The sequence below is a fragment of the Balearica regulorum genome, chromosome 7 (assembly GCF_011004875.1).
Source record: "Balearica regulorum gibbericeps isolate bBalReg1 chromosome 7, bBalReg1.pri, whole genome shotgun sequence".
NCBI lineage: Eukaryota > Metazoa > Chordata > Aves > Gruiformes > Gruidae > Balearica > Balearica regulorum.
In genome coordinates this window covers 24,745,186-25,739,514 of record NC_046190.1, presented here as the reverse complement: position 1 = coordinate 25,739,514, position 994,329 = coordinate 24,745,186, and the positions used below count along the sequence as shown (strand labels likewise).

Sequence of the window (994,329 nt, the reverse complement as noted above, 5' to 3'; positions counted from 1 at the left end):
TGTCATTCCTTCAGAAGTGAGCATTCACTGGATAAAACATACTAATTAATCAAATAATACAACACTCCTCCATAGCTGAAGTTTGTGTGGGTCTTTGTCCAGTTTAACTGTCATACCCAACAGTATCATGCTGCCAACTGTACATAAATAGAGGTCAAGATCTGCCTACGCTCACGCTCTGTCCCTGCACAGACGGTTCCATGTGTAACGATAGATGGCCCAACACCTCTAGGGAACAAGCAAGACAGACAGAAAGGGGTAGAGTTATGGTTTTGTGTTTCCCATTTATAGAAAAGCTAAGCACAATCTTTTGTGTGCTAAAAAGCTAAGCCTTTTCTTAGTCCTCTTTTTGACGATCAAAGACGCAGGACTGACTTCTTGCAATTAGATGGAGAAAGATGTAGAAAACCTGTTGGAGATCTTTGACATTCAGCCATTAAAGGCTACAATAAGGCCAGTACCGATATTTGGATATATGAAGTTACATCAAGGCAAGTGACTGGGAAGTGGCCTAAGTGCCAGCTGACAGACCACATGGCAACTGATGTAGAAATAAGTTCTGATCTTTATTAATAAAATTCTTACTCCTTTCTCAAAAGACAACAAAAGAAGAAGAAAAAAATAATCAGCTTTTTCATAATTGCATGCACAATTAATACAGGCTAAACAATTTTTTTTTTTTTTTTTGGTAACTAACTAACTGATGTATTGGATGGAGAGTGTGTCTGTGTGCATGACTGTTTCTGCATATATGCACGTCCACACATACACACGTAGATGTATGTGTGGATATATGCACACAGGCTATATGTATATAAATGGGGGTGTATATGTATTTGACACAGTCTCATCACAGGAAAGTGGTTTTTTTTTTTTTTTGGAGGGTGGTGAAGAAAGACACAAAGAAAAAAAAAAAATGTGACTTTTACAGACTAGCACATGGAGGAATGGTACCTACTGTTTCCTCCTGGTTTGACCAAAAAGCAGCTGTTCCTGTTAGCTATATGAGCTGGGTGCTGTCAGCACACTGCAGAAACCCTCTCACTGCTGACGCAGGCGTGTGCTTCTGGCCCCTCTCCACACCCATGCACATGCGTGCTCCCATGTTGCCCGAAAGTCTGCTGTCTCTCTGACTCGTGGCTCTTATTTAAGTTGTCCCCTGAAGCCCGTGAGCACTAAGGTGAAAGGATAAAACTGTCCTCTGATGTGGTAGTGTTTGGGGAGCAAGTGTGAAGCACGGCAAACGTTAAGGTGTAAAGAAAATATTCAGAGCTTAAATGCAATTTTTAAGGCCTCGATGCCACTGTCTTACTGCTGCTTGTAAGATAATAAGTATACCATGTATTTATTAATAGGGAAAAAAAGAAAGATGCAAACATTTCCTTGCACTTTTTGAAAACTTTCTAAAACTATATCACCTCTGTTTTAACAGCTCTTCTTTCAAATCAGCACCAATGGCCAAACACTAGGAAGAAAGTACATGTGGCGGAAAGTGCAACCCCCTTGATCTGGGGCATGATCAGTTGTACAGCGCTACAGGTCCATGGACAACTTTGTCATTCTGCCTGTAACACAAAGGGGCCCTGCAAGCCCTGCTAGCCCGAAAGCAAGGAGTGTAGGGAGAGAGCAAGTGGGGGGGAGAGGGACGCGACACATCCAGGTCCTGAAGCAAATGTAAGCACGTGGCTATTTGCAATTCATCTGCAATGGGAAAGCCAGCGCTGCTTGTACAAGGCTGCAGGGCAATGAGGATCCCGTGTAGCCTTATTAAGCCACACAGGTGTCTTCAAAGAGTTGATGAGGCTTCAGCAGCTTACAGGCTGTACAGGAAGCCAGGTTTTGGTTTTTTTTCCCTATTTTTGAATTTTAAAGAAAAAGGCCACCCAATGACTCAAGTGGCATGGATGTGAAAAGAATTGGCCTCAGCCAAACCTGGAAAAGGGGAAAAGTAATTTGCATGTACTGTACAAGGGACACTATGAAAGTATTGACTGTAGCCTTTTATTATAGGTTGTTAGGTGGTGGTGAGCAAGGTGGTTGTTGGTTTGTTTTGGGGTTTTTTTTTGCCCAGTGTAAGGAGGACTTGACCTCTTCTAGAACATGAGAAGGGGAAAAGTGTGTGCTCATATAAAGAGGACTGTTTTTGTTGGGGGGGGGGGGGGTGTGTGTGTATGTAAACTACAGCTAACAACTACTGCAATAATTGGATGCATAAACTGATGCATGATTAAAAAAAGCAATAATTTACAAATGGGTAATTATGCATGTTTTCACTGCTTAGTCACTCACCGGTGAATCCATAAACACATTAGCAACTGCCCTGTTCTAGCTGACTCGCATGGGCTCAAAGTTAAACACAGAGCAGGCACTCACATGGTTTTATCAAGAATCATGTTCGTAAGGGCTTCTGGATCCCAATGTATTTGAATTGAACACATAGTGAGGTCACAGATTATATATGTGTGTGTGTGTGTGTGTTATTTTGTTTTAAAAGCTGTTAGCATTGCGAATTTCTTTAGCACCAAAAGAAGTGTGTATCTCACCTTTCATTTCTAATTTTAAATGTGCTTAAACAAAATAACCAAGTGTGTGAAAAGCGATGAACAGGACAAAGTGAAAACAGAAATCCTTTCTCTGTGTTACAGTGGTTTGGCCTGGGAATATCTGTCAAAAAGTCAATGGCAGATGCATAGAAAAATTCAGGGGAAATGAGTGTTCTTTATATTCCTTCTTTTATTTTCCTCTCTGTGCCATCTGAACCAGCAATATTCTCAACATTTGAACAAGCACTTTTTTTTATATTATTATTAATTTTTAATTCTAAGAGTGTTTGAACAATCCCAGGCTTAAGGGATAGAGGGGTGTTCATTTTTTGTTTTTGGTTTGTTTTTTTTTTTTTAATTCATCATATATGCATACCAGGTCTCCTAATAGTCAGTTAGCAGGCACAATATTTGTAGTACTTTTGTACTGAGCAATACTTGTAGGTGTGGGTACAACCCCCATATGAAATAATGAAAGGAATGGAGTAGCTGTTCAGCTGTAGCCACTGCCTAAGATGGTACATAGGCCTACAGTATTGACAATTCTGCCCCAGCGTTTACCAAGGTTATATTTATATAATATATCTATTCTGCACAGATATTCTCTGCTATAGAACATGCAGCCACATTGAAACTGTATATAATATGCAGTAGTCTCTATAACCAAGTAAATCCCACTGAAGTTAATAGATAGGACTGCTGGTCTAATGTATCTCTTTTATATAATGGTATACTACTGTTAACTGTCAAAATGAGAAGGGGTAGGGGGAACAACAAATATAAAATATAAAATACTTTTTGAATAATCTTGGGTCTAATTAAGAACAATATCTAACTTTTAAGAAGCTAAACACAGTAACGCTGCATCTAATTAGAATCTTAGTGAGGTTGAGAGAAAGCTTCTTACTGCTTCAGTCAATGCATTGTAAAGGAGATCTTTATAGCTTTAAATAAACCCCCACAACATATAGGCAGTTGAATATATGTAACAGAAAACACAGATTTTTCAGAAACCAAAAATTTGACGTATGTGCACTCTATTGACTGGACAATAACTAACAGGAACCACACAAAAAGATCAGTAGAAGTTATGTCAAGTTTTCCTTAAGTAGCAGTTAAAAAAATGTCGCTTCTGCCATGGCATACTTGGGACACATATGCTTTGCTAATGCAAATAAGCTAACCTCTGTCCAAAAAAAAAAAAAAAAGAAAAAAAAGAAAAAAAGAAAAGTTGATATAACTTTAACTTTTGCATTTCTGTAGAGTTCAAGGCTGATGGTTGTTTGTTTGGGGTTTTTTTTTCCCTTCAGTAAAAAAAGCCCCACACAAATGCAAACACATATATACATTTGATGGCTACACATGTCTATTTAGCTATAATTTGGAAGTGGAGATGGGTGGTACACTGAGAACCAGCTATCATCTTAACTTAAAAGTTCATCAAGAAAAAGGAGTATGACTTCATCATTTTACTTTTTACCATTATGGGTTGGTGAGAGAGAACAAATGCTGGTGCTCAGAAATGATCTACCTGACTTTGTCTTATGTAATATCCAGTGATAAATATATTGTCCTGTAAAAAGGGTTTGTACATAACTTGTACATGGTTTCATTTTGTATTTTTCTCAGATTAAAATTTATGTATTTGTGTTCTAAAAGAAGGAGAGATTGCTGTGGTTTGTTTTTTTTTCTCTTCAAGACAGGCTGTGTCCTGTCTATCACCAAATCATGAGTAATACTTTATTCATGAAACAAATGTTATTAATACTTTGAACTAGGACTGCCTCTCTCTCTGGTTCACTTTTCAGAAGCAGCCCCTTCTTAATAGTAATAAATATCAGTTGCCTTGGAGGATACTGCGTGGGCTGTAAGCGAATAATTCTGTAGTAACAGTGTCACCCTAACACCAGTTATGTAGTTGAATAAAATTATAATCCGGTATAATTTAGCTACTTTACATGGCTGAAAAGAGCTTCTCATGCACCTTTAGTTCTGATGATTGATAGGTCAGGTTATGATGGAGTGATAATCTTGCTCAGCAGTCCAAAGATTTTCTAATCTCTAATGACAAGTACATTTAAAAGTTATTTGCAAGATTTGGACTACACTGCTTCTATTGCAGTGCAGGGACCAGATATAATCCTACATACAACTCTATGTTTTTAAGTTTAAGAAGACTTTCATCTTCTTTTGGAATCTTTAAGATTGCGTGCATGTGGCTAGCATTCTGACATTTAAAATAACCTTGTCATTCAAGCTGACATCATTAATCTTCTGTGCAGCAGCATCACCACAGTGACTTGTAATCAATCATCAACCACGGTATGATAAACCTTGTTTGATGCTGAATCATGGAGAGGAAAGAAGAGCAGAGCACTGCAAAAGGTGAAGTTAAGCACCCCCCCAAAAAAACCCAAACAACCAAACAAACAAAAACCAAACCCCAAAAAGCACAGTTAATTTGGTCCTAACAACTCGGAGGTAAATAATGTAAGGAAGGAACCTGGTATAAAATGGTATTTTCTAAGCAGAGTGTTTCGGGGGAGAGGGGAACACCACACCACCAGCAATGCACAGCAGTATTTGTGCAGGATTATAGAGAACTGTGTCACAATCTGGCTCAGCGCCGCCATCAGTGAAGCAAACTGATCCAGCCCTCACTGTGTATACCTGTCAAACCATCCTTAGGTACTCTCAGTAGGGAAGGGAGTCTATGTACCAAAAAAAAAATGAGGTCAGTCTAGAATAGTTCAATGAAAGGACTATGCTGTTAGTAAATGTGCACAGAGAGGTATACTAGGTCTATTTTAGACGTTACGCCTCGACCTCATCCCTTCGTAATGTCAGGCCCTAACTAGTAAGCTTGACTTCTAATTACTGAAGAAGAATGATAACAAGGAAATGAGGGATAGGTACCCATTTTAAGATGGGAAGATAGTTCTTGACCACAGTTTTAATCAGGTGCCTGTGCCCTGCACAAGGATCCATATCATAAAAGAGGTATTTATACATACATAGTTGTCCATGAATATACATGTGTGCATTTGGACATGTACATTTTTATCTATGCATATATGTCACTACCTACTAATATTTTTAGGGTCTTGACTCCTAGATGGCATGGCTTGCTGTCAGAAACACTTAAATCAAAACTGACCATAGAATAGCTAAGGTAAGAAGCTGTTTTGTTGTGTACCATCTATAGCCATTACTCATCGGTACAAAGGTTAGACTGAGCAGCACCCTATGCAGTTCCCTCGAAATGATGTAGTAGTCCTACTCAGCAGGTGGTTGCAGTGCATGAACAGGCTGCTCACACCTTTTCTGGATTATGAGGCAGTCTGCTACTCTTTCACAATAGTTTTTAATTAGGATCCAATTGCCTTTTGCTGTATATGACAATAAAACTGTGCTTTGGCATGCAGTGATCATGTAATACAGAGCCAGACTGACTATCATCAAGTCCTACACTTATACTAGAAGACTAACCTGAGAAAGCAGAAGCAGGGTAGCTGATGAGTGTGAGGGACACAAATGTCTAAATGTCTTGGGACTGACTGCCAATGCCACAGTATTTGCCTGCAAGGAGGTCCTGTTCCATACAGGATTAAGGGCATATGAAATCACTCTAAAACCCTCTGTGACCTGAACAGGTTTAAAAAAAAAAAACAAAAAAAAAAAAAAAAGAAGGGAAAAGAAAAAAAGAAAGGATGGTGAGGAGGATAGAATAATGTAACTTGCCATCAAAATGGCTCCTGCTGCCTTATTCCTTTCTAGATGTATATAAGATCTGCGATGTAACTTCAGTAAAGCATCTGAATAACCTCAGAAAGCCTCAGAAAGCTCACCAGTTATTGCCTCAAAAAGCTGTGTACCATGCAGACAAAGGACACAAGGGAATCCTGCTACTCATAATCAACGGAGCCTTTGTTGTTCTACAGTGCAGGAGACAAGTTACTCCTTGCCAGAAGGAAAAAAAAAACAAAACAAAACAAATGAAACCCCACAGTTCCCTCAGAATTGTCCTAAGCAAGCTGGGATGTGAGGCACTTATCCATACGCATCTTGCTCAGGGCATAGGGTGGGTGGCAGGAGGGAGTCTTTGGGCCGAAATCAGCAGCATGGTGTCTTATCCAGAGCCCTTTTCTGGGCCTGTTTGCTGGCTGTCTCCTGTATAACCACATCTGGAGAGTCTGGGGAAAGGCTGCATGGCTGGCACCTACGTCATCTTAGCCTGCATTTGTTACCACAGAGCATTTATCATGTAATTGCATCTTAAGGAGGTAAATTACAAATGTGAGTGAGTGAACGCAAATGAGAAGCTCTTTACCGTGTATCAGAAGAAAAGGAGTTGTGCATTCATGGTGAGTATTTGATGAAATTATGCAAGTATATTGGTTTTGTATGCCAAGGTTTTGGTAGCGGCGGGGGCGGGGGGGGGGGTACAGGGGAAAGAAGAGCAGAGGCAAATAACTAAACACTATCCAAACATAACAAAATGGGAAATAAAATAGGCAGATTTCATCAGCAAAGATTCTGTGCAGTCTTGGTTAAGATAGAAAATAATTATCTATCCATGAAGACTTGAGGTGTGTAGTGTTTCTGCAGTTAAGCTAGGTCCTAAGCATGATTTCTATCTATATGTATTTGACGGAACTCTTTAAAAAACATTCCCCCTCCCCTCAAACCCAAGGCCTGAAAACAAATATATATTATTATAACTTCTTTTCAGAACATCCATTATGCAAAAATTTTCATCTATCTCTGGGTGCAGTTTGCCTGTTTTTACTTTCTCATTTATTTCCTGCAACTAGACACTAGTGTCCAGTAACCAGACACTTTCAGTATCTGTCAAAAAGATCTTACAGTAAGAGGGAGAGTGAGTTCAAAGTGTCCCAGTGGAAGTGTCGGAGAGATAACACTCTAGACCACCTTTTTTTAATTACTTTATTCAGTTTCCACTTTCTTTTCCTGCTTGGAAGAAACTCATCTTTGTCTTCTCTGACTTTCTGCAGAGATTTGCAAATCAAACCACAGTAAAGACTTGTAAAATACTGTATTTGAAACGTCTGATCATTGAGAAACTGTAAATATATCTATTTTTTTCAGTGCATTCATTCAAGTGTTATCCAGCAAACTCTTCTAGTTAGATATCAGATACAATACAGTACATATTTTGAAAAGCATTTATCTCAAGGGACAGTGCAAAACAAATCAGTAAATGTTGGTTTTATCATGGATGAAAGCCTTTACATGTAGGGTGCACAATCCATGTGTGCAGGCTGAATTAGGTAGCCCTCCATCTCAGGCCTACAGCTTGAATGCAAAGCATTTTGAAAAGCCAATACTATAGTGGTTTAATGTTTGGAATTGATGGAAACAGGACTGGTTCCTTTACTTCAAAGATAACTTTGGTGATACCAGTTAAAGCTAAGCAAGGCCATGATTTGCACGTATATATTTTCCCACTGAGGAAGAAATCACTTCAAAGTGATTATGATAGACTTTCTGAAGTGTGCTGTAACAGTCCTTTCTTATTCCCCCCCACCCCCCCCCATGATCAGCCATCTCTGTTCTGTCTTTTCATAATGTGCAAACTTCATTGCTGCTTGTGCAATATTCTAGTCAGATAATGCAAGCACCCATGCTTTCATCATCCTGCATATGGACATAGCTGCAAAGGAGAAATAATAAAAATGTGCAAGACAGTGGAATTTAGGGAAACCCAGAAAGTCATCAGGTTAGGCTACCATATAGTCTCCCACGCTGATAAATTACTTCTTGAGAAACAGAATCAAATCTAAGCAGATTATTAAAATTGTAAAATTATTTTAAAACTCATGGACTGACTGGGAAATCTGGAAGGAGAAAAAGGAGAGATGCTTAGGTGTGTAGACAATCACATCTGATAGTGAAGCTGGAGTGGTTTGATAAGGGATTTGGCTCTGGGTAGAGGTTTAGGTAGCTGGGTAACTCAGTCGTTCGCATGGATGGCAAGTGTGACAAAGACATCCTTTTAAATTCACTGATTGCTTCAGCATTCATCTTTCCCTGCAGTGTTAGATCAGTTTCTGCAAGGATACATTACTGCATCGCTTTACGTTCTGCAGATGCTTTCTTGTACTTGCACTCTGTCCAAAGAATTTGCGGGGAAGATCATAGCATCAAGCAATGAAACTCCTTACAGCCCTTTGATTCAATGTGTTGTAGTTGGACTTTTCAAGAAATAGTTCTGTTAATGTGTACTTGAATGCCTGCAGGGTGTTTTGTAGGGAAATCAGCGGGCTGGGCTTTGTAATGCCTCTTTGACATCTTGAATCTCACTGAAAAGCATTGCTCTGCCCAGGATGAAACCAACTGCTTGCTGGATGCAGGAGACGCTCTAAGTAAAGGATTATTGTCCTTTCTAGTTTATATTATTTGTTCAAGTCAATCAACAAACAGCCTCATGCCCTTGGCTTGCAACTAACAAATCAAAGCTATGCTTTTCATCCATCTTTGTTAGAAATATCCAAGATATGCCTGGAGATCCCTTTCAGAGTGAGAAGGGTCGGGGTATAACAAGACTAATTACAACATGCTTTTCTAATGTAAATAGTACCAAGTACTAGCAGCAGCACATGCTTAGTTTTATGCCTTATAACATTACAACTTAGTTGTATGTGGTAGTTTTATTACTTGTATTACTACTTCCTACCACTAGGATACACCTGAAGAATACTGATCAGAGAAGCCCTCTGCAAAACGGCCTTTTCCACCTCAGCTGGCACAGGATATGAGTCCTGGAATAAATGGATGTAAACTTTACTCCTATTGCCCCTTCCAAACATTGTGGTGTGCTACACAGTGACAATTGGACAATTTATATGTGGCCTGGGCTTTGATACAACCACCCCAGCCCCCTCCAAAACAAACAACAAAAGTGCTTACAGTCATGATAATAGCTGTATCTGCAGTATGATTTGCATAGTTATTAGCTGAAAGTTTTTTTCTATAGAGTTGTTGCAGTTTAGCCCCGGCTGGCGACTGATCATCACACAGCCGCGGGCTCACTCCCCCCCCCCAGCGGGATAGGGGAGAGAACTGGAAGACTGAAAGTGACAAAACTCATGGGTTGAGATAAAAAACAGTTTAATAGGACAAACGCAATAATAATAATAATAACAACAACAACAATAATAATTTATACGAAACAAATGATGAACAGCACAACTTCTTAGCACCCAAAGTCGATGCTACACATGATCCCCAGCTGCCCAGCCTCCCAGCCCACACGTGCAAGCAGAACAAGACAAGAAATTCATTCCCCACTTCCCATCGGCAGGCAGGTGTTCAGCCATCTCCAGGAAAACAAGGCTCCATCACAGGTAATGGTTACTTGGGAAGACAAACACCATCACACCGAAGTCGATGTTGTGCAAGACCCCCAGCTGCCACACCTCTCAGTTCACCCCACAGTTTAAACGGAACATGACATCATATGGTATGGAATATCTCTTTGGTCAGCTGGGTTCAGCCGTGTCCCCTTCCAGCTTCTTGGGTGCCCCCCGCCTTCCCGTTAGCAGAGCAGTAAGAGAAACTGAAAAGTCCATGACTGTTTGGCAACAACTAGAAACATCAGTGTGTTATCAACATTATTCTCATCACAAATCCAAACCACAGCACTACACCAGCTGTCAGAAAGAAAATTAACTCTATCCCTGCTGAAACCAGGACAAGAGTCCCTTGTAATCAATTCAGTGTTGTTGGAGGCAGCAGGATCATATCATCCTCCGGCAGTTCTCTCATTAATACACCTCTGACCTAGAGGCCTATTCCTAGCGGGACGGAGACTCTCCAGCCAGTTAAATCACCTGTCCCTTGGCTCCAAATGCTGTAGAGACATAATTATAAGGATTAGACTGAGGCCATTAATTCAGAGCAAAAATAATACTCTCTGTAAGACTGAAGATTATAATACTCTGGACTGCATAGCACAATCCTGGTAAAGTTTATGTTGTTGGGCAGTGACCTATTGCTGTGTCCAAGTCCCACAGAGCATGCTCCAAAGCTGTGGTTGCTTTCCATGGACTCTACCATTGTCTCATTTCATAATACCTTTAGCACGCTTAGTAAGCATGTGGACCATGCTCATCCCAGCAAACAGCAGTTATTTAGCATAAACTGCCTTTTGAAGATTACTATCAGTCCTGATTGCCTATGAAGGGAGCCTAATGTAACTGGATATCTGAGACATTTCAGTTTAGGTGGAATGAATCTATGCCACATACTCTGTGACCCCTTTGTGGAAGACCAGTTCTGATGTACTGTGATAAAAGACCTTTTTGAAAGGTGCATGGCTTGAGGCCACCTTCTTTTACAGCTCACCTGTTCAGGAAAATATGATAACTGAAGCACAGAACACAAGCTTGTGTTCTAACAAAATTGTTCTTCAGCTTAGAAATAGGAAGAACCTCTAAAACCTATGATACTTCTATACTTTCCATGCCTCCAGTACCTTAAAACTTCTGCTTTAGAGCAATTTGCCCAGAATCTTTTAATGTGACAAGGAACTCCTTTCTAATGTACATACGGTTCATCCTCTAACAATATAATTGTTCTCTTGCTGTACATACACTGGGGTTTTTTTTGGGTTTTTTTGCTAGTCATATAAAAACATCTGATGATAAATTATAGCCTTTTATCTCACCCTGTTACCCTACACACTTAAAAATGTAGTTTCATTTGCCTTTTTCTTGATCACACAGTTTATGTAAAAGATTACTGCTTGCACGCTCCTGTTCCCTTTTCTCCATCACAGACATATCATCATCCAAGGGACCAATATAAATAAATTCCCATAGGAATTTTGGCAGTAGCTCTTCATGCTTCCCCTTATTTGAAGTCTTTACTTAGGTGGAGCCCCACAATATGAATCCACTTAAGAACTTAGCTCATGAGGCATAGCTGAAGGAACAAACCTGTATCGTGTGTTTAACTTAAAACTAATCTGAAATTTAATTACCTGGAATCTGCTGCTATTTAATTTGGAGAAGTCAAATTTCATATGCCCTGCAGATTAAAAATTTATGAGACAAACAAAAAAATAAACATTGTTGAAGACAGTTAAGGAAGGGGTGAGAGAAGGGGGAGGCATATAAAGAACATCAGTAGGAAGAGGTGTGCTGGGGAAAGTGAGAAGAGAGAGGAAATGGCCAAACATTAAAACAGAAAAGCAAAAGTGCTATCTCAGAAAAGGAAACCAAATGAAAACACAAGGACAAGGAGAAGCAATGCAAGAGTTCAAGATTGGTACAGAATGATCAGGCCAAAACTAATGAGCTTTTTGTCATGCTCTAAAATCGACAGATCTACCATGTGCTTCAGTGAACTCTGGTTTCTTTCCATAGCAAGGCAGATGACTTTTTATCAGATGTGTCACTTGGTGAAATAATTGCCAGCAATAACGGTGCAATAGCAGCATACTCAGAGCACAATTTATCCATGTCTATTCTATCTTTCAACTTCAAAGCTTCTACTGCCTCACAGATCACATCAAAATGACACCTCTGTCGTTAATGACAGTGGTCTAATGCAATACGGAGAAGTCAAATCACTTTGCCAGATAGGCAGAATGCTCTCATACAGAAACTAGGCATGTGCACGGGTCCTGACATTCATATTCAGATTTGTATTTGTGGGGAAGAGGGTGGGTTTGACATACAGATTTATTCAAATTTGAAACAGCTTGATTTTATAAAGCACAAAATTCACTAGAATTAGAAAGGAGGGGGGGACAAGAGTAGCATGTGGGGATTTAACTATTGCAAAGTGAATGTCTGGATGTAGGAAATTTCTGTTTCCACAGCCCACAGCGTGGGTTAGCCAGTGTCAGAGGTCAGAAATGTGAGTTGTCTTTAAGGAAACAAACAAACAAGTCAAATAAAGATAAACATACCTTAAAATGCACACACTGTCCTTGTAGGCAAAGCGACATATTTTCTGGATCTAGTAATAAACCAAGCTGCAGTGAAGCCCTCGTGGTGGTCATTAGTCACGTAAAGAAGAAAGCCAACAAACTGCAGTTCTTAAAAAGAAAGAATTGTCTGTTTATATTCCAGTGCTGTTTGGAAATTACCATAGAACAATAAATCTCTAAGTATGAAAAATATTTATTTTGCTTTCATAGTATACATAAACACACATGCAACCAACATAGTGGCAGGGACACCATTTGTTTAGGTTTCATTAAGATGTGTAGTTAAAAGCCTTACTAAAAGGGTCCATTTCTCACTTCAGTGATTAAATTTATTGCCTGAGGGTTAAGTAATGTTTCAGAGGAAAAATGAGGTTTAGGAATATTGTCATATTTTACCAACTTTTCTAATGGAAACATTTCCTGAACTGGCTGCTTGAGTGGAGGGTTGAGACTTCACCATCATGCGCTTTTTCACAGTGTTTTATATTAAAAAAAAAAGACAATCAAACAAAATAACCAGCTCTCACCGTTCCCCCAAACAAACAAACAAAAAGCTGCTTTGTGGAAAAAGAAAGGCAAATAATTTTTAACAGGTTTCTTATAAAAAAAAAAATATTATTACTATTCCACAAACATGATAAGGAGGACTTAGTTAAAAAGATAAAGAAAAGGAAAGAAATTGAAAGGAAAAAAAAGTTTGCAAACCCCATTTTTCAGTTTACATGTGTGGATGGTGAAAAGGAAACATTCTTCCACAGTCCTTAGCAATGTACTACCATTTGAATAGTGTATATAATGTAAATTACTGACTGTATGGTAGTGTGCTTTGTTTTGTGTGATAGTGGCCTTGTCATTTATTGATTATAGGTACATTTGAGCAGCCCAACTTGAACATCAGTACTGTGAATCAGATTCTGCTCCTAGACCATGATTATGGGCCAGGGAACCATAATGCTTCCATGAGCCCAGGGCGTGGGGTGGGGAATTTTACAGAGGTGTGAAGAAGCTGTGTACATTTAAATACAGTGCACTGCAAACTACAGTTTTCTTGCTTTGTTGTTTGGGATTTTTTAATTATTTATCTTAAAGAAGTTGTCATAGGTAGGAGACAGCAGAAAGATTGACACCCCCCCCACCCCCACCCCCCCCCCCCCCCTAGTTCCTGCTACCCTCTTCAGCGATGGAAACAAATTTCAAGCAGCATTCAGTACTTGCTCCCTGATTGCTGGGTAAACCAGAATCAGGTGGACCATATATATGTCCACCGGGACATGTGTGTCTCTATATATATGTACATATATATAAAATGAAATTGTTATGTCATTTCTCACAGGCTACCAAACAGCAAGGAAATTCAATCACTTGACATAGAAGAGAGAAAACAGAAACTAGCAACGAGTGAAAAGTTAGTTGTAGGCTCCTGGAGCAGGGACTGGGATCCTGTTAGGGTCTGGGACTGTAAGAGTCACTTTCAGTAGAAGTTACCTAAGTTAGGGACCATTGCATGTAAGCAGCTGAGATTAGGAAGCTCAGAGTGCATGTTCAGTGAAGGTGATTGCAGAGGAGGGAGGGAGGAAGGGGACAGTGGCAGCTCACTTGTTAGGCCTTGCTTTGGGATGAGGAGGAGGGAATTGTGGGGTTTTTTAGTTGTCATGACCATTATTTCGCTATCAGTCAGCAATAATTTTGGGGGGTAAATTTTTTTCTTAAACTGACCTACAATTGTAATGTAAAGAGACTGTCTTGGGCTTTCCTTTTGTTTATTTTATTCATTTCATTTTTTGCCTGAGTTGGCTTGTCTTCTATATTCATACTTGTTTCATCAGGAATAAGTACCAAAGCAGGCAGATAGAGTTGCAACAGAAGTATTTTCTGGACATTTCCAGAAACTGCAGGGTGGTAAGGGTTTTTTCTGACCCAGAACGCAGTATTATGCACAAGTCCTTCTTTCTTTCCAGTATCTGTCATCATGTTACTGACAACTAATTAAAGAATTTCCATACAGATCTTCTGGGAAACACCCCTGAAAAATGCTGCCTCCAAGAAGTACAAAATTCCCTGGAATTCTCCATAAAGGCCTGCCCTCCTGTGCCTCTTCTAATTGTCACCAGGCAGATTGAGCCTGAAGCAAGAGGCCACACATGAAAACATTGAGTAAAGAGCTTAAATTGTTTTATCTTCAGTTTAATTTATTCAGAGACACCTGACAGCCTAAAACCTCTGTTTCCATTTTCTCACAGGTCAGGAATGGCACATGAGGAATTACTGGAAGTTTCTCCCACCTGCCCTGCCAACATGGGTCATCTCTTACCCATAGTGAATGTTGTCTAAGGCCAAAGCAATAATTTGCTTGTTTGGTGGTCGTACTCAGAGTTTCTAGTTTAACCTTCATACAGTCCCCACACTGACATGGTATTACTATAACATTAATTCAGTTCCAACTAGATTGTGCTGGCCAGCACATTTCAGTATCAGCTATCACACCATTTGTGAAACAGTGGTGATCTTCCATCCATCTTTAGCATCCTGTGTAAATGCTGAGGAGTAAACTAAAAGGGAAAAAATCTGTCTTCCCATACCTATGCCTTGTACCTATCATAAAATGACTTTTCTGTTTGTTTATGTATTATAAATGATATATCTATTATCATTTTTTAGTACAAAAAAGCTTTTACATATATAGACAATGCCAAAAATCCAGTTGCAGGTTTTCTATAAATTTTCAGCATGAAGTTCTCTGGATAATGATTATCTTAAAATGCCATACAGTTTTAATGCACAAAAATTGCCTTCCAAAGAAGAGAAATAATCAACAGGACTGCCATTTTTTCCTCATTAAAATTCATAACATTCTGGCAAAACCTGTATAACAAAGGCAAAATCTCGTCTTAACAAACATTGCAACAACGTGTAAAAGCATTTTGAATTTTGTACACAAAAAATTACATTTGGTACTCTCAAGTACTCTGCTCAAGTACCCTCAAATACAGAAACCAAGGAATAAGGCCCTGATCTGAAACTTTGGGAAGGTCAGAGAACACCTGTCTGCCCCTTAGGGCAGAATTCAGACCATTCCCTGACTCCTTACACAGAGTCTTTTTTTTTTTTTTTTTTGTATCATCATTTGACTGGACTTCAGCACCTTCTGTGCTATTTTGTTCAAGTTTTTATATTTATGCATGCAAAGACCTTCTCTTGCAGAATAAAATGGAGATTTAATGACCCATCAGCATTTTGACCGTGAGTTAGGTTTCCCTGTAGGTCAGGAAATTCTGTACAAACTGCACATCAGAGGTGGCTTACATGAAACTGTCTCTCTGTGTATTCACCCTTATTTATGCTCACTGCCTTTCTACTGTTTCTTCAAGCATTAAATGTTGAGTTTTGTTCAAAGGAGTGACCATCAGTAGCTGCCGAAACAAGTATATTTTTATCTATAACAGGTTATGTATTACATTTATATTAAAAGATCGCTGTGCAAAAAACCTACTAGGTATAAGTTCTTCACTTCACAGTAGTAAGCATAGAAATGTTTTTCTCCTTATGATGACTTTGTAAGAAGAAATACTTCTAAAACCTCTGCCCCATAATCATCCAAGGACCCTAACTAAAAAGCGCTTTTAGAAAGTGCAAAGATATAATAGTCCCAAGATGAATCTGCCCTACAGTTCCATTTTCTACCATACAAACGTTTGGGAGCTTATCACTGAAGCCACATTAGTCTTGATTTAAGGTCTTTTGACACATTATTACAGCACACTGCCATCACTTCACACCTGCCATTCTGTCAGTCAGAAGAGAGGGAGGGGAAACAATTTTGATGTCAATCAACAAATCCTTTGGGAGGTGTAACCTGTTAAGACATATTACCCTTTGCCCATTGCGATTTACAGGCTTTGAATTTAAAGGACATATGCCAGAAATAATTAAAGACTAATCTTTATTGTACTCACTTATGAATGAAGGCATTTAGCACTACCAGCACATTTATATTGTCCGGAAGAAGAAAGAGAAAGAGGAGCCGAGTGTGGTACTACTACTCTTTCAATTTCTATTAATTAATTGTTCCAGCTGGATGTTAAAATCCTCTGGCCTCACGGAGCAAATATTTAGAACAGTAGCCATAACTATTACGCTTATATTAATGTCCTAGCAAAGTACAGATGATTCCAGCACAATGCAAGATCTGTAACACTGTTTGTCAATCAACACATTATTTTAAAAATAGAAACAATGTCATAAAATTACTGGAAAAAAAAATAGGAAAAAAATAATTCTGTCCCATAGATTTTAGTGGCTACAAAAATCAGTCCCAACCTGGAGAATTACAGCTTACATGGGCATAGCTTTGGATCACCTTGCAGCTATTCTGTTGTAATTTACTCAAAGGCATCAAAGGAATGATGCCAACCTCGAAATCTGAATTTGGGACCTAAATCCTGAGCTGAAGGAGACTTTGTTTTTTCCCAAGCTAGGTTTTCAGAATGACACAGAAGAAAAGAAGCATTTACACAACCTACTTGTTACTGTTCACAACTCATCTCTGGAAGGAACATCTTGTCCTTAGGCTGACCTTAGAGCTACAAGCTAAAGGAAATAGCTACAAAACGAGAATAGCTATGGAGTAAATAAAACAACAGGCAGGGACTATATAGCCCAGAGAGAACTAGAATAAAAAAAATTAATTATATTGTAAATTTTTTACACTATTGCACTGTATTACTATACATACAGCTTGTTTGGGCTAGAAATGGGATGGAACTGTGGAAGCTCTGACTTGCAGTTGCCACAGCATATTACCAAATCACTAGTGCGAAGACCAATTTTGGTAGCTAATCTGAAAAAAATTCAGGCACATTGTTCAATAGGCATACCCTACGTCATTAACTCATCATCACTGAACTAGAACAAGAGATATTCCTTTCCCCTATGGAAAAACGCTCTTTTCTACATCTTCTTCCTGCCTTACCTTCACTCACACACACGAGTGTGTGCACTGGAAAAAACAAGGTGGAGTTAGGGAGAAGAAAGTAATTGGTCTCAACTGTGCCACAGACCTTTAGGGACTAATACATCACCCTCCTAGAGAAGTAAATACAACATGGCATGCTCTACTGATAGTGGGGATATCAAGATCACACAGGAGACACATAGTACCCTCAATTTGCATTCACAAATCATTTTCATCAGGAGCGTAGAGATTCACATGCAGACAAAAGCATTATGCACACATTGTTTATTAATTTGATCTGAGGGAAGGGAAGGGCTAAATTAATTTTAGTTGGTAATAGTGACAAAGGCGTGCACTGGTAGCTGTTACTGTTCCATTTCCCAAAATATGGAAATCATCTTACATATGAAAGACTATGCCTTCTCAGCTCTCAAAATTTAAAGAGGTACTCTAAGGAGGGTGGGAAGTTGAAAGACAGGGAAGCAGGAAATAAAGGTGGATATTCATTTACCATTTTACACAGAGGAAGGAGGAAAACAAATGCTTCTTCAGCAGCTGTCTCCCCTCCCTTTTAAATATGCCATCTGTCTGACTAGATACTCTTTGCTTATTTTTGCATTTTCATGGTACCTGAGCACCTCTAGCTATCACATTTTCCCCCATCTGCACTGCTTTCCGCTCTCTCTGAAGGTGGCTCAGACATGACCATGTCAGACAGTCCTTTTGCCTCAGATTCAGCTTGCTGTGACATTTATTAACCTAACATACAATATCAGCAACTGTCCCTTGACCGTAAGCTCTAGTGGAAGTGAAAAATAGTACACTAGTTTTTACACAAGAAGCCAAGACTTTCTAAGACAGACCAGAATTGCTGATTTCAAGAAACATCAGCACTCACGACCACATATAAACCAGAAACTGAATAACTATATCTAATACAAGAGCAAATTACTATAAGCAGTGTCTTGTCTTGTATTTTGTGGTAATAATAACATAAAAATGCCATGTATTTTCTGCTGGCAGCTGATGGCCAATTCTGCTTTTACTTTCATAGGTGTAAAACAACACTGGCAATGGAGTAAAACTGGTAGAAAATGTGATTTGAATCAGTCTCCTATTTTGAAGCTGGTCAGAATAGAACCTTGTCAGCCTGGAAGACTGTCGAATATGCTGTGACATTTAATCAACTGTTTGACTACAGGCTCACCTCTAGTGTCTGTGGTGAAGTGAACATGATTCCCCTTACCTTGCTTCACATCACACATCACTTTTCAGTGCACTGCCATAGAGAGCTGGGTTATAGCCTTTTTTTTTTTATTTTCCCCCCTAAGAGGAACACAGTAACAGAGGTCAGCTACAGTCATGAATTTTATGAAAGGTTTGCTGGGAAACCACATTAAATGGCAACATCAGTCCATACATCAGCTCTGCAGTGCTCTTATTCCAAGACTCTGCAGCTGAGTGATTTGCAATGTACTTGCATTTCATGGCCATCATTTTCAAGCAATGTCATTTGCCTTGGTATCAGACACTTCAGCTGCACCAGAATCCACCCAGCTATTCATGATAAATTTCTTTCAAGAAAAAAATCTTCACCAGAAACAGAAACACACTCCCAGGATCACCAAACTCCAGTCTTAGGAAGAATTGGATATAAAACCAGGCATGGACACTTCGAAATACAATAGAGGCTGGAAAGGAAACGCTGAGAACAAAATTGATATCCCAGGATTCAGAAATATAACAACTTTGGATTCAGAAATGAAACAGAATAATTTCCTTGTATTTACTGTTTGGACTAACCTCTCCTTCATTCAGAACAGCCTAGTAAAATCATGCAAAACAAACATTCACACCTCTGAATGATCCCAAAAATCTCTATCACTGTCCCAATCCATAGAAGCATCTATTTTAGGCAAACAAGCAAAAACTGTCTATCTAGTATTATTATTTCCGGTGTATAAACCTCCAGATCAGAGGCCCCCTACATTAACATCCATGTGCACATAAAACGGAAGGCTAGATTTAGCAGAGCTGACCCTATCTTCAGCTGCTGCTGTGATCCTAATCTTGCCATTTATGATACAGAGGCACTCAATTAATATGTCTAAAGTCAACAGGATGCTATTAAAGCATAAGATGAGGTCTATATCATCAATATGGCAAATATAATGTTTAGTTTCTTAAGTTTTTGAAGGGAAATCAACACTAGTGATTTTTTTCCAGAGAATATTTTTTCCAGCAATAATATTGCCTCTATTCCCATCATGAAACCATATTTTTAATCTGTGTTGAATCATATTATTGATATTGGATGCCAGTAGAAGTTTTAGTATTGTAAAATATTCAGTTGCAGAAGTAATGTCAACACAGATCCACTAAACTTGTCAATATACAAGTGTGCTAAAACAACAGGCCTCTCGGTCCCTTCTGGGAAAGGGGTTACTCAAAAAGTAACAATAAACACTCAAAATTGTAAGCAGTTCTGGTAACATTTCCATATCAAGGAAAGAGTCTCTATCACCATGAGTAAATTTAATGAAAGTAAGTACTCTTACTGGAATATCTCAAAGTTTAGACATTAGATATTTATGGTCATCTTTCTTGCATCTTGGAAACTGGTATTCAAGAGGATTCTCCATGAAATTTACCATGTACCTTACAGACAACCTCATTATTGTAACTGCAGGCCATGACATATCTAATGGCCGTGTTCATTTTAGACCTGTTTGTTCCTCATGCTGCAATGCAACAGGCATCAAAACCTTTTTCATCTGTTCAGAAATTTTTCACCCCAAATTTCATGTTTATTTTAGTTTGTAGGGACTAAGATGTGTCTATATCCCGAGAACATGGGAAAGTCCAGAACTTGAGCTGAAATCTTGGTTAGTAAAAATATATTTTTATAAGCCAGAAAGATGAACTTAATGCAAGCCTGTATTACAGAAGAGTCACATATGTTGAAGCACCAACATTCAGACGGAGAAGTGTTAGCCGGTTATTGCCATCCTGGACCAGTGGAAAGCACAGAAGACAGACAGATTGGCCCAGGGGTCACTCAAAGCATAGAGCCAGTGAGTAGCCTGTGGGTGCACAAGAAGTTGGGAGGGGACACAGCCGGGACAGCTGACCCCAATTGACCAAAGGAATATTCTATACCTTATGACGTCATGCTCAGCATATAAAGCCAGGGGAGGAAGAAGGAGGATGTTCAGAGTGATGGAGTTTCTCTTCCCAAGTAACTGTTATGCATGATGGAGCCCTGCTTTCCTTGGAGATGACTGAGCACCTGCCTGCCCATGGGAAGTAGTAAGTGACTTCCTGGTTTTGCTTTGCTTGTGTGTGGCTTTTGCTATACCTATTAAACTGTCTTTATCTCAACCTATGAGTTTTTTCACTTTTACTCTTCCAATTCTCTCCCCCATCCCACTGTGGGGGAATGAGTGAGCAGCTGCGTGGTGCTTAGTTGCTGGCTGGGGTTAAACCACAACACATGTGCAAATGAAAAGTTTCAAGAAGGGAAGGAGTTAATTATTCTCACAACTCAGGAAGCCTGTTCCCAGAGTGGCTTCATAAACTTAAGTTTTAAATGCCAGATGTCTTGCAATAATTATACATGGATGCATAGTCCTCCTAATTTTACTTACAGATCCTTAGGCCAGAAGTTTGTGCCTGCAACTCAAAGAAAACAGAGCACAATGTTGCAGGTGTGTTAGCAGAGCAGCATCTGGCCCAGCATTTAGGAAAGAGCTGAACTTTCTTTGCTTATTCAAGACAGGAGAAAGGCACCCAATAGCCATGGACCCTTAATGGCTAGGAGAAGCAGCTGTAGGGCTTTTCACATTTTTCCTGCTCCCTGCTTCCACATATATCACTTCTACTGCAGATTTTCCAATAATCACTGTAAATGCCTACAACACCACATATCTACTGCTCTGAATCAAAGCTGCTTTACCAGAAGGACTTATGTGGTCCATTATCTCCACCTGGTTAGGCAGGCATCTGTATCCATGACAGGGAGAAATGGTACCACTGAACTTATCTCTTGTTAACAGTGTGATGGTTATGAAACCCTACTTTTAGTAGACCCAGTTGCAGCCGGGGTTTCTTGACTCACCTTGCTTTTGTTCCTAAGTCTCCACTTTACCTCACTGACTTGGCAGTCAGTCTATGGAGTGCCTCCTTACTAGGACCAAGGAGGCTGAGAGTGATGGAGCACAGTTCATTGGCTCAGTATTTAGAAAGTAAAATTGTACACAGAGTTACAGAAGTAGATAACATAGCAAGAATGGAGAGCTTCATCCTTACAATAAACACTTTTTTTTACCTGACATCTTAAGTGAAATATCTCTACTCCAGGTGTAGGAGTTCAAAATGCCAACCAAGGACACTGAGGCAGTTGAATGAAGGGGTTGGTAAAACTGGATCAAAAATCACAGTATCAAAAATCCTTTCCATTTATACCTTAAGAAATACGTATAAAGAGTAACTGATTGCCTCAAATCTTATCTGGATTTGAGATATGGATCAAGAAATATCAAGAAAGGACTGGCCTTCTGGTAAAGATTAGGAGGAAGTGTTTACATGAGAAGATTGAATCAGTGTTATTTGAGCCCAAAACAAAGGAACTTGCACAGGAGATTTCAGTGCATTATAGTGTTCCTCAGATGTTAAACTGTAAGCCTGAATCCCTCCTAGGTCATACTAAAAACTAGTGGTTGTCTGATGATGCCTGACTGGCACCCAAAAAATGAGTTCTTAGGGTCAGTTCAATGTTTAAGGTAGAAGACCCCTCATTAGAAAATGGCCACCAGAGAAAATACTACCTGTGGCACTTGTTAGTTGTTACTACACAGCAAAGAAAAGCCAAAAAAAAACCCCGCAGGCTTTGGAAGAAAGCCAGAGTTCTCTTTTCACCAATTCTCAGCTGTCCACTTGAGAAAGAGGACAAACTGATAAGGCATCTACAGAAAAGAAAAGAAAAAAAAAACAAAAACCAAAACACCGAACAACTGCCTTGCTTCTCTTTACATTATAGGTGTTCTACAGAGCAAGAGAAATGCAGTCTCCAGCACTCCCATTCTGATGTTCTTTGCAAAAGAAAAAGTAAATGTGCACATCTGTAAATTTCAGCAGTAGAAAAAGTTTAAGAGTGCTGTCACCTTCTTCATTGTATATATAGCTTGGTAAATAAGGAAGAGAGAGTGTGCTCTTGGCAAAGCCATTGGGCATTCTGTGCTCAGCCTTCCCTCCTGAAATAAAATACAGCGCTAAGTTTTTCACATTGGTTGTTTGATGTATGGCTCTGTTCTACCTCATCATTCTAGTATGATTCAACAAACATTAGAGAGAAATTCTTCTGTTTAAATCCTTTACTGCAACAGAAGTAAATATCTTACTTTTAGAAAACACATTTCTTAAAGATAAAATACAATACTCTTTCAGATAGATTTGCCATAAGTCAGATACCCTTGTTCAAATAATGGACTATGAACCTAATTTATCTTGTGCCTTCAAGAAGTACAGAACTTGTTCTTATTAAGGTGCTCCATTATGAGTCTGTGACTGATACAATGAATTGTTTCCCAGCTGCACTGTGGTTGTCATTGTAAGTCTTCTGGTTGAATGAAAAGGCAATTAAGGAGGAAAGTATTTAACAAGAGACCAAAACAAAATGATACAGTTTTAAGGACAGATCATGATTACAATGACATTTAAACTGTCATTCAGCTAAAATAAAATAACAACATAGAGCTGCATGGAACTCTGGCAAGGGTGATGGGAACAAAACTATTAACTTAGGAGGAAAAAAACCTCACTTCATGCTGAAATAATACCTTTGAATAAAGAACATTTGCTTTTCACTTCCCTTTCACTCCTCCCTAAATTACAAGCACAAATGGGAACAAATAGAAGTTCCTTATTCAGATGACCTGATCAAATCTATAGCTGAACAAGTCATATACCTAGATGCAATTTTCTAATCTTCTGTTTCTCAAAGACAAACTTTCTTCTAAATTCCAGAGTTTTAATTGTGTCATTCAAATTTTGGGGAAACTACTTCAGTGCATAATAAATCCAGAAAAACTAGCTGAGTTCTTCTATTGCTTAGAGGCTGTAACTTTGTCATAGGTGAAGAAACAGTCCTTGTGCTATGCATGAATATAATATATATATATGACAGTACTGGTCAGTACACTATAGTGTAAAATAGGTAAGTGGAAGGAAATAACAGCAAAGCTGTGAAGGGCACTAATAATAGTGTTCCTGTTAGAGCTGGGCTACACATTATGCAGTGTAGGTCTCCTGAAGTGTTGGTGTCTGAGATTTTATTTAGTTCTTCCCCAAAGCATCATGAAATTATGTCTAGTTGTTGCTCCTCAACACATTGTTCCAGCAAGGTACTTAAAAGAATTGATGTATCTGATACTACCTGTAGTAGTAAGACACCAATTCTGGGTCTTACTCTGTTTTTTGTACTCTTATTTGACATTTAAATGTTGTTTGATCATTTCATTTTATATTAGTGCCAGAAATTGGACCAAACCAGGTCTGAGCAGGTTGAAAATTTTGATTATTCAAAAGTTATGTATGGGTGCAATTTGTGTTCATCTCTGGGTTAGTTTGTGCTACCTTTAATGACAGTGCTTAATATTTTTGCCAGAGCCTTACAGGAGGGCTTTTTGGAAGAGACAGCAAAATCGAAGCTTCTAATTTTTGCTTCTAATTTTGCTGAAAGAAATAAATACCAATTCAATAGAGTTGTGCCTGAAACTTTCCTTCTTTCCCTTAGCACCAGTATTGCTACAAAAGCCAGCTACAGTTCACTTATTAAACTTATTTTCATCCAAAAGAATAACAGAAATCATAATTAATAAATGAATCTCACCAGCTGACCTTACAGGGCTCATCTTTCCTGAACAATTTTTCTAGACATTAATGTAAACGTGAAATCCTTTCTCATACTGGGTCATACTTCACTCTCGTCTTACCCTTTCCATCCTCTCCTACTCCAAAGTTCCACTCAAGTTGTGAAGTTAGTCTGTTGTTCACGCTGAGTAGCACAGTTCTTAATGACTAACAGCCTTTCAGGTATATCAAAACGCAGACCTTCATTTTAAAAAACATCTCACAAAAAGTTTAACTCACAACACCACTGACAAGAATTTCATTCCATAGATCCTTAATTTGAATTGCTACAGAGCAAGCAAAGGGGAAATTAATTGTGATTGCAAGAGTGCCATGGGACCAATTCACATCTGATATGAATCAACGTCCACTGCAAGCATGGGAGTATCTCTATGAACACTGGGTATGGTATTTCACGGGGAGTAGAAAGTAAAATTATTTTCCTACATAAGATAAATCATTTAAAAGTTGGGAGATTAGTATAAAAAGGAACCACATAGCTTTAGTCAGAAAAAAAGTGGCCTTTATTTCTTTTGTTTGTTAAAGAAACTAGAGATCAAAGATGTGAGGGATAAGCTGAAATTTTATTTACCCTTATTAACAAATGAATACATTTAAAATGAGTTTTCTAATTATGTAGGAATATAACACACTGATGTAGTGGTGGTTAAATCTCACAAGTTAAAAGGAAAACGCTGAACTGCAACCCAGAGTTTTTAGAGCAGTCTCAGAGCTTGGAGAATTCATAAACCAAGTAAACCTTCTGACATAACTATAAAACGTGGTATAAACTCTAGGAAAAAATAGCCATCTTGAAAGGGTAACAGCACTTTTATGAGAATTTCAACTGCACCATGGCAACATCAACCCGTCAAAGTAAATGAAAGACAGTAAAAGTAAAATTAAAAATGATGAAGGGGACACCAGCTTGCTAACAGCTTTCCAAGCTGTAAAGCTTTCAAATGTTATCTCTTCATTGGTTTGTTCAATCACACATGCCGGTTACCAAGCTTTATCATATTATGTATCTTTCCTATCACTGCAGGCTGCCAGGTTTTGATGGACCTATGCATTAAAAAAAAAAAAAAAAAAAGCTTTTCCCTCTTGGCGCACACCCCTCCTTCTTTCCCCTTATTGGTTCTTCTATACTGGTGCCAATGGTGACACCTCGTGTTATTAACTAAAGCTACAAAAATGATGAGACTCAGTTCAAAGGACTCTTGGCTACTTCAGGTTCCCGTTCCTCTCTCCTCCTTGCTCCACTCACGTACCCTAGAGTTTGTCCTCATGGCACTCAAACCCCAAAACAAGGGGTGGCTACTCTCACAGGTGTGCCAGGTATCACAGCCCCTACTGCTTAGATATCCCCGCTTTAGTGTTCTATCAACTGCACAAGCAAATGGTAATTTCCTAATTTGCAACTCATTCGTTGCATTGTAATAAATTTGTTGAATTGTATTCAGTCCCCTGAAGCATTTTGAGACAAAGTTTTTATGTAAGACTCAAATGCAAACACCAATTCCCATGTATCGTATGCATCTAGTCTGAATTTCATTCATCCCACATAGGCCTTGGTAAAGAACTCAAAGATTAGTCCCTATGATTCTTTTAATAGCATCACACATTAAATATTTCTGTGCTATAGAGCCACAGCTTTCTGACTGGGCCTTTGCTTCTGTGATGTCTCTCTTTTTTTATTAGCTGCAACATGATTCATGTTTTAATAACTTTCTCATTTAAAAATGGTATTAGATCATAAACATTGCATACGTTTCATTGTCATTAAAAAGATCTTATATTGCAAACAGGAGGTGTGTTAAAAGAGAACATTAATAAAGTTATAAGTAGAAGTCTTCTTTTGATTAAAATCAGTCATTAAAGCACCTCTACCTTTTGAAGTAGAGGATTATGAAAATGTAGACTTCTCAAACTGTACATGTAACAGCTCCCTCTTTTGGGGTAGAAAGTCCTTGGACTCTTTCATACTTAAGCTGTCATTAATGGAAAGGACTTGTGATTAAGCCATTGCATGTAGTGTGTAGCACATGCTCTATTTCAAGCCCAAAACAAAAAGGTCTCTGACCATGTCATCACTAAATATGAGCAATATTAGATCTGGGGATTTTTTGGTTGTTTCTGGAGGGAGAGAAAATTGTTGATGTTTTCTCCAACCGATCAGGATCAGTAAGACTACCATGGCAGGATATGAATGACTGCTGAAAGAAACACTGCAGGTTTGCACAACTCCATCAAACCCAATGGGACAAAAATGGTTTTTTTCTTGATGATCCTACAAGGTGATAGCCTGGGTGTCAGAAAAATGTATATTAATTTTAGCCATATAACAACAGAATCTAAAGTAGGACTGAAAGTTTAAAGTAGGGATTCTGCCCCAGGCTGAAATTTGTCAAACTGAATTTTATTATATAAGATTTTCCTCAGTGAAGCATTGCTTTTTTCCAGTGCAAATTAGAAAAAAAGCAGATTATCATCTCTAAAATGGCTGATATCTAATGCCTGTGCATGCTGGCTGTTGCTTGTAGATATTTTGGATCTACCATTGCTAAGCCAAAGACAACATCCAGGTAGACCAGGATCTGCTCCTTCATGATCATTTGACCTCAGCAAGAACTTGAGAGCACCCCTTCTTATTACTGTTCTGAATATGCCCTATCAGTTAGACTAAACAAACCTCCATGAAACTTTTGCAGTGATGCAGAACCAGAGAACGGTCCCACAGATGTGAAATGCAATTTCCTTTAACAGGTTACTGAAGTTAATAGAAATTTGTTCATATCACTGTATTTGGATCAGAAAACTAGGGAAAACCTCTTGTAATCACTGTAACATATCTACAGGTAAAATTTCCAACTATCAGTAGTCACAGTTGGCATAGTACTTCTTGATGGTGACTAATATTCCACCAATGTTATTTAATGAATATTAATGAATTCAATGCATGTTTGCAACTGCTGCAAAATACATTCAGGAATTGGTTTCTTTCTGGTTTTCCATTGACTTTATATTAGATAAAATTCAACCACTTTTTTTACAGAAGCTTATTACAAACTTGTACGAAGCCACAAGCATTAGTATTTTACAATACGTTTTGAGTAAAATAAAAAGTTTTTTTTAAAAAAATAGCTTAAAGATTAAACTGCCTTGATGAGGGAAAAAACCATGTTTATTCATTACCTTCATTATAGATTTGATCTTTTGCAAGTGCCTCTAATATCTACAGCAGTGAAATTTAGTTTCAAATTTGGAGAAGTCAAACCTATTTATAGGCTTTTCTGTATGAACGTTAACTTTATATAGCTGAACAAAAGAATGCACTCCTTGTGCAGATCACCAGCTTCTTTTTCTAGACTGCCACCTGGCATAAGCACTGTTTGCCTGGATTGTCATCTGTCTTCTGTTTCTAGTGAACAGTTTCTAGGATTGAACTGTGCTGCTCAGACAGAATTCACACAACAAGTTAATGCAGTTTGGACTGATCAGTTTGATGAAGCTCATCAATAGTGATGACTTTACAGATGTCTTTGTTCACTCAGCATCTTTTCTATACAGTGTCTGGGTTCATACAAATAAAGATGACTGAAGGTAACATTGTTCAAGCAAACATAGGAGAAATGTCAATGAGTGCTGAACCTGAGGAAAAGGATATTGATGGAGAGCTTATTGCTTATTCATTGCACCTGATAGTTGACATAGACACCCCACTGAGCATGGAAATGAGGGTTACTTTTTTTGGTTTGTTTGTTTTTTGTTTTTTGTTGTTTGTTTGTTTGGTTTTTTTTTTTTTTGGGGGGGGGGGGGTGGTTGTTGTTGTTTTGTCAGAGAACTGGCAGAGACTCCCCCAGCTTCTTTGTCAATTGGTTCCGGGTTCAGACAACCACCTGAACCATTTGAAAGGTTGGTGGTCATAGGTTGTGAACCCATGCTATGTCTGAGGGATAGACACAGAGGCAGCTTGTAGCAGCTGATTAGCGTACAAGCTACTCCAGCTGCACTGGTATCACAGATGAAATGTAAAGCCATATCTGCTGACCTTCAGCCTCAGGAAGCACTTGATTCCATTTTGGTTTGGCTGATTTTGTGTGACCAGAACCCATAAAATCTAGCACAAAGTCTGTCTCAGTCTCTGGATTCAGTGTCCTGCCAATTTTGTCTGGCCCACTCTTTGCATTTCATGGTGCTGAAGTTCATGAAACACAGACTTTGAGCCAAGAAAGCTTTGATTTCTATTTTAGCAGTGGCTACCTGTCAGGGAAACATGCTCTCATTTGCCTGAAGGGAAGATGGTGGTTCTTTGGGGTCATTGCCAAGGCACTCCATATACTTTTCTTGTAAAATTTAAAAACTTGAATGAATTCAGCTGTCAGTGTCTATTTTCTCATTGGTCTCAAATTGGTATTGCAGGAAGCCCTATAACTTTCCTACTGCTATTCTGGAGATACTACTCATCAGAGCTTTATTCTAGCTCTTTTCCTTATAGCATATCTATTTCAGAGTTCTGAACCACAGATAGAGGATATGGTTGGAGATCCCACTGCGCCAGCTCCTGGTGAGACAGTGTCCACACTGTCTAAATGCATGAATGAGACAGACTTAAATGTCCAGAAATTTGCTTTCTGTCTAAATACATCAGGCATCAGTGGCAATAAAATAACTTACACTCAGAAGGAGTATCAGTTATTGGTTCTGCCACACTTTTCAGGACCTTATGACTCAAGTATTTCCTTATCAATGAAACCAGTCAAACCAGTGCAAAGAATTACATATTTAGAAATATGAAAAAAAAACCAAACCACCCCGAACAAAAAAACCCAACCCACAATCATATTCTGTATTCAGTGATGACTCATTATTCATGACTTCACACTCCAAATAATAAAATAACCACAATGAACTCCATTCAGGGCTCTTTATCACAACAGATGTTGATGTATACTTTCTAGCAATTACAGCAGGGAACCCATAGGAGTCCTCCAATAGCAATAATATCTTGTAACACTACTGGTAATAGACTGCTATCTGTTAGCTTACTTGGATAACTTTCAACTATAAAATCACAATTAACTGAAAATTAGGAATAAAAAATTGCAGTTATTATCCTTATTGTATCACGATCCTTGTTATTATCCCATTGGATTTATAAGGGGGTATCCATAAAGGTAAATTAGGTCTCCCCAGAGCCTTTTCTTCAGGCTGAACAATCCCAACTCTCCCAGCCTCCCTTCATAGGAGAGGTGCTCCAGCCCTCCGATCAGCTTTGTAACCCTCTTCTGGACTTGCTCCAGCAGGTTCATGTCCTTCTTGTGCTGGGGCCCCCAGAGCTGGACGCAGCACTCCAGGTGGGGTCTCACAAGAGCAGAGTAGAGGGGCAGAATCACCTCCCTTGACCTGGTGGTCACACTGTTTTTGATGCAGCCCAGGATATGGTTGGCTTTCTGGGCTGCAAGCACACACTGCCAGCTCACATTGAGCTTTTCATCAACCAACACCCCCAAGTCCTTCTCCTGCTGCTTTCAATCCATTCTCTGCCCAGCCTGTAGCTGTGCTTGGGATTGCCCTAACCCATCTGCAAGACCTTGCACTTGGCTTTGTTGAACTTCATGCGGTTCACATGGGCCCACCTCTCGAGCCTGTCAAGGTCTCTCTGGATGGCATCCCTTCCCTCCAGCATGTCAACTGCACCACAGAGCTTGGTGTTGTCAGCAAACTTGGTGAGAATGCATTCAATCCCACTATGTTGCCAACAAAGATGTTAGTGCTGGTCCCAATGCCAATTGCTGAGGACCACTCATCACTGATCTCCACTTGGACATTGAGTTTTTGACCACAACTCTAAGTGTGACCATCCAGCTGATTCCTTATCCACCGAGTGGTCCATTCATCAAATCCATGTCTCTCCAATTTAGAGACAAGGATGTCATCCTGGACAGTGTCAAATATTCAGAAAGTGACTGCATAAAAACTTTGTGTATATTTTTGCTTTACATTTTTTAGCTAATGAAATTGGCTTATGACATTGAAACATAAATCATAGAATGGTTTGGGTTGGAAGGGACCTTAAAGATCATCTAGTTCCAACCCCCCTGCTGCAGGCAGGGACACCCTCCACTAGACCACGTTGCCCAAAGCCTCATCCAACCTGGTCTTGAACACTTCCAGGGATAGGGCCTCCACAACCTCTCTGGGCAACCTGTTCCAGTGCCTCACCACCCTTACAGTAAAGAATTTCTTTCTAACATCTAATCTAAATCGACCCTCCTTCAGCTTAAACCCATTACCCCTTGTCCTGTCACTACACTCCCTGATAAACAGTCCCTCCCCATCTTTCCTGTAGGCCCCTTCAGGTACTGGAAGGCCACAATTAGATCTGCCTGGAGCCACCTTTTCTCCAGGCTGAACAACCCCAACTCTCTCAGCCTGTCCTCATAGGAGAGGTGCTTCGTCCCTCTGATCAGCTTCGTAGCCCTCCTCTGGACTCGCTCCAACAGCTCCCTGTCTCTCCTGTACTGGGGCCCCCAGAGCTGGACACAGTACTCCAGGTGGGGTCTCACAAGAGCAGAGTAGAGGGGCAGGATCACCTCCCTTGACCTGCTGGTCACACTTCTGTTGATGCAGCCCAGGACACGGTTGGCTTTCTGGGCTGCAAGCGCACACTGCCGGCTCATGTTGAGCTTCCCATCAATCAACACCCCCAAGTCCTTCTCCTCAGGGCTGCTTTCAATCTCTTCCTCGCCTAGCCTATAGTTGTGCTTGGGGTTGCGCCGACCCATGTGCAGGACCTTGTACTTGGCTTTGTTGAACTTCATGCGGTTCACACGGGCCCACCTCTCCAGCCTGTCAAGGTCTCTCTGGATGGCATCCCTTCCCTCCAGCGTGTCGACCACACCACACAGCTTGGTGTCACTGGCAAACTTGCTGAGGGTGCACTCCATCCCACTGTCCAATCATCAACAAACCCCAGATTTCCATTTATTAATCTTTTCTTTACCATTGAAAGTCCCACTGAACTAATATGTGCTTCAGTCTAAGTTATAAGAAATTTACAAGAATGACTAATAGAACTTTTTCCCTCCCAACTCATATGCTGGTGAGCAGTGGAATGAGTCATTAGTGATGACATTTTCTATATTTAAGTCTCTTCACCCAGTAGACCTGCCAAGAGGAAAACCGACAGAGTCTCTGGTGTGCCTACTCTTGCATATGAAGAATGGACAAAAAGGTTTGTACTTGGATTTACAGGCATAATTGCATCATGCAGCCGGATGCAGGACAGGAATCCAGTATCAACAGAAAGGAACTTGGGAATAGGAGAGCAGGAAAAAGGACAGAACTGTAGTAGAACCACCCGCGTGAATCTGAACCAAAGACAGAAGGTGACACATCAAAAAAGGAGAGAAAAATAGTTAAAGAAATCACCTGAGCTAAACTCTTGCACTATTAGTCAAATTTAAGGCATTATTTCTATAATCAAGAATAACCTTTTAGACTTGAAGGTGATAACCATACTCTCTAAATCAGTTTCGATCCACTGTTTCAGGCATCCTATTCTCTGCCATGCCAGAACAAATCTAGAATCAGCAAAAAAAGAAATTATCTCCTGGACATTAGTACGAGGCCTCTGAAGCAGATTTCTAACTTTTATGCTAGACCTCAAGAGATGAAGGGTTTTTTTCCCACTATGCTTTTAGGAATAAGGATCAATGATTTCCCTTCAATCAAGCTCACAGCTGTGTTTGATTTCATTTTCTCATGTTTTTATTGTGTGGTGCCTTGAGAAGTTTGTTTGATAAAGTGCCCCATAAATGGGGATTTTTATTGTTATTGTCATTGCACTTCTTAGGTCCCAAACTATACATTGTTGTAATACTACCATTTTAGACTGTCTGATTTTTCATTGCTGAGGAGGATTGATCAGTCTTGTTGCTGTTGCTAGTGAGACCAATATATTTTGTAATTAATAGAGTAGTCTTTTGTAGAGTGCTATGTTGGACTGGATGCCTAGGCAGAAAGTTGTTCTTCTTTACACACAGCTCTGCATTTAGTCCAATAATATCATCATATCAGTAAATAACAGAAAGACAAAACTTCCCAAGAGCAGTTCTGTTTCTTTGCTTTTTAATTCAGCAAGCAGTCCAACTCATCCAAAAAACTACTGGCTGAAACCTGAGAAAAAACAAACCCTTCTCAAATAGGCAAATCAAAGTGCTTCCATGAGGGTCTCCATCAGAGATAAATATTACATTTGTATTTCTAATATAAGCAAAAAATATAACAGAAGAACTTCTAGAGACATCATTTGGTGCCTTTTTAAAATTAAAAATATTTTACAGTTGTTTTATCTTATTTCCTATCCTAGCATCTTTATCCTATCTTCTTTAATTCTTGCTGCCCTTCAGCCTTCAGGCCAAATTCTGTTAAACCACAAAACACTGTTAGAGTACAGTTCCAAAAGGAGGTTGAAGTGGCCTACTCAAAGTCAAATTTGGTGAAATAGAGCCTGGAATAAATGGCTATATATGCTAGACAGTAGTCTGGATCAAAATGTGTCAGGATGTGAATAGCATTGATAAGAAGTTAGTCAAATGTTCGTTGATCAAAAAGGCATTATAAATGATCAAGTAGTGTGATTTAGATCATTCATATCAATGCTGAGTTTTACTTCACAGATGAATTTGATCACAGTTACCTTGTCATAAGTCCACAGAAATTCAGTTTAAATCAATGGAATAATAAAAGACAAACCAAAGTAACAGAATAGAATTTGCTTATCTCTTCCTGCACATGTATCCTAAATTAGATATGCTCACTTGACAGATACAAATACATTTTAGCATTTTTTATTATTGTAGCTCAACTGGCTTTGCAATACCATAGTGACTGAAGCACAATCCTTTTTAGTTCACACATAATCCATACTATTTTGAAATATGTTCTCTATTTAGACTTTGGACCAGAGAATTGTTTCAACTGAGCTACGGAAATTTCTGCCAATTCTCAACTTTTATTGACAGGGTCAAAATACAGTTCCAAAAAGAAACTGTTATTCCCAGTTCCCAAGTCAAATTTGCAGAATTGGCATTTAAAGTAAATATAGTTTATTTTGCTTGCAAACTGAGCACAATTGATGCTGCAAGATAATAAATATGAAGCCCCAAATGGTGTATAATCTAGCCACTTTCAATGCTATACTACATATGCAGTTAGAATGTGAGTGAGCTACAACAGAAAGTGTTCTAACCACCGATAGACTAGGAAAAAATATGGGTAAATATGGATTAAAATTATGGCAGTTTTTCACTGTTTTACTAAAGTGTCTTTTTTATATTGGAAATCTAAGCAAGCCAACCAAGGGAACATATACCTTGTGTACTAAATACAGTAAGAAATTTGTGATTTTTCTACTTTGGTTCCTTTTGCAAGAACAGATGGAGCCGTTTTCATTTTTCAGCCCTTTGGTCCCTTGTGCACAAGCTATCATCATGCTGATAACTTTCACTGTACCTGCAATGCAACTCCTTGCACTTCTGAGCTTTTTTGTTTGTTTGTTTTGGTTAATGCAGCTCTTCCAGACTCTGGCAGCTGTTGCAGTGGCAGATGTGCCCAGGGCTTTGCATTATATTAGGGAAGACGACACCTCATGCCAGGGAACTCTGACATCTCAGGAGATATCTGCACAGTCTCGCAGACTGCCAGCATGTACATCCCACAGTGTGATCTTGCATACCAGGGTCCCCAAAAAAAGTGTCACTTTTTATGCTCAATAAAACCACATTGCCCCATCATACATATTATTCTGTCTTTGCTGCTCACCTCCTTACTTGTTTCCTGATCAAGAGCATGAAAAAATCCATAATGCATCAACTATTTGATGGGGAGGGGAAGATAGATGGCTCTGCATATTACACTGTGTTCAGTTGTCCCATTTCATCCTGAAATGCACTGAAACACAGCCAGTAAGACAGCCACTTGGGTCAGACTAGCATCTCCAGAGAGATTTCACAAATCAGATTTTGGAAAGTAGCTATTATGAGCTAGATGCCTGCAGATAACAACAATCTTCCCCAATAAGCTAATCATAACTCTTTTTATTAAAATATTTTCCTACCACATAGTAGTTCTAATTTTCATTATATTTTTGACTGTTGCATTTGCAATTCAATATCAGTTTAATGTGGGCATTACAACTGCAGTTTACAATAACTCAGCATCCTGTGACAGTGAAATGAAATAATCTGAAAGTAACCATGCTTGCACTTTTCCTCATCTTTCAATTTAAACATTCTAGAAATTTCTGTCATTAACAAAAAAAAATATATTTTTACCCCCTTGTTGTAAATTGTATATGTCGTTCAATATCAACACATAACAGTCTCACTAGCAGCAAGACAGTAGTAAAAAATATACTAACAGTTACGAAGTAGTGCAAAGCACTCAACACCAACAAATAAAAAAAAAAAAAGAGGAAAGAAGTTCTAATTAGCAAAAAAACAACCGAGGAAAGAGATACTGAAATGCATTGTCATTTAAGCATTTGCCTGATAAAGAGCACAAGGAGAAACAAGATCCTTATAAGCACCCAGCAGTCACTACATAACTCATGCAAAATGCCAGAGATAATTTGCAGAGCTACCAATAACAGCCCATTAATACATTCTCATCTCCTAAGACCAGTAGGATACCACAGCTGGACAAACTAGTCTGTGTCAGGGTTTCATTAATGTATCAGTGTTTCTGCTAGCTTATGCTATCACCTGATTAAGTCCATGCTTGTGTTCATAGCTAAGCTTTCTTTAACCTGTACTGTACTTTCAGAATCAGAATTGCACTGCTTAAAATTGCTTTGCATATGTTTCTGCTGTACTGAGTCTGAGCTGTATAACTGTCCCAGTCTACCTTTTTTCCTATTTCCTTTACTCTGGGATCACTACAAGCAAACAAGTCCTTGCTTTGTAACATGTCCTTCTTCCCTAGTTCTCCAAGGGACAGCTTTCTTGATGACCTTCAAGTGTCAATGTGAGGCATTCCATATGCAGGATCAAGTGAGTTCACATTGTAAAATCATCAGGATTGTCATATTAAAATAGCAGTAAAAAACCAACTTCATAATTAAAGCCATATCTTCCTCCACAGAAGGGACACAGAACTCAGTGTCAGATAGCAGGCAACTGCATCAGAGAGAGAAAGTACAGAATTTGGGAAGAGTAATAATAGTATTACCTTTATGAACTGAGAAAACAAACTTAGTCACAGGTAATAATGTGTTATTATTTCTATTGTTATAGTTCCTGGGAGCCCTAGGCACAGACCAGGTATCTATAGCATGATATTATCTCAGGAGCCAGACATCAGTGCCTCTATAGTTAAGTTATGTTTCTTAGTATCCAGCAGAACTTTTCATTTTAATTCTCAGACTTTTCTTCTGAAAAAGAATTTTTCAAACATTTTCACACAGAATCAGGGTAGCATAGTCAGGTATTTAAAGAAATGTCATCCTTCTGGTAATTAGAAGTTCTATTATTTGTAAGTATATATTTTTTTAATTTAAAATCATTGTGATGCATATGTGATTTAATTTACATTTTCTGTAAGTATATTTGCTTCACTGGATAAAACAGATTATCTTCTGGGCAACGTTGATGGAATATCCAGATTTTCATGATTCTGAGATAGCGAAATCCACACTACTATGCTCATGGAGACATCCATTGACTGCATCCATAGTTTGCTGGTTCATGGGGAATCTGCTTCTAATGGTGATTTTTACAAGTTTCAGTAGCCACAGGAGGACTAGGTAGAAGTAAAGATCCACACCCTGATGGTACTCCATGGAACTGAGGTAAGGATATACAGCATAATTCTGCAAAGGGAGTGGGCAGACAGTAAACAATACACATACAGAAATCAATTATTTTCCTAACTAGGTGTAAAAGAATTTTTTCCCTATTTTTCATCTCTGGATTGAAATCATTCCCTTTCCAGGGAACCATAACCATTCTTGCAAAGTTTCTATCTGGCACTCATGGTCCACTCAAAACCTGTCATTATAAATATCACAATGACAAATGAGCTCAGGGATTTTGTTGATGATCAGATAGTACAAAATGAATTAAATAGAAATCATGACCATCACTGACAAAAATATTACTTCTGTGAAAATGTGAGTTGACTGATAAGACTAAACAGTGGTCATCTTCCTTGTGTGGCACAAGCCTGTCATACTAGAGGAAGTCAATTAAACAGAGCACCTTTACAGATTCAGCAAACAGCTGGACCAGCTCTATCAGAAAATAGCATTAGAAGTCAGCTGAGGAGCCGAAGTCTCATTTAAAAGAAGCCAGCCCAGAAAGATAGATTAAGTTCCTTTGAAGAAAGGTGAGAAAGCCCTAGCAACACAAAAGTTGCATGGGAACTTGCTATGCAGGAATGAGGGTCCCACACACATCTTGCCCTCTGTCAGCCCAGAAACAGCTCACTTACCTGCCAAAGCAGTTTCTCTTGTTTGATGGCTTGGATTAGAAATCAATGAGCTCTGGCACAGCTTCCAAATTTAAGTAATATCAATCCTGCCACAGTTTGAGAGCATCTTGAGCACAATACCTAAGGACATGATTACTGCATTTTGCCCTCTGTGGCCTAAGAACCAGGGGAAGACAAGGCTGGGGGAAGGCAGCTGCACAGGCTCACTTGTCTCCCTTCCTAACAGACTGCTGAAGGGAATTTCTGCAACAGAGAAGAAAGAGGCTTCCCAAGCTCCATGAGACCAGCAGGCAAGGAAAGGCAGGATTTGTGCTTGGGAAGGGGAAGGAAGCATTGCCATATTCTGCAACTTTAATGTAAAGGCACAGCCTGTCTGCTCAGTGACAGATGATTGACACATAAATGGGTGTTAGCAAAGTACATGTAAGAGACATGTCACCCAAATTCCTGGCACCTCACTTTTTAATAGTAACATGATATATTTTGGGGGGATATCCATATAGTCAAAAAGCCAAAAGGTAATGTGGATTAACAGCTGACATTGCCTTGTTCATATTTATCAATTTTTTAAAAATAAGTAAGGCTGGTTAGAAAGACTAACTGGAGAAGTAACTTGTGTGGACTGGAAGACAGCAAGATGTACAGCCATATTAAATGTATGAAACCTCCTCACTTTCAGACCCTGCAAGAGGGAGAAGCTGAAGGTCCAAGCTTGCTGTGAATACTCTACACTATTTGATAAGATATATATTGCCAAAGTATCCTACAATAAATGAGAAGATAAATGAAAGGATTTCAGCTGAGGTTAATCAGACATATATCAGGCCCAGCATCATCTGAGTGTAAAATTAGTTTCTATACATAAGGTCTCACTTAACTTTTCTTTTGACTATATTTCCAAGAGTGGGACACTTGTTTAATATCCAAGTCTCTGAGAGGTTTTACATCCCAACTAGTAACTAGGCAATTACCTTATAATCAGACAGTGTTGACAATGCAATCACTTGGCAACAGGTAATTACACAGTGTAACGTTTTATACAGTATTTTGCACTACACCTTGCAAACTAAGTGCTGCCCTATTTTTTTTTTCTCAAGCTGAATAAGACTCCAGAGATTCTAAACAATGCACTCAACCTGAAAACATGATTCTCACAGCTTTTTGTTGACATAAGTGAAATGCCCAGACAGGCCAATAAAAAAAAAAAAAAAGTAGAATATACCTTCTCCACTCTCTTTTATTTAGGGTAGTATGAAGTGTCTTAAAGGAAGAGTTTGGAGACCAAGCCATATATCTCTATCTCCCCCCTGAGGCAGCTTCTCCAACCACTGCCAGCTGGAAGACCCACTCTCTGCACAGGCAAAATTTAGCAATTCATCATGTCAAAGAATAAGGAGAACTTCTCTGACTCTGGGGATCGATCTTAACACCCAAGGGGCACAAGGGCAGGATATAAAGTCTCTGAGTTACTGTTAATGTTGCCTTCTAGTAATAAAGGCCATCCATTCCATCCACTATTGTTAAAATTCTCAACCTATTGTTTTTTTCCTATGAGAAAGCACCCACACTTTTGGGATGTCTGAAAAGTGACCTGATGCATATGAATAATAATAAAAAGCAAAAAAATCACCATCAGCACCAAATACTCACAGGCTGTGATTTAAAAAAACCCAAAAACAACAACAAAAGAAAACCCCCAAAAAACTACTTCTCCATAATTTTAGAATAAACGTTTGTTGCACTTCTAATTTCTAGAGTGCTCCAGACAGACAGTTTAAATTGATGGCTTGTTAGTGAGGACTGGCCCCTTTGTGAGATGTTTTCAGAATGATTGATTTACAATAAAGTGGCTCCTGGTGGGTGCACGCAGGTGGAACTGATTCAGATCGATTCCACAGAAGCTGACTAATCAGCTGTTTAAACTGGCAGAGTGCTCAATGACAGAAACAGTGCAGCTATCATTTTCTATCTAAGATTACAAATTAACTTGTTCTGTTTATCCTGTATGCCATCAATATGGAGGGAAGCAGCTGAGAGGGAAGTGGAATTCCGAACTGATGGTATAAAACCATCCCTGCAGATGTGCTTTCAAACATTGACAATAAAGGCACAAGGGGAAATTTCATTACATATTAATGAAACCAGTGGAGAGCACCACCAAATGAGAAGGACTTCTTTAATTAATTAACTGGAGTAGGAAGTCAACAATATTTTTAAGTGTGACCACAAAGGGACAAATCAATGCCAAAATGGCCAAGAGTAAATATGTAGTGTTTCTTCCTCCCTTGTCCCATGCACTCCCACACACACTATCAGTCTGTCCCTCTCCACGCATATTATATGCACACCAGAGGACTAGCATCTTTAGAGACTAGTATTTCTAGAAATGATTAATGCTAGGTAATCAACATTTCAGCCTCTACAGTCATATCCCTGAAATTGTCATTTTTACAACAAGATGAAAAACTCCATGGGGAACACAATGTGGGTAAGTGAAAGGTGTCAGAGAGAATGTGGGTAAGTGAAAGGAGGATAGATATTCCCTGCCTCAGAGTTGATAACGAGAGCATGGGCACGAGGGGGGTGGGAGCTTAGCAAAATAATTCTACTTGTCTATCATCCATAATGCTTCCTTCATACAACATCTCTCTGGCATTTGAAAAATCTATGGGTGGGGTTTGTTTTTATCCTTCCTCCCCCATCCTGCTTAAATATACCCCATATGTTAATTACATTTAAAACTGCTGAAAAATACTAAGCATGCCCCAGTGCAAACAGCAGTTCTTGTCTTGTTCACAGCAGGGGATAAGGATGATGGTGTTAGTAAATGACTTTTAGCTAACCTACCAAACAAGTTCCCCTTCACCAGTCTTTTCAGGCTTACCTGGAAAAAGGAGGGAGACAGGAAAAAGCTTCTCTGAACCTGTTTAGCCCTTAATCTCTCTGCAGAGATTGACTAAGAGAGTGATAATTGTTAACAATTTTGAGGGCCCTTTTAGGTGACTATTTATGGTCTGAGAGCAACTTGTGGCACCTGAGATTAAAAACAAACAAAAAACCCAATCCACCTGACAACTGTCATCACCTACAAAACTGATTCAAATTAAAAGCAGTCATTGAAAAGTGCTGCACTAACACCAATGTGTACCTTAAAGAAACATAGCACTTAGATACATCAGTCCTATAAGCATTAAGATGACTGTCAGTCTGACTTACTATTCACACGCATTTAAGGAGAGACCTCAAGATGTGTTACTTTATTGTAACTTGTGAGATGCATATTGTACAGTCTTACTGTCATCTGCTTCCCTCTGGTATCGATAACACAGAAATTAAAATACTAAGCAGATACTGACATCAATTTGGTGGCCTAGGAGGTAAATATTTTGACAGATGTACTGCTAAAGCTACTTTTTATTGCTACAGAAAGGAAAGTAAAACTTGATTGTCAGAAATAAAGGAAAACAATACATTACCTGTACCGATACATGCATGCTAAATGTCAAAAAATAGTTGAGCAAGTCTTTATAATGAAATAAGTTTGTGAAGGACAATACATTTGTGTCTAGAAAGGAAAATCAAAACAAAACTCTTTTGAGCTAATCAACCACATCTCTAGATACACAGAATAAATGCTTCTATTTGCCAAAAAAGGAAAGACTCTAATTTAGGAGAAAGCAATTAGGATAATCAGGAAATCACATGCCACCTTTGGATGTGTCACATTAGTTTCTATGATCATCTGTTCTTGAGAAGATTAGCCTCTTGACCTTCACTGTTTTAGCCTTGAAAAGTGTTGAATGCCCAGCATACTGAAGTAAAATTTAGCTGCCTCATTGCTGGCTTCCTTTTGAGTCCTCAACCCTGACCTGAAGGGATCCTTTCTGACTTTCCGTCTCCAGAGAGAAGAAATAATTCAGCGCTCCTGCAAATGTAGGCCTAGCTCTCTCCTGAGCAAACTGCCAAAGCCAGCTGAATTATGTGTGCTGGTATTGTGATGTGGGCTGCTCACAGCAAATTGATCTGATAGCACTGAAGTCATTTCACTTCAGACCTCAGGCTGATGTGCAGTCTCAGAGGTGAGATAAGCTACCTGGTTCTGAACTGAACAAGACATGTTTCTTCAAGATAAGATTGGCAACTGAATACCAGCAGCTGCTCGGACAACCAAGCACAGGCATTGAGCATGATCTGTTACACAGAGTTTGGTTCACATGTATGTAGTACAGAAACAGAGACACACTTCAAACTTTTGCTGCCTGATTATCTGAGACAATTAATATATGGAAGTATTGTACACAACAAAATCTAGTGGAAAACTCAAGAAACAACTTATCAACTACCCCAGTGATGTGGGATGATGAGGTCATAAGAAGGGAGAAAGAATCCCAAAGCACAACCAGTTTCATTCTGGGTTTAGATGAGAGCAATAGCAATTCCAGACTGAGCCAGTGCATATTGCCAGTTTCAGTTTCCTTACATCTTTACATCTTCTGGATATTGCTGATGTCACCTGATTCCCACATCAACTTCAGACCCTTCTCTGAGACTTACCTAAACTATTTTTTGACCTAACTAGGACATCTGGGAAAAGGAAAGGAAAAATCCATTGCAGTCTGAGAAAATACTATTAAATTAAAAAAAAAAAAATCAGTAAAAATTAATGTTCAGTGATTTTCATTATACTTGTGCATAGGAAAATCTGTTCTGATCAGAGCTGAAGTTCTAAGGAAGTCAGCAACATTGCAACTCCTACCAAATTTGTTTGGATCTATCAGTCCTTTAGCCATGTTCCTGTAAGCTATAAAGCATATTTGCTAATCCTTTAATTGTTTGTCTAGAATTTCATTTTACCTTCTCCAGTTTTTCTATTTTCTTCTTAACTGACATCAAGTTCAGACATATATTCCAGAAGCAGCTGCGTTAGTATCCAGAGAAGGTTTTGCCTGTCATCTTATTCAGTATTCCTCTTATAGATGTTACCCATTTGTTCTCAGTGTTTTTCATAAAAACATGTTGATCTGCATGATAATATTTTAATTTAATCAAGTTGTATGTCAACGGAAACCTTATATTGCCCAGGATCAGTGTTGGGGCTGATAGTACATTTTTGTCTTCTTCACCCTTCCTAATGACAAGCATTCTTCTAGTTCTCTGGAACTTCCGCAATTTCAAAACCTATTGAAAAAACAAACTTCACTGTGCAGAGGTCTTAGCTAGATCTTTTTAAACATTTAGGCAGCAGACAGGAATTTTCCACATCTTTTATGATACAGATATTATACATACATAGAAACTGATTGTAAATTAACTTACTGCCAGAAACAAGGGACCATTAACACTGATTTTAGACCAGAATAACGTCTTCCCCATCATCTTGCTGATTAATATTTGCATTGCACCTGCTCAAGAAATTACTGATATGCTGTGATATACCAGCACCAATGCAATTGCATTGCCCTTTGCCACGTCTACTATGTATCAACATAAGAAACAGGGAAACCACTTAATAGAAACACGTGACTTTTTGTTATTTGTCTAATATATTGCCTTTTAAGTACAAAAGTATAGGTTAAGTACACAGGAATTTTCTATCTGTTCCCTGTAGGTTACTAGCAATCATTTCCCTTGTTCAAAAATGTAATTGCTAGGAATTCCGGAGGAAGATTAATTATTCTGTAGTTATCTGCTATTTGCTAAGGAAAAAAAACCCCAAAAAACCCAAAAAAAACCAAAAAAACCAACCCTAAATGAGGTCAGAGGAGTGAACAAAACTACATAATCACTGTAATCAATGACCTAACTATTTGTGTACTATAACACTGGGCCACTTTGAACCTAGCAGCATCTTCCTTTCCAAAACAGTTCCTGTGTTAACTAGCCTCTGAACCTGTGACTCTCTGTAAATGATAGTTTTGCAAAAGCAAAAATATCAACAAAACACATTCCAGTAAAACTACATGTTTAAAGAACTAGATTTTTCCTCACATATTTTGGCTGCAATCAAAAGATCACCGTCCTGCATTTTGCCTTCACTACCTCAGTCAAATTGCAAATCAAATTCCAAAGTGAGAGATGTGGTGACATTTCACCAGTCTTTTAGAAAATTTCCTCAGATCCAGTATACAAAGGGAACTAACAAATTACACTAGAAAGTTTTCATATACCAATTGCATTCCAGTGGGAAAAAAATATTAAATAATGTACATTTCCTGGCTGAAGAAGAAAGAAGAATTCAGAAGAAACTTAGCATTTGAGAAGATGTCAGCATTAATAATTCTTTTCTGTTGCTGGTGGTAACCTTATAATCATGTAAATAAACTGTTAAAATGGGCAAAGAGGCAGATATATAATCAGCCTAAATCTTTAGGCTAAAGCTCCACTCTTACAGACCTGGCACTGAACTGTTTTTTTCATTGGATCACTTTGCTGTGGTACATATACCTCTTTCAAGGTCCCAGACTGGCCAGGGTTCATGACCATGCACTATGAGATTCATCTGTGTAAGCAAAATCAGAGAGAAAAACTGTTGGCCATAAAGATTTCAGTAAATTTGGAAGTGTGTTTTAAAATGAAATGACCACAGCATCAGTCAGATGTGAGGAACAGAGTGGAAAGACAGATTCTGTAAGCAAAATTCACAGGGGAAACTAAAAAATACAGATAACTAAGACTTACCTAAAACAGTGCAAATGATGATAACTGATGCAAACTCTGTTCCTCTAACATTTGAGGAAAGGTCTGGAAAAGCCAGCAATGATTAGTATGATGTCGATTGTCAACAGATTAAAGGAATTGTGCTTACAATAAAGCAAACATTCAGTTTTTCACTGACAGGAGTGTAAGTCCTCACAAAATAACTGAACATTTATCTAAAACAATTTCTCAGTAAAGAAGAGATTCTAGGACTTTCAAGGATGAGAAGGTCTCCTCAAGCTAGGAAGGAAGGAGATAAGTTAATTTTTGAAACAACTGAAAGAAAACTGCATGTCAAAGACAATTCTTTAGATGTCTATTAACTGTTGGGCAGTCAATCATGAGTGGGTTTTCAGTGCTGCTTTTAATCTTGAAATTGCATACGTACAGATTAATTGCCCCTGGGCAAGAACTGAAGGAGTATTTTTTTCTATTATTTAAAGGAAGACCAGATGTCTTCTGTATTCAAAAACTGTTGGTCAAACCAAACCTTTCATTTAATATTTCTCACTCTGCTGTGTGTACAAAAGACAGAAGAAAAGAGAGAGTAAGTATGGAATTTTTATCAAAGATTTGCACTTCAGGGAACCAGCTTTAGATCTAAATCTAGTCAAGAATGCAACAGGGGTTTCTTCCCAGGTGGGGAAGAGGATAATTAACATAATTCAGGGAAGGAAATTAATTGTGATAGATTAGAATATTTTATATCAAATGCAATTTTCCCATTGATTTTTGTACTTGAATTTTAACAGCTATAATATATCGAAGATAGGGAAGTATAATAATAATGATGACATTAATAGCACTCTAGTGTAAAGAATTATTAAGACTTAAATGTGATACTTTTCAATAATGGTAGATGAATTGAATTTGAGGCATATTCAAGGAAAGCTTCAAGCATTGATTTAATTTAGTTTTATACCCAGAAAATTGCATAAATGTCATTTTACCATCCTTAGGCATGAAAGGTAAGAAAATTGCAGATTTTTTTTTCTTCCCCCCCCCGCCCCCCCCGCCCCTAGCCCTTACAGTTAAATTGTTTCTGGCCAGTAATTTATATTTGGTACTACCTTTACTAAAAACAGCATCATAAGAGAGCAGTCAAGAAATATTGCTTTGGCACCAGGAGGGGAAATAAGCCTGTCTTCTCAGAACTGCCCAGGATGTAATACGAAGTAGGACTTTAAATGGGGAGTCTGGACAGACTTAGCCACATCACGCTGTCATGTGCTAGAGCTACAAAAAGACATTTATCCATTTGTGTTAACCAAATGGACAGGTCTGATTGGGAAGGCCCTATTGTGTTTTGTTGATGAGCATTAAAAATATTAACCTTACCAAAGTCTTATGAGGCTCTATGTATGATATAAAGAGATAAAAATAATACAATCTGTGACATTAGGAGAAAAATTTGTAATGTTTTCATCTCCCTTGAACTTTTTTTTTTTTTTTTTCCACATTTCTGCATGACACTTTAAAGAGGAGGAGCCTCTTCCTGGGATGAGAAGCTAAAGGAGGCTCTGTTTCTAAACTTGTCCTAAGTGGATCATCAAGCCCTGAAAAAAGGCAAGTGAGCAGGGATGCTGCTTTGGCAGCAAGAACAAGAGACACCATCTACCAGCCACTGTTTTTACAGCATTTTAGTTATACCATATGAGCTTCATGAGAAACAACAAATGCAAGTAGACCTTAAGACTGGTGTGAAAGCCTGTCTTTTCTGACATGGGTCAACGAGAGCAGTATGAGCTACAAGGCACAAAAACAAGCCACCCTAGATTTTCCGCCATGTTTTATGTCAGAGAATAAATTTAATTTACTTTGGTATGGAAACAAAGTTATGCTAGTGTTAGGTTTTCATGCCCAGCATCAGCAATGAAAGAATGGAAAAAGGTTTGCCTGTCCACAGATATTATGCCAACACTAGATCCCAAGGTAAAGAGTCTGAATAAAGCCCTGAGATCTACAGCAAAACACATAGGAGAAAAAAATGCATGATGTATTACATATTTTGTATTCTTACTGGGGGGGGGGGGGGGGTTTGATTTTATTTTTACAGTTATAAAATAAATTATTCTGTGTGGCAGATACCGTATTATTATTTCACATTCAACTAAGGCCAATACAATTTCCTTCTATCTACTTCAAGCAATTTACTATTACAACTTGTGAGGGTTATTTCCCTAGCAAAAGAGTAACAAATAGGGGGTTTTTAATGTGGTTATTGAGGTATTACTAATAGTGAGGTTTCAACTATGGATAAACTTGTGTTTTGCACAAAATAATGCATTTGGGGGTTCCATTGAGCTCCTTACAGAGCAAATGAGACCTCTGCAGGTTTTTTTATAACTGACAGGCTGTAACAGTCAAGGGCTCCAAAAAGGGGGGCTTAAGGGTGCTGGTGGAAGTCACTAGAGCAGAATGGAACAAGCCTCTATGCTCAGTGGTTAAAGAATGCTAACCTGTGCATACTGAAACGGGCTGAACCATACCATGCAGTTTGGGATTCTGTGAGGAGGTAGCTTGCCTCTGTCTGCTATATTCCTGCTTCCGTAAGGAACTGCCCAATTCGCACTGAATGTGTTAGTCTTCCCGGAGTAATGAAGTCACACACATTCAACCTTTTCCCTGTGCAAAATGTGATATTGAGAAGGTGACGGGCACGTTAAGTATTCAGCTCAGGCAGAGTCCTGAAATTACTATTAGGTGAATTTCAGGTGACATCTGAGTTCCTCCTCTCACTGAGGGAGGTTGTAGAGCCATGAGTGCTCAAAGCTTGCTGTCTCTTTAGTGATAGGAAGAACTTTTTTTTTTTTTTTTGTACCAAGGCAGTATTTGTAGCATGTTGAGACACATTGCGGGTGTACATTACCCTCTGTATTTCAAGTGGAAAATCAACCTGTATGTAAAACAGATGCAATTACAATTGAATGCAAACCTGAAAATAGACAAGTTGGAGTTTAACAGAGCTGAGCAGGAGACCTACATTCTTAGAATGCAGCAAGTATTTGATATCAAGGACAACCCCGGATCTAGGCCATTGGGCCTCTTCAAGCTGGGAGTGCAATTCCCTGGGAAGATTTTCCCCCTCAGGTGGGAACTTACCACAGCCTCTGCACAGGAGATGGCTGTGGCTGGGGGCTCAGTCGCTCAGCAGACCTGCCAGCAGGAGAGAGCTTTCTGGTTTGGATGGAGTCTTCATGGTCCCATGCTGTGAGATCACACTCGGGCTTTACAGGAGCTGATGTGAGCTCAAACAAAGGTCAGAAAACCAGCCAGGCGCAGCTCTCTGGGTCAGTTCTTCAATTTCAGCTGTGAAGTTACAATCTCTGCAACGCTGCAATTTCCAGTATTATTTCCCACTTTAAATAACAGGTTCAGATGCCGAGGGAGGACTTGTATATTTTAACTTAAAAGCTGAATAGGAATCTGAGATTCTGAAAATGGATTTAGAAATCAGTCTCAGCTAGTACTGTGATTAACAGCTTACTGGAAAAGTACTGACCAGTGTTTGAAACTTGTGATTTAACAAAGTAGAGAGGAGTTGGGGGAGAAGATGCTCAACTTTTTTTTTTTTTTTTAAAATAAGCTATACTGTATAAATAATATATAATTAATATATACTGTTTTGAAATAGAAAGCTTGCAATCTTTCCTCTTACTAGGTGTAAAAAAGAAGGCCTATACATTTTTTCACAGTATAAGGATGTGGCTATAGGACATCTCTATGTAAATAGCATCCCTTTGAAATATTGTAACACTTATTAATGCTTATATAGAACAGTGCCTTACAACACCAATCCAAAAAAATGCATTGCTAAACATGCAAAAAGGTTAATCATATAATTAATGGGTGTACTGATTCACTGTAGTTGGCCAGAGAAATAAGGTAAGTAGTTTTTAAAGCTATTGTTCAGGCTATTGTATCAACATGAAATAACTTTAAGAAACAAAAAATCCCAGCTGTTATTAACTTAAATTACTTCCAACCATGTACTGAATATGCAAACAATAGATATGAAAATTCATCTCACCTAATATAAGCCATTTAAAATTAGCCAGCAACTGTAAGCTAGTTATCAAGTCTCTATCCAAAACTGAGACATAAAGAGAGCTATTGAGGACAATTAATTCTCCCTACATCTTAAACACCTCTTTCAGAAAGAGGTAAATTAAGTTTTGAAAACTCTCCCTTCTAACAGGTGAAACCTGAAGTCAGCTAAAAAAGCACCTCACCTGTACAATAAATGGCAAAAGAGCTGCATGCACTTATTTCATAATACCAAACAGACATCATTAAAATTTCATTTTAAACTCCCATGATGTCAAAATTCTTTATTTCTTACCATATGTTTGCAGCTTTTCCTGAGACAAAAGATATTATCCATAAGGCATGAAAATAAACATCACCTTATTCTGCATAGATAGAAATTATTTTTAAAAAAACCTTTTTACTCTAATTTGGTACTGTAAATTTAACATCCTGTGGCATGCTTTCCTTACAAAGCAGGATTGAGCTAATTATTGGGATAACTACTTAAGTTACCTTCAAATACCTCTTTAAAAACTATTTCAGCTCATTTGATATGGACTTGTGTGTGTTAGTTGTGTATGTTGTTGTATGGTTTAGTTTTATATCAGAATGTTACACCATTAGTAGAACTGACTGGGGTACTTTCTGCCAGATTTTTTTTTTTTTAATAAGAAAAAAAAATTACTGAAATGTAATTTTCCATTTAAACATGACCTTTTAAATCAAAAGCCCTGCAAGTGTTTATGACCCAAAATGGGGGGGGGGGGGGGGGGGGGAATCAACCCAAAACCAAATCAAAACCAAACCCTTGAAATTTATGATAGAATCATTAGACTTGGCTCAAATGGATCTAAATTGAAGTATTGCAGCTCATGGAACTGAGCCAAAATATTTAGTCTTAGGTCAGTGCAACTGTAAATCTATTTCCACTTCTGTTGCCATGAAGTCTCATGCAAGTTTGGAGAGTCTGGGTGAGGCACAAGGCATCCAGATTCCATCTTGTAGGAGACATAACTGACATTCAGGAGAATTTTTATTTTATCACTGTTTGATACAGCCTTTTTTTTTTTCTTTTTTTTTTTTTTCCCAGTTACTACACTCAAAAATCTAGTTATGGGCAAAAAGGCAATTCGATTTGCATGTAAAGCCAGGAATTAATAGTGTAACTAAAATTATAACAATGTAGTTAAAGAATTACTGTTAGCTCAAATGTAACTATTACAGAAAAGCATAGGAAAACTAAAATAAAATAAATTATTTTTAGTATTACAGAATAAATCTTATTAATACAGTTAAAATTACTATACACGCTCCCTGTACACCCTTTTCTCTGCTATCATACTTACTCTTCCAGATCCTGAAGCTGAGGATTTATGTCAGCAGGGTGTATTACAACAAGATTTTGATGCTACCAGCTTTTTCAACAGAACTAAGATGTTGATGGTAGCTGGGGGTTTTTTCCTCATTGTTGTGAGAGGCATGCTGTTGTTATTGGTGATTTTTTCCTCCTCATTCGAAGATTGACTTGGAGGTGGCTTTTTTTCCCCAAAATATTTTCACACCTTCCTCTTTCTTCATTGGCTAGAAACTTCACATTACATCTGAATTCACTATATATAGAGAGCGTCTCAATTATGTAGTCCGTTGTTCCCTATATTAGCCCTAAAATTGCTTGCATTCTCCCAAAGGTGCTTTCCTTCAACAACAACTAGCTGGTGAGTTAGTTACAGCCCTGGCATCATTCCAGGCCAGTACCTGTGCTCTCCTGCTATGCTCAGTCTCCTGGTGAAGATGCACCTTCTCAGTGAAGATTCTTCCCTGTTGCATTTCATTCTAGGGTCAGAGATGGTTCATCCTACATAAAATAAATATTTGCTATTCCTGTCTATCAGTTACAAAAATATAAGCTACAATAAGAATTAAAACACAATTGTGTTGTGCTTGGCCAAATTTAAAACAAATCAGAAAAAATAATCACCCAATTGTTAGATAAGGTGTTACAAGCTAAAACAATTCTCCAGGCAGGCCAAAATAAGTCCAGAGATGTCCTGACAAGTCCCAAGGTCTCTGTTGTGAGCTTAACTCAAAGCCTGTGGTCTATAACAAGAAATACCAACATGATATTTACTGGACTACAATTTTTAACTTCTAACAAAATAAAATAAAAAAAAAACCCAAACAAATTCGGAGATATTTGAATACAGTAGAAGAAAAAAAGTCCACTGAAGATTTCAGCAACTGTCAAGACCTTTTCTTATGCGGTAGCCTTGCCAGCTGAAACACTTTGCACAAATTGTAAAAGCAATGAAATAAAAATGAGACTTCTTCCAGTACATACTGCCTACTCCCACTCAGAAATGCTCCCTCTCCCTGAAATAACAGATAGAATGCACTGACATCTGTAATCTGTTTCAGTAGGAAACACTGGCCTTCCACATCCACCTTTCTTTAAAGGGTATATAGCCTGAACCAATCATCACCAGTTTGAACTGACTAGATTCCTTCCTACTATGTTTTTTTGCACAGAAGTCTGAAAAAAATTTCATTCTTATTTATGCTTGAGGAGGACTGCATGGTCCCAAGATTGCTGAAGATCTCCTGATAAATAAGAACAACAGAACAGCTATCAATGTGCTTTACCTAAAGAGAGGAAAAACATGCGTATTAACTCAAAAATTTGACATGGATCCAAAATAGGGGCTGCACTTTGTAGAAAACATTAATCATCATGAGTCTCTTGAACTTCTATCTGCTAACTGTGGTCAGACTCCATTATGAAAACCACCACCATTCTTCATGACAATTACTTAACCTTGTAAAACTTCATCAGCAACTGTTAATATATAATAATGAGGTTAGAAGATGATTAGGATATCCAAGTTAGATTATGATATCCAAGGAAGACATTATCTTCTTAATTATAAAACTTTATGGATTTGAAATACCTTGCTAATAATAGTCACTATTAGGTCAAATAATCATTAATAACACCAACAGTAATGAATTTTGAACATACGGGAAACATGAAGAGTATTATTTATTTGGAATTTAAAAGTTTAGCAAATATATCACATTAGCAGCACCTTCAAATAGCAGATTCATTGGTAAATTCTCATAAAGAATCATTCACAATGAGCAAATGAGGTAACTTCACCAATATTTATAAAACATAGACCTTAATAAGTACGGTGCCTGAACAGCATGTTAGTGGGATGGTCCAGCTTTAGCTGTGGAATTGCAAAAATACTTCCATTATTCATAATCTTTTCTAAGACACATTTTTCAAGTATAGCATATGTTTTCTCACATGTAACTTCATTTCACAGGGTCTTTTACATATCTGGTTCTCAAAGGTTAAAAGAAATCTCCTGCAGATTTTTATCTTATTTCCAAGAAGGCACACTCTCATTCTTAGTGTGGCTTCAATTGCCTAAATTTGCTACATGACTGTCATAATGATTCAGGACTGTGTTTAATGTGTATTTCAGAATCTCTCTGACAAACACGTTAATTTTATACACCTCATGTAAATCCATAAAACAGCATGATCTAAAATTCCTAACAAACTTACTAATGAAAATTTAAATATGCATGTGTTACTTATGTGGGTTTCAGTTAATTATATAGCAATATTGTCTCATATACACCTTAATTAAATTAATTATTGATTAGTGCACTTTCCACTGATATTTCATTAACACACAATAACTGTCTCATTATATCTGGGTGAAGTTCTAATTAATTAAAGTGTGGCTGGAAGTGCAAAGTTAAGGAAACAAATTCAGCAGCAGAATCGTTTAAATTCAAGTAACTGAGTAAGAGTAAGCATGTTAATTACATTAAAAAAGAAGAATTAGCCATGAAATTACCTTGGCAGTTGAAAGTAATTGATTAATAAAGATAATGATAATTTCTAAAGCATTACAGTTTTAACAGTAGTAAGAGTAAATTTGTCTGTGTGGCAAAGTAGGAGAAATCTTGAAATATTATTATTATATTTGTAGGATTATGTCCTTGGTTTATTTCAGGCAGAATCTCTTATATTTAAAGCAGCAACATAGATTCTAAATATGTCATTATGACTGTTTATTTTCACACTGATCAGCTATGAGCTATTTCAATAGGTTGACGCAGTAATTCTCACATGATCTGGCAAATAATTCACAGTACTTTTATGTTGTCATTAACTGTCACATTTCTCGAGTTAAATATGAGCCCTGTCACTTGAAAGTCAGAAAGCTGCTTCTAAATTTCTCAATTTCATTAGCAATTGATTCAAATCACTTCCATAAAAGAGACTGGATTGACATATGAATTGCAGTGGCACCACAGTTTAGTGATTAATTAAGCAGGCTATCAGGCTCACGTTCAGTTATTTATTAGTCTTAAAATTCTTGCTTCATTATATAAGGCTTTCTAATTATTACATGTAATTATTTATCTTTTCTGAGTTTTGAATAAAGTTAATAGGTGGGAAAAAAAACCTAACAAACTGTTTCTGATCAGCAAAGCTGTAACATCAATAACAATAATCTATAGGCAGATCTGAAGCAGCATTAGAACTCTGACAAAATGGACTGTGAAAGGAACTGTCAACGTAAAATAAAAGTACACATTTCTTTAAAAAAATTGAAAGTCATGTCAGCATGCAATGTTCAAGGCATACACAGTGCAATGGTACAGTTTATACACTAAAGCATATGCTTTTTGCTTGACTGTATATCCTTCATGATACGATATATAATTTGAATGTAAACAAACATAAACACTCTTCTGGTGTCCTTGCCAGTAAAGAAAATTGGGTGAAAAATAGACTTATGGTCAACCACACAAAAGCCATAAACAGGAGATACTATACAACAGAGTAGCTTGATGATAGCAACTCATCAAATTGAAAATAAAGTTAACTTCTAAATCATTGAATAATATAGTATTTGTGGTTTTTGAAGAGGGAATTAATAAATGTAATTCTTTTGCACTTGAATTCTTTCAACTTCCCTTTTCTTAAAAGGATGACAGTGACTCAGTGACTCATCTAAATGTTGAGAGATTAGTATTTATTTGTTAATTTGAACACTAGACCTGCAAATCTAAGACCCATGTTCAGCTTCTCAGATTATTACAAATATTAGATAGGAATAGTGGTTATTGCACTGCATGCTGTGCAAATATGGCAGAGGGAAAGAACCCTTCCACAGAAGGCTTTGGGGTTAAAAATGTACAGGCAAAGACCAGGGAGTATGGATGAAGGAAACAGGCAAACAAGTGTCTTAACATACCTCTACTTCAAGATAAGTGTATTCTCTGAGCAGCACAGGAAGCTGGGGGTTTTTTGCAACATGACCACTTAGGCTGGAATCAGCAGTTTTCACATAGGCCAACAGAGAACTGTCAGATGATAATTACGTTCTGTCAATAATCTTGGAGCCAAATTCAAGGTAGTGACCCAGAGGTGAAATACTCTATATGCCATTATACGTTCACTACTGCATTAAAGCTCAAGTGAGATTTATTCCTTGTATGACTATGAATCCATAGACCATTCTTAGAAAAGCACTCCAAATCACAAAAACAGTTAGGATAAAAAAAAAAAAAATGTTAGCTACAATTAAAATGATTCTATAAAAGAAAAAAGTCTTTGCATTCAAAGAGCAATCAAAGCATCTTAGTCTCATGAAGAAAGGCAATATTGTTGTTTGAATTGTAGCCTTATTCAGATGCCACAATTAAAACCCAGGTCTATGCTACACCCATCATAAACCTACTCTAAGACATAGTCTTCACTTTATGAAACTGTGCTATCAAAAGCTGATGTCTTCAAAAGAAAGACCCAGGGACATATGGGCATTTCATTGCATGATATAACTCCAGAGGTCATTGAAAATGCCTGCCTAAATAGGCCAACACAGGATGAAAGTCACAGAGAGAGCTGAAACAGCAGGTCCACAACAGCAGGTTGTAGCTGAATCAACAGAACTTAAGTGCCAGTAACAGTCCAGAGTACTATCTGCTGAAATTGGATATTTTTAATCAAGTGCCAGAGGTGTGTAAGAGCATAAATCCCATAGACTTTTAGTGTCAGTTATGCTCCTAAATGCCTTAAGAACTTTTGAAAATCCCACCCTGGACTATTCTGTCCATTGGCTGTTCTAAAAAGCCCCGTATGTGGTTTAATAAATATAAGCAAGCTGAATTTCAGCTTTTCATCTCAAGATGTCTTCTTGAGAGAACAAATTGATTTTGTGGATTATCGGTTTTAAGCTCATGAAGGGCATAGTTATAGGTTCCTAGCAGCTTGAGGATCTGAACAGTTAAGTAAGGCTATGCTGAACAGACTTACCTGCTCACAACTGGAAGTTCCATGGCAGCAGGGATTTCTTTCTGTGCTGTTTTTGGAGCAGAGCTTGCAAGGCTGCAGTGAACTGGATGTCTCAGCACTTGTGGTCACTTTACTCTTCCAGCTGTATGGCTGGGGCAGCTGTACATGCCTTTAAAATTTCTTAACCAGTGATGGTGTCATGTTCATGGAGGAATAGATTTCCCCATCTGCCATGATTGCAGCATCTTCAGTAAAACTTTTAAAAGCTTATTATTTTCAAGACATTACTTTTATTGAAATGGAGATAACAAATCAATATATCTTTTCACACACAGAAACTTTCACTTGGACTCTTCTGCTTCCTAAGTGAATCCAGTATTAGTCAGGCCTGCTGCACTTCATTGAAAGTTGGCAGGGTAAGTGATTTTACAGCCTCAGAGAATGCAAAGAAATAAATTCAGGCACTCATAATTTAGAATTACAATTATTATATTTTCTTGAAAACAAAAGGTATAAATTCATAGGATTCAACATGTTACAAGTAGCTATATGTAGTTAGCTTCAGATGTCAAGACATAGTGCCACTGCCTACAAGATTGTCGTTTCCACCAGATAATCCTCCCATGAGAACTAATACAGTAGTTTCACTTAATTGGTCTGTATACATTATTCATGGGGTATAGCTTTGTGATAATTCTGGCATTCATTAGAGGGGAAGGGTTTTCTCACCACAGAATACACAATATTGAACCTAAGTTACAGTGTCTTTCTAAACATAAGCAATTACAGGAGTTGTAATAAAGGAAGAACTGGCAAATCTGTTAGGGAAAAATATTAAAGAATGGATTCATTACTTACAGCAGAAACAAACTTCTGAAAGTAATGAAAATGCAATATCAAGCTCCAGTACAGCTTACGACTTTCAAGGACTCACCTTACATTTATTAGATGCTTGTGCTCCAGAAGGAATACTCAGTAAGGCATGAGCATCACGATCCCATCAGTGCATCCTCTTTCTTCCTGTGTCACTTTTAACCATGGAGAACTTCAGAGATGTTGTTAGGGCATCATAACACCATTGGCTCTGCCTATTGCCAGCTGGAGAGACTTCCAACCACTGTAAGAAATATGCAGGTTCTCAGTCTCTTTATTCTTCTACAATAATGCAAAGGTATCAGAAAAAGGGACTGGGAAATGACCTGTAAATCATACTAGCTCTGCTTGACTTTTTTTAAATAAATCAATATATTAGCATGGCAGACATACAAAAATTGAAATTATAGTACCATAAAATCCATCTAGCCTTGAAGATGCATTTGTAAATTGATTGAAAGTAAAGATGAAACAAGATTGAAACTAGAGACCACTTGTATGCCTTATGTATCAAAAAACCTCCAAGAACTCTGTTTGACTGAATATTTGTTTAAATAAAGGACAATAGGTTCTCCACCGCTTTGAGGAATCACATTCATGAACTGTTACTCCAACTACTGCAAAGTAAATGTGGGTTTTTTTCCTCTTGATTAATATACAATATTTCACAGTCATTTACACAAACTTGTCATGAATATTTTAGTGTATGATTTTATCTATCATGAACACATGATCTACAGAGGAAAACGCAAGATTAATGCATACCTGTATGCCTTATTCAAAGACATTTTAAATGAGTCTGCAACTTGCACACTATGATCAAACACAAGCAAGAACTTGAACACACTCTGGTTGTCATAAAGTGAACGGATTGTCATTTAAATGAGAGCTGGATTTATAAGAAGGCATTAATAATGAAATACTTTCTGCATTCCAATATAAACATATATTTAGATCACAGATGGTAATCGTCTTAGCTGTTACAGTCAATTGAGTGAATAATGCAATCTATAAGAGGGTTCACAGATGAAATGGAATTTGTAGTTGTTAATTTTTACTAAGAAGTCAAAGAAGACTTGCATGTCGAAAAATATGCAATAAAAATGACTTCTCATATTTCCTCTCTGTATTAATTCATGTTCATATAATGAAATAGAAAACCATATGTTTGGTTGAAATGGGGAAAGGGAATAAGGAGAAGTGATTTGAAGTCAGTGTGTGCATCAAGAGTTATGAGATACACATTCTCATCAGTGTTGTAAAACAGACTTAGCTCTATTTACTGCCACTGTCAGCACAATCAATAAATAACATTTTCCGTGACACAATGCGATGAACTGCAAGCCGCAGTATCAGCAAAGGCTCTTTTCCTTTCCCTGCTGACAGGTGTACCACTCTTTGCTCTATGGTAGAATATGTAGAAAAATTGTAAAGGCTGCTATATCCCAACAGAAGATGTGAAAGGCCCATCACAAAATGATAAGAAAATACCTGTTCTCAAGATTGTGTGGTACATAGACACAGCAAAGAAAAGTCACCAAATGTATTCTCTCACCAGAAAAAAAACCTGAAAGTCCTGCCAAAATTTGTTAGTAAAACTACAAGTAGTTAATCTAAGCAAGTTTCTTCTTAAGAAATTTAGAATTTTAAAAGGTATTGAAAATATTCTCATAAAGAGAATTTGGAAGAGAGAGCAGAAAACACCATACTCTTTTGCTCAAATCTCTACTAACTTATAAAGACCAGGCAATTCAATCACAAACAACACAGCAACAAACAAAATGGAAAGTTTGCAAAGGAAGCAGATCGACGTACAAATGAGACATTTAAATTAATGAATCGAATAGTATTATTTAGATGTATTACTAAAGAAAAAAAACAACAACAAAACACCCACAATCCTCACCATACATAGAATATGATTTAATAACATAGAATACGATTTAATAACCTTAGAAGGAATCTTGCAAAAGGATAGAATAAGAAAACATCACAAATTCTGCGATTTCCCAAAAGCATGCAAGCAAAGGTAGTAACGCAAATATGGATTGAAACAATCCAAAGTTGATTTTGAGCTTGATGTTCCTATTAGCTGTTAACACTGATATGAGAGGAAAGTCAAGTCAGGAATGCTGCCACCAACTCTCAGTTTCAAAATGATTTACAGCAGACCCTTGGAAATCTGAAAGGTTATTCTACCAAGAATACTTTCAGGCCTCCCGCTTTGAAGAGGCAAAGGTAGCATTTATTAAAGAGTTGCCTTAAGGTGAGGAAGCACATACACTTCCCTACTCTGTAGCCACAGCTGTGGATGTTCTGCTAAACCCCAAATACATTGTCACCTGCACCCCATCACCCAGGGCCCTGAGCTACCTCACACCTACCATTTATGCTGACAACTAACTGCTGTTTCATGAGTGCACTCCTGTTTATTGTCTGGACACCTGTTAGCATGATCATAGCTCAGGTTTAAATAATGAAATGCAGGAAAAGACTAAAGACTGCATGATGTGTCCTGCTGAAAGAAAATCAACAGTGTATTGATCTCAGTGACATACGAAAAGTACCTTGAGGAGCAGTGTCATAAAGGTATGAGCTGACCTAAAGAACATATTCTGGATGCAAAGTTCTACATAAGCTTTTGCAATTAAATACAGCCTGTGCTGTCCAGTTACATAAGGGAAAAATGCAAGTAGGGGAAAATATGAAGTGTACTAAATTAATAAAAAACTTTGGGGAACAAAAAAGAGCATCATTTTGAGAAAAGAGGCAAAAAGAAAGCTCTGTAAAGGAATAATTTTTTATTGCCATGCACTGCTATGCAATGATGCTGTATGCTGCCAAAAGACACAGGGAGACCAACGTCTGTTCCCTATGTCTGCCTAAAATGACTTCCCACTGCAATGTCATTTATGGCAGAGCCACAAACAATAATTTATTTATATGAGCTCCTTAAAAAAACCAACCAACCAAAAAAAACCCAAAAAACCCCCACCCAACTCACTGTCCAAGTCCCCTTAGCTAAACAAATGCTTTAAGTGTGCCAGAAAAGTTACATTTTCAATGAAATATTCAGAGGAATAATTGCTTGTATTCTTACTCTCCAGGAGCTCCACCTAACTGCTAACAGATTTATACTTTCCCAATTGCCTTCAACAGAAATGTCTTTGGGAAATTCTTATTTTCTGTGACTACTAAATGAAGTGCATTTAATATAGAAAAAAAAATAATAAAAGCCTAAACAAATTATTTGGAAGAGCTGAGGCTGCTTTGTGCTGCACAATAGGATGCCCGCATATGAAGTATTGTATGTTTTTGCCTCATCAGAAGTACAACAGAGTGGAATTGAAAAGATCCACAAAAGGGAAACAGAGCTTTTGAGAAGCATGATGGAACATACATCTATTGAATACTGGCAAAATTCATAGTTATTCAGCTTGGAAAAGTTGGATAGCTAGAGGATACTTGATTGCAAACAGCAAAATGAAAACTGATCAGAGTTCAGTTTAAGAATATTTGGTACTCTGCTATGAGAAACAAAAGGAAACACAAAAAAATTTGACAACCAATTAAATAAGATACTTTGTAATGCAACACACAGCTGGAATGATCTTTACATCTCACCTATTTTGAAATATTGCTAAAAATTTTAATCTTGGTATAAGGAATCTTTTAATGCTACCAGACTGGCAATTGGAACTTCTGACTGAAAATGTGGAGGTACTGGTTTCAGCATGCAAGTATATTCTGATCAGGAGAAATCAGAAATCTAGTGACTATTGAAGTCTCACCTGAAAAAAATTGTTACAGTAGTTGACCAGCAACAAACAGTTGTTCAAACTGGGACTAGTCATTGCAGTTAATGGAAATTCTGGCATACTGCAAGAGGGATTTATTTTGAAAAAACTCTGTTGTCTTTTGGGTGACTTCATGTTGACTATTCTGGCCCCATGAAATTACATATTACAGACAAAAATAATCTTCTCAAATGGTCACTGAAATTACAATAAGTAGCCCACTGCCATGCGAGTAAAAACTTGTTCATCATTCTACATTTACAAGTTCTTTATACAATCTGGTTTTAATTGTATAAACCTAACCACTAACTGACTGCAGATATGGTCTAATATATCTCAACAGAAACACCTTAGTAGCTAGTGGTATATTTTCCATTCTCACCAGTTTTATAGTGGCACAAAAACTAGCACATCTTATGGCTGATCATGCTTTAAAAGGGCACGAGGGTAGATGGAATAGCATCATGAATACATGGCATAACAACAGTCTTCTAAGACTATCTAAGGTACAGCAGACCTTTACAATGACTGAGGCATGGCAAGTAAAACACACAATAAATACAAGAGCTGACTCATGCCTCAGAAAAAAATTGACTTTTTTTTTAACACACAAACTCTTTTTGTCCATTTTGGTGGTGAGGACGGAAGAATATGTTTGCAATTCATGCTCAGTTGAGACAAGTTCACAGCTTGATTGTAGGAAGAATCATCTTGTCGTCTTCCAGACTCATTCAGATGCAAGGCAGCAGCTGGTCTACTTGCAGTTTGTCTTACTTTGTGTGTAGTGTCAAGTTATCTTTTTGTCAGCCTAGCCTTAAAGTTCACACTATGTACCTAATAATATCAAATGCTTCACTAGTGCTTTTTTTTATATCATTTTAAACTGTAGTAACAGCAAGATAGTAGGAAGGGCATAAATAGCACAATAGAATAAGGAAGCTTAATGGACAACTTTGTCTTGCTGTTTTCCCAGACCTTGCTGTCTCCTCAGCAGCTCCATCCTGAAGTTTCAGTTGTTAGCTTTTGCAGATAATTTATGAAGTATGGAGTTCTAAAGGATTAGTGCTTAGCTGTTACGACCTAGTCTTTCCACACAACATTAGTCATACAACTACTAGCTTTAAAATTGCAGCAGAAATCTGGCGATTCCAAATCCATGTATTCTAGTCAAACACAGGAACTCTCCAAGGAGGGGCTCAATGAGTAAAGCAAGAGAACTTACTCATTAGTTGGTTAAACTGGGTTTAGATTATGACAAAGTCCTTTAAAATACTAGAGCAGAACCATGTCACCTCAAAGTAGTCCCGGGGCCAGTTTGTTACATAACTCTACTGGCTTGTTTCAATGGGAAAGATACCCCCTTTCATTGCCTCTCTGAATATCAAGCTCTAAGGAGGATAACCTTTTAAGCCTACCAGGAAAAGGTGGAGGCAGGCTTTAAAGATTTAGAACATTAATTTTCAGATCTGGATTTTAAAATTCATCTCTAACTACAATTATTTTGCATGTCACCCACAGTTGTGCACATTGCTTATGGAAAAAAACAAACAGAATAAAGAGGCATCCTCGAAAAGGGTCTAGTTTTTCTTAAAAGGACAAAAGGCCAACATTCTAGGGAAAAAATTGTTACACAAAAGTTTTCACTTTTGGCATGTAAAACCTAAGAACTTGTTTTGATTACGGAGGAGTCTTTTAAGATTAAAATGAATGCTTAGCTCTTGAATAGCAATTCTGAAAGGGCTGCATCAAAAAGATTGATAAACATCTGTTAGATCTTGCATCTTTACTAAAATGAAACACACAGAGTGGTTAAACAGCAAGTTAGTGTTAGGAGCAGGCTGCTTTATCTTGACAGATAGAAAAGACTGCAAAAATGCCTTTACTTTTGAAGTCTCACAAAATTAGCATTCAGGAAAATCTTCTTCCAAATATAAAACCATCCACTTCAGCTCTTGAACAAAACCAAGACAAATTTTAGTAGATAGGCAAGCAAAAAAATTTAAGCCTAAATATTCTATTTTAGCCTAATGGGTCTCATTCAAGAGTATGTCTTGGAAAGAAAAAAAAAAAAAAAAAAAGGCAGTTGATTATACTGCTAATTTCAATGCCTTTAACTGTTATTTTGGCTGCATGCAGTATCCCTCTTGGCTAAATCAACATTCTGATGCCATATAGGTATTCTTCAACTATGCCAAGCTATCACTTTGAAATATGTTTCAATTTAAAGTGATACAATAATCCCACATTCACTCAGTCTTTAATTTGAATTGCAGGTAATGCAATATGGATACAGCAGACAACATACTGTCTACTAGCAGGTTTATAGTGAATATTTTCTGGAGTGTGTAATTTTAATATTTATTTAACTGAACTCCATACAATCTACTTCAATATAGTACATATTCTTGTCCTTTCCTGTCTGACTTCACTATATAGAAACACATTTTATTTAGTACACGAAATATGTATATATCTCACCCATAAATACATTTCTAAATGCATAAGATCAACCCCTAACGAATTTTAAAATACCAAATACTACTAATTATATTTACTGAACCCCTAAAGAATTTTAAAATATGGAATACAACTAATTATATTTATTTATGCCTGGTTATTTAATGTTGAAAACCTAAGGCTGTATTTTTAGTAAGCAAGTAAGCACACATGGCATAAGAAAATGGCAGGTTTGTTTGGATCAGGGAAGGAAGAATTCCTGGATTCTATTTTCTCTTTTATGTAATGAACAACTGACTGAATATTGGGCTGAATGCAGAAGATAAAGGAACTTTTTTTTTTTTGGTCCCAATCAGATAATTTCAGATAATTTCTTCTGTGTAATGGAACCAAGCACACTTCTGCACCATTGAAAGTCAAGCAAGGAAGACAGTGCTTCCTTACAGACTCAGACCCTGACTAGTTCCAGACCTTACTCACAGCAAGATGCGTTTGCTAAGCAATGCTAAACTACTGCTATCCAGAATTTTCATTGTTGCAATGGAGGACTAGGAAGTTCCAAGCAAACAAAAGCTCAGAATCTGAACCTGACAAATATTTTCTAGGTCAGAACTTATTTTGCAAACTTAGTCTGGCTCAAGTAAAGAGCAGACCCTAAACCAAAGAATTTTCTTAACATGAAGAGAACATTTCCCATGTGAAGAATGACCCCAGAGGCCACCAAGAAATAACTAGAGATGTGAATACAGGAACACATATTCATCCTCTCAGGAATAGCTCTTCTCAAAAGATTTTGGGGCATTCTATATTTGTGAAGGATTTATTCCTCTCCATAGAAAGGCAAATGTAATCATAACCATCTTTGACAGCACAGTATTTAAAACAGTTAATGGGAAAAACCTTAGATGTTTGTATTTTCGTTCCCAGGTTATGTTACTGGAAAACCTTTCCAGCTTGTGTTCTGGAAAATAAATCTTTCAAAAACCGTGATTTTTGCACATCTTTCTCAAAGGAGAATGCCACAAAGAGCATTCAGTACACTGTACTGTGCAATGAAGTGTTAAGAAACTGTGACAATATCTTGCCAAGAAAACTTAGAATCAAAGCAGAAATATTAATGACTGTGTGATCAGACGAAAACTGATTGCACGGTGCGGGAAATATTACTCAGTACTTTTTCAAATATTGTGAAAGGCATTTCATTATTCATTAGGTTAAACAAGGAAGTCAATAAGACACATCTTTCAATAACCCAAACTATTAGCTGATAACTGGATGATCATGGATTGGATTGAATGGAGAGAAATGGTAGGTGTTAGGGCAGCTAGGCACTGACTTCAACATCTCATTCCATAAGATATCTTAAGATATAACAGGTCCTAAGCCTGGGTAGCCTTGCAACATATAAGATGAAGAGTGAAGAATAAAACTGAAATAATTCTTAATTTTCAAATAAAATCCCCTTTTCCTAAAGTGCTACTTCTATAGCATCATTCTTTCATTCGCAGCTCATGGCCACTAGCTAAGAGCTCATCTTCTATCGACATCTTTTCAAACAATATTTCCCAATTACTAAGCCACGTATGAAAGATGATTCCTCACGTAAAAAACTTTGGGGATTTTCTTTTCTTCTCATCAAAAATCGATGTACAGGAAATTGCTCAAATTTGTCAGAACAACCACTTCTGTTGCAGCTTAATCATTAGATCTAGCCTGCAAGAGAGCCTGCTATACTACCTTTCCCAAGAAACAGCTATCATGTCTTACAGACTAACCAGTTAGAATTATTTGCTTCATATCAGTGACTCTTTTTCACTCTTTTTTGCCTAAATCACTGGTGGAACCTTGCTCGTTTCAGCCTGTTCCCAAATGTGGTGTACTAAGAAGTTAATTTTTAGAGATAGTAAAGATCACACACTCATATACAAAATGCAAGAAGGAAACGGCTGAGAAAAATATGCTTGTACTCAACAAGGGAGAATTTAGAGTTGTAAGGTGATATGTCTTCTACTTGCCATTATCTTAAAGCTACAAGGAAATAGGGAAAAAAATATTAGCTATAGGCTGCTACACTTTCAACATGATCCAGAAAAAGTTCCATACATCATCTAACCCTCTCCTCCCCAAAATACTGTTTTTCCTTGATGGATATACATGTCTCAAGCAAGAGGGGTTTTTTTTCTTCCCATCTTGACTTTCTTATTTCTTTCTTCAACTAGAAGCACCCTAAATTGCTGGCAATCTACCTAAATCAAAGAGCAAAAATTAGAAAATAAAACAAACGAACACCAGTGGCGTTTCTTCATTCAGAGTAAAGAAGCTACCTGGGCCTCATAAAATACCCAAATAAGGGAGGAAAGTGCCCTAAGCAGCCACAGCCCTTTAATTCCTGTAGTCCAAGCTATGCAGAACTAGCTGCAAATTTTGTAATCCTAATGAATGGTCAGCGATTAGTATTATTGAGGTGAGATGTACTTCATTGAAATATTCAGTATCTCATATCAGTGTCACACACCACAGCATTAGTGGGATCAAGATGCAACAATAATAGTTTCCATGACAATGCAGCACATGCGCTCCGCAGCACCTCCCTGGGTAAACAGTAATCCTTCAGAAAAACAAGAAGGTCATTACAGCAACTTGTCAAATCAATGCAGAGAGTGTCTGAGCCGATTAAGGCATCTTCTCTCAGCTCTGACACGGTGTCAATAGTACTGGGCCACTAGTGCTCAGTCAGATGACTGAAGTGAAATGCCCATCAGTCAGGGAGCTGAGGTGGACTAATGATTCCCTGTGCTGCCTATTAGAACTACATGACAACTCAATCCTGTTTGCTTAAAAAAAAAAAAAAAAATGAAAAAAAAAATGACCTTGTTGCTTTGTTTGAAGCTGAATTAAATTGACAACAGCAGCTAATCTTTACCTAGGGCGATTAACAGAATTAAAGTACAACAACAAAGGCACACAAGGTTTTATGGTTTATATTCTTAGTTTGATAATGCTTGCAATCTTCTAGGGTCTTTACAATCAAGTACAATATAAATATGTATTCCAAGCCAGGGTATGTTTGAATGGATCTGTATTAATCAATTTGTAAGAGGACACTTTTAAGTGAGTAAATGTGCGGAGACAAAGTATGGTCTAAATACAGTAATAATCAGCCAGTGGTTTAAAAAAAAAAAAAAAGTGAAGGAAATGTTCAAAGGAAAAAACTATTCTATACTTGCCAGCCTACATGTGTGGGTGCTACTCCAGGTAAGGAAAGGATATAGTCATTACAAACATTACTTTAAAGACACTTTAGGGCTGTAGCTTTTACTGTGAATACATAGTGTCACAGTATGTCCCCCAAAATACAGCGGCACAGTATGTACCTTATTATTTTATAGCTATCATGAAAATGTTTAACAAATAGTCAATACAAAACAAACATGTATAGGCATGTAGGTATACATGCTTTTCACCTGAGGCCATTCTAAACTGCTGAGCCTGATGAAAGTCTTCATGTCCACATCACGTTTCTCAGCAGTTTATCAGTTTACATTACTGACCTACTCAATCAAGAGGAAGACAGAAGTTACGAGGAAGAAAGAAGCATACTGGGCAGAATGTTTTATCTATGTTAAAGAGAAAATCTGAGCTGTTACTAAAACTGAGAGTTTATCCTTCATTCCACTTGTGCACACATTGCTTTAAAAAGGTATTTTTACCCACAACATTAGCAACAGAGTTGAATTGGCTTTAACCAGTTAGATTTCTGAGAAATACGCACTGTGCCACTGAGCTTAAGCTGTGGATTGCACTGAGGAAAAGGACGGAGAAATATGCAGCTGCCCAAATTCTTTTCACTGAAGCCCTAAACCCCAGTAAAGTCAGAGTTAATTGATGTTGGTGGACTTTGAAACAAATCCTCATTCCAAAAGCACTATTTATTTTTTTTCAGATGATGTGAATGAGAATAGAATAGGATACAAATCTACAGAAAATTTACCATAAAGATATGATACAGAGCCTGTACAAAACCTGCTGCAGAGTAACAAGCATGATGAGGACAAAGGGGATTTGTGTTTACCAAGAAATAAGTCATTGGAAGGACTAGATAGCTCAAGGGACTAGTACTGAGTTTGAAAGCTTTTCACCTCTTAGTATCAAACTCAAATCTAGCCCCAAGCTGTAGCTATTGAAGGTCATTATCATCCAGTGGCCATTCAATATTGTGAAAACAGCCCACTTCTCACTGGACAAGGAGTCACATTTCAAAGACAGCAGCATTTCTGAGGTTCATTAGAACCCATAATTTTGGTTTCAGCATAGAGCACTTTATCAGCTGCTGAGCATCACGCCCTCCAGAGGCTGACAGATCAGACAGTGAAAGCATGCGGTGCTGACACAATGCTGGCCGTGCTGCATGCAACAGAGGACTTCTTTTATCGCTATGTCTCAAATCTAGCAGGCTTTGAATTGTAACTGCACAAGTAGAAAATATAGAATACATTTAAATACTTCAGCGATTGATTCTTGTTTTATTCAACAGGCAGTGAAAATTTTAAACAGTTGCCCACTGACACAACCTCACATAGGAAAAGACAACATTTTAAAAGTGAATTCCCAGTAACATTTGCAGTGAAAGCAAGCCTTAGACAGGAAATACACAGAATCTTAGATTTCCTTATGAGACTCTCATTCTGTGCTCTAACCAAATTATTAGTGGCATATCATATGTAGTCATATGCGCAGTGCTTACTTTAATTCTTTCAACATTAGGTTATGTGATGTGTGTTTTGCTACACCAGTTGACAATTGCACTCTTACCTTGATTAGTTTATGTTGCACAAAAGGTTCGTACCAGTGCTCATTATTTTCCATAATTGGGTAAAGCACATACACATCAGTAATCCTGTGCAGTTTGCTTTCAGGCAAAGTAAAAAATTGTTATTTGAGTAGAAACCTACCATTATAGCATGAAATTTTCATTAATAAAGATAATCACATATTATTATTTTGATATATTTTACATAAAGGCTTTGCATAAAAGATTCTCTGGATAGACTCATAGACATTTCCAGATATATTGTCCATGGTGTTCCAGCATGCTGTGCTGGAGCTTGACAAATACAGCTAATGCTATTTCCTATATCCCTGGTGGCAGCCTGTGTAATAGGTACTAGATCTATACAACCCAATAGCAAGAATTAAAAAGTATTAAGGTCTTTCACTGGGGAATGATTTAATTGTTGGTTGTTAATCAACCTGACCATGTTTCTCTAATCTTGAATTACTCTCTAATCTGAGAGTACATGCATGCATGAGAAAGAACATTGGGAAAAGACATGATTTTATATATTCATTCTGAAACATGACTAAGAGCTCTCTCATTTTATATGATGATTGAAACTCCACTTCAAGTTAGCCAAAAAATAATGAGGTAAAATGATCTATTTCTACATGCAAATTAAATCTGGCATGATGGAAGACCATTCTAAAAGGGAGGGAAAAAAGGGGAAGGGGGGAGGCAAACTAAAATTCCAACAACTGAAAAAATAAAGCTGGTTTTCTTAAAATTAAGTGGTATTTTCCCATTAACCTTTACCTCCTAGAAGACAGAAACTTGTATTTGTGATACCGCATGCATCTTAAGATCTTGTCTTAAGACAAGAGGCATTCCTTTCAGGTTTCTAACAAGCACAGATAATATCAAAATCGAGTCATTTCCTGATTGCTACGCAGGAACTCTTCTGGGTAGCTCATAATCACCAGTGATGACAATTACTGTCTCTATCAGGAGACAGCATTTTAATTTTAATTCAAATGGTGCCCTCACCAACTAGAAGTATTAGTGAGAAGAGAAACATGCCTTTCTTGACATTTATGTATAAATAAAGGTTGCAATTATTACTAAACTATCTCATCGTAGATCAAACAGAAACATAAGAACAAAGGAAGCTTGAAAAAATGCCTGTTGGAGAAGAATCTTGTGAACAATATATCTCTTGGCATTTAAAGTTCTTGTTCAAGCAGTGCTGTTATTTAATAAATAAATAAATAAAGCATAGTACATAATTCCTTCAAAGTCACAACCTATATTTTAAGGGTGACATCTTCCCAAAAACAAAGGTAATGGACACTAAAACCTCAGACCTTTGTTGCCTAAATCTAGAATTAGTTGTTCAGTGTAAGGCAAAAGTGCTTAATTTTGAAGGTAGAATTTGAGGATATTAGCATATGCTTTTTTTAAAATGTTGAACTGACTTTGGAGGTTTAAATACTCTTAGCAAAAATAATTCTGTATATATTATTGCTTCAGAAACCCCAAATCTAGACTTCTATTTCAAACATGTCAGTTTGTACCTTGAAGTCACAGAACAAGTTCTCTAAACAATTTTCTTTATACACAGACATGTAAATGTGCATCTGTGCATAAACTTTAAATAATCCCTTTCAGCAGGGCGCTCTATAATGAAAGAAAATAGATTTTAGCAACAAGTACCTTTTTTTTTTTTAAAGTAACTTATAATTTTTTTTTTTTTAAATTGCAGAATATCCTTTTAAGAGGCTTGCAGATAAGAGAAAACTACCAGGGCAAAGGGGTAGCCTAAAATTAAATAAAATCATAAGGACTAAATGAAACATTTCCCTTGTCCTGGCAGAATATACCTAAAGGTTCAAAAGGAAAAATTTATTGCACAATTGAAAGAGGATGGAAAAGTCATACCTGATCTATTCTGACATTCTTAGTACAACATAACTTAGCCTGTCAACATCCTGAATGTAGCTACATAAAGGTAATATAAATTAATAAACAAAAAATAAAGGGATAACACATAGAAATCAATTATGATCAAAGTCAATCTTCATCCTTCACAGCTTCCAGCTTTGCTTAGAGAAGAAATTCCATCAGCTACTGAAATGGTTCAAGGAGAACTGTGGTACTATCTCATGGATTAATTTGGACTCTGTTTTCATGATAACCACTGCTGCTCACTGACTGTCCATGCAACAATAAGGAAAGAGATATCTCAATAATTAGTTGTTATTATTAAAATGTTATGAGCTGCATGGTCTGACATCCAAAGTGGGATTCAGTCAGCATTAGAACAATAATGCTGAAATTACACATGGTGCCAAGTTTCTTCCTGAAAGTATGGTTAATGGTCCTGAGAAATTTCAACACTATCAAGCGTTGGGGGGGGGAGCAGAAAAGTGCACAGGAGCAACTATTTTGTTAATTCTGCTTCACAGAAAAATGGAACTCCCAGTGAATTTTGTAAAACCCAAAGTCCTACAAAGAAAGAGGAAATTTACCCAAGAATCTGTTTTCATGAGTTATTTGAAGCACAAATTCAACTACAAGGATAATGTATTCTGTGGAAACAGAATATAAGCCACATTATATGTGGACAGTGAGTGAAAAGATTGCTGGAAATGGAGACTAAACAAGACTAACCTATGAACTTATGAAAAATGATGACATGAGGAACACTTGACACTCATAAATGATCTTCAGACTGTTACAGGCATTGAAGAAAGAAGAGCTTTTTTAAACGGAGATTCAAATTTCTACGAATCTTCAAGAGTTCTGTTAAAAATAGCAGAGACATTACAGACTGGTACTCACAAAAATGTATTATATCTGTTATGTGTGTGTGTACTGGGGCATAACTCTTATCTTAAAAAGAACTAAAGATGAAGTCATTAAGGTCATAAGAACTTTCTGAATATGTCAGCTTAAGACATGGTCATACAAATTTTTCTCTCTATAATAAATCCTCATATGCTCCCATAGGATGTGATGTAATGGACAATAGCATTCATGTCCATGAAATCATGTAACCCAACGGGAATCATAACAGAGAACTTGTTAAGCATCGGCAAGGTTTTGAATGACTACAATTAAGTAACCTACTTCTCCCCTTGTGTTCCACCACAACAGCTGAGGTCAGCTGCAACACTTGAGTCCCTAAATATAAATGTCAGGGGATGTTGACAGGAAATTCTCAGCAAAGGCCCTTCACCTCTGGAATTCACTTCTCTTATTATAGCTTTGACGGAGCCCAGGTCAGTTGACAATCAAGATGTAGAGCAAGGCCTTTTTCATAATACTTCCCAACAGAGCCATAAAGATGCCTTTTAATATGTTATTGTGGCTAATTAGTTACTTAAGCACACTAAATTAAATAACAAGCCATATTCTGATTTCCCTGTATTTTTAAACTTAACAAACATGGCTAGAAATGGCTTTTTTTTTTTTTTTAAATCTATCAAAAATCACTGAGAGAAGCTGTATATTAAAGAGTTGAATGGAAGGATGACTGAAAACACAACAGGCACACAATGTTTACATCTGTAATGAGAAAAGCAAAGAAAATGTACAATAATGAGGGGTAATTTAGAGAATAATCAAAGTAATATCATAATGACTACAACCAGCATATCATGCCTGAAGGGAAATATCCTGAAGGGATATCTTGCCTAAAGGGATATGGTCTATCTCACAAAAGCTTGGAGCCATTGAAACCCCTAGAGAAATATGATAATGGCTGTACATAAAGTATAATTTATTTACAATTTGAGGAAGGCTTCCATCAAGTCCCTAACGACAAGCTTACTAGTTACATTAAAAGCTGTGCTGATTCTGATAAAGGCACGAAGTCAATAAAGTAAGCAAAAAGGGATTTGCAATGCAAGGAGAAAATGGATGCTGCTTACTAGGCAAGAAGAAATAGAAATGTGGGAAGCAAAACACACTTTTAAAAAATCTGTATTAAAAGAACTCTCAATACATGATCTCATGTCAGCAGACTGTACTGACTACTCATAAGGAAGCATGATCTGATGTGGATCTAGCGGCTCCATTATCTTGGAAATACTGAGACACCATTACAGAGATCCATCTGTATATCTCTTTTAACATTTTATTTGTACTCATTCTTTGCTTGGGTTTTTAACTGTTTGTGGGAAAGGGAAACTGAAGTCTCTCTTCGGAATAGAAGTCTTTTAGCTATTTTCCCAATATCTGAACAAATAAGACATCTATTGATACATACATGTGTAAGGATAAAAGAAGGAGAAATTTTAAAATTACTGAAAAAGACAATATACCACATAGAATAAACAGCAACAACAGGGAAGTGAAAAATAGTGTGTGAAATTTATTTTGCATAAGAAATGAGTCTTCTGTCTTTCAGTAATGTAAATCAGGAAATACTCCATTGAAAACAATCTGGTTGTATTGGCGTAAAACTAGTGAATAAAAAGAAAATCACCAGCATCAAATCCAGATTTGTAAAAGGTTGCTGTAATACTGAAAGAAAAATTACCACCTGCTTGACGGAAATTGGCAGAGTTCATATTAACTTGTGCTTATTTCCTGTCACATTACTGCAACACTTCAGACCTGCAAATCCCACCAATCTTTCTCGTCCTGTAATCAGTTCTGCATGGTGCTCAAAACTCATTCTGAATAAGCATTGATATTTTAAAACTGTGCCCTGCTCTCACAGTGATCCTAATTCTATGTCATTACATATTTTTTGATTGTTGTTTAAACATCTATTATGAGATGTTAACAGAGGCCATTAAAATTAATTAAAAAAAAAGAAATGGGATAAAGCTTCAAATATGGTGTAAGTATATTGTTTTCAATATATTATGATTGTATAAATGCACACGGAGTAATTGCAAACTACCACCACTGCAGCTTACAGCCAATTGATCTGAACCCACGGAATATTTAAGACACAAAATCTTATAGCAGAATTGCTCTGTAGATTGCAACTACAAAGGGGATCTCCTTGAAGGAAAAAATGCATTTTTACAGTCATAGGTTTTATCACAATTTCTTTGGTTTGTAGAATTAAGTAGTTTAACAACTTAATTAGAAGAGAACAATCAAGGCCTCTATCCATCGTTTTGGTTTTCCACAACTGAATACTTTTCATAACAATCAGCAAAGAAAAACTTCTTCACTTGCACACTGTATAGGATAGTCCCTGCAGAGAGGCTAGAAGCCTTACACCTTCTGCCACATGTGACTACGAAGCCTCAGGGCTGAAGGATCATGTTCACTGAGTCCGCCAATGAATCTGTGATTCTTTTATGCAAAATGGGTGGTGTATCCTTAAGGCCAGGAGGGTACCTATGGGGTAGAAAATCCTATGCAAGACTAAGGACTGGAAGATTCTGGTAAGAAACCCATAAGCTCTGTGGAGATGGAAGGAGTGGGTTTGAGACTATATCTCCCCCATTTGGGATGCATAGAATTTTAAAGGCATGCTCTTCCTCTACAACCCAGAAAGGATTTAAGACTCTGCATTGCTTTTGGAGATATGCATATTCCTTATGGAGATGCATATCTCCATGTAAGTCAGGCACTCCTCTCTTTTGAATTTCATATACCCTTGTGTTCCCACTCAGTGGGGTATCTGCTATAGGTGCCACAATGAGATTCCAAACATTTCCCATGCATTCAATACAGAATTTAGGGATCTGACTCAAGGCTCTCAATACCAGTCTAGGAAGAAGGCACCTAAGGATTAATAAGTAACTATATAGAACACAGCCTATACCCATCTATGATTTTAGTCTAGCCCCTCAAAAGTATATGCAGGACCTGAAAACTAAACCTAAGGTATTCAGACATCTACATCTTGACTTTTTTTCCTTGAGCAGTCAGTAAATTCTAGGTAGAGAAATGTCAAACGAATAGGATGGGTTGAAGAATAGAAAATTGTGGGTGTGTAGCAGGAGCTGTAGCAATTGGCCTCTATGAGGAAAGATATGTTACTTTTTCCAAGCAGGTTTTAGTCATGAAACAAGAGCAGAAGCATCAATTGTGAGTTATAAGCAGGACTGAAACTTTAAAAGGAAAAATCAGAAAGTTAAGACAAAGGAGTTTGTTCACAGTTAAATAAGCAAGCTGGGAAAATCCACCCTGATTCTAAAATTCAGATAATGGAGAGAATGAAGGAGATTTGGGTTTCAGATGAAAGAGATGTAAATGAAATATTGACTTCTCATGATAGCAGAAAAAGAGACAACACAAACAGATAGTCTGGCAAACCTGTGAGCATTCATAAGGACTTCTTCACTCATGTGAATGCACTCTTTGGGAGCAGTAAGACAGCAGGAAACAAGGGAGACATTTATTTGAAACTGTAAAAATTGAGAATAAGAAATACTGGAATCTTGAACATCCATCAGAGCATAATTGTTTTTTTCCATTTAGGGGCAAAGTATGACTTTCCAAGGGCTGCTAGAAGGATCACCGTTTCACAAGGACAGCTCTGATGATGAGCAATAGTCCTGGTGTCCTAGTAAGAAGCTTTAATATCTTTTTTTCTCCCCTTGCCTTGCCTTCCTCCCTCCCTTGCTATGCCACACTGCCAGTTGTAAAAGCTTGGTGTAATCCCCAGAGTTTATAGAGGAAGTGCATTAGACGTAAGGAGGGCAAAGCAGACATTGGCTTTGGCAGTTTGTGTGAACTGATGAAGAGCAGCAACAAACTCCCTCGATGGACCAAGCGAAATGCATCCCCCTTTTGAATCACTATTCAGAGAGCACCAGAACAACCAATCTGAGTTACAAGTTCAACATGTTTGTATGTCAAAGTATAAATTCACATACATATCAATAATACAGACTTTCACTATAAAATACATCTTTTAACTTTTTTCTTGGTTTGCATTAATCTCGTACATATCCCTACAAACTGCCCCAAAATTCAATTAGAGTTTAAAAACCTGAATCTAATAAAAAATCAAGAAAGTGAGAGGCAGTGAATTTAAGCATTTAGGATGCTGACTTTGATACACTTCTGGAACTGAAATCTCATCAGGAAAAGAGCACGCAATTAAAAGAGCTTTCTTTTGCATTGATTCATTCACATTAAGTATGGCAAATTATAAGAGCAAAAAAATCTCAGCCTAGATTAGCAATATCATATTTTCATGATGTGCAAGGAGAGGAAAGGGCACGCAATTAAAACATAGTGTAAGCAAGCACAATCAGTTAGCTCTGAACCCCCCCCCCCAGTTTTAGACACTAAAATAATGCTGTAAGCCCACACAAATAAACATTCACTTCAAAATTTCTCATCCTTCTACTAGCACAGCTTCCTCTTACAGCATTGTTATGAAATCCTCTTCTATTCTTTTGAACGTAAGTCATGAGTATCTAAAATCTAATAAGTTCTACAATTGAGTTTTTGCTAGATTCTTTACAATTTGATGTCAAGTGGTGAAATCTACATTACTATTTCCTACCAATATCTTTGTGTGCATTCTCTTTGCCATGCTACACTGTATACCACAGCTAACGAATGTATGGTATATTCAAAGGTCCTCAGTAAGTCATTATTTAAATACTAGAAATAAAACTTCTTAGAAGCAAAGTGAAATAGAAAAAAATCAAGACCATTTTTTTTAAAATCCTTCTGACTAAGAGTTTGAGCCAACAGAAATTAGCCCACTCCGTGATGATATTAGTGAACTAGAACTGACAATGACGCTATTTAGTTGCAAAATAAGAGCTTCAGTGAACTATGAAAACAGCCTGGCAAGACATAATTTAAAATAAAATATATATATGAATTATTCCTTCACCATTTGCATCAAACAAATTTCTTGAATTTGATCCTCAGCAGCTTTATTGTCATGCCATGAGGATATAATTCTCTCTCTCTTTTTTTTCTTTTTTTTTTTTTTTTTTTTTTCCCCCCCTGGAGCCTTAGAGCATTATAGAGTTTGCTTTACAAAGATTCCGTACATGTGTAAATGCAAGATTCTTTCATCTGCAAAATAACAGCTCTGGGATACACTAATCATGGACCATGCAAACATAAACAGTAATGCCTACCCTAAAGTCCTTATGTAACTTAAATGCAATTCTCAAAAATGTAGACAGCCACATACTTGCTTCATCAGTGCCACTTGGATGCAAGTGTGGAGACCCATTAGCTAAATAAATCCCTAGAAAAGACAAAAATTGTTAGTGTGTAAACTGTTGCTTGTTAATGTGCTTAAATGGTTCAAAATGCCTACAGAATTGTCTGCTCTGACCTTAAGACAGTCTTAAATCAATTCTAGTCTGACAGTATTCAGATCTTTCTGAAGAGTGACCCAGAAACTGATTATAGAAACATTGGTTTGAAGAGATCTCTGGAGGTTTATCCAGACCAGCCTCACATTCAATGGTAGCTCTACTGCTTTTCTTCTGGTGGGAATCTCGACAGAAAATGTTCCAGTACATTTAACACATGTAGTGTGTGCGTGCATGTACTTCCAGAAGTGCACAGACACTTATAATCCAAAAGTTTTAAGAAATCAGCATTGTACCAACCAAGACAGTGTCAGTCATTCTTTAACAAGATGAAAATATTTATTTGTTATATGTTTGAATTGCATTGCCTTGCCCTATTTAAATTAGATCTAATAAGAACTTTATATGTCCGGAGTCATCTGTCCCTATATTTACAACTGTTATAGCCATTGATCTGTGGGGCCAAACAGCTACGATTACCTTGAGAAATAAGGCAGCTGCAGACAAGAGCTGTGAAGCAAGCCGGACTCTTCCCTTCCACTGCAGCATAGCTGGTGGTGGGAAGTAATGTGCCAAAGGAGGTTTTCCAGTTGTATTTATTCAGTTTTGTGACATCTAACCCAGACTTCCCTGTTTTCTTGCTGCTTGCTTAACTAGAGGAAACAAACCAAAACCACCAAACAGCAGTGTAAGCAGTATGAATACATATTTGTCTTTAAAGCACATAACGGCTTTCCATACAGGAAAGCATTAGGAGTCTTTTCACATGCTTATTAATACAAAATCATACTTCAACAGTCTGCACCACACAACAGACATTGACTGACATGGAGTAAACATGTTTTAAACTACAGAGAGCATTTAACAGGGCAGGTATGGAGGGGACAGGTGAGGCCATGTGGCATGCAACAGGGCACAATTGTGTAATGCTCCTGAATTCATTCTCCCTATGTCCCAGTATGCAGGATGCCGTACCACACTAGACTAAGGTATGGATATGATCTCCCACTTAAGTGATTATTCACCGACCACAGCTCTTATATAGCTGGAAATCAAATATATTCAAAAGATAGTTAGCTACTACAGAGATTTATGTAAAAAATACAGTATTTCTTGGGTTAAACACAGAACTCTTTCTGAATCTGATAGCAAAGCGAAGTAGTGCATCACTTCCTTAATAAAGCACTTAAAACTGTTGCCACCACTACACTTCTGAGTGTTCCTTTCCTTTACAGCTCCCAGAATTTTAATGGGGAACCATTATCATTACCTCATTTGCCTCAATTTTATATATGTCTTAAAAGAATGCAAATAGCAATGTTATCTGTAGTGCTCTGATGCAACACAACACTTCTTACACAACTTTTTCTGTTCTTGTCAAAGAAACAGCTACAGAATATTAAGAAGGGCATCCTGGCAAAGGAAGAATGCGCAAGATATCTGAATATGCCATAAAACTAAATGATCTTCTAAATTCCATAGATAAGATTCATTCTCCTTGCACTCCCCCCAATTATTAACCTGTAAAATTATTTTAAATAAGTTTTAAACCAGTACCTTGTAATAGCTGACATTTCAGATTTGCAAACAGTATTATTTTAGTTGAATATAAACCCCACAAAACTCAAAAAGTCAAAGGCAAAACAGAGGAAGAGAGAGGTGTGCAAACAATGATTTCACAAAATATACACACAATTGGGAGAAACATGATTAAAAAAAAACAAAAACAAAAAACAAAACCAAAATAACTCTCTAACATTTAGAGAGCATAAAGAGAGGATATTTGCATGGATGAATTGCATGATCTTGAATGGGAACCTGAAGAGCATATAGATATAATAGAGCCTAAGGAGGCTCTTGAGTGATAGGAGCGGTGAAGTTCTCTCTGAAGAGATAGTTACCATTTGATTTATCTAAGTTACAGAGATCTGTACACAGATAAAAAAGCTGCAGCAGCTGTGAAAGCACTTAAATACAATACTTAAATGCACTGTGATGTACCATGTGGTACGAAAGTAGGCACCTGGTATTTACAGCAGAGAGCGGATCAAAAATAAGAAGACTGGAGACATGAATGAGTACTATTTACGAGAAGTGTATGATCATATTCACTTCAGGAACCAAGTGGTTGGTGTCAGCCTGTGACATTTATCTTGAGACGGCTATAATAAGTGATAATGATGAATGTAATCCACACAGCCAACAGCTTTACTAGCAAGGTAAATCACATTTAGCATTCTCCACTTTTGAAGGATGCACCCTAAATATTAATTTATAGCCTTCCATTGCTCTTATAGGCCAATATTATTCATAAAGTAATTTTTAGACTTTATCATATTATTCTTCTGGATACTTTTAAGCAGCACTGAGCCTAATGAAGCTTTTCAGACATTGCCAGGTATTTCCTGTGCAATGACTTCATATATATTATAAACTAGACTCAGGCCTCAGACAACAAAACATTTCCCAAAGAGCAAATTAACTAGTTGAACTAAAAGATGTACCTATCTCCTAAAAGATGAAAACAAGAGGACTTCATTGCAAGTTTTCTTTCATAGGACCTACTCTTTTAGATGTCAGAGAGAGAGAGAACTGGACTCATAATCAAATAACTCCCATTTACTACCAGTTCTCACAAAATAATGCAAAGTACATAAACATCTTTCCATTACATTCATCCAATCTCCAAAAAATCCCTGAACTACAGGCATTATCTTTGGACTTCATAGAATCATAGAATGGTTTGGGTTGGAAATGACCTTAAAGATCATCTAGTTCCAACCCCCCTGCTGCAGGCAGGGACACCCTCCACTAGACGACGTTGCCCAAAGCCTCATCCAACCTGATCTTAAACACTTCCAGGGATGGGGCATCCACAACCTCTCTGGGCAACCTGAAGCATTCGAAGAACTTTTCTGTCTTGCTATAAGGTAGTTTTCAAAGGCCATGTGTAGTTTAAACAGCCACAATGGCTGTGGCGAAGAAGTTCCACAGCTTAAGTATTTGCAAATAGAAACAATTTTCGTTTATAACCATCACTTTCACTTCATGCAACGTGGTTTCATATTGGAAGAGTGAGTGAAAAATTATTCATCTTTCTATGTCTGGAACAATTTTACAAGCTCTTTTGGTATTCTTCTTTCTGCACACCTTTTCATTTCTCTCATTCCAGATCGAAAATTCCCCCTCAGTTTAGTTTTTAGCTCACAGAAATTGTTCCATCCCTTACATCATCCACGTTGACTGTGCTTCTTTTCTGAAGTTTCTCTAATTCTACTTCATCTTTTTTAAGTTAGAAGAATCAGCATTGCACACAGTGCTAAAAACGCAGGCATACCTTGGACTTGTACAGCAGCATTGTCCTGGCAGTACGGCGAAGTTCCCACCGACTGGGAGAGGGGAAACATAACCCCCATTTTTAAGAAGGGTAAAAAGGAAGACCCAGGGAACTACAGGCTGGTCAGTCTCACCTCTGTGCCTGGCAAGATTATGGAGCACACCCTCCTGGAGACTATGCTCAGGCACATGGAAAATAAGGAGGTGATTGGTGACAGCCAACATGGCTTCACCAAGGGCAAATCGTGCCTGACAAACTTGGTGGCCTTCTATGATGGGGTTACAGCACCAGTAGATAAAGGAAAGGCAACTGACATCGGCTACCTGGACTTGTGCAAGGCATCTGACACTGTCCCGCACAACATCCTTGTCTATAAATTGGAGAGACATGGATTCAATGGATGGACCACTCGGTGGATAAGGAATTGGCTGGATGACCGCACTCAAAGAGTTGTGGTCAACGGCTCAATGTCCAAGTGGAGAACAGTGATGAATGGTGTTCCCTCCGGGTCAGTACTGGGACCAGCACTGTTCAACATCTTTGTCGGCAAGATGGACTGTGGGATCGAGTGCACCCTCAGCAAGTTTGCCAATGACACCAAGCTGTGTGGTGTGGTCGACACGCTGGAGGGAAGGGATGCCATCCAGAGGGACCTTGACAGGCTGGAGAGGTGGGCCCGTGTGAACCGCATGAAGTTCAACAAAGCCAAGTGCAAGGTCCTGCACATGGGTCGGCGCAACCCCAAGCACAACTATAGGCTAGGCGAGGAAGAGATTGAAAGCAGCCCTGAGGAGAAGGACTTGGGGGTGTTGATTGATGAGAAGCTCAACATGAGCCGGCAGTGTGCGCTTGCAGCCCAGAAAGGCAACCATGTCCTGGGCTGCATCAACAGAAGTGTGACCAGCAAGTCGAGGGAGGTGATCCTGCCCCTCTACTCTGCTCTTGTGAGACCCCACCTGGAGTACTGCATCCAGCTCTGGGGGCCCCAGTACAGGAGAGACATGGAGCTGTTGGAGCGAGTCCAGAGGAGGCCCACGAAGCTGATCAGAGGGACGAAGCACCTCTCCTATGAGGACAGGCTGAGAGAGTTGGGGTTGTTCAGCCTGGAGAAAAGGCGGCTCCAGGGAGATCTAATTGTGGCCTTCCAGTACCTGAAGGGGCCTACAGGAAAGATGGGGAGGGACTGTTTATCAGGGAGTGTAGTGACAGGACAAGGGCTAATGGGTTTAAGCTGAAGGAGGGTTGATTTAGATTAGATGTTAGAAAGAAATTCTTTACTGTGAGAGTGGTGAGGCACTGGAACAGGTTGCCCAGAGAGGTTGTGGAGGCCCCATCCCTGGAAGTGTTCAAGACCAGGTTGGATGAGGCTTTGGGCAACGTAGTCTAGTGGAGGGTGTCCCTGCCTGCAGCAGGGGGGTTGGAACTAGATGATCTTTAAGGTCCCTTCCAACCCAAACCATTCTATGATGCTATGATTCTATGATTGTAATTTTCCAGTTTGCTTTCTAATCTTTCCATAGTAAATCCAAATATTCTATTCTTGACCATTACTGAGAACTGAGCTACCTTTTTCATTTAACTATCATAAACCCAAAGCCTTGATTCTGAATATTAAGATATCCTGTAATCTATATAATTTGTGGTTTTCCTTAAGAAATATTCTTAAAGAATGATCAAGCTATTACACTCTAAATTGAACCCAAAAGCCAACCAAATCACCTGTTTCCTTGTTAAGAAATGTATTTTTCCTTGATTTAATTTGAACATATTTTGAACACAGTAATCATTTTGTTTCATTGTTTGGGAACTTTGCCTTTTATAGAGACAGTCCTATATATAACACAGACAACTGGATCTACTGAAGATGTCAACTAAGAATTTGCATGACACTTTTTAAAAAATAATCTTATTTGATGCAAATTCATGATTTTTTTTCACTATCCTCTTAGAAACAGAGTTAGCGAAAATAGCATTATTTAAAGGTGCAGCGTTAGATTCGATGAGTGCCTCAGTTTGTCAATCTCCATTTAAAAATAAAGAAAAAAACTGTTCAAAGAGAATATTTTGCCCTGTTTCTCCCCTCTTGTGCTCCCTTCATGTATTTACTGCTGCTGTTGTGGACTGTAATTTTTCTTCTGGCTTTTAAATAAGAAGAATGTTACACTTCTTGACTTGCTTATTTTGCATAGTTTCTGGAATGTTATTCAAAACTTGATAAGGCACCTTTCTTAATCCCTTTCTCTTCTTCAGAACCAGGGGCTTACCCTATCTCTTCTTACCATTTTGCCACAAGTATCATGCCTAATTTCCCTGGAAAAAGCATTCCAGCAATTCTTTTCACCAAATTCTGCCTCGTGAAATATCACAGGATCACTGAGTATACATTTCACTTGGGCCACTAAATTTTTAAGAAACAGCAACTCTTTTGATCACAATATATCTAGACAGCATCTGAAAGCTTAAAATAGGTTTCATCACCAGATATTCTGACAGTTCGATTCAAACTGAAGGCATAGATCAAAATTTGGAACATGTATCTCTGAGTCCATGCTGCATTCTGAACGGCTACACAGCAGGAAATATTATAAAGTGAACTTGGTACTTGTCCAGTTACTGCAAGCACACATACCACATACAGACGAATTACAACAGAACATTACTGATGATTAAATGAATTCTTAATGCAATGGCTATACATCAGTGTCACAGCAAAAAACAGTTGTGTATCTACAGAAGGAGACAAAATAATCTTATATCCAATAACAGTATGATTCAGTGTAAGATAATGTATCAAATAGTGTGTCCTACTCTTTTTGGACATTAATCTTGACAGAAAAATCTTTAGCTTTGTATGGATTAGTCAATGTAAATTCATTAACTACTTGTCATGCTTCTAATACAATCTGCCCTGACCCTAAAGACTTGACAGTGTAGTGTTAATCAAATCTACACAAGATCCCATACAGATAAAACTATCTATTTCAGGTTGGACGATTTTTTTTTCCCTAAAAAAGAAAAACAAAAAAGGTTGGAGTAAAGTATGTGAGAAGAATATTAAAAAGTATGTCTCCACTTTATATTTTTAAAGTCCTTTAATTTTAATAAAATTATTTGCAATTTTCTGTATTGTAAGGGAAAAAAATCAAGGACAATTTTGGCTTGGTTATTTTTAAGAGTTGCATCTAGAAATCTGCTACTTCTTTAAAGTAGTATATCAGAGTTCTACCTTACAAAGAACGAAATAAAAACATATTTTGATTTCAATGAACATGTTGTCCCACCCCCCAAAAAAAAATATTTTTGGGAAATTTATATAATTCCATGCTACCCAGCCATTTCAGTATTGCTTTGATCTTATTTAAAAAAAAAAAAATAAATTAGTCACTGAACTCAAAGGTACATGAAGGAATAGTGTAGCAAGAGTGCATAACATCTGTCTGCCTTGAACTCCTAAACCCAAATGATCAGATACCCTTTTAGAACTGGATTAACTAACAGCATCTTTTAGCTTAAGTCTGGCTATCAGACTTGCAGTCTGAAGGGGAACTTATTATTCCTTTTACTTCCATATCTCTTAATAACAAAATGTAGAGTTAGCAGTCTTTAATAAATGCAGCTTACAGCCATATATTGTAGACCAATCTCTATGTTTAGTTTTCACTTGAATCTTTTTAAAATCTTTCAACAATCATCAACACTATTTGTCTAATCAGTTTTCTCAGACATGTCCAAAAAAAAAAAAAAAAAAAAGAAAAAGAAGTAAATACTGGCATAATTATCAAAATAGTTCCACTTAATACAAAAACATATTTTTCTGCACTTTGGTTTGCAATAAACTTCAATAAGAATAATCATATACAATGGCTTTTATTTCAGAGTTTTATGCCTAGCCATTGGTGCCAGGCATTTTGTTTTACCTATCTGACTATGACTTGATGTACAAAAGCTTTCTATCTTAATTTACCTCTACCTCTCTTACTCTTACTGAAGTGATATATTTTAGAAGCTGAATACTTTCAGACTTGCTATCAACAGCTGTATGTACTCAGTTTCATAAAAGTCCTCTATTCCAGATGCAGCTAATTAACAAGGAAATATGTCATCAGTTACACCACTCAAAGTTTGGTGCTCTCTATTCCATTGTAGCTGTAACAGTTTAGACAAACCAAATATGAAAAAAATATAATTCTGAGCCTGCTTCAATGTATAGCAAACAGAAATTTACATGTAATATACATAAATAATATAAATAATAATTTCTCTTTTTTTTTATTCCTATAAACTTCCTTTGTAACAAAGTAAATAATGCTTCTCTTATTGTTTCTTGAAATTAAAGGAATATGAGAAACATTTTAGTCCAGAGTTATTGTTATAATCTTTATTATTTTTACAGGAACATACCATGTAAGTGACACATTTCAGCTATATCAGATGTGAAATCAAGCATTCAAAAGTCATAATGTGAATATCTTAATTTTCATGAAGAGCATTCTGCAGTCAGTAATGGTATCAATAATGGTAGTTCTGTATTACCAGTGAGAATAATGTTCAGTACTAAACTCTCATGATATTGTAGCCTCAGAAATTATTTGACTTGGATTTCGCTGATATGATATTTCTTTTGTCAACTATTAAATGAAGCAATAAATAGTGAGATAAATTATTGGTTCATAAGCTATGTATAAAGCCTAGCAGTTAACACTAAAATGAAGAACTGAAAATATTACTAGATATTTTAACTGCACATGGTTACATACATTCCACAGTCTAGTGCAATAGCATACTAGAGAAACCTGTTAGCAGAAATAAATTTCATTTAGAAAGGTATGAATACCACAAACGTAGATAGGCCTAATTCCTCATTTTAGCTATAATTCTTGCCTGTGACAATACTGAAATGTCACCTTGCCATCTGCTTGAACTTGGAAGAGCAAGACCAATACATTAAGGTTATATTTTCCAACACATATTGGGAAACTGTTTTATGCCTTACATCACATAAGGGAAAAAATCCGTAAAGAAAGAATAACACACTATGGACAGTCAGTCTATGGCATCAAAGCTGTGATGAGATTTGTTTGCTTGGAAATGCCATTGCTTAGTACAAAGCATGATATTTTAGGATGGTGTGGGGAGATTCATTACCAGAGGAAAGATACTGAAATAGTGGCAGATAAGTTTGAGTTGTAAAGAAGCAGTAGGTACAACGTGCTGGTCCTGAAATAGCGGCTAGGCTAAGCTAGTAAAAAGAAAAGCTCATCTGAACAATGAATAGCTCCTATTCCCCTCAAACAAAGTTTTACAGCATTTTCTTACATGACACGCAGATCCAGCACAGTCGTCTTGTCCAAGTGCTAAGCTTTTTCCATGGAATCAGATAACTTGACAACAACAAAAATGTGTCACAAAAATTTGAAACAGGAGTTTGTTTAAGAAAAACTGGTTCACTAGAAAATCAAAATGCTGCTTTAAAACAATTGCATGGTAAAATATTGAAGGAACTGCTTGCAGACAACTTGCAAATAACAAAAGAACGAATACAACAAAGTATTGGCTTTGTACCTACCACACTAGTTTTAATTTTAACAACTTGTTTTTAGTTTGCCCTTTGATATATTTGGTCAGAGATGGAATTCACCTCCCTTTTCAGATTTTCATCTGTTTATTCACTTCCCCTGTTTTTATTTCCCTTTACAAAAATCTTTAAGCAGCTCCTTTTTGCCCATAGGGCTGTTAATGGCTTTATCTTCATAACTGAAGGCTGTATTTCTAAAGTAATTTCATTAGCTTCTGATTTGTTTAGAGTTGTTTTTTCCTTTTTATGCTAGCTTCTTAATCCCTCATGATTTTTTTTTTTTTTTTTTAAAATATATTCTGCCAGTTATATTGGCTACCTTAAGACAGTTTTCTTCTGACGGTAATTCATCCAGAGCTTTGCCTGGAAGGGATTAAATGTATAAATCTCAACCTTGTTATCATCTAATTTCATGGTTTGTTTTACCTTGAAAAAGAAGTGTCTTTAAGCTCATGAAAATAATTTCTTGCATTGTCATTAGAACTGCACTTAATCACATGCATGGTTTTAGAGCTTCTGTAACGGTTTTTCTTCACTGCCAAGAGAAACCATTGATGCTGAGGTGAAGTCATAGTTAACATGTAGGCATATGGAGATTTAAAAGATTTATGTAACAAACACCCAGATGATATGGATGGGACTGCTGCTGGATATTGAAGGTATATACCAGGCTTCATTTAGATCAGCCAGTTGTTAAGGAACGAAAGGCCAGCACCAGATAAGACTGTCAAATTGCCATATATAACAACATTTAGCACCTTAACAGACTGCAAAATGGTGTTTTATAAGTAATAAAAGTCACACAGGATTTTTTTTTTAAGTATTTAGGTTATCCAGGAGTGCTTTATGCTCAATCACTTAGGCCCTTTTGAAAAACTTTCCCTGGATAATTTAGGAAAAGGCTTTAATAATCAAAAGTAAATAAAGTACAAAATAATTATCTTATTTGTTTAACTAAACTGAAGCAAGCAGACACCATTGTCCCAATTCTTTACACAAACTGTTTTAATGGCTTTCCATGTTCGGAACTGCTAACGATTCCCTTTCTCATTTACCCAGACAGTCTGAACTCTCATACAGAAAATACAAAGGACAAGGAAATTGCTATCTGCTGTCACCCTTTTGCTGTACAAATTGCTCCCACACAGTCATTCTCAATCAAAGACCATAGATTCAGCCTTGTATATTGAGAAAAGTTTTTTGGTCTTTATGTATAGAAGCTCAGCAAATTGATACTAATAAAACACCACCTCTAACTTGGAACGCACTTTCTTTTTAACAAACTAGTTTGCTCCTCTAGAAAAATATTTTATATACCTGGTGTTTCCTTTTTTTTTTTTTTTTAACTCAGATATATTACATCTGAGACTTACCTTTTCATTTCTTTTTCCTGCTGTAATATTACTGACTCAAACAAGGTATTCCTTATTACACTAAATACTATGAAAGAGGATGAAATCAGGTCCACATCACGATTTAGATACTACGGTAAACCTAAACCAAGGAATGAAATCTCTGCTTTGCAAAGCCAATCACTGAGAAGTCTAAACGCTTATCATACTTAAATTCATTCAAAGAGTGAAACCTTAAGAGCATACTCTGCTCTGAACATCAATCATGACACACACATCATGCTCCTACTCTGCTTCTCCAAAGAAACACTAAAGTTGTGGTCAAAATCAGATTTTTTAAAAAATTTTACAATAGTTGCTTTTAATATGGTGGTGTTGGGTTGATGGTTGGACTTGATCTTAGAGGTCTTTTCCAACCTTAAGATTCTATGAGTCTATGATAGCAAAATGGCTATAAACACTATGAAGATGTTTTCAGTTTTGTGGAGGAAAAGAAAATGCATCTCCATCTCACTCTCTCTAATGTATATGTATGCACTTTTAAAAAATATTTTTTAATATATATAAATATATTTATAAATAGATTAAATCGTTAGCAACCAGTAGAAATTCTTACGTTTTTCTACAAATATTCAGCAGATATAATATGAAAACATCGATAAAAATTTAAAATACTAAATTTTCAAGCATTTGTATTTAACATATAACATGCTTCAGTTAATTCTCTGCTGCATTTTGTCTCATATCAGTCACTAGCTCTGAAAGCATCTTAGTAATTTTTTTTCTTATTTTAGGAAATCATTTTTACCCCATTTGAAGCATATTCTTTTGGTTAAAAATATATATATATAAAAAAAAAATGCCAGTGTTTTGAAACCTTAATGACTCTTCAAGTCACTGTTAAGAAGTCAACTTCTTACATTTTATTTTCAAATGCCCACTTTTCCAAAAGAAAATTAAAAATGCATCAATTAAGTCAGGTAGACAGGTTAGGCAACCCAGATGTGGTATTAGAAGATCGCAGACTTATGTTCCGTTTGCTTTCTGCTCAGCTGAACCTCTACTTATGCTCCATGGAGTAACAAAGTTTTCAAATCTTGATTAAAAGGTCTCAACTAAAATGTTAAATAATGGTTTTCAAAAGATCATAATAATATCTGGAAACACTTAAGCTATATTTCCAGTAACAGTCTGAATCTGTGCATGGAGTCAGATGAAAAACATTCAACTCACAGCATCCATCCCTTCACAGAAAATTTAATTGCAACATTCTTTTTTACAAGAAATTAGAAGCAAGCATGGGGAAAGTGTTTGTGGCGTGGAAAATTATTAAAGAAAAATACAGCTATTTAAAAATAGCAAGGCATTTTATACTGCATCAATCCAAATCATTGCTTCACAAGATCAGGTACCTCACAGGTACCTAGCATCTATCTTCTCTCTATGGGCACTTGGACTACTTCTTGCTATGGCCTATATCTTCTACAATGTAAAAGCTACATTTTTATAGCTACTTTCTTAAAGAAGATTCTGTTTTCTTAAAGAAATGTTTTAATAGAGAAACTCTAACTAGTTCTATCTGTTTATGTGAGGTCCATAGCGTGCAGACGAAGAAATCATCACCAGTATGGCACAAAGCAGAAGTAGGTCTCCAGCCATACAATCATTAAATTTGTTAAATTAGGAGAAAAAGGGATTTAATTACTCATGAGAGTTACCCCTCTCTGCTATGTTGAAAAAAAAAATCTCAACAGAAGAGTTATCATTAAACTCTTTTGCCCTGGAGGTTTCACAATGCTCCTCCTATTCATCTGTCTTGCCACACATTCTTAAGTAAGTTATCTGTGGCTGAAAAAAATTTGTCCTTTTGGACTTAATAGCCACAGGTCTGAAGTCTCCTTTGCAACGATAGCAAAGCTGGGGGAAAACTTCAGTCCTAGACATCTTGAAAAAAAAAAAAAAAAAAAGAGACAAGAGGTGTCATAGCAATCACTATGTCCGTGTCTTGTCCGAAAACAGAGTATCACTCAGGAATGAGTAGTGTTTTCATTCTCACAACGGGATAGTTGTTAGAAAGGAGATAAAATTTAGTCCAGCTCAGACATTGGCCTGTTACATTTAACAAAGTTGTCAAATGCAGGGTTATTTTACTCCTACACAGCAATAAGAATAGTCCAGCCTTAGGTAAACTGAGGTTTGGAACTGATATGCTAGTGATGGGGTTATTTAATGGTTAATAAGGGATGTCTAGTTAAAAATTAAGAGACAAAAGAGTTTATACAATTATTAACCTAAGACTAGATAATGATTGTAAAGTAGAAAATAATTAATCTAGTAAATAATTACCAAGGGAATTAACTAATAATTAACTCAGAAAAGAAATTAATTTGTATAGGTTACCTTAAAAGTTGTTAATGTATAAATTTGGTTATGAGTGTTAATATGCAATGAATTAACTATTAAACAAAGTGATCAATGAATAAAAATATTAATGATTGATGGGGGAATACCAATTAACCCAGGTTACTAATTAATGAGTCATTAACTAGTGAAACTGGTTAGTTTGGTGAAGAACTGCAGCTTCTTAACTGAACAAGATGTTTGGGGATTTTTTTTTATGTTATTGTAGTTTGAATGACTCTCAGATTTATATTAGTTCTGCCAATTTTAAGTAAACATTTTAAGTTTTGGAGTGCTGAGATACATAAAGACTTTATTTATTTAGACACATCACAGCTCATTGTTCACTCTTGGGAATGTGTATTCGATAAACGAAAACAAAATTATTTTGAAATACATGTTGCTATTTTCCCCAACCGAATTAGAAACTTCCTGCCCTTATGTTCAGCAAACACAGTGGGATGTTCATATTTAAAGATTTCTTCTTGCATATGTGCAATTTGTCAGGTAGTTTACGAATATTTACATATTAATAGACCTGACATCTGTCATAATTGCATATTAATTATTTTTGGGTTAATCAGATAATTGATTTATTTTACTGCTGTCTGCAACTCTAGAGGATCATTCCTGAGGGAAAATGTGTGTGTACACAGAAATTTGGTCTTCCCCCTACAGCACTCCCCTGCTGATGATCTGAAAAAGTTTTGCTGCTGGTTTTTAGTAGAAAGACTTGTATTTTAGAATTTGATCCAGTGCTTATTAAGAGTCAGCTAAAAGACTTCCATTGACTTCAGTGAGTTTCAGCTTAGGCCTTTAGTCAATGTAACAAACCATTTGTGAAACAGTGGTAAGACAAAAATCAATGGGCTTTTTGATTTTGAATCAATGGAGAATTACAATTCCAGTATATAAATTATACAGGAAGAAGAGATTGCTTTACAGAAGTGGGAGAGTAGCAGACACTGCATCTGAAAGATGTACTGATTCTGAATGGAGATGGTAAATTGCAAATGAACAAAATAATGTTCAGATTCTTAATTCACTTAAAGTTAACACTTAAAAAGAATTCACTAAAGATATGAACTTCAGTGAACTGTATGTACTGTCTTTGAAGAGATGAACATGTTTTGTGCAGTGTCAGAAAACCAGGTCAAACAAATATCCCACTATAGTGTAGCAATAGGTTATAGGAAATACACCCAGGAACAGTCTCAGAGTAGGCAAGAAAATGTTAGAACCTACTTAAACCCAATCATCTCAGAAAAATTTGAGAGCATTGGTTCTTGTTATAGCAGACCTCTAACAGTGCAGCCTTGCAAGTATTCAGGTGCAGGAATGCAATGAGAGCAGTGTGACATGACGACCACTTGATAGAAGTATAAACATTTTTAAAAGAAGGTGTGTGTCTTCCCAAATCTGACTACTTTCTACATAGATAAACCCAAATAGGTAAGCCGCACTGGTTAGCGCCTCCACACCCCCCAAGAAGTGGGAGGAAATAAGTTTTGGGATTCCTGGCCCAGGAAAACCAGCCCACTACTCATAAAAAGCCTGAGCATGATGTTCACATAAAGCAGATTAGGGTACCCATTTCAAATAGGGTATCCCCTTTGTGCTAGCAGGACAAGCAGGGGAGTAAGGAAACACCACCAGAGGTGATTCCAAGCTACAGTCGCAAGTAAGCTGAGGCAGAGGAGGCTGGAGAAGGAAAGAAAACTGCTTCAGAGGAGCCAGTTGCAGGTTCAAAACAATGAGCATCTGACAGTTTGCCAGCTATGATGCCTAACCCACCCCACATTTTTCCCTCCAAAAAGTTCATTTTATGCATCAACCTTATAAACATAAAGCTAACTGAAGTCTGAACCATTTGAAACCCAGATGCACAAGTAACTGCTTATCTGCATCTCCACAATGATATTAAGGCAGGAATGAAAAAAGCCTCAGATGATGTTCTGTCATTACCACATGGCAATAAGACTACTATATATTTCACTTTACATTTCATTGATATAGTCACTTCCAGTAAGTAGTATTACATCTTTGAACTGGCCTATCCTAACGGAGTCTAACATGGATTTGGATTGGCACCAATATCACTTCAATGATGTGCCAGGTCCCTTAGCCATACCATTTGTAACTTTCACATCATTTCTCATTCACAGTTTAGACCTTAAGCAGAAAAGAAACTGCGTGGCAGCCTGCCAAAAGGAGTGTTTATTGTTTATAAATTATGAACGTGTGTATTTCTGCAATTGGCAGCTTCTATCTTAAAGAAAGCAAGCTTTATTTATAAAAAATAAGAACATCTTTGTTTTGTCCTGTGTTATGGCAGATTGTCTTAGATGATACAAAACACATATGCATGAGCCACATTAAAAACTAAGGCTTAGTTTGTCCAGACCCAAAGAGTATGTTCTAGTTCTAATATTTTTAAGAGTCATTACCACTAATTAGGATACAGAAGTCAAGCAAACAGGTTCAGGAAAAAGGTTCGTAACATTTTATACGTATCTAGTGGGAACCTCGTTACTTTTCACAGCATCTGTGGTTTTCCTAAATAAGCCCTGGTATTTGTAATATCATCTGACTTTAGTTCAACTCCACAAATGGAACCTGACAAATCAGATACTAAATCTGAATGCTGAAAATATTACTGAGAACATAATTTTAAAATGATCAATTGTTGCTGCTGCATTCTATGGAACACCATCACATTTATTTTGTCTAACATCAGAAATCTGTGGACACAAAATAAGTTCATTAATTTACTCTTTTTTTAAAAAAAAAAATAAATCTTTTCTATTGTTCTGGTTTTTATGAAGAGACTGTAAAGAATCAGAACAGAGAGCTGTTCTGAAAATACCTGCAGTAGTGATAGAATTATTGAGTAGCTCTGAAGCATTCATTTCCAAATAAAAGCTTGAAACAGTGATTTCAGTCCCTGAGAGCAGAGTCCAGCAATATTTGAAAGTAATGAGAAACAATGACTTGCTGCATTGATAAATATCTTGGGAATATTGCCACAAAGTATTGTGGCTTTTTAAGAACTGGTACAATATGGTTTATTTTAAAAGCTAACTCATATCTAAAGTGTATCTTGACCACATAATTCAACTTTAAAGCAATCACCTATATAAAGAAAGAGCTGGAGCAGAAGCAGAAACCAAATGAGACAGAATGAAAGGAAGGGGAGAATAAAAGGAAAAAAGAGAGAGAGAGAGAGAGATAGAAACAAAAGAGTACCTTAAGCCACTCTCACCCTGTCTTTCTTCAAGTTGTAGAAGACAGATGATCAGGAGAGAAGTGCAAGAAAGAAGGGCTGGTTTGGAAGCTTATATTACACAGTGTGAAGCAGCCAAGAACACGAGTCCTCAAACAGTTTTGTAAGGAGACTGCTGAGACAGGTAAGAGTGTTCCCCTTTATGCTGTCAGGAGGCATGGCCGCACACTGCTGTGCACCTCAATGGCATGCTTGCCTTCCCTCACGGCGTTACCACTCTTCAAAGCTGCCTGGATAGACAAAAGCAGTGCTAGCCACTATTTCTTTTTGGTCTGGCATCAAGGAGGAGACTATGAGGGTGATGGCAAGTGTGGGAATCACCTGTATGATGATAGAGGGGAATCCATGATTACAAAGGAAATTTCTCCCACAGTTTCAGAGCTGAAAGTTACCCAGCCTGGGAGCTGAACATGTTGCCAGCCCAGCCCGAGTATGGTTCCGGGACAAGGAGAGCAGCGCCGCGCTGTGCACAGACCCTCCTGCAAAGGGTGCTCTCACCTACGGGCACTTCTTGTCTGCTCACACTACAGAGAAAGGCCCACCCAGGCTCTGCCTGGGTGGGAAACGGAGCACAGGGAATGGTGGGGCACGAAGCCCAAGTGGCACTAGCTGCAAAGCAGCTGAAAAAAATGAAGGAGGGAATTAGGAGTTAGCAGAATGAGGGAGAAGATGGGAAAGCAAGGTCTGTGAGGACGTGACCATAATGCCACAACCTCTTTTTGTACTTGTATTATATTTTGTTCTCATTTAGAAAAAAGTGTCACAGCCTGTCCCTTGTATTAAGTAAATAAATTGAGGTAGAGTATCTTCTCTCTGTTCTCTACAACCCTGACAGCTTTCATTTTAACACTATTTTCACCTCCACCATTCTGGAAAGTAAACTCAGAAAGCAGCTGCTCCAGCACCTTCTTCCAGAGACCATTTTGGGAACATTCTAACACTACCAGAATCAGGACAAAAGAACTGCCCTCTCTGAAGTTGGACAACCCAACAGTGAAAAAGCAAGTAACACATTATTCTTAATTAAACAAAAAGAATACGGAGAGCATGCAATTTTGTATTTAAAAAAATTAAAACCAATCAAAAACCTAAAGAGATAGATATGTACATGTAAAAAAAAAATAAGCATAACTTACATAAAATACAACTTTTAGAAAGCTAGTGGCATAATACAGTCCAACCTTGCAGGAGGATTTCCAGCCATACATACACACACACACAGTTTTCTCCTTCTAGTCTCTGACGACAATTTTAAGCAACTTGAAGACCAAACGTTTTAATTTCTATGTATACCAGCTGTGCACACCTAATTTGGAAATGTTACCAATTATTGCGTGCACATGGAGCTCATGAGGGAGTATACACAGCACTGAGGCAGTGACATGTTCTGTCTGTTTTTCTGACATGGTATGACTAAAACAAGTACATAATTAAAAGTGAGGAAAAAAAAATACCATGGCATAGCCTTCCTAGATGCCTCAGAATATTTTAATATTACTGTTAGAGGTTCCTAAATGGCAGCGATTTTAATTCAGGAAGCATATTTATAGCCCTTATATCTCTGTCTTCCTGTGTGTCACATTCTCCAACAGAGAGGTAGCTTCTGAACATATGTAGACGTTGGTCCTATTTTGGCTCTGATTCATTCGATCTCTCAGTAGCCAGTAATTATAGCTATATGTATAACCTTTAGCTTTCCAGTGATATGTATAGTTACACCTCTCCTCTCTCCTGTAAAATCCTTTAGCTGAGTGTTCTGAATTCATTCCTCTTTCGGGGATAATGCATGTCTCAGTGTTTCTGCAAGGGTACAGATCAGGGGCTATGGTGCTAATTTAGCATCAGCATCACTACCAGGGAAACAGTTATACTCTGTATTGACTAATTTTTCTCCTGTGACTGTATTGAACCTGCTCCTCAACCTTTTCTTCACAGAATGTCATCACCATCTAAGTAATACATCATCAGTGCAGTTCACTCTGATGATGTATTATACTAACATATCATTAGTGCAACAGCAGAGCAAGGCGCTTTGATGATGTATTAATGCAATACATCATCGGAATGAGTCACTCCGATGATGTATAACTCAAAAGATGGTACTATCCAGGGAAACATGGACATTCAATAAATCAGGAACAACATTAAAGAATAAAATCTAGGACATCTTCTAAGGAAAAACAAAACTTCAGAAAGCTTTGAATGAATATACCATGAGATTTTCCTTAAAAAAAAAAAAAAAAAAAGAAAGAAAGAAAAAGAAAATAGAATGCAAATTGTAATTTTACCAGGAACGTATATTTCTGTTGAGTACAATTACCTATTCAAATTTGAATTCTCTTCTACAATGACAGCAGATACATGCAGGGCATTTTAAGATAGTGTAAGGTGGTGTGATATAATTGATAATATAATCACTTGAGACTTACCCTATGTGGAAGGAAAGTGAAGCAAATGTAAAAAAACCCAACTCCATCAAAAAAAAAGGTTGAAACTTTTTTCAAACTACCAAAAGGACCAGTTAAAATTTAATGTTAAGATTTACTATACACTTTATATATATCTAACAAATCAGCCTATTGACATTAATGCAAGCAGAAATGGCAAACTTTAAATAAGTATAGCACTGAGGATTAAAAGGTACTTAGCTATAAATATTGATATCAATACACTAGTTCTGGTAGATATACTTAATAGAAAAAAAAAAAGTGGATATCCATTGATTTACATGACTGATTTCAACCTACCAAAGCTCAAATCCTAAATACAGTAACTTCATAAGAAAGCTACTAAATGCAATTCTGAGTTACTTGCAAAATTTTACACGAAAGTTAATTAGCAAATTAAAAAAAAAAATCTGAATTTCAACATCCTGAACAAACCTTATATAAAAAAAAGGGTGCTTTCACTGGTCAGAGAAATGACATTTTGGGGAAAAAAAAAAAAAAAAAGAAAAAGACAGATGTTCTTTTTCCCCTGTCTTGCAGGTTTTATGGCAGGGCCAGAAAATAACCACTGTAAGAAATATTGGATGATTAAACAATGAAAAACTCCTCTGATGTTACATGTTTATTTCTGGGTTTCCTATTCAATCCCCATTTCCCCCTGCCATGAGAACAGGCAGATTTTTGTTGTTGTTGTTGTTGTTTTGTTTTAAATTGGCCTCAGCTGCATTTGATTGCTCCAAGCTTGTGGAGATTCTCCAGCTGAGGCCCTGCAATCTCTGTTAGGATTTAACTCCTCAGACTCACTTTCCCCAGCTCCCCAAGTCCCAGCTCTGCTGATACGAATAATGAATGCGCTCACGTGCGTGCGTGCGTGTGTGTGGGACAGATAGAGAGAAAATCTCGGTGTGTATCCCTGAGCACTTGCATTCAGAGTGAAGCCTGATACTCCCTGTATGTGGTGATCCACGGGGCTCATCGAGCCCTCAACATGGCGCAAGCATGGCCCTGGCAGACGCTGCTGCCTGTCCTCACTCAGAGCAAAACTCCTGACGTTTCAAGACATCCCGGTAACTTTATGAAAAAAAAAAAATCACTCTTCTTGAAGCATTTCAATTAATTGCAGTCTGTAGAAGGAAAATACATTTAAAACACATTTAAAACACCCCTGAAGATGGAATAGAGGCTTGTAAAAATTGATGAGAGAGAAGCGGAGCCGCTTTGCAGAGGCTCATTTCCGAACATCAGCACACTCAGCTTACTTCAGGCTGCAACTGCTGCTCCAGGATCACAGACCCCAACACACCAGCCCTACGCGTACAAAATCAAAGCTGTAGGTGCTCTGCGACTGGAGAATATCACCGAGCAGCCCCGGTCTGCTGGCATCCATTACAGAGGACACGTCTGCCTCAGGGGGCACAGTGCCCCCCTCCCTGCAGTCAAAAGAAAGAGCAGTTTCTCCCTCCTGTGACCCTCTCTGGCTGGTGATAATAACGTGAGTAAATGTCATAGTCTGCAGCAAGCTGCAGCATTGCTGTTTGCGTTTAAAGTCAGGCATGCTGATTCAGAGCTCCAGGCCAGCCTGATGTTAGGCACAGCGCAGTGTAAGCTGCGGTTAGGGAAGAGTCCACTCCATCAATTAAACACAGTCACCCTGAGGGGCATAAAAAGTATACAGGGTTCTTAACTGCCTTAGCAGAAGTTAAGAGAAAAAGAAGCTTTTATTGCTCTTAACTAAAGAACCTCCCTATGCTGTTTTAGACTGAACCAAACATATATCCTGGCAGTATTCCTAGGGAGTTGCAGTTCCTTATAAGCATTTAAAAGCCTCCCTAAAATTCACCAGTTTTCTAAGTGCTTTTGCTGGCTAACAGCCATAGTTTTGCCTTTCCTTTTATGGCCTTGTGCTTTCATGCCACCATGTAAACTAAAAATATGTATTTTTGTGCAAAAATCAGTCAAACATGGAAGAAACCAACTAATGTCATTGTGTTTTAACCAATGGTGCCACATCATTGACTTACCACATAACAAAGCATGTTGAGGCAGCTGTGTCAAAAGACAAAAAAATGAGCATAGAAATGGCTCTGTGTCCTAGTATACCTTACACTAATACATAGCCCCTTTTCTGTTTATGGAAGATGAACATACAGAAACAAGCAAAGGCAGATCTAAAAAGACAATATCAACTATGAAGTAATATCAAGGAATAAGCCTCCTCAACTGCCACTTATTTTGCCAAACTTCCCCCCCACCACCACCTTTTTTTATGATTAGGGCATGGTGCTGTAGAATTATGAGTAGAAAAGGAACCTCTTTCATTTGGCTTAATACTGAACCATCCTACACAACAATACAGACAGTAGTCAAGAAACATAGGCAAACAGCTTAATACCAAAGTCCTTATCAAATTCAAGTGTGCGTAAATTAGGAGTTTTAATTACATCACATGTGAGACAAGGCCTAGTGATTTCAGCTAGAGGTAAGCAAAGTCTATTAATAAGACTGTGGTCTTACATTTATACAACAGAAACCTCTCTACTGCATCAATCTACAGGATAGGAGCACTCAAAATGAGCATATTTTAAGCAACTGCTCACTCTTCATCCCTTAGTCTTCATCACACAGGGCTAAAAATTACCCAGTCCTTTCCTTCTTACTTGTATAAAAATGATAACATTTTAACTTCTAGCTCCTGTTTTTTACACAATTAATGATCCTGAAATCATGTGAAAGGACAGCCTCAAACAAAGACTCAGAAAATAGTCCATAAGCTCAATCATAATCTTGCAATTTCTACACCACGCTAACTAGTTTCTTGAACAGTGTACTCTTAGGTTTGCTGGTCTTTGGGAGATCTTTTTTATTCTTTCTTTTTTCTTTCAATTAAAACTATCATAATTTTATGTTAGGAAGTTGCCATTTTATCGAGACTTTTTTCCTAATACCCTTTGGAAAAGAACATCTAGAAAGCAAAATGTAACACGCTCCCTCTTACTCAGCAGTGTTGTGCTTCCAACAGACCATGCTATATAACTGTAGACTCTGTGGGTGGAGCAAATTTACTTGGCTTCAAAGAGGAGAATCTTGAATATACATTTAATTTTAAACCATTCTGCAGATAAAATCCCTCCAAAATTTTTTTATTTAGACATTCAAGCTGGGGCGGTAAGTGCTAAGTCATTCAGGGGATTTAGTTCAGAATCATCTTTGGCACTATGACAGTGTCTTTATGTCAACCAGAAACAGACGCTTGAAGTCAAATCTTCTCTCTGAGCACTTGTACCTAGAAGTTCAAAAGATTTTTTTTTTTTTTTTTTTTACATCTGAACAGAATATAGTAGAGACTCTGCCCAAAGCTGTCTTTAATCCTCAGAGACTTATAGCTGCTATGGCAAATGTTTACACTTCTTACGAAATTATGCTATGTAACACAATATTTTATTACTATTTTTCATATGTATCATGTCATCCCCTGGAATCCTCAAACAAGAATGACTCCCCACTGCACTGGCACCGACATTGGACCATAAAATGGCTCTGCTCTGAAAACTGTTCTTTTAAAAACAGGAGGTGGCACTGGGTCCAATAAAATGAGGAAACTCAAAGGCAAGAAGACTTAGAAAGGATCTCCTAATTCCACTAACTGTGAATTTCATTAAAAGATAAATCTCTTTGGTGAATTAACATAACAAATTGTGTAAATGGATGAGCATATACCTGATTCAGTTCTGATAATACCAACCATTAAATACACTGAAGTGGTTCTGCGGGAAAGTCAACTTGTTCTAGAAGTTTCCCAGTCTTGTAGCAATAGGTAGACAATATATTTTTGAGACTGGGTATTCGTATGTGAGCTACCAGGCAACACCAATATGCACATCTAACCCTGTTTGTTAAACTTTTCTAATGCCATCTTAAATTCAGCTGCAATAAATAAAAACCTCTCTATATTATTTTTTCCCAGTAGTTTTACAAGATGGAAGTGCAAGTACTAATAAAATATATGGTTTAATTAACTAAACTTATGCTGTAGTGTACATTAGAAGTGGATGATTTACAGAGTGTTATCCTCTTCAGGACAGAATAATGCAAACAGCATAATTAAAAGTTGATGAGAAGTGTATTTATTGAGCACACAGGAAGAATAGACACTTAGATTTATGATACACAAAGTGTACCTTTCATTTGCAATATTAACATTTTAAAGTCCAAAGCATCAGCGTAATGCACCCAAACTGTTCTATGCAGCATCTATATAATTTAGCCCTGTTAATCCTCACACTGCTGATGGTAAATTATGTGACCTGAACATATACTAGTGTAACGTGATATATTGTGATGTCATGATTATGTTCATTGAGATGTCTGTGGATGCCATATATCACGTTTGCCTGTCTGTAAGGACACGTGAAATAGTTGAAGGGCCAATCATTTATTTGCGACACGAATTTCAGGGCTATCAGTCATAGACCCATCAATGCAAAAGAAGAAGCCACTGTTTAATTTTAATGGAAGTACTTTTAGAAAATTCTAGTTAATGTTCATGTGGATCAGGGCCTATTGAGGTTTGGGTACTTGACATATTATTTTGAGATGTTCTAGAATATAAAATGTATATTATTAGTCTGGGAATTTTCAAACATGTAAGCTAGGTAGATGTAATGTCACTTATTTTCTCTTCTGTGCTAATATTAAAACCCAGTCCATGATTCTCATATTTGGAAAAATCTTTTTTATGGGGTGCAGAGATAGATACTATGTGCAACAATTATTATCCAAACATCAACGCTACTGAATTCTTTAAAGAGATATGCACAGATATCATGGACATAATAAAGTTTTTTGTCAATATCTAAATCATGAGGTAGATGTACTCCCAACTAGTTGTAACGTGTCTCAGATATGAAACAAATATTTGTCTTCCTTGGAAGTATATTGTATTTTCTTCTAAGTGTGTTGTATTTTGAACAGTTTGATGGACAAAGAAACTTATAATTGGGGCATGAAGAGCCACCTTAAAAAACAATAGGGGCTATAGTTATAAAACTAAATTTGGAAAAAGGGGCCAATGTGAGGGGAAAAAAGAAAAGTGCTCCTTATGTAGCTCCATCTTCACATATATTTTTTTAAATGGTGACACTAAAGGAAAAAAAACCCTGCTGTTCTTTTATAATTAGGAGTTTCTGTCTGAAAACTACCTTTTTTTTTTTTTTTTCCATTCCTCTCCCAACTCAAAATGTATTTCCAGCAAAATCTTCGGGCTCATTCTATGAGCAGAGCTGGCAAGCAGGTCTGCTTATAGAGATGAAAATGGTTAGTTATTGGAAGGTTTTCCATATATAACATGATTTTCATGAGAGGACAAAAGATGCCATGCCCTACTCTAATTAGAACTTTCTTTTTAATTACACACATGTACACACACTAGGGCAAATTTACTGGGAAAAGGGATGGCAAGATTTAAAGGACCAGTTTTTGTCTCTCCCATTAGCAATGCTCAATAAAACTTAGGTCCCCAATTACGTGATGAGGAGCACATAACTGTGGATAAGTCCACTACCAAATCACAACTGCTTCTATGGCTGTCATATTTATGCATGCAAGCTTATCCATATATGCTCCAGCCTCTCACCCTAGCCCTGCTATGTGCATGCTTAGTTAAATGATATTTTAAAGCTTTGTATTAAGATTTCAGTAAAGGTGGATAAGTAATCACCACGTGCCCAGAAAACTCTGCTCAGCACACTGTCCTTCCTTTCAATGGAAATCCAAATGGCTAAAGGCACGCACCAGATCTTAACTACAGACTATCACTTTTATATTGATAGAGTTCCATTGTAAAGTAGTTAGTAAATACTAATTAGTAAGGATTTTTTTCCCCCTTCTCTGCCTATAGCTAGTTAGGAGCAATTTCCTCAAAAGCTTAAAAAGAAAGTCAGAGTGGTCGTTTGTGCATGATTATTTCAATGTGGATTCACATGGAGGTTTTTTTCATTTTGGGGTGTACGTGTAAATGCATGGATCGACGATGAGTCAGGAAAAAAATGTACCACAGAGATCAGGCTAAGTATTTCCCAGCTAAGCAAACTGGAATTCCCCTTTTACAATATCTTCATTTCTTCATTATAGTTTGCACCTAATAGAAAGAATAATTTATGGTTCTGGTATGGATTTGCTGTGAAACCTTGGGCAAACCACTTGAACTCTTTGCATTATAGTTTCTTGATTTGTAAAAAGCAGATGATTTCTATTAATTTATATTCAGCACTTGAACAAATAGGCAAAAAATCTCTGTAGATTTTAGGTATTAAGACAAATATAAATACACTTATTGTTGACAGTATATTAGTTGAATTATTATTTTCAGCCATAGTTCATTTGAGGCACAAAATAAAATAAAAATAAAATCCCCAAAGTAGTGAACAACCTCAGGAAAAAGGCATAAGATAGCTAAATTAAGTCCAAAGGAAAGAATATAAACTCTTATTCACAACCTGTTTTATAAGCTTTTTTCAGAGCTTCTTCAGTCTTGGTTAAATCACTTCTATTCTCTTCACAAAATATGAAGATAGAGATGCTAAGGTTTATATTACCAGTCCCATTACAGAATATTGAGACTTCAAAACTAATTTGTCAGTCTTTTATTGGGAACGGTCAACATCAAACACCTAACATATACAAGCTAAGCTTACTTTTGCTTAATGGGCAATGCCTTCTCAAGGGTAAGTCAGGATGTAGCAAAGGACAGAATAAATTATGTTTAGTGATGATCCCTTTGGGATAAGGCTAATTTTTCCTAAAGAGGTCTGTGAAATGCATGTATATTAATGCAGCAGCTAACTGTATGTAATTTTTCAGGATAATAAGTTTTCTCTTGGATGTAGTGTCCACACAGCCATTTTAGTGGAATAATCTGTTGATGCCTTTTTCTAAGGTTGTGACATTTTTCACAAAAAAGACCTTTAATAAAACAAAGACTTTAGCCAAAGTTTAGAAATTGCCTATTACTCATTCTACTTGCTTGGAGTTTGGCATGAGGAGGCTAGTTTATAGCATACTTTTTCACTTAATTTTCTTATGTTAAGGCCCCTTTCCAAATGGGTTTTAAACACCCCCTGTTTGGCAATGACAGAAATACTGGGCTTTCCATACTTTCTATTGTATTCCATAGCATATAAGTCATAAGAATCAAATAAGGGTTTAGGTATGCCAATGGAGATAAACTGAATAACCTACTATGTTATAAGTAGCCAAAATAACCCCTTATGGCACCTGCTTCAAAACCAATTTCACTTCAATTATACAAAGGTTGTTTTTAAAGTTGTACCTTTTCACATGTGACATGCTCAGGAACTGGCACAGCTTGCTTTCCCTCTGTGTGTAGCTGGAGCTGTATAGCGTGCGTTCTTAGCTACAAAGTGTTTTATCTTTTCCATCACGCCAGGAGTCATCTTCTAGTCACTACTACCAATGTCCATTCTTGGTGAACATACCATCATTTAAAGTGTGACTGCTTTCCTTCGCTGCAAACTTTCCTGGCTTCCACCCATAACCTGAGGTGGTAGTATAGTCTTTCACCACATCTCAATGCTACAACACAAAATTTCCAGATGTTCAGAAACTGATCTACAAAAAAATAGGTGGCCTATAATAACTTATGATAGCAAAACAGTTAGAAACAAAAGCAAACAAAGTGAACTGACATAACCACATTCATTGTTTTCTCCATGCTTTACCACCTGTACAGGTAAAAGAAAATGAAAATGAGACATCTAAAAATACTTCTAGCAAACAAATCTGGCAATGAATGAATGATTTTTGTCATTCGTATGTGAAATTATGCTACATTATTTGCACATCTGTGTAGGTAAATAGAGTTTCTCTCAGGAACAAACAGATGATGCAACAAATACTGTAAATAGCAACTTTTGCTATTCACTCAAGTAGCAGCTCAGTTATAAAACAGAAACAGTAGAGAAATTACATTTTAAATGCTGATAGCAAGAGTTACTTCTGGCAACTGATATCTATATGATTAGCAATATTTGACAGGAAAGTAGGTTTCCAGAAAGATAGTAAATAGAGCTACTTAAAACATTTTCACTAAGGCAGATTTACTCACATCATGGTGTATGTATCATTTTAGACTTCAGTCTGAAAAGTAATATGCTGTTACAAAGGTCACTATCACAGGAGTCATGAACAAGAAAGTACAGGCAAAGTTATAAGGAAATATATTTGGAGGCTTGGAAAGACAATAATGGTAACCAATAGCTATTGCCAATGGAGATCAAGGGCAGCCAATCTGAAATGAATGCGGGTATGTAGAAGGCAAGGTAGACAGTCCATGTTATCTTCAAACAGGAGAATAAACCATTTTAGGTTCACCAATTATCCAGATTAGGCTTAGGTGATTTTGCCTTTCCTTTTATACAGATACAGTGTTTAGCAAATGCTAATTAAAAAATGCTGGATTCCCCTGGGTGGTCTAATATCCCAAGACTATCATTCAGTCTTTATAATTTCACCATTAAAATATCTTGTATCTTCTATAGATTTTGTCTTTGATTATATTTAGTCCTAGATATTGGTAAAGCAGTTCATTCTTCCTTTTTTTGTTCACTTGTTAACAATTTCCATACACAAAGTCAATAGCTCACACATACAAAATACTTTTAGAGCACTGTAGACATGCCCATTTTTTTGTTTATAATGTCAGATGGTGACTGTATTGTAAGTGGTATTATCATGTTACTGTCATCCAATTGGGAATAGGATTTAAACACAATCATTGGAAGTAGCACAAGTCCAGCTGGTGAACAATACATTTATTTTTATTTTGGTCAAAAGAGAGAAATGGTCAAAAAGAATGCTAGATTCAAGCACCTGGTATTCTTCTGACAAAGACTGGCCAGGAGTCTGAACTCAGATACAAATCTGGACATAACGACTGGCTCTTGCCTGCATTTCAGACTGAAGACCTGTGAAGGTAAATAATGCCTTTAGTCTTTGAAAAGTTCAAACTTTGCTCTACACCGATTTCTGACAAAAAATGAATTACAGATATGAACTCAAGTGCCTAACTCGGCTTATCCTCTCCTCTCAGGAGTTAGACTTCAATCTTTCTCAAGTATCTGGGTTAGATTTGGTTGGTTTGCTTTGTGTGATTCCACAACAGACTAAAGCAGAGTAACGAACTGTGCCCACCCACAACTGTTTGTTACATTCTTCCTATCAACCCATAACAGGTGCTTGAGTACACCTCCTGCTGTGATCCCGCAGAAAGCAATCAGTCAACGGTCCTGCTCCCTATATTTGTTCCCATCCCAGGGTCACAGCACACCCTTTCGTGAAAGGACAAGACTGCTCAGTGAGAGTCCAGTGTGGTTTTTCGCAGCAGCAACCTGATGTGATGCATGCTGCATTCCCTTCTTGTAGCAGGGTCACAAAGTGTGCTCAGGGTATCCAACCTGACAATCCATTACAAATGCATTCACCATGAGAGGTGAACTCAACACAACATGTAATTTGAACAACTGATTCATCAGCACTCTTTTTTTCTTTTTTTTTCCAAAAATAATTGAGAAAAAAAAAATAGATTCCAAGAAATTTATGAAGTGCAAATGACTTAACATGGCTATGAAAAACGCTCCTTGTAACAAACTCTATAATAAATTAATGTTAAGATTTGTATTGTCTAAAATTAGAGTGACCAAAAATCCAAAGGATATGAGAAACAGAGCACTTCTGAATGAAGCTGAAACATTTGCAGGTATCACAGGGTAGGAGAAGTAGCTGTATGTAAGTGTTTCAGTTCTTGTCCTCTATGGGCTTAATTTTTTTAAGGCTGTTGTGTGGCTATGGTGACCTTAACTGATAGCAAAACAACTGAAGAAAAAACAGAAGAAAAGGAAATAAAAGAGTACTGGAGAATAAAAACAAGCAGCTCCTCAACCCTGGTAAATTGCTGTAGGTCTGTTATCTTCCAGTTACCACCAGACAGCTGCTGATGGTCAGTGGGAGAGGAGGACAAGAAAAGAGTTTCAAAGCTTGCCAAACAATGCTACCATTTTGTGTAACTGAGCACTTCTTACTCTGACTCCCTGCAGTTTGTGTACATTCAGCTTTTCACTTTCAAGTGTTTCCCTCACCAGTCTCTGCAACGCCCCCTCCATCCCACCCCCAGTTTTTAAGCCCAGGGAACTGCTGTGGGAGGGAGGGAGCACTTTTCCCTTTGTTGTGGCTTTCTCCCTACAGGCTCAATCGAGCTTAGCGGATGGTAGTACACCAGACCATTCTCTTTTTTTCTTTCTTTTTCCTTTTTTTCTTTCCTTTTTTTTTTTTTTTTTTGCCTCTGATGCTAAGCATGATTTACAGCCCTGAGTTATTATTTATCATTATTCATTTTCTGTCACCAGTGCATTGAAGGTTAATAGAAATGCCAGCATGCTCACTGATTTACTTAGTAAAATATTTGTTCCAAGGTTTAGGTCAGATGATTGGTGTCTGAGCGAGCTTCAGGTTTATGCATTATGAAAAGCAAGCTGACTTGACCTTGAGCCACTAGCACTAGCACTATATATTACTTTAGTCGAGTGACCTTCAGAGACCCAGGACACACTAGATGTATTCAACACATGTTTTCTTCTCCCATACTGCTGACATTGTATACATTCCAGTTGAACTTATGTAATGTAAGATGATACTCACTTTTCATCTAATGAATTTGAGTAGGATGACACGTTCAACTAAAACCCCCCATCTTGGAAGTAACAAACTACCTTTGAATCCCAGATGGACTGAGGCTCAGCAAGTACTTCAAGCTAATTGACACACTTTGTCACAGAGAGCATCCGGTTCACCAGCCCACGTAGGAGACAGAGGGCCTAATTCTGACATTTACCACCCTGGTACAAGTCAGGAGTAATTCCAATGATGTCCTCTGAATTAAGTGAGAGAAATATAAAGCCCATGGGCAAGAATTCGCAACTAACAGGATTTATGCCTGGATTATGATACTACTTAATACTTGAGCTAAAGTGGCATAATCCAGCCCTGCATGCCTCCTCTTTCTTTCCTGCCTAAACGAACCCTTAAGTGTGGTGTGGTATTGCCAGACAAGAACACACATATGCAAACAATGGTTATGGAAACTATTTTCTTACCCTTGATTTTTCACATTGGCCCAGTCTTTCTATTCTCACTTGTGCAGCAGTATGTAAGTATCTTCAGATGATTTCTTTTTGTTCTATTTGTTCAAACAAACAATGGCCACTATAACCAAAATGAAAAATCTTAACAACGCTGAGATTTAACCATTATTTAATTTGAAAGTCTCTCAGTTTGCTGTCAGCTACACTGGGACAAAGCCAGACTAATTCCAGAGTCTTTAATGGATCTACTCCAGATTTACATCAGCAAAAACAAGACCAGAATTTGGCACAAAATATATACATATGTATTTTTTCCAGCTCCGCTTTAATTCTTCCCAGGTATCAACCAGAGAAACAGCATCTCTAAGAAGAATTAAAAGCAGAACCTTTTGCCTCCATACCCTATTAGGACAGAAACACCTTCTTAATTTTTCACTTCCCCCATACATGACATTTTGAGATAGCTGAGATTTATATAGGCAGATTTGGCAGCCTTTTCATATTTACTTACACTCAGAGATAAATCAAATCCAGGGCACTCTCTCCAAGAATAAGTTATTTGTTATCTGACTAAGTATGTGTTAGTGAATCAGACATTGGAAAGGTATTTCTATTATAACTGTGTTGTTTGGCTTTGATTTACTGTGGTAGATAATATTATTTTTCATTCTTGATTATACAATGTATTCTCTTATTGTCTTATGTATTTCAACACAGTTAGTTTCTGGGGAGGGTAAGGGGGGAGGGATGTGGATTGGTGTTTGACACATTAACCAAAGGAAAGAAACAGAACCCCATTAGCAGGAGGAGAGAAAACTTAATCCTGCTAATGTTGAATTAGGAACAATTAACCTTACCTGGAGTCTGCCAAGAAAAAAAGGCACTTCAGGAGAAAATATGGGTGAAATTCAAATTTATTACTGGATATCTGCATTAATCCTGCAAAAGTCCCTGAAAGGAAAATGTTTAAATACTCTGGGTAGTAACTTAACCTTCTACCCTCCGCTCTGAAGAGGAACTGGATGAGATAATATCCTTATGCTTTCAGGGTGTCCTAATTATTTTAGTGACTTTACTATTCTTCCATTTAGAAGAGGAGCATGCAAGCATCACACGTCCTGAAAGGGAGCTAGCACTAAATTATCAACAAATTCTACTTTTCATTAAAAAAAGACAGTCTCAGCATCATTCTCTTGCTCTACTTTGTATGGCTTTTGACTGTGCTGGCTTTTTTTTTCCCCCAGTTCGGCAAGGTATGAGTCCCAGTGTACCTTCACAACTGGGTCTTACCTCAGAGTAGCAGATTCTTCTGCCATAAGCAGACTTAAGATTTCCATTAGACCAGATCTTTTTTATCTTTCATCCAAGCTGGCATTATTTCTTATCCAGAGAAATGCAGTACTGCTGATTCTAGAGAATTCAAGTTGTGGTGAGTTACTCCTGTTCAAAAATCAAAAAAATAAAAATGTATAATTTCTGTAGCAGCATTAGAAGGGATCTTGTGGAGGGGCAGAGGATTGGTTGATGTTTAAGCTTTCCTTCAACTAGCAAAATTAACACCAAGAGCAGAATTTTGGTGAGGATGTGTAATCTCATAATATTTAGAAGTTCATCCTCTTTACTCAAGAATTGTGTAAAATAAAATAAATTGCAGCATTTAATAATATAAATCCTTCAGCTCTCCATGGAGCCTACACCATCAGCATCAACAGAAGTGCTAGCATCATCTCCATAACTCAGCTGGAACCATTTGGTACTTTGGTAGACAACAGTCCCTATATGCTACAGTAGACAGCACACTATACACCTGCCTCAATTTCCTTTTTCTTCTTCTTCAGCAAGACTTATTTTCCTCCTCTTTTTAGCCAGATATAGGTTCATCAACCTGCTTACATTATGGTACATACAGTTTTGCTTATATGAGTAACTAGCATGCTCTCAATTAACCTGGACTGTGTACCCTTTTTCCCTTGATCCGTTGCCTGCAATTTCAAGAACTGATCAGAAAGGTTCAGAAAAGTAAAGAAAATATATTCCAAGAACCAAAACATTTTTAAGCACGCCTATCTACCAAAGCCATAAAGTATGATAGATGCTTTAAAACTAAATGTATGTTAGCTTGGCTGCTGGAGACACGGTAGAAGATAAAACACTCCTCTCAATAACAAAAGTGCTAGAGAGAAACTCATATCCTGTGCACTCATGCTGTATTATTTACTGTTTCTATTAAAGTCATTCAGAAAAATCCCTTCAGAAACAGTGCTGTACGAACTCCATGAAAAGTCACTGCCCTCCGAGCTCATGCTCCAAAGAGAACAATATTAGTTCCTCCTTTCCAACTTAAGTACCTAATGAAGGCCAGGCTTTCAAATCCCAGAATCATTGTCTGTGATACGTACAATATGTACAACCAGATTTCAAAGATCTGGATGTGCTGAACTAGTAAGACTTTTTTTTCATCTATCCTCCCCCTTCCCTTCCATCCTCTGCCCACCATCAGCTTGGCTTCTTAATTAGCTGCATGATAGATAACTGAGTTTCAGAAAAATCTGTCATTGTTTGGACATGCTGGGCCCTTCTGAGAAGCTAGATCTAAGAAATGCAAACAGTGATGCAGCAAAAGAGGGTCTGAGGTAAAAGGCAGAGGAAACCCAACTCTGATGTGAATGGCAGCTAATTAGACCTAAAGGAAAAAGGAGTATGTTTAAAAATTTATGTGATTATGTAAATCAGTCAGGCATTAAAAAAGAAAGTAACTGAAAATCACATCAATTATACTGATGTCTGTGAGCCTCTTTCATCTACCTACTGAAGCTGAATTCTCGCCCTTTCTCCACCTTCCTGTTTCTCTGTGTTGTGTTACTCTAACACCACTGCTGCTGCATTTGTGTTTCAGACATAGGGCACTGTATTTTTGAATACCCCAAGGTTAATCCAAAAGGATGCTTATGCTAGTTCATGATAAAAACATGGTCATTACTGTATTATCAGCCCAAATTGACTAAGTTATGAGTCCGTATAATTTCAATGGTCTCAGTGGTAAATAGCCATAAGAGCTTGGAATTTCAGTGTGCAACTTCGAGCAACAGCTAAAAACGCATAACACCGTGACACATGCAGAATACAACTAGATAATATCTCCCATCTTGAGCTAAACCAAGGTGCTAAAGTCATTGGATTCTGCACTTCACCTCTACAAAAAGCTATTTTCAGGCATTTAGAGGATAAAGGAGCAGTAATATCTAAGTAAGTAGTGCCATTAGTTTACCCTGTATTTGCCTTTCAGGACTACGAAACATCTCATAGGATTTTCACTGCTTTCTTTAGGAACCATTGAAATATACCTAATAAAAATGATTATTTAAAACTATTTAAGAATAAAATAAAAACTCCTGTATTTTTGTTAGAAATACAATTAATGATACTAGAAGTCTTAGGTAATATTAATTGCTTTGTAAACTCACCTTCGTGACGAACTCGAGATCTGTTAACTGTCTCAAGCATAGTAGTTTCTCACTTAGCCTAAAGTTTCTTACAGCAGCATCAATGACATTAGCAGTTAGAACAGAAAAACTGAATTATTGAGGTAGCATCGCAGATGATGGTGAGTAAATTAAGCTCATTTAATTTGCCATTTCATGCTAAATCACTTAGCTCGTTTACAAAGTCCACTTCACCATGGAACTGAATTTCCCCAGAATGGCAGTCAATAGGAGTTCTGCAGACAAAATAGTGACACTACCTGGTAGACCACTCTTTCCAGACTAGATCAAACTGATTTTACCTTTATGCTTGAAATCATTCTTATAAATACAAGGAAAGCATTGAAACCTCCTGTCTATTGAAGAGAAAGAATGCACTGAATGATCCGAAGCATGACAGTGAAGTACTTTAACTAGAAATGCAGAAGCATAGCAAAGAAAATGATGACAGCAAGACCAGTGAAGGGCTACAGAGCTAACCCGCAAAGATTCTGCCAAAATCTTACCATTACCTTTTGTAATAACTCCTGTGAACTGTAAAAGGTGGGTCATGTGGACCAAAACTGAGTTTAATTTATATACACTCTAGTTTAACTGAGGTAGTATTGTTTAAACACAGCTCCTTGTTTTCAGGCCTTGCTGGGCTGCAGGGTAGAAACAGGATATAGTTCTTAATGAGATGTGAAACAGATGGTCTGTCTCCTCAATAATACTGAATTTCCATCACCCTTTCCTACAGACAATCGCCAAGTGCTTAAAAAGATCTTAAATGCATTAATACGCACACCGCCTTTGCGAGGTGAGCGTCCTCTGTCCCTCTGGTGTGGGGAGGCTGTGATGACAGACATGCCGATTTCCCGGCAGTCACTCAGCAGCATCCCTTTAGCAGGGCTTGGAAGAGAACCCAGATCTCCACTGCTGCACGCCTGGGCTTTGCACACCACAGATTGCTCTCACTCTTTCTTCCATTCTTCCTGCTAAAACAGTGAGCTGTAGATCCAAAATCTGAAAGCCTTTGTTCCTTGAAAGCTTGATTAAACTAGTTATGGCTCTATTGTCATGGTCTGAAACAATGTACAGACACAGCAGATATGTTTCTGGTTTTAAGTATGGTAAATGTCAGTGTTTATGTTTTTGTTAGCTGGCCTAATTATCATGTGTCCTCTAAAACTCTCTGTTGTAATTACCACTCACCATACTGACACCTACTGCTAAGGAGAGAGCTGATCAGCTGCAGGATTTCTTTACTCCTGGACCCAGGCAACAAACTGCATGTGACACCAACAGATGTTTCTGGTTTTAAAACAGTGGGAACTTCATGAACTGTTTTCCCCAACCTCCCAGGAGTAAATGCCACCATAGTTGTAAAGTTGGAAACGTTTTTCAGGCTGTGAACAAAGCTGTGAACGAATGCTACAGTAATTTACTACTTCTACAAGTCCATTTTTTTAAAAAACAGCGGATGAGACTACAGAAAAGATCATTAGGCAAAAGCAGTTCTGTGGGGGTTTTGCCAGTACAGGCTTTGTGTTATCTACATATGTATTACAGCACATGGAGAAACAGCTAAGGAGAATATCACTCAGAGAGTGTTTGTAACTCGGTGTCTTTTGTAAGGGAATGCCCATTAACTCACAGGGCTGTTCTGAATTGTGTTTGCAGCATAAAGGGAATAGCTTGGCTCAGATTCCATAGCTGTAACTGTACAGGGAGAGGGGAGGAAAAAATCAATAAGTTCAGTGTAAGCAAGTCAGAGCAACCTTTAAAATAATAAGACAAATCAATTTATTTCACAAATGTCTTTATTTCCAAATGCCATTGTTTGGTGCTTTCTGCTGTCATTGTCCATGACATTTGAGAAAACTTGGCTCCTAGTCATTTGGGTGCAGCAGAAATTACCGTGTAACAGCCACGTGAAAAGATTATACATTCACCTCAGCGAAGATCTGCTGTAACAACCTTGTCCTGTGGGGTAAAGAGTGTTTAGGAGGTGGGGGAAGGCAAGAAAGACAAGTTTTAAATATGGACAGAAAAGCCCTACTTTATTGCTATATACAATGAAAAGTAATTACAGAGAAAAATGAAAGCTGCTTCTTGCTGTTAACAGGAAGAATAAGGGAATTCTGTTCCTTTTTAAAGCTTAGAGTCCATTTTGATATAATTGGTTCCAGAATTATTTATGACATTAATTGCTGCATTATCGACTGCCTGTCAGCTCTTCTGGCAGTTAGTCCATCTTTCTTACCACAGAAAGCCAGCTCAGCCCAAACTAGACTGACAAGCTAATTATACCCATCTTCCCCTTCAATGACAAATGCTGCTCATCGGAAACCTTTCTAGAAATAAGCTTTCATTCTTTCCCTTTTTTCCTGAGCCAGACACAACCGATATCTCAAGGTACAGATCACAGCTGAAACTCTGCTCACAGGGCTATTAGCTCTGAACATCTCACTTGAGCCAAAAAACCTAAGCATCTTATGTTATCAAACTGTATGTCATTCCCTGATGCTAGTTTTCAGTGGCTGTGCACTGGGCCATAGCTGTCATTCAAAGCTGTGGCAGACGGAGCAAACCTGACTGCATTAGCTGGGCCCTTCTTAACAGCTGAGGCAGGCCTCTGACAGCCATTCCGAGGCTCACAAGAAAGACTTTGTATTTCCCTCATGTAAACTTCCAGAATCAATATTTTACAGCTTTTATTTCCCTTTATTCCACAAATGGAGGGTGACATTGCCCAGGGGAAAAAAAAAAAAAGTTCCTTTGGAGCAAGGAAATCAGGAGTATGCTGTGAGGGGGAAGACATCCTGGAAATGAGGGGAAATGCCAGAGGAAAAGAAAGGACCTGGTCAACATGACACTGTTGCCTCCATCAGAGCTCAGGATCGTGTTAAAGCAGCCTGGTGCCCCAGACACCGACCTGTTCAGGGCCGCTGCGGCGTCATACCGCAGTGTGAGCTCGTGTAAATTCTTATGCACCACTTAACCCAAAGCCAGTTGCTCTCTTCCATTTCTCAATATTTTATATATGTATATATTATATATTTATTCAATATTTTATTTGTAACCATAAGGGTTTTAAGCATCTCTGAGGGTTTTGTTTGTTTCTTTTTTTTAAAGATTAGACCCTGGAATACCATCACTGTGACAGAATCAGTCAGTTCTTAGCAGATTTGCGTCCTATTCTCATAGAGGCCAGAGTAATAAAAATGATGATGATCACAACACCAACCTAGGTATGAACTCCTCAATAAGTATTAATCTGCCCTCCAATTCAGTCCCTTGCCTATCAAGGAATTCAAAATGGATGTGGTGGCTGGTAACAGGGCAAGGAGTCAATGTCTCTTCTGGATGGAAACAACCATATACATACCGTATATATACACTATGTACAGCTGATATAGAGTGAATTTCAGTTCAGTTTTTACAGAAGAGGGTTCATTCAGTATTACAACTGGTACTTAGCAGGCACCCCGTCACAGGTAGTTTACAAATGAAAAACAAATACTGAATTCTACTCCTGCCTAGATGAAGCTCTTTCAGATCAGAGACAAGGGATGCTGGTGGCAGTACAACGCAAGATAGCTAATCTTACCACTGCCTAAACCTGCTATCCAATGCACTCAATCTGACAGCTATCAGCAGCACTAAATTTACTGAAATTGTACTGTGAATTTCAACTAAATAAAACCGAGGTCAATATTTCAGCAGGCCTATAGTCAAAAATGGCCGGGGACATTGCAGTTGCTGTGGTAACTTCTCATTTTATTCAACAGCACAGTAAGAAGTTGCATGGACCTGCATAAATGGTAACAATGACAATTCAAATGACCACAGGGCTGCCTTGATTTACATCCTGTTCTTTAACATCCTTATTTCAGAAAATACTTACAGTTCCTTGCTTGGACTGAACAGGCTCCTGGGGGCGGGGGGTTGTTGTGAACGCCAAGTTGCCAAGCAAAGTGGGGGTTGGAGTTCAGTAGGAGTCTTGTGCATTTTACACTTTTTCTAGGTAAAGTCCACAGGAAAAACAGCACATAAATTGAGTCTGAAGCTTTACAAATTGGCTACTTAAACCACTCCACACCTATAAATTGTGCAGTGCTGTAGGCCATCTTTCTTTAGACACTATCTTTCATGACAACAAGACCTAGAGGAGAGAATTGAGAGCTCGATAAACAGATTAACTGTATGCTAAAATATTGTGGAGAGTAAGAAGAAAGGAAGTCACGTAAACCATCTGCTCGGTAGATGATGCAGCAAAGTTTGTGCCAGTGCTTTGTGTTTTTCTGTAACACATTACACTCTATTGTGAGCAGAAAACTACTGCATTTCTGAGATTCCCAAGATTTTGAAAAGGTATGAAATGTGTCCCTAGTATTTTTATAGAATTTTCAAAGACTGGTTGTGACAACAAGGATCTCTTCTAAATTTATGAAATGCAAACATGGCAGTTTCACTTTCATTCACAACAGCATGTGCAATATTTTTCTGCATACTTGGTAAGATAATTTTAGTTCTAGATCATGCTCATATAAAACACAAATAAAACTACAGTAAAAATAAACGACTACTCATATGCTTGAAGTAAACTTTGTGAGATGTAAATTGTTTATAAATGCAGCAAGATTCCTTTTTTTTCCTTAGTGCTCAGCATTCTGAGAGCAGGTAAACCACCAGGAAGTGATTATTAATATGATATATTATAACTTTACTGGTTTTGTTATTGCTGACTAACCCTAGACTTTTTTTTCCCCATCATCTATCATTTTTTTCTGTCATCTAACTGATCATCATTCAGAGTAACTGATAAAAAATTGTCTACTTTTTTTATGTTTCACCATTGCAGTGGTCTTTATAAACCTTATTCACATTAAGCACTAAACACCTTTACAGAACACTAAATACTCCAAAAGAGAAAAATATGTTTTCCAGTAAAACCATCAGTAAATATATAAAGTAATACTCAGATAGCATGTCAGCTTTTCTGCCCAATAGCATAATGAGGTGATAAGTTACTTCAAGAGCACTAAGAATAATAGTCTACTGGATTTTCATTTGTTGAGGTTAAATAAATAGCCTTATGCTTTAAAAGAGTTCCTTCCACCACCAAAATCGGTGTATGCTTTAGGGACTCATTGACAGCTGAAATAAAGTCTCTAGGGCTTGTATATTGCTGACCTTGGTAGCTTTTTAGTTTAAAACGTTTTAAAGGTACATGTACAACAACATTGGTGAGGGAGGAAAAAAAGAAAGCAAATGCCAGGAGATCTAACAGAAGCAAGATGCATTTGTTTTTGACTTCTAATTAATCAAGATAACATCTCTTTCAGCCATTAGACAGTAAAATCAATAACCTGGGCAGTCTGACTGCCAGTTAGACTTATACACCAACACCTATTATTGGCAAAACTGTGATGTATTTAACCATTTCATCCTTTATTATATTAAAAAAGGTAACCAACCTCTGTGAGATAGTACGGGAAAAAGTCCAGCACCACAGTAAGTTGCTTACGCATTTGTTGGTAAATTTCCCACTGGTGCCCCTCCAGATGCTCCTCACTGAAACCTTTTTGTAATTGCTACTTTCCCTTACTGGAGTGACTGTTACAGAAATAAACCAAAACAAAGCACCCCAAACCTCAGCTGCATCACTACCAGATCTCAAGGGAAAATGGAAATGTGATGCTTCTGGGAATCAGTGACACTCTGACTTAAGCGGAAAATACTACAAATAATGTTGCTGCAATAGTGCTGCAGAAAGAGAGATGGCACCTGACCAGAACAAGAGGCAGATCTCAGAAATCATTAGAGTGGTTTCTTTTCACAGGCAAGTTAAATGGATTCTTTTACATAAACTGCCTATGGTGAGGTCCTGCAACCTCTTCCCCTGGTCAATAATCCCATTAAGTCTGTGACATTCCTACAAAAGTGCCAAATCCTGAAATCTTTTCTCATTAATTAGCTCATTTCCCAAACAATCTCATTGAATTTAGACTCTAATCAATGCAGACAAAAATGCTTAATTCCCAAAAGAAGAAAAGATCCAGTCCATTTTAGGATCATAGAATCATTTAAGTTGGAAAACATCTTTAAGATCATCAAGTCCAACCATTAACCTAGCACTGCCAAGTCCACCACTAAACCATGTCCCTAAGCACCATATCTACACATCTTTTAAATACCTCCAGGGATGATGACTCAACCACTTCCCTGGGCAGCCCGTTCCAGTGACTGACAACCCTTTCAGTGAAAATTTTTTTCCTAATATCCAATCTAAACTTCCCCTGGCAGAACTTGAGGCCATTTCCTCTTGTCCTAGTGCTTTTTACTTGGGAGAAGAGACTGACACCCACCTTGCTACAGCCTCTTTCAGGTAGTTGAAGAGAGTGATAAGGTCTCCCCTCAGCCTTCTTTTCTCCAGGCTAAACAAACGAAGTTCCCTCAGCTGCTCCTCATAAGACTTGTGCTCTAGACCCTTCACCAGCTCCATTGCCCTTCTTTGGACACACTCCAGCACCTCAATGTCTGTCTTGTAGTGAGGGGCCCAAAACTGAACACAGTGCAGCCTCCCCAGTGCCGCACACAGGGGATGATCACTTCCCTAGTCCTGCTGGCCACACTATTTCTGATCCAAGCCAGGATGCTGGTGGCCTTCTTAGCCACCTGGGCACACTGCTGGCTCATATTCAGCTGGCTGTCGACCAATAGCCCCAGGTCCTTTTCTGCCCGGCAGCTTTCCAGCCACTCTTCTCCAAGCCTGTAGCGTTGCCTGGGGCTGTTGTGACCCAACTGCAGGACCCAGCACTGAGCCTTATTGAACCTCATACAGTTAGCCTCGGCCCATCGATCCAGCCTGTCCAGATCACTCTGTAGAGCCTTCCTAACATCAAGCAGATTGACATACAAGTTGGTGTCATCTGCAAAGTTACTAAGTGTGCACTTGATCCCCCCATCATTGATAAAGATATTAAACAAGACTGATCCCTGGGGACCAGCCACCAGCAGTATTTAACTCCATTCACCACAACTCTCTGGGCCCACTATCCAGCCAGTTATTTACTCAGCGAAGAGTATGCCTGTCCAAGCCATGAGCAGCCAGTTTCTCCAGAACAATGCTGTGGGAAACTATGTTGAAGGCTTTACTAAATCCAGGTAGACAACATCCATAGCCTAAGTGGGTCACCTTGTCATAGAAAGAGATCAGGTTAGTGAAGTAGGACCTGCATTTCATAAACCCATGCTGACTGGGCCTGATCACCCGGTTGTCCTGTACATAACGTGTGATGTCTCACAAGATGATCTGCTCCATAACCTTCCACAGCACTGAGGTCAGACTGACAGGCCTGTAGTTCCCTAGATCCTTGTTGCAGATGGGTGTCACATTTGCTAACTTCCAGTCAACTGGGACCTCCTCACCCCATCTATTTTTCAGAAGGTTTTCAAGCTTTGGCCCATCTTAATTTATGAGGCTTAAAGGGGAAAGCTGCTCCACTAACCTATAGAATCCAGTTGACAATGTTGTGACTTACTGCTGCGTAGCACAAGATTATTTTCCTTCCTTTTCCCTAGCAAAGACTGTTTTTCAACTGAATCTCTATTGAACTAGATTTACCATTGGAAGTCTTGACTCTACAGATTAAATACATAAAGTCACTTTAAAAAAAACTACCAGAAAGTACAAGTCTAAGAAATGGTGGACATTGTGGAGTGGCCCAAAAGAACTTTACAGGGTTGTTTATTTTTATTCCTTCTCACAGGTTGCTATTAAAAAAGGTCTTGAGCCAAAATGTTCCTCAAAAGATTGGGTCTTTGTAGTCGCCATGGATAGCCAAGTGCAACATAGCCCAACACATTAAATCAAATTATTTAGCACATGCATATTTAAAAAGGACAATAAAAACAGACCAGTAATTATGATATTAAAGTACTTTCATGTTATATTGGTCTTTTTCTATTCTTCAGAGTGATCAGATGTACAGTTAATTACACTTAATAATGACAAGTATGGCTTTATTTTACAATGCAGCAAATTAACTCAATCAGGCACTTCATAATGCATAGAATACTATAGAAGTTATTATAGCAGAAGAGAAATATTTAAAATCAACATTGCTCTCTAGGGGTCTTTTGACTTATCTTCCCTTGCTGTGCCACCAATCTATTGTATTGTGCAGGGTAACTCCCATTAAAGCAAATGGGAAATCCCTAGCTTACATAAATCCTCTGGAATTATCCGGCAGAAAAGAAAACTCAGATTCTGTTGCAGAGAAAAATAACAAACTTATATTGCTGTTGAGTATGCAAACATGTTCTTCAATGACGCAAAAATGAGTGGATGGTATCCAGCATGGTAACTTGAATGAAGACTCTCTCTCCTGCACTTTAGTCTAGTTTCTTTCTTCTGTCGGCAAGCCAGCAGCTACCTGCTCTGTCCCTCAGCAACACTGGTGCCTGCTGCAACCTCCCTATGAACTATGAACCTCATCGTTCTCCAGTTTAGACACAGGAAGAGGTTTGCCAGGCAAATACCTCGTGAACATACCCTCCAAGGCATAAGAAATCATGTGAAATGGAGATGTCCAATTCTGAGCATCCTTTCCTTCTAGAGGACAACCAAGTCAACCAAGTTTGAATGTCAGTGCAGCTAGTATTAAGGTTGTCAAAGGGAGAACCTCTAAACAGTCAGAGTTTGGGTCTAAGTTAGCACACTCACTTGACTTCTTCTAAATCTATGTTTTACAAGAGAAAAAAAAAAAAAAATCTTTTGGGATATGTTGTTTTCATATTTCTGACCTAGGATAGAAATATACCAATATATGTTTTTTACAATGTTTTCAAGCTTTGGGCTCTGCTGTTAGATGCAAAGATAATGAGAAAAAAGGACTGTTTAAAAATATATTTGAACTTCAGAGAACAAAACAATACAACATTCCTTCCCAACAATGTGATGGATAGATGGGTGGTAACAAATATATTTGTCAATCCTCTAATAAAACTGTACAAAAAATGTGTATATTAAACACATTCCTTCATTGAACCTTCCCTTCCACCACCATAATATCGTGGATGTCTTACAAGTCTGTTTTAACATACAGAAGGAAGTACTATTAAACCCATGCTTGATTTATCACTATGCCTAGGTAGCCAAAAGATTTAAGTAGAAAGCAGTCCAATAGCCTGTAGGTACCACTGACTTTTAATACAAAAGAGGGTGGTTTTTTTTCAACTTCAACTTGCCAGGGGATTCACATTATCAGAGGCTGATTGTATTTGGAAAATGCTAAAATTGAATCCTCTGTATTCACCTCCAAGGCTGCTAAATGGAATAGCATCCCCTATGTTAAACTGGAAGTTAGATGAGGAGCAGGGACTCATCCCCTGCAATCAATGACAAGCTAATGGGCTGCTGACTATAAATTTTCTGGAAATCTATATGTGAAGCTCTTGATTCAAGTGATTTGCGCTGCAGTCCTTGAGCCGCTGCCGACAATCAGTTTTATTTACACTAACTTTTTGGGCCAGCATTAAAAGATGCACTGCTTGAAACAAGATGCCAACATAATAACTAAGAAGAATGTTATTTTATGCTGCCAGCATCTCAACTTTACAAGGACATAATCAGAAATGAAGGTTGTAAAATATCCAGAGGTAATACAATCAATAAATTATCAACTCTTTGGTACAATAATCATCATTATTGGCTGGATCCTAAGGTATTGTAAATAAATAACATGGGCCATGCACAACAAGTTGCTTCATCAGTGGTTGAAGCCTTTTTGTCCTTATATGTTTTGATTATTAAGGAGTATCTTTGGCAAGTCAGTGCTATTTCTGAGTAAACAGTTCATCTATTTGGGTCACCCTTAGAGAAAGCTTGAAAGACTTATCCTTCTGTCTTCGGGGAAAACTGCAGAAAAAAAGGGTGCTGACCTCCTGTCTGTCTACTTGGTGGCTGGTAAATGTTAGCACAGCTTGATAATATCAATTAGACTGGGAAGCTTTATTTTAAGTTTTTTGAACTATCACTACTGCCTGTGTCCATTTGTCTTTTTTATTCTCTAGATAGGCCATGACAAGGATTAAATGCGACACACACCAAACTTTGAATGTCCCGCAGCCAGTTCCAATGGCTTGGATGCTGTCATTTCGAGCTACATCAGGAACAGTGGCTCAATGGCTGCATCTGTGACACATGTCAGAAACTTTTAAATGTCTGCTCTTTTTTCATCAGGATGCTTCTGTATCCTAGCTAGGGAAGAGATGACATTTTGTGTTTGGGTGGAACTTGTTGTGGTTCCCTCTTCCTGCCTCCTCTGACTGTCAGCCTGAGTTTCCCCTAAACATATCAAAATGCAGACAAATAAACCTTGTCATTTAGAAATATATTCAGTAGTAACCATGCTTGAAAACAATGTTTTAGGAGGAACTTGGGCACATTTTCTCATAGAATGATGCGCTACACAAAACACAGCACTAGGCTATTTCTGACCTTTGTTATGTGCCGCCTTAGAAGATTGATGTGCACAACTCAGATACACATGAATTCCTTAACATTTCTGTTCTTTTTCCATTAAAGTGGAATAATTTGGCATATAAAATACACAGTGTATCAGGGTGGTGTTTTTCAAGGCTTGGAAGAATTAACATTTTGATAAGAATACATAGTTTAAGGGTAGAAAATGGATCTGCTAATGGACACTAAGGGGACTCGGGGTGGGAGTCCAGGAGTTGAAAACACAATTCAGAAGAAGAAGAGAGCAGTTTTGTATCATTATTATTCATTTCAAATAAATACATGTCATTTTTAAGATCAGATTGGGATTTCTTTGTCTTTCAAATTTTTTTTTTTTTTTTTTTTTTAAAAAGCCCAAAACTCTGGACTCCTTGATTATGACATTTTCCCTTTAGGTTTAATTGATACAATAAATAGTCATTTTTCTTCCTTTTCCCTGGGCAGCCTGAGTTATTCAGATTGTCCTAGAGTTATTTGTGACTGTGTATGGGCAGGCAGATATGTTTCACACCGTTAAACACTGTGTAATTTTACTCTGGGGTTCTCTTTGCCCATTTCAACTGGCCATGTTTCAGCTGGATTTGATTAGAAGTTGGACTAAAAAAAAATCTATCTTCTTAAAATAATTATTTGGGCTCCTGGTTAAACTTATTTTTAAAAACATAAGAAGAGAAATACAATGATGGCACATGAGCTTGACTGTATGTGCAAACATGCAGTTTAATCTTGTTTTTTGAAAATATATCGTATATGCCCATTTCCCTGCTAGTCCTGGAGGGATCCTAGAGGGACTGATTCCTTTTTAGGGGAAGCATTCTGCCTATTTCCATCTGACTGTGGAGATAGCTGGGCTTAGATGGAAGATGGTCATTTAGCAGAGGGTAACCTGAGACATTGCAGAGGGCATTGCCAAACCTTCAAGTAAAATGCACCACTCTCCCTCTGGATGGATGAGCATTCCAGTCCTCAGTGCTGCGCCCAGCCTTTGCTGGGTACCCAACACATCGTGCATTCAATCCTGGCATTCAGGGCGCCCAGTTTTTTTGTTTTGGTTTTCCTCTGAGGCACTGCTTCACCATTTATTTCATTGCTAGATGAAAGACCACAATTCCACAGATAAAAATTCTTTAACTTCTATTAAACTCCATGTAAGCTACTTTAAAATCAAATGCTTCTGCAGTCACCTTTTTTCTTTGCTGCACTGAAGGCTGAATTAAAAAGTTAGTAACAAACAAATCACAGAATCATATATCCAGCACTATCCTGTACACAGTCAGGAATTTACTTTGGCATTCCATATAATCTGGGAATCAGCGAGTGAGTAGCAGAGAGAAACGTGGGAAGGGCCAGAATATATTTATTATTGTCAATTACATGGCTATTGTTAGTTAAGGATAAACAAGATTCCCAAACCTTTCATGACTCTACCTTTCTTCTCTGTGGGTATGTGGAGGGGAAGCCTCCCAGCAGGAGATGAAACTTCTCATAAAACGTAGCATTCTGCATTCCAGCCAAGAACTACTACAATTTATGCAAGCGTGACACAGCCATGATTAAACAAGAAAACATAGCCACAGCTTTCTGTTGCACTTACAGATATGCTTTCAAACACACGAGCAGGAGGGATACATGAAAATAACTTTCAGAAAATACGGCATACTGTGGCCTCAAATTCAAACTGCTCCAAAAAGATACAGCTGTTATCATTGCTATTTATGTTGGAATGCCCTCAAGGATGAATTTTAACAGTGGCATTAACGGTGACATTTATTTAGGATTTAGGTTTACTAAAAATAGGGCGGAGGGGAGGAAGGTTTAAATATAACATTTTGTACAAAATAAAAACAAAATGAGAACACGATTCTTTTGGTATGTCACTGCAACAGAGCTGGGAATGTTTTAGTTACCAAAGTCTCAGCATCCTCTCAGATAAGGCTATATTAGCTATATTATTCCAATAGAGAAATTAGGACATATATTTTTATTTTAGTAACTTTTAAAAGTAAACCATTGAAATAGGCACAAACTGAAACCACCTATCCTGTCTCATAGTCCTGAAACCTACACTTCTATCTTACTGTAAAACATTTATTAGCACAATCTGCAGGTTTAGAACATTTGTTCAGATTTCAAAAATTTTAGTGAAGCTGGCCTTCCAGTTAGGTAAAATGTGAACTGCTAAGCCTCAAAACCCACATGGCAAATGTAGCAGAATGCCTTACAGACTAAATCCTCCATGGTTTGATTTGAGAAAAAAACAGAAACCAAACACATCAGACCTCACTAAATTCTTAAAAATAATTACTTTTGGAATTTTGATAGATCCATTTTGATAGATAACAGAATGTTTTCACTGTCTAAAGCTCCAGAAATTTATCAGCCAGCAGCTGCTTTGGAACTAACGAACCTGGATTTCCTTCTTATCACAGGTGATAGACACTCAATTTTATATCGCATATTTTGATTCCTTATGTCAAAGACCCTGTTCTAATGTGTATTTTGATGCCCCATAAGAAATGCAAACCATTCCAGTGTGAAGCTGAAACTTGTGCTTGCTTCTATATTACCACTAAGTACTACTTGGTGCAAAACTGAATGTGCAAATAGAGCAAAACATTCGAAGGTACAGCATCCTATTCCTGGCTTTGTTAGTTTAAGGCAGACCTCTATTTTCTCCTTTTAAACTGGGTGCGCGTTCCTATGTTTTGTGATATTTGCTCCCACTGCCATTGATGTTGAAAGCTTTGCCACTGACATGAATGGAAAGAGGATAAGACTCAGAATGTGCTTATGATATAAACTTGCGATTAACATTAACAGCTGGTAGGTTTTTTTTTTTACTCTTAAGCCTCATAAATACAGCTGAAAAAGCATTTATCTGAAAGTGGAAAATGAGGGCTTAGCTAGAGCTGTGCAAACCTTTCATAATGAAACCCAGAAGTAGCCTGATTTGAGAGAGTTGCTAGAGGTTTGACATTCAGGCCAGGTTTGCTAACCCCTCCGTGAATGTAGCTGATTTACAGTTTTAGATGAAAACCACATACAGCTCCGTAGTGGTTTTGGCTGAATGACGCTTTCGGCTTTTGCTCAAACTTGAAACATATTGGGTGTGAACCTACAATAACCAAAACTTATAAAAAAGAGAAACAAAACAAAAGACTGGCATGAGCACCACATGGACAGAAACCACCCAAGATTCTCAGAAACCCAAGTACAGCAAGCAGTAGCTGGGGGGAAGGTATGTGAGGCATTACAGATGTTGAGATCTTGCAGCTCCACCATCATCTGAAGTACCGGCCAAAGAGGTGTGTAATCAGTGGAGCTCAAGCTAACCATATCAGGCACTGGTTGATAACTGCAGTTTATCCAAATGATTTCCCAGAGCACTGACATTTCCATTGCCTTTTATAATATGTGCATTGTATAGTAGGTGGTGATTTGGTGGTTTGGGAAGTAGCCAAGGAAGGATACTCTAAGTATAGTGAACTTTCTTCCAAAATTGATGTTGAAATTTGGCTACCTGAAACACATTACAAGTCATGGTTAAATCAGTAGGGTATTAAAAAGGAAATGACTCTTGAGCAGAGAAGTTTTGCTTTTCCCCTCTCTTGCATTGTAATCCTCTGACCAGCCCTAAATCGACTACTAAGCTAAAGGAAATTAAAGAAAAGATGAATAAAAAAAAAATCTCAAGCTGGGCCAAATTTATCCCCAGTGTAGCTTAGCTCAAGTAGAGTTAAATCAATGGAGTTCCACCAGGGATGAATTTGGCTTATTGTCAAAAGGAAATGAAGCAACTGTGCCCTCATTTACAGCTATCAACTTAAACAGAAATTTCATTATATGGGAATTTCTGAAAACAATTCCTAGGTAAATGAAAATTGCTAAGGTTGAACAGCACGTGTGTTTGAAAATTCCCTGAAGTCCACAACTGTCTGCTTACTCGGTAGATACACTGAATGCTAGATAATTGAGTGCACACATTGTTTCAAAGGTCTTATAAAATCAGAGAAGCCTATAAAATGAATAAGCAGATTATCTTCAGAAATCTCTTTCCTTTGTTTTCCCTATATTGAATCTTAATTGTAAAAATAGTATTAATTTAAAAGTAGGAGGGCAATTACAGATAAAAATTATGCCAGCAATATCAGTTACCTTGGTATTCTTTATTTGACTTTCCCCGTTCAAATGTAAAAGTAATGTAGAATTTCTTAAGCTGCATTCCTCTGCCACTGATTTTCTCCAGAATATGATCTGAAGAGATCCTGTGAAGCTCCTCTTTACTTCCAAATACAATACCAAAATAAAACTTACATATAATACGGACATTTCCAAACAGATTCCTTTCTATATATTTTATTATAAAACTATAATACCATAAGGATTTATTTCTGTTCTAAGAGGATCTACGGAATTGTAGATGAGAGGTGAGACGATCTGTTCAAAAGATTCTGGATTAAGATATAACTAGGTTTAAAAAACCCTTGACTTTACGCGTGGGGGTTTTTTTGAATTGGTAGAAAAACTTTCAATCAGAATGCAAAATATTTGCAAGATATTTTAAACTTGTGCTGGGAGGATGTTTTGAATATGTGTAGGAACTTGCTCTCAGAGCCTAAACTTTGCATGTAATGCGATAATGTAGAATATATTGTACATTAAAACCTATGAACACAACTAACCTAGAACTAAATGTATTTTCCAAGATGCTGTTCCCTTAAAATGCTGAGGATGCTGAGATGATGATGATGATATTTTGTGAATGTGCCATGACCAGGACTTAGCTTGTCCTTAAAAATATCTGCTCCTTGAAGGCTTGTGAAAATCCTGATCTGAAACCTTAATCTATTTGTCAGCAACTCTAAGAAAGGGTCAGCTTCAGGTTGACAACACCACCAGAGGCAAGTCCATCAGAGTCACCTAACCTAAAAGGTAACTTTCAGAAAAATTCGGCTGCTTTAGTACCGCATACGGAAAATACATTAATTCAACCAGCTTTGATGAAGTCAGAGCGCAGGGTATATCCTGAACATTCTCACGTAACAAATGCCAAAGACTTCTTAAGACCTGGTTATAAACAATTGGAAGAAACCATTTTTCTTGGGCCTAACTCTCATATAATCCAAGATCTTGGTAAGTTATTCGGACAATATTATAAGTAAAATGAGCATTAACTGTAGGTAAGACAACATTCTCTAACCACCTAATACTACTACAGTGGCATAAGGAAATCAAAGGTTTTATCAGTTGTTCCCAGTCACAGGCTAACTCCAAGAAGGCTCCAAACCAGAAGGCATAAGACGTCTCGGTCCTTCAAGCCATTTAGACATGTTTGTGTGTAACAATGCTCACCTGTCACACAGAGTTGGTAGCATAGGCATGGTCCCACAGTAGCATCATTATATGGCTGTTTTCTCACAGTCATATCTTGTTTTGTTTTATTCCCATTACTAAGAGTAGAAAGGAATGCAGAAAACAGATTTTAACTAAACAGCAGAGAAAGACTAGCCAGTCAGATGTAACAGTTACCAGGTGTATATATAAAAACACTGAAAAAGAAAACTATGCATTTCAATTGTTATACTACAAGCCGTGAAGCAGAAATTTCACTTTAAAAACAAAAGGGGGGCACTTACCTATTTCGTGCCATCGCCTGCTTGCAGAGCAATGACATGACAATTGAAGCAGACAAGGACACAGCTAGAGATCTGTAGGAACAGAGGACAACAGCAAGCCAGCCATACAAGACCCCTGACTTCACATCACCTGATTCACTATCGGAGTCCCCAGACTGAACCTGCAAGTGGATACTTAGAAATCTAAGTGCCAAACATACAGCTTCAATCTTGGCTATAAGGTTATACCTCTGGAAAGCTGAATTTCACCTCTTTCTTTCACATATGCCAACCATTGAACTAAGCAGAAAGACAGACAGTTGTACACAGAGTAAAGAGAATAAACTTTCCCGAACTGGGCAAGCAGAGACTCACATGCCAACTATCACACCACATAAAGAAGAAATATGTGGTAAGACTCAGTCAAAATCAATATAAAATGGGCTGAATCAGAACCTCACCACAAAGGCTGCATCTAGCAAAGTTCTGCTGGGGGTAAACATTTCCCAGCATACTCATATTGTTGGCAAGAATAAAAAAAATATTAATATATCCACTGGCAGCAAGTGAACCCTGTAATTTACAGAAAGAATTTTCAACAGCACAGACAGGTTTGTTTCGTTTGACTTAAATGGGAGCAACATAAGACTAACATACAGTGATGTTTCATTTGCAAAGAAGATGTGAGAATTGAACATTCCGCAATCATGAAATGCTCTGCTCAAAGAACCAAATATATTAAAGAGGGAGCTGCACACCAGCCTTCCAATACCAGTAACCTTAACTCTCATGGATAATAACATTGACCTCAAAGGGACTCACGGTTTGAGTAGAGCAAATACTAGACTAAGTATTGTGAGACTCAGCCCTAACAAAGGAGAAAAAAGTAGTTTCAGTAGTAACATACTTTCATCAATCCCATAAATCATTTATGCATGCGACACATGCAATTAGAGCCAGTTTGCTCTGAAGTTAGGTCTGTGTATCCATAATAGTAGGATTTTCACTGAAGGTGAAAATTTATCTTTAAGCTTTCACTTCAGTATTGTAGCTTGGATTTTTTTCTTATTTTTAATTAAAAAGTTAGGAATTGATGTTTTTAATACATAAAGTTAGGAATGCACTGAGCACAGGCAGCTCCTAGTAAAACCGTTCCCCTTCTAGTCTTCATTTGTGAAGACTTGTGATGTCTGCCAAAAGCCAAAGTACTGGTCATCACAAGACTGAACATAAGACTGAAGTTTGGATATTAAAAAAAAAAATAATTGTGGTATTTGAAGATTACTTATTCAAACACACCTCGGATCTCAAACCTTGTTAGCCGTCAAGAAACATGACTGGCCAAAATTTTTCTTGTAACAACACAAAGACCTAAGAATGCAGTGGTTCCTTGGAAAGATACACATTTTAAAATCCTTATACCTTTGTAGGCAAATCGTTTATTTTTAATAGCCTAGTTAATCTTGAGAGGGAAAAATGTGCCATGTATGGAGAAGGGGGAATAAAGCAGAGACAGTGGAATCTCTTCTTAGATTACTTTACTGCAACTTTCATGCTAAATGATACTCAGTTCGGTTAAGAAAGTCAGGCGCAGTTCCCTCTGAGGAAAGAGCCAAGTGTAAATAGCAGCCCCAGGTTTGAAAAGTTTGCCATGACTTAAAACAGGACTTGGCAGAAGACATCTGAAAATAAAATGCTCTGCATATTAAAAAGAATTATGTTAGCATAAACAGTAATAAACATCCATGCTTGTTTTTAAATAATATCCTAACACATGTTAGCAATATAAAATAATTATTCATAGATTATCCTTTTGATTTTCCAGAATCAGAGACATTTAATGTGAATTCCTTTTGAGCAAATTTTAATTAGGGCTTTGCCGTGTTTAACTATAGGTATATAATTCCCCAAATGAAAACAAAAACCAAAATGGAAGAGACTTTGATCACATCTCACTCCAAAAATATTTTTGCCTCCGAAGCTTTGCTGGGAACAAAACACTCCTGAAAATGATACAAATGGTTTTGACATTAGGAAAAGTAAACAAGCAAAATAAAGATGGAAAAATCATGTGATCAGTTTGCAAGTGCTGTTTATTGTTTGAGGCAGGGTTAAACCCTTTTATAAAGACAAGAACATATATGCAACCAGACTGAAAGTGACATTAGGTTATTCTAAACACCCCTATTCAGAACCCTGCTGCCTATAATATGCCATGGCCAAATGGTGTGGAGGTTTCAAATAGACAATATGATAGGAACAAACTAGGATTGCTGTTATTTTGGTAACCAAGAGAGACAACAAGTGCCCTAAATATTTCTAATGATGTTTTTGATTAAAAAAAAAAAAAAAAAAGGCATGCAGTTTTCCTTTATCCACTATCTCCTAGGACTTCTAATGTGAATTGGCATTTCATTTGTAGCCATCTATGACATTAGCAGAGGCGTTACAGGTGGCCAAAACGCGCTTTCCAGACACCAATTTGTATGGCAAACAGCTCAGAGCTCAATTTGAACCACAGGTGGTGTGAACCAGATCATTCTATGTTCATCACTGATTTTACTTATCTGTTAAAGATTTAGGAGAGTGAGTGAAAACTTCCATTTACTGAGTAAGGCCTAAAACATTCACAGCAGCAGCAAGCTTTCCTTTGTCACCCTGCCAGTATCTCATTCTTTTTCATCGGTCAAACCTGATTTCATGATTGGCTTCAATATTCAGTTCACTTCCAGCTGCAACACTAGCTGATAATAGCCCCCCAAAGTAGGAAACTTCTAACAACTGACATTTTTTCACCCAGGAAAGTAAATAAAGACCACCAAGTAACTTCAAACAAGCCAAGAACAGCCGGACAGTGATGGCTTTCAACTGGGACCAACATGCATGGGTTTGGAACAGCCCAGGGGTCAGAATTTTTGCTTATTCCTTGGCTAATCCCACTGTATCTAGTAGCACTCAACACAATATATGTATGACGTATTGGGATTTTTTTTCCCCTGCAGTAACAAATTCATGATTCTAAATATGTCCAACCTGTTTATCAGAAAAGCAGGAAATATGCCGTGCATTTTTATTTTTTCTACTGAAAATTTGACAATAGCCTTTCTTACATAGACATCAAAAGGGATTAATTGGAACTCTTCTCCAGAACATATTAGTAAAGCTGTTAATTATGTTAATTACATCAGTTACTTTTATTGACTTTTTTCCCCTCTGAATAATCATATCCATCTGGTGGCAATTTTATTTTATATCACTCTTTTTAAGCATATTTTTTTCTTTCAAAATTTAAGCATTTAATTCTAAATGTAACCTCTGCACAAGTTAAAAATATCTTGTGCCATAAACCAGGAATAATACACATTGTCAATATCACAACTGAGGCCTTCTTCCAAGTATATACAGTTAAGCTGTGCCACTATTCTACAGCATTAAAAAACAATCGCTTTTCTGAAGGTCAGTTAGTAAATGTTGTTATGTAATTTAAGAATTAGCAAATTTTGTTTGTCTGCAAAATTGCTTAAATCCTTTTCCTTTGCATATAAACAAATATACAAATTGATAGTACTTTGCGTGGCTGAAATATTTCCAGGATATTTTTTTTTTCCTCTGTTGAAAGAAAAAATAATCTATCTAGGCTCATTTGGGAGTGAAGGGGGGACACCAACCAGAAAAAAAACCCAAAACAACACTATGAAAGGGTTTGTGTAAGCATGTATGAGATGATAGAAACACAAGCACTTAATTCACAGGGGAAAAAATAAGAACAGATAAGGGCTTTTTCATCTGAAATTACAGTCTCTCTCTTTTATAAACACTTTGATATCGCCAGCCACTTTCGCTCAACAGGCAAGCTGGAGATAAACGTGCTGCATTTGCTAAGGCACCGACTGATGGAGCATGCTCACTGAAGCCCCAGGTGTGACCCCTGCTCTTCTGCGAGCAGCAATTGGACCAGGCAATCCATCATGGTGCTCCTTCTGTCAGGCCGGGTGCTCGGCTGCAGCTGTCTGTCACACTGGTGGATGGGACCTGCTTAAAGGCAATCATGTCAATCTCTATGTGACTACTCAGACTAAGATAGAAGGATGATCTTGACAGGCTTGGCAAAGTCAGCAGAAGGCACTAGAGGACTTTAGTTACATGCTTAAAATTTAGATGCAATTTGTGCTTCTTATGTAGAGGGATTGAAGAGGCACGAAACAAGGCTGTGTTTTATAGCTGGTCATCTCGGATGAATCTGTTGCCCTCAGAATGTTTTCCGTAGTAAATGTAGCGGCATTTTCCCAGAATGCCTACAATAAAAAGGAAAATAATTACAATTAGGACAGCAGTGGCATAATATGCAAATAAAGCACATAACTAGGAAAATTTGAAGGAGGGAAGGGAATAGTTTTCTCCTGTCCTGCAAAAGCAAGTTTATGCATTTGAAATATTCAGTATTACCATTTCAATCAGCAGTTTTGAATCCATTGGGAAAATATGTGTTCAAATACCCACACGACCTATCCTCTTAAACACACATCCACAACTGTCTTCAAAAATGGAATGACATAACACTGAAACATCATACGCTGTATTTTAAACCATAGTATCACTCCCGTGCTTCTGAAAAGCAGAAAGTCTGGGTTGAAGTTACATTTTGTACTGTCTGTAATCTCCCTGCTCTATGTTTACAGGCTTTCCTTCATGATTAAAACCAAAAAGAAACAAGCAGAAAATAGGTAGAGTTTAATGTGGACCCAGGAAAAACCTTTCAAACCTTCACAAAGTCACCCTGCAAGCACCTAAAGCCATCCCTGCTTTGCAGTGGCAGAGAAATGAAGCGATCGGCTGAAATCCACATGGGAAATCATTGACAGACGCGGGCTAAAACTTGGGACTTCCTAATGGTTAGGCCTCCAGACTTGTATTTTTCCCAGACATACAACTAAAAATGTAGTAAAAACATTCAAAACCAACAAATTCAAAAAACAACATCCCATGAGCAAGATGCAATTATAAATTATGCTAAATATTGATACATAGAGAATGCTTTCAAAAATTAGCCAGAACACAGCTTTTGGGAGATGAGGCATGTTATTTTCAGTGGGCACAGGCGGCAAGATGCCTGAGGAAGCCTTAACTGCTGTGGGTGAGCCACGCGTACCTGCAGATCTCACTACCTTATTCAAAAGCATCCCCTCTGGTGGTACTAAGTGGTATGTGAAAGCGTAGAGTTCACAGTCACATCCCACCTATGAACATCCTCAAAGATGCTAAATTTTACTAGCAGACTTGTTCTTTCTGCCCCCAGGCACGTATAGTCAAATTAAAGTCATCTCCCACGCACGGAAGGAAGGTGGAAGAGTCTCCTCTACCTTGGGAGTGTCTTAACACAGCCATCACTGAAGTACCTAGCTCACCCCCATAAGGGCAAACACAGCCTAGCCCAAAGGAGAGAAACACTGCCTTACACAGAGGGTAAAGATGGGGGAGGAGCAGATCCTCAATATATTGCTGGTTGAGCTTTCCAGGACTCACATAGCAAATACTGTGCTCACCTGCAGTATGAATTAAGTATGCAAGCTTTTATATTCTGCATCTATTTTTCCAGTATAACGTGCATCGGATAAGGAACTAAAGCCTTGGAAGGCATGGGCTGTGCAAGATTAATGTTAACCCATGCTCTTCTTTCCTTCTAAGACATCAGGATAGTAACACATTCCTACAGGAAAAAAAAAATTAATGATAGGCCTGTCATTTGTTATGAAAGACACGTTCCTCTTCAGGATAACACAAATGGGGACTATATGGTGCAGTGTCTGATCCCTTTCCCCTCCTCCACGGAGCTTTCTTCAATAATTTCAATTTCAATAATTTCACTAGCAGAGCAGTTGCCACATTCGAGGGATGATATTATCATTCCTAAACAAGCGTCTAATGAAAAGCAAGGTTTTTTCCCCCCTTCTAAACAGATGATATTCCAAGTCAAACTGCAGCAGGCATTAGGTTGGTAACAAGGCCATTTAGAGCTCTAAGTGTAAAGGATAGGAACAGTTTATTAATGGCATTCTTCAGACTCCTTTTTCACTGGCATTGATAAAAGTCTTTTTGAGGTCTGCGGCATTTCTTAAGGACTGGAAGCAAGACTGTTTATAGAGATGCTGGTGAGAGAGTGCTGTTTGATGAATGCTGGAGACTGTAGCTAGGTGTCAGCGCTTAGAAAATGAGGCAAGGACATGAGGTATTAATATTGTCAATGATCTCTTGACAGGAAAACAGATACTGCATTCACCGTCAGATTTAAATAGACATCAAGTGCATTAATGACAGAAGGGCAGACTTCAAACAAAGGGGGCTGTATGGTGCTGCGCTGAGCCAGTCTCCGAGTTGGCAATAACCTGATCTGAAAAGACACTGTCAGGGCTACAGACAGGCCCAGGATTGTGTGCGGTGACAGAAAACAGAGATGCTGACAGAGATACCGGTGCCATATTATGCCAAGTATATTCTAACACTGTCTCCAGCCCTAACTAAATCTGACATCATTTCCTATCGCTTATAGTATCGTCCACTGCTCCGGCAGAATATTTCTCCCCAGACATCATTACAAACTCCACTGTAGTTTTAAAGTTACTGGCAGGCCTGTGCTGTCGTGGAGGCTGGGTCTAGAGGCCTAAGGATAACCTCAGTCAATCTAAATTTGGAGTTTGCTGGAGAAGTGCTCTCATTTTCACTGATATCTCAGCTACTTGAGGTGATCCGAACGCTAAAGTGTGAGGAGCTGTCACCTTGAATAAAATCCTTAAAGTAAAGACGCTTAGTTCCTGGGATGTTCAGCAAAGATGTCGGACAGTCTGGCAGCAGGAAATGAAATCCAGCTGCTGCTGCTCGCCTGGGGATAAAGGTGCTTGGGCTAGTGACAGTTAAAGTCAGCTGAAATTTTTGAACTCCTGCAGCCCACAATTGTTTAAATTAAGGAAGTGTTGTCTCCGCAGAGATTCCCTACCCAGGCACACAGCTGTGATTCGATTGCCAGGCACATTACACACACCGCTCAGAGAGTCTCAATAAAAGCACGGTTGAAAATGTTGCCATGAGACTTTATTTATCATGAAGGTTATTTGTAAAACAATAATCTTGCTCATAAATTAAATGCAGTGACTGGTTGGGTTTTTTGTTTTGTTTTTCCTCTTCGTTTCTCACCTGCCTTTGGCAACTGCAAAAAACTCAGAGAACTACAAAAGGCTTTCGTGCTGGAATGAGAATTTTGATGCTAAGATATGTCACACATGAATTTAGGAAATCTACTGCTTCTCTCCTGCCTATCTGCTATGGTATTCATTTCTCGTAGTTCCAGGGGCAGGAGTGCGCTTGTGCTTTTGCACACAGACAAGGGGAGGAACAAGGGGGAAACAATACATCTGTGGTTGTTGTGGTGTTTTTTAATTAAAATATCCAGCATTGGCCATAATAAGCTAAGTATACCCCCATACATCAAAACAACACACAGCATCCTGAATGAGATTTCTGCTCGTGGTTCTTAAGAAATGACAACACAAGGTCTCTTGAGGGATCATCTTCCCTGAATGAGGCTTCTAATTTTTAAGTAGCTGCTTCTACCATCACCACAAGCTGTTAAAACTATAATTATGAAAAAAATGCATTGGGAAGAATCATTTTTAAATTCACTCTTTATCTTTTAAATGTTTTCCCCCTTCGGAATGGATGTTCTAATTATGCTAGGTAAGTAATGACCTTGCAGTTGCTTGCATGTGTTGTGGTATCAGTCTTTCTTCACAAACACATTGTAATGTCAGCAACACCAGCTTTTCTTTAGCTGAGGGAAAACCCAATTATCCAAATAAATAAATAAATACATACATGCATACTAAAGCACATGAAAAATTGTTCAAGTCATGTTTGCTCCTTTTAAATTTGGCACGTGTTGCAGAGAGCTGTGGTGCAGTTGGACCTCCATACACTTTCCTAGAGCAAAAAAATTTGCAGATCTTCAGGTATTATACGGCAAATGGTAAAAAGAAGTTGCAGTGGGTTGTGCTAGACCTATAGATCACACAGCCTCAGTCACAGGTCAAATTCAGCTCAGGCCAACAGTGACCTAAGGGAATTGTTGTCTGGTAACATCTTGTTGCCTTTCTTGGTTTGCTCTTTTTCCTAGGAAATAAATGCTCTACAGGTATAAAAACCCCACCTCTCAGCCTTCACAGCTGGGGCAGCTCTTAGCAACACAGCCTTCTCCAGTAGCATTCAGTTTTCTTTAAAAAGTAATTTCTAAAACTAAGTAGTCAAGCCAGAACTTTTGCCACCTCCATCAAATCCTATTGCTACATCTGCCCAAGATCCCCCTCAGGCACCCATTTTAACATCAAAAGTTTTTAATAAACCCCTCTGCAAGCACAAACAGCAGAGTATTCACAATTAAATTTGTTTGCCAAACACATTGGTCTGCAGTATACATCAGGAATTACCTTTCAGCATACAGTCCTCTGCCTGCCTTTCACATGGCCTAACCACAGGTGCTCGTACTAGGAGCTGTGCTCAGATAAAGTGTAGCACTTCATACATAGCCTCAATATTCCAGCGGAATTCCACTTTGCCTAACTTTAATTCGAGTACAGTACCTAAATCCTCCACTGCCAATTTGTATTTGATCCATATTCATCTCTTTTTCCACAACCTGCTGTTGCAGAGTTTTGCTATGGGCTATTAAACAGCTGCCATGTTCCACCAAGAAGCTGGGTGCATTTCAGTGTGGTTATACTACCAATCTGTAAATTGTTTTGAGACCCTTCAGGATGAAATATCAACACCGTTATCATTTTTTTCGTAGGCACTTGGGCATATTCTACAATTAATGAACAGAAGTTGCAAAATTCCCTTAAATATTAATATAAGCTTCCTTTAAAGGAAAGTAATTCCCTACCTACAACATTTAGAGGAGAATAAATACATATCTACAAACAGTTTCAAGTGTACAATGCTACCGATTTAGGCAAAACACCTCCATCAGTTGAATTAACTTAAAACTCTTTAAACCCTTTTCATCTAAGGGATAAGTAAAGCTGGTTTGAAACAAAAAATCCTTTTGTACAGGAGTTTAGTAATTTTTCATTTTATATTTAACTTCATGGAAATTCTAACAACTTTATCTAGTTGACAACTTCTTATTTTTGATTCCACTTTGACTTTTGATGAGAAATGAAGTACTAGAAAAGGAGAGGAGCTAAATATCTAACAGTGATAAGGGGAAAAAAAGAATAAATGAAAGTTTACTTGGACCCAAGTAATGCACTTTCAGTTGTACTGAGTCTTGTGGCTGTAACATCAGGGAGATACTTAAAAAAAAAAAAAAAAAAAAAAAAAGCAGGTTTGTGGGTTTTTTTCCCCCAAAAAAATGTTGAGTGTTTGTCCAAATCACTCAGTCTTCTAAGGTTCGTTCATCTGCTTTAACTTGCAGACATTTATTTATTTATAGTGGGGCTTTCATAGTTGTTTATGTAGAAATACATTTTTATAAACATGAACAATAGTTTGAGCAATTAGAAACAAGAAGTCCTTGACTTTTGGAGATGTGTTAGAGCCAAAAGCAGAAAAGAATGCTTTTTGAGTTATGCCGTTGGTCCATGTTCTGTAAAATGGACCAAATTTAATTAAAAAAAATTAAAACTATAAACTTATAGGACAAGAAGGAAAGGAATTATAGACAGACTTTTTGTAATTCATGTTCACTTTTGGTGCAACAGAACAATTGTTTCCATTGAATGTGATCCAGCCTAGGAACCGTCTGACACAGGAATCTGAGAAGATCACTTGGAAGATAAGAAAAGGTGTAAAGGACCACCTGGGTCACTAAGTCCTCCCAAAAGCAGCCAAGTACATAACTCAGAGAGGTCTGCTCAGACATCCATTCTGCCCCAGCAAACAAACCACTGTCAGTATGGGGAAGCTCGAGCTCAAAAACTGCAACATGATACAGGAAAAGAGTAGAAGAGTTGCAGCTGTCCTTGCTAATGTGACAGGAACTCTGACTACTACAATTAAATCTGTTTGCTGCAACTGCAGTTTCCAGAATGGTCCAGGTTGGAGTCAAGACACAGGATCTAAACTCCTTAGAGCAGAGGGAGCAAGAGAAAGAGGGGCATACAACAAGTAAGGCAGTGAATGCCTTTGGTTGTGCTACAGCTGAATGCTGCAGAAGAGTTATCTTATAAGGACCTGAAATATCACAGCAATAAACCAAAACCAAACAAAAATTCCCTAAAATCATATCATAAAACACAAGTGCTCAAATAACAAATGCACAAATATTAACTTCCTTTATGTTATAAACTAATTAATTTCTTTTTAAGATAATAGAAACACTAAATGTAAGCAAAAATAATGTATAATTCCTCCAAAATTATCTGTGCATAAAGGGATCAGATTGTGCCTGAAAAGGCTGAGGACAGAGCTCTGGCTAAAGTGGAATTCCCACACCATGGCCACAATACCCACAGAGTGGTCCCCAAATACTCCCAAAGAGTTCCCCATGGATTAGGAAATGTGGTCCATTGCAGGTTTCCTGGAGGAGGACATTCCTTCCGGGGAGATGAATTACGTCTTTGCTCTGCTCCCTGCCCAGGGGTGCCAAAAAGTGATAATATTTTCCTCTGGACACCCTACAGCATGGGGCACAAAGTGGTCTTTCAGACTGAAAGAAATTGCCAAAAGACGCCAAATCAAATCTGTATCCAGTCTACAGCAATGGTGTTGGAATTACACACCTACGCTAGAGCTGAGAGAAATCAGAGCAGGCAAACTAAGACACTGAATTATTGCAAGTATCCTGCACAGACAAGTACTGTGACATGTCAAGTCTCACTGGCCTGTTTGTAGGAAGGGGGGAAGAAAAGGGGGAGTATGTGGGGAAGTGAAAGTAGGGGAGGGGAAGGAAAGCAGTCAACAGGGAGAGGATGTTGGAAAAATTTGCAATGAAGGTGATAGGAATACAAAGATGTGAAGTTTGCATCCCGGGCCAAGGGAGCTGCATAAATGTTCAGTGTAAACTAGCAGTCAAGCTGATGTGTGATAAAGTGCAGCCTGCTGTAAATACACTTCAGGGCTCCCAATGCAGCTGGGGATGAAACTTGTAATTTGGAAGGGGGGGGGGAAGTAAAAGAAAAAAGAGGAAAGAAAAAAATGCACTGCAAGCTTTTTCTCACATAATCTGTTACTGGAAAATTGAGAAGCTTGTCCAAGTCCGTGGGAATAAGCTGATGAGCTGATACTTAATAATAAACCATATTGTGTCATGGTGTGGAGTCATCTAGATCCATTCAGGCCACAAACTATATTACTTTATACAGCCCTGGCTGACATACATTTAAAGCCCTCTACACATTAAGGAGCCATTAGGCTGACAGATTAAAAGTTATCTTGGAGCTAATGTTTCCATTATGCGTATCCTGGCAGTGGAACAATCAACACACTGTTCCTCAGATGTCATACTTTGTTTAAAAAAAGGGTAGGGGGGAGAGAAGGGGGAAAGGAGGGTCTCTCTCCCTCCTTGAATGACATTGACATGATCAGCTTTGATCTGGGCATGTGCTGTCTACAGATTCTCTACAGTTGGCTAAAATAGGAGCATTTAGGGCGTACTACTTTAAATCATTAACCAGTTCCATACTCCTCTGGGTATCATTGTTACAATTTAAGGATCCACACTTGGGGTTTCTTTGGAATCTTTCCATGCTTATTGCAAGCATCATCAGAGAAATATGTTGGGGAGGGGAAGGATGTATGTCTGTAGCAAAAATGAAGCAAAGAGCACCAAACAAAAAACCTGAATGCTTTTGTCTCTTCAGTGCATCTTTACTATTTTTGCACTCCCAAATAATGTCATGGATGGAGTTAATGCCAACTTTACAATGAAACATTTCTTGTTGAAAATGTTGAAATTTTAAAGCATTTTTTTTTTTAATACTCAGAAGCATAAATTGTATAATCAGCTAGGTGCTGTAAAGAAACCCAAGTACACAGAAAGCATCAGCATGCCAGATATTACGGGTGAACAGATGCTCAAATTCAGATATATTGAATACCCTTGGGGCAGATGAAGGAAAGGAAGTATGGGTTCACAGTTCTTTTAGTCTCTTAAACACTTCTTCATATATCTCATTCTCTCCTACATGGTCTAAATAAAAGTAGTAATACTGTGAATATCCAATGCAAGTCAGGTTACATCTGTTAAATACCCTTCGTCTCTAAACCAATGTCAAAAGACTTTAATTGCTCTTTATGAACGACCAAACACCCCAAACTGGACTAGCAATTTTAGTAACCAGGCAAAAAGCCACTCCCCACCAAACCAGACCCATCTCCCGGCTTCCCTCCTGCCAGGCAGCTTCAAGCCGAGAGCATCAGCACTAGAGGGCAGCATGCATTTGTCTAAAAAACAGACCACACCAGATAACTAAATATTCCGATATGACAATTAAAGCAATACTGTTTGTTAGTTTTGCAGCCAATTTCTTGTTCTGTCATGATCAAAGCCTATATTTATACAACCTCTGCTTTCAGCCTTTCGCCCAGGAGCCTGACTTCTGGTGGACTAATCTCAGCGAACATCAGTTTGTGCATACAGATGGCTACAAAACGATGCCACTGGGTAGTGGCTTGAACAAAAGGCTCACAGTGTTGGGGGGGGGGGGGGGGGGGGGGGGGGGGAAGGTGACCATCCGTCTACACTGCCTGCTCCCAGTACAGCTGGGGTGGCACTTGTTATTCTCTCACAACGTAAATTCTAGCGCTGTTTTGAACGGTCTTTCTGTTACTTTTGATAACGCAACAGTATGATCACTGAAGTGATGCAAGAGGCACTTTTAATATATTCAGAATGGTGGAGGAAAAGGAGCTTGTGAAATCCCATCCCTACCATATATTAAAGTTCAGCTGATCAGTGTATACTCACCATATTAACTTAGAAGATTTTCAGTTAATTTGGCTAACATATGCAAAAATGGCATTTCTGTAGGCTGCTCTATACTTTAGGCTACATTCTATTAATAATACTCATATTAATCAGCAATAGAGTTAAACCATAAAGAATGACAGGGTCATTAAGAAAACAGAAAGTGGGTATAATTATATTGTACTTCACAAACTTTAACCATGCGCAGATTGCATTAGCAGTAAAATGTGAGGAGAAAAAAAGGGTGAAGTAAGCTCTTTTAGCAACTGTGATAGAATTAAACAAATGTAAGATGATTTATGGGGCAGAAAGCAAACTTTTGGAATAATTGTTCGGAAAGTCTGCAAGCATTCCAATAAAATTACAAATTCTTACGTGAAAAAAAATTTGAGCAGCAGGGCCCTTCTGGAGAGTTTAGACATAAATTTGGCTCATCTCATGAGTAAAACTTGCTTTTGGATCTCAAATGTGTTCCTGCTGGAGGAGTTCACATTAGGAAAAAAAAAGCCATACAAAATTCAGTCTGGCTCAACTGGTTTGAAATTTCTCAAGAGAGTCATCCGAAATAAAGACAAGTTGCTTTTTATTTTTAAAGCTGGGAAAGAAAGTCTCTCAAATAAAATTAAAGAGCATAATGAAATAGTTCTGCTGTCACATTATGATACAGTTAAGGGAACCTTCTTTGCATGCCATTACTTGCTCCTTTTCATAAGCCCTTCCTCAGAAACAAAGGAAACATTTAACTAATTGTTAATGATAGGATTGCTATGATTCCTCCGAATACAAAACCAAGCTTTTTTATTTTAAGATGCTAATACTGCAAGGCCCTGGATTCCCTTGATTTCCAGTGGAAGCTGAAGGCATTTCAGCTGTCTGGAAGACAGATCCAGACCCCACACAACTGGTGAGCTCCTTTCTCTCTTCTGTAGCTGTTGCTACAGAGCACCAAATGAAATAAGAAATGCATCTGGATCCAGACATCTGAAGCGTTCAGCAAATATCTAGTTCTCTGGACTAAGTCTGGGCTCGCCTCTTAGCAGAATTTTGTTCTATGCTATAGTGCATACAACACCATCTGCTATTGCTAAATACTTACTGGCCATAGTCTAGTTCCCAAAGACTGCCTGCCTCCAGTACTGCATGCCAAAACATTGTCATTGTTTCCTATCCTCAACTCTTTTCCCCCTTCCTCAGCCTCCCTTTAAAACATGCTAATGACAGGGAGGCTGAAGGCTAAATCACAGTGGACAGCAGAACATAGTTTACAAGTGCACTTTTAGCCTCTATGGAAGCTTTTCCTAAAGATAAAAGATAGGGGCCAAGAAATAGCTCGAGAGAGGCACATTAAACCCCCCCCCACCTTAAGGTCAGAGTCACTAAACTTTAGTTAAAGCACCAAAGACTTTCTAACAAGTATTATGCTTAGTAAACATTTTCCACTGGAGCACGGATATTGGTGAGAGCTTTTGGAGTGTGTCAGTTAATCAGTATTCACCCGCTTTGACAGCTTGAAATATTACTCACTTATTTGCCTGGTTCAAATTTGTCAGACTTGACTATGTCATAAGTTAACATGTCCCCATATTAAAAAGGAGCCAACTGGCAAATGTGCACATTGGACCTAATAAAACACATCTGGCCAAACAATCGAGCAATGCTGATCACTGTATCACTCACAAGCACAAATTAACAGCGACTGTCTTTGAGACTACCAAGCTAAACAGGAAGCAATAATCTGCTACCTACGACTTTACCAAATATCCTTTAAATGGTTAACTGAAGGATAAAACCACCACGTTCTGTTTCACAGACATTCAATTGCTTGGTTAAAGCTGCATAAATATTTTAGATGCCTTGGGTCATTTGCTGATACAAATGGAAGAAATGCTTAAGACAGAAGCTGTCCCTCAATCCAGAGAATGTTTTTTTGGCCAAGGAAGCCCCATCTGCCACAGGAAGGCCATTTAGGCAATGGCTCTTACAGGTAATACTCTTCACCTTTGCTCTCAGAGCAGGGTACTCTGAAGGTAGCAGGTAGTCCAGGATTAGTCCATCACATGAATTCACAGTGGGAAAGCTAGCCACACGCAGTCATTGTTTGGTTAAATGTAGCCAACAGTAGGGTACATGAGTGCTGCTGTTAAGCCTGGGGCAGCACTGAGCAGCCTCTTTTCTGAAAGGAGTAAGTACTGGGCACACCGACTTCCACAGCATCCTTTGTGCTCTCTGACAGAAGCAATGCACAGCACAACTGCCCTACTGAAGGCTTCAAAGGTCTCAAGGGCAATAACAAAAAAATTATACAAGAAAGATCTTTTCAGGGATAAGAAAAGCTTAACCACTTACGTGTGTGCAGTGGACCCTCTGGTCTTTTCAGAGAGGCTCCTGGGAAGCAGCTATATGCTACTGAAGTATTTCGGTCTTTGGGCAAAACAAGCTTGACATCCCTGTTGGCATCTCTGCTGAGAACAGACACTGGCCTTACTCAGAAAACATCAAACGTGACTTTCTGCTAGCTGTGGCGAAGCTGAATACTGAAGGCAGGGGGAGGAGAGGTCATAGAGGAAGCAGCAGTTAACGGGGTAAAGTGAGTGTTATAATCCCCAAATTGCAGTTGGACTGAATGTTTTCAGACAATTTGCCTGTCTAAACCAAGACAGTATCATTTTTCTTTCTTCTAGGAGAGGGTTAAGAATAATCTGAAGCTTGGAAAATGGCTGCTGTTGATACTAGTGAGGCCTTCTCTTTAACTAGATCCTTCAGGAAAAAACAAATTAATCAACAGCCAGCTGAAGTGGGTTTAATGATTGCATTCTGCATACAATCAGCTTTTCCCTTTTCAAGGGCCATCAATATGTCAAGGGAAGACATATCTGAAGGATATAGCTCTTAACATCAAGGTTATCTATTCTCCACAAGGCTCCCACTCCTTACTGGGCTGATACTTTACACTGCCTGTGTCTAACATTTTCATCAACTCTGCAATCAATCAAGGTAATAATGTTGTGCAAAAAATCAATTAACAACGCAATTAAACTTTCCTTATTATCTCAAAGGGCTGAAATAATACCTAAAGGGAAGATAGACTCACTGAATGCAGACATCCATAACCCAATGTGAAAGTGAATTATGAGGTTAGACAGATGCAGGCATGTACTGGCGCTGTTATTTTCAAAGGGATATATCTCATCCAGGCAGTGTATCAGTCACCACCAATCCCATACCCTAAAATTCCAAATTACTTTTAAGAAATATACGATGTGCAATATCCATTTCATATTCTCTTTTAGAGATAAACCCCCCAAAATCTGAACAGGAGTATTATTCAAAGACAAAATGATCTTTCAGAGAGAACATAAAATATAAAAGCTATAATAACATTTACATCTGTATACCACCCATGTCTGTAAATGCAGGTCATCAATTATACATAATCTGTAGTGAATAAGGAACAGAGGAAGCTGCACAACATTTAAAGCCCAAAGGCTCAAATTTGCAAATACCTTGCATCGAGTACACTGAAGGAAGAGCCCCAGTATAAACACATGCAGCAACAACAGCAAGGACTTAAGTATCACTCACTGAAAATAAGACAGAGTGCCTATATTATTTTGTAATTACATTCAACCCTCATGGAGACATCATTCCCAAGAGCTGAGAGTTTTAAAATGCACTGAAAGCAGACAATTAACCCCTTGCTGTTGGGAGGATTTGGGTTTTAGCATAAAGACATTAAGTATCAGGAGCACTCGGCACACCAATACAATGGAGTTAATATAGTTAGGAACCCAGGTGCAATGGTCTTGTGTCAGAGATGCATAGATGAGGATTTGGGGGAGGGAGAAGAGACAAGTAGAGCAAGCATACATCTAAAATCAACTACCTTATGAGTGATCTTACTAGTCCCCAGGGACAAACAAACAAAAAAATTGTTGTTATACAAAGAAAATGACCACGACCAAGCTAGCTGTATTGTGGGGGGTTTTTGACACCTATCATTTTCTATCACACAACCTGAGCATTCCCCCTCAGCCCCCCTTACTCATTTCCCAACACACACTGCCTTCAGTCTCCGTTGTTTTGATTTAACATAGGCAAAAAGATAATGAAGAGAGAAAACATTTAAGGGAAACCTATGTCAGAGTGACAAGCCAGGATCACATCCTGTAATAAAGCTCAGGAAAATTTGGAAGTGGAAAAGGTTTTCCTTAAAGACTGCGCTTTGAATTCCTCTATTAAAGGGCGCTCTGTGTGTCTGTGTTAGCAGAGGTGTTCTACAAAGCCGTTCTCCCAGCAGGGTTTGCTTAAGCACATAACAGCTGCAGTTTAGAAATGGTCTATTCTTACAATTAGCTCATGTAGTACAAGTGGCTTGTTTGGACCAAGAACATCTTTTTCTGTTGATAATTCTCCCTGGTTTTCTCTTTGTCTTGCACTTCCTGCTCTTCCCTCTGCTACCCCCCATGCTGTGGAGTCAGTCATGGGTGAGGCACAAATAAGTGAATTTGAAACTAAATTTTCCACAATTTTTGAAACATTACACAGTTTTCCTGCATGGATTGGGGGCATTAATATTATTCCAGGGTTAGGGAATTCAGCCATTACTATCTTAACCTTTAGGAACATAATTAATATGTTTTCATTTTCAATGACTTCATTGTGTGTCTATCAACTGGAACCATTCCTGCTGTGTATTTGATTCCACTGACGATGGGGTGTGTTGGATTTTAAATGATGTGCTAGCACTTCTGTTCCCTATATACTCTAGTTTATGTGTTATTCATGACTTGCATTTGGAGACATGGATGATACACAGATGTAAATGTTATTAAAGCTTTTGTGTTTTAGATTCATTGTGAAAGACTTCTTTGTTTTCAGATAATTCTTTTAACCATCACAAATAACTAGCAATACATGACAATGTCTTGAGACTTTTTTCTTTCCTGTTAAGCTTTTTGATGAAGAGGTGGTTTTTTTCCCTCCCTAATGTTCTCCATCAAAATAAAATACAGGATAAACTGACAGATAGCAGAGTTACACCTGCAGGATAATGTAGAAGTAAACCCCTTTTTTGTCATACACTCATTATACAAAATCAGAACCAAAAGTTACTTCATTTCTTAATAGCTGTCAGGGCTGTGGGTCCCAGTTCAAGAAGTTCAAGAAGGCTGCGTCTGGCATAATTCTCAAACTGCCTTCACCCTTTATCATCGCATTCGTATTCCTGAGAAATTCAAAATGAACATGGTAAAGAAAAAGGTTCTTTGCCAAATCGTGGTTGTCTATCTTCTTTTTCACTTTGATTAAAAGTATTTTAGATAAATAGTTTTGTATCACCATTTAAAGATTTTGACTATGTGACAGACATACTGTGTATCTTTCTTGCACTGGTACTATGTAGGAAAAATACTGAAACACAAATATCTACTTGAATGCATGGTGCAGATCAGCCTTGCAAAACGTTATCCAACCAGTAGTCAGAGGCAATTTTTTTGATGGACAGATAAAGCACCATTAAATTTTTTCATCATCACTTATTAAGGCAAAGGGTGAGCAGGTAGATTTGTGTGTCTGGGCTGGTAAATCTTCAAGACGGTTGTGTGAGGCTGCTGTACTTAAGTACATATATACTCCCACGTAACTTTGAACTGAAAGAAATCTGCTCTCAAAAAGCCATGTTTAATCACTAATAATTCTGTCATTTGACAATATTTGTTCATACATCCTTAGATACTTTCTCTCAATGAAGTTGAGCCTCACTTCAAATGTAGAGTCTGAGCTCTCACATTTTCTGCTTTTTGCTTAAAAATAAATCTTTTACAGCAGTTGTTTTATTTCATTGGGTTTTGTTGGGGTTTTTTTAGTTGTTTGGGTTTTTTTTTTTTATTTCTGTATTTTATCCATTAAGCCTATAATACATAGCAGCTGCCTCTCTATAGAGTTTAAATATTCAGAAACCATGGTAAAAGTGGTTTCTTTGTCTGAAATTCAAGCTTCTTGTTGTTTAAATCAAACTTGGAGTAATTTAGTCAAATTGTATAATGGGTTGACCAAGAAAATAACTTCTTACGTCTTCTGCTGTGGGAGTAGTATGCTGGATAGTGGCAGCTTGCACTCCCCAACATACCATTTTACAAAGGATTTCATATTTTGTTGTGAATAGTTACTGAAGAGTTTTCCATTTGACAGAGAGAATCAATCTAATGTCACCCACTCTTTACCTCCAATTTTCTACTAACACCACCTCTGTCTGGTGCAATCTTGTTAATGTTTTGCTGTAGATACCTGCTGGTTTACTTCACATGCCACTAAAACTTACTGCTTTTGAACAGTTTTGGAAAACTGCTTTTGAGCTTTATGAAACAGAAGACAATTTTTGAAACTGGACCAAACTGTAACTTAATTCAGCAGGACGCTGCAAGCCTGCTTCTAAGTCTTTGATGCTTCATTACGACAATAATAAGGCTCCAACCTTCACCAGTCACATCGAAGTCAGCTCAGAACTATTCAACAGATGATTTTCGATGGCCACAAAACAGTATGTCAGGGCTCAGATGCCTTGCGCAGCATTACGGGTAAATCGTAGCCATAGTGCAGTGTGGCCATACAATGGAAGGAGCAACCCACTCCCTACTGCAGGATGTAAAATCAGGAGAAAGTAGCATGTCTGGAAGCATCAGATTAGGCCATTCTGGGTGCTTGAGACTAGGAAGCTACTCTATCTGGGACAAGTGACACAGGCTCAGCAGAAGAGGGGGAAAAAGCCACCATTTTTGTGTGATTTCGATCTTGTGCTGCACCATGAGTTCTTCAGCCTTCACAGACTATCTGGCCAATGTGCTCATTTCATTCTTTTACTTTTCACACATATTTACGGGCTTACTCAAAAATGCAAATAGTTCATCATCCAGGGAGTAGACAAGAGTAACATTTTCAGAAGCTTCTTCAACAATTACTTTGTTATCAGGAAGCAGTATAGGATCTCTTATAAACAGGACACTATCAATCTACAACATTATTTAGCCAAATCTAGCTTTCTTCACAATATTAGTAGCCACCTAATCTGAAGTAGAACCTGATGCTACATGACAAGGAGATGTTGAGATAAAATAAAATTGTTAAAATAACAATTTAAAATAAAATTGCCTGCCTACCAAACAGAAGTTAGATATGTCAGGTGCCTCTGTAGGAATATGAGATTTCTGCCACTCCCCCAATGCACTTGTCTGCCTTAAACAGTCTTGGTAAAGCCAACACAATACACTTGGAGATCATGAAGCAGGAAGTCAGACATCAAACCTCTACCAGATGACTCACTGCACTGTTAATAAGAGCAATTATTTAACTGAATGGAATATTTTAGAGAGATGATGAAGTCAAGAGAGAACCAGTTCAATCAATCACCCAAGAAGCAAACAGTGACCCGTAGGCTTGAGACCCTCATCCCTTTCTGAAGTGGTTCCACAATATACATTACCAGAAGCTTCATGAGACCACTCTAGACCATCAAGGGCCCATTCAGGTAAGATCAGCCAACAAATGGGGTACTAAAACAGATTATGGAAAGATGGTAAAACATGATCTTCCCTTTTTCTTCCATTTATTAGAGTTTTTTGTTTAATATGGAAGAAGTTGGCCTTCTACGACCGAATAATATGACAACATTTTTTTTTTTTTTTAAGAAAGAAAATAAATTCCTGTGGTCTTTCACATGCAGCTGTGCGGGCCTGTGGAACCTGGCAGTCTTGTATAGCCTTCTTCCCCATTTATAGCAATGATAGGTAAGTCCTGGACACACATGGCTCTAAAATTTATTGACTTCAAGTGCAATTAATATCCGAGCCTCTGGGAAGCTTATATAAAGCTATTACTCTGTTCAAAGGGGAAAAAAAGGACCATCAAACGGTTATTCTGAAAGTTATTTTTCTGTTTTTCTTTGTCTCTAAAAGGAAAGGGGGAGGGGGGAACAACTGCTCCATAATTATAAATCTTCTGAAATTGTAACTCAGGAAAAGACTTTTCAAATAAAATGTTTCCCAGAAAAGAATATTTGGCAGCGGTTGGCTCTTGTTTTCCCTAATAACCATTAAAAGTCTGCCCTAGTAAACCATTTTACTGCAACGTTTGAAATGGTAGAGTTTACATTTTATTTAATGAATAGTTGCAGAGCATTAAAGCAACATCTCGTCGGCAAAACAGCTCCTTATCCTCGCTTTGTCTCAATTGGTTTTTTTACATTTCATTTTCAATGACATGTCAGCCGTCTCTCACCAACCTCAAAGGAAAGTTGAATGCAGGGCTTACAAAGTTAAGCTGACATTTGCTCTCTTCCAATAAAAAATATTTAGTCCATTAAACATAAATACCTGTCATTATGATACATGGACTGGGTACAAGCCTCCCGTTTCCCTCTGATGTTTATTACATCCAAACAACTGCAGTGCCTGCATGTTTTCAACTTTAGTGTATTGATTAAACTTTTAAATGGCTGCCATATAACCCAGGGACATCAGGAAGATTAATTTGCGTCAATGTTCATCTGTAATTCATTAGCCATTTATTCTTTACAACCACATGGGCTATCAAGAAAATGCAGGCCATTTTTCACTCTGCACAGGCTTGGGAACAGATCCTGAAATTTGTGCTGCATACAAATAAGCTCCCCAGGCCCGGCCACTTAAACTGCTTGGCTTTTCAAAAGTTAAAGTTGGGAATAACAGCAGAAAAAAGGGAACATAAAAAACCAGAAATGGACAAAATATACGTCCTCAGGGTACTAGGGATTTAACTGAGTTTGTCCACTGTCTTTTCATCCATGGATTATGGTTTCTTATTTCAGTCAGATTAAAATAACTGAAACTTGTTTCTGTGCAAAGGCCATAAATAAAATGAGTTGCGCCCCCCTCTAATATCTCCTAAGATGCAGTTACTTGGAGAAAGCTAGAAAGCAGCAGTGAAGTATAAAAAGCTCATGCCTCAAGGAGGTTGTAGCTGTGAATCTAAGAAAAGGATGCAGTTTTAACCAACTCGCACATTTATTGTGTGTTCCAGCCCTGCCTTTATTTGGTAAAATGCCCAGCTAAATATTGATATGTTTCCTTAGGGTAGGGGTAAGCCATCTGGCTCCTTGATTTGCCCTACTGACCCCTTGGCACAGTATGAAGTGCATATTAAATAAGGAAAAGGAAAGAGAACAGCTATAAAGCAAACAAAAGTGCACATGAATTTTACATTTACAACATGGAAAGATCAATGAAATGCATCCTGGTTTCTTTCCTCTTCGCTACCTATAAATAAAGTACTGTCACTGTGCTAGGTAAACGCATGGTAGTAGGGAATTAGACTCGCGGAGTCTAACGGCAGTCATCAAGATTCCAAAAATGAAGATCTCGTATAAGACAAATCCGACAGGTTCCCTGTTGCAGACAGGATCATAAGCATAATAGCACCCTGTAACAACCAGAGAAATCTCCACATAGGCCTAGTACATCATTTAGGATGCAATGATCTCTAATCAAGTCCAAGGAACGCACAGGAGTCTGCAGTGTATCTGAACAACCTGATTTGTGAAGCAGCAGGAAATTTTGGCCTATATCCTCCAGCAGCATAGCTCCAAAGAAATAAATGCTGCCCTGCCATTATCTTATGGGCCAAAAATCTGCCATTTAGTGCATGCCTCTGCAATTTGTATACCAGTACGCACGTAGGCAATCTGCAGATGGCATTGCTAAGCAGCATTTCTCTGTCAGTTGACTGGCTTGTAAATGCCCCCAAAAAAGTGACCTAAAACTAAATTACCAGATAGGCAGGGATATACCCAAAGTGAATTTTGGATATGCTTTTATGTTTTATTACATGCTTGAAATTTAGACTGAGTTCATAGAAAGATTCATTATGGTTCATCAATCTCACAAGCAAACTCGAGTTGATTTGTGGTTTCATTTTGCACAAATACTTACTTCTAATAGGCAGAAGAAAATTAAATGAGTTTTAGTCAGATATTTGGATTCCTTTGAATCTGAAAGTTGAGTCAAAAAGAATGTTGGGAAATGAGCCAGTTACAAAGCCATATGTAGAAGGGAAAAAGTCCCTTTATCCAAATCTGGAGAGTTTTATGCTGTACACAGAGCCTGAGTCACTCTGGTCTGCATCTTGCCCCACTGCACAAGGAAAAGATGAAATATCAGCTTCAGGTTTTTTTGTTTTGGTTTGGTTTTCTCAGCTTTAGTTAGACCTTCAAAATAATCTAAATATAATTTGTTTGTAGTGAATTAATTTTCTACTGTGACGTGAGACAGACTAGGAACTTCAGCAATGAACACACCCTGATAACAAGTGGGAAATATTGCAAAATTTACCTAGCCTAAGTAGAAAAAAGCAGCAGTGCTAAAACTGCAACTTAAATTAAGAAAAGCAAGGCAAATTGTAGCACAATCATGGAGTTTCTAGCATACCAGAAAAAAAAATATCTTAGATAGTATGCAAAAAAATTGCAGGTGTCCTAGAACAGAGCCATTATAAATTCAGTGGAAGATTGCTCAAGCTTATTTCTGCGGGTAACAAAAGCTATCTCATGGTGCTCACTAAAAAGAGTGTTTCCTTTGAAACGTTCACCTTTATTTTTCTATTTGCTAGCATTAACTTACAGCATGACACAGTTAAGAGGCAGCAAGAACTTGGGGGTCAGTTCTTTAACGTGCCCAGTGTAACACATCTGCACCACCAGTGATACAGTAAAGGAGTAGAAATCCCAAAGGGAGGCTCACCAATCCCAGCATCTAATTAAATCTTGAGAAATTAGGTACAGCAACCCAGGGGATCATTTGCCATTGTGCCCGCGCTGTAAAACAACTTTCCTGGGAACATCCCTTACAGGCTGCATGCCACAACTCTGTGGCATGGGAGCAGGCAATTGCGGCTCACCATCGCACCCGGACTCTCTCATGCTGCAGGAATCTCCAAATGGGAAGACTAGGTGGCTTTGAACTCGTGCTTACACCGGGGGGCCTAAAGCAGCGAGCTCAGGACTCAGCTATTTGTTTTCATTTTCATATAATGATGTGTCTAGCTCTCATGGTTGCACAGAAAAGTGTATCAACTCGAACCATATGTTAACTGAGGCAGCAATATGTTCTTAAATTGGCAGACAGCTCAAAATGACAGTTCAGCAAGATGTGAACTATTTTCAATCATCTCAATGGGGTGTTAACTCTGAAACCTAAACATTGCCTGTATATATATTTTGTTAACCATTTCACTACTAAATACTTTAAGCAAGATAGCTATTCTCTTCCTCCACACTTCTCCAAGACAAAATATCCCAACTTCTAATTTGAAAGCATCTATATATAAATTGGCCTATTTACATACTTGGCTCAATCATTTTGAGCATCTCACAATCAATGTATTTATCCTTACACAATCACGAGGCAGTGAAGTGCTGTCATCTCCTTTTTACAGATGGAGAAAAATGCAAGAACGTGATAAAAAGGAAACAGAACACAGATCAGCTGAGCTTAAGCCTTTTGTCTGAACCAGTAGATTAGCCTTTACTTTTACATGGAAGTTATGTGGAGACAGCAAAAAATCCACTGAATTAACGTAAGTAACAGGGGCTGAATATTTAAGAGTAGTATTAGCCATATATATAGCAGATGTAATTTTTAAAAGGTTGTGTGCAGTTCAGTTTAAATTAAATCTTTTTTTTCACTGAATGCCATAGAATTTCCAAGGATTTGCTCAAATTTAAGGCCAGCTTACCACAGAGTACAGAATCTTGTGCCCATACCTCTAGCGGGTCAACTTTATTAACACAGTGTCTTAGCTTTAGGCTATAGCACACAATAAAATAAATACAAGACAAATGCAAATTTTAAAACCAACAAAAGCTGGTCAAATAAACAGGATCTGGATCAGTAACACTTTTTAAAATCATACCTGCCTAAAACAATGCACAAAAAGAAAATAACAAGACTTAAAAATACCTTTGTTTTGGTCTCAAGTTCCTTTCTTACCCTTTTTTCCCTTGGTTTTGCGGCCAATCAGGCAAACAGGGTGGCAGCCAGTATAATTGAAACTGTTTTCCTACCCAGCAAGTACTTCAGTTTTTGAGTCACAGCAGTAAATGCATCTGAGCCAGGAATGGAAGTTGGCTATTTATTACTCAGGTGACAATCTAGGTGATGAGAAAGTAGATAGCATGATAAAGCCCCAGCCTGGCTGGACTACATGGGCAAAGGTGGCTATGTGTCCTGATACCAGCATAAGTCCCTTTCGAACAACTGACTGCAAAAGCTCTATCTAGTTTGTGAAGTATTTTGTGATGAAAGGCACTCTACACATGTAAAATATTATTACTACATTTGCAAAATGAAATTTCTAAGAGAAAAAGCACAGAGCACGCCAACAACAATAAAGCAATCAATTGCAATAGGATGCAATAACTTGCAATAAATTGCTTTGTAGACAAGGATTAAATTGTTTCAGCACCAGCCACCCAATCCAACTTAACTAACAAAGAGAAAAAAGAAATGAGAAACATTTGCTTAAAAAGCTCATAACTGTCAGTGTGTTCAGAACACCAGCATGTCCTGCTACACCTAATACCTTTGTCAAGGTGGCCTATCTGGAACTACTCTTTCCCATTCCCCGCAGACTTCAGTTGCGGAGTTTCCCCACAGACTCTTGCTGTATTTGCCAGCACTGGATCTCTGCTTGGGGTCTGAGTTTGAGACAATCCAGATCCACACACAGAGCCCCCCTTACCCTGACCCCCCTTCAGTATCACTCATCGCAGCTTAAGCTTGTCTGGTTTGCACTGGCAGTGACCTGGATGTTGCACATGCTACGATGCAATAAGAGAACAATACCGGCAATAAGACTGCTTGTGTGATGTTGGTTTTTCATAAAGATGTGCTTAACCTTCTTCCAACAACATTATTGTTATAATATTTTTTCTGCACACTGATTCTACAAATCAGCATTACATTATACTGAAAAAGAAGTGTATTTGGTCTTAAATCCTTGTATTAAGTATTCCCTTTGAACAAAGGCTTTAAGAGCTTTGGTTTGCTATTCCACAAGATCTTTTAATAAATCAGCATCTCAATTCTTAATACTTTCTTCTATTAACACATAACTCTCCCTTCTCTGCATAGTTACATGCTATTTTAAGTGATGTCAAAATTGAGCCTCAAAACGACAGTTAGAAATTCAGGAGAAGGCTGGTTGCCCATTTGTGCCACAGCCTTTGCCTTGCAGCACATGCTCTGTGTAAGACTGGAAAATAACTACAAATAACATTTGGGAGCAGACTGGAGAGTTACCATTCATCTTCATTTCCATGGGATGGGTCAGTTAAAGCCTTGGCCGTCCTATACAAAGCATCCAAAAGTACTTTCGCTTGTTAAATAACAACACAGCACTGTGATGCAAAGTGGTGACTGAACCACCCTTTGGGGGTGCAGTCATAGGAAGGCTCTACACTATGAAGCAGGATTGTATGCATTTTAATGGTTGATTACTCTTCTGCAACATGATTTACTAAAACAACTGCATACCATACCATGAGCAGCAAAGAAAATCTTATGAACGTTCATAGGGTGATATTTTCAAATGAATTTTAAGTATTTTACGATTAAATTGACAAGAGTCCCTAAGTCTATTTTTGACCAGTTTAGGTGCTTGAGGAAAAAAATCACACAGAGGCCTAAACCCATGAAGATATTAAGCTGGCAAAGAGAATTGTTACGCTTTTTTGAGTTAACAACTAGCACCTAAGATCCCTATAACACAATTGTAAAGAAAAATAGATATCCAGAAGCTAAACCCGTGTTCTGCAATATACTGCAATGCCGGTCACCATGCGCATCTCTGTACTGGGAAGAAACAAGTCTCTGCTCCATTTCCCTGGCCATTTGGGCAAGAAGCTGCTGCGCAGCCTTTGGTGGGACAAACTCGAGTCCCATGGTTTTCCAAGGGGAATGTGTTTCCCCAGCTGGGGTGTGGCCTGGGTGCACCCGCTGAGATCAGGACAACCGGGCACCTCACTGAGCACTGTGACCCCCAGCATAAGGGAGAACTAGCAGAGGTCATAGTGTGAGAGAGGAAGATGAAAATAAGCTGTCAGATAGCACTGGAGAGGTAGAGGAAAATCCTGTTTCTCTCCTGGATGTTCAGAATACACTCCAACATTGTGAATAATGTGCCGTTAGCCTTCCGCCTGGTGTTTTGGAGTGAATGTGTCTGTGACTGCTGTGACCTGCACTGAATTGCGTGCTGCCCACTCAGACATGCGCTGTTTCTCTCAAGGGACTTGGACTTTGCAAGCCTCAAGAGGTCAAGGAAGGACTCGGCCATCAAAGCCTCAGCACAGTCAAAATGGCAGCCTCTGCTGACACGTGCAGCAGCGGAGCACTGCATGCTTAAGCAACTTTACCGATGGAAACATAGACAGCTAGAGACTTTCAGTCACTTATGCACCTGATCAGCATTTTACACATTGTTCTCTTGCTCTTCAAAGCTTGAGTCACATTGATCTTGCCCTTAGAGCCTAGCGCTTAGCCACTTTAAAAACACCTGCCCCAAGAGTTTAGATGTATATCCATAGAAATTAACCATACATATTTAGCTGCTTCTGCTGCCTTCACAGGGGGTTGGTGCTAGCATTGGAAAGTGAGCCCACTTCATTAGTTGGCCAAGTCAGGATTTACAGCTGGAGTTTTTAAAAGAACTTAGCACTACAACCTTGGCTGGATATTCAGGAGAGCTTAACTCCCATTAAGCAATGAAAAGAAGCAGCCAGCATCTCAAAATGCTCTGTGTCCAGCAGCTTACACTACTCTTCATTGACTAAAGAAATCAGAAAACTGGCTCCAATAAAATTGCCAAATTTACCTTAATTAGTATGTTTCCTTAATGCCCCATTACTCAAATTCAAAACCATTTGAAGTTTATTGCCTGTTCATGGCACCCTGAAGAGGGGTTTCATTTGCTGAGTGTTCGGCAGCTTACAGTGTTCTCAGTGAGAGCTACTATATTAATTTATTTTTGAAAATACAATTCTGCAAAATTCATTTTAGGCTCACATTTTGAAAAAAATAACCTTCAAATGTGACACAGGTCAGAAACGTAATACACCCAGGGAATACTTTACTTCGATAGGACAGATTACATCTTAAAGCAGAGTTAGCCTCTCCTCCACTCCTTTCCCATGCAGTGGAGGGGACAAACTGACATCCGGGGGTCCACAAAAAACACATTCTTAGACAGCATTTTGCACACTTCAGGAACATCCATAAAATGACAGCACTGCAGTACAGATTCACAAATTACAAAGAGGTGTTACGATGTACTGTGCTCTCTGAAAGTAGATTTAGAACAGCACAGCTTATATTTTACAGATTTTTGCTTTAAAAGTCCTTTTGAAAAGTGGCTGAATAACTTTAATATCATTTTTCTTCACACTTGAACACCTCATTTTACTTTTTGCGAGCAGTCTAATCTCTATTGTAATAGAGCATCTTTAAGAATTTAATTTCAAAACAGAGCACAACTCAAACCAAACCCCACCTCAGACAACAAACAATCATTATTTCCTGTATTCCTACAGAATGAAGATACCAGTATCAAACAAAATGGAATTTGGTAAATCAATTTCCTCTTTTCAATCAAAATTTTAATTTTGATGCAGCCTTTGAAACAGGAGAAATATTTTTTCCTAAACAAGCAAGTGTAAGAAGGACCAATTCAACAATACAGAAATAGTTGGGGATTGGATCCAGCACCTTTCATCACTGACTTCACTTGCTTAAATAGAACCTGCTTAGTAATGTAAAAATAACTACATTAAAACCTAATGGCAATCCAGCTGCTTCTAAATAGGACTTTGAAATGTTGATATGGTTTCTATGAGAAATGAATTCAATTTTGCAGACACATCAACAACCATTGGTACCAACTCTCATTATTGGGCAGAAATTACTGGACATGACCATTGCCCACAGAGGCTATCCAGACATCAGCAGGTAGAGCTGTTTATACTGTCACTAATTTTGTTGTACCTATTCAGTGTTAAAACTCATTGCAAGGCAGTTGCATTTTGCTTTTTTATATTAATACAGCAATCTCAGAAAAAACCTGGTGGGGCAGCTACTGGAACTTAACGATGATTTGCACAGCCAGATTGTTTAACAAGCAGTTAATAGTCCTTTGGTCACAAAAGGTAAATGATAAAAAGGTACCAAAATTTTTTTAACATCTCTCTAGTACTATATAAACTCCTAGTGACAATGCTTTTTCTTCTAAAGAGTCCTGACCATAGTATATGTGGACAATGATTGCTAGTTGTGTCCATGCATTATATTTTTCACATGGGATGTTTTATCTACATTGCAGACCACATATTTGAATCTAAGGCTCAGACCACAAAAGCCCACATTACCTGTCAATTTCCTTGTAGTCAAAGTCTATTTTGCTGATGGGTTAACTCTAAAAATTCTTAAATCAAGTTATCACAAAATAAGGGTACCTCTGTAACACTATTTTGGGAACAACAGATTTGCTTAAGGCTCAAAAAATGTGTTAATTTTTTTCTTGCCTTTCTTTTTTTCATCTAAGCTACAAAAAGCAGTCCCAACTTAGGCTGAGTGTTGAACTATAAATTCTAAGAATATTCAGTTGAATAAGAATTCAACTGAAAAATAAAAGGCCGATAGGATTTTGCTTCCATGAAACTTATTTTTCATTTTTAAACAATATATAAAGGGGAAGACAGAATTCTACTTTTGTATTCCTTTGCTTACTTATAAATGTCAGCTGAGATTCAGCACATTTCTAATCTTTAGCAAAGGCATAATTGAAGTCTTGTAGGATAAGCAAGAATTTTCTTTGGACATATGCTAAAATTATCCTAATTCATATAAATTCAGCTTGCAAATGTCATCCAATATTTATGTATTTATTTGAAGAAATAAATTATTTGGATAACTTTCCCAAAAAACATTTTTCTTGGTTTCATCTGAATTTGAAGGTTCAAAATCACCTTTGAAATCAACAGCAACTAGAAGAGGAAATACCAGAATACTTGCAAGAAAGTCAATTCCAGCCCAGCTTTGAGAAAAGCTGCAAAAAAGATATCTGGTTTGGCTGTAGTCTAAAGCATCTATACCTAAAGATTCTTATTCTGACATAGCCTACTGAGTATTTCCAAAACTCAGGATTAAAGGTCCAGATATCACCAGCTGAAAACTTTTCGATGGTGTGAAGAAACAAGATAAAGAAAAGCAGCACAGGACATGCCATGGGAAAAAGAGGGTAGATGCAGCATTGAGGATTTAAAGCATCAAAAATGCATCTTAAAAACTGAGTGTTCCTGTGGTATCTGTGACATTCTGGTGTTTAAAAACTGGGGGGAGAAGAGACTGGTGAGCCAAGAGGAAAAACTGGTCTTTGAATCTACGTTCCTAACTAATTTGTTTCGAATTCTGCCACAGTCTTACATGTGAGAAATGACATTAAGGGCAAAGGGCAACGGTGCAGAGATAAAGCAACAAGAAGGTATTTAAAATACTTGCCAAGAAAAAAGCACTCATCTGATAAAAATTTAGACAGGAAGGATGCCAAAAACCAGGAGAGACACAACGGAGAGATTTGATGAGGTGATTGCTGCTGCAGTTGTCAGGCTTGTCAGTAGAAAGGGGATGCCAGATTTTAACTCAAAAATAGTGTCAGCTTAAAAGTTGCCTCTTTTTTCACCACATGTTTCTAATTAAGATGACATTAGGAACTTCTGGCAACTATAAATAAAACTGTTTGGGATTTAGTGTAAAAGATTAGGTAGAAAGTTTTTTCAATATCTTAAAACAGAGAAAGAAAAAGAAACCTGTTATGAAGAGCAAACACTCAACAACTTGTGCAAATGCCACAATCCAACAATAATCTCAAGATGGTTTTGAATTTGAATAATGGACCATTAAAAAACCACATTTGTTAAGTGGAATTTGACAACTTTAGTGAAGCCATTTTTCTGTTTTACCTTGAGCAACTTTTATGAGATGCTCCTCAGATTAACTGCACTACTTTAGAAAACAACGAAAATGAAGCTCCTCTTACCGCTCAAAAAAGTGGGACAGACTGAAACCTCATCTCACTTGGCATTCACAGTTTTTGCAATCCCAGCCTTCAGCACTTCTGCATATTATTTCTAAACATCCTATCTCTAATTCCTCCTTTGAAGAAATTTACTGCATTATGTCTCATACATGCATCTGCCTAAGTCTTAGGGACTTTGAGAGACTACTGCATTAACTGAGAGAAGCCACGTAAAACAAGTTACTGAAATGCCCTTTTATGTTAGTATGAGGATGTTTCTAATACCAGGGCCAGCCTTTGGGATTGGAAGAGGCAGCTGGAAAACTGAGGCTTTCGATTTACAGCTTGGATCTTCAGCTGGGGTTGGTCAGAAGACTTGGCTGATTTACACAAGGCAAGGATCTGGAGCCATGTTTTCACTCTAATGAGGTCATAATTTTTAAAAAAATAAAAATTTAAAATTTAACAGGCATTTCCAGGCTAACAAGAATGAAGCCCCTGGGGACTAATGAAGTCAATGAGGTTTATAAATCACAGGTTTATAATACATGCTTAGTAAATCTCTTCTATGCAAGAACTGAAAAGACACTGTCATATTATCTAAGCCTCTTCAAATTCAGCATCCAGCCCATATTGTGTTTAATTACTGTATCCAGTGAAGCCATACACACACCCTACCCAACCCAAGGCTGTTAAACTTCTATTCAAAATTCTGTAAGGGACATAAAAACTTTCAGCACTGCAAGAAAGAGATGTCTATTGTCACTTAGTTTCTCATTTTTCACGCAGTAGACATCAGCATCTTCACCAAGAATAATTGATCTGACTGGACAGAACTACTGGTGGACTGAAACCACTCTGGAAGTCACTAAAGCCTGAGGAACCATTTACATGAGGTATGGGGCCTTACAAAGAGTAAGTGCACAATTCTACTCCTCTGATTCTTCTTGGGATGATTTAACAGCAGTAGAAACTCTTTTATTAGCGCATGCAGGGAATGGCTGGTGTAGAGACAAGCTTTCCCTTTATTGCTTGCCAGGGTTGGGACACATCATGTTCTCCTGCCTTTCAGGTTCACTGCTGGAAATAGCAAGCTGGAATCAAAGATTTGTCCATATCCTACTCACCTACATTCAAAAGAAGAACGGGAATGTATCATGAATATCATGTTTCCGTCATTATGTCTGGAAATGAGATATATGTGGAGGCAGTTTGAGAGAGTGAGAAATCATCTGCAATCGCCAAGCCCCAGGATAACCCTGAATGTTCTCAGGGTCAGAAGGAAATATATTCTGATTGATGGCACAAATGCAGACTCAAAAATGTGACTGTGTCTCTTTTCACATTTCCTTTTCCTGGAGAAGCCATAAGGACCATATAAAAGGAAATAACAATAGACACGATACCCAATGGAATAAGTGAAGGGAAAGCATAGCTACATCTTGCAACAGACTAAGGGAGATCAGGTCACTATGCTATTACAGAAACAGCAGCAGTTTTGACATGCACCTAAACCAGTCAGTCTGTCAGTGAAGAAAAGCTTTTAGCTTTGGTGCTGTTCCATTTGAATGCAGCTAAACTGCTTTCAGAAGTTGAGCAGATTTCAAAATACTTTGAACAGCACCATGTATAAAGGCAATGGGCTTGGAATATCACGATTTTAGCTAGCTGTTGTTGGTGAGTGGCTCAACTGATACATCCCCTACAAGCCCTTTCCTCCAATATTTCAGATTTTGCCTGTTGTTAGAACCAAGTGCTCATAGTTATCCCTGCACACATGGCGTATAAAAATCAACACACGGAACAGACCATTTGATGATGTTCCACATGCAGGACAATATTGAATTTTACAATGTAGTGTTGTTGCTGAATCTATCAATCCTGCAAGCCATGACAAACGGCCACTAGAGAAAAGTCTGTGCCTATTTAGGATGCTAATCCCCATTTCAGTTTGTAACTGCTTTTGCCACCCTTTGCTGAAGGTCACTACCATTACATCTGAGCTAGTAGAATAGCCTGTGCAAGACCCATCATCTGCTCCACTACAAAGTCAGCTGACTGAATTTGCAAAATCTTCAACGGTGAGCTAAGCTAACCTCTTCCAGCTTAACTGTGACCCAGTTTAACCTTCTGACTTTGCCCATAATTTGTAACATTGCAAACCAGCGCAGATGTTTCTGTGGTGACCATCACACCACAGATTTAGCTTATATTGTTCAAGGAGATGCTGTGCCTAGATTTAGAAAAATCCCATCTGTTGTCATAGGCTGTCTCTTCACTAGAGAGATATATCCATGTTTGCATAGCCATATCACTATAAAAGATAATGCAGGAAAGGTTTCCATTACAGCCGTGCCACAAAAAGGTAAAGAACTCAAATAGAACATAACTCAGTGTGATATGAAATAACTCCCACCTGAAAGCAAGAAGGCATCTCAACACAGTGTAACACTACACCTGCGCAGGGGAGTGGAAGGCAAAATAGCAAACTCGCAGTAAGGGGTCAGTTATTGCTATTTGCTATAACACGTGTATTACATAGCATTATGCAATGTAACATTCACTCTTGAGAGCTTGGTTTTGGTCCTGTTTGCTTAGTTCCACCACATAATTTATTTCCTTATTACTGCACAATTAATTTCCCTTCTTTCCCACCCCCAGACTGAATAACTCCCACCTTTGTTGCATATATTTGTGTAACAAACCAAAGAGAAATGTATTTATATGATTTTACATACATTATTCTGTGAAAAATCCAGTTTTCTATAAGCAAGAAAGTAATGCTCCAGTTTTTCAGCATTCACCACACCCTCCTCAATCTCTGGATATTCCCTGACACCTAGCTCTAAATATTTAACAGCCCTTGTGCCATCATACTACAAACCAGTGTTCACCCCTTATCTCCTGCAAAACCCCCATAGCAATCTTTAAAGACGCTAATGATGAAAAATTAGAGACCATACAGAATGAGAAAGAGAGCTGACCTTTGCCAGTGTGAACTGCCCATGCTTGAATGGAGTTCTGTGCACACTCAGCAAAACTTTTCAAGCCTGTACAGCTTTGGTAGATGGCCGATATTATCCTAGCATTGCTTTTCAGAATAAAATTGACAATCTTTAATCCTAATTTGAGTTCATTGCACAGCGCAGTCATTTGGGATTGTGCCATTGTGCAGTAAATTGTACTCCTGCTAAGTGAAAAGATGAGAGAAAGAAATACTTACACTTGGATTTTTAAGGCCAAAACAGAACAATGTCTTTTCCTTTCTAATCTAGCCTGTATAAAGATGAACAGAAAAACAACTCAAACAAAACACTAAAAAGGGACAAAGGATAGATGACTAATGTAATAAGGATTACTTACGGTCACTGTAAAAGCTATTCTTAGAAATGGTGCCACATAACTCAATCCAGAACATTTCCTAGGTTAGAAATATGTACTTAAATCTTACAAAAAATATTTTAACTGGATGTGACTATAACTAAACCCAGTTACAATTAGAATTTGAAGGAAACATTTACCATTGCCGAAATTAGTATGATTATTTACAACCATCAGAGCACAGCAAACACTTTCTAGCAAGTCAAAATGTATCACTAAGCCAGACCAGAAATATATGTTGGAAGATTGTCCTTTTGAGTATATTTTAGAACATGTAAGAAACATATTATTAGTTACCATGAACTGTTTGCGAAACTTTGCTATACCTTGGCTCTCAGGTGTAAATTAAAGTCAGAATTTCAGCCCGCTGTTCTGTTCCCAAACTTTATTTCATAGAATCATAGAATTGTAGAATCATTTAGGTTGGAAAACATCTTTAAGATCATCAAGTCCAACCATTAACCTAGCACTGCCAAGTCCACCACTAAACCATGTCCCTAAGCACCATATCTACACATCTTTTAAATACCTCCAGGGATGATGACTCAACCACTTCCCTGGGCAGCCCGTTCCAGTGACTGACAACCCTTTCAGTGAAAATTTTTTTTCCTAATATCCAATCTAAACTTCCCCTGGCAGAACTTGAGGCCATTTCCTCTTGTCCTAGTGCTTTTTACTTGGGAGAAGAGACTGACACCCACCTCGCTACAGCCTCCTTTCAGGTAGTTGAAGAGAGTGATAAGGTCTCCCCCTCAGCCTTCTTTTCTCCAGGCTAAACAAACGAAGTTCCCTCAGCCGCTCCTCATAAGACTTGTGCTCTAGACCCTTCACCAGCTCCATTGCCCTTCTTTGGACACACTCCAGCACCTCAATGTCTGTCTTGTAGTGAGGGGCCCAAAACTGAACACAGTGCAGCCTCCCCAGTGCCGCACACAGGGGATGATCACTTCCCTAGTCCTGCTGGCCACACTATTTCTGATCCAAGCCAGGATGCTGGTGGCCTTCTTAGCCACCTGGGCACACTGCTGGCTCATATTCAGCTGGCTGTCGACCAATAGCCCCAGGTCCTTTTCTGCCCGGCAGCTTTCCAGCCACTCTTCTCCAAGCCTGTAGCGTTGCCTGGGGCTGTTGTGACCCAACTGCAGGACCCAGCACTGAGCCTTGTTGAACCTCACACAATTGGCCTCGGCACATTTTTGTAGCCTTTCTAGGTTCTCACTCCAACACAGACTTCTGTGGTTTTATAAAGTTTCCAAAGTATATTCCAAAGCCTCCTTCCATTTCTATTAAGTGGAAACAAAGCAAACAAAACTTAAATTAAAGAAAAAAAAATAAAATCACAAAAAAAACCCAAAACCACCAAACTCCAAGGGAACACTAAAGCAATACCCCCAAGAGAAAACAAAGAAACAAATAAATAACGAAGTAGGGACAAAAGGAGAAACCTCCTTCCATTTTCTGAGTCTGTTGGTGGTAGTTGTTTTCTTGGGGGTTTTTTTTGTTTGTTTTTATATAAAGGTCAGGGAAGAAGGACTTGATAGAAAATAGTGACTGACTAACGAAAGAGCCTTTCTTTCTACCACATGCAGTACCAGTGACTGTAGGGATTTATTCAGATCAATCACTTGTTCTAGACTTGGTACTCAAGGACCACAGCCTTCTTTATATATACACACAGTCTGAATAGGCACCAAACAAATAAAAGATAAAATTAAATATTTTTTCCTGAATTTTACATATAGGGTTATATCATATAAAAACTGTTCAAGGACACATATATGACGTTTGTCGGAAACCTAGGCATACACATGTTCAGTTTTGCTTAGTGATTAACACGTGGAAATCTTGCTATACTAGGTTTAGGCTTAAAGTTACTGAAGGCCTAGAGAATTGCAGATGATTTAAAAATGATGAGGAGAGATTAAGTTTCAACTGTCTTTTCCTATTCAAGAGCTGGGGCTCATCAAGAGGAAGCAGTGGGGAACACGTTCAAAACAAACAGAAAGATATGGCTCTTTACACAACACGTAGTAGACCTGTGAAATTCCTTGCCAGAGGCTGCTGGGCATAGAAGCTTATATGAACTCCAAGGGAGACTGGAAATCCATTACAGGCTAGTAAACAAACTTAGTTGAAAAAAGTCAAATGCTGGAAGGGGAAGTAAGGGGAAAAGCACTGAGGGGAAGTATCATATATACTTGCTCAGTTCCTACCCAGACATCTGCTTCTGGCCACACTTAGAATATTGGGCCAGCTGGGCAGCTGGTCTGAACCAGGGAGAGCACTCTGCATGTTCTTATGTTTTGGGAAACACGTGATCATTGAGGTCCTTTACTCTTTGCCAGCTTATTTCTTTTTTCTTGGTGCAATTCCCCATCACGCACAGGATTGGTAACTGATATGAACACACCAGTCCCTTTAATGCTTTCTCAAAAGCAATTAAATTATCAATCATGCTTGGTGTCCTATTTTAACTCAAGAAGTTACAATTAGTTCTATTCTTTTGGAGACTATCCACATTTCTGTTTTCACATATTTTGGCTAGTGAGTATCATATATCTTCTGTGAAAGAATTAAAAGCTCAATTCCTCAGAATATCATTCTCTTTGCAAAGCAACCTAGCATTTTACCAACTTGACTGGCATGCTTTCTTTTTTAGAAATGGCAAGGTAGTAACAGTAGCCGTATTTCTGCTAGGTTATAATGATTTTCCAGTGCTCTTCTCCAAGGTCGTATTTCAACCATCTTACAGACAAATATCATGATACAGATACAGTGCCATGATACAGATAAATATCAACACCTCAAATAAAAGCGGAGATGACAGCTCTGCTAAACACAAAAGCAATATTTTCCTATACACAGATACCCTCCACAGTCAGAAGAGTGACAGACACTTCCGACTTTCCACCCATTGCAATAATCTATCGTGACTTCCTAGTCCTATACAAATTTGTAGGATGCCACAAAGAAATGCCTGATAACAACTGCTACAGCTGTTCAAAGTTGATAGAACATTTAATAGATTATTAATGTGTATGCTCTGTTTAATTTTCTGCCCTGCTGGCACTAATATTTAATCAGATTTTGGATATATTCTTCTCTACTAATTGAGTTTACAAAACCTTGATAATCATGTGCAGCTGACAGAAGAAATTACTTTGTTTTTTTCTAGTCATCCCTGTTCTTTATGTGATAGATTCTTAAACAGGAACATGTTTCCAAAAGGATATCACAGGCATTTAAGAGATTTTACTATTCCAGCCAATATACTCCCTCTAGACTTCAATATTTTCGAATAGAATTTATTTATGAGCATTAAAAATCCTCCTCCCCCCCCCCCCTTTTTGCCCTATACTGTGTTCTTTACTTAACACCAGCTGAGTGATAATTTCAGACAGAGCCTGTCACTTAGGGTTTATCTTTTGAACCCTCCCTTTTTCAATTGCCTCATCCTTTCAATTTCTTTTCTTTAAAAGAACTATTACATTGTAACTTTCTATAAAGTTTTTGACTGAGCTTATCAAAGCCAAAAGAACAGGAAATGTAATAGAAAACCAACAGCTGCATTTTTTAAATCATTCTAAAATACACATTTCATTGGAAATATTCTTAAGGATGCCATCAATTTGGATAGAAATCACTGTCACTATATTGTACGGCAATGCCAACTCTCAATGCCTTCTTTCCAAGGCAGCATTTCTTCCAGCTATACTATTCCTTATATTAAGTGTATTTTCCTTCACTTGTATATGTCCTTAATATGATTAAAAACTAATAAATGCAACTAAACCAAACCATCTAATTACAACATTCCCTTGGATCATCCATCATACGGCAAATCTTGTAGTCACATGATTAAGCACTACCTTTCCTTACAAGCAGGATTTACCCCCTTTTATCTTTTAGTGTCTTGAATATAGCCAGAATGAACTAGGCAGAACCAGTTTGATTTTAAGTATACAGTGACTTAAAAAACTCAGTCCTGTAGAGGTCAGCAATTATTAACAAAGCGTAAAATTTCAAAATTAGCCACAGAATGATTTAAAAGGCATTTGTTCCTGAATGTTCTTCCTCCTCTTTCTCAAATAAAATAGATTAAGGAGGAAATTAAATTCTTCAAGAAATAAATTTTGACTGAAGTGAGAAATCACACTAAGAAGCTAATTGAAGAAAGATGAAATTAATTTTGGTGACATTTATTCTATTTAGCAAAAATGGCGACAAAACATATAGTAGCTCTGTTACCATGAGATAAGAGGTTAGTAATTTAAGGCTGGGCATAGCTACAGTCTACAACGATTTAATCCTTCTGGTACAACATCCCCTGTGACCTATCATTAAAGGTTTAGAGTATAACTGACAATTATTATTAGCTGGTAATTGGATTTTGGAGATTCAGTATAAAGTTAGGATAATTTAAATGACTGTTGACATTGGAAAGATTATGTAAACGCTCTGAATCAGCTGTATTTATCAATTTATTTGGTCAGATAAAAAAAACCTAGCTTATCAGTATCGTCTGAAACAGAATACAAAGTGTGAAAGATAACTGCAGTATTCTTTTTCAAATTAATAAATAAAAGTAAAGAAACAGTAAGAACATTTTCCTTAGAGGAAATGTAGACCATGTTAGCATCTATCAAAATTTTTAACTACTAACTTCAATTACAGTAGGTGAAAAACAAATTTTTATAAACATGCTATTCTTAAAACAGAAAATACTGAATGTGTGTCAAAAATATATGGTATATCTAGAGAACAATGAAAATAGTATGGTGTGTTATTTTATTTTACGTATTTTTAATTATCTATCCTATTATATGTATTTTTAATTATCTATCTATCCTTAGGATAGTTAATTTCTATTATTAGAAACTAATAATAGAATTGAAAACACAGCCATCTTTACAAGTTTATAGCGTATTAAAAATGGTTTTCCTTACGGCTTCAGCATTCTGGTTTCTATAACAGTGATGTATACATGCACGTATCAGTCCTTTCTATAACTCTGTACGTTGGGAAAACCAAGGTTTTTTTTGCAGGGCAAACCACATTTTCTGTGCTTGGTTCAAAAACATGGTAGCATCTACGATTTGCTTTCATGGATCAGCACACAATATCTGAGCCAAAAGCATGAAGCCACACTGATGTTTGATTATCCACCACTCTTTAATAACCATTTTCTTAAATGGACACTTTGGCATCATTTTGAAAATGTATTTGCTAACATCTGAAACTGAAACAATAAACCCCATCCTCAGGACTTGAAAATTTCTCTTTTCCTGATACTTCCCTCCCTAGTACTTTTTTCCCCCTGCTGTTACTATTACCAGTACCCTTTATTTCCTACACAAGTGTTACAATAGACCAAAATCTCTGGGTGCCATAAATCATATCTGTCCTCCAAGCAGCAAGTACATCATCTTAGAAGTACACTCTGAGTAAAACTTTCCAGACTTCAGGATCCAAGGTCCATTTCAGAACATCATCAAGCGCAACTCAAATGCATGAATTCACTGTGCAAAACCCAGAACTCCTCCTTTAACAGGTATAAAAGAACCAGTATGGGGGCTGGTAGAGTAGATTACCGTGATCTCCATTAAAAAGCACACTGAGTTATCACATAAAGGTATATAACACATCGCAAAATCGCTTCCTATTCCAGAAAATGTTTTTGCAGATACTGCTTTGACCTAAGCGCTCTCAAACACTAAAACTAGTCACCATACTCATTTTGCTGAAGGGTTCAGCTTTCTATTATTCCTGATGTACTCAAAATCTGTTTCAATTTTGAACAACTATTCATTTACGAATATTTTATTTATTCTCTGTTAGACAACATTGCAAAACTAAGCTATTAAATCCTTGTTTTGTTGTCCAGCAACTTTCAATGACTTAGTCAAAGTGACTAGGAGCTGCTGAGTATCTCATATTTGAAAATCAGCCTGCTTGTTCAGGTGTCTAAAAGGAAAAAGAAAAAATAAAAAAATAAATAAAAAAATAGGAACTGTTAACAACTGATGTAGATTGTTGCTAGAGGAAAGCATTTGGAGTACAGAAACCATTTTAATCACCCTACAAAACCCAGAAATATATTCCCTGTTCCTGAACACCATTTATTGGCACTTTTTCTATTAACAACTTACTATGGCTGTATAGGACAAAAACCCTGTTTCAGAAAGGATTTGAATATCCTAAGATTGTGTTCAGTCCACCTGAGAATATAATCTATAATATTGACATGTTCCATGAAAGAAAATTCCAAAATAAATCCTTTTGCATTCAACTAGATTGTCTTCTCTAAATTAGCACTGTAATCCAGTTAAAGAAGTCAAAGCTTCACTTAAAAAAAGTTAGCTTTCAAAGTATGCCAAAATAGATTTCAACATTTTGCTCTGCAAATAAATCTAGGTAAAACAATTTCCAAAGCACCATAACTTTGGAAGAATTTAATTCTCTGGAGTAAAATCACTTATGATTCTTTACTGCATCCTTCCTACCTTTTGCCAGTTTAGGTTCCAGCTTCTCTGGAAAAGTGGCAATCTTTCACAACGGTCACAGAGCACCTTTCACAACCAGATCCTGAGTTCTGGTAGGTACAAATCACAACAAAATTGAAGGAAGCAGATGTGGCATCACCCAGATGCAGGGCAAGACAAGGTTGCCTATCAACTATCAGGGAGGAAATACAAAAAGAAAGTATCAAACTGATTTAAACTATCGTCTGGTTTGGACAAAAATCTCATCTTCAGGCTAGAAGAGGCCTCATTTCAGGATGAGGCCACAGAAGGAAGCCATATGAGGTGCGTACTAAATTGATATAACACATCCATGTTATGGATATCCCTGATGACCTCACACCTTTGGTATGTATGTTGAAGCACATTGCCAGAAAAAAAGAAAAAAAAAAAAAGAGAAATAACATGATGACAGCAGTAGAGGGTTGAAAGGTCATATATTTCCATACTCAATTAAGGAAGACAGTCAAACAAGCTATGCCAAAGATTTCAACATTAAAAAGGAACAGATAAACTGTAAATATAATCCGTACCATTATGAATTTAAAGCAGGAATATTCACACCGATATCAAATTCCTATAATGCATAAAAACAAATTGATAGTGAGAGTAAAAAATATATTGGGTGAAAATATCTAAATCTGAGATAACTCAAAAACATGGAGAGTGTAGTATTCAGGTAGCGATGGTCAATAAAGATACAGATTTTGAGAAAAAAATATAACTGGTAAAAGGGGCCAGTTGTTCAGACAGTGATGCTCCATCTTCTTTACATACAGAGAACCAGATCATTGGAAGAGCAGCACACTGGAGGATTTAGCAAATTGTCTGGTAGGGGACATACTGAATTTTCCTAGCTTGAAGAGCTGTCTATTATAATACAGCTAATGGCATATGCAGCATTGGATTCATGTAGCTTTTTTGCTTTCTGTTAGATATCCAAAAAGCTTTTTCTGCCTTTATGTTTGGTTAACAGTTTCCTCAGACCTTGCCACTGTTATTCCTACCTTTGTAACTTCAGGAACGTATACCTCAGCATGCTCCTCTCAGGAGCTGCTCAAGAGGACCTACTTCAGACTGTGAGGAAGTAGGATAGCTGTGTAATTACTGAATTCATAAATAATTTCCTAAATGAATCATATGCACTTTGCAGAGTGCGGTGTGTACACGCACATGTTTCCTGGTCCAAGCCTTCACCTGATGTTGCCTTCACCTTCACAGTTCAACACAAATTTGGTAAATGACTATCCTACAGGTCCTCATTCTATTTCTGATCCATACAGAAGGGCAACAACTACTACACAAAATACCAGTGAATCTTAAGAGCATCTTCGCTTCTAGGGATCTGGGACCCACCTTCCTTTTTGTTTGTTTCTGCTTGCCTAATTCAAGACCACAACTACCATTTATCTTTCAATGGGCCTTTATTCCATTCCATACATCTTAGGAACTAGTAATGACTGTGAAACTGTCTTTGTAGCTGTTTGAACCCCTGACTCTTCAAACATAAGATGTTTTGTTTTTTGTTTTTTTTTTTCTTAGCAGGTGATGTGCAGGTTTACGGATATGAACACCTGGATATCACTATTACTCACTGGCCTATGGCCTTTACTCATTTAATAAATTCCAGTTCGCAAGCACTAAATCACTGTGGTTTTCAGTTACTGTCAAAAGCAACTAGACACTAAATGAGAACAGTTAATTAGGCCAGATTAGTCATTCTGTGACTTCCCACGAACTACCTAGTCTATATAATTTAGTCATTCACAATTATACAGATAGTTAACCACGTTTTCTGAACTTAACAGACAGGACATTCTCCTGATTGGGGAGGAGAGAGAGGTAGATCTGCATTTCTCTTCCAACTAGTGCTGTTATCAGTCATGGGCAAAAACTTCTCAATTGTGAAATCAGATGTATCCTTTGCCAATTTATCCTTACAAATCTGCTTTAAAATTTGGAATGTGGTCAGTAATAGCAAAAGAAGTCTTTACACCTATAACATGCACAGATATGTGCACCTTGAGATGAAATGACTAGGAATAAAGAACTGTCATCACACCTTTCACTGCTCTGCCCTCGTGCTTGGTGGCACATCCTAGGAGTCAGCAGTTTGAAACCTTCCCCTCTGAGTGTCAAAGAAATGAATATGTAAAATTTAGAGACAGAAAAATATCCAACCAGCTTATCAGTGTTGCCTTTTCATTTATCTTGTTTTTTCCTGCTTTTTCAATGTATTCCATTCCCATTGGAATCTTGTTTCACTAATGCAGGATTTTCCTCCAACTTTCTACAGATTCTTCATAGTCCTAAAATGTAAACAATATCATCCCTCCTTTCTCTTCTTTCTTTCCTTCTCTATAGAAATGTTTACCTGCCTCCAAGGACCTCTGAATTTTGGCACCAATTTGCTTCCCTCCTGATATGAACCTATAACATTCAGATGTCTTATCAACAGCCTTCTCTTTAGCGCCAAATGAGGACACTGATATCATGACAACACCAAACAATATGGATTTTTTTTGCTTTCTTCTTAGGAAAGGATATATGACCTGTGACCTGCTTTAAAACCTCGATTGGCTTAAGAACATCAGGAGTTCAGGAATAGAATTTAAGTCTTCATAAATCATCAGCAGTCTTAAATCCCATTTTGTCCCATCTGAAGTGTGCTAAACATAATTGCAGAAACTAAGAAACACACACTGGGACACTAGTAAATCAATCTTAAGAGACCCTTTAAGACTTCTTGAACTAATGTCTCTTATGTTTTATATACTGCTGCTCTGTTTGCAACCTCCACCGGGCGTTAAGAAATTAGACATTTTTAGGGTTATTAAGCACAACATTTTCACAGCAGATCAGCACAAAGTTATTTGGCTGGGACACAGGTGTTTCTTTAATTATATAACATTTGGAAAATTCACTGCACTCTGTGACCTTCAGATCACACTCCTACTTGTGTGGTTTTGTAGGCTCACGCAAAGTAACAACATAAGGACACAGTTTGTCTCTGGACTTGATTAAGTGTTTTCTTATGTTGCCCTTTATTATGTTTTCAGTGTTTCTGGAAGTGGCTAGCTGTTGCAGTATTCCTGAACCAACATACATTTAAGAAGCTGGTGACTCCAAGGTGGGAAATTGTGCTATCAACAAAGACTGTTGCAAAATTCAGATGTATTTTACACTGATTAGTTGAACAAGATGCAGAAAAATGCCGCCCGAACAAATTTATATATTACATCAACAGCTGAGACATAATGATAGAACAGTTCCCGCAGTGTTTTGATCTTGAAATGCTATGGTACAGCTTTAGCTGCTTTCCACACAAGTATTGAGCTGGCGAGTACCTGTTCTCAAAATATTCTAAGCAGAAGTTATGCTGTGATAGTTATGTTCATGTATCACTAAATCCTGATCAAACGTCTACAGTGCACTAGGGGAAACCAAGGCTCTAGAGTCAGTTCAAAGCCCTATTATTGATGCTCTTTACATCAATTCACTCTGCCATGAAGCTAGATAAAATACAGGTTATGAGGATTAATTCAGTACAATTTGCAAAGTCTTAGAAACGTTTGGAAAACATGTAGATGAGTAATGTATAACATTTCATATAAACCTCCTAATAAAAACCCCAAAATAGATCACTTGCTCACATCTGAAGAAACCGAGCTAAAGCGCATAAAACCACAGAAATTGAATGGAGACCTTGCCAACAGGCAGGCAACAGATTAGCTAGATGCAATGAGATATTCCTTAATGAGTTGCTTAGATAGTTTCATAGGTTCACGTACAACAAGGCTTGCCTTGATTGATCTTGCCAAGATTTGGCAGAATTCAAGAAGCCTTTCTACCCCTCCCTAAGGTGGTATTTTTATCCTTTTGAACTTCAGCACGCATAGTCGAGAAGGTCTGCACTTCAGACACTTTAGGCCAGACAAGGCCAGCTAAGGGATGAAATCAGAAACAAAACGTCACCATTAGGGCTGTGTAAACCTGACAGTAATGGTGACCCTCGGGAAGAAATCTCACATTTTAATGAGAACTCACAAGAATGAAAAGGTTCAGGCTACAGATGTCACAAAGTAAACTCTTCCTTCTCGGTTCCTAGTTAAAGATCAGCACCAAAAAAGTATTACAGAACCTCAAGTCACGACAGCCTGATATATTCTAGTGCTAAGAGCTGTCCCCCCCAGTCTGAAATGACTAGCAAAGATGTTCATTAAGAGCCTATTTCAATACCATTATGCAATAACACCAAAACAAATAGAGCATAACAATGAGAGGAAAAGATTTGATGAGCAAAAAAGTTACTGAGCCTTCCGGAGGCAGATACAATGTAAAACTGCACCTTAATTGTGAAAGAGGCAGCAGAAACATGTGCTATGAATGTTCCCTCTAATGTTTTGCAATAGATGAAAACACGTAATGCCTTTATTAAACAGCATGAAATCTATTTAACGCTTCTTTGGAAGCACTAATTAGGTTTTGTATTGTGGGACAGAGTGATACAGTACTAAGGGCAAAATGCTCCACTTAGTTAAGTTCCATGCTACTCCTGCTCACACAACGCAATATAAGAGAAGTCAGTACATTCTGCGAGAGGCAGTAATGAGGTTTTTACTACTATTTTGGTCCCGATATTAAAAAATATATACTCTTTTTAATATTAGGAACAAAATACTGACTTGCAGGAACTTAACAGTCAGTGGAATGTCTGAAACCTGCAAAGTACATGCTCAGTTTTACATTTCCTTGAACTCTTTGCATTCCGTGAGCACAACTGAGGTTAAAAACTTTCATAACGTTTTGAAGGTTGCAACTCCACAGTCTCCTTCATGAAGTTTTGAGATAACAAGAAAAGAAGATTCAAAGCCTATTTAAATGTTTTTATTATTTTGTCTGCCAAGTAAATACAAAATGGGAAGTTCAGAAATGCTGGATTTAACATATCTTAAATAAATAAATAAATCATCCTAAGACACTGTAACAAACAATGGGCCATTGCTGTGCTGATTTAGGTAACAAGCCAGTTGTGTTCCTTATTCAATGTACTTAAGATTAAGTGCAGAATGAAAATATTTTAAAAGGGAGTCTTCAAGTAAAGACAAAACAAGGTTGGGAAGTTGCAACTTTCACATACTTCATGAATTTGAGGCAGCTGCCTTGAAGTGGGGGAACATATACTACAAGCTGCTGCAAGCTGTTAGAGAAAGGGAGGTGGCAGAACTTGCCCAGAATCCCACAGAAGTTAGCAGAGTTCTGCACTGGCGGGTGAGTCTGCATACCCGCCCCCCCCCCCCCCCCCCAAAAAAAAAAAATAAAATATTCAGTTTCTTTTCAGCATTCAGTCCCAAAGGAGATTAAATGTCCCTTCAAATATGAACAATTAAATTGTAAAGCCACCAGTGCAGCCTATGGTAATGTTACAGTGACATGCATTCCTGGCGACTCTTTGCAGAAATACACCTGGCAGAGATTGTGGTTTCATATTCAGAACCAACTACATTGATACTACAATGGTTTATCTATGTTCCTATTATCTCTAAGTACATGTTTCTGCTCACAGCTATAGTACATGTAAAAAGAACATCTTCAATTTCCTCAGGTTTTGGATGTCTTGGTTTGGGTTTTTTGTTGTTTGGGGGTTTCTTTGATGAAAACAAATCAATGGAGCTATTAGCAAATGAATATTATGAAATCTGAGGAAACTATCAATAAATCACTCTGTGTATAGAAAATCAATAAGCTCCTTTATGTTCATCTAAATGTTTACATGTAAGTAAAAAACACAGTGGAGTCTCAAGACTGATAGTACTAGAAACGCAAGCAGTACTGAATATTAAACAATACAACTTTGACTCCTAAGATTTATTTTAGCAGTCTGAACCTTAACCTAGAACTCAATAAAATCCATGTTATCTTCTTATAACCCTTTCCTGGCATTCAGGTTTCAAATATATCCTAAACATAATCTGGGTGTTGGACATGAACAATAATCTTTTCTAGAAGTGAGACAATAAGCTAAAAAAAAAAAAAAAAAGGTTGGATGGTCAATCATACAAAGTTCTCGCCCATTCTGATATGTACTGTTATAGGAAGTGCCCTTCTTCCCCTTGTTTTGCAAGGGACTGCCAAGGCCTACACAAAGCTCACTCACCTTATTTAAACTATATACTAGCTTGCCTGCAGAAAAGGGAGAAAAGGCTGAACCCACACATTACTTGCTAAAATCAACCAAAGCCTGGCTGAGAAACATGTAACTGTCCATTATGAGAGAAGAACATTGGGCTAAGAATAAAATAGGTAAGTCTGTCTTAGGAAGCAAGTGAAATTGTAGTGAAGACAGCTCACAAGACTCATCCTGGCACCATCGGCAGTACAGGTAACAAGCTAGAGCAATGACAGCTCCTGGTTCTTGGCCAGGCATTTACTAGAAGCAATAGGCTTCCACTTTCATTTCCCAGCATCTTACTGTGTACCACTCAAATCAGGATCCCAATCCAGCTGTGCTCTGCTGATGCATCCTAAACAGATAATATTCTCCCCTCTCCAGTACTTTAATTGCCTCCAAAATCATACTCACTCGTACAGTCCTGCATTTCTCACTTTCCAGGTACATCCCCACTATGAAAACTGTGTCATATAACTGTACCTAGCCTGCCCCCATGCCTTTCCTACCATACATCCCCAAACTGGGACACTGATCTCCTCTGCTGCATACAGCATGTAGCTCTCAGCACCTCCTTGGTCCCCTGTGCTCTGCCCTGATCTCGAAGCAGAGATCCTAGCACCTTTTGAGCTCCTATTCCAGATACTCTGGGGCACAGCACAACAGGCTAGAGAGGTGGAAGCAATGCCTGGTGGGCTCTGTATCCTCTCTGAGGTAAAAGCCCTCATCAATGCCTCCCTCATAGTGCACCACAGATGATATTACCAACCCAACCATAACCATCTCCGTTGATTTAAGCACCTCCACACTTGCAAGTCTATGATTAATATAGTGCTAACTGACTTTACGGATAAAGGCTTCTACAGCTGCAATTAAGTCATCACAGACATAATCATGAGCTGTCAGACTTTCTGTCCAACGTGTGAATAAACACTTTCAAGCATTCACAACCTCAGTCTGGAGACTTTATGCCTGTACCGTTCTACTCCAGCACATTTGCCAGAGACTCCTGGAAGGAAGAATTAGAACAAGAAATTGGGCCAAGCAGTACTGTAATAACATACAACTCCTTGTCATCACTCCATTGCCTCTTTACGTTCATACCAGGATGTGCTGGTTTTGGCTGGGATAGAGTTAATTTCCTTCATAGCAGCTAGTATGAGGCTGTGTTTTGAATTTGGGCTGAAAACAGTGTTGGTAATACAGGGATGTTTTCGTTATTGCTGAGCAATGCTTACACAGAGCCAAGGCCTTTTCTGCTCCTCACCCCACCCCACCAGTGAGTGGGCTGTTGGTGCACAAGGAGTTGGGAGGGGACACAGCTGGAACAGCTGGACCCAACTGACCAAAGGGATATTCCATATCATATGACATCATGCTTAGCTTATAAGAGACTTGGGGAAGACAAAGGATGGGGAAGTGACTAGCATTTGGAATGATGGCATTTGTCTCCCCAAATAACGATTATGCATGATGGAGCCCTGCTTTCCTGGAGATGGCTGAACACCTGCCTGCTGATGATAGTGAATTAATTCCTTGTTTTGCTTTGCCTGTGTGCATGGCTTTTACTTTACCTATTATACTGTCTTTATCTCAATGCATGAGTTTTCTCACTTTTACTTTTCTGATTCTCTTACCCATCCCACCGGAGGAGGAGTGAGCAAGCAGCTGCTTGGTTGCTGGCTGGGTTTAAACCATGGCACAGAGTTAGGCCTACACCAGAGGGAAAAGTTCCTTGGAACTGGTTCCATCACAAAACTACCATAGAAATGGCAAGAATGAAGACAGACAGACTCTGAAAAGAGTAAAAAATACACCTCCTACAGTGTCAAAATTCCACCATCCCACAGGGCACTAAGCAAACATCTCCAGCTGAACATCTCAGCTATTGCAACAGATCCAAGAGGGGAGAAAAACATCATTGATCACAACAACAAAAGAAGATCTTGAAAATACAAACCACCATTACTGACAAGAACTGTTACGGGAACGGTGTGTTTCTTTTACTAAATCTCAAATCATATCTCACCATGCATTTACATCTGTAACATGAACCTCATTGAAAACTCATTCCATTAATAAAAAGGTCTTTTTATATCAGGGTTATTTTCCTTTTATGGACTATAAAAATAGATATCATAAAACATTATAAGTATATATTTGTAATATAAAAAGTATAGATGGCTAAACCACAAACACTGATCACTACTTCAACAACAATTTTTATTATTAAACTGTTATTGGAATTTTCCTTATTCTTATCAATTCATCCAAAATAGCCTGAGTGAGAGTAGATCTTTTTTCTTATCATGTTAACACTGCTCTATAATTGCTTTAGCAGTTACACTTTAAGAGTTTGAGGCATCACCTCTGTTACTTCAAAGCATCATGAGTTAAAAACTTGATCTGCTGACTGAAAGCTTTGATTTTCATGAAATAACTTTTCCAAGAGTAGATGTATGCATTGGAAAGCTTTTTTGTTCCAGGTCTTGATTTTTGTCCTAAACATAAGTACAGGAAGTACAATTACTCTACACATCTATTCCCCGCCCCCCCCCCCGCCCCGAATTAAAAAAACAAACACAAAAAAAAAAAAAAAAAAAGGAAAAAGGACTTGAAATACCAATGAAAAAACATGGCAGAGAACAGACATGTGACCTTTCTAGCAAACTGGGATCTGATGATGATTAGTTCATCCCATTCAATATTCAACTATGGGCAATAATCTTTCCTTGCTGCTGTACCAAAGTCTTTGCACTCTGTCCCATCAAAGTTCCTTTGGGTCCTCTGGGAAGGAAGCGGTTCTGATCTTGCCAATTCCAGTTTAGTGCTCTTCATTAAATCTCAACTTCTTGAGTCATGCGGTAGCAAGGAATTATTTGCTTTCACTAGAAATGAAATGCTTTAGGACTAAACTCTTTAGGACTGTGAACCCAAAAGTTCAAGACCCAGTAACCAAATAAAAGAAACTCCAAGTGCAATGGTTTTAACTCTCATGAATTTAAAGCCACAATTTTCCAGAGTCTGAGTAAAAGGTTTTGTAGATCACTGTTAGCAAACTGCTTTGCCAACCCTGATATAACCTCTCCTTCCCCTACAATCTAGTTATCCTAGGTAAAAAGCAACAGTATTGTCAAAATGGTGAGTACAGAGCAGTAATAAAATCATATTAAACTTTTAAATATCCAGCTGAATTAAGCAGCATACACAAGTAAACAAAAAAGTCTAGAATGTTTTCTTAGATTACTTTAGTTGCTATCTCTATTCCCAAACAAGTTTGTAAGAACATTTCAAAAACATAGTTTAAATCACAGATACTTGATATCTTTATAAAGACTTACACTTTATAGTAATTACTGTGTATTATCTAAACTGATATAATTTAAGCATGTGCTTAAACACCAGCTTTTAAGAAAGAATCTCAAAATAGCTGGCTCAATCCTCTGAGCAACTGAGCTAGGCTGCTGCACAGGAAAGATGCAACACAGAGCACTTTTATTCTGCTCCTGCAGAAGCTGTCAGACCATAAGTATTTTCTACGTTGTTTCTCTAGCATGTGTTCCACTAGGAACCTTAAATCAATTGTGAACTGACAGAGCACAGTAAAATTCTACCTTACCCCCCTTTCTTCTGCTATTAGAAAGCTGTGGCAGAAGAGGGAAAGATCCTGCTGCCCTGAACATTGACCTCAGCCACTTTACATCAACAAGTGTTCCCATAAAAGGAATTCTCCACTGGCCCTTTACAGCAAGGATTCAGCTTCTTTTAACAGCTTGAGTTATTGGGGAAGGGAAGCCCTCTTTGTCTGAGCCGATTAAAAAACCTAACAGGGAACATGATATGAAGTTATTCAGTATCTCCTCCTACCAATTTTCCATTCAAAACCTCTTTTCCTATCTCCTATACATGTATGTAAGTTATTTCACTTCGCTTTTTAACTTTAGCCTACCTGGAACAAACTACAAGAGAGCAATGTATTTTCATATCACTGGAAGACAGGATAAAGAAATTTGCATCCAACTTAGAATGTTGGAGGAATCTGGCACTAAATTTTGACCAATCTGTTTAGAAGGTGACTTGACTGAGGAGATGAACTATGGGAGGGGGGAAAGCCCCAAAGCCAGAACCATAACAAGAAAGATACCCAAAGTACCTCAAAACAAGGGGAAAGATGAAAGATTCAACTTGCTAGAAAAAATTACTCCTGCTGGATAGAGAAACTCAATTAACTAATACATAATATAGACACACTTGCCTAATTGAAATATGTGTTCCATCATCTCCAGTTCTAGCCAAGCAGCTAAAGAGATAAATCAGTGGCTAAGATTAAGGGTGTGCACACATGCTTAGGAGATTTCACTCAATCCCAAACGCAACCAGCATTCATGCTAACATACCAAATTTGTGCTAACATTTGACATCTTAATATGTACCAGGTCATCCACACAAAGTCACATGCAACACATCAAAGGAGAAACAGTAACTAACTGCTGAGGGGCAGCAGTTGCCTTAAATCACCTTGTAGCTGGTTGGGTGAAGCTAAGAGTTAAGCATTGAACTTCACATCCACATTTCACAAAGCCAGTGGTTAGTATTAGTTCTAGAGTACTGATCTACTTTCTCCGCTGGAATCTTTCATGCATGCTGGACTTCAGCCTACATATGCACCAAAAGGTTTACATATTCTTACAAGGTATTTTAAGGCTTCACTGGGTTGCCTTTGTACAGGTATCCTGAAAGCACTGAGACTAGCACTGCTGGCTCCAAGGAATATCAGAAGTGATAGAGCAACAACAATAGCAAAGCATCCATATGACACTGGCAGGCTATAAGTATAAAATCAGCCCATAAACTGTCCTGTGGAATGTATCTTTTCATACTGCAGAACCAACAGACCCTGTCAGTTTGGCAGCTATGGCCAAATGCAGCCTGAACTCTTTAAACATGTTAGTACAGATACTGTTGGACAACTGGACACAACTCTCAAACGATCACACAAACTGCTGACCTGTTCAAACCTGAGCATCTCCCCATTGTTTTAAACACAAAAAATGTTTGTACATGCACACACTCCCTTGAATACAAACTATTTTGGAATCTACACAATGGATTCATGACAGTAAGTAACACAAGTAGGCAGGAGGGTTTGCAAGATGTGTCTTCCAGGCTACACATGCAAACCTAACTCCATCCACACAATTATGTCACAACCCAGTTACATGACAACATGCTATTTCTCAAACAATAAAATATATTATAGCATTTTTTCCTGAATCATAGTGGGGGTTTTGGGTTTTTTTTGCTTTGTTTTAAAGTCCCACCCTATATTCTCATATGTACTAACAGCAGCGGGCATGGCTTGGCTTAAAAGAATTTCTGGTATCCACAAGCTTAAATACTGGCCTAGAAATGCAACAGGCTGCTTCTTTATTTAAAACATAAATTTTTTTAGTGTCTACAGGAAAAATCACAAATACATAAATTTATGTTTTAAACCAAGTATAAAACATACTGTGGTGGTTACCAGTGCTATCCATCCTGCATGATTTATTCATAAACAGTGTAAGACCAGATAATCCATAACACTGCAAACAAATGTGGTCTGGTTTCATTCACATCTTCCATGCAAACAGATGCTTATCATATTTTTCTCAAAATAAAACAGCTGTTCCACTGTTAAAATCCTGGGGATACAGGTTAAAAAAATTGCAATTTACAGTAGGTAATAGTTTGGATATTTGCTAGTATTATGTGAAACACTGTGTTTTTAATCAAAAACAAGACTGTAAAATTAATCATTGTGATCACCCAACAATTATATTTTATTCTTGGCTTGCATTCCACCGGTGTAATCGTTGTTTTAATGGCACTTGTGGATGGCTGTGAAAGTACTAGGAAATATCAAAACGTACCATCAAAAATAAAGACGTAAGCTTATGATTAACTGTTTAGCACAGAGGTTTCAGAGCAATGACCCAAAGCAGTAATGAAAAACTTAGTTTTGCAGTTTTTATAAAGGTGGCCAAGTCATTAAACAATTAGTGCTTGCAGCTCTTTTAAGCTCTCTCAGGGACATGAACTTGAGCACGGTCCAGAAGAAGTGACTGAAAATCATTCCTCGCTTTTACAGTAGCCTTTGCAAACCCCATTTAATAAAATCACATCATTCCAGTTTTGTTCTGAGCAAGCACTTTGTACTAATTTACCAGTCTGAGCTGGATAAAGGCCTTGAAATAAAGAGAAAAGAAGTAATTGTCCTTTGAGACAGCAAAGGCTTTCTAACATGACCACGCTAGATGAAGATGACCTGACACAGAAAGGGGAAAAAGCACTTCCTTGATACAGCATCCCGTAAGTCTAACGGCAAGAAGAGGATAAAAAACAAGTGTTGCTGTAACGGCAACACTGTGGGTAAGCTTTAAGGACAAGGCATGAATGATTAGTATCTAAGGCAACTATTCTCTTTTCCTCATGCACGTTATAGAGCTAATTATAGAGAAGTATTTCTGTTGCTTCTAACACAGCTATAAAGCACACTGGATATTTCACTTTCCAAAACAGGGGGACTTACATATTTACCAATATTGACAGAAATGGTAAATACTGAAGTGCCAGGTTTGTTTGGATTCCTTGTAGGAAAGGAGGACTTTTGAGCTGAAATACAGATGGGTACAAACAGAACACAGTCATAGAACGTTACATACGAGACCTTTATATTAAAGCACCTCCCCACCCAAACCTGGCCGTGCTCTCTTCACGCCCCCAAGTCCAACGGCAAAAACTATCATGGAAGTTGTTCAAGATACTAATGACTATAGTGTAACTGATGGGAGGTGACAACACACAGGTTAGATCTTATTCCTACAGTACAAAAACCACCTTCAACAGCCAGAAGCATGTTAGCTAACTGAAAGAATGAAAAAACTACAGCACCGTAAAAGGTAGTGTTAGCAATAAGGTATGGACACTGCAGTAAGACTACATAGCAGATTAATTATCAGGGTCCATAGCAGCCCTCAGCTGCGATAATACAGCTTTTAGTTATTAGTGAGCTTATTAAAATTAATCTTATCAGCCCTTGCATCTATGCTTCACTAGAAGTATACGAATTGTGCGATATTATTCATGTAATTATAATCAACTGTATAAGTTGTTTGTTTTCAAGATTCAAGCCTACATAAACTCTTTAAACATCAAATTAGCACTGTATAAAAGAGACAGCTAAAATATACAGACAAATATCAAAACAGTAATGTTCACTCAGATTTTAAAAATCACCTTCTTGGTGCTATGAAGCTTTGATTGGTTTCGGATACCCAGATGAGAATAAGGAGCAAAAACTGTAGAGCCTGAGGGGAAGGTGGAGCCACCAACTCAGCTAAATAAGAAGATGCAAAGGACTCACTAGAATAAGCAGAAATAATAACATTTTTGACAGCATTCTACAGTGAACTGAGGGGCAGAGATTTGATATTAAAGATGATGTATATGGTGTTCGGTATTCTTAGCTTTTCTGAATAGCTGAGACAGCAAGATCCTGAAGGCAACAGCCCTGGCTGAAAGCATCTCCAGTGGATACTAGAAAAGAGACCTTTAAAACCACCAGTTTTGGAAGTAATCAAAGCAAGTGTTCAAAACTGTGTGTAACGAGTACTATGCAAAGTTACATCACAATCGCAGCAACATTATATAAATAATGAGGAGAAATCTCATTATTTAAAATAAAACAAGAAACCTTTATATAATAAGTAGAAGGGTTGATTGAAAGAGGTTAAATGAAACTAGCTATGATGAAAAAGACAGTTTACTATGGAAATGAGACAAGCAGAATCCTGAGAGTGAAGCTACGCGAAAAACTTGCTTAAACAGACAAAAATGCTAATTTGATCCAAGTTCTTTTATGCCCCATCTATTAATGATATGGGAAAACAAGCATAAAGCTGGTGATAGTGGTATGTATATTTAGTATAAGCACTAGTAAATTATGCAATATGCACCAGAAACTTGACTATTGTTAGAACTTTTAGACACTTAAAATTACTTTCAGATAAAAAAACCCCAAAAGATGCTTAAATTAGCTCAGCCCATCAGTCCCATAGCTCATTCCCTTATCTTCATATTAATAGCAAATTAATCCAAGTTTCAGATTTATAACTAGCAATTGTACACCCTAAATTTTTAAAAATATCAAGAAACTCTATAGAATTGAGAGTTACATGCAGATGTTATCATTTTCCCTATTTCTGGCTAGAAAGTACAAAGCTGTTGGAATGCAAAGAAAACTGAAGTTAGCTCCACATGAGGACTTCGGGAGTTCTACACTTCACTCAACGTGTTTCCATCAATACTGAATACACTGGAAATACTAAAAGAGCGAAAGAACAAATTAAAGGTATATACAATGCTTTCCAAGTTATTTAGTAATTAACTTTACCTTGAATCTAACATTGTAGAACATTCTAATATCTTTCATGTCTAAATGAAAAGTTACAGGGAAAAAGTTTCATTCGAAAAACTATAATTGAGTATATGCAAAAGTAGAAAATTAAGATAAATATTATTTTTAACATAGCTCTTCCTACTTGCACAATTAAATGATAGAGTCTTTTTGGTATAAAACCTGAAACATTAACATCTTCTTTAAAATATTGTTGATAGGGAACTCCTTATTCTGTTTAATTTCAAAAAAATGAAACATAAATTGCAGTCTTCAAGACTTTGAAGCTCTTCTGGTTCATATGAAAGGCTCACTTTGCAGCACCTCACTTTTGAAATATTTGGCTAAATGTCAAAGAAATGCCTGGGCTAACAGGTTAGGTTAGATAGGATACAGATATTTACCACGTGGCAAAAAATGAGGATTGCAAGAAGATGACTTTTGCACCAACTTATAATATCTACGGGATAATTTTCACCAGGTAGTTAAATATGCACATGCAGCTAATATCCTTATTGTAAGGGTTACATACTTAAAAGATTTCTGGAAAATGCATCCATAGTTAACTGTTATAAAACCTGTCCTTTGCTGAAATTTCATGAGAATGGAGTGGTTACTGTCTGCTTGCACAGATGACTATTGAGTTTGGGAATCCAAAAGGAAGTTTTCACAGAAACGCACTTTTAAAATAATAATAATATTTCCAGTCTTCTCCTGAATACAGTTTTAACAGCAAGTTCATTTTTGGAAATGTAAATAGTCCTAAAGATTAATCTATATCCACTGCTTTTATTGAACCCAAGATCAGGCTTGTGTGTGCGGTTCCATGTGATTTAAGGCAACCATGTTCCATCCTGACCTCCATCAAAATAAGGTTCAAATTCCTCTTACCAGAATTCCTCTCCTTAGAGAGCCAGCTGGCTTACCTCACACCCAAGAGGGGTGCAAACTGACATACAGTAGATGATTGAGCACAAATTTTTAGCAAGCTCATGAAACAGCATAGACATATAAACTCAAGTTAAGTCCTCCATGACATAAGAGTTCATACAAATGCTTTTTGAAATCCAGCACAAAGATCTGAGACTTGAATGATAATTTTCAGTGTGTAGTAAATCAAATCCAAACCAACTTTGGAACTTCCAAAGGTGTTCCCCTTAAGAAAAAGGATTTTCTTTCTGTACCCTGCATTCCTTCTCTTTTTATATCTCAAATTCTTTACAACTCCATGTCACTGAACTTTTAAAAAAAAATTTATTTAAAAAAAAAAAGCTGACTTTTAGAGAAAACGTAACTAAAAAAGTCACCCAGGCTTGTAAATATTTTAGTTATGAGTAACTGAAAACCCACATATAATAGAATCTGAAATTTACTGTCACCACTTTGTGCTGTGCAAGTATCAAAACAAGTTCTCACAGATTCAGCTACATACTGGCACAACAGTTTAATCATGGTGACATAACTGTAAAACATGCAATTTAAATAATAATAATAATAATAATAATAATAATGTTACTACTACTATTAATCACATTATTAATTCTACCAGTATTTTTTTATTAGATATATATATACAGTAACATCTACATTTTAGAAGAACGGGCACATTTCACATTTCACGTTATTGTACGGATTGAACTGTTCAATTATGTTTCTTACAGCTAGAAACTTGTCAATAGTGCACACCTGCCCACTGATGGAGATTTAATATTTGAAATATTCTCCTACTGAAACAGGCACTGAAGGGCATACACATAGTTTAGAAACAAAGTCAGCATCTTGAAATCGGAATAGCAATAGCACTATTTAGTAGAACTTGAAAGTATCTTCTGTTAATTACTCTGCTACAAGCAATTATTTATTAAAGCATTTCTTGTAGCACCTTTCAAAAATCAAACGCAATAAATCACCTTTAAGCTATAACACAAACCAGCAATTTCAGACACATTTCCAAGCTACAGCCGTCAAATATTAGTCCAGACTTCCCAGTAACAGTGTACCAGGAACAAATCAATCACTTACTACACAGCTTAATACACTAAAAGAGATACTACAAAATAAAAAAAGTAAAGATATGTGCACATCCATGGACTAAATTATGATCAGTATTGCAGGACTAATCTAGGGCAGTTGAGAGAAGAAAGTTGATTACAAGAAGATCCTTCTATTCCAAGTGGGATAAAGGGAAGTTTTGACTGAAAGGCAGAGCAAGGAAAAGAAAGGGTAGAGAGGAGTTCTAATCTGCTCTGGATTGGTCACCCAGCATCCTCCCGAGGTCACTTGACTTCACCTACACACCAGAAGCCTTATATTTGTAAAAGTATAATGCGGCCATTCCTCAAAACAATTTTCTTGGGAACTATTTAAATTCTACACGAGAAATTTCTCTTTGTCCAATGACACTGAAAAGATACATAAATAATAATACGATTACCTGATTAGCACCTTTTGTCTCCATTTCAGCAATCTTCTAATGTTTTTTAAGAGATTGCTGTATAGTAAAAGTTTTCATTTATCTGTCCCAAGTTTCTTTATGTACTGGAGACATCCCGACATTTCTCCAGATTTTGGCCAGCTAGAATCTGATGAAATACCAGTGAAATTATAAAGATGGATAAAGAGTTGCTGAATATGCGAGGTGATGAAAGATTCTTTGGCACCTTATGCATAGCTTTTGTTATAAAATTGCTCTTAAAATAAGCATTTTATCCAAATTCATATTGAGGTATAACTTTTCCAAAAAAATGGTCAAAGCACCTGTGTCACCTATATTTCTGATATAATTTTTTAAATATGCACAGGCAAAAGAATCTTAAGCACTCTGATTTCATCCTAACATTTATTCCCAGTTTAAGATTTGTGTAATAGCCTGAGGAATCGCTTTCTTAACTCTTCAGTAATAAAGAATCAAGAAACAGATATTTTTTTCAATTTCCTTCCATTACATTTTATGTCCACATTTAGATGTGTCTGGCAAAATCTGAAAACTGACACCAATGTGAGAGTCCCCAGGGATTCACAAATATAATTTTCATGCCACTCTGAAAACCAAGAAAAAATGGAAAATGTGAGCTGTTATAAATTTGAGCTAATCTCCTCCTGCCATAACCTAAAATGATCGTCAGCAGCCAGGTAATCTTCTGGTATTCGACAGCACAAGAAGAGCTTGTCTATCTGAGCCTCAGTAACTGGTAAGAATGTCAGTATCTCCTAAAATACTTGCACAAGTAAATTTCTTTGCAACATTTCAATTCTGCACCTGCTTGCTTACCTAAGAGGGAGGAGGCAAAAAAAAAAAAAAAAAGGGGGGGGGGGGGGTGGTGCAAAAAAAGCAGCTGCAGTGTAGAATTCCTGATCTTGGCAAGCTTATTTTCAGGGTTAAAATTAGAGCAGCTCCAATGTTATACTGAAGGTCAGTGACACAAGACCAGCAATCATCTCCAGTAAGCTTGCTTTACTCTTCTATTTATGTATCCTAAAATATAATTGATTATATATGCACAAATTAAATCAAACCTCATCCAATCCCCAAGGACGGCATGAGGAAAATAATGTTTAAAACTGTCGAGACATTTTTTCATTGGTCCCATTTTCCAATGCACTGTACATCCTAAGTCTTATTGGAAGCTGACTGGATTTTAGTCTCCTCTCAAAATAAGGTGCTTAAGAAATTTCAGCTAAGGATAAAAGGCAAAGATGATTATTTCAAGATATGTTAACCACAAAACTAATTATTGTGATACCACTGTTTTTAACTCTGAATTGCAGAATTCCAGCTATGTTACTATGATTTCCAAAAGCTTAAATTTATTTACATGCAGTAATTTAAGCTCACATTACTGTGGAAAAAACCCTAAACGAACCACTTCCCTATTTACACAAACCTGGCATGAATGTTTTATTTTTTTTAACCTGATATTTGAATAAGAAAATTCTATAAAATGTGTCAAAGAACTCACACATTAATGTTTCTAAGTCAGTAATATGGCTGTGTATCTGAAGTAGTAGCAGAGTAAATCCTACTTTTTTCCAAGTCTTTGTGTTTGTCTTTAACCTCCAGCTCCTGGAATCAAGACATCATTTTTTTTCTGAGGTATCTATGTAAGCTTTTAGCCTTCCTGCTTTTCAACAAAAATTTGAAAATTCATCTGAATTTACGTTACAATTTCAGAAAGAAATCTAAAGGAAAGAATCCTACATAAAAGGTTTTCTTGAGTGTGTGGGAGAGGGTATCATTTTGTTTTAAAAATCTCGGGGTTAATTTTAAGATCCCAGGGTTAAAGATCTCTTCATCAATTTTGAAATAGTGTCAAAATCAGATTTCAGGTAATTATTCCATTTTGCCAGCCTCTATTATGCTACGGTCTATATTCAGTTTGATATGACCTTTCATTTCCTGTAGTATTGTTAATACCACTATAGAGCTTGAACTTACACACCCTTAGTAGGTATGATGATACTGATGTGATAGACAAACTAATTCAGGAGTCTTTGTAACACCACTGTAGTATGCACAAACAGCAGTATTACAGCACAAGCAGCAGTAACCTACTGCTAAAGGTAGTGATGAAATAAAGTCTTTTAGGCCAGATTAAAGTGATAGCAATACTATGGTGAAAGGAGATGAGGTTTACCCATGGGTTGCACAGTGACTTTTTTAAAACCACTTGTGCTCCACATGATGCATGCAGCAATTTAGCAATTCCAACAGAATTTAGAAAACGCTTCTCATTATTATACATGGATGATATATACCATTTACACACGTTATTTTTCTCTCTGATAAGGAATTCAGGTGTTGGATTGTTTTTGTTTGTTTTTAAACAAATAACTAAGCTAACACAATGCTAATTTGACAGCATTGTTTTGCTCATCTCTGAAGCCAGATGGTCATGGCCTTTAAAGATTGAAGACAGTCTCGGGTAGCACTATAAGCACCATGAGAAGTGGCAGGCAGTATGGTAATCAAACTAAAGTGACTTCCAGACAGAATGAGAAGAAAGGAGTTGAGAAAGGCAACAACAGCACGAGAATTAGAAAGACTCATGTAACCAAAGAAAAATATCAGTAATTATGACAACCATCTTACTCTTCCTATATCAAGGCCAGTACTACTAATCTTCTTGGCTGCAACTTCCCAGAAAGCAAGTACAAGATGACAATCACTGAATCAACATTTTTCTTAAGCAAAGAAACATTGAGAGCCAGTGAAAGTAACCATAGCTAATCAAACACATCGAAGTCCTGGGTCAGGCAAATCTCTCCCCAAGCTGCTGAAGTAATCAGTGCTATGAAACAGATAAAATGATAGCATTAACTCTTGACTCCACTATTATAAAAAGCATTTTATAGAGGACTGTCTTCTTTGGCTAAGGATGCTCTGCTTCTAATCAGCCAAGATCGATTAGGAATAAACACTGAATAATAAAATAGACATCCAAATGTCCAAATTTTTATTGGATGCTAAGATTTTATTTAAATAAATACTAATAAATGTTGATGTTAACATGCATTTTTTGTCATTATTTTTTATTAACCTGAATTAGATAACAGAAATCCCTAAATATCTTTTAACTTTTCACAACACCTGAAACTATTGTTTGCTTTACAGCTCCAGCAACAGCAATAAAATGACCTATCATTTTCTAGAACCACCTCTCAGGTATTTCATACATGTTTACTTAACAAATGTCCATTTCAAGTCTCCCGTATGCAGGTTTTAGCTTTGCTTAAAAGACTAAACAAAGGCTCAGAGCGATTAAGTCATCTGTTTTGATGGGAAAAGAACTAGAACTGATTAAAAGTCATTTAGTAAATCACAGATCACATTTCTTGCATTCTCAAAAAGAGTTTCTAACATGAGAGAGCTCATCGTATACAAGAGGACTTTATAATATTTTATATATTTTATTCTTCTCTAGTGCATCTTGGTTTTACAAGCTTGCTATCACAGCATCAGATTAAAAAAAAAAAAAATATTGCTGCTTCTTGCTAGCATTGCCCTGTCTATAACAGTCCTATCACTAGCTATTGAGACAACGGTTTTCAAGTTGTCACCAAGATCATGGAGCCTTTTCTTTCCAGTAAACAATCTTGTTGAAAAATTGAGCTTCCTAGCCTTAGGCTGCTGAAAATAGGTCCCAGAAAAACTGTGCTCCACTGTTACCGAAACAAACCATCAAAAAAGGTAGTGTCCTTTAAAATCCTGAATGACAGCAGTCTACACAGATGTTCATCTGAATGCAGGACGACTTAGTGGAAACACAAGAATAGAAATAGTCCATGAGGCATCAGACCCATTAGCTAGCTAAACCTAATGAACGTCTGTCATGCTCTGACTGGTTCTGTGAAGAGCCCTGTCTGTATCCCAGGCAGGTGGAGCGCAGAAGTGTGTTTGGCACGGAGGCTGGAGCATCAGCCTCGAGTGATACAGCTTCCTTTTGAGAGGTATGTCAGGTCATTTTAGGCCTCTCTTTCCTTTTCTGAATTCTGCATGATAATCCTGGCTCATATTCCCCCTTCTTCCTACAGGTCCTTTCAGTGTGCTGTCTCAGATCGAGTTTCCTAGTTGAAGACATTTAATAATATAATTCTTTATCAAGGTAGAAACCTGTCAGTAGCTAGAGAACAGTAAGCAACGTAAGGTTTCTTTCCATCCTATGGAAAATCCTTTTCTTCTTAGGTTTTAGCATTTTTTTACCTAGCAGAAATTAATAATAAATAACAACAATAACAATGCAACACTATTTTCAATTTATGACAGCTAGAAAGGGCTATAAATTTAAGTCCAAGAGAGATATTTTATGAAGCAAAAACAACTAAGGAAGCAGTCACCTTGGCAGTAGATTATTTTGTTGGGATAGCATGCTTTTGTTTGTACCTCTTCTGCTTATATATTAAAATATTTTTATCATTATAAGTAAATATATGGAATTCGCCATGACATTTAATTTCAAAATTCAAATTCCCAAATATAGCTTCCCAGACACTCCATTTGCTCACTGTTATAATTTTCCACAAATTTCCAATAGCAAGTAAAGACACAGCATCAAAAACCACTGCGTTATCTCTGAGGTGAATTACAAGACCCGATGGATGAGTTGCCACGTTATGTTCCTTCTGTTTATACAACTTCGGGTACAGACAGAGCCCTCTCATCTTTACCAGAAAGCGTTATGTGCTTATCCTATAGTAAGGGGAATGGACAGCAACATACCTAGCCATACAGTATAACACAACCAATATCATGGAACTAAATACTGTCTGAGAAAACTCTCTGCCGCACCCCTCCTGCTTGGCAATGAGTCCCACTAATGACTTTTCAAATGAAATACTATGGAATACAAAAGAACAGGGCAAGGAGGTAGAATAAAAGACCACAAAATGTTACATTTTTGGACATCCAAAATACACATCAAACAAAAAGCATTCATACCCTTTAAATTAGCTTGCAAGAGCCTAGCTAGTTAGAGAGAAATAATGAAAAATGACATCATCTCATCCAACTCACATAACTGAATTTAAAGGAATAAGTATTCATTAGTTTGAATTTAGCACCAGAAGGTTAACTGAAAATTATTTGCTGCACTATTTACATGCATGTATCAACACAACTGAAATTATATTTGAATTTCTTGGTGAAATTCTACTCTGTTCTGGAGACTGACCCCTTTCCAACCGTGACAGGAAGCTTTCTCTCCATTTCCACTTATAAATGAATACCTTCAGATTTCCTTAGCAAAGTTTATTTGTTTACACTTTCTTTGAAGCCTATCTGTTCCTCAAATCCCTTTTAAACAATTAATTAAATATTATACATTTAAAAAACATTCTTTTTAAGTTTTCAGTGACATCCAGAAATTCAGATGCCTTCAGGAACTAGTAGCACTGCATTTTTTACTCTACTGTAAACCAGTACTGAATTTTGTCATGTCCAGGATTATTTTTTTTTTTTACACATATAATTAACTGAGTATGTACTAGTCTTTTATTGAATAATTTGGTACTTTCATTGGTGTGAAGAACAACAAAAAGTATCATAAATCCTACGAGGAAAGAGTGATTGCTGACACATACTTCCGTCATTCCAAAATCTTGCGCTTTTTTGTTCTTGTCTGAAAGAGCCCTGTTTTGTAAGATATTACCACATAAGATTTCTTTCTTCTGATTTCTACTTGCAATTAATCTAAAACATGCACCTTAACATCATATTCACCCTCCTGTTATGCTTATTTGCGCTATCCTCAGGTATTGATAAATGAAACAAAACCCACAATCCTCGTAAACTAAGATAACCCTGCTGGTTTACTGTATTTGATTAGCAGCAATTTTGTTGAAATTTCTAGGTTTAAGAAGGAAACAGTCTGGATGTAAGTTGCTATTTTTGCAAACAACATCAGCTTTGCAAAGAAAACTCTCCCCTCCACTCTCCGAACCCTGCTACTTCTGCTTGGGCTATCAGAACCCTTTACCAACCCCCTTTGATTTAATATAGAAGCTACATGCACTCGGACGTCAAAACGTCTTTGTAGTTGTGCTTTGTTCTGCTGTGCTGGAGGTTGGGTCAGAAAGCCTTCGACTTCTAGCTGGAGCAAGTTGTTTAATCTTTGGTGTCAGAGTACAGAATCACTCTCCTCTTTGGGGCAGTTGCTGCTAGACAGAAAATAATTCAAATGGAGTGGTTTAGAAGGTCCACAGTGAGTATAACAGGGCACGTGCTGATGAAACAACCACTGGAAGAGTTTCAGCTCAAGTTTTGAAGCTTAAGCACAGCACTTTCACAAGTCACTTTTGCAAACATTCTTCCTGATAGTCATAGTTACAACAGAACTCCACTGAAAAGAGATAACAGCTATACCCCATAAACTTAAGGGGGTTTCGACTTCTGTGCGTTCATGTTATGGTACTGTGATGATGATGTACCAGTTGGTTCTATTACGTAAAAAAAACCCCAAACAAACAAAACAAAACAAACCCAAACAAACAAAAAACCAAACCCCAAACGACCACCCATCACCAAACATTACTACTATCACCTAACCAACCTTCTGCAAAAGGTCCATGGTACAGGACTCATGCTAAAATTCTTAGTTTGCATTGACACAGAGCTGACATCCTATATGCTTTAAAACAAAACTACCAGAAGCAACACCAGTCAACATCAAATCTAGAGGAATTATTTCTAGACTGTATAGTATTTTGCAAACCCTAAATAAAAAGAGCCTTGCAAGTGAAAAGTATTATTTGCCCATGTAAGGGCCCTAACATAGGCCCTTGAAAAAATGGAAGTTGTGAATATTCTGTTGTACATGTTAAAATTATGTAATAATAATAAGCCCCCCAGATTTGTCAGATGTGTATCTAAGAAAAATGTTATATTAAAAGATTCCTATGTGACATATAAATATTCTCTAATTATTTATTTGCAAACATCAGCAGAACTGATTCCCCTCACCAAAACACATACTGAACAACCATGTATTTCTGTTGTAATACTTATTCTCATGAGATTCTCCAACACACCTTGAAGAGCAGAAGCTCTTAAAGGTTGGACTTGCTATATGGATATATTGCTCTACTATGATACAGATAGACAGAATGTCTTTTCTTATATGAGTCTTCAGAGGACATTCTCCCCAGAACCTCTTCCCAGGACGGCATGCAAAACAACCTTGGGGCATATTTGTGTGGCCAGGCACAGGCTCACTGCATTTCAGGTTTTAAAATATTCATGAGCTCAAGGTCTGGTTTCAGCTGGCTACCACTTAAAGCAGTTTTAGGGGCTCTTCATATCTTTTTGATTGAAGGAGCGCTATTATCAAAGAATTTGACAAATAATGCAAACACATGAGCAAGATCTGGATAATGTTATGGTTGGCAGGCCACAGGGCCTTACAGTTATAACATATGTTTTCATTAAATCAGATATTCACACAATCCATTTTCTAATGAGTAACTATTCTGGCAGGTATCAAAGACTATCTGTGAAACACTGGTTAAAAACTAAATTTTAAAAGGAAGCAATAGAGTAGGAATACTTGTGGTTTATTTCTTTTTAAATCACAGAAGTATTTGGGAAGTGAGGAACAAAGAACACATGGGGGGACACAAAACACCAATAAAAATAACTTCTTAAAGAAATGGAACTGTGTGTCCACTGTTAACATTTTAAAAAAATTATCTAGTTTTTAACACAGTTCAATAAAAGCACTTAGGCTGATAAAGAAAATAGTACTGAATTCCAGTCAACAACTGTTAACTCAATGGGGATACCCTGTTTGACAAAATATGTCAGAGCACCAGAAAATGTTCCTGGCCAATGGTTCAGTTCTAATGCTGAGTCACACAAAAAGATTGTGACTGGCCCTACATGAAGATGACCCAAGCTTAAGAAATCTACAAGCTTTCTTTGATAAAATCTGCAATTTTCCTGTAGATACTTTTAGTTGGTCAGTTCAGCAGGACTGGATCAGCAGTTGTTTTATTGCATATATTAAGATCTGGCCAAAAGAGGATATTTAGATGAAGGACATACTCAAAAATAAAAATCCAGGTACACACTTGGGAGTCAATATTATTTTGTTGAAGAAAGAATTGTTCAGTGTCTTGTCCTGTGGATGTCATTCTGCAATTCAGATAGCTTAACTACCAGATGATGAGTAAAATGTCACTACTTTCAATGGTTTTGGAAATCATCTTTTGGTAACCTCCATGATAGTCCTAAAGAGATTTTAAAATGCAAATTATGATATAATTGGCAAAACTTAGAGAAAGAAATAAATATGGAAATAACAACTTCCCAAGCTAGTCTTTTTTTCCATTCAAGATCATCATCACGTAGAAGTTGTTCAGTTTTGCAAGGTCTCCGCTGTCTTCTAGCAGGGAAACTTAAAAGATATCTCTAGGTGGAACACTTTTGGACCATATAGTTAATTTCTCTTTAATATTAAAATACTGTAAAGCAGACTTCCTGTCACCATCTTGAACACTATAGATACTTCTGCATGTAATTATAACTCCTGAAATGTGAAAGGCAGTGGTGTTGAGATTGGGACTCCAAACCAGTCATTTATAAATAAATTGATAGTATCTCAAAAAGACAAACAAGAAAGTTAAGACATTTTGTCCCTACACTTGTCTGTGACTAGGCCAAGAGTATTTCATTACTTTTTATGTGGTTTCTTTTTCAAAATGCAAATTAAAAATGACCTTTGAGTTGTGCTAGATTTAATGAAAGAGTGCATTCTTTCTCTAGTACTAAATGGCAGAAAAGAAAACAGATGGGTGTGAAGAAAACATGGGTAAACCACCAATCACTTTTATTTCTGTTACAAACTAATTACAGTAAAGATTAAACCCAAGGCAGGCTGCACATTCAAGGTAAAAGAAGCAGAATGGATTGGAAGAAAGAGCTGTTTCATTAAGGAAAAACAGACAAATATATGCATAATTTAAGTAAAGATGGTACAGTATATACTTACATGGAAAGATACATGCTGCTAGAAATAAAGCAAGGTAGATTCTCGTTATGCACTTCCTCAAAATGAAGAAGAGGCAGGAAGAAAAAAATGGTTTCAAGGTCATTCTCACTTTCTACCCCAGTACAACCTATTTAGCCTCCTGGCACAATCTTTGGGCACTTCTGGAAGGTGGATGAATGAGCACTATGATTGTATTATGCCAACATCTCCCCTTTTCCTACTCCTGCCTGGGCACAGAATACCTCCCAGGTTTCGCTGGTGTTGGAAGCACCTGGCAGAGACTAATTTACAAACAAGAGAGTTCTGTGACCAAGTCCCAGTAATCGATGTTTTCAGTTTTGATGAAAAAACAAACAGGAGACACAAATTCACTTTGTAACAAATAACTAATACTAAATTAGTACCAAGCATTAGCAATAAAAGTTAAATACAGTAGAAATTGGTTGAAATGCCGGTCACCAATGTGTCGTCATCACCATCTAAAGGTGTTTATCTGGGATTGAGGAAGGACTGGCCATACCCATAAAATGTGAGACTGTAATAATAAAAAGCAGAGCCTCTGAAAATAATTTAGGGAACATGGTGGGCAAGCAATTCAACAGAAAGTCCTAACATGATGTGAAAGCAATATATGTTAAAGTAATTGATTTTAATTTGAGGGTTAAAGAGATAGGGAGAAGTAATGAATAGAGGAACAGAGTAGGCGTGGAAAATCATTTTACTTCTGTTTATTCATGAGACTAGATTAGTACATACTGTTCTGATAGCCATATCTTTTTAAAGCATGTCGATAAATTAGAAAAGGTGATGAAGAGAGCCACAATCCATACTTAAGGACTGGAGAAAATACCTCAGAGTGAGGGGTTTCAACACTACAATGCTTTTAGTTTATAAAAAATATGACTGGGAGGCTATTTCATTACACTGCATAACAGCCCCACACAAGGACAAAACACTAAATATTAAAGGGCTAATATTCAGTATTAATATTACAAAAGTAGCTTTCAAGGCTGAAAGTGGAAGCCAGACAAAATTAGACGCACTTTTTACCATATGGTGATTAACAATTTGAACAGACTATCAGGTAAATTGGTGGAGTCTACATTTTTGAATCAAGCCAGTGCTTTTGTGGAAGATAGGCATTAGCAAATACAAGTTACTGAGTGCAGTTAAGGGATAATTATGTGGAATGCAAGGCCTGTGAGGTACAGAACATCAAGCCAGTCTGAATAGCTTTGGACTGCATGAATCTATAAACGTGAAAAATAATGGGATTATCTGATTGGATATTAGAAAAGAAAAAAAAATACTGAAAGAACCTTCTCCTCTGGACAGAAATAAGGCACTAAATTATCTCATGTAGCTAAAAATGTCATATAATTATAAGCAAATGGAAACGCTTAGGCCACATCAATCATTGCTATTGCTATTGCTGTAAATAGAATTATTGTCATGCAAGCACGTATATATACACATCAACACATACAAAAATAGGCTATAGTGGAATATTATTCAAACTCCTCATCCTTGTCAAACTTTTTGACTCAGACAAAATGGAACAAGCATCCAAAGTTCCAGCTAAAAACTTACAAAATCAGAAAGCAAATTTGTAATCTACTCTCCAAATAGACATACACAGAAAGCACAATTAATTGATCTGAAAGTTGAGTCCAACTAAATGCCTAATCAGTGTGAGTAAAGAGCATGCATTATGCACGTATGTTGAATACATATGCACAGATCTAGACAGTTCAGGATCATAAAGTAATAAGCCTAGTAAAAGCAACAGGGGAGGAAGATACAGATCCATTCCCTTCAGACAGAATACAGAAAGCTGAGCTAGCAAGACATTACATACAAATCTAAAAAGCACAGTACTTTTTTCTTTCTTTTTTTTACATAAAGCTGTTCTTCATACCAGGGTTGACTATAAAATAACCACTGACTATTCTGTTTTCTCAAATAAGCATCTTGATGTGTACAAAGTGACAGACTTCAGCACTAATCTTCTCAGCGTGCCTGTAACTGGACCCTGAGACAAGCCAGTCTACACCTGCTTGTCCACAGGATGCACCTCTGGTTCTTCTCCCCAGAATCCACTAACAACACTTATTAGCTTCGTCCTTCCCTGAGAAGTGGGGCTGTGCTGCCTTCTGGTTCTCATTATTGTATTCATTTCAATGCGGTTCCTGAAGTCTGATACCTCAGTACTTGAGAGGTCCTGCATGCGCCACCGAACAGTGATTCAACATGACGTTGTGACAGAAAACAGGGAGAAGGGATAGAAATAAAAGAACAAGGGATCAAAACAACTGCATTTGGCTCTCTGTGGGGTGTGCCTATCAACACCAATAACTGTTAACAGCGAGTCAGATGTCACATTGATAGACGAGTCAGATCACTCACATCAGTCTTCCATTTGACTGGAAGCTATCGGTCTTCTTCCCTTATCTAAAAGGACATATAAAAATATAATGGGCTAGTAACTCTCCCCCCCCCCCCTTGCTATTTAAGTTAATTTTGGTAAGTTCTTCATTCCCCTCCGGTTCCTTAGTGATCACTGTGCATTTTGAACACTTCAGGACTTTTGGTGCTTTAAAGACTTTGCTCTGCAGCCACATCAGTGAAAGCAACATTCTTGTTAATGCTGTGACTTAACAGTATAGTGATCTGACTCAAGAAAACCTATGTCAAGAGACACTGACTTTAGGTATGAAGTATGTATTTTGCTTGGTTTACCAACAGTTGTATTCCTCATGCTGTGTATATATGCAGGAAGAGGAAAAGTAGCAGTCAGTTTATCTAACAGAGAACTCAAGAGACTGAGGCTTGTGCTCCTGACTGCCACTAACCAACAACTTGGTAATACAGATATTAAATATTTGTAATTTTGGGGGATTCTGTTTTCTTACTCAAATATCCATTTTTATCTTGGAACAGAGAATATTACTTTTCCTATGGTGCATAGAACAGTGCCTATATCACACAGAGCATTCCTGTTCAAAAATTCATTAAGAGTAGTGAAGATGAGTTTGCAAACAAATTTGACTCTGCATCTTTAGAATTAGATGCTAAACAGGTTAAAAACTTGTTCAGGAGGAAACATAAAAGAACTTGATTTTTTTTTTCACTTTTCATGCAAAGATTTAATTCCCTTTTCCTGTTGTTTGTGCTCATGAAATTGTCCTTATGGACAGTCAATCCTGAAAAGATGCAGTGGCTAATTTTAGTTAATAAATTGCTTTCCTATGTATAGCCAAAAATCATCTGATAAGTTCTTTCTCCATCAGAGCTGCTATATCTCAGTCAATTTTCTAACTGTGAAGATTTAAAGACTTCTGAAACTAGTTCTTCAGAAAAGATGTGCTTGTATTAGGATTTTCCACTCACTAAAAGCACTGTCAAGCTTCTTTGCTCATCAGCCTTCCAGAACCTACATCCGTATTTCATTATATAGCACTCACCAGTAAATACTCTTCTGGGCTAGTTTTGGTCTCTTTTTTTATATATATAAGAAAAGTCTGATACATATATAAATCATTAGGAATTATTAACTAAACAATTGCATAAATAGTCTATTCTAAAATATATTGCAGATGCTTCCAAGATAATGTGCAACAAAATGAGAAAAGTCTCACAGAAAGAAACATACTATGTTTCAAACATAATTTCTGAGCTGTTTAAATATGAAACAAAACCTTGTCAAGCTACAAGTTTCCAGCTGTTATGATATCATAAGATAAATTTACAGCTACAAAACATCTTGGTGAGAAAAAAAAAAAATTGCTTTTACAAAGTATGGAAATATAAATGTTTCAAGCACTGCAACTGTCCAAACAAATTAGTACAAGCAAAAATAGTTGAATTCAGTATGGTTTGATTTCGTACCGGCTCCATAGCACTTGTTATAATTACTTAAAGCTGTAGGCAAAATGTGATTTAAAGCTTACCATGATGCATTTAATGTTAATTTAAAAGGATGCGATAAAAGTATACAGGTGGTCTCAGTGTCTAGCATTTTGTTGTATTTTATTAACTGAAATAATAATTTATTTCCCTAATTAAGCAATAACGAAGCTGGATAACTGGGCTCTGAAAGCCTGCTACGTGTTCATGTTTAAATTCTTAACCAGAGCTCAAATGAAAAAGGAGTTTCTTTCCTCCGTGACTTTGAAAAGAATAGAGTGGTGATTAACAGCAATATTTTTTTTAATGAAACACAACCTTTCATTCCTGTCATCTTCTGGCCATCCTCGCTTGTACGCAGCTCTCTGACAAGTAGAATAATAACGGTCATACATCACTGCCCTGAAAGTCCAATCATCTAAATCTTCACTCGCTGCAGCCTCTGAGACTCAATTACTTTATTGACATGCAATCTTCATAAGGGGAGAAATATTGTGCATGTAAGGTCACTTGGTTATGAAGACATATTATCATATTATCTGCATGAGGGTTGCAGGGCTAAGACCTGACAGAGCTAATTATAATGGTACATGATAGAGAGCTCAGTACACATTATTTGCTTGGCTGAAACTAAAGGTGAGGTAAGACCATGACATCATGGTTTCAAAAGAAAATAATTCCCTTTCCCTTAGAGGCTATTACTTTTATTGTTTAATGTTTTATACATATTATATTAATACACTCCTCATAAGCAAGCAAGCAGTGAAAATTTCTGAACTCAACTTGTTTCCATTTGGAAGTACTTAACTCTTGAAGAAACCAAAGGTTGATCTGTAATAATGCAATCCTTTTTACTTGTGAGACTTAAATCACATCTTCACTGCCTTTCCATCACCCCCAAAAGTGTATCTACACATATACAAACACACACAGAGCAAACCAAAAGACAGTCCAAAATTTGAGCACAGCTAATACATACTGCCACAGTATTTTCTACATATCCAAAACCACGTAAGCCTCCAGTGAAATGCTGAGCAAAGTACATTAAAACAATGTTTCAAGTCTCTCATTCTGCAAAAGAAATTAATTTTCATCTTGCTTTTCTCTGTAGTGACTTCCTTTCCCCAATGTACCTCCTACTCTGTGTAATGCCTACTAATTCTTCATTGCCCGCCACTCAGAGTACTTTTCTGCTCTAGGATCACTGATACAAATGGAACTCCTAATCCTTTACTGGCCATTCCCTTCAAGAACAGCCAAAAAATAAAGCATCTGTTGTGTGTTTAGATAAACAATCAATATAAATTACTAAACTAATATACTGAACCTGTAGCAGGCTTCTTTAGGGTTTTGGTGCTGTTCTTTTGGGTCTTTGTGGTTTATTTTTAAAAACTAGCTTATACATTTATTTTTTTTTAATTTCTTTTTAACTTTTTGTTAAGTTTTATTCATATCTACCTTTCAGGTGGGAAACACAAACTTCTCTCTTACAATAGTTCCAGAATTGCAATATATGATGCTAGTGCCCCTGAGTATATATCATATACTTATAATGGGGAACATCTCTTATTTAATAAAAACTATATGACATAAGGATTCTGTGGCAAATCATGCTGTACAAGGATCTGCATTTTCCTGGTTTGAAGGTAGGGTACAGAAGCCATCCCAACTAATGGATCCCAACTCCAAATAACATCTTCGCTCTCAGCAAGTCTTTACACCACTGATTGACTACAGTGAGATTCAGCATGTGCACAGCCATGTAACTTGACTGATACTGTCAGACTGAGACCTCACATCTAGGTGGTTTCAGTTATGTAATTTACTGAACTTGTTCTACTGACAAAAAACCAAACAAAAACCAAAAGTTATTCATAACAACATATATACAGGCTACCCTTTCTGAAACAAAAAGAAAAAAAGAAAAAAGTAAACTGCACTCCTAAAACCCTAAAAATATCTTTTCTTTTTACCAAATGTTGTAAATTTTACAAATTATATGTCAGATATTATGCCATCCTTTTAATAATAGCTTAGTCTGCCCATCTGTTTTTACATCTTGCTAACTGAGTCTGCTGTGTTTTGCTTCTGCAAGAATCCCATCTGAAGTTGGGTAGCATGTAGAAAGCTTACATGATTTTGTATTTAAGCTTAAGACTTCCCATAGTGTGATATTTCAAAAGAATTTGATTCACCTCTGTATCAGCAAAGGAGTATAAAAAAGTTCTTGGAAGATGACTGCAGATGCAAATAGGAAGATGTTAGGCCCTGTCTCTCTCCAAGAGTAACATTCATGGTTAAAAGCATTTTTTGCTGAGGTTAGATTCCAGCAGCACAAAGGAGACAGTGAAGTAATCAAGACCCAGAGGAGGAAAAAAGTACACCAGAAAAAAACCCAAACTAGAATAGTATAGCAAGGACTGGCAGACTGGCCAGCTGATGAGAAAGCAGTCAGTTAGTGAGCCATTAAACTAGGAAAGAGAAACAAAACGTCTCATGTGACAGCTGTAAAATTCTGCCTCTCAAAGTGAGTTGTTAATTTAAAACTTCCCACTGTCCTGCAAGCTTCTGATAACTGGGATATGATTGACATGAAAGACCCTAACATGCATGGAGGGGAAAAAAGGGCCACCAAAACTCAGGCAAGCACAGAGACCAAAATGCAGATTGTGAACAGGCGGGCTACACATGTAATTTCTTAAGCAACTATGTGAATACTCAATTTATGGAAATATGAAGGAAAAGGTCACCCCCTTGGGCATCAAAGACTTTTTATCAAGGAAATGGAACAAGAACTAAGGGAAAACAAATGTTAATGTCATGCCCAAAACCACAAAACATTTTTATTGCCAAAATTGCTTTGAAACTAACAGGGCCAGGCACATGATATCAGCTCAATATATTTCAGAGCTATAGCTTGCAAGGCACCTAATTCAAGTTACAAAATGTGAGGTACACATGGCTAGGTGTTTTCCACCTAGCTGTAATTAATGTGGACAACATGACATTGATAATATCAACCATAGAGGAGATGGAACTGGGACACTCTCCAGAAAATACAATAAAAAAAATGAATGACAATTAAGAGTAGTAGCCAAAAGGGGAAATGAGATCCCCATATTGTGCATCTGATCTTGAAGACAAAGAACGAATAATAAGGGAGTGAGCGGAAAAACAAGTACATAAACAGGGAACTGCTATAATAAAAGAGAGAACAAGGTAAAAAAAAACAAACAAAACATACAGTCACTTCCATGGTTGTTTAGCACTTACAGTAGATAATATAAAATACTATTAGTGAATGAAATATTCAGTATTGAACACTGAATGAAACATGCAACAAAGGTTCTTCATTATGTTCTTCCAGTTCCACAAATAACCTTTAGAAGGAAGTTTCAGAAGTTGGCAAGAACACATTAACAAGAAAAAAAATGGCAGTACTGTTTAGGTACAGAATGGACTAGTCTATCCTAATTATAAAAAACTTACAGTGGTGGAAAAGTAGTAAATAAATAAACCCTTGTTTAGCTGAACATGCAGAGATACTGTGCAAAACACAAAAGTGTTTTCAAAATATAGTTAGAGAATACTGGGTACTCTCTAAACTTCTCCTTAAGAGAAGATTGGGGGAAAATAAATCTTTCAGCTTTTAGCTCTAAATTATCAGCTATTCCTATGCAGGATGTAAAATTTGGTGATAACAAAATTCAGCATTTGACATGAGACTTTTCTGTAACATTGGCTACCAAGTGATGGTCAACCGTGAGCAGTGAACAAACAATTTACTAGTACTGTAGAAAAGAAGAAAAAAAAAGTTGGCCTTTTGCTCTCCTTTTTAATACTATAAGCAAACAAAGAGATGAGTAAGGCACAGCTTATTTTTTCAATACATTTCCTACTGTTTCTTTTCTATAAAATTAATTGTTGTAAGTGTCATCAGGATATAGTGCTCAATGCCAAGCAAAACTTTCAACACAAAACTCCTTTGGCAAAGTGGAGACTTAGTGACACTAAAGTGTTTTGTGAACGCATCAGTTTGATTTAGATTTGGTAAAAAGAAGGAAACACACTAAAATAAATCTTGAAAAAACGCCGATGTTTTGTATCACTGTTTTTAAAATAATTTCAATATGGGTTTAAAGCAGTTTTGAAATTTCTGAGGCTGTTCAATTATTTTTAATTGCCACTGAATTGAAAAGGTACTATGTTACTTTATTGACACATTACTGGCTTGCAAAGGAGACAAATGTGTCTATAAAATAGATTTCTAGTCCAGCTGAGACTCATAGACCATCAAAGAGAACGAGGACACAAGGGAACCAAATTACAATTTCCATGTGGCACTGTTCCAACATACCTTAACGTGTATCTTGGTCTACCCCACTTTCCTCATCCACCCCGCCTCACACACACAGAGATATATTAAAACCATAACTGTGGAAAACACACAGTTTCCAGTAAGAGTTATTATTTGTTGAAAATAGTTTTCAGCCAAATCTTACCTAAAACTTGCCTGCCAGCTGGACATATCTCTGGAAATGTAGGCTTCCAAAGAGAAAAATGACTAACATAGCATGGGAGGGAGGGAGGGGGAAATAAGGGTGTCTGACATGTCACTGTCAAAGGCCTGATAATGGTACAAAGTTGTCTGAATTACAGCTTGAATCTAAATTCTTTTACTAGAAAGAAGAAAAATGGTATGTTAATCAGTAATGTCAGTTGGAGTTTATCAAGAAAGCGTTGCAAATAAACTGAAAATTTTATTAATTTTGGTAATACTAAAAGTAGTAACAAATGTGTTTTTGCCATCCCCACTCTGTGGAAACACAGACCAATTGACTAATCAATAAGGTCAATATCAAAACTCTCCATTGACTTAAAACCCAGCAGATTCCAGCTCGAAAGCATTTTAGAGGGAAAATCTAAGCTTCGAGCTATGATGATTACTTCAAATAGTTTCACCAGTTTGTATTTTTGGAACCCTTCTGGCAATAACTCCTCCCTTCAAACCATTTCCCAAGTCACAGCTTGTTAGAGAGAATGCTAAACGAGGATATAATGTTTTGGGAAAAGGGTAGGGAAACCAAAAGCCATAAGAAATAAATAGCAAATAGAAACATTGTTTTAGTGACCTATAGTCTATTAAAAAATTGTCGAGCAAATATTGTCAACCTTTTAGGATTTGGACTCTAATGATCCCTTTTGTCATGGCTTCAGGGGGTTATGTGCGTATTTCATGAGTTTGCCGTACACAAACTAGTAAGGAACTGTAATAAAATCCAAATAAAGACATGGCAAAAAAAGAAAGTGATCTTAAAAACAAATAACCAAACAGTATAAAAGAAAATATTAGGAAAGAAACTGATAATACCCCCTGTTGCCAAAATCTGGAGATGTAAATTGCTTCTGGATTCTTCCTCAGATTGCTGTAAAATAAATACACTTTTTTACCCTGTCATAGACTGATCACAACAGATCCAAAGTCAAATCTAAACAGGAGTAGAGACCAAGAGAAGCATTTATCATACTGCTCCACATCCATGTAGAACAAACTTTTCATACAAATATAAAGCTTGAATGAACAGGTACCACACAAAACCACACATATGTCCTGTACGCCAGCCCAAAGACTGACAAGCAGCACTGCCGCAGCAGTTTAAAGGAAGTGTGCTAGGAATCAAGCTGCTTCTTCCCTACCTATCCAGCCTCCAGTTGCAAAACGTAATGATACTTTCTCCTTTTCAATATATCAGATTAATAGAAACAAATATACGGTTATCCATTCCCCCTTTTCTGAACCATCTGCCAATATTTCCTTGCCCACAGAGTCAGGAGTTTTCCAGTGCAATCCAATTTTTAAATAAATAACACATGAGACTGTAAACCAGATCTATGCTCAATTTTTTTATTTTTTAATTTATTGAGTTCCATCATTAATCAGATGGGTTTTTACAAGGATGAAAAAGGAAAATCCAGGGCCTTTGGCTGTTCTGATCACCTTCTTAAATTACTGGCTTTGCAAAGACAGAAAAAAACCTAAGTGCTAAGGTTAACCACACAATTACATACCATTTCTTTTTTTCTTTTTTTTCTTTTTTTTTTTTTCCTAGTTCAAATCAATCCATTACTAGGCAAAGTTACAGTATTTTGGAGTCAGCTGTTAGATCTGACCTCTAGAATTCATTCATCTGAATCTTCTTGAAGTGACATTGCTTGTCAAAACTCATAAGCCAATCAAATTCTTAAACTGAAGTGAGTTGTCCTCTCAAATTAAAATGATACTTTACCTCGATTTTTCAATACAAAACTTGCATTGTGCTTTCCTGTCAGGATCAACTTTGTTTTCAGGAACTTTATCACAATCCAAGTATTTATCCCTTAATCTTCCAAAGGGCCAGGAGGAGAGGGCATGTAACTGAAATTCTCTTTGACGAATTGACACAATTTGAATGAATGACAAAGTAGGTGAGAATATTCCTATTGTGTTCTAAGATGTCTTCATTTTAAACCAGATGGGGAACAAAGAGGAGCTCATGCCAATTTCTGAAGCCTCAGGAGTCACTCTCCCTGCAGCTCCTCCTTTCTTCCCTTGTTCCCAGTCATGCTCACATATTCAACTGCAGGGCAATAAATTCCGTTCTTTTTAAGGAAAAGTGCTACAAAACTCTCTCCTTTGATGGAGATTTTACTGTAAGCAGAATGACAGATGCACACACTGGTCCCTTCCCAACATTTCTTCAGTATAGTTAGTCCAGCCCAAACAAAACTCTTCTGAAAAATGAGATCCCAACCCTCCACCCAGTGTGCCAGCAAAGTGTGCTTAAGTCTCACTTCAGTAGGATAAAAGCATATGCTCGTGTATCACTTCTGAAGAGATATTTTCCTGTATAGAGAGCTTACGCTTAGGAATCTTATTTTGGGCAAAGCTAGAGGAGGGCACAATTCATTAGGAGCAACAGCTAATTCTTCAAAAGGAGCAGTTTAGCAATGCCTATCCATTTAATTTATTTCTCCACCTCTTCACTTAGTGGTGACCAGAATGTTATGGGTCTAAGACTCTTCAGACCGATTGCATTTCTAAACCATAATCCTAGACTACATATTTCTGCATAAATGCGATGGCAGAGAAAAGGCTGAAAAGGCATACGAGGAATGTTTTGTTGAAACACAAACTAATCCCTCTTTGTGCCATAGGACTGGAGAGAAGAAAGTGAAGAGAGTTAATATAACCTTCTACAGCTGAAGAGAAATCCCACTGCAAAAATTAGAGACCTGGCTGAGAAATTTGGATATGGGCTTCCCAGGCTTTCACTTTGCTCTACTGAGAGCCGTATAGCCCAGTAGATTGGATAGGAGTGTTTAGAAAGGTGCATGGAAAGGTGAAGGTAAAAGACAGTCTTGAAGACAGGATAAAAATTACTTGCCTAAACTACACGTACCAATCTGTTAACAAATTCTGAAATACTCAAAGCTGTAAAGATAATACCAAACATTAAAGTCAAGTAGCAAGATGAAGCATCAGTAAATAAGTGTCAGAGAAACTGGATTATAAAATTAAACAGGTATATATATATTTTAATGTCTGCTAAATGTTTCTTTCAGAAAACATTAGGCACTAATAAAAAAGAGTGCCTTCAGGCTTCTGTAGCACTGGATATATCAAAGGGGGTTTTTACTAACAATTTGGGGAGTTTATGCCTCTGGGTGCTACTGCTGTGATTTCAAAATAGAATTATCTGATGCTATGTGATTTCTTGAATCATTAGTTTTCCATCTCTTCTAACTTATTTTCCATCTTTCTTTTATTGATACACACACATATACTGATACAAACTGCCACAAAGGAATAATGAAGCGATCCTTGGAAATAAAATATTACCTGATACTTTCTTAAAATGTATTAAATATCTATACACCTGACATGACTATCTAATGTGATAATCCTGATTACTATTTGCATGCCAAATTCACCTCTAATATATATTGCAGGAGGCATTGCTGCATCCCTGCTCTGCTACACTGTCATCACAAGACTAAGTTGTACGTAATACATTCTTGTCTGACTTCTAAATACTGTAGCAGAAATACCTGTATCAGCTATTGAAATCAGCAATCACAAGCTTTAAAAACTACAGAGACCTATGACGTTGCACAGAACAGGGCCTTAAATTACTAAAATTAGAATTAAGGTTCTGTCATTCTTTTCTAAATGAAAGAGTTTTCCATTAAAAAATTAACACTATTCCTCCTGTTGGAGAACTAGTGTCAGAAAGGAAACACAAGGATTAAATGAGTAAAGAAGGTGAAGTGTATACTTTAAAGACTTTTCAGTACTATGCTACATAGTACTCCATCTTGCCTCAACAATGCAGAAAGTTTTCCAATTATTCTTGACAGGAAGCAGACATGTAAAAAATTGAGAAATTTCTCCTTTTTTTTTGTTTGTGAATGTGTAATTAAGACCCTCATGCTAAGCATAAAATGATCTGAACATCATCTAAAATAAATATGTGCTACTGAACCAGGATTGATAGCCAAGTAGCCGCCCATGAGACTTATCGCACGTAAACAATATGGAAATGTCAATAAAATAACTTTTCTACTTTTGACTTATCAACAGTGCAAACTATTTCAATAAAGCATTCCTTTCTGTCTCATTTTGCAATCTGACAAAGTTAAAACAACAAAAGTCAGAAATTTATCAACACATTCCTTATTTTCTTTGAATAAGAAATTTTTGCTATTAAGCGGAAAATAATTTGATTTTCTATTCTTCAATTCCCAGCACACATTTAACTACATACCACTAATACATACAGAAGAAGAATGACTGTTTTTGGAAAACAAAACAAAAAAACTTCAAATAGTGTTACCTCTTCTTATAAAAAAAAAAAAAAAAAAAAAAAAAAAGCCTTTGAATATTAAGGTTGGAAGGAAGCTTTGACTTCTTTAAAGATACATAGTCACCCTATAAGAATGTATCATTTCTCCCATATTCCTTCCAAAACAAGGAATATGCATTTTTTTCTGAATAACCAATCCAATGCTGGTTCTGATCCAGCAACAGATTTTACATATAGTCTACCTTTTCTCCCCGAGACCACAGAATTCATAAGAAGGCCTAAGCAGTTTGGAGAGCTACGAAGTAAATTTGATTAACAACAGATTTAATTTCAGTCAACTGTGTACAATACAGACTGTGTGTGCAATTTTGCAATGTCATAGACTAGTTGTTCATGTGACAAATTTATTGTGAAATCAGAAAAAATATAGTGGGGCTTGGGGGAACAAATGATTTTGAAGACTGTATGGCTACAACTGGACAAATATGATCAAAAGGAGATGGTGAAGTAAAAGGGAACATTTAATGATTTGAAACTCAAGATTCTAATTAGAGGTGAAAAACAGCAAGAATTTTTCTATTTATTTAAAACTATTCTTGAAAGAGACCAAGAGTGATATGCCTAGAACAAACATAAACTCTGACTTCAATGCAGTCAAGATTTGCATGGCAAAAGCTTCCAACTGAGAAAGAACTGAAAAATGCAAGAGTGAGGATGACAAATCCCATAGACTTCAGCTACTTTGCAAAAAAGCATGAGACAATAAGTAGAAAGGCTACTACTCAGGTGTTTTAGACCTAAAATGTATCAGTGCCTTTGTATATTATCAATTCTACCCAAGACTGGAAATGTTGAGTGAAGAGTGACACCTGCAGAATGTATCAATCTGCTGTTGTTCCTACTTTCTGAGCGAAGGTTGGTGGCAGTATTCCCCAGTCATACTGCCAGGTGAAACTTTTATAATAATCATTCCATTAACCTAATCTCTCTACCACGCTCCTTTAATTTTATTTTTTATAGAAATAAAATTGCTTTTAATTGAAATACATAGTCTCAACTCTAAAGACAAATTGTTGCAAAAAAACATAAAACCTCTAAAAATTTGTCTGCTGCCAGATTATTTTCACTATCTGTCTGATGCCATTTATCAAGATTCGGTAAATCCAATTGTTGGATATAAAAAAGAACAAACAATACCCTTAAGGCCACGTACAGCTCATCTTAGACATCAGTTGGGACTTCATATTTCTTTCCTTAATTTCTGGTCTGGGATCACGCAATACAAAGAACAACTCAAGCCAACAGTCCCATTTACACTGTCAAGTGTGTCTGAGAGATATTGCAAGGCTGCTAAATTGTAGTATACATCAGAATATTGAGAACACCAGAATTACAATAGAAAATTGGAGAACAATGAAAAATTAAGTGTGATGTGTGTGGGAGGAGGAGCAGGGAGAAAGAATCGGATTTGGCCTTTCACTTAACTTTCATCATTGCCTGTTGTAACAGCAGTGTGGTTGCAGATGCGATTGTGAGGCTCTAGGTAAGATATCACTTGTAGCAGGAGGTAATACCTTTTATTAGAGCAACTAACGTGACAAAAAGATAGACAAACTCTTGGGCACATATGCCCTTCTTCAGGCTTGCTCTTCCTCCCAGACCTTGTCTATTTTATACATTTGAGTCAGCTGATCAAACAGATAATTTTTGTGGCCTGACAACAGACATGAAGAAGGGCATATGTCTCCAAAAAGTTTAAACATTTCTTCTACATCAGTTGCTCTAATAAAAGCTATTACCTGTCATTGTAAACCTTGCCTCACTTCCTTTTCACATCCTGCACAAATGCTGAAAATTCCCTCAAGTAATTCAGATGCAAGGGAAGAAATACTTGCTTCTCCTTGTCTCTGCATTGTTTAGTCATGCAAAGACCAGAATCCAAAAGTACCAAAATGCTCCAGGAAAAGATACTGTCACGATACTTCCACTTTGACAAGCACCAGGAAGTACTAGAAATCTCATGGGAAATAGTCTTCTCTTGAGATTGCCAAACTGATTCACAACTTGGCATCAAATAAGCATTCTCATCTTCATTAGCAATAACTCCCAAAACACACAAACAGCTAAAGATTCTCCTAACTTTACTAAGAAAACAGACAAGAGTCTAGCCTTTCACTTGTCTCCTCAGTACCTTACAATGGCTAGTCTATATCATAATCGATAATGACTTAAAATCTGAATATAGTTTGAATGAAAGCATTTCAAAGCTCACATGGCTCTGTTCCCAATAAGTCTGGTCTCTATATAATGAAATGCATTCTTTCTGGCCTAATATTACAGACTTGGCAAAAGAAATGCCTGTGGTATGAGCAAAAATTCCAAACCTGAGTCTTGCAATTGCCCCTCTAAAGGGTCATTTATGGTGCATGTTGTTTATCAGCATGTGTCTGAAATGAATGCTGCTTCAATGCAAAGCATCAGGAGGTCACATTATAATTGGAATGCAATCAGTAGAATTCGTTATGACTTGGTTTCCTTTCTAAAATGACAATCTATGCTGCATATGCTATTATATTAATGTTTTCTGCATTACTAAAAGGAGAAAAAAAAAGCAAAAAAAACCCAAAAAAGCAGGAAAAAAAAAAAGCTGTGAGCAGCTGATATAGTTGTCTTTAACTAAAAGATCACATGAGCTAATCAAGACCCAACACAGTTCACCTTTAAAATACCAAACCATCTGGCTGGCTGTCCCATGATAAATCTCGATGATAAATGTCTTCGTTTTGATGTTACAAAGGAACCACAGACCTGCTCAGTTTTGGCACAGCTGAAAACACACTGGCAACAGCAGAATAGAACTCAGATGTCCAAAATATAGAATTAAATCATTGTGACCTGCAGGGCACAGTATATTTAGAGAAAACCTGATTGCAACCAAAAAAAAACAACCCAAAAACCAAAAAGCCCCACACCAAACCAAAGAAAGAAAGAGGTTTGGACCCATCAGAATTTCTCTCCAGAGAAAGAGACATTAAAAAAGAAATAATTTTCCATACTGCAATTTACTAGATACACAGCTTGAGATCAGTTTATTGAAGGGCAACTAGAGGTCCTAAGTTTTCCAAAGTCATCTTAGGAGCATGGGGTTTTTTTGTTTGTTGGTCCCATTGGTTTTGGGAGGGTTTTTTGTTGGTTAGTTTGTTTTTATCTCTACAATTCCATCTTCATCCAGACAAAGCAGAAAGCTTGAAATGGGCATGATAGAAATAATTACATTCTTTGATAACTGAACACATATTTTTTCAGTGTGTCATGATTATTAAGGATAAATTAAATTAGACTGGAAAATCTGAGGGATAAAGACAATAAAAACAGTTCTAATTTTATACAGATACAAAGTTATATAAACCTCACATAAAACTTCCACACTTACCCAAAGGCACAAAACCAAGTTTTGGTATAAAATTTGTATTAATTTTCTCATGCCAATGTTTCTAATATAGAAAAGGGCAAATACTGAACCTTCTATTCACTCCAATTAATGACACCTCAATCAAGCAGAAAGCACTTGTAATTTTTTTTTTTTTAAATTAAGAAATTAAAAAGAAAAATCTTCTGGGACATAATCCAAATTTTGGTAAACTACAGAAAAGCTGAATAAAATCTTTTAATCTTTCAACATTTTCACCAATATTTATCACATTCCTATGGGTTGCAAAATGTATTCCTCTTCCTTTTGGGTGTTTAGCCAACCAAGATAGGAACTATAAATAATTCTCAAAAACCTCTCTGTAATGTCTCAGGCATTTAAGTGGTCAGCTCGGAAATCCCTCTCCCTTACATGTTGACCTTTGCTGGCTAAAGTCCATTTCAATGTAAAGGTTCTGTAACCGAATTTAGAAGGCTGTTGTCCAAGTAATACCATTGCAGCTTTTCCCAGTACTCAGCTTCTGCTTTTACTTCACTCAATTTACTTCTATTTCCTCATTGTACATACCACAGACAATCATCCCAGTGATAATTCTGTATCCTTTCACTAGGCAGTTACAGACTCTTTTTTTGGCAAGTGATACACATTATTTTCACCTTTCTTTGAGAGTTCTCTCTGGTAGGCCCCACATTATTTTCTTTTTTACTTATTCCCCATCTTTTTTCTGGATGTTAATTTTATTTTTCTTATTCCATACTACTCTACAGCTATTCATCAGTACTGATAGATGTGGATGATTCTTCTATGTCCTTGCTTATATATACAGTACTTAATTACTCACAAATGCATTGCCTCCTATCCAACCAACGTTCATCCTGTTGCTTAGCAAAGATATATCTTGTATTTAACTCTTTGTGCAAAGGTAATTTTTCTAGATGTCTGATCTTATTTATATTATCATTATATTGAACTCCTACCAGTCTACTGATATCTACAAGTTACTACAACATTCAGATCTCTCAGACACACTTATGGAGGATAATATAGGGGTTGCACATGTCCAGTCCCCAACTCATCTGCTTTTATTTTCCAGTCCTATCATATTGTAAACATCTAATTTTCCTATTCACTCTCACAGATATCAGTGGGTGTCATGACACATACTTTCTAGGTTTGTCTCTATGAATCTATTTAAATCGTTCACTTTCTCCTAAAATTTTAGCTTGCATTGTTTTCAAGAGTTTAGTTCCTCTATGTCCACACTAATAATTTTCCCCATCAACAACAAAAAAATCATAAGAGGCTCCTAGCATCACTCAAATCTTGCACTAAGGATTAGGATGCTAAGGGATAAAAGAACAGAAGCAATGCAGGGTCTGCAGAGACAAACAGAGAAGCAGAGCTACAGGACTGGACTAAGCAAATAGAAAGACAAAAAGTTGTAGGGCAGATCCGAAAGGCCCATAACTAAAAAACAGGAGTCTGCACCACTTTGGCAGGCAGAAGTACTGAAATAGGCATACAGGAAAGGACAAGTGCACAGAGAATTTAGGCAGCATCTGAGATTTCACAAGATGATCTGTTCACGTTCCCATCATTTATTTTTACTTTTCCTTTGGATTCAAGTGAAGAAGTCAACATGCAGTTCACACTCAATTCATGTTCACCAGAATGATATCCAAGCATTCCAGCAGGAAGCACATAACTTCAGTCCAACTGTGATATTATCTTAGTTCTTTCTTTATATGCACTGTCGTTCTGGGAATTGCGTCCAGCAGAAGGTAGTAGAGAATTGAATCACATCTCTTTCATTGCTCAATTTGAATTTCATGGTGTATGCTGTGGGGGTAAATACCTAACATCTCTCAGAAAACTACAATGGGATAATTCCTTAGGGAGATTAAGTCATTACCCTGTTCCAGTGATTACAGCATGCCCGTGAAAGCTGTAATCCAAATGGGAAGACACTTTTTCCTCAGCAATTACTAGACTATAGAGAGACAGGAGATCAATGTTTGTATTGATGCTCTTTATAAAATTTACATTTTTATCTTATTGTAAAGACCTGTGCTTTTTCATTTGCTTCAGAATCCAATCTAACTTTTAGTATCCAAACCATGTTATACTTTATAGACAGACTTCTGAATATCTTATGAAATGCTCAATACACTGCATCTTTTATAAGCATCACTATTTGAAAGTGGGGAAAAACTATTAGTGAAATACGGAACTCTTTTTTTTTCTTACTTGCAGTTAACAAGTTCCATTTACTGAAATATTTACTGTAAGTCTTTCACTAATATTTGATCACTTCATGGCCAATGAATTCCTCTAACAGTTCTCTAAAAATCCAGAGGAATGACAGAACTAACTACACAACAGAACTAGGATAACAGTTTAGACTACATGATTAAATAAATCCCTAGGAAAAAACAAACAAACAAAAAGCAAAAAATCAATAAAAACCAAACAGCTCAGCATTTAGAGATGAAGGCTGATTTTCACTTTTTGTTTCACCAAAACCTAAAAGATTTTTACCAAAGTCTTTGGTAGACTAAAACTGAGCACAGTAGCTGGAGCAGCTATGAGGTAAAACTTCATCACTTCTCTGAGTACAAAACACACCGTCAGTAGTACTAATTTCTTGAGTGCTCTAAACCTAAACTTAGTCACGTTTAGTATCTATATCCAATATGAATATAATTTCCTTTCATAGTGTACTGACTACTGTAAGAGATGGACAGTGAACTAGTCATTATACTACTAAGGAAGAACATTTGAAATTGCCCTTAGCTTAATACCCTTAACTTTAAGGAGGTAAAAGCCAAAGCACATTGTAAACATCAGTACTGTAACTCAGAAATAACTTTAACATTGCCCTTACACCAAAACCAAAGCCAGCTGAATCCCCAAATGGAGATTAAAAGGTTGGGTGTTTTGTTTGTTTGTTTGTTTTTCGGGGTTGTTTTTTTTTTTACTGTGATAACAATGTCAAAGCACCAGGAGAAAAGTCAATAACTTTTGTCTTGATTCAAATGATGCCAGGGTACAATAAAGTTCTTGCATACCTAGGGTGTTTTCAAGATTGAGAAAGACCCCTTCAAAAGTTTGGATGATAACCTTGGAATTTTTGCGAGAAAACATTAGCAAGCACACAGCTCAAGAATTTCCGTATAAATTTTAAAATGTTTTATTCCAAATTCAGTTTTTACCATTTATTAATTTCATTGCTTAAAATCTTCATTATTTACATTTTAATGCTACTAAACTTGATTGTAATTGTATTTAATATTTTAAGAACTTCCTATAAATAAATCTTAAGTAGTTTTTTAGATTTCAAACACTATAGCAGAATTTTCTTTTTAAGATGGAAAATGACAATAAATATATTCCTAGAAAGTTCAGCTTTTACTCACTCCCTAAACTAGGAATAATCATCCAGCTTTTCTGCGGCAGCAGTTAGCCTTAGCTTGATCAAGTTCTCTGTCGTGCGACCAGACCTACAGCACATACGCAATATGATGTTGATCTGTACATGAACAGCGGGTCCAGACTAAGTGTTAACTTTATAGCATGTTTCCACAGCTAAGTCTTTGCCTGTTCCTGAAGGGCTCGTAGGAAAAAGACTAGCCAGGAACGGGCTGTCACTGCGAGAACAATTCATCAGGCCTACGGCATACTCCATGTCAGTGCTGGAGGGGCTCTTGATAAAGAGAAAAGCCAGAAACAGAACAGAGGATGGACATATTGGTCTAGTGGGCCACATATGGCTGGAGGCATCATTTGGGTACCCCTGCTGGAAACCATAAAACACTATAAACTTCATGGAATTAGCACTAGTACATTCACAGGGGAATCATAGAATCATAGAACAGTTTGGGTGGGAAGGGACCTTGAAGATCATCTAGTTCCAACGCCCCTGCCATGGGCAGGGACACCCTCCACTAGACCATGTTGCCCAAAGCCCCATCCAGCCTGGCCTTGAACACTTCCAGGGATGGGGCCTCCACAACCTCTCTGGGCAACCTGTTCCAGTGCCTCACCACCCTCACAGTAAAGAATTTCTTTCTAACATCCAATCTAAATTGACCTTCCTTCAGCTTAAACCCATTACTTCTTGTATCACACTATCTTTATCCGAGATGTTGCTATCTATTTCAGATGAAGCAGGGAAAGGTACATAATTTCTTTGATGAGTTATATACAGATCAAGAACATAAACAACTGGTAATAAACATTATCGTTAATCACATTATTTTTCCTTTTGTTTCCTGTAAGTAATGCTGGAAAGAGTACAACCCGGTCCTGAAGATATCTCTGTTCGGCTGCCTGCAGATGTTTGCAGAAAGTTACTCCTCGCTTTCTAGTGGTGGTGGCTGCAGTATGATTTGAAACTAGAAATACTTTATTTGTCCATTCTCTCTTTGAAAAGAAAAGCCCTAGTCATAGCTTCTGCTTAGCTAGATGATAGAAGGTGATAATCCTTTCTGGAATGTCGCACTTAATATCTACTTTGGGTGTGATAATCGCTAAATTCCAAGCAGATTAGCACTGTAGAATCCACCAACAGAAAACTTTGTTACAGCAAGGGGAAAGACCAATTATAAAATTAATAAAACTATATAGGAATATTTTATAAAATCATCAATTTTTCTTCCAATACATGTTTCCTATCAGCAAGCTTCTAATTTCTACCAAATGATGCAATGTTTTCTGAAAATCTGTTACTTGCAGTAATGTGGAATAGAGTCAAAATATTAGTTAGCCTCTTGTAAAAGATCAGCAGTCATGGAATCCATAGTGACCAAGCTGCTGTATGAGAATTTGCAGTCTAAAGAGACAATAATAAATCTATTGATTTCAGGTTCTTAAAACAGTCAATATATTGGCTATATTCTTCATATTGATGCATTGATAGTAAACTAATCTTGAGGAAAGATTTATTAAGTTCTTCAGAAGTTAGTTCCGATGAGTCAGCTCAGGCAAAATGTTCAGAGAGAGATTAAGAGCCTGAGAATGTAATATATCCTAATGGATATAATTCCACAGGGACAGTTTCTGACCACTGTCGGATCACGTTGCCTATCATAGTGGTGCTGTTTCCTAATATTCCTAGATGAAAAACATTGTCATTTAAAACAGATAGGGAAAATCCAGGACACAGTGTCAGAACCCAAAGGGATGAGACACAAGCATTACACTTTGGTCTAACAAAGACAGAAGTAAAAAACCCCTAGATCTGTTGGAATACACTAATTCACCTGATTAAGTGGAACAATGGGAGGAAAGCTTCATTCTGTTTCATATATTTCAGGAAGGAATGTGAAACTATAGATAAAATTTGTCCTTTCAAACGTGTTTATGAAAGGTGAATATATTCATCTCTTATAGTCTAAGGGCTACATTTTTAAGATTCATATTAGTAAGGCAGCAATATCTTCATGCAGCTAGATTCCATGCTATGGAAACAATAATAGCAGATAATACTACAGGTGGGATAACATGAATTATCTGAACATGAATATTCCAGAAAGGATATAGAACATGGGAACTGTTGTTCATATGACAATTCAGACTAATATTGTGGAAATTTTATGAGAAAGGTGAACATATGATATTCCAATCAAACAACAAGATGAAATCAAAAACATTTTTGAGCAAATGTCAAAAAATAATTCATGGAATTTTGAAATAAAATCTAACCCATTATTCAGCCTAAAACCTCATTTGTGTTCATTTAAAAACAAACGCCAAATACCAGCCACATGAGATACTTCACGTTTTAGTAGCCAGTATAGGAAATCCTGTTGGCAAGCCACAGAGAAGCAAACATATCTGCCAAGGACAGTGAACATGGTGAGATCGTAAATGTCCACTAACTCTTCTAATTGATTTATATTTGAATTTTGCTTCTCAGTATATCGTTGAAAATGTTGAACTTTTGATTGCACCATTCTTTGTACCATAGACCACTTAATTACAGTGGTGCAGAGGCAAGAAGGAAGACTGATAATACAGTGCGTACATACATCATAATACTTACTTTTAAATGTAGTAGAAAATACATATTAGATCATTATGCAAATGCTTCCAGTCAGGAATGCAGAAATGTGGGAGACTGAGTCAGAAATAGAAGGAAAATGACTCTCTCATGAAAGATTACTGACATTTTGTCACTAATTAGTAATGTGAAAACATTCTGCTGGAGTCCATAACAACAATATAAAACTCCTTTTTTTTTTTTTTTTTTAAATAAACTGCATTAAAATTTAATGCTTAAAAGAAAAGTTCTTCCTGAACAGAAATCAGATCTCTGTGAATTTTAGTGTCTTCCTTGCAGATTAATAATACAGTTTATTATATCCTGCATTTATTGATGGAAACTCATGTTAGAAATATTGGCCAGCATAAAGCCAAGATTTCCTATAATGTCCCAAATTAGTTGGCTACCACAGGTTTATGGATTATTAATGCATCTCCTGTTGGCATTCTGCCTTATACCATTTTTCATTGAAATATTAAACCAAATTCAATCTTTTCTAGATTTTTAGTAACATAAAGCTTGCAAACACCATTAACCCCTATTCCAATAAATAGTCTCTCATTCAATAAGCCTTTTAGGCATATGCTTAAAACCATCCATATTCAGCAAAAGACAAAAGCACATAATGGAATTTAAGAGACAGTTCAGATGTTTTGCTGAATTAGGATAAGTAATGTAATTGATCTTAATAAATAAAAAACACCAAAACTTAAGAATAAGGAGGATCAGCTTTTAGATAAATACATTTACATTAGTAAACTGAATTCAGATTTTTTAAATTGGAATAAATAATCTAAATAATTAAGCAGAAACATTCACAACTGATTTTGTGCAACAAGGAATTAAGACACTTGTCATTCAGACAAGGCTGTAGAATTGGAGTACTACATGGGAACTTTTCCAAATAGCTAAATTCACTGTTAAAAATAAAAATAATAAAAATAAAAATAATCTTAAGTTTACAATGAAAATTCTTTTTTTTGTCTGAAGTGTTACTAAGCTTCTAGATCATTAAGAAGGACAACTGTGTTCCATGGAAGTAAGCAAGCATCTATGTTTTAACCGGAGTGCCTGATGAGGTTAAATAACACAATGAGTTTAACACATGTTACATTAAATAAATATACCCACAAAACTTAGCCTCTCACTCCTCATGAAAGGCCCAGTAAAGTACTAATATAGTTACTGAAATCTTTAAGTTAATGATAACACTTAATAAATCTTTCCCGCCATTTTTTATGCTTCCATTGTTAGGCAATAATTATTATTTTACAGTTTGCAATTGTAAACTGCAATACAAATATATTTTATAAATAATAGCATTTTTCTTCTTTCATCTTCAGAAATTTGAAGATACTAGCACACAGTTTAGAGAGGTGAAATCACTATCCTAACAATCTCTCCCTGTTGAAACAAAAAGGCAGCTACATTCCTTCCAGATGTGCAATAAGGAGAGTCACTCTGTTCCCAGAGGATGCAAGAGCTCTTAGAATTTCAAAGGCTGATGCCAAGAAGCCCTGCCAGATACACTTCACAAAAATGTTTGATGAATTACTATGGTGAGCATCAACTTTTCAGATAAATGACTGAAAATAAACTAGTTTATATCTCAATGGAGACGATAAATTTCATTTTTGCTTTGGGAACTTGAGGTATGGAGAAAGCTGTTGACCATTCCACCTCTCACTGAACTAACAACCAAGAACACTAAAAATGTGTTGCTTTCCAAATTTCCTTTCACTGTGGCTCAATAAATTTATTCAGAGAGAAAGAAGATGTCCATAAAAATTCTTACACAACAGTATGACAACCAAGTGATTTGTAAACTGCCTGAATCTGTACAGAAGATGGAAATCACTGATCTGCAATGTTAAACACATAACTAAATTACAAAGCCTATGAAACGTCAAGAATGAAAAGAGGGAAGCTGTAAAATGTGGTTCCAATGTTGATTAACACATACAGCCTCAATTACATTATAAACAAATCTGATTACAACACAGGCTGTGAATAAATATTGACATGGATAGACGCTATTTAAAAAGCAGCAGTGTGGCAACTTTTATCAGACAAATTCTTCTGTGATAAAGCAGAAGCAATGAGTAAGGCCACACATTGGACAGAAGCTTTTAATTCCTCAACTATGACAACGGATGTTACACTTTCTCCGACAGTTGCAAGTATAGGAAAAGCTAACCTTCGCTCTGCAACCCAATGTACCTACATGCAATAACATGGCTCTAAAGACAGGCACAAAGTATTTTTCTTTTTCACTGACAAAGAGAGAACTTCCAAGATGGTTGTAAGAATTGGCCAGCAATCACACAGATTAATTTTGCATGTCTACAGTGATCAAAAATGATTTCTTATTGAATAGAACTGAAATAATTACAACTGCTTAGAATGGATTTCAGATGGCATTATCAGCTATGAAAGAGTCAGAAACAATATAGAAAAAAAATACGATCAAGGACAATCTGAATGTAAAGTACTTCTTCAAAGTAGTGCATGCTTTCTGCCTTCATCTTCCTCCTCTCCTCCCTTTCATGCTCCTAAATATTTCTGGTACTATTCAAATGACTTTAAACAAATAAAATTTGTGCATGAGAAACTCTTTTGGTTAAAAACATGAGGGCTTATTACCACATTTCTTTACTGGCACAAAATCTGAGAAAAGCCTCAAGGTGCAAATGATCTGCAGTCTATTTAACATCATGGTTATTTATTTTTATGGGCAGTCATTATTTCTCTTTACCCTAAATTATAGGTACATTCCTGGCTCCATTTCCCTCTGTTCTGTAATCTTTATAATAATATGGTTTTTTAGATTTCCAAATCCTCCTCAATACCTCATCAATCACAAATGCATGTAACATCCACTAGTTGTTATACTGGGCAGAGACAGCAAACCATGGAACCATAGCTTGGACCCCAGATAAAGACCTTACTCATATCCCAGGGCTGGGATATATGCCATAGCTTGGGTAGCATTTACTAAGAAAACCTGTTTTGCAATATCTTAAACAGAGTCTTTGCATACAAACCGATATGCACTGAATTAGCGTTTAAATACCACAGTTCCTATTTTATTATGGATTATGTGCTGAACTAGTTCTGTCAAGTTTAGAACAGTATGCCATAATTTTGACTAAATCTAAGCACATGCATCTTTTTCCATGGAAACAGTATTACAAGTATGCCCATTTCTCCTGTCACAGAAAATTTTCATGAATATTTTGATAAACAGCTGTTACGCTATAGTAGTTTATAGCCATAATAGTATCAGCTTCAGCAAAGAAATGACACAGCATCAGAAGTGATCACATAACACTTAATTATTTTTGTGAACAACTCAGAAAAGTATAGTGTGGATCATTTCGATTTTTGGGTTTACTGGACAGGAAAAAACTTGTGCTTTGATGAAAAAGCCCTTGGCTTTCTCATCATCTACCCATTAAAGCTGAGCTGGGCTGCTGTCACTCTCTTCACAATACCTTTAGAGAAGAGTGGGTTTGAACAGACTAAATGATATGGTATTGCTCCTTTCCTGAAACTATGTTTTGTAATTGCTGAAAATAAAGGCTGTTACAAAAAGAGGGATCCTTTAGTTAAATTTAAAAAAAAAAAAAATCTTTTTAAGTTCACTATATCACATATGCAAATGAAAGCCATTTATTAAAATGCAAATTGTACATCACCAAAAAATACCCCAACAACCCACAACAGATGAGATTCTCCTAGAAAGCTGTATATGATTTAGAAGAAACTAACCTCTACAGGGTACTTTGAAAATTGTTGGACAACTTCTTGCTATGCATATGCTTGACAACAGGCCCATAAGAGATTTCATGATACTCAAATAAGGTGACAACATAGCTGTAAGAAAAAAATGCTCTTGCTTATACATTCAAAAGGAGAAAGCATAACATCCTCAAGAACAGTAAAGGAAACCTACTAGTACCCACACCCCTCAACCTTTCTCCAAAGCAGCATATATGTCATTAAAATTCTTCTTGTGTTTCAATAAGAAACAGTAGTGGCCAGCATTGGCTTTTCAGTAGACACACCATTTACATCAGTAGCAGATCAAAATAAATAAATAAAATTAAACTTAGTAAGTTCTGCAATAATCCTGCTGTGAAAAGTAGCATGAATTCCTTTGTTTGTTTTCTCTTGGCACCACCTCTCTGATGTTGAAGGGGGGATGGGGGGGGGGGGGGAAGGGAGGGACACGATAAAAAGGCAATTCTCTTGTGAGCTTCAGTAAGTAACCCTTCCCTGTTACTCTCACCTGAGTCGAGATGCATATGACATGTTATTACCACACAGGTATTCAGATAGATTCTGAGCCATGGTTGGTTGAAGTCAAGAAAAGGAAACACATCCCATGAGCAGAATTACTAAACCTTTCTCTAAACAAATACAAAGACTGGAGACAGCAGGTGACAGACCCTTTGTTAATTGTGCCCCAAGGCTCCAAAGCTCCCTGCCTTATGACATTAGATCAAGCTCCCTTCTTTCCCTGCTTTCAAAATTCCTATTCTTTCAAGCTTTTTGACTTGCTTAGCCAAGCTCCACAGATTATTACATTGTAAGTGCTCAGAGACACTCTACATAAAGGATACTTCATAAATGCAGATTACGTTGTTAATCAGAATCTCTTCACTCTCTCTGGCTTGTTAGGTAAAGCTGCTCTTCAAGCCTTTCCCAGTGCTGCTAGTTTTTCTCTTTTCTTTTCGTTTTCTTTATTAAGCATCAAGGCAACAACATATGAAAACAAATGAACTTAAAAAACTTCATTCAGCTATGCATCAAGCATAGGAAAATGTAGGAGGAGGCTTTAAATCGGTTAGAGAAGGTTTTGTAATTGCTCAAAAGCATACCCAAACTCATCAAATACAACCCTATAATTTCCTGGGTCATACAAGCAATCTGTGGGATCATCCTTAAAGTTCCTCTGGCTTTACATACTCAGATGTAATTTCTTTTATGTTTGTATGAGATAACAATTCTGCTTGTCTGGGCTTCTCACAGGGTGTTAGAGTTACATGAGGGAAAAGGCAAAAAGCATGAGTTGACTAATGAAATCTGAGAGAGCGCACTTTTTTGTCTAAATATTGGAGTGACTGTCAAGGAGACAGAAGCTTTGACCGTATTTCATCTTCAAATTATGATTGTCATTGTTCATAGACTAAAAGAAATCTGACAGCCATCTCAAGATTTAGGATTCATAAGTATCTTTCCAATGACATATTTCAGTGCATTTGATTACTGAAATTACAATATGATCTATTTCACACTGCCCCCCTCCCCCTTCTAATTTAAACAGGTTATCTATCAAGCTCTCATTAGAAAGGTTAAATTTCATCAAGCTGTTCTTAGCAATTTGCAAGTCTATTTCCAAATTAAGAATCACCAAAATATTATTACTGATGATGATCAATGAAAACATTTAAATTACTTTAAAAGAGGAGCAGAAGGTTTGCACATGTCTTGGATAGAATTCACCCATAAACTTCCATTTATTCTGTTGCCACGTAGAGCTTGGAAACACAATCAAAATACCCAAGATCAATATTTGGATGAAGGTTTCCTAGTATCCATCTAGGCACTACAGAAAATGTTCACACGCAGAAGTAATTCTTGTAATATACTGTCAACACACTTTTAAGTTACTTGGGGTTACACTTTAGGATGTGATACAAAACTGACATACTGTCTAGTTGTGATGCTCAAAAATCTGTGGCTAGCTGACTACATTTTACCTATAGGGAAAGGAGTATTTAGATGGTTCCAAACTACCTAAATTTCCAGTAGCAAGGAATGTAGCTGTAGCTTCGCGAGTAGGCAAGGAAGCTCGATAGAGATGAAGGTGCTTTCCACAGAAGTTCAGGAGACAATGGCTACTAATACAGAGAGCATTCCACATGTATGCATAAACAGAACCTCTCATCCTCAAAGATTTAAATTAATAGCACACAAACATTGCTCAGCAATTGATTTGGAATGAACTTATGAGAAGTATCAATGCAGCAATAACTCACTACATATGACATCATAACCTCTGCATGTGTATGTATCTTGTTTCCCCCCTCCCTCAACATTACATTACCCCGCAAGTGAAGACTTGGCTGAAAATCCGAAAAGCCTCATCATATATCCAGCCATATGTGCATGGCTACAGCACCTGCAGGTAGTTGTTTAAAGTACAGAGATGCCTAGCATGTGTATGGATTTCCTCCCCGTAACCCATGCAGGTTTAACTACAGCCAGGGGGAGAAACTGCCTAGAGATTCCCCTCTTGTACTAACATATTTGCTTCCAACACAGTACTTCTAAATTACAGATCAGAAAAAACATTTCCTAGACTGATTGAAAAATCTTTTGTATTAAGCTTATGAAACTTGGGAATCAACAAGAAACAAAAATCAGATGTCTTTTTAACTAGGAAATAATAGAATAGTATTTGAAAAAAAAAAAAAAAAGATTTATCTCAAAATACATAAATTAGGGCAGCTCAAAATACCTACAAACTGTTATTAAATAGTTTGCTTTGGAACTTAAGAAAAATCTTCCAAACCTCTGAAGAAAAAAAAAATAAATATCAAAACAAGTAAAAACTTAAGGAATGCACTAATTCTTTTACTTAAGAATTATAAACGTTAGCTCCAGCATACGTATTTTGGTTTTTTGCTTTGCATTTCACTCTTTGGCCTATCACCATACTTAAGAAATACTTACACTGAAAGGTAAAAGTGAGTTTGACCTTCGCAGATCAAAACGATTACAGCTTGCGGTTGCACCTTTATTTATTTAAAGTACTTTCTGAAGAAGGAACCAGTTAAAATTCAGTATTATCAGAAAAAAATCTGTTTGAATTTTAAATAACTCCTACAACATCAAGCAAAATCATTATACAGATATTGGAACTAGGTTCCTGCTGTCAAGACTTAATTTCATGAATCAGATGCTGTTTGCCTTCCCAAACTGTCCACATGGGATTGAAGTGCACATTTTAAGCTAACTTAGAAACTGGCAGGCACCTTCTAAAATTTCTATTGAAAAGCTCTACATTTGGTCTCTTACATGCACAAGAACAAATCCTGAACAACCTCCAGACCTTCACAGTAGCAGTATTAATTCTTCACCTTTCCTGCCTGTGGTAGTGAAAAAAAGAATGACAGAGTAAGATTTGACTCCCTGGTGAAATACCATGGCTTCTTTAGGGTGAGTGTTGATGAGGAATTATTTTACATCCTAAATATTAATCTATCAGGAAAATACTGTCTCTATGCGGGATGGACAATTTAAGGTTACAAGCACCTTCCTGCTTGTGACTTTTCTTACATGGATCTCCCACTCAGTGCATTTCCAGCTACTGTAACAGCCACAGCAAGCTGGTGTCCATTCTCACTGATCAAGTCACCACTAGAACTCTTTCAAGTTTTCTTTCTACTCTGCAGAACAGACCTATACTTGGCATTTTTTATTTCTTTATTTACTAAATTGCACTTCATATTTGAACTTCCCAAGGCAACTTTTTCTGCCCAAATGACTTTTCCTGTACCTCCCAAATGAATGCTGTTCTTGCAATCTATTTTAACTAGTTCACTTCTTCCAGATCTAAACACCTATCTTCCCTAAACATGCAGACAGCAGAATAAAAGCACGTAAGGGTTGGCAAAACAAGAGAATTTACAGACGTTAGCAATTTTTGAAGCACTCTCTGCTTTGTGACATCTCTTGATGTTCTAATTCTGCTCGTTTGTGGCACCACTGAATAAAAACTATTATACTCCTTTAATGCAAACAGATTTAAATAAAATAAAACAAAATAGCTGAGAGTTTCTCTTCACTTTATTATTAAACTCGCTTTGGTAAAGGAATTACTTTTTATAATGATAGAGCTGAACAAAAGTGAAAAGATAGCAGTACAATGATTAACAGTTAGGAGATGGACTCCTTCAGCTATCCTCCACGGTTCTACTGTCATTGTTATCTAGCATCAGATTACAGGGCAGAGGCAAACTTTACATCCACAATTAGCAGCTGAGTGGATGTCTACATATCTCCTTTTTACTTCCTGTAATTTCACCTGGTATTTCTTTTCTTGACACATCGTGTACTTTACATCAGTAATGGTTGGCATTAGACAGCACCAAATTGCTTTTGAATGATCTAATGGCTTATATCTAATCTATTTATTATAAAGTTGCTCTCTTTTTTCCCCGGTGGAAATTTATCATTTACTGCCTTAAGAAGAAGGGGACGATCTGTCAACTTAATTAATTGGGTGGGTTTGGGAGGGGTGGTGGGGTGTGTTTGGTTGAATTGGGGTGGGGGAATTGTTTGCAAACCTTTTTGCTTTAAGACAGATTCTGGCTCTTCCATCAGGGCCCAAGGGATTATTTCCGTGGAGCCTGCTCCTTTTATTTCATGGAAACAAAAATGACTGTTAAGACAGGCTGTTCCCACTCACAGTTCAGAAAAATACCATCTGGGAGTTGCCTCCCTCCTGGGTCAGGAAGAGGTAGAAATGGGACAGATGTAGTTTTTTCAAAGCACATCTCTGACTCAATACAGCACTAAAGCTGCGACAGTTGCCACTCTGGCAGCAGCTGATGGTGAGGTAGCTGAGCTAGTGTGGGGAAATCCAGCACCTTGTCATGGTAGCCCTGTAATTTTGGTACACACATATTCTAACTCCCCTCAGACTAGACATGAACACTCATTTAGTTCTCTATTAGTTGTGAGAAGCAATGCCTTCTACTACAAATGGTTTTGAAAGAGCTAACTTGGGCCATGTGCTCTTTCCACCTCTCTGTATGTGACCCAACACTGAGCAAAAGTAAAAGAAAACAAATTCAGTGACTGTAGTCTTGCTTGCTCTTTAAGTAGACATCACAAGGGTTGCTTGCTGCCCTCTGTACAGCATCCCTGCAAAGGACTCCTATTCACTAGCATTACATTTTTTCAGCCTACTGCACTAAATATCATCATTACATTTGCTAGGCATTCTAACAGAACTGCAATACAAATCTGTTTCACTTGAGAAGCAAAGCCTACGGTTCCTTAGGTTTTATAACATAGCGCTTAGTACAAATTCACTGAATTTTTCCAGTGCTTCACTATGTGATTTTAGGAGTCTATTTTCCCCAGTGGCACGCAAGTACTAAAATTGCACTGCATTGCATTTTGCTCTCAGTAGGTGGGAAAGTGCATACTCAATGGGTTATTTTCCATTCTTTATTTCAGTTTTTATGCAGCCACAGGTGGGGGGTCTTTCAGGTGGTTGCCTAGGTTTACTAGGCACTTTAGAGTCATAGACAAGCTTTCTTAAAAGGGTCTTACAAACACACCAATGTTGTCAATCGTGCAGTAAAAGAATTTCATCTGTTTAAATAGAAATAACTTTTTAAATCTCTCAAACTGTAAAAGGCAACACAATGAATATCAACAAAAAAAAGGATCAATGATCCTCTGTTTGGTAAAGAGGCACAAAACAATTTCACTCGTTTATACTTATTGCTTACCTCTCTGTCTCCTCCTCTTCTTCTCCCCAGGTGTGATCTCTCTGCTTAAGGGTATACAAAGCTAATGAAGGATGTCGTGATACTTCCTGTCATTTACTTTTCTAGCACTGAGGCTACTAACAGACCACAAAAATATCACCAAACAGGAAAAAAAGGAAGTTGTCAACCTACTTAACATTTGCTTTCAGAACTCTGAAAGGAACTTTGATCAGCAAACATATCATTAGATCATGAATACAGATATTTACATACTATAAAATGTTGACAGTTTCTCTTCTTGCATAAGAACACGCAATGAAATCATACAAAGATGCCCCTTTATTTCCTGAAGGCAAAATTAAAGAAGGGAACCTTCACCCACTCCTGAACAAAGAAAATGCAAAAATACACTGCATCTTTTTGGCTGTTCATAGTTTGGAAGAAATGTACACACTATAGCAAGATGTGCACACCATAAAGAACCAACACACAAGGGGATAAAATAGTTTCATTGCTGTTATGCAGATGGCTGCCCTTCTGACTGTGCAGGAAATTTCTCCCTCCGCCCCAATTTTAAAGTAGGCTTCTACATGTATTCACTACGTGGGAAGTAGTACTTTGTTTCTGATGAGACCCACGTCCCCTTCATTCAGCTCAGTAACACTAACCACAGGACAGTGGCCAAGGTCACACGAGCAGACTATCCTGCTAAGTGGTCTAAATCCTTAGAGAAATGCAGCTTAAGATGGAACGTCCAAGTGATTTTAATCATAAGCAATATGAAAAATTGTGAACAATATTCAGATGCAGTAGTACTTTCTATGTGTGAGGTTTTTTTGTTTTTCTCAATGAAGAGTTCAATTATTTAGAAACTGAGATCCACAAGTCTAAAAATAGGATTCTGTGCCATGTATGTTCAAAGGCCTATATTTGTGCATCCAAAATGGTAGCAGTCCATTAGGGAAATTATTTTTCATAAATAATAATCCTGGTCTGTAGAATATTTTGCGACCATACAGTAATATCTTGAATGACAGCAAGCAGTTTTGTCTGCAAAAACATCAAAAATGTCCCAAAATTGTCCACAAAAAAGGCATTAAATGAAACAATGGAAACTTACATTTTCATTACAGACTCTAATTTTAATAAGAAAACACTATCTTTCACACTTCCGACATTTGATACACAGACTCTTAGAATAAGGCAGATATTTACCACCTCTGGAATTAAAAAATGCTCACAGAATATTCAAATGGAACATGAATTGTAAAGATCTGGTTTTTTTAACCAACAGCATAGAACTTTATTCTGTCTGTGTGCTACAGAACAGTACAGGCTGTATGGAATACAGCAACACGTGTCTATATGTTATTAAAAACAGTAAATTCCCATTTAAACAAGGGTTACAATCTGTGCACTAAACACTCACTAATGGTTATGAATCAAAATAAAGGGGGGCCCTTGTAGCAGGTGTGCATATCTATGAATTTCAATACATTGTAAAACTGTCTGTAGCCAACAGCATCATTTGGCCTTTCTGAGCTTGGAGACAGGCAATTTTTCATGATTTTACTATTTCTGGCCAAACAAAAAGTTTTTAATTAAATATACCACATGATTCCAGATGTTTGTTTATTTGTTCCAATGAGGCTGTAAAAATGCCTGAATGATAAAATTGGAGGACTCCTACAAAAACAGGCTAGGCTGGAGTGCTAACTAAACATGGGGATCCTCAGGAGACTGTACGTCCACAACAGTGCATGTGCTTTGAACCCAATTTCCCTGGAAGGGATGCACTAACACTGCCCATGACTAGACTTCTTTAGTGTAAATATCACAAAGCCAAGTAGCAAATTTACTGGATTTTTTTTTTTAATTGCCAGTTGCAGACTCATTGTAACATTAGTTCTCCTACACATCTAAAGAAGATTTTAGATAGGTTTATGGTCTTGGATCCCAAGTTTCCACATATAGAAGCCAATGTTTTCTATGTTTTTCTGCCACTTTATAGTCATGCTGCTTGGAGCTTGAGCATTCTCATGGTTTCTTATTGCCAGCATGACAAAATGAGCTATGTTGTGAAACATCAGACACTTTCTAGTCTACCCAAAAATATGAAGTTACAGTTTTTTCCTCATTAATCATATTCCCTCTGATGTGACACTTGTATGGGTAACCGGGGCCCAGGCTGCTAGGTTAGTTTTGGCAAATATGGGAAAAGTTGCAATGAAAACCTCAGAAATTATGGAAATAGTGACAAAAATATGGAAAACGGTCAGGGCTTCAGCAGTCAGATTGGGGAATGTGCCCTGTGGAAAAATGAAAGTCTCTAATATTTGGGAAAAAAAATGCTAATGATTTTGAAAGGCTGCCTAAGTCTTAGGCTCTTAATTCCCATTAGATGCAGAATGGGAATTTTGTGCCCAACTCCCTAGATATTTAACAAAATTTTAAACTAAATTTGATTAACCACTCTAATTACTCTCTGTTTTTTTAAAGTCTTGCTGCAGAGAAATGCCCATATTTTATTCCCACAGAGACATAGCAGTCCAGGAAGTGATCCTCATAGAACTTACTTCTGGCCAGCTTGGTCACACCCCTTGGATTCACTTTCAAGCCACAGAACACAGAGAATTCTCACAAATTAAAACACACTGTCATTTAAAACCAAATTCTAACTTCTCTGACCATCAAGAAAGACTTCGTACAAAACTGCAAGTTTCTTTATATGTCATCCTCAACTCATTCACCCCACCCTAGTTTCACATGACGAGTTGCTGTCATTGTTGCAATATACAAGATAACAGTACATTTTTATGCTGAAGTTTTAACAATCTACAGTATCCTGATTCAAATCCAACATTCCTTGTATACACAGACAAGAAATTGTTGACCCTGTAAGTGACAGGAACATGAATCCAATGACCCAGAAAAAGTATTTCTTGAACCATATTAGTCAAGGTCACGCTCAAATCCAACCACAATTTATTCCACATTTCAGAAAGTCTTTGTGCTTTACAGAGAAACATGCAGGCGCTGGCAGAGACTATCACTACTGAGCACGTGAGGTAAAGTGTTCCACAAAAGACCACTGCTATCTGTGGTGGTTCTATTCCAGTAAACAAATAGATTGGGGCGCGAGAGAGGTACTACACAAGACCCTCCTTTATCCTCTCTTTCATTACTGCCCAGCAATAAACCACTCCATGGCTGAGAGCTGAATGGATCATGTGTATGTGTACCGGACCTCTCAATTCCTTTGAAAGGCAACATCTGTGACTGCATGTCAATTCACACAACCGGGACAGATGTCTAATGCATTTGCAGACTCAGGGCAAATGCCAATACACGTGGGCTTCTGTTATCAGATAGAAGCATTTCACAGCAGCAAACCTCTCTAAGGAAATGTGCCCTCTAGCATTTCTCCCCACTTATATTGCTCACTCATCCCTTCTACCTATTCTTCTCCCTGCAAAGTGACCACATCAGAAAAAAAGAGGAGGCAGTAAACTAGAGCACGGTTTGGAAGGGGGGGAAAAAAAAAAAAAAATCACAGAGATATGAAGTTAGCTGCACCACTGAAGAAATAGACATGGGTCAGCACCGTTCAGCAATGGCTGTGAGAAAGGCCTGGCTTGCCTTTCTCTCAACTGCACCAGAAACAGCTGACAGCAGAGTTCTTTAAACACCTGACATTACCTTCTCACACCTCCAGACTGCAAGGACTCCAACCCTCCTCTGACAGATTTTCTCCTTCCAATCCCTTTAACTAAGGGAAACTAAGAGAGGAAAACAAACCGTTTTCTTAACCAAGTCTTGCCTCACGTTGGCACTCATCTTTACCATCAGCTTGCTTTCCATGCCTCTCCCGTGACTGTCGTGCTTCCATTAATGTCCATTTCCAAAACTGAAAAACTAAGCAAGGCACTAGAGCCCAATTTCCCATTTCATACTGGCAAGCCAAATTAGATTTTTTTTCTCTCTTCACTGCCCCCCGCCCCAACAGACTCCTTATTTTAGTCTTCTTCCACCATGCCAAGAAGAGGATTTCCACCCACTCCCCGTGGGGCTAAGTCATGAGCACAGCACAACTCACTGTTGGGACGTATTTCCTGGCATTAATAGGAAATGTCACAGCTTATTTTTGAGTGTTCCTGCCCCTGGAAAATATGATCTTGTTCGTTCCATGCTACTGTGAACTTTTTTGTTTGTTTTAAGGTTATTCATCTCATGGTCAGAAGATCCTGGCTTAAGAGGTATGCAGTCTATCACTCACCATAACATCATGCAGCTTAAAAACTACAGTATTTTCAAAGGACACCCCACATAAACCAACAAAGAAATTTCTCACTATTCACAGCATCTCTGCCTGATACGGAATTTCCATATATTGCATCTGCTTGCAGTTCTCTTATTCATCCTGTTCTTAGTTATTAGACAAGTTAAAGCACATACTTCTTATATACATATACAGAGACCTTTTGTTACAAAATTGTTTAAGATTTCTTAGATTAATTGAATGATAAAGTACTACCCACAGGTTTATTATTATTATTTTTCTCTTTTTGGACAGCACACAATGAGCTGCTTTGTGCAGATATACAGAAAAATCAATTGATAAGCATAAAGTGCAGTTCACATTAAGAAAAACTAACTAATTATGATAAGTTGCTACATAAATTGCTTTGTGACTTTCCAGCAATCAATTTCAAACTCTAAATAAGCCTCTGGCTTGAAAACACAATGAGTACCTAACAACTGTGTCAATAACAACAACAGAAAAGACTGCAATGATATATAAACAGGATAATTATCTTTCTGGAAGTAAGTTTTTATGCAAACCGATTCCTTTTCTTTTTATGTCTGTGATTTAAAGACAGCATGGCTTTTAGAGTGCACGTGTATTGAGTTGAGAACCTTGAAAAATAAGAACTTTAGGTATTAACATTTATTATTAAGAAGTGTGTGTCAGGTTTATAATTTTACTTCAGAAAGTTTAAAGCACTATCTTAAAACTCTAGACCCAATTCTTGAAGGATTGGTAGACATTACTTGTTCCAGATGAATCCGAGAATATTTATTTCTAAAGTCTGAGCAGGCTGAGCAAATTGAGGTAGAACAGGTTATTCCCTGGAGGATAGCTTGGGGCTTTCACATACCACATCAATTATATTACTCCCTCTGGCTCTCCAAAAATTCTACCTTTTTCCTTTCACACCAAATTTTGAAAGTAGTAGGTCTCCTTTGACATCTATTGGATTGTAAATTCCAGCACAACTGGATAGCTGAATGCTTGTTGTGTGTTCTAAAGTACACTTCTGTCTTGACCCAATGCATATCTCAACTCCTACAAAGCTAGTAGCTGGTCTTTATGTATGGTACACCCTAAAAATCAATCAGAATGCATTCTGTATAGTCATACCAGTCATTACTGATAATTTAATGTGCCAAACACTCTGAGTACAATAGCACAGTATAATGATCACAGGGGAAAAAAAAAAAAAAAAAAAAAGACAGATCAAGTTCAGGTGTCTCTCTAACACACTATATGCCTACATGCTTTTGCTTGCTTAGGAACACAAAAGTTTGGAAAGATCTTCATTCCAAAACAAATCTTCAGCAAACAACGCTATTAGACAAAAAAAAAAAAAAAAAAAAAAAGCAGAAGGAACCTCTCTTTTCCTTTGTTCTGAAATGCTTTATAAAATTACCTTCAGAGAGTTAATAGGAAGCTTAAAAATATTCTGTTCCTGGATTTCTGGACACTTCTTGTCGATGCAGTTTACAACTTTCAAACTCAGATTAGGACTGTTTCAGAAAATAAGAAAACGGGTCTGTCAGGTGACTCAAACATATTTGTAGAATAAACAAGAATTTTTCATTTTGGCACTCATCATTCAAATATAAAATGAGAAAATGTAATGTCTGTACATACCAGAACACTTGGATAATTAACTGAATAGACACCAAAACAGGACAGTGGATTTGTTCAGGAAGTTGTTACAAGCCAGAAGTAGATTGGAACTATTAAACCTTGGCATAAATCCAAACTAGGTTCTAAAAACTACTTACATAAATACAGGCTCAGTTTTTAATGGAAACTGCTTCTTCTTCCTTTTACCAGTAAGCTATGGGGCAGACTTACCACTGGTTGTTCCCAGAAACAAGAGCGCAAGAAAGGAGTCATTTGTAAAATGTTACTGGAAACAAAATTGCTTTGGCAAATGAATAGTTTTCAAGTAAATCAGGTAACAAACAATGTTATAAAATATCCAATGTTATACAAAGGGCATCCAACACTTTTTTTTTTATATGTCAAAACCAAATTTTCATGATAGTTGTGATTTAGTAATATTGCTTCTCAAGAGATAGAATGATAAATTACTATTTTCCCCAACCAACTGGAAAGCACTGTTCTTTTTTAGAAGGCAATTTAAGTTTCAATGTTTACACATAACAAAGGAACTTCCTTTCCAAAGATGCCATTATGTAAAAGGAATATGCAACCTGAGGAGGGTGAAGGGTGGGGAGAGCCTTTTTCCACACATCAAGCAAACTATCCTTAAAATTATATTATTACAATTTTAGAATTTCTTTTTCCATCAGTTTCCACTAAGAATTGAAAGCTCTATTTTAAGATTTTTATATGTACCCAGTTGTTGATAAGTAACAGAACATACATACAAACCACCAAAAAAACCCCCAAAACATAAACAAACAAAATGTTTGGAGCAATTTTATACTAAAATGCACTACATTTCATTACTTCCATGTCTTGGGAGCATGGCCATTTCTATTTAAAAACAAGAATAACTGATTTTTTTATTTTTTTTCCCCCCTTAAAGGTAGATCTGGGTAAGCAGAAAGTAAGTTGAGGCCCATTTTATTTTGCTTCATCAGAAAATTCAAAGACTAGAACAATACAAGCAATGGAATATAAAAATAAATGAAGCACGTTATATGACAGGAGGACATGTCTTCAAACTGAGTTGTTTTATCTCCATAAGAGAATTGTACAAATTTCACACAAGTAAATCACTGGTGTCTAAAAACATAAAAAATGAAATACAAAATTCTAGTTTAACAAAGACCAAGGAAGACCTTTAGGAGTTTGAGATCATTGTTTTGGAATCAAAACAAAATAAGCTAGGTATAAAATTACCACTTTGAAAGGCTTGCCTAATGGCACAGCAATTAGATCTCATAAAGAATCGAGTCATATTGCTGTTAGGTGCCCAAAACCTGCATAGAAGGCCAGTACATTTCCTGCTAAAAAATATGAACAGTGAGACCAAGTAAAGGTTCAACTTCAAAAAGTGGGTTGAAGCACAAAGTGATTTAAGGGAAAACAACTTTCCAAGATGGGAAGAAATTTTCTAAAGCTTAAAAACATGTATCCAATATTAATTGCTCTCTTCATGTACTTATATACTCAAGCATCACAACACTTGATATAATATTTACAGTGATTATTCCATATCATTCCACACTGATGCTGTGCTGTCATATACTGTTTCTGTGGGCTCTGAAAGTGAGAGAGAAATTTTTATATTTCCTGAATATTGTCTGTACAAAATATGGAGACAACCCCAAAAGACCAGATCCTGTCTGGAAATAATATACTGTATGCATGAACATGAAAGATGTAAGATGCATGGTGCAGCGCATGCATAATTATATGCTTTTGCTCTCCCTGCAAAATTCATAGTTAGAGTGAGAAATGTCCAAGCAGAACCGTACCATTCAAATACATTCAGCTTGTTCCTGCTACCCCTCCCAGTACCCCAAAAATCAATTTACAGCTGTACCAAACCATTTGCCAGACTTTCAGATTCTGGTAAACAAGTTTCTCCAGGGACAAATAAGAGCACTCACAAGCTTACAGCATTCTTCTTTACAGTTTGCATTGAAAACCGCCAATATTTACATATGCAACAGCTGATTCAATCATTTTTTACAAAACTGAAAGCATTCAGTGAAAAAAAAAATACTGAATATATTCAGAACCTAAAATAAGCATGTTCAAGTATTTCATTCTTTTCTTGGAGATTTTTCTATTGACTCCAATTAATCTTTTATGGGCTTGTGAACTTAGAGATTTTTCTTTGTATAAAGAAGTTGATTGAATTAATGGGCCCTGCCAGCAGGTGTTCCAAGCTTTATTTACAACACCTGGAATTTTGGAAAGTTTTCTTCATTATTTCCCTGTGAATATATTTTATATATAGACATACATATGTACAAACTTATTGGATCATGCTAACTATGTCTCTTTTAGGGCCAATTTTACCCTTTTTTTGGATGACACACTCTTCTCCATTCACTTTATTTATAACTGGGCTTAATCATCAAGGAAATTTTCAGCACATATTTAGCATGCAAAGCAGAATGTCTCTGAGAAGAGTAAAGACAGAAGTAATAAAGAATTATGTGAACAGCTAAGGGTAAAAAGTTGATAATTTGGAGAATATAATTCTCCCCTTTCACAGTTAGAGAGTAATCATTCTCAAACCCTAGCAAAGACAGTGATACGCAGAACCTGGTAAGCTCCACCTCTGAACGGACACCCGTATGAACATGTCTGGAACACCTACTAGAGCCACACAATTGCTTTATTGCAAGAGAAGTCAACCAGTAATGCAGGCATACAACCTTTGATGCTTAATGCTACTGGCACTTCTTTTGTCCAGTCAGACTCCAAAATCAGCCATGAAGCCACACTTCTAATTCACTATCATCTAAATAAACAAATCTGAGGATACTTGGCTTTTAACAGTACTTTTAACATATTTCTATAGAACTTAGGCATTTACAACATTCTGTCATTCTACTTATTGTCTTATTAGACCCTAGCCATTTAATCCAACACCAGAAATCCAACCTCAAAGCAAATGTCCTTACCTAAAAATCAAAGCCACAACACATATCAGGAATTGGGGAGGCAGTGGGTTGCAGTTATTTTCATTTGTGATTTTTTAATCTCTAAAGCAAATGTCCTTACCTAAAAATCAAAGCCACAACACATATCAGGAATTGGGGAGGCAGTGGGTTGCAGTTATTTTCATTTGTGATTTTTTAATCTCTAAATCCAGGATTTTGTTTTGGTCCTTTCTCTTCAAAAAATATCAGTTACTACATGAGCTCAGTGTCAGAACACAATGCACCAGAGCACTTTCAGGACATCTGATTTCCAATACACCATATCAATTTACACCAAGACCAGGATGTAGCTTCACACCCATCTTTAGCCCTGGCACAAAGACAGTGATACAGGCTGCAACAAATTAAAGCCTAATCAGTTGCTCTCCTTATCCTTCCCACCTGAATCCTTGCTCAGCTGCATTGCCTGCCTAACTCTTTCAGAAGGTTTCAAGTAATAAGGCACTCTACTAACACTGCAGAATTTGAACACACGTTAAAACTAAGCTACCATCAATTCACAATGTAAGACTGACTTTGATTCTGGTATCCTCTACAAAACCTGCCTCTGCATAAAAGGTTTACACGTTGATTTCATGTCGATCATGTAATGTGGGAAATAAGTGAGTACTGTTGTTCTGGTTTTAAGCTGAAAAATGCTGCAAACTTTACAAATTTCTCCCTTTTAGAACAAAGGTGAAAGAGCTTAGAATGCACCCTTTGTGACTGCTTCAGTTTTTCACCTGTTCCCTGAACTTTTTGCTCCATAGGTATGCAAAAGGAATTTTGAGAATTTGCCCCAGGGTGCTTTTTAAGTTCTTTTTAAGTTTTCTTTTGGTGAAAAAGGAAATTGAACACTGATCCACCTTTATGTTGAAAACCAGAGAAGAATCCCTTTTATTGCAATGAAAATGTGTTAACATTTCAAAATTATAGCCCTAAATTGTTAAACTGCCAAAAAGATTGCTCTTTAGAAATATTAGAAAGTTTACAAATTCTCTCAAAATTACCAATGCTGCATGTAATCATCTACGTAGCAATGTTTAAGTACTCTAATCTCTTTACGTTTTTCTCTCACACACAAAAAAAAAAAATCACTGAACGTTATTATCCATAGATTTATTTGCTTTCCCAGTAGATTACCTTTAAATCCTATTCAATATGAGTTAAAATCTGTAGTCTTGACAGGTATGGTTTTCTCATCTAGTGCTTGAAAGGCACAGGGTTCTCTGTAAAGTGCCAATGCAGCAGTAACTAATACAGAGAAGGCCTTACAGCAAAGCTCACCACCTTGCAGCAGTTCATACCAATAAAAGTTTAGTTCATACCTCTGTGATTGGTGAGGTCTCTGGATCCCGAAGGGAGAGGTGTATAGTGCATCTCTGGAGAGGTGGAGGCAGCATCGCTGGAGGCCTGTATGACAAAACAAATATTATCAGGAATCTGAGTGAAAGTCAGTGATTATGCAAAGAGGATGCACCTGCAAGATGAGTGCTATGATGTGGTTACAGGTGCACAGAGTCACCAGCCATGGAGGATTAATTTGTTTTTGTTAAGGCTGCCTGCAAACCTTTCAAGAGAAGCTGTACTCACAAGAGTTGTCCTTTCACACGTCCAGTTTCACGTATAGTGTTTACAATCTACCCATTGCAATGTACATATAAAAGATGATGGATTTTAGTAAAAGACACAAAGGACAGTGTTCACTAAAAGTTACATGACAATTTCTAATAGAAAAGATAAGGCAAATAAAGAGAAGAAATACAAAAGCTAAAACTTTTCTTGAATCTCATGCTAATTTACTAAAAGGAGCCTTGAGAAAATAATTGCTATCTTCTGTGCAGCTTGTTTCCTAATGATATATTGGCTTAAAAGCTGCAAAAGTCAAAGGAATCCACCTCAATCTTATTTCTTATTTTGTAATTAATCACATCCTCAAAATTTATATATTTTTTTAATTGAAATGAATTCAAAACCAGATTTATAATGTCTGGTTAAGATAAAAGTATGAAACAGGGCTATAATGTTTTGGAGAAGAAAAAGCTTTAATACTAAATTAAATCTTAATTGCTAGACTAAACCTGAGAACAACAAACAGAAACCCACAATAATGAAAATTAATCATGGTAATAGTTTGTTATAGGCTGTAACTTAGAAATCTTCTTTGTCATGGCTGTTGCAATCCTAGATAATAGTATATTAAAATGTTAAGAGGTAAGTGACTGAGCAGATTACTATACTAAGCTTTTGCTTTTGGAGACCAGCTGTCAGTTTCTATGTCAGACCATAGTTATAGTCCTATCTTTGTCCCTAGCAAAAAAACAGGTCATCATGCATCAAAACAAAGATCTTAATAGAGACAGTTTTGCCTAAACGGCAAGGATGCTATTTATCGGATATGAATAAAAAAAAAAATCTAGAAAATCTTGCCTCCGCTGAATCACCAGTGATAATATACCCTTTTCAGGGTACCTCCTTTTCAGAAAGGTAATGCTATAGACACAACTCTCACCTTCAGCTAGAGTGAAGAATAGTTTGATTTTAGTGAACTGTAAACATGCAGCTCAGTCTACCCTGAACTACGAAGTATTGGAAATCTTCCCTCTGATGACCAATATGAGCTGAGGACACATAACGTCTCAGAGGATTAGATAGATGCCCCTAACACCCAGAAATGTGACATCTGAAGTGAATTCCAAAGAACAGGCATCTATTTACAACTATCTGTTTTCTTTGGGCCAAGTTGTTCTGGGTAAAACAAGAAGAAAATTGTCGCTAACTCTTTAGCATAAGACTTCATCCCTGTAAATCACTCCAAAAGCTGGAGGAATAAGTAGTCTCATACTGTACACTCTAGATGTTATCTGCCTATTCAAGTGTACTTATTTGGGACTCTGATAATAGTGAAGGTTTCTCTTTGGTACTTTTAATCTCAATTTAGACTGTTGACAGCTTGATGATAGCTTTTCCTAAAATTACTAGAAGAGACTTTGCCTTTTCAGCAATATACCACTGAGTGAGCAAAATTCAAGAGCTTCTAAAAAGGATATTGGAGTGAAGGGGCAATTTAGCTTTATCTCCAATTTTAGGAAAAGCAAGAACAGGAGGGTTTGTTTATTGGTGTTTTGCTGTTATTTTATGTACAGTATATAATTCCCTGTCAAATACAGAACAGTTTTCATTACCTTTGAGCTAAGCATTCAGTTAGAGCAACTTTAATTCTACAGGATATCATCCAGGGTTAGGATTGTTTTGCAAAAAACACTGGCTTGGAGTTCTGAATCACGTTTCTGAGTAAGCCTGTGCACCAGCAGAAAGACAACTATTTGTTTTCCCTACCACAAACTGACACTTGGCCCTAAGCTATTTTCTGAAGAGATTTGTATAGATTGTGTTACTCTTAATATTCACAGGAATATTTTGACAGTGACAGCATTGACATGTGACAGTTATGTCTTCAAGTATTGGTGACATATGCATCAGAAGTTCTTGTTGCAGTGGAAAGTAACTACAAATACAAATAGCTTTGAGGAAAGCTGGTTAAAATGGGTGGTAGCTTCAGTTTTGTAGGAATAGGTCACCACATAGTTCAGTAAAGAAATACTAGCAGTATCGTATTCTTGCAAGTGTTAAAGTCATCCATGTTTTGCAGTATATCATAGTATAAGGTATAAAAGTTACAAGGCCAATAAAGTTAGACTACTCACAACCTAAGTTATGCAGATAACCAAACACTTGCTAAATTAAGGTATCTCTGTCTCCACATTAACCTGTAAGTTTTGTCCAAGCTAAGAATTGCTGTACTTGATACTAAATAGATTGTAAAAGAGTACCAGATTTTCAAACCATGTTCATCAAAATTACAGATACTCTAATACCTAAACTTCAAGTAATTTTAATTAAAGCAATGGTTATTGTTTAGGAAATTTTACTTTCTGTTGACGAGTAAGTTGTGACTTGATGTTAGGCTATATTGGTTATAATGGAATATCATTAATACCCATTGATGATATTCTATTTGTGTCACATAGCTTGTATTTGTATCCTAGTATTTCTCTGCTAATATTTACCCTTATTTCTAAGGCATGCCACAAAGTCTTTACACACCAATACAGATCAGTAGCTGTGGTAGCCATTAACGTATCATGCCTGACAAAATATTACAATACAGGAAGAACAGCAGCATGTTGGCACGTTCCTGACAAGGGTTCAATAGATACACAATGTACTTGCGGAAAGATGTGCTAAGTAAAATTGTTTCAATGCACACAGAGATACAAAGGAATCTTTCCTTAGCTAAATACATTTAATTCCAAAATATTTTCAGATGACATCACAGAGACAAATCTTAATTTGATCAAGACATCATCCAAAAGAGAGATGGTAGAGTACAGAATGAGATGTGGTAGCAAAACCCAAACTAATTAAGAAAATATTATTTACTATGGAGCTCAAGACATAGACTAAGGATTCTCTTTGCATGTTACTTTAGAAAAATTTTAAGTGTTTTTGATTTCTCCTTTGCAACATGTTTCTCATCTAGTATGGGAATATCTCAAATCTCCAGCATTTCAGAGTTTCTCTCTCTCTCTCTCTTTTTTTTTTTTTTTTTTCCAGGGAACTGATTAAGAGGCAGATTTCTTGGGGACAGCGTGATACTCATTCTCTAAGTCTGACCCACAATTATCAAGAACTCTTGTGTTCTGTGGTACTGTTGTTTATTTTCATTCATCACAGTTTTAACACTTGTCAAAGTCATCCAGTAAGGTCACAGAGAAATGACCTTAGCAATCTGAAAGCTTGTTGCTTCTCATTTGGTGATTTACATTCAAATAAAAATGGAAGACAATATTGTGACATTGCAGTGATCAGCCCAATGGTACATATCACATTATTAGATGCAAAACTCGTATTTAGTAAGAAAGTATGATTTATTTCAAAAGATTTTTAATATATCCACAGGGAAACCACAATTAAGAATGAAGGAAATCACTGCATTACCCATTTTTTAAACTGACAAAAACATTTCTCCAGAAAGGTATATGATTAATGGAACAATCTGTGGTATAGTTCCAACTTAAAGGATCAACTCCTACTTGCTTTAGAAAAACTTTTCCTTTTATGTAAACAAACACTAATATTTTCTTGATAAGCTTATTCTGTCTCAAATGTGCTCAATGCTTAAAATTAATCATACTTTAACAGATATGTGGCTTATTATAATTTTAAGAACTGTCTGCATAAACATTTACATAGGCTAAGGATTCATTTTGGAACTCCTGGGCACACATATCTTTCCCAAGAGAGATGATGGCAACAGTCTGCAATAATTCATATATCTTTTGAAAAGTTGCCTAAATATCTGTTTACCAATATGTCAGCACTGTATTGATTCAACTTCTTTGTAACACTGATGGCAGCAATTCACATATCTTAACCCATGAGTATATTGGACCGTGATGATTTGTTCAAATCTGTGATAAAATGTATAGAAACTTTTCATGGAATTCCTCAAGACTTTTTCCTGCAGAATTTTAGACATAACTAACTAATTGTTTACAGATTAAATATATATATAAATCATGTGTAAGTGTGTGATGAGGAACATAGTCTGCTTAATAACAGAAAAAGATTTAAATGTATTCGTTTGGGGTTGAATTTATGACATACTTGCAGAGAGTATCAAAATACTACTTTAGAGGGACTGTTTCAGTGTCGTGAGTTTGCAGAGCACCAAGCACAATGGGGCTCTGATTTCACTGTGAAGTCTTTGAGACCCATGTGATAGCAGAAAATATTACAGGAAGCAACAATACACCAAGTCTTTAACCATTCCATCCTAGAGAATGGTTAGGGAAGAACAACTTTATTTGCAACGTGTTTGCTTTTCTCATGTGAACTCACGAACAATAAAGCCAGTGAAAGAAAGGGATAAAGCATGCCAGAAGGGATGAAGAGACTAGAAGATATCCAAAAGCAGGACCTGAGAGGACCACTATATATGGCAGCCTACAAAAGGTATTGCTTTCTTCTCCCTAGCTGTGAGCTAGGCTAGAGGTCTCAAATGGGCCAGCCTGAGTTTGCGTCTGATCCCAATACACTGTTATGTTCCAGAAAACCAACAGGTGGCATGGCATGCTTATGTGGAGAGAGCTTTGCTTGCTGACATGGGATTTCCAGATTCCCCTGCTCCACAGCCAAGCATAGTTAACTACAAGTCAGCAGTTGCCTTTACTAAACCTCCAGCATAAATTAGAGTCACTTTCATTAAGGGGGAGAGGGGGAAACAAGCACATGGTGTTATCACAACTTGCCTGATCTGTCTAAGCTTACTGAGATGACCTCCTAACCCAGCACAGAAATAGTGATTTATTTTAAAATCTGGTTTTAGACGTTTGACCATGGTACTGAAAAACAGAACAACATAGCAGATGAGTATTGGATGGAAGGTGGGAAGGAAGGAAAAGGGTATCACCCACTTTTGTCTCAATCTCATGCCTTAAACTGTGCTTCTCATATTTTGCTGAATGTCACAAAGACCTGAATGACTTACTTTCAGCAGCAGCCATTATTAAGAAAATTAAAAGTAGTAATTTAACCAGTCCTAATAAAGAAGACAAACACAATCTGATTACTCTGAACTAATATGCCATTTTATTTTTATAAAAGTATCTCATTAGAAAGAATTTCCTACGGAAAAATAGGGAGTCTTTTTCCCAAGGATTTTTTTTTCCTTGTTAATAATAAAGAGAATATATGAGACAAGAAAGGAACTTAAGAGCAGGTATTGGTAGGATAAGGGATTTTTTTGGCTTTGTGCTTCTTTTGCCTAATAATCTAATACTAATAATAATAATTTTTCAAAAAATCATCAGGAGTCTGACCTTCTAAGTCTGTGATGCATAACTTTTAGTATGATGTGGAAATGAAAAATGTTTTTCCAGTATGCAAACACAGAGCAAAGCATGAAGGGGAAAAAACAAAATAAAACAAAAATAAAACCAAAAAACCCCAACACTTTGTAACATTTAAAAGAAAATGAAGTCAGCCACACATTGGCAACTGGCTCTCAGGAGTCTGGGAATCTAATTAGACTAAAGAAAAGTTTCATTTGTTTAATCCCCAAATTCCACTTTTCAAGGAATAAATCCCCAATATTTGGATGGTATTAGTAAGGGAACATCCTGTGTAGTATCAGCATATATTGTACATCTGCTGCATCAAAACAAATTTGTAGAGACCAATGGTTCAAAAATACAAATGGTCTGCTACTTTTGGCAACCTCACACGTTCCTTCAAATAATTTCAGCTGCTGGAGGAAGTAAAGGGGGGGAGTGTAATTCAGATAAGCCAATCCTCTTTGAATCATGGTTTGAGAAACAGTAAAATTTAAATGAGTCTGCTTTCCAAATTAAATCTACTAGACATTTCCTTTTTATATTTCTAAACACAAGAATAAACAAAAAATTATCTAATATTTATACCTATGTTAGCAAAAAATGCTGCAACCCATTTCTGACATTTTTAAATTTAATAACACAAGTGTTTCAGCTATAATCAAGAGTGTGACTTTGAACTTAGCAAATATTCATTCCAGATATTTTAGCAGCCTATTTTCATATGTGATGCTATTAATAGAGTAGGCCAAATTATTACAGCATGAGGATGACAAGGAGAACAGTGATCTTATATTTTGGTTAGCCTTCCAATTCCAATAACCTTTAACAAGAAAAGGCATGAGAATTTTGCTTATTTAACAGAAGTAGTAGAGCTTAAGAAGATTCAAAGCAGTTCAGAATACATTTCCCTTATTCTCATATAAGAGAGATTACCACTTCTTACTTTAACTTTTGGTTTTCACTTAATGTTAAATTGCAAGGTTGAAAGCAGGGTGCAACTGGATCAAAAATGTAAATGAACATCAGATAATTCTTATGCATTTAGGCTTAATTGAGTGTAATCGATATGTCTGGTGTGCAGCCAAATTCAACTATTGTGAAAAGCACCTAATGTACAGACATTATTTTTGGACTACTGAATGCCAGAAAATAATGAGCTGGCATTCAGCTTTGGTGAATCAGACCTTGAATTTTCATCTAAGAGCAGTTTTGAATTATTACTGAAGATAAGGTGTAAATGTGCAAGGGAATTTTATCCATGTTTCTCCCATGAATCATAAATGAGGAAAAAAATTACGGTCTAAATTGCACTTAAAAGGAATAAAGTCTTTTCATGTCATACATGATTTATCAAAATGATCTCATTTTAAGAGTACTGTGGTGTATCTTGATTAATAACATTAGTAAGCATGATGAATGGTCTCTTTAATGGTAACACAGAATTTATTGGCAAAATCCCTACTTCTACCAAAAAGGGTGGGAAGTAGCTAGTAACTTGCAGAAACAGCTTAAGTAAACTCTCTCTCATGTATTTTGCATTTAGACATCTTTGAAAATTCTTAATTTGAGTTTATTCTCAGGCTTATTTTGAAAACAAGTAACAGGTTTTACCCAATGTGGCAGCTCTAACCATTACAAAAGTCACTTTGCAGTTCCCTGCAAAACAAGCTGAAATCTGCGTGTACTGTAAGAGGATGGAGCGTATTAAGGTCTTTCAAGAACATAGGCCCTACCCCCTTATAATCTTTTTCAATATCCTCTTCATTTTGCTTCACTATCCTAAACGCTTCCCTTCTCCCATTACTCCATCTTCCTTCTCCCCCCTCCCCCCCTTTTTTTAAGCCTGCTCCAGCCTGCCCTAACTAATTTCCTTTTGGGCTGACAGATCAGAGGCCTTCCTACCAGTGTTCCTTTTAGACCTGTGAAGCCCTCCTCGTAATCCTGCTGCTTGTCCACAATTAATCTTTCCAGTTGCCACATTATTAACACTACCACCCACAGACAGAGGATGCCTGAGCACGGCTGGACACTCGCTTCCCACTGGAGCATCAAAGTTGTCAATCACACACTAGTCAGAAAGTTGCCTGCTGTCAACATCAGAGGTTTTCATCCTCTCCTACCCGCTGATCAAACATTTTTCTTCAGAAGATTAATTCCAAGTCCCCACCCATTTCCTCCCATATCCTCTTTCCCTTTTAGGTTTACTCAATGATCCATCTTCTGTATGGAAAAGGAAGCAGTGTATAATAGAAAACCTTTCAAAACAAAAGTTCAGCAAAACTAAATTTAAATCCTAGCTGTTATCAACCTCCCCCCCCCCGTGCAAGTTAAACACCTTAAAGAGCTTGGATTAGACCTAGTCACAAATGCCTTTCTTTGATCAAAGGCTCCAAGACTTTACACAAATATAATCACAAGGCAATGACTGCATCTAAGGAGCCTGAATTGATTTGTTCTACTGTAACATATAGCATACAAAAACACCCGTTAGGTTTTTCGACTTCCAAGACCATTCTTTTTCAATTTATATCACTCAAAAGCCAAGAATTTTAGCATCTTCTCAACACTATCCTTCTTCAAGCTCAGTAGAAAAAAAATTACTTCTTATTGCATGGTAGTTGCCTTCTATCTTTTTTAAAGTTGTGTCTTAGCTACCTACCTTTAAAAGCAGAAGGATGCAAGAGATTCTGCTCTCACTCAGTTCAGTTTAATGAGTTGAAGGAAAGTAACTTCACTATTAACACCTCTCCCAAATCATATACCAGATTGTAATATTTTCAGTTGTGATGAGTTAAACCTTACTGCTCAGGTGGCTCAGTATCTTTCATTATGGTAGATAGCAGGATCTGACCCTAAAGGAGCACTTAAACGTTCTAGCAACACAACACTGAATGAAAGGAATACCCATTAATATAATCCAACAAGCAATCTATTCACTGTAAAACTTAATGCTAGGTTTTAAAGTAAGAATAAATCAATTTAAAATCACACTACAAAATAAATTCAAAGTTGCTAAATCATACTCAGGCCTAAAATAGATTTTTGAATGCTTTTTCTTCTCTTAGACTGAAAATCAGGAAATTGACAAAAGAGTCCAAAAAATTTAAAACAATAAAGGAAAATCTCTGGCCTTGACTCCTGGTCTGAGTTTGGGAAAGTAAGTCCAAGCAAGAAGTATACAATTTATCTTGCATTTCTTTACCAGCATCTTTACCTTCCTTCACCTTCTGGGAACACACATGCTACCTTCTTTTCATTTACAGTATGCAGCATTCAATGGGCTTGTACACTAGTAAAATAAAGTGCAAAAAAAAAAAAAACCAAAACACATAAACAAGTCTGTCATACCCCAAACCAGAAAACTCTGCAACTGCTGCTAAAGAATTTTGACTTGTCATAGACAACTATTCTTTGAAGTGTCTTGTAAAGTGAACCACAAATATATTTCTAGATGCCAGCAGATGCTAGCTTTCTTCCAAGTTCCCACCTCACCAATGCCCAAACATGCCATTTACTGCATTTCACTCATCACCCAACAGCTCTGAAGGAATGTTCAATGTATTAGATACCAAGTTTCCCTCAGTCATTCCCTGTAACACTTTTCAAACAATTATATCACAACTACAAAACACATCACTATTGGAGTAACTGCTGAGAATTATGCTATGCTATGGCATAGCAACGGTATACAGGCTACATGTAAACACAGGTGCAGAACTCAAATACACATTACATACAACACAGTAACTTCTTACTTTTCATAGACCCGTGTTTTGAAATACAGATGATTCAGAACTTCTACACGTTTTTTTTGCCAGTCTGATGTCCATAGATTCTTCAAAAGCAAACACAGAATCAGCAAGGTAAATTGTTTTGGTTTGTTTTTTTTTTATAGGAACCTCTGAGACTGGTCCATAAATTAAATCAGTAACATAATATTATCACCTGCAAACACAATGACAATCAGAGGAATGCAGAACTGTATATATGTTTCACTGACCAAGCATAACTGTTTGCAATGTTAGAGGGTTTACTTTGCTTTGCTATTCATTCTGCTGTCCCCTGCTTGCTTCATTTTTTCAGAAGTATGGACACTGCTGCAAAATTGAAAGCTAGATGCTAAAGATTATAAGATAACAGTGGTTTAATGACTATTGTTGAGTTGCACTGATTCTGTGCTTAATAGGCACAGGAATTAACAAATGGAAAGGTTAAAAGTGCTTTTAAGGCATCTTCATTCTGTCATGTGGGAATAAAATTGAATTGCAGCAAAAACCTCTTGTCACACTACTTAGTCAGCAGAAGAGGGTGCTGTAGTGTAACCTATTTAAAATGCAAATAGAGTAACTTTTGTAATAGCAGATTAAAACTAGCATTTTATTCACTTGGCATACCCACAGCATACCGAATGCTGGAATCAGACTTGTCACTGCACACCGCAGGTTATTAATAGAGCTCAGAATGGTGTTGCTAAATGTGCAAGTTAAAAGCAAATAAACAAAAATGGATTTATCTGTGGTATTTGTTCTCTGGGAGAATTCAGCAAGGCCTGCCTTACACTGCACATTTGTTTATCCAAGATCACTGAGGCTAATTTTTTTTTCTTTTTTTTTCTTTTCTTTTTTTTTTCCCCCCAAGTATTTGATTGACAGCCACTTACCACAGCCAGAAGTTCTGGGATATGTGATCTATAACGTTAACATTCTAGAGAAAAACACAGTTATTTTCAACCTGGACAAGTAAATCTATTAAATAAGACACACAGGAAAGAGTCTACGGTGCACAACTGCTACTTTCTAATAGGTCTTTCTGGACTCTCATGAACTACCAGCACATGAGAAAAAAACAAAGCCAAAGGCTTCAGCAGAACCAAATCAACACATTGTGCTATGGCTTTACACTTCATTTTCCTGCAATGTCAGGTGTTAGGGCAGGCAAGTGGGTTTCCCCTCTATATTCAAACCAATTCCTCTGTTCTTAATCTCGATCTCTCAGAGATTCATCAAAAATGCGATTTAATTACATCTCCTCCCCCCTCCTCCCCCTCCCCAAAAGAGCGTAAACATGACTCCTTTTTATCTCCTGATACATCTGGACAAGTAGACAATGTGCTAAAACAAAATAAATCTGCCCTGACAGTCACATCAAAGGGTTCAGCTAGGGGCTTGCAGCTACTTAAGGCACAGGAATGTTGTTGCTAAGCATCGCTCTACAACCTATCAGTCCCTTAAAGAAGAGCTTTTTTCTTTCAGAGGGAGATGAGGAAAGCTGGAGAGTGGGAACCAGACTGCAAAGGGAGATTGGGGATTTTGGAGGATTTTGAAGCTTAAAGTGAATTGCATGAAGAAAAGGGGGTTTGTTTTGTTTTGCCTCTTGACATACAGTCTGCATTTGTGGAGGGGGGGGAGTAGGGGAGGAAGAAGGGGTTAAAACTTGTTGATGAAACATCTTCTGAATTTTCCCCTTGGATAAAACCAAGAAAAGTCTTTGATATCCTTTTTCAAATCCCTGTACTTACTGTAGGTTCAAAATAGAAAGATTGTGACCAAAAGCAATAGGGTTGGGATACCAAGCCTTTTCAAAGTATATGGCAAAATGCATCCCATGCTCTGCTTTTCTGTCAAGCATTTGATTAACCAGGAACAATGTCCATATCTAATAAACATGCTCTACAGAGAAAGGAAACTTTTGATACATATGCACATAACACAATTTGATGCTTGATTTACTAGTAAAAACTATTCCCTCTAGAGAGAAGCGTTCACTGAAATCATCAGTCTTCCACACAGTGCTCTGCAGGACTTGATTTGTACATGTTTAATGCTAAAAACTCAAAATGAAGCCAAAGGAAGGTAAAAATCACACTAAAATCAGACCTTAGAACTATACTAATTATAAACACAGCCGTGATGAAATAGACAGCTAACAATTCCAATTATGCTCTCCTCTCACAGACGTAGAAACATATACAAGGCAGATAGACAATCCAGCTTGAAAAGTACGAATCAATTAGTTTCAAAGCTTAATTATCCTGAAGGTAAGCTAAGAAAACCTGTAGTTCAGTTACAGCACCACTGAGAGGTGAATGAACTTTGGATCACACATCTTTGGCTTTTAAAAACAGTTTAAAAGTTTAAAAAATCCTCTTTCTTTTTTAAGAATTAAACAAAGAAAGTGTGAAATGGACTCATTCTACATGCAGGGTAACTATCAAGAACATGAACAATTACTGAGCCCACGATATTACACAAATAAATAACACTTAGCATTATCTTCAGCACTATCATATTTATTAAACAGTGACTGAGGGCAGCAGTAACCATTTTTATTGTCCCATATAGCTCTTATTTTCTAATTAAACAGAAGGTTATTTCCACTGCCAATGGAGCCATTTATCTTATTTGAGTGTTACATAATATTTTTTGCCAGCCAAGCCTGACTATAAAGTGTTCTGTGTGGTGAACTGTGGCCCAACTTGCTTTTCTGTTTGGTAATCATAGAAATGGGCCATTTTGTGCTGTGTTAATAAATAAACTTTTTGCAATTTCTCCTAAAACATGATAAAGCTTATACTTTGTCCTACCCTCTAGCTTCAATACAAGGGCAATGAGCTGTATTATTAAAGATATAGGTCAAGCAAACCTGATGATTTCAATCCTGTGGGGTGCTTTAGAAACTGTTGTCATATTACTGAGATCGTTCTGCTGTTCCTAATTATTCCTCTTGGTTGCTTCACATTTCAAGTGATTTCTCTCACACTTATGTCAAAATTTATAAGCTGCTCTGTGTAACAACACTACATTATTTCCTCACTTGTTATGGTAATATAGGACAGAAACTAGGAGAATGCTTTAATCTAGCTGACAAGGATAATGTAGTCTAGAAATGTAATAAACTTTGTATTCTACTACAGAGTTGTGGTTTTTTCCCTACCATGAAACATTTCATATAGATAGACATCTTAGAAAAACTAATTGCTACAATAACTTGAATATCCTCTTATCTGAGATGCTTTTATCAGAAAAAAATGTATCAGCATTAAAGCGTTCACTCCAATAGCTTGTGCACTCTCCTTATTCCCATAACTGCTATTCCGCAACATTCTGTTGACTGTACTGTAAAACTACATACTGCCGAAGGAAACCTATTTCCAAGAAATCTGTGCATCACACAAACAGAGCAAAACATTTGTAATTAACAGGCTGGGCTTTAACAGTGCTGTAACACATCTTGGGCTGACTGGCACAAAATTTTATTTGCACTAAGTAGCTTGAGACTGGGAAAACATAAAGTCAAATTTATGTGATAGCTTCATGTTCTACAGTGTCTTTTGAAGGATTTCAGAATGTAAGGAAAGCTGCCAGTGGAAAAGGTAGTCTAATGAAAGGTTTGAATTTTAAAGCTAGCATGGGTACTGCTTACTGTGGGAGCTAACCTATGGAAGCATCATTTCCTTCAGAACATACTAGAGGGTACAAAATGATGTTAAAACCCACTCACAAAAAAACCCAAAACAACCAACCCGCAAATCAAAACAGAGCACAACTCCAGCTAGAAAAATGTCATATGAGTAACTCAAACATGACATCCATCCCAGTATTTCTAGGGATAATTTTGCTGAAGTAGCTTGTATGTGCAATTTGCTGTATTTGTCAAACATCCAATGGGTTTTCAAAGTACTTTTAGTCATGAACAAACTGAAAAAAATCACTAACAGATCTGTGAAAAAAAAAGACCTACTGCCCCATAATTTTGTGCTGCATCATCATGATAATATGAGAGCGAGTCCACAGCATCAAAGCCATCAGATAAGACGACAGGAACAGGAGCGCCTACAATGGTCTACAATGGCAACCTTTAAAGGTTCTTTTTTCCAGATACATGGAAAATAATATTTAATGGAGCATGCTCACAGGAAACAGAGGAGGCAAAGATGAAGCTAGTGTAGTTCCAAATAGAAATATTCACCAACAGCACTGTCAGGAAAAAAAAATAACCCTAACCAACCAACCAACCCCTAAACAGAATAGATTTCTGGTTTTGTTTCTGTTTGTACTTCTGTCTTCCTTTACAGAGTTGATGACCTGACTGAAGATAAACTTTGCAAAGTTTGGGGGTGTGGAGAGGGAGCAAGAGGCAGAAAAAATATCTTCTGAAGGGTTTCACATCTGGATCCCAATTAGAAGAACTGGAGTCCCTGCCATGTCCTGACGGTTGGCAGGATGAACTGTTCATGTGTTTTACAAAGTGAGATTTCCCTTTTCGATGACTATTTCTTTCCCAGACAGAAAACCCGGGTTATGAAAGACACACTTTCCCTCTTCCTTTTGACTTCTCAGCTACCACCTGTCAATATGTAAAACCATCTTGAAAGCTGATGATTTTAAAAGTGTGACTATGTTCAGATTTGTTTCCATAGTGGATAGCCAGAAGAAGGCAATGTCACAGCCAATTTTAAAGCTGAGCTCTAATGGAAAGAGCATTTAGGCCTTATGACTTAACACGACATAATACAATACAAATACAGGAATATGAGGGATATAAGTCATGTGATTAACCAATATATTATTAATTTCTAAAGCACCAGCTTAGAAAACAGAAAACAAACTCTGATAGGAAGCATTAACCACAGGAACAGGAATTAATTTTAGGATCTTCACAAGTAAAGGCATGAGAGATAAGAACTCATACACAAAAGCATTAAACTACAGTGCCCAATGAGCAGTATCGCATCAGTATATTTACATAGTTTTTGGTGAATCGAAATAAACTAAAAACAATGGGAGACACTAGACACTATAAAAGGGGAAGGGAATCAAAAACAGCTATGAAAAATATAATTATATAAATTTGTTAAAAATAAAAACCACAGAGGAACAGCCGAAGTACACAAAAAACACTGTTGCAGTGCTAATGCTTTAGGATTTCCTAATTCTATCTGGAAGAAATATCCTATATAAAGCAGTTCAGAGCAGTCTGAGACTTCTTGTCCATACTTATATATCAGAAATTCATAACAAGAGGGAGATGAACTCCATAATAAAATTAATCTAACTAATTTTTATAATTATTTTTTCCTGAACTTATTAATAAGTGATGTCCATTTTTAAATATTATTTGGAAGATACCTTTACCCTGCATGAGAGGAGAGAAAAAACAGCAGAAGAGTTGCTTTATCTCAAAAGTCCTTTTCCAAGCTCAGTGTGTGGATTGTTTGAGTTCAGTCTGGCCATGAAATACTGGTAATTGAGAACTTTTTGTTTCTTGAGGTGATAGATTTACTGAATTCTGTCCTATATACTGGGTTCTGTCTCTTTAAGAGGCTTTCTATACTCCCACTGAAAAAAAAATGCTTTAACTAGTGGTCCCTATCCATAAAATCCAGAAAGCACTTGACAAAGTGTATTCCTCAGCTCTAGAAACTATTCCCCCAAATTTGCATGACTTCAGGACATACTGCAATTCAGGGATGAGAGAAGGGTTTTTTGTAAGACAGAGTAACTGCTCATTTATAGGACTGTTGAACTTTTCTTGATTTCAGCTGTTACTATGGTTACCTACACAGCTGACATGTACTGAGCACTTCCAGTCTTGGCTAAAAAAACCTGCCATCTATGAACAGTCTGTCGCAATTCTAGGAAATCTGTTCCAACAAATTAGCGTTGCCATCAAAATTCTTCTTTTTTCTACCCTGGGTGTGTAAGCTTCAGTTACAACAGCTGGTTCTTTTCACATCCACTGCCCATTAGATGGAAGTTCTGAATCTTGTTCTTCATGTTGCTGTTCACTTGAGGTAATGCTATTGACATACTGTGATCAACTCTCCTCTTCATGCCCCCTTGGCTACCCGACATAGAATTTCCTGGAATTTCTCACCATAACTTCTGTTATCCAGTCTTCTAAGAAATCACTTGCTCTCAGTTCTCTCTTCAGTGTCCCAGCAACTTTCTAGAACCACTGACTTCTCCAAATCTAAATATGATGTTCTAGCAGCAGATGCACCATTAACAAATACAATGATAACATTAAAATTTCCCATCACACTTGATACCTTAAAGGAGTATCAGATGTGTGTACTAAACCCTAATGATTTTATGTTTTGTCTCACTAATAAAAAGGTCAGACAGCACCAGGCAAAGAACTGATCTCCATGAAAGCATGTCTACTTTATCAACATAAAACCATGTCTACTTTATCAACATAAAACCTGTTCACTGGTACTTAACTAATTGAACATATGCAATGTTGAATTTGTACTATTCTAGCTTCTTAATCAAAATAATGTATGCCATATTTGCTTAATCGTATTACAAACCAAATAAAAGTCATTGTTATCAATCCTGAAGCCCACAGCTTGCACTGACCAAAGGGAAGATGGACTAAAGGAACAAGACATCCTTCTTCCATTCCTGTTCTCATCTGTTCCTCTTTCTTTTCACCACCAGTTCAATCTATCACTTGTCAACAAGATGACACTTTCAGAAAAAGCATGTGCATTTACAGAATGTAACAAACGCCTTGTGAATCATAATATTATTCACAGAAGTTGGAGGTAGTCTCATTTTATAATAGTAGAAACACCAAAGTAACTCTGAAAATTATGGATGTAAGCATGAATCGTTAAACTGGGTGGGTAGAGGGAGTGGAAAGAATATTTCCCTTTTCCCCACTCTGAATATACAAAACCAGGTACAAACAATACGGATATCACAAGCAGACAACTCAGGATTACTTCAGACAAAGTAAAATTACTGTGGAACTGAAATTAAACAGGAAGATAAAATAAGCCTGGGTTATACTGTGGATAATTTCAAGAGCTGCTTGCATTCATGTTTGGAGTACAACCAAGTGCACAAAACAATGGCATAAAATGAAAATGATCCAAAATTATTCTACTGTACTTACATAAATACCTTTTTCCTAAACTACTGTTTCTGTGTGATCAACAGAGATATTGTGAGTTTAAAATTCAGCTAACCAACCAAATACAAAGATTCATCACTCTCTGCAATTCTGCAATTAAGGCATGGCAGCATTTTGGAGAGGTAGTCCTTCCCATTGTTTGAACATGACTCATGTATTCCTCAGAAGTTACATTTCCTACACTGTGTTAGCTTTACAAAGGGCAATTCCATTTGCACCAATGTTTGCATTTTTTTCCCCTGTTTGCACAGTGTCACAATTTAACAGGAACCTGCATACTCGTCTGAAGGAGGACTGGTAGCCTCAGAGAGGAAGAGGTGATATTCTAGATATTCTCTCAGTTTTTGCACTGTTAAGTCTATCTGTGATCTTCTCACAGAAGACTTTAACACAATCCTGATGCAAAAAGTTTTTCAACTCTGGTACTGCCCACAAGACCAACATATCATATTCTGATCACTTTCTTCCATTCTAACAAGTGCCTCAAGATCATAGCACAAATATAAGTCTCTTACATAGCAACAGAAAATATACCATTGCTATGGTATCTGTTGGCAGGAACAGTTTTGGGGAAGGAGGAGAAATAAATTCTTAAAGTTGTGTCTCTATGAATTTACATAAATTATACTCCAAAATGCTTATCTGGTTTTGGGTTTGGGTTTTTGGTTTTTTTGGGGGGTTTTTTGCCTTTTTTTTTTTTTTTTTTTTTAAATCCATTAATACAGAAGTGGAAGATGGGGGTTGTGGTAGAAAATCTAACATTTAGGTCTACTTTCTAGAACACCGAGTTAATTGTTCTATAACCACAAGTTCTCAGACAACATAATGAAAGAAAATGAACAGAGCCAGCTTTCATATCTCTGACTCCTCTGCTCCAGTTATCCAGCTTCATGCATGGAATAACAGAAATAAATATCACGGCAAATATATTCAGACATTCAGATTTAAATGAAAGATTTATTTCCAGTTATACTTATTCTGAAGATCATTCATAACATTTTGTTGTTTCAGCACTGGACTGGTCTCAGCACCTACCTCCTGGCCTGACTTTTTTTAGTTAATATTATATCATTAGGCTGCATAAAGTATCAAAGTTAAAAAGAAGATGACGTATTTTGACTGTTCATGTCACAACTCATTTTCTGTTACACATAACTTTAGATTAAATTATTAGAAACAGACTGATCCGCTAAATGTTTTACACTTTGTAAAACAATTGCTCCGATAGTGTTATTTATAAAACTGAAACTGCTCGGTTCCTTAAAGTACAACTATTGCATCTGGAGGTCACTTATCTTCTCTCACTGAAGAATCTTTGTGCTAAAGGACACTTTCTTCTTTTTTTTTTTTCTTTTTTTTTTTTCGCCATTGAATCTGGCACTTTAGATACAATATGATTTTATTACTCAGAAATACTTTATTACTAACATAAAACTGCACTTTCCACTGCAAAATATATTATTAAATTGTGCCTTCAATAACTGTCTCACCTAATAGTGAATGTTAAATCAAAAAACTGAAGTCAAAGCTCCTGTTGATTTCACAGGTAGAAGATTACATGTTAATAGGGCAGGGCAATACAACACAGCAGGAAAAGAAAAATGTCTCCAGTAGTTTACATAGTTATACACACTGAATTTCTGGGTTTAATGTTATTTTGTTTCTTACAGTGCCATTATCGCAAAGAGTACCTGAGAAGCACAAAGTCATGCAGCAAATAAAATGCCCAATATTCGCTATTGCATATTGCTCCCCAAGAGGAGCACCCAACACTTTTTAGCAGTCTCACTTCTATGTGTTTTGGCTAGAGAAGATCAGAAGACATATGCCTTTCACTTGCAGGTGGACAACTGTAGGCTAGCATCACTTCATTAATTTCCTATTAAAACACCAAAGGAATTAACTTTATTGCCATTAGCATGATCCTTAAACTGTTGTACCATTTAACAAATTGTTCCAATGTTAACACACAGAGATTTAGGCATTTGTACTTAGAACTGCAAGTACATCAGTGTAAGAGAAAAATGGAATGTCCTAGCTTGGTTAAGACATTAACTTGATTAAGACTCTTCCATCCTCTATCTTGTTTTGCTGTCTAAAATATTATTATATATGTAAAATTATTCTCTGTCTTATTTTCTTCAAGCTCCTATTTTCCAAACTGCTCTGTGGATAATAAAATCATTTTCTTTTTCCTATAAAGCATGTGTCTGAAACCAAACTGCTAAGTGTTCTTCTGTACTAGTGGAAGAATCTGATACAGATGCTTTCTCAATCCATTTGCTAATTTATGGATACAATCTTGAAAGGAGAGAAACAACCAAGTAATGGTTGCTGTAAACACAGTACTTAATGTATGAAAAATTTAACCTCAGTTTTCATCTGAGGGGAAAAAAATCCCAAAACCTTTTACACATTTTAACATATTTCCAAAGTTATATTTTATTGTAACCACACTCGCCTTCTCCGAAATGAACAGCACAAATACAGGAACACCAGAAATCCACCTGGAGACAGAAAATAATATTTTCCAGCTCAGCTGTTTAAGAGAAAAAGGCAATCATCACACACCACCATTACTACTTGTACAGAACCTCTTTCAGCAGGCTCAGATTCATTGAGAAAAAGAAGCATGAAGCTAAAGTAAGCAGAAGAGTTTTCAGTGAAACAAATACTCTTCTACTGGTTTCTCGTCTTCCAGAATGTACTTGACTTTTTCTTTTTACTTTTAACACTATAGCGTTACCTTATCCACTCCCTTTCTATCCATTTCCATCTACAGAGGAAAGTTCCTTGTTTGTTCTAAAAAATTTTACAGTTTTTTAGTGAATGAATCCTAAAGGAAGACTTTTCTAGCTTCACAGAACAAGGAGCACTGGGTATGTTTCTGAATGTTGGATATTCATCTAAGAGGAATTAAAACAGCAAGGTCCATCTATCACTGGCTAATACAGCTCCAAAATATATTTCCCCAAATAACTAAAACCATTAGAAGACTGATGAAAGGGAGTTATCTTTTCATGCACAGCAGCTGTTTTTTGAAACTTAAAGTTAACTAAGCTAATAAAAACAAGAAAAAAATGCTAATTCCAGATGTTGGATGAAATGCATTGCAAAAAATAAATAAATAAAAGGCAATAAGCTTTGCGTGATAATTGGTAAAAGTAAAACATACAAAAACCACTTGGTCAGGGCTGGAGACCTCTACATAACTTTATTTTGTTCAGCCCAGCATTTAACCACATTCTTACATGATATTCTTAACTGAGGTGAGCTTAAGCGTTTTCCTGAAGCAGACCTGATGCAACAGTCATAGGAGTTACTGTCATTTTATAGTGTGCGTGTCCCAGTGTTTTAGGTTCCGCAGAGACAATTTTAGTCCAAGAGATTATTTTTTGCCATGCATTATAGCTTTTACTAATATCCTGTGCTTTGCAATGGATTTTCCACTTTTTAAACTAATTTAGGATTTGAAAAACTTGTTGTTATCCCAAGCAAGGCTGCTAATAGTGTTGGACTGGCAACTTCGAGAAAATGATATTATTGTGATGTTCTACTCAGCAGGAATGGTGTTGAGTGAATTTTTAATGATTTACTAGTTCTACTTGACTGAGCTTGCACCCTGTAAATGGATCATATGATCACTGATCACAAGTTAAACTGCTTTTGTTTCTTGCATGGCATGAACTGAGGGTCTGTTGTACAGTACCAGAGGTTCGTGTGCAGCTCTGTGTAAGACAAGGGAAGGTTACATGCAACAGGCAGTTAATGGCTCATACCAGCAAGCCCTCAACTGAGTGGAGCTCATGAGGTTGAATTTTAAAAAGGTAGCTGACCTTGCAGCTGGGAGCTTTAACTGTGTTTTTACCCATTTATACCTGGATAAGTAAACAGTTACTGAATGCTGAAAAGGCCTGAAAGCACTATTTTAGCCAAAGGCTAATCTCCATTCTCTGTGGATGAAAGGACTCAAAACGAAAACAAAACAAAAATATTCTCTGCTTCAGGTAACACAAAGGTAAAACTGCAATAAACAATTCCATTAATTTTAAACTTAATGTTGCCTTACCTTCCATTTCTAATGAGCACTTCAGCCATTAAAAAAACACTGAATTCTTCTGAAAATGATAGAAATATTACAGTCACAGCAAAAAGGATAAATACAATATAAACCAAAATAGCTCAGAAAGGTTCATCTCATGTAGAAGAAATTAAAAGAATAAGTGATCAGCAAACTGCTAGTTACATAGCTTGAACCTAATACAAAGTGTTCATGATTCATGTTGCAGAAAACACAAGTGATATCTAAAGGTAAGAGACATTATAAGGCAGTGATCCTCAGCCTACACATTGACCTCGGTGTTTAATATTTTTCTCAGTACTGCTGTTGAAACCAATGAAGTATTAATGGATTTCTCTGTCAAATGTGGCTATTTCATTGTGTAAAGAACTGGCACTGGTTACGTGAGGAAGGCCAATAGGTTTTAAGGTCAAGACCAGCTTCTGGGCTAAAGACTTCTTACTCATTTTACAGATTGTTCCGCATGAATTTTAGCATACTATCCTAGGTAAAAGGTTTTTTAAAGATCCTTAGCTTATTTTGTTATCTTTCCCTGTAACCTGTATTTTATCTATTTTGTAGACAACAGAAGAACAATGCCAACAATTTCATAGCTTCCATATCCTTCTACATGCACAGACAGATATATTTTAAGATACATGATAAACAGATGTTGGAGGAGGAGAAGGAAAGCCAAGGGGGAAGTAGCCCTCAGCCACTATGCAGCATGCATTATCTCAGTTGAGTGACATGGTAGCAAAAATGCACTTCACAGCTCTCAGTTTGTTTTCTAGCTGACAGTCCAGGATCTGACATTTGATGGCTTGCTAATATCCATATGTTGTGAAGTCAAACCTTCTCTTCACTCTAAGTACAGGCATTAAACCCTAGAATTTTAAGTCGTTCTTTATTCCTCAGTCCATGAATTCAACCTAGCGGCAACAAGACACCCCCATCTCCCATCATAAACCAGTCAGTATCTTGCACTTACTTCTTAACCCAAAAAGAGCATCAAACTTCCATTCATTATTTTTAAAATCTAGCAGACAACAGCACTCCATTTAAATGAGCAAAAACCTGTACTTCATGTGTTTAAATTTTGATCATATAATAGAACAGAACAGTCCTTTCCTCACTTTGATCTTGCATGTCTGTTTGGAATGCAACCTACAAAGGGAATAACCTATTCCTGGAAAATCTATTATCTGCACCTAACAAAATTAGGCACCTATAATCTGTAATGCAAATAATATTGTGTCTGATGCTACATGAATAAAAGACAAGTGAGGAGCTCCTTGTGTCAGATTACATAAAACCTAAACAGAATATGTCTTTCCTAAAGAATTTTAAGTTTTAGCAAAATATAATTGTTCTGTTAAAAGTTTGTACTCAATCATCTAAAACTAGTTTAGCACATTTTAGATTTTCAACAGGTTAAAATGAAGAATTCTTAACTGCTTTTCTACTTCAAGAGAACACCGGTATTCAGTTCAAAACTTTACCTTCACATGTTAGTGCCACCAAAGTTAGACAAGTTTTAGCTGCAAAGGTGTTAGAAAATATAGAACCTCTAATGCTTTGTCCATCCTCTTGAAAAGAAACATTCTACTAAAATACTACTGTAAATAAGGCCTGTTTGGATACCGCTTCTTGCTAACATTTACCTGTGTGCTTTACGATCATTGCAAAACAGAAAGCTCGGCAAACACAGGGGGAAGAAGGAAGTGTCTTGCAGGAGCATGCCCAGGCAAAGGAACTTGCCTCCACACCTGTTATCCGTGTGCATTAGAAACTGTCTGTCTAGACATCAAGAACCTGACAAGATTATATGCTTAACTGATGTTTTGCATCAGATTTAATAGGAGGATGCTGGCAGGCCTCAACTGGGCCTGGAAGATTGTCCAGGTTGTGTGACAAACGAAGCCGTAGTAAAGCTATGAACAAAGAACTCATAGTCACAAAGCATCCAAAACAAACAGTTTCATTTTTTCTAAGAGATGCTTAAATCATCTACACCTCTGCTTAAGGCCTAAACTCCTAAAGACACAAGAAGAAACATGAGTCCTCATGGCTGCAGTGATATTAGATATGAAATAGAAGCAATGATTAGGATAAAAAAGAAAGATGGGGAGAATTTGGAAAGTATAGCAACCCGACCCAGGTTTAAGGACAAGGCAGAAAATAGCATGCACAAGATGAGTGTGTACCTGAACCTCTGAGCAAAAACCCCTGGATTCACCTGTGAGCTTCTTGTTAACAGTGGGAAGAGCATTCAGAAGCTAAGGACAGACTATGATGCAGGAGAAAGGGAAGGCTGTACTAGCATCACTTGTAAACTTCACTTCCAACATGGTACCTAAATGCTTAGCCTTAAGTCTTACTTAGTACAGATCTTTGATTTACCAGTAAGACAGTCTGATGTTGGGGAATAAGTAAATCAGAGTGCAACTGTCAAACTCGTAATACCTTCAGGGAAGGAGGAAATTAAAATCAAAGAGAAACTCAACAAAAGCAGTGTTGCAGGCAACTCTGGGGCACCCGCACTTCGAGATTTCTGCAGAGGTACCTGGGAACCAGGGAATGCTCCTGCAAAGCTGCAAAGACTCTCTGCAAGGAGCTGTTTTGATGAGAACCAAGAGCTAGAAGGAGTTTCCTCCATGAGTGTCAGAAAGGCCCTTGTACAAGGCATAAACGACAGACACAGTACCAGACAGAAGGTAAAAATCTAAAAACCGATGGCAATTATTTCATATCGGGAGAACCTGCTGGAATTTGAGCACAGACTTGACTGTTTTGCTGAGTCATCCTCAGCAGCCCCTTACTTTCTAAATAGTTGTAAACTATTTGAAAACACTTTCAATACAAAAGATTTGATGTAAAAATTCCTAAAATTACCAAATGTGTATTAAAACATTCCAAAAAGAAAATTAAAATCACATTTATAATCAGAAATTAATAACATTTTAAAATCATTTATTTGACTCTAGTTGTATAAATAACTCAATAACCAAAATAATACTTGCTAGATGTTTTATGATGTCATCCACAGTTTTTTTGATATTTAAACTATTAATGGCAAAACACATGCCCTTATATTTAAATTATATTTATCATTCTAATGTAGCTAGAAAATACCATGATATAAAAAAAAAAGTATCTTGGCTTTAATATAAATTTTTAATAAAGTTTATTAAATTTACATTGATCCATATGCAAAAATAATTTGTTTACAATTTGAACTGAAACTCAGAAACAAAGCCTAACTCAGTAATAAAGAAGACTGGAAAAACAACATCTGTATAGTTATTTGCACATTAAACTATTACAAATATTAAATGTTCCATGTTGAGTTTAATTTGGAAAAGGATCAAATTATTTCCTTACATATGTTTGGAGGCTGATTCTGAAAATAAACATGTAATTGTGAGAGCCGAAGGGCATACATGTAGTATTTGTGCACATAAGTTTTCTGTGTAAAATGGAACACAACTGTTCTAGCATCTCTCTAGAAAGAGAATATCTGTTGGTTAGCAGGAGCCTTACTGTAAGGGAATGTCTGGTTTCTGTCCCTAGCTTGCTACTAAATCATTGGCTCATTCTTCTTTTCTTTTTCTAAACTGAGGAATCCAAGGCTTACCCAGTTGTGGTGTTTCTGGATTCCTAATCAGCCTTGGAAAGTGCCCTGAAATCCATTAAGAAAAGGACCATGCAAGTTCCATGCATTACAGATGCATAATACACTGGCCTTCCAGACCCATGTGAAGTGTGCTATTTCTCTTCTCAACTAAAGATGAAAATTCACTACCTATTTGCAGTGATCAGAAGTAGTGCTTCCAAAAGAAATATAATTAAAAGAAGAAATGTTATTTTCATTACTTTACAGAAAAGATTAAAAGCCTAAGTTTCTTTGCTGATCATTATAAATCAGTACACTGGAAGCACATCTATTTTATTTATAACACTTGTTGAGCCTTAAAATTAAGTGGTGTACATATAAAAACACTTAAGGTGACAGACAGCAACAGGAGACATCACAAGAGGAATTAAAATTGTGAGCCTTTCTTAATATCCCAGGACTTGCAACTGTCATAAAGTAGCCACAAAGTAATAGATTCCTAGAAAATCTATCCCATGCAGCAAGAATAAAGGAAAGCAGTTACACAGCCACACTATTCCTTCTTTGCTTAGCAATCTAATACTTAGCAACAGATGAGCCAAAATTCAGCATCCCAGTGTCTTACACTGAAGGTGATGTTGGACAGCCTCACTTCTTGGGTGTCCATGTACTCTAAATAACTGGTACCTAAAAAGACTGTTGTCAAAATGACTTTTGAAATATACATCAGTCATCTCTTTTCTTTATCTGACCAAATATGCACCTCAGAATTTCTATAAATCAAAGGTCCACTTCATTTCTATTCTGAACTGGAGACCATCTCTTCAACAGCAGGTAAGAGAAGGAAAAGGTAAATAGTGCCACAGTAGTGACTATGAACAGGGCTGAGGCATGTGGAATTCAAACAGAAATAAAGCTTATATATACACACACGTAAGAGTAGATAAAATGTCTTCATTTTTGCATAGAAAATTGCTCTGTTTAGGTACTTTTCCCTTAAAAGTAACTGTAATTAGAGGGTCATTCTGTGAAAGAAGCATTTGAATAGAGAGGATCAAAAGTTTACCATGAAACATCTCCATAGAACATGAAAGAAAATACAGTAGAAATCATCTAATTGTGACCATTAAGTCACATTTCTAAACACATAAGGCACTTAAATTTATAGAGTCCTAGTCTATCAAAGACTAGAGAGCTTGAGACCAAACAGGATGCCCACTTCTCAAATTATTTACCTGAAATACGAAATAGACCAAGGAAGGTGCCAACACTTCTAGAAACTAGCTATTCCTTGTCATCCATTCATTTGTCTAACAGAAGGTCCAAAAGACAACAAATCTACTCCCAAAAATATGTATAAGACAATCCACCCACATTTTAAAGCTGTTTTCTTCCTTGATGCACCTGGCAAACAATGTCATTGTATTTTAGAGCATCCTCTGGAAAAGTAACAGTATGGAATACAACAAAAATGTTTCCTTTTTCTTATTTCTCAAAGTATACCTTTATTTCCAATATTTAATAACTCTTCCATTATTAACACTACAGTTGTCCCCCCACCCACCCATCTTCCTGTTTACCACAGTGGCTATGGTCTTCTCAGAAGAATACCACTACTTGTCATTCTACAGTTTATAGGACTAACTCTGCAATATCAAAATGCCTGAGAGGGCTAACTACTTAACTGGAAAATGATATATGAGACACTTTAAAAAAAAAAAAAAAAAAAAAAGTTGTTATAAAATTTATCAGATAATAGATATCACTAAGTAGAAAGATTGCAGAGACCCTCAGTACTACCTCATAAAAACAACAGTTAAATCCACCCATAGACACACTAAAGCAAGAAAACAAAGTTAGCACAACATGAGTATATACAAAAGTGCACTTATCAAGACAAAAGTCATGAACTTATTCACTTAAGACAAGAAGCTGCAATTATTGTTATTTTATCATTCTTATGCTTTGGACACTTCAAACTTGAAATAGGCAACAGGGTACAATATCTAAAAATGGATAAACGGAAAATGTATACCATTTATGAGGAAAAAGTGCAAAGAATAAAAAGTTATGAAAACACAGTTTTCATGCAATAATAGAAAGTAGACTGCCACTAGAGTGATGTTTTTTGATTTAAGAATACAATACTAGATATTCTGTTAGGAGCAGTGCCTCACTGAATTTGTATTCTTGCATTGTTGGCACCTGGATGTCTAATATACTTACCAGCTAAGAAGCTCTGCCGGTGTTATAGATGATTTGAGAAGAAAACATAGACAACGGCACTAAGAGAGAAAAGGCTATAAAAAGATTCAAGATTCCTCCAGAGGCAGAAGCAAAAACATCAGCTCCTTTTTGTAATTTTACAGAGTGAAACTAGAAAGGGCATTAAATAGAGAAAGGAAAAAAAACCTTCTTAAGAGTCTTAATCAAACTCTTACATTTAACAGCATTAATGCTAAGTATGCAAACGTTCATCCCACTGATCATTATGGTATCAAGAACTAATTTTCCTCCTTTTAAGAGCTTATATGTCACATCACACCCCTTGGGCCTTCCAGAGATGTATTTAAATGTCTAACAGGGGGAAAAGAAAAGCATTCCAGACAGCCAGGTGTTACTGATTCACCCATTAAAACTTCAGTTATAAAATATCCCACACAATGGTAAAACATTTCAGTCATTAGCCGATCATAAATAGATTAAGATGACATTCTAAATTATTATGACTATATGTGTATAAAATTTACATTGCTCATCACATTATCCCAGGTGTCGGTAACTGATTATATGAAGTTAAAGATGAAGTGCATGTATTATTTGTTCTAAGAACTTAAGGGAAAGGAAGACACAGCCGGATGTAGCAAATGTAACATTAATCCTGAGACAGAAGAGAACTTTGGATTTATTTACAATGATGCTCATTCATTTACTATTATATCACTTAAAATGAGGTCTTGTTTTCTTTTATTATAAGCTTTATAAATCTGCCTTACATATTATGTGAAATAGTAAAAGAAATCAAAGATTTTTTAAACCTTATATTTCCTAAAAACCTGTTTTCCAAATAAGGAAAATATTTAATGAACATCCACACTGCACATTTCAATATCCACTTTAATAACAAAAGATACAGATGGACTTTTCAAATTATATTATTTTCTCTCTTTCTAATGGTATGCTATTTACACTAATTTAGTTGCTTGTGTAAATGAAAATAATTTCTGTGCTTATTTATTTTTTCTTTATCTACACTATCAAACAAGATTTGAATTTTATCATTAAAATGTATTTCAATTCACTTCCCCCCTTTGACTTTGGCACATGATCATATTTGTGAGCTGACAAATTACGGAGCATCACCAGTATTCCCATAACTGTCAGTGGGCAAGCTCTTACCTCACAGTCAGTGTGAAGAAATTAGAGTCAACTTAATCTAGATTAGAAGACAGCTGATCTAAATCACATTACATTGCGTTTACTATGAGCTAAAAGTTTGTACCGGACAGTCATTGTCATGCTAGAGATGCAACATAATGCTCTGCGCTAAAAAAATGCAATTTCACAATTGCAGAAAGCCAATCAAGATGCATTGCCACCAAGAAAAAAGGCTCTCCTGCCCTCCCAGTCATGCCTGAAATGCATTTCCATTCTCTCCCATGAGTTGGCACTTGCACACAGCATGTTGCATGACTTCTCTGACCACCTGAAAGATTCCGAAGAAAAGTAATACGTAAGTAAGAAGGTTAACTTTCCATCAGCTCAACAAACTAAACTGTACAGTCATCAGCCAGAAACACGGGTAGAGAAGAGGACCATTCCTTTCAGTAGGAGCATAGTCTTAGAGCACCCAACAAGGCAAACCAGTATTTGTTTGAAGGAATGACACAGCAGTGTGTTGTCTAGCAGTAGACCCACTAGTGACTGGATGTAGAACCATGAGCCTTGCACTCCGCTCCTGGCATTCCCACTAACCTCACACTCAATGTTTCAGCTCTGTGTGTCTGTTTCCCCACTCCAGCATCTGCCAGTCTTGTCTTTTGAATTCCCACTTCTACACAGGTTTGCTTGTCACTGTGTGTATATACACTAACACGCACAACATGCAAACATATTTTCTGATAGGGCCACAGCCTCCAGATGTACAAAAAGCAAGCAACTTATCTCTCTGATTCACCCTATTTCCACAGGCACAGCTTTTTCTCAACTTTTTGCATTTTCTTCTTTTTGTTTAATTTTAGGAGTAAAATGCTGCAAGTTTTGCCACTGACTCCAGTAGAAAGAGATTTCATTCTTCAGTGTTTATAATGTTCAAGATTAGCTAAATGTGAACTATGTCAAATGCTGTCACCAACATGCATAACTCATCAACAACTCTACACTAATAAATCAGTCAAGACCAAAGCATCAGCATACTGCAAACATTACTGGTTTATGTTTCAAAAATATATTAGTAAATAATGAGTTAAAAATTATGAAATCTAGCCAGACCACATCCTTTTTAGCATAAATACACCCCAGTTCTCTAGCTATGCAACACAAGATTATTGTTATTTACATCAGAGACAGGCAAGCACCCGAAAGGAATTACTTTCTCTTGTACTTGAGGATGAGAATTGATCTATTCTAGCATGTCTGGTCAAACGTATTAGCTTGCTCTCAAGGAATGTTAGGATGAGATTGACTTCAAAGACCGGAAATCTGCACAGCTTTTGCCAAACACCCACTTTTGCCATCTGGGCTTCAGGTGTTTCTGGGTTCCCATTTCTTACAAGGCTCTATCATTTTTTTTTATGTTTTCTTTCCTGTGATACACTAGGTTGAGGTTGCTATTCCCTTCAGAGAAAAAAACTTTGTCTGCAGGCTAAAGCCTACCTAAACACATTGTTTTGATTAAAACCCATTGAAAAGAAAGATTATGTGAATCAAATTTAATAATTAATTCATAGTTAGAGAGAAGATTAGAGTAGAGAAGCAAGATGAAAGGAGGAAAAAAGAAAGAATAAAAAAGAAACAAAGAAAAAAGGAAATAAAAAGAAAAATGAAGAAAAAAAAAGAATAAAAGAAAAAAGAAAATTTAAAACAAGAAAAAGTTTTCAACATGTGGAGAGGGTCCAAAATCCAGAAAGAATTTTTCACAAATAAGAATTTCATAAGTCCTTCTCACAGCCAAAGAAACTGAGGCACAAGAAAGTGATAAGATTTGCCAAATGGAATAGATTTTGAAACTCAAAATTACATTGGAATCATATTATTACAGCCTATTCTGCAAATTGTGTTTATACTAATTCTCACCAATAAGATCTTGGAAAAATTTCTTTTGTCAGTTGTGACACTGCACCTGCCTGTAGCATTTCACCTGCAACATTTTGTCTTAATCCTTATGACTGAGAATAACACTGTAGGTGTGGCTTTAAAAACTGTACAAGTAAATAATTCAGAGAATCAAATTAGTACCATCACCAATCACCAGAAAAGGTCCAAACAAATCATCATGTACTCTTGGCCACACTTCTTGGCAGACATATTAATAATAAAAACAGACACAAAAGCAAAAAAGCCTCCAAACCCCCCCCGCCCCACACACACACCCCGCTTTCTCCAAAAAGCATAGTTGTCTGATACCACAATCTGTCAGAACCCTAATCAAGGAAACACTAATGACTATATCCAAAAAATTAAAAGTCCACTGTCCTAAGCCACCAAATGCTTGCCAAAATTCAACTTCTACAGGACTGATTGCATGTTGAGTGTATTTTTTTATTGAGTCAGGTCCTTTGAAAAGGCTAACTGGAAGGGGATTAGCCTAAATTTAAGAGGATAAAATAGATTAAACTTTTTTCCAGTAGGTAACAAATATGTGCAGCACTGAGCAGCCTTTTCATGGCATGTTTTCTGTAAGCTTGAAATGAAATTGGAGAGCCAGACCTGGTAATAAAGAGATCATCTCTATTGCAGATGTGTTGTACAGCCTGCACAAACCCAAGGCATCTGCCTAATGTCAGCAGAAGCCAAGCATTCTTTTTCCTTTCTTGAACTCCACCTTGCGTACTATCATTTACATCAGATCTTCAAACCCTTATGGCACATTCTGGTACACTGGTTTCCTCTAGGAAAAGTAACCCTGGGGGCAACTTGGCAGGGATGGCTAGCAAGAGGGCTGGTAATTCACTTTGGTTGCAAGAGGCATTTTGCCTCAGGAGCTAATCTTGATTATTCTCCAGTGATCGTCCATCACATGGGGAAATACCAAACATCTTACAAGGTATTTCAATACATGGCCTCATCCGTTAAAAGCAAGGAAAATATCTTTTCTAATCTTTCTCCTGTTGATTAAAGAGGGAAAGTAGAATCTGGTACTTAGTACCTGCTAAAAAATAGCAGTGGTGGCTAGTTGCCCATCTTTTTCTCCATGAAACTGCTTTTTTCCATAGCTCCAATGCACAGTTTATTATAAATCCTGTTTTGCCAACTATACTGTCTTATTTAGAAGAAATTTATTATCATCTCGGACAAAATGGATTAGCAATCTCAGTCACTGCATATGCAAAACAGGTATTAGTCTAGCAGCTACATGATGAGGTTTTATTTTCTCAAATTTTTACACTGTGGTTTAAAACTTTGGATTAGAATCATGATGGGGCTTATCCAAAATCCACAAAACGCAACATGAGCTTTTTATTTCAAATGATTTTGGATAAAACCCCACATACTTTCAAAAACCTTATCACTGCCACATGAAAAAGTAAGCATTCCATGAACAGGGTCTTCCATTCTCTTATTTCACAATTAATATGTTGGGGGGGGAGGGGGGCATCGGGTGTGGTGGTGCAGAACAGAGGATTTAACTTCGAAATACATCCATTCAATTTTTGTGCATTTTCCAGTGAATAATTTACCGCTTGACTAAAATTTTGAACTTGGAATTGCAGTTGAAAATTTGTGGGGAAAAAAATATGCAAAGCAATGAAGAATTCCTTGTAAGTCACTGTCTTTTTTAAGCTTAGTCCCTTATGAACACTTCCTAGATGCTATGGCAAAGACATCTCAATTTCTATCATTCCAACAGTTAACTCCAAGCGGACTGTCTGTGATGAGAAATGGGTGTGAAAAACTGACCGTAAACCCAATATGCCTATTTGAGTTATACTTCTCATCATTAGGATTTCTAACATCTAAACATCTGTAAATCCATGCATTTACCTCTCAAGTGCCTTATGAGGTTTTAGCGCTGACTTATTATGAAGCAGTTTAAAGAATAATACCCTCCTGAAATTCAGACTTCTCCCTCTGTTTGATCCTGTAATAGGATTATTGTTTTTGTTTGCAGCACAGAAATTTATTCCTAGGAACGTGATGCATAAACAGAAGATTTCAGAACGCAGAAACTGCATTATGAAAAACTTCTCTTCACCACCTCTCTCAATACAAAACTAACCTTGGCCTGCTGACTAGAGATGATGAGAGCCTTTGGGGAGAACAGATGGGAGCTGAGGAGCTGCTCACAGCCCCACAGGAGATGTTTGGCATATTGAGAAACTAGGTCTTCTATTATAACAGCAAATGGAGAAAGAGTTGGAATGATAACTCACTCCATGGCTTATTCTACTTTTCTCCTTTTAATGCGTTCACCAACATGAAAGTCTTTTTGTAGCAACAGCTGAAAACATTCAGTTTTATTGGGGATTTCATGTTGGACTCCAACCTGATCTTGAGTCAAATGAGTAGTAAGTATATCCATCTAAGCCAAGTGTATCATAAGCATTTGATTTTGTTTTTGAAGCACTCGGCCCCACAAATAATGGTTTAATATTGATGCAAACAGCTTTGCTGCGATATTTAGTAAGAGCTGCTTATGAAGCATAGCAAAGGTGTCATTGATAATGCCAATATCTATTCAAACCCAAAGCGGGTTGATATTACTAGAAATAGTCTTGTTATCTATTGTGTACAAGAAAAAAGGAATTGAAAAATTACTAGATATAAAATACAAACTGCAAGACACTAAAACCGGTTTCTTTTATTTTTCTATATCTTAAGCATTGTATTTAAAATGTATATGGATTTGTGTGATTAGAAATTGCCTAAAAGCATGCCTGATTTTGAACATGGTAGCAAATCAAGAACCCAGTGAATCAGCAACCCAGTTCAGCCAAGATGAACCAGTAAAAGCTACCCTGAAATGACTCTAGGATATTTTTTTCTTTTTCTTTTCTTAATAAGAGTGCACACAAGACAGGAAGAACATCAGTGACTTCAGTCTCTGGCCTTCTAACCAAGAAAGGACTTGTGAAGGTGAATGGTTTGCAGACGAAGGGGATATAAAAGAGACAAAACCAGGATAAAAATTAAATAAAAAGTAGCTGTCTTAAACTGTAATTGCACTCCTCTGCTGAGCATGCTTTCAGATATATAAATGTGATTTACCATCAGCTTGCAACTACAAATCAGGTCTTAAGAAACACTTGTGCTATGAAATTGTTTAATCTCATCAAGCTCTGCTTTCACAGCAAGCCATAAATCACAAAGTCTTTGTTATCATAGACCTCCATGAGCGCCTCTCAGGCAGGCAATGGATCGTGGGTATATATAATCCTGACTGCACAAACAGTGGGGTCGTCGCAGCCTGAAATACTTTCATAATAGCCACTGTGCAGCTGGTGGAACACAAGCCTATGATGGATATCTCATTTCCTACAGTCGGCATCTATTTCGAGCAAATTATTACCACATAAATTTCTTGTCAACAGAAACGGCCAATTAATTAAGTTAAAAATTTACTCGTGATCACATCTACAAACCAAATAGAACTGCAAGGCAATTTTACAGTTACTGAATATACTGCAGGTCAGTTTAATGAATAATTTTTAACTTTGTCATAAACTCAAAGACAGGCTAATATCTTGAGGAACCTGACTGGAGAGCAGCTGCCAACAGATTTACACAAAATATATTTATGCAGATTTTGATTGCTGACAGCTGGGGACAGAAATAAACTTCATACAATTACAGAAGCTTCACAAGAATATGAAATTTTCTCCTTAAAAATATGCAAGTTTTCCTCTAAAACACTGTATTTAAACAGGAACAATGCTTAAAAGGATACAGAATTGTTGGGGGAAAATGGCTCATTATCAAAGCTGAGAACTATAGCAAGTAAAACACTATCGATTAGGCTTGCTTTTAAAATTACTTTGTTTTCAAGCTTCTAAAAGTCCATTTTGCATGCATATTTATCACATACACACAAAAACATATAAGGTAGCCATAATCAGTGGGTGGAGATAATTGGATGTTTTCTCACTCAAATAATGAATAAAAGTTATTCTTTCCAAGATGTCTGCACATCAGTTAAAACATTGTCAGCAGTGCAGTGCAAGAGAAAATTTAGAACTATGCCCTCTGTACAAATCAAAGTGGGCAGATTGACAGAGGCATGGATACAGCTACTTACTTTGGGTTATTATAGACATAAAAATGGTCTGCATGAGAACATGCACATTTGTAAGTACTTCATAATTTTTATTTTAACCTTCTTTCACCCTCTTCCTCCATGCACACATTCTTCCTGAAGTGAAAGCAAATATATCCCAGTCACAGCTAACTATGAGGTGAAATAGCCTTTTCCAGCAGATAAAAATTGGAATATTAATTAAAATATGGGGTGGCTTTTGGCTCTATGTAGATGGTTCACTTTTGTTAGAGGTAGGCAATGACCCTAAGTAACAGCACGGACAAAATGGGTTGACAGTGGTGGCTGTGTGACTTTTTTTTTTTAATTTGTATGCAATTCTGTTAGTCTGTCTTCATTAAAATTAAGATATAAATACTATATCTTTCATTAATATATAATGAATCAGCTGTAGAAATCTTTGAAAGGTTAATAATTAATGGTTTAATCAACACAAAAAAGCAGAAATTCCTCATCATACAATTCCAAGTGGGGAAAAAAAAAGCTTAAGAAAGAAGAGTCAAATAAACCAATCTGCAAATACCACCTCCCCATTATTCTCTTCATTGCAAAGAGTTTGAGTAAATAAGTAGGCCTCATAGAAGAACTTAAAGTACAATTATGGCACAGCAATTGAGGAAGCAAGCACTGCTTTTTTTTTTTGGGGGGGGGGGGGGAAGTACTCTTAATTATACCAAGGGAACTCCAACTTTAAAATCTACACTAATCGTACCTGTGGCAGAATGGGAAATCATGGTAGAAAACATCTGGAAAAGGTAGATTACTCAAGGGTGACATCAAAACTATTTGGGGAGCTTCAAAGCTGAAAAACTCTTTTAATTGCATTTTGAAATTACAGAGGTGTTACAGAGCAACAGTGAAGAAGGCCTCTTTGTCCTCACTGTAGCCCTCTGCATTTGGAGGGGAGGTGACCACTGCTGCTGTGGGCAACTGAACTCATTCAAGAAGTCATAGCTCGGGTAAGTTTCTGGAATGCAGGTTATGGAGAGGGGGAAATCTAGCCCTCAGAGAATCTATCACAAAAAAAGACTGGCAGATCATTGAGAAGACTAGCCAGGCTTTAAAAATGACAGAAAGCAAGTTCCCAACCAACCCTCAAGGTGTCCGTGGGGGACTGTATGGATTTGCTAGAATCTAAAAAGCCAATAAGTTGTGACAAGGAACAAGCCTGAAGGAGACGACCTGCTCCAAAGAACACGGTGGGCATAGGAAGAAATATGTAGACAAAATTAATCTAATTTTATTTGGTTTGCTTCCTGAGCTTCTTTATCCTGTGTTCATTGTTCTAATTTATGATCTAACAAAACCATGTGATTCACAACTGATAAATGTTTTTTGGAGGCAACAGGAAGGAAGGAAGGAAGGAAAATTTCCCTCAAAGTTCTGATGGAGTTAAGGTCCTACCACAGCCAAGGGACAAGATGTCAAGGTGCAAAATGTTGCAAAGCCAAAGAGTCTTTTATGGTAGAATTGACCAAAATTAATTTCCACGTCACTCAGCACAATCACAAAGGAACAGTGCCATTCGTATGCACCTACACAAGTTCACAAGACAAAGAACTATACTGCACAGCTTTTTCTTGCAGTTTGAACTAAAAGGTAAAGTAAAACTATGAATTTCTCAGATTGTTGGGCTTTTTTTTTTTTTTTTGGCTTTGTGCTTTTTTTTTTTTTTTTTTTTTTTTTTGTAATGTTACAAAGCTACACTCTTAACCTTAACCAGAGGTTTAATGGTTCTGATCAAAGACAATGTGTGGAGGGTGGGAAGTCTGAAGGACAGTTGTTTTCATTTTAAGAGCTGTTGTTTTCATTTGCTTTTGAAGAAGAGTCAGCTTGGTTTATTTTAGACATTTTCCTGAGAGTTACACTAGTCTGACATGAGTTGTGAACTCTTCTAATGACTGATTCAAGACAGTTTTTTCTTTCTGGAGAGAGGGGGAAAATAATAAAACATGAAACAAACACAAAGTCTAGGAAATAGATGGCTTATGGTATTTGGAACAATCTTGAAATAGTATACGAGAAAAACTTTTCAAAATATTTTCCATTTAGCAAAGAATAATGTAAGACTAATAAAACACAAATACCCCTCACTGTCTATCTCCATTTCTAAAGTAGACAGATGTTTGTCTGAAGAAAGTAAGACTGCAACATGCTTTAAAACAAGCAGACTCTTTAATATCTTTTTGAACTTGCATTTCTGAAATTAGTTATGAAAGCTTTTCAAGAATATTATGTGAATATTCTCAATTTTCTAGAAATGGCTGCAAAAGAATACAAGCTAAGGTTTACTTCAGCTATGATCAAATAATCAGGTACTTCTGTGACAAGGACTTTCTTACACTTCTCTCCTATATGGAGAAAATTGGACTTTTCAGTAAAAAATGGGACACGGCCAAAGAAGAAAGAAAGTGTCAAAAAAGTAGATGCAAACTATACAACGAAACAGCTGCCAAATTTTGGGAAGACAGTACCAATAAAAAACCCTCCCAAAAACTGAGAACAAAATTTCCATGAAAAAAATGCTTTGATTAATTCAGAGTGATTACATTGAAAAATATCTTAGATTTGCTTAAGAATGAATATGCATAATTAAGAAATCTTTTATCAAAACAATTGCAAAATGCAAAATTGCATACTTTAGTGTCAAGGAATAAAAAAACAACTTTGCTGACTAAACCTTATAAACTGGGGAGGTGAGGCAAGGGAGGTAGTATTTTCCATCCAAACTACATTATAATGGTAAACATTAAAGTACTTCTGGTGTACTTTCTGTGCAATGGATAAACTTTTTTCTTATTTTTATTTCACATGTCATCTACAACTTGACATAATGTTACTGAGTAGGCTTTGAGTATCCCAAGAGACACTGCACATCCAATCAATGTTTTGGACATACAAGATTTCTGGAAGAATTTGTGAAATCCTTAAAGGAAATCTGGGGGGGGAAAAAAAAAATTATTGGGGAAAGGATGCAGAATTCTGTACATTTGAAAATTACTACAACTAAATTGAGCTACTTAAATATGTTAGAGAAAAAAAAGAATTTGGAGATAATAAAGATCACTTTTCTGTGGTCTGTGAAGTTATATCCTCTCCTTGGGAAGTGGGGAAAGAGGAAATTTACATTTTCTGCATCATATTTACATGTGGGATCCTTCTACTTGCCAGAATGAGTATATAATTTGGCTTAACAATATTTTCCTAAAATAACAATTTGTCCAAAATTTTATTCAGCTGTATAGTGTCTTCCTCTCACACCACAGTCATGAGAGCCATCAAAAATAATTGTACTTACCAAACCATAATATAAATTTCAAATTTTATTAACTGATCTCCTATCAATGACACCATGTTTCCCATAACAAAGTAAAAACTTCAAGAAAGAGAAGCTTATGAACACAAAATCATCTAATCCCTTCCCAGCACCCTTTAAGGTAGAGAAGAAAAAAAAAAATTGAATGATCAAATAATTAAGGAAAATCTACTTATTCACTTCTAATGATACCATATCTAAGTTCACTGAAAATTCAAAACACTAAAAACATTAAAATCCCAACTTTGACTTGTACTCCTCATTCCTAAAATACAAGATGACTACAGAGGATTCACACTATTAAAGCTCTTGAAGAATGAGGTAAACTTACAAGGCTGTATCCCTAAGGTACCAACCAAAATCAAATGACATCTATACTTGCAGTTTTAAGTATTACATTTGCCTTGTTACCATCTCTGTGAGACACTCCCCTCCTCTGCTCTTTACTCATCTCATTTGTCCACATTTGGGTGTTTTACTATGGCAGGGGCATTAATTGTGCTAGGAAATTTTTATTTAAACTGCATTTAGCAAAAGTTCAATTTCCATACACACAAACCTTGTTTTATGAGACACAAAGTAGGTCCAAAATAAGCAAGAGATGCCCAGACACTTAGGTATCTTCCTAGCTGAATGAGCATAACTGATTTTTTCCATACAATAGAGACAATAGAAAGAGGAATGAGGAACAAGAAGTATGACCTTATTCATATAGATAGGGTCTTGGAAAGTACTCATTCCTTGTGAGTTGAAAACATATTTATTCTAGATATTACATGGAACACCATTAATTTCTTTTCAGGCTTTAGAAATGTTATTGAAGTGTAAATAAAACCACAGTAATATTACTGAATAAACAGGACAAAATCATCAGAGCGTCACATCTTTTCCTATTCCGAGCATGGTTATTGTATTTAATGAGGTACTTATATGAAGAGTTCATATGATTATCATCACTGTCTATGTAGACTGTGAGATCACCTACAAATACAGGTAAAATTTCCATACCTTCAGTAGGTAACCACTATACACACCAAGAAGGGAAGACAGCATCTGCTCCAGAGATGTAGAAGCTAAATTTTCTTTCATGTTACAGCAGTCCTTCCATGCAGAAGTATAAGATAATACACTACGTAACAACCATCTAGTGATGATAGTGAAAATAGGAGTAAGGACATCAAAATCTTGGCAGAAAACAAGAAAAACATGGACTGAGGAACTATTGACATGATCTGTTACTGGAACAATTTACTGATGGTCTTTTAAGATTCATTAGTGTCCTAATGCCTCAAGTAAAATATGCCAGAGATGAACTGGAAGTAATACAGGAAATGCCTATCTTTATAAAGAATTAAAAGAATTAGTTGATAGAAATAGTCACATACTTATTTCTAGATGGTAACTGCATTCCACTGAAGAACACTATTTTGAGGTAAGGTAACATAATGCAAAACACCAATTCTGGAGATATTGTTGTGAGTAGAACAATCTTGTTTTGATTAATTATTCAGTTTGGTAAAATCACAGCTTATTTAAAGGAGCATAAGCAATCTTTCAGAATGCTTCACTTGCTTCTTTATACATAAGAATAACTCATTCCAGGTGTAAATTTACTTAATTAAGAAGCAGTACCCCATCTTTCTCCATTTGAGTGGATAAATTTAAACGTACAAAACAAATTACACAAATCAAAAATTGGGATAATAGACCTGATTTCTGACACAGTACAAGAAAGAAAGAAAAAAGAAAAAAAGAAAAAAAGAAAAAAAGAAAAAAGAAAAAAGAAAAAAGAAAAAAGAAAAAAAAAAGAAAAAAGAAAAAAGAAAGGAGGCGGGGGGCATATACCACACAGAAATTTCTTTCACTGCCTGAACGAATAGAGAAACAATGCTTTAGACAGTTTATGTAATTTGTACTGGATTATTAATCACCAGTATTCCTTTGCTTTCCATAGCATTCATATTCATTGTATTTTATGTTTTTCTAGCACTGTCACAGGCCTCTTCTCTTTTTTTCTGAGCCACTGAGAAGACCAGGCATCTAGGTCCTTGAAGACTGCAACACGACCGTATCATCACAGGTAGTACAACAGGACTCTGCCATCATGGCAGGGGTATTTAAAAAAAAAAACCACCAAAAAACAACCCCAAACCAAATGAAACAAACAAAAACAACAACAACAAAACCCCAAACAAAAATAAAAACAAAACCAACAAAACAACAACAACAACAAACCAACCCACAGTCAAGAACCAGATACCCAGGATGGACTTTTACATCTTTTTTAAAAACATTTTTTTGATAAGTTCCTCATTGAAGTCCTGTGAAGTGACTCCTCAGAAAATGGAAGGAGGAGACAAACTGTGGGGAAGAAAGACACATTGGAGGAGGAGGCTGGTGCAGATACAGAACCATTAAATATAGTCTTGTCTTGTCCTATTCACTAGCATTCAAGTGTGCATAAACTCTGTCTTGTCCTCAGAAAGTTAAGTCCAACTTAACTGATCATCCCACTACTGATACGTATGAATGACAGCAAAAACTATTTGCACTAAAAAAAAAAAAAAAAAAAAAAAAAGCCAAAATGATACAATTTTGCATTTAACAGATTCTTAATTGTAATTCTAAACATCTAATTACCCAGGTCTAATATTATTTTTAAATTTATAGCTAGCATTGACAAAGTACTTACAACCATTATAACACAGGGAAGCAACCAGAAAAATCAAGATTTCTTCAGGTTTTATCTGAAAAATCACCATGATATGTGGTAAATCAAAACCAACTAGAAACTCAATGCTGCTATGTAAATATCATGTCTATTTTCAAGCTTGTAGATTAATAGAGCCCAAACAAGACATTTTCAGAAACTGCCATTTTTTAAATTACTGCATATATATTTTTCCTTTTTCACCATGATACATATTGAGGAAGCAACAGCTCACAAATTATTTCAATAACTGTTTTAGGAAAGAGTTACAATTAAATTTCTTCCCAGGAAAAAGATATTAATACAAAAGAAAGAAAAGAATCCATTTAGGGAGGAGGAGATGGAACAAAAACACCCTTTCAGAGGTAAAAGAGTAACCCATATAAACTCAGAAAAGGCAGTATAGTGTTTGCTTATTGTCTATGAGTTTAAGATATAACCTATTAATCATTTTAGATAGTACTGTTGGAATATTTTATTAATTGTATTCATTATATTATTTAGTATATTTCATTTTTAATATTACCAGATTTAAAAAGTTGTTTATCAATATAACATTTGCTAGTAAATCTATAATTAAAACAAAATTAGCTGTGAACAAATTAAAAAGTTGAAACATTAGGCTTCCAGTAATACATTTTTTCTAACATATTCTCCTAATATTATATGTAAGCCATTAACAAATATGCACCTAGAAGGATTTGCAAAAGGATTATGAAAATTAATATGGCCTACTTAACACTTGATTTACTTTGTCACTGTTATGCACCCTGTATGACAACTCTATCCACCTGAACAAAGACAATTGACAAATACAAGGAAACGGGCAAAAGACTGTTAGAAGAAGACACTCCAAAAGAGAAAAAAAAAAGTCAAGATTGACTTGCAGTCCTCTTGTAAGAATACTTTGCAGCTACTTTAAACAGATTTAAGATAAACTAACATTCCACAACTACAGCTCAGAATACCACTGCCTTCAGGTCATTTCTTTCTCTCTCCATGCAGAAAAATATGTTCCCAAAGTAGTACTTAGAGCACAACATTTAAGGATAAACTGAAATTTTCAATCACGAAACCCGGACTTAGATATGTTGCTGTTAATGAAGACTGTAAGGTATATTCCATAAAATTCAAATATATACTCTTTGATCACAGAATGATTTAGTTATTAATGTACATGTAAACTGCTGTTTGATTTATAAATTGAGTGGATCTTTAAAATAATTCCCTGTCATTCTACTGCTCTAGCCTCCCTATCTTGTTTCTAAATTGTCTTCATCTGAAGATTCTCCAACCATGTTCCATAATAATCTTTTTTACATAGTTTTGGGTGGGGTTTTTGTTATCCTACTCAAGAAAAAAAAAATCCCAGTGTAAAATCCAATTTAATATCAAAATATGTTTGAAGATTAAATTACTCGAACATTAACAATTGACAATAATATATATCACAAGAATGCCAACATATCCCTAAAACTGATCATTCATAAACAAACTCAGAAATTAAACACAAACTTAGCAGAAACTGAAACATCGTAAAGGATGAAAATGCAAACTTTAATTCTGATCTATTTTGATGCACTGAACTTGCTATATGAGCTCTGTAACTGATGAAAAAGAAAATACCCTCAACCCCACTTTGTCAGAAAGAACGAAACAAAAAGGGAAAGAAAGTTTCAAAACCCAGTTAAGCAATCACTATCAATTACACTGTGTTGAAGTCACTCCCCTAACTACTTCAAGCCACAATGAACTACCTCTGAACAATCTCTTTCCCAGTTCCTTGGGATGCAGTAGTAACACGAATAAATTGTTGCTTGGCAATGGAAACACTATCCAGGATTTTTGACCCTGCCACATACTCCTACTCAGCTTTTGGCAATTTTAAAGATTATAGTGGAATACAGCCTCTTCTTACCTAGAAGGTTCTTCCAAAAGATTAGGGCTGTCAGGGGATAAATTTCAGCATGATACTATCTTAGAGATCGATTAGCAATAGCTGACCATAACAAAAGTGATTTTCAGTGACAGTGAGTAGCAAACAGTAAGAAATACATTGGGCTCATGCAAATTTTCACAGGACACAGAGTAATTCAGAGATGAATGACAAACCCGATAACAACAGGCCAGATTCAAATAGTGCAAATATAACCAATAGATCTGATGTGTATGTTGCACTATTACTCAGCATCAGTATAAAGTGGCAATCTCCAGCGATGATTGCTTTCAACACATGAACTCTGACCTCAAAGAGCAGAGATAAAACATTACAAGGCAGGCAGGAATGGAAATTGTAAAAAACTGTAGAATTAGCATCTAGTAATTCTGTAAAATAAACTCACAGTTCCTAGAGCGTTAATGTAAATCTGTGGCCTTTCAGAGCCTAGAAGTCACCAGAAGTTTCATTTAATATTTTCAGACAAAACCTAAAAGAGGAGTAAGCAATAAAACCTATAATTACTAGCTATAAATAAAGTAGAAATAAGCATGATGCAGTGTCCAAACGAAATAATAACAATCACATATGTGTGTTGCAATGGGAGGAAATAGGGCAGTAAAATGAATAACCAGGCTTCAAGCCATGAAGTCAGAGATTTCCCTGATACGACAAAGGTTTAAGGACACAGTGTTGATTTACTCTGTGACAGGCTGACATTCTTGTAAGCATAATGCTCAAAAGCTCATTTCAGCAGTTTTAAGTAGCACGGCACTTTTTCCTGATTTATGGCTGGTTTATGGTGTTTGGAAATGGACATAGTCATTGTGGCCATAGTTTGAAATAAAGTTGAGTGATGTCCTTGATGCAGACCCAGTGCGAAAAATGAAAACTACAAAAAAAAAAAAAAAAAAAAAAGAAAATTATTAAATACACCTTGATAATTTAGCCCAGTGGGGGAAAAGGGCAAAGGGAGAAGAAGATTCGTGGTGCAAGTAAAGATTACACTCTTTGGAAAAGTAAATTCAAGACTGGTAATACATAATGGCTAAGTTTTCAGCGGTCAGCAGTCAAAGCCACTGTAAGACTGGCTCACAAAAATTATTACAGCGGATGCATTACATTGAAGTTATGCATATACCTTCTGTTTGTTTTCTTTAACCACACTAAATTTTCATTTACTTGCTCAGCTGCTCCAGAAAAAAAAACAGTTAGATCATGACACAAATAATACATTCCTCGGATTAGGTTTCCAAATCCTGAGCAGATAACTTCTTAAAATTTCTCTATGTAAATTGATGGCTTTTGAATAAGAGTTTATGAAATGGACATGGAAGGGATCAAGCAAGCTAGAATAAAAAATGTTTTTGTTTAGTCCAATTGTTTTTCCTCAAGCATTTACTAAAAAAAAAAAATCCAATAAACTTCACTAGAACTAAGAGATGGTGGGTCCGTCTTTGAAAATTACTCAGTATCAGTCAGCGAATCCATTTAAATCAAGAGGATTAGAATGTCATAAGAGTCACAGTTAAAGTGCCATTAAAAGGAACTACTAGTTGTTTAATCCATTACCTGTGCACTTATTAAGTATTTTTTTCAGATTCAAAACATTCCCAGTATGAATACAAGTATGAGAGATGGGGGAAATATTTCAATCAGAAAAAAATCATGATCTCCACATGAAAGCTGTGAAAGTTGAGAAGTGTGCAGCTGCCTGAAATGACTTAAGGGATAACTGTCACCGGAATTAATACAGTTTGAATGTTTAAAAATTACAACAGATTCCTTTACATTTCGAAGGCTGTCTGATTCCTGCTGTGAAAGCTTAATGTCTTTCCATTTGATGGAGAGTTGTGGCTGTTTCAGTATACAGTTGACTAATGCTTGTTTAATGGATTGGAATGGTCAACAAGTGTCAGAGGCATAAGCACAAAAGGTTAAGTTAGGAGTAGGCGATTTACTCCCTTTTCTGTTGATATGCTGTCAGTTACACCTCAGAAAGAATGGTGAAGGGCTATGAGATGAGAACTTTTAAATACGCAAGCTACAGAAAATAATAATAAAGTGAAATACAATGCAAAAAAAAAAGAAAACTCCCAGGACGTGCTAGCAGAAAAAGAAAGAGCTGCATCTGGAGTTCACAGCCCAAAATTTCTTGCTGTTTCATTTGTATAACAGCCCACCTGGACTCATAAGAAAAAAAAATTTAAGTGTTAAGGAGTAAAATGAAATCTAAGCTGGTAAAAATTACTGTGTATAGAGCATTCTTCAAGTTTACTTATCCAGCTACCATTAAGCCTCAAGAATTCACAAGAAAACACCAGCTGAAGGTACCTATCTTGACTAACATCCTACACTGACTTTCAAACAAGCCTCTCCAGTGCAACTCCAAGATGAAGCAGAGTTAGCAACCAGCTATTTAATTATGTGAAATACTAAATATAGGAGGATTCTATGCAATATCAAATAAAAAAACCACACAGATGGCTTTCTCACCCCCATGTTTTTTTTCCTAGTATCTGTTTACCTTCAACACTTACACTTCTAAATGATTTACCCAGTACAGCTTTCAAATACAATGTTCCTGGAAAGACAGGGCAGCATCTAATAACATCATGCCTCTGTTTAAATCAGTATTTATTTATTTATTTAAGAGTATATTTATTGGAAAACATATTCAAGAATTCTGGCAGAATTGATTGAACTCCTTGTGTTCTCTATAAAGTGATTTTTCAACTGTATACAGAGGAAAGAAATTCTAACATTCTAAGCCATTCAATATGGTGCACTCTCTATCCAGACACTACTCTATGTGTGTATAATAGAGTTACAGAATATAAACCAAAGTCCTCCACCTTTCAGTTACTCCAGTGCCTACAGTAGGGATACTGAGTCTTCCACATCAATTACTTTGTTCTACATACCCTGTTAAATGGGGTACTTACCAACATGGACATAGCATGCCAACTTCATCACTGGAAGAAAAGCCCAGATATTCTACTGTGATACATACTTTGATGTGCTTTAAAGATAAAAATCCATAAACATTGCTTTCCTTTTAACACTTCATGACCAAACAGCTACAAAAGCAAAATTCCTTCCACAGGCACCAATATGAAACAAACAAAACCAAGTCTCTCTTCTCCTTCTTTCTTTAACTGAGGACTTCCTATGTCAAGTATTACTTTACTAGAAAATATCAAGTCATCATCAGCTGTGGTCAAACCAGAATGAACATTTCATTTAGAATAAAGATTACAATAAAATGAACTTAATAAGGCAAACTTTTGAAGCCAGCCTTGGCAGGAAAAGAGTTTTCATTTACAATCTGAGATTAATAGCTAAGAAATAAAACTACAAAGATAGGAACTTGTTGGCCTTCCAACTTTTAAGACTTTTAATGAGTGAATTTTAAAAAGAAAGAAGACAACAAAGAAAAGAAAATCTAAATGTTAAAATGTCTTGGCAAAGCTTGCAGTATAGGGTCATTTTTTTTTAAAAGCTTATGATATAATCAAACCAAAGAAAAACAGTAAGACCAATGAATCTCTGTACTCAACAACACAGCCAAAACATAGATCACATATTCACAATATGGAGCAAGTAAAATCTAAACCTCAGGTCTGATTTTTATTGCTTGAATTAGAAGAAAAGTGCTCCAATCAAGCTCAGGCTGAACATAAGAATTTAAACTCAAGTTTTGACAAACGTGAGAAGAGCGGAGCAGGGAGGATGTCTGCTCAGATACAAACAAGACAACCTAGAGAGAGCAGTTTTTTGTGAAATTTCCATTTCTGTACACCCCACACAAAATATTGCAATTTTCACATCTGACTTCAAATCAAGTTTATATCTAATCTGGTAACCATTTCTATTGGTCATCTCAATTGTTTATACATCCAAAATACACAGAAAAGTAGGATACAGGAATCACTGCAACCCAGACAACATACAGAGAGCACGTGAGCAAGAAGCACTGGCGAGTGCAAGAAAGGGAAGGTGTGTGAAAGAGCGACTTGAGGACTTGGAGCAGGGGGCAGAGGATGAGCAAAAGTGAAAGAGAGAAAGCATGCAGGCAGGTGAAAGAGCAAGTGAGAACAAGAGCGTGCCCAAGAGGGTGAAAGGGAGGGAGGAGAGAAGAGGAAAGGGGGCAAGGGGGCAGGCCAGGGAGAGAGAGAGGAAGGGCAAGAGAAGGAGGGATAAAAAGTACTTGAGAGAGAAGTTGTTGTTTTGATATAATCAAATTAAAAGTTTTCTGGTAGAGCCAGATACGAATCATACATCTTTTTTTCCAAAACCCAATACCTCAATGATCTTCTCTGCTTGTGGCATGCAGCCAAAATGATGAAATGAGTCATGTGACCCTGATGGTACCCAGAGTTGTACTGAGCTTTACACACTGCATATTTTCTTTATTTCAACTCAGCATGGTTTAGAACCAGCCCTTTTGTTTGAGTAATTTCAATATAATTCAATCTGTTAAATTTTTATTTGGTTCAATTCATAATATCATTATGTTTTATTCAGTTCAGTACACTTTCTAATCGATTCTCTTATCTGCTTTATTCACTCCATTACAATATATATATTATGTTTTATTTATTTTGGTATGAGGTATATAAATTTTGCTGTATGTTACATTAAGCCCTCAGCATGTTGTATCTATTTCTTCAGCTGTTACATCCATTCTGTCATGTGTTCTAGCACACATCATATCTGTTTTGATATGGTTTTACATCCTACTTCTAATTTTTTTAGAGCATTTGTGTAGTATTAATGTGATTTGTTTTTCATCTGCTCCTGCATTAATCTTCTGTAAGCTACCTCATATTTAAAGGGCAGTAAGGTAAAATATAATGTGGTTACTGTCAATAAGCATGAACACGTACAATTTAGTCTTTAGCTTTATAAAGAATGACTCCTAGAATCATAGAATGGTTTGGGTTGAAGGGACCTTAAAGATCACCTAGTTCCAACCCCCCTGCCATGGGCAGGGACACCCTCCACTAGACCAGGTTGCCCAAAGCCCCACTGAACCTGGCCTTGAACACTTCCAGGGATGGGGCATCCACAACTTCTCTGGGCAACCTGTTCCAGTGCCTCACCACCCTCATATGGAAGAATTTCTCCCTAATCTCTCATCTAAATCTACCCTCTTTCAGCTTAAAGCCATTATGCCTTGTCCTATCACCACATGCCCTTGTAAACAGTCCCTCTCCAGCTTTCTCGCAGGTCCCTTCAGGTACTGGAAGGCTGCTACAAGGTCTCCCTGAAGCCTTCTCTTCTCCAGGTTGAACAATTCTAATTCTCTCATCCTGCCTTCATAGGAGAGGTGCTCCAGCCCTCTGATCATCTCCGTGGCCCTCCTCTGGACTTGCTCCAGTAAGTCCATGTCCTTCTTATGTTGGGGGCTCCAGAGCTGGACGCAGTACTGCAGGTGGGGTCTCACAAGAGCAGAGTAGAGGGGCAGAATCACCTCCCTTGACCTGCTGGTCACAATGTTTTTGATGCAGCCCAGGATACCGTTGGCTTTCTGGGCTGCAAGTGCACATTGTTGGGTCGTGTTGAGCTTCTCATCAACCAAGCCCCCTAAGTCCTTCTCCTCAGGGCTACTTCTCAATCCATTCTCCACCCAGCCTGTAGTTGTGCTTGGGATTGCCCCAACCATGTGCAGGACCTTGCACTTGACCTTGTTGAACTTCATGTGGTTTGCACAGGCCCACCACCTCTGGTCCCTCTGGATGGCATCCCTTCCCTCCAGCATGTTGACTGCACCACACAACTTGATGTCACTAACAAACTTGCTGAGAGTGCATTTGATCCCACTGTCCGTGTTGCCAACGCAGACGTTAAACAGTGCTGGTCTCAATACCAACCGACCCCTGAAGAACACCACTTGTCACTGGCCTCTACGTGGACATCAAGCTGTTGACTGCATCTCTAAGTGTGACCATCCAGCCCATTCCTTATCCACTGGGTGGTTCATCTGTCAAATCCATTCCTCTTCAATTTAAAGATGTCATGTGGGACAGTGTCAAATGCCTTGCACAAGTCCAGGTAGATGATGTCAGTTGCCTTTCCCTTATCCACCAATGCTGTAACCCCATCTTAGAAGGCCACCAATTTTGTCAGGCACGATTTGTGATAGGTGTCACCAATCACCTCCTTATATTCCATGTGCCTGAGCATATGTTTCCAGGAAAGTCTGCTCTTGCCAGGCACAGAGGTGAGACTGACAGGCCTGTAGTTCCCCAGGTCTTTCTTTTTTGCCCTTTTAAAAATGGGGGTTATGTTTCCCCTTTTCCAGTCAGTGGGAACTTCACCAGACTGCCACAACTTCTCAAGACACTCCTAGAAGACACCGTGGTGTGCTGTTGAATTCATTTGAATTGTGTCTGAGTATGTAAATGTCATATTCAGTGGGAGTTAAGTCTATAATGATTCTTTTGAAAACCATAGGAGACTATTCTAGTCTCCTATATATTATATTTCACTTTCATATTTTCTCTGCTCTTCTCTGTCATGAATTTAAGGAATAAGAAGTGGAATTCCATTTCATAAGGAAATGAAACAGCAAACTACAGGCATTTAAAGAACATAACTCCTCATTTAAAGAACACAATCCCTGCAAATCAGGATGCATGATTTTGAAACAGTTCTAAGTTTTTTAGCATTTAGATTTGAAATACTAGTGAATTGTTGACTCCTCTTTTTCTATATTTGTTTAGATTGTCGGGGGGGGGGAATTTGGCCATATTTGAGGGATTTTTTTGCACATATGAGAAGCAGAAATTTTAAATCTCTGCCTCTTTATTAAAAAACACTTAAGACGCTAACAATAATTTGATTTAGAAGACAGGGGTATAAGAAATTATTAACTATTAACATGATTATTAAAAACTATGATGTTAGTAATGAAAATCAGCAGAAAATAAAATTAATTTGCCATATAAGCAGAAGATGAACTTTGGCCTTAACTGCCGCTATGTCCCTGGAGTTGGGAATCAAGAGATGGACTGCAAGACCATCAGGCTCCCTAAAGCAGAGGTTGGTTTTTTTCCTATGTCTTTGCATAAACATGAAACACTTGCATGTATTACCTCTAACAAATGGCAGAGTACTTCCTGCTATATATCCATCTGGCTTCCCATTAATTATCCTGGGCAATGCCACAAAGTGGACTCCACACTGCTCTTTCTCTATCGCAAATCATGTTTTTTCCATGTTTAGCACATGCCGTTTCCCTCTTCCTGGGAATTGACTGCCCTGCTCATCAAAATGCAGCAATTTAAGTTATCAATTTTTGCACAGCCTGTCCTCTTCTCTCTTTAGGATATCATCTGAAAAGTTTCCTTTAATTACTCATCACAGATAGGTTGGTGAAACATGTGATATATGTTGCCCTGACGACAGAGATCATTAAATGTGTTAGAAACTGCTGTGGGAAGGCCCCCTGTTCCATCCATACCTCCACAGACACTCCTATTCCCTGGCTCCTCAACATCTGAAAAGCCATGTTACCGTAGAGACCCACATATATCTGAGTGCCGCTGTGCCAAGAAGCACTTTCACCTTCAGAGCTGCTGGCCTGGAACATCCAGAGAATTTTCAGCCTCCCAGCAGGGAGGGGATGACTTGAGCCTCTCTCCTGTCCTCACCGTGCATTATACCTTCCCTCTCCTATTTCAGAGAACTACTGTATGATCTAGCTGTCAAGAGAAATGGAGAAAGGGCAAGTCCTTAAAGAATATATATGGAGTTTCAATTTCCATTCTAAATTCAATCTGTGAGAGTTTGTAAGACAATGCCCATGTACTGAAGGCAGACAAAATTCTAGCCATGCAGTCTTTTCAGGTTCATAGAACGATGTTTCTGATGTTGAAGTAAATAACTTCATAGACATTTAACTATAGGAGAATTTTTATACCTGTGCAAAGGCTCAGCATGAGGACCATGTACTACAAAAAATTGTTTTGGGCTTTTGATTGAGAGTTTAAATAATGCTCAGGGCTTGTGCTGGCATGATCTTCACAGAAATTAACATTTTCCATTTAACACAAATAGCACTTCCTAAGTTTTCATATTTCTGAAAGCTGGAGAGGTGAGGGAACAGAACTACATTCTTTTTACAAGAGACACACATAAAAGCACTCCAAATAATACCTGTTCCCCCAGCTCTTTTTTCTAATAATATGAAAAACACTGTTTTGGCTCTATGACCATATTTTTCAGCTACAGATTTACACGTTTAACACGTCTTAAGTGTGTGTATAAGAGTATCACACAGAATGTAGATTGCATTACAGTGGTCAGAAATTTTGGCGTTCAGTTAGACTACAATACATCTGGAGATACTCCACTGAATTTACTCCAGCTTTGCACCAAGCGACAACCAACCAAGATCTGGGACTGTGCATGTTATTTACTCGCCTCCAATATTAGAATATTATGTGCAGCATTGATGAGACACATTTGGGACTGTATAACATGATACAGTTAATGAATATGATAACATTAATGAATCTAATTTTAAATATTCTTTTTCCTTTAAGACATGTGTGCATGTGCTTGCGTAAACATATACTCTGCATGCTCTCATTCTGTGCATCAGTTTTCAAACCAGGGCAAAAATTTTTACAGCTGACATCCAAACCACTCCAGCAGAATTTATAATGGAAACGCTGACACAAAGCTAACATGGCGGCAGAACAATACTCATATAAAACAAAAAGCAAAGTTTCCTCAAAACAAACTACATGAAGTTCAAAACTCAGATTAAAAGCATACGAACCTGAAATCATTTTATCGATGACTATATTCTGTGAACTCAAACAATCCAGAGAGCAAGATTGTGAGAGTTGTGACTTTTTAAAGTTTTCTTTGGAAAATTCAAATTCTGTAGGGTGTCTAGCCTAACAGATCTTATTTGTATTTGCAAAACCTATATGCCTTTTTTATAGCATGCATTGTGGCTATTGGTATGCATGAACACATTCTAATATTGTCCCCCACAACAAAAGCCATCATTCTGGCAAAAGGAGACAGGAAAATGTAATGCTCTCCTAGCATGACCAAGATGGTAAGAGCTGCTGCAGTTGCCAAATACGATACACAAAACATTTAATTTATAATAGTTAGAACTTGGCCCTTGACCAAGCCCAAAGAACTATGTCTTATTTCACTTGCTCTTGAATATGTCTCTTTCAGAGATAAATGACTGTGCTGTTTGCCAGTTCTCTCCTCTGTTTGGCGTTTTGTTTAGCTCCGCTTGTGACAAGCCAAGAGTTGATGCATCTGCTTGAATGTGTAATATACATCTTTGGTCAACTTAGCTTTTTTCCTTGACAATATTATGTCAAACAATCACATCACAACTGGCTCTGATCTCTTTGTTGTTAGCTAATAAATTAAAGAGTATTTATTATCTGCAATCCTTTTTTCCCTTTTAATGGTGACACATTTGTGGTGAATTACAGGGCAGCTTTATAAACTAGGCTGTGGGCCAGTATCAGCCCCTGCGTTCATGTGAATGTTCCCTCTCCCACTTGGCCTCCCAGCCTGGTGGTAAATCAAGGCAGCTGTCACAGCACACTAAGTTAGTGTGCGTCATTGGGGAGAGCAGGAAGCGTTGGGGGTATAATTCTGTCCATCAAACTAATATGTTATATCAGTAGCTTTGTAATCTTCTGCTATAAGTTATGGGAAGTGACACCTAAGAATTCACTTTGAAAGCAATGTGTTCCTCAGACTTTAAGCCAAAACAGACCCAATCTGCAGCAAGAGTTCCTCTGTTTATACGAGTGGATTTGTAGCAGCTAGCCGTCCTATCGTTATCAATGCAGCAGTATTTTACACATTCCACTGCAAGCCTCTCTCTGTTTACAGTCTTTGCAGCAGAATTTGTAAACTTTTAAAACATGATTTCTTCCCTTCTCCTTTTTTTACCCCTGCTTTAACCTCCAGTAGCAGGATAGATAAATATACTCCTTGAATGTTATCATGACAAAGTGAACTCCTGACAGATAGGAATGAATGGGAGACCTATTTCCCTTGTCCATACCCCCTTCAACCTTTGCCTTGACAAATGTGGGAAATAGCCGCGTAGGACAGGAGAAGAATACACACAGCACTATGATAGGAATGTCAGCTTTTTTGTTAAATGTTCACGTGATAGTGAAAGAAATGAGTGAAGATAACCTTAAATAGGAAGCGTGTTTTCTAAACAGCTTCACAGAGTTCCAATTCACACTGCATCTCCCCTAAAAGGATGGCTTATTTTCAGTCACTATTTTTAATGCTTTTGAAGACCAACAAAAGAGGAACTTGGACTCAATTAAGTGGTTTTGTGAGGTGTGATTTGATCTGAAAGAAGTATGGTTTATCTTCAAAGAGTCTAAACCAGACAAGCATGTCCCACAACCCTAACACGCTGAAATCAAAGATGTATGCTAAAGACATTAAATATCTGTACACTCTTTGCCAAACATATTTTAAAGAAAATTTAGCATTAAACCCCACAGAAGTTTGCTTTGATAATCTTTGTAATCAATAGTAAATGTAAAAAAAGCACTAGAAAACAGTACTCTCTTCATCCTTAAATTTAATTCCAGGGGCTATTACAATATAGAAAACACTTCTTGGGAAAATTTAACTTCACTTAGGTCTTAACACACACGGTACTATCATCATCTCATCAAACATTGATTCAGCTTTCTAGCGATGAATGCAGTTTACAATAGATTTTAAAACATGTTCAGGACAGCTAGAGATACTTCTGATTCCATTAATCTGCAATATACAAATGCTGTTTTAACTCTCATTTCAATGTCAACTTGAAAATCACAAATGATATTTCACAGGATCACATGGTATATCACATTGCCTAAAACCTTAAAAAAATCTTATTTTTAATAGTGTCAGGTCTTGTTCACATGCCTTAAAAACTTAAAAATGTTTACGTCAGACTTGGTTAAACATTAATAAAGTTAAACATTTTATCTTGAAAGTAATCTACTTAAACCACTTTTCTTTCATCTGTTCATCCCAGATAATTAAAGTAGCACTAATTTGGGATATTTCCTCTTTAATAATATTTAAAAAATATATTTCAATATTTTCTTCTGGTTGTAACCACCATGATCTGAACTGCCTAGTTTAAAAAATGTCTAATTAAACCCACAGTTGATGGGATTTAAAATAAAAAAGATTCATTATCACATGAGATGCGGGAAATTGTAATTAACATGTTTGCACCAATCATCAGACCTGTCTTGGTTTTTGGCTGGGACAGAGTTAATTTTCACAAGAAGCTGAGAGGGGGCACAGCCCCGACAGCTGACCCAAACTAGCCAAAGGGATATTCCATACCATATGATGTCATGCTCAGTATAGAAAGGAGGGAGCTGTTCAGGGAGGAGTCATTGCTCAAGGACTGGCTAGGTACCAGGTTCCAGTGAGCAAATTGCATTGTGTATCACCTGCTTTGTATATTCTTTTATTAGTGTTGTCGTTTTCCTCTTCCTTTGCTGTCCAAGTAAACTGTTCCAACCCACAAGATTTACGTTTTTCTTCCGACCCTTCTCCCAATCCCACCGGTAGGAGGCAGAGAGCAAGTGGCTGCATGGTGCGTAGCTGCTGGCTGGGACGAAACCATGACAAGAACATACATCTGAGCAGTTGATGGCAAGACAGTAGGGTTTTCCCAGTGCTATGCTTTTCATGTGGGATTTATTCATTCGGCCCCTGTCTTGTACTCTTGCCTGCTGCACTTCCATCTCACTTTTTTTTTTAAGGTAAAAGGTCCCTCTCTCACTGCACAACCTCACACCACAGAGTGCCAAAAAAAAAAAAAAAAAAAAAAAAAATTCTATTTCACTATTTACCTGTGACTGGAGGGGAAAAAACAGGGCTTTGTAGAGATTCCAGGGCTGGACTGCAACAAAATCTCCATTATTTAGAAGGGCTCCTGCACGGCTATTTTGCTAGAAATCATATGCCTATGCTGCTTTCTACCACATCTCTCCTTTACGTGGCCCATTCAACACACAGGTGTATGCTGGCATTAAGATACCATTTATTAGGTCTTGTTCCATGCTACAAAGCTCTCAAATATTCACCATCACATGGTTATTTTCATTTGGGAAATGGACTTGTAGCTGTAATACATTGGCCATAACCAACCATTCCCTCAATAAAGTATCCAGTGATTTAATAGAGCCTGAAGAAACAAGGTCTTGTACTTCATGTTTTTTCTGCAGAAGCAGCTAAAAATTTAGTACTTTTAGCCCCTCTCCCAGGCATAAATCCCTCATAAAGACATTCTACAAATACCTCTGCTTAAGACAGACCATGAAAGCCCAGATCCTGCAAACACCAGCCATTAAGAATGAAGGGAAAATACCTCTGATCTCTTAACTGATCAAGAACAACTCCCTGCAGTGAGAAAGCTGATGGTTAAGAGTTTGGAAACCATGCTTAAAGATTCAATGGACTCTTTCCTTCTTCCTTCTACACTGGTTCAGCTTTCTCCAAACAAACCTTCTTGCAGCTGCTGAGGACTAAGCCTCAGGTAAAGTTATTTGATGAAGTACTGTAAAAAACTGAATCAAGCATTTGTGATATTTTTCACAGTCAAAGGTATTTTTCCCCACCCGTGACTGCTGACTAAGGTGTTTGTTCTGAATACCTCAAGTGCGGCCCTGCCAGTCTAGCCATTAACACATTCATTGTTCCCCACTGCTGGATAATAACTATATTTCTCAAGTCACCTACAAAAATTATAGCAGTTGCACCAGGTTGGCCACCTGAGATTTAGCAATGAAATAGCTTGCTCCTGTTTTCATGAGTACTCATGTAAAGCCATATAAAAATTCATCCAGAGTTCAAAGTATATCAGAGAGACAGACTGACAGTACACAAAGCTAACATTTGGACTGAATCATCCATCATCACTAGCTAAGCACTCAGAAACCAAGTAAAGCCCATTTTATATACACAGGGCAGAGTCCTGTGACTTTCCCACTACACAACCTCCTAAAACCAAATGTCTCTGTATTCATCAGAAAGTTGTTGGCTTTTTTCTTCCTCTATGCATACACTTTGACTAGAATTTTTAAAGAGCATAAGGGAGCTGAGCAGTCAAATTACCTGAAAATGAACACAAAGTGGACAGCTTATCCACTCAGCCTCTTTTGACATTCCTTGATTTCACTTCTTTTTAGCATTTGGGACATTCAGAAATGTACACCAAACAAAAGAGAGTATTTTCAAATCAATTAAATACATCAAATGATTGTAAGACTATGTCTGACACCAATATGCACAAATCTGGTCTAGCATTTTGGAAATAAAACATTAATATGGTTCCAGCTGATGCAGACTCCAAAAATCATATTCCTTGAACAAGTCCTTTGACCTCGCAGACTTGGTCACACAGGTTGTACTTGAAAGGATTTGTCCAGCTTTCTGTATTAAACAAGTCTTAAAATTCTGCAGTCTAAACTGACAACATGTTAAATCTTATCCTAGGAAATATTACAAATTTCAGTTACTTGTAAGGCACTTCGTGTGGCTCATTGCTTTTTCTTGTCCTTTGTTAAGAAGGAGGAGAAACAAAAGAAAGAGAAATAATGGAATATTTACTTATATCTTTTAGCAGCAATACAGGACTACTATCTGGTTATGAGATAGATGCAAGAATGTTAACTAAAAGCTAACTTCAATGTATCTTGTACGTGTCTTCCTAGAGAAACAAATTTTTGCTTTTTTCCCCCCAATACAAGCAAAAAATTATCACCCAAGACAAATTTTCATTACGTTTTCAATAGTTAACAATGACCGTTAATAAATCTGAAGTTAATAACACTTAATTATGTAAGAAATTGTAAAACAAATATTAGGTGAAAAATATCATATCAAGTGACTTAAAAAAAATCACAAATAAATATGCTTTCATTTTCAGACTTCTTTAATATCTCTCTCACAATGATGCTAATTTAAAGAAGAAGTTGTCAATGAAAATTTCTTCAGCTGTTCTAATGTTTGAATTAGATATGAAAATTTATACTACAAATACATGATAAGAGATGACAATATTGAGCACCACCAGTGAATAATTTTCAGGACATTTCACTTTAATTTTCTAAATCTAAGAGTTGGGGTTTTTTCTACTATTCACCAGGCTGAATAAATAGTTTACTTAATCTATATTGATTAAGACTGCTCTCTTTTTAGCTGTATGCACAGATATTTAGTGATTTTTCCTTTCCAAATCAATTAGAAGCTCTGCTGGGTCCAGTTTCTGTTTCTTCTCTATTTTAAGTGAGAAAAAAAAATATCTGAAGTTATTTCTCTGTTGTAAATGATAGTCTTTTTTGTCATTTTAACCCATCTTGCTTCAATCTTGCACGTTCTTTGTAATACAAATGACAATCTCCATTCCTTAATATAAACAGAAACTATTTGAAAGAACAAACATCGGCTGAGCTAATCCTTTGCTCCACAGTTCTTTTGTAGACTGAGTGATCCTAAGCTAGCTTTTCTGATTTGTAAAAAAGCATAGCAGGCTCAACAGGGCTAACAGTGCATACTGGATCACAACTTCATAGTGAGCTTTGGGATTATGATCACTTCTGTGCCACCCTTTTGTGCAAATTTCAGTCCTAGAAAAGCAAAACGCAATCCCGTGGTTCCACTCCAGTCAGACAGACAAGGCTTACAAGATGGTTTGTTTGAAAAAGCACTCCCCAGTAAGTGAGGAATGATGACTATTCATATACCACTCAGCTTTGGAGATGAGGGCCGTTTTCTTCCATATATCTCCAAATCTCATCACTGTAAGAAATGGCATATGAATATAAACAGAGTTACAGGTTGCACTTGTAAACAGACTGTTTCTCTGGAAGCATTTAATTAAGACACAGCCATTTTTTAGTTTTCTGAATCTTTACTGCTGTTTTAAATGGGACATAAGCAGTCATGACCTTTTGTGTCTGATGTCAGAGAAATGAAAAGGCCCAGCAATAACTGGAGTTTACATTGGCTTCATTTTCCAGTCCAGAATTAAATACACACTATATCTAGCGCACCATACATTCTTGAAGGCTTAAGATGCGATTCAAGCCCTTCTTGTGTGAAGAAAACAGATAACAGCTGGGAAACTGTGGAGTAGTTCCAACAGGGACTTCTGCTTCCTCATATAGCCCTGCTCAATGAATTACAATTATAATATCTCTATGGTTGTCAAACAACTACTTACTTTAAAAACACCAGCTGTACTATGCCGCCTTTTCTTCTTTTCTTGTTGCAAGACTTATCAAACAACTAAAATATTGTATATTCTTCAGTGAAAGGCTAGTCTGGAAACTTTGAAGAAGATTAGAAGAAAACAAAACAAGTCAACTTGTAGTTGGTCTATATACACTAGCTAAAATTACCTAATTTTTCTATGCTTAATGTTCAGCAACTGAATAAAATGGTCTGCATTTGAGAGGATTTAAGTACCCATTTGATGTCTTTTGGGATTGTGTGGATTTATCTATGCAAGTATATCATTGTCAAATCTATCAAAGATTTGATTATCATGACAGCTTTTCACATGCCAGCTATGTGCCAGTTTTCATAAACTTCTATAAAGAATGCTTAGTTTCTCCCCCCCCCCGCCCCTTGTTTAATGTCTCCAGAGTATATAATCTAACAATAAAGGATCTAAATCCAAAGGAATAGCAGAAAGCTGAATGAAGCCATAAAAATATTATTATTATTAAATATATTATTATTTAAAAATTATTATTTTGGTACAGGTTCAATTCTATATTATTAGCAGCAGGAAAAACAAGAGTTTATACCTTCCACAGGATTCCTAAGAGTAAAAATAATGTAATACGCAAATTACTGATCCATTGCAAGTGAGATCCTGATTGCAAGCGAGATCCTGATTACAAGCACTGTTATTACCTGGTACTTGAAAGAAGACAAATTCTGGGATGAAAATTGAAATCTCTATGGAAGGTGCCCCACCAACACTATTACATTTTTTTGAAAACCAAAACCTTCATCTGTTCATAAGGAATGGTATTTAATACAACATACCTGGGTTTGACCAATTCCAACTGCTTCTTAGAAACAATCTTGAGCTGTTTCCATACAAATTTGAACTGAAACCCATTTTTTCCCCCATTAGCTCTGGTTTTCTGTGATTTGCTTACAAGTGGTTATTTTGCTTCCTTGAGACCCATTCAAAAATCACCCTGTGTGCTAGGCTTCAAACCGCACATTTTCCACAGGGAAAACGACATGTTTTTCTGTCATAAAGGAACAAAATCTAAATAGGATGACACAGTCTCTACCAACCTGCATTTGTTTCTTCAGACGTTTTTGTAACATGTAGGTTTCTCAAACTCAGCTTTAGATTGTATTTTTCTACATCTCTATTTTGCGTTCAATTCCATTCTTAGATGCTTCCCTCTTCATTTCTCATCCCACCTTTTTTTTAATACCTCCCCTTTGCACTATTTCAGAAGGCAAGCAGGTGACAAGAGTTGTTTGAGAATGACAACTTATTTTTCAGCACAGTCAAATTGACAGCCCTGGGACAGAGCGCTGGTGAAAACTGATAATGCTAAAACTTGCCAACAGATTTATACAAAGTATTAAAAAATTCTATTTTCCCCACAGAGTTAAAAAAAAATAAAATAAAATTTCTTTTCTGCTTCATCCCATGTCCCATCAAGTCAGTCAAGATCAAAAGGCTCTCTTCACTTACTGTGCAAGGCTTGAACTAGCAGACCCTTTCTGTGGAAACTCTCCATGAACATGTCCAGAGTTTCTCTGAGACTATTTTGAGCCATTATTAATGCTTCCTGAGTAATTTCTACAAAGGGCATTTAAACTTTTCAGATTCCCACCCACTCATCTGACAGTGACGGCGTTCTGTGTAAGGAACCTGTAGCTCAAGCATTTGTCCAGTTTGCTATTTTTGATCCTCAGGATTTCAACATTTCTTCTAAATATCTTTTTAGTAATCAAATAGTTTATATAAATTAATCTATTCCAAATTTCTTCTTCTATCAAAGAAATTCCACCAAGCAAAATGAAAATAACCCATAGATTTTTTTTTTTTTCAGTAATAAAATACTTTAGTAACTTTTGGATGCAGGTAGCAACATGACTGTAGACCCATCGGCTTTGCTAGCTGTAAAGAGTATCATGTATCTGAGCACAGAGCACACAGCTAGCAGAGCAGCACAACAGTAATTGCACAGCCCAGTGGGAGCCCTTTCTAACCACAGGGCAAGAACTTTTCATTTCCCATTATAAATATTATAAGGGTTTCAAGCCTCAGTTGAGCGGAGAAATGCTTTGTGGTCATTTGGAAACAGATACTGATAGGTGCTTAGCAAGCTCTGATCTCAAGACACTTCATTTGAGACTCAGCACCTATCAGGATGAGAGCATTTTTGCATAGCCTGAGGGTTCACAATCTGGCAGTCTGTAACTGAAGCAACTCCAGAAGATGCTAAGTCTTCAAGCACTCAGGCCATAGAAGGCGAGAACTGTGTTTATCTACCCATAAAGAATCTGACAATAAACAGTGGAAATTTTGCATTTAGTTTTCATGAAACCACACAGCAGTTAAGAGTGTAACCTATTAAAGTTCTAAAAAAAAAAAAACACCAAACAAAAAAAACCCCAACCAAACAAAAAAAAGCCTGATTTTATAGTCCCTGTAATATTATTTCACTATTTGCTATGATGCCATTGCATTTTCAAACAATTTGAAATGTTCACTGCTAACTGCTGCTAGAATGTTTACATTACAGATGTGAGTTCTGTCTATATCTCTTTCCATCCTACATTAAAATATTATTAAATTATTCACCTATTCTTGTTCAAACTAGATTTACATTACTTCTGTACCCACAAATACAAATGGGCCAAAGAAAAGCCTCACCGTACTAAACTTATGCTGAAACATAACAGATAAATCTTCATAAAGTTCTTACAAATTTGGACTAGCTTCATGAAATAATATACATTGTTCTGAAAGGGGAGGGGAAGAAAAAAGAAAGGAGGGGGGAGGAGGGGAATGGAGGTAGATTGACATTTTAGAATGCTTGATCCCATTCCACTTCAGCTTCTGTTGTTGCCTTCCATGCTTCTGTGAAAATTAAAAAAATCAAATGCTCCATAAGATTGTCACTGGATTCCCACAAAAGTCTTACTCTGACTGCCATTAAATAGAATTATGCAAAACAGTTACCAGGCTCAGCAAATGAAGAAGCCTAATACCATCTTCTTGAATTAAGTTTGGTTAACCTATCATCATAATTAAAGTTGGAAAACATCCCATGTTAAAATTGAAAGCAAATATAATATTTTTCTTTTGTTACAATAATATTTTTTAAAGGTTTCAATAGAAATAATACTCATGCATAGAGCATAATATTGCAATTTAACCAACGAGTATAGAGCCATTTTAATCTCTGAAGGAGACAGTAAACAGTGTAGGCAGGGGTTCTACTTAACCCACACACTCTGTTAATACATTTCAGATAACAGGCCAGTGCATTTAAATAAAGTCCAGATTCAATTTAATAGTATTTGTTACAAAGCTTTATCTAATTACATTAGTCAATCTTTATTACTAGCCTCACAAGTGCAGAGAACCCTATTATAATCCTTCTTTCTAATGATCTTTTCGCTATCATAGTAATAACACTCAGCTATAAATTAATCATCTGTTTGCAATCATGAGTAAACATCAACTCAATTAACAATTGATAAATAAACAGTTGACTCTGGAGGCTATTTCTGTTATAAATGCGAGTACTGAAGGATTCAGCGCAGCTTTGCTATTTAACTCCAAAGAGCATTTATGTGTATTCAGAGATTTCTGTTCTGCAGAGTTTAAATGAAACGTGTTACATGAGCTGAGCAGGTTTCCCACCATAATGGTGCCACCCATCTTTTGTGCTGCTAAGTGTGGGGGAGGATATTGTCTGTCTTTTCCAGGGATTGCTTTGTTCCTCTCAGACTAAACACAAGGTGAAGTTAACATATAGAACTGTTTGTTTCTCATGTTAGAACTGCTTAGTAAGCTTTTTCCTTTCTAAGCATTCAGCTCATTGCTGAGCCCAATGCTAGATCACAATTTTCCCTCTTCAATTCATTTTTCCTCATTTCAGTTTGGGTTGGGTTTTGGCTTTGTTTGATGCAGATGAACAGACAGTACTAGAACTACTGTGAAAAGTGGGGGAAACATTTCCTTTACTTACCTACCCTAACCTGAAAGCAAAAGCTCAGTTAGCATGCCACTTGCTTTGTTTCAGTTTTCAGATTTTGTCTTTTAGAGTGGAATGGCAACTGAATCATCCCACAAGCTCAAGGACATCAAACTATCTCAATGACCAAAGATTCTGGCCTGGGCTGCAACTAGAGGACTTCCACCCCGCTGCCTCCTATCTATCCACTGTTCCACATCTCCATTTCTCCCACAACATTCCTGCTAAATTTCTACATCAAATCTTCTCATTTCTTCTAGCTGCCATGTAGCTTGAAACACTGACAGCTGTCTAGAAGACGACATAAATTCTCGGTTCTGTCTCTGTTGGTCAAGGCATAGCAACCACGGACAGACTGGATCAGCTAAAAGGCCCTAACTTCCATTCACCTGCTATAAAACATACCCCCAGCAAAGAGAGGATTACCCCCATTTTGCAGGTGGACTGCATATTTCTGCCTCAGCACTACAGCTTGCCTTAGGTTTCTGGAAGCTGAAGTAAACTGCAGGCAGTAAACTGCAGGCCTGCAGAAGACTCAGAAATGACCAAGTGAAGGAAAAACAGTTCTATCTGAAAGCTGGTCCACACTAGATGGGCCCACAACATCTGATCCAATGCCAAGGGCTGATCCAGCACAAAGGTCCCTCTCAGACACCTGTCTGCTACAGCTTGGGTCGGCACTTGCCCAGGAATATGTTCCTGTTTTGACAACAAAGACCATTCTCTGCTGTTGTTACTTCTATGTATTTCTTGTGGACAGACACCTAGCCCACAAGGAAACCAAACCAAAACAAAACCCAAACCACAAAAAAACCACTACTTGCAAAAAGAAATTACAATTCTTACTGGAAAAATGTAGCAGTACATGTGGAATCTGGCAGGACAAACATAGGCTTCTGCAAGAGCAGAATTTGGAGGAAGCACAAGAAAACCTGTTTGCTCATGGCTGGGATATGCAATACATAATCTATATATCATTGAGAATAAGCTTTTTTCTTTTTTTTTTAGAAATTAGTACTCTCTTCAGATTATTACCCTTTCTTAATACATAAAATATTGCAGTCTTGGTGACTGTCTATTTTCAGCTGTAGAGCTAGTGCCCGAACATACTTCATATTTGTCCTGCCCTGGAAACAGTCTCTTGAATGAAAGACTAGTTTCTTTGGGAACTCTCTAGCTTGACTAATGACAACTGAGTTACCAAAGAAACTTGTATTGAATAAACACATGCTTTGACCGTAACACATAAAGAATTGTTAATATTGCTTTGAGGGAAAGACATAGTGATTATTATTCCTATTTTTGCATGTAGGTCCATCATGAGTCTACCATCTGTGGTGCCTTTGACTTCATGACTCCATGACTGCATGTTCTCACTGTGAAACACTCTGTAAGGCTATGCCTGGTCAGTCCTCCAGCAATTCTTTCAGTCACTCCTAATATTTGTCCTAGCTCCTGCTTTCAGACTTTGTTGTGAAGCAATTTTAAAGCTGCTTTTTTTTGCAATCCTTTCCATCTCCTGTACCAAAAAGACCAGCATTTTTCAAAATACCAAGCGGTATAAGCCTAGAGAGATTCATATAAGAAAAAAAATAAGATGATGACTGTTCATAACATTTTTGAGGAAGGGAACTAGGCCTGAAAATTGCAGGATACTGTACAAATCATGTAATCCATGACAAGCCTTGACTGCAGTTTTTCTATGGCTGTGACTATTTCATAACCCACAATGTACAGGAGGAAGAATGTCTTTTTAATCAAAGAAAAAAAAAAGGGTCATCATGTCTATTAACTATTCTGTTAAAGTTGCATTCCTGCATGAACATACGCATTGCAAAATAATAATGATGAGGTTAATAAGAAACTCGCCAGCATTAAAAAGTAAGAGTAGAAGTGATAAATAAGGTATAGGATTTTCTGATGCTTCTTTGGGTGAACTTTTTTTTTCCCTACTTTAATGAAGTCGGCACTCGCTTCTGCTGCTAGATAACAAATCCCCATGTCAGTACTACATAAAATGTCCATTAGTAACCCTGAATGATCTTATATTTCTGACATTCTAACTTCTTGTAAAATAAATTGATAGCCCATAGTAATACATGGTAGTTAGCAAGCCATTCAGACAAAATATTTTTTAAAACATACTTCTAAGTTGACACTCTGCAAGTCTCAGAAAAGTAAAGCAAAACTTGGACAGAAAACCAAAGGCCCGTTGATTCAGGATCTAGTGCTGCAAGTCCTCCAAGTTCACAATTCCCAGTGAATAACAGTTCAGTCCCGCTGAAGAATACCTTCCATAGGATCCTCTAATGCGTGGGGAGCTAAAAGTGCTCAGCCCTAAAATGGAAATTATCAGCAAGGATAACTCATAGGGCCAGGTCCTGCAAAAGAAGCTTATCTGATGTATTCTAGAAATACAGTCAACTTGAAGCCAGTTTTATGAGAAAAAGCCTGATCCAGAGTTGTGAGATAGCTGGAAACTTAAGCACATATCTAAAATTAAGAAAGTAGTTTCCTTGCATGTAATGAATCAATACCACACTTAAAATCACAGCCCTCCATCTCTTTTTTTATTCCACTGCAGCTTTCTGAAGATAAATGTGTTCTAATGTGAGGGTTTAGCTGTACTGATTTCCATGGGTTATCCAGTGAAATAGGAGTCACTTAGGGATGATGACCTTCCATTGTTCCTGATATAGGAGATATATGGCATATGATTTGATCCACATAAACTGAGATGTTCAATGATGCAGGAATTTCATAACCTCTAAGGAATTCCTATTCTTTCTGCAACACTGAATGAACTGGAATTATACTAATCTTCCACTGTCTTATCCTACATCTTTAACAATAGCTAAAGATGGCAGTGGCCATTTTATTCATCCACTAGTTTGTTGGGTTTTTTTCCCCTACAATAATTTGGAAGACAGTTATTACTAAGCACAGTTACAAAGTCCGTATAGTAATAAGAGAATTTCAGAATTCAAAGCAGTAATATGACAATAATAAGCAAGCGTTAAGCAGAAGCACAGACGGCCCTTGGCCAAAGCACTGAATACATTCTCTTCCCATCAGTTATTAGGAAGAAAGAAACTTCAGCAAAACAACTTTAGTCCCAGTGAAGAAACAGTGTCTTCAGCAGCAGAATTCCTCATTAGAAAATTTAAGAGCAAATTGATGCTGTGTGTTTGAAAAAACACTGAGCCTTGTGACATTTGTGAGTGAATTCATTATGTTCTGCTAAGGACAATAACAAAACCACAGAAAATTTGATCGGGAGACCATAACAGAGGAATCTGCTTTCATAAAAGGGTTTGATTTAACTGAGAAACAACTAAGCCAAAAGGAGAGCTGTGTCCTAGGGAGAGCAACAAAGGTCTTACATGAGAAATAATGTCTGAAAAGGATCAGCTCTTTGACTCCAGGTTAAATGTAATGAGCATTCAAGCCTGGGAGAAATCCAAAGCCAGAAGTTACAGGCAGGCAATATTACTTGACTAGAACTTTACCACTTAGACACCAGGAGATTACTCTTGGAATGCTTTCAAAATGTGCATCTGTTTGTGTGTAAATTACCATGTACACATAATCCTAAAGAGAGACACTGTAAACCCTATTTTATTTTTTTTTTCTCATGCAAATGTAGCTGTGCTATTCTTCTATTCAGGGCTGGATTTAAAGTAATGATACGACAATTGCAAAAGCTAAAATATTTTACGTTAATAATATCACACACAGATTAATTTCAACAGTCTATATATACACACATAAATATAAATAAATGGGGACCACACTGTATTCCTAAATGCTCACCAAGCTATGCTATTTTAGCTATGGCACCACATATAAATGGAATCTATTGAAGCCCTTGGCCTAGAAGTCAGGCTAGAAATCTCAGACCACCTTTATAACATTTTTGTTTCCAGCACTTCCCAAAATAAGCAAGCCATGCTCCTCCGTATGTCTTGTTTGAACAAAGGTTATAAACACCCTGCTACGTGAGTTGTCAGATAGTCTTGTTTCTTCATTTTACCCAGGAACTTTTTCTGTCCTCTGTCTCTTCCACCTTTTACTTTAATCATCACTGTTTCTCCTCTGGCTGTGGATAACATCAGCTGAATGAGCAAATTTTACAGAGCTTTGAAAGGAGTGAGATTTGTGGTCATTCTGTCCTCCTCCAGAGCTATGCTCCACAGCCTTGAGCCAGCTGCTGAGAAAGCTCTGTCTGTTCCTCTCACAAGCATCATCCTCAAGGTTGACAGTTTCATAGTTCCTGTGACACGTAGCTGTCAAGGGAATCTGTCACTACAGTAAGAGAAAAGCAATTTCTTAGATAGTCTAAGCCAGTTCCATGGAGGGCTTTGAAAATTATGGGGAAAAAAAATATGAATTTAACCCAATATTCCAGCAGCAGTAATGGTGGGACCAGCAGTGGAGTGTGGTCCCAGAGACAAAGTGTCACTAGTCCTTAACTGCTTGTAATTACAAGAGAATGGTTTCTCTCGTGATATACTAGCTCCTACTTTAAACCCAAATTAGGAAATGTGCAGGTCTACTGGCAGAAAGCCAGAATTATTTCTGTATATTTGAGTCTCTCAGAAAGGCTCCAAGGGAATTTGGGATAGTTCTTTTTATACGAGACCCCGCATCATTTTAATCCCTATTTTGGTTCTGTTAAGGAAAGAGAAAACACACACATTTACCACTCGCATCTTGTCTATAATAGAAAGACTGTAGATACTTCAAGCATACTGGTACAATGAAAAATGATGCAATTCCTCTTGCGTGCATGTAGTTACACACTGAGTTGACTTCTCCCCCATCAGAGAGGAAATAAGCTACAATGACATGTTATACTGAGTTAACTCCTTCCATACCAGAGAGGAAACAAGCTATATTGATAGAAGTCTTTTTCAAATTGATCAACTGCATCCACCCTCGGTTCAGTCCAGCTTATTCCCACATCAGCTCCTGCGCTTTGTCCATTTCGAGCGTGTAACTCCCCACTAGCATGAGTGGACCGGACAGCTACGTATGCCAGTTGAGAATCTAGCCAGATGTATTTATTTTGATCATTCATTTTCTACTCTGTTACTATAGTGATTGGGGAAAAAAACAGTCACCCCTTCCCAATCTAACACTGTGGAGACTGCACAGCCACAAACATAATGTAAATAAAATCTAACATCCAATTCCCCACAGCACATCCCTTTTGTTACAGTGGCATTTCTGATAACAGGAATTACAGCCACACGGAGACTTTTTGTTCCCTACTAAAAGTGTGATATCTCTGAGAGCAGATGATGGTTTTATTACAAAAACTTTTGTAGTTTGGAAAGAGTAGTAGTAAAAGTTAGTTCAAGGCTTTTATGACTTCTTTTGTTCAGAGGAAACTAAAGGAGGAAAAACATTGGTGATGTATGAAAAGATTGCTTGTTTACAATCAGTACACAGATCCTTGCCTTTTTCATGAAAGGAAGGGAAACCAGCAGGAGAATTACAATACGGAGCACCTCCCAGGATCTCTTTCACCATTCTCCCCATTTGTGTATTAAGCAACAAGGCAGCTGTTGAACAAGTACTATCAACAAAGCAATCTTCTAGCCCTTTGATTTAGGCTATTCATATCTTCTGCCCTGAAATAAAATGACTTTCACAATTAAAACACCGAAATCAATGCTGTATCTATTGTCATGTCTGCAGGAGAAAAGCTTTAATTACAACCCTAGTTAGATAACACAATCATTACACCTCCTTAATCTCAAATATAAAACCAGTACCCTTTGAGTGCTATGCCATCCTTTCTTTGATTTTTTTTATGTGAATGGCTTTTTATCTGAGCACTTTAATTTGCATGCCTTTGCTGCGAGGCAGCTCCCCGTGATATGTTAATTGCAGAGTGCTTTAAGTACTAAAAGATTAACATAAAACCCTTTGCAAACAAGCTAATAGTTTATGATAATTTTTGCATGGCCTTTGTCTGTCTATCACTGGATTGCCTCTAGCTGTAATTTTATAAAGAAGCTGTAAAATATCATTTAAACAAGTTCATTTACACATAATTATTACCAGAATCACATTATTCAATTTAGATACTCCAGCCTATTAACAATCCATGAACTAAAATGTAATTAAACTATTTTCCTTTTATGAACCTATTCATTACAATGTGTGGGAGATGGATCTCTCAGTTTCACTGAAAATTTCAGCACTTTGTTGTTGGAATTGACAAGTCTGGCACTCATTCTGTGCTTTTAATTATATTAAAAGTATTTCAAGACAGCTAAGATAAAGAATATATTTAGAAAAGAATGTGTAGAAATGCCAAGATGGTGTCATCCAGAAACATATATTTATTTCACCCCACAGAGTTTGCACTTTCTTATCAGAGAAAATAAAACCAGGATATATCATTTCAATTAAAAGTTCTCAAGTTTTTAAGTTTTTTGAAGAAATATTTGGAAAAAAAAAAAAAAGTTTATCGCTAACAAGATTGTTTAAGTATTTCAATCACAGTTCCAGTCTAAAACCTTACAGTACAGGGACTTGCATTGTGCAGCTGTGGAAGTTCCCCTTTGGTAAAGATCATCTTAGCTCAAAAATTTATTACATTTCAACAAAGACTAAAATTTATGCAATCTGCTTGTTTGTCCACCACGAACTGTAACAGTTGCCTTAATGGGCCCAGAGACTAACTGGCATTCACTCACTCATATTGTGAAGATACCCTCATAACAATCAAAAGAGGCTCTAGTCAGCCTTTCACAAGGCATATCAGGCCCTGTTTGCTGATTGTATATTTATCCCAGCTATCCAAACTTATCAAAATAATAATCTGATCTGGATAAGGAAAACCTCAGTCTTTGCTCAATGATACAAACTGCAGACCCTCCTACATAAACCATGCCTTTGAATCACTGCTGAAATAAACCCAATGGAAACCTAACACAGGAGTAATTTGCCTTAACGATCAAAAATTTTTTTTATCAGAAACATACAAATCAGCCTGACACTAAGCATTTCCTTACATCTTTGAGGATAGTAGCCAACACATACAAATCTCACTCCTGAGGAGGACAAAAAAAGAAGGTGGATGGACTCCATAATGACTACAAATACTAACTACTCCTGAGTTTTGATTCTCTCACACCTGTGTTAGAATAGGGAACCTATTCAAAATCTAAGCTGATAATTTGAAGGTGCTCTTCCTAAGACAAAGACAGCTCAGATGTATGCTGCAGATGAGGAATAAAGCAACAATCAGGTCATTCCTGTAATACGCACAAGTATCTCTTACTTTTGATGACCCCATCCAAAATCCATCCTCTACAAATTCACTATACCTAATGCCTGATGCTTACCTTTTGAGTTGAATTAAAAAGCTGCAACTTAATTGCATTATGGATACTTCTCTTAAGCACAGGTAAAAATACTGGCCTTAACAAATTTGTTAATATTCTAATGATTAAAGTTTCTTATCAGAAAAATAAAGATGAGCTTTTGCTCAAAGCGTAGAATAATCACATAATAACACTAATAAGAAAAATGCCAACAGAAAATTACTATGGGAGGAAGATGCTCTACAAAGAAATTCTGTGGCAAAACAGGGGATTAATAAGAAAACCCTAACAGATATTTTGTCTAAATGGCCTGGGATCTGTGAATCTTTGAGGCTCATATACTTAATTATTTGCAGCAGTCTTTGAAAGCAAATATTTCATTCAAATGTCAATCTGAATTTTACCATTTAGATCAATTCCTAGGGAAGTTAATGACTATAAAATCAGCAGGTACCTCTGACAGAACAATGCCAATGAAACCCAAGACCTTTTAATTCTTTCTGAACACCTGGTCTGTACACCAGAACTACTGTTTCTCTACATTACTACATTCTCTACATTCTACATTCTCTACATTCTACATTGTCTACATTGCTACCTCACGTTTGTAGTGGACTTTGCAGAAGTTGTCAGTTACTACAGTTCAGTCAAAAATCAAATAATTCTGCCATATACTTTTTCCTTCTTTTTATTTCAATCAGCAAGGGTAAAACTTCAACAGGCAAATGGCAGATTTTAAATGAATTAAAGTTTGACTGTCATTCTAGAGCACAGTGTAGCTCTAGTAGAACTTCTTCTACCTCTCTAACACATTTACAGAAGCAAAGAGAATTGCAGTCCCCAGTGTTCTTGATTTTACATATTTCAGAGTCATTAAAAGTTCTATTTATTTATTTATTTTTAAGCATCCAGTTAATATAATTTTCACTTTTTGGATTGCCAGCATCTGCAGTTTATCTTCATTGTCAGACACTTGTAAGTACTTTCAAATACACCATTCTTTTTACATACCTACTCAGAAGTTAATCATTCATTGGCAGAGTAAGATTAAAACAGTTTCACTGAGAAGAAAAGTTATTAGAAAGGGTAGGTCAGGGATGACTACACCACGTCTTAGATGTTTGCACTTGTACAGAACATCCTTTACTTGATTTCTAATGTATCCATATAGTTGAGATAGAATTGGCAATAATTGCAGTGTTATTTAAAAACCAAACTAAACAAAAAAAAAACCTCTACCAAAACACTTCAGCATTCCTGTTTACATTAGTAGCTCCACACTGGTTTAGATAATGATCCAGGAATAAAATCATTGCGTTTCCTTTTCACAACAGTAGGCTTCATCCTCAAAACAAGTTATAAACAGTTGTTCAAATGTGTGGGGTTTTTCAGTTTCATGCTGTTTTAAATCAAAGTGTTCCTTATGTAGCAGTAAGTTTATGAAGGAACCACAATGTATGAAGAGACGCATTTTCTCATTTTAGTATCTCCCAGTTCATTCCAAACTCCCATTATTTGGACTGTCACCCTGACACTGCCTGAGGTGCATTCCAGCTCTCTGCAAGAGAATCTGCTTTCCCGCTAATGGGGCTGTTCTTGCAATGGCAAATGTAATTTTCCACTCCATTACAAATAGTGTGCAAAAGGACCTATTTCTCACTGCACACAGATAAGTTCCTAGTGAAATCCTATTCACCAAACATTACAATAGCAGAATCCACTTGAAATACAGGTGTTTTTTCAGGGCTGGACAAACAGCTCTGATCCAACCATGGACACACTGAACATTCGCTGCTCCAATATTCATCAATGTTAGAGAAAAATACCCAACAGGTTCAGTGAAGGAGCAAGTTAAGAAGAAGCTGAGTAAACAAATACTGTCATGATACTTTCTCAATACCCTACTTTCTCACTGCTTTTCTTTAACAGCCAGCCATAATGCAGATTTATATAGTGACTGTTACTCTCTGGCATAATTCGTCTAGATTCACAAATCCATTAAAACACCAAACAGTGGCCTAACTGCATTTTGAATGTCTTACAAAGTTTAAAATTAGATGCCTTTGCAGCAACATAAAACTCAAGTAAAAGAAACTCAACATTCTTTAATAAAAAATAGTTATTTCCAGCTATATTTCACATTTATTATCCTATATTTATTTCTCTATATCATTACATCATCAAGAAAATCTTACAAAAAGGAATTAAAATCATCACAGAAGAACTTATACATGCGCTGTGTCTCATAATTCAGTATAAATTGTTCTCATGCAATACTCTTCAGGAAACAGTAACTCTGTACCCATTGATTAAAAGAAATAAAGACTAGGACTCTAAAAAGTACTGCATAAAGAACCACCTTTGGGAATTCTATGCCTAGAGTTCTAAACTGGGCATTAAGTTTATAAAAAAAGATAGCAGTTTTCAATTAGAACTGACAGCCTCAAAATGCAAGTTTTCTAGAGTTTTCTTCCTTCTATCATGTTACAAAAATACTAAAGTAACTTAAGTGACTTTTAGGAATCTATTATGAAAGAAATAGAAAAGATACCTCCTATAGAGGCTACAGTATGTATTGTAGCACCATTCACTAGGCAGAACGATTAACAAATCACCCAATTGTATTCACCCATATACACTTCCAGAACTGAGGCTAAGAAAATATATTCTAAAATCAAACAAAACAAACAAACAAAAAAGTGTTTGTATTAATCAGGGTTCAATAAAAGAAGTATAAAGGTAATGCTGCACTATTCAGGACCATATTCACACTTTCTAGTTCATACGGTTATGTTAGTTCAAGATTTCCAGTGGGAACATACAGCAATATTCTCAGATAAGCATCAACATTTCCTAAAGATAAACACAACTAAGCTAAACAAATAATAGTTTTCCTTTTCAGGAAAGTTAATTTAAGAAGTAACAGGCTTTCCTTTTTTTTTCTTTTTTCTTTGAAATGCGATGATCTTTGCATTTTTCAGTTTCAAAATAAATTTATAAAGAGTACTTGAATTAAAATCTAGGAAAATGAGATCTAGAGTCTCGGGATACAAATAAGCAAAGAACATTTATTTATTTATTGCCATCGCCATTGAATTACTCCTAGACAAATAAGTAGTCTATGTAGCGTGTCTTTGAATTCTTCTCCCAAAAATATCCCCTTGGATAGCATGGTTTAATCTAACAGTTCTACCATGAAAAATATTTTCATTATAATTTTGAAGGTATGCAGAATCACCATTGTGACAATATGGAGACATCTATGTAGATATCTATCACTCTTGACAGCTTCTGAACTAGGTATGCAAAAGTTCAGAAGTATTAAAGAATATAAAAATATCACATCTGGGGAATCTTCAAAGACTAAGCATCAAATCACTGATCTGAATGATAAAGGCAGATGACAGGTGACTATACTAAAAGAAAGAATGGTAATAAAGTGACTAAAATGGACACTTCCATAATTTATCATGGCAAGAATAAGAAAAGCACCTTTCTGTAGCTCATGCAGTGTATACCGTACAGCTATTCAGCTTCTTTAGACGGTAAGTAGAACAATAGTCAAACACTTCAGGCAGGCACTTCAGTGATTTAGTTATCAGTGTCTCCCAGGCAGACACACTGATGCACTCAGTGAAGTAGCATGGAGCGACAAAGCACCAAAATCCTTGACAAACTGCAAATGCAACTGACTCCTTAACTTTGAATGACTACTCAAGCAAGCCCAAATATGAATGCTTTAAATACCTTTCCATTTTGTTGTATCTCTACATTTTAAAATGTTACAGTTAGCAGGATCTCTCAAATTGTCCCTGTCAGTTCCAGCCAAGAGGTATAGTAACGTGAATAACATGTGGTTCTATATTTTAATAAGGGCAAAGCTTATTCTGGAGACAATAGAAATAATTTCAATAATTTTACATCTTGAAATAATTTACAAAAGTTTACAGGACTATTCTTATAGGAATGTGTATTTGCAGTCATCAGAACAATTCACTGTAAAAGAATCACTTGAAAGGGATATCACCTTTCTTTCCAAAGGTAATGTCTCAAAGAACAAACCTTTTCAAGACATTTTAAAGTTAGAAACCTGACTTAAGAAGCAAATTCTAATTTTATTAGAAAAAATGCTCAACAAACTGTCCCAATTATAACTTAGCCATTAAGGAGGTGCCATCCCTTTCATTTTAAGCAGTTTACAACTCAGAAATAATTACTTTTCCTACTTAAAGTAACCACACTCCAATTTTGTTTCAAGGATTCAAATAAGTTCTTTAGTTAAATGACAACAAAAGCAAACACCCTTACAAAAATTCAGCTTTGTCAGATGTGTATGGTAATATAGATGAAATAGAGAAGTTATATTTATAAATATCTCTTAATCATTATTATTATAGGCTACATGGCTATACTCAGCCTGCTTCCATAAGAAGGTACAATATAGATGTACCTAACTACTGTAAAAGAATGCTTGTAATTCCTAACTCTCATAATGTTTACTGGCAAATTGCTATTTTTATAGTCTTGCTTGGTCCAGCAGGTTAGAATAGACATAAATTCTCCGAAGAGCTGCCCATGTATTTAACTGTTCAAGGGGACCATTACCTAGACAAGACACTAAAGGCCAGTAAACCTGCTTCTCTACATGGAGGAGCACACTATCTTTAGACATGAGTTGATACATAAATGCTTCAGTACTTTGTGGGTCGCATTACATCACGGAATGGAAAAGAATTAGGAAAAATCAGATTTAGTGCTACAAATGGTTTCTGAAGATGGGGCTAAAACCCCCTCTAACAGCAGCAACAAATCCAAAGAGTGAAAATGTAGTGGAAATACCAAGTTATTCACATGTGCATTCAACCTGAGAATAGTCTTCTATTGATAATATTCCTGGCACGTTTGGATTCAACTCCAAAATGACATCTGCTGGAGTTTGCTAAAGAAAAGGATTATGGGATGGAACAACAGGAATTATAAACTGTGGAGTATATATTAACAAATTGCTGCCACTTTGCATTTTGCTAATAGTCTTAATTCTAACAGAATTGCTATGCAGCTCATTACTTCGAGGAGCCTATCATTTTTCCCCCTCTTGTACTAGCAATACTTTAAACCATGGTATAATTAATGTAATTAAGTTATTAATAAAGATTGAAGGGGTTGGACACTGCGTGAAATACTTAATTTTGTGTATCTTTAGCTGACTGACTGTTTAGGTTTGTATTTCAACTGTCAGCCAAATTATGTGTAATTAAGCCAAAGCAGAGATCTGTCTCTCTTTTAACCAGTGATGATGTCAGACAGATTCATAGTTCTGGATGGTGGGTGGCAAATCCGCTCACTCTTTTCTATCTGTTGTATTTTCCCATTATGCTTTATTCATGTACTGCATGTATCAGTGTATTCATACTTTGAATATCTCTATTAGTCTGTAATGCAGAATAGATGGTTATGCCACAGAAATAAAATGCCCTGAATTTATCTAATAACAAAATGGATGAACTTTGGTCCTTATGCAATTTATTCCGTTGCTGTGGTAATCGGAGCACCAGTGTGAAACTGCTTGCTGCCTCATTGTTGTACTTCCTCACTCAGCATCTGTACAAAACTACTTCTAGAAAGAAAAGAAAAAAAAAATTACTTGCCTTACTCTTATTCAAGGCAGGTATTGCCCTGAAGCATATAGAATTTGGAAGAGATGGCATTATTTGTTCTACACACAATCCTAGAGTTGGAAACTGATGCCCAATCTACCTGAGCATCCTGGATCAAGTGGTGGCCTGGGCACAACAGCTAAGGTAATCTGTTGGTGTAACAAAGACATTCTTGAACTCCCCAGGGGTTCTGATGCCCTCCTGTGAAGGCTTGCCATTACGTCAATGCTTGGAGGTTACTACTGAAATGTGCACACATGCTTCACATTGTCAGCAGCACTGGCCCACATCCATATCTCATCTGGAAGATGTGCCGTATTTTGTTAAATTAATAGTTGTAACTGATTTCAGCAGGCCTGAAGTTGTTCTTACACTTGCTTAAAAATGCTGCAATTTCAGGTTTCTAGGGGACTAAGATATTTGGCTGTATCTTTTTGTATCATATGTCATGAATTCTAATGATTTTTTTTTAATTGTTTGTTTGTTTTTAACCTCAGCATCCTTCCAAAACCACTTGAAGCAAAACAAACAACAGAAATATATGGATCAAGTCAATAATAGTTAACGGGTCTTAAAATCATTTAAGGCACACCTTCTGCAATCAAGCCTTGAAGGTGCCTGACATTAGGCCATGCCCTGGCTTCTAGACAGTCAGGGTCATAAAGCTCTATATATTTATCAGCCGCATCAAGGTGCCATAGAGCAGACTGGGCATACAGACATTTCAAAGAAGTATGAAAGCAAGGGGCTCATATTATGAATGAAACAACTTTAGATTTATATCTGTGATCTTTCTGTTCAGCCCTGATTTATAACTACATTCTTAGAAGTTGTTTACTCAAGGGAACAAGCCTTCATCTAATCAAAAGACAAAAAAGCTCCTAAATATGAGACCACTGTCTTGGGGACCTTGCAAAAAGTAACAAAGATAAAGAGCTTTACTATTCCTTTTCTTCCAGCTATAGCATTTTTTTTTACTGCTATAACATTAAAAGCCATTTTCCAATTCACAAATAAAAACTTTCTACAGTTGCAAAATGCTGTCAAGAACAGCCATCAATATCCCAACTCTTCTCTGCTAAATGATATTGAAAGTAAAATTCAGACTAGAGAGTAAGCTAACTTAACCACTTATAATGGACTTGTAATAAGCCAATGATTTTAAATGCAGCAATACTGTCAGCGACTGCACAGTTACCCAGACTGCTAAAACCTCTTCACAGTCTTTGTCTTTTATAAATACGAGGAGCATTTTCTACCTAAATTTATCATGACAGACAAAAGGTATTGACACATGAAAAAAAGTCATAGCCAACCATTTAGTTGTATTTCAACTCATAGATAGATTTTTTTGTTTCTTTCTCATTTCAAGTCATTAAAGACTGAGACATTTCAATTCAAAGTGACTGTAGTACGAACATCATATGGAGCTCATGAGGAACTTTTTTAAATAAAGAAATGTGTATCAAATTTTCAGAATATCCTTTTTATTCAGTGAGAAACACAGTGGACCTTTTTCTTGTTTACACTCTTGTAGTCATAAAAGGTTTATGAAACACAGTGTAGAAAGCTGACTTCACTTCTGAGGCCCATCAATAAGAGCACTTTAAGCTAAGAAAACCAAACTTTCTGCCCTCCCCCACTATTCCCATTAAAGTCTCATGAGGCGCTCTGGTCAATAAAAGCAGTTGGAGATGTCCTTGATCTTTCTGTGGCTTTTATAGAAGCCAGATGGCTTGGCTCTGGAACATCTCATAATTTAGTGACATGAAGAATTAAAGGAAGAGTTCCAAATTAGCAAAATTAAACTGTATGATAAAGAGTTACCAAGAAGAAAAAACACTATTTTTTTCTGCTAGATTGTTACATATAATGCAGGCTCTCAAATAAGCTCAGAGAAAAATAACAGGCTGAAGTAGCATATTTCAATAGTACTGAGCAATGGATTTAAAAGCAGGAAAAAAAATTGAAAACTATTTTTTTCCAGTTAGGCATACTTTGTTCAATATGCCAAGTACAATAGCATACATTTTGTATTAGTTTAGTTCAGCTATCCCTTACTCTCAAGACTGAAGCTCTGCTGATATCACAGCAGAATCATCAATATCATGATGATAAGACAGTTAGTTGGATTATACTATGTGCTAATAGAAATTAAATACTGTGTATAGGCCTAGAGCAAGGAAAGAGTGTTAAGGAGTCACCATTATCTAAATAAAACAAATAATAAATCAGAATAAACCTTTGCACACATATAAATCTTTTCACCAAGAAATCTGAGAACATTTCTTATGCATTAACTATGATGCTGGCTTTCCAACACCCTGGGAAATACATATTTAAGCTGAAAAATTCCTCAACAAGAAGCCCAAATTCAATTCTTATTTCATCATATGTCTGTTTAGTTCACAAGCTAGCTCTTTTAGGTACTGTGTTTTACTTCATATTTGTTCAGCACCACATTAACAATCAGACACCTTTCTCATGCTATTGAAAATTATTTAATAATTATTCCCAAGACAGAGAGCTTGTTTTGATTCTTTTATTTACTTTGCAGTTCTGTTACATGTCATACATTGGTGTTATGTTTGAATTTCATTCCTGCCCTCCAGCAATATCCCATGTGATTTTCTCTAAGATCTTGTGATGGTTATTGAAGACTTTGTTTTCAGAGAAAACATTAGCCCTCAGTTTTGAAGAATGGCTTGAGGTAGAAAAAGAATTTGAATTATACCCTGCTAAAACTGTCATCGAAGTGAATTATTACTGTTTACAGTTGTGTTCATTAATTTTACCTGTATCCGTCCATCTAGATAATACACATAAAGACAGAATGCACATAAAGAGACATTCTATAAGAGACCACAAAATAAAATAAAATATATTAAAAAAAATCCTCAACAATTAGAAATGCCAGGATTAATGTTGCTTGTGTAAGTGTAATTGAAACCTCATTTGTACAACTACTCTTCACATGACAGCAATTTTAGCAAATCTAATAGCAGAGCAGAGCGTATAAACCTTTTCTCTCAGGTTAATATCTGAAATACAAGACGACAGTCTCCTTGGTTCTGTAGTAATCTATTCTGTTTACTTCCTATCCCCAAACACATCATGCTGAGACCTAGCAAGACAAGTAAAATGTAGCTGTATAATTATAAATTGGACATAAGAGCCAATACACACAAAGAGGAAAAAAATAAAGGAAGCTACTTCTAATACTGAACAAACATTGGGTACTTAATTTCATCACCTAGAAGATATTTTAGTGCATGCAATTTCCTAGATTAAAATAAGTTAAGTTACATATTATAACACAGATATCTTGCAAAGGTCAAAAATAACCCTGATAATCAGTACCATGAATGCAAATCTAGCTGCTTCACTTTTTTGAACCAGACAAATAAAACTACTGAGTGGCTTGCACATGCCGCTGTAGGACATAAGGAAATGCCCAAGACTCAAAAAAGATGGGCTCTATTTACCAAGTTTGAAGGGAAACTTTTAGCAAATGTCCACATAAAAGTAAATTCCTAGATGCAATTAAGCTGCATTTATGTTTTCCAATGAGGATGGTCAATGCTTGCCCAAGTTGTAGGCACTGAAAAGAGGCTTTAGGAAGTACAATTTGTTGCATACCTCACACTCCATTTTATCTGCAGAAAGAGACATATGTGTTATTATCTGCTAATTATTACCTTGCTATTTTGTATAATGCTTGACACTTCCAAGAGGCCATATGATCTCTGTCACTGTTATAGTACCTCAATTGCATCCAGTTATATTAAGAATTTGTAAGACAACATACCAGAAGTGCTCTGGTATCCCCAAATAACATGTGTCACAATTCAATCAGCTGATGAAAATACAAAGTCTCTGTCTAAGAATAAATTGAAGAATAAAGTCTTTGCCAAGCTTTGTCACACACAAATCCAACAATATACTTCAGACATGAATATGCTGCGACTGAAATTTTAGGTTTTGCCAATTTCAAGTGATATCTCCAACATACACAATTAAAATATTTATCAAAGCAATCCAACAGAAAATAGAATTATACAGATTTTTATTTGTTTTCCTATGATCCCAATATCTAAGTCACCCAGGGGCAAACAATCCTTACAAAGTATTATTCAGCAGATTTCTCTAGACCACAACCTGAGGAATATTTCTTGTAGGTTAAATGCAGCAAGCTAGATCTTTTCCAGACATAAATCATACTTGACTCTGTGAATTCTAACTCATATATACCCAAAAAAGAACATGTACTGATGTAATTTTGGGTATACGCAAATCCAAATCCCCCCCGCAATGCACAGCACCTTTATGCCGTGTGACCAGTGAGAGACTAGAATGCCCAATGCTCCACATCACATGGAACCTGAAAAATCAGAACTCTAAAGATGGTTTGTTGCATTTTCTGGAATGACTTGTCTCTTAGTGATCCCATTATGCTTTCACAGGACTGGTCAATTTTATTCCATCTACTGGTGTTAATTTCACATTGTGCAAAAAACTGGGAGTGCAGAAGAGCAAGTGCTGTCAGCAAAAGCTAGCATGTTGCACTACATATGAAACACGGGATGGACTGATAAAGCCCATTTTAAAGCCTTTCTTCAACATTCACGATGCACAACACTCAGTGTGCTTCACTGTGTAAATCCAGCATTATGTAATAAGGATCCTCTGCTCCAAATCCAAAGCCCAGTCACTGATGTCCTAATAATACTACACATACATCTCTTCAGTTGATAATACTTACACTTCTAAATGACAATGACTTAGAAAGGAGGAGACATTTCATCTTCAGTCATCAAAAAGTTATATCAATGTTGCAATTAGTTTTGGGAAAACATGACAAGATATTCTTGGCATAATTATCCGACAAAGTGAATTATTTTCCCTTAGGTATTAAAGGTTATAGTTGTCATCTATTACTACTACCCAAAGACTTCATGTGCATCTGAAGAACTTAAAGGAATTTTTTTTATCCTTTAATAAATAGTCAGCTGATCACTGCTCATTTTCCAGATTTCACATCATGAACAGTTGTCTCATATAGGCCTAAACCCTCAATATAGTGGGCTTAGCTGTAGTTTTTGAGTGATTTTTTGATCCACAAGATAGCTTGCTTTTTTTTTTCCTAAAAAGTAATCTGAAAAACCTGTATTTGTCATTTCATTGCTTCCTCATACAACCAAGCACATTTCTAAACAGGGAAACTGATAAAAAGGAAATAAAACCACACACTAAGAGTGCTATGAAAAAAATCACAATCAATAATAAATTAAATTACTTAAATTACTTGTTCTGATATTGTACTTTTCATAAAATAAGTTTTGTTCTATTCTACAAGTTTTGTTGTCTTTTTCATGATCTCATATGTTATAACAGTAAACAAAAGTAAGTTAATATGATGAACACTGTGAAATACAGCAAATAGGGACTATGATGATGATGATGGAGTTACAAGAAATGCAGATGTATTCAGCAAATTCAATAAAATGTTTTCAAAACCCTCCATGTAAATTGGGTGGATGTACTCCCTTTTCTAACAGACACATTGGATATTTGAAAAACTGTTTCTAACTTTCAATAAGACTTAGACTTGGAAGTAATTTTTTAACATGTGATTTGAATCTTGTCTGCGCTGGTAAGTAACACAAGAACTTAGGTCAGCTATTTGCTCTGACACTGCTAAGATCCTGGAACGTGCACACTACTAGCTGCTTTGCTCTCACCATATCTTCTCACAGAATGCACCACCAGCCTTGGCCTCACAGCTCCTGATACTATCCCTGCTTTTGGACCTTATCCTTCTTGATATCTTTCAGCACTGCCTGTTGGATGACAGGCTAGGATGTTCCAGGATGACTAATATGTCACATGTGAAGGCTTTAATTTTAAAAGTCACAGAGTGCTCCTGCATGGATCCTCATTTTTAATCATGGGAAAGGGAAGGGAAAGGAGAAAAGTACATTGAAGAGGAAATAATCGTAAGTGATGAGAGAAAATAAGGATGCTATTTCTTAGCTTAAGACCTTCATTTCCTGCAAATACAAAACCAGCTAAAAATGGCCTACGTATTTATAAGGTGAATGTTTACACTATAGACCAGTGCCTGTGGGAGCTATGAAAAACAAACCAATAAAAAAGAGATTGAATTATTTGCTGTGGAAATATGATTTCCTTAAAATATACTTGCTTCTGTTTTGTAAGTTTTTTCCCATCTGAAATTTTATATGGAATTTAGCATATTCACATTCACAGCAAAAGATTAACATGATAAAATTTAACAGTGCTGAAGCAGGCACTATAGTCTGGGAGGTTAATAATTCATTAAATATACAGCATAATATCAAGACATGTTTGTTTTGTTTTGTTTTTTCTTAAAAAAAAAAGTTTTTATTTTCAAGCTTTTGTCTGTCTTAGTTTAAAAAATATCCAAGCTCAGCTGCCAATATTTTTACTGAAAAGTTCCCTCCTGAGTGCTAGGGAGAGGAAGCTTTACTTGAACAGGGTACTAAATAAACCCCAACAAAACAAGACAACCCCCTCCAAAAAAACCCTAAGAGCACCAAAAAGAACAAGAAAAAACTTAATGTAAAATTCACAAACCTTGGCAAAGAACTGAAATAGAAATACTGTAACTTGTCATTACAAAAAACAGAGGCAATAGCCTCCACAACACCTTTGCAGTGGACTTCCCCTTTCCATAAGGTCCAGATTCATGAAGGGTGTTCAGTTGTGGGTTTGTACTTCTAATGGATAACCTATTACATTTTTTACTGAAAATTCTGTTTTGAATTGATGATAAACAAACAATATAATGACAGGTACAAGAAAAGAGCTATTTGATTTCACTAACTCAACTCATTAAACAATTTTGATACACAATGATACAAACTGACCTGATTTATTACCTCATCCATGAAATTCATAACGGGAAAGGGGCAGAAGGGATTTAATACTTACTACATACACAGGATGATTCTATAGTCAGGTTATAAAATCAACACCTAAAATAATTTATAAATACTTAAAGAGGAAGTGTCACATTGAAAAACAAACAAGTGAAAATTACACCCCATTACTTGTGATTAGAGTCTTTTCCTTTAGTTTTCATTACGGAAATGTTTTCCAGTTACAGTTCCCACACAAAACCAGTTGGGTTTGGTTGTGGGGAGTGGGGGTTTTTTTAATTTTTTTGTTTTGTTTTTTAATTTTAAAGTACTATGTTATAATTAAATAAAATTGCTTATTGACTGTGTGACATTGTGGGCTGAGCATCATTACACCAGTCCCTTAGAGGCTATGTATCTTTGGCTGCACTAATGCTTAAATGACTATCCATGTTAATACCCCACGACATAAAGGTTATTGTGACAGTAATCCAACTCAAAGGTGTATTACTTTTCTTAAAAATAATAGCTTCTATTGTTATTGTGATATAAGGAAAGTTGCTTTCTTAAAAAGATTTTTAAGAGTAAGACAATAAAATCCTGAGGCTAGAACTGAATGACAGAACAACCAAATGTGTGATTAAAAATATTTCAACTAATTATTAAAACAAAATTATTAATTGCTGAATATCTTGATCTTTAAGCATGATCAGAGGCAGAAATCCTTAGTCCTTACTGAATTTCCAGGCCATTATCCATCTTTAAGAGATCAAAAATATTTTTCATATTGAAATTCACAACAGAGCTCTATCTACAAGTTTGAGTTACCAGTATGCCTCCACCATCAGGAAGCGGCAGGTGGCTTTAGAAGTCTTTCCCAGTCTTTGTTTTTCTCTAATGTTAAGCATAAGACAACACTGTGAGAATAGTTTCTTTAGGTTATTTTAGTTATGCATACACAACCTCACAAGCTACAGAGGCAGAGATCCTGTCAGTATTCTGCTGATTCAATGCTGGAAAACCAGAATGTAAAACTCAGTTCTCTGTGATAGCAATGAACAAATGATGCAGCATAACGAGACGGTCCTGGAAGCCAAGTTATGTGCAAGAGATATAAAAGCTGTGTGACAATCAAGGTGACAACAAAATAACCTTTCACTTTTCACAACAGTTGTTTCCTGTTAGACCACTTGGACAGGGATCAAAAGTTAAATTCCAGCAACCAAGCCAAGCTTTCAAACAGAAATATTCAGTAGTCTTCATGGGACCATGGCTAGGAGAGTAAATTAACGAAAATAACCACCACTCTAGTGATCACAGTTCCCAAGATCCAAGTCAAGCACAGCTTACATCCTTTCCTACACAATCACATCTATCTAATTGATATCTCACTGCAGTGAATTCAGAGTTTTATAAGCCTCACCTGTCCCAGATCTTCATAAAGTCTCCTCATCAATTCAACCACTGTTCAAAACTTGCATTCCTTTTCTGAGATTCTGTTTATCATGCACCTACAACTGAGGCTGTAATAATTATTATTTTGGTCAGATTATTTTTTACTTTTCTATCTTATTGCAGAACATTCACCTTTGCAGGAAAATATCATTGCCTTCACATAGAAAGCTGACAAAAGGAAATTTGTGTTTCTTTGGTAATGATGGTATCAGTCATGAGTATGATAGTCCTAAACTGAGATGTCAGATGTGTTTTAACTTCAGATTCAAATGATGTCTTTAGAGAAGCAGCCACTGAATACTCAAAACCTTCTTTTAATAAGTTTTTCAAGTTGTTTGTCTTTTGGGTTTTTTTTGGTTTTGGTTTGTGTGGTTTTGTTGGTTGTTTTTGTGTTGGTTTTTTTAAAAAAAAAACTCAGATGACAAATTAGATTGTTAAATTTTGGGAAAAAAAATTAATTTTTACCACTATTATGAGGATGTTCTGGAATTTATACTTCTCAGGCTCTCCTCAATGTAAAGAAATGCCTTTCGAAATGTGACAAGTGACAAAAGCAAGACACTAAAGATTATAAGAGGGAGTTGCAAACCAAGTGGAAATAACTTCCTTTGTAGAAATTATTTATGTAGGCTTTTTTTTTTTTTTTTTGGCAACTCAAAAATGGTATTGTTACCAGTTCATGTTAACCTTTTCTGTTACACCTGAATAAAAAAGAAAAAAACCTGTTCTGATTGCAAACCTCTCTCAAGCTGAGGAATGTATCTAGCCTAACTGTAAGGTTATTTCAGTAACCAGAAAAAATATTCAATTAATCTAAAATTAGGTGGTTGGGAGGGGGAGGCGGACTGAGAAGGGGAGTATGGAGAGGGTAGTAGGGAGGGAGGCAAAGAGAAGACAATGTCTTTGGAACAGAAGACATAAAAAAACAGAACAGAGGGAGAAATTCCAAAATTGGTGAATTAATTCTGCTCTTCAATGTTGTAAAGCTAGTTAGCCTGTCAGTTCAAAGACCCATTCTCCTGTTCCTTTAAGTCCCTGGGATGGGTAAACCAAAAGCTGGATAATTGCTACTGACAGAGACACGGTCATGGGATTAGACCCTGCTAGTACCACAGAGGAAAAGCGCTACTTCCACACTGCTCAAGTGTCTCTTGAGAAACAGATGTTGAGTACATTTAATTCAGTGTTCTCATTTCCCCAGTAAAGGTACAGCCTTCACCAAGGCATGAAAAGTAATGGGCAGAGTACTGGTATCATTTTCCTTAAGTTTATTTTTCAATCATCATCTACTCATTTTGTCTCAAGGCAAGCAGGGTTAAAAGTTATTAGCTACTGAGAGGGTTACATGAGAAAACCAGCAACATCAGAAAATATTCAGATTGGAACAGAGGAATAGCTTATTTGGCATCTAGTAGAGAATAAAGGTAGAGTTTCCAAAGGAAGACTAATATGAATAATTTTCTGCAGAAGGATGACCATCAATTAGTAATGCCAGGCGAAATGAGCAAAGGGTGAGATTCCTGACAGTCAGCACTAGTCTTGTTATCATCTCAGAAGAAAAAATTCTTCCTACTCAGAACTAGGAAGCTGAACGTAAGGAAAATGTAGCTGTCAAAACACACCTACTTCTGACTCACAGAATAAAGAGAAATGTGCAAAATTAGAGATGCCCAACATACAAGCCTAGAATCCAAAACATATAAAGAATGTTTCCCTTCTTAAGTCTCAGCATATTTTGTTTATTAAGAAACATGTTATTGAATAACCATCTGTAAACCTATATTATAATATATGCATGCATTATACTCCATAATCTCTACCATACATCCACATATGGTGGCTGCTTGTAACAATTTCACTTTTACAGACAATTACACCAGATACCACAGTAGCTTCATATGGTAGAAACAGAAAACACTGGTGGAGTCTACACCACTTTTGTGTAGATTGATAATGTAAAGCAGTGGGCGCTCTGCCCACCTTTGTCTAGATGTTAAAAGACAGGTGTAACACTTGTCAAACTAACAGTTCATTGAACCACTCACCTTTTCTGTTAATTCTCTAAATGGACTTGTCATTCCCAGTATGGGTGTGGAGCTGCTACTGAGTTGAATACTTGAGCAGAACATCAAGCCTGCAACCTCATGCACCAGTGATGAATATTCTGAGGGTTCAGTGAGTTTAGTCCCTTAGGTATTTCCTTGAAACACTTGGGACCAGTGGCTTAGACTGGTGACCACAGTTCACTCAGGTATTGCAGCTGTGTTACAGAAGCATTAAGCTTTGTAGAATTTTAAACATCCTGGCTGCTCAACAGTCTTGCATAATTCAACATATAAACACCATAAGCCTGTCAATGAGTCATTATACTATAACTATCTTACAAAGATAATACATGGCATTCAAAAGCACCATCTTAATTCAATGTTAAATAAGTTCCTCCACCTCCAGCCCAATGGACCTTGACAGGCTTTTTTGTTGTTTTGTTCTTTTGTTGTTTTGGTTTTTTTTAAACAGAATATATAGTCCACGTAGATCAAATTCAAAACAAACCAAATAAACAGTTCAATCATGCATCAGATGGGTCACATTTTCAAAAAAGAATGCATACTTTAGTTCATGAACTTCAGATATGTTGGTATTATTATGCTGCTTACAGTAAATGCCTGGTGTCCTTAGAAGATGCAGCTCTTGTTCTCCCAGAAATCTCTCATAGAGAGATCTCATCAAGATCCTGGTATGAAGTGCTTATATATAAAATGGACAAATAGCACAGGCAAAAGTATGGTGCTTTAAATTTGTGGACTGAGGCTTATGCAAAAAGAAAGAAAAAAAAGGAAAAAAAGAAAAGTATTAGAATGTGACTGTATACCCACCAAACAATGCAGCAAAAGGATACATTTATGATGACAGAAAACTCAAGAAAAAGGTTTTTGGAAGCAAATGGATACAGATCCAAATCCAGATGTATGGACGTCATCAACACTACTTCTATATACCTTATCATCCACTGGATTTACCTCACAGCTCCTCTTTATAAGTGTCTAACACTTTGCTGTAATTTTCAATTCAAACTAAAGGTGAATAGTAAGAAAAATTCTTGAGGCATTATGAAAAGATACTGTGGTCCTGCTTCTGTATTTTGAGGGGGCAGGAGGGGAGAAGGGAAGAAGGACAAATTATCCTCGAAGACAGAGCACAGATCTTTGCAACTGTAGTTTGCTGCATCAGCTGTACTCACCCTGAAGGCCCACTTTGTTAACGCTCTTAACCACATCTACCACTCGAGTAACTGTTGTAATTTACACCTCAGGGCACAGATCACAAGATTTCCTCAGCAAAATACTAATTGACATCACATGAATATATTTAGTATCTTCTCATCGATATGCTGGCTGGCATTTTTCTGTAGTGAAACACTGACAGTGACATTAAAACAAATTTCCTATCCCAGTTGATTTAGTAACATCGTTGAAAAAGTGGTATTAAACTCTACAGGAAATGGGTCATACATATCTACCTAGAAGGCAGTAAAAGAGGGGTTTGATTCACAAACCAGTCCTTTAACTTGCATACTTGTTGTTCAGATTTTGTACCATTTTGGTTCTGCATTTTGAATAACTGAATTCCTTAGATGAATCAACGAACATTAAACTGGTTTCTTTTGCTTCAAAGTTTTTGCTGTTTTATAACAGCATCTTGGTCTTGTTTCAGAGAACTATGACAGACTTACAGCTCCAGATTGAGAATTTATGACAAAAAACATTACAAAAATTGCAGGTAACAGAACTGAGAAAACAGATGAAAATTAAGAGGCAAGCACAGGAATTGGAAGGGTCTTATAATAGATATACATAATGGCCCAAGTTCTAATTTCAGATGCTCAACGTGACAGTTCAAAATAGTAATATCCCTGGAATTTGTTTAAAAGGCATAAGACCACTCTGAAGTTTGTGAGGTGAGCTGATTGCTTAATTATGACAAACCCCAGAGCTTCTACTAAGTAAATTTTAAGATCAAGAAATACATGTAAGTCACATCTGCAGTGACTTGTCCCAGACAGTTCATACGTACCTACATGAAGGAAAAAAAACTGCAACAAAACTCCTTAATTCCCCAGAAGGTGATACAATTGGTTTGTGAAGCTTGCTAAGTACCACTAAACAACAGATAGATGCCCGAGAATGATACAAAATTCTGAAAACTTGTAATTTGTTTCTCTAAGTGTATTAGTTGTAGTGGGGACTCTAAGATTAGTTCCTTTCTATCAAATTACTGTTAAACTATGTCTGTATGTTCAAATGCTGAGTACCTCATTCGTTTCCAGCTATCCCAACAGACTTGAATACATGCAGAGTCAGATCAGACTCCAAGGGAACATAAGCTTTTATGCATCAGTCAACAACTAACTGATGAGGTTAAGTAGAAACTTTACCCAGGGGCAGGCGATTTCAATAACCATCCTCTGTGGAGTTTCTTTGAGTCTCCTGGCTGGGATCTGATAACGTAAAAGGACTGTGCAAGGCAAACTTGTTAACCACTTGTTGGTTAAGGCTGCACTAACCACATATCCAGCTCCACTGACTGACACATCTGCAAATTCTCCAACACCAATTTTCTGAAGACGTATTCAGATCAGACCAGTTTTAGACAGGATACTAGTTATAACAGAATCTACGAGAACAAAACACTCAGTGCAAATAATGCAGTACAAAGAAAATAGTGTATATGAAATAGCTGCTGGAACTGCAAACGAGGCCAAGACTGAGGCCTCTCTTCAAAAACACAATTAATGCACTTAAAAATTAAAATGTTCTTTCTGTGTTTAAATTTTCAAAAGTGTCTCTCACTGTTTCCAGTTTATATTTAAAAATAAAGCAAACTTAAAATATTGCTAACGTAACCCAGACACATGTTGGATTTCAAGAAACACAGTCTTATCTACAACTAAATATTTATGCAATGTATCTAAGGCTGACAATAAGCAGCCTACAAGGCTTTTTATAAGACATGCTAAGCAGCAATAAATGTTAAAGAGTAAACCTCAGTTTTAAATATATTTCACAGCATTTGATTTGCTTTTAAATATAAGCTGCAATATTGAGAGTCACAATTAATGGGGCATTTACACTCAGTTTTCATGCTTGTTTTTCAAAATAAGTAGCCCTTTTTCATTAACACATTCAAAACTTAGTTATGTATAAATTACATATCAATTTCAATTTAGGTCGAACATACACCGGACCAAACTTTTGTTCCATGTATGATTCTGTCAATGAATGTAATCTGCAGAAACAAATTTTGGAGGTTTCCTGACTATAGTTAACTACCATACAATTATTTAATTATTTAATACTGTTAAAATATGAAAGGCTACAGTAGATTTATACAATAAAGATTTTTTTTCAATAGTGTAGAACTGGATCAAATTTTTTCTAATTTTTAAATGAAACATAAATTTAAAGAATACACAACACAGAAAAGATTATAGTAATATGCCCAAAATTTACACAATAATTAAAGATGTATACAATAAATTACTAATCTCACATGAAAAACATTTAGTACATTTCAGAGTGCAGTATTCTGTGCAGACCTGATTCAAGATCTCATGGAACAGATCTATTCAATGCATTAGATATTGTCCTCCTAAATGCCATTTAAACTATTATTTCATGAACATCAAAAAGATGGAATAAAGATGAATTCACCAGACAAAAATGAAAGGAAAAAAAAAAGATACAACGGCCTCTGTGTCTTCAGGAACCAAGATATAAATCAATTCTCTTAACCTACTGCTGGAGTATGAACTGAAGAAAAGTCTGGCATCTTCTACACACAAGTATGAGAAAGATTACTACTGTGTTCAGTGAACCCTTGCCCACACATATATTGAGACTCTCAAGGGGAAAGTGGGTCACATTCTAATCATAAAAACACACTGACTTGTACAAGAAAACATTTTATTACCCTTTAAACTTTTGTTTTTGCAGCTGCAAAACAGCTTTATTAAGAGAGATAACACATATGCGATCATCTGCCATCGTGGTAGCGCCTGTGCAGTATTACACTGTTAACACAGCTTCTTTTCAATGATATGTTACCAAAATGGATATACATTTCTAGGGACCTCCTATCTCACACTATTAGTCAAAAGAGAACAGTCAGTAATCAGTAAAATAGGTGCATCTGATGAACTCACTGGTTCACTAACAGTTTAACACTTTCAGAGGTATACGCAGCATATTAAAGGATTTTGTTAGGTTTAGTTTTTACTGCAAGCTAGAAAACAAATGGACAAAATGGGAAGATTTAATAAAGTTATCTATAAACCAAGCATAGAACCCAAACTCACAAAGACAGGCATGGCTCTTGATATCATTCTTCCTGAAGAGAACAGGACTGCTTGTTTAATAAGAACCTTCACATAAAGTAAGATATACAGCAGCACATTTTAAATATGTCCTTTTACACTACTTAAAAAAAAAAAAAAAGATAATTTTTTTTAGAAGAGAATAAATATATTTACAATGACCAGAATATTCCGAAAGACCTAAAGACCTTAGGTGAACATTTTCATCCTGCTTTTAAATCACTGCCTTGCATTCCACAATGAAATTAAAACTGATTCTCATCCAAAACCCTAGATATCTCTGACATGTTTCAAGAATAAAAATTAATAGCAGGTAGCCCCTCCGCACTTGTCACACAACCTCAGAACTGTACACATGCGAAACACAGAACATGCCTTTCTGCTGTGCAGTACTAATTCCCATCTCCTTTAACAGCCGACAAAAATACGTTCACCTTGCCACACGTTTAAGAGAGATCAATTGACCAGGCATATTTTAGACAAGGATAAGGAGCTGAAAGGTCCCTCCTTGTCTTTCTCCTCTCTCCCCTTTTTAAATGAAGGTCAGTCTAACAAATATAACTCATACAAGGTTTCTACTTTTCCAGTGTCGCTTCCAGTGTTAAATCAATTGTTAATCTTGTGTGTTTTGTCTGCACTTTGTTCACTTAATCCATAACTTTAATTGAAATTAGTCTGTGACTGAGAACAAAAGGACTTATCTGAGGAAAAAAAGAAAAAAAAAAAACCACCAGAGAAAGAGAATTTGAGTTCAGATGTTCATGGTATGTCAGAGAACACATTTGACTGCTAACTACTGTTCCATTGTAAGCAGGCTGAATTTTCTCTTCAAAGCTAGGGATCTCCAAAGAAAAAACATTCTGGCCATGCAGAGAAACATATGAGGACACATAACACCATAAAGGATATATGTATTCTCCCTGATACATTTAAAGTGAGAAAGACATAAGTGCATTTATAAGAATTGCTTTAGCTTTTGTATTTATCAGTGTCCTCAATCTTACCTCCATTACAGTCCTGACAGAATAATTAATTTCAGTCAATCAATTGTTTAAGAAAAACTCACAGGTGACCTCAAAATAACACATAATCCACCAAGAACCAGTCACAACAACAATCTTTAAATTCCCTTGGAAAGGAAAATTAAGTCAGCTATGTGTGGCTTGGGGCAACCTAAGCTGTAAATCTCTCTTTTCTGATCTCTTCATATAGATGAAAGAGTAGTGCCGCTCTGGATTACATAGAACAATTATGTGTTCTAAAAACTCAGGGAATCGGGTTTCAGACAGCTTTAATCATTACCAATTAACTGCATCTTTTGCCACCCTGTAATGGTTCTACCAACACCTATGAACACTCAAGAATCACTTTAACAAGCCAATCTTTTACATTTAGGTTTATGGATACTAAAAGACCTGCTCATATTGTTAACAAATCCAAATAGAGGTCACTTGCCTGATTGAAAAAATACCCACATTCTCTCTCTACTGCATACCTTAAAATAGGTGGAGCAGACTTTGAACACTTGTGTAGGCTGCTACTAGTGTGAACACACAGAAGGAACAGCGGATGGGGATTTCACGGTTTGCTCTGGCAACCACTCAGAGAATATAGACATTTAAATTACCATTTCTTTTTTTAAGTATATAAACTTGTTGTACTGTCCTTAAAACTAGGAGTCATTCTCTTTAGCAGTACTGTCTTTGCTATTCTGAAGATTGATAGTATGCTTTTCCCAGCTTGCTTACAACAGCCTTTCCCACTGAAATTTCCCACCAGCACAACACTCCCAACAGGAACAACAGTGTGGATACTAAAAAAAGAGAAGATACCATCAGCTGCAAGAATATCACCACTATGGGGTCAGTCTGAGAAACAGTAGATGACACAGCAGTAAAAACCTTCATGCCTTTTCTATACTACAACTCTCATCATTGCCATCCATAGCAGTGCTTCACCAAGGAGAAATTTTATGAAAACCTTGGTATAGATAGCCACTCAGGGTTGCAATAAGATATATATAAAGTCATAATGGTCCAGAAAATGTGAAGCTCCTGAAATACAAAAGGCTCAGCAGTGTAAATCCAGGAAGATAAACTGACTATAGTTTGTAATTCAACCAAGCAATGCAGTTGTTAGCTAGACAAAAAACCTTAGTAAAATATACTTTTGTTTTTAATTACTCCAACAAAGCACCTTGTGCCCAAGGGCACTATGCTTTGATTTAGGAACACTAAATTCCTGTCCGCATATTCCCTAGCAGGCAAAAACTACTAGGTAGCAAAGCTTTCACAGCAAACGTAAAAACAAGGAAACTGCTCTCAAATAGACAGAGGCAGAGGAAATCAATCCAACAGAAAAGATGAACCCCATCTCTTCAAGGCTGCTATTATATCAAGAGGCAACTGAGTTGTTGTAAACTCAAGAATACACAATAGGCAACAATAGACTACAATCAAAGAATGGTAGATGTAATAATTTACCAGACCAAAGGATATAGTTATGAAAACTGGACAAGCCTTTCACATACATATCATTCTTCACATCTTAGGCAGAATCAGCAATGTTTGTTCTAAACACTAATTGAGAAAAGCTGCTAGCAATCTAGCCAGATTAGGTCGATCAGTGAGATAATCTGAGAGAAAAAACAGTTAATATCTGTGGTGCAGGAATGTTAACAAGGCGAGGATGCTTGGCTAAAGCCTAAAGCCATGATTTTACCTTCCCTATTTGTCTGCTGCTCTAGGTAAGCAACTATTTTGCCTACAGCTCAAGCAAGCCTGGTGAGACAGCTGAACTTAAAACTGAGAAAAGACTCTTTATACCTTCATTATATATGTGCTGGAACTTCAGCAGAATGAGCACGTGTTCTGAATTGGCAGTAAGTATTTCAGGAATCAGTTTTGTACTGCCAGAAAGACTGTGCCATGGCAAATAAATACTATGGCTTTGACATAAAAATTTTTAACTTTAAACTGGCTTCCACCTGTCACTGTGTACATACAAAACACTAAGTAAAGTCTCACAAAAAGTTAATTGCTTGAAGCCATTAATTCTGAAACCAAAGGGTCGATACCAGAAGCTCCAAGGAAAGTTTGCCAGTGTGTATGGGGTGTAGAAGAGCAGCATATCTATATGGTACCTGTAAAGCAAGGGTTGCCTTTTTCAAAAGCACCCTGGAAGGTCCTTCTCCCAGCAGAAGAACGTCTGTGTGGAAGGATGTTATTTTCCTGAGGCAGTCTCCAAGAAGTTCTGTCTTGGAGCGCAAGGAAGCATGAGATGGAGCTCCATTATCACCAGCCCAGTTTTCAACCACCAATGTAAAATTAAGCAAAAGCTATAAATTCAGTAAGCTTTATCATCAACACATGAAAAATTTATTAAACATCCTCCCTGGTTAACAGGCTGCACAAGCATGTTTCAAAAACAACATGTGGAGGCTATCAAGAAAGTTACTTTTGAAGCATCAAGTCTTTGTTATCTCCTGGACAATGAGGACTCAACCAATCAAGTACTAGACTAGGTGATCTTTACCTCCTCCTCTGGTGGAGAAGGAAAAGACAGAGAGACAGACAGACAGTTTGATCAATCTGAACACAAGACAGCCTTGAATGTAAGGCAACTGTCATTTCTTAAGGACAAAAAAAAAATAAAATTGTACATATGCTAACACTGATCCACATCACACGCTTGTCCCATGCAGATTTGCTACAGAACTAAGTTGCTCACAGTTTTGAGTGCATTGCACCATAGCCAGAGCTCCTACCACACCATGTGATTGATGCTCTTTATTCCGTCCAGTCACTCAAAAGCTGTGAAAAAGATGCCGTCCAAATCTTAACAGAGCTATGCCAGAAACCCAACTCTATATTCTACACAGACCTTTAAGATTTTTATTGGGTTTCCTAATTCTGTTTTTGCTCTTTTCTTTTTTGGTCTGAAAGAGGTGGGTACAGCCCTTTTCCAAGATGCTTTTCAAACGTGCTTTAACTTTTTATCACAGCAACACAACCTGGAAAGGATGCAGTAGACAATTGCACATAAAAGTTGAGAAATCTTTCATACCCTGCTGGTGCAGAAAAGTAACTTGCATACTGACCAAAAGTTGCGTATTTGAGTAGAATAAAATGCCTGGTGTTTACTTGACAGAAACAGGTGATTCTATTTAAACTAGACAGGTTGCAATAAAACATTTGAGCTACCAATTGCTGACTGCTTACTTCTACATTCCAACCACAAAATGTTGGTACCTTGATAGTCATTAACCACTTCTAATGCCTCAATGAATCAGCCATGCTGCAACAAAAAGTGAAAACTACCACTTTGTTTCCCTATAAATGTAGATTGCAATACCCAAGACAGAAATAAACTAAGCAGTGCTGCTGGGCTGCACTTCTGAAAATTAAGTACTTCTGAGATGACTGAAAATTTCTGCAACCTGTATTTTAGCTAGGTTATCACGCTTTTCTTTCCATGGTACAAAAGACTTCTGGGTTTTTGCAGTGTTGATATTTGTCAGTGTGGTTTTCCAATACAGCTAGATCTTTTTCAAAGAAAAAAAATCTTGTTTTGAATTAGTCCAGAAAGTGATTAACCTTCACCCTTTTGGAGTGATATTTCAACCAAAAATTGTGAAAAATACATACACTGAAGGCCTTGCTACAGCAGCACAAGGGATATTGTGTTCTCAAGACCAAGTGCAAAAACCAGAAGAAATATGAGGACTGAGCTGTCTGGGCACTTAAAGAAGCATCCCTACTCCAGATGCGGACTGTGTTACATGGCAGTGAAGATCCACTAACACCTTTTCAGCAGCTAAAGATGACTGCTGCCAGAAGCCTGTCCTGCTCATCTGACTCACAAAATAAACAGCCTCAGTGTAGTAGACAATGTTCCACACCTCAGGCTACATTTTATTTTTGCTTTATAACATTTCTCCTGGATATGGTAAATAAGAAAATACTAGTATTTCATAGTAATATAAAAGTGATCTGTTTAATAAATATCACATTATCTGCAAGAATTTTTAACAAGATGCACATTGTGTTTGTAAAATCTATGCAAAGCATAAGATTAAACAACATATTTTGTTAAGTTGACAATAAATTCCATTTTAGCAAGTTATACTACATAGGAGCCATTGGTATTATTGGATTGTATGTATTTTACTATTCCTGGCAGTGCGGAAGCAATACATTTATTTTTTTCCTTAAGGGAGAAGGAGGAGACTAAGCACATTAAATGCTTAGAACTTTAATTAGAAACCAAATTTACTTTTATAAGACTTGTGAATGCAGGTAATGCTCATGGAAGTAGGTATGCATGAGGTCTGTACAGTAATAACCCTTACAAATGCGGAAAGAGAGCAGAAGCAACTTGGTGTGTTTACAGAAATCTATTCCCTTTCTCTGTGCCCAAACTTTCATTAATATGAATATAAAATTATTATTCTAAATGCAAAATTCAGAAGATATGAAAATTAAGGCTATCATACCCTGTCTACAGTGCATAGTTATGATCTAACCTGCCCTGAAATTAGACTTACTCCTGAGCAGCAAATTTTATTTGTATACTTTAATGCACGAAAGTTGTTAGGCATAGATCACACAGTATACAAACACACATCAATATAATATACCTTGGTTCCATTGTACAATATAGATCTAGACAAGTCTGGCCTTATCATGATTATTTATTCTTTAAAGAAAATTAAAAATTCTCCCTCTAAGCATAACTAATTGTGATTATATTGCAAAGGTAAGAGGTGATTTCCTCCAAAGTTAAATAAATAGTTTTGTAGGCTGCAACTATAAAAATATAAGATCTCTATGAGAACACATGTTGGACCTAGAAACCATACTAGGACCTTTACCCAGTGCTCATAAAAAAAAAAAGTCACAAAAAAACCCCAGCAAAAACTTTGTATATTTGAATAAATGTTCAATTGCTTATTTATGGATTCCCCTGATTTTAATGTTTTCCTCTACTGCTTTACAGTTATTAACACAGTCTTGTGATATATGTAATATATTGCCCACATTTTGGAGAATTAACCCAGAGAAGAGAGAGGGTTGCCATTAACAAGGCCCCAGATTTAGAGCATTTCAATCCTTAGCCTAATGTGAAATAAGATATTACTGGATTTATAAAGGGACTGAGTATCCGTAATTCCACGTAGTTCATGAAAGATCCAGATGCACAAAGAAAGATAAATAACCCTACATATCTCAAAGTCAGGTAGCCAAAAAATAACTCACCAAAATTAGCAGACACTTTAAAATGTAGGCCTCAGTGATTTGACTCTAATTAAATGGAAGTTGAAGTCAGAGCCAGGATTAGAAGCCACAGGGGATCCTTTGATCTCAGTTTCTCAGACTAGGCTGCTTTCTGCACTGCCGCACTTTCCCTTCACTTCAGCAACTCTTATGCTGCTTCTTTAGCAGAAGAGCCAAATCAACTACAGGCATGTGGTTGGGAAGGAATTTTTGGCATCTCTACAAACATCCACAAATGGCATTATCTTCAACAGTTGAAGACTCGTATTTCCAAAGTCACAAGTCTTCCTAAAGTCCCTCACAGTCCATGTATTTCTGAGTATTTTATACTTTAAATTGTTTACCATTACACAGTGGCACATCCGAAATGTATGCAATATAGCATTGCAGAAGACAATAAATAAAACCTTAAAAAGCTGACGATATACAGTTACTACAAAGCTAACACTCTATGTAAATATACTTGGAAGGCATTTCATACTCTACCTTTATAAATAACTATTTCTCCTTCTGCCACAAAGCCCTTTTCCAAAACTAGTACCGACATTACGCTCCTGAGAAATAGCATGAGGAATGTTTAGCTTGTGAACTTCAGATATGCATTTTAATAATTTTGAAGGGATGAGTGTAAAAGTAGTCTTTAATAATCTCGCAGCAAAAAAGTTTCACGTGTTGTCTTCACACCCCAAAAAATAAACATGCAAATATAGAAAATTTTAACTAAAGAGAATTTATCAGAGAAATATAAATGAGTTGTCAGGGAACTGTAACACAGTAACGCATAAAAAATTTAGCTGAAAGGTTACACTTATTATAAAGGCCCCAACCCAGTGGTCAGCACATTTTGTGCCACCTCCACTATAGGAAATTGAAAATGGAGCCTCACTGAGCAGATAAGGCTACATGAGAGTGCTGTGCTATGGCAGCACAGAATTGATGCAAGCAGATCATCTGCTTTCCAAAAAACGTGCAACTGTAAGAGTGCTGAAGAAAAGGCTTCCAGGTACCTTAGCTCTCCCCATATCTGAAAGCAGATGTAATTTAAAACCTAATTTATCAGCCCTAAAGTACACGAGAGCATCTTATTGTGTTGCAATAGGCCCAGAATTATTCACTGAATCTCTCCACCACTGTCAAAGACCAAGAAGGCTATTTTTAAAAGTTGTTTTTTTAAAAAATCTGACCATTATTCTCAATCTACTAATATAAGTGAACCTTAGTACATAATAATCACCTAATTGAATTACTTTCTGAGCATATTTTTTTTTCCATATAAAGTTATTTTTGAAGCTACTGAACAATGCACACAGAGATTGAACAATGTGTATTAAGTTGTAAGCTATTCACTTTGGAATGGATCTGTACAGGCTATTTAGAGATTTCAGTGAACGACTCACTGATTTTCAAACTATTACTACATTATATGGACAATTCAAGAAGATCTTTTCTCAGTGGACAGAAATCTAACAATGAATTAGTACTCTATTTTCTTTATTATGGAAATCTCATTTCAGTGCAAGTACTACAACTTGCTAGGAACACACAAGAGTGACTAACGGCACAATTTTTTCTGCTATTTATTGTGCTGGTTCTGTATGTGCAATTACCATAGAATCATAGAATAGTTTAGGTTGGAAAAGACCTTTAAGATCATCAAGTCCAACTATTAACCTAGCACTGCCAAGTCCACCGATAACCCGTGTCCCTAAGCACCACATCTACACATCTTTTAAATACCTCCAGGGATGATGACTCAACCACTTCCCTGGGCAGCCTGTTCCAGTGACTGACAACCCTTTCACTGAAGAAATTTTTCCTAATATGAAAAACATCAGGAGATTTCCCTCTCAAGTACATTAGACAGTGAACCTTCTTTTTTCATAACTTAAATAAGATATCTTTTAAAGATACAGGAAAGACTAAACACTTTGAGTGCCGATTTTTGATAGCATTGCAACTTCTACTGTGCTAAGCAGTATCTTAAGTTCAAGAAATGTGTGTTAGGTGTTTTTGTGAACAGTGTTGATTGTCCAGCTTCCAAAAATTTTGTTGCACATACAGGTGACAAAAGCATTTTTTCAGATCAACAACATTTGACCGTGTCAGGAACTTTTTATGCAGTTTAAATGGAGAGGAACACACACACACACAGAGAATATTCATGCGTACTTTTGTAGATATGCTTCACACTGTTTACTTAACTGTATACAATACTTCGAAATCTGTTCCAACTCATTTCACTGTGAAAACTTGGTAACCTGCATTTTGCAGATTTTGATTATACAAAATTAAAAAAAAAAAGTGCTATTCAGATGCAAAATAAGTTGGCTTCTGCCTTTAAAAATGTAGAGATGATTCGTCTCTCTCCGAAGGCCAAGTCAAAGCTCAGCTAGCTAATCTTGCGGAGATCAATTTGTTTAAATCTGTACTAGGTCCACTTTCTGACAATCTGTACTGTAAATCTCTCATTAACTAAATGATACTCAGTTTGAAATATTAATATCATGGTCATGCAAAGGGCAACAAAAATTAAGATAATGCTAGCCTGCTGTGTTCTTTTCTCTGGAGCATAAGCTGTTGCTATGGTTTTGGTGATTTTAAATAACTATCCTGAAAAGAGTGACCTTTGTATCAAATGAAATGCCTTAAAACTCTTTCAACCAGCTCAGTCCACTTGCTAATTATGTGTATTTTCCTTATTTGAAATTAAGAATGTGAGTCTAAATGGTATTGAAAGCTCTGCCCAGAACATAAAATAATAAAACTCAAAATGCCTGATACAACAGACACTGACATTCTCCATAACCAGTGGAACATAGGCTTAAGATATAAGATGGCTGTAGCCATCATTAGCCAGGGAAAGTTACTCAATCAACCAACATAGAAAGATAGAGTCACCTTACAATCATTCTGTTTCGAATAGCTTAAGAGCAAAAAGGAGAATTTATCAAAGTCTCCTGGCGTGTTTCAGGTTGGCCTTTTTTTTGCCATCACTTTTAAAGACACTCTTACTATCAAGGGTCACCTTTCTGAAAATTGAGCTCTCTATAGAGAGGTTTTCTTGACTTTGACAGTAATACAAAGAAACGAATGCTGCCTGAGAGAGAAAGAGAGAAACCACAATAAACAAAGTTTAAGTCTGGTATTCTAACAGTTGCATTTAACAGTAAGAAATAAACTGGAAAGAAAAAGAAAAAAAAAAAAGAAAATGCTCTGATATGGCCAGCATTCATTAGAACACACTGGTAAGTGTCTAATGAAACAGAAATTTTGTAGAGCGTTTTAGCACTTTACACAAGCACATTTCTAATTACATTTTGGATGTTCATTCTGGGATGCACCATAGGCCTTACAAAGCCCTTACTTACTTTTGAATGACATAAGAGCTAAGAAAAAGCAGTAGTTTTGCTTATTATGCGAGACAGTATTTTTAAAATACTAACTGGTTGGCAAAATATATTGCTATAAATAGTAGTAAGCCTTATGTTCATGGAGACAGAACAGAATTTTGAGAAGAGAAGCCATACCTTGGAAAGATATTAGGACTGGTAAGCTGCTTTTCTGGATTTAGTTAAAATTTCATCGGTGCTGCGGGTAACATTTCTAGCTTTGTAGCAGAGTTTTCAAACAATGAAATGTTCTTGTTTCACAGAAGTCAAGGAGCTAAATCACTTATAAAACTCTTAGCAAAAATAAGTGGTTTGAGTCAATGTTGCTCCAGGTAACACTCTCTGTTTTGGGACTAAAAATAAAATCACTCATTCAGAATATAAGTGGGGAAAAAAGCAAGCTCTGCAGAGTTTTCAAAAATACTTCTTCCTTCTGGGTTTGAAGCTAAGCTCACTATTTATGAGAAACCTTGGCAGAACATAAAAATTTGAAACAACACAGTTGCAAAGAGTGTCAATTCTTTACCTTGTGTAAAATGATAGGTCTTTCACTACAAAGACATTGGCAAGTTATTACAGAATACAGGTTAAAAAAAAAAAAAAATAATTCTGTTTAGTACTCAATCACACCAGACTTTTTGAGCCATGTGAAAGGTGTTTAGCATAAAGTTCCTTAAATTTTATATGAAACAAAATTGCTTGGTACTTAACTGAAACTATCCAACGAATGGTTTCAATATTCAACTCAGGAATTTGGGAAAGACACAGTAAAGTCAATGAAAATTCATTTGAATAGGCTTTAAATCAGAACAGGAGTCAAAAGGATAGATGATTAAACTTGATTAATTTCTTCATTTCTATGCAACTAACAGTACTAAACAGTCTCCTTGCTAATATTTAAACTTAAATGAGTGACTTATTCTGTGAGTGATTCCCAGGAGATTAATCAAGAAAACAATAGAAGAATGGAAAACAGTCATCTATCGTACGATCTTATCGGGAGTTAGAAATTTACAAAACTTTCACCTTATGCCCATACTAAAGAAGGCTTTACAAAAGGATCCCATCAGACTCTCCTGAGTTAGAATGGTGACTTCACATCACTTCAGTGTCTTAGTATGCCGTATGATATCCAAGCGAGCAGCTATGTGCAGTTTTCGTCATTTATTCTTATGAATTAGTGTCTGTGATTTTATCTACAACTTCTCCTTTGTGCATGCAAGTGTGTGTGTTGTCATGCCCCAAGCAGTTCTGTGGAGTTCTCAGGGTTGAAGCAGCTCTTTTATTGTAATCAGTTTTCATTACAGTCCTTTGATGTCTCTCCATTCTTTGTATACAACACTTCATCACCTTTATTTTCTGTCATAATTGCATGTGAAAGATTTCTCCTTTGATAGACCCTGAATGCCAAATCAGTATCGAAAAGAGTGTTGAAAAGTGTCATGTGCTCTGTCTGCTTTAGAAGGCATCCCATACACCTGTGGAAGACAAACAATTTTTCAGTGATATGACATATCTATCATCCGTCCACAGGATATGAGCTGTTCTGTCTGCTTAATAGCAAGGGGCTATGCATAGCAAAATAGTAACTGCTGAAAGAAATGTGTAGCACATTGCAAACTGTCTGGCAGCCCTCCCTAAGCCTCATCTCATTCTGGCCTGCTGATAATTCACAGACTGTGTTCCCGTGCGCTCATCACTCCGGCAGTAAGAGTGGCTAGATGGGGCCCCCTGTCTCTGCTCCCTGTCACGCTGTCATTCAGGTGTGTCTGTCTGCCATCACCTGCTGACAGAGCCACATGCGTCTCAATTACACAATAGGCCTCCATTCGCACTGCTGATGAAGATGTTCAATCTGTACTGGCTAATAGCATTCTCCCTTAAAGATGTGTCTTTTGGGGCTTGTGAAAACAGACACCAGGTGAAGTCTGTTGCCTGCTACAGAATAATATTTCTCACCATATTTTGGTAACAAATGATCAGTGGCCAGTCCTTTTCTCTACAGTTCCTAGACCCTGCCATCCCTGCAATGGTAAAACACAGTGAAGGGGTATAAAGACCCTTTATACCCTCTTTTCCTCTCTCTACTTCAGTGTGAGGACAAGTGATTAAGCAGCAAAATTGGAAAGCCTGATTTGATACAATGTCAAAGCAATTTATTCCTCCTTTATCTTACAAACTCCATTCCTTTTTATAAACAAGGATGCTTTTAACACTATAAGGATGACATCCACATTCAGCTTATTGGGGGCGGGGGGGGGAAGGTACAAAGAGAGCAAATTGCTGGAAGATTATAATGTTAGATATATTATTGTTATGTATGTATCCCATATAACCAGAGAGGGTAACACTCAGTGGTGTCTGACTAGGAATGATACATCAATTATTATTGTCCATATGCCAGATTTTTCCTTTTGGTGTTTTAGTTTCCTCTCAGATTCAAGTTTTAATACCTATACGTGCATCAGGCAGCATCATGCCACAAGGATTTATATTTAGAAGTGATCTCTGCACTAGGGTTATGCAGAATGTGAAAAAATAAAGCTTTGTGGGGCCAAGCTTTAGAACAGTGTAACACTAATGTTATTACAGTTATCATTACTAATAGTAGTAGTAATAAGGTGTTATGTCGTTTATAAGTGCTCAGGATAAAATGTGAGGGTTCAGTCTCATGCAAGGTAGGTTATTAGGTAAGATCTTTCTTGCATCTATGAAATACTGTAGCATGTAACCAGAAATTATTTGTATGCAGTCTTGGCTAAAAACCCAGGAATGAGAAATGAACACTACAGAAAGAAACGAATTCACAAGCAGAAATTTCTATTGTTAAGGAAAGTTAAACCTAGATCTCTTGAAATTTAAAAAAAAAAAAAAAAAAAAAATCACAATTGTATATTGTGATGATAATATCAGACTGTAAAATCTTATAAATAGGTTGCTAGTTTTGCTGGCGTTCTGTTACTATTTAGAGCTTTTCAGTTGGAGTAACAGGTATCTACTTCAGAGACTGAAGCAACTAATATCTTCTTTATAGAGTGCATATAGCAATAATAGGAATCCTGTCAGGAGTCCTCACTCTGTCCCAGCTTAAGATCTAGACATTTCCCCTTTTCTCTGGTAACTGACACAAGATCAAGCAAGTTAAGCCAATAATTTGTTCTGAAAAATACCAAATTTACAAACATAATATTAGCTCACATAAAACCTCTTAAGAAGTAGATTCTTCTGCCATGCAGCTCAACACACTACATTTTCCGTCTTTCTCTCTTTTTAATTAAAAAGTACTATATTAATGCTTTTCAGACCGACCAGTTACTCCTCTTGACCAATAGCACTTTTCTCCTTCCCTTCTGACCATAAATAAGGCATTGTCTTCTGTTCTAGAAATGCACTTTCATTCAATAGGCTTTAAAATCAATAGTGGTTCATGATTAAATCCAGATCCACATATTGGAACTTTACAGGAACATTAAAGTAACTGGTATTAATACTAAATAGCATTAATGCAATATTTTTACTTTTGCACAGATGGATACATATTTTTTCAGATTTCTCAATTTCCCAGCACTCACAAATGATAAATGAGATCTATAGCATTTAAACTAAACAGCTCACTTCTCTGACATCACATACTGGAATTAAAAATTATAATATCCATCAACAAGCATCCCAATACAACGAACACATATTGAAAATAAAGCTACAGTTATCTTCCTCTGACAGTATTACAGGGAGACATAGATCTACCAGCCATGTATGTACAAATAACAGAGTCCTTGACACTTACATCAGGGTACCACTTAGCATGTGTTCAGTTCTACTCCTCTATCAACAATCTCATTTATGCACTTTTCCTAAACATGAACAAACTGATTGAATGAAACAATGATTATCATAAACTAGAGAATATTGATGCCTAGGTTATCCCTCCTTGAACTCAGATGAGTTACTTGCACAAACTCCTTCTAGATGATGACCCTTAAAACACTGGAAAGCAAGATTATCATTCAACAACAAGGAATATTTGCAAGACTGAATACCGAAAATTAAACTCAAGGACAGTCATATAGTCTCTGCCTGGATTTAATCTTTTCACGATTCAAGATATTAAATTAAGCTCAAGAGCATCCATCCACAGCTAGCAGAAATGAATAATTATAATTGGGTGTGACAAGCAAAAGAGGAAAGTAAATCTAGTCCTCTATCCACCTTTTTTAATTTTTAAAAAGGCATGGTTTGTGACCTCAGCTCAACAAATAAGAAATCTTAAGGCTGAAATTACTTTGTAGTTAGATTTCTTGCTTCTTTACTTCTTCCCCACCCCAATGTGGACATAAATGGTGACCTGCTAATTTGTTTTATAATCAGTCCTATTCCCAGTGTTTCAAAGACAACTGGGCTAAACAGCCAGGCAAATAAAATAAAAGTATCCATACCATAAGGGCAAAGTCACCATAACAGGCTGTGTGGCAGCCCGAATTGTGAGGGAATACAAAGTAGTGAAGATTTACATGTGTGGAAAAGATGTTAAATCCCAGCTGGCAACCTTTGTGCATAGATACAATTCAGTTCTGCAAATTTTGAAAATAGCTTAACTTAAATAAAATTTTAAAAAATTACATAGGGAAGGAAAGGAAACCCTCAAAAGTAAGATCAATGCTTAGGGCCTTCCTACCTCATAAAGTAGGATTAGACTCAGGAGGAACCAGAAGAGGAAGAAACTTTTCAAAGAAATGGAAATTTATAATTTCTCTGCCACTGTTTATTCATTTAAATGGAAATACATGAGACTTGGACAGAACCTTTCTCTCTCATATTTCTCCATTAATCTTCTAATACATACTCTTTTTAGACCCAAATATTTGAGAAGTGTCTTGATTTTCCTTTTTTTTTTTTTTTTTTTTTTTTTTTTTTTTGCTATATCTCACACATGTGCATCTGTTTCTATCTCAACAGTTTCTCAAGACTGGAAGATGAACCTCTATTTTCTTGATAGTCTAGTCCAGCGCCAATTTTAAGGCACAAAAACTTCTGACTATACCTTTCAGTAACATTAAAGCACTAAAGAAGATTTAACAGTTTCTTGTTTTGATCTCTGTAAGTTATATTTATATCAAAAAGTGTTACAGAAAAAGCAACTGTCACCAATATTTATAAAATTATTGTTTAGTCATATTAATGATTAGACTCCTTAGTAGAATACAGAAGTGTAATAGAAAACAGTTCTGGACTTTTAAAGTGAAGAGCTGAGCAGACAAGACAAAAAAGGAGAAAGAAAACAGAGATATACGGTGATTAAATCATTTGCGCAAGGCTACACAACAGGTCAAAGGCAGAAATGTGAACTGGAAACATTCCCCTAGATTTCCAACACAGTTCCTGAACACCAGACTATCATCCTGAGTGTTTAAGTCTAATAAAAAATTCTCTCCAGTAAAAAATTAGTATTAACCTCAATGTCAAAAATCTATGGAACTCTTAATCCTGGCACTTTGCAATTATTTTAAATACCCTGCATGTGCATGTAGCTGTAATCTGGTGCCTCTTGGCTAATCATGAGTGTTGCCTCACACTTCCATAGGATGAGAGAACTGTAAAGCAAAGCTGATCAAAACTGTCACCCTTGGGTCACAGGAGTCGACACTCTTGATTATGCCAGAGGATGCCCAGGGTGCATCTGCTGACATTGTGTAAATCATTGTTATTTATTTTTTAAAAATACTTCATAAATAATTTTAACATGAAAAATGTTTTCTATGAGAGAAACACTTCAGGGAAAAGGTGACATATTAGAGTGATTGCATTTTTAAAAAAATTTATTCACCACAGCACCAAGTATTCAGTGTGATGTAACATGAGTTATAGACTCATCTCTCTCTTAATACAGCTTTCTCAGTGTACAAAAATGCCAATATTGTGTACTGATGTTGATGCAATGAACAGAATTAAGAAAATGCAGCCTAGAAGAAATGAAGGGATCCATAACTGCATAGGACATTTAAATGAATAAGCATAATAAATCTGTGAATACAGACTTCATCTACCTTGACTCAAAAGCAAACCCAGCAGAGATGTCAGTGGAACAGAACAATGTGTAAAAAACTCAGTATCACATACTGCTCCTTCAACTCAATGTTTATGGTAATTTTCATTTATTATATCATTACAGAGATCTGCATTTGACCGTCTCCACGTTCCTTATAATCAAATCCCAGCATCTTCTGATGCCAGAAGTCCAGCAGCATTTCACAAGAACATTCTTAGTTGTTAAATTACTGTATACTTCCATAAGATTGTTACCAAGAAACACTTCCTGGTAATCAAAATCCAGGAAAAAAAAAAGAAATTGTAAGATTATTTCAGACTGTTTTCTTGCTAAAACTAACAGCTCTCTGTTAATGAATCAAGTTATCACGAAGTTGGTATGATCTCATCTAAGAGATTGCCTGTGCATGCCATAGGCTGAGGTACTGCATATTTATATATTCGGATATTCAAGTTACATGAATTAATTGTATTTAGCTCTCTTTGTGCAGAGATTACATCTCTTACTTTTAGTATATTAAAATATCAAAGACTCTAACCTAATTTTTGTTATTGGCTGTTGACAGTCTACCTGAAAGACAGGCTCAGTCTTGTATAAACTACGCACTCAAAACCTTAATGAAAAGTCAATAAGCTTTGCTTTCTTGCACCAAGAGACTTACCTATCAGAAGACCAATTTGATTCATCATCCCAGGAATACTTCTTTAAATAACAATTCTTATTTTCAGGACCTTGCTACTAAAAATAGATATGAAACATATCAGCATTCGGGCTGGCAAAATAAAAAGAGTTTAAGCGATGGAAGTTTAGTCTGGAAAAGTAAATGTTCTTCCATAATATGAAGCCAAAACTTATTTTGTTTAGCTCATTCAAGCTGACTTATAATGCAGAGGAAGGGAGAGTTGTACCTAGTGCATGCGAAAACAAGAAAATAGCATGAGGAGGTACAGAAGCAATCTTCATTCTTTTAAAAAAAATCCCACCACAACATTCTAAAGTGGTTTATTTTTAAACGTTAAAACCTATTCAGTTACACAGCACAGAAAACAAATACAAGGATATTTATGCAACATAGGTTTTTTAAAACAGAAAATTTTCCCACCACTCACAATTTCATCCTAAGTAAGGATTCTCTGTATCCAGCATACTGATTTCCTAAATGAAACATGCAGAAAGCAATCTGTAACTATTGATCTACTGCTCTAGCTGGAGCTGTAATCTGCCTAAGTTAGCCAGAAACAGACTGCCCTGTCATACCCTCACAACGTTATCACTTGTTTGAAATTTTTTGAAAGACATTCAATTTGGCAATAACAATAGAATGAAGTAATAGGTTTATTCATTTATATACAGGCTTGAATAAGAGAGCATAACCTCTTCCTAGCTCTGTTATCAAAGACCTGTCTCAGTGGATATTATGCTTTATGTTCACTCAGTAGAATCTTTGCTCACACTGAGAGCCAGAAAAACATCAGCTATGACACAAGCCAGGAATGCTCAAACTCTGTTCAGTGGATCACTACTGGACCATACTGTTTCACTCATTGAAAGTATCAGTTATAACTTAAACTCATCTATGTGTTATATTCATTATTATGAATCATGAACACATGGCTCCAGTCGCAACATCAGTCAATGGAAAAGTCACTTATACCTCCAAGTTAATAGAGCTGATTGTGACATTACTTAAATCCTGCACTAATCTCTCTGAACCCACCTTGCAGAGCAGCACTTTACTCTCAAGGCACAGACAAACAGAAAAGTCTTGTTCCAAACCTATAGCAAGTGATGGAATTAGGCAGACACTGTAGCACAAGCCCCCCCCCCCCCCCAAAAAAACCCCAAAAAACCAAAACCAAACACCAAAGATCAAACTTTTAATTTCAAGACAACTGCATAAATAGAAGGGAGCTGGAAAGAAAACTCTCACATCATAAGAAATCAAAACAAAAAACTCATTCCAAGACTTGTGTATACAGAATACTAATAAACACAGGAATGGGACCTTTAAGGAGAAGAGGAACTGCCTCCAACTAAAGAGCAGCAATTTAAATCCCTGCTTCTGCCTGATAAGGTACAAACTATCCAGCTAAGCTGTCCGGAGATGAAACTAAAAAATCTGACACTAGCAGACTCTCCGGGTTTAACAGAGCTTCTTCATTAATTATCTAGACATTGGCACTGCTACTGTGAACTCCCAACTATGCAGAGCAAGAAAAATTCATTTGGCCACAAGCACTTGAAGGTTAAAAAAAAAAAAAAAGAAAAAGAAAAAAGCTGCATTTCACTGGATGCAGCATTTGTATGCTTATCTACGGGTTTTTAATGTCACTTTACAGTTAATAATTAGCCCTCCTCTGGCCTGCACAAAGAGTGCCACTGAGACAAAGGAAAACGTTAAGTGTGTTAGCTATACTTGCCACTGGTATAAATAGTCAAAGGGATGATTAATGAATGAGGGGGAGAATTAAACAGAGCAGTGAACAAAGACAAAGCCCGTTTGCTTGGCTGCCCACAAACCAAGACAAGCTGCATCCATAAAGAAACTAGAGAAAGTGACAAACAAAAAATCAGCTTAATAGACAGCTCATGAAGACTTTATTTAACCCCACATTATGACAGCCTCAGCGCTTTATTAACACTCTGACATGTTAAGATGCCAGGGTCATTTGAGGCTAAAACACACGTTTGTTGGGGGGAAAGGCGGAGAAAAAAATGCACATTTTTGTGCCACAGAAAGAAAAACAGAGAAGGCCCAAATAACTTAAACAACACCCTTCAGTTCTCCTTTGTGGAGCATGCCAAAATCGACATTTTTAAAGAGTTGTTTAGAGATGTCAAACAAAGCAGATGAAGCACTAACACAAGCAGCCCAGGAGAAGTAGCTTGACAGGCCTTATCCTTCTCTTCAAATGGCTACATTTTAGACAGACGCCTTTCAGGTTAAAAAAATTGTGACAGCTTTTAAATTTAAAGCAAGTTATAGTCGCTTTTTTCCCTTTAAATGAGCTAACGAACATTCCCAGCTACTCTCCACAGATTACTAGAGATACCTAATATTCTATATAAAAGTCTCTGATTTCTGAATGAAAAACCCTGCAATAAAGTTAATAAACACAATGTAGCCCAGCACCTTTACTGCTGATGCCATTTTCAAACTTCAACTTTAACATACACAAATTAAACATATACTTTGAGTTATCTTGCCTTTTCTTTTGTTAGGTAGAGTTTTGTTGTTTGGGTGTTGTTTTTTTTTTAAATAAAAGTAGTAACTTTCACAAATAGTCTGTTTCCCTTCATCATCTGCCCAACGCACTGAACAAATTTAATAAACCTATAATAAAATGGGATATACAGCAAAGTACAGAAAACGTTGAAAAGAAAACTACAGTGAAAAGCCTGCAACACATGAACAAGTGCCATAATAAGATAAAGAACTTTTTCTCCAGCTTATAATGCCATAAGTGCATAATTGCATAAGTAATGCTATAAGTAGCCACATCTTCTAACAAGAAGACACAGTATGTAAATATTTTGTTGTTACTGACAAATGAGAATAAAAACAACTTCTTGTTGCTATGGATTCAATATTGTATATCCCTGTAATGCCAAAAAAAATTTCTTTGCTCTTCCCATACTGTTATATTACTCATTAGATCAATAGAACTAATCCACAGAGCTTTTTTTTTTTTTTTACTGAATTTTACATTTTTAGTAGAGAGATTCTTATGCTCTCAAATCATCATTAATATTCCTTTAAGCTTCCTGTCCATACTTTTTTCACCATACAATACCATCCTCTCATCCATGCTCCTACTGCATAGCTTCTTTTTGTATGCTTCATGGCTTGATTTTCTCACTGCAATGTCTGTGAAAACAAGCTGGAGCAGAAAGCCATTCTATATTACTTAAATTCTTCTCTGTACCATAATTTTCTCCATCAACTGCATAATATTTCCTATGTCACAAAGCAAAATTTTGCTTCAAACTCCATTCACAAAGAACTGTGACTCTGTTTAGAGAAGTGTCAATATCAAATGTATTTTCAGCAAATAAGGTAATCCGCAGTTCTCAGGGCAACTTGTAGAGAAAACAATGTAAATTTTCCATTTTGGAGGATTCATTTTTATTCCCAAATATTAGTAAAGTTAGATCGAGTAATACGAGAACTACCACAATTTGCACTTTTCCACTATGCATTCAAGCTAGTGCTTTTTAAATGCTCACAAGGAGCCCTAGAGAAAGATAGTGCGTGTAAGCAGAAAAGCATGAGACACCATCCTCTTCCCCCCATTTCTAAGGCATGGCAAAACTCCTTATACCAAAGCTGCTCTCACTTAAACTTGAGTAACTAACTGCTCTAGATTCCTTTGAATTAGACAAATTATCTGTACTCTTGAGCTAAAACCTCTCTTGGTAGATATATCTCAAAATACAGAATGTGCTATATAACAGAAACTGCAGAATTTGCCTGAGCCTTCCAAGTTTCGAGTTCTTAGACCAGTTCTGATTGAATGTTAAAGCTGGGCAGATCTTATTTTCCTGTACAATACCTTTCAGAAATAGTTTCTTCTCTCGCCAATTGCAATTTCTTTAAAAAGCTTTGATATAAAATTTGAAATGCAAGGAGGGGGGGGAAAAAAGTCAAGGTTCTTCTCCAGATGTCCTAAGAGGTGAGAGACAACTTAAGGAAGTGTTCTGTATCAGTTCTCACACATGCCAACATACTGTTTTTACTTTAGGAATGCAATGAAAACTGATCATCTGAGTAACTAAGAGGTATCAACTTCAATAGTAAAAGCCATATTTTCCTGGGGGACCAGCAGGAGGAGGGAAATAAGTAATCTCCCAGTGTTCAAGTGTGATCTCTACAGGTAACTGTCACATGCAATCATATATCCACATCTAGGATGCGCAGGCATTTTTAGTGCCTTGTCTTTCTGCAACTGCCAGTAAACTCACTGTTGATCCCCTGTACTGCCCTATCACTCATAGAATCACTGAAGGTAGAGGCAGAGGAGACATATTAGGTCAGCTAGTCCATATCTCTGCCAGTGTGTGGGATGTACTTAAATGAATAATGACTGGAAAAGCCTCTCTGGATTTTTCATGCTGTGACATCATTCTCACACCAGTATCACTCTCTCACAGCCGAAGCTTTAAAAATGATAACCAAGTGTGACATGCACTGTAAGAACAAATGAAATAGAGTGAAAACCAAGTAATGTATGCCACATCTACACTGTCAAACATTCAAATCTCTGGAACAACCAAAACCTTTTCTTAGCCATATATATTTATTCTTGTTAACTGAGGCACACATCTCACAAATAGCGAGTCACGAGGGTAAAAGATCTTGTGAGAAGAGTCACCATGTGCAGCGAAGGGAGTTGTCCTGTTTTTAAGAAAAGTGCCCAAAGGATGTTGCTGCTAATCTACTCTATCACAACATTGTAATATATGTGTGTGTAACAGTATGTATAAACCAAATAATGCCCTTCCTAAAACAGCTAGGCAATACTAGTATCAAAGAATGAATACAAGCATCAATCCTCAGTACATAAAATAGTTTTATATTATATGAGAATGTAGCTGAAAATAACAGGAAAAGTTAATAGAAATTTGTTTATTTAGTAATCCTTTAACACTCTCTATGATCTATAACCTCCATTTTGAGTTTTCTAATCTTAGAATAAGCAATTTGTGTTAACTTGAGTCACTCCAAAAACTACCAAAAAAAAAAAAAAAAAAGAGTAAGGCAAAGTAATAAAGTAGTACAAGGCAAGTTCCGTAAACTAAAATAAAAACACTGAACTTTCATTTCCTTTTTTCTGATGCACCACCTGCAAAGTAAATATTTATTTAGAGTAGATTTCATTTGAACTAACACCACGTGCTTAGGAAAAGTGCATTCACAAAGAAGAAGTTATAGATTTCACACTATTCTTGGTGGAGTCATAATATCTCTTCACAGTTTTTAAATCCAATTAATTAGATTAATTGATGCTACTGATTTCATTATAAAGTTTAGTTCCACCTCTGTCTCACTCCCAGCCTGCTTGTCTGGCAAAGAGAGAAAGCCCTGGTGTTGCACAAGCACTGTTCAACAACAGCCAAAACATAGGTGTGCTACCAACCCTGCTTCAGTCACAAATCCAAAAAAAACCTAACTCCATCTCAGCCAGACCAAGTACAAGTTTATATACTTAAAGAAATTAGTCAGATTATATAGCATAGCTGGCTCTTGAAAGGAAGGTATAGAAAACTGCTAGGAGATGGGAAGGAGAAATCAGTCACTTGAAACTCAGCAGACAAATCGTGACAGTACAGACTCTTACAGTGCCCAGATTAAATTTAAATCTGTCAAAATCCAGTTAAAATTTAAGATCTAAACAAGAAGCTGTATTCATACCAGCTTATTTATTAGAAAAGGCTGTGAGAATAAAGCAGTTCTCCAAGACCTTCAGCAAGGCTGAGCACTCATTTTTGAATTTATTTTAAATTCAGTTTTATACACTAAGTAATTTAAACATGCAAAGGAAAACATATTTTACATCATTATTTATCATTCCATAAACAAGAACAGTAGCCTATAAAATTACCTACTTCTCTATGCATCATTTTCATTCCACTTTGAAAGTGCAATCCAATTTTTTTATACTTTAGATTGGAAGGTTAAAACTCCTCTCCTTGCATGCATCACAATAAAGAGACAATGGATTCAGGATGCTGGGTTCTGCAACTCTCTAAAGTAGAAGCTGAAGAGACTGAAAATGAGACACAAATGAAAGAACTACTATACCAACGGAAATACAGTTCCTTCCATGAAAGCGATCATGCTAAATAAGGGCACCTATGTTCAATCCAAATTTCCTTGAAAGAACAGAGAAAAATGTCTCTCTTGACCAATTAATAGAAAACAGTAGTATGAATACATTTTCACTCATGCTTTCAAAAAATTAAACAGAAAATGCTGTTTACATGTTCATTTTTCTCATACATCACTCGTTTCGACTTCCTTTTTCCTTTTTTTTTTTTAAACTGTTATTGATATGCATGCAAAAATGATAAGCCATTTACCTCAAAAGCTGTATGGTGAAGGAAATACACACACATATATATAAAAAAATCTCTTTATTAGTTGCAATGTGGCCAAGCACAGCAGGACTTTTTATTAGGCATTAGTGCACTTTGCTTTTGTGATTTTTTGCTACTGACTACTTCCAGAAATATATTCTAACCTAGCAACTTCAATTTTTTAGGAATATTCCATGGCCACAGGGCACTAATTGAGGTTCTTGGCCTGGAACTCAAAACTGCCTTTCAAATTCTGTTACATATTGGGAAATAAATAGGATCTCAGGTTTTGAATTGCTGTGTCCTCCATTTGCTCCAGGATTAAAAGGAAAAAAGGGAAGATGATTCCTCCCTTTCTCTACATAACAAGCTCAGCCTAGATGATGTGCTGTTTTTCTCAGCCTATAGTTATTTCTTATGGGAAAGAAAAAAAAAAAAAAGAGGGAATTTATTCTTACAAATGCAAAGCCAAAACCAATCAGATTGTAAGATTGGGTATAACACTTACCATGCAACCACATAATCCCAAGGAGACCAAAGGTATGCATGAAAACTTCCTTGTAAAGGGTTAATGCTTAAAGACCTACATCAGGGTTAACTAAACAGGAATCCATTGAATCACACCCATGGAAGGGTCTGACATCACCAATCTCACCTTTCACTACAAGATCTATTACAATTTCATTGTGTCCGCATTCTGCATTTTGACTCCCTTAAGAGAAAACATGCACAAAACAAGTAGAGTGAAGAAGCATTACACATCTGTTCCCTCTTCATATCAGCTTTACTAACCAGTAAAGACTTTGGGCAAAAAGTGGGTGGTTTTATCTTTTCTTCCCTCCAAAGGGCATTGTAAAGAAGCTGGTATTACCTGCAGGTTTCTTCAGACAAAATGAAGTAACTTCTTATCCCCAATATTAAGGAAGACGTGGAATCTAGAAGGACCATGAAAAGCTTAGTGTTTAAAGATAAAGATTTAGGGGAAAAACTGGTGGAACATGGTGAAAGTAAAAGGACTTTTTGTCAGAAAATTTCAATAAAGGAAAAGCCAAAGAGAAAATGCAAAAAGGCCCTGTGATTTCGCAGTTATTTCAGGTCACACTCCCTCCAGACTTCATATTAGGTAGCCCTGGAAGTAGTTTGGATTCGGTTTGCTATGGTGTCCACAGGATGGCTGTTTTCCCTTCAGTAGCATTCATTTTTAATTAATAAAAGAGATCTTAACAAAATTGTTGCAGTAGCAAGTAGCAGTCATGAGATTCTTCATGAAATAAAAAAGAATTGTCACACAGATCTATGTATCAGCCCTAAAGTACAAGGTAGTAGAATCACTTAAGTACAGTTAGGTATCATTTTTGATTTCTTTATGAAACAAAGAAGTTCAAAGAAGTTTTCATCAAATAAGGAGAAAGTCCACTCTTGCTTTCTGACATCCGATGTCATTTGTCTTCAGCCTCCATCTAAGAAATTCAACAAGAGCAAGTGTCAAAGGATTTTTTTTTTTTTAACTTTTTTAAAAAATATATTCCAGGGGCTGTAAGGTGGGAGCGAGACTAACGTTATAACTGTACCTCACTTTCTTCCAAATTGTAACTAAAATATATACCACAGACTAAGAGGGTTACTTAACAGCCAAACTGAGATGCTGCTGACATCACCTCAGCAGACTTTAATGGTGCTACATGACAACTAGATCCATAGAGTAAAGTAGCCTTTTTCTTTTCCCCAAGAAATGCATTTCTGAAATATGACAATTAATTCTGTGCCACTCTCACAGAGAAGGCAAGGACTGCCCTAGACAGCAGGAAATTGCTCACTGCTCAATCACAACATTTTGATTACCAGTCTAGTTCAACACAGCTACAATTTTGGCTTTTTTAGCCTCCTTAATTTGTTTTCATGGGTTTTGTCTTCATTTGATCATTACTGTTATTTTTTCACTGAGATATTTACTTCTCTAATTTCTTCATGTCAATCTGTAGAAAGCTTCAACACTTGAAAGAATGTAACCACCTCCTCTAGGTGGCAACTCAGAGTGGTTTAATAATCTTGTGTCTGTTAGCGATGATAAGCATGGCTTCCCAACCTACCACTTACATTATCTCCAGCATGTTTGGACATCAGTTGAATACTTGACAAGGATGCTGCATTTCTATTGTATTGTCGGCTTCATCAGTACTACATGTCATCCAATAGCTCACCTAAAATAAAGATCAGTAATAACTCCATTTGACACCATTTTAATATATGTGGCTATTGGGACTGGAAAAGTGTGAGAAATGCTGGGGAAACAGACCACCTTTTATGACAACTATCTAATCAGCAGTTTTTTCACCTATCAACACAGTGAACTTCAAATATATTTCCTGAGTAATTGGCAATCTTGTATCCTCTGAAAGCAGGAGAGAAAAAATTTATCAAGACTCTAGTTCATCCAGTATGACAACTAAAACATTTAAGATATTGCTGTGTTGTTCCATTTTGATGCTTATTGAATGTATTAAGTTCTGGGTCAATAATATGTAAATAACTTTCTCCCCCTTTGAGATCCATTTTAGGCGCAATATTAAAATGACAGAAAAATAAAGATGTATTCTCTGAGGAACATCTGATCTAGTTTGTCATAATTATACTTTGGGAATTATTTTCACTTCAAAACAGCTTTGCTCTTGCTGAGAAGGGGAGAGCAGTTTAAAAGCATTTCTACTCTTTTAAAAATGCTGGAATGACTTTAATTGCACATATTTCTAGTAAGTTTTTTCTTAGATACATTTAAAGTTTGAAGACATTGAAATTTTATATAATTTTGTGACAATGGGATATTACATCTTTATCTCTTCTTGATGTTTGTAGGTTGAGATGAACACACCAAGCTAAAGGGCATTGTGAAGATAAGTTTCCATGACATTTACTATAACTCTTTTATATTACCATCTGGCTATTTTATATGTAGCATTCAGAGGGAAATATAAAAAAAAAAAATGATGTAAAGCTGAAATTATTTCCTTGATAACACTTGTTTTAAACACCATGCCACTAAATAGCTAAAAAGTCTCAAAAGTGAATGCATAAAGCATATAAAAGCTACAAGCCTACTTACATAAATTCTTAAGATTAAAGTAATAACTTCTAGAAAAAGGTGGGAGAAAACATACTACAATAAATCTATTTGTAATGGTATTTGGGTTCCAGCAACTGCTTTCATTGTTCTCAAGTGGCTTACATATAAAACAATACATTTGATGTATGATTTCAATTCCTTATGGAAAACTGTTCTATCTACAAGCAGCCTGTCAAACAAAACAACAAAAACAAAAAAGCAGCTCAGCACTAGGAAGAAGTAAAATACTTAAAAACAAAGTAAGGACACCTTTTTTTTTTTTTTTTTTTTAAAAAAAAGTCTCTTTTAGACATCTATGAAGACTGGTTTACCACAGAGAATGGGATGCACACTTGGAGAGCAGGGAGGAGGGGTAGGAGTGCAAGAAAATAGAGAGGTAACTAACTCAAACGCCATTCACAGAAGCTGAATAATAACGTGCTTTTATAAAAAGTCATAAGCGTGGAATTAGCTAGCAAGGAATAGTAGCTTCTTTAGAAGTTAGACTACTCCCAAAATGAAGGACTACTGCAAAGAGCACAGAAATGAAACAAAGGTGCTATTTTCATAGCTTAGCAGCTATAACCCTAGTAATTAGACAAGATTTTCACAAAGCTTGGTGACCTTTTTTGTTTTTTTAAATGATTGCTACTGATCTGTCATACATAACAGCAATAGTGCAGTTCCTATTACTCAAAGATGCCTTTACTGTTATTCATTCATATAAGAGCAACACCTAAACGCTTTATCCAAGGTCAGATACTGCCAGTGCTGGGCTTTCCACCATTGCAGAATAGTATGCAGGCCTTGCCTTGAACAGCATACAATCTAACTTGACAAGACAGAGGAAAAATAGCATAAAGCACAGATATAAGTATCTTGTTCAAGGTCATATAGCACGTTGATGGCAAAGGAAGAAGAAAGTGTTTCTCCCACATTGAAATCTCTTGCCCCCACTGACTGGAAATTGCTGTCTCTTTAAACGGCCTTTCTAATATATATTCTTATCTCTCAAAAAAGTACTGTATGAGATTCTTTTTCATATTGATCAGTGCATGTTAGTTCTATGATTTTTAGCAGTTTCCCTCACTAAACAAGACTCTAATGTGCTTACATACTGCACTACAGACAGAAAGGAACTTACCCTGTCCACACCAAACCAAAAAATATCATATACCTGTACTACCCTTGTGCTATACTGAAGCCAATAAATCCAGCCAAGAAGCTGGATTCACAGTCTGAGGCTCACACTGACTACATTTATTAGCTTCTTCTCAGCTTGAAGCACAAGCAAAGCAAGCTTACAACTGCTCATAACTGGGGCAAAAATAAGTTTCTGTCTCAGCACTTATTAGTCTCATGGGTTTAGCAAGTTGAGTAAGCAATTCATATTTTATTTTTACTAAAAGAGCTGCAGCAATTTTACAATGCTACTTGTAATCATCAGAATGACCTGCCTGATCAAAACTTTTAATTTGCTTTCTTCAGTCCCAGTTTCTCATGTTCTGTAGCTAAACCTGTTTGGCTGTCACTCTATGCAAGGTCACAGTGCCAATCTCAGAATACAGCCTCTTTCTTGTTTGCTTCTGCATTTACCAATTCTGATTTTCAGGTCTATTTTGGTAACAAGGAAGCACAAACACATACATGCTGTTATCAGGAAAGAGAAGTCTTCTATTTAGTTAGGGTACAAATAGTCACATTTTTCTAGCAGTTCTACTGAGACAACTAAATAGCATTTTGAACAATATATGAATAGTCCTGTGGGAATTAAACTACCAGCAGCTATTGTGCATACTTAATTGTTATTGAAGTCCATGCATGACTGCAGGTTTGGGCTTGTGGTAATTAATTTAATTCTTTCTGACTTGGTAATCTGATCCACTGTTGGATGTGTAACACGATAGAAGGAAGAAAACTGTGTTGGAGCAGTTTAATGTAAAAAACACAGACAAAATAGATCTATTTGGTTGAAAGTTTTGCTCACATTTTCACTGTGTAAAGTAAAACTGTGATTGAGAAAATTATGTCTATATCCAGAAGTATTCTTTCTTACACCATCTAATTCTTTAAATGCTGAGCTACAGACCAACAACTTCTACAGTAAACTGGTCTCAAGATGCCTCATTCAATCCAGACATGCTGAAACATAGTGTCCGAAAAATTGTACACATACATTGAATATTACTTAGAAATCTGGAAAACATCCTGACATGTCTGGGCAATTACCTCTAAAAATAATAAGATGACAACAGAGGGCAAGAGAAGCACCTGAAATATGATTATACAAACTAAACTTACTAGTATATTAGCACTGGATTTGATATACTACAGGACTGTACAGTGCATGACATTTACTAAAATTTCCGATATTCTAAAACATTGTATCATGAAATTTTCAACTCAAATTGCTTTTGTAATAACCCTTTTTTTAATCCTTCACTATTACCATGTGGGTTCAGAATAGCACAGATGCTTACAATCACACACTAGGATGAATATGACTTGTAGACAACTTCAGTACAACTTTCCAGGCAAACACAGAGTAATACCTCTAAAAGGCTTATTGTGTTCCCAACGCAGTAGATACTGAAGAGGTAGTATACCATCTTATCCAGGTGGAGAAATAATCACATTAAATTTCATTATTAAACTAGAAAATAAAATTTTCAGAACTCATAAGAGATTTTTGCTTTTCAATTTGAGACACTTAAAAGACACTAAATACCAGGTGTTTTGGAAATTACCCTTGTTCACACTGTCTCAGGCTGGCACTCAAACAAGCCCCCTTCCTCCTCCTAAATTAATAGCTATTCCTGAAAAGTTGGAATAGAATATTAGGCTTATCCACAAGTTCTTAACACGTACTGAATAAAGATTGTGATTGAAAGTGCTACAAGAGCCTCAAAGAAACACAAACAATATTTTATACACACACACAAATATTAAAAAATATTATTTTGGGTTCAATTACAGTTTGAGGTCAAAGTTCAAATTTGGTTTCTATGTTACTGTAAGACTCACCTATCTGAAGTACACTCTAAAATGATGTCTTAATACAAAAGTAAAAGTATCTGATTTCTGTAATGGTTCTAAATGAAAGCTTCCTTAAGACCCCACTGTATAAATTATCAATCTCTGTCAGTGGTGGTTAACAGCATGCTTTGAGAGTGCTGATTAAAACAAAAGGTCAGAGCAAACATCAGTGCTCCAGAGACTCTTGTAGATAGCAGTGTAATTAAAATGTAACTCTAGATTGCTCCATGCTTTCTATGTCATCATCTTTCCAGCAGGGAATGGCCAGATAGCCTGGCAAACCCAAGCAGCCACAGTAGAAAGTGGCAGGAGACGTCTGATGAGGGAGCAAATAGATAGCCGTCAACGTTATCAACTCTTGCTACATACTGGAACCCAAAGAGCCTTTTTTCTTCCTTTCTTTCCTTCCATTTGGTTTTTTTTTGTTGTTGTTTGTTGGTTTTGGTGGGTTCCTTCCCCTCCCCCCCCTTTCAGTGTGCATGCTGTCCTGTCTTTTGTTCTGGCAGAGATAAGATGTATAAATTATGAGTGGTTGACAAAGTATACTCCAGTGCCTGAGGCAGCTCATCAATCATTTTCCACATGTCGACAGGTAATTGATGCGAGCCCTGCAGGCGCATCTCCATCAGGTAAAAGGAGGAAGGAATTAAATCTGCTGTCATGGTTTGAGCAGATGATCTGTATTTAACATTCTTTTTAATTTAGAAGTTGTTTATTTTAAACTGCATTTGGCTGCTCTAACTCCCTCCCATTCTCTCTCCATCTTCCTCTCTCTCCCCAAGACCTCATAAAGAAAGTGGTGTGTAACTGTCTGTACTCAATGTGTCACATGAAAAAAAAAAAATCCCTTCAGCAGGGTGAGAGGGTGCTCCAGCATCGGACAGCAACAGACCACCCACTGTTGGGGAGCAGCTGAGGAACTTACTTTCTACTTCACTGAAGCTTAACATCAAAGACGCTGCTTGTCAGGCAATTATCTGTCAAGTGACTTAGGTTCTGACCAATCTAGGATACTAAATATACAGACTTTTTTCTTTGGTTATTATCTTTATTCCATTTAACTACATCTCTCAACCTGTTTATATTTCTTGGCTTTGAACAGAGCATTTTAAAATTAAAAACTCAGGGCAAGGGTAGAGAAGGGGGAAGCAGGAAATTGTACTGGGTCTGGCTGGGATGGAGTTAGTTTTCTTCATAGCAGTTTACATAGTGCTGTGTTTTAGATTTGTGACGAAAACAGTGCTGACAACACACCAATGTTTTAGCTATTGCTGAACAGTGTTTGCCCTGCATCAAGTCATTCCCTCTTTCTCACATCGCCCCCTCAGTGAATAGACTGGGTGTGTGCAAGGGGTTGGGAGGAGACACAACGAGGCAGATGACCCAAACTAACTAAAAAGGTGTTCTATGCCATATAATGTCACAGTCAGCAATTAAACAGCAAGGAGGTGGGTTTAGCTACGTTAGCCATCTTTTGCTCAGGAACTAGCTGGGCATTGGCCCACCCGTGTGAGGTGGTGAGTGACTGCATCACTTGTTTCGGGTTTGGTTTTTTTCCTCTTGCAGGTAAACACACCGCATCAGTTCTTCATAATCTATGCTAGCGACTATTTACTCTGGAAATCCATTGGAAGATATAAACCTGTTAAATCCTGGATGATGTGGAATCTCACAACATTGGACACTATCCTTAATGTAATTAAGCATTCTACACAGGGTAGAGCTGACACCTTCCACCACAACTGAGACAGGATTTCTCTGACAAGATGCTGAACATTGGAATTGAGACACAGTGCTGCTGAAGGATAGCATAGGACCCATTGTTCCATTGTAGGTGGAGGTGAAAGTTAAGCGTTAAAGGAAGTTAGTGTTGATACTGTTCTATATCTTCATGATCTTCTAGATCTTCCCAGTTTGGGCTGGAAATAATCAGTGCATATCCAAACAAATAGTGCTTGACAGGTTCATCAACATTGACACAGAAGAGCTTCCTCTATGAATTACTCAATATTGCCAACTGAAAGGCCCTCTAAATCCTTGGCTTACTAGCACAATGTTCCCAAACAAAACACAGATGGACTGCAGGGGGAGAAAAGCTTTCCCTTCATTTGTCACTGAAAATAGAAACACAAAAGGCCTAGTGCAATGGTCCCCGTTAGTTTAAAAACTAATCTTAGTGAGACCCAGAGACAATTGATTATATATTAGCTATCAAAAAATAATGATCATAGTGTTTTTCAGAGTGAACCAGAATTTAAAATACCTCTGGCATAGTTTGAGGCTAATCTGAACAGCGAGAAGGAAGTGGAAGTCAGATCTGTGAGTTACTGTCACTTCCATTCTGAAATGCTCCAAGAAAAGAAGCTTAGATCATGGACAAGAAAAAAAGTAAAAACCGTGAAAAATCAAACTATGAAAGCATGATGCCAAGCATAAAAAAAAAAACAAACTGAAAACAAACAAAAAAAAACAACCCCACAGACCAAAGTTAAGAAATCCTACACTAGGAAAAGGGTAGAAGAAAGATCCTTGAAAAGACCAGCTGTCTCCCTGATGAATAAAACAGGAAAATCAATTCATTAAGAAAAGAGACTACACCTACCAATTTCTAAATGGATTACCTTAAGCAGAACAAATTTAAAAAAAAAAAAAAAAAGGAGGAAGAGGATTGGAAGTGTATTAGGGACAAAGAAATGCATGTGAATTGTTCTACACTTTAAAGGAAAAGAAATTGCAAATCTATAAAATAACTCCAGTAAGAACTGGAATTTTTCAGGTGTCTTGGTCTAAAGGAGTACCATAAATAAATATTCAAAGAACATGAACAATATAATTAAAGCTATTGTTGTTAGTTGCCTATCTAAAAGGCTTTAAATAGATCAAAGAAATGTATGTCTTGAAGATGTCTTGTTATTCTTAATGTTATGCTGCTTTTCCTAACAAAGGACTTAAAATCTGCAGATAAAACACAAAAGGATTTTAAAGCAGAAACGTCTTACAAGAGTATTATTTACATTTTTAAATGGTAAGAGCTTTCTAGAGCTTTGTCTATATTTGAGGAACTTACACACCTTCCGTAAGAGAACTAAGATCACAAAAATCATTGGCAAACAGACCTCCAAAAGAAGATCCATTCTACTTCATGGTTATGACAAATTTATTTTTGATAAATATGACAAATTCCTTAAATATTTTCTCTAGAACATAAAGTTACTTGAGATAATATAGTATTTATAGTTCTAGATTCCATGAAACATTTGCAAAACTTTAAATAGCATTTCATCTCTGTAGCTAATTGTAATACAGATTTGCTATAGTGAAACATCTCTTTCCTTATAATCTAAGGACATTTCCTTACAATTTAAGAAAAAAAAAAAAAAAAAAGAATAATTTCACTCCAGGTCAAAATAATCAGACTTTGATCAAAGTACAAAAATATTGTTTATAAAACACTCCTTATCAAATTCTGATGCATTTCATAAATAATATACCTTATTTTATAGTATACTATTGGTTGATATATATTTCTAATTAATTTTTCAAGTCACAAGAGCATGCTTTTGAAGCAAATTATCTTTTTAAAAAACTCTTTCAACACTGAAACCAATAGATTATAACAACACTCCTGGATCTATCTACAAAACTTGCCAAGATCAGTTCACTTCACAAGGGTAATAAACTTTAGTGAAAATTATATACAATGATTATGCTGGGAGGGAAAGATAAAATATAAAGGAATTTATTACTCAAAGGCTCTTTTATATAAAACACATCACCCACACAATATAAAGAAACAGAAGTTCAACAATCTTGGTTTTGAGCCACCCTGCAATATATCACCCACATTATCCATTGTACTCAACAAGACTGAACTTTCTGCTCAGATAACAATATAGGGCTTGATTGCATGGCACGCATACACGAACTCTTGTCAAAGTCAATATCAATATTTGTCGGTACAACAGAAGCCAATCAGTGAGTTATCAAGGATGAAGACTAAGAACTTTTGTTTAGCCTGAAGAGAGCTCTAATTAAAGTTCTCTAGCGCTAAGTGCTTTACATTGTTTGCCAGACTCAGACTGGCTGCTGACAACTTGAATCTCCTCTTTAGTACTGAAAAGAGCTTTTTCTGCATTCATTTTGATGTGGAAGCTTTAATCTAGCTGCCACTTCCAACACATTTTTATCAGTCCTGAAAAAGGCTTTTTGTTTATTCCAACTGGCAACTCTTTTTCTGACAGCAAGGCTTCAAGTTGGCAAGTGTCAAAGGTTCCACATACAACTCTACTTTTCTTCATTTGTAACTTGACTGGTATTAGACTGATAAGTTGCACCCATATCGCAGACAAGCTTTTACTAGCAATTTGACTGTTTTCTCCAGTCTGTTGATTCCCAGATCAACTATTCCTCACAATTAAGAATATCCTTTATTTCTAGCTAAAACCATCATAAATATATGTAGCCTCAAGACTAATTATATATACACACATAAATTGATAAATATTATCATGATGAATAATGAAAAATGTTAAAATTATGTTCACCATCTCAAATACACAGGTAAATGGATGATATAAGCAATTGACACTGAATGCTAAACATTTTATAAATATATATGCGAAGAGATATATACATAGCACTCTGGTATAGAGCACTCTCAGGATCCATCTACTGAATCAAATAAAATCACTGAACCCATAGATTTCTACCTTTTCACCAAGATTCTTGCTCTTCCAAACCCTAAACAAAACTTTTCTGCAATAGGCTGGCCAATACCATCATGCTTGCACAATCTACTTCAATATTTTAATTTCATTGCATTGTATTTAATTATTCATTTCTGACAGATTGTCCTTCATATCCTGGTACTCCAAATTCTGTGTGAATGACCTCCTACTGCCTTGAAGTTCAAGTCAGTAAATTTAATTAAGCCAGGAAAATTATTCTTGGTCCTTAGTGATGTAAATTACTCAATGGTTCTAGGCAGCACATGGTCCTTCTCACCAACTACTGTATTCAAGATTGTGTAGGCAGGAATTTTTTCCTAATGGTGTGAACCAGCTCTTGCTGGCACTTCAAGCAGCTAAAGGGTAGAGCATCTCACCTAGAGGCAGTTCCACCCAGAATCTGGTTCCTGGGCTAGTCAGATCCTTTACCTTATTACAAGTCAGCACTGGACTTACTGAACTAGAGAATCAGACTTTCCTCTGATATTAATCATCATAGTTCATAAACTAGGATTCCACACCATTAATTAATTTCCAATTTTATTGAGCATTTGACTACTTAGCATGCTTTCTAGACAACTGTTTTGGCCATCATCACCCTTGTTGGCAATTCTCAAACTGCATAAGCTTACTAATTAAATTAAGCTTTGCTGTGTGTAAAGAAATAAGGGAATGTTTTATTCTAATTTTATGTTGGTGAAACAAGGCAGTCACTTGCTCAAACAAGCTGATGAAAATGTATTGCCTTTCACGTACAGTCTGTGCTCTAAGTATGCGAACATTGCACAGAATAAATTTATCACCATATAATGTAATTGATCAAATCATATAAAACCCTCTAAAACCAGATCATGAAATATCTCAAGTGCAGTACCCAAGAGAAGCACTTTCTTCATTATCATACAACTACTGAAAATCAAAAATTATCATCTAATGATTACCACTGATTTAGTCATGCAAATGACTTAAAATTAATGCCATGCTGGTGAAAATGTGCGGGTTGGTATCACTAGCAATTATGCTTTCTTGTACTTTCATGAACTGGTACAGTTTTTGGGGAACAAGACTTAAGCTGACCCCAACGACTTTAAAAATGTGCCCCAAACCTGATTTCCAGATTGGGGTGGGGAAGAAGCAAAGAAAAGAATAATTCAGATTCTGTTACTATTCAAGCTTCCATTTTTATGCTGAAATGTAACGCTCTGCTATTTAGATAGATGCTTATTAGAAACTGTATTAGGGTTATTAGCATTCATACAAGAATATTTAAGAAAATGGGAGCTGGCCAGAAGATAAACACAGCTGCAAATGTTTTCCTTTTGGTGTGAGAAAGGCAAAAGTACCATAACTTTGTGGAAAGAGATACCAGAAGTACAAGAAAAACTTTTAAAAATGAAACACTTTCATACAGAGATGTAATTTGTAACTTCTCATTTAAATCAGTTTCTCCTTTGATTTATTAAAAAAAATAAAATTATTCTAAAGAAAAATTCAGCAAGAATGTGGGGAAGAGCATTCATGTTTCCTACCACTGCAAGCATAACGAATGTCCATGAAGATTACCACCTTTCCTGTAACTTTGCTCAAAGTCTACTGAATAGCAGAAAGCAAGACAACTTAATAGAGAAAATCCATTTTTCATGCCAACAGTCTTCACCACATACCCTGAACTTCACAGACAGTTCACAAAATATTTCTTTCTGAATGAGAACCAGAAAGTTTACCACATTGTCCAGCACTGTAGACTATTAAAGAGCTATCCTATGTAAAGTATAGAAATCCATATTTCTCTACAGATACTTTGTTCAGAAGACAAAGATTGCCACTGCCTTAGCAATCCTTAAAGTACATTTCAGGCATAAGCATTTATGCAGTCATCCCAAAAAGAAAAACAACATGACTCCAATTTTATTTTATAGTATGAACAAAATATTTTATGAGTAATTGCCTCTATTGCTTTTGTGCTGCTCTTGGGCCTACTCAGGTTTTAAGTTTACAGGAAAATGTGTCATAAATATGATGAAAAGTACCACCTTAAATTATTTTGCAGATGGACAGTGACAGGAAAATATATCCATCTTCTAAGTGATTATTTGCCCATTTTGGGGGGGGGGGGGGGGGGGGGGGGAGTTAGGAACAGATCAGGAATAAAAAAGATCCTAAAAAAACTTTTATCTGCTTTTAAGGATGTACTTGCTCAATGATATTGGTATATTTTAAAAAGTATATGATCTATGAGACTTTTTCTAAGCAAGCTACAACAGCAGCGTGACCTTAGATCAAAGCTCACAAGCTATTTGAGTTTAACGAATAAGTGAAAATCACATTTTTTAGGTGTGGACACACATATAACAAACTATTTTCAATAAAATTTGTAATGTGCCCCCAAGTGAACAAGTTTGGAAATTTTAGCTTAACATTTTTCAAGTGTCTTCTTTCAAATCAAAGAAAAAAAAAAAACCCACAACATAGAATTTAAGGTCAACTGTAAACCATTTATTTAGCAGTTTGGGGAGGGAAGGAGGAAAAGAAAAAAAAAAAAACAGAAAAAAAAGAAAAAAGAAATAGCACAGTAGCTTGAATGATGCACTTCAATCTGATATCTAATTTCCAGAAATACAAACTAAGAAAATCAATACTATCCATATACTTTTCATGAAAGATGGTTTCCACCTGGCAACTGCTAAGAGCAAATGTCTGTTCTATTTTATTTGCTCCCACTCTCAATGAACAGGCAATGAAAGCCTAGCATATGTTTATATAATACTATGGCTACAACAATCCAAGAGAATACTCAGAAATTCAACACCAAAGTTGACTAAAGCAATTTTTTTGTTTTTTCCACACACAGGTAGAAATTTGCACAAGATTAGGGGCATTTCTATGGAAAGAGCTAAACTAAAAAAAACAAACAAGTCTTCAAGGAAAAAAAAAAAATTAAAAAACCCAAACCATAATACACCACCGAACCTGCATTACTTACCCAAGAGACAATCTCTCAGATTTATGGTGCTTACTTGTATAAATGCATATTTCTATAGCCTGAAGAAGGATTAGTGCATATAAAAGCTGTCCTGTTTTTTCTATGTCACTGGGCCAACAAAAGATACTACTTTTCCTTATAAATATGGCCTGCCTATATCCTTAGATCAGTGTCGTCTTCTAAACTGAGTCAAGCATCTAACAGGATAAAGAAGAAGAATGCAGAAACATAATTTTAAAGTATCAGGTGTTAACAAGTATTATGGAGGGGAAAAAAAAAAAAAGAAAAAAAACCCAAACAAACAAAAACCTAAAAGCGGAAAACAAACCACATAGCCCAACAACTATCCAAACAAGGGGAAAGCACGCCTGCCTCAAGAAATGCCCACTTTTGTCTAATGCTCAAAATTGAGCACAACCTTCCTCACACTCCATCACATCAAATTCCACCACGTGACTCCATAATAGAGAATATAATTATTTCAAACTCTTTCCAAACCCTTACAATTTTCTATTTTGAGACTCATGAGATCCTGGATCTTTTGTGTTACTTTGGGGAACTTGGCCTCTTTGAGCATCCCACTAGGACTGCAGATCAAGTTTAACATACCAAACTCCCCTTGCTGCTTAAAACTAGACAACTTTAAAATTCATCTCCTATTCCCATAATATCCAAGGTAGAAGCCTACTGTGAAAAAGGACTAAAAAATCCCACTGAACACCTCATCAGCTTTGAAGAATCAGGAAGCAATCTTCTCGGAAAGTCAGTTCAAATTGTATCTCTGTTACAGGACAGAGAAGGCTGAGCACTGCATGCAGCCAAACCACAGCTGCCTGCCTTTAACTCTTCCCACAGAGCTGCGTGAGTGGCAAGAGATGAAGACAATGTCATTGTTGCCTCATTGTCTGGTGCAGAAATTCAATCAAAAACCCAAGGCGGGGGGGGGGGGGGGAGAGGAAAAAAGAAAAGAAAGAAGAAGTACTTGGGAACAAGCAACCTTACATGCTGGGGCATCTCTCTAAGAATACGGGATTTAAGGTAGCTGCAATTACTTAAACTAGATCAAAAATGAAGTTTTACTATAGTAATGGATGTTGGACACTGCCCTTACTATTTCCTGTATTAATATACTATAAAAAGAGTAAATATAATGTACAGTTTATGATTCATAAGGCAGCAGCTAATGGAGGTGCTTTCTACACTGGCTTAGAATCTACTGTCTGCGCAAGGTCTTTGCATTCTTTTGTTGTTAAGAGTACATCACACAATTATTATTGGTATGGAAAAAACCGCTAACAAGTTCTTTGAGCTGGTCCATGGGTGAAAGCATACCTGGGCTTGCAAAACACATTGGAAACAGACATTTTTGAAAACAGACATTTACTGCTGAAGCTGAAATATTGCAGAGTGGCATACTTTTTCTGCATTTTCGTCGCTACAGGAGATCAGAGCAAACACACACAGGTATTCAAGACTGGATGATTTTCTGACCAATACACCATTCTGCAGTTATAGTTATATACATTAAGACAAGTATAATAAAATTTCATGATTGAGACATTAAGAAACAGGTCTTCCCCATGCATAATACTACACTAATCTCCTGTTGCATTTGGGGGATTTGGGATCATCCTGTGAACACTCGACATTGCTAGAGGCAGGTAACCAGAACTAAGGAGCCAGATAGCTAACCTGTTGGTGTGAATTCAATAGACTCTAAAGAATACTGGCTCATTCTTGCAGAACACATCCAGGCTTGTCTAAGATGACTATAATGTACACTTCCATGTTATCCTTAATGGATTCATAAATATGAAACATAGGTTCCATGCTCCATATGCTCATATAATCCATAAAAATCCCAGTCCTTCTTTTTTTTTCTGTGCAGTTTAATGAAATTGATATTCTGATTAATAATAATTACAAATGCAAGAACAGAAACTGCAATTGCTGGCCGGTTGCTAAGCCCTTCCATGGGAAGGCCAAGTCCTGAAATGTCCTTTATGGATTACTTCTGAAGCCTTAGAAAAGCTGTCTCAGACCTTAGAAACAGCAAGCACAAATGGCACTGCTCTAGTATCAAAAATGTTTAGACAGAAACCTAAAATGTTTACATGACCGAGTCAGGTTTTTGGAGCTCCTGTCAATGAAGAAGATTCATCCGAGTTTACAAAATTTATCCCACTGTGAAACTAGCACTTAGACAATAGTTGCATTCAGCCATGTTCAGTCCTGTGAGTCACTGAGCCCAAAAAGGAGGCTGGGGATACCACATAGCTTTCATTCACATGCTAGTTTAAAAACAAAAAAACAAAAAACCAACAAACAAAAAACCCAAAACAACCCAGGTGTAAAGCCTCTAATGTTTAGGAGAAAATGGTGAGTAGAGAAACACAGTGTAAGGGTGGAGAGTTCACTAGAACAGCAATTGTGAGGGTGGAAAAGCATAAACCCTATGGGGTAGTTACTCAGGATTGCCCATCCTTCACTTTCAGGAGTATCCAATTTCTTTCCTTTCCATTAAATTTATGTTTTTCTTGTGGTTGCCACCAGTAACAGCTATGTGTTTAAAAACTCCAAACGAAATTAATGTTTGCTTATATATGCAATTATGTGTAATGAGCACAGCTTTATTCCTTTGGCAATTAGTTCTGAACATTGTCCTGAGCCACTGATATGCTTAACGAATACGATATTTAAGAAGTATTTTAATGGGTTTTACAAAGATCCATGAAATTTCATCTTTGGTCTCCTGAAAAAACATCTCCATGCCATGTATGTTAGATTATTTACTCTCTTACAGTCTCAATCTATTTCATATGGTAGTAACCACATAAACCAGATAACTAACCTGAGATGTGAATTAAATGGTATTTCCTTTACTGACTATCCAAATACAGCAGTTTTCATTTTCACAATACAGTACTTTTTTCTGTGTCATGCTGCCATTAATTATAGTTAAAAACAATACAGATATTTAGTATAAAAATCACACAGTAAATCAGAACCTAATTCAAGCCTTTAAGAGACTTTTTCAGTTAAATAAGCATTCATAAAGGAAAATTTATTTACTATCACTTGGCAGAGTATCACAGTGCACTAGGCACTTTAAGAGTTATCATAAAATGCTACCTCTCTCAATCAATATTTACCTTTTGAGACAACTCTTGACAACAGCCTCAGAAAAATAACTGTCTGATGGGCCCATCTTCTTTCATTACTCCAGTAATCAGTACAAAATGCAGGGACACCTGTCTCCAGCACCACAACAGCAGAAGCAACAAAAACTAACTTACCAAAGTTGAAACAAAAATATCCCATGTGCAGTAGATAAATATTTGAAGATCATTAGAAGATGGGAAAAAAATCTGGTAACTGTAAATAAATGTGTTTTGACGCCAGAAACGTATACTATGAACACAGACTTTCAGAATTAGATTCACCATATCAATTGCAAAACTCTTAACCGAAAAGTAAAATTAATAAAAGATAAGTAGGTATGTTTCTGTTCTGTTGATTAACAGAATTGGAACAAAGGAGGATGTTTCTGGTCCTTATCTGATGTGGAAATTTCAGCTTTATGCCATATTTAGTTTTAAAACATTGTCCTCTGTCAACAAGAATGAAAATTTGCTACAGTTAAGGAACAAATGCAGCTTGAGACCAAAACTAGAGGTATGAATCTTTAAATACACATCTGAGCAACAAGCTATTGCAACAGCTTCTGCTTTTTCCATAAAATGAAGCAAGTGTATATTGTACACCTTGAAGTAAAACTTGTAAAATTTCAATATGAGAGCTAAGCCTTTTACTGGTTAAGTAGAGGTACTAAGCCTTGACAAACCTTTCCAGGTTCAATTTCAGAGATGAGAATATGTTAGAACTCGTCTGTATTGCACATAGACCTTTAAAAGTTTTAAATCCACTTTACCACCTTACAAATTTCTTTGAAGACTCTATAGACTGGCTTACATATAAACAGTTTTAATGTATACAACATAGATCAAAGTCTTAGTTTTAATTCTTTCAAAGGAGTCTGCTAACAAGACAGTTAATCTTTACTTGAAAAGAATAGTTACAGTTATGAGACAACTGTCTGAAACAAATGAGACAATTCTCAGTAACTAGAAAAAACTAGTAACGTAATAGACCAAAACTTTCCAGACTGTGACACACAGGCTGTATCCGTATCAGCAATTCATTCAGCAATACAAGGAGATTGGTTACTTGAAGCAGTTACTGCTTGAGGCTTTTCACACTGTCTCCCAATTCTTTCAATTGGATTAAAAAGCCTTACAAACACCCAACGTACATTTCAAGTGGCTTCAGCTGAGAGGACCTGACACTTAGATTACTTGCAAGTAGATCATAATCAATAAATAAATACCATGCAAAGATTTATACCTGATAAACCTCCTTTTAACTCAAATTGCACCCTGTTTCTTTATCCAGATAAAGTTGTGAAAAATTTACATATCTGCTTTTGGGAATAATAAAGCTTCCTCAAAATCCATATTTCACAAATTAAAACTCAAAGGAACACAGATTATTCCTTGTTTTAAGGAACGGTGATTGTTAGGTTTGTATATATACACAGAGACAGTTTTTAATATATGCAAAAATTTTCACAACAGCAAAAAAATTAAGCAATTTAAAAAATATATGGCAAAAATAATAACAGGTACAATGACTGCTGGAGAGAAACAGCAACTAAATATTAGAAGTAATAAAACTGGAACTCAATCAAATGTAGATAGTCTACTAAATACATGCATTATAAAAAGTTGCAATAGATGTAACACTAGCTGCCTTCTGAACATGACTTCATTTTTAGTTCAATAGCTATGACACTTAAAGGGCAGTATGCACAGTCTGTAGAGATTCAACTTGAGAAGAACATTTTAGTTCAAGCCCTGATGTACTTGTGTACTGCAGTATAAACCACTGAAGAAACATGATAGCTGAAATTGTTAAAATGCTAGTGGCACATCATGTTTCCTCTTCGCTCTACCTCTAGAGATGTTATGGATAAGATGCCAAGCACAAAACACAAGTTCTTTCTTCCTATGGCTTCTCCACTTTCCTATGCTGTTCCCTATATGACAGGGGATATTTAATAACAAGGGCTGCTTATTTATGTATTTTTAACTAATGAAGGGGTTAGGATGAAGCAAAACATGGAATTAAGAACAAAAATATTTTGATATATAACCTTATTAACAGCTGTCTTGACAGCTTACAGGGAGGAAACTACACAAACTCATGCACGGATTTTTGATGTCAAATATATTCATCATAAAGGTATCAAACCTTGATTGATTCCTTTTGCTTTGTCTAGACAGGGCCACAGCTTTTCAAATTCATTTATACTTAATCCAGTGTAATAGTTTCCAATCCCAACCACTGTCCTGTGTGGGAAATATTGCAACATCAGATTGTTTCTCCACATGGTTTTGACCTAAGCTTTTGGCAACTTTGGCCCAGTTTGAATTCTGAGGCTTGGCCAAACTTTCGTCCAAGCCCAAAACAAAATGCAAAATTGAGGTGACGGAAAACTCTGCAAAAGGCACATCCCAGAATAAGGTTACACAAGCCTCTACATAATTCAAAACATCATTTTTCACAGAACTCTATTTAGATCTATTTAGATTTGTTGCTTCATTTATCCTTATTGAGAAAGAATATTCATTGACTGTCCATGACTGACAACATATGTTCCAAACAGTGCCAGTTCCAGTGCTGGACTGTCTCATATGTTCACTGGATGCACCAGCCATGGGGAATAACAAAACAACAGGACCTAACTACTACCGGTTTGTAATAGAATACATCAAGTCACCCTGAGATGCAGTGGTCCATATTTGATCCCTAAACCTCACTCGTCTCCTAAATTATTAAACAGTAAATTAAGCACAAAAGCAGCTGCACTGATCAGAAGAGAGGTCTATTCAAGCCACCTCTGACAGTGGCCTTGTCAGTTCTGGATGCCTTGAAAAGATAGAACAGCACAAGTATACTATTATAACTTTCCCATTATATTCTCCAAGGCTTCACGAGTCTGTGGCTGAAGGAATTCCTTAATTATTAGTCTTTGTGTGTGTGTGTGTTTATGTGCATCTGAAGAGGCCGGGGGTGGTGTAGAGGGGTGTCTGTAACTATCCCCAATCATATTTTAGAATCATCTAAATCTTGCAGCATCCATCACATCCTGTGGCAATGGCATCCACAATTAAAAACAGAAAGTGTATCTGAAAACTATCTCCTGGTGTTCATTTTGCACCTGTCACATAATCCTTTCATTCAAGATACATGCAACTCCTTGGATTTGCCTCCAAAGACTTCAGTTCAGCAAACCAGCACTGGCAGGGCTCCACTCATGAGATCAATGTCAAGCTGATCGTTGCTGGGGTATTGTATAGTCCCTTTGGAATAACGTAAGAAGCTGCAGCAAAACACATCATTATGCAAGCACAGGTGAAAAATTAAGCACTACAAAACTATCTGGGACATTTTGGAGACAAAGACTGAGTAAGTACAAAAAAATAATCATGTTAGGAGTCTTGATATCAAAAAGCCTACTTATTAGAATAAGAAATAAATTATATGAAAGTGGCATGTAACAAACATAAGAAACAAAGGTATAAACCACACTTTCTATTGTTTTAATCAGAATACTTTAAGGAAGGCTTTAGGAATACACTAAAGTTAATGAGCTTTCCCATCATGCAACACCTTGTGGTACCTCAGAAGTATTGTACAGTGACAGGATCACATTGAGAGCTCAGGGTTCACTTACTGTATCAAAAGTTATCATAATGTGATTGGTAAAAGGTTTCCAGTGCTATAAGATAGCAGCACCTTTCCAGTCATTACAGCAAGTAGCATCCCATCCAGATATACATCCAGATATCCACATACAGATTAACCACTACCTACTTAGTTGATTTCAACACAATGCATATCTTTAAGATGTTTTTAAGTAAAAGCCATTGCCATATCAAAGTCACTTTAAATCAGAACAAGCTCTCTTTTAAAGGAGATCCATGGGTGTGGAATAGTTTGGGTTGGAAGGGACCTTTAAAGGTCATCTAATCCAACCCCCCCCTGCAATGAGTAGGGACATCTTCAACTAGATTAGGTTGCTCAGAGCCCTGTCCAACCTGACCTGGAATATTTCCAGGGACAGAGCATCTACCACTTCTCCAGGCAACCTGTGCCAGTGTTTCACCACCCTCATTGTAAAACTTTCTTCCTTATATCTACTCTAAATCTACCCTCTTTGAGTTTAAAGCCATTACCCTTTGTCCCATCACAACAGGGCCTACTAAAAAGTTTGTCCCCATCTTCCTTATAACCCCCCACCACAGTAGGCCACAGTAAGGTTTCCCCAGAGCCTTCTCTTCTCCAGGCTGAACAACCCCAACTCTCTCAGCCTGTCCTCATAGGAGAGGTGCTCCAGCCCTCTGATCAGCTTCGTGGCCCTCCTCTGGACTCACTCCAACAGCTCCATGTCTCTCCTGTACTGGGGCCCCCAGAGCTGGACGCAGTACTGCAGGTGGGGTCTCACAAGAGCAGAGTAGAGGGGCAGAATCACCTCCCTCGACCTGCTGGTCACACTTCTTTTGATACAGCCCAGGATATGGTTGGCTTTCTGGGCTGCAAGTGCAAATTGCTGGCTCATGTTGAGCTTCTCATCAACCAACACCCCCAAAACCTTCTTGGCAGAGCTGCTCTCAATCCCTTCATTCACCAGCCTGTACTGGTACAGGCAGCTGGGAGTTGCCCCAACCCATGTGCAGGACCTTGTACTTGGCCTTGTTGAATGTCATGAGGTTCACATGGGTGAATTTCTCGAGCTTGTCCAGGTCCCTCCAGATGGCATCCCGTTCCTCAGGCATGCCAACTGCACCACTCAGCTTGGTGTCATCCACAAACTTGCTGAGGGTGCACTCAATTGCACCATCTATGTCATTGATGAAGATATTAAACAGTACTGGTCCTAGTATGGACCCCTGAAGGACAAATGGAAGCATCATATTATAAGACAATGTGTGACTGAAAGAGAAGGGACCTAACCCAGCCTACATGGAAAATTTTTGCTTATAAATTACAGAAAAATACAGCAACAAGCTCCTAACAAAACAAAGTAGGAAGCAGTAGCAGTATATAAAACCACAAATGAAAATCCATATCTTATTAAAAATGGCTGGCTTTTTTTTCCATGTTGAGATGAAGAGGTAGCTCCAAAAGATAGCGCAGAGCTCTACTTGGACTGTAAAACTCTGCTCTAAGGAAAGAGATCTATCCAACCTCTCTCTGATCGTAATTCTGTTCTAAGTGAAGCTTAGGCTTACAAGCAAGATAATGTTCTGCAATCAGTCTTAATCACAGTTATTTTTCAGCCAGCTTTCATAAAATGAAATATTGTATGATTTCACATATAGTATGAATATGCACTGATTATAAAACCTATATGTACACATACTCCTCAAGTGTATCCATAAGCATCTAAATTCTACTGGCTAGAACCAGGAACTACCAATGGTTTTTTTTCCCTACACTTTCTGTCAGCTTTCCAGGTTCTTCAGCAAAAATGAAATTTAACTCTCTATTTTCCAGAAATGTTGAACCTACATATAGCGAAACTCAAAGATATAAATTTTATGTCTTATTTGTAAAGTAATCAGTCTCTTCAGGTATTCAGGATGTCTTCTGATGCACTATAAATGTATTTTGAGCATTAGAAAGGCTTTGAAAAGTAGATTCCTTGAGGGCCATTTAAGAACTATGGGATCATCTGTAACAAAGGGATTTAAAGATTCCTTAGGGTAAAACAGATCATATTTAAAGACAGTCTTCTATGTGACTATTAAACTGAAGATTTTGCTCACTTTCAGGATTAATTTGCCACATAGTCTTCAAGCATCATCACTGCAACTGTCAATTCTTTTTTTATGACGGTGTAGTTAGCACCACTTACAAGATACAGGCATGAACAACAAAATTCCCCTATTAAAATAATGCAGCTTCAAAATATGTCACAATAAGATATACATGCCTAAATCATCAATAACTAAATCAGCCATCCACAAACAAAATCACCAGCTAAAGAACAGCAGATGATGTCCTAATAGGTCTAATTAGGTCTACCATCACTGCTAATGTTAATAGAGAAAGGAACGCAAAGAGTAAAATCTGTGGAAAAAGTTCTTCATTTTCAGAAAAAGCAAAGCAGGTCCCTCCAATGATGGCCCGTATTTTGGGGACAATGTTGTGTGCCACATGAAGAGCTTAGAAGAGACACCAGGAGAAGATAAAATGAAGGATAAATTATCCCAGCAGGTGTGCAAAGGGCAACAGGTCTGGCAAAGAAGCAACTAAAGAGGAACACTCTAGCTGTAGATAAGTGGAGTAATTCAGCTACTGAGAGGTCTGGATATGCAAGACCATTTATGCAAAAACTGTCCTTGAATTCAGTAAAATGAACGCTAGCAAGCCTTAGTCATGGTTGTCTTTCAAGTGTGATAGAAGGCCTAACATCTGACAAATATAGAAGACAACACCATTTCTGCCAACATCCCTGGACTTCCACCATCCTGAATCAACTGTGTGTATGGGTATCTTTGCACCTCTCCCAGAAGCTATGCCAACTATCAAGCCCACCTGTATGACTTTTTTAACAAGTCTATTTTGGTCACCAGGTAGCTCTTTGAACATTCAACTTTTTGGAAAAAGCAGTTCTGTGACTTCAAACCTGAACCTTTTGAAAGTTTGCCAGGCTTAAACCTTTTGCTCCCATGTCACTTCATATATCTAATGTATGCCATGTAATCTCAACAAACTGTGCAAGAGTAATTTGTAAATTTCTCCTCTCTCTTAAAGAAGTACACAAAGAAGCTTAATTATTTCATTTGTGAAAAGTCCAGGGATCCTCTTATAAAAGTTATTATGTGGCTGCCTGTGTTGGTTTTGCATGGCAAGGTTTTGGTAGCGGGGGGGCTACAGGGGTGGCTTCTGTAAGAAGCTGCTAGAAGCTTCCCCTGTGTCTGATAGAGCCAATGCCAGCCGGCTCCAAGACGGACCCGCCGCTGGCCAAGGCCAAGCCAATCAGCGCCTCTGTGATAACATATTTAAGAAAGAGAAAAAAACAGTTAGAGAGCGCTTTTGCAGCCAGAGAGAGGAGTGAGAAGATGTAAGAACATCTGCAGACACCAAGGTCAGTGAAGAAGGAGGGGGAGGAGGTGGTGCTCCAGGCGCCAGAGCAGAGATCCCCCTGCAGCTCGTGGTGAAGACCATGGTGAAGCAGGCTGTCCCCCTGCAGCCCATGGAGGAAGGATGAGGGGGTGTAGCGATTCCACCTGCAGCCTGTGGAGGACCCCACGCCGGAGCAGGTGGAGGCACCTGAAGGAGGCTGTGGCCTGTGGGAAGCCTGCACTGGAGCAAGCTCCTGGCAGGACCTGTGGATCTGTGGAGAGAGGAGCCCACGCCAGAGCAGGTTTGCTGACAGGACTTGTGACCCCGTGGGGGACCCCACGCTGCAGCAGTTTGCTCCTGAAGGTCTGCACCCCATGGGAAGACCCACGCTGGAGCAGTTCATGAAGGACTGTAGCCCGTGGGAGAGACTCACGTTGGAGAAGGTTGTGAAGGACTGTCTCCCATGAGAAGGACCCCATGCTGGAGCAGGGGAGCAATCAGAGTCGTCCTCCCCCTGAGGATGAAGAAGCGGCAGAAACACCGCGTGATGAACTGACCGTAACCCCCATTCCCCGTCCCCCTGTGCCGCTGGGGGGGGCGGAGGTTGAAGCCGGGAGTGAAGTTGAGCCCGGGAAGATGGGAGGGGTGGGGGGAGGTGTTTTAAGATTTGGTTTTATTTCTCATTCCTCTACTCTGTTTTGCTTAGTAATAAATAAGATGAATTCTCTCTCTAAGTTCGGTCTGTTTTGCTTGTGATGTTAATTAGAGAATGATCTCTCCCTGTCCTTATCTCGACCCGTAAGGTTTTTTTTTTCGTTGTACTTTTCTCCCCTGTCTAATGAAAGAGGGGAGTGATAGAGCAGCTCTGGTGGGCACCTGGCCCCCAGCCAGGGTCAACCCACCACACTGCCCCATAATGAATTCTCAAAGTTGAGATGAGGGAAGAAGGCAGAGGAGAAATACAGTATTGCTTAATGTCAGCAAAATTTATATCATTATGCATTGCAGATACAAACACTCCTAAATCCTCACTGATGTAAATATTTCTTGGTGCAGGCGTTTGCCTTCAGAGCCCTATTAAAAAGCTAATAAAACTGTTAAAATCCCTTATTAACACAGTTGAAATTGCTTTTCATCTTGAGAAGTTCAAAAACATTGTCCAAAGCGAGTGAGAACAGATGATTCTAAGCTCCTCAAAAACAAGAACACAATCTGAAGTTTCTAGCTACAGTAGGCTCAAACATACTGCAATAATATACATGATCATTCTTGACTGCATTGCTCACTGAGTTTTCAAACTCATTCGAACGTGATTTTTCAAGAAGTACAACTTGAAGAAAATACTGGCTTTTTTATGTGGTCCAAGTTGATCCCAAAATACTTTTAAGTTACTTTGCTTTTTTAACAACAGTTTCACCCAATTATAATTATATATACCCTAAATTATGGGAACTGAATTTAAAAATAAAATCTGGCTTTTATTTATATATTTTTTTGCTTTCTGCTTTTCATGAAGTGGAAATATTTGAACCAAGATTGCTTTTCCTTTATTATAGAGGAGCTTACGAGCTTTACAGTGTTTGCATGTCAAACCTTGGTGGAGAAGAGAGAATGTTGTCTTTCTATCTTAAATAAAGTTATTCCCATTAGAAGCAGGGGGAGGGAAAAGCTCTGTTCCTTCCTTCCCCCTTCTTCCAGTTTTAACACCATGACAATAATATTTGAAGTCAGCCTTTACAAATGTTTCCTTTAAAAAAGCCTGCATTTGGAGCCTACGCTGGTTAGGCAAAATCCTTTTCATTTCACTGAACTTTCATAAACTGCATTTTATCCCAAATGAGCCCTAAAAAAAGGACCTACACACCATATAGACATAGGATACCCAAGCCACTAGCTCTGCCAACTGCCTTGTTAAAATTATATCAACTTATTAATCTTCTGCTTCTTGAGCGCTTAATTATCTCTTTCATGCTTTAGTTGTTAGACTTTGAATTTCCAGCTTTTTTTTTTTCCTACTCTAGCCCAAGAAATAATCAGCTGACTTCGAAATGTCAAGTTTTCCAATGTGCCTTCTCCAGAGGATAATATAAATGTCCCCTGTAAAAGAAACAGACTTTCCATATTTGGGACTCTATGACATTTTCCAGAACACTCCCACAGCAATATTTTAGTATGCACTTACAATGCATCTTGCGCATCTTCATTTAGATTCACATTTTTTGTTTTACCTTCCTTGTCACACAAGATGGTCATTGTTTTCTTCTAATAACACCACACAAGCAAACAATGTAATGAAGAAATCTTTCAGCAATGTCTTATTCTGATGCATTAAATAGTCAAAATCACTAAATACCTAGAGTAAATTAGGGATCTCTCTTCCATATGCATATACTTCAAGTATTGCCACTCAAGGAAATATAAAATACTACACTGAAAAAAAGAAACTGTTGTAGCCAGTATGTTTTCATGATACTATTCTTTTCCCGGGATCCCACTGCATTTTTAACTAATTCCATATGCTTTCATGCCAGCAGACCTAGCACCTCCCCAGCAATAGCAATCTATGCTGCCCTGCCACTTAAGCATGAGGAGCACCAGCGCTATCAAGGCTTGTCATCTTGCCTATTAGTTTGATGTCTTTATTCACAGGCCATCTGCACCACTGAGAGATACCGAGGCAGCTAATGTCAATATGAACAAATGCCTCTTCTTTTACAAGAAATGTCAAACATAGGACAGTGCAAGAATGACCCCAGGAATACCAACAGATGTTAGCTACAAGGCTTTAAAAGAAAAAAAATAATAATTTTTTAAAAAATCAATCTTTCCTACTGGGACTAATTAAGATGAAATGAAAAGCAAAAGTAAGAAAGAATTCATGTCACATTATCAGGAACTTCATACATACTTTCTACACTCATTATTGTCATATTGCCCTGGGTTCTTTGAAAAACTGCTAAAAAGTGCTATGGTAGCTGGCACAGTATTAGAAAGATTCTCTCTTGCACAGTCCTGATCTGAATTTCACAATGGAATGTGCCAAGAAAAATTGTGCATAGTTATTAGCACAGTACTGTTTCAGGTAGAAATGGAGCACAGCAGCATTCACACTATAAATGTATATGTTAAAAAGGACTACTAATATAAAGCAAATCCAGACATGTTACAGTACTTGGGCATTCAGAAATGCCCAAAGCCACATTTTGGCTTTCCCTGTAACAAAGAGAGGCTGATGATCAAGCTCTCCTCTACCTATTACATAGATTAATCACGAGAGTACAAAATTTAAAATGGCCGGTTTTGTGCCCATGTTCCCAGGCTGACAATTAATTGGCCAGCTATACAGGGACAAACTCATCCTCATTACAAGAGAAACTGGCTTCATCGTTATTATATACTGTAAAGATGACAGGTGAGAGGAGATGCCTTAAACATATCTACTTGTGATTAGACCGCATAAAACTTGACGTTACCTTCCACAGCAGCTGCTCAGCTAGAACTCAGGTTGGTGGTTACGCGGAACCCAAGCATTTCAGCCCTGCTGATGGAGCACTATGTTGTCCATGCAAGCTGCAATATGATGAAAATGACAACTCATTTTCAGTTCATATTCTCTCTTGAGAAAGAAGGATGTGGTTGTGAAGAACAGCTGAGATCTCTTGTGGCAAAGCAGCAGTGGCAAGACAGACCTAGCTGTATCTTTGAGGCTGCTGACCATGCACAGACTTTGTCAGAAACTGTGGTTCTATGTGCTCTAGAAAGAATTTACAGAGACAGCTGTACCAGAACATCTGTACACTCTACACACAAGTCCTCTCTGCACAGTTTTGTCAGCTCAAAGAATTATCCTGCTTGCATAGTTCCAGCTAGTCCTCAATGAAACAGGCTTTTTTGAAAGAGCAGGGGTGCATGTTAAGTTAATTGTGGGCTTAGCTACACTAGTGAGGAACATGATTCTTCTCCCTCCTCCCACTCTTGGTATTGCCAGCAAATATCTCAAATGAAAACCAAAAATACCCCCACACAATTCATTCATTAGGCAGTGTAGCATCAGGTGTCTACAAGGCTCAATACAGGTCTTGATAGAAATATCACTGTACAAATTGTATGCACAATATGGACAGCCTTTTATGCCCCATATGACATTCACTAGATTTAAAAATTGTCATGCACGTTTTTATAGGGACATAGGTTTGTGTTTTAACTCTATTACAGCTGCATTTTGCATTTTCTCTGGATGATGATGTCCATTCTATTGCAGGTGCTCTTCCACAGGAATGTTTAATCAGTCTTGGAATCATACATCTTAATTACATCTATTTTACAAGATCCTTTCACACTATCCTACAAGTTAAAGGAAACAGAGACATCCTTGCAACTCTCTATGGAAACCAACATTAAGCTTTTATTAGTGTTACTGATAACAACAGAAACACACCTGAGTGTATTACAAAAGGTAACAGATGCACACCTGCACCTCCCTACTCCTAAGAATCATTAGGGTAATTCTAAATTCAGCTGGAGACCCTCAGGCACTGAACTGTATGAGACAAATGACATTATTTGCTAATACAATCACATTCAAAAATGCAAAGGTTTTCAAAGCTCATTGAAGGAAAGGACTTGGGTTACTTTGGAATATTCCACCGTAATAACGATTTTTTTGCATCTGGATTAGCAGATTACCTGTAAAATTAACATGCCCTTCTTTAACCTCTTTTGGATAGTAAAATTCTATGCATTTTGCTTGCTGATATAGCTTTAATTTCCCTCCAGGGTTGCACAGAGGGTTAAAAAGTCAGTCTTGTCTCCTCTTGTATCTGACAAGTAATTCATATCCAGGCTTACTTTCAGATTTACTGATCAGCCTATGGGAAAGGATATACGGTGACAAGAGTTTGAAAAACTGTTAGCAAAGTTTGAAATAAACAATAGCTAGACAAACTATTTACAAGATAAGTTGTCACAATTTATCAAAGTCTATCATTTTTGTAGGAACACAGTAAGAGATAGTACTTGAAATTGCTATTAAAATCTTTATGCTAACAGAGATTTGTGGGTTTGTGGATTTTTTATTTTTTTTTTTACAAAAAATTGAAAATAAAAATCAGACTTGGACTTCAAAGTTGGAAGCGTTCGAGTGAGCAATTTTGTTTCACTCCCTCTCTAGCTTTTAGAGCTTATTCTTACCTATGTTCTCTCTATTTGCCACTGTGTGCCTATGCACACAGAGGAGCTTTGCCATCTCCAGTCACTGGTCCACTGAAGTGTGTCTGTTTCCTCTATTAATTCTATTTTAGGAAAACCACTCTGAAAAATGACCTTTTGCCTAGCCAATAAAGATTCAGAAAGTGTAAATTATAGCATATGGCAGCCGATTTACTCAAGGGAGCATGGCATTTACCATACCTAAAGCTGGCTCTGACAGCTTAAACAGTGGCAAAGAACAAAAAGAAGTTTTAGAACCACAGAAATGAGAACCTTTAGAATGGCTCCCCTTAAAGTGGCAAAAATACAGGCTAGAGAAGTTCATATAAATGCAAAAGCCTAATGTTGGAGCACAGTAACTTGTGCCGGCTTGACCGTACTATGTCAGATTTCTGTATCCGCATTTTCACCTGTAAAATGGAAAGAAGCCATTCTTCTCCAATGTATGCAAAGCTGAGAAAAACCCAGTTCATTATGTAAAAGAAAATTGATCTATTACAGTTAAACTGAGGAAGATACTCTGCATATGCTGAAACAGAAACTGAAGAAAACAAGATTATAAATGGCTAAAAATAGTACCAAACACTAATAACAACAGTATAACAGCAATAAAATTTGCACAGAAGAAATTTCCTCATTTGGGGAGGGGGAAAATCCTATTCTCTGGTTTCACTTTTGGTTTTGTTTTGAAAATTAACCACATGCAGAGGGAATTCCACAAGGACCCCATTGCTAACATTCCCTTCTCTGCCTCTATAGTACTGCAAAGATAATTTGTACCATTCCTACGATAAAATGAAAAGGTCTATTTATCTGAAGGATGATATTTTAGCAATCCCCTTGCTAATTCTGTGTTGTGTGATATTGCAAGGTAGAGCATGTCAGGATACTTAAGCAGGGGATTTGAACCTTTGACCTAAGAGGTGAAAGTACTCTGGAAGATATAAAATACCTTACTAGATCACCACCACCTAATAAAAAGGAATGAGGATTTTTATAAACTATTTTAACTTCCAAGATTGTCTTGCCCTAAATGGAGCAGTATTGATGAGAATGAGATAGATTATATATACTAGCACAGGAAAACACTATAGTAAAGCATCAACTCTATCAAGCCTTATCTGTACTGAAGCAAAGAATCTTCCCCTCTTGCCATAAAACACAGTGTGTAGTATTTTATCTAGTTTATACACACACACACTAGATCTAAAGTCTCTCGTAGCATACCAGAAAGCGTAAACCAGTGGCGATAATATGATGTGTTGTGCATTTTACCAACCCAACTTGGCAACGCTATAATTCTTCAATAACTATGGAACATCTGCAGTTTTTTGATACTTACTATGTTTCATTCCCATGATGCTCTCGGTGTCTGTTCAGAGTACAGAAAGGTCAACCAGCCCATCTGGAATCCTCCCCATTCATCCATTCTTGCGTGCTGCCTCTCTTGAAAAAGGAGTTTCTGCAGAATTTGTCACTTCCACCTGTTCTGACAGGTTCTCCCTGCCTGACCTGGAGATAGCCCTTGGGGACATTAATCATATAACAGTCTGAGCTGTGAAAGAAACAAGGCTTGGCTGGATACTGTTACAGTCTCTGTCACCTACTAATCATGTCCTGTGACACAGAGGGGCTTAATCAGATGGTCAGGTTTCTCATTAATCATTGTGACCTCACAATGAAACTCTTCTCAGGCAGATTAAAGTTTAGATGATCTTCTCTACCCCTGTTCCTGTCCAACTGCCTAAATTTAGCTTAAGTCCCAAGTACTGTAATCTAAGCTCCAACTCCTATTTCCTAAAATCCAAAGGTTGATTTTAAGTTTCTTATTGTGGCTGAGCACATGAACCTTTCCAATGGGAAAAAAAAATACACATATACTTATAGGGCTAGATAGATAGATAGATAAATAAATTTACTGATAAAGTATGTTATGAAAATTCTCAGGATGCATACAGAAATGAAGATATAATAAAGATAACTGAGCCACGATAATAGTGTTAAGGCAGCGTGTATTTGTACTTAATCAACATAAAATTAAAGGATCCCATTGTAAAAAAAAAATAATAAAAAAATCCATCCTAACAGACATTCGCCATAAGAAACTTTTGTCGTCCTATTATAGTTGATGTTAAATTTTCCACTACAGCTGAATGAAATAACTTCAGGAGGTAAAAAATAATTAAAGGTAATAATGAAGTGATTCTAGAACAAGAAACAGCTATATCAAAAGCAAAACACCAAATTAATTTGGCTGTGCACTTTAATCCTGATCTTGTTTCTAATTTTCTAAGTTTGAAAAGGCAAACAATCTCCAACATAGAGTCTGCTGTGTCTTGGCAAGTTGGCTTTGCATTTCCTCCCTGTGTTTACTTTCCCTGCACCATACAATTACGGGAAACACATATAATTTTGCCTTCTAAATCATGAAACACACATACATCATCAACATCTAAATCATCTCTCATCTTGGCCAGGGTTGAGGGGCGTGTCAGCAGGAGAAGACAGACAGGATGGAAAAAGGAATCTATAGCCACCATGTGATTAACATGGTCTCCTACCTGCCTGAACTTGACCTGACAGCTTATGGCAACAAAGTCAGCAAAGAAACACTCAGTTCAAGAGTTACTCAAAGGCATGTGCTTACCAGGTTCCCCAACAATACACCTCATCTGAAAGCTACCACAAAAGACCTACAAGGCTGTCTGACTTAACTTCACAATGCCGAGCTGAGGCCTGGGTTTTTTTGTTGTGTTTGTTTCTATTCAGTGATCCTCCATTGCTAGCCTAGAAATGACAGTAGGTGGAAACGCTATCTTTCATTACACAAAGTATAAATAGTGTAATCTATCAGCACTGTCAATCAAGATGATTGATTACAGGCTGTCATAGAGAAGAGTGACATATTAGAAAAGTTTTGTTAACAATGCCTATTGCTAGTCAGCCTGCCACAGAAGCTGGTGATTAATGTGTTGTCAGCCTGTAATCCCACACCCCTGGCTAATGAGGCAGGAATTTATCATCTTTACAGAGTGGCAGATGTCAGAAGGAAAGGAATCCAAGTGCTGGAAACAATATACTTTTTCTTACCATGCCTGACAAGTCTGACAGGCCTAAAAAACCACAAAGAAGCTTTGTGTAAGCACAAACTTAAAACGAGGAACTTTCATTTGGCATCTTTGCTTTAAATAGTGCTGCAAATCAGCCTCTATCCCTCAAAAAGGGCACAATAAAAAGCTCTGTGAACTCTGAACCCATCCTTGACAACTAGGAAATCTCAGGAAAGGTTTCCATGGCAGGCAAACAGACAGCTTTCTTTGCAAGAGAAGCAGCAAGTAACTTTTAACTTTACCTGTGAACTTGTGAACTACTGCAGGACAAAAATTCTTATCGGAGTGCAGAATGCACCCAACTTCAATGCTTTATCAATGAAGGTCTTTGGAAATAGCTCTCCCAAAAGTCTGTACCAGTTTTGCATTACAGATTCACGTTGGGACAGAGGAACACAAGACAGAGGACTGTGAAAATTCTGGAAGCTATTCCTGAAGAAAAATAAAATGTGACACAGGCATCTGCACTGAGAGGCAGCTCTAGTACTTTGTACTCAAAACAGTTTTACATCTGACTGAAATATGCTCAGATTTGATAACTCTTCCTTCAGAGTAGTTGAAAAACATTTGAAAGACACTCTTTGAGTACTTGAAAGCCACACAGACATGCTTTGCCTTTGATAGATCTATGTTACAGGGAATTCTCAATAGAACATCGGTGATCTGCTTAAGATTGCTTCTCCAAAAATACAGCGTTCAAAATTCAGGTTTAAAGCAATGACTTCTCTTTTGCCTTCAAGGCACCCCTCTAAGGAAGGCTCATTTTTGCCTTCACTGCAGTAAAGACTAAAAATTATCCTAAATAAGAGAAATATAGGGGAAAATTATCTGTTTAGTTTAAAGAAAATAAAAATCAATGTCAGCAAATCTCAAGCAGCTTACACCACTATTGGCTGGCACTGTCAAAAATCAACAGCTTTTCAGTTAGATGTATTAAGAGGTTAAATCTTCTGGTTCTGAAATTTCTGATATGCTGCAAAAGGGCTGTATTTTGCAAAAGATTACGTGCGGCTTAAGTTCCCGTCAGTCCGTAAGGAAAGGGGGCAAATCAACTGTCTTAAGTTTTGACTAATGTAATCCTTTTTCAAACACAGATACCTCCACTAATGCAGAAAAATGCAACACACACACAAAAAAAAATTATAATGAGGCACAGCAATTGGGGAATAAAAACACTGCTTTCTGTCAACAGCACCCTTGGGCTAAAAACATAGCAAAACATTGAGAAATGTAATCTCCAAAAGGCAGCATTCTGGAGTTAAGACTTATTTAAGGTTTATGAGAGACTGGAACTTCCCACACTAGTCAGTGAAGGAGTGGTTTACTGGTCTATAATCTGTGCACCCAGGAGGAGACCAAATCAAAACAAATAGCAATGCCGTGAAACCCAGACTCTTGAATTCAGTGACAACTTATGACCTCCGTGGAAGGCAAAATGTCCCTGACAGCTACCCCAGTGTCAACAACAGAGCAGCATTTTCTCTTCCTTTTAAACCAAAGCTCTCTCCAGAGAATCTACACATAAGTGGTAGTTGGAACTGCAAAACAAGTAAAGTTGCATGTGATTTGACCTATAAATGAGGACACGAAAACTGACTTTGAGCCCATACAGTTTTGCATGCTTCAATACGTACTAGTTAGCCATTTCAACTGCTGATAAACTGGAACAGCCATATACATTTTCTCCCCTTTTAAAGGGAAAGTAAAAAGTAGGCCCCACGTCACAGTTAAGCACAGGTTTGCAGATGAATGACTCATTAACTAATAATGGGACCGTGAATGGTGAGTTTTGACTTTGCTTTGGGGGAGGGTAAGGTCAATGTGAGTTTATGTTCTCTCTTCTGCTTTGAAAAATCCTGATAGATTCAGTGCAGACATTTCAGACCATATTAGTATAAGACAGTACAGCTGCCTCAGACATCTCCTGACTGGTGGAGCTCCTCCTTCCCTCCTCAAACCAGTAACAACACACTTCACCTGATTTTCACTTTGCGGCCCCTTCCCAACCTCCCTAGTTAATGGGAAAATATATCTCCTGAATCTGCATAATTCAAAATGTAATTAAACTTCCCAGCTCTAGCTGGAAAGCCTATTTCTTCCAGGGATTAGATTAGACTCATTACATTGGTATGTACTAACCTTTAATCCCCTTGGCAGTCTCTTGGCAAACTGTGACACTGCACAGACTTCTGTGGAAAGAACCCACTGTTCATTGCCCCTTTTTTTTGGACTCCACTCTTTTGAACCAGGTTGATATGAAGAATTCATCCTCAATTCCACAACAATCACAAAATATCACTAATTCACCTCAGTTTCTATCTTGAAACGCCTTCATTCAGACAACTAGGAATTTAGGATAAGGTTAGGTTTTGAAGACATCAACAGAACTATTTACAATATGCTGTGGTAATGTGCTGGATTACAGCCATAATATTCAATGCTTCATGGGATTCAGCCAAAAGCCTGTAATTGTCAGCAATCTTGTTCACAAATTTATACATGTTTTTTTAAAAAATACAAATTGGATTAATTCTAGGCCTACATGCAAAGTTCAGATTCTCCCATGGTCAACATATAAAACATCAAATTCATTGGGAAAGGAATTGCCTCTTCTGTTCCATGTTTATACAGCTCCTAGCACACACAGAAATCTGGAGAGTGGCATAATATTGGTTCATCAAAAAATAATATTTATTCGTGCTACAACTGTACGTGCCTCTTCACATTGAAGATATGCCTTTTTAAAAGTAAAATTACATGCACCACTTTTTGCTGTATCTGGAAGACATGGCTATTATTAAGTTTCTTTCCACTCTCTTAGCCAATACCCACACAAATTAATTCTTTGTTTAAGCAGTGAGTTCTAATAGCACCTATTATAACCCTGACATCCAAGCAATTTCAACCAATGAAAAAGAATGTATCTATGTTCCTGTGTCTTAATACTGTCTCTAGAACGTAGGCCGATAAAAGAAATTAAAACATGTTTATGAGCTTGCTTTATGGAGTTTGGATCTAATAAATCATAATTCTCCATAGAATTACAGTTGAGCTCTTTCTTGCATTGAGTTACACAAACTTTTTGAAAGTGGGAGCATAATGTCTTTTTCTGAAGCTATGTTATTATTTTGGTCAAAGATTGTTTACATTAAACAAATCCAATTTACCAAACTTTGACATGTTTGCACAACTGCATATAATTTATACTGAAAACATGACTTTTAAATGAACTTTCTGTAGTCTAAGCTCTCTGGTTTCTAGCCTGCAGTTCTAGATTCTTATACTGCACCAAAAAGCTTGTTGCTGGTGTAAATCACATTCTCTAAGAGGTTTCCAATAAAGTAAATAATGACTGTAATTTCAAATTGTTCGTTAATACCTTCAAACATGCTACATCTATCAAATACTGATTTGACTTTCTTGCCAGGTGCAGCACTTTGTCAAGAAAATATCAATCTCCAAATTAAGATTAGGGAAAGCAATTCCTTAATGCTGCTATTTCCCTGTTAAGTTTATTTTAGTAGGTTTGATAAATGGAATTTAAATTAGGATTTCATCATCCTAAAGCATCAGAAATTGATTGCAAAATAACCCATAATAAATCCATACTGTCTCCTATAAGTTGATATACTTATTACGGCACACTGCAATGCTATCTGTACTGTCAAATATACCAGGTTGGTTATTTTTTTCGTTCTAAAAGACCACATCTGTGTAGTAAATATGAAGACAATCTATGCCATACTTTTATGGGGTTTCAAAACATTACCTGCCAAGCATTCCCAGGTTTCACTGCTTTTGCCGGGAACCAACAATGCCGAGTGCTTGGACAACTTTACGTACAAGATATCAAGTAAAATTTAACATTGCTCCTAAAATCTTGAGTTCTCAAAGGACTGCACAGTCCACACTTTTGGGGATAAATGTGGGAAGAAATTAACCTTTGGAGCATCTGGAAGAACAATGTAAGATGGAAGAACAAATTTTCTTTAAGAATCATTTCTTTAACCACTGCCATGAAGCCACCCCTACTAAAGTCCTTTTCCACCTTCACATAGCTTTTCTCAAACCATTTGCCCCACTTGCAGCCTTGGTAGAAGATTAGCATTAATCACAATTACCCTTCCACTGGTAGGAGAACGTTCTGATTTACTAAGATCTACATCTGTAGAGATATTGAAATACATACCAGCCAAGATTTCTAGTAACTCCTCAGGCAGATAGAAACACGACTCCCCCTGACTTGGAATGGGTATTGAGAAACCAGGCTTGGATGTCAAAGCCTTTCAAGATACCTGTTAAAATCTGCCTCAACACCCCTGTAAATCCAGGCCTAACCACTGTAATGAAAGGCAATCCCTGCTGCATTAGAGGCAAGACCAGCATTTCACTGTTGCTCAGCTTTGCACTTCTCTCTTCAGTACACAGTGTGAGCTGAGAGAAAGTACATTCCAGACTGATTTAAAAGTCTAAACTCACCTGTGCTTCCAACAGTATATCAACTGCCCTGTAGATTCTGATGTGCCGAAACTGGATATGAAACTTGAAGTCAAATGTGGTTTTGAGACCTACCTGGCTTTTGAAAAAAGAAATTAGGAATTTTAGGGGGAAACTTCAGTCATTTCTTTCTTTTTTTTTTTTTTAATTCCTCCAGATTTCTCCAAAAGCTTATTCAACTGTGGCTTTGTTACAATTTGTACACTTATCACTTTAATGTTTCTATTTAATAAAAATTATCCTTTCCCTTACTTGTACCTGATTTTGTAGTTGCATTCCACATCACTGTCTTACTGTATTAGTGAAAAGTAAATTGAGATGTAGCTGATTCACATTTACAGACAGAACATCACATTGCAGAAAAGTGGCTATTATTTTTATTTTAGTAAAATTAATAGTAAAACTACGAAGCCCTAGGATAAGAAAGAGCAGTTACTCATAAAATGAGTACTTAATATTACCCCCTTAAAACAGTGTGTGGGAAAAGTAATCTTATTCCAAGAAACAGTCACAACCTCTCTCTCCTGAAACTATTGAATGCTGTTTGAGGATGCTTAAGTCCAGTTTACAAGCAGCTGAAATAATAAATGCAACTTAAGATTCCTAAAACATCAATCCCAAATTTAGGCTAATTGAACACTGTATCAGCATTCTATTCTTGGGGTTACACCAACATAAGAAGCTCTGTAACTCAGCTCACATCTCTCATGAGAAGTTATTTTTTGTGTGGCTATAGTTTCTTTGGTTCTTAGTACCATTTGAGTTGCCATTCCAGCATAAAGGAAGCCTCGAGGCTCTCTGGATGAGGTGTCAATTCCACCAGCTTTGTAAAGCAAAAAAAAAATATTACAATTTTCTGTAAATTATATGGTTAGAAAAATAACTGGTTTAAAGTATATGTTAAAAACAATTTAATTTCAGAACTTGTCGGTCATACTAGTATGTGATAATACATAATGATTTCAACAATACAGAAATATTTTGTATGTATGTGTATATTTTTGTGGCAAATTTGCTTTCCAAAAAGCTTTATTCCACTGACCATTTTGCAGCAAACCTTCTAAGAATTTTTAAATTCTTATCAAAACAGTTCCAAATTCCACATTAGTAGTTCAGAAACAAGTGAACACGCATTCAAAGGGTGGCAAGTCAAACACACATCTTTTCATCCCAGTTTGTAAAGTCTAACAGGCCTGGACATAAAGAACCCTTGGAAAGGAGCCTCCAAGAGAAGGGCCAAGAGGGAAAGTTCTTGAAATACTGCAGTCAAAGGGGATAATAAACATAGCATTTATTTTAAATGGCTAAAGTCCAACAGAGGAAACATGCAAAATAAATAGATTATACTAAACACACCTTCCTAAAAAACGAATGGAACGCACTAGAAATGTGGCATAAAGCTCACGTAAAAAACACCAAAGATGAATACATTAAGAAAAGTAATCTAATTGCTTTTTGAATAACACCTAAATCTGTGCCAAGAGTCTGTAATGAGGAAAAGAAAAAAATGCAAGAGGAACGATTTTGCTGCTTTGATTTTATAATTTTGGTCTCTTTATTAGATCCACTTCACAGGTCTAAAATGTTTTTCTGTAAAGATATGACCAAGTCAGATGCAACTGCCTACCTATCTTTACACTGAGTTAATTTTGATTATATCTCTTTGAGGTCTTCATTTTACAGAGGTCCTTTACAGTGCTATGCCATTCTAAGAATTCTTATACTAACTTTGCCTAGAAAGTGGCTATATTCTTTCAGTCTCAGTGAGTTGATTTAGGTTAAAAGAAGCAGAGAAATAATTCCCTAGTTTTTTCCTGGGGGAACATGCAAGCTATTTTTCTGCATTGTATACTTGCCCCCACTCTGAGCTCAAATTGTGCCACAGTTTGCGTGCTTCTAGATTGTTAAACTCCAGGATGTATTGCCCTGCTTAAGCCCCTTTATGCTATGCAAATCTGAGGGCTATGGTGCTATACTGTTTTGATATGCAAAATGGTGCATCATAAGTGTGGAGGTTTAGGAAGCTCTAGCTACTGCTTCTCAGATAAAATCAGATCTTGACTGCACACATACATACTCATTCTTTGCTACATCTATGGGAAGCTGGAACAAAAAGGACCAACTTGGAATCAAGATCAACATGTACCTCTTCCTAGGAAGGTGCTTATCCAAATGGGTTCCGAGTTCATCTAGGAAATCGTGCTGCTATTCCTGCTTCCCAAATAAAGTCAGTGGAATGACCATTCTGCTCAACCAGTGTCTTTAAACCAGCTTAGTTTAGAACAAAGCATAGCAAAGGAGGCACGGGTGCAGAGAGGAACCATTTTCTGCTGGGTAGCAAAAATGACTGCTTCTCAGCTATGACTAGCATACACATCTTCACCCTCTGCTCCAATGGTATTTAAACATGAGACACTCAAGTGCTAGCATCAGTCTCCAATGAGACTCCTGCTGTCCTGTGAAAACTCATGCCTGCGATCAGATAAGCTTAGCCAGAACAGTAGGGAGCAACAGAAGCATGTAAACAGGCACTGCGGAGAGGCAGTGTTTATGGCAGAATCCCAGTCAACAGGACCCACCTCCCAGGAACAACTTAGAGGCTAAACTCACATGGTCAAAGCTTAAAAATCAAATCCCAAATTAAGCCCAAATCAAAACTACAATGTAGGCACAGCCAATTGTCCCTGTTACAGATATAGCAATGAGAGGTATCGTGATTTTACCTTACAAAATGAAAACTGACTCCTGAGATTAACATCCTGAGCACCAAAATGTGGCATGCATCTTCAGAACATAAATAACAGATCTGAATAGCTATGCAGATTCCAGGTGTCTTGTCATGTATTCACAAATGTAGAAATTCTCAGTAACCATTCCACATTTCCCAGCAATATTGATGCATAAGTGTTGAGCAGTAATAACATAAAATGAATTCTTAACAGTTGCTGCATCCGTACATAATATAAACATTATTAAGCTTTCAATAAGTAATAACATAGTCCCAAATGTACAGAAAAATTGAGCAGATTTAGCATAGATGTTCAGGCTTCCACTTGAAAATCACCTACTCAGTACTACTCTTGCCTTGCCCTTTTAGCCAGAGGAGGTTATTTTTTTGAACTGGGAATATACATATAGATACACTATATATATATACACACACACACACACTATTTTTCCCCTTGAAGTTTTAAATCTCTAACGACCTTCAGCGATTTAAGAAATAAAGTAACTACCATAAAAATTGTATCTGTTAAGATAAATGGTCAAAGGGACAATTTGCTGTTAAGAATTTCTTTCCTTCCCATGCTGCTCACTTCATAAATCATAGGACTTGTCAGCCATGTCCTGAGAAAGTTTCAGGCTGTTCTGACTTCAGAATCTCTAAAGACAACTGTAGGCATTTCAACAATAACACAACACTCTGACTCACTGAAATGGGAGGAAGAAGCTTAAAAGAATACTGTGTTTTGTCACAGGAATGCGGCTGCTGTTTCAAGACAGAAATATTCATTACTGTTTGTAGTCCACATTTCCACCTGTAAGGCGTCAACATTCAAAGGTATTTGTACTTCATGAAGTACAGACCCAAAGAAACAGACTTGCATTTAGAAGTTAAAACTACTGCTGCTTGGAAAACTATATGATTCAGTGACATTGAAGCATTCTGGTTGGTTGAACTAATTAGAGCAAGATCATTTAATGGTGCACAGATGAAGACCTTACTGCTATAGAGTGAGTTACAATCTACCTAGTCTGAAAAAAAATTTAAACAGCACACAGACATCCACAAAAATAATTCATTGGAAGGTGATCTACCAAGAAACTAATCCAGGAATGCAATTCAGCTTCCTCTGAATCCTATGTGGACAGAGATACCCGAGATAAAAGAAGAAAAAAAAGTAATGGGACTTGAATTATTCTTAAATTACTGTTTTTTTCTGCAGCATATATCAAACTGGGCTTCATTCCTGAAATTATGAAGTTCTGGTTTTGTTTACTGCATTCAAAAGATGGACATGTCCCCTCTTTGCCTGACAAAGGGAGAAAATATCCTAATCAGCCTGTAGATGTTATCTCCTGCTACACATTGCAATTTTGCTTAGCATAAAGTTAATATGAAACATATATTAGCATTCTATTTGTCGTTAAAAAGATGCACTTACCAATTTGACTTTTCATATTCAAAGACTTCTAATTTATCCTGCTTTATACTCCTTTTCCTCTGTCCTTAACTGTTAGGTAGCTACCTCATTTAGCTGATGAAAGTCTGGGGAGGGATGCAGTGGTTATTTTTTATCTATGAAACAATTATTTTTTTTACTGTGATGAGGTGGGAAGCTCATACAAATCTTCTGATAAAAATATTTTAACAGAGCTTCTCTATCTTTCTTGGTAAAAATTACCTTTTACTTGTATTTTCCTATAAACTTTGAGAAATGGTATAATGTTAATGGTTTTCTGTCTGAACACTAGCATCTTTTTTATTATATTCCTTAGTTTACATTTTTTAAGTAATATGTATCTGCAAATGTACATTTTATTTATATCAGATTTTACATTATTTTTGAGCTATTTTCTTCACCATATGAACATGTTTTTATGGTTTATAACAGCTAATTCTTCCAGCAATCCTAAAATCACAGGAGTTTTCTCTACAGTTGTCTCTGTACAAATAAATCATTCTGGTTTGGCATTTATTTTTCAGTAATGTCTTGGGCAGAGATTTGGGGGGGGGGGTGGGGGGAGAGGATGTTTCAGCTCAAAATTATTCCCAATTGGTACGTATAAAGCTTTTGAACTAGGGACATAACTGAAATCCTGACAAGCCTAACTATAGGTTTATTAAATTAGGTATGAAATTTTTCATTCTGTACTAGGTGGAGGCAGCACGCGCCTCCAAATATAGTGATGTCCAACTATCTGCCAAGACCTGGCCACTGAGAGTAATTTCCAGCTTGAATAATAGTAGGTTTTATCTGAAGCCAATTGCTACTCTGCTGTCTGATCTTAATTGGGAAAGTAAATTTAATTATTTCTCTCCTGAGATGGAATTCAGACTACTCAGATACCCAGGAATATGAAAGCAGAATATTAACTCTGGAAGTTGACTTCCATTGAACCTCCACATGTTGCCAGTGACCCATCACAGCTTACAAAGACCATCACCAGGTAAGACAGACTGCCTATAATAAGCATAGTGGGTTTTACTCAAGTGATTTACAGCAAGGTTTATGGGAAATGATTTTCTGCTATAATTATCCTAGATTGAGTCTTCTGATGAACAACAGCTTTTCAACTCGCATATCTCCAGATATCTTACGTACTTCACAGAGAGACTATGAGGTTTGCACAGCAAAGAAAGCATAGAAGTACTTAAACTATTATTCAACAGTCTGTGACGCAGTTTTAATATTTTTAATATTGTTAAATGAAATTAATGTTTAAAATATTTATCATGAAATGTAAATGAACTGAAGAATTTTATGCCTAAAATGTCAATACAAATGAAAATGTGTCTTATATAATGCCAAAATGCTAGTTTCTTTTGATATTTGGCAAACCTCATCGATAAACACTATCGGCTCTGAAAGGATTTGGTCATAAAATTGTCCTTTCCCCCGCCCCCAACACATCTATCTTACAGACCACCACAAAATCATTCTTATTCAATGACACTGTTATGCAACCACTCTAAAGACAAGGTCATTTACCTAAAGGATACAGAATCCAAAATCTAACAACAATACTTTAAATAGTTAATATGATTAATTATTTCATCACTTTACACAGAAATAAAAGTAATCTGCAATTATGGCTTATCAAATACAGATGGATTTCCTGGAAATACAAGGAATTTTGTGCTTGGCTACTTCAGTGAAACTTAATTATAGGTAGAAAAAAGAAAAATGAGGGAAATTCTCTGGCAAAAGGTGAATTTGTGGGAGATAAAAAGGTCACTGAAGAAATGTTTAGGAAAAGTGACATTTGAAGGATTAAAAAGAAACATTAATGTAATAATGTCATTCCAAGTGAAAAATCATGCGCTAGTAATGTAAGTGTACATTAAGGCATCTCTTTGCTTTCAATGAAGGGCATGAGGGGCTTTTATTCTTAAAATCTGAAGATTATAAAGAAACTTTGAATCTTAAGACAAGATTCTGCAGAGTTTCGCACAATCTTCAGCAGATATACAGGCATGCAATTATGAGACAATCTTGAACTAGAAGTGTTTGATAATCCCATCACTTTATATCTTTTGGAGAAGTTTTCTGCAAAAGTCAATCATTATTGCTCACTTCAGCTGTTCTGAGAATTTCACTTATGGCTTGTGTTTACAAGGGTATAATATAAATATTTTTAAATAACAAATTAAAAAAAAAAAAAAGTGGAGGTTTTTGTCAATGTAGGACACAGTATCCTAGCAAAGGCCATGACTACAGAGCAGGGATAAAGTGACATTGGCCATCACGTGTATGAACTGAATATCTAACTCCTCCTTGCAATGCTACCTGTTCAGTAGATCTCAAAAGATGTGAATTCATTCAACTGCCTTGAAATTCCACTAATTTTGACATTTAGAACCAGCAAGCAATGCTTTAACTCTGAAAGAGTATCTAACCTATATTGGGTAATATAATCAAAACTAACTGATCTCTTTTTACATGCATTAAAAGGCTGTGTTAATATTACACTTGGGGCCATTATAAATGTCTTACATAGCACACATTTAGGATACATCAAAGTTTTATCACAGTCATTATAAAAAAATGTCGCTTCAAACTATTTTTACACTAATAAGATGGTCTTCAGTTGAATAAATTGCAGTTACAGAGTGATTACCACTGTTACAACTTACATTTAGTTCACAGGTTCGAACAGTGATGGATAACATGCAGGGAAAAAAATTAATGCATGATTCAACTTTACAGTTTGTCACTAACCAGGTTGATTTAAGTCATAAGTAAAAGTTGAAATGTCAAATCTACTTGGAAGATATAAGGTAATAGATATTCCGCTTCCTTCTGAAGTGCACAACCAATAACATACTATTATTTATGCAGATAGGATAACACATCCTCTTAGCCCACACTGCAACATATTTTGTCTCAAATTAGCCAGTAAATCACTATTGCAGAAGCTATTAACAATCATAAAGCCTTTTGAGTTTTACAAGGTGTTCATAATGGGCCATTCCATATGATTTATACGAAAAACATGACTCAGCTCTTCAAATGCAACCAATCTATGGACACAGGGCTTGCTGTGTGACCTCTTGTTATCATTGAGATGATATGTAAAACTTAAAGGGTTTTGGCAATCTTTCTAAATGTTAGTCAGACAAATGCAGTGATCAAACACAACACTCAGGGAGTTTCTATTAAAAATGTGTTCACTTTTGATTAATGAGGCTTACACAGAAATGCTCTATTTTAAATGGAACTTAAAGAGGTTTCGGTACTCGATAGGATTAAACTCACCCAGAAGTACTTTAAAACAGGCATGAGCAGTTATGATGCCAGCTACCTGGACCTAGGGACATAGTTCTTCAAAAGATAGAATTTGTTAACTAAACTGGTATCTATTGAATTACAATTAACAAAAGTCCCTGACTTTCATAAATGTGTGTTAACTTGGTGTATTTCAGCTGTTGAAGTGGTCAGGAAACAACGCTTTTTAAACTGAATTGTGCTAAGAAGGTTTCATAGAGGGGTTTTCTTCTGTGCAACTTCTCTGTAATGGAAACATTTGCATTATCTAAAATTTTCTTAACTTCACTCAGGATGATGTACTTTTCTGATCCCACAAGATAGATAAATATAAACTGCTTTACACTTCTAGCTTCCTCCCATCCAGTTAACACTCAGTCTTGTCTTTTGTATGTTTTTCTCGGTTTTTTACAACTTTTTTCTATCATTGCTGCTCAAAGCAACTTATAGGCATGTTATTTTAAACAAAAAGGGATAGTGGAGTTACTGTTCAGATTTTCCCAGTCAACTCCTCTCTACAGCTGCAGCCTGTTTTCACTTCTCAAGAGCAGCTGCTGCAGTTCTAGTCTAATCTACTCATTACCTACCAAAGTGCAGATCTAAGGTGACAAAAACCAGCAGATCTCCTCTTCACAAACTAAATTACAATATTTTATAGACAGTTAAAAGAGAGAGATAATTAGAGAAATAAAAATAACTTTTTGTTAATCTGGAAGAACCTGGAGGTATGATTGTACCAAAGTAACTTTAGAAGTGTTCCAAAAATGAAATTAAGGTAAATAAATTAAAAGTTAAAATCCTACACTTGCTACTTTGAGACTTACTTACTGTACTGACCTTAGTTAGAGAATCAAATAGGAATGAAAAAAAGAGAAAAAAAATCCTAGTTAACAGAAGAAAATTCAAAGGGAACTAAGAGAGGAGTCAATTATAAAACTCGTAGTTAGTGGTTCCAGAATTGTCTGCAGGAGGTTCATAAAAAAAAAAAAAAAGTCAAATGTATGAAATTGAAACCGTCCACGGCATTTATATTCTTAGCACTGCAACAAGCACATTGAACATGGAAAAAGTTTTTTCTTGAAAATATAAGCTTTTCTAATACAGCCTACAGTTCTTGTTCAGAGGGTGGCAAGTGGAGGCACAGCAGAAGGCAAACTATTCCAAACTGTTGTGACTGCAAAGAAAAGAAGTGTTTCCGTATTATTGCATTTTCTTGCTCTGTAAAAGTACTTTGATCGTGCCCTTCTGACATCATCATTAAGATTATTCCAAATCTTACCATTTATATGAGAGTCTATCTGCCCTACTTTGGGAAGTACTTTTTTTGGTAGAGAAAGATGGAAAGGGAGATTTGAATATCTTTGTTCCAAAGAGAAGAAAAAAACAATGTGTGGTGGGAGTAGCTCTGAACCGAGGAAATGCATTCATCGATTCTTATTTCAGAGACCGTAATTAGAAGGAATGAAGATTGACATTGCAACAATTGTCTCTCAAAGTCTCTGTCGGAGTGACATAGAAGGAATTTGGGACCAACATGTTCTAGATATAAGGGGGGGGGGGGGGGGGAAGAGAACAAAGGGGGAAAAAGAGAACAAAGCAAGAAATGTTTTCTGGATTGTATAATCCCCAACTCAATGGTACACTTAAAATATGACAATATGATGGCTTCAGGAGCTACAACCTTCTCATTTATATTACCGCCAAGAGAATACTGTAAGATTCTGAAAACATACCAGATATTCAGGGATAACAAATCTATAAAACATTAAAGAAAATGGTAGTTTCAGAGGTCTGTGGTTGTATGGTTTCTATAGACAACGACATATGCAATGGCTGGTGTCCCTTATGTGGCATATATGACTGAACCCAAAGCATACTTACCCTTCATATAGGTCTGCAAGAATAACCGTAATGTTATGCTTCTGCCTGGGAGATTTGTATCCAATGTTGCCAGAGATCTGTACCATGCAAAAATACACTTTTTTTTTTTTTTTTCCCCTTTATCCTAAAAGCTAACAGTAATACAAGGAATCTTCAGCCTGCTAGCAGTGTCGGACCAATACCAAACCAATAGTTCCTGATATCACTACCTTCCTGCTCATTCACTCCACTTCTACTGTGTGCAAGTTTTCTGTAGCAAATATTCATTGATTTATAGATATCTGCACAAGTCAACTACGAATCACAGATACTTCAGCATGAACACTATAAAATCAAGGATTGTATGTATTTGAGAAGGAAAAAGAAAAAAAAAAAATCAGCATTAGCTGCCATACAATCTCAGACCAGCATTGCTCCATTAGATATGGGAGTCAAGAAAGCAGGGCTGCCTGTTGATGACCTCATCAAGGGTCTGCACACATGGGACAATTTCAACATTAAAAACCATGCAAATCTGCCTCAAATCAAATAGGCAATTATTCTGCTACGTCCATGAATTCTGAGGCAAGTATAATATGATAGTTAGATGTTAATAAACATGTTTCATGGATCTTACCATATCTGATAAAGAAGCTTTCTTTTACTATCTCTTTAAAGTTATTAAATAAAGTAAACTCATATCTGGCTAAATAGGCTTCATGAGTGCTAATCTTAGCCTAAAGCATTCTAATGGATTGACTCTTCCTCAGTAGGGCTATATAAATATTTATAAAGACTTCACACGAAGAGCAGATTTGACACAGGGCTTTAAAAGACTTCTCAACATATACAGAACCTGGAGAAAGAAGAGATTTTAAAGACAATGCAGCTCTTAGCCTTCAAAAAAACCCTCTTAAATTCTGGAGGGTTGGTAACAGCACACAAACACATGTCTGAATCTGCACCAAGATTCACATCAGGGCCACGCTGCCAGCCTTCCAATAGTGATATGTTATGCTTGCAGGCTGCCTTATGAGTAAAAGATTTTCTTCTTACCTGGCCCATCCATTTTTCTTGATAGACATCTTTTTCCATGCCCCTAACAAAGGAAAAAGTGATTATGCTATTTTTCTGACTTCCTTCTAAGTGGAGAAGAACCAGCACTGAAAGCCTACATTCTCCTTTTTTTTTTTTTTTAAAGTCTTTTGCAACACAAATTACATCAGAAAAGTATTTATTTAAATAGCACAGAAGAAAAAGCATGAAATTCTGTCCCCAGTGATAATGCAAATTGTTTCTAGCCACTGCATTGCTGGCAGGATTTTACTACAGATACAAAGGGGTGGCCCTTCAATTTAGGCCCAGAAGTTCAGCCACGGAATAAGTAAATGATTTATTTTATTCCTGCTACAGCAAGTTTCTACCAACTAAAACTATTCCATCACGACAATACTATAGATGATAAAATGGTACACTAGCAATTTAAGCTCTTCTCCATCTTGAGATCAAGTAGCTACCATTTTCAATTTACATGGCATATTAGTATTTGATTAATCTATTTCTTTCAGAGACCATATGAAAGAATAATATTTTCTGCCACACAGAACAGATATATCATGTACTCAGCTAAACACTAGCCCTGATAATGGAGTATTTTCATCATTATTATCAATAGAGGGATTTAAAGAGACTATTCTCATCTTCAGGTAACTATAGTACAGGCAAAATCTTCAGTTGAATCTTTTCTCCACATATAAGCAAAAAAAAAATTAAATCTGATTTTTCAAATTTGCAATAGCTGGTCTATCTACATACAAAATTTTGACACTCCCTGATTGAAAGTAAACTTGAAATTAACTTCTGTGAACCTTCTTTGGGATCACTGGACAGTCTAGATTGCAACATAATTGCTTCCCAGCTGTAAAACTGCAAAGAATATTAGGCATGCGCCTTGTTCTCACAGACCACACCAGCCCTCATGTTAACTTCACTGTACCAGTATTACACAAGATTTATAGGGCTCAAATTAGTGCATTTTAGGTTTAATTAGAGCTCCATAAATTTTCAGTAGTCCTACTATGACACTGCCTCAGCCAGTGATTGTTGGTTTCCCCTGCATTCTGGGCAGAAGGTAGAAGTCCAGGCTGTAAAGGACAAGACAACCATTGGCTCTGTATACAGCAGTTTTTACAAGCCAAACCATATTCCACTAGGAGTTTATCAAATCAAAAAATAGACTTCCCACTTGCCAAAATATGACCTCAAGAGGACAAGCCAAGTAAGTTCTCCACCAACAACATATCTATTCATTTCTGCTTGGGGGGGAGGTGGAGAAGAGGGCGGAGAAAAAGAGCACTTTGCATAAACAACAATTTTTCAGAAGTTCTCTTGAGAGAAAATGGTAAAATATAGGGGGAGAAAAAAAGACCCAAAAGCTATGTTGCTGTTGCCTTGAAATCAAGAAGTTGCTATGAAAAATAACACCTCTAGTTTCATGTTCAAAAATAAATCAGGAAAATAAAATCCATTCTATTCTTTTTCTTTCCTTACTTTGCAGCTTTCAATGGCCTTGCAGTAATGCTTCCCAGAAAGTTAGGTGCGTCCTTTACTGAGAAACCATTCTAGTCTGGTATGCAAACTCAATTTAAAGATATTTTTCTATTCACAATCTGAATTATTTTCTCACCTCGTAAGAATTCTCTACTGTTAAACAGTAAAATCCAAAGTACTCCTAGCAGCAAATTACTTGTATAGCTGCTGCTGAAAATATTGCTGATGCAATTTTTTTTATATATTTAGAGAATTCTTGTTTGTTTGTTTTGAAACTAGAATCACATGTGCAGATATTTTAATGAGTTCTGCTTTGGAAAGACCATTTGACATGGCACAGATCTATGTTTGCTTCTCTTGCTCACATTGACAGAGCAGACTACTTCAGAGTCTACTCAACAGGAGTAAAAGTGGATTCAAAGGTTTTCTTCATATGAAAGAATTTTGTGCCACACATACAGTGCTTTTGCCTAGTCCTGTTTTAGCATTCCACCTTTCAAAATTGCACACAACATCTTTGACTCATTATTTAGAAGTAAATAGCACTGCAGAGTCCTATTCATACCATAAAGATATGAAAAATCATCACATAAGAGGAAGGGAAAAAGCTGGGGGACATTATACAAAAATAACATAGTTATAAATTTGAGCAGACCTGGGGCAATGGATTAATATTGTGGCCTGTTAAACATCTCTGAAACAATATACAATATGAAACAAAGCACACAAGTCCCGCCAAAATGCATGCAAAAGTGAGCAAGTTCTCCAAGAGTAGCTCTAAGACCCAGCAGCACGGATGTTTTATGCTTTATGTTCAACAATCCAATGGACTTGACCTGTAGCTAACTGCAAAGCATACAAGTGACATCCTGTTTCAAACTCAGGAATGCTATTTTTCCACAGAACTATGTACAGTTTCTTCCAGTTAGTGCTTGATGAGAACAGGTAGAACAGGAACATTCCTCACCTCTACCACTCCATTCTTTTTCCTAGGGAGACTACTGCTTTCCTGTTAGTACCTCCACCTTTCACTTTAAAACAAATATTTAGTTCACGTTTTCCATTGGCAACTAATAATAATAATAGGCTGACTGCTTACACATATCTAAACGTGCTACGTAAATTTCCCATCATTGGTGATTAGGTAGTACCTGTATACCATAGCAACACACGCTTAGTGGAAAATAACAAAAGCAACACAAAATGCAAAACTATTAGTTTCATATAGATGCAAAACTTCACAGTGAGAGCCACAAGCTGCAATCTGGGGGCAAAATAATAGCAGGGAAAAAAATATCAGAATGCTATAATAAAAAGATGACCCCAATCCACAGACTTATGCTAGAGTGGATCCACTTCCTTGCTTACAAGAAGTACCAGTTGAACTCCGTCACATTGACATAATACCATTGGAGCAGGATCCTGACTCCACATCATGACTGGACATAGTTGTGTATTAGTTCAATAAAACATTTTTCTTCCTCATTCATGTACTTTCTGTATATATTCACACTAATAGTCCTTTTGATAAAACCCTCAGGAAAATAATTAACTTTAATAGCTCTTCTGCAGCTAAAGCTGCACAACTGGGTGGCAAATAAAAACGAGCTTTCTACAGCAAAACTTACATCTTCAAAAGAATTATAAGGAAAAAAAGAAAAAGATTACAGGTTCAGCACTGCTTCTGAGGTAAAAATGTACATTTGTTATAAATGTATCAAATCTTCTAAAAACTACACCCATTGAAACTTCATATTTAGGGTGATTTGCTTTCCAAATCATATAGACAGCACAGTTGTGTACAATCTTTAAACAAGTACAACCACAGAGAAATGCTGAGAGATTTAAGAGAAATAAAAGCATGATCAGCTAGCTTGTAATCTTCTTTTCTCTTATTCTCCTCCCTATAGCTGCATTAAATTGCCTGTTGAGAACAATAACATATTTGTGCTTTTATAGGTAGAATGATTTGTACTATGTAAAGATTTGGCTAACAGAGCAAAGATGCATTCACACTGAGCTGGATTACATGCTGTTAATAATTTTCTGGATGCTCTAGGGGACCTATAATTCTGGAGGACTACAGATTAGCATTTGAATATATGCTTTGTAGTACATCTCAAAGCAGACTTTTTTAATTTACTTTTTGCCATTTTTCTAGAACCACACTAACCAGAAATCAAATCATCGAAAGCATTTTGGAGGAAAAAGTATACCACAATCAAGTTTTTATCCCCCACCCCCACACACTCTTAAGAGTACATAGAAAATCTGTCTTTTCCCAACTCCCACACCATTTCAATAGCTTTCATTAGAATGTCAGACTACCTAGAATATGTGATCAGGCTTGCAGTACTGTTCTATGCATGTTGAACAAATGGGTAACTCAGCAAGCAAACTAGAATCTGTTGTTCTGAATAAAAGCTCAAGGTATCTAGAAAGCTAGTTTTGCTGTGGGCTAGTTTCTGTTTCAGAAAGTAATCTTAAAATACTTTATTTTAACAAAATTAATAAAATACCGCGCATTGCAAAGAAATATCCCTCAAAAATATGCTAACATATTTTTGTTATTAAGCATAAACTTCAGTGTAGACCAGACTCCCGTATTTCTGTTTTCACAAAGCACTGAACTCTTTTGGCCACCATTTGCTAAACATTGAAATCCTTTGTAAACTGTGTATGTCTTTTCATAATTTTTGAAATACTTAGTACTTCAGTCTTAAAGTATGTGACTCCCTAATAAACATTATATTCTCAGACAAATTCAACTGGGAAGCATACTGTAGTGCTTCTTATTTAATAAATTACTTTTCTTAGCATTATAAGGTTCACCTAGCAAGTACACATTCACTGGACAAAATATACTTTTCATGACCTTTGGTCCTCAGTTATAATTAGTTGTCTGGTCCCAGTTGCTTACAGTGTAAACAAAGACTGATAAACCCACGTTGGCTGCATGTATTTATTACATTACAACACAGCTGCCAACTGTCTAACCATTCTAATAAAAAACTATTTTCTAAGGTTTATGTTTTATTGCATGCATGACTCCCTTATTGGTTAGCATTTTGGAGTTGTGGAAAAGGTTATGAATTTAGAAACTGACTGCATTCATATCATATTTAAAACTTAATGCTATTTTATTAAAGACATATGGGCCTCCAAAGTACACATATTAAATGTCATGTAAGAAAAGTAGCAGTTTAAATCATGGTCAAATTCATTTTTGACGTGACTCCTGAGGCTTCCCAAGATCTGAACTATTTCTTTGTAAATCTGGCAGTTTAACCACACTCATAAATCACTTTCAAAGCATATTATTTCTTAATTTTACTGCATTAGAGAGCATTTGGCCTACACAGTGAACTGTTTGTAATCGTTATGTGAACAAAGTTGAATATTTAGTCTTACAATGTGGGAAGAAAAAAAAAAGTCTTAATTTCTCAATCCTGAATTTACTTCTTATTTTAACCCAAGCAATCCATTTCCTAACGAAACTTGCCAGAGCAAAATATGTAGGACAGTTTGCTGTATTGACATAACAGAAAACTTCATCTCCTTCTGCTTCAAGCTAATAAATTAGAAACACAAAGGCAATGGTAATTTAATTATTAAGCAAATATCCCACATGTTCTTTTACAAGAAAGAATGCCTAAGGTTTTCAAGCCCCACCAAGGTTGAAAGTGAAACGAATCATCTTTGGGACAACGCACATGCGTTTACTAGGTGCCTTGATATAAGGACATTTGATTCATTAGAACTGAAGCATACCTTAAATACACTTAAAAATTAAATGGACATAACTTAAGGACCCATTCCATGCCTGCTAAAGTCACAAGAAGCCTTAGCTCCAAAACAGACCATTCACTGAACAGGATTCAAAGCAATGCCATTTTTGAAACACGATTGAAGTTTTCTGTACTTATCAGAGAAGTTCCTAATGGCAGAGGAGGCTTCATTCAAAACTGGGTAAGATTTTCAATGGCCAACCTGATTAGGACAAGGTATAATTAGCACTGTGTTCTGCAACCAGACACAGAATTCAGTAAAATTATTCTCCCTGTATTTTAACACAATGAGGTTAGCATCGGCCTCAACTAACATTCAGGAGCTGGAACCAGAATCTGTAAGTTCAATGTGATTTTAAGGAAGCAGATAAAACTTTGCTGTTCCTTTCGTCTTTGACAAAGGGAGAAGTTTTAGAAATTCATTAGGCAAAAAAGTTCAGAATTTCTTACAAAAGATCCCTTTGGCCTATTCATTTCTGGTAAGGGTGGAGACAAGGAGAGAAATATTAGTCCTCCTCTGAAAAAAATATTATTAATCCTTTTTCCTGAAATAACTCATAAACCAGCTACAAATTGGTCATGTTCTTAGTCATTAATGAAAAGAGAATGACTGATATGCTTGAGCTTTTAAGAGATGACCTCATCACTACCAGCCCTATATGCCTCTTGGACCACACTCTGGCTGATGCTGGTGCAGGGGAGGATTATTATTATAATGCTCTGGTGTTTTGACCTGTCAATATTTTACAGCACACAGTCTCTCTTTTAGCGCAACAGGAAAGGCAGGATTGAGCTGCTTAAACACAAGCTTCTACTGCCATTTTAGCCACCCTACAGCATCTGGGTCTGGCCTCCCATGGTGGCTCCAGAAAAGCTTGCATCTCCCATAGATACTTATCTGCCAGCCATACAGGGACCCACTGTATACTTTAGGGTATTTGAATTGGCACTGGACTGCTATTTTTAGGCACTTGCACTGTTTCCAAAGTGATTAGAAATATTAGCCAATACCAGGTGCATTCATTTTGTTCCTGTCCTCTTATTCCATCCATCAAATTTGACTGTGGCAACACTATAAACGACCTAGCATTCATTTCACAACAAGATGCTATATGATGTGGTTGCACCACAGTTTATATGACAAAGACATGGTCCTTTATCCCCCGATCTTTAGGTCTTCACACCTGAACTTGTAACCTGCAGATCGCTGTAGACTGTTCTTTTTGACCACGATCCCACTGATATCAAAACTAAACACATGGAAGAAAAAATCCACTTCTGTAGATTCAGGGACTACAGATATCATTAAAAATGTCATCGTGCAACCAAAAACATTTTGCTAACGGCAAGCAAAAACAAATACTAGGGGAACAACAATTTGCAGAGAATGACATGTTGAAGGCACTCTATTTCTTATTTGTTTATTTACTTCTTTGGTCTGGATATAAAAACTTCACTACCACAAAGTTGTTGACTACATCATAAGAGAAAGTTTCTGAAAAGATTTACATTAATGAAGGAAAGTAGTACTTTAAGGCTGAAAAGAAGAAAAAGTAATCATTTGAATCACAAAGATCCGGTAAAATGCTCCAATTAAATACTTTCTGTTCAGTTTCCATGCTCTCTATGAATCAAGGAGATGGGAAGAAGGCAAGAAGAATTAAGCAGGAAATTGAAAGCAGAGAAATAGAAAAGTACAGTGAAATACAGAAAAATTACCCTGTAAACACCAGGGAAAGCTTTCAGTAATGTAAATCCTAGTATTTACCAACAAGAGAAGAGACTACTGAAAAACAGAAGAATACACAGAGATGTAATGACAACAACTATAATAATCTATATAATGTGACTTGCAATTATTCATTTCATGGATGTCAAATTGAACATGCATGTTCAATTAAACTATTCTTATTATCTAAAACTCTATAACTTCTTCAGAATATCAGGAACCTAAAACTATGTGGCAACATAACTTAGTGCGAAAGAACAAGTCATAACTGTGATAGCATGATATAGAAAAGTATTTTAAAGTTCATACAATGTTGCTTGGTATGAGAGAATCACGTTTCTAAAAACCATGCAGTATAACCTCTGCCAGGGAGGATGGCAATGAATTTGGTTAAGTTGACATAAAATACAACTCTGTTTATGTCATGATCTTCCTGACAGCATGTTGTCCCTTACTGCAAGATACACTACTGAGAAGTTCACAACAACAAATTATTGTTGTCTTCATTTGCAATGGCCCTTGTGACCACTGCATTTATCTCTAACAACTGGTGATCTTTTGATGGGTTAGTGAAACAGTGAAGCCAGGTGCTAACACAACATACATATACACTGCAGCGCTTGCTGTGAAAACTATATGACATCCAATCATAGTCAAAACGAGCAATAAATATAAACTCAGCCAAGACAGTTCTTTCCAACTTTCGAACTAGGTGCTTCACATCTACAAAATTACCAGTAGACCCTTTGGTAGTGGTAGTTTGCCACTGATTTTCTCTGTTAGAAATCTTACTGTGACAAGCAGCTTTCAGGAGGGAAAAGAAAAAGTTATAGTTGGACCTCTGTTTCATGGCTAGCAATTAACGTATACTCTAACCATCACACTTAAGACTGCTACTATTTTAATGGGAATGACTCATCAACGTGATTGAGAGTACATGAGACACATAGTGCCTCAAAGTCCGGGGCACTAGGAAAAATCACCTATAGGAACAAAAGAATATATATAAACTGGCCCAGAGTTTTGCCAATGCCATATTAAATACTTTTTTTTTTTTTTTGACAAAATGCAACATACAAATAATTCCTATGCCTAACAGTGGTGTCATCTGATAATGAGATCCACCGCATCAGTTTTTCTGGAAAGAGGAATTACAGAAGAGTGCAGTGAGCTCTGCTTATACAGCAGTAGTGTTTCCATTTCCAAAAGAAAAACAAACAAAATTTATAGGATAAAATTCTAGCCATATTGATCCATTGGGAATTTAAACCAATCATGATTCTTGCCCTGTGGTCTGATATCCTGAATCGCATTTTGTTAAGTAGCCTGAACAGGATGATCACCAGACAAAAGCCAGGCCATATGCTTGCAACATCTAATAATTGAAGTTTCCATAGTTCTGAACCCACAAATAGAAAAAAAAAAATTAAAAAAAATTAATAACAGCAGTAACAAACAAGTTGTCATGCTAGCTTCTTCAGTTAAATGGATGTGTTAATGATATATAGTGCCTATTGCCATTCATCAGAGAATCTCCAAGTGCTTTACAAATATTAAATAAGTCTTACAAAGGGATCAGTTTGCTCACTACTACTGAAAGACAGACACCTTTCAGGTGCAAAGTAGCAGCTGGTTAACTAGCACACTGCAACACCACATAACAGTTTAGGGCAGAAGGTGGAGAAGAATGCCTTCGTAAATTGAGACTGCAGAGAAATCCATGGGGGCAGAATGTAATTACCTGAATTGGAATCAGGCCAGGGCTCCAGGAGTAACACCCCTTCCTATGTGAAAAGTGCATTGGGATCATTAATGGCTAAAAGGACACTGGCTTCATGACAATCATATACTTTTTTTTTTTTTAAAGGAATAATTTTAGGAAAGAGACATCACCTTTTGCATTCTGTATCTTCAATAGCAATTAAATAATGCAATGTAGCCTACAGAATACCTTCCCAAAGAACTAAATATATACCAGTTTTTCAAGAATTATCACAAGAACAGACAATGAAGAGTCTTTCCCCCTACTCTAACTCACATATGACCCACATGTGTCTATTCTTCCTCTTTTACATTACAGCAGGCTAAGCAAAGAGAATACATTCCTTTGCTATTTCGGCAGCTGCATGTTTGCAGCTCAGTCCCCACTGTTTAAACTCATTGCTTTTCTCTCATTTAGTGATTGAGGTTCTTTCTCGCTAATCATGTGACCTGTCATATGTTAAGACACAAAATACAGCAACAACAAAAAAAAATCAACTCCTTTTAAATGTCTTAGCTTGCAGATTCAAGTATTGCATGTGAGCTGCTTACTTTCCAAGCTCCTCGTAGCTCAGATTCTCATCTTCAACTTTACTATCATTACCTGTCTTTGCTTCCTCTTTGGCTACTGACCCTTCTCTTCCCTCTGCCTTTTCCCAAGCCTGCCTTTCAGTTTGCTTTAACACAGCTGCCCTTGCAGGCACTTTGAAAACTCTTTACTGACTGGCCTTAGCAGACTGCTGTAGATCCTGTTATTAATTCCACCTTTTCCAGGAGCAAGAGCTTCCTCATATGATGCACAAATTCACAGCCAGATCAAGTTTACTGTTAGGTTTCTTCACTAGGACAACAGGCTATGTAGCAAGCACGACACTGGTCTGCTATTGATCATACGCAAAGACAGTAGGATCGATTGCATGACAATTTCAACCAAAGCATGTAGTCTATGGCTCTCCTTCATATGCGCATTTAATTTGACACATAAACAAAGGAAATGTAAAAGAACATATTGCTAATTACTGAATTATTTCATCCAAATACTGAATTATATCATCCAAAGACTACATATTAGGCAAGATCCAAACTACAGTAGCACTGCTTGCTGACCTGTATCCTTATATACCGTATGTGTGTGTTCACAGGTCCATATATCATTCTCCACAGTCTCTTGCAGGTGTCTTCTACAGAACTTCATTAACCATTTGATGAACTACCAGCTTTCTGCTTATTAGTCTTGTATATAACTTTTCAGTCACACCCTTAAGCGCCTTATCACTTGCACAGCTACAATAATTAGATTTCCCATTTCTTAAAATCTCATGTCACTAATTTACCCTAGAAACATCATGAGATGTGTTAGCAGATTTTATCTCTCAACATTGAATCAAGACATATCCATATTTTGGGAACTGATTTTTTGTTGCTGCAAAAAATGAGGACTTCTTTAGTGACCTTTTTAAAGTCTTCTGAACAAAGTATTCTTGAATTTATGACTCAAATTCCATTTCTGGATTCACTGTATTTTGTGGTGAGCTCACACACATACACATACCAGACGGCTATTATTGTAATGTGACTATGGAGGGGACACACAGATATTCTCAGAGAGACAGAAAATAACTATTTGATGTTTCAAGGATTGGATCATATCCAAAAGTTTCTTCTGTTGTTCTTTTCAAGTAATTGGATAATACAAACATACAAGAATCTAAACTTCCAAATTAAATAAAAAAAAAAAAAAAAAATGTGGACCAGTATACCATAAGGAATTGGAAAAAAGAAGGAAAAATCTAAGGTCATCTCTCAGTTCTCCAACACCTCGATCGTTTCTTAATGTTGGAATTTCACAATGCTTTTCTTATTCCAACACACTAATCATCATACCTATTCCCCTGTAGGCCAAAGAAAGGCTTAGGTTCGAGATATCATGCCACAGTTTTAAGAAAGGAAGTAAAATCCACCAGTCGGGGGGGGGGGGGGGGGGACGGGACACAAAAAAAACCCCACACCAAATGTTATTCGCACACAATTATTTCATAAAATTTTTATATAGCTATGTTTGCTTACATTTGTTTTGGATCATGGGCTTTGTTTGAGATAATGGGAGTTTTAAAATGAAAATTTTTAAATGACTGAACTTAGCTCTGTCAGCTTAGTTCTAGGAAGCACCACTCTTGTATCTGGCAGACCCTACTCAGCAACATTTTCTTCTAAACCACCAAAGTGTTCATACGTAGAAATATAAATTCTGGTGCTTTTTTTCCCCCCAATTATTCTTTAATCCTAATTTTGATTAGTCATAGGGGATTATGGACCCATCATGTAATGGACTTTTGCTTAAAATACTTAAACTTTCCAAGAACAAAATGGATACACTTCAGTGTGCCAAATAGCAGCATGACTGCTACAACGTCTTTGAAGGCAACATTACTTCCTGCATCGCAGTCTAGGTTGGGGTCTTAAATTCATGACAATGTTCTGGTTTAGTGTGGGAAACCTTGATCTCTGGATGGTAAGAAACCCTGTTATGCAGAAGCTCTCTCAAAGAGGTATCTTACTAGCTAGTAGTTCATTGACACAATGATTCCTTACACTTTAGAAGCCCTTTGCTCTGTATCTACTTCAAATGCTGTAAGTTCATAAGCCAAGATCTCTACACAATGGTGCTAGTAAAAGGCAAAAAAAAAGTGAGCAATATAGATGTTCTCCAAAGGTTTATCTGTCACCTTTTATTTACTTTTTAAAACCATTCCTATTTTCCTAATTTCAGGGGGGGTGGAAAAAGGTCCATGAGATGCATTAGCAAAAGTGCCTTGCCTAAATTCTTGGAAACACATAGGATACATCTATTTAAGAAAAATATGATTTCTGTCAAATAGTTAAGGACAAAAATTACTAAAATCACTCCTTATGCATTTTGATTTTAGTAGAATTTGAAAAAGCATATCAACAATATGAGCTTAAACACAAGAATGCTGAAAATGATCTGAAAGCAACACTGTAGATTTTAGTTCATCTTATTTCTTAAAGCTGTACTGCCTAAATATTTAGTTTTCACATCATAATAAAATAATCTCCCTCTATTCTCCAAGTGATAGTGTGAGCAAGAATCACATATAATCATTACATGAAACACAGATATTAGACTTGCCTTTATGCTTAAGTGTCTCCGTTTTATTTCCTTAGAGAACAAATGCTATGTCAGGTTTTATAATAACATGTGATGAAAACAATGCCTCTGGGGGGGGGGGGAATTCAAAACACCTACACTGCCATCTTTTGTTGTACAGAGTTTCCTTTATAACCAAGTGGACAAGATGCTCTTGGTAAAGTTGCAAAAAAGCAGAATAACTCCGCACAGTATTAAGTTAGGTACTTGGAAGGATACCCATGGATACCCACTGATGATTTGGTCCTATAAGCTGTGAGACCGTTACATGTGACTAATGCACACTGCTTGCTTTTACCACTATAAATAAAACTAATAAAAATGTTAACCTTAAAAATGCAGTAAGCTAAAAAATAGTTTTTGGGCAGAGGGGTTGAAAAATACTGGGAAATATAGGTATTTTATAAAAGCAAGTGCATTGACCCAGTATTAACCAATTAAATTTATATTTAAAGAGACCTGTGACAGCGTGTATCTATTCATGGCACCATACTTTAGATATAACGAATATATCCACATTTTATCATCTAGATTAAATGACCATGAATATAGACCTTTAAAACATGAAATTATGATGTGCTTTGATACATCATAATTTCATTTTGTTTACTTATATCATATGCAATGTAAAAATGTGGACTCTTAAAATGCATTCTCAAATCACATTCTGTTTTGCTTCTCTAAGTTTTAAAGATGAAACAGTTGGAAGCACAATTCTTACACCTGTAATCCAAAGAAGGGTACAGTTTTAAATAATTATGTCAAGAAATGACAACTGTATTCTTTGTAGAAGCAGGGATGAATAATTACAAAGCTAGGATGTAATTAAGCAATTTTGACTGTCGTATTCTTGAGCTGTCTTTCTGATGTGAAGTGCTGTCATGCCCAGAAACACACTTCACACTGGACAGGCATCTTCCACTTTGATCCACACTTATGCCAGTGAAATGAGGTCGTGGTCTGGTCATTAAACAAGGCTTCCTCATCTGGCTCAATGCCTCTTATCCAGCCAGGCTTACCCAATCTTTATTAAAATCAGGCATGATACAATGTTCAATATTTTGACAAAAGAAAGCATAAACATCACAGAATAATGAAGTTTAGCTCACTTACATAGCGAGATGGAACACTGCATTGTAACATTAAACTGTTTTCTAATAAATGACTGCATCTTTCCATAAGACAGTCATATCACAAACAGATGCATTTTAAACAAAGGATGAAATGAAGCAAAGCACAAGGAAGTGCAGTGTTCTGTTAAAAAAAAATGAAAAAAGAGGGGAAAATGAAGGTAAAAAAATTTATACAAAATAAAATATTTATGACTTAGTGATGACTAGTGATTGCTAGATACTTTTGCATTTGAGTAAACACAAGCTAGTCAGATGGAAATTTCTTGCTTTTATTCTCATTTTGTGTATTTTTTCTTGGTGGGGTATTTTGCTCTCCCAAATATTTCATGTCAAGACAAAAATGAAAACAACTCCCCATATCACAGCCTCTTTAGATCATCAGTCTGCTTTTTATGCTGAATAAGCCATACCATCTCCTGCTTGTCACAATGGAGGAAAAAAACCCACCCCACCTAACTTAGTATTTTTGGTGTTGGTTTGGTTTTGTTTTTTTCTTGAAAAAGCAAGTCTGATAGGCTCACTGTTGTAGCTACATCTGGCAGAACAACATTTTCCTGTGGCATCCACCAACATCAATACTAATCGCTCCAAGTCCATTCCTGGCAAGCATAGGCTGACACAGAGGCTACTACCTTAGGGGGAAGGAAAAAAGCATTCTTAGGAAGTTCATTATCAGCAGGGTCTTATATCACTAGGTCAACTTCTCAAGGAGTTTTTCTGATGACCAATACTGGATGTGCTGCAGTCTTCCTCTTAGTTTGGATCAAGGTCTATTCTCCTCTAACTAGCTTCAGAAAGCTTAGAATATATTACCACCGTCTGTTAGATTTGGCTGAAGCTGGTCAAAAATCTCAGCTATATGGGAGGGAAACTAATAAACAGAGAGCATAAGATTCAGGAAACCTGAAGGCTGAAGAATTTTTTAAAAAAAATAATTATGTATTCAATATATAACATATGATAGAATTTGAAAGTATAGTTATTGTGCACATCATCTTTGTGATATATAGAGGAAGTCTGTCTGTTATGGTCTTTAAGTATAGCTATAAATAGCTATATACTTACATATATAAATAGCTATATAGCTATATATATCTGCATCTGAAAACATATGCAGAGAGGACTGTGAGTGTTCTCAGACATAAAAAGAGCTTGCATGAATGCATACTACAAGCATGAATATCGTAGGAAATAAGCACAAATTCAAAACAATTTTAAGACGTTTATAATCTGTTCTGCATCCAATTTAATATTTATTTTAAATTAGACACTTCTGTAATAAGTATATAATATTGTATGATGAGGGTAATTTTGTAGCACCTTAAGAAGCATTAATTCATGCCATGAAAAGCATTTACAATGATTTTACCATCAGCAATTTGTACCAAACCATTTATAAAGAAGAAGAACAAAAAAAACCTTTAGTATGGCAATAACAACAGTAAATTTGAGCCTTCTGCAAATTTGCTGAAATAACCATATGTTTTATCATAAGACTTCAGTGGCTAAATAATTCAAAGCTATACAAAAGTTTCAATTACAGATATAAAAGATAAAGATGTTATCCATACTTTTGTGAAGTAATTTACCCTTAGCTATTGACTTAAAAAGAGGCTTCATCCAGAAAAGGAACTTTGAATTTAAGAAACAGACACTTTTTTTTTCTTCTCTTGCACTATTAAGTTGGTTAAAATTCAAAGAGGAGACTCCTAAATGAAAAACCTAATCGGTAATAAAATTTAAAAAACCCGCAAACCAACCCAGAAACAAACAAAAAAACCCACTTCACCAGATTCAAAATCTGATTAGATAATGCTGTTGCATTTGGCCAGATTCAGCAAAGATGGTTTGCTGTGAATAAGATATCCACAATAGCTTAGAAATAGATTATTTCATTTATTACATATATGAAGCTGCAATAACTAAAGGCAATGGTAAACAATGTATCAAAGCTACGCTTGTATCAGAACTGTTAACATTTTAATAGTTATAAATGAATCAGTCTGAATTAATTTGTTATGCGTTGCAATTGTACTTGTGATAATGCATTTATCTAGCAACGCTGTTATGCTACCAAACAGTGCATTTCCATAACTGCTACATTATTATTCAGCATTATTGGAAATCTGCAATAAATTATTGATGGTATATTTTAGAGAACAAAACAGCAAACAGAAAGCAAGTAGACTGAAAACTTATGTGGAGTTTTAAGAAAGATCTGCAGCACTAGAACACTCCGAAGCTCAGATTGCTGTTATCGTGTATCGATCAACAATGGAAAAAGAAGGTAAAGTGGAGAATTCACATTCGCATTCTGTTTGCATCAGCAGCATGCAGTATGCCCAGAGTTGATGCAAGTGTTATCAAAAGCTCAGATTACTGAAACTGTCTTTCTGATGTTGTCAATGCTTATTAGCAGGACATCACATTAAGTAACATCATACAAAATTAGAATCAGCTGGTCCACTAAATGCCAATAAACACCAAAGGTGTGAGCTCTGCGACAGACATTTGTGTTTTACATCCAAGGCAGGGGACAACTTGTCAGAAAAATTGCATTCTTTCACAAAAGCATATCACACAGTTGTTACATATCTTTAGACAGGGTAAAAATATTTCTTTAAGCTCAGTGACACATATTAGTTACTTTGTTATACGAAACAGGTTGGAAACCAGAAATTTGATAACATAACCACAGTCCATTAACCAGATGCAACAGTAAAGTTTGATATTAAGCCACAGAAAAATTACGAAGGCTTTTGTCCCTCACCTGACCACATTCACCAGTCCTTTCATTTGAAAAGTTTGTCTGCTAGTTTAGCGAAAGACACAGCCAAGCTTTTGGAGTTATTTTAAAACAGTGTTAATGAATGACATTGTTCTTATTTCTTCCATTTACTCTCCTACCTTAGCATCCTTGGGCTTAACCACTTTCATGAAGGCACCTCTTACCAGGGCTTCCTCTCTCTCCCTCCTGGTTACTTTCCGAGTATCAAGAAATTTCAGGTTAGTCAATTTGTGCAGGACAAAATACCTGACAGACAGCGAAATGCACACAGTTAAAATCCAGTAGTAAACAAAGACATACTCACAGACTAAATGACTGAAATATGACAGCAATAAAGAGCAAGAGCCTTTGCTTCCTGTGTCTGATCACCTTTTTCACACAATGTAGCTTATGTAAAGAGTTGTTATACTTTACTCTCTCAAATGAAGCTTGTTATAAGTTGCCCATAACAACGGAATGGTGGATGGATCAAACATACAAGAAAATTATCATCATGGGCATGTGTGTTCTCTGTAACAGTGAGGAACAATGTATACCCAGAAATAGAATAAATTGGAAATTGTTCTGAATTGCCAGTTTGGAAAAGGGACTTTTGAGTGAATCCAAAGATTTCATCCCACATTGCAGGGGAAAACCACTCTGAGACACAGGAAACTGCCACCTATCTTCTCTGAAAGAACTGTCAGAAAACATTCATTTGCCAACACTTCTTCAGATTTTTATTATATTTTCCTAAAACCACAATGATCAGCAAATCAGCAAGGAGCACAATTTGCCTTCTAACGTACATCCTAAAACACCATCCTTTGTCTTGAAAGAAGTGTATGTCAGTATTCAAAACTCTTAATGTTGAAAAAAAAGAAATAATTGGTCAAGAGAAAGCATGGAGAGTTATTCCAGGTGTCTGCTATTCCAGGACTACATTTTGACACATGTATCATTTGGAAGGAGAATTACAATTTGGTCCTTTCAGAGAGACAAGGTTTCCTTACAACATATGGATCCCAGCTCAGGATTAAATGCAGAAGCACAAAGGGAGAGATTATTTTTATGAAAAATATTTTAAGAATTCAAAGTTCTTTTTAGGATGCATCAGTACTGTGTTCTATTTATCCTTTCTACTTAAAGTACAGCAGCTTTTTAGCCTCAGAAAAATACCATTGCCTCCATGCTTGCAGAGAGAGAGAACATGGCAGATCGGAAACAAAGTAAGGCACATCAAAATATCTAACCACCTCAAGTACATGTTATTTACATTTAGTCAACCAAATGTGAAGCAGACGTTGCAAAGCAAGGGACATGCCAGACTTTTCCTGGCAGGGGGTAGAAAGGTGATTGATAATGTTCCCCATGCCTAGCTGCTTTGCAAAAAACTCCAGTCAGTCAGAGAGCCTCCTAATCATCCCAATCCCTCTGGTACTGGGAGGAAGAAATAGAAGTAGTAGAAAACTCTGCATAATATAACATTTTGCAAAAGAACAGTACACAAAAAATGTGTTTTAAAAGGTAAGAGTTATCTTATAATACTGTTCTCAAGACCAGTTAAACATGTGAAAAAGACTCTAAGACCCCCCTTCTACAACCAAGCAAAACTTAATGCTGCAAATAAACCTTTCCGTCAAGTACACCTTTCCTCTGATGCAGCGGCTTCGTAAATTGTTAACAAATGAACTGAAAATGCTCAGTACTGAAATGCTCGGACAATTTAAACGTGAATCCTCCATCTATGACTTTCAACTACATTAGAAGAAGAGAGAGAGAGTGACCCTACAAAACAGAACATGTCCTAAGACCATTTATTCAACAACAGCTACAGGTCTACGAGACTGACACATTCTCGGATGCCACCCAGCTCTCCTGGCTGCCCTTCCAGTCCTGCCTGGCATTTTGCTGGCCCCTGTCTTTCAGTGGAGGAGCAGCTATCCATCTTGCATTACTGGCAGAAAAGCTCTGATGACAACAGATTCTTTCAAATGAAGACATGTACAGAAGGAAACAATATGTCAAGAGTGAAGAAGAGTGAAGCTAAAAATGAGTAAAGACACCCACTAAGTGTAGGGTGAGAAAAGATGAATATTCAGGTGAAGAAAACATCGGTATTAGAAAATCAGCAAATGTTTAATGATGGAATGAAATATGCCATCAAAAAGCAGGCTGCAACAAAAATGACAACAGACTAAGACAGCACTGTCATCTATGCTGACTTTGGATCACAGCCCTAATGTCAGTCTCTCAATCATTTCAAAAGAGCTTAAAATTATAATAGCATTCCTTGCTACAAATGTATTTTTGTATTTTTAAGCTATCCTGACTGCACTTCAAAAAACAGAGTGAGCACCAGTACTTGCCAATGCCAAAAACAAAACCAAAAAAACGCTCCTACATAAACTAAACAGCAAACTACACCGCGAGTCACAGGTTTGGGGTTGATTTGTTTTTTAAACTTGCACTCCCTTAAGGAGAGCAAATATTAGAAAGTAAGTACCATAAAGGTTATCACACCAGTAGAACAAAGGTATGTCAGTGATTAATTCTTTTAAAAGGTGATTCAAAACACAATCACATTTATTCATATTCCTTTTTTCTGAATGTGGGATAAAAAGAATATTATATGAAAATAATATGATACCATTTCATTAAATGACTGAAGAAAAGCATCAGGCTTCCTGGGTATATTTTAGCTAGAAATATGAAGATGCAGCTTCAATCTAAATGTAACACAAGTTTGCCATAAAAAATACAGTAAAGGATTACCAAAGCCCTGGAATGAACACTTTACAATATCAATTCAACCCTTGTAAATTTAATCCAGGGTTATTTGTTGCACAAAATCTCTTTACTGTGATGTATGACTTAGTTACTAAGGTTATCACAGCAGTATCCTAAAGTTGCATAGTACATAAAACATTTCAGTTAACAATGCAGGGAGGTTAACTCCCACAGATAACCTACTATCAGAGGGTTAGACCAGATGACATGCCTCTGTCAGCTTTCAGGAGCTATTGATGGTTCAATCAGTTTGTTTTGAAGGTAAAGTACAACAAAAGGGCACTAAACTTATTCAAACTGTCAACAGGGACTATCGGGAATGTTGCTTGCAGGTAAGTAATTTTGGGTGTTTTAAGACTATTATCAAACACCAATGGCTGCAGAAAAAGACAGCTACTAATAACACAGAATGCAGCCATCATAAAATACTTTATGGCAGGTACTAGGATCCATAAATTGCATGACACACTGCATCTGTTTTAGACTTGTAAAATCACTAGTTAAGAGAACACTAATGAAGAAAGTTCCATCTAAATTTTACATTTTAAGTTTAGAAATGTTTATTTTAGGTTAGAGGCCCTGCCCCCTCCTCTTTTTTTTTTTTTTTTTTTTTAAATCATTTTGAAATTTGGCACTGCTTCATGTGCGCTGAGACTGCTGTTACTGGGTTTTAACATCTTTGCAGAGGTGTGAAAAAAGGTTATTATCTTTGGTGATGAAGATAAAGGTGAGCTCCAGAGACAGAAAAAAACCAGAGACACCAGGAAGGTGCTTAGAGATCCATTTATCACTGCCGGTAAACCGATCTAATTCATGATGGATTAAGGAAATGAACTATGTAAGCAATGTTGCATCTTCTTTTGTTCAGAATCATCTCCCCCCCCTTGACTCCCAGTGCCAAGAGTCCTGTGACAATCAGCTAATAACAGATATCTATCACACACAAACAGGAACACTCAGAGGTGGGAAAAGACCAGAGAATATCATATTTCATGTTATTTCAGTCTTAGTTAAGTGAAAATGACAATAAAGATTAACAATTCATTTACCAGTTTTGTAAGTGTTGCATGTGATTAGTATTATTTTAACAGATTTACACAGACCTGTCAAGATATTGGAAAAGAGGGACAGGCTTGAGGGGGCATTTGCAAAGAAACGCAGTGAGTTTGGGATTCAGTTGCTATTGACATTGGCAAAAGCTCAACGGGGCAAAGCCTTCCTTTGAAGAAACTTGTTGGAGTTCAGAAAGGGACAGAACAAAGACAGGTTTGAGATCAGCTATTACTATTTATTAAACAATACACAACTCAAGTTTCTATATAAAGAAATACTGTCTCCGATACTGACTCACTCTACAGACTGATTAACTGATTAACAAATCACAGACTTGTCATCTTAACTCTGCCTTACAAACACAGAAACTAAGACCTATCAGTTACCTTGCAATTATATCCTGTCTATGTTTCTAGTTCTGTGTTGTGTAACGGTCATTACTTAAAACATAGTCCTTGGGCTATTCCCTCACCTCCCAAAAAACCAGTGATGGTTCACACAATCTTAGGAGAGTGTTTCACCGGTAAAGCAAAAGGGTTCAAAGAGAATGTGTAAGTGTTCCTTCAAGGATGGTATGGAACAATGGAAAAAATCTATTTTAAACATATGCAGGAAATTTGTCAGTCCTGGTCCAAAACACATAGGTGTAAACAACTTTTATGTCAACTCCTTATTTGTTAAACAGCTACTGTGTAATTTCATTCTGATCTATTTTTTTCAGTAGCCATTTAGGTTCCGGCATAAAAATTCCTTCAGTTTTAATAAGTTTCAGTACACTACTCCCTACTACTATCAAACAGTTCTAGGAAATTTTTATTCTAGAGCTGTGAACACCATAGCATAATAAAACAAACAAACAAAAGACCACACAATATCATAGTATCTAAGGGCCTCATTTATTAGCTCCCTTGGAAAAGCAGACAAGTTGTAGAATGTGGCTGGCCTCTTGATACCAAAAGATAATGGCATCACCCATGAGACACACTAAACGAAAATCTTAAAAGTGGCAATAAATTACTTGGAGAAATAATGTTTTGGGGTGTTTGTGTTTGGGTTTTTTTCTCCTTTTATTAGAAAAAAAGTGTAGTAAATTTGTATATGTTAGGAGTTTCAAGAGAAAATAAACTCTTCTACTCAACCTTTATTGAGAGACTATGGTAAAAACTAGATTCTGTATAGTCCTTTATTTTGTACATCTATTAACAAAAACTGGAATATAAAACTGTACTATATGCATCAATATTTAAGTTTAAAACACAAAATTAATCTGGCACTGAAAAATTGAGAAATATTTGTGCAGAAGAATGCAGAAATATCTAGCTCTACTCATATCATAACTGCAACATGCTCTTTTTTTCAGAAACTGTTTAATTTTTCTGTTTTCTGTGCTATTGTATTTCCTTTCTTTGACAATCATAGAACATAAAAGTAAAATATCTATTTCAAACTTTGAAAGGCTGATTATGCTCTCAGTTACATTATTGTAAACTAGAAATAATAAATAACCTCAAATTGGCAAAGTTACATCAGCATTCAAATGGGGAGAGATGAAAACAAAAATCAGAAGGATTGAGCAAACACGTTTATGACACCAAACCAGATTATCTCCTGTAATCGTTTCTTCTGCACCATCAAAAACTTTAACCGCTACCCCCAAATCCTTACCCCACCAAACAGCATATTGCTGGTTGCAGAATTTCTGTCTGCAACAAAACTTCCTCAATACAGAGCTAAGAAGCCAGGTCATAAACTTAAACCAACATCTTCCAGAACAGAGGGCACAATGCTGGCAGAGGATCACAAAGCCTCTGTGCAACCTCGGCACTGCTTGGTGATGACCACGTAATTCTGAGGGACTCCCAAGTCACTCAGAAATCCAGACCGCCTCCTAATACTTTAACATCCTCTGCTCTACTTCAATGTAGCAAACAACTCTATGAAATAGAAAAGTGTGTCTCTATACATGTAAGAATAATTATAGTTATGTTGTGACTTACCGTGTTAGTACAGACAAATTGGGGTATTACGGACTTCAATTTATTTGGCTGAAAAAAACATTATAAAAGCCTGTGCTTGTAAATCGTTACAGTGGCTAATCTCAGATGGAAGTCGTGTGGCTGTCTGATGTCTAACAAACACAGAGGTTTTTTTCTTCCAAGTACTGTAGAAATGACAAGGCCCCATGCAAACAGTGAAGTAGCACAGATTCATAGATTATACAGGTACAAGGGAATACCCTAATCATCTCATTAAATACCTAAAAAACATATACAAAAGCACCACAGACTTCAATCCCTCCTGCTACAAGAGAGCCTCAACAGTAAGTTCACTGATTTATATTAGTATTATTTTCATTACTAAGGACTTCTAGTCTCCTATGGCTTCTTAAAGATGTATTTATATTACCATCCAAATTCAATAGGAAGATTATTTAAAATAGATGAGTAGGTTCCATCTCAATTTAAAAAAAAAAAACAAAAACCACCCAAAAACACTAAAACAAAACAAAACCACAATAAAAGAAAACAAAACTGCAAGGAAACAGAAAATGCTACAAGATGACCCAGCATTTCACAGAATCAAACCTTTGGGATGGGAATAGCTGATTTAGCTTGAAAAGTTAATCCATGCAAAATGCATGCACTTCCTTTCTTGCTCTTATATCTTAAGAGGACTTCATAAGGTTATCACCATTTGCTCCCCCACCAAAGATAGCATATCTAGTATATGTACTTTTAAGCTAATTTAAAATAAACTCAGGCATTTGTTTCCACTTGCCCTTGTTTCCATGTCAACAGCACTTAATGAATGCATCATTCCAGGAAATGTCAATAAGGAGCAAAGAAGAGTGAACAAGCACTGAAAACTTCACACATGGCATACATCTTTCACAATCATATCGCTTTAATGAAAATAGGTGAGGTCACTCTGCAGCATTTTGCAAATGCTTTGTAATACATTCTGACCCAGATGATTTTTCACAGTTCAGTAACATCGCGTTTGAAGTTTTCACTGCAAACAATACACCCACAGGGACTGACCAAGTGTGGTACAAGAGACGCAACCAGCAATTACTGTGTTGACTTCTGTTACTTTGATCTCCGGGTCATGACCTTTGCTTTCACGCAATCTTCAAAGTAGAAACTGTAGAATAGGTTATTTTAGAGGAGGCACTGTTTTGCAAGCTATTTTTCTGTGTTTCTTGCTTCCTGTTTGAGCCAAAAGCTTTTAAAACTTTCTTATCACCATTATATTTTAAATATTCTGCTTTCTGTCACCCTCACCCACAAGATATTTCTTTTTCAAAATATCACCCCTCAAATACAGGAAGCTTAAAACATAAGATAATATATAAGAACTTATAACACTACTTTTTTTTTTTTTTTTTCATGGAAAGAAACTAAAGCCATTTACAATGATGTAAAAAACCATGAGTTTTTAAAATGAAACAAAAAAGTTTGCTTATAAAAATTCCTCAGAAGGAAACTTTCCATTTTCTTTTCCTGTGCATGCAAAAATTCCAATAACAAACATAGAAATGGTTTCATCAATTTGTCCTTCTACACATTTGAAAGATAAGGAGGAATAACAGGGATGGAAAAAAAGAGGGGTTTTGTTTTTCTAAAAAAAAAAAAAAAAATCATAAAAACAGTTTTAATGAAAAACTTGGGAAAGGCTTTAGCAGTACTGAAATTCATAGAAATGGCATACCAATGGATTACTTGATGAACCAGACCATAACTTCTTGACAAACAGCAGTTTTATACATTTTCCAAGTATTTATGATAAAACTTAATTATTGTTAAAAGATGCAATATTACTTTTTATCTCTGTTACTAATATCACAGTAAATCACTGGACCTTGAGTTTTTAAAAATTTGATTTTCCACATTTTTTAGGGTTGAGATTTTGGGGGTTTTACAGACCTTTTCAGTTTGTTGGAATGAGAAGATTAAGTAAGGCTTTGATTTCTAGCACCTTTCCTCTTTCTGGTTGAGGAATTAAATAGCCTGAACTCTAATTGAACTCAGTAGGAATGAAATTAAAGCTCAATGAAAAATGAAGCTGTGGTTCCAATGGTCACTGCAAAAATTTACAAAAAGAAGTTCCTTTTCAGAACAAAACAAAACCAGCTAAAGTTTGTGATAAAGCAAAATGTTTACATAATTCAGGTTCACTGAAATGCAATCTTTTGACGATTTCTGTGTGACAAATTTTCTCAAAAAAAAAAAACTTAAAAAAAATTACTTCAAACAATCAAAAAATGCTCAAACTGGCCATACTAAATGTTTGCTTTTGAGATTCGAAGCAATACATTTGATAAAATACAAGTACTTTCTCACTCAGGAGACTTTGCTGCTGTTAAATCAGTGAGATAAATCTGTACATTTGGGTACAGAAAACAGGTGTGTCCAAGATCCTTCAGAACATGTATTCAAAACTCTGAATTAGCTATTCAGACTAAAATTTGCAGAGTACTTTTAATCAGTTCTACCACATAGGTGAACATATTCCCTTAAAGACAGAGAGACAGACAGACAGATGGATAGGTGCTTCTCAGTTTTGAGTCTAATGTTATCTGGCAAACACATTTCATATAATGTAACACATAATTACAGAAAAGGATCAGGAAGCTTTCGCTATAGCAGCAGAACCATAAATCATTCAACTAATTAGAAGTCCATTCTTCTTTCTTAAGAGCTTTAATTAACCTAGTTTATATGGAAAAAATACGCAGGTTTTTGAAAAATTGAGGGGAAAGAAAATGGAAGCAATGTTGCAGTTTCCAGCAGATACATAAATACAATCACTTCACACTTTGACATGGTGGTTTGTCACAATGTGACCTAAAACTACCTTGACCTCCTTGAAATCAACATTTTTGCATTGAAATGAAACAACAGACATGCTTGTTTTGATGTATAGCTGTGTGACATATTATAAATATTACATCACATAACCACAGAGAATGTCAATCAATAAAGAATTTTTTCAGACAGCACTAAATGAACCATGGGTTCTTGCCTCTGAATGGCTCCTTTAACGTACTACTTTTGCTTAAATGATTAATAGGAGACACACTGTCAGAAAACATACTTAAAATGAAAAACAGTAAACTGTAGAAATATCATTCATTTTTTAAGCAATTGTCTAGTGCAAATGTCACATAAATTTACATAGAGACAGGACTATTAGACACTCGTAAGCTGGATAGTAGGCACACCTTCCACTTAAGTTGTGAAAGCAATGGGAAAATATTTTATTAAATCTAGGCTGCTCTACTTGGTGAAAACCAAAATACTATAGCTAAGCTGGATTCAAAAATTGAATTATTAGAAGTTGAAAGTCTTTAAGTTAATGATAACCTAGAAATCCTTCTCAAAAATTTGTATCAAAGAAAAAAGTATACGCACACACACCCAGAACAGCTGTGCTGCTGTTTCAACCTACAGCATTTATGAGCAATAAAGTGGTGCATCGAGTTCATGCCACTTCCCACTGAACCTGCTTTTAGTCTCAGGCACTTTGCATTGTATTATACTAACTTCTACAGCAGAGTTTGGATTACACAAAGATAAAATCAGAGTTTTATTATATAACTCTGAATACCGCGGGTGATCTGCTATAAAAAGGAAGCTCAGGCTCGGCAAGGTCGGCAGCATGGTGACCAGCGCTGCTTGGCTCTGACTTGCCTCAGGACAGCCATTTTTTAGCCGATGTGAAAAATGCCAGCACACAAAGACTGAAATCTTGTATCAGATGTGAAAGAGGAAAAAGAAATCCAATTACTTTTTTTTTCTAATTTTATAATCAATATCTCTCTTGCCTAAAGGTTATAGCTATGGAAATTATGTCACTTCAGCAGACATTCCGTAAGTTTTAGATCTATACTCTCAGTTATCATCAGTCACAAGTATTTTATTTTTTAAAACATAACCCTTGTAATTTTTATCAACATTTCAGTTGGACATACAGTATTTCATGAGGCTTCAATATTAATTTTCAGATGACATTTGTGTAATCTAGCTCATTAAAATTACATTATAGAGATAGTTTCGGGTTTTTTGATTTAAATTTAAACACTAAACTGCTCCGAGTAGAGCAGCACAATACAGGAAGTGCCCTTTCTTATGTGTTCTTTAATAGTGCCTCGATAACTATGGTAGAAGAAACTTATCACCATAATTGAATGTTAGCAGAGGAGGTGGCAACTGGTCATCTGCATGTAGTGGTGTTTGCTCTTTTTTTTTTTTTTTTTTTTAAATTGACTGTCACCTTAGTGTATGTAAATGTTGCCTTAACTTAGCCTTAAAGAAGGAAAGGCCGTAAGTAGACACATACAAGCACCCACATGCAGGAAGTCCTGTGCACATTTGCTCAACTCAAACGTGTGCTGTACAGTACTGAAATATTTCTTGAAATAGGGATGCGAGAGTGAACTCTCTGAAATGGGATTACTCAAATTCCCAGGTGTTTCATAGCAGAATATGCCACAATGCTTTCAGAAGAGAGGAGATGTTTGTTTGAGGACTCAGGGTTGGGTTTAGTTCAACATTTTTCTGGTAATAAAACAAAACTGACATAACCTTATTATATCTACAAGTGAAAGCACTAACCTGTACCTCTGGTAGTCATCTTCATCCTTGTCTTTGCAGACCAGTTCATTTGGGCAGGCCATGTTTCCAAGCAAACTGAGATACTGTAGTGAGGGCACAACTTCAGCCAAATGGTCAAAAGGCTTTCTAATTCTGTTATGTGTCAAAGGTTGTGGGTTAAGGATTCAACGACATTAATGAAAAAGCATTTAGAGTTTCATCACTGCTGATTTAAACATACATTTCAATAACTGACAATCAAATTTAGTATGGCATTCGGGAAAATGTTACATTAATTGGTTCCAAGGGCAAACAGGGGATAAACTTCAGTCAGTTTTTTGGCATGGAATGAAAGAATTTGGCTGTTTTGTCATTCTTTTTTCCTCCTCTCTTCCTAGGTGGTTCACTAGAAAACATTAAAACTTTGACAAAATGATGGATGCTGTGTGGTAAAATGGCTAGCAATTGCTGAGCCATGAAACTTTTCCAGCTTGGAAACAAACAGTTAGTTTCACAGCACATTCATCACTAATATATCAGTCCACTGGAAAATGAGTTTAAAAACAAAAAAGTCAAACTACAACAACCCACTTTCACTCCCAGCATATAAATGCAACTGAGTGCCACAGCAACACATTCATAATTACTCAATTAGTATATGTGAATTAATGCTTCACTAAGTGCAACTTAAAGACTTCATTGTTACAAGTATTTTATATATGAAGCTTTAAAGTCTTGTAAAGCATAAAATTTTTCATTAAAATAGCCCTATATTTTGGTGTTCATGAGGCTTTTTAACTTAACTATATTCCTCAGAACATAAATAATGATGATAGACCTTCAATATTGTAAACTATATTAAAACAAACAAGCAAAGAAAGGTTAAATTATCTTTTAACCACTGCAATATTGGAAATCACAGTTTAGGTTTAAGCATAAAAACAATATTCAACCATTTTTGCACCCTGTTCATTGATCAAATAAAGCAAATTATTTTTGTCAAAGTGTAGTGTGACAGTCTCTAAGACTCAAACTATACATTCTTATTTACTCAATTTACATACAAAGAAAAAGGCATGATTCTCAAAAAAGATGCTATGCATATGTATGCAAAAAGTTTTCAATGTTTAAAAAATGGCTTGATTTAGACAATAGTAATAATTATTCAAAACTATTAAAGGGCATTTCGTTGCTCTGTTTTTAGCCACTCCTGCTGTTAGAGACCGCAACTATTGTTTTAAATCCTCAGTTCACTTGTGTTGCTATTATTTACACGTGATTTATGTGTTTCTGTTATCTTTGTTATTCTTAGCTGATGGAATTTATTTTATTTCTTCACCTCAATATCTTAAGGGCAACAGAAGCAATACAGAACGGAAAGAGCAGCTTCATTGTTAAAAATGTGGTCTTCCTCTTGTAAGCCTAAAATTTTATTTCCAAACACACATGAGGATCATGCTGACAATTACTGATTTTAACATATTAAAATCAAAGTATCTACACTCATAGTCAGGTGTTCCGTCCCATAAGGTCTGAGGAATCATACTCAAATATTTTGCATGAGTGAGAAAAATTATGATTTAGAATTAGTTCTAATAATTAATTAAAAAGGGAAAAATGCTAACTTTTAATTTGATAAAGCCACATTATGGAATGCTATATACCAGTAAGTAATCAACCAGACCCTAAGAAAAAATGTCTTTTTGTAGGACTGATATGAGGGATTCCCAATAAAAATTTGGTGCTAATTCTCATCTTCTCCTATCTGGACCTCTAGCTCATACACAAACTTCTTCATGGCTCTTTCAGGAAGTATGTGACTGTGATGGGAAGGTCACAAACTTTTTTTCACAATGTTCAAGTCAAAGGCTTTTTAAAAATTTCCTAAGGCTATTAAAGAAGTACATGAATCTGGCACCCTTCTTCAGCCAGGAGAAACACTTAATTTCTTGAAGGATTGCTTAAGTTGCAAAAAAGGTTCCCTGAGAGAAAATAGTTTATTATTACAAAAGACAGTTATTTCCATAACAGCAATCATACACCAGGGGGTTAGCTATATCAAGGCGTAGATTGTATCTGCATTTTTTTCCCTATTTAAAAAAAAAACCAAAACAAAACAAAAAAAACCCCCAACCAAACAAAAAACAACCAAACCTTTTAAACCTTTTTCTGTTTTCTATGGAGTAAACATACAGAATATTTACCTGGTCAATTCAGCAGAGTTTTTTCTGGGGTAGAAGCTTTTCTCCCCAACAATTTGCCTGAATGTGGGAGTATGACATGTATTCTAACTCCCATCTGACCATGCAGACTAGGGACAAATATCAAAATGCATTTAGATGTGTAATGATGAAAGCAGCCTCAGCTTAGATTTGCAAAAAGTGTAAGACTGCATCAAAGTCATATGGAAAGCAAAAGGGAGACACACTAAATTCCCTAACATTTTTGGTAAATAACAATACTTGATAATCTGCATCTCAAAACATCTAAATACCCCCAAACTAGTGTCTGGATTTCTAATATCTCATATCTAAACCCTGAGCTTTATTTTAGATGCAGAAACGTAAACCTAAAAAAAACCCTAATTTTAGATGCAGAGACCTAAGCCCCCCTAAAAATTTTCTCAGGCAAGGAGTGACCAGAATCACACACAGACTTTTTACCATGCAGTTCTGTGTGATACTCCCCAGATCTTTTTTATCATTTACCTCATTTCCCTCTACTGAGATAGATATTTAGCATCCTAGCATTATTTCCATTTCAGCTGGAACAGAAAACACATGCACAGGACAAACCCCAAGAATCAGACATCATCACCTCAAAAGTAGATCAATAATTCACAGAAAAAGGTGAAGCATTACAGGCGTAGACCCCAAAATAACAGGACACTGGAAACACTTGAGAATAAACCAGCCTGTAGCTTATGATAGTAAACTTTTTTTTTGTCCCAGAATCAGCAGTTACATCATAAATAAAATTTCTGTTCTTCAGGACTTTAGGAAATTATTTTTTTCTCATTCTTCTTAAAACAAAATGCAAGGTATTATTTTTCCAAGAAGTCCCATCCATCTGCCATCACAGTTATTCTTTACAGAGCACGAAGAAAAACAAATAAATGATATCCTGTTCAAATTCTCATGATGAAGTGTTTCTCAGAGATGAGTCATAAGTCATGGTGTGTTTCTAGTGTGCTGTTTGCTTAATTAGCATGTCATATACTTGTTTTAATCACAATACTAGAACTATACAATGCCACCAAAAGCGTAAAGTCTTTCTAAAACAATGCTAAGAATATTCAGAGGAAGAAGATCAAAAGCAAGTCTGAAATTTTATTGCCAGTTTTCCTTTTTACAGTTATTGCTGCAGCCTAAGGAGTTGCCATATTGGTACAGTCAGAGCCAAAGAGCTGCAAATCCTGCTGTGCCAATTCTAAGACTGATTTCAGCTCCATTCTCTCCAAAAAGGAAAGCCACAATTAAATCTGTGGACAGTAGTAGTTAAAAAATATTTATTTATTATATCTGTGACAACAGCCCTGAAGTGATATTTCTGAAGTCAGTGTCACTGGTCACCAGGTGAGTATGTAACAGTGATGCAAATACTTACACTATAGTCTATTGTTTAAAAACTTGTTTAAAGTGTCACTGTTATGACAATTAACGTGCCTCAGTATAGCAATTCCATTCTTGATCCAACAGTGTCATCATTACCAATCTATTAATGCCTGTCTTTCTAACAGACATTGACTAAATAAAAATTTGTAACAATAAAAATGTTAAACTCCTTCAGTTCATTAGCTCACAAGCTAAAACATCAATTATACAACAATGGTCCCCTCCAAAACCACAAACCTGGCCTCCATGAATAATTACCAGAAACATACTAGACATAGTCTAAAATTTCATCCTCATCAAAAAACTATGCTGAGTTCTTGCATCTTTTATAGTTTTAAATAGGGAAACATTACAAGACTGGGTGTCTCATACTCAGATAAGCCTCTGTTATGTTACACACTACGTATACCACAACATGCATATTACAGTAGACTGTTCACAGCATACATATGCACAGGCATACACAACCATGCCACCATATTTTCCGTTCAGGAAAAAACAAACATTACCAGCAACACTGAGACACTGGCAATAGAATTATTTGGAAAAATACAGTACTACAGTGGGTCCAGTTAAGCTGCAGAGAAATATAATTTTTGCAAGTTTCATGCAACCAAATATATCCTACAAATAAGTATGTTCTGACTTGTGTATCCTTGCTGTTACCCATACCATAGTTTTTGAGGTTCTCCAGAAGGCAAAAAGAACAAGCAAAAGCCCAAAGCAAATTACGCATCTCCCTTCTCTGGGCTAAGAATTAAGTCTCTATTACAAGCTCATAACATTTTTGTTTCCTTGTTTTGTAGAAAATCCTGTAGCCTGCATTAAAATTCTAGTGCTAGTCAGGACTATGCCCCTTACAAACCCTTTCAAAGATTAGTTGCACAGTATGCAAGACTACAACCAAGGAAGGATTGGTGATATTCAAAGTGAAATTGTCCCCAGAGGGAATATTACATTTGAAACAAGGTCAAAGTTGTAAACTCTGAGTGGAGAGTATAATGCCACTTCACCTAGTCAATTTTAAGAGAAACCTCACAAGCAGGACACAGCGATTTTGGATGCTAAGCGCTGTCCTGTGATAGCCAACTAGTAAAAAGACCATTCTGCTGTACTTCCGAGAGGTCACGTGGATTCACACAGAAACTACTGGATGATGTCTCACGTGTTCCACTATTCCAGACCTCTGTATTCTCAAGAGTCTCTTTAGCTACGTCCTTTGACTAGTCCCTCCAACATATTTCCAGGGCACAGACACTGCATGAATCCTTATAGAGAGTAATATAAGGGTCCAGCTGCTTTTAAGTACTGAGGACTGATGCCAGTCATCCCCAAACTCCATACTGTTTCCTCTCTTAACACGTATTCTTGGTTATAGACCATTATTCGTCATTGTTTCTTCAGGGATAACTGCTGGGTCAAAAACCTAATGCAGAAACACAACCTTTGCTAAACAGTTTATAAAGGAAATCATTCTATAACTCCATACAATGCTAACTGCTACGCTAACATATAACTGTCCAAACAAACCTATGCATGTTTCCTATTTCACCACTCAATAATTTTTTGCATATAGTTTGAAGTACGCAAGAGAATCTGGGATTTCTTTCTGTAACCTTTTTCTCATCCAGCAGTTCTTCTTACTAGTCACACACTCAAATACCATTGATTTTCTAGGAAAGTAATCACTCTTGTTCTCTCTCTCAGTGCTTTCCAAGTTGCGTCCATCATTTTCTTTCAAAAAGTTTGTACTTAGTTGTCCTGGTTTCACTCTGGAATAGAGTTAATTTTCTTCCTAGCAGCTCGTATAGTGCTTTGTTTTGGATTTTGTAATGAGAATAATGTTGATAAACCACACGGATGTTTTAGTTAATCACTAGCAGTCAAGGACTTTTCAGCTTCTCACACTGCCCTGCCAACAAGAATGTGGGGGGCACCCAGAATGTGGCAGGGGACACACAGCTAGGATAACTGACCCCAACTGGCCAAAGGGATATTCCATACCATATGGTGTCATGCTCAGTATATAACTAGGGGGTTGGCCAGGAGGTGGTACAAGTCAAGACCTAACTGAGTATCAGCTCTGAATGGTGAGCAATTGTGCTGTGCATCACTTGTATAATTATTCTTTTATCATTATTCTTCTTCTTCTCTTCTTTTTCTGGTCCTATTAAACTGTCTTTATGTCAATCCACAAGTTTTTAGAGTTTTCCTGATTTCTCTCCCCTATCCCACGGCAGGGGGTGGCAGGAGCAGGCAAACGGCTGTGTGGTTGTTTTTAGCTGCCTGCCAGGTTAAAACCATGACATTAGTTGCTTCACATTTTTAGCCAATCCAACTTCCCCAAAGGAGTTGCAGGAGAGCTTTTCACGTTTAATGACCTTATGTGATTACAGTGTTTGGAAGTTCTTGGAAGCAAAGAGACAAAAATAAAGAGCAATCTGCTTTACATTCAAAACATTTTTTAAATATGTACATAGAGAATATCAGAAATATCACACAGAATTCCAGACTGTCACGTAGAAAGAGCCAAAACTGTCATTCAAGTCTTCTGCCAACTACCATCCTGCCATGCAGGTGCTGCAATCAACCTAACATTAAAACAGCTGGATAGCTTTTCTACCAGAGTCATAAATGAGCAAGGTACCTATACTTATTTCCCATTTGAAACATTTGCTTCAATTAAATTTATCACAAACACCATGTAGCAATCACAAGCTATTCCACAGGCAAATAGCCTTGAAGCAGAAGTTAGCAATTCTTCTCTGAATGCAGTGTGAAAAGATCTTTGCCACCTGAACACTTTTCCATTAGAATGTGCTAGGTCTTCAAGGTTGGAATAACACACAGAAATTGGTTGCAACATGCAAGTATACATCTTCCCCTTCTCTGTGTGCAATAGGATGTCACGCATAGTCACTTTTATGCCACGTTCTGGCCTGAACACCTCTCTGCTAGGGAATAGGGCCTTGAGATAAGGCCTTGTTCACTGACTTTAAAACCATTTTGCTCAAGAAAGAAAAGGTAGGGCACAGTGGTAATTAAGTCCACACAGCTCATGGAGATCTTCTTGCATACTGAATACTTGGGAAAAAATCCTATTCTGCCTATTGGAGCAGCATTATTTTTTCTCTGTGTAGCAGGGTTGCCAGTGCTTTTAGAGTATTTCAGAAAGCCTGTGGTTCCAAGGCTGCAGATTTGAAGACCAGGTTTCAATGCTGTTAGGTATACAAACATAAGAAAAAGGAGTATGTTTCTTATTCCTGCAATCAAATTATGTTTCTGGTTCTCCAGAGAGGTCTACCCTGAATCCATATGTTCTTTCTTTAAAAGTTTGGGGGTTTGTTTGGATTTTTTTTTTTTAACACTATTCTGTTCAAATGTTGCTCAAGGTTCCCAAGGCAACACGAAGACAAGCAAGAATAAAGTCATTTTTTAAAAAGTTCTGACATCCAGAGTTGAGACTGCTCCAAACACTGCTGTTAGGACAAGATAAGGAATTGCTTGGACTGAAGACTACCTCCCTCTTCCACAGATGTTTGCCGTTAGGCATTCACATTACTTAATTTTTACTTCAGGTACACTTTATTCTGGAACACCGATTTTTGGTTCATCAGGTAATGGCGGTTCTCTAACAAGTCACGCTTAGATTTAGCCAAATCTGCAATTATGGCATGGAGAGCCCAAGGAAGTATATACAGGACGACTGCTGTACCATTTTAACATTTTCATCTTAGATCTTTGCTTAGTGGAGATAGGCATCTGCGTGTAATAGGAGGCAATTTATGTCTTTAACATATCACCCAATCTAAACATGAAGTCCTCAGTACCTAAGTTAATACGATTCTGGTCAGGACTGGGACTTCTAGGTCTTCAAGCACTTCAGGACAATGTAGGAACAAGCATAAAGGCAAAAAACCTACAATCTATAGTTTGGGGGTTAAACAAATCTGTAACTGTTGGGAATTACAATGAGACCACTGTGAAGGGACAGAAGTACTTTATTGGTACATTCTTCAGCCTGAGGTACTCGATCCATGCTGTTTTCAAAGACTCAAGAACATATAATCCTTAGATCTGAATCCACACTGATAACCTCGTCTTGCCATAAATAATGTATATACCATTATGGGGCATTCTGCACAGCTCTAGATTTCCCACTCTATGGTGTGAAATATTTTGGTTTTCCTCTAAACCATTCAAAACCTAGACTTAGACTCAATGTCTGCACTCTACATCTACATTCAACACCTAATTCTAAATCAATTTTGGTATCAGTTCTTCAGAGGTATATAGAATGTATGTTAAATGGATGACTAGCTCACTGGACTATGTAAAGAAATAGGGCTTTTACTTCAGAGAATCACAGGTCTGGTTGATTATCAAACTTGTCTATTTTGAAGTGAGGCAGTGAAACAGTATCTAATTTTCAAGCATACAGGTATATATATTTGACAATCTATCACTACTGACCATTTTGAGTAGCTTTTACAAATACTAAAAAGATTGAAATGTAAAGGAAATTGAGATGTCTATACTACATAGTCCCCACTGTAACACCAGCCATGATTAGCACAGTGAAAAGCCATGAAACCTAACGCTTCTATAACACAGAGGAACAAATCTATTTAAAAGTTTCCTGATTGATTCTTAGTATCTAGTGAACCCACTTAAAAGGAGAAATGAGGCTTCCCATTACAAGCATAGGTGTGATTGCAGTCTGAGTCCTCCTCCAAAATCAGCTTCCCTACCTACCGCCCAGTCCACTTTAGTCTGTACTGTTTTCTGACATCCATTGTGTCTGATAGAGAAACTAAGATGATATGTTTCCCAAAAGTAAATCAGACTTTTGTAAAAACAAACATACTATATACACAAAAAGCATGTTAGAGACACATAATCCAATACTGCACAGTGTTGATAACTATCCTCTATGTATTTCAGTTATATAGACTCGCATTTTTAAAATATTTTTTAACAGATTACACATTACAGAAAAGTTGAGATATAACACTAGGAAACTGTTTTAAAATAGTAATATTTAAATTTGTTTCTTCCACTTCTAGTAGAAAAATTGGTAGTGGCCTAACTGTAACTGAAATACACAACACTATTTGAAGAAAAAAAATACTAGATGGTTCTTCTAAGTATTTACCTGCTTTATGAAATAAGCTTTCACATTGTACAGTGTTTCCAGACCTTACATTGGGAGGGGCCAAACATTATTTACACATACAACACCACACAATAAGTGAACCATGTAGAAAGAGTAGAAAGCTCTTATCAGAACTATCAAAACAGGATCTGGATCAACTGAAGCCAAAATAAAAGCAGAGAAACAGCAAAAGAGTGCAGTAACATTAAGAGATACCCAGAAAAGCTCTCATAGGAGTTTTAAAGTTTACATGCTATTCCGGTTTTCTACAGGGGTCAGTTTGGCTTTTTGTTTTCATCTTTCTCTATATATATATATATATATATATGTATAGACGATAATATTTATAGAATCATGGAATGGTTTGGGTTGGAAGGGACCTTAAAGATAGTCTAGTTCCAACACCCTCCACTAGACCAGGTGTGATGGGTTGACCCTGGTTGGGGGCCAGGTGCCCACCAGAGCTGCTCTATCACTCCCCTCTTTCATTAGACAGGGGAGAAAAGGTATAACTAAAAAAAACTTATGGGTCAAGATAAGGACAGGGAGAGATCATTCTCTAATTATCATCACGAGCAAAACAGACTGAACTTAGAGAGAGAATTCATCTTATTTATTACTAAGCAAAACAGAGTAGAGGAATGAGAAATAAAACCAAATCTTAAAAACACCTCCCCCCACCCCTCCCATCTTGCCCAGGACTCAACTTCACTCCCGGCTTCAACCTCCCTCCCCCCCCCAGCGGCACAGGGGGACGGGGAGTGGGGGTTACAGTCAGTTCATCACACGGTGTTTCTGCCGCTTCTTCATCCTCAGGGGGAGGACTCATCGTTCCCCCGCTCCAGCGTGGAGTCCCTCTCACGGGAGACAGTCCTTCACGGCCTTCTCCAACGTGAGTCTCCTCCACGGGGAGGAGCTTCAGGAGCAAACCGCTCCAGTGTGGGTCCCCCACGAGGTCACAAGTCCTGTCAGCAAACCTGCTCTGGCGTGGGCTCCTCTCTCCACGGATCCACAGGTCCTGCCAGGAGCTTGCTCCAGCGTGGGCTTCCCACAGGGTCACAGCCTCCTTCAGGTGTCTCCACCTGCTCCGGCGTGGGGTCCTCCACAGGCTGCAGGTGGAATCGCTACACCCCCTCATCCTTCCTCCATGGGCTGCAGGGGGACAGCCTGCTTCACCATGGTCTTCACCACGGGCTGCAGGGGAATTTTGCTCTGGCGCCTGGAGCACCACCTCCTCCCCCTCCTTCTGCACTGACCTTGGTGTCTGCAGATGTTCTTACATCTTCTCACTCCTCTCTCTGGCTGCAAAAGCGCTCTCTAACTGTTTTTTTCTCTTTCTTAAATATGTTATCACAGAGGCGCTGATTGGCTTGGCTTTGGCCAGCGGCGAGTCCGTCTTGGAGCCGGCTGGCATTGGCTCTATCAGACACAGGGGAAGTTTCTAGCAGCTTCTCACAGAAGCCACCCCTGTAGCCCCCCCGCTACCAAAACCTTGCCACGCAAAATCAACGCACCAGGCTGCTCAAAGCCCCGTCCAACCTGGCCTTGAACACTTCCAGGGATGGGGCATCCACAGCTTCTCTGGGCAACCTGTTCCAGTGCCTCACCACCCTCGTATGGAAGAATTTCTCCCTAACATCTCATCTACATCTATCTTCTTTCAGCTTAAAGCCATTACCCCTTGTCCTATCACCACATGCCCTTGTAAAACAGTCCTCTCCAGCTTTCTTGTAGGCCCCTTCAGGTGCTGGAAGGCTGCTATAAGGTGTCCCCAGAGCCTTCTCTTCTCCAGGCTGAATAACCCCAACTCTCTCAGCCTATTCCACCAACTGAAGTCTTGTTTCAGATCAGTATTCTTTGCTAACTTGTGTCCTTTCTGTCATATACTAAACAATCTTTCCTTTCATTATTAAATACACATTTTTATTTGAACATTTTTCAAATAATTCTATAGATAAATCATTCATTAAAAGCAGTGATTCAAGTTCAAAAAAGACCTTTTTCAAATATGGTATCCACACTGAGGAGAGGAATATGGAAGGTCTCCATGCTTCTGAAGACGCTGCATCTTACCTACAAGAGACCACCACTCCCTAGGGCTCAAAATGTTAATGATGGACAGCAGTTATTTTTCCTTCTCTGGGCAGTTTGTATACATTAGGTTTTTTAGAAGCATTTCTGCAACTCGTCCATTAAATTACTAGCAGCACACTACAAAATGCATACATTGTTTCTATAACCTGGGTAGCTCAATACTCTCGAAGCTCTAACTTCATAGTTTTTAAGATTGAATTAAAAAAAATCCCAGGATACATCAAATCCTTCTTATCATGTTATCATTGACTTTGAGAGCTTACTCACTTAACAATAGTATTTTAAGTAAGTCTGTGAGACCAGCAGAAACGCTTTAACGAATACTACACTACTGACAGGAAATTTTCCCCCCCTCTGATTTTGTTCACTGAGTTCTTATTCAATACACCTGCCCTCCTTTTGGTAACCGCAAAGCTCCTCCCTGACACCCCTCCAAAGGACAAATATACTCACATGCTTTTGGGTCTTATGGCCAAATTCCCATTTCATGCTTTGTAGAGGAAGATATGCTGCACCAGACATACCACCACCCATAGCATCAACAAAAATATTCTTGTATTTTCTTCACCAAAGCATGCCCAGCAGTTCAGATTTTACCATGGCAGCAAACAATAAAATCAGTTACTCAAATGGAACCCACAGAATCCTGGCATTAACCAGAAATCTAGCCAAACACCTAGTACAGTAATGATCATTACTGCTCAATAGGGGCCCTGGAAGTTTGCCAAGAGCGTCAAGAATAAAAGTTACTCTGCTGATTTTTATTCATTTATCGAGTCAAAAATAAGTGCAGAAATCATAGAATCTGCAGTTATTTTTATTCTCCTCAGTAGGAGGATTTTGCTTTAGTAGGAGGTAAATTGCTCTCTGTTTACATTGTCTGTAATAAAAGCCTGCAGTTGAGCAGCCTTGTCCTCACACTGCAATTACAAGGAGAGGGCTTTCATGGTCTGTGCTCCACGACTCTGCAGGCCTCAGTTGGCCTTTTGGCCACAATTTGGTCGCCTTTCACTTTTGTAAAACCATATATTGTGCATCTTCAGATCTCCAGAAAGGGAAAATTATTTAATAATCAAGTCCAGGCCTTGCAGTTAATTAGTTTTTACAGACCGTTATCTATAAGGCTACAGACTAGGGGGTCCGATTCAACAGAGTACTCAGGCAAATGCTGAAATATTTATTCTGAATAAACTTAAGCAGGCACTAACTTCAGGCATATGGAGAAGTGACTGATTTTTTATGAATGGACTTAACCATCCATCAAAATTACTTTAATGTATTAAGACCTTGATTTGGACAGGTCTTTATATGAATTTATACAGAGTTGGAACACCAAGAATACAGTGACTGGCTCTTACAGCTGCGGTTGCACAGCAGCTACCAAATTGCGCATGTTACCAACTTCATTAAAATAGAGAAAGGTATTATATTTCTTGTTTGTTTTTGTGTTTGGTTGGGTTTGGAGTTTTTTTTAATTATTTTACTATAATGTTTTAAGAGCTATTTAAAGTATAAAACTTCATAGTGTTTCACTGCACACTCTATTCCACTAGAGGTCAGCCTGCAACAGAACCCCAAGCAAACACAGGAACTGCTGCACACTGGTAGCACTGACATTATTTTCTTTCTCTATTTTTATCTATTAGAAAGATTTCTTCAGAGCCATAACTTAGATCTCTCACTAAAATGGAGCAACAGGAAGATATAATGGTGCATTTCATTTATGAATGACCTATAATAAATTACTATGAAGTATTCCAGGTGCCAAACGAGAGAATGCTTTGTCTGCACATGAACTATATTTCACATACTTTAATTTGGCTGACACATAAAACTCATTTGACATTTTGCAGGTATTTCTTTGAAAGGATATTTGGTTCTTGTTGAGCGTTAAAGTATGGAGGTGGGGTAACCTGGGTAACAGAAGGTCATTTCCGAGTAGATTGTTGTCCAGGATCAGCTCTTCCAAGTAACTGAATGTTTTCAGTCCTTCTAGTGACCTGCAAACGACAAAGGCAACAGGAAAAATGATACTCCACTAAATCAGGGAGGCCATTATGAGCTGAAATAAATATTTTAACCTTCCCTTTCAGGACTGGGAATAGTTTTGGTTTGGGCCTGTCAGAAGAGTGAATGACAAGCATTAGTGGCAAGGGGAGTGCTGGCACTGCAACACATCCTTCACATGCTGGCAGGATGAAGGATGGGGGTCACTTAGTGAGTAGCCAGGATCCAAAACAAAAGGCTTCAGATATGGGGCCTGCAGGATGAATTTTGTCAATGTCTTGTGGCCTTCAGGCACCCAGCCTTGCCTGACCCTAACCTCCATCCCAAGATAATAACTCTGTCACAGTTCACCTTCATTCCCTGGACACAAATTTAAGTTGTCATCCATCATTTCTGCCAAGAAATATCATACCCCGCTAACAATAATAAATACAACTTCAAGTATAATTTCTTAGCAGTTACCTTACATGCAATAATAGGAAATGGAGAAGGGATTTTTTTTTTTTTCTTTTTATTAACCACTTAATTTGCTTCTTGAGTCCCTGCAAACAAAATAAAATGTTCTCTACAAAATAAAATGCAGAATTACCCCAGACAGAAAAGTCATTTACTTTCTTTTTGGGCCTTACTGTCCAACTGTCAAGCCCACAAGTCAGACTGCAGACAGCAGCCTTAAAAAGGAGCATTTCACAACATGGAAGTGCAGATGATGGCTTGTAAATAAAATTCTGGAGGTATTCATTCCTCTGATAGCAAAGTACAGGGAAAAAGCCTCAGAATAACTCTTTGGTACCTTGTTAAGGCATCTATTCCAAATCTGATTCTTAATGCTTGCACATTCCAACAGGAAAAAAAATCAAAACAATACATTAATCAACTAAGACACATGGTATACGGAGCATACGCACAGACACGCATTCACAGCTCATTCACCTACCAGACACCTAAAGATATGCTGAGATTGCATGACTTGACAGCTGATCTACTATGCCTACCAGTGGGAAGATTATCACTGTATCTCCTGGCTGTTTTATAAAATGTGATGAAGAAGGGAGATGCAGTCTATACTATTTATTCAGCTTCCAATGACATTTATACTGAGGGGGTTTCCTCACCATCCCCCCAGTTTTTGGCAAAGATCAAAATACAGCCAAGGTTCCTGTTAGAGAGTTCTACAGGCACTACTACTGGAGGAAAATGCAAATTTTATTAGAAAGTATATGGGTTTCAAATTAGAGAATGTAACATTCATCTGTCCAACAAAAACAAGATACCACTTTTGTAGATACAACTTTCTGACCACTTATAAATCACAGCTGGAGGGTTCAAACAACCAAAAGAAATCAAGTCCATGACCTTTACACAGAGTACTGTACACTAAACTATGAATATTCAAGTAGCATTTGCACAACACTGAAACAGTGTATTTTAGTCTAAGGACTCCAAAGTGCTCACAGTCTGTTGACTTCACGTTCCGAAAGGGAGGTACAACTATTGCTAAGGTCAATTTGACGCTGGGCAGCCAGACCTGAAGAAAATTTGCCATGCTTACACCCTATAGTATATCTATATTGTTACAATGCACTGAGACTACAATTTCTGACTCTGAAAGAACAAAAGCCTCTATTATAAACATAATGAAATAACCACCACAGTAACATTCATACTTATTGCGCTTGCCTTTAACAAACCGTTTCAAAAAAACTCGATTCAGCCTACACAAACTGTACATCATTAAGAGCTGTGCTAGCATGCTGTATTAAGGTAGCTATTTCAGCAAAGGGTCGCAACAGACTTGGTTTTGCCAAAGTCAAGATCAGAAGAGAGATCAGCAAACATTTCAGACAGTGCTTTCCCCCAAGTACCTTTAAAAGGCAAAATAACCCAGAGGAAGTAGCAGTGAGTTTATCAAGCTGTTATGAGTTTTCGTTTCAGTTTATTTGACAAACCTAGTTTAGCAAATTCCCCTTAAATACTCTTTATTATATAAATAGTGGATTATTTCCAAACCTCACATTTCAATGTGAGACTTTGACTTGCCAAAGGAGTTCAGAGAAGGCCACCTCCTTGTCAACACCACAGAGCCTTATGGGATGTTAATAGGTCCTTTGTGAAAAAACACTGCTTGGGCTCTGGTCAGTGTCAGCATCAAAATACACATTGTTCCTGAGTTATGTTATGCAAATATAATACTCTTATCATGAGAATCATCAAATGGTTGGCAACTGGCAAGGAGAAGAAAGCGCACATCCAAAACTGCTGCAGGGGATGCATAAAACAAAATGACAAGCCATGAAGTGGGACAAAAGGCCTTGAAACACTAGAGGGAGTTGCCTATTGAAAAAGCCTTTCTTTCACAAGCCTGGGCTGAACACAAGGGTACTAGTTTCATAGATAGGCAGAGAAAATTGTGCGTAAATCTCCTTACACCTGTCTGGTTTTGATAATTTTTGCCATGTAATGTTATTAGCTGCTCAGTTAAAAAGGAGCCGTGTTACACAGGGGGCTGCTTATTAATTGTTGTTTTCCTGTCATCAGAGTAGTGTGCACTTGGTGATTTAATCACCTAAATTCAGAGTCCAGGGAGATGGGAGGGGTTGCCACAGTACAGACAGAGGGTGTAGCCATTAACATACATTTGCATCCACATGTTATTTTGCTATTCAGAGAATTCTTATTTTTTAATTCTTAAACAGAAGAAAAAACTGGCACCAAAACAAAATTGGTAAGAAGTTGGGGGGGGGGGAAGGAAAAAATATGTTTGCTATTATTCAGTGACACTAGCTACTAAATTCAAGGCAATAATATCTACCATCATAATATATAAGGAAATATTGCCCAGCAGTTGTACTCCAGTTTGAAAGTTTTAAGTACAATTCACACAATAGGTTTTTTCATACAAACTTCAGCAAGTCCCATAACTTCAATGTGCCTCAATTTCCCAGCTGCAGATGGGGGATAAGAAAGGATTGCAACTGTGAATTAGTAGACAGCATGCATTTTTGAGAAGCTGAGGTAGAAATCAGTACAAAATACTAGCATTTTTATTTTTAATGAGTTAGATAGTTATATCAATGCATTCCGAAGTATTTTCTTGTGAGCCCATTACACGCTCCTCTTCTGTATACATACACAGCATAGCAAGAAGTACACAAACACCTCAAGAGATGAGTATAAAAAGAGGGCAACCACCCCAAGAAAGAGAACCAGTCTAAAATTAAATCTGTGCTGTTTTCTCATAGTTCACTGCAGAAAAAAATGTATGGTATATTAAAACAAACACACAATCTTACCACCACAATAGAACCCGCACTGAAGGGTCAGTGGCAAGTAGTTGTTTTCCCTAGTTTCAAAAGGCTAATAAACATCATTAAGGTGTATTGCAGGTTGCTTTTCCTTGCTCTAATGACATGAAAGCTGCCCATTATCTCACCCACAGGTACCATCTCAGTTACCTCATTGCAGGGCTCACACTCTGCTCCCAGAGGAGAGCAAGTGCTGCCAAGAGATTTCCATTGCAATTTCCAAAGTCACATCAAACCGACAAAACATCACAACGTATTCAGCGCCGCCTCATTCAAACAGAAAAAACTTTACGTTTCCACTGTAATTAACCCTATCCTCGTTAAGATAATTATGATCAAGCTCCCTGTCACAGCTAATATCACAGCATCATTGCCTATGGCTCACGCTTTGCCCTCATTAGCTTACAAAAACACTGCGCTAAACAGGAAACTGACTCCCTCTGCAAAACGACTTAAGATGTTCTGTAAGCAGACAGTAAATAATCCTTTAGAATACAAAGGTCTCAGAAATGTCATTTTATCCAAGTCCTTCAGCTAATCAGTATGATTTCTTCCAGCTTTCTTTTCCATAGTTCATTCATGGCTTGTAACAAAGTTTTAATCATAAAGGAATGTCATGGCAGAGATTTTTTTTCCTCCATGCGTGTGTATGGCAACTGTCAACTGCGCTATTTCATACGGTCCCTCTGGCCTGATGGGGATTTGGTTACAATGAAACTAAAGAACAGCTCTTCATTTTGGTAATATTTGACAATGAAAACACAAGATTTTATAAATGAAAAAAAACAGAAGTCTCTCAAATAATGGACAAACCTTGGTACTCTGCAGTTGTCCTTGTCCGGAAGAACAAGCTGCTCAGAAGCCTATGCTGAAAAAGAAGTGTTCCTCACATTTTACCCCACCCCTCCATTAATAAGACAGCTGCCTCATATCTAATGACTTTTTCCTCCTGTTTAACAGGAAGAGAGAGAGCAGTTAACAATATGTAAATGAGAGAGTTTGGCTTTAGCCTTGAAATTGATTTGCACTCTGTTGACAAGAGATAGTCATTACCAGAAGTTAAAGACAGAGCTGTTACAAAACAAGAGCTTTTTAAAATACCTTTTTTCTTGCCTTTTATATTTTAACAGATTACAGGAGAGCAGAATCAACATGAGAACCCTAGTACTAGATAATTTCAGTATTTAAAGAATAGAAATGTAATTTCAATTTCTCCAGCACCTGCCAGCCAAGGAGCACAAAGCTTTTTTTTTTAAACATTAATGAATTACACTTCAAAAACCTGCTGAGCTTAAAATTCCATTTTGTAGTAAAGCAGAGAGAGGTTAAGTGACTAACGAAAGGTGACCTCCAGCAATTTTCTAAGAGACAAGAAATAAAACCCAGAGCTCCTGACTTCTAGTCCTTTGACTTAACCTCACCAAAACAAAACAAAGAGCAATAAATAAATGCTATATATAAAAAACCCTCCATAAGACAGACACATGTGTAAGTTTAGATTTTGCATAATTCCCTAGCAATGCAAAACACCATTTCAGGTTTATTTGCTTTGATTCCTGTTCAATTTCAAATTCCATTTAAACTGAAATATAGTATACAAATAAGGGAAGAAACCCAAGCCATTTCCAATTCTGTTCTAATGGTGGAAGGGGTTCAGTGAATCTTCTGTGAAAACTGCCTCAGGCTGAGGCCTCTGTCAGAATTCTACTCTTGAACCTGCTTTAGGAGATTCTGCTCTAAACACACCTCTCACCTGTGAGTACAGAAAAATAGAGAACCCATTTTATAGAATATAGTGGCTAGAATCCAGTTAAAATTCCAGAAAAAAAAACCCACTCTCACTAGTATAATCACAAAAATATTGCAAATCAAAGGTTCATCTATTTCCTGCACACAGAGATAGTAATGGCAGATAAACTGCATGTAAAGCATCAAAAAATAACCTCTACACTATTCAAGCATAATAGCTTTTCTGTTCTGCAGTTCTACTCAGTTTCTATACCCATTTTTCTGCACGATAATACATCCAAAAAGAAAACAGAATGGAGTATATAATGGACAGTTCTGACATAACTTCTGGACCAATGCAGGACAACAACAAAACAAACAAAGCACCCCAGTGAAAGTAAAGAACCTCCAAAATTTCTAGTGTGGGTCAGGCCCCAAGTTAGACCGGACAATACATAAAACAGGAATCACAAAATTCTGTTCAATGGAGAAGCAGCTTACCAATGTTTCCAAAACATGAAATACTTTGTTTTTTCTAATATCAGAGCGAATGCTGGTATTTTGCAGGCTATCTAGAGGTAGCATTTTGCATCACTTCCAGTCAATCTGTTTCCGGCTTTCTATTTCTAGATAGAAAATATCTGGAAGCAGCTCTTTGAATAAAACTTAAGGCAAGCCTGTGAATATGGTCAGCAAAAGAGAAAATGGAATTGAATGAATGAGCAGAATCATTAAATACTGTGAAGAAAAGATTAAACCTGTGTTATGATCTGGATGTACAATTAGTTTCTGAGTCTTTTCATATAAAGGTCACATTTAACTTTCAGACATACAATAAAATGAATATCCATCCCTCATTTTTCCCCTTTCCTTATACACTGAAAGCATACAAGACTACGTGGGACATTTTATTACCAAAAAAAGATTGGGATGAAAACATCTTGCACAACAATCATAAACTAGAGCTATGTAAGCAATCCACAATGGCAGGGCTTCATGAAAACCCAGAATCTTCATCTGGTTTTTATAGTTGTTTTGAGTCTTACGCAGCAAATTCCATTGCTTAAAAAAAAAAAAAAAAAAAAAAAAAGCCCAAACTACTCAACCCTTCCAAGCCACCACCCACCCCAAACCTCAAAGAAAACACAAAAGTAGAGTCAATAAAAAGATAGACAAAAAGAGATATGAAGCCTTCTGAATTCTGAATGTTAAGTTCACCGCATTTCAAACACTTTCCTACCAATTATAAAAGAGAAATGCAGAATTTCTTGAGAGAGAGAGGAGAGAAAGAGAGAGATTTTGCTATTAAGCAGCAGCTCCTCAAATGATGGAATTATCTGAAAAGCAACAATGCAGATTTATCTCACCCATCTGTAGAAGCCCAGTTACTCATAACTCCTTACAGCCAGTGACAAAAGATGGACACTTCCAGAAGGTGAATCAGAAATTCAAGTGAGGCTCAAGTAAATACATTTGGGAGGGATGAACATAGCCTATCTGTCCAAAGACTTGCAATGAAATTAGAAGAAATCGCAACATTAAGGTAAAATAAACTGTTACAGCTGTGCCCCATATGGGTGGATTATTTACCTGGTGAAATAAACTACAAATCCTAATTACAGTTTTCAGTAGCTCACAAAAACATTTTAGAGTCAACCAGTCATTTAACCACCATTCTCTCCTACCAAGACTCTGTCCAAAAAAAAAAAAAAAAAAAAAAAAAAAAAAAAAAGTATTTTCCTGGCTTAACTCTACCATGAAGCAACCAGACTGACCAGAGTGGGGTTCAATTTTTTTTCTTATGAACCTCTTAAAGTCTCAGATTTCACTATGTGTATTTAATACAGTTCTACCCAAGAGGATATCCCATTAATACAGCTCAAGCTTTATCCTTCGTGTTAGGCTTCTTTTTGCTTAAGTTTTTATATTACATCTTTAGGATTAAACATGCCAAGATTTTATATGATATTACTGTTACAATTTTGGGTAAATTTAAATAAAATTGCAATCAGTGTAATACTATAGCCTGTGGCAAAGTGGTTTTCACATAAGCCATATAAAATATTTTAAAATAATACAAAATAGATCAGAAACTGAGCTCTTAGTCATCTAATGATCGAACGAGTATCATATAACAAAATACAGTTTGCAAAACAGAGCTAAAAAATTACCAAGCAGAGACCAAATGACTGTATGCATTCATATTTTATCAAAGGGCATTCTGGAAAAAATACCACTAGGGAAGTCCCCACAGTTCAATGGATGCATCACTTCAATAATAGTCCTAAGTATGGTCTTAAGCATCCTACGCTAAAATTTCTTGAAAGTATTTGATGAAGAATAACAAGGTTAGAAGAGTTAAGAGAAAAACTTGGATGTCAGCGTCTCTTGATTCATTTGTCTTTTTCCCCATCTTAAGATGGAATTCAGTCCTAATAAAACAAATAGCATTAAAAAAAAAAAAAACCTCCAACCAAAAAACAAAAAGCACCACTGCCATTTCCTGAACTCAGAAGAATTCAAGGAAGTATTAGTGATTAGAAATAGCAAAAGGAGCAGCTAGACGTTTACAAACTGTAAACAAAACCTACCTGTTTAAAAAAAAAAAAAAAAACAACACACACACACAAAAAGCCAACCACCCTAAAACCCTATAATGTATTTATTCTTAAAAGCTCCTCTCAGTTCCACATATGCCAAGTTGAGAACCTATTTATAAACCCTCTAAAAAACAGTATTATAATGGAAATATGAGCAAATTCAAGTGCAAAGGCAGTGCCATAATGAAAGCTTTACTGTATCTTGGATCAGTCTGTCACGCTGCAATTCAGATAGTAACCAGACCCCTCCCCTTTTTACACAGAGAAGGGGGGAGTAACAAGCCTGTAGAGTGAGTAGAGCAAAGCCCATTTCGACTACTAGAGTTCAGTGAGAAGGGGGAAAAAGAAAAGTAATTTTTCTCCCATCTTCCACAACGACCAAGGCTGAGGATTGACAAGCAAATTGACGCACTGCTCAGAGGGCAAAAGATAAATGTTTGATGAATTGGCCATTGCTGGAGGAGTGATGGGCTTCATATGTGCATAATGGACTAGCTGCCGTTCAATTCAGATTGCCTGCCAAGATAAGAAACCATAATGAATGGACCAAGCACAGCCTCTGCCATAAGAAAGTATAATCTGGCTAGTTTTAATAAACTTAATAAAAAAGATGAAGCAGAGAGAGGCAAGGGGACTGGCCTTTGTGACCAGCTATAAGAGGTGAGAACGACTAATAGACTGCTCAAGCATGATAGCAGAGAATTGTTAATGGACATAACACTGAATCCCTCAATGTTAAAAAATATCTTTAGAACAACTTAAAATCACAGGGATCTACATGTGCGCATACCACAGACACTGTAGTACTTAGTATGTAAGTGCCATTTTTTTATTATTTCCTTCTGCTGCTTACTGTGCTTTGTATCCCTAACCTCCTTTAATCCCTTCTGCATGGTATCTTAGTCTGTACCCAGATCCACACAACACACCAATAGTTTTACCAACAACTCCTCAGAATCAAAATAACCCTATAATTGTAACCCAACAGAATTCAGGCTCAGTTTCCGGCAGAAAGGTTTTGGCTGCACGACTATATCACTAACTCTCACTCCCAGTGGAGGAACATCTTTTACGATCCAAAGTGTTCACATTTGGTGTAATTTCATTTGCTTTTGCAAGCTATGTTTCCACCAAATATGAGAAATTTGCCAGTACAGTTACAGCAGAAAAAAACCCAAACCTTTCTAGCACAGACAAGACTAAGTTCTGACCTTTTGCAGCACCAATCAGCACTATGAAAAGACATTAAAACCAAAACAAAACTCTTACAGTATTTTACTGTATATGGGTATATAACAGTGTAAAGTCTGGTAATCACCACCATTTTCACAGTGAGTAGCATACACGCACAGGGCCATTTTTGCTTTTCCTTTCCCATTATTTAGCCACATGAATACCCGTGTCTCACTTTCTGAAGCTTACCAGACATTAAGACCTGAATCTGTGACTGAAAATGCTAAAGGAGTCAACAAGAGAAAAACCAGCCATGACTTTTAAAGCAGTGGGATTAGACCAACAATCTATTTCTTTGTTAAGAATCAAAGGGCAAGAACACACCCTTGTGTATGCATATAACACACAGTACTTGGGCAGGCAGAGCTGTTTTTCCCTTTGGGGAGCGGGGGGCAAGGAGGAATAAGGGGATTGCAGAAAGATCCTCTTGACTGAGGCCAGCTAGAAAACACATTATACAGAATAACATTGTTGATATACGTGTTTGTTTTCTTGTTTTTACTTTTTTTCCTTTGATGATGAAAAATAAATAAGGAAACATAAAAAAGTCTACTTGGGTAAGTATTCACATTACCACCCCCTTGATGTCTGTTATGTAGCCTGTATCATATTTTAAACAGAAATTATTATATGCAAGATGGATGTCTAGTTTTCAGTATAAATTTTATCCAACTGCAAAAGGAAAGTAACTCATTATCAAGCAGCTCAGTAAGGCTCCCACTACTGAAGAAAATAAAGTTTTATGACAAGAGGGTCTCTCCTCTCTCTCTCTCCCTGTGAGTGAGAAAGTGAGTGCAAGAATAAGACAGAAAGGGAAGGCTCAGGAGTGCTGGGTGAATTATAGACTGCCTCTCAAGATTCACAGCTCTTCGTGGTAGGAGGTTAATATTCTCACATGTCATTAGGTCTGCTGGCTCTACTGATGGCTCATTGAATCAGGCAGCAAATTATTTCCTCATGCTGCAGAGGACACCACACTTCAAAGGGAAGGAGCCAGGGTCAAGCCAGCTCTCCAGTTCGATTAATGAGTCGGGATCAGCAGAGGTTGCCTGTAGGTAAGAATGTGACTGAAGCTTTTGACAAAGCTGACTTTTTGAACAGGACTTGACCCAGGCCCCTTACTCCCCTCCCCACCAAATTTTATTTCCAACATTTGCCTCTGACTGACCTGCTCAGGCCTGTTGGGATAGTTTTGACCTCCTCAGTCTTTGTTACAAGACACAGGAGCTGTCTGCCTTATATTTGATGTGTCTCTCCCTAAAGGCCATATCAGCTTATCCAGGCTCATCAGAATACTTTAGAACTGCACAGCAAAATAAGATAGAGTAGATTCATTTCAAATTTTTAATTTACTCATGAAATTTGTTGAGAAAGGGGAAGGAGAAGATAACTAACAGATATTTCCACTTTCAATAATATGAAGAAAGATTTCTAAATGCTGTCAAATGCAGATAAGAAGAACATAAAGATTATTAGAAGCATAGAACTTACATATTAAAATGATGGAAAAGCAGAAAATATACGTTCCTGCTTACATGGATTTGCTGACTAAGAATATTCCTAGCAAATAATGCATTACATAGAATATTCCTCTAAAAAGTTTTTATTTTTATCACCACAGTAGCAAGAGATTAGAGACAATTAAAACTTAATGGCCACTGCATTCATCTCTTCCTAAATGGTCAATAGTATCCTCAGTTTGATATTTTAATGCATATTTAAATAGATTTAATAAAGTACTGAAGTGAGATTCATTGTATTAATGTTTTTTTTAATAAGATCTACTTAAACTGCAAACTTTCTCAAACAAATATGAGTAACTGAATCAACATATAAGCCACTGTTAGTAAGCTTCCAAAAATCACATAGCTTCTGATTATTGAAAAGAGACTTTTGTCAATTACATAAACAAAATTGTTCACACAAGCTTCCAAATTTGTTATATTTGTTAAAGATATTGTTCAAGAATATTTTACACCCCTATGTTTCCAGAGCAAGGATTTAGGTTGTCCTTCAATATTTATTTTAATCACAGTACATATTTTAATATCCTCTTCCTAAACATTTTACTCGTCAGCGTCCTTAATGCTCAAGCCCTTGTTACGTGCTATGTTGACAGCAGAATGAGAAAAAAAAAAAGTTTAAGGTAAAATATCAGTCCAGAGATGTCCAAGGATGGCAAAAAGCTGACTGTTCAAACTTTGCAGATTTAAGCTTTATGTTAGCACAGGTGCCTGAATGAGGAAGCTACACATCTAGTTTTGAAATTAGAATGCTTTTATTTTTAGCTGTGTTGAGCAAACAACAGTTCTTAACAGATCTTAAAACAAGAAGCTGGAACATTAGTGCATTAGGAAGATCAGATCACTTAGGTGCCTTAATATCAATTCTGGTAATTTAACTTTTGGTGTATATTTAAAAATCTTTTAGTGATCTCCAAGTGTAAGGCAAATTTTCATCTTTACTCTTCAATGCTTCTTTTTGCACTCAAACCACTATTTGTAACACATTTCCTTACAGTAACTAGCATTTAAGCCCCAAAAGCTAGTAAACAGATTATTAGATCTATAAAACTTAGGATAAAAGCATACAAGGTCTAGTTATTCTTATTTGGCTCAGTCGTGCATAGAATCCTTTCAAGCAGACTACCTAACTGCTAAACAGCACATCATCTACATGGATGTGCTTTACTCTAAAATGCAAGTATACACAAGCAAGAGACGAGTTTTTCTTTTACTTAGGTCTGCGCAATCTCCAGTGAATGGTACATTATGCAAGTGGCAGCTTGCAACACCAGAGAAGCTGGAAGAGGGGAAACACTTTTTCATGGGCTTGTTTAAACAAAGTAACTGTGTTACTGGGTCTGTCATCAGTGTTAACATTATATCCTGTTTCATCTCTTTCTAAAAAGCTAGCAGCATACCAGAGATCGTTTGTGAAATGTATGTATGCATCTTGTATAACACTTGGCAGGAAGATATGAATCCCGTGCGGAACGACAAGCCCAGCTGGAGTGGGAGGTAACTGGCCAGTCTGACACTCCCAGGGAGAGAGGAAATAGTTGTGTTCAAGGCAAGGAGGAGCCACTCGGTCGATACAAAACAGAATCACCAATGGCTTCCAAGCACGACCACCAAAGTTTGTGGTTTCTGGCAGCACTAAATCAGAACTGATGGCAAGACGGAGAAGGTGCATTGCTGAGACACCTGGATACAAAGTGGTAGCAGTACCTGCTGGAATCCATTCAAGGAATCCTAGAGAGGATGGATTCAGCAAGTGGAAAGGTGACCTGCTAAGTATATGCAAAGACCAAGTTTTGTGTTTGTCCTTGTTTCCATTCCGAAAACTAAAAGCTTTCAGTTAAGTCTTACTAAATAGAACTTTGTTTTACTTTCAGGCATATCTGGTGTTTGAGGGGAAGGTAGTACCAATTACCATGGTACAGTGTTTCTAGAGAGGTAACAAATCTAAATAAAGACAAAAAGAACAAATAGTCCTGTACCTAACCCAAGATGAATTAGAAAGGCCAGCTGCAATGAGTACTGTTTTATACCAACTTGGATATAGTCCATCTGGGGAACTGTCAGGGCAATTATGGAGTTTGGGAAGGAACTTGTAAACTCATAAATCACCCTTGCAAAGAGCAAAAAGCAAGGAAACACCCCATGACTTTTGGGAATCGTTACCACACACTGCACTCAGTCAAACAGTGTAGCATGACGACTGCTCAGGACTAATTGTTTGTACAACTTTTTTGTGTTACTGGGCCTTACATTAATTCTGCAAAGATTTATATATGCGAGTTCAAATTCAGAGATAAGCATGTGCTCATATCTTCTTGATTTTTGATAATGCTTTAATAGAATCTGTTCATTAAATCTGTTTAACCAAATTGGAGGGGCTTGCATTTCAATTAAACTCTTGCAACGTGCATTAAAATTGTTTACATAGGTAAACTAAATGCATGGTCAAAATGAGGAAAGTTATTAGCTTACTTTAATGCTCATTTTGGGTATTATTTGGTTATTTTTCCCATTGCTCATATTATGCAAAATAATGAGTAATATTAACGCATTACATCAGCAATGGAAGCATAGAGTATTTAACAGTGAAAAGCATTTGGTGAAAACAAGACTCTAGAACTCAGCGTCTGAAATCACAAAGATTATCATGCTCTGAACTGAGAGCAAACAAAATTTCCTAGTAAAATTTCCAAAGTAAAATTTTCTACGTGGTAGATAACAAATACATTTCTTCCAATTCATACATAATTTAAAAAAAAGAAAAAGAAAAAGAAAAAAGAAACATGTACATCACAAAAAATTCTGGATAGTTTCCTCTTGTCAGTGTCCTCCATTTCAACACAGCAAAACCATGCAAAACACTGGCAAGGAAAGATAGCAGGTAACAATCTTACAGTCCAGGAGGGTGGACTACAGCATCTATGGCAGGCTTTCACGTGTTGGGTTTTTTCCCCCTTCAATGCCTAAAATTAATAAGATTGTCTAAAATCTGCTTGGGAAAGTACAGTCCAGGATAAATCCACCTTCAAAAGATACACAGCTGTGGACTTGATAGGATAGGGATGAGGAAGAACATGGTGATGAATAATTACCAAAACACAGATTGTATCAATACACTCTTAGGTGGTCACTGTGCCCGTACATATTCAAATCCTCTTCACACCAGACAGCAATACAAATCCTAGGATCACCTTAAAGGAAAGGGACCACCCTAACATCTCCTGGAGCATCAGATAATCCTGTAGCACCTTGGGTCCTTCTGAGCAGTTTCACAGGGACAGTCACCCACCATGGCCCATGATGGAATGCTCTGACAGGAAAGAGTCACCCCAAAATAACAAGCTAGTGTTATTCCCCTACACTGCCCTGGAAAGAGGGGCTCAGGTCTCAGTTCTGTTGTTTTTCCATGCCCAAGAAAGAGACTCAATACAAGCTTCTCCACAGCACGCTTAAAGACAACAGATAGTCTACAGATTATGAAAAGGCAAGCAAAAGGAAGACAACACTGAACTTCAGTACTTGGGTTTTTTCATGTTTGGCCGTCATGCCAATACATACAAAGCCTACTGAGGAATCAAAAGACTTAATTCAAAACAATATTATTTAAAAATCAACACTGTTTTCTATCACATCAGAATAAAATCAAACATTGTAAGAACCTGAGCTTGAAGACTGAATTACAAGCAGAATAGGCTAGTAGCTGAGGATGTGCTATTATATACACTGTCAAACAATTATCTAAGTCATATATATATTTAACATATTTTGAATATAAAATTTCAATATAAAACTCAATAAAGAATGTAGTTCAAAGTTTATTTCAAGCTTTAGTTGCTGAACAAACATTGAATAAGAAATTTAAAGGTGCAACTCAGAATAGAGGCCTGATTATTTGTGTTGTCACTGCCTCTGGATTTTTAGTCCAATTACAGGTAAAAATAAAAACATGAGTGCCTGCAATTTACTATGCCTGAATCCTCAGAGCGTAAATAATATAACCTTTTGTACTAGTCAAATTAATAAAAAAACTCAAACGCTATCACTTCACTGAGGATAGCATGAGTTAACCGTAAACCCAATGCATCTACCTCCCCCTTGACACAAGGGCTGGGCCTGGCTGTGTGGAGCTGCTGGAGATTCCTGGACATAAATGAATCCATTTGAAGTCTACGTTGCAGCCATCAGCCTGTCTTCAGCCTAAGCCATATGCTCACTCTTTTGTCCGTAGAGGAATTTGATGACAATTAGATTTCTGGAGGGGCACGTAATCTGTTCAGGCCGCAAAAATAAAGATGTAATTTACCTCACACGTGATCATGCGAACATGCCCAGAGTGCTTTGAAAGAAAACAGAGAAATGAAGCATCACAGCAAGCATGCCTATGAACTATTCCTTACTGACGCAATTAGGCAGTTTGTTGGGTTTTGTTTGGTTGGTTGTTTTGGGGGGGTGTTTTTGTTTTAAAAGAAATCCAAACCAACCAAATAAATAAATAAAAGAAAGGCGGCTCACTCATGGTATTACCGGATTTCCCAACGCCGCCACACTGGCCACCAGCCACCCGCTGCCAGCCCCTCCCCATTTCCAGAGACCACATCAAAGCACCTTTGCTGCCTCATGGCCTTTTATAGAGCAACTCTAGCCACTTAGGGAAAAAATGGCTAAATAAAGGCTTGGACTTAAAACATTAAAAGAAATAAATTGACAGGATTTTGTCTGCAAACCTTGTCTCATCCTTACTGAAGGCTAAAATAAACTTAATTTTTGTTAAAATTAAAGCAAAAATTAAATCATCTTATTATGTAATTGGAACTAGGCCTCAGGCACTGGCAGTAAAGAAGGGATTAAGGCCTCCACCACCTGGGTTGTCATTCTCATGGGCCCCATTACCACCCCCTTATTCGTTTTTATAGCCAACAGATTAAAATGCGAGCGCCGCAATCTTTGATCTTTCACTTGCTGACACAAATCCTTTCAAGCCTCCAACGTTTTCTGCTGAGGTAATTAGTACTAATTAAAAGGTTTCCAACAGCCTTTGCTCTACTTTTTCCCTCCAAAGAAATTGCTTTTACAAGTGCCCTCCATCTTTGAAATGTATGCATCGTTCACTTTCTTCTTTATCTGACTCCCAGAGATCAAGTAGATTAGTGACTCCATTATTCCCCAAGACAAAGCCAAACAACAGGTTTTTACTATCTCCCTGACCTGTTGAGGTGCAGGGTTTATATTCAGAAACAAGTGCCTGTGCTTGTATTAAAAGACAGTCCAATTATACACTAACAGACACAATGCGGGGTTTCTACATTTAAGAATGGACATCATTTAAAGATGTAGTGTTTTCTCAGAACAGAGAGAGGCAACCGTTCACTAATCAAACTGACAAGTTGTAGGACTAATAATAGGTCTTGCTTTGTTTTCTTTTCTTTTTGTGTGTTTGTGTATCGGGCAAGATGCAAACAATTTCTTTCTCTTCTCCCCCCCTTTCCTCTCCTTTCCCCTTTCTTCCCAAATTTTTATGATTGCTTCACATTTGCTACTTAAAATTAAAAAAAAAAGTTTAGGAAGTACCGCCTTGAAAGATTTTGAAAGCACAGAAAGTCCTGTCTGAAGAAGTTTTTGTTACTATAATTAAATAATGTGTCCTGCTACAGGCAAACTGATGGCTGGAAAAATAATTACTGAGATGAAAACAGTTTTATAGTATGTCTGAACTACTAATGAAAGTCCAAGATTAAAAAAAATTAAAACCTGCCGCAAAAAGGAACAATACTTTGCATTGAGAAAGGGCTGTGTTTTGAATTTACAGGTTTTCAAATGATATTCCAATCGACATGGGCACTATATGGATCATTTTTCTTTATGAAAACCTGGAAGCTTTATGCCTGCTGTGATAAAAATAAATTACACTTCATGCAGCAAAAGTGCTATTCAAAAAAGAGGACAGTTCTCAAGCTCTTAAAGTTCTCACTTCCTATTGAAAATGACAGCAGCGCTCTCTCATGCTGTAGTATCTCTGGCACAACAGATCAGAAATCATACACAGAGCCACAAGAGGCTATCTAAGTTATCATTACACACACAGGGGTGTATTCTCCTCTTGCGATGCAAGCACAGGGCTCCTGCTGGCACTAATGGGAGCTGCACGTGCATATCAAGGACAGAAACAAACCGACAGCGCATCAACTTTTCTAACCTGAACTAAGTTAGAAAAGTTTTCAAATAGCCGGAAAGGAAAGTCAATAAATTGTCTCCTAATCATGCCAGCTCTTCTACTTTACTTTCACAACTATTCTACTACAGTAGTAATTTCTTTTTGTGTAACTTTCCTCAAGAGGATCTAAAAGCACTACAATCTCATCAATTCAGCTATATTACGCCCCTGTGAAGTAAGTTTTATCTGACATATCTTGCCCAAGGTCATATGGAAATTATATGACAGGGCCAGGAATTGCACATTTCGGTATCCTAGTAGTTCCCTGTTTTAACCAGCAGGCCATACTCCTCCTCTATGCATGCACGATAACCAACCGTCCTAGAAGCAGGAGACTGGATTAGCCTTTCAGCCATGGAAATGCTGAAAAAAGGTTTTCCAAACACAAGTCTTTCAAACAATTTGTTACAGATTCAAAAAGCTAAATGAAGAAAGCAAAAGCAAAACAACAGCCTGTAAATCACCTAATGTAATGGTTCTAGTCTCCTCACCTTCTTCATGCATGGTCACCATTGCCATAAAATGTCAGGCAATCCCTGCAAAACCAACATGAATTAAAAGAATACTGCTCTTAGCACACACACACACAAAACAGATCATATGGAACCCTCAGCCAAACCTAGGCAGCTGTGCAAGCCATGCAAAAACATATTTACACTGTCTCTTCCACCAAAGTAGCCTGTAGAAACAGCACAGCTATTTGTACATCCAATATAATGTATCTTGGGTACAGGTTTTCATGTTTCTTAGATTCCAAATTAATTCAGAACTACAAATTCTGAAATTTATAAGAAATTGGAATTTGGAACATAGCACGGAGGAAAATTGAATCTAATTAAAAAGAGGTGAATATGTATGTATGTATCTTTCCATATCCCAGATCAATATTTTACATCATTAAAGAGAAGGTGATATTAATGTAATCTGAGAGAAGCAACCTGCCATATTCTCACCTATTACTAAAATAGCATGTGACTATCAAAACCACCATTAACAACACACTCTCTCTAGACAGTCTTTGGGTCTTTCACCTCATGAAATCAGAACTCTATGAGGAAGGAGATTTTATTAAAAATCAAACATGCAAACAAACAAACCAAACCTATTTCAGGGAAAAGGCAGCTGCAGAGGAGAAGGGTATATGGAAAGGGGGTGCCTGCACAAATATCTTTCACTTTAACAGAGCCACTATCACAGATAAAGCTGAAGTATCACCCCAATGTGCAAAATAATTAGACTGGCTTCAAAATTATAAGCTCCCAAATTATTACATCACTTCTTTCACTTGAGCTTTGCTTATTTATTCTTGGGTTTGCATGTACAAACTGCTTTCATGTTCATTAGAGATACCTTCCTTTAAATTAACAGCCAAAACTGTCTCATGAACAAAAAATTAGAGATGAAACTTTAGGGAAAAGAAAATCCATAATCATGAAATTCACAATAAAATGACATGCTGGCAGCACAGTAGGCAAAGTTAACATACATATTATAGCAAAAGAAGAAAAATGAGTGTCGTGTTTAATGCATCACAGACTGTGCAAATGAAGCTATCTCAATATTTACTAAGGAGATCAAAAAATAAAATGAAAATATCTGATAGGCTTCTTGGTGAGCAAAACTTGCTTGGCTACCTTACAAGCTTTTTAGATACCTCGGGATCTAAACAAATCCCCAGTTATCAGAACAACAGAGAAAAGGGACAAAGTCCCTGTCTTCCCTAGGTATTCAGTTGTGGCTCTTTCCAAACTGCAAACAGTTGCTGTGGCCTTAGGGTTTCATTATTAATCTACTATGGGATGCAAGGACCATGAGCAGCTGGCCTTTTAACATGTAGGAGTAAGGGAGGAAAAGCCCTCCCACAATAGGGATATTGGACCAGTTTTTAGTACTCATATAAAATCTTTAGTATTTATTGAGGTGGGGGGGTGACGGGGGGGAATACATTATATGTAGAATGCCATAAGTCTTTTTCTTTCTTCTGCCCCAGCCCCAAAGGGTAAAAAATACATTAATAACCTTCAAATCTGCCCTGCCATCTCAGTAGTGTGCATGTGATAAAAAAACAGCAAAGAAACATTTCCATTTGAAGTTTCCAAGAGGTAATTATAAACAAGAGGAAGAGAAAAATATTATTGAAATTATGAAAAATACCTTGACAGTGACTCCCTTAGACTCACATTTAGCCCTTGAAAAATATTCTGCCAAAGGGTGCATTTTGACAGGGAAAAGATGAAGAGTGGAGAGAAGAGGCAGCAGTCTGTCATAATTGATGACACCGCAATGCAAGCTGAAGTCAAGACTGAATATTTACAAAACTCATTCAGGGTGAGATTTTTAAAAGGGGGAAAAAAAGCCAACAGGCAGACACAGATGGACCCAACTTTTTGAAAACAGTGGGACTACAACAGGCATGATTAATGCAACATAGTCAATATAACCATGTCACACATACAAAATAATTCAAGGGTCTTTTTCATAATTCAGTATGGTGTGAGTTTCAATATAAAATGAAAAGGTTAGAAGAAATACATTTTTCCTTAGGAATCTGTAAGGCTTGCTTTGGATATACATTATTTGAATTCATTTTAGAATGACACAGCTGAGCTGGGTGCCTTTGGCCATAATAGGACTTCGATGCTAGACGTTTTCACCCCAAATTATTAGTTTAAACCAAGCTCAGACCACTAATTTGCAATGTTACAGTGTCATAATAATTAAGCCAATCTGAATCTAGACTGCCACATACTGATATTGCTATTCTTTGCTTTTACTGTTTGACCTCACCTCCTCCTCCCCCCTTCGGCTACATACTGACTGTTGTGCAATCCCATGGTTAAGCAGTTCAGGGATATGATCCAGTTAAAATCAAGCTGGAAGGGAAGGCAGGAAGCAGGAGAACTGCAGCAAGCAAAACTGCCCTAAGTTGTTACTAAAGACTATTTGATGGGTAAAGTGAACATATTTTTTGTAGTCTTGGTACAGCTGCCAGTGAGGAGGTTCATTTCAGGCAAATTCATCTAGTAGTTTGTGATCAGATTCAAAGCAGAAGACAGCTTCAAGATCAACTTGGAGACTAAACTTGCCCAATTAATAGCAGTGATGTGTTCAAGGTCAGGGCAGAGGTACACCAGTAAAGCAAAGCAATTCTGTTCCCTGTCCCGCAGAGATCCAGGAGCTCATCTTCAAGAGTTGTCAGTCCAGCACTTTTCACCAAAGCTGAATTCACACTTCATTTAAAGAAATATGACTAATCCTACTCCCAAAGAAAGCGTGATATATCTGTCTCACTACTAGCAATACAAGTTGGGCACAGATGTACATGAGGTAACAAGCCGTCTCAATGTGAATTGATCTAGCACTTACAAAATGGATCGGAATTACAAAGACTACAATAGTAGACAAGGATTGGATTAGTATTACACAGGCAAAAATTATAACATATTTATTATATAGAGAGTCTTAAAAATTCACAATTTAGAAATGCAGCTAGTATCCGTATTTACCACGTGTTCTGAATACAAGGCAAATTTGTAGTTCCATATATTTATATACCATGGACAAAATCTCTTTAAATAAATAATCTCCCTTCCTCCAAAATCCAACTTCCTATGTCACAAAGCTGTAGAATTTTTCTTTTCCACAGATATTAGGTCTAAACTGCCTGTGAAAAAACACTCTGCATGTTCCTCATACTCATTACTTGCAAAAAGAAAAAGCAGGTACAAATTTATAACAATAAAGCATAGAAGCGAACATGAAACATGTGATTTCTTAGACCTGGGAGCCGTACTTTTTTTTTTTTTTTTTTTTTTGCAAGGCTGCTCACAAGAAAGCCCAGTCACCCAGATTTTAACACACTTTGTATTTCTAATTCCCCCATTAATCCAGCCTGCCCCATAACACTTAAAAGTTTTAAGCAAACAGAGCCCTGGCAAAACATCCATCTAGGCCACCAGATTGCTTGGATCCACCATAGTGTACCTCCAAGAAGCAGTTGTCCCTGCATTATAGCTGCGATTTCACTAAAAATAATCCTAAATAAATTCAAATATTGCTTCTTCAACTGACAGGAAAGGCATATTACCCTGCAAAGAGATACTGTATCTTTCGGCTTTCCAACCACTTCTAAATGAAGAAAGTAGAGGAAATTAGCTTTATGCTGCAAGGTTATATTCCAAGTTTGGCAGGAAGAACAATGTGAATAAATTAAAACTTTTTGACTATTAAAAGAGATCAGAACAGCTTGGATTAAAGTAGCTAGGAAGCTAAAGGAAAGGTAATTTCTGCTAAGCATCTTCTCTAACTTTTGTTTGCGGATATATAAGATATGATATGATCCCTCCCCCCAATTCAAAATGGAACCTATGTAAAAACAAATTAAGTATGTGCTGTTATTTTATCAATGCTATAGATTCTTTACACCAGTATTTTAATGGTCAGACTGTCTAATAAACCAGGTGGAGCTGTGTGAAATGTTTAGTTATTTTCCTGCTGATGTCTGTATATCTCAGATTTATTCTTGTTCAAAATACAATTTCACATATACCCAAGACTGAATGTGTATTATTTAACAGGAATAAAAGGAAGTGAAATTTCAATTATTGATGCATACTGGTGGTGTTAAAAATGACAGACGGCATGTGGGCTTTTTAAAGACGATTTCAGTTAATGACAGGCATTTTTAATTTAAAGAATGAGCACAAACAAAAACTATCAGGAATATAGAGAAATGCCACAGCTAGTACTAAGATATGTACAAATTCTATAATAAGAATGTTTGCATACTCTTTTCACGTAAACTCGTTATGACAGACATATAACAAGAAGATATTACAAAGCAAGATACTCATACAAAAATGTTGCAGTAACTATATTTGAGCTTGAAAAAGCAGCTAGTAAGATTTTCAGTCCATGAACAGAATTACACTCAGGATGAAACCAGTATGATTGCATGACAGGTTTGCTTTTAGGTGCATGCACTACCATAAACCTGTTCTAGATCCTAAGTAATGGGCATTCTATAACACTTCAGTTATTTGAATTTTACTGTCAATTACTTTCAATTCTAAAAGGATTTTCTTTAATGCGTTATTCTTGATAAAGATAATGATTTTTCAGTATTCTAACATCTTAGCATTGCCCTGTTTTGGCTGCCTTACATAAGAAAGTGCCGGGTATTTTTCCAGGTACAGGTTATTTGTATTTTTATAACTAAACCAAAGGAGTATTCACTAATGCCACACATATCTTAGACTCTGCTTACTAGTTGCAGGTAGAGCCTCCTTAGTGAATCACCAAGACGAGCTAGCACTGTCTAGTAGATCACAGAAGAAATACTCATGGATTATACTTTTATATTATCCTTGAAAAGATTAGAATAATAGTAGTAAAGCATATTTATTCACTGTTTTAAGACAGCTTCAAATGATCTGATGCAATAGACATTTTCTTCCAAAAAATAAAAAAGGATGAGATAATGTGTTTCAAGGTCAACTGAAGCAAGAGTGCATCAGGAAAAAAAAAAAAAGTGTTTAAACCACAGCAGATTTAACAGCTTAACCAATAAAGCTACTCTAGCCTTCAGTCAACGGGAATCAAAACAATGATTTCAAACTATTTTATTCAATCTACAGACAGGATTACTAGGTGATAAAGCTTTTTCCTTCTCTTCTTTACTAAAGAAGCAAGCATTTCTCCTATTTTTAAGGATTTCTGTCAGTAAATTACACACCATTTTCAGGGCTACAGCCACAAGGACACAAACGTTCTTTAAAGTTTGTAGGTTTATGTCCATGTATATATTACCACAGGGCTCAAATATTTATGTGTATGCTCACTGGAAATCTGAAAATTCAAAGAATTTTAATATTATTACATTTACTAAAACTTATTTTCAAATCTCCATTAAGCCCCTCCACATATCTAAAGAGCATCTTTTTTTGTTCCTTCTTAAAATGATGCCATTTGCTACCATAAGCAGAACAAAGGTTGATGACCCAAAATACAATAAATTACTACATTCAGAATGATCATTGAGGGTTTTCCTTAATAATCTGAAAAGTACCTATGTGGAATTTAAATCATCACGTTCATTAGAAGTTTCTCTTTCTTTTTCTATCCCTGTGTTCTCACCCTCTCCAGATATACACTGACTTGCTGAAGTCTATGAATTCTTTAAAATAGTATTTCAGGTTTTAATAGCAATTAACATATTAAATATCAGCGTACACGGGGACTGTACAAAGCAATTCCATAGTAAATTAGTCTGAAAATTGCCTTAATTGTTATGCCAGAAGATGTCCTCTACATTTTGTCTTGGGAGAAAAAGATCTTTCTGTCTAAATGCCATTATGTGTCATCCTAGCTGAGCCTCCTGCCTAGCGGGGACATTGAAGTTGTACAGCAGGAGCCGCTTCTCAGGCTTTAAGAACTACAGTAAATCTTCAAACAGTTTATCCAAACAAAGGCCAGTGTGTGGAGAGAAAAATACACGGGAAGCAGATGAATAAGCAACATCAATTATGGGGGGGTTGACCTTTCTGCCCCACACCATGGCACAGATTTCACACCAAATCGCAGCAGATTGAAGTTGACATGCCTGGAGTGAAAACACTGGTCCTCACAATGTTGCCACTCTACATTCACAGAGCTGTAGTAGGGAGAGGAGGGAGAAAATGAAGAGAAGGGGAGGGGTGTGTGAATGAAAAATCACGCATAATGGGCCTGGGTTTATTTTACAGAGAACAAAATGGCTCAATTTGAGCACTTAGAGTGTCGAAATTGGCTAGTGTGAGATACGAGAGGTTCATCCAAGGGGACACTTGAATCAGGTGCCTTTGGTGATATGACCTAGGAGAAAGGATGGGGAGAATAAAGGTAGTTCTAAAAAACTTCTTAATGTTGTTAAAGATCACGCCATTTCACACTTTCTTTTTTTAATATATATACACACACATAGAGAATTTTTTGTACATAAACACAGCAGCTAAGATTTACCTTCAGTCAAAACAAAAGTGACCAGGCTAAAAGTATTTTTCCAGTAGCAAAGAATACTGTCTTATGCAGCATTATTTTGCCACACCAAAAATCCAAATCTGCCTACAGTTATCATATCATATATATTTTGAAACATTTGCACCCTGCCCCAGGAAAACATTGCCTTTACATCCAAGGAAAAGCCAGACTAACTAATGTTACTTCGAACCATCTCAATTAAAATTCAAGTTTTGGTCTTTAGATCAGTCTATTTAAAGATTTCTTTTTCTAGATTGGCTGTAGACAGATGATTATTAAATATTTATAAGTCTTTGAAAAGGATTGAGTGCTTTTGCTTTGTTTATTGTGTGGAGCTCCCCCTCCCCCTTCTTTCCCCCACTCCTTCTTTGAGGGATCTATGAGCGATCATTTTATTTGAATACTTCATCAGTTGGTTAGTGCAAAGACAGATCAGTCAACCCTACGCAGGCTGTTTCACATCAATGGAATCTGTTAACACTGCTGCAATAATAGCTTAAGGTTTAATATGCAATCAGATCAACAGCTTTTGTCTCATTCCAGAGGACATTAATATACAAACTGCTACTATTTTGTATTGATGGTAACTAAACACCACCAGTTCTGGTTCAAACTGAAAAGATGAAAAATAGATAAGCTTACAATAACATTTACATTGATCTTAACCTCAGTTACTATTATTAAAAAAATTCTCAAGCAAATATCAATCTACCAACAAATTTTGCTGCTTGACTGTGAAGTTGAGGTTTAAGGATTAACATTTGTGATGTCAGACCTCAGAAGTATAAACATTAGCCTATTAATGCTGATAGCATGCTGAATTAGATTTTTCAGCTTGGGCACAAGTTTTACTACTGTCAAGAAAGCAAGCTACCACCTTTTTCCCAGGTATTCACATCTGTAACACTCTTTCCCAAACTACTCAGACTTTAGACTTCATTCCATCTGGATGAAAAAGAGCTGTGAAGAAAAAGTCACAGCATACGTAAATATGACACTGTGCTTTCCCAAAAGTCTATGAATAATTTCAAAATCAGCCAATGAAATCTCATAATATGACCACAGGTTTTAGATTCTGTGCTGCTACTAGGAAAATCTATCTTTTCCTTTTAAAAGTAAGATCTCTGCAAACATCTTTCCTGAAAATACCCTCCTATTTTAAACATATCACATAATACAACAGAAGGACAGACTGAGAGCATGTTAGCACACCTGATAACTTTACACTCAAGAACAGTGCTACTAGAGACTTATGAGACATTTTCATAAACTTTAATAGACTATCAAGCTGGCAATACACATTTCCTGATTTCTAAATACAGCTGTACTGTAAATTACTTGATTAGACCCCAAGATAGCTAACCCCTAAAACATCTCAAGAACTGTTGGTCAACCATGGGAGCATAGGAAGAAAGACTACCTTTCCGCTGAGACTGACCAAAGGGGGGGTCCCCACAACAGGTGTCAGAGGTGATCTAGAAAGCACCCTCCCTAGAATTTAGAATGGTGGCAGCTACAGGGTAGACAAGTTTAAAACTCTGAGTGCATAAATGAAGTTCATTTCAGTATTCTGATCGCTAACCCAATGGTTTCCTTTAGACCAACACAGCCCTTACATCTTTTTTAGGTTTGTGGGTTTTTGTTTCGGTTGTGGGGTTTCTTTGGAGGGTGAGAATTGAGGGAGGAGTTTTCATCTTGTTTATGTCTGTCGCTGAAACTATATTCTCTGTTTGCCTTTAAGCATAAGTTAGGTAAGAGTCCAACTACTCATTCTGAATCTTGGAAAGGAGGACTCCACGTAATTCTGTTATTCTTTCTCAATTCACAACAGGTCTGCATCACTTTTGCTCCTTCTCTATCATTTCCACATAATTGTGCCAGCAGGTCTGCTGGTTGGCTGATATATTTAAACCACCTAAGTTCTCTGAGCTCTACCACCGTGACGAGCATCTCAAAACATATGGTAGCTCCCCAGCCCTTGCAAGCATTGTGAACCAAGGAGCTTCAGCCTCAAATCATAACTTATAGGCTACAGTCACCAGGTCAGCCTTTCACAATTACAACATAAACGGGACAAGACTAATCATCAGGAAAGACAAATTAAGGCAGACACCATGTGCAAGATCAATCCCTGTTAGTTAGTCATCCAGCCAGAGGCACAATTGAGAGGAGCTCTGAGGAATCCTCAGCTCTGGAAAAAGCACCAAGAGCTCATTGGCAACAATGAAACTCAGGGAAAACAATGAAGAAAGGAAGACCTGAGTGTTTAATCAAATGCTCAGAATTAGTTAATTCTCTTGTGGAGCATATTGCCTAAACCACCTCTCATAAAAGCATAATATTTTAAGTTTAAAACTATTAGAATTGTTACATCTGTCATGGCCCTAAAAAATGATAAGTAAAACTGGCGTGCCCAGCAGACAGAACTCAGACCCGGCTCACAAGGTGCAAGTGAAAACTTTCAAAGCATGAAAGCAGCTTCCACAATTATATAACACTGTTGGAACCCTTTGCCTCTGATATTGTTCTGTGTGACTTGATCAGATTAAAACTGGAGAGCTGGGGCAGGGAGGTTGAGAAGAGACTATTTTGTTTCATGCAGAGCTTATACCCTTTATTTTCCACATTACACCAGCACCTTAGAAAGGACTGTACCAAGAAAAAATGAAAGGATTCTGCACAGCCTGTCTGAACTAATCCTCTCTCCATCAGTTCTATGAATATAGTCCCAAGCAGATTATTTTAGATAGACAGATACCAGTATATTCACATAGGTATCAATACACGCACAGACAATATGCATACACAACTACATGTTCATGTGTGCATGCATACATTAATATTTGCCTTACACAGAGAAGAGACATAGGTTTGGCAAACCAGACTCTTTTAGCTACATCTGTAGTCCATTATTTTAAAAGTTACTAGTTATTTGACAGAACTAATACTTATGCAAGGCATAGTAGTAGAAACTGTCTTCATTTCTAAGATTTCACACATTCCCTAATTAATTCAAGGGGACTTACAGTTTTAGATAACATTCTTCCTTTTATCACTTGCCATCTAGCAGTTGGTATAATGTCAACACTTACATCTTTTTTTCCAACTGAAATCATTTTTAAAACATTTTTATCCTAAAATGTTCGCCTCGATTTTTCAAAAATTATCTTAAAGATAAGAGATTTCTTTCCATTTCAGTCCCACAACAACGAGAATGTCAGCACAGCTTTTTTGACAGACAAATTATTGAATCAAAGAAAGAATATGCCATTAAGCCCACAGGTTAGGAAGTGTCAGGAATGGTTTAAAGAGATATCCCATTTATCTTCAAAACATGCACGGAATGTCACTAATGTGTGTTTATCATGTATAATCAGACAAAGAAAATATCGAAATAAAGTACTCCTGCATACAATAGAAGTCTCCTTCCATCTCTCAAGATATCAGTGCTATTCAAATAGAATAATAATGATGAAACCTCCTTTCTTGAAAATGGAAATCAAGTGAAATGTAGATAGAAATGATTTTTTTGTAGTTGATGTACATTTCTAAAGTGCATTAACAGGAAATCCAGAACTTTTTAGGTCAATTATATTGTCAGTATTGTCAATGCCACTGAAATGAATACCTAAGCAGTGCATATTCTTGCTGGAACAGGGTTAGAGAAGAAATCCTGTATTCAGTTACTTGGAGAAGAGGAACTGCAGGCACATACTTAAAGGCTTGCTTTGTTCCAATCTTATTTTTATTTTTAATCAGTCAAAAGGCATCCAAGAAACATATAATTATATATGTTTTAAAATCCACAGTCTCCAATGTTTTCCTTTTTAATTTTTGTTTTCCTTATGGCATCTATTTCTTAGCCTATTTTTGGTAGCCAAGTGCATCACAAAACACTAAGTCACAGCTTTCATAATCAATTTTCCAAGACATGATGTGACAGGTTCACAGAGTTAACTAATATATAGGCTTAGTAGAAGAAAAGTAGGCAAAGGTTTTTTAAACATCTGAAAGGTATTGGAAATCAAAATGGTGATGACATATTGATGGCACAGGAGGTTTTGCTAGGTGAGCTGAATAAATGCATCAGTTGTACCCTTTGGAACATGCTATTATTCTCCTGAACAAAAATTTTAAACAGAAGTATTCCTGTAGATTTGCAAGCTACAATCCCAGCAGTAGACAAAACGTGCCCCTGCTTTTTCCCCCATTCTCAATACTGTATTTGTGAACAAATTTATTTTATTCTATGCAAAATTTTAAAGAGGTCATATAGAAGGCAAAGTGTTTTATGAGAGAATCAAAAACAGGAGCAGGTTAAGTAAAACACCACAAACTGAAAAAAAAAAAAACACTTGGCATCTTCCAGATGGAGGAAAAAGAAATCTTGTAAGAAATCCAAAAAGCAAGAGGCCTCTAAAAAGACCCACAATACTTCTTGTGCCGCTCTCCCACCGGTACCTTATGGATTTCAATGAACAGCTATGGCCCCTCTCTCAGTTCATTTCTCTTGGAAGTCAGGCACAGCTCAGTGGCTTCACCCGTTGACCAGCTGTACCTGCCACAACAGGGCTCTCTCTCAAGTCAGGATCTATGCGCTTTCTGCTGCAGCCCTGAGATCAACAAAGCCCTGCTAAGGAGCACGCTCTTTAGCCCCAAGGCATTATTTCTACTCCCCCCCCCCGCCCTTGACAAACACCCCAATATCCAGCTTATCACCTGTCACACGATTACACGTACGTGCACGTCACAGTCAGTTACATAATCTTGAGGTCTAGCATCTTCACCATCAAGTACAAATGCTGCTCAAAGAACAGAAAACCTTGAAGCAGAAATGATGAAGATAAAGAGATGTAGAGGGAGAGAAAGCCTGTCCAAAAGAGAAACAATAGAAAGAGCAATCAAACCTTACGAGAATGACAGTAAAAGAACTCAGCAAGTGAGAGACAGCCAGAGATAAAGACAAACCAAAGGTGGACAAGGAAAGGGAGCACAATAAAGCTCTATTAAGCTATGTTTCACACTATCCGCTGGGGCTTACACCTTGAAGAAGGCACTAGCCACAGACATATTTTTATGCCTTCAGAAGTTACAACACCACACTTCAGCAAGAATTCAGTGAGAAACCCCCAAATGCCCTACCTTACAACAACCATTATGTGTTTACGTAGGTATTCAGGCACATTTTGGAATAGTATTGAGTTTCTGTTATTTGTACTACTAGTTAAGGATTTTTTTTTTTTTAAAGTTAACCACTTCAATCTTTTAAGCGTATGCTCTTCCTTTTCCAGCTCAGCTCAAGAAGTGAAAGGAAAAAATAGCACAAGAGAAGAAAGGAGTGAACACGTAAAAGTTTAAGTGTGTTCAGGAGGAACTTGGCAGTAATATAGAGGCTGTTTTGTTTCTCAACAGTGAATTTTAAACAGTTCTTAATTTCACCCCAGTTTATTCAGATATGCTGCTGACAATTCTTTTGGTCAAAGCAGGTCACATTGCTCTTTAAAAGAGCTCAAAAACTACCCTGTTTTCCCAAGACTTAAAAGATTATGTTCCTCTCAGAACCATATAAAAAGTAATTGCACTACAGAAAAAAAAAATTCACTTAATGTATTCTTGTGCATTTCTAGGACATATTTATACTCTGCACATGGACAGACAGACACACACAATACATGGGGGGAGGTTGATTTTTTAAAAGATGTAATTAACTATTGATAGCCAGAGAATATTTGTGGGGGAGGAATGCATGGAAAATTTGGGGGGAGGGGGTGTTCAATACCAAAAAATGTTTTTGCTGTATTCTAAATGATGGTATATTTGTATTTTATCTCATTCACTTGTAATATACAAACCCTATTTATTTTCTAACAACAAAACCTAAATATTTTTCAGTACAATAATCATTGTGACCATAAATATACATGAAGTGGCTTACAAGCCCGAGTTCAAAATATTCAGAAAATTAATGTCAACAGCATCACTGTTTCTGAGGTCCTGACATGTTTAGGTCAAGTTTTAATATGTTGATCTTTGCAAAATTAACACAATGCTTGGCCTCATGCCTGAATGTCTTCAGTGAACCATGAATCTGTACATATGGGTGGTGGCTCTGTCTTAACAGGACAATTCTAACAATTTGCCCCAGGTGGATTGTTCCAAAAAAGATGGAAGTTCAGCATCTCTTATCTTTCTGTGTTTTCTTCACCAAAAAGTTCAGTCAGCCATGGTAGAAGGTCTTTGAACACGCATACTGATATGCATCAGTGCAGGCCAGAAAATTTATCTTAAGAATAACTTGCACAAAGATGTTATCTGCACCAAAATCTACAACATTAACATTATTTTCTAACGCAGAGCTCTCATTACTTACTAATCCCCATTTCCTCAACAGAAGCTTCCTCTTATAAGAAAAATTGTTTCTTTTGTCACTGAGGAGTCTGAGCTATTAAAACCTCAAGTGAAGTCAGTCTCCGTATCTGAGAGCTTATACAACTGAAGGATTTGCCTAATATTAAGCATTTGATTTACAAGTCAGTTCCAAGAAGATTAAACTACATTAAGTTCACAAACAAGACTTCGCTCAAACGTCTCATTATAAATTTCAAAATTTCCATTTGCCTCAAAATCTCAAGATTTAAGTTTTGACTTGAAAGTAACTCTTCCCAAAGGCCACTGATTCAATCCACATTTTCCTGTGAAGAAATTGTTCAATAACTAAGCAAGTCTATAGTCCCCTGCAATATACTATGGGAGGTGATGCTTCCAATATTGTATGATAAACTTCTGCTATAGGAAGTTCTGCTGTAAATACTGCCTGAAATATTCTGGAAAAAACCAGACATGTAGATGAACATCCTACCTCCTGGAAAGTTGCAGGTTAAAAATAAAATACATATATATGGTTTTAAAAATTTAATACAGTAGAAAAGTAAATAAAAATAAATCAAAAGAGCTCTATAAGACAGCATTCAAGTCTTTGCCTCCTGAAAATTTAAATGAATACTCCTTGAGAGCAAACTACAAAATGCTAACCTTGAAGTGCTGAGTGGCAGAAAGAATTATGGGTTATTGTACTGTCAAAATGCCAGACAGCTGTATGTTGAGTTACTGTGTTATTTAGACAATCAGAAACTTGGAAGCTAATGTGACATATTTTTTTCAGTGTGAAAGCTCCTGACATGCGTCATGATAATTTCTAAAGGGACAAAATGTTATATAAAAAACACAGTGCCTTTATGAAACTGCCTAACAGGTACAACACCATTCCAAGTAGAATTCATGTTAAATACTATAAATAAGTAGGATCGATTCAGGACATGATTAAAATTGCTATTACATCATTTATTTGTTCATTTGTTCTATAAGTGTTATTGTTGTCATGTTTGGAGGTATTCTCACGCATAAAGCCAAGAATTACCTAGCCATTTACTTTACGTCTTGTTACTTAAACCTGTTTCCAATTTTATACACTAAAAGATTCCCTGTAAACCCTTCTTTGAATATTTTCTGAAGAGAAAATGGGCTGTGTTACCTACTTTGAGACTGACAAAATTCACTTCCTTTGTGAACTGACACGGCTCAGAAGGCTCCAAAAGCTTTCATGATTAATTTCTCCTGTTCCACAAAACCCAGTATTTTGTGTACCTAAAATTAGCTCAATCTTAAACACAGGAATATTAAACGCTGATATTCCTTTACAAGGTTAGATTAGCCTAATATTAATGGTTTGACACTAGGATCGTCACTCTCAGTTCATACAGTTCCCCACACTGCCTTAAGCAACATTAAGGAAATGCTTCAGAATAGACTAGGCAGAAGTTAAGATTTCACGTTAATTGAAATTTGCTTCAGACTCTGAAACAAGTTTCTTCACCATTTCCAAACAGTCTTGTGTCAATAGCCGATTTTCTTATCATTCATATAATCTTACCAACACTCTGAGGTGTTTTCTTTCCTATTTCTTGATACCAATGTCACTCCATACCAAACTGCATAATCTAATTGCGGTTCAAATGAAAACATTTACCAGTTAGAAATGTCCCTGTTAAACTGAACTCCCTTTTTTCTACTGCTGCTATAAAGACAGAGCTCTGTATCTATCTTTTCTAGACAAATAAATAGTTTTCATCTTATTTTCTTATTTGTGCCCATTCTAACATAAAGCTATCATAATCTCTTCCTGCTCCATTCATGAGTTTTTCCATGTCACATACCATTTGTCATCACTGTTGTGTGAAGTCTTTCCTGTTCCATAATATCCCTTTTGTAAAGCAAACAATTTATTTTATAATATTATTAAACATAAATTCATTCTTATAGAAGGACAGGACATGACTGAACACACTGCCATATGGAGACTTTCCAAACCTCCGAGAAAACCCAAGGGCCGTGGTGGGTAATCAGCTGTTCCTGAGTTACACAAAGCAACACTGAAAGGATAGTAAGATGACTGGGTCTATATTTATAAGAAGATTAAGGAGCAAGGAAACTATCTTTTATATCTGGCACAAGGGCAAATAAGATGTGAATATAATTTTCAGCCAGAGCATCCCCAATTAGAGAAAGTTGATGAATGGGAAGAATCACAAAAAAAGTTTAGGATGGTAGGTAGAATGTCTTATATCAAAAACCCAAGTACATTAATCTGTTTCAACACTAGTACAATAAAATAAAGGAGTGACATCAAAATAGTTAGTAAGTATATACAAAGAGTATGAAATTTCAGTAATGGGTTTTTCAATGCAGCAGATAGTGTAACAAGATTGAATGCTTAGAGAATGAAGCTACCCAACTCCGGACTGGGAGTAAGCAGCATGTTTTTAACAGGACAGTTTGGAGCTCTCTTCAGTCCTGGGGTTTTTGGGAGGGTTGTTTTGTTGTTGTTTGGTGGGTTTTTTTAGATCAAGACAAAAAGACACACTGTATTTCACATAAGAATTAATTTTGCAATTAGTTTTATAATCTGTTATACTCAAAGTCCAACTGTTATTACAACTCTCATGTACATTTACAAATCTAAGAAAGGTGACCAGATTCAATATAGCTTTATGGGTAAGGCTACTCCACTGTAAAGTTTTAGTACTCTATTTTTATTTCGTTCCTGATGCATATTCATATTTTTCATATGGAGCAAAACTCAGGTCAATCTCCATAATTGGACAGTTATTTTTGAATTGTCAGATGTGTGAACAGTACCGTTTCTTTCAAACTAATGTGCATTATTTTAATCAACAATGAATTTCATGTGCTGTCATATTGCTTACACACCTATCCTAATTATACCTGGAAAAGGGTCATAACTAACCTAAAAAATATCATCAACAACAAATGTCATTATCTTGTCACTTACCCTCACTGGTACAGAGCTACAGAACAGTGAGTTATCCTACATACTATCTTTCAGAACAGTGAAATTCAGCCATTTATTTCAACCTTTTGCTTTATGGGTATTTGCCAATTTTTGATCATGTCAAATTATGCCAATTACACAATTAATACTTGGGAGACGGGAGTTAGCAACCTCTTATTAAAGACCTCTGCCAATACAAAACATTCACATAGGAAATATAAACAAGACAACAGCCAAGTTTAAGAGCAGTCAAAAAGTGAACAAAATAATTACATGGTGGCCTGAAACAGGTGCTTTTAAGATTGTTTATTCAGCTGTTAAGTGAATTTTATCAGAATATGCAGTACATTGCAGCCCATTGTTCCCTTTCTATATATACACATTGAGAGAACATTTATGACAGTAATGCATTAGACATTTGTGTTAGAAATGTTTTTGGTCTTTTGTCATCACACTTGAAAAGAACAAAATCTTAAGCATTTATAGTGCAAGGTTAAATAACTTATTTAGCAGTGATATTCATGTTTTATAGATCTTTCTGAACTACCAGCATACTGCTTCACCTGATTGTTTCTCAATGCAACAATGATATAATATCACTCCTATGCCATCTGCACCCCATGATCACCAGACAAAATATTTTTGGTGCTCGTTCTTTGTTTTAGAGATCGAAAGAGACCAATTAAATTTCTGTAGATTCCTATTCATCAGGTCACTGGACAGAGACTCAAGTTTCTCTCATTCTTCAAAGCAGAGAACAAATAGTAGAAGCAGTGAAAGGAATAGGATATATTAACACCACCAATATGTTCCTTTTAATAGCAAGGGGGAAATTGTTTCTATTATATCTTTAAGTGTATTTGCAAAGTTAAAAGCTGTTTAAATAAGACAGATCTTGCAGAAATGAGAAGAGCGAAACTTACTGTGCAAAGATATTTTTTTATTTCATAGCTTAAACCTGACTACCAGAAAAAATAGAAGCATCAATAAAGATTTTTTTTAGAGTGAAAGTGAACCAAGAGAATGAGCTTTTTTAAATTTGCCTTACTAGAACTTTGAATTCTGACATTCAGAATTTAGAAGTGTGCAAACTTCATGAAGACTACAATATTATCACTAATAATCCCATTACAGGCATACTCAGCAAATTTAAAATAAATAAATCTAAACAATAGCACAAAAAATGCTACCTATTGACTTAAGTGTCACACAAATACATTGGAATTATATACAAAATAAATGTAACAAAACACCCAGGCAATTTAGAAAAATGCAGAGTCAACATTGATGAACAGGCTGCCTCCCTGCAAGGCTTGAAAAATTCAAGGCTTGACTGATAAAATATTTCCTTGCATTAGATTCTTGCTAAGACAAGTCAGATGAAAGAAATGCATATGCTGTTAGTATTTCAAATGGAAGAGGACAGAACTTGCACAATTTCTTCCCTTAGATATGCTTAATTTTAGAAAAAGACATTAAAGATGATATTTCCCATATCACATACAATTAAAGCCAAGTAAATGAGAACAGAACAACGATATTCTATTGCTCTGATACTTTCAGAGAGTAAATATCTTATCTGGGGTACCTAGAAAACAGCGAGGGGGGGGGGGGGGGGGGGGGGTGGGGGACGGGGACGGGACACGACGACTGATAAAAGGAGAAAGCAAGCTATACTCCATCTAGTCTTAGACGTATACTTTACGCATATATTTCACCAGACACAATCTATCACAGTTGCTTTAAACTGTAAACCAAAACCAGTGTTCAGCTCTTCTGCACACTTGGGTTTTTTTTATAAATACTACAGCCAGATGCCCCAACTCCACAATGTCTCTGAGGGACCGCAACAGAAATGGCAGCAGAATTTGAAAACTGGTGACTGCATGGCATTTTAAACCTCACTAACCTCTCTGAGTGAAGAGGTAGAGATCTCAAGGTTGAAAGCTTGCCCCGATCTTCTTTAATTCCAAACATATGCTTCTTGTCAATGAGATATGAGGAAGAAGGCTGGACTTTATCAGCATTTATACCCGGTAGTTTTGTATCTCAGGAATTATTAGACTACCATAAAAATGGTATTGAGAGTTGAGTCTTATCTGAATTAAAGCTAACATTTCTGCTAAAAGACATTTCAATTATGCCAAATCATTTAAGGATTTTAAATGAGGAATGTCTCCTCTTCTTTCCTTTTTCCAGCTTATTAATTTTATTTTTATTTGACAGTTAACCTAATGCTAAGATAATACTGTGTAACTTTAATGCTTAAAATTGATATATAGCCATAGCGCATGCTTTGTGATGGATGGGCTCAGCTTTTATATGAAGAGCCATGGAATTTGATTACTATTGTTCATACTTAGCATTAACAATGAATATTTTCAAGATTAACATTTCATTGAATAAAACATTACTAAAATGAAAGTTATAAAAAATATAGACATGCCATTACCTTTAAAGCACGTATTTTACGTGTTCCACACAGCATGAAAAGTTTCAGCTAGATGAACAAAAGTCATAGCACTATTTACATTACACAGAATTGCTCCCCTTTTTGTATCATCTCTTGATTTATAAACTCTACAGACTTCACTCACCTGCTTCACACAGCTATCCCTGTCCTCTCACAGTTTAATATCTATTATATACACCACAGTTGCTCACTACTTGATTTTTTTGTACAGTGCTCATATAAATCGGATGTCTTTCAAATGCACTAATGCCTCTCCTCTCTCACCCAGTCTCTGCAAATGTCACTGGATAACATATAGTAAGTATCATTGTAGGTTTCCCTGGTTTTGTACTCTTCTGCTACTGACCACTGTCAGAGTATTAGGCTGTATGGACCTTTAGTTTGAACTCGCTATTGTTATTATGTTCTATACTATAATTTGAAAAGAAAAAGATACTGTCAATGAAAATCAAAGCCCAAGGCTTTCACGCGCTTCCCTCAAGAGGAAGCAAAAAGGTGGGGTTTTACGTAATGCAAGAGAGTAGAAATTCCTCCTGTGCTACACCAGGGTAAGTAAGAACAAACCCAAGCCCTTGAGATCAAAACCAAATCACCCGAGTTGCATTTCCCTGGGTTAGTTTCAGCTTTTGGACGTTCAGGTCTGACACAGAAGGTGTAACTGCTACCTGCTCTGGCATACCGCATGAGCCCAATCCCGTGACAGGAACTCACGGCTGGATGGAGAGCAGTATCAGCTTTCTACAGAAAACCAGAGTCCATGACATATACAATTCATTGAATCATGTTATTTATTCTTTATCATCTACACAAATATTCTTAATCATTTCCCTTCATACATAAAGTACTTATTTCTTATTTATGGTTATAAATAAAAAGCTGGTAAGACCATATTTTACAGACAATTGTTCTTACAGCAAATGACACTTAGCCTTTAAGAATCAGCCTTCCTATTTCATTATAAAGGGGTTACCATAAATACTGGATTTGAATTCCACCCAAGTAATGCATTAATAGATACTAAACCATTAATAATTCCTGTACTTTTTCATAAATGGGCAAAGTCCAATAAATAAACGGGAGCTCTTACATGTCAGAGCAGGGTTAACAAGCACCAAGGAGATTTCAAAGACAAACTGCGGGCAAGGGCTGCCAGAAGGTAAGATTCATAATGACGCCACGAATTCTGGGGACCCATTTTTTACTGTCCACTATGGCAAGTATCTAAAATTAAATGCTAAACAGAAATTTGTCCTGAGTTCTGACATATAGTAGTTTAGGTAAACAATCTCTAAAATTAAAAGCAGATTCTTGATAATAAATTCCAACATGTATATCTTGATAACAGATAACCTTCCCTTATAAATCAAAAGCTGTTCTTTCCTCACAGAAACCTTTCCAAATTAGATCTGATGACTCACCTGAAATATTTCATCCCTCTTCCGTGAATACCAGCAATTAATGCCTATTTGGTAGAGTGATAAAGGGGAAATTTAAATATTAAATGAGAACTAAAAACAAGTATGATACTAAGAAAAGGAAAGCTCACCCAAGGGAGGCTGCCCCTTATTTTCTATGATCTTAATAAAAATCCACCAGAACAATAAATGATTTTTAAATGAATCAGGTTCAGTACTACCATTCATTCAATATGAAAATGTGCCCTGAAAGCTCTTCCTCATCAATCACCTAATTCCTCTTCCTTCAGAAAAGAGCATTTTTCTTTCTCCCTTTTTAAAACAGTTACCAGCTGGCCACACTTATTGCCTTTTGCTTTAGTCAGCTGATGCAATGCACCTGCAAAGTCTTCTAAATAAGCTACACTGATCACCAAGCTGAGGTAGGTATGCAGGCCTTTTTTTTTTTTTTTTAACCTCCTGTATTGTTACCAATACCTAATATATTATACGAGGACAGATAAAAGCTCTGTCCTAACGAGACAGAGCGTATTCAAAAGCACTACCTATATTTCAGTCCTCAGCTCTTAGAAAGCCCATTACTACCCTGAAGAATCAGAGTTTTACTGAAGGGAAGATGGGATCTCTTCACTATTAACACAACATGCTCACTCTCAGTCCCCTGGCATGACAGAACAGTCCCTTCATTGTGCGTCTGCTTCTTCCCGACTCGATAGGGTTGAGTCTGATCATGGTGCTGAGTTATGAAATTAAAGTCAATCCTAAGATACTCTTGATTCAATCAGAACAGACAAATTGTCAGAATTAAACTTTGCTAGGCCTAAGGATTTATCCAGATATTAGGCAATGCAATTGCTGTTCAGGAAGTTGTTTCTTTACCCTGAAATCTATGGATGACTACTACTTCTACCTTTTTGATTCAGAAGTCAACGCTGTACTGGGCACCTCATCACCTGAGTCATACAATGCTACTTCTGATCCTTCTTTGAGGAAAACTTTCCGAGAGAAAGAAGTGAAGAAATAATTTCTATTAATAAATCCATATGTTTTTTAAATATTTTTTTTTCTTCTATGTACATGCATTTCTGCAAATTCTGAGCGGCAATCTCAACAGTGGTAGACAAATGATGATAAGAGTCCACAGCAGCTAGTCCAGTTCTCAGTAGCAAAAAGATCTGCATGTCAGGAGGTGCAAGCGCGGGAACAAGACCGAAAAATCTTAGTGACATAGTGACAATATCCATTTGCTACCTACTTGTTTAGATAAAGCACAAAACCAAAGGAATGGTGCTCTGAACACACTGGTAGGTACAGCATAGCGTATTTTTGTGATACCAGTTGGTGGATCTCTGAGTAACACTATGGATCAGAAATATATGTAGCCTTCCTAGCTACACTGTCTTTGGAAAGGCTATGACATGAAAATTTAAAAAAGAGAACCCAAAAGGAAAAAAAGAAAATAATGAACAGTATTCAGCATTCTTAGTGTAAAAAACTACAGCTTACAAATAAAGCTGGGCAAAAAATGCCTTATTTTAGAGTCAGTCTGACAAATAAAATGATAGCTGAAAGAACTTAGACCATCCAACCTTAGCTTAAATAAAAAAAAAATAAATTAAGAAAAAAGTCATTAGAGAGCTGGAACTATATTTTATCTGAAAATTATATTCACAAGTAATGACAAATACAACTGAACATGAAGAACAATCTTTCTCCTGCTTCTTAACAGATAATGACTTCAAGGTCATTCCATTAGTGATCACTGCAGCTTTTAAATGAAACACATATACCCTAATCAAATTAATGAAAGTATCCTACATTTCTTATACATGCTAATATTGAATGAGTGTTTAAACCTTGGTCATTCACCAGTGCATGCACTATAAGTCAAAGTCAGAGAAGCACAATATTACTGACAAGGTATGGGGTGGTGGGAAGCAGTGGAAGAAGTAAGGTGCTTAACATCTTTAACTTCATTTATATTTACTTGCATTACCTTCATAATATGCAATTATGCATACCGTTGGAGAGCATTCCTACTGATTTTTTCCCCTGTGTTTAGTTACCAGACCTATATTAGCTCTAGAGAAATCAATGGGTTAATCTCACATTTCTAGTTGCCTCACTCTTTCTTTCTCATTTTTTTTCTTTTTTCCCTGCAAAATAAGTTGCTATTTTTTGCATTCTTTCATTTCTGTCTTTCTTTTGTTACTAATTTTTTTCTGTTCTCAGCCTTTTCTAGTCTACGGAACTACCCCTTCTGTATAAATTGAGAAAGTGTCAAAAACAAAAGTTTTCCGAACACATCTGTGTGAGGAGCCTTAAAAACACGGTTTCTGGACAAGAGTCTTGGAACAACACAACCTCAGCAGGGATAAGGCTGTACAGATATAGGTCCATCATTTGATATGTAATTTATGTGTTATATTAGACCAGTCTTCTTGAAAGAGCTTCAGTTTGCTAATTCCCCTGGTACGTGTACACATTAATAGGGAAGGGACAATTTTATGGCAACTTGAAAAGTTACCTCTCATCAGCCTAGCCATTAATAATTGCATTTATGCCTCCTCTTTGCAGTTTGGAATGGGCTAAGAAATGTAACTTAGCTTAAAAAAAGTAAAAAAAAAAAAAAAAAGAGAAACTTAAGTTTTGGCTTGGTTTGTATCTTACAGCTGGGATAGATGCTGTGTTGGTTTTTGCGTGGCAAGGTTTTGGTAGCGGGGGGGCTACAGGGGTGGCTTCTGTGAGAAGCTGCTAGAAGCTTCCCCTGTGTCTGACAGAGCCAATGCCCAGCCGGCTCCAAGACGGACCCGCCGCTGGCCAAGAGCCAGCCAATCAGCGCCTCTGTGATAACATATTTAAGAAAGAGAAAAAACAGTTAGAGAGCGCTTTTGCAGCCAGAGAGAGGAGTGAGAAGATGTAAGAACATCTGCAGACACCGAGGTCAGTGCAGAAGGAGGGGGGAGGAGGTGCTCAGGCGCCGGAGCAAGATCCCCCTGCAGGCCCGTGGTGAAGACCATGGTGAAGCAGGCTGTTCCCCTGCAGCCATGGATGGAAGGATGAGGGGGGTGTAGAGATTCCACCTGCAGCCCGTGGAGGACCCCACGCCAGAGCAGGTGGAGACACCTGAAGGAGGCTGTGACCCCGTGGGAAGCCCACGCTGTGAGCAAGCTCCTGGCAGGACCTGTGGATCACGTGGAGAGAGGAGCCCACGCCAGAGCGGGTTTGCTTGACAGGACTTGTGACCCCGTGGGGGGGACCCACGCTGGAGCAGTTTGCTCCTGAAGGTCTGCACCCCGTGGAGGAGACTCACGTTGGAGAAGGAAGCGTGAAGGGACTGTCCTCCCGTGAGAGGGACCCCACGCTTGGAGCGGGGGGAACAATGCAGTCCTCCCCCTGAGGATGAAGAAGCGGCAGAAAGAAACACCGCGTGAGGAACTGACCGTAACCCCCACTCCCCGTCCCCTGTGCCGCTGGGGGGGGCGGAGGTTGAAGCCGGGAGTCAAGTTGAGCCCGGGAAGATGGGAGGGGTGGGGGGAGGTGTTTTTATAGATTTGGCTTTATTTCTCATTCCTCTACTCTGTTTTGCTTAGTAATAAATAGATGAATTCCCCTCTCTAAGTTCGGTCTGTTTTGCTCATGATGTAATTAGAGAATGATCTCTCCCTGTCCTTATCTCGACCTGTAAGTTTTTTTTTTTCATTGTACCTTTTCTCCCCTGTCTAATGAAAAAGGGGAGTGGTTAGAGCAGCTCTGGTGGGCACCTGGCCCTCAGCCAGGGTCAACCCACCACAGATGCTCAGGAGGATTTAGTGATCACCATCATTTTTTCAAGCATCACAATCTGGAGGAATCTAAGATCACACGTTGTTACACTGGATACGCATTAGGATATACCTATCTAAATCTCTTTTGAAATGAAATATTTGAAGGAACTCAAGATGTTTGTGAAGACTGCATCTATAACTTTACCAAACGTATTTTGTTGTCCCTGCTGACAGAGGGTGTCAAGGAAGGTCCTTAGTGTCCCTTTCTCCTCGCTTTAATATATTTTATTTTAAAACCTAACTTTTAACTTCAGCATCTTATATGAAGTTCTACCAGTGAACAGAATCAAAAGCAAGTCCAGGCATCTTGATCCCATTTAAGCTATTTTAACTCAATCTTCTCACTCCTGTCAGCATCTCTAAAGCCTAACATCATGCATCACAGAACACACTTACTCCTCTAAAGACTTGAAGTTCCATTTAGTTTACTCAAAACTCTTTTTTTTCCCCTCATGTTTTTTTTAAATAAAATAAAAATGCATGGATAGAAAAGGACACACCGTTACAGTAGTGAAGATCATGAACTAGCAACCATTGCGAGCAGCTGCAACAAGCCACACACACGAGAGAGGAAAGAATCCCCCAGTAGTAGCAACTCCAGTCTCTGCCTTTCACACAGGAGGAAGCTGAGCATTAACTACAAAGAATATTTCCTGAAGTTTCATTAATGTTACTGTTTTGCAGTATAACACACATTGCAGTGAAAACAGAGGTTAATAAAAGATGCTTCGCAAAAAAGCATCCAAGCTCATTTCTCGGATCTCTTCTTTAAATGACGCCTGCTGAATTAACAGGAATAGTTTTGTTCAGTGGCAAAACCAAGATTTATGCTTCCCAATGTGCAAAAAACAACAATGCTCTTCTTGCACGAAAGATGCTAATGCCTTCTTTCTCTTTGTGTCCTCATGCAGAAATTGTGTATGTCAAGACAGTGACAAATGACAGTACTTGTTAAGCAGCAGGACCATCAGGTTCTCACCACCTCACTGCAAGCGGGATAGGCCTTACGAAGCACACACTGACAGGATCTACACCTCTCTTTTTTTCTTCACTCCATGAGTAAAGCCTCCACTGCCAAGGCAGCTCAGCGTAGCATGGCTCTCTTGCTCTTCTAGCTGTTTCGCAACCTGTTGGTTTAGATCCAGAAGGTATCTGAATATTTAAATGTTTGCCTACACAACTGGGTATAATGGTTTTCAGAATAACATATGTGATGTGTGCAGCTTTACATCAAGCATGAAAATCAGCCAATCAACCATTGAGAGCCTTTAAAAAAATAATAGTAATACAGGAATGGTAAGCGTGCACACTCTCATCGCCTGACGCAGCATGTGCTTGTAGAGGACTGAGCTCTTGACAGCAGTTCACCCCTAATCAATGTAGGAACACATAAAGTCAAGACAAAACCATGTTCTCTAGAATATTTAAGCATTTTCCTTTCACTATTGACCCTTTAGTAGTATATGATGGAATCTCCAAAATGTCACTTCTAATTCAAAGCACTAAAGAGATCATACTACACAAGTCAGAGCAAAGACATAAGATTTAAAATAGAAACAGAAGACACATCATAAACCAAAATAAACAAGGTATTGATAAAGCTGGCACACTTCTCAATAGCATTGTTGACTAATGTTAGCACGTCAGCAAACTATTTAAAGCCTGAAATACTGACCAAAAAATGAGAATTAGGAGTTATGAAGAACTTCATACATTTATTTGTTTAGACACATGAACAATACTGCATTAGTATCAGATTCAAGAATATGCTCAAATTCATTATGATGAAGATATAAATTTAAGTGTTCCCAGATTGGAGCATAACAGCACAAATATCAGCCAGCTCCGTAATGATATACTGAAAAATATACAATTTTCTGAGAATTGTTTTCAAACAAATTCTTACTAAAAACACTAGTCAGGCCTAACTCTTCCCACCTATAAGCTCATCCTCATTTTAAAAATAATAATAATTGAAGATTTTCTTTTTTTTTTTTATTTTGGCAAGGAGATTTTTTTTTCCTTTAGGATTCATTAGAGATATTTGCAAAATGACATCAAAGGGAAAACTATTACATTATAGCTCACAAGATGTTTAGAAGGGTAGAAGGAAAACTTTTTATTTTTAACTAAACTATGGTTTCAGTACAGACACCTCACGTGTATCTATAAAGCATTTTCAAATTTAAGGTATATAGGGGAAATATTAATGTTAATTCCATTAAAACCTGGGAGGCAAATATGAACTTTTCGGTTCAAAAGCAAGACCTGATAGTTTTCTAAGGAGGTGGCATCCATGTTCAGACAGCTTAAGCCCTTGAGGGTTGCATTTCCTTTTGACAATTTTCCTCTGAACAGCCATAGACAGCCAAATAGAAACACTGTAAATGGGCTCCTAGGTAGAATTCAGGCTGCCCATGAATTTTTCTGAAGTGAAACCATTAAGTCAACAAAGCCATGATAAAGCCACGATAAAGCCATGTGTGTTCTAAACTTCTACTTATTAGAGTAATTCTCAATTTCTTCAAAGATTAGTCACATATATCCACTTAAATATGTGCATGACTGTGGGATAGAGGCAGAAGAGAATTTTAAACAGCATCTAATTGTTATTTTAGAAAAGCGTTGATGGTTGTAAATAGACTTTCAGGGAAACACACAGCCTGGGCCAAACACCTGAAGTGTTATATACAGAAAATAGTTTTAGAAGTATGGGTTTTATGCAATACGATTCAATTTATTTATAATATATATATATATTAATTTTGAGTTAAGAAGTGGTTTTGCACCTTCTGATCATCTTAGAAATAATACAGACAACACTAGTTGTTGCATTAAACAGCTCATAAATACAAGTAAATTTTTATCTCCCTATTAGATCTCTGTTATAACAACGGCATGCTGTGTCTGTAGAAATCAAAGGAAAATCCTACCTCCCTAACTTCAATTTTTTATTCATGTATTTATTGCTTTGGAAATGCAGCAGATACCAAACTGCACATTGCTACAGTTCTATGCAGCACATGAACAATGCTGCTTCATTTTCTCTTTTCAATAGAAAAAAGTGATTTAATAACATGAAAGCAAATGAACTCATATTAGTATAAACTGCAGCACAATGTAAAAGACATTGCCCTTTGAATATTAATGATGCAAGTCTAAAGAAATATATACTAAAGAAATTGATTCAGTGGTCATTCCTTTGTAACAAATACAGTTTCAGTTATAGTTCTAATGTGTCATATCAATCAAATTCACACAGTCCGCTTTTCAAGAAAATACCATTGAAAAATCTTAAATATTCTCATTTCCTTGTTATGAAATGATTGGAATATGATTGCTCATATCATTTCAATAAATGCTGTACTCCAGGAACAACTTCCAGTCAGATTTGAAGCTAGCAGACCAACATGTTTTTTCCAATTATTTCCAGCTTACGCTTTGGGCAATCAGTAACGCTTGAGATCAATAACCCATGCACATCCATGGGGCAGGCAGCCCAAAATAGTATGATGCTGCCTGACGGAGAAGCACGGGCTGGGCAACTGGGACACTGAGAACCAGAGGCCAGGCTTCTATTGCTGTAGTTAAATGATTAATAAATGACCTTTGTCAGGGTATTTTACTGCTCACGCACTCTCCTCACCTTATGGGGCACAAATGGTGCCTAGATAAACACAGCCTTGCTCTTGACTGACTCTTCTAGTCGCTAACACAATATTACTAAACAAATGCATACTGTGGGACACACACTTTCCAGTTGCTTGCTTCAAGCAGATCACAGTAGTTACCTACTGTTTCAAGTCCCTCTACTTCTCTTAAGATTGGATTTAATGAGTATTATCATGGAAATACCTTACTGAAATCAGGCATTCACTTGAAGTAATACATATGTATGTTCAATCAAACCATGTGTGATGGCACATATTTTCTCCCTCTTCAGCAGCAGCATTAAGCACAATAGCGGAGTTTATTGTTCTTACATAATTTCTACAGTAGGGTAACAAGTAGTAACTCTCTACTGTCTTCCATCTAAAAATTATAAAGCACATTAAAAACATTTAGAAAAAGCAAACAAAAAACCAAACCAACACACACTTCTGTAGTAAGTAGTGATAATACATGACTGAGTTAGTACCAATCTCCAAACTTACAGTCTCAGGCTCTAACATAATCTTTTTTAAAAAACCCTAAACAAAAACCCACACACAAAATACCATACTGGAGGTCCATGGGGCTCTGCACGGGGCATCCTCTTAGTTACCAGAGAGAGAAAAAGTTTCCTTCTCCATGTACAGGAGTCAAACTCAGAGAAACTAAGGTCTCGATTTTGTCCTGATTATCAAAAGGATTTACATTACCATTTCATTTCAGTTTTCATGAGAAAAATTTGGAAGACTTCCGTTGTCTACCATAAACTCACCACAGTTGAAAAGATTTAATATTTATACCTGTATTGACAGTTTCTGACTGGTTGCTAAGCACACACTCCTCCCTCCCCAGTATCACGTAAGGGGAAAAGACAGTGGGAAGCAGAAAATGAGAAATGTTGGGGAAAACAGATTCATCCAGTCTAAGTGAAATTCAATGGGTCATAGGTGCTATTTGTTAGAAAAGTAAAAGGGCACATAATTCCTGCAGGACGCACTAAGACATCAGTTTATGACATCATGCCAGCAATGCGCCATGTTTCTAGTGCGAAAGACAGAACAAATCATCTGATATTCATCTTCTCTGGATCCTAACAGTGGCATCACTCCAGCCTTGCTTTAAATTTGCTTGAGAAACTACAAGATAACTTTTCTAACACTAAACTTGTAAAATCACAACTTTTTTTTTTTTTCCAGATAGACACTGCTTTGCTTGAAAAGAAGGTTAGGAGGGTGTACACGAGCTCTATGGAAGGGGTAACATGATTAATTGAATCTGAGGAATATAGCAGTGGATCAGGCATGAAGAATCACTGGTTGAGGTTTTATCTTCACTGTATTTAATTTCAGCCCAAAGCTAGCCACACATCATCAGAGCACTTGTGCAGCAAGAAGTAACACCAATAAAAACACCAACATACTCAGATACGCAAAGAGGGAGCCTTGGGTAACCTGGATAAATACCAAAAGGATTCAGAATTTTCCTCCTCAAGTCTCATTCCTTCAATGGATGTTGCACCATGCTTCATTTATAATCATCTGTTCAAACAGTTATCCAAATGTGTTCGCAGACCCACAGACACAAGTTTGTCAAGAGTAGTAAATGTCAAGCCAGGTAATTCAAACTTGACTCATTCCTTCAGCCCGCCCTTTTGTCCCACTTACACTGACAGCATTTAATCATGGGACCACCTGTAATTATTTCCAAGTATACATCATGCGAGATGCTGAAGATGTTCGACATTTCTTTTTATTCATGACTGGCCTCATTTCCTTATGTCCTTATGCAAGCAAGCATGCTGACAAGCATCCTTGCATTTGTCTTTTGAACCATAGCTTTGGGGACAAATTCACCAACTTTAACCAAGTTTGAAATCACGTTATGTTCCTAGAAATATCATGATGATGAGAGACTGAATGAGAGAAAGTGAAACACTACTGAATCTCTTACTAATGGAAGAAACATATATTTGGTCACCGCACATTACACTGGCAATAGCTGAAAAATCAGCAAGCAGCTACCTGCAGACTGGAAGAGAATACGACATGACTTGCTCAAGAGACAGCCCCAAAAAGTATGTAGGAATCCTGAAAGCAAGCTGAAAGCACCGTAGGGGACAGAGACAGGAGCTGAGCTCTACTGCGTCATCAACTCAAGGGCATAAACCTGCAGGAAACCAGATTTTGTTACCTCCGTTGCTCATGAAACAACCTGCCATCGCACCTGCAAAATATGCCTGTTATGGACTGGATTACTGTGCTCAAAAAAAACCCAACCCTCCTTGTAGGCTTTCAACATTAGAGCAGAAACTAGAGGTAAACCTCATTGTATTTGAGTGTCTCCAAGACTAAAAAATCTTCGCTAATCTGAAGGAAGAAATGCTTATTATCATCATCAATTTTCAAATAAATTTCTGAAAACAACCCATTTCAGAAATAAATGTTAAAAAAATAAAATCCGAAATTAATATAATGCAGAAACAAACCTTTTCCCCAGTGTTTAGTCCAGCAAGTTACTGGGTTTACATCTTATTTTTTACTTCATATTATTTTTAATCTTCACAGACTCTTTTGGATAAAGTCGGCTAAAAATCATTCAGTGGCCACTAGAGAGTTAACTAATATTTCCCAGAGTTGGCAAATGTTCAGTCAAAAACCTGGCCAACTGCCTGTTGTTTACTGAAGCTAGGGAAGAAGCATCTGCAACATTACGAAAAGCATATTGTAAAAGGCAACACATGCAAATTAACCTCTTGAGCTATGAGTAATTTGCTAGGAAAATTTATAACTCATTTAATAAAACTTGAAATAAATACATCGCCGTGGCTCTCAGGGAAAACAAAATATTTCCCATGATTCCCTGTTCAAAAAATGATCATCAAAACCCGATTTCTACAATTTGAATGTAAAATCAAATAGCAACGTAAAACAAATCTCCCTCCCCCCCACCCTTCTGTTCATGTCTTTAAACAACTTTGTGAGTAATCTTTGTGCCAAAGAACTTTCAGTGATTCACGTGTCACCTTTTGTATTCACTCAATAGTCTTTTTTTTTTTTTTCCAACTCTATATGTGTCATTAGTAATGTTCTTCAATTTGACTACTTTATGATGAAGTAAAATGCCACCTCACAGTTTCCCAAGAAATAGGGGAGTTGTTTACAAAAACATCAAGGTCCTTTGAAAAGGGCCTTTTTTTGCATTCTGAAAACGGTCCCAAGCAAACAAGCTAAGAAACTGAAAATAGTATGATTGTCCTGGAGCCGCACATCTTTTAGGCTGGAATACACACAAGTCAGTCTCCAATGTTGTAGCCCAGCCCAACCCAGATGGGATCACATGTGCTATTAAAAGTAGAATATACTTTTATGTTTCTCTTGCAGATAAACCTATTATCTAACCTCACGGGATGAGTTACGCAAAGTCCTCAAATTTCCAGCCAGAATAGGGACTGAAACGAGACAAAGCTCCAAGAAAGATGGTGCCACAAAGAGGCAAAGTAACTGCTACAACCCATTCCCATTACAGCAGAAGCAGGGAATCTATGCCCCGTGTTGAAGCTGTGCACAATGTTCATTTCAAAAAAATGGCAAAGACAAGTTTTTCAAGTTATTTCTGGATAACACCAGGGTACGTTTTAAATTTGTGACCACAGACACTTTTAAGACCTATTCCGAATGGAAAAGATGAATCTCTACTCCTTCACTTAGCAGCATTCTTCAAAAAATTTACTGGAATCTGCTGGCTTCTCCCCAGTATCTTCACTTCTCATCCATAAGGAACAGGAAAATATCTCTGAGCCCTCTGAAAATCCTAGACCATAACTGTTACCAGCTATCATCTAGAAAGTGCCTCTCTTCACAGCACGAGTCTCCACAGGACCCACATTTAATAATGGTGCACACTGGTGGGTAACATGACAGCTCTCCCGATACGTGACCCAGATATAAAAGGGTTTGCCAGTATAGCTGCCAGAATATCACCCCTAGAATCAACTTCCTTCTGGACACCCAGCTTGAATCAGTAAGAGATCTTTTGCGGATACAACTTTGATCAATTCCCTGCTCAGAATAAGTTATACGCAGAGCAAGATATTTTTTTTTTTATTATTGTACTACTGTATTCACGTTATTATTTGCCTACACAGTTATGCCACTTGCAAGCATCTAAAATTTAAAAAATGAACAACTGAACTCTCACACAACTAATCATCATACATAGCAAAAATAGCCCTTTTGCCTCATATAGCTGTCAAAAAACATAGAAGATAGATACTGTATATAGATACCTGTAAGCAAACAAGACTACAGCCATCAGTGTAGACAATGTAGTAGTAATGAAGAGCAAGTAATGTTTTATTCAGCTTCAAACATTGCTGTTTAACAGGCACTCACACCAGCTAATAGAATATGCCGATTTTCAGAGATTCAATAGTCGATTACTTCGTATAAATGGGAAAATCCAGTGGCCATTGTACAGCACTCAAACTCATAGAGCTTGGTTTCTTTTTTCCTAAAAATAATTTGTAATAAATTTCCTGCACAGGACTGACTGGAAAAAAGTGCTTTCCTTGGTGTTTTCTATCCTATTCTGTACAGAAATTTGCTGACCTGAAAGCCCAATAGCCATTTCTCCTTCTCCAAATATATGTTTTATTTACTTACAATGTAATTGATGTGTTTTACTATCCAAGACCACATAAAGCTCTTTCAAGGAAACATGACTCAGATTCTTTTTGCTAGTGCTCTCGGCTCCTTGCTTGTCATGCAAGCCCTGGAGTTTGATGGGAAATTAGTCATTTAAAAGGAAATTTTAAAAACAGTAAAACACTGGCAAAATATCATAAATACTGAACTGAAACTAATGTGCAGACAACTTTCAGTACTCAGGTTTATAACTGAAAAAATATTTATAGCTATATCTATGGGTATATATCCACCATTCTATATAATGAAAAAAATAATGTAAGACCTACAAGTAAACAGGTGCTTTTCTAACTTCTTACTGTACTTACAAAAATAAAGCATAAAATGATTGTTTTAGACACAATGTTCAATGCCCTTTTTACAATTCTCATATATTTTGCCATCAATCACGATCATCAAGATACTGTGACTGCTGTCTGCTGACTGACAACAGAAAGAGAAATTTAGAGGTGTGAGTGAAATGACAGAGCTGTCATGGCTGCCTCAAAAATTACTCTTCTGAAAGAAGGAGAGATAAAACTTTTGAAGAAAAAAATGCAGGACAGCACTGATGTCCCTGTCAGTATGTGAGATAGGGGTTACTAAAAGCTTAAGGGGAAGGAAAAAGTTGTCCAAAACTTTGCCTTCTACTCTTAACAAAACCTCACAATTTTTTTTATTATTTTTTTGCTTTCCTCTTGAAACTACTATAATAACTGAGGCTGCACTGGTGCTGAAAAGAATTACAGCTTGCACTGGCATTATGAATGTTGACCACCTCACTGAATTAGGAATTACGTACATGAACTAGTACATCAAATCTTCTGGACAGCACTGGAACTGAAAGACAGAAAGCAAAAACTGAGTTCAATCCCATTATACATTCAAAATAGATTTTATGTGATTTAAAAAACCCCTCACTTTTCCCCATTTCTTTGTTTTTTAAGAACAAAAATCAAAAGCAAAATAAATAATATTTTTTTTTAAAATAAACAAATTAACCTTCAATGCCACATACTCTTGTCCTACAACATCAAAGTCATGGTAAATTTTGAGCAAGAATTATACATATGACTATTTTCCCTATAGAAATAATAGTTAACAGCCATTATCTTCCACAATTTGCATTTCTGCATAATCACGATTTCATAAAATATCAAACCAAATTAACACCAAGGATCTTTAAATCAAAAAGGTGCAATAAACAACGAGCATGTGTGTCACAAAACCCTTCTCCACTACACTTCAAAATTTTAGCCAACAAGGTCAATTCAAGAACATTGCAAAATGGCTTTATTAACACTGCTCTTGGTCTACCCAGCAAGGCAGATTAGATTCGCTCTGAGGTCTTAACTAAACTCCAGTTTCTTGGGCCATTGCTGAAATGCAGCTACCACTTCTCAGTGTCCACTTCTCACTTGAAGTGGGAAGCAATTATCAACTTTGAATTTGGCTATGAATCAGAATTGACATGACTGCTATTACAGCAGACACATATCTAGGGCAGAACTTCAGTATAAATACGGTATTGACATGATGGCAGTGCTCCCTACCTGAGTGCTGGGCTGTTGTCCCAGTAGCAAACAGATCAGCATCTATTACACATCAGTACCACTTCCTGAAATATGCTCCACTTTTTCCATAGTTCCAATAACCAAATAATAATCAGGAAGTTCACAAAAATGTCTTAAGGCTATAGATGTTTTCTTCTATTTGTGAAGAATGATGAAATGACAATCATGTAATTATTTTGGGGTTTTTTTGGTTTTTCTTTCAAGGGAGATAATGTTGTCAAGTGTTATTTCAACCACAGGAGACTGGATTGTAAATGTAGTCTGTTATATTAAGACAATTCACCTCTTAGTACCTCATTTTCCTCATTTTTAAATGGGCACAGACTTCCTTGCCAAGTGCACGGAGATTTGCTGACAACACAAATGTGCTGTACAGCAAGCATATATTCCTTTTTGCTGGGGTTGGCAATTACACTCATTGCTGATTTGTTTTCTCTGGCATTTAATGCCACACAAGGAACGTGGACTTTGGACACCGCCCACTTGTCAAAAACACATCCTGGATATAATCTCTCTAGTTGCACGGAAAGGCATTGAGAACCAGCTGTGAAAATGTGTCTGATATCAAGTTATAAAAGTTGAGCACAGTAAATCAAAGGCAAGTTCCAGTTTAAGTAGTTTCCATAGGGTCTGGGATAGACAGAAATGCCAGATTAGGAAACCACTTCACAGTATGTGAAATGCTCTTTTTGTTAGAACCATGAACTTCTACTAGATTGCTGATTGATGTAACACTTGGATTAGAAATACACAGCATGAAATTCCATTTCCAGTGAGGAAAGGGAGGCTCTTGATGAGACTGGTGAAAGAGCGATAAAAGCTTCACTCAGAGCCTCCATTTTAGTATCGGATTGTGGGAAACTTCCATTTAAACAGCCCAACAAAGCCCATTAGCCATCAATCTACAAGTAGTAAATAAACCCTTAACACCTCTAAGACACTACAAGGTAATCATCTAACCAATGCTGTTAGAATCACCCACACACAGATGCTGATGAAGATCAGAGGAAATTTGTAGGTAGGAGAAATTTCCTCTCAGGCTGCTCAAAGCAGTTCTACAATGAAATCCCTCCCTGTCCCCACTTCCATCCTCACCTTCACACATAGCTGCCAACGGTACACGCAGGAAGAAAAAAAATCTTACCTCACTATAAGAGAAAAAAAGGCCAAAAATAGAGGGAGGGGAAGTAAATGTTTTTGTCTGTCTTTCAACGACTAGGAAAAAGCATTTCTAGTATCCACGTGTCACCACCAGGTTTTCACAACTAGGACATCTTTCTAGATTCTTAAAAATTACTGAGATATCGCAGCAGAACACCATCAGAGTACAGTTGAAATTAAGAACTCCTTCCAGCATGAAGGTAACTGCTTTCTACATCTTGATATGTACAAACAACATATCTGAATAAAAATGAATCCTAGTATTCTTAAGGAAAGAAATAACTTTCAATCTGAATCAAGATTTTCCATCAGAAGTGTTTGGTGGTTGGTTTTGTGAGAGAGATGAAAAGAAGAATGGTTTGGGATTTTTTAGGTGGAGAGAAACAGAGCACTGAATTTAATTTTTGTTTAAGATGAGTGATTTTCTGTCTTCACTGTCCAGGACGTTCCCAGTTCACAATTAACAATGTTTATTATGAACTAATACCTGCAAAATTGCAAGTACCTTGACAAAAGTGCAGGATAAAATAATTAATTTAAAAGTAGTAATTCTAGCACACAAACATGGAATTAGCTCTGGGATCTCGACAGCCACCTCAGTTGCAGCTCAGTTGTCTGCTCCTTCCTTTTGTCAAAGCTTTTCCCTCTGGCTGGGATGGATAACAACCCTTATCTCAGCTTCCCCCATTCACTGTTTAACATCTTAGAAGAAACACATTTGTTATGGAGCTAATATTGACATCCTGGAGCATGAGCTTCAGTTGTTAAGACAGATCCCAAATATCCTATTCTGTTACCCCTTCTATGGCACTTGGGGACAGAAACAAATCCGTTGATTGTTGTGCATCCATCGGAGCGCACCTCAGTGGCATTATCATCTGAAATTAGGCAGGGGAGATTCATTTGGAAGAAGAATTGTTTCCCAAAAAAAAAAAGACAAAAAGATATATAGATGACAACTGGATTCCTGGTTTTAATGCAAATATCATACAGGTCAAAATAGCAGATTAGATATAACTACTATTTTTGCTGGGCTATGTCCAAAATTAGTCAAGACTTCATTCACATCTTCATTCTCAAAGACAACTAAATAATTACCACACTGTTTATTACAAGGTACTGTCAGACAAGCCACTAAAAATAGAGGTCTAATTTATGTAGATTTTAAAGAGATTGATCTCACTTAAACGAAGCATCTATTCTCTGATTTCAGTCTGTGTTAATTGCAAAGGTGTTAATGGCTGTTCACCAAGAAACAGACCAACATGGCCTACTCAATCCGTAGCCAACTGAAGCACCTTTAATAAGCCGGGCTCAGTAGCACCAGTTGTGAAAAAAATCCCTGCATTTTCCACACGCCCCTTCTTTTAGGAATATAAAACAAGGTCTCATCTGTCATATAGTACATCTGTAGCATCTTATTTCCTAACTGGGAACAAAACTTAAATTTACTTTCCTAACATGGTATTATTCAGATGAATACATAACACCAGGTTTTACAACTACTTTGCTCTATATTGTTCTCTCTCCTTGGGGAAGTCTTTAGAGTAGATTCTCTCCTATATATGCCTTGTATGCTAATATACAATTAAAAAGAATGCCCATTTGCCTTTGTATTTGCAGATGTCTTTTGCTGTTAGATATATTGGCAAGTTGATGCAGAGGAATGGGCTGAAAACCAGGCTGCTTTCTCTTAATCATTATTATGAATATTTAATAAATGAACCAGATCCCATATTCTATGCATTTTTATCCAACAAATCCATCTTTATTAGTACCTTTCACATTTTTGGAGAACTAATTTTCAAAGTTCAGAGGTTAACTGGTCTTGTTTTGGTACTGAACATGAAGCAACTTCTTATTGCTTTTGGCAAAGTGGAGTCTTCCTCTACTGGAAGTAAATGGAATCTATCAGGAATCAAATGTCATTATTCATAGATGGGGTCAGAATATCAAAACGTCCATATCCTGCAGTACAGCACAGCTTTGATATCAGCTCTGATAAATTACAGTAGGTCAGAGTAAGCATTGTAGTCTGAGAAAGTCTTTCTGAACATAGCAATTATCACATTGAAAATTGAAACATATCTGGAAAAGTATTAGCAATCACAGATTTGCTTGTTTGTTTTCATATAGCAACCACTTTGATAGTTATGCTTATTTTAGTAATTTATAAATGTATATGTATATATAATGAAATATATAATTTCCAATTTTAACTGAAAATCATTATTTGTGTAATTAAAGTGCATGTTTCTCTGAGTATATCATGATATGTCTCTAAATCAGCTTGTTCTGAGATAGGCTGACTAGAGAGGCTACATTGCTAAGTTACGTTGTGTTATACCCTTACAAGCTTATGGTGTTAAAGGCTGGTCCTTCCACAGTCTAAAGACCCACAGGTAATTCTCATAATAATGATTAAAAAAAAAATGGTTTTCCATTCTTACTCAAATACAGCAGTTAGTGTCTTGACAACCACTTGGTAGTGGTATACACCTCTGCACTAACAAGACAGAGACGGCACACAGCCAAACACACTTCATGGTTCTCTTTGGCTGTGTTCACATTGTCTTTTCAAAGAGGGAAAAAACAAAAAAATCTCCTCCCTTGCCAGCATGTGCAGCACCACTGATAGCAGTGACTACATTACTTAAACACAGGGATCCATTCAGCCACTAATGGTTTTAACTACAATAGTCCTCAGTTTTCAGAGACACTCACAACTTGTGTTTTCCGAGGGCCTACGAAGGAGTTCCAAGTAGTTGGTACTTTTAAATATCAGTTTCTTACAGTCTTCCAGACGAGCTCTGAAAAGGTCAAAATAAACCCATAAACTACTGGCAACTACCGAAGTATTGTTTATACTGTATCTTGAAACTAGCTAGCACAGCCTCCATATTCACTCCTCAGTTTCAGCAATTGCTGTCTGATGGCAACAGAATTAATAAAAAGGTGTAAAATATACAATAAAGAAGTTGCAGCAGTAGAGAGAAGAAAAAAGCAGCAGTGACTTTATTCTAAACAATGCAGCACTAGAAAGTTGGTTATTTGGTGCTAACTTCTGTGGTGAATTCTGACAACCTGTGTTGAAGTCAGCAGACAAACTAGGCATATAGACCTCTTTGTAATTTATTACATGAAGATGCCCTTGCATCAAAACTCTCAGAAGAAAAATTGCAGCCTCCTCTATTGGCTTTACTCCTCTTCATCAGGTGACTGCTCTGTGTCAATAAAGTTTTATCATAACTGACCTTTGATGGTTTGTTCCAGTCACAACAATGATTTTCTACAGCATTTTTGTCTTTGAAAATGTTAGGGAAACCACCTTACGGAAACAACTGAATAGCAAACTGATTTGCAGTAATCATTAAGTATATCAGATAATTGGAAGGAAACCTTTGAGCTTTTTCTATATGAAACCATTTCATTGATATACTAAGTAGATGACTAACTTCAGCAAGGAATGCAATTAGGACCATTAAGGATTTGGTATGGCTAATTCTTCAAAGAGTCAACATCACCATCAAATCTGCTACCATTTTTTATTTTCTTTTTTTAAAGCAAATGAAAACTAAAATCCAAAAACCATTTTATAATCCACCTGGTCTGAATAAAGCAAATGTATGTGCAGAACATATCTATTTTCATCATCTAACTAGAGAAGCATAAAAGCAATACAAACCTTCTATGGGAGATGTCACTAGGATGCCCTCAACACGGACTTTGCTTTTTATAAAAGCTGTATCTCATTTATAGGATTGGCAGAAGGATTACTCACAATTGCTGTTTGTATTCATGTTTCTGTGTATTTACAGAAAAACGTAGCTGATTCTTCAATGAAAAAGGCAGGGTACCTAACTATTTGTTCTTTCTAGACAATTGATAGAGACATCCCTTTTTCAAAGTTTACACTCCAAAAAGTTGGCAACATTTACAACCATACCATTTTCCTTCCAAGCTTTCCTCTTATATGTAAGAGCTTACAGTGTTTTTTAAAAGAATTGGGAAAAAAAACAAAACACCAAAACAACAACAAACCCCACAACATAAAAGCATGACAAGGTCTTGTAGATGGATTCTCATTGATGGACTTGTAGGAAATTGCTAATTGTCCTTTGCCCTGAATTACAGGAATATGTACGGAGGGAACAGGCCATGTTTAACCCTCAGGGTATTTTGACCATCCCTCTTCATGTAATACAAGAAAGCTGCTCTCCAGCTGTTCTGCTCCATCATATTAATAGTACATGTTACTGACTTGCATTCAGCTGTGTTCACAAAAAAAAAAAAGGATCAGAGTGGGTGAACAGTGAAAGACACCTTTATGCATTATTGTGTGCGAGTCACATGTGTAAGTCACAGCCATTTTCCTTCATAAGCACAATACTGAAGGTGGCAGCACACCCGATTTTCTACTGGACAGTTTATTTTTAAGGAAATATATATTCTTCTCAATTAAAGCAATCTCCATACTGTGCAGGGTATTTATAGCACTTCACCGGACTATGTTAATATACTTCCTCTGGTCTTTAAACCATTAGGGAAAAGGGTTAATTTCCCCGTGTCCCTGCTAAACAATCCTCTTTTCCTTCTTGTCTCTCTCATTCCTCCTCCCCTCGTTTCTGCAGCTCTGTGTCCTGACCTTGCTGGTTCTATGCCCCATCCATCTTGGGCTGCTTAGCCATTTCGCTGGCTTCATACTGTGCAGATTAACACAATTCATCACCACAATCATCCTCGATTCATCACCCTTTCCAATGAATGTTTTGACATCCAGTTAATTTTCTGCTGATGATTTATCAAATTATAATTACCATGCTCTGAAGGACTCATTTATTATGTTGATACATGATAATGATGCCAAAGTGGATTGAATTTTAAGTAAGTTCTTTGCGATTATAACATATGCGTTATTGTGAGTAATGTTATACAATTTAGTTTTTTACAGCCTGGAAACTCCTGGGACTCTCTTAATGTTATAATAATCAATGCAAAAAAAGTCAGATTGTTAATTCAATTTTTTTTGTACAAATTGTTTGGCTAGGGAGCAAGGAGCATGAAAAAGTTCAATTAAATTCAAAGCTACAGTTTAAGATGCTCTGTAATTAAAGAATACAGTAATTTAATTGGGGGTTCAACAATGGAACAAGTGAATTAGACATACCTGCAAAAGACTGTAGCTGAAACTCATAGGTTGAGATTTAAGAACAGTGTGAGTGAAAGAATATGGGGCAACTAGAATATTTACTCAGCTCTCCTAAGTCTGTACAGTTACCTGTGTCACTTATGCAAACCAAGACATATAATTAACTTTTTCTTGAGGTCCGTTTTGGGTCAGATTACTGGTTTTCATAGTATTGAAATTAAAACTTGAGAAAAAGAGTTCTTGAAGAAATAACAAATGAAAAATTAAAAATGTTCATTAAAACCATACCATGTCAAAATTTAGTAAAAAAAAATTGTACAGAAATCTGTTCCTACACTTCTAATTGATATGACCACTAAGACAAAATAATAACTTCTAGCTCCAAGCACATGAACTATCCTCTATAAAGCAAATAGAAATACATTTCCTAAGAAAGAAAAGTTCAATAAAATGAATACGTGAATGATGGTGCAGCCAGAAGGAAATTAGTTCGCGTACCAAATTGAGTTAATTAGCTTGATGAAAAGCAGCTTGATTTTTATTAAATATTTCAAATTAATAGTATGACCAAAGAAATACAATTCCATATAAAGAAACTGTTCAAATCCTTATTTACTACATTTAGTCTTCGTAAGAAGACAAACATATCTTTGAGTAGTTTGGCAGGTGCAGAATGAAGCATTTTACTGTAGCTACTAAGAATGTAGGAATTGGTTTTTTCAATTCATATTAGGTAGATAAACAAGAATCTGGACGCTATTAATTTTTGTCTCTATTAAATAAACAGACTTAGGTTAGAGCTGAAGTTATTACTTAATCGGTATTTTTTCCACCATTTATTTCTGCTCTTCCAAGTCCCAGCCACATTACCAATCAGAGAGACAGACATTAGAATTCAATTCAACAATGCAGAATTGCAGAAAAATAAAAATGCAACCCTAATTATCTCCAGCACTGTCGTAAAACTAACATTAATAAAATGGGGTAAATATCAGTGCTAATCATTACGCAGACCTACATTACTGGGAAATTACATGCAATATACCAAAGACTTAAATGATGAAAGCAAACCAGTAGCTATTAAATTCATTAGCATATTTGCTGTGCAAACAAATTTAATTAAAAAGGATACAGTCACAACAGTTGAATTTAATTTGAATTTAGTTGCTGAATGTTCAAAGTGTGTGTCTGTTCACACAGAATTAGAGCCCTGCTCATGCAAAATATTTTGGAGATAATAAAGTCACAAAAATTACTAGGCTGCCTCTCTAAATTTTCTTCTAAAAAAAAAAAAAAAAAAAAAAAGGACTGTTGAACAAGAATTCCTTCATGGTGGAGGAGAAAAACAAGACGTGCACCACAGATCTACTCACAGAAACGGTGAGCTTCCCTTATTAAGATCTTAATTTCTCTCTAAGCTTAGAGGTGAGCTTGTGCCTGCTCAAATCAGCAACTACTACGGCAAGAATGCAGCCAGACACTTATCAAGAAACTCCTGTATCTTCGACAATGACAGCAAGACTATAAATCAAATGCACCTTTGCATACCCTTCCAGCTGGTCAAGAGAAGCAGAGGGGAAACTGCCATTCCGGACATTATCTTCTGCTGTCCCCTGCCCTGCCAACACACATGTGCTCAGCAGCTCTTGTGCACGCAGAGCCTAAGCAACTGGTACTAAAAAGATGTTTTGAGCTCTTTCCCTCACAGGACGAGATGAAGAATACCTAAGTAATTTCCCCAAGCTTCCTATACGCTTAATGGTAATAGTCTACCATGGACACAGAGGAGGAGAATCAAGGGACCTAGGTCAGGCTTCTGCTCTGAACTCAAAGAGCCTGTTGCGTCCACTGACCATAAAGGGAACCCAGAGAAACTCTCTGACTTACAGAGATACCAAGGGTGGACTGAACGCTCACCTCTCTAATATCTCAACTAACTGTGACTACAATAAGAGATCTATGCACACTCCCACCACATCACCTCCATGGGAGGATGGTATTCTTAGACCTCCCCAGCTAATTAATAGTATTTTTTACTACTATGGTATGCAATGTTAGTATTGCTGCTTAACTAATACTACTTAAGTAATTACCACTATTCCTTCAAAGAACAGTTGCTAGGCAGGAAAGCCATCTCAAAAAGTGGAAAGTAACACAACAGACTGGGAGAACACAAAGAAAGAAGACAGATTTGAGTATGGCAATTGTAGGTGATTAGAAAAAAAAAAAAAAAAAAGATTGTTGCTCAACCAGGAAATGTCAATTTAGTTCATTCTTATACCATCTTTAAAAAAAAAGGAAACTATTTGCAGAGAAGAAATGTGCCAAGTAACCATTGGATGTAGGTGATTCAGCCTACAAATCTTAACTTCTGTTTCTCATCCACTGAAACACATCCTACTGTCGTGAAGTACAATTGGGATTCCAAGACTGCTGTTTATAGCCACTACTAAGCATTTTAATGCAGTTACATATACACACTCATGCAAAAGAGTGAACATTTTTAAGGGTAATGTTTTCTATCATATAACTTGAAGATTAATTTTTATCAATTATTTTGCTATTAATTAGCACACTTAAACATTAAACTGAAACTAAATTCGCTAAACCCCTGCCTTGAATAAACAAAGCCTTTCAAAAGGATTTTTATAAATTTATTGAACAGTATTATGGATCCATCACTGAGCATGCAGGTATGTCTATATTTTACATCACTTCACAGCAGGCATCATAGTGGCTTCATAGGAACCATTACAATATGTGCTGCCAAATTCATATTAGCATTAGGTGACACAATTGTTTGAGTCTTCATATGACAAAAAATTAAGCTCAAAAATATTTTCAGCCATAAGTTTCATAAAAAGCCATATGTTAAAAAGAGGTTATGTCAGTTCCATAAGCAAACAAATGCTAAATCATTTGGAATCCTTTTATGTCATTACTCCAGGCCTCCTGTATGAAACAGGAGGATAAGAAATCTTGGCCTCTCCTGAGAGAGAGGGGGAAAAAAAAAAAAAAAAACCACCCAAAAAACCACAAACAAAAAAAATGCCGAGACATTTCAATGGAAAGGCAGGGGAAATTAGTTTTAATGTCTGCAGTGCAAGACCTTGACTTCCTTACGCTCACAGGATTCATTCAGGCTCTTCACCCAGTGTTTCTATTGACATATCATTTCTAGCTTAATCAATAGAAAAATAGGAATTCAGATTACTTTTGAAGGCTTTGACAACACTAAAACACCTGGCACCACATTTTGGTTTCTCAGCACGCTTTCTGAAGCTATAATAAACTGTTTCCAGAGCAAAGTTCTCCACAAAAAGTGAATGTTTAGCTTATCCTTGTCTACCTGTTGTGATAAAACTTTCCAAAGGCAGAGACACATTCTATCCATAAGCAAGAATTCTTGCTGCCTTCCCGCTAAATGTTTGCACTAAGAAACACAATTCTTTTGTCAAGTTTTCCCTGGATGAGACACAAAAAAGAATCTGGAAAAAATAGAAGTCAAGGCAAAAAATGTCTTAATCTACAAATTCAGAACAAGAACAATCAGACTTTGCAAGATTGTTATGCAGGAAACTGTTTCAAAATATGCCTCCTATTCTAAAATGACGTTGCACAGGAAATAATGGAACAATTTCTCTCTTGCTGGCTTCATACAATTTTGACATCATTTTCCCCTGCCCTGTGTGCAAACTTATAAGCCTCCCAAGCTCTGTATGTTGGTCACTCTTTCTCCCTTTCCTGTTGCCCCTTCCCCTTGACCATAATGGACAGTTCCCTCCTGGATGTCCCAAAAGACAAAGATGCGCCTGGTAAGTGGGTGAGGTCAAACATGAGCACAGCTATTTATTACATATACTGCAACCAGATGGAAGTAACTCATCCATCAAGGAACTTGTCATTCTCATCACATTAGCTTCTTATAAAAAGCCTCCTGCTCCTTCTCTGATCCACACAGTTCAGCTTCCTCTCTTCTGTGCACTTTTAGAAAATGAACCCTCTCTAACCCCATTGCCACTTTCTCCTTAAATCATCGCTACCTATCACTCCATGGTTATTTTTAAACTTTACTTTTATCAATACTCATCCTGTAGCTCTGGGAGATATTAAAAGTGTACCAGGGCAAGGAAGGGCGTTTCTGACACTTGCTCCCTCATTCATCAGCCCCTCATAGGCCCGTTGGTGACAATGAAAAGATTTCACAATACCGTGCGGCAGAAACTCATTCTCCCACTCATCCATCATGCTCAACCTAGCAGCAGTTCTACTGACCTAATCTGTAATGCCTCGACGCTCACTGCAGATTTCTTAAAGGCACCCTTCATTGTTGTTAGTTACAAAGAATAAGCCTGTGCTATTAGATAAGGAGATATTAGATAAACGGTACAAGAATTAATGCAATACTGTTTCGTCATCAAGTCCTAGGTTCAAAGACTGCAGAGTTAGAGTCAGTGTAGGAGATGTCTTTTTATCTGAATTTTATTGAAGATCATACCAAAAGGGGATGAAGGAAGTTTTAAACTGACTTCTGGGTGTAGATAGACATTAAAGGACCAAGTGTGAGTCACTATTGCTAATTCATCACTTTTTGACAGTTACAGGCTAATAGCTGCCAGATATTCCACAATAAACCAAAAAACCACATTAGAGTCTGTTCTTCAGGAAATGACAGTCACAATTAAGGAAGACATAGTTGAATACTTTGATGGAACATACTTTTTTTTCTAAAGGGAATAGCCAGCACCTCTGCGAGTAGTTGGTATAAAAATATAGGCCACGATGAAAAATGCAGTACAGATTTTGTCAGAAGGGATGCAAGAGACACAGCTAGATGCGTGATTTTATCACATTGACACAGCCATAAAAGAATGACAACACAAAGAGTAACTGACGAACATAAGTAAATAGCAATCAATGATGAGTGAAACAGTGATTCGGTAAGAGTTCAAAATTTATCGTGTCATTTCACTTAACTGAGTTAACAATTATTTTTTGATGGTGCAATGGATCAGTCATTCAGAAACAAGCACACCTAACAGTGCAAGGTCTTGTGCACATTCAAATACTATTCGTCTACAACATTGTTAGTAGTATGAGGTTTACAAATACAAAACTTTTATCGTTTAACCAAAGATATTAATTTGTTACTCTGCCAGCTTCTTTCAGCTCTTTACCTGCTGTGGAGACTGTCTAGTTGCCTCAAAGACAAAAACCTCTTTATAGGCATCAGCCTGTGGTTTGCACTACAATCCAAGACCAAGGCCACAATCGTTCTAAGAGGCCAAACCCAGATTGAAAGAACAAGCCCCTAAACTACATAAATATCAGCACTGTATACCAAATTGTCAACCATTAAAAGTTTTAGCTGTGTTTTACTCACAGGAAACTGGGGCACAAGAAATTAAAAGACTTGTCAAAGATCACATGAAAGCCTGACTCAGTGGTAGAAATTGACCCCAGGATAAATTTCAGGCCAGTTTTCGTATGCAAGAGTCCATCTTTCTATCTTCACCTTTACACACTAAGCAGAACACATCAGACCAGGATAAAAGGATTGGTTTGTCACAATCCTTAAATGTAAAGTACTAAATAAAAATGTCACACTTTATGCTTGTAAAATACTTACAATGTACTTTACACAGCATATAGAGGACAAAAATATTGCTTTTCTCTGCTTGTTCTCTAAACATTAGTGAGAACACAGAAGAACAGAATAGGTACTAGATTTTTTTTTAATAGAATACATTGTTCTGAGGAATGTAAGCTTCTTTGGTTACTAGAAGAATGAGGAATCATGCTCAGACCTGCATTTTTAGTAGACTGAAAGGCTATGCTGCTTAGGTGAACGTACAATATTTATCTGCCCCGTTTAAAATTGGTGTCTACTCTAGGAGTAGCAATTCAAATCCAGACTGTAAAGCAACAGCAAAAAAACAAATCAAAGAAGCCAAATGGGAGTTAAACTACAAGGGCTAAATGAGTATAGTTTCATCTTCAACATTTTTTAGAGTTCAAGCACTATTAGGATCACTTTTTCTACACTTTCCTTAAACAGAATCAGACCTTGCAAAGCACTGAGAACCTACAACATGCAGGATCACTTATCAGGAAATATTAATTTAACAGGTTTAAAATGCTCAATGGGGCATATTGCATCCAGGAATAGGCAGGAATGGAAATTCTCAAAAGAATACCACTAGTGTAATTGTAGTACTAAATACATGTGTTGCAATACGCAATTAGCTTTTGGAAGTTTATTGGAAATTCCAAGACTAGAGGGAAACATCCATTTATTCCACAAGATCTCCAATAGCATTCACAGCTATGACACTTGCCATGCTCTTCACATTTTCTTTTAGCCAGTGAACTCCATTCTAATATCCAGTCATCACCTTGGGTTATCTTCTAATAGCAAGCCACTGCAACTTTTTTGGATGTATGTACATTTTGGTACTTATCAAAACTCTCTCATTCTATTATGTGAATACTTTATGCCATTTTTCTTTGAAGCACTGCAAATTCAGAATCTACCTAGCCTAAAACATTTACAGAAATAAGGATTGCTACATATTTTTTTTGCAACAGTAAGGAAATTACACCTTTAGAGAGACAGAGAGTTCCTTTCATAAATAACAGATTTATGGTGTGTTCTATTGAAAGCACTTCCCAGGAGAATGTTAGTCAGCATACTCTGCTATGTAATATCTTTAGCTGTATTAGCTTTTCCATAAGTAATTTGGTATGCCTACCCACTTGGAGAGAGGAAAAAAAAGGGGGGGGGGGGGGGGGGGACCACATTGCAAGATTTTGTACCAATATCCATCCAATAGTTAAATAAGAAAGCAGTGACTTAAGAAGGATTTGAGGTAACCAAGCTCCTCGCAGAATATGACCCTGAAAAAATATTACTTGTAGATGGCGTACGTTAATCACTGATCCCTGGAAATCTAATCTGAAACATGTCTAATCAGTAATAACCAAACTGTCATACTTGGAGATGACTACATTTCCCAGAATAGCTAAGACTGTTCCAAGGATCAAGATTCATTGTCCCTGTCCTGAACAATTAAGGTCAGGATTCTCCAACATTCAGGTTAGAGCTGCTTCTCTCTCATATGTGAGGACTCTGGCACAAAGCTTCTCTGCATCCTGCAAGCAGAATGAGCAATTCTGAAGACATCCAACCCCCTCTTAATACTTGGATCTCAGTAGGAGACCAATCCATGGACAATTTTCCTGTCCTGACTTGATGAGCTTAAAATTTTATTAGAAGAAAGTACTATTACAGCTCAAATGAACTGATAGATGAGAGAAAGCCACTGCAACAAAGGCATACACACCGACCTATAATTTGGACATCACAAATCATAATTAAAATGTAAAATCTCCAAAATAATGAACACATGGCTAATTTAACATGCTTATAAAACATGTAAGCTTTTTCTTAAATGATCTTTGATAAATTAAGGTATATTGACAATTGTATTTATAACAATGTAGGTTTTTTACAATGTATGTACTGGGGGCAGGAGGGGCATGGACTGTCACAGTGAGGATGGTATGGTTTTCTACACTGGGGGAAGGCAGGAGAAGACTTTTTATAACCTCAAAAGGCAAACCCATATTTCATAAAATGTTATTTAACACACTGAAGTGATAAGGTTCAAATTCTCTGACCTAAGACAAGCTATTATTGCTAACTATTCCCTAAACCCCACTGCTGTGCTTTGGGCTTGTTTGTTTATTTATTTATCAGTCTTACACTTTCTTAAATCCAGCTGCAGACCATCTGATCTCTGCTTTCCTCTTAATGGCTCTTCATGTTGAAGAATAATTGCTTAGAGAAATAGGTTTCAATTTTGAACAGTTTATTTTATTAAAAATTAGTTGCAGCTGTAAATATTATAGATACTTTTTAAACACCAGTATTTTCACAAACTAGCTTACAGATCTAATACAAAAAGGGAAAGCTTTTTATTCAAAGAAAATAAGCTGTAATAATGAATTACGTGTATTTATATATTTATGCAGTGCATTACATCCCAAAGTACTTACAAAAAGTCTGCAAAGTATCACAGATATGCAAAATCTCTACACACTAGGACTACTTGATTTGTTGCCAGACGAGTAAAATCCCTTTAGGTAGAAATGAAAGGACACAGGCTTGGCAGAGAGAAGCGGGGGCGGGGGGAAATGGAAATACGTTTTATGCCTAGATTGGCAAAATGACTGAAATATTTTAAAGACTTTTAATACAGTATTCTGATCAACAGAGAAAAGCAAGCAACACCCACATGCTTTTCATTTAATAACACACGATGATATGGAGCACAAACTCATTTACAAGTGTCCACAACTGAGATCACAACATCACTTAATATCTTCAGAGAGTCTGGATAGTATCGCTGTCTTGCACTATACGAATTTTGATCTTGAAATGTTGCTACTCATATTTCCTAATCATAATCTGCAGATTTCTTGACACCTTTTTCTGTGAAGACTCTTAAATACTGTGGACCAAATGCCAAGCTATATGAGGAAGTTATGAATCTTTTCAGTTACTTTAAAAAAATAAAATAATTTTGTCTAATATGTTTAAAACAAAATCCATCATTTTGTGAACTTCCAGGACTAAAAGCTAAGAACTTCCCTTTACCAGGGTCCTAATGTAGCAAATATCACAGATTATAATGGTGTTGAACTAAGGAACTCGCTTTCCAATTCCCTCAGCTGACTTGGCAAAACCAATAGAAAATGGGAACACTCGACATCTTATGGAGCCCACCAGCCCCAAGAAAAGAAAAGCTACAGGAAGAATTGCAGAAATGCCCTGGGTCAGCAGGAACACTTCCCTTTGAATTGCATTATAAATTGGTTGGATTTGTGAGGCCAACCGGAATTGTGCAACTAACTGCCTGAGGCAGCCTAGAAAATCTCACCTACAGTTCAAATTACCATTACATTAACAAGAAAAAACAAGACACTGCAGAGAAGTTGGTACTGTTTTATTTGAATCATAGCACACCTTAAGCCCTACCAATATTGAATATTAAGTGTATAGATTCATAGTGTGCTTAAGGACATTTTTGCACAGTTTCATGTTGACAAATGCAATATTTATCCTAAGACAGAGATAAGGTCCATAAAACACTAATAGCATTGTCTTTTCAATATAGCCTATATCTAAAACCTGAGATCAAAGTATCCAAACATTAAAACAAACAAACCACTGACATAAACGCACTTGCTGCAGAAGTAAATGCAAACTTCAAGCCAGAGCATTACAAAGACAAAATATGTAAGGGTGCTGCTGGAAAATATGTACTATCGTGTTCAGGTACTCTACTGAATGTGTTCGCCAGGCAGGTACTTGCTGGGTATTCTTCTTTAATCTGACCTTAAAAAAAAATAAAAAATCTAGAGAAAGCCATTTCAGAGTTTTTCTTCAACACTTATCTCCAAAATGGCCCATTTGATTCGTGAACATCTCTAATGTATATCATCAGTGACTGAAGGAGTTTTTTTATATGATTTTTGACAATTTAACAAGTCCTCCTGACAAATTAAATGGTTGTGTTGACAACTTAACTGTACTGCCAATCAATATTTTCAATTACTTTCATTGTCATTCAGAAAAAATACAACACGAGCTCATACAGTGGTAAAACCAAGTAAAGAAAATAAAATGATGCAGAGTTGTGGGGGAGGGGGCAGTGGGAGGGGACTGAAACTTTAAGGCACAACATGCAATTTAAACATTCTTTGTTTTTCAGGGGAAAGGTTAGGTGTTTCAGAATAACTTCTCTAATTTTAGATCTTTGTGACATCTTGCTGAGAATACAACACAGTTGCCTTTCTTCCCATAAGCTATTTAAAAAGTCATTAAACTTGAGCTGCTGCCACATGGCACTTTCAGTGAAATCATCCTCTTTATTCCATCACTTCACATCATAACCTACATGTTCTTAACTACTAAACCAGCCCTATACAAGGTAGATAAATGCAATTCAAGAGATACACAGGTCAATTACAGAATTTCTAAGTCAGACTCTTAGCTCAGATTCCTGACCGAAACAGCTCTTCGGTGGGGAAAGAGTTGTATGTTCAAACATTTGTTCCACATTGAAGAAACACTTCCTGCATGTTGGACTACAATGACAAACCGCTTATCGTAGCTCTGTTGGGAAATTAATGCATAGTGGCAACCAGCTTACACAAAACCTGTACTAATTCAGAGTTAGTATAAAAATATACATTAATTAAATGACCAAAAATTTCAAATTACTTAGTGAATTTCCCTTTTCCTTAATACAATGGGGAAGTAAACTATATGGTTAATATTTCTCAAAAAAAAAAAAAAATCAAGGAGGAGGTGGAACCTCTGTGGTTTTTTCCCCCCTGGATGCTCTTATTTTCACAAGTGATACTGGCAGGTGGAATCACACAGCCTGACTTCCAAGCCTTTGTGCACCACAGGCTGTCAGAGTGGAAAGCAGTGCTGCCTTTGAGGGCAGATGAAACTTGCTAAGAAAGAAGGACCCACGCTTCAGTAATGACCTGGGCCTTCGCTCAAGCTGTGGCCGGTTACTCCGTGCCTTGAGGAATGATCGGACAGTTCAATCCCAAATCTCTTTCCCCACAAGATACAAACATAGGCGTGAAAGCTAAGTGCCAGCAGTTGCCATAATTGGAACATTTTCTGGCTTACCAACGTAAGGTATGCAGAAGGAAATTTGCTTACACACGTAAGGGGAACTTCAGCTTTCAGTAATCTGTGCACCCAAGGCTGTGGCAGGCTAGAACGGAGGAAAGGAGGCAGCCAGAGTTTCCTCTGGACAGACAGGTGGACAGCCCAAAACGCATAGAGAAGAAGAATGGGGATTTAAAAGAATGTGCAGGGAAAGCAACTTTTAGAGGCAAAACAACACACCAAAAAAAAAAAGTATGTGAGGACACATGCAGAAAACTGAAGAGAAGTGGTGATAGCAAGTAGATAAATGTTTGGAGGCTAGGTTATAAACAAAAGTGAATGGGAAGAAAGGTATGAAGGTGAGTCTAGTTTTCAGTTACTCTGAGCACAAACCTTTTAAAGGGGAACACCCCAAAATCAACAGTCATTTTAAAAGCAAAGTACTGCATATATTACATATATTGTGTCAGATCAGGTAATCCTCTCCACATGAGCCTAATATTGCCCTATTTTTGTCAGAATTCCTCTATTGGAAAAAGAGCTCCAACAGAGATATTTACTAATATGAGTCTAACTTCTCTTTGTTTAAACCATTCTAGGAATCCAGGAAAATTAAAAAGCATTACCAATTAGACAAGTAAGGTGATATTGCTGGTCACACCATGTAGAGATTTTATTCTCCTGCTATTAAAAACCAATTTATTTTTCACTGTCATATGGGGGAGGAAGAGTGGGAGAAGCTTTTCAGGCAATTCTGTATCTCACGGTCCAGACCCGAGAAATAAGCAGGGGGAGACAGGAAGGATGCTTTTATCCCCACAAGAAATCTGGGAAAAGGCATATCGATAGAGTGATTAAGTATTGAAAAAAATTATAGTAGTATTGGCAAAAATCCAGTGAAGCCTTTGTCCAAAAAAAGTTGAAAATTAAGAAAGAGATCACAAAATATTGCCACTGATCATAATTTACAGCAATTCTTTTAAGTTCATTTCTAGCATTTTAAGTGGATTTTAAAATCTCTTCTGTATTAACTCAATATTTACTACTTTATCTTAAGTTTTTTTCTATTCCATTCTAATTCTGATACCTGTTTTAATGTTTTCACCATTTATATTTAACAAGTTACATGCATAGGAGATGCTTTCAGTTAGCAAAGGCAAACAATCACTGACCCCTCCCCCTTCTTTCGACAACTGTTAAAAAAAAATAAATGCTGTGATTAATAAAAATGACGCTACAGCATCAAGTCTTTGTCATTGTAAGATGTGCTGTTTCTGTTCAGGTCGATAAGCTTCTAAAGCTACCGATACATAGATATACTTTGGTGCAACAAAAAATAAAATTTGTCTTAAGAAGAAACAGCCTACAGAAGTTTATGTGAAAAGACTGACTTCTTGAGGCAGATTCCATTGCTTGTGTTGCTGCAAAACCAATGGATTCTGCACAGTTCTGTTAACCATCAGCAATTATCTTCCTGTCAAAGCTAAAGGTAACAAATTTCCCCATATCCAGCAAGGCTATATCATCAACCGGACACCAGCATCATTTGACGGAAACTAAATCACGACACCAGCTAAGAGCTCTGACAGACAAATGTGCTGCCTCCGAAAATCTAGGCCTATCACTCAGAGGAGGAAAAAGGTTCTCTCAGCTGGTCTTTCTGAAAAGAGATTAAATGTTGTAGATTCTGTAAGTACAGTACCAAGCAAATCCTAAATATGAGAATTATTAATGGACTTTACTACTGGTCTTTTTAATCTTTTGCCAACATACGCTCATCTATTTTACCTTGGCCTGTCTTGTTTCCTGATGGACATAAAAGGCAGGAACTGTGCATTATCCTAGTCTTAATCAGAGACAGCAGCACAAGAACAATGTACCTCTACCTATCACACGGATAACATTTTAGCACTAGCTGTTCTTTTATAATGAAGCCTACGTAATAGAAGATACCTCTAATACATCCTGTCCTTAAGCTTAACAATAACATTCATTTCATGATATGCCACATAATGGGGATATCACTTCTTAACCTGCTCAGTAACAAAGTACTGCATTATCACAATGCAATTGCAGTTTGGCTGGAATTTCCTGATAATCTGTGGCTGGAACTCACATTTTTTTTCCCCAAAGGGACATACAGTACAGTAGATCAGCCTTTAACTGCAAAACTACAATTTGAGTATGGCTATCTTTAACCCATGTAATACCCAAGGTATAAAAAATGTGATGCTTTGTAAAGTGGTGCTATATATTGTTAAATACAAATCAAAGAACTTTCATTGACAAGTCAGTGAGATATTTTTCTTACAAGATCTGGTGTCACATTAAATGAAATCACAGGCACAATTTATCTGGTGGAAGTTCCAGTGGAAAGCCTATGAGAGGGACTTGATGTCTGAGGGGATTGATAGTGCTAGAAACTGCCTTTCACCCCTAGGTCACTGGTTCAAACGTGGGCCAAGCTAGTTGTGACCTAAAGCTGTTACTATTTGACAGCTGTTCGATGGCCTATGTGAAATGAGCAGATTCAGACCAGTACCTATCAGGGAGGTGTCCACTCCACATGGAACATACAGCTGTAAAAGACATCAATTATCATCCTTGCTGGAAACATCTGAGGAGCTTCCAGCAGCTGGAGGAACTGTATGGACAGGGTTCCCAGAGGCGCTGACTCCAAGTAGGCGCTGCTATACATACACAGCCTGTTTTGGGAAAGACTCACGCATCCTACATTTCATAAGGCTGGAAGTTTTAGCCCTTGGAGGCTGCTTTCCAGTAAAGAAAATGTTTCCCTAAGATAACTTAAACCACAGACAAAAGCCCCACGGAACACACTGTGAAATCTGCTAATTAAATTTAAAACTCCAGGTTTTATTTACCACAAGTGTTTGTAATTCACACGCAGAAGAGAGTACATTAAAACAGAAAGTTCGATTTTAAAAAGTGCTTTCCATTTCCTACTTTTTTTAATTTGAAATTTTCAAGTATTCTGCCAAATTGGCAGATTTTATATAAAGCAGAAGAACAGAGGAAACAAGGCCAAGACCTGAAGTGAGAAACAGTGCAATAAAAATAGACGCAAAAGAGTATTTCAACTCTTTCATGCTGATACCTTCTATTCTAAATATAAGACAACAAAGTTGGGGATTTTCCCCCCTCTTTGGAAGACGGCGGGTTCAATGGGAGTCCTACAGAGAGCTTTAACATAATTCAAACGTTTCCATATTGAAACCAAACTCTGGACGGTATAGCCTGAGGAAATACGTCCACTACTTTCTCCTTTCCTTTTGATGTCTCTGCCACATAAGGAGGAAAAAGTACTCTTTACTCTAAAATGAAGAGTACACCAAATATGATATAGCAGCATGAAAGATTCCATAACTCAAAGAGTCTGCTTTTCTGTAAATGTGGAGCTCGTGGGATAAAGAAGGTACCAAACACCTTCTAAAGCCCAGGATCCAAAAAAGGATCCCCTTAATTAAGCTTCATATGGGCTTCAGATTAATTAGAACATGAAGCAAATGTGAGATCAGGTACCAGGCAATTATTGAAAGTTCTTAATGATTTAAACTGATTAGTATAAGCAAGGTCTGATACTTGCATGAACCCATACTGCTGCACAATTCTAGAAACAGAAAAGCTGGAAGCTATTCATCTGGAAAAATTAGGTATTTAACAGCTAGCTAACTCATTATTAAAGTCTTCAAACCAAAGAAAAAGCTAACCTGGGTAAGTGATGAAAATTCTTAGCTTGACTCTACTTTTAACCTCTGTGTGATACCTAAATTACCTAAACAGGCTACTCTTATTCATTCTGCATCAAAATGACGCTTGTGAAACACTACCTTTTAATTAGTATGCTTTATAATACGGAACAAAAGGTATTTAAATGAAACACATAATCGAAGCACACATCATGCTGAATCATCTTCATTTATATCACAATACACCAGTGTCATGACACTGTTGCTACAGGCTCTGAGTGCTACCAAGGGAGGACATATTTACCTACCAGCAGGAAACCTCATCCAAGAGTGCTTCAAACCCTGGCTGTCCACATTTGTCTAAACTAATCCTATTAACGTACTTGCCACTGTGCTTGCTCTGAAAAGACCCATACGTGTAGTCTAAGACTACAGCCAGTACTTCCCCTCTTCTACGTACTGGTTAGTGCATGTATGGGGGTGGGGGCAAAATGAGAAAGGAAATAAAATGAAACTACCAATTTTTTCAGCCTGTCACAGCATAGTAACTGAAATTTGCTTTTTTCCTTTACAAATTAATATTTCTGTTACAAACCATTGAAGGAAGTTTATAATGCCAATAACACCTGAGAAATCAGTCACTACTGTAGTTAATGACTGGTTTGGTACATTGTTAACTGCCCTTAACTTCCCATGAGCAGTTAACTAACAAACCAGTCATTACCTACTTCATGGGGATTAGAGGTTAAGCATAAACTTGATTATAAGCTATAAATGTGAGTAATTTGAAATGTTATTGGTTATTACAAAAATATATGGTAATAATTTCCTCTTTAATGAAAGGGAGCATGTTTTTAGTGGTCCCTGGTTTCTTGCTGAGGATTAAGAAAAGAGATCAGTGTATGATTAACAGCTACGCTCTTATGATGGGCATCTGGAACTAGGTGGCAAAAATGAATACTCACTATTTATCTGCGTCATAAAATATAAAAATACCATTCTATCTGTACAATAAACATGTTTGTAGGCTGCGTTCTTAATTTGCAGTTCAAAATGTTTGTGGCCAACAGATACAGATTTTGCATACATGCATATAGGGGGAGAAGGGTTAATCCTTTGCTTGTATTGTGGAAAAAATCACAAATCTGAAGGCTTCAAATATATACAACTATTAGTGCAGAAGAATCTTTCCAGTGTAGTGGTATAACTACTTGCAGGAAACTGGATAAACTTCTGCTTTCAAGAGAAATCTCACGTGGTAAAATGTATGATTAAAACACAGAAAAATAATAAACATCTACAATAAAGATCTTTCTATTTCAAATAATGAAGTCATTACCTTAAAAATCATTGGAAACCTGTGAATGTTCAAAAACTTTTTTGCTGCTTCAGAACAGTTATTTTACAGCAATGTTATTTCTAATATATTACTGTGCTGCTTAGATTTCTGTGATGTATCTTGTATTCTCATGCCTGTACCTCTCAGGACTTTCTCTCAAAACTTGAAGATGTTCCCTGCACATAAAGGGCATATTGTGTTACTGAATAATGTGGAAATTGTTTTTAAAAGTACGATAAAAAGTTTCATGGAGTACATTAACTATTTGACACAATTTTACTAAATATCCTTGTCCATATCAGACTCTACAGTCATCTCTGGATAGAGTATAGGGACCAAGTCATAAGGTGAATGGATCTCTGGCCTTGTCCTGAAACAGGGAGCAGAGTCCAAGGACACAGATGAAAAGGGCAGCTAAAGACACTTATGAGCCTGCCAGAGAAAGACCCACAGCTTTTATTCCACTAGGGCAGCTGGTTAGATGATGGGAAGCGTGCAAGTTTCCTTCTTCTCTCTGCCTTCTGTTAGAAAATTTTGTCTTGCAAGCAACAGGATGGACAACTTAAGTCACGGCTTGCTGTCATCGAGGGAAAAAGCATTTGTTTCCAATACTGCATATGGTATATAAAAGGAATCTTGGAGTCTTCACAAAGGAAAATTTTGGTGGCCAGTTTATGTTTCCTTTCATTATTCAGACTTCTGGACTTCTAGAAAGAGTGAGGCTATTCAGAAGCCAGTCAGGACAGAGTAGATGTTTGAAGCTTCCCAGAGTATTGGAAGGCATCAAGGAAACAACTTATGAATTAATTAGTCTAAATATTAAGTGGTAAGAAAAAAATACTGTAAAATAGGCAGAACCAGTCATCAAGATTAATCAAAATATCCATCCATTTCCATCCCAGAACTGATGCCTATCCAAATAATTCACAAGTTAGTTAAAACAGGTAAATCTTAGCCTTAAAGCTTACTGAGTTTGTGATTTAGATCACAGAACCAGGTCCAGAAAAAGCAGGAAGCTGCAAGAAGAAACAAAGTCTAGTCGTCTAAAACATCTGGGTGTAAACACTAAGAATATGCCGGTTACTCACCATGTCCTGTGGTGGCAGTGCAAACTGAAGAAACGATATTGTACAGTGTCAGGCTGAGTATCATCTGGATTTCCAGAGATCATCAGAATGCCTTAAATCATTTGCAAGTGCTAAAAAGAACTAAATCAAAGGTAGGGCAGGAAGATAGATTCTACGCTTACCCTAATAGGGTCAACATGGGAAATAACCAGCTATGTACTATGCTAATTAGAGAGTTTGGACAGCCTTTTGCACTAGATCTCACAAACATTTTTTGTGGTAGTCAGACAATAGCCAGGGTAAGTAAACATGGAAAGTTCTAAATCTAAAGAAAGGCTCACAAACCTCAGCTTAAGAGAAAATGATAAAACACATATCCCATCATGAAAATCTAAAAGTGGATTGAGGAAAAAAAATTACAAAACACTGAACGACTGTCATCAAAATTATTTGTGTTCTTTAGAATTAAATATGAAATTGAAGTTACTAAGGGAACTGCTGCTGGCATGTAGGGCTTGGAGGATCACACATTTTGTATGTGTTAACATAAGCAATTAGAAGTATATGATAGCCAGGGTGGGGTAAGGATGAGAATCAAAGCTATACAGTTTATTCAAAGACTAACACTCACACAGGACAATGTATTGTTTCTTAAATAGAAAAGGTTGGCTCCTGTAAAAAAACAACTTTCCTTAGCCTGCAGCTTTGATGTTATAGCCCACTGTCAGTCAGCGTCTAACCTGAGGATCAGTCACCTGTAGTTCAATTTGACATATAGCAACTCAGAAATTATTAAAAAAAAAAATAAAAAAATAGCACTTTCTTTTGGGAAAAGTATATTACTCAAGAACGGTAGACAAATGCAGTTGAACAGTAAAAGAAAGAAAACAACCCTATTCTATTCCAAATTTTGTTGATAGACTTACTGTTAAGATTTGTTTCTTCTTTCAGAGTCTCTTGTAGCATTAGGAAATTATCTCATACTGAAAATTGACCATTCCTATAGTCACCTTCTTCTCCGAAGGCCCCAGTTTGTTTATTATAGTATAAAAATATATTTAATGGTATTATAAGCAGTGCAGAATTCCTTCTAACAGATGTCTGAGCCCTAGGAAAAAACATGGTTTCAATAATGTTCTGTGTAATCCTACTGAAAATAGACTGGTGTTTTCTGCACTCGCAATTAAAATGTTTTCAACACAGAGAGGAGAGGGTTCAGCTGTACGTGTACCATACTAATATAGACTAAATAGTATAAGCATCACATATATAGGCCACCAGCTTCACAGCTCCATTTCAGCAATAACGCTCAGCATTTTTATGTTATGATTATTATATAATAAAGACATTAATTTCTCATTATATTATTGGTGCAGATATGATAGCATTTATACAGATTTTTAAACCTATCAACCAACTACTTTAAATCACTGGAACTGCTGCTAGCTTGTGATCAGTTGAAAAACAATTGCGCAACGAAACAGTGGGTGCTGGTTCTCATCATCTGCAGGAAAACGCTTCAAAACACAAAGCCTTCAACACCATCATCTTCTAAATCTGCATGGAAACTTCAGGCAGGCTCATGTGCAAAAATTTACAGGACCTTTCAAAACCAGATACCGGGTGCTAGGAACCCTCACATCCAGCCTACTCAGTCCAAGTGGGGTGCCCCCAATACTCACATGCTCCTATAGCACAGATGCATACACCTCAGTCTGTCTAGCTCCCCTTTAGTGGTTGCCAACCGCAAGCAGCGACGGTATGCTATCTAACAAGAAAGAAAGGAAAAAAAAATATCCAAATTGTGAACCCTTCCCTGATGTCCCTTCATGTCCTTTTAGCTAGCACAGCACAGGGGACTAGGCACAAGGGGCTGCCCTGCCCCTCTCTCAACTGATTCAGTCAAGAACCTGTCAGCCTGGCAATACAGCAAACACATGATGAGAACTCAAAAGCAAGTGTAAGAGAAATAGAAGGGGTAATGTGGGAGAGCATATAGGTAAAATTGGTAGGGAAGAAAAATAAGTCCACTCCTCTGGATAAAAGGGCTTTACTGAAGAGAGCTCCTATCAGAAAGTCTGTCACACTGCAGGGTATTCCCCAAAAGATAGGGTAATGTAGTAGCTGACCTCAACGTCAACACCATCAAGCAACAAAGCAGAAACAATTATATATGTTAATGCAATACTCTTCTACCTTACTAGGCCTCCCTTTTCACACAGAAATTCTCGATACGTTTTCTATAAAGCTCCTACTGGTCTTAAAGGCATCGATAACCACAGATACCATAGAAGACACGAGCATGCTCCAGTGGATAGAGTGCACAACCGGAAGACAGCAGGAGAAGGATCTCTTCTTGTGTCTGCTGCTGACCTCCAACCCCCCTTTTCTCTGATCCAGCACGCACGTGCCTGCAGCTTGTCAGGACAGGGACTTGTCACAACGCTACATCACCGGTTTGAACCCCCAGCCTACTATTGGCACCCTCCCCTCACACCCTACCACACGTCTGTCCTTCGTGCAGCATTTTAGCAGCCTCACTCTGTATGGACAGATAAACTCAAACTAGATAAGACAGAAAGCAAGCATGGAAGCATAGGCATTTAATTACATGCGAATTCAGGGTCAAACATCATTTTTTTAGTACGCTGATTTTGTAAATTACTTAATAATGATTGAAAGTTTTCTCTAGAAGAAATCTGAATTTACAGTCAAAAGTACATCAAAGTTTCCAATGCAGAATGTAAGGTTTTATTAAAATAAGCCTTTCAAACTTTCTCAATGTATGTATTTTCTAGTAGTTAATGTAAATTAAAAACAAGAAAATACAAGTTAAACAAATCTTCAGTAAATTTTGCCAAGAATATTTTCAAGTGTTGTGAGGTCTTTTTTTTTTTTTTTCTCCAGGGGTGAGCGTAGGGGGGAGAAGGGAGAGAAGGGGATATATGGGAGGGAAAGGATTAAGTGCATACAATATACTTGAAACATATTGAGAGCATTTTAAAAGCTGAAAATAAAGGCTTTTGAGAGATACATTTTGGGGCTGAAAGGAGAATTGATACAGGAAGCTAACCTGGCATGATTTTAGGGGATATATCTAAAAAGCCTAATCATTGATAATTCACAATTTGTGAGCCTGGTGGGATTTCATGCAGAGCACTAGCCTCACTAAGGTAATTGGTGCTATTGAAACAACACTGGCTCAGCAGCATGCTGCTTTCTTCCTCGCCTCTGGGCACAGGAAGGATCAATATTTGTTAGGATTGCTTCTTGTTCCAACAATGTAAGATTTACAATACTTGCTAGGATTCTCACTTTGTCTTCACACAACTCATCAGTGGAACCCAATTACTAACCTCAGACAAACAACATTAACATGAGCCTCTATGCTTCTTTATTGCCCTTCATCCAAGTCTCATTTCAGGGTCTTCAGGCAGTGCCACTATAACAGATACTACACTTTAAAGTGTGCTCCAAGGAATAAATTTTCAGTCTTTCATTACTCGTACCTTGATTTACTTCATATCATCTTGCCGCTATAGACAAAGATAACACACTGTAAATTACAGCCATCCTGTCTTGTAGTTTCAGAGGTAGGGGGAAGGCAGGGAGTGATGCTTTTGCGCTACAATTAGCACTGGGCACCAGAGCTTCATTGCTATCATCACTAGTGACTGAAACTTGTTTTATCAAAGATGCAAAGCCATTATTTCATATAAACTCATCTCCTAAATTGCTTTATATTTATTTTGCACTCTGATAAATGGGAAACTCTACAGTAAGAGAAAAATACATATTTTTGTATTGTTTATTGCATTAACTTAGGATAGGTAATCTCATTTAACTTTACTCATGGGGCTATTTCTGCAAATTTTTCAGTCCTGATGTCCTAATAACACAGTGGCCTCCGATAGTTTGCTGTTCATTATGTCCTACTTCAGGCTCAATACACAGAAGCTAAACCCCAAGCTGGATATTTCTGTTTCAAATGTTTTAACTATTAGTACATAGTTGGCAATAGAAGGCTTGGAAAACAGTCATTGGAAAAATTCCTTCGAGTTAGCTGTTGCAGTACCCCCTTATTTGTCCTACAATTTCCTCCATCCGCCATCCTATTCCAGTGGCTGATAACTAAGAACATTAGTTTTATGCGACTTGTCAAGCTCAAATGAAAAGAGAGCTAACTTTAATGACACTGCAATTAATCGCCCCAATAGACAGACAGCTAAAAGACAAGATATTGACTTCATTAAGGATAATGTATTATGTCATTAAGTTGGTAGGGTCACCTTGTGTATCATATATGCTTGCTAATATATTGGCATTTTCCTCAAATAAGATAAATTCAGATATGAGTGATAAAGCTGATTAGAAAATGTTTAATCTAAATAGGCTAGTTTCCTTATATTCCATTTTGCAGCCCCAGGTATAAGTTGACTAGTAAAAACCCATTATAGATCCAGGTTTACCTCAAATAACAGGTCCTAGCAATTTATAACCTGTCTGGGGTTTTGTTGGGTTTGGGTTGATTTTTGTTTGGTTTGGGGGTTTTTTTGTGTGTGTCTTTTTTTCTCCCCCTCAAGCTCAAGTATTATTTGCCCAGACTCTATTTCAGATTTGTTTTTAAATGTATAATCTTCTTCAGTACATGTAAAGTTAAAGTGACCACTGCATGCTAAATTAGTACTTGTGTGTGAGGGTTTAACCCTTTACAAGTCAGGAGTTTGAAATTAGTGTAATTTGAAAGAGATACTACAATAATGAGCTACTATAAAGCTGATCATTCCTCCTAATTAAGAAACATCTCTTTTTAGCCCCATTTAAAGGCAGTTTTGTTGGGTGGAGGTTTTTTTTTTAAATCAATATCATGGAATATTTGCAAAGTAAGATACACATGTGAAAGCAATTCGTGCCACTTAATACCACACAAATAAAACAGGTTTTGATATTCACTGCCTTCCTACTCATTTCCATAAGATACGCTGGGTAGGCATGTTTCCCTCACCAACGCTATTTTCTCAGGTTTCCAAGTAAACAGAACGCTGCTCATTTCATTACACTAGTGACTATCTGCATATTGCAATTTTGTAAATTACTTAATAGCATAACGTAAACTTAATGCACTAGAAGAAAACTGTTTTATACACATGGTCTGCCTATTCCACTAGCTGTTTCAATAAGCTGAAAAAAAATAAATAAATGGGGCACTGTTTATTTTAAAACCTCTTCACTACAAGATTATGTTACTGTGTTTAGATTTACATTTATTAAAGTTCTCAAATGCCAGACTTATTTATTTGGATCTGACTTAAGAGTCCATCTAAATCTTTTATAATCTTATTTACTATCATACTTTTTTTTTTTTTAAATAAGTTACATAGTATGCATAAGACCAGGGTAAAAAAAAAAATCCCACAGATCTGCTTTATTCAGTGAGCAAAGTGATATTTTAAAATGAACATGATTGTTTGCCTGTTGCTATTAATTTATTTCAGCAGTTCCTCACAAAAAAAAAATTATACTCTGGAGGATAACAGTCTGTTAATGGTCAGTTTGCCTCAACATTACTGTAGGCAACACGCACGACCTCCTTGAAAAGAACAAACTCTAATTAGCATCGCCTACAATACCTTTTTCCAAACCATACCTTTTAACCTGTACCCCATCTTTTCCAATATTTCCATTAAGGTTGTCAAAAGCAGAAGTTTGGGAACCTTTCCTTGTGACCTTGGCATTTCTTCTCAGGCTTAACGTATTGGCATTTTTTCCTCTGACTGCATCGCTTCTCATTTGTCATGATTATTGTTGAATTTTTCAACTGTCATTCCCGAACGTAAATCAATGGTTGTCGACTTCCCCTTTGTCATATCTGCACTGCCAACAGCCTTTCCCTTCTAAATGAGGCTTCCTCCCTTTCCATCCATTAAAAGAGGCCTGTCTTTTGGAGAAGTCAATCCTTTGTTAGGTCACTCCATTTATCATTCTTCCAATCAGTACCTGACACACTTATTCAGCCAGGTCTTCAACCACACAATCATTGTTCATTTTGGGAGGGGGAAGAAGGAGAGAGAGAAGAGGGTACTTTATTTATGCATGGTGGGTTTTGCCATCCATCTTGACCAGTTTTATATTTTTCAATGCCCTTGTATCTTTAGGGTCCTTGCTTGCTTGAAGGAAACACCAAATTCAGAAGAAAAAAAACACCCCGCACTCACAGGGGAAAGGAGGGAGAGAATGGCAGGACAACATCTTGCTGTATTAAGAATTAAGAGCAACTAGATACAAGAAATCTAGCATAACAAATTCAGTTCTCTTACAAAGGGGGTCTAAAAAAAAAAAAAAATCACTTCTATGTTAAAAAAAACACCTAACTGGAACAGAAATAGTAATGGATTGCATAACCTTTTTGACAAAGTTTAAGTCATATAAAGTTATATTACAATCAAACCAGTTTCTAAGCAGAATATTGCTTCACAGTGACTTACAGAAGCCTTCAGGACATGACTTGTTCAATAAAGAAAAGGAAGTTAGTATCTGTTATTTATGCGGCTACAGTCACGTTTGAGCAAATTCACAGAGCTTCAATCCCCTCTACTAATATTTCAAACTGGCCTACAAACAATGTTATTAAAGTGCTTTCATCATTGCTGGATATTAGGTAAAAATTTCTGAAGTTTAGAGCTACCTACGAAAGCAAGTACCAACTAGCTTTTCCACAATAATAGCTTCTTAGTCCAGAAGTCCTAATCCTAAACTGCTTTGATTATAAAAGCACTGCCCCGTATCACGTGCAGGTCTAGCCCTTCCCTATTAAATAACACAAGAGGGAAAATAATACATTGTACATCATGCAAGCATGATTTCTTCCAGAAAATAAAATGGAAAGATGCAAGCTCCTACTACTGTTGCTTCTCCATGTGACAGAGTACTTTCTACCAGCTCACATACCTAAGTTTGGCTAAGATTCTAAGCAGGGATAATTAGCAAGAGGAGCACTTACAGGCTGGAGAAGCCTAGACTGCAAGTACAACTGATACAGGTTCAAGCATTGTGCACATGTCCTTTCATTAACATTCGATACCTCTGTTAATCTGATCCTTTACCCCAGCTAGAAATATACAGTTTAGTTCTATCTTCTCCCATCCTTTATTTCTAATACACGAAAATCTAATCCAGGCAAACTAAGCAGCAACTACTCTCTTCTAAGATCTTACTAAGTGGAGGTCTGCTGGAAAGCCTTCTGCTGCCTTCTAGATCACCATAAGTGGAGCTTTTCTTTATAGTGCCTGGCTCCCTACCAAAGCCACAAAAGACACACAAATCAAGTTAACACATCTTTTGCTACAATATCCTATGCTACTGCTTTCTGCACATTTTCTCTACAAAGACTGATACATTTGACCAGTCCCCACACTACTGGGACACACGTATGGATACATGTACCTGGACATAGTATATGTGGTGCAGCAGAAGAAAGTAAAATACACATAAACTTCGGAAGTAAGAGAAGTGGGCTGTGGTCTTTGAGCTGTGTGATTTAAATTTCTTGCTGTGTCACAGATTTTAATTTGACCTGGAGTCAAACAGGAAGCTTGATGATCTACTTCCTATTTGTAAGTAGTTACATACCCCAGAGGCTATTACGGAAATAATTTTTCCAAAATTAATTTGATGAAAGTCATATGAGGATCTTGGGTGGGCAGATCAGCAGTAAAGCATAATGAAACAGAAGGTCAGGGCATTTTCAGCACGAGAAAATTGATTCCTTACATGCTAGGGATTACCTGTTTCAAGGTGCAAATTTTGTTGTATCAATTGAATTTAAATGGAAGAAACAGTTTTGCCTAGAAATAAGCAATATTCTCGCACAGGATAACAACAAAAACGCAACACTTATCAAAATTATGTACATCATGGTTTCTCAGAGTCCAGTTTAACCACCAATTTCTGCATTCGAGCCTTTTAGGTGAACACATAGCAGTGGCTGAATACCTTAGCATATGCTGGTTAATAATACGCAAGCTCTATATACAACCAGTGTTATGAGACAAACCCAATACCTTTGGAGTTTGGGGTACAACATTACAAAAGATAATCCAGTGTTTGCTCCCCTTTATTTAAGGCTCAACACATTCTTATGTGTAACCTTGCTGCAGAGAGGCAAAAGTGATTGCAACAGTTCCTGCTGTACTTTAAAACTTTGCAATATTGCATCATCATACCATTTTGGAAGTCAATATTCAAGCTACCAAAATACAGCCATCTAAATACCAGCATTTATATTTCTCATTAAATCCATTTTACTAAACAGATAACTACTAGCACTATATATGGTGTTCCAGGCTTGAGATGTCAACTAATTTGATTTATTCTTCTCTTCATTGCCCTTATATCTTGCCTAATAAGACAGTTTATTCAGATACTGCTGAGGTAACAAAGGCAAAAGCTTTGCTGCTGTATGTTGTAGAAGCTTTATTTATTTAAGCTGTATAAGGTAAGGGGTCATTTCCTTGTGAAAAGAATAAAATACAGCTGATACTGTTTTAAATCATATCGTGTAATCCCATTCTTGTCCAAGCAATAGATTTACAGATAACAGCAGCAATCTTCCTAAAGTGTAAAAAACCAGTGACCCTTTTGGAACCACAAAGTGACACAAAGAGGCGTTATTTGCAAACCAAAAGAGCTATTAATACACAAAACACTATATTGCAAGCAACAGTACAGATTTTTTGAATGTGTAAGAAGTAAAGAAAACCAAGCAGAGGTTACAGTTCTAGCTCTAACATCGCTGCTTTGTGCCTAGCAAATACAGCGCATTTTATTGCATTTATTCATTTCTAGTTAGGACTTTTACTGACTAAAGAAGGGGAGAAAGAAAGTATCTTATTTGGCAGGCAAATGCTGCTATTCAAACTCTGAAGGAATGTTTTTTTGGTGGGTTTTTTTTTTTTTTGTTTTCATTTTGTCCAAGTAGAGAGCTTTATCATTCATGCATTTGCTTAGAGTATATATATTGTAATGTATTCATATGCACTGGCAACATACACTATAGGAAAATTACCTGGATAAAGAAATACAATCTGTAAGATCATCTCCCATTTAGAAGCTCACAAAATATCTAGACATAAAAGGCATGGATTACTGTAATTTCCTCACTTATTTAGTTTTGCAACTTTACATTAGGTGCTAATGTGAGAAGAGAGAAGTGAAGACTCTTATTTGATTTTTTTTTTATTATTATGTAATTTGAAAATGCACCCACATAAAACCCAAAACGCCCTTTAGGCCCAGCACTGAGAATCCTTAAGAGCTGGGGCCATCATACAACACCAAAGCATACACGGTTCAATGTTTAATACATTTCTAAAATATAGTAAAGAACATGTTGGTTTTCAAATGCAAACAATGCTGCCTTTCAATACACTTTTTTTTTTTAAAGTATTTAAAATGCCTAGCAACACTCTAGATTTTTTCCTTTGTGCTAATATATTCTAGATTTTCTGCTGTTGTTTCAACAAAGCACTAGTAACATAATGCTTACAACATTTTAACTGGGGGCCTTCTACAACAGAATGTAATACATTTTTGGACACATGATATTTGGACCAACAGAAAGAATAAGTATGTTAAGAGAGCAACCAATTATATGGATTTTTAGTCTCTGTATTATACTCATGACATAATTGTTTTCTATTAATTAGATAATATGTATTTGTAGATGGAAAATTGTCCTGTTCAACACGTTGCAAAAGAAATAAAACATGAAAGCATGTGTGGACTGAAGCATTAACAAGTCATTATTTGAATTAGTTTGTCATTGTAACGGAGATGTAAGCCAAAATCTGGAAACGCTTCTGATCAAAAACTGTGACCTTTGTTTCCTTTTCCATTGCACGTGAGAACTGCTGAGTTGCATCTTATTTCAAACACAGTGGCATTCAGAACAAGTTTTGTGAAGCAACACCCAGAAACTTAACTGCATTTAATAACTTCTATCACAATTATAAACTGAGTCAAATCCTGAAAACTGTTGAAATCTACCTAACAGCGTTTCCTTGTAGCTTTCACTTTGCTCAGTATTTTTCAAGATCTAGTTGTATTACAGAATTTTTTTAACTTGCAGTGTGTATTTTCTGACTGTCTGTACAGAAGCTGTACCTTGCTTTTTATCTGCATTTTTCTATTGGACACTATTTCTTCAGAAAACTTAAGCCAACGTACTGGAAAAGTACAGTATGGACTGTGTTTCTAATGCCTTTCTTATATAGCAGCTATGTAGCACAGCACACCTTTCAATGTGTTATCTTATACCTAATATATATCATATGTATAAAGATTTTTAATTTTCATATTTTACTTCTTTCCACACCCATGTCTCCTTAAAATATATTTGTAACAGATGATTACAGGGAACTGTATTTGAGAAACACTGATTTTATTTTAAAAACCTGTATTGACAGTTACTCAGGGGTTTTTTCCCTACAATCTTTAAGATATAAATAAATTTTCCAGCATTCGTGGAAAGCCTTTAAAATCGATAGGTGCTGCTATTTGTGTGGCACTCCGCTAGTACCAGTTATAAATCGTAATGATATACAGCCGAATGAATCTCAACGTTTAAAAAATTTTAAGGAAAAATTGTTTGATTAGGTTGATAATCAGATTTATAAGCTAGTACCTTATGAATGGCTAAAAAGAGACCTCTGAGACGATTAATTTTGGTTCAAACACCAGGTTCTCCCAATGCTTACAGGGGCAAAGCTGCTTCCATAGCAAAGCCATTTCTGCCTCTCATAGCGGTGATGGGCCAGGACAGTTACGCAAGATGGAAGTGAAGGGAAGGTCACAGGGCTATGTGGTACATTTAAAAATACCAGAAATATATGCTGATCATCTTGTATTTCTTTTTCAAAAAAGCCTCTAATCAGTTCTAAATTTCTTAGACAGTTTGCTTTCTTGCTGCACCTAGAAATGTGTCATTTGTCTATTTAAAAACATAACAGCTCACCACCCCTCCTCACTAGCTTTCGTTGGCCTCTCTTTTTTTCCCGTTTAATGTCTCTAACTTTATGCCATGTTCTTTTCCTCTTTCAGCACGGCTGAGCAAGGCTGACAGGCGGATTCCTTTGCTTTTCAGGGTATTAAAGCCACTTTCCCGCTCTGACAGCCTGTTCTACTCTGCCACCTTATAGCTCTGGCTTCACACTTCTCTGGGCAGCCACTGCTTCTTGACAGACCACTGTCACTTCCCATCATCCTCTCTGTATATCCTGTTCTCTCCCCCTCAGCACGCATCCCGACTTTCCAACCAATGCAATTATTTTTTTTGACAAGCCATCCATCAGCTTTAACTTTAAAAGCACTTTCCGCTGATATCCATTGTTAAATCCCTTGCTTTTTATGGAGCTTGCATGAGAGAATATGATATCAGACATTCAAACTACCAAACCATGTAAATTTACTTTGTTCTCAGCTATGTTTCCAATTTCACGTCCAATTTTTCGGTACATTATGCGTAGTTGTTGTGCTTAATATGATGTTGTCAAATCCCATTAAAGTTCACTGCATTGCACGGCTTTAAAAACAGGTTACAATTTGCATTCTATAAAGAAAGGAAGGAGTGCAGTCTGAAGTCAAGCTGAATCTTATTAAAATTATCTGTTCAATTGTTACATTTGTAGATGGAGTAATTTTGAGGCATTAGCTGAGACACATATGAAAATGTCAGTGTGCCAACTAATGACAATGAAAGCAAAAGGAATATATCTGTGAAACTCAATAAAGCTCCTTTGCTGGTGACATAAATTTGATGATAATCCGAGGAAATGAATAAGGGACCATCCAGTTTGAATAGGAATTACCTTTTCTATTAAATCACTTTGCTGTATTTCCACTTGGCCTACATCTTGGTCCTATGCCACAGTGACTCTCTCTCGGTGGACTAAAAAAAAATCCCTACAGGAATAACATTCTCTTGAGGAATATCTTTCATGTAAGCCTCATAACCAATTTCAGACAGACATGCTTAAAAGTCAAGGAAATAATTAGTCTCCCTCCCCACCCCCACCCCCTTCTCTATATAAGGGCAGATGAAATGATTTGCTAATGTACAATCAGGAGACACGTCCAGTGATAAACACCACTGTGCTTTCCATGCACTGTTTCATACACAAAGGCTTGCATATAAATCTATATAAATAGACACAGGTATAAATGAAAAGTTCATCAAGCTACCAAAATGCTTGGAAGATAAGGATTCAAGTGAAAGGCAAATTTTTTAATGGCATATTTTAGTATAGTCGCTCACAGCCTTTAAATCCTACCCTTGGCTTTTCCTTGTAGCAAGAGGACAGGCAACAGCCAGTGATAAGAAATACTTGTGCAAGTGTCATTCAGTTACCACTGTGCATTTTTTACACTTCAATACGATTAAAATCTGCTCTAAGTATGCAAACATAGTATGTAGCTCACGTTGCATCAGTGAAGTTACTCTTTTGACTATAACAAGAAAGAGAATTAAGTCTGTTTGGCATATCTAAACTCTCACCCTCAGGTAAAATCTTCCAGACACTCTGCCATTTCTTAAAAAGCATGTTAAGAGGTAAAGTTCAGACTTCTGGAACTTATTCAAAGTGAAGAGTCAAGGACAACACTAAGTGAAGCCAGCAACAGCTGTTCAGTCAATAGCCTCAGCACAGATGCCTTTACAAGGAAACAGTATCTGATAATCCCCAACAAAAGTAGTGAATGAGAGCTGCGCATCTAGAAATGCTAATCTGATTACAGATTATAATGATTTATCTTTTCCAGATCTATTTAAGATGATCTTATTCTGAATGGTCTTCCCAAGCAACAGGGGCTTTGCATGAAAGCAGGTAATAGTTACTCTTTACGGTCATTCTCCTAACCACGTTTCTCCAAATAGCAATTCTTCCCATTTTGAACCATACACACCAAATTTCCAAGTTCTCTATCATGATTATTAGAGGCCTCTGAATCCTCTGAAACTCTTTCCTTTATGTTAACCCATCACAGCCAAATATTACATTACCTGCAAGCTGACTGTATTATCTCAGTCCCACCTGCGCTGTACTAATGTGTCACTCATTTTGGCTCAGTCTTCAGGGGAAACATGGCCACTGGAAATGGGTATGAGTTATACACCCAGTCCTATCCTGCATCACTGACCTACTCTGCCCGAATCCCTCCGCCCTTCTTTCCCTTCCAACGAAAAGATTGAGTGAATTTTCTGATTTTTTTTAAGAATTTTGAGATAAACAGACATATTATTTAATTTTACACTGTTTTGTTTAAAAAGAATAAGGACTAATCTAATAAGAAAAATAGGGAATGTGTGAATGTAAATTAATAAAAATCAGCAAAAGTATAAGTGATACTGAAGTACATCAATAGTTACATTCATTCTATGTTAATAAACCATTCTTATTTTCATGTCATATTGAAGAAGTTGAAGAATGTATTTTGGACACAAGTAACCCATTAAAGATACTACGCCTTCTTTAAACTTCTTTAGTGAACTACTGATGTTACCATTTCCAATTTGCAACTCAGCATAAACAGGTTTTTCTACTTGCTTTCTCCAGTAGTTTCCATCAAGACCCTGGGCTTCTTCAAACAGTGCACTAAACCCACCAATCACAGCTTTCCAATACAACTACTTCCTTCATTACCCTTTTATTTCTTTCATCTTTTCCTTTCTTCTACAACCGCCCACTGTACATTTTTATATTCTTAAATTCTCACCTCTCTGCTTTTAATTCAGTATGTTTCCCCTCTGCTCAAACATGAGCCGCTACCCTCCACAGGATTTTCTTAGCCTCTGAACAACTTCATCTCTATATAAAGCGTACTAAAGAAACTATTGTACTGCACGGTGAAAGGTCTCCCAACTTAGATGCTATAGTACTTATGGAGCAATTTTAAGAAATAAATATAAACCATAATGAAGTGGACATAAATGGTACCATGTACTTACATAATTTTTTTTCAACTGAACACCACCACCACCCATTTCATAGTGTCCAGCGATAGCCACCAGAACAGCCATCACTAATAATCTACAAATTGAATCCACATAGACTGACCTAGAGGGGCTTAAAGTGGGGAGGTTGGTTGGTTTGATAATCTAAAAAATTCTTATTCTGTGGAACAGAAAAATAAGCCAATAAGAGAGAGGCTCAACTGACACTGAAACATGAAACAGGTCCACAAAGAAGTAAAAACTAACAGAACAACTTAAACTTGGGTTACAATTGGTATGTAGAAATATTCTGAATTTTAACTACTATTTGAAGCTAGTAACAAAGAAAAACATCAACAAAACCAAAGTGGTTAAAGACCATCACCATTTAGGCATCCGGTTTCAGTGAAAGCAAAACAAGCTCGATGCTTGCAACTTCTTTTACCCTTTCTAGTTAGTTTAAGTCAATTACATCCAATTGGCTCTTTCGAACTTTCACTGTGACAATACTTAAGTCAGATCTTATGTAGGACAATATGTCTTACAACCACTTACAAAACAAAACAGAAATATTCCCTTTCAAGCTGTAGGGTAAGATACATGTACTGGTACTAAAACCTTTGCTCATCTGTTCCACTGGGAAGGTTATTAAAGTTGGGTCCAGAGAATCTTGCTGTTCCCAAGCCCTGTTTGTGCCCAAATTTCTTGTAGGCAATCACACTGCCCAGGAGACTATTTGGGTATGAAAATCTGTAAATCAAAATTATCCACGTGAATATGTGAAGACAATTTTCATGATAAAAGAAGAACAGAGTTTGAGAGTTCATATGTTCCCTCTATTTAAGGAGAGCTTTAAACATATCTTCACTTTCCTGTTATGGTTTTTTCTGCATTACATCCATTTTCTACCAGAAAATGAGCAATGACCTTAAGCACTGGAAAAATAGTACAATGTCCTAATAAAGGAGAATGAAGAGGGTAACTTATCTCTGCCTTTTATCCATCTTGTCACACTACTTTCTAGCAAACTTGTCTCAAATACGTCATCATTAAAAAAAAAAATAAATCTGTTTTTGCTCTTTATATCTCATATTACTTTACATGAAGACACTCATAAACAGACTAAAAATATATACTACTTGCCATAAGGTCATTAGTTAGGAGCTCTGTACCAACATAGACCTCTGCTACCTCCTTGAAATCCATCTCAGGTAAAGGAGTCTGTTTAGGTATTAAACATATTTGTTAGCAATATTTAGAACACTTTGCTATTTCCTATGATAACTACATAAAAATATTATAGTCTTCTAACAATTAAAAGAGAACTAATACCACTATCACTCACTTCATCTGAAGGGTGGGAATTTTTTGTTGGTTTGAGGTTTTCTTGTTTGTTTGGGTGGGTGGGATTTTTTTACAGTTCATCAAGGTATACTCATTAGTCCAACGGGAAAGCAAACTTTTCAATACACCATATAAGTCATCCCTAAAGATATTAAAGGTAAACTAAAGCAAATAAGCAAGGAACCATCTGCAGGTTCTTTAATCATAATCTTAAAAAATAAAATTTAAAAAAAAAAACAGAAAACCCAAAAAACAACCACCCACCCACAAATTCTATACACCATTCTCTGTTTCATTTTAAATTATTCTTAAGTGATTTCCACTTTGATACAAACATCATTACTATGACGGAAGAATTATTGGATTGACATGTCTCAGTTCTTTCATGAAGCTGCTTCAAAATTCTGAGAGCTTGTTAAACATTCAATTGTAAAAGTCATCCTCTCTCTTCTTTACCATGCTCACCATCCCAATATTTGTATGTAAAGCTCTGAGGCTTTACATACCCTGAAAAAGAAAGAAATATGTTTCCAAAACCAGACAAAGCCTATCCACTTCTCTCCTGAAGGTGAGATATACTTTATGAATACACTGTGGTTGCAGTAACCTAATTTTTACAGTAGTTTAGACTCCTGTGCATCTTAAAAGGAGGACGCAGATTTCTGTAAAGTGAAACAGACCCAGAATGCATATGGAAATGTGAGAAAAAAATATGAGTTCCTATTATGAAATAAACATCCATTTACACTTCACATTTAGTGATTTTAACCTGTTTTCAGATTAAAGGCAATGAACAGCAGCCATGCCTCAGAGTGCTAGAAAGAGCTGTGTTCATAAGACTGCACCCTTTTAATGAGATGCTCTAAAGGTAGAGTAAACAAGTTGAAATTACAAAGACTGATTGTTCTTTTAGTTCCTGCCACTTATTTTAGACATTAAATTCACACACATAGCAGAAAGATAGTGACAGAGAAAAATTTACTTTCAACATGCCAATGAAAAATGATGATACATTCTCATTACCAGAAATTTCCCAAATTTCACAATGGCCTATAACTATGGGTTACAGCAGTGCTCTAAACAATAAATACTTCTTCCATCCATAAAAAATTTCCTCCTTTTCTGCTTCTGCAAAAGTCATGCTCTACTTCAAACACATTATTGTTTTCAAGAGCACAGACCTAACAATCAAATGCAAGCAGGAGCTCCAGTTACCCCAACATTCTCTTCCAAACTTGCCATAGTTTTATAACTGTGTCACTACAAAAAATAAAATCAGCTACAGTGAATGACAGCATGTCTGTTTCCCTCTGTTGACTTGTTACCTTTTCTAGTTTCCAGGTAAAACACCTGCTGGGGAAGGAGCAGAAATAAGAATATGTTCCTACAATAGTCTGATAAAATGTTGGAGCTTATTACTATATTTTTATTAAAATTATTCAATAATAAAAGCAAAAACCCCAAGATTTTTATATTCTGCTGTATAGAGCAGCTCTGGTGGGCACCTGGCCTTCAGCCAGGCTCAACCCACCACACATCTGCTGATATTCTTCCATTACCTGATTTGCTTTGTTTGTAAAACATTAAAACATGTTAGTGCAGTTTCAAAACACAAATAATACTCAGCATCTCAAAGACTGAGACACCTCAAGGAACATTACTATAGCATTAGAAAAGGTCCACTAATCTTTTGTATGAATGAACACAGACTAAAGGAAGATTCTGTGACAAGGTCATGGAGCAGATCCTCCTGGAAACTATGCTAAGGCAGATGGAAAATATGGTAATTGGTGACAGCCAACATGGCTTCACTAGGGGCAAATCGTGCCTGACAAATTTGGTGGCCTTCCAAAAATGGGTTACAGCATTGCTGGATAAGAGAGTCATCTGCCTGGACTTGTGCAAAGCACTGACACATGACATCCTTGTCTCTAAATTGGAGAGGCATGGATTTGACAGATAAGCCACTTGGTGGATAAGGAATTGGCTGGGTGGTCACACTCAGAGATGCAGTCAATGGCTCAACGTCCAAGTGGAGAACAGTGACAAGAGGCATTCTTCAGGGGTTGGTATTGGGACTGGCACTGTTTAACATCTTTTTGGTCACATAGACAGTGGGATTGAGTGCACCCTCAGTAAGTTTCCCAACAACACCAAGTGTTGTGGTGCAGTCAACATGCTGGAGGGAAGGGATGTCATCCAGAGAGAACTTGATGGGCTTGAAAGGTGGGCTTGTGCAAGCCTCATGAAGTTCAACAAGGTCAAGTGCAAGGTCCTGCACATGGTTGGGGCAATCCCAAGCACAACTACAAACTAGGCAGAGAATGGATTGAGAAGTAGCCCTGAGGAGAAGGACTTAGGGGGCTTGGTTGATGAGAAGCTCAACACGACCCAACAATGTGCACTTGCAGCCCAGAAAGCCAACGGTATCCTGGGCTGCATCAAAAACACCGTGACCAGCAGGTCAAGGGAGGTGATTCTGCCCCTCTACCCTGCTCTTGTGAGACCCCACCTGGAGTACTGCATCCGGCTCTGGGGCCCCCAACATAAGAAGGACATGGACCTGCTGGAGCAAGTCCAGAGGAGGGCCACAGAGATGATCAGAGGGCTGGAGCACCTCTCCTATGAAGGCAGGATGAGAGAATTGGAATTGTTCAACCTGGAGAAGAGAAGGCTTCAGGGAGACCTTATAGCAGCCTTCCAGTACCTGAAGGGAGCTACAGGAAAGCTGGAGAGGGACTGTTTACAAGGGCATGTGGTGATAGGACAAGGCATAATGGCTTTAAGCTGAAAGAGGGTAGATTTAGATGAGAGATTAGAAAGATGATATTTTTTTTTTATCATGAGGCACTGGAACAGGTTGCCCAGAGAAGTTGTGGATGCCCCATCCCTGGAAGTGTTCAAGGCCAAGTTCAGTGGGGCTTTGGGCAACCTGGTCTAGTGGAAGGTGTCCCTGCCCATGGCAGGGGGGTTGGAACTAGATGATCTTTGAGGTCCCTTCCAACCCAAAGCATTCCATGATTCTGGAGAAACATAGGTAACCCAATCAAGTGGGTACAGTTTCTGATGGCAAGTAAAAAGGAGCAGCACTATCTGTCATGAACCAAGCACTTAACAGAAAATGCTAGTTAAGTTTTGCGCTATTTCTTTTAATCTTACAACTACTTTTTTATATTTTATTTATTTTTACAAAAAGGTCCAACTTCAGCTTACAAGGTATGTTGATATCTACTCTCAACAAGAGAGTAACTTAAATCTTAGATTTAAGGCTCTATTCAACAACTTTATTTACTATAAGAAAAATATATCTTCATTATATCTTTTTTTTAAACCAACCACACACCAAGACAAACAAGATTCATCCAGGATTAAATAATAATTTAGGATTCAGTTTCTCATCATCAAAAGGGTTAAAATGTCTTTTTGCCCACCTCCAAATAGTGACTGCATTTTCCCTTCCTCATTTATCCTGTTTTCTAGCTGTTAAAAAGAAATACAGAGACTTCTTCAGAGCCAGCAGTTTTGCTTAACTCACTTAAGCATAAAGATTCAAGGCTCTAAGCCTCTGCCCTCAACACCATCAATTCTAGTCCCACCTGAAATTTAAAATACTAAAGTGATTGTGGTGAATTTCTGGGAGTCAATCTTTCTGGCTGAATGGTTGTCTTCTTGATGGAGAAGGGCAGTCGTCCCTGAGGAGAAGGGTAATAGTAGGATTTTGTCTTATCCTTTAAGTCAGACTAACCACGTACTGCTGAGTCAGCCATACATACAAGCAGAGAGCAATCATAACGTTGTTGCTCAAGTCTACCTTTCCCAGGAGCACCGCTAGATGCAAAATAACAGCTAATGTCACTAAAGTGATGTTCTAGGTTGAATATATTAGGAGATCAACCCAATGTTTTTATAATAGCAGAACATTACAGTTTAAGATGAAAGAGCCTAGAGAGGCTACCACACTATAAGAAAACAAGTATCAAAAGATAAAAAAAATAAAACTAATGCAAGTATACTTAAAAGGTACTGCAATATTTTATCTCAAGTTACAGAGAACGTGTAAATGTTAATAAATACATCATTTTACTTGAAGCCTGCTATTTTTAATAGCAAACAGTAGAGAAAGCAGGATCCTATGTGGAGTAACAGACTTCCCAAATTTTATATATGCAGGAATATATTACATATGTGAAAAATAGGTCAGCTTATGTTTTTTAAATATACAGTTCACTTGATTGATCATTATTTCTATACTATACTGCATGTAAACTTTGCAGTAAGCAAATACACCCATTTAGAGGCCAAACTTCTGAAATACTTTGCACCAGGGCACGCTGGCTGTCGCTAGGTTTATGCAACTTCCATAGCAACTGCAGCCATAATATAAAGAGCTTCTCAAAGAGGTAACTTTACATAAGGTCAACAAGTCCCCTGACAAAAATTTTATATAGTACTCAATCTTAGACATACAGCCAAACCTTTGTTCTCTTCGTAACCCTTAGGCAAAAAAAAGTTAATGAGAATCACAGACAATATATTAAACGATGGTATTTTCGGTACAGCTGGGATTCCATTCTATAAATAATTTTAAAACTATTACCCAACAATGTATTGTGATAAAAAGCTGACAAGGTCTTGCTCAACAAGCAGTTACGGGCATGGTTTTGCTACTAGGGATGCAAGATTTTCTTAAATGCCTACAGTAATTTTTCAGGTGCTTCTATAAATGTGTTGCTGTCACTTATAATCAGTGGGATATTTCCTTTTGTTGAATGTTAAAACTGATAAAATCTTGAGAATCAAAATATCAACAAATATCATAAACAAACACTTTTATGCTTTGTAACAGTATTATTCTACAGTAGAAGTGGGCTTATTTCCCTTAAACAGAACATACAAGAAAAATGGTTTTCCAATCCACTGAAAAAAGAAAGAAAGGAAAAAAGAACTCTTATTGCTCACTGGTTTTTTGGTTGGTTTTTTTTTTTTTTTTTTGGGGGGGGGGGGGATATCATCATCCCCCAAATTTAAACTTACTAAAACACCAGAAAAATCCCACCAAAGCCCAGAAATGTACCTTTTTTTCTACAAAGCACCCTTAGTCCATATGCTTACAGACCATTTTGATTTAAAGCAAAAGAAGCAGCATTCAAAACTTGTTCCAGAACACTTTCTAAAATGTTGTGCAATACTTGATTGAGAAATTCTATTTTGCCTCATCAAAAAGTTATCAAAGAGAAGTTTAAGTACCATTCTACTCAAAATAGCTAGGTAAAAACTAGCGGGTTCAGTCAAGAGGTCTGCTATCCGTGCTTGCTTAGAATTCTGTCGTCTTGGTTCTTCATGGGCTTTTTTTATGTGAGAAATACTAAATTAAAGGATGGACATACAAAGCATGAAACAAACATAACCACTTTACTCCTTCCTCATCAAGGATATGAGATTTAGAGGATCTGTGTGCAACACTTCATAAAAAACAGAGCTCTAACAGCTTTTTTCACAGTGAAATAATGAAGGGAAAAATATTTATAATCATCACATTCTTATTATCATATAAAATTTTATTCAAAATATTCACTTCTGTAGTTGAATAGGAGGAAAGACCAAGTGCACACCTAAAAACCAACAACCCTCAAACTCCTGCATGCATCTAAATTTGTCTTAACAGTCTGAGCCCTAGACACATATTCCATGAGTACTTTTATCCAGTTGAAGCCTTGAAACAATATTCAATGCAATCAGAACAACTTGAAATAATTACAGAAAACAAATTACTTTCATTTTCAAAGCAGATATTTGATACCTAAAGAGTAGAACTAAAAACATGAAGCCAGGGACTTTGCAGGGTTGGGGAAAGAACATTAAGAAGTGTCTATCTTCTCTGCAAAATTTTTATCTCCTTTAAAGGTTTTGAATTATTTTAACATCCTGATTTGCAAATCTGTTCTAGCACAGCTGCTTCTCATATTAATCTCTTTTTCCAAGCCTACAGTAGCTACTAGCATACTGCCTACCAGAAAGACAACACCTGGCTCTATAACCTAAGAGGCTGTACCTCCAAGAGAATCAACAATGATGAACTGTCTTGTCAAAAAGACAAGCATTTACTAGCATTACACCACTGCACAAAAAAAGCTAACAGGCAGATGTAAGAGTAACTTTTATGCTAACCAAGCTGAGCTGTTGTAAGAAAAATAACCACAGATGGGTGAAACTTTTCTGGCTGATAAATAACAGTGATTTACCCACCATCAACGCAATACAAAGCTACCATGTATTAAAGTCTTGGTCCAAACTAAGGCAATCAACTGGTAAACTTCCACTGGATTTAACCGCGTAAACCCCCCTTTAAGAGGAATTCACAGTTAGCACTTCACAAAAAAACGTTTGGGGAAATGTAGGTGGGTGGGAGGAGAATCTATTGATTTTGGCTGTTGCCCCTTCCTTGAAAGTAATACTGATTTACTATTATTGGATAGCACAATAACATGCAGAAAAAGGAAGAGTACATCACAAGAGCAAGTTCTGAAAGGCACAGGAAAAAAAAAAAAAAGGAGCTCTTCCCAGCCCGTCACTCTGATCCTGAGCGTCAACATTTGTCACCTCTTGGGTGACAAAAAGTCTAACACGTACACCAGTCCAGCACCTCTTCTCTCTCTGAAGACCATAAGTTTACCTCATCTCAGCAGATAAAACTGACTTATGAACTCCAGAAGCAAGGTCTTCTCCTCCTCAGATCCAAGCAACTCAATCTGAACAGGTCTGTGACACTGCTGACCACTAATGAAAAGGACAGAGGCTAGACAGCACTCCAAGATAAAGATACACATATAGTCCTGTAGCAAACACTAAGAGAAACGATAACTCCTTTTGAGTGCTAGAACCTTCAGTACATTCGTTGCATTTTCTTTTTAGTAGAAACAAAAGGATTATATTTCATGCCATCAATCCTTCAAAGCTATACTTGTCTTTTCATTAAACAGCAAATGCATTTACCTCAAATATTTTCAGATAAAAATCTCTAGTGATCCTGAAATGTTAAGCTGCTCAATCCCCCACAGCCTTGACAATTCTGCAAAATTACTTAATGCAAAGGCTAGAGGCCTCCAGAGCAGGGCCGGTTGCTCCCAAAGGATGGCTCCCCTCCCCAGCTGGGATGCAGTTCTCTCTGGGAACTACTTCATGACATCTATCTCTAAAATTATTCAGGTCAGTTCCACTTAGAAGAGAGTGTGAAAAGCACCGAGCTAACACCCCAGAAGGCTACACACGTTGCTTTTTATACACTAGTGTCTCACAACTCTTACAGTGTTGAGTAACTTGCCTTCCACATTCCAGAGATGTGAAAGCACCTCAGCACTTCATACACTGCTTACATCACTTGCATCTGAAACAGCTCTTTTTTTCTCCCCCCTTATTCAACTATATTTGTTTTGGTTGTGTGGGAGAGGCCAGTTCTAGCTGTAGTTATACTCTAACATTACTGTAAAGCAATAGCACGCTGCCATGCAATAGCTCTTTAATGTCAACCATAACCTTCATAAATGGGTTTGTAACGAGAAACCCTTGTTTGTCATTCAGTAGGTATGATTGATGCTATATTATGAGTGAAGTGAAGCCACAGTGACCATCTCAATAACATGAACAGCTGCCAAATATTCATTTAGCAGAATGAGTTTAAAAAACTTTGAGCAGATTGCTTTCACAAGGCTGCTTTCAACAAAAGGAAACATAATTAACGAGCTAATATCAGCATGTGTCTGGCTAAGCTAATGAATATCAAATTACACAGAAACCTGTATAAATCATCATTATCCTGAATTTTAATTGAACTTGCAATTAAACATGACAAATTTTATATACACTAAACCTTTAATTTATACTTTCAAATAAGAAATAATTTATCATTTTTAGTATTTCATAGTTAATTTCCCAATATGTACACTTCTAATTAACAAGGACAGACAGGCATTTAAAAAAAAAAAAACCAAAACAAAAACCAAACCCTGCTGAATAGCTCCATTGGTTACAACAACTTTCAACAGATTAAAATCAGGAGCCAAACTAGTGCTGCAAAATATTTTTAATTTCAAACTCATCCTTTGAATACTACATGCAGTCAGAAAAGAACTAGACTACAGCAATGTCTACACGGTAATTTAAAATAAGAGTTAGGTTTCTGCAAAACAAGTTTTTGAACAAATTCCTAGTTTTAACTTTGTAATGCTCCATTTATACAGTTTGTTAATCTTATTGTCATTGTGGACTAAAGCTGTCACCATACAAAATACTGCTTCTTGATGAAAGAATATCTTGTTTATCATCTAGTTTAATCTTAATTATATATTCCATCATTTATGATCATCCCCTTTTGTTTATCTCCAGTACATACTGATAACCTCAAGTAAGGGATTCCCTCTCCACCTCCTAATAACTCCTACGCTCCTGTTACATTTTTTTTTTCTGTTTGTTTCTTCGTCATATTAATTCAGTTGCTATCCATTTCTAAATAGAAAACATTTACTCACTGAAAAAAAAATGGATCTTACAGCTGTGAATCTGAAGTTTAGAGACAGAAGCAGCTGCATTGCTGTAAGCAGTCACAAAGTTTTGTTAGCACAGCTAACTCAGCTGGAAGTGGGAAGAAAAAAAAATACCACGACAGCCGTGCCAGCAAAACCTGTGGTATAGACATGGTCAAGATGGCATGACAATGCTTTTGTTCAAGTGGGTTCAACAACACTAGATGAAAACACCCCTCCCTCCTCTTATACCTTGCTCTCTCCTAGGAAACCGCCAGCAGAATCATGCCAGCACAACTGCCAAGACGCTGCCCTAGAACAGGCAAGCCCCCAGCTAGGAAAGGGTGCGCACAACTAGATGGCACCCACAGTGTAAATGTGGTCAAACTTCAACTGCAATTTTTTTTTTTTTTTTTCTATCTGGTCACAGTGAAGACTTGAACACTTACAGACAAAAGTTTCATTGGAAGCTCAAGTTAGATAATACAACGGATTAGAGAAAGTATTCTGTACTCGAGGTTTTTAAAAATCGCTTTCATTTGGTTTGTTGACACTATACGTCCTTCAAAAGCAGATAGATCTTTCAAAATCCTTATTAAAAAGAACAATCTTTGTGGTGTGATTTGCTGAACCTTCAAGATAATGTACATTGTTGAGTACTGGTGTCTTTTTCCCTTAGCTTCCCAACTGTAGAAATTAAACAATTGAGAAGAAAAGGAGGAAACTGGGAGAAAGTTAAAGCATTTTCCACTAGGAAACAGCTTTTGGGGTTCAGTTGAAGTGTTTATTAATTCCCATAGCAAATGAGAACAGCAGCTTTCATATTTACACACTCAGCACTTAAGAGTGACATTTCTGATTTAATGAGCAGCAGAATCAGGAATACGATAATTTCCATTACTACTGTTAATTACAGTAAACATGTCTGGGTGCTTCTTGCAGTCCTTGCTTTTCCTCAAACCACCTATACACCCCTATTCTTTTATTTTTCTCCACTCTTCTGCCTGCTCTCCTAAGCATTGCAGTATCTGGCTACGCTTGTGATTTTTTGAACACGCTTAAGAATGAACCTGTCTGCCATGGTCTTGCTGATTAAATGAGACCTGGAGATCCTAGAAGTAGCTCAAGCGTTTCCAGACCACTTGAAAGAAACCTCTCTCATGCAGCTCAGCAGGACTTCATTCCTGTACATTCATTTCCCTAAAATGTTTTGAGAAATGCAAAGAAAATAACAGAAGAAATAGCAGGGAGTCAGGGATCTCCCAGAATTAGTTCTCTACCTAGTTGGTACAGCTCCACAAGTTACTTAATCCCTAACAGAAATCAGAGACAAAAGGCAATTAATCACTAGAGCAGTATCCACTTCTGGTTAGAGCTGCCTTAATACTGAGATGCCATTGCAGCTCTGCCACTGCCTAACTGTATCATCTTCAGTAACTACTCTGCCTCTCTGTCTCCCCATTTATTCTCTCAGAAAGTAGTATACTGATGCTTAACTCACCCCAAAATTTTTTTCCTCTCCACTAATAAATCCACCTGCAAACTTTTCACACAGTTTTGCTCCCATAGTTCCCCATTCAATCTCCATGCAGAGCCCTCACCTTTCTGACATCACTCCTTCCACAAACACAGATTCTAGTCAGCAAAAATAACACTGCCTACCCATCACCAAGAACAAATAAATGAAATAAACTCAGACATAATTCTCCTCTGGGTTTTCCTAGTGCATTTTGCATTGTCTGTCTACTTAGATTACAAGCCCCTCAGAGCAAGGACATGTTGTCTTGTTTGACTTGTACAGCTCTGAGGACAATGTTTGCACATAAATAATATTAACAGCAATGATAATACTGGTTTGGCCAGTCTCAATGCACATGAAAATGAGGCAGTAAGTGCTTCTATTTTTTTCTTTTTCCCTTTTACATGAGGAAATGTCATATTTCTTCTCATTTTTCAGGGACTTATAAACCTGATGGAACTGCACATACCAAGGCTCTGAATGTTTAATGCTTTTGCTGAAAAGCACTATGTGTTCGTGCAGGAGAAGCAGCAGGACAAATATTTTCACACATTATCAGATAGCTGAGTGAAACAGACTCCATCAGAATTTACAACTGAAGGCTACCGGAATTTACAACTTGCGAAATTGTGGCTGTCTGTATTTTCTCATTACAGTGTGCTTGCCAGAGATAGAGAAAATGGGGGCTTTTTTCCCTCCCCCCTTTTTTTTCTTCCCTTTTTTTGTCTTTTTTTTTTTTGCCATCTACTGTCTCACTACTTCCTAGTTAAACCTTGTCTCAAGTTATCAACACTCTCCGGAGAGATAAGCTTCTTCTCACTTACAACCTGTCACTAATAATCGAACTTTCAAGACTCCATCTCGAAAAGAGACTACTGGAGGCACACAGGTCACAGGAATTAACTGCCACCAGTCCTTGCAGAAAACTAAGCTCATCAATCTATAGCTTCTCGTCATAATTAGAATAACGGCTTCGAAAATTTGGGCTGATGTTGACTCGGTCTTATGCCACAAAGACTGCTGATTAAAATCTTGGTGTGAAAGTTAATGATAAGTGCTGGTGGCATTGTCGTGGCGACAGGGACAAACAATTCCCTTGCCGTGACATTTTCAATGTCCTGCAGAAGAAAAACTGTCCTCTTTAGTGTGGCACTATATGAAGCTTATTTATGGCTACAGGGCTTGCTGGATTGATGACTGTCGTAACACACTGTCAAATCCTTTACTGACACATTCATTTTTTGAGCCCCTGGTGTGGCAGAAATAAAACACAACAAAAATGTGAAAGTATTATTTATCAGTTTCTGTTTGAGTAAATAGTGGATTAAATAAAATTCGGTATATTTTTGTACCCAGATGTGCACACATCTCTCTACATTTATTAAATACATTAGAAACAAAAAGTATTTAATGCATTTGAAGATTCCATTACAGGTTTTGACTGCAGTTTTTCCAATGGATTTTTTTAACAGACAGAACTCCAAAAAAACTACTGCAATCCACAAAGCTTTAAGAATACAGCTTTGCTTACACTGTGTTCATGGCAAAATATAGTGTATTGCACACTTGGCATTAAAGTTTAAGAGCTCACATCAGAACCAGCCTCATGTTTGTTTTGATTTGAATTTCAGAAAGATAGGCTGAAGTTTCAGCGACCCTACTGACAGTAGCATGCTCCAACATTAATGTCTTCAACTATTATTTTTATTACTTTTTGAAATCAGAAGGTGCTGCTACTGTCTCCTCTTCCAGATAATCTTCATTCCCCTCACTTTATATACAGTGAACATCATACATTAACTTCAAGGCTTTTGTTAACTTCCTGCGGCTTTTACCTCTGGTGTGCAACAAGTGCAGTTATGGTCAGATCATCGTCACAGAGAGACCCAAATGTATGTCTCAAACCTCTGCATTGCACACACTCAAAAGTTTCTGCATACAGATTTTTCACACTGATTGCTTTTCAGGAATCGTGCTTACTTTAGCTTCCAGGTTAAAAATTATTAAAAGAGGATTCCTCTGCTTCTAAATTCAAAAGCACCTCTGTTGGTCTGGAGAGCAGGGAAGAGGTCCAAGATAATTTACTCACTCCTAGTATTAGCTTCCAAGAGTAAAAGAAATTGAAACCCTAAATGGCCACCAATTTCAAAATTTGCTGACTGAGCATGATTAGGCGTAGGTATAATTTGAAAGGAATATGATAGTTACGTGGAAGCTTTTCAAATCCTCAGAAGTTGGCCTGCTTATCTCACCTACCTCTTGCTCATGTACTTCTTCCCACTCATCCCTCATTCCACATCATTCCCACCACACAACATGCCCAACCAGCACACATACATTCCAATCTCTTTTCCATCTATGAAAATTCCTTAATGTCATCAGCAGTGCTCTCTTCTTTAATTGACTTTAATATATTTCTCAGACTTGAAAATTCTCAGCATGTTTACATGTAAGTGTCTTCAAATCTGGGCCCAGTTAAATCATTGGTCCTCTCACAATTACGTGTTTGTCAGTTTTAATAATTGTTATCTATCTATGCTGTACTGCTAGTACTTTGAAACTTCTCTATTTTTATATTATTTTGGATTACAACTTCAGATTTTGAGCTTTATAAAGGTAAAAGAGGTTACATCTCTTCTTTAATCTAGTATCTGTTAACTACTAACATACTGCCAATGCTCAAAATCCCATCAGTAATTAAAGTGTGTGAATTAAAATGTGCAAGTTTGTCAAGACTCTTATGGATCTTTAAACAAATGCTATAATTTGTTTCACAAAACATTATGAAATAATTTTAGTCCAGGAAATTAAGACTCAATCCTTCAAAGCTATCAAAAAAAAAGGGAGTCCTATTTTAATAAAATTAATCCTTCAGATTTCTTAGGCAAAACTTTCAGCTAATACTGAACCATATTAATATACAGCATGGCTCAGAATTATGTGAATTTCTCTATTGCAGCATTCAACACTTCATGTCAACATACTGCAAAATAAATCTACCCCTCAACAATTTCAAGTCCCAAATGTTGACATCATCTACACTTGATTATTTGGGTAATCATCATGCTAATTACAATTGGCTTTATTGCCATATAGCAGAGTAGTAAAAAACTTGCCCTTGCTAAATTACTCTAGTGATCTTTTGTACACAGTTTTGTCTCTAAGTAAATCAAATGCTTTATTCTCTTCATTTGTAGCATCATTTATATGTTGATATCTGGGCATTATTTTACCTCTTCTGTGAAATAAAAGCTATTTAAAGTACCTAAAGAAATTAACTGTCCTACTGGTGAGAGCCTAGATCTTGGACAAAGGATGCATCAGTCAATGATCTTTTCACAGGTCAAGCTCCATCAGCTAAGCTTTCATCTATTACAGAAGATTTGAGCATCACTACTGTAGGTACAATTTATTCTATTTTTCAAATATGTCTTAATAATCACTTTTCTTGGTTGGTTGTTAACACAGCAGCAAAGAAATTACAGGAATAGTTTTGAAAAGTGACATTTCAATCCTGTTTTATCTTTGTATTGATAAGGAGTTGCCTATAATGGGACAACACTGGTCAAGATGTAGACATTTTCTCAACTGTTTCAAAGACAAAATTTCACAGTATGAGTTGCAAACGTTGGATGCAAGTCACAGTGATGTAAAAAATGGGCCTCTTTCTGTGTTTTTTTTTGTTGGGGTTTTTTTACAGCTTTAAGTAGTGCCAGACCACAATGACAGTGAGATTTTGAAATGCCTGCTCAATGACTTAAAACAGCACAACACTCCCTAGCACTGATTCAACTGGAAATAGAAATTTCCGTAGGTCCCAAACTACTGTTCATGGACAATAACCAAATGTCCAATGTCCCAGCAATTTATGTTAGAAAGAATTTAAAACAATTAAAACTCAAATATATTAAACAACTGCTTTTTACACCCTGTCCTCAAAATACAGTTTTTGATCTGCTCCATTTTGTATTATAAAAAAAAGTTGTAAACTTGGCATTCACTGGTTCAGATTTGGATTTCATTGTGCTTAGTGAGTGGCCTTCTGATCACATCACTGCAAGCTACCTGCACCGTCTCCCTGCAGTTATATCTTATAAAAGGTATAATAACAAAGTAAAATTAATATAACAGAAGTTTCAATCAATTATTCCTTTGTCAGCTCTGTAAACAACACAGAGATTTCAGGTCAATGTATCTAGTAAATACTGAAGAGTTTCATGTAAAGATTTGTGACGAAATGTCAGCCTTTAATTTTCTTTGTTTTGACGGTTTGCAACTCAAACTTATTATGTGAACGTGTGTTTTAAGAAGGGGGAAGTGTAGTGTGCTAAAATAGTTATAAAATATAGTTTATACCCTTCTTATGCCTGATGAAAAACCTGAGTGTACCACATGGAAACTCTGGGTGACTAAACAGATTGTCAAATATGGGGAAAAAAAAAAAAAAGAAACTCTAGCAGTCAGTTTTAATTTTTTCATGGCCATCAGCTTTTCTTGTCCTATTAGTTACCATAATAGCAACACAGCGTTGAGCGAAATACCAGAAGCTTTCATTAGAACCATTAACATAATTTGATAACTGATGGTATTTGATTTCTGACTTTTGAACTTTGACTTAAAGCTTGGTGTAAGATGTAATCTCACTGATTGGATGTTTTTTAAAAATACGAACACTTCATGTTACATTACTTTGTTAACTGTAATTACCGTTCACATTTGTCACAAATTATATTAAAGAAAGAAGCAATAATGATGAAAGATGTGACAATGTTAAACCCATGTCTTCTTCCCCCAAATGATTAAGTCCTAATTTAAGGATTGCTCAAAATAAACTGAAGTCATGCATGCAGTAATGGATATATACAAATAAAAACTTTTCAATAAAATATTAATGTTTTTACTTAACTTAAAAAAAAGATTGGTACTAAATCCAGTTATGTAAGATGCTTAAGAGCTACATTCAGGATGTTCTACTTACAATATAGACTTCAATTACAGTGTTTTCCTGATCTTTAAATACAGAGGCAAAGTAGTAAGGAGAGCTTTTTCAGCTCCTGGCTCCAGCGGTATGACTAGGGATTTTCAGAGACTGATAGAAGCCTCCCCTCTGCCTACAGCCCTTACAATCACAAACCGGCTCTGCTCCCTCAGCATTTGGCCACATCAGTGTTAGAGCTTGAGCTAACAAGCCTTGCTTCCTGGGAGGGCTCCTCAGTCTGGTACCCACACAGGTAAGATGCTTTCAGTAAATCTTCAAGTGTAGGCAGTTTTCTCTCAATAACCAGGCTCAAGAAGCTCATGCTTATCTGCAGATCACTACATGGATGTGTCCAGGTCAATTATTGCAAGTCATGTGCCTCTTTAGTATGACAAGCAAAGAAATGCAATGTAAATAGAAACAGGACGTCTCAGCTTTTGAAAACTATAGTATTAACAAATGAGTAAGATTTTGTGGAGAAAATAAATAAATAAATGCTTTCTATTTAAATTGGTCAGGTTAAGGACCCAAAACAGACATTAACGTACAAAGTGTCCTATGTACATACAGTGCAATTGGCTTACAACAATAATCATATATAATATATCATCTGTGTCTTATCAACAACCCTCTCTCTAGACACTGTGTACAATCGCACAGATGCTTTGAATGTACATTTAGGGAATCTTTATTAGTAATATAAACCCTACTTCTCTACAGTTGCTTCAAAACAAATGCAAAGAAACACGTGCTATCTTCTTACAAAGTTCCCAGTTTTGTTCACTGGGGACTGTAAATACAAAGACCCAAATTCAGTCTCCTTGACAAAATTGTAAATGTCAGAAATATTCAAAATTTGCAAAACTTTATAGCATAATAATCTAAAATACTATGGAGGAAGGGAAAAGTTGAAAAAAGAGCAGAAAGATGTGGCTTTTTTTGTTTTTAATGACCTAGATAAGGTATCTAGAAGACAGGGAAGCAAAAAAATCCACCGAATTAAAAAGCTTACGCATAGTTTGTCCTAACATATCAGTTGTGAAAACATGCAGAAAAAACAACATTGTTCTAATGCCTGAATACGTAGCTGTGAATGAACCAAACAGGATATAGTCTGTCCCTAAGTGATAGAAGACTATCACTATTCTACCATACCAAAGAAAAAGAGGCTATTAAACCTAATGCATAAAATAACATTTAGCAAGGAAATGATAATTGCTTCACAAAAAGGACATTCAGTCAAGTTCTAAACCATTGCTCCAAATTCAGAATTACTTGTATCTAAGTTAAATCAAGTAAAACTTCGTAACCGCTCCTTTAAAGAACACCTGAAGATAACAGGAAGAACTACCTAATTCACCATGCTTTGTTCTGTTAAAAACAGTGAATTTCTGGTTTTGACATTACCTTTCCTGTCTGCGAATTCATCCTATTTATCGCAGGAATACAGATAAGTATAGTTTGGTTCTATACAAGCTCTGAAATGAGCATTCGGGTTAGCATGTAAATCAGATTAGAAACCAGTACAACCGAGGGTCAGGAAGAGACTTCTGCTGGGTGCGGTATTAGTACAACACAAAAACAAGGGCTATTAAAGATTAGTCATATTGTTCACACTTAGGAAAACCTAGCAGTGAGATGTGTCCAACTATCATATAATACTTAAAGTAGAGGAATGAATGTCACTTGACACACTAAAAAAAGGCTAAAGCAAAAAAAAACAAGAAAAAGTTCACAAAAGGATAGAACAGCATTCCTAAGGAAGAGCAAGCACCAAAATGTCCTATCTATTCCTTTACTACTTTGTAAAGCTGGGTAGCATATCTTTAAACGCTGCTTATTAGAGGCATGTGGAACCATTCTCCATCACTTCACAGACCCAACACTGATAACGTATTTCTTCATCTTGAGGGGCAGAAATTATTTTGCAAAAGAAAGAAGCAAGTCTGACAGTTGCTCCTTTTGTGATGATCTAAGAAGCAGCACAACATAATTTGAAGCTTCCAGATAGGTACAGTTTCCTACATGCTATGATTCCAAGTGTCCCATTCACATAAGATGATGGTATCCACATTGGCCAGGTGGCATAATAGAAATAAAAGTAAATTGTAATAGAAGATTGTCACAGAATCAATGTCTCATACCTTAAAATTGAGCATTTTGGCTCTGCTTCAGCATTCATCAGCCAGAACCTATTATCTTATGACAATATTCCATTTCGCTGATATCTGTTCATTATAAAATATATATATTTACAGTATTTGGAAGGTGATTTTTAATGCTGTGAATGCCCTTTGAAAGGAGACTATTTTAACATTATAGATTCCAAATGACTAGTCAAGATATTCAATTCTCTGTTTAAATCTTTAAATATACTTAGGAATTCCTTATTTCAATAGACTTTCTAATGCCTGTTCCTTTACTGTTTAAATATATATTACAACGTAAAATGAGAAAGGTCTTCATTAACTCACTGCACTTGGGGAACTCACCTTCTTATAATATTGGTTTCAGTCATTTATCATAATGCATTACCAATAAACAAGTGATAATATTTATGTACATCACTACATTTGAACTTTTCATGTTTTGAAGAAGTCTAAAAGAGTTGGGTATCCCAAAACATTAAATTTGAAAATCCTAACTCTGACACTAACACACACATTACATTCTACCCATGTCCACCTCATATTCCAAGTCTCAACCTCAGTTGGTTACCTCATAAAAAGGCCTTTACAAAAAATTATTATCAACAGAAGACTTGTGTTGTTGATAAATCTTTTTTATCCTGAAGAACTCAATAGGAAAAATATAGCTTTTTTTTTTTTTTTTTAAGAAAAATGTTCTTTATTTAGGCAGTGTATTTAAGGAGAATTTTAAGGCGTAATAAAAGCAATGAAGTCTAAAAACTGTACAGAGAAAATACCTAGTAGCATCTGAGACTCAGTGCGATATTATCAGTGTCAGCATACTGATGACCCAGGTGGTATTTGTATGTTTGAAGTATGACATCTTTACTCCTCTGTCATCCAACACAAGTAATTAACAATAATCAAGTGGGTGTTAATTGGATATAATGGAACAATCTCCAGTCAGCCTGAGCCTACTATTTGCCTCTTACTAGTAATTATGAACACTAAGTACTCACGCTAATCTCCTTCTTCTCACTGAAGCCAAACAGAGGTGCAGTATTTACTCAGCTGATAGCTTGTTTTGTCTGCAATTTAGTCTGTTTTAAGCCAAGAAACTCATAATTTGCAGAGCCGTCACCAGCTGCCAGGATCACACAAAAGAAGGCAAGGCCCTAGATGACAGCAATTCAGTATATATCATCCAGGGGAAAAAAGGGACAATTATTAATTAAACTGACCTGTTACATCCACAGTAGCCACAACACCTGGACACATAAATACTGAAAACCATCCGTTTGTATAACGTCTGATAAGTTCACATTTCAGATCCATATTTCTCCTACAGAAAATATGCTGCTTAAACAGAAAACTTCCAAAGCTGCTATTCTTTTTCTATGAAAGACTTTAACAACCCTTTTACTGATAGGAAAGTGGTGAACAATCTCAGCCACATCACTGTAGAATGTGCTTGGCTGTTTGATTACTATTACTGTAGCAAATTGAAAGTATCTTATCAAGAGTGACCATTAGAAACGTATTACCAGCCATTAAGCAGATGGTTAGATGTTTTAAAATAGCTTTTACATAGTAATAGAATCCAGAGTAGTCAGCCTTATTTATAGTTCTATTAAGGGAAAAAAGGAAAAAATAAAAAATAAAAACAATGAATTTTTTATGTGGTGAAAGGGGGCATTTTTCAGTGGTTTTGCAAGACCATTACGTAACCAACGTATAAATCGGAGAATTCATTACCACACTTAAAGCACACTTAAATACTGTCAAGTTTACTTCTCTTGTAAAAAATAATCTTTCCATCATTGTAAGAATTGGATTGCTTTAACGTATCAAAACATGCAAAAAGGTAGCACACCACATTAGGCAAACGAGTTTGGGGGACAACTTTTAAGAATTATTCCTAGGAAATTGTTTGCATCATTTAATCCATCCCAAACTTTGCTTGATTTAAGAAAGATTGGATTGTTTTTTTCTTATGTTACATGTAAATGTAATCACTATGTCAATAACTAAGACATGCATTGATTTACAGAAATGATACACTATTTGGAATACAATTACTGATTGATGCAAAAGGCCAGAAATACAGACTATTAAGTACCATTATATTATTGATTCCACGTTTAAATTTGGGAAAAATCACTCTATGCATGATGAGAATCTTGCAATTTTCCTGTGTCAATTCACATCTGCAGTTGGGGCTTCAACGTACACAGTTTATATAGGAAATAGAATTATATGGAGCTTCTAAATCAAATACCATAAAGCAAACCACAAAGCAAATCACAATAAACGTACACTAACACATATAATATTCAAACATTCTAGTGGCACCTCATAATTCTTTACTGAAAAGAAAAAAGGTATCCTATGCATTAAGGCAATACAGGTAAGTTTAGCTATAATCAACTACAATTTTCACAAATAAAATCAATACTTTGCAGCCATCGTATCTACCCTTGCCCCATTATGGAGTTAAATGAGTGTTATATGCTTAAATCATATTTTCCCTGATGTTTTCTTTTGAAGTTTGGGTTTGTTTTTGGTTTTTGGTTTGTTGTTTTTTTTTTTCAAAACTAACCTAAAAACCAACTTTAGATAATTCTTTTCATACTTCTCTCAAACAATATGTGTAGTTTTGAGTCCATAATTTTCTTAAGTCCTATCCAAATTTACTTTAGGATTATACCTCCATAGATTTTTAGTCAACCTTCTGCCACGACCTCCAGAGAATGATCTAGTAGAGTCCATCCAGCGAATTCACACTGCTCAAAGATACGTGGAACACTTCTGTGGACTGGGCATGCTGTTTGGAGAAACAGCATTTTCACCCCTGGTTAAGCAGAAGCAGAAAGTGCTACCAGAACAAAGGATTAATTCATAAGGGCCAGATTACTATTCCAGCTACTCTTTATCACACAGTCTTCAGGAAAAAAGAATTAAGGAGAGTTGCCATGGTTGCACCAATATTACTAGGCTGGAAGTGACCGGCATGATTCAAAACTACATGATTTATGTTTCTGTACAGTGCACTCTCTGGTATGGGATCTACTGAGACTATGGTGCACTTTCCATTTCTCCTTTTCTAATACTGTCACTGTCCTGAGGGGGAAGAGGAAGAGGCACAGTTGGGATTAAATACCCAACTCACTGCACCACAACAACAATGGAAGGAAGGGAATGAGAAAAAGGGAAAAGCATTTACCTAAGGGGACAGGAAATGCAAAAACTTGTAGTAGTATTTATATAATTTTTTGCAGTCTTTTACATGACAAGAGCATTCCTTGACTGGTGGCTTGGTTGCTAAAGAAAGAACACAGGTGGAGAGATTTCGATTAAATGACAGTTTCATTTAGGCTATACCCATCTGCAGCACCTTATTTTGATTAGTTCTAATGTGAACTAGCTTTACAATCATGCACTTTTCAGTTTGCCAGCTGTTTTGGATCCCACTCTGAAGTGCCTCATTCATCTTATACATGGTAGAGGGTATTCCTATTTGGCACCTACATTAGCATTTTGTACCACACAGGAGGCACTTAAAAAGTAGGTATTTCAGTCGCAGTACCGTATCCATTACTGAATGGCTACTCCAATAGTCTAATTTTTTTGTTATTATTATTTTTATTTTTTCAGTAACAGAACTGTCAGTGTTTGTTCACTACATTTGCAAGTTTCAGCAATGAAGTATCTGAAGTAAACTCTGCTTTAGCTTCTTATTTCTCTCTAAAAATGCAACCCCTCGGCAGGGCGAACACGCACAAAAAATAATCAAAAAAACCCCCACCAATAAAGACTAGGTGCTTTCCTAAATAGCATTTTGGATTAAGTCAGAGAGGATAGAAAATACCTCCCAACTAAAATGCCAAACTGAGTTTAGAACTTAAGGCAGAAGTAACTCTCCATCAAGAGCATCATCATCAGAAAACAATTCTTAGCTTATCAATCTGTTGAGCCAAAATGCTTGTTAAAGTCACAACTCATCAATATCCATCAGAAGATTATTTCATAGATATCTTGGTGCCATCTACGTCATCCATGACTTAACTTCTAATATAACTGCTTTAAACAATTAAATAGTTTGAGATAAGAACTGAGACAATAGTAGACAGTACATAACATATACTATATAAACTATTCAAATGTCTTTTCCACCTCATCTAAAAACCTTGTACAATACATTAAGTGGTTTTCTAGCCACCACAATTGTGTTTAGCGTGCCAGTAGATTTGCTAGCGAAAAACAAACATTTCTAGTGGAAGTATCAATTATCAATAATTGCCTAAGGATAGAGTTTAAAAAGAACTGAAGGAGTTCAAGAGATACTTAAAATTAACCAAATTAGTAACATACAGAAAATTAGCCACCCTGCTCTACTTTCAAACCCGTCAGCTAGTATAGTGCCAGAACGCACTCTGGAGTCTTTTGAACTTCTGAGGTATAGTGGGTTGACCCTGGCTGAGGGCCAGGTGCCCACCAGAGCTGCTCTATCACTCCCCTCTTTCATTAGACAGGGGAGAAAAGGTATAACTAAAAAAAACTTATGGGTCAAGATAAGGACAGGGAGAAGTCATTCTCTAATTATCATCACGAGCAAAACAGACCAAACTTAGAGAGGGAATTCATCTTATTTATTACTAAGCAAAACAGAGTCATGAGAAATAAAACCAAATCTTAAAACACCTCCCCCCACCCCTCCCATCTTCCCAGGCTCAACTTCACTCCCGGCTTCAACCTCCGCCCCCCCCAGCGGCACAGGGGGACGGGGAGTGGGGGTTACGGTCAGTTCATCATGCGGTGTTTCTGCCGCTTCTTCATCCTCAGGGGGAGGACTCCTCTCATCGTTCCCCCGCTCCAGCGTGGAGTCCCTCTCACGGGAGACAGTCCTTCACGGCCTTCTCCAACGTGAGTCTCCTCCACGGGGTGCAGACCTTCAGGAGCAAACTGCTCCAGTGTGGGTCCCCCACGAGGTCACAAGTCCTGTCAGCAAACCTGCTCTGGCATGGGCTCCTCTCTCCACGGGGCCACAGGTCCTGCCAGGAGCTTGCTCCAGCACGGGCTTCCCACGGGGTCACAGCCTCCTTCAGGTGTCTCCACCTGCTCTGGCGTGGGGTCCTCCACGGGCTGCAGGTGGAATCGCTACACCCCCTCATCCTTCCTCCATGGGCTGCAGGGGGACAGCCTGCTTCACCATGGTCTTCACCACGAGCTGCAGGGGGATCTTGCTCCGGCGCCTGGAGCACCTCTTCCTCCCCTCCCCCTCCTGCACTGACCTTGGTGTCTGCAGAGTTTCTTACATCTTCTCACTCCTCTCTCTGGCTGCAAAAGCGCTCTCTAACTGTTTTTTCTCTTTCTGAAATATGTTATCACAGAGGTACTGATTGGCTTGGCCTTGGCCAGCGGCAGGTCCCTCTTGGAGCCGGCTGGCAGTGGATCTATCAGACACAGGGGAAGCTTCTAGCAGCTTCTCACAGAAGCCACCCGGGGCGCCACCCCCCCCCCCCCCCGCTACCAAAACCTTGCCACGCAAAACCAGCACATTAGGTCCTTGCCCCAAGGAGATAAATGCACAAAAAAAGACTACAATTACAAATAAAGGACATGGTTCTAAGGAGATGACAAAATAGCAGGAAGTATTCTCCCAACCGAGCTGCAGTCAAATTCATGCAGAAGACCACATCTCTGGGAGCACAGACACCTCTCAGCCCCATCAGTCTCTTACCCACAGGAGCTGAGACTCTGCAGAGGTAGTGTAATGGAAACAGGAATTCAACAGGAAATCAGAAACTCTGGCTGAATTTCCACTCAAGGTTTAAATTTGTCGTTCTTTTTCCTCCTCCCACCTGTCTTCTACCTCTAGAAATGAGAGAACACAACTGTGGGGCAACCGATCTATAGGAACTACAGGCTGAAGCCAGAGATGTACTGTACCGGTACAGTAATTGCGGCCTAATCCAGGTTCCTTGTTTTACCCTTTTTTACAGCTCTAGGAAAGGACAGAAGAAAATTTGTGCAACTATAGATGCAACAAAATTGGGTTGTATGTTATCAGGTGTATTTGGAATGGTTTAAGGGCAACAGATTACTTGATGAAGATGAATTCCTGCTTTGGTTTTATTGGATTTGATAATCATAGTGCATTTATTATTTTACAATAATTTCATGGTAAAAATGAAATAAGGAACAATAGAAAATATAGGTTGGTTTTTTTACTACATCTTTTCAGGAAAATAAATTTTAAGCACATTATTTTCTTAATATTTCATTCCTTTTCAAACGAAACGTCACATCGGAAAAGAATTCCAAACATTATTTGTTAAACAAACAAAAAAACCCACACCACACAAAAGGTTTTCCACATATTTTAGTCACATGCAAAAAATACTTGTCCAATCTTGAAACAAATCACTTTTTGGTTCAGAACATATAAAACTTGAGATTACTGAAAGCACCAGGGTATCTCTTAACGTACACTATCATGCTATTTAGATACGAGCTTAAATGAACACAGATTAAATATGGAAAAGATGCATATACATGCATGACTATCCTTCCACCTTGCGACAACCAAAATCCTGATGTTATTGCTATCCCACTTTAAAGAAAGCTGTCAGGACTCTCACTGGCACCGTGAAAAGCAACATGAATGGCAGAAATTTTGATTGATGTCACTGCCTGCCTGTCAAGTGAAACAAGCAGGGCCAACCTAATCATGTTAGATTAGCGGATACAGACATGATATAATATTTTTGTGTTATAGATATGCACATAGAGTCTGCATGCACAGAATCACAGGCATATAAACATATCTTTCAAATAATACTATGTACCAGACAAAGTGTATTATTATCAAACTCTTAAACAATGCCTGTGGGTTTGGGGTGGGGTTTTTTTCCCTTTGACTCCTGTAATCAAACACGAGCAAACTTGATGGATTTTTAAGACTTTGCAGTAGACCTTCCACATATTTTCTGGAGGCTTGATTCATTAGTTTTCTTTTTGCATTGGTATACTGAACTAGGTAATTTATACTATGAATCTAGAGTGAAATTGATGCAATCACCTGTTCTAGATAACAATAATATGCAGATTTAAATATACAGTCAGACTATCTTCTGATAATAAGCTCAATAAATTTTAAAAAGTGAGAATATCTGAAGACAACAGACCTTCTGTAAGGTCAGAGAAAAAAGAAATCTTATCAGGCAAAGTGTGCAAACCAAGAAAATGTCTGTTTCAGACATGAAACTGGAATCTGACTACTACTGTCTGATCATTCATCACTGAAATACTTGCTCAGTTGATACCCTGTTGTCTGATAAGTAGAAGAATCAATAAGAAGCAGCTCCACACTACAGAAAATGATGCAGATTGTCTCAGATAATCTGAGACCTGGACTAAGGTATCCTAAGAATAACTCAGAATTCAAGATACTTAAAAATCACATGAAAGAAATATAACAAATAAAAAAGGGGAGAAAAAGAAGGGGAGGGGGGAAAAACCCCAAACCACAAAACAAATCCCCTCTCACCCCACCCCACAAAAACTTGAATTAACCTGGGCATAAAAAAAATCTTGTCAAAAGCAGCCAGAGCTACATTTCAGCTGGAAAGAGGTAAGTCTCTGAGATCTCATGCCTAAGGCTCTTGCTGACAGAATGCTTTTTGTATGTTTTAGACCCTGTGTTCAAAATCAAACAAATACAGTGCCCTTTGGTCACTGCATGGCTACAGAGTTCACAACAACAAATGCACAGAAACTATTTCAACTGCATGGAGGAAAAAAAATATTTTATTCTTTATACTTCAAGTTATAAAATATGTGGGGGTTGGGTTTATTTGTTTGTTGTTGTTTATTGGTTTGGTTGTTTTGGGGGGTTTTCTTTGGAGGGGGGTGGGGTGGTTTTGTTTTTTACCTGGGCCCCAATCAATACCAAATCTAAATGTCCATTTGGTATTTACTGTACAAAGTGTGTACCATATGTCTGACAGAAAAATACCATCTTTGGGATTTAAATAATGTTAAATAAGAGAAATTGCATTTTGTGTTTTCATCAAATAAACTTCCCTTTCTTTATCTTTGAACACAAAACAGAAATAGGCTTATTGGTGGACTGTCTTAATTTTGAGCCTGTTACTGAAAGGTACTGAAGTATTTTTCTCTTCCACTGAGGCAGTCAGATGTACCAATATCTTTAACAGGACGAAGCCTCATTATTTTTATGTTTTACCTAAACTTCATCAAACTTAGAACAAGGAAGGAAGAAGAGAAGTTGGAAGGAAGGATTTAGTTCCTTGACATCGAATGCCTCCCCACCTTCAGTGGCATTTAATCCTGAGCCTTGAAACCCGACAGAGAGTATCAAAGCACATCCTGAATAAATTGCTACAATGTGTATTATACAATGACTGCCCACTCGTTGGACAGTAAATACAAAAGAATTTGCTTTCACATTTAAATGCAATCTAAATAAGTATATCCATGCACAACCCCTATTTAGCCATACAGAAGTAGCTCCTTGCACATAATCCAGGTGAGTCTTGGAAAGGACTGCAAGACAACGCAAGGCATCTATTGAAATAAATTTGCTTACGTATACACAAGCAATAGTCACATATTATACTTACAAACACAGCCGAGAAAAAACAATTGGCCTTCTCCAGCCTGACCTGCTCAATGAATTCACCTAAAGCAGCCAGCTCCCAGTTTGCTCATTTCATGAAGGAACTGTGCAGGTTCTGAATGACCCCTGTTTTTCCAATCTTGGATGTGAATTTTGCTAGCTTTGAAAACGTTTTAGGGCTTACACAGAAATTTGTAAAATGTCAGCTTGAAAATTTTAATTGACTTATTAGCAATATCTCTTCTTTGAATGACCTTTTAGTCCTCCTTATAACATATCACCTACTTTTACTACCTTCTGGCTGACAGCTTTTAATATATTCCTTCCTAGTGGATGATATCATCTGTCCTTGAATGGAATTAACTAAAGCACTACACGTTTAAAAGCTGACATTAATCCATATCCACAGATTTTTAACAGCTGCTGGGATAAATATTGTGTTTCCATGCATTAGGTTTTATATAACAATGACTAGTAGAAATAAATTGAGATTAAATATACACTGGCAACATCAAAGCCAAGGAGAAAAAACACTCAGCTGATAAATGCAGTGTTTTAGTGGCTGCATATATCAATGACTAAAAATACTTACTATAATTAGCAAGAATAATTCAGTTATAGCGTAAACATAAGGTATATTTTGTTACTATGGCATTGTTATATCTCTTGATAATCACATTTATAAAAAACTCCAGTGAAGAGAGCACTAGTTCAAAACTCAGATTATACTTTATATCTGTTTCAGGAAATACAGCAACTATTACAGCTTCACATTTCTTTTGCAAATTATGTATTTAGGTTTGCACCCATAAACAGATGGGTAATCAAGGGCCCTAGATAGAGCAGGGATGAACGCTCAAAGTGGTGCACAGGGAGGGAGCACTACATCTTACTGTAAGTGGGAACTGAACAGAAGTCCCTGTGAACCACCGTGAAAATTCACCATTTGTCAAAGTAAAAAACATACAATTCAATAGACGACCTCCATCCCCTTTCTCTTTGTCTATCAGAAGAAAATACACATCAGTAAATCAATGAGAAACATTTGCAATGAACTTGAACATGTCTGTAAGAGAATTCTTGAAAAGGAACAATTACTTTCTCCAGAGCTTGTTTAGTAGCCTCCAGAACTGTTAATTCCTAATCTAGGAATAATAATAATAAACTAAGGTCTGCTAGCCCTGTGCAAATATTTCTGAAAATATTAATCTTCTTCAATGCACGTATAAAGCATTTTATAGAAGTTGTTTGGACCAGTGCAGGGGCCAAGTTTCAGTTCTAAATTAGATATCCCCAGTCCAATATTCTTTCTTTTATATTTTATATTTCTATTTTAATAACATCGCTTTACCTGAAATGAGCTATGGTTGGGAATCAGAGAACCAAAACCTTTACTAACATAGCAGGGAGCGCTTAGCTAAGGTGAAGGGTTTAAGTTTTCCTGAGCTTGACACAAAGTTGTGGTAAAGGAGTAAATATTTGTCTGTTTTTCACTGTAGTTATCATTTTACAGTTAATATGTAGCTTTGTATGTGCTAACACTTCTGAAACCCAGGTTGGGAACTTAAGGCCAGACTTTGCATACCAGAGTATAGCACACCACACCAGTAACGGGTATCGTGAGTTACATTCTGCTTTAACTTAACTCAATGGGCACTTTTAAACAACTCTCAGTTCTGATAACAAAGGTGCAATAGGAGGATTAAAATTTGACCCTATAGCTGTAAAGTAACACTTCTCTTTGCTGACATATATAGCAGAATGCAATTATCACCTCTCTCAAAGTTGCAGTACTAATAGAAAATAAAAAGAATAAAAAGATACTTTTTTTTTTTTCCACGAAAGGTCAGCAGATGATACTTTGAATACACCAGAAAACAAATGTATGTAAAGTCATTAAATGATTTTATAGACATTTCACAGGTTAAAATTTAACTTTTAAACAAAGAGGGCATCTAGGCTACTTGTTGGAGATAGGGGAGAGAGACATTAAAGAATTTATAAGTAATCCATAATACACTATAAGAGAACAAAAGGTTGGGACTATTTATCCTTGTAGTGTGCAATAGTTACACAGTTATCTTATGCATAAGGTTTGGGGGTTCTCTTTGGTATTCTTTTCCATTCTGTTTTTATTCCATGCATACATGGGTTTCTTAGATATTCTTTTTTAAGAGCTAGTCAGGGTTTGGGGTTTTTTTGTTTGTGGATGGTTTTGTTTTTAACTAAAATAGCATCAGAACCTTAATCCTCCACCCCTCAGGAAGAGCGCTTCATTGCTCTTTGTAGGGCTTGCTTTTACGTATACGATTCTTTTATTCTGTCAGTTCCATGTCAATTATCAGTCTTATAACTCTGAAAAGTTCAGAAAGAATATAAATTTCTTAAAACTGAACTCACACAGGAGTTTTCAGCAAAGGTGCTGAAAGGTTCTTACTAAGCTTTTCATCTGTAATTCCTTACTACGAGACCACAAAGTAACAACTAGTAACATAAAATTGAAAGAAATGGATTGATACCCCAATTAATTTACAGCTCCTAATGTACAGCTCAGTGAATGTGGCTGAAAATACTGTAAACTTTGCAATAACTGAATGAACTTCTTTTGCTATGCTAAATATTTTGAGAGCAAATAAGCACATCTATAGCATCTAATATGGTTAGGACATGCTAGGTCCACATTTAACAGATTAAAAAATGCAAACCATCAACTGCCGCAGTTCTATTCATTTAATTCTGACGTTTCAGGTTATATCTCTTTCATGCAACAAGACAGAAAGTTCCCATGTCACAGGTTCTCGGACGGTCGGTCATAATGTCATTTTGTATGGGCAGAAATATTGAAGAGGCACAGAATTACATCACTTTTTAGAGTCCGATTCAAAAACAACAGGTCAAGCCTGAATCAAGTGCTGACCATGATACACCCACCTTTAATCTCTTTAACCATTCAACATATTATGAGAATATGGAATAGAATGAGACTAACGCATACCCACATCTTCTTAGAAACAGAACAGCATTTTGTATACTCTACCATGCCATAAGAAGCTCTAACTTACATAATTGGACTGACACCTACCAATCCTACATCAGACCTCTTAAGCCTCATACAAAAGGCTGCAACCAGCCTTCAGCTCTCCTGCTTAAGACAGCCAGAAGGAAGAAAAGAAATCACTGTCTTTGGCAGCTTCTCATCAAGAAACAGGGATTCAAAAGACACAACTTACACTTTCTAGAATCATAGAAGAAAGGTAATGCTTTCTAGGTTTTCTTACAACCAAACAGGTAACCAAGGCTGTTTTATCATATATTTGTGATTCAAATAGCAGAATTACCAAAGCCCTTTTTTTAAAAAGATTGAAAATACTTTGCTTGGTAACTGAGAACTTTGTAGAAAATTTCCACCAAAGAGCCTATTAGCAAGGTTTTCTTAGAAAGTCCCGAACCTAACCTACTTCTCATATTTAGATGAAAATTTTGTTCAAGACGTGCAGAGGCAATAAAGTAACAAGAAACTCCTGAGGATACAAACACCTTCTATAAACACACCACCTTTGCAAATGCAATCTGTGCAAAGAAACCTTTATCATATATTTGTATTTTAACCTGAGATGCACTTATCTATCACACTGAGAAATAAAAGCTTAAACCTCGGAGACATTGCTGTCATAGCACGCTCTGCTGCACAGGATTTATTAGCTCTGTAGAAGGATTCCAGGACTTGATTCTCAACTGGAAACACCACCTCTCAATTGATCCACATTTTTTAGTATGAAGTAACTGTTGATTGTATATTTTATATATCAAAATACATATAAAAATGTATATTTTATATATTTTTAAAATATATCAAGTATGTTTTCAGGCTGAACATTTCAGAGGTTTCTTTTGCGAGATTAAGAGTCTTTAGCAAGCCAATACCACACACCGTAAGTATTTCCACATATCCTGAAGCTGATACAAAGCAGGAAATCCCATGAATGGCTCAGAAAATTATATTCAGAAGGACAGCTTGCCTTAGCTCTGCTCATAGCAGCACATCTGTACGATAAAGCCAAATGAACCATCAGGGCCCATGACACAAGTACTATAAAAGTCTGCCAGATGCAGCTGCTCCCACATGCAAAAAGTACTGTAGGTATGGTTACATCTCTGCTCTTGTAATGGCTAGCTGTGCCTTCCTGGATAGGTGCTGCCTATTGATGTAAATAAGCCATTAAGCAGCTGAAAAATGTTATGAAGCACTTATTTCTACCTCTTGTTGTGGTACTATTAGTGGTAAGAAATTAGGGCTTGGACCACAATCTGCTCAGCTGATGGCCGGGGGAGGCTGGCGAGTGGAAAGAGTAGGGAGAAGGGGAGGGAGAGAAAGAGAGACCATATTAGCAACTTGGTACCAGCTAACAATAAATTAGATCTATTAGTTACATTTAATATATTTTCAAATAAAAAATAAAAGAGAAGAATGGATAAGAGAGTCTTTTTATTCACAGATGTTAAGATGACATAAATAAGAATTAGAGATTAAATAAACTGTAGATTAATAAATTATTCCCACAGAATTATTTGCTTTTCTCTTCAGGGCAAGAATAGGCTACAGATTAGAAAACTCAAGGTATTTCCCAATTGATTGAGATTTTTTTCATTTTGTTACATAACTTTTCATGCAAAATCTCCACTTGTAGGAGAAATCCCCAGTGTTACACATCCCTGGTTTATTGTGTGTACATACAAATGTACGTATGGAGCATCTCCTCCTTGCTTTTTAGCTGAGAGCTGGAGACGTTGCATATTTGAGTAGTACAGAACAGCAAACGGGTTTATCTAATACCAAACTGTGAACACCCTGAATTAAATAGAGCAGAAAAATCACAATGTATGTATATCGTTCTTAAATTCCTTTCTCTTTTAAAGTGGAAAAATACATATATAATTAACATATAACATGGAAAGGGGAATATATTTACCTGGTTTTAAGACAAAGCTTTGGGCTACATTTAATATTTTGTTGTTAAAATACAAATTTTTGGTTTCACTGGAAGACTTTAAATGCTACACTATTACCAAACCTTGGATTTTGTTGTCTGAAAGAGATAACTGCTTTCTTATGACAAAGACTTGAAAGATATATCCCTTTAATTTTATTTTTTTTCCTACTTCACGTTCACATGTGTTGAAACTCATTGCTTCTGGAAATGAAGATGCTCTAGTGTCAGCTGTAAAATCTGTATCTCACTTCCTCAGACAAGTGGATATTTATTGACAGGGTGTGAGAGAGAAAGAGAGGAGAGACTGCCTGTCCTGGAGCCAGTAACCTTGGTAAAGATGCAATGTCACAACCACCAAGCCATCATTCTCATAGATGTACAGCATATTATTTAAAGGGAAACAAATATCGGCCACTGAATGTCACTGCAAGGACACATCTTCTGCCTCTTAACTAAACTTATCAGTGCTGTGGTTTAATATGGTACCGTTTTCATCCTCCCCTCAAATTCATCTTACAGAGCAGCTCTTGACACTACCAGAGAGCAGTCAAGACTAAGATTTAGTGACATTTGCTTCAAACAGATCTAGATTTATTGACATTTGTTGCCTGCTTCTTCTCTCAGTAACTGCACACAGGATTAATTTTAACCATTTCTTAAACTCTGAAAAACTGCATACTTAAGGTAAAAAAAAGTTCAAACATCCAAATTAGTGCTACTTGCATATTTCCATTCTTAATTAGAAGACCAGAACTTTAATCACAAGACCTTAAACACCTGGGCAAGGCTTTGCTGGAAGCTGGATGAAAAAAGGCACATACCAATCCCTTTTCAAAATGAACTCTTGCAGTAGGGAGGGGAGGATTTATACCTCAATAGTATAAGCAAACACGTGATTAACAACTGTACATGAAAATACTGCAGGAGGAAAAAAAGCCTCATCTTTTAATAACTACTTCAGTGGTGAAATATTGCTCAACTAATTCAGTCTTTATTTATTACCATGACCCATACCTTATGTTAACTTCTAACCCCCCAAATTAACAATCTTTGTGCTTCTGCTTTTCTACAAAAATTGTATCTTAGCGGCTGAATAACAGAAATCTGTTTCTACAAGGATACTTAATTATCTTGCTGTTAATCCTTATAAGTTATAACTGATTGAATTAACGTTTTTCAAATCTAGAAGTCACACTCAGAACTCAAGTGCACAATAATATAAATACCTCAGCCCTATACAGTATAGATACAACCATCCCTTAGTAACACAGAAAAAACACCTATATCTATATTTTAAAAGGATGGATAGATGAATATACTCTCTTGACTCTCCTAATGTTAGGTAAAAGTATGAACTTGCAGTGTTCTGTAAAAGATTAACTACTAAATGAAAAAGAACTGCTGGATGTAAATTTAGAAGTCCAAAAACACCCAAGAGGCACAACTATAATTATTGCTGAGGGAAGCTGTTTAAGACTAAAAATACATTTCCATTAACAATCAAAATTAGTTTTCATTGCCTTTTTCTCAAGTTTTTAGTGAATAACCTTTGATGATAGCACACAATAATGATTCATTAGAAAAAAAATCTAATTTGTTTTTCAGAAGTATGCATATTAAAGAAAAAAAAATCAGAAATCATACCAATGAAAATCAAATGCCAGAAGATACAGAGGACAGTTTGGGGATAAATAATATTCCACAATAAAAGACTTACCATCAGAGTACATCCTGTACTTCTGCATACTGTTCTACAGTAGAATGATATTAAGATGTATTAATCAAAATAATTTATGCTTAGCTTTACAAGATATAAATCCCTCCAATTTGTGCTATCTACTCAACGTTATCCACAGTGTATGTGGTGGAAGAAGCACCACTGATTTCAAAAGAACTGTAAAACATGTCTGCAGACTACACAGCAGATACACATTAGCTCAAAAGTTGGGTGACAAAATGCAGGTTTTTACAGAATTTCTACATGCCAGGAAAACACACTTTAGTTTATGGGAAAAGGCTACAGTGTATCCTTATAACAATATAAATCTCCAGAAGCCTTGTGACAATATCTAATTTACGTGGCTGTCACTGGAAAATGTGGTATAGTGAATTATACACAATACTAAGCTTAATTATGAACAGTAACCTAGAAATCTTGATTAGAAATCATTTGCTCACTACACTCAGAGTCTGTAAAAACAATGATGAATTTATATAGCACACTGCAATTCCAAATAAATTATTCCTAGAAAATCAAAAGGAAGGTATAGATTATATAAGACATTATTTCTTAGGATCACTGCCAAATTTTAACTACACTATCAAATACAGAGTAAGAGCACTACAGTAGCAAGTCTACTTTACATAAAAATAGCTACTTAACATTCACATCAATTCTTTCCATCTTCAAAAGTAGGCATTTATAAACTACGGGGCAGATCCCAGCATGCTATACAGAATGGCATGTATTTCATTAGCGAACCCACAACAGAATTTCTCAGATACGTTACTGTTCCCACCACCACCGTACTACTTCATCCTTACTCAAGCTACTTGAATGTAGGTTTTCAGAAGATGTGATCCCTCTCCCAACACACTTCAGAAACACTCATAGGGGCAGGTAAATGTTCAGTAGACTTCTAGCTTGGGTTCACTTAAAGCTTCTCATGAAGGGTACCCCAGTGGCAGCCATGTTTGTCTAATCTCAGGGCTTCCATTTCCCTTGCGGTAAAAAGGACACACGGGTCTTCTACATTGTGTCATAAAACTAAATGAAGGAAGGTTTGAAATGGTCATGTGATCATTAAAGGAAGGAAAGCCTATGATAGGTATTCATTTCTAACATTAGCATTGCCTCATCTCAAGTGTACAGCAAATGTAAATAAAATATGAAATTATAAAGATCACTTGCATTTTTTTATATAAGGGAAAATTTCAACATCAGTATTTTGAAGTGTTCGCCATTTTCCCCTAGAGAAGTCCAGTCACTACCAACTTCCTAAGCAAAACCCTCTCTCAGATGAAGCGACCTCCTGAAACATACTATTTTATTTCAGAGAAAGACCTCATACTTATACGTAGAAAGAGATTAAATAAATCATGATTACAACAGTAAACATGTAAATTCTGATCAATAAGTACTTGCCTCCCCCTCCCCCCAACACTAACAGCTGCAATAAAGCTTTAAATGTAAAGCTGAGCACAACCAGCCATAAAAGTATGTAAAATAAATGAGGATAACATAATGAGGGAATCCAACATTCATCTCATAAATATAACATAACGACCACAACTAAAATGTCAGAGAATCTAATAAATCAATATGGTAGGACAGAGCTATCTTTATGCTTAGCATACATAAAAATATATTTACATGTAGGCTTTTTTATTTTATTTTTTTTAAACCAAGGATCAAACCAGAAAAATTATAAGAAACTTAACTCCTTATTCACTTCATCATTCAAAGTTTCATGTTATTTTTATATGGGGTTTCTACCCAAGTGTAGAGAGCGTATAATAGGTTTTTTCCCCATAAAATAACAAATCAAATTACATTATTAATTAGCATATAAAGTACAATGAAACTATGCGTTTAGCCCTTTGAACGGACAATTCAGAGATACTGTTTGAAAGAATATCTCAGAACGGGTGGAGAATCTCGTATAAATTCAAAATTTTCAGAAAAGGCAGATGTTTTGAAATGCAATTCATGACAGCACATATTTTCTTAATAACGTCTGAGAATTGATATCAAGTATTTAACCACAGGTTACAGAGGTAGATTTCCTGCGCTGCAATACAAAATCTACATCAAGTGCTATGTATACACAACAGCTACAATAACAAACAGAACAGACTGCAGATTCAACAAATGCCAGTTTTATTTTAATCTCTGTCCGTGATTCAATTTGTAACAAGTTTGGAGATCCTTAGAGTTTGTTAGCACTTTAAGGACTAATAAAGCACATAAACCACAAACAGCCCACAACAGTGCAAAATATTACAGCACATACCAATCAAAATCAGTTCTAAGTCTCAGAACTGGATTTTTGCTCAGTCTTTTGCATTTCCTTACCATGTTGTTCCACCAACTGACGCTCATGGCACCACAGTGGAAACAAGTCTTTATAATTCCGTTAATAGGCACAAGATGGCATTAGAACAGCTGATACAAGAACAACGCAGGTCAACATTTTTCCCTTGGTTTGCCTACACCACTTCAGGTAATCGGCATGGAAGGAAAAGCCTTTCCACTTGCCTTGGGGATCAGTCTTAAAATGATCACTTCTGTGGATCATCAAGGTTATGTACTATTTATAGAGATACAACATTGTTTTTACTAGAATGGCTGTGCAATCACATCACAGCATGATACTGTAGCCAATGGCTGTTTGTTTTCAGTCTCTAATCCACAAGCATTCAGACACATTTCTCTTAAATAAATTATATCCCAGGCAATTAACAAAAGTTTCTATGCACTACTTAAAAGCAGGCATCTCAGAAAGCTGAGCAGAGAAGACCACACTTCCGTACTATAGACACTTTTAAAAGTCACTAAGTAGACATTTAATCTAGACATTAATTATTATGGCCAGAATTAAACATTAAGTCAAACAACTGACTATCCTTTGCTTTACACCTTGAGGGTTCCTCTGCTATAGCACGAGCTCTTTTTCAAGTACTCTGTGGTTCAGTGTCACTTACTATTGCAATGTAAAGAGGATTAGCAGTGTTAGCCATTTGTGTCTCAGACCAGTTAGTAATAGTGTCCCTCAGATACTTCCACAATGTCCAAACTTGGATATTATCTTTTCAATACAACTATTAAAAACTTTCCAGGAGATTCCACTTATTTTTCAGTGTCTCGTTGGGAAGCCTTACCATGAAACCTTACTCCCATAGTCAGGAAATTACAAAATTGCTTACTTACGCTTACTCCTACAGTGGGGGGGGCCCAGAAACTATTTTTCCCTCTAGCCAACATTTACTGTTGTTGACCTAAAGAGTTGCGTAGGTCTTCTAGACTTCTCTTTACATGCCTTTCTCTTACAGAGACCATAATGGAACTACTTAAACATTTATCAGATTTGCCTTGCAACGAAAACCCCTATGCAAGTAACTCTTCTTGAAGTTAGTAAGAGAATCAAATTCATCATCTTGTATCAAAGCATAAGACAGCAATTTACTTCTGAGGATCATCTCTTTCCCAACAAGAAACGACAGAAGCAAGTCAGAGACTTTTCAGTAGCACCCTCTATCAAATAACATACAAGACTTGTTAAATGTATCAATGCAATTAAAAGAAAGTACCTTCTAAAGCAGCGTGGGGACTAATACTTTTTCAGTAGAGACATAACTTTGCTTCTGTTGATTGTTAACTTATACACAGATCTGTAAAATATGAACATAAGTTCATCTAAAGTACATCTAACTAAAGGGAAATCTCCTTCATAGCAGGCCACTACTCAAAAATAATGACACTGACAATTAAAATAAGAAACGCTGACACGAGACCACTTCAGGAAAGATGTGAAAGAGGTATCTACAATGATACCTTGGGACTGACATTTTCAACCAGTTACTGGACTGCTCCCTACACTCACCAATTACTAATCAGTACTGACATACAAACCAAATACCTTTCTCCAAGCAAATCTAATGTAACTTAAGTTTATTTTTAAAATAAGTAACTCAATTACCACAGTAATTGTTCACGTACCGTTGTTTGCATTTTCTGAAAGAACTTCTTTTATGCTCTTACAGCCCTTTGTCATCACTAGATTATAAACAATCATCGTAGAAACATATTGGACAATAAAACTGAAACCTCAAATCTCAAAGACAGCCTTGCCTACCAGCAGAGTTTGCAGACAAATTCATAAACGACCTGAATTTTGACTGATCCACATTCTAAAAGCATTCTCTTTCATTTAGCAATGTGTAAGTACTTAAGCAAACACTATATACAATAACCCCTTAAAAACATTACTTTGTGTCAGCAGATAAACAAGTTTCTACTACACCTGCTAATAACTTCGTTCCTCCATACTTCACCAAGTTTGTTTAGTTTTAGCTGAGAAAAGTGTTTCTAATTTCTATGAGAGGAGACAGAAGTCTCTTGAAAAATCTGGTGGCTTCATGCAGATTTTTTGTCCTTCACATTTTTAACTCAAAGAGAAGGATTTATTCTCTTTAGAGCCTCCACAGCTCACGCGGCTCAAAACATTTGGGAAGAGCAATATCACTTTATACCAGTAGTTTAATGGTACTGCTGTTTCCAACAATGGTATCTGCAAACTTTAGTCTCTTACAGTTTTGGGGGCGTGGAGATGCTGTAATCTGTGCACTTTAGAAAGGAGTGGAAATGCAGACCTTTACAGTTGATCCATGCTATTGAATGTATGTCTCAACAAGCGTAGCAGTTACATCAAAAATTAAAGTAGTACAAACCAACCTTCAAATGTATTTAGCTCTTAAATTGAATAAACATTTGCAAATTCCTAAGATGGTCCTGTTGATTAGCCAACCCTGTCTAGTCTACAGGAACTCTAGTCTCATTTGGACAAAGTTTCAGAATTCAACAAATTCCTGGAAGGAGGAATATTTTAGCCTTTTAAGTCATATAGCTTAACCAGAAGTGTTTATTAATATTGCCCATGAAATGAAGATTAATGTGCAAACATAACATGAGAAATTATAATTTTCAGGAGGAGACAGGCGTTTTCAGAAGTGCAAACTCCAGTTTTGTTGCCTTGCATTTTGGTGCTCTTTCAATGCACACAAACAACTAAAAACTATAGAAGAACCAATCTAGTTACCAAATCTATTTATAAGCAGAAGGTCCATCACATGGAAATTACCACTGAAAGTGACATCAGTTTTTAAAAAGGAAAAAATACATGGTATACCATACAGGTATGCATAAATAAAGTCAGAAGAGAGGAGTGTACAATACACTGCAGTTAAATGATTTTCGTATTCCAGAAGTGCCAAAGCATTTGTGGGAAACTGGGAAAACGTTCAACTCTGTTTCCCATCCAGTTTTTCAAGAGATAATATGCCTAAGTAAGCAGAGACGTGGCATAGACATAAGCAAACATAGCATATGTTTTATGATGCCTTAGTAGAAAATAACATGCAGTCACACCTTTTGCGCAAAGAGGTAGAATTCCCGCAGATTGCATATTTATATGTCTGGCTCTCTCCGTAATTTGTTCTCCAGTACACAGATCATGTATTGACATAAAATCAGATAAGCGTACATGAGCTAAGAGCCTGGTATCAAGTCTAACCTTTTACTACACTATACTTTTACATATATCATTGATATATATTTTCTTAAATATATATACACACTCTTCTCCCTGTTTTTCTCTGTTGTATATAGTTTTATCCTTTTTTTTTTTTTTACCCTTCTCCTTTCATTCTCTCTCACCTACCTATTATAATGTGTTTTCCATATCATCTCAACATCTCTAATCAGTTTAGATCAGATCGGACCAGACATGAAAAGCTGGAACTACAAACTAACATCCTAGATAGTAATACCATTGCTCTACATTTTCCCAGGAAAGTTCTGCGACCATTCACCTTCTCTCAGATTCCAAGCAGGTCTAGTTGTATTCCATTAAGTGACTGATGGGATGAATGAAGACACAGTTTGGGCATAATTGGATGATACATATGAGGAAGTTCCAGCACGCAAAAGAAAAATTAATGTATTGTGCAAGGAGTGTTCAATTACTTCAGAGAAAGCATGGTCGTCTTTTTTTTAAAAAAAAAACCCAACATATATATATACACACACACAAGCCTTCATATGTACACATACATATAAAGGTATAGACATAGACAGATATAAACTACTACAGAAATATGTATGTATTTTCTGCAAGAAACATTTACCTGCCATTCCAAATTCTTGCAGTATGTTGTTTAGACATTGCACAGCGCAATTTTGAACAAAACTAGTCTGCGTGCCAATTTTTGTTCTTGCTCCAGACTTTTTTATTAACAAATTTGCTGTATAATTCTATCTAGCTAATAAATGAGAATCACCTCAAGCCCAAATTGGAGGAACCCTGCTCAACAAGAACAGTAGGTTCAGCTTCAGACTGACCAATGCATAAGGCACAGCTGTTATTCTGACCAAATAATTTTCCTACAGCAATATCTGCTGCTTTCATTAATCTACACTTTTGGGTGCACTTTCTGCTTTTCAGCAGTCATACTACAAAAGGTGGGTTACTTAAGAAACAATTAGGTGTGTATACAAAACAATTTGCAGGCAGTCTTACTCTTTCAGCTTCCTAAGTGAAGTGCCTTTCAAGGCTGATTTATAACACTGTCGTCTTCAGAAGGCAAAATAATTAATAGGAGCATGGACTTCTAATTTCAGTGACTTCCAGAGAAAGTGGATTTCATTTGATTTATGATGGCCAGTGACTTTGCATTTTATCAGTTCATTCACTCATTATTTATGCTGATGACCAATTTCAATGGGTCGCTATCATCTAACTCGCTACTAATCAAAGAGAATTAGGGTTCACTGCATTATTTAGAAGCCGCTAATTTATCTTCAGAACAAGTATCAAGAATAGTTTGGGGCCTTCTACACTAAAAAGAAGCACAGCTGGCAAAGTCACAGCATTTGCTCAGTATTACAAATGAATGTGGTGGGGGTAGTTGCAAGAACTACTACTTTTTACAGAAGTTTTCAAATGGGGCAAACTATATGGATAGAAAATAAATATAAAACATTGAAACAATAAAATGAAACACATTCTGTCTGACCTCCTATGTCAAAATATTTAAAAAATGTGTTTTCCATTCCCTCTGCAAGCAATTCAAAGATGCTTTATTTAAAAAATTCTCTCTCTCTCTTTCTCTCTGCTAACTAAATGGAAATCTTTGCACCAAAACAATCCTAGTTGGCGTATTTCTCATTTTAAAGTCATTTGAATGTATTCTAGACACAAGAAAATAGATCAGATGAACTTAAACATAAAAAAAATGGAGTTTTATCAGCAAGTAATAATACCAAATCATATTCAATCATTTGAGAAAAAAAATAATCCTCCTATAAGGAAAAAAAGGGGGGAAATTAGTTGCTTATTTCCCTCTTTGTGAACAGAGCACAGAAACCTTATTTCAATATTTACAGCTATGCACTTTGACATGCATTTATCCTCCAATTTCCTGGGAGCTTTCTATACAGCCCACTTTGGGTCAGCCACTTCAAACTGGATTTTGAGCTATGGGTGCAGGCACACGACCTTTATAAAACTCAGGTGAAGTCCACAGCCAGTGATTTACCAGAACAGCACTGCCAGATACCAAGTAATAGTGTCAGACCTTCTCCTAACAGGGCAATAGTCTCTGCTGTTTTATCCAAGTTTTAAATGGTAAGCATAGATGGGACAAAAGAAATAAAACATTAATTCAAGAGAGATACAGAAAACCACAATTCCTTAGGGCCTCCACACACACTTGTGGCAGCCTTCCTGAAAATATCATCCCTTCCTCCTTAAGCAAACTTGAAGTTTAAATGTGCAAAATCAAAGATATCCAAGGCTTCTACATACTCCCAATATCCCCAGAGCAAGTAGAAATATGTCTTTTACACACACTTAAAAGACTCTCCCCTCTTTAAAGACTGCCATTTACTAAAATAAGCTATTGAACATTAATTCCTCTAGACTTTTAAGTTACTTTTTACAACTATTTTTTAAAAAAGGGTTCATTTCTGGAGCGCCCCCATGCCATCTACAGTGGGGGTTTTATTTCAAGCACATACATATGCCCTACTGCATGCAAAGGGCAAATCCCATATATGTCTGCCCATAGTCTGAGGCCAACCCAGTGGGACATCAAAATTAGAAAAGTAAGAACTGAATGATCATACTACCACATGACACCAAGAATCTAGAAGGAAAGAATTAGGAAAATAATTATATAAGGCTACCAGTTTTATTGGAGAAAACTGGTGGTTTTGTTGCCAAACAATAATTACAAACTGATTGAAATGACTAAGTAGCCATTCAGATTAGTGTTCATCAGAGTTTTGTTCACATAAACACAACATGCTCATCATACTAATGATCTGAAATAAAACCCATGACTTGGCATAGTTTTCTGCACCATAACACAATTTACATTTCATTGCTAGTAAAATCAAGCTGAAACACTGCAAACCAGTTCATCTTTACACTGCTTGCGTTTTCTTTGCTGTTAATAATTATTAAAAGGATTTTCCTCAAAATATTCAACTAAATTAGCAAAATTCAGTCACTTCCACTTCTGTTACTAAAAACTGTCTGTACACTAAACCCTCCTAGGACCATTCAAATTTATGCATTTATATCAATACAGATATAATCTCTTTTTTCTACTAACGAATACATTTTTACCAAAAAATAGAATGTACATCAATGAAAACTGCAAATAGTCTTTTTTAAAACGGAAGTCAAAAAATGGAAGTCTTCACTCTGATTACAGCACACCAAATCCTTAAAACATAATATTATGAAAAATATTCTTGTGTATACAGTTCTGGAAGGAGACAGAGAGAAGGATTTTTTTGTTTGGTGGTTGTTTGCTTTCAAATTTTCAACTTGCAGACAAAATTCACAAATGCTCCAGGACACATAAAACAGCTCATACACTTCAGAAACCCATTTCTATATCCAGCACTAGGGCCAACATTCAGATTGGATAAAAAAAACCCCATAGTCTATAGTAATTAGTTAATATAGTGGATACTAGTATTAACATGAAAACAGCAGGATAGTAGAAGTTGAGCATCTTAGTAGCATTTGTATCACGTGCTTATTACATAAAAGAAGTCTAATTAATCTGTCACAAATATTGAGCAAATGAAGTCTCCTGAAGCTCTTCATTTGGACAGACAATATAAAAAGGTAATTTATAATTTATGAAAATCCTGAGTGAAACTCTCAAGCAGACCTATATAATAAGTCATGTGAACCTAAAAAAAAAAAAAACACCACTAGTTTTCCAAGAAACTAATTTCCTTAATGCACAGAGAATAACAGCTCAAGACAAAGTTGCGAGAAATGGCCTAGGTACTGGGTAAAACAAAGAGATAATATTCTCTGTCCTGATCAAAACCATGACACCTACATGAAAACTTCCTCTAAGTACAAGAACTGAACTACTGATGATTAAAAACAAAGAGATATATACGGAAAATTCTCAAAAGATTAGCCTACTTCAACTGTGGCAGCAAAACCCATGAGTATTTGCAAAGCCCTCAGTCCAGGGAAAAGATCTTTATTGCCCTGGAATTGCCATACATACTTTGCCCGTGTCTCCAAGACAATGTCTTAATGAAGTAAAAGATCCACCACAAACCATAACTGGATTCATCTCAGCAAAAGCAATAAGTTTTATACTAGCTAACAAATTTTCTAGGTATTCTGTAAAGGGATATGCTTCAATACTGAAATCCATCTCTTACCTTTGCACACTAGTATAATCTCCAAACCCTGTAGAGGTTTTCCTAATATACACTTATGATTGATTGCAAACAATGTCTTCACATATATCTCTCCAAACTAAAAGCAGTTAGAACAGTCCTAAAAGAAGGGGGGGCAGTGGGGAGGGATGCATCCACACGAGAACCAGAAAGGGTGCTTCAAACAAGAAGTTTCCCTTTTCCCCCCAATCTGACACTTTCTTAGAATAAATTTAAAAAATGCTATCTGATTGAGATTTTTTTTTTAAAAAAAGTAATTACACATTTATCAATGCTATGCATTAGCTTTGAAAATTTTCTTTTTATATTTTTCTCTCTAAATAGCTAGAGACATTTTGCATTCCCAACAATTGAACAAATTAAATTTTAGACTCCAATATGACCTCTTCAAGCAAGCAGCTGTAAAACTTCCATTGTTCATAAAATCCTGCATATCTACATCCCCAAGTCCCCCCTCCATTCAATATATATGAAAATGCAATTTACTGTACATCAAATGAAAAATGCAGTTTTCAAATGCATGACAACAGGTGCTAGTTAAATGATCAGACACTATTTGTTACCTAGTCTCTTACTCTCATTTGCAGCATGATAAATTGCATTTTAGCAGAGTACTTCTATCTAAGGGGTCTTGACACGCTTTTATTGATTTGCATAGGTTATATGCATGTATTCCTGTTTGTAGGCAAATGGTGCCATGAGTAAATTCAAGTCACCGTGCCTCTGTTTCAAGAAAATTGCAGTCATCACAGGGGAGCCAAGATGGAGTGAGGTTGGGTAAAAGAGACACATGCAGCCCATTGGAATCTTAGAACCTCTATTAAGATTTATAGGCTGCAGGATTCTTTTGGGCTTCAACATTATTCTTAGTAAACCCTTTCTGTCTTCAGCTGTTTATAAAAACTGGCAGCTTTAGCAAAGACAGAAGCTTATGTTGTAGGTAGCACAATTTAACGTAATAGTGATAGCCTGTCCTCCAAATATCCTAATACTGATTTTGAAAGAGAAACAGTGCATATCCTTGATTCCCTTTACCATAATTTGAAAGGTTTTCTTATTACTAAACAGTAATCTTCTCGTCTGAATTTACACAACACTTTATGGCCCCGTTAGTTAAGATTACTTAATGTATCTGTCCTCTCTTACCTCTTCTCAAGTCAGCCAGTATCACTATTCCCCTCTTAACAAAAAGAAAAGAAACCTGCATAGAAAGTTTAGATACCTTCCCTAAGGGGTAAAAACAACAGCTCTATAGAATTAGGAATTGAAACTTCCATGCATTTTTTCAGGCTAGGAAAGATGTGGATCCACCATCACCACAATTTGCATTTAATGCCCCTAGTTTGATATCAGCACATGCACACGTGTCAGCACTCACCCCATTAAGTAAAGAGAAAGCTGCTGGAACATACACAGTACCCCTACACAGGAAGATTATCTCTACGCATGCACACACATCATTTAGTATCACAAATGTTGGAGCTGGCATGCAACGTTCAGACTGGTGTCAACCTATACAGGCTACAGATCCAATCGTTTCCTTGTAAATTTGCACATTACTGATAAAAGTTCAGGTTACTGAGGGAACCATTAATCTATCAGTAAAAGGATTTAGACTTGACAGGCACACTTACACCTCAGAGTATTCAAGGAGCTCTTATTTGTATGTTATTTCAGTACTTAAAATTTATTGAAGAACTGTTTCAGTGTGGTAGCTTGGCATTAACATTGATGGAATTCAAGACTTATATTCTTCTTTCTGTCTGTATCACAAACCCTAAAGCCAAAATTAAGTTAATTGTAAAATTAAGTTCCAAAAATGGAATACACAACAAATATTAGGAAAAACTATTATGGGATAAAATTAAGGCTATACAGAATGCAATACCTCAGAAAACACCCTAATTTGACATAAACACTTCCATTCATGTATTATACTAATGAATTCTAAAACTACTGCATGTGGGCCCTGACTAACATCTAAAATAATTGCCCACATTATCGATTTTACTTCCCTACAGGTTTCTCAGTTTATGAAGATTCTATTGTATGCTTCTCAACAAAGAATAAACTACAGACTGTGTTTACAGAGACCATAAAATTGAATGGATCAGCACATCAAGATGCATGCTGAAAACATTTTTGCTTACTGTCCACCCAGCTTATGTTTCCATACAGTTTAGCAGATGAAAACGATGTACTGACTGATGCCAAGAAGCACAATGTGGTAAAAGCTATATCTGATTTACATTGAAGCTGGGAACTCATTATTGAATATAAAGTACCTTTTTTTAAGATTAAGTCTACTTGGAAAAGCCATCATGAATAAAGTAACATTGCTAAATATTCTTTTAAATTGTACATAGAAAGCTGTTCCCTTTGGAACATCTGTAACAGACAAATGACTATTCCACAAATGTATAACTTCAATATTATATGATTTTGCAGAAGTAGTATTTAGACAAGGATGTTCACGGTGTAGTTTGAGGAAGGCTTGCAGGCCCACTACCTTTCAGCTTCAGCTGCTCATTCATACCTCCACACTAACCCTTCAATTAGAACAACTGTTTGTGGAGTTGCATGATAAGCAGCAACAGGGAACTGAGCTAAGAATCCTTTTTTTCTTAGATTATTTTTGACATAGGTCAGTTTCTGATCTGGTCCACCATTCAGTCCCAACTATAAGAATTGAACAACTGAAGTGTCCTACAGCGAATGGAAGCATATGAACAAATGGTAAGGTCTACATAAATTGGCACTGCTCATCAGATTACTGCTTATTAATCTACCATCTCAGTCAGAAAACACAGAGAACTATTTTGTGTGGAATAAAAAGCTTAAAAATGCAGGTGTGAAACAGGAGAAAAACAATGAGCAAAGGAAAATGGGAGAGCAAAAGTAAATTACCTAGCACCACAATGATAAGCCACTCAAATCCTGATAGAATCACAGAATGGTTAGGGTTGGAAGGGACCTTAAAGATCATCTAATTCCAACCCCCCTGCTATGGGCAGGGACACCCTCCACTAGACCACGTTGCCCAAAGCCTCATCCTGCCTGGCCTTGAACACTTCCAGGGATGGGGCATCCACAACCTCTCTGGGCAACCTGTTCCAGTGCCTCACCACTCTCATCATTAAGAATTTCTTCCTAATATCTAATCTAAATCTACCCTCCTTCAGTTTAATCTTGTATGCGCTATCTATCAGAAGAATTTCAAAAGGAAATTTGAAGAGGTAAGAATGAGGTGGCTTACTAGATGTTGTTGGAAAAGCACAAGAGGCAGCAGAAAGAATATGTTCCATCTTCAAAACATTCTGTATAAAAATATACTCATATGTTTATATATTTAGTACTGAATTTATATGGACACATGCTTTTGGAGGAGAAGACCTTGTGAAAATACAGGTCCATCCATTTTTACCCATCTACAAGATATATATTTGACTTTAAACTCCATTTAGAGTATTAACGTTTAAAGGCAGGGGAATAACAGGAATGTCTAAGCAGACCTAGAACCCACAATCAGACACTGACCCATGAATGACAGGATAAATGATTTGCAAAATATCAGAACAGAAGTTCTGTCAATTGGCCCAATAACATTCAAAAACTACTTAAAGCAAGTATCAACCTGAGCCACTCCAATTCAGTTCCTGCAAGTCATTTAGTTTGAGAGCAAGAATATCTACACCACCCTGAATGAATTCTTGCCTCCTGACTTTCAATCTCAAACCCTTTTTTTATTTAAGTCTCCTAAAATGGTACGCAGAATAAAAAAAAAAAAAAATCTTGCATATTACCACTCTGCCAGTGGAAAAAAAAAAAAAATTACTACTTTCAGTATATCAGTATTGCCTCTACTTGGCCTGCTGGGCTCTTTCTCTAGCCCCAAGTTCACACTCACGTGCAGTTTGTAACAACAGGCCTGTGTTCTCAATTTGCCAAAGGTTTTATCTATTAAAGCAAACTTTTAGAATAAGTCCATAATTCAAATCCCATGGCATTTTAGTCAGGTCATCGACACAGGCTGGTATTCAAGAAGAATATCCACCAGCCCCCAAGCCTACAAGCACTCCGTCTCTCCTGATATAAAAGATCAGTTGGTACATCCTTTCCAGCCAGGAGACTAAAAATATGTTGGCAGAAATAGCCACAAGCACAGCACACTACTGCAGTGAAAATTTCTTTTTAGGAAAGCAATTAAGCACAACAACTAGCATAGCCCAGCAATCTGACTAGGAAATAATAGTTACTTGAAATCAAAGCACAGAAAGGTATAATATTAACAAGGACACCAGCTGATCTCTTTTTAATGACAAAAATCTTCAGGCCAAGAAAAATCTATGATGTGATAGTTTTTTCATAACTAAGCAATGAAAAAAAAAATAATAAAACTATATGTACCTTGCAAAAGACAAATAAAGTTTGCAAAATAAAAATGTGGAAAAAAAAGAAATTAAAGCAGTTTTAGAAATACTATATTGCAAAATTCAGAAGTCTGCAGAACCAAAAAAATCTCTTGGGGTTTCTTGCTGAAGACCTTGCCTCTGGTACAAATCACCTATTTGTATTAACCTCAGAAAAGATATGAAAGATTGTTCAGTTTCTCCCTAATGAGACGAATTTAACATAGTTGGCATAACATTCCATAATAATATTTCTATGCAATGTCTTCTCTAACACTTCAAAAGCCATCAAAAATTTAACAAAGAAAATTATAATTAATATTACGAAACATGGAGATGAACAAATTAGAGTAAGTGGCACTATCAAGTTATTGTTTTTCTCCCCTTCTCCTACTCTGTGGAGAAATAATTAGGATTGCTTGACTTACTATTAATTTACTGGTGCAAAATACATTAAAAAGGATCATTTCCATTCTGGGACACGTCTATAGAGGGGAAGTATGCCTTTACACAGAGAAACATATGCCTCATCACTGTATTAACTCTCATGGTTATGGTACTTCAAAAATCATGTTTTTCCCATATTTTTGCTCTCTCCTCCCCTTCTTTCAAGGTCATCTTCCTGCAACTTTCACTCAAGCTGTAGATGTGTAAACAATTTTCTGTACTTGCACAAATTCACACACGTGAATAGTTTGAACACACTTGTGCAAGACTAAGCACCCATAGGAAAATCTGCCAAGTGGTCCATCCGTCAAATCCATGTCTCTCCAATTCAGAGACAAGGATGTCGTGCAGGACGGTGTCAAATGCTTTGTAGAAGTCCAAGTAGGCTGGGAAAACCTTTAAGCACCATTTTGTTTATAAGAGCATGTGTATTGCTGTAAAACGCTGCACTCATTTTTACATAAATGACTAATAATTAACATGAACTAGTACATAAAACAACTTTGATAACTTAAGAATAAGCCTTTTATAGATGTAGGTGACCACCACAAAAGCAGCTCCCCATCACAAAAAGAAGATTGTTAGATACTTGTAAAAGTGGACTTGAAAGATACCTTAATGTAACAGTTCATTATTGCAGAACAAAGCATAAAAAAAGATCACAAGAAATTTAAAAGAGCGTGGTAAAGATAAAATGCACTCCTCCAAGCCTTTTGGACATCAGGATTTAAAACCTGGTGCAGAAATACACATTGCAATTAACATCCAATACTGAAAATTTAAGAAATTCCTGGAAAGATGACAATATACAAAGGAATTTTCTCACACGACCAGAGAAGGAACAAATCAGCGTTAGCACTTAAACCATCAAAAAGGTTAATTCCACAGATCAAATGGATTTTCAGGGCATCTTTTGCACATTCAGACCTTTATATTGGGAAGCTTGTCAAATAAAGGCACTCAGAGAGTAAAGAAAGTAGCCATGTCAAACCATATGTGCAAGCTCATCAGGTTGACATGCTATCACCATGCGTAAACAGTAAATCTATCTGCATTTTAGTAGCCCTCTATCAAAACCCTACTCTCTCTGGAAAAAAGTGTGTTCAGCAGTATTATAGCACACACACTTTGTTTGTGCTTATTAAATAAAAAGAAAGGATCACCTTCAACCATATTGATGATGGACTGGTGGATGAAGGATGTCTGCGAAAATTCACAACATCTGTTTGCTCCACTCTCTTCTCAGCGTGCTGCACCTATTCCTCATGCTTAATGATGCTCATCCACTCTGCAAGTTTTACGAACAAATGTGTGTTTAGCCACATTCATCATTCTGAATGAGCGTTCTTGATGAAGCATCCACTGGCCTGTTTCGCTCTTTCTGCTACACTTTAACAAATGACAACTGCTCTACGTATTTTTCATTTGTTAAAAATAAAAAGCTAAGTGAAGAATAGGCCCGGCAAATTTTTCTTTTACTCCTCTGGTAACCTTACTAGAAAGTAGACTACTACGTGCATTTAAACTGTATACAAGTTCACAAGCTCAAATCTAAACGGTGCATACAGATGTGTAGTACTTTCAAAATACACAACAGAATACAGTGTTTCAACAGCATATCAGAAAAATGTTCTATCCCATACCAACAGAAGTAGTTCAATCTTCTCATGAAAGTGATGTATTATGTCTCACTACCATCAGCTAGGGGACTGATTCTGTGATGTACACAATGCCGTGACACGAGACGCTCAGCATCTTTTGGTACCAGGCCAGCAATACATCACAGTGGACATGTGCCTTCCATTTTCCAGCTTTCCTCCTTTAAAGCACACCAATATTTAAAGGAAAAGACGTGTTTCCCAGAAAATGTGCATGCTGTAAATGCCACCCTAGGAATGAATTCAACTGTGAATAGCAATGCATGTCAAATCTATGATATTTTTATCAATTAGAAAAATAGATTATAAAATATATTGACAAGTAATCAGAGCTAAAGAATCAAACCTAATACAAAGGAAGTGCTCAGAAAATTTTAAGTGTGGAACACGTTCTGAAGTTATTTTCCAGAATTTAGAGCAACTTTTGAGTTAGTGCACATAAAAATTAAAATGTTCATCCCAATACTAATTTCCCTAAATCTGTCTTTGTAAGATTACTGATGCAGTATATAGTGGAACATTCTCAGGCTTGTCTTCTGGTAGTATTTTCTATGTTTCCAAAAACTACATAGATTAAATGAGATTTTTGTGAAGGCATTCTACCACTGCTTAATGGTATTTCTGTACTTTACTGGTTGAGCCTTTGCGAGCCCCTTCTGGTCTGTACTGGTTGTCTGGGTTCACCTGTATTAGTTTATACCCAGGAGTCCAGTGGGTGCTTTGGATGAAACATGTGACATTCCAAAATATGAATGACCTTTTTTATGAAAAATGTTTATTGCAAGACAGGCATCTAAGACAGAGGCAACTACTGTGATTCTTGTTTTCATGTTATCCTCTTAATAAATATGTTAGGGGAAAAAAGTAGATCCTTTAAAAGGATCTTACAAAGTTTGTCATATGTTGCCTTCATTCTGAGAAGCTCTACAACAATTTTACTTGAATAATGTACTCTGTGATAGTTCACAAAGACTAAAAGAAGTGAGGCAGGAAATTTTGACTACTATTACATAAGAAAAAACCCTCTATCTATATAAGAAAAATTCTAAAACCATTATGTCCAGGGCAAAAATAGACATGACAACTCAATAAGAAGTTATAATTCTGTGAGTAGTAGGATCCAGAAACAAACATGTAGAAATTCTCAGACACTGAAACTATTTAAAAAAAAACTGAACTGCCTATGAATCTTTTAAAGCCAACCAACACAAATAATAACCCATATAATTTATTACTAAAGCAGATATAAATTCTCCATCAAAGTGTCTCTCTCTAAATAAATTAATACTGGCGTATACTAATAAGGTCACTGAGAACAGCATTCCTCCTAACAAAAACAGTCTTAAACTTACATGCTAAATTTTATCAATTCCTTAAACTTAGAGACTGGTTAATGCTCAACTAGGCAATGAGCAGATTAATTATCAGAACCCAGACTTCCGCTGGAGCGATGGCATAGCATTATGGTGACATGCAACTCAACAACAGTAAATGCTACACTAACGGTATGGTTGGTCAGAGGATCGCTGCTTTATCTTGTTCCTGAGACTCTACACATAACTTAGAAGGCATCAAGACATTAAATAAATAAAAGCTAATTGAAACTTTTACAAATTATATCCTGCTTTTCCAATATTTTAAAGGAAAAACTATTATCAGCTCCCTTCAACCTTATCTGAAGCCATTACGTCAGAGAGATCAACTGGCAAACTTACCCCAAAGCAGCATTTGTTGGTAAGTTATGTTCCATAACAAAAATGCATGAAATTAAGGAATATAGATGAAAATGTACTCAAATTGAATAAAAGCGATCATAAATCAGCATGCAATGGTGTACTCTTTCACAAATTAGTACAAGGTAAAATGAAGATGATGAATTTCGAGAATCAATTTTTTGCCAAATTTTAGTAAGAGCTTCCTGTGATGTCTCAACATGGATAAAAAGAAGGGCAGAGGGGAGAACTATATAAGCAAGTCAAATGAAATACATAAAAATGGAATCACTAAAATTTAATACAAATTGCAACAAATGTCTATTCAGGCTCCTCTGAGGTATAAGTATTCAAGGAAACCATTATTATGCTTAACAGAAAATTGTCCATGACAAATTTATAAGCTATATAGAAAATATTCCTCTTCAGATATCTACAATGAACACTGTAAAAGAATTCATAGCAGCTGCGTATTTTTGTTATAAAAAGAAATTTGTAATTATAATAAAATATACAAATTACCAGTTCCTTAAAAAAAGAGTGCCTCTGATCATCATATTTCAGAAATTAGGTCCCGCAGAGGATTTTTTTAATATAAAAAAAATTAATTTACATTTTTTGCTACAAATGCTTTTTTCTCTACTGTGAAACAGATCTGTATCTGAAAATAGAAGAAAGGATTTATGCAAAAATAACCTCAAGGGGATCATTACAGAAACACAAAAAGTAATTTTCTACTAGAATTGTAAAATGTATTTGCAATAGACGTTTAAAAATATGGCTACAAAATACATAAAACATACAAATGAAGGGGATTTAATACAATTGCAGTAATTTAAATGGTATCTTTATTTAAGTGACAGACTGATTAAGCCACAAGGCATAGTTTCCAAGGGCTGGGGGAGGCACCTTTTGCTAATTTAAAATTAGAGTGATATTAAAATTGATACATGTATTTTGTACTATGTAATCCATAGCCATCACATTCATTCTCGTGACTTACGTATGCATACACTATAGACAGTTTATTAGACTTCCTGAGATAAATCTATGGACATAATTAATCACTTGACAGAAAAAAAAGAAGGGGGGGGGGGGGGGGGGGGGAAGAACCATATTGAAAGCAACAAGTACAATTCCATACCTCTATGAGCAAGAGAAACTAAAAACCAGGATGATAGTGCTGTTACCCATGCAGAATAGCAGCGAGCGCTGCGAGCACTCTTTCCCACCAGAATTAAAGAGCAGCAGTCTACTTTGCAAGTGGTCCCAGCAAGTCCACAAACGTCATTGCGCCCTTCTATGACTGGCAAGGGAGGCTACAGAACTTGCAAGGCAGGTACAGTCTAAGACATACACTAACTCAAACTGTACAATAGGTCTCAAGAAATACATCACAGTACTTTTGAGAAAATCAGAGCACAAATAACCCATAGATTACGGCAAATTACTCTGACAAAAATAAGTCCAAGCATAACTGACAGTAAAATTACACTCTCCTCAACAACAGTATCCCTTAGGTAATCCCCCTTCTTTCCCCATCCCGAATGTTAAATTGTCTCTTAGCTTTATAGCAAATCAAGGCTAAAAGCTGCACACTGGCAGTAAAGCACTTCTTTTCATCTTACATAAATTTTATTTCTTCTCAATAGCATCAAGTGTGGTATATCTTATGAAAATTATGAAAACATCACAAAGAAACAAAATGTAAATGATACAACAGTTCAAAGCATCTGAAGGGCACTGTTTCTGCTATCTGCAACATCATTGCACAATTTCCTCCTCTATTGCAGGTTGAGTTGATGCTTTTCCATGGAACAACAATGCCTGTGATCTATGGGGGTTGTACTTAATTTTTTTTCCTCGAGGAAGCGAAAGGGTTTATATATTTTAGACCCTTACAAATAAGATGATCTCAGCTGAAAACAATGCTAAGTGACTCATAAAATATTAAAGATCAGCAAGTAAGACAAGATTTAAGTTCTTCAACAAAGGTCTTGCTTAAGCCTTGCCTTAATTTTCCTATGGACTGAATCAGAGGTTTCTATACAAGTATTGTCTCTCTTCTTCTGTTTTTCCCCTTGCAATGTATGACCTTATCCAGCAATGAAGGCAGCTCATTTTTTTTATTATTTATCTACAGAATCAATATGACACATAGTAATCTTACATACAGAAATCACAGAAATGTGAACGGGGACAGGATATGGCAAGGCAAAGTGGAAGAACTGCTGACAGATGATATCTGTGACTTCTTTATCGTACACTTCAAAAAGCTATTTACATATTCAAATAACTTAATTCTGATGTTTCCCACTGGGGAGAATTCCATATCCTAAACCAGATTCTTTAAATTTTTCTCCTCCTTATAGCCAGCTATAATTTTAGTCCAAATGCTGCTCTTCATATTTTTGCTCTATCCTTTTAAAAAGTTCCCCCCTTGTATTTGTAACTGCGCTTCTCTTTCGCCATGTACTCTCAAACACTCTCGAGCTCTCTTTCAAGAAATACATGTCATGAATGAAGCAATACTGTAGATATGTATGGTGCGGTGCCATAGGACGAAAAGAAAAATTAACTACAATTTGCCTGTGTATGGTTCCCAAAATTGCACTGTTCATGCCAGGCTTCATATAATTGGATGTCCCTTATCAATCATTAAGTACACTTCCCCATAACTGCCTTCTAGCTTATCTCTATATAGAGACCAACTGTGCTGGGAGACTGTTTAGGCGCCCTCTCTCTGATATGATAGCTGAAATTTCACCAAGTGAAAAACCTGTTTTTTCCCAGGTTCATTTTAACCTCTACCAATCTCTTTGATGTCATTTCCCTACCTCCCTAAGTGACCAGAATTCCTGCAGTTTTGTATCTTACAAACAGTCAGTGTGCTGCTTCCTTCCATGCCAAGGCATACATGTAGCTTTGCCAAAGGCCCCCACACGTACTGAAGAATCTGGACCAATTCCATTTATTTACAACTGTGAAAAAGTAATAAATAAGATAAAAAGAAATCTTTGGTACTAGGATTTGGTAATGGGATAGTAAAATACTCATAACAGGAAAATATGTAGAAAATTAGTTTTGGCTGGTTTGGACATTACAAAAGTAAACCCATAACAGTGACTTCAGAGACTCAGGAATGAAGTGTTTTGTCCTAATGACAACAGGCAAACCTGGCTTTATGAGAAAGATTTTCCATTCAGTATTCAGCATTTTCCTCCTCAAGCTCATGAGTTCCCCACTGATCTGATAAAAAGTTGAAACTACAAATGCACGCTGCTAAGAAACGCACTTGTTATTTAGTAAGTGCCAAACTAAGCCAATCCTGTGCAACTTTAATGCAGTATACTAGTGTATATTTAATATACTGCAACAACACAATCACATTTGCTTCTGACGCTATTCAGTTCTCCAAATAATACTAAGTATGATGTTACCTTGCTCAGTACTGTTGCCCATGAACCACCTGATGCCCAGCAACCACAGTGAAAAGTCACATACCACAAGCAGTCTACCTGCTCCATCCAGTTTAACAACTAAATAAAAGATAAATAACAGATAAAAGTTTCTAAGGGCAAGAAAAACCCGAGGGTACCAGGTCTTTTTCGGGTCAGTTGAAGATAAAGGTGCTCTTAATTCTCTTTGTTTTGTTGTTGATACATATCTATAAAACAACATCCATAAAAATAATCCCACTATCAAACTCTAAACTTAGGTGTTATTTTTTTTGTAACTCCAGACTTGCCTTGCCTAAGCACAACACTTGGCAGGGCTGCCTTAACAGCCTCCGGCACTTGACAAGGGAAGATGAAAAAAGATGCAGAATAATGTCAGCTTGAATCGTATTTCCACCAATATATATTAAAATGGCATAAATATTTTCATTGATTGCCATGCCACATTCTTGGATGAGAAACTTCGTAACTTCTCGTGTTCTTTGGAAAAAAACAAAATTTCCAAAGTGTTAAACAAATTTTCCAATGTAATTAACTCAAGTTAATCTTAAAAAGGTATATTTAGATCAAAATCTTAGAATGCTTTCAAGTTACGTAACACTTTACAAGTAAATTTAAGAAGGCCCAACAATAGCCCTCTTACAAAAATTACACCCCTTTTTCCTTCAGCGGAGACTCGAAAGAAATAGGACAGTCTAGATACTCAAAATGCTTACTACGCTGCTATGTCTTAAAAAAAAAAAAGATCTTCAATAATACTGTGCTCACTAGAAGCATTCAGAGAAACTTTGTTTTCACCTAGTTTTATTGTACAACCCTATTTAAAAAAACCTCACCACATGAATCTAGACTGACACATATCAATATTTCACACTGACTAATAAAAGGTTGACATATAAAGAATAAATATTGTGTGTGCTAGAACCAGCCTCTACTTTAGACACACCTGAGTTCACATCTTTTAAATATGACATGTCAGCACTGTGTATCCTTACAAAATCAGACAGACCACACACCTGTCATTGACTTAACTGGGCAAGAGACATGACTGGTGTTCAGAACTTCAGCCAGAAATGCAATTATCTGGTAGGAAAAAAATTACACTCAAAGAATGAAGTTTAGCAGAGATATTTTGCCATTATTGGTCTGTCTCTTATAAAGAGGCCATTTTATTAGTTTGAAGTGATAAAGCAAGTTTAAATATATTTAAGAAAACAACTTGAATACCAAAAAAGTGATTTATTATAGTATAATTTTATGCTTTTAGTTTTTTGGTGTTATTATTAATCCACCACAGATAGCAAATGATGGTATCATGAATTAGCAAGAATTTACCATTTTTAGTGCTACCTGCTGCACTGTGTGAAGATTTATATTGTACAGTTTTACTCTAGGATCATTTCTAGGGTATGACACCTAAACCTTGACAATGCTACATCAATCCTCTGAGTGTATATGGCACAAGTATAATGCATTCTCTTGAGACTGATTTACCATAAAAGGCTATTTGATAGAGTTTTCTCCATAATAAAAACCTCTCCAATCATCGCTTTCTCATACTTTACCTACCAGCTATACCCATACTTTAGAGACTATGTTTGCTTTTTTTTTTTGTTTATTTCCCCTTTCACAAATTGTAATTCATCCATTTCACATAGTAAGTAGAGCATTATATGCCCAGTTGCCCTGCACGTGTCCTCCTTTTCCATCCGAAAATTTTGCTGGGACAGTGTTTGAGGACTTTTGGCTTTTAGTGAGCACCTGGACAGAACAACGGATAGGTTTCAGTAAGTCCATAAATCCCAGCGATGCCTCCACAGAAGTATATAATTGGTGCTCTTCCGCATGCTCGGTATGTTAACTGCTTTCCAGAAGCATTAGCTGACCTATGTGCTACATAGAGTGGATATATATTTTTTTTTTTTTTCTGAGAAATTCCAGACAAAAAGCAGAAACTCTTAATAAGTGTAAGGCTTGGTCTACTCCTGGCTGCTCAGATGTGACACAACTCTGATCTGTGCCTGTAATTGTTCAAGAATATTACTTTGTAATAACAAGGTTGCTTCCTGGTTAATTTAACTTAATACAATTTGAAAACAGATTAAACTAAACTGGATAAGATATTCGTTATGGAGTACGAACACTCATAGCAAAACTATTGAAGAATATAACTATATAACTACAACTACTTAAAAACTGCATTTTACCATTTCCTAGATAAATTTTGTATAGCAGAGCACTACAGTAAACAAATGTTTTAAGTGTGAAGAGGTTCCCATCTCAGTCTGTAAGAGACTCAAATTCTGATTAAATGTCTCTTAGTAGTTCATTTCAAATCAACCCAACTATTTATTCTAGTCAAACTTCTCAGAGGAGAGAGATTAACTTATCTCATTCGCTCCCAGCATCGCACATAGCCTTCGATCTCATATGTTGTAATGAGTTAAGAAAATTAAATTACAAAAACAAGAAGTCAGGAGGACACGTTATCACCTGCCCCAAAGAAGTGTTAATGCGGCTGTATTAATATTGGTAAAGCACTTTGGATTCCCAGATAAAAGCAGCTATATACAGGAAATATTACTGCTAATGAATTTTACGAACACGCGGTTCTTTCTCAACGCCCTGCTCTGGCTCTAATAGCGCTTGCTCTTGGCTATCAGTCAGTCAGCCCCAATACCTCAGAAACTCTTTGGGGTTCCTTGAAGTAAAATAAGATACAAAAAGATATTGAAACAAAACAGAACATGGGGACAGGGTGGAAATCAACAGAAAAGATTGGGAAAGGCGTGAGATTGCTCTTGGAACTTCTGGCAAGAGAAAAACAAAGGGAGAGTGCTGGCATCAGAAGGAGAACATGAGGAACAAACAACTCAGCTATTGGTATGAGGGGAAACAAAGGTCCAGAGAACTCCCAGAGTGCTAAGGGAGAAAAAAGTAAGAAAAAAAGGTTAAAGAAAAAAGATCTGGCACGAGGAAAGATGGTTCAACAGGTTTGAAAAACGAGCAAACTGTCAGGTGTGGACAGAAATATGCATAGAACTGCCTGTATAATGAGCTTGGCCTACTGTGAAACCACCACAGCCCTAAGCATATACACACACAACAGACAACTCCTCCCTAGAGTAAGACCTCAGTGTTTTGGGTTTTTTTTAAAGCCTGTCAAAAATTACATTATATATCCTTTTGCAGTATTTTCTTCTGCAACATAAACACATGAATACAAAAAAACTAGTTAGCAACCTGTTCCAGTAGTGAGAGAGCGAAGAAATACGCTAGCAAGAGATCTTCTGCTGGTTTTGAGTTCTAAATTACAAAATACCATTGTTACAGCAGGAAAAATCTCCCCACACTCTTATAGCTTCTTCCTATGTGAGAAAAACCAACAACGGCTAGACAGATGACATGCACTTCAGAGCCTAGAAGACGTCCAGTCATCTTTCTTTAATTCTGGAAGAGTCCATTAGTATTTCTTTGTATTTGCTTTTTAACTTCTGGGTATGATTCATACAACATTAAAACATCACGCCTTCAGAGCCAACATTAGGATCCCAAAACACTAGGAGAAAAGCACACAAACAGTGGGAGAAAAAGGGAGCAAATTTCTAATGCAAAGATCTGGAAACCCAACTGATAGCCCTGATTCTACAAGCACACCCATGGGGTTCAGACTCCTTCCTTCTTTCACAGGGTAACAGCAGCAGGATCAAAGTCAAAGACTACTAAAGAGAGAAGCTCTTTCTTTGTATTCAGATTCAAAACAGAACAGCAAACATCAGAGAAGATAAAAAGAAAACATCCCAAATAAAAAAGGCAGGGCTGGGTTACTCCCTCAAACTCCTGTGGCTTTAGGCATGTAACTTGCCAAAGAACATTTTGAAAACACAAAAAGATGTGTTTCACTTAATTCCCAAATAGTGGTCGAGACAAACTAAGTCTTAAAAGTTCAAGTATTCCCAGCATCAATAAGAGTTAGGATGGAATCACCTCAACTTCAGCCTGCTAATGTATGTATACCAGGGACAACACTGTGCCACACAAATGTAAGACTAGCTTGTTTTGAATGACTAAACCACGATTTCTGTACACTCAGAGCAGAGTGGAATTGTTATCTCATGATCCTCAGCTTGATAGACTGTGTCTTATTTACATTACAAACTTAGCAAGTCACTACCGCTCAGAATGAATCCTGACACAACACGCATACAGGAGTCTGTGCTCACGCACTGCTGAGCTGCCTCTTCTGGGGCAAAGATTACACACAACAGCTGCTCCTCAGCGGACTCTGCTCAGCTACAGCCACGCATCCTAACAGAACTTTCAGGAGAGCTCCTCCAGCTTCGACACAAACCAGGCATCCTAAGCCGCTATATTACAAACAGACATCCCATTGAATTGACAGGGTATATAGTCACTGTCTTCCCCAGCCCAGCCAAAACCAGCTCTCAAAAACACATGAAAAAGACAGTATGAAGTCTCTCTTAAGAGAGGCTGTTCCGTTATGTATTTCTGCTATTAAAGAAACCAAACTGAAAAACAAGGCACCATAAGGCAAAGGTATTTTTTAACCTGACAATGCAATATGGTTTTATGTCACACTTGCAGTCCAAGTTGTGTTTATACTACTCATTTGTTTTTGCTAAATATCATATATTGGAAAAGTATGTTTAAGACCAAAAGGCATTCCTTACTTCTCCCACCATAGAATGTAATTTGTAAGATGCATTCATAAATTCAGAATGCTTTTTAAGGTCTAATCTGGAAGTAAAAGCCAGCATTGTATACATTAACCATCTAATATTATCTGCGCAAAGGTGACTTGTCTGAGACCAGCAAATAAAGCTAAAGGTAAAAAAACTGCTCCCTTCAGGATGCATCCTGTTGTTAAAATGTCATTGTTTGTGTAATAAAGTACTTCATGTCTTTAACTTTTGGTGTAAATATTGTAAATGATATTTCTTTTTCTGATAATTAAACTTAGTGTGCAAAAGAGTGACAACTAGTTATAAAATCTCATTTACACTTACCATCCATACTGCTTTTAGAATGAATGATAATGCTTTTAACTATCTTCAGCTAAGAAATACCATTTATAATAGAAAACAGTTTTATACCTGGACATTTTAATGAATCACTGAAATCGCTATTTGGAAGTGTACTGACAGAAATAATCCCACTGAAGTCCAGGAGCTCTGCTCTTCCAAGTACACAGTAACATGAGTACAGGCTGCATAATTAGGTCCTCTGCAATCCTTCCCAATGTTACCTAGAGGCTAAAGCATAGCATTTCCCCATCAGGATCTCCGTAGTCACTTCTTCGGGCATTAAACAAGCCGGGTCCAGCTCTATTTGCAGGAGCTGTCTATGGTAAGCTTGTTCATGACCTGTAGCCAGTCAGCTTACAATCAGCTACTGATTTGTCATTATGCAACTCTAATTTATTCTCTGGCACATCCTTAACTTTTTGCCTCTGTCCATCTGCCACCACTTTGGTAGGACTCCGACTCTTTACCCTCTGACATATGCCTAGCTGGTGCAATTACCATTTAGAAGAGCAAGTACTGAATATTTATTTTCTGACAACTATTCTATAATGTTTCTATTTCAAACGAATTTTGCCACATACATGTCATACAGCATACAATATGCCTGTTATATGATCTGCAATACTCTTTACATGCAACTCTTAGATAATTATGAAAGGTTTACTGTAATTGGAATGGGAAAACATGAATCGCTGCCTTAAGACAAGCACATGAAATGCACTGCCATACAATGACTTTTCTCAGAACTCTATTAGAAAGTGCTATGACATAATTGCATTTTGTAATGTCCCATTTTTAAGCATCATCTCATACAACTCTTAAAATGTGCTAATTGGAAATCCTCACTATGTACAGAACACTGCTTTCAAAATGACAACTGTTCCTCTTTTATCAGAGTACTCAATAGCAGGAAAAAAAAAATCATTTCCAAATTTCAAAGCATTTTGATCTGGTTCTGTCAAAATGCTATGTGTTCTTGGTTGGTAATCTCTCTTCAGTCAAAATATGACTATTTTTGTTCAGGGCGGTGGCTTTCTGAATATGATCATCTCCAAAAGCTAGAAAAATAGAAATACCAAAAGAAAAAAAAAAAATTAAAAAAATTACTATTGCCACTTTGCTGTATTACCTGCCAGGAACCTTAGGGTGAACTTCTGCAAAACATTTCAATTTACATTTAGAATATTTTAAAAAACATCTACTCCCAAAGAGACAGACTATGGTTTATTTCATTAAATATCTATCTATTAAGCACTAGGACTTCTTTTAGGTAGAAGAAAGGGGTATCCACTAATTAGCAATTAGCTATTAATTTTTGGTTAATAAAGGGCTGCTGTTTCCTACCTTGTCTCTCCTGAAAAAATACTAGTACCTCCCAGACTTCTTCCACAATAGACAGCTATGTCATATAAAGAGTATTTTGGACACATTTCCCTATCACAAGTCACAGACTAATCAAGGTTGTAAGGGACGTCTGGAGGTCACCTAGTAAAAATCCCACACGAAGCGGAGCCAAACTCAATGTTAATCAGGTTTCTGACACCTCCCACCACTGTCTACAATATTACTTGAAAAGAGAAGTTAATATGTGGAATTAATCAGTCATTATTAGGTGTTCTGTTGGCAGCTTCTACTTCAATTTCTGCTTGGTACACTACCAGTGCCTAACAGTAAAGGCAAGCAGACTGGCAGATCCTCCTCATTTCCTACTGTTATTACAGACATCTAGACTCCTTTTTGCAGCGAAAGCACCAGACATCTGTAGAAGCAGTAGGTAGCAAAGTGATAGAGCCAGGATTGTGCAAGTTGCCAGATGCATATGGACAACAAGTTGTCTGCAGCCCAAAGCGTAGGAATCAGCAGTATAAGAATCCCGCTCACTTTAATCAAGGAAAACATTAAAAGAAAGACTTAAAGCTAAAGTAGCTAACAGTTTTGCTCATAACAAAACAGCAGATTGCTGACACAACAGGGTCTCTCTTAAGTATGCCGAATTGTCTCAAATGGAGCAGAAGACTGGCTAGTAGGTTGCTACATTCAACGCCATGTAAAAGGTGCTACTCTGTACATCTAAATGTGCCAGGATGTTTGCCCTGATGACAAGCCAAACCCACCACTGAGTTACTGCTGTTAGGCTAGCCCAGACATTATACAAAGAAAATTTATAAAATCCTGGCCAACCCACTGGTCGTCCCCATACTCAGAAGCATACAGCCCTCAACAAAGTTGCAGTGAAATCACATACGGTAGTAGATATCCCAGCTGTAACCATAATTGTTTACATGCGTGAATCTATACAACAATATCAAAGTTGTGACTCTGACTTGACTGACCATAGGTACTGCTGAGGAAATCAAACATTTGCAGTCATTTCGGGGTGCTGCCAGTTGCCACCACCACCACAAAATTTATTTCTCTCACTCTGGCCAAAACAGTAATTCTCAGCAATACAAAAATTAAAGTCTGGGTTTGTGTGCACTACCCATCACCACCCATCCCAAAGTAGGTGCCAAAAGGGGCAAGAATTATTCTTCCTTTCCAGATGAGCACAAATGGGACCTACCATTACAAATTTACATTAAAAGGTACACATTCTCACTACTGGGATAAACAGAAGGCCCTCAGAGGGATCAAGTATACCTATTAAGAAAATCACCTAGACTTAAATATAAACCCTTGCAACATAATATGGTTCCAGAGGTCTTTCACAAGGGATATTTTAGATGCCACAATTTAAGAGAACAGCTCTCCAAGAGTCCTCAGCATCTACAGGACAAGTGCCAGCAATCCCTTGCTACTACTGTGGAAGGAATGATGAAACTGGATGATCAATGTGCCATTGCATAATTTAAATGATGTGGAAAAATGATGAAAGGATGGACACAGGATTAGCTTTTATGATATCATTTCTCACTTTCCCACTCCCCAGTTGCCCAGTGTCTTGCCACAGGTTAGTCTTCTCTGTTGCAACAATTCAAGGTTTTTTTTGTGAAATCACAATCTAAAACTGGATCAGTAAAACAATCTGGGTTAAAAAAAAAAAGTATATATTGAGAGAGAAAGGATTTTTAGTGTACAGATCCTACACATCATAACTGCAATAAGGACAGGAGATGGGATCAGACATGGGAAAAAAAGACGACAAAAGGGGTGGAAAAAGATGACAGAAGGAAGGGGAAGAAAAAGATGTAGAGGTGTCGGGGTTTAAGCCATGACTAACTTCATGGGTTGAATTGTGACTGTAATGTAAATAACCTCAACCAATGAAATCTTATCCTCCATTTAGTATCTGCTGATTTCAAGTGAAACCACTTGTGAAATTAGGTACTACCAAATACCAAGGTATTAAAATCCAACCCTAATAATAATGCATTTTGGAAAATTTCAAGAGGGAAAGATCTCTCTGAAAAATCTGAATTAACTGATTCTGAAAAAGGAATTAACAAAATCCTGTTAATTCATTGGCACACTTGGACAACTAAAATCCTATATTTAATATATTAGAGAATTTTATCTTTATCTTTTATCTTCCAATATGATTCCCTTGTGCCAAAAATACAATCTTGAATTTGCTATAGTTTTAAAAATGTGAATGTTTTTTAAATATAGAAAAAGTAGGCTTTGCCTCTCCATAAAAGAGCATGCCTTCATTAAATGAATAATTTAAACCCCTCAAGTCATCATATATTCCATTAATCTTTCTGTTCAATACACATATTAGCAACGAGACATTGTTGTGAAATCTTCAGTAGAGGTCCAATTCAAACAAACAAACATGTTTTTATACTTATTTTTAAGAAACATTGCCTGGATGAAATAGAAGAGTCTTTAAAATTAACCAGCAGGTTGTAAAAACTGCATTTACCATATTGTGAGCCTGTTTGGAACCATCACAAATACAGGTATATTAGATTTTTCATGTATAGCAGATCAAAGCGCATTACATTAGTTCAAAGACACTGCATTATTCCTCTTCCCGTCTACAGTATACTATATGAATTCTTGTCATTATATCAATTTAATCCACTGCCATTTTTTAGGCTACGGTTTGTCTAACCGAATGAAGAGCAGAATAGTTGGCATTTAATGTGACTGCATCGCTTTTTCCAACCCGCCTACTTTAAAGAAAAAGTTTGTTGAGTGCACACAATTCACTTTACAGATCATTTGAAATGCATAAACAATTCCAAATGCAGAAATAACAAAAACAATAATTTGTCATTTTGAAATGCTGAAATGCTTGGAGGAAGATTTGAATACAGTACACTCTTTTGTTTGTAAGCATGGTGATTTGCCAAGCTACACCTCACACTGCACTAACCCTAGGGCATTCCAGTCACAAACACACTTTGATCTGCTGTGCTTTTGGATTCTCTCTCGGAGGGCTCTACCTTTCTTGACAATCCCAGAGGGAAAATGCAGCCTTGCATTCTTTCCCATGTACCACTCCAAAATGAACACTCCATATGCTTGCTGCTAGTTCAGCCTTGCACTGTTTTTCCACAAGCTTGTTTGTATAATAACGACAGCTGCAGGATTCTTCAGCTTGAAGTTGTGAATTGGATTTAAAAAAAAAAAAAACAAAACACCTACAGAGATTACATGACAAATGAGAACTATAGAAACAATATTACTTCTGTGTGGTCTTAATACACACACTGAGAAGTGAAAAAAAAAAAAAGCCACAATTTTGTATTAGTGTATCTGGGCATCCTATTTTAAAGGGGAATAAATATAATTAATATTTACTTTGTGATACTAACAGTCAAGAACCAGATGTCAACGGGTAAGAAAGTCAAAAGCCAGTGGATAATAACTGTAGAATTAAATCTGTTTCAACTCATCGGTACTCAGATCTGCTGAGGAAGAATATTGCAAAGGAGTCAACAGTGATAAGAATCTATTACAGAATACATCTGTATGTGTTAACAAAAATGATAGTTGTAGCAATGTAAGGCATTTTTGGTGTAAATACCTATTTTAATCTGGTTAAAAATACATTGACAACACACGGAATCAAGCAGCAGCTTGATCTGGCACTATATAGTTTAGCATGAATTCACACACTTGAGGGAAAAAGAAAAGAAAAAAAGGGGGGGGAACAGTAGCCCTTAGGTCATTTGTCCATACTGTTCTTCAGAGTTTATAATTGGATGTCCTTATCTTTGTCTTCTTAACAACTTTAGACAGAGTATTTCCAGAGCATTCTGTTTGCATATTTCACTCAAGTCTTCTTACTACGATAATAAAAGTAAAATTTGAGCGGACTGAACAGCATACATTAAAGCAATGCTATTTTAAGCTTCCCCCTCTACCATTTACTCACCTATTACTTCATGATAGTGAGTAACAGTACTACTGCAAAGTGGGGGAAAGGCAGCATTGGAGTTCATCTCTGGGTAGTTCCAGAGATGTCCAGAGATTTCTTGGTCCAGTCACACACCAGCCTTCAAATTCCTTCTTCCGCAGTGAATACTAGCGGAACACACAACAGCGACAAGGGAAGAAGTACCAAATATGTTAATTTTCGTGTTGACTGGGAAAGCCTTGAATGAGATGCTTCATGGTGCCCTAAGTACACAAGAAATTCCTTAGAAAAGACTAAAAAAAAATACAATCAACACAACTTTTTATGGAGTTGACAATTTGGCTGTTGTCACAAAGTCTCTTACTGCTTCAAGCCAACAATCAATAAATAAAATATCATGCAAATGAAGCTTTGTTATAGACACTTCACAAAATTCTTCCATCTGCCAAGATACCTTTAGAAAAACCCAACAAACCAACCAACTAAACAAAAAAAAAATCCCCAACAACTAGATAAATTCCAAGGCAGGGCATAATGTTGAGTCATATTATTTGGTACCATTTCTGAAAAAAAAATCTCTGTTCTTAAGATTTCAATGTATTGATTCACTGCACACATATTTGAATACAAATATATCTAGATTATATGCAATCCTGTACATATGCAAAAGGAGCATCTTTCCATATATGGTTCTTCTTATTCTCTCTCTAAAGATATTAACACATCAGAGCAAATCATAACATCATATTCATATTAAATAAAAATAGCATTTATGAACATTAATGACCAACAAGTAGATGCAGATAAAATGCTAGCAGTTTCACTTTCCAAAATCTAAGAGCAGCCACTTTGCTTCCTTGTCTCAGTGTGCAAGCTACATAATTAGATTCTTTATTTAAAAGTGATCATGTAAAATGTACCAATACTCCCATCTATAATAGCACTAGCAACATAACTTTACTAATGTAGACATAAATTAATATGCTTAGTTTTTAATACTAACTAATGGAAGAGATGGAAAGCAGAAAAAAAGAAAAAACCCACCTCTCCAACATACCAGGAAGAAAAATCGAACACTTGAAAATTGAAAAATGCAAGATGCCAAAAGAGATTCTTCAATGTCTCTGCCATTTACTGTAGAGATCTTTTCTCATTTGCTGATGTCTTTGGCAGACCTGGTTTTGTCACCAGTCACTCTGTACTTTGTTTAATTATGCAGTACACCAACAGAAATTTTCTTTCTGATTGCATAAATTACAGTGCTTTGACACCAATCTCAATAGGGGCTGCTAGAACAATACAGTGAGAGCTATTGACTCCATCTCTCAAGTCCACAAGGTGTATCATTTAGCCAAGAGTGATAATTAGATACAGAACATACTGAAAACTGTCAATAGGCATGTCAATAGGAGGACTCTTAGCATCTAGCATCCAGTGAATCAATGGTGTTTTTCAGCTATAAAAATCAAGAAAATGATAGCTTTCAAATGAATGGTGGAAAGGAAACATGAGGCTCCTTAGGGAGGAATAAAACAGCTCAATTTTCCCTCACTGAGTGGCTCTCCAACTGCCTCACTCAATGGAAAAGGTCACAGAACATTACAGCAAAATATCTCTGAAACAAGATGTACAACAACGCTGGGACATGACATGAAGTACAAGCACACTACAAAGGCCCGTATATCTCTGACCTGACAGAATTAAAGCATGGGTCAGCAGATGCCAGACAAGACAGGAACTGTAAGACAATGATTGATCTGTGTAGAAGAAAATATGACTGCCTGTCCATATCAAATATGTATGTATGCATGAACATGATTATATGTACAGTATGCTCCCTCCCCTCACAACAGTTTTTAAAGCCATAGTCTTGCTTTTTTTTTTTTTAATGTATATAATTTTTAGCTGAAGTCCAAGGAAGACATAAAGCTCATCTTTTTTGATACATAACTTTTTGTTGACACATTTCTACCAAAAGTTGTACCAGAATTAAATTGATCCTGGAATACCACTTGCATGTATCTTTTTAAGCAAAAAGAGACAATGTAAAGTCATGGCTAAGTACAGCTTGGAATAATGAAGGAGTGGTGGTAGGAAGCCATTTCCGATTTACTCTGAACTCTTTCAACCAAATGTTTTAATTGGCATAGAGACACAAAGGATTCCAATGGCAAATAACACAAAGCCTGCTCCGAGAACCAGCACATCTTCTACAAAGCCTGGTTCCCAACTGCACAAAGCCTGGTTCCCAACTGCAGCTGTGAAGTGATCACAGCCTCTGTACCAGGCTTAGCTGAAATGCTTAGAAATGAAACGGTAAACAAGAACAAACTACAGCTCTGACAGGACTGGGGAGGGGAATTGGAACAAAACCAACCCAGCAAAGAGTTTCAAAGTTGTGACAAATTGTTGTATTTTCCTTTGGACCCTAAAGGAAATTGTATTTTAAAAGGTAGGTGCTTAGTAGTTGCAAAGCAACTTTATACAATACCTATCTTTGGACATCCAATGCATTGTTTATTCCAGGAAATCTTGCTATGAAAATACAAGTGTCCTCTGAGAAGCAACTGCTAAGTGGCCTTGTGGCATTCCACGCTTCTCAACTCTTCGCTAATTACCAGATAAGTTTCTTGGGCAGTTGGCAGCCATGCAAAGTGATCCCCGGATCTGAAAGTCAAACTCAATTCTTTTCTGTTCCCACATCAGCTGAAGAGTAAAACCACTCATAATTTAGCTTAGACTCTAACTCATGCTCTTGTGCATTTCTGAGCTCCAAATAACTACAAGGAGTTGAAAGCAGCCACATCATCTCCCCACTAAAGCCATAAGAGGGGCACGTTCATGACGCAAAGAGGAAGTGGATCTGTTGAATAAGAAGCTGCCATCTTTACATTCACTTTTGCATAAGTGGTCTTTAAATATCAGTGTGTTTCTTTCAGTATCTTAACCAGAAGTATACAAAATATGAAGCCACAAGTAATATAAATCTTCACTCTTGTTGACAGAACCAACATAAAGTAGGTTTTCTCCTGCCTTTCTTTATTTGGAAGTTCTAGCACTGAATAAAAGATTAACTTTTTTTTCTTTTTTCCCCTCTCAACAAATTGCTATGTGAGAAATTTGAGTTCAATGTCAGATGAAGTGTTTCATCCTGGAGGTGCTAGCAGGGGAGAGAATACCACCAACGGTAGCAATAGCACTTCACAGCCAGGAAAAAAAGTTAGAATTGCTCTTTTACACAATCAGAATTCAAGAGCTCCTGTCATAGACAAAATGTAACTACCCCTCATCTGTTGAAAATACAACTTTAAAGCATAAGCCCTTTGAATGGTTTCGATTACTTCATTCTAGCAAGCTAACAAGCCTTCCTTATAACATTGGACTAGCCAACACAACTACCCTAGGAATCAAAAAAGGGCAACTGAGCATTGATGCTTCAAATAGAATGTAAACTCAGGGATATATCTATTATTAAGTATAAAAGGACAAGGTTTCTCCTTAATGTAGATAATTTATAAACTCTCCCCTCATACACTTTCACAAACCTTGACCAAGACTTAAAAGTCATTTTTGTAACACACAGCTACACACCTTACAGAAATGCAGCTAAGAAATCCCTTTTCTTTTACTCTTTTTTTTTTTGGTGTTTTTTTGTTGGGTTTTTTTTTTTGGCAAGGGGGTGGGTTTTGGGTTTGTTTAGGGTTTTGTTGTTGTCAGTTTAGTTTTGGTTGGTTTTTTGGTTTGGTTTTTTTTTTTTTTTTTTTTAAATTTGTACAGTGCCTTCTAAAAACACTAACAGACTAGAAGGATGAGCTGGCAATCCTACATATTCTATCACTGCAGATATGAGTGATCTTGGGTAAGAAATGTTCCAAGAAGGGAGAGAAAATTCAAATCCAAAACAATTAAAAAAAGAATCACAACTCTATCATGTAGGAAGAGCCATCCGTGTTTTTTAAACATTCTCCCAGAACAGTGCATGTCATGTAATCCATTTTCATGGATTTTAAAACCACAGAATTTTTTTTCTTTCTAAATGGTTACATCTACAATTGTCCAAGTAGTCCTCTTAAGATTATCAACACAGACGTTTTTAAACAAAACACGTTTAATTGCCAAGGTTGTGGAAAAGCAGTAACCAACGCTTCATACATTAGAAAATGAGCAAAGTTGTAGATCAAAGGATTTGAAAGACCACCTGCTGCAGAAGCTAGATCATCAGCAAGGCACGAAAAGCTACCAGAACTTAAGGAATAGTTACAGGGATGTAGTATTTTTGTTGGTAAATGTACTTACTAGTTTCTTCCTCTTCTCCAAACTTTTATTCCTACTCTCACACCTCACTTTACCTTCTCCTATATCTTTTTTGCAGAACTGTGTGATAAACTCAAATAGTGAAGTGACCTAGGTTTTACAAAGCCTTTTGTTGTTAAGCTATAGCATTACTTTAAATTGGAGAAAATTCAGCATTTTACAGTGGTAGGCCCATGGCTCAGAAGACAACACAGCCTCTTCCTCCTTGCCCTCCAAAAATAAAATTGAATGAAACAAAACCAACTTTGTAGCTTGGGGTCTATTATCTAGAGGTAACCTATTTTCCTCAAAATAGCCCTCAGAGAAAATTCCCCCATTGCTGAGATTAACTAGAGTCCAGTACCAAACCTTAGTAAAACAAGCCTATGAAACCATTGTTACTACTGTTCCTGTTACTTTTTGTTCCTCGTACTTTTTTATGTCAGTAGTAATCAAAATTAAAGACATGGTATAAACAAGTGACTCAGCATTTTAAGCCATCCTCAACTCAAACAAAATAAATGTTCTTTAGTTTTATTTATTTGCCTCATAATTTTGTCTAAAAACTTACGTCATGTCTACACAAAATGGGGAAAACTGGATGTTCCTACGGTCTCCTCTCCTCTGTGAGAGAACTGCTGAAAGACACTTTATCAATGCAAAGGCATGTTTCATGACAGTTACCAAATAAAGCAACAGCAGTTTCCAAAATCAAAGAATGTTCCTTTGGGACAGCATTATTTGCATGTTCATAATGAATACTTAACTACACATCTGTGCAACCCTTTAGGTTTTTTGGTAGGAAGTGATCTTTCAAGAGGACTTTGCCAACTTCCAGCAAACACTCACTCAACCTTTGCTGGGCTGAATGAAAGCAAGCTTATCAGTTAGCTTTCAACCTCATTTTAAATAGTTTATAAAAAGCCAGGTGATGAATTACTCATTGAAGTGACTAGATTGTTAGGCCAGGAACTGCCTTAAAAATCAGAGGTCACTGCTGAACAGGAATTTTGATGAGGTGCTACAGTTTATTGCTTACAATTCGTCTGCTAAAAAAACTCGCTATTGCATGCACTACTAAATTTAAATAGCCATCAGGTTGACTTATTCTGAAAACTGTTCTCTATTTTTTCAATAAATATATAATTTTCAGTTAATAAAAGAACAATGATGATGATAACAGACATCCATACACACAGCAATATCTCCTGATATGGCACCTACAATCACTATGTTAAAAAGAAGATTCAGAGAAGGTATAGCGTAAGAAAATTCCCACTATATGTAATCTGTCACAACTCAGAGATCAATTACTTTTAATATTGGTTCAAAATATAAAAACATTGCTTTAAAGCGTACAATGATACCACGTACACCCCATACAATATATAACATGCCAAAATTTTGCCTTACTGTACAGACACCTACACACGTGCACATTCACATTCTAAACAAGCAAGAAATGGGAATGTAAAGATTCCAAGAAAGAATTATGCTGTGCTACACAAAATTATTATCAGTAAAGATACCAGCTGGTTTTCGTGCTAATGTGTAAAACACAATGCTATGAAGTAAAGACACAGGTAAGTTTGCAAATACAAACTACTAGATTTGCATAGTTACTATTCATTTTCTTTTGCATATGACACACCAAGCCAATCCGATTAGTTTATTTAGAATAAAATATTATTAATTATATCATGCTTATCAATTTTTATTCCAGCTAAAGTAACTAATTATGTGCTTTTATGAAAAGAAAATATACAAGTAGTTTGTTGTTCTTCAAAAGAAATCCTCACAAAAACAATTCTTTCCCTGATAATTTTCATATGCTTTTGATAAAGCAGTATGTGACATGGAACAGATAACTGTATGAGGAAATAAAACGTATTTCATATTCTTTTATAAAATAAAGGTATAGTAATAGAAACATTTATATGATGAAAGTATTAAAGATATTAGTATTAAAACTGAAAACCTTTACCAGACTGTTATGTTTCACATCAAGCAAAAGCAGTCTAAGGATTTACAGTTTTTATAGGCTGCAACAGTTTGTAACATTACAAACTTTTAAACACAGAGCAGAATATCTTCATTCCATGAAATTGACTATGGTCAGAAAATCTAACAATTATTGGTTGTTGTCAAGGATCCATTGAGGATCCCCAAGGGTCATGTCAAATTGGGCTGCCTACATCTGCTTTTCCCAGGTAAACTGAAAGGGGCAGGGGTGTCCTGGAAGGGACATCTTCAGAGGGAGAAGTAGCTCATTTCCTCTCTTAAGATGCACTTATCCATAATTCTAAATATATTTAAATTTGTAAATTTTTAACTACAGGACACATCATAAGAGCTAAAAATACAGGGATTTGCTACAAGATTTATTCAACTTCAGATGTAGCATATGCACATGGAGGAGCTGATCAAACCTCCCACAAAAAAGCCAATTTCCACACTTGGGAGGTGGAAAGGAAAACCACCACCACTACCACCAGAAGATATCCATAGTAAGTCAAAATTACCAAAACTAGTATGAAGGTCAGTCCAGAAAAGCCATTCACCCAGAAGAACCATTTAAGAGCAGGAGAAACAAAGCAGGCGGAGTAGGTATAGTCACTTCTCTTAGAAGATTAGGCACACACACACGGTTGAAGCGCTGCTTCTTCTGGTACATAGGAGTGAACAGCCATTGCAGTGAGAGGCACAGCAGACAAAAAATAACCCATTCAGATTGGATAAGGAGCAATATGAACAGAGTAGAGACGTTAAAAGATATTCTCCAAATACATAAGCAATAAAGCCATTCCAAGATTCTTCCTAAACTATTCTCATCTTCACTAATGACCGAAAGCAGTTTTAGTGCTGGCTTCTGTTGTCCTGTTCTTGCACACAGCTCTCAAAATTGTAAAGATGCATGAACATCTGAAAGTAGAACTTGTCTTATATGTATCATAGCAACTTGAAAGGCTCTACTACCAACACAGACTTCACCAGAGGAGGAGCCCAATGAGTAGTCCTACCTCTCCGTTCACACTGGCTACTGGTCTTATTCTTGCATGGCGCACCAGTTGCTGTGCAATGTTCTCCTCCCAATCACCCCCACCATCTCCATTCATTTTGAAACTTTTTTTCCTTTACGTTCTTTGCCTCTAAGAGATGGATTAATTTAGCAATCTCACTGCTTTAAAAGGCTAATGGCAATATACCCCCAAAGAATAACAGCAAGCCCGCTACAAAGGCAGGGCACATTGCACAAATCCCACCGACAAAACTGAAAGGAAAAGTTAAAGAAAGTAACAGAATGAAGGAAGGATATCTACCACCATCTTTCACTCTTTTTCAAATTAGGCAGAGACAGACTTGCAGGAGCAGGGCTGGAAGAAAGAAGCTGTGGAAAATCTCAGATTAATATCAAGAAGCCTTAAGTTTTAGATTTTTGTCATGGAGCTCTCTCTGTTGATTCTAGATAAAGACATGCAATGGAAGGTTCAACAAATAACTGATAACACAGAGGTGATAGGATTAAGAGCTTGAGCAAAACTTAGCAGCATACTGGCAACAGCTATTAGTTAAAAGGACAAACGCAGTAACTGATACAGTATAAAAAAAGTCTACGGAATTTAAGTACTTTGGCAATCTAGTAACTATCGCATTGTTTGCTGAAGATGAAATAAAATCTTAGGTAAAGTTTGGTATATCAAAAGTCCATTGTGAGCATGTAAACAAAGCTAAACCACAGAATAAGATTGCCGCTGCCGTCATTTGGATCAGCAGTTTAGACAACAGCAAGATCTGCAGCCAAACTGGATGCTTTTGACTTAGAACACCAAACACAGTATGAGGACAAAAAGGTTAGCACTTGAATAGGATCAACAAGACCAAGCTTTTGCCACATGTGCTAAGAAGGCCCAAAAGAAATACAATTTAATTAAGAACAACATGGAAAATTAGCTTCAAAAGTCCTTTTGCAACTACATACTTAGTTACTTACTATTCAGTGACTATCCAAACTATATTTTAAATACATCAGGCTGGGGGGGGGGGGAACACACACACACAAACAAAATCACAAACAAACAAAACCACCAAACAACTGTACCCCTATATAAATGAAGCAACATCGCAGACAGAATCGATTCTCTCCAGCCAAGCTCACACCAGCAAATACCATAATCACTTGCACCTATCCGTAGCAAGTGTGAAAATCAAGAATACAATGCCTCTCCGGTTAACCTGTGTCCACTACAAAGCATAGATCCCAAAACGAAGGCAGAAACTGAAAAAATTCCAGGTGCACAACAATGATTTGGCAAGTCTCAAAGAATATGCTTAATATAAATTTACAACTTCAAGCAATGCCTGTGCATGTACTTTATGATGCATGCACACCTGGTTTCATTACTGCTGTGCATTGTTTGGGCTATTTGGATACTTGAGAACACATTGCCAGGAATGAGGCAATTGTACATATCTACACTCCGTTCCTACCTAGCCAGATGTATATCTAGTTATCCAAGAACGCTAGCTGGGAATTACCTTTGAGAAATGTAAATGTTACAATTTAAATAGGTCAACAATGTCCTTTTAAACAATTTATTTGATATACCAGGTAGACAGGCAGTGCATGAAGACATACAAAGTACATTTTCAAACACTTTGATACCTAATCAATAAAATTAGGTTTTCAAATTGGGGGGGGGGGGGGAAAGGAGGGGATGAAGATGAACCTTTTTTTCTGTTGATTGTATTTTTCAGTCCTGCTGGCTCAAGTCCTGTACTACAGTGCTGGGGGGGGGGGATGCCAGCAGCAATTCACATAATCTAAATAAAGCTTTTACAAATAAAAATTAAAAAGCCGAAAACTGATCCATGAGCCTTGTAGATACAGATTTCTCTGAAACAGGTCTTTGCTCTGTGTGTGTGTGTGTATATATATATATTTCATTGACTAGATCCTCACGAGTTTCATTCAAGCTGATCATTATGGGCCTCTGGGGACAAGGTGGCAGTAGGGAGGTGTGCACCCAGGTGTTACTTCACAGATTTTTGAACATCCATTCCAAAAATAAAAACTAAAACAGGGAAAAAAAGCAACTAAGTGATGTTTTGAACTTTATCTGGAGTAGGCAACATTTCCTAGCCTCAAAAACAACAACTTCTCTTAGTGACCCTAAACTGATATTTATGAGAAGATTTCTAAAGCACAAAAAATAGCTAGGTGCATCTTTGAAAGTCTCCCTCACTCCACTGCTTTAATTCAAGCTAATAGTAGGGATAGAAGCTGAACTTCTGCTACTATCAATAGGAACGGCACGTGCTGGGCAACATCACAAGAGTCTAGTAATGTATGCCCCAGACACTTCTGAAAACAAAAGAAAACAAAAAAAGAAATTCACTACATAAAACGCTGTGAAATTAAAGCAGACAAACTGACAGAGAATGCACTTTACTGTGACAATAAAACCTCCAGTATATGAGATTTTCCAATACTTGGGGGAAATTACCTCTATTGTTATTTCTGAAGCAGATAACACAATTAAAATCTCAAGCTTATACTTCTAAACCACAGTCCTGATTTTTGTCGTTCAAATCAAAACCTTCTGCAAATCTATCTAAATGATACAGCTTCCTCCTAATTCCTTTACTAACAGTATTTCTCTTGCAGCTCATAAAATCTGTTACATGTTCAACTTTTGAATTTAATTTACATGGTAATTGCAATAACAATAATACTTCATCATTAGGATAATATAGGCTAATATCCTATGTAATTTTCACTTTTTAATAGAAACTCTAAGACTAAGGACACAGCTAAAATATTATATATTAATTTCAATATAGCTAATACCCCCCAAAATCCCACCAATTTACTTTTCACTGACAATGTTAAAAGAAAATGATTTATGCAGATCAATCACCTAAGCTCATCAAGTCATTCACTGACAGCCAGCCTTCATCATTGCTATTTAAAAGGCACTGCTGACAGAAAAGACCGACTCTTTGATTAAGGGCTCTGTCTGGCTAACCTTTTATTTGAAGAATGATTGCTGCTGAGTGACAAATACTTTCCCATTCATTTCAAGGAAAAGATATTGACATTCAAATTCTTGATGTCTACACTGAGCAGATGCCACTGTTGGCAAGTGGCTTGATAGCAACAGCAGGTACACTGCTGCTCTGGGGGGGTGAAAAACAGCACCACTGGCTCAAGTTAAAGGCTCTCAACAAGTGAAAGCTACAGATCTCTCAGCCAAATCCTCTCTCTTCAACAGTTATCATCAAAGAACATCTGTTTGTTGTTTCTCCCTACTCCTCTTCTTGAAAGTGTCCTAGCCTCACCTTGACCCTACTTTCAATTGTATTGGATGTTATTACTAAAAATAAAGAGAACTCAGCAGTGAAGTGACCCTTTGCTTGAGAAGGGCGTCCTCCCTTACACAACGTCCCCAAACACCAGTTGGGGAAATCCCAAAGCAAGGGCTGCTGCTTCCGTACTAATGTGATTTCTGTTGACAGTAATGTAAAATGGAAGTTGCATTTGCAGTATCACATACAAAATCAAAGCCAATGTGTTTGTTACTTTAAGCTGATCCTGCTGTCACTTTCTACTTTATTACTTTATAAAAAATAAAAAAGGAGGGAGAGAGGGAAAGTAGAGATGAAAGCTGGCCAAAAGAAGCCAGATAGTGTACAAAAAGTAGTGAATGCTCAGTTCCCTTGCTGATGAGAATCTACATTTATAAATGTAATAAACCCCCAATTGTTTCTTATTTTTCCAAATAAAAACGTTTAAGAATATTCAGAAATCAAGGTAAGTACACTATTGTCACAGCTCTCAATACTAATTGTTTTCAGAAATAAACCTCCCACACTGAAACATTTCACAGATCTCAATCAGATTCAGCGCACAGATGCATATCACTTAACAAATGCTTTTTGATGCTATTGATAAGAGTTTCCCAACTTATCTATTACAAGCAGCAATGTATACAGATATCGGACATAGCTAATAAAGTAATAGGAACAATCCTCCCTACCAGTGCAGCACTCCTCCCCAGAACTATTTGCTCAGGGTGGGGCACTGGGGATTAATATTTCGCTGTATAATATATCTTAATGTTTTCCGGATACTAAGTCTTAATTTACTCATTCTGTTTATCATTGTATTAGGCAGCCATATGAAGCAGTCCAAAAAAAAAAAAAAAAAAAAAAAAAGATAATTAACAACAACAAAGGCATCTCTCTCAAAGTTTTCTAATCAGGTAGCTAACCTCTATCACATCACTTCACAAAAACACACCATTCAGTTAGCAAGGCAGAAGAAGGATAGAGAACCAACATTACTGCTGGAGAAAAGAAGGGCTCAGAGTAGGTCTCCTTCCTTTTTCTACTGTCCAGATATGATTTGGTCCCCAGTGTCTTCCTGTTTCTGAAACCCACATTGGAGTATCAGTAACAACAGAAACAGAAGTCATGCCTACCAGGAGAGAAAACAAGGAAGCTTTGAAAATTCAGAGCGAATGACACTACAGAGGTAAGAGGACAGTCTCATTGTGCTTCTCCATACAACAGAAATGAAAGAAACAAGAGCAAGAACAGAAGAACCATCCCCTTCCGAAGATGCCTGGCAAAGGTGGGGATGGGTATTTATTTACAGCATATCGGTAATATCACCAAGATGATAATTATCATCTAACATTTCATTTTTAGTCACCAACTGATTCAGCAAATTTCATGGTTGTCAGATAAGTTCCTAAGAACAAAACCAGCATACTTAATTTCCAAAGGGTCTGTTAGCTGTTTTGTGATTTTTAAATATTTTGTTCTCACTATTAGGAACAATCTAACATTAACTACTAATAATCAATAGGGGGAAAAAATCTAACATTGACAGCTGTGGGTATCAATACAGTCTTCTGTATTGCTTTGTTTATTTCTGTTAAAAAAAATCACGACAAAGCTTAGTATTACTGAGGACATCCTCGTGAAGAGTCCTTCACACCACGTATCATCTTCAATACCCAAATACTGAATTTATGACAGTAAAAGGAGAGCATTGCTGAATTTGTCACAGCCATATCTCAAATTATTCATAAAATTACTGTGATAAACTTGCTCTCAAAAGCATGAAAATGAGATATTAAGATAAACATGAAACATACTCAGTCTGTAAGCAGCAGGAAATAAGTAAGGATGGGCCCCCAGGACTAAAAAAGAACACAAAAGGTACTAAAACATTAGTAAGAAGAAACCAGAAACTGGCTTATGGACAAACATAAGTCGTTGCACAAGAAAAAATCTGGCACTACAGATCAGAGAAATAAAGTGATACCATTCTTGAAGCTGGGTTGCACTATTTCCTTGATCACAATTAACACTTGATGCTCTAGGAAAAGCCCAAGTGCAAAGTGTTCTTATTTCCATAAAGATCTTAAGCTGATACAATCTTTCTGAAAAAAGTATGTTCCAGTATGGATAGTCAAGATGGTGATAGTATTTATTGGTTAGAATGCCTGGCCCATCTAAGTGAACACAAATATGCACTAAAAATATGGCTGAGCAGGACCTCAGTTATTACTGCAGTGAGTTTGCTAGTTACCTTTCAGAGAATACACTGAGGATCAGCCACCACCTCCCTTAATTATGACTTCATAGGTAAAAGGTAGGAAGAAAACAAAAATCTATTGCTTCCTGCCACATGAAAAGCTAAAAAAAAAAAAAAAAAAAAAGAGGGCCATGTACCGTAGTTTCTTAAACTTCACATGCAATCATCATTTATGAAAAAATTATGGTTTTGTTCTGTATCAAAAAATGCAGGCCTGTAAATCTGTGTTTCTTTACCATTATTTAATAAACCACTTGATTGTACTCTTTCTCTGGTATTTTTCCATTTTAAATAAAGATTAAACTGTGATAGAACTCTAAGGCTGTCACTGTAATGAAAAGAAAAAAGTGCTTTCAGGTTTTCATTGGCTTCCCTGCATGCTCTAGTAGTATTTTTTTTTTTTTTTCCTTAAGCATATTTGAATGAACTGTTTGAATATGTTTACTCTTTCATCTCTACAGCTTTGAAAACTTCACACTTTGTATCTGATCTACAACAAAGCAATAAGGACTGCTGAGGTTGACAGCATGGACATAATTAAAGACTACCATCAATAAACTGCCATGTTGAACAATACTGACTTATAATGCACTCCAAGATCAACCATTTACATTTAAAACTACTTCACTGAGAGGTCTAAAAAGGAGCAGCTTGGATTGTTTTCCTAAGAGATCCACAGAAAGATAAATGAACTTCTATACAACTCAGTAAGTAATGCTAAAAGATTCCTGCTCTTTAGCAAAAGATTTAAGTTTACATACTGGATACATATGTAAAAAATGTAAGCAATACTTTGTAGATGTCATCTCCACATAAAGATCAAGAGAAGAAAATCAAATCTATGTTTATTGTATTTACATAATCAGTACAGTGTCATCAGATGGATTGTTTGACACACACGTAATTCATAGACATGACACATGTACTTCCATACTGTATGCACATCATGCAACTAATCCAGACAATCTAGTTGATATCTGACAATTAAGACTCTTACACTTGGGTAATGTTATTATTGAAACTTTGATGAAAACTCTAGATTTTTCCAATACTCTCACAGCCTTAAATAATCTTTCTAACTTACATAACTTACCATAGCATCTTCCCCAAAAAGGGAATCAGTACAGAGTGAAATACTAACACACCGTGTCTTCTGTAACAGGAAAAAACAACAACAAACCCAAGCCTGAAAAGATAGAGGAAATGTAAAAGCTAAGCTAAATCTTAAATTTGCATTCTGGTTAAGTATATATATATTTTTTTTACAGTGATATAAATACCATGCACACAGACATACTGCTCAAAACCATAGAAAAAAGTATCCAAACGTGAATACTCTAAACAAAGCAGTGGGCTTCCCTTGTACCTTTCAGCATGAAGTAGATAAAAGTGGAGATTCTCTGCTCTGAAGAGTATCACAGACTCAAAGTAAAATTTGGAAGTCCAAAACTGAAGCCATTTAGAATTACTGCACACAAACAACGGGAGATAAAGTTTATACTGAAGTGAAGGTCACAGTAATGTGTCCTTAATGCTACTTTTAAGCAGTTAAGTTATGATGGCTCTATTCTTTTCTGACCACACATACGTTAACATCTGCTTCTTGGGAACAAACAGTAGAGAAGCAGCTTCACTTTGGAAATCAATTATAACAGCTCATACAAGCCATTAACTCACTGATGTCAGTTGTGCAAGCAGATACAAAATATTTTCAGGGATCATATTTTGTTCATTTTTATGCTATTGATTAATTCGGCGAGATATTGTTTTGTGTCTTAAACCTGCTCATCTTTTTTTTTGACCTCAGACATTCAAAAGCCACAGTTGATTTCAGGATGTCACATCACAAATATAGGTGGTGCTGCACCTGAACACTCTTTTGTTTGTTTTTAAAGTGGTACTTTGTAGCCTTTGTAGTTCAGATGCCTTTAAAGTACCACACCTGAAATCCAACTGTACCATTAAATACTGAGGATTTTGACTATTTCACTCAAGCAGCATAGTTCTTCAATAGAAATCAAGAGTCGTAGATGATGTTTAGAACATGGAATATTAGTAATGCTTCATACGACACAGAAAACATCTGCATGGAAACTCTGCAGTTGGTAAGAGCTTTCTTCAGGTCCAAAGAGACTTTAATGCAGAAAACTCCATGCTGCAGCCAAAAACAGGGTTTTCTTCCTCCAGCTTCCTTATTTGTCTCCACACATTCCTAATGGTCCCACTTTGTTGTTCCTGCACTGGTGCCAGTGTAGGCATAGTGTGGGCCATACCAACAGACTGAGAAGAAAACCAAGGGAAAGTATAGGAATAAACAGCCAGGGGAAAGGCAGGTGACCCTTTTTGGTGACAATGAAACACTGGTGCCAAATTAACACGTCAGCAAAAACGTCTTGAAAGACTGTTTGCCATTTTCTTTGTTACTGCTTTCAAGCAGAAAGAATCAAAGAAGAAGGGTAGACATTTATATGGCACTACTGTTCATCACTCCTTTATTATTCATTCTATAACATATTCCATTTTTCATCTTTTTAAACATATCCTGTGTACTGCAATTTGAAACATACAAAAGTATCATATTCAATCCTGACCTGACAGCTGTTTGAAAGGTAAATAACAGGTAAATAATCAAAGGTAAGGTAAATAAATCTAAATAATCTGGGATGTTTTGAATGAACATGCAGTGTAATAATGAAACTGCAGAAGGGCTGCAGTGTAGATCCCATTTTTGTGTCAGGGAATTGGGAGATGGTTGAATGTGGAGTTAAATAGAAGACTCCACTGATGATCTCAATGAGGACAGATCACACTCAGAAAAAGTCTTCTCTGCAGCGCAGCCTACAGTTATCACATAGAACCTTAGAATAGTTTGGGTTGGAAGGGACCTTTAAAGGTCATCTAGTCCAACCCCCCTGCAATGAGAGCAGGGACATCTTTAACTAGATTAGGTTGCTCAGAGCCTTGTTCAACTTGAGCGTCAACGTTTCCAGGGATAAAGTAAGGTACACTTAATCATTGTATAGAATTGTCTAGTATCAGGAAAAGCATCAACAGCCATCTCTCCACTTTGGCTAGGAAAAAAACAAAACCAAACCAAAAAGATGACCTAGCTTGGTCATCTTCTGTTGTGTTTGCCCTGCAAGAGATGAGGTCTGCCAGCAAAAGTCCAATGTAATTATGATACTGTTTCCATTCTCTTTTGAAGATTAACCCACAGATTAAAAAAAACTCTCAGCAATGTAGGCTCTTTTGGTTTTGATTTGGTTTTTTCCCTGCATTTTGCTTATCCTATTTATACCAAGTCAAGTAAATTTTAACATTTACTCTGGTTACAGGCTTATGAACAATTGAAAGTATTTCTTTGGAAGTAGCATTCTAGGAGATGTTTCTAGTCAAAAATCCCCAACTATCTGAACAAGAAAAATATTGCTGTTGAAACTAGAGGAATTTCCCAGTTTCACATGCATTCTCAGCCTTTTTCAGGATATACTATATGGAGTAACATAGTAAGTGATATTGAAAGACAGAAAATTAACAAGGAAATGAACTACCAACCAGCAGCAATTTATACATGAATTCTTGGTATCATTCTAAAACTCTAATTATCCTAAACTTTGGAGAAAGTATTTTGACACAGAAAGCTTGTAATAGATAAAAAAAATAGCATTAACCTCTCTCATACTTGTAATAATGCTAGGCCAAAATAGGAACATATATAAGCATATATAAGTATAGAGAAGAGAGATTTTTAACAAAACAGAATTACAGCTATCACAGCAGTTTGTGGATAAATTATTAGGTTTATTACTCCTAAAGTAGTTTGAATAGAAGTGTTCCAGCTGTTACATCTGATCACCAGCACACTGCCAATTTTCTCTGCCAGATAGTCCTTTTGTGCATTAGGGAACTTGTTGCAATTAAGGGATTTTCTCACTTCTTTATAATTCTGTGATTTACAATGTTGTCTGAAAAATTCAATTACATGGACCATATTTGGTTCCTTTTATTCGAAATTTGCTGCATACAGAATAGAGTGAAACAGCCAAATCCATTTCCAGCTAGAAACTCAGGTTAACATCTAATTGTACTTGCTGCATTAGTATATTGCTGCTAGTATGTCTGACAGCAAATACCTACAAGTAAACCTTACATCATATTTGTGGGAAGTCTTTTTAATAGGATGCTTTATGCTACAGTAATCGCTCACTACCTTCAGAAACATATGTAAAATTGAAGGCTATTCTACCAAAACAATATGGTTTTTCCCTTCAATTTCTAAAACAATATCTACAAGCCAGTAAACAGTAAATGTTCACCAGTGGAAAAGCACTAATCCTCCAGTATTCTAAAGCTTCTCATCAGTAAGATAAACCTACTCAATTGCAGAACTGTATCATCATTACATTTACTCAACTCCTTCCACTCTACAGTATCTCAAAATATATTACGTATTTCAAAAGGAATAGAAAAAAATTTATCTACTACTAGAAGGTGCAACACTAAGGCTATGCAATACATACACAGAGCCTATGTAATAGTATAGTAGCACACATAGGGAAGGAAATGGGATACTGAGGAAATTGACTGTACAGAAAGTGCTTAAGTAGGTATGATTTATGTATTTGCTCAAAATATTTAATCAAAACATGTATGGGGTTTTCGGTAGCTTTTTAAAGAGTGACATATACTCAAATGATTACTCAGAATATCAGTTAAAGGCAGCACATGAAGAACAGCAGTCCTCCAATGCCTGTTGAAACAAATTTCTAAGAGAAGAGCTCACCTACCTAATCACGAGGGTGACTTCCTTCGGAAATACTAGCTTACCTTGTGGTATCCAACAAAATACCTCTATACTACACAAGGTGGTCTAGAAGGTAAATTTAGATCCAAACCTACAGCAACTCTGCTCAGAAGCCTGAGATTTAAAAACAAAAATCTAAATTTTAAGTATTATTGAACTTTGATTGATCCACAAGTAAGGAATTAAAGCAGGTGCTATTTCAAATAAGTCCACACTCTCAAATGGGAAGGAGATGAGAAAACTAACAAGAGAATAACTCCATAAACTCTGACACTTGGTTTCTCACCAGCAAGAAGCCCTCAGAAAAGCTAGCATGAGATGTTTTTATAAGCAGTTGTTTTGCCATTACGATAAACCAGACTGTTACTAACTCAAAACAGTGAAAACACATGACTAAAATAATGACCCCCTCATTAAGGGTTAACAACTTCTTAAATCTTTGGTCTATGACAAGACTTGCTGTCACTAAAGAAAATAAAAAGTTAACTGTAGTTGGTAGTGGTAGGCAAATCAGAGTCTGCAGAAAGAAATCAATGCTGAATAATCTGCTAAAAATAAAGCATCTTTCAAAAAACATAAGGAAAACATCATAGCCTCTTATACATTCAGAAAACATGATTGACAAATCCAGAACCTGAAGATTACATATTATTTATACCTGAGTCTCTGAAGATATCATACAATTAAGAATCAGAGCTCCCCATCCCATAGATTTCAGAGCACACACGGCTGAAGTGCTTTGCAGAAGGGTCAACAGAAATACCAGTCAATTGGAAAGCAACAAGGAGAATCTCAAATACAAGGTTACTAGTCAAGTACTGTTAACTATGAAAGTGTGCTGGCTGTCATTCGCTATGCTTCTGTACTGCAAGTTTGCTCACATGAAATCCTTGCTCTGAGCTGTTCAGCAACAGTTGTTCTAATTAACTTGCTTAACACATATCTGATATAGACTCTCCAACATACCAAGAAGTTGTGATAGATATTTGATTTTTTAACTTTTGGTACACTATGAGAAGGGAGGAAAGAGTAAAAAAAAGCATTAAAATATGGTGGTTTGTTTGTGGTTAGGGGTTTTTTTTGTTGGGGTCCCCCTCCCTTTAAAAGAAGCTGGAAATACATGCATTTACTTACAGAGACACAGACCATGTGTCTCATGCATGCTTCATTTTGTGGCTATTCTAAATTGTACATTGAATGAATACTTAATCTGTGATGTTTATTCCTTCCCTGCTGAGATAACTATAACAAACAATTAGAGGCTCACGTAAATCACTACTCTGGCACTGCAAAACATTTGACAGTCTCACCTGCTGCCAAATTGAGTTTTAGGAGTCTATCAGGAAATTTTAAGAAATTTCTTTTCATTTAGGACTAACACACAAAAATCGACTAAACTAAAAATGTTAATTGTGAAAACATACATTAAAATTTAACCAAGTAAACTCATGACATGTTTTGGGGGGTATCCCCACACAAGTGCAGACTTCTCTTAGCACTCCTTAAAGCTGTCCTCTTTCTTCATGCACACTGCTTTGGTCTTTATACATGCTAGATAATTTCTGTAATTCCTAGCACAATGAGACTACAGCTTTCTAAAGATAATATCACATTAATGACGAAAATCACAAGAAACCCAAGACCTACCCTCACAGTATCCCACATATTAGCGTTACATGAGATGCATGTACCACATTCTCTACACCAGGACTGCAAAAGGCATATTCTTCACCTACAGTCTGGCCATGTATTTTACTTGTCCATATTGCGCAGACAGGTTTCTCTCCAATTTGAGGTTAATTTTGTATTCATGAGTTATATTTAGAGTAGCTTACGTCAAAGTATGTGAGAAGCAACAGTGTCCCTTCCAAATACTGCTAAATGAGTTTGCAAAAGTTGATTCATCAGTCACATATCTACCACTTCCTTAGACCATAACCGATTAACGGCGAAGTAATACAATGCACAAGGAGCACAGGATCACCAAGAAAAAAGTTACCACAGCATAAATGAAACATAAGCAAATATCTCATTAGCAAGATCTACTTTGTATCTTATTGCCACATAACAAGGAAAGAGTTTTATAAAACAAACAGCACTCCTGGCAACTTGACAAAATAAGAGATGACAAGAAAGATGGGTGAAGCTGGATAAAGTCTAAACCCACCTTCTGTCGCACACCACCATGAAAAAGCACAGTGAAAATACCTGCCCCACCTCAAACCCCACCCCCCAAAGGAAGTGACATGATTTAAAAAAGAAAGGACAAAATTAAAAGGTTTTTTTACACAGAAGAGCTTTTTGTCAAGAATCAACTATCATGTGAAACTATGGGACCAGACCAGGACAAAAAGCTGACTCAGGGAACTGAAGGAAAACCATAACAGAATTCCAGTTTGCTAGAAGTCACTGTTCTGAGCCTAAAGAGCGTTTAAGAGATTGAAGCACATAACTCTGTATTGACTATATAATTTTGTCTAGAAAACACACCTCCAACATCGCTAATTAGGGAACAATCATTTTTACAGCAACATGCAAAGTTTGTTTGCTTGTTTCTATCTAACATCTACCTCTGACGAGCTAAACAATTGACTCAGAGCATCAACAACATCTGCAGTTTTGGGAAGACTGTGTTTAAGCTGTGGGAGAACAGAAAGGGTTGGCATTGGTCCCAGAGGTCAGTTGCTAGACCACAGAAGGTGCTGCAAAAGGTTGTCCATCTCAATGGCATTATGAGGCTCTAAACTCTTCTTAGCTTCCACCAACTGGGCGCAGGCAGGGAGACAGCAAAGCCTATAGGCACCCCAAGGAGCACTCAGTGCGGCACAGGGAGGGAAGGGGGTGAGCTCTGCCAGAGAGAACAGCATCCGCAGGCATTCACAGCACTCCCCGAACCGCGCTAAGGGGATAAATATCTGAAACGATGTGAATCACTTGAAACTGAAATGTGAGCTATGTATGAAAAGAATACTAATAGTTATGCAGAAATGACAAATTCGTCAATCAGAAATAGAAAAACAACACAGGAACATAGAAAAGTCATTAGGCAAAAGTGAAATATTCCAAAAATACTGCTTAATTGAAAGCTGAATGCAAATGAAAACCTGCATTTAAAAATCTGCATATGCAAGGTGTTAGCTTGTCAGTTTAATCCCACTCCCCCTTCCCTCCTCTGCAAAAATAGTCCAGTTGATTGACTAGGGCCTATGTAACATATAGGATCCGTAGTCAGGAAGAAGTTTACCATCAGTTTTAACAAAATCAGATTTTTAGCTATCAAGTCCTGATGACAAAGACACAGTTCTGATGGCCAGGTATTAAACACCAAAATGGCATCCTTTGTTGTAAAATAATAAAAATTAAAAAAAGTTTTCCAGCCATCTGTTTTTCCCATTTTCTTTTTTAGAATATATTAATAACAAAATAATCACACATCAATGGTCAGCCTTATATGAAGGCATGAGATTACTTTCTATCTTTCTCAGTATCAAAAACATTTTCCTCCTATTAGATATAACTACTTTTGGACATTTGTACATCGGGAAAGACCCATGAAGTATTTCTAGTAAGATTCAGTTAAATAAATTACCTGAAGGTCTGAAGCTAAAACAAAGCATCAGCCTGTTGCAGATGGTTGGCTTATTATTATTTTGGTTGACATTAGTAACGCTAACAACTAAAAACATTTAAACACGCAGGTAGCATTCTTTAACTTACAAATTACTTGCTTCAGAAAAGAAAAAAATACACCTGCTACAGCGTAAAGAAAAAGCTGACTATGCAATCAAAAGCCCAAAGGATCCAATTTCTTCATAAAGTACCTGATGGACATCGTGACAGTCTGATTACCTTCTACCACCAATTTTTGGAACATGTGAAAAATACTGTATGCCTCTTGCTGGTATGTGGTCCAAGATGACTCATAAATCTTCCTTTATCTCCTTCGTGGTGTTAGCAGAAAAGGATGAGTTGCTTTTTTCCATCTCATTCACATGTCTTTCTGTCTGTTACCCGTGCCCTTGAGCAAAGATTACTGATGCCCTGCCTTTGATATATGACACATCACATACAGCAGCTTTTCATCAAGTGAATTAACCTGAAAAAAATGCAAACCTACCTGCCAGTTGCTTCCCAACTTTCCACTATTCCTTTGTGTACCTCCTTCTAACATGCCACACACAAGGTATGCAAGAACAAGGTTACCAGACACAGAAAATTAAATTGCTATTTAATGGACACTGACATAATTTATTGAAATATACTACTAAATATTTACCTTCGTAACTGATTCTAATTGTATAATATCCTGTTAGTCATATTCATAGCCTGAAAAATGTATCTATTTAAAAATCAGAGAATGAACTATCTGCTCAGATCACCCCAAATTATTGCTCTGAGTCATGTATAATAACTGCGATTGGTGTAATGCATTACTGACACGGCTTTACAGACAATTCTGCCATGCTAATCAATACAGAATGATCAATCAGTATGCTGTATATTCTGGTGTTTTTCTTACGATTTAAAGCATATTTTTAATATTCCAAAAGCACTAATATCTTAAAATGTTAAATTCACAATGGTTGAACTGTTCACAAGAATGATTTTTAATATATGAAATTAGAACTCCATTGCACACTCTTGTTTTCCTTAGTTGGGTTCTTTTAAGAAAAAGAGACAATAAATGTATCTGTGAGGTGCTCTCTTTTCTGCATATACCTTCAATTTTACATTTTAAAGATGCCAATTAGATAACCACTATGCTGCTAATTAGCAAGATTCACACACTAACCTCTTGGAGACTTTTTTTCTGCTTGGGAATTTTTTCCACGGTAGATTATTAATTGGTTTACAAGTATAACTGATTACTGACAGGATCTCAAAGAAATTTGAGTACAGGAGTTCCTACATACCTCAACATTTTTCAAGACAGGAAAGTAAACTCCCAGTATAACTGTTTCACAAAACAATGCTCTTTAAAATACACATGCTGCGCTTTTCACAATGAAAAAAAATATTTTTTTTCTTCTTTTTTATCAGAATGATATTATAACTTCTAATGAAGGCAATGACTGAAAAATATAAACATTGATATATATTTTCCAATGAATTGGCTTAAGAGTAACGTGTAAAAAATAGGATTAATGGTACAAAGCATGTACTATATAAAAATAGCCTGTAGAAAGAAGCATTAAGCAATTACAACTCTAGCACTGAAGGCTCCAATATTATAGGGTAATATTTCCTTAATGCTAGACTTCATTAACCCTAAGATAATCTCTCATAAATTTTGCTGATTTTTAAGGAGAAAAAATAAATTATGTTTATTAAACTACTGAATATGTTTATGAAAACAAGACATAATCTAGTGCTATAAACTTCTTGTCTTTATCTGAATAATCAGGAAGCTCATAAATAAAATATCATATAACAAAGTGAGTGTTAAAATTCATTACCGTAATAGCTATGCTCATGATCTATTTCATTAACACTCCTTTCTTTGAATAAATGGGTTCTTTGGTCTACCAGAGCAAGGCCATTTACAAGACAAAATACTAAGCTGCTTTTTCTCATTTTCCCTTATCTGTTCTATTCCCAACTTTCTAAATTAATTCTTCCTTTAAATCTTATTGTTCCTTCCAGTATAACTCACAGCACATTAGAGAAACTTGAAAGAAATATAAGCAAAGAAATGGGTCTATGGAGTATAAGTTAATTAGAAATCTAAGTGACTGGTGATGAGACTTGATGGCATATGGCTTTGGAATGAATTTAAGAAGCTTAAGTTCATTTAAAAATAAAATATAAATATATCAGAAGTTCAAAAGAACTCATACCTCAAATTAAGTCATGCTAATGTTTCAGCCTCAACACCAGCTAAAGATAACAATATATGACGGCATACTGATTTTATCTCAAAAGTTTCTTCTCACCAGCATGGATCAAAAAAGCCAGTAGCTGTAAGTGAAGCCATAAAATAGACACAATTAAATATTAGCAACTGCACAAGTCACCATGTACAATCAAGTACGTAACTATGGTATTCAGCTTAACAGGCTACTCATTAATAACCCTCTGCAGACCCTATTTTTCAGTCCTCACAGCAGCAGAACATCTTCATATCCCTGAACCTCAACTTCTTTTTAATCCGTTTCTGCTCATTTCACTTCTAATATATAGGACTCTATCTGCATAAAGCCTCTAACGTAACATTGGGGTTGCAAGAACAGATCCTCAGGAAATATCCAACAGAATAGTTATGTGCTATGGTGCTGGGAGATCTCCAGATGCTGTAAGCTGCATGATCATGGAGGGACAAACTGCCACGGACGGACAGCGGGGGCTAAAGGCTTTGTATTGCCACATGCCTCCCTCTCTGGAAGAACAGGGTAGCAGGCTTTTAAAAGTTCATCCTCAGGGGAATGTTTCATTTGTTCTAAGGCTTTAAATAGATGCAAAAGGTGTAACTTCACTGACTCAAGAGGCCCTGTCTAAGGCAGGGAAATGCAAGAAGAGGATCAGACTCTGTAAGGAAAACATGAAGTATTTTATATACAGAAAACTAGGAAAATGTATTGTTAGACTAAGCAGCTACCAACGAAGGAAGGTATACACTGGATCTGCTTTAAAAAAAATTTTCTTACAAAATGTTTTTGTTCTGATAGATAACCACTGCAACTACTCCTGATGCAACTACAACAAACTGCCAAGGGGTACAGTCTCACATCTTTCATAGGAACATAGTATTGGTAGTCAGAGCACCACCAGCTGTGAGGAAAAGCAGCAGCATCTTATGAGAAAAAGCATCAGCTGAAAAGTGCCATTAACCTAGTAAGTACTTAACTTACATTGCTCACTTCCTTCCTAAAACTTTGAAGAGAGTGTAGGGGTTAATATAGTACATTATACATACATTCTAGGCCTGTATATTCATTTATATAGCTTTTCCCCCCACACTATGAATAGACAAATTTGCCACCAGAGGACACTGGTTTATCAAAGAAAATTATATACAATTAAATGCAAAGTACAACAGTATCTTTTATCAGGCCAACTGATAGAACTACAGAAAATAACAAACAGGCAAGCTTTGGAGGCTCTCCTAAATCATTGGTTTTTAACTTGATCAACTAGATAAACAATACATTGTAACTTTTAATAATTTTCATGTTAATATTTAACCTCTAAGTCTAGCTGCAATTGATTATCATTATAAAAAAAACTTAACATGGAGCAGCAGGTTGCCATAGCAAGCCGTAATATATATCACACAAGTGCCCCCCCGCAGAATTCCTTGATCATATTGTTTTCTGTATCACCTTCATCAGTCTTGTCTGAGCAGTCTCACGAGGCACACGCTTTCTCCTGAATCCCATATTGAGATCTACCTGCATTCAAAACCAATACGCGTGGCAAGGGTTTGCATTCTTTTATCTAGGGAGAACGCAAATGCTACAATAGAGATTAGAAATATGTAAACACAGTTTAAGTATCAGCAATGGTTTAGACGATTAGGTAGAGACATATTTTGAGAATGTCCATTTTACAATGAGTCAAAAACCAAAATACCCCTAAAAGCTTTAAAAGCCATATTTCAGTTAGTGTGAGGTTGCCCTCTCAATTATGGGAACTTCTGAAACCCAGGAATGCACAGCAAGATGCAAAATCATCAATATCACTCATTTTATTCATGTACAAAGATAAAGTATTGGATATAGTAGATAAAGCATTAATAAATTATCAGAAGCTATTAGAAGGTATTATAGACAAGCAGTATGTGCATTATTGATCAGGTAATCTACTGGACTGTACAACCAGTTGGTATAATGGATTGCTATCCATTCAATTACTAATGCTATGAACTATGCACGTACCCTGATGTGGATGGTAACTCATTTTTGTTTTCAATACTGACACAAAACAGCTGAAAAGCAACAACAAAGTTTTCAGGAAACACCAATATTTTTGTTATTCAGATATTTGGAGGTTTTTTCCTGCTGGTTTGGTTTGTTCTTTTGGAGGGATTTTTTGCCAACTGCCTCTCTAGGAAGCAACATTCTGCATGTGAAACAGCTCAGAGCTAAGTACCTGATTCACCACCTGCATGCAAACCCAGCATGGGCAGTGCTGGTCTGCATACTTTGAACTAGGAGGAGGCTAATGCCAGTGCTGAGAGATCACCCAAGTACTACGGCATTCAATCTTTACTGAGAACCATCCAGAACAGCCGGCAACCACACTTGCAACACATGGACCAATTACTTTGATAACGCATCTTTGCATGTAACATATTCACCATCGGTATTGGCAGGCTTGCATTCAAGTTGGTCAAAATAGTTCTAGAGGGAAAAAAAAATTAAAAGAGCTGAGTTGTCAGTGTCAAATCACAGCTGACAAATGAGCTAATCTATAAGATTTTGCTATATGGGAAGTCTATCTCATTGGGGACACAAAGCAAAAAGAAAAGAAAAAATATCAAAGGGAAAGCTTGCATTAAAAATACGACTAAAAAGATTGTGGATTGCCCATGACATGTAATAAGTCATCTGTCTCTCTTTATTAAGAGAAGTCATTATTTACTAGTGAACTAATACCAGTAACTGTGACAAGCAAAACCAACAAAGCTCATAAAAACATAAAAAAAGCTGTTCTATGCAGTTAGGCTGAAAGAGAACACGTTCAATGTTTTAGATGAAAAAGCATTTAGGCTTACAATCTGTTCTAATGCAACCTCCATTACGTGTTGGGAAATGAAACAAGCTATCAAGAACTCATCCTCATCCCCAACTTTTACGGGAAAAATAGAAAACAGGTTCTTTTTTTACAGCATGAATTTAAGTCATAGGAACTTGTTTAATGCTTTGGATTGATACCTATGGGTGTTATAATTAATGCGGCCTTTCAAACAGATGTATTAATGTTCCAATACTACAACATCTTTGGATAATACTGTAACTTAAAGAAAAGTCTCATCTCCTCTTCTAAATATGAAGCACATTCCCAAATTCAAGTTTTCTGTAGTCCATTATCCTTTTCCGCTGTTCTCTCAAGTATTTCAATCATCATGCAGGTGATGTAGTCAGGTGTAATGGAACTAAGAACAAGGATACCATTAAACTGCTTTACTATATTATTTTTCCACATTAATAATGCACAGGTTTTATCACTACTGGGACAATCCTTAAAAAAAATAAACTGTCAAACACACACACCATATCTCTAGGTAATGCTACTAAAACTACTCTTGAAATTCTTAAAAAACACAGGATTTATTTACCAGCATTTTAGGATATTAGTCTCACTCAGACCTGAAAAATAAAATAAGCTTCAATTCAATTAAGATAGTTAAAGCTTTATTTGTGTTTCATGTTTTCTTAGCTTTTAAAAATAAACTACTAGCAATTTTACATTGTAGTTATTACCATGTCCTGTAATTCCTCAACCATAGTAGAATGTAGAATGTTTTTCAAACAATGAAATCTAACATGAATAAACACTGGGATTAGAGGGGTTTTGCTTGAAAAAACAAGTATGACAAAAACCAAAATAGTCATATAAAAATATTGTTTCAACTTTTAAATCTATGACTAAAGGGAGAACCTTATATTAACTTGCAGTTGAAGAAAGAAAAAATAAATCACCAGCTATAACTTATTTTTAGCTAATTTTACTTGGCATGTGTTTGAGCCTGTTCCTATTATTCATTTGTTTTCCATACAAGGTTTTCAGCAAATTTTAATATGCTTTTCCTGATAAAATTCCTGCTTTATATGTTTAGGAATATTACAATACTATGATTTTCAGAATCAGAAAGATCAGGTTGCCTCCTATAAGCAGAGAGAAGCTTAAAAGCAGCTTATAAGAATGAAGCTTATCTGATAAAGGTATAAACCGATATAAGAAGCAGATATTTAACCAAACCTCTGAAGCATTGCTCTAAATTTATATATCAAATCTTCAAAATCATTAACTCTGAAAGAATAAGCAAATGGATATATTATCTGGTGAAAAAATCCACTGAACAGTTACAGAATGTATTAGTTGATCTGCCACAGGGAAAATTTCTCTAAAGTCACTACTCAATTGAAGGGGTGAATTCAAAAAAGTTATCAAACAAGTTACCAAACAACAAATATATCTTTGCTAGCAATTCTGAAGGTTGTAATGCTTTGGGAAAAACAGGCAAGCTTCCTTTAAGTATTCAAAATTTACTCAAATAATACTATACCCAAATCTATTTCGCAAAAACAGGAAACTCACTTTAATTAACTATAATTTTAATCTTAATAGTTATTTTAGCCTCTTAATCGAATTATTTTTTTCTGAAGTCATTTTACTGCTAATAAAGACATGAAAAACTAAATTGCATAATAAAACATGAAGGGCATACAGTTATGAGATACCATGCCCCTGAGAGAAGCAAGCAGTGTTTTATGTTCAATGAAAATCTTAAGAGCAACAGAAAAAAAAAAAAAAAAAAAAAGAGATAACATTCTTCAAACAATTAACAACCACATTTCAGAAGTGAATTTTTAAAATACTATTTTTTCTCAAGGAATGAGAAAAGCTATAAATCAGTAGTACAAGCAAGCACAACCATCTTTTCATTGGCGATTTCGAAAATACTTAAAATAATTAATGGAAACATATCTTCCTTGTAATCTAGGCCCTTCAACAATTGACAATTATGTGACTAGAAAACCACTTGACTTTGGCAGCTAATGACGTCCCAAATGATTTTATTGTTGACATAGTTTAACAGCTCACTAAATAACATCAAAAGTATTTTTTATCTTTTATCAAGAAAAAAAATTTTTTAGAAAATTTCACAGAAAAGATATAAACCAACCATTTTTCACTTGTGTGGATCTGCAAATTAAAGTATTTCCTTATAAGCCTCAATTCCATCTCCTGACATGAACATATACTTATTTTAGGCAAGCATGTCGTTCAAGGGAGTGTGGCAAGCTTGAGCTGATAACAGAAAACTTGTTTGGCATATGCATTAGATGTGACAAACTCCAAAACTGAAATGAAAGACAACGTGGTGAAGATATTTTTCCCTCACGAACAGGAGGCACGGCTGTGGTTTCCTTTCAAGCAACATATCCCATGCAATGGGACCAGCCAGGCAAGGAACAGGCAGCACAAGGCTCATAGCACTAACACAAAGCACTAATTTCTCTCATTTCAAAATGCTAGGAAAAACAAAAATTAAAAAAAAAAACAAAACCAACCCCCAAAAAAACAACCACCCACAACATTCAGAAGCAACTGAAGAAACTTGATTATTCTCTACAGCCTATACACCTAGATAAACTCAGCCTGGCATTTTAAAACAACAACAAAGGGGTTCTCTAGGTTTTTCTTAGCATGGGTTAACATCTCATTTCTGACTCTGTCCTCTCCAATGGAATATTTTAATGACTTCTAAAGATGAACTGCTTTAAGAGCAGCATATAGCTTGAGTTTATAAGTAAAACAGGAAACAGTGTACCCGAGCAAGTATGCAAGAGAATAAACACAGAGGAGAAAAAGGTAGATTTGTCAGTGGTATGCAAATAGCCCCAGTTCTCCCAGTATCAGCCAACCACTTTTTCCAGCTACCCAAATAAGCTTAAGGCAGGACAGTTATTCACCAAATCCCACAATACTGAAACTTTGGAATATTCAGTGAAACTGGTAGGAGATAAATGTAAAATGAATAAAGTACTCTTTAAAACTTGACTAGTGAAATTCTGGAGCTTTCTCTGCTGCAGGAGGTTATGACTGCAGATGGTATTGGCAAATACAAACTGGAATTCTATAAATTCACAGACAACAGATCAATAGGTAGCTATGCAGGGGGATGTATGCCCTAACATGCTTAATACAAGGATGCTGGGGAGCTGGACAAGAGTAAGTGGCCAAACCTGCCTGTTCTTCCTAAATAGCAACTTGTTGCCACTGTCAGAGACAGAATGATAACCCAGATGGATTTGGCCTCAGCCACAGCATGATGTTTCTTAGGAACTAATACAACACACATACAAAGACCTGCAACATTTTCTTTCCGTCAGTATGGATTTCTACTCAAGCATAAGTAAATCAACATTCAAATATCACATCTGAAAACTTCCACAAATTATTTCTGCTTAGACAAGATATTCCACTTCACAGCTGCTTCTTAAATTGGTTCACTACTCTAGAGTAAAATATAACAGAAGCGTGGTAATAAACTAATGCCAAATTAGGATTAGGACTAAGGAAAATTTGACTCATTTAGAACTAAATGGTTCTAACAGAAATAGTAAAAGACAGAAACCAGCCAAACCCATTTATTTTCATCACAACCATTAGTATGATACATCCCTTTTAAAAAAGCATGCATAAAATGTAAAGTTTATCCTTCCCCTTCAATGAACAAAGCAAAAAAAGCTGAAGGAATATAAAGCAACAGAAATCCTCCCACTATGACACCAAGGTAGCTTTGTCACCTGAGCACACTCTAGCTTCTTTGCAGTACTTAACATTGTGCACTATATGGCTACGCCCAGAGAAAACAGATAAAGCTTTATCAAAACCAGATAAAGCAACTAGCAATCATTTTGGCTTAAGAGGCAGCATCAAACAATTCCCTCTTTGCCAAACCAACAGGTAAATGCTGCAGAAAAAAAAAAAAAAAAAGAGAGAATAAAATTAAATTGTTCTTGGGATCTTGATCAGCAACACCAGAACCAATACTTCTGTGCTTACTTGTAGACATAATACTACACCAGAGTATTTTGAGTAGAATTAAAAAAAAAAAAAAAAAAGCTAAGTAAGGTTATTCAGGATGCTTTCCTGAAATTCTAACCAGTTCCAGTGGAAGTGTGTGCTCCACTTATTTATATTTGCCTAGAGGTTGAAACAGGCATAGTCATTTCCACTTTTCAGCCCAAGCACTACTGTAAGGTTCCTATACACTGTATAACAGCTCTCATATTTTACCCTGAGTGCGTCAGTGTTTCTGTGATAAGTTGGGTTTTATTCCTAGCTCTTTCTCTGCATGGACATACATGGTACGTGCGTGTGCAGATGACACAATTTAAAGAATGCAGGAACCTTTCCTGATGGGATGAATAGATTTAACAGCAGCAAAAACATTACTGCAAGTAAGATTCTTCATTTTTATACACTACTGTGTATTTTTTATGGTTTGTGTCTAAGATCCTGTTAAATATTTAAACAACAATACAATATCAGTAAGTAAACTCTTTAAATCAGGCATCCTCTATACTGTATAGTAGGAACAGATGTGCTCTTATTAAAGCTATATTGTAACTCAACAATAATTTGTCATATTTGACATATTGTTAAATTATGTGCACCTGCCAGAACTGTAGTAGCAATTACAATCGAGATATATACCACTTTTACTTTAAATACCTAAACAAGTTATGTAGATGTGAATACGATGTATGGAAAAATTGTAATTTCCTAAATGTCATCACCAAACAACACCTAATGTCTCACAATTTCTTTTTATGTATATTTTATTATAGCGCCCAACTGTTTCAACACTCTAGTGGCTGGACTTTAATGTGGTTCAAGCAGCCCCAAGTAACATCACCAAATGTTTAACATCTGTGAAAGTTGGACCAACAAATGCTCATATTTTCAGGAGGTCATGCTGGCCAGCTTTCATTAACAATTACTTTAAACTTCAGCTTTCTTTATAGCTTTTTAATTCAGGAAGGACATGTAAAGTTCACCTTAAACTGTTAAGTGTATTTCAAACTCATATAATATTAATCTCTATACTCTATTTATAAACTTTGAAAAGTTTCTTTTCCTTCACCCAATATTTGGATCTTATTTAATTCACCCATTACTTTACCATAGAGAAACAACACTTCTAATTAGGTCTTAAGAGTTCAGCATATTTCCAGAACAGGGTGAGAATCTCCCAGCTCTTACTTCCCTTCTACTTCATTTTCCTGCTTCCTCTCCCCTCCGCCCACCCCCCTTCCCGCCGCATCTACAATATTCACATCAGATTTGCAATTAATTTGCAAAACTTCTTAATGCCCTGGATATTTCTTATTGCTGATAATTCTATAATCACAAACCATTGTATCTTGGAAAATCTATTCAGATCTTCGAGGTTTTCTATCACATTCATACCCATAGCTTACAGCAAGGCTTGCATTTTGCTGTAGACTTCTACAACAAAAAGCTCCCCTATGGGGTTGGACACCCCACCGGACACCTGCAGGCCAGAACCCCGTGGGACTCAGGGATGCAGAAATTCCAGGCAGTGGATTTTAGTGCAGGTTCAGCACTGTAGGGTATACAGCTACCTAATCCTTAACTGTGCATAGCTCATGGGAAAAAGGGAAGAAAGGATCTTTTCATAATAGCATAAATATAGGAGATGGCAATTAAAAGAACAAGATACACAATCTATTCTGAAGATCAAAAAAAAAACCCCAGGAATCTGAAAATAGAACAGAAAGGAGAAGACACCATTGATAATCCCAACATTGTGCACACACTATTTATCCCTACCAAAATTCGAATCTCTTTCCCCTTCCCTTGCCGCATCAGCTTCACGTGACTTCTTGCTGTAGTCTCTCTGTTTTGGAAAGAGATTTGGGAAATAACCTGTAGGACACATGTTCTTTATGATTATTTACAGGTTTTAGTAATATTGCCACCACTTATTCCTTTCTCTATCAGAAATACTTGGATTTCACTGTATTATACGTCTAGATATTCCACTACATGCCATCATAATAGCATGTAGCTATACACTTCTATTTCAGAGCACCAGAGAGGAAGCTTTGATGGGGATAGGTGGGAACTAATCTCTCTTTCCCATGCCCACAAGTTGTCGAGAGATCCCACTCTATTGATTCTCCAGTGCTGCAGCTGTACTCTCTGATCAAGTAATAGGTTTGACCTGCTGCTCTTTGAGGAGAATTCGGAGCAGGCTGCTCCCAACCCATCGAGCGATGCCAGGGAGACTCTTTCTCTAACAGTTAAGAATTACAACATACAGGCTGTTATGAGACTCAGCTTTGCTCTAGGACCTTGGACCCTGCGTATCCAGATGGGGACCAACATTTAACACACAGCTTGTTAGTGGCTGCTTTAGCGGGTCTCCCTTCCATTATTTATAAAGGGCACTGGTGCAGACACATCGGAAAGGAAGGTGAATATAAAGCTCATTCTAAAGAGCATGAAGGTATTTGATTTTATTTTGGAAATGTTTGTATTATGTATGGGTTTACATGGAGGGCTCTATAGACTCTCTTAAATGATTTACCGTTAAGGTGCATATTGATTATAATCTCCAGTTATTTAAAGAGACCTGTTTACCCCACAGTACCTAATACATTGCGACATGTTTCAACTTAACAGTGACACTGGTAAACAAAAGTTACTGATCTACCTAGTGAGTTATAAAACCTGTAACACGTTGTAAACAGCTCTGTCATTTTATTTAGCATATTGCATTGCACGAGCTGCTTTATTTACCTAGCAGTAAATCTTTATGTATCAAAAATGCTACAGAAGGCACAACAAATAAATTACAAACAGACACTAACATCTGACTAGTTAATCAAACAAATAGGACATGTAACAAAGAGAAAAGCTATAAATATTGACAACAAGCTGCTTCAGTCACAAAAACATTCAATACTTCAGTTCTCAAGTGTGAGTTTTATATCAGTCCCCTGGAAACAGTTTGTATCCTCCAATAAATTTTTACAGTTGATTCACCTGCCTGATACCCTTCAGCCATTTCCTTCAGAAGCTGTCAAACCCGCCAACAATAATATATGGCCCGACCAACAAGAACAGCTGTAGCCATTCTCTCTGCTGGTTCCCGCACCCTGTTCTGCATAAAATAATACATCAAGATTAATTGATTTCCCGTCAGTCTCACAGAACAGAAAATTAATTTTCATGTAGCTATTTTTCCCCAGCATATGAATTTTGAACATGGCAAGTAATTTAAGTTTTTAATTATTCATAAGCAGAGGGGGGAAAAAAAAAAAAGAAGAAGAAAAAAATCACAACACATGATAAAGTGAGCCCCTGAAAGCCCCAAGGCCATGGCCTGGACCTTGGTTTGTGCTGAGACAACAATAGCATTCACTAATGCCTATATAAATAATATATGTATTAACATACATCTTAGTACAACACCAATTTCTCTCACTCTGACCCAAGACTACCAGGTCATACAGCAGCAGTTTGTCACAGTCCATGCAGTGGGCTACATGTGAGACACTACAAGAAAAACATATAACATGTCAGCCATACTGGATTGACCCCGATTGCCTCCAGAGCATGAACACACCTATAATATAACGGGAAGGTAATGGTCAGTGTTTGAGCAGAAGAGTAAAACTTACTAATCAGTAGAGTATCATATCTCAGCAAACCTTCTCTTTGCAGGTGACATTGACTTGTGCAAGGAAAATTGCTAATGGAAAATTAAACAGGATAATCTGTCTTGCTCAAGTTAAATCTTTTCCAGATGATTGCTGAAGCCTTAAAGAAAAACACAGGCCACTCAAAAGATAGTAAGATGTCATAAAGAAGGCACATTTAAGAAAATCTCATTTGTTAAGGTTCAAATTTCTGTAAACAGACATTATCACAAGTTGTAGAATAGAATTTATGACCTTGAACTGGGGCCACAATTGTACAGGTAAATATCCATAATTCAAAGCATTCATTATAATAATTTGTGATGAAGTACAAACCACTCATTTATTTAGTGCAACACATGATCGGTAATGTTAGGGATTAGATTTAAAAAAAAAAAAAAAAACAAACAACTAACTTGTACTATGCAATGCTTGTATACAGCTTGGGGGTGAGGGCAAATTAAAGGGTGAAAACGTACCCATAAATTCAAAAGGAATGTGCAAATGCTGAAGGCATGCCACTGAAAATATTAAGCAACAGGTTTGCTTTTGAGTGCTTTTTCCATTCTTGAAAAGTTTTGGGAAGCTTCATTTTATTAGTTAAACCTCACTTAAAAAGCCAAACTGTTTGACAGGCTGTGCCATAAAGTTCCTCCCCAGGAACGTTTCTTCCCATTATCAGTGGCACTAGTTACAAAGGTGGAAGATCAGTAAAATGATGAAAGCAGGAAGCACTGTGACCATTTTTTGGTTATATATGATGATAAAGTGTTAGCAAAGGAACAGAAGAAAGTATAACAACTGCCACAAATGTGGTAAAAATGCTCACTATAGCTAGTTCCTCTGCACCGGATAGCGAACTGCTTGTAGCATGGCTGGGCTTCGGTGCATGCTGGTAGCACTGTAAGGTTCTTCCAGTATTTCCACAATAAAACCACTTCTATTCTTTTTTCAAAGGCTCCCAATTTTCCTATTCGGAGAATGCTGAAAGACAGTTTTTAAACCAAAACTCGGCATATCTACATTAAGCCCTTAAAAGCAAGTTGTGAACAAGAATCCTAGGTTTTGCTTTCATTAATACAAAAGAGGTTTTCAGAACAGGAACCCAAAGCCCAGTATCGTCTTAACACATGCACCCTAAAACTTTGGTTTGGATAGAAAAGACAGACTTTTTTTTTTTTTTTTTTTAAAGCAGCCATGCCAGTTAAAGGCCTTTATCTTCTGTACGTTTAGACTTGTGAATACATAGATACCCAATAACAACAAAATTATCAGCAAACATGATCAAAATGTGTATGTCATGCATTTTCCCTGTCAATTGCATTTGTTAACACCCTAACATACTACTGATTCCAACAAAACGCTCACTGAAAATAAGTTATATTTACCTCCAAAATATAAAGAAAATTTATATTGCAAAGTATGAAAATATTCAGAACTACAGCTCACCTTTATTTTCATCCTTTGAAATAATTACATAGACCTTTAAAGTCTAATTAAAAAAAAAATGGTCTCTAACTTTGCGGGGAAGGGGAGGCTAGGAAAAAGTAGCTTTTGATGGATGTGGGTTTTTGATTTCAGGTTTTCCTTTTCACATTACAAAATAGTTAAAGAAATAGTGCATTATACTTAGTAATACCAGCCATTCAACACCTTTCTGTCTCAACAGTTTTTCATGTCAAATTTATCCACAGTTGTCCTTCTAATATTTACTTGTTTTTCCTACCCTTTTATTAAGAAAATAACCTTATTGAGAACATAACAAGCTCATTATGTTCACCATAAAAATACATGTTTTCAATCCTGTAAATGAAATGTCTAAACCAGGGAAAGGGAAAAAAAAAACACACAAACAAAACCCCACACACAAACAAAAAAACCCACAACTTTACAAAGTTGATACTGCTGCTACAGATACTGTTCCTGGCATAGCTTAAAGGTCTTTGTTTCTGTAAATTCAATTGAGTGTTTCTATTTCTAAGGGTACCAAGAGGTTCTAATTATTGTTAGAAGCCTAATTAGCATTTAGTATTACATTACAACAACTGCAGCAAAATTGTACCCGTTCTCCAATAAACAGTATTCACAGTGTGCAATCAAGCTGCTGTACGATGCAATGAGAATTAATAGCACTGCACGACAATGGTAAATCCTACAACTCCCGCTGTGTGTGTTTAATAATTTTTCACTCCTTCCAGATTGTTCCCATCAAGCACAATTCCCAAGATCCTAATCAGCTTTCCTCCCCATCAATACTACACAGAGATCTGAGCACTGAAAATTATCTGCAATTTCAAAAAGTGCTTTGTTGCATTATTAGGCCACTGACCTAAGAGGTAATGGGTAAATAGTTTCTGAAAAATGTCCAAAGCACAACATAAATTAAAGCTTATAGTCTTGCCTGCTGTTCTTACCAGAGCTGCATCTGCAAACTCTAACGGTTTTTACACAAAATCCTTAACTAGAATATTATTTTTTCTCCACACAAAAATTAGTACAAAGATGACTACATTCATATTTAAATAACTTATTTTACTGAATTTTACACAAATAATACAAGTTGCAGAGCAATAAGCACCTTTTAAAAGTATTGCATATGTACATACACACACAGAGCAATCGGAGAACCACCACCGTAGTTTTGTCTGTGCTCACACACGCAGAATACGTGAGTCACTTCTGGAAAGAGATGCACACACATAACCATACATGCAGAAATGGAATCAACATTTTCATTTTCTCTTTCAGCCAAAGCAAGATATATAAATCCTTGTCAGAATGCTATGTTGTGATGATCAGATAAACTCAAAATTCACTGCGCTTCCTTAGAGCTTATATACTTCATACATTCCTCTGACAATTAAGATTCACTTAATAGAGAAACAGTAGCATTAGAGAGGTGACTTAGTTCTGTAAGGAAAACGCCTGATGCCTCACTGATACATCAGCAAGGTACATTCTCCACATGCCCAGATAAACGGACTCACTTCCTATAGAAAACTGTAGCTGTGTCAGCGGTGGGGCGCAAAGGAGCCAGAAACCTAACTCGTAAGTCCATATGCCGGTTACTGCACACCAACAGACATTCGAATATTATGAAAGGAGTTGTAAGTTTGGCAAAGCACTCCCTCTGGCTTTGTCACAGTAATTTGTTTCAGTTAATGGAGTTTCAGCCTTTCCCCATAATCACTATCCCTTAATTATGGAAATCTTATCTGTATAATAAACTCATCTTCTCACAGGGGACTTCTCCCTTCCTTTCACAGTTTGTCAGTGCCAAGCACTATTTAGGTTTTACCTGGTAAGAAAGTAATTTTATTTTGCCTGGTTATCAGAAGATATAAAGCATTGTGGTATTAATTTCCAATTACCGCTAACTCTGACAAAATGTGGCATTATTACATATCTTCAAACAAAAAAGAGGATTTGTTCATTAATTTCCGCAACAAAAAATAAGAATATGTGCAAAATTCTTCTGTGGTAATTTGCATCTGTTTCTGATGAGCTGATTACGCACTTGAGGATCACACTTGAAAAAACGCCACATTATTAAATATCTAGACACAGCGACAAGCACATGGCAAGGAGGGAAAGGGAGAGCTTGAGACAGAAAGCCAGAAATTGGGCATGAGGAGAAAGGAGAGAACAAGTTACAGGATAGCTCCACTATGGTCTGAGATATTGGCCTTTAAAGAAAAAAAAGCAGTATTTCCCACACAAAGTCTGAGTCATGCCGGTAGAATGGGAGATGCATCAAATAGCAACAAGAAATTCCATATTTTTTTGGTTAGGCTGAGCCAAATATGAAAGATAATGAGGGGCTAACCCTCAGTTGGCAGTATTAATAAATACAGAATTAGTGAACTGTGAAGGTAGCTTCTTCTCAGTAGCCCTACTTCAGAAACGTGGACCTTTCAGTCCAATTTGTAGAGAACAGTTTTCCTGAACACTTCTGAAACAGCCTACTTTTCTAAAATTAATTACACATATCCACAGACTAGAACATCTTGTTTCCATACTGTAAGTTGAAGGCACAAAAGCAGCTCGATTGCATAAGAGGTGGGGAAAAAAAGGAGGTTCCAAATATGGATTCGTCACGTGGCACATGGTGGCCTTCACTTTGGCTATCGCAGAAAATGTCTGTTAGTGCAACTACTGCAATCAAAATGGCACGATAGGTTTATCCAATATAACACAACCGTTGCCTTTACTACACAGCTAACGATCATTTAGCTCTCCAAGACTTTCTCACTGGTTTTCCCTCCTCAGGAAGTGCATAAATCAGACAAATTTACACCTCACAAGACCCAAAACCACATAACTAATTTTATTATTAGCTGTGGATACAAAAGCTGCAACAGCCAGATGAGAACATCAACACAATTTTTATTCTGCACTGACACTTGTCTCCATGGAAGCCGTAATACGCTGTTGTATTGGTGACTTTGAACTCGCTTCTTGGCCATCGCTTTGTTTGACTGTTGATGAGGTCTCCAGGCAGCTTTGTCCATTAATTCTTATGGCTTTCTTTTCCCTGGACATTCAAACCTGCCTGTCATTCAGTGTTAACTCTTTTCTGTATATACTCTTCTTTCTTCTTTGGCCTTTTAGTTGGTATATCATCCCCAGTTTTGATAGACAAGCAGGGATGCCTGATTAATTTCATTTAAAAATATGAACCCAACAGGCTTAATCCAGTATCTGTGGCTCTGAACTGGGTTACCATATGTTGTATTTGATTTGTATTCCTATCAGAATCAACCCAAGCATCCTTATACACACCAGCTATGAACATGATTTATAGCAAGTCATTCAAGGCAAAGCCTATAGCTTCCCTTCACAATTTGACGTTATCAGATTACTTCAGAAGCTGGCAGCAGCTACCATAAGTAACAAGCTGTCACTGTAAATAAATCACTCCCTCAGAAATAACAGTTAAAAATATAGATTAGCATGAACAGAGGTCAGTATTTTAGGCTTGGTTTTTGTTTCCCCTCTCAACCAAGTCACAAATCAACCTTTTATTTGACTAAAAGGAAAACCAAAAATAAGCACAAAACTTTTCATTCGTATCCAAGACAGAAATTAAAAACAACAACAACAAAAAAAGGGTAGGCTCCATGCCTTTGCATAGCCCAGCTTATCAGTTTAACCGCATGAGGATAAAGTCTTTATCTAGAAACAGCCATAATAAAAAAGCAGTAACCAACAACTTGAACAAGTTACACTGTGGTCATTAGGGCTTACCTTACTAGTTTCCCAGTATTCTAAATAAAATCACTACATGACACTTAATATGTGTTCTGGGCATGACTGGCCTCACACTTCCATTTTCTATGCAGATATCCCTACTCAGATAGCATTCTTAGTCCCAGGTCTACTGCCTCCTGCTAATGTAAATTTACAAAGAGGCACCTGGAAGGGCCATCAACAGAAGTACCAATACATTCTGCTGCAAGAACATTAGAAGTCCCATTAGAGTAGACTGAAAGCTAATATATAAACACAACCTGTCCCCCCACCCTCCAAAAAGAGTTCTTAATTTACTTGCTTTGGGTTTTTGTTTTTTTTTTCTTAAGAAACAATGTTTAAAAATTAAATAAATTTAAGTTACTGCCATAATATCATTAGGTCTTGATTTACCACAATCTCATAATAAATTGAATTTTAACAAATTTAAAATTTAAATAAGTCATTTACTACTCAATCCCTTGAGTCAAACAAGTCAAGTGGAGGAAGCCACCAGCTTAGCACTTGGAAGCAGAACTTCTTAGAAAGCCAAAACAGCTTTTGATAGACTATTACACAACGACAGAAATACTTTCTTCTATTTGACATAACCTAAGAAGTTATATTGAGTACTTTCTGATCAATGAGCAGCTCAAACTCTAGCATGAACCAATGGTAACTGGAAAAGCAGGCTAATTTCTCTCTTTCATTGCACCAACAAATTAAATCTGAAATGGTGAGACCCACGACTTCTACAGTTTGAAGGAACAGTGAATAAAACTATTGAATGCAATTCACCACTACAGGTAACGTTACTTTTCTGAGGCTCTTTTGGATTTTTTGTGTGTTTGTTTTCCCCTCACAAAAAGCATGCTGACATAATTTGATAAACTTACCTTGATTTGTTACATATCCAACATTTTAAGGTAGGTTTAACAAATGAGTGCACAAATCAAAATGTAGCTTTCATAGACTTCCAATTCAAATCCAACTAGCTTTAACTATAACAAGAAGCTTATGTACAAAATAAGAAATGAGTCATTTCACATGTCTTCGCGTTTAAAAGAAAAAAAAGAAAAAGGTTGAAGCTATCTAGTTGCTTGAATAAACACGAATATAACACATCCTCCTGGTTAGCGCGCACACAAAAAAATATTAAATAGCCACACAGTACTATGAAGACAGGACTTAGCTCCTAACTAGGATGTTTTTAGGACTGCTTATGAGAAACTAGTTCTTTTCTTGGGGAAATATAAATAAAAATTCTAATGGAGAATAATATTAATTTCAGAAATAGAATTCAAGGCACTTGCCAATTAGATTATCCTAAAACATTTGGGGGTATTAACAGGAGTTGCACTTAGAGGTCTTATCACAATTTTATTCGATAAAGGTCATGTTAGTTGTGGTCATCTTCCACTATCAGCCATCTTACAACTATTAAGTTGTCCTCTATCTTTCATGTCAATCATTTTACATCTGACCAAACCATTTATTTTGCTTTTTGCAGTTTGACACCTGAAAAGTTATATGCTCACATTTCATTGTTACAGAAGACTCTATGCATTCATCTCCAGAGAGAAAACAAGAATCTGAAATTCTAGAAAAAAAAGAAATCTTCATTAAAATATTCACCTTTTTGATAATGTGACACTATCAGCTAGAAAATCTTAGAATTTTGAACAAACCCAACACTCATTTAACTATACTGCTTTACACTAACCATCCGAGTATCTTTTTCAAAGTCAATACAGTACAAATATGAAAGGAACTAACTGTGAAAAGGATACCTCCTACAGTTTACCACTCTATGATATGCAAATAGATCACCGCAATCCTTTTTAATATTTTTTCCTCTAGTTATGCTGAAAAAGTATTTTTTGCTATAAAGGAATATACTACATTTATTAGCACATACATGTACAGATGTATGCACAAAATACTCTGCGTGAGCAGAGCTGAAGAGGAAAAAAAAGATGAAATTAATATATCATGCCTTCAAATGTAATTGAAACACAAAACCTTTGAAATACCTTTGTTATGCGTGTGCTGTGTTTATACATGGGTAACACATGAAAATATATGCAAGTCTCTGAAAAGTGGACAACAGTTGAGGGGAAAAAAAGCTATAGTTAATGACCAAAATTAATTGAAGGTTTCTAGATGCTAGCAAGAGATGAATCCCACACAGGTCTAGTACACAGGACTAAATGTGGATGGATGCATTTGGATGTTCTAGACTTCAACTGGGGCGTCTGTTCTTAAATAAACAAAGCATCTGAGTTTTTTCCCAGCTCTTGTAGGAGGAACATCAGAATCAAGGTAGCTATGTGAATATTAGCAATGATGCCTGCACTACAACCCAAGGGCCCAAAACAAATTAAGCAAATTGATTCATTATGCATTCTAGTCTATGACTTTTACTGTGAACTTTAAAAGGTAAAAGTTGTCAATTAGTACACCAGGGAGTACATGTACCTCTGTGGAGACAAGTAATAAGGAAAAAAAAAAAAAAAGAGTAAAGTAGAAAAATGATTAGTCTTCAAATAATTTGCTACAAAATAAAACAAAAAAAAATAAATCCAGAGTTATTCTATGTTTCACAATCAAGGAAAAAAATATTTGTGTCAGTACAGGCAAGAACAGATATCTCACAAGGGTCTAGCGAATAGCTCTGCAAAGCACGTAACAGCAGAACATGAATGCTCAGTTCTCTTAATACAGTCAATAAATTTGCTTATTGAGTCAACAACTTCACTGCAAATGCTATGGTATGTTTGGCAAAGGATGATTAAAGTATTTGATTTTGCACTTGTAATCAACTTCTGAAATCTTGTAGCCATCCCCCTCCCTTTTTTTAAACCTGTTATCCCCATCTCCCCTCTCAGCAAGGGCCTTAGTCATGAGAAATGACTCTCTTACCTTATGCCCATAAGAAATTGTAGGGCCTGGTGTTAGAGCTATTCAGGCATAACAAGTTATTTCCCAGCATGCTCACTGATTAGCTACCTTCCATAACCATAAAGTCAACAATAATCTACCTACATGCCCTTTCTGCAGGTGGTTGACCTATAAATGTTAAGTAAGTCAGTGGCAGTTCAGCCTAAATTACTTGAAAAGCATTATGCGTAAACATTAATGCTGCAGCATGTCCTTAACTATACAACTGGGACTCTATAGTCTGCAAAATAATATTACTTGATATGATTTTTTTTTCCTCTGTAAAAGCCTTTTCCTATTATAAAACTATGCAACACTCCTCTTACCTGATGTTCCATTCTTTCTGTCAAGTATTTCCCATAAATATTAAAAGCAACTTCCTCTAGTTTGGGGCCAATTCCTCCTCTTTTAGCAGAGTCCATCTTCTAGACATCTAGGGACCCAACATACTGACACAACTAGGTATCAAACACGCAAGTACTCTGCACACTGAAACTGAAAAGGAATATTTACCTCAAAGTGGCAGGAAAGTATTTTTTGCTGGATAAAAAAATTCTTTTACTTCATTCACATTGTTTTGTTTTAACAAAATATCTACTGGAAGATTACTGTTATTTTTATTTGCTTTACTGTGTACCAAGACACTTGCTATTTGTTGGTTAACTCTGTACTGCATCACAGACAAACAGTTATTCACCCTGTAACGACGACCTCGGAATCTTACATCACAGGGCAGATACTGCATTGAAGAGACCCTATCCTGCATGGAAGGGCAGGAAAGTTCTCGCTGAAGGTGCACAAGTTCTGGGTTCCTTGGTGTTCTCCAGTACAACCTCAGCTCATGCAGCTATGTATTTCTTGCGAGCATGAGAAGAAACTCAGTGGAGAATTAGGCTAGTGATGCAGATGACTTCATTTTACACACAGTCATGGAACCCCTTAAGCAAGGAAAAATAACCAATATCACCTGCTCTGGCAGTTGTATTTTCAGTGAAGGGAAGCTTATGTGTGTTTTCTTCTTAAGAACAAAATTTACTCACATGCCTCCATTAGGAAGTTTTACCCAACACAGTATTTAATCAAGATTGTTTTCTTCTTTCTTGCAACTGTTGGATTGCAGTCAGGATCTTGTAATATTAAACACTGAAGTTGTCTGAAATGTATATTTAATTTTAGAAATATTTCAATGGATCTTTAGGAAATCTTTATATGGGCTGGTCTTCCTACCGAGCCCCACTTTTCCATGAAAAATTTTCTAATAGAACATATTTTGTAAATTCACCTGACTTCTTCCACTGCCTGAAAGGAAGATTTCGGGCTTAATACTTAAAAAAAAAAAAAAAAACAAAAACAAAACCTCACATACCAAGGCAGCCACCACTATCGAATAAAATCTTATAATACGTACCATAAAAGCAGCATAGGAGTAACAGTGGCAGCTACGTTCAAGTGGCAGTACTGAAGAGCACCGAGCCTGTGATTTCGTGCAGTGCCCTGTGACTGGAATGATAACAATCCACATTCCCTGTGCAGTCACTTAAACGCTTCCCTTTGGGTATTGCCGCGCTGAATGCTCTTTGCTATTAACTACGAGGAAGCGGAAAAGAGTGTGTCACCTTCTTGGAAACTCCAACACACACAACTCTGACACTGTTCCAAAATCAAAATCAAAGACTCATCAATTCTTTCAGTAGCTTTCCAGGATTAACACCTTCACAGAAAACGCTAAGGAGACAAACATCCAGCAGATTTAGTAAGCAATATGAGACATATGATTTTGTCAGCCCTAAGCTCAATGCCTAAACTCTTCTAGTAGCTTAATTATGAGCCATTTTAGGACTGCAATTACTGTTGAATGAATTTCCAAAATTATCTCCAGGTGGTGGAGGTAGATGTATTGTTGTATTTTACTTTGAGGATGGCAAAGGGTGACAATCAGTTTGTGGACTTTAGTAAATACTTCTCCAGAGCAGCTCGTGCAGACAGTTGATATTTTACAATAAGGTTAACTTCAGCAATACAAAGTACCAACACAACACTTCTATCTCTTCTCACTGTAAACATCAGTTAGGTACTCTTTTGCAGTAACAACTTTTTTTCCCACCCCTCATTTTGCCACCAAAAAAATCCCAGTTACTTTCATCTATAAAATGATTAAAATATTTGGAATGCCTCAAGGACATTACAGTAGCAAGTCTTAAGAGGGCAAATAGGAGATACCAAGAGAGCAACTTTGACATAGAGTTTAACCAAAAGCAGATTCATGTCAGCTTCTTTACAGAGTTTTTAAGACAGCTCTGCCAAACCAATTAATGTTTGGGGGATCTTTACTACTGCAAGACATGGGTGACAAACTCTAAGCATTCTAAAATACTATCTTATATAAATTTTGATGAACAAGCATTTTCCAGCACTTCTACCTTGAAAGGGATAACCCACTTTTGCAATGGTGTAAAATTCATATACTGATGAGGGTCACAAGATACTGGACCTTAAACTGATCTTCATCCTGATTTAACTACGTGTCACACCGCCACATGAGTATTGATTCCACTCTTTGGTAGTAGAGTAGCGCTCAAATTGAAATCAGCTTCAGTGAGAAGTGAGGAAATATTGTGACTCAAAAGGAAACAAAAATTCCATTCTCAAACAAAAGACGCCCTTTCTATGGCTGCTCCGAAGTTCAGGATGGTAAAGACAGATAACGTGCACATAAGGCAGTCAAGGCCATGTCATTTTCCGACAGCCACGACTCCCACTTGATCAAGAGAGAAAAATCACACATACTCTCAAAGTCTAAGCTATAACACAGCAGTATTTCCAAGTTGTTCACTACTGCTTACTTTTTATGGCAAAAATATGCCATGCTTTTTTACGTTCATTTGGATTCCATATTATTCTTTCAACAGAAGCTAGGACATTGCTGTTCAAGTGAAAAAGAAATATAAATATTTCTGAAAAAGTACCCTTAAAAAAAATTAATCTTGTAATGTCCCTTGTAGGTTTAAAAACCAACATCAAATAGCAAAGCATCCACTATTATTATCCAGTACACATTTATTGTATGCCAGAGCTCAAAAACAGTTAAGAAAATGGAAAAGTTACTTTTTTTCCCTCTACACAAATTTGTTAATGGGTAACATAATGGTAAGCCATGTTTGCTGGCATTCTGTGAAACATCTACAAATTGCCTCTGCAAAGCATTATAGGTTGTCAGACTAATGTAGTTGAAGATAATTTGGCCTTTCAGTGAATTGAACCTCACAGCACGATTATACTCCAGCACCAAGTAGAGTGTCACAATTATTCTTTCATGCTGAATTACCATATAATGTCATAAGCCTACCTGTCATAAGTCCTGCAGCCGAGCTTGAATTTTTTCTGAATCTATGGTTCATAGCAAAAAAATGAATTTTTTGCTTCTAATGGAAATCTGATTGTTTTTATCAACAATAAATTTCATAGCAAATCAAACGATATGCTTGGACAAACAATCCGATACTCAAGGTTAAAAAACACACAAATAATAAATTGCTGGTGTGTCATGTTCAATTTTTACTACTGCATTACACTGCAATAACCATAACAGGATCTAAATTGTTGTCAGAACATTAAACAAACCCCCATACTTCACAAAGGCATCCTGCCTGAGTAATTCACACAACGGAAACAACTATCCACATTTTCCACTGTCCCACCACCATACCATACATCAGCGCAGTTTATGCATTTGGACAATTTTTTGAATAAATTACTTCCATCCTGGCTGCCGTTGCCACTTCTGTTAAGACTCATATCAGTTTTAATTGTCTTTTCGTCTATACCGAGCCACTGTTTTTCTGGCTCCTTCCTGCCCTTACATCCTGAGCACCAAAATAAACTATGACCATATCAAATTGCTTAATGCTAGGCAAGTCAGTGCTCTGAAAAGAAATAAATAAGTCCATGAGCTCACTTCTCATTTCCATTGTTACTAGCCTTCTTCCCTGCATTCTCCCAAAGTCAGGGGAAGGGTGGTGGGGTGTTTTTAAGGTAACAAACTAGCTCGGACCTAGCCTCAGCAACACAGTATGTAAATCCAACATGTAGGGTTGTTGGATCAATATTACCATGCAAAATGCTAACTTCAAAACCTTTACCTCAGACAAAATATCATTGCTGGAAAATGAGCATCAAAATAAAAAATTACAAAAATAGTACAAACAAAAAAAATAATAAGATCTTAGCGAGGTTGACAAGGTAGGCTCCTTTGAATGCTCAAAATAAACACACCTTTCTTTAGTCATTCTTATTCCAATATGAAGATACAGTGTTAACTGCATATGGACATACCTGGGACTAACTTTGTACTGTATGAAATGAGATATTGGGATCTAAATAGATCAAAATTGGAAAAAATATATCAAGCTCATTAAAAGCTTATTTATAAATAGTAGTTTTACCTGCAACTGAAAATAGTTCACCACCTGATGAATGGTCATTAATGTTATACTACATACAAACTCTGCATACTTGTGATAATATGTTTGTAGTTAAACAGCTGTACATTAAGTTCCACTTTCATTGGTTTTAAATGAACAAACAAAACAGTATTAACATTTGGAATAGAAAAAGCATATATAATTCCTTTTCTCAACACAAAGATAGAGCAGAAGTAGGAAGAAGGGCGCACGCACCCTTTCTCCCTCTGCACAGAAATGTTCGCACTTGGACTGTTGTTTATTCACTGGTTACCATCCCGCCAAAACACAGCCTAGCACACAACTGAAGAACGAGAGACAGTAATCAGTGCAAATAAGCTGTGTCTATACAATAGAGAGTTAATGACTTACCATCACATTTTACATTGCCTTTAATAGTGAACTAAATTGACATAAACTAACTTAAGTCAGATCAGTTTGATCCAAGTCTATTTTCTAAATAAGACCCCCTTGTGATTGCCAGCAGCTCAGCACAGCCATTCGTACCAGCGACTGTGTGCTGGTGTCCTCTAGACACAGAGCCAGATCACTGATGCATTGCCGGGCAGAGTAGAAAAGACCTTCTTCCTATTGGATGGCAATTCAAAGATACAAGTGTTTCTTAGCTCCTATTCTCCCATTTTAAAAATAGAAATAATAAAGCTAGCCCCCATCTTCCTCACCTTCTGAGGTGAAAATGTAATGTAGCGTATGCCCAAAACATCAATACCAGACTTATTTTTCCTTGTTAACTAAACCTTTACCAGTTGGTACTATTTATTTATAGCCTCCAAAGCAATAATAAACACAGAACTATGATTTACTTCAAGTCTTTCTATTATTAAAACACTTTGTCTTATTGTTTTATTGATTTACAATCTGTCCTACTTACTTTTTTAGCATCTGAAAACAATCAAGGCACAAAGCTGCAAAATGTTTAGACATTAATTGTTAAGAGACAGCATTTTATTCCAGGCTAGGGGTTTGAGTCCTCGACTGCTAAGCATTCTGGTACGGAAATGATTTATGGCCTTGTAGCAATAACGATGCGGCAGAGCCATTAACATATTGGCAGACCCCAGGATGGATTATCGACATTGATTATTTCATGGACCACTGATACCCATTTGTTAAGAGAAGCTCGAAGATGGCCTCTCCCTGACTGAAATCTTTTACGAGCAGACAGCATTTTAAGTATTAGGAACCTGGGATTTGGGCAATTTTTTTTTCTCTCATGCTCCCTCCCCACCCCACCCCCCCCATCTACCTGTCTTCTCTTAGACTCTAACAAGAAGTGTCAAAAATTAAAGTTCATTCTTCACTATGGTCTTAATTTCTCAACTCATCATAACCATGTCTTCTTTAAAAATTAATGATTGCCAGCATTTAGCCACTGGTTGTTGCTATGAAGATCTATGCAAAAAGCAAGGATCCCTATAGAGTGCGTGATATATGGAATTCTCTTTATTACTACAATAAAACTTACTGACATTTCAATACTTCTGCAAATAGCATTATAGTATCAATCTTCTGAATTAGGTTGAAAATTAAGTTGTAAATTAAAAGAAAGTGTACTTTGGAATACAACATGATATGTCACCTAGAAAAAGACCTTTGTGCATAACAGAGCTGAGCAGAAAAACTGAAAGATAAGCCCAGGTGCCTCTAAAGTGCCTATTTCATCATAAAGGATCTAGGTTATATTTTACAAGAAGAATACAGTCTGAAAGCCCTGATATTTCACCTCAGGAGAACAGATTCTGAGCCTCTTTAAAAAAAAGATGAATTTGACAGCATCAGCTCATTAGCAGAGATGCCAAAAAGACTTCACAAGGGACAGGTGGGATTTTAGGTGGAAGGAGGGCTGGGAAGATTGGGAGAAAGAAGGAAAGACAAGAAGAAAAGGAAAAGGGCTTTAGTTTAGTATAGGACCCTAATGAAAATACCTTTTCTTCTTCAAATACACTTCCACCTACTTGAGTTACCAGAAAATAACAAATTATATCCACTATTACACTTGAGTCATGCCAGAAAAGTAAAAATTGTTATATTTCAATCAAAGTATAATTTATAAATACCTTCACTTATGGACCTATTTGAGACTGTTAATAATGCAGGTTAATGGCTAAAAAATGAATTTCTGTGCCCCCCCAAGACAGGTCTTTCAATATTTTCTCAAACAGAAGCTGCTAATGAGGTGATACATCAGGCTGAAATTCAAGCCAATATAAAAAAATGTATTCACGCTCACTGTGCATAAACACAACCTAAAAAAAGTTGTTTTTCAATAGGAAAAAGCACATACATTAATACCCAAACAAGGAAGATGTTATACAGAAGAACAGCTACCAGAATAAAAAATTCAGGCCTCCAGATTAATCCTATATATTCAGCAGTGGTTGGTAAACAGTTCCATTACCAACTCCTCTGTTTTTAGGAGATTAAAGAGACATGGTGTTTCCTAGATATAACCACATGTCCCTAATAGCAATCAAGCTGACAAGATTGCAGGATTTCTTTTTTAAAAGAATACCATTGTTGTATAAAGATATTGGAAGGTAAAATACTCCAATTCACTAAATGGGTTCAACAGTCACCAACAGCTACAAAATCATATCAGTTATCATTTACAGTTTATAATGCCTTGCATAAAATGGCCATCTCCGTTACAGTTTGTCATAGTCCTTTTGTACAAAGGGCATGACACCTAACAGTGAAAACAGATTGGGTTGTGGTACAGATCACCATCTTCCAAAAACTACCCATCATATAGGAAAGAAAGGTGCATTTGGGCCTTACCACACTTGAAAGACTTGGAAACACACCTTATATTACCAGCAGTACTTTTGATGGTTGAATGGTTCCCTAAAGGAGATTACATACACCTAAATGACACTAGCATCTTCACCAGCGTGATATGATTAGTCAGGGTGAGGAGAAACTCATGCAAACTGGTAAATGTGCTGGTGTTTGTACACTACACAAAAACCAGGACAGAGACGGGTTCAGAGGATGCACTTTTTCTAAAAGGCAGATAATGTCTAAATTTCAGGAATAAAATTCATGTAAGATAATGAACTGTTTAGAAAGAAAAAATAATTCCACAACACACAAATGACATTCAGAGGAATAAGCACTTTTGTTTTCAAATGCTTGTGAATAAATACCTTCTTTATTTGCCTGCCTTGCCCTGCCATCACATCTCTAGAAGGAAGCAACTGAGAATCCAGAGATCCCTCAAGAATCCCAAACCCAAGCTAGCAGAGTCAAGCAGAAGGAAGAACCTTTAAGCAAGCATTCGCTCAGGTGATCTCAAATACCTGCTCCAGGACTGAGGAAGAAAAGCCACAGTCGCACGTGTCCCCCTCACCTGGAACGGTCATAAACACCATCTTCAGGTATGTGCTCAAGAGATACTCATTAGAGCTAACAGTCCTCAGACAAAAAGGAACCACACCAGCACCAGTCAAGCAGTTGATCTGAACTTTTCACGTTAATACAAGAAGGTACAAGAGTGCCCTGGGTCTAGTGCCAAAAATCTGCAAAAAAGTATTAATTCTCCAAGTTTCACACAAAACCAAAATAAGATGAGAATTCATCTACACATACAAGAACATATCACGTGGTTTTACACGAGGAATAATTCCTTAGTATCTCACAATATTGTTTAGTGATGGGTATGTTTGAAACTGCTGCAGTATTTAATGCAGTAATGGAGACTATACAGTATTCATCAACATAGGTAAACTATTTAGCTTTCTTTGAAGGTTTACAATTTCCATATGTGCAAGATGACCCCCAAATTTCAAGTCATCTCTGTTCTAGTTTGGAAAACTAATCATGACCACTCACACAGCTGAATTTTAAACCCAAGAAAAGAGACACACAATAGAACAAGGTAAGAAAATAAAACATCTCTAATAAGGCAAAGTCTTGCACAGCCCATACGTATACTTCAAATGAGATTTGTTTTATTGTAACAGAATTCTGTTTTTACAGTATTTGACGTGGCAAAATAAGATCTCAATGATGAGTCACTGAATCTACAGTTATAATTGCAGATTTGCAGTACCATGTTGAAATCAGTGTCACATTCATGTCTCTAAATGTGATGCAATGACTACTACTACTACTGTTTAGCAACAGATCTATACAAATTTAAACGAACCATGATTTTTCTATAGTGAACGTTCAGACACGCTGCACTTATGGTTGTTCTCATCACCTAAACCCATTAAACTACAGCTAATATTAAAACAGAGCCTCTGTTCTGTTATTTAACTTCTAAATGACTAATATACACAGAAAAAAAAACACCTTTAAGAGAAACAGGCGAGAAAGAAAGAAGAAAAGTGACTCAGAGTCATGTTTGTGAGATTTTCACAGCTAATCACACACAAGACTGATTCACTGCTCACCTCGCTCTGTTCACTCATTTTTCATATCATACTTTTCACTGCCCCATCAGCCTGCTCCACCAAGGTCAAATGAAGGAAATGATAGCACACATACCACACTAAGATTTATTATAAACAGATTTGCTTTCTTCTTACGTGGAGGAAATCATGTTACTGACATTACTGTTTATAAAAATTAAGGTAAGCAGTAGAGGCTATCAGATTGGATACATAATAAATGTAAAAATTTCAATAAAAAGGGGAGTCATTTGTCCCTACTTATTTGCAGTGCCTTAAGATTATTTTTTTTAAATCAACAAGATGATAAAAATTTCCAACATATAATATGGAAATTATCACTGCTACAGAAGTCAAGTACTAGCACGCCCTCCCCCCCCCCCCCCCCCCCCACCCCCCCCCTTCTTATACTTTAATTTAAATATCAAACCTGGGGCATAAATTCCACTCAGCCAGATTAACAAAGCAATATGTCCATGAATTCATGTATGTAACAATTATGCATTAACATACACCCAAAGACCGGGCCCATAAGTAACCCATTAACTACAAGGGATGATTTGCAGTGCGTTAACTAACACAGCCAAGTGATTTGGCCATCACTAAATTCCTCCTTCGATAGCACAGGGGTATTTCACTATTTTAAATTGGGGACTAACACAGCAAAGAATCAATGAGTTACCTACAAAATAGCTATGGATTTGGCAAAAAGGCCATCAAACATCTTTCACTCTCCACTGAGAAGCTTATTTTGAAGACATCGAAAACTCCTCTGTACTTTAGTACCTGCCATGGAAAGAGAAGATTCTATGAGACAGCACAGAAGAGAATAAGTAAAACCGTCTTTTCGCATTGCCTATGAATGACCACAGCGCATCAGTACACTAATGTTCCAAGAGTACAATTTTACTATGGAAAAGTTTATTGAAATGTATGTAAGAGTTTTCTATAATGTAAACAAAGCATTTTGGTAGTTGTTCTGAAAGTGTTAAATGATCTATTTTTATAAAAGAACTGGACATTTTCCTTGGTATCCACTCAGCTAAGCACAACAGAAAGATGAGTTTGTGTCATTAGTTTAGCTTTAACGGTTAATGCTGACACCTAAATGGGATGACTACAAAAAGATGACTGAAGACTACAGTTAATGCAGGGCCAACACACTCTATTTAGTACTTCCCATTAGTAGCATGAAAAATAATATCCCCATATTTACAGAAAAGCAGAGGTATAGGGAAAACAAACCAAAATGCAAAAGATGAAAAAATTTGCTGCAAACCTCAGATGTGCTATATGCATCCATGCTCAACATAGAAATTACTGACTCTTCAATCTACATTAAAGACACATCATGACAAAATCCATCTCAAAGAAATAACCTATGTAGACACTCAAAAATACAGTTACACTGAGAAAGGCCTCAAATCACACTTACCTACATAAATCACTGGCAGTACTCTTTATTTACATACTTATCAGCAATGTAATCTAGCAAATGAATTAATGTCCTTTTCTCATATGTCATACCACGGGGACCGCTCCTGACAAGGCATAAGGGACTTATAAGCAGGCTGCATATAGCTGTATGTACAATAATATTTGACCTGACACACTTCCAGAAGAACTTACCCAGAACAGCAAGAACCTTATTTATTTTTATTTGTTAACCATAAAATAAAACAAGTCGCACATCTAAACAGTCAGGACACACAACATGAATTACAGAATCTTAATTTTCACTTTCATTCCGATTCAAAAACTTAAGAAAAATGGAAGATTACAAGTGGAGAAATTGCGGATCACTGTTTTGGGTCTTTCTTCCATAGAACTCCACTTCATACTAGAACAAGATTAAATCCTGTTCCCCAGGGTAATGTTGCACAGCATTGCTTCTTTGCAAGAACAGAGGATGCAGCAGATCATCTCCTAACGTTAGCCAAATTACTTTTAAAAACAAAGTAAATGCAAAAATATGTTATCTAAATCAAAATCTCTTATACTCTAAGAAACCACTTACTACTTGCACTAAGAACAGCACCCATATTTGTCATCTTTGATAATCATACCCTCCCTAACCAAAAAGCTCTAAAAGGCAAAGATTATCCAGTTGCTTCCTCTCTTTCCAGAAAGCAATTTATAAGTATACACTGCCTAAGGGATATACATCTCCTTCTTCCATCAGTGTGACCAGAATTATTCTACCTAATTTAGAGAGTCCTCAAAAAGAGAATACAGGGTAAAGAAGTAGCAGATGACAGAAGTAGCTCACACCACCAACTCCTATGCCTTCCAAAGACGCTCGCAATGCATTCAGTGTCTGCATCCTGAAACCACTATACGTAACTACAGGCTTCAAAAACAGATTAACAAATATATTGTACAACATGCACAATTTTTTCCCCCACAAAACTTCCATGCATTTTTCCAAGTCCAAAATAATTCCCTGGAGATGTTTGGAGAATTCAAAGACGGTCATGTGTTTTCATGGACACTCTGGAAAACTCATCAGTAAAGGCAATATACTACAATTATCTTAATAGCAATTTATACATTGACATGCATAAGACTAAACTGCTTTGTTAAAATCCATTAAACACATTCTATTACTACATAAATAGCTCTTTCCCACATACTACTGAAGCCAACAATTGAGGAACAGTTTCTCTTTACTCTAATCAGCTGCATTTTTCCCCCAGTTGAAAGCACAACAGGACACTACAAGCAAATGTCTCGTTAGCGCAGCACATTTGGTTTCTTCGTAAGGGGGAGGAGGAGGTAATAGCTTGGGCCAAATCAGATTCTTAGAAGTGTCTGTGCGAATCTAAAGGAATCCCACTGAAGCCAACACAACTGCCCAAAGTTGCCAGCGATAATATTTTGCCCACTATGTCCTATCTAAACCTTCATTTTCATTTGCTTTCTTTGCTGAAATATTTAAATTTCTAACACTAAAGTAGTTGATAAAATTAAGATGTATTTATTTGCTCCAGTATGGTAATTCAGATTTTTCTGCTTCTATATAAGCAGTGAAATAAAAAAAAAAAAAAACAAACCACCCACCCACCACTGTGTTGTCCTCTCACGTAAATAAAATTTGATAGTAGTCTAAAGCTACCAGTCTGTTTCTCTTCAATACAGACAACAATATTGTGGTACTGAGAAGCTACATGAGTGGGAAAGCAACTGATTTTTCTTCTTTAAAAAGAAAATGCACATAATGTGTTTATTATTACCATACATCTGAATGCAGTATCCAAAGGTGTGCCTCCTAGCAGGAGCACAGTTTGTAAGGGAAATAAATATTTTTATTTACAATAGCAAAAGCAACAATAACTGATTAAAGTAAATTTAGTGGAAACATTAAAATAACGGCTGTGGAAAGAAAATTTATTCTGCTCTGGCATACTGTGTGAACTTATTGAAAATAATCAAGTGCTCAGTTTGAATTAACTGAGTGTGAGTGAATCAAGAAAAGGAGAGAAAGATAGCAATAAAAAGCACTAACAGGAATTTGTTAGCTCCTTCTGCTGCTTGGTTTCTTCATATATTTTAAGAAAATCTGCAAAGATGCAAAGAACCCTCCTGTGTTCGGTTAGCAGTAAGTAAATTGCTGTGGGCTCTGAGTGCTGGAATACTTTAGCAGGCAATTCCTCTCTGTCTTTCATTCTGTTTGTCTGTGTTAAATTCCCCCTCTGCCCTCATCCATTCTCACATCCAGTTCCCAGCTTTGTCCATCCATCAATCCACACACTTTGTCAGTGCTGACTTCATCCTGGCTCTCACAATCACATCCAAGCAAGGCTGCTGCCACGAGGGAGCTTTTCGCCTCCCATCTGTGTCTCCCTGATCTGCTGACTGAGGCCCTGACGCTTGTCGTTTTCTATTGCACAGGCAAGCAAATCCACTAATACTGAACCTGATTTCTATCGTGCAGCTTTTCACCTTTCCTATCGGGAGGAATAGAGAAAGAGAGAGACAGACAGAGGGCGGGGGCGGGGGGGAGAGAGAGACATTTGCTGAATTTTCTAAAACAATTCGTACTCTAGTCAGGTTGAGGCTCAATTCATCTTCAGCTCCACAAAACATCAATAGAAATCACAAAGAGAAAATGTATCACTAATTAAGGGTTGATAAGCTTTACGTCAAGAGCAGTTTAGGGGGAAAAAAAAAAAACCAACAAACCCACACCTCACCAGCTTATACAGATTCACTGCCAGCTGAAATCCATACAGCAGTTTCATGGCAACTTTAAGTTAAAATTTCATATAATTTTCTTGCATAAAACATGCTGTCTTAAAAGCAACATTTGGGGAAAATAACACACCAAAACCAGATGTGGTTTTATTCAAAAGGTAATTTACAAAGATTTAAATTTCAACTGGAAAAACATAAAAGATTACTAAGGAAACAAATTGTTACCTAGCAATGAAATGATATTAAATCATTCTTCAGTGTTTTGCCCGTTTCCTTTTCTCGGTTCAGAAGTGCAATATTCCAAGCATGCACTAACTCCCATTAGTATTTTTCTTTTAATTAGTGTCTAGGTACTTGCTAAAACACAGTGCTCCTTTTAAATACATATATATAAAATCACCTCAGCAGTAGCCACAAATTACAAAATTCTTCAAACATTCCTTTTGCGCGCCTCAAAGTAGAAGCAGGGTGGAAAAGCATCTTATCACTAAATCGGCAGTTAAGCAAGCAAAAATATTTTATGAAATGAAATTAACTCATTTTCATCATTATCATATACTTGACTCTACCTGTAAAAACAAACTGGAACAAGAATGTTTCTGACAGGTCATTTTAGGAACAGAAATATAAAGCTGGCATGAAATCACTCACTAAGGAACTAAAACTGCCCCAAAACCACTTCTATGTCCGTATATAAATCTTTTTGCCTAATTGTTTTTTGAGTTTACAAACTGCTCGCTCACAACAACTTTGTGAATGCACTATTTAGTTCACTGCTAATTCAATATTTTGATAAGTTTGAATGAAAGATCCTATCAACATGAACAGATGATTGCTGTATGGGCTGTACAATGCACTCCAAATATTCTGGAGTTGCTGGGCTAGAAGAGGCTCCGTTTTCACTCCCGGTTATACTAATAGCTATCCCCCCCACTGCCAAGTTCAGAAAATGCTGCTGATCCCCCACTTGTCAAAGACATACAATGAAGAAAAAAAAAAAAAATCTAACAATCTGGCCCAGGCTTTTTTCTCTCATCAAACCCCTTCCCTCAGGCATCAAACCGTTCTTTCCTCAAAGACTTACTGACACACCCAAGAATCACATTCTGTCTGCATATATACACTTAATTATTATGTCACATACATAATATACTTTTACTTTATTAGTTATTTTTATATAGAAGTTGAACATTAAGCCAATAAATAAAAATACGTGAAAGAAGAAAAAAAAAAAAAAGATATACTTGTGGGCCATCTTAGCTAATGAAAATAATGACCTTCTCCCAACATGCCTGTATTTGTGAGCAGGGTCTTCCTGCCATACAACTTGTATTTTATTTCATTTCCTAGGAGAGGCAGAACCCCAGAGGAACACCCCACTTTTATTTCCTGAACCATTGGTCTCAGATGTGTTTCAGGTATGATAGAGTAGAACTGAAAATCAGCAGAAGAAAGTCTTCTTTGCTGTGCTACTATACACATCAGACATCTCTAATTAGACAGCAACAAAATTTTATTAATAGGCTGGACATTATGGAATGAGCTTGTTATAAATGGGCCCTGTCAAAGCCTTATTCAGCTACCAAATGAGTATTCTCAGTTCACTGCTCGCATCTGAAGCATCACCACTGGTGCCGGATAACAAATGATTGCTATTAACCGTATTGTTAGTAATGATGGCTGAAAACAAACAAAAACCCATAAATAACAGTCTACAGAAAAATTAACCCATAAACTTGATAGATATCCAGCTGAGAAATAATAAATGACACTTTGGATCCTGCTGGGAGAAGCTAGTGGTTTTTGTTTTCTTCTCTGTCATTAACACATTTTCTGTGCTAAAAATTAGATTCTGATATATAATTATCAACGCTTCCAGATATTAATTCTGCTATCTCTCCCTCTGTTTCTCTGCTGGTTGGATGTAATGTTATTCACAGATTACTCTGAGAAAACACATCAAACACTTAACAGAGCAGGTCAAAGTGACAAGCAGCTTTTGCTGACAACACCAACCTGCACAGCCTTTTTTACCAGGGACACAAAACAAATTTCTCATATTAATTAACTCTGGTTTCTTTGCAGCTAGAACAAATCTTCACTATGTAATGTGAGCTAAGCATATTCCCAGCTGTCCTAATGCAGGCTGTATTGAGGAGGAAGAACTGACAATTATTATCTTGCATTTATACAGTGAAATCCACATTTGTTTACATCCTAGAGAAATATGCCTATTTTCACAGCCAATTAAAACAAGTTTCTTTTTACCAGATATAGTGTCAGTGGCACAGCATGCCTTCTCTCTCCTTCTAGGGGGAAAAAAAAACCCAAAACAACAACCCACAAACCACACACATACCTATAAAAAACACTAGGATGTTTTCACTGAAGACAAAAAGCAGTTCTACTTTATTCAACAGAAGAAAATTTAAGAGTAATTATTCACCTGCCTCTTGAACACAAAAACTTTGCAAGCTTTGCACACAAGCACAGCAATGAACAGGTCGTTATTAGATGTTAATGCATCTCGATGAGAAAACAGAGGGTAATATCACCAAATAATTATGCATTATTACCTTAAAAATGTTTGTGTATGTGAGTAACTTGAAGGAATATTACTAATCATGGTAAATAATTTGTAGCATCTCAAGCCCCAGTCAGAAACAGACCCCTATTCCATTGCATACTGTACAGAGCAGGTTAGATGACACCTTCCTTCGCTCCCCCACGCCCTCCCCAAAGACTACAGTCTAATTTTGCACTCATGGACTAAAAGGCTGTTCACACAACCAAAGTTATGTGTGCGTGTTACACTGGCAGGAACGCTTTACATTTTCTGGTTCATGCTCTGCACAGTTTGCAATAATTTTTTTAATACCACTCATATGCCTTTTTTATAACATATTTTTAACTATTTTGACATATATTCATACTTGACTTGCTGTATTTATAGTGACATTTAAGTTCACACATTTGAGCAATTACTTTCAGTTCTCAGAGTTTGATGAATAATATGCTTCAGAGTATTAAAGAAAAAACACTTAGGTAAACAAAATTAGAGGATATAAACAGATGTAGACCACAGCTGTAAAGTACGAAGAACGCATAGCACGAAGCAGACAACTTTCTGGACAGTATTTCCTCCCCTTCCCCCAGCTACAATAAACTATAGGAGAAGAATTGGAGCAATGTTTCTGCCAACAAGTTAGAAATTCCCTTAATTGCAATTATTCAAGGGAAATAGCTTGCTCACTATTCACGTGTTCTTTTCCAATTAAACAGGTCTCCATTACATTCATAACGGCATCTAAGGAAAAATGTTTTGGAAAAGTATTTAAATAAATTAAAAACGAAGGTTGGAGGGAGTATTTCCTGCTCTGCATGCCTAGCTTTTAATTTCCACATTGTGTCCCCATGGCCGTGTTTTGCTGATGACAGAGTCTGACTGCAAATCCCATACCTGCTATACACTACATTTTCTCAGTATCTGGCACTGTGATATTAAATAACTATAAAACTAGAAAGCCAAAATAACTAAATCACCTGGCAGCCAATTTCTGAGAGTTAAACCACAAACCCGGAAAATGGTGGAGTGTGTTGAAATAATGTAAAGGAAACCCATAAATTCAAACTTTATGTTCTGTAAAGAACAAATATGAAAAAGGCATCAAAATAATGAAAGATTGTTTATGTATTCTGGCATGAAATGGGAATGTGTTATGAGAGAGAGCGCAATGGCAGAGACAGATCGACAGAGCTGACAGTGTGGTATTCATCCTGCATGGTACAGCAGACGTCCTGCTAGTGGCAGTCGACAGCGCAATAAATCAAGGGCTCTCGATGCTGTACCTACAGCTTATTACATCCAAGATGACAAATAAATAATAATCCCTGTCACAGCAGCCCTTTGCTCAAGGATTGAGCCTGAAACCTTTTGCTCATCACTCCTGGTCTTAAGTGAAAATACTAGAACAAGGGAATTGAAGGCCACGGTTTACTGAGCTCATGAAACACAAAGCAAGCTGGCCACAGGAACTAGAACCAAGCAGGAAAGGTCAAGTAGCAAGAAAGGATAAATATTTAAGTAATCCTAGCAAAAAGATGGCAACATTTCACAGCTGTGAAACTGCAAGAGACCTGTAAAAACCCCAAGCCTCTGAAGTCTCCAGTTAAGGCCCCAAAGAGTTGAGACTGGTAGCGTTAACTCCCAGTTTCCCTTCTCCAGTTACGCATCAAGGCACTCACCTGCACGTTTGTTTGCTTCCTGCATTACCACCAAGTCAGATAGCTGTGCCCTCAAAGGGGGATGTCAGGCAGGGAAACCACTACCCCTCCCCCCCCCCCCCCCCAAAGTCAAACACCAAACCTTGAAAAAAGAAACCTGCATTTCTATTTTTTCCCTTTTTAATATAAGTTATTTCCTGTATTTACCTTCTTAAAATGCTTTTAACACGTAGGACATCTTTGAGTTCTTCATACAAAAGATACTACAAAAAATACAGAGTCAGTACCAGAACTAATACTACAGAGAGGACTCCTAATTTATCTCAGCTGGCCCACCAATTATAAAAACACATGCATGCAAGATATCCTGAGTCCACCATCAAATGTGACACAGGTTTTCTTCTTCAAATTAAGCATAGATTTTTTTTCTTTAGAGAATGGTGGAATGTTAAAACCCGAATAAATCTATTTCTTTTCGGAGTACTCATGGCAACAGAGCATACAGCGTTTACATCTACTTCATCTCTTTTTGCTTTATCATTTAAACTTGCAGCTGTATTTTCAAGCAATACAGACAGCACTGAATTAATTCAATGCCAGTTCTCAAGCTGTTGTCTCCACCTGGATATACTTTTGTCTTTTAAGTTAAATCTCTTGCTTCCATTTTTAAATCTCTTATTCCATTTTTAAAGACATAATATACATTTGATGACATCCCCTGACAAAAGATGGTCAATACAGCAAGTAAGTAGAGGTATATCAGAGCAGTACAAGTTGGACAGTACATCATCAAAAACTATTAACTTACACTATCACATGCTGAGTGGGGCATCCTCCTTGAAATTACACGAGGTTTTTTTTATATTTTTTCTCTGATCATTGCTAACTTTTCCAGATATGTTCTTATTTAATGGGGTAGCCAAGGATAATGGACAGTACATAGAGTTTATCCATGTCTAATTTGTGTGGCAGCATCCATCCACTGCTTACTGCCTTCCTTGGAACACCAATCTTTGGCATTTTTTGCTCTCTCTTGAATTTTACCAATTATGTTTGTTTACTGGCTCTTTCTAAACACTGCATATGCAAAATTAAGTCTTAAGCATCTAAAATATGTTTTTAAAAAAGCTGTGCCACGCCAACCCTTGTTGTGTCTATATTATTCCTACGAACAGGCAAAACAAGTTTACGCGCAGAATTTAGGCCCTATAGTGTAGTTATATCAACTACACATCAAGAAAAGGGACCTTTTAACCAAAGCAAGATAATATTATTCAATATTTTAATGACAAATGGGAAAAACAGATATATTAATCCATAACAACATTCACATCTGTGGACCGATGCACACACCAGTTCCACACAACCAGCCAAGCTTGCAGCCATCACCCAGTGAGCTCCCACCATTGCTTGCCAAAAGAGGCAACTATCACCGCTCAGCTGTTTTCTGGCTTGACAAGCCCTCACCTTCATGGCTCAGTGATGGACATAGCACCTCATATGTTTACCAACTTGCCTATCTTTCCTTCCCAAGCACCGTTCTCCCAGTTGTATATCACCAACTTCAGTGTGATAAAGTATTTTTCATATCAAGGGTGTGTCTCCATTTTGCATCAAAGCGGCTGAAAAAAATCATACAGTGCCTTCTCCCCTGCCCCCATTCAGACTACTGCACGCTCTCAAATTTCCACCTTTTATAATCTCAAATCTTAGATATACTGTCTCTAATACACAACTTTGGGGACAGAATTGGTCTTTTTCTTTAGTCTTCACAGTACCAAACTCAATTAAATAGCGGTTTGGCTTAGACTCTATGTTACCTAAACATACTGAAGTTAAAAAAAAGGATGACCATGAGGAAGATACATAAACCAGGTCTGAACATCACCATATTGAAGAATTACATCTATAAGTTTATGCAACTTCAATAAGTTCTGAAGTAAAGGGGCTAAACAAAAGGTTGCTAACCGAGAAACAGCAACACAGCTTGTAACTGAAAAGCACATAAAATCCCAAACATTCATAGTTTGCATACTTTTCTAGAGTTTGAATGCGTACTTGGAAGATAAGGCTTCTTATCAGAGGTAATGCCTTTGACAAGATCAATAGATACCATTGAGAAAAAGACAGATAAGTTTTGGGGCTAACAAGTCCTTCTTCTTTGATCAAACACCTTCTCCAAGCAACACCTTTCAGTAAGAAAAGGTCTGGATTTAAAATCGTGCTCAAAACTGTCCTATTAAGTTTTCACATCTTTGATATTTTTAAGGCAGCTTTTCCCCTTCAATTTTTTTTTTTTTTAAATAAACCACAATGCACAGTATCACTACCTATACAGAGATAAAGCAGGTAACTGCAGCCAGGACATAGCTCCTACTCATGGACCAGCAGACAAAACCTTAATCTCCCAAATGCATTAAACCTCATTAACACCTGCAAAATGGGAAGTTACCTTCATTGTAACCAATCTGCAGCTGTGTTATGAAATTACAACTAACCCTGAAAGCACAGTTCCAGTCACCTGGGTCAGTATTTTACAACACAGCAGCAGGCAACTGATCTAAAGCCATGCTGGGCTTAACACTTGCAAGCCCAAGCAGCATTACTGCAATGTTTTAAATACAGTTCAGGACTAGGTCAAAAGTTCCCTATATCCCCAAGATGATGAAGCCCTGTCAGGACAGAGGAAGCCCCTTCCAGCTTGCTGATTCTAAAATTGTTACATTACCAATTCCAACTGGAAAATATTTGAGCCATACTTTGACTTGAAATATTCTGGATATCAAGAATTAAATATTATGACAAGATTTTGATAAATCCCAATGTTATAACCTATACACAAACTGCATCTATAAGCATGAACAAAAATACTTGGTTAGAAGGATTTGCATTTCTACTGCAGTTCACTGAGGCAGGGACAATACTTCTTCCTGGTGCTAAAGCATAATGATTGTCATCGCACAAAGCTCAAGACAATTACTGTGGAAGTTGGAGAGCCCCAGAATCATTTTAAGAAAACAATAAAACCCTATGCACATTTCATGCACACAGGTACACAAAAATGACAAATTATTTTAGGATATACTTTATACTTAATTACTTCTATGAGTACATTGGGATATTTTGTCAAAAACTCACTGAGTCTGCTGTATTTGTACTGAAACAGTATTCTGAAGAGTGAACCCCGCTGCTAATGTTTTTATTTGAATAAATTATTACCCAACACAGCAACCATCAACATCTTACAGAACAAGAACATGGATTTCTGTAATTTCTCCAGCCCTAATGCCAGTCACTATTGGGAGCATTTAGTTATAAATTGTCTTTCAATAAAAGTAAAAGCTCCCAAAACAACAAAATGAAAAGACACAGCAGCTTAAATCAAGGAAGTCAATTTCCACATGCCGATCCTAAATATTTCATAGCCCTATTTTATTCTGACATTTGTAGATGACTAAAGTGTTACAAAGGAAATAAAATGCTGATTAAAGAGTTCACTGTCATAAAGGTTACTGAATTGTAAATGGCCCTTTCCATCTTCCTGTTAATAGGTACCCAGCTGTAAACATCATGAAGGATGTGACGGGAGGCCTGTGCTGCTCCTTTAGGAGTCGTATATACATTAATCACTGAATCACCAAGCCATGCTTAATTGCAAGTTGTATATCACACAAATCCATGGTAAGTAGAAGGAAACTCATTATTGCTGCTTCATAACTACTGGGTACTTCTCATTTTAACCTTCTCACACCTGGGACACTGTTGTTTTACAATGTGAATGCAGAAAAGGCATTAAGTCACTAATTATAGTAACACTGTACGTTATCCTGCTGTTTCAACATTTTTCAAAAGAAAACTAAGTACTAACAACAGCAGAGATTTTTTTCTTTTTCAGACTAGTTAAATGAATTTTAGAGTATTTTTTTCATAGAGTATAACACACAGAAACCCATTATTCCTTGATAGTTTAAAGAACTGGTTAAAAGAAGAAAAAAAACCAACAACAACATTGTATTTGTTTTGACAAAATTATTGATTTAAATCCCATCCAATAGCACAATACTATTTAAAGGTCACCTAAAGAAAAATGAGTTTACACTCCAACAGAGCAAGCTTATCTGTCATGAAAGTGTAATGATGTGTTTATACTCTCACTAGTGTGTATATATTTTCCAGAAAGACAAGAGATTTTGTGCAGGTGAAGTCTGACAAGAAAGAAAAGTGAAAAAAATTTAAGTACTTACAGTAATTGCTAAACCACTAATATTAATTTCACAATTTCAATAGTACCCCACCATCCCCACCCCACCCCCCCCCCGCCCATATGTTTTTATAAACTGTTGAGCACCACAGCACTGGAAATTCTTCTATGCCATTCATCAGGTGCTTTATCAAAACGCTTCGAAGATTTGCAAAGTTTACTACGCAGCTTATGTACCTAGACACTAACAAGTGAGATGTCTTCATCAATATAAAACACGTTTCAGTTTGTACACCTTTATGTTACAAGTGCGTTAATGCAAACTGTTTTGAAATGTAGTTTCACAGTGAAACACCATTATATGTCCTGGTATACTACTCAGCTAAAAATATATTTATTAAAGGAAAACATTGAAAACAGCTCCATTATGAAGACAAACTCCACATAACCAGTATCTGGTTTTAAAGTCATGTGACATTGTTCCCACCATTTTCAATTCCAATAGCAAATGCAATCAATGTTTTCTCACACCTAAGATGCATTAAGATGATCCTTAAATCAGCTTTGCCCCACGATATCCATTATCTGCTATCCCAACCTTCTTGTCATTCTTTCTCTATTCTGTCAGAGGACTAACAGACTCTTCCATTACATCCTCAATGCACTCGCATGATCCCTTTCCAAATATATTTTTAAAGGACCTGCAATCTAACATATTATACACTTTCCTTGAAAAAGAATGTGTACAAAGAACTGCAGTTATGGCTTTTGAATCCACCCTGATCATCTGTACTAGCTGGTATCAATAGGCTACGTGCTTCTTGGGGATTTTGGTGTTAAGATTACATTGCACAAAACTCTCATGAACCCCACAAGCCCCCCTTTAAAATACCTGAGCCTTTTACTTCATCACCCAAAATAAAAGCAACCTTTGATCCACACAAGTTACCAATTCTGTATTCACAGATAGAGATTTCTCAGCTCTCCTATGGTCTTTAGTTGTTGAGATGTACAAAATAAGAAGGGAAGTCATGCCATAAAAACAGAAAGAGATCAAACATCTTTGACTAAAGACTCAGTAAATGCTTTTACATGTGCCAATAGAAATTGCCTTTTGGTAGGTCACGCTTATTCTTAGATTATGGGTGCCTACATTAGGATAGTCCTTTCCAAAAACGTGGCTAACTACAAGTGTTCTGAAAAGATATGCTTTTCTACATTGTTTCAGACAGTAGAAACCCCAAAGTAGTCACTACTTTCAGAAATCATACGCTCCACAATCCCCAATCCTTGATCATGACAGCCACAGCCTCACATGGTGCTATATCCAGTCCTTTAGTAAGGATTTCATCCAATAAAAAGATGAACAGGGTGGGGAGGGGGAATTAAACACATGAAAAGAGGTTGTAGAATTTGTTTTCTTCCACTCGCAAAATAAGCAGAAAAGCATCTTGATCAGAATCAAGAGTCAGAATTCAAAGCAGCTATTTGTGTTTTGGAAATCAACATTAACTTAATTAGAAAAGGGGGGACAATGAAAAGATGGTATATCAGCTTCACTGCGGATATCTAAAAAGAGTGTTATACTAGCAAAGGCTTTTCTTCATCCCTAGTTTGCATTCTGTCTAGTGTGAATAAAAATGGGTTCCCTATCTTCATTTTTCAATCACAGATACTCTTTGACTATTTCAAAGGATGTTTTTTCCAGATGTTTCAGCCTAAATCAGACCTACTCTGGAAAGAGAAAGGCCTCACCCACACAATAAGTACTCAAAACTCTCTCTGCAATGCTCAATACAGAACATACAAGAATGGTTAAAACAAAAGTTCCTCTGCCCTCCAAAATTCCATGTTTAAAAACTTTTTTTTTCATATTTCTTTTCACACAATACATGTGTTTAATTCATATGTAAGCAGAGACACACACACATGAACTAACAAACACATTTATATGATACATCTAGAACTCACCACTCTGGAACTGTGCACAAAAAGTTTGGATACAAACCAAAAACCATGCCAATAAATGATACTCCACTGTGATACCTAACCCAAAGCCAGCACCTCTGAACTATATCTCTGCTCTTTTATTTCCAGTCTCAGCCTTTCAGTACCTCAGTTTGTTCAGTACACAGAAAAAACAATGCAATAATAATTTCCACTAACTGGTAGGTTCAGTCTGAAAGCTTAATCCATCACTCTAAAAAAGCATTTGGAAAATCTCAGATAAGAAGTGCGTCATTAAATCTGAAGAGCATTTGTTCTATGCATGTCTCTTGCATTTTGTCCCATCTTTATGCACTCCATAACCTTCATCCAAAATTACATGAATTTTAGGTATACAATCATCTGTATGGAGTTTACCTCTGGGACACTGCCAGTCAGGAGAAAAAAACTGTGGCCTGTGATCTACCAGAAGCTTTAGACAACATACTGCCTTTAAAAAAAAAACAAAACAAAACACACACACACCACACAAACACCTGACATAACAACCACAGAAACTAACATCTAAAATATTTTCAAAAAAGTTTTTGGTGTGGATTTTTTCTGTTCAGTTGTTTTGTGGTTTTGGGGTGGGAGGGGTTGTTTGGGGTGTTTTGTTTAGATTTGGGGGGGGGGGTGTTTTTCTGTTTGTTTTTTTTAAGAATTTTACAACAGGAAATTATTCTAATGAAACACATTATGTTCTGCACACTATGTAGTTGAACACTTCCATACCAGATGACATAAAAAGCACATCATGCTGACTTCCTCTCAGAAAAGGCATAAGAATATCTTTCACTGTAAATTAAAGGCCAAGGCTAGTCTCCCTTGTTTAATTAGCTGTACATGTGTGAAAATACCAAGTACACAAAAACTGCGATTCTAATTGCTGTTATTCTGAGATGTCCAAAAAGTCTTCATCTCTTGTATTTGCTGTCACATTATCTAGAAACTTGTTATAAATTTTTTAATTAAAAAAAGTGATACAATAGATATATCATCTGCTTATTTTATGGAAATGATATATTTAGAGAAAAAAGATTGTTTATACAGTAGTGCAATTGGATAGAAAATGACTGATATTTTACATTCAATGCTACATTTAGTTTACTACTTCATCCTGCAAGTGACTACAAACTTAGTTAAAACATGGTGGAGAGGTGAGTTTCAGAACTCAGTAAAATTTCTTGAAAGCTGTAACAACCCTTGAAAAACAAAAGAAAACAATTACCAAACATAAGATGTTATTCAACACTGAAAATATCTGAAAGTCTGTACCAAACTAAATTTGAAGAATCTTAAAGTTTAGATTAAGAATTTTTGAAAGCATTATGAACAAAACGTTAGATTTCCCCACATTTCTATTTTTCAAGTGTTTTCCCATGCTAATGCAAGGCCAAACAGGATGTGGGAAGAGGCAGCAGAGAAAATCCAGGACCCATAGATTACAGTCCAAAGCAGACCTGCTGTTCCTTAGGGGTCCTTCTTCCGTGGTATATTGCAAATCTTATTCCTGCAGCCGTGCCAGGGTCTGCACCGTTTACTCGCCAACAAACATGGGTGTCACGCATACTCCTCCCGGGAGGGATGTGTACTTGTATAGTTTCTTGTTAAGGATGTTCTGTAGTTTTACAAGAAAGTGGAACTACTAAACAGGTTCAGACATACTGCAGAATGGAGCCTGCTATTCTCAAGCACAACGGTTGTATGTAGATAAAAACAAAAATAGTCCTTTGTTTGGGGTGATTATAGATCAGAGAAAAGATGATAGTTAAAGTACAGAAAGCAAGTGTGAAGTACATGCTCCTGCAAGTATCAAGCAAATAACAAAGATTTGTTACGCTCGATATTGTGTATCTCCTATTCAAAGATCTCATGGCTCATTAAGGAAAGCTTCAACAGGTAGGTAAGCCAAAGGATCATCACAAATTAGGCAGTATGCAGTCTGATAGGTTTTAACATTTTGGTTAACATTTATTAATGCTGAAATGAGTGGCAACTCCACTGAGCATTCAAGCAAGTGGACACCAAACAAATTTCAATTTTAACCAACTCTTGGAAAGATAAAAGCCCACTGCATACAAATACTAATGCTTTTTAGACCATCTAATCAGAATGATTGGGGGAAAAAAATGGGGGTAAAAGGAGAAGCATCTGTATACTACAAAGCCTCCCTTACTAGAGCACCAGTATTGCAATCCTGGAGACGGTTTGCAGGGTAACAAGCAATAGATAACTTAGATTTAATAGATTTTCTACTGAGTTGTAGAAAATATCATGGACCCAACACTCATTTTGATTGTCATGGCAACACTTGGCGATATTGTCATCTTATAGCAAGCACAAGTTGCATTGATAAATAGTGGTTACTGTCAGACAACCTATACGCTGACACTTGCTGTTCATCATAGTTTTATTTCCACATGCAAAGAGCAACAAAGTTATGGTCTATATTTGGTGGTAGTTTGATAACACTGATGGAAAAATGTGCAATTCAATTAGCAGTTAGACAAGTATCTGTCATAGATAATAACTTCTTATGTCAGGGAATCTACATACTGATCAATGTGAAGCCATGTGCAATTGCTTATACCAATCATAAATCACTGTCTATTGATTGGCATTCCAAATCCTTGACATAATTAGAAGCTATAGAAAGGGTCACAAGATAATGCTGCGCATGTCCACAAGTCCTTTATTTTTAGGGCCTTTCTGTATTCTGTTGTACTCAGGTTTCGGGGGGGGGGGGATGCTTTTATATTTTTTGTTTTGTTTTTATATTTTATTATAGAAAATTAAGCATGCAAGTGCCACCTGATAAATTCTCATGCTAGGGGTTAAAATGGGAATTTCCCATGCCTGGATTTGATTCCTGTGTGCATATGCAGACTTGCCTACATGCTGCTCATAATCTGATTTATGCACCAATTTATTTTATACATTAGGCACACTGTATGCAGTCTGACTGATGCATAAAAATTTCATGCAAAAAAGGACTTACTTGCACACAACTGCTTTTCAGTTATTACCACCTCTTCTGGTTAGCATCATAGAGTAGGTAGGACAAATGACTTGATACAGTGCACACATTTTGCCCACTATACAAACATTTTGATCGGTACCTATTTCATTTCACTTTCAGCAGACTCTTGAATAGCTTAACAGCTTTATCTTTAAAGAGATCAGATCTTACGGTTTTGTAAAGCCCTCTATGGTGACAACCCCCTACCACTCCCACACACAAATTTTCATATCTACACATATAAGACATGGGGTTTATTCTGCAGTATACCTCAAATAAATTAACAAAACCTAGTAAGGAAGGATGCTGTTGCTAATATTCTGGTTATCTTCATATATGTATGCTTCCTGTGTTATTATCAACCAAACTGAAGATATGTTTTTGCACAGCTTTTATTTAGGAAAAATCAGCAAGAAATGCATCTTTCTACATTTTCCATTTATTAGAAGTCTCCTTTCATCCAAGAAATATGAGACCTGAAATAAATTGTACCATCCTGCTTTTTTTTATTCAAATCCTTGCCAGTGCTAGGCAGTATGCTAATGAAAACAGGTTGATAAATGACTCCCTGATATTTTCCAGACATTTTTCTCTCAGAAGTGCTCTAAACTGATGTAGCTCAAAGAGAATAAGGCGCATTAAGTCATTATATCAATTTTTGTTACCCAGATACTTCAGTCCCAGTTAAGAGCTGACAGCCAATATAAAACAAGGCAAGGGCATCATACGACTCCATCGATCAAACCTTGTCGTAGATAGATTGCCTATTACACAAATAGAACCAGCAGATTCAGTTTGTAGTTTTATGCTCTCCAATTAAAGGATAACAGGGTACTTTCCCATAAATCTGCTAATTGCAACTGAATTAATTTAACAAAATTTTGCCAAGCACAGAATAAAGTGATTGGTTAAGCTAATATAAACTAGCACAGGTTGTCACAAAGCGAGTTCCATAACAGGCTTTTGCTATACCTTGACTGGGCAAGGTGTCACAAGCATTTAACTCCATTGGGGTTCTTTGGCAACAGACAGCTGACAACCATAAAACATTGCACAAATAGGAGATAATTTATTTGCTGTACTTCCCCCCCGCCCCCCCCCCCCCAAGCATGGGATAACGCCTTCTTTGCGCCTAATTAACGTTTCCGTCTAAGCGGGCTGTTTTTCTGAATCAGTATTATACAAGCAAAAGCACTAGATCACAAAAAGTGCTCCCACATGGGCACTCAGCAAACAATGGCAGTGATCTGCAAAAAATAGAAAACCACCCTATAGCATTGCTGTGAGAGGCAGCCGAGGCGCTTATTAAACAGCACAATAATGCAGCATACCATGCTTTGGATATTATTCTAATGAGTTTAGATATTCATATGGAAACAGCTAGACCAACAGAATGGTAGATAATTCAGATCTCTAAAGAAAGAGCAATCGCAAGAGATCTCTAACTGTAACTTATGGGAGGAAATTATGATTGCAATCACCCTTGCAATGATACATTATTGTGATAAAAACCTGTCTTTATATTAAAAAAATAAAATAGCTATTTCCTAATTAATTTAAAGACATTTATAGCCAAGCCCAAGAGATATTTTAGGAGCAACACTTCTTACTGGCACAGAAAAATCATTTTTGCGGATGGCAAGTTTTGCACTAAAGCAGCATATGTTTCTGTATGCCTATATAAAGTGCAAAGCTACGGTCATGATTAATATGAAGACACAATAGAGATAATCCTTTTGACACATTGGAATTTAAGATGGAGGGTACTATTAACATTAGAAGAGTCAAGCCTATGAAATGCAAGTTAGATGCAACAACGGTAAGCTTTCTAACAGTTGGCAGCTGCGGTCTAAATGCACAGTCTAAAAGGAGTACTTAATTCAGCTTGGTTTAGTTTGAATTTTTTTTCCTTTATTTTTTTCTGCACAAGTGCACTTCCTATGGTGTCCAGACACTCACAGTTTCAACAAAATTATGCAAATGTCAAAACAAACAAAATAACAACACAAAACCCCACCCTGAATTCTACGTGTTGCATTTGCCTTACAAATCCTCAATTTTGTGTCATCATTAAAAACAGCATTTGAAGACAAAAGACACTTGCAGAGATGCAGCAGCACCTTCCCTTAGAACAATTTTACCTATTGTCATGTGTTGTGTTGGTTAACACATCTTTGTCTATACCTGGAAAGAAAACATAGAAAAGCACTCCCAACTTCAAGTAGAGGAAGATTTATAGCCCCTCAAAAGAGTCCTCAAAAGAGTAAGGTGTCCCATCATCAGCACTAGAAATAAAAAATAAGTCTTCTCTCACACAGGACCAGCAAACCAACCAACCAAGACAAAGCAGCAACGGAAATGGATTTCTGAAGTTCACAGGAAATTTCATGCTCTTTACTCTCCTCTGAAAGGAGGAAAAAAGACACTAGGGAAACAAAATACCCAAAAAATATAATCCACCCACCTGTTTCAAATTATCATAATCAGCAAATACTTTATGCAATCATTTTTAGCATGGAAAATTTCTGAAAATAAATTGTTCTATCCCACTGTTATGAGTGGCAGTTATGTTGCTTATATATATTTCACATGAAATCTAATTTTTTTGTTGTTGTTTTGTATCTTTAGAGGTCTTTGGTATGAGACTCTATGTCTTCCTCTTGAATGTAATACAGAATACAGTAACATAATATAATGTAATACAGTTATCCAAACAGATATTTTGTACACTTCCAGGACTATTTTACAATGTCCTATTTTTCCACATAACTATGAGGAAGAATCTGTTAGTTTAGATATTTTTCCCAGCATGACTTTGATCATAATTAAGGTACAAAACACGAAGCCAGTGTTTTTATTTGACTTCTGGAAGCACTGATGTGCGTGATGTTGTTTCATTTACGCTGATGGCATGAATGTCATGCATTAAACCATGGGAAAATTTCATTACAAAGCAGAAAAGCTGCAGGTATTACTGGTCTCTGTGTTTGTTTAGTCCTTGATTTCTACTGATAAATTCCATCTACATCTAAAATTTTACTTGTTCACATCACTAACACATTCATAAAAAAGCCACAAAACTAAAAATAGAAATAATATGTAAAAACATAATATAAAAAAGTGTTATGTCATAAAAAAATTATAGCATAGAAAATACAGAAACAAAGATGGAAAGGATCTCAAGCAATCATCTACTTCATCCCATTCCTTGGGCAACAACGAAATGCCTGCCTATGACCGTTCCTGGTTTTATAGCACACTCCAAATAACCAAGTCATCAATCACGCATCCTGAGCTCAGAAGACATGATGTTCTGGATCAAGCTTTTGACTACATACAACTGCAGTCAGCTCATACAAAACGTGCTGTGATTAACTTAACAAGTATTTCCAGTTAAATTATATTGAACTAGGAGAGCTAACAGAGCTCAGATAACACACAGTCCACACGGAGAAGCCACAGAATATGCCACTTTCATTAGACAAACAGGTTCTCAACCTCTGAGTCAGTAAGTGTTCATGAGTAAAATGTTACAATGAGCTTAAGTTACCAAAAGATCTCTGATCGTTAACTTGCTTTCCAAAGTTGTTTTCCTGAGGTCTAAAAGCACCCAACATACAAGTTCCTATCATATACCCCAATCTAGATCTCAAAACCTATTTATAGTACGTATAAATTTTATATCAAGGGCAAACCTTCAAGACCAGAATATTCCCGAATCACAGAAAGACCTGTGGCCTAAGGACTATCTGGAAATTTAGAATGGCATCATACGTGTCAAAAGAATCAGATTACAGACATGGCCATATTTTAGAATAGCATGGGTTTTGCCTGCAACTGTGTGCTACAGAAGTTGGAGGTACATGAAGCTGCACATACATAAATTTGCAGAGCTCTGCAAATTTATTTTTGCAGCTGTTCAACAATATTAAGTTAGACAGAAGTGTGAATATTAAGATATTGTATGCCAATTTCCCTGTTTCATTGTTTTCCACCTCGGTCTTTCTCCTCTGCACCAGAGTGTACAGTGCCATCCAGAACGCACCTCTGACCTGATGTCCCACAGCAGATATCCAGGACACCAGCAGCATAGACTCTGCATTTAGTACTATTTTTGTGATCTGCCTTCTCCATTTTAGAAGTCCTTTGTCATAATTTGTGAATACTACTACTAGACCCTTCAGAGTTAGTTGCTTATTGACTATACAGGGTTAGTTTAATTGCAGGCTGTTGAGAATAAAATACCAACAAAATAGAGAAGAGCTGAAGATAAGCTGCCACTTGACAAGAATTCTTGAGACAATGCAAGAACAAAAAGGCCTCAGACAAGGTATCAAAAGAACTCTGACAAGCGTACAAAGGCAAAAAGAGGGGAAGAGCAGTTGTTCTGTAGAAAGAGTTGAGATGTCCAAAATTCTTCATCCTAGTTTGACAGTGAGCTACTATGACACACTGGTTGTTGCACAGAAATATTCCTACAGAGTGAAGTCAGTCTCATAGATTTTCACCTCCAGCTTTATATTTGAGGGACAGAGGGATAAAGCTGTCAAGTCACACCACCAAAGGTTCAGCAGCCTCTATGACTATTATAAAATTCAGTCAAATTTAACCAAGTTAAATTGAGGCAAAAACCTCTACCCAAAGAGCTTGCAGATATTTTGGAGACTGTAAAAAAAAAAAATCACAAACAAACAAGGAATTAATCTGAAAAATGAAACAAGAGACACAAATTTGAAGAACAAAAAGTTAGTTGAGAACACTCCTACCTACAACAGCTGTCAAGACTTACTACAAATGACTTGAACACACCAACATACCCTAACCTCAAACTGAGGTTAGTGGGAGATACAGGCATTCCATATCTTGAAAAAGTGCAAGATATCTACCTTGTAGATATCTTGTACATAGATGTACACATCTATCTATGTACATTGAATACAAGCAACAGAGTAGGTCTGCAATAGGGAGGATGATCTTTTCTTCTATAATAGCAACTCATATCATCACAGCCCTGTTTCTGCTAGCTGTCTGTATTTTTTCCACTTGTGCAGATTTTTTTCATTAATACTCCTATTTATACAGACATCACAAAAAGACCTATCATCAGGAGAATCCCGTTCAAAGAATTCCAGTCCCAGCTCCTGACCTCACCTAGTTACGTTCATATCCTTGATACCAAGGAAAGCTTTGCCAGCACGCCAAAAAGATCAAGTGCCTGGAGTGTAAACCCAGGATTTGTCTTAACACCATTAGTTGTCAGGACAAAAGAAGTCACATGCATCATGGAAGGCTAAGGGACTGTCCCCCTTTATACAAACCAACTAGCAAACATGAAAGGTTTTACATCTTCTGACAAGAAAAATATAGACTCTAGAAATGCTTTCATGTAGATTTGTCTTTAGCCTCTAGCAAAAGTGTCTAAGGATTTCTTTATATTTATTGGTATCATTACATGTACAGGAATGATCCCAGAAGTAGGGCAGGGCTGAACTAGTTTTAGGTCTGACCAGATAAGTAAGCATTATTTTGCACTCTAGGAGACTATAAAGAATGAAATTTAAGTGACTAGTCTAACTAGCAGAAATAAAAGAAAAAAACTAATACAAGATATAAGGCATAAGAACTGTTATATTTAACAAAACAGTTAAATACTGAATGTGACTGGAAGGGAGATATGATGAAGCATAAGGATCTCATGAATTATGTTTATCTCTTCTTCAGAGATAAAGTGCCAATGGGAGTCACCCTATATGAAAGTCAGTGAGGTTTCAGACCATCGTTTACTGGCTGCAGAACAAAATCTCATTAACTAACACTAAAAAACCATACACACACACATTTAGTCTCTGAGCAAACAGTATTTAAGCATTAAAAGACATCTTTTAGCATCTTTGCTCTGTAGCTTTAAAAACAGCATTTCTGGGACAAGACCAGGTAAACAGGTAAATTTTGGTAAACAAGACTATTCTAAGCAGTTTCTTGATTTCACTGGGTTGTGACAATCACAGCATGGAAGCCTAGCAGAAAGAATAACACAATTTTAATTCTTTTTTTTTTTTCCTTTTCCAAGTAGTTTGATTCTTTAAAATGTAAGTTTTTGAACTCTAGAGGCAAGCAAAATGAACATGGCCCTTTTTATATAATCTTTTCCTCTCAATGAAATTCACATCCATTTTGAATTGGTAAAAACAAAGAGGAAAATTCTAACTTCTTTTAGGTTTCTTTTACAGTTCTTCAGGAAAAAAAAAAGCATTATTATTTGACTGCTGAGAGGCAGTTTGGTAACACAAGTCAGGGACCAGGCAGCGTTTCAAAATACTAGGAAAATCTATGACTGTCTGAATTTCTCCATCTACAGTGAAAACAGCGTTACTTTCCTCAGATTTTAACTGTCATTCAGATTATGCACCACGCTAGCAAATGCACATTTCTAGCATGTACTATGTCCCCTAAAACTTTATCTTGAGCTTCACTGGGATCTGCAAATATAGTCCTCACAAGAACAATCCTGGAAATACATCTTTTACCTGTAAAGATATCAAGAATTAAATATTCCCCCCCCCCATTTCCTCATCAACATACTTTATAACCTTGCCTCAGAACTAACACTTCAAATAACAAGAGGCCAGCTCTGTCATTTGGCATTTATTGTAAACATTTCTCTGAGGCGCCATCTCTTTTTAATTGATGCGCTCTTCAAAGTTAAAACAAGTATTTCATAATGCCTAATAAAAATTCAGAGCAGCCTCTAACAATCATATATCAAGCATTTACTAGCCTGGTCTGCATTTTGATCAAGGAGTAAATGCAGAGCACTACAACTTTTTCTCCAGTTTACTTTTTTCCCTGCTAATATAAACATTTGAGGACATACCTTTCTTCTCAGAGTTTCAGATTCCCACTTCAAAAAAGAAACCCTAACAAATCCCTTCATGCACCCTACACATGAGGTTCTCCTGGTTTGAGGTCTATTTTACTTCTTTGTCCGTGTCACACAGTCCCAGCTTGGGAATCTAGAACACAAAACCTGCTCTTTGAGACAACAATAACTAATAAATACAATTTTTAAGAATCATCATATCATTTAAACAATTTTTCTGCTCCACAAAGGTTGATCTACTTTTCAAAACCAAATATATTTTCTTACAGAAATGAGTGAATTGAATAACTATACACATCAGTCTTCTGGACACTAAGTTTTCAAAGTGGTTGGTTCATTTGTCCTCAGTTTGGATTTCCAGAAAGATAAATCTTGTCCTTGCCTCAGCCAGCCTTACAGGGAGCACTTTCAAAGGCCAAAGAGAAGCCTTTGGCCCCACAGGGCTATGAAGACAACATTTTGTGTTGCTACAAGTATGGTTCACAAGCTATCCACATCTGCATGTCTACAGAGATAAATATGCTGTTCACTGCGCTCATGGCTGCTCCCTTCTGCTCTCTAAAAAAAAAATAATACGGTCTAAGATGAAGTTTTGTAGTAATGCAGGCATTACAGTAACCACATTTTTAAAGTCTTTCACCCCTGCCTCCAAAAGTACAACAGTTTGATGGGTCAAAGCAAAATCTTTTGTTACAACCTTTCTATTTGGAGAAAAATAGGTGTTTTAAATTTCAAAATTCATTCCACTGTAGCTTGAAGGAGTCTCATTCATTTTTGTTTTGTTTTCCAGGGGAGAAAATGTAAAGTAACAGTTTCTGATGCCCCAGTAGTTCAAATTGGAAGTGACAGAAGACCTATTAGCTTATACAGAGAGAGGAGAGCCATCTCTTCTCAATCCATCACCAAACACCTTAAAAGAAGGTGATAAGGTTCCTAAGAACGGATGCTGGTAACCCTTGGAATGAAAGAAGGTGGGGATTGACAGTATCCACCCAACTGATAAATGGTGACAGAAACCTCCAGTAAAGCAGTGTAAAAGTACAAAGGAAGCACAACCTGCACAAGGAAAGCTATTGATTGATAGATCCCAGATGTGCTGCTTTATGGTAAAAGCTGTAACCCTGTAAGGTATGTCCCTGGGGTCTTGCCTTCTCTTTCTGTCACATCTGGAATAAAAAGCCTATACTGAATCAATTGCCCACTGGCTAAGAATGAGATTTATTCCAGCCTTCTATTTTAATATAATTATGATAAACAGAGATGTTCCGGAGGGAGGTACTCCCGCACTCTTACATACACATGCTTCGTTCTCAAGCTGCTCACCCAAGAACTGAAACACACAAAATTGCCCATCTGTATTAAGGTCCTTAACACCTTATTTATAATGTGTCATGCAGCCAGAATAATCCATTACATCTTTTTATCTCATGATCTTACCAGTGACCTGCTCAGGACAGAATACACCAAGACTGACAAGAGACTGCATGAGTACTATTTCTGACAGAAAGCAGAGTTCAATATTTATTCATTGTTAATTTGACTGTACAGTATTACCAATATTACTGTAGCACACAATGTTCTTGTAAGGTTATGAACTGGTTTGCATCCTTCCACAGCTAGAATTTAATACTGTAGTAAGTGTGATATATCTCATCCATTATTAATCCCGTCCAGTTCTGCAGCAAGTTTCTATAAAACCAATGTTGAAATACTACACTCTTAAGGCTCCTGCCAAATCTGAAAGATGTAATATTAACATGGTTATGTTCCAGATAGGTGCATTTAACCCACGCTAAACAATCTGCATGTTCTGCTTGCGTGTTCCTGGGGAATATTTATCCTATCTCTAAAGCCTAGGAAACAGTACTTTAGTATAGTTTATGACAGCATTACAAATACTGCTCGACACAAAGTAAAGTTACAGATAAAATCTGAATAGGCCTATTATTGTTTTTAGAGAGCGCTAAATAAGCTATATAATTTTTCTGGACTACAGAAAGCTCTCATTCAAGAACAAGAAAGCAAGCACCGATCGAATCTTGGTATTTACTGATAGTTAGGATCACTGGACATAGCTACTGGCCTTCAGGATTACGTGAAATACCTACCTGAAGTAGAGCAGATAAAGCTTTACAGCGTATGTCTATCCCTTGAAAATTCCTACGCATTATATTTTTTTTTTATAAAGCAAACTAATATTCAAGCTCTATTCCAGCTTCTGTAATTTGCTGCATTGTTTCCACTTTTAGAGACTTTCTCAAGAAATTCTCTACAATAAATATTACTCCCTGCCATATAGCTGCTATGTCTGTAGTACTGAAAGAAAATAAAATATCTTTAAACAGAAGGCAATGTTCTACTTAAGATATGATTTCTCTGTAACACTGTTGTAAACCTTCCTCTCTTCTCTGAGAGGTCAGTAGGTGTTTCAGCATCAGCTTCAGCTAGAACAGATGTAACTGTGCCCGATTCAGGCTAGTATCCAAAGTAATCCCCAAAAAATAATTTTTCACTCAACACTCTTGGTTTTGCTCTCCTCAGCATGCAAAGTGGTGCATACATACACACGTGCAGCCCCTGCTTTGGTAGTACTCTAGGATAAATGGTATTGCTTAAACTTCAGCCCACCTAAGCAAAAATTGTTTTCAGAGAAGGCTGCACCTACCAGAAAAAATAAAAAAAAAAACACACCACACCAAACAACCACCACCATGAAAAACCTGACTTAAAAGAAAACTGAAAAAAGATCAAGACAAATACTGCTTTCCAGGTTTCCAAAATTTTCTGTAGTAAGAAGTGGTCTTTCAAGTATATTACACTGTTTAATCATTTATTCTCTTAAAATTCTGGTGGTTTGTTTCTACTTTGAGTAACACCAAGCTAACCTCTTGGTGGCTTGTTCCAAACACTAGTTGCCCAAATGCTAGTGGGATTCCTGAGAGTAAGACAGCAGTAACAGAACAGAGTAAGTTAAACACGTTGAACACGTATAACTCATCTTTGATACATTTATAGTAATTTCAAAGTCTGGCTATCATTAGCAATACATTGAACATACCAAAATGTGAAAATATCATACTACAGAATTTTCCTTTTCTGACAGCAATTTAAACAGACAATTGTGAGAAACACTCAATTGTGTAATTAAGCTATCTGGATAAAAGGCAACAAGTTCTTTCTGTTTTTTTCCCTTCCTCTCCCCCTCCTACCAAGTACATTTTTGTAGACGCTCTTAGTGTAATACTCTAAAGATCCACTGCAATTTTTTTTAATTGTGCTTTGTATTTATGCAAAGCACAAAAAAGTGCAGTGACATTACTGAATAAGTTACTTGACAGCAAAAAGATTTTTTTTTTCCATTCAGTAGTTTCATTTGTTCTCTTCCCATCCTTAAGTTGACCCAAACATTTGAAAAAGAAATGTACGTATACATTCTGAAGTACATCTATATTGCAGCCAATGGATGAACCATATTTAACTAAACATAGAGTTGGTAGGCTCGGTGATACTGTATTAATGCTCTTCCACTCAGTAGCTTCCACTGTGATCTATAAACACCTACACTGTCTGCTGGCAGCCTTAAATACTCAGCTGGAAAGTAGATATCTATTAAGGAAGAATTAATGTATAGATCTTCAACCCTACATCTAACTGAAATAAGAAGTGAAAATGAAGGAAAAACTAGACTATCCAACATGATAGAAGTAATAAAAGGGGAACATATTTCTCATCTGTTAACCTTGAATATCTGCTAGCTCAAGATTTCCACATTCTTCATGTATCTCTTCGCTGTTCATTCCTTAATAACCACTCAAAAATCAGCTGCACATTAAAGAAATGCAATATAAATTTGACTGGACTCACTACATCTGAGATATCCTCCAATACAGCATAAAGCTAATTTAGCTGTCACTTACTGTAAGTAAAATGACAAATATCTGTAATATCTGTCAAGATATGAAAGCTTTAAAAAGAGTTATGCAGCTGTCAACATTTTGATGACTTTAACAAGAGAAAAATAAACGAAGAAGAGAAAATAGACAGCATGTCTGTTGTATATCCCGTTGCCAAAATCTTCTATTACTTATATTAATAAAAATAAAATTACTTCATAAAAATAAGATAAACAACAAAGACTTCTGGAATAAACTGATACAGGTAAACATATTAGTACCAGAGAAAAACAGCTGTAGAAAGCACTGCTAAAAAATGGAATGTAAGTCTCTTCAGTAACTCAATAATTATCATACTGTATTATCCAGCATTTATTTAATTTAGAATTACCATTTCGGCACCAACGACACAGGAAGTCTTAGAAAGCACAACTGAAGTATGGTCAAATATTTGGCTTCCTATTGCTAAGAAAGATGTCTTTACAGATTTTAGTGATTCCGCAATAACTGAAATCATTTCAGTTCCTGAAGGAAGAGGTTGTTCAGTTTCCAGTGTTGCCTACTTTTTGCAAAAAGGCATCTTAAGGATTGCCTGTAAAGACATTTTGACCGAGGCAATTTTTATCCCCTTTCTTGCACATGCATTGTCAGTCTGGTTTTATTTAGCTGTCAGTTTACAGGTGCTGACAAAAGCATATGCCTTCCTCCTCTCTCCCCACAAGAAAAACAGAACATTTGTTTAGAGTTTTAGGTATAAAATGGGCTAAGTCAAGATATCTGTAGGAGTTTTGCATAAAACACCCTGCTTTAAAGGAAAATCTGAAACACAGATATCCTGTCTGGGGTCTTGACCCAGGACCTTACGTTCTATGACTATGCAAACAATGAAAATATTCCTGTCACTAAATATCTTACCACAGGAAAGAGCAAAATAGCAGTAAAATTCCTTTCCTTTGCATAGAAGTTTTGAAAAATCTGATTATAGCAAATATGAACACTAGAAGAAAAGTTTTCTTCACTTTCTTATGCTGAACTCCAGCTACACAACCGAGACTTAAATCTGTTTGGGGGAATAGGAATGCAAATCCAATCTTTCAGTAACAATTTTAATAGTGATAGAATCCAACACCAGCAGTCAAAAAGGAACAGCTTAAAGCTGGTAAAATCAGAAATCTGTATGTTTGAAAAGAGTATTTTGATTTTGTCCCTGCTTTCAGCCCCATAGTACCAAGCAGAATTTTGTAAAGACCTAGTTTTTCCAAGGTATTAAATAAAAAAAAAAATGAGCTTCTGCAAGAAACAATAAAGGACATAATATACAGGATCCTAGAAAGAAGCAAGAATATGCTACATTTAGCAATTAATATCACTGTATTTGTAAAAGAGACTTCCTGCAATTGCAGGACTTGGTAGTTAATGTTTGTTGATAGAACACACAAACTTTTCTAAATAGTACTTCCAGTGCCTGAAGAATAAGACTGAGTTTATACAAAAGCCTCCCTACTACACCACCAAAAGCATGTTTTTGAAGTATATAGATACATGGATGCAAACATCTATACTCAATTCCTTATCTCATTTGAGAACAAAGTAAACTGATTTTGCTTAAGTTGATTTTCTAACCAACTCATAATAGACAAAATAAACTCCCTCTCCACCAAGATTATCTATTTGTGGTTTTGCAACAGCTATTTAAGGAGCTTTCTAACTACCAAAACAAAACCTGTGAAGCACTCACTTTCTTTTCCTCACAAAGAGTTAGTGTTTTTAAAAAGAGTGTGTAAAAATTGTCAGTGTCATCTTAGATACCTGAAGTTTTGGTTAACACCATTTAAAGATTCTTACTGTTTGTAAGAAAAAAATAATATTCTTGACTTTTAAGCATGCTTCTGCTTTACTTGGTTCTGTCTCAGCTTTCAGTTTGAGATTTCCCAGATTTCCTTACAACATCATTTGATTGTGAAAAATTTCTTAGCCATCCAGAAACAGGAGACAAATTTCCAAGCATGATCCAACCAGATCTCACACTAAGCATGATCAGGTTGGCTTGAGACTTCTGTGAGGGACCTAAACAATAAAGGAACCAAGAAACCATGTAGGTTGCTCTATACTGTTATTAATACCAAAAAATTTGAATCCTATCTCAATATGGCCTAAAAAGAATATCAGAGTGGCTCTAAGAAACAGCAGTCATCTGTGATCCTTAAAGATTTTATGAAGCTCAAAGTTAAAAACAAAAAAAATTTGACACAACAACAGAACTATTTAGGTGCCATGGTGATGAGGTATACATGACTATGCAGACAAGATTCTACCCTACTATTAATAAGGCAGCTGCATTTTATCCATAACACATTACAACCAACATGTATGAGAGGGTTTTTAGATGAAAAGAAATGCATTGCCATTAGTTTACATGGTTTTGGCCAGAGAGATATTCTCACTAGACACGGTTTTGTGGCTACTCTGCTTGACTATGTTTATCCATTCTGAAGACTAACGATCATATCGCATCACTTGGCTTAAAAACAAAGAAACAAAGCAAAACTGAAATGAAAGTTAAAAATGACAGGGTAAAACTCTAATTTAGCTACTCAAAATAGTAACTTAATGATTTATAAACAGATTTGCACATCTGTTTTTCTCAACAATGATGTCTCCTGTTTCACTGCATGGATGTGTCGATACAAATAGCGAACAGATTAAGTACTTTTAAACTAAGAATTAAACCACTAAAAAAGACAATTTGGGCTTGGATTTTTTGGTTGTGTCCCTCTTGTGAAAAGTAGAAGTTACTTTCCTTCTATAATCAGTAATTTATATTATGTACATATTTTTTAGATTTATAAATTTGATAGAGAATTTAAATCTTATAAACAGGTGAATTATTGTATACAACTTAACACTATTCAGAGTATAGACTAATTTGACTTTCTTAACCCAGCATGTGTGATGAGAAACTACAATTCACTTAGCAGATGATATTGGTGGAACAATATCAGAACCTGTAACAAAACAAAAAAAATCTGCATTAGATGTAAATTTATCTTTCTTATTTATACCTGTCCAAGCTCAGCAAAAAGAAACATGTCTTAGATATCAGAAAATGAAGCCTTCAAACATTGCTACTCCACATTATCACACTCATCTGATTTTTAAAAACAGGAACAGCTGCATTTACTGATAAGAAAGCAGGAAGATGTTGTATGGTTTTGCACAGATGTTTGTAAAATCCCTCTTTGTTAAGCATATGCCTAAGAAATAAGCCACCTTTAATCTTCTCAGTTAAGTCAAATGAAATAAATGACACGGCATAGTATCCTCAAAACATATACAAATAAAAGAAATCAGCATTCATGTTTTCATACAGAAAGGAAGTTATTTCAACTTTGTAACTTTAGTTATCAGAAGTACCAAGAACTGATTAAAGATCAATGAGCCCAAATGTCAAGAAAATATTTATTAATACTACTAGAAAAGTATACTTAGACTCACAGCCTGTACTTCAAAGGAGAAATATGGGAGAGTCCTTGTAATTGAAAAGTATTCCAAACAACTGAATTATGGATAAACAAAGTATTAATAACAACTTTCCCATTACAGTAAAGGCATGTATGATCCTTTCAAGGTATTCAGCTAGTCAATCATGAAGTTTGGGAAGTTCATTTTAAAAGAATAAAGCAAAGAAATTAACTTCTAAAAGAAACTCCATTTTCCTATTTTACTCCATGCATATACTTTATACATGCATATTCCGTGTAAAGTGACATACATATATCCTCACTACACATATCTATGGAAGAGTCCAGAGATAACATATACAACTGGGGCTTAGTAAACTTGCCGTTTATTCCTTCTTAGGACCCGAATCAGCACATCTTAAATGAGGATCTGGGTAGATTTCTATAAAGGCAAGTACTATTACAAGCACTGCATCATAAATGGCTAAACTATATCTGAATAATCCCAGACCACAAGACTCAATAACATAATGGGAATTTAAATCTTTCACACCACAAAAAAAAAAAAATCTTTACAGATTGCTTAAAGATTTAGGTAAAACCAGTCAGTCCCAGAGAAGCTGGACACCCACTCAGGGCAAAAATTACTTGCATTCACATAACTGGTTCAGACAGGGATGAGCTAATCTTCTTGAACCTGGAAACGATATATTGTAGTGTTTTTGAATGGACAAAAACCCCAAGAAAAAGTAATGCCTGTCTTCCAAAGATGAGAGGTAGAAGAATTCAGGAGATGCAGGACCCTGGGGGTCCCACCATGGCGCAAAGCTGAGAAGGAAGCAGGGCTGTCACCTCAGCAGTACCAGAGCCTTATAAGAGGAAGAGTTAAGTCATGCCTTACTCGGCACTTACAGCCTGGGAAATGGACCACTTACACTAAAATAAGACCTGAACCCCAACCAGAAACCATCATGTGGTGCTTAGTATGGTTGTTTATTAAGCAGCACATCAAAGTAGAAAACTGCTTCCTAAAAAGCAAAGAACTAGGCAGGCACAGACAAATAGGAAGCATTACAAAATTACCAAGAAAGTACCCCAATTAAGAATTACCACACCCATTAAATAACAGCCAACACTTAGATTCCCTGAATTCATCTCAGCTACAAGGATTTTGTAGTTAACTATGTCTTGAATAATACATTGTATAAAAGAAAAAAGCAGAAAGCATATGGAAAGTGATGTAAAATATTAACAAAAGAAGAATTTCAGATTTCTTTTCCAGAAGTTTATGTAACTTCACATTTTCATTCAGGAAAATGATGGTTTTTAACAAAGCCTTATTTTAAGAACCTTGAGATGTTCAAAATAAATTTTTCGGTACAGATCAATTCTTGCTACAGAGCTGATGCTTCAAAATTCTGCATGTTAAAATGAAAACTCATCATTTTACAAGCAACTCATAAAAATGAAATTGTTTTATCATTATATGAACTCATAAAATTGACAGGATTTTATTTCTCACTAAGTATTACTCAAGTTTGTTGCTGTTCTACTTCTTTCCTTGAATAAGAGGAGATGGCTCCTTCAAGCAAGAGTTGAACACACAGCATCAGTTAAATGCAGGTGGATTGTTCCCAATGACATGGGAGAAAGACCCCAGTTGGGGGAACAGTAAGTGAAATCACTCAAAAAACCTAAAAAACATTGCTTTCTCTTCTTAGGACAGGCATATCAGTAGTGGGGCAGCCCAGTATGTACCATATGTGTCTGTCACATACTTCTGAAGTGTCAACTACACAAAACAGAATGTGAACTTGTCTTTCTGCTTAGACTCAAAATGTGGTCAGCCTACACTAATGGCTTAAGATCAAGAAAACTTTCCAAATGTTCATTAAACAATTAGGCTAGCACTCAACTCATGCAACTGAAATAATAAAACTTAAAGAACCTTTAATTACTACAATTCCATAGATATATGTATTAGAGGAGACAGCCTGGAGGTGAAAAGGCTCTGTAATCTATCATTTTTGTGCTCTTAATAAAGTCTATAGCTGCCATAGACTTCCAGTGGCAAAATGAAATCCACAGCTACTACATGTTTTAGAACAGTAAGTCAACATTTAGTACTCCCAATGTCTATTTTAAAATAACCTAAATATTTTACGCCTTTAAGAAAATAAAAATACCATTACCACAACAGCCAAAAAAAAAATCTGGAAGAAAACCAGAAAGTTAATTTTTTTTAATGTTTCTGTTCTTTAATGATTCTTATTCCCAAAGGCAAACCTATAAAAGTACAGCTAAATACTCAGTCCAGCAAAGAGAAGCCAAACTATAGAAGCACTGCTGTAAAGAAATGTAAAAACCTCCAATGAAATAATCAGCTAGAATTTGCACCACAGTTCTGCCTAGTCTCATTTTCTATTTGCTTTCTTCCTGCTCTGTACAGACCACAGCACAGTTGTGATTTACAGTGTGAACAATAGGAGGCAAGAATAGATATCCTCAAATAGAAGACGCCGAAATAGTACTGCTGGATCCTAATCTACATGAATATACCTTTAACCAAAAAGTTCATAGAGGCACAATAAAGAGACAGCAATAGGCAAGGTCATCTCAAAAGAAGGACTTCCAGAAAGACTATATGGAGCAAAGAGGCAAGTCAAAGCATACAGCTATCTTTTGGTGCTTTAAATTTTATAACAGTGGCTTGTTGTCAGCAAAGAATCTAGCCAAAAAGAATTTTACTTGTACCAGGCATTTCATGGTTTAACTGAAGTAATTCACGTTGTCTGCATTCTAAAACCACTCACAGATTTTTGCAGAGTCAACAATGCATCAATAATGAATGATTATATTAATTACCTTCTACATTAATACATGTGGCCTTTTTAGCTGTGTTATTAGATGGAATAAAACCAAGAACTGATGCCACAGTATAGTGCAACTCTGTTATGCTTTTCCTATGAAGCTTATTTGCCAAGTTACTATGCTGTTGCAAATGGGAAGAGTTAAATGCTACCTACCTACCCCAAGATGGGCAATGGCCTTTTGTAGGCCACACCAGAACAAACTTGCTAATTTTATGCACCAGGATCTCTAAATTTAGCAAGGACTTATACAAGAATTGTTTTCTATAATACAGCTCAATATTAACATGCTAATAATCTCATTCCTTCCTGCCCCTCCTTCCCCACGTCTATTCTTCTGTTTAATGCAAATAGCTTGGGAGTAAGAGACAGACAATCCTATTTATTTTGCCTAAGACCAGAAAATGATAAAAAAAAAAATATGGTAGAATTTCTTCCAAAGCTTGGGAAAGTTTTACTGTAGCATTTGCACAGTCATTCAGCACAACAATGTTGTTCAGTACAACCAGGAACAGAAACGTAAGAGTCCATTTGCTGTTAGTCATGAGATTAAACGCACATTTTATCACTGAAATACATTTTAAAAAATCCACAACGTACTTCAATAAACATGTCCAACTATATCATCACAGTACCCTACCTGGACACAGGAGAAGGAGACTGGAGGATGGTAGGCTCCTCCACTGCAGTGACTTGACCTCACTATATGTACCACAGCAAAAATAGCATCATTAACATGCAGTAAAAGGGTTGGTTATACAGTAACTATTTGTGATCATTTCTTCTCTAAAAAGTTTATTGAAAATAAATTTTTAAGAAGTTTAAGAAACAGGGAAGAATAGAATTCTAATGTTAAAACAAATTAATAACTCCAAGATCCAGAATAATCATCTTCTGATAGCCAGAAAAACACAGGCTGCAGTTTTGGTAAACAAAAAAAAAAAAAAAACCAAACACACTTCAGATTTTTAAATATGAACATTAAAGCTAGGCTATCCAGCATAATAATGCAACCTTTTTCCTTCTCCTGAACCATTATCACAATTTTTCCACTGCAAGATATCAGAAAGTTATACAATAGCACTTTTTTATCAAGAAGAGAATATTTTCCTAATTCTAGAAGCAGGTACTCTCAGTTAATGAAACAGTGTTTGATGTTAAGTGATCCTAAGTGCAAAAAAGTGATTATATTTTATTTTTAAAATGTTGTGCTGCTTAATGCTACTATCAAGTGAGTCCTAGCAAGAGTTTTTCATCTGCAATACTTAAATTAGCTACCATAATATAAAGGAGAAAGAAATCAAGATCTGTGCTGAGATTGCTAACCATAGCGGTACTTCACTACTATAATCTCTACTTTCAAGCTGTCCTTAAAAAAAATTATCAATATTTAAATTTAAAAAAAATTATTCTGTTATCCTTCAGTAATCTTTAAAGGTTAAAGCCAAGTTTTAAAGACATCTGTGTACTGTTATATTGGACTGTCTTCAGACTGCAATTTGACTGAGGAAGGCTTCCAAATGACAAAACTGACACTGCACTAATACTATCATCTCCAAGGGTTTAGCTCAGGCACCAAAGTGATGTCAAGGACAGATCAACATTGGAGATAATCCACAAAGTGATTCAGAGTATATAAACAGGTATAACCAGCTGATTTACAATTCAGTACAACACTGTGTAAAGGATGGCATTAATTTGACCACTTCTATTAATTCTACTTCTCAAAGTTAGTAATAAATTCAAAAACATACTGAAAAATTTCTTCCAATGATATCACCCCTTAAAGGAAGGAAGCGGTATGACACTTAGAGACATCACCCCAATGCAACTGCAACTGAGGCAATAAGAAACTTGGGTGATTCTAATCTACACTACAGCATATTATCAGGGACTCTGTCAAAAAAAAAGTCATTGCTAAATATTGTTGATCCCTAATTTAGAACTCTGATAACTCAGAGTTTGGGGGGCTGATTTCATTTGTTTGCTTAATTCTGGAGGGAATAATTCCTGTATTCAAAGGAATATATACACCTGGTAGATAAAAATGTAATATACATATTATGAACAACTTAATACCTGCACCAGTGAAAAGAGGGAGACAGAAATATAAGAGGAGCTCATGAGACTACCTGTTACAATATCCTTCTCATCATACTCACAATCACTTAAAAGATTTGTGCATGTTTACTCAGCTGTAATGCGCTTCTTCCCACTCCCAATGTACTTACTAAGCTTATTGGTGAAAAGTACCATAGGAATGCAAGAAAACATCAGAAAAGATGCTTTTTATGAACAGAGAATTTTAGAGAATTAGGAATTCTTTTTAAGATCAATCTATATTTCAATATACAATATGTAATGATAGCTATAATGCAACTGTTTTATGCTCATTAAAATTTTTTCAACCATTTTGGTTTTTACTAATAATTTCTTATGCTAGAATTCAAGCCTTTAATCACTAGATAATAGCAATGTTCTCCAAACACATAACACAATCATACAAAATGACATTTATTGTATTCTATTTTAATACACTATCCCTTCATCCATGCTGTACTACAGATGTGTTACATAGATGGATACACAGATCAAACTTATACTGGGGGTTTCTGAATGACATAAAAAAAAACCCCAAACCCAAAAAAAACCCAACAGGATTCAGCTATCCAAAGGCTAGTTCTACCACGAAGCCCAAAAACTCTAGGGAGAAAAAGCCAAAATAAGCAACATGTCTGTATTTCTACCCCATGGACAGACCAAGAAATCCTCCAGAGCTGAGGCTGCAGCTTGCAAGCATGCTGTCTTCATTGATGACACCAGTTTAAGATGTTACCATCTTTCCACCTCCCTCCCAACATTTTTTTCAGGCCTGCTTGCACAGCACATTGCCTGTCAGATATGCTAGGACAGCTGAGAAGGTGACACAGAAGTGGAAACAAGTAGTCAGTGATGACAGAGGAAATACTTTCAATGAATACTGCTGCCAAGAAAATGATATATAAAACATCATCTCCCAAGTTTGTGTCTGTGAGTTTTATAGAATCCAGGCTTAAGCATCTCTGTCTGAGGCAATGGGATGTGCAGTCAATCCAGCCTCCATACATGAAGCTCCGTCTTTGTATCAAGCTTAACATAGAAACAGCTAGTTTATTTAACTTCTAATCTAAAGGAAATATTTAAACATTAGTAGGAAAATGGTTCTGTTTATCCTTCCTCCACCAAAACAGAGACTGTACTGAGGGCCACTGTTTTTCCACACTATGTATATATGAATGATTATGCTTGGCAAAAGGAAAAAAAAGAAATCCACCACTTCCCAGGTGAAGGATGTCCTTGTGTCTACTTACAGAAGCTGAAAACTACTTGTTGGCATGTCACTACAGCTCTACAGTCACCACAGATGCATGGTTCCAAGAACATTAAATTGAGCACATAAGCCATTTTCCAGCAGCCTGTATAACAACAAATAGTATTTTTCCAGATTTTTTTTTCTTTAAACCAAAGCATTCCATGACTAATTAAAATTATATAACATTGGTTTCACGTAGGCATTCTCCCCTTTTAGATCTGCTGTGCACTCATGATGTAACATCAATGAACAGACCAATGAAGAGCTTCACAGAAGACAATTAAAATTTGTTTGAGATAGCCATTTACCTATCTCAACTTCAAGAGGGCAGAATATGCAATAAGAACATTTTCCATTACAATTTGACACTAGAATTAAGAAGGAACCACATGAATGGAAACTCAAATATATAATCATGAACATGAAGTAAAAGCAATGATTAAAACATGTTGAAGAGGAAAGAGGGCAATAAAACACTACAGTCTTCAATGATACAATGACTAGAAACAAAATGTTTCCATTAGAAGCATGTGAGATGAAAACTGGCATTTTATTCAGGAAACAACCTCACTCCTGATTATGAAGATAAATTCATAACATTAGGCTATAAAATAATCTGAAGGAGGAGAAACAGTAAAGTACACGAAGACCTAATAACAGAGTTATCAGCTATTCAGCAGAAGAACAAGGCAGAATGAAGATGTAAAGTGAGAGGTACGGTAGGTCACCACAGTTTAACAGACATTGATGGGAACTGTTTCCACATTCTCTTAATTTATACAAATCGGGAATTTCTTCTCTATAACATCATCATCCTTTCAGCTTACTTGAAATTAAAAGCCGTCAACAGGCAGATGAACCAACTGAAATTTCTAAAGGGAGCTTTTCTACCAGAATAATACTTGGGTAATAAAAGCTGCTTCTGATGAAAGGTAACTTTACTGCCCCACCATCAGTCCCCCTCTACCTTTTCAATCTGCCTATTCATTATAGGAGCTAACAACTCTTACCATTTATCTCCTCAACATAATGCCTTTGGAGCAAGAAACATTTCAAGATGCACGTCTCCAGCACAGAATCCCCTCTGACTCACGATTTAAATGCTCAAAACAAACACAGAGATGTGAAATAAGCACAAAGTAGCAGCCAGTTGAACATGGCCACGCAGGAAAGCAACAGTAGTGATCTACTTAGGAAAGCCTTTGGCTTTCCGTGTTACACCAGGAGGTCCTGGTTCATTATGATCCCAGTAAGAAAAGCACTCAGACCCTCTAAAGTATATCTCAGGGTGCTATTTATAGGAGCTAAAACTATAAAGAAAAATAGGATCATATAAATAATCTTATATTCCCCCGAGCTGTGCAGTACGGCACGGGCCTCCAACCAGGGTGCAGCTGGTTGTGCAGATCCCATCCCTAGAAAGGTTAGCCCATTTTGTTAGTTTCAGCTCTTACCAGATTTTCTTCAGCGAAAACAATTCTATTTATCATTTCTACTGTCAAATAAAAAGGGTGTTCACATGAGAGCTTGTTGCTGCAGCTGTAGATAAAGACAAGGCCACACAGGTGGCATAACTGCCAGTGCCGAGTGGGAGCTGCCCGCCAGCTCCTCTCTCCCAGAGAGTGGCCGAGGTTGTCCTGCGGCCAGGACACGTCTGCAGCACAGCACAGGCTTGGCCCTCCCAGGCTAACTGCTACGTGGGTCACTAACTCCTCAACCTGCAATGGCATGCTGGTTAGTGTAACTGCATTTGGTCAACTGGGCTGCATTGCTGGCAAGCCACCCTCCAGGCTATCTGCCAGCAAGGAAGTCATCAGCATGGTCTCCTTGTGACTCTGCTGCCATGATGAAGTTACCACCATGACTCACACCTGCACTTAAAGTACCACAAGGTTCAGATGCACCAGAAAGTCTGTGCTAATTAATGTGATAAGGTAGCAATCTCCTCTCTCTATTCCAACATTGAATACAATTTAAAAAAAAAAAAATTTAACAATCCAGTGATACCTGTTCACTCTAGTCCTATCCGGCACATGAGTTAAAAAAAAAAAAAAAATCTCCTATTCACGCAGCTGTTTGGGCACATTTTATCAATACTGAATCTCATCAGCAAAATTATTGTGTTTTACAGGAGCCTACAATCTGTCCTTGGAAAAAATCTTTAGCTGCCCACAAGGGAGGTGAAACTCACCTATAGTTTAAGGCCAGCAAAAGTTCCCCTACACAAAACCTAAGTGTTTCAGTTTTAGTTCTCAAAATAATTTTCTCAGAAGAAACTTTTGCTTGTTTGTTTGTGCTTAAACTGTTTTACAACATTCCAGGGATCTTCTAGGAAACATCAAAAGCGCAAGCTAATGACATCAAGACACCAAACTATACCAAAAGGCTAAATAAAATTTTCAAGCTCAAATAAAAGAAAAAGCCTGATGGAAATGGCCAAATTATACACTTGACTGGCAGAAACAGTTCACCTCACACACTGTATACTCAGTTCATGAACAAGTAGTTTTTAACATAAGAAGAGACAGCTGTGCATTCTTCTACATTTGGAATAGCAAAGCTTTTACCTGAATTAAATATTAATAATTTTCATGATATAAGTTTTCCAATACAAGTCTTTCATCTTTTTCTATTCCTGTTGTGCTTCGTTGGGAAATATTATCTTTTTCCATGGTGGCAATGAAAATAAACAAACTGTTTATTACGATAGCATAACCATAAGGCTTTTAAGAGAGCCTTAACTGCAGTTAAAGCTTCTATAAGTGAAATCGCATCTCCAATAAGCACAACTGAGATTAGACAGTATAAATTCTAAATATACTATTTATGGTAAAAACAACAAAAATCCAACAGCAGTAGAGTGAAAACGCAAGTCATACTTGCAAAACCTCCCCCCCCCCCCCACCGTACATAAACATATAAGCTGACTAAGTGAGTAGGCTGGTTAGTTCTCCCTTTTTAGAATACTGATAAAATTTTCATCATGCTGAAGAGTTTCAGGGCAGGCAAAATTACTTTTGCATACTATAATTTGTCTAGTACACTAGAAACTAGAATACTGTTTCTGAAATTCCAGTCTTTCAGTCTTCTCACACACATGCTTTTTTCAAATAATTTTTGTTTATCTCCCCTCTCCCCCCCTTTTCTTTTTTTTAAAAAAAGGAAGACAGGGAAGAAGTGATACCCATTTGTTAACTCCAGTTATTTTTGAAAAATTCTCCCTCTTCCAATACAGTTATTTATCCTAGAAGAATCCAGAGCATAGAAACTTTTCTGGCCATCCTATATCCTATCAAAATTTTAAGCATTACAGAAGCAATGACAGAACATAGACAAGAGAAGCAGATCCTTTTCAGTCACACAGTGTCTCTGAAGGTCCTTTACATACAGAGACTTTTAAAGGTGATCTCCAGTTTCATAACGCAGGGAAGCCACTGTTACCTGGAAGGATAGAAGCAAAATCAGGGAACAGAACTGGGTTACGGGCTGTAAACATGCATGCACACAAAGCAGTCATTAATTAAGATATGCCTGACTGATAGCCATGCAGTCACTCCTGTCTACATGGTTTCTCAGGACTAGCATGTGCTTTTGGAATCTGGGTAGCCTTCTCCATGGCTCTTCCCCATTGGCGTTGATTATGTATGATTAATGGTTTAAAGGAATAAAAAGAGAAAGGTCAACTTCTGAGTTCAAAACAGAGCAGCTACACGGGGAGTAATTAAGATACTTGTGTAAGCATGATTAATAAGCACAAACTGGCACACTGTGCTGTAAACAAGATGCAACCAGATGGTTAGGATGAAAAGGATTTTTCCTAAAAAGCAATTTTTCAATGCCTTGAAAGTTGGCTTATTTCCCCCCCTCTAAGCCTTACACATCTCATTATCTACACATCCTAAAAGGAAGAAAGAAATAGTAACCCCTTCAACATTCCCCCCTTCCCAGCTTTTTTCCTACAGATAACTACAGTTTGCATGTAAATGGATTCAACTCATCTTTGTTTAACGTTGCCTTTTATGTCAAGTTTCATGAATTGCTAAGCCTGACAAGGTTCACTGGGAGTCTTTTAACTCCCACCCACAAGTTCTCCCTGGCTGTCATGTGACTGGCAGTATAGAGGGATCAGCAATGGCATTTATGGGGAAAGCAGGAAGACAGGTGTCAGAACGGTCCAGCAGGCAAACCGAACGAACACTAATCAGCTCTGGTGTTCTTTTACAATCCATATCCAATTCACAAGTTTCATTCTTTCTGAAAAACAATTACTAGGTTTTGAAGTTCATTGTGCATTTACTCAACTGTCTCTTCACATTAACGTAAGTGGGAACAAGAAAAAAAAAAAGAGTCAGCAGGGAAGGGACATCAAAAGATCTTAGAGCGGATGAAGGCTTTATTTTAAAGTAATATAATTACAGATGAGCATAATGTTTTACAATAAATTTAAATGTAGAGTTACATCCTTATGCACTAGGAAAATATTGGTTGGTTGTCTCTCGAGCTGAAACTCTGGTACATACAAATGACTTTGCTAAGAGAAGAAAAATAAACAAAAAAAATCTCATTGCAACATCAAAGGAATGCATATTAAGGCAACAGTGGGAACAACAGAATCAGTACTGCGTGTGAAGTGTCTACAATCATAAGGCTCATATCTGAGAAATAATCATAAAAAAATTACAAAAGGAATATTTTGCACATTTCAAATTTCTCTCAGCTCAACATATTTATTCCCTAAAGGTAAATTTCCCCTCATCTACATCTAATTTTTTATTTAAAAAAAAAAACAAAACACAAAAAACTCACAACTCTACATTCCCTATTGACAAATCCTCTTAAAGTTTGAGTATATAATCTGGTAAAGCCTCAGCTAATCTTCATTGGTTGTGGAGTTACTGATTCCAATATTGGGAAATTTGCTTTTGTGTTATATAATTTTGGGAGACATCTTCAACTCCAATATATTTTCTGATAAAGTATAGATTTCTTAGGCACTCCATTTTCACCCTCACAAGAAGCTATAGGCACACAGCATCTGTTTTGCAAATAATCCTTTCCCTCCATGTAAATGAACATTCTTTCAACGACTTCCACACAAAAAATAAATACTTGGTAAGTGAAATGAAAAAGGCCCTATGTCAGGACTTCACTGTACAACCATTCTGTTGTTCAGCAGCAGTGCTTGTTGTTTCTGCAACTTAAATCTAGAAATCTTTTCTCTGAGAAAGTCACCTATTCAAATACATGTTTCTATTAGAAACTCTATACAATAGTCAAATGTTAAGTGATTAGAAGTTATCTGAATTGTGATCCTGGCAAAAGGATGGGCACCCATTTAGAGATAGAAGAGTATCTGAACTTACTATCAATTAATCACAGACAGATGAAAAACATTGCTGAGTTCCATATGAGTAAATTTTGGCACCTGGAAAAGCAACATGGTATGTAAACAGCTTTTGCTTTTTCACTAAGAATGCCTTTCAATTTTTAGTAAGAAAAGCCTGTATCAATCTTGATTTTTACCACACCCATTAATTCTTCCTGGACAAGCAGTTATCATTAAATTCTATAACAAAGTCAACATATAGATTGCTAGCATACTTCAGCTTTGAAGTTGTTAAAAGGAGAATTTTAGTAAGTTAGGAGCAACCGCTGATAGACTAGCACCACTAAGGACACCTCTCTAGTCCTAGATATCCATATCTTAGAAATGGGATTAATTTAAGATCATCCAATTGTCCTGCCAAGAGTTTGGCAGTAGAACAATTAAAGCAACTCATCTCCAAATATCCTTGTCTCACTTATACAGTTTTCAAATCCACTTTGCAAAAGCAATAAAAATTATTATCAATTCTGTCTGGAACTATCGTTAGGATAAGTGTCAGGACAACTCTGCTAAAAAAAAAAAAAACCAACAAAAAAACCCAAGCTCATGTGAAACATGTTTCCATTAATATTTGTGTTATTAGTTTGTATGGGATGAGTCAGCCTATGGCTCCATCCCACAATCAATCGTTCTCATATTATGTTTCTGTTTTTTTCTGACAATAGTAACAACAAAAAACTAAGTAAACAGACAAATCAACATGGACATTACTTACCCATGCCAAAAGAAAGCTGGAAAAATAATTTTGTGCTAGATATATTCTGCATATTGAGAGCTTCAGCTGCCAGTGATTTTCTTCTCCACAGACTATCTTTGATTACAGAGCTCTTACAATAAGGATACATATTCAACTCTGATTGCTAATTTTCCCTGAATTATCTTTTCTAGTTCAGGGTGTTGTGTTTTGGGTTTTTTTTTTGTTTGGTTTTGTTTTGTTTTTTCAAACCATATAGCATGTTGAACAATTCATATACTACACAGAAGGCTTGGAGTTACAAAAACTGAAAGCCAAAATTAAACAGATAGCCAGACTCTACTGTTTAATGACCTTTCAGCTAAAAGGTTCCAACATCTCACTGAATTATCTAAATTATCATTTAATTTCTTTAAAAATGCAAAGAAACGTGAATATATTGTCATTAACACTCAGAAAAGTTTTCACACATGCTCATATCTGAATACAAGTAAATGAACACTAAACCTAAACTTTAGCCTAGGAAAGTTTAGAAGGGTCATCTTTTGAGGGAAATTTGAGAAAGCTTTAAACTGCCCCAGATTAACTAATCCAAGCATAGCGAGCAAAACAATGTTACGTGCACACGAGTTAAGAAGTTGTCTCCGTGACAGATCGAGCACCCAGACTCTAGCACACTGATCACACACTGCCAGTCTACTCCATAGTACCCCTGATTCAATTCAGACAACTTTATGCTTGTTTTATGTTATTCCGTTTCTTTCTTTCACTAGCACAAAAAGCGGAGTATTCATGTTACCTTAATGGATTGAGCTCCATATTAACAATGCTATTAAAAAGTCAGGCTTGCACCACTATTTTTAAGTATCATCTTCTGCAAGAACACATTGGAGAGTGCTTTGCATCAGCTGTGAAACTCTACAAGAGAGGAACTATATATTTCTATTTACTTTTGGTGTCTGGCAAGACATTCCCAATGACATCTGTAATTTCTCAACAGCTTAAAAGTAGAAAATTATCTAGTTAAAGATAGAAACAATCACAAACCAAAACCCAGTATGACTGCACTTGGGAAACTGGCACCACACAGTGTTTTTGCAAAGATGCTATTTCAGACTACAATGCATGCTATAGACAAACGCACCTTAATTTTCCCCAGACTGAAAAAAAAAAAATATCAGGTCGCTGTGGTCTGTTTTATCTTTCTAAACCAGTCCTACCCTGGCAGCAACTCTAGTTCGAGTTAATTGTGAGTGACTTTAGACATCAGGACAACACTGTTACACACATCAACAAAACTGAGAACTGACAGATAGACTGCAAACAATGACAATCACTATGCAGCAACTAGGTTTAGCAGGAGGTTTTGGGGGGGGGTTGTTGTTGTTTGTTTTGGAGGCTCTCGAGGCATAGAAACTAGCGCACAGACTACAATGAGATATGCAGATAGAGTCCATAAGTTCAAACTACCCTGTTTTTCAAACAAGACTCCACCAGTATGCAAAGATGTCACTGTGTGTTATCAATAACATTGATAACCAACAACATTTTTGCCAGTAACAACCTTTAATCATCTGTGTCTCAGTGTTTTGAAGTGATATATTTCAAAAATGTCAAAACTCTGAGTGAAATGTGGTACTAAAATGAATAGTCTGTTTGCTTTCCCTATTGATATACCAGGTTTCAGACTGTCAAAGTGCTTTTAGTTGTAAAAGAAAAAGTACAAAGTTGTTTTGACAACTACAAAAAGATTTATCAGTTACATGTACCTGCTGAAGTACCTAGATTCTCCAAGTGAAAATGCGTGTATGCAAGGTTCTCAATACTAAAAGTTGTCAAATGAATATTAGTATATTAACGTTGCAGACAAGATTAAATTTAAAGTACGATATCATAGAGCATATTTCCATGACCTGTAGTGTGTTACTTAACAATACCACGTTAATTTCCGTCTGCTTTGCTTTTAGATGGTACAGAACTTTTGTTCTTGCAAAAATTTAGTTCATCAGTGTTGTAAAGTGGATTTATCCCTCTCTTTAAAACTATTTATGTATAACATACCTAATATGTATAAGTATACAGCAAAATCCACACATACACAGAGAATAATTCACATTTGTATTCTCTGTCTCCTTCATGTAACTCATTGAGCTAACATTAGGCAAAATAAGAACAGTAAAAACAAACTCCTGAAAGAATTAGATTTCAACTTCACACCATAGGATTATCATTATTATTAGGAAAAAAGGGCTCTGTTGCATCTCATCTAAATCCTCTGCAAGCCGGAAGAAAGGGATATTCACATCTGTTAAATTGTTGAGATAGCAAATAAGAAAGCAACAAAACCCCTTCACATACTACTGTTCAAATTTATTATTAAAATAAATACCTTGAATAAATAATGCATAAAGTTTTCCATTCTTTCTTAAGTTTAAATTAAAGAATTTATTCAATGTTATTGGGGTATTCCTGAAAAAGTTCTAAATGCCTGCAAGCTGTTTTACAGTCGCTTTAAAAAGCTCTGATGGAAACAGAAGGCTATAACAAGCATTCGGCATTCACAGTAAAAACAGCAGAGGTAGACAGTAGTAAATAAATTAAATTTACCATTTAAAGTTCACATTCCTAAAATGCACAATGGAACCAATAATGCTACTTTGTGAAAGATGGATTCAGTTTAGCAATTATAAATTCTATTCAGCTAAATATTTATAAAAAGGACTAATACAGTCACAAGTTAATGATTACAAAATGTTCTGTTAAAACTTTTAATATTTAAAACATACTACCTTATTTGATTATTGCATTAAAATATTTGTTAATTAGTGCCTGATGAGAGTTCCTTGACCATAGATAAGAATTATCAAGCACTGATCCATATGAATTCTTTATCATATCTCAGCTTTTCAGAAGTAGCAACCCTAAAACAAACCAAACATTTTTAGCCCACTTTTTTTTCCCCTTGTATTTCCTACAAAGACAATTGAACTTTCCTCAAAGTTTTATTCTCCATAACAAATCAATATGACTGGCAATTAGTACTTCCTGCATTATGGCATACAGTGCGGACAGCTAATAAGGCACAGAAAAACTACTGCAGGTTTTCTCCCTTCACTATCCCATGTAAAGCTTGAAAGAAAGTCTTTAATCTAATGAATTCTGAACTCATGTCAGCTCAATAGGAAGCTCATTCTTTTTCCTCCACCTGGATTAGTAACTAAAATTGAACTGTTGTCCAATACCCCAAAATAGAAACTTATATGTCTTGTTTCAACCTTACAATAACACCACTAATTCTACAATCAATTAATAATATCAACCCTAGTACAACTGTATGAAGAATTCTGCTGTTATTTTGTCCAAAATTATCATATAATGAAACAGAGAGATTAGTATGGATTGATCACGACGAGATCTCAATGCTCTACGAAGCTTAAATTATTCAAGTCCACAAAATACACTACTGTATACCTTTAAACATCAGCAAAGGTTAGGAATATTTATATGTAGATAATAACAATCAAGAATTATTTTTCTTCGATGATATCTTGATGCCTCAGACAGGTTTACTGTTCACAACTACAAAAGTTTTATTCAAAATTTGCATGGGCTTTTCTCTCCCACCCTCAATCTCAGCAGAAAACACAATTCTTCTCATATGTGCCTCATAAACTAACTTAAGGTGTCTGCTCCATAACAGAGGCATTACAAAAAAATGGTGGCATAATCTATAATATCATTACCTATGCTTTGCATCACCAGTGAATGCCATCTAACCTTTCTGATGAAGGCTGAACAAACTTTAAGAAAACGTCATACACTCAAGTCCATTCCATTCTCCAGAAAAGAAAACATAAGCCTTAAATTTCTAATTCTCAGAATACAAAACTCCTAGCAAATAAGGTTGATGCAAACCATCCATTTTTCAGGTACAATGAAATAGCAACACTATACCTACCCAAAACAAATCACAGTTGAGTAACACATAAAACAAGACAGTTAACATTACCTCCTTTCTTGGCAGCACCAAGTCGCAATCCCCTCTGTAAAAATCTCTTTCTTTTTAGGGACCAAAGAGGCACCAATTCTTTCCAAGAGCAGAGCATTCCTGCGTGTTTCGCTTCCAAAATATTTTTACTGAATTCTTCATCAGCTTTGTTTAGAAATGCTGAACTACTTGAGGGCAAGCAAATTCCCTCCTTCCCACCAAGTCCTCTCAACTAGAAGTGACAAATGGATTCTACCCTAAACTTGAGAACACAGCTCCAGGTGGAAGTTATATAAGTCTTAGAAACTGAAACACCTGGAACAGAAAAGTCTTTTACCCTTTGAGTGATTTCAGCTGTGGCAGGTGGGTGGGGTGGGGGTTCTTGTTTGCTGCTGAAAAGCAAGGCTTAATGATAACCTGTTTCAGTAATTTGCTTTCTCTCAAGACCGCAGTATGGACTGAAAGCCAGAAGACAATCAGCTCAAAGATGACACTTCTCTCACATTCAGCTTTGGTTTTCTTATGTACTGTAGAGTAGCTTTTAGAAATACTGACTAAAATGCAAGTCCAAAACAATAGGAAATTCACATGAGACTAACCCTGTCCTCACAAAATAAAAGGTATAAGGAAACTCTGCCAAAAGCGCTTATGTTTCACTGCTTTTTCCAACAGAGACAATGACATCAAAAACACTGTCTTAATGGAGAGCAAAAAAAAGAGCAAGTGCACTTTCCAATTACTTGAATGGAAAAAAACATAATTGAGAGCTTTCAATTTTAAGAATAGGGTCCTGAGCAGCAGTTTAACAATTGTTCCCCAGAAAAGTCTTCCCAGTCAGTATGTGGGCTGCTGGACAGAGTGTGGCTGAATAGTGGTATGTATCTGGGATACGGACAATTAAAACTCTTTCCCTAACAGCCCTTCAGCCATAGCATCTTAGAGAAAGTGCACAGGCTGCTACCCAAACGAATACAATCAGCAACAAACATGACTCAAAGACTCAGTGCTGACAGTCTCCAAAAGCAGACAACCAGCTTCACAGCCAACAGTGCAATTCCTGACAACAGTCAGTTACAGCAGGAACACTAACCAGAAGTTTTTCTGTTACTGTATTTTTACTGAAGAGCAGCATGCTTTGAAACAGCTGTTACACAAGTACTTCCTTCCCACCACTCCACTTCTATAATATATATTTTTAAAAAATAGCAGTTTACTCATTTTTTGCTTTATTGCCAGTTTGTTATATAGCCATACTGGGCACTATGTTCATTCAAAGAAACAGCCTTTTCCCAAAGAACATAGACTAACTTGTTTTTATTTTGGTTCTAGGATTTCTCTCTTTTACTATTGATAAACACGAGGTACTAGGAAGACAAAAGTATCCTATAATGCCTATGACAAACCACCTGTGCCCATTAAAAATTCAACAGTTGCCTTAATGCTTCCACTAATCCACAGGTATGCCTATCTGCCTATTAGTGCAAACAGCTGGGATTGTCTTGAGGGAAGGGGGGTGGGTCAAGAGTGTGTCTGAGGTGACCATTTTGGTAGAATTTAGGCTGGTGAGCTGCAAGAGCCATCCCAGCTCTCAAATGCAGCTTCTCCTCCAGCCTGATGAAGGCTTGTTTGTCCATTCACCTAACAGTTACCACTTGCTACTCTTAGAGCAGATATTCAGGGATCTAGAATACCGAGTACAGAACTGGAAGTATGACTGTCTCTCTATACACCTGAAGAAAGCAAAATGGTTTTTTTGCAGCAGTTCCCCTTGAAGCCGTCTCTCCTGACAGGTCCACTCCAACCCCATGACTCTACAAATACCTGAACTAATCACTTCTGCTTTCCTATGCAGTTGCACCCGGTGCCTGTCTGGTGTTCACAGAACAGCAGGTCATTCTTTGCAGCTCAAGCTCCCTCTCTCTGACACCACTAGACTTCACATTGCCTGTTCTTCAAGCTGGTTCTCTCTTCAGCATGGCATGGGGTCACACTGCAGCACCCTTCCCTCTGGCTGAAGCTGGATACCTCAAGGAGGTATCCACTGGGTGACATTCCCGCTCCCCTGGGTGGGAACTAACTCACCAGTTCCACAACTAGTTGGCACTCAGTCTGCATAGGTAACAGCCTAAAAATACATGCTTTATTTCCCCATAAGGAAAAAAGAAAAGCCTTAGAGAAGTACACCATAATTATCTTAAAAGAATTAGTACAATAGGTGTCTATATTCATGAAGCAAAGCTATTGTCAGAAGCAGAAATCTGTGCATAGCGGTAATGTGCTCTTCTTTAAGGATGCATGACTCCTGCTAATACTGATGTAAATAATTTATCCATATTGTTTGGACACAGCCTGGATTCACCTTGTGTGCCACCTAATGTTGCTTTCTACAACTCAAAACAACCTCCTATTCACTATCTAAATCCTTCTTATACCAAGACAAAAAAACAAAAAGTAAGGTTTCTCTACACCTATACAGTCCAGAATAAGGACAAAATTAATGCCTCTCTCATCACAACTGTTGCATCAGCTGTAGATTCTTTTCTATCGACATGTCTGCTCAGGGAAACAGCTGTTACTAATGCTGTCTCAAACAAAGCCAAGTCAAGTCAGATTTACCAAAAGACTACCATACAGGTTTATCAGAAATGATTCAAAGATACCAAATTAAAATCTTTCTAGCTTACAAAAAACCTGAAGTGATAGCTCCTTCTAAAATGCAGGCATTTTTATACCTGAGTCTAAAAAGCAGGAGGTACCTGCTTTCAACAAATCTTTGTTTTGATTATTGTTTAATATTGCTGTGGTTTTCTCATAGAGAAAACCATGAGAAGGGCATACAACATCAGAATAGAATTTAAGATTAGGGTAAGCTAGAAAACTCAGATTTACTTTAAAATAAGGATATATAGAAAACATGTCCCCTTAGAGATTTTTAAAAAGCTAAAAAAAAATGCCTGGAAAGTAAAAACTTCTTTACTATGTAAACATTGACATTTTAAATAGCTGTTCAGATTAAATTAGCAACTTATTATTTCACATCTTTACAGAGATGTCTATTAAGACCTTCTGATCTCATGTTTTGATGAACTTAGCTTATAAAATACATTCAACATATCACCTTTCAGGAGCCAATTCCCCACAACCACACTTAATATTAATACATAAAAGTTTAAGTGTTCTACCTAAAGTAAGCATTCCTGTTTTATCATAGGGGAAATGCTGTGTTGCTACAGTAGTGCCATGACTTCATTATGGTCTTGTGAGAGGTCAGTTGCAGAGTGGAATAAAATCTAGACCCAAACAGTAGATTATACCATTTCTGAGTATTCATGTTGCAGCTAGCTTCCACTCACCCACAGTCACTCAGGTTTTCAGTCTCATAGAAGAATCATTTCTGCACAGATATCCAGTCAGCTGGCTTTGCTGTTACCGCAAAGAAATGAGAAGGCTTTCTCACAGCATTTTTGCTATGTGAACATTGGTTCAATCAAAAAGGTTAAATAAGAACTCCTCCAAATTCAAGGTCCTTGCCTAAAAGCCAACACACTGTAAGAGTAATTTTGTTAGGATAGAAAACATACAAAATCAATTATTTTTCCGTGTTTATAATGCAAACAACGTGCATTTAGATAGGAAAAGGCAAAAAATAATCTTTTTTTATATATAAGACAAAAGAATCTTTCCTGTTCAAAAGGCTTTATAATCTTTTTTTACACAAAACATGAGGGTCAAGCACAAAATGTAAAGACAGAAAGGATAAGTTCCTTCAAGGATAAGTTTTGTTCAAGACAAAAATAATTTTAATGACTAATATCATTTCTGGGAGTTAATTAAAAAGAACCCAATCTAAGAGGTTAACAGGTGAGGCAATATGACAAATCGAATAATAAAAAGCAAATATTTTTTAGGTAGTCTCAAAAAGAAAAGAATTGTTAACATATAAGTAGATGGTCAAACTCAAGAAGCAGGATGCAAAACAGTACAGCAGCAGAAGTAAAGTTTATAACCAAGAGGTGGCCTCAAGCCACCTTGGCCAGTCCCTAGTCCCAAAATAAAACAGTAGTGATGTTCTCCACCAGACAGAAGTGAGCAGTGCAGCTAGGCAGAAAGAGCAGCTAGAGCACATCAGATGCACCTCTGAAGAACATCCTCCAGTTCAACTTCATTAGAAAAGAATCCAGACTCTGCAAAGCAAAACACAGTTCAATAAATGTGGAAGAGCAGAAGAGGTGCTTCAAAAGCACAAGCCTTATCCAGACTAAAATGGCAGTGCAGGCACATTCTAAAAGTCACAGACCACAAGCAATACTATCCTTCTGGACTAGACAAGACTAAGGGTTTGGCAATGGAAGCAAAGTACAAACAACAGAGTTTGTTGAGAGCCAGAAGTGAAATTGTGAATGCTGAAATTAAGGTTTTCTTAAGGCTGCTTCTCCTCCTTATAATCTGGTTTGAAAGAGAAGGCTTAGGTAATAGTTTAATACATAAAGCCATTCAAAAAGTAATGTGATGGTAAAACAAGATTTCATCATCCAGAGAAGTGCAGTATAGTTTGGAATTTAATGCCTGTTTTTCTCTGTCGCAAAGAAATTGGAAATTCGTACATTTTTGTTTAAAAAAAAGGCATTTTAGTCACTGATTTGCATATTCTGAATGGAACAATGAAGTTCAGTATGATAGAATCTATACACAATAAATTGCATTAAGCTACTAATTAGCAGTTTCTTAAGCTATACCTGACACACATTGAATCTATGACACTATTAGGAAAATTATAAATTCTGTGGAAACCAAAATTTCTTTCTTTCCTTCTTTCTTCCTTTCACTAACAGTGAAAACCAAGGACTGGTGGGATTTCACCCATAACAAACTATTAGGAGAAAAGCTTAGACAATTATTAAATGAAGAGGATAATTATCCTTGCTCATTTTGGCTAGATAATTGTATCTGGTGAATCGGTGTTCACAAGTCTAAGACTATACAAAGTAGTACTTTACATCTGAAAACTAGAAAGCTAGGGCAGCAGAGGAAACATGGCAAGATTAGCAAACAGATCGTGTTCTTGAGTGCTGTTGCAAGGAATTGGTAACACGATTATTGGAGCCCATGCAAGACCAAGACCAAGCTGAATCTAGTAAAACATCTAGCAAAATGGCTAAGAAAGCATTTTACAGGCTCCATTCAGTGCTGATATGGCTGTCGCCTGTCATAAAAAAATCTAAACTCTTCTTCATATTCTATTCATTGGTGTGTCCTGAGCAGCTGGGATTTGACAGTGATGACAGTGTTTTCTCTTAGCCAACAAAATCACTTCCCCCGTCATTATGAAGAATATGGTAATTTGTTTGTGTTTCCATGGAGGAAAGGTAATATTTAAATGCAAGGCAGTATAAACAAGCAAGTAAAAGTAGTGGAATGCCACTGACCACTCAGTTCCATGCCTGCCCAAATATATCCCCCCAATCCTCTGCATTAGAGCAGAGACTGAAGTGATACACAACGTGCTACCTAGTATTCTTATTAATGCCAACTTTCATAACCAGTTGGACTATCACTGTCCATACCAAATTTTTCTGATGTCTGTTTTACTTTTTTTTTTTTTTTAATAACGGCCTACTTACTTTGTATCTCCTTACACTTATTAGGATAATATTCCACATTTATTCTCTGCTCTTTCATTGAGTCAACTACATAGACAATCTGACAGCTGAATTATGTATGGCACTGCTGTCAGTCTCAGAGATACAAATGTCTTTCTCCTACAGCCGACAACCTCAAGCCATTTAGCACCAAACTTAAACAACAAGCAGAAGTAGTGCCATACCTCAACCTCCCAAGCACCTCTACTAGCAATGACTATGTTCCTTTTTTTCTTGCAAGTTTTCAGATGGACAGCTCTGTCTAAATTTTACTTTAAAAAAAGAGAGAGGTCAGCCTAAAAAAATCAGCACACTTGCATCTTCCATCTTGCTTTCATACCACTTTGCATAAGGCTGACGGCTTATTATAATTAACCTTCACCATAAGACAAAACTCTTCATAATACAAAGCATCTCATTTTAAAAAGCTATAAATATTTCCAGGAAAGCTATGTTTATGTGAACACTGCCACCCTAGGCAGTTGGACTTGGCAGTTCATGCGTAGGTGGATTAAAAAGAAAGGGCAGGGAATGGGTCAGATGCAGAGGAAGAACTGGTCACTTCATTTATTTACCTAATCTGCTTGGCTATTGCTGGCCAAGTTTGCTCTTGGAACAATGAGAAAGGCCAATTAATTTATCAATCTGTACTCCTCTCTGCCATAACATATTTTCCCCTTGCCAACAAAAAATGTGTCCATTATCAGCCAGGTCCCTGTCCTCCCAGGCAGCTCGTGCAGCTGTATAATTACACTTCTTCCCTTGACAACTTGCATGATTGTTTTCCTAACAGTATATTACTTCGTTAGTACTTTCCAATATACGTTATTTTTAAACTGTCACTTTTGCCCAACTCATCCCAATTCGCACTCGTCTGTTTATCATAACAATCATTAATAACTGTCACTCCACGCCATCAATTTAACGAACTCACTCCCTCATTAGCATGTTCTAGCATTTGTTCCGTAGAAAGGCTGATTATTTTCTACAACAGGCCAAGCCAATTACTTTAGTGAAATGGAATCACATTAATCAAAACTTAACAAGGTGGCAAATTTAAAGATATCAGATTGCAAAAGACAGCATAACTAATATGTCAATGTCAGAGGTACTACGTAGGTATGCAGCAGCTGTACTAAATATATCTCTTCACGAAGGCCACATGAATTTTGACATTTCATATGATCTGACAACTACCAAAGTGATATTAGAAGGCTGGAGGCAGGGCTGAGCTGCTCCCGATGACTTCTGTAGATTCTGGCAAGGGCAGCAAAGAAAGGCGGAGAGAGAGGAGAAAAAGGAAATGGTGACCACATATGTCCACAATGCCTGGTAGATGGCACTTTATTATGTCCCTCTGTGCCAAGACATTTTCTTTTACACTTTAAATGATGATGCTCATCAATTATACCCTGACAGCTGCATCAGAACCAGCTGTAAACATGCAACATCCAGCAGTGTGAAAATATGCTGACACAACAAATACATACTAGTTTTTACCTTTTGGTCTACATTTCAGAGAGGATGGAACGCTCTTCCTGTGGTATCTTTTTTCCTTTTAACGGGAAAGGTCAAACTTATTTTTCGCTGTTACTTCTTACGAAGCTTTTAAGTTACGTCAAAGAGCCTGCATCCCAAATCTTCATGCAATCTATCAGTTCAACCATTTCTAAATATACTGGGGTTTATGCAGCAGCAGAAGGTAAGCGCTCACCATTAGTCCTTATGAGTTGGGACAGGAAATTACAGCTTTATTAAACACATCTGAATGCTCATTGGTTTTCCATGCAGATAGTAGCAAATGCTCATGGCTCATTTAAAAAAATATATACTTATTTTTAAAGTGGAGCAAAATATCCCAAGGCTTACAACTTCCGTTGTATAGTATTATTAGGCTTGGTTATATCATACAGTTCAAGAAATTGCAGAATGATTCATGTTTTACAACTTAAATAGCTATTTGCTTCAGTTGCCAGGTTGAACATGATAAATGTACATGATAAAAAAGAACAAAGAGAAGGGCCAGTTCTTATAAACCTACAACATTAGTCAATCTATTAACCCATTCCTTTCTAATTGTTGGCATTTTAGTGTTCATCATGAACAAGTTTGCTCACTTCAACCCGCGTTCTGTTAAACATCTGGATTTGGACAATATATGAGTATAAAAAGAATCCTTCATTTTCATTAACCTCTAAACTGCCATAATTATTAAAAGACAATGTTAAACCGTGTCCTGGTTTCAGCTGAGAGGATTGATTTTTCTTCGTAGTAGCTAGTGTGGGGATATGTTTTGGATTTGTGCTGGAGACCAAATTTAAAATCAGAGGAAAGCAAGACTGAAAATGGACCTCAAAAGATCAAAGATCACCTCATCCATCTGGTACTTGTAAATATAATCAAGATTATGCAGTTTTCAGTCAAAATTTTTAAAAAAAAAGAAAAGAAAAGAACCCTCCTGAGAAGTTGCACTCGTTTTCTCATTCCCATGTTTAACAGTATTTATTGTGAGAAAATTTGTCCTTATATTCAGCCTATCTTCTTCCTGCTACAATGTGAGCATTATTTCTCATTCTTCCCTTGGTGAATCTGCAGAACAGTTAGATATTAAAAGGCAGTGGTCATTTTTCACATATTCACAGGCTTATATACTTCTTCCTCCCAATATGTAAACCAATCCAAACTTTAATTTTTTTTCCATTTCACTTATAATAGTCAAAAATGCCCTTTTGGTTTCTAAAATAATACAGTAATGAAGATACTAAAGTAATTAGGATTTTTGCCAAAATGTTAACTCACTAACACACTTAGCCTGCTTAGAAATACTTGTCCCATATGATATCAACTGGTATTTATTGGTTCATTATTTCTAATTAAATTCAAATGGCACATTTATATATATTACACCTTTACCTGAGAGGTGTCATAAGTTAAGATTTAACTGTAGGATGAATTTATCAAGAAACACCAATTTTTAAGATGAATACAAGTTTTTCTTAAAAAAAAAAAAAAAAAACCAGGAACAAGATTTATTACATTTGAGAATACAAGCATGAGAGACAAGAAGTGCAGATGGTTTCAAGGGGCTTCAAGGTTGCTGATACAACTAAAACTCTTTCTCTGCAAACAATGAAATGTTCTCTTTTAATTGGTATTTTTATGATTATAGGAAATTGAATAAGCTCAATAAAAATAGAAACTAAAACACTGTCTTGTTACACACTTGAGAAGACAACAGATTTACTACAGCTCTCATTCTGGATTTTCTTAATCCAGGACAGCCTATACCGATAGCATTATTCATCTCAAAAGACTTCAGCAGGTCCTGATCAAAATACTTCATCCACCAAAGTGCAACTAAGTATCGCACATAACACTGTAAGACACCAACACCTAATAGTTTAAGAAAGAAACAGTCATAATATATTTTATAGCTAGCCGAACTCTAAAGAAAATTTGGCATTGATAAAATGCACTTACTCTAGCTGAAGCATCCATGACTAGAACAGAAGGACCTGACGTGTTGTGTAAGGGGAGGATTTTTAAAAGCCCGTATGAAAACATATTCTTTATCAGTACTAATTGTGCTAACAATTCCCAGCGTCTGAACAAAGTGTGGTGCAGCAGTAACTGCAACACATGAAATACCAACCTGCAAGAACCCTCTGCGTCAGACTTCTCAATCATTTGGGTGCCTAATTCCCATGGACATTGACCAAGAATCCATTACGAGTTAGGGCAGATCGGTATTTAGGCACCAAGACTAGGCGGCTTTCCTATTGCTTCACGATGCCCAAGTAGAAGAGAAACCTGTATCACTGGAACAATAAGTCTAAGTGCCTGTATTTTTGTGAAGAGCTTTATTAACAAGATCTAAGACTTTATACCACCCGAGTAACTAACTTCTATTTCAGTTGTTTCTATAGACAACCTATAGCACGCAGACATTAAATAGACAACACGAGGTTCACCGAACCACTCCTTGCCAAACACCCACCGAAGCAGAAGCAGACCCAGGGCCAGGCTCAGCAAGTGCTGCTCCTGCCCATCGCTGGCGTTCTGCTCCTCTGTACACCAAGGCTGTAACAGGGAGGGTTTCTATTTCTATTTCCACCCCCAGCCAACCACCAATCTGCTTAAAGAAGTAATTCATTTTCCTCACAGCAATAACTATCACCATGATAATAACAAAAAGTGCATTGCCCCCTTTTCTCCATCATTCAATACAGAACTTTTTTTAAAATATTACTTGAAGGTTTGAAATGCATGTTAAAATGACAGTCTACATTAAAATAATGGATAAATGTCTCAAATTATTATCACTAACTACTGCCATTGAACTGTATGTTATTAATTTGGTTATTGCTTAGAAGACACCCTCCAAAGCAACACATTTGTATATTTTTTTCCTCTTGGCTATCTTATTCTTTCATATCAATTAATTTCCAAAGATGACAACTTGAGCTAGTCTTTGTAATGGTTCTCACTTTGCATGAATAAATTATGCGTACCAATATAGCTGTCTCTGTTCACAACCATTCAAGACAGAATACATTCTCATCTGATGTATAATAATTTGGAATTGACCTGCTAAGTACAAAAGTAAATAACAAAATTCTCTACCACAGATTATGCTAAAAGCTCCATTGTCATCCATTCCTGCGTGTCAGCTAGAAGTGCAGCATTAACAGACACTTGTCTTTTTTAAACCTTACACTATGAACACTGGCATCTTTGAACCACTTCCAGGGAAGATGTGGTGTACATATTAAATGAGCATCATGAGTATGAACATTACAGCAATTGAAATAAAATTAAATTTCTAGATTATGAACGATCCAGTCCTCTTAAGATACATGTGAAAATTTAGCTCCTGCCTTTTCACCGTGTGCTGCATACTGTGTCTAAGATTAATCCCACAGGAGTTTTTTTTATTTCCTATTCTGCCTATCTTTCATCTTCACCCCAGACTAAGCAGATGGATGTGAATTCAAAGTTTTCTGATCTTTAGCACAAGTTATGGAGGGTTATCTTTGGCTGTATATCTTTCTGCTGGCAGCACTCCCTTGGTGATGAAGGATTAACCACCACAGCTGTCTCTTCCCAGAATGATGCAGTGCAGCGCTCCTCAACACGACAGCATCACTTAATCTTAATGTCCGCTCTTCCAGCGCAGCCGCGCAGGACAAAGCCAATCAACATCAGATGCCACCAAGATGGACCTACTGCTTGGCCCTGGAGTCTTTCACCCTCGCACACCTATTAATCAACATCATCCAGCCCAATCCCAGCGTTCACTTCTTTCAAACCACAGTTAAACTAAGCCAGGTTTTATATTAACGGGCAGAGAGATATAGAACTCTAGCCAGAGATAAAGTACGCATACACAGAACAAATTTGAATGAAGTTTTAAACCTCCTTATTTACAAAACAAATGTGTTTATTGTGTTTTAAAGCATGACCACTTGAATTTCTACTTTTTTACATATTGAAACTCACTAATAAGAAAAGCTGCCTCTTCTTTTTTATGCTTCCAAAGTCTTAAGAGGGCATAACTACAACATCTTGAGCTTGATGTTTTTATTAGGAATTGTGCTATCCCATAAATACAGAGTGTACATAGCTAGAAGTTCCTTAGTCTCAAACAAACGCTTCTGCAGATGCATATTATCTTGCCAAGATTTATTTTCTCTAACCTATTGTATGCAGACGGTTTAGTATTTCCCCCCAGTTCCAGAGCAATTATAACATAGCTGCTTCCTTTATTTCCCCCCCCCCCTTTTTAAAGCTAGCAAGTTCTCAACAGCAAATGCAATAAAACAGTAAATTATAGCTAGAGTTTACTAAACAAATGCAACCTAGTTAAATTTAGAAAAATCTTCACTTTTGCTTACATTTGCAATTTTACTGCTGAACTACTGGTATTTCTTACTTATGCAACATTAAAATGTATAAGAAATCCTCTTGTGTGCTATATGCAGCAACTACTCTTGATTTATAATACCCAATTTAGAAAAAAAACCCCACAACTAAACCTGATTTAAATCGCAGATTACTCTGTAAAACACAAGCAAGGAACTATTCCAAATCCTAAATGTAATTTAAACATATTTATATTTTACAGTGATATATTTTCCCCCATTCCTTGTCTTACTACTGTAAACTTTCTGTAATTATATAAGCAATTTCCCTGAGGTCACAACATTGATCACAGTTATATATTGCTCAAGTATTACAAAATATAACTTGCAATAAAATATTGCTGGACATCACTACATAATTTCACACAAAGAACTGCAAAACTGAAGTTTGAGAGTGCTGAATTTGGCAATGGGGTGTTTTCAATAGATTATTCATTTCCTCCTTACTCCACCATTAACTGATTATTGTTGAAATATCACCAAAAGCATTACGTTCCCACATCAAGAAACATAGAAGAGGACAGAGTAAGGGGGGAGGGCATATGAAACAGTTTAAATGGCAAGCCAAAGCATGGGATCCCTTTAGATTATTCCTTTCCTTCATTGCAACATTATTATATCAGTCACCCCAGAAAGTGTCACGGTGGTATAATACACTGGAAGAGCTCACAGTAGAAAAACCCCACAGGAGTGCAGCTCAATTTTTAGTGTTTCTGGTTGAGCGAGAGTTCTCACACACTTAATGAGAGGAGAGTTCACAGCTCTCAATGCACTATGCAAATAGATGTTATTTAGGAGCAGTTAGTGTTGGCATGTTGCACAGCTGAGCTGACGCACCAGTCACTGAACACTAGTTAACAAATGCAAGGCTCCCCTTCGGGAAGTTGCTTATAAAAAAGGGAAATGAAGAATTGAAGATAAAGAGAAGGATATTTTAGTTTGCTGTGCAAAAGCAGTGGTAATAAAAGGCTGAAGAGCAGCCATTCACTACGTATATTATACAAACACAGCAAACTGCAACTGTGAGCATTTGCTTTGACACCGATCTCAAGTAGGTTTGAGCAGGTTTGGTTCATTACCTATACGGGGAGTCCTCAGAGAACATTCAGTCACCCAAAGAGATTAGCAACACACGCTTTCTCAACTAACTTCGCAATTTCAAAATTATAAAACGTGATCACCTCACAGACCTGCCAACAGTAACTGTCACCTTGCTGCAACCAAAGCAACCTAACTTGTAGATAGATACACAAAACTAAGGCTCAGTCTATGCAACAAGCCACTATGGAGACTGACCAAATTTCCCAACGGCAGTGTGGTCCTGCAGGCCCTGCTAAAGGTCAGTGTGAGCTTTTATCACTTTCTGGAGATCATGCCACTCAGCTGAAAAAAGACAAAGTGACTGTTTCCAACAGCAGCATGCTGCAATGCAGTCTTGTGCAACATTATGTCTCTCAGTTCTGGGCAGTAAATGAGTTAGGCAGATTCCTCTTCCCCAAAACGATCACAAAAAACTGTACTCCGACAAAGGAACAAAGATGACAAACATGCACAAGTTTCAAGCTAAGCAGCTTGGAACTCCCTTCTGTTAACTAACACGAATGTACGAATGCACAAATGCCAAATTGCAAACACTGCTGGTAGCAAGAGAGTCAGAACCAGCCTTTCAAATAACAAAGGAGAAATCCTCGCAATTCCCCAGTGTATTTAAGAACACTTACTTTTCAGAAAAGTTACCTATTCACAAAAATATGGAATGCTAATACAGTATATTACAGAACACATCTTCCATCTTACATGAAGATCCAGAGGGCTGTTTTTAAGTCAGGACGGGTCGGTGCTAGACCTGTCAGCTTCATTAGCTAGCAAGGCTCTCCACGCTTCAAAAGAGTTCACAAAGGATAAGTACCAGCTAATTTCTTCCAGCACTGCAGTCACTGATTTCAGGTATTACGTTGATCTTACCTGATATCCTCTAGTACCTAAACAGGCAGCACACCATCTTTAGAATAAAACAGTGATATTCCATTGAGTGACATGCCATGAACAAGTACTGATCAGAAAACATTAATATCTGTCCTTCAAATCACAGCTGACCACCTGCCAGAGAGTTTATGAAGGAAACAGGAGAATCTGCCAGTGAAACATTGAAAATTTAATCAGCATTTAAAAATTTTCAAGTGCAGCTTTCTTCTGAAGAATTTAACAATACAAGATCTTTTTCTCCAGACTCTTCCTGAAAGATGCTGTTGACTCAACATAAAGCTACTGCACAGAGAACTGACATATCTCTCCTATGCCTAGGACAACTATGTCTCAAAACAACAGTCCCAAACTAAGTTTTGGCAGACTTTAGTTCTCTAAATACGCAAGTCCCAGTTTCATAAACCCTCTAAGCTTTTCTTCCTCTCATTGTAAATCACATCCCCAATGTTTTACATATCTATTATTGCCAGTAAAGACAACAATACAGAATTGCAGCAACAATGCAGGAGGTTTTTTTGGTTGTCTCTCAACACAAAAGTGAACACATTTTAAATACTGAATAGAAGTGCCTGCAGCCGTCCAGCTTTGCAGCTCCAGATCTCTTTTTAGGTCAAGTATAGTATATTTTTCAAGCCAGCTGTCATGAGCATAGTATAATGTTTTTCAGATATTCTTCCATCTTAAATTTAATATTTTAATTTCAAGTTCTGAAGTCAAACAGTTATTTACACACATACACCACACATTTAAAGACAAAGAGGTCTTTGAAAACTGAAACAAATGGAGAAGGACCCTAAAAAAGCAGTGGACTAAAGCTTCACAAAATAATAATTTAAAAACCAAATACCAGATAAGCCAAAAATCATACAGAGGTTTGACAAAATTACCCAGGGAAAGAGGAACAGGCTTTTCTTGGTTTTAGAGAAAAATTTTAAATTATATGACTTGTGTCATTTGCCTGTAAACTTTATCGCCAAACAGCAACTGGTTAGAAGCACACAGTTAAACCAGACCCCCAGCCCTTGAAAACAAGAACTTTCTGAGCATTTTTAGGAGGCCACACCATAATCAAGATCGCACTTTCTGTCATGGTTTTCATGCTTAAGAGACCAAAATTGTCACTTGTGAAACCTTGCACTTCCCTAGCACAGTAGTCTCTTTTGCAGATGGTTGCAAGGGTTCGCTGTCTGAAGGACTGAAATTCAGGGAATGTCTAGGACAGTTTATGGATCCACTTGCTCCCATACTTTGGGGAAGAGCCCGTAAAAGCTTCTATTTCAGTAACCACTGAACAATTACTGCACAGAATTTTCAAAACTTCCCAAGTCACTTTGAAAACAGAGTTCAAAATCTTAAGTCCTAGATACTCTGGATACTTTACTGACTATTTGCTTTTTAGGAAGGCTGGGTTTAAAAAAAAAAACAAAACCAGTTGTTACTATTGGGCAGCAAACTTCCCACAATAAAAGTTTGGTATCATTATGCAACAAAAGGGGTTAACTTATCAAATCCCATTAAAGTATAATCAAGGGCCTTGGTATTCAGCTGATGCCCTTGCTTGCATTTGTCAAGGGATGATAACAGACGGCTTACAAACTCTCTTCTCATTACTAATTCATTTTTTCACACACCTGTTAATTATTAGCAGCACATAATTATTAACAAAAACCATGCATCAAAGAGGTTATTTGGATATATTGTCACCTACATCTGATTTATGCCAGTGGAGAAAACCATAAATATATTTCAATGTGCACATAAAATCAGGGGAAAACAGATGATGACTTGGTGGGGGGAGTTGGGTGGGTGTGTTTTATGCAGTTTTTGGTTTTTTAAAGTGTAAGTTAAGATCATTTACCAGGCAAAGCACTGTCTAGCTCTGCCTCCTCACTCAGTCTGGATCAACATTGTGAGAGTATGGTGGTTAAAATTTAGAAAAACCAAAACATAATTCAATAAATCAAGATTTTTTATGTTTGTAGCTATAAAGTGTCTAATACTGACATTAAAAAACAGAACAAATTAAAGAAAACCACAAAACACCACAAAAAAAACAGAGGGGATTTTAACTCCAAATTTCTAGATAAACTCCAGCATGGATAGTTAAACTCCTTCTATTACCTTTATGAGGTTTCAATTGCCAATAATGTTCTCTGTATCTCATTATAACAGGTTTCTGCAGTGGTCTCTGCTTAACATTGCCTCAAACAAATATAGCAGAGACGAATTCTATAGAAGTCACAACTAATTTTACAAAGAGCATATGGATACCCAGTTATACTGCTTAAGATCAGTGTCATTTATAAAAGTGCTACAGAAAGAGAAAAGGCAATTTTAAATGTAACCAATGGCTATTCATCTCAAAATACATCATCTTGTCAGCAACTTAAGAAAATACACAAAAGGGCAACACACTGACAAAGGAAACATAACACAACATTTTGCCTCTATTCTCAGACTTCTACAGTGTCCCTCTCCAGGCTTCAAAGGCTTCAAACTTCTGAGCAAGGCCCTCAGAAAAGGAATTAAATTAAAATTACCAACCCGATGAAAACCAGGTGGCTAAAGCACTTAGTGGAAGTGGACCAAATTCCCGTTCTTTGAGGAGTGAGAAACTTTAAATCAGCAGTGGATCAGGGGTGAATGAATGTGATCTGACAAAGCTGGACATATGATATTGCCTTCCAGGAGCACTGAGGAACAGATCAGAGCTTCTTAAGAGGGACAGCAAGACATCCAAGCGAGACGTACTCACCATCTGTCAACACTGACATGGGGATAAATTTGGATCTCAGTATTTGAAATACAGTGTAAGAGACTGGTCGATCTTTTCTAACATTTGCGTTTATTAGTAGGTACTTAGAGCATTCACCATTCAAATCGTGCTTTCCTGCCCATCTTTTTAAAGATAGATTGAGCATTTTCATTTCAGCCATTACTATGCACTGCAGTGCTGGTTAAACACCACATTTGAAGTCTGATTAGAGCTTTACACCACTGTGTAAAATCAGATCAACACTTTTCTAAATATATCTCAATTGGTAAGGAAGAACTGTCAGAAAGCAATGCACTTCCAGCAGTGTTTTCCCAGAAACATAAAGTATGTCACTGGTTAAACTCAAAATTTTAATATAAAAAGCCCTCCTTTTTTGTATGCATCTTTTGATAGCCATACACTCTCACTGTAAGGAAACAAAAAAAAAAAAAAGATAGCTTTGTTGTCACAGCTGTCATTATAGTTGTGCAAACAAAAACAGAAATCTCCAAAATTCTGGAAGATCCAGGTTTAGTTTTCCTTACAGGGCTTCTAGCTTCCTCTCAACAGAATTTTTAAGCTCAGGTTTGGTGCTATGTAACCATTTTCATATGGTGTCTGATCACATCAGAGCAAGTTCTCCACTGTCCACACAACACTGCGTGACGGTAACTTAGAGAAGTGTTGTGCTTAGAAAACTACAAGTATGACATTATTTTGTCACTCGCTACTTTTCTGTCCTTAGGGCTAGTCATATTAATCACCTGTAGCTCTCTACAGGAAAAGGTCATTAACCCCTGATTTTTTAAAGGCATTGTAAGAAATCAAACATTTTAGATACATAAGAATTACTTTTTTGTGATTAAAATTGCAATCAGAGTATTAAACTTGGCAGGCAAGGCTTAACTGCAAGTTAGCAGTTGGGTACTGCTAACAATAAGTTTTATTGGCAGCTGAATTGCTTCTCTAGTTTTTAGCCCCAATCCTTTCAGATTAGACAGCTTTTAGTACAAACTAACACATATACAAAAATTCAAAAGCCCAAGGATTCAGCTGCAGGGAAAGTAATCAACATTGAGAGGGAAGATATATTTTTTTAAAACAGTTGATTCAAGACATACATTAAAGGTCCATGCAAACCAAATCCAACTCCTCCAAAGTTAGCTTCTTAAACATTTCCTCATCTAAAAAAGAATGTACAGAACATTATCTGCTGCCAAAAGCTAAGTTCTTTCCTTTCTAGTCACTTGCAATGTAGTTCCGTAAGGCAGTGTGGTGCTGAATATTAGGACAGTTAATGTTCCTTGTCGGAAAAGAAACCAAAATCCAGTCCTACACAGCATGAATAAAGGACTCTTTTGCCAGCCTCCAAAAGGGAAGAAGCAAAATAAGACCTTAAACCAATTCTGTTTTAACACTGAACAGTGATAGCAAAAAAAAAAAAAAAAAAATAGGAGTTAATCTAATTTCATTCTGACATAAGAAAAAGGAGTCAAAGTAACACATATCACAACAAAATTTCAAAAAAAAAAAAACCATAGCAAAATAACAATAAAAAGAAAACCTCTACTGACCAAGCATCTCTTTTCCACAAAATACTTCCAGGTATATTTAGGGTTTATTAAAGATATTGCTGTTGAAGTGTTAAGGAAAACTGAAAGGTACATAGTTCTTTCAGTTATCTCTTTTACATGAAGACTGTGTTCATATTAAAATTTAACTTGCAAGGACAAAAAAAGTTTAAGAAATTAAAACCTCTTCTTTGTTCAAAAGCCTTGCCAGTTTCTCTTCTTAGTGATTTATTTAAATAAAATGTTAAGTAGTAGGTGTTAATAAAATTACATGTGATAAAATGACTATTCTTTTAAAATCTGATCTGTAATAAATTTTATAAATTCTGATTGCTAGTTATTCAAGCCGTCAAAGCTTTGCCAACAATAGCCAGCAGAGGTCTATTACTGAAGTAGTATTAATATAGACATCATCACCAATTCAAAGCAGATAATAAAGGACTGACACATTTATTATCATTATTAATTAACAGTTTTCTGAGATGGAATTAAATCAATATGCTGCTCTGATATCATTTTAACTAGTTATGCAAATCAAACATTTAGAGCCCATGAAAGGATATAAATGCCATTCAAAATTCACTTCACACTTATTACTGTAATATCAGAACTTTCAGGCTTTGCTAGTAAAAAAAGGACTTAATGCTCATTTAATTACACTCAGACATAAAGCTTATGGAATGAAAGTTGAAATAGCTGATTAGTTAGGAAGTCACAGTAAGGCTATAACACTAGGGATAGACAATGAGATAATAATGTGAAAATGCAGAGCTTTTGCTCAGAGTTGTTCTGGCAGATTCTATTAAAAAGAACAATGACATGTGTAGGAGAAAATGTTTTAAAATTACAAAGTTGAAGAATCTTTCCTAAAGCTAGGAGAAAAAAGAAACCATTAGTTGTCACTTATATAAATAGAAAAATGCTATGTTAAATCATGTAACATTTTTTTCTAATTATGCGATTACAATATTTAATCTTTTAGATGTGAAATTTTAACTATTCGTCTGCATAAACAACAACATTAAAGAACCTTCTTTGTCAGAATAAGATTTCGATATACTTGCTAGCAGAGAATTAGCAACCACCAGCCTGGCAAAGGGATCCTGACTGATGCCATTGGAGATGACAGCTTGACAGATTAAAAAGCCTACAGTAAGGTCAGTGTTGAGACCGAGCTGGCTAGCAACGGCAAGCCTTTGGCTAACCACACTGGCCAAATGAGATCAGGTTATAGTCAACCCCTCCAGCACCATGGAAAAAGAGCATCTCTGAGAAGCCCTTATCATGAGGCAAACTGAAGGTTGCCGATAAAGAAGAAAGGAAAAAGACTCTAGAGCCTTTTGATCTTTGATCTTGTGTATCAAGCACAAGAGCATTGTGCATGGATGTCGTTTCACCAGTGTGAGGTATCATCCTTCACTTTATCCACAGGAGACTTTAGCAGGGTTCCCAGCAGCTCAGGATCTCACAAGTTCTATGCAGTCCGCAATGTAGAAGACACCAAGAAAGATTGGGTTTTGCCTGTTCACTGTGAATATCATCAAACCATGACATTTTTCAAAATTATTGCAGGATCTTTACCTAGATTTTATCTGCAGGCTCTAAGACTCTCAGCTTTGCTAACTGCACACCCGGCTGGCTTTCACAACACTACATTCCGTTAATATGGAACTTAGTAAGACTGTGGGAGAGGAAGGGAGGCAACCGGCTTCTCACTTAAAGCAGTGTCTAGTTTTACCATGTTCACAAAACAACAGCTTTGACAACCCGGGAAGATTTCCCCATTCAGCGTGATCCATACTCCAGGGACAATGCTCAGCCTAAGTCTTAAAATGAGCAGCTACAGAATAGATTTATTTGCTGGAAAAAAGGATCTTTTGCTCACTCTGGCAAAGTAGGACTTAGAGGAGGAGGTAACATTTTTTAGGAGGCTAAAAGGCTCACTAGCAGCTAGAAGAAAATTTAGACCTATGAACTGAAGACAGGTGAGTTAGCGCTCTTCACAGAGCAACCCATCCTGGTTGACATGTCACAGAATTTTGTAGTTGGCCAGATCACTAACTTTCAAATCTACTCACAAAAAAGATTCTCTCTTTTTGCACTCTCTGTACTACAAAACCAGAATATGCCATCCATTGATGAATCACTTTTTCAAAGCACGTACTTTAGGCACTGAATAAATATCCAAATTGCATGACCAGAGTACACTCACAAGCCTAAATAATTGCTCACCAACCTTTTCTCCCTGTTCAATAATACTGCAGCAGCAGAAGTCTGTCAAACACCAGTCAAACTCTGATATCCTGGATCAGTTATCAGGTGAAGAGTGCACTACAGACAGGAGAAAGAAGCAGAAACCTAGCACACAAAGCACTCTAGACATTTTTTTTGTAGAAAGTAATTGGAGTATTTTGCTTGCCGATGATCTGGCTTTTCAAAAATTATTTGGTTTAGATGACACCTTCTTACCAAGGCATTTCCTAAAGGCACTCTTACACCTGCCAGAGCCCCCAGAAAGACTGGTATAAATATTTGCTGGCTTTATCTCGGTATGGAATGGAAAAAATAACTTTTTCAAAATCCACACCTCATCACCACTTTGAAAGTAAAGGAATAATTATCTCAAAAGTTGAAATTATTAACAGCTGCTTAATTTGGAGGTAGTGAAAGGGGAAAGCTTTGCACCATACAAAGAACTGGAAGAGCCTGGTAAAGTCTTATCTACCTTTAAAAATGCCATCAGTCCTGTAACAGAGACAGCCAAGTGATAGCACCTTTGTGACAAATACACTTCTTGCCCTCAGCTCTCTAGTGCCATGTAGCAGCTCAAGAGGAGGGAACCGTTTGTCAGGTTGATGCTATGCACTGCCAGTGTTAGGCTGAGACCTAAGGATCTAAAAAGATTTCTTTTCAGTACCTGGGGTGGGAGGCAATGTTGCTTAACAGAACAGTTATCAACTAAAGCCCTTCTCCGAAAGTGGAGAACAAAGTAAATCGACTATTTTGACTGCAGACTCACTCACCAAGTAAATTCCAAATTACTCTTATAAGTCATAAAGAAGAACTGATACAACCATAAAAAAGCAGGAAATAAGGATGAAAAGGCAGGGGGGGATTTCTAAACTCCAAAGAACACAATTAAATTTGAAGACTGGCCTACAATAACAGTAAAGTTGTGCTGCTCCAGCCTCTTTGTTGAACCTAGCACAGTATAGCGTCCATTGAGATGCAGTGCAGCAGAAGGAAGGAAGGGGTTTCAAACAAGCATCTATGTGAAACTCTGGGTTGGTAGAGGGGTAAAAAAAGTCTTGGCAAGTATGGGGAATATTGTCCTCAAAACCCTGTGCTCCATTTCAAAGTGATATTTCCTTTAACAGTCCAAGAGACAGAATAGTGAAGGAAAAAACAGCAGGAATGGGCATTTCCATACCAATACCCAATGTAGGAATCTCACTGCAGCTGTTTACTTCTCCCACCTTCATGTCAGAAAAGTAGGGAAATGTTTTTCTCTGGGCTCACTTCCCTCCAAGACAACTTTCTCACAGAAAACTGGCATAGGAAACGTGGTATTGTCCACACAAGCTGAAAACTTACATTGTTAGTTCTGAAGGCTTTCATCTTGCGAGTTCCTATTGTTAAAACAAAACCAGTAGGTAACAGTTTGGTGGGAAAAACAGTTGAATTTTGCATGGAAAGATGACAGAGGGAGTACACACAGTGCAGCAATCATACATAGAAAAAAACACTACAGGTTTTGGGTTTTATTCATGTCCCACTCAGTTCATAATCAAATAGGATATTAGCTGTAAAAACAGAGGCAAATACAGGCATCACTGGCACTGAAGAAACAATAATAATTCATGAAAAAAACAGACACACACACAAAAAAAAAAACCCCAAACCCAAAAAGACAGGCAAACAAAAAACCTCAAAGGACTGCAGAGCTGTGCTTCTCAGCTCCTAAGAATCCCATTCAATCAGCTATCACTCCTGCACGCAACAGTAGATCCAACACAAGTGAAAGAGCGTTTTAGTACAAAAGCTTCTCTAACCTAGAAGGTCAAGCTGAAACTCTGCTTAGGTCAAAAGGGACAATGAAATGCCAGGTCTCTTCCTGTCACTCAGGTTTCATTGTAAGACTACCACTCCTTACCAGCTTATCTGGTAATTCTTAGCAAAAAAAGACCCCAAACTGGAACAAATTCGAGTATGCTTTGGCCAACACTAAAGTATTGGCGGAGCTGAATGCCAAAGGTGGCAATTACTTCTCGATACCTCTGGTCTAGGTTGCTTGCAAGCTAAATCATTTTCTTACATGAGCACTACATTCGCTGAGCAAGAACAACAACAACAACAATCTTCCACCTCCAAATGAAGCCCACAAGTCTTCTCCTCCCTTCCCTCCAATTCAAACCCTTCAGGCAGAAATGAAAGGTAGGGAAAAAAGACAGATACACAAAGTCAAAAATTCAGCAAGCCACTAACCAAAAATAACCTGGGAATAACATTATAGAAAAGATTTTTTTTATATCACTTTTCTGTCACAGTAGTAACACAAAGTTTTCATCCATGTTGTATCTTCCACTTTAAAAATTGTGATACTTGCAAGCTACTCAAAATGACATAAAAAAGTATCCACCTTAGTTGTATTAGCCAAAACTGAAATAACACACTTTCAAATATTCAGATGCCCAATTACCAGATGCTGTGATGATCAATCCGTAAAACATAAAACAGAATCTCTGAAAGGAGGACAGGTCAAAAAGGGAGATTGTCCATCAGCCAGTCAATCTGTCAAAGAGTTTAAGGCATTACTTTTGAACTCCTAAAATTTGTCCAAGTAATTTTAAATAAGGACATTGAATTTCACCAGTATTTATGGGTATTTTTTTAAACGTCACTAAACATCAACTGCTTGTCATGCTTGCTATCCTTTTTAAAGTCTCATCAAATCAAAAGCTCTAGAAGAAATCATAGAAGACTTACCCATACCCTCTTGAAATCTGAAAAACATTCACAATTAACTTTCCAAACTCAGTCTTAGACAACAAAGCTCAGACAAAGCAGCGACCTTACAGGAAGCTTGAGTAAGGAACCAGTAATGAGAACAGGATTAATCAAGTAAAGAAACCAAGAAATTATTCATTTGTAAGCCAATGAAGAGAAAGCCAGGAGGCACAGAAACTAATCTGACATGGGGGTGGGAACGAGGATGACTTCAGTAAGAACCCAGGAAGTGGGAATGGTGAGGAATGGTTAGATGCAGGAAGGTAGAGAGGTAAAGTGTAAAAGTAGAAAGAAAAGCTTTCTGCTTCACTGTGTCTATTACATTGAATTCCATTCCAGATTCTGGCAGAAAGGTACCCAAGTTTTTGTCTGCTGTTAACAAATACCTGTGAATTGACTGGTAGTACGTGTCCCTTTCTGATCTTTTTTTCCTGCACCGACCCAACAGAAAGGACGATAAGTCATGCATGCCATTATTACAGTCTGTCCAGTGATATACCCATTACACAGACTTCAACGCTGACAGAGGTATACAGCGATGCAACCTTTTAGTATTTCCAGGGTTTTGTGGTTGCTGTTTTTTTTTTTTTTAAAGGGAAAAAAAAATTTAAAAAAAAATTTGAAAAAAAGGAAAAAAAGAAAAAAAAAGAGAGCACAGTTACCCATATATGTGTTTGCAACTGTGGCTGCAAAGTCAAGATGACAGAATTTTGGCTAAGCCACAGGAAGATTTTCAATAAGGTAGAAGACTTGAAAAAGAAGGGTTGTTTGTTTGTTTTTTTTTAAAGTACTATAGGTTGCATGTACAAGGATGCAAGTTTAATATTTCTTTATTTGTAACTGCTTGGCTTACCAACTTTACAGATGTCTGCAACTTCAGAATGGGGATTATTTCCAAGCTGCTTTACAGGCTGCTTTCTGAGAGATGCCACAACATCACTCAATGCTACATATTATCTGCCCACTCAGGATGCAAACCTGGAAACCACAGTATGGCTGAAAGCTACCTTAATGATAACAAGGCGTTATTATCATTAGCATTGGTCACTCTGCACAGCAGCTCTGCACTAGCTATCCTTTGGAACATCCTTTCTCTAGGCATTAAAGCATTTCTCCATTCTTCCTCAAATAAAACACAACCCAAACCAGCAGTATTACTTCTGTTTCATTTCGAGTAACTATTTTGATATGACAATGCTACCTAAAATAATTCTCTTTATAGTACTGCAATCCAGTGCATTGACAATCATGAAAGAGTACATTTACCTGGATTCCTGTTCCATATATTATCAAGGAACTTAAATATTAATGTAGTAAAGCCTCAAGGTCAATGTGAATGCCAGTACCATCATCCTTGTGTCACAGATAGGGAACTGAAGCACAGGCAGGTTAAGTAACATGCCCAAGGTCAAAAAGAAGAAATATACATAAAGACACAGCAGCAGCCTCTCATTTCTTGTGCTGTCATCACAAGAGGCCATTTTTACACAGAAGAATCAGATTTTTAATGTAATTCTAGGGAGTAGTTAGTCTTCTGATTCCTTACATAAATTTTAATGGTACAGGCACTTTCTGGAGTCTGTGACTCCAGCTAGATTATTATTAGTCCTGCTTTAGTAAGGAAGCAGCAATATGATTCTTCCCTGACAAGAAATACCAGCATAATTTATTGCATTATTACTCCTCTGAACTGAAAGCAATTAATTACCTCCAGTAGGATGCACAAGTGAAAATTCATCAGAGAAATGTGATGAAAAATGTACCCACTGCTTTAAAATAATAGGTGCTTAATGTTTTGGGTTTTTTTTTGTTTGGTAGCTAATCTAGAGCATCTTATAAACAACTAAGGATTGGTTATCAGTTGCAAAACCAGTTTTTCGTCCCTTATATTATTCTATCATCCATAATCTTAGAGGAGAGGAAGATAACACTGCCACATTCATAACAAGAGAAAATATCATAATCTTTTTCCCCTTATAAAATTGGTGGTATGTTTGTATGTAGAATATATGATAAAGCATGCATGGATTTATGTTGGTAGCACTTCTTTTTTTTATATATCATCAAACCCAAACTAACAATTTTGCTGGAAAAGTTGGCAAAGTTATTCTGCACTTGCACAACAGACAACGTTCCCATGTGTTCTATGGGAAGGAAACACAAAGTGTGGTTGAAAGAGAAGAGAAAAGAATCTCACAAACGCAAATCAGACTATTTCAGAAAGCTAGTATACTTAAGTATCTATACATGCACCGCAAACCTTCCTTCAGGTTCAAAGTAACAGGAAAATAACAAACAAAAGTGTGGTTTATGTTAATACATTGGGCGTGTACGTTAAAGATAGACACAGAGCTAAATTCATTACATTTATTTCAGCTTTTCAGAATTATTCACATCTGTATGATTCAGTAATTGTTTTTTCTATAAAGTTATTGGAGTAATTTTGCTCTGTATATTCCCGATCAATTCCTCCTCTCAAGGGCACAGTTGAAAAGTGATATTTGAAAACGGTCCCTGATAGATTGCATGGTTAGTCAGCAGCAGAGACAAACAACCTAATCCAGCGCAAATTAGTTCGGCTGCCAGCAATAGTTTTATACAAAGATGTAAATTATGTTGTCAAAATCGGTCGCTTTCTAGCTTGCTGCTCAGCTAACAAGAAACCACTTTGGCTGATAAAGATGAACACTAAGCTTTTCTCGCTTACAAATTTGCAAATCTGCCACTTCAGCATTCTGTTAGCCACAAACAAAACAGGCCCATATAATTGCTTCCTTTTTTCTGCACCAGTATTTCTCTCAGTTCTATTTCTCAACACAAAAACACAAATAAAAATCATAAATAGAATTTGAAAAGTGTAATGGACTTGAAAATTTTCTTTAAAAAATAGCAACCAGCACAGCCACAATCACCTACTTTTAACATTTCCAGCAAAATCGTAAGACATGATGCTCCGATACAAATATCACCCAGTCATAGCAATAGTTTAGGAGATTTACTGTATAAATGTGGCATTCGCAGAACTTCTGAACACAGCATAAATGTCTTGATAAAGGGAAAATACACACATCTATTTTAATGTAAGCTAAAGTGTCTTTGGAACTGCTCTGGCTGACAATGGTCCATCTGTATCTATTACTTTGCATGTTGTTGTTAAGAGTAGAAAATATATATGCTATTATTACACCAATCTGCCCACTTTAAATGTAAACTAGATAGATCTAGCATTTGTATGAAAATAATAATGCATTATAACTGTAATTATATGCAGTATAAGTCAAATAAATAAATTATAAATTACAATTACCCTTTAAAGTTGCTAGTCACACTATTTGCTTTAAAATTAATTGCAGGTGCTCCTGAATGTTTTATTACAGCCCCAAAGTTGTATATTTCAAAGAACAGTACAGATGATTCCTGTTTATTTGTTAAATTAAAGCTTTGTTGGTAAAATTACAGCTTAATTAATATTATGGGTACTGTATAACGAAATAGTTTACCTTGTGCATAATTTATTTCCACATGCATATCTCAGTACAGACCCATTACAGCTCTAAGGCAGCTAAAATAAAATATTCCTCCTTTGCTGGCATTTTTCTAAATAGCAGTTCACTAAATCAATATTATTCACTTGGTATTTTTAAAAGCAGTGTATCTTAATAATTACACAGCATTAGAGTAGGCAATAATTTCCCTTGCTAAGCATATTAAATTTTGCAAACCATCAGTCAAATAGTTTGTTCTTCTTCAGAATTTGTAAGCAGAGAGTGAGAGAGTTTGGAACCATGTTACTCTGGTATAAATGTCACATATAGTTTAAGACTGTGCATGTGACTCCCTAAGCAAGCACAGTGCCATATATCTTTATTAGTTTCATTGGTCAGTGCAGTGACCAGTTGTTTATACTCATTACGCAAGACAAGGTGAACCATTTGGCACAGACCACAATCACGGCTAAAAACATATGACTTTGCAGAAAATAAAAATTGTAGAAAAGGCTGCACACGGTGCTGTGTATATGTACTACCAGAATAACATTATTTATTTATCTGAATGCCGTTTCGGGCTTCCAGTTTCTCAGATATGCCAAGGCAAGTATTTTTTTGCTTAATAATAATAATCTTTCATGAATGTTCATCACTAGAGATTTCTGAGAAAAAAAAAAAAGAAATAGATTAGTTAAGCTAATGGAATAATAATCCACAAACTAGATGGATGTTATTCTTTTAAAAAGCACTACACATAAACCACTATCATTGGGGGTTTTTCCCCCTCACAGAACATACTTCATTACTCAGTGACTGGAATATAATCAAGTTGGCGACATATTAAAGCAAATTCATTAAAACAAATTACAGATTCAGCTACTTTTTTCTTGCATTATTTTGATTACTGTATCTTGTACTGTCATGCATATGCATTTCTTTCATCACACATATAAAGGGAGAAAAGATTTGGTTCTTTTTCCCACACTCATCTTTATTGCAATCTCAAAATAATCCAAAATATATTCTAAAATGTTCTTGCTGAAATAACACAGCATGCCTGTGCCCAGGTGTTAAGAAGGTGGAGGGCGAAGATCAGAATAAGGAATTAGAGTTGTATAAACACAGTTTCCTCTCTGAAAATCCCTGATAAACCAGCTCTGATATTTAAAAGAATATATCTTCCATGCCAGCTGACTGATGTTCACTGATAGTCACAAGGATAGAAGCAAATCTGGTAATAGTCATGTTTCGGGGATTTTTCCTTCCTGATGCTGAAAACAAGAAGATTAACTGCAGGAAAGACTAAGAGTATAGAGTACACACTATAGTGCCTGGGGTAATCTCCTTATGATATGAGAAGCAAGAGGCAAGAGTCTGGAGAAGACAATAGGAGGAAAAAACAGAAGGGGAAAATAAGCCAGGATTGGAGGGAAAAATTAAGAGAATAAAATGGAGATGAAGATTTAAAAGTGCATGACAGCACTCAAGAGTGAAGTTTGGGGGCAAAAACTGTGCAATTCAAGGAATACAGCAACTCTAGAGATGCTTGCAATGCAGTCAGTGGATTTAGGCTTAAAAGGTAAGTAAAGAGTTTCATCCAACATATTATAACACCATCCCACAGAACTGGCAGTAGTTATCTACAGAAGAACTGAAACCTCACCTTGCCATGCTATACTAGCTCAGCATCCTACAAAACTAAAGGAAAATCTGAATGCATCAAAGAAAAACAGTTAGCATGCCAAAAAGTTAGCAACTGCTTCCTTATTCTACACCACGTTTTCAGGAAGGAAATGTGGAGAGTGCAAATATTGATATATCAGGTCAATTCACTCCCTCTTTCATGTACTGACAGGTAGCTGAAATGTATACCTTAGTATTAAGGCCTAAATGCAGTCCCAAATCCTTTTGTCAAAATCTGATATTGATACTGACTATAACCTCAACCAAAACATATATTTGTTTACTAGAAAAATCAAAAAACCAGAACATAGACCAGAAACCAGAGAGCCCATATGACCATGGAAAATGTCTTTGTATGCCCATTTGTTGGCTCCAGTCAAGCCAGAGACAGTGAGCATACCCGCGGTCTAGTACTTTCAGTGGAAACTTCAACTTAGCAAAATTTCCATTAATATCATCTAAAGCAAAATAGTTAATCTTCTAGTTTCTCTAGAAAAGTAATTAGCATAAATTTCTTATTATTTCAAGGGCTTGGTAACCACTGGCCCAAACCATTAGTGATAGGATGTCTTAAAGCATTGTGGAAAAAGGGTTTTTTTCCTGTGGAGGAATTTTAATCATCCCATCTTAGCATAACTAAGGCAACCACAGAAACCAAGTTTTTAAAACCAATCCCCCTAGAAGCTGTATTCTTACTGTACGATATTAACAGCTTTACAAGTCTCAACCTACATGAAAAACTGCTCAAGATCCCACCTTCCTCTTCTGTGTTCACATGCAAATTGAGCAAACTAAGTTATTAGGGCTTCATACAGAAATATATTTCCACAGAGACATTAGCAGGGGGGAACCAAAAAAAAAAAAAAAAAGCCAAAAAAAAAAACCCCAAACACAAACAAATCAAATCACTTATGTATAGCAAAAGTTTCACAAGAAGCTGTAGCCCAGTATGCTATGAGGCAGGTCTGTCAGAAGCATACTTGCTCTAAAAGTCTGGGGCTTTTGATGCTAATAAAGACAATTCTGCACAAAGAAAAAAGATTTTGCACCGAAGATGGATTATGATAGCAAGAACTGTTTTCTTTCATAGACCACTACTGGTTTGCAATCCTATAGCAGGAGCTTCATCTTCACCTGCTGGTTAGAAGTGCTTGGTTTAAAGTTTCAAACACTGCAGTTCTCTAAAACTGTAATGGAAAAAACACTTTTTTTATTATCCATTTCCTGAAGTTGTCTCTTAACTCCACAGGCATCAAAGCATGTGGACTTTTATAATCATGAGGATCAACATGCCATTTGATTCAAAGAGACAGATACTTATAATATTGAATATTATAGGCAATTAGTACCTTCTTCACCACCCACCACTGACTGTGATACCCTTAACTTTCAAGCTATTACTGCTTTATTATATAGGAGAAAATATAAATAGGAAGACCACTTGCTTTAGGATTGGATGCTTTAACATTTTATTCCTTTTATTCTGCACAAGTATAATTAGATCATACACCTGTGTTCATATTGTAATGTTCTAAAAGCCAAAATTTGATTGCTTCCTGTCATGGTTTAACCCAGCAGGCAGCTAAAACAATCACACAGCTGTTTGCTCTCTCTCCCTGTCAGTGAGATGGGGGAGAAAATCAGGAAAAAAAAGTAAAACTCATGGGTTGAGATAAAAACAGTTTAATATGACAGAAAAGGATAATAATAATAATAATAGAATGCACGAAACGAGTGATGCACAGCACAGTTGCTCACCACCCACCAGCTAGTTCCCGAGCTGTGGTATAAACCCCGGGCCAGCTTCCTCAAGTTATATACAGAGCATGATGTCGTATGATATAGAATATCCCTTTGGCCAGTTGGTGTCAGCTGTCCTGGCCCTGTCCCCTCCCCTTCTTGCACACTCCTCAGCCTCCTCGCTGTCAGGGCAGTATGAGAAGCTGAAAAGTCCTTGACTTGGTGTGAACATTGCCCAGCAACAACCAAAACATCAGTGTGTTATCAACATTATTCTCACCCAGAATCCAAAACACAGCACTATACCTGCTACTGGGAAGAAAATTAACTCTATCCCAGCCAAAACCAGGACATTTCCAAATATGCTATTTTTCTCCATAATAAAATGTAATCAAAATCAGTACCTTTGAAGAGCAAGTTTTCCTTTGCTATTACAAGCAACATGCCTGAGTTTTCAAAGTATAAACCTTTGCTGAACCTAGGCTGCCAACCCATGAACGTTTAAATGCTATTATCAGTAGTGTTTGTATATTTTACACAGCATGTATTTGTGAAGCTTTTTTAGAACAACAAACTCTTATATAATGTTTTGAAAACAAACTTTTGATAGATGCTTGACTGACTACATTTGAATGTCTCTAGCTAGTATGAAAGTTTTGGGGTTTTTTTTTCTCCACTTGTTTTTGTTTTCATTAGGATGGCCCTTTTAAGGGAGGATTTTCACGTCAACCTATGCCTACTCAAGAAGCAGTCAGGAATGCAGCAGCTGCAGAACCATACCAACTTTAGACAAAATCTGTCTTTTTAACTGGGGGAGAAAGAACATCAAGATTTAAATATGCCTATTGTAGATAGGTATTCAAGTCTTGCTGATGCCCCCCTGCTTATAAGGTGTCCAATTCCAGTCACCTACAGTATTATTAAAAAAAAAAAAAAAAAAAGAAATCACCTTAAGAAAGGCAGAGTGCATACCAAAGCTACTAGTCAGTGAATATGTATTACAATTGTCTGACCTGTGTTTATGTCATCAGATAAGTGCTTACACACAGGTACAAACAGCCAACTGAGATCTTTTTACCTTCAAGGAAGGGGAGAAAGAAAAAAAAAAAGAAAGAAAGGTGAAAAAAAAAATAAAAAAGAAGAGTCAGGCAGACAGGCAAAAGGAATACTATAGAAGGTCCCGTTCATATCCCCACACACCCCCCACTGCTTTCCCTGGGCTGTGGTATGAAAAAACAATGGCTTTTCTGAGGCACTGTGCAGACAAGGCAGCTCTGAAAAAAACTAATAGCCATGATTAATGACAATGGGCTAGAGGAGAGTTGGGACACAGCCGCCACATATATCATCCTTTCCCATCAGTCTCTGCTCCTCCCTGCCCCTCTTCCTCCTACCAGCAAGGCATTATAAAAATGTCTTATCTGCTTTCGACTTTTTTCTGAAATCACAGTACTGCTGAAAAAGAAGGGGGGAAAAGAGAGAGAGAGAGAGAGAGAGACAAAGAGGCAATAGGGTGAACAAGAAAATGGCATGTAAAATAACTATAAGATATTCCAGGGGAAAATGCACGAGCTGTAATCATTCAAGATTTCAGCAACTTGACTCTTCACATGCTGAAGCCACATTTTCAAGGTCTTATCTGCCATATGGTTCCCTGTTTGGATGATTTATTAGGTGTAGAAAGCACGCTGATAAATTTTACTGCATTTCCCTGAATAGGCAACCTATGGTGTCAATAACAAAGCTCAGGCCGCTTTAATGAAAACTGTAAGCACCAAAGGGTAACCATTTATTTATGAGTCACTACAGTATTACTAGGACAAAATTTATCTTCCCTTCTCACGCACTCTGCAGAAACCAAATCTGGTCAAAGAAACAGCGATCACATCCATATGTCAGTGACTTACTAACATGTCTCCTGCACACTCAGGGCTTGTATCCAAATAAACAGTTTCCATTTAATGACTGTTTTCTCTAATGCAAAAGATGCTCTTAAGTTTTAAAACTTTTTAAAAACTACATTCATGACAACTCGCATATCTACAAATTATTACGCAGTGTTAATTTTCTATGCCCAAGACAAAAAATAAAACATCAAAAGTAAGAATAATCATTTCAGTGGTTTAAGCTTTAGCTGTATAGAAGTGGATCATCAAAATCACTTCGGATAATCTTGGAAAAAAAAGGAAGCTGAAAACAAATGACAGCTTATAGATGCAAAAAGCAGCATTTACTGTTCCATCAAAGATTTCAGAGGATTAATAAACTGACACTTTGGCCTTAGCTCGAAAACCATAACTCTTGAAATTTCTTATGTGTATCTCTCTTTTCTTTTTTTCTATTTTTTTAAAGGCTTTAGTTTAAAAGAACATATTGCAAATGTTTTTCTGTTCCATGCATTGAATGTTACTCGTCTTGTGCCCACAATCCCAAGGCACTTAAGACACAAAAAAAACCCAAAAATTAAAAAAATGTGGAAGAAACCTGCAGCTTCTTACTGCTTATAATTTGAAAGGCAAACTGAAATTCTTTGTTATTCATTTTCTATGAAAATTATCAACGATTCAGAACAAATCAAGACTGACAGGACTGTGTGTTTGTCTCCCTCACACACATAGGCCTCATCTTCTCCCCTTTTAAAAACCAACCAGCAAACCAAGTCATGCACCACCATGCATCATTTAGTACAAATAGCAAGATTAGCATGAACACAGGTGGTGAGGTTTTGGCTCCAATCACTGTGTCCCTTTTTTTCCTAAAGATATGCAAAAGCATATATTAGTAATTGAATTAGATTTTGTCACATCACTCAAACAACTATTGAAGTCTGAACCAAAAACTGCCAACCTTTCAAAAGGCAGTTGCCACTGCCAGCTTGAAAAAGCCTTATGTGACCTAGATACTTAACTGGTAGCTTCCAGATAGCAAACTACTGAAAACCTTGCCCTCAACATCCACCTTTAACTCAGATACATAACATGTTATCAGTACACACGTGTCCTTTTTATTATAACTATAAACCTATAGTGTCAATGAATAGTTCTTGGCAGAAGTCCAACTGCAAACACAAGATTTTAGTCCTTGGGGCCACGGAGCACAATGTGTTTAAGGAGCTGGGCAGTTAAAAGACTGGCTTTCTACATGGGTTTTTAAACCTTTGACTAGTGTTGCTCAAATGTGGCTTTCCGTGTAAGTAAATGAATGCCACAGTCCCACTGCAGAGGGGAGAGCCACTCCAGCCTGGGTCAGGCTCTTTTACAAAGCCTGACCTTGAAGTGACAGGATACTGTGTCATGACCAACATGCAAAACACCAAGAACGACAGGTTCTTTAATTAGTAAATGACATTTTCTGAATTAGCAAGCACCTTCTTTCTTGCTACTGAAACATTTCCTAAGAAAAGAATGTCCAAATTACGACATAGGCAGTTTTTTCTCAATTTAACACCTAAGCCAAAGCCAAACTGTGCACTCTGAAATCCTCGATGGAATCCATAACATGTATCAGCTTACTGCAGATAGGGCATTCTTGTTCCTCCCTCCCTTCTTCTTCACAGAGGACTGTTGTGAAAAAGAAATTATTTTAGACTTCATGTTTAAGTAGGGGAGGGGATAAAGAAGGAAGGACCTGACATATCTCAGTATTAAAATAATCCATCCTACATAGTCTTGCCACAGATGGTTCTGTATTTTTTCCCCCAAAACACAGGGTTCAGCTCTACTGTTATATCTGATCAGTAGAAAACCGCTGGTAAACGTACACCAATGTGAAGTTTTGGAGGCTCAGAGTGAAGACTGATGTGTCTTTTGTAGTCACTGTCCAGCTCTAGGGCACAGCTTTGAATTCAAGAGCTTTCATACACGCAATAAACTCGCCAGTCGCCTTCATCCGTATGCTGCCCATTTGCAAGAGCATAACTGGAGTCTCCATGTGCCTGTCTTCTCAGGGCAGTTCCCTAAAGCTGACCCTGTCCCTTATCCCACCAAGCACACAGCTCCCACCAGTCACAGAGACTGACCTAGGGAGCAGATTTATCTGTGAATGAAATAACCTTCTGTCATAGCCTTTTCATAAGTCAGTTTTATGGAGTATGAAATGGACTCCAACTTTTTTAGCCAACAATCATTTTTATTTGGCTGTCCTCTGCTGATATTCTAGATTTTTCCTGAAAGCATTAAGAGGGAAAATGCATGCCAGACTACTAGATGTAAATTGGTGCCAGGATTGTAACCCGTCAGCTGCAATTGTCCATGCATATAATCTATTAGTCTTCTGTTTCTAAAAACACCCCACAGTTTGCTCTCTTTACTCTCTCCAAAAAATAAACTCTACACTGAGCCCAGTAATGAACTCCAGGACAATGATAGTTTTATAGTTAAGGGTGAAAAATATCTCTAATCCTGTGCTTACACTGAACACTCTTAGGGAGCAGGAACTGTACTTTTACTGTGTGTCTCCCAGAAAGAGGACTCCTATCCTAGTCAGAAATTCCTCAATACCACTACGTTAATAATAGTACATCTCTATTTCTTAACAGCACCAATAGTCAAGAGTGGAAAGGAGGGAGGGCAGTCTCTCTGAAATGCAAGCCACTCAGGTGCCTGCACTTTAGTTTTTGATTAATTTTTTTCCCCCCTACAATACCTATCCAGTTTAGAAATATGCTCAGTTCCCATAAATTCCCATAAATAAACCAGCAGCTGAACAGCACCTTTACACAGAAACACATGTAGTTATGAACATTTTCAAAATATTCCACCAAGAGATACACCAGCATACACATTTTTAGAGCAAATAAGGTCATGGTGACAACAGTATAACCCATCACGTATTAGTCCTGTGAGCCTGTTTTGTAAAATTAGGTGAAGAGAGCACAATGCCAAGGCTGCAGTGGTCCCTTCACCCACTGTTAGAGTACAACTTGCTTCACCTCCACTTTGAATCAGAATTATGCTGAAACTGAATTATAGCTTTCTCCACACACACACATTTATGCTATTCGCCACAGACTGTTTGGGTGTCAAATCTGCATAATCACTGTATATTATTTTTCAATAACCATAAAGCAGGCAAATCACCATGCTGCCTGACATCCATTAGCCAATAAGTGTACAAAGTTCTTCCCATTTTTCATTCAGTGGTTATTTCCCCACAGCTGAACTATAAATACACTTTTCCTAACTCTTTATAGTTACTTAGAGCATGTAACACTCTTTCTCCCCTTCATTCTCAACTTAACATAACATACGTGATTATAGATACCAAAAATATTACAGTCATGAAAAGAAGTCTACACAGTCTACGCAGAGACTACGATTTTTGCTCTGGTATTTGGGGCAAGTCCACTGCCCAACACACGCAATCTATAATGGAGACACTCCTTAGAAAAGGAGAAACTGCAGGGCAGCACAGAGATTAAGATTTTAAAGAAGAGATAGAATGGAACTGACAAACTCATTTCTATTACACAGAAGTAACTGATATCATATTTCATAACTAGTATGTGGTATTTATTGCATCATTTAAAATGTTGGGGAAAAAAAACCAAAAGGAACTTGAAGACTGAGGAAAGAAAGTGCAAAGAGATTGTCTTCATTTAAATTTTGAACTTTTGACAGTTCAAGTTTTGTTCCTGTTCATTTAAAGTATCGTTCCTTTCATCACTAGCCATTTCAATTTAATTTCACTCACCTTTATATTTTGGAAATGTTTCAGAAATATTTGAAATTATCAAATGTAAGTCCAAATGCATTTCTGATACAAACATCTGGCCTCGGAGTTTACACAGATCGAAACAACTATTATAGTACTATATTCAAACTATCTTACAATCACATTTAAAATCAACAGCAATGCACACCAAAACACACATTTAGTACTTCTTTAATGGTTATACAAATTTTAATTAAGAATGGGAAAATAATATATGTTTTTAAACTATCTTTTTGAAGAGTTTCTAAGAATTCTAAAAATTCAAGTTGAGCACGTCAGGAATTGTATAAACTTTGATTACATAAACTTGCTATCTTGCTATTAAGGCCTATGGCATACAGTTCTCTCTTGTACAGAGCTAGACTACTATATAGTTGAAATCCAACTACCCATCATAAACACCTTCAGTATGTTTAAAATAACCTACCAGACAACATTGTTCACACACTGACATCCTCGCTGATTTATGAAAGATCAAAGGCTGTAGTGGATAAGTATTAAGAGGTACATGTTTTATGGAATGAATAACTTTCCTCATTCTCAATATTTCTTATGGTTTTTTACAACAAATTGCCTGGCTCTCAAAAACAGTCTCGTAAAAAGAGTGAAAAACACTTCTATCCCAAGCGTTCTAAAGACTTTTTTAAGAAGTTGGAAACACTTTTGAAACTATAAATTTAAACACTTCTGGAATTTTAAGAGTAGTACTAGTCTGAATTTCTCTCATACATCCATTTATGCTAAATGGTCAACGGCAGCATAGAAACACACAGAAGATAATCATTTGACAGAGCCTTTTTCCTTGGATTTTGAGCCTTTAGATAAACTGAGGATTCTCTAGTAAATATATTTTCCAGATGGGGTTGGTTCTGTGGAAGACTAAAACCTTGGATGTTATACAGGCTAAACTATAATGAACTCTACGCACTGAAATACAGTTGCTTTTGTCATTATCAATTACCTTCTAAGACTAACACAATTTCAATTACAAAAAGAAAAGGCAGCTAGCCAGAACAAAGGCTGTCCATACTTAATCTTAAAAACTAGTGGCAACTTTCACCACCACCATCATTCCATCATCACAGTGGTTCACAGGCCAGAGAGAGGCCTTCAGAGAGCCTTCTGCTGTTGACCTGGAGCAATGTACTTCCCAGCACAGCTAAGACCACTAACAAGATTGTGTTTCAGGACTGGCAGTGTGGGAGGAGAAGAAAAAGGAATGCAGTTCTTTCTCCTTCCATTCCACAGCCATCTGTGATCCTTACAAGATTTTTTACCCTATAAACAGTAAAAATATAGCTTCTCTGAGCTGCCAGGGATGCATCACTGTACCATGGAAGAGAGTACAGAGCCACTGCCAGTTCTGCACTACCTAGAAAGAGCTCTCTGTCTTGAAAAATAGAGTGTGAGGCAGAAGAGCCACAGGTTTCTTCTGGATAGGCTGCCTTAAACAGGAGCCAGGAAAAAAAAAAAAAAAAATCAGGCAGATAAACCAGTGTGTAAACAGCCAACTCACAAAAAGTCTCAAACGAGGTAGAATATATACCATATTTTGCTGCATCAGATCCCATAAAAACATTGTCTAATATCCATTTAATGGAAGTAGAAATTAGGTTTAACATAAAAGATCCCAAAACTGAAGTGTATTGAGCAGCTATTTAAGAGCAACAAGTGGAGAAGATGCTACTGATGGGGGTGAGGGCTGAAGTGTGACAGTAGTTCAGAATATTAAAGTTTGATGGGCTAGAATAATAAAGAAGTGAGAGAGAACTCCATGCCTCAGAAATATGCTTGTACATCAAATATTCTTGAAATCTTTATGTTTTAAATTGAGATAATTCATCAAGGATGACCTGATTGCAAATGATATGGATTTCAGGCATGGACTTCTGAATTCCAGGCATCAGAAAACACAATAATTAAAGCCTGAATAGATAAATCTTGTTACTCACAGGATTCCAGATTTTCCTTGGATTTATTTGCGAATTGATTGTCTGACTTCTCGCAAACATGGGTATTGTCTTTGGTTACTTCTTCCTCAGCTTTCCACTACTTAGATAGGAACTACACCTTCTGCACTCCTGTCCTTCATCTGAGTTCGCTGGTTTTGATCTTTTCTCTCTCCTGTTTTACTTGACTTCTCACAAAGAGGATGAGAGAGGAGGAGAAACAGCCTATTGCAATTGTGCAACGGGGCGGGGGGGGGAAACTAAAACTTCAAAATCCAAAAGCATCATTTTAGATTTCTGCATTGTCCTGGAGGCAGCACCCTAACATACTGTTCTGTCACAGAAGTAGAGCAATATACATCTTCAGGTCCCTAAAGCACTGGGCAAGACAAAACATCCATCAACTAGTAATACAGAAGTTCAGGTATCTTCAAAGTAACAGGTATGGTGTAATGCAGGAAACCATCAATGTCATCATCTTATTTTTACTATAATTTCTTACATAAATACATAATAGAGAAATGGGTTTCTATACAAGTCATATCATTCCCTCAGTTCAAGAAAATCCAACTTTCTTGGATTGGGAGGGTCGAGGACATATGCCAATAGAAAGATTTATTTATGGAGGTTTCAATATAACTGAACAGCACAGGTGCATATTTTACCACATCTCTGTTAAAGGCAAGTTAGCAAGTTTGAGAAAAGGCTTTGCTCTAAGCTCCTCTACGAGTGGTCTTTAGGTTTCAGTTTCCTTTTTGCTGTGTTATTTGCTGACCATTTCCTGCTCCTCACAGACCAAACTACCCAGCATAACATAAGCACTAAATGTCAGGGCTATACAACAGACTTAATTGCATGTCATTGACACACCACCTCACTTTGTATACTGGTAATTCAGAGCAATACTGTGCCTAATGTCAACAGAAAAGAAAAAAAAAATCAAAGCAGTTCCTCTGGGAGGGAAAGATGGAGAGAGCTGGGAAGTGAAAAGCAAACATTTTTCATAGAAAAGGAGCAACCTCTATTCTACCTCTAATGACATTCTAAGGAAAGATAAAATTAAACTCTGAATTAACAGACAACTGAACCTCAAGTGAAATTTCATTAGCTACCATCTACAAATACTTTCCTTCAGTGTTATAACAAAATGCTGCACATACCTCCAAAAATAGAAACAAATCCAAGGAGGAACATTCTCCAAAAAGTTCCTACTAAAGTAAAATATTTGCAGGTTTCCTTCACATTTATCATTTCCTTTTTATAGAGTCTTTTCACAGTCACCTTATGTCTAGCTACTTCCTTCATTAAAAAAACTGAGTAGTAATTTTATTAAAAATTTGCATTTTGTATTGTATCAATCAGTATTGTATTAATCTGTATTAATTCAGCTTTTTTTTTTCATATGTTATAAAGCAATTTGCATGCACTGCTCAACTACTTTCCTTTTAGCTGCACTCACAGTGGAAATAATTTAGGAGTTCCTCTTATGCTATGTAATTTCTCTTAAAAAAAAGAGATTACTTTTTCACACCTTAACTAAACAGAGTTGAGGGGGAAAAAAACCCAACCCTCTGTATAGAGTCTGATCTCAGAGTGTTCTAGACAGTGTTATCAAATTTCTCAAAGTATGAAAAAAAAATTCCAAGTCACCTGAAAACAGCTGTAAGGATTCAAAGCTGTAGTAGTATCTTCATTTCATTTACCCCCATTTGAAAAGGTTTGTAAATCGAAGCACATTGACACATATAATACTTCATTATCAGTTATTCCTAAAACACTCTAAACTGGTGATTTACTCAAAAATACTTTTTTATTGAAAAGGTGAACTATATTTCCTTTTAATATCAGAGTGATACAGTCTCACAAGTGAACGAATTTATTTAGTGATCACTATTATATACTGTACTAATACAAAACTTCCAAGTCTTATTCAGAAATTGCAGACATTAATTCTTTTAAATAGTCACCACTAATAAAAAAAAAAGAACAATCAATGGCTGTAGAAATATGAATCTGCATTTTCAAGGATGTTTGGAAACATTAGTTATAATTAGCAAAACAAGTATTGTCCCCATGACAGCCTTTCTTTACAAACCTTTGAATGTTTGACAAGAAAAGGTCATGTTTTGTAAAATCCTGGAAAGGTCATTCAATAACAAATCACATGAATGAAATCACAAGAGTTCAAGGAGGTTAACAGAAACACCACAGGCATTAAAGCATGTTTTCAAGGTAAACAAGGTGAAAGAAAAACAGTCTGCCTCAACTCTGGAAAAAGGAAAAAGCAAGTAGTCTCTAATTTGCTACACACTGTAATTTTAAGACATTTTCTCTGCACTTGGTGGTTTAACACTACGTATTATTTCTCATGTTCAACGCATTTAGGGAAGGATTAACAGATAACAGAGCCAAAACATTTAAACATCTCTTCAAATAGTCTACGTTGACCTTAGTAGATTTTCCCCCTTTAATCTTGTGACCAGACACTTAAAAAAACCCCAAAACTTAACCTCCATCTCAACTAAATCTCAATCTTAGATCTCAAAACTTCACTGCTTGAAACTCTGCCAGCCTTTCAGCTAAACACTTTGACCTGCTTGTGACCTCCTATTTCCAGGTCTATTTTCTTCTTTACCAAAAGAACACAACATTTTTCACAGGCAGGAATAACAAAGAGTTGTTTATATAGGGTAATTTAACTACAGGATCAGTGCAGGGAGCAGTGTGATGTATTTGATCCACAGACCAAGAAAAAAAGCATTGCTCACCAGTGTTAGAGAAAAGCCTATTGAATAGTTTTCCTGGGGCAAGCCAGCAAATTGGGGTTCTTTTCATGTATAGGCATAGAAAAAACGAATTCAGGAATGATCCTGGGTCTCTGTCTCCACAGGGTGTTAAAGCCCTGCCTTGCTGCAGTTCTGAAGTTTTAAAGTTCCATTATCCCAGGGGAGAAAGGCAGTACTTATTTACATAAATTCAACATTATTCAATAGAATTTGCTACACAGGGGGAAATCTCTTCCAATACAAAGAATTTAGAATTACCAACTATGCTTAGTTTATCATCATTACACTTGTGTTTTCATTTATGACAGGCTATTTGCAAACTGTAATTTATTATGAACCTCTTTATGAGATTAATTTAACAGGATCAGACCTGTGGACCACCTAAAGTTTACACATTGACTGGCAGGAGCAAGTCTCACAGGAGAGGAAAAGTGCACTGTGGCAGCACAGTGAACTGTCTCCCAGAAAGATACTATTCTAACCCTTAATCCAGATTCAGGATTTAAACTTAGCTTTATCAGTTCAAGAAAGCCTGAAAGCATTAAAATTTCATACCAATATCATTAGATACTCCTCTGCGATGAGTGTGTCTCCCCCTTTCAGGTCTACATAATACCAATAGGTTTTCCATTGTAAATGCAGATACCAAAGAAATGAGTTTAAACAAATTTTTTTTCTACCAAATAAGCTTGATAGTAGAACTGGCAAATCCAAGCAGCTAGTGTGTCCCATCATCCAAGCTGAATAACCAAGCTGAATATTATATTTCATACTAGGAGAAGACCACAGTTACACTGGGTTCACCCCTCCTTAGCAGAAACAACAGATAGCATTAGCTACTCCCAGCGTAAAGTAAAAAAGTTTGACTTTTTAGCAAACTGCGGACAAAGGAAAGCTGGCTGACCTCCGTGCACCACCCAAGCAAGTCATCAAGCGTTACAGAAAGACTGTAGCTAACAACAGAAATGCTTACTTGTTGAAGTTTCTGCTCAGCCAATGGCAGGCTAAATTGTTTTAGGGAAAGCGATCCCGCAGAAAACCAAAACTACTAATAAACAAATAAGGAAATAAGATCAGTTTTCAGTTACAGTGTTCCCCTCAACTGACTTATTATGCCACAGCACTATCACTTTTGCACTAGAGCAAGCAGAAGAACAAGATCAATGCAGCCTGCATGCACTTCAGACCACGGTGCTTTGGTCCTGTCCTTCTAAACAGGTATGGTCCTCTACAAGAGTAGGATCCTCTCCAATATCCTGCTCCAAACCATTTCCAGGAAAGGAGGCAGAATGGATGCTATGGCAAGCACAGAAACCTCATCAGCTCTTTGACAGTCAAGGAGTTGCTATCACATTTGGACATCTGTGTGAGCCCTAATAGCATGACAACCCTCAGCAGATAGAGCATTACCAATACACAAACAAAACCTTGAAAATTATTTCCGGGCAAAGTCAAGGCAGTCAAGGCTGTATTTCCTCTTTTACAAGAAGGGCATGCATGCCTTCAAAGGAATTAAGAAGCAAAATACTAAATATTAAAAATAATCATGAGTATTCCAAAGACCCTACTAATTAGCACAGATTTTGTGCTGCGTAAGTTTTTGCATCCACAAGTACATGGGCAGAGTATGCAAATAAATACATTTTATCAGGAAAAAAAATGTAACATTGTTTCCTAGAGGACCATCAAAATTACAGCTAGCTTATACCTGGTTCTCAGTCTATGTTCACATAGCGTAGTTTTTCATCTTATTTCAGCACTATTCACATGTTGTCAGAACGTCTTTCGTTCTTCCCTATAGGACAACACAAGACTTTTGATCCGCGCGTTACCAAATTTTCCTATTTTCATATGTGACTGTTTCACACTGTGGGCCTTACGCCATTCTCTAGAAGCCTTTTAGGAGCTGTGCAGGAAGTATTCTCTGACATATGGTCCAGCGCTAAGATGTTACAGTGTCATCATTATTTCAGCTTTCAGGGTTCATGCATTACCTTTTCTTACCGGCTGCAGCTTTGTCTTTTTATTTTGAAGAGCTCAAAAAAGAACTAATCTAGAAATGTTGCTTGTCCATTCGTGCTATTGTTTCTTTAAAAAGCTATACCAGTTTGTACTATGACTGATCAAAATGACTATCAGAAACAAGACACCTCATTTTGTCTTTCTTGCCAACTATTTTAGCTTATTTGCCATGAGCACAGGGTATAATTAATATCACACAGGAGCCAGCATTGTCATTTTTCAAATCATTTCCCTGGAAATGTTCTACACCTCTTAATGGCCCTGCTAATGCTGTAGCTGTCATGTTTTGGACAGCTGCGCTTTTACAAGACAAACTCAGCTGCGCCATGCGCCTCTCAGTAGACTTTTTAGCTCAACGGCTCAGAGGCCATGAATGCCAGCTGGTAACGGCTATATGGAAACCTTTGATTAATTTTTTTACCTCTAGACACTGACTGTTGCTCAAATGTCACCTTCCCAGTTTCCATCCCTAGCCAGTATTTTTCCCCCTCCCAATACTGCCTGATGGATGAAGAATCAACTGAATGGTCCAAAAATCTTATGACTAATTAAAGCCAATACAGCCTGTCCAGATGCAGAGAGAACACAAAGTCTGGAGAGGGGCCAGGTCACACACACGAAATGCTCAGTCATTCAAGAGATGGAGCTCTTGATGATATTTACCAGGCTAGAGTTAACATCTACCAATATTACCACCCTGAAGAGTAAGGTGATGTGACAGGAGTTATGCTGTGCAAGGCTTTATCATCACAGCTCACAGTCAAAGAAAGTGTGCAGTGTTGATCAAATGAAAACATATCACATGTAAGAGCTGCACAGATATTATGAAGTGATTAAGAAACTCACCCAGATTTTACACTGGTTTGCTCTAGAAATGATTGGAAGCTGACAATATGAACAAATTTGTACTGTTCAGCAGTCATCTGGTGGGGTAGGGTGGCTTGAATTTAACAATTGATCCTGCCTATGAAGTGATATTAAGCATCATCTTACTGAGTCCAAGAACCAGAGAATGTGATCAATAAACCAACCTAACATATTGTAAATTTCTAATACATGCAAGTGCATCAAACATCCATTTCTGTTACTCTTCCATTTTAACTTCATGTTCATTAATATTCTTCAGACCTGAGAAAGAAGACTGCAAAACTTCTTTTCACATCATGTCTGCAAAATACTAAATAAAGTTGTGTTCATCAGTTCAGCAGCAGCAGTTCTCCCCGTTGAAACCAGCCAGGCCAGGAAAGTGACACGAACAGGATGCTGCTAAACATGCACAACTCAAAAAACACACACTATATTCTCTTCTGCATGATTTGCTGCCATTTAAAAGACAATAAACAGCAACTTTAGATTGCTAACAACATGTCATTTAAGGTTTGCTGTTGCTCAACATCAAGAAAAATCAATGCCAGCTCTACAGGGGCAGAAAACCCAGAGAAGTGAGCTCCATTTCAGGTCTGTTTGAACTCATTTCCTTTCTCCATGGTTGCCCCCTTGTACACCCCCTCAGGCATCCCCTCACAGCAGGCATGACAGCTTGACACATTGACAGCTTGCACTGAATGACAACTGATTTGTACAAATTTCAAGCCTTATAAATCTACCTGTCACAACAACAACATAAAAGAGCTTGGACCCAGCAGGTAACTCAGAAAAAGCTTCCCCTGACAGCATTTTCTGAAAAGCAATGGCTTGCCTCCTGCCAAAAATTCCAACTATCATCCTTGTATAACTTTGAATAAAAATTCAGGGCCCATTTTCTTGCCAACAGGCTCCCAATCGTCTTATTTAAAGATTAAAAAGAGTGAACAAGAAAAAAAAAAGCCATCCGCAGAATTTGATTTTATACTGATATGAAAGTAGTACCACCTGCTATGGCAGGATTACCACACCATTTTTCTCTACAGTGCTCAGACAGAGTAAATGAGCAAGGCTTTTTACGGTATTTAAACAATATCCCAGATTGCAATGCTGTTATGCATCCATTACATTGGAGCTGTTAGTCAATGCCACTCTTGCTGATAGAAGTTCAAGAGTTTTTTTTGTTTTACTTTGGGAGGCCGTTTTATTTTTTTCTTGCTGAGTTGTTAAAAAAGCAAAATCACAATTTCAGAAACCAGTAAGGCTTTTCAAGCTACATTTTGCTGTCCAGCTCTGGTGGAAATCCACACAGACATTAGCTGAAATGCTAAGTGTTTATTGTTTCCATAAGCAGTATTATGCAAGAGAAAAGCACAGCATTTAATGCTAACCCTTACAAAGGAATATAAAGGGAACACAGTAATTCTGTAAAGGTCTTTCTGAAAGGAGTTTATACCAAAAGAGTTTTGAAACCCTGCAAGATGACTCCACAAAGATGATGAAACTGATATGTTTAAAATGATGCAGTTTTAAAGTATTTTGAGAACTTCCCACAATATCTTCCAAGTACCACAGAGATGCTATAGGAAGCACTAAATCAGCTGTCTTTAAACCTGATAAAAAGCATACTAATTAAATTATACCTGTGATTAGGGACAGACAAAGTTTTTCGTAGTGTTTTACTTAAAAATGAAAGCGTTCAGCAGCTTGCAGTCATGTTTATAAAGATTCAAAAATAAGAACTTTCCACTAAGCTGCAAGATAATAAAAGCAATTAACAATACATGTATAATTTGTATAAACTATAAATTCAGCCAATGAGACCTCAAACAAATAGCTTTCTTTCCTTTTTACTAAGGTATTACTGGAAATTTTAATTGTCCAAGTCACTTTGCACACATATCTGTGTTGGTTTTGCGTGGCAAGGTTTTGGTAGCGGGGGGGGCTAAAGGGGTGGCTTCTGTGAGAAGCTGCTAGAAGCTTCCCCTGTGTCTGACAGAGCCAATGCCAGCCGGCTCCAAGACGGACCCGCCGCTGGCCAAGGCCAAGCCAATCAGCGCCTCTGTGATAACATATTTAAGAAAGACAAAAACAGTTAGAGAGAGCTTTTGCAGCCAGAGAGAGGAGTGAGAAGATGTAAGAACATCTGCAGACACCAAGGTCAGTGAAGAAGGAGGGGGAGGAGGTGCTCCAGGCGCCGGAGCAAGATTCCCCTGCAGCCCGTGGTGAAGACCATGGTGAAGCAGGCTGTCCCCCTGCAGCCCATGGAGGGAGGATGAGGGGGTGTAGCGATTCCACCTGCAGCCCGTGGAGGACCCCACACCGGAGCAGGTGGAGACACCTGAAGGAGGCTGTGGCCCCGTGGGAAGCCCGCGCTGGAGCAAGCTCCTGGCAGGACCTGTGGATCCGTGGAGAGAGGAGCCCACGCCAGAGCAGGTTTGCTGGCAGGACTTGTGACCCCGTGGGGGACCCACGCTGGAGCAGTCTGCTCCTGAAGGTCTGCACCCCATGGAGGAGACTCACGATGGAGAAGGCCGTGAAGGACTGTCTCCCGTGAGAGGGACCCCACGCTGGAGCGGGGGAACAATGAGTCCTCCCCCTGAGGATGAAGAAGCGGCAGAAACACCGCGTGAGGAACTGACCGTAACCCCCACTCCCCGTCCCCCTGTGCCGCTGGGGGGGGCGGAGGTTGAAGCCGGGAGTGAAGTTGAGCCCGGGAAGATGGGAGGGGTGGGGGGAGGTGTTTTTAAGATTTGGTTTTATTTCTCATTCCTCTACTCTGTTTTGCTTAGTAATAAATAAGATGAATTCCCTCTCTAAGTTCGGTCTGTTTTGCTCATGATGATAATTAGAGAATGATCTCTCCCTGTCCTTATCTCGACCCGTAAGTTTTACCTTTTCTCCCCTGTCTAATGAAAGAGGGGAGTGATAGAGCGGCTCTGGTGGGCACCTGGCCCTCAGCCAGGGTCAACCCACCACAGTCCTTTTTTTGGCGCCCAACGTGGGGCTCGAGAAAATTGAGATAAGGATAGTAATTGGAAGAGGTAATGGGCAAAACATTGACTGAACGTAACTTGAGAGTGATATAGTGGTGAAGGGACTAGAGGTAGATTTTGTGTGTAGATTGTCCACTCTGGTGTTGTGATAGTGTTGTTTTGATTTTGGTGTGGGGAATTCTTTTTCTTTTTCTTTGTTGATGTGATTAGTGTTTGTGAAGTTTTGTGTTGAATGTATATTTTAATGATAATTCTTAAATATGTGATTCACAGAGGCGAGGGGTGGAATGTGTTGGTTTTGCGTGGCAAGGTTTTGGTAGCGGGGGGGCTAAAGGGGTGGCTTCTGTGAGAAGCTGCTAGAAGCTTCCCCTGTGTCTGACAGAGCCAATGCCAGCCGGCTCCAAGACGGACCCGCCGCTGGCCAAGGCCAAGCCAATCAGCGCCTCTGTGATAACATATTTAAGAAAGACAAAAACAGTTAGAGAGAGCTTTTGCAGCCAGAGAGAGGAGTGAGAAGATGTAAGAACATCTGCAGACACCAAGGTCAGTGAAGAAGGAGGGGGAGGAGGTGCTCCAGGCGCCGGAGCAAGATTCCCCTGCAGCCCGTGGTGAAGACCATGGTGAAGCAGGCTGTCCCCCTGCAGCCCATGGAGGGAGGATGAGGGGGTGTAGCGATTCCACCTGCAGCCCGTGGAGGACCCCACACCGGAGCAGGTGGAGACACCTGAAGGAGGCTGTGGCCCCGTGGGAAGCCCGCGCTGGAGCAAGCTCCTGGCAGGACCTGTGGATCCGTGGAGAGAGGAGCCCACGCCAGAGCAGGTTTGCTGGCAGGACTTGTGACCCCGTGGGGGACCCACGCTGGAGCAGTCTGCTCCTGAAGGTCTGCACCCCATGGAGGAGACTCACGATGGAGAAGGCCGTGAAGGACTGTCTCCCGTGAGAGGGACCCCACGCTGGAGCGGGGGAACAATGAGTCCTCCCCCTGAGGATGAAGAAGCGGCAGAAACACCGCGTGAGGAACTGACCGTAACCCCCACTCCCCGTCCCCCTGTGCCGCTGGGGGGGGCGGAGGTTGAAGCCGGGAGTGAAGTTGAGCCCGGGAAGATGGGAGGGGTGGGGGGAGGTGTTTTTAAGATTTGGTTTTATTTCTCATTCCTCTACTCTGTTTTGCTTAGTAATAAATAAGATGAATTCCCTCTCTAAGTTCGGTCTGTTTTGCTCATGATGATAATTAGAGAATGATCTCTCCCTGTCCTTATCTCGACCCGTAAGTTTTACCTTTTCTCCCCTGTCTAATGAAAGAGGGGAGTGATAGAGCGGCTCTGGTGGGCACCTGGCCCTCAGCCAGGGTCAACCCACCACAATATCAAACCGAACATCAGTGCAAATTACAATAGCACAAGTTGAGTGGTATTTCACATTTGTAGCTATCAAGTGCTCTCTCTACATTCACTACATAACCTTAGATACTGAAAATTCAAGCTTTTCCATACTTTGCTGCCAAGTCCTTGGTTTCATTTCTGTGATGATTTAATTCAGAAAGTAGGAACACTCTTATACAAAACGTTCCAACAAACAAACAAAAATTAAAAAACCCCTCAACAACACAGCAGCACATCCTTACACTCTCTCACCGCTCATGTGGGCATTGAAGAGTTACCTTATGTTTGCTTAAGAGGAGGGAGAAAAAAAGGAAAGCATACCATTTTACAAATAAAAAGAAATATACAACACATCTGAGAAATTCCTAGCACTGAGAAAGTGTTTGAATTAAAAATTAATATTCAACAAAAACTTTTCTAACAGGTAACTTTCCAAGAAAACTAACAACCTAGCTTCACTGATGTTTCCAGCTGCGTTTCTGTTCCTGTGGACGGTGCTGATAGTGTAAAATGATAAGAAAGTTTAAGCAGGCTGTTGAAGACTTCCCATTGAGGCATAGGAACAAACACCTACATAAAACAGAATTATCACAAATCATGGGATTTTCAAAACAGGTACCTTCAAACAGGTAACAAAGGTTAACCACATTGCTTCTTGAAGACATCAGCCAAGATAAACTACTTATGCAATAGAGTATGTCTCAACACTACTTGCACTGGCCTGCTCCCCAAAATACCCACCCAGCCTTACGAAGGAGGAAAAGACAAGCTACTTCCATAGCTCCCGTAGTGACCATTGCCCCTGTGCAAAAGGACTAAGTTCCTTTAGATAAACAACAGTTTAGTAGATGTTATGGGCAGTAAGTTAGTACTCTGGTTTGATCATCTTGGAAACAAAGGATGCACATTCGCCTTTTCCAGTCATTTTTTTAATTATTATTTGTTTCTTCAAATCATCTTTTACTCCTAACATTTTTAAACACAGAGCAACATCACTTTTATAGTGCAATATGAAATAATACAAGTAGTAAGTGGGTTTAGAAAACTTGTCATAAAACGTCATCCACTGGAAAAGGGACTCTAAAGCCTCTGAAGCACTGCACCAACACCTGAGCCATCAGTGAGGAGGGACAAAACAGAGCACTCGTCCACAGGAGACAGAAAGCCAGTTCCTTACATTGGAAGAGCAAAGACTTGAATTTTAGCATTGCTGGAGTTGCCTGCTTCCCCAGATTTTGTAACCATAACTACTACATTGATTTTTTTTTTTCCCCATGCCAATTCCACAGCATATGCAGGCCTTGCTTAACATACATGGCCACAACAGGGCCCCCAGGAGAATATGTATTATTTCTCAGAAAATGAGTTGGGGTAGAGAGGAGGAGACAGATACACGTACACACACTGCCCTCAACTTTTCAATCCTTTTATGTGTAGAAATACAACAAAACAGAAGTCTTAACTTCTTTGCATATAGCGACAGAACTTATTACTGATGGAAAAGGGCTGCTAAATAGTATAAATGCAACCGGTGAGGGGCAAGTTCTAACACGTCTAGAATTTTGTTCCTTGGACCTGTGGAAGTCAGTACATTTTTGCCACTTAGAACCCTCGGTGTTATTTGTAACTGTCAGTGGAAGGGAAATCTGTAATTGTTAAGAGGGAAAGAGCCTGTGCAAATTCTTCCCAGTGCAAAGTGAACAGTCAATCACTTTTATAAGGACAGGAACAACTGAAACTATCCATTCGTATACTTTCCTTTAGTCAACAATATTACCTTTAGTAATCTGGGGAATGTGCATCCATAAATTACAGAAAGTGTTATTGCATTGCTGAATAAACAGCAACATTTCCATCAGCAGCAGTGGCAGCCCCACAAAGGTATAACAAACAGACTCAATCATTTTCTTGTCAAGCTTTGCAATGACTGCAGAGTTTACTGCTGGAGATAATGTTGCTTTCCTCAGCATTGTGTGCCAAACTGCAAACTGCTTATTAAAACAAAACCTCTCTTTCTGAGCAGCATGAGTTGGATAATCACTTATTGCACTCAAGAAAAAACAGGTTTGATGCCCAGAGGTGGTTAGCAATCAAGCATATGCATTAACATTTGTTTTGTAAAAACTGGTTTAAAAAAAATAAGCGAGCTAAAAACGAATTATGAGAACCAATGCCCCAGGTTGATCGTTTTCCCTGTTAATATATTGTTACTGATAAAATATTTCAAAATACTCTAATATGCCGCTAAGAGAAATTAGCAAAGAAAGACAGGAATAAAATATAAATCAACTCTTCCAAATCAGATATCTTCTCTTTAAAAATTGCTTTTTAAGAGGAACAACTGGATTGCATCTTTGCATTCCAGGTACAGGTGGCAACTTGCTTTTCAGAGAAGGAAAAAAAAAAAGTAAACTTAAAAACTAGTCAACTGTGTCAGAGAGACTGCTGAAGCACAGATCTATTATTACCATCCAAAGAAACAGCTTGGCATAACTAAGCCGACCAATACTCCTGAAAAACCCAGTTCAATTTTCTTCGCTTAAAACAGATTGACAACCATTTTACTTGGTTGAATAACAGGAAAGTCTGAGACACAAATGAGCAAGCTCTGCCATGTCAAGAAAACACTGCTGTAAAGCAAGCCATTATTCTTGACTTCAGAATGGCTCCCTTTTTTCCTCTTTTCATTTTCTTAATGATTAGAGATATATTAATATAAAGGTAAGCAGACAGCCTTCTCTCTGCTATGCTGGCACTGCTGATTTCCTTCTAACACTGAGCTATCAGCTGCTCAACAAAACAGCAACATCCAAATAATGGAGATTTCAAGACTATTATAAGTTTGAGCAGAGTACTGAGAGACTCTCAAAGCCACACACACAAAAAAGGAACTTAAGAGGATCACAGTGGCATTTGCCAGTGATCTTTAGCAAGCGCACGAACACAATTAAAGCCCATGTTGTATCCAAAAAAAGAAGAAAGCAATGGTAGCCAAGTTCTGGGACCCAGCAGCTAGAGCAGTTCTGACATTCTCAGGATAGGAAGTTCCAAACTTACAAAATCTTCTTTGACTCCACAACAGTTTGAGTAGGTTTTTTCAAGAGTAGTTACCTGACCTGCGAACCTAAATCCTAATGCAATGTCAGATTTGTTTTCTGTGGAGAACAGTCATCCTGACTGTAATTACATATAAAAAGTAAGCATTTGTATCAGTTTTATCTTAAAATTATTTTGATCTAAAGGAAGGTTAAATCATGCCAATCCGCACATCTGTGCTTCTGTTCACATTCGTACAACCTGAGTAATTGCATCAATGTAAGCCCCTAGGAAAAAGCCTCCGAGCCAATTTAGAGTATGATGATAAATATTAAGATGTTTAAACTTGGTCAAATGCAAAATCATGGCAACATTCTTATCAGATTTCCTTGTCGAATGGGATTAGCATCAATGAAACAGACAATTAAATGCATTCATAAAATACCTTTGTAACTATTAATATTTCAAAAACCATTGAAAATAACAATTCATTTCTTTCTCCCACCTACTCCTAAAGGACCGTAAAGAAAATTAAACTTCTATGCACTGATATCTGCCAGAACAACAGTGAAATAAGAAAAATGTCAAACCATCTCCAAAACAAACAGCCTAACTCTCTTATGTTTATGTTTATTCCTTTCCTTTCTTACTCTTAATTTTTTGTCCTTCTGAGGCCTTGGGTCTTCTCTCTCCTGCTCTTCCACCAGAATCACACCTACAGAGCTCTTTGCTTGAACAGGTGTATTTCTCTTCCAGGTGCTGCCCAGCAACTAACGCACTATCTCCCAGACCCAAAAATGAACTCTTCAATATGATTTTGTCCATTCTCTTTCACATCTCCTTACTCTTATAGTCTTGTACTTCTCGCCACTCTCTAGTCCATTCAAGTATTCACATATTGAAATTATCTATAGCTTTCTCCATTTTTCTCATTACCATTCACTTCTATAACCCTCAGACACCTCCCTCCATTCATATTCATTTCCCACTCTACTACCCCAAAAGTCATTGTTTTTACATACCAAGACAAGTATCACAAGGAGGAAAAGATGCTAACTGATAAACAATAACTCAAAATCATCAATCCTAGCATAAAGCTCCGTGAAAAAAGAAATTTTTCATATTGGTACAACTACTGATAAACTTTTTCAAAGTGAACAAGTGTTCCACATATAAAATGAACTGTTGCATTGTAATATGCCTGAATCACTAACATACATAAATAAATGCAATAATACATGCACTCTTATTATCTTTAACTAACACCCCCACATTCAGCAATTACATATGCAAAAAGAGATGATGCAGTTAATCTGCAAGTTACCCTGCAGAGCACTAGGTGTATGATCTGCTACCCAAAGGTTCCAGAGTGTCCCTTAATTTCCATCATTATCTACTGACATGCCCAAATGATTCTTTGGCTACTTGTTAATAAAAGAATCAGAAGGTGCTAATCTCATTATCGCCTTGTCAGCAGTTCCTGTCAGAGCGTTGTTGCCCATTAATCGCCTGCTGCTGCAGTCAATCAGGATCCTGCCACGCGCTCCCCCTACATGTTTATTCTTTTACCTGTTAAGATAGTAGCTAACCAAAGTGTCACAGCACACTACATTGACTAGCACCGCATTATAGAAACAATTATTTACGTTCCTCTATAACATCATAGATATGATTGCATAGTTCAAAACTGTTTAGCTAGGCTGAGGCTCTATGTCTTCAGCTCCATCTTCCTAATTTATTACTTGGTTTACTTCACAGTCATGCTAACGCAGCCAGGGAAATAATTGCCACCATATGAAAAACCCCAAGAGAATGCCTATGCCCAGGCAGAAAACTGCCACCACTGTTCAAACTGAAGAGTGCATATTTATTCCTACTACTTCAAACAGCAGGCATAATTTATTTGACGAAACACATTGCAAACCTAACTCAGAGTTTATGTATCCCAAAACACTTTTCTCACTATGTACTGACAGAAATTTCAGAGACAGATATCTATGATCATCCAAAACTTCTCTCAGATTCATGTATTTAAAAAATTCTAATTATTTGTCAAATCTTAGGAGTAGGTCAATATATGAAATTCATATAAATGAGACTAGTACTTCCAATTAATGAAAAGATTAAAAAACGATAAACACTAAATACTATAATGTAACAAAAACAAAAAATGCAGACAAAATAAGTGGGAGGAAGAATCAAAATAGCATGCCAAAGGGTAGAACAACAACCTGTCAAACATATCCCTGTCTCACTAGGATTACTTATCTATTACAGTTTTCAAAAACGGATGCCTAAAATTCAGGTACATAACATCCATTTAATAGACCAAGCATGGGTCAGCACACCATATTACAATCAGGACAGAAAACTCCGAGTATCCCTTTCTGCAGCCATGCAGTAACAGCTTTTCACTAGAACTATAAAGAATAATTCTGTAAAATCCAAGAGACTTTGTCCAAAGAGAATTGTCCAAAGATCTTGTGGCTCCATCCACTGTCCATAAGTCTTGAAAGAGAAAAATTAACCCTCTGAGATTGGAATTACCTCTTTACACTAGGAAAATAATTTTTTGGGGAAAAAAGCAGTCCAAACCAAAGATTCAAAAAAGCAAGTCAGTATTTTGTACTATTCACAACAGATAGCAACTCTTTCTTCTTTCCAAAAAACATTCACTGCTCTTCACATAAATACGTAGCTACAAAAAGCCATAAACCAGACTTGACATGTGATTTGAGCAAGAGAAGGCAAAGTATCATATTTCTCAACTGGTTGAGATTCAAAGCTAGTTCTAGAAGCTATGCCCAACATATTAACAAAAATTCATCTGCGTCTACTGACCACATAACTCCACCTCTGTGATCTGAATTTTTCTACACCCTATGCAATAAACACTACAAAAATATAGCTCTCAGTCCTGTCTTTTTAACAATTTTTGAGAGATCACCCTTTAAAGATGCCACCCTAGGAACCATGAAATCACCCCAGCTCTAACAGAAGTGTAAGTCACAAGGAACCTATGTAGAGGAAACAGATTCAGATGCCATTCATGGTATTGGCTCTGAAGTTATCTAAAAAATCAATACCATTGTAAAGCATTCTCTGCAATATGATTCGTGGGAAAAGCTCTCAAGTAAATGGGTATCCTAAATAGTTCAGAAGTATCTTCACAACTTATTCCCAACTTGAATGGCATACTAAGGGTATGGCCATGTACAGGTAGAACGAAATCCTCTCTGGATCACAAAATGCCAATTACCCTTTAATCAACAAAACCCTTCGGTATCAGAATCTCAGACAGAGATGACTTCCATTACTTACCCCTCTCCTATTAGTTTAGACAATTTTGATTAGACAATCAGCATAATCTCTATTTAGATGCCAAAAAGTTAACCATTTGGTTAAGTTTTGGGGTTGAGTGTTTTATCCTAAAAAAAAAAAAACCTTTAGTCCGTTATTTATGGTAAGTGAATAGTGTGGAAGCTCATCAGTCTACACTTTTTCTATTGGACATCAACAGAACACTTTGGTATAGTCCTAAAGCATCCACCAAACCTAAATGAAATATGGAATCAAGTGAAAAAAATGGCTAAGTGGAAACAGAGGAAGAAATATTATTTACAAAGAGGAATCACATTTGCACCTCAATCCAGGCACCCCAGGTTTGCCATAATACCACTACGTAGTTGAGTAGCACAAGATTGTGAAAGTGAAATTGTTTTGGCTGAGCTGACAGTAATAAGGTTGATATGAATCATAGAACCATTTAGCATGAACTATATTATAATATTCAGTTTAATCATGTTAAGTGAAAGGGGAGGGAGAAGTAGGGTAGAAGGAATATACAAGCAATTTACTTACAGGTACTTTTAACAACTTTATTTAAGCTTGTTTTATCTGCATAAAGAATATCCCAATATGCTTGTTAAGTGAAATGAAAATGGCAAGTGTTTCAAGTAGCATAAAGACATTAAAGAATGCCTTAAAGTGTATGAAAATTTTACATCAGCTCTTATTACAGTTGATTGCTGAACTGACAAGGGGGAAAAATGTATCTCAGGTTTCCCTACACTTGTACATTAATAAGCACTTTTTAAGCACCATCTGCAAAGAAACGGAAACACTTCGATTCTGGAAGAACAGCTCTGACTTTATCTCTACTAATAATGATAATATCAAGATATATTTTTATTTTAGAGAAAGAAAAGACCTCTCCTGACCTTGTTATTCCAATTTATTTTACAAAAGTAGATGAATGTACACTCGTTGAATTTATTTGCTAGGCAGTCAAGGATACTGATTGTTACTTTAAGTTTTGTGTAATTAAATGAAGCTTCTTCAAAGTACAAAAACTAGGCTTTATTGGTGGTAATTCATTAAGAGTCAGGATCAGCTTTAAAATTAACCTAGACCTCTCTGGATTTGGTGATAGTTTCCTATTTTATTTCAGTTACTTGCAGAGAGAAAGAAGTTTTTTGGCTCAAAACTTAGCCATCCACATGTGCCCAGATTTTTCAGATACGATGTTTTTCATGTGAAAGATTTCTGTCTTCATTGGTTTTTGACCTTATGAAACTAGAACCTCAGATATATTGTTCAACACTAAATGACTGAAGGGATTGAAAACATCCAGACCCCTACCAAAACCAACTCCTGGTAGCAAAGCAGATGTACAGCATTTATAGCACCTGAAATGTACCCTTTAACTAATGTGTTCAAAGAGGATGCAAGCCCTTACGACTAGATATAGTTTATATACATGGTTAAATTTTCAGAATACAACAAAAAAATACCATATAAAAAATATCTAGTCCCAAAAAGAGTTCTGTAGCCTACAACACATCTCCCAGCTCCTCTTTTGGCCTGTTTGATTAGGATTTAGCCTATGCTGACAGATTATCTTTGGAAAGGCCCCTGGCTGTGCCAAAAAGAACAAGTTAAGCAAAGGATTAACCAATACACTCTCACTAATGCAGTCAAACTGTCACCAGGATCAAAGATATTCACAAGAGACAGAAAGCAATTTAGGCAAGTGTCCCTCCAAGAATTAATGCAAAATATACTATAACAATCACACTGTGCTTGAATGAAAGAATATACTGCTCTGCTTTCTCTTCTAGGGAAGAAAAAAAAAATCTTTGTATTTAAATCAGACTGTTTATTCTCTAAGCAAATACTTCCATCTTCTCAGCACTTCTACTGAGACAAAAGACATTGTAAGAAAATCCAAATACAGCATCCGTACAATGGAAAGCATTAAAACAAGAAAATTCAACTCAAACAATGAAACTGAACAGGTCTTCAGGGCTCATTGTCAATTTTACCGAGTCACTTGATACTGAAAAATACAGTGTAGGATGAAGTAGTTATAGTTGCAGTTACTTCAATGACAATCATGATTCAGGAAACAAGTAGTTCCAGAAATCCCACTTAAATTTTGCACAAAGTGTGTCATTTTTACTAGGTGCTGTGTGATGGACATTATGTAAGAATGAAACTGAAAAACTATTTATGCCAAAAATTGCAGAAGCATCCATAATACAAGGAAAAGGAAACTGATAATTATACTTTAAAACAGCATGTTGCAGTCAATACTGTTCAAAAACATCTTGGGAAACAAATAATTATACAGACATAAGGCAACTAATGTTACTAGTGTTCCTCACTAAAAAGTTTGTTGATTAATATATCAACATACTGATAATTTAGATCAATATACTCATTCCAAATATGTCTCCTAACAAAGTCAACCATATTAAAATCAGTGACACTCTGTGCGTACCACTGAGAGGAGTGTAAATACCGAGATTTAGTACCAAATTCTAAGAGTTACAGAATCCAAACTGAAGAAAGATTAAGTGTATTTTGGAAGCCACCTTGCCATTACACTGCTACTTTCTTCAGATGAAAATATCCTCTCTCCCAAAGATGCAGCAAAACCCAGGTCAATAGTTTCTAGCACAGGAAGTACAGTACATAAATCTATGACTGGCACTTTTTAGAACTGATTGTAAGTTTACAACCAGGTTTGCCTAATAGCCTGTGTTTCATATGCCCATAGTAAATTCTTTTTAGTATTTCTCCTTGGTTCTTGGTAGTACCTGCAATACAACCTGGCCTTGTGTGCCTAATATAGATATATGTTGTGTATGTAATGATATCTTTTGAAATATAAGATAAAACAGCACAGCCTTTACAAAATGTGTAATTAGTCCAACCCAATAAAAGTGCACTGATATATAAATAACTTGCTTAAAAATGAACAAAACTGTGCAATTTTAACCCACAAATAAAACAGGAAGGAAGTTAAGCCACTTTGAAGAAATATTACAGATTTTATAGCGGGGAAAAAAACAAAATATATATAATGCCTGCAAGCACTGCCAACATTCCATATAACAAGGAACATATTACATCCATAAAGCTCATGTTTTTAATATAGTGAAAATAAAGAAGTAGTCAATGCATTACTAAACATAGCCTTTCTGCTTGGATGACGCTATTGTAACAACATGGCAAGAACTTGCACCAACAGCTACTCCACTCCAGCCTTTCATTGTCAGGGTCATTCTGTACAACCGTTCACCTAAAGTCAGGCTGAACATGCTCCCACACATCCTAAGGTGTTTAGCTTAGAATATGGAATTAAAACCCCCAACATTCCCAACAATCATTTTAATGCTTGCCTAATATGAACAAGGCACTACATTTTTTCCACTACGCTGTTTTAGGAAAAGCAAACTGAACAACCAAGAGTAAACGAGGCACAAGATATAACGCTGTGGTGCAAAGCCCACCCCATCTGTCGGTGTCAGGAAGTGAGGAGATTACAACAGCATTTCACGGACTCATCTTGCACTGAGTCTTCAACATTTATACAATATGTCAACATCTAAGAAAAATAATATCTTAGCTTCATATCCTACTAATTCAAACTTTCCAGCTTACACAAAACAAAAGGGAACAATAATACCTCTTATTCTAATGTCATCTTCAGCAGCAGATTCAATTTCTTCCTTTTGTGGCAAGAGGTTATTATAAACAGACTATTTAATTATGGATTAAAGCGATGAGAGAACACAGTATAACAACACAGTAAATAGATCAGTGGTACATTTGTATGAGGACAAAAATATTAGAGAAAGTGTGGAAAGAAGGTATTAATAACATTAGGAAGAACTACTTATCACCCATCCATTCCCTTGTCTTCCAAGTAATACCTCATTCTGTTCTCTGAAAGAAAGTGCCTATATGTGAAACCTCTACTTTCCCGCCATCATTTACAGAGAATAATTCTGACACTTGTCTTCCAACCTTCCTATCTAGAAAATCCCTAAATGAAAGGACAATCAAATTGCATTTGCAAAAAGTTGTCTAAGTACTGAAAATCTCATCAGTATTTGTTAGTGCTAAATTATTAGTCATGTTTGGGATTTTTTAATATCTTAAAACAGAAGACAAGACATTAATTATATTTGTAAACAGCAACTCCAAGAATAATGGAAACAGAAATAATGACAGGGAATTTAACTCAGGATTCAGTACTAGCATCACATGGTTAATGCAATGCATGAACAACCCACTGGTTTAATACTTGTCTGAATTCCCAGAAACACAAGTCCTGATTCTTACAACGAGCTCCATATGAATCAACACCTTTGCTTATAACTCATCCACTAATGGTTCAACATTACAAGAAATATGTTATTAGAACTGATATCCTATGCACTGGCTATGATCTTAAAGGATTAACAGGCGTATGACTTCAAAGGGTCGGTTATTGCTACCTAAGGAACAGAAGCACTTTCTTCAAATATCTCAGGAAATCACAGACCTTAGAAATGAAAAAAATGTATGTACATGAATTTATCTTAATTTAGCATTCCAGTTTTGCCTGAGCGTCTGAGTTCTGCTATTTGGTAATAGACACACAAAGATAAGTTATCATCATCTTTAGGTCTTCCTCAAACTAGTATTATTCAATCTTTAGCTGTTCAGATTGAACAGGACAGCAGCTATGTTTACCTTGACAGTTCTAAGTGTACTATTTACATTAGCAAAAAGTAGGGTTATATCCAAATCAAAGAAAACCAGGATAACTCTAAGTCAATCACCATTTCATAAGTAAATTGTCATCCTAAATTTCTTTTAAACAATGAAAGGACTGCAAGTTTTGCATTTCTATTTTGGTTAAACCGTTATTCTTTCCTCATTCTTTTTTGTCCTGTAAACCTATCACTAGCTAGCCGGCAAAATTATGAAACTCAATCCTGATCCAAGAAGAATTTTGAAAAGTTCGTATTATGGCAACATGTGCATGAAAAACCTCAACAAATAACTTCATTAATTAATGGTAAAAGCTCCTGACAGCTGCTCTCTAGAGAAGCGTTTGTCCTCAGAATGCTTTAAGAAAAACATACAGTATTTCATCACTATGTTTAGACTTCTTATAAGATATAGTGTGATTAATGGAGAAAAAATAAATATTAAAAGTCTTACCATGTGCCAAATTAAGAAGAGTACTTGATAAAATAGGCACTTCTTCTTGTGAGTAATTTGAAAGAATAACTGTTTTTCATTACAACCTCAGCTCCCAGCAGGTCATACATAAACCAAGCCAGCTGCAGTTCAAACAAAGGTCTGTCCAAAGGATGGGCTCAAGGTGTGGATAAATTATTATTGCAAAACCAGTGCCAAGCTTTACTCTCCCCTCTGCTTTTCTCATTTTAATGAATTGGGCTTGACCCCAAAACTTAGTTATTTTTAATACCCTAGTTTCGTTTTTGTTCTGTATTTTTTAACCTTATTACAAATAAAGATTTATTTACTACAATCAAAGCAAGTCAAAGCTCTAAGAATATCCTCTAAAAGTGTTCACATGATCCCTGAAGTTTACAGAAGCTTATGAGTAAGCTACATGACTCATCAGGTATACAGTGAATAATTCATCTTCCTTTAAAGCTACATACTTGAGGAAGAAAGTTATTTCTCGAGCATCTACAGGGTTATGTTCACATTTTCTTCTGTTAATCATTTTCAAGTTATTCTCTACAGTTACAAAAAAGATGAGGTTAAGTCTACTCCAGGGAGACAAAGGAGTTTAAAAAAAAAAGAAAAAAGAAGTATATGGCCCACCATTCCTTATGTAAAAACATTTAAAATTAGCTCTTTACATCTTGTAGCAAGACCACAGTATTGGATCCCTGTTGTTATCATGACTGTGCAAGAACCTCTTCACTGGTTCCAATGGCATTTGCAGGCAAATCACCTGAATTTGTCTGCAGTCTCTCACAGATTTTGGAGTTAACAAGCAACAACCATATGAATTTACCTTCTAATTTTCTTACTTTCACTAAAGAATGTAAGTCAACCTTTAGAGTTCTTTATTCCAAAGTACCATGGAGCATCTAACTAGATCCCATATAGTCACCATAGGTATTCTACCATGTACATACAATTTATTTTCACAGCTAAGAACCTTGCATTCTTACTGCTTTTTATTTGCAATTGAAAGTTATAAAACCATCCACCCTTAACACTTATGGAAACGTATGTACCTTAACCTTCTTAGAGGTTTGCATGCATTAATGAAAGTGCCAGCCATTATAGTAGTAGATGTTCAGTTTTTATAAACTTAATATTGTGGTTACAATTTCCTGTAGCCTTAGCTTACTGTAGTTCTTTTGATGTTAGTGCCTGGTGAGAAACCTTGTTTAGACAGCTATAGGGTGGAGCTGCCAGGCATTTAACTATGCCAGAGAACACAGACCACCGCAGAGTAGCGCACAGGGGTCCTTATATCAGAATTAGTAAAATCCTGTCACTAAAAGGAGTGTAAATCCAGAACTGCTATTACAGATCATCCAGGACATTACAGCTTCCAATCATAGTTTACAGACAAAATTACATTCCTGGGGAAAAAAAAAAAATACACAAGACATTAAGGTTTCAAAATATAACAGAGACCAAACACAGTGGGAGAGTTTAAAAAAACTCAAATAAAATAGGTCTCATTTCAACCTATGCAGAATAAGTAATAGCTCTAAGTCCCCCTCTGGGGACTTGGATTCATCCAAGATATAAATCTGAGCACAAGTCAACACTCCGTTTATAAAAATCAGAGAGAGATGAAAGCAATTAAACATAAAATGTGGCATTTTGGGTTGCTTTTAAGTGCAAGGAGGAGGAAAAAAACCCACACATTATTTTCAAAACATTTGAAATCCTATAGAAATAGTGAAACATTACATTGTGGTATTTTAAAGTAATATCTCTTGTTTATAACCGTATAAATTTAGTCCCCTGGCACTACTGGGCTTATATAATAGAAGAGAGTTATTTTAACAGTGCCCTGTTAAAAAGAGAAGCAACTCATTTTCAACTCATTTTCTCCAGTGGGAGGGATGTGTCGCCTCATGTGAGAAAGGGAACATGCCTAAGTTATTACTGTAGGAAAGCAATCTGTCAAAGCCTGGTCGTTTTGGCATGGTGAATACCACTGGTGAGATCAGAGAGTCAGATCCTGCTTGCAATTACTGCTAAAGGACCTTGGATACAGGCAGCCTGCTATCAATTATTCCCCTGGCCTCAGACACTTGGACTTGTCAAGTTCCCAGTGTCTTCTGTTTTGTAACAGTAAGAAAAAGGTCTTCCCATGATCGGTTCTTGGAAGTTTCTCACATGTTGTGTCACTCTGAAGTGTCATTAACAATTCAATTAAAATTTCACAGCGCATGTTAGCATATTCAGGTTTTTGTCTGCTAAAATAAGGCCCAAGACAGATAAAGTAGATTCCATCTCAAAATCTTGACTTTAAAAGTTATGCTTTCATATGTAGATTATCAAACACGACACACTGCCTGCCACCTCAGTGAAACAGTGTGTTTGATGTCCCCACTCTACTAATAATACAAAGAAAAAATTGTTCAACTAGAAAACAGAATAGCAACATCGCTTGCAAGATGTTACTTCCTGCATCATTTGTTTAGTTCGGTATAATAGCAATTTTATGGTTTTTTATAAAGTCTCACCAGTCTATTCTGAAGTTGATTTTATTTTTAGAAATACTTAAGTATTAAATTAAGGGTTTTCTTTTATTAGTTTACTTTCCTATGTGGGATTCTCTTGAAAGATTAGCTCCAGATGTAAAGTGTAAATGGAAATTAAACTAAAAGGTGTATTACATGAGTTTTACGAGACATGGCCACAAAAAGAAGATATACTGTTCATTCACATAGTTTACTCATAGTTCATGGGCCCCTCTGTAATTTTTCTCCAATTATACAGTGTAAAAAAATTTAACATCTTAAGGTTTTCAGTAAAATTGGAAAGAAGGTTCAGTCTTAAGCCTTCTAAGGCAGCTTTTTCTCTAAACCATCAATAGGTTTAGTCATGCAAGGAGAAGATTCTTTAAACTTACCAAAGACTTTGTTTAAAGCCAAGAAAATGTGGACTGTCAGCATCCTTTGTGTTGTTTTGCAGCTTAAACCCATTCCCCAGTACACTGGTGACCCTCTACCCCAATTCTCTAGTTTCTCTCTGACATCAAACTCAGGATTATTGTTAGATTTTCTTCTAGGCAAAAAGGAGATTAGAAGCCCAGCTGCAATAGTTGCCTGACAGGAAAGGGGGTAGAAAAACTACATAGATAGATATAAAAAGTTTAACCACCATATTACCAGAATAATTTTCTTCCACACGCCAACAGCCAGCATTGACCATCATCCCCATGGCTTGAGAAGCAAAGACTGCAAAAAATGGGGGCACCTCCCCTCACAGTGTCAAAACAGGAGTTGACAGTTCAAGGCAAAAATGATTTGCATGTAAATCCTGATCAAAAGCAAGCTTGCACCCTGAAGTTGTCAAGTTTTGCTACCAGTCTGACACTTAAATGGGCTATAGTAAAGCTTGATTTAAACTGAGGAGAAAAAAAACATGGCAACTCAATTACCCCCTTGCAGATCAGATCTGGCAGTTCAGGTCAAACTTTTCACCCTGCCATTTCTCAATACCTGATGCCTTAAACAAACAATATGTATTCCTCCTACAACCCTAGATGAAAATACATTTCCCATGGCTTCCTACTGTGCCTTTAAAAGTGAATGAAAAAAAAAAAGTTTAGAAATATTGCGCAAAGTCTTTTTTTTTTTTTAATCTCCAGTTTAAACTATCCAGGAAGAGAAATTCTTTTACGCAAATATATTTGCCTTAGAGAGATATCTAGTGCACATTGTCTTCCAGAAGAATTCATCTGCTTCTGAAAAAGTCCTGTCCCATTAAACATGTGAAGCCATACTACATTGAAATAACGTTTGTCTAGCATCACAGAATAGAGAACTACTTTGATCTGCCCAAAGGATGTTAAAAAAAAATTAAAGTATGAAATTTTGTGAAAATCGGAGAAAGACTTATATGGTTCAGTCAGTTTGTATGATGACAAGGAAACCTCCATAGTGTTATAGAAATTAAAGCCAAAGATTTTCTAGGATCTAATTCTTAGAGCGGTTCCATCCTTTATCCAGTCAATTCATGCAACTCTAACAGATTTCTCTAGCAGTGCTCAACAGTTTTAACACCTGCTACGGATTTGTTTTGTGCCCCCAGAATGGTTCCCCCCTTTGATGTTACCACATCCAGAGTAGCAAATCAGACCAGCCTCCTCAGCTATTTTCAAAATAACTTTGCTCTGTTGATTGCCACTAAAATAAGATATCTGAGATACACTTCAGACACTGCTTTACAGGCAAAAACAATCAACAAGAGAGAGACCAATGGATTGCCTAGAGATTACTTAGATTCTTTAAGCATTAGAATTAGGGAAGTCCTTAATGAGATCCCATCTTTCACAAAAATTCATTCATTTTACTACTACAAGTTAGGTGAATTGCAAAAATATGTTTGCCACACTATCACACCCCATCCATAACTAAAGACTGTAGACACAGACCCACTCAGCCTCTCCATCTTAGCTGTGCAGTTGATTTGAGTTAGAACAGAAGGAGAATATAAAATATCAGAATGCCTTCTTTAGGCTGATTTGAAAATACTGTCAGTATTCATGATCACATCACAACTGATCCTCCTACCTCAAATACTCAGATCTCACTACACCACAATCATGTATTATGCTGTGCCTGAGCAAAGTGACAAAATCTGACCTCCTACTTTAAGCAATAGGAGCACTCTGAGCCAAATTTTCATTATGCTATACTTTCAATTTGTGCAATTACTACACCAATACAAAGTTTCATCTTGGCCATTTCGTGAGCAAATCTGGTACATAGCTATGCAAAATTTAGTAAATTCCATTGCTTGCACCACAATGAAACAGAAGTTTGAAGAATATTTTGGAGAAGATGACTGCACGCAATAAAAACAAGTGTGTCACTACAAGTCACTAAGTACATTACCACTACATTTCTAAATAAACCACATACTCAAATAGTGGTTGGCACAACTGACTAATGTTAACACTCATATCCTTCTTTATCAACTTTAACACAAAAAATGTGAGAAAAAAATAGTTATAAGAAGATTAGTTTTAGGACAGCTATCTTTATTATTTTCATGACAGGCCAGTATAAAAATTAGAAACAATAAGTTTTCTGCTTTTTACTCCGTGGGGGTGGGGAATCAAAGTTACTGTTATGAACAAACTGATATTTTTGTATGTTACTATGTATGTCTGACCTTAACATAATATTCATGCAGGATTTTAAAACTTAATTTGATTAGTAAGCTGGCAAGTATTTACAGCATTATTGCTTAGATTGTAAATTCTTTGCAGCAAAGATTTTTTTTTTGTTCCGAGTTGTACAAGACACTGTCAAAACAATGTCCTGCTGCAACAGTGACAACAATTTTATACACTCCCAGAGTAACTGCAGAAATTATTTCAGGAGAATTTGAAATTCTGCCATTTTTCTTTCTACAAGTCCAGTTCAGACTACACCTGAAATTAAAATCATTTCTTCAGTGACTCAATCTGAAGTATTCAAAATAGTTACCTCAAGATTTTGGTCTCAGATTCTAACTTCAGTTAAATAATGCCATCTTCACTTGGCCTCATCTTTATTTCTGTAGTCATAATAAGACCTTAAAAACCTCATGTATGCAGTCTTTAAACAAACCTAAATTATAGAACTCTAACTAAGCTACTAAATCATTATGATTGGGGACAAAAAAAAAAAAAAAACACCAAACTTTCTTCAAAAAAATCCCAGGGAGCCTTGGGTGTAACATTAAGTCATTAAAAATCCACAGAGTGCAAGTAACTTGGCATAAAAACTACCCACATTTGAACATTTCAACAACTACTCTGATTTCCACATTTGAAAAGCTGCAGTTTTGTTTTTTAAATCATTTCTATTTAAATATTGTCTTGCTAGATAAAACAGCAGGACAATTCTCCATCTCACTTTTTTTAAGCGTAAAACATAGGGACAAATTATTTTTATACTTTTTTCTGCTAACACACTCAATCAGCAATTCAAAGGGATACACACCTTTTGATTTTATTAGAATTCAAAGTTGTTCTTTCTTGGACTACTTGTAAAGTGAGCAACAGCAATTTAGTTCTCCCTCCAGTGAAGTGGACACTGTACACTCATCCGGAAGGAAAAGGCTACACTGACACAGGGGACTGCTCCTTTACGGCAGTTCTGGGCTGAGCTAACACCCCTGCAATTTGCAGGGAGTAACAACAGAACAACTATTGCTAACCTACTGAAAGCTTACAATGGGGTGATGTGCCTGACTCGCCAACAGCTTTACAAAATCAGATGTGAGGTCTTAAACTAGTAGGTGATGCAGGCTGGATGCAAAGAAGTAGAAAAGGAGCTCATTAGTATTCTGTCCTTTCAAGGAAGAGGAGTGATTTTTCGCTGTGGTTCACTTCCAGCCCAACACAGAAGCAGTTAACACACAGGTCACCTCCTCATCACCAAGGAAAGGCACAGTTTCCAACTTGCTGGTGGATGGAAATCAGGTACTTTGCTGCAATCTAGTCCTGCAGAGTAATGATATGCATTTAGAAACTTGAGCTATATGCAAGTTAACATACTGCAAGCAGATTCTCAGCAGTTTTCTACAGTCTGAATTCAGCATAAATCAACAGTAATTCACCTCCATAAAGATTAAAGCCTTCTTTACACTGAACATACACAGCAGATACCACAGTATCTGCAGATGCCCTTATACTAACCTAACAAAAATTCTACTCTAAGGAGCTCAGATTTTGAACCAGTGTTACAGATTTTATTTTCAATTATTTGATATAAAAGCAAAAATGAAATTTCCACAGCTATTCTACCATGTTTCATTTGGCGCACATGGAATAAGAAAGAAGGCAAGACATATGCTATTGCCCAGTTCCCACAGTGTACAAGATACCAGCAGAGTAGCACTAACAAGAAAAGCTTTTCCTAGCTTTAACCACCTGTTCTGTTTCCACAGACAAATGCTCCTATCATAAGACAACAGTCCATCTCCAATAAGGTCATGAGTATTAGAGTTTTCATTTAGATTTTACAAATGTACTGCCATAGATGTTTGAAATCTGCACATTATCATTCCACAATAAATCAGTCTGACAGCTTTATGAAAGGAAAAAGGAAAAAAAGGGAAAAAAAAAAATCACCTCCATAAAGTTCAAAATGTCAGAAAAGGAAAAGCTCTAAAAACAGTGCCAACATATTTTTAAGAAAAGCACACGCACTAGGCTCGTGGAGTTGTCTGCTACCATCGATCAATAAACACAGAGCCTTCCTTCTACTGCTACTCACTAGAGAGAGTTCTGGTCAGCGTACCACACTAGTGCACCCACCCAGCCCTTGCCTGGGACAAGTCAGCCTTGCCCACCCTGCCCCCCACCACTTTTTTTATTTTTTTATGCCTGAAGATTACTTAAGATCTCACTGACCATAAGTACATTTTCTTTCTTCAAGGCTCAGAGAGTGTAGGTTAGGTTTTCTTGCTATCACCCGTATAAATTCAAAGGTCCCCCTATTTCTGCTCAGAGCTAAATCAGATTTACAACAACTGTCAAAGCATAGGATGACAGATAAATTAATCTTCCCTTCATGAGTTTACATCTGAGGCATCTGGGCTGCTGATCTGGCCCTAACAAGCACAGGGTCTCTACAAGCTGTCGTTTAAAGCTGATGCTTTCATGACTGGAGATGAATTATTCTGTCATGAGAATCTATTTATTCAGGAGTTAGAAGGTGGGGTTTTGGCTGCAGGGTAGGATGATTTCATGGGTTAAGATCCCCTTGAAGCGTCTGTTTAAATCTTGTCCTGGAGTTGACTATACTTGGAATTTTTAGGACATTTACCGAATAGGGAAAAGCCTTTTTTTTCCACAAAGTTGTTATATTTTCCTCAAGCCTGACACCAGTAGAGGATCATTCTCTCCGTATAGCAGCTGATTATTAATTCCCTTTCTCCAACTAAGGTTGACTATCCAGACATTAATAAATTGATGTTATTTAAAAAGTCATGATGATTCATTTCACAACATTGCCTGCCATGCAACAGTCTGCTATGAAACAACAACCTGCTGCAATCTGCCAGGATGTTTCCTTGCGGAGAAAGGCACAGTTGGGTGAAGGAGCCAGGAAACCCGTGCTCTACCTGTGGGAAAGATGCGTTTCAGGCCCAGCTGCTGGACACTGACACAGCAGAAACAATGACAGACCTTGAGCAAAGCAGGCAGGGAGAAGTTTCCATGTATTCCAGCTCAGGTTGGTGACCTGCAGGGAAAACGAGGCCATCGAGAAGTCAACTGATGATCTATAAACTAAACGAGAGGATAAGCTAGTGAATACTGACAGACATTGACTGACAAGCTTCAGCCCAATGTAAAAGACAAATTTCACAATGAATCTTCTGTGTATTTAATCAGTTGACTCAATAGTTAAAAAGATGCCTGTGCAATGGTATCTAATCATTACCTGACCGGTTTTCACCATTAAGATGTGGAACGCCACATGGGGGATTTCAGAGAAGCAGTGGGCTTAGCCTGTTTAACAACCAAACAGCCAGAGTTCAATGACACGAGCTAAGAGCACGAACCCAAGCCAAACTATTATCAGGTTGGTAAAAGAAGCCATTAAGTGGTGAAAGAAAAGAATCAATATATGAAATAGACTCATATCTATCTAGGTTTCAAAATAATTTTTGGCAATATAATGTTCTAAGGACAGGAAAAAATACAATTAAAGAACAAAACTAGTAATGCTTTTGCATCAAAGCAGCAATAAGAAATATTTTGGGTGGGAAGAATGATAAACCAAAACAACTTTCCTTTTCAAAGAACCATTTTCAAGAGCTTAAAAGTAACAAAGAATAATTCAACTCTCTTCTCAGTAGATAACCCCGTTGCAGGCAAGAAAGAGCTGATTTTCAGTAAGCACTGAGAGGTGGTATTAGAATGCTAACACGGAAACAGAAGCAATCTAGAAGTCAGTCAGTTTTATTGTTGATATTTGATTTGTCACTTTCTCCATGCTCCTTTCTAAAGCATAAGCCTTCTTTACAGAAGCTTTTATTTTTAGGGTGACAATACCCTTTTGGCTATATTCTCTTTTACACATACATTCATCATTACAACGTCACTATTGCTTTTTTATTATTCAGAAAAGAGAATATTCTTTAAAAGGCTTGAAAAACACACCCAGAAGCTGATCTATGTTAAAACCATTGCTCTTCCAAGAAGACATCTAGTCTTCCTTTTCAAGCTGTCATTATCAGCTATGAAACATGCAGAGGAGTCCACATTCACATTGTGTCCTCCCTTGAAGTTTCCTTAATACCTGCACTCTCTGCTACGCAATGTTTCCTCAAACCTCCCTTCTGTCTTTTTAGGGGATGACAGGGGTGTGGGAGGGTGAATTCCACAGAATTTGAAAGTAACAAACATAAACTTTGCAGAGACTAAATCTCTTACTTCGACTACAACTATTTTAACAACAAGATAATTTTAAAACATTTAAAATACAAAAAATGCAAAATGTTTACAACAGAATTCATTTTCCACAAAACACCGCTTCCCATTGACCTAAATCATCCCACTATCCAAATCCCACTTGCATTTTCAGTTCTAGGAGTTCAGTCATCCCATGTCTGTTTTTCTGTTATTGCTTCAAGAGATATTTCAGCAAAACTATGCACAGTAGCAGGACAAAACATTTTTAAAACCTGTCTTTATAGGCAATGTAACTGCTTTTGGAAGCATTAATTAAAAAATTTAGCGCTTGGGTGCAGTAAAGTTGATCGACCTACCTTTGCAAAAAGGAGTCTTATGCCTCCTCTAGACCTCTAAATTTAGTTTGCCTCCAAAGGCATCAGACAAAACATTTTGTTCTTCTGAAAGTTTAAATATAAGCCAATATAAAAATCAAAAGGACCATTCTGTTAGGATTAACATCAATACAAGTTAACACTTAAAACCCTACAAAGTACAGTAAGCAGATCTTAGCAAAAAACATGCATCGACCTAATTATTTTTAATATAATTTCTACTAAGCACAGCAAACTAATGCAAGATCTATAAGATGTTAAGGAAAGAGAGATCAGTCTGTGGTATTTATGACTTTAGTCATTCTTTCTCAAAACAACAGATGAAATAAAATGTATGACATTCCCAAAGAGGGAGTTTCTACTGTAATTCATCTTAAAATGCAATGTTCTGTCATCTCCAGTAACACTTACTGAAAGCAACCATCAATACTTTTTGTCAAAAACCTGCACTCTGTGTAAAATGTTCCATCAATCTCTATTTACATAAAACAAAAAACTTTCAGCGTGGTTCTAAAGCAGAACCATTCAGAATCTCTGTCTTCCATTTTCATGCTCTGTTGAAAAATTATTTTGACTGACACAAAAAAAAACCCCATGCCTAACAATTTATGGGAAGGGTTTTTTAAAAAAATGTAAAGCAAAACCACATAGACTTGTTCTTTTCTACTGATCAGCTAAGAAAAATAAAGCAATTTTTGTTTACCTTGAACCATATCCAGTTTTCCTTCTATGTATAAGCAGTCTAAATAGTCTAACTTAATAATTGGTGAACAATTTTGCAAAGTAAGCAATTTAATAGTTCACTTAATCATGTTCATGTATCCCATCCGCTTTTCCAGACATATAAAAAGCACTCAGAGTCACCATCCTGTAATTTTACTCACATGGCCAGTACCATAAATTTCAATCAGAACTAAATCACAGGGAGAAGACTATATATGTATTCAATGCTTTTGGGTTTAGGGGCAGAGTTTTCTAATCCTCATATTGCATTCACAGTGTTTCTAAGCTATTAGGCACTAGCAGATCAATACTCAAACAGTTGTTGTTAAAGAGCACGGAGGAAAACTATAGCAGAAACTATACGGCCACAAAGCAGTCATTCATCTTCCAAGTATCAAGTTCCCAGTCCTGGGACTGGCCACATCCAGAAAAGAACTAGTCAACTTGAAAAGGGGAGTGAGGAGTGTTTTCCAAATTCTTTCCTCTAGAAAAGAAGCGTTCTTTTGCGTTATCACCTTCTCAAATGAAACTGCACCACTCTATGCAATTTAACCATGTCTTTAGGCCTGCAGGAAACAAGACCTGGACAGGCAGCAGAGTCGTCAAGCAGAGCTACCATGGACAGATCCCACGGCCCAAACACCGCTGTGCCCCCAGGAACAGCACTGCGTGGGTCACTGCAGGACCTGGCTCTTCCCTGCGCCCAGAACTGGGCCCCATTAAATAACTGTCACACGATATTCCCTTCTCACTAAATGGATTTGATCAATGATTTACCATGCTTTAGGTACTCTTTCTACAGCTATTTGTATACATTCTGATCAACAGTCATTTGTTTGTAATTTTTATTTTAAAAAGATGAAATAAACATGGGTTTCCTCTTTTTGCTAGAGCACTTATTCAGCTAATCACTAAGGAGACTTTCAACTGGGGATATGATTTCAAGACTTGCCATCCCACTCTACCCTCATTTTTTAGACTACCAGCACATCCTTTGCAATTTTAAAACAATTTATATAACTTCCTCTTATTTTGCAGCTCTAACAGCTTTAAAATATGCAAACACTCTGAAAACAAGTAAATTTGGGGGTCATTCCACAGAAAGTATTGCAGAAACACAATGTGGACAGCTTCTCAGTGTTTCTGAACTGTAGACAACACACAGTCCACAAATGAAGTAAACAAGTCCTAAAGAAAATGCCTAAAGCAGAATACCTAAAAATAAAACAATACTTAAAGAAGGAAAAAAAATATATAAGGGGAAAAAAAAAAAGACAAAAAGACTACATTTAAGTAGGGATCTACCACTTTAAAACAATCAGAAGTTAACAAATAGCCTAAATAACAGCATTAAAATCTAATGGAAGATCAGATACAGAATTAGAAAGATCTTGTAAAAATTTTTACTTTTCTTATTCACTACTCTGGATAGTCAGTAAGACCTTAATGAGCTGCCTTCACAACTCACCCAGTTTCATCCCCACGCCAGAGGGGAAAAAACAATTGAAAATTCTTCCCAAATACCACCTGATACAATAGATAAAAGTTTTCTTTTGGATAATGCTGGCTTTTTTTTTTTTTTTTTTTTACTGTGAACACTGTCAATTTCTGTTTAACATCTGTGAAAAATAAATTTTAAAAATAGGTTTTTTTAATAAATAGAACCAGTTTTCTGCAAGCAGTCACATCCACAGAGCTATGTGGAGCCACACGTCACAAAGCACAAGCTCAATTTGCTGGCTGAGTAGTATCACTTGGAGATGCACCCAAAAGCTCAGAAAACAAGATGAAGATATTTCTTGCTCCCTTTTCTTATAGATCAGAAACCCAAGCCATGACTACTCTTCTATACAATTTACAAGAATTTAACTGACTTTCCTAGTTCTAAAATAAACAGTTTATAAATCAGTAACTAAAACTAATTCAACTTCACATCACAGAACTGAAATTAGTAGTGCCTTTGTTGTGAAAAATATATGTTTGACTTCTCCTATTTTTATGTGTATTTTATTTATAAATTACTAATGTTTTTCCTGGGGCAAAATGGCTGAAATAATATCTACAGCAAACCATATCCCTGTCATCTGAAAAAAAAAAAAAAAAAAAAAAAAAACCAAACAACAAAAAAACCAAAAAAACCACCAAAAAAACCACAGTGCAAATTGACTCAACAAGGGGGAGCTATTAGCAATGAATACACAAGCAATGCTCAATTCTGCACAATCATCATTACCTACACAGCTGATTATTTAACATGCTACCTCCTAGAGGAGTTACAAAGTGGCTGCCTGCATTGTTTTACAGACAGTCAAGAGAAATAAAAATATGATGTATGACTAGCAAGAAAAAAAAAAGTTGTATTTTTTCCCTTTCATATAAAATAATGTCCAGTTACACAAAAAACTCAGCTGAAGATCTCAAGGCATGCCTTGCTTTTTTCAAATCACATAAAATCAGCTACAGTGTAAATTCATGCCTATTCATTCAAGTGAACCTAGTAATCATTTGATTACTGCAGACATATTTGGCCAAAGAACTACAGATTTTAAAGCTATTAAATAATCAAAAATGTAATGCCTCCCAATCATTATAACATATGCATGACAGAAACAACAGATGAACAATAGCAAGTAATGCTACCATAGATATTTTTCTTTCCTATCAATACATAACATGCCAGGAAAGTAAAAAGTCAGCTTTTAAAAAGACAGAAGTTTTATAGGTACCAGGAAGACATGTACACCATGTCACACATTACAGGACAGGGGAGGTGAGGGAAACCAATTAACTAGATGCATCCTTCTCTGCACATCTAAGATCCTTTGCTCACATTATGAGGGCATGTCTTGCTTCTATCACTCCACTATACGGTTGGCCCCCACCACTCTTCTTGGGGAAAGATAACATTGGGGTGGGGGATAAATAAAAAATAAATCAGAACAAAGAAAAAGTCAAGCTACCCTAGGAACATCTGGGGAGAAGAAAAATCTATTCAAACACAACTAACCATGTTCTACAAAACAAAGTTTTCACTTGCCTCAGTAGACAACCCATTATTAGGCGTGTTTGTTTTTTTTAAAATAATCCCTGCTACAAAAAAATTTGAAGAGATCACAGGTGATCACGCAATCAAAAGTAAAGAAGTTGACTCTGAAACAATTTTTTTTTCCAGACATCTCTGTGATTAAATTGACTGTAAGGGTCTTAAAAAAGTAATAGCACAGTGTAATAGTACTTGGTTCACTGTTGCCCAGTTGTCTCTGCAAAACACAAGCTCTAATTTTTTAAAAGTAAATTAAGCTTTAGCCTTTAATGCTTGTGGATGAGAACCAGTGCAATGTTGCACTGGGAAGTCTTTAGGTTGAGAAGAAGAAAAAGGCCAATTTAGCATCATTTTTTTCAGGTCAGTTACACAACTAGAATTTGACCCAGCAGTTCTGAGAAACATAACTTCAAGGAGCATACAATCAAATCTAATCTGGCCATCATATCTGTCATCGCCCATTCTCCATCTGCCTGAGTGTAATAGAACTTTCTATTTATTCTGGCCAAGGCTTGAGCGTGGCAGTTCCCCCCAATGTGAAGGGCTTCAGTACCAGCAAATGCTACTGATACATACCAGTTCTTCCTTGAGTAAAAAGCAAGCTTTCCAAGAAGTAGAGAAGTAGGACAAGACATCTTAGAAAGATCTCTAAAACCCAGACAGAATTCTCCTTAAGACAGGGCAAAACACAGCTGAAAGATTCACTGTATATCAGGTCTGTTCTTCAGTTTGGATTAAATCCTGCAGTTTCCTTCCTCTAACTCACAAGAGAATGCAATAAACCCCCAAGTGCCCTACCAATCCATTCTCTGGAATACCTCCCAAAGTCATTTCTGGTCTATCCCCTTTATTCAACAGAGTGCTTTTGTGCAATTTTACGAACACAGCAACACACTAGATCATCCTGGCAACATGAAGAAGCACAACTTGTACTGGCTAACTGTCAGTGGAAAAAAATGGGTCGACTGTAGGAAGAGGAGAGAAGGTGAAGGAACAGAGACAAAGCTGAAAGCAAAAGACTTCTTTTGCAGAGTGGCTCTCAACAGCCAGAGGAGATACCTTAGAGGTATAAACAGGGACAGATTCTTTTCTGAGCTCTGACTGCTCCAAGAGATGTATGTTCATTGCAGAATTAACAAAGCTTTTGAGTTACCATCTCTGATCTAGTTCCTATTGACACAAGCCTTTCACCAGTCTGGTTAACCCACTGACTTATCAGATGGCCTTTCAAAAGAGTACTGGGGTCTCCTACTGCCTTTCCACAGTCCCCCACTCAATGCCTAGAGAAACAGTTTCCCAGCAGTTCCACTGAAACAGAGGCATAACAGGGCTCTAACCCCAGGACTCAGGAACTGAGGGGCACATCTTCCAGCACGCGTGGGGAGTGGCGGGTGCGTCACCGCCGAGGGCACAGCAATTCATACATGACTTTTCAATTTGGTTGTTCCCAACAAAACTAGGTTAATCCCAACCATTCAGGCTGACCCTGCAGTGAAAACCTACTGAATAAAGGTTTATTTTTCCAATGCATTAGAATTTTACTTTCACCCATATAACACAGTTAACAATTAATTTCCAATGGGAAAATGTTTAAATGTTTATAGCAAAATGGGGGCAGGAAGCAGTATTTACTTGCCCAAAGTCTAAATATCATTCAAGTGAGATTTGTACGAGAACCCCTAGAATGTGGAGTCTGGCTGTAATGGCCAGACAGTAAACTGAGCGGGGGGGGGGGGGGGAAGAAAAAAAAAAAAAAAAATTGTACACAGCTTAAGTAAAGATATCTGAAAGTAGACAGAATTTACCAATTGATGTACATTAATGACGATTATCTGTGTAAAATTTCTTCCGCCAGTGCAGGAGTGCTAACTTCTGGTTTAAAGAAAAATAAATAAATACAACTAGGAAAGTGGTGTACTGGTAAACTTAAACAAAAAAAGGTGTACACAGAGCAGTTCCAAAACACAAATATCCATCATGCTTTCGTCCTGGTCCTGTCACTGTCCAGGGGCCAGCACAAATGTACAAGATGAAAACCATTAATTTTAGGCATCATGCAAAAATAATCCAAACCAATTGCCTCCAAGCTCCCCGAAATAAAAAGTGAGCAAGTCTGATCAATGACTTTCAATTAAGATGATGAAAAACGGCTGCTAAATTTGCTTAAGGGAACCCAGAAGCCACACACACACACACTGCATTGTGCTCTGTTATCTCTAGCTGAAAGACAGTACAGATAAAGGAATTGGCCACGTGAAATTTTGAGACTCATCCCAGGTGGCCATAAAAATAACAGAATTTCAGAAATTTAGAGACTAAGCCTATTGCAATGGTAGAATTTCCACTTAACATTTCCCAAATTAAAAGTTCTTCCAATAATAACAGAAATCTAAAAGCCTGCATTAGCAAGGGCTAGCCCCTTCCAACCGTTTGTTCAGAGACTCTCCAACAAGAATACAGCACACTGTAAGAATTCAATTTGGAAACCATCATCTAAAGCACAGAGGAGAACAGGAAAGTCATATTGCTATAATGCTTAGATTATCAATCATCTTGACAGTTTATTGGCTTTATCACCACACATACCATTAAAATGATGTCTGGCCTAGAATGTCAGGAGGCAAACATTAAACAGACCAGGATTAAAAAGCAGATCCCAAACAGCACTCCAGTAAAGTTTCCCTTCCACTCTGAAATTAGTTAGAGCTGACTAAGTAACTGGCGCTAGACTTTGAAGAAATATACAGCCTAAAAGGCGCAGAGTCAACACAGACTTGACGAGCTGATAGGTAATGTCATGTTATGGCAACTCGAAAGCGCCCGCAGTTGATTTATCACATACTGTGTGCAACAGAATGATTGCTAATGGAGGGTGGGGGGAAAGAAAGAAAAAAAAAAACAAAACAAAAAGCAAAACAACAACAGCTTAATTTGCTGCTGCTTAGAGTCAAGGGCTTGTGTCTAAAGGGCCAAATGAACTCCTTGAAGTCAAGCAGCAATGCTTGTTTTATAAATTTTGTAATTATCAAACACACACACTAACAATAACAATTTTTACACTAAAGTAATTTTACAGATTAGGAAAATCTAACAGTGACAGAATGTATTCATAATTCAGTAGTACCAAATAATGAGAGAGACACAAATCCTGAATTTTTAAAGCATAGCTGTGTGTGTCAGTCTGGTAACTAAATCCTGACACAATTAAAGTTGTGCATCAACAGGGTGCAGTTGAGAACTGTGTCATTTGTTCAAGACCATACTTCCACGTGCTCAAGAACACATGGGCAAGCAGTTACAGCTAATTAAATGCAACTTCCCTTTTTCCCAGCCACCCACCTCTGAAAAATCTGACATTTGTAAATATTATTTTAGTTCCTGTTTCCTTCTCTTCTTTTTGTCTTCCTTTCCCCCCAAAATGTATTGACATTTGCATTATCCTCCTAATTTATTTAGAATAAATATGTCATTTTTAAATTACAAATAAACTAATCTCATGTCCAACCAAGAGAACCAGTCAAATAATTAAGCCACAGTATTTGCTGAAAATAAACTGTTTATATGCTTTCTTATGTCAGTCAAAACCAACATGCACATACCCATCTCAATTTTAAACAAATTAATGCAACAGCAACTACAGCCTACTATACTGATTTATATCTCATCATATACATTGCTTGAAGGAGTAGCTCTATGTCCGAGAAAGGTGTTGGGAGGTTCAATATTTGCCAAACACTGATAGATCTTTGTTATATGAGCATTAAAGCTTTAATATTTTGATCCCATTGCAAGTAAGATTCAACTCTGTAATTATTATTTCACAGTCCACACTTACTCATATTTTGAGGACTGAAGCAGTGTTTTTCAGTACAGGTTGTCATTTTGAAATTAAAAGGCAGCTAAATTAAATCCTAACTTAAGGAAAAGTGCTGACTTAATACTTGATAAACCATGGCAGCAATTTGTAGTAAAAATCACTATTTTATCCTTAACTGTGACATTTACTATATATCAGCTGACACAAGAATTTCAGCAAGGTCAGAGCCACAGAAGTCATCTCTCAGCTGAATTTTAAAATACCGGTAAAGACATCTAAAACCATCATCTGGCAAAAAAAACCCATACAAAACACATACAATCTCATAAACAAGACTGAAGATGAATATTTAGCTATCTCTAAAGATCTGAACACTTCTCAGACATCTGACACCACCTCTCACCAGCCTTTGAATGACCCAAGTTGAAGTCCAAATTGACCAAAAAGGATACTCTAAATTAGGAACCTAACAGGGATTTTCTTTGTTGCCTCCAACTATCACACCAAAGCTAAGGAGTAAGGCTTGGGATTGGTCTAACCACAGAAGCATCTCCAACAAAGGGAAGTTTAGATGCTAACCATACTATTAGAAGGTCAGGAATACAGAAGCGGGGGGGGGGGCTCAGAAAAGTGCAGATTACCAGAAAATTCACACAGACATGAACTGTCCCTCCCCAGAAGTTTTTCATCAGCTGTTCTTTGTATTGTGCTAGTTCTATGCATTTAGCTGGAGGAGAGTTGGGTGGAGTGGACACAAAAGAAAAAGGTGGAGGGAGAAAACATGCATACCCCACCTGTAACTGTTACTGTGCTGTCTTCAAAGTTAGTGAGGAGAATAAGAACCATCTTCTCCAGCAGCAGATGAATCCCTACCGAAAAGTATTATCAAGATTAGCACCCTAAACAGAGGGGAGAACAGTCACACTTGCTTCAGGAGTCTCCACTTCATCACCACCTGCCCATCCAGAGCATCTAAAACACACACTGCACTGCGGCAATGAAGTCCTGTAACAAAACCCAAGATATCAAGAGGACAGAGTAATTTCGTTTTACACCACTACAGGGTTCGCTAAATTCAGATTGCTTGCTCTATGAGCTTTACTTCTCATACCACAACTGCTGTACCCAGCAAGTCCCCAAGGACCCAGGCCTCACTAGCAGTTAATGATCCATTAGACAGCCACCTTGATGCAAACCAGAAGGTGGCTAATGCTCTAACAAAGTGGTCCTAAACTACAATAACAGACAACATTCGAGGATTACAGCCACTATAAACCAGTAGTCATAGTTAATAACTGTAATATTTCATTAAAACAGCTAGAAATAATGCATACCAGACACCCAAACAATTACAGATGACCACAATGGTATCAGAAAAGTTGTAATATAACATTGAAAGAAAACAAGCTAGCCACTCGCCACAGCACAATGAATGTACCTTCTCAGCATAAACTCTTCCTAGTTGTTTCACCACCACAGGCACAGAAAAATTCGATAAAGAATAGAAATTCAAGACAAATAGCTGGTGGTATTATTACCAGTCACAGTAAACAAGTAGCATCTCTAAGAGCAGCAAGACTTCTGCAGGATCCAGAGCGCTCAAGGAGCAACAGGATACTGGATTGTCTCCTCCAACCATTCCCAAGGTACACTTTTTGGGACAGGTTTTAAAAACAAAACAAAAAAACAGACCAGTAAGAACTGTACTAACACTACACCATGATAAATGGGTACTCATTTGGGGCTCAGCAGGAAGGGGAGACTGCAAGTGACTTTACTTGACAGGTTCATGCAGCAAAATCTGAGTGCAAAACAGTCCTCTGTATTCACACCTCTATACCTATTATTGTTAGGACACTGCCCTAACAATTTGACAATCCAGACCCATTCTTGTCTGAGCAGGCAAACAACCCTAAGAACACTTTAAACATCCAACCAGTAACTGCATCCTACTTCAGAGTGTGAAGAGACACATGATTTTTTCAAACACCATGTATTCCTGGAAGAATATTCTTCTTTGATTTAGGAAATGAATCAATAATTAACCTTCTCATAAGTCTACAGTTTCAATGGTATCTGTAGGACTGGTAATTCTCCTACCCATCGATGCAAATCACTGTGAACTTCAGAGATACTATGAAAAATACAGTGGTATTAATTTCTGAGGGAAGATTTTAATCATCTCTTTTAAGCACTTTAAGACACTGCTGTACATTTTGCATTGAAGTCTTACACAGAAATAGAAATGCTTATCATTAAAGAAGCCTGTATAAACTGCTATTGTAACAATCACTTTCATAAATGGTCACCCAAACTGCCTTTATTACTTTTATACTGAAAGCTCATATATCATTTCAAATCTTCGAATGTAAATCATACCTTTACAGTACGGTATACTTACCAGGCTTTCTATTTACAGTAATAGATATAAAGAAAAATGCCACCAAAACAGCACCATTTAATACCTCTGTACCAACTATAAAATTGAATAAGTATGAATGAGCGTAGAGGATCAAAACAAAGATTCAGCAACACAGGCATCTATGCATTTTTTTAGTGAATGCCAGGACACTGCAGGCATGGTTTCTGCTTAATTCCAGTCTCCAAAGAGGTCCAATTTTACTAAAATTCCAAGTTTACTAAGGCTGCTTTTCCAAAGCACCAATTCCTCAGTCAACTAAAACGCAGTATTTTAAGGCATGCAGCTCTCATCTGGTGTTGATTTTTCCTAAACAACAAAAAGAATGGAGCAGAGTTTGGAATCAAATTCAGAAGTGTCCCACGGCTGTCTCTATTTCTAAAGCTTTATTTGTAAATTGAGAAGAATATCTCACTTTGTCCCAAATACTAAATGATTATGAACACTTAGTCACAGAGCTAAAGGTAAAAAATTAAAAAAAAACCCAAAACCCAAGACACAAAACCAGAACAACCTAGCTTTGTTATATCTTTCAACTCAGTCTTCTTTTTACCATCTTCAACCAGTAGCTGGCTGCTGCTGTGACCTGTCTGAATCTCAAGATTTGTGGGGCTGGATAGCATACGCTGCAATCATACAGGTGCTCAAAGACATTAAATGCAGCTGCCAAAACATTCTCGTATCAATTGCCCAAATTTGAAGAATTTAAAGGTTTTTTTCAGACCTCAGAATCATGATCACAAAATACAAAAAAGCTCATTCCAAATTAAGGATGTTGCAACTGCAAAGAACTAGTAAGGGGAAAACTATTTTATTTATCCCTAGTCCCTCAAACAGTGCAACTTGAGCTGAGGAGGGGAGAAGAACAAGGAGAGCAGAGAGGAAAGGGGAGATAAGTTAGTTGCTGAATTTTTGAAAGATAACGCATCCATTGCACTTCGGAAGTTAAAATATTTCAGTGCACAATGTCTCAAGTTATTCAAGAAACAAACAAAACAAGCAAACAAAACAGAAAACCCAAAACCAGAATCAGAACCAGATACTGTCAGCAACATCTCACTACTAACTTTTGAGACTTCACACAGCTGACTTTCTTGATCTCGCAACCTGGCTCTCACTCCAAATACACATCCTCCTACACCCCCCCACCCCCTACATACACACATAATCCCCCCCTCCCTTAGGACAGTATACTCACACTGAATTTCTTCCTGCCAAAGACAGCTGCATCCTACTTCCATTAAAGTTTAACAAAATAAACCCAGCTTTTACTGGTTCCACTGAAGAAATGCTGAGTTCTAAAGTTACAGAGACCTCTAGAATGTGACAGGTCTGACAGGAAAAAAATATTCTTTAAAAGTAGTTGCCTACTGATAGGAGAGGCAGGATTTAACCACAAGCAGCATCTCTTTGCAACCCCTTGTTTGCACATACAATGAAATTATGGAAAGTTGGGGCTCAGAAACAAGAGCTTCTGAGGACATTTAATTCAGGCTAGCATACCCCAGTAGGTTTTGGTTGAGAAAACAAAGGACTGTAAAAAGACAATGCATATTTCCTCATTTTCCATGCCAGAAATATAATATGAAGTAAAAAAAAAAAAAAGCTTTATTTCATAGAGGCCACAAAAATCAGTGTCCTTTTTATAAAAGTAGAAAGCCTCCAGACATCCATAATATTCCTTCAATGAACATTGCTCAGTAAATGTTGCAACCCTGAAGCTTTTAAATATATTAAAGGATGATATCATCACTTTAAAGGCACTTCAACAGAACATTATGAGAGAAACAATTTTCTTTTTTCAAACTCAAAATAACAGTAACCAAGTTGATTAAAAGCATTTTCTACTGAAAATATTTGCAGTATCTGCATTCACAGGCTTCTCTAGGTAAGAGTAGCAAACAACATATAAAATTCTGAAATAACAAAAAAGCTATATGAACTAATATCACACAATAAACATTTCATTTAAGTTTCAAGACTTACATGCTATGAAAGCATAATTTTAAACTTATGGTGAATAAGTAGAAATACTAAAGAATAAATATTTGGAAGATATAATATTTCCACCTATTGTACTTAAAAGCTCAAAAATGTATTCAATTCCAGGCATAGAGCTGCTCTGAAAGCCACATTGAATATATTGGCTTTGTTTGTTTAGGTTATGCACAAATAAATATTGGGATGACAGTTAAAGACACATCCTTGAAGTAGTCTACCCAATAAATTTGGAAAGAGAATGAAGAGGAAGAGGAATAAAAAAGTCGAGCTGTATAAGATTCTCTTTGTTGCCTGCTTGTTAAGGAATCCTTCTGGCACAACTGAGGGGATTATGAATTCACATGTGAATTTATCCCCTATTAAACTTTTAGTAAAAGGGTCAGTTAGCAGGAATGATAAAGCTCAGGCACACCAGTCACATGCTGGCAGAGCATCTGTGACTAGCTCTACTCAGGCATGTCACTGGTTTACAGCTTTAACTCAAGAGGAAGCTATGGGGGAGGGTAGAAAACAGGCCACTTCTGAAAAGATTTTAAATAGTGCAAAGTACAGTTTCACAAGAGGCAAAGGCAGCATGACTAAGGGTCACACTTTTTGTTGTCGCTGTTGTTTTTAAAGGGAGTCCGTGCTAAAATCTCCCATCTCACTGGCAAGTTTTCACTAGTCCCTTAAGACTTCTGTAGTACTTTGGCTACTCAGATCTTCCTCTTTTCCACCACAAGAACTTCTGGTGCTGGGCTACCTTAGCTTCCAAGCAGTGCTCCTGGACTTACAGGTATATCACTGCTATATAGGTGGCAGTTAAACCTATGCAGTAACCTTGCTGATGCTGAAACCTGATCAAAATTTACATTTACACATAACCTCAATATCACACACTTTCTTTTTGAAATTTACACTTTCTTTTTTAAAATTTACACCTTCATGCAATTATGCAATGTAATGCAGAGGGCAATCCTGTTTGCACCTTCCTACCATTGTGCTATTTCTATAAAAGATTTGGCTCAAGCTTCTGGGGTGAATAGAAAAGCACAAGGACCAGCAACAACACAGCACCTTCAGCCAAGACGCAAAACTCACCTTCCTTACGACAAGAGGTTCTGCGGAGCCGGTCTGCACATCCTCACCAGGCAATACGTCCCCTGTTCAGGTGCCCTGACACCTAAATTGTCTTCTCAGGCTCTTCTCCAAAACTGTCGCGGATTGTGCATTCTCCAGAGAGTCATTTATCTGACCTTTCCCTAATACTCCCCAGCTGCGACTCTCCCACATGGCATTTGCAGCACACACCTTGGCCTCTAACCTGGTACAGGGCCCCGCGACAGGCGTGCGGGCTAGCTGAGCCTGACGCACCAGCCTCCCGCACCACAGGGAGGATGTGCCCGCTAGCGCAGCCCTGGGCTCAACAGGACCATGCTGGGAGACACACGCTCCCTTCCCCATCGGGTGACTCAAGGAGCCCAGCTGCACGCTCCTCACTCTGCTGCACTTGCAGGACCTAACAGGTGCAATATTATGTGTTCAGACTTTCAGAAGTCTAGTTATTTTAGGAGTCAGTAGTAATAAGGCAGACATGTTGCTTGGCAATCCATTTCAAACGTGATATTAGTGAAATCTTGCACGTTGAGTGTCACAAATGAAAAGACAAATATAAAAAAAGCCTGACCTTCAGAAAACTTTTACCAGGTTTAAAGGAAGGGTATTACAAAATAACCTTCTCAACATACACTACAGTGAAGACTTCCAGAAATTCTGAAATAATACTTCATTTGCCATCAAAGACAATGTGACAACATTTTTCAGTTATCCACAAAAGCTCAATAGTGAAAACTGGATTATACACATTGAAATTGCTTTGAGGTAGAAGAGGACCACTCAATTTGGATTAAACCTGCTTTCTGCTCACTTCACACTCAGAGTAACCTAATATTCTATTAGTTACACATTAGCTTTTTCTGCCCATTGTGGTTTGATCAGGAGTATTCCTGGAGAAGGCTGTTTTATGCTACTGGGTCAGTTTTGTCTGCAGCACAATTTACATAGCATCTGTTTCTGTTTCCTGCATGGATGAATATCCCAGCACTTCTGTCAAACATTTGTCTACATAAGTTTAGACTTCACTTTAGCACCATTTTTACCATAATTCAAATTGCTTCCACTGTTAATGAAAAGGAAAAAAATGAACTTAATTACATCCAAACTAGGTGATTTTTTTTTTGTTTTCTTCTTTTTTTTTTTCATATTAAATGGGGGGTGGGGGTGGTGTTGTCTTATGTTTGAAAGAACAGGCTTACTACACAAGTCATATCTTTCTCAATTCTTGTTTTTAATCTCTTCCACATGATCGATTTGACTGTGCTATTGATGCATCTACAATTCCATATGATGCGATTGCATTGCATGGCTTAACATATGAAAACAACCAAAGATCAGAACATTTAACACCTGCAACATAATCTTCAATTACTGTCTTCAGTCAGAGTATAAACTAAGCAAATAAGTGAGACGTGCCATGCTAATATACTTGCACAACAGGATTTAAAAATGTGAAAACAACTTTTAAAAACAAGCAGTGATTTAGAATAGTTTTATGGTCTATGAGATGGGCCTCTAACAATTTATATTGTTTTAAAGAAGGAGGATCTGCAATCTATAACATGATGCAATTTTGCATCAACCAATCATCAGATGACAATATTTTTGAAACATAATGAGAAATACAACTCACAAGTGCCTTCACCTTTCCCAGGAACTCCTCAACTGCTGTCTTGTTTCCTCACACAGAAAGAAAGTGAATAGCCATTGAAATAATTTAAATTTCTTCTTTTAAAAATAAATAAATAAATAAATAAAGCAAGCTTTCCATTATACAGTTTGGAGAATTTTTGTTTTTGTTGTCAGAATTTGCCTTTTTTTTCTCTATTACGTTTAGAAAGAAGAGTACAATGAAGAAAAGCAAGCGGGTTTGCCATCAAAAGCATTCATTGCTCTGACACACAAACACCTGTCAGTGGAAAAAGTCTTCAACTTCTTCGCTTCTCTTTACTATGAAGCAAATGCGCATGAAGCTTTCAGACTATTTTCTTCCAGTGTTTTGAAGTACCTTTCAGTTCACATGAAGCCTAACAATTGCAAAGAAGCAGAAGGGAAGGAAAAACTGGCGCAACGGAAAGACTGAGGAGCAGTGAAAGCCTCTCTGCTGTTATTCTTTTGTTGAACACTCTTACGGCATACCCATTTAAAGCACAGCCAAAACAATATATAATAATCAGGAAAAATATTTCAAAAGTCTAATTCCTAATGTAAATTTCTTCCCCTGTAAATGTTTTCCTCCCAGTGAGATTTACACAATAACAACATGAGAGCAAAATACAGTGAACTACAGTATTAGAATACTGTTAATATAAAAATCACAATTTACAGACAGTTTACACAGGAATGTCTTGCATTGAAATAGTTATCCCTAATTATCTTAATCAACCTGTAACTGATAGAAAACCCTTAGCAGATTAGAGGTTTCATAGCTAACACAGTGACTATTGAAACAAGAACCAATCTTTTTAGAAAGTGTATGAAAAATATAAGAGATTATTTTGAAATTACTGTTGCCAATAGCCACATAACTGGAATTAAGCTTGTTAATTTTGAAAGAAAAAAGATCCTAAAATATCAGTATGTTTCACGGACACAAAGTTAAATCTTTATGAATTTCACATTAAAAAAATAAAAGGAAAAGAAAACTCGCAGAAATATCAAACAAGCAATGTCATGACAACAAAGCCTATTCTTCTTGTGGTTTAGTAAACCCTTGCTTTCATCTAATGAAGTAGTTCTTCCTCTGTCTCTCAGTGCTACCCTCCCCTATCAATCCAGGGATACCTTTCTCTGAAACAATTACACTTGAGGAGTTTTGAACTCCTGGTTCAGACTAATCCATCTAACGACAGAAGCACCTTTCAAGCTTCCATTTGACACAAGTCCATCGTTCATCATTTGCTAGTGCATATGCTTTTTGCTGACAGAGCTCCATTACTGAAAAAGCTCAGTAAGTAAAGCTGATTTGAAACAACTATATATTATAGGTAGCCTGCATGAGACATGCTGATTTTGAGTCTAGAAAATCACCACGCAGAAAAGGAAGGGGTGGGTGTGTGAAAAGAACTATTTAATTATTAAAATACTTTCACTTCTTACCAACCGCTGCAATGTGATTTATTACTGTTAATTTGCGATTTACTTGGGCAGCAAGGGAAGAGAAATTTAAATATATAGCAAGCATATAACATGCTTTGTAATGCTTGGACCAGAAATATTTTTTTGTCTTTGATTAATAATAAAATGCTGCACCGATGCTATCAAAACACAGACCCCCTACTAACTTTAGCATGTTATAAGATCCTCACAGCTGGAAAACAATATGCTGAACCATAAATTCAGCAGCACATGCAAGAACACATTTGATTCTATTTTTTGACCAAACAATGACATAATTCAGATAACATTAACAAGGTATTTCTGTAGTATCTTTGGCAATTATAAGTGATTTACAAACATGCATTAAGCTTCAGCGTTCTGTGTGGTTTAGCATTTCAGTCTCTATCTTACAAATGCAAGTGTAGGGCAAAGAGAGGTTAAGTAATGTATTCAACATCCACATTTTCTTATTCATCACTTTGGCTAATCAATCTTATGATTATAGGGGTGGGCGGATGAGAAGTTTTGGCCAGTTTGTCTGCGCATAACCATCAGAATTTTTTTTTAGAGAGTCAAATAGTTAAAAAAATAAATTAGGGAGGATGGGAATAAGAGATGGTAGCAAAATAAAGGGTCTATCAATGAAGTACCATTAGCCTTCAAGAAGGTTCTTTTAGGCTCTAGGAAAGGAAAAAAAAAACCCCACAAAAAACCCCACAAACAAAAAAAACACACTTACAAGAAGCCAAGGAGGTACAGGCTCAGCCTAAATGTCAAGTAATAGTTATATCACTACTGTTTGAAATGCTTCGCTGTGAAAAGGATGGAGAGCCACTTCCCATAACATTCAGAAATATTACACTCAGGCCAATCTCTTTGGGGAAGAGGGAGACAGAAAAGAAAGAGAGAAAGGCAGCAGCTGAAATAATGACACTGCAACCAGATTTCAGGGTCTATCTTTAAGATATAGCCAGATAAGGTCCCTTCCAGCATCCAACATTCTTTTCTGATACACTGACTGGAATGAAAAAAGAAGTTAGAAATGGGAACAGAGATGCAGAGTTTGTTGTTTTCTTGAAGAGGAATTAAGTTCTGTGCTTCGATTTGAGAGAATGGGGCTTACAAGTTCTACCTAGATTACAAATTTTGTACATTAAAGAGACAGTTTTCAGTCTGCCAGCACAGTACAAACAGCAATACATGGAAGTAACAGCCAAAAAACATCACTGGGATAAAAATAAGTATCATGATACTCCATGGTTCCTTAGACATTTGACTTCTTCATTTCAACAGATTTGTTTGTGACAACAGTTTTTCTAATCAATAGGAAGTATTCAAGCCACTTATGAGTTGCTTATGTAGACATTGTGAATACTTCTGCCAGAAGACTGCATAGGAAGCTAAGATTGAAGGAGCCCGATGTGCTCTTTGCCCTCTTCAGCCTAGATGTTCAAGAAGCTGGCTGAACGTTGATTTCTTCAATTTTACGGTATGCTTGATATACCGCAACAGCAAAGCTGGAACATGCATAAAAAACAATCTCCAAATTCAGCAGGAACTTGTCTCATTACCTTCTCACCTCCCATACTGGGACTCCTGGTAACCATGCTCAATTTTTAGCATATTAAATACTAAATAAAATGAGAGTCCTGTTCCACACATTCTTTTCCCTGTTATCATCTAAGGAAGTGAAGAGACAGGCAAAGCATACAGCGTACTTTCCTGATGGGCTTTTAAATAACTAATGCGATGACCTAACTTAACTAAAACAACCTGATTATCTTCAATGTGAAGAAAATATACTTCCCCTTCTCCTCTATGGACAAAGTTTTAATCCCCCTACCAAACCACAAACACATTCTTTTTGTTTAAAGAGAGCCTGGTACACTGACATGGAAATGGTATCTATTGACTTACAGACATCTCACTTAGAATTATTCAATTTTTTAAGTATATTGTAACGAGAGGTAGGAAGCATATAAGCTGCAGATGGAGGAAAAAAAATATCAACAGGAGTGGACAGCAACAAAAATATAAAGTGCTGTGATGATCACACTAAACAGAAAGCATACAGCCCCCTGGGATTTTATTTCGTAACTTATGATTTCATTTAAAAAAAAAGAAAAAACAACACCCAACAACATCAAAATCACCACAGGTACAGATGCCCTAAAAAGACTTAAGTCAAGTGAGCCTCCAGAGACAAGGCAGGGAGGGTGTGGTGTGTGTGTGGAAAATCAGTGTATATGTGTTTCTTTGAAAACTGTTGACAACATATTCTGTTATATGTAGTTCAGTTATATGTTCTATGTAGATCAGCAAGTGCAAGGCACAGGCAGTAATACTTCTGAGGCAATTAGAAGGGAAAAAACACCCCTTTAGCAAGGACAAAAACAGCACTTTCTGGAGCCACAGTGATTGCCCAATTATCCCTCCCTCCTCCTCTGTTTGAGCACCAATTTCAGAATAGTACAGCTAAACGAGGTTATCATGATCTGAGGAAGCTTAAGAACAATTTTAAAATGCTCAAGAACAATTTTTAAATACTCAGTTTTATAAATCTTTATTCTAGTGAACATTATATGAATTGTAAGCAAGATAATAGCTGCTAACAAAGTTCACTTCATTTCCAAAGGTATAGTAAATGCTTAAGAGTTTAAAACTTGTTTTGATCCTCACTAACTTTTTTCTCTTTTCAACATGGATCGAGAACATAAGAACTTAACACCTGACCTTCGGGGTTATTCTAAATATATAGCCCATATATAGGCTGGGTATTAAGACGTACTTTTGAAGAATTATATTTATTTCAAAAGAGTCTATCTTTAAATAATTTATAAAATGTCAAGGATCTATCCAGTATGTGTCTTCATACTTACTGGGAAACATTTTGAAGAAAATCAAAATATAGAAAGTCAACCCAGACAAGTTTTTAAAACTAATAACATAACCATCAGTGAAAGAAAAGGTTGTTTCCTCACTACTGCTTCTGTGCTCTTAGAGCTTTGTATGAGCTATACATCTATAGCAGCTGTTCAACTATCTCATATTCACAAACACTTTAAAAAAAGCAGCTCTTCAGCAAGCTAATGACTATGTTCATAATTCTTTACCATCAGAATTAGTGTTCATCTGTAAAATCTATACCAATGATGACACTATTTCAGAAAATATACTGGTTTTCAAAGAACAAAAATAACGTGCACACTCTTTAGCAGATTACTCACAAGAATGGTCAGGAGTGATGCATATAAAATGGCTAATGGCAGAGTGTTACCCATTTTTTACTTACTACACAAATAGAGCAGACTAAAAATGAACATAAGGTCCTGCAGGGCAAGCTATGTGTTCTGTAGATATAAAATTGCTCATTAAGAAAAAAAATTCAGATGCAGTGGCTACAATAGAGAACAGTTAAGTGTGTAAAGAATGGAAACATACATCAAAATACAAGTTCATATTTTCTAGGGAAGATCAACAGTGATACTGATGCTATGAGTCTCCTATTTTTCATTTAGTAGGTCTCAAAACTAAATTATTAACAGTGGACCACTCCACATCAGTCAAAAAGACTGAACTGGAGACCTTTTGCCTGAGGTTAGACTCTCAGACACTCCAATCAGCACATTTAAACTCTTAAATATGATGTTGCCTTCAGTATTTTTTCTATTTAGCTTCAAGAACAATTTATGAGCTTATGAGAGACAGATGCCCAGAGTGAAAAAATTGACCTGTCTTTTTCACAGGACGTGCAAACTTAAAGAACTTTGAACCTTTCTAATCCATCAACAAAATACTTGTCTTCAGTTGCCAGATGGATATTTGTAAAATAAAAATAAAAGCCACACACACAATATTGAGACTAACAGCTCAACAAGATAGAATTTCAGCAGAATACATATATGTGTATATTCATGCAAGCAGAGAGAGCAAAGATGTAACAGAAACAGCATCAACATAACAATGAAATCTCTCTGCTGGATAGTTTACCCAGTTTGTTACAATAATAAAGTAGCACAGGTGGCATAAGCAATTAAAAAAAGAAATAATGTTTGCTTCAAAGACATATCAGACACTACAATACAAAAGACTTCCAAAGTCAATAACTTTTTGTAATGGTTGCTTACCTGCTAATTTAATTGTATTCCTTGTGAATTATATTGTTCATTGACAACATACATAGTCTCTAGTCTAAATCTGTCAGAACAGCTAGAAGTGTGGGATGCAGATTATGTTAAAGTTTTACTTTCCAAGTAGTAACAATGCTAAAAATACATTTGAATATTTCAAAAGAATGCAGGCTACTTTTATTACAAACTGTATACATTGCTATATCCCAGCTCCAGTCAGAGGTCAGCAAAGCATGTTTATTTGACTGGCTTCTATGTACTTAATCTGTCTCCTTGTGTACCCAAGAACTGAATACTGGAGTATATGCATCTACAAAGTAAAAATGATCCATCAGGCTTCAACATGATCTAACCAAGGAGAAAGCAATCCCTGAAGTAGAGATGCAATACATACCCAAAGCATCAGAGCTCTCTATCCGTTGAAGGGGTTGTCAGGAGTGAAAGGAAACGTATATACTTAAATTACCACAACTGCAATAGAATTATCACTTTTTTTTAACCCTTAACACTAGACAGGTCACAAAATACTGTACGGTTTTACAGGTAGTTGCTCTCTTTCCCTCTCACATACTGTCCTTTGTAGCCAGTAACCTAAGAACATGCCAACCTCAAATATCCACTTCATGCTGGTAAATTACTAGGAGGAATACACCTTGGCTGCTTGTAGTTATAACATTAATTTAATAAAAATAATTAGAGAAGACAGAATCACACTTACACCTTTGTAGTATAACAACCAGCAGTGTCTGAAGTCCCAAATACTCAGAGGTGTAGCATCATAAATACATGCTTATGATAAGAGGACTACAATTTAGCACATGAACATCATTATGCATTTTCTAGTTTACCATAAATTACATTCACATCCAAAAACAATCAAAAAGCTTATAACATAAGCTTTGTGGGACTGAAAGGCTGACACAGTTCAAATAAGCATTGTTTGATGATTGTTGCTAAGTTTAATCTTGTTTGAAAATCCTTTGCTCTAATAGAAAGAGGTGTAAAGTATTTCTTGAAACTGAAGTGAGCTCCCCTCCGAACCACCAGCAATTTGGCAAGTCAGATGAGCTGGCACATCAGAGCACTCTATTAGTTCATGAAGACCAATAGCTTGTCTGTAAAAATTTGCAAGGGCCTAATGCACTCTGACAAATGACAAAGGTTATTAAAGGACAGCTTGTGGGAGTATAATTGCTTTGTGACTTTATCGCTATTAACAGAAAGAAAGAACATCAGTAGAGAGTTAATGCCATGAAACACAGTACAGGGATCCACCAAGATCTTGACTCAGCAAAGCACATAAGGACATTAATTCCATTCCTGTATTACAAAACAATTAAGAACATGGTTAAGCACATACTACATGCCTATCATTTAACTGGAGGAAAAAGCAGTCATCTTTTCAGGTGCCATGACAGTCTACATTATAGTATAGACAGACCATACCACTGCTGTGCTGGTACACGTTTTCTGTGGACGATGAAAAGATTCTTACCAACTTTGCTGTAGCCTTTATATAGATTCTGTTGAAGAAGTTACAGGATAACTGAAAGTTTGAAAGGACTCAATCTTCACAGCTCTGTCCACAACATGCAGGGTCTCCCCAAGAAAAACCTGAGGTTTTTTTTGCAAGTATCAGTTTCTGCATGTTTCTCAAAAATACTTACCAAAGCTGAGGTGTAAAAATTTATATTGCAAGTTTAATTGTTTCAAAATAGGAGGAGGAACAGCAGAGAGAAATCTGACAAGGTTAAAAGGAGACCAGGGAAAAGTTTAGGCCTAACACATATTAAATAAAAATCAATCAAGCTGACTTTTCAAGAATTACAAAGTAAGATATAGCATACCACTGCTCAAAGTGAGGGGAAATGAAGGATAGGACTCCTAACCACATGGCAGCACTTGCTTTGTACAGAAATGAAGTACTATACATTAACTCTTAGCTCCCTGCAAAGCATTGATTCCTGGCAAAGTTCAGACAAGAGGGTCGATGCTTTGCACTGAACAAGCTAGGAAGTCACTGTGAGCCTGAAGACCCTGCCTTGCTCATGGGCAACACTTCCACTTACCCATGAAGCTCCAGATTTTGCTTTTTGTGGAGACAGCTGCACCTTCCTCCTCCTGTGTTTCTGCAGTGGCAAAACACTTCTGACAAACTGTTCAGAAGCATCTTGCCTGACGCAACACAGAACTCCCAAGTTTCAAACGGTTTTCTGAAAAGGTTATGTCCCACTGCAAACCCTGCCCCTCCTTCTCAAAACAGCATTAGTTGGAAAGGCAAAAGCATGCATGGCATATTCAGAAGGGTACATAAGAGGACAAAAAGTTTAGATACTTACTGTACATCAAAGGCCCAATCTACACGACGGGGGGAAAAAAAAAGAACAAAAAAAAGTCACAAAACAAGGGATTGCTCAGTATGAATACAGGCATCACGTCAGCTTGAATTTGGTTGTACCATTGGTTTTTTTTTTTTTTTCAGCACAAGATATGTTGTATAAACAGCTACTTAAATCTATGCTACTTTTAGTAAAAAAGATGCACGGAGCTCTCAGACATTAGCCAGAGTGCAATTGGCTAACTAATATTGACTATGGAAGGATCGAGCAACATTTATTGCTCCAATTTGGACATCTCCACAATTGTTTCTGTATATTTTGTATTTCTTGGAGTTAAGAACTACAATAAACTAAAAGAACATCATGATACAGTCATAAATGTCCATTTCTGACCTAACTTTAAAATAAAAGGTTTTTACAAGGTGTGTGTGACATCCCCATCTCTGGAATCATTTGTACTCCCAGCAGCCAACAGACGCTTGGCCTCCCAGCTCCCCCAGTGTCTCAGCCCAGATATCACTACTCAGTCTGAGAATTCTGCTCATGTCACAGTCTAAGACTTAAACCAAGTCATCACCTCTTTCCTGCCACTTACATAACTAACCTCAACTCCTTTTTAGCTTTATTGCCTAGCATTATCTGTAAAACTAGTGTAACCTACCTAACTTTACCAGTTAGCTTTCTTTTTAACCTATTCAATGTTGGAATATTGTGACTGGTGTTATTCACTGCATTTGATAGACAAAGGCCAGTTTAATTAAGTCATGTGTCTATAAATGGAATACTGTTTACAACCAACCAACTTCCATTAGTAGATGAGGCTGCTACAGTACTTCAGCAAAGGAAACTTACTACCTCCAAATAAAGTTTGCAATGAAGTGTTGTTGGAGCCAGTAAATCAATACCAATGCTATTCAGTAGCAGCTGGGTATGGCCTCCAGCCACATGGCAGAGATTATTCTTGCATAACATCAACCCACACGAAGCAGCTATGTTTAAGGATTGAAGACAATTTACAACCTTCTGTAGCTAGCATCAATGTTAAGACCCCCAAAGACAGACAAAGTAGAAAAGGAAAAAAAAGCAGGGGTGGGGTGGTGGTGATAGAAGGGAGAAGAATCTGAACCAATACTCCTTCAAGAATGATTCACTGTTTCTTTATTTCAACACACTATAAAAAACAATCTTCCTTGGGTAATACATGAAGTCATCATAAATCATATTTTCCTCTTCTCTCAGTGTCAGCATTTTCTTGGACTTCTTTGAAGGAGGCAAGAGAGACAAAAAAAAAAAAAAAAAAAAAAGAGCCAGAGCCATGTTCCAGCTTTGGCAGAAAATGGCCTTTTTGTCCCCAAGACATTTGTCTTCACATAACCCACCTCGACCCTCCTGTAGGAGTCATGCAATGAGAAAGGATTACAAAGTATTATCAAAATGCAAAGCCAATATCAATATAAAACTCCTTTCTACTCTTTCCAAACATGAACTTACTTAGTTGTCATTTTATTTCCTCTCCAGTGGAGAAAATGTATATTTGTTCATATTTAAAACAAGGATTAAACTAATCTATGCCAGAAGGACATTCAGACCATTCAGTAGAAGGCCAACACTGTGTGACGGAAGGCATGAACTGAAAGTAAACCATATATCAATAACAACGATAAGCATTCACCCCTCTATACTTTTGTCCCTTCTTTTTGGCTTTCATGAAATTGTGAAATGCTTTTTGCTTCTTCTTAGTCAACTAATTATTATTTGTCCACAAAGTATAAACTGGTTTTTATTCTGATTACAGTTCTCCATAATGACCTCTGATTACAACAAAGAAATCACTTTACAGGACTATGATGGTTGATAAAGACTTCATGAGAAGTAACAAGAAAATAGGACAAAGCCCCTGACATAAGGCTTAAGTTTAATACACTTCAAGACCTTCATTAATGATGGGGCTTATAAATTATAGTAAATGCCACAGTTTACCTTCCTCCTCTACAGATGTATAAAATATACTTATTTGTCTGTTTATGTGATATAAAAATTCCTGAGCGTCCTAGTTTAAAGTTCAGGACTGTAACATGCACTTTTTTATATTAGACCTATCACCTTTAACAAGGACAGAACAGGAACATGCTAAATTTTTTCCCCCTCTCTTGTCTTCAAGTATGTAGATACTCTTCTGACACAGCAAGTGGACAACAGATGCACCATCTACAACAGACTTGCAATAAACAGAGTAACACATATTTGTGAAGAAGTTCCACCTTGATGTATGGAAAGCAATAACTGTCCTATTGATTTAAAGAGAAGGCAAAAGTACATTTAGGTGCTGTAGAAACATATGGTTGGCAGGTGCCACGCTATCAAGTGAGAGAAGATACCTGGAAGCAGAGGAAACATTTTTGCAGTCACACAGATTAGAAGAATTTGTGGAAATAAAGCGGAAGCCAGCAAAACTGTCCAAAACTGGGTCATCCAAGGCAGCACAGGAGAGATTTGAGAACTGAGTACAGAGCAATCAGAAAGGTTAGCAAAATGGAGCAGCAGAGAAGTTCCCTGTATTTGGAAACCAAGATACTATCATTAGAACATATCAACCAGACAAGTGAAATGCCCACCCTGCACTCTTCCAAAATCTCAGCATTCTGGTAGGGACAACAAACTGGTGGCACAGAACAGAATCCACTCATCGGGAGGTCTCAAACTACTAAAGAAATATATAACAGAGCAAAGCAAGTTCTGCAAGCTATTTAAAACTTAGTCTGTTCTTAGTTTATTATTAGAATTTATATTTTTAAGACTTCTCAGTCCATAGTTTTTATTTTTCAAACATTCCAGGAAAAATAAAAACAATGCAGGTCTCAAGTTAAAGGGATCCTCCACCGAGAAAAACATATTTCTATGAAAGGAAGATAAATATAGCCTGTATATAGCCTGGCTGTAATAAAGTTACATAGGCATCTTCTGTGACTTGTGATCAATTATGAGCTTTAGGCTTGTAGTAGAGAAGCTTAAGTCAGAATAGGAAACATTGCTCCTTTTCTATGGTAACTTTGCTTATATCATGAAGCCACTAGGTAGATCCCTTGCAATTACTGGATGCCATCTACATCCATGCTTGGCTTGGAGAATTTCTAAGGAATCACAGACAATTTCCACATCAAAATCAAACAAAATCCCCAGAAAATAAGCGTCAGAGTAAATTAGTCCCAAAACTTACCATCCAAGACACTTTTAGCAATTCTGAAAATGACAAATCATCAGTAAGACTGTATATCCTTACCTATTTCACCAGAAGACTTACATCCAACTTCACAGAAATTTAATCTTCAAGATTTTTTTCCTCTCCCAGAAAGCATGTTTTCAATACGCTTTTGAAAAGCTTCTGCTATACTGTCTTGTATTTCAGAAACAGATAACATAGAATCATTTAGATTGGAAAAGATCTTTAAGATCATCAAGTTCAACCATTAACCTAGTACTACCAAGTCCACCAGTAAACCACGTCCCTATGCAGTACACCTACACGTCTTTTAAGTACCTCCAGGGATGGCGACTCAACCACTTCCCTGGGCAGCCTGTTCCAATGCTTGACAGCTCTTTTGGTGAAGAAATTTTTCCTAATATCCAATCTAAACCACTGTGGCACAACTTGAGGCCATTTCCTTTTGTCCTCTCACTTGTTACCTGGGAGAAGAAACCAGCACCCACCTCACTACAACCTCCTCTCATGCTCGGATTTATTTTTTTTTTATAATAATTTCAGTTTAAAATAGTTTTGAGATTCTTAAGGATAAATCAGCAGATGGATATCTGGAAGCATTAGGCAGGAAGAAGAAGAACCTGCTAACCACCACTGAGAATACTACTGAAAAAATATATTCCAAGACATGAGAAACCATAATAAAGCAAAATTATTACAAGCAAGCTGGGATTTTGCTTTAAAGGAGAAGGATATTTATTCTTCCCAAATTCCCCAAGTTTGTCTATGCAGCTATCACAGTGAATTTATTCAAAGTAGGCACACATTTGGAGTCTATTTTGATTCTTACATTACTTGCATGCAGATATGGACATAACTTTAAAAGCTCATAATATTTTCACAAAAACAGTGAAAGACAAGCTAAAAACTGATGATTAGTACTCTTGAGTACTACCAAACAAATGCTTTCAACAGTTACTATTCCAGTAGTTAGAAGGCAAGCTCAGAGTTGCAATCAGCATATAAATTTAATGAATATATATGAGAATGATGGGTAGGGAAAGAATATAAGATTGGAAGATAGAAAACTATTTTGCAGCACTCCAAAGTATTCCAATACTTGGAAAAGGAAACTTTTTTTTAAAAAATCCCCCTCAATAATCCTAAAATAATAGCACGTAAAACATTTGCAGAGTAAGTAAAGCAGAACTCAAATTTGAATTTAAACATTAGCCTCTGGTGATTTAACAATAGAAACGGTGTGAAATCACAGATTCCACCTTAAATCTCACCCAATTGTTCTACAGAAAAATCGTGACTATAGGTAATTTGTTATTAAAATAGTTTTAAGAGCACCCAAGTGACCAAGGCGCCTAAATCCCAAGGATTTTCAATGAAAAGGTAAAGCTAAACAATAGGAAAAAAACTTTAAAAGCTGTTTATACACTGATTGCAAAGGGGGGAAAACACGGTGAATTACAGTAGTGTTTCATTAGGCCAATTTTTGTATTGTAGTCTCAGACTACTTTCTTCTCCTCAGCTGAAACATTATCTGAAGAAAAAAAAGAAACTCTCAAACCAGCACAACTGAAGTTTTTATAGGTCACACGGGATGCCTGCTGCCATGCACCAGATGTGCATAGGAAAAAGAAAGTGGTCAACATATGATATTAAAAAACAGTGCAGTTTCAAATATTTTAAACATGATGTCAAGTGCATTCAACAGGTCTACAAATGCATTACATTAGCCTAAATTTAGTAGGTGATAATTGAAATCAGAGATCCAGTCATTACCACTGACATGTTTCTAAATACTACCCAATAAATTTTTGTCTGTTCCAGATTCTGTATGACAGCTGGCAGTTGGGAGGGCAGAATCATCAAGAGGGTATGTGCACACACATGTACAACATTTCTGTATTTAAATTCCAGTATCTTCCCCTTCTAAAGTTAATGTAACAGGGACAATACTGTCATACAAACACATGCTCCCATAGCCACATTCTACAAGCTGATTTTTTTCTGTAGGCTCTATCTGGCATTTTGCAGTAAGCACTGAGTATGGAAGAAGATGGTATCCTAACCAGCTCCAATTGTATTTCCCACAATGAATTTTCACAATTAGAAGTTCATTAACTTCTTTTAGAGATCTGTTCTTCCTACTTATCCTTACTGATCATCTCTTAATTTTTAGCTAGGATAGGAAGAAAGTCCACCAACAATAGAAGACACAGTCTCAGTCCATAACATTTTTGCTGTTGCTGTTGTTATTTTTATCATTACATACCATTCAACCACAAGGGAACAAATATGAGAAGATCCTGATCCACCTGAAGGCAAAAAAAAATTTCTTCCATGTCTACAATGCATTCAATTTTTTACTTTCTTTTTAGTCTCAGCTGTATCATCACCTTGCTGATACACCTGCTATCAGAAAATATAAAGTGCAGCTAAGTAGCACATGAGAAGAAACTGCCTCTAGGAGCACTACAGATTTGGCAGGTGGACAGGTGCCAACCATCGCTCCTGACAACATGCAGAAGCGGTTTATGCAAGTTGGTATGAAGGGCTGAAAACGATACTTAGCATCTATAGTTTACCAACAAGGCTTCCTCACATCTCAGTTCTGCCATCTGTAAAATGGAGACAGTGTTGTCTTTCCACTTCTCAAAGGAAGCTGAACTTGAGAATACACTACTAAAAACTCTCCCTGAAAAGATATGCCTGGCGCTTTGTGCAACACCACCAACAGTATGGCTTTTGACTGGAAATTTAAACATTTAGTTAGAACCAGAGAAGAACAAGGCTTCCACTAAAAACTACAGTTGTTCAATTTAGGCGTATAAACCTTTGTATACAAGCAGCAAACAAATGTCATGGATTATAATCTTTTCAAATTATGTCTAGCAAAATGAATTCCAAAAGAACTTTGAAAAGACTAGCTTTTTTTTTTCCTAAAAAAAACCACAATCAAAACCCCCACAAAACTAGGCTTTAAAGAGACAAATCACCTTCTCTCAGTTTTCTTTTTTAAAGGAAGATCTATTTACAAAGCCACAATATTTCTATCCAAAGAGTTAAAATAAAAGGAAGCTGTATGCTACCCATTCTTAGCTTTTTAGACCCTAAGACACAAAAGGTCCATAAAATTACTAGCACCTATTAGAATTATTTAACTTTGTTACTGAAGAATTAAAATTAAAACTGCAATCATCATTAACCATGGACTGCAGTAAAATGGCCAGGAGGCACCTTGGAGATAAACGTAGTTATCAAAGACAAACAAAATTTGAGAGCATCACATTAGATGGTGGGGAAGGTATGGAGAAACATCAGTTTGACATTTTTTCTGCTGCTCAACTAGTTGCTGGAAGCAAATTTGAAAAAAAAAAGTAATAAAAAATAACACAGACAAATCCTACAAAGTTATGAATGACAATTCTACCTGTATTAAGTAGTATTAAAATTGAAAACTTCTAAAATCTACTATTTCAACAGCTCTGTTTAAAATGCAAACCGAAGTAATTTTAAAATTAAGACATTTAATAAATTGTTGTTTAGAAACATCCATCTTGAAATTTCAACGCAGCCAGTCTCACTACAGATCAAGAGTTAGTCCTTCACCGGATGCTGTCAACACAGTCCTCAAAACCCCTGAACTTCAGAGAAGGTCGTTTAGAACCCAAGTCACAGGTCATTCTGGAAGCCGGGGGTGGTGCTGGGCGCACACGGGGAATGTCCTGTAGCACACATAGCATATGGTTGTTAAAGTTGCAGAAGATTAATGTGCTGATCTGTCTTCTGACTTTTGATCCAAAGTAAAAAGAAAAATGGCAGCCTTTTATGACTTTTTTTATTCTAGTCGCCTTTTGCGACATCCTCCATTAAAACATGTTCCTCCTCTCCTTTTCACTATTCGATATTAAAAAGTCATTTATTGCAATAAAGGGATTTAGTGATTTGGGAGTAACTTTTGTATACTATACACCCTCCAGACACCCCAGAACTATGTTAATAATTTTCTTCCTATTAATTGTCTCATCAACTCACAGCTGGCTATGCTTTTTATTTCATTATGTTATTCATCAATCTAAAATAGAACTATAACAGAAAAAGAAATTGGAAAGGAGCAATTTCAATATTTCAAAAGAGATGCAAATCAACGCCAGAGATGCTACACAGCCTATTTTTATTGAGACAATTCTATACATGTCTGAGAAATGAACTTGTAATAAACAAACTCATATCCTGTGGAGGTATGTTTTTCCTTCCATCTTATGAGCTAATTATGCCAACACAACATAACGTTTTCCTAAATGCCTTATAAACTGACCCAGTTACTCAGAAAGTATTATTTTTAAATTGATGTGATAGATGCAAACTGGAACGTTCGGATTTCAATTCTGGCACCAATTCCAGGATCCCCTTCCCAAGTAATTTAAGGACTTCCTCTCGATAGTTTTTCATATTCTTTTAACTGACATTTTATCTTTATACAGTATCTCAGCAGAATGAACATGCACTAAAACAATGACAGCCCTTCTTTGGCTGTCATCTCTCATTCTGGCAAAGACAGATGTCTTACACTGGCTTATGCCAATAATAGAGCCGACAAAAAACAACAGAGACTACCTGCCTCTGATGTAAAGGCACCAATTCACATTTGTGACACTCATTTGTCAATTAACAGATTTCTTCCATTGTTGACACATGGGACTTAAAAGATGTGGGCTAGAATGTGATGAATTAAAAAAGACAGATGAGTAAGCTATGAGCTGCAAAGTAATACTATAATGTGCTTTAGATAGGAATATCAACTGACACCCCTGACAGGCCATACAAGGTTTTATTTCATTTTGCTCTGTATCCAGGCTTCATACTTTGTCTTCTTTGTTCTCTTTTCATCAAGCTCCTAACATCTCATTCTGACAGCCAGAGACATTTAAGGCACTTTCGTTTCAAATGCAAGTTAGCGTACTTGATTTGTCATTAAAATGCAAAACGATTGCCATTGCAGGTAAATGTAGGTATGCTTAAAAGGTTGTATCTGCAAAGTAAAAGCTGAAAATGGTTTCTGGCTGCTTTGCTTAACTCTTTCACCGGCCTCGGAGTTTTTCCAAGGCAAGCTCTAATAGAAGTGTAGCAGCACCTGCAGTTTTATACAGGGTACATTTTAGTATATTTAAATAACATAAAAGCTTGAAGTTACACTGTCAAGTGCAGAGAGGTACTGTCAAGTTTACACATGGAGCCTTAGTATGATTTACACAAGAATCTGAAAAGAGTCTATCAGCAAAGCTCTCTGGGGTCAAAGCTCTCTCCTCTCGTGCACACTGCTAGCTAGACACCAATAGGGAAAAAGTGAGGGGTTTGTTTGTTTCTTTCTTTTTAATACACTAGTTGTGGTTGGTTTAGCTAGAATCACCAGTGGGGGAATTTTAACAGCAAATTACTTTCTCTAGTCAATGATCACTTAAAGAGACATGAAGGCCTTAGATAAATAAATAAATAATGCTCTGTAGCAAAAGACAGGGAACAGATTTTAAAACACTACAGAAAAATAGACCTGCACAGGATAGAAATAAGTAACACCCAGCTTTCCACATATATGCACAGATGTGAAGGCACTCTATAATATGAATAAGGTTATTTCTATTCAACTGGATAGATTCAAACATCAAGGATCTCACTTGTGTTCAGCATACAAAATCTAGTGAAAGGAAATATCTATTATTTTCTGCAAGCGGTAAAATGTTTGAAAAGCACCGGTATAATTTCAGTAAGCAAATTTTCTTGACACAGAGGTAAGTTCAGATATTATTTGATTTTAGGAACTTAGAGATGAACCTTTAACATAAGTCTGTACCTATGTATTTTTTGTAGATTTTTTTACTAGGAAAAAAGGGCGTGAATAGGGTTTCACTCTACTCACTAGGGTGCAGAAGCCTTTTTCCTTCCCCCCCCACTAAGAATGAGAGCTGTATGGAAATTTGCAGTCAAGGAATCATTCAGGAAATCTGTTTTAGTTTATGACCTCATAGTGCATTAAACAAAAGGTACAGAACCTGAAACATTTGATGCTTCTGTGTATACAGTGAAGATTACTGGCCAATTCTGACACTATTCTACCTACTGTTAAGATGTAGATGCTTCTGTGTGTACAGTGAAGGTTACTGGCCAATTCTGACACTATTCTGCCTACTGCTAAGATGTACCCACTACAATATAGCAATTATTTATTCATGCCAGGTTATATGATAGTAACAGGCTATGCTGTAAATACAAGTACCAGCTTTATAACTACCAGCTATCTTGAAGTGTTTCTAGCACCCACATTAGTCCTAATTGCTTCCAGTGCACTTCTGTCCCCACACAGAAAGAAAATGAAAAAAAAAAAAAGTGCAAGACAGCACCTTAAAGCTGACTTCACCCTTTTACTTTGGCTTAAAATACTAGGGCTACAGCAATCAAGATTTTCATCTGCTGTACTAATACACACAAAGAAACACTTGCCCATTCACTTTTAGCTCAATACAGACATACGTCCTCCCTTCATTTACCAATTAGTAGAAAATGAGACAAATGATGTCAAAATAAAATCTTCAGTAATGTATTAGTCGTCTTAACTCTAGAAACTTCTTTTCTGTTGCTCAGTTACTTAAATGCAGGTGAAGCTCTTGTTTCAGACCACCAGTGACCAGAGTCTGTAATTCGGTGGCAAAGTAGTGGCCCACATTAAATGGGTTGAGATAGATTCTCGTTAGAGATATGTCCACATTTCAAAAGCCCTATTATTAGTGGTAGTAACAGACCATTTGTTGATATGACTTATTTAAAGGAAGACAAAGAATTAACAGTGAAACAAATTGAACTACCCTCTGACATTCCCCACTTAGGCTGGAACACACTTTACTAATTGTGCACCTGGTAGAATTGGAACCAACACTCTACAGGAACAGCTAGGCTAGCTAATGCCTGGCTCCTATTTACAAGCAACACAGTGTACAAAAGAGAGAGCATTTGCAAGAAAGCAAGAACCTCGTGTTGCACCTGCACCCAAATTTCTCAGCAGCACCTTCAGCAGCCTTCTACTGATTTAAGGAGCTAGAAGCAGGGCAGAGGGGAAGAAAAGAAAGCACAGAGCGAGGGAAGGAAGTAAACTGGACACACACACAGCCTCTCACTTAGTTGGCTAGTTTCCATTTCTTAGAAAACAGTATTTGATGATTTTTTTTCCCAAAACCATTCTGACATAATCACCTTCACACATGACTGTGTCTGTGCTATTCCGAAGTACTTCACTGTCCAAGATAGAGAGCACATTAAATGCAAGATAATAGGTAGAAAAAGAAAGTGTTCTGATCCTGCAGCAGCTGTAATTTTAACATCTACACATTGGACTGTCAAATTATCTTAACATAACTGTGTTGGAAGCAGAGTTTTCTGAATATTCAATATACTGTTAATCCTTGGCACATCTAGAACACCTTTCCTTCAGCCTTTAAGTGCTTTAAAATAATCAGTACACTTTATCATGTACATAACTAGGTCAAGTTTTCATCTTTTCTCTCCAGCTGTAAGGCCTTGACAGTCCTAGGAGCCTAAAACACAGCATCATCATCCAGTGCTTTTATGGCCATGCAGAGTCATGGCACAGCAGCAAGTCTTGGACCCTTCACATCTAAAATGGTTCGAGGACAATTCTGCTGCATTTCCTTGTGCTTTAAGAGATTTATACACTCAAGAAACAAAATGCATTGTCAGCATTTTGTAAAAGAGAATGAGACCAAAAATCAATGAACAAAAACATCAAACCACTGTCACCAAAATAAAACTTCACTAGCCATATTCTGGTCATAAAAAGATGCTCTGCTGCTCTGAGTAGGTAAATGAATGCTGCCAAACACCTAAGGATTTAAAATTTAAATACACTGGTCTTGAAATCATGAAAAGAAAGAGAAAAGGAAAAAAATACTCATGATTAATAAATATCTAAACTAATTACTAAAGAAGTCATTTAAGTCACCACAAATACGTGCCTCTCTTAGAAAGAATACATATGCTAACTTTGATCTTCAAACTAATGGTTGGAAATTATGATTTTAAAAAAACATTAAATGCAGGTAACAGATAGCTTTTCTCTTCGATTCATAAACTGAGTTCCCTGTCAGCATGTGTGATCACAGATTAACATTCTAAGGGAAAGGCAGCTCACATTTCTGAGTGTAGTTTAAAAAACATTGAGCACTATGATGTCTTTCCATTGGGTGTATTCACAAGGTACAAACAGTACCAGTTGACCCACCTGTTGAATGGGAAATGCAGAGTTGGCTCATAAAATATGAGCCACATTTTCAATAATTAGGTATATTTTAACTATATATATATTCCCCATCTTTTAACATTCAGCAAAGCAAGCAGTGAAATATGGTGCTTAATGCAAATTCGAAAATCAAGGACTGAGCATTTGTACTCAAAATGGTTGCATCAGTCCAATACATTATATAAAAATGAACCAGCTGAGAGAGCTGAGCACATAAGCTTCATACTAAAAAAAAAAAAATTTGCTCCCAACCCGCTCCAACTTTTTAAATTCCTTTGTTAGTTTTACAAAAATAAAAATTAAGTTTGGAGTTCACAAGTAATAAGCTAAACATTGTCACTCTAGTCTTCAGTGCAACAATATTGAAACAGCAAGAGCCTCACTTTTACCAAGCCCAAACGCAGTGAGCTGGTATCTATGCCAAGCAGCTCAAGCTGAAACATGCATCCATCACCTCTGCACTGCCACCGCCACACTGATGTAACTGTCTTCCCATCAGCCTCAGTAAGAGCTGATGCCAAGACCAATACTGAGCACTTCTGAGAGCTTATGGAGGAGGGAGTGAAGAAGGGAGTAGAGTTTAAAAATAACAAAAATCTGTAAGAATGTAGGTAGGTTTGGATCAATCAAAAGGGAGATAGAAACTTGTAATTTCTTGTTACTTAAGTACTTTTTCACCCCAAGACCACTCCCATTTTGGTCCAATTCCCTCAGAGTCAGTTATCTCTCCCAATCACCCGTCTCTGTGTTGTATCTTTTTTGTTAGTAAACCAATAAGTACATGTTCTTTCTTCTTCTAGGTTGCATATGAGAAGGTTATGCTGACAAAGTGTATTGCAAGTGCCGAATCAAAGTAGACCAAATGCTAGAGTAACAGCCCAAATTTTTATATATTAAAATACCAATTTATATATTATACATATATGTAAAGGCATTATATATCTTTATAAAGATGTTTATATATAAGATGTTGTTCTGTGTGTGTAATGTCTCTGTGCATATATGTATAAATGCCAGTAAACTACGTCTGACAACAATATCCCACACATACTATGCTTTCTATGAAAAAATGAACTGGAGGTGTGCACACATTCAAGTACAACTATCTACCAGTACTAGCTCATATACTAACTGCACAGGAAAAACATTAGAGACTTAAGCCACTGAAGGGAAGCTGTTCGAGTTTGATCCAATTTTGCAAGAGCTTATCAACTTCCCTCAGTTTTGATGCTTACAAACTATCCCCTAACGTTAGATATTTGTACATGTCTTATTTGTTGTTCTTTTAAAAGTGATTTCTATAGTCTTTCACCATAGCAAGGGTTCCTACAAACATGAGCAATGAAATGGTTTTAAAAAAGAACTCTTTATGAATTGTATTATATGGAGCACATTCACTGCTACTTCCTTATGGACTCAGTGGGGAAATGAAGTTTAAAAATGGGTAAGAAATTATAAAAAAAGGAAATTATTTTCCAATTCTACCAGTGAGCAAATTCACTCAGATAAGCATGTTTCAAAAAGAAAGACCAGGAGAAACAAACACAAACAGAAATAAAAATCATAAAACTTCACATGATTGCCAGCATCAGTTCATGGGTAAAGCCCTGCAACTGAGCTATAACCACTGCATTAACTATGACCTTAAAGACAGTATAATTATGTATAGCATGTCTGGTCTGACATGCTGGCTCCTCAGTCTGAGAAAAATACATGGCCCTTTTGCACTTCTGTGATACTCATTCTTCACACTCGCATGAGCTAAGGCTTTGGGGATTGTCTTTTTGAACTGAAAAATCACCTCCAAGATAATTTATTTAAAGATGATTTATGCAAAATGCAAGATCTCAAAAACGGCACAAACCACACAAGACAACGTATAACACAAACAGAAGCTTTGTAAGGATTTTACCTGTGAAATGCCAACTAGCTATTTGTACCACGACCACTCAGCAGGTTTGTTTAATACTAGAGGACATAGCCCCTTCTTACTCTGTGATTGGTAAGCACAACTAGTCAAGTTCTTTACATCTGCATCTGGATGCTGGGAATCTTGTGTATTGCATCAAGAAGAGAAGAGATACCTTTCAATAAAACAGAGAGGAAAAGACAGAGACAATAGCTCCAGGGTTAATGCAGGTTCTTCCCTCCAGTCAAGCTCCTTGTCCTCAGACAACAGTTATTTCTGCAGTCCTTCGCTCTTGTTTCACAACAGCAGTGATGAGGAAATACTGTTTTAGAGTAAGAGAGATTAAGGAAGTCAGAAAGTGAAAATAGTCCATCTGATTACTATACATATAACATGCTCTTTATCAGGCCCTGTCCTTTAACACCCAATACTCTTTAAAAAATGTAGTTCTCAGACTTAAAATCCAGATAGACTATGCAGCAGAAGTCACCAAGACATTATTTGCAATCTATTGACATTCTTTGAAAGCTAAAACAAGTGCATCAAACTATTTGTCCTCCAAATGCCAATACTCCCCATAGATTGCAGTAGTCTTCCATATATTAACTGACATTTTCTCTCAATCTGATACAGATTTCTGTCATTCAGAATGGAATTTAAAACAGAAACTAATTTTTGTTTAAGACTGATTACAGTTCTCACAAGAGGAGCTGGACTGACTGTGCCATTGAACTAAGCCCTCCGAGTACCCACAGAACAAGTGCAGGTAATGTGGATTTAGCCTCCAACATCACTCCAAAAACCAACTTCAATCTCACACAGGAAACCAGATCAAGAGAAAACAGTTCACTCTCCACTCATTCACAAAAATTACGTGATGCAAACATCAATTCACTGGGAAATGCTTCACCTCAGTCAAAAGGTCTTATCAACAGCCTTGAGTCAATGGATGCTTAATATGACAGCTGATCTCTGTTCAAGTCCAAGGAGTTTGTTACTCACTTTTGTTCAGGAGTACAGATTTCACCTTTACTCGTGGTTGCAACTGCCCCTTAGAGATGGATGTCACCCAAAAAAAAAACCACTTTCATCATCCATCATAGCAATATTCAGGAGCAATCTTTAAGGATGTAACAGTTCAAGCTTGCAACCTTATTTTACTTCATGTCAAATTGTGCAGTATGTTTAACATTGTTACCAGATTTAACAGCCCTAGTAATCCTTCCAAGAACACACATTGACTCCCTCGCCAAAGGTTCGGGTAACGAGCTTTTGCCCAATTCTGCCATGTGATACGCTCGAGACATCTCCTTTCACAACGTTAAGCCTTCTTGAGAAAAGCAGAATAGAACACAATCTTATGTTCTGATCTGTCAGATACAGTAAATCAATGGATAATGGCCAGCACTGGGGGTCAGAGGTATATATACTACAGTGTTTTCACAGTCCGTTAGTGACTATGTGGCCATAAAAAGTCAAGCAAGGATCAATGGACAGAAAGACAGGCTGTTGGGACTAAAGAAGATAACAGCCACCAGTACAAGATTGAAATACAACCATTTATACTCTAAGTTTGTCCTTACATATTACTGAGTTTGGAAAAATAACTTATCCATCAAAAAAAAAAAAAAAAAAGCAACTTACATCCTTGGCACAGTATGCTGAAATCAGTGAGATATTTAAATACATACCATAAGCCATTAATTTAATATTTTTAAAATTAGGTCATTCACTGGTCCCCTTCATATCACCAATAAACCAATAACTGCAAATAAGACACAGCAGGAAAATATACAAGTCACAAACACACACCGATAATACTTTGTAAAGACAAATATTCTGTAGTCACATTTAAAAGTTGACAAAATAACACAACACAGGTATGGCTATTGTATGCAAGACATTGTATATCTTAATAGCATTTTTTAATATTATTCAAAGTTTTTGAAGGAGAAAAAAGAAGTTTGCTTTATACATTACCCAGATCACATCTGGTTCCAGTTGAAATGCCACTTTTCAAAAAGGGGAGGCATGGTAGGAGGGAAAAGGAGGGGAAGAAGAGAGCAAGGAGTAGATTTAGTTTTGATTGTCTATCAACTATCAAAAGTAGAATTAATATTTGAAGTCTAAAATCCTTTTTGTTACTGGCAATACTCTCCTTCCATTTTACAATTGACGTACACCTATAAAACTTTATCTTATACAACTCCCTAGGTATTACACATGTAGAAAGTGAACCCATCATCACACTTGTCTTCAGTCCATCTAGTAGGATAAAACCATCTCATAGTTATTTTAATAGAAATATAATTATGCATAATGTAGTCCATAATGATTAATAAACATATAAGACTTCATCTGAAAGATCATTACATCTGTAAATTTTAAATTATTTAAATGATTCCTTGTAAATAAATATTTCATTTAGCAAATTGATTTCCAACAGAATTGCCTTCTAAAGAATGAGCATCCTTAGCAGTGTTAGTGTACATTTATTTTCAGACTTTCATAACATTTCAACATTACTTTAGAACAGCATCTTGTGCATACTGTAGGACATCCCTTACAGGTAAACTTTAAGTACTCACCTCAACTACAAAACCTACTCATTTGAACTTGATACATTACTGCAATAGTAGGAGAAAAATATCAAGAATTTGTACATTTCAGATTGGCTTAGCTGTGGAAAATGCTATCTCTTTGTTGAGGTCTCTAAATACAATTCCATTTACCTTGAAACAGTGAACTATTTATAAACATTTGTAAACGACTGTTTTCTTACAGTGCGAAAGAAATCTCAGCTACTACTAAACATCTTTTTTGTAAAAAACACTACAAAATCTTCAATACTTAAACATATTAATTCCCTTTTCACATAGTAAACTGTGGTCATGCTTGAAAGAAAAAAAAAAACCAAGGAGAGTGAAACAGATTAACTGCATAGCTCCAATACACTTATTTCAGACAACATACTATAAATCATCTTGAAACAAAACAGGCAATTATAATGTGCACAAATGTTATGATACTATGCATCTCTACTGGTCCAACGGTTCTAAATTATTGAAACTGATGGCTGAACAAGGGCATATTGTTTCAACACACTTGGATTACTTGAACGATTTGAATTCTTTCTCTAGCTACCCAGTGCTGTGCAGATCTCTCTAATTCAATAAACAGATAGATGTCTCTTAGATAATTCAGGCTACATCTAAGGGGATTAAAATACATGACCAAAAGTTCTGAAGCAATGTATTTTGTTTGTAAAGCATCATGACTTTTATTTTTTTTTTACCTTCAATACTGTAAGAAGACTCTAAAATTAAAGTAAGTACATACATTTTCCCTCAAAGCATTCAGTGAGGACAGAACAGCAGTTCCTTTCTCCTTCTAACTTCTACCCCATATTTCAATCCTCTTCACCTCAGTGTAAAAGAAACAGGAGTGAGAGCCATAAGACAGAATCATTTCAAAACACAATCAGCTATTTGTAAACACTTTCTCCTGCAGAAAATCCGCAACTGCTAGTTGCAAGAAAAAGCAGCAAGTAAGGTAAATCAATTAGCTTGCTAATTTCTCACCCTCATTTATTTAGCTCTGCACTGTATTTGTCGTAATTGACTATAATTATGTTAATTACTAACTCCAGCATAATTACTATATTTATTGTCATTGAGCACACTATGTACCCAAAGCAAAGCTGGCATTTGTCGGGCATCAAAAAAATAAATAAATAAATAAAACCACACAACTGTCGGGAGGGGTTTCTCTGAAAACTGGCTGATATACCTTCAGCAAATGAAAGGGCAAAAGAGATTTCATGCAATGCTAGTTTGAAAGCATCGGTTCATTAAGGATATTAATTTTCTGATAACTACACATTTAAGCATGACACACTGGAGCAGTATCTACAGGATTTAGCAATTATTAATGCGTGACAGTTTCAAATGCTAAGTGAATCAATTAAACAGCAGCATTCACAATTTGAGAAGAGATAACTGCTTCATAACTGCCTAAGACTACAATTTTCACATGACAAAAAAGGGCCATTCAGGCTCCTTCAAAACCTGACAGGTCAAGAAAGAAGTTTGAAACAAAAGCACCTTATAACCATCATCTCTCCTCTTTACTTGTCAGATCAACTTTGCTAGTGTCTCCGCTGAAATGGCATCACCATGCCAGCTGCCACAAGGTGATTTTTCATGTCTTGTCAAAGAAATCTTTTATTCTATTTGCTCTGCATTAACATGTTACATTTATTGATCAAGCCCTTTCTGCAGCCACAGCAGGGCACTGTGCTCTTATGCCTAAGGGGGCTTTGATGTCCTGGTGACATTCTAGACCGAATAATGCACATACTAAATGGATTTAATGCAGAAATGTGTTTGTGCATGACAGCTACATTAATAACGGCCCCTCACACTGATAAATATGCAATTGCTACGATTAAGAGTTACCCAATTATGATGAAAATATTTTTCTACCTTATAAATAAAACCATCAAAAAGTTTTAACAATAGTGCATTTTCTTCAACATTTTAAAATGCTATAAAGATCAGTCTAAAGGCTTTTAAAAAATATGTCATGCTTTGTTTTGAATTCTGGCTTTTATTTCCATTTCTCTTTTGTTGTTCATCTTCCTGTTCTGTGTGTCTTATTGCTGCACAGACTGGGAAGGTGGCAAAAAAAAAAAAATTCTCTCTTTCACATACTCAACTCACAAAGAGGAACATGCCCTCTAAAACTGAAGCCCAGTTTCAAGCTGCCACTTGCATATTCCCCCAGGCAAGAAAACAGTAGGCAGAAGAGAGAAACAAACAATCTCTAGTCCACAGAGAGGATATTACAAAGCCTCAGCCTCACAAAAGTCATGGAGGAACATTCCAGACTAGGATTAAAGTTCAAGTGGATGTTTTCATACATATACTCTCTTAATCGGGCAGTGGAAAACATGCACAAGCACACACTGTGCAAATTATTCATGCTTCTAGCAGAAATAATCTGCACCCTAGAGAGAGGGAAGAGATATCTGTATCTCCGTGAGCACAATTATTGGATTAATCCTCCCTCATTGGCCAAGATTAAAGATTCACTCTCCCTTTTGCCTCATAGCTTAGACCCAGAAGAAATCTCTAAGAAAAAGGAAAACAACTCACATGTTTAAAACTACAAAGCACAAAATTAGAAGATGGACTTCTCTGTGAATTGAACTGTAGATGCTATTTATAAAAACATGGCACCTATTTGTACAAAAACACTAACATCTATTATTCAAGCATTAGAGTGCATTTAGCCTTTAATGTGAAAGGAGAAATTTGGCAAAGTTATTTAAGATTAAAAAACCTATTCAAGGGTTATTTTATTTTCTCTCCACAAGACAGAAAGATGCATCAAAAAAAAAACCAACAACACTTCGTGTTTTATCCAAGTGTCTACCCCCAGCTACATTATAACCTTCCTACTTATTTATTCCTTTTTTTCCTTCACCAGTGATGATTTACCTTTTTATTTTTTTCAATGAAATCTTTAACTTCCAATGATCAACAATAGTTTTTCATTCCTCCTTGAAATCCTTTTCAGCAAAGCCTCCCAGTAACACTAACACTGGCACATCAGTGACTTCCCTTCCCATACTCTATGCTTTCATTAAACCGGAACCAGGGAATGCTTTCCATGTATTATGAAATAAAAGTGGCCTTTACAGTACTCTATTATCAGGGAAGGCTATCAAATACAGTTGTCATGAGAGACTAGGAGCAAATTTCCAAAGCAAAACATCTCTGCTCCTGAAACATGCCTTACTGAAAATACACGGTGTAAATAGTTCATCTCTAAAATAGCTGAAAATCACTACCAATATCAAATCAAAAGAGCTGTTACAACTCAGGCTATTTGATGATGCCCACACCAATAAAGCTGCAGAATCATAGTATAATTTAGGTTGGAAGGGGCACCTAGAGGTCATCTAGTCCAATCCCCTGCTCAGAGCAGGGCGACTTCAAAGTTAGATTAGGTTGCTTGGGGCTTTGTCCTGTTGCACTTTGAATATCACCCAGGATGGAGATTCCACAGCCTCTCTGGGTACCTCTTCCACTCAACCTTTCTCATCACTGAGCCTTTCCTTAAAAACAGTTGAAAATTCCCTTGCTGCAATCTGTGACAACTGCCTGTCGTCCTTTTGCTGCATATCCGACAAGAGTTTGGCTCCATCTTCTTCACAACCCCCCGTTAGACCCAAAAGGAAACAAAAGACATTAGAAACTATTTAAACAAAAGAAAACAGCATGAGAAGAAGTAATTCATAAGTGCACTATAGCTGTCTGGGGTTGAAGGATTTCCATCCACCAGAGGTGTAAAACAGGAGACAATCCAGTGGCACCGTACCTTGCTGATTACAACTAGCATTCTTTTAAGTACACACCAGTTTTTCCCTTTGCCTCGTACACAACAAATTGCTGTTACTCCTCTTTTTTCCCTAACATCCCCATACAAAGACCCCTTTTGCCATTCACCTCTGTCTTCCCTTTCACTCCCAGGGCGAAGGAGAGATGTGTAACCATTGCGACTGATAAGTATCACTTTGCTTTGGCTGCCAGAAGAAAGAGACTTGCATCCATGTATCGCTCAGGGTAATCAAGGAGACACACTAGTTCTTGGAAAAAGGCAAACAAGACAGACAATTCTTTTAAAGAGCAATTTTTTGTGATTATTTAATCAAGTGTTGTTATTAGATTTATCACAACTGATGCAAAGACAATTAAGCATCTACATAGGCACTAATTTTTATTTAATAAAGAGGAAGGAGCTCTAGCCCAGGAAGAACTCTGAAGTCAGAAAAAAATTGATGAAAAATATACATTTTCCTCTGTATTAAATTGCCAATACAAAAGAACTAATGACAAGCCTCCCCTCCTCCAATTTAGTTCTCCAGTCCTGTGTACATTTACATGTTTACATCACACTCAAAAGTAAAAAAAAAAAATTTGAGAAATCTGAGTAACAAAAGCACCACATATAAGAACATTGAAACCGCATAATTACTCTTCTTTGCAGAAAAAAAGAAGAGAGAAGTGCCATAATGACCAATAATTAATTAGAATTTTTTAATAATGTGTTTCAACTCAACAAGTTTAAAAAAAAAAGGGGGGGGGGGGGCAGGGGCCATGGGGGAGAAACTCCTTGGTTTGTCCAAAAACAAGCTGTGTTTCCCAGAAAAACACAACAGCATCTCCTGAAATATGTTATTAAGGGACAAGCTTGGCAAAAGTTGTTTGCGTATAAGTCACAAAATATACTATATTTGACTAATTTCCCAGTTTACTAACAGCATCAGCTTTTTTCCAACATACCTGGACAAGCCTCTGAAAACACACATTTACAGTGGAAAGCCTTAAATGGCAAAATAACTTACCTGCCTCTATCTTGACTTTTGCAACAAAGTTATCTACATTATAGTGGTATCAAAATCAGCACAATTCACTAAAGCAATTGTTCAATCGAGTATTACGTTATACCAGTGGCATAAGAAAGTTTCGTTACATCAGTATCATGCCGTATAAATGTGTCTTTTCGATAAGAGTCTCTTATATGGATAAGCGTGTATGTGTGTGTATGTGCACAGTAAAGACTGCAAGTCTACAGCCGCACACCATTTCTGGTTCAGAAAGGACAGCACTGTCTTACAAGAAGAGTTTTGCTGCCAACTGGCCACAAAGCTGAACACGTTACCACGACAGAAAGATATCTCTCTCTCCGTGCAACTACACCCATGATAGCAATATTAAACAACATGACTGCAAATACTGCTGCACACAAAATTTAAAAAAAAAAAAAAAAAAAAATCAACCCTCTATACTCAATTTCTTAAATTCTTAATGAAATTGTTATGTTATCAGAAACTCTATTAACACTTTCACGTAACAGAATTTATTGCCTGTTACAGGAAGATGATTCCTTCCCAAAATACACTTGGCAGTAGCCGTAATTACAGGGGCTAGGACACAGAAATGCTATATGCAAAACAACATTTAAAAAAAAAAAAGGTTGGTAAGTACTTATTTACTGCCTAATACTGAGAACAGGTAACTGTTGAATATTTCAGCATTTCTCTGGCTTAAATACAGGCTAAAAAAAAATAGTAACCACTGAAATATATCTTTTTCTTTCAAAGAACACACACACACACTCTCATCTAATAATGACTCATATGATAATGAAAACTAACATGTTTCCTGGAAATAACTACTGTACCAGCAAAGTACAATATTCTCTTTATCTTTTTCTAGATTTTGATGACCCTTGGTCATCTTCATGCAACTTATGCCTTTACCAACAGACAGCAAGTTTTTCTAGAAAAATCAAACTCCATTTTAAAGAGACATTAAGTTTAGAGTTTCTTCCCCACTGAAAACAACATATTGAACTAAAGTTCTCAAATTAATCATTCACTCATAAAAATCATAAAACTCATCACTATACTACAGCATTGTCAGATTATTCAAGCAATAATACTTGTTTAAAGAAAATGGCAATGATCTTATGGTTTAAGCTTGCTTCGGCAGCTGCCCAAGATATCTCATCTATGTTCACATTCATTTAAGGCTATGACATTTATTCTATATCTTATCTGACTCTCTCTGTAATATGCAGACACAATGTTCATATACGAGCACAGAACTGTCTGAACAGCTACTGTATAATAAATACTTCATTCTTAGTTTCTATATATTTAGTATTTCTATCACAGCTCAAATAACAAAACATTACTGCTCTCATCACGTTTAGTATTAGCTTTCCTAAGCTAAAAAAAGAAAAAAGAAAACAAAACCGCACAAAACAAAACAAAAACAAACCTCTCCCCTTTCCCCAGATCTGGTTTCTGGCCTTAGAATACTTTACAGCTTTACAACAGCAAACTATCCTATGTCAAAAGCTGATTGCAGCTACCCCAAAAACTAGCACTTTCTGTCATGTTTCACCACACAAGATTTTAACACACTTTTTTTCCCGAGATCCCAGTAAAAACAAATAATATCCCTTTTCTGATGAAAACACAGATTTCAGAAATACATCACCAATTAAGTTCTCCATGAAAACATGAACTAATGTCTTGAAGTTTTAAAGTGGTATTTTACTTGTAGATTCAATGTTAATATTTTATGAAATAAAATTAACTCAAAGGAACTGTTCTTCAAATCATGCATCAAATGAAAGAAACAAACCAATTTTTTTCCCAGAGGCAGTACCTCCAGAGGTGTAAAGAAGGAGCAGTCTTGTTGACGACATGTTAAATCTGAATGCACATGCAAAACTTGAATTATCTTCACGACAAAATGAAAAAATGCCCATTCAGTTCCCTCTCCCAGCAAAATTCTCTCTTCTGATTACAATTTCCATAAGTACAGACTCATCAGCCAGAAGTGTAAGACAATAACTATCCACAGATTGTTTGGTGTCTTCTTTGCTCTGCTACTTCTTGCACATAGGAATCAGTCTTCCAGAGCCGACAACGGCTCGGGTAACATTTTTGAGTGTTAAGTTAAAACCAGTGGTTGTTCCCCCTAGGAGAACAAGGCACCAGCACACTACTTTTATGTGGTTTTCTCTTCGCAAGCAGACTCTCAGCTTACTCTCAGTAAAATAAAAGGAAAACTCAAAAGAGTCCGTTCCTACCATTGAAAAACCTACACTTTTTCTTAAACAGCTACGCCCCATTCCTTTTTCCTTACTTACCTACAGAGTTGCCAACCTGAAAGATACACAGCTGAACCTCACCAGGCTCTCTCACTAGGATTAAATTAAAAGGGATACTGTAATAACTATTGGGAATACTATAGAATTCTAAATCAATCCATATACTAAAATAATTAGAATTTATTTACAAATTCTAACTGCACCTAATTTTAGCACTTAACTACACAGCTGCCCAAAAATAAAATCATACAACAAAAACCACATCATCAGGGAAAAGAGATCTACAAACAAAAAGGGAGAAAAGCACACACTTACTTGTACTTTGGTTAAGAACAATTCGCTTTTGATCACGTTCTTCACTTCTTCAGGTAATGATGCTTATTTTCCATTTTGAGCAGAGAACAAACCATAAGCTCCTCATTTGGCATCATTCATGTTAACATGAGAAATTTCCAGACTCACCTGGTTATTAGTGTTCCAAGTATGTAAGAAAAGGAGACAAACATTGCCTATAAAACAGTGTTGCCCACTTGATAACAATGAAATGTACCTGACATACATGTATGTTTCTACTTTGGGAAAAAGAAAAAAAAAAAAAAATCTATTTTTGGAGTTGGTGTCCCACATTGCACTTGAAAAATCTATGTAGTGCCACGTACCTTAACAAGTTGAAGCTAAGATCTAGTCTTTTTGCCATATGTCCATATTTTCTTCCTAGGAATTCTGGAATTTCTTCACAGTCTTGACTAATGTAGGACACCTGAGAATTGGAAGCAGAAAAGAAACATTTTGTGAGTGGATTATTTAGTTTCCTGTCCAGATTCTGTCTCATTGATCCAATGACAACACACAATATAGTAAATAGTTGTTACAGCTTTAAGCTACATCATTTTACTGCTATAGAATCTATCACAATCTCATTTTCCTATTGATACAATCAGCTTAATATTTATTATATCTATAGTCTTATGTACCATGTGTTGTCTCCTTTCAGGTAAAAATAATTTGATCAAATCCATCACATTTCTTCTGTTCCACTGTTAATACTTTGATCTAACATTACTTTGTGTTACCATTCTGAAATACTCCAGAAGTTTTTTTGAGAGATCAGAAGCTGTTAAAAGGACTTTCTCTTTTGCCCCTCAGTACACAACACATTAAAAGATCACTTTGGAAAGTTTGATCCAGAAATACCCGAGCAGTGTACTGTCAATCCATTCTCATAACCATTCCTTGAGGAGATTATTATTGCCAGTGATATGCTAGGGACAGAGCAAGAGGGCTGCCCAAGATCTGAAAAAACCAAGCATGCAGCTTTTTGCAGACAGTCGTATAAGTCAAAGATTTCTGACTTCAACACCTATGTTCAGATCACACTCCTCCTTACACCCAAAACACTTGTGAATGTCTTTTTTTTTTTTTATCAGCCCTTCTAACCCATGTTTAACAGACATAGGAAGAAATAGTGGAAGCAAAAAAAAAAAAAAAAAAGTCTACTTAGATTTGATTTTTTTTTTTTTTTAACCAGATGAGTGAGTGATAATATTTCCAGAAAACCACAAACAGTAAAACAGCTAAACTTTTTCTATTCTCTCTGCTCTATTGTCTTCGAAGTCTTTGGTTTGATTTCTTCAAAGAATCTCCACAAAGCCTGCCAAACCTATTGTCATGAATTTTATACATCTATATTGGCTCATCCTCCCAGTGTTCAAAATATCAGTATAAAAGCTGTCATTTCAGATTTTGTGCTAAAGAAATCTTAGTTCCCCTTAAATGGCAACTTGCTAGTTAAGTAAATTTCAACACTGTGTTAGACCACTATCTATAACATTGCTATTATCTAATTATTTAATATAAAGTCAATTTCAAGACGAGATCACATTGGTCTAAAAGATGTTAGATGAAAAATATGCAAAAAAAAAGCCAGTCGAACTTCATTTTGATAGCATTTCACTTTCTGTTAAAATAGAGAGTCCTCTGCAGAATGGACTGACAGTATGTACTTTTGCAAGTCATCCCAGTCTCTTACACTCTAAACATGATTGCAACCTGATAATACTATATTGCATCCCATTTAATTCATTTTGTTCAATAACTTGAACAGATAAAGCTGACAACAGTGAAGTCATTTTTACGAGCAGAAAACAGGTAGCTTGAAACTCAGTTTAACAACTTCTTCCCCTTGTTAAACCATACCTGCTCTTGCAATAAATTCTGCTAGCAGACATACACACGACTTTAGCAAATATAAGGACAAAGAGAAAGGAACTGCTTTGGGTAGTTGGCATTCTAATGGTTTAGTCATAGTAGAAACTGTTTTGCAGAATTTATTGAATTAAATATGTGGGTGGGGGGTGCATCCCTCCAGTTTTCATCCAAAACAACTACAATGCATTTTACAACATACATGCAGGTACGCATACAAGAACTGCTTCATTCTTCACTGAATGGTAGATTTCTTTAAACTACTGCTTGCAAACCCTTGGAAAGACATCACACTAACAGCAGAATACTACTTTGGATTAAGCACTTAGTTCAATGTAACATGTTGAAATAGAATGACTAAAATATGATGCCTATTAACACAAGGAGTGCAAGACCATCTTGAGCAACTACAAGCATAGCAAAAGCAGAGACCATTACTTTGCACTCCTCCATCCAGGGAGGAGCAGTGGAGAAGGAGAAAGAGACTCTGACCTGCATTCCCACTGCTTCAGAAACTTACCTGGCCATAAACATTCTAGCTCCACCAGAAGTTCAAGGAAAAAGTTCATACAAACGTGTTTTGGCACGCACAGGAGGCAAAAATACATAAAATGTTGCAAAGCTTCAGCCTTTGAACTGTTTTAATATACAAATATATTTGCACAACTGGTACAAACAGATTATGTATTTGCAGATGAAATATGGTTGTCATGACCTTTTAATGCTGAGGCCTTGTAAAAGGAATTTTACTTCCACAAAGTCCACTTCAGCACACTCACAGTACAAGCACCCTTTTCAATTTAAAACAAACAGACTTATTTTTTCACAAAATACACAAAGTGCATTCAACTTCAGATCTCTATACCCCACGTACATGAACTTGCTTTGGGTACCCGAGAACTCTCTTTACTGTAAGAACAGCAGCGACTGCCAACGATACAATACATAACTCCTGAAAACTTGTTCAGAAAGCCTTATTTCCCCACTCTTCTGCTCTTTAATCCTTGAGTAATGCTGATGTAAAAGAAGACGCCAGTAGTCTGGACAACAGAAGAATAACATTTCTTCATTTCTTCATTTTCATTCTTTCAGTTCACAATCTTTTACCCAGAAAACAATAAAATGTACATAACTCATTATTCTTCCCTTTGCATCCACCTCAAATACCCTCAAAATTAGTATGAGCTTTCAAGCATATATCCAGAGATGTCACCACTGAGAGATGAGACCAAGCACAATTTTCCCAAGCTCTTTGGATGCAAAACACCGGTAAAAAGAGATTTCTTAGATTTTTCTATACCAGTCACAGAACATCATGTGGGATTAAAAGCTGGATGTAGATGTTTCCATTGCCTAATTGTCCAACTCAACTCTAAACCAGGTTGGTCACAGTCAAACATTCTTATTACTGGTGCCCTGCTCAATATCCCACTGAAATGTTCAGAAAGTTTCCCACAAAGCTCAGCATCAAATAGGCTATGGATGTCTCAGACATTCTTGCAGATTCTTCCACAGACTGTATGTAATTCAGGAAAAAAATATGGTTTTATAAAATATTTAAAACATAAGTTAACCAGTCAATAACAGTTGCACCTCTCTTCCGATTTAGTTTCAGAGGATATTACCATTTAATCTCCACAATCATTTCACAATGATATTGTAATCTTAGTAACTCATAAAGTAACATATTTATTAAAGAATGTCACCAAATAGGTCATGTATGAACTCTAGATATTGCATATTCCCTTCCATTGAAGAGAATTACATCTGGAGAATATTTCCAGTCAGCTGAGCATTACATTTTACTCTGTGCTGTTAGACGATCACATGTTAGGCACACAGCCAAATTAAGAATACGGGGACTCAAGGCATGCTCAAGGCATGCTCAAGGGAAGAAGGCAGCGTGTTACTCAGCGCCTTGTGCACCACAGAGACCACAGGAACCGCGTCCTACAGCGGCTGCAAAGTTAGCCAATTGCCTCCATATCACACACACGTTTACGCTACTTCCACGCAGAAATAGCGACCAGATTAAAGAAGCAATTAGATGGGCAGCACCTTGGTTTAATGGCAAACCATTTTCAAAAAGAAGCTTCATTTATTCTTTTTGTGGGAAAAATGAAAACATTTACTAGTTTTAGTCACAAGTTCAGCCGCAATGACATCAGTTTTTAGCCAGAAACTTTTTCAGTAGCCAGATAAGGCACCGGGTGAAGGCCGGTGGAGTTTGTTTCGCTTCCCAGCTCCTCTCTTTAACCAAACCACAACATACCCCGTGTTTCCTTTCGGCAGGGGCAGCTCAGGGTATTTCAGCGCTTCTCCTTCGGCCCGCCCCCGCAGCCTGCACAGCCCGAGCGCCGCGGGGGGCACGAGCAGCCCGGGGCGGGGCGGGGGGGGGCACGAGCAGGAGCAGCCGGGGGCCGCTCTGGAGCGTCACACGCGCCTCGGCCCCGCGTGAGGCTCCCCCGCCGGGTGCAGGTCCCGCGCGGCAGCGCGCTGTTACAGCCGCGCGGCTCCCAGAACACGCGTGTTGCACGTGAGCAGGCTGCAGCAGCGGCAGAGCCGTACTCCCCTGTCACCAGTTACCCCGGCGCTCCGTTACCTGCCCGCTAAGGAACGGCGCTGCCAGCGCACACCCCCGGGGGCCGCCCCGCCTTCTCCGCACCCCCCCCCCCCCTCCCCCGGGGGCAGGGGCGGCTGCTCGGCTGGTTCCCGGCAGCGGCCTCGGAGCAGCGCGTTCCCGAGCGGCGGTACCTGAGCAGCGTCCCGTGCCGCGGTGCCCACGTGCGGCTCGGCGCTGAAAACGCCCCGGCCCCCTGCGAGCCCGCCGCCCCCCACCCCCGCGGGAGCCTCCCCCAGCCGGGACCGGGACCGGGACCAGGACCGGCCCCGGCCGAGCGGCAGGGAGCCGGCGTGGCTTTCGGGCAGCCGCTACCAGTACCGGAGGCGGGGACCAGCCGGCCGGGACGCGCTGATCCCGACAGGTGGAGCCGCCGCCGCTCGGGCCCTGCGAGCCGCGGACACTTACTTGGGCTCCGCTCACCACGACGCCCGCCATGGCTGCGGGGGCGGCCGCGCCGGGGCTTCCGCGGGCTCGGGGCCGGGCCGGGGCCGCCGCTTCCTCACGGCAGTCAGCTGACGCGGGGCGGAAGCGCGGCCGGGACGCGGGCGGCAGCAGCAGCGCGGGCCTCGCGCCGCCACCTGCGGCTGGGCTGGGCTGCGCGCGCCTGCAGCGGCCCCGGGGCAGGGGCGGGGGGTCCTGCCGCCCCCGCGGCCCCCGGGCTCGTGCGCCGCGGCCCTGCCGGCAGCCCCGCCGGGCTGAGGACGCTGGCGGAGGCGGCGGGCGAGGGTCTGCGGCCCCAGGGGTGCCCGCCCGGCGGCTGCTCCAGGCCTCGCGGCCGTGCTTTGCTCGCGGTGCCGGTCCAACCGCCGCACGCCCGGCTGCCGCGTTTCTGCAGCGGGCTGGGACGGCGCGTTCGGTGGGATAGGCCCTGGGAAGAAGTGACGGAAATAACTCACAGGTGTGACAGTGACGAGGAATCGGGGCTTGCATTTCGATCCCCGTAAGGAGCTCGATGATGACTCGGAGGGTCATCTGGACCGGCTTCCAGCTACTAAGCAGCCCATTACTTGGTGTCATAAAGCATAACCTGCCGTTGAGGAGACGTATGCCACTGGTTATCTCTGCCAACGCTTGCAGAAACAATCCCGTGCTACCTACAGGAGAGGTCCGCATCCCCATAGCGAAATCTTTTGTCTCTATAGAATATAGAGTAATGAGTGTGGAAAACAGAAATACCTGTCAAACTAGTCCTTCCAGGGCATGCGGATTTGCTAATTAAAATAATGGCATGATGGTAGGTTATCACTGGTTAGGCAGAGTAGGGAAATTGAAGGTTTTCTGTAAGAATTTTATGTGAGACTTTTAAAGATACTTAGGTTTCCCGGCCCTAAATCCTATTAGTCATCTACCTACCTCTTCAGCTGCCTAAGCACCTTTAAAAACCTGGCTCTTCTTTCCCCTTTATTGCTAATATAGCATAACTCACTCCCGCTGAAAGCAGAGGCACGTGCTGCGAGGGGAAATAAGTTTCAGGAGGATACGTATTCTACGCTGCAAACCCCTTTCTACAGTTTATTCAGCAACACAGCAGAAACTAATACTGTGCTTGCTGCTCTGCCTCTTAATATCAGCAGCATAAATTCTTGGTACAGCTGTGGCACTACACCTTCTCTAGAGCCATTCCTTCTTTTACGCTGGCTGCTGGACAGGAAACACAGAGCAAACAGCCAAGGAAAAAAACCATTTTGTACAGCTTTTCCCTCCTTGTTATTTTAATGTATTCTGTTAAAAATAGAAATGGGCCAACGTGTAGAAAAATCAAAACACAGTCAATGAACAAATCACTCCAGTGCTTTCCATGGATCTAATTTTCCTTGTATTGTATAAGAGAGAGAAGAATCAAACCCTTCATCCACAGCAAATAAGTTGATCTTATGCTGATGAATAAAAGTTTTGTTTCTCTAAGCAAGAGTTCTCCATCAAGGCATACTTGCTAGTTCACGTCATCACTCAGCATGCTTCAGACAATCGTGCCTTTATTTATTTATTAGATTTTGTAGCAAGTAACGTACGCCAAGGAAAACAAGTACTCTGTGAACTATAGATTTAAACAAAGCAATACATTCTCGTCTTTCTGTATCTACCTCTTTTTATCTCTTCTTTAGTTACAAGCACGCGGTTCCCATCAGAACGAACACAAAGTGGCCCACTGCTATAGTTAGCTGTATTTGTCTTAATGGAGTAAATTCAGTTCAATACTACACTCCTGTGAAATTGGAATAACTATATTGAAAACAATTTAGCACATCATTATCTATATTATTAGTATTAATTTTAGTAGAGTGTTAGCTGTCACTTTAGAGATATCTGTGAAGAAAAAATTCCTGCCTGAATAGTTTACAAAATAGCACACACAAATAATAAGTCTGTTTTTTCCAGCTTCTTACATTGCCAATTGCATTAACCTGCCATTGATCCTCCTACTTACTAGGCAAGACCTTGTCTAGAGGGAAAAGTTGCAGGTGCAGCTCCCTAAACTGGGTGACTTAAATTGACTTTATCATCTCTTCAATCAGTTGAGCTGAATTTTGTAAATTACAAAAACAACTTAAGGAGGTGGCAAACTGTTTTAAGTGCATCTGGCTTATAGTCATTCTTTTGAAATCGGTTCAACGTTTTCTTGTACAGACCTGGCCTAGATTATTATCTGCCATGGATAAAATTATAGATCCAAATCCCGTGGTATGTAACAAACAGGGAGCGCTACCAACTGCAGTGACAAAACGGGCCTATTATACCGTACAGGAAGTGAAAAACAAGACTCTGGAACAGAGGAATGGGGAACAGAGATGACTGTCTTGTTATGATGCTTCCCTAGACTTTGAAAACTTGCATTTTGAAAGTCCTAATTCTGGCTGCCAGTTTCCTACAGGATGACTGGCAAATTTCTCAAACTTTGTTTTTTTCTGGAGTCTCTGCTTTATTCCTTAATTTCTAAGCGCCCATCACCTGCACGTAATTTTCAAGAGGAATGAAAACTCGCAGCTGCAACTGTCTCCCACTGAAGGAGTATTTTGTAACAACTAATCTGCAATTGTAACAAAGTTATAACATGGTCTCAGATTTCAAGGGTATGAGTCAACATGCTCATTAGTTTGTGCCTCATGTTATTACGAAGCTAAAATACATTACAGTGCTATACAAATACAGGAGGGCTTTTTTAGCTTTTGAGCCTGCTGATCATCAGTGTCACTTTATAAGACAGATTCTAGATGATTGTGAGGCTGCCTCTGGTTTTAGAATGTTTTTCACCTTACAATATATATTTATGTTTCTGAGCATCCCAAAAGACTGCCTTCCTGAGTCCTGGCTCCACACGACCTGAAACATCTGAATGTTTTCCTTAGCTTTGATAGAGCTGCCGATAGGAGAAAAGCTTTAGAGGACTAAGGTCGTACTTACAGAATATATTTTTGGTGGTGGTTGCTTAGAAGCTGAAAGTTTTGTGAGGATCCTTTGTACAGGTTGAAATAATTTATATGACAGTGGGGCTTAGCTGACCTTTGAAATGTCTTCTTTTTTTTACAGTGTAAGTACACACAAAATATAAAAATCACTTGTTTATTTAAATTATGTTTTACTGCACAATTAGAAGCAGAAGGTAGCACTTCTGTATAGGCCATTCAAATACAATTTCCTTAGATTTTTTTTAAAAAATATTTCTAAAACTGCTTGATATATGAGTTACAGACAAAACCAACTTTTAAATCTAAATACATTTTGTTGTGTATAGCTACAATAAATGAGTTACTAATATGCTCAGTATATTTTTTAATATACACACATATATATTACAAATTGAGCAGACTCATTCCTTGAATAAAAAGCACTAGATGTTCAAAATAAGATAATACCTATAAACCAGCCTCCAATCAACTGGGAAGCAATGTATTGGGACCACGGTAGATACCTGTCAGATCTGTCCCATTTTCTAAGTTCTTCACATAATGACAGAGCTTTAAGTCATTTTAGCAGTCATTAGCCTAAAATGTACACACAGCTACAATTATGAAATCTCATTGACCAACCAATTAACAGAATTAGCTAATACATGCCAGTAAATCTGGCATAGAACTAAGCACCAAATGAATTATATAATTTTATATAAAGCCTCTGTATACAATTGTTTTCCTATCATAAATCTTCAATGTTCTTTTAAAAGAGGAAAAAGTAGCAATCCTGAATGTTCTATTAACTGAAGGTTTTAAAAATGTTTCAGACTGAGTTAATCAAAATGGTCTGTTTTTCAACTTACAGCACACTACGCATGTATGTCCGCATGTGCATGAATACAATCACCTTACATTTCAGAGTAAGTCAAACAACAATATATTGTCTTCTTAAAAAAAAATAAATTTCTCCTGACAAAATAGTGTGCTTGAACAAACTGAGTTTTCTGAAACAAAACATTTCAGAAAAAAAAATCCCAACCACATCACAGAATTCTTCCAACTTGACCAGAAAATTTGTCTGAGTTTACCCATACAACTTATTTTGTTGATGCTCACAATGAAGATGTTGTCTCAAAACATTTGTTGATAAGTATCCACAGCAATACAATCTTTAATACAAACTGAATCAATTTAGCTGTAAGAGATTGACTGTAGTACAGACATTTTTGTCCCTATTGCCAGAGGAACATTTTATTCCTACATAGCTTCACTTACACCTGGTTTTAATCACAACAGTTGAAGTTGGTGTTTAATGTCCAAACTAGTAACTTCAGATGTCTCCCTGGAAATGGAATTACTAGCACTCTCTGCTGGGAAACACACAGGAAAAAAATAATTATGATGTAAAGAAGATAAAATACAATAAAGTATGTAGTTTAATCTTATTGACAAAGAAATGCAGTAATGAGGATGTCATTTGCCATTCCTAAGCTAAACTATTGGAAATTTGGTTTCTCTTTTCCTATCTCCAACCTATTTCTTATATTCCCCACTTACAAAGATGTTTAACAGCCAATGATAAACAAGTTAAAGGGATCTGGAAAGCAAGTTATGCGTGTACGCTCAATCCACTAGTACATCTTTTCTTGAATTATATTAGTATGACAGTGTGATATAGTCACACATAGTCAAAACTTGAAGGTAAGAACATCCAAATGGCAGTAAACTGTTGGGTTTGGGGTTTGTGGGTTTTTTTCCCCAGAAGTATACGCCCACACTTGTGTGTTTGAAACTCTGCTGGTTACATTTGCGCATAAAAACAGCCAATGAAAATTGGTTATCCCATACTACCATAGGCCCATATAACACCTCTGAGTTTGCTTTGAGTTTCCTGCTGTTAACTAATGGCCTTGATTTACATTTTTCCATTCTTGTGGAGACTCCTACAAGAAAAAAGAGGGTTAATATTTTTTAGTTTCAAATTTTTGCTTTTTTATCCTTTCCTGCATCACAGAAGCAGAGTGTCCAATCTGACATATTTCCTAAGAAAACCTCTTGCCTTTTGGCTCTTTGATTCCTCCCCTGTCCCCAAGCAAAGCAGAATTGTGTCTAAAACCACCTCTGGGATATATTTAATTATTATTTTCCTATTATATGCAGCAGTGTGGTATGAGCACAATGAGATTGCGTGGTGATTGTGAATGAATGCAGCTCTGACATAAGCTCGCTCACTGTTTTATTGCAAAGGCACCTTGAATTTCAGCATTTTCTGATGTCTTTGGAAAGCTTCACTTTGTAACCTTGTTAGCATTCTTTTAAGGTAAGTTTTTGTATAGGTTTTATAATGCAATATGCTATAAGCTAAGAGGGTTTTCAAAAACCAGAACAACCTAAAAGCTTTGATGACGGGAGGAGGGGGGTTGGGGGGGGCGGGGGGCAGGGTGACGACACACCAAAAACCACCCTTTCCTGAAATTTTTATCCAGTAATCTTATCTGGCTTCCACTGAAGTTAATGACAGTTTTGTTGATCATGGTATGGCCTGAATACAATTAAAAATCCCTCATGTTATATTACATAGCATGCTATAGCTATTAAGCTAGAATTACATTTAATAAGCGATGCGCTCAACAACTAAGACATAGCAACAAATAATTGTGCAATTTAATTCTGCCTTCTCATAATATATGTTATGGTACAGGGTTGGTTTTGTTGTTGGTTTTTTTAATATACAGGAGTTTAATCTACAGTCTGTTTCCTTTAGACTACAGAATGAACACAGCTAAGTAAATTTAACTCAACCAGGTAAAATATCACTAAGTTCTTCAATGCACTGTATTACCAGAGCACGTGGCATTTTTGAATGCATTTATTCTCACCCTGTGCGAGGAAAATAGAAGAGTCCTCCTCTTGTCTGGCAGAAAAGGAACTAAGGCACAGAAAGGCTAATTTACTTGTGAAAAAACTTACGTTCATTATCTGTAGTCAGCTAGGGTACTGAACCTACACCTCCCATGCCCTAGGCTGATACCCTAACTGCAGACAAAAATCTGTCTTCATTTATCCCATTCGGTGTAAATGCACAGTCGGTATTATATAATAAAAATTATTAATGCAAGTCAGGAAAAGAAGCAAGTGTAGAACCGTCATTTCTTTGCTCTCAGTGGACAATACTTACAGGGGAAAGGATATTCCAAGCTGAAGGGTGATTACGATTCTCTGTGTGTCCCACTTAGAGTATACAGCATGCAGAAGAAAGATGCTGACGTGGGGCATCCACAAACTCTGTAGATTATTGCAGGATTTTGACATGTTGCCAGAATTGAATCTATAGCACAAACCAAAGACAAGAAATGGTATTATTCAATATCTTATAATTCATGCAATCTAAACATTTTTTCATTAAGCCAACAAAAAGGATGCCAAGATTATCCTCCTGCCAAGTTTCAAAGGCCTGTTGCTAACCATTGAGGCACGGAACACTTAATAAAAGATCATAAGAAATTTTTTTAATTTGAAAGAATTCAGTAATCTTTGTATGGAAACTGTTGCTACTGCTTCTCCTATAATTATAAATTGCACACATACACACAGATTATTTTTTTTCGAAGTCTGAAATGACTGACTCACAACAAACCTGAAGTGCTATACTTCCCTCCAGTCCATTACGTATAGGTGAATTTCAGGTTGGCTGGCTACATTATCGTGGGAAAGTAAATTGCAATACTGCAGCAACTGTACGTCTTTGTGCATCAATGCTTGCTTGCTCATAAGAATGCAACAACCAGAGCGGGGGGAGGGGGGGGAAGGATTAAAGCTAGGATAAAGTCTAATCTGAGGCCATCCAACACTGCAGTTCTATTCTAAATAATAGATTTGAGGTTTTAGAAGTTCAGCGAGGTATTTTCTTGTTCCAGGTCTCTGTCACAATGTCTGGGGCAGCAATTGTCTGTCACACAAAGACAAAACAAAATTATTGCAGGAACTGCTGGAATACAAAGTTCAAACAACAAAGGAAGCGGCTGCAGAGGCTGGAGGACCTGAGCTGATCTCTCTTATTCTAGCTGTCTTAGCACTTCACTGTAGGACTGAAATACCAGATCAGCCAGAGGTGGTTTGGTTTTTATTTTTTACAGAAGGAACTATATTCACCTGGTTAATCCAAGGAGGTACAATCTGCATCTTACTTTGTTAACAACGCTGCATAATGAGAGAGACCTATCTATAAATAGGCATATACTATTGAAAATACATGTAGGAAGGGGTCCTATACCCCTCTGCCCCTCTGCCCCTAAAGACAGGTTTCTTTACCCTGACAGAAGATTGTATGATCAGGAAGGAGTTCAAGCCAGGGTGTGGGAAATACCTGACATTAGTAAACAGGTTCCTTTCCTGCTTCTCATGGCCTCATTTTTTAATCTTACATCTTTGAGCTGGTTATTCCAGCAAAGGCAAAACCACAGCCTTCCACACAGATAACAGATAGGATACTGCTGCTGAAAAGCGAGCAGTAAGCAGGTATAGAGTCCAATCAGAAGTCAGCATAATACAGTTCAATATGCAATAACTTCTGTATTTTAAGGAGCAAAAATTTTAGTTCCCTATTGTTCAGATCTAAGGCCAGTTGCTATTTTTCACTGTACCTTTCAAAGTACCAAGGATTCCCACAGAAGTATATGGAAGTTGCTAACAATTTGGATGGCTATGAAAGAACAGAGCTCAAACAAAAGCCACCATCCTCTGCAGTTTGTTAAACAGCAACTTTTCCCATTACTCACTACTTTCATCCTCCCATCCTTCTGGGCGAGGAGGGATAAATACAGCTCAGCCAGCATTAATTCTGCATCATCTGGAGACATCACTAGGAAAAGAACACGCACACACATGATGCAAGAGGGAAGAGCTAAAAGCTGAAAGTTACAGAAGTACAGTCTCCACAAGCAATATATTGTCAATTAATACAAAAAGATATATGTAAACCTGGCAACTACAAGAAACAGGTTTTACATTTCTTGAAAATGAGAGAAAATGCATGGGAAATCAAAGTGGATTAGTTAAATTTGACTCTTCGTGAATCTTACTGCTGGTGACTTTAGTGGTTTACTCTTCTCTTCCACTCTCATTGCATGTAAATATACTAACTTACAAATCCTTCAAATCCAATAACATGCATAATCCCCTTTCCTAGGAAAAATGAAGCAGAGTGCATGCCTAATTGTAGACTGTAGAGTCTATAGTACCTCCAAGACTGGTAGCTCCAAGACATTCTTGTTCTAAGTTCTCCGGTCCTGCATCTGGCACAATTCAGTCACACAATGTTCACTTCTTCAAGAACTAGAAAATCCTGTGTAAGCTAGTGGAAGAACAAAGGAACCCAGTGGAGTCAGTAAGGTATTTTCTGCAGGAACCGCTCTTTAACAAGAAAATGGCATTATTATGAACAGGAAATACAAAGAAAAAAAATCCAACTTGTGGGTCAAGCAGTCCTATGATATTAGGATTAAATTCATTACAACTTTCCAAACACTATCCCACTCCTCCTTTCCAAAAACCTGTTCTTCTAGACCCTTCTCACTATCCAAGTGGGAAAGTGAAAAGAAGGAAATAAACTGAGCCAGTGTAATGCTTCATTCATTGAGAACAGAATGGTACTCCATAAGCTGTACATTATGTTTTAGTCTCCAAACCACCTGTCCAAATAAAAAACAAACAACACCCCCCCCCCCCAAAAAAAAAAAAAAAAAATTATAAGCCTTCTTTTGGTGAGAAACACAAAAGAAATAGCAGACTAAAAACAAAGAGACCCTGTTTATACTGCAGAGATTATTAGAGACAAATCAATGTTAAAATTAAGGAAATTCTGTCTTAATTTTGGAATCCAACTTTGACTCCATACATATAAAAGTATCCATAAATGTGCTAATATTTGGCCATCACACTGGGGACCATTTCCACAATCACAAGAAAATAAGTTCAGAGCTTCAGATTAATAATTGTTCCTCTGAAGTAAAGATGAAGATGCACTGTTAACAATATCATATAAAGCTTTCCATGCTTAGGTTTCTTGCTGGAATCCCAGTCAGAGGAGTAAAGCTACTATCAGCTGATGGTGTTGGATAACATATATGACTAATTAGGAACAAACTATTTCAGTCCCAGTGGAGAGATGTCCACATTACAAAATGAGCATAGAAGCAGATACCAGAGTTGGCATATTTGCACAAAAAGGCAATGATTGAATCGACATAGAGAATAAAACCACTTCAAACTCTCTCCCAGGCTTTGCCTCCAGATCATAACTGAGACAGTACAAGTCACACCACAGTGGTGTAAGGCCTTCAATTTCCAAGTTGGCAGTGTAGCATATTTCAACACCATTAATTTGCCAAAAAACACCACAAGGTTCTGGTTTGGGATTTCTTTCTAGTAATGGTTATACTGGTGTCTCTGAGTGGCATAATAGTTCACATGCTTATGTAGCAGATTAGACTACCATGCTACATTTGAGTCACTTACTAAAGATTCTGTACCTTGTTAAGACAAGGCTGAGTGAATTCTGTAATAAAAAGTGAAGGCAAAAGAGATCTAGTCACAAATGCTGCTGTGTTTTTAAAATTCAGTCACAGCACTATTACAAAAGACTTCATACCAAGCCAAAGAAAAAAGTTCAGGAAGTTTAAAATATTATTATTCATAAAACTTTTGCAAATTAATTGTTTTCCCCTCTGTCCGAGAAAAAAAAAAAAAGTTTATTTTTTGTGGATAACTCAATTTACGTGACAGAACCCAGCAAAAAGGAAGCTGTCATAACAAATATCATCATGGATCAGGACTACAGGACAGAGGAATAAAACACAGCTTTGCAAACTGAGCTCTTAGAGAACTGGCAGTAACCAACAAAAACTACTTTATTCTCAGCTCAAAACTCTTGAGAAATATGCACAGTTAATTCTCATGATGAAGCGATAGAAATATCCAGATTAGCCAGCCAAGTTTCTAGCATTTCTTCCCAGTTTGTCAGCTGTCTTAGGCTTCCCCACTCAAACAAGAAGAAAAACAAAGAAACAACCATTAGGCTGTACTTTATAAGAAGGTTCTGTTTGTAAATAGTTTTCAAAGCACTACGAAACAGTAAGTAAGAAAATCTGCAAAATTTTACAGCCTGAGAACTATGTGTTGAAGATGAGGTTATACAGTAGCAGTCATGGATGGCTATAAGCAGTGTCTATTGGCTTGTTTAACCTTATGTCAATTCATTAACCTCCTATTACAGTATGTATTGATAATTTACTAAGCTTTTTAGGAATTAAAACTTCATTTTCTTCTCTTGAGAACGTGCACTCTAGTTCACATGCTATTGGTGATACACAGCCAGGAAAGGTTTCCCCTAGCCTTCTGGCTCTCTGGCCCCCCAGCCAGAGATTACACTGAAGCCATGTAATCTCAAAATGCAGTTTCACGTGCGCTTCATGCACAGCAGCCTGGAGCCTCTTGTGGAAAATCCTGTCTACCTTGGACCTAATGGCTATCTTGGGTACTTTTCTCCTCTTCCTTTGATCTTATGTTTAGTACAAGTCTGACTTTAAAAAAAATGGGTTGAAAAACATTAAACTCTTCATGAACTGAAGAACAAACCTCTGGTGAAATAACCTCAAAGATGCAGCAGCATGGAGAGTATTTCTGCTTATTCCATATGTTAAATCATATGAAAGGATAGCAAGATATTAAATTCAGTTCTTCCCTACTGTTAATTTTTCATTATGAAAAAATACATATGTTAATGAAGCTACAGAACTGTCCACACTGTCACAAACAAAAAGAAGTTCTAATTATAAGACAACCACAGGTCTGAAAATCTTTTGTTACCTGAAAAGTTTGAGGGTGTCTGGTTTATAGTATTAATTAAAAATTGCTCTGTTTAAGCAGAAGAGCAAAGACCAAAACATTCATCAACAGCTAAACAGGTGAGCAAAAAGACGACTTGACAAGTCCATTGAAAGATTTTAGCGATTCTGTTTTAAGCTTAATGACTGCTTACATGGATATATATTTTTCCATCATACAGGCCCATAAACAGACATATTGAAAATAATATTTTTGAAGTTTTACCTACAAGGAAATTTTATTAGCATTCATCTTCTCCTTCTCATGAATGGAAATGCATGTTAATTCCCTTTTACCTTTACTGTTTCAAATTGAATTCACTGTACAGTATTATAATTTGTCTTTCAGAGGAAAGATTATAAGTAAATGTGTTTGTAAAAATTGTTCATAATGATCAGTTCTTAGTCCTATTTATACTGGTTATTTTAAAATATAAAGTAAGTCATACCTAACATTTCTAAAGCGTCATTCACCTGCAAATTTCATGACATTTTACATATATTAATCAATTAAGCCCTACTATACCCATCTCAATTAGGCATTAATATCCCAATTTTACAGTTAGTTACACTGAGGATAGCTTGAAAGGTTAGCTGTCTTGCTAATACCACTCAGGAACGGGGATAAAACCCAAGAATGACAATCACTTCTCTGTGTGTAATGGAAAAAGAAAAGCCTTTCCCTATTGTAGAATTGAAAATATAAAAATAAAAGGCAAAATTAATAGACAAAAGTTTGAGCTCTTACAGAACTTTTACCTTTTCTTGTGAAACAAATTATTGCTTTACAAACTTCTTGGAGAGAGGTGAATACATATGATCAAGAGATTTCTGCAAGAAGTTCTTTAATCTGTGGTCCTGTAAATCAAAGGAAAAACAGTTGCGTAGAAGTATAGTCCATACCAATCTCGCCTCTCCCCACCTCCCAAGCCAAACTAAACATCTTGAACTGAACAGAAGTTCAGCTTTGTACCACTTGGAGAGCTTTGTTTCAGCTGGCTCCCTTAGAGCACATCCAGGCCACTTATGCTTGTTTGAACAGTAAAAATGAAGGTATCCAATTAACATAACTGTATAGTATCACATCACATTAATTCTATCAAACTTGCCAGTCTAATACCACTAGAAAATAATTTTATTTCTATTTTCTATTCTAATTTTAATATGACGAATAGAGAAAAGTCATTCTGTTTATGCTGTTTCTGAGTTACTATAGTCTGTCTCTGATTATAAAATGGTAAACCAATGTGTTTCCAGGTGCACATCCTAAAGGTAACCCATATTAGTAACCATAACTGCATAATTTCTCTGTATGCTTTCACTACTAATATCTAGAATTCAAAATGTACTGTTTTAGAAGGGCATTCTTATTACTACCTTAAATTATACTCCTTTATTGCTTTTAGTCCTCTAACTTGATTCAGAAACCACTACAGGTTTCTCATTTTGTATCTGACTTCTGTATGTTCTGTGTGGGTGAAGAAAGAATAGGCTACTTTGCTATATTGTGCTATCTCGGTTTTATACTACCACTCCTCTCAGAGGGGTCAGTGACAAATTATGGTCACTTGGTATTCACTCTGTTGCAGATTTTGCACCAAATGAGGCAGGGATCACACAGAAGTGATCCTGTTTGATCTTCTTGTTCTATCATCATCAAGACTGTCATCATGTCCATGAAATAAACAACAGAACCAAGGCTGTAGAGGCAACCTCCATTCTGGCACTTCTTTTTTTTTTTTTTTTTTTCCATGCCTGACCTAGCATGCTTAATGTTCTTTTAATTTAGCATCACCACAATTGTCATTGAGGTTCTCAGCCAGATACTTAGAGTACATCTATAATGCTCCTGTATCAGGGAGAAAACCCTGGCTCCAAGTCTTATTTATGTAGATGGGCTGATCTCCAAACTGGCTCCACACTGTCCCTTACCAGCTCCAGCCACAGGCCATTCTAGTACTCTGCATATACTGTAATCACTTAATCAATGCTTTGTGTCTAACATGGCCTCTCAGGTATGCTCTGTAACAGCAATCTGACCCAATGTACCAGTTCATTAATTACTGACAGCTCCTAGTGTTCCAGAAACCTGTTAGAGGACACCTACAGCATGGCCATAATGCTGTGGTGTCTGGCAGCCCCAGCTCTTTCAAGAGGGAAAATCAGTATGGCACAGAGCAAGTCTGTAGCTTCAGTTTCATACCCCTGCATAGTCTGTATCAGCTCGAGCTTTCTAAGGTCACGCAGACTGTCATCTACCCAATACAATGTTCCCACCTGGCTCTTTTAATTGCATGAATGAGAAGAGACACCAACCTATGGTCTTGCTGGCCTACACTGATCACTATAGAAGCGGTGAAGAGCATGTCCAGTCATGTTGAGAAGCTTTATCTTGGGACAGATGAGCACCCTCCTTACCTGAATGAATTCCAATACTACCATATCCAAAAAGCTAGAAATGGGGCTGCATTATGTCCAGAAACTACACACCAGGAAAAAAGCAATTGGTGACCTTCCCACCTGAGTGAATGGACCATCCGTGTTACTGAAGGGGCTGCAGGAATGTGCTGAGGCTTATATTTTCCAAATTAGGGTGACAGCATCAGAAATGTGATCTTATGCGTTAGTGAGCCAGCAACATGACTGATAACAAAGCTGAGGGGAAAGCATGAGAGAGATGCTAGAGAGCTTAACAACCTGAATTCTTGCCACCTGTGGTTGTTACGTCCAGGAATACATAAGAGGAATAGACAGGATTTGTCTTCCCAGCCTGTGTGGCACCACTTTGAAAATAGTGCTATGAAATTTGATACAGGCAGGGAAGGTGCTAGTGGGAACACAAATGGAACAGCCACATGCAGAGGGTTGTCAGAGTGAGTTCAGGTTGTGAGCAGACTGTGCACTAGTGATGACACATGTACAATACTGCTTGCTGAGATTGTACGTCCACCTCTTGGCTGCTATTGAGCTATGATGTGTCACTGTTGGTATGTAGGTATATATGGTAGCCAATACTATGCAAACAGCGAGCAAAGTCTGCAAAACTGTTGGTCAGAGAGGCCTTTCTTTTTTCATGACTGTGGGTGATATGGAATGAAGCGATTCTGGAAGCCGTTGCTGGCCTTTGAGCACAATGTTTCTGCCATGGGCACCTCCTGCTTGGTTGTCCACTGCCAGATAGCATACATTCCCTACAAGCTGCCCATGTTCTCCTTCCTTCCCCAACTTCAAATGGGTATAATGAAATTAGGGCACTTACCCAAGCTGGCCTCTTTCTCATCCTGGAATTTCTGTCCCATTGCTACCCTGGAGATGCAAGACGGGCAAAAAATGGCACCTTCTCCTTAGAGGACTGTGGACGTTCAGCTTCTACACTCACTCAGCCTAGCACAGAGATCAGGCCACAAACTGAAAAGTCAGGGAATCCGCATGGCTCTGCAGTGGTCTTCAGGTCAGAAATCCAGTGCAGCTCAGCATAAGGTACTTATGCAAAGCTACCTAAGGGGTCTACTGACATACTGATCTTTTAGGTAGATAGCTTTCAGGGGTTTTCCTTCAAGTTGCTTGTCTCTGTGGTCAAAACCAGCCATGCTGAGATGCCACCCAGTCACCTTTTCTGGTGTGCTATTGAGATACTTTCCCTCAGCACAGGGCTGGGCAACCTCCAGCAGGCCAAATCTCCTCAGGTCTCATTTCTTACCTGTGTGCCTTTACAACATCATAGGTTTGTTTATTCCTTGGTTAAAAGTAAGTCAGAGAGTTAAAGAATTAAAGGCTGCATTTCAGTCAGTCAGATTTCTATAATCTGCTATGAGACATAAAATGTGTGGTGCATGTCTGGTGGCACTAAGGGGACATATGAATCTCCAAGGCCTTCTGGATATAATTGGTATACCTCACATGGGTAGAGGAAATGAAACTCAGCAGGTCTATATTGTCCCAATGCAGCAACCAATGAAGTGAAATGCCTGCTAAATCAGCCCCAAACTTTCTCTTAGCAGGAAGGAAATTATTTGTTGCAGGCAGAAGCCTAAAAGTGAACAGTGTACACAAGTGGGGCACCAAAGCCTGAGAGCATCTTAAACTGACAGGGTAGGTACAGCCTTTGATAAGCATGGTAGAAGCTGAAGAAAAGCTTTTTACCAGCTCTCAGCGTGACAGTTCACCCTCCACCAGAGCAGTCACACCAGGTTCAACACCACTGCAGCCCACAATGTGCCTGAGCTATGTTCCCTCCTTCACTTGATGTATGTGTTCTCTCTGTAAATCTGTGCCATCTAAGGATTCCCCATTGTTGGGGGAAACACAGTTATGGTTAAGGTTCCTCTCCAACTCCTTGGCATCTCACAGGTCACGCACAGGGGTGAAGGGAGGGTTCCTTTACTTTGTAAAAAAGAAAAATTTTGATCTGTTTTAGTTTGACTTAAAGCAAGCATAAAAGCTAAACTGTTTTTATACACATTTCTATAATGCAAGATACTTTCAGTGTTTCAGGGAGAATAAAAGCACTCAAGTTAGTTCACCAATTTGCATAAGTAAAGTCGTTTAAGGTATGCTAAAAAGGTATTATGACCAAAAATGTTAGTATTAGAAACCAACACCCTGAAAACACTAACTACTGAAAAATGGTTTTGTCTACTTTTATAAATTATCCAAACCTTGTTCTTCATCCATTACTGACAATAATACCTGAGTGACATGCATTATGCATTAAATATTTTTATAATCATTCAGAACTATTTGTATTAAACAGTGATAGCAGATATTCACTTAAGATTTAAAAATGTTAAAGTTGATAGTATACAGTATATATCAGAATATCATAGATTAGATTATGGTGGATATCTTCAGGCAATTTTATTTTACATGGAATGGAAGGGTGGAACACTAAGCATTTTAATCCAAAAAAACCCTCTACTCACTATTTGACCTAAACTGATAAAAGTTGAGAAGTTCATATCTGAACTTGTCACTTAAAGGTGAACTAAAAATCTTTAGCAGTAAAGGGCAAAGAATCAAAATCAGCCACATAGTATATAAACAGAGGTAAAAAATTCAACTAACTTTACATTTAGAAAATGAAACATGGAGCTTGTAGCCACTGGCTACTGTATCAAAATCTGTATCAAAGATGTTACTACACTCTAGCTGTTAAGTAATCTGTGAAATGAATTAGTGGGCACCTCTATCACAGAAGTCCAGTCACGCAACTGGTATTTTTGCAGAATCAACAGAGAGGATATGAATGAACTGTTCTCTAATTATTCTGGCAAGGCAGAAGAGGACATTCTGCACTTCATTCTCTGGTGTCATGAATTTGACGTCTTTATAACTGTTAAATTAATTTTTCTGTACTTCAGGAGTCTGTTTCAGTTCTTAATCTTATAAGGATGAAATTCACCCTGCCTTACAAGGTCTTAGAAAGTCCCTAGTGCAATGGATCCATTGATATTCTAGTGCCTACACTGTGGACAGGTAACTGGGGAAATTTGTGGGTGCTGCAGATCATTTTTTTTCCTGAGACAATTCATAATATTCCACAAGAAAGCACACCTAGGCCTTCTCAGAAGACATAAGGGCACTACCGATAAATATTTGATCTATCCAGAGACATGCAGCCAAGACTGTGTAAAAGATACCAAACCACCTTTAGCCCAACAGTTCACCAAACCATCTTTAGCCGAACACTTCACCAAGAGGTAATACTTTTTTTTGGTGTGCGTGTGTGTATACTATAAACACAAATATACCCTACCCTGGGTTGGGTATTTTGGCATCCCATGATTATTTACTGTTCTCTATAAAAATGTTACTGCTTTCATTACTCCATAATAATAATATAAATAGAACTACAATCCTGCTACAGGAAAGAACCGTATTTTCTTTCAACTTTCTTCTTGGTTACACCAGGTTGCTCACCCAGAACTTGTCTGAACTAATCTTGTCCTTCACTACTGCACGTAACAGGGATTTTCATGCCATCCAAGTCACAGAAATTTCAAATGTTGGCCCCAAAAAAATCAAGGTCAACTCATCTCCACATCCACAACCAAGCCCCATGGAAACTTTTTGTCATTGTCTTTGAAAGACAATGACTCGTGATTTAACCCGGCAGGCAGCTGAAACAACCACACAGCCATTTGCTTACTCCCCTCCCCAGTGAGATGGGGGAGAGAATTGAAAAGAAAAAATAAGCAAAAAAAAAACTTGTGAGTTGAGATAAAGACAGTTTAATAGGACGGAAAAGGATAATAATAATAATAATAATAATAACAACAACAACAATAATATAAAAAACAAGTGATGTGCAGTACAATTGGTCACCAACCAAAGCTGATACTCAGCTATTCTCGAGCCAACTGCCCCCCAGCCAGCCCCCAAGTTATATACTGAGCATGACATCATATAGTATGGAATATCCCTTTGGTCAGTTTGGGTTAGCTGTCCTGGTCGTGAACCTTCCCAGCTTCTTGGGCACTCTCTGCCTTCTCATTGGCAGGGCAGCGTGAAAAGCTGAAAAGTCCTTGACTGCTTGGCAACAACTAAAAGCATCAGTGTGTTATCAACATTATTCTCACCCTAAATCCAAACCACAGCACTATACCAACTGCTAGAAAGAAAACTAACTCCATCTCAGCCAAAACCAGGACACTCTATTACACAAATGATTTTAAGAAGCATATTGAAAGAAGCACGTAGTTCCAGACAAGAATAGCTTTTACCTCCACTGTAAAGAGCCTGTTACAGATCCACTGGTGTTTATATCAGTGCTGTAATGAGAAATATACCCTTTAAAAAATCCTATCTCCTCTACGTAGTTTTCATGATGAATAACAAAAAATGGCATCAGGTTCTTATTTTTTCTCCTTTGGTTTATTAGTATTATTTATTATTAACACTAACAGATACAAATGGATACCAACAGTCCAGGGAAAGTTTTAAATTGGGTTGTAATGTTTACCGGTTTTCTTAGATGTTATAATTTGGGTCCAATCATTCCTCTTTCTTATTAACATACTTTGATATTAAATACCCATAATACATATGAAGGCATCCTACTTATTTTTTTTTTCCTATTGAGATCCTGATAAAAATGTGGGAATGAGACAATGGGTGATTACTGAACCAAAACAGCTGCTTACCACAGTCCAATTCTGTTCATATAGAAGTAAATGAGAAAATTTTGTCTTTCAGTCCACAGAGAGAAGATGCAAGCTCTAACTGAAGTAGCTACAATGCTATTATATTATCTCTGTCTTAGAGCTATTCAACCGAAGAATAATCTTATACAGTGTTAATAAATTACATTTCAAAATGGTATTTTGCTAATTGATTTTACCCTTGTATATTAATAACATCCAAACAAGACTACCAAAGCTATGTAATAATACCATTTGTACCTTTGTCATACTAGCATGGAGATTGTTCATTATTTCAAGGTCACAAGTAAAAACACCATATTTTATAAATCTAAAGAAAACAGCAAGAACACTAACTTCAAAGATTATAGAAACATGTGGCAACTACTAATTCAAAGGACCAAATATATGTCATCATTACATGCATATGTTGTATTACATCATTTCATGAATTTGAAAATCAGTGGAGGAATGAGAAACCTTGAAGTATGTTTGTTTCTGGTCACTGAGTAATGCAAATCACAGAACTTGCAGCAGCACTGGCATATTTCATTCTGACAAGAGAGCACGGCACCCTAAACCGGAATGAGATGATCCTCTTGAGTTGACTATGCTATTATACAGCAAGACACACTACATAATGTTGGAACTTTTCTATAGGGAATGTGAGATGAAGCTCTTGTATTTTTATGCCATGCATTAAACCATTTACTATCTTACCCTCATTAAAACTCATTGTAATTGATAACTAAATACCAGGACCTCATTTTACAGATACAGACCGACACAATAAAGATGTACACTGTTAATAGTAAACCTAGAAATGCAGCTTAAGAGTCGCTAACTCTGTCTAGTCTCTGTTCTTCTGTGGCCACAATTTAATAAGTTTACTTGAACGGACTGCTTATTTACTGTAAGGACTTGTGACCTTGGCCAAGCTCCTGTTGCCTTTAATCTCTGCTCCTGACACTAAAGGTAGTACATTTATCAGAGCTGGGAGTACCTGAATGAAGCTGGTCAGGAAAAAAACCCACCTCTTCACACTCATACGCTTCCACCTACTTCGTCATCCATTGAGGATATGAACTTTCTGTGAATGAAACAGAAATAGAAACAGGTGTTTTTATGGGAAAGAAATTACATAAAGGGTAACTCTCTGCTCAGTCAATGAAAAACAAAAATTACAATTAGATGAAGTAGGGTGTGTGGTTAGTTGTTTCTTGTTCTTAGTCTGCTTCAAATTCTTTAACATTTCGGGGAACAGGCAGCCTCCACTTGAGGACTGGTTTTAGTTCCCTTAAAAATGTATCTTCATTGAGACAGATAATTCTCACAGGGAAACTTTCACAATGCAAAATTTACTTTTGGTGGTGGTGGTGATTTCCATACAACTCGTATTCCAAAAATTTGCTGGATAAAACAGCAAATATGCAAAAAACACAGAAGAAAGTACATTGCATTTTGAAGAACAAGTTTTCATTGTTCAGCCCTTCCTCAGGTATTGAAAGTAGTGACCAAGAAGAAATGATGCTACGGATACTTTTCTGACTAATGCCTTTTGACTTTTTTTTTTTTTTTAAACACAGAAAAATTTGTAAGCAGAGTTTGTACCATCACTTCATAAGTAACCCTCTTCTGACATCTTGTAGGATTTTAAACTTATCACGTAATCTTTTTTTTTTCCTCTCAGCTTACTGGTGGCTCATTCATTTTGTCTCACTAGACCACAGGGCAGAAGTGGCTATATGCATACTTTTAAGCTAAACTTCTGTTTCCTAATATGTGGCACATTTTCTTCCGCTCCTTTTCTTTCTTTACTTCCAGGTAAGCCACATAGCACAACAGTGAGCAAAGAGGTGAGATTCCGGTTGAAATGATGTAATGCTGAAAATTAAATTTACACACAAGTGTTCAGAGTCTGGGTCACAGCTGGGTCACTCCTCTGAGTGGGAGGCAATCCAGCAAGGAGCACTGGATAATGACTTCTCTATGCTGAGGCCCCTTTCATGAAATATAGCACAAAGCTTTACCTTGATATCTGAATCTAATCTGATTCAATGTGTATAACTATTGGGATTGGCTGTGTGGTAGTAAGGGGTTATATTCTTTTGTTACGTGCTGTACTATGTCTCCTTTTCCTTTCAATCTACTAGCACCCAGACATAATCTTTCCAGTATCTGAACCCTTAACCAAAGATAGTGTTTTAGATGAGGGCCGGTTGAGGCTTTTTTACAGAATACAGCATATTCTTTAGAGTTGCGGGGGGGGGGGGGTGATTTTAAAAATTTTTTTCTTGTTTCTTGAACAAAGAAGGGAGTTTGTCTTGATTGTTTCTGCATGGTCACCTATGGCCAAGGCTATTCTCTCCTAGCTGTATTTATCCACTGTGCTCCTTTGCATGCAGATATAGCTACCACACACCCCTTCCTAACCTTGAGATGAGCTTTCTGTAATGCCTTCCAAGTGAGTTCCACCTTGAGATGGTAGGAAGTATCTGCAGAACATCTCTGCTGACATAAGAGTAACCAGGCCTTCACAGGAGGCACAGGCTCATCTAAGCAATTCAAGCTGGTGGGATAGGCTTTGCAAAACACCTGTGAGTCTTGAAAAAACACAATCACATCAGAAGGTAAAACCTGTACCATTTCCTTCTGCTGTGCCAGTCCTCGATCTCTTGCATATTGCATTGCCAATGATTTTGCACTCTACCTGCAAGGTTTCCCGCTGCCACATGACAATTCTGCGGTCAGCCACAGGCTGACAACCATGGCACCGAGAGAGTGGCTGTCAGGGCCATTTTGCATGAAGCACACACAGCTCCTACCCAGCGAAGCCCTAATGTGTTGATTTACAGAGTCCTCTTGGCTGACATGGGAAAATGAGTCTGGTCATGGTTGATTTAACATTTTATGGGCAAAGAGTCAGCCTGCTATAGTAAGTTTGGACTACTGCAAACATTTTGCACATTTACACACAAGTCCATGGGAAAAAATATTCAACATACTAAGTGGTTTTGATGCTCACATCGCTTGAGCTCTGTTGAAAATAATGTAAGTTTCAATTAAATAAATACAAAGGTGTACGTTACAGGCCAGACCCTCAGGCTGAGTTAGCGGCTCCCGGTCTGCGGGCACACCGGCCCAAGGCAGGAGAAGCTCAGTCAAAGTGCGGAGCAGGCTGCGGGGGGGCTGCAGTGCCCGGGGCTCACCAAATACACCGCGAAGAGGCACGGGACCGTGCCGGCGAGTCCCACCCGCCAGGTGCCGGCCCCACCGTAGGCACCGACCCTCTCCAGTACTTTCCCGGGGTACTTACTAGGGGTCGGGCACCTCTCCCCTTCCCTCCCGGCTACCGCGGCTCCCCCCGGCCCGGCGGCGGGGGGCGGGCGCAGCTGGCGGGCGGGCGGAGCGGAGACGGACGGCTCCGCCCGCCCCGGCGGAAGTGTCGGCTGCCGCGGGGCTGCCCGGCGGCTCTGGGCGGTGGCACCGGCACCGCGGGCCACGCCGTGTCCTTTTGCAGGAGTCGATGCTTGGGCCTCCCCGCCGAGAGGGTGGGGTGGTTTTCCCCTTAATTAACTAAACCAAACCAGCAGCGGAGCGGCCACCTAATCCGCGCTGCCGCTGGTCGGTGTGCCTGAACCGAGCCCGCCGCCTAAGTCGGCAGGTAACGTCGCGCCGTGCCCGGCAGGGAGGGCAGCTCCGCCGCCGGGACGGCGACCGCCGCCGCCGCCTCCCCCGCGCTGCCAATGGGCAGCGGGCGGCCGGCGTGGGGGGCGCGGTCCCGGCGGGGAGAGGCGGTGGGTTTCTCGGCCCGCGGCGGCTTCCCGGGAGAAGCTGGAGGCTAGTGCCGGGAGAGACGGGCTCGTCTCTGGCCGCCGCGAAGGGGCGAGAGGGGCAGGGAGCCGCGGCGGCACGGCGCGGGGAACGCGCAGCCCCGGCGGGCGCCTGGCTGCCCTGCCCGGCCTCGGGGCGGCGGAGCCCCCTCTCATCAGCCCCTCTCCCGCTCGGAGACCGGTGTTCCCTCCCAGGCGAGCGCTGCTGGACGGAAAATAAATTTAAAAAAAAAAAAAAAAAAAAGCGCGTCAAATTTACCTCCGGGTAGTTCATCGCCCGAAAAGAGAGGGGGGAAAAGCGCGGACGGCTGCGTGGGGGGTGCCAGGAGAAAGATGAGTGTTTCTTTCATTAACCTAATGGTAATTGCAAAAAGACTCCCTTTTTGTCAGCTTCACCTAATCAAAACCGAATATCTGTATGTGGCACTGACAAAATCAGTAAAACTTCACCTTCGACTTTATTGATCTGAACAGACAGGCAGAGTTTTCTATGGTGTTCAATTTAGGGAATTAAAAAAAATCACTCCGCTAACAGCATTTGGTACATTTCTAACCCATATGTCACCTCAGTGCTTTAAATAATTATATTTGCATGCAGGGAGTGATTCATAAATATGTCAGGATTGTGAAATATAGGCAGGCATTTCAAACTTTCTATTTAAAAAACATGAATTATGGCCACGAAAAATGTGTTCCCATTTAAGGGTGATACGAAGTATTTGGTGTCTAGTACGGAGGCCCATCCATCATATAGACAATAAAGAGAGTTTTTGCCTGACGTTGGAAATTTATGGTTGCCCTTCTCTGCCCTAATAACTCAAGCATTGTGTCAGCCTGTGACAGCCTTTGCAGAAAAACAGCAACCCTGTTATCAATCAAAAAGCCCTTTTACATTTTTAGCAAAACTCTGATCATCCAGACACCCTTTTAATGTATATATTACATCATTATAGATCATTCTGCACTTTTACTGCAACTCAACAAAATGATCCATCACTTCAGGACAGTCCTGATGAACGCTGATGTAAATTATTTGCACGTCGCTAGTACAGTACAAAATGAAAAATGTACTTTAGGTGGAATTAATTTTAGGGTGTAAAAAGCTAAAGATGAAAGCAGTAGGGATTAGAGGAGACCTAAATGCATCATTAGGGATGACTGAAAACAAGCTAATAGTTATTAAAATTAAGATTATTTTAACCTTTTCGGATCGTGGACCTAGACTATTCCGAGAAGATAGCTAAGATATATTGCACGCTTCTCCCTGCCCCTACCTCCCGCCCAAACGTAGCTGCCCTGTAATTGCGTCAAGGATTATTGTTCATTTGTCATTTGGGTGTTTAGATAAGGTTAATTATTTGGGTTCCAATGCCTTTTCCAGCTATATCCTTAAAACTTTTCCTCGGATCTGAAGAGACGCTATTCCTCACGCATCTGGTTGATCTGTACAGTTTCCATAACAAAGTTGTTAATAAACACTCTCTACATTTGGGATCCAAGTGACGAAGCTAAAGATCGTCTCCATTTGTGTGCCATAGTTAATTTCTGAAGGATTACTGTAACCAAGTATGTGCTTAGTTGGTATAATTCTCTCCCCTAGCCTCCAGGCTTTCGCAGAAGATAAACACAGAGATGCCTTTATGATTGCTGAGATTCAGTGATCAGATCAAGGTGTTACAGAAGCTAAAAGACTCTGTTTTCATTCTTAAAATCTAGACAGCAAATACCAGTTCGTGTACATATGTACGAATTAGGAAACGTGTTCATCTGCTTTGGGCTCGATCATTTTAATCGTAGTACATTTAATAACATGAAATGGCACTAAAAATCTCCGTGCACTTAACAGGAAACATACCCAGCCTCTCCTGTGTCATCACACCCGTTTGACTTGCTCTCTCCCTCGCCCTCTAGAAAGTTACCTTAAGGCTTGTTTAAAGTAAAAGCTGGTTGCATAAGAAACACCTTAAACATAAAAGAGGACAGATTTGGAAAATAGCTGTTGGTAAAAGGGTTTCAACACGGGAGTAAAAATTTTCACACTCGTACATGAAACGTCAATGGGGACTCTATCAAAGGGCTTAAAAGAGAAAGGTGGTTGATCTGTTGGTTTTTGTTTGGTTGGGGGTTTTTTTAATTATTATCAGGTGCATTAATCTCTTCCTATTCTCAGCGTCACAAAAGGAACAAAATTTGCCAAACTGATTTGGAAACATTTCAGGACAAGATATATTTCCAAAAACACTAAGCAAGCAAACTAAAAAGTGGTTTTCTGATCGTTTAGTAAAAATACCACTGCCGAGTAAAATTCATGTTCACTTAAACGTGACTATTATTTTGAAGATGGCTCTAGAATTATCACCGCTTATAAAACGATTACGTACGTCTCATGCAGAGTAAAATATATATTGCTTATATATATTAGGAAAGTAATTACAATCATAAGGGTAAATATTTTCAAGTACTATGCAAACAGGGGAGAGGTTTGGAAATCTTACTTTCTGTTGGCAAGCATTCAAACTATTTGCTTTAATAACATTCTGGAAGAAATACCCCACACCTCTGCCGGATACCTGGGCAGATGCATCAGCTATTATCTGAGCACACGCAGGCTCGTATTAAAAAAAAAAAAAAAAAAGAAAAAAAAAAAAAAAGGAAGAAAGGAAGGAAGGAAGGAAGGAAGGAAAAAAAAATAGTGCCTCTCCCCAAATGTACGACTTCGTAGTGCGGTATTTCTGATAACCCGTCACATTTTTTATCAGAAGTATTATCATTCTTGGGAGGGGAGGAAAAAAAAAGGGGGGAGATGCATCGTTTACAAAAATCTATTGCAATGCATATCTTTATAAAAGCCTTGGGGTAGATAGGGAAACGCAAGCACTACCAAAGCAAATAAATTTGACGCACAGGACGGACAGACAGGTAGCTGAATTGCGTTATGCATGGAAATATAACCCAGACACAACTCAGCAACTACGTTTCTGTTAATTAAAAGCTTAAGCTTGTTCTAAATGATGGGGTCGGGGGGGGGAGAAAAAAATCTAAAGGGCCTGTAGGGTTGTTGCTGTTCAGTTTAAAAGACTAAACGCCCTTTTCCAACATGATCTACAGAAGCTGACACTGAAATGGCAAGAGAGCACGATCGCAGAGCAGGCACGCTGGTGCCGGGGTTTCTGCGGTTCCCTCTCCCGAGGGAAAAATAGTCAGTCCGGGTTTTTTGGCTGATCCTGACCAGGGTTTGCAGCTCGCCAGCCTGACCTGTCAAGCGGATTATTTTAGAGGGAGATTAATAGGGGAGGCGGGCTGCAATAATAATCGTTTTGTTTGATGTGACAACTTTGATAGGCGTTGATTTACTTACAAACTGATAGGCTTTTAATTGAGCGCCTCCATCCAGCTTGAGATGAAAGGAAAACCGCATTGAAAAGCTGCCCGAGTGCCCTCGAGCCTCAATACTGATTAGCCATCTCGACAGTGAATAGTTCAAGGCATTTTCAAACTTTTTTTCCTCCCTCGCTCTCCTCTCCTCCTCAAATATCTGCCAGCCCACTCCTTTTTAAGAGAAAATAAATCATTTCCATTGTGTGCAAATAAAATCGACTTGACATGCTTGCCAATAGCTGGTAGGTAAAGGAAAGTGTGGACTGGCACTTGTTAATTAATTCCTTCTTTGCTCTCCTTTTTTTAAGTTACAATTTTCCTTTGTAAAAGGAGGAAGACGGGTTCCAACCCTCAGGTTTTTGGTGGCTTTTTTTTTTTTTTTTTTTTTTTTTTTAAGGAGAATAAAAGCAACAGCCACCAAAACTTCAGCAAGACTACGCAAGTAAACGCCAAACAGCAAACCGTCTGCACGGACTCATTAAACAAGGAGCCCTCGCGAAGGTAACAAGCAGGACGGAATCCCACGTCTTCAGCTCAAGAGAGGAAAGGAGCCCGCAGCAGCCAAAACAAAAACTACGCACCGCTCCCAAGCTGCAGCCCGGCCGCCCGCCCGATCCCACGCGTGTGCATCCTAACTCCGAGACCCTCGCTGGGAATCGTTTTCTGCGTGTGTTAAGCGCAGTGAATAAGCTCTCATAGCTCAGAAATGCTTTGGAGAGGGGCGAGGGGGAGGGGATGTCTTCGGGCTGATTTTTTTACAAGCTTCTACATAAAAAGTTTACAGTACTGAGTGTGATTTAAATCTCATTTCAAAGGCTGAGCGAAAAAAAAAAAAAAAAAGAGGGGCAAAGAAAAAAAAAAAAAAGCTGTCCTCTGAAGTTAATAGTTTAATTACCCTCTGATACTTCTACTTCAGCCAGAAAGATCGGGGCTTGTGCTGTTCCCCCTCTCCTTTTCCCGTCGGTGCGCTGCCTGTTTTACACATGTACCGGGTATCGCCTTTGCCTCCCCGGCTTACAAGTAATACAACCCCTTCCCGAAATCACCCTCACCTCCACAAGAAAAGAGAGGGAAGGGAAAATGGAGAGGGGGGAGCCTTCCCACAGCTGACTCTACCTTAAGACAATTAATCTTTAGTCTTTCACCCTGGGAGGCAGGATAAATACAACGAGAAAACAGATAGGAGTCTCCCCGGTCCTGTAAGGAAAACAGCTGTTCCAAGCACTTTAATGCAAATGAACACAAATGAAGGTTTCAGCCTTTTTTTTTTTTTTTTTTCCCTCCTTCCAGAGTTTTACTGCACTCCATTTATCAATTGGACTTGACAACAAAAGAAAGAACTGGGGGAAAACCTGGGGCAGATTCAAGTCACTTCCACTCTATATAAAGGAAGGGGGGAGTTCCTTGAGGGCAAGTTGTGGGTCTTGTCACTCCTATTGCAATATCGGTTTTTATGCAAGATTTCTTTCTCTACTTCCCCCCCCCCAACCTTTTTAATTTTCACCGTCTTGTAAGATGACCGCGGTGATCGCAAAATGAAAGTACGTTTATGACTTTCCACTGAAAAGTTGTGCCAATAAGCCCTTTACTTTCAGAGAAAATACAGAAATTTAAAAGTTTGTTAAAATTAATTGTATCTTTATAGAAGCTAGAGGAGTTCATATTTACCCTGCTCTATACACTATATTAAAAGAGTAAAGTGGTTTTAATAAAAGACAGCAGATATACTTACTTGACTGCAGGATTTAAAGGGTACCGCTTTACGGGGCGGGGTGGGGGGGGGAGATGTCTAGGAAAACCTGCCTTATGTCTACGTCGTAAGAAGAGAAGATCGTTAAAGGCTATCTGACACATCTGCTTAGGGACTGGGGGAGATCGGTGTTTCAAGGGAAGAAAAAGGACTTGGTTCAGCAGATATAAACGTGAGAAAGTGAAAGTCCTTCCTCTCGCCCACCCCTTCCAGGATCAGCGCCTGTTCTGGTCGGAGTCCAGGTCAGGAATTGGACGCGACCCCTAAAGCACTTGCCTTGTTCTTCACTTGTCAAACGTGTTTTATCTCTAAGTGACCTTTTTGTTAATGTTGTAGATTGTGTGGGCCACCATGTCAGATCCGGAAACAAAAGTAAAAGATTGATTAACACATTTTGCCTGTGAAAAAATGTTATGGGATGAGGAGGTGGGGGGGGGGATAGAGGGATGCAAAGTACAAAGAGAAAAGAAAAAGGCAATCCAGGGAGCGACAGAAGGCTGCGGACTCCACTCGGGGCATCGGCCGGCACGGTAAATCCGGGGTTGAGGGCAGAGGACCCGGTACGCTTCTGGAGCGCACAGACACAAAGCAGGAGATATATATAAATAAATATATATATATAACGCCCGGGTGGATACCGTGTACGTACCCACGAGGTTCTCAACACAGCCTAGCTGAAATCAAACACATAAACGGCGAACCGATACTCTCGTTAAGGCGAGGGGCTGCCTCCTCAGGCCTCCGGTACCGGCGACCGGGCCAGCCCGGTGGGTGCAGGGACGAAAGGCTCTTCTTCGAAGAGGGAAGGGGAAGAAGAGCCCGGCAGCTTTTCCCCGGCCCCGCACGGCGCTGCAGCGCCGTGCGGGGCCGGGGAAAAGCTGCCGGGCTGCTGGCACACAAATCGAGTTTACGCGAAGGATTTATTCCGTAAATTGAATGGCTTTTTCTCCCGAGGAGCCCGTCTCTCCCTCTGTTTTCCTTCCTCCCTCTCTCTCTCTTTCCCCCTTCAAGTCACACCAGGCTTGTAATCAGCAACAAAAGCTGACATAAATCAAGGGCGGATTGACAGGGGCTGACAAATAACTGATTGATTGCGGTTGGGGAGCACTGACAATTGACGGCGGGGCGGAGAGACCCGAAAGGCGGCGGCGGGCGGTGCGTGACAGCCCCGCGTGTGACGACCGGCCTCCCCCAATCCCGCCGCGCTCCCCGCGCCGCCGCAAGCCGCGCCGCAGCGCCCCGGCTCCCGCCCGCCGCGGGCGGCGACGTGCAGGCCGGCGCTCTGCAGGTTCTCGTCCGAACCTATCCCCGAGTTGTGAGGCGGGAGGGGGCGGGGGGGGAAAAAAAGCGCCCCGCGTCCTTCTTCGAGGCCTGGAGGGGGACGCGGCACGGCGAAGGCCACGGAGCTGTCCCAGCGGGCTTGCCCCGGTTGGGGGGGAGGGGGGGCCGCGGGCTGGGCCTGTAAGCGCCGTGCGTGGCGGACGGACGGCGGCAGGCCGTGCTCGGGGCGGTGTGCGCGCGGTGGGGCCCCGATCGGGGGTGGGGAAGGGGGGGGGGGCGGCGGAGCTCCGTGGCCGCCCCACCCGGCAGGCGCAGCGCCCCTGGCCCCACCGCCGCCCCCGCTGCCGCCAGGGTATCCGCGGCGGCTGCGGAAGGAGAAAAACGTTCGCAGCGCGTGATGTGAAACACAGAATTAACGCCTAGCCCGTCCTAGGAGCGAAAACAAGGAAGGAGGGGAGGGGAGAGGGAAGGCGGACGAGAAAGGGAAGGGGAAAAAAAAAGCGAGAGACCATTAAAAACAGAGGAAAAAAAATCCCCAGAAAAGGGAACGTCACATCCCCTTGACCCTCCAATCACCTCGGGGTCCCATTTGATTGGAAGGCGGCAAAGGCTTTAATCTCAGACTAATTCAGCTGCTTTTGAAGTGAGTTTCTTTGCCAGACCCCGGGCTGGATGGGCAGCGGCTCGCATCACAGCTGAGCGGCGGAGGCGAGCGCTCCGCTCCGCGCCGCGCCAGCCGGGGGACCCGAGAGCGGCCGAGGGGGACAGCGGCACACGCTCGCAGCCCCCGCCCCCAGCACAGCCCAAGGATTACTCGGCTTTTTTTCCTCCTCTTTCTCTCCGGCCGGCTCCCCCTTTCCCTCCCCCTCCCCACCCACGCCCTCCCCGCCAGAGAGAGCCACGGGACATTTTATGTTTGTTTTCCTGCTCGGGGGGCGTGTGGCTTTTTTCCCTCCTCGCCCGCAGAAAGCGAGCGAGCCTTTCCGAGTGCGAGCGGCGCCACTTGCCCCAGTTTTCATGCGAGGTTTTGGGTCATGATCACATCGCCCTCGCTTTCTGCTATAAGAAGTAGTAAGCGCAGCAGCAGCCTCAGCGAGCCCGGAGGCAGCCCCCGCCGCAGCCGCAGCGCCGCCGACCTCGCCGGGCCGAACGGGCACGCTGGGAATAACGGCAGCAGCGCCGCCGCCAAGCCCTGCTTCCACGCCGTCCCCCCCTCGGACCCGCTACGCCAAGCCAACCGCCTTCCCATCAAAGTCTTGAAAATGCTCACGGCGCGGACTGGACACATTTTACACCCCGAATACCTGCAGCCTTTACCCTCCACGCCCGTCAGCCCCATCGAGGTAAGGACCTCGGAGCCGGCCCCGGCCCCCCGGCTCTTTCTGCCCTCCCTGCCCGGGCGCTCGCTGTGCATGGCGGCTCGGCCAGCCTCCCTCGGCACTTTCCTGCGCTTTGAAATGCATTTACACCAGGAAACGGGCTGCTTTTGATCTAGAGTTAGTGCGAGGAACCGCTCCTGGTTATTGTTTTCATGTTTACGGGGCTAAGTTCTAATTCCAGTGTAAATTAGCTTTTTATTTTTGCTCTTATTAGCTTTTTTTTTTTTTTTTAAGAAGAGGGGTAAGTGGAAGGAAACGACCCGCTCTGGGGTCACGATCCGGCCACGCAACTAAGCAGCGCTCTGAGTGCCAAACCTTGCTTTTGCAGGGAGGGGGGTTTTGGGATTTGGTTTTTTGTTGTGGGTTTGGGGTTTTTTTGGTTGGTTTTTTTTTTTTTTTTTGGCGGGGGGGGGCGCGGAAGGGACAGGCTCAAGCGTGGGTGCGGCAGGATACCTATTTCAGCTCCCCGACCGTTCCCTTTCAAGTACCAACACGCGTTTGTACTTCGGGGGCTCTGTTCGTCCCTTTTCTCCTCTGTCGAGGCGGTCGGTCCCTCTCTGCGTAGCTCGCTGTTTGCGGGACCGAAACTCGGAAGGGAGCGGGCGGTGGGAAGGGTGTGTCCGTGGGAATGAATGATTTCATTAAGGTCTCTGCGGAGCGAGGACACCCCTCTCCCCAGGAACCCGGCTCGCCGGCTAACTCGGGCTCTGTTTATAAATAGTGTCAGCAGTCAGGGCGCAGAAACGCTGCAGTCGCTGTACTTCACGGGCGGGTTTGTGCGCCTGCACGGCCGGAGCGGCAGGGAGGCAAACGCCGAGGCGCCGAGCTCCGCGCTGCCCGGGCAGCAGCGAGTGCTGAAGGCGGCCGCGGTGGGCTCTTAGGGATACGAAAATCCCCAGCCCTTTTTAAAGGCTTTGTGGAAAATGGTGCATGCAGGGGAGGGGGCTGTCAGGGTGATGAATGCGCACAAAATTGTTCATTACTTCCAGGCTGTTCTCTGCAAAAACGCACGGGACGAGTGTCCTAGGTATGCCCCGGGGTTTTTGTTAGACCCCGATTAAACCTCTGTCTTTGTGTGTCCTTCTGATTTCTGCAGCTGGATGCGAAGAAGAGTCCCCTGGCCCTTTTGGCACAAACTTGCTCGCAGATAGGGAAGCCGGACCCGTCCCCTTCCTCCAAACTCTCCTCGGTCACCTCCAATGGCTCCGGAGGCGACAAGGACTCCAAGTCGGGCCCCTTGAAGCTCAGCGACATCGGCGTGGAGGACAAGTCGAGCTTCAAGCCGTACTCCAAGCCGGGCGCGGAGAAGAAGGAGCCGGGGGCGGCGGGCTGCACGGGCGCCCCCGCCGCGGGGGTCGCGGCCGGGGAGAAGTCGGGATTCCGGGTGCCGAGCGCCACCTGCCAGCCGTTCACCCCAAGGACAGGCAGCCCCAACTCCAGCGCCTCCGCCTGCTCGCCGGGGCTGCTGCCGGCCGAGGGCAAAGGCGGGGAGGACAAGAAGGACTCGGAGGGCTGCGGGAAGAGCGGCAGCTCCGGCTCGGAGGGAGGCCCGGGCACCACCAGCATCAGCCACAGCCGGATTAGCGTGAGCTGTGCCGGGATTAACGTGGAGGTCAACCAGCACCAGGAGAGCACGCCGGGCTCCAAGCCCATCGCCTCGGACTCCGCCTCCTCCTGCAGCAGCACCACCGCCACCTCCTCCACCTCCGTCCTGGGCTCCGGCCTCGTGGCCCCCGTCTCCCCTTACAAGCCGGGCCAGACCGTCTTCCCCCTGCCCCCGGCGGGCATGAGCTACCCGGGGACGCTGGCTGGAGCTTACGCCGGCTACCCGCCACAGTTCCTGCCGCACGGAGTGGCGCTGGACCCCACCAAATCCTCCAGCCTGGTGGGGGCCCAGCTGGCCGCCGCCAGCAGCCTGGGCTGCAGCAAGCCGGCGGGGTCGAGCCCGCTGGCGGGCGCGTCGCCACCGTCGGTGATGACGGCGAGCCTGTGCCGAGACCCGTACTGCCTGAGCTACCACTGCGCCAGCCACCTGGCCGGCGCCGCCGGCGCCTCCTGCGCCCACGACCAGGCCCTCAAGTCCGGATACCCCCTCGTCTACCCCACACACCCTTTGCACAGCGTCCACTCCTCGCTGACCGGCGCCACGCCGCCCTCGCTGGCCGGCCACCCTTTGTACCCCTACGGCTTCATGCTCCCCAACGACCCCCAGCCGCACATCTGCAACTGGGTGTCGGCCAACGGACCCTGCGACAAGCGCTTTGCCACCTCGGAGGAGCTGCTTAGCCACTTGCGGACCCATACTGCCTTCCCGGGCACCGATAAACTCCTCTCCAGCTACCCCAGCTCCTCGTCGCTGGCCAGCGCGGCGGCCGCGGCCATGGCGTGCCACATGCACATCCCCACAACGGGCGCCCCGGGCAGCCCGGGCACGCTGGCCCTGCGCAGCCCGCACCACGCACTGGGACTCGGCAGCCGCTACCACCCGTACTCCAAGAGCCCCCTGCCCACCCCCGGGGCCCCCGTGCCCGTGCCCGCCGCCACCGGACCCTACTATTCCCCTTACGCACTCTACGGGCAGAGACTCACCACAGCCTCGGCCCTGGGGTACCAGTGAGCGCAGGCAGCGGGGCTTTGACACACAACACAGAGTCTAGCGGTGAGGGAAGGAAGCCCTGCAAAACTTTATAAAAGTTGGAAAGAAAATAAAAATCTGACTTTTTATAAAATAGTGTTCATTTGAGGACTGGATCCATGAGCACTGTATTTATTTATGTTAGCTTCAAGCGGGACAACGAATCATAAAGTGCATTACTTAACTGAGCTCAATAGGTAAAAGTGGAACACCCATTGTAGAATATAAATAAAAAGATAGAGGTCTTCTCTTTAATGTTACTTTAAAATTGCTATGATTGTATTGTACGTTCTTATTTAATGTCTCATTGAAACAAAAAAAAAATTTACATGCATGTTTGTTACTAAAAACAACTCGCAATTTGTCAGTTATAATTTCAAATTGCAATTATTTTTAAGGTGTATACCCTTGAAAGAGAATTGGTATTTTTTTGTATGTATTCTGGAAGAAAAACAAAAACAATTCTATTCCAAAAACCTCATTTGCCTTATTTTGTTCTTTAAAAGGAACACTTAACTATTTTTAATTTTTAAGTCCACCCTGTAAAAAGGGTTAAGTAAGGTTTACGTCATGTACTAAAATAGACAATGTATCGCTTTAAAGATTAAAATTCCGTATATTTGATGTATTAAAAGGTTTTACTTTTTTTTTTTTTTTTAAATACGCTTTGATTCTGTTATAAAACCCGAGTAGGTCTTGGATGGAGGCAACTGCTAATTTCTCCTTAAGCGTTTATTCAATTTTAATTAAAAATTAAAAAAAAAAAACTAAAAGGTTTTTTTTTATTCTAACCCCAGGGCGCTCTCTCTCAAAAAAAAAAAAAAAAAAAAAAAAAAATTCAGACAGGAGTATTTTTTCCCTTCAGTAGAATTCGTAGGCACAAAATAGGAAAATTGAGAATCGGTTAAATCTCTTTCACTTTCCTAAGGAAGAGCAACTTTTTAAAAAACCGTTTTTACTCTGAAAACCTGTTTTTTAAAGCTGGGTTTCAATTAAAAGACTTCATTCTTTCTTTAGAAAGAAACGGGGAAGGCAGGACTTATTTGTAAAAGAGTAAGAAGATTATCTGAAAGCTTTTTTTTTTTTTTTTTTTACAGTGTAATGCATAACTACTCGTCTCTTTTTCTAAATGAGGAGCTCAGAAGCAATTAGGGAAGCACTGTTTGATCTCATCCAGTTATTTTCAATTTCTTTCTTCAGTTCGTACGGCAGCACAAACGATCATCACGTTAAAAAAAATCGGACACCACTGAGAACTCCTTTTCTGTTCAAAAGAAAGGGAAGGGGGGGGAAGTCTATCCATTATTTGATCCGATTTCACTCTTTACCGAAGTGCAGTGCCAAACTCGACGTGATGCCGAGAGGGGCTGCCCCTGCCTGCGCCGCGTCTCTGCCTGCCCAGCCCGGGCTTCCCAGGGCCACCGCCCGGCTCCGGCTCGTCGTCCTGCACTCAGGTAGGAGCGGGGGCTGCGACGGAACAGCCAGAGCCGCTACCGAAACTGCGGAACACGCCGTTGCCGCCGAGGTAGACGGAAAAGCGATACCCGAGCCCGTAAAGGCAATGCCAGCGAAGGGCTTTGCTCCCGCGGTCTGCCAGGCGGTTGCAGGGAGCGGCTCGGGAGGAGCCGAGTACCTGCTGCCCCTCGCACAGCCCCTCTCCCCCCGCTGCGGGCTGCCCTCGCCCCGGCCCCAGCGCGACGCGCTGGCAGAGGGAAAAGTTGCAAGCGGCGACTTTGCTTGACAAATCACTGGGTTTTTCTCCCTCGTTCTGTATCCCCCACAATATAATTACTGTTCAAAGTTTCCCGTGGTGCCTAGATGCTAATTAGTCTAATACATTTACTCCAGATAATTAGTGGAAGTTAGCGTTAATGTGCAAAGGAGAGAAAAAGCAGCAAGCTAATGAAGCTCCAGCGTTCGCCCGGTCGTACCGGCACCCGGCGCATCGCGCCTGCCGGGGCCGGGACCGGGACCGGAGCGGGGCAGAGGCTGAGGCCGTGCCCGGGATGCACACGGGGACGTCGGGTGCTGGGCCGCGCTGCGGCTCTTTTGGGATGCTGATCCGAAAGAGGCACGGGAAATGCTTTGTGTATTTTTTTTCCCCCCCCTTAAATGGAAAAGGGACCATTGCGTATCTCTGCTTTAGGGAATGTAAAATGAGCTCTCGTTATGAACCGATGAGTTGGAGAAGGGGAGGGGAGAGCAGCGCTGTTAACTGCACCAAGTAAACTTTAATAATAAAATAGGAACCGGATACAAACAGAGTAAGTAATCGAAAGAAGGGCTTTGCGGGTCGGAGGTGGGGGGGTGACCGTGGTGGAGGATTCACACAGCGAGTCCAAGAAAGGCAGAACAAGCTCGCAACCCTCTCCCCACGCCGCCCGCCCCCCGCCCTCGCCTGTAGCCCGGCTGCCGTGCGCTCCCCGGGCAGCCCGGCCAGCCTGCCCGCCCCACTTCGCTACTCTAACTACCCTTCATTCGAGGAAAATTACATTTCAGGCTCCATCTGGGTGCGCAAGCAACTATTACAGATTTGCCGCGATTAAAACACACCACCATCGCACACGCTCCTCTTCTGTTCACGTATTTTGCAATTACAGATTTCTAACAGCTGCAGCTCGGACTTCGCTAGCAAACCCCCATCAGCAATCAGGTGTTGCGGGGTCTATTTAAAAAGCGAGCGAGAGGGTTTGCCGTGTCCTGGAGCCCTAACTGTAGCTTTGTGGATTTAAGCTCTGAAAAGTTATACACATAAAGAGTTCTGATGCAAGTGATGGAATGAATACTTAACGTTATTATTACTGTTTTGCTCAGATACTGTCCCCGAGATTAATGAAAAATTAAAATAACTTATTTTATATGTAGAGTGGTGGTAAGGAGGTCTCTCTTCCAGGCTTGTTAAGTATTTGACCTGGCAAGTGTCACCTAGGATTTTGATATTAATCTAGGAAATTTGCCTTTTTTTTTTTTTTCCCCTCTAATAGAGATTGACTTATGGACGTTAATGTTTTTAGGTAAAAGGACTGCATTTGTTACTTTCCCCCTCCCTGTTCTTACTAACTGGATGGGTTGTGGAGTTGACAGCAGCCGCTGGTCCATGCCACCGAACTAAAATAATTTCACAGTGAAAAACCAGCTCGAGAGGACAAGCAACAGAAGGGCAAAACCCATCAAAACCCAAAACTCTGATCAATCTGACCAGAGTCAGGCATACATTACTTTAATTTAAACAGTTTGGTCTTTCTCACAAATCTTTTTTGAATATTAAAGATAAACTCATGTAATATTTAAATCAACTCTTGTCAGATGCTAAGTGCAACTGAAGAACCAAAAAATTAAATTAAATTTAAAAATTAAATTAAAAATTAATGCGTTTCCATCCCCTCTCAGAGACTTACTCTGGATGCCACTTCGACAAAATACTTCTGATAAACAGAACCTTTCTTTTCTAAAGCGTTGCTTATCTTATCTATGGGGAAATGTAATTAAGCTAGTTTTATGAAACAATAAAACACCATACTCCACCGACAGCAAAGGAGTTTCTGTAATATATCTGAGCCTATATGGGCATACGTATCTTGGCTTATGTGTAGAAGTCCACACCAAACACATACATATATGTTTGCATGGTCGATTTTGGAGTGCAAACCGTATACTAGAGCTAAAATACAGTCATGCCTTTATGACGGGAAGATTTTCCCCAGCGATAAGAGTCTCCATTTTCTAAGACCGGAAAGTCACCCGCTGCCCATTCACTACCTTTGAAGCCACCCTCAGCGCAGCCACCAAGGTACACGCAACGCGGTGACTGGGGCTGACCCTGTCCTCTCTAATCCGAGATGCCCACAACGACATTCGAGATCACCCAGGCAAGGGGACTCCTGCAAGGCCCAGGCTTTCCGAGACAAAAGTAAATGTGCATTCTTATTCTGTAAAAACACTGATTAAACTTCATCCTTTAATATGTAGAAAAGGGAGAAATGCTGCCTTGCTTTAGTACTGTTAGCTCTCACTACAGGCTTTCAGTACAGCGCAATTTAGGGTTTTTTGTTTTGTGTGTGTGGGGTTTGTTTTTTTTGTTTGTTTGTTTTTTTTTTTTTAAGGAACGAATCTAAAGTTGGAAAATCGCTGGAGTTACCGGCATCAAATCTCCTTTCCATCCAAATTCTGGTGTAATTTCAGACATTTCTAACTCCAAACCGAGACACCTCACCCCACAATTCTCTCTGCACCGTGAAGCGCAGCACGCACTGCTTCACGAACAGACCTGAGGCAGGCAACTGATCAATCCTGATTGGAGGTGTCTAATCCCTGCTAAATCTCTCTCTCAGCTCAGTCCTAGGAAATTCGGGGTAGAGCGTGGGGGTTTTTTGTTTTGGTGTTTGGGGTTTTTTTTTTCCAAAAAAGGTAAAATTTTGTTGCAATGAAGCATAAAGGCGTCAAAAGAAAAAAGATGGACCCTGAGTCCGTATGCTCCCACCTCTTTGGAGGTGGAATGCTTTAACAGCAGAAATAGGGTTGAAATTTGAGCAGATTATACATTTGAGCTTGTGCATAAATGCAAGAAGACTGTCCTAATGCTAGGTATTTCTGCATCAGTATCAGCCAGGTGCTGCTGCTGGAAAAATCCCACCTCCGGCCGCTTGTTCAGTGCATGTGTGTGTGCGCAAAGTGATGCGCAGACTTTGTTCTCTCCTCATGTCTGAAATTCATCAACCACTCCCCCCTCCCAGCCACCCCGTCCCTTATGTGAAAAAAGTAAATCCGTTCAGGCTTTGAATATTGTAAGAAGCCTTGTGTGTATTTTTTTTTTTTTAAATCTTCAAATGAATTAAAGACAACCTGACAATGCTGTCATCTGTCTTCAACGTCACATCAAGGCAAGAAATAATGATAACAGAGCAGCAGAAAGACGCCCACTGAAACCTGGAGGATATATATACACACATATACACACACACATATATATGTCTTGAAACAGTTTGAAAGAACAAAATTAGATTACCATTCTTAGGCTATCGCCGTAAGAACGTGTGGGATTCCCCCCCCCCCCAAGTGCTTCATCTTTCCTGCTGTATTTTGTGAAGCGCGTGCTCCTTGATCTAAACCACTTCTGTGGGATGGGGCAAGGCAAGGAGCAGGCACGTTCCTTGCTCCTAAACTATTACGACCAATGGAAACACAAAAATATCTCCCCTCCCCCTCCATCATTTCAGGTTCTCGTTCCAGTTGTGAATCAACGTTACTGCTCTCCTGAAGCGCAGGCCAGAGCGTGGCACATTTTAGGTGACGACCCACGCGGGGACGTTGTGCCGGGCAGCTCGTCTCCCCCGGAGGAGAGGGGAGGCTTCTCCCCTTTGTCTCGGCGGCCCTGCGAGGTTTTGCTCGGGCTCCCGCCCGCCAGGCGGCGCTGCCGGGCCCCCCGGCGGAGGCGAAGGGCAGCACCGGCGCCGAGTGCCGCTGCGGCGGGAGCGGCCGCTCCGCGCGGAGAGTGCCGGGCTCGGCCCCCCGCGCACCGCCTTCCTCCGGCGGGCCGGTCCTGAACCCGATAAAAATCGCTTGTTTGGGGCAGAGGGAATCTCAGATCTAATCCGAAGGGAAGGATGGCAGCATAAATGGATTTAGCAAGATAAAAACAGATAGGCCGGACTAAACAAAAACGTGCTGCTGGTGGTGTTTTGTTTGGGGTTGTGTTTTTTTTTTTTAATCACGCTTGTAATCTCATTCACTCTGAAGGGTAAATAAATTGCAGTTGTATGAAAAACAATTGGTGCTACATGTGTTCGTAACAGATGGGATCTTATCACAGTTTAACCGTAATAAATTCTGACTTCTGGAAATTGTAATCTTTACTCCATACTAGATGTCTCGTTTCTACTGTAATAATGGGGCTACAAACTTCTGAGAGCAAGCGGAAAAGTTTTCGGTGCTAGCGTTGCTCAAGAGCCAGGGCATGCTCCTGCAGTCTCTGTACAATCGCGGCTCTTTCAAAGTTTCCGTGAAAACGCGTCTGAAAAATCAAAAGGGAGAGAAAGCCCTGGCGCGTAGGGAGGCAAACAGCTGATCCTTCCCCCGTTGGGTAACATTATTTACTAAGGCAAAGATGATCGTCCTTAAAATACATGCAGAAAAAGCTAAGAATGATCTCTCTGTGTGGAGAAGCCCTGGCAAAGGACAGATCACGCTTTGCTTTGCAAAGAGAGAAAATGTCAGAAGAAACCCAGCGCCCGAGGAAGCCAAGACCAAACTTTAGATTAATCCTCCTGCGCTTCAGATCACAAAATTAAAAAATAAATTTGAATAACTACTGAAAGGATAAAATTGTAACAGTAAATTGTCCATATTCACTGAGGCTGCGGGACTAATTATTTTCACCATCTCGGCTTCCCATTGCTGTTTATCAAGTCGCAGGAGAAATGCTTGTAAATCCATTACATTTCCATAAATCCTTTCGCCGCTTTCTTTTTGGCCAATGCTTTTGCAACATTAATTGATTTTATTGCACTTTCTGAAGTCACCGTATATTAAACTCGAGCAAGTTTGCTCCAAAAGCGTTGTTTTTTCCATCGTCATATGAAACCCGTGAACGGGAATTACTGAAGCTACTGCAGACTCTAGTCTCTTTTTTCCCCTGCTGTGATCTTGATGGCAAATGTGAACTGCAAATTACAAGTTTCTAATAATCTAGGCTGTTACAGAAAACAGCCCTTTAATCGCTGATGAAAAATTAGTCTAAATCCAAACACCACTTTTCCCCCATTGTTTTTAAGCGGGAGGGAGGCATTAAACGCTACTGAGCGATCGAGATCAAACAGACTAAGAAATACTTTGCGAGCCATTTACGTTACTGGATGGACAGCAGTTATTTTTAGGGAAGGATTTTCGATGTATAACCAGAAGTTCAATGCAATTTGTAAGCGAGTACGTGGGCTCCAGGCTCCTCAAACCCTTCTCCCTTTTCCTCAAACACCTTAAGAAAACTGGACCAACCAGCCTTAAAACAATTAATGATTTCTCACTTAACATCGGCTAATTTCCCGTTCCTTTACCTGTCACCCTAGCCCCGTGATCATTATTTAAAAGCGTTAAAACCTGAGCCTTATGTTTAGAGCGCTCTCCCCACGCCGCACCCAGGCACCCGGGCTGCGTAGCCCAAGCCCTCGGGAGCAAGCCCCCTCCTCGGCGGGGCCAGGCGCTCCCCGAGCGGCGAGGTGCTCCTTCACGCAGCCGTTTGCAAGCCGTTACCGTCAGACCTAGCTAGGCAGCGTCCACTCTTGCCGACGGATTCACTTCGAGGTACTTCAGTGACGCAAGAGGCTTGTAAAATGAATAGGCATAATTACTGTAGATTACATAAGACATGCAGAACTGACTATTTTAGGCAGGACAGCAGAACGTTAGTAATTATGAACCTATCCTTCGTATTAGAGGTTCAGCGTTTGTACCCTATCCTTGGCTGCCCAGCCATCTTACTCACATACGCTACTATCCGCCAAGACCTTTTGCAAAGGTAAACGCATCAGTTGCTAGTAATGCCGTCATTATTTATGTTGGAAGGAGGAGGGGAAGAAAGCCCGAGAGCTGCACTCTGCCTGCATCTAACCCTTGCGGGGCGGCGGGCGGGTAGCCCGGGCACAGGGCAGGGCTCATGGCCCGGGGCACGACCGGCCCCCCCTCCGCGCCGAGGCCAGCCCCTGGGGCCCTGCCGCCGTGCCTCTTGGCTGAGAGGGGGTCCGAGAGAAAGGCCGCGGCATTTCTCTGCTCCCCACCTTCCTTCTCGACGGGACGCGGTGGGGCAGCGCTGCACCCGGGCGCCTGGGCCCGAGCAGCAGTCACCCCCGGGCCCTGCCGGCAGGGCCGGGCAGGTAAAGGCCTTCTCTTTGTGGCAAGGTCGGGAGAAGGACCGTTTTCAGCCACTCAGCTTTTTCGAGGCAAAGCACAGTGTTTGGGAAAGGCCACCACTGCAGTTCATTCACTGCCGTGGCTTTGGAGGGGTCTGTTCAGCTGGGACTGGGGCAGACAGCCCAGGTGTGAGGACACACACACACTCTGCAAGAGAAGTGATCCTGCTCTTAACAGCCATCACAAAACCTAAAACTGCAGCTGCAATGTAATGCTTTAGTTTCACTGAAGTTACTAAGATTCTCAAACACAATCTACCTTACAGTTGTGGGGAAATGTCTCCCCTCTTGTACTGCTCACAGCCCTTAATCCTCTCTTCGTGGAGACACATTTTTTCCTACCAGGAAAGACCAACTGCTGCCATCATCTACCACATTTTTTTCTCCATGCCTCAAGTACTTGACTTGAGGCAGAGGAGTATGTTATCATTTCCCAAATCTGAAAAGTTTCAGACCCACAATTCTCACTTATTAGAGTTCCTAATGACCAAGGTATTCTAATGTGGGGAAAAAACTCCACCCCTTCTTTGAAGGCATTCACTTTGCATAAAAATGCACCAGGCCAGAGGGAAGGAGAAGGAAGGAACAAGACTAGTGTACTGGTTATGGTGCTTGCCAAAGCCCAGAGCTCAGGTGTCCCAGTTGCTGCTCAGATTTAATCATGTTCCCACCTACTCCACCTTTGCCCAAGAAAAAGCTTTAAACATTCAACACACAAAAAGGGTAACATTCCTTTCTACCCCAGATGGTAATTAAGGGAGATGAGTCTACTCATGTGGAATAGGAAAAAGATACAGACATATAGCCACCAGGTTACTAGATAAATAGCTATCTAAATAGGGACTTTTTTTTTTAAATTAGACACCACCATGGCATGTTAGGTGACAGCAAGCTTTTCCTGACAAGGCCTTAGTAAAAAGGCAAAATTTCTCAGTGCTGCATTGATTTTACAGCAAATTAAAACTGGTTCTTGTAGTAGAGTTCCTTCCTGTGCAAGCAAGAATGTTTCTCCTCTTTGTTACTTTGTCCCAGCCTGTATGGAGCCACCGGTGACCATCCTCTAACCACGCATACATGTAGACTCACTGCTGCTCACCCCTACCACAGAAATTCACTGATGGAGACCAAAACAAAGCCAGTCAAAAATCTTACTTGCCCCTACATGTATTTTTACAACAAAATTTAATTTTGTTGACTTTCTTAAAAAATAAACATGTAGCCAGTTTCCATCATTAAATACTTGAGCTTATGAGTCTGAGAACATTCACAAGATTTCTTTTTTGTCCTATGTTCCCCCCATTTGCAAGATTACAATTTCCTTAAACATATATTGCACCAGCAGGCCCAGGGAATGTGTTCCAGATAAAACAGATGAATAGAAATAAGTTCTTTTTTAGAAGGATCAGCTGCTAAATACATTCCAGTAGAGGTGTCAAACAGATTTTATGAAGAGAGCTAATCACATTTATAATTGTGGTCTTCAGGCTGACTTTACAGAGTTAGGGTAAAATGTTACACTTGATCAAAAGCAGATATCCTACATACATCAATAGGTTTATAAAAAGATGGAGGCGGAATTTAGACCAGATGGAACAACTAATTTTTCTAGTTTAACTGTTTCTCATTTGGTTGAGAAACAAATGGTTGTTGATATATCTACAAATCAGGTACTGATAAATTCTCCGAGAGAACTGGCTACTCAAAGTGCCACAATCTTGTTCTAGAGTTAAATAAGCTGGAAGAGTGTTATAGCAGGACTTACCACCTCAAGGGACAGTCAACACTTAGACTATTTTAACTTATCTATTTCTAAAGTGACCGAGATAGAACGTTATAGTTTTCTACATGTAGATATTATCAAAGTAAAAATACTGGTAAACTCTACCACTGCTGATAGATAATACCAGTATAGTTCATCCCTATTAGGGAAGGTACTTGTGAATCATTGTAGCTGTGTATATACCAGGTCACAGGTTAGGAAAAAAAGCAACTCTAAGGGAAAAATATTTATTCTAACTAAAACACTTAAACTTGTATAAACATAGTGTTCCACATGGTTAATTGTGTTTGCTGGCTAATGGGATTGTGTCAATTTACATTTATACTTCTGAGCTACTAAACTTGCACACACCCTACATTCACAATCTAGTGTGAAATTCTAGTCAGCCTGAAATCAGCAGAAGTTTTCTAGCAATCCTAAGGCAGGCAGGATTTCTCCTGGGATATAAAAAAAGCCCTAAAGCTTACAAATTCTAAGTCCATATAAATAAGAACTAAACGTGCACCACAGTTGTACAATTCATGACAATTAGGGAAGGGGCTTGGGAGTACATTGGAGCAAACTATAGATATTTTGGTCTTCTTTGTGATGAGAAGGTTTGCACGACAAAATCTGAAGAGACCATGCAAGGTAAATCAGTAGCAAAATAGTTTAAAACAAAACATTGAATGCGTGTACTTTTAGACATTACACAAAATGAAACAGTAGGTTTTGGCCACTGTATCAGACAGTCAACTTTGAGCTGATGCCTCTCAAGGTAATAAGAGCATGGGGAGTTTAATCAGCATACCTGTCTGATCAGTCACCTCATGTTTTACTCAAGAAATTGCTGCATTTCAGTGATAGGCAAGATGTGTGTATTTCTACCTTGTATATTTTATTTACACAGAAAAGACTTGTCCAGGTATTTTCCTAGAAAAAAAATAATCATAGAATAGTAAGCTAAAAAAAATTAAATCCCTTAAATTAATAAGAAAATAAGGAAAATGAGAGGTTCTACATGTAAAGACAACTTTCTATGCAGAGCACCTCTGAAAATATTTACATCTGTTCCGATAGCTAACCATCTTGGATGAAGCAAACAATAATTTAGTTCTATTGCTCAGTAATTTAGCTCAGGTTTTGTAGTCATAGATATACAGACTAGTTTACACTTTAACTTGAGTACTAGCAGAATGAGATAGTGAGTTTTGCATCTCCATGTTGAAAACAATTATTGCATAATCATATTATTTCATCACCTATTAAATGTTAAATTCATTTGTGCAACATTATCCCAGTCTTTTTGTTGTAGACATTAAAATGAGGACAGGCATATTTCTGTGAGGTCTGTTCTGATGTATTTTGTAACAGTTTAATTAAAAAAAGTGTTGTGAACTTTAGAATAGATAAAACAAAACTATGCTCTCCACACTCCCATCACAAGCTGTCCTTAGGAATGTGAGGACATACAATTCTGGAAGTGTAATAATCATCATCTTGCTCATTACCTGGGACCTCCAGGGCTAAATCACAAACCTTTACACCTTGAGTTAAATACCCTAGCAAGCAGCTGTAGCATACTCATATCCGCTCTTGGCCAGATGCGGACAGAGAGAGAGGCATAGCACAGTGAAGAGTGGGTTACATATGCATACCTACTCAAAAGCAAGTTAAAGATTGGCTAGAGACTAATCCATTTTATAGGCTAAGAAATTGATTTTCAGAGGAGCTGAAATACAGGTGCTCAAGTCTCTTAAAAAAATCAACTTAAGTCTGGTGGTACTATTAGCAGGGCTCACTACAGTATAGGAAAGCATGGGAAACATTATTTTAGGTTCTAGCATTCCCTAAGTCAGGGTCCATTGTGTACAGTGTGATACAAATTTTTTTCCTGGAGTGGTGGCTAAAGGCATTTGTTTATAACTAGAAAACTAGGGACAGCATGGACTACAAATGTTATCCATAGCAGTAACATCCAGTTATTTTTTGGATGCAATGTACAATGCACTTAATCAAATCCTCATCAGAACAATAAGAGGTGATAAGATACTTTATATTCTGTTACTTATTAGAAATAAGCCAGTTGTAGAAGTCAGCACTTGATCAAGTCAGACTAAACTGATTTAGTTTAAATAGGAGAACAAATGTAGTAGGTCTCTAAAAGTTTCAATTTCAGAAGGGCAAACTCTGGTGTAGTCATGTCAGCTGGACTAAGGAGCTAATAGATTGAGACAAGAGCAAAGTCTTACAAATACTTCACATCAAGAATGTTAAAGTGTTCAACAATCTATATTCCAAACACAGGAAAAAGAAAACAGAAACCCAGAAGAAGGTACTCCAGGCCTAACTGGATGCACTATCACCTCAATGCATTACATGTGGAAAAAGAAATAGAAATAACATGTGAAAAAAACTTTTTGTTTTCTAATCAGTCCTTATCTTAAAAGCATGGGGGTGAACTAAGAATTGCCAAAAGAAGAGCTATGTTAGGTTTTGCAAAGAATATTAAAATGGATGAAGATATTTTTCAGTTATATAGATAAAATGAAAGAAAGAAACAAATGCAGTAGAGATTAAGGATAATTCAGGCACATTCCTAACCTCAAACAATATGTTGCGTTAATTTAAATAAGGGCAATACTGAGCATTGGGTGAAAGGGAAATAGCTAATAGGAACGATGCTAGAGAATGAAAATCAGGTGAAATAGAAACAAAATCAAATCTGGTATAGCTCTAAACTCTAAGACTCTAGTTAATCTCCCCTCCAACTCAGAACTCTGGAATATATGAGACCACAACAGCAGCAAGGACTTTCTGCCAAAACTTAACCAAAACAAAATTGGCACAAAATTAAGAAAGGCTATTTTAAGAAGGGAAATATGATATCTGAGATTGACATGTTTATAATTCTGATTCCAGTAATAGCCAAAACTTTGCAGTGACAAGGTAAAAGTAACAAGGCACAGAAAATAAAAAAATATTTAGAAGATACAATCTGGGATTATTTAGAGTAAATCACAACACACTAAACAACTTCCTCCAAGTTAAAAAACCCCAAAACCTAGCATTTTGGGCCAAAAAATAGCATTGGTGTAATTTCTCAACATTAATAAGAAGGCTTTGCTAAAATACAATGACTATGGATCACCAGGGTAAGGTAGCTGGTGTAACTTCCAACAGAGACAAAGAAAAGTAATAGCATTGTGCAAAGCACTGGGAAGAGCTCACCTGAAATACTACATATGGTCTAGTCACCTGCATTTGAGAGATTATCTGGAGCTAGAGCAGGTAGAGGACAAGGACTACTAGGAAGATCAGGGAAATGGAAAGCCTATTTTATGAAATGAAATTAAACAAGCTTGATTTGTTTAGTCTACTATAACAAAAGCTGAGAGAGGATAGGATTGCTGTCTATGTTAGTTAAAAAGCTCTGAGAAAAAAAGGACTATTTCATTTAAAAGAGAATCTTGGCACAAGACCAAGTAGACTTTAGCTGGCCATGAATAAACTAAGTTTGAAATGAGAAGATGGTTCTTAACCAACAGAGCACTGATGATGAACCTTCCTGATAGCTAGTGGACGGTTATTTGTGGTTTTTGTTTATTTTTCTAAGTGTATGCTCATAGCTCATTGTTTTTAACTCTATCCCAAATCAGTGCCAATGGCAAATGGCTCGCCAGCAATCCCGTAAAGCAATCTCATTCTGTAACAGCCATCCTCTGGGAACAGTGGGAATAAGCCACACAACTGTTGTTAAGATAGAGTACAACATACTTTAAAAAAAGAATGACCTGATGTGACAGCTGCAATAGGGAGGGGAGGACTCTGTAGCCCAGCAAGTGCCTTCCTGTTCTAAAGCCCTGCAATAGAAGAGTTGGTAGATAGGATTGAAGCTACCACTATTAAATGCTTAAATAACATTTTTTGTGATAGAAGGAACTGCATGATAGTAATAGTTAGATAAATAATAGTCTAAAATCTGTGCATTTTCCCTTCTAACAGTTAAGAAGCCCCAGTTTGTTTTTTTAACAACCGAAGTAAATTGCAAAACAACCAGTTAGAGCCAAACACATTACACATAAAAAATGCTGTGGAACTTCCGAAGAGGAAAGTCATCCTGACAAACTATTATTTTTTCCCTATGGGAACCAAGTTATTAGCAAAATCCATAACATATTAAGTTGATCAACTTTTATATTTTTGAAGAAAACAATCCTGTCAAAAGCAATCCCTCCTTAAAAGGAAATACCATACTGCAAAATACGTAAGTAGCAAACAGCCTAAAGGCTACTTTGATATTAAACATAGAATCCTCTGTTTTAGAGCAAAGTAGCTCTTTATAAAGAAACTTCATTTTCAATAGCAATGAGAATGACATTTGAACCAAAGAAGACTTAAGTAGATGATGATTTGTGAAAGGATTTCTCTGATGTATACTTAAACAAAGTCTGAAAGAAGTTAATACAACAACAAAAATACCTCAGAGTAAAAAAACCCCCAATAATCTAATTTCTACTTAGTCACTGACCTGCTCACAGTCCTCACAGGTGGGGTGGGAGGGCAGAGCCAGGACCACACCAACCCGGCCACAGCTCAGCACCTGCCCTGTACTATCCAACCTTCTGGTAGCAGAAAATGGCTCCTGCTTCCTTCTTCCCAAACAACCAAATGCTGGACTACCTAGACCAAAGCCTCCTAAGCACCTGTTCTTTCCCTTTTAAAGAGGAACTTGGTCTGACAAGCATTGATTTTTCCCAGGTGAGTAAGTTGAATCACAGTTTCTTTCAATTGGCTCAATTAGCATTACTCAGCACCCCACGTTGGGATGGACACCGGTGGCCAGCAGATTTCCATGAGGTGGCTGTAAAACCTGGGAGATGTCTGCAGTGGCTGCACCCAGGCATTTTACACCTCAGGCTGGGTTTCCTGTCACGAGTAACTGGGGAGGGGGACACACCTCCTTGTCTCCAGCAGCCATGGCTGACTCCACAAGTGGCTTTGGGCCTTCACTACTGAGGAGCTGAGGCAGTGGTGTGGCTTCTCCTGGGGGGAGGCACAGGGGAACCTTCTAGAACCTCCTGGGTGCGGGGGCTGCCAGCAGGACATGGGGCTGCAGGCCCTGATGGAGAAAGCCTGCCTGGCCCCATTGGGCCCCAGCTGCCAGCGGTGTCTGTCAGCCATGCAGGCCGCCTCGATGGCACATGTGGCTGCAGGAGTCGTTTCAGCTCTGCTTTCACAGCCAACGCATGTGGGAACGGGCATTTTGTGTATTGAATAAGGTGCTCCTGACATGACAGCCCTGAGGAAAACTCCAGGTCTAAACATCCCACATGCTGGCTCATCCCCTGGCTCCAGCCAGGTGAGGAACCCTGTGTTCATTAGGATGAAGGAAGGCTGCTTTGGATTGCACCTGTGCTGAGTATCCCACGTATACAAATGAGAGACAGCCAGGCCTTAGTAATTACTCTTTTCCCAGGCAGTTTTTGCCTTGAGTACGGTGGAGCTGATGCTCTCTGAAATTAATATTGAGCTTGTACAAGCAGAGCAACACAAATATGGGTTGCATCATTCCTAAATATATCTTTATTTTATTGCATCATAGATCAGAATAGCCAATAATTGGTAAGGCTGATGATACATATTTAAGGAACAAAACCACACTTGAAATGGAGGAATTATCTTGTTCACTGATCCTATTTCAGAAATCTAGAATGACCTCCCCGGCAAGAAAACCAATTGGGTTTGGGCTTGTGTGCTTCTGACAAATGTTATCACTGAATGTTTCTGTAATGCCTGAAATCTATATTCTGCTGTGATGTTAAACAGGGATGTGGACTCCTGCCCACAGCACGTAACCTGTAAATGTGATAATAGTTCTGACCTCTTCGTTCTAGTCTGCTGGGGAAAGCACTGGGACTGGAGATGTAATTGTAGTAAGAAAAAATGCCGATCAGTCTTCATGGGCTCTTCAGCAGTTGCTCTCTGCTGAGAATACAGCTGGGACAAGTTCATGTTAAACATGCCTGAACAGCCACCACCACCTAATTTCTTAGGACTAGAAAGTAGCCATTTTGTGGTGGCAACTTTTAGGCACAATTGAATTAAAAGTTATACTTGTTTATTCAGAGAAAGATGCTAATAAGGCCACTCAGTCTGTACTTGAATTGTTAAACCCCGTATTAGAGAAGAATATTAAAGTCGAGGTACAAAAACTATACAAAGTAGAAAACTGAACAATTTTAACAACACATTAAGTGTTCCTACTGATATTTTAAATCATGAGCAGTAGGTCCCATTCATTAATCTTGTATCTTCCTTGACATGTATAGCTTGCTGTTTTACTTTTCTAAAACGTAACCACAGCTACAATCAGTAACAGAGATAAATGATAGAAATGTAACAGTGGAGGTTCTGGTGCTTGGACATTAAAGTTTTATTAAGGCTTTGAGACAGCACTCATGACAGAACTAGGCAAACACAGGTGACAAACACAAATATTTAGACCATGTGAAGAAAGGAAAACCTTTATGGTTAAAAGGTCTAATGGTGTGTGTGTGGGTGTGTGTGGTGGTGTTTACTGAACTAGAACAAAGATATTTTTTCCCCCAAAGGAAAAGCAACTTTGCTTTCTTCTCCTGGACTTATATAAAGTTGATGGAGCACTGTCACACTCAAAACCTTTCCCTTTTGGCTATTCAGCAAACAAGGGAAGGAAAAGGTTTTCCTTCTCTCCATGGTACTTATTAGTTTGCTAATGACATTGAACACAAAATATGAAGGATATGCAGTTCATAAAACCTCCAAAGTACACAAAAAATAGTAGGTTAATAAATGTGGGGGCTTGTAAGATCTGTGCTTATTCTGCAAACAAATGTGACATTTTCAGATGTCAGCTGCATTTAGTAACAGAGATACAGATTTCCTCTCAATGCAACCAGGGATAGACTGACGATTTATCTACATACAGAGCTGTGTTGATTTGACTAAAGGCTTGACTGCACATGGAATTATTCAAGAATAAAAGCAGCATTCTTGCTGAATAACTTCTTGTGCAGACATGCTTGTTCTAGAATACAAACTAGAATAAGGTGGTCATGTTATGTGATAAGCTTCTATATGTGGAATATTTTTGTAGGGCTGTTACCATTAAATTCACACCCTGCCTCAGCCTGAAATAACTTTCAAGTACAGTAATATCTTAAACTTGAATTTTTAAAAACCTCTTCATTCAAAATTCTGGGAATCTCTTCAAGGATTTTTTTTTTTTTCTGTTGAAACAAATTTGTCTTAGTTTGAGAACAGATTTTTAAATACATTAAATCACTGTAGATTTCCTGTAGTTTCCTTACAAATTTCAGGTAATCCAGAGTCTTACCTGAGCTCAAGCCTCTGAAATCTGGATTTATGTGTGGCTTGAACCCATGTCCTCTTATTCTGGGGACATACTGACTTGACAGTCTTCCAGTGTCAGTTCCACAGTTCCTTAGAGAGAGGATTTCTGGCCCTTCTGTTTACTTATTCCCACATTCCTTCTCTGTATAAGACACTGCATCTTCCAGCTGTCCTGTGCATCAGCAGTCTCTGGTCAGATGTCTCCATGAACTGCTAGGAAGATGGAGAATCACGAGTTCTGGTGGCCTTCTAGTGTGAACAGAGCAGAAGGTGTCATTTCAGGAAGGACAACTGCAATTGTGCTCTGTATGAAAGCTCATGCAAGAAACAGCAAAAGGGGTGGTAGAATAAATTATTAGCCTTTGGCTTGAGTGAACTAAAAATTTCAGCATCAAATCCTGCATAATAAAGAGACCAAAGCAGTTCTAAAATTTATGTATTTCCTTCCTCTGTTGAAAGGACTAAGAATGTCCCACCTTCTCCTTCTCCAGCTCTCAATCAACACGGAGATTGCAGTCTCACAAGAAAAATCTTTAACAGCACAGTGTGAGTTTTAGGATATAAAAGGGATGGTCTGAGGCAGAACTAGGAACTAATAGGTTGCAGAGGGAGAAATGGGAACAAGAGGAAGTCATAGGACTCAACACTGAGCAAATGGGATGGTCTGCAACCCAGTACCGAGTGTCTGCTCAGGCAAGAGGTAGAGAGGAAGCCACAAAGAGCTTTAGTTGGTGAGAAGTTGTCATCTTTACTATTGTTCTAGACCAATCACTCTATACATTAGAGGATTTTCCAGATTGTGACTCACAGAGCCATTGTTTATGGTGTATCATACTATGAAATACCTTAACTTTGCTGAGAGGAGAAGAAATGCTACTTCCTTGGCACCACTCTTCTTCCACCATAACCTCTAGCCCACCAAGTTAAAGTGGGCTCAGATGGCTTTAAAGCAAAGTAAATGTTTTTAAAATCAGCTAATTATTTCTAGCTATACTTGAATTGTTTACTAAAAATAAAAGGAAAATAGTCAAAGCTGGAATTATAGGAGACATGACTACATACTTCTTCATGCACTTTCACCGTATAACTTTGTCTTACTGCTATACTGTTAAATATAGTTTAACTAGTGCTAGCTTTATGGCACAGCCTATGCTGTGTCACGGTGGATTAAATTACAGATTAAATTAAGAAGTTCCTTAGTCATAGCCATCTTGGGCCACTGGTCTTTCCCTTTTCAGAAAGGAAAAATGGAAACGTGGTTAGTAAAATATAGACATAATTTTAATGTTTCTCCACTGGTAATTGTTAATGCTTGAGAATTTTCTAAACAGGAAAAACTCAAGACAGCTGGAGACTCTGCAGGTCAAGCATGGCCTGTTCTGTAGAGTTCCCTCCCATAACTAATCTGCTAAGCAGACAGCAGCAATGGAAAATCCTTTTAGTATAGGTGCTGTCCAGCTATAGAATTGCAAAACCTTAGGTCTAGGGATTAGCATCATTTTAGGAATGATGGAGGAAAGCCTGCATCCAAGGCTTTGCTAATCTGAAATAGTAGTAATGTGTCAGCCTTTTAGTCTGATCCCCTTGTGCAACAGTCAGGCCTGACAGATTTTCGGTTTTAGGTGTCTTAAATCTACAATAATTACTGGTCTGTCTGTGAGCTAGTAAACCGGCCTGAAACAGCTTTTGAACAAGTGAATGATCAGAGATGAAATAAAGACATATTAATTATGTAAAATTATCAACTTTTGACCTTGCAAGCTACTTAGTGTAGAAGGAAAGGGGTTTTTCTGTCTTTCCAATAATAAAAAATACTTGTTCTTTCCTTGCTTTGGTAGGACTTTCTACCTTAGATAGGTCTGAGACAAACACCCAGATTACTGGAGAGCAGATGGGGAACCAACAGCAACATTTTTCCGGACTAGCCTTTGGCAAGAAATGCATAAAGACTTGTAATGCAGATTGAGCCAGCACCTCTCATTCAGTGAGGAACTGGAAAGTGTAAAAGAGAGAGAGAAGTGAGAAAACAGGGATGAAACTGTGGCTCCTTTGTTCTCTGATGCTGAGCCAGAGATGAAGGAGCAGAACTGATGGCAGTTGGAGGAATACCCTACTCTCCCACTGACTTAAATTGCTGAACCCTGCTTTAAGGTACATGGGTACCTGTGCGTAGTCCTTCACACTCACGGCTGCGCAGTGACTGACAGATGAGGAACAAGTCCATGAACTTGTACAGTGATCAGCTATTTCTGATTCTCACTAATTCCCATACAACCACTCAGCTCTCCACTACTGCTACCAGTGAGACTGTGTTGCCTGATATTAATGTTCCTTTCAACACACACTTTTTCAATTTTGTTGTTTACTACCGGCAGAAGGGATTCTTGAATGATTTTCATTACAGTATTTGGTATTTCAATAATTTTTATTTGTTAATAAATTGGTTTAATTGTAAAATACGTTAAGGTGTAAGTGGGGAAAAAGGAAGGGTCATGAAGTTATATCAGAAACCTGTCATAATGTTCAAACTATTTAATAATGTTAGGGGAAGAAACCCCAATGAAACAAACAGTAAATAAACAGTACACTACAACAGCACACTCCATTCCACTGTTATAGCTTCACACAGGTTACCACTCATTGTGGAGATGGGGTGCAGAGCCCCAAAAGGATTACACTTTTTTTTTTTTTTTGGTGGTGGCAGATGCTTTCTTCTTGTTGGTACTGGACCTCGAGCCTTTTCTCAGTCGTAATTTTCACTCTGCATCTAATTTTCAGCTGTACAGCTGTAGCACATCAAAATAACATAACAATCACTGGGCACTACAGCATCCTAGCAGCAACATTGGCAGCACCATTCTTCCTTCAAAGACACCCTCTTTTACTCTTCTGCAGCTGTGTAGCTAAGCTTTCTGCCGCATGTTCTCAGTAGACTTGATTCTGTAAAACAATAGTAAGACACACTGTTATTCAGAAAGTCCCATCTTGTCCAGATAAATAAAAAGTTAGCTTAAGGACACTGTGCCTTCACATTGAGTGGTACTCAGTGCCTTTGTAGTCAAACAAGACCTGCATAATAATTAAATAATACCTTTTAAGTATTACATATACAAGTGTAATTGATGGAGATAATGCACTTAACAAAGCTGGCACAGTCTCAAAGTTATTATTTCAGACATGTTAAAAACATCCTCAGTTTGTGGATATATCACATCATTACTTGCTTCCCAAATTTCACTGCCACATCACTAATGTTTGCCTTTTAACACCAAAATGGTTAGTTAAATACAGAGGTCAAGACAGCCAAATTCTGTATAGTGACAATATGACTTTATATATATAGATATATAAAAAAACTTTTGAAGAAAAAATTTAGTTCTGAATATGTGTTCCATGAACTGAAAACTGGAACAACTTTTTTCTATTAAAAATTGTCTTCAAATAAGATTGAGATTTTGTTTTTTCTGTTTTGGTCAGCAAAACCTAGGTCAATTCCAACTAAAGCTATAATACAATCCCTTAAATCCAAAATATTTCCATATTAATGATAATTCCTAATACTAGTTGCACTCTTTTAGCAGAAATAACTGACACGTTAATTGGCACTATTTAAGCAGTGTAGTGACTGCTTGGCACTCAGGTTTGCAGTAGAGTTGCAGTACTTCTATGCATTCAAGAGACAAAAATGACTATTCCACACTGTATCTGGTTGCAGCTAGACTTTGTTTAACAGTACATTGTAGTGAAATATGCCTGTTAAGGCCAAGTCCCAGCTCAGCCATGTTATTTTTAACTCATTACAAAGCTTCTTAGGCAAAAACTTTCTTGGAATGATTTTTTAAAGACTAAAAGAAAATGAGATGTTTATGTTAAAGCTCTGTGGTTATTCTAGAAAAAAAAAAAAAGTGAGACAAAAATACTCTGTGCCTGAAACAAGTACACCGCTAACAGGAGCTTCCTTCATTGGATAGGCTTCTTAGTGAGATTCCCAAACAAAAAGTTCACCAACATCACTGGAAGTCATCCCTTGACTACAGCAGAGTAAGGATTGGTCTATGGGTCCTATCTGTGATAGTGTTTTGGCAAGATAAAATGTTTTGCACTACTGTCAGGAAGCAGCAAGGGCAGCTGCTCCAACAGGGAATGGGGAGCCAAGGGCAATGCTATATTTACCAGGGCAGGGTCCTGGCTGTCCCCATGAGTAAGCAGGGCAGGACTTTAGATAGCAGCTGATGTTCAACCAAGAGTTCAGACCATTAGACAACTTTGTGGTGATGAGGCAGGTCCAAGTTCAAGCTGGAAGTCTATACGCAGGTCAGGATCAGACCTGGTGAGTGTAACTGAGGTCATGATCTCTGAGGAGGTCCATGCTGACAAGGTGAGGCCAGGGCTGTTAGCACACGGGTCAGGCTCAGGATCAGTGGGGCCCATGGTCAGGCTAGAGACTGGCACTCCTAGGGTCTAGCTCAGGCAGGGACTGAGGGAGCTCCAGGGCCTGTGGGCAGGGTTTGATGGAGACCCTGGGTGAAGCTGGTGAGGGCCATTAAGACCTATTAGAGCTCTGAGGGCCCTGACAACTACAGAGCAGAGTATTATCACCAATTCATTTCGTGTAGGCCATTCAGCATTCATCAGGTGTTAAGAAATTTTACCTTCTGATGTTTGAAGACTTCCTAGAGATGAAACAGTCATTCCAGAGTTGTCATGTTCCCTGGAAAAGGTGTTAGAGCACAGTTTTATCACTCCTGTATATTATTTAAATATGACAAACTACTTCCACTCAAACCCAAGTCATTTTACCAGTGAAAGAGAAGTGGAAAATCAAATTGCTATTCTGTAGAGGTGGATGGGTAATTCTGAGTATGTCCAGAACTCTAAATTTAAGAAAATCATCCCGGGGGCATCTCTTCACTAACGTTTCACTGCAACAAAAAAATGCCAAGTCTTTGACAAAGTTTCAGTCAGAAACTTTTTATTCCTTTCATATAGAACAAGCTTACTGACTGGCATGCATGGGCAATTATCTGAAGATAATAATTAGTCTTACCACAGAAGTGTGTGAATATGGTGCTATTCAGAGAGTCTCAGTTTGGACCCATTCTAAAGGTTATTCCCTAAAGGCAAATGAGAGTATCTAACAGGCTTTCTGCTCATAGTGAATTTTTAATGCAGCTAATATTGGCTTATTTTGTGTAAATAAACAAGAACTGAGAAATCTAAGGCTAGGTAGAGGTCAGATTTTGTCATTTAGGGTCTGTTCCCAAAAGGCCTCTTCTCTCAAATAGTACCTCATACAGAATGCACAAAAATGAAAGTTTTAGTCAATTAAGCTTGTTTAAATGACATTATGGGGGATAAGCCCAAATTGTTTCAGAAAGTGTTATCCTAGTGTTCAGAGACCTTGTACTTAGGCAGTCAGCCAGAATTTATCACCATGGATTCACAACAATCAAGGCCTTGACAAGTTTTATGTCTAAAGAAAACCAGTTAGTCAATTAATGGTTAAAGACTTCAAAACATCTTTTTGTTAGTATGACACTGTTCAAAAGATAAAAGACTAAGCAAATCTTTTCAATAGTTTTCTGTTCTTTTCTCCAAATCTTCTGAGGAGGAGGAATGACAAAAAAAATCCAACCACAAATCCTGCTAGAACACATAATAGTTAACTAGTAGCCAATCGTTTAGAGTAACTCTTCCATTAGCAATTGGTACATTTCCTCTAAAACAGAAAGAAACTTTGAATAGATTTTACGGTTTCAGACTTGAGTCTTTTCTTTAATTGGATGTCGCCATTTAATTTTGAATGAAATAGTTTTTCTTTTATTGCATTCTGATACGTGCCAGCTTTGACAGAGAAAGCAAGCAACATAATACTCATATGGTACATTAAGAGCTACACTCTGTTGTGGCTTTGCACTTCAGAGACCCTAAATTCTACAAAATTTGTTCATTAAAAGGCTTGACTACAGCAGTCTCTGTGTTGGAGGTAATGCAATAATTGAAGGAGGCACAATTGCTTTTTGCAAAACCTATTTTTGAACTCTATGAAGGGAGCAAATAACAAATTGTCTGTGCCAATTTTTCTTCATATTCTTTAGCTAGCTCAATCAAACATAGCTGCACTCAATGCAGGAGCTCCTTGATGAAATTCTGTGGCCTTGGTAATACAGAAAATCAGTCTGCATCATCATAGAGATTTTTATTATCCTGAAATCTAACAAGATATCTTTTAGGAATCTATCTTTCTTCAGAACACACATGGTTCTGATTCCTAAAGCTGCTCAGAACTCACTGCTGTAAGTGCCATCAAGCAGCCTCTAAATATTATAACGAGCCTTACAATGGACATAAGTAAATACAGGCACACACGCGGCCTTGTACATGTTCTTTGCTTACAACTTTGACCCTCCTCAGCAGCCGTTTGGATGCCTTCTAGAACAGCAAAGGATTTGGGATGTGCCGACTCCTTAAGAAGCTCTTAAAGAAAATTTCGTCCCATTACATGCCTGCCCAACTCTGCTGACATCTGCAAGTTCATGAAAGAATATAAACTGTTTGCTGGAGGGAAATTCAGTGCTTTCTCTTAGTGGCCTAAATTTGGGAAAATATCTCTATAAGAATTAGTGTTCAAACAGAAAACTGCACTAATACATTGCTGAACTCAGCTTTCTGTCTGGAATCTTGTAATCCAATTGTTGTAAGTTCTCATGAGCATTTCTGTCTTCCAAAATACCACAGTTTTCTTGGTAGCCAAGAGGTCCAGCTACATAGATAACCTGTAATATATAATTTAGATCTTCAAATGCAGTGGGTCTAACATCTATAGACCTTGCCTTGGGTTTAAGAATATTCTATGTAGAAGTGTAAGATCCAAAGCCCAACAAAAAGTACATTCTTCTGCCTGAGTTTCAACACCAGTCTGGAAAATTCTTTGGCCTAAAGCTGCCCAGGATCCTTCTACTGTAGACCACAATTTTTAAAAATTATTATTTTCAGATTAGCTTGCTTCATTTATCAGTGAACAGACCTGCAGCTAAACCAATCTCCTATTGCAAAATATTGCATAGGTTTCCCCCTCTTCCACTCAGAGATTCAACTTCTGTCCTTTAATTGCATCCATCTGAATAATTTTAAACCTTTTTACTTCTTTCTGTCCTATTTCAATAATTGCCATACTCAAAGGCACCTGCAGAGAAGATTGATGAAGCATCTTCCAGCAACCATCAACTTTCTGAATGTATAAATTGTTTATTCAGGGTTCAGGCACAAAGATCTAATAGTCTCTTCACTCCTATCATGGCAGCAGCTTTAGCAGTAAGGTAGACACATATGCATTACACACTGCCACCATTTTCAGAAAAAACAACCTCAAAGCATCAGCCAGAATTCATTAGTTGTACTTAAATAGATGCTCCAAACATCATGGAGTCTAAGGAATGGTAGAGGGCAGATTGGGTCAACTTGTAAGGGAACTAAGAAATTATATGTCCTTAGTACTTTTGTCCTTGTTAATATGAATAGTGGTTACTAAAGTCTATGGAGATGACTTCAGCTATTCAGGTTAAAGGTCTCGTTTTCCACAAAACTACCGTAACTCCATCAACCTGGCTGAGAGCTTCTCTACCTCGTAGTGCTAGGAAAGGATTTTCTTCTATGCATAAATTACATTAAATTAACCATCACTGGCAAGTCGGTGGTGAAATCATGTATTTTTAGTGAAGCCAGCAGTTGGGATTTTCAAGGGCATACTTCTTTTAGGTTCAAGAGGAGTATCAGTGAAAGAATGTGCATCCTGGAAAATTCTGCATTTGCATTTTCATTTTGGCTGGAAACCAAATTGCTGTCAAAAGGTGCAGCTCATCAAGAGAGGAAGCCTTTGTTTTGTTTAATTTCAAAGTTATAAAACATAAAACTGTGAAACTGTGGTAATAACATTTCAGCCAACTTAAGCAGGGATGCAATATATTACCAAATGTTTCCTGAAGCAATGAAGATTCAAAGTGTGGTTTCCTCTTTTTGCCTTTTCTTTTTGCCCCAGTAGTAAATTTTTTTTTTGTAAAAACCAAACTTATTCATCCATTTATTTTCAAGGATATATTTTCATTAGCTCAGGTCTAGAGCTATTTGGAAAAGAGGAGAAAATGTTTACCACTGTTTTAATTTGATTAGTTGAAATGTTGCTGGAAATATCAACATTTCAACAAGTGAAACATTTTCATTAAATTTACCAATGTGAACAGGGACTGGCTCTGCAAAAAGTCAAAGGTGGTAGATCTATGCCCAGCAGCCACAATATATTGAAAAACTAAATCAACTCAGTAAATCTGTCCCCAAACCACCAGACAGAATGGAGTTGCAAGCATTAGAGTTGTCCCTTCTTTCAAAATCCACAGCTTGAACTCTCCTGAAAGAATCCACTTTCCAGAATCTTTCATGCATCAGCCATTAAAAACAAACGAACAAACAAACAAGAAAAAACCCCAGGCTTTTCAAAATGTCTCAGGTTGGGTCACCAGAATAGCCAAGTCATGAATCAATTGTAAAAAATCTTGATAGTGGTCATTGCTGCAACAGATTTGGGAATCCCTGGATACTCTAGGCCTGACCTAAAATATCATTCAAATACATGTATATGACTATACGTGAGTATAGTTCGTCTTGGGGGTCCCACTTCTTCATCTACCAAGCGAAATATTTTGAGGTGGAAAATGGAGTTTTGCTAGGTAAAAGCTAAGGGGAAAAAAAGTTCACAAATCTACTAGAAAGTTCACATTGGACCATATTATAACCCAGCAGAATTCACACGTAAAGTAACTTGAGGTGTTTCCATGAAATCCACTGGGAACCAACTTGGGGGGTTTAAAACAAAAAGGAAGGAGAACTAAAAGAAATTCCATTCTATTACAATAAAATACTGCAACTTAAGCTAATTATTCAAGCTGGCTCTTCAAATTTATAAAAAATTTCATTAAAATTAAGCAGAAGAACCAAGACTTAATCAACTGTAGTTATCAAATTCAGCCAGTGGTAAGCCACAAGCTCTGAAAGGCCCCATTTGACTGCTAAATGTAACATTTTTTTTTTCCATTTGTACAATAAAAGTACAATGTGAAATGTGGGAAAAAAAAAATATTGCAACAAAAAGTCACCCTCGCTCCCAAGCTGAGAGCTTGGCCCCGGTTCTCCTCTCACTGGGACTGCAAGCATGGTTTCACGGATACCTCTGATTTACATGGTGTGAGCGCTCAGTGTGCCTTTTTTGTATACAGAATTTTAGCACACAGCAATCTGATGGCTGATTACCACCCTCCCTCTCTCCTTCTTCTCTATAACTGGGTTTATAATGAAAACGTTGACACAGCCTTAACTACGGCAACATTAGCATTTGCCATTATAATTAACATTCTTTTTTTTTTCTTTGTGATTCACATGCATATACTCTTCCCAGTGTAATAGTTACAGATGGTATAGCTTGTAACATATACTACCCCTAAACAACAAATACATTCTTTTTAGAGTATGTCTCTGATAAATTTTATTTAAATGTAAAAGGTAATAGGCAGAAAATGTAGTTTGCTTACAAGTTTCCTTTATGGTTGTTTGACTGTCACTTTTCTGCAGATTTATGATAATCATTCTTGCAACAAAAACGTTTACTTCACTGTCTAAATAATAAGGTAATTTGTTACAGCTAATTACTCAAGTGCTTCCTTAATCTCAATTAAAAGATTCAGGCTGATTTTCTACATTTCTGCAGCAGTATGTTCCAGAATATCTTGTTAATGTATTCCCAATCACATATTTGTTAAGGAATGCATGGTCCATGCAAAACTGAAATGCTAAAATACATAGCTGCAATCTTAAACAATGATTTATTGTGACATGGGATGTGGGACATTTCCACAGCTTTTGTGATTGCAGTAATGAAGCTGTAAACCAAATAGCATGAAATGAAGCAAGGCCTTACAATTTAATCAGCTCGTAAACAGATCTACTGCATCAAGCAAATGACATTATTATCCATCCGAAGTAAATCATGCTAATCTCAGGAGATAAAATCAACATCATTAATGGTCACATGTCATATTCATCAACACTAAACCATCCCTTTTGACAGATTAATCCTAACTACAGCTCCCACGATGTATGGTAATAGGGCTCGTAGCATACATTTCATTCAGCAGTAAGGCTAACCAGCACTCTTAGTCTGCTATTACAAATAATTTTTTTATTGATTTACATATTTTAAAATGCATTTAAGGTGAGGTACCATTAAAAATCCTGTCACTATCACATATTTCTTCCTCACATTCTCAGCCTGTATTAATAGAAACTAGGAACTAAACACTGTATGCCATATAAATACTTTCTTTAACACGCTGTTAGTGGTAATTAAAGATTTCTGCCTGTGTTTTTCATTCAGCAATGAATATATGTGCCCTTTTTTATAGGGTTTAAAGAACTACTGATAGTATTATTCTAATATCTCATTTGCAGTATAGTAGTGCATAGTGCCCCTGGTCATGGATCAGGGCTCCACTGAGCCAAGTAGGATCCTGACGACTTTGTTATCCATTATCCCATAATTAATACAACATGAAAAACAAAGTTGCATTTATGATATTCACTCTTCATTGCAGTTTATTGTGTCCTGCAGACTGGTTGTGTACTTCTGCTTAGACTCCAGCTACTGCGTACAGCCTATTTGTTCCAAACACAAAATATATTTATTTATCATGGAACTGACCCTGTACGAATGCTTTTGAAAAGTGTCCACTATTCAAAGTGTCACTTTCCTTGAACAGGCACTGAATTATATTGACAGGCACATTATCAAGGGCTGCTGACTGACAGAATGAATGACTGCGGCTACATGCCGCATTGCCAGTCATTGACTGAGTGGGTGCAAAAATTATCTACAATCTTTGTAGATCTAAAGGACTCTGAACTAAGGGTAGAAAAGATGATATATGCAAGTGATTTACTAGTGCAGCATTTATCAACTTTGTACAAACATCTCAAATACTATCCAAACTACTTCACTAATGTAGTAATTCATTAATGGTTTATTCTCTCTCCTGAAACTATTTTTTTAACATTCCTTTTATGCAATTATTAATGTCACAGTATTTAATATGTGTTTACGGTTCACCAGGGAAATGTTTGGGGTAATAATTTTAAAAACAACCACTGCCTCCTGCATTTGTTTTTAAGCCAGTGTGGGTTAAGATGCGTCTTAGTAAGATTGTAAGAGCAAGGCAAAAACGATGTTAGAGACTACGGGTGACTGACGCACAACAATCAGTAAATTGAGTTAAGAGAGAAGGCAGAATACTTCCTGGACTGTGCTGGGACTTTAGGAAAACACTAAACTAACCACAAAATTTATTTGTCAAAATAATTTATTAGCTGGACTTATTTTTGATTGACATAACGGCAGCTTGAAGAAGTAGACCACAAAGATCTTCTTTTTGTAAAAATCACACCTATTGACTAGAATAAAAAATGCTAATAAAATGCTTCAATAAGTGCATTAATTTCAAAACCTCAAAGTACTAATGTCAAATTTACTGGAATCCACTGACCTTTAAAGGGCTTTTAAAGATTTTATGACTTAGATTGTCACATTACTTACCAAGAATCCTTAAGAATCTGTTTTTTTCTATCTATGGTGTCTTTTTAATGTTGGGGTTGTGAAGATTTGCCCTTTTCTGTCACTGTCCTTTTTACTCTCAATACTCCCATACTTGAAGCCCTGCGTAACAAGTTACTTAAACTTTGACAGGCTGCAGACATCTGTGGAGTTTATCAGTAATGGTGGTTAGAGGACTAAAAGAATCACTGATGAGGAAGACCAAAAAAACCCATCTTTCTCACAAGATTTTATGCTACTGCATAATGTCTTAGTGAGATCATGGTGTCATTGAGCTACTCCTCCTTCAAACCTGTGTCCTAGTACCTCTTAGACATGTCTACTCTTACAAATGTTTACTAGTAAAGCCAAGATGAAAGTAATCTGTCTTTGAAGGGGTATGATTTAGGCAGGCAAAAGAAACAAACCTTCTTCTCACGCAATACCAGCAAAACTGGCAATGGGATTTCCTGGTGGCGTAAGTGCGTGTAAGGTTGAAGTTCTGCCAGCGTGGCTGTGGTGGAATGAAGTAAAGGGAAAAACTGTCTCTGATATAGCTGTGCTACCAGCATTTTCCCATGTAGACCAAGCCTTACTAAGAAACAGCACTTGTGCAGAAATAATTATGATCTAAAAAGACAAAGGATGGATTATCTCACTTTTATCTGCAAGAAACAAAGGAACAAAAACATACAGTGGGCAAAAGACAGCAGGAATAGCTCCAATAGCTCACTTTTATGCCTGTTACGGGTACGGGTAAGGACAAAGACCACCATTAAAAGGGTAAGGACAGTCCCATGGGACTAATTGATAATTAAGAATAAAATGATGTATTGTTTTTATTCCTATTATTTGGTCCTCCCAGAGAACAAACTTTAATAAATATATGATAAAAACCTCTGAGAATTTTGTATAAGGTATTTAGCAGTGGGACTTACATAAGAGTCACTACTAAAGTGCCACATTATCTTAACTTTTTTTAGCAGAAGACATTAAAAATACCATTAACTAATGATAACATTACCAAGAACTTGTAAATACATTTGTTTCATTTTGAAATACAGCTGCAATAGGAAACTGTGCTTGTTTTTAATAAGTAGATAATATTCTATCAGTTGAAACAGCTACACCTTGAACCCATACACATAACTGGCTCAGTTTCAAAATGATAAAACATGACAAGATATAAAGATCATTTCATTCCTTAAAAATGAAAAGAAGATGATTTAAAATACTGTGCTTTGTTTGCATACAGAAGATTCCTATTATCAATCATGCAAAATAAACTATATTATTTAGTAGCTATTTGAAAGGAGACAAGCTGAAAACCTGCTTAAAAACCCCATTAAAATGGTTAAGAATAGAAAGCATCTTAATTTTTATGCATCCATGTTGTTTACTATTTTACGTTTAGTGCAACTAATAAATCAATCTACTAAGCAACATGCTACAAAACAAAGTTTTAATGCTAGTAACATTGCTAGTTACAAGCTAATAATATTACCTGAAGAAATGCACAAGTGATTACTGAGGAAATGACCATTAAATAGTTGAGAATAATAAAGGCAACTAGAAGATGCGGGGTACCCAACACTGGTATACAAGGATGGAGTCTCCTGTGTGTAAATGCATGCTGAAGGATATTCAAAGCAACATGCAATGGAGTTATTATTTTACTACCATGATACGCTGGTGAAAACTGATGAAAAAACCCACAGTGGGATATGCCTCAAATATGTATTTGGTGGTATGGCAGCATTAGTTCAATAAAGGTACCAAGGCGACAGAGACCTTATGAACATAGCAAAAAACCTCCTGACAGCTGATTTTCCTTTCAGCCATTTGACATGTAAAGTATAGTAGGTTTATGCACCTGTGCAGTGCCAAATTGGTGCCTGCTTTATGATCCACGTCACTTCTTCGAACCAGCTTTTCCTGATGAGTAATCTACATTGCCACTGTTTGGGTCACGTAGAAGAAAACCCTAACGTTGTAGCTGACACCTTCATTTTCACCCCAGCTGACTGTAGAGCTTCTAATTTAGAGAGACAAAGGTTATTATGCATAGAAGCAAGGACAGCAGTACCAGATCTGCAAATTCAAATCTAAGGAAATGAGAAAATACTGTTTCATACTGACTGTATATAAACATACAAAACACACATAGCTCATCAGTGAGCAAAACTAGCCTCTCTCATTTTCTCATCTGCAAATTTAACAGTGACATAGGCATAGACTTCAACATACAATCTTTCAGCTTTAATTTACTCATGTTGAAAGAGAGGGAAATCCACACTGAAGAAAAAATACACCCTTTATTAAACCTGTATTATAAAAACATATAAAACTACACAAAAGTTTGTGTATTGCACTCTTGGCTTGAAAGTTTCCTTTCAAAGTTTTCTTTCTCCTACAAAGTAATCAGTGATACACCACGTAAGTGCAGGGATCCTTGCAGTTAATTTAAGGTACACTGAAGACAACACAACCTAGAACAAAACTCACATTTTTTGTAGTTTTAGCCAACCTTTGCCATCAGGTGAATTAGTTAATTTTGAATTCTTATTTTAGAAAAATCACTTAGAAAAGGCCTACCTATGCTCCTTTGTTCTCTTTTTTTTTTTTTTTTTTTTTTTTTGTTCCTTCCTTCTGAATGCCGTTTCTTATGCCACAGGAAAAAGTAAATCAGTTTATTATTGCATCTTCATACATAAAGATGACCAAAGCACACACATGATGACCCATTTCTCAGCTGTTGACAGTGAAGCTGGAAAACACTGGAAACACTTTTCTGTACTGTTTGGATTATAAAAGGGTCTTCAATGCACAAACTTGAAAAGACTGATTGGCTTCAATGGATTAGCCATAGCTATCTTAAAAACACTTTCAAGCTTATATGGACAATTCCCTAGCTCTTCATTTTAATGTGAAGTTCTACTCTGAAAAGCAATCCTCAAAGCAATACCTCTGTCCTTAAAGAAGTTTTATTTATGTGTGTAATGCATGCTCCTTTTAGTAGCTCAGTTAACTTTCGGTCCTGTGTAATACTCAGAGGGAGCTTGAGTATTCAGGGCCTGAGATCACGACTGCATTCTTAACTGAATCCCAGTGGAAAGATCAGATAGCATCTGGCCTTTATGAATCAACACAGGGTGGCTGCTGGGAAGGAAAGGGTAGTCCTTTTTCCCCATTTACTTTTGCGTGGGAACAACCATAACGTACCTAGTGACAAGAATCACTCCCTCGTAGCTTCACCTGCAGCAGGTAATGTAGTGGCATGGGCTTGTCAGTCTTTCAACCAGTCTAGTGAGCTAGGCAACCACAAAAGCGATGATTCTTTAAGTGACATCTGGGCTCTTGGGAGCTCTTGGGAAACAGCGCCTGAGCCACCAGAGTTCATTCTTCCTGAAGTTCCTGAGGGAGCACAACTCCTCTGCATCCCTTCCCATCCCCTGCCAAGGAGGCACTGCATCTCTATGGGACCATCCAGCCTATGATCTAACCCGAAACTGTCCACTGACTTGCAGATGCTAGTGCATGTAACTGGGGTTGGGATACAGAGAAGTCCTTCTCTTATGAATGGAAAACATTTTGACTAAAAGCTGTCAAGTCGCAGCAAGTAGTGAAGTCCACAAGGCTTTCTTCATTTGGTAGAGGGAAACAAAAAAGCCTTCAAGGAGAACATATGAGTCATGGGATTGGGTTTCCAGAGGGCTCTTTGGGATTCTTTTAGACCAAGAGTTTTTTAAGACTGTCAGAGCAGGGGCTGTGTGAAACTCAGCAATTTTGACTGTCATGCTATTTTTCAGTTCCAGCTTTCATCACTTTGTGCCTTTTGGGTCTAACTTTGCCTCCACTTAAGTGGTTGTCAATGTAGAATAAATCACATGAAGAATACTTAGGGCCATGCTCTTTGCCCAGCCCACATAATAGAGGAAGGAGCTAAATCCTCAGAAATAAAGGGGTATACTCTCCTCCTCAGTGTGGCTATTGAAATCTTGGAGAAGTAACTGATAAGCTGAAGATGAGAAATAGTTGTTGAATGTACTCCATTCAAATCTGTGAGGACTCACAGTCCTCTGCTGCTTTTCAGAATAGCAGGAAAAAAATCTCTGTGTCTTTTCAGCACAATGCATGAGTAGAAGAGAGTAAAAATGAATGTATTGCACAATGCATGAGTAGCTTCAGTACAAACTAATATATTGTGATGGGTTTAGGGGATGGAGGGGGTGTCCAGAGTTGGACCTGGAACAGTCAAGCCAGTGATTCATGGCTTTCGGTAGTGAGGCCAATGATTCTTGAATTCCAGCCTCTGCAACTGTGCCTTGCCATTTATTCTTTTTCAGATGCAAAATATTGCAGACATTCTTTCTCTAAGGGACACATGCTAAAAGACATTGGGACTAGCTAACAAACTGGAAATTTAAGCACTACTTTTTTACTTTTTAGGGCAGAAGATAAACTGGGCTCTTGAGGTACAAAAAAAAAAAAAAAGTGGTCTGATTCAGACTTAGACTCTTGCATAGGAAGCTCATGTAAGTTTGAAGACTCTGCAGAGGAGCCAGCTTCACAGTAGGAAAAGCTTATTTTGTTATTATTAGCAGCCTGAGGTGTGCTGATTATTTTAGTCCTGGTATTTTGCCATCTCTAACATGCATTGCCACAAAATGACTCATGAGAAGGGGTTTTTGAATGGAGCTCAGTCACTTTGGCACAGATTCCAACTCTGATCATAGGGAAACCATTTACTTTTCCAATTACGTGGTCAAGGCACAACCAAGTACTGCAGAGTCTTCTCTTCCCATGTTAACCTAGCAGGAATGGCCAACTAATAAACAGAAGAAAGTGAGTGTTTGGTGAACTTTATAGTAAGAAACTGTACACAAAAGTCTTCAGGCAGTCAATTTCCTGTCATTATTTGTGTGCTGCTCTTGAAGACTCTTCACGGAATCAGTTTTCAGAAATTTATTTCAACAGCAATACTACAGATATAAAAATTATAATTCCTCTCTTCAACAGTTAACGTTGGAAGTGACATGTAACTGACCTGTCAGCTCTGATCCTTCATCTGGTGAGGCTTTAAATCAACTCTCTAGTGTAAAACAATCTGGTGTAAAGTTGAGTGAAACCTTAGCTAGACAAATTTCATTAAAGCACAAACCTTAAACAAATGCAAGGCTTTATTGTCACCTACACACTTGTTCTGCCTATCCAATCCATATAATGGTCTGTTGACCATGAACTCTTCTCCCCTGTGGGAACTGAGAGTGATCTCCCTCACTCTTTTTAACTTCAAAACATTGCTTTCCTCCCTTCTTTCCTCCTTAATTCATCTCTCCCTCTGATCATAGAAATCCTCTCAGTAACTTACTCAACACTGGAAAGCATTCCAGCACATCACAGATGCTCACATCCCTTACTGTATCCCACAGTTAGGCAGTACTGGGCTGATCCCTGAGTCACTGAAATCAGAAGAGATTTTGCCACAGACGATAACGAGCATAGGATGAGGCCCATGCAGCAAATTTTGTATTACATCCAAGTGCATTTTTATGTAAAAGGTATTTTTCACTAAATGTAAATGACACTGCTTCAGTATACAATGGGTATATTCTTTCTAACTCTGCTCTGTGCAAAAAGCTCTTTCATTTACTATACTTTTGGTTAAAGTACACAAAATGAAGTGGGGTAGTTAAAAACAGGCAAGTAATGTACCTGATGATTTACCATATTTTATTTACATTATTATATAGCTATTAGATGTAATATTGTCTGCTCCTGTCACTCTCTGCAATGTGTTTGATGATTCAGGGAATAAATAAAACCCAGGGTTAGCAAATAAATGAGAGCAGAATTGGCAGCACACCAAGTCTGCTTTATTTGACTGAGAGAGAGATGTGTTACATGGCCTGTTTGTTTAAATTATGCCAAGAGCTGAGATACACCAGGTGTTGTAGACCATGGAGTAGAGGCCTTAAAATGTTTGCGAAAACCAGATTTCTGTTTACTGGTTTGCCAGAATACAAATCCAGAAGGCTTACACTGAGAAGTTGAAAGAATGGGAGTCTGCTACTATTTTCCTATCATTTTTATCAATTAAAGTTACAGAAATGTCACATACGTACTAACAGTGACTATCCAGTCCCTGTGTGTCTGTCTCTGTGATGGAATCTGTAGTATATGTAATTATGTAAAATTATTTTAATGATTATCCTAGTGATTCTGAAACACCATAAGACAGTTCTTTAATACAGATCAAACCATGCTATCTTTATTCAACTGAACTTCCCTTAAGTTCAGTAAATGGCAGCAGGGTCTGAGAGATTTGTCAAGGTTATTCCCCCTTCTACCTCTTCCATCAGAAGGAGCTAGAGAGAGTGAGCTAAAGCCAAGGAGATCCTGAGCAGTCCTTTCAGAATGGGTGTGGAAGTACACAGCTCCAGTGCCACAAAGGGACCTTGGTAAAGAGAGTCTAGCACAATCAATACTTAAAATTATTAATGCTTACTTATGATCATACTGAGGATGTGTTCAGGCATTCACTGTAGAGGTGTTTTGTGCTGGCCACCAGCTGTTTGTGCTGCTCTCCACGGCGTCCTGCAGAGCCAGCAGAGTGAGGCAGACGAGTGATCCTCACCCACTTCATTGCAAAGTCAGCCAAGGCAGTTTAACCTACCATAGAAAACTGTTTGAAGTAATCTACTTAACTTTGCACTGCTGTGGGGGCAATAACCTTTGGCAGGGGAAGAGGTAAAACCAGCGGGAGTTTTGTCTTAAGCTAGTAAAGCAGTTTATGCAATGAATGTCAGACCACAGCCTGAATCAGGTTCAAAACTTACAGAGAGCGGGAAGAGAGAAAGAAAAGGCAGGATGGGGAGGGGTGGGGGGAAGAGGGAAACACAGAGAGAGAGAGAGAAGCAGAGACTACTTGTTCCCTCTTTAACTCTATGATCTGTTACTGGCCCTCTGAGCAAAACATATCTGTCTACCAACAAAATAAAGGCTAATACATGTGAGGCTTCTTTAAGTTTCACCCAGTCATTTATTTGTCTTAGTGATTTTCGTCCCTGCCTTGAATAGAAAAAGATTACTTTTTAAAAACCAACTGCAGCAGCGGTGACATGAGTTATCTCACGACCAAAGTACATTGTCTAGGATTCAGTTATCTCCGAGACTGCCTTTTTCTCTGTATCTTCTAGTGGTTATAACTTACAACTGCCTGGAGTGCTTTTATTGTCTGGTTCAAACGTCTTGATGGACAAAACATTCCTACTGACTCTCTCTGGAACACTCTCTCTCTCGAAGCCTGCCAAAGCCTGAGCTTCAGCGTGCACAAAGCACACTGCAAGTAAAGTCTGCTTAATCTCACTTTGCATTTAGCAAGAGGATATTGGGATAGTCCCAGAAAAATGCTGAGAGATTTGTGTTGATCTAATGAAGATGATAATAATGTCTTGCTTATGTGGAAGCATGCACTTGCGTACACTGGTTAGTGGGGCTGAGTTGGAATAAATAAAGAAAGGAGATCCCCAGGATAAATTCCTAATTCCAGCAAAGGCAGAGGTAAAACTGCAACTGACTGTAGTGGGATCAGCATTTTGTCTCTGTTTTTTTTGGCTCTGTAGTATATCCATTAGCATATCTGTAGGTGATCAGTTCTCTGTCGCTATAAAAGACATGGAGATTACTGTTGTACAAAGAAACACACATTTTTTAATATAACTGTCCTGAAAAGTTTCTTGACAAGAAAATCAAGAATCCACTCATTCTCCATTAATATGAGTACAAGTATTAGAACACAGGATGGATTATATGTACAAAAATAAACTACTGCTTATCTCATTGCTGAAGTTTTTAAAAACCATTTTTAATGGTCTTGCGAACAAAATAGACTCAATAGGTCTGATCTGCCAATGTGTTACCCCATTTGTATGTCAGTGCGACTCCATTGATTTTTGTACTGTTATGGCAGTGTAAAAATGAAATAACACAGTGTTGAATCAAACCTGTTCAAAGACTGACTGATGGTCTTGTTCAGAAATCAGATGAATTAGGAAAAGTAAAGTATGTTGAGAGGAGGTGATGCTCCAGCTGTGCTGTAGTGGGAGGAAGGATCACACACTGTAACAAATAAGCTGGTTTCAATGATAAAACACATTTCACAGTGGAGAAGTAAAGTGTCAGGACTATATACGATTTGTTTAAAAGCCTCATCATTGTCTAAAAATAGCCTCTAGCTTGTGTTTTTCCTCAAGAACTATACCATTCCTCAATTCTGCATCTCTGTTTCTTCACAGAATAAAGTTTGCTAAGTATGGGCTGCACAGGCAGTAAGATTTGTTGCTTTGGGACTTGGGACAAAATCTAATTTTAGTAGGCTCTATGCTTCTGCTTATAGTGGTAAGGCAGAATATCAAATGAGCTGTTTAGCTGTGTTAGAGCCACAGGTTTGCACTGGTTACAAGGTTCATTTTCATAATTCTTTAAATGACGGGCCTTCACCCTAACATGAAAGCAAGCCTTATTCCATTAAGCCCTCAGTTCACCCAAGTTACTAAAAAATGGGCCCTCTGTACATTCTGAAATTTAGTTCACATTAGCCAGCTGCTTGGTTAGGGTAATTTAAACCAAAACAAGACTATTGCTTCTCTCTAAATAGGTGCTGTAGGCCACAATACATTGTGGGTTTAAACTGTGCTATATCACTTTAAGACATAAGTCTCAAATGTGAGAAAAACGTGTGTGATAAAATAAGACCAACATTGTTTTTGACCTAGTTTGAACAAAGGTGCAGAAAATCAATGAGCCCCACAGCAGCCTAAATGCTTTGTTAGCCTTTTACTACAACATTATATATTACATGCAAATAATGGAACAAATTTAATGCTACTATTCATGTCAAGTGATTTCTTTGAATCTATATTTTATATTTTACAGATCTTGAACAGTAACATTTTTCTTTTTAGTACAAAGTTGCTCAGGGTTCACTGGAGACTCTTTTAAATTGCTGCTTTCAGAGAAATAACAATGTAAAATGACATTATGATGTATAGCACCCTCCTGAAGACTTGAACCAGTGCAGCAGCAAGCCACTAAAACCTCTGGGAATGAAGCAATCTCCAGAGCACTATTGTCCAATTGTCCTAACTGGATCATTTTTAATTAGTTGCAATTAATTTAAAGTGACAGCACACTGAAATATCAAATCAGAAAGTACAGAAAAACACAGTGGAATTTGGAAATTATTACTGTTAGATAGCTTCTCTATTACAGAAGAACTAGATCTGAATATTACCTGCTTAATCTATGTAATTTTTCCTTAATTAGTTTCTATAATAAAGATAAGACATGCAATGATGTTGCTAAGGTAGTGACAGAGCTTTAGCACTTAGCCGGCTGACATGTGTGAGGCTAACAAGTAGTCCATACCCTTTTTCCACTGGAGAGATTAGTATCTATCAATTCTAACAGTTGTTCCTGTTATGGCTAAAATGGTTTAGGATTATGGAGACAACAGGCTACAAATTATCCACATTTTTGTCCCATCCTGCACCAATGGGTTGGTTATTCCTGCAGAGAACTCAAAAGACCCAAGTTGAGACACAGTCCTTATCACTAGATTTCAAGAGAAACTGAGATTTACCTCTCTGAAGGTAGGCTAGAAATCCTGCATTTGTCAGTGCCAGAGGCATCCAAATGGAAGGATTTTGCTACCAGGACATGAAACAGGACCTACGACCACCCAAGTCTCCAGACAACACTAGCCTTGCAGCAGTTATCCTATCACTGACTGCCCTTGCATGAATAACCTGTACCCAGTTCTGCATGGCTTGAAGGTGAGGAACCGCTGGATCTTCTCCTTTCTGATCAGTGCAGCCACAGCATTAGAGAGTTCACACAGAGGTTTGCTGTATCCTAAGGCTAGAAGAAATACATACCAAAGAAGTGGCTGTCTTTACTTCTGTGTCTCCTTAGCACCATCAGTTGACACCAATGTGCCTTAGAGATATAGACAGAAGTGCTATAGATCATATGTATCACACCACAGATAGGTCACTGAATTTAGAATACTGAATTATGCTGTTAAGTGTTTCAATTTTGTAGCTATTGTCAGGCTATATCTATGACAAATTAAAATGCTACATCATCTAATCTTGACACCACTAGAGGTAAAATATGTCTATAAGGTTAAACAGGGCCAAATTTTCAATAAAGTTATTTTAATGACAAGCTATACCTCTATAATTCAAAGTGCAAAACAAACATTCTCAAGTGAACTTAATATGAATGAAAGAAGATAAATCATGTTGTCAGTCTGCAGAAATTGAAATCCTACACTGACAACACAATAGACAGAGGAAGACACAGTGCTCGCTATTCTGTGCCAGTGCCCTTCCATCACAGCCAAAAGGGAACAAGTCCTCCAAGGAGCTGGTGTGCGCCCATTCAGTCCTTACTAACTGCACTGAACTTGCCCGAAGGAGATCAGGTAGTATCGTGAGGTAATTGTTCCCTTCTCTGCCAGCTTCTCTCCATGTGAGCTAAAATAACTAACTTGTTTCACAAACCAGTTTTCAGATGACAACTACTGATATAGTCAAACCAGTTACACACAGCAGAGGGGTGGTGTAACGTGGTCTTTGTGTAGTCTCCTGTCTTACAAGCACCGTATTATTCTCTCTGATTACTTTGCAATTTCACATATTTTTACTCATCAGATTTTTACAATTTGGGAATTTGATCATGAAGATGACTGAGCTGTGGGACTGGGAACTGTCTGAAATAATAATAATACTTTTCTGTGCATTAACATGTTCATGTGATAGGTGGGTCAGTCAGCCATATTTTTTTCAGGAAAATACAGCCGGAGGAGCAGTTATAGTTTCACCACCATTTGCCAACAAATGCAAAATAGGAACCTGTGTAATTCTCAGAAAGAAACTTGTACTCCCTCAAACAAGGTCTTCTGTTACTGACTCATGTTTGTACACCAAGAATGTTTAATTAACCTTATGAAGTGAAGGAATCTACTAATTATCAAATGATTTTACGTCGGCAAATATGATAACTAAAAATACAAAAAGATTTCCATGAAGATCAACTTCTTGTTACAACCTGTATCTGTCTTCTCAGCTGAAAATGTCTATATTTCTTGATGTAACAAAAGCAAAATGTTTGGAATGATTGGCTAAAGTTAGCTCATACATTTTTAAATATGATTTACTCAAAGCAAGTCGATTGTTCTGTCTTATATTAGAGCCCCCGAAGATCAAGTTTATTCTATTACAGTATCCTGCTCCTCCACCTGCAATCAAAGCTTTCACTAGGCCAGCTGCAGTGACTACACATGGCAAGAGGGAGTCTCCTGGGACCTTAGGCTAGCAGTGGGCAAGACTTACAAGTGATACAGTAAAAATCAAAGGCACAGTGAAGTGAAGCCTCAGTACAGAAGTTCCATGAAAAGTCAGGGTATAATGCAGAATAAAATTCTGGTATTTTGGTACCCTATCCAGGGCCCTCATTACTGGACAAATTGATCTTTAATGAGAAACTAGACAGAATTGGACTAGGCTCCTTTTTACAGCACAACCTATCTAATTTCTACTGCGTCAAAACGTCAAAAATGATTTAATTTCTTTCTTGCTTTTCTTTTAATACTTTCGAGGTCCTTTTTTCCTTAGAGGGACAGAATCTATCTATAGCTGAGAACCAATGCAAACTGCAATAGGACTGAGGACTATCTATCACTAGAACACAACTTATACATTCACAGCAAGACAGAGGGGAAAAAATGCAGAACTATTTCTTTTTAGTAATGTACATGTATATGATTTTCTTATTATACACTAGATTGCCCCAAATTACAGATGTGTTAGTAGAAAAGATAACATAATCTGCCACTACTTCTAAGTGCTGGCTAGTGCCAGGTTTATTTTTTGTGGGTTTCTTTTTTTTAACTTCTTTTTAGTTACTTAGCTTAATTAACAAGATTCAAAATAATAATATGACCTTTGATGCTGTTCTATGGTTCACTATATTCAAGAGCATCTATTTTTATTTGTATAATATCACAGCATAAACGGTGTCATCTTTTAACAGAGTGTGACAGTAGCTTAATTCCTGGTGCCTATGAATCAGGTCAAGAGCTCTGTCAATGACAGTGAGTTAGAGATTTACAGTAGACCAGACAAACTGTAAAAACCTATGGTAGGGATTATGAGTTATCAAGATGTGCTGAGCTGGCACATGCTGCTAAGTCTGTGGTCAGCATTATCCAGAGGGAAGCTACAGTGCCACAGCTGCACAGCACTCTATTACTACCAGTTAGCATCAGAGCAAGTATCCGCAATGGAAAGACTTTAAAAAGGTTTGAAGGCAAGAGGATAAAGAAAGAAAATTGGGAGGAAAATGCATGACAAACAGTAACGTCTCCAGGACTGGCAACTCATAAATCCAAAGGTTGCTAGCAAACAAACTGTACGTTCAGCACTTTAACAAAACCATTCAAGGAAATAACGCCAACATCAAATTGAAAGCCTTCTATTCCCTTGTTCTGGCAGGAAGCGTGAGGAAAGCAATAACGGTGGGAGGCTGCAGTTTTTCATGCAGTGATTTTTTGTTCATTGCACATATCATCAAACGATTATTTGCAATGAAGCAATGTACCAGGTAGGAAAAGGGTTTCCTGGTCTGTCATGTTTTTCCTTGAACTCTATTAATTCCTTTCTTGATTTTTAATATATATAAACACATTGCTTATCGCGCTATGTATGCTTGCATCAATAAAAGCATAGGGGCAAACCAGCCTTTCTAAATCACCTGCTCTTCACAGACTGCAACAGAGTTCACCAATTTGTATAGCTAAAGGTTAAGTTTTAGTTGCTCCAAATTGACTAGATATCCCAAATGAGAGTCAGTTTGAGATCTGAGGTATATTTAACAATGATTTGCCATGCTTCCAGCAGTTCTCAGCCTTCCTCACTGCAATATGCATGGGACTTACTAAGGTCTTATACATTCAGTTATTTTACTTTTCATTTGGTTGATGGGCCTTTAAGACAGACAAAGAAATTCATGGCCACTATGACAACTTTTGGGTTTCTCTAGATGCTCTTTTCTGCACAGAATTTAGAACAGAATGAGAAGCCAGGGGTATGATATTTCTTCCTGCCATGAGTTGGTCATCACAGCTTGCAGTTTGAGGCACCAGTGTTCTGTTTTTCTTTCAATGGCCTGTGCAGGGAAGTTGATAATACTGAGAAAGGTACAGAAAGTCACAAGAACATACTGGTTTTGCCAGAGGAAAATAAAAATGTAGTCATAATTCTTTAGAACAGAGAAAACATTTGCCCTGTCAGCAATCATCTTCAGGAACATTCCCCCTTCCATCCAAATTTCATTTTATTTGAATTGAGGTTGGTCCAACTTGCCTTTTAGCCTCCCAAGTGATCTGGTTCTACAAGAGCAAAGAGATTAAACCTTCCGGTGTGATAGGACAGAGAGGCAGCTGAGTGCCATCTGCACATTAGTAACTCCACTTATGGTCTCAAATGTTCTCACATACATAACAAACAAAAGAGCTGCACAGAATGCCGTCCTGTAGAGTTTCCCATAACAAAGAGCCTACTAAAAAAATCATCCCACAACATTGCTTAAGATTTATTGGACAGAAGAGAATCGACTCAGCAAAGATCAACCATACCATTCCTACCAGATACCCAGGCAAGCCAAGAACATCTTGTAATTAATTGTACAAAAAGCAATTGAAAGATACAACCATTATGTGTTTTGGTCCAAAATGAGCAAAGTATACATGACTTCCTGAAATAATTAGATGAACTGCATGCACTTGTACCTTGCAGCAAAAGCCCTTCCTCAATTTCTGAGTTTGATCTATGTCAGGCTTAGCACAAGATTGATACAAGGCAGCTGTACCAGCTGTTATCCATTGGAGGAGATGGATTTTTGAAATGTGTCCTGATGACCTGCCAGAGGTAACCCATGTCTTATCTTTCTATAGAAAAGTGCTGAAAACTCAGTCAGTGAACCACTGCCTTTTTTTCCAGCCACACTGGGCAACGACTACCTGTCTGTCTGTAACTGGTATCTCCAAATTCCATATATAAGAAAAAAAAAAAATCCAACCCTACAATTTCAATATATGTCTACTCTAAAAACCACTCCCACTTTCTCAGAATCTGTCTGTTAAATTTTAATATTATGATCTGCAAAGTACACTGAAAATTACCTACCACATGGAAAAGTGGGCTATCCTCATGTCTGCAAGCAAGATGCATACTGACCTGCCAGCAGTGATTCCACTATCCAGGAGCTTATTAGCAGAAGACAGCCATATAGCAAATGGTTTTATTTACCCCCTTCCAACTTTTTCAACATGCAGGAGCTCCTTGAACTCAATGGTTACTAAACCAAAGGCCATGTCAAACACAGGCACTCCATGAACAGATTGTTTTTTCCCCAGTTTAAACAGGGATGCTACTATTAATGTACTGGGCTGTGGCCAAATCAGCACTCGTTGTACTGAAAAGCAAGATTAGTGCTCACAGATGATCATTACTGGCTATGAATAGATAATAGGTTACTATTCTTAGATCGAGCTATGCCATAAAAGCTGTAGTACTTTCCTTGAGACAGACTAAGCAGAAAAAGTTTAGCAAGCCATCCTTCTGTTAGAATTTCCTGTTTTCAAGCTATGAGTGAATGTTGGACAGATGCTTTCTCATGCAAAGCAAATCCCCATTCTAGGATACAATAAATTCTGTAACAGGAATGTGATTTTTAAAAATTTGAATAACTAATTTATGCTGGTGACCTGGAAGGCATTATAATACATGGCAGAAAAGAGAAGTAACTCATTAACAGCACAATGAATGAATGTATGACACTTCAGATAGTAATAATGGCAGTATGTAAGTGAAGTAAAACGATTTTTCATGAAATGTAAGATTTTTTTTTAAACCATTTCTTACCAAAGTCATTGCAGTTGGTAAGGCTGAAAGAAGAGATTTTAAATCCTACAATTTGGTGGCACCACATGGGTGGGAAAGCAGGAGAGAGTGGATTTTAAGACCAGGCACTTCAAAACTGACTATGAAATAGCAGTAGGCTCTATATGAGCAACATAAGTAAGAATTTCACTTTGAAGGTTTTACTGTGACATCCTTGCACATCACATTAGACCCTACAATTACAGGGGACATACTGTTGTTCACCCTTGGGACACACACTCCATCATGAAGTGCATTTTTCAAGAACATCCACTTGCTTTGGTTTCTACTCACCATGCAATGCATAACCTACATCCCACATCCCCTTTATGCCTTCTATGCCAGAAGAGTCACACAGGCTACGTACACAGTGCTGATACATGCTTCTGACCAGAGTGCAAACATTAAGCAATGTTTTCTCTGCAGTTGCTGTGGGATCAGAATGGCAGGTGGAAGATGGAGGAGATTGCATTGCGGGAAGAGCGGGGGTATAAAGGTATAGCCAAGAGGCTAGCTTCACAGGGACAGGGGAGCTTATTGCTGCAGTTCACATCTTGGAAACTAAGCCTAATATTGGGTCTCATCTCTTCCCCTGTCAGCAGCTGTCTATGCAAATCTTCAATAAAGTTAGTGTCTAATTCCTTTTGAAGACTAATAGAGAGAGAGGATAATAGCCCTTCTTTGGCAACCACTTGATAATTTAAATGCTAGAATTCTGTGCATTGATCTAATAATATAAAATCCCTTGAAAATAAACTAGCAGTTACACTGTAAATATTGTTTGTTTTAGATGTGGAACAATAAAATAATCTTTTAGTAGTTCTAAGTCTGTCAATCAAGATTTAGGTAATGAGAACCAAACTAGCCACGTAGCCTTAGCTTGGTTCCTTTGCCATGTACACCATGAAGCATCCTATTTATTCCGTAAAACTACTGCCCTATTCAGGGTTAGATGCTGTGCCCAGGGCAGTGCAGTCAATGAGCCTGGTGTGTGGTAGGATTCTTACCTCATCTCTTCCACAAGTTAAAACACATGAAAAAGCAGTTATGGCTAAAACCACTGAATGCCACTGTTAAGAACTGGAACTTATCTTTCTTCTGCCAAAGAATTTTTATATGATGCTGAACAAGCCGCTTTAAGACTTTAGAGGGAGTCACCAGCTGTGTTATTCCTTAAGCTTCAAGTGATCAACATGAGACACTGGCCAGTTCAAATTGTACTCAGTATTGACTGGAGCTCCACTTTGAACTTTAGATCCTTTCTGTAAAAAAGCCAAACACTGAGGGAAATCAAAGCTATAGATATTTCAGTGTGGACACATTGTACAACTCTACTTTTTTTTTTTTTTTCTTTTTTCCTCTATGCCAGAACTCTGTGCGTATAAAATAAGAAAACAAATGAGAAAGGTGAAAAAGACAATTCAGTGATAGTTTTGAAATAGAGTCTGTGGCCATACAGTGAATGTAAAATTGTAAGAGGTAAACAAGTGTCTGTCCTACTGAGTAGCAAGAGTCTGATGGAAATAACACAGGATCACAGTAAGGACTGACGATAACATACGGTTTTGGGTTGTTGGGGGAGAAGACCATTTTAGATGCTCTGTTTCCTGAAAAGTAGTTCATTTAGCAAGAACACCTCTAGAGAAGTATACAGAAGTCCTAAGGAGATAGGAGCTCCCAACCAACCTTCTGTATTCTGTCATGGCACTTTCTGATTCAAGACCTTAAGCTGGCTTAGTAGTAGTCAATTAATGGTTAAACTTGGTCTTGGTCAATGTTTGTGGAAGGTATCTGTGTAAGGAGAGAGAGGAATCAAGGTTAACAGTGATAATGTGTGTTACCCATCAAGCTGTGGGATAAAAGCAATGATAACTTGTTGTGGGTAGATGTTTTGTGATTCTGAGCTGTAGCATCATAGTGCGATATGACAAACTCACACAAACAGCAGTCACATCTGGCTGCCATGCTGGGAAGGGTTTGTGGAGAGGAGCAGAACAGGCCTGGCCTATCTGCTTTGGGCTTTACGATTAGGCATTACCAGTCTAACTGCAAACCAGCAGAATTTCTGACCCGCCAGTCAGCCAAAGGGAAAACAGAAACTCAGGCAGAAGCCAGCATAAATAGAGTTGCCAAGAGATATGTGCTGCTCATACAGGAGGAGAAATATGAAGAGATCAGCCTACTTTATACCTAGAAGTAGAATATCTTTATTCTTCCCTATAACAGTTATCTGGCAGGCAGAGACAGTTCAGCAGCTTCCAAATACAAATGACTCTATGAAAGACACCAGACTCCAAGTTCACCGGAACTCAAGTTGAGGAGAGGCAGGTTTAACTAGGACTTAGATGAGAGACTTAAATCACAAATCTAACCAGGCAGAGGAAGTGGCACTTGCAATTTGCTTGAAATTGGTTTTGAAATAAATGTCTTATGGTACTGCACAGACCCAAGCACCAGCGTTGGTAGAGGGTTTTTTAAGGCTGTAGTCCAATTGTCTTGTGATCAGGACAAGTAATCTGGCATTTTGAAAAGGAGAAAGAAAGGTGATTCTAAACAGCCACCTAAAAAGCCCTGGCATGTAGACAGTTAAATTCCTTGATATTTAATTAAACATTGCATTATTCCCCATATTAGGTCCCCAAATTTGCATGGTTGGTCCTGTTACATTTTACTTCTGAAGTGGATATTACCTTTTTAATGCAAAACATATATGGTTAGAACAGTAATGTTTTTATGCTTATGCACGCATGATGATTAAAGTTCTACACAGGCTTTTGGAGGTTTGTAAACACTTCCCTTTAAAACTGCTAATCTAAATAAATTTTCTGATATCTATCCCTGCTGTTAACACTTGATGTTTCATACATCATGTTTGATATGTATGATACACACAAACAGCAACATAAGGTCTGTCATGTAGATAAAGAACTGTTAGAAATGTTTACTTCAAAATAAGTCTTGGAAAAAAAAGTATAAACCGGATTATTTCCTTGTCATCTCATTTGCAGGACCAGTGTTAGGCACACTGTATTTGCTACTTTTTGTGAGGCTACACTTTACTTATAAAAAGACATTTTCCATCTGCCATTCAACAAACATCAATTTCTCACTATTTATCAGTGAGAAAGATAAATAGTGATAAATTTAATAGATAAATAATCTATTTATCAAAAGATGTTAGTTCCCTTTCTGTGTTGCCATATTCCCTGTGCACTGGGACTTTTACAACAGACTGTGCTTTCTCTTGCAATATGAAAGAAAAAGAAAGCTCATCTGCTACGTTAATCACAACTGCTTGCAGAGGATTGCCTTACGACCACTACTTTAATGTTTGTGAAAGCTTTATAATTTTTTTATGCTATATAAGCATGCTTTTGGATAGCCTGTCAGTCAATACACTAAAGGATTTATTTGAAAGGATTTTAATCTAGTACATGCTGATTATATATCTGGTGTTTTACATTACATAATTACAAACAGCTTTGCTTCAAACAGATACAGGTTTCCTTCATCCCAGAAGCACAGCCACCTCTAGTTGGAAATACCAGCAGCTGGTTTTCAATTAGAATGGACATTGCAAAACCCCTTTGGTCAAAATGTGAAATTGCAGCAGCAGGCAAATCCTCTGTTGAAACTATTTAGAAAATTCAAATGGGCATAGTGCCGTATTTCCAGACTGGAATACAGCACAGTGTGACAAATAATACAGTCTGGTCAAAATACTCAGCTGGTGTAAGTCACTGTCACTCCACTCCTTTCAAAACAGTAATGCTGATTCACATCATATGGTGAACCAGGCCCTCTTTCTTAATTTAGGATCGTTAGAAAGTTGGCACATCCGGCAGCACAGACGCCCCCCTACCACTGGGACCCTGGCTCGGGGAGATGCCTGCCTCCTGCGCCACAAGGCTCCTCCTTACAGTTTTTCCTCTGATGTCCATTGTCCAAATATTGACCTGCTACTCAATTCATGATGTCTGACAAGATTGCAACTTTTGCTGGTATGACCGTGTGATTTAATTGCAATAAGTTTTGGTTTGGTTTTTTTTTTTTTTTTTTTAAATAAGCTACACCAACATTAGCTATACAGTTTGTAAAAAAAGTTTAAAAATCTCAAAGTTGTCTCTTAAGGTTAAAGGGACAACTTCCTCCTCCTCCCTCTAAAAAGGAACAGGTAGATAAAAAATTCAATAGTTTTATCAGAGGCAAGTGAAATTTATTACATGAGAAGGGCCCGAGAGGCTTGGGATTGTAGACAGTATTGATATATGCCTTCCAGGAGCTTAACTAAAATGTTATTTTGTATCTGCCATAAAATATAAGAAAATATTGATGGCTTTTTTTAAACTTTATGTCAGTGGGGTATAATCAGAAAAGGAGAGGATGAAATAAAACGTGGAAGATCTTTCTTCCCTTGCTGAAGCGAACTTGCATACCTTTATTTTTAGAGATGAAAATCTAATGTAATGCTTATTTGGTTAACTGGGCTTCAGCGTGTGGTTTGGTTTAAACATTTTTTGCTCACTTTAGTCTTACAGGGATTGTCTGCATGACTGTAATGTCTTTTGAAGGGACAAATTGGTGAGCACAACTATTAGCTGGGTGACATCAAAGAGCATTAATCTTTTGTTCTATAGCAAGGCCAAGACCACATTAGTGCATTTCACCCAGTCATTATTAAGACTATAGCCCAAGGGTGTAATAAATGTTTTATGGCATGCAAACCAAGGTAATGGAATGCAAATTCCATAATACATCCATACATTTATTTTCTAATAGAGTAAATGATGATGTATTTTATCCAAGAAGAGCTGCTGAACGACAGCACAAGTTCAGAAATTCAGAACTGAAGATAAATATAGCCCTTACTGGGTTTGGGACAGCTATGTGAAACAAGAGGTCTGTTCTGTTAGAAATTACCCAGTAAAAAAGCTTTAAAAGCAAACACTTCCATCTTATTCTTTAATGTAAATCTCTTTTTGAGAAGGTGGATGTGGTTATCTTATGTTTTTATGTCTAATTACATTTCCCTCTTTGAATACTAATGGATTATTTTCCTTATATTTGCCTTAGAAATATATGGAAACATTAATGTGTGAGATTTTATAGGTATCGGGGAAGGCATTTTCCCAGTAGAACTTAAGTTATGCTTTATTACATTGTATTCAAAATCTGACGGATTAAGAATTATTCCTGAAGTACAGCAGTCTAAGTAGCCTAAATAATAATATAAATATATGTCAGTGTTCTTGCTACTTTAACCTGTCAAGCCACACTGTAAAGGTTACAGTAATCACAGTGCTGGTTGACTTGATTAGTGTGTGAAACCTCTGTAAGCCATTTTATCTGCCCCTAAGAAATGTTTTCATTTCATTCTTACCTTATTTCCTGATGATGCACAGTGCTTTTGATCCCATCTAATAGACAGTTTCATGTTCATTCATTGCTGTGTTTCTCAGATAGAAACACAGTAACTGAGAGAGTAAATTGTATTACAGAGTATAGCCCAAGTACACACTCAGGACTGAGAAGTAAGTTCTAAGTCTATAAAAACCCTCATAACTAACTAAGGAGAATGTACAGGGACAGGTTCTCAGTGACTGCTGCACACCAAGGTCTGGATCTGGCACAGCCAGAACAATACAGCAACCCATGGCAGGAAAACAAAACTGGCTGAATTCTTTTCTCTCAATCCTTATTCTGTAGGATCATATCTTTCTTATGTCATTCATACAGCAAAAGGTTTGCCTATGCAGTGTAAAAGTTAATGACAAGGACATCAAAGCATTCTAGCCTCTCACATAATTTTTCACGGAAACAAGTTGTCTCAATGACCTCGGATCATCTGTAGGATCCGGTTCCGAGTCACATTCCTGACTGAAAACATTTATAGTCTGATCCAAAGCATACAGGAACTATTGGAAAGATTCCCATTGACTCCACTGGTCTTTGGATCAGGCCTTTTATAGAAATACAGTATTTAATATGTTTTTTATCCTTGAGTGAAAGTTTAGAAGAGAATAACACAATGGGACAAGTTCATCCATAGCGTCACCAGAGGTACCCATAACTACATCTGGCACCTGGGAGCCTCATTCTGTACATGGAAGCAGTCCCTTTACATCTCAGTGCTCCTGATGACTAGAGCACGCAAGCACTATTTCTGTGGTGACTGAGTATTTCCAGGTGAGGGGAAACTTTTTCTGCCAAAGGGAAAGAAAGAGAATATCAGTTTAAAGGGATCCTTGAGTAGCACTGGTTGTGACTGAGAAAGCACAATTAGTTGCTGCACTGTCGTTCCTGCTGTGGTTGATAGAATCTCACTGAGGTGGTAGTGCCCTTATTTAGGTTTCATGGCCCAGAAGTTCTAGCATGGAGTGATGAAAATAGAGACAGGCAAAATCAGACAGAAAATATTCTGAATACAGCAAACCATTGCACTTAATTTCAATAGAACAATAGAGGAAAAACCTGCTGTTCAGACACACAGCTTGGGGTGTTGCTGAAATATGACTCTTAGCACACTAGTCAGGCCTATTACCTTGCAGTAGAGAAGGAAGCCAAAATGAGGAAGAAAAGGCATACACTGTAGTACATCTCTCTTACCTAATTGTGACAAATATGCCCCCAAGAGAAGACATGCAGTTGTTCTTAACTTTGGGAAGAGCAAGAAGGAGAGAAGATTTCTTCTCACAGAAATATAATATACTGGACCCACTAGTTACCAACTACAATAACAGCTTCTGAAATAGTCCAGTATTAGTCTGATGTTTCTTTACAAGTTTAGTAAATGTAGAAGCCTGCCTAAATTTTGTCTGTGTCCTATCTCCTAGGCAGAAAGCTCAGGGTTGATGAGCTATGAGATTGCCTGGATAACCTGACTGCAGTCCTTGCTCATTGTGCTTTCAGCACTCAGTGACCCTCTTGCAGGCTAGGATTGAAAGCAGCGTGTTGGGTCTTATCAGTACTGCACCACAGACCTTCCATCGAGCATCAGGGGCTACCGGAAATTTTTAGCTGCAGTGTCCTCTATGACTTGGTATGACATTAATTCCTCCTTATACTTTACTCATAAGAATCATAAAATTATGCAGAGTAACTGCCTAACATTGAGTCTACAAATACTGATATAGATGCTGTACTTTACATAACTGAGCAGCTCCTTTGACTTTATTTGTCCTGAGAACAGGACTAGAACCACCAGGCTTAGACATAGTTCGTGACTACTAGTAATCTAGGTTTGGCTAGTAAATTAACTAACTTCAGTAACAAGAAGGGTAAAAGCTGTAATGAATAAATAAATATTCACCTGGCATTCAAAATCCAAACTGAACAATTAAAATAGTCTTTGGCATGATCTAAGCACTCACTATGGCAACTGAAGACCTATTGAATATCTGATATGGGGTGATGGCCTTCGAAGACAGCTGTTAGAAAGCACTTAAATTTACTGCCCACTCTCATAAGATTTCTTAAAATAATTGGTGTAAAACATGATGCTAACTTAGCAGTTATAAACCTGTCTACCATATAAATTAACTAAGGGGTGGAACCTCATTGATATATCAATGAGAAAAGGTTTGGGTTTATTTAATCTTTTGAAGAGACTGTTTTGCTTAAAAAATATGAAGCAGATTGAGATAAGTTCTATTGCATTAATTTTTTGGACTTGTAATAAAAAAAGGCGGGGAGGGAAGCTTGGACAATACTGAAAAATAGCAAGAGCATCACCGCAAACTTATCCTGTTGTTTTTTTTTTTTTTCCCCTGAGAAATTAAAATGTAACGATCATAAGAAGTCCTTTAGTTTATTTGTATTTTACTAGGGAATTTCATTGGCAAACACTGACTATATTAATCATTACTTCATCAGCTCATTCCAATGACAGTTAGCATTAACGTCTGTTAAGTGATATGCTAAACTTGCAGTTTTCTAAGTGTCAAAACTAAAATGAAGTTCATTTATTGGTGTGCTCCCTCCTCCCCCTTTATTCTGGGAATGAGAGCTCTTTCATTTTCTATTTCCTTATGAATGATTAAGGTGAACTTTTTCAAGTTAATGCTTAATTCTAAAGCAGATATTAAAGAGCTTAAAAGGTGAAAGAAAAACACACAGAAGTTTATGCATTTCTTAAGATTGAGAGAGGCTTATTCCATCTTACACTTGTAAGGTTAATTAACTTCTCTACATCATTAGCACAAACAATTCCAGTTTGAGTTCAGATTTTTTTACTGGTAGTGTAGATTTTAGAAAAAAAAGGCAGGATAGTTATGAATAGCCTACAACACAAAGTAGCACAAATGTGTGCATATAGATTAATCTCGTAAACTGTTACAATAAGACTGAGGTTCAGGTTTGAAAAATCATCTGTGAACTTGAGTGCTCCTTTCTGAGACAAAAGTAGCTCAGTAGTTTGTGCTTTAAGATGTCTCCAGTTAGCCATCCAGAATCATTAATAAATTATTAAAATAACAGCTAGTTGGTGTCATTTCAAACCTGTTCTCAATAAAGTAAATAGTAAAGATCCTCTTACTATTGTAGTTTGGAATAAGACTCCCCAGTACCCCTCACCCCCAAAAAAATTCCCTCATGAATGTGGATCCCAGCTTAGCTGAATTGCAGCTTCCCTTATTTACCACCACAAACAATTTGCAATTTATTAGGTGCACAGCATTTACTCATATGAGTGTAGCTGCTGAAGCTAGAGGAATAACATTCAACGGTGTTCTTCCATGTACTGCTCCACTTCCATTTTCCCTGCACTCTGAGCAAAACTCAGGAGCCGGCACAGTTGTTGAGGAGGTAACACGGAGGCAGACAGGTGAAATGACACCATACTAAGGAAGGACATGATTGCTAAGGGCAAATCGTGTGTGTGTGTTATTTTTATGGTTTTATTGAAGAAAAATTTAACTTGTATTTACAGTGAAGTAGCATAACATGGCAGGGTTTGTCAGAGTTAGGATCTTAAAAACCACGTACTAGAACTTTCTAGCAAATCACCATATAAAAGACTATACTGTTTAGCATTTCTCCTTGCATTGATTTGCTCAATTGTTAACAGTACGAATATGCTACATAACCCTTAAAATGCTAATGAATTATTCTGAGTCAGGTTCTTTCTATCAGCCTGAATATATAGTACCATACAAAGGTGGAATGGGAAAGACATGCTTTACAGTTTTCCTTTCAGCTAATTGCTTGCCTGTAAAATGAAGACACCACTGAGTCTGGGCAGACTTTTCATATAGTGGTATATTAAGGGACAGCCAGTGATTCACCACATTTCCTGTATGCTGCTTCATTCCCTATATAAGATAGAGAAGTTCAAGCAGTTCCAGACACTTTAAATGCTTTTATTTTGCCAGAAGATCTCTCTCTGTCCTTCTCTTGGCAGGTTAGGAACTGGTGCTTTTTGACTCCCTCAAAACCTTGGGATATTTTCTTGAAAATTTTGTCTCATCATCATATTCACCTACTCTGGAAAAGACTAAAACAGAAATGACAGTTACAATTTAAAATCTATCTGGTAGAACAAAGTGATGTGGACAGTGGTGACTCATCTGTCTCTTCTATCACTGCAAGTAAGAAAGTTAAGATCTATTTTTCAAGCCAATTAATTTCTCTGTACTATCCCAGCAAAGAGCTACCTTTGTATCTTTAAGCAACACTTGAATGATCAGAGAAACAACAGAGAAACAAATAAAGAGACAAGGGAAATTGGACAGTGGGACAATATAGATTAATTTTGTTAGTTGTTATTGATAGCACCAACTTCCTGATTTATAATTCAGGTATATGATTACAGTAAGTCATCAATCATTCAGCATGGTGAGGATGGGAAAAAAGGAAAAACAAATTTAAGATAGACAGGTAGATCAACATTTGGCTATAAATGCTGAGATGTTCCTGTAGTCAGTACTTCTGTATTCATTCACTAGTTTGGCTGAGAGCATCAGATTCCTCAGATCACAAGGTGTGAACCCTATTAATTTGATAATTGTGCAATATTTTTAATTTATTCCAGATTTCCAATCCCAACCATTTTAATATCCAAAAACCTCATTAAGTTCTGTGCAATACAGGTGGGTGAGGATGGAGGTGGGGAGAAAAGTCCTTTTCCAGAAAAGAAGGGGAGAAAGAAGTTCTCCTACTAGAGATGGTGCACAAGACTGCAGAGTAGACTTCTAAATTATTCCACACTCAACTAAGTTGCACCCAACATTCTGCTGAAATTTATTTCAATCCAAATTTTTGCTGCATTGACAGTTGGCTTGAGAAAGAACTAACTGACAGAAAAGCTTGATGAACTATTCCCAGACCAAAGCCATAATTTTGAAGATGGCCTTACACACAATCCCAGAATAGCTGGATACAGGGGCCATAAATGAAGCTGATGACATTGAAGTTAACATCCTCAAAGTTCACTTTGATATGAGAAAGTCCCTGTATTATGTATTTTTTATCACAAGCTCAACAAATGTAGTCCTATCATGGACTTTTTCAGAAACATGAGGACTACATGTCTGTGCAGTGGATCACTGTTCAACAGAAGCTGATAGAATCACCAAAGAATAAGCTAGTCCAAGTTCACTTTTAGTAGAGATTCAACATTACTTCCAAGAGTTTCAACGCCTTAAAATTTCACATGGTCTAAGAAAATATAAATTTTTGTGCATATTTCTCTGTAAAAGTCAAACAAACTCCCCCTTGTTTTTGTTGCCATTCCCTCTAGAAGAGGTGCATGCTTTCAGCTAGTAGCTTTAAAAGTTGCCAACACAGTAATTGGAAGGTTGTGACTGTGGCTTGACCTCAGATAAGAGAGAGATTCTGCCACCCATCGTCATATATCCTCATAACATATGTATCTTCAAAGAAGGAGCAGGATAGGCAGGCTTCTTCACGATACCAAAATATTTGTATTCATTCATTTCCTTTCTAACCTTGGTGGACTGAGACGCTGCACTAACAAATACAGGTCAAATTGCAACTGATAGCTCTCTGAGCTATTTCCCTGTGTTTGGAGAAGTTACACCTAGAGAGCATCGGGTAAATATGTTTGATTGGGGAGTTTCTAAGGAAAGCGCCAGCTATAGCAAGAAGTGATCAAAGCTATTAATTTAGCAGCATTTTTCCCTTCTGAATCAGTAGTAAACCAGTAATAAATGTGCCCACTAATAAAACTACTACCTGTTAGAGAGATGCTGTCTTGTATGGCTGACAACTTGACAAATGGGACAACTACAAATTCCATTGTGCTCTTGCAGGAAGTCCTGAGCAAATTCCAGTCTGAGGAATCACATTGCATGTACCCCAAATTCCCCATTAAGTTTTAGTTAAAAAAAAAAAAAGGGCATTTTATATAGTGAGTATGTAAGGGTTAGCTAGCTCGCTAAGGACTACATTTTATCTTTACTGTGAGAAATTATTTACTCATACACCCTTATCCCTGGAAACAATTACTCATGGAAGGACTTTTACCTGTGCGTACATCAAAAAGTTAAGGAGTCACATCCCAGCGGAGTCAGCTGATGGTTCAGGTCCTACCTTGCAAATTATATTCCAGAACTTCTAGAATACGCTAGGCATACAACAGATGAAATAAGCTTGTAGCACTTTTACCATTCTCCCTTGAATGCAGTGAGATTGTCCAGTGACTTTACAGGAACAAAGTGACTAAGCACTCAGGGGGCAACTGTCAGTGCAACAACAGTTTCAAACATCTCTGTTTTGCACGCTGATTCCAGCATCTGCTTTCCATTAATACCCACACACAGGAAACTAGAGGGAGTAAAAAGGACAAAAGATTTTTTACTAGCATAATAATAGTTTAATCTTATCATCCAACTGCCATGGAAACTGGTGCCTCGGCATCCTCTAGGAGCTTTCTAGGACCTGCAAACTGTACTCATTGCTGTATCTGAATTGCCAGTCTGCATCCTTGATCTTTCTCATGCTGTGGTCCCAGAAGCTCTTTCAAGCTTGATCCTGACTTTCTGGAAAACCCCATTTTCATATATGGAATTAGATTCACTTGTGAGCTCAGGACCAGCAGCACATAGACTTTGTATTGATCTTCTGAACAGGGATTAAATCTATTTTATAAAAGGTGACTAAGCTCACTAATTGAAGGAGCCTTGATCTGGGCAGAGCACTAAGTTCTCACTACAAAGGATCCGATTTCCTCAGGAGAGGATGATCAGGAGAATCTGGAAACAACCTACCCAGCCACAACTCTGATACAATGGCTCTGCCATGTGGTTAGAAAAATCTGGATAGTGCTAACCTCTCTCATTTTGTTTTTTCAAGTGTATGTTTGCTGTCACTCTTTGTTTGCAGTGAGCAAAAAGCACCTTTCAGCTTCGAGCTGTGAATAATTTTTTCAGTGACTGGCCAAATTAGCTATGATATCCTCTCATTTTAAGAAGGACTTTTGAAAGGCTCGACCTTAATCCTCAAATGCTGAAGGTTATATTTGGGTGAGCATCACCGTCCCACTTTATAGGGGTTTTTTTTGACCAAAACAAACCTATAGCATGGATTTGTTAAGCCTGTTTGCAAAATACCCATGCAAAAGTATTTTTCCCCTACAGAAAAAACATGAATTGTAAAGAAATATATAGTTATCTTTACATGCCCTAGTAGGTCATCACATTGCTTATAAACAAGAGGAAAGGTTAATTTAAAAATGTGTTCCTAATCATAAAAATAAACTTATTTGTTCAGGTGAGTGGTAGGTCTGAGAAGCTTTACTATTTTTGTGAGCTATTATATGCCTTACAATACAGGTTATAAATTTGAGATTTAGCATTTCTAAATTTTGTAGCATCAGTGACCCACAATCACCAGTTGTCCTCTAACCTCACTCTTCAGATGTCTTTGTGTCATGACTGTTCTCAAGTGACAAATATTTATACCTAGCTGCAGACGTTGTTTCATTTGCAAAAGAAAGATTTGCAAGTAAGGAGAAACTAGAAAAAATGAATATTAATAAACTGCACAGGAAGAGAAAATGAGAAATACTATATGGCTCTGATCCACAAGAAGAGCAAGGCATCAATTTGTAATGGGCAAATAATTCATAACAAGTAACACATTCAATACATTTCATCTTTTTTTATTCTAGCAAATTGCACACCAGCAGATAGTGATTTTCTCTAATTTACTCATAATTCACATTTTCCAACTAAGTACTTTCTGCAAAGAGTTATTGGTCTTAGATAGTTTGTTGCAAAGTATTCTGTAGTAAAAGATAAGAGATAGGTTTAGAGCAATTTTGATTGCAAACTTTAGATTTTTTTTTTTTTTGGTCCCCTGACTAGACAGGTGTAACTCTTAAGATTCAGTTTTCTTATCTAAATTCTCACATTTACAGGCTTCTTTACTGTCAAGAAACATTCCCAATACCTAATTAAAATATTTTGCTACTACCAACTGTCCTGCTAGAAAGATCATTGCCTTGAGTAACTCTAGAGGGAGACTAGAAAAGTAGCAAAAAACCCACAAGCAAAATGAGTGTCTGAAAAAAACCAAAATTGATACTCAACAGCAAGTCACAGCGGCCTTTAAGTATGTAATAGAGTAGCATTTATCAAGAGCTTCAAGACAGTCTGGAGTCAACACATTCAATAACTTTCTACATTAGCTAGTAAAAGAGATGGGAAAAAAAAGACTGGTCCTTCCTTCTATGTCTGAGTGAAAAAAACACATGCACATGAGTGGGAAAAAGGGTTGGGTTTGTATTCTTTCTGCTATTATGGACCATTCAGATTTTTTCTGCACTGATGTGGCTTCCTTGCGGTAATCAAAAAATAAACTGAAGATCAGAACTATACTGGAAATTCATAGCTAAAAGAAGCACCTGTATTTCCATGGAAACTTGAATGTCAAAGGAGGTATCTTAAATAATATCTTTATATGAAGGATGTCCAGGTCTTTTCTGGACTAATACAAACTCCATTTTGATTAAAAGAAATCAAAAGTTCTGCCGTATTCACTCACATATAATTATGAGGCAGGATGCCTAGAGTAACCACTTCAGGTATGTGCGTTGCCCTAGACACCTCTTTGCAACACTGACTCTGAAGCTTCTGCAATGGACAAGATACCATGACTGAGTCCTCAGCCTGTGGCACTTCAGGGAAAGCACCTGAGAGGAGAAGGATAATCTTGCGCTCAATTGCAATGACATTTTGACGGCTGTATGGGTGTGTTTTCAGATTCCAGAACTGTTTAACAAAAGTTAACTCTGCGTTTAACAGATCTAAGTGTAGGAGACTTATTTGATTTCACAATGGAAAGAGGAGGCAATTTTTAGCTCTTGGAGGCAGCTCTTCCTTTGTGAAGTGGGCTGATGGGAAGAGCCACAGAGCCATCTTCCAGCAGAGCTCAGGCACTGCTTGAGGAAGTAATGTGTGGTGACATTAGCCTGGCTCCAGCTATAAGCATCACGCATACATCCCTGCATTTACTTGCAATGCCACTGAGAGTGAGCTTTCCAGTGTGACACAGTACTTGACTATACTGAAAGCATTTATCTTAAGAGTTGCACATTTTTAAAGTGCTGTTGCTCATTTTTAAATTAGAGTTCTCATTTTGATGGGTAACAGAAGAATGTGCATGCCTTCAATAAGTAGGCATCACAGAAGTCTACACAAAAGATCTTGCAAGCTCTGACATGCCCAGGTGGAGGCTCATGAATACACTGGCTATCAAACCTCAATTACAGTGTGTGTGAAAGATTGGTATCAAAATTCAGACAGCTTTGTCATTTATTAATATGATCTTACTAAGGGCTTGTTGGCTCAGCTCTATTTTGTTATCTGCAGTTCTTTGCTTTTGGTTAATGAATATACTGTTGAACTTGTGTCTTTCTAGCAAGAGCCATGCTTTTACTCGAACTCGCAAGGACTGCAATACCATTCTCAGCCAGAGTAAGAAACCTTTTCTTAATCAAAGTAAAAAGTTAATAAAAAGGGAGAACTGCTCCTCTTAAATGCCTATGTTGGTTTTGCTGTCTCTAGAGCCTGTCCTGTCTTAAGGCCCAATCTTTTGCATTTCCCTCACGTACTGTGGTCTTAATCTCAGAGATGTCTTATTCATAATTCTGGCTTAGCCCTCACAGTACCTCATCAAGTATGTTCAAGTTGTCCCTAACCTCACTGGCAGGTGTTCTAACATCTCTCAGCCGTATCCTGCAGGTGCTATGAGCCATGCGAGCTTATTCAAAAATTGAAAGATCTGTAGGAATTTCCCCAGCAACGCAGTTAGATCCACCATGAACACTGCAATACTATTAAATATACCTGAACACTTTTGGGAAGACTGAAAGTCACAATGACTAGCTATTTTTCTATAAAATTGTCTTTACAACAATGCTATCTGTCCAATACTCCATATACTTTGATATGTACGCTCAGCATAAAATGTAACCATTCTTTCTTCATTTTTTAGCCAGACTAACCATGTGGTGCCAAAGCAGTAGAATACGAGGAAGGTCAATTGGGAAAGCATGAGTAAACTCAGAAATATCTTAACTCAGATTTTATGAAAGTAGTAAGTGTAATATCGAAGAATGAAATTTTGTTTTGTTAGAGTTCTGTAGGCAAAACTGATTCTGCTGCCCGCAGATAAAGAACTGTATTATTTGTTTTGACCTCGTTGCTGGGAGCAACAACATTCCATGCTGTGTCGAAGGAAGAGTGGGTTGCATGGGAAGATTTTTTTTTCCCTTTCTCTCAGACTGTGAAATAAAAGAAGTCTAGGATGTGGGAAGGTTTGAGGAACCTAATAGAAAAACTCCTTTCCTCCCTTACCTTTCCACTGCTTCCCTAAATAGCCTTTTACTCACACCACCTCATTCCAATTTGCTAGGACCTGATTTTGTAGGATTTTGTGCTATGGTACAAGTGCAGGTAGTGCTAGCCTGGGTCTGATGGCTCTGGTCTGGCTGGTGAAGTGTATGTGTTCTGCTCCTCCAGCCCACCGCCCTCAATTCCAACTGTCCTCAAAGATTTTCTTTCATTCTAGGATGCTGGTTAAAGCCAGCTCTTTGAAACAAAGCTATGCAGCAGTAATACTAAAGAAATACAAATACTGAAGAAAGATACAAGACTTAGACTACCACAAACATTAGTCATGTCAATGATATTTTGGTTTGACTTTCATGTCATTTTTGGAGGGAGCTTTCAAAACACGTAGAAGTCTGGGCTGAATCTACTTTCTAATGTATTGCTTCTGTTCCATAGCTTGATTTTTGCAACCTGCCTTTCAATTTAAGGTAACCTTTTCAGATTCAGATAATCTTTTTGACTTATCAAGGCCCCTACACCTTGTAGTTTGTTGTTCACCAAGACACACTTGGTCTCAAAAAGAGTTAAGATGATGTCCCTCAAAGACAGTTTCAAGGAACAATGGGAAAGGAGCAAGATGCTGAACTCGAGTATGTACCCTGGTAGCTAGTTTGCATCTGTAGTTAAACTAATACAGCTCACCTCAATCTGTTAACCTACTTGGCGTATATATATATATATATTTTTTTTTTTTTTTTCTTTTTTTTCCCCCTCCACCGGAATCACCCCCATTTCCAAATATCATTAAAAACTGATGGACCTAAATTTTCCCATGCTTACTTGGACATATTTCAAATGTTTTATGAATAAATTAAGTTCCCCACACACGAAGTCCCATTGCTTAAGAAATCTCAATGTACTGCTGAAAACAATCCTGGCTAGACGGGAAGATGAAACTGATTATTTAATAGAAGTTTTCCAACTCTCCCAGTTTTTTACCCTGTGGGCAAAATGCTTTGAACTGGACAACTTCAGAAGTTTAATGGAATTTCTCCTATTTATATCAAGGCTAAATCTGGCTCTGCAACAAGAAAGCAGTTTGTTGTTCACGAGCAATACCTTTTGCCTTTAAAGCTGAGATGTCTTCCAAACAAGGCTTCAAGAGGCAATGGAAGGTATATGAAAGAATTGGAATAAATGGAAGAATAGTAATGTTCCAAAATTGGAGCCAAAGATATATTTTGTCTCGTCCTTATTGAAGCAAAATTCACCTTGATATAAAGGACAGGTTTGCTTAGTTAGAGACAAGCTGACTGGCCTGGGCGTAGAAATGAACAATCAACAGTTCCAATATTTAAGGGTATCTTTTCACCACAAAGACAGCTTAGAAAATGGGTTTATCATTTGACACACATAAAAAGGAAGGTTTTATGGACAATTCTCTGAGAACAAACACTCATTATTGAGTTAGTTAGTAAATAATAATGATAACAGCATCAGACTAGTGATTGCTGTCAATGAGTAATAAGCTTATGCTCTTTGTGTATTTATTATAAGATTTTCTGTGCTCATCAGAAATTGAGTGTAGCTTTGTTCACTACATATATCTTCATATTGTAATCAATATAATGGTACACTTTTCATAGACATCAGACTTTAACATTAATTTGTTCTTATTTATACACCACAGAAAGACACAGAACATCTTCACTTCCATGATAAAGCCTTCATTCAAAATAAAGTATGGTTATATCATCACTGGGGTTAAGAAGATTTTATGTTTACTACTCAAAAGATTAATGGGTCACTCAAGCATTTACATTCTCATACATTTTTATGACAGCGCTATGAAGTAAATTTGATGTATGTTCAGAAGAGAATGATAGGTTTAAATGTCTAACAGCTGCTCTTTTGAATTTCAGCAGTGTTTTAAGTGTTGCTACCATTTAGCACTTCCACTGCTCACTGCAATTTACTGTTTGCCTGCATTAGTTATTTGTATTTGCACAGGAAGACAAAGGGAAAGAATTAGGTGCAGAGTAGAAACATTTTTACTTCCTTTAAGCCACCTGAATCTAATCAATCTTGTGGCAAGCACTGCTGGGGAAAAAACAACACTTTTCAGAGTGTTTATTGAAAGATTTCAGTGAAAAAGCATCTTAGGCACAGAAGCTGTATGCACAAATACACGCCCTTTCCTGGATCTAGTTTGAAGCTTATTCTACGTTTTGAAATGCATTTGATGTCCTCTATATCGCAAAACCAGTTTTGATGAGTAAACAACCCAGCGGGGGGCTGATTTCAGCAAAACAGGCCATTGAAATTGCATGGGGTTGGGAGTGGCAGTAGCAGCAGGAAGTTCTGGTCTTTTAGCTCCAATCAACTGAAACAGCTTCAAATGCTGTTGTAGTCTTTTCCTATGTGAAGTATACAACACTAAATGTAATGCACTTGATACACTTCAGTTAAGACAAGACTGTTTAACACAGCAGGGAAACATGGTTCTCTAATCACCTCCTGCTACGAACCAGAGCCAACATGGGCAATTAAATAAGAAAGATCAGAACGTCACTATACGCCAGAACAAGCTGTGTTAGGGGACAGGGTAGTCATCACTAGGGACCACACAGATCTGCTTCCCCATGCCTTTGCGACTCCTTATTCCATATGTAGCACCAGTTTTATGAATACCTGTGGGCTACAGCAGTCCCCACAGTGAATACAGCAGGAGTGGATACAGCAGGGAGCTGGACATGCTGTATGTAGCCCTTCTCTAGCACGGTCTGTGCTGCATGTAGAGACTCGGGTCTATGATGAAGTTGCATGTGTGTGACCACACATTCCTATTTGTCCCCATTTTCAAGAGGGCTTAGTTCACCCCTGAGTCAGGGTTTCACAACTGCCTCATTATGTGAATGAGCAAAAGACGACTATGCTGAATTCCAAAAGCAGCCAATAAATCTTTCAGAAGCCTAATTTTATTTTAGGAATGGTGCCTCAGGCAAGACTTGCGTGGCTTAGAAAGGAAAATGTTTAAAACATTTGCGAAACTTCTGTAAACCTGGTTTACCCAGTTTCTGCGCTCTGTGTTACGCTATTCTGAAGAGCTTAATGGCTCCATCAAGTTGGGAAATAGAAAAAAATACTCTGTCACTTATAGGAGACATAGGCTGTTGTTAAGTCTGAGGTTATCATTGCAACACATTTATTTCATAGTCAACTTCGTGACTGCCTGGAGGAATATAACATGGAATTTAGTCAAAGGACTCTGTTAGCACTCTGAAGTTACAAGGCAGAGGTTTATTACCCATCCTACCATTGCTTTCTGGTCATGCTGAACACACAACACAATCCTAGTAAATACCAACTATGCACTTTGCTGGGTTGGTCCTAACCTTCCTAAACAGTGTTTTCACTATTCCTAGCCATGTTGTGCAGTGACGTGCTCTAGTTTCAGAACAGTCTCCAGAAATGCAATTGTAACAATTAACCTTGGTTCCTGGCACGATGTAGCCCCTCCAGTCCCTCAGCACCTTGCCCACCATCCACAACAAGAATCTTGTGCCTTCTGCAGAAGCAATCTACGACCAAATACAACGTCCCAGTGCAAGGCACTTTGCCATGTGGGAAGTAAAATAGGAAATCACTTGCTAGCTCCACAGCAAGTCTTGCTACTTTGGAGAGGTTAGAAAGATAGCATCCCAGAATTAAAGGGGGGGGGGGGGGGGGGGGGGGGGGGGGGGGGAAGGGAAAAAACCCCAAACCCAGAGATTATTTTTCATAATACGGAAACTAAGGGGGGGGAGAAGCAGACAGTTTATTTATTGTTCTCTAAGTGATATGCATCTGAGAAGATTCTCAGCCCTCCTACATTAGCAGCTATCCCCAAATCTCTATAATTTGAAGAAAGAACAAAAGCAGAAAATGTCTCGTGAAGTTTTAGATGCCTCAGAGAAGTGAGGCCAGCTGACTCAGGCATGCAGAGCAAAGTAACTCAGAACTACAAAACAGAAGTAACACAATAGAGCTGCCCATCCCTAATCTGGATGTTGGCTAAGCAATGCTTTGAAATAATCGACGGACTGTAGAAAGACAAAACAAAGATGCAGAAAAAGTTGATATATGTCCAGTATAGATAAGTTGACTTAAGACATTTTAAGTAAAGCGTACAAAAATTTGATCATTCAAATTATCGGTCACTTTATCATTGTACCTTGTTTCCCTGTGCCTGAGGTTTCTGCTGTATACAGTAAGGCTCATAATAATTTTCCACTTTTTTCATATATTGATGAATGATTTTAAAGCACGCACTTGGACTGAAGGAGATGTGTCAGCAGAAATACAAATTCTTAAATTACTTAGTATGTGGCATTATGGCTAAGGAATAACTCACTCCAACAGGAAAGTTTGGACAATTTGCACTTCCCTAAGTTGGTAAAATGCTTGAATTGAACTTTTGCCTTACAAATATCTTCCAGAAGAGATTAATTTCCATAATGAAGTATTAAATAATTGTAAGTTAGGTTGACAGTAAGTTCCATTAATAGGTGACTCTCGAACAAAAGAAATTTCTCAAGTTCATTTTTAAACAATTTCATTTCCAGTGTCAAATACAGACTTTTTTCTACTTAAACCCTTGTTATGCAGAAAACTTTCCCTCAAATTAATTTTTAAAATATATTAAAAACCCTAATCACAAATTTATGATATTATTATTTCTATTCAGTAAATCAGAAACAGTCTCTTATTATTATAATGATATTGCCTAGCATTATTTTCTTCTATACATAGATTAGTTGCCTGATTTCTCCAAGCATACTTCATTATGACTAATAAAAAACCCAGATAAATAAGTGTAGATACACAAATTAGAACAAATATAGTGTTATTAATGTTACTTTAATTTATACTCCCAAGAAAACTTACAGCAAGGTATAAATTTACTTGCTGAAGAAAATAAATGAAAAAATAATTAAACTCTAATTAAAATACACTCTGATGTACAGCTGCAAGGATGAGCAATTCTGGCTAGAGCATCATTAACCATGTACGTTAGCATTTGTTTGTACTTATAGCTAAGCATGAATTTATTTAAAAACCCCAAAGATCTCATTTCAGCACCCAAGCACATGCTTAGTCCCCCTAAACATGGTGTATTTAAGTTGCTCAATAGCAATGGATTATCCATATGCTTGAGATCAAGCCTGAGTGAGTGCTTTGCTGAATTCAAGTCAAAATGACGTTTAGTTACAGGCTTAGTTTGTGCATGTGTGCTGGGGACTGCGGGGGGGGGAGGATGTGGAACCAGAGTGCCTCATCCTTCATAACTCCATATTAGGGGTGTGAATTGTGTCAGTCCTTGAACTCCTACAGCACAAGTGGGAGGATTTAGCTCTACAAGGTGAGCAGACACAGCGAGACCACGGCTCACCCACTGCTTGACAGCCAGCAGAGCTGGACCAACAGGCATGCACTTAAAAGCAGAGATGGGATCAAGATCTAAAGTGTAGCACCCTGAGATCATCGTCTCAGCACTCTGGATGCAAACGTACATGCAGTGCTTGCAACTGATATCATACCATGCACAGCTGCAATTCTTTGTACATTTCTTTGCAATAGCATACAACAGCTAAAACTGCATGCCAATTGCCAGCGCAAAACAAATAGGCAAAGTTAATGCATATCTACATATATACAAGATCAAAAATACGGTTTCATACAATTTTTTTAAGCCATATGAGTCACTGAAGAGCCATGAGGAGAGGGTGGGTGTCCTCCTTCAAATGCATCTAAATACACCCCCACCACAATCTCTCTCATCTACTTGATATGAAGTTGAACAAATAGGAATTGCACATCTGTGTTCACTTTTATGTCCTCAGACACCACAGACAGTCCTTATATCCTACAGCATTCTAGCAAACTAGACTAGACCAAATAGCTTGCATCTTCTCCCTTCATTACCCCACAAGCATATTTCTGTGGTACCATGTTTCACAGTACCCTGATGTTTGCATCAAAGACAACTGACAGATCAGTTAAGAGACAGCCAGTACTCGCCTTTGTAAGCAGAGAGGAAGGGGGAATGAGTAAACATGTACTCTTGCCCACTTTGTGGGATTGGAAAGGTATTTCCAAAACACATGAAATGATATTTCTACAGCCAAAGCAATTTCTTGATGACTCTGAGTAGCTGGAATGAATGATCTAAGTTGTAAGGAAGCTGTAGCTATGTTCTGAATTGCTCTGAAGTTTTGCAACTGCAAAGTTAAGACAAAGTGGATCTAAAATACAGCAAGTCAGAATGATTCTGTTCTACATTTGCTTCCCTAGGCTGATATGATGCAAAGATACTGAGCAGTGTAGAATCACTAGTTTTTATATGCTTCTGAATAGTCTTTATAGAATTAGAAACCAAAGTAATTTAATCTAGTTACAATGAGGTCTTTGGTGTCAGCAGCTACTTATATGCTTATGTTTTTACCACTAATACACAAAATGTTTTAAATCATAATGAGAATGGACAGCATTTATTTTGGCCTTTGGCTTCCTTTTTGCCATACCTGACTATCCTGACCTGCCTATGGACTGGCAAGACCATATTCTCAACTCTTTTCCTGTTGGGAGAGGCCTCTCCATTGTAGCTTATGGAAGAAACATCATGGGACAAAAGGCAAAGCACTCCAGACTCAATGCTTCAGCTCTCACACTGTGGTCAGCATTAAAGCCTGGATTATACAGCTAGAAAATCTACAAACAAAGAAGCATCTCTGACCGTCTTGAATTAATTCTGATGAAGAAGGAAAATCTATGCTATAGTCCTTTCTGAAAGGCCTCACGGGAAAGGAATAATTATGAAGGTCTCTAGACAAAGCATTTTCAAAACTCTACTGTACTTCTAGTGAAGTTAATGATAAAAAATCCTGTTGACCTCAGGAGCAGAAGACTTCAATGTTTGTAAATAACACGTAACTGTAGGAAACTATACAACATAATTGATGCCATTTTTCCTTTAAAGTTAATCTCATGCAATTACATCTGTCCACACTCTGTTTTAAGGAAAACTCTTCTGCAGTTGGTTCTTCCCACTATACTATATTTTGCTTAATTTCTACTCCACCCAGCAGCCAAAAAGGTCTAGGTTATGCCCAAATCTTTAATTGTTTCAGACAAGAAAGAATTCAGCACCCGCAAAGTCTGCTTTATCCTCTCCTCCCAGTTAAAGTTATTCTGATTTGTAAAGCTAGTTCATCAAGATTATAACTTAAGAAAGCTGTTCTGAGCACACATGCTGTGAAATACTAATAAAAAAAGGCACAGGCAGAGCTAACACACAGAACATGGAGCAGATGCATCAAGTGCATCAGGAGAACATCCTTAGTGGAATGGGCTATCTGAAAGGTGTCACCGCTTTCTGGCCCTTTGGAGACTCAGAGCCACAATCTGACCCCTGCTCTTCACAACTTGTACCCTTATTTTGCTGAGCTGGCTCCAACAGCATACCTGGCCATAAAAGAAAAACTGGAGCAGCCCCAGCCTAGACCCTCATATGCCCATGAGGGGGAAAGGCCAAGGCAGGCTGCCCTCAGCACTGCTGCGCTTCCTCGGGAGGGCTGGGTGCATCACCAGCAGCTCCCAAGACTCTTTAACAGCCCTGGATTTGGAAGAGGGACAGTGGCTCAGAGCACTTGGGACTGACTCATGACTGGGCTCATGACTTGGGAAGCAGAGGGAGCTTGGGCCTTAAACTTTTATTTTAGTTCTCATTCCTGACAGGCGAAAGCGCTTTCTGTCAGTTGCCTTAAAGAAAAATGAAAAGAAAGTAGAGACAAACATTTCTAGAATTATTTGTTAATATTTTTTGGCAGCTGTGCATGTACTACTCTCTTGCTGTGACCATAATCGAAGCCTAATGTTGCTCCCAAGGAATGCTGTGGCAGTATTCCCACCGACTGCACTGCGAGCAGATCTGGGGCCTTTGTTTGGTCAAAGCTGTTCCAGATGGAGTCCAGAGGATTCCCACCCGGCATTCCAGTTGTAAAGAATGACTCTGCCCTTCTCTTCCAAAAGGGATTTTCTGGCTGCAGCTACGGTTGTCTTTTTGGGATCAACAGTGGAAATGACCCACTACCATTGCGGAGTATGAGCCATTGGGAGAAAAGGGTAAATGCTGTGTTTTATTAGCTGCATACTTGTCTAATCAATGTTAAGATGATTACATTTGGTGTAACTCAGTTTAGTGTTGTGTATATTGAAAGGGTTTAGGCTAGGCACAGGACTGTAGCTGCTCCTGGGACAGTACACCAATGGGACAGATTTTGAAGGATATGAACATGTAAATCTCAGAACTGGTATACCTACCCACATGAAAACATACCAGCAGAGTAATGAAGGAAAAAACATAAGCTAACCCAAAAGGAAATCTGACAATTGCAAAAGGGAAAATTCTTTAGTATTCTAGTGAGGTTTCCCTAGGACCTTTAATGGTGAAAAATTGGTTAGAAACTTAAATTTGCATCTCACTTCATAAAGTACTAATATTGTCTGTCATTATTAGTGAACTATTAGCCTAGCAGTAATTTCTGTGACCAACTGAAGTGGGCCTGGTTCTCAGAGGACAGATGCACAGGAACACCAAGCTTTTTGGTATTTTCAAAAATCACTGGTCACCTTTGAAAATGTAGGCTGTATCATGATTATGTATTACTTTTAAAGAGAATTTTCCCTCCCTTGGCTCTGTTAATAGCTCACTGCTGATCTATGGTTTTAATTCTGTAAGCAAACTGATGCTTGTTCATGCAAGTAGGCCTTCTGAGCAAAGACTGCAAATTTAGGCCAGTAGAAAAATAAGCACTACCTCCCAAGTACCACAGTACCCAGCTTGATTTTTTTTTTCTTCAAAACATTTGATTTGACAATATCTAAAGTGTTGCTAAGCTCTCAATTCAGATGAGAGGATTCACCAGATCATGCACAGCAGTTTTTCAAATCCATGTATATTCAGCAACTTCCAGTATAAGAAATTAAACTTTGTTCTCCCTTATGTTATGTGGCTGAGCCTGTGCAGGCTAAAAGCCAAGCACCCTGATTAGTACTCTAGCATGAAACACTGACACCAGTGAAGAATACATCCACACAAGGCACCTGCATGCTTAGATGGAAGATTTTTGATTTTTCCTGTGGGATGGGTGCTGTTACAGCACATCGATACCTTTGGTACACAATGCAATCACCAGCTTAAGAATTTGTTTTATAAATCAAAGTTTTCTTGTTTTTCTGGTCAATTTAGCCTTAGAAACCAGACAGACCTCAAACACAAAAGGACATCCAAACACTTGGTTAACATTTTCTAAGAACTATTATGCTAAAATGTAACCCTTAGTCAAATTTCATTAAGGCATGAATTGAGAAACAAGGGAGCATAACAAGCAAATTATTTAGGCGCTCCTGTAATGCATCTAAGATTCTTGTGCATTGAATCAACAGTTGAGAAAAACAGGAGTTCTGACAGATTGTTTTGCTTTCCCCTGCACACAATTACTATACAGGCTTTACTTTTTTTTGAACAACTGTAGATGTACCTGGTTGCCAGAGATGCTTCATTGGCTCAGTTACATTACAAGACTGAAAAATACAAATTTACAAAAGTTGACATAAAGCAGGGGTGGTAGGGTAGGGAAGAACTCTTTTTTTTTTTTTTTTTTTAAATATACTGTTATTCACTGACACAAGCTGTTTCTTAACATCTTGGAAGACACTGATTAAAAAACAAACCAAACAATATTTTTCTGTAAGGTTCTGAAGCAAATAGACTTCCTTTGATTTTACCAGACACTGAACTGGGCTTAGGCTCCACATTAATATGACTGAAGTTGGTGATTGTCTCCAAGATGACACACTAGTGAAACGGACTTTGTAACCTATAATGCCTTATGGGCTTCCAAAACCTGACCGACAGTTTTGCCTTTGCTAATGCACATTTCAATCTGATGAAAAATAGGCAAGGAGCAGAAAAAGCACACATGATAAGGTATGTGATGCTTTGTGTTCAGCAGGCAAATTTGTATGACATTTTTCTCCCTTCCGTTTTCTCAGTGACTGAGTGAAAGCTTGTGCATGTTTGTCAGACTGGCCCTCCATTAAATGTCTCTTCATGGAAATAAGGGGATATTTATGCACAGTGACTAATGAATGGATGCATTCCAGCATCTGCTATTGTGTATTTCCTGTAAAGTCATTTATTATTCTATCTAACAAACACAGTGTTCTTGGGTTGATGCTTAAGATTAATGAGGCATTTACTCCTATTCAAGAAACAAGTTCAGAAGACACATTTTCTCCCATTCAGCTGTGCTGATAGTTTAATTAATGCCATTAATACATATAAGTCACCAAAAACTGTTTTATGGTCACACTGAGGAAAGTTGGCAAAGCAAGGAAATTTCAGAGGTAAAGCTACAGCGTAATGCTTCCCCTTGTTTCCAGGTAGCACAGGATTCTCCAGACAGCGGGTGATCTTACAGACTACACAAGTAAGAAAACCCCAAGATGTAATGAGCTGAGGTAATGACAGAATATCAGTCTTAACTCTCTGCTTGTGTGGGCTTAGTCAAATCCTTAATGTGATTTTATTACAATTTTTTTTGTGTGGATGCATGTCATATTCCCCCCCCCCCCAGTATTACAAAGAGAGGAAGAGAAAGAAAATGCCCTCTCATTGAAATGTGTGAGTTGCTACAATAGACCATAACTAGTGCTATGGTCTATGGTTTAAAGATATATTAGGGGAACTCTTCAAAATGTGTACTATTTCACTGATACGACAGGAGGAATGTAATGGCTCTGTCAGTGCTCCTAGGGTTTTTTGGGTTTTTTTACTGAAGTTTCTGCATGGGGCCTTTTTTGTTAGGGATGCATGAACACATTTTGCCTAATTGCCAGGCCCACTCAGGCCAGCACGGAAAGCTTGGTGTGAACAGGAATGTCAGAGGGTTCACATTTCAAAAACAGAGCACTGGAAAGCAAGGAGTGAGCATGGGAGCATGCAAGTGGGGGGGGTGGGGGGGGTCGTAAGGAATCAAAAATACAATGAAAAGGTGGCACTTAACAGGGCTTCCCAACCCTTCTCCTGGGAAGAAACAACATAGCAAATAAAGGTATACCACTCAGGCACCAAAACACAGGCCTTCTCACGTTTTACCTAGAGTTATCTTTTCAATCATAGTCTTATGATCAGGGTAATCTGCTCCCTGCTATCACCCAAAGTGATCATCTGCTGATTCCCACAGATTCCTGGATCCCAGAATAAGCACAAGATGTGAAACAGCTTGGAGACGACATTCTTACCGAATTAACGGTGGTCCGAGGACAAAATGCATTCGTGATCCAGACAAACACAACAATTTATAGCCATATTACAGGTATTGATAGCTGCTTGCTGAGATTCTGGAGACAGAACTCTGATTTCATTTGTTTGAGCCTCCTAATTACAATTTTTCGTTCCTCACTTTCACTGTTTCTATCTCAAAGACTGATAACAGGAAAAGAAACCAAAACAACAACAAAAACCCCAAATTAAAAAGGCTTTCAATATTATTTTGACTCCACAAACAGGGGAAATAAGCAAATCAAAGCACAACTAGAACTGCTTATACAGTAGCAATGGATGTCAATGTGTCTAGGCTGCTGGCAGCGCTACGTACTGTACAGCTTTGCTGCTTGAGCTAACATCTCCTAAAAGCTATCCCCAGTCTGCAGTGGACAACTCCAGGCACAGAGATGGATGCAGTTTGGTACAGTGCCTGCTAGAACAAGGAGCTCCTGGACAGTTGAACAGAGAAAAGCCCACTAGCTGCTCTCAGTGTTACTGTTAATTCCTGAAGTAAAATAACAAAAGTCTGTGGAGGCCAATACAAAACCAGGAGGCCTTGAAAGATACACTTAGGCTTTCAAGAAAGCTTTCTAAAATTTGTCCTACAAAAAACTCTGTTTTGCTTATACTGCAACTTCAGTGGTTAATAAAAGGAGACAGTATGAACATCTCTGTTACTTATAGAACCATCTCCTCTCCCCAAGAAGCTCTAAATGGCTGCAATATCATAATAATTTTCTCAGCCTCAAACAGTGGTGCTGTCAAGGGGTGTAGGAACACACTATGGACCACAAAGGAATAAGACCTGTAGACATGTGCATCAGGCATACAGATATGACACATATAGCCCACAAAAAGAAAAACAAAGCAACAAAGATAGTAAGGGGGAAGGAGTAATCTCCTGCACAGAAGTTTCCACAAACATATCTAGTTATTTTAGATGCTTATCCCTTTATTGTGGGAGTAACAGATATCTGCACATAGAAAGCAAAATAGGATAAAGTATAATGCATAATTTAATTCTCAGTGTCACTTAAGAGAACAAACTTTTTTATTTAAATTTACTACTCCAAATTGTTTGGAAGAAGTTTGATCAATAGCCTCAAGAAATGTTATGTTTTTTTTCTACAAGGGTTTCCTAGTGCTTAGCCTGTGGCTCTTAGCATTAGATTTCAAGACACACTGTACTAAACTGTATTAGACATGTGAAAGGACTTTCATTCCTCATTAGCTGTGCATAAGAAAGGATTGTAACTTTTAAAAAGAACTAAGCGGCTTTGTAAAAACTTCGAACTTCCCTTTAACAAAAATCATACTTGTTAAAACTTTTTTTTTTATTCCCAGCTGAACTATACTTCAACTCAAAGCAAATAAAGTCATCAGTTGACTCCATTCTATTAGAGGACAGCATTTAAAAAAAAAAAAGTCCAATGGGTCCTTGAACAGTGGTCCCTTGTCTGTCACATCAAGACATGGCTTACACTTCACACACTATTGACCATGAAAAGCAATCTTGCGACTTTTGAAGCCCTATCACACAAAAAAAAAAGCGCGAGAGAAAACTTTTCTTGAAATGTCGAGGATGGGGGGCTGACTGCTCTCATCTCCTATGATTAATGACTTGTGGCCTTATTGTGTAGAGGCTGCTAATTAGCTTCACACTGATTAAGGCTGCAGAATGCAAAATTCAGCTCCATAAACCTGGACAGCCCCCACTCCCCACCCCAAACAAGCCTGATGCAGAAACTCTGGCATCAACTTGATAAAAAACAGTGAACACATTCTCACTGGAACTAATGTAATCTCAAGCGACTCTGGACTTCAACTTCACCTAGCTAGAAGCTTGAACTACAGTATTTTTCTGTGTAATAATTATTTTTCAGTCCTATCCAAGTTCCCTGCTTTTTGTCTAAAAACTTGCTTGGCACATTTAGTAAACAGACATCACATACTAACAAATCTTATTTGAGACCCATTTAAAATTTAGTTAAAAAGCAAAACAAAATAGCAAGTGAATACTTTTACTCTTTTGTTATCCACTTACTAACAAATGAGAGTCAGTTAATTATAATTCTTCTAAACAGTTGCACATAGTCTTCTTGGATGCTCTTTACAGACGCTTTAAAAAAAAAAAAAAAAGAAGTGGCAACTTTTAAATTATTATTGCTTAAGCACTTTGACCACCTGCTTTACTGAAATATATCCTGGACCTTTCATTTTGTAAAAATTGCTTGCCATGGCTATAGAGGTGGAAGTCTAGTACGCAGAGGGTTTCAATCCCTTCTGCCCTGACCTCCCTCCTCTTCTCCCCCCAGTGTCAGATTAAATCTGCTTGTTAAGTTGATCTTCGCATAGAAAAGCATTACATTCCAGTAACACTGGAAGGTTGAATATACTTATGCCAGATTTTTAACACCAACCTCATCAAACTGATGCACTACAACATAAGGCTGATTAGCTTAATAACTGATTACTCGTCCTCTGGGCACCAGCAACCAAAATTAAAAACTTCAGCAGCTCATATAACAAAGTAATATGAGCTTGCCTTTTCAGAGACCTACAGTTCCAAGAGGGAGGAAAAAAAAAAAAATTTACATTTACAGAACAGCTCTGAAAAGGAAAAGTTTCTTGGCTTTGGTGGGATGGATTGAAGGGCTGATAATTTCCCCTCTACTGAATAATACCTAAAGAGACCATGTGTGCATAAAGGATAAATTAACCAGATTACCTTAGTGGAATTATTTTTAATTTCAAATATATACAAGTCTGAATGCCTTCAACACATCAACTGTTTGAATTCAAAAGGCTTCCTTTTGTGCTCTGCATTTCCTAGAGCATCCTTCATTTGTGACACCCCAACCAAGAGTGGCACCAATTACTCACTTGCACTGCTTTACACCCACAAGGCCCCACTTACACCAGGTACCGCATGTTGTGTAGTGAAGACACAGTCATACCTCAAAGGAGCAAGTTGCAGTATTGTAAAAACACTTCCACATAAGTTACCACTATGAGTAACTGTAGCAGGCCTTGCCAATGGGAAAGTTTGTAGGGGCAGTGCTAAATTTATGATGAAATGCAACAGATGGTCATTAGAAATAGTAACTTCAGGTAACATGAGATGACTGCAATTGGCAATGCACGTAGAAGTGCATCATCCACAGCCTCTTTCAAGTCTCCAACAAGAAGCCTAAGTATATGCCTATCTTGAAGCATGCGAGCAATCCCTTTGAAGTCAGTAGTAATCAGGATTTTAAGTACTTCTGTGCCTACACGTTTATTTTCACTTTAACTATGCAGCATATACACTGTGTGGTGTAAACACTAATAGATTAACTTCAGCACAGTTCTTCCAACATCAATGGATCAACATCTCACTCAAGACCTGGGATTTAACTTAATGTTTATACGCATTTTTCTATGCCTTACCCTATTTCTTTTTTGTCTTGTTTTGCTTTCAGCAAGGCTCTTTGTAGTGTCATAACTCACAATCTTTCTAGTCAGACTTTGTTTATAAAACCTTTATTGTTCCAGAACAATGGAGTTGTGACCTGTTCGGAGGCAGGATTGCAATCAGGGCCCTCTCCGTACTTTCTCAGGGTGCATTTTCTGATAGAGTGAATAGACCACACAACCCTATTGATGTCAGCCAGGAGGGGAGAAACAGGCTTCCCCAATAAATCTAAACATAAATCTTCTTGCCCTATCTCACCATCTGTATGAATTCACCTAAAGCACAAAATTAATAAGCCAAACAAGTATCCCCAAGACTAAAAGGCTGAAATACTGCTTGCACACCAAAAGGGATTGGCTTATACTTATGGCAGTTTCAGGGAAGTCACAGGCACAGAAAGCAACAGGTGGAAACACAGCTTGGGTCAAGACCAAGTGAATGAGATTGACCCTAACATCATGAATATGCTTTACCCTTTGTGTCAGTTCCCTCCCATAAATTTCCTCAGGGAGAGGTTTGTGGCTTCCGATGCTTTCTTAACTTTATTCCAGCATGGACTCTTATGGCAAACATTTCAGTGAATTTTCATGGGGAAGCGAGCGATTTTTGAGACCACAACTTCTGCACTCTGAATAATGACTCATGGAATTTGACTTATACAATCAAAGGGCACATCAAACACATTGTCGTAATACCTGAGTGGCATTTGGGGCCTTAGCTGGTAGCAAGCAACTCAATTCCATTGAAGTCAATGAGCCATGCCAGGTTACACCAGCTGTGGAACTGACCCTTCTGCCTTAATTTGGCCCTTTTGCATTACACAGCCCTTTATAAAAGATAGCACTGCTTTTTTCATGCAAGCAGAAATCATGCTTGTCACATTTTTCCCTAGTCTGTAGACACCCTCAAGTGTCCTCTGCTAGTTTTCAGCCCAGTACTTATCAAAGCTGCTCTCGCAGACACATATATAATTAAGAGAGAGGAGTGAATCATCAAATGACAGCAGAAGTAGCATTACCTCCTTTTCCTTCCCTCAGCCATCACATACACATTTTGTAGTGCAAGTTCCTCAGGACACAGCACATACTGTCTTGCCTGTATGATTCCACCTGCAGATATGATACTGACTGTCTCAGGTATCCAACCAACTGGAGTCAACTATACGTACAACTGTAACACAACCAACACTACTAATATTAATTTTCCCCATTCATCTGCTCTAATCCATTTGATTATTTTATTCTCCCTCTCCCTGAGCTCCCACCCTTATGGTTCATTGCATCCTTAGGGCCACTACAGCTACAAGACACTAAACCCAAACCATTTTAATTACAAAAGACTGTGGGCCTACCAGAGGCCTTTGTAACTATCTAGATGTACCTTGGTGGCTAACAGAACAGATAAAAGCTTTACTATATTAATGGAAAAAAACCACATTTAACCAAATAGATAAGTTAGTGCAAAATACTTATTAAGGGATTGAAACGTTATTTAACACTGGGTAATTTTCAGACCACAATGGAAATACAGCATCACTCAGCAAAATGTATACCTTTTGCAAGTAGAGGTCTGCTCAGTGGAATTCATTTTCTGAATTCACTGAATCACAACACAGAATATTAGTGCTGAGTATATACTTAAATAATTTACTCAGTTACTTTGTCAGTATTTAATGCTATAGTGAGATAGGCAAAAGCATACCTCTACCACCTTTGACCTTTGCTATTCATATTCTGAAAAAGTGGGAAAGAAACAACTTGAGAAGTCTTAAATTGTTTACATTTCATCTTTTTCATTACATGAAATAGGTCTACAAACAGGTGTTTCTCTCATTTATGCATTATGGAAAAATCCTATGGAGTTATTTACATTAGTATTTATACAGTGATCAAATTAATATCAAAGCTACAATTTAAACTTTACTACTATATATGCACACATGCACATATTACACACATGTGTGTAGACACATGCATTTCCCTCTCTGAATCTTACAGGCCTTAGCTAAAGCACTGTTGCTAGGAAAAACAAATTAAACTGTTTTAAATTTATTAGCTGGCTACAGCGTTTAAATTTAATTCACATAAAATAATTGTGCAAGTGAATGTAGGCCCCTTTCTGGAGAAAGAAAGGTCTTAGATCACTTAAGACCCAATTCTGCCCCCAAGGCGAATAGAAAAACTTCTATCGGCTCCAGACCTTAAATGACCTTCAGATCAGGTTTAGCAGATGAATGCTGGGAACACAATATTTTTATGAAGCTGAACAGCCCCAGCAGAGCAGGCTTAGTCCCTTCTGGAATACCACCAATGACTTTGGTTTTCTAATTTTGCCTCCAATGTCACAGGGAAATTATACACAAGGTAAGTATTAGGAGTGAAACAGCCACAACTTTTTTTGCATTATTTGAAAATGCCACATTCTATAGTTCTGGTTTTGAAGGTCAGGTAAGGATTGCCCAGAACAGATTGAGGATGGCTACATCCCTTTTAAAATATACTTCTAGTCACTGGTCAACAGCGCTTGCCCTCATTCACATTTACCATGGGTTTTGTATGTATGTTTAAGAACATGAAGGAAGACAGTCAAAGAACTTGCTAGATAGAGAACTTGCCGCAGAGCAGAGAAGGGAAGGGTTTTCCTTAATGTCAGTGGACTAAGCCTTCAGATAACACCACCTAAGTGTATTCTAGACAATTAAAACAACACGTGCATTCAATACAAATTTTCATTATCATTCAAGAAAGGAGAAAACAAGCCAGAGCAAGAACCAAAGAAAACAAACAAACAAAACCTCCAACTTAATTGCTTAAATGTTTGCAGGAAAAATTGAAAGCATTTCAGAGCAGTGGCTACCTTTTTGTCCAGTGTCAATACAGCTTCTAGCACAGCAGAGTTCCGGTTTGTGACCAAGTTTTTCAAACACTACTGCATTGACCACCACCACCACAAATCCAGCTTAAGTTAAATTATTTCTAAGTTTGAATTATTACAATGTTTTTTAGCATTCACGTCAATTCTGACAGCAACAGAATTCTTCTATAAATGCCTTCCATCTGAGCACAGCATATCAAAGTGCTTTGCAACAAGAAAATTCTGTTTAAAGTGTGGGGAAAAAAATTAAATATTACAATAGAAGGCAACAGACCCCATCTCAGTCAAACCCTGCTAGAGGGAAAACACTACTGTAAATTCATCAGAACTAAAAACATGACAATAACTGATTTCATAAAATAACAGTTCTGCTAAATCAATGCATATTCTTCACATAACCTCATATAGCAAATTCCAGGCAACTTTTTTTATGCTCCTGCTTAGAAAATACTTCAATGCAAAATAATTATTCAAGTAGCATTAGTAAAATTGCACACTTATTGCTAATGCAGGTTATTAACTCACAGATCAGCATTCTTAGATCTGTATCAGCTGACCTGGTCATACCTACTCAAAGGCTAACCACTCCTAATGAGGGAAAAAAAAAAAACAAAGGAGGAAAAAAACCCCCGTGAAGCAAACACTTACCTCAGATAGTCTCAACAGAAAAGTAAAGTAGCGATCACACACACAAGGGACCAGCCTAAGAGGTGAAGTAAGGCATAGGAATTCATTGCTGTTCCTCCACGACTTGTGAGGATAAATAGTTGTCATCCACCCAACAACTTTCATGCAGAATTCATTCATTTCTCTGTGTTGAAAACACAAAAAAATAATTGAGGAACTTAAAAAGAGCTCTACTATCGTATCCTTCCCCTCACCCCCCTCCAGACAGCCAAACCTATTCACAACATCCACAATCTATTCATTTAGTAGCACTGAAGTTATTTAGCAACTCACAGAAGAATGCATAAAAATTTAATTACATGTATTTTAAAATCCCACTTCTAGTAAACTAGAATAACTTTGCTCTAGCATAAGCACTTTACAAGACACCATAAAGCAACCCTACCATGCACAGACAATGCCTTCGCTCCTCAGTATTAATCAAAATACTCTGTTAATCCACCTCACTGCTTTTATAGGCTGGTGATTGGTTCAACAGCTGAATATCACCTCCTAATCAATTCAGGTGTCCTCATTAGGGCCTTCACTCACTGAAGGGGCAGCAACAACTCTTACCTGCCTTTACTCCCATCAGCAGGGGGCCTGTGGGAGACTGTAAGGACAACTGGAGTTTGGGGGACACCACAGCACCATAGGAGAGGGTGGGATGGTCAGAGGTACAGTTGGCCAAGCACTCCCATTTCTATCAAGACACTGGATGCAAAGTTAATTGTGGTAATTGAGAAGTGAAAATGCTCATCTCTACATGAGAGTTTGTGTGTCCCAAGCACAGCATGTCAGTCAAGTAGCTAAGAAGTCAGAAGTAGCAACCTGAGAGATCAGAGTGTAGAGGTGCTAGAGGAGGGCACATGTGAAAACAACTAGAGCAAAGTTTGGGGACATGAAGACCTGTGGTGACAGCCAAAAAAGTACATTCAGGTTACACATCTGCTTGACAAATGAAGATACCTGAAAATAGATTGAATATTGTGTAATAGGTCTATTACTGGAGATGTACAAGACTGTAGTAGGGACAACCAAGTTAGCATCAAGGATAATTATAGGTCCAACAGTGATACCATCACAATCTACAGACATTTTTGAGGCAATATTTTTGTTAATACAGTAGGTATAAGGGCAGCAGGCTTTTGAGCATGCAAACTCTTGTTTAATGGCAGGAAGGATATAAAAATCAGTAGTGGATGGAACCTGGCATCTTGGCATTTTGGTTACGATGCAGAAAACTTTGAAAAAAATACATTTCTTATTGCACAATATAAAGCAGCTCTCCCAAGCTAGGTCACAAACTGATTAAGGGACACCCAGAGCTTCTATTTCACTTAGCGACGAGGAAATTAACTTTATTTTCAAGCTATTTATTGTGTACTACAAAGCTACCCAAACCAAAAACACTAAGGTATTTTAGATGCTGTATAAAAAATGAGTGCCCTGGGATGTGGGGGTGAAATCATCAGTACTTAAAGCTGGTAATTGAAATTATTAATAATAGTGAAAATAATATATCCATTCTCCAAGCAAGCCATCATAATGCTTAATAATTGATTGTAATTTCCTGCAATAAATACTAATGAATTCATTTACAAAGTAATGTAGCTTTATACGTTTATTCACTTTCCTAAGAAATATTTGTGTTTGCGTTATGTCAACAATTTAATACACTAATTTATAAATATTTATTATTAGTTTCAACACTTCTTAATAAAAAGCAGTTGTTTCACATAAATACCAAAGCAATCTTCAGAGCACATCTGTGTCCCCAGCAAGCACTCAGGCTGGCTTGTGAGTCCATTTACCATCTGCGAGCCTGCACACTGACAGCGCACCAGCCAGATGAGCATCCCAAAGAGCAGACTGAGCAGGCCTGTGGGGACCTTGCCCTCACCTGGGATTTACCAGCAGCCAGACTGCCTATCACTGCAGTTCAACATTTCCACTGGGAAGAGATTCAGTTGCTCCTCAGAGACAAAAGCATCCTGATTTAAGCACTGATTTAAGCAGCTCTGAGTAATCTCTCCCACCCCTATACAGTTTCCTACCTTTCTGGAAGTCTGTCTGTGTACTGCTCCTACAGCATCATCTTCTAAGACAGCATTCCTCTTTCTCCATTAACTCTGCTAGGACTGCAAATATTTATGACAGCTTTTTCTACTCAGCTGTTTGACTCATCTGTGAAGGTTATTGGGCCCTACATTAACCTCTCTTGTGCCACGTGGGATGTATAACTCCTGCTGCACTTGCATTCCTGATGCGGAGCGTCTCTCTGCAAAAGCGGCAGCCATAACCAGGGCAGTGCCCTCTGTGGAGCTGCAGGAATGTGACTGCAGGCGGTTCCTGCAGGGTGAGGGGACACAAATCTCCTGCCTGCTGTGGGCTCAGAGCTAATGGTGAGACCAGCTGTTAACCATTTCACTGCACATGCTGTGAAGATGACCTTCCCCCATATGAGAAACGCGAACCTGCGATCCCTGACTGTAGGATCAGTGTGCTAATGTGATCAGCACCATCCTGCCTAGTGCCTGGGATTAGATCAGGACTGAACCAGGTGTTGACTCTGTAGGCATAAAAGATCACATCTTTACAGCACTAGTAGGGGTGGTGGTGAGGTATGTGGTAAATAGGCCACAGCAAAACTCTCTCCTTATAAACCTGTCGCACCTGGGTCCCCTCTCCTGTCTCCTAGGGTCCCCTCAGAGGGCTCAAACTGCACCTGTGCTGCACAGTGGCCTGCATGCCCTTGGGTACCACACTGTTAGGACCAGCTGGCAATACCTTTCCAGTACTGTTTTGTCTGACTCATCTCCCAGCTGTTCATCCTCCTGATTTATGCCATCAGCACCAAAGCCTCAGAGCAACCAGAACAGAAAGAGGAGGATTCACAGCATCCCTCTAAGGTTTATGAGTGCCGGTATGCCTTTTTTATTCCTCTGAACTTGGAATCCTGGGCACACCCAGCGCCTGCCCGCTTTCTCAGGCATCTCCATGTGTTTTGACTGTAGCTAGTTGTCTTCTCATTTAAAGGGAATTATGGATCTGACTCATAAGATTCAGCAGACACAGTATGCGTTGTTGTGGGTCAAGGAGTACAACCTTATTTCAGGCCAAAGTACAAAAGTGAAATGAGAATTTAACAAGGGCAACCGTTAACTGACCTGTTCTTGATCCCCAGCAAAAGACAATAAAGTCCTGGGATAGCAGTAGCTAGAGCTCTTCATCTCAAGAGCAGAGTGACGAGAGCTGGATATTATCCTAGTGCTTCCCCTGCTGTTTTAAAAAGGCAGGTCTCGATACGTCCACCAAGACAGTATGATGAGTTGCAAAATTTGCCCCCCCCCCCCCCCCCCCCCGAAGTACTGCAATGCAGTGTTACTAAAGCGAGGAAGCTGACCCCAAGGAGCTTGGACCTGGGGCAAATCTGGTATCAACATAAGGCTGCCACTCTGCTCACACCTTTGCTGCAAACGTGAATCTCTACAGCACAAGGTTAAGAGCTGGACTCTGCGGCTGACTCATTGAGCAGAGACAGAGCTCCTGCAGGGTGTGCCGAGAGAAAGAAACCCAAGTAAATGGATTAGATTGTATTGTAGGTTGAGAGCCAGTTTTGGTGGAGTGTTAATCTCCAAGAGTATCGTTGCCAAAGTCACTTCTTAATGTAGCAGTTCAAGAGACAGCCTCTGTCTTAGGACCCAAGGCTAACCTATTTGATGTCACACTACAAGTAGAGCAGGTGCTGGGTTTGCAATGTATATTTGATGTCTAGTGTTGAAAAGTGAATTGATTGAAATGCTGTCAGGCTGCATTTTGAATGATTGCACTACTAATGTCACCTACAGGCATCTTGATGGACATTCTGCCATACACAGAATACAGTAGGCTGGAAATCATCATTTGCAAATCATCACCTTTGAAAGTACAACTACCAATTCAGCTGGAAAAAAAAAAAAAAGAAAGAAAAAAAGAATTGGAAACACGTTGAAGAAACATTAACCTGAGGAAGTGAGCAAATCAGAAACACCAAATATTTAGGCTTATGGATTTCTCATTATGGGTATTTTCAGTCTACTGTATTTCTTTTGGGGTGTTGCATTTCAAAACCTGTATTTTGTTTGATAATATACTACTACCACAGGAAATCTAATCAGGTTGTCTTCTAAATTTTTTGCTGGTATTCATCAGTATGGCACTTCAGGGTTTTGTTCATTTATGAAAGTAGTTTTACAAAATCTGTCACAATGTATGAACATGACAAAGTTAGTAGTAGAACACTGGCATATTTTTGAAAGGATACAGGTATTTAGCTGAATAATTGTCATTGAGATTAATGAGAACTTAACGTTTAAATTCTATAGTTGATCATATAAATCACAGTTCTGACCTATATTTCCTTGCCCCTGACACCAACCTGGGTTAGAGTTTATTAACTTTCATGTCACAGGATAGAGGTTAGCAAGATTTCCTTATTTCCAGTGTCTACTATTCTCCATAAAAGTAGAATTCTGTGATTAATTTTACATCAATCTGGAGACTAATTTTAGCAATGTGGTAAAACCATTGGGTAATAAGTGCTCTCAGAACCAACAGCCCAGAAAGAGGAAGAGGCAGGACGAAGGAAATGTCAGTATTTCACCACAGTCATCTGCTATTGTCCGCTTATGTTAGCTAGTCACCAATAATGCTGAAGCCTTTCTTCAAGTACTCTTCTGTCAAATTATCTGAGAATTTTGGTATGAATTTACTGTGAGTATATGCTTCTAAAAAACAATAACAACAACAGAAACTAGGATATAGGCTAGATGTTCAACTGTTTCATTTAGAAATACTGTTTTTTTCAGATACCAGTGTATTTATATATATCCCCAAAGAAATTATGCTCTCCTTGAGGATTACAGAACACAGTATTATCACCTAGAAGAACATTTCAAATTCTACATAAATTTGGCACTGTGTCAGGGAAACTCTACCCTTTCCACTAACAAATGGGGACAGGGAGGCCGTTTTGCATCTGCACAAAGTCACACAGCAGGTTTAAGAGTTCTGTGCCTAAATAAAACAAAAAGATTGCATGTTGAAGCAGGAACTGCTTATACAGGTGCAAAACCAAGTAGAAACAGTAATGGACTTGTCCCCAGCCCCTTGAAAACCCGTGCTCATGGGCCTGCGAAGAAGTTTTCAACTTTGGCGAAGAGCCCTGAGCAGAGTTGTACCACGTGTAGCAGCGAGATGTTCAAGCAGACTTGGTTTGTTTTGAGCAGGGAACATGGGATGGGGCCACAGAGGGGCTAAGGGAAGGCTGGCTGGGAGCTCTCCTGCTGCATTGCAGACTTACTGATCTTCAATCCTAAAAAAGGTCCCTCATCACGGAGCAACAAGAGCAGGGCTTCTCCAAGGAGAGGACAAGGTGGGAAATGGGGGTAACCTAAGTGCAGCCCCACATTGTCTCAATGGGACTGAGCTGGCGGCTGTGATGGGGTCCACTGACAGTCCCAGATGAGGTGACATAAATAGTCAAGTGAAGGAAGCTGGAACTGAGTCTGTGATACAGGTCTAAGGTCCACTCAGGACACAGGGCAGGAGACAAAGCTACCTTGCAGGGCAGGTCTGGAGCCCACCCCGGAAAACAAGTCAGCAAGCCAGAGCAGCAGATAGATGGCACAGGAACACCTAGAACCTGGCCTGGGGGATAGCTGGGTGCCCAAGGCTGAGCTGACATGGGACTGCTGGACCTGCAGGCCAGGGGTGGGCTCACCAGAGCCATTAAGGCCAGTTAGGGCCCGGACACAACCCAACTTATACTTTGGAAGAAGATGGGAATCTAAAGTCCTATTTAAGCAAGAAATGTTGCTGCTTACTGAAGACCTGGGTTTTACCTTTCAATAAAAACATACACCTGCTTTTATGCTGAAACACTGGCTTCTGGCCAACAAAAGGTCAGGTGTTTCTTGAGCACCTGATATCACCTCCCACATAGGCATGTGTTGGGGCAAAAAAAAGTTCTGCCCAAAGGGTGATGGGTAGTCTTTCTTCTTACTTGTCCGCTGGGTAAACTGCAAAAAGCAGTTTAATGAAGAAAAGTTTAAATATATAAATACTTATATAAGAAATAGACAAAAAAAGCACCCAGGTTTACATTTTCTGCTCCTCTCCCTAAATTAAGCCTTAAACCATAAGCTTCTATTAAAAATTGGGTAAAAGTCTTTCATGAGTAAATGGTAAGCTCATTAGCTTGTGTATTAGTTTAAATGTAAACAAAATTAATGGCTTCTAAAGGAATCTTTCAATATTTAGAAATTAGCTGGCTGCCTGATTACCAAGAATTTGTACGCACATTCTTTTCTTTCACTGATCTGCTCTTTCAACATCAGGAATGGTAACACTCTGGGAACTGTTTACCCAAGATCAGCGTGGTTCAAGTGTTACTTAGGATTTCAGTTAGGATTTCTCAGTTTTTAAATGTTTAGTCCTTGGGGGGAAGTGAAAATGACAGCAGGAAGAAGCTGGAGGTACTAAGCACTGCTGAAGCTGGCACTTGATGACAGGAGGGGAATGAACACACCAGGCACTACATCTTATGATACAGCAAACAGGGAAGTTTGTATTAGATTGTATCAACTTTGCTGTGCCTTGAGCACATCTGAAAGGAAAGAAGCAAACTGATGAAAGTTACAGGGTATCAAAAGTGAGAAGAGTGCAAAGAGGATGGGGAAGTTGGGAATATGTGTAAAATAGAAATAACAATTTAAAATAGACTTGTCACCCCTCTCATAAGAGCTATGGCAGGGGGGCTGGAACTAGATGATCTCTGAAGCCCCTTCCAACCCAAACCATTCTATGATTCTAACTATCGCACTGAAGTGATGGTTTTGCAGTTCAGACGAGAGTGTGTTCCTTCCCCAGTCACACCAGAGGGAGCCGCTTTGCCCAGGGGGGAATGGCTTTGGCTTCCGATGATCTGAGCCTTGGGTCAGAAGAATGGATAGAGTCATTTTCTTAGAAGTAAGGCAGGCAACTAAGAAGGGTAGGGTGTGTGGAGACAGCTTACAAAAGCCTTCTTTGGATGGCCTAGGATTTTAGAAGGGCATCCACCACGCGAGTAAGCGATGCTCTCATAAGAAATGCTAGGAACCATGGATGCTTCTTTTCAGAAAGTTAAGGTCAGGTTGATTCAGAGCTGCAAGGCCTGTGTGGGCATACGAGCACCCCAGCTCTAGCACTCATGCAGAGTTCAGACTCGTGGGAAACTGCAAACATCTTGCTGACCCTGCTGTAGGTAGCCTTCTTCCAAACCTGATCCATGCAGATGAGGTCCTGCCCTCCTGGGCAGTGTTACTGAGCACAGTGGACCTTTATTTCCTGCTCCTATCACTTGCCATCATTCAAAGTTACAGCAGGGTGGTAACCCACTGCAGAACAGAAAGGCTAAAATATACTCTTCCAGGAAAACAAATGCTTTCTGAGGCTTACATATAGCTATAGCATAGCCAGCCAGCCAGCCATCCCTGCATTTGGAAACAAGTTGGCTTAGCAGGGACCCAACAACAACAGACAACTTGCTTTCCCTTTCAGATGTGCTACTCTCTTCCTCAGTAGGTCAAAGTCCTCTCCCCAAACTGCAGTCATTCTTGGGACGTGCTGCCAGGGAAGCGCAATGCCTGCCTTTCCTGCGTTACTTTCACGATAAAGTTGTGAAGCTGCGACAGTCTGAGCAGGCCACGAATTCCACAGGCCAAACTGTAAAACTGCAGGAATTCGAGGTCCTTGACATTTCACGGAAAGCAAAACCGTGAGACTGAGGAAAACAAGCTAAAGGCTGAGTTAAGATATGTCTACCAGCTCCTAAAAGGGATCAGTTCAAATAAGGAACTGCAGTCGCAATTTCCTGCTTGATTGTCACTTTCTTCCAGTGAAGAAGTAGTCTGCTACTGGCCCTTGTCAGGAACAAATTACTTTCCCTTCACTGCCAACTCGACTCCACACACCCTGCGCAGAAGAGAAGCAACGCTGCAAAAAGCCAGTTTTCCCCAGAGGATATGAGCTACACAGGCTGGTAGTCTGCACAGATCATTTTAAAGGGGTAACTTACTCCTTTATACTGCTCGCAGTAAATGCGGGGTGAGTGGGAGCTTTGTGTTAAATGAATTGAAAAAAAACCTGCTGTGCAACTTTTTGCATAGAAGTTCTCATCAACAAAAATTTTTAATCCCATAAGAGCAAGTTTTAAGGAAGACTAAGACAGAATCTAAAGCCAACCATAACAGAAATGTGGTGAAAGCGTCTTGGTATTTTAATTTATTGTTGAACAGATCTGATCTGTACAAATACAAAAAAATTTTTTATGTAGTTAAAATTAATTACAAAGAAAAACCTTTTGAGACATACTAATTTGAGCCTTCCATTTTGTTTGCTTTTAGCGTGAGCAAGATACAATAAGCAAAACACAGGCATTTTACTCAGGACTTGCTCACCGTATCCTTTCAAAAAATGTTGTGTGTGTGAGAAAGAGGGAAAAGTGTGAACAAAGTGCAGGGTACAGGGGAGGGCTATTTGAAGTTTATTCTATGGCACAATCCAAAAGTCCTTATTCAGTAGTTAACACCAATGGTAGTTTTGCGGAGGGAGGCATGCCCTTCAGAGTTTGGGATTTTAACCTTAAAAAAGTTTAAAAAAAAAACCAAAAACACAAAACCAAGAACAAAATCACTAAAGCAGTGATGTAAGCTTTAAATTAATTCCATTATCAAAAAGATTTTCCCTCTTTGAATGTGAATTTCCTAGTTACTTGATGAGGAGGTGTACTTTGGTGCCTTGCTTTTCTTTACCAGGATTTGTTCAGCCCAAATGAACATTTATAACTTTACTGTACCTATCCCACTTTAGTAAGTCCAGATTTGGACAACACTTGCCTGCTTACTCAAGTTTCTGGACTTTTTCTCTCCTAGGCAGAGAGTAACTCGATCCGCGCATCCTGTTGATTCTTTCAATGTCTAAAATTAGCTCTGTGCACATACCCTTCCTCTACCTGGTGGCGTGCTCCCCAACAGAGCCGGGGGCAGGCACTCACACGTGTGCTGGGTGCAACAAAGGCCCAACTGTTGCTTTTTTGACAGGAGGAACCGGAGATTTTTACCTTTTACTTTACGTACAAGGAAGAGATCCCACCCTGCTCTCACACATGACAAGTATTATTTTGTTTAGCTAAATGTTGAAAATGATAACACGGTTTCTGAGCACTAGTGGTGCCATCCATCCTAACATACGATTACCAGTACCCGTGACTCTGCAAGTCCAGGAGTGGCAGAAATTACGTGGCGGTCAGAGGACTGCGCAGTTGGAAAAGTTAAAGAGAATCCCCTAGCTTCTCATTCCTCTGCTCCTCTGCTCTTCCGTTCTCCCGAGGATCTCTTGGGACAACCCTGCTAGAAAAACGTTTGTCAGAAAGCGGAAGGCAACCCAATGGGAAACATCAGCGAACCTGTGTTTACTTTATTTAGAAATGACACCCCATCCCTGTCCCCTGGGGCAAAACTTCTTTTCTAGACATGACCTCAGAGATGTGCTACACGCACCCTGCACAATTTATCACCATGCTGCCTATAATTAGGTTTGTTAACATACAGCCTAGTGCAGTCTTGTTGACTGGGAACTTAATCAAGTTACTATTGAGCTCTTGTATGCATTGCTTCGGGTGACTGTTTTACTTGTAGAATTATAGCTGCGACCAACGTCAGGAAATTAGCTCTGGACACAAGTTTTTTACTTTTTTTCCCCCTACATGTGAAAATATTTAGCAAACAGTGACAATGATGGAAAACAGTAGGAAACAAAATGTTCTACATTAGTATAAAACATAAAAAATGCAGCAAGGACCCTCAGTGGTACAACATGTGTTATGCTGGCTGGCAGTCCATTAGGCTTGATAGACATTTCACTTACCTAAGTCAAATATAACAGTCTAGTATTCATTAATATAAGAAGGGGGTTGTGGAATCAAGCCTACCATCTGGTTAGAACGACAGAATAATCTACAACTCATGATTAGGTCTAAGGAGTGGAATTTCACTTTAATCTTTTTCATTGCTCGAAATTTCCATCTGCGCAGTACGGCACATCATTTTTCTTCAAGACAAATGTGCTGTTTTTCATGTTCCAAAATTAGATCAGAAGAAAACGATTAATCATGTCATGGCCTGGGAAAGGAAACAAAGCCCTGATATTTCTCTCTCTCTCCCCCCCGTCCTCACTAGCTCTGGCTGTTTGCAAGGTCCTTTCTTTCCCTGCCTCAATTTTCATCACAACTTTTAGAGATTCACATTGTGGCGGGCTAGAAATATTCAGGAAACTGGAATCTGAAATAAAGACACGGCTTTGGTTTGCATAGCCGTTTTTATTTTCCCCTCGCATGCACCCCCCCCCCCCCCCCCCCCCCCCCCCCCCCCCCCCCCCCCCCCCCCCCCCCCCCCCAGTTTGCCACTTCATCTTTTCCTCCTCTCTCTCTCAGTCTCTCCACCCCCTACCATGTGCCCCCTGGCACAGGACGACAGATGGTGACCTGTTTGCATGTGACACCATAACTGAATCTAAACTCAAGGAAACAAGTCACCGGGCTGCAAATTAGTGAGACCACACAACTGTCAGGTGGCAGTCCCCTTTGACAGTTGTAGGCCATTATAGGAACATTGATGTTTTCGCAGTGTGACAAAAAGGAATCCTTTTTGCAGCAGACCTGTCTGTCAGCTGGCTCTCAAGTCATAACAAATCCCTGGCACTCAGCTGAGGCTGAACATTCGCAGCGGCAGGAGGATGATAAATGACCTGCAGGGCTTTGAAGTGCCTTGGCAGTTCAGATGGGTCCGCAGTGCTGACAGAGAAATATACACAACAGCGTAACCAATAATGAGAACATTAAACATTCCTGCTTTGTGACAGGCTGACAGAAAAACCCAGCCTCACATCAATCATCTTTGGAGATATAACCTTGACAATTAGCCCCCTCTCTGATACTCAGAGTAACCTTTTTTTCCCCTCCCTCCCCCCCCCTTTTTTTTTTCCTTTTTCTTTTGCCTGGCTTATCTTCCATGATCTTTTTTTCTGGTATGGCAGAAAGGGAAAAAACAGCAGAAGGGGAAAAAAAAAAAGTCCACATCAAAAAAGATCTTTTCCTTTTCCTCCATGCAAAAATAAAATATGCCAGGACAAAGTTTATTTGATGGACTTCCACCTATTTCCCTTTAGGAGAAAGGAATATATTTTTTGCCCTATCTACCAAAGCATCTGTCACTACAAATACTCCTAGCAGAATTTTGTTTACATTTTATGCTTATTTTGTTCCTTAGGTTTTTTTTTCTTTCGCCAACTCTTACATTCATATCAGTCTACTCTGTTGTCAAGCATCATTTCCACTTGTAAGAATGAGATGATTAAGCATGCGACTGTCCCCTTGTTACTGTATTCCAGGATCATTCAATAAAACAGACAGAATCTCAGCTTCTTCCCATAACCTTATGTTTTCTTTTTTTTTTTTTTAATGTGCCTGTGCACTGGTTTGCCATTTTTAAAATCCTTTTACAGAGCAAAAATAATCTTCAAAGGACAAATGAAAGGTGCAGCTAATCTTCCTGAAAACTAAACAATTAAACACCCTCTGGAATCATTCTCACTGAAGAGCTGGGGTGCATCCTGATCTCAAGGACGTGCTCTCCGCTCACAGGGAATTCCTCTTGCTTTAGCCAGCATGGGATCGGCAGAAATTCCTCCTGATACTTGACTGACTGCTTCCGTGGCTCTCCTGACGGCTCAGGGTTCAGGTGGTGGGCTCAACAGGAATGATCTGTGCTCTGTGAAGGGCGAATGAGGCTCCTGGGCACTTTCTGCACTCCTTCCTGGTGGGCTCAAGTCTCCCAAGTCACTAGCTTAACCCCACACAGAGGTTTCAGAGGAGGCTAAGCACCCTTGTGAAATAGCTTCAATTGTAAGTGAGGTTCAAAATGGTGTTTGCTGCAGAGGTTTTAATCTGGAGGAATGCTAGTAATGTAAAAAAACCTTCTGTCATTGAAATTAGTGGGAAATCTTCTAATGTGGGCTGTGCTCAGGTCTCTGTCTCCCTGTTCCAGAAGGTATTTCTGTTTTGCTTATGCAATGACAAACATGCACTCTTGCTCTCATCGAGTACAGCACAGCTCAAATACTTTGATGTGAAGTTATGGTGGTGAAACAGATTTATACACAACCAAGCACCTGTAAATTAAAAAAACCTGGGTTTCTAACCCTGAAGTAAAGCCTGTCCCCAAGGCCTGTTTTCCTACGCATGCTTTAAGGTCCCTCTGCAATACTGGCGTAGTGGAAAGAAGATGAAAAGGAGAAAAAAACCCCAAGGCCTTCAACCTTTAATACAGTTATAGAAGAGCCAGCTACAGACCCAGATGACGCTGCTGAAATAATATATTCCAGAGTCTGTCAGCTGAGTCCTGCTGCTGTCAAAGTATGTCCCGTGCACATGGCCACAGCTGTTGACTTCACTATTAGAAGAGGTCAGCATGAAGGAGAAAAGAAAGGTATTAAAAAGATGATCAACAGTAAGTGGAAAAAAACGTTCAACAATTGCATGGCCTCATTTGTACTCTTATATTATTCTGATAAAAAGACAGACCGTGCAGTGCCCATTTCATAAAACAGCAATGGAAGATTGGCCTCTGCAGCAATGCGAGGAGCCATTTCACTCTCAGCTAAGTACTTTTAAGAGACCAGGCTGACAAGAAAAACTTCTCTTTGCCTCTGTTATACCTGCCTAGTGGCTACTGACCAACTGTCCTCCTGCACACTGAAAGCACACTGTGTTACCACATTGCATACCCTACCTGGGGGGTTCTGGAGTCAGACATCGCAATTGCCAAGTCCTGCTCAGGCTTTGGAAAGCCCAGATGCGGTACTGCTTGCCCAGCGCGGGCTGAGGCTCCAGCAGAGCCAGGCAGCGAAGGACTGTGCATTCAACAGCAAGAGCGTCCCCTCCGTTTCGTCTGGGTCTGAGACCAGTTTCTCACGACAAAGGGACATCATTCAATCTTTGGCTTCCCTGCTGAGAGAATGAAAAGTTAATTCACACCACTGATTTCCCAAAGACGGATTCCTTAACTCATTAAAACTACCGCTCTGCTTGTTACAAGTTTGTCTCACAGCCAGAAGACCTTTTCTCACCATGATGGCTGGTACAAAGGGAAAGGCACTGTCAGCCTGCACACCGTATCTGTGTGATCTCTCACGTGCTTTATTTCAGCATTGTTTCACATGCCTTCAAAGAAATGGCCATACCCCACTTTTTAAATTCTAGTGTACATCAGTTCCAGGTCTGCCTGCCAGGTTCGATAACACTGTCCCCTCTGCAGACAGGAGCACAGAGTGGGGAGCCAGACGTGCACGAGATGCTCGCAGAGCTCCCTTCCCCTCGCAGTCAGGCTCTAGTCAAAGCAGGTATGATTTTCAACCCATGATCACTGAGGGCTCAGAAAGTCTATCTTCCCACTTCCCTAACCCACTCCTGTATGCTGCTTTACGGCCTATCCTACAGCATCATCAGTAACCACGTTTGGGTACTAGCTGCTGCTAGTGAAGGATCTTCGTGAGATAAATGTGCAGAGTGAAAGAATGCTTTCTTCCCTTCCGCTTGCCTATCTGCGGAAGAGGACAGGCTGCTTTCGATATTTTTCAGTGAGAAGAGGGATCAAAAAGTCCCCCCTTCACCATGGCAAGGAGCCTCATGTCTTTTGCAACTGCTGTTACAGAGTTTATCTTGTAGAAGACCATGGCTTTAGGAGTTGATGGATGCATTCAAGTCCCACCCTAACAGGACTGTCATTGGAAGGGGGTGAAAGGTCTACGCCATATGCTGAGAAGACAACAGAGGTGGAACGTAACCATCCACACGTTTTCTTCGGATTGTGTTGGGGGGCTGAGCAAACATCTGGCATGCCCAATCTATGATGATTTGAGAGGCCCAAAAACTGGACAGAGGCATAAACCACTAGTCAGCACAAAGGCTAAGGAAAGGAAGAGTCTGGAGAAGCTCTTTGGCTCCTCTGCTAGATCAGGCGGCCATTATTTCTGTTGTCTATTTGATGAAATCTTTAAGAACCAAATCGTGCTGGAATTATATGATACTAATCAAATCTCCTGGGCCATAATTCTCACTCTGACATTTTATTTGGCTCACAGCCTTGAGTTAATCACCACTCCCTGCCTCAGTTTCCTCACAAACAGGAATGGATACATTCAAATTACATTCACCTGAAAGGCACACGGTAAAATTTAATTAAGCTCTGAAAAGCACTCTGCAATTGTGAGATGAAAAGGTGCCATTAAAGGCTTCTAGTATTATATTTCACTAAGACTCTCAGAAATATTTTGGATGGAGTTAAAGAGAGAAAATAAAAGGGGAATAAATCATAAACATTGCAGAATAAATGCTGTCCGCCCCTTCTTATCTGTAACTCACGAGGCATATAGATTACATCTAAATAATCCTTTGTATGAAAAAAAACTGTCCATACATTTGCACACAAGATGTAAGGACAATGCTGGTTTTATATGAAAGGGAATATACATGTTTCCTTGCACGCCCTCAGTGAAGTTAAAAGGGTTAATAAAATATAAATTGAGATCAAAAGAAATCTGAGGTGACATTTTGGCCTTGAGGCCTTCTCTTGGCTGTGGGAAAACAGAACGAGGCTGCTCTGCAACCTACAAGCTGAAGCACAATTAGTGCTGTTTTCAGACTGCATGGTTTTTTCTAGGTTAAATCTGTATAGATACGAACATATGCAGTGAAAGCACTATGAATTTAGTTTTTCCAGTGGAGAATTACTAAGTGTTAAAGATGGAGACAACCTGAGAAAATTCTAAGTTAGGTAATTAGAAGATTATACCCGCCCAGATCAGAACCAGATAAAACATTAAAATCATCATTATAAAATGCACTCAGAAGGGAAGGGCTTGGTGCATGTGTGCGCAGCTGCAGTGTCATGCACGCATCCTGAGGACAACTGGAGGCAGTTGGCCTTTCATCTTTTGACTCAAGACCTCCCCGAGACCTATGCATTACAGCATGAAGAACCACACACTCTATCAAACATCGTTATTTACATAACACATGGCAGGGAGTGGTTATGGAATAAATCAATACTTTGTGATATTTGTTACAAGCCACATGGCACAGCTGAGCATTTCTAAGGTCTTACCCAAGGTCTGGCTTAAAGGGAGCTTGTTACAGCTATATTAAAATTGCCTAGTAAGTGAGGTTCCCAGATAACTGCACTGAGCCTTTTTTTTTTTTTTCCCCTCTCTCCTCTCCACTAGACTGTAGCTTAGTGAGGGCAGGGCTTTTATTTACAGACGAGCTCCTGATCTGACCCTCTCCAACATAGACTCTTTTTCTGTGTAAACTACAAGCTGATCTCCTTTCCTTGCAGCCACCCTCCCAGTAAAACTGATTCCTAAGCATAGCTGTGATTACAGCTGCAGACAATTGCTCTAGATTCAGTGATATACCTCTTAAAAAAAACCCCAACATGATTTTTCACTACTGAGACTCAGTGTGTTTTGGAGGTAGCAGTGTGGCTGCACAGCGGGACACTGGTATGGTCCTCCCTTGGGTCTCTAGGGTAGGAGGTTTATGTGAAAGTGGAACTTCCAGAGGACAATGAAGGTACCCATCTTTCTATTGAGTATATGAAGAGCCTAAACACCTAGCTTACACACACAAGCTAGATACCTGGATTTTGACTATGTGAATGCTGAATACCCTGCACAAAAAGCTTTGTATAATAACTTACCATGATGCCTGAACAGCACTATCTGACCATCGCTTTCCTGTGGTCTTGGAAATTAGACTTTGGTTTAAAAACACAATCAGGGAACCCAACTAACCTTTCCAGTTACATTCTGCCAAAGTACATTCATTAAAATCTCCAGTTTGGTGAAGACTATGTTTTAGAATACTAACGATGCTTAAAATACGATGTTATCAGTTCCAAACACCAGAACAGCTGAATGCGTGGCAACACTCAATAAACTGCAAATTCACTGGGATAAAGTCCACGCTTTCACTTTGTGTTTGCTCAGCACCTCGCACCCCGTTCATGATTAGGCCTAATAAAGTATCTAAAATACAAAGTGGCAGTAATTGAGAAATATGAACCATTATACTGAGGATATAGCTATTAAATAATAATCTAAAAGCCACTAAATATAAATTCCTCTCAGAATGCAGGAGACAGCTTGCGTTGTGTAAAAAGAAAAACAGTAGACAAAATATCTCATTATGTTCTTTCTTCTGTAGTAAGAACATAGGCAATCACAAAAGGTAAGAACATAGGTAATCACAGTTCATAAAGATTTGTTAGCCCAGTAAGGAATCACCACTGAACTCAAACAAGTAAAGGAAAAAATAACCTGCAAGAACCGTGAGGTTGCGTGAAGCAGAAACAATGAGGTTGCATAAGAAACTTGCCAGACAAACTCTTACTAAACTGCCAAGCAGCTAAATTTAAAAAAAAAATACATTTAAAAAACGGATGTATGTAGGATACAGTACACGTTAGTAAATCATTTAATGGAACCTCACCTGAAATGTTCAACTATCTTTGTTTAGATGCTACCATAACACTGGGTCTAAAAAACTTTTAAAAATCAGCTTTTTCTTTATTCTACTGCTCAGAGTTCATACATTAGTCATCTGCTGCCTCAGCTACATCAAACTTTTTTTTTTTTTGTCTCACAGCTTTCTTACTCCCTTTGTTTCAATGGCCATTTCAAATATTTTTCTCTTCTCATGCTGCTCCTTGATTTCTACTTCTTATAAATCAAGTTCAAAACACCATTTTAGAGCACTGTGAAACACTGCCCTTGGACCTTTTTCTTTACTACTTCTTTCCTGTTCCTGCTCCTTAAAAGAACTATCAGGCTGCTTTGGATTATCTGAGTCTTCTTTTCCTACTATAGTCTTTATTTTTTCACCTATGGCATGAAGTATGTTTGCGACAGCCTTGAATTCACTTTTGCAAGAGACTTCCCATAGAAAATTCACATGGTTGAGTTGTACAACCATGCCCCCACTCCCTGTTTATGCTATTTCACACCTTTGAGATGTGTACAGACTCAATCTTTCAGAGCAAAGAAAGTATTAATTGACATCAGCAATTTCTGTTGATTAGTCTTATGCATATCCACAGCGTCATACACGCTAACCATACACAAACTCCCCCAGAATAAATGATTTGATGGAATTAAGCTTTGGGAAATTTGCAGAGACTGTGTTAAACTCAAGTTTTTAATATTTCAGTAATATTTTAAAACCACTGATCAGGTGATATGAAGAGCTGATACAGTAATTAAATTTGCAGATGATACTAAATTAGGAAGCGTTGCAAACATAAGTGAAGACAGAGAAATAACACGGAGGACCTCAGAAAGCTTAGAAATAAGAGCAGGAAATAACAAAATGAAATTCATCCGGGAAACATGCAAAGGTACGGTACATCTGGGGGAAATATTTCAAAATTAAATAGCAAAAGTAATCCGATCTTGTGGTTCAAGGTGTAAACTGATTGCCACAGCTGAAATAATCCTCTCAACCCTCCAGCTCAGCAACACATCACTGGCAAGGTACATTACGAAGGGTTTTGAAAGATCAGGCACAAGTTATTTTTGGAGGCAGGATGCCTCTCTCTCACAGAAAATCCTGTGCAACATCTATATTCAGGGAAATAACCAGGTTTATAGAGGCACGTTCCTGCTCTTGGGCAAGCAAAATATTTGCTTACCTCCCCCCTTTCATGCCCAACAGTTACCTCCATCACCCCGTTTGTATGGTTACTGACAATTCAGCACGGACCTATGACACAGCGGCAGTGGTACTAACGAGTTAGAACAGGTTGAAAAGAAGGGGGAAGGGGATGCCAGCCTAGTTAGAGGGTGAATTATCCAGGCTCTTCATATTTCCAACCTCTGAGAAACTGCCTCAGCTACTTTTCACTCTCAGCGGCCACAGGGGCTGCTATACCAGACAAGCGCTAATGTTGTCAGAGACACAGAACCAGATACTCTGTTGATGTCAGTCAGGGTTTTTCTGCTGACTTCAAAGAGAATAGCAAATTTAATGTGAGTTTGCAGTGAAATAGGATATTGAAATGCTTCGGTGCAGCTTAGTTTTCCATCCCCAGGCTTGCCACAATCAAGAACTAGAGAAGGGATGAGGCTTTGTATGGCATTGATAAAACCACAGCAAATATATCACAAAGCTTTGGCCCTTGAATGCCATCAACTCATAGAGAAGCTGGAAGGAGTTGAATGGAAATCAATAGCAATGAAGCATCTCAGACAGATGGACTTTGAAGAAAGTCACTATCTTCTTTTGTTACACATAAAACAAAAGACGAGAAATGTCATTAAAATAAATAAATTCATGATATCCCTATAGCAAATCACTCTCCTTCATAGCAGAGCTTCTGCTTAGGAATTAGCTTCCTAGTACAGTTCTAAACAAACAGCAGATATATCCTTACACATTCCCTGCCCAGTGCTTCCTAGATAAACAATCTGAACAGGAATGAAATTAGAGACCGAGATGAGTCATTGGTTTCACTACTCATTCATATCTGTTCATTGTCTAACCCACTCCCACCCCCCCCAATACGTTCAGTTGATTCAATATTATTAAATTCCAGAGGTGCGAACGGCTAGGCAATAGTTTAAGGAGTCTTTGCAGCTGGATTACCTCCCGTCACAGAAGCGTGGTATGGTTCCACACAGGCCAAGAACAGGATTTCAGAGAAATTAAATTGAGATTGAGTATCTTTTCAGATATATTTGCTGTACCACAAAGAACAAATAATATGCTTTTTCAGAAGAATTTTTGAGTCAATTTTACATTTTGTGTCAAGTTAAGTCGACAGCCTTTACTTCCATCTGAGGCATGTAGCCTCCTGCAGTGCAGCTATCCTTAAAAAGTCATACTAAAACATGTGCAATGTCCATTCCCTCCTGGTCTTATGGAAATTAGTTTTCTGAGGGTATTTCTGGTAGCAAATGGCAGGAAACAAAAAAGAAAAAACAATTTTTCTGAATAATCTCATTAGAACTGTTGTCAGCTTGTTACACTGTAGTGGCTTGGAAGCTCCAAGGAGAATATGTTAATGGGACTAAAAATGTCTAATGAAGAGATTGTTAACACGTAGGTACCAAGGGGATAAGGATGATCTCTAGTTAAGGACAATACTTGGGCTTTAAGTGATCTGTGGTCTGTTCCTCACTGTGCCACGTGCTTCCTGTAGAAATCTAAACAAATAGCTTTATACATACCTTAATTCCAGGTCTGTAAAGCCAGTACTCTCTCAGCCATGCCCTATTCATGCTGCGTGCTATGTACATGTACAGTACATCTCACAACAGGGGACAGATTTTGAACAGAGGAGAGAAGGTATTTCCAAAGCAGGTAATGCTATAACCAGCAACTGGCATTGTCACACTTCATTAGGCATGCATGTCTACAAAATCTTCTCCAACCAGAAGAGGGAGAAGATCTATGGTTTACAATTTCTGAACCAACAATTCTTTATGAATCACTTTGGGTGGGCTGAACTTGCCCTTAATCATCAAAACCTATGCAGAGGTTATGGGTAGCACCATGATGCACAATCAAATAGCTTTGGCTCTCCAAGGCATGTAGGCTTTCCAGCAGTCATGAACCCCCACCCTCCACAAGCTCTTTTTAGTATATAATAAGGTTGGGCATAAGGATGGAAATGCAATCATGATATAATAGAGGGTGGTGCCTGATGCTATCAGGGCTTTTAATATTAGTCTCATTGCTGTGGGGTCTTAGCACTTCCAGCTCAAGTTGGGTACTGGCATCATCCAACTGTCTGATAGAGAGACCTGCAGGCAAATTTGTGGTTATGAAACTTGAGATGAGCAGATCTTCTATCTGTATGATGAGCTAATTAAAAATTAATTTAAACATAGTCTGTATAAAGTGCTGAAGCATATAATGTGAGGTATAATCCTATGCTGGATTTGACAACCCACAGCTGCTACTACATAGTCAGTCTTTTTGGACAAAATTATGTGTTCCTGTGAGACTCCAATGAGAATTTTCCCTCACTGAGCCCTTCAGGTTCTGACTCCAGGATGCAGACTGAATGGTTGGCCCATGTGATTATGTGCAGAGATAAGGGTTCAGAGTTAGAGGTCGTTTGGCTGTGTTTGCGCAACCACAATGTTTCTTAGACTGAGCAACGTTCTACAGAGCAAACGTGGATACATCTGCTGTCCTTCCCCACATTCCTGGTTCCAGACTTTCTTCATGCTGAGCCAGCTTGTGTGTCTCAGCACTTTTAGTGTTGATGTATCCATAAACAAGATGAAAATATCTGTATCAGTAATAAGCACAAAAGGTATTTTGCCTGCAAGGCACATAGGCCTCTGGGAACCATGTGGAAAGCTGAAAGGCAAGCTCTGATTGCATTCCTCTGCCAATGAGTCTCAACTGGGACACAGATACACATGAGGCATCAGGAGCTGAGAAAGCAGAAATCGGAGTGGTAGGAGTGCACTCAGGAAGCCATGAAAGACAAAGAGCTCCAATTCTAACCCTCCTCTTGGACAGCTACCTACCACAAGCTGTAACTGAGTCCTGCCCCAAATCAGGTGCTAATTATTGTACTGCAGAGGCACTGGGACTAGTGGATTCTTCAATGTCTGTTCCTAGCAGCCAGGCCAAGACAATGATACGATACCACAGCACTGCTTGCAGGACCAGCTAGAGGAAGAGGTGTTCCCTTGCTTGTCTGTTCTTAACAACAAGATTGAACAAATACTGCAACGGACTTGTTAAAAGAAAATTCTGTTTCCGTTTTGAATGAGGACAACTGAATGGTTGCCTTGGCTTGGAGACCGAAAACCATATAAACATGAATCTAGCTATATGAAGCAAGATAGGAATAAAAGGATTGCTTCTGAATATACTTACTCAATATGATAATTTTTGAATCTGAAAACAACCACTATCACTTATGGTTCACTAAACGTAGGTACATTGGTAGTTTGTTTACTGTATTAATAAATAAAACATTTTCCTTCTTGCTTAACAAGCATATAAATTAATCATATAGAGATATAGCCTAGAAACACAATTAGGTAAGAATTCGCATGGTCACACTTACTTTTGTGGTGTTGGCAGGTAAAGAATCACTATGACTCTTGATAGGAATAGCCTCAAACAATCTGGGCAGAACAGAACAGCAATTGTGAAATAACACCCTACGTGCTTGAAAAAAAAACTTGCATATTTAGGAAGCTTTCTCAAACAACAGGAGCACGTTTGGCCTTTACCTGCCAGTGTTCCCAAAGCAGGAAAGGCACAGAGGTGCCAGGATTCTTTCTGTGCTGCAGTGCAGGAGCCCAGGGATCATGATCCTCTTGGATTAAGACAGACAACCATGAACTCTATCTGGCTGAGGCATACAGTATTTAATTTGAGAAAGAGTGTTCCATTATTCCCTTAAAAACTATTCATGCCAATTTTACACAAAGAGAAATTTTAGTCAAAAAAAGTTTTGAAGACCTGAATTCTCTGAGCAAATTTTTACACAATGCTGAATAATGAATTTCTCAGGAGCTGTCTAGAGTTCTCTTATAGTCCAAACTGTTCAACATGGAGGTTTATTGCAACAGTTTGCCGTAAGGAATGAGCAGAGTAAGGTTCCCATGGCAGTTAATTCAAGCTCAAAAACAGTTTTGAAAATCCACAGTTCAGTTGCCACAAATAGAGTTTTCCCCATATTCTTTTTTTTTCAGCTTCATTGGAAAGGGAAGAGTAAAATTATTTCACAGCAGCTTTCTTTTTAGGCTGTAGTTAGATACTTGGAGAGCAGTTGAATCTTGTGTACGGTCCATGCAAAAAGGGTGAGAGGTTTGAGGTAGAAGTGGATCAAAACCATTTAATTTTTGTATATTTCTCAGACTCCTCTGACACGGCCTTTCAGCCACACCTCTTTTCAAATTAAACTCCTGCTTAGAAATACTTCTTCAGCGTATCTTTTCAGAACATCCCTATATGTGATGGATCCAAAACACACAATGCCAACAACAGTCTTTTAGTTTCCATTTGCAGCAGCACCAATCTGGTATGTGGGGAATGTAAAACAGCAGGAGTATTTACAGGGAAGACATTAACTGTTTCAATGGATGGAGTGAAAAAAGGTCTCTTTTTATGTTGTAACTTTCTATACACATTAAGCATGTCTATATATTTCTTCTTTTTTTTTTTTCATGTGCTGAAGAAGCCATCTAACAAACTGAGGCCTAAACAGAAAGAGTATAGAAGCAGCTACAGTAAGGATGTGATTTCATGGTCAGCGTCATCTAGTTGAACTTCAAAAGGCTGCTGGAAGGGACAGACCTTCCTTTCCACCGCTTCACCTGTCTCTCCTCCATGCTTTGTATCAGCACGTGTGGCTGCATGCCTCAGCAGTCAGCCAGGTCTGCTCCCCTGTGCAGCTGCCTGCACAGCTGGATGAGTGCTGCTGCTGACACAACAGCAAGGACAGGGGACAGACACTCACCCTTTCACCACCGTTTCAGCAGCTTGGAAATAGATTAACCATGGCTGATACAAACCTACACCCAAGCACCACCCCTTTTTGGTGATGGAAGGAACCAGTAGATTCCCATGTTATTTGCTACACAACAACAAATCACATTACTGATAAAGAATAAGCATTTGGAATACCTGCCTTTATGATACTACAGTCATTACTAATACAAATGGAAAAAAATACAAAGTCAGAAAAAAATGTTTGTTCAAGAGACAAGACAATAAGTGGAAAAATTAAGCCAAATAAAATGAAATTCTAAGAGAAGGTTTTGTGAACAGAGAACTGTAAAGCTTGAACATTAATTTTTCATTACTCTCTCATCTTCCTCTCAGAGAATACTACTTCAAAAACTATATTTAATATTGGTGTTATGCTAATTCGCACTACATGAAAAGCTGGGTTAGGAGGCAGATCTAAACCAAATGGTGGAAAAGGCAATACACTAGCAGCTTCAGCAGGATTTGGAGGAAGCCTTTAATACTTGTTTCTTCCTACTGTCTATTTCCCACTCTCTGCTAAATTCACAAGGAAGACTGCAGAAATACTTCAAGACGTGTAAAAAGAAAAGTCTAGAGGACTACAGAATGAATAGTCCAAAATCAACTTTTTAGAAACAGAGTTTATTACTTTTGAGGAAAAAGAGTAATTTAAACCCATATCAGAGAAAGAATGAAATAATAGGAGAAAAAGGAACAGCTTCCTCTATGGCAGTTAGCACTATCCATTATCAGTGCCAAGATATCAGATTAGATAGATCACCACTCTGATCCTGAACGACTTCCATCCAACTCACTGCCCTTCACATCACCACCAGCGGCACGGGATCCTGCAAGACAGCAGGATACAGACACCAGCGCTCCGTTCTGCGGTAGGGTATGCCACAGCAGTTCCCACGGCCGTCAGGAGGAGCTCCGTGGATACCTGTTTCCAGGAAGGGTGCGGCAAAAGCACTTGGAATGCAACTACTGAAAGTTCAAGTCAACAGGTTTGGAAACTTGGCAAAGACAATGCAGAGAAATAACTCCAGGTTTGCAGGGCACCTGTGTGACTGGTATAAATCAGATGAGTACCACTCAGTTCAAGGGAACCTGCCAATACATGACAGATGAGCACCCGCTCCTTTGCAATGCTCCTCTGAATCTTGGTACCTGAACCACTTGGATCTGATCCAGCTTTCTAGTGCTTCCTCCAGGCCAGGAAGAAGGTGAAAACAGTGCAAAATATTCTGCTGTTGTCAGTGCAAAGAAAAATAAAATCACATTTGATCATGAACGTTGATCCTCCATTTTTTGCACAACAGCAAAGACAGGAAGAGGAACAGTAAAAAAGAATAAGGAATTTCCTCCCCTTCTTTCACATCCCTGCCATCTAAGTGCTTTCCTGCTGCTGACAGAAAAGTAAGTCAGGCCTGGATGAACCCAGAGGAGATACCCGGAGGCACCAGAGCAGTACCGGGCCCCTCCCGATGCCACAGTGCAGTTCAAAGCCTTGAAAAGCTCCAGAACTCCCACTGTGCTGTAGTTCAGCTCCCCACCCAAAGAGCTGTATACCTAGCAGCATACTCTCTTCTCAGCATGTCTCTACTATGACAGTAGGTCCGTATCTTCTCTGCCTTCTACCAGTATAGTCACATACTACTCTCATTGTGCACAAACAATAAGCATCTCTGCTCCTCCTGCCCGTTGTACCTCAGCTGCAGGTCAGTCCCAGCCAAAGGTCTTTATTTGCTGAGCTTTACTGACTGCTTCTGCCCCAGCTCACCCTTTCCATGTTCTTACTTTGACAGCTGCCTTTCTACGCAACAAGGTTGTCCTGAGGATTTTGGAGGCAATGGACCCTTAGTAAATGGGAGCCTTGATACTGCCAGAGAGATCAGATGTCACACCTTGAGATGCGGCGTCACTCCCACGCGTGCTGTGCGCACACAGGTCAGCAGCATAATGTGTGCGCTGATGTGCCCTGCGCTGGAGCTAGCAAATTTACTTTCCTGCATATTCACAGTAGCTTTTTTCCTAGCAGCCACTTCCACCAGTGTTGAAAAAGCACCCAGCTGATGTGAAATAACGGAGAAAGCTTTTCTGTGAGCTTTTCATATGAAGCGTGAGATTTTACTGGGCAGTTACAGAGGACATCTGGCAACTCCTTCACTAGCTGATGGGATCTGGAGACGTCTCCATACTGGCACTACAACAGACTCCTTAGTCTTGGACCTTGCAGTCTTCAGGCCTACCGACCAAAATAAGCATGAAATAAAGAGGTAAAATACAAAGAGGTCAAAAGCAAACCAAACCTTTTCAAAACATCACGGGACTTCATCCAAGTTTAGGAAGAAGTTCATTCCTTATGAAAGTAAAGACTCAAATACCTGGACTATTGAACTAGGCAATATATTGACAACAGCAATAGATGGTTCCTAGTTGCAAGACCTGGCTCTATTAATACAAGCATCCAAAACAACTGAAATTTTCAAGCATCTGGTTCAGCCTATTACAGAAAGCCAGGCAGGACCGAAACTCCGGATAGAGATTTGAATTTTACTGTATTTCAGAGCTGATGGTCAGAGAGTTCAAATATGGAGTTCTCGGCTTACTCTAGTATATCTTCAGTAAAACTATTGCAGTTCTCTAACCCCATCGCTTTCCCAAGATGCTGCTGTGGTGTGTGCTGAAGGGTTGGGAGGAGAAGGGAGCAGAGAAGGAGTAGAAAGAAGTTCCTCATTCTTCCCTATTGCCCTTCTTCCCGTTTTCATGGCTGCGTATTCAGAGGATTGTCTTCCCACAAGCAAATGACTACAGACAAGCTCACCCCAAATGTATGTTCTCTCATGTTTCAAGCACTTGCTCTCTGTTCTTGCTGAACGTTTAGTTACAGCATGAAAAATGGATATGTGGAATGAAGACATTTCCCCTTTGACTAGCACATTTGCAGAAGGTATGTCAAGGATCTGAGGCAAGGGGTATGGGCAAGCTTTCAAGAAAGTTTTTTCCCCCCCTTCTCCTTTGCTTGCTTATTCGAAGAGCAATAAATATCAAGCAGACAGGCCCTTCTCACAGTTACAAAGCCTACCTGTAACTGAGCTGGATAATTAGCAGCCTTGAAGATGATATATGACTTTCATTACCCTTTGGGACTGGAGACTAAATGAGGACAGAGCTAATTGCCGTGCAAAGCAGTTTGGCATGAATGAGAAAAATGCAGGCGTTGTCTCCTGCCAAAAAAGGGCCCTATTGCTGCTCTGATCTCATGGCTGGTTTTTGCCGCAGGAGTTCACTTGGTGTCCATAAATCATGGTCTGCTTACAGCTGAAACTGCACTGAGTCATCAACATGCAATAAGCTGAGTGACAGATTCCAGCCTGACTACATTAGAACTTCAAACTTAGTCCTCCCCCCGCAACACTACCCGTACTTAACAGAAAATTAAACCCAGACTACACAGACATGAAGGCTGTGAGAAACACAAGGCTTGTTTACTTGACAATAGTTTTTTAAGACTGATGTTTCCAGGAAATAGCATCATGCATTTTGAAAGGGAGAGGGCCACAAGTACTGAATTTATAAAATGACCCACTGCTATAGCATTTGGTTTGTCCTTCCTCTCATAATTGCAGATTAAAATGTATTACCCTCCTTTAATGATCTAAAGTAGCACTTTGTCATCTTAGTTCTTATGGAGATAGATTTAGTCAGCTATCTGAGAAAATATTTTGCTGCTCTTTAAAAGTAGGCCAGAAGAACCTGAAATCTGATTGCAAATCTGCTTCTGAAGTGACCTGGGGCACATTAACATCCATATTGTACCCTTAAAAGTGTGGGCTTCTGGGGAATCTAAACCATCAATGCAAAAGAGAGTCCTTGAAGATACTCTTTTCCTCTCCCCATTCTGTTTTACAAGAGATTTTTTGCTTTTCCCTAAAGGTACCTTAGGTCTATTTTTTTTTAATGGAAGAGATTGTGCTGAATTTGCAATATGGTATCCTGTCAGATCCTAATCAATTAGCCCACATCAGCTCAGTATAAGGCAGATACCAATTTAACTCGCAGAGCTAAGCCTTCTGATTTTCTCTAAGGGCAGTCACATAATTCATTCTTTGTAGTGCCAAATTATATTTGACATTTAATTTAAAACTCAAGGTACCATAATGCAAAATCTCACTAAAAATAATGGTGATAAAGCAGAGGAACATTTCATTTGACAGTGAGGATTTTTTCAGCTTATTTATGCACCCAAACTTTCCCCCTCCCCCACCTTTCAAAGCCCCAAACTCACCACTGCTAGTTATCCAGGCAATCACTTTTGTGATTTTAGCCTCTACAGGTGCTTGCATACAGTAAAGGGGCACTTGAAGGTGAAAGCAAGAAAGCTGGCTGCTGCTCACCTTTTAGCGGGTGAGCTCTCTTCTCCCTGACGACACATAACCTGAGAGGCATTTCATGTATTATTGCTGCTGTAGCTGGTAGAAAGAAGTATTTCAATGGAGTGGCTGGCTAACTAGAATGGTTGTGTGTGGACTGGGGAAGGGGGAGTCAACCAGAAAAGGATGATTTTTTTTCTTTTAGAAGACCCAACACACAAAAAAACCCCAACCAAAACACTTTAATGGCTTCATTCACCATTCTCTGCCATGCAGTAGCTCCATTCATGGTGACTTGGCACAATGGAAGTCTGGACATGCTTCATGAACCAACATACTCTGACAGTACAACTTCATGCATAGATTATAATAAAAATACCAAGCTCTCCTCCTTTCTTGAACATGCAACACACTGCCAAACCATGGGGAGTTCTAGCTATGGGCCTAGCCAGCCCCTCCAGTGGACGAACAGGCAAACTCTAATAAAAACACTAGCTGGAAAAAACATGCGGCCATCTCTGTCAAGGTGAATTGCTTGTAAGGACTAACAATTACTGCTGGTAGTGTACAAAATGCTAAGCAGCCAGAGACTTGGCTAGCTAATTCAGAGCACCTCTATGAGAGGGGAAAGTAATGGATAACAGTAGGTTCTCTCCTTTGTTGAGGCAATGACATATAGCAATAAGCAAAGTACATAGCACAATCCTCCTGAGAGTGACTCAACTTTTGTCCATCAAAAAACAGCTACTACTTTGCAATAAAAAGAAGCAAATGTCTAATGTTCTCATCCTTTATGTGCCAGATTAGCTCTTGGGGCGGTGGGGGGGCGGATAGGAAATCATCACTGGTCACAACGTGCTTCTCAACCTAAGATGGATGACTCGAATTCTAAGATGTTAGGTCTTACTGTGGATTTCAATCCCTCATTATGATGAATACAGTCCATGGCTAAACTCTTCTATTTTTAGAGTGAGTCTGTAGGCCTCAGGTTAGGCATTCTTGCTGTATTTCACATTTGCATGTATATGCATACATATGCTACTGGGAGTCACGTTCAAAATCTTGTCCATTTGCCCATGTTAACAGATCCATTTCTTTTAGTATTTGCTACATGCTCCATGTTTATTTTATAGAATACACAGGGTATTATCTGGGGCATCAAACATGAACAGGAAATAAAGTTGCTATGTACTAGAATGAGAGAGTACATTATGGGCATACTCGGAAATGAAAGAAGCTATATTTGATGTTGATGCAGTGTGCCTATGTGACAGGTTTAAATTATCGAAACAGTTGTGATAGCTTAACACTGCTGTAAGGTTTTCCTACAATTCCATCAAATTTCATTGAGGAATATAAAACCACAAAACCAAAAACTTCTGGAAAAGCAATGCTTCAGCATTATATAACACAAAGGGCTCCTTTCTTTGGTATGCATCCTGTAATCCAGCTCCTCCGGACTTCCTGAGCTGAGTCTGTATCAAGACCTTTGCTTTCAGTAGTAAGGATTTTGGTTTTTAATTGCAAGGACAAGCGTACCCTTTGAAAGTCTAGATAATTGCTTTCTTAATCTAATTATACTTTGGCTTTTATGGCATCCTGTGGCAAAGAGTTCCACAGTTTATTAATTTTTTTTATGTGCAAAAGCACTTCCTTTAAGTACTATTACGATTTTAAGAAATAGAGAATAAGCATTCCCTGTGACTTCTTCATACAATTTAAGATTCTACCAAGAGGAATTGTGCAACCCTTGGACTTCTTTTCTAAGCTCATTCTTCTCATACAGAAACCTTTCCAGAAATTGTCTCACTACTGTTACCTTTTCTAAATCTGGTATGTAGGACCTTTCTGAGTTGAAGACAAGAAATATGTATAATTTTCAAGAGGTGAACCTGTTATAGATTCATATCATACACTTCATACTCAGTAACATCCCAGAATTTTTTTGCAATTGTGAATCTGTGTAGGTATGTAGAAGTGAACACACACACACACCCCCCAAACAAACCAAAAACCCTGTAACTGCTCACCAACTTAATAGCAGTATGTTGTCACACAAAAATACACATGCACAAAACCTTCAGAGCATTTCCACCAACTAAAGATTTTGGACCAAGTTCTTAAGAAAATTCAGCTTGGAAAATATTTTTTCAGAATAGTTTAAATGTTTTAAAAAAGAAAATTATGAAAGCATTAATATGACTGTATTAATTTAAGGAAACTGGGTTAGCTAAATGGCCATGTTAGTAGCCTATATATATATATATATCACTAAGTTTTTACTGTTGCAGAGACAGAAGCTTTAAAAATAAAGAATAGTTTAAAAAGGTACTAAAAAGTACACACTGAGTAAATACACAGATTGGCAAACTGATATTTTATACCACGAAAGATCTTTAGATGGAAGTGAAGGGATAAATGCATCGACTGAGATTTCAGACCCTCAGATACTTAAGTTGCTTCCAAGTGCTGAGAACTTAAGCACTTTCACTGAAAAATAAATATGGAAATAAGAATCTAACTTTAAATTTATCCTTTCTGAAGGCCTTACCCTTAATCTCTTTTCATATGTAAGATTTATCATATTGCTTTGCGAGGGGTGTATCAAATACAGGGAGCTGACTCAGAATCCTTACATTCAGTAAGGAAGCTGCTTTTTAATTACAGTGTGCAAAAACATTAGCAATAAAACCCCCTTATAAATACAAACAGAAAACTAAATCATAGGGTAGGAAGCCATAAGGACTGGAATGCAAAGGGAGAGATTGAAAGAGAGAGGGAGGATACAGATGATCTCATGACACTTACACAGACTAATTTCTGGAGAAAATTCTACTTCAATTTACAGTGATGTAAAGAAGGCTTAGAAATTAGCTTGTTTACTCCTCATTTAAAATACTGCCAGACAAATGGATTATGTTTTTTGAATCCTTTATGATACAGGATTCTACAATTAATAGCACAGACATATTTGTCACCATCCTTAATCACGGATATTTGTGCAAAGATTTCAGCAAGCTCTATTCTCCTCCAATTTAAACTCATTTAAATCCTGCTCAGCTCTGTTGTGCAATAACTCTCCACATAATTTAAACCTGTGTTTGACCACAATTCTGGGTCCTTATCATATCTGTACTGAGAAGGATCTTCCAAAGCACAAGCAGCAATTACTTAGAACAAGTTGAATTCCCTGGCTAGTCTGTCCATCCAACCTGAGGAGCTGTAGTACCTTATGTTTCCTTGTCTGGAATTCCAGGTTAATTAGCACCACAATATTCCAAGAACCATAAAAAGCTACAACTTATTTTTCAAACAGAATAAGCAGGGGTTGCTGCTAATCCTCATGCAATAAAAATCAATACCCTAGCCAAAAACAGTAAAGTTGAAATTGACAGATAACAAAATATATAAAAAAAAAAAAAAGTATTACTCACTTTATAGTTTAAGAAGCAAAAGCTGAGATAGAACAAATGTTTTTGCCTAGTCTTGGCAATCTCTTGCAAACAAGAACAAAAACTTAATCCAGATTTCTTCAGACTCATTATGGATCCTGCATCACAAAATCATTTTGCTCAGTGAATGAATGGTAATCAGTCTGAGCAGTAGCATACTGCATTCAACAGGAAGGGTGCTTGCTATTTTCAAAGGGGATTTAGATCAGAGTCCGTTGGGTTACTCGATGAATGTAGGTAAATAAGTGGTAGGACAAGAGGAAATGGCCTCAAGTTGTGCCAGGGGAGGTTTCAATTGGATATTAGGAAAAACATCTTCACCAAAAGGGTTGTCAAGCATTGGAACAGGCTGCCCAGGGAAGTGGTTGAGTCACCATCCCTGGAGGTACTTAAAAGACGTGTAGGTGTACTGCATAGGGACGTGGTTTACTGGTGGACTTGGTAGTACTAGGTTAATGGTTGAACTTGATGATCTTAAAGATCTTTCTCAACCTAAACAATTCTATGATTTTATGATAAAAGAAACCTGCAGATAGAATAAGGCCATACCACAGCAGACTAGATTTTTTTTTTAAGGCATCTCTAATTCAATGGTCATGAATAATATAATAGTCACAGAGTCCCATCTGGTGTTCAGTTCTGTGTATAAAAATACTTTGTCTTGTTGGCCCAATAATTCTGACTAAAACTGGTAAAGTCACATACAGGTCCTTGAAAACAGTAGTGAGATAAAAAAATAACAAATTGAATAAAGGAGAAAAAAAAATAAGCTTGCTTTAGTCTGAAGGGAATAAAATTGAAGCCTTTTAACCTGACACATAAGTTCCACACCATTGCTTTTTAAAATCAGTTGAAAATCATTGAAAATCAAATTGATTTTGGCTTTTACATTCAGATGTACTTCAGGTTTTCACTTACTCGCCTATACAAGTAATGTCTTCAGCCAACCTGTATTTAAAATGGGTTGAAAATCGGTTTGTATGTTCACATGCTTATTGGAATTTTCTCATTTCCATTTCACTCAGAGACAATCACAATCAGATTAACTTGCTGGGGAATATGTCAAGAGGCTGATTTCATGGGTGTTTTAGCAAAGAAATGGTTCCTAATGTAGTGAAACATTTTTTACTTATAACACGTTGTCTATTGCCTATTTTGTGTCAATAAATGGGAAGACAGATAATCAGAACTGTTCATAGTTATTCTGCAAAGCTCTCTTCTCCATCATATGTAGACCCATAATCAATCATGAAAGAACTGTAAAATCACAGGAAAACATTTCCCAGTTTACATGTGCTTCTTTCCACTAATGGGAATATCTGCAGCCTTCCATGTACGGAGTGGTAGGGTAGGTTCCTGAACTGGACACTCCTCTGTTCACCTGCTGCCATCCAACTGTGGATCATTTGGATTGGACAACTGCTATCTGAACTGACATTTAGTCACCCAGTCTGAGAGCAAGTATGCTGAAATGATGCAACATAACATGCTATCAAGGCTGTAATAGGACATAGAACACCTGCCATTGCCTTGGACAGAAAGGATAAAAAGCTCTGAATTGCTTTGTTTTCAACATTCTCTTCCCCATACTCCTCACATGTTCGCTTTTACTTAATTTGTCACTGATGCTTTTAAGGACAGAGGAATGGCATAGCAGGAGAACAAGAAAATGTGAAGCAGATGCCCAAGTTCTATTACTGACTCCGTTGGTGACTGGGTAAGCTGTTTATAGCATTGTATCAAGTTCATTGATTTAGATGGCTTGGGTTTAGGTTTCCAAACTGAGAAGATGTACACGGTCTTCTTTCCACTGTGAGTCAGTACTTCAACACTCTTTTTTTTTTTTATTTTTTTTTTTTTTCAAAAAAGAGTTAGACTGAGTCTGCAAGTAAGATAGTAAATGTCTCAAGTTCTGCATCTAAAAACTAACATTTGCAATTAAATGATATCAGGAAGATATTGACTGTAGGTTTGCAATAAGTCGATTTACTTGCCTGTAAATGAGAAATTAAAAATGCATCACAAGGAGAGATGTTGTGGGTTCAAACAATGCTTTAAAGGCCTCTGCAAATCTCACATGAAAAGTCAAAAATCCATGTGCAAATATTGCAATTCAGAGATGATGAGTGGGAATGGAGTGGGAGGTTATATAACCTGATAATATCAAGGATCTGAAAGCAATTAAACTATCTAACTATTCAGCAGTGAAAAGAAGTCAAGAAGGATCACTGCAGACAAGGAATGGAAAGACAATATAGAAACTGACTTGCGCAGGCTGACAGTCTGCTTCAAAGAGTATTAGCACTAGAGAGTGGTTACAAAACTCTAAGTCTTTAAAAACAAGTCTGATTTAATAAATATTTACTAAATTGTATAAGAATTGCTTGGAATCAAGCTATAAATATTAAATTGCAATGTAAATATTAAAAGAATGATGGTTTTTCAAATAATCAATTTAAGACTATAAGAATTTTTGGATGAAACATAAAAAATAATTAAAAAAAAAGTCCCTGAGAGTCAAACAAAACCCCTGACGGTTAGATTCCAAAAGAACAATCCACTCAGAGTTCCTTTCATGTGCCAACAACTATTATTTATATTGTTTATGCACTTTCATCATGACAGCCCTAACACTGAGCAGAGCAGATAGAGTCTAACAGTTACCACATTAGAAAAAAAGCTCTCAGAAGGTAAATAAAGTGAAGTGAGGCTATATTTTTGGATCCTGGGAGATGTAAGGCCATTCTGATATTCTGTTTATATTGATTATTTTATATTGTTTAATGAATTTCTGTACTCTCTACAAAATAAATGTTGGCTCAATGAATAGATCATGCATTTAAAGGAACCATCCTATTAAAACTGGTTTTGTTTGTGCCTGGAGAATCAGAACTGTTCCAGGCAGTTTGTTTCAGATTTTACTTGAAAGCTCCCATTCCATTAGTATGACATTGTTTCTGATACAAAGCTAAACCATAGTGTCTTTCCCCTTTAAAAGGTAATGACACTGTCTAAGCAAAAATAACAGTGGGGAAAAAAAGACCCCCATTATAGCAAACTGTGGTATTAATGAAATTCTGTTTGTATTAAAATTTTCTTTCAACCCCAGTCTTCCTGTTCAGGGGGATAGTGTCAACCTGTCAAACTTTTAATCAAGAGCAGTTCCTTGATGCTTCCATTATGTCAAAAAGCCTCACTTAGGTGACTTCAAGGGGAGACAGCAGGTCTGACTTTCTCAGCATCCAAGGCTATGAATTTTTCATTTCTCACCCCCAACTTTTAATTTCTAGTGTATGTATATGAATACACACAATGTTTTTTTTTTATTGCAGCAAATCTGTAATTAGTGTAGATTTTCAATCAAATTGCAAAGCCAAAAGAATAAAAAAAAAGAGGTAAATACATGAAAGACTGCTTTCTTAATTTTTAGATTGGTAGAAAGGGGCTAGTAAGAGGGCTGAAATCTATGCTTTCAGAAAGCCTTCTACACAACAGCTACTTCAGCCAAAATTTCACAATATAGTATCATGATTCACAATCTAGAGTGTCTCTAGAAATTATTTCACTGAGGTGTTGCATTTGCAAACATGCTGATATTAATGACATAAATTCACCCTACTAAAAAATCCTCACTCTATTGCACAGAACTCAAATTTGGGGGCAGATGCTGACCTCTTGCAGTAGCTGCTTTCCAGCAATCGGCAAGAAAGAAACGGACAAAAAAGTCAGTTTAACCAAGTACCTGTACCTTCATGCTTTGTTGGGAGAATGCTTGATTTAGAAAACAAAAATAAAAAAAAACCCATCTGGCAGCATTACAAGGCCTTCCTCTACAGCGTGTCACTTACTAATCTGCTACACGTGAAGTAATAAGGGAACTGTGACTAGGAGTATCTCTCACCCCCTGATCCCAGGAACCGACATGATTTCTTGAGGATGTTAAAGGTGGTGACAGTAACTGAGAGCAGACTGAAGACCGTCCTGATTTCCGTCTCAATATTGGCATAGTAGATTGTTGACCCAGTGTGAAAGTCAAAGATTTTCATACTCTATGCTGCAGACAGAAGACCAGTTCCAAGAAAAAGTCCAGTCCTCCTAGCTCCTCAGTTTAGTCCTGCAAGAGTTTACCTGAATTTCTATAATAGAGTTTCCGCTTCTACATTTTCTACCATAATCAGGAACAAAGCCATCTTTTTGCATTCACAGTAATATCCATTATTTATCAGTTAGATGTACGGTGAGATGAGTTTTGACTGAAAATACTGTGTTGTTTCATGTTCAGGAAGTGAAGTCAGGGAGAATTATGATATCCTGAAGGTATGGTTAAAGGAGCCTCCAGATCTTGGGTTTTTAAATAAGTTTGCAAAAGCATATTAATGGGGAGTGTACCACATAATCCATCTAAATAATTTACTCTTCACTATTCTGCCAAAGGAAAGATACTCATCCAAACAGTTTGGTGGTTTTTGTTGGGTTTTTTTTAAACATATCACGTATAATTAGAAGATGACTATATGGGTCATTTATAAAGCCAAACAACAAGATCAGAACTCTGGTAATGTGAAATGACCAGCTAATTACAACACTGGTTTAAATTATGTTCCTAGGTATTATTTGTTCTTTCCAAAATGGGCTGGATATCTGTACTATTTATTCAGCCCCAAAGACCAATTCATTCTTGCAAACATAGTGCATGTTTAAAATGTAGCAAGGTTTAAATCATCCAAGCTTATTGTTTTAACTTCCAACATTTCATTATTCTACTTAATGGTTTACACATTGTTTTACACAAGTACAATATATTTTTATTGTATGATGTCAAAAAAAAAAAAAAAAAAAGAATTCATGTCCCATTTGCTTCCAAAAAAAGATGAGAAGTGATGGGATAGGAGACCTAAACTACAGGAGTGTTTTGCTTATAGACAGAAAAAGCTCGAGGTTGTTCAACAAATGCTTAACTGGGAAGATACACGCTGAGAGTATTAGCAACATACACACATCCGAATTAGTCTGCCCCTTAAGATTGGATTGGCAGAAATAGAAAGAAACTAGGTCAGCCCAATCTTTCTCCCATTGTAGCCAACTGGAATGTCGACAGCTTTAACTGGGCCAAGCAAAGGGCCTAATTTAGGCCCTGTGGCTTCTGCACTGGAGCAGGTTTTGTGGCTGGGGATCACAGCTTTGAGAGACCCATCTAAGGCGTAAAGTACTAAATGTGCCAGGTGGTCTCTCAAAACATAGAGGAACTGAAGGTAGAGTCTCCAGTCTCTGACACAGCTTCCTTGAGGAACCTCAACTGGCAGCACCTGTGGGTCAAGAACCACACAGAAGTAGTTTATTTCATCATCTCTAGGACTGCAGGTGCCACTGGCTAGAGAGATGGAAACAACAGGTCCCACAATGAGAGGAAAGCATTCTGATGGAGTGTCCCTGCAAAGTTTAGATATTTGCCTTTAGCATTACAAGCTCTACTAGGAATTAAAACACACATTCCAAATTGGTCTTTTGGGTGCAATACAAAAAGTGCTTTTTCACAAAAATATTTTTACCAAATATTTCCACAAAGCACATCCAGAATAACAGAAGCACTGTATCTGCAAAGGTGTTTAAGGATGGGTACTTCCCAAGTGCCCTCAATTGCTCCTGTTCTACTTGCCTTGACCTGTTGCGTCACGTTATGCGATATCAAACTGCCATCGTGTTCCATTTTAGAAGCTATTACGCTTCATTGGTGGGCAAAGTTGCTGCTTGCTGAGTGTTTGTGAGGTTTGATTAATTAGCGCTTATGAAGTGCTTTGAAATTCTTGCATGAATGATGTTACAGAAACACTGAATATTGCTGCTGCTTTACAGGCAGGTACATGATTAAAGATTTGATGTTGCAAGGTGTGGCTGGGCCTTACCTTCTCTTTGGGAAAATGTTCTGGTTTCCTCCGAATTCCCTCTGGCAAGCTAGTTCAGTCTTCCAACCAAACCAAACCAAAACACTTCAATCTTTCTAGGGTAAGAAAAAATAATAAAAAAAAGATTAGATGAAGGGTATTTCTGAGAACTCATTGCCTGTCTAGGATATTGCATCTCTAGGTGGTCTGATAAACTTCAAGGGCATCTTGGTGATTAAGTTCATTCTCAGACTAACTCCATTTTCTTCAACTTTTTTTTTTTTTTTTTAATCAACTAGAGCTCTTTTAATTGCTTTCTCCTCCAGGTATTTTACATAGACACCTGACTGCCTGTTGAAGCATCTTCCTAAAGCATCTTTATCTGTGCTATCCTCTCTTTGGCTGGAGAGACCCACCTGTCCCTCGTGTTCCCCCCCACCCACCCCCATCTCTCCTGCCCAAAGGGAGTTGTTACACATTGTATCCCTTTCCATCATTTCTGACTGCAAACCCAACAGCTCCCATCTGCTGTGGGAATTACAGCTCCCCACAGGCGATTCATTCTTGGCCAAGGCAGGAAGATGCAGGGCTAAGCCCACAGGCAGCCTTAAAAGGCCCAAGCTGAAGATAATTACTGCACAGACTTACCTGTTTAAAAATTTCTCCAACTTGCTCATCACTGCCATACTTGGCCACTACTATGCTGTTGTGGCCCTTCAAGAGCATGCTGCTTTGTAAAGCGAAGGCCAGGATTCCTCTGCCCACTGCACAGGTGCCCGGTGCCATTTGAGAGCCCTAAGGCATCCAGGACATCTGTACGGGAATAGCAGATATGACGCAGGACCTAAAGCAGACTGACACTCCACCAGGGTAGCAAATGGATGCCAGGCAGGCTACTCTGTAATAGCTAAAAACAACACTGGATGCCAATGATGAAGCCACCAAGTTCCCTCCATACTGTTCACTTTCCCTGTTTTCTGTTATTATTGAGAGCACTCGAAAGGATCAGTCATGTTGATCACACACTTCACATCCTTTTTGTCTTGCTTACATTAGTCTAACAGACTATGATCCCCTGGTGCTGTCTTTGATTCCAGTCACAGCATGGTGTCTCGAGTTTCATTTTTCCTACTTGTTCTACTCATTTCACATCCTGCACCCAATGACAATTTTTTTGTTACTTTTCATAACTTCATGGCTAATTTCATACATACCTTCCTGCATATAGCAGCCTCTGGGTTTTAGGTCCTTTGCGCTTGCTTACTTTCCTAAGAACTGTAAAGAAAAAAAATATCAATTGTTTTTGCCCTAGGCTTTAGCAGACATGCTTACCTAGACTGCAAGGCCAGCGTCTGAGTACATATCTCTATTTAAACCATGGGAGCATTTAGCATTTACGAGGTTCAAAATAACCAGGCCAAACACCCTTACTATCTATCTAACGTTGCCATCAGTTTCTTGGCTGCCGTTAAGGCTGATGCCATCTTCCTATTCTGTTGTGTATTTTCAGGGACATAAATCTTTCACAGAAGTTTTTAAAAGGCACCAAAATGTTCAAATGCTTAAATGAAGGGTATCAGGAGTCTCTCACTTGGTTCCAGTGAGAGAGGTATAGCACATCTCAAAATCTGTGCCTTCAAGTTTTCTGATCATTGTTCTTGTCTATGCAACTTCCAAAAACTGGGTTAGTAATCTACTGTGGCCAGAAAGTTTCTTTCATTAGAAATGAACAAGTCTGTTCTGACCTTTTCCCAGGGCTGGGCTGGGATTTCATGAGGCGTTTCTTGTCAATCACTATATTCTTTGCACAGCTTGCACTGTTCCATGTATGCTTTCAACTGGGTATTCATGCCTGGCCTGTAGATACATTTCCTGGCTCATCTCAGGCATGTCTCTATCCCCAGGTGTGAAATATGTATCCACTGCATGATCTCAGCTCTTAAATCTCCTGGGATTACTGTTCAGTTCCATTTAAAACAAAATCCATGCAGTTCTTCATTCACTTCCTAGCATGGCTGGGGGTGGGCACAACCTCCTGTGGCACTTACTCCTTTCTCTGTGGCTGACCATGGATTGCAAATTGCTTAACTGCCTGTCACGCACCACACCGTTCTGTTGGACTGCCTTGAACAGCTCTATTTGAAGGAATCAGTAGTAACTTTTCACCTCATTGTTTCTGCTTTCTACGTATACCAGGACTCCATCAGTAAATGCTGCAGTCTGCATCTTTACAGCAGAGCTGTTTCTACTCCCCTTTCTCAGGCACCCCCACATCGGCGCTTTAGGTGCTCTGCAAGCGTGTAATGCTGTGGGGACTTCTGCTCCACTTTCAATTTTCTTCTCTAAGTGCCTGTTTTTTTTTAATTTTTGAGCATTCTCAGAAGAAATTTTCAGTGGTCAAGAAAAGTCCAATGTGATAGATCCATAGTTGGGCTCACTTTCAGTTTGCCTTCATTCAGCCTAATCTTTTGTCTCCAGCACCCATCTAGAAAAGTTATCACAGGTAAATATCATGATCTTCACTGCCTATTATTTGGCATCTCTTTCCTACAATAAAGATGTCCTCAGCTACGGCATTGGTGGCTAGAGGCACAGTATTCAATTAACATCAAATATCTTGGATTTGAAGCTGGCACTGGTATGCCTTTGTACTCATCAATACCTGCTAGAAGGTGTGGCAAAGGCTGTCAGGCAGCTGAATAGCTCTTCCTTTTCAGCATGCCACAGTAATTGATTCCCTGTTTTCCTCCTTCAGTCTTTAACCACCTACTCCATCATGACAGGATACATCCATGCAGAAAATAATCCACGTATAAAGGACACAGATGGGAGTGGACAGAACGAAGGTGTACACCTGCCCCAAGCCAGGTGATTACTCCTACTTTGCCAGTTAAAATTACATTGCCTTTTTTGCAAGTTTAACAGTAAGCATCTATTTTACATTCAGCTCTTTGTTTCAGAGCAGATGTGTTCATTCTTACCTTTTAAACTATGTCACCTTTCCTTCAACGTGGGCTTAGGTTAATAAACTGTACATTAAGCACTGCTTAAAAGCTGGCTTCGCAGGATGATAACTGATGAGGGAATTGCTTTTAATTACTGTACAACTGAGTAGATAAAAATCGCAGCCCTAATAATCAGCTCCAGAAACTGACAGCAGCAAAGTCTCACATTTCAAACGTGGATTATTTTTTCTTTCAGCATTCAGCTACAGAAGGCAAATGTTAGTGGTTGGATCATCTTCTGTAAGGAAGCCAAAGTTATGTGTAACATTTTTGGATGCTAATAGGACATGGTTCTGGCAGAACAGAAATAAGGGTAATGTTAAAGATTAGAGCAAGCTTGGAAAGGAAGAAAGTGCTTTTCTCAATCCAGACTTTCAGAAGAACAATCATCTCACCTACATCTGCTGCTAGAACTTTTAAAGTCCAAGAACAGCAAAGCAAACAACTTACTTGCACAGCTATCAAGAATCAGAGAGAGCATGAGGCTTCCCAGATTGCCTTCAAAACCAGCAGCATTTGGCCCATTACCATCCACACCAGGCTAATGTATTTTTAATAGTTCACCTCCTAAAGAGATACTGCAGGCCATGAGATGCAAATTAGCCAGCCAGAATTGAGCAAGTTTGTGCTAGGAGAAATTTCAGGGGAGGATGAAATAATGAAAGTAGGATTACAAACTGGGTTTGGTGCTCTGGTGAGAGGAGAAAAAATGTGCTCACAAAGCCCAGTAAAACTTTCTTTTTCTGGTTTATTAGGTGTTTGCAAAAAGTCTCAGTTGCAAAGTACGACATGTTCTTTTTCTGAAGACTCATCTACAGCAAAGAGGCTCTGATAAATCAGCTGCTCTCTTTTTAGCCAACTATGCAGCGTATGGGAAGCTGAGGCTTGTATTATGCTTTGTTAAAACATTAGATGTTGCATGAAAGCTGCCATGTGAACTCCATTTTGAATATATTTTCAATGCAGATTTTTACAATAGAAAAAATAAACACTTAGCAGCTCAGGAAACCAGAATCTAAAATACTGTAGACATGGATTTGTTTATTTGTTGCTTTCCTGCTATAGATCAGCCTGTCAGGTTACCACCCTTCATATAAATATTTAAGATCTACAACAAACAATTCTGATAGAAAAAATAAACTCTGAAAAGGAGAGAGGAAAAGGAGGATGCAGAGTTTTATTTATTTAAAAAAAACACGGATATGGCTCTCTTTGGATCTATCAAGTGTATTCTTGATGAAAAGGAGAATTATTCTGATTGTAAAGGTGTTACACGTAACGAATAGCACTTAGCTTTTTGAAACCACATGTTCTATAGATTCAAAGTTACCATATTCCTTTTTGGGGGATTATTTTTTATGGGGCAATAATTTTAGCTCTTGAAAGTCCACATGAAAAACTGAAAATCCAGGATTTGAGAACTAGAGAAGTTTAGAATAGTAGTCATCTGGAAGTCTCCTCTTTTCATGTCGGTAAAGTATAATGTTACTTCAACGCCATTTGGCTGCAAATGTAAATTACACCTTTTTTTCAGTTGTTAGGGACAGGATAGAAAACCACATAATTCTAATGAGTCATAAATGTTTCACCATTTTTTTCTTCATTTAATTCATATGGTGCCAACACCTGTGAAAACAATCAGCATCATAGCTGTGTGCTCTACTTAATTTGCTTTAGGGTATGCCTTGAGTAAAAGCTTTTATATCTCATTTCTCTACATTATTAACAACATGATGCCCTGAATCATTCTATAATTTAAGTATGCTTGTTTCATTCTCAGCCATTTTATTAGGACTAGAAAAGATGCTCAAAGACTACGACAGTCTTAAAACAGACCCAGACACACACACATACCCAATTCTTGACTCTTACTGTAACAAAATATCTACAACAGATCTTCACATTACTTTTTATGTGCTTGCAGTTTTGCACCTTGAATTACGAATCTAAACTGCCAGTACAAAGAGCCATACCACAAAGCTTTCCTCCCAAAAGGCTTTGCAACCACTGTCTAAGGTGAGTTCATTTCATGAGAGCAGCATCTGCACTGAACTGAATTTTAAGCTATTGCGAAAGGAAAACACACCTTGTTTTCCAATGGGAAGAGAGCAGTGGTTGGAAGCCTAGTTCTGCAGTCACTAGATGGTGCCAGAGAGGAACACACATTGCTAACACTGCAGTCTTGCTTCAGTTAGCTGGGAAATGGCGTGGTTAAGTTAATCTACAGCAGAAGTGCACCAGCTAAAGGGTAACATTTACAAGAATACTAGGCATGAGATTTACAAACACACTTTAGTGTCTGAAGAAACAATGCAGTGACTGGAGGATACAGAAAAGAGGCTAAATCCTGTTGACTTTCAGTGGACATCAGGCCTCTGACCACCTTAGGAACTCCTAGTAACTCCATCTGGCATCTGTGCAGCCCCAAAAGACCTCAAACAGAAGAATTTGCAAATAGCTTTTACCTACAATTTTGTAACAATTAAGGGAAGGAGGTGCTGAGCTCTCCCTACATTTCAATGGGATTGTGGCTCCAACTTCCTCTATAAAATTCCCCATCTAAACCCATACAACTTAATAAATATAGATGAGCAAGCATAGTGCATTAAGCTGGAAGGTGTAGAGACCATGATATTTCCCAAAGAGATCCTTTCCCAAACTGTGTCCAAAATGTACATTCCAGTGTATTACAAGTAACCATCCAGGGCCAATTTGTGATCAGGAAGCAGTCCAAAGCTCAGCTGATAAATGCTTCAAGCAAAATGTTTGCAGTTGTGATTCATTGCAATAACTTCCATTGTAATCCAGAGGTGGGGACATACTCCAAATAGCTTAAACTAGCTAGCTCAAATACTGAGAGCAGTGCAGGCTTCAGCAGGGTCTTGGGTAAGGTCTCAGGCTGTCACAGCTGAGCAACTTTAAGCTAGTCAATTTAAAGCTTCTGAACTGCAGCCTTCTCTCTGCACTGAAGCATGGTCCCCCATGAGGGCAACATGAGGGCTGAGCTGACCACTCCCATGTCTACAGAATTTCAACACTGACTTTGAGGTGATTAAAAATAAGTGGTCTGACAGTCATCTGAAATGCAATTATTCCAGTAACCTGTACATCTTTACATGATGCGTCACATTAAAAAAAAGGAAAAAAAAAAAGAAAAAGAAATAGAAAGGTCAACTTTCAGTTTCTTAATGGGTAAGAATTTGTGCCTGTGACTTCACAGCAATGCCGGTACTGGCAGTTTACACAAAAGATACCAACAAGCACTAGTTGGAGGATGAGCTTTCCTTTTTCTTTGCTTCCTTCAGACTCCTTATTAAGAGGTCTGGCACACAGACATGGGACTTTGGGGAGGTAAGGGAAAGCTTGGGAACCAATCCTACTCACAGAACACCTATGGGTATATCTATTCAGTTACAACACTATGCACCAGGCAGTGTCATTCACTGCAGACTGGAACACACAGCAGTGTAACTAGACAACACTCATCCAATCCTATCTCCACATATTTCAGTGCCCTCCATTTGCTGGGACTAAAACCCCAACTGCTTCTTCCAATTTCACCTCTTTCTAACCTTCTTCCTCTTGGTCTATCAGATTTCACTTTGAAAGCCTAAATGAAAATCCTTGTGCTTTAGACAGAAACTATCTTCACCTTTATAGGAAAGATGTCTTTGCAGAACCCATTCAAAAGGCCACTCGGCATAACAGGGTTGTGCTTGCTTTACGTTGTTTAATTCTCAGTAGCTTACTCAGCTTAAGGTCGGTTTGATTTGAATTGCTGCTAGCATATTTAGAAATTATGAAAAAATATATTTTAAAATTTCACTAAAATTCTTCTCTGTGTTCTTGAAGACATCCAGACTTACAATACAGTACCCATGAGATGCAGCATTTTCCATGGTGCCATACATGCATTCTTAACTTTGAAATGGAACAAGAAGGGAATATTTATACTGGCTGTAACTTAATTTAATTAAATGAATTAATTAAAATACAAAAGCACTCTCAAGCTAGGAGGTCCTGAAGCAAAGAACATAAGAGAATGAGCTTTACCTTTCTTTCTCAATAAAACCAAACTCTGTTATTGAAATGCTCAACTAAAAATCAGATTTTTTACTTATGGGAATACTCATTTTCCTGACTGTAAGCCACAAATCTTTCTTAGTTTCAGTTCTTCCACTGTGAAGGCAGCTTCTGTGCTAGCAACTTTAGGAGGACAGTCTTGAAATGTTATTAATGAGAACTTACTGTATACTTCATATTTGATGTAGGTGCACTCTGCCTCCTAATGGAAGTCACATGTGTTTTTCCCCCAAGTATGCACTGGTAAGTAATGACCCATCATCAGGCAGTGACTGATGACAATTGATCATATGGCCATCTACAGCAGCAAGAAATTAGAGTAATCTCTCAAGAGAATAATCAGAGAACAATTTTCCAGGGTCACTACTAGCAAAGAAGCTTGCTGAAGAAGAAAACAGACTCGGTCTTCACTCTGGATTTTCTTTTCTCTCCTGGATTTCATTTTATACACAAGGTTTACATTTGTTTTTAGAAATTTTTATGAGGCAGACCAAAACATTAAGGGGATTAAGGAATGGGAGACAGTCTTTCACCTCCAAGTCTTCAGTTCAAATCCAGCATAGGTTAGTAATGAACAAGAAATATTTACCATTACTGTTCAGCATCTATGCAAAATGGATTGGTGGTTCTGGCTCACTTCCTAGCAATAAATGTGCATGCCACTACTGGCAACTCCGTTGCCATTCTCAGCAGACAGAGCCAAGAATTAAATGAAGCATGGGAAGCAAAGTTACCTCGCCCCCACTACAGGCCAGGGTGGAGGCACATTGGCAGGAGCCAGAAGCCTTCTCTGCTGCTGCCTGAGCAGGGCTGTGCCACAGTCGAGCACAAAGACATCAGTATCGTGGACTGTCAAACTAGCATCTTTTTCAGGAACTGAATTTACTAATTTTCTTAAAAATATAATAGAAAAATCAGATTCTGTGTGGTGTGGGGCAGATTGGTGACTCAGGCTGGGCCATGTTCTTCCTTATCCTAAAGTACATATTAACCTGCCATTATAAAGAGATTAAAACTTGATGTAAATGCAATGGATTCCCGCTACATAAGGCTTCTTTGTCCTGCCAGGGACATGGCCCTAGGACAGAAAAAATATCAGGACCTTTTTCTTCCCAGCAATCACATGACAGATTATTTCTCAGGCTAGGAGACTTTGACTCATTGACACCAGAAGCCACTAGACCAGGTAGTTTGTTTTTCCTTATACCATAAACTTAGAGTAATTCCACTGAGATAAATGGAGTCAGTCGCCCACACAGAGCAGCATAAACGTGAGCAGAACATGCCCCATTCTTTATCTGGCCAATACTGGAAAGAAAAAGGGACTAACGCAAATTATAAAATGCCACCACACCGCTGTTCTGAGGACATAAGCACCATCAAGAGCAAGGGCACCAAGCATCCTTGCATGTGATTACAGCAAGAAAGGAACACAACCTAGGCCTTTAGCCTTGGAGTGAATTTACCATTGAACAGTGTCGAATGAAAAATGCATGAAATTTATTTCAAAAATAGCAAGATGGGTCAAGAGAATAATGATCTCAGTCTACACAGCTAGGTGAATTTATGGTGATGCCATCTTTTATATTTCATAGAATATTCACTATGGACCCTAAAATTTCCGTGGGTTTGAACACTTTATTTATCCATATTTTATTACCACTGTAAACATAATTATCACAGCATCTTCATGCTGAAAGTGATTGATAGATTTTGTTACTTGCTTGTCAAGACACTCATGTTCACTATATTCAGCCATCACACCAACCCAGAGACTGATGACTGTGCTAGCCTATTAATAAAAGTCTATTACAGTACATTGATGCTACTCCTCTCAAACAATATTAATGCAAGCCCTACAGCAAGAGGCATATTTTTAACCTGCAACAATACAACGAAGCCTATTACAATTATTAACCCTTTTACGTTAATGTGTTGATCCTGCTAAAGAAGCCAAATTATTAACAGTTAAGATACTTTCAATACTTCAAGATATGGGGGTGGGGGGTGGGGGGGTGGTGGGGGGGTGGTGGTGGTAGGAAATCAGCCTGCAAGTGAGGAAAACAAATGGATAAAAGATACTGATCTTTTAATATCAATCAACTCTTTTTTTAAGCTGAACTTGAATAAGCCTATAGTACTGGAACTTCAATAGTTACTTATTAGTATTTTAAGACGACAAACCCAGAAAACAATAAATCTTCTGACTCTGTCCAACAAAATACTTACAAAGCATTTAAATTTAAGCATGGGAGCAATACCTTTTAGTTTTCTTTGGTGAAGATACTTATCTTGCAGCAGTTAAGCACGTACTTAATTGTTTCACTGTGTGTCAATAACAAAAACCTACAAGTTATTCACACGAAATAGCATCAGTTCTTTTGTTTGCAAAATAGATGCAATTTCTAGAAAATCTAGGTTCAGCAACAATCCGAATTACCACGCTTAGATCCTCAGCCTGCACAAATCACTGGTGCTTCACTGACTTTAATTGAGCTTACAACCCATTGAAGATGCAGCCTCAGGACCCCAAACAGTGCTGTTATTCCTAAAAGCTCTCAAACGCTGAAGACTTGGAGCTCAGTCAGAAAGGTTGTGCTGGATTTAGTGGTAATGGCTTAAGAGGTTACCTCTCCCAGCTGTCTGCCATGGTCCCCCACCAGAAGCTGAAACAGAGCCATCAGAAAACAACGTGATCCAGCCCTCATCCATACAGCTCAGAGCCAGCACATTAATTTTAACTGCCAATGGTCTGCAAACTATGACAGTTGATAAACTGGCACTTGCTTGCATCTACTGCAACCCATAGTAGGGTGGAAGACCATGGCAAAGTGGCAGGGTAGACATTAAGGGTGGTAACCCCTTCCTCCATGCCAACAAAATTAATAGCACTTGTTTGCCAGAGCCGTGGTCTGCTCAGAGTGGAACGATATGTTGAAAGAAGCAACTGCATTTAACTGTGTTTGGTGGGGAATGGAGAGAGAGAATTTTTTACATTTTGTGAGGCAGTGAATGGGAAAAAAGTTGTGTATATACAGTACCCCTTGTAATTTTAATTCACATTGCCCCCTCTCAGTGAATAAATCTCGTTAAACCTTATCCTCTCGGAGACCATCTGGATGAAAACTATTCAGGAAACGTCACCATTGGTACAAGAACTTAAATCTCACCATAAATCTCAGCATGTCAAAGCCAAGCATGCATGCCTTAAAGAAACTCTGCAGCTGTGACTCACTTGGAGTTGCAGACATGTGTGTGCAAACAGTGCCTCCCAAGAAACACATCGCTACATTTTGGTAACTCTTAAAAACAAATGAAAGCAAACACAGGGATTTTCTCATTTTCAGATAGCTTTGACCTTTTTTATATAAAAAAAACCAAAGTACTTTAATAAAAGCTACATAAAATTTACTACCCTATTAAAACTGTATTGGCTCCAGTGATCTCCACCCTTGTCCTTATCTTTCTCTGATTACTTCTCCCTCTCTTCCAAAGTACATGTGCTAATGTGGCAAGCTATGCTCAAAATCGGAAATCATGATTACTTTGCTCTGTAATCTGATTGCCTGTATAGTTAGACACCTGCCTTCCTGGCAAATTTCTTTATGGTAACAGGGTATGAGCAGGTTGGCCTTTTAAATGCCAGGTACGGTCAAAACAGCTTTGATCTAAGCTCAGTGAGAACACTACTCTTATCCAACAGTAGATATTCTTTCCTCTCTCCACCCCAAACCTAGTATAATTGTTTTTAGAGGAAAAGATTTAATTCACCAATTTCAAAATATGGCAAAACATAAAGCAACACACACAAGACAATCCATCCAGTAAGTGAAAAAATAGAAAAGTAACTAGGAGACTTAATCTAGGCTCAATGCTTTGACGAGAACATTTTTTGGGGACAATTTTTTGGGATGAATGCAGGCTTGGTGAAACAAAAGGTTCTTTCTGCAAGTTTGCTTCATTTTCACTCACTTATTTCCATGAAGGAACAAAACTCAAAATGTTTGAAAAGGACTGAGATGATTCACATTTAGTAATTTCAAAACAAGATTTCTTTTAAAAAAAAAAAAAAAAGCTTGTTTGGAAACATTTTTCAAGCAAGAAGAAAATCTTAAACATCAATAAAACCCAAGCAGAGCATTTCATTGTCATTTAAGCAAAATATTGTACTTGACCGAAACTGAAATTTTTTCAGTTTTCTGAATTCCGAAAAATTAGAACTGCCAGACAACTTAATAATCAGCTACTTTTGCACAATAAAAGTAACTTAGGAGCCTGGGAATTGATTGATTAGATGTGCTAGATAGAAACAAGTTTCATTAGCCCAAGCAATGGGATATTTCTGATATATATCAACATACCGCAATTGATGAGCAGAGCTTTCTCCAATACCTGTGAAGGTTTCCTGATGAGTCAGCGAAGATCACTGGACCTCACTCTTGAACTCAGTACAGGTGATCCTGCTTTATTTTTGCGAGAAACTCCAGTTCTGTGAAGCTAACACCACTACAAAGCATCTCAGCTACCATCGCAACAGCAGACAACGATACTGGTTTGCTAACACAGATTCTTGCTTGACTATCTACAGGGGCAGCGAGGAAGAGATCAATTACCATTAGAGGTAATGGGTGGTATCCAGACATGGAAAGACTGCCCTGGTGGCCCCCTGCAAAATAATACAACCTCTCCCTACAAGTGCAGAGATACTTACTGCTAAGAATTACCAGCCTCCCCCTGGAGAAGCAATGTTGTCTGGGCCTCAGTAAATGGGCTTCAGCATATGGTTGTCTAAGAACTGTAGAATGAACCAGTCATATCCCCCATAAAGGAAACATTTGCTAGCCCAGCATGAAAGATGATTGGCAATGTTTTGTTGTCATGCAAGGTGTATTGTTTCTTCTTTTAAAGCTATATCCCATGCTGGCTCTAATTCCTCCCACATGACTTTCTACACCAAACTGAGGAGCTAAATTAGGAAGGGGTACTGTTTTAGTCAGCCTGCATAGTCAATGGATGGAGACACGTGGGCTCAATTGCCCCCTGGAGGTGCATATCACTTTCCAGCATCAATGGGGGAGCCTCAGGTGATTAGGTACTAACTTAGGTGCCTCGGTTATATGCTTGAAGTCAGGTGGCTCAAATCCAGCAGCAACTAACTGTGCTTCTTTTCCTGTCCTAAACTGGTGCAGGCTGTTGCTACATGTTGCACAACAAACGGCAAATGCTAATAGTTTTGGTGGAAGTGATAACAGTTAGTATAAAAGTTAGTGCTTTGGATCTAAACCTAGGATATTATTATTACAGAAATCCAGACTGTTTTGTATGTCCTTTAACTTCACTCCACCTATGCAGTGCTGCATAACTGGATATATTGTGTGAGATTATTTTCACTTTTCATTGAAGCTTCAGCCAGAGCTAGCCACTAGTGGAATCAAGACAGCAAATTTGCCAGGCCAACTTGCTGCTCTGGTACAGTAAATCAGTTTGTTCCTATGGCAAGTAGTGTGTGTGTGTATACATATATATATATATTATTTTTTCAATGCACAGTACAAGGAAAGGATGACTCAAGCTGAGTTTCACAGGTGAAGTTCAGATGAGTTCAGATCTATTCAAGACCTCTCAATGTTCCCATATGCTTGACTCAAGTCCAAACATTTAATTATCAGCTCCAAACAAAAACTTCCAATGAAGAAGCAGAGGAGGGGATTGTGAACTCTGCTTTCCAACACTAAGGACTTGAGCACTTTTTTTTTTTTTTTATAATCTGTCATTTGTACTTTTTCATACTAAAGGTGACAGTCTAATTCACATATGACCAACACCCATAAATCATGTTGGGAGGAGGAAATATTCATAAATCCATATCAAACAGCACCCAAATTATGACAAATGACATGGCAGTCATAAAATTGCACAAGCACAACTCACCAAGTCATTAATTTCATGGCCGTGGAAAATAAACAGACACATTTTTGTCGCAGCCCTAATAAATTTTAAAAAAACTCAAAGAATGGTCCATCTGCTTCGAATAATTTTTAATTTCCTATTCTGTCTCGTTCCCATTAGCTATTCCACTGAGATATTTGCTAAATTCTTTCATTTGCCTCCTCCCATCTGTATTCAATTACTCTATTCCCAAATAGAGTTAGTTTTTCTTTCTCCTAAGCACAGTACAAAATATCCCCACCTGTACCTTAAAGCAAATGTTATGTGTGTTTTATTATCTGTTAGACTCTATGAGTCATTCTAACTCGATTGCCTGTGCTGAAAGACTTGGAGGGCAATCTGATTTTGATGTTTTCTGGCTTTGGTGAAAAACACCTGCCTGATTCTCATAGCTAATCTATTAACTTGGTAAATGCCTCAACAGATGTTCTAGAATCAGCTAGGGATCAGGGTCTGTCCTCGTGACAGCGTCCGCTTGTAAGCTTGAAATATTTAAATGTTCAGAGATCAGAGGCCAATGATGTGTTTTGGGTACAAGCTTTCACTAAATCATATTTTTTCAGTTGGTCTCTGGAGAGCAATCCACATACAATAAGTGGCGGGAGCATTCTAACTGAGCAGGCCAACAATACAGGCCTCCTTGAACTTTGAGGGGACATGAATTTCAAGGCAGGATTGGCTTCTTTTATTGAAAAATGGAACAAATTTTAGACTGTGCTGAAGCTGTTCCCTTTTAAGCTACACATCTTTTTCCCGGTTCCTTCCCTTTCTTCCTAACGAAACCCATTAAGAAAGTATAAGCGTTGGCTTTGAGACTTGCCTTTCCAAGGATAACTTAATGTCTCTGAGGAACCTATTCTAAGCCATCATCCTCTATTTGGGTCAACACTGCTCTGCATGATTCGCTTACTGTGTGCCTAGTCCTCTACTTTGTTACATTGGTTTTAAGCCAGGGTTGCTCCACTGACTCTAAGCCGTGCCACTCTATAATAGCCCCCGAGGCTGCACAGACTGGCTGGGATCACCGGAGCAGACCAATCCCTTGAGAGGGCTTTACTCCTCCCATAGGAAGTGTGGGGTAGATGCATGACATCAGTGTCAAGCCCATGTGAATTCTCATTTTGCAGGTTAAGGCAGTTTTCTACCCAACTAGCACCACCAGAGCAACACAAGTGAGAAAAGAAAGGCTCACAACACAGAAAACCCCACAGCCACTGCTGCCCCACTTTTCCTTTCAGAAATGGCCCCTTGTCAATCAAAGCTGGACCTGAGAGGCTAAGAATGTTTATTACTTTTGTGAGCTTTTATATCATCTTGACTCTTGTAACAAATGCTCAGGCTTGTAGTAAAATGTCCCAAATGGTTCAATTTGAAATGGCTGCAAGCTTCACTGCAGAAAATTTCTCAATGAGATCACATGAAAGACAGAACAACTGGAAATCAGGACAGCTTTTTCTGACCTTCACTCACCACTTGACTCTGGTCATTTCACTTACCCTTTGTTTACCTCCACTTCTTCATCTACTACATGGGCACTTTGTAAAGTGTTTTGAGATCAATACGGTGTTATTACTAAGGTATTCAAAATCTCATCTCTGCTGCTATTTGCTCTTGGAGGCTTGACAAGAAACCTTTCCACTGTTCCATGTCTTCAACAATCCTCAGAAGCAGCTCTGCTGTTAGAGCTCTCATATGAGTGATCAGCAGATGGAGTTGGAGGAGTGAGGAGGGAAATGATTGATTTATACCGTTAGTGCTGTTGCATATGCTGCTTTCTAGAAGATAAAATAGAAAATATGAAGGGAGGGTTGATAACAAATACTTAAGCACTTAAAAGAAGACACTGAAAGTATAGAGAACTGCTTATGTGCTATCGGAAATTATTGCGTTTTTCAAAAGCATCCTTTTGGTATAGCCATCTTGTTAGCCTTCAAGCCTGACAAGGTTTGGAGATGAGGGAGAAGAAAGAGACAAAAGGGTCACTGGAAACAGTGTTCCTATCTGAGGATCTATGGCAAGAAACTTCATTGAGGAGGAAGTAGAGATTTTCTGTCTGTAAACAAGTGTAGAAGAACTGACCAGAGCTTACTCACTAGGAATAGTTTCTTCCTTCAGTTTTCAGACTGTAACTCTGCTGAAATCAAACGTACTCCTCTCCTGTCACTGAGAGATTAAAAAAAAAAAAAAAAAAGGAATCAGTTACTGGAAAGATGCAATAACAACGTATGATTTTAAAAATATAATCCCTGAAAAATTCTCTTTTTAAATTAGGCAGATATGTATATTTGGCCTTTGCTTCTTGTCTATTTTGACACTTTCAAAGTGGTATCTTCTTCAGAAAAATAAGAAACAACAGACCATGTCCTGGTCCAGTCCTGCTGGCACAAATGATGCCTTGACCTGAAGAACTAGCTAGGGACTGTGCTGGCAAGAGAGAATGTCTGGATAAGGGAGAACCAAAGCCAGTTTTAACCCACATGCCCCTTTTCATGTAGATAATCTGACACCGGAGGTAGAAGTGATATGATCAGTGCGTGTTCCACAGGAACAAAACATGGTAAATATAAACTTTTTCTTATAGCCCGTGCAACCTGGAGGTGATCTCCAGACTCAAGCACAGTTGCATGCTTATACCTCTCTTCTGCAAAAACTAAGATTTTTGTTTGGGATTCTTTCTAATCTAGAACATTTTGTCTGTATTCTACACATCTTTTCATCAGTAAACATTTGAAAAACACAAGAAAGAGAATACATTTTTCATGCATGCAGCATGCATACAGCTCCATTGACACAAGCTGTGTTGCATTTGTAGATCCTTTGGTACAAAGATACATAAGTTATAAACCAAGAATAATTAAATATGATGTTATTATAGCTGTCCACAGTAGAGGGTGCTAAGATTAAAGAGAACTGACCATAGAGTTAACATGTGGGGCAACGGGAGCAGGTTTACAGCAAGCAGGAGATGGAGGTTTGTTGATTGGTGGAGTGATAAAGACATTGTTTGACTCTTCATGAATGCCACCTCTGTTGCTTTTTTCTGAAATTCAGGCTTTTCGTAAGAAAAGAGGTACAACATCCAGAGGAGAAAAATTAGGTGTGGTTTCTTGCATCAATAAATTTTCTCAGAAATGGAATTTAACACACATGCTAATAAAAAACAAATCATATCAAACAAGCAGACAGCGAATGTTCTCCTATACTCTGTTTTTGCCCCCCCCCCCAAGTCTTTTAATCAGTCTCAAGAAGATACATTTATCTCATGCCAAAAGTAACGTTAAGTAAGAGTGGAAAATTTAGAAAAACTTTTGCCAGTGAACCTGGTTGTTACTTCAATAGAAATGAAGTATCTGACTGATAGCTTAGCTTCTATTGTGTTTCAGTGAAAACACATCCTTGAATTTAGAGCTGCATAATGACATTATTATATTAATTGTATTTGAAACATATTTGAAAACAAACTGCTCCAAAAATATAGTGCTACCAGACACGTTTGGCTTCATCTCTTCAGAGATGAATGAACATGTCATTAAGTCCCAGCTCCCTATACCTACCTACCCACCGGTTTTCACAGACTTAAGTTTGCTTGTGAGGCAGGGTGAAGCAGAAACAAGGGAATAGGCAAGAGGTGGAATACCAACACCTCTGAAGCACATGCCAGAAGGCCTGGAAATCTCCCAAGTTTGAAAAGGGATTACCAAGTCCTTGGCTAGTGAGTCAAGCTGAAGTCAGAGCAGGAGCAAGCGAAAAATTTTACCCTTTGATGAAATGCAGTGTCCTCTGTCAGTAGTTTTCAGTCTTTCTCTCACAAAGCAAGCCCTTCTCAATTCTCTGCTCCTTCACTCACACAACTGCAGAAGGCAGGCTTTTCTCCCACTACGCCCAGGAGCAGCAGTTGGGGGTCTCTCTCTGAAACACCATGGAAGCTGTCATCCTCAGCATCAGCTCTCTCACCTACAAGACCTGAACAGATATCAAAGGTCAGGAGAGGGAGTAGCTTTGTAACTGGAGTCACACTGACAAACTTGTCTAATTTTAAGATGGAGCTGGAGTTCACCTGTACAGCAGACATGTCTATTCCAGATCCACATTCCTGTGTGAAATAACTAGACTTCTTGTTAACCTATAACAGTGAAAAGCTAAGAACTGGGAAGCCCAAATACCTTCTCCCTACTTGCCATGGATATATCCCTCCAGGTCAGGACCCCACTGCACAAGACAGCAATGCAGGTAAAACTTGTACAGCTGCCATCCACGCAGTCCCCATGCTGGGTCTTTTCACCAAATATCAAACAATCAACTAATAAAAGTGGTTTGTCTTATTAAATAAAAACAAAGAAACTTTTTACAGGAATTAGAAATCCAGGGTGGTTTTCTACTTGCTAGCTTTAACATAAGGGGAACTCCTGATTTACACCAGAGTAGAAATCAGATATACAGAGAAAACAGATGATTCAACAATTCTGCTTAAAAGCACAGGATACATACTGGAGAAAGGCAGGAGGGAGAGGGGAAGGCTGAAAAGCATCCTTGCAGAAGAAAGCCTACATACACCACAGCTGGCAACTTGTTGGGAATCCAGGCTTTGACCATCCAAGCCACTGAGGCGGCTCCTTGCAGACGTCTACTTGTTTCAATAGAAGTTAGGATGCTAAACAGGCATAGGGCTCATCAGCATTTTGGAGGATCTTGACTTTATCACTTTGGTATAGCCTAACACCTCTGTGCCTAAAGTCTCAATTTTAAGTCTTGTGGCAAGCTGAGAGGAATCTGGTTATTGATGATAATCCAAAGAGTACAGTAATAGTTAAGCAGACCATATACACAAGTCCTCAAGGCAGACTTCCTGTTATGACTAGCATCATAACACTGATAATCATTTAGCCACTATTCAATTATGTGTTAGTTTTCTCTTCTTTTCCCCTCCAAATTACCACTCTTACTATCATGAGTATTTACTGAATAGTGAAGACATTTAGTAAATAAAATGCAATGCAAGTTGTTTTATATCTGTTTTCATCCCCTCTAGGAAGCTCCCTCAACCTTAAGATTTAGGGGAATAAAGACTAGGTTTTTTATGCAGACAATGAAAAGTATATGCATTGAATGTCAATTCTATAGCAGAGAAAAGAAGAGACTGAAAGAAACCCGTAAAAGGAAATACACCACATCCTTCCACCCTCTACCCCAACAAATCCAATTAAACTTGCCAAGACACACACACACATGCTGTCAATCATCCAGATCCTATCAACCCTATCAATATTTCAGCAGCATTTCTCTCTCTTACTTTCCAGGCCTATGCACACTCCACACAGCATGCACTCATTGTTCCCCATGCTCCTTCCTTGCCCCTTTTAATCAGTCACAACAAGCCACATTCATTTCTTTCCCACACCTTATGCTACACCAAGATAGCTGGTTAGCTGGCACAGCAGAGCTTTTTTGTGCTTCATTGATGGTTTGTGGCTTGGTTGTAGCTTTTTTTGATTTAGAAAAAAAAAACCCAAACAAACACCACAGGAAAATGCAGGATGCAAAATATGGCTGTTTCTATACAGAAGGACACCAACACAGAGGAATTGTGTTCATGTCTATAAAATAGTTTGGCTTATTGGGAAATATTGCTTTCCTATTGGCCTCATTTTAAAGAGCACAAAGAAAATAGACTTAAAACTTTAGAAAATTTCTGGTAACATATGAGCTCCAAAAGTCCACCAGAGACCTTATGTACCTGACATGGGCATTCTTAAAGTCTGACCTAGACATGATACCATTATCAAAATAACTTCATTAATTTGGACTTCTGTTTCTATGCAGGCTATAGGGTTCTGGCTTCAGAACAGAACTAAATCTCTTCAGAAGGAAAGGGAGATGCACGATGTCTTTTTCATTCTTTGTATCTCGTGGAGGACCGAGGGTGCCCTCAGGGTTGCCTTTAAGCCATGGACATACACAGTAACTCATTTTCAAAGATGAGGCTTATTTTGGACACACTGGAAAGATCACAAGCCATAGCTTGTGCCAGTATAATAATAGGTCTGTCAGCTTTCTCTTCAAATTCTCTCTTGATGTCACCAAGGGAAACATATAGAAACCTAATCTGATGGAGGATTTCACCGAATGTTGGGCTGCCTTTACTGACATTACAGGCAGTGACCTAAAGTGGCTCCAAAAGAATGACTGGGCTTTCAAGCAGGCGGTAGCTATTCCAGCTGAGCAATCTGTCGATGTGAATTTTACCCTTTTCCAGTGTTCCCATGTCCTGAACTGCTCCAGTGCTGAGTGGATTCCCAGCTTGAAGGCGAGCTCGTGCTGTGAGCTCCTATTCCATCCCTATGACATTTTTCTTTTTTTCTGAAAGGCCTGAAGAGCTGACATTGCAGCCTAATGTCCATACAAGATGACTGGAGTGCACAAATGAAATGTCACAAAAATACACATACTGGTGACCACTGTGTGTGCTGGCATAGCCATCAAAAAAAAGAAACCCGTTGTGCAACTTGACACATCCAGTTCTGAATAGATATGACCAGATTCTAGTAATCAGCCTGTACTCTCCCCTCAAATCCAAACAGAAACTGGAAAAAAAAGTTAAATCTCTTTTTTTCTCCCCTCTCTTTTGCAAAGATGATTTATATCCTTCTGGAATCATAGCCTCTAACCTGCTGAGCTCAAATTTATGAGTCTAAAAGTGTTCTTCAGTCTTCTAAGTCCCACCTTCTGTCTTCAAATACACTTCTAAAAAGTGTCGCTCAACATGACCACCCTAACCCCCAATGAAATTTCAAGCTCCCTCTGCACAAAATGTAAATTCTAAGATTATAAAGCTTCTCATGTTATCAGTAAAAAAATTCAGAGATAAGGACTCATGGATTAAATGCATCTTTTAGAATAAATTTAAACATTAACTTTTCAGCTTCAGTTTCATTAAATTATCAGGGAATGCTGAGCTTCCAGTAACAGGAGGGAGTTCATCTGGATAGCATAACTTCATCTCCCATCATGGCAAGAATCAACAAGTACACTCTCTTGGAGGGTCTTGTTCTGCTCCCTCATGCTGACACCCATCGCACAGTCCCTGGGGTCCAGGGGAAAACCTGGCTGATCAAGCCTTGAAAGCGCAGGCAAGACCAACTAGAGGTAGAGCACTGTAGCTTACTCAGACAACAGATGCCCTGCCAATTATTTGAGAGTGAGCTGAAATTAAAAGGACTGGCATAAATAGACAGGCTTGTTATTCAGATAGTTTGCTACCTCTTTTCAGTGGTCTCACTGGAGATCTACGCTTTGGAAAACCCTAATCCCTCATCTAAAAGGGGCTTTCTCCAGTTTAGAGCTTCTTTGAAGGAATGCTCCCCAAAAATATGAAGGGAGCTGTGTAAGCTTGGATCAAGGGTAAAAAGGGAAAAACCTCACTCTGCAAAGTTCTGGCATCAATATAGACCTCAAGGTTTTGAAAACCAACATGCCTGGAGGTACTGTCCAGAAACAGTTTCTTCCCTGACCCTCTTCATATTTTCCACTTTAACTCTTTGAGAAACTTCTTGCACAAGGCAGAAATCCAGACTTTGAGGGGACAGAGAAAGAAAAGGGGGGGGGGGGGGGGGGGGGGGGGGGGGAGGGGGGGGGGGGGGGGGGGGGGGGGGGGGGGGGGGGGGGGGGGGGGGGGGGGGGGGGGGGGGGGGGGGGGGGGGGGGGGGGGCCAAATACAAGCACTGCTTTCCATGAATAGCCCAACTAGGAAGCACCAAAGCCAAAGAGAACTTCTCAATGAGTCACAACCAGAATTGGCCATAGACCATCTGTAAAATATTGACTGCAATGTGACTTGTTTCCTATATTTGGTGAGCAACATATAATTTCCACTTAAATTGGGAAATGACTTTATGACTGAAAAGAAGTCACAGTTGTGCAGGCATGCAGTCTGAGTGCTGGCTCACTTATCCCTGGTAACCTGAACTCAGCTGACTTGGGGATTGCCTAGAGGCCCCCAGGGCACGAGCAAACACAGCATCGGATGACTCCAGCACAGCCTTTTCAGAGAAAGAAGTATGACACAGAATAATGCTGTGAGTCACCCTGTAGATGGGTTTATGTGCAGTGTTTGTGGGCAACAAGTGCTAAAAAGAGCTGAAAAGCATTCAAGAATGTAGCTGGCAAGGTGCTGACATGTGATTCCAATAAGGAAATTACAGTTTTTCTCAGCCATGCTTTTGGTAAGGGGTCACTTGATGCAATGCATGGAATTTCTTTAGAGTGCTGCATCTTGCGCACTGTTCTTGGGAAGACAATGGGCAAAGCTCCCAGGGTATGATTAATTAAAATAGCTACCACGTGTTTATCTGTGTATTTATCTGATCATAGAAACCATGTGTTCACAAACAGCAACTCTGACCTTAATTTATAACCAGGTCACTTGCTTTCTACTGCAGTAGTGATGTTAAGAGGCAAAAATCACAACTGAAAGGAGTAAAGCTCCCTCTGTTTATCCTGGAAGGGAACATGAGCACTGAAGCTCTCAGCAGGTCAGACCTGGCCTTGCAGAAATCTTGCATTCTAGTATTTCTTATAATGGCTGCTCATGGTGTGTGGAGAGAGTAAGGCAACAAAAAAAAGGGTGCTTAAAACCAGCATCCTGAACAGCTTGCCAACAGGGAGTTCAGCAGAGACTACGTCTTCTGACTTCCCATTCCTCTTTGCAATTTAGAAAGATATCATCCCAGACCTTGACTTTAGTTGTTGCCATTTAAAACTCGCAGCCTTGAATACGAAGCTTGGAATTACAATCCCATTTTTCAGAAACAGGGAAGGGCTGCGGTCTTTTCCAACACATTCTAGAAGAGTACATACTCCCTTTTAATCCAGCAGCCTAACTTTAAGGTCCTACCTTGAACATGCCTTCTGAGAAAGCCTATTGGTGTTAGCCCAGTGAGTGAGCACGTGAACACTTAATCTGTAAGTCTGGGTGGGCTTAGATACAAGCAAGGCCCTGAATGGGTCAGCAGTCTCAATATCAAGCAGCACTTTTGGTCCTTTGACAACATTAACATCAATAGATTTTATGTGTCTTCAGGCATAGGTGACAGCCAAATGGCTATTTGAGAATCTAAACAGTTTGTCACTTAGACCACTTGGTGGAATTGCCTTGTCCTCCTTTTATTTCATCTTCCCCAATGAGCTTCAGAAGCAATCATTCTTTTCATGCATCTATTACTTCTTTGCTCACTTATCTTGTAACCAGTCTGGTACATGTAGGTGCCATTTTGAAGCTTTGATCTCAATTGGCATCAAGACTAGGTACACACTTCATGTGTTCCTAGGTCAAAAGAGAGGAGGATCCTCCTGCAGATTTATTCTGATTATTTTGCCTGCTCCATCGCACCACTCACTACGTGAACCTCCATCCTCATTTGTGCAATTTATAGCAGTCAGTATATGAGCAACACCTGCACACCTCATGCAGAAGCCGACAGCTTCCCCTTACTGCTAATGGACTTTGAATGAATGGGGCAATGTATTCCTCCCTCAATTATTTAATCAAATTGAAACTGATTTCTAACACAGCACCTGGACAAGCTGCCATTTATCGAATGAAAAACCCCTGATGAATGAACCATTCTCTCTCTTCCTTCCATTTTCTGACACTGTTGTTGCAAATTAGGTGCAGCTAGCAGAGTGTGCTTCCTGGTAAATCATGATGGCTACTTCATCAGATTTTGTTTTTGTAAGTCACTTACCCCTGAGCAGGAAACTACTCCAAATTTGTGAGCATCAACTGAGATGTGGGGAAAGACCTTGATGTACTTCCAAAGCTCAGCATTGGAGAAATATTTGTTATAAGCGCTATCCCTGGCAATGCTGTGGATTCACTGATCTTAGCCTGAGAAGCAACTAGTGCATTTTTAGAAGTGAAGCAAACAGTAAAATTTGCATCCAGAGGTTCTCAGTATTAGAACGTTTGGACACAGTCCATTAGAAAAAAAAGGGGCTTGAAAAAAGATTGCTTATGTTAGTAGGATAAAGCTTCACAGCCAGACTTTCAAGGCATTCTAGTACCAGGTGTTATAGATGGATTTTCAGAAGCTAGAGATTTTTAGGATCTAGGAATCACAGTTGCAGAAGATAATAATTTCAGACTTGAACCTAACTCTGTGTTTCCCTGCAGGAGCATGTGTGGACATGGAGCAGGATTGGAATGGTTCATTCAAAAGATGGCAGCCAGATGCAGTCTGTATCTGACCTTTTATTAGGAAGGTATTCAGATCAAATGCATAGTTTTGGAGCTGTCCTGGCTGGCTCCCTTTCCACAGGTTAACTGATTTTTCAAGAAGGTGTTTTGGAAAAGATTGATTTGAATCCATATGTGTTGCTACTATCATCTGATGAAAGACATCTAGAGAAAAGGCATCCAAATGAGGGACGTACAGCCATCAGCCAAGAGGCTGATATGCCTAGTGCCAGTCTCTAGTACAATATTCTGTCAGCTTCCCAGTTTAATGGTTTGTTTTACTTAAAAACACACAACCCTCCCCATCTCCTCCCCCCGCCCCAATCCAAACATTGATTTATTTGGAAAGACCTAGGCTGGTGTTCTGTGGCAGGGATGACACCTGAACCCTGAATGTCTACATGTAGCAATAAAAACATGGATCTTTTAGAGATACAATATTTTAGTTATTTTTTAAAATGCACACATGCAGCTTCCTGTGATGAAGGATGGTAAAGTAAGATCCAATAAAGGAATCAACACAAACTAGGAAAAAGAGATAGAGACTTACCAAACAACTTAATGTAACAGTAAAGCAACCAACAGCACAGAAGTCATGCCTTCATGCTAAGTTTGGTCCAAGCACCCAGGGCATTTGTTCCAACATTTTCATGCAGACCTGCTGAACAGACAGCACCTATATTCCTCCATTAGAAAGATAAACAAGTCCATGGGATGGGAAACCTCACCCTCCTAACTCCTCCCCAAAATGTCTATTGACAAGGACAAGACTGTGCTAGTAAACCTCCTGTGGAGCTCTGCAGGGTTCCTTGCAAAAGGCTATGGGATTGCCCTTGATCGAAAGACAGAGAACCTGATGTTAATTCACTCCCCCCCCTAAGAACAAGCTCTCATAGATAAGATTTGAAGGCCAACAAACTAATGGCCCTTGAACAACCCACATTTCAGAATTAAGTGCAGTTTATTACATGCCAACAGAGGCTGGGGACTGAATCGGGAACAACACGACTAAGAGTTGCCACACGACCCCTGCAGCCACATGATGGGTGTGAACTACACCAGGTGCTATAAATGGTGCTCTGCTCCACTAAATCCATTGCATGAGCAGTTTACTGTCTTACTGGGAGAAGGGATTTCAGTTGTGCTGTGCAGGCATAAACCCTGTGGAGGGTGCAGAGACTCTTTTGCAAGCAAGTAGAAAGTAAGTTCAACTGTTTACTTGTTCAGGTTGCATCCAGACAATCAAGAGGATCCAATCTAGGTTGATGAGAATGGGTTTTTCTTCTTGCTCTTAAAGAATTCACTTTCTTGGTCTCCCCCCCGCCCTCCACCCCCCAAAAAAAGTAAAAAAATAAATCATGCTAATGAGAGAAAATCTTGGGATCCATCTGCATACTACATTTCAGGTGATCCCAACTCCATAACCTCAAGATAGTAAGCCAGCTTGGTAGTAATCGTTCATTTCAGCAGTTACACAAAGCCATTCAGGCTGCAAGGTGCTAGGATTTATCACAGAGGAAAAGGTTTAAGGCACTCCCGAACTACAAGAAACCAAGTCTCAGTTTCTGAAACAGTGTCACATTCCCAAGCTGGAACAGTAATAGGTTTTACTGCTGGGTGAATCAGCTTTCAGATTTGTAATTTACGATAACAGCAGCACCAAAAGCCAAGCTGTGTGTCGAGTTAAATTTAGATCTGACAAAGGGTGCCCCACAGAAGAGAGGGACAGCTGAAACACACCTTGGATGCCTAGGGAGGGAAAGAGCAATCTTTTGATGAGGACAAAAGAGCAGGACTCAGGGGAAGCTGGGTTCCAATTTCAGCACATTTCCTATAGGACACAGAACAAACGACCTCCCTCCTTTCTTTATTTCCCGAGCGGTGTCACAGGAGGGCTGTGACAAGACCACTTGGGAAGACATTAAGATCTGGAAATGACGGACAATATACGAAGAGCAATATATTGCTCTTTCAACAGTTGCAGATGAGCTCAACTCCAGATGCTTCCCACACACAAACTCACACACACGCTGTTTCTTTTCATAAGCAAGATATTTTAAGCCTGTTTCATCATAGATCAAGAGTGGTAATTAGACCTACTAATGACATTGACACTTTTGTCTGAGTTAAAACATGCTGGAGTTTGGCCCCGTCTCCCGGACACAGTGAGCAGGTCTCAGAATTTTCATTTTCACAGTGAGCTGCTAGTTTTGTTAATGTTTCATGCACTATATATAATCAGAAATATTTTAGCTGAGTTACAAATTCCAAATGAAGCTACAAATTTCAGGTATAAATTGTGACTTTTATGGCTTTACATCTAACTCAGATGCTAATATTGGACTTACAATCTCCTCTTGATTTAAATATGAACCCCTTCACAAAGCTCAGCCTGAGTAAAACCTCTCTTAATGCTATTTTTTGACTTGTGTGAAGTAAAAAAAAATGATCAGTTTCCCATTTCAGACCCATGGCTGTGTAGTTTTGTGGGTGAGAGCAGTACCCTATGAAAACTGTGCTTAGTAATAAAATTTTAGCCAATTAAAACCACTTTTCAACAGTTTCCTAGCAAAGAGATGGAGGGAAGGGGAAAGGAAGAGTATTCAAATTCCAGCTAATCCCTGCCATACCATAATGCACAATTTTGTTGTCTATCCTGAAGGACCTATTAGAACTGCTCCTGAGTTGCAAGTGAAATCACTGCATGAGAAAGTCATAAACATCATACTGAAATACCTCAGCCTTACAGAATACTCCAAAACAAAGGACAAAATGCCCATCGCATTTCCTAAATATTTAGAGCCTATTAATTATTAGTAAGGAAAATTTGCAAATTTTTTTTTTTAAAATGTCTTGGTACGTCTCTGCCAAGAGCAAGGAGCATACCTCTAGGCTTTGAAAGAATGCAAATTGGTGCAGAGGTCAGGTGTATTTTGTGTTACTTGTTTGTTTTCGTAAGAAAAACACACACAGATATCCGTCCTGGACCAAATTCTGAAAGTTAAATTTCTCATCCTTAACACTGCTTTATAAAGAAAGGAATGCAGAAAGATAATCGTGTTGCCATAAGGTAGTGAAAGGGTTAGCTGTTTTGAACATTATGCCTGTTATGTAGTCAGATACTATCTATTCATCCCCAGCATGAATTATGTCACCAAGTTTGTGACCTAGCATGAATTATGTCACCAAGTTTGTGACCTAAACATGTGCTGTTGCTAAGCAATATCCACTCACAAGGTCTCCTGTAATCCATACCATTTGCTGTTTTACTAGAGATGTGCCATGGTCAGTTTGCTAACACGATACCCACGATCCCACACTGGGCAATAAAACGCATATTTGCCAGTAGGGATGGTGAGTTCAGATCTTGTAAAATAAATTGTTAGAAACCTTTCTCTAAAAAAGAAAAAAAAAGGGGGGGGGGGGGTGTGTGTAGAGATTGTAGACTCTTCTATCTACAACAGGTCTTAATATCTTCTTCTCCTTGGCATAAGTCCACCCAGCATTGATGGCATGCACCTGGGCCCTTTGTTATACATGACAGCTTTTCATGTTGTAAGGATTATTATTTTTGAAGGAGGAGGGGAGAAGAAAAAACTGATCTTCCTTCTTGCAAAGAAAGGCTTGAAAAGGTAATCAAATTGCTAGGGCTGAGCAGACCAGGCAGAGAGGCTCCTTACATATGTATAAATTCTTGGATTTATTCTTGGCTTTAAGCAATCAGTCCTGTCTGACATACCTCAGTGGCCAAAAGCCTATGCTCTGATGCAGAATGGAGTGATCATCCTAGACAGAAGTGGGTCATGTCTGGGGAAAAGAACAACAAAAATACAGTTTCCTGAGCCACTCAAGAATACCCAGATCACCTCTGCAAGCTTGCAGGCTGACAGGACGCTTGAGCAAGTAAAAAAAAAAAAAAAATGCAGCAAAAGATCTGTTAAAACACCAGGTCTTGATAGGTTTTATCACAGAACTTGATCCCTTTTCTTCTTTGTTCCTCCTCTCAGGAATGCTTGGAGCATGGTCTGTCCACAGTCCACTGCTGTAACACATAGGGACAGGAGAACGGCTGTGCTGAATCAGACCAAGATCTGACTTAGCTCCTTACAGAGTTCTCTGACAAGGAACAATAGCATATGCCTCGGGAAGAGCACAATCACAAGACAAGCACAGGCACACACGTGCGCACATACATATAAAAGATGGCAAACCATGGTATATTCTCACAACCTCTAGCACATTGAATTTCAAATGGTTTCTCAAGCCAGAGGAGTACTTTGTCTTGCACACCTTTGCAGAGAGTTCCTATATGAGTTTCTCGTGTGGCCATGTAGGAGCAGCCAGCCCAGAGGGAGCCACAACATCCCACAGCAGCCAGACCCACAGCGTAACTACACCCATGAGAAGGGAGGAGGCAGGAAGGGCAAGCTGTTGCCCTAAACAAGATGGACAACGGCAGTTCTAAATGGTGCAAAGGGGTACAAGGGACAGAAAGGAGTGTATGGGCACAAAAGCTTGTGGAAAGCTGATATAGCACTAGACAGTGGCATGGATGCTGCTGTCCTGCTCAGGCACCATCAGAGCACTATGCCAAAGCAAAACAAGCTCCTCTTTCAAAGGCATGTAGCTCATCTAGTGCAAACGTTAAAAATCAAGAACAGAAACCATACTGAGACAAAGATTTTTTTTTTTTTTCCCATCTTAATTATTCTTAATTGCTGTTGCAATAGCAAAATTGAAGTAGCAACCCTGGCTACCTGTACCCTGAGCAGTTCTCAGGAACCCAGTGAGTTTTTTTAATGTCTGATTTTGAAGGTGACAAAATACCCCAGTGATGAAGTGACATATGATATAGGGATGCCCATTTGAAGCATCAGTTGAAAGCATTTCTCTCCTTAGGACCTGGTTCTGCAACTCTAACACTGAATCACACGATCAGTAAGAGTCTCTAGTCACAGAAGTCCCCCCAGCGAGATTACTGCCTATGCAGGAACTTGAGCTGGCCAAATGCCACTTTCTAGGACTTAAAGATTTGTTTGTGTTGCACTGTGAAAGCTGACACTTAAAGATAATCTTCCTGTCATTTCTATAGGTAGCATATCAAGTCCCGCCCTTAAATATCTAGTCTATGTGCAGTTCAAGTCAATGCAAACTGCAGGCAGTCTATCTCTTCCTAACATACTTTCCAAAGAATTTGGTTTATCCCACATAATACACATAGAGAGGACAAACTTGTTTCACACTTTACAGACCTCCTTTTTCTCCCCTAAAATGAACAAACTACGTGTATCAAATGGTAATACCCAGTCTCGGACTACACACCAACAGCATTTATTTTCGTTTTTTCTAGGACGTAGTATGGCAAGAGCTGTGGATTTGATAAACACCTTCAGAACATGTTATGGAATTGCTCCTCATGATCTAAAACATGAAAACCAAGCATCAGTCAACCTAAAATAAATGTGATATAGCATAGAGCAGAATAATGGTTCTAGCACATATGGTATTGTGAGAAATGATTTTCTGTGACAACCAAGCATGACAATGAACAGAAGACAAATGAATTTCCTGCACTGCCTCAGTAAGGGTTGCCTGCCCTAAAAAGACTTAAATAGAACAAACTGACAAGATCGCCTGGAATTACCTAATCTGATAGGCATTATACATGACAGATAAAACATCTGTTTAAAGAAACTAAAATGTACTTATCCATGACTCAGTGCTGACCAAAACCAGATCAAATAGTGGGAAACTTTCCTTAAAAAAATTTTAACAAATCTCGCAAAGAGTTCTCAAACAATTTATGGTAGTGCAGAGACACGGACCTCATCATATTTTCTGTTCTATCGATGAGCATGCCACAGTTAATTTAAATGTTCTCATTGTGTGATATGTAGAGAAAGGATTGGTGGGTAATTTTGAAACTAATATCATCAGGAAGAGAAATAGGTGAAATGGAAGGTATTCAGAATAATATCTGTCAAGAAAAAAGAAATCCATTGTTGATCTATCAAGAGGAAAGGTACTTTAAGTATCATCGTATTGTTCTCTTTGAGAACAAAGTTTCTATCAATGGATTTTAAAATGCCACTTTAAATCTGGAAACAAATTGTCCTCTACAAAACCAAACATTATTGATTTCAGTACCTGGTGGTTGTAAAATAGCAGGTATACGCATAGGAGAAAATTTTAATTTTGAGTGAGATGAGATGCTTATCAATGAGATTCCACTGAAACATTCATTATTGTCAGTAAAACTTCCCAGACTAACCCAAACCTCATGGAACTTCCTAAAATACACAGATTATATTTTGAATCTTCTTTGTTACAGAAATCCAAATATCCCCTTCTCTTTTCAGAATTTGCTGCCTGTATCTTAATCTGTATCTCCCATTTTGGTGACAGAGGAGCAGAAATTTTTAAAGCTGTGCATGCAGACAGGAGATTTAGAGGAAGAGGACAGAGCAGTGCATGGGGAACGGACTGGCTGGAAAGGGTTGAGAGCTGAGATGGAGAATCACTCTGGTGATAAGGGTGACGTGGTACATGATGGGAAGGTGCTCCAATTAGGGTGTGGGTGTGACAGCATCAGGGTGATGAGAGGAAAATGACTTTACCAGACATGCTTAAAATCAACTGGAAGGGACAAGTCAGTCAGTCAGTCAGAACAATGCTCGTTATACAGGTATTGCAGGCACAGGGATTCTGTTTCTCTAGCTGGATACAGCAGGCACAGCATTCAGGCAGCTGAAACACATCTTCCATAGGAGGCTGCATGGGAAGCCAGGGGCCCGCATAGGCACAAGTTGCCTGAACCCCCTCCAGATGCAAGCCCAGGAGTCTGCTGAGATAACCACAAGCCACAGTTCTGCCTACTGTGCAACCGTTATAGTTTGGGAGGCAGCATGATTGCAGTGACACCCAGACATCTGCTCCAGTTGCCTCAAAAATCAGCTCCGAGTGATTTAACCAGAATCCACTAACATGAATCTGGCAGCTCCCTTCTTGTTAAAAATAAGAAAACTAATAGTGCCCTCCTCTTACTTAAGGACACATTTTGAAGCTTTTACTCTTGGTGAGTTAGCGCCTTCAGCAGGACTATTAGGTACAACTCAGCTGTCACGCAAGTGTCCTTTAACTAGGACGTCCTTCAGGCAGCAAGCCTCCTTTCATCCACAAGCACAGCTACAGCCCCACAGAAACACAGACCAAACACCTCTGTAACTGTGGATCATTGGCTTCTCATGACATACAGCTGTTCCAGGGGTTCCTCGCTGTGATAGCGCATGGGGACCTTGTCAAAGGCTCATCACCTTACTGCCAATGAAAGATTTCTGACTGGCGACCCCACTCAAAAGACCTCCCTGGGGTTTTTTTGGACTGCTTAGACTCATTCCCAGAGATATTCCCAGCCGTATTCCCAGCTAGAGCTGGAAAGATGCAGCTAATCAACTTACAAGAGAGCAAACCTAAAATTGCATTGAATATGTGAAACTTTCTCAGGGAAATGGCACTGGTTCATTCAACACAAGTCTTACATGCCACCTATAATCAATGGAAGAGACCAGTGTCTGGAAAGGGTTATGTAGAAGAGGAGGATTATTTAAGATTCTTTGAATTTCCCCTCTGCAAAAACTTTTCTCTCTGCATTGACTGTATAAGGAGCCAGGAGAGGCCAGGGAATAAAGTGCAACAGCAGACTTTCTCCTCAGAGAGAGGTATCAGGAAAATCATCATGAGAATTTGCCCAAAGAGGGCAGTCTCAGGAGGCAGACCAAAATCTGAACAATAATTATGCTTAACTTTCTCCAATCATTTCCCTGAAATTTTTAACAGCAAAGGAAAGTAGATAAATGAGTTTATACATTGAACTGCTCAGTAAATAACATGTAGAGAAAGGAGGGAACCTAGATTAAATTATTAGGAACAATGAAAATTCTTTTTGGGTAAATCTGAAAGGAAAATGTATGCTCTGTTCCACTCAGGAGGATCTGCTTCTTGTCACGTATAACATGAGTTTGCCAGGGCGCTTCTTTACTTCTGTAACAAAATAGCTTTGTGAATATCCTGGTCTCCAAAGGCAGACATGAGGAGGAACTAGAAATCCTTCAGTTCAGGGCCTGACCCATCTGATCAAACCCATACACTTCTCTTCAGCAGGAGAAAAGTGTTGTCGCTGCCTTGTCTCAGGCCCTGTACATCAACCCTAATCTCCTGTTTCATCTTTCCCTGTATTTTTAGTCCGGACAGATCATTCTGTTGTACTTGAAGATTCACACACTCTCATGCAACTGTTTTATTTCACCCTCGCTCTGCAAGCTGTGCAACAAAAGCCAGAGAAGAAGAGCGAGCTCTGTGTACTGTCAGTGCTACATAGTTCTGACTATTATTTCCGCTTGATGGCTTTGGTTTTATCCAAGGATTATTCAGTTTGGGAATAATGGGAGATTTACATGCTTGCACACAGGTCAAATGACAGTCAGAATGCACATGTGTTGCGATTTCTTCACCGGCAGATTATTCCTGGCGACTGTTATTTTAAAGCTTCCCTAACTGGCAATGGCAGAAATTACTGTTTGAATCCTTCTGTTTGCAGATGGATGCTGATGTCCTCCTGGTGTTCTAGTGGGATATTGCTTTGATATTGAATGATAAATGGTTTCAAATAATACCAGATTAGCTTTTCTAAAGAGCAATTCTTAAAGATGCTGAATAGGTCACTCAAATTCAGACTTATTGGAAAAATAAAACATTTCCCAAGTAGTTATTTCTTAAACCAAGACTGTTATGCTATTTTGAGTTTTAGACAAACTGAAGCAAATGACCGTCAACTATAATGCCTTCCCCTCTGACCACAGGAACTACAAATGCTTTGCCATTATTCCTGGTATTCCTAAAGTTTTCAGTAATCATTTGAAGATATTAAAAAGGAAATAAACAGAGATCTATGTTGATTTTTGCTCCATAAAAAAAGCAAAATAAAAGCAATGTGAATATCACTACCTGTCCTGTAACAAAGCAAGGAAAGAAATGACAGGTTTGCAGCTCCTGAGGAGTTCCTATGACTAGCTGAAATATAGTCATGAATTCCAGATATAAGTAATGAGAAGACAACGTAGGATAAAAACACTGCCTCATTGATCAAGTTATTCATTTTTAACAATGACGTACACACAGGCAGGCTGAGGAAGCTTACTAGCACCTGATTTAATTTTCAAGTTCGTCTAAGTTTCCTAGAACCATATACTACTACCCAGACAAAGACAAAAGCATGCACAGGATTCCCCATCACTTTTTGGGTCTTTGGGATTGAGTATCTCCTTAAAGTTATTCACAGTCACACGTGATCAAGCCTAGCGCCCGCAACACCAACAAAATCCTCTAGCATGGGTTAGACAGGGGTAAAAATTAAAGGAGCAGAACAGTCTCCTCCACCTCCTTAACATGTAGCAATGGGTGTGTGGGGAGAGGAGAGAAAGTTTGTGATAATCTCAAAATGGGGTTCCTAAATACGCTTACCAGAAGCAACAGGATAATGGGCACTCCAGCTCCATCAGCTGCACACCAGCAGGGAGCAACCCCTCAGCTCACTTCAGGATCTCGCCACTTTGTCCTTCCTGAGCAAAGTCTTTTGGTCACAGCATAAAGGTAGGTCTCACCTCTGGAACGTTTCCCTCTGCTCTTAAGTCCTTCTGAGACTTCCTAGGGATGCAGGATGCATGCCAAGGGACAAATCTGTGGAACAGGAGCTTTAAAACAGAGGCCTATTCAGTGACCACAATAGATCAGATGGCTTGCTTTGTTTGCTTGATTTTAACAAAGAAGAGCTCCATCATAAATCTTCACTTCAAATGTGATTGCTTTATAATATATCATACGGTGATGTAACTGGCATCTGCACTTGGCTCTTATTAGGTGATGCCATATGGTACAATTAGAAGTGGAGACAGAGAGTGCCATTTAAATAAGTTAAACTTCATTCATCTACGATTAAACCATCCTCATTCATCTGCATGCATTCAAGATCCTAATTTAACCTCTAAAGAGATTCCCATTTGATGCTGCATATCTCTCTTGTATTTTTGAAACTCTAAATCACTAAGCTGGACTTCTATTATAATTTAAGTTGTTCATTTGTTTTCTTACTAACATGGTTTCACAGTCTATTGCGGGGTGAGCTGGGTTGGGAAGTTGTGTGCAGTTTCCAATACCTCACGTTCTCAAAGCAAGCAAGGGCTCTTTTACACATTACTTGCCTCCCACTGGGAGATCTACACAATTGAATTAAACTTTGTCTTGTGATACCCACATTCTAGCTATGGCACAAAATAAATCTGCAGGTTATCAATAAAGGATTTTTAATTGGCAAGACTGTTTTATTTATTCATGGGAAGATAAGTGAGTCCTAGAATGCCTTCTTTCCCAGAAGGTTAGGGGGTTGCACACAACTCACAAATCTTTCTTGATAATCCTTTACTTGAACCAGAAATTATATTATGCTTTTGTTCTTTCATGCCTAAAACTGGCCAAGCGGGCAATGATTTATTAAGCTGGAGTCTTGAGTCTCCTGCCACACAACCCACTTAGTCACAGTAATGGCTATGAAACAGATCATGCATTCTAAGATAGGCTATAATTTGTGTTAAAGAAACTTGTCTGTTTCAATTACCAAATTTAATTTGCAAAGCCCTATAAAAGGTTATGAAGTAAAAAGAAACAAAGCAGCTAAACTTTAGGTTGTAATGTTATGTGTTACATATACACACAGAGTAGAAGAGAAGAAAAGAATTTGGAGTGGACCCAAAAGATAAAGCCCAAATGCTTTCACGTAACTAAACTTTAAGCAGACCTTTACAAACACATAGCAATCTTCCAGTCTACAGTTTTGCATCCTGAATCTCTGTTTGCAAATAATAGGAAGTAAGGCCATCATATGCTTTTATATACTTCCTCAGTGAAAGACTGAAATTGGAGCCCACTTACAGAAGATGCTTTTCTTGAAAGATTGACTCTAGGTTTTAAACAATTTTTAGATGCCAATTAAACACATCTTAAATTTGAAGTTTAGTCTCATTGATTTCAACTTACATCCAAGATTATATGCACTACAGAATAATTTAAATTGGTGCTTAAAAACTGTTTTTTCAGAGAAGGCACCAGGAAAAAAAATCTTCACCATTTTCAAATAAATGTAGTTTTTCTAGCCACTCCAAATTATTTGGAATATTCTAATTCATTAAAACTCACTTTAGTAATATATCTGGAAGAGATTGAGGCAACCTTATTATTACTTTTCATAGGTTAACAATCCAATCTTTTGCTTTGAAACAATGGGTAATAGAAGATATTATCTATTATGACCACTGCAGTAGATTCCACCAGATTATAGAGATGAAAAAGGAGACAGGAAGAGGCACTTTTGGAGATTTCTCCAACAGAAAGCTATAAATTGACCTCAAATATCACATAAGCTTTATAATTTTATTTTCCTGTGTGAACATGGAGTTAGGAGGAGGGAATGTTAACTGGGAGAAAACAAAAGGAAAAGGCAGAAAGACAGAGAGTGAAAGAATTGAGCAGATCAAAGTGAAAGATGCAAGGAACAGGCATGGCTGAGATGCAGATGATGAGGAGAAAGCTCAATGAGCCCATAGCTAGTAGCAGAGGCTGACACTGGACAGAAACAGGCTCAGAGATACAGCCCCAGCCAGGAGCTAACATCCTCATCACGAGGGGAAGCTTGCCAGGCTAACCTGGCTCATCTTAAGTGTGAAGGGGCCACTTACTTCCTGCCTCTGAAAATGATTAAGTTTCATCAAATTATTTCAATAGCCAGAATCAAGACTTTCCCTCCAAGTTTAATTTTATATAACATTTGCTTGTTCAGGAGAATGAGAGAACTAGATTTAAGTCTGTCACAGGTGTATCGGGGTGGAAGGTCGGGTGGGAATTTCTTTAATTTGCAACTTTGCAGTTACAATATGTGCCTAAGGGAGACGTGGTACATTTCTGCCCATGCCCACAAGCTCCTTTTGTGATAACTCCAAGCAAACCGCTTCAGTTATCTCTATTTCAGCTTGTTCTGTATAGCAATTACAGCAATATTTGCTCACTCAAAGTACTGTGAAGGTTCGCAATACAAATTTTGATCCCTAGACTGCAGGTGTTACTTGATGAAATTATTATTATACAGCAATTGATTCAGACCTTTGAAAGTTTCTGTAAGAAAACTGAGAGGCTGCTGAGCCATTTTGGTCGCCTTTGAAATATTTGTGAGGGATAGATGCAGTTCTATTCTAAATGGAGAGAGATGAAGGAAGAGGTAGGAGACGAGGCAGCTGTGGCCACAGCCCACCACACAGCCCTGCACGATTCACTGACCAGTATTACCCGTGGGTGACAAAGCCCCACAGGATGATATGCACAAAAACACAGGCTTGAACACAGACACATACACCTGCACCCACTCTAACAGCTACACACTTAAATACTGACATTCTTGTCCTATTTAATCTCCACTGCTCATTTAGGACCCCGGACTGAGATATAGTTTTCAATATATTTTATAGTAGCTACTTTTTAGAAATGGCCCTGCATTCTTCACAACATATTATTTCAAAGCAGCACTTTTAAAATGCAGAGATTGCTCGGATAAGATTAAATGGTTTTGCCAGGACAAAAAAAAAATTACTCCGAATTTTAGACCCAGTAATCTTGTTTCTTTTAATGACTGATGAGAGATCACTATTGAAACCTTCAAGTGAGTCAGCAGTGCATGCAGCACAGATGAAGTGTTGCAAGTGCAAATAAACATACACCAGAAAAATGATCTTGAGACTTCCCATTAAAATATACCCCCTTGCACCTGGACAGAAGAAGCACAAAGCAATCACCTGAGGCTTTTCATAAAGTATTTCTATCACAAGAATTACAACAATTAAAGGATGCTCTTATTAAAAGATATAAACAAAGTAGTAGTAAATCATCATGTTTAGTGAAATTAATGCATTAAATCCTCAAGGGTCTCTACTATTTAAAGTCATCTTTGGATAGTAATAGCATAGCTATTACTAACCGTTTTCAGCTGGCCAAGCTGTAAGGGAAATTCCTGTAGTAAAATAGTACAGTGTGGAAAAGTTTCAGATAAAGCTGATGATGTATTAAGGCTCAATATTGACTGAAGTCTGACCCATATATGCAACTGACCGGTCTATTCAGGGGGTGTTTGTGTCAGGAACTGCAAGGTAGGGTACTATATTCGTAAATATGTGGGGTTTTTTCTGCAAGTGTGATTTTGCAAACATGATGCCAAGAAGATGATGTAAAAATGGCTGCTCCTCTTGGGAACAAAGGAGCTTATATGCAAAAAAAGAGGCAAGGGCCTTTACTAAGCCATTAGCTTTCACTTTTCTATTTGTTTAGGTTATTTTCCTTATAGAAACCATATCAAATAAGGGAACAAAATCCCCATGAATAGACAATATGAATGTCAGTGGACAAACAGCTCCAAGTTATTTAGACAATATTTAAAATAATAAAAATATTGCAGAAATGGCAATCTGTTTTTAATCATAAATATCTAGGCTATATATTTTTTACAGGGAATTATTCTGCCATTTTTATGAAGGTCTCTTTCAGTTGGTCAGAACTTTTTTTGAAAGGTCTGAAAAGGACATAATTTGGGCTATACAAGTTTTTCCCTGACAACCTCTTGCATGGCAGGTCAACCAAAGACAAACTGTTTATTTCAAGCTCTACCCATACTTGACTGCTGAATGCTGGTCTCACAGGGTCTTGTGGAAGGAAAATGCTCATTTCCCTAAACAGACAGGGCACCCACACTAGTTAGTGTGGGGACAGCTTTCCACTGAGATTGTTCCATGGAAGTTGATGCTATTTAAAGTGGGTATTTAAGTGAGAAAATGGACATGCTTTTTGACTGGTGGTAGGAATCACTCCAGAGATTTTACAGAAGTGTGGTTGCAAATCACATTACCCTCAAAATGTATTAACTGTTGTCTTAAGCTAGTACCAAAATATGTTTTAAAAGAAAGATGAAGGTCCTGACAGAATGGTTAAATAACCTCAGGCAAGTACATGATAGAAATGATGACTGAATACTAGCTGGGACAAACAGGCATGCATGAGTAGAGATAGCAAAGTTAAAGGTGCTCAAAGATGGGAGCAGTCCTAAGCAACAGCAAAGTCCAGAGTTCAGACTATCTGCTTGGTCCTATCATTTGTTAGGTGTCTGTTGAAGTTGGAAGAGCTACATTCATTTACACTTGCTGCTGATTTGGTAGCACAGGTTTAGAAAGGGGCTGAACACATAAGAAAACAGAGCCATGCGAACATAACCTGTCAGATATTGTGAGTGAAATAGGCTTTCTAGTTCTGCCTTGGAAAAACCAGTTTCACCTTGCTATAATGCTTCCAGACTGCAAATGCAAAAAAAAGTTTTCATCAACTTGTAACTTGTGTTTGGATGATCAAAGAAACTTTCTCAGACATTTGCAGGAGAAGCAGCTAAGAGCGCACATGGAAGACATTCTTAGGGGGCACTTGATTAACTGTCCAAGACAAAACATGTGAACTGGAGAGCCCTTTGGTCTCTGATACCCAGCATAAATGAATAGCAGAAACAACAGAACCTGATCAGTTCTGATGCATGAAGGGTTCCCAAAGTCAAAGCTAACATTTTCCTAATCATTAACTGTTCAGACAATGCTGGTTTGTCCAGAGGAATGGGAGGAGCAGGAGTGGAAAAGAGTTGGGTGGTGAAGGGGAAAAAAAACCCAGGCTACAGAAGATGAGAAACCTGAGTCATAAAAAAAAAAACAAACCCAAGCAAACACCACCAACAACAAAAAAAACCCCCACCTTCCAAAAACCCCACCTGATGATTTTATGCAGAAAAGTAAGCCCAGTGGCAGTGCAAATTATAGAATCATAGAATGGTTTGGGTTGGAAGGGACCTTAAAGATCATCTAGTTCCAACCCCCCTGCTGCAAGCAGGGGACACCCTCCACTAGACCATGTTGCCCAAAGCCTCATCCAACCTGGTCTTAAACACTTCTTATGAACCACAGAGATCCCTGAGCTAGAGCTGACTTGGCTCTGGAAGTGCCTGTAGTACGGCACTTCCCAGTTAGCACTGGAAACAGCACAAAGCACAATCTCTGCACTCACAACCTGAGTGGTCTGGACATAGCTTAGAGTTATTTGCATATATAAATTACCAGAAAAATATTTACATCAGGGAAGTTTATACTGAAGCTTGGGCAAGGTCACCTTTACTATCAGCTATTGGTTGATACTCTAGAGTATTTGCTTTGCAACCAACACACAAGTTGTCTTTTTAATCTCCATATAGCAGCCAGGAAGCCCTCCAAATGTCTGGCTTCCTACTCCAGTCTGCATAATAGGGTGGGTTCTCTGCCTCAGCTGTAAACTTTGTGAGCCTGCTTCAGGTTAAGTATCTGGAAAGACTAAAATCTTCCCACCAAAGCACTTAAAAGATGCATGGCCTTAAAGTTTACATATGGCTTTTTGTGGTGTGCAGACCAAGCATGCAGTTTTTTGCCTTCCTTTATCTCTCTCAAACCCTGGCCAGACCCTGCCACAGGTTTCTATGCCGCAGGACCAGCGTAACTGTGACTTAAGCAAAAGAGTCATTGTTCTTTAGCCGATATACACTCAGTGCAACTTTGGCATACTTCAGAGATGGTGTGAATAGCACATTTTCACCTCAGGTCTATGTGAGTGCTTGCTGCCTATACTCCTCTTACCCTCCTCAGACATGCTCCAACAGGAGCACAGTAGCCAGAATTGAGCTCCTTTCAGTTATGTTTTTTTCCAGTCTCTCTGCACCCAGCTCACTACATAATTTCTTTCATGTCCCATTTGTCAGATATTTATGATCCTGCCAACAAGAAATTACACCTCATAGATAGCCCAGAATGATCAGCAAAATACACAGAAGTGGCAGACTTGTAAGAACTGAATTTCATGCACAACACCCCTTTACTTCACTATTAAAACCAAGTAGAGAAGTACCCATAAGACATACTTATGCTTATACTTAAGCTGTTGATAAATTTTCCGCTTTCAAAACATTTTACTCTGAAGAGTTTATGCTGCTTCCATTTCATTCCCAGAGTGAATGTAAACTCAACAAATTCAGCCACTTTTTCAGTTTTCTCTCTCTTCCACTATTCTTTCTGAAATGTAGTACAGCTGTCAGCAATCAGCACATATAGGTCATGAGCAGAAATGGGATGGCTCTAAACCTCCTAGACTGTACAACTCCTGCTCTGAGACTTTGAGGGGTTTTGAGGGTTGTTTTTTTATTATTATCATTATTATTTTGCAGCTCTTCACGAAAAACCTGTTTGCTGGAGTTTGTATGTGGATCTTTCACCTAGGAAATCTATTCTGTAAGACAGTTTTGAATGTACATCCATCAATTTTCCTCTGCTTTTGTCCCCCCCCCAAGCAAGGCGGTGCTCAAGTGTCCTGAACATCATCACTCTTCCACTCTCCTACCACAGAATAAGCCTTCAGGCTCCATTCAGAAAACTGCATCCTGATGATACTCAGGAACTGGCTGAGGAGGGTGAAGTAAAACAGCCATCCAAGGCAATACAACTCTGATATCATGGTTTGGGGTTGTTGGGTGGGTTGGGGGTTTTTTTTCCAAAAACTTGAACCATTAACCTGTCCTGTTGATAGTTCTGCTTCTGCACCTTCAGTAAGAGCATTTGTGAATTTTCAGTGTTATAACTTTGCTAGCATTTAGGTGTTTCAGCAAATACTCAGAAAAGCAAAGCTTGAACAATAACATTGTTAGATTTCTGGAGATTAGCGTTGAGATTTAGAATAGCCACCAATACCACAGCAGTTATCACCAAAGGATCTCAAAGCACATGATAAACCACCATTAGGTATCATAGCACCATTAACATGTAGGCAAAAAGGTGTAAGGAGGCAACCATTAACAATGTGCAAGAATACTTCACATAGTTTCAGGATAGGGAAGGTTACCTCTGCATATATCACACCTGTGCTCAGAGTTGAGCTGATTTCACTCTTTTGCCCTTGTTCATCAAGATCCAACAGAAGTGACAAACCAGAGAGGAGATTAGCTCAGAGGATAACAGCAAACTGATACAGATAATCAGTCTAAATGTTTTAACAGCCAGTTATTCTTGGGATACCCAGAACCATGTAACATCATTTTAAGAAACCTTTATTTGGCTATGTCATTCCATAGAAAATACAGAGCAAGGGAAGGTGGTAATGCATTATTGTGTTTTGAGTAGCACTTTTCAAGCATTTCTGTTAAATACTTTCTAACATTAAATAATAAAACCATGCAGTGAAAATGTGAATGAGCGGAAGCGTGATAAACTTAAAACTCCTAGACTATACAGTTTCTGCTGTGGGCTTTTTTAAGTAGAGAAGGTTTTTTGGGGGTAGGGGGTACTATAACAGCAAAGGGAAAGAAATAGAGAAAAGTGAGGAAGGAGAAAAATGCTGGAAATTAAGGTACAGTACAGATGAGACAAAGAATAAGTCTCTTTGCACCTCACGTAATAGTTTAGTAACAGCCTTTTCCACACAAGCCTGTTTTAATCTAGTGTACTTTTAAGGAAAGAATCCTTCTGGAGGGAAAATGTGCCAGACCTGTTTCACGAGTTTTCAGAGGTGGGTGCACAGCCAGGCAGGTCTGCTCCTCTGAGGAAAGGAGTCAGAGGACTGCATGCTCCTGATGCTGCCTTGCATACTGGTGGTCAGCAGACACAGCCATCCCTCTTCCTTTCTTTCCTTTTATTTTATTGCTATATTACCATTTTTTATTATACTCGTAGAGGAACAAGGAAGACGAAGCACTATAAATATTCTAATTTTTACTTAGCTAGGATTATCCCCAGGTGACTCTAGCTGCCTTCTCCTCCCAAGACAAGTGCTGGAATTGATACTGAAACTTTTCAAAATTAAAGTTCATTTGTATTAGCTACCTTCAAAAAAGCCTCAACAATAACTCTTACTCTAAATCAAGCTTCAGTGTACTATAGATTGCTACATTTGAATTAAACATTCCCCAGTAATACTGTGCTATTGTTTAGGTGAACAATTATGTGCAGACTCATCCCTGCTTCAATGCAAACTCAGTCATGTGCAGGCAGCCAACTCTGCAGAGGTCTCTGCAAGCACAATTATCTAGTCTGATTAAGATATCGATTATATACTACCATTTTTGGAGTTCTGAAAAAGAAAACTGAAGATTTTTAAAGATAAAGGTAATTGACTAGGAGAAGAATGATCACTATACCTTTCAACACCCTCTATATAAAAGAGGCATCATCCCAACATACAAAAGGCATTTAATTGTACTGTTATTAGACGTTACTAGATTTTCAGCCAAATACTTTTGAAGTGCGACAATGCAGGTTTTGTTACAAAGGGAATGCCCTACAAAAAACTGTGAAGGGATCTGGAGGTTCCAGAAAATATCCATAATTACAGATACCGGTATCTATAATGCTGTTGCATTGTTTGCCATTACTGATGCTATTTGTTTTCCCTGCTACCAGCTGGTTTTCTTTCAGGCCTCTCATCCTGATAACCCAATACGATTCCTACAGTTACCCAGTGATGTAACTGAGGTTAAATTATCTGGCTGAACTTTACAAGCATGAAGTGTAATTTGGGGTGAAAGCAAGTGCCATCAGAGGAGACTCCACCGCAAAGACCGAAGTGGAATTCTATGGGAGAAAGCACCAAAGAATGTAAGAGGGTCAGTTCTGCAGAATGACTTTATAATCCCCCCAATTATATCATGTATCACGAGGCTTAAGTTTATTAGTGTGTGTAAAGACGTCAGGATGATTTAAAATTGAAGATTACTAAGCAGCAAATGAAGCACAGCAAGCATCTCTCTGGTATGAATTTCTAGAGATTTTTAAGACTATCCACCTTGCAAAAAGGCACAGTTCTCAACAGGTATAAATGAAGCCTAAGTTGCTAGGCATACACCAAGTCCAGGAGCTACAAATCAGCAACACAAGGAAAAATATCAATTTATTATATATCTCAGTTTTTAACGATTATAGAACATTTACTTATTGGTTTTTTTATACGTGGTGCAGAAGTTGCACCCAAGCTGACATACTGACAGAAAATAAGACAAACATACTGAAAATACCATCTAATCACAGTAAAATAAATGCCACATTTTCAGTTGCCCTATACAATCATTCCATGTTCATTGTTTTAAAACTGTATTTGGATCCAATACTGCTGAACAGTTAGGCATGGGATGAAATCCCAAAAAACAAATCTTATAAAATTCAACACAAGATAGTCACATTCAGAAAAAGTGTGTACCAAAATCCTCCTAAGTCTACTTCAGCATAAAAAGGTATTTACTTTTACAATATGTGCAAGTGCAGTTTACTATTGAAACTCAGTGCTGGGAATAGAGAATACTAACAGATGTAAACAATGGCTGCTGCTTCTATTTATCTGTTTTGTTTGTTGGGTGGTTGGGTTTTGGTGGGGGGTTTTTTTGTTTGTTTGGGGTTTGGTTTTTTTAGTGATGAATCAATGTGAAAGATAAATGAAACTAGAGTATAAAAGGGGAGCTTGAAAATGAGACATTTACTATCTGAAATCTCTATCCCGCTGATGTTTTCCAAGACCATGGGGGAATACAAGGCCTGAAGCAGTGAGATGCTGAGTGGCCTCAGCTTCTGCAAATACTAGAAGAAATTAAGGATGCTCAGCCTTCAGTAGGAGGAGCTCAAAACCTCATGGGACCTAATCCCCGCAGTGCATGTGGTATTCCTGAGCTGTGGCTGGCACAGGATGTGTCCTGACAGAGTTTTCTCATCCCAGCAGTAACAAGTGTCAGATGTGAGGCAGGATTATACAGCTTCAAAAGAGAGCATGCTCTGTTGCCCTCCAGAATGTTAGCCACGTTTTTGGTTTTTATTCACATAACTGCACAAGTTTCAGTCAAATTTGGCTTCTACTTGTACAGATCTATGAAAAATTTTGCATTAGAGGGCCTGCACACATCCTAGATCACTGCAGAAAGTCCACGCTACTTCTGACATGGAGTCACTGCAAGTTACTGTAGAAAGAGAAGGACCTGATTCTGCTTCCAATTATAACATCCAAACCCACTGTCTCTAGAGCATCGCATCACCCAAGATCTATTTATGAGAGCACACATTGATTGGGCGAGCAAATGTTTAGTTCTGTATGGTAAGCAGATCAGAAGGATAAAGTAAAAGCATGATAAACTTGCTGACTGCAAGCCTGAGTTATTCAATCCCTCTCCTCCAGAAGAATTTCCTCCATACTCAAGCAAAACAAAGACCAACAATAGTGTTTAAAAGGGAGGAGTGAGGGAGAAGCTTTGCTAGCTGAAGGAGGTATGCCACCTCGAGAAAAGCAACTGCAACAACCAGCTGAAATTATTTCAGAAGCCAGTTTCTTACAGAGAGCCTCTTTGGATGTTGACACTAGATTTCCAAGGTGATGAAGAAGAATTCTTACAAGGGTATTTAGAAAGAGTGTTCAGATTGCACATGCTTGGAGTTAGTATCCACAGACTAAATTTATTATGGTATTATAGCAATTTGGCATAAAATAACACCCAACACTACCATTTGTTTTAATATTTACCCTTCCAGCAGCACTCAAGGAATGAAATTAAATGGTTCCAGTTTTTTGACGTTTACAATACACTTGAAAGCACTGGAGTGCTTTTAACTTTCAAAACAAGTGATGCACACCATTCCTGAGAAATGCAAGTATGCTGTTACATGGCTGCGCTAGCACAGCGATACATCTGAAATGAATATTAGAGGCCAGAATAACTAGAGGGAGAATATTGTTTTGAGGAATTCTTTCATCCACTGCAGTTCTGGCACTTAAAAGAAATTGTTTTGGTACCAAAAGCTTTGGCAAAATCTCACTGACAAAGTCAAATCATCTGATCCAATACTTGACTGAGTAATCGATAATCCTACGCAGAAAGGGTTTGGATTACTACCCCCACTTTGTTTAGCTTTTATCTTTACTTCTAAAATTGAAATCCAGGAGCTCTTCAGAGAAGAAGATTTCATTCTGACAGATAAAAGGAATGTGATGTTTCCCTGTCAGGGTTGGCGCATTAAAGATAGGATAACATTAGGAAGTATGTCTGCACATAGAGCAACCCACCAAAACAAAAATCTGCATCCATACATTGTTGTTAAGGAAAACTATGGCAACACATCACTGTAAAAAGTCAAATATTGATGGAAAATGCATCTCTTCAAAATAAAAGTCATCTAAAAATCAAAGGAGGGAAGATACATTATCCTGCTATCTCAATACCCAAAGTAGTACATGTGTACACACACTCACATACAGGTACATGCAAGGCATAACTCATGCATTTAACCTTGATATCTCATATAACAAATTTCACCACACAGAGAAATACACATTTTGAAAGAAAACATTTTCACAAATACCTAACAGATGAAGCAGTCCCTTGCAAGCCAACACCAGGTGAAAGGACTTCCATCATAAGAATGTTGCATTTTTGTGTAATAACTTACATGACATTTCCATGTTTGACATGTTTTAAATTCCAGATTAGGATCTACTAAAACTTGGTATACAAAGTGGGTCCCTAGTCTCAGAATTACCAGTTTGTTTCTTAATACACAGTTGCCCTGACTTCTCCACTGGGATAGCAGTCAGCCCAAAAGGAAGGACAAGAGTGGGTTTACATTTCTGATCTTATTGGTAGGCATTTAATCTTACAGAGAAAAGACAAAAGCACTGCAATAATTAATGAGTGAAGGGGCAGGGTAGCAACCGTGCTTTCTGAAAGCCCCAATTTCTTTTAACGTACTACATTTGGGGCTTCTTCCCTCTCCTTTTTCCTGCAGTACTTTCTGAACTATCACTTCAAAAGCTGATTTTTAGTTTATATCATAAACCTCGTTTTCTCCTGCCCTCAGGACACCGTCAATACAAGGGAAGATACACC

The 994,329-nt window shown here is 37.6% G+C and overlaps 2 protein-coding genes and 2 long non-coding RNA genes across 5 annotated transcripts; 1 reads left to right on the top strand and 3 right to left on the bottom strand.

The window, feature by feature from the left end:
- Window positions 1-125,294: 125,294 nt before the first annotated feature.
- Window positions 125,295-802,690, bottom strand: LRMDA (leucine rich melanocyte differentiation associated). Its single transcript, XM_075758625.1, has 7 exons — window positions 802,546-802,690; window positions 797,972-798,072; window positions 429,871-430,035; window positions 417,194-417,325; window positions 406,874-407,000; window positions 232,234-232,318; window positions 125,295-127,514 (listed from the first exon to the last, which is right to left on the bottom strand). The coding sequence occupies exons 1-7, from the start codon at window positions 802,573-802,575 to the stop codon at window positions 127,435-127,437; spliced, it is 720 nt and encodes a 239-aa protein (XP_075614740.1). The 5' UTR covers window positions 802,576-802,690; the 3' UTR covers window positions 125,295-127,434.
- Window positions 802,691-805,134: 2,444 nt separating this feature from the next.
- LOC142602627 (uncharacterized) lies at window positions 805,135-823,997 on the bottom strand. Of its 2 annotated transcripts, XR_012836381.1 has the most exons (5): window positions 823,871-823,997; window positions 821,558-821,644; window positions 814,175-814,273; window positions 808,765-812,571; window positions 805,135-806,895 (listed from the first exon to the last, which is right to left on the bottom strand). It is a non-coding gene; the product is annotated as an uncharacterized LOC142602627 (long non-coding RNA). The 2 variants fall into 2 exon arrangements; XR_012836380.1 differs by lacking the exon at window positions 805,135-806,895 and having other exon boundaries at window positions 807,990-812,571.
- A 7,448-nt stretch (window positions 823,998-831,445) lies between these two features.
- On the top strand, window positions 831,446-835,286 carry ZNF503 (zinc finger protein 503). Its single transcript, XM_075758624.1, has 2 exons — window positions 831,446-832,139; window positions 833,272-835,286. The coding sequence occupies exons 1-2, from the start codon at window positions 831,831-831,833 to the stop codon at window positions 834,790-834,792; spliced, it is 1,830 nt and encodes a 609-aa protein (XP_075614739.1). The 5' UTR covers window positions 831,446-831,830; the 3' UTR covers window positions 834,793-835,286.
- Window positions 835,287-913,231: 77,945 nt separating this feature from the next.
- LOC142602502 (uncharacterized) lies at window positions 913,232-922,520 on the bottom strand. Its single transcript, XR_012836245.1, has 4 exons — window positions 921,946-922,520; window positions 916,511-916,607; window positions 915,832-915,943; window positions 913,232-913,570 (listed from the first exon to the last, which is right to left on the bottom strand). It is a non-coding gene; the product is annotated as an uncharacterized LOC142602502 (long non-coding RNA).
- Window positions 922,521-994,329: the final 71,809 nt, after the last annotated feature.

Coding starts and splice junctions, on each gene's coding strand:
- LRMDA (XM_075758625.1), bottom strand. CDS start 802,575: ATGGCGGGCGTCGTGGTGAGCGGAGCCCAA. Junction 798,073..802,545: donor TCGTGGTGAGCGGAGCCCAA/GTAAGTGTCCGC, acceptor TCCAATTCTCAG/GTGTCCTACATTAGTCAAGA. Junction 232,319..406,873: donor TTAAGCCCAAGGATGCTAAG/GTAGGAGAGTAA, acceptor TTTGTCATACAG/GCCTCCAGCGATGCTGCCTC.
- ZNF503 (XM_075758624.1), top strand. CDS start 831,831: ATGATCACATCGCCCTCGCTTTCTGCTATAAGAAGTAGTAAGCGCAGC. Junction 832,140..833,271: donor CGCCCGTCAGCCCCATCGAG/GTAAGGACCTCG, acceptor TGATTTCTGCAG/CTGGATGCGAAGAAGAGTCC.